Source organism: Anas platyrhynchos, chromosome 9 (genome assembly GCF_047663525.1).
Source record: "Anas platyrhynchos isolate ZD024472 breed Pekin duck chromosome 9, IASCAAS_PekinDuck_T2T, whole genome shotgun sequence".
Taxonomy (NCBI): domain Eukaryota; kingdom Metazoa; phylum Chordata; class Aves; order Anseriformes; family Anatidae; genus Anas; species Anas platyrhynchos.
This window is the reverse complement of record NC_092595.1, coordinates 12,604,907-13,568,538: the sequence shown is the minus strand read 5'-3', so window position 1 is coordinate 13,568,538 and position 963,632 is coordinate 12,604,907. Positions and strand designations below refer to the sequence as shown.

Genomic DNA, 963,632 nt, shown 5'->3' with positions numbered 1-963,632 from the left:
TCTGAAATGCACTTGCAATGTAAGAGTACAGTTCCCTGAGGTTCATTTTCCCAGACAGACAATGAACTATGGGTCTCTTCATCTGAGGTTAATTGGACTCTCTGTACCTTTCCTTAAATTAAAGAAATGCCCTGAGGAAATTGATGCACTAAATGTGTCTCAAGAACTTCACATCCAGTTTAAGGTGGAACTCAGACGGGAAAGTGGTGAGTAGAGACCACAAGCTGAACGCAGCTGCAAAGCAGTGCATAGCAGGTATGCAGGTAACATGCATACATTCCAGGGAAAAGCAAAATCACCACCACTCTTAGGAGTTTCTTATTCCAGAAAAATCTTGAGGAAATCCACATTTTATACACAGTACAACTAGGGTACTTTCTAGAGCTGCAGACTGAGTTACTCTAATGAATTATTGATTTTGCAGCTAGAAAGGTCTGCTCACTTCTGGCTGAGAAAAGAGAGGACAGACACCTAAACAGTTTGTGCAGTGTAATAAAGGGAGCAGGTTCCTGCTGCCCCAGCACTTGCTGGAGTCAACAACTAATGGGTTGTATGAAAAAGGAAGTTTTTTTGTTTGTTTGTTTTTAAAGGATACCTCTGAAACTGGAGGGTTGTTTCAAGCCTAATTCATCCTTTCTTAATCCTGCTTGGAAAAACATTAGCCTAAACCACCAGCATGCTCCAGTGCAAACCCTGAGAGAAAACATGGGCCCCATGAGAGGGTGCTGTTTTTCCCCAGGGATCAGAGAGAATAATGCTTACTGAACCATGGGAGTCAACTCTGTAATAGATGAGTCTTCTTTCTTCTCTGTGGACATTTTTAAGTTCCAGGTGTTATCTTGGACATACAACTGGGGAGCCAGAAGGCCTTAAATGCTGAGTAGCCACTGAGTGAGTAGCCAGTGAGTGAGCAGGGCTCACAGTAGTAGCAGTGCACAGTACACATCTTGTGTAATCTCCTTCTCCTTGTCTTGGCAAACTGCTTTCATCTGTATGTTGTTTTCTTGAAAACGTGGATGATGAGAAAAGTAGTAATCTGTCCTGTCAGACCTAAACCTGTAGGTGCAGGACATGGGTTTCTGTTGCTTTTAGAATTCCTTCTTTCGTGTAAAGTTAACTCTGGGTACACAATCTCCTTGGCACACAATAAATGAAAATAAAACTCAGCTCTTCCTTACACAAGGAGTGCTTTCAGTGTGCTCTTTTGAGACAATTTGTGGTTCGTGTTGGGTTCCTGAGTTAATAATGATTTCACAAGCATACTTTCAAAAAAAGCTGACTTTCTCAAATGTAAAACTGAAGTGTAGAAAGACTTCCTCCACTAGAGTCACACTGCTTCTGTCAGGATCATCAAGCTAACCACCAGTCTAGTGAGTCAATGGTTGCATTTGGAGCTACACCATACTGGAACCCCTACAGGACACGCAAGGTGAAATGCTCTCCTTTTTCCCAGGGTTTTGGTATGATATATTCTAGACATATTTCAGAGCCAAACTGACATATTGCTTAAAATCAAAACCAACAACAAATATGTTAGGAAAGATTTGGTTTCCTGATGGGAAAAGCAAGACTTTCAGTCAAAGATGAACTCTAATACCATATATTAGGGAACATTGGTGAGGCATCTCATCAGATCTGGTATGTTCTGTGTATCTTTGGAAAGTAAGTACTGAATCAGGTGAGAAGCAAAGCCTTTTAATAACCTTACAAATTTGAACCATCAAGGAAGCAGTTTTTCTTAACATCTCTGGAAAAAGAAACAACATCCTTTGAAGTGGAGACAGGTTGGATTTCAGAATGAAGCAGTTTCACAGAATTAGACACCTGCTTAATTAGAGGATGAATGCAAAATTCTTAAACTTTAAAAGGTTTTATGAGGCAGCACTTCAGAGAATAAGCATTCCTCTAGCATTGGCAGAAAAGAGCTGCTAGCTATTATCTTTGGAGATGGATCAAAAATGAGTATATTAGCAAAAAGCACTCTACATAGATGGTGAGAAGAGCTGTATGTAACTCCAAAACCTCAAACAGGAAGTATTTTCAAAGAATCAGGGAAAACTGGAATTATGGGTGCTTTAGAAGCACCACTCAAATCATCATGAAACCAGAAAACAAAACGAGTAAGAACAAAACAAACAAACAAAGAAACAGGTAGGTAGATAGCAGGAATACAGTCATTTAAAGACTTATTTTTAATATTTATTTCATGATACTGTTGTGGTTCTATGGTCTTTACCCAACCCATTTTGGGAATACTAGGAGAACCTCCTAAATATTACCAAAACAGGAGATAAAAGAGATAAGCAGGAAAAAAACAGCCTTTCTAACAGAACAATGAAAAGAAGCTCATGGGAAGTAGCTCTAACAAATGGTTGCAAGAGCTAAGGTCTCTGCTCTGTCACTTAATGAAATGGTAGAAGCACAAGCACTATAATCAGCATCTGACAATAATACAGCACTATAATCAGCATCTGACAATAATTAAATTTTTCTCCTTCAAAAGAAGAGAAACTGGGATGTTCATAACTGACAAGCGATGAAAACACTAGGCAAACAGCAGGGAGTTTCCTTTTTCCAGTATAGTGGCCTATATGAAGACGGAAAAGTAATGCAATCCTAATCAAAACCAAGGGCAAAGCTTTTAATATGGCACACAGTTATTGCAAGACCTCCGTCTTGCTCAGATCTGATTGTTTATGTAGGAATGGAAGTTTTGATGAAATGAGTCCTACCTGTTGTGTGGAGGTATGCTGGCATTTACCCAGGAGACTGCTGCAAGTATTGTGTCTCTTCAATAATATTAAGAGCTCCCAGAAGAGCAGGTAGGCACCTTTACATCTCACTGTATTTATTACAAAAAGAGCAAGAGACTAGTTACATGCTGAAGAAATAAACCATTCTTTGCCAGAGTATGGCCAAAGTATTGACCTCTCTAGCAGTAATCAAGGTCTGTATCCTTTATTCTGAATATGACCTGAGCTGATTAAAATCTTAAATAAGATTTTTCCATCTTTCTAACTTATGAAGATGATGAAAAACACTCAGAAAAAAAAATACAAAAATTATATCAGAAGACAGCGATTTCCAGCTGCAGATTATTTATTTTTATTCCCATTCATAGCTCACTGTCCTTTACAAAACACAGTTTCCTTTAACTTTTCAAAGTAACCTTGTTCTTCAATGTCTTAAAAGAAGAAATACCAGACTTCTTATTTAAATTGCCTTTATCATGTTCAATGCTGAAAACAAACTAAAGAAAACTGACAATTCAATAAAATATAAAGAGATATACTGCAAATAAAACGCACTTGGGAAACAGAAATAATTATTATAGCTTGAATACAGCTTAGGGCAAAACCAATATATTTTGGAACTTAAAATACCCAGGATGCAACTAATGTATAATACAAATGTAAGCAGCCTATTAATTCCTGTAAAATAAAATGAACTAAAAAAGACTAGGAGGCCACAAACTAATTCTTTAAAAATCTAAATGGCAAAGCATGTATTTTGCTGTAATATCTACCCCAGTGTATTGTAAACATTCATACTATATTAGTTCTGATATTAGAGTACAGTAAATACATTAAATGGTGGTATGATGCAAGGTATAGTGTGTTGACTTCCATTTTTATTCCAATACTGCCCCGTATAATAAAATGGCATACAATAAACATTTCATGTATTATTGCTGCTCCGTTACCCTGCTCTCATATTCAACTATGTTATTTCGGGAATAGGTTTCAACTGTATTGTTCATCCCTAATGTGAAAGCTTGAATATTCCAGTTAAATTCCTTTTCTCATTTTTAACAACACCAGCAGCAAACATCTGCTTTCTTCACTGCTTTGTGGACTTGTCAACAGTTTTTTGACTGTACGTGATTTTAAGCCGTATACTATAGCTTTCCTCAAACAAACAAACAAAAGAGCCAAAGGGGGAGGATATCCTCTTTCATGACAATTGGACAGACTGTTAGCACTACACGTACCAAGAACAACTCCAATCAGGGGAATTTGTGTCTCTGTGAAACCCAACATCCCATTTTGGTTTTCTTCCAAGTATGGATGTTTTGCACAAAGTAAAATACAATCTTAAAACAAACAAGAAAACTACCTTCTTTTTGTTCCTACTCAGGAGGAAACCTCCTTTCTTCTCTGTAGCATAACATAAGGTTACAGGAACTCATGAATTCGACACTGCTAGACTGGAAAACACCAGGTCATTTTTATCTGAAAATTAATGCAAAAATATAAAAGCTTCATCAGAAGCGGAATATGGTTGCTTTTCTTCTCTGCTGCTTAAGTTTCTGTGAAAATATCAAAGCTGCCATCAGTTCTCTCCACCAAGTCTCATTGAGTTCCTGAGGCCAGTTTAAGACCTGGATCTTACACTTTAACATGAAGCAGAAAACTCAAACTTGATCTGCCTCAAGGTCTGATCTATATCGACAAACCTCTGAGAAAGACTTTCTTCCCTAAAAGATACTCACAGTATGAACACTTCCTCTTAGCCCCCAGATCGTACAAGCTGCTTCTCTTGAAAAAGCCCCTGCTATGCCCCTGAAAATGGAAAATGCCAGAAGACTCACAGCATCCCATGTGTTACGGATTTCCTTTTGAGGCATGATGATACTTATCTGATCAGTGGCCCAAGGAATGTAAAACTGTAATGAAATTTTGTAATCTCTGCAGTTACTCTTGATTTTCTGCACCTGCAAAAAGATGGGAAGGAATTCACATTCTTGGGCTAGATACTAGGCTGGGGTAAATTTACATAGCTAAACTGAAATCAAAGGAGCTGTGCTCATTTATAGGAGCTGAGTCTGTTGCAACATTTTATACCCACAGAGAAATCTCAAAATCTTTTCGATTTCCTAATTTCGTATGTGTGGTGGTTGTAAATATTTCATATTGGCATTCTTGTTAGAATGCTTCAGATCTCATTTTCAGAAAGATCAAATGATCTTAGTCAATATACTCTGCATTTAAATAGAAAATTAGTGTTTACCTCGAAGCTTACTTACATTGAAGCAATCTGCTTTAATTTCCACAACTTTATCCTTGACACTACAGCACAGAAATGCTTTGGATAGTCCCTAATTAATTAAACTTCCTAGTTGTATATGCATATACAGAAGTGGGAGAGTTACATTAGGATCTATATTCTTGATGTCCCCTTGCTTTCCTTTTCATTACAGAATACACTACAAATCTGGGATAGTTTACTTAATTATGCGAGAGAGGTATCTGATTATTTCCATTTTAAATGCATTAAAAATGCCAGCACCTATTCTAGATGTAATAACCTAAAAGCCTAGCCTACCTCATAAACACGGAAGACATATGAAAACATGTTTTTCTATTCACCTGGAAAGTAAATTTTACAACTGTGTATTTGTAAAGAGTTCATGAAACTAGCAATGCATTTATTTTTCAAATGAAACGTCCATAGCCTGTGGAATAATTCAGACAGGTGCTAATTAGGTGTACAGAAAGGCCACTGAGGATAATTTATATATCTCCTGCAATAGAAAAAATGAATAAATGTTAATTGCTTATATTATGCAACAAATGATTTTTTAGAATGGCACTAAATTAGCTGCAAATATTATAATTACAAAGTAGTGGGTAATTTACTAAAGATTAATTGAAATGATTAAGTGCAAACAGCATAATTTTGCAGGGTAATATTAATGCATTTTGCACAGAAATGAAAAAAAAAACCCTCAGTGGTTGTTACTGGCTATTTAATGAAGTACTTTACATGCCTCATGAAAGCATCAGTAGCCTCTCTCTTGTGTGCCCTTCTCTAAAAAGGGTGTTATATTTTTGCAGTGAAAATCATTGTAGTGTTGATAATAATTAGAATGTGTAAACCAGTCTATTATAAAGACAGAGCCTGATCTCAATTGCATGGGAGTGACACAAAAATATTTTTTCACAGTCCGCGTCCAGCAGCCTTTTCTGAAAGCTGTAGTAACTGTCAATATTTACTATATAAGAACTTAAGCAACTGCAAACACTGCTTAAATACATTCGTCATAACCAGCCAAAGGAGACATGCTTTAAGCAAGATTTCAAAATACTACTACACAGCAATAGTTTTAATTCATTTTCCTAAATTCAATGCAGCAGTTTCTTGCATACAGGCTTCATATTGTGCTGTATGTACTGCAAGGGAATGGGGCCAAATATGGAGAGAAGAAAGGGTCTTGAAAAATTTTTTTGGTCCGGAATGGGTTTCTTATTTAGGCTTATTCTCTATTCCGAATGCAGGATACTTTTCTGAGTTTGTTATCTATTTATTACAGTCCCTTGGCCAATATTTATTTTTTGTGGCTTAATATTTAATACAATTCAAATGTTTTTCCTTAGAGAGTGACAATGTAAACCAGAGAACAATTCCAGGATTCAGGGGCAACAGGAGTTAAGACATTATCACGTTCTTTTTAACTGAGGCATGCCGCAGCTATGATGACATTGACTGTCACATCCTTCAGTTTTCATTAATGCACATGCCCTGTGTCATTAAAAATAACACTGTGAATAGTGAAATGCTGTAAATGAAAATAAATGTCTCAAATGCTTTTGGCTAGTTGTAATGTGAGCACTTCTGATATGTTGCTGGTCAACGTGCAAGATACATTTTAGGAAAGGCTGAGGGAGCTGGGTCTCTTTAGCTTGGAGAGGAGGAGACTGAGGGGTGACCTTATAAACATTTATAAATATGTAAAAGGTGAGTGTCGGGAGGACAGAGCCAGGCTCTTCTTGGTGACATCCAATGGTAGGACAAGGGGCAACGGGTGCAAACCGGAACATAGTAGGTTCTGCTTAAATATGAGATGAAACTTTTTTATGGTGAGGGTGACAGAGCACTGGAACAGGCTGCCCAGGGGGGTTGTGGAGTGTCCTTCTCTGGAGACATTTAAAACCCTCCTGGATGCATTCCTGTTTGACCAGATCTAGGTGTTCCTGCTCTGGCAGGGGGATTGGACTAGATGATGGGTCACGGTCCCTTCCAGTCCCTAAAGCTCTGTCATTCTGTGAATGTCCCCTATATATACAGACCCACATACAGAGAGATGAAGAAAGATTGTGTATCAATTACTTCCCACTTAAAAAATCAGCTGAAATCCCCTTGAACCCACGTTAATTAGGAATTTTTGACCGGAATTTTAGCTAAACCTTAAAATCTGCTAAATATGAAGAGCCCCAGTCAGCAACATAAGGACTTTCTGGGTTGTTTTCCTACTCAGTATCTTTCTTTAAAGTGCTTCAGCTCCTTTCACTTGAACAGGTCTTGCTTAAACCTAATCATGTGTAGTATTGAATAAGAACGGTTCAGTAAATCTGTGCAAAAAGGCTCATCTAACATTAAAAAGAAGACTGCACACAGCATCATTAGGACAATATTGAGAAGACCTATATAGCATTAGAGAGTCAAACTGAAAAATTATGATATGTGTTACAGACCTGGTAACAAAATAAAATAGGGATATATTAAATACAGATCTAATTTAAGAGATCAAAGAGATGTGAATCTCATAGCCAGATACCCATACCCAGAGCCTGTGAAGTAAATGCAGCTGGACATAATTATTCGTGTTGCTCTATCAAGCTCTGACAGATATTTATACCTCAAAAGGTTCATTATTGTGTGAGAGATCAGAATCAACAGTTCTTTACACAATGACAGGCTACCAGGTTCAGGACAGGGCTGTATAACACTGGCAACAGACAAGCCAGAAAAAAAATCAAGGCTGAAAACAAGATGTCAGTTTTTGTAGAGAACATGAATTGCAAAGAAAGAGCAATTCATAGCAGGTGTCTGTTAAGTTGTCTTAAGATGCAGCCCAGCTCTTTGGCTGTCCAGTCTCCGTGCATAAACATGGAGAGGTATAAAAGCTGTTGAAAATTAGAGGGGAATGCTCAGCTCAGGGCCTCGGAAAAGACAGCTGGAGGTTGCCATGCAATGGCAACACTGCAGCCACACATGCTTTTGTCCATCTGTGTTCACTTTTCTCCATGATTCTTTCATAGCCAGGAAGGAGAAAGTGATACACAAACCACCTGAACCTCTCACATGAACCTGGTATAACATGTTGCCCAAAGAATAGTGAGACACTAGGAACTGACTGTATGTCCATGGCAACTTTGTCTTATTTGTTAAGAAGCCTACATCACTAACAAAAGAAAATTATAGATTGTTTTTACTCACAAATGCATGACAGCAGTTACTTTCCAACGCTGGCATTCAGAAATGCTGGCACAGCAAAATATTAAAAGAAAGTCATAGCAAAACAATAAACATTCAAGAAGCAGTGGCTAAATAAAATTCATAACTGTTAGGCAAAGCTACAGCAATGCTCTCTGGTGTGTTATTTTACACTGAGATTACACAGACAAGTTCAAACGTATTTTGAATTTAGACCTTTGTAATTACCGAGAATTACAGTGTCCTTGATAGCAAATTAAGATTTTGCCAAATAGGCATCTTAATCATTCAAAAATAAATGCTTCCTGTCTGATACAGGAACTTGGTTTTGCCTTTGCTAGTACACAATTTTGTTTGTTTGATGGAAAATACTCTTTTTTATATGTATGTAACTGATCCTGAGAAAAATAACATAAACTATCGGTAAAAATATACTGCATGGCTCCTTAAAGCTGATGCACATTATGAACCGATTTCATGCCATCTTGGCCAGAACTCTTCTTACAGTGTAAAAGTACATCAGCGTGAAATGCATTAATAGCTGTTGAATCCTCTGTTCTGTGCCTATTAAAGTATTGACTCCGACAAAATAAATTGATGAATCTACCTCATCCCACTGTTTGAATTTGTTCTAGTTTTGTCACAGCAACTTGAAAAAGGTTGTCTTGTTTAGCTTCAGAGATGAATGCTACACCATAAAAATACTAACCAACCCCAAAATTCAAACACTCAATTTTTCACATTTTTTGATTAAATATATCAGAGGTTTACCAACAGCAAAAAGTTCCCTGGGTGAGTTATTCCATACGCACCTACTTTCAGGGTTTCTGCACTTGCCCTGCTACAGTTAAATACTAGGATAGCTGCATCACTGGTCTGAGCTAAAACCACAGAACTTTTAGAGGAAAGACCTCAAAAAGACATGCAAGTTCCAGGTATTCAAGTTCCCACTCTGCAGGTGTGAAGAAGGGAAAAGGCCAAGCTGCCCAGCAGAAATCTGTTAGCATCAGAGCTCAACCCTGAAAGCACACCTCTATCCACAGGAATCCTGATGGAGACTTAAGTGTGCAAATGCCGATGTGTGTGCCTGAATAACAATGACAGTACCTCAGTTGTGAGCATACTAAATTAGGTGTCAGGTTCACAAGCATGAAAAACCTTTGAATTGCTTCAGTGAAGCCACAGTGATTGGTATTACCTGAGGAGCTGGTGATAAGTTAGCACCAGAAGTATATTTCCGTGTGTGCACAGAGACCAAACTAATAGCAGCCGTCACAACTGATCCTTTAAGACTGCAGGAATGATATTGTCTTTTCGTAGTACAAATGACATGACTTGCACACCTCCTCAGGTAAAAGTGCACTTTTCCAAAGGGCACTGAAAACGAATACAAGTTGCACTTTTAATTATGGTTCAATAGACTGGTGCAGCTCAAAACTCTGAAAAGTACAGCATAGACATTTTTGTACCTTTGGGAAAACTAATTTACACTGATATGATTTGGAAAACACTTTGGATATTAATATCCTTTCCATTTTGAAAAATCAGAACTCAAAAGTATTTCATGTTAGCATAAGTATCTTCTTCCATTTTATCTCCTTTTTCCAATGTGAAAAATTAATTATTTTAGAAAACTTAGCTCTTTTCATTTTAGAGACAACTCTTTCCCAGCTGGATGGTTCTGATTACACTTTTATGTCTGCAAGTATGAACTCATAGCCCAAATTAAAAACAAAACTGAAGCTCCACCTCTGCAAATATATTTAGACATGTTCACTAATGTGATCTGAAAACATACAAATATAGTGAGTCTTTGTCCACTTACTGTATACTTGTCTTGTATTATTGCCACTTAAAAAAATGGCACACAGTAATACTGGCACATGGCACTTTTTTTGATTTTGAATCAGCATGTCTTTCACAATCAGAGTTGCCAATAAAATGCCTGTAAGATACAGGGTTCTTTCTTCTGATTGACAATGGCTGTGTGGCTCCAAGTATCAAAAGTGGTGTTATACAAAAAACAAAGGTAAATGTTTTACATTAAATCTTATAAAACTGTACATAATAATAGTCTACAACATGAAAATGGCCATTAAACTGTTGTAATAGTTATGAAATGTAGTACGTATAACAACTATAATGCTTCATAAATTTATCATTAATCACTGTATTCATACAGTTGTGTTTGTATATATATATTCAATGGCACTGTAAACATAGTTGTAAAACACACATTAACTCTTAACCCATTAGAAGTTATGATAGTACTTTTCATCTGAAAAGTTAAAATGTATCAATGTATCATTAATTTTTAAAAAAATAGCCTTCTAATATAATGCATATTTTGGCATTTTCTAGGAAAGCAATCATGATGAGACATTATAGAGAATGTTCTAGATATGATTGCTTTACATTTACAACTATCATGATACAAAATTTTAAACATTAAATGTAATTAAATATTACAGAGCTTATGATACAGATGATTTGAGAGATCCACAATGCACAAAATCTAGTTTGTGTATAATGGGAGTTCCTGGTAACTTACATCTCTGGGACCATTATGGAAAATTTAAGTCATTTTCTCTTTAACATCACATATGCAAAGTTTGAACTGAATTATCATTTTTTTCTCTGTCCAAAACCGCATTTAACTTCACAAAACATTATTATGCTTTTATTTCCTGTTGCTGGACATGGATCCAGTAAGCCTTGAAAGCATATGCTTAATCATTTGGTAATGGCATTTTGTAGGGCAGGGAAACTCACTATCTATCTCTCAGTAAACGAAGTGTTTCTAATTTTTTCCATGGTTAAGGCAACTATACTGATATATTAGACACACCATATGCTTTTATGTCGCTTCCTACAATCTAAACAGTAAGAGTGAAAAGTTTCAAACATGCTTTGATCTTCTTGACCACTTAGGAATTTCATCAAGCTGGTAAGAATACTTCACTTTAACATGGTTTACAACTGTAGACATGTAGACATAGCTTATTAGCTGCTCATTGGGGAAATAATGTATATATTGGCTTAAATCTGAATACTCACCATTCATTTAATTTATCAGAAAAAATTAAACAAAACCAGCCAGTGTGATTCCAGTGAACAAAACTGAGAAAAACAGTAACACACACATACACAATTTTTGTGTTCTCGATTATTTCTACCCCATAACTTAAGCTACTCAGACTTCTGTCATCATTCCCTCTGTATCCTGGGTAGGCTTTGTCAGAAGCTATCTTCAGACACTGTAAGTGATGACACTTCCTATCCGCCAACCCCAGCAGATTGTTTAATACTTATTCTAACATACCGCATAAACTAGAGAGCCATTTAACTTTGTTTCCTGTGGGTAAGGCTGTAGGTATAAATGACAGTGAACAGAAATGCTTGTGCAGTGGCTGCATTGCAATGCAGCTACAGAGGACAATGCCACAGAACTGCTAGTGCTGTTAAAATAACAAGTGAGGAACTCAGGGCTGGACTGCTCCCGCTTCCAGTTACACTGTGTTTAGAGGATGACTTGACAGTGCTTGTGGTGGTTGTGGTGTCAATCTTTTTCACAGTTGGTTTTGGTTCATTTCTGTTTTCTGGATGGGCTTTCTTGTCCTTGAGTATATCTGAAAACATGAAAGTAAATGTAAGATTAATCACATGTCTTTCAAATAGTGGCTTTAAATCCTGTCTATGGCTGGAACATATTGTACTCCAGCATGAATAACTGAACCATGTATGGAGAGTGATAGGCACTTATATTAATGTGGCCCAGTCGCCGCAGTGTTTTGCTCAGCACCCACTGCTTTGCTCAGGAAGTCTTCCCTGGCTGGCCTGCTCTACTTGTAGACACAGCCTAAACCCGGTTTTAGAACCTGGCTTTCTCTCATTAAGAATACTTTCAGTTTCACCTGGTATGGGAACTGGCTCATGCTTTAAAAAGTGATGCTAGGGTTGACTGGTTTTGTAACATGCCCCAGTGAAATCCCTGTCAAGTTGTTGAGTTGCCAACAGTCAACTAACAGTAAACTCGCCAGTTCCTTTTTGCGTTACCTTAACTTTAAGGCAGCACGTGATTCCTGGACAACCTGGCAAGATAGGCTATGGACACAAAGAACCACAGGTGTGTCATGTGCCTTGTTCATTGACATGGACAAATAAAGTGGCTACAAAGAGAAAATGCTTTGAGTTTTGTTTCATAGTTTTTCCTAGCAAGTACAATGATTTTATTTGTTTTGTTTTTGAAGTATAGAATAATACTGATGTTTTTTTCTCTCTTTACAGATGCATTTTGGGGCAATTTGGGGCATCTTTTATATAAAGGGCTATATTCCTAAGAACGTAGCAGCGTTTCCGGGCAGAAACATGTATGTTTAAAATGAAGAAATGACTGATAAGGGTCACCAGTTATCTTGACATTCTGAGGTTACTTGCAAGTATTATTGCAATCATATTGTTATTGAACCCTTCAATAACATTGTGGGGAAAATCAGTGTTTCCTCTGATGATGGAATTATCTGTAACAGCATAACCCAGTGCTTGGCAAAAACAAACAAACAAACCAAAAAAAAAACAACACCAAAAACAACCACAACCAACCAACAAAAAAAAATCCCACAATCAACCAACCAAAAAAATTCTTACCTGGAAGAATTTAAAAATTAACAATAATTGTTCAGGTCCAAGCCTACAGGATATTGTGTGATACTAATGAATGCAATACACATACACACAGAAAGCAAATGGAGTAGGTTTGTAGTGTAAATTCAACAACAGTCTGAAAACTCTGAATCACAGAAGTAAGTTCCTGACAGAAACTGGAAAGACTGAAAGTATTCCAGAAACGTAAATGCAATCTGAGATCATTGTCTGCATGTCAGTACTTCTGACCAGCTATCAATAAACCCACTTGATAATAGAAATGAACTATTGTACTGAGAAAGCACGCGTTGTTCTTGCCAGTATAAACTGTAAAAGAAATGTAATGAATTTCTCCATTTTATCATAATATCAACATTAATTCTAGAGGAACCTGTGATTCCTAGACCTGATTCAAGGCTGACTGCAAAGAAAGGACACTGGCTGCCAAGGAATACAGTGGGAAAAGGACAGTCTGCTGCTGCACTCAAAATTCATTATGGCAAACTGCAGACATAGTTTCTCTTCATTTCCAACTTGCGATGGAGCTAACAGAAAGGAGGGGGAGAAGAGGCATGCTATAAATGTTTAGAAAATATCAGTATTCTGAGGACACTTAAAGAAAAATGGACAACCTTCAGATTGTCATTAAAGTAAATTAAGAATAAATCATGGAAATAGGTGTGTTCTGACACTGCCGAGACTCCTTTCCATCACTGTCATTCTCCTTTTCGACTGCGGTAAATGCACTATTTCTCTGCTGCCTCTTATATCATCCCAGCCTGCTGACTTCAGCTCTCTGGGGCCAGCTGATTAAATTAAGACCTCACTCAGGTAAATCTATTCCCCTCTTTCACTTGGCCATGTCCAGCATTGTAACTTGATTGGCCTCTATAAATCGGGCAGACTGAAATGTATTAATTCATTTATTTTCTTAATATTGACTTAACCAAAAATCTAAGGTAGGATTTAATGCTATCAGAGAGGTTGTTGGTTTTTAAAAGCTTTCCTCCCAGTGACTGCTTAATGCACTACATAACAAGTGTTAAATAATACATTAGAAAATTCTGCCTTTCTCCATGGGAAGGACTAAATTCTGAGATCTTTGACTTCACAGTGGAGTACTGGCCATGATGTTATTCATGGCCAATTCTAATTTAGGACTTAACTGTGCAAAACTGGTATTTTATTTCAAATGCTCTGTTTTCTCTCTTCTTAAAATAAATAAATAAAAGTAGCCTCAGTCTTAATTCAGTTCAAGATCTTTTTCAATCTTATATTTATTTTTTAACTGCAAATTTCAGCAGTGTAAAGATTTCATGTTTATTTTTCCAGTTTGCTGAGAGTTCCAGTTGCTTACTCACTCCAGGGTTTTGGCAGAGAGACTCAGAGTTAAATGAGTTTTTCTCTCAAATCTTTTTCTCAGAGTCAGGGATGGTTATATTCAGTCTATTACTGACATTCAAAAGGAAAAATAAATAAATAAATAGTGAAAATGCTTAAAAAAGAGTGTGAAGACTAGCATAGAAATGAAACTGCAGTCTCAACAAAGCAGACCCCAGATGTTCAATACACATGAATCAACCTCCAAATCATGACTTCATAAAACCAAGCAGAGCCCACAACTTCTGTTGACTACTGGTCTGTTCTAGTATGTACCTTCTGTGTTTTGATGCTATATGGTTTACAGCTAAAAGCTTTCTCCATTGCTAGAAATTTTCTTCCCATCATCATTCCTTCTTTCCTCTCCAGCAGTAGCGTAGTTTAAATCTTTGAAGACTTCAGCTAACCTCAGGCTGATGTACACTACAACCTTTGGATCTCGGTACACGATTATTCTACACCGTTACTTTTCTAATGTAATAGATTTATTATTTCAGTTTATAGTTATTATTGCATTCATTATGAAAAAAATAAATCTGTGATACACTAAATAGCAATGGTAATGCAGCCACTGTAGCAGCTACTGTGCTGTGCACTTAATCCAGGCTTCCAGTGTGAATACTCAAATCCTGCCAGAAGGGTTACTCAGTGAAGGCAGCTGACTGCCCGAGCATCCTTTGTGAACAGCCGTTTGGGACTCTTGCCAAGGACTAGGTCTGTTGGGGTCATGGAAGATGCCCTGAGTCCCCTTAGGCACCATGGCTCCTGTAAGTGCAGAGAACAGCTCCCTGAGTTCAGAAGATCGAGTCCACTTCCTTAGCTGAACTTTCATACGTGTTGACTGCAGTTAAATTCACATCTTGACAACATAAACAAAGCACATAATGAAAATTACTTGACCTCGATGTTTAGAGCATTTAGGATTATCTTCACCTCAAAGATCTAACCGCAGATTGCTACCCAGTAATGCATGTGCCCCTTGGATGGCACTGATCTTCTCATAAATACTTATGTGGATCAATACCACTCCTCTGAGAGACTAGCCAGGATAAAAGGGAGAGTCAAACCTGTCACTGTTGTCTAATTTAGGAACACAAAACCTCCCCTGCAGTGAGGGCTGAGCATGCCTTTCCAAGGTGTTGGTGTGTCACACATTAAAGCACACCTTAATCTTAGCCAGTAATGACACAGGGGGAAAAAATGCATTTATTCTTTTTTTAGTTTATCAGGTTATCTGACACAAGTTCAAACCATATTGGCAGCCCAGATGTTAGTTACCTCTCCTTAGCGTAAACCTTCGGCAGTTTGCTGCTCTGGTTCTGGCAGAAGTTATCAAAGATGTAACTATTGATCGGTGCACTGGCATGCTATTGCTCTGTAATGAACAGCATCAGTAAGGTCTACTTAAATGTCTGTAGAGGTTTCCTATGGTCCTGCCAAGGGATGAAATTCATCTACTTAACAAAACATCCTTTTCCAGTTTTGCCCTTCTCTTGACCTGAGTTCTTTCTCTGTGATTGCAAACCATCAGTGTGACAAGGAACGTTCCCCTAAAAAATCTGCCAGCGCCACTGAACAACATCTCTGCTGGAGTGATGGGGAAATGTCAGGACTTCCTGGACAGGCCACCACTGACACCAGCACTGAGGAAGAGGAGACAAAGGTGGGAGGGAAGGGCAGCTGCATGGAGTGATCTCATGCAGGGGGAAGCCGGATTACCTTTTGGGAAGCTATGGATCATCACACCAGGCAAATGTATGAATCGTCACAAGTGTGCAACCCCAGTGAGGGTATTTGAGTAAACACAAAACAGATTTGCCAGACTAGTCCTGTAAATATTCTTCCTAGGCTTTCATGCAAACACTGTGCTTTGAAAAGCCTGAATGTCAGCATCTATGATGGCAAATTAATGCCCTGGTCTTGAACGTCTCATTAAGGTTGTAACGAGACTGACACCACAGGGCTGCAGTGGACTGGTCAGTCCCTGCATTTACTCTCCATGTTGTAGCTCAGTTGCTTGATAAGTTTCACTTCGATCATCGGCTTGGTTTTGGCTGACAGCTTTGGGAGAAAATTAAAGCAAGGTGCAACTCGGTGGAACAGGCTCTTAAATTACAGTAGATGCTGCAGTGTTATTATTAGCTTTTTATCACCTCTGGTAGCAAAAGCTGAAATTACTTTTACATATTCAAAGGAAGGAACACTGAAATTGCAAAACAATGCTGTCACCATGAAATGTAACAACAATTTCCAAATCATCTATTATCCTGACATTAAGACCAGCACTTACTATTTCCAGTTATAGCTGCAACAGCCACAGAAACAGACACTGTGGAAACAGGAACACGAGAACTCCCAATGTGTGATGAACTCACGACAACTCCCAAAATTTGGGGCCTGCCATTGCCCACTATATAGCATAAGTCGAGATTACAGGGATTAATCGACCTGTTCCATTTTAGTTATGCAATCTTTCTGTTTCTCTTTTTAGGGAGCATGTAACTGGAAGAGAAGTTGGCTTTGGGAGAGCAGTTATAAATCGGGGTTCAGACTGTCTATGTCCAGTTTTTAATTCTGCAGTAAGCTCAGTGCGATCTTTGGCAGATTACTTCCTCCTGAAGGAGGACAAGCGAACTACTTTATTTTGTACACACTGCATTCTGAATTTAAGTTCTTCAGGGTGAGAAGAACCACAGCCATTCTCCTCAAGAAATAACACTGGCTGGGATTTGCAGGAATTGCTGTTATAAAAAAAGTCAAATGTAACAAAGAAAAAAATGCAATAAAGAAAAGCCGGGAACAACTGCAAGACAATCTGAAATATCAGGTGCCTGGAAGCTACGCTTATATTGAATGACAACTCCTCCCCCCATTCCCAAACAATCTGTTGTCTATATACATTCAAATGCAAAATATAAATAAATATAAATGTATATAGAATTACACACGATCTCAGCTGTACTAGTGTAAGGAAACCTGTCACTGTATTTGTTTGGCTTTTGATATACAGCTGCCATAGCAAACCCTGCATGATTTTCATGAGCCACAATAAAATTCTATTAGTTCTGAGGGCTGAGAAGTAAACCCACACGTATAACCGCCTCAGACCCTGCAATGGTAAATGTCAAAATAAAACAATCCATCTTTTCCTTGGGAAGAAATAATCTAACCTAACAAACCTTCTGTGATTCAGCAATAGTTCCATTAATCAGTCAGTCACTCGCTAGGAAAGCTTTCGTCATTTTGTTTATATTAATACAGGACTGATTCAAATTCAGACAAGCTGAAAGTATAGGCTTAAAACATGCCAAACATCTTTTACATTTCCTGGAAACATCTGTTTTTAGTCTAGTCCTAGGCACATGTTTGTGGTTGTATGTTTAAGCTTGTTTAGTTTGCCAGATACCTCGTACATACTGCGGCACAGCTGACATGATATCCTGAAACACAGCATGGAAGTATCTGTAAAACATGATGTTCCCAGTAAATCTGTTGAACTTTTGTTGTAACTTTCTTGTAATGAAAGAAACAACTAAAAAGCTCTGTGACAGCCTCCTGCCATCGCTGTATGGTGCAATTAATTAGTTAAGTTTAGAAATTCTGTACATGCCTCACTGGTAATATCCAGAAGACTGAGAGCGATCCTGACACTGCATGCCTCACATGCTCAAACCTCCTATTAAACTTAATGGGAGTTTGGGGGGATGAGAGGAATGCAGGATTGACCTTTATGGTTAAAGATGAATGTGTGCTCTAGACTTCAAAGATTAGGTACCCCTGCCAGTCTGGAGTGTGCAAGTGATCAGCACGCCAAGTGCCGAAGGCATCTGCTAAATATCACACCACAGCTCAAAGCTGTGTAATTAAGAAAAATATAAACTGGCTCAAGGAAGAAAAATATTAGTAATAATTGAAAATGCTTTGGCTGTTGCTTTTGTCCTGATGATCTCATTAGTTTTGGTTACAGAAACAGTTCTCACACTGGCTGACGTGGGGCATGCTTTGTTTGTGTTCTCATTCTACCCACATCTTTCCCAGTTAACTTTTATTGCTCAACACAAAGGTCAAATCGAAAGCTTAATTAACTTGTGTATGGGGAAACTATAAACTTATTTTAGAAGGGAGTACAAAAACATTTAAGGCCATCCCATCTCCTCTCCCCCAGACACTCCTCATTTTCTTGGGAAGAACAAGAGCATGTGTTGTTGGCATCCTTTCCCTTAAGGGGAAACTGCACCTTTTCTTGCTTGAAAATTTACATGTTACGAATATCCAGCCTTTTCATAAGCTGATAATTGTATTTCCAATTGACATTTATAACCAGGATTTTAATTTAGCTTTGCAGCTCTAAGCAGACAAAGCTCCATTTTATAACAAGGCTGGATATCATCTTATGCTAGCAGCAGTGTAAGCTTCAACTTACAGCGAGGATCTGAACTTCATCTGCTTAACTTTAAACAAAGGTTGTACCACCAAAATAAATGCTATTACCCACCTGTTTGAAATTAGGCATGTGTCTCAGCCCTGAGGCCTAAAATTGAACAGCAATTTCTCTCTCATCTGAAAAAACTCACACATCATACAAGCAAACTTTACAGTTTTTCCATGGCAAAGATGAGGAGAGAGTCAAACAGCTCGAGAGGATGGTCAGGTCTGAGTACGCTACAACCTGTAGGCCAGCAACGCCAGTCCACAAAAGGCCTAAGCCTGTGTGTGACAATTTGGCTGCCAGTGAGATTTGCGATTCATGAGATGAAAGCTCCTGTTCAGCCACTGTCTCGTCCTGGGGGCACAATTCCCTGGATGCTTCAGTTTCCATCTCCAAAAGCCCTGGGACATTAAGATTTCTGCAGCTGTCCATGTGGGCAGGCCCTGGGGAGCTGTGAGCCCCGTGGTCCTGTGCCAGAGTTGGAGGAAGGCCTGCAGTGCTCCGCTCCTCTGCCAGGCCCTGTCAGCGGGGGCTCACACCAGAGGCTAAGAGAGCAGACATCTGCCAACAAGGGCACCAGTTAACCATGATGACAGAAGGTAGCAAGGCTCAGATCCTTCCTGTGGCTGGTTGATGAGGGGTGCTTGAACACAGGTCTTTCATGCCTTATCCCGTCACCTTTGAGACAGGTGTCTCCAAGTGCAGCAGGCTCTGCTACATGTTCTGAGCACTTGGGTCTAACCAGAGAGCAAACTGGACTGACATACACTGGAAAGAGCTACTCAAATTAACACTTAATATTGGTACTCAAGACAGCAAAAACAGAAGAGATGATAGAAACTGCTCCATGCTGCTTAGTGAGGTCCATGCCTCCCTCCACAAGATGCCAAGAGGGCAGAGAGATGGGCCGCTATCTGTTTAGGCCACAACGCTCTCCCATTTTAGAATAAGCAAATGTCATATCTGTAAGGCATGGGGAGAGGAAAAAAAATGACAGAAGAGTTCCCCACCCACCAAAGAGCTCAGTGACTCAAGGCATGGCCCTTTTAACTCACAGCTGCCTCTGAGAGGCAGAATGGACTCAACACACACATTTCAAGCAGCCTGACTAAATCCCTGAATACAATAACCACAAACAAGGCATCAACTTCCAGCATGGCAGTCATGAAAAACCAACCACAAATATTTCTAAAAGACATCTGAAAGGTTCTTCTCTCCCTGCAAACGCAATGCTGCTATCGTTCCTCACTCTTTAAAAGCCAGTGAAAAATTTCCAGTTATTTCCATTGTTACTTCCATTGCTCCCTAAACACTTGGACAGACGTGATTCCTGCCACAAGATTTTTAAATCACTGGAACCCCATTTCCTTCATACTAATGACAGTGTAAGTAATGATTTCAAATGTTTTCTGTATGTCTGTTTTTTTTTTTTTTTTAGCAACTTTATACTAACAATCTTTTTAGGAGGTTCTGATAGGATATAATTATAATTGATGTTTAATTACACGATAAACACTGAAATCATATCAATCCATGTATCATCTGATTTCTCTTAACGTGGATGACAAAAAAGATTAGCTGTAATGCCAATGGATAGTTCTGGTCCTTAAATACATCAGTAGGAAACATTTGTTTTTTGAATCTTGCCAGACTTTCATTTCAGTGAGAATTGAAACAGAAAGAAACTGTGACATGATATTATCCCGGATTAATCATTTTAGACCTAATATCAAGAGCAGTAAAGGAAAACATCACAGCATTCGACTAGCTTTGGCTCTAGTATGGGAAGTTTAAATTAGTCATTTCTCCTGCTCTAATTTGGCAAATATTCAGCATGCATATCCTCTATTTCACATTGCTAGGTTTATCCGGCCAACCAGAACCCCAGCTCTATCACAGCCGACAGTTATTGACAGAGAGGATGATTAGAGCCATCACTCTACTGAATATCTGTAGCAAGAAGAACATGTTTCATGGAAAAAATACTGAGCGGCTTAAAAGCATTATCTTACTAATAGCATGCAGTGAAACTGATGAACCCTTATCGCATTCAGCAGGATGAAGAATACCCAAATCAACACAAATGTAAGGGAGATACACAACTGAGCTTAAAAAAAATAAACTTTTCTAATAAAATGTCTTACAAAATGAAATAGAGTCCATTAGCATATGCAGAAGACTATGCTTAGTCTGTGTTCAGGCTGTGCAGCAAATTAAAGGAAGGAAATTCCTGTCCAGGGCAGGCAATAATTTCATTCCCAAATTCTGTCCTGATTTAATGGGAGACATCTACATCAAAGCTACCAGGAATGAGTTTAGCTCAGTCCACTGTGGCATATGATAGACTGAGGGCTATAAATCTTCCTCCTTTTTCAGAGAAACAGCATTGCTAAACTTTACATTGGTCAGCAGTGATTACCTGCTTCTCCTATTTAGCCATGTGGAAAAATCACTTCTGGCCATAATCCCACACATCTGCCAACAACTCCTTAAGATATTAATTCCAACACAAGAATAAAAAAAATAAATAATAAAACCACTATTTTGAGAGTGATGAATATTGCATTGGGACTCAAACGCCTGCAGCTTTCAACTGTCTTCTTTAGACAGATGGGCTTAAGCTTGACTGCCCGGGGGGGACTAGTGAGAATGTCATTGTGGTTGCCAAAGCCCTTCTCCTGGCACCTGCAGCACCTCTCCAGTGGATTGTGCCCAGGTGCTGAGGGTGGTAATGAGAAAACATATCAGTTTTTAAGCAGGAAGAATTTAGACAGCATGAAAGCACCACTGTCTTGCTGTAAGCTTGTGGAGTGTGATGGTAGACTCCAGGAGATGGAACGAACTGTCCTATCTAGGTCAGCTAAGGCTCTAAATATCCTAAGTACATCAAAGACCACCTCCACTTGCTTCTATGCACAGAACTGGCATGGATATAAGCAAAACGCTTCTTAGGTGACTGAGCATGTAGCTTGTGCGTGCTTCTACCCAGACAAAGAAGCTGTGACAGGCACTCAGTCTTGAGATGTATCGGTTACTGACAATTTCTTTGTGTTGTAAGAGCTCCAATTAAGGGAAAAACCCACTAGAACGTCATGAGAGCTGACACCACGTGCTGCAATGGATCTGTTGGCACTGCTGTGGTCTATTATGCAAATATGCATTAGTGGACTTTGTAAAACAAATTATGTAAATGTCCATTTAGAGCCTCTTCAAAATGCAGATTACTTGCCTGATGTTTGGGGGCAATTAACGTTTCTGTTGTGAACCTGCACTCAGGGGCTGCTATGTTACAGCCTGTGGATGTCAAGGCCTACTAGCAAAGTGTATTCTGCATGCAGATTCAACCTTAGTGTGAGAGCCTTGGGCTGTAAAAGTCGACTGTGTCATGATCTACTTAAGCAGCATATCATTGACACCACAGGCTTTCAGAAACCCTTCAATTTGCAGCATTCTGAAAGATCTGATTCAGGTATGCATATGTTCATTTGGGATTATGAAGGGGCTTCCTGTTTAATTAAGACTTTATATTTTTAATTGATACATGTCAAAATGTGCATATGTCTACACGTGCAATGTCATTTATTCTCCTGTGGGGAAAGGGTGCGTCTCTTCAATGCTGTTCTTGTCCCTTGGTCAGGCAGGAACCAAAGCCAAAACATAAAGAGCACCAACAGGACTTTGGGCTTGACTAGGTGCTCAGGCCACACGCTTGACACACTAGGTAGAGGTCGATTCCTCACAGTGCTCAGCATGCACTGAGAAGGCTGGTCTCCCACCTAGGAATTAAATCAAACAGCTAAGATTTTTCTGAGCATACTAAGCATCTTGGATTGCTCTGTAGGCTCATCCTGGGCTTCTGAGATTGTACAAAAATCCAGGCCAAGCAATATTTACTTTGCAAGAAAACACGGACTATCTTCCCGGGTAAGGAATTTTCAGAACTGGGATATGAGTAGTGAACTCAGCATTTGTTGGACTTCCTTAAATTCTTGTTTAACTTGAGTTGAGATGGGTGAAATTAACCTTTATACCTCAGCAGCAATCTTCGTGTTTGAAGCAATTGAATCAAAGTAGCTTACCAAGGGCATCTTTCTACTTTATAACTTCAAAGAACATTTATTCAGCGACAGCGTATGAGGATCACATAATTGGAGCCAGCTGATGGAGAAAGGGCTGCATACTGAGCTAGCTGGGGAAAAAGAGACCTAATTTAAGGGTAGGCTAGAGATCTGAAGCAAAGTTCATAAAGACTGGTGTGTTACAAAGAAGAGGTAATAGCTTCCCAGACTGGCAGAGACAGTGCAGTATGAATGGAGGTGTCTTTCTAATCACTGTTGGCTGAGTGCTGTTCTCTCAGCAATGAACTAGTTCCTATATAAAACACAAGGAGCTCAGGACACATTTGCAACCACTCTAATTTCTTTACTAACCTGTTGAGGCACTTCAGAACATTGACAAAAATTTCCATGGATGTATAGTATCTAAGCACCACAGGGTCATGATCTTGACTGAGGTATTCATGAACTGTTGTCAAATCAAGAGCTAAGTGAATCAAACATGGGAAGACAAATACCTTGATAATTAGAGGACAGTAAAGAACAACAATGGGCAATTTAAATTTAATTGAAACCTAACATTTACTGGTATCTGGAACATAGAATCACAGAATCATAGAATCACGAAGGTTGGGAAAGCCCTCCGAAATCCTCTGGTCCAACCATTCCCCTACCACTAATGTCACCCACCAAACCCTGTCCCTAAGCACCAGGTCCACCCTTTCCTTGAACAGCCCCAGGAACGGTGACTCCACCACCTCCCTGGGCAACCTGTTCCAACGCCTGACTGCTCTTTCTGAGCAGAAATGTCTCATTTCCAACCTGAACCTCCCCAACTTGAGGCCATTCCCTCTAGTCCTATCACTAGTTACCTGTAAGAACAGTTACAAAGCTACCAGCTATTTAGTAAGGCTGCGATCAAACATTAAAGTGGAAGCTCTATAGATCTGTAGCCATCTAGTTACAGATTTAGGTTAAAAACGTTCAAAATAATTATAAAAGCAAGACAGAAGGACTACTCATTTTACTCAACCGTGTTCAAATGATATGCACTGGGATTTGCACCCAACAATATCGTTCTATCACTGGCTTGGTACACTTAAGCAATGGTGACTAAAGACATCTTAAAAGCTTCAAAGAAGTCAAGACAGGCTGTTTAACAGGAAATGTAACTACTCCTGTGATATGTCACCAAGCCACAAGAACCTGTAAGTTCTGACACAGCTATTCGGTAGAGCAGAAGATACTGTGAGATGAGAGCTGGCAACAGCCAAAGTATTCACTTCCAACCCTGGCTTAGGAGAAGAAAATACAGGATGGACAACCTCGCATCTGTTTCTCTGCAACAAGTTGTTGCACCGCCCTGAAAATCAAGAGGAAATTTAGCTTTGCCATTAATAGTAAATGAAAAAAATGCTGTGGAGTGACACTGCTTTCCAGTGCAACACTAAAAACAGTTTTCTGTAAAATAGCAACGGGTGTCCTGTTTGTTTAAGGATTACCAAAGTATTGTCCCTTAAGAGAAAAAAGTCCCTTATACAGGAGCTGATGCTGAATCTTTCTCCTGCATTTCTACCAGCTTCCACTACAAAAGCAGAATTAAGTTTATTTATTTTACTTGCAAATGTATAGTTCTTACATCAAGGTGAGTTTGAAACTGGATAGGGAGAAGTGCCTGACGCTTGGACTTCATTTATTACTGTCCAGTTATATGGGGAGGGTTTTCACTAATAGCTTTTGCTTTAAACTGAGCATCTGAAAAAGTGTTTTACCAAACTTTCTCCAGCTGGTGAATCAGAGCATAGCAGTGGACACGCAGGCAGGAGAAGAGGAGGCAGAAGGCCACACATGGCTCATCCAGGAGTACACTGTTTAGTCAGACAGGAAAAGCAGAGGTACAGGATAGTGGGAATGGGACACACGGTGACATCCAAGAGATGAAAACCTCCTTTTGCACTGAAATTGGCAGGGATGTAAAGGGCCACCAGAAGGGTTCATCAGCAGTGAAAGGGAGACTAAGAAAAACACATTCCCACTGATAAATGAAATCAGGTGCACAGAAAAGGCAGCAGTGTTAGGAACCTCCTCTTGTGAGGCTTTACTCACAGGATCATTGTTCAGGTTCCTGTGACTGAGTCTGGGGAAATGAAGTGTTACCCACGAAAGAAGAAAATCAAGGTAGGGAGTGTGTGTTGGGGCTGGGATGAGGACCAGTATTAAAGCTGCACAGATAGCTCTGTGGGACGCTTCAAAAACTCCATCACTGAAGGTATTAAAAACCAATCTAGACACATTGGAATGGTTTTGGTAGAGCTGACTCTGGCTTGGAGCACATATGCACGCTAGATAAGCTTTTTCATCTGTTTTCAATCTTCTGATGATCTATTCATTTTGATGAATCTATTCCATGTGAAAAGCAAATGAAAATGAATTATTTGATCAGTTTGTGACTAAATTTGCAACTATCTATAAAAACTGAGGGTGAACATCTTGTAAAAGGAATATACATTGGCAGCTATTGCTGACGAAGTGCTATCAATAGGCATTAAAGCTGCAAATGGCAAGGTGTTGGCAAAGTGAGAGGAATTGCTGCAGAAAGTAAAAAGCCAATCTGTATGATGAACGGAGTGTACATAAAGTAGAGCAAATTACCAGACACACAGACATGAAGAGTACAGAGGCATGGGAGCTGATTAAGAAGTCCTTGTGAAGAAATCTTGAAGGCTGGCCAGTTCCTCCTAATTCTCTGGCATCCGTTCCAGCCGCTCAGCTAGTGAAAAGAGCACTGTCTGTGATGTGAGCACACACGTGGTCATGTATTACAGGGAGACGATGGATGTGCAATACCGCTGCAAATGGCTGCTTGGGACTGCCAGCCCCCTTTAAGAACAATCCTGCTTTTCAAAGCCTCAGTCATCTTGGGTATATGCCAAGGAGGGAGACTCGAAAGGCCCAGCTCCTGAATTCCTGAGCAAGGAATAAGCTGGGTGTGTGGCTGGATGCGCTGTGTGGCACTGGCACCTCAAGTGTGTGACACTTGGAGGCTCTGCTGCTGGGGTTCTCATTTCTGAGCACCTTTATCCCATACAGCTGTAACCTGAAAGAGATGGGATAGCCACAAGCCCTCACAAAACCACGGATTGCTGTTTTCCTTAAAATCAGAAGCCAATTTTTATTTTTCTCTTTCGGAGTTTTCTTAAGACGTTTCTTTTCCCATTTCTTTCTAATTAATTACAATGTCCTTCAATCCTCTAACTAGAGAAAAAAATAAATTACTTTCTGCACAAGAATGCGTGTTATGGACCTGTGGTAGTTCAAATACTAGAAATCTGCAGCAGCTAAGCAGTCTCAGTATTTTTTCCCCATTGAAGAGAAAATATGAACCATTTCAGCTTTTTCTTCAATACTGTTAATAATAGCTTGTGCTAAGGAAATATTGTTGGGATTGGGATGAATTTGATAAAACTGAGAGCTGAGTTTTACTTGATGCCATAAAGTAATCATCTAAGCTCAGAGTTTGTACTGGGAGTGTATCCTCTGTTTTACCTGCTATCCAGAAAAATTTCAAGGCTAAAAATCATGACCACAACCAAAAGTCTGATTTACATGCCCATTGTTTCTTTAATTCTTCCCTTTTATGAGATAGTCTGCTGTAAATGAGTGCAGAGAAGGTAGGGATAGCCTGGTAAAAATTCATTATCAACTTTTTGTCCCCCGATTGCAGACAGGACTGCTTTAATTGGGGATTCTGGAAGCTGCAGCATTGAAAATAAGGCATACATGAGGTTTGGACTGTTTAACTTTTATCAGCTTACCTTCTTCACGGGTCTACAGTTGAAATAATAGGAAATGGACAATTGCAAACATTAGCCAAATGCTTTTCCAAGGGAGCATCTAAGTAAGTTGTCTTATTTTCAGATAAAATGTGCATCTAACTAACTCCCACTGAAATCAAGACCTTGAAACACCATCTTGGAGCAAATCCAACTGCAGTGCTATAGCAGGACCACAGCCATGCAGGACCACAGCTATTCAGCATTCCCTACAGTGCACTGCCAAAGCGAGGGTGTGTTGCAGCAGCTGACACAGAGATGACTGACCACAGCTCATTTTAGCAAGGTCAGTATCTGCGACAGTTTTTCTTGAGTGCATCCAAGGGAGAAACCATCACATCCCCACAACACATCACGGTAGCTGCCAGAGTACCAACAAGACCCCAGCAGTGGCACTCAGATACTGATTTAAGCAGCAATGTTTTTGCTTGTCGTGCGTGGAGTGGGCTAAGAAAGGGAGATTGTGAAAGACAGTGGAGAGATGGCATCAGGATGGGAAGAGAATACAAAGCTGCTTTCCACAGTATGACCTATATTTTGGTCTTGATTGGCACAACACACAGTTTCATTTTTATTTAAAAAAAAAATAAAAATCTGGCTCTTGGAATGGAAAGCACACTGCATATGCAGCCATGGGGCCCCTTCGCACTTCTTTGCACCACACGTAGTTACGTCTGCCAAATTGATGAGGAACACTGCTTACTGCTGTAGGTGCAAGAAAATTGCATCTGGCCTTGCAGAGCTCTGAATGACTACCTTAAGTTCAAGGCACTCGTGAAGCAAGTCTGAGTATTTTTTTTCTGCATTTCCACTATTAAAAGCTTCCCTTTGGTTTAGATAGCAACATACACTGGGGAAACCACACCTTTAGTACTACACAGTGCGCTCAGCCCAGCACAGTACTGCTCTGCAGTGCCAGTGGGATGGCGCAGCAAGAGCATGTACCCCAGCAAAGCAGGGAGACAGAAAACCAGCAGACAGACTAGCTGATACACCAACATTTCCAGGTATAAGTCCCTTTTAAATCAGGTGGTACCATGCTCTTATTTAGCCTTTGAGCCCATACAATTACAAACACACTTTTTCAATAGCTCTGAAGCTGTGCTGCTACTGCATTATGTAATTTCTAAAAGATCTGCCTGTAAAACATGATGGAAAAATGAATGCTACAAGATGCAAACAAGACCCTGCCTCCCTCCCAGAAACACTACATCCTTTAAATCCTAGAATTTTTTAGTGGCTAAAGTTATACTTCAGTTGAATTCCCAGTGTTTGGGTAAATTTATGATACAGCAGACAAGTAATTTATTTTCTTATTTGTAATGAGCCTTATAACTTCTGCTTTACTACAGATGTCAGATTCTATACTATATTCTATCATTTGCCAGTGAAAGCTTTTCTTAAGAGTTAAGACATTCAGATGAATCACGTTTTCTTTGCATCTTTTTTACATGAAAGGTTTCCTTGTCTCTGTAATTCCCACTTCCCACCCTCCAGTTTCTGTTGCTTTCGCTGTACAGAGCTAGACTGTGATATTTATTCCCTTACTCAACAATGAATAGTACAACGTATCAGTGAAAGCCCTTCTGAAGTCAGTGAGACAGTTTATGGGGTATGGTCCTACTCACTGTGAGCAGAAGTGTTTCAGCCTGGCCCGAAGAAAAATGCAAGATGACGTAAGTTGAAATGAATACGGTTACTCACCACTATAATATACATGTTAAATGGAAAAGACCTGGGCAGATAGAATACCATTTAATTAGCTGCCAAATATTTTGCCCCCCTAAAGCAGGTATTGAAGGATCATGGGAACACTTAAATCAAAGCATTGCTGTCTTGACACTAATTCCATAAAAATGAATGGCAGACGTAACATTTTACATTTCGAAAATGCCCTTCATTCCAGAGTCCTAACAGATGTTACAAACAGGGAATGTGGCAGCATTCCTACAAGCATTATTCCCATTTTTCAGATCGGATAACTGAGACATGAAGAGGCTAAAATGCTCTAGGTGGTTGTCACCGAGGAAACCTGCAATTACACTGTGTGTCAGCAATATATCTGCATCCTTCTGTCACAAAACTGATGTAGGCAGATGTCATTCTAAATCCAGACATTTACTAAAAACTAATTTAGCTTATCTCCAAATTAACACATATTGCATAAATAATATTATGCTGGTTTTCAAGTTTGTAGCTCACATGCAGGCTTGTGATTCTTAGCCCACAATTTTTACCAAGAAATTGTCTTTGTTCTCTTTCTATATCTCTAAGGACAAATGAGTCCTGATCTAATGCTGGGGCACCTGGATTACACAAAACCTGGAGTATGTAGGGCATGAAGAATTGTTTATTGTATTTACCTAGAGGGTGCCAAAACTGAATGGCTGATCTGGCTAAGAACAGGATGGGCATTAAAACCAGAAACTGCAGAATACACTGTTGAATGACATTACGTTTCTTAAAAGAAAAAAATAAGAACAATCAGATGTGATGGTAGAAGTATGTAACTGTTTCTGCCAATGTGAGGTGCAGTAAATTACAAGTAGGAAGTATCAAAAGCAGTGTTACACCTGGGAAAACTTTCAGCAAACAGGCATTAAATAGTGTAAGATAAAATAGCCTTCCTCAAATTATGCAGCTTCCTAGAAGTTTCACATCTGATGTGATAGAGGTTACAGGGAAACTCTGATGAGATCAGTATTTTGTGTGGGTGTGGTGCTGGTGGTTTTTTAATACTTCCTACAATAGAAATAAATGGTACCGGGTTCCTGAAGCACTTCTTGACAGGCTTACTGCAGACAGCTATTATTCAATTCAGAAATTCTCACCTTCTATGGGAAATCACAAAGCCAACTAACTTTCGTCTAAGAAGTGAAGTTACCCAATGACAACATATGCCTCAGCATCTGGAGATTACCATGCAACATATGCAACAAATGTGGTCTGCAAAGACAGAGCGAGACAGTAACTTGTTATGGCCTGCCTACTGTATTGTTAGATTATTATCATCTAAATATACTGAATGCTTGCGTTCACATAACTTTATGCCTGACCAAGTATACAATGCAATTAACATTTTAAAGCCATTTGGCACATGTCTAATCTTATTGCTGTCTTTGTATTTTCCCTATTCCCTTATTTACAGATATTCATTTCTTTTTGCTCTAGGCCTATGCTGAGCTATCACGTACATCTCTCAGGGCAGAAATGAAGGGTGAGGTAAACTCGGTTACAAATACCACCAAGAAATGCAAACATCATCCATAACCTCTTATCGTGGGAACGGAAAGATTTGGACCTAACACTCTCCAAAGGGCTCTGTGTTCAGTGGCTATAAAACGTTCAGGACGTCTCACACACTGGACGAGGCCAGAAGTAAATGTGAGCCTCTCAGTGAGATGCTCTGGTTAGTGTGGTACAGGGTAAAGGAAGACCTGAAGACAGAAGATTCCCTCTTGCTCAGAGCAGCAGGGGTGCTTTGATTGCAGCAACAGGCTAGTGGCAGTGCTGACATCTGTACAGCTAAAACAGGCAGTAAGGGCTTCTCCTGCTACAGCATGTGGCACAGAGCAGTCTAGCCATCAACCTTCATCTTCCCTTCTCTCCCACTCTCGTCACTGGCCAGCTCCTTGCTTTCTGTGTGCATGCAGTCCCGGAGGGCAGAAAACACCCATGGCCCTGCATTTCGGAAAAGAAATTGAATATTCTTCCTATGCCTTCCCTAAGCAATTTGCTTTTTCTTTCAACATCTCTGCTTTTATGCACATCCCAATTGCTTCCCATATTCAGAACTGTTATTCCTGTTTGCATCAAACATTTTTGGGTGCCCCATGTGCTAAAAGAACAGCTCAAGTTCTGTCACAGGTAGGACAGCCTGGTCGATGTCCGCTCCGTATGGAAGTGAACAGGGTGGGCTTCTGCAGGTACGTGTGCCACAGGAGGGACTGCCGTAATGCGTTACATGGCAGTAACTGGCTGGTAGAAGTGAAGGAATTCATTTGTACACTTCTAAACGCAGCATTAGGAATGTGCAGTAGCATGCAGAGCAGTCATTTCAATTTTACTTATGTACCTCTTGTAAAAATAATCATTTATGGTCATTATAAATCTGCTCTAACATAAATCAAATGAAGAAATCAGTGTATTATTGCTGTTGGCTTTGGTTTAGTTTCTCTGGAAACTGTGAGTGTTAGCACTGTCAGTAATCAGCGTTGTCAGCCACCCCAAAAAGGGCATTAAAGAGAGGTGGCTGACAACGATGCTCAGTGCTTACAATGACCAGTTGATTGTCCCTCTACGTGCAGGAGGCAGAAACAGAGGTGGCAAAGGATGCTGCCCGCAGGGTTGTTCACAAAGGTCTGTGTGGGCACACGACCTTGTGAGGCCGGCTGCTGCCGGGAGGCAAGGCTGGTGGCCTGGCCTCCATCCCCTCCCACCCAGCTGACATGAGCCAGGGAGGTGCCTGGGCTGTGCCCTGTTCCTCCTGCAGCACGGTGGCGGCTCTGTGCCCCCTTCTGTGCCTGATGAAAGCTCTCAAGCCTCAAGAATTCAGCTGCCAGGCAAAGAAGAAACAAACGCACTTTGTGGCAAACAGTGGTTGGGCCAAGCCACAACAAAGGCACCAAGTTGGATGGCCACATGCTGTACGGAAACACCAGAAGCTTTTTCTCCATTACAAACCCAAGGAATTGCATAAGTTCATGTGGTACCTGGCCCTATCCTCTGATAACCCCCTGCTTATTTCCTCACAGGCAGCTGGGAATGGAAAGAGCTCTTCATCTTGGTCACACAGTGGGGCAAGCCAAAGGGAGGGGACCAATGCTTAAACCGAAAGAGAGAAAAAGCTTTTGATGAAGAAAAGCTTTCCCTAAACATTTCTGACATCTCAGGATATGAATTACTCTCGTTTATACTGGAGAAACAGCTAGAATAATCTGGGGAGAAAAAATGACCTCTGACTTGCTCAAAGTTAACAGCATTATTGAGAGGAAAGCTGAAGGTATTTTTTGTTTGTACCCAGCAACTGTGCTATGCAGTTTGATGGGGATCATATCTTGTCACGAATGAGCACAAAAAAAGAGCACAGAGGAGCCCAGTCCTTAAACAGAACCTCAAAATCCCCCAAAGAGTTTTGAAATCATTTTTTTTCCCCTCTTGAACTCGTCACTCTATTTGCTCAAAAGATTCCTTGTGGGGAAATAACCCTTCAGAACCCTCCAGTAGAAACCTTCACTGCATTTCATTCTTCTTGAAAGACAACCTGTAGTGCCAAGGAGGAAAAGATTGGAGACCACGGAGAGAAGCACACATACCAAAACATAGGACAGCAACCCCATCCTATGCCCGGCAACTTGTCCCCAGACAAACCTGAGTGGGTTGCAGTTTTCTGTGGGAATGTGCCACCAGGCTGCCAGGTCTGCTTTTAGCCTTCACCTACTCACAAACAGCCAAATGACTGAAAGTACAGGGTGCAAAATAAAAATAAACCAACCACATTTAGACCCTCTGCTGCTATCTGCTTATCCGCCTCTGTCAGTGATACAATTCACATCTGAAACACATTTTTTTTTATGTTCTGGTTCAAAGTGGAAAAAAGATGTAAAAGCAAACAGAGTACCTCTCATTTTTATCATCCCTAAGAAAGTGTGTCACAAGATACTGAAATTCTCTTTATTCCTTATACAACATTTTGCACAGTGCTGTTTCCTGCTCAGCACCTTGCTCAAAATGAATACAGGCAAGTATTTGCTCTCATAATTACCTTCTGATAGCAGGGATTATATCCTGCCTTGAATCTGCCATCTCCCTCTAGAGCAAACTTGGCTGGATGAGTAGCGTTCATTAGAAATTAACTTATTAGTATTTTGACTTGACATCAATTGTTTCCTCGCTGGTAGTTCAAATACAAATTTTTAATTAGAAGGATAGGATAACTCACACTGGCATTTGCAATAATAGTGTCACCAAACCTCAGACGTTATGGGGCTGTGATGGGACAGTGGCAGAACCGATGCACACGTGGCCAGCTGCTGCTGAATGTAGCGGCGCTCGCTTGATCCTGAGCAGGAACTGGCCCCTTGCACAACACCACGCTCTGGGGATGAAGGAGCTCATAGGGCTGCAGCCGCAGCTGACAAGCCTCACCGCTCCCTGCCTCATTCCTTGTTATTACTGCTACCATTTGACTGAAATTTCCCTTTACGGGAAAAGAGTCCGGTCTTCCCCTTCTCAAGTCTGTGGGCCCAGAGGCAATGGGAAAAGAAGTCCTGGAATTTGGGCAGCAGTGTCTGAGCAATGCCTTCTTCATCACTGTCTGGGAATTTCAGAAGAAGCCGAACCACAAAGGACCTTGTAGTGGACGCTGTGCAACAGGCAGCTCACGGAGAGGGCACCTCTGGGAGCAGGAAGCTACCGCCCAGCACGGCTGCACGACACGTGCCCAAACCGTAAACCTGCTGACACTTGAAATCTAAACACAGCATTGCCCCAAAAGGAATGGTCTCCCTAACAAGCATCTCCTCCTGCCAACTGCCCAAAGAGAATCAGCCCCACGTGTGGCCGGAGCTGCTTCAAACCAGCACTTAAGCACCTGAAGGCATGTTTCAGGGAACATTCCTCCACAAGCCCTTTCAGGAGGAGTGCACTGAGATAGGGATTTTGGTGGCCTGGATGGACCCCAGTATTGCGATCCAGGAATCATTTATTCTGCTTTACTAAATGATTACACAGGATCATTAACATAAAGTCAAAACTCTTCAAAATGACGTGGTGAACACTTCAAATGAGACTAGAGGAGCCCTGCTGCATCTCCCCGGCACCTGTTGGGACCCGCAGGTAGTTCTGCCTGTGGATGCAGGGCCAGGGGAAGCGCAGAGCCCAGCCAGAGGCAGCTCCCCAAGTCACAGACACAACCCAGCAGATCTCAGCTCCTCAATCCCATGGAAGGGGCAGGGAATTTACCTTCTTCAGAAGGTTGCAGAGATGATAAAATCCCTTTGTAACTGAGAGATGCACATATACTACAGCAGCATGTCTATAGTCCTGCAAGCATGTCCTACATCCTCTCCATGGCAAAGAGATTAATTCTGAGGAACCGGCACCGAAAGGTTTCTATGAGCAAATGACAGATCTGTTCCGTCTCGTCCTTCAGAAAATAAAACAGGAGACACTGGTGAAGTGTTCATCGCATCCCAATTTTTGATGGATGGACATGGAGGACAACTTCTGCATCTTTCTTGTCAGAAGTAATTCCAAACACGGGGAGATGTAAGGAGGGCTTCTTCAGCACCTGTGCCAAACTCGTCAGAGAAAATCCTATTTTCTAGCAACTTCATGAACTTCAAGAAAATGTGGAAAGTTTGGTATGCTACAACTTCTTTATTTATATATATGTGTGTGTATATATATATATATATATTATATATATATAGTTAGTTAGTCATATAGTATGCAGAAAAATGTCATTGCAGCATATTTAGTATATACAAGTAGACTTGCTAGCTGGGAAATCTTATCTATGGAATAATTACTAACTGAAAGAAAGTATTTGCCAATACACCAGAAATCCCATGAATTTCATTCTTTGTTGTAAATGACATCAAAGCAGTGATAAACTTGAATAAATGAACTGAGGCAACAGAAAATTCTTCCAAGATTTATATATTTCAGAGATTTGCTAATGCATTGAAAACAAGAAAATAAATTAAGGGTCACACCCGCACTGAAATCAAAGAGAACTCCACCACATATTTACAAATATTATGGGGAACATTCTTTTACTGAAGTTGTCCGAGAGTTTGATTTTATCTAAACCGCATTACTGAAGAAAGCATATTTTAATTAAAATCCTTACTGCACCAAACTCTTCAAGTCAATACTTACATCCTATTAATATCAAAGAGATGTACTTCAGTGCTTTCCCAAACAGAGAAGGGCTGCTGAATTTAGGATGTATCTGCAATGAATCAGCTTCCACTGGGTCCACTGAAGCCTCCTGACAGCCTGCCACAGCACTCGAGAGCCACTAGGACACAAGGAAGCCACCCACCTCTCGCTGCCCTGCTGGGGATGTCTCCACGCACAGCCACACCACCAGCAACTCAGCTTTGTCAGCTCACTGTGAGTCACCCAGCACACAACCACCACAGCAGCAGGCGCCCACTGTGACCTCCTACCTCCTCACGAGGAGACAAAGGGACAGACGGACTCTTCACGGCTGTCAAGGGTGAGAACGGCCTGTTGTGACACAAGTGACTCAGCCAGCTTTGTAGCGAGCACCACAGCAGCCATCTCGCGGCTCAGGCTTTCACTGCTGGCTTGGGCAGGCAGCTCCTCTGGGGAGACGGTTGCACTTCTGGATCTCTTGCACAGTGACAGCTATCAAGACTGCCTGGGAGGCAACGGGAAGGGCACTCAGCACCTGAAAGGCTATTTCAGCCTAGAGTCATGAGGGTGGGAATGAAAACAGGTGGCTCAATTTCTTGATGCAGATGAGACTCAGATATGTCTCTGCATGGGAGCTCGAAAAATGATCTAAGTCTAGGAAGATCATATAGGGTCACTGGCCATTAGCACCTGGCTTTCCTTCACTTGTTGGTATCACCAACACCAGCAGCAAAGTGATCTTCGTGGAAAGCCAGAGCAGCCTGCAGGTTGCTTGGAGCTCAGAATCACCCTCTGAGTGCTACAGACATACAAGTGAAAAGAAAATGCTTTACTTGGCAGCAGATGTTTACTTAGACCCAAGCAAAAACAACAAAAAAAAAAGCACCTCTCAGACATGTTTACTTCTGTTTTGTTGCTGACAAAACACTGGCAGACACCAGCTCCTCTGTCATCATTAGAAAGGTAACAGATGAGTCTGCAAGTTTCAGGAACCTCTTATTAAGGGAACTGAAGAATTAAAAAATGTAGATGCATGAAGAAAGCTTAAATTCCACCAAAAGAACAGAACAAGTAGTAATAAAACATTTATTTTTTAAAACTATTTGTATGCACAAGATTCAACTATTATATTAAATTATAACTGCGACACAAGAAAAGGCATTTAATTGCACTCCCTTCTAAAGTTAGTGCCTGTTTTGTTTGTGGGAAGAAGAGCAGCACTAGGCTGTTTTGGATGTTGGACTATCACTTGTATTTGTTTTGAGCCAGTTTTAAACATCCACTGGGTTCAATGGGAAGACTCTTCACACTTAGCTTTCAATCAAACATTTTATGATTTACTTAAATGAGAATAAACATTTCCTAGGATTTCAGCATTCTTTCTGCTCAGACAGCCAAACTTTATGGCCTTGTTCCCAAACTGACTGCTGCTTTCTGCCACTCTGTGGGTTGGCACAGTGGTGAACGCACCCACTGGTTTGAGTGTGACCGCAGGACCACCAGAACCTTCGGCCAGCACAAGAGATGTTCAAGATGCCTGAATGGCACATGCAGAGTGCCCGTGATGCTTTCACACACGTTTCTGGCTGGGATATGCTGGGTAGAAGCAAAGCAGCCTGTTCTTAGGGGCCTCGGCCCGGCAGCCAGTGTGGCTAGCAGATTCCTGCACCTCTCAGGACTGGGCCCATACATTCTGAAACGGGGCATGCCAACAGAACATCTGTAACACATCACCTCTCTTTGTAGGTCTCCAGTGACCAGAAAGCAGTAGTTCAGAGTTCAGTCACAAATCTGGCAGAAAAGCAGTAGCTGACTCAACAAGCTGCCTTGGGAACAGCTCCCTTCTGCAAACCCATGCTGACAACTTCTGAAGTGAAGAAACCGAATGGCACAGACCGTACAGCTATTGTTGTTGACTTTTATCATCATAGTTACAAGGAAATACAACTTCAGCTGAAGAATTTGCTGATTCACCCACCAAAATGTCCATTTAAAGCATACCCTTTTCCATTTAACAGCGCTGTGATGTGGGGTAACTGGCAATGGCTGCAGAAGCTCTCAGGTAAGCGAGGACCCTTGACTTCACAGCAATGTTGTCACACTGGTGTCCTCTAAAGGTCTGTTATGTGTAACCCTTGCTATGGCAAAACATTTCCAAGAGCAGTTTAGTAGATTAATCAATTTTCTCTTGACATGGGATTCTTCACAGAGTGTATTTTTCCCATAATTTTGCTGTACAAAGATGACAGTACTCTGATAAACAGACCGGCTTTGTATAATTCATCAGCAGTTTCAACAAACATTGTTTCAAACTTCTAATTCCTTCTTCTTAACCCCTGTGGCACATTCAAGCTAATAACTCTTGACATATGGAAATCCAAGAGCGGCTTTTGGTTCACTAAGCTCTAATAAAGTCTCTCTGTACAACATTTATATACAAATCCTAAACCAGACGCAAAGTATGCGATTTTAATGGTCTGAGGTCATGTTACTGTAGGTACATAGCTCGCAGTTTACATGATCTGCTGGCTGCCTTGTTTATCGAATTATGTGGTACTGGCTAATTTTATTTTATATGTCTGAGTTGGGCTGGGGCGAAGGTCAGCTGGAGCAAGCAGCCTGGGGCTGGGATGCAGTTGTGGTTTGGAGTGGGGAGGGACAGACAGCGAGCAGCAGGCTTGCAGCCATACAGCCTAAGCCTTGGGAGCGGGGCAAAAGGAAAAACTGAATGGAGAGCACGGGACGCCTGAAGCCTGGAAAAGGAGAGATGTACTTTCCTAACTCATCCGGCAGCAGGAACCACAGCCGAGCGTGCCGCAGGCAAGAAACAAGCGGTAGAAGAAAGAGCTGAGAAAGAAAACCCTGGGAAAGCATGCGGGGCAGTGCTGGGGTGAGCAGAGAAGACCCAGAAGGCAAACGGAGGGGACAAAAGTGGAGGGAGGCAATAGGAAAAAGGGGGGACGGGCGAGTCGCCAACAATAGGGCGACTGTTGTTGAGCGGTAGCTGCGACAAACACTTTGGCCTTTTGATCCAGTTACAGACATTCAGAGAATTGCCTTATGCAGGCAGAACTGGGCAAGGGGCCAGGACAGAAACACAGGGCCTGATTCTGCAAACCTGCCTGGTGTCCTCCCTGGGAACAGCCCTCGGCTGTGGGAAGAAGGCTCATGGCTTCTGCCACACGCAGCCTCTGTGCTGGGCTGGCTTTTGCCTTAATGCCAAGTTAGCTCCCAAGAAGATCTGGTGCTCGGCACCTCTGAAAGAAGTACTACCTGAAACGCCAAGGGGCCTGATTTTTCTTTATGCTTTTTTTGTACATCCTTCAGTTGCTGGAAGGGGTCTGCTGGGGATCTGCTTGGGTACTCTTGAAAGTTCTCCTCTCCTGTCTGCACCTGTAAAATGGCTTTGAAAATGTGGCCCAAAACACAGATTTGCATGCTTGCAGTCTGACCTCCAAGTTTGAAAATGCCAACAAAGTTCCCTGGGATAGCCTTGGGAGTCTGGTTTAACCTCGGTATTTCCAAGAATGCTGCCTTAATTAGGAACTTCTCCAACCAGGAAAAAAAAAATCTCCATCTCCCTGAAAAGAGTGTTGAGGTACTTTGTACTGAAGACTTTTCCAGAGTAATTCTGAAACGGACGAGAGTATACCTAGTACTGCCACTAGGACTTCCCAGACCACTATTAGGCTATGGGGAAATTGGTCTGCACCATTTAAACTCAAAGGAAAAGGCAATGAATTAGACAAAAAATAAATCCTTATGCATTTGTCTGGATAGAAGCAGATAATGGAATTTTGTTTGCTTCCCATAGGAAAATTTTAGTAAGATTCGTTTAAGCCAGTCTTTAAGACAATATGTGAAGCATTCCAGAGAATTACATGTCTAATAGGATAAAATGTTTGCACACATACATCAGTACATTTATGTATACACATGCTTATAAATTATTGTTTATCTTGAATAGCTGCAAGTTAACAGGTCCCCAAAAGTGTAAGAATTGTCCTCAGCAAGTGGGTACTTTGAGTTCACCACCTAATACCTGTAAATATTTGTCACAGAATCCCTTTTTTATTTCCAAAATCCTCATGCAATGCACATTCAAGCTGCCTATTTAAAAAGAAACTGTCTACTTGAGATAAGCTGCTCCCTACACATTTCTGCATTTATCAAATATGACTTAACCGAGGAAACAAAATGAAAATCTATTAGCTGCAATTCAAAGTTGTGACTGCAGTGTAATGGCTTCATTATGAGCGGGATGATAAACACCGCCAACCGCAGGCTCTTTCAGAAGCAGCTTCCCAACAGGAGCCTGCATTTGAGCAGCAGCTCTCCTCTCTCCTCTCTGTGCTCTCCGTGCCCTGGGGGCAGGCAGGGCACCCGGGTGGTGGTCCTGGAGGGGGGACCCTTCCCTGTCCCTTGACTTCCAGGGAGCCTTGGGAAAACAAACTCTTTTCTGTCGCTCCCTTCCCACCCCACACAGGAGACGGGGGGCTTACTTGACAGTTCCCTACTTCGCAGGCATGCAGGGGGAATAAACGCAGAAGACGACTATGAAGTCCTCTGTTATTGCAGCAACAGGCCACGAAAGGATCTTCAGGACTGTGAGCATTTACACTACAATGCAACTGAAATCCTTGTTCTCCAATCCTTTTCATTGGCCCCACTAGAAGAGGTCTGAAGAGATACTGCCACAGGTAGCTGAAATGGAGCCGTTTGCCGTGGACTCATTACACTGAGAAATTAGAGGGCTATGCTTCGTTACACTGTGATATGGCCCAACACACAGAGGATCGAAATCCACCCCTTTGCTGCAGCCCCCTGCACTCTGCTCGCTCCTGGTCTGCCAGAGACAAACACAGAGCTTAGGGCCGGCATCTGACCTGTGAGTAACTTGCTCCTCTGATCCGGGAAGGAGCCTGCAGTAGCTGAGAAGCAGCCATCGTTCGAGTGTTTTTAGAGAGAGGTGCAAAAATACACGTAGCATTCAGCTGCCTCACATGCATTTTTTGTATTTGGCCTAAATTAATTGCTTTAAAAAAAAGAATTTGCTAATGTATTTGCCTGTAAATTAGAAGCTTTTACAGCATACATGGGCAAATTATTTACTGCCCACAGAGCTCAAAGCAGACCTTTAATAGTAGCTAGAAGGCCAAGTCCTGGGCCAAAACACCACCAAGCTTACATGAGCTGCAAACAGAGTAAAAATGCGTGCTCCTACTCTGAAGAACAAATAAGGGGGTTATTCAGAGAATGCTGGAGGGGCTGGGAATGGCAGCAGGTTCCTGCAGCCAGCCCTGTGAAGGGGTTGAGGTGTTGTGAGTTCAGAACTAGTACGCTAAAACTTTTAACCCAAGTTAGGACAAAACAGAAGATGAGAGGGAAAAAAAAAAAAATAAAAAGGCAGGAAGCTGCAGAACGAACTTGAACCTACATGGTTAGACTGAAGACCAAACAGACCATGTTTTAGGTAAGCACAGCCTAGAAATTGCCAAGTTTACACCCAGTCTACACAGAAAACCAGCAACAAATTAATTAAAACCACGTTCCTCATTTGCAATCTTGTTGCTTTATGTTGTTCATTAGATAATAAACTACCTCTGCCCTGAAGCCATGCAACCAGGGCACTGAACTCAGGTTCATGCTCAAGCTCCCACCTCCAGGTGCGGCAAGACCCGTCCATTCCTACAGCACAACACCAGGAGCACAGGGCAAGGTGCAGACCTGGTGGGCAGGGTTGTCGGCAAAGTTCCTTAACACCTTGGAAATTACAAGAATCTCAGTAGAAAGATTCATTTCTGTTAGATTTTAAAAGAATTAAACTCCTTAGTTATCTCTCGTGCGTATCATGAAATTAATTTGCTTTATTCCACAACTCCATAGTTTCCATGGCTGGTGTTTCTAGCATACTTCATTTTCTCTAGAGTTAATTCCTCCAGCTCCCTCTGTTCCTAGTGGACATTTTGGGTTAAACAACATTAGACTGACTTGGACACATTGGTCAGGTGCACTCACACAGTGGGATTACTTTTCTCAGAATTCCTAGGTTCCTGTTTCCCTTTGGCTTGGGAAGCCCATCCACTTGCTCTTGGAGAGGAAGGACACAGCTTGCCTCCCTAAGTGCACAGCCTTCTACAGGAAAACTTTTAAAATGCTTCATGCTTGCAATTAACTACATGCAATAATGCAACTGGAGATTGAGAAATCAAGCATTTAGAGATCGGGAAATGTTGATAGAGGCTGGGAATCTTAATGTCCAGACTGCAATTTGGAGAGAAATCATAATGTATGGCAAAAATCCAAGAGTGGCTAGACATGGAAAAAAAAAACAAACAACAAACTCTTTCAAAAACACAGAAGCAGCAAATGACTAAGGAAGACCCTAGGACAGAGATTGCTGGGAACTGCGAGAATACACCGAGGGAGTTGTCAAGTATGCATCCGCAAGATTTCTGTCAGAGATAAAACAGTCAGATCTCTGACAAAATTGAACTGCCTTTATGCTTCTATATTCAGATTCTAGACTTAGAAATAAACTTCCATGTTTACCTTAAAGAAAAAAAATAGAAAATAGCACTCCTACCACATGTGTTTCATGAACCTGAGCAATTTGGGCCAAACATCCCTGATTTAAGGCCACTAAATCTTAGCTGCATACTTGACAGAGGCCACCCAAATGCCCTGGAGAACAGACCTTAAAATGTAGTTGGCACCTTCAGGTATTATTAGATCAACTCACAGGATTTCACTTCTATTAAACACCTCTTAACTACTTGGCACTGGCAGAATTTGTTCCCATTAAACTTAATTTATGCTAATTAAGAGCTGCTCATTACCATTCTCTATCATTAGGCAAAATCAGTTTTTCTGGGAAAAGTCATAATCAAGAGGCAACTTCATTTCAGAATATTCCGATTTTGAACAGCATTCTGCAATGAAAATCATTTACAGAGCGACTCATTACAACCCATCTTCCAAACGCCTGGTGTGGCACTGCTGGGACCCCCTGGGGAGCAGCCGAGCTGGGGTGACAAAGGGAAGGTCGATGGGGTGCCACTTTTTCAGGGCTAGGAGGCAGCAGCAGCAAGAGCTTATCTGTGCCAGTAAAGGGATAAGTGGCACACTTGTTAGCAGTGGGCAGCTCCAAGGTACAGCACGATAAGGACTTTGAAGGGAGAAAAAGGAGAAGGAGAAAATAACAAGGTGCACAGTTTTTCCAGGAGGAAAAGCAGCAGGGGAAGCAGTATGAGGCTGTGTGCTCTTCAGAGTAAAAACCTGCCTTCCCATGACTGACTTTTAAGTCCTTTTTTATTTTTTTTTTCTACACTCATTTAATAATTGGTATGTGCTACTTTAAAAATGCAAATCTCACAGCAGCTGAATCGTCCCAGCCCTATAAGCTTATAGTCATCTCAGGGATCCACAGAGTGCAGGAATACAGTATTCCAACTCACTGTCCAGTCAATAAAGTGAAAAATGCCATTCCTGTTTTAGCAGATGGCAGCAGAAATGCAATACAAGGAGCAAGAACACTAATATAGAAATCAATATCTATTACAGTTTAAATCACATTGCAGTCCTGAAACGATAATAGCAATCCTTTAAAAGCTAATGCTGATCCTGTTTGTATTAGAAATCGGTTCAGTGTGTTTCAGGTTTTAATTCTGTTACAAAAATAATTACCTTTTAAGCTAGACCCTCCAACCCCAAACCCCTCCTGCTTACCCACAGCCTGTTCTCACAAAGAAAAATAAACAAATCAGCAAAGAAAAGTCCCCAGACAAACAAAGCCAGCCTCCTCCTTCCTAACTCTATGACTAGGAACATAGGGAAGGGTTTTTCATAAAGAAGACTGGGAATTCCCATGACACTTTAAGTGCAGAGGCATCATTCAGGCAGCTCTATTATTCTGTGAGGCCTTTTCTGGAAAAATACAAAATATCATGAAGAAGAAAGAAATTGAGCCTTTATAAACTGCTGACAGAGCAAATCCTTCCTTCTTCGAGTAAATTTGAAGTATTTATGCTACAAAACTATCTTTTTGATATAATCATAAGAGCTACATGCACAACAGTGTTGGCAAACCCAGACTTTCTCTGCTTGTTAATTGTCTGCATTCAGCCTGTAATTAGTACCAAACAAAAGTTGTTTGATGAATCATTTATACAATCAACAGCGGAGAATAAACACTGGGGAAAAGGAGCAACACTGTGCGTGCTGCATCATCTGATAAGCCTGGTAGCAGGCAAACAAAGCAAGTTCTAGGCATGCACAGAGCAAGTCCACAGGCTGACCAAAGCGTTCTGGCAAAGCACGACCTGTGCTTGAAAGCAACTATGGCTACAAGGACTGAAGTCCTTTGGGCATGTTAACAAGAAAACTAAGTAAGTTGCTTTACCACTGCATTTACTGCCACTATTGCTAGCAAAATATGATGTTCAGCATTGGCATTAACATATCAAGAGAGAGCTTGATAAATTGCATATGGCTCTAAAGTTGTGAGATTGATTAAAGGATGGAAAACTCTTCCTACAGTGACAATCTCAAGAAGTTCAATTTATTTAGCTTATCAAAGAGAAGGCTAAGGTGAATCTGATCACAGACCAAGTAAATATTTACTTGGGGAAAGCAGAACCAATAAGAGGAAGCTTTTCATCCCAGCAGTCCCATAGGTGCAATATGAAACCAACTAAATTTTGGCTGGAAATAAAACTACACACTTTCAGTAATAAAGGAATAAAGCACTCGAGGAATTGCTGGATGTTTTAAAATTAGGAATAGATGCTTCTTTAAAAAGATACACAGATAGACTATATCACAAGGTGAAATCCAGGCCAGCTCAAAAAAAAACACAACACAACCAAACATAACAGATAAGGTAATTCGTTATCAGTCTTCTGATTTTTCATTTCCTCTGCATCTTAACACTCAACAGAAATTGTTTGATTCAACAAAAAACCTTGATGTCATATATTGCTTATAGCTCAATTCTGCCTCTCCAAAACCCATCCCTTTCAAGTTTTGAGTACAAGCCCATCACAGTAGGTCTTTAATAGGTAAGAATATACACTGCTGTCTTTAATGCCACATGTATTACCACATATGCTCGCACCTCTATCCATACCTGCTCCCACATGCTGTTTCCTCGAGCACTCCTTTACTCACCGCAGTGCACAGCAGCTCCTGAGCTCAGCTTGCCCAAGCACCATCGGGTCCCTGGCTCACTGCATGGGCTGCTCCTGCTGCAGCCCTGATGGTTGGCATCTCCTCTAACTCCCTGCAGCTGGGGTCTCCTCTAACTGCCCCCTGCAGGGGCACAGCCCCTGGGTTTCTCACTGCCCTCTTGGGCCTATGGGAGGCAGTTCCTGGTATCTTTTCTTGGGTTAGCTGTGTGCTACAGGCAGTGAAGGAAGAGGTACAGGTTCTCCCTGGCTCCCACGTTGCTCATTGCTTAGGGAATAGGAAGCTTGTGCTTCCCTTCAGCTCCTCTCTTTGCTTCATTAATTGCACTGACCCCAGGGGTGGCTGCCAGGGTTCCTGCCACTTCGCGGGGTGTCCCTGTGTCCAAACCCAGTCATTTGTTCCCAAAAGCCAAGGTCCCTTTTACCCATCTCTCCCCAGCCTGCAGGTAGCAGAGTACAGGACCTTCCCCTCCGAACGCCCTGGGCTTCCCCTTCCATCCCCTTTCCTCCTCACCTACCCTGCTCCAGCCCAGCCTACCCGCAGGCCCAGGAAAGCACTCTGCTTCCTCAATACACCTCCTTCTCAGAAACAAACCTTCACCCACAGCTCTCAAACACACAGGCAGGGCCTGAACCCCTGTGCCTTGCAGAAGTCCCTTCACCTCTGACAGGGCATCACTTGTAGCGCCTGGGAGCAGCAAGCAAATGAGAAGGGCTCGTCAAACTGTTGAATGAAGGCTCTTTGTAAGAAACAGCCAAGCCAGCGGAATGTAAAGATGCCAGAGAAACCCTCCACGAAGCCCCCAGAGCTAGATAGACGAGCTGCCGACCTGCTGCCAGCCAGCCGGGGGCTGTGCCAGCCCCTGTGAGGCAGCAGACAAGGCCCTGCTGGCTGCGCTGCTCAGCCTGCCGCGCAGCCTCCCGCTTGGCAGTCAGGCTTGGGACCTTTCGGAAGCACGGAAACGCTTCCACCGTCTGGTGTTTGTGCAATATTTTGGAACTGAAAACCAATTAGAGCATTTTGTTTGCCCTGCTTGGGATAGTAAGAGTATCAAGAACAGCATCACTGCTCCTGCTGCTCTGCCTGCAGGGAACCCCTGCCCGGCCCCACAGTGCACTCAGTGGGATGAGGACCAAGTCTTCCCCTGGGATCTTTCAGCTGTTTCCCTGAGAATTTATTCATGTGAGATGCAACGTATTTATTAAATCTACCCGCTGATTTTTCTAATTGACTGACCAGTCTACGTTTGCCAAAGCCATTCCTTCAGAACAGCAGGGCTGGCCCAGGAGGCAGCCCCGGAGCACAGCTGGGCCCCAAATGCCTCGGGAACAGAGCGAGGCTTCATGTCGCAGCCAGGCCTCGGTGCCACGGACAAGCCCTCCTCCTCTGCCCCTCTCACTGGCAATGCTTTTTGCAGAACTGGAGTTACTACAGCTGACAAAACCTGGTTGGGGGCAGGGACCACTTTTTCACTCGGTGTTTTTTCTCAGCCCTGATCCGTGACTGCAGTTCCTGCGTTCTGCAGGGACAGCAGTGACAACACAGCTGTTAGCCCACGTGCTTTTGCCCACAGCATGCTTCACAGCAGAGATGTGAGAAACCAGCGGACCTGAATGTGTGCAACATTACATGCATATTGGGGCTTTTAGATTTGCTTATTTAAAAGCAACAATGATAACAACAACAACCCTCTGTCATTATTAAGAAAATCAAAACTTATTTGCTGAGATCTTGGCCTCACCAAAGGCTGGGAATTGTGGGTCTAGCTTTCTACTTTCCTCTCTTTATCATGAGTCTCATGTGGGAACAGCTGAGATCAGTCAGCTACAAAACTAACACTGTGACTCAAAAATCAGCTCTAGTAGCCTTTGGATTAGGACCATAAATAATGATTTTTAGGAAATCTTGACACGTACTGTACAAGTAAAACAAACAAAAGGGCTAATAGGTTGCATACATCACTTAGTATAATAAACCTCTGCTGATTTATTACATTTTTAATTCTTGCAATGTGCAAAAAGGTTAAGTTAATCATTTCTGTAGAGGTATAATAATACTGGGCTCAAATGACATCTTGCTGCAGTGCAGTTTGCCTGCAGGACTAATAAAAACAGATCATTAAAACAACTGGATTTGGCTTTGTTTAGAATCACCATAGGATAAAGGGAACCAAATTAATTACAAAGAGAAAAATGGGCAAAGTAAATGAAATAGACAGATAATAGTGAATACTGTACATTAGTATTTACTGAAGAATTAGAGAGTATAAAAACTTTTAATATGGCCAGCAATGAGGTGTGAAATACTCCACATTAGCAGGTTACTTGCTGCTGTGAAAGAATATAAAGCAACGGGATAAGGTGCAATCAGAGGTCATTTCCATCCTTCTGCACTTAATTACACTCTACTCCATTTGCAAATACAAACAAAGCTTTTAAACAGAACCACACAAAATAAACACATATACATGTATGAAAAATTAAATACTTTTTAATGGTGCTAGACTGAGGATCAAATTTCACCACTGGACATAGCTCCTCCCATGATTGCTCCTGTCACATTTCTTCTGAACATACCACTTCACAGTCAAATCTGTTTTTCTCTGCAAAGTGACAAATTTCTACTTGAAAAATTACCAGCTGCTTCTCTAGTAAAGTGACAAAATATTTAATAGATGATCAAACACCGATTGCTCTTTTTTTTTTTTTTTTTTAAATTAGCAGTTCCCCCTTCTCCTTTTCAAATTAGTCCCACTTATGTCTAGAGGCAAAGAATATTGTAAATCACACTTATGAGTTTTTAAAAAGGATGTCTTTCTGGTTTGCATATACCCTCCTTTCTTAACCTACTAATAGAAACTGGAAAATGACCTGCTGTGCTAAGGTAGCCCGTCCTGTTAACTAACTGCCATGAACTATCTCTAGCGTTCCTCACTCAAATTTGGGACCTCATTCTATGAACAACAGAAGCCATATTTTACAAAACATTACTTATTAAGTAGCAGTTTAAATGATTTCATCAGAGGTCATCTTCAGAAAAGAGATGCTTGCGCCATTAAATACTTATAGTACTGTGGAGTTATGGACACACTAAGAGGTTTGTTTTCCTACGCAGCTTGTTCAGCTCTAAAGGTACCCACAGAAGGTGATTGAGAGCCAGGACTGAATTTGGGTACTCTGAAGTACATTTTGGGAACAGTGATTCTCCTGCCATTCACTGTCTCCCCGTAATGTGTAGGGAGAGCTGCTTTCCTGAAACAGGCAGCGTATCCTTAATGGCTCAGAATGAGAAATGGAAGATTTCACATGTGACTATGTATTAATAACTCTCTTGGCAATGTTTTGAGGAGCTTCCACATGGAAATCCCACTGACTGAACACCCTCCTTACCAAAAAGCAGATGGATCAAGCTCTAAAGACGGAGCTTTTTTGACTTCTTGAGCCCTGTACACGTACTACAGTTGAGCTTTGAAACATAAATACCACTTTCCTTGACCCTGCACCTATGATAGAAATAAAGGATAAATGCCTCTTCCCCAGGGAAGGTAATTCTCACCAGACCCTGGCCAAAATGTCAGATGTGATGCTGTGAGCTGGGATGGAGCTGATACCCAGGAGCAGTGAGAGCTGCATTACCTCCACCCCATCGACGTTGCTAGCAGTGCTGCAGCACTGACAAAGAAGTAACGAGTTATTTTACACACCCTTATGCTGGCAATACAGACAAACAGCTCATCAAGGAAATTCGAAACTAGCAGTGGTTAACATTTTAGGAAAAAAGCAATCCCAAATCAATGTAATAAGCATAACTCCTACTGTCAGTGCCACTGAAGCCACATTGATCGGGTTGCAGCTTTTTTAGCCACTTGGGCATACAGCTGAGCCGCACAGCATGACCCAAAGGTTAGTGATCCTTGACCACTTAAAGCTAGGACTGGAACTAATGCCAACTATAAGCCCAAGAAACATCCATTCATTAGTCAGTGGAGGAGAATGTGCTTCAGAGCCTGTTTTCAGAAGGTCTACTGAAAAATACATATTGAAACCATATCTACATCCTTATTTTATATGGTAATTGGCAGCACTGAACAACCCCCCCCCTCCCCCTCCCCCCAAACTGTCACAAGAAACAGGACCGGAGACCCACGAAACGAGCAGCTTTCACTCTAGATCAGCTCAAACTTCATCATATGCACACATGCAGAGTTATGCTGAAATAACAGAAGGGGAGGAATGGGGCAGGAACAAGGAGGTAGGCTGCCTCTTCAAAATCCTTTAACTCTGCATCTCTTGCTCCTGTTAAGAAAACAAACAGCTCTGTTTTTGAAAACCTCCCTACCCACTATATTGTCCTGTTAGAGTGGAGATTCTCAAAACTCAGCTATTTCGCCAGGATGGCACAACTGAGAGAAAGGAAACTTTCACCAGAGGTAGGGTCCAAGAACAGCAGAACTACACACCTCACCTGGCCTGTGCAGACAGTATAAATGGAGGCAGAAAGAAAGAGAAAAGCAGCTAACCCCAGTTCAGTGACAGGTATGATAAAATACCTAAAACATATATGACAATATTTAACTGCTTAAAATATGATTCATGGATTGCTTTTCACTGTTGTTGCATTTTGTTTCTACTCTCATAAGCAGCACTTTTACAAAAAACACAGTGCAGAGTAAGACGTGCTATTGATATAATAATAGAGCAATGGACGAAGAAACCAGAAATGGGAGAAAAAACCAAGTGTACATCGAGTTTCAGTAACGGATCTCTTACTTCCTGTGGTAACGGCAGGTAAGATGAAACACTCATATTTTCACAGGAAAATAAAGACTTTCTTTGACAATAATATTCTAAGTAGCATATCTTTCTTATCAGCACATCATGGTGTCATCTCTTAGAAACTGAACTAGATTATCAGGACAAGTGTTACTCTTATACTGCAAAGAACCTGCAAGACTGCAAGCAAAGCAGCTGATCACATTTTAAAGTAGATGACTAAAATTAACATCAGCTAATGCTTTTGTAGAAAGCAGGTCTTGTCAAAAAAAAAAAAAAAAAGGCAAAGGAAATCCCCTGATATCAATCTATACCACGACCCCATTTGATTGATAATGACCATTTCGTTACTGTGATGCATTTTTATATGGTGTTTGGTTCAGTGTAGCAGAATACTCTGGATATAAACAGATTAATAACAAGTCAACTGAGAAAATTAAAGTGTTAACTTCCTAAAGGGAGGATCAGATGTTTTTAATGATTTTTTCCTAATGAATTGTTACTGGTCTCCCTGTCCTTTTCAATACTTTTCATCCATGATACAGATGCAAATCAGTTCTTGCTGTGACCACAACCTGAGCATGACATAGGTAAATAAAGAAGAAGAAAGGGTGGTCATACTGAGGAAGCTAGGTCCCCATTGCATTTAAATAAATTGTATTTTAATGGAATCAAATGTGATGTTGTACATCAAAACATGACTAATGAAGGCCCAGAGAGTAGTTCTTCAAAGAGTTTGGCAGGCACTGGTCAAGCAGGTTCAGCCTGAGCAGAAGCTATGGCACTGAGGTGGCCAGGCTAAGGCAATCCAGGAGCATGGGAATGGAACCAGTGAGAAGGGCACTGATTTTGTTCTGTGCTGTTGGTAGTCTGACAGTGCAACTCAGTGGATTATTGCTGGCAGTAATTTTTTTACATCAATATTGAAAATTTGGAGAAGCTTTCTCTCTCTCTCTTTTTTTTTATTTTTTTTCTAAAAAGAAACTCCTCAGCTTTCTTGGAAACTTGATCCTGATGGCGGAAAACTGAAGACAGGAATTCAGATAAAAAGCTAGGTGAAAGAGTTCAAAGTGAATATAAGCAAGCCCTAGGACTGAACATCCAGAGAAGTGGTATATTCCCCATCTCTTAACAGTTCCCTGTCACGTACTTAACCTTTCCTTCTAGACACACTTCAGTGAAACACAAATGACTTGGCTCAGTCGGGGAGCAGCTGTATGCTCGTTCTTGCCTGCGATTTCTAGAAGGACTCCCAATGTGACCTGATAGTGTATTCAGGTCTTGAGCTCCACAAATTACTGAAAAGTAAGTAGTGGTCTTCGCACTTCTGTTCCACAGCAAGGGTGTTCTCATTGACTTGTGAGAGCTAACATTATCCATAAAATTAAGGTTAAATGTGTTAATCACTGATCATCCTAATCAGCATTTTAAATTGACTTCAGTTCACTACCTCAAACAAGGCTAGAAACACTGCAGCAACTTGAAGGGGGAGTCCAAATAAAGCAGAGTTTATGCCTGACTTCTAAAGCTTGTTTTTACTCTAGCTCTAAGCACACAAACCCACAGATAAACAGCCAATACCACTACCAAAAGAACAGTCCCAGAAAGCAATATGCACACAATGAATTATTATTGCATGCCTTGTAATGTACATTGTAACACACACGTTGTAACAGCTTACAGTGATGTCTGCTGAAGGAGACACTTCTCTGCTGCCCCTCATTTGCTTCTACCTTCTCCTGTGTCTTCTGCTCTTTCATGTTACTGCCACTAGCAAACCTTTATCATGTACATGGAAGCATACTCTTGTACCCCTCTGCAATTCAAAATGCAGCTTGAAGATGTCTTGATATTCTGATCCCACTATCTTCCTTTGCTTCCCCAAACTACCTCTCGAACTAATCCTGATCCATCCTCTTCATCTGTTATCTTGCACTTCCCCATGCTGTGCCTCCATTAAAAGAGCTTCATTCCATTTTGTTGTTCATTTCACTTCTGAAAAGGGCCATGCTAAGGTAAGCATGCTGTCAACAATAAATCATACACACAGCTCCATCACGTGAGCTAGGGTTAGCTGATAGCCAGGTCTCCTGGGTGAATTCCACTCGTTCTACGATTTCATTTGCTGTCCTGGAAAATGTTAAGCACATGGAATTATGCAGACCACAAAATGCTGCGTGAATGGAGATCTAAGCAGGGAAAGCTTGTGTTTTCTTAATGAACACCTGCCTAAGAGCTGCTGCCAGCAGCATGTGCAGATGACACCAGAAAGAGCCAGGTATTGACTGGTGCCTCCAGGGTGCAGGGGGAATTGCTAAGGGTCTCCTGAAAGCACAGCCCACAGTATTTCCTTGGAGATCTGCGAGTTGCTGGTAATAACATTATCCCTGCAGCCCCTGTTACCCAGATCTGCAGTGCCACAGCACAGAACCAGTAAGAGGCTTTCCAGAAAGGGAGATGCAAACGAGCGCCCCATTTACTAACACTGTCACTTTAAAGGAGATATAGATTAAATAAAGTCCAACACGCTGCTTCTGAGTAGGCAGGCTGTTGTGGGTAAGACGCTTCCTACTGTGTTGACTTCTTAAATCTACCAGTGCCTGCTCAAGAAGAGCTGAAACTGATTATACTCGATGTGCTAAATGTCACTTAGTCATGATATGTGATGTTTCTTCCTGCCTCCCATGGATTAGAAGAAAACAAGCTGGGCTGTAATTTTGTATCAGTGAGAGAAAATTCAGCCACCAAAGGGCCAAGGAAACGCTGCCAGGCTGGTGAGGGTGGCAGAAGATGGAAAGAAAAATATAGTACATACTTGAACTACATTTTAAAAGCTAAGGAGATATTTTAAGGAGATAAGACACTTGCTAATGTGATGCTTATATTAAAATTGTATCCAGATTGGATAGTGGTATAAAATGTGTCACTGGATCTAGCATTTCCATATTGTATGTTGTGAATTTTGCCTTGAGGGCAGAATAAGATGCAAAGGGAAAGGGAGCTCCCCCCCACGTCCCAGCTGAGTTTCATGCTGCTGCATCAGCAGGCTGACATAACCAAAAGACACTAGAAAGGGGGTGAGCTGAATCAATCAGAATAAAACATTTTAGCATTTCTGGAACTCTTCAATGATAAAATCTAAGCCTGGTGAAGGTGTATTTAATTTCAGTCTAGTACTGCTGTATTTTGGTAAAAGTCTGTGATATTAAGCACCGCAAATAGCTCACTTGCCAAATGACAGTAGTGTTTTATTAACTTTTGTTCTGGTAGTTATCTGGGAGAACAAGCCATGAGGGACTCGGAGAGGAAGGAAAGGCAAGTGGATTTCTGTAGATGGAGCCCAGTGTCATTCCCACTCATCACAGACGGGATGCCAGTCTGACATTTTTGGTATTACTAGGAATATGTAGAGAGCCCATCATCCTAGAGAGAGAATCAAAACTCATTTTAATACAGAGCTTTAAGGCCAAATGGGAGAACACATGCACCAACCTGGTGCAGGGCTCATTACTGACGTAGCGTTCTCTGCGTAACGGTTTATGAGCTGGAGAAAAGGATGAATTATACAGACAACAGGACGTTGTCAACACAAACGGAAGGCTTATCATAAAAAAGCTGTTTATCATTAGTAAACATTCAGACTAAGAGAAGCTGCTAATATCCTGTGTGGCATGACATTAAGAACAGCAAGGCTGAAGCATCTTTCACCTCTGGCTGTAATCAAAGAGAGCTGCAAAGATGATGTGCTCAGGAGCCAGGTATTTTAGCAAACACGTGATTTCTCTTGCATAAAAAAATACAGTAGCAAGAAAATCACGAGCAAGCTCCTCTAGATTAAATTAATATTATCTGTAAATAACCAGGGAAAAAAATCTTAATCCTCAGGACTATTTTGCATGCCACTTACTGCACTTGGGAGAAGAAGAGCAAACGCTGGACAGATTTCTCTCGAGTGGTGGGGGAGATAGTTTAAGTAACAGCAACTACAGTACAATTTTCTTCCTTGGATTGAGGTCTCTCTGTGCAGTATGCCTTCCTGACAGCCCCTCGGACACAGCCTCTGTGCTGCCACTGGGACGCCATCTGCACGTGGGGGACATGTGGAAAGCCAGACTGTGCAGCCAGGTAGACGATGCCTGTCTGTCACCCAACTGCTGCTTGTCATGCCACAGCACAGAGAAAGGCCACTGCTGCTGTGTGAGGTGGCACAATTTGTCCTGGGACAGAACTTGGCCAGTAATTTGAGCAGCACCACCTCCTGGAACCAGGGCACACAAAATGGATTCCCTCCACAATTTAGGAGGTAGCTAGCATGGGCAGCAGCAATCCTCTCATCACAGAACAGGCTTCAAAAGTCAGCCAAGAGTCTCAGGAAGAGGCATCTGAAGCCAGTGGTGCTGCAGGTATGCTGCCATGTCACCCAAGCTCAGCAGATGCAAGCGAGGCCAGATATTTCCACAGGGTTTACAAATTTACCTTTGGGTGACAACACTCTCATAAGGTTGGGAGCTCTTGACATCCTATCCAAATTGACCTAAATCAAGACTTGACATTTTTGCTCGGGTCAGGAGAAATCTCCCTCCTTAACAAATACATGTTCGTGACCAGAATGTCCTGTTTAACCTGCATCAAGTCCTAAGAACTCATCCTGGTGCTAAATCACGTTAAGAGAAGCAACTACTTATCTTTAATAAACCTTCCCCTTGCCCACTCCTAAATTCAGATCTTTTTCACTTTTTCCTTTAGAAGATATTTATCACAGTAAATTTCTCAATTTTACTTCTCTTCCTTCTAAAGGTCAAGGTACAATGTTGTATTTATAGAAAAATCATAGTTATCAACAGCTAACATATGGGATGTACTGAATAGCAGGAGTCACAGTATTTATATCATATTTACTGCAAATGTGTTTACAGCCTCATTTCTCTTATACTGCTGGGTGATGCACTAACTCACAAATTAAACATTAACAGTGATGGCAACTGATTTACTAAATAGGAATTATAATGATTCACTAAATTACAGCAGCACCTGCTGTTACATATTGGCATTTATGAGACCTGTATTGATGAATTTTAATACTACAGTGTGTTACAGATACCAACTAATAAATTCTACACTCAAATCAATATAGCTCATGAAAATCGGTAATAATTATTCTGCCATCTAATAGAGAGGCTTTTCACTGGTTGCAACATTTGCCTTCATGTTCAAGGTTGCATACTTGTGTCTACTAAGTTCAGATCACGAGAGGCAACAGGACAATCCAAATAAATTCTCCCGTAAAAGCAAAGCTCAGCAGTGAAGTCATATTCTAGCATGAGTTACAGACTTCCTGTGACGTCTCAAACTTATTCCCATCTTCCCTTGACTGGACAGAAAGCAACTACAAACCCCAAACCACTCTTAGGTTGAATTTATGGGCAGTAAAGCTGCTTCTGCTGCAGCCTGTCCTTTCTCGGTTTGCATTCTGATGGGAAACAACGTGCTTCTGGAACTGAACCGGCTCTTAAGCATGAGATTTATTGCCTGATATGTTGCAAGTGTAGCTGCTGTGCTAGCCTAATGCAAGCAGATGGACCTCCTAGAGCTGCCTCCCAGTGTGTCCCTCCATACTGCTCTGGTAAACCAGCTTGGATCAGAACTAACGCTGCTTTATAAAGACAGACAATACATGACACTCCAATTAAACAGCTTTGTTTTGTTTATTTTCAAAAGCTTGGCTTTTTCCCAAAGAAAATATCGTTATGGGATCAGGGTTGCTTTGTGAGACAAAGTTTCTCCCTTTTGCCCTATCACCTGTGCTCTACGAACGCCCTTATACAAAACAGGAAACACTTGGCAGAGCGTCAACTGCACGCTGACACCAGGGCACCTTTCACCTCCAACCTCATCCTACTAATCAGCCTAGATATCTGATAGCTAATGCTTGCTGCTGTCTATTGGTTCCTTGTCTCTAGTCAATACATCAGTGCTCAAAACCCAAATACCTCAATCGGTAGAGAAAACCGCTCCTGTCTGCCTGCAGGCCTACAGCTCTGCATTTCCTCTTCTTCAGTGCAGGATCACGTAGTTCAGTTGAAAGGTTTGCTTATGCGGGAACTCGCTACTTCTGAGCACGCAGTGAGTGTATCTCTTCCTTCAATTTCACCGTGTTTCTTTAATCAACCTGTAGCTGTCAATCTGCCAACTTTCAGACACTGAGAATCAGATCTGAAAGTCCTCAGTGCTTACAGAATTGGATTAAAAATCTGAATACAAAGTAGAGATAAAGCTTGTTGCTTTACAACCCTTTAAAATAAAATATACATTTGAAAGCTAGTATGGCTATATAATGTGAAGAAACTGCCTAACACATACAGACAACACAGCTTTACACCGTGTGCTACAGAAAGCAAACTGTGCAGCCCTCCTGCAAAACTGACAGTCGTCAGACAGAAATCTCATCTCAAATCCCCTCTGCCGCCTCCCACCGAACGTGCCAGCCAGTGCTGTGAGAAGCATCAGGACTGCAAACCTACCAAGAACTCTCCTATGGATCACCTCATTAAACTATCATCTGTCATTGTAATTTTGTTACTTGGGGCCTAGACTATTTCTATTCAGGATTGTTTTTCAACACCCCTGGTAGCGGATCGTTCACCTAGCTGACATTTTATTTCATTTTTACAATTCTAATCTAATCTGCTAGCTAGCAGGATTGTTTTAGCAGTCACGAATTCAGGGGCACACAGAAAGAAGTTCAGCACAAGACAGCCTCTTTACTTTGCTGATACTTTACAAAAATCTACCAAAACCCCACGTTTCTCTAATTTCTTTTTATTATAAACTCTCTGTGCTCTTCAGGTTAGACTGACTGAAAAGGACTGCGCTCCATTATCACAGTCCATTTAAAATATGTATTAAACGCAAAGCTATGCATAATCTCATTTTATACCAAAATAAAACCAGATCTGTAAAAACCTGTGGAATCTCAGACCACTTCTCAGATTACTTAGTGCTTATGTCAAAGAAAACAGATCTCAGTCAAAGCAGCTCATCATGCAAAGAAAGGCATTGAGGCCTGTCACACCTCCTTCCACATGTCACGAGCCTGCAGGACCTTGCCTTTCCCCTTCAAAGGCCTACCTTGAGTCCACTGCTTCTCCCTCCACAGGGGATCCAGGAACATCCCACATCTTTAAAAAGATTCCCCGCAGGAGCTACGCAACTCGCAGGTGTCTGTGGTGATGTAGGGGAACCTTTTAGACCAAAATCCAAACTCTGAGCTGAAGCACCTGGCAATCCTAGCATTCCTTCTGGCCTTGCATTTCTTCATTCTCAGCAAATTTTTCACCCGATTTTGTGATGTTGCTGCTCTTTCCAGGCTCTTGTCATGCTACTCAAACTTTTCTGGCCTCTCTCAGCTGCTCACAGTTATAATTTAATAGAATAAATTAAAACCTCAGGACAGGTTTTCTGCTTGATGAGAAGGGCCAAGAGGGGATGTGCATGTGGTGCTGTGAGATACTTCACCGAATTATGTCCATTTGATACTGTTATTTCCCCCTAGGATGGGCTGGGGAGCAGGGGAACTTGCTCAACTTCTTAGAAACCAGTTTATTGATTTGACATGCAAAAGGAAAAGTGCCTTGTTTCATCCATTTATCTTGAAAAACAAATATGCCCCATAAAGGTAAAAAATGCATAAGTATCAAAAAGAGAGAGCATAGATACATCTCTTTGTAAAAGTCATAAGAAAAAGAAGTAGCAATTAAACTACCCTTAGCTTAGCTATGCCACAGTTACCTCAGAGCAGTGCATTTTCCCCTGACTAAACTGACCTGGTGTTTTCCTCCCAAAGAGAGGATGATCATGGCTCGAGGTCCTCTGCCTTCCTGCCCTTCCCTTTCCCCTTGTGAGGCGCTGAGCTGTGGGGTTGAGCCATGCACACCCCGCTGAGCAGTGGGGGCCTCAAACACAGCTTGACGAGCCACTGCCTCACCTCCTGCGAGTGGATCTTCCAGTGAGGATTGCAAGAAGAAAACACAGACAGATAATGGACTCTTACCTGTATTGTTCCCCAGTTGAAGCTGCCCAGGACAACCAGGAAGCTACACTGAGGGACTTTGAATCCCTTCAGATCTGTGACATGGAGAGTGCCCTTCCATCATATCTAATGCCTTTCCTCTGCTGAAGCAGAAAGCGCCCCAAGAGGCGTTCGACATTACCTGTTGAATTGCTGTAAAATTACAATTTTCCTCTTGTTATCTGTTCGTAGGGGGTCTCTTGACAAAGCCCACTTGGGCAGGGTTAAGTAATTTCTGATGCCTCCCCTACGGCTGGTTATTCGGAAATGCAGCCACACACCTGCAGTTAGCATTAATCATGTATGCCAGGCTGACTCCCACAGGCCTGAAAGTCTTTGGCAGCTTTATGAATTAATTGTTACAGCAGGGATCTCATTTCTAGGGAATGATTACAGGTTTTCTTTAATTTTTTCTTTACATTTACCTCTCTGGCAGATTTGTCCTTACCAGCCTTTTTTTTTTTTTTTTTTTTTTTAAGAAAAACCTCAAATGTTTCTTCTAAGATGTGGTTATTCACATCTTTTCTACCATCTACATATAACGGTTTGCTTCTTCACAGGAAGTCTCTAATCACCTCTGGGTTACACAGAAAGGATGAGGCATACAGCTTGGTCTGTTTCTGTGTTTTTTTTATCCTTTACCAATTTTTTTTTTTTTTTTATAAACATAGTCTTTGAAAGTCATGCTATATCTTTTGGGATCCTTAGTTACTGTTCTCCCAGAAGAGACTTCATATCTGAAATTACAAAGGGTCTGTGCTACCGATGAACTTTCTTTACAAGCCATGGTCTAGCTTACTTACCCTTTTAATGCTATTCTTCATAGCTCAGCATACCCAGAGGCACTTTTGATTGGGGTGCATTTGAAGTTACACAGAGATTCACAAGTTCTTTTTTTTTTTTTTTTTTAAGTTTTTCTTCTTATTTGTTTCTTTACTGCAATATAAGGACCTTCAGCGTGGAAGAGAAAATCCATACTGCCTGCCATATCCCCCAAAACCAGGTGCCAGCACAACAAGCAGTGCCAGCAGGACCACTGGACAGCATTTCCTTGCGATGCTGGAAAGCGTGGGGCAGCTGCACCGCTCTGCTCCAGCCCTGCATGCCATGCGTGGCTTGTTCCAGGTAAGTGTGGGGCTTCTGTATTCCTTTTCACCCCACCAGGCCCCAGGCAGCCTGACACCCAGATTAGCAAAGGGATAATGACTCCCGCAGCATAAGTATTTAACAGATTGACATTCTTTTTATCAAACAGGGATTCAGCTGTGCTAAATGAGCCCAAGTGCCTCTCTTCCCTGGCTCCCTGTCCCAACTAGCTCCTGCTTCTCTTCTTCCTCCCTTTGTGTTAGGGTGGTACCCGGGACTACAATTAAATTCCACACTGGGCAAAAATGGGTTTTAGTACTTTTCCGTTCCCTCCCCATCACACCCAAGTCATTACTGAAATATTTTTTATCATTCAGTACTTCTGCATGTCAAGAGTCAGTGAACAGCACAACTGGGATGGCACCTTCCGAGTGAAGCTGCAAGTTCAAGTGCTTGGGCACATGAGAAGATCTGGCCTCCAGATACCAAGCTAATTGCTCTGCAACAACCAACTGGGACAACTCTGTAACTGATTCCACATAACCCTGGCATTTTATTCTTGCTCAGGAACAAAGAAAGAAAGAGATTTGCATTTTCCAGCCAAAGCCTGCAGACTCCAAACAAAGCCTTGTTTTTGCTTTCTGAAAACCTATTCACAATTCAACCTATGTTACATTAAAATGAAAACACACTTAAGACAAAAGAAAACCATTCTTTTCTTCTAAACAAAGTAAGCACTAAATCTGTATCACCCGTTCGCTTCCAGCATAAATACATGACATGTACAGCTGAGAAAAATATTCCACCTTTTAAGTGGATCAGGGAGCAGGGAAGATAATTAACAGATGGATGGGCTAGTGTATATCTGTGCATAATAATCTGTTACTGCTAAGGCTACCAAGTCAGCACTAACTACCCATATCTAACAGACTGCCTGCAGATGCACCAGAACTCCCTGCTGCCTTGCTGAAGGGGATCTGCTCTGGCTGAGAGGTGCTGTGACACCCGTCACAGAGCTCAGCTCCAACCACCAACCCGATGACTGCAGGCTCCTCTTGTGGCTATCCTGGCATTCAGGGAAGTTCAGCCTCATCTGTCAGACACAGACACACAGACTAAAAGAGCCTCTCATCTTGTATAAACATTTCTGTGATTAATGAAATCTTCGTGCTCTCTACAAATCACCAAACGTACATGTGAAGAAAAACCATCCCACAGGTTGGGACCCTGTAAAAACCAAGGTGGCTCCCTGCTACATCACGAGAAAATGCAGCTGGAACAAGAAAAAGCAGATGTGACTGGGGCCTTTCACACGCACCTTACTCTCACTCTCACCACGACGCTTCTGGCACCTCACGCTGCAGCCTGGCAGCCAGGAGCGCTGCCCTGCCCTGGAAACCTCTGGCTTCAGGCAGCCACATGCAGCCTCTCAGGCTTCACTTCACACAGCTTTCGTGCAAAACAGCCTCTGATCCAGGATAAATATGGTATGACAGATGAGTTACACACGTTTGCTCACATACTATTTGTTAAAACCTGTGAATAAGAAGTCATAGAAGTTAGGACAATGCTGTTGCATGCACCTCGCTGTGCAACACGGCTCGGGTTGGTTCTCAGCACCCAACATTGCACAGGAACAGGATGCAGAAGCGCTCTTGAGTTTCTCTGTGTCTTGTAGGGGGGAGGCCTAGGCAATGACTGCCACTCACAACAGCGTATTTTGGACAAAGGAACACAAATATAACTGCTGGTGAAGTGGTGGGCAGCCCAACAAAGGTCTCTGTTGGTGGCGAAGTGAGATTCGGGGCGGTCTGGCGAGGACAGGTCTGGGACGCATCTGTTGTGCAGATCCTGGAAGGTGCTGATGTACTGCAAGACAACAGCTTTCTTCCTCAAGTCAGGAGGAAGGCAGCCTTCCCCTCCATGGGAAGTCCTTCCTAATGAGAAAGCCCTGCGGAGCAGCATGCTTTGCCCTACTCTTTTTCTGAGTAGCAGGTATTTATACACAGAGCACTTGCTGTCTTCCCACTCATGCTTGGTCTTATTAGCTGATCTCTTCTCTGTGCTGTTTTTATTTTATTTTTTTTCTTTTCTTTTTTTTTTTTTTTTTTTCATAACCATGCAGGTACTTATTTGTGTGGGAAAAGGCCTGCCTAATTACACACCAGAGGAGGTGGACTGCGTTCATCCAGAAGTCTCCCTTGGCAAGGTGCCCATCACCTCCCCAACCAAGGGAAGCGGAGCCGTGTCAGGACTAGCAGGGTGACACCTGCCTTGGGGGACTGGTGTTGTAGAATATGCACAGCAGGAGGAAATACAGTCATTATTTTGAAAATCAGCATCAGAAAACAAAATTCAGAGTTCCAATCTATATTTGTTTCTCATTTAAGCCCCCCTCCCCTTTTTTTCCCCTAAGCTAAGCCTGCAGTATTTTGATTTAAATTATAGTCATCAGTTAAATCATTCATTTCAGGTAAGACAGTAAGAGTGATGTGTTGTAAAATTCATTCTTCAGCTAATGTGGGGGAACTTGATTTTAATGCCTGGAACTGAAATGGCTTCTGCTTTCTGTGCATTTGCCATTGAAAACACCTCCAAAAATAGTAAGGCTAGAGAAACAGTGTGGTAAATGAAACTGCTTTCTCTGGACTTGTTTCTGGCAGACTTGGCTGCATAAAGGGAAAGACGTTGTTTTTTAGGAACTGTCCATGTTTATGAGATGGCTAAATATAGACATGAAAAGGGAGGCTGTTCCTGGACAAGGAAAGCAGGCATGTTTTCAGGAAAAATTTGCATGGGATCTTACCCACTAACCTAGAAAAATAAATGCTATGTCCTAATGCACTCAGGGAAAAGAAGAAAAAAAAAATAAATAGGAAAACAGTAACACACCTGTATCAAAGTGAGAAATTCAACACCTCATGGAAATACTGCCATCCTCTCCTGTCTTGAAATCTTTTCTTCATTTATTTAATTGAAAGTTTGGCAATTAAATGAACTGTTTAAATCCTGACTTGGCTAGAGGGCAGCATACGTGTGTATTTTGCTTCAAGAAGACAGGAGGAAAAGGTGTATCAGGGTTTGAGGTGAGCCCCCCAGCCCTTACTGTGGGCAGGAGGGAGCAGGAGCCTGCCTGTTCGACAGCTGCACAGCACCAGCCAGCTGAGGCTGCTACACACGAGCCTAGATGGATTCGTGTTCTTTTAAATCCTTCCTTTACAAGCACAAAAACCATCTTGCTCAAAAGCAAGAGTGAAACTGTTCCGATAAAATCTGTGGAGGTGACTAATTCGGGGACTGAGCATAAACAGGAAACACAACAGCTGCATGCAGCTTGCTTCAGGACCAGGGAAACTGCTGTGGAAATGCAGTTTATCATTAGAGGCAATGAGGAATTGAGAGAGTGGGAACGAAGCACTTGCTCTGTGTGACAGGCCCGGTACCAGCTGGGGGAGCAGACCCCAGCTGCGCTCCCTTTCACCAGCACAGAGCTGCCCGGGGGGGCTGCAGCAAGTCGTCCTCCTGCCTGGCCCCCTTCCAGGTGGGGACACCCGTGTCACACAGCTGTGGGCGGCCAGGGCCTTGAGCCCCACCAGTACCTGTGTGGCTGCTGGAAATCCTGCTCTTTCCTGGGATCTTGGTGAATAAAGGCCTCATTTTGTCCCTGAGCCGAGCCTGGAAGAGCCACGAGGAGGTGGGAGGTGGTAGTTAGCTAGTCCTGTGCTTCTGTTATTAGTGCTTCTGTGTTTTTACCCTCCGTTTTTCCTGTTGTGCCAGCAGAAAGCAAGCAAGGTGTTCGTTTGAAGCTTGCTCTGGTGCCAGTGGCTTGCCAAGAGCTTGGCCACAACAGCAGGAACATGCTGACACTGGGGATCGATTCTCTCCATCACAGCAGGCTGTGAATCAGGCCTGGAGCTGGTGCTTGGTGCCCAGCAAACACACAGGTGGCAGGGCAGAACCTCCCAGTTTCCTTTTGGGACACCCCCAGCAAACTCTTTGAGACCAGGACTTGCTGCTGTATTCTCATCAGTGATCCTACTACTGGCACTGTGACAACACGCTCTTGGACGTGGGAGGGTGTTAGCACTCTACTGATGGGGAAAGTGCCCTGGAGATGCCACCCAGAGCTCTGGTAACTTCTGCAGTGCAGAAACAGCAGCTGTGTCTACAAGCTGCATGGTGTTTCCATAATCTTCAGCATATCCCCGTTCCCCTAAGCAAAGTCCAAGCCTCACGTGGGCCTAGCAGCTCAGCCTGGGAAACTGTCTGCCCGCATTTCCCAGCAGTTATCTTGTGTATGAGCTTGGCTCAGGTATGTCTGCGCAGAGCTGCTCTTTCCATGACTCAGAAAGCTGCCCTGTGCTGGTCAACAGCTTTGCTGCAAACATGCCAGAGCACTGACACCTTTAATGGTCAGCTGCCTAGACAGACTTCAACATCTTTGGCCCTCCAAACCCCAATATTTCAATATGAATATTATGCACATACGTATTGTATACGTTACACAATATGTATACGATTTATTGTTAAGGTCCCTTCCAACCCAACCCATTCTATGATTCTATGATAACAAAATACATTATCTAATTCATTACACCTTATATTATACTATATTGTTAATGTGTATAAAGAATGCACCTGTGGTATATATCTTACCTTACTGCATGCAGTTAATTGGAAAATTATGGCTGCACAATGAAAGACAACTGAGGTAACGGCAGCAAAAATAAATATAGGGACTTAGAAGCTGCACTAAACTTCTCATCAAGCACAGAGGCTACCAGGGATCTCAAAGTAGAAAGCAACACTGCAACACCCTGCTCTTCCAGCTGGTGTTTCCCAACAGCCGCACACAAACACCACCTTCCCCTGCTCGCGCTGCAGTGCAGAGCTGGTTGAGCTGCTGGAAGCCAAGGCAAGTTTCCAGATTTTGCTGATTTTATTCTGGTTCTGCATAACGCCCTCTATCTACTCTTCTTTTCTACTTTTCCTCCTCCTGCTGGCTCTTGTTTTGCCACCCAGCCTCTCCCCCCAGCACAGCTCCTGTGCTGCCTGAATCCCCGGTGCAGCGAGCTGGGGCGAGCTCTGCCCCTGGCAGATACAGAATCACAGACTGGTTTGGGTTGGAAGGGACTTTAGGGATCATCTAATTCCAATGCCCTGCCACAGGCAGGAACTCTTCCTACTAGCCCAGGAATCCTGCCCCATCCCAGTGCACGGATCTCCTAGCTCACTGGGACCAAGCACGAGAGCACTGCCACAACAAGAGCCAGGAGCAGTGCTGGGATGGCTCCGTGGATGTGGGGTGGCAGCAGCACTGCTGGGGGAGCAGCAGCCCTGCTGCAGGGGAGGGCGTTAGCACGTCACCCATCAGGAAGCCTTGAGCTGGCCTAACAGCCTGGGCAGGGAGGGGTTATACTACAGCACTGCCAGCGCTAGAGAGACAATCCAGACCCTAAAATGGAGGTGAAATGCACTCTGGACACATGAGATAGCTCCAAGTTCATCTTCTGGTGCATCCAGTCATTTCTGTGAAACAATTTCAAGGCATTTCACATGGCTTGTCCTCACTAAGAGCCTCCTCTGCCATGCAGATATTTCCCTTCCCCCAGTTCTTACATTACTACCATCGAAAGTCATTTAATTTCAATTTCAGAGCTTGATTGGGCTGAATGTAATGGAACCAGATGCTGTGAATGAATGAAAGTTCCTTCCGTGAACACCCATCACATTTCTGAGCTAAGTGGGCCATGTTCAGCTGCATGCAGGTACTTCATATGCTTTCAGAGAGTTTATCTATCTACACCAGGTATGAAGACAGTCCAATGAGCTGAAACTAAAGTAAAGGCATTAAACTGGCCTTTGTTGTCTCAGAAAGCAAATACTATAAAGCTTTAATTGCTAGTTAATCAACACACTCCAAAATAATGAATCATGTTATTTTTCTTGGTGCTTATGAGGTTTGAAATAGTGAGAAAATTATACACTCATTTTTCCCCGAGGGTTTTTGGTTGTGGACTGTTTCAAAGGCAAAACAATTCAGCCCGAACATTTTACTTCAGTACAATCACAAGGCCAGGGCTGAATATGGCTGCATTAAAAACAGCATCTGCGAGTACGAGGGGCTGCTACGCAAAGAATTTCCTTTAGAAATATCATTTTGCAGAAATCCTTTTATGTTCCCTGTGAATATCCCCTGTAGACTGGGATGATAGGGGTACACAGTGCCAATAACGAAGCCAGCCTTAATGGGAATACATTTGAGACTACTGGTACAATGCCTGAAATTATTCAGAGAGGTTTCAAACAGCATTTTTCTACCTTTTTCTAGTGGCTCTCCAGATGGTAGCTGGCCTTCAAGAGCGTTCAAGGAATTTGCCACAAAGATATTCACAGAATTCATTTTGAGATAACTTTGGCAGAAATATAAAACATTGAATTCAGTGAAAGAGTTAAAGATAACACATCAAAACCACTGCATTACAGATGGAACTAGCATAACATCTCCAAAATTCATCATTAAATAGGACTATTAATCTTGAAGCATATAACTTTTTGAAGTTAAGGTGGTGAGGGTCCCATCTAGCAGAGGCAAGTTTCAATATAATTTTGTGAAAGAATCCATCTCCTTCAATCTGTGAGCAGTAGCTTCAGCAGGAACAGGAACAAGGTGCCAGAGCATCCTCATCGCTGGATAGAGCCTTTCTTTCACTCATGACTACTACAGCATTATTCATTAAAATCAAATGGCAAACCAACGCCTATAAGGCAGCTTAATGGGTACTAAAAAGCTCTCCTGAAGTCCATTAGCCTTCCTACAGTCCCCCTGCCTTCTGGGCATGCACTTTTATTTGCTCTGGAGCACAGGAAAAGTTTCCTGCTCTGTGCACAGCACCTGGGACACTGAATCTAGGTAAGTGCAACTCTTAGGCACTGGTGTGATGTCTCCAGGCTTATGCCCTCCATGCAGTTTGAATGCTAGTTTCACAGACTGAGGACCGATTTAGAAGTACCCAAATTTAGGAGTAGTTTCATGGACAGACGTGGGCAATAGCTGAACCCTGACATGGGGACCCACTGGATGTGCTAATGGTAGCTCTAACCCACGGGTTAGAGCAGAAATTGGTACGGGGACTCTTAAGTGCCTTTTTTAGACTTGATCCTTTCTTTGCCAGAAGCGAGCATCCAGAACAGAGCATCACTCAAACAAAGCTCCTTCTCCCAAGGGCATCCATTTATGCAAGTTCACCCCAAGTGCCACCAAATCATCTCCTTGTTGGGAGACACACAGGTGAGCACATTAGGTAGGCTGCTCACAGCACAGGCACCGACCCCGTGGGACCAAACCCCCCAGCACAGGACACCACCATGCCCATGGGGCTGGGGCTCTTCTCCTGTTGGCCCATTGCACAGACACCCTGCTCATAAACGGGGACTGCACACCGCTAAATGCTGTAACCAAAATCACCAAGAAAACATGCAGTGGAATTTTTGAATTAAAATAACACTTCAAACAACTAACACTTGCTCTGATCGTGGAGAGGCATTCCTGCTCCTGATTTAAAGTTTGACATTTTCAGACAGCTGCCAACATCAGGACATCTGCTTTTACTTTCCTCGATGATACATGTACTTACAATACCAGCTATTTTTTTTTTTTTTTAAAGTCTTCCAGGTTAAGAACAGTTCTTTCTCTTGAATCACATGCAAAACCATGCTTAACAAAATTATTTAGATAGCCAGTAGCCAATTATTCCCCAAATATTTTTCAGTAGATGGCCCATTACGGAAATCAATCAATTATGTTGCTTCTCATTAAACAGTCCAGCACTGCCATGAATGTTAAACATAATGAATTTCATATTTTAAGATAATCTCCATACTTGAAATCATGAGGTTAGTGACATTATTAGCCTTTTCCCTAGCTAAAGCTCTTTTATGATTTCTGATTTTCTTCTCCTCCTAGGAGAATATAATTTATAAGGGCGATCTACTCTAAGCTAGGCTACTTCTTGAATTCTTGCTGATAGGAAACAACCTTATCTACTAAAATAACAGAAGAAAACTACTAAAGTATTTTTAGATTATGGATGACTTTTCCTGTTGCAAAGAGATGAATTTAATACCACTAGAATATGCACAAAATTGACTTAATATATACACCATGCAAAAAGAGGAAACTGAGCTACTTGTGCTAAGGAGTGGTTCCTGTACAGCTGGGCACGCAGACCTTCAGCAAGAAATTAAACTTATAAATAGAGTGTTCCCAACACTGAGATGAACACGGGCTCTCTCTTTTCACCAAGCACATCCACCATAAACAGTAAACACCAAAATAACCTTCATCTCACGCGTTAAGGGATTTCACTGGAGTCCCCACACAGAAGTCCCTGACAGTGGTGATACTGACTGCAGCTGAAGAGAAGCCCTGCCCACACAGCCCAAACGTATCCCCACACCGATGCTCTGGATGCAACAGAAGATGCTTGGTGCTGTTAAAGGCAGGCTGCCCCAAACAAGCAAGCAAAGGTTTTCATGTGAGGCCATGCAACCAGCAGCACTGCTATTTTCTAAAACATAGGAACTTTTAGAAAACGAAATTATTTTACTCAGTACTGAAAATATTACATGGTCTTCACCAAGAAGGATCTATAATGCTATTTTTAGAGCATACCATCTCCAAGCACACAGATCCAGTGAACACATGCAATCCATTTGTGAGACTGCTCCATATCCTGGAAACTGTTCCTCACAACAAGAACCAAATCCACTGCTTCCCAGCACAGGCTAAAAAACAAGGGAGCTGAGGAATGCCCCTCCAGAGCAAACACAAACCACAGACCCACCAAAAGGATCAGCACTAGTGCCGTACAAGTATCCCTGTGCAGGCCTAGCTCTCCTTGATTTTGCTGAAAGGTTTGCAGCATCCATCCTGCACACAGGACAGGAGCTGAGTGCTAGTTTGTCAGTGCTGGAACATTTCCTTACAATTACTTTCCTCCTGTAGGAGAGCTGTGCCTGCAAGCAGAAAGATTTGAGCAAAACTCGAGCACCAAGACTGAGTACCTCAGTCTTCCTTGTGGTTAAAACTATTATGGAATGAAGCTGCTGAATTCAAACCAGCCAGCTCGAGTTCTGTGCAGAGAGCTCAGACTGGTCCCAGTGCAGACTTCATGACAGATCTCTGCAGCTGCAGTTCAGACAAATATCCTATTGCCCTTTGCAGAAGTTTATTTGAGTCCAGGAAAGGAAGTGGTGAGAGTGGTTGCTGTAGCTGACAATGACTTAACTGATGTCATCGCAGCTATCTGATTTTTTTTTCTTCCTGGAGTATTCTTCAGCTTTTTCATCCGTGGAGGAGTTAGAGATGCTGCCTTAAGAAAGAAAGTGTGCTTTATACAGAGGGTGTAACATCTGTGGCTTACAAAAGCAAGGACATAAGACTAAACATTTCCATTAATAACTGGAAAAAAGGAATGTCTTTGTACATTACATCCTTGTAACAGCTTTTGTGATTGTATTTATATAGCATCTGGGGCACGGCAGATTGTCTCAATCTGTTCTCTGTTAAATTTTATATCACCTTGCAAACATGAACAAGACTTTCCTATGGTATTCCTGACCATAAATATGTTAGGATAGAACAGAACAGTAGCTAAAATTTCAAGTAGCCTCCAAGTAAAGAAAAAACAACTTCTATAGTTAACCCAGAAGAGAAAAAGTCTGCTGTTCTTAAGGCACAGCCAGCTTACACCATCCAACCAGAGCACAGCAAGTGTTTCACTTCCCAGGTCACATCCTGCTTTTTCGGGTGTAGCAGCCACAGGTGTTCCCACCTGCAGGGTCTGAAGGTCTAGGACTGCACCGCAAATCGACTCCATAGCTACCCCGTGGCCCTGCTGCCCTACCCAGGATTTGGCAAGAACCTCCTCCTGGCCTGTCCATTTCCTTAGGATTACTCTCAGAACCGCAATAAAACTTTCACCTACACATAAATAAAGCAACGGTTTAGCAGAATAAGGGATTAAAGCTTCAAGTTCTCCCACCCATATTATTTTTAAAAAAAAAAAAGGTTATAAAACAGAAGTTATCAAGCCCTGTATGATACAAAAATAATTGTTTTCTTAGGTGGTTTGTATTACCTGCAAGTCCCAAGGCAAGAACGTAGAGTGCAAGTCCATCATGACAATGGAGCCACAAGCTTTTCCCAGCAGAAGGGTTCAGAGACTGCTGAGCGGGAGCCCGAGGCCGTGACAGCCCTGGTGAGTGCAGGGCCAAGGAGTGAAGGAAGCCCAGCATTCAGGATCCCAGGCAGGGGGATCTACAGGCATCCTCATCCACCAGGAGCTGGGACGGAGAATGCTGCTGAGCGCTCTGATGACTGCTGTTTATGGCAATGTAGAGCGGGACAAATCCTGAAGCCCCCGTCAGCACTATCAGAAAGCTGGAGTTTACATTTGTGGTTAGGTTTGACTGGGGTTTGCCATGGTCAGCACAAGGCAAACTACAGGGCTGCCAGACAGCCTGGCTCTCAGGGTGTGCTAACCGTACAGACCATGTCTGCAGGAGGAAGGAATTGTTTTTACAATACTGGCTAGTGCAAGGGAGGAAGAGAAAATAACTTTGAAGAAGATTCCTGAGCAATGCTGCTTCAGAAAGCAGTGGAAATTACTGGGAAAGAAAAAAAAAACACAACCCAGAAACAAGCCTCATGTTTAGTATGAGCTGGTGCAGCTTGACTGTGATCAGCACAGGCAGCCCTGCTTACCCCAGACATGAATTTGGGTAGTTTATCTCTGTGCTGCCGCATTGCTTGGGACCAGCCCCAGTTCTGAAGTGCAAGGCAGAGCAGAGAATCCCAATCTGCTCTACTCAGCGCAACAAAGATAGCGTAAATAAAATAGTCACTGCGTGGGCTCTGCCCCTTGGGATTTATTTTATCTTCCTTCACTTAAGGCATGAATATGATGTCTTAATTCAGCCCATTACCTCCTGTACAGGACTGGAAGATGCACTCTTGGTGTGCCATTTTTCATCCAGGGGAGAAACTTTACACAGGTTCTTACCATCTCTTTGTTTCAGAACAATCCCTTTGCACACCGAAGTCCATTTCCCCACTGAAATTGCCTTAGCCCTGGGGATGGGCCACAGGGAAAACGAATGCACGAATGAAGGCCAGTGGTGGCAGGTGAGGGTTGTGCTTTAATGGCTGGCCTTTGGAAATGCTCACCCGATCAGAGACCAAACAATGCCCTGGCCACCACAGAGCTTCTGCCCAAAGCTGAGGAGTGGGGGGCAGAAGTCTGAGAGCAAGGGAATTACACTAAATCCACTGCAGGCTTTCCACTGCTGGGAACTCTGACGTCTTTATGACGAATGTTGCATGCATTCACGCTCACAGGCTCTACCCATAACAAACAGCAAAAGATCACAGAAATCAGCATCGAACAGCATATGCCCTGAGGCTCAGTAAACTTAAATTCTGTTTAATTGTTGTATGAACTGTCCAGGATACTGTTTCTCAACTGCCGGGTCAGTAATATTAGGCAAGAGAGCAGACAAAGCATTTGAAAGGTCACAAGATGGTGGAAATTGCTTTGCTACCTCCCATCAGCTTGGTCCCTGCACACCAACCACCTGCCTGGCACAGCATCCTCTGTAAGCTATGCACTGCCAACGAGGATGTAAATTTTATTGGTTTAACTGTGCAATCATTAAAAATATATGACTTCAAGAGCAAGAATAAAAAAATGAAGGGGAGTCATAAAAATATTGAGTTTAAATAAATGACTGCCAATCTGAAGAAGCTGCAATGTGCTGGTCTGGAAGAAATTGTCAGTGCCTTCTGTCAGCGCTGCAGGAAGATGGGACGCTCGGCTGATACTGTTCGTGGTAAGCAACGTGCAAGATGATCTAGACAATCTACTGAAGCAGGTAATCAGCTGGATAATTTAATACGATTTAAGGAAGGACAATTATGCATCTAATGGCTAACAGCAACGCAAAATACATCATGATTAAAGTTTTGCTGGAGGAAATAGAAAAGGCTAGAATACTTCGGGAATTATAGTGCAGAGAAGAAAGATCAGTGCATCATCTCAGTACATACAGCATTGTGCAAGAGGAAATAAAAGAAAAAGCCACATACCACAGTGCTAGGCTTAGTTTTGGTCAGCACAGCTGCAGTGCTAATTCCTCAGTTTAAGACATGATTTTGTATTAGGAATAGTGAAAAAAAGCAAGTCCCACTACTGATTCAGACCTGTAAAACAATTCCAGGAGTCAAACATAGCAAGCCAAAAGAGTAGGCAACTAGACAAGATTTCTTCAAAGCCCAGCACTATAGCTTCAGGATGCTGTTTCATTTCTATAAAAAGTTAAAAATAAAAATGTATATATAAATAGAGATATATATTAAGTAAGTCTGGTGGGAAGGTTTTTTGTTTCCTTGAACTAAAATCCGGTAAGGGCAGGCTTTGACTAAGTTCAGCATAGAATCCAAAATTATTACTCGTGGAAGACATGGACCTTTCTCTGAAAAAGAGCTACTGCAGCCATTGCTTTGGTGCTTTAGAGTAGACAAAAGCCACTTACCAAGAGGAGAAGGCTTACTGCATCACAGGAGGGAGAATCTGGTACAGGTGCCATCTGACAGAAGGTAAGTGCATGAGACACACCTGCTGGGGCACCACACAGCTTTTTATAAGGAAAGGTTTTGATTTAAACCTTTTGGGGTTTGATTATTCATTAACTTTATGGGGCTAGTTAAAATCTAAAAGCAGCACATTTTCCAACCAGCCAGAAGTATGAAACAAGCTCTGCATTTGAAAAGGTGGTTATGAAGTTTAAAATAGGTGCATAGAGGGAAGATCAGTGAATCTCTGTGAATATATTAAGCAATAGCCAGCACTTGCTGGAAGTTCAGGCTGTGTTTTTTTTTTTTTTTTTTTTTTTTTTTTGTCTATAAAGCAGATCAGCCACTGAGCACTGGTTCCAGAGGGGCAAAAGCCTCTACCCTGCAGCCCCTGTGCTGTCAGGGGGCAACCACAAGGCTGCAATGCAGGCAGGATGAAGGCCAGCACTGAGGGATGTGGGTGGAGAGATCTGGCATCTCTCCTGCCAGCTGTGTGAGCTGAAACAAGCCACTTTGCCCCTGTGCCTCATTTTCCTTATCTAGAAAAGGGAGATTATTGCCACTGAAGTACTCTGGCATTCTTGAACATCAAGTAAATTGAGGGGCCTAACATTTATTTATTTTTTAAATAGTAAGAATAAAAAATATACACTGGTACTTTTAGCACCTCTCCTGTTTTCCCACATGCAGAATATCTCAATCAGAGCTTTCTCCTGCAGTGCATTATTTCCCAACTTTAATTTCTTAAATACATCAAAAAGGCAGGATGCAAGAGAAAAAGCAAGAATAATATTCTTGTCCCATAATAACCTAGAAACCAACTATGGATGTTAACATAGACCAAAATGTATGTATAGCCATCTACTGCAAATGTAAGTTTAATTTCCTTAATCGTATGATTTATATAACAGCATTTTTACACATTCAAGGCCTCTCAGTGTTAACTAGTCCACTGGAAGATATTTTAAAACCAGAGATTTCAGAAAAAAATATCCTGTAGAAAATAGAACAGGGCTTTTAGTGCTCTACTTGTGTCCAAATAACAAGACATATATCATTTTCTAATATTGTACTGCATATACTCCTTCTGCTATTATTTAGAAGCATTAGGGCTGTTAACCTGTAAATGGCAGCTGCAGGGCCAGGCAATAAAAGTGCACTTAGAGCTATTTTAGCTCCACATGTAAGTAATTCAAGCTTTTAAATTATTAGAAAATGCACTAATTGTGACAAAACTGAGAGGTTTTTTTCACAGTTCATGTAACACACTGCAAAAAAGAGATGCTATTTCTCCAATCTGCCCCATGCACCCCCTTGCACTGAGAATCTCTTCTGGTTAGGGGGTCACTCCGCAGCAAAACAGACTGGACAGAGGCCCTCACATGATCACAGGGACAGTAAAAAAGGGCAGCTTATTCACCACTCTTTACATATAGCAATCACAGCATGTAGACTCCTTTGCGACAATGCAACTCTTTCTACAAGGGGAATCATCTTCAGGTTAAATAATCAGAAGCACACCAAAGTGCACCATAATGTATAATTTCAGCTACCAGACCTAAGTTAGTAAGACCAAATGCTTTCTTAGCTGATAATTGGATTGCTTTGGTACAAAGAGATAAACAAGGAAAATCCTGGTGGTGACTGTAGAGGTATAATCTCTCCCTACCAACCCCCTTGCCAGCATTCAAAACTCAAGCACTCGTAGAAGGAGCTGAGGTTTTGCCTGTGGTCAAAGCACTGGAGTCCTCTTCCAAAATGTGTCAGCCTCAAAATCACACTTATGCAACAGAGATTTTCTCTCTGCACTTTCTACCAGCACTACATACAGTGATTTCCAACCCAACCGAAAATGTCTTCAGCTTGCTGATAATTTAATTTCAAATGGCACCATGATGTGATCAGAAGTATTCCCTGTCCCGAATTAATAGTAGATGCATCTTAAAAACAAACAAAGAGCAATTCTTTAAGTAATTGCTCATTGATAGGATTGAAAATGGTTCTGGCACTAAAAACACAGCCCATCTGGCTATGGAGCAGATTGCTGAGCCCACACTATTAAAAAGTTTCTTGACCATTACAAAAGCTTTTTTTTTTTTAACGCAATGCAGTACAGTTATTTATCCCAAAAGGGTAGCATCAATTTAACAGAAAAACTGGCTAGAGATCCAGCATCTTTCTCAGTCACAGGGGCCTAGGCATCCCCCTCCACACTGGAAACCACAAGCCTCCTGGCAGCTGCAGGGTTTTGGACATCACAGATGTTACAAACTGCTCTTGTGCTTCTGGGAAGGCAAATCCAGCACTCAAGCTGCAGTCAGCTCCCCCTAGCCTCTTTTTAAGGGGCCTGATGGCCAGGCACCACATTTTGGAAACTCTGGCTTGGATTATACAGGCACCTTATTGCGGCATTTCTTTTACACTGTTACTTGTGATGTCCATCCTAACTGGAAGGAGAAACACCACCAGCTTTGGTTGAAGCTCTGATAACCAGCCCATTCTACAGGGCTACTCTGGAGGTTTTGCATTTAGGAAGTCAAAAGAGCAAGACCAACAGTGTTGCCAACTACTCTGATTTGTGCTGTGTGTTCAGTCTTTTCCCCTTCAGGCTTTCTGACATTAAATGTATTTCTTCTGAATCAGCACAGTTGTCTGTCTAGTCTTTGGCTAGATGTGCAGGCTGCAGACCGAGCCAGGGACACATCACTAATCTGTTTGCTCTCAGTGACTGTGATGGCCAATCTGAGCTTGCAGAGGCAAGGAAAAAGCATCCTTGTTCACTGGCAGTGATAAGGAAACAGGTTCCGATTAGCTGCACGTTCAAGCCTTGGCCACCGCATCCATCACACAGTCACTTACATTCCTGAGGTGACACAATCCCCAGGAAAAAAAAGACTCTGCAGCGTAAATCAAGCAGGAGGGCAAATGTACTCTAGAAGGAAGCAAAAGAACTCATAACATTTCACAGATGCTTAAAATAAACTGAAGCCTCAGAATAGCAACAAATATGAGCAGCTTCAAAAGACTTTGAAAAGAGGAATTAAAACCTATTCCCAAATACCAATTAGTACATCTGTTGTTACAAGACCTTTTGTACAGTACCAGCCTTAGAGAAGTCTAGCTTTATTGATACAGTATCTTCCCGAAACACTCATGTTTATTCATAGTTTAAAAAGTAATGATTTTATCAGCTACGTTTCTAGATTGAGCTTTTACTGATGTTTAAAATCAGCATATCTTTTGGAATTGGCTTCACAGAGTTGGTCTGAGTGAATAAAAACCAACAAAAATGACAGCTCTATACAGCACGATTACATTCATTATCTGTATCTCTCTGATGTCAATTATTGTAATTAAAAAAGAAAAAAGAAAAAAAAAAACAAACCTGCCTTCAGATGCCAGAAGTTATCCACTATCTGGAAAACAGACCATGTATTACAGTTTTAGCCCTACAACTTTAGAGAAGCTGCTCCATGCTAGAGAAACTCCATGGTAGAAGATTTATTCCACAGGCTGTTTTCATAAACTGCTCCTAAAGCCTAAAACCAAGGAACACGTTTCTTCCTGTTAGCAATCGGTAAACCTAATTAAGGAACAGAAATATTGCAAATGAACACACTTAATTTTAAAGCAAACACTAAACATATGCAAACGAGTATTGCACCGAACAAGTGGCTGGACATCCTTTTTCTCTGTTCAGATCTCATGAGCTCTGCAAGAGAAACAGCTAGCAAGTCCCAGAAGGGAAACAAATCCTTGCCATCTGGGCATTACAAGCCCCTGCAGCTTCTTCTCCCCACTTCCCTAGAGAGCCAGTATTTTACAGAGGCCTGTACACAAACAGTTCTGCTCTTGATAAGATATCTTCAGCAGAAAAAAAAACACAAAAAAAAAACAAAAACACACACACAAAAAAACATGGCATGGGCTAGCGTAGTGTGTCCAGAAAGGAAACGACAGAAGTCCTCTCTGAAGGAAGTGAACCTCCCGTTCACTGAGAGCCTTGTCAAGCGTGAATTGGCTGAAGATGTTCCTCCTGTACCCATTCCTCCCAACAGAAATGGGGAAAGAGTCCTCCCTTCATGCAGCCCAAGGGGAGGCATTGCCTTGGGGCACAGCTCAGCCCTCAGCACAGCCAAAGTGACTGGTGGCTGCTCCAAAAGCTGTGTAATTACATGCAGTGCCACATGTGGGGCTCACGGCAATGCCAAAACTTAGACCACAGCCTGTTTAAACATGTTTAAGAGGAAATCATTAAAAAAAAATCAACAACAACTAAAACAATGACTGATAGGAAAAAGATGGGCTATGTATAATATAATTGAAGGGTGTATATAAAGGGAACAGTGATTTGTTTAGTCTGTTCTTTAAAGGACCCTTAAATAAAATAACATTGCTTACAGCACACCAAGCCAAAGATAAGATTATTTTAGGTTTATTTTGTGCTGTGGTTTTTGTTTTTAAACCACTGCAGAAAAAGAACAAATCAGTGTTTGTTAATTTTAGCTTTTTGACAAAAAGCAGAATAAATTTGCAATGTGAGACTGAAAATGGACTGGGAAGGGCCTAAAGAGAAGAGCACCTGAAGGGATGGAGCTTCAGGAAACACTTGCCTGTGCCAGGAAAGGGGAAAACCCAACGGCTGCGAGTCCTGGCAAACCACACAGCTCCCGGGCCCTGCCCTGCACTCGCACTTGGGCTGGGGCTGGCCCTCCGCACAGGCACCTGGTGAGCAGGGCTTGCTCACGGGCAAAGTCAACTATGGAAGAGAGAAGCTGCACGTACCGATCTGAGCCATGCTGCTGTTGGCGGTGGGAGAGGGAGGAGATCTGCCTTTCCACAGCCCTCTGGAGGGAACTCCCGAGCATGAGCAGAGGGTACCGTGGCAGATTTCAGTGTCTGCAATTGCCTGTGTTGGCCATGTGCTTCACCTTGAGCTGTCATGGTCTGTGCGTTTGGCTGTGGAATCTGAATCTGCTGTTGGGATGGCTTCCAGAGTCGCTTTGGGCATGTTGCAGAATGTCTGTTAATCAGTTTCTTGCTCTAATAAAATGAGGGTTATGGTATTTTCTCACTGAATTATAGCCTGAAAAACCTTTTGTGATTTATTTTACATACCTGATTTGAACAGCACAGTGATCTCTTAACTTGAAAGTGCTTCAGAGCACACAAATGGGCTATCTGGTCTTCTACTTCCAGCCTATTAGCAATATAAAGACCTCAAATGATGCAGAATAAAGACTGCTAATTCCTGTAGCTAGCAGGGGCATGGCCAGGCTGTTAATTGGCAACAATCAAGTTATAGTTTCTAATGTGACATTCAGTGGAAGAGCCTATCTTAAATGAACATAATGCAGCAGATGACTTCTTTCACTCTAACTTCTGACCGTTACCAGAAGCACCGTGAAGGGAAAAGCACTGCAAGGAATCGAGTGCTTGATTTAGTGTCACCAGGCCAGAGAAAGAGTGGTGTGTGCTGACACCTCTTCGCGGCCAATTTATGTCTTGAAAGCTCAGAGCGATAGCTACTCCATGCAAGTGCAGATGCCTAGAAGGGATGCTGCTGGCTTTGCTCCATTCATTTTGCCTGGCAGCCTGAAATTTCCTGTCAGCTCTAGACAGGTCATTTCAAAGGTGTCAGAGTCTGTGAAGGGGATCAGTACCTGCAGAGCCACATATTTCAGACTATCCAGCATGTTTTCCTACGTCCAGATCTAAACAGAAAGCATTTATGATAGATTCTCTGCCTTGAAGCTCAGAGTAAAACTTCTAAAGAAAAAGGAAAACCTAAAATCTATAGAAGAAATTAAGCCACTGCCTTTTTTTTTTTCCCACGTCTCCAGAGAGAAACCATCAGTCACACATTACAAACTAGATTCGAACTCCTGACGTGAAGCTGCCACACAAAGTGCCAAACAAGATTATGTAAGCTGCAGAAGGGAGAACACAAAGCAGTTGTTCTCCCCCCTAAAACTTCACAACAATGTAGTCATATGCCAAATATATATCTTAAATTACAAGGTCTGGACCAGATTTGTTTTTGGTTGTACAAGCCCTGCCAATTTGCTTCACTCAAAAGCTTGACCTAAAACATGTATTTCCACTGAAGTTTACTTTGTGGAATTCAAAGTACCACTTTGTAGTGGGCTTACATGGCAAGGTTTTGGTAGCAGGGGGCCATAGGAGTGGCTTCTGTGAGAAGAATCTAGAAGATGCCCCATGTTAGGTGGCCCCGCTGCTGGCCAGAGCCAAGCCAATAAGCAATGTTGTTTGCACCTCTGTGAGAGAAGATTTAAGACGGGAAAAAAAAAAAAAGTGTCTACACAGCAGCTGGGAGAGCAAAAGGAGTGAGAAACAGCCTTGCAGGTGCCAAGATCAGTGAAGAAGGAGGGGGAGAGGTTCTCCAGGCACGCAGCAGAAGTCCCCTGCGGCCTGTGGTGAGGACCATGGTGCAGCAGGCTGTCCCCCTGCAGCCCATGGAGTACCACAGTGGAGCAGGGGTCCATGCTGCAGCCTGTGGAGGAGACTACGGTGGAGCAGGTGGACCTGCACTGACAGAGGCTGTGGCCTGTGGAGGACCTCTGCTGGAGCAGATTGTGGGCCAGACCTGTAGCCCATGCAAGAGCAGGGGATGTAGGGGGAGCTGCTGCCCGGGGGGGACCCAGGTTGGAGCAGTTTGTTCCTGAGGGATGGACCCCGTGGTACGGACCCATATCTGCAGCAGTTCTGGAAGAGCTGCTGGCTGTGGGAAGCCCACGCAGGATCAGTTCATCAAGGACTGCATCCTGTGGGAAGGACCCCACAGCACAGGGGACGAGAGTGACTGGGAAAGAGCTGTGGAGAAGAAGTGCTACAGACTGACCGTAACCCCCACTCACCTGTTCCCCTGCACTGCTAGGCGGGGAGAAGGTGGAAGGGGGTGAATGGGGGGAAGGTGCTTTTGTTTTTTTTCACCCTTTGTTTCTTACTTCTCTAGCTTGTTAGTAATAGGCAATAAATCTTACTACCTTCCTATGCTGAGTCTGTTTTGCCCGTCAGGGTAATTCTTGAGTGATCTCCCCGTCCTTATCTCAACCCTTGAGGCATTTGCATTGTACTTTCTCCCCCTTCCCCTTTGAGGAGGGGGACTGAGAGAGCAGTTGTGGTGGAGCTCAGCCACCCACCTGAGTAAAACCACTGCACACTTACATACTCATACAGTACTGGAAACACCACGCTGCTGTGTTGCTCCTTCGCATTTCCAGAGCATTTAACACCATGAATGCTGTGCAGAAGGCAGATGGCAGGCTAGGTCCCAGCCCCTGGGCTGATTTCCATGGAGAAGGTTCCCCTCTGCCTGAAGCTCCACAAGACTGAGGCACATGTTTAAATTCCTGGTTCACCTTCCCAGCTTTGTTTCAGCCCTCCTTACTGACCGAACTCTAAAATGTGCACAGCTGGTCATTCTGCTCTCTTTATCACCTTTCCTCCAGCGTTACTCTTCCCTTGCTAAAGCTCCAGTGATGGGCAGCATGCAGTGGGCAGCCAAGGGTCTGGAGACCTGGCTGCATAGCCAGTCCTGGCAGTGGGAGGTATAAACCCCATGCTCTGACCCCTTTTGGCTCCTCATCACTTCAGCTTGGCTTGCCTGCAAGGCAGGGCTGGCCTCCTGGGTGACCCTGCAGTTCCTTGCCTTACTGGACCCTAGCACAGTTGCATCTCCTGGACAGAATGGCAACACAGCTCTTGAAGAACTGGGAAGAGTTCATACAGTCAACATCTGGCAGCAGTTGCCAAAACAAACACAACATAGAGATATTTGTAAAAGGGCCGAGGAACAATATGGATAATGTGGCATAATACTATAAACAAAGAAGCATACTAATCAAGGAACAATAAAGCTTTTAATTATATTTTAGAGAAACTCACTTAAAACCAATGCAAAACAATTCAAGCAGAATGGCTGGCCTAATTCCCACTGACTGTCTCTTCCAGTTCTCCAGCTGTAAAATTAGGAAAACAAGTCTTGGGGGCATAATGAAGAAAAACAGATGAAAGGCTAAAGAGCTCCAATCCAGCTGTAATGGATACCACGCAAGTAGGTGGGCTGGAGAAGACTATCCAAGGAATACAAAGTTGTGTTTGTCTGGAAGGAAATACCACAAAGATCAGGAGAAGACTTTCAAAACTGGCCATCAGGCACACAAGTGCAGATTTACTAGTGAAGTCAAAAGCACTTCCGCTCACTCTCAACTTTACTCCTCAGTTATGGCCATCTTCTGTGATATACTTAGCACTACACCAGTCCTTCCTTTCAGCTGGGCTGTGCCCGGCCTGGCACACTGAATCTTTGGCAGCCCATGAACAAGGAGCACACCTACACTGCCTATGCACATATGAGGCCATGATCAGGGCACTCGCTAGACACTGCGAGAACTGCCCTGCTGAGGTGGTCCTTAAGGGAAGCACAACAGATTAAAGGGCAGTGCTGGTGCCTTCAAAAAACAAACAAATAAAAAAACTGTTCAAGGTAGGCTTTCAACTCAAAACTCAGGATAACTCCAGCTATAAAACATTAGCAGAGTCAAAGCTGTAACTGCATGTTTAGATGCTACCAAAATGAAGCTCTCTGTGTGAGCAAAACAGACTTTTCCCCCTGGTTCTCCATTTCCTAGTGGTTTTGCCTACTTCTACTAAAGAGACCTCAAGAATCTCTCTTCCACAAAGCTCTTAATAATACACCGTATTTCCTGATCATTGAAATACTGGAGAAGTGGGATTTCTTTTCAGACTAGGGTCAAATTTCTTCTGCTTCCCTGTATCCATCACAGTCTCCCCCTCCTTGCCCTTGACCCCCAAGATTTCCCACTCTTGTCAAGAGTAAATGTATTTTGGTTACTCCTGGTTGCTGCCGTTCTATTTTACCATTTTTCTCAAGCCTGCTGTACTCCATTCCTGTCATCACTGAACAGAAACAGCCTTCTTAAGAGAACAAAAACATTTTGCTTTTAAGGCCATTATGCTTTATCACACTAAGTGTATTTAAACCATAAACTACATAATTCACAGCAATTTGGTTACAAGGGAGAAGAAGGAAATCGCATTACTGACAGATTCCTAGGCTTACTTCTTTTATATCCGTTTTGCGGAAAACAGGGCCTTTTCCATACAAGAGCGTTGGTTTTTTGTTTGTTTGTTTGTTGTTGTTATATTTCAGGAGAAGAAAGCTGGTTGTTGCTGTGGGGGAAGGCGACGGAAATGTGCTTTTTTGTACTACAAACAGGAGGACTGTGCCAGCTCTCTAGGAATTATGAAATAAATCCATTAGTTCCAGTGATGGACTCTACACTACGCCAACTCCAGATACTGCTTTTTAAGAGAGGCTCAAGAGGCGCACTTCATAAGCTGATGGAGAGCCCAGGAGGGAATTCCACAGCAGCCCCCAGAAGGAGCACGTGGGCTTGGAGAGCAGGGGGAAGGCGAGCACAGAGCATCAGGGAGAGGCAAAGTAACATGTCAGCTTCAGGGTCAAATGAGGAAAGCCAAAGCATTCAACAAGTGGCCCTGCCCCAGTGGCTCCAACCACGTCTGAGGGCCCAGGCAGGAGCTGGAAGGGGGTTGCAGGGCCCACAGCCAGGGCAGGTGGGATGGGTCCTAGGCCAGGCCGCACAGAGCACTTACTAAGGGCTGCTGGTGCCTGCGGGGTCCCAACAAGCAGCTGTCCTACTGAGAGCAGCTGTAGAATTCATGTGAAAGGATTGTAGGAATCCTTTCCACACTGCAGGGGCTCACAGACAGCCAGAGTCACACAGAAGACTGGCAGCACCAAGGGATAGGAGCTCACTCTGGATCTGACTGGAGAAAAAGACCACCCCAAGTGAATGTCAGAAATAAGCAGAACATCTGCAAACAACGGAGAAGAGGATGGGTCAGTACATTCTGGCAATCAAGGACTGTATGAGATACCAAAGTCCACCTGAGGCTCGATAAATATAGGAACACACATGGCAAAAACGTTCTGCAGCTGTGTATGTAAAAAGAGAACAGTGAAACAGAAGAGGAGCTGCGATACTGCTGACAGGGATGAAAAATAAAAGATAATCTAGATCACAACTAAATAAATGTGTCACTTCAGTTTTAAATCAGGATGAAAGTATTGGAGATGGGAGAAAATTTAAGAGCACTACTGGGAATGAGGATAGGGAAACGAAGACATCTCAGGTAAGAGCAGAACTCCAAGAGTCCCAAGGCACTAGGGCTGTGTGAAAATTAATCTTCAGGGGAAAACTCTAAAAACCCAGAAAAGTGCAGGAGAACATCAAGTAGCGAGGACTCTGACAACTCCATCAGATGGATCTTGATAAAACAAAAGCAGGAAATACTAAACATGGTACCTGTGCTTAGGAGTGAGACTGAAGGGGAGACAGGCAGCTGAAGGCCATCAGCTGCCTTCAGGGGTGCTTGCAGGGTTGGGGCCTGTTTTGCAGCTGTGAAAGTCAGATGAGGAAGTGAACGGAAAATGCTTCTGAAGTTAACACAGAAATATCAAAGGCAGATCCTTCCTTTGATGATAAAAAGATCTATTCTAACTGGATCTAGAAACCAACATTTGGTATGATGCCAAATTTGGTATTACTAATCAAGATAGAAAAAAAAGGACATGCATACAGAAATTTAAAAAGGGGTAAAGGTAGGTTGAAAGGTGGGGAAAAATAGGTAACACAGTAGGGGAGTCTCAGTATTATTTTTCATTAAAAAATCTGGACTCTGAACCTAGCACTTAATGACCTGGAGGCAGAAGACACTGCCAGTACAGCGAAGCTTCAGAACCTCAGACTAGATGATCTCAAAAAGAGGATTCAAAGGAAATAAAATACCAAGTTTTAATAAAATAAGAAATGCATGGATGAATTTCTGCTATGAGGTGGAGGGGTCATCAGCTCCAAGTACCACCTACAAAAAAAGACTGGATAAATGAGATGGTAACAGAACAAGAGAGTTAATACAGGAACGAAAAGCTCATCTTACAGAAGACAGCTTACATAACGTGCCATAAAGTTTGTATGGAAAAGGGGTGAGACTTTCTTCATGCAAAGGGCAAGAGACAAGGACAAGGTGGTGGTGGGGGGGGAACACTATGAAAAGACCAGTGCTGGAACAAGATGACTGGCAAAGCCAGCTGAGAACAGATTTTGGAAAAACTGGGAAAAGGTGAGTCAAAGTCCCAGTACTGTACAGTGAGATTTTCAGGGTGAGGTAAACAGTGGAGATTCTCCTCTTTTAAGGCCTCCACAGCAGTTATGAATCCCCCAAACAAAAGGTTAAATGGCAATTTATATTTAGAAAGCTACAAAAAGATCTTACAGACTCATAAGTAATAAGGTATTTGAATTATAGGCCAGTGACACTGTAAATAACCTAAGTTACGTACAAAACCTCTCACGAGAGTGGGGTTCCTGGTTCTGGTCTTTGCTCCAAGAAGCACTCTGCCACAGGCAGGATAACCACTGTCACACCCCACTGTATGCAGACCAGGTTGCTTTGGGGTGTATTTAGGTTTTTCCTTGTACAACATAACTTGGGAGCAATATAGTGCAAAAATAAACATGGGGTTACGGGGTGACTCTGGAATTGAACTTGCTCTGTCAATGACCAATGCTGGACTTTCTAACAACACAACGTTAGAAAATATTGTTGCCCATATAAAATGCAGAAGGATGCTCTAATGCTGGGACAGAAGATAAGCTCCATGGAGAGAAGCTGAATTAATTTCATTGTACTGCACAGAAAACTACACAAGGGATACTATTATACAAAAGAATTATTCCTTATCTAATTTGTGCACACCCGAAGGATTGTGTCCAGTGCCTGCAGACAACACGTCTAGGTATAACATTAACACACTATCCAAGACGCACACCTTATACCATGCTGAAATGGAGTACATTTTCACTGGGGCCATAATTCCACTGGAGAATCCACTTTTATAGAGAAATCAATTTTTCACTTTCATAGCCATGTTTAAGTATTGTGATAGCCTTTATGATAGCTTTCTCAATATTAAAAATACAACATCAAATACGACAGAGCAATAAAGATGACACTTGACACTTATGAATATGATGGTAAAGGAAGCAGGGAGGTCTGTTGTGTTTTTTTGTGTGTTTTTTTTTTGTTTTGTTTTTTGTTTTTTTAAGACGAACTGATACACTGCAGCTCATTTCATGGGGCTGACTACCTGGCAGTGCTGCTTTTCTCTTTGCATTTTTTTTTTCTCTTTCATAGGCTTACCAGTGCTGATTTTGTTCTTGGTTGCTGTCGGGTGTCTTAGAGAAGGGAGAAGAAAAGCAAGGAGGTGCAGGATGATTCCTGTTATTGCATCTGGCACTCTAGGGACAGTTTGGCAACTCCTTTTAATTAAACAAGTGTTACTTTTTAAAGTTTGAGAAATCTGAGCTGGTAATTTGCAGCTGGGAAAGCAAACAGAAATCAGTTCAGGTGATAAGCACATGTCGAAGACGGGTGAAAGGAGGAAATGAAATAGAATCCCACATGAATGCAAACATGCAAAATGGCCGGGGTGTGTGCGCATGTGTGAGCACACATGCACACAGTGACAGGCCAGCGAGGGCAAGGGCTGCAGATCCATGAGGATCTGTAAAATGCACTCCTCAGAAAGCTGTTTGGTTAAGAGGCAGAGGAACAGGTGATTTGGAGGCATGACCCCATTTCTCATAGGACATCACCCGATACCACAACACGCTGAGCAGCAGACCTGGGATTTGCCTCACAGCTGGCAGCACCCAAGCCTGCTCCCTCGGAACAGAACACCTCTCTCCTTCAAACCAGACAAGTGGCAGGAAAATCCATCCCTGATGCACAACAGCTTTGTCCTAATCACTCCCTGGTGCCCATGCCCCACACTTGGCCGTGGTGGGTTTCGCTGCCACTGGTACCAGCAGGGTATGAGATGGGGGAGCTGGCACCAAATGCTGGAGGGTGAGGGATTTTCCTTCCACTGCACACCTCCAGGATTCACAAACTGGAATCTTTCAAACTGAGGGAGAGGATGGTGTCTGGAGGATGTTGCAAAGATATTTCTGATTGGCAATGAAGGCTTGCAGAGAATTAGCAGGGAATTAGGCTCAAATAGAGTTACTGCGACCGAATGTGGTCCTACGTGTGATCTGGTTGCAGCACTTCCAGGAAGCGGTGCCTGATGAGCACGGAGGTCAGCCCAGCCAGGGAACACGGGGCTGTGCATGGCCAGCAAAGAGGCAGCGGGTGCTGCCTGCAGAGCTGCTGCCAAGGGAGATCTGACCAGCCAGGAGCAGCGCTCCCATGGGGATGCACAACAGCATGGCCCAGCCTCACTGCAGGAGCGGTACTGGGACACCAGATGTCTTATTGCTGTCCCGAGCCCCAGTGGAACACATTCTTTTCTACCTATAAAAATGCCAATATCTAAATCACGAGGCACTGAGCTTCTGAGACACAGCCAGAAAACCAGTAGTTAACTTTTATCCCCATAAGCAATACTGAGGGAATGTTAATAAAGAACAGAGAGCAACAGCCTGAAGTTTCACAGCTAAAATAAGAGCCTTTCCTTCTGCAGCATTCCTCTGCCCTCCCCTTGCCCATTCCTCTGCAGCGATCGCTGTCCCACTGCCTGCAGCCAGCTCTCCCGAGGAGGATCTGCCTTGCAGAGCACCTGCTCCGGCACCGCACCGATGGGAGGCTTCTGACATCTGAACACACACCGGGATCGCAGAAGTGCCCAAGAATTGCAGGGAAAACTTAGGGACTTTCAATAACAAATAGATTCTTGGACTCTAGACATTGTGAGAAGAGATCATTGTACTAAAATTTTTGTGAGAAAAAAATAATATATATATATATTAAAAACAAACAAACAAACAAACAACAAACTCAAGCTCTTTATCCCCTAAAAATTAAGAAAATTAAAACTATGCTGATATTTATTCCCATAGCACAAAAAAGAGCATATAGAATGAGAAAATACACTGAATTTTAAACATTTCTAAGCAGTTAAACCATCTTAAATTGAGGCTGTTCACATATTATCGTCTTCAAAAATGGATTTTTTTTTTTTATATTTCACTAAATCTGACTGTTTCATTTCTCAGTCAGAATTGCTAATCGGGAAGATGTGATAGAATCTGCTAAATCTCAAGAGTGCTAAGATATGAAGGGCCTTTAGCAGTGGTAACAGGTAATTAAGTTTGTTATGATTTTCTATATATTCTGCAGCAGAAAATCTGATTGTTCTTTTGGCAAGGGGCCATGTCTGCTTGCCTTCAAAGATGGCCTGTTCTAAATTTTCAAAGAAATATTATTTAAAGTTGGAGATAATTTTATTTTAATATAGCGCATAATACCAATGTGTGTTCTTCATTACATGTACCAATTAATTTTTTTGCTAATGTACTACTGTACTCAAAACTTGTGTGATATTTTAATACATACTCAAAGGAAAGATGAAAACACTGACAGCAGGTACGTAGTTGAAGTTAACCGAGATGACAGGTCCTGGGGAGCTGCATTAACATCTTGGCATGCTAATAGTCTGCAATTTTTGACAGACTGTAGTAAAGGGAAGATTTGGATTTGTAAAAGAAGCAAACTTAGCAGATATTTTTCTTTTTATTAGTATTTCTCACAACTATCCATGAGAAATGATGAGAAGCAATGTCTGTGGGAGTTCTCCACAGATTTCTTATTAGTTGCCAGGTGAAGGAGCGTGTTATTTTGTGTTCTGGGGCTCCACTCTTACCCAGTGCTGGAGAAAATGTAAACCCTTTATAATACTGTTTGGGGACAGTTCAACACTGAATCAGACCTACCCTGTGGATCTAAAAATGCCTTTGGTGTTTAATACCCCTAGCTTCTGTAAGGAGCTCCTCTGAAACTCTTATTAGTCAGCTCAAAGATGATGTATTTAATTAAACAGAAATATAACCACACCATCCCCCCCCAATAGCCTGGATAGTTTCAAGCACTATTCAAAATAAAGCCATCCTCAGTACAATTAATCCACAGATGCACACACATCTGGTTCTGGCCATGAGAACAGATCATTTTCTCCCTCAAGAAACTGTCAAAACTGAAGCCCTCAAGAAACCCCTAACCACATGCATCTCCCCACTTCCTGGGATTTACTCCTAACATTATTTTACAAGCTATTAGATCAAACAGGAAACAAAGATGACTGCAGCCATGTAGCTATTTTACTGTGCACACAGCTGTTTTACCAGCTACACCATACTACAAGTATCTGATCGATTCTCATGTAGAGGCCTTGTAAATTTATATGCACAATTTGGATTTCTGGTAAACAGTTCCTATTGTCTATTGTGAAATGATACTTTTGTTCTGGTCAGTTGCAGTATTTGTGTCTCTAAATGTAACGTATACATTAACAATAAGTCAAATAAAATATCACCCCAGTGTAATTCTAATCTGTAATTATTTAATTCCATCACATTTTCATGTTTTTCATTAAAAGAGTATTCAAATATTGTATGACTTAATAATCAAATTAAAACTATCCATAACTTATGACAACTAGTTTTCCTTAACACTGAGTAACAAACCTGCATTACCTCAACCTAGGGAAGAATGTAAAGAGTATTAAAATGGTATCTCCAAGAAAAAGGTGTGCTGATTCATCAGCTATTACATTACCACATACCATCTGAGAGTTTAGCAGTCACGCATTTGATGATGGGCATTTTAAGGCATTAACACCGGGCACTTTTCTATAAATTCTTTTCAGGACAAATCTCCTTAAGCTCATAATATCTTAACACCTTCCAAGAACAAAAGCCTTACATTCTAAGACGGCAGCGCTCACGTGGTCTGTCTATAACACGGTTATGATAACCAAGAATTATACAAGACCCCAGGAGAAAACAGATTACACATCTGCTTATTTTGCAAACCGAAGGTATGGAGACATGCTGTTGCAGGCAGTTGTGAGCTTATCCTGCCGTGCTTCACACCAACTCATTACTGGGTTTAACACAGCTGTGACTGCATGCTATTAAGCCTTGCTGAGGGCTGTGATCACTAGATCAGGATCACTAATGCCACACTAGTGAGGCTATGTGGGAGCAGAGTACAGGGACACTGAGCTCGCATCTGCTTTCCAAGGGTGTGCTCGCTGACATGCCCTGGATCTCTGATTTGCAAACCATTCCTCACAGCACTTACCCTTTGCCCTTGCTATGCTGGCAGACCTGCCCAAGGAGCAGGCGTACATCCATGCTGAGATTTGCCTTGCAGCTCAGAGAAGGGCACAGATATGGCCTGCTCCTGCAAATGAAAGAGGCCACTCCCAAAGAAGAGATTAGCAGGGGAAAGCCTTTTGTCTCAGAAGTTAATTGATGACCACATCCCAAATCTCAGTAATCAATGAGATGTGTGATGCATGAATAAAATAAAAGCAGAGAACCTGAACACTTGCTAGGGAAGAAATTTTATTTTTTTACTATTTACCTTCTAAACTTGTTAGCATTTATCTAGTTTCAAACAGCTATGGCCAGTACGGAAAAGGGATCATTGCGAAGATTTAACGCTAAGGTTCTTCAAGGGAAACATATCAGAAGTAATCCCCACAAAAATCAATGCACATAACTGCAAAAAAGAAGGAAGAAGCCCTAAGCAAAGACATGCCTGTTCCAATGTTCAAGCCTTCTTTGTAGCATCAGTAAAATATAAACCAGGATTCTGTTTTTTAATAGTCTGCTGCTCTTTAAAAATTACAGTATTAAAGTAGTGTGTAGAATAGGTAAGTCTGCTTAAAAAGAATACATATAGAAGTAAGAGACTGATTACATAAAATAGAAGTAGTGATGGATTACATTGCCCTCATCAATATCAGCACAATGTAAAGGATTTGAAATCAATGGTTTGATTTTTAAAAAGATGCAGGGAGTTTGCACATGGCTAGTCACAAGTATTATACTTTACATAAATGCTTTACAAATGGTGACAGAGTAATTATAGTACTGGGAAATGGCTACTATCTCTCTGCTCTGCATTTTATAGACTAAATAGAAATTTCATGCATATTGGATACACTTGTGTTAGTTCAATTCATTTTTTCAATATCCTTTTATCAGGTGAGAATAATATAGATTCTAAATTACTATTCAAATGTTACCTCTATTTTATCATGAGTTACATTTTTAATAAAATGCAACTTTACTTGAAGCATACACAATGTTTGCATAACCTGTGGAAGAAAATTGTCCTCCAGGAATTTATAATTTTCTTATTTCTTACAAGACCTTCTTTTGGTATTTTGTGTAGATTGATGGTTTTTTAGTGCATTTATACAGATATAATAATATTTTCCACGGTTGCGTATTTGTTTCTTTAAAGAGCAGGCTTCTTCATAGTTTGCAATATATTTTCATACAGTTCGCAAAAACGTTTGTTATTTATATGCAGTTTAAAAATTTCATTTCAATTCTACTTTGATACAATACACTTCCAATTTTTGTTGTGACGCAGATTATGCAAATTTTCTTGACAAAGAGTACGCACACTGATTTTCAAGTAGGAAGTTCAGCTGACAGTACTTAGGCTTCTGCATTAAATCAAAAGAACTGTGATTTTTTACTCTCATGGCTGGACACTGATGTCTCGTTTTTTGGGGATTAATGGGGAGACTCCCACCGGGCATTCCCTGGCGATGCATTTGGGTATGATACCGAACCGCTGTTGTGTCCCCATTAGTGTCACGCACCTGTTTCATTTACTGACAAGCTGTCAAGATCTGTTGAGATGTCACAGGACCTTGGAATATGATTAAAGCGCTTTTTTTGATTAAGCTCTTTCCAGTTCACGATATCCATGCGGCGTTTACGTCAAGTGAGTCAAAGCGTTCTAACACTCTGGAGACAGCAGCTTCCTGCTCAGCCGGTTAGCACTGCACATCCAGCAGTCACTGGGGACAAGAGCTGCTCACCCTCAGTCCCTGCCTTCAGCGGGATCTGACATGCTGCTCACAAGTGCAGGAGCCCCCTCCAAGCACAAAAGAAGCCAGCAGGAAGCAGGCTTTTCCAGGAAACCTCCACATTCCCCATCTCACTGGAGCAGGAGGCCCCAGGGGACACCACACACCAGGGAGTGTTCCCAGGGGCACAAGTGTCTGCATGTTGGAGCAAGAGAAGGAAAGAGAGAGGTCCCCGAGGACACGTGGGTGCAGTGGCTGGCCTTGGACAGGTGGGATTTCAGCAAAACTGCTGCTTTCCTGACCAGGCAACACTGTGCACACCCAGCGCTGCCGGGAGTAATGTCATGCCTGTGGTGGTGCCCATCAGCGGAGCTGCTCTGCAGCTGCCTGGAGAGGCTTCCACATTCAAGCTGAAAGTGGTTCGAAGGCATTGCTACACCCACAAGCCCTTGTTGATGCCCAACAAAAACAGACTGTGGAAAAACAGACCCAGGCAGAGCCCAGCCCAATTTCATACCTCAGATAACACCCAGAGGGCCGTGGAGGCAGACCTGTGCTCACCACCACAAGGACAGTGGTGGCTCTGTCCTGGTGCCACTGGGGACAGCTGGGGTAGGCAGCAGCAGCCTTGCTTGCAGCCTGGACAAACGGACAGCCTTAGGAGAGCTGAACAGGAACACCGTGTGCCCCCGGCTGATGGGAGGAGGAGCGGAGCAAAAAACTGGCCCTCGGGGGCAAGCCAAGAGACTTACAGGACTGATTCCCCCACCTACGTGCACTGGAAGGAACACAAGTTCAGCAGCTACCTACCAGAGCACCGCATACAACCGACTACGTTCTGCACACCACAGGCTCAAAACAACACAGGCCCTAAGGTTTTACTGAAAAGAAAAAAAAAAAAAAAAAAAAGTCTATGAAAAGAAACAGAAAAAACTAACTTTCAGTGAACCTGAGCGGTTGGTCGCTTTCAAAAATAATCATTTTCAAAATGTGCGAATGTGATTTGAATATTTCAATTCCCAGGACTATTATGCAAAGCCTTTTTATGATGAGTGATAAAAATGTTCCAGCTTGGCTACAATTATACTGAACTGTTGTAAGGGGATTCTGTAGCTAAACTTGAAGTGGGACAGCATCCCAGTTTTGACAGTGGGCTTTAGTCGCAATAGCTGATTTTGAGATGCTGCCATGAGCTCTGTAAATTACATAAACCAGGATATGAGCAAAAGACAGTGTCACTTCACCCAAACTCTTTAACTCTGCCATTTGCTGTGTGTTGGCACAGGCCAGGCCTCACCGTTGCCCTTCATCCTGAGCAGGAATTTTCCAGGCAGCCTCTCAGGCACAAGCACTGCTGCTGGGGGACACTGATGCACAGCATGGCTGCGGCTGCAGGATGTGACCTTTCAGTCATTGCTCAAATTTTGATCTTTTAAGTCAAAGGCAACATTCCCAGTTTACTGTGTCATAATTAGAGCAAACTCCACATCTCGGTGTGATTTTATTATTATTTTTCCTTTATTCCTTCTTCTGATTTCTATAATATAATGCTATTAAATCAAGAAGATTTTTTCTGCCTAGAAATATCGAAATAGCAAGCTTATTACATGGCTTTAAAAACTCTGATTTTTTTTTTTTTGTAGGTAGCAAAATATTCCAGCTTGAATCTGTATTTTCTCTTTTGTATTTAAAAAACAAAACAAAACAAACAAACAACAAAAAAAAAAACAACTCAAATTAATGTTCTTCCATTTGTATATGTAACCAAATGTTTCTGTTTTGGAAAATGATACCTTTTCAATCTCTCTCTCTTTTTCTTTTTTTTTTAGGATGAAAACTGCATTTCCCCCATCAGCTCTAATGCTTCCATTGTGTAGGAGATTTATCCTGATAGAGTTTAGCCCTGGGCGCTGTGCCTCCCCTAGCACGTTCAGGTTACTGCAAATGTTCTTTGTGCTGGCTTTAGTCGTAACAGCGTACAGCATGTGCTGCAGCAGTATACATATTTAAACAGGCTGTTCCTTTACAAGCACATGTTCAAAAGATTTTATCTAATCAAATTTTAAATAGGAAATTACTTGTCTGACTTCACATCAGAAAGCTATTCCTTTCCCTACTGCTCGAGATTGGATTATTAGGACTTCACTACTAAACGGTCAGCGGTGTGTCTGAGTCACCAGTCTTAATTTTGGGCTATAAATATCAGATGATGATTTATTACTTGGCAGTTTCAATACTGCAATGGCAAACTCTCTTTAATCTCTTTAATTTGAGATGAATGGCAAACAGTTTTGAAAGCTGAGAATTTCTGAGGTTCTCTGTACAAATAATGGATAAGCCTTGGCTATACACAACGTGGAATCTCACCCTCTTAATCAATTTATTTCAATGTCCCTACTTTCGAGGGATACAAAGGATTATTCAATCCCCATACTGATATAATCTTGCCTATCTTTGAATTAACTGCTAACTGTAGGCAACAATTCAATGGTAAATGGGCTGTAACTGGGATTTTGAGAATGTTTAATGATTTTTGCAGCTAAATTGAATGACATTTGAAAGAATAGTTATTACCCTCATAAGCTGTCTGGAGCATCACTTTGACATGCATGCTTTGTCTAGACTCCAGGTAAGAATTTACAATCTGCACAGTGCCAGAAATAATACTATCTACTTGTTCAAAAGAAGGTATTTGCTCACTGGAACACACAGTTATTGCTTTCACCTTTTCCAAAATGCTAATTGTGCTTCTTCTAAACAGTACCAGACTTCTGAGTCTCATCCATGTCTGGGGAGTGCTGCTACCCTGGCAGCCAAGGTAGATAAACCATGTTTAGATCAAGAACACACATCCTCTCAGAATGCACTACAATAGGGAATGGACTTAAGTTTCACCAAAAAGAAGACTAATTTGCAGTAATTGACAGCAGTATTTATTTAGGAGGTAAACCTAATGAGTCAGAAGATACCTCAACAGGTAAAGAAAAAAATATCTGTTAATTTCAAAATATTATTTAATCGAATTTAAAGTTTGGTTGGTTCCTTATGGACATTTTATTTCAGAGGTATTTCAAAGCTGGCTTAACAAGCTATTAGACATTCAGAGAAGAACAAGCACAATAGGGGGGCTAAGAGACTGATTAAAGAAGGAAGGCTAAACAATGTTAGAAAAACTGCATAAATCCTCAAAGACAAGAAGAAAAGGAGAGAAACTTCTTTCTGATTGTGATATTCAGGAACCTGAACTAGAAATAGAAATGTTACTTGGGAAAACAAAACAAAACAAAACAAAACAAAACAAAAAAACACCCTTCTGACAGGAATATGCATAAGGGACAATTAATTCAATGAGGCAAATGGAGAAACTAGACCAAAACCAACATTATAAGAAGTGCTGTAGGATCATGTATCCAGCTGGCTTTCCATCACTGCCAGCTATGATGAAGATCCTCAGTAATCCAAAATGTAGAGACTTCGCCCTGTTTGCACAGGTTCACTTTCCCCACTCCAGGATGTTCTATAGAAACAATCAGGTTTCTAGCTTCATTGTTCTGCAGTTCCTGGGTTTGGGATTAGCAGACGGCATTATAGCCTCCTTGAATCTGCACGATATCTGAATATGCCTGTGAAAGGTGTCAGCTGCCCTGTCCATCCTGGGAAGTGTTAAATTTCAGGGAAATACTACCTGACTGCTATCAGGATAGATGGGCAGAAATAAATACTCTTAAATCCAGGAAACCAGAGACACTGGGGTAAATCAGATGCAAAATCACCTACTGAGGAACAATGTGTCTAATCTTTGAACTCTTTTCAAGGAAGGTATTTAACTGTGTGCAAGATCTTCAGCTGGTTTAAGTTATTATATGTACCTTGATCTCAAGTCAGCCAGAACTAGCCTCATAAATTCATGATCCTGTTCATACGTCACATACTTCAGCCTGAAGTTCTCTTTTCTTAGAGTAAAATGAATATAGCTCACAGTACATTTGTACTGTGCCCTCTGTTACTATGAAACTAAACTGTGCTTTCTTTCAGGGTATCGTTTTGATCCTATATTTCTCAGCTGGTACGTTCTGATGGCATATCTGTTGGCTTCAGGCACCGCAGCACTCTTTTAAGGAGTATTATTGTACCTTAAAATGGACAATCAAGGAATATAAAACCTCTAAATGTATACCTGATGTATTCTAGGCATTTTCTCCTTAAAAGAAAACACAAAACACCCCCAAGAAACATTGCTTTAAGAGAGGAAGGGAGAAAAAACAAAGCACAGCAATTCCTTTCCTCCTTTAAAAGAACAGCAACCTCTTAGGCTTTCCTCATGAATCATAAAATAAGGCAAGGTGGCAGCAGGGAGAAACAGAAACGATTTCATTCGTCAGTGACTTCAAGTTCTATTTCCACTGCCAAACAGCTGCGCTATCTGCCTTTCACTTGTACGCAATGAGAGATGACAGGCTTTTTCTTCAAGACTTTAAGGTTGTGGTAGTTCCTAACCTTACCTTAACTAACCTGGAATAATTTACCTTTGGAATAGACAAGATCCTAGCTTTGCTTTTTCTGTCTACCTTCCTTGAAGAGAAGTATTATTTTTCCTCCAGATATCCCCAGGTGGGAATATGGCTTCTTACAGCTACAGTTCTGGATATTACCAAAACCCTAAAACAAAATAGCATGACAAGTACCTCAAAAGAGGGAGTGAGGTTTAAGCGGTACAGCTGTTTCCTTTATTTAGTTCCTCATGCTCCTTCTCATTGGCATGCAAGGGCTGCAAGAGGAAGAAAGGCATGCCTGGCTGCAGCACGTGGGATGGCACTGACACTGCTGCCGCTGAGCTCTGATCAGTTAAGTGTTCCCCTGTGTGGGATGAAGGGATGAAGACTAATCTGCAGGTGAAGAACGTTTTCCTTAGGCTTGCAGGATTGTTTTTTTTTTTTTTTTAAACTTACAGCATAATGGCATTAGCATTTTAAACGGCACTTCCATTAAGTTATACGAGTTATCTATTTTGAAGTAATTTGAAGGACCTTTCATTGTTAACTCCTCTTAATTAATTTTGGCTTTATGGCGTTTGGGGGGCAAATTGCCTTAGCCTTCACATTTATCCCATCACCACTTGGCGTGACTGAGATATTACAGCTCTTAAGTGAATTTCTTGTCAGAAGGATCTAAATCACACAGCTCATGAGGCTCACCTGAGGAGGGTAGTTTTCATTCTCCATTTAGCTTGGCCTCTAAGCTCTGGGTGCCATTCTGGGGCTTGCAAATGACTGCTACAGAAACAGACACTACCAGCATGGGGTCAAAGTCTCTACCTGCAGACTGCTCTTGGCCTGCAGCAAGAAGTATGTTCTGCTCCATATGATTAGTAAGGCTATTTTTCTTGGAAGCCTGTCTTTCTTATACTTCTAGTCATCACATACTGAACTGCCTCTTTTCGTCCATGCTCTATGCAATCTGACTAGGCTGTTCCCATTGGTGATATTTTTGTTTTAAGAAGTTCATTTTATTAAAACATGTGAGTGGGAATTCAGAAGTAAATCAGATCAGTTAGTTTTCAATTCAGGGCTGTTTTCAAAACTCATCTCAGAAAAGTACGTATGCATAGACTTGCTACTGTGGAAAGTAACTAGATAAAATACTGCTGACAAGGTTAGCAAAAATGTGCTGTAATAAGTGCTTTCATCGGACACATATTACTGGTAATATTTTTAATGGAAAGTTAGTAAAAGCATGTTACCCTTCAGTGATCTACAATGCAATCTCTGATGACTGCTTACACATAACTACTGCGAACAAGTAAGCTCCACATGTCTTTATCTCGAGCTCTCCGATGTTTAATTTCCCCTCACAGAACAGCACACATTGGAAGGCTTTATGCCCTAAGTAACTAAAATGACTTTTAATAAAACCCTTTTAAGGTACTAAAGTGATCAAAAATGTGCTGTGACTTACATTTCACTAGTGAAATGGTAAAACTACATTTCCCAAATTACCTTTTTATCTCTTTGAAGGCAGCAAAGGTGGCACCAAAGTTTTCCTGGAGTCACAGAGCTGGCACTCAGTCTGTCACTCCTCTAGCTGGCATTCTGATTAGCAGTAGGAAAAATTCCTACAGGGGACATGGTTATCTGGTCATGCACAAGATCTATACACTCTGGCAAAAACTCCTGTCTTGCACGGATCTGAGCAGGCGAACCAGTGGCACTGGGGAGGTCTCTCACCCCAGTTCTAGGAGGAAAAACTTGAAAGAACCAAAATCCCTTTCATTTACACCTCAAACTGTCATGTAAATGTGAGGAAGGATTAAGAATGATTATACTTTTCTTCTCATATGCATTTCAGTTTAAATTATACTGTGTAATGAAGGAGACTAAAATGACACACAATACTTTATCTGAGTCAGTAGATTATAAAAGATTTAACAAAGATCTGGGACAGAGAAGTGGGAAAACCTTTTTTCTTTCTCCCCTCCAAATGCTCTCTCTTCCTATTCCCTTCTCAGGACCCCTCTCTGCTGCCTGCAGAGCCCATCTGCACAGGACGGAGCTGCCTGGGAAGTCACTGCCACCCAAAGCAATGCTTAGCAAAGTGTGCCCATGAGATAGTACTGCGATAGCACCACGTGTTCAAAGTGACTCGTCTCAATATCATATCCTATCCAGTTCACTCAGCATTAACCAAAATCTGTACTTCTCACCCTGACTATCCAGGTGTTTCTCTGTTTTTCTTTGTTTCCATGCCTCTTCCCAAACTCCATCTCTGCAACACACCTCAAAGTGGAAACTTTGCGGCTGTGGATCGATGCCCTGCTTCTCCCCACATGTGCCAAACACCCACTGACACGGCTCACGCTGCTGTAGGCAAAGGCCCATCTCTATCTACCATCTCTAATGACAAAAATACAGTACTGAAACTGCTGAGTTTTCTTAAAAATCCATCTTAAATGATAGCTTAAATTGTTATTATACTGTTTTGTGGATGGAATGAGGCATTTACGCTGAGAGCAATATATATAGGAATTTCTAGGATCTCTAAAAGCAAAGCTGGAGATAAAATGTCTCGCACAACAAAGGATGTAGAAAAACGGCCATGCAAGGCTGTGAGATGGGGATGAGGCACGACAGGAAGATTTCTCTAGGCAGGAGGATGGAAGACGCTGAAAATGCCATATTTCTGCAAGCTAGGATCGTCTGTGAAGGGAGTGAAGATGCATGGTGATGAGAACTTGATGAGCATGGCTGACTGCCAGCAGATATTATGATCTCAGAATATTGATGTTTTGTACTAATAATTACAAAATCAGCAGCTGTACAATTACATATTTGGATAAATACAAGTGTAAGTGCATCCTGTAACATGGTGAATGGAAATAATGCATGATTAAAATGACAGCTCATACAGTAATATTTATGCCCAGAAAAGACAAAGAAATAGGGATAACGAGAACGTAATAAAGGGTAAAATAATCTTGACAGTCAAAAAGAAAAAACAAACTCATAATGAACACATTCCTGAGCAAAGAGAAGAATACAGAGACTTTCCATAGCTGTTGAGAGCAGATACATATCAGACAGAAAACATCAAGAAAAAAGAAGTTTTGTCTACACTTAAAAAAGGACAAAAAACAACCCTACTCTTATGACCTGAAGAAAAGATCTACAATTAGGATAATCTCTTTTGGTACTCTACCTAGAGCAGTAAGATACACTAAAGCTATGAATTGTCTAAATAGCCACGAATAAAGCCAGGGGTTGGTACCACATAATCTAAATGTGCTAACAAAGTAAATTTGTTCTAGGATGCCACTTGAGCACTGAAATGGGAGAAGCAGCAGGATGTTCTACTGAGAGATGTTTAAAATTGGAGAATACTTACGAAAGGGAGGGACCTTCATGAAGGAATTAGAAACACAGAATAAAATTTTTATTGGGATTACATAAGCATTTGGCAAAAATTCTCAGTAATAAAGAGCATTTGACACATAGCCATTTTCAAAGTCTGCCTGGGGTGTCATACGATGTGTTTGCTTATTGCATGCCTGCACTGACAGATATGTTTTGAAAGGACTGTTGAAAATCTGCTGTGCCTAAGGGTCAGTGCTGGTCAGGCACTTCTTGTTATTTCCTGGAAGCTCATTGCTTTTAGGATGGGGACACACAAAAAGCTCATCTCTGTGTGGAGCACACAGCCAGCCAGGAGAAAGGTAAATCCCTGCCTCTGTTTCCCAAAGATCTGAAACTTCAAGGCATTTCACAAGGGGTGTATTTAACATATGCCTTTCTGAGAGCTGAGATTTTTTTTTCCCAGAGATAGATGATACCCATGGAGGAGCAAGGGTGAATTTGATGCTAAGACTGCAATTTGTGCATATCAGACTTCTGGCTTTTCTTATTCTGTTCAATGGAGAATGGACCCAAGGACAAACGAAAACAGATGTCCTCCTTAACCTGTGCTGTTTGTTTGCCTTGCCAGCATGTGGACAGCTGTAGTCCCACACTCGCTAAATCTCCTGTGACTTTTCACAACATTATTTCAGGCTTCTCTAGAACGAAGATTGGATTAATTTCTGTCTTACCAGATACGTGAAACAAACAGCATCATGTAAAGTACAAGCTAGCTGAGCAAGCCTCGTGATACCTGTGTCCTCCCTATCTGCAGACAGGTATGCATATACAGCCATGCCAAGAAGCAGTTTCAACACAAGCTTTCTTTGACATAACACTCTGCAACTTTCACAGGGCTCTTTTTAACAGAGCTCTATTAAGGTGACTTTGGGCTTGTGCTAAACCACATCCCTGCCTGTGGTCTAACCGTTTCTTCTAAACTTTGTTTCATGGAAAATCACCAGACAATTTCCTTGAACAGAGGTCTATTGTTGGTAGTCACTGCCTGGATCAGGTCTCAGGACAACGCACAGCTGTGCAGCACAGCTGGGAATGGGAAATCCCCTGCACTAGCTTCCTTCCCACTTTTCACTGAACAGACCAAAGCATTTCTTTTCCTTTCCTCTAAACAGAGGAGAGGCAGGATACAATGTGAATGTGTCTCTGTTCCACCTTTTCATAAACTGCAGGATGCTAATCCCTCTCCTAGTAAACACTTCAACGGCTTGCTCCTTCAGGGCGCTGAGCCATCCTTGCTCTTCACACCACCAAGCACCCGTCACAGTCCAGTAAGGATTTAAGAATAAGCCTTACATCATTCTGTGACTCCTTTTGTGATGAAGTTCACACAGGACTGCACTTACATGATCACACACTGCTAATTCAGACTGAGATACTGCTTTGCACTTCTGCCTAGAAACCTGCAGTACTGAAGCAGTCCAAATTGCAGAGCAACTTCCCCATCCGTGTTCGAGATTTCTATGGCTTGCTTTCCTCTTCTTAAGTCTCTCCTAGCAAAGCTTTGTTCAAAGATGATTAACAGATGTTGTCATTAAAAGGTTGGTACTTGCCAACAAAAACCACATGGATCTGCTTGAGAAACATTGCTGTTTCGACAGCTTTCCCCAAGAAGGGATAGTTGTGGTAATTGGTAAGGCCTGAAAGAATATGACATGCTAAAATACCTTCTACCATACAAACTGTCCCGAGACAGCTGGTTTATTGAGAATTTGTCTTTGTATAAGATCATTTGGATAAACACATGTGATACAGAATAGATAATTAAGCACATTAGTATTGCAAGAGTAAGTGGTGGTCCTTTTTTATAACAATGAATTTGTTTAGGAAAGACTTATTTGTAACAAAAGCAAACAAAAAGCAGGAAGTAATAGGTACATATCTGAACTGAAGACATAAAATGCAGACTGATACGCAGAAACAATTCTTGAAGGCTAGGTGATAAACCAAAAGGACAGGATTTTAATATCCATCGCAAGATGAGCTGAAATACAGAGACAGCAAACACCTCACCCCACCAAAAAGGAGGGGGGAGATACTTGCAAAGAGCCTGGCTGAAATGTACAAGCACAGAACCACTTCTCTCTTTAGCTACCTGCTAGACAGTGAAATATAAAGCCTACAAGGCAGACTCTCTATCAGCTATTTGGAAAAAAATAATTGGGGAGATGGAAATGTACCCTGTCCAGGGGGGTCTTTTAACAGTTCTGAACTAAAATGTTTTGCAGACGGCAGCCTGGATACTGGTAAAACTCCTAGCAAGTGTCAAAGAAAAGGTAAATTTTTTTTTTGGAAGGTGGAAAGGAGTAAGTGTTCAGTATGTTTTCAGAAAATATTTAAAACCATTCCAAATCATTTGAAATGCTCAAAGCAGGACGCTGAACACATAAACTGTAAATCTCATTTTCATATAGGTTTCAAATAAATGACAGAGGCAGTATGTTTTTACTAGATTCTAAATTAAGTATTTTAGAGGTTGATATTTAAATCATTTTCTCTCTTTTCTCTTTTCCATGAACATGTTGTTAAATACATGACTGCTCTGCCGAAAAGCCTATATTTTGAGAGGGTTTCTATTCCTTTCTTATTGCTTTTGTTCTACCATGTGACTGCAAGCTACAACATTCGCTGATGAGATTGGTAGCACTCTACAGCTACTATTTACGTCTCATCCAAACCTGCTGTAGCCAGTAAGAATATTCCCACTGATTTTATGTAGTTTCAAATCAGAGTTTTACTTCTGATTTAGCTTTAGCTTCAATTGATGTCTCTATTTACTGTGCACTTCAAGCGAGCAAGGAACAGTCCATGCTGTCATGTTCCACTTCCACAAAATAATGGTCAGATGTAATTGTCAGGTTTTAAGTTTAGGAAATACAACACATCCACAGGCTGTACAATTAGAAACACCATCTTACGGACATGCAGCAAGAGGAAATACAACTAATGAGATGTTTGTTTATTTCTTTAACATTCTATTAGAGCAAAGAATCTCTATAATGAGATTATTCCGTTTTATCTCTTAATTGTATCCAGATATGCCAAACATATTTACTGCTAGTGGCTTGTATGCAGTACAATATTTTAAAGCTAATTATGAAACAGCAGTACTATCGTCACATGATAAAATACTTATTTTTACTGTTATGAATCAATACAATTTTCTAAAATTAATTGTAATTACTTTTTAAATTGGAAATAAACCCTGCTAACTCTGAAACAGCTAGTCATATAATTCTTCTAAATCCAGGATGATATCAACATAGAATATTTTATTTAAATAGATTGAAAAAAAAAGGAAAAAAGACATTATGCAGTTCCTATATTTGCCATTACTAAAGCCAGCTGTAAGTCCAGTCTTGAAAGTTTTCAAGTTTTTATTTTTGAACATCTGAAATCTGCCATTGTGTGTGTAAACATGCATACACATCCTCCCAAAACACTGTATGAATAGTGTAATTGTTCACTGAAGAGTAGTTAGCACCTGGCTTTTGTTTGTATTATGCCATGTAGCGAGGGAAGCATATTACTTATAGTATTTACACTCACAAATCTCCAGGGCCCAAAAGATCTAGTGGTCTTTTAATCACTTACACATATTATATAACAAACAATGAAAAAATGCTAAGCAAATAATTATAAAATAACATTGTATCAAAGTTCTTCTGTTCAAAATCATGGGTGAGTAGATGGTGAAAATCTCAACTTTATCTGTTAGTCAAAATTACTTTTTTTTTTTTTTTTTTTTTAATACTGTCCCTATGTGGTAAGACATCATGAATCTTGATTATACAGCTCAACAACACAAATCACATTTCAGGTATTTGTAATCTGATAGCAAACTAAAATTAATGCCTTGCAGATATTTCAAACCACATGTTTAAGCTCAGTTTTCCTGAAGAAATATTCATAATACAAACAAAGTCCTGAAGTCCCTATCTGAATATGGGATACTTTTTATGACTCTCAATGTAGTGGTAAAGGACAAGAAAGAGGCACTTGGCCACCTCTACTGAATGCAGCAGCAGTTTAAAACTTAGCTGAGTTCCATCCCATCTTAATGTGCGCTAATGTGTTTTACTCTAGTAAGGACTTAACTACCTATTAAATTGCCAGTATTTTGGTGGAAGTTAAGTTAGATTCCACGCTTGGCGACATATCAGTCAAGTAATGAATAAACAACATGAATAAATACTGCAGAATGCATATCTGGGAATATCAATAAATGTTATATCAGGATTATCTTTATCCAGCAACCCACTTTTGCAAAAAACAATATGAGGCATTTTTTCAAGAATACGTACCTTCAGCAAAACTCTGAAGCATCCTTTAGTATCATTATGCAACCGATAAATATTTATGTTAACACTCAACACAGTCTATAAGGACATTAATTTTCTATTTATTTGAAGAGCCTGCATTATCTAGGAAAACTCTTCCAGTATTTCTGTGAGCTAGATTTTCTTGCAGATTATTATTCACTCTAAATTTAAGTCTTTTATCTGCAATGCCAAGTGTTAAATTACGTTGGGTTACTGTCTGGATCGTTCTATTTTAACTGCAGCTCTTCACAGATTAAGATTTGAATCCTTTGAATTCAGTAGGATTTTGACAGTAACTCAAGCAGCGCAAGTCTTAGCTCTGTCCACCTAATTGTGACATTCATGAATTTCTAAGCTCTGTATGTGTCTATAGAAAGAGTATTTACCTGCTGTGTGAATCCTGTCACCGGATCCTTGACAGCCATCCTCATCATCGCAGTCCCCACTTGCCTCCATTTCTTCACTTCTTCCACCCCCGCTGCCAGCATCCCGGGAAGCCCATCTTTCCAGTTTTAATTTTGCCTTCTCAGCATCCAGCTAAAAAGGAAAAAGCAGAAAACCAACAACGGTCAGAATATTTACACAGCTCCTATCTCTGTTGACCAAGCTGAGTTTATAAAGCAACAAGCACTTTCACATAGTCACCAGAACTGCTCCTCAGGTTGGAGATGATTCCTAGCAGTGACATCCTTGCATTCGGGAGCTGAACACCATATCATCAAAATTTCTCCACCAAAGATGATCAGTAACATCTAACATCAAACTCTTAATTGAAAACACCATATCATCCAGTATCATCACAGGGAGGGCTGGACCTGTAGGCCACAGTCTTGAGATCATTGTTTAATGGTGTTATCAGCTGCCACATCTGAGTACTTTTTTACAATTCAAGACCACAGTATAACCTGGCTACTGTATTTGCTACTTTTCATTATGGGTTTGGTCAGTTGGAAAACTTGGCCTTTGAATACGATTTTTAAGATGCTCTCATTTAAGATGCCTGTATGAACTGTTAAGTTGTTCATTAAATTTCACTTGAAATCTATGTTTTGAACAGACTACAGAATAAGAAAGCTATAAATCTGAACGTAAATCTGGGTCACACTTACTACAACAATGTATTTACTTCCCACACTCGTCTTTTTGATCTTTGGATATTTTCTCTCCCTCGGTCACTACAAACAGTTGCCTATTATTAGTGCTGTGGGAACAAAAGGATTTTTCATTTCATTGGTAGTTCTGAAACATGAAAAATACTATTCCATTTACAGTCAGTCTACATCCAACCTACCCAAGAAACAGCAACACCAACACTACTTGGGAAGAAATGAATTGACTGGCTTAGTCTAATAAATTCTATTACATGGTGTTAGTCAAGGAAGGATGATTCAGAGGATGCCTTGAACCTGTCCCCCACACCTGAGAAGAGCACCTGTTTGCTGAGCTATGTGGGACCTCTCCTGCTTGCACTGTGCCCTTTTTGTACCACATTTCAGCATTTGCTGATGAAAAAGCCAGAACCAAGGTGCTTCACATTCCTTGGTGGAAAGCAGCCTGTGCCCGTGGCAGTTCCATCAGAAGATGGAACAGCTTCTGCAGAGGACAACCTCAAGAGCTAGGCTTTCCCTACAGCTCAGCGACAAGGGAATGCCCTAATTTGGACTGTTTTTTTTTCACAACCTGGCTAAGCCACCACCACTACTATTAAGTTTCCATTCCCCATGCGTCCTTCTCTCATTTTGTGAGCAATTACCAATTCCTTTTCTCCATCTTGCTGAGATTTACACTGGGGACATTGGCTTTGATTTCAAGTGACTAAAACATCCATTCCAGTATTTTGGATCACTCCCTTCACTTAGCTGAAACTCAAACTCCAAAGTATATGAACATTGTTTTAAACAGCAGCAGCTTGTTTGTCTCCTTCTCAGAGTTACAAAAACCTTGTTTGCATTAGCTCTGCCCATACAGTATGATGAGGTATGATTAAAACCTCTCATTCAGTTACATGAAAATATTTTACCAAATGGAAAGACTTTGTAACGCTTCTCAAAGTTGGTCACATTCTGGAGCCATCCAATAGCCTCCACCACACGTATCTTCCCCCCAAAGTATCGCAGATTCATTTCAGGCTTTGTGATCTGCTTTAGCCTAGAGGACTGTGATTATCCTTGGTGCTGAGTGAAATGTATTTTCAAACGTAGCTTTGAAGATTCAAGCAGTTTTCACACTAAAAAGGAGGTGAGCTGGGAGCTGGGGGAGGAACTGGAGCACAGGGCTAATACCGCTGTGTTAACTGGGTTGAACGGATGACAACAAATGCAGCAATTCCTCCGCAGTGGGAGGCTTTTTGTGGTAGCCTCCTTCTTCTTCTGACGCTGCGAGCTGCCATCCTCCTCACTGGGGCTGACGAAGGCTTGGATCAGCGCAGCAGAGACCCTGTCCTGTGGAGCAGCAGACGCCAACTCCTATATGGCAGAACTCCGGGATTTTTCCACCTTTTCACTGCAGGGTCTGTTTGCTCATTCTGAAAACACAAATGACTTCACACTGCAGTGGCAAGATCTGTAAGTGGGAGGAGAGGGTATGGACTCTAGTGGGGAAGAGCATCAAACACTGTCTAATTGTTACCGCCTGGCTCTTTGTTAAAAACAAGCTGCCTAATGTTGAGCCTCGGTATTCTAAGGCATAAAGGCTGATGTCATGGCAATACAAAACAACATTTTGTTAAACAATTGGAAAAATTTGCCTATGAGGGAGAAAGATAACTCCGTTCTTTCATAGATTTATTGTGTCCTGACCATATTAGAGAAGACTCATTCATTCTTAGTTATAATGCCTCAGAATGAAAAGAAATGGCTAAGTGGTGAACAGAACGGATGCAAAATTTAATAAAGGCTTTTAATGATTGTTTGCCAGTCAAAGCAGAAATGTTTATTGCCTGTTAAGGCAATCATTCTTTTCGAAAATTTGATTTCATTCAGTGTTCATGGCTCAATCCTGACCCCTGCTCAAAACAAGTAAATAGTCAAATCAAGTGTGCACCACTCTTGGAAAAAGACCAAGAAACCAGTTAGCTTTGCAACATGGTGCACTGCAAAGTTTTACTGGCTTCTGGGTTCTTCAGGCTTTCATGACAATAAGATTAAACATAGCCCAGATCTGCATCTCCTGGTCATATTACTCAAACTTTACCCTGCTCTTTCTAGGCTGGCCAGCACAGAGGCGCTGTTACACAGAACCCTTACAGGGAAGCTCAACATTACAACTTAGTTCAAGCTCAGGTGCAACCTACATACCTTTTTCCCCTTGTATTTCTCAACTTTTGACCTGTGGCTACCATTCACCAAGAGCAATGAACCAGAGCCCAACTCTGTGCACACATACTGGCTTATCTGTAATTAAACTCATTCCAGGAGATGAAGTAGTGTCACTGCATTAGTTAGGAATGCTCATCCCTCGGACACTGCCACATGACTTCAGTGAGAGCTGTTTTAGTGCAATATCAAAGCGCATGCTAGTATTTCTCCTTCATCTTTTCCAAGAATCACAGACACCTTTCTCAAAGGCCTGAGACTGCACTGAAATAGCACACTGCATCAGGATGGTACAGGGTGCTGGAGCTTTAGAAGTGTCACAACAGAAAAACAACTTCCTTAATATTTCTAAAGCTCTGGTAAGTCCAGAAGGTGGGTGTAGGCAGGGCATATCCCTAATTTTTTGCAGCACCATTCGAGGCCTCTTCAGAGACAGCCATGACCTGCCCAAACGTCCCAACAATGCTCCTGGCTGCAGGCACCAACCCCAGAACTCCCGGATTCTGCCCAGAGTGCTGGAGAGCAAACAAGTCCTTTCCCCATGCAGAAAGGCAGAGCTCAGAGACTGGAGTCTGTAATGGCATTTATATTATTAAAAACTACTCTTAAACAAGCCTAATTTTGCCAGCTTGTACTCCGCCTGCTGATGCATGATGCACTCCAGCCATACGTGGCGGCTCTGCACAGCAGGTCCAGCCTGGGATTGCACTGTCCTGATGCTGAGAATTGGCACATAGCTTAAAGAATTGCAGTGGATTTCAAGTCAGGCATTGGTGTTTGTGTCTTTACCTTCAAAAAGCAGAAGGTATTTGCTGCTTGTGATTTCAGAAGATACTGGAATCTTAACAGCTTAAAAATTAAGTCATCAAGTTTTTGCCTCATCTAAAAGACGATACTTTTTACTCATGAAAAGCTTATGTAAATAGCTCAAAAACTGAAAAATGACTCAGATCAGGAATCTTCCCAGCTGCAGCAGGCTTTGGATCAGCTTCATAACCCTCTAAAGGGTTTATGAGAAACTCTACAGTCTTTCTGTGGAAAGGCTTTAGTATCTGTTTTTGATTCAGCTGAAGGGTAAAAATCCCATATTACTGTTCTGCTCTGAGTCAGACACAGATGACTGTGCTGATGCATTTTACTGATTCCAGCAAAGGTTCCAACCTTAAATTATGTTAAAAAACACCAACATTCTGCTGACATCAGTTTTATGGAGAAGAAAGAAATGATATAAGCATGGCTGCTGTCTTCCTCCCCTGTTAGTCCTTGATGAAGTAGCACACAAAGTCCTTCAGACTTCATCAAAGATTACATGACATGCAACCCCTGAGCTTCCTAATATGAGCCTAATCCTAATTCTCATTCTGGATCTTTGAGCACAGATGTGTTAGAAAATAAATTTGTGGTCATGCTTTTTCCTGAAGGTATGTTCCAGATGAATACTTCCACACATTAATTAAATAATAGCTCTTTAGCTCTGTGAGGGCTATTTGATAAAACTGTCAATTTTAATCAATTTCATTGATGAGTCTATTTTCTGAGAGATCATATCTGCACATGTATCTGAAGGGACTGCTCTAAGCTGTAGGATAATACCAATTTCAGCAGAAAATAGATTTTGAAATTACATTTTGCACCATAGTTTTAAGCTTTTCAGGTCAGCAAACACAGCAATGAAAATGTAAGAGAAAGCATTTTTTGAATGAAGCCACTTAAAAGTTGTGTGCTTGGAATATTCAGAAACAAATCCCATATAACAACTGCTTCCTGAGGAATTTGTTAATTAATTTCCTGTATGACAGATTTCGGTTTGGATGCTTTTCCTCTCTGAAAAGTCATTTTTGAGGTGAAATCTAACTTCTGTTCACTTCTCATGTGAGCACACGTATCTGGACTTGCTGTTGTTCCCAGAGATCAAAAAATGACTTACTATATAATGAGTTTAGAAATTGTAAGATAAGCTTGATCTTTTTCAAGATAGTTGCAAGTAGCTGTCTTCTAAAAAATATTTTAGTGACATAAAAACGATTTGCAGAGACAAAGCATTTTGCCATCTTCTGCCCAAATAATGCACAAAGCCTAATCTTGAAGAGTAATAAATAAATGACTCAATCCTTCCATTCATTTTTTTCTTCAAAAATAAAACTAAAAATCCTTTCTAAACCATTATTAGGTCAGAAATGACTACAACTGAAAAAGACAATGCTCCTTTGTTTTTCATCCATTATATATATTTTTTGTTAGGGACTGACATATTGCTTTAGGCATAAAGCTGCATTTTACTGGTGTCTTGTGACTGAGCAGATGTTCTGTCATTTCACAAAACAATAGCAACATAACAAATTTTAGACATAAATGCCATATCGCTTATTCCAAGAGGGTCCTCTCCTTTGAGATAACATTTATGGTTAATTTTCCTCCACATATGCTCTTAGATCCTTTTAAAAGCATTTGGCGGTTGTTTTTGCTTCATCTTTTCACATTTATCTAGCTCATATATTACAGCATAAATGAACTTATTTGTCTTCAATCTTGTCAGACATTGTGTTTTTTCTTCCCTTGTCTGCATTTCAGAGAAATCCGAAAGGCCCAGTGCATTACCCCTTCTAGCTTCTTCTGAGAGCGGTACAGTTCAGTGAGGTAGCACCATTCAACTCTTGAATCCCTTTTTTTAGCTGACGAAGACAGACAGCTAACCTTCTGGAGCAACTGACATCACCAAAGGTTTCCTTCTGCTGGATTTATTCAGATCCTTAGAATAACCTTTGCATCATACATCTTGCTTTACAAGTTACCTGTACAGTATTAGAACAATTTAATTCAACAGCTATGCATAATTTATGCAACATGGTTAAGAACTTATAATGGTTTTTGAATTGTATTCACGTCTCTCCTGACCAGACCTTTTCCAGCTTGGGAATTGGACCAGTACTGGTAGATTCCTTTGTTTTATGTTTTTCCCTTTCCTCTAAGGAGTTTGCATTTATTTACACTAGATTTCTATCTCTTGTCTCTGTCAATGCTCCTGGTATACGTATAAACCGACAGGGAAGGCTCTGTTGAAGCACACGGAAACATGCAAAGTGCAAGTCTCAAACTAGGCATGCCCATAAAATGGGGACCAACAGCACCTTTACCTCCTCTGCCCCACAGTACCTCTGCTCTACCTATACATAGCATTCTCCAAGTCCTTTGTTTCCTTTCTTTTTTTTTTTTTTTTGGTTGTTTTTTTTTGTTTGTTTGTTTGTTTGTTTGTTTGTTTTTTTTTACCCTTCTTTTGGTTTGTTCAGCTATCAAACTTCTCATGTCATCTGGAAGTGCTTTCACACATTAAATAGCCCTTGTGTAGAATAAACACACCAGGTCTGTCACTAAGCCACAGACCTCTCCTCTATATTCAGAATCATAGAATCATTAAGGTTGGAAAAGACCTTCAAGATTGTCTGGTCCAACCATCCCCCTACTACCCATGTCACCCATCAAACCATGTCCGTAAACACCAGGTCCAACCTTTCTTTGAACACCTTTGTTTCTTACGTTGCAGCTCCCCAGGAAGCCAGCTTTATGATAAATTTGACAAGTTTCTGGTTTCTGCCTCATTCTAGAATTCTTTCCTACAAAATATTTTAATTATTTCACCAGCTTTCCTACTGTGTTTCTAAGTACCTTCAGAACTAGTTGTCCATCTTTTGGGAAGGTCAGAACTTGCTTTTTGTCTTAAACCACCTTTTTCAAGCCAAGTAACTTATGCAGTTGATGCTTTTATTTGCTTTACCCCCTCCCCCCCCCCCCCTCTTTTCTGAAAGAGCACCTATAACCCAACAATCCTACAATGCATATACCTTCCTATCATTTCTGAGGAAGCCTATTGCAACCATTCCTCTTTATTTTCACATGCAACATTTTCTAACATTTTTTACATACATGACTTCTCTACATACTCTTTCCAGTCCTGTGTCCTTGAGGCTCTATATTTGCATAAGTCTTTCTTTACTTGTGATTACCTTTTGTTCTCCTGGTTTATGCAGATTGACTCCTTACCCTCTTCCTCATATTTTTATTGCCAGGTAACACATTAGACACTTTAAGACACTTTAGAATCCGTGCTTTCATTTATCTTTGAATACTTTTCATTCCCCATCTGTGTCCTTCCTCTTATCCAGCTTCTTCTCACTGACTTCCCGTATAGAAGAAGATTGCAGATTCACACTCCACAACAGAGAAGCTAAAAGCAGTTATTTCTCTTTCAGTTGATTACAAATGTAATAGAAGTATTTCATCAGAAATGGAAGATAGCTTTTACAGATTCACCTTCTTATACTGCAGTGTTAGTGCTTCTATTCTAGATATTTATGGGTTTTGTCTTCTAGCTGTTTCCTAGAGGTGAGTGTACTTCTGCAGAGTGCTAGCACCATGATCAGTTCAGTATTCACTGAACAGAAGTATGCAAGCTATGTACGTCCTTATATTTACTGATTACTAAGTGAAGAAGCAACAAGAATGTGCACCCATAGAATCTTAAAGTTTTTAACAAAAGCTTTATAATACCAGTTTGGGTAAATTATTACCCAAAAGGTATTAAATGTGAATTAAATAAATTGAGTGGAAATAAAATAAGACTTATTCTAGTTAATGTTTTCACCAAGCACAACAGCTGTTTAAAGAGAATTAATACAATTTGATTTGAATTTACTAAGACAGATGGGTCGAGGAAGTAAGCAGACATCCCTTCCTGATGTTTAATCTTAGTGTTGGGCTGTAACTTCTTGTTATTATGCGACGTGACAAAGAAGATCCTGCTCACCTGATGCCTAGTGTGACTGATGCAAATACCTTGGGTTATTCCCTGCCATGGGCATGCATTTCAACTTTCGACAGTTAGTCTAGTCTTTTCCAAAAATAAAATTTGCTTTTAAATTGCGGTATGTGTAGTCTGAAAATAGAGCATATGGCTAAAAACCTGTTGTGTTATATTAAGACTTTCTGCATCTTGTTCAATTAAAAAAAAAAAGGTAAACAATTGTAATAAAAAATGTAAGATAAACATCACAATTCTTGCTGAAGAATATGCAGGAGTTGCATATAGAAAATTCTTTCACCCTTCAAAACAGTTCATTTGTGGGAGAGGGGCTGTTTGACCCAAGAGCTTCAGAGGCAGAGGGCTGCTGAGAATGCCAACAAGGTACTCAGAATGCCAGTGTTGCAAAGTAGTTCTTGCTATGTGGTCCCTTGCAAGAAAATCGTGGGCCACAACATCTCTAGACAGCTGTGGAGCACAGCATGCATGCACATATTAGTTGGATGACAGTGATACCACCAGTGGGAGCTTCACTGATTTTTTAGAATCATCCTAATAATGCACGAGACCAGAATGTGTGATTCTCTACACGGGCAGGCAGCTGGGAGATGAACACACCGTGTCTCTGCAGTGCTGAGATACTGAGGCACCAGGCCAGATCTAGCAAGTGTCATCTCCTGTGCTCTCACAAACGGGCCTGTTCTCTGCTGCTTCTGACACTATTTCTCCACTTTTGGAAAAAAAGAAAAAAATGAACAACAACAAAAACAAACAAACAAGCAAAGGGGTTAACTTTAGAGAAGGACTAAAGAAATGAACAGAAGAAATAGAGAGACTTCTCTGAGTGGCTGACTGGGAGAATATGAGCATTGTCTATAAATATATTTGGCCTTCCCCTTAGATGTGAAGAGATCCCTGAGAATATATCTAGAATAGAAATAAAAAGAGGAGAAACAAGCTTTTTAACTATTAGAGATAGAAGTTTTGGGAGCAGCCTATCAAGAGAAAGATGGGGACAAAAATCCTCAAATATTTGTGAGACCTGGCTGAATAAATCTGTGAGTGAGTGATGTTCCCTGTGATGTCAATGAGCTGTATGCAATATTTCAGGAGGTCTCCTCCAGGCTTCCATCCTGTGTCTCTACGCTCTGCTAGTTTCTAATATTAGAAAATTGATTTGTAAAACCAAAATCGCAAACCGGAACCACTCCTATTAGCCATTAGGAGTGTTATTTCCTTGCTTGTCTGATTTCTGCATGGGCAAATTATGTCCACCTATCGAGTTATGTCCATTCTTTCCTCTAGGCTAAGAATGAAGCCTCTTAGCTGTGCCTGAAGTAGAAACGTGGCTCCAAAAAATGTATTAATTATTGCTGGTGCTTAGTGTGGTTTCCAATGTGCTGTTTGACTAGTAGCTCTGACTCATCAGGTTTTAGATGTCTAATAATAATGAAGAAACTTCTGTCTGATCAGACTTGGGAAGTATGAAATGAGAAGTGCCTGTAACCAGGAGGCTGGTTGCACTTCGTCAGTCTTTGAATGGCACCCTTCTGACAAGCTGTGTGTTTTAATGGGCTACGTGAGTAAACAGCGGCTTCTCTAAATCATTTAAGGCACAGAACAAACCTTTCTTCTTGCTTTGTACTCAGGCAGAAATTACTTTTTTTTTTTTTTCCTTGCAGGAATTTTCATGACATGCTCCAGTGCATGTTAGCTCTGTTTCATGTTCTTGGATTATTATCTGCTTTCAAGCTCTGTGTTGCTGAAGATCGTTTTCATAGTATGAGAAGTTTGACATTTCACTGGAAAGACTTGTGAACAATCAGTCTCTCATTACTCAATGGACCCAGGCTTTGGATTTGATTTTTCATGTTAAAACATGACAGAAGCAGCACATTTCCTCCATACTAAATCCCAGCAACTGAGCATTAAAATACAATATGAAATAAAAAATGGAAAACATGGTAAGAACATGGATAACAATGACTGTCATTCAAGATGTACTGATGCTGGGAGCTAAATAACCAACTTTTTCTTACATAAACTAACTAGTTTGAATACCACTGCAACCCAAACCTAACTCGAAAAACAATCACACTGTCTCAGTGCCACTGGACTTCTCTGAAATCCTCACCATTGCATTTCTAAACGCACTGTATTATTTAAAAGGTGCCACATATGCACAGAAGAGAGGATCAGAGCCTTTGCTGCTATGAATCAGCAAACTGAATTCAGTGGAGCTGCTCCAATTTATTCCACATGAAGGGCCAGCCCAGACTGTTTCATTTGGGAAAGCAGGGTGCTTTAATGAAACAGACAAACACAGTTCATGTTGCGTGAATCTGACAATAAAAGACTCAATCCAGATGCTGTGCTCCCATGGCTTCATGGCAACATGTGAGGACATACAACTGAATGTTTTTGCTAAGTCATTTTAACTTAAAAAGGGAAGAAAGAGGGATGTCTGCATGCAGTAGCTGTCACTGAAGCCTATTTTCCAGTGGCTTTCCTTTTCGCTGGTGACTTTCCCACGAAGGCTCTCTGATGTCTCACAACGACTGAGTTCACAGTACAGTCTCTGTACCAGTGAGCCCCTCTCCTCTGCTCAGGGAACTTGCAATCTGTTACATTTGGCTAAAATTGGCTAATGGGTTAAAAACATATGGAAGGAGCAGCAAGCCTGACAGGCAGGGACACACCAGAGCATGCTTATGTAAGTCGTGTTTGTTTATGGAACCAGGTCAAAATGCAATGCACAGGCAAATGAACAACCAGCCTTGGCAGATCACTGGGAACATTCCTGGAGATCTGAGCAGTTGCTTTACCTTTCTCAGCATGGGTTTAAATTCTATTCAGGCCTAGAACAGGCTCAGCAAATGGAAAAAGGTCAATGCATCAGTCTTCGTGGGCTATCATCTTCTCCCCTTACTTTCTCAAAAACCACTAACAAGATAATCTGATCACAAAGATCAAAAGCTCTCTCGTGGTGCGCTGGGAAAATGATAACCACATTCTGCCTGCAGTGTATATACCTGTAATTCAGGGTTGGGAACTGGCCCACATTTACCAGAGATGTAAAGTGGCTTTGAAAGTCTCTCTCTCCATCTCATTCAAACTGTACAAAGGAACTGCTGTTTCCAAGGAGTGGATTGAAAATTTCAGAACAGGGCTCTCGATTTTTGCTATGAGCACCTTACTGCAGAATTCTTTTCAGCAGTTTCAGCACATACATGCAACACTCATTTGTCCTGTTGTTTTAAACTTGGCACTTGTTACTTTAGAATGTTTTCAAGTGACAAATTTCCCATCTAATCAGTTAGAATAATTTTCACTGAAGTCTCTTCCCTGAGATTTCTGAACTTTCAAGCAGTGTTCAAGAGGAGCCAAGAAAACAGGTCAGCTCTACTGAAGGTGACAGAAAGGTGTGGACTGGAAATGGCTTCTGTTATACAGTAAGGAGAGCTCATTTTGAATGGGTGATTAACACTCATTATAAGTGATCCCATCAAAATTACCTGAGATCTACCACTGGAAGACAGTCAGTGTAACACAGAACACTCTGCTACTACTCTGCTTTCTCCCTTCTCAGCCAGGTGCTTCAGCTCCCCAGTTCATTTGTACTTGATCCTCTTTGCCCAGCTTCTCTTCACTGTGTGTGACCCACCTTTTTTTTTTTTTTTTTTTTTTTCCCATGTAACAGCATCCACTTTCCCACCTAAATATGGTCACCAGCTCAGCTAAGGATGATGACTCCTGGTCACTTCTGCTCGGCTGTTATTATTGGGCTTAACATGTGCAAGTTCTTCTTCCATTAGTTCCTTCTTTTGTTAATTCACTCTGGAGGACTGCAAAGGACCATTGCAATCATCTCGTCTGTTTCTTTCCTCCCTAGGCCTCTGAGGAAAGAAACTTTGCTACTTTTCCATTTTGTCTTTGTACAATTCTAAATCTTTCTTTATGCAGATATTTCTCAGTGGAAACAAGGAGGAATCAACCTCCAGGGATCTCACCACCGACCATGAGCAAGTTTCCCCACAATCTGGGAACCCTAGATCAGCAGTACAGCAATACAGTATACAGTAATCAGCAATACATCACTCTAGGTGAGAAATGTGGCCTGGAAAACTCAGACATCCTCAAGGGCAGGCATGCTACTGAGGGACAATTAAGGTGGCTCCAGAAAAGCCCATATTCTGCTTGTAAAGCAGCCTACGCATACTGCCTGCTCCACCAGGCCTGGCACGCTGCTGACTCCAGCCTCCTCGGAGTGAGGGAAGAGATGTGATTACTATCAAGTGCTGGCATTTTGTGCTGATGCTCTGCTTTGCTCCCATTTGATCATGCCCTGAAACTGCAGCAAGGACCAGTAAATACACACATGAGTAATCTGCTTGTTTAAAACAAAACACTGCAAATGAGAAATACAGGATTTTAGAACTGACCACAGACTCTGCACTCAAATCAGCATTCTTTCCTGATGCTGAGCTACCACTGAAATGAAGAACAAGTTGCGGCACATCTCAGTTACATACCAACTCAGGAACAACCTTGCTTACTGAAAGTTCAACCCCACAAACGTTCAAGTGTTCACACGCAGCTCTGGAAGGCACAATTATTCGATATGACAAAGGATGATCTCAGCAAACAAAGGCAGACTCCCAGCCACTTGTATGCTCATTAATATGCATGAGCAATCACATTACAGAGCCTTGATTTTGCCCGGGGCATTTTCCTAACCATGAATCATGAAAAACAAGGAAGAGATGGCACAAGGAGATTATGAAGAATTTACATTTCAAGTGTGCCTCATCTGCACGCTGACATCTCTCCCCTCCCGAGGAGCTCAGTGCTGAGCCCTGAGTGCTGGCTGCTCCGGCAGCAGCCCCGCTCGCTGGTACTGACTGCAACCGACAGGGATGTAGGAGTCCCTAAAGAACCGCTGCCTCGACTACTGTATCTGGGGGAGTTGTTTCTTCCCAATCTTTTAAGTATTTTTGAGGCAATACAGCTATACTTAGCTGCTGAAACATAACATGATGTATAGCAAGAACCCCTGCTGTGTGCTTGGTCATCTGATACTAATTATACATTAAAAAGACGAAGTCTATCTTTAGTTTAACTTCAAAGACAAAGCTATGCTTCTTACTGTCAAGTATGTAGAACTCGCAGCCCTGTTCTGTGATTACAAGTGCAGGAGCAAACATCCAGTGGGAAATTGATGGCAGCTGGAAAGGCTCAAGGAACACCAATGTTTTCTCTCCCTCTTTTCTCTCGCTGGTGCGTAAGTTATGGGGCAGAGCATTGCTACCTAGTCAGATTACTCTGATGTCGAGAATGACTGACCCCCAAATCAAAGCCTGCTCACCCATTTCAGCGAAGGTCAGCTCTCAAAATGTTTCCCCTCATCAGTCCCACCCCCCTGCCCTTGTTATTAGAGGGGGACACACAGAGGCATGGTCACCAACACAAACAAAGCTAGACAGAAAGGATAATTCTCCATGCCCATTTCTTTAGGAAAATAGGCAAAAAGCCCTGCGGAAATTGTGTTCAGATCTACCTTCACCATAAAATCTCTGCTATGCTTTATGTTACCTTCCCCAGAGCTTTACCTGGTCTTGTCTATGACTGTAAGCTCTACAGGGACCGCGTACTCTTGGATTTACTACCACAACTGAGGGCTGTTCCTAGCTGGTCCCTTATTCCTTCTGTAATAAACATGATTAATCGTAGTAATTAAAAAGATGCCCCCCTCCCCTTTTTGTTCTTTCATTACTGGATAGATGGTGGGTTTTTCAGTTTGTTTATTTTAATGATGGCTTTTTCATTTTAAGTCTGATCTCAGCACCTCTATAGTGTACACACCGCAGACAAAATTCTGCAATTTTAATACAGTGAATGGTGCTTTAATGTGCCCACCTTATAAATTTCATTTCCTCTTATCCCCTTTCATTTGACAGGTTTTTCTCCTGGTGAGTTATATCGTGATTACACATACTGCAAATCTTATTGTGAATATTTAAATAGATGGCACCCTAATTCTCATTCACTTCAGATGTTTTTTGTTAAAGAGAAGGCAATATGGAACCATAATGAAGGACCTTCTTGTCAAATTTTATCTTCAGGGAGGCTTGGATTAATATGAAACACACAGCTGAGGTATCTGTGTTTTGAAGTGCTTGAGAGATTCTTTAATTGCCACAATCTGTTGTGCCTCTCAGATCAATTTTGCGAAGGTGTTCAGCGTGGCATGGGGTTTGCTGATGAGCTATTCTTTGTCTTGTAATGAAGAAATGCTTTGTCTTGTGTCAGATATTAGAGCCACCAACATTCAAATACTCCACAATGGGAAATGAAAGAAGGAATAGTAACAGAAGAACGAAAGCAGAAATGACAGTTGTTGTTAAACATTATAAGGTGATGTTTTATTGTATAATTATGGTATTTTGTTTGCATCTGTTTTGTTCACTAGCCAGGAGCCCAGGAGTTTTCTTTCAACAGTTTCTTTAGCCTCATACCTTCTAGATAAAGGCAGTTTATTACCAGCAAGTAAACTGTGCACCTATGGTGTATGTCCATATGTTTTATATATTCTTTCTTTCGATCTGCAGTGGATGTTTTACATTAGTGGCCTCTTTGAAAAACTCCCATCTTTAAAATTTCTCTGAATGTTCTTGATACAGTGGAAGACCCAGCAATAATTAAGGATTCGCTCTGATTTTAATTCCAAGTGGTCAAATAATTCTCCTTAGTATTACTATCAAAAATGGGAATTTACCTCTCAACATAGATGGAACTTCTTTTGGACAAGGAAACTGTCATAAATGTGGTATTTTTTATTAGTAATAAAACATATATGTATTATCTCCGTAATAACCTAACACAAAAATCAATGGCCAGGGCAGAGCAGGCCCAGTAACTGGTTTACTTTCCCTATTGTTTGTAAGTAAGGAGTAGCTGCCTGAAACAACCCTTATTTTGCTATATTTTTTGTGAAATCTCCCTTCTCCCTGTTACACTTCTCCCAGACAGACCCTTTTAGATAGCACTATATATCCTAGATATACACACTAGGGCTTCACATTCATCCCATCTCTTCACTCCATCTCTGCCATGCTCCCTGAGGTTCATATCCCCATTTTGCTCTCAGACCACTCTGGGGTTAACTCTTCCTCCTTTATGTGATCTCATACATATACTTTATTCTGTCCACTATCCCTCACCTTGCTGTTGGTGCAGCCCAGGGTACGGGTGGCTTTTTGGGCTGAAGGCACACCTTGCTGGCTTGTGTTGAGCTTCTCACACACCAGTACCTCTAGCTATGAAAGAACTTGGGATGCTTTTTGAGCTACAGCTCCTTTTGTAGTGTCTTCTAAACTGAGGCATAGATGGTATTTGGAGCACAATTTCATTTCATGTGCTCTTGGGAAGCTAGTGCAGCTTGCAAGGTCAGAACCAAACCACTCTCAAGCTACTCATTTCAAAGATAAGACTAGTCAAGTTTTTTCCATTTCTTGCTCAAATGCCAAAACAGCCAACGTGTGGTGATGGATAATGATCTACCTCCTGATCTGCATTTAACATTTAAAAATCCGTGATCACTATTTAACTTGGGCCAATCCCATACTGTACACTGCAGAGGTCTCTCTCTACTGTTCCACATCTGTTAAATATTTTAGATATTTTAGCTTTATATTTATGTAGTTGAGATTGAGTATAATAAAGCCTGTTAAAATCAAGAGTGTATGAGGTTATATGGGGTATTCTGAGAAAGACAGATTTAGAAAGCCTAATGGAAACCATTCACTCCTCTATTGAGATGTCAGATTTGTTTCTCACAGTTTTGCACATTATGTTTAACTCAGTTCTTTCCATCAAAGGCAACTGATGTCTTCTAGCAACACATTCAGACATGGTTTCCTTCTTAGCTCCAACTTCTTCAGAATAAATTAGTACTACTGACAGTGACACACATGTGAAAGAGAATGTTTCATATGCAAAATGATGCATCTATAAAAACATAAAGGAGTGCTACTTACTGCCTACATATACAGGGATTCTCCTTAACTTCCTTCTGGCTATCTTGTTAACACCTGGCATTTGGGCAACACATTTCCACTGTGGCTCAAAACTGTTTAAATGGATTTTTTAAACCTTTTATCAGTCAAGAAAGTAAGGCTGGTTAACACCACAGTGATACATCTTTTAATATTCCACCTAATTTTCTGCAAATTGTTCCACGAGGCTTGCGTATCCTTAGGTGAAAAGAGCATTAAAAATATGCCACTGCAATTAGGCTTCTCTCTAGAATTCTGTGACTTTTCCGTATTTTCTCTAAACTTGAAGCTTTCATCCCCAAGAAACTCCTACCCTAAAGTGGAACACCTATCCTCAAAGAGTTTACCAAAGGCCAACCTCCCTAGTGATATGTCAGGTAGGTTTAGAGGACTGAAACAGAAGTGTCCTTAGATGAAGTTCTCACACTTATATCTGTGGGCATTATAGTCTCAGGAAACAACTGAGAAATGCAGGTCAAATCAATAAAATTTGGTAACAAATGGCACTGTCTTTCCTCGCTAACATCACTGCACGCTATGCAAGTCCTAATGATTAAACCAGATTCCACAAAATTGGAAACCGAACAATGCTGGAGTAAATATTGTGCACAGGCATCTAGAGGGGTAAGTAAGAACCTATGAGAAAGAAACAGACAGCAGACATATCTACTGTTCCCTATCATATAAATTTTTAATCTTTACATCAAACTTCTACTCTATTTATTTGTGCAGTCAAGCACATTATTTCAGTGGCTGTGCACAGATATTGAGGGATTTAGTGAAGCTCCTCAACAAATCCAAAACAGACTGAACATATTTGTCCAAATATGTGCTCCAGCTTTATAGCATGGACAGGTAAGAGAGTTAATCAGAAAACAAAAAAGCAAACGTTAAGGAAGAAATACTCTCGGGGGACAATAACACAAGGCAAAAGATACGTTACTGCTCATTGAATTACCTATACAAGATTTTCTTTCTTATTACAGCATTAATCTTTGAATGTGTGCTACACAAGACACTAGTATAAATCCCTTACCTTGTTCTAAGAAGCTAGAGTGCTGTGTTAGACTATTGGCTTCTGCCACCACCAGCATCCAACCACAGAGGTATTCCTGGATCTTGTGCTGTTCAAGAGAGTGTCTCTGGCAGAGAGAAGACGATTTGTTTCCCTCTCTCTTCCTAGTACTATGTCAGACAATTCAGAGAAATCCACTGTACTTCCACATATATTTAGATTTCTTGTCTTCTCTTCATCCTTCACATTAGCCCATGACCAATGCCAACTTACTTTGGCTAGGGCCTAGTCCACCTCCATCACTCCAGCCTAGGCCCCTGTATGCTCTTCCCACTCACATCAAGCTTTATAATCCATCTCCACCTTGTGCACTACTGCAGGAGGAAAAGCTGGATTATGAAATGCAGAATTACACAGGCATACTGGCAAAACACCTCACCAGGTCTCTGATACCGCCACCTTTGAAGTACTAGGTTTTGGTCTCAGGTAGAGAATAAGAAAAAACATTCTGAATATTGAAGATGTCAAGCACAGAAAGGAGATAAACAGCATCCGCACTCGATAAAATAATAAATGCACCAAACTTTTCAAGCTAGAAGCTTACTGAGCACAAAGCACAGCACCACACAACACGACCTTCCAAAGGAGGCCTGTCACCTCTTGATTTATGCTTGCAATATCACATCTTCCCTGCATGAATTTCAAAGTGTCTGAGAATGACTTACAAGACCCCGGAGCCAAAGTGAACTGCTGGATAGCTGGCTCAGGCTCAGGCTGGTCAGCATGCCACAGGAACGGCCCTGCGGCCTCGGACTAGGAGTGTCCCCTACCTGGCAGTGTGGGGCAGCCTAGCTAGGCCACGGCCTGCACAGGCCTGCAGCACCTGCTGTCACCACGGCAGGGACGCTCCAACACGTGTCTCTCAGTGTGTGAAACATGCTGGGGTACCTCCCGCATGGCTCTTTATCGTCTTTAAACATCACAGCTTCAATGTTTGGTCCTGCTGATCCTCCAAAGAGCTCCCACTAAGAGGCTGTTAGCGCACACTGAGCAGCACAGGCAGAGAAGCCTTGCATACGCCTGACGCCTTACAGAGCACAGCTGACTGCTGGAAGGAAATGCAAGGAAAATTGTCCATTTGTAATCCTTGATAGTTCACATTAAAAAAAAACACACCGGAGTACAGGAAATGCCTGAGTGATAGTGTAAGCACTCATGTAAATTTGTGCGGGCTGGCAGACTTGATTTTCATCATTCAGGCTGGCTGTATTCTTTGAAGATATGTCACTTCCCTGGACACACGCAGCTGTGTGTTTGAAGCTCACCCTGGTTGGACAAAATGATTTGTTCATGATCTTAGTGTTTGGCCCTTTCAGGGAAAAAATTCCAGCACTTCAAGCTTTTGTGAGACTGAAAGGGTCATTTAGTTTTTAAGAATCTGCCTTAGCTTTCTTATTACAATTATTTATTTGAAGTCTGAACAGGCAATTTGATGAATGAGAGAGAGGAAGGGTGGGAGAGAAGAGATACAAACAATATATTGTATATTGTTTTGCCAATTACTGTGGAACAGGCTTCAACCAACTAAGAAGACTTCGTATATATGACACATGGGGTTTCTCTTACCTTCTTGTTGCTTTTCTCTTTCCTTATTATTAAATATTCTGTTCAATCCCACCAGGTTTTATTTTTAGGAACTGATCCCAAGATTCTTGCTGACACGGAGCAAGTTATCCTCAGTACTGTTTGAGGAAACCAATGCACCGATCCAACAAAAACAAGGCACAGGATTAAAGAACTGAAGGAATATTCACTGCATGCAAGGCTGTTATACCAAGATGTCAAATTTCTTACCTCTGCTTCTTCCACACATACATTTCTGGCTGTGCACATAGCTGATTATCCTCCTTGCATCTGAACCAATACAGAGTAATTTTAAGAGTAAAGCAGTGTTTTTTCAGCAGTGCTGCGAGCTGCCAACCCCATTCTGATAAAGGTGGTTGTGATGCCTATCAGTGAAGCAGACAGAGCACAAAACATCACAACAGCTGCTCACGGGGAGCTCCTTTTGACTCATTCCTCTAACTAAAATACAGGGCTTCAGTCTCTCTGAACTGATAGCTTAAGAGGGAAGAGGGACCCAGTGATACTCCTTTGCTGGTGTGAGTGTGGCTACACTGAGTTCACTGAAGCGATCCAGCTGTATGTATCCAGAATCCTGGATTTTCAGAGGACTGCTCTACCACAGTGTGGGATATTTGGGCCTGAAAACACTGTTTTTTGAAGCTGACCCTAAGTCTATGGGCTACTAAATTATTTCTTAAGCAAAACCACCACAGTTTTCATTTAAAAGACTCCAGCATTCTCTTTATTTTATGACATTACTCAGGCTGCTGGAAAACTTCAGCTATTCAGTAAGTTTTACACTGATCATATTTTTCCAGTAAATTTTTAAAATATTACATACTTAAGGAGACATCTTTCATAGTGGCTGACTGAATATTAATATGATTTTTTATTTCCACTAGACTCTATTAGAATGTAACTAAACATTAAAAATGAGCACTAGATTCAGTGACACTAATTCCCCCATTGCGTATCACTATGAGACTCTCGAGTCCTGTTTCTCTTTACCCAATTTGCGGTCCCATCCATCTGATTTATAGAGCAAGCTGCAGCAGGAAGTGGAAAGGAATTCTAAATCAGCACTCATTCGTCAGACTTCAATATGAAGTGCAAAATATGGCATTAAAGCAAGACTGAAAGCTTTCTTCCTCCTTTGAGAAAATACCTCCTTGCAAAGGACTTCATGGTACAGCAGAGGTAATGGAATAAGTGATTATGCATTTTCAAATACTCAGCTGCTCTTCATGTGGGTGTTATCAGCCAGGGAAAGTTTAGGGCAGGTTCAAACATGCAGAATACATTCAAGTTTATGACTTAATTGTGCTGAGAACTAGCACTGTTAGCTTGGATCAATGGTGCTGAGAGGAGCATTTCTAAGTCTCAAAGCTTACTACATGGATTTGCAATTATCATGCAAACTGTCCACTTACTCCACTGCCCTGTAAGATGATGCCTTTTCCAAGAGACATTAAGGGGTTTCATTTCTGCTGCTCAGCTTTCTTTTCCATCTTGAACTTTCAGGCCTTTCAGAGGATTCATGCTGTCTAACATAAGGTGCTTATAACTAGATGGATGCATTGTTGAATTACTGCTTAAAAAAAGATACAAGTCCATTTTAATTAGATTTATGGGAAATCTTCCTAAGGCAAATTCTTCCCAGTTGCAATTACTGAGCATACCTGAGATAAAGGGATGGAAGTGGGAGGAATTATCTTTCTTTCAACATGAAATATAGTTTATTTGGTTATTTTCATTACCAAAACAGGTAATAATATTTTCAAAAGAAGGAAAATGGCTCATCTTTATGAATCATTAACTATTTATCTATAAACATGCACAAAGCTGGAAGAAGTAAAGGAAATGAGGCTTCCTGCCCTAGAGAGTGTACAAAATGATGTTATAGTACACATTTGTTGAGGCAGCAAAGCACTTGGGAACACATACCACTCTAAGCATGTGGGCAGAATGAATAAAGTCTCTAAATGACTAGAGCAAAATTTTTTTTCTAAGGCCTTTCAAGATAAGCAGCTGCCTCTGGACTTGGAGACTTAGAGTGCAGTCCTGAACCCCTGGTGATGCGTAGCTGCTCCCCCCTCCTTTGGGATTTGTCATAGAGAAACCCAATGCATCCACAGTGCACTGAGCAGCAAGCCTTCATGAAACTGCCTTTTACCATTCACCCCTCAACTCTCTTCTGTCCAGGACAGTATTTAGGAAGTCACAACTCCGTTACCCCAGCTCTGATGATCACACATCTTGCAGACACGAGAGCAGGGTATGTAGGCACAGGGGCAGATGGCTTCAGGTAGCAGGGGAAAGCATCTGAAGCAAAGACTGCTGGCTCTCTGCATCACTCAAACTCACAGATGTGTAGCCACAATGTCACCACACAAAGCCTCATCCAAACTGAGCCTGACATTGAAAAAAAACATACCTAAAGTTTAGGTTAACAGAAGCATGCTGCAAGGTGAGCGTTAGCACTTGATGACTTGTGGAGGCTACTGTACTGGCTTTTGAAGGCTTACAAAAAGAAGATGTTGTTTTTGAAGCCCTCAATATCTACAGAAATTAAGGTTGTAATTCATGCAAAAAGCTACTCCACTTAAATGGAACAGCTGATGAGGAGTAACCCCCTCAAATTGTGTTACCACCTGGTCCATTTAATTTCTGCTTTGAGTGAGATTTTACAGTTGAATTCTAAGCTGCTCAGTGAAGGAAGCTGGAAGGGAAATGCTGACACCCTCTTACTATGGCAATATTGAATGGTTTTGCTGTAAAAGGTACTACGATTTCACATTTGTGGTGTGAGCTAAATGGGAAGTAATTTGTCGTTACTAATATAAACCCCATTTATCAGTGCAAAAGTTATCTTACATTTTTGGACATGCTCTAGGAGTGGTTAAAATTAACAGAATGCTGGCTTGTGACCTTAATGCATACCAAGCAGCCAAAATTATAAATGCACATCTATGACCACAACTGTATTTTTAGATTAGAAAAAAAAAAATAGAACATTATAAATATGGCTTTTTTTCTAAAAATAATACATCTTAAATATGGCAGGTAAAGATGCCACCACAATATCGACCTGAAGAAGACACTTAACTGAAGCTTTCATATAGAAAATAAGAAAATTCTGTAATCAAGAATATGTATAATATAAATAACCAGGATATTTAGCAAATCTGACAGAACAAGGACCCTCAAATTCAGCATTCAAGACAGGCAGAGCTATGTAATGATATAGTATAATAAAGTAGTGTATTGCTTTAAAAGCAAATACATAATATTCCATAAGTATTCATATATGAGCTGCAAATGAGCTGCTTATGCAAAACTTTGGAGTATTTCACTCTCATTAGCAGTACTGAACGCACAGAAAAAACAAGTGCACAAAAAATTATTCTTTCAAACTGTGCTTCAAAATATGTTTTCAGGAACATAAAATTTTAGGTTAGGAATAGAATGAAAACTAATCAGAAACACGTGCAGTCGTTCCCTTAATAATCAATTACTGTTCTCATTTACTAGATGCTTAGATAAGCTCAACGTCTGTACCAGGTATGAGATCAGCTTAGCTCCTTGCTGTTATCAAAGTTCTGTCATGAGCATACCAAGCCAGCACAACCCGAATGGCCCGACAAGGTGCCTGGGAAGTCCTGGCTTCCCCCTCGCCTTCCCCAGGCTTCTCCACATACCTCACGAGGCCCTGGCTGCTTTTACAGGGGGCAACAGGACTATCCCAAAGGCTGTAACAGAGGAGATCCTGAAATCTAGTCTGAGCGCTGCTAGATCCCACATAGAGATTCAAAGCTTCTTGGGAGATTTGCCCATTTAGGAGAGCTGTTGTAAGGCCTCTTCCTGAGCTCACTGCTGTCCTATTTTCATGACATTTCATCTGCATTACTGATTGCTGTATTAGGTTTTCTACCTGTAATCTGTCCTAACCTCTAAAATGGATTTTCCCTTTATAACCCCTTAATTTATATATAGATACACACATATGTATACATATAAGATGTTTTAATATGTGTACATATATAATGCAATTTCTGCCCTTAAAATGTTCTTAGGACACTTAACTGTGAAGATAAACGAAATAGAAACAGCACTACACACACACAATGTTACAGTGGTCAAGTGCCCCCTCCTAGCAAGTATTAGCTTGGCTTTGCCTCAGTCAGTGTTTAACTCCTGGCTCAATAAATCCTGATGCTCTCCTCAGTTCAAGTCAATATCTGTTTAGTATTTCATGACTGAGCAAACCAGTGAACACCAAGTAAATCTGCTGCCCTGTGGTCTGTGCTCTGTGGGCAGCCTGGGGCTGGGGCGTGCTGCCTGCCCTGGGGAGCTGCCTTTCTGCATCACCCGTCCCGCTGCACGTCCTGGATCTTTCCACTCACATGCTCTCTCTGAGGTCTGAGAGCCTCAAACATTTAGCCTTCTCTTTATAAACACTGGACAGACGCTGGAAGCTCAGCTTTATGGCCCTGATGGCAGATGAGCTCCCTGAAGCCAGATGGATTTCTGCAGTGTGTCTTGGCAGCCGGGCCTTCCAGCCCCACGGGCTACGCTGGCATGACTTTTCTTGGGGTATGGAGGAAAAGAAAGCAAAGGCCTTACTTCCTTGTCACTCTGCTTCGCCTAGCTGTCTTGCAGAGAGCAGGGGACGCCTTTACGGGATTCTCTGTTGCCAGCCACTGGAGCAGCAATAAGACATTGGTTTCATTACTAAAATAAGTTGCTTTTTAAAGGGTGGGAAATGAGCTCCACAAAGCAAGGAGACTCACACTTTAGTGTGAGAATGTCCTGTGGTTTAAGGGCTCATAACGCGACTGGTGTTGGTGACACCCCAGAGGTGTTCGGGACAGCTCTGGGAGGCTGCAGCAAAGGGGCACAACTGCTGAGTGCTGTGCTGGTAGGACAGGCCCAGGGCTGTGCAGCAAAGCAGCAGGGATGTACGGTGGCAGCGGCGGGGCAAGGCAGCTTTAGGTTTTCCACAGAAAGCTCTGCAGCCCTGGCCATTGCTAGCAGTGAGACTAGGATGTAGGCTACTGGTTTTAATTGCTGTGCTTGCAATACGTTACTTTTCTTTCAGAAACTTCTAATTTAGAGACCAGAACTTTTGAAATTCCGGCTCATTTCTAGTTATACAGTGATCCTTTTGAACCCAGGTGCCTCAAGGGATGTTTTAAATTGCAGCATTTTGTTTTAGTGACAAAGACCTGCGCTTTCCTTACTGTGTGTGATCGTGCCTGCACAGGTTGAGAGGCAGACAGTAATAAGCAGCATTATGATTTATTTCAGGGTGATGGTCTGAACTTGTAAGCTTTTAGGGATAGCTGAATTGTTTCAAATTCATTTCTTTTTTATGTTACTGCTTCAGTTTTACTATTTAGAAACCTTAGACACAGAAAAAAAAAAAAGAAAAAAAAAAAAGAGAGAGCTCAATTAAATCAGTGGCTCTGAACGTTGTGTCTATAGCACTGGCTTTCCTCCTGATCTCCAGATGAAATAAAACAGATGTGAGGGGGAAATGAATGGAGCAGCCAAAGTAAATGGTGAGACTTGAACAAAAGAAACTTCCTCTCCCCCACAAGATCTCAAGCTTCTCCCTGCACCAAAGCCAGCTGAAGGGGTGTATTTTGCCATTTACACCTGGCTGGAGCTTTCTGGATTTCATTTCCCCTTTCACCACATATCATTTTCCTTCTTCCTTCATCTCCTCCTTATTCCTGCTATCCGCCCCATAGGTACATAGACAAGTATGTAAACACACACACAAACACACAGCAAAATATGGGATGAATTTAGAAAAGCATGATTTGCAGGTTGTCATAATCTGAAGAGTGAAATGCTACCCAAATGCTTTGTACGAAAATCTAGAGTGAGTCACTCAAGATAATTTTTAGAGCTACAGTCCAGATTTGGAACTCCAGCATTAGATACTAGTTAGCATTTTGTACAGTGTGGCTTCAAGTTAATGCCGTTAATGTTACCAGCCCTGTCATCAAAACCATTTTCTCTCTTTAATACTACCTGGATTTTTGTATTGGCACTTTCTGCCAAATAAATAAAATGTGGTAAATAGATATACTGCTTTTGTGAAATACTGTCCACACCTTAGTTTATCATTTCATCTTTCATGCTGCTTATAAGCTGCTCCAAAGTACAAGAATAGATGCTCAACATTTGCAACAGACCGATCAGAGCAAGGCAAACCATTCTGCCAACTCTGAGAAAGACAACAATGCTCATGTGCTGAAAAAGCTACAGTATGCATGATGCTGATTCTGCTCACAAAGAGCATGGAAACGTGTGTAGGCACTTGAGTTAGTCTAAATCCTCTACTTTGCTGTGCAAACAAAAGCAAAGAAGGCCTGTGCCCAACAGCCTGTTTTTGACCCTTCTCACCAGTGCCTACAGGAAATGTCTGAAGGCACAGTGAGCGCCTACGTGTGTGGCTGTGGCGCTTTTCTTTTGCTAAATATAGCAAAAAATAAAAATAAAAAAAATGCACAGGTGACTTTCTACAGTAGCCTGTTGCACTGTAAAAGTAAGACAAGCTCCAAAAGCAGCTAATAATTCAACAGGCTCCTTGTAAGGAATCTGTGCGAGCATCTGCATGTGCTCTCCTTGATTCACCGGCACAGTGGTGCCACAGGGCGTGCGGCACTGCTGGCAGACCGTGCCCTGACACAACCTCCGTCTGCTCCTCGTCTGCTCCACACACTGTGGGTTCATTAAACAGCCCATCACAAGGGTCCTGCTCAATTAAAACCAGGGGAAGTCCACGTGAACCATTTGTCGAGGTAAGTGTTGTGAATACCCCAGAAAATAAACTTAAAACCAACATGAATTGGCAAGGCTTCATCTTCCCTCATGAATATGCATAACTAATATACAAAATGCTAATCTTGCCCTCCTCCACTTCCTTTCTGCCTTCTCCGTCTGCCCCTTTTGGAATTAAGCACTTATCTCCTATGCAGTGAATAGGGCTCCATTATGTGAATGGCTGCAGAATTTTAATGAATTGCAAAATATAGTTAATTATGGGAAAAAAAAAGACATCTTCTGCACTTTTTCATGTAAATTAGACAAATTAATTGGTGTTCAGTATTTTTTTAAATGCATGCCGCCCTAGGAGGGAAGGAAAAAAAAAAAAGCCACTTGGCAATTCAGCGTTGGAATCGTGCTAGAGAAAGGAACACAGAGGGGGCATTTCTGACACGCTGCACTAATCCAGTCTCCAAAGTGAATACTTCCCAATTCCAATCCAGAATCGTGAGAAAGTTACGGAAGTCTGTTCTCACAAACCAAGTTATTAATTTTTTTGGTCTGTTTTTAACTTTTCACCTATCTGAGCTCCTGAATCTCAAGAATGAATACCAATGGCTAGATCTGAACCTGTGGTGGGTCAGGTACTGGGTGAGTTTTCCCACAGTGCTGCCCACCTCTCCCGTCAGCTAGCACTAGTGGTTGTGCCAGTCTGTATGGCAGCTCAGCGATGGGAACAAACGCCCACTTGGGACCACAATGAACCCATTGAGTGACTTTTCAGTTCTGCCTTACCAGCATCCGAGTCCAGAATTTGCAAGATGAGAAATCAGCTACTCTGGTTGAAACCGTGTCCACAGAGAAGCTAATGGCAAACTGCATTGGTTTTAGCCGTGTATGTTACGAAAAACAGCACAACATCTGGACTGGTGACCGAAGCAAAGCATCTGCAGGCTGCTCAGATCAATACTCCTGTACGTTAGCAGTGTTAGCAGATGCTTCTGTGCCTGTTCGTTGCAGGTAGGTTACAGAAGTGCTGTTCAAGTGAAACTTAAAGACAGAGCACTCTGTCAGCTGCTAAAAAATAAATGGATATCCTGAAATGCGGAACTGACCCTGGATAGTTTCAGAGAAGGTTACTGTTGTGAAACAACACAGTAGCAGCAGTAATAGCATCTATTAAAATTACTAGATAAAGCATGCTACAGCATAGTAGCACTATGCTTTATAATTAATATTCTGCCCTTCCATAGCAAATGGATCTGTAAGAGAAGTGGTCATGCTCATTTGCTTGAAGTTTAACACAGCAACAGTATCACACTACAGATTTTTTTTTAAATCTGGCTGTGTTGGAGGAGCATCCCATTCTGACCAACTGAGGCCAGAATCTGCTGATGTGGAGCAGGACTTCATGTACAAGGACTGCCAAAGCCAATCACTCTCATTGGAATCAAAGCAGCATGCAAGAAATGACAGTAATGTTGTCATCCCTGACACACACACTGGTCCAGTTGCTGCACTGTTCCGAAATTTTGCACATGCATTCTTCAGTGGTGCACAGAGAAAGTTGTGTCCCCCAGAGTCTTTCCTCTCTAAGTTAATATATCACTGAAATGGCTTCAACAATTCTATGATGGCTTATTATTTAATGATATTGAACACTCACGCCTCAGTGTAATCCCCACTCAGTGGGGATTAGGAATTTTTGCTCGGGTGCTACACCAACACATAAGAAGACAGGAGATGCTCACGGAGAAGGCAGCACTGATGCAGCCAATGGAGAGGGCGGCTCCTTTTGCACAGGGAGTTGCCAAAGCAGGAGCCTAACTCAAAGGGCTTTGAGTCTGTCCTAGGATTTCTCTTCCTCTCCCTTACACTAAAAAGGATTAAAATTGGCCTGTAAGAGCCTCTTTGACAAGGAGATACAAGTGAGAACATCTAAACCACCTCTTAAGTTCCAAATTTATTGCAAATATCAACTTCTGTAACACTAATATGAGGTAAAAACACGGAAGTTTTCTGCCCTGTTTCACAGATGGAATAATTGAGATTATTTGGAATGATCTTAACATTTAGCTAACATTAAAAATCTGAATTAAAAAAATAACTTGCCTCTGATGGAAGAATGATAAATGCTGAATGAAATTATATCAAAGTTAAGAGTTCAAAGCAATGCAAACTGCAGCTGATCCTCAATGACACGACAAAAGTATGCCTTAGAGATATTAGAGCTTGTTTCAGGAACTGATTTGTTTGAAACATGAAACGTTTCTAAGAAAAAAAGTTGATTACAATTTTTTAAGAAGCAGTCAGTAAGTCATTCAGTAAGTTGGACAGAAGACAAACTTTGTTGTGGGTCATCTGCAGAGAACTTGAAAGTGCTGATTGCATTAGAAAGCACTAGTTAGCAAACTACAGCCCTGTTAAATGCTTGCAGGAAAGCCTGTCTGCCCCTCTGAAACATTTGTGTCTTGTTAGGTACTTTAAAACATTAGGCAAGGTTTAGCATCAAAATTTTTAACTAGTAGAGAGAACCTCTTCTAAACTCTGTAAATATGCTTCATTTTATTAACCATGATTGAAACTTAGAAATATCTTTATGGTGTTCTTTTCCATCACCAATCTCTTTTAACCATATTAGAGCTGGCTTACATTGGGGTTTTATACAATAGATCTAGGACAAACGTCCTATGAAATCAATGCAGGTTTTTAGGGTTATTAAGATCAGGCAATGAATTAGCATGTAAACACTCCAGCATCGCTTCAGCTGTTGAGGACATGCTACATCCTACTTCCAGTCACTGACGAAAGCTAAGGTTATTTTAAGTGTTTTGCAAAAGACTGGAAGGAAGCACCTTCCTTCTAACCAGGTTCAGGAAACAACAGAATCAGTGAGCTGAGTGCCTGTTTCTACAGGTATTTCTCTCTCTTTCTAATTATCAGGATATGTGATTAGCTCAGATGCAAGTACGTGACGCAGTCATTAGAAATTGTCTAAGATAAGAAAGAATCTATAGGATCAACTTTGTTTTCAATTTCCCTCTTTGCTTCTACGTATAGGGTATCTAATAAAATACAATGACCGCTAAGGCCTGTGAAGGGGTGATGAATATGAAATATCCTAAGTTCATCCTTTGACTACTGTTATTTCCAATTCAAACCCTATGTAACTCATAGGTTCTGCTGTGAATAAGAGTGACAACACTAAATAGCACAAGATGATAAAATCTACTTCAGTAGGTGCACTGTACATTTAATATCTTGCATCCAACATGAATTAACGAGTCCTGCTGCTGAAGGTTAAATTAGTTTATGTTCAAGTACTAGTCAGTTCGCATTACACTGCAATCAAATCTGTCAGCTAAAACATCCTAAATGTTCTATCATCAAATGCAGTGTGTTTGATTTAAAAATGGTATGGAATTTCAGGCTCTGCTTTTTTTTACCCCCGGAATCAGTAACAGCTTCAGCAGGGACTGTTGTACAAAGCAGGATTTGTCTGTTAGGGCACAGCTTCACAGAACTGAGCTGCCTCATACAGGACCAATTAGTTTGAAAGTGGTCTTGATTAAAGAGAATAAAAAAGAGCACCAACCTCTTAGCTATACTATAACCTCTGGAGAAACACAGGGCTGTCAGCTGGAATTAACCCCTGACCCTGGGGTGGTTGTCAAACAGTCCACAGTCCTCATCCAAACATGGGGAAAGAGCCTTATCCAAAGTTCTGATGCGTTTCTGCTCAGACACACTAGGTCACCCAGTTCCCTGGCAGGCAGTAAAGGGAACATACCCTGTTCCTCCCCACAAATCATGCTGTACCTCAAGATGCCAGCTGGCGCAGTGCTGATGAAGGACAGACACCTCATTGCAGGCTGATCTCACGCACCAGGGGCAGCTATAGTACTATTAGCTGAGATAACGTGCTGAAAGCATACCAAACCTTCTATAAATGCCAATTATGATTACCTTTACTACAGGCAAAGCTAGTTAAGAAAAAGTATGGTAGAAGTACATTTTAGAGAGCAAGCTCTGTATAATAACTAATTAATTAGGTTAATATCATACTTCATTCCTATTTGTCTAGGTAAGGAATCAGTTTTTTTTTCTGCTGCTAAAAAAATAAAATATTTGTTAAAATATACTACGTATATTCTCTCTCCCACAACCAAAAACTTTACCAGATCGTTTTGCCTGATACACATATATTGTACAGAATAAATGGCTCTGAATGGCATTTCAAATGTATCACTTGTTTATTTCTACTGCCTATCTAACTGGAACAAAAAAGGACATCAAATGTTTTTTCTTTAACTCTCCAGCTTAGCGCATTTCTTGCAACAGGCATTAATGATCAGCATCTTTATCCTTTACATTATCCATGCTGACACATGCCCTTCAGTTTGTTTCTTCTAGTACAGACAGCACATAAGAAACTCAGGGTGGCCTTTTGAATATATATATTCTAGTGGTAGAAGTATTATGCATACATAGAATAGCCATTGTACAGCATTCTTTCCATCTGCACCATTTTCTAAATTTGGCTTTTGTATCTTTAATTGCTAACTAATTCGTCATTGTCGTGAGGAAACTGCCAGACAGTTAAATATCCTGAACTGGAGGTAACTCTGCTCAATGTTCAGGGGATGTTTTTCTCAAAATACTTCCATATTTCAAAACATGGTAAGAAGCTTTAACACAATGGGATTATTAAGCACTAAAAGACAGTAAACAACGAACACAAATAGTCCTCTTCCTCAAATAGTCCAGAGAGCACAGTGTTCTGTAAATTAGGAAGTTGTGATTATTCTTCTAATCCCCAGTTTTCAAGGAAAGTAGATTAGAATTTTGCAAGAAGACAAGAAAATCTGGTACAGAAAAGGTGATTTCCACCAAACATATGTCCTCTCATTTTCTCAGATAGATCCTCATCTATCACAATATCCACTACTGCTTTCTACTCCAGAAATAAAGGCAGCCGTCTTCCCAATGAACATATTACCCTTTACTTCAATCACATTTCCCACAACTGATCTAATGATCCTCACCGTGAAAAATGATGACCCTTAATTCTCTATTTACTCCAGGCTCTTTTTGCTTATAGTTTTTGTCCTTTTTCCTTCCTTTTTTTTTTTTTTTTTTCTTAAGCCTTCAGTTATATTAAAGTGATATTTATTTGATAAGCCTGTAGATAAATTTCAGGAAAATCCCATTTTGTCTCAAACTTCCTATTACAAATAACCTTTTGTCAAATCTGAGCAGAGACACTCCAACACCCATGAAATCACTTTTTGCTTTCAGGATGTCTCAGGTTTAAGCCTTAAAAGATTTTGTTGCTCTTGCCTTGCTGCTGTAATATTCTGCCCACGAACACTGAAAAGCTTTGTCTACAATGGACTTGATGCTTTTGCAAGTGTTCGTGGGCAGAATATTACAGCAGCAAGGCATCCCAGCAAAAGCATCAAGTCCATTGCGTTCTCGGTGTGGTCCTTGCTACTGGGAGATCTGAGGATGCCATGGATTTACACAGCACCAGAGAGGCTGTTTCCAGTTCAGCCTAATACAAAGATGGGCACAGTGGGAAGTCTTGGAGTTGTGGCAGGCTTGCAGAAGGAGGCTTGCAAGTAGTTCACAGTGCCAGTGCCCTAAGTGTCACACCAAGGTAAGATCAGCACGACAGCCTTCCCTACCTGAACAGCCCCAGATCTATCTTCTATGCTAACAGTTGCTATTTCCTGAGCATTTACTGTGGTAACACCAAAGGCAGGTGCTGTTTATTTCCTATTCTGTAGCAGACAGATAAGGTGAAGGAGAGACTTGTCCTTGAGAACACAAGGAGTTTGTCTCCAAGACAGATATTGCAACTTAGTCCTCATTTGTCTTGTATAGCCACTCTGACTACTTCTCCACCTCTGCCATGTAATTGTCTTTTGCTTCTGCTTGACTTACCCAATTCCTGTGAGGCAGCCTTCCTCAAGCTGAATACTGAGAAAGTCACTTATGAATACATAAATGGACTCTTCTTTTTTTTTTTTTTTTAAAAAAAAAACACATCAGGATATTGAGTCCTCAGATTTATTTGATCGCAGTGGTAGTGAATGAGCTGTTATGAGCACTGCCTCAGCAAACTACTGCAGAGTATTTTGGAATAATAATAATCCGAAGTTTTGTTGATGAGAAGACTCACTACAAACCAATTCAGCCTTTCTCAGGGACTGTGAAAGACCAACTATTTCTGTCTGGATTAGCAAAATGGTAATTAGGCAGCCTACTTTATTTACATTTAACTGCATTCACCATCTGACAGTACAATCTTCAACCTGTGATGCTGCTCCAGCTGAGGCTTTGTATTTGCTTTTCCCCCAGTTGTATACCAGTTTATTCATCTTCTGGACAATCTATTGAAAAGTGCCTTACATACCTTGATTACAAGAGAGCTGTCTGCCCTGAGGAGAGGACAGAAAGAGGACGGTGAAAACCATTTTTGAGCCAGGCTATCCTCATGGCTTTCCAGCAGGACACCGTGCTGGAAGTAAACACTATTTGTGTGGTGACTTTTCTCCTTGTGGGGCAGGGACTTCAGGCCCTTTACACACACATGCTCTGGAGCTGGCAGCAAGGCTCTGCACAAAGCCTAGGACTGCCTGATGAATAAAACAATAGCCTCCCCTCACTCCCACCCCCCAAAAGAGGAAGGAACCCCCTTTTTTAACAAAACTATATATTGCTTAGAATCGTTTCCTTTTCCTAGGACAAACAATGGATATATTTTGTGAAACAGGTTTCATTTCAAGGTTTCAATGCCAATGCATCCTGCACCTCTGTTCCACAGACAAATGCCAAATGATCCCTGAAAACGTGAAGGAAACTTGGAAGGACTGAGGGTATACATACCCTAAAACAGGCACACAGATAACATAGGTTACCATTGCTCCCTTTATGTTTCCTGCTGCAGGACAACTGCCAGAAACAGAGGTATCAAAACATCATGAAGAAACTCGTTTTCACAAGATTTCTAATATGTGTCTGTAGGTTCAGAAACAATGGAGAATTCTTAGATGCATTCCCACTCTGGGCATGTTCAGCAAACTGAGCTCTTGAAACTTTGGCAGTTCATTCATCAGAACTCAGAGCTTTTTTTTTTCAACTTGAAAAGTTTTTTTTTGTTCCTTTTTTTTTTTTTATGGCTAACCTTTTGCCTCCTTCTGTAAGCCAGTTTTCTGTCCCTTTTTCACCTCCTCCTCTTTGACTCCTTACCTTTGCCATTCATCTGCAATAGGCAAACTTGTCAAATGTCACCAATACTCAAAACATAATTACAGCAGACTTTCCTTAAGGAAAAAAGAGTTTTCCTTATTTCTTTTTATCATATATGTGGCTCTGACTTCCACTGAGGCTGAAAACAACCTTTTTCTGAAGAAATGTTATTCTAAAACCAAATGCAGTCCCAACTATCAGCATCCAGTTTGGAGCCTTGGCACCTATTTCCTAAGCTTTTGTTTTAATACTCAGAGGCATGTTCAGAAAAATGGTACAACAGAATCATAGGTGTGACTTCTGTGGATTCTGAATTTTCAATATACTGTATTATGAAGCAACATGTCATGTACACGTAGCCCCCAGTGAAACTGTGATTACAGTGGATGTCTTGATACCTCACGTTAGTTATTTAGGAAGGGGGCACATCTTGAGCTGTTTTATAGAACCAGAACTGTTCTCATGCCCTGACCTGACTCCTAATTTAGCCGAGTGCGCTTGTTAGCCACTTCACTGACCTCATGAGTATCAGGCTCCTGTCACAGTTTCATGTATTAGGGAAGTCTGAGAAAGCAAGCATCAGCTTATTCCACACCGCACAGAGTTTCCCAGAGCCCATCACAGTGTCTCCGCTCAAGATGCGAGCATGCCCCAGCACCAAACCCAGCCCAGCCCAGCCTGCCCCGTCTGACTTAGAGCCAGAGTGTAAGGTGAATTGGAGTGTTAACGAAACAAAAGGAGAAAGCTGGGAATTTGGACAACGTCAGCCATGGCACTGCTCACCACAGCATCCCTCTGGCTCTGCACAGTGAAAAATTATTTGGTTGGTGATAACCAATGGAAAAAAATATTATTATGAATGTCTTATCAATGTATTATCATATGTATTATGATTATCAATGTAATATCTTATGTATTATCAAGACACTAAATCAGTGTTTAAGGGGATGACTATCCAAGTAGCAGACACATCAACTCACGGGTTGGGTGTTGTACTCCCCACCCCCCAAACATCTCAGCTTTGTGTTTTTTTATAAGCTGGAACAGCAGTTACTCAGGAGTGGCTTTATAAAGCCCTCTTCCAGCATGTATAGTAATAATTTGGCCTTGCTAATCACAGGCACTGTGCTGGGCTATGGGGAAGACAGCAGCTGTATTTTGAAAGCTTTCTAACAATGGTCTCTTGCCTATGAAGTGTTAAACAGGCTCTCTTGCATCTGATACATTCAGAGTCATTCAGTCCAGAAACAACATGACTGACAGCCATCAGGCATGTGACATCACTCCTCAATTACACAATGCAATCATTTATAGTTTAACAGTGTGTGCAATACAATGGACAATCCACAGAAAACCACAGAAACTTAAAGGTGGCGTAAGTGACCCTCCTGATCTCTTAATTTTTATTTTCTGGAAGGGCTGGAAATTTTCAGCTCTCAGCACAGCAGGGCCTTTCTGAAATGACATTGACTTTCAGCAAGTAGTCATTAACTACACAACTGGTCCAAGATCACATATGAGACTGCTGTGTACTGTGTGAGAAACACAAATTCTGCTCTAAAACATATAAATGACAGCTCTTTTCTTCGAATGAAGTGAAGCTCTTAATACCAATAATGCTTCTTGCTTTTTACTGTGTTGATTATACAAATACAGTAACCAACACAAAAATCTCTGTTTTGGGCTACGGAGCAATTTACAGGCCCCTCGAAGAGAGAGAAGAAAGCAGTGCTCGGAAAGGGTAAACACAGGCATACCAAGTTTACTTGCTTATAATTCTGACAATAAAGAGTTTAACTGTTCTCACTGCCTAGCCTGGCAAATGGGAACGTTCATCCACATCCTCATTCACCAAACTGCTGAATGGAACGGGGAGCAAAACTGAGCACGCAGACACAAGTGGAACGAGGAGTTCTGTGGGAAGCAGAACTCAGCCTGATTTCCTGTGGCTTTGTGTTTTGTGGCTGGATTATCTCATATGTAATGAGGCTTGAGATCTGAGCGAAGCTTTTCTTGCAGCTGGGCCACTCAGAGTCCTCTTTCTCGTTCCTACCCCTTAATGTGGATTCTTTGGGATGAAAGCACAGCCCACCCTGCAGCCTTCCTGTCAGCTGGGCACCGAGCTGGGTCTTGCTCTCCTAACACTGCTCCTGATCTGGTGCAAAGATGTCTCTGGCCCATGTGCCAGCTGCAAGAAATGTCCCGGCTCCTGATCCATGAGTATGCTGAGGGAGCAGCATTTTGCTCAGCAAACTTTCCCTGGTATTTCCCTGGTATTCCTGATGTGGCTATTTCCCCTCTTTCTAGCTTTTTCAATTGTCATTAAAAGAATCTGAAGAAACCTCAACTATACATTAAAAAGGTTGTTCATTTCCTAGCAGAAATTCCCCATTTTTTGGAATGAGAAATGATGAGAGGCGGGAAAAAAACAAACAACAAATCCAACCACCTGATCTTTTAGCTTTAAGCTATTCACTTGCTAAAGGATAAAACCTTCATATCTGAGGCGAGATGGGTGGGAAGCTCCATCGTCAAAGAAAACAATGAGCTGCAAGCCTGCCCCTATTTAAAGATACCACACAGGATTTAGATAGCACGATATTAGTGCAGAATGAAGACTGCACAAGGCAGGCCCAGAGTGAACAGCATGGAACTAATGTGTAGACCTCTACATTTTTTAATTAAAAGAATCTAGAAACAATAATCATGTCTAAAAACTCCTGAGAGGCCTGAAAGAGTTAGGACACAACATCTCAAGGACAGAACATCCATTTCAGTTCTGCACCCTTATAAAGGTCATCTGTGAAAATGACAAAGTTAAAGTCACAAAAATGTTTAGTGACTTGGCATCCCAACAGCATGAACTGCTGGTAGATTGCTAATAACCACTGCTGTTTATTAAAATGCCTTAAGGCCAGTTACACTGGGTCTCACACTGGGTTGTGCAGGGCACTTGTGGCGTGCATATTAGTTACCATACAAATGGCATTCCCAAAAGCAAAGCTCATCCCCCAGCCTTTTCTTGATAGGAAATCCCCGTTAAATTCTGTGCAAAGGGCAACTGTGGGCCAAGGCCTTCTGTCTGCCTCTGCCATGTACAATACAGCCTGCTCTATAGTTCGGCCAAGCAAACTAAGTTTGGGAAGCTGTGTTAAATCCAAAATCCTGAAGGGACGCTTTTGCCCACTGCCTTAGTCAAGAGCCACAATAAGATACTTGGCAGCAGTCTGGTAACAGATGAACCCGAGGAACTCCATCAATGCAACTAGAAGTTTTGGCTCAGATCAGGGAAGTGCTCCAAAAGCAATGCCCAGACAAAACACATGGATGAGCTTCTAAACCTTCAAAAGAGAATGCTGTCTTCTCTAAAACTGGAGTTAAAGTTATTACTATCTACACGTGAAGATGAGTGCAGAGCAGACAGGAAGGGAGAAGGTACTGCCTAAGGATCAAGTACCGAAGACAGAAGTGCAGCAGGCCCGGGGGCCTCGTGGTGTCCAGAGTGAGCCCTCCAGGTGGGAACTGAGCAGAGTACACCAACAGATGCTCTGTGGATGGCCACTGACTTGTCCTCTCTTACACAGACAAGAAAAACTCACGTTAATAGGAAGTCTCAGGTAACCACCTGACAGAGTTGTCAGTGGCACACAAGCGTTTGCCTGATCAGCTGCTTTTTGACTCTGCTGTCGTCAGCTAGTAATGATCAAAACTCTGCATGATCAATACTCAACATATCTGCATATACAGGCCAACGAAGTGGGTTAAAACCGACAGCCTTCTGAAACCTACCAAAGCCCAGACAAGATGGAAGCCCATTCAAGCTGTTGGAGTTATTGCATGTCGTTTCTGTCACATCTAGAACGCCGAAGAAAGCCACCTTTCGGAGTGGCATCCTAAAATGAAAGCCTGGACTGCCACCAAATACTGCGGACTTGCAGGTGACAAAGAGTATTTTGGGGTGAGGGCTACAGGAGGTGGTCAAAAGGTCTGGGAGGAGGAACAGGTCTTCCTCAGTATCATGTCATCAGGGCTGATGTCGCTGTTTTCTGCTTAGTCCTGGACTGAAAAGTGAAAATATGGAGCATTTGAATTCTCAGGAATTTTTTATTTTATTTTTTTTTTAAGAAATCAAGCCCATCTGCCCCTCCAGGAGCCAGACTAGCACTGTCTTTTCCCATCACTCTCATAGGGCTTATTACAAAACGGTGGAATAAAATTGACTGATTTAGCTGCAGTAGCACAACTGTCATGTACTTTTTGCTCCAATGATCTAGGGTTTAATCCGAATCCAAGGTAGAAGCCAGGGAGTAAGCGTGAATTTGCTAAATCTCCCATTTGTTCCCTCTGACATACCCTGAGGTTTCAACTCAGCTGAACTTGTATTCTCAACCACTGCGAATGGTCGATACAGCAGGAACAGAGGGATGCTGAGAAACAGCTTTTGGGGTGATGTTAAGATTGACCCGAATTCTGGGCCTGCACTGGAATAGCACACCCCCAAACCACATCCTCTTTCATCCCACACTGGAATCTTCCATTAAGAAGCATGTCCCCATGCTTGCCCACACCCACGCAAACATATGGCCTGCTTCACAGCCCCAGGGATGGGGCTCCACCCGTCACCCGCCACCCTGTTATCGCTGGAAAAATCAAATGCTTCATTTACAGGAAGGAATGGGAGGGAGGAAAGGGTAGGAGAGAAAATGAAAGCAGGAGAGCTAAAAAGCAGACTGAATTTTCTGGTGCCTTCTCTCATCCTCTACAATTCCTACCTCCACAGCTAAAGCACGCTGGGGACATTCTCTGGGACCCAGGCAATTGTGCTAATAGAAACCAGACCTGACTTCCTCTTTTAAGTCCACTTCTCAATCCCCTATAGAAGAAAGAGGCTAAAATATTCTCAGGGATTCAAACAAACTCCTCAGGTATTCTCCACAGACCAGAATTTATGTGGATTTGAGACTCCAGCAAAATGATCTTGTTCTTTCTCTCTCTCTCTGTACCAGCCAGAAGGAACTAATGCATTTTGATCATCTGATCTCGCTGAAATTGCTGCGAGCCCACCAGCAGGCTGCTCAGCAATTGCAGACAGTTTAACTCCTGCTTACTGGTTTAACTGCAGCTTGACAGTTCACATTGAACTATTTCGGAAAAACCCAGATTACAGTCATTCATGTTTTCCCCTGCTTGAACTCATTAGAAAAAGCATCCACATACAAAAACAAACAACAAACTGTGCTGGCTTAATCAGGGCAGTGCAACAGCAGAGGTACAGTTAAAACCCTGCGTACAGACAATTCCCAAGAAGAACACAGTGCCCTGCATCCTTTGCCCCATTTATGCTCTCAGTGCATCACTCTCAGGCACTTCATCCAAGAATCTTTTCTCAGGAATCAGATTTGCCATATGTGGCAACATGTCTGTGTAGTCCAAGAACTTCTGAAATGGGGGAAATTGGCAATGAGAGAAACTTCCTGCACAGATAAAATGGGCTATGGGAATGTGGTTGAACTTGACCACTTAAAATGTTGCTGGAGGAGCAGGCTGGCAGGCAGACAGGACAGCTTCAGCTTTCTTGAAGAATAAAGAAAAAACAAAACAAAACCAAAAACAAACAAAAAAACACCACCATAGCATTTACTAGAATTCACACATTGCACAGAGATACTTTTTGCCTTAATATTACTTGTTTACTACACAAGAGTATACCTCATCATGCAGGATAAGACAGTTTCTTATTGTCCTTGGCCCTACCAGTCGCAGGTTTTGCCTTTAGCTTTATCATACATTTAGATTTTCTTCTTGAGTTTTACACGTCTTATTTGCTCATTTGCACTGTTCAGAATTCTGCTTTCTTAATTTTGTTACTTTTGAAATTAAGTGCTTTTCCTTTGCTGCTGAACTGAGATGTTTAATTAGCCAGATTATCCCATTTCCTGCACCCATGACTTTCTGTTTACCGTTAAATTTAGAAGCTGAATAGGAACCTCATATTTCAAAAAGTAATTATTCAAGTTTTCAAAACAAATTCAGTACATTTAGTTTTGTTTGTCTCCCAAGTAAGAAGCAATGCATTATATTTTGTTTGGATTATTAGTTCATACATCACATTACAAGCCCCAAAGATATTTTACATGTATAGTAACTACTGTCAACTTTTTAATACACTAACTACTTGGAAGTGATTAGTGAAACTAGATGGAAAAAAAGGAAAAAGTATTTTAACCAGTTACGAAAATAATCTAATACAAAGATATAATATTGCTTCATATGGTTCATGGACAGACTAAATGAAGTCCAAAATTGACCTGTAATAGTTGAAGTGATTCATTTCAAACACCTCTGTTAAGACTTCTGTATCGTGCTGCACAACTCAAAATTACCCTTGAGACCAGAACTTCATGCAACAAAGCCCTTTAATATTAAACTTATATTCAAGTCACTGGCACAAATGGTCAGCTTCATCAAGTGGTTCAAAGTGCCTGCAGCATGTTGCGGCACTCAGCCCTCGCTTTATGACTTCATCCAGGCCCAATTATATAGTCTAAGAAAGCCAAATCCAAAGCTTTCCATTTACCGTTCTGAAATCCATTTTATATTATTAGATTCTCTTATTTCAAATGCCACATCAAATATGGCTCAGCGTCATTTTACTGCAGTGAAGCACAAGGCATATTTCATTATATTATCCGATAATTACATTGTTTGTCTGCCAGTTCACTCCCATGAACATGTCATTTTGAAAAACTCCACTGTGAGAGGCTCCTCTTATAGATACTGAAAGGAACAAACAAGACACAGAGCCCTGAAATGACATTGAGCCTTTCTGATGATGTTTGCAAGGCTGATATGTATCAGGACATATGGCAGCATTCGAAACACTACATGCTTCATATCGAAAGGCTACGTTCTGGAGATTTGCTTCTGGCTACTAAAAGCTGTGTTCAAATTTGACTATCACTTCAAACCACTCAAATTAGTTATTAGGCATACTTTTGTAACTGTAGAAAAGTTCACCTCACATAGAAAAAGTCCTCCTCGCATATCTTCTGTATCAGAATTACTAATAAATTAGAGCTGTAAAACTTCTTTTCCAAATGCTGGAAACAATGCAATGTGTGCATCCATTTCTTTTTCCCCGGGCACATGAAGACCATGCAGAGGCCTACACAAAGTTGTCTTCAGACGTGATTGAATTGTGTAAGACTGAGGACACGTTGTGGTTGCTTCAAAACAATTCAGTCCTGTTACTCAGCTCTTTTTGGGACCATGTGATGTGGTGTGCACGCTGCCGTTAGCCTGGGATGCAGGAAGAGGTGTGCAGGAGCATGTTCTGCGCTCCTGTACAAGGCAGTCACCTCTCCCAAGGTGTGCCTATGGACATCTGCTGAGTGACCTGCATGTTGAAATGCCATACTGAAATGAAGCCTTCCGGGGGGATAAATGATAACGGATTGGCAAAGGTTAGCACTAGCCTTGTCAGAAAAGCCTCCAGAAGTCCTGTTATCATCAACGGAAAGGGGTGAGATGCTGAGATGTGAGTTACACTCTGGAAGAAGGCAGCTCCTTCTGTGACAATTGTGCAAAGGGTTTAACCTCGGAAGGCTTACACCAGCGTCTGTATCTCTCATTTTTGAACACAGCCTTCACTCAAACATGCATACAGTTATATACAATGTGAATAGCCCACAGAATTATTTATGTCCCTAAAGTTAGGGATGTATGTAAATATTGATTCTGGGCGGGAGGATGGTTGTACATGCTGGGTCTTGTTTGCTTACATTACCCTTTGTGGACACTCACTCTATTGATGTATTTCTACATCAATAACCTCCTGTGAGACCTCGATTGCCGTAGGAGGCTGAGACCCCAGCTTCTGCCTTGCAGCGAGGCAGGCACCTTCTGCAGCTTAGGGGTGGCTTGTGCTTTGTGCCCAAGTGGGGACAAAGGCGACTCAGGTCTTTGGGGTAGGGAGACATACTTGCACGAGGCATGTGGTGACAGACTCTCCATGGGACAGCATTCCTCCAGATTGAGGACTGGCATCTTTGCACAGCTCAAAACTGATTTTGAGAAAGCAGTGATGAAAATGTGTGATTTCTACATGCAAAGTAGCACTGTCTTACTCACTCTCTTGCGTTTTTCACTTTGCTATTAATGTAATAGCAGGGCTACCCATTTCTAGAGGGAACTGGTGGTCTCCTGGGTGACTGTTCTGCATAATGACAAGTTCATCCATGACATCTGGGATTGGGAATACTCAGCCCCAAATAGATCCACTCCCACGTAACTGCACTGAGGCACAGGCTCATTTCAGATGCATGAAAAAGGCAAGTGAAATAAATGTATTATCTCACTTAGATCGCATACAGTCCCAAGAAGCAGGAAAGATTGTAGGTGTCACAAAACAGTACATAGTAAATAAATCATATTTGTAATGCAATGCACTTCAGTTAGCCTAAGCCTGGGGCGTTTAGGGGTACAGAAAGTGAGGGCCTGGACGTTTTCAGGACTACAGAGTTCAAATCTCTCAGTGGCATTTTTAGCAATGAAATCACACTTAAAGGTAGCAAGTGTCCCACCTGCATGCTCAGGAGTAGGCTGCACCAGAAATGCACAGGAGCCACAGCAAACAGACCCTTACACACTCCCCACTGCTATTCAAAAGAACAGCAAAGTGCAAATATTTCCAACCATAACACCCAAGGCTTTTCTCAGCATCATGCACACAGTAGTAACTTTTCTCCCAGGTATAAGCGTGTGCAAATTCCGCACTCTGCACCTGAGCAGGCTGCTGCCTAGCCTGCACTCTCCATCTGTTTATGTTACCCTCACTGGTGGCACACGGGCAGGACTTGCACAGGGATCTGCTTCATGCGAGACACGGAGACATGCTGTTTACTTCGGTTGCTATTTCCTTTGGATGTTTTCCTATAGGAAGCAGGAACTTCCAGGTATCCCGCTATCAAGTCATTATATAACTGCTCTTGTTTTATACACTGGAACATATTTCAGTGTATAAAGGTATAAAGTGCCTGTTTTGTGCCTAAGAACTATTGTCTACAAATTCAAGCTGGACCGTGAGAATGTTATAAACAGGAAGAAGTGAGGCACTAGACGACTGGTGTACTTATTTTCACAGATAGAAGCAAGCAAGCACAATGCTGAGGCGCCAAAGAGAAGAGGCATATATATGCCAAAATATATGCCTCTAAAAATATTGCTAATGCATTTTTGAAAAAATCCTTATGCCACTGGCTATTACTTATTACAGCCCTTAACATAAACACTCTGTGGGGCTCTCTGTATTTTGTCATTTAAGCATCATGTAGCCAGTGCATACAGCGTTGACTTGGACTTTTAAGGGAGGCTGAGGAAAGTCACTCAATTCAAATGTGCCCAAGTTTGCATTTAAGACACAGATGCACAGTATTTCCCAATGACTTCCACCAGTATTTCACCTCCTAGGGAAACCATTACAAGTTGCAGTGACAGAACATCTCTTCTAAAGGTACCAACCTGGAAAGACACCGTGGGGAGAGTCTTAATAAGAAGGGGTCTCTGAGACAACTGCACCAGCTCCTCTCCAGTGTATAACACAGAAGCTAAACGAGTCTATTTTAAGACTGAATTTATTTAAACTGACTAATAATGCTATTGCATGGTAGCACTTCTACTTCAAACAAGAGGATTGTCCCCTGTAGTCTGTGCTATTTTAGTAATTACAATGGAACGCCTCCCTAAATAGAAGCGAAAGGCTATTCCCGACACTGCCTCTCCAATATTTGGGCTTTCTTTCTAAAACCAAAGGCCAAGGAAAGGAACACTGGCAGAAGAGGAGTGCAGATGAAGCACTCCTCTGACACTGCCTTGGGCAGCAAACGCCTGGGAGCAGCTGGGGCAGCCCGGCTGGGCAGCAGCAGTAGCGGGGGGCTGCTTGCCCCGAGCCAGCACCAAGGGCGGCCAAGGTCCCGCTTGGTGAGCAGCATCAGCCACTACATCCACTGAACAACCTCTCAGAGAGACACCTCATCTGGACCTTCTCAGTTCTGAATTTACCAACTCGGGCTGCAATGCAACCCAAATTACTGCTGGAAACAGGCTGCTTGCCTCAGCTGGGAAGTAGCAGTATACTTTACTAGCATAAACATTTATCCACTTGTTACAATCAGTACAGATCCACTAGAGCTTTACAAGCGGAATTTGACTAGTTTTCAGCTTTTTCTCTTACATTGTCTTTTGCTACCTATCCCCTCCCTTTAGTACTTGAACACGAGGAGAGCGAAGTGGCCCTGGTTTCTCTTGGGGAGGCAAGGAGCCACAGAACTTTCATTAATAATGGAGATGTTTCTTCTTTTGCTGCCTCTCCCCTCACCTCTGGCAGCCCTCCCGAGCCCCCCGGGCTGACCACGTCTTCTTAGAGGTCCCATGGATGCTTCTCTTGGGGGCACACTGCAGAGGATGCAGAGGTATCTTGCTGCTGCCCCAACGTGAGTGGAGAAGGAAAAAACAGCTTTATGCATGCGATCACTGCTACACTTCCCAGTTGATCTACTTTGTCCCCAGGTGCAACCAGCACCACTGGCTAGGAAGCAAGCTTTTCTCATTTCCCTTGGTGAACCGGGTCCCACGCACGCAGGGGACAAGGGCAGCAGCCCCAAACCCCACTGGCTCTGGGTGCCCACACCAGCTCTCTCCTGGCCTCGTGATGCTGCACCGCATCCCACCACCAGCAGGGCAGACCCCAGCGAGACTCAAGCCTCCTCCTTGCTCCCAGATATTACACCTGAGGATCCCAAGCACTTCTCAGCTCACCCGAGAGAGCAGACATCAGCTTGGGTTTTGCTCATTAGCTGCAGATACAAAAGAGCACTCAAACCAAAGGACAGATTCTGGGGATTTTTTGTTATTAAAAAAAAAAAATAAATACATATTATTCTTTTCAAAATATGTTTTCCTGTATGTGAAATGTTTTGGCTCAGTTATAGATTGAAACAGTAGCTCTCCCCTCCCTCTTCCCCCACTTGGCTCAAGTCTCAACTGTGACTCAATATGTGATTTTGATTTATTAAGACTAATTTCCCACAATGAGCAAAACAAAACACATACAATGGCCCATCTGGGCAAATAATTTCTGAAAATGCTTGCAAGACAAATAGTACTGCATACTCTGAGACACAACACATGAATAATAAACGGGCATTTTAGCATTATATATTTTCTAGCATATAATAAGATATGCTGGATTTACATAGAGATTCAGATTTATTTTAAAACATTTCTTATTTTAAAATGTTCCATTTTGGTTTACTTGAGCCAGTATTTTACATGATTTCTGTCTGTATTGAAGTCTCAATGCTGTTTCTAATACTAAAAAGTCTTTCCTTGACCCTAATTAAGACTATTTAATAATATTTCAAGTCCCTGTATTAAACAGAAACAAACTACCCACAGACCAGGGGCCAGCAGGCACACTGATTTCAGCTGGGGGTAACGTACACCTCAGTAAGCACTAAATGGCAATGTTAACATATGCCCCCTGTGAAACAGTGCTCCGGTGGTGGGCTTTTCACAAGTCCCTCCATTCTGAATCACAGGCAAACATCTGATTTTGACAGCGGTTTTAAAGCCACAGCAGAACCAAAGTTAGAGCTGCCAAACTCCTTCTCCCTTTAACGCCTAAGGGCATACGACAAAGCAAAGCCACTCTCACGCCGCCAAGGGACTGGAGCTGCCAGGCCGTGAGCTCAGAGTTCCCACAGCCCAGGTGCAAAGCCTGATGACCCTATTATTAATACCGGCTGTTTTATCTGCCTCTCAAGGTTCCCAGACAAAGACGACCTGAGTACTTTTTTGTAACCCCATGGCCACGTCTGTGCGTTTCCGGGAGGAGCACAGCTGAGCTGCCTGCAGCTACCAGCTTGCCCTTGCTCCCTGCATGCCCACTCCACAGGGATGCTCTCCCAGCACCTCACCTGGGTTGCCAGAGTCAGAAATGAGCAAAGGCACAAATTTATGGTCTCAAAGCAATAGCAGTTTGCAGAAATCTAAGACCAGCATACAGTTTTGAGATGTCAGATGCCCCAGCACACTACTTGAATATATTTCTTCTAAATTTTACTCCTTCTGATGGCAGCCCTGACAGATAAATGCTCCCAAGCAATCAGCAACTTCATCTTGCTTAATTGCCTGAGATCTACAGCTTTTATTGCAAGAAACATTTCTTAGTGAAGCATCCCCAGTACCACGTTCTCTGCTACATGCTACTATATCCCAATGCACTGCTCTATGATACACTGCTTTGCAAAGATGGCTCTTATTGATTTCGATTTTTCTTGGTAACAAAAGAATCCCCCAACAGTCAGGCAATGCTTTGTCTCAACTGTGATTGACAAGTCTATGTAAAAACGTTACAAAAGGGAAAAGCTTGGAACTTCCAGATGACTTGCTAAGAACTATATATGACAGAAATCTGCCAGCTCTTTAAAGAAACAAGAGAATACTAAATTGCTACATGATTTTTGTTTACTTTTCCCAGGCTGACAGCATTTATGTATCTTTCCTTGCTTTAATCAGAGACATGATGAAATCTGATATCTCCAATATTTTTGTACAGCGTATGTTACATATATACATGGATATTTCCTAAGAGATGGAAAACCATACAGAAGGCAGAGAGAAGGATTATACTCAGTCTTTGAGTAAGCTGGATATTTTCAAGCATTGGCATGAGTTGTTTCATTGCATATGGATTATGAAAAAGATCATAACTTATCTCAGAGCTGGGCATTCAGCATCTATATCTGGAAGCAGAGAGATGTCTGATCCTTAGCAGGGAAGAAGAAAAACAGCCCGTGAATCTAATAAGCATGAACATTTAGAAAAAAAAAGGGAGAGATGAGAAACAACTCTGTATAACTGATGAAATAATTTGAGTTGATAGTTTATCTCAAGATATGGGTGAACAATTTTTATATGGCAGAGAATGGGAAATAAAAAAATAAACAGCCCAATTGTTCTTTCCTGGCATCATAAGACTTTACACCTAATTGCTTGGAGTTCCATTAATTCTATCTTTATTTTCCTGAAATATGTGCCCTTTTTTGCGGCTATTTACTAATCAAGCGATGACTATTGTATTAATGCAGTTATCACTTCTGCTGTTTGCATTTGGAAATGAAGAATATAAGGTCTGTTACTGCCTTTACAGGGAAGTGAATTCACAAAGGACCAACACAGCTGCAGAGGTGTTTGCCTCAAAGAAAATCTCACACGTAAACCGCGGGCAAGCAGAGGTGTAACTGATCTTTGAGATTTCTATCACCCAGACCACACAAAAACCTGCACTGAACAATCAATGGTCTCTGCTGTGCCAAGGACCATTTCCACCCAGCTGAGCAGAGATGTGAGTCGTACATAATTTGCAAAATGTAATATCAGGCGTGGGGTCAGCTGGGCGGCATCTCCAACAGGCCATGATGGCATGCCTCTGGCATCACAGCCTTACCCCTCCCGTAGTTCTGTATGGGGTATCCATCACAGAAATACCTGCAGCAATGAATCCTGAAACGTGTGCACAACTTAGTATTGCACTGTACACCCTACACATCTCGGACTGGCCCAATCTTTCAGTGTGTCTTTTTCTACCAATCTGTGCATCTACATTAACTACTGCCTTCCAAATCACACACACAGGCTGCTTGGTTAGCCAACAAAGAAAGGATGAATCTCTCTAGGATTTTCAGATGTCTTGCTTCCTACTTTCAAAAGTACATGTAATATGGAACATCTGAAATCCCAAACAAACGTCCAAAGTCTCCAAATGCTTTGGACGGAAAAAGAGGACCTGTTTTGGAAATTCCGACATAAGGCATTTCTAGAAAAGCTGTTTTATTTGGTAAGAAACACGTGTCTTTGAAGGTTTTGCTATGTGCATGGGAGCCAGCAGTAATATTTTCAGCCTATTGGGGCTGTTTAAATCCCAAGTACTAGAAGCAATATAGCAGCAATCTAAGATGTCTACCTTCTTTCTATGTTTTCATTGGATGAAATGAAGAACAGACTGCAAGTCTGTTCTTCCAAGTCATCTACAAGTTTGGATAAAAATCAAACCAATGTGTCTCCACTTAAATCTCATATAAAAAGTCTATAATGTAATAAATTTTATAGATGTCTGAAAAAATATATACACATTTAAATTAAGTAGTAGTTAAATGATTTATAGGATTATTCTCTATTGTCTAACCCGATTAAATTCACATTCAAGATTAAATTATGGCTAGCTCTTATTATTGATAAGAAACATCTCAGTGTTGTTTGGAACTTTGCTATGATGGCATCCTTTGTATACAAATCTAAAAGGAATTCTTGATATATGTGTTTCTATGTTCAGCTGGCAGATTCATGTGACTTCAGTCGGAAGAAAAAAAAAAAAAAAGAATATATGGGTCCAGATTCAGGAAGATTTGATTTGGCATCACTTTCATTTTAAACTCTAGGATACTGCACTGAATTACAGCCATGCCCTAAGCATCCATCTCTGACCGACAATACCAAAACACACTGTATTCTAAAAATCTGTTCAGATCAGATTTAGACTGACAAAAGACAAATAAGTTAAACTTGTACAATACTTGTATTATAATCCTTTGAGAGTGTCCACGCAACTTTGCTAGTTAAGTTATAGTCAAAGCTTTTTCCCCTTTCCCTAACATGCTCTTTGCTTTCAATGTAATTGATCCTTTGGGATTTTTAACCTTAGCCTCCAAACCTCTTGTGTTTGAACTGTGAAAAGCATTATGCTGAAGGAAAACACTAAAACATATTTAAGTGTGATTATGTGGCAAGAAGTAGTACTCCAAAAAGGGACAATGTGGGATTTCATGTTTATTATCAGTTGTAGTTCACATCTACTCTACTCACACACAAACACAAAAAAAAGGTGAGGAAAAGATATTATTTTAGCTTCTAGTTCTTCAAAATCAACCTAGGACTTCACTTGATTTTTTTTTAATTTTTTTTTTTGCATTATTATAAGTAAAAATTACTGTAAATTGTAACTCAGTAATTCTATTGACATGTGAGTCAGCAGCCACAATAAACCCTTCAAAAACCTTATCTGACAGGGGTGCAAATAACAGTAATTGTTGAGTAGTATTCACTGAAATTCACCTTTCTTATGGCTTTGCAAAAAGGTTATGAAATAGCCTGCTATTTGCATAATCATTTTGTTTTAAAAATAGTATGTGGTGAGGATTTAAGACCCACATGAAAAAAAATGAGAAACTACTGTAATCTCCAATAAATTGGCACTTCAGCCTAAATCAAAGTCAAAAATGGGGGAAGACAAGCATTGGGATTATTCGTAACATGCTAGAGTTGGGATGCAACAATATGAACAGTAATACATCACTGAGTTTTGTCTATGTCCTTAGGATTTAGGACCAATGAAGATATTAATCCCTTTATATTTGTGGATAAAGTCATAATTAGGAGCTAACAGAGGAATGCCGGCTGTGTACCAAAGACTCTTGGTTTTGGATTTAAATGAATCAATACTTTGCCACTGGAGGAAGGCGGCGGCGGCAGGCTTGGTGATGGGGAAGGGCTGGGGTCCAGCAGTGGGAGACAGAATGTGGAAGAGGGACTATCACAGACAGCAGTACTTAAACTTGCTCCAGAAAAGCTTTGGAATTGCTGAGCTAAGGCACATCTTTTAGAAAAATGAATCCTGTTGATCTGAACATAGCTGTAGTGGACAGTACTCCCCGACCTAGCAAATCGATCCAGCAGATGATTAACCCGACAGTCCAAAATGCACACTGCTGCAATAGAGACAATCTGAGACAGACAGAGAGCCAGCAGGTCCAGGCTCTCTGACAGATGGATGCAGCAAGCCTAGAGCTTATTTTGTTAAGACAGAAATTGTATTTTTCTTTTTAGCTCTCAGCACATCTTTCTCTTATCCAAGAATATTCTTTCTTCTGTGTAGTTCAGCAATATTAGTTAAGTAGCAGAACATTAGTGAGGCCTACACATATTAAATCAGCTCTGATGGACAGTCTGTGCAATGCTTTGTTCCCTGCTCTCCAGGCTTCCTGCCTCTCTAGGACTGGTTCTGCATATGAAATACGCAACCATTGCTAAAAGTGGCATTGCAAATTTGAAATGTTTCTGGAGATACAAAGATAACGTGTTATTTCATCACCGCTTAAATTCCACCACACCTACTGCGTCCAAATTTTAAAAAGAGAGAGAGAAGAATAATTTGATGAAAAAAATCAATTTGCCCATAAAATGAGTAATGGGATTCTGTATCTCTCTTCGTCTACACACACTATTGATGACACTTTAAAATCCTGATTTAATCGGCTTTTCAGTGTCAGTTTTTATTTGTATATTAATATCACAACTGAAATGAAAACTCAAGAAGCAGAAAACAGCTACACATGTTCGATGTTATATGTGAAAGCCTTAGATATTTAGCAACTTCTTTGATGCTTTGATCTCTGAAGAAATCTTACTAAAATTATGATCAAAGGAATTTATATTATTCCAAGTACTTAAAACGAACGATCTTAGGGCAATAATCAGTATTCTGTTTAATCCTTCACCCTTGGAATCCATTATTGCTAAGCACCTCAATCTGATGGGAGTTACATTTACTTAGGGATGATATTCTCCTAAAACAGAATTAAAAGTAACACAAAGCAACCCTTCCAACTTATATGAAGAGCTAGGAAGAATTGGATTTTGTTTTTCTAACTAAAAAGTGGTCTTTGAAGATATTTTTCAAATGTATGTAACTTAAGAAAAATGGTATGCAGTTCCTTATAAGATTGTTCAGGTTTTTTTTTCCTACAAAGGAATAGAATTTCCGATACACAGCTACTTTTAATTTAATCTATTGCTATTTCCTATTGTCAGTGTTTATAGAGGACGATTACACAGATGGATATATCTAAAACTTATAAAGTAAATTAACACTCTGTTTGATAGCATGCAAAGGCAGATAAATAATAAATTATCCTTTTCATCAATCTGACCACATAATGTCTATTTCACTGTAATACCAAGTACTGCATCACACTGGTTGCTATAATCCCCCATGGCAAGTTAAATCAAACAGCGTGATACAAAAATCCTTAAACTGTAGCCCACAGAACACAAGAGTCAAGCCAGATTTAACAAAAATGCTAATTGCTAGTTAAGATTATGGATTTATCACCATTGTTGATGAGAGGTAAGGGAGGGCTGTACTTTTCCAGGAGCAAATAAGAGATCAAACCATGACTCCCTGTCACAGACACAGTCTTAAGAAATTCCTGCATCCTGACTAAGCAATTCATCTTCCCATTTTACCTGTGCAGATTATTTTTCTTCTTCCTCATCCCACCCACAAAGGTGGACTTTAATCTTCCAGTTGTTTTCTACAAGCAGTTTATATCCCCATGCTCCATCACTCTTTAATGGTGAAGGATTACGAGCAGACTAATGTGCAAACACATCTGACAGTGAACACTCTGTTGTAAGCATTCTTCCAAGTTGACAAGAAAACATGCCTACATTAAATGAAAATCAATCTCTGTTAAATCTGTTAGCTCCAGCTCACTTGGACTAGCACTACCATAGGAACTAAGAGGTGTGCTGAAGCAGTAAGAGCACAGAATCATACAGTTGGCTTTGAAAGGCTGCAGAACTACTACTAGGACTGCAAGTGCATCTGGGAAAACACAAACAGTTGATAGAGGCAGACAGATTAATCTTGCATCTGACAAACTCATTGGTAGGTATCTTTCCTTTGGGGCTGGAGGGCCTGAGAATAAGGCTTAAGGAAATGTTTTCAAAGGGGTACAATTGATTCATCCTGGAGTGCCTTCGGTCCTGACTTGAGCATTCTGTGCAGTTCAGTTACCACATGGTTATAGACCCATTCTGTCTTTTCATCTGTTTGTACCTACACCACTGATGACCAGGAACCTGCACAAACAGCACAATACTCCTCCAACACAGCGATACCATGGGACTCCAAAACACCCTCACACACCTTGACCCTAGGCACAAGCTTGATGTGAACAGTGGTGCTCTATGTCTCTGGCACACCAGCCCACAGGACAGTTAATCAACCACTATGGGACAACACAGAGGAATCAGAGCAACTTCCAGAAAAATAAATTTCTCTCGTTAGAGTTCATAATCCAGCTGGCACAACAAAATCTCTGGATGCCTTTAGCAGCAGGCCGACCCCATGACTCTTTCAAGGCTCTGATTCTCGGGACGCGTAACACGGGAAGCAGAACCACTTCGTGTTTCTAGCTTCAGCTCTGCCATCAGACCCAGTGATAAAATGCTGGTATCTCTAAAAGTTACTTACTTGATTAAAGTGCTGAAGTTTATCAATTAAATTACTGATGAGGGGGTCTAGTCCTCTGACTTTCAGTTCTGGATTATTAATTTGTGCCTTCAGTCCACTGGAAACAACTCTGCTGGTGTAACTGAAAAAAAGAAGAAGAAAACATCAGTGACTGGAACCACATCCATCAGAATCAAAAATCACATTGAAGGGAACATACAAAAGTAAATATTCTATAAACGTTAATAGAAATTTGTAGTAATTATTTATGGTTTTAAATACACCAAACCAGAATAAAATCAGTTTCTTGTAGTATCATCACTTCAGACTTTTCAATTCACAAACAAACATCAATTTTATAAAGCACAGAGGTTCCTTTCATTCATAATTTAACATTTGAACCTTATAACCACCATTCTCAAGTTCATTCATGAAACAAGAAGTGCTGATAGCTTCCAAAAAATCTTTCTTCCATAATCACAGAAACGCAGGGGACTTAAGAAATAAACTAAGTATCATGACATCGAAGTAAAATCCAGTAAAATGGCAGCCTGATTTGGAAGAAATTCTTAATGAAAGACTGAGATTGGACTTTTCTTGCTATACAGTTTAAAATCAAACTCCCTGGACACACTGTAAAGCAGCATCTGTTATTGTACCAGTGGCCTTCACCATGCCTTATCCATATTATCAACCTCCTCATAAAGTATCCATGTGCAGGAATTCTGTCTAGCCAAGTCTTGCTTCATTTGAGGAGCAGCAGCTGTTCTCACAACATAACGACCTCTCTGTTATCAGCAATCTTCTCTCACTGAGTGCTGACTGTTAGTTACTGTCAGTATCCAATACACTGCAGCGTAAAAACCAAATTGGTCTGGGCTTCCATCCATGTACTCTGATGGATAAAATTCCAGGGCGATCCAAGCTTGGCCTCTACTTCTGAGCATGTCTTTAACACACTTGAGGAGGTGATGTCATCTCCACATGTACACTGAACCCAGTGCTTCCTGGAAGCTTCTACATGTTGACTAGAGAGTCGATCTATTCAAGTGTGACTGAAATTCAAGCCACCCACAGAGCCCTGAAAATACAAGAGAGATACAGAGCAACTTTTTTTTTTTTTTTTTTTTGGTGAGTCAAGTTTTTGAGGGCTCTGTGTAACCACCATCATTAGTTTGGCACTCATTTGTCACAAGGCAGATCACAGATATTTGCACAACCAGTAAGAAACTGGAAAAGAGCCTGTTCCCAAACCCAGCTGCCTTAGACTGTCACACATGCCTGGGAGGAGCCCGTTAAGATGCTGCACTGGCATCTTTACCAAACTCAGGCAGGAATCAGCTGAGCTCCTTTAAACAAAGGCCAAGAGAAACATCCTGCTAAATCTATCACTTCAATCATATCTACAAATTTTCAATAGCCCAGGTGTTCCATCAGTTAATTCTTCATTAAGACCAATTTGTGTTGAAGCTGAGGACAGCACTTCCAAGATGAAAAAGTGTCCAAGTTCTTTCTTTTTTCTCCAGCAGGGAGAGAGGTAGATCTCCAAATGTATTTTTGTTTCCATCCTAATTTCACCTAGGATGAACAACGAATTTAATGCAAACTGCTGGCAAAGCATATTACAGTATACTGCTGTTGAAGATGTTGTTGAAAAAGAGAAAGAACTGAGCCAGGTCCACCTTTTCAGTAAACTGAATAAAGTTCACTCCTCTCAGGAAAGAAATAAAAGGTTTTAACAAAGAATTGAAAAACAAACAAACAAGAAAAAACAAACAAACAAACAAACAATGTATTTTTCACTAATAGCTGGACAGCAATGAGAAAAGGACAAACATTAAGGAAAATGTATTTCACTAGGTTATAGGTTTATGTTCATGGAACCTTTTAAAGGTAATGTTATAAGTTTTCTTGATGTGTAACTCAGAAATGTAAAATAATCCAGAAGTATAAAATTTCACAATGCAATGGCATGTGCAAAACAATGGCCAGCTTCTGATCTTATAAGTAGACTCAAGCAGTGGGAGCAATGTCCAAAGGAACAACCCAGCTAAGGCAAGGGAGGTACGGACTGAATCAACCCCCTTAAGGGTTCATTTGGACAACAGAGGAAATGGCTCCACCTTAGCACACCTTTAGCTTTACCTGTACTCGCAGATCAGACTACAGGCTGAATACTCATTGTTGTGAATTAGGTGACAATACATGGTTACCCCTGCAGGTGTACAGGAACAAGTGAAACAGCTTTTTGAGATCATCCTATTGCAGTACAGAAGGAATTCGGATTAATGAGTCCCCACCAGTCTGTTCAGTGATTCCCTGAGCGCATTGCTGTGCCTAATCAGAAGCTCAAAAACATGAGCAAAAAGCAAGGGTTTACCTTTTCATACTCTTGACTGGTCTCCATTCAAACCCTGGCTGAAGTTAGAAGTTCTCTAGAAGCTTTAGTAATTACATTTCTGAATATAGAACTCAGAATTGCTTTTCCTCTGTTGCTGGTGTTGTTATTATTGCTGTTATTATTATTATTGTTTGTTTGTATTGTTTCTTTGGCAAATCATACTCTTTTTTTTCCCACCTTGTGACTCACAAGACCCCATAAAATGCCTCTATGTGGTATTACAAACCTACAGCACGGCATGGAGCCTGCATAAACATGAATGATTCAGAGCCAGCAGCAGCATTAATGCCAGAGTCCTCCATGGGACCCAAAATATGGAAAGGCAGTCTCAGTGAACCCACTTACATTGCTGTTGCTAAATACATACCCTCTTTTATACACATTTTATCAAGAAAATGGAACCATTTTCTATGAATGAGTCTACAGTCCACCAAGACAAAGGGGATACTCATATGCTTCAAGTTCCATCTGTGCTTAAGGACTTTGCCTTTAAAGCTCTAGAGATATGCATAAATTACGCACAGATAATTCCACTGTCCAAATTGCTTGCAATTAGATTTATGACGTTGATTACCAAAATTTCAGATGTCAGAGAAAGCATGCATGAATTATGTGAATTGTGCATCATTTCCCATCCCCTCAGTCTAGCACAGCTTCAGCATGGCAGCCACTGAACATCCAGCTGCTAACACAAGGCTCCAGGACATCAGAGCTGGCCTGGCAGTGGCCTGCAATGTGACCTGCATGGCTGGCGATGCCCAGAAAACTAACTACAGACCTTTGGCAAAGGGACATAGATGTAACCTCTTCACCAAATGATGTGAAGAGAGGCAAAAGACCTACTTGCAGTGCAAAGCATAACCAACTCTTGAGTTTCCTTCTAATAACCCACTGGCTCTGCTAGCCTTGTGTGTTCTTACTACTGAGTGATCACTTCTGTAACAAAACCAAGCTCAGAAAGACTGAGATGAACTGAAAAATAGTGAGATTCAGAGGAGATGGGCTACAATTCTTTAGAAGGGCCAGGGCACAGAACTGAAGAGGAATCACCCAGCCAGTGAGAATGGAGAAATTCCTCCAGTCTATCACAGCCAGGAACCAAGACTGCACTAGGAAAAGACATCATTCATACCCATCTGACCCGAACTACTACCTTGCAGGCAGTGAATCTTCCTACCAGTGCTGCAGCACGTCAAAATAGTTTGGAATAAACACTATACATTTCTCGAAAGATAATCTGATTATTTCACTTCTTTGCACTATCTAAAGCATTTTTTTTGTTGACATCAGATCCTGAATTACTGGAAATGTACATTAAGTAGGAGCAGGAATTGGCTTGCTTTATTTAATAACCTGCAATTTAACTGAAATATTGTAGTACAGAATTGTTAACTCTGGTTACTGCTCTAGTACTTTATTCATACTAGACCCAGAAATGTCAGTAGGAACGGTCAGGAATGATATAAAAATATTGTCCCTGCAACAGTCCTGAAAGTAGCCATTACATTAGAGCCCAAGGACAGCACATACCGGTTGAATTCTCTTCCATACCTTTAAGATTCACGCCAATGTCATACCACTAATCATTTGGGTAAAGCTATGATGCTTTAAAAAGCAAATAAACACACCCCTCAAACCACACTTTACAGTATTTCAGAAGAACAATTTCAATTATTTTATATCTCAGCTAACATAGCTGCTTGCAGGTTTACAAAAGGGTGAAAAGTGAAATGCTATGTACACATGGGATTGCATTTCAACTGAAGATACACATTTTTATTTTCTAAATAAATATAGATAAATTAAGAAACTTGAGTCTAAACATTTTTTTAAATAAAACCAGATGCTGTTCTGAAACATTGTGTTCTTTTTAATTTCTAATAAGAGAAGGGATTAAGGCACAGGATTCTCTCAAAGACAAATAGACCTTCTTAAATAGTTCAATACTTTAAAAACAACATCCAAAATGGAAAGGACTTCCAGTTCCAGGCAAACCACTGCAGGAGCGGCATTAGGGATAGATCTAACTAGCAGCTGTATTTAGCCACAATAGCCCAAGGAACAGGGTGCTGTTTTCACACCACTTCCTCCCCTGCTCCTGACAGTACACAACACCAGTCTGGATAAAAGTGTCTGATAAAGCTCTTATCGGAGCTTCTCCAAATATTATTGATCAACCTCCAGCTGGGAGACTGCTTCCATTACTCCACTTTCCTTGGGGTGCTATTACCCTCTGCTGTGCCACTAGGCACCCCGGTGCTTTGATGCAGTGGCTAATGGCCTGTCCTTTTCCGGAATGAAGTCAGCTCCAGCGTACGTACTCACCCCAGGGATTAGAGAGCAAGGCGCCACACCAAACATCGTGTGCTCTGCACCAGGCACGGAAAATTTCTGAATAATCTATACTGGAAATTCAGGATGCCCTGATCTTCAGCTGAGTGTAATTCTGCTAATTTTAGCTCTCTTTCCTCTGTGTATTTGGCCCAACATAGCTGCTTGACAGTCATCGTGATTCTTATTTAATTGTGGGAGAAACTGAACATCTAACATCACAAGGCAAACCTGAAAATCCTGGCCTCACACTCTGTTCAGAAGAATCCATGAATTTCTGTGAACATGTCTACAGGAAAGAAATTGCTCTTGATGAAATAGTTTGTCCTACAGAGCTTCCATATAAAATACATAAATATAAATATATAAAGAATAAAATACACTGGCTACAAAATGAATGATACATTTGCTGAGTTCTTTCTCACTTGCTGACCACATTTTTTGGATATAATTATGCACTATATATCACCAAGAAAGAAATCTTAGAACAAGTATTTTCCAAAATCTGGCATACATTTTTTCACCAGTTTTGTTAGCACTGCTTGAATAATTCTGCTGTGATCACCAAGGCTGAAACGGCAACACAACACCTTTCTGAGACATACTGGTAAGCTCAAACAAGTAGTGACTAAGAGTACTGGTCTGAAACTCACATTATGCCATTTATTTCTTTGGAGTTGTAAAAATGTGACTGTCCTATTTTCTATACGAAAGTTGAATATATTCTGTACCCCCCGAAACCTGCTCCACACAGCAGAAAATCACATTAAAAACCTGCAGACTGTTCCACCGATTAAAAATGTATTTTTTCAGCCTTCTAAAAAATCAACAGCTGTCCAGCAGCCTGCTAAAGCGAGCAAAGTCTGAAGAAAGCAAGCCACTGATTTTATAATCAACAAAATCATAAAACTATTGAAACAAAGCTAGACTTTACAACAACCATTTCACATCCAGCTCTGCTTTTTTTCATCTTTGTGCATAAATTCTTAAACAGGAAACTATTCTAGAGATATATGTTGCCTGTAAAACCACCCAGAAGTAGCTAGCACTATGCGAATAATAACTATAATGAATTTAAATTATGTCTTTTCAGGCCCATATGTCTGAGAGTCAGTCATTCACTACAGGCTCTTATTTGCTAAAAAAATTCTGAAGTAGCCTGTTTATTTCTGCAACATACTCAACACACTGTCAGAGCAGACACCACCCACCACCACTAAATGACTCAGAGGTTAAAGGGTTAGAGGGGGAGAAGGGAGGAAAGAGCTTTGAATGTGTCATTTAGTAGAAGCAATGAGAAATATGGATAAGCTATTTAACCGGCCTTGAGATCCACTGAACAATTAATTCAGTTACATTAGGCATGGTTCACCAGATGGTGTGTTTTGTCTTATATTTATTCATAATTTGACCCTTGGGCTGGAATGGTTTGCCTGAAATTCAATTACGTGAATCCACTGCATATCTACACCAGGCTGTTGTGTCTCCAAGTTTGTAATTTTTGAACCTTTCTTGTGTGCATGCGACATTCTGACCTACAGGGCTCTGCAAGGAACGATTTTCTCCCAGTTCAAAGCAAGCAGAAATGACCAGTAAAAGCAGTGACAAAAAAAAACTACATGCTTGAAGAATGAGCTTGAAATGATGCATTGAGATTATCAGCTCTGATCCGATCAGCTCTTTTGCCCACACTTCTTCACAAAAGGAAAAGACATGCAGAACATACACCTTTATATGTTTAGACCCCCTGTCTGGTCATTGGAGTTATATGTGACTCAACAATTAATTTCAAGGAAGCAAAGAAAATGCCATTTTCCCATCGTTTTCTTGTTGCTTAAACCCAGTTCTCCTGGAAGAAGCGCCAGCCTTTGAGCCAGCTATCCCCAAGCTGTCCCATGTGCTGAGTCTGCTGCTGCCCCGGCCAGCTCTTTCCATCCTTGTCATTAAAAGTGACCAACAGGCAGATAGGCAGTGGTTCACCTCTGAGCAGCTAGCTTCCCAAGCGGCTCTCCTTGGAAAAATGCCTTTATTGTACTTGTCATTTCTGTCACAGTTTAGAAAACCTGGATTATGGTCATTGAACACCTTGGCTGAGAGGTCTCCAAGAAAGGAATGGTCAGTCCTTGACACTGTTCTCGAAGAACTACATCATCTTGCTCTAAGTAGTCACAAGAAATTAAACACTTTATTTAGAAAGAAATACACCTTAATAAATTTACTGTCAGGTAACCAGCAGCCAGGAGGGGCTAAAAAAAAAGTTTGCAGTTTTTTTTTTTTTATTTGTCTTATAGTTCAGCTCATTTCTACCTAACCATCTTGAATATCAGTGTGTAAGCACTTTATAGAATTAAATCTTTGAAGATTTCATGACTATAACGTTCATTCAGTTAGTGTGATACGTTAGGTCCTCCTGCAACCAGCACCATTAAATTGATATACTCCTTGTTTATAAAAATGGTTTCTGTAAGGCCTCTGCTCATTGCAGAGCTACAGGAAGGGGAGCTCGATTCCACTGAGCAGCTGACAAAAGCCTTCTCTAACAATTAACGTCCTGAGTGTGCACTGTGTAAGGGGCCATTCTGGGAACTCTTTCATAGCTCCAGATTTTTCCAAGCCTTGGCATGCAGCACTGGAGGCTTCTGGATGACTGTTGGAAGTCACATCTGTCAACTTGCTGGCTAACCTGAAAATTAGTGGGGCTTGTTTGCTTGCTTTTAAGGGAAGAAAAAAACATAATTTACGCCAGTGTACAGCAGGAGGAATTCTACTGATGTCAGTGGAGTTATACTAGTGTAAAACGTGGATACATCACATGAGAATTAGACCCTTTGTGCACAAAGAAAACATTTCTTGTGTTCTTAATGATCAACTGAACACAACTAGAAAAATATTTTCCAAGAAAAAGATTTATCTGTTTAAAAATACCTACATAAAGGGTTCATTTTGAAACGATTAAGTAACTGCCAACAGACTACAAGAAAGCTCAAATCTAGCACATAATGAGCTTAGCTGCCCTGAAGATTTTGTGAAGCAGAACTGACACGATGTGAATATCCCCTCTGCCAGAACTATTCTAATGGGCTTCAGTGGAAGTTTCATAAATAATCTTGTTTATTAGTAATTATGGGAAATGATGAGACAAATGCTGTTTGCTAATGGGCTAATTCCCCCAAAAAAATCACAAAGCCGAAGAGCATTTATATTTCTTCTACACGACAAACAGAAGACCTCCTGCACTCGGGATTATAAGGGCAATTTTAAGACTGCAGGTACAAAAAGAAGTTACTAGGGTTTCAGATGACTACATGATGCAACCCCATGAACACATGGAAAATCACAGTGAAGAGCAACTTGATGATGGAGTGAGTGTACATGTAAAAGATCTTACCAATAAAACATGGTTTCATCAGGTTTTCCAGAAGCATGCTGAGTTGCAAAGAACACATGTAAAATGCCTGGAAAGTGCTGTAGAGAAGTTATTACAGATTGTAGGTGAAACAGCCTACTTTCTTTTCCTACATATACAAAAAGTTAACACTACCTTCAAGGCACACTGAAAGCACCAAAGAACTTTGTAGAAGTTAACTGGACAGCCTTTATTGCATTGAGGGAAGGGAAATAAGTACTTTTCTGGACTAACATCAGATAGGAAGGCTCTTCAGCTTAAAGTGGAATAACCTTTACAGGACATGCAAATGTCATTCTTTACTCATCAAAGCAAAAATAAGCCATGATAATGATAGAAAACCAAAAGGTGATAAGCTAATTAGGAACTGGCAGCATAGAGATCAATCCCCATTAAATGAATTTGAGAAACAGAACAGAAAATAGCACAACAAACAAACAGTACACAGTTATCAAAATAACATCTTTGACCATTCCTAGCAGAAAAAGTAAAGCTGAAAAATTTTTTTTCACTAACTCCTGGGCCAGGGGAGAGCATTCTTGAAGTACAAGCAGGAGACTGGAGCTAAATCTTGACAGAGAACCTGATTCTGCAGAAAGCACACGGGAGCACGACTGCCTAACTTTTTAACTTGAGAGATGGAAGACTCATGGAAAACCAGACTGACTCAGCATAAAAGAAAATACAGTCTTGAGAGAGGAGAGGACTTGAACTCTTTGAAAAAAAAATAAAAATAAAAGCAGACTAGCAATAAACCTCATGGCAGCAGAGAAAGAATGAGAATCAAGCAGGAGCTCATAACATAATATTTGGTTGATGGGTCTTTTGGCAGGCAAAGGTGGCAAAGATCCAATTCCCTTTATGGAAAAATCCGGGTTCTGATACTTAAATATCAGGCTTGACATATCCTAGTATACAATAGGATATTTTATGATCTGATCACAGATTTTTTTAGGAAGCAAAAAGGGGAACATCCTAATTTGTACAGTATCAGACAGATGTCACAGGGAGAAGACCTTGCCTGTGGCTCATTAAAAGCAAAGCAAAACAAAACATAACAAAAAGACATTAATGCTAAGAGGTCAAAATTCCAGCTTTCCTCAGGAGTCAGTTTCTCCAAATACACTTAGATACACATGGCAGATTAATGAACGGCTGACGATAACGAACACACAAGCTGCAGCTCTGGGTGAAGGCAGCGCGGGGCCTGATCTCTGACCCCAGCAGGCTGGGCTGGAGCCCCCTGCCCTCAGCAGCCCTGCAGCTCCTGGCGGCTGGCAGCCCTCCCGCGGCAGCACGTGGCACGTGGCCGCCTGCTTCCATGGCCCGAGCTGCTGCTGAGCCAGCAGGGCAGTGTGGCTGCTGCTGCTGACAATCACTGCCGCAATTTCAAGTTTCTCGTCTTTGTTTTTAATGATTGCTGCAACCGTGCTCCCCGTGTCTACTTCCACATCCCTTTACCTGCCCTGCTGATTAAGCCAACGTGGAGCCAGCTTTGTTTACTTTCTAAACCCCGTTCTTCTCTCCTATGCCAGCCTGAAGCACCTCCTCAGGCTGCTCTTTCTGGTGGCTCTCTGCCTACCTCCCCATCTCCCTCACTGCCTGCCTCTATTGCAGCATCAGCAAAGCCGGCAGCTGCTGCCAAAGCTGGCACAGAAACGGCATTTAGCTGGTACTTAGTGGACACAGGGAGTAGATCAGGTATGTCACTACTAGAGAGAAGGTGTTTTAGCTTTAAACCTGTACAACTCTTACTCACAGCAGCAAAAACAAAAAGGAAGTAATCGTGAGGCTAGGTTTGACCTAGGAGCACCTCTGTCCCTGGGAGGGACCCGGAGGGACCCACCCTTGCTGAGGCAGCCAAGTCATTAAATGTTAAACCCAGTGCCTATCAGACCTTACATCTACCTTCAAACCTATCCCCAGCTGCAATCCTTTCCCTTCCTACCTCATGTGAAGGAGGCATTTGGGTTGTGCAGACCCATACTCTCCTCTAAGCATGTCTTCAGAGACCTGATACAGGGCAGGTGAGACTTACTCTTCTTGATCAGGTCTTTCTGACCTGGTCTTAATTCCCCCGTAGCAGGTGTTTGGCTCTTTAGCCACAGATGGGATGGAAGAATAACTGGTCCCTTCTGGCCTGCAGGAGTGTGAGGTCACACTTCCAATCCTTTTGTATTTCCAGGTTAAAAATGTTGTGATTAAGATGGCAGCACTACATTTTAGGTAAGTAAATAAGAGGCCTTCGTACTGTATAGAAAAAGATCAGACCACTGAAGACTTCCAAATCTCCTGACTCATAGTTTTTAAGCTCCTTCACTTTTGCTTAATCTTCTCCACCAGCAAGACAGCTGAATTCATCATTCCAAAGCACCAAAGCTTTATTCTGCACAGAGGAAGAAGTATTTTATTGCAGAAACTCTAAGAGCTACCTGTACAGCTCACCGGCAGATTTATAGATTTCATCCAACTCCTTCCCCTTCTGCAACTGCCTAACTGGCACAGATGAGGACAATCAACATTTATTGTTCCCTAAACAGCAAAACACCAACTGACAAAATGATCTCAGCATGTATTGCTGTCAGTGGGTGAGAGCTATGGGCACCAGATCAGTCTTAGCTTAATTACAGTTATCCCAAAGGCACCCTTGTTGCTAGAATTCCTTAGGGACGCACCAAATCCTCTGCCATACCAGTATCACGGGGTCTGTTGTGAACACACACTTTTTCAGTGCCACCTTCATGGTTTGCAAACAGTTTAGGGAGGCAGAAGTTTAAACTGTTGCTAGCTTATATCTAACTAAAAGGTCAGTGCAGTAGTTCGGTATTCTAGCAAAAATCATCATTTTGATCCCTCTTGAAAATACTGCAGAAAAAACTAGTGATAGCAGAGGGCAAGTATGGTTTAAATCTGGAGATCAAAGGGTCTCAGCACTTGCCCAAGAAAAGTGTTCACCTAGGTCAAGGCTGAAAAGCTCAGGAGTAATGTGGGAAACTGAGCTGCCTCAATTCATGTTTTTGTCGTTAAATACAAAGCATTGTTTTCCTTGCTTGTCTGGTACTTCTCACAAAAATAACTGCACTGGAAGAGAGGTCAAATGTAAAAAGATTTTCCTGTCATCACGAATTTGAAAAAGAGAATATTTATACAAAAATCAATTTACTTGACCTATACTGTTCAATTCTTCTGCTAATGCTGTTGAAGACTTATGTCTGGTTAAAACTGTTCCCTTCCACAACTTAGCTTCTCTTCTACTTGATTTTGCAGTAAGGTCACAATCCTGCCTTCATGATTTTATACTCTGTTTCTAAAAACAGCAACACAAATTCAACACAAGTTTACTGTGGGATTAACTACATCAAGGACCAAATTGTTGGGGTTGTTGGGGACAACATCTAAACACATACTCCACAAAGCAGTGGGTGGAAGAATACCTATGAAGGAAAAAGAGGACAGGGAATCCTATTTCCCTGCTGTAAATGCCCTCCTCATGAAAATCAATGTGCCACAAAGGCTTTTGCCATAAACAAATCCAGTTCAATCCATGTGAAACATGACCCCCTTTTTGATAACCACTTGTAAGATGGATGATAGTAAGCAGAAGGATTAACCAGTTTAGTGGGATTTTTCTGTAGAGTTTGGACTTTTTTTTTGCACAGATTCCCCTTCTTTACACCCCCTACAAGAGCTCCAATGCTTTTGTGTTAAATACAGTAAAAATCCTTAGTATAAAATTCCAAAGTAGAGGAACACAAAGCAGATCACGAGACTCACTAATAGGCAAACTCAAATGCCCTTGCCATCATACATATACACGTATGGTCACAAATACACGGCTTTCACTTTTTAGTTCAGAGAGGCAGACTACTGTAAGCAGAAAAATAAATAGACCGAGTAACGTAACACAGAAAGAAGTAACCCTAACACAGCATTATGCCAAACGTAACAGATCAATTATGCCAGACCCAGTACAGGGACTCAACGCAGCCCTCATCTACATAATGCCCACGTGCACCTGACTTTTTGCTTGTACATATCATCACAAGTAACCTGTGGAGGAAGAACATGGTATTATTTTCTATTTACATTTAGAGGATGAATTTATGGAACCGTCAGCAGAGATCCTAAAAGGACCCTGTTCTATCTAGTTCCCATTGATCATCTAGGCCTGAACAACTTTGTATTATACCTGGAGGGTATTAATGAGCAAGGAATCAAATGCAGCTCTCCCACAATCACCCACGCACTGCATCCTTCGTCCTTCTTGATCCTCCACAGCTCCTAACAACAGGAATAAAGGCACACTGATCCGATCAGCCTGTCACCAGCTGCATTGCTGGAATACTCTGGGTACAGGGGCTCACTACAACTTTCTTCTTGGCACTCTCGCTACCTTGGAATGAATGCAGAATTCATGGCTGCACTCCCAGCACAAGGCTAAGGAGACGCTTGCCATGGTCAGGACATACCCACCAGCTAGGCTGGCATGGCTAAGGAGAGATGAATCCCCAATAGTCCGCAGGAGGCCTTACAAGGAGCCTTTTAATGAATGCTCCACAGGGAAGACACATGAGCACCTAACTGCATGGCCGCAGCAGTTTTCACAGCAAGGCTGACAGCAAGGGTTTGGACCCATTGAGCAGCATGTCCTTTTTTTCTGTGGATTTAAGGTGCCACACGAAGTACTTCAGAGCTCACGTGTGACCATCCTTGGTTAAAAAAGGAGCTGATAGCTTCTGGTGGTTGCCATGGGCCTGGCAGACAGAGTTGTTGCCTCCACCTCAACAGCTGCCCTGAACTCTGTATTTTTTTCAACAGAGCTTCTGCACACCACACATGCTGGAGCTGGCACCACACAGCCAGGGAAATATGTACTTGCCCCTGCTTGGCCACAAGGAAAGGCTACAGATATCTGGAGAAAAAAAAAAAAAAAAAACACAACATGAGGACTGACTGTTTTCCTGCTCAAATCAGCAAAAGAAAAGACGGGAAGTCTCCCTCTCTCTTTTTAGATGCGTATGGTATTGAAGAACACAGAGAACCAAAGTCATTTTGAACACAAGACAAAAGGAATGAGAAAATAGCAGGCAGTTTGTTGTGGCACAGCCATCAGCTACAAAGCACCACTTGTTATCTATGTGCTAAAAATATGATGATGATTAATAGCAAGGACGAAGGAAAAAAACAAATAATACACGGAAGAATAAATGATGTAACAATGTTTAAAAAAAATAGGGTACATGTGACATTTCAACATTTACAATAGGATCTGAAAAAGCCTCAGCTGTCTATAGCATCATTCATCTTTGAGGTATCCTACAGAACTTTGTAAAGAGGCGGGCTGGGCTGGTACTGCTGCGGCTGGCAGAGCAAGAAACAGACATTAGTCACTAGAAACAGCCCACAAACAAGTATTGGGGCTGGGTTTGCAGTACGAGGAAAAACTCAGCAAGCCTATAATGCATCACTGTTGGATACTTGGCTTCTCTTTTGAACATGATGGTGAGGCCAGCACAAAGACCCTGGTGATGAGCAACGGCTCGTTCTGTGGCTGAAGCAGGCTGGGCCGGGGCAGGCAGCGTGCCCTCAGCAGGCAGCCCCCAGGCCGAGCTGCCCGCTGCGCCCCCTCAGCAGCCCTCTACCGGGCTCTGTTAACGGGACATGGCTAACGTAACACGTCAGGCTGAAACCCTTCCAAGCCTCTCCACATGCTGCAGTAAGCTGTGGATCACACACAGAGACAAGCTGAGGCAGCTGGAAAGCGGCGAGGACTGCTGTAGGCACCGTCAGTATTCAGGTCCAAGGAATATAAGGCTGGAAATGAGTGCAAACATCATCCTACACGAGGCCTTCACGTGGCAGCGAACACAACATTTTTACACAGCAGCTGAAGAGCCTCCTAAGTTTGTTATCATTAATTAAACGGTACTCCCCGGTTAAAAACTTCCTCTTAAAATCTGAACCAGAAGTGAGGTTTGAACCCACTCTGCAGTGATTTGCAGGAGGAAGAGAAACAACTTCACGCGCAAATCCAGCTGCTGTGAAAGTTGTGCTTGAAAAAGGCAACAGCAGCAAGGGGAAAATGAAGTGCTGGCACCTTGCACCAGTGCACAGAAATGCCTCCGCCAAAGCAAGCGGGTAGAAAAACCACCAACTAAGCTCTGTTGTTCTACTGGCTTGAAATTAAATGCTTCTTCTCAGAAACGCAAAAATATTTTCTGCAGACATTTAATAAACCCTTCAATCTTGTACTTTCTAATTGCATTATTAAAGAACAATTAATGAGAAAAGATTTTAAAATGAGTTTAAAATTAATTTTTAAAATGGGGGTTGGGGCTGTTCTTTATTGATTGCATTTTAGATGCACCTCCCTTTTCCACAGGGAAAAAAATAATTGAAAAAAAAAAAAAAAAAAAAAGAGATCTATTTATCTCAAAGTGAATTGCTTTCCCTGATCTTTTGTTTCGGTGTCCAAACAAGAAGTCCATTAATTCCTGAGGCGTGCAAGATATTCCACTGTCTGTATAGTTTTACATATAGTTACAAGCTCCCAGTTGGATCTTGCCTTGGCACGAGAATAATTATAAAAAATGAATAGCCTCCACGTAGACAGTTATGCTCGGCAATAATGATTAATCCGTTTCTCAAAAACATCTCTGAAACTCTAATGACAGCTCTCTGTGTTTGTGGTGCAAACACAGCAAGTTGCTTGGAAAAAAAAATAAAGTTTTATTAGTTTTCATTTTGCAAAGAGCAATATATGATCCATGTGAAAAGGTAAGACACAAAACCATCAGAAATTATTGGATGATTAACAGCCCAGTCTGGATTTGTTAAGCAATCAAAGCCTGCGGCTCAGTGCCACTGCTCTCAAAGGGAAGAGTGGAAGCTACAGCAGCAGGATTTGTGAAGAATCACTTGTGAAAGACACAAGGGGGTAGTCGTGCCATCAGGATGCTGGAGTCCATCCTGTTTACAAAGAATGTATCAAACGGAACTACAAAACTTGATCTAGAGCTACGAACAAAGCAGACTGCATTTCTTTGCACGTGTGAAACCCGGTCTTTGGCCACCCCACTGCCAGAGACCTGGTCCAGAAAGCATTTCCAGCTGACCCTGTTTCTCCTTCCCGAAATCCTCCCCAGCTGTGCTTCGTTCTGCATCAATCAGTGGAGACTACTCATGGATTGAAAGCTGGACTTGCAGGAAGGCCTTTGTCAGTAAGCAGTTAGATGCATAAAATCCATGAGCACAGCCATTAAGTGAAAACTATTGATGAAGATCCCATACTCAGAGGCTGTAAGGCTTCGTGATATAATGCAGGCTTGTAACTTACAGTGCTGGTTAATCAGGAACAAAGCAGAGGTCTGCACTGTGTTTTGGAGTGCATCCTTCCTATCCTGAACACAAAAAAGCCCGGGAGGACCACCATACTCATGACAGGCTGCCCTCAGCTGCCACCTGTCAGCAGCACTTGGGAGGCTCCACATGTTCCAGCACAAAGCCCCACCAGGCACCACGATACGTCCCTGCTCCACTCTGCCCAGCCCTGGGCACGTGTGCACAAAGGGGCAGGTGCAGGACAGCCTTGCCGGGGACAGTGTGTGAAATCTTACACGTTTCCTGTGCTGGTTTATTGCTTTACTCAGCACATGGAGGTCTTAGGAGGAAATGGGAATCCCATGGCTTGGTCTCCTCTTCCCCTTCTAGAACTGTAAGAATCTATCAAAGGGGGAAAAAAAGACTGAAGAGATGATAACTGATTTAAAAAAACAAACAACTGGACCCACCAGAGAAGCCCCCTAGTTTACTTTGCCCATCCCACATAGTGCTGCATAACTCTCCTACAAGTACAACTCGATTCTAACATTTGGGCAGAGCAGAGTGGGCTGGGGCCTGTGACACCGCCCAGAGCAAGAGGATCCCCCCAGCACAGCATGGTGTCAGCCCCACTTTGCACTGCTTCAAGGCCCCCTGAGCAATTGCTTGTCAGTACTGCAAGAAGATCCCTGCAGCAGCACGCCCCCCCCAGCAGCAACCTGAACTCACCATGAGGGACCTCAGGAATCAAAGTGCTGTATCCTCAGTAAGAGGCAGTGATTAATTGCACAGCTGTATGCTTGTGGGAGTGGAAATGAAAAGCCTTTTATTGGCATCCTCATTATTTAATGATAATTAGACCCCAGTGTACTATAAACTGCCCCCAAATTTTATTTTTACAAATTGCAGGTAAATTCACTGCTCCTTCTACAGATGTCTTAAAAATCTATTAAGTCTCAAATACAAAGGAAGCTAGAAGCACAACGGCATAGTTAAATCCAATTTTACAGAAATAAATAAAACTTTCTTTTTTTTTCTTTTTTTTTTTTTCTTTTTTTCATGGGGGGGGGGGGTGACTTGTAGCTGCCTAAGTTATTCTTGCAGCTTTATAGGGTTAGTCCCCAGCAGCTCTGACCTGTTTCATTCATGCTTCCCCCCATTTGCAGGCATCAAGTTGGAACTGCCAGACAGAGATCAGCTCCCTGGCACATTTAGCCCTGAGTTCCTGCCTCTGGCAACTGCCTCACTTCTAACGCTTCAAAGGAGAAAAAAGGAAAGTTTTCACTGTATACCTAACAAATGGTATTTTTCTGAGCCATGGATGCCAGCTTGTAGCCTCAAGCATGAAATTTGATTACACTTAAGTTTACATCTTGTCTCCACCTTTCCTCCCAGAGATATATTGTCATTTACACACTATTTATGCTGGTATATTTTTCGCCAGCCTCTCCAAAAACATGACAAAAAAAGAATTTCTCATCCAACGGAAGAACTCTCATGAGGCAGATCCAAGGGTTCAAAGGGCTGCCAGGTTATCTCGGCTGTTACGTACAGCCACCAGCACGACAGCCAGAGCCTGTCAGCAGAAGTTACAGGCACAGCTGTAATCACCTACCGAACACCTTGTCTTGAGGATAATTTTGTATAAAAGTGTATTATTGGCTTTTTTATTTTATTTTTTGTCTTTACAAAACAGACAAGCTATCATTTCTGCTAATTTATGATAACAAAAAAAATAGAAGCTTGGCAAAATCTAACTAAAGGCCACTGCTAGCTTTTCTGACAGAGCACCAACGCAACTTCCAACGTACACAAGGCACCCTGAGAGCAACAGGGACTGGTTCTGCTCCCCTGCATCCTCATGACATTCCCAGGGTCACCACCATACATCACTGCAAGCTGCTGCTGTTACTTCAACGTGCTGCATTTAAATGAAGCAGACCAACGCAGTCATTGATTAGACACCTGTTAAATTCTGATTTTTGGTAGGAAAGAAGCTCCAGAATTTTCCACTTTAATTTAAAAGCTGATGCAGTAATTTTCTGTCATTTCACTGTGCTCATTTGACAAGCCAGTCATAAAAGTAATCTGACAAGAGCTGCACTTCCATTTTAATACAACTTCAAATAACAACAGCACATCTATTGCTGAAGAGTGATTAGTAGATACTTCCATTATAAGTTAAGTGGTACAATATTACTGTTGAAGCTCGTTTGTCTACCAAAGCTTTTGGAGTGATTGCCTCCTGCAGACTCTCACAAGTCATGAAACTGCTTTCAGTGTGGACAATGGCTCTATGCACGTCGTTTTTATAGCTGAGTAAGTTTACCAATGAAAATATACTAACTCAGCACAGAGGAAAAATCAGTTTGCACCACTTCTCCCCAATAACTCAGTAGCTTTAGTTCCATCAAGCCTGTGTTTGAACTATCACAGTCTAGGAAATCATTGTTTTGTAGTTAAGTCTAATATTACACCGATTAATTTAGAACTGAGTCTGGCTAGTGGGATGTTCTGCACAATGCTATGAATATTCAGCAGCAATTTGAACCTTGAGCTCCCCCTTGTGCCATATAACTAAATTACGAACAGAATTGGGTTTTCTTTACTGACCAGACTATATAGGGTTTTTCCATCGGTGGATACAAGAATGATGATTGCCATGGAGCAGCCAGCAGCTGTCCCGTCCCAGCACAGGTGTTTGACATGGTATGCATCAATTCAGGGAAATGGCAATTCAATAAAATGTCACATCTAACCGAGGAAATCTAAGTAAGCACCAGGGTTTCAACTTCTGCTCAACTCGGGGGGAGCATGAACATTATTACCCTTATGGACACCCACATCAAAACACAGCTGCATCTTAGTCTGTACACATACAGAATATAGGATCTAGATTCAGTGTATTCAGGGATCCATTCATATTGATCTAATTACCACTTGTGACATGTTTTTCAAAAAATACTGCATTTTCCCTTATGTATGGAAATGTCACATGACCCGTGGCCTACACTCTGGTGCGAGAATGGTCTCTGAAAAATCACCTCACCTCCACTCTTAGGGTGGCTGTTTGGTGGTTTGGAAACAGCAAACACCAGCATAACTAAGCAGACGACAAATCAGAATACTTCAAAGGACAGTGTTTGAGGCCAGTCATGCAAAACCCCTAATCCAGACATGCTCTTTTATTCTAAATGAATAGCTCATCTATAAATTCAGAAGGAAAAGGCAGTTGCACTGCCTTTGTTGCACTTAGTTGCACTGTGCTGCAGGTAACCGATGCTGACACCTGAGTGCAGGAATGACCATCACCTGTTTCAGCAGCAGGGAAGCGTTTCTCCAAGCAAAGCTGCCTGCTGGAAATAGATGTTGTTCTTATAAAAACAAAAACAAAAACCTAAGCCTTTAGCTAAGTTTAGCTTATAACCACATGCAAATAAAAACCTTCTGAAAATAACACTACTTAAAAAACAAATTAATGCTCATACAAAATACATCTTAGAAATACATTAAGAACTGCCCCCGTGCCAGACAGATGGTATACAAGCTGAAGAGCTGCTCCACTTAAAAGCAAGGCAAAACCAGACTTTGTAACAGCGGAACAGGTCCAGGGGTTTGAAAAACTTTTCAAGTATTTGAATATCTGCCATTTAAGTGTTTGAGGGTATGGAGCATGAGACAGCCTGGCACATGGTTGCAAATGCTTTACAAACTTTAAAAGGTGAGAATTTTTATAATCTTTAAAAATTGCATTTGCATTGCAATACAAACGACATAATTTGTTTAAAACCTATGACGATGTTTTCCTGGGCCTTCAGGCATAGCTCTGCAAAGTGCTCCTCTAAACCTGCTCTCCAGGATTTACATCCGCTGTCCTGTTCCAGTAGCAAGGGCTCTCACCATGAAGGCAATGCAAGGTCTGTAAACGTGTGGGATGTAAGAGAAGGCTGCTTTTTTTTCTCTTTCATCTATCACAGGTTCTGCAAGCCTAGGTAGGCTCTTGGGGACACCTGACCAAAGGCACTGCCTCCCCTGGGTTTGCATAGGTATTAGTGATCGGGGACTAAGAAATCAATCCCACCGCTATGCACAGAAAACAGCTGCCAACTTGGAATTGTGCCGGCAAGGTTAACACAGGTTCATTTTTATCATCAAAATGTGCAGAGAAGACAGACTTCATGTGATATCTGTGCCGAGTAACTCCTCAGCCAGAGGTGGGCTCCTACATAATCATCTCTGAGATTAGAAGGTTAGAAACACTTTCACTGACAAATTCTCTTTTCCAGTCTGGTGACATGTAAAATAAAAGCTGTACAGCATTTACCAGCAAAAATTGACTCCTGGATAGACTTGACACAGATAAAGTGAGACACAGACAATGGAAACGTAGCCCATGTTCTCACACAGTTGATAATGCAGTATTTAGCAAATCTGTTTCTTTATGGCAGTGCTTTTATTTATAAAAATGCCTGTAGATTTTTATCAGTCATGCAGCTCTTCCAGAATTTGGTGTTACATGCTGATGAGCTGGTCAATTTGCAAAATATGACCAGCATTCAAAACATTCTCCTAGCTTTTTTTATTTTTCTTAAACCATTGCACTAATTTTTCTGTTCTCTTCTATGACAATCATTTCTTATTTCCTTCCCAAACACAGGTACTGACTTGCATCAGGCTGAATGCAGATCCCCATGGAATGAGTACAAATTAAGGAGCTTCATCAGATGAATATTCCTCATTTCCAATTAGTTTTCCATGATCTTTTAGGCAGTCTTAATCCGGTGAATATGAGCCTTGCTGATTTAATTACCATGCACGTCTTCACTGAGAATGCTACCTTGCACTTTCTCAACTGCCTTACAGAAGTTTAAATGCATTAACAGTTACCTTTATCAAACTTTGCTGAATTCTAGCAAAAATCCAGCATCAAGTTGGTGTGATAAGATCTGTCCATAACCCAGTGTTGCCTGAAATTAATTACTGTTACCACCTGCCAGTTCTTTTTTATGTCTGATATGACCATGTGTAACTATGCCTGCTATTATCAGCAAACTAACCAGTCTTTAGTTACTTGAGCCATCCCAATCTATAGATTTTGAAATAGCATCAGATCATGATCACAAACTTAAAGAAGATGAAACAGCTTTGTCTCCACCCTGTTTCAAAGCCAGGTGCAACAGAAGAAATAGAGAACAATGATCACTAGGGAGCTTCTCTATGAGACAAATTCCCACTGAAGGAGGGAACCTCTCATGCAGGAGACCAGATACAGTCGCAAAAATGCTACCAAATAAGAGAGGACAATTGTTTTACTTTTTTTTTTTTTATTAATTATTATTATTATTATTATTATTTCATTATTATTATTATATAAGACCTGGTACCAAAGCATCTTGAGTGGACTTAAGGCTGCACTCCAGTGCTTCTTCCTGGCAGATCTGAGCTCTCCTGCTTCTTCAGAGGAGCAGCTGTCTCCATCACCGTTTTGGCAGATCTGAGGTCTGCTTCTTCAGAGGAGCAGCTGCCTCCATCACCGTTTTGGCAGATCTGAGGTCTGCTTCTTCAGAGGAGCAGCTGTCTCCATCACCGTTTTGGCAGATGTGAAGCTTTCTGCTTCTTCAGAGGAGCAGCTGCCTCCATCACCGTTTTGGCAGATCTGAGGTCTGCTTCTTCAGAGGAGCAGCTGTCTCCATCACCGTTTTGGCAGATGTGAAGCTTTCTGCTTCTTCAGAGGAGCAGCTGCCTCCATCACCGTTTTGGCAGATGTGAAGCTTTCTGCTTCTTCAGAGGAGCAGCTGCCTCCATCACCGTTTTGGCAGATGTGGAGCTTTCTGCTTCTTCAGAGGAGCAGCTGCCTCCATCACCGTTTTGGCAGATGTGAAGCTTTCTGCTTCTTCAGAGGAGCAGCTGCCTCCATCACCGTTTTGGCAGATGTGAAGCTTTCTGCTTCTTCAGAGGAGCAGCTGCCTCCATCACCGTTTTGGCAGATGTGGAGCTTTCTGCTTCTTCAGAGGAGCAGCTGCCTCCATCACCGTTTTGGCAGATGTGAAGCTTTCTGCTTCTTCAGAGGAGCAGCTGTCTCCATCACCGTTTTGGCAGATGTGAAGCTTTCTGCTTCTTCAGAGGAGCAGCTGCCTCCATCACCGTTTTGGCAGATGTGAAGCTTTCTGCTTCTTCAGAGGAGCAGCTGTCTCCATCACTGTTTTGGCAGATCTGCTGCAGTCTCTGTGCACCACCATGGAGGGCGCAGCTTCGTCTTTCAAGCACCTTCTCGTTGGGCAGCCTTCTCATTCTCAGACTGAGACACCCAAGGCCCAGCGCAGCCTTCTGAGGGGGCCTCCTGTCGCCCCGGCGTAACAGCCCAAACGAAGTCAAGTCCACTCTTGCCCGCTCCTCGGGACTCCGAGCAGGAGAGATGACACCTCTGAACGAGAGGTGGGGATGGGGGATGGGGATGGGGGAGGGGGATAGGGAAGGAGGCCACCCCACAGGCAAGCCTGCTTGATGGTATTTGGGTGGCCTCCCCCCTAATGGCGGCGGAGGCTGTGCCGTGGATATGGAGCTTTCCGGGCGCTCCTGCAGTGTAGATGTTTCCTTGCAGGTGGGAGCCCTGGCACGGTGACATTGTGCCAAGCCACATGGGCTGGAGGTGGATCCACCTCCATCGGTTCGTCGACCTCTGGAGCCGGATCCACCTCCATGGGCTCCACATCTGCCGCACCGGTCGCTCCATACCCGTCGTCACTCCTCCGCCGCCATTTACACTGTGGTTCCATGAACCACTTGGCTGCGCGCAGCTGCGGGCAGTTCATCCTCCAGGGTCTCTTCTGTCCAGCCATGCTGGCAATCGCTGAGATTCTGGAAGATGAGTGAGTGGCGGGCCAGGCGCAGGGGCTTTTATAGGCCCCTGTCACAATGCGGGGGGCAGATGCCACTGTGACATCAGGACGCCTCAGCGATGCCCCCATGACAACGTGCCATGCCCGAGGCCAAGCGTGGCCATGTTGGGAGTGGGTTTCTGCAGCCTGGAAGAGGCCCTTCCGTGAAAGGAGGCCTGCAGGTGGGCGAAAGAGGGGGCCACTCTGAGGTGCCCCCTTGCCCTCATCTCTAGTGTTCAGGAGAAACCTTCCCACCATTTCTGTGGCTTCTTGCTTCCTCGTTTGGAGGAAGAGCTCTCCCAGCTGGTTGGGAGACTGCAAAAGGATGACATGTGGAACTCCCTGTAGTGACATACATTTTGGGAAGAGCCAGTAGGAACTAGAAACCTCATGAAGAGGTTGCTTTCGTTATGTGGAGGTGGAATGTGGATGCTGAATGTTAGACGTCTTGGTCAAATGAGTCAGTGCATTTCAAAGCAAACCAAACCGAGCAAATAAAAAGCAATGCTTTGACAAGCACAAAGCTTTCAGGAGCTGTTCGGTGTTGAAATTGTGAAACAAGGCACCCCCAGCCCCATCGTGCTTTGAGGTTATTAAGAGTCTCATCACAGAATGGCTGAGGTTGGAAAGGACCTCTGGAGATCATCTGGTCCCACCCCTCTGCCAAGCAGGGTCACCTCAAGCACACTGCACAGAATTGCATCCAAGTGGGTTTGGAGTATCTCCAGAGAAGGAGATGCCACAGTCTCTCTGGGCAACCTGTTCCAGTGCTCCACATTTCAGCCATTACGAGCGTACCAAGAAACTTCTAGACTAAACTGTGCAGAGACTATGCTACGGTGACCTATTCTGTGGGAGAGCAACAAAGAAACGTGGTCAAATCACTGTTCTTAGCTGAAAGAAGTCTTGCATGCACAGTAACCAGGTGCCCTCTCACACACCTTGCCCATCTTCCACTCTTAGCAAATCCCCATAACATCTGTTAGGTTCACACCTACATGTAGGAGCGAGGAAACATTCAGGCTTGAGCTAGCTGGTCACCACTAAGGTCCAGAGGCTCGCGTGCCTTCATCCCAGAGAACAGGTGGCCAAAGCAGTCAGGTTTGCACAGGTGCCCCCCTGAAATCGGTGCAAATCTTGCCATTGATCTTCTACAGTAGTGCAACTAAGCTGACGTTAAATGATTTTTAAGGGTTGTAACAGAAGTGTTACGAGAAAAAGGAAAAGAGCAGTTGTGTTGTACATGTATGCACTACCTCCAGCAAGCATCCCAGTCCAGCAATCTCCACTTCCCATGGGCTGCCGTAGTTTGGAGGAGATGGTCAGCACTGGAGGTAAGGCACTGCTAGGGTAGTTAGGCACCCTCACAACTACAAGTCTCAAGAAGCTTGGTAGGTGTGCAGATTTAAATGTGGCACATATGAACTGGAACACCAAACAGCAGCTCTTCAAAGGCAGTCATATGCTTAAAACTTTGTATAGAAGCAGCACTACAATTTGCTCTGATAAGGCTTTCCCCCCCCCCCCCCCCAGGGCCCCAAACTGCAGAAAGGAGAAGATCCCTCCCCAGGGCATCACAGTGCTGTGATGCTCCTTTGCCTGCCGGTCACACAGCCTGAAGAAAGCCAGGTCTTGCAAGGAGGCAGGTAAAAGCACAGATGGAAAGAAAAAAGGAAAAGAAGAGGAAGCTGCTGCTGCTGAGCCCCCTTGGGACTCCTGGCAGCATGGCTGAGACCTTGCCTGCAGCCTGCTTGCCTCAGGCTCACAGCATCACCATCAGCTCCCCTCCCTCGCTCTGCCAAGAGCAACCGGAGGGCATCATCTCTATTTACAGCCAGCAAAGATCAGGGAGATAACATCTCAAAAACGAGGAATTTTTAGATTTAGGAAAAAATCATTTCCTTCTTTTCCATAGCAAAATAGAAAAGGGAAAACAAAACAACAGAAAGAAGAGTGCTCGCAAAGCCAGGGCAGGGAAAGGACTTGAAAAACAATGTTTTCTTTTATTTTCCTTATTTCCCCCAATGCCAAACGAAACATATATGTATATACATATGAAAAAGTCTCATTCTCATGGTAGACACCATACTTTTTTTTGTTGTTGTTGACTGAGATCGCCTATCTGCAAATTAGAAAGAGCTGCGTTTTGGGACCACATTTCTCTCTTCTACTGAAGAAGTCTGCTAGTTTTTAAATGTTTTGGGACAAAACAAGGAACACAACAAAAAGCTGACCATTAGATAGCCATTGGATGCATACTAAAATCCAACTTGTGAAACTTTCATCTGAGTGTTTGTGTGCTTACAGGAGATAAATATGTAATACGTTACAGGATATCAAAACTGCTCTACTGTTCTCTCTTATTTTGCCAGCTCTTTGGATTAGACAACACGGCTTCCCTACCCTGCACTATGAATCACGGAGAGGAAAAGTTTTTATATTAAAGAATACATTTTTCAAAGCCTGATTATACATTCTTGGCTGAGAGGAATTACTACCAGAAATATTGTGCTGAAATATATTCTCAGCACAATGCAAACGGCTTTTGCTGTGGATTTCAGGAGAGTAATGAAATCTCATTAAACCCCAAAATGGGCAGACACTGCACCTTTCCAAACCAGGTCTAGTTTCCTGACATTTCTACTTTAGCAGCAGATGCTTTTAGACATACTTTTAATACACCTCAGTATGTCTGCCTTTCATTGCATAACATTCATTTATGTTTGAAAAGGGAAACGGCACCAACTGTACATCAAATTGCTCCATACTGAGCCTATAAACGGTGATTATGGTGTCTTTATGCATCAGAAAATGACAAGTTTAAACAGCAAGACTGAGGTACCCTTGTACTGCAATAGCAAATTTTACCCAAACTGCATGGGTGGAAAAGTGCATGTGGTATAACCCATTTACGTAACAGAGTGACCGTGTACAACATTTTGGACCTTTGTTCTGTTTAAGACAAACACCCAGGAGCAGCAGATACTACCTGTGCCATTACTTTGTATTACAATGCATTTAGTGAAGCACAGTTAATCAAGAGCTGTCTCCCACTGTATTCTTGCTTCTTTCTTCTCAGCTACTTCCATGGCTGGAAGCTTTCTAACGGGGCTTGAACTTAGAGCAGATGAAACAGCTTTGTCTCCACCCTGTTTCAAAGCCAGGTGCAACAGAAGAAATAGAGAACAATGATCACTAGGGAGCTTCTCTATGAGACAAATTCCCACTGAAGGAGGGAACCTCTCATGCAGGAGACCAGATACAGTCGCGAACATGCTACCAAATAAGAGAGGACAATTGTTTTACAGTTTGTTTTAAATTATTATTATTTTATTATTATTATATAAGAACTGGTACCAAAGCATCTTGAGTGGACTTAAGGCTGCACTCTAGTGCTTCTTCCTGGCAGATCTGAGGTCTCCTGCTCCTTCAGAGGAGCAGCTGCCTCCATCACCGTTTTGGCAGATGTGAAGCTTTCTGCTTCTTCAGAGGAGCAGCTGCCTCCATCACCGTTTTGGCAGATGTGAAGCTTTCTGCTTCTTCAGAGGAGCAGCTGCCTCCATCACCGTTTTGGCAGATGTGGAGCTTTCTGCTTCTTCAGAGGAGCAGCTGTCTCCATCACCGTTTTGGCAGATGTGAAGCTTTCTGCTTCTTCAGAGGAGCAGCTGCCTCCATCACCGTTTTGGCAGATGTGAAGCTTTCTGCTTCTTAGAGGAGCAGCTGTCTCCATCACCGTTTTGGCAGATCTGAGGTCTCCTGCTTCTGCAGAGGAACAGCTGCCTCCATCACCGTTTTGGCAGATGTGAAGCTTTCTGCTTCTTCAGAGGAGCAGCTGCCTCCATCACTGTTTTGGCAGATCTGCTGCAGTCTCTGTGCACCACCATGGAGGGCGCAGCTTCGTCTTTCAAGCACCTTCTCGTTGGGCAGCCTTCTCATCCTCAGACTGAGACACCCAAGGCCCAGCGCAGCCTTCTGAGGGGGCCTCCTGTCGCCCCGGCGTAACAGCCCAAACGAAGTCAAGTCCACTCTTGCCCGCTCCTCGGGACTCCGAGCAGAAGAGATGACACCTCTGAACGAGAGGTGGGGATGGGGGATGGGGATGGGGGAGGGGGATAGGGAAGGAGGCCACCCCACAGGCAAGCCTGCTTGATGGTATTTGGGTGGCCTCCCCCCTAATGGCGGCGGAGGCTGTGCCGTGGATATGGAGCTTTCCGGGCGCTCCTGCAATGTAGATGTTTCCTTGCAGGTGGGAGCCCTGGCACGGTGACATTGTGCCAAGCCACATGGGCTGGAGGTGGATCCACCTCCATCGGTTCGTCGACCTCTGGAGCCGGATCCACCTCCATGGGCTCCACATCTGCCGCACCGGTCGCTCCATACCCGTCGTCACTCCTCCGCCGCCATTTACACTGTGGTTCCATGAACCACTTGGCTGCGCGCAGCTGCGGGCAGTTCATCCTCCAGGGTCTCTTCTGTCCAGCCATGCTGGCAATCGCTGAGATTCTGGAAGATGAGTGAGTGGCGGGCCAGGCGCAGGGGCTTTTATAGGCCCCTGTCACAATGCGGGGGGCAGATGCCACTGTGACATCAGGACGCCTCAGCGATGCTCCCATGACAACGTGCCATGCCCGAGGCCAAGCGTGGCCATGTTGGGAGTGGGTTTCTGCAGCCTGGAAGAGGCCCTTCCGTGAAAGGAGGCCTGCAGGTGGGGGAAAGAGAGGGGGCCACTCTGAGGTGCCCCCTTGCCCTCATCTCTAGTGTTCAGGAGAAACCTTCTCTGTGGCTTCTTGCTTCCTCGTTTAGAGGAAGAGCTCTCCCGGCTGGTTGGGAGACTGCAAAAGGACGACATGTGGAACTCCCTGCAGTGACATACATTTTGGGAAGAGCCAGTTGGAACTAGAAACCTCATGAAGAGGTTGCTTTCGTTATGTGGAGGTGGAATGTGGATGCTGAATGTTAGACGTCTTGGTCAAATGAGTCAGTGCATTTCAAAGCAAACCAAACCGAGCAAATAAAAAGCAATGCTTTGACAAGCACAAAGCTTTCAGGAGCTGTTCGGTGTTGAAATTGTGAAACAAGGCACCCCCAGCCCCATCGTGCTTTGAGGTTATTAAGAGTCTCATCACAGAATGGCTGAGGTTGGAAAGGACCTCTGGAGATCATCTGGTCCCACCCCTCTGCCAAGCAGGGTCACCTCAAGCACACTGCACAGAATTGCATCCAAGTGGGTTTGGAGTATCTCCAGAGAAGGAGATGCCACAGTCTCTCTGGGCAACCTGTTCCAGTGCTCCACATTTCAGCCATTACGAGCGTACCAAGAAACTTCTAGACTAAACTGTGCAGAGACTATGCTACGGTGACCTATTCTGTGGGAGAGCAACAAAGAAACGTGGTCAAATCACTGTTCTTAGCTGAAAGAAGTCTTGCATGCACAGTAACCAGGTGCCCTCTCACACACCTTGCCCATCTTCCATTCTTAGCAAATCCCCATAACATCTGTTAGGCTCACACCTACATGTAGGAGCGAGGAAACATTCAGGCTTGAGCTAGCTGGTCACCACTAAGGTCCAGAGGCTCGCGTGCCTTCATCCCAGAGAACAGGTGGCCAAAGCAGTCAGGTTTGCACAGGTGCCCCCCTGAAATCGGTGCAAATCTTGCCATTGATCTTCTACAGTAGTGCAATTAAGCTGACGTTAAATGATTTTTAAGGGTCGTAACAGAAGTGTTACGAGAAAAAGGAAAAGAGCAGTTGTGTACAAGTTTTACCCAAACTGCATGAGTGGAACAGTGCAGGTGGGCAACTGCCCTACCTGTGGGCAGGGGACAGTCCCTTTCATACACTGATTGCTGAAAAACTCTGCTGCATGCCATTACTGGGTAATGTAATGTTAACCCATGTGTAGGGTGGCCGGTCAGGCAGGCTCGGGAGGCTTTATGAACACCCATGGCAGAGACTGACTGTCCCACAGCTCAGTGAAATGGAAACAGGAAGAGAACTGAGCAAACTGGCTCTGTGTGCATGCTAACAAGTAGCAAGTAATGGCATTGGAGTGGTGCCCCGCTGGTATCTCACTTTCTGCTTTGTGTCCTGCTTCTCTATACCAGGCCAGGTTAAGTTACTGTTAGTGTGAACCAGAAGTTTAAAAAAAAAAAAAAAATAGAGAGAGAGAGAGGAATAGCGGATAAAAAGGACCAAGTCCATCAGAAAAATGGTACTTCAGAATTTTTAAGACTAAATGGCACTTTTGGCCTTGACTTACCCATTTTCTTCAGCTTTCTCTCTTATTGTTCTTGCACCTTTTATGAGCTGCTCTGGACTGTTCATTTTCATGCAATCTGCTAATAATTGGAGGCAGTGACAGAGTACTGCTAGCAACTAGTATGCTGGCTCAATAATGCAATCTCACTTATGGACAAACCCTAAAAAGCAATCTATCAAAAGAAGAATAAGCCTCCCCTTTGTCCCAGGGGCAGAGACAAGGTTTTATTAAAAAAGGAGGAGGCAGTTATGGGTGAATGTCTTTGTCAAGAATTTTTATAATTGTATTTCAGTTTTCCTCTCAACACTGAACTGCCACTTGCTCCCACTTCTCCAGGCTGATTTGTCTGTATAAACCAACAAAATGTTAACAGGCCAGTTTTAAAATGAAAGACAGATCAAATAAGGGAAGATCCTTAGGCTATAACCTACACAACAATCATTAAACAACTTCAGGCTACTCTAAAAGGAGCTCTTCTGTTGAAAATATTTCCACTGAACTCTTAAACATACCCCTCAATCTTGCTGAACTCAGCTAGTTTAGTAGGAAACCACCACACTAAATGCCCCACAATAACATCATTAAATTCTCTGGATCTCAGATGTGTATTCTACATGTAGTACATTATATCCAATACATTAAATGCTCTCCTAGTAACTAAACAACCACAACTCACCAAATGAGTTCATTCAGGTTCCTAACACAGGACAGAAAACCCCAGAAACCCATGGGAAAACATAATTCACAACCAGCCACTGCATCTCTGACCTCCTGGCCCTCATGAGAGATCTTCAAAAATTGTTCTAAAGTACACGCCTTGAAACTAAAATTCCCAACTCCACTGGACACACACACACCAAAATCACATTCAATATACCTAGTGGTTTCAAGGTATGTTGCATTTCTACACCTCACAGCTAGCCCCTTCACGAGCTGCAAACAATGAATGACCTGTCTCGCCTTTCCTCTCCCTTGGCCAGAAGTGTCCACGTATGACAACCCCCCTCCTCTACCAGCCCCATCTCAGAGCCACAACCTTGCTTATGTTGGTTTAACCCATTTACGTAACAGAGTGACCGTGTACAACATTTTGGACCTTTGTTCTGTTTAAGACAAACACCCAGGAGCAGCAGATACTACCTGTGCCATTACTTTGTATTACAATGCATTTAGTGAAGCACAGTTAATCAAGAGCTGTCTCCCACTGTATTCTTGCTTCTTTCTTCTCAGCTACTTCCATGGCTGGAAGCTTTCTAACGGGGCTTGAACTTAGAGCAGATGAAACAGCTTTGTCTCCGCCCTGTTTCAAAGCCAGGTGCAACAGAAGAAATAGAGAACAATGATCACTAGGGAGCTTCTCTATGAGACAAATTCCCACTGAAGGAGGGAACCTCTCATGCAGGAGACCAGATACAGTCGCAAAAATGCTACCAAATAAGAGAGGACAATTGTTTTACAGTTTGTTTTTTTATTATTATTATTTTATTATTATTATTATTATTATATAAGAACTGGTACCAAAGCATCTTGAGTGGACTTAAGGCTGCACTCTAGTGCTTCTTCCTGGCAGATCTGAGGTCTCCTGCTTCTTCAGAGGAGCAGCTGTCTCCATCACCGTTTTGGCAGATGTGGAGCTTTCTGCTTCTTCAGAGGAGCAGCTGTCTCCATCACCGTTTTGGCAGATGTGGAGCTTTCTGCTTCTTCAGAAGAGCAGCTGTCTCCATCACCGTTTTGGCAGATGTGAAGCTTTCTGCTTCTTCAGAGGAGCAGCTGCCTCCATCACCGTTTTGGCAGATGTGGAGCTTTCTGCTTCTTCAGAGGAGCAGCTGCCTCCATCACCGTTTTGGCAGATGTGAAGCTTTCTGCTTCTTCAGAGGAGCAGCTGCCTCCATCACCGTTTTGGCAGATCTGAGGTCTCCTGCTTCTTCAGAGGAGCAGCTGTCTCCATCACCGTTTTGGCAGATGTGAAGCTTTCTGCTTCTTCAGAGGAGCAGCTGCCTCCATCAGCGTTTTGGCAGATCTGACGTCTCCTGCTTCTTCAGAGGAACAGCTGCCTCCATCACCGTTTTGGCAGATGTGGAGCTTTCTGCTTCTTCAGAGGAGCAGCTGTCTCCATCACCGTTTTGGCAGATGTGAAGCTTTCTGCTTCTTCAGAGGAGCAGCTGCCTCCATCACCGTTTTGGCAGATCTGAGGTCTGCTTCTTCAGAGGAGCAGCTGCCTCCATCACCGTTTTGGCAGATGTGAAGCTTTCTGCTTCTTCAGAGGAGCAGCTGTCTCCATCACTGTTTTGGCAGATCTGCTGCAGTCTCTGTGCACCACCATGGAGGGCGCAGCTCCGTCTTTCAAGCACCTTCTCGTTGGGCAGCCTTCTCATTCTCAGACTGAGACACCCAAGGCCCAGCGCAGCCTTCTGAGGGGGCCTCCTGTCGCCCCGGCGTAACAGCCCAAACGAAGTCAAGTCCACTCTTGCCCGCTCCTCGGGACTCCGAGCAGAAGAGATGACACCTCTGAACGAGAGGTGGGGATGGGGGATGGGGATGGGGGAGTGGGATAGGGAAGGAGGCCACCCCACAGGCAAGCCTGCTTGATGGTATTTGGGTGGCCTCCCCCCTAATGGCGGCGGAGGCTGTGCCGTGGATATGGAGCTTTCCGGGCGCTCCTGCAGTGTAGATGTTTCCTTGCAGGTGGGAGCCCTGGCACGGTGACATTGTGCCAAGCCACATGGGCTGGAGGTGGATCCACCTCCATCGGTTCGTCGACCTCTGGAGCCGGATCCACCTCCATGGGCTCCACATCTGCCGCACCGGTCGCTCCATACCCGTCGTCACTCCTCCGCCGCCATTTACACTGTGGTTCCATGAACCACTTGGCTGCGCGCAGCTGCGGGCAGTTCATCCTCCAGGGTCTCTTCTGTCCAGCCATGCTGGCAATCGCTGAGAACCTGGAAGATGAGTGAGTGGCGGGCCAGGCGCAGGGGCTTTTATAGGCCCCTGTCACAATGCGGGGGGCAGATGCCACTGTGACATCAGGACGCCTCAGCGATGCCCCCATGACAACGTGCCATGCCCGAGGCCAAGCGTGGCCATGTTGGGAGTGGGTCTGCACATGCCCTTGTTGAACTTCACGAGGTTTTTCTCGGGCCAACCCTCCAGCCTGTCAAGGTCCCTCTAAAAGGCAGCACAGCCCTCGGAGGGTTCAGCTGCTCCTCCAAGCTTTGTGTCACCAGCAAACTTGCTCAGGGTGCACTCCCTTCCATCGTCTAGGTTGCTGGTGAATAAACTGACCAACACTGGACCCAGTACTGATCCCTGGCAGACACTGCTAGCTACAGACCTCCAACCAGACTCCACAGCACTGAGCACAACCCTCTGAGCTCTGTCGTTACAACACCAATAACCAACTGAGGATGAGAACACACGGCCCTTCTCACAACATGCTCCCCCACTCCTCACCTCCCCTTAGTCTTCAGATAGACTTGGTGGAACATCGCAAATGCTCTTTCTCCAAACTTTTCCCAAAACGTAACACAGCCATTGGCTAAAACTTAGATAGTTTTGTGAATTACAGACACTGATCTGTTGAAGAAAGTATTGTGGATAAAAATCCAAATCAAAGGGTTGCCAATAGTGTCTTTTTTTTTTCCCTACTATTTCCTCCACTAGAAAAGACAGAAAAGGCAGGAACTGTAGGGAAAAATTAAATTCCTACCATTTTGGACTTGGAAAGTTAAGACAGAACTGTTCCAAGATATGGAGAGCTAAAGGGAACATTTTTTTTCTTGGTCCTGTTGATATGGCTGCAGTATTTGCATACACACCAGAAAAAAAATAAAAAATCATGGAAAATCATGGAAGAATTCAGAAAGTTGACTACGTTTCACTGCACAGGACTACAATAAGCCATTTTGCCGACATGGTAGTTAAGTTTGTCCAAAAATCCATACTTTGGGGCTATCTTCTCATGCTAAGTCTCACCTTACTTCACATGTAACTTACAAATTTATACCCACTAGATTCAAAAAAAGATTGAATTCCTCTTTTATTAGACTTACTTTCTATTTGTCTCCTTCATTTGTTGTCCTATCAGCTCAAGATAGAATTTATTGCAGTTTAATGTTGTGTAGCATCTGCTCAACTATAAATTAATCATTGTCAGATAGGAATAAAGATAATTAGTTTCCTAGAGTACATCTTTTTCTTTAGTTGTTAATTACCCATATAGGGACCTGTACCTTTCAGAGTCAGCGTATTCACAACATTGAAAAGTCATTATTCAACCTCCTTCAGAGAAAATATTAAACATCTCTGTACTTAAGTAGCATTGAAATCTAATACAAATATCCAAGTATTTTTAAACTGGTGGAGACACTATTATATAATGAAACCAGTGCTGTTAAAATGCAGAAGGTTGCTATTCACTCAATGTTTCCAGAGGCAGGCAAGTTTTCTGTTCAATTACTGCTACAGTGCTGCAGCCTCTTTTTAATGAGGTAAAGAAAGCCTGCACTTCTTGTCCAATATATAGCTTCAGAAGCCACTTTCTGGAAATATTCACCATTAAATAAAATGAAGTAATATTCAAAGCAGCTAAATTACTGCACTATCAGATTATATTACAATGACAGCCATTGCAGGCAGACCACAGGCAGGATGCTTAAATTCCATTCTCAGCTTTACCAAGGCCATTTTTTATGGCTTCCTCTGTATTTCAAATGCCTTCTTTCAAATCCAGAAAAGGATTCTTATCCAGCTTTGCAAGGTCTTTTGAGCAGAGCCCTGTAGATACTACTTATCTAGTCACGAGTTTTGCTTTGTCTGCCTTCTTGCTTAGCATAAGAAATAAACAATTTTTAAGCAACTTTGTTCAAATTTATACAGAGTTCTGGTCAAAAAATAGAGATCTTTTTTATAAAGCCGTGCAGGTCAGAAAAAAATAAAAATGACAGTATATATAAATACAACAATTTCCTGTACTGTTACGCAACATTCTTTTTGAAAGAGGAAAGGCTGAAATAAAGGATCAAGAGGAAAGACAAATTCTTCCAGCATCTCCCACAGAATGAAAGTTCAGCTCTGCCATGACTACTCAGAGGTTGCAGCTTTGGGCTCTTATGGGAGGAAGAGAGCAACATTTCTATTTGTCCCAAAGCTTCTACTACACCAAGTGCCTACAGAGGAGCAGGCACCTTTAAGGAATCCAGTCTTTGCATGGGGGGCCACGCCATTTCTTTCTTTGTTGCAAATAAATTCAACATCTTTGACTCAGCCTCTGTAGTCAAATGAACACTAGCAACACATTTTCAAGTAAGCTATCAGGATGTAAACTAATAGATTCCTAAACTGCTAATTCTAAAGGTGAATAATAATTAATAAGATGATATGTTATTAATGCTTGGAAATAAAGTCACAAAAATCTTGTACCAACACTGGGGGGGGGGAGCAATAGAAAACATGGCAGGGGAAGGCTCCCTCTTACCAGCTACACCAGTGAAGACTGAGAGCACCTGTTAAAACAAATGACTAAACTGGAAAATGAAGCAGGAATAGCACACACCTCTCCTGACAGGAGCACTTCGGAAAGCCATACCAGTAAGTCTTTGAAAGCAAAGATCTTGCAAAGAAAATAAACTGAAAGTGAAATCCAGAATGAACTTAAGAAAGTGTTCCTTCTCTTAATATGAGACACTGTAATGGTTCTTCACCAAGAAATGGTCTGAATATTCTCTCCCCTCACTGCCAGAAGGTGGTAGTATTTCAAAATATTAACATTATTTATGAGGAACTACACTCTCTTGGCTGTCTGCCAGTGCTGTATTATTATATTCATAGGAGTTACAGGTCAGCATCCACACAATGCCATAATCCAGAGCCCTGGGTATCAGAGGGATTGGGAAACACACTGCAGTCTTGTTATTCGTGACAGGTAGTTTCAGGGGGGGAATATATTAATTCTTGCTTGTCATTGAGGTAGTCTGACACAGTATCAAACATCAATGATATTTTCTGGAATCTGCAAAAGAAATTGACTGAAATACTCTCAGCCACGAGAGCAGAAGTCTCTGTGGGATCACTTGAGGCCAAGTCTCCCAGTCTAAATGAACACCTCTTTACAAAGTCATTAAATCTTGCAGAGCTTTTTCTGCTATCTTCAAAAATGAATTCTCCAATGAGGACAAAACAAATTTTAGGCTGGATCTGTAATTAAAGCAGGCTGCCAAAGAACGAGTCTGGCTCATGTTAAAAGCCAATTCTTGGCATACAGTGTCTGAGTATCTATCGAGGTAAGCTACACAAAAGCCTCTCCACAGAAATGCTAGCAGAAGTATTTTGAGCAATTTTTTCTCATAAATGAACACACTTCTGCAAATCTTAGAACCAGAGTGAAATTGCTGTAGCCACATCAATATAGAACGTATTGCTTGGACCAGATGTGACTAGTCAAAGGAACTGGTTACAGCAGACAAAAACCAGATGTCTCAACCAAAGAAATTAAATCCAATGCATTCTTTATGGGATATCATAGACAGAAATGGCACTGCTAGTGGACAACTTCTGCCCACTTCTGCAAGTCCTCATTAGTGCTCTCAGGATGAGCAGGAGACAGGTGACATGGGAAAATAGTCACTTTGCAAACGAGGCAAGAGAAGATCTCAGTAATTCTGTCAAAATGGACCTGCACAGCTGTGCCAGCTCACTTAGCATGTTACCAAAGAATCTCTGTGCGGCAAATATCCTCTCAATGTGGACTATTAGACTAATTTTTACTAAATTTCCACCATTGACAGAGATAGATAGGATGAAGGAGAGAAATGAGGACACTGGCTGTGCTCTCTCCCTGTCTCACCCATGACAAGCTCCTTGCAGGCTTCAGGTTTCCAGAGTTCACCATGTGAAGAGCTCCAGCAAAGGCTGAAGGAGGCAGCATAGCCTGACATCACTGGCCACCTACTCTTCCTAGGGAGCAAAGAACAGCATGCACCCATCCTGGTGCCTTCAAGGTTTTCCCACAGAGACCCAGGAAGCATTTCCACTGAGAATCCCTTCCCTGTGTAGAATTATAGGGAGTAAAAGAGTTCTCTTATCGTGGACCTGAGAAATGCTGAGTGGCACTGTCAGGGTTTGCCCCACAGAACTATGCATATTTGGCCTAAAGGCTCTTGCTTTATTAGTCATTCGTTATGGTAGGACACCTAAGTTACTCCTTGTATGGCTAATATTACTTGAAGACCTAATGACACTCATTTTGTTTCACCTACGTGCATCTACCTACTGGTAAAAGAAGTGAAAAACTTGTCATGCCCCAAAACCACACATCTTCAAGGCCAGTAAAATACTTGGTTGCAATAACTGTCCCATGACACCTGAATTTTTATTTCATTCCTATGTCTTTAAGATACAAAGTTTGGCAGAAGGTGCCTTTTAATATTCAGGTATAAAACAGTTGCTACAAGCGAACCCCAGGAACTAAAATGATAATGCCGCCTTTTTTCTGATGTGATCTGTGCAGCCTGAAAACTAATCTAGAAAACTCATGCTCTATTAAAAGGGAAAGATCTTTTCTGGGGGAATATAATTCCTTTGGGTGTGATACACAGGAAAATCAAACCACAAATTACACGAATGTCGATTACACTTCGAAAATTGCTTGCACACTTCAAAAATGTTAGCTCAGCTCTGGTCAAAATCCAGTCAGAAGGAATGAAACTAAAAAAATAAAATATACTATATGGGAGATCTGTAGGGAATCAAAAGCTGTTTCATTCCAGAAAGGAGAAAACAGCCACCCTGGATCTTGGCTTCCATCACAGTTATATGATGGGGTGCAATTTAGGAACAGTGAAGAATGGCTCAAGACTGAAGTTGATCATACACAGTGTAAAAGTTTGGCTCCTTAGGCATGAAAAAGTACCCCTGCAGTTTCCAGGAATTAAAAGCAAAAAGACAAAGCAAAGTAAAAATAGAAGGAGATGGGCCAACTTAGAAGGTACTGATGTGTAATTCAACCTGATATTATCACTTGACTGAATTCTCAGGGGAGAAAAAAAAAAAAAAAAGTATTAGAAAATTAAGCACTAACCCCACACTATTTTTATTTTATTTTAGTGTGCAACTACCATCTTCTGTTGATTTTTTTTTTTCCCTTGTGAAATAGGAAATTTTTAGCATTGAGATGAACTCTGATATGCCTTTAAAACATACAGAAAATGAAAAGAGCTCCATCGTGTTGAAGACAGCAGATTTTGGATTCTTTTCTTGCACCATGAAGGGTGCTACACCCAAAGGAGAAAACTTGGAATCGTGAATCTTACGGCTTCGCTGCTGCATGGAATCAGAGCCCAAATGCCTCCTCTGCTACTTCATTGCAGAGAATATAAAGCGATGATGTGTTCTAGACTGGGCTTGGAAGTGTCAACACTGCAAATGCTGAATTTCCTGGACTCTCTGCAGAACTGGAGAGTCCCTTACTAACAGGAGCTTACCTTTTTCCAAAGTAATGCAACTATAAAGTAAATATAAAAATATATTTATTAGATAATGAATTGCAGGGGATTATCAACTGAAAGTGATCTCTCATGCAAGTGGTCACGCTAAGCAAAATTTTATTTTGGCAATTTCATCAAAATCAAGGAAATAAGTTTATTAGCGATTTATTTATTTAATATAAATCTCCCCTCTCCTGTTTCATCTCTTTCCATGATTTAGGGTAGAATTTCCAAAACAATCAGTAATGCTTAAAGCTCAACTCTTAGCAATTCAGCATTTGAACATCTGTAACTCAACCTTATAAATGATATCCATTCAAAAGATATTTACATTCTTTTTTTTTCTGATCACAAAATACTGCTAGCTGGCCTCAAAATTTGCTGCTTTCAGCAAACACCTCTTCTCTGTACTGTAAGCAGATGTATTTCAAGAATGTTCTTAATTCATTTTATGGTGTATTAGCAGGGGGAAAAAGTAAGTAAATAGCAAATTAGAATGAAGCTCCTTTCCCAGGGTGAGTCTGTCTGCCAACTGCCTCTACAGACATTTTAAGGGAGTGAATGTGAAGACCAAAGTGATTTTAGTCCTCATGTACTCAACTCATTTTTCTGAGTAAGAAAGCCAAAAGTGCCTCAGGTTGCTATATATGCAGATTGAAATGAATGTGAGAAATGTTGGGGGTGTATTACTTTTGTATAATGTATAAACAATGAAGAAGTGTACTGCTTTTATCCCTACAAACAGTCCTGACACCTTGAATACCATCACACTCAACACAAAGGGGACACCGATCAAGCACAAGCAGCAGAACCTCCTTGAAGACAATGCCCAGTGATGCTCATGGGCACAGCCACATGGCCCCACTGAAGAGTTTCTCCTTCCTCCCAGGCATTTGTGATTCAGAACACAAACCCGTTCCTCTCCTCTGAAGGGGTGTGAAGACCATCTGCACTACACCTTGACAAGGTTGAGCAAATGACATTACTGCCCTCCTTGCCATGCACCTGCCCTACCTTTCTGATTGCTGACAGGGCAGGCAAGAGCTTGAGGGCTGCTCACTCCCCTCTTAACCCCTTCATGAGCTGTAAAGCAAATGCCACATACTCAGTGCATGCCAGGAACTTCAGGAGTCCAGAAGCTGCAATCCAGAAAGATTTACTGTCACACACGCGCCATGTGTTGCTTTGCACAACAGTTACAAACATTATGATGCTAAACAGTTCAGAAAGTGTTCTTGCTATGTAAACAGGTAGTTCTGTGAGCAAAAGAACTACTGATGCATTGTCTTTGTGGATTTTTCATGTCTGATAAGGTTGAACTCTGCAGCTTCTCAATGAATGGAAATTTTAACACCATTTCTCTCTGCTTACATAAGTTGTAGAGCTAATGATATTGAGACCTCTTCCCTCCCTTCAAATTGGTTGAGATTGGCTCATGTTTGATTGAAATTGTCCACGAACCAAATAATTAAGAACAGACAAAAGAACACAGTTTGATTATAAACACCTTGTTTCTGTAGGAAAGCCAGCCAAAGGAAAATAAAAAAGCCTTTTTATAACACTTAACTGTAGAGAAAAACCTCCGTCTAGGATCCTTGTACACACCCAGCTAGGTCTGCTCATACTTAAAAGCACGTTTATTGCAAATATTTAATAACAGTGAGACTGTGCTAGAATTTCCACTCTGAAATATTTGATTAAAGATTTTAGTGTCTTCAAGCCAGGTTAAGGCGTATTGTGAGAAACCCAAATATCTCATTTATTCCCACAGCAGGGACAGCACCTTTGTACTCCAAGCTGCATCAGCACATAGATGTTTTTAGCACTTTTCAGTCTTGGGAAATGAATTTTAATGATAGAAGTTGTATTTATCAATGGATGGGGATTTGATAAAAAGAAATCCAGTAATCTGTGGGATTACCGTTGTGTGTAAGGAGGGTACTGATGCCAGAAACATTTTGGATGAAGAAAAGGGAGGTAAATTGCTACAATTTTCAGCAAAGCACCATGCCAAGTATAAATAAATGACAAAACCAGGCCCTCTAACACTGCATATAGTATGGCTTTTTAGGAAAATAGGTTGTTTAGCTCCTGTACACCTATTGTAAAAGCTCTCTCACCTGACAGCTGTAAACATAAAGCCTCAAATCATTTATCTACGAGCAACAAAATTCTTCCCAGAGCTTGCGGCAGGGGGGAAGGAAAAGAGGCACATGTGTGAGACAGAACAGTAGTGCAGCAGTATAATGCACTTAGGTAAAGCTAGAGCATCTGCCACACCAAGCGTGACCATCAGTCAATATTTTACTTCTTAACAAAGGATGGCAGCCCTAAGAAGAGAGAAAATTACAGAAAAAAAGGGGGTGCAAGGCAGCTTCTCTCTAGTTTGCTGCCCTCCTGAAAGACCATTTTTTTCTTCCCTGAAATGCTCTATTCCTCCTTCCCTTCGTATACCCTAGAGGCCTTTCACACAAATGGAGTCCTTTCTGACTGTCTGTAGGTGCTGAGCTGCCCGTTTCTCCTCCTATACAACCCCCTTGTTTATCTGATGCAAACAAGAGGATAAGAAAAAATTGTCAGCAAGGTCTTCCTTGAAGCACGATAGAAGACTACTGTTGATTGTGGAGGAGTAAAATAGGATCATCAGGTGAGAAAGGATTTATGGCCTTGGGAGTGAAACCGGTGGCCTACAGGCTGAACTGAAATAAATGGTCATAATACCATTAGCTTTAAGAGTTTATCAGCTTTCTGCCAGCTGAGGAATGTTTTGTGGGAAGGCAAGGGGAGCTGGGCTTGTTTGAAAGAGTTACAGTTTTCAGGGAGTGACCTAGGCCAAGTGGAGCCTCAGTCTGCCCTCACCACAATATTAAAACACCGTGTCTTTCCCAGCCACCCAAGTTATGAACTTCTGAACCAGCACCAATGAATTCCACAAGGCTTTATATAACAGATGAAGTCATGTAGCTAGGTTATATCTCAGCTACCCCAGTACATATTGAAGGCCCCATTCCCTCACCTTGTACCACGTGTAATCATTTATTCTTGTCCAAAGTATGGCAAATGTGCAATTAAGAAACCATGGTTTCACCTTGTGCAGATTTGCTGCTTGTGTAGGTGACTGGGAATTAGATTTTCCCTTCCTTTCACCCAAGAATTAACAACATTGCTTGGAAGTTGCACTGTTGTCACATAAAGGAGGTCATCACTATACTTCAGGAACAGATCAGGAGTCAGATTTTTACATTTCTTTCCTCCCTGAGAAACCCACCCGCCGACAAGAGATGGACAACACCAATGATGGAAAGCAAACAGCTTGCAGGCTCTTCCTCAAGCATGGATGCACAGCCGGACAGAGGGAAGTACAACGAGATGTGACACCACAGAGCACTCAGCACTCTTGAGTGGTCACGTTACAGCCCCTTTCAAAGCGAAGGTGTTAGACTGAGTGTTCAAAAACACATGTTGATTGTGTTGGCAGAGTTCACACCAGACAGCATGAGCAATCTAACTAGAGAAAAATTATCATATTTTTCTGTACCAGAGAAAAATTAACATATGGCAAGACACAAAGAAAGAAAAGAAAAACATCTCTAGCTAGGCACAGAGCTGCTAACTCAACCCTTTACTGAACTAGGAAGATGACTTCTCTTTGTTCTGAGAAAAAAAGTCCTCCAAAGAAGGAATCACAACTTACATTCAGCGTTCTTGAAAAAGAACATGAACTTCTGGAGCAAATGTATGGGTTAACATGCATGCTGCGTGTTTATTCATGTGATATGGAGAGTACACATCTCAAAGACACCTCTGAGCTGGAAAAAAAAATCCCATATTACTCAACACTGATACCAACAAAGTTCTTTAGCACTGGAGGACTGGAAGCAGCTGAACAAATTAAACCAGCAAGGGGACGTGTAAGTGTATCGTGCTTCCAACAGTCTCATACTTGCTGCCCAACCTGCACCTCTCCTGCCAGAGGTAACTGCTAGCCATGGCACCAGCACAGTGGCTGTTGGTGCCATCATTGCCTGAGCTGGTTCCCATTGAGATTTTCATCCTCACTTGGACTGTTTTGCTTGAAATGGCTTAGGTGGCAACACAGACCGCAAGTGAGAGAAAGGTAGGATTATTATCGTAGAATCATAGAATGGCCTGGGTTGGAAGGGACCTGACAGACCACCTAGTTCTAACCCCTTGCCCTGGGCAGGGATGCTACTTTACCTCCGTTATGCTGAGAGGAAATTGAGGCAAAGGGAGAACACAGCTAGTCTGTGAGCAGGAATCGTAGCTTAACTCAGAACTGGGCCTACATCTCCTCAGATACACACTGCACTTTAGACATTGGATTTGCTGTACCCTTATTCATAAACCGCTGGTCATGTAACAAGGAAGAAACACAATAATCCTTGATCCCGTTTCTGTTGCTCTGATTGAGGCGAGTCATCACTACACCACACTGCTTTTCCTTGCGCCTCCCTGTGCCTTTTCCCTGCCCAGGCCAAGTCCCATACACAAAGAAGTTCTCTCTCCCAGCCTCACTCGGCTTTGTGCTTACAAATCCTGCTGAGTGTCAGCATCAGGCCTTGGATGACAAATTTCCCTAACGCTTGTGAACAGATTGCTGCAGCAGAGGCTGCTGCAACATACAGAAACTAAACTTGGATAATTAGGAGTGTGACAGTTCAGATACAGCTGCACATTGTAAAAACAAAGCCAAGAAGTGAGTGAACAACTGCAAACATCCCAAGGAAGACTATACTGAAAAGTTGTTTCAGTCTTAATCCTTTTATATGTCATTATAGATTGAACTCTTTCCAGCATAATAATGGGCTTTTTTTTTCCCCTAGGACAATCTTAGCCAAAACTGCTGCAAACCTTCTCAGAATTATTGCTTCATTGAAAAATAATTTCTTCCCAAGCAATTCAATACAGTGATTATATTAAATAAGCACAGTTCAGCTTGGCCCCTTCACTTCAAGAGAAGTTGCAGGACAGAAAATTATCTTGAATTGCAGTATGAACTATAAGATGACTTAAGATGTCAGTAAAAAAAAAAAAAAAAAAAAAGTATTTGAATCTGGCACACATCTTGCAGCATCAGTAGCACAACTTTCAGTATCTGAAATCAGATGATCCATTTGCACTTTTTTTTTTATAGTCCTAAAATATTTTATAAAGAAAACTAAAGCATGAAATACCCATATTAAGACAGAGAAAGAAGTGAAGAATTGAAGAGTGTATCAGCATATTTGCTACACTGTTCTGCAGTCATTTACTGATGACTGTAATTGGTGACAACAGTGAGAGCCAAAGACAGCCAGGCACCACCATGTATGCAACCCAGCATGCTAAGAACAAAGGTCTGGCACATGGAATGCAGATTACTAATCCATCGTGAGTAACACTCATGCAAAACTTGGGCATACCTCGTTTTTCCTGCCTTGATACTCCTGATGGGATACACAACAGCTAGAAAAGGGTGACACCACGAAGTAAACAGAGCAAACAAACAAAAGTCTCTAGCTCTTTGCCACAGATATTGGTAAAAGATGGAGGCTATGAATCAGAATACAGAGCCTGCAGTGCATCTCTGCAGGGTTAAAGCTTGCCTGTACAGAACAGGATGATCCAAACTTGAACTTCAGCACCTGATTCAATTTTCATCTGAAGAGACTCAGTCTTTCTACCAGCTCCTTAGTGAGTATATAGTACCATAAAAGCATGCCTGTCTGTGGAAGTATATTAACTGAGAACAGTTCAAATAGCTCATGAACTTCAGTGCAGACGCTCTTGCCACTGGTGCAATTGGGATAAGAACCAAGCTCTGAGCACTGAACCCCACAAGTGACTCTACTGATCCAAAAATGCCTGGCGTTCCTCCCTCACCATTGTTGTATCTGGCACAGCTAAAATACGCACGTAATACAAATCTTCCTCATTAACATCCTTCAGGAATAAGGGCTACTAGACTAAGGATCCTGGTAGCAATCACACAGCACACTACTGATCAACAGCTCTGGGACGCAAAGGCTGCTCTGTCTAATGTGACAAGGCCCCGCGCACAGCTATTTGGGTTTGTGCAGGAAAGAGGGAAGACACAGCCTGGGAGAACAGAGGGTGAAGAGTTCTCTCAAAAACTTTTTTCCTATGTACAGTGTAAACATCAAAGCTCCAGGGAGAAGGGAGTTGGTTACATTGCTCAGGCTGTGGTTACGTTGCTGGGATTTGGTAAATAAAAAACATTTTTACAGCTCGTTAAGTGGAGCTTTGGGAAATGTTCTCATATCCGTTTTCAAGGGACTATGCAGAGCTTGCGTTGTGTGGTGGGTCAGGGAAGGAGTCATTTCAAACTAAACGTTTGGGGGGGAAGTTAATACATACTGGGCTGAGGAACACTGGTGTGCAGCCTTTCTGTTTTGCTGATATGGTGGTTGCTAATGCATTATTGCTTTCACTTGGTAGCTTTAATTGAAGGGGAGTATTGTACATTAATGAAAAAGAATCGTCAAACAGCCTGGGAGGATGGGGCAATATAACTGGAGCACTTGTGCAATACAACTTGCAGTGATTCTGCAAGACCACTCAATTACTTTCATATTTTCTCTACATCATATGAAAAACATCTATGCACACAGCTGAAATTCCCAAGTGCACTTCGCAGGAGTCATGCTGGTCTCACAGGACTTAAGGGACAAGAGGCTTTCCATTACTTCTTCATACAAACTCTAAAACCACAAGTGGGTCCTCTTCCCAGCAAACATGTGCACTCAGAGTGGGCCACTACCCCAAGGCGAGCTGTGTCCACGGGGCAGCCAGCCTCTCAACAGCACTCCTCAAACCACCCACGTCCTCATCTGCAGTCAAGGAGACACAGACACAGTAGCAGCTGTGCACATCTTCCTATTCCCCCCTAGGAAGTCTCTTGACTGGTGGTCCTGTTTTAGCCTTTATGAAGACTCTCTCATCTTGGGGAAGAAAAAAAAAAAAGTCCTATGGAAAAAACCAGCTTGAACATCTCTAGCACAGTGGGCCTTTTCTCCTTATTTCTGGCTTTGCTGGAGCACATGTACTGAAATAGAGTGGATGCGACATCCCAAGATCTCTACTAACTTCCCCCCCCCCATTTCTATGGTTCCCATGAGGTGTCTAATGATATGGGCACAGCTACTGTCTCTTCCATAGCGAAGATAGCCTCTGACCAGTTTGCCTTTCCTCTGTCCTTTATCTTGTGGATATTTTCAAGGGAGGAAACCCAAATGGACATTTCTGCTGATTATTTCAGCCTTACTGGCATTTTTTCATTAGTTTCTGATTGAGGTAAATTGTCGCCTCCACGCCTAGCCTTGACCAAGAAAGGCAAGAATTTGTACTGCCCTAAGAACCTCTGCTCTCCTTACATACGGGTGCTTGAAAAGAGCCGTGGGCTGCCCCAAGACACCACGGAAAGTAATGGCACCTAGTAGTGTCAGAGGAAGGAGACAAAGTGAAGGTTGGAAGCAGAAAAGACATTGACTACCATGTTCTCTCTCTCATGTACACAGTGAAACTACCTTCTAAGCAGGTAGCTGTGCAGTCGTGGAGAGGTGTTGAGCAGTTGGCTTTATGGCATTAGGGTAATAGCCACTCTGCCTCCTCCAAGACAGACTTCAGGCAGCTGGCCAGTTGGAGCACTCTGATTTACATTATTGACTTCAGTGTTGTCACTCCTCACTTGAGACTTGATTCTGTACCACTGTGCTGAAGAACTTGACTGTAGACGGGTACCAATTAGTCATACAGCATCATTTTTCTGGCCTATTTGTCTTTAGCAACATCAACACTAATAGCACCCTGAAGATTAACTCAGTGAAGAAATGTTAATGACCATCCTTTGGTCTACAAATACATGTACTCCTAGAATCTATGGGGTTTAGTAAATTGCTGTGTTTCAAAAGGACAAAGTAACTACATGCAAATGTCAGAGTAACAGTTTACAAGAAAGACACTGAAGTGGCTGAGCAAGGGAGGCCTAAGGTGCCACGTGAGCAATTCTTAATCCTGAATGGATTTTATAATCGTACAATCACCCAGGTTAGAAAAGAGCCTTAAGATCAACAGGTCCAACCACCACCCTCATCTACTGAGTCCCATCATTGAACCATGTTCGTTAGCGCTGCAGCCATCCCATGCACACCTCCAGGGATGGGGACTCCATAACTTCCCTGGACAGCCTGTTCCAATACTTGACTACACTCTCCAAGAAGAAATTCTTCCATACATCCAATCTAAACCTCCCCTGATACAACTTGAGACTGTTTCCTTGCATCCCATGACTTGCCACCTCAGAAAAGAGACCAACACCCACCTCACTGCAACCTCCTTTCGGGCAGTTGTAGAGAGTGATGAGGAACACAGATAAAGCAATTCCCATTTGTATGCAAGTCTAACCTTGGCCTTTCCCAACATGAAATCCTGCATGAATCCACTTTTCAAACCACATCTAAAATTGAGAATTGCACAGGGAAGTGAAATAGAGATTCAATAAAAGTGGTAGCTTCTTCCACTTTTAACAGTTTAAGAAATTTTTAATTTTCTTGTAGATTAAAAATAATTATTTTATACATTAACATCGAGTATTTTTTCTTCATGAACAAGCAGTTAATTAAGTGCCTTGCATGAGTGCTGAAATGTTCAAGAGTTTGTGAGCATGTGAAAGTGTCTCTTTAAGGAATGCACAGTATACAGACTCTAACAACAACGTATTGGACTTAGAAGCTAGCAAAGACATCCATGCAAAGGCGTAAGTATCTTTTAATCCAAGCTCAACGTTAGCATTGCGCTCGAAAGAACAGCCAAACCAATAGGCTGTGTCTGGAATTAATTTATTCAACGGAAATTTGCTGATTGGCAGTAAACAGGACAAAGTTGACAGCCAAGCATTTTCTGGGGCTCTTTCAAAGAAATTATCCAGGACTTGGTTAAGAGCCTCCCCAAGGCAGTGGTCTGTCACTGCTGATTGCTTTATCAAAATGATCCTGCTTCTTTGGGTAGAATGAATTGGATTAATCTTTATGTTTGGTAAATGTTCCTCACGACTTTTTTCAGCATGGCATGCCACGTTCATTTGTACCTCCTGACAGACTTCACATATGGTGAGTCTTAATTCTTCAGTGTTGATCTTAATTCTTAATTGCCACAATTCTTAATTGCCATAACTCTTTGTAGCCCAGTAACAAATCAATAAGCATCAGACAGCAACACAGCGCTCACTTGTCAACTCTATCAATGCTGTCTTCCGCTATCTACCTGCAAATGCCTTTGTGGGCTGCCTTCTATAATTTCTAAGGCTACAAAGCTCTAACACAAACAGTTCCCACTGTCAGCTCTGAAAGCAGAGGAAAGTGTTATTTCACAGGCGTGAGGAAATAACATTCATGCCTAGTACTTTCTCCTACCCAATGCAGAGCTTCATTGTTATTTCTTCTTTCCACATATGAGAAAGTGGGGGGAAAAAAGTTCTAGTAATAAAAGGAGAAAAAATATATTTTTTTCTTATCTAGAAAAACAAAACAAAACAAAAAACAAACAAACAAAAAAAAAAAAAAAAAACAGAAACCCCCACACACCTGTGAATAACTTTGAAGGTAATTTGCATGCAAAGCTAACAGCACTTCTGCTTGAGCTGCTCCATACAGCTCCAGACTTAGTGAAAAAACAAGCTAGGAAGCCCCAGAGCACAACAGTAGAGAAGTTCTTTTTTAATACTTCTGTCATCCCTTACTTTACTGAAAAGTAATAAATCTTCTGAAGGAAAGAAGTACCTGCTGGTATCATTAAGAGACTTAAACATGGCAAGATAAAACTCCCTGAAGTCAAAGCAGCTATTTGTGTCAAAGAAAACAATACAGTAATTTATATTTCCACTCCCAAGTTTTATGTTACTGCAGAAAATTTGGTCCTTTAACAATTAATCATAAATCAAAACACTGACAAGATGGTGGGCTCCTACTCCTTTGAGAGAAGTGGAATGTATATCAAGAAGCAAAAATAAGAGCCTGCTTGCCAATGTGTCAGATGAAAGCTGTGTTAAGGGATCACTATTTTCTACTACAATAGCAATATGGAATTTCTGATTCAGCATTAAGCTAATGAACTGAATGGCCAAGCTTCAAAACCCCCAGATTCCATTTGAGGTGAGCTGCTCTTTTAGAATATTTAACAAACTCAAAATGCAATTCAGTAAGCACAGCTCACAGAAACTCTTAGATTGAAGCCTTTGTTTTACAGGGAGTGTCAAGGGAGGAGAATGGAGAAGGCTATGGATAAAAAGGGAAACAAAGCACTTGAAACTCCAAGGGGACACCAAAAGTATATACAAGATGTGACTTTTCACATGAAAGGTGGGCAAGTGCATTCATTTAATTGGTGATCACTCTTACAACAGCCAAAGCTGCAAAATACTGGCACCTTCAGACAAATTCTGAAACAATTCACACTGAGAACACAGCAAACAAGAAAAAGCTGTTATGAATTAGAACATGCCTGTTCACATCAGGGGCAGGAACAATCGATTTTTGTATGAAGTATTTAGCTGTGACTGCCTCACACTGGGTATTCACCTAGACTGACTGACTGACAAAAAGAGTGCATGTCCTCTGCCCTTATTTTTATGGAAGAAAGTTACCTAGTCAAAGATGGAAATGCTGTTCCAAATATAGGCAACTAATTATTGTAAGAACCTTTCCAGGTCAAGAATGTTGCGTACATCCTGGATTAAAACCAGTCTCAATCATAGATTATATTAGATTACAAATCTGTGATGGGAATAAAGTGGGTAAAAGCAATCTAAACTTCTTAACTAGCCTTCCAAACATCTCCCACCAGTAAATGGTTTCTTGTACATTCACGCGATTCAGGTTGAATAGTTAAAGCTAAACACACATCTAGCTTCAGTATGAAATATTGCTGGCTGCCTTATTTCCACATCATTTTCATACCTAGTGACTCTGGTGGGATTGCTGAACTGCTATAAAGGTAAGAAGTACAAGACTGATGTGTAATCTTTTTCTTTCTAGTGGGATTTTTGTAGACAGCTCTTCTTACAGATGCTCACAAAACAAACTATAATTTCACTGTTTCTGTGCACAAGGAATAAGAAATCCTTATTACCATTTCTGTAGAGAATGCAATTAAAAACTGAGCCTGTGCTCACTTTAAGGAACTGCTTACTATATTAGCTTTCAATTTGTTATTCCTAAACAATTTCTCCCCTAACGAGGAGATGTATTCGAGTGCACATTAGAAATTTCAGTGTAATTCAGTTATATCTACCCAATATTTACCCTTAAAAAAAAAAAAAAAGTCTATAGATAAAAGCCCAGCCATGAGCAATTAAGAGATGCAGCCAATTCCCCACGGCTGTACAATCTCTCATCACTCTGCTCAAATTATACCATTCAGCCAACTTTAAATTTTCATCTCTGCTCTCCTCGGTAATAGAATATATTGCTGGCTGCAACTTAGGATATAACTGATTATTCAGTGTGCAGTAAGGGTTTCAAAAATGTACTATCATCCATTAAATTCTTCTCATGGTTTAAATATTGGAATAGAAAATTACTGGTGGATGCTAGGATAATTTTTAATGAAAAGAAGCAAAACAAATATATATATATATATATATATGACAATAACAAGACAGTATTTTAAAAACATAAAATGGTTTAAAGGTTTTTTGTTTGTTTTTGTTTTTTTTCCTCTTCTCCTGAACTATCTGAAGAATTAGGTCATTTGGGCCAAAGAAGAACTACAGTTACAACAGGCATTAATGAACTCAGAAGAGGAAACCAGCTTTAGTCTTGATGTGGAACTGTTACAAAACAGACTTGTTCCACAGTAGGACAGAATATAATATGGCTGGAGTCTCTGAAGTGTGTTTTCTTTAGTAATTCAATTAAAGCAAGACTTCTACCTGAAATTCTGTTTTACGGTTTCCAATAGAAAAAAGCTTCAAGTCACTAATCTTACTAAAGAGGAACACCAGAACATTTGATGCAAGTTTTCCTCTACATCTTTCAGAGCCAGAGTTACTCTAGCAGTTGGGAGATGTACGCAGCAATGGCTGAAGACAAGCCTGATAGTTCCAGGTGTGAACAGCCTTTATAATACTTTTTGTAAAAGATACTAATTTTGTTTGCCACTGTTTTTTCTACCGAACTCCTTCTGTGGCTTTACACAGTGCTAAAGGAACCCTTCCCATCTGACTTAAATCCATGTTGCTATATTATTACTATTACCAATATACATTCAAGGGAGAAAGACCGGGGAGAGCAAGAGTTCCAGTGCCCTTTGCCCGTGTCTTTTAATTGGAATAGTCACAACCTCTTATCATAATACTTAGTGACATTTCTTTCCTTCTGATTTGGAAATCTTCACTTTTTTAAACTGATTGTGCACAAATATCTGCATAACCTGCAAGTTAAGCTTTTCACACTGCTTTTTGAATAGCAAGCAATCATGGAAGCCAGAAGATAGCAATAAATGAAGTTTAGTTTTATTGCCTAGGAAAATAAGATGCACATTTCAAGCAGTGGCAATTACACATATTTGTGGAAAAAGACTGCTCTAATTTGGAATGTGGTTCAAGTTTAGAATGTACTTTGCAGCTTTATAACCATTTTACAAGTCTGTTTTGGATGTTTAAAATAAGGGTGTCTTTAATATGATTAGCCCTGAAGAGGCAACTCCTATTAGATTGAAAATGATTATGAGAAATTTATTACTAAGCTTCATATGCTTAAAACAAAGTTCTCTCATTTACTGGACTCAATCATCTGAACTTCTTAAGAACTGAGGTCTGACCTTATAATCATTTGACTCTTTGCAAATGGGTTGGACCTACCTATGCAATCCTTGGCATGAGATGAGCCCCATAATCTTTTTCTCTCTCCTTGGATTAATACTGGAAAGGAAATGCACTTCTGCACCATATCCAATCAGCTTGTGGAACTCCTTGTCACTGAGGACAAGAGCTTAGGAAGGCTCAGAGTAGGATGACATATTTAAGTGGAAATGGAAATCTGGAGTCAGTAATATATCTGAAAAACCAAACATGAGTGGTGCAGGCACCCTGGTGCTACGCTCATCAGGAAGAGCCTCCCTACACACAGCTCTGTTACCACCCCCAGGCATACATGGTGCACGTCTCAACCTTGGCACTGGATTCACCAGATAAATTTGGATTTAACAATGGCTGTATTTTTGAGCAAATATGCATTTAAACACAAAGAATAAAGCTCTGATTTGTACAAGAGAGTTCATTGGCCTCTGTGCTGTTAAAATATAATCAATTATTTGTAAATGGAAAGTATGCTTTTCATAGTTTTCTAACCTGAAAATACACTTAATCTTTTCACCGCAATATAAATATATTCCTTCCCCTACTTTTCTTGAAAATAACTGTAAATCAAACACTTTCAGAAAAGTCACAGAAATGTCAAACCATGCAACTGCTCTGGATGGACTCACTGTCATGTTCAGTTTATTCAGAAGAAGATTAAATTGCAACAAAAAACAGAAAACATTTAAGAATTTTGCGTCATTTGGCATACATGCAAGCAAAGGAAAAGGCATGCCATACATCTGCTTCTTGTCGTGATTCAAGCCAAAATGCATGTGACAATTGCTTTGCTTTTTATTGCCATGCATACCATAAAATTCAGAGCCTCTCCCTCCTATTATGGACATAATAGTTTCCAATCTGCTCATGAATGTCAACTGTGAGGTAAAATTCCTGGTTAACCAACAATTACTTATGAACTGCTAGGTAAAGCAGAGGACTGGTTTCCTCTGATGAGCCCTGTGGAAGGGTCATGACAGGCGTGCAACATAATGCACAGAAGTTGCTAAAAGCCTTCTACAAGTTTGGGTGATTCTGCAAATAATGAGCAGAAAGAACATTTAAACTTGCTCAGCTTTCAGGCAAGACTGCATGTCGGTCAGGAGATGTGAAGGAGAAGAGTGTAAGCCCGGTGGATTTTAGGATCAGATGGGCAAAGAACACCAGTGGTTGGTGGTGGTGCGGTTTGTTTTCTTTTGTATTACCAGACTACCTTACTTCAAATGACTGATTACTGCATTTCCTGAACTTGTGAGGTACTCAAGGAAAAGGAAAATGTGAGGTCAGTCCTCTCTGCATTAAGCCTGATGCCATTTCTGGCACCTCTGATGTCACACCAGGAACTCATTGTCCAAAGCTGTTCATCAGATAGATATTCCACCTCGAAACCAAAATACTTTTTGCCAAGAAACTTTCAGAGCACTTTCAGCACTATCAGAAAAAAATTTCCAAGAAACCAATGTCTTTGAGGTGGAAAAGGTGGTGTCAAAAACGTCAGTACAGAGGTAGTGTGGAGACAAAACAAAGCCCTTTCACACTGCTAGCAGGCCTGTCCCCTCTGCCCTGCCTGGTGCTGTCACCACTGGCAGGCACATGGCAGAGCTAAAGTGTAAGGAGAGAAGCCAAGGCAGATGGCTCCCTGCCAGCCCAGGGAGAGGCGATATGCTCCTGCTATGCCTGTGCCACAGGAGGACAGCAGCTTAGCAAAATCCAGCTCCATCCCAGCACTGCCTCCACACGGGGGCACAGGCCCTGAGCAGGAGAGCACGGGCTGCACTGCTCCCTCTTCCTCCTCCTCCAGCTTCACACTTGTGCTGGCCCAGAGAAAAAAGCTATTCCACCATCAGCCTCATTACTGCGTTTGCCCTTTCCACTGAAGGGCTCACTAATTCCAGAAGAGCAGGGACTGTAAAGACCAACATTATTGCAAGAAATCTTAACTATCTGTAACAATTTATATCCCATCTCGATTTAACAGTATGTAATATTTCTTCACCAACAACCAGGTGAACTATGAGCATTATTACCAAGTCTTCCACTGCAACTACTATCTCATATGCTTTAACAGTAAGAAAACTGATAAATCAGTCATCGTGGTTTTGGCATTGGGGTAGTCTTATGAGCAGCCTTAGGGGCTGACAAACCACGAAAGCCCATCTTTTAACAATTACGGAATGGCAGCATTATGCCTCAAATGAGGCATTCAGTCTACATTCGAGTTCAGCCTCCAGAATAAGCTACCCACAACCTCTAAATGCAATCTAAATTCAACAAATTTGTGTACATAATGTGAGCACACAGGGCTCCTGGGTTGCACGTAACCCACCAGCCTTTACACAAAGGTCCCAGGGCCTCACAAGGGATGGTGGCAGCAGCACTGCAGCAGTTTGCCACAAGCCCTGTCTTTCAGCTCCCATCTCCTTACCTCTCCTCCCATCCCTTTGCTGAGACCAGCCCTCCTACCCCAGGCTGCTGCTTCCCCTGTGCTTCTCACCAACTGCATTCTCCTTGCTTCTGTCCCTGATTGCCTTCCATATGGTAAAGCCTGATCTTGACACTAAATAAATCAACACACAAGCATGATGAAGTCCATTCTAACATTTTAAGTCTTTCACAGCTGATTTTTATGAAAATGAACACTAAACAAATTTGCAGGTTTTTTTTTTTTTTTGGCCTAGACCAACCAAAAAGGTATATTTTTATTCTTGTTTGCTCCAAACCATCCTTGACTGTAGCCCAAGAAATTGGAAAAGCATTAGAACAGTCTCCCTGCCAAATCTTCTGGAAACTCAGCTTTCACTTTAACCATAACCCTGAAAGATATGTTAAAAAATAAATAAATAAATAAATAAACTAAAATAAAAAATAAACACAAGCTTGATAGCACCAGACAGATATTCTGGCTTCCCAAACACAGGTAGAACGCATTGCTCACCCTGGAAGAGCCCAGACAATTACACTTTAAGGTAAGACACTCCTGAAGACAGGAAGGCTCCTTAAAGTTGCTATTCACAAATACAACTCTTGATTTCAATCTTTGTTGCACCTGACCTCTGCCCAGCTGGGCTAATGAGGTCGTCTATCCAAAGAAATAAATCAACATAGCTGTTCTGAAGCGAGCAGCACAACACTGATTTACAGTAACTCTTGTTTTGGACAGAAAAACAACAGAAAATAAACTGTAGCTTTGAGAGCTAAGTAATTCCACGGGTGCAATACAGAAAACAACTATTGCATTATGCTATAAAGATTTATCCAATATTTCATTTGCACTGAAAGATTCATGCATTGCTTTCCAGCTCACAAAAATATGATTCATTTCAAACTCTGCTGATAAAATATTTAAACCAGGTGGTAGTATTCTACAAGCAGACAGGCAGATGGACAAAGTGATGTTTTGACACAGCTTAGAAAATTAGTAAATACTGAACAACCTAGAACAAAAATCTGCTTTGATATTTCTTGTTCTCCAAGTCTTTACTTGCTTTCACATTCACAGATGAGATATTTCCAGCATAAAAATAATCAAAACAGAATGAGTTACAGCATAACATTTGTAACTTCTTAAAACATGTCCAATAAAGTTTTAATAGATCTTTCTTTGGAACTGTTTTCTTCTGAAAGCTGTGATTTGACACTTTAAAGAGTTACCCATTTCTCTCTCTCTCTCTCCCTCATCGGACCTGAACTAAACATGCAAAATGAAGAAACAAACCCCTAAAACTTTAAAACACAAGAGAATGTTATGTTCTCATTCAGTCTTTCTAAATTTGTGACCTATTTCTGTGTAAGAAAAATACTGTGTTGATTATTGACTACCACAAAATAATGCCTTAACATATTTGTGTTACCTCTGACTGGGGACATGGGTATTTCACTTGCGTGCAACCATCACCCTCAATCTTTCTTTGTTACCCATGAAGCTCAAAAGAAGTGTGACATATAACTACGCCCTTTTGCAGAAGCAATAAAACCATAACCAACTGTACTTGAAAGACATGAGAAGTATTTACATGCAGCTGTGCAGAAGTTCAAGGGTGTGCAAGGATGGCTTGTGAACAGATTAGGCATTGGTTCAGCATTGTGTACATATATATGAAAATTTGAACAAAGGGTTTTAGTGTGGAGCACAGAGTTAGGCTGTTTCTCGGTACACAACACCCTTATGTAGCCAGGGAATCGAGCCTACATTGTGGTTGCTGTTCTGCAGAGTCGAGCTGATTCCACTCAACTGAAGAGAAGCAGATGTGGTCTCCTGCTCTTACTGGTGGTGTTCAGTTGTCCTTCTAATAAACTAATACAGAAGTCTTCAGGTGTAAAGTATGTTTCTGCTTTGTCTCTGGAACCTACAATAGTAATCATTAATAGAAAATGCCAGGAATTTTAATTAAAAAGAAACAGAGAACAGTTTTTGGTCTGGAATTTAATATTAGTATATAGTTTGCAATCCAAGATTGCAGTACTCTCTGCCTGTACATATGAGCCTTCAGGTTAAACGTGCTATAATAGAAAACTGTTCTAATTAAAATTAATTAACTAATTTCTGGTAACTTAATAAATTGAACTGATTCCCCTGCTGAGGGAATATATGTGATAACATCAGAGTCCTCTCAGGTTTACTCACTGCTTGAAAACACTATTTCCACTATTCCAAAACAAATACAAAACCCTACAGATTAAATGTAAATTGTAATTTTCTACAAGTATTACTCTTCAAATCCTACAGGTCACTCACGAATAGGTCTGCTAATGTGAGGCAATGTCTCCATTAACTGAGCAGGTCTTAAGTAGAAACCCCACGATTTTCTACAATGAACACACCAGACTAAGAAAAGAGACCAACATAACATGAAAAAAAAAATCACAAAAGAAGCAATTGCACAGGCCAAACATTTCTAGCAGTATTTTTCTAACTTCTCTGTGTTCTAACTTTTCATTTTCTAGTATAAGCAAGCTGGAAAATATAAATGAATGCCAAGGTTTACTGAAAGCATACTTGACTCTGCTGCAAATGGCCCTAAGATGTTGCTGACAACAATAACAATGTTGAAATAATATTGAGAATACATGTTGAAAGCATGTGTTCTCCAACCAGATGACAACTTTTATATACTCTGGAAGCAAAGAGTATAATGGGTTTTGATAAAAGAAGGGAAATTAAGAAAAGTTAAACAAAGAAAATACAAAAGTTGTGTGAGTAAATGTTTTTAAAAGGTATTTTTTCCTAAATACACAAGAGAATTGTCAATGGTAGTAAGACAGTCTGCTTATATGGCACATGACAAAGGTATCTGAAAACACCTCAAATGATCAGGACAAAATGCCACATTGAAGCAGGTTCTGAAAACCCTGTTGGAACTGAAGTCAGTCATCTTATGCTTGTTTGCTCACAAAGACAGAAAAATAAGAGGCGCCTTGCTTACCTGAAAGCTAATACATGGAATGCAAACAATAATCTCTTTCTTAAAGTAAAATACCCGATATAGCTGGGGAAATGTTTGAGGACTTTTTTGGATTCAAGCAAAAAAGAAACATAAGATTTTTTTCTATTTCCCTACATCTTCTAGTCCTCAAAATACTCTGTTTAAACATTCTCTTTCACATACAGCAAAAAGGGCATAAATAAGGAAATAGATATAAAGGAAAGACAATTCCTCAGTTATTACTTAGCCAGAAGAGAGGACTCCTCTTAAATTACAAGAACAGCAGTCATGTGGCAGGGTGGGATGAAGCAAGTGCAAAAATTGAGGTTGGCCTCTTGTTTACAAGAGGAGGCATTTCTGTCAGCCAACACGGCCCCCTGAAGAGCTGAATCACCCACTTAAACTGCCTGACTGCTGACAACACAGGGAGACTGAGGCCAACAGGCCCCTAAATCACTTGCCTCAGTCAAGCAGCTAAAATTACGAGAGGGTAATCAAGGCTACATCCAGGATGGAGGAGCTCTGCTAAAGCGTTTTGGATAGGAAACCTGGTCTTGCACAGCAAAAAAAATGTCAGCAGTAATCCCTTCCCTGTTGCTGATATATTCCATGTGGGTGACATTTTAAACCTCTTCAGAAGAAGCAAACAGCTCAAAGCACCAGGATAAATGCACTTGACAGCTATGTCCATTCCCTCAGTCAGGGCCAAAATGATTGCGACCACTGGAAAAAAAAAATCTTTGCTGAAGAAACGAGGAGACGGTCACAGAAGTGGTCCCAATTCTGCTCTGATGGTTGTGTACAGGCAATATCTATGTCATCCATACCTATCGACATGTCAGGAGCTGCCAGTGCTTCTTGGCAACAACACAGCCCGTGGAGGGCAGAACTGGGGCCTGCTGCTCAAGATGAGCTCTGACAGCAAAGGGATTTCTTTTCCAGAGCCTGAGCAATGGGGCATGTAGTACTAGTCTGTCAAAATGAAAAAGTGCGTTTGAGTGAGAACAGAACCAGGAAGACGATGGCTCTAACAAGGTAAAGAGATGAGTTAGGGCCGAGTTGCTACAGTGACACTGCTGCTTTCCCAGTGCAAGGCTCAGCCGCAGGAAGGTGCAATTGAGATGAACAGCAGAGGCTGGCAGAGGCTTTGCTGGCTGGAGGTTATGAGAAGCAGAGGAAATGCTCATCCCTTGCTCACCAGCAGAGCCCCAGAAGCTTGAGGCATGGCGTTACTCCTCCTGAGACCAAGGAGATCAAGAGCTGCAGGAGGGCGGCAGGAGTGGGCTTACCAGCTCCTCTGCATCCTAAGTGAGACCCTGCACTTGCACATAAGAAGGATAATTACGTGGCAAAGTTCCTATATGCACAGTGTTCGAAACTCCAGTTTACCCTTTTGATTGGTATAGCCCACAGAAATTCTCATCAGAAGCAAAAATCTGACAGTACTTCCCATCAGATCCTAATTTATTCCTAAAGTACAATTACAGTACAATTTCCCCTTTTGAATCTGGCATATCATTAGTGCCTAATTAGCATGCATAAAAGATTATTGGTAAAGTACAATCTTGCCTGGAGCAATACTGTCATTAAATAGCTTAACACTGCTATATTCACAAGCATTAATGAAACACCAAGTTGTAATTCAAAAAATAAAATATCCCAGATTTTTTTCAGTATCTTAACAACTGCTATATAGATTTTTCTTTTTTTTTTTTTTTTTTTTTTTAGAGCCAGCTGAAGTTGGTTAAAAACTAGAGATTTTCCACTGCTGCCTTCTTATAATGGAAAATTTTTGCTGTCATCATATGTTATCTTGTCCAAGATGAACTTTTTACCTGGAAAAATGAAGGAAGTTTGTATTTGTAAACTCACAACTCAAATTAACTAAAAGCTAAACACCAACTTTCTGAGGATCTCCTAAAACACCTATCTGCTTCAGGAACTCTGGACTTCTGCTCTGTTGAGAAGATGGGAGCTGTAGATCGATTTATTTCCAGACAGAGTATCCAATAGGATACTTTCATTTGTCTAAATCTAATGAAAACAATCTTACAAAAAGATGTGTAGCTCATTTTGACAATTCACATCAGGAACTTTTTGCACCACAGAAATTTACACATTTTTTTTTCTCTTCCTAAACCAGCTTTTCAATGTTATTTAAAAAATGCTGTTGATCAATGATCTAAGACAACGGCAGCCCAGTTTCAGTGCAGTTCTGCCTCAATCAAGGGAAAAGCATTAGTATGGATTAAAAGCGTATGGTGGACCTGCAACTTCTATATTTTATAGCTTAGGCCAGCCACTTCAATGAACTTAATACTTTGTGCTCAATTAGAATTTCAACCAAGACTATTTGATTGTGCTACAAAGTGCATCTGTGAGGGAAATCCTCACATTTTCCCATGAAGCTGTTGTTCTCAGAGATGAAGTAACTTGCCCAAGGCTTCACAGCCACTATTGCCAAAACTAAAGTTAGAATCAGCCATTTCTGCCAGAGAAAATTCTTAAACGCTATTTCTTTGGAAATTTTAGGTTCCCTTTTCACAAAAAAAAAAAAAGTATGAAATATTATTACTTATCTTTAAGATCTCCCATGGTCTACATAAACACCATTTTTACATTGGTAACTAAGATCAAGCACTCCTGAAATGTCATCTGAGGGTATGAGCCTAGAGCACTTAAAACACCAACCTTAGTGGGACATCCTATATGGGGAAACATCATGTGGAAGGAAATTTCAGATTATTTTACCAAAATATTTAATACTTTGTAGCTTTTCACAGATGCAAGATAAGTAAGCTGTTTACAGAATTTGCTTTCACATGAATGCCATTCAAATTCCAGCACCTCTTCTCTCCTGCTGAACCCCTGGCCAATACTGTCAGAATCAACTTTTCCATACATTTGATAGCATTTCCAGCATTTTGCCTAGTCTTTTACGCTAAAACTGCTTTACTATAAATGAAGTTCTGATGACCTTCATCAGAAGAGAGAAATAGCTTCTCTTTTGCTGAAAGACTCCCATATGGACAGACTCATCCCAGGGGTCTGCTCTAAGACTGCCCACTTTTACTCTCTCTGGGCTTCCTGGTAGGCACGAGTCTGATTTACTCACAATCTTCCAGGAAAGCATGGATGCAAAATATTTGACTAGCTTACACAGTACAGGAGGATACTGAAATGACAGAAAAAAAAATCAATTTCTCTTCTATCAACTGCACCGAGGAAAACTAAAAAACCTACAGAGATAACAAGGAAAAATATGAAAGGAGTATGTATGCATTTTAAATACTGCTCTTTCTTCTGTGGAGAATTTTTTTACATAATGAATGTAATAAAATACTAGTTCAAATACTTCCTATCAACAATCTCTTATATTTCATAACCAAGCTCTAAACTCTATGTTTACAACTGTGGAGCACCCCACAGGTGCTAATATCAAATGAAAAATAACAGAAATTCCTTTTGTGTTAATCTCTTGCAAATTGACACAGCTGAAGCAGAAGAGAACGGCAAACATCTTTCTGTGCTGTTCTTGTGTTACAGTATGTCTAGTATTTGGAGCTTTTCCTAGAGCACTCTGAGAAGTTTTTTAATTACTCCATGCTGGCTCCTCTCTACAGAGTCAGCAGTTACAGAGCAGCAGAGGAAGACTGTTAAAAAATCACTTAATGGAATCTCAGCTGGAAACCCGAAGAGTCCGTCTTTTGCTAAGCCTATCTTGCTGCCCAGAAATTCTGCCAGTAAAATTACCTATTTCCTTGTGTGTTGACATAAAGAGTATTCTCATGTGGAGAGAGAAGTGTTACAAAGCAGCATACATTTCTTCAGAACAATCATAGGCTAGAGTAAGGGATATTGATACTAAGGTTGTTTTATCACATTCCACTCTTAAGCTCTTGCATAGTCCCTGATCCTTGAGTAAAAAAAAACAACCAACCACCACCAACAAAAAGAACAAAAATGCCCTCTAAGTTCCAAAACTAGTTCCTAAACCTACAATCCAATTTATTTAAAATTCTACAGTCTTAACAGAAAACCAAACATTTTTATACACATCAATTTGTGACCCTCAAGGATGCAACGATATGATAGTAAAGGCATCTGAAGAGATTTACATTGAAGACTTATAAAAGTACTAAGGGATCAACAATCCTCTATGAGGTTGAACACCATTGTTCTAGTTGGAAAGCTAGGGTTATAACATGATGATCTGCTGTAGGTGTTACTGCTAGTCCTAATAGCATTAATGCATCACTTCTGCAATGGCCAGATGCTATCATGAGATCACAGCACTACTTTGTAAAGCACAATATAAGCATGTAGTGAGGAAAAAAGTTCCTGCAGTCAAAGCTTGGGATATGGGAGACATATGAAAATTAAGTGATTTGACTAAGGTGCCATCAGCTCAGAGACAATCAGGAACACAGAACAGATCATTCCAGTCCCAAATGGCTTACCAGTGACAGGACAGAAGCATAAAGACCATTTTCATTGGAAGGCGTACCATGAATCATACTAGATTGGTTTTCATTGAATCTGATTCCCATATTACTTCAAGTACATCTATATTTGGAATCATACACAGTACAACAAGTCATCCCATCATTTTCATTTGCCTTTTTTTTTTTTTTTTTTTTTTAGATAAACTGTATTAGTTTAAATCTTGCCTCAAATGATAATACACTCTCTGGGTTGCTTGTCTGTGTCTGGCTCGGGTCAGGAGGCTTTGCTAGGTACAAGCATAAGTGCCTCTGGAGCTGATGAATACTGGGAGTTTATCTATAATGGCACTGAACTTCTGCATGAAATATCTATCACTGTTGTTATGCTTTGAATGGTGCCAAAAGCTTAGAGATTGTGATCCATCCAGACCCAGAATACAGACACAAAATTAAGAGCCCATTCCGCTTTTCTTCGCTCTTACAATTTATCCTTCTGGTGACATATGGTTTCCCTTTACAAAGTTTACTGCTGTTTTTCACTAGGATCTCTGTTAGTAAGAAGAACAAGCACCACACACTGGAACGATGCCAAGTAACTAGCGTGCACTTTCACATCTTTATTCGGCTTATTGCTCTTAATATCACGAACAAATCCCGCAAGCAACAATGAAAAGGTGCCCCAAGGGATAAGCAGATAATTCACATCTAATGACAATGTTTTGCAAGCACCTCAAATTCAACATCCACCTGTTGGGTGGGTCATGAGAAAAGATTTATGTCCAAATAGCCATAGCTTCTGGGGAGCAAGATGCAGAAAGGTAATCCCTCTTTGCTAAGAAACCCGATCTTTACCAGAGCAGATTCCAGTAACGAATGGAGTTAGGCTGTATTTAATGGTCTATTACTTTTGCATTTGTCATGTTCCTGTATGTTGGTATTTTTTCTCCTTTACATTTGATACAAGTAGCACAATATAAATATAACTGGCAGAATGTGACATCCCTTGTTTTCTTTCCCATTCAGCTGATGTGCTAATTTTGTGTAACACGAGAAATGAACAGTGCTTTCCAGATGTATGAAATTTGGTTTTAACAACCAAGCTAAGGCGGGATTTTTTTCCTATTTTTTTATGGGATCACAGTTTCCTCAATTAAATTTTAAGAGAATTCAGCTCTGGAAACACTGAGTGCTGTGTTTTATTTTTCTGTGGGGGGAAAAAAGTGAGGAGGGAGGATCTATGCCTACTTTCAACATGTAGAGAGTTAACAAAGCATTACTTGAAGTTCAGTGATTTTAAAATAATTTGATCATGTCTGCTTATTTGCAATATGCTTCAAAGGGTCAGAACTGCTATGACACTCCTGTAATTACTACACTACTAGAAAGATTAAGAAACCTTGTAATATAACAATGAAAAAAAAGGAATACTGCTCCCTTCTCTGGCCAAGACATCCAATTTTTGAAGTTACCGCTCTACATAACTCAAAATGCTGGTGGTACACGCTACACGCCAGGTACTGAAGCTGCCTTGCCACACGGACTGTAAAACCTCTTCAGGGAGGAAGTGGGAGTCAGGCAAGATTGCGATGCTGGGGGCTAAATGAGTATGCCCAGGGTTTCCACTAGCTGTAGTAACGGCCAGCACTTTAAGGAAAGAACTTGCTGGGTTTCCCAAAGACTATCTAGATCTACCAGGATATCTATAGGCAGAGGTGTGCGTATGTATGTGTCTGCAGCCAGGCAGAGTGGCAATCTGGAGGTACATACCGGGAAGTCAACAATGCTGTCCGTACAGAGCTCCTTGCAAAGCAGCAGGAACCAGCAATCCTCAAAGGTTAAAGGAATTGAGAAATACACAAACAGACTTTTTGAGTAAAATTGCATTAAAAGCATCTTCTAGAGGCTATTTGAGCTCAGATGAAAACTTATTTATTTAGCAGCTCTTCTGCCTTTTAATTAAGTCGGTCATGAAAAATATGCACTGCCCCCCAGTCAGATAACAAATTACTGAGTTATCCAACCCCACTGAACACAGGCACTTGCCCCAGTCATCATCTCAGGTTTGGGACACTGGCAAAGGCACGTGTGTCACCACAGAAAACAGCAAGGCTTCCCTACGTGACACCATCTCACCATCTATAAAAGTACCAATTTCACACTTAATTCTTTTTGCAAGAGAGAATGGGAGAAACCTAACATCCTGACAGAGGCTCTGACATCCTCCTGAGAACCAGCTCAAGAACACATTTAGTTTTAAGATGCACTGAATTAACAGAATTTACTAGTGATGTGAAATTATGTAGTGTGGGGAAAATCATAGCTGACTAAGAAGAGTCATGGGAAGGACTTCCCAATACTGAGTGACCGAGTAACAAACTGATGAATTAAATTCAGCATCAGCAAACAGCCAGAGAAAAGCTATCCTAAATACCTACGTGCTGGTGGGACACAATTAGGCACCACCTCAGAATCACGACAGTCAGCCAATTCGACCGTGTCAGCTCAGGGCTCAGCCATTGCCAGAAAGGGTAAACACTGTTAGATGTTTCTCCTTTTTTCCTTCCGTATAAAAAATATAAATTTTTATCACTACAAAGCCATCAAAAGCCTGTGTCTTGGAGATTTTGTGTAGTTCTAGTTATCCCATCTTAGAAAGGATACAGAAATGATATACATAGAAGTACAGAAATGGCAAAGAGTATGTTAAAATACAGAATAGCTGGAATCCTTGGACAGACTATGTACATTAGGGTTTGCTAATGTAGGAAATAGGTAACTGTGGGTGGCAAGATTGACATCAATAAAGTTATGAATGACCTGGAAAAGATGGAGGAAGTCTGCTTTTTACACAATATCAGGACGGCTGTAGTGGAACAGGGCATTACATTGAACTAGGTGAGAACAAGGTTGAAATGGGACTAGACTGCCATATCGCGTATACCGTCACCACCACTGCCTCATAGAGACCACAAAAGTAAACGATGTCTAACAAACACAGCAAATGTACAACTGGAGTCCCCTATGAGGAAAAAAAGAAAAAAGAAAAAAAGACTCAGAAAATAACTGAGCCACAAAGTGCTGCAAGCTGGGACAGTATATCTGGGAAATAATCCTTTCCAGCTGAAGTTACTCTCCAGACTACCTTGTTGCAGTTGCATCCTGCTCAGGCTGGTACAGCCAGGGTATCCTCACAGGGGCTGCCAGGGCTCTGGTAACCCTCAAAGGGAAGGTGTTCTGAAACACCTCGGTATCAGCACTCGGGTTTGGCTCTCTCAGTGTATCTTTTGCTCCAAGCACTGCTTAAACTGCAGCTTACAGGTTTCCACAACCCAGATAGGTCAGTATATACATCCCCGTACTGCCTTTTTCTTTCTTATAGCAGTTTCACCTTCAACTGCAATTGCTGTGACTAAAACAAGCAGAAAACCTTTTTCAGTAATACTTCAGCTCTTTAGGAACTAAAAATCTATATACATTCAGGCTCAACACATGCTGTGACGATGGGCCCTAGGACACAGTTGGTCAGTACAAGGCAGCCAAGCACCCCTGCAGTTTTTTCCAGGCAGACTGGGGCTCACCTGCAAACGTAACAAAGCTCCAGCCTGCTCCTGTGCAGTCCTGTCAAATACACACCATCTCCCAACAAACACAGCCAGTCTTGTAACACAGAAGTATTTGTGTGTTTTCTAACAGCAGCACTGATTTTTCTACCTATAACTACAGTCATGCATCAACTATTTTTTTCATCTCTGTACACCGATTCTGTGTAAGTTCTTGTTTCACCAACCAACGTAGCTGCCTGTACCCTAACTCCTACAAAAAATGAGAGAAAACTAATACAAACAAGCAGACCATCACAATTGCTTCTGCACTTCAGAGAAATCTTCATCTTGAATTAGCAATCAGTAATTAGCACATTAAGAAGATGTACCATAAAAGTTGTGAGAATTAATAACTCCATAAATAGATTAAGAGCCTGACTTTCAAAAGGATGTAAAATATCTTCTCATAATTAGAGGTGTACCTAATATCACTAAACTATTGAATGATCCATAATTTGCAGGCCCTGTTAGATCTAGAAGATAACCACCCAATGCTCGTACCAATTTTTCATACAAAAATAATTTTTAAATCAGATCTTTCATCTTAATTATCATCAAAAACTAATCTAATGAAAACAACCTTAAACGTTTACATTATTATTTCAAACATGGATCAGTAAGGCAATTTAGATTTCAACAACAGGAGATGAATTAGAAGATGTCAATTCTAACTTGTTGCAAACACAGCTTATTAGCTCAACGCACTGCCCTAAGATCTTCACAGACTAATAATGCAAAGGCAGAAATGGAAAAAAGCAATACTGGAAGGTGGGTTCTCCTTTCCCCTTGCATTAATGGTGGAACCTCACCAGAACTTTGCAGGTAGCTGCCGCGCTGCTGTCCTGCAGGGAACCCCAGGGACAGGCTCAGTGGAAATACTTCGTCAAGTATCTTAAATTATATAAATTATACATAGAGAGACCACTGGAGTATCCATTCCTTCCTCCAAGTTAAGCAAAGGCCCTGGTCACTCTGTCAAATGATCCGGGCAACAGACGGTGTGCTCAGCAGAAGGTGGAACATGAGAATAACAAGCTAGAGAAGGTGACAATACCCACAGGTATCTATAAGAGAAAAAGGGATGTTTACCAACCCATCCCAACAAACACAAGGTGCATAATGTAATCAAACCACGCAGAGCCATTATAATGCTGTAACAGTGTTTTCATCCCAGATAAAAGATTCTTCCTCGTTTCTGTTTTGTTTTGTTTTCATTTGAACTGTATACTGTTTGTTTTTTTTCCTGCATGAGACAGAACAGCTCTTTCATTCTGGGAAAACTTTCCAATGAAGACATCAAACAAAATGAAGTCTTTTCAACTGAGCAATTTGTCTCAGCACTAATTTCCCCTCTTTCATCATACCTCTGGCAGGAGTCATCTCGAGCAGTGAGATTCACCTGAGAGCTGGAGGGTGGAAAAGCACCATCATTGTAACCACATCTGTGCTGCTCCAAGAAATTTACTGAAGTTCAAATTTCTCCATGACCTCCAAGTTAGTTTGTTTCTGTAAACTGCAATGTTTCTTCCTTCCCTTTTTTCAATGTTTTTATTGAAAATCCTTTCAAATTCAAATTCCTTTCATCTGCCTGGATTTCAATTTACACAACAATACCTCATTCACTATGAAAAAACAAGCTTTTATTTATATTTTTTTCCAGGGAACTAATGTTGAACAACGTGAAACCATAGCAACTGTCAACTTCCACAAGGTTGCGCTATAAAGGAAAATGGATTGGTGCAACCATCTCTTCAACATTTCTGCTGGTTATCACCATTGTAAATCTAACAATAACACACTTCATCCTATAACTAGATTTTCATTTCAATGAGAGAAACCATTGATCATTTTAACCAACTATTTGTGATCTACACTCAGCAGTTCCCATAGGAAGTAAATTGTGCTAAGGGTAAAGAAATGAAAGTGTATCTTTTTCAACAGTTTCTTTTCTAGCAGCACAGGGCAACAAGGGCTGGCAGGAAAGGGTAAGATTCAGGGGCCCTTGCTGGGGTGGGAAACTACACAGGAGCAACTGCAAATTTCTTGCCCTGCGAGATGTTGAGCTTTATTGTCCTTAGAGCAAGTGAAGAATCAAAGAGCACAGAGGCCAATTAACTACACGGAGTTGCTGAAGTAGCAAGGAAGAGAATAATAGTGGGCACAGTATAGGCAGTGCTAAAATTCTTCCTGTGAAGATTTTTTTCATTATCAAACCTCCTGTGAAGAAAAAACAAATCCTCAAATTCCCTTTCCCTTCTTATTAACTGTATGACATTGTTAACAAAGCAAAGCTTTCTTCCTTTGTCACCAGTGGGACACAAAGGACTATGAAATAAGATGGATGTATTTGCTCTATGGCGATGGCCTGCAAGACCCTAGCATGTTCTGCCTTACATCCCTCCTCCCTACCCAGAAACCAAACCTTCCCTGTGCAGGACACAGTGCATGAGCAGCAGTGGCTGAGTAGCTGCTCTTTCAGATACCAGTGGTCCTTCTAGGACACAGGACTGAAACTGAACTCCTGAACTCTAAGGTCTAGTCTTTTTCATGCTTAAAATGGTTCATATTAAAATAATATAGCTTATTTGTCCCTCACCACCCCTACTGATACACTGTTCCAGCAGCTCTGTTCTCTGATGGGTTGACAGATAATTCACAGGCTAAATTTACCAGTACTCAGTTTACACCCACTTATATGCCTTTGCCAACAATCTTTTCCACTTAAATAACTCTTCTCCCTCTTTGGCAAGGTATTTATAGAGAGCAATCACAACCCCTCGGTGCCTTCACTCTACAGTAAGCTAACTTAGCCATTCTCCTTCTGCTTCCTCTCCTGAGGCAGGCTCTCCTGGTCAGTCCCCTGGATGTCTTCACCTCTCAGACTTAGGCACTGAGTTTTGCCCTCGGTGTCCATGTCCTTCTCTTGTCTGCCTCTCTAGACTTTCTGCTCTTGCTTCCCCTGCACATATAATCACCAAGTGTACCTGCAAGTCCTCAAGCTTCATTACAGACTGCTGGAGCGCTAATACATGATGCCTTCCTCCTAGCTTTACCACTTTCTTGAGCAGAGTTGGTGCTTCTGTCACATGAGCTGCATGTTCTCTACTTGCTCTATTATATCCACTTTCATGTCAGACCAGTTGTTCACTACCTGCTGGTTTGTTGCCCAGCCTCATTTGCTTTTGACTGAACACATCTCTTCCCCTAACTGTTAGGCACTGCCCTTCAATTCTTGTATTACTACTTTAATTACGCCATTTGACAGTCTTAAGATGAGATGTATGTATTCACATGTACCTGTATTTATGCAAATGTATAGACAACAGCTAGTAAATAAGATTTTTATTTTTTACACTACACATTCACATGAGCAGGATGTTTGAATGCTGTTTTTAAAAGATGTGTCTACTGAATGTGCCAGCCCTGACACCTTCAGCTTGTTTGATCAGATGTAACACTGATTTGCAAATACAGCAAAACACCGATCCACCAAACTCAATGGCTTTTCATTTGCTTGTTTTCTTTTAATTTTAACAGCCAAGTTATCTCTGGAGAAATATTACAGAGCACTTCCACCATATTTCACAAAATAAATATGGCAACAAGGAAAGTGGGGACAATGAAAAAGCAGCCTACGCAGTAGCTGCAGAACACAATGCAGATTAAACAATTAACAGTGAAACAAACTGTTGAGATGAAATCGTCTTTTAAGATTAGACTTTCAGAAGTCAGCCCAGTAAACAGTGTTATCGTGTCAGCCGCATGCTTTCTCCCCAGATACTACATTATTCTAACAGATCTCAGCAGCTGAGAACCTGGTCTTTGACTCCAGCTGTTGTTTTAAAATCTGAATGCTTCAAACATGGAAGATGTCTCATCTGGAAGCTCTAGTACCAACCTGCGTAATCCTGGCCCCAGCTTTGGAAAAAGTACTGAGCAATTCAACACCATAAGCTACAAGAAGCACAGAGAGCTGCTTTTGTTTAGAACGAATTTTAACGTTCCCCAACAAAGCTCATGATGAGGATAAACATAAAACCTTATGCAGGCTTCAAGAACTTCAAGACAATTACTTTACTGTAAACCAACAAACATTCACAAGAGGCATTGATGAATTTTTGAGCTAATTACAGACCAGTAAAAATTCTTTTAGCAACTTTGTTCTGTCCTGTGTGCACATAGGGAGGATAAGGAAAGGGAAGACACAATACTTTATTCTTTTCAGCATTAGCAGTACAGAAGTATAATTTGACATAAAAGAAATCTTTTTTTTTTCTGAGTCATTTCTTTTCCCATTGTATTCTGCATTTAAAATTAATTAATCGAAATTGTGACTGGATTTCTTCTAAAACTGTTTTGGGATTTTAGACAAGTAGGGCACAGCTATGTTTGTCCTCCCTAATGAACAGTTCTATGGGTCTCATCACTGCTTTTGATACTGACCTGACCAAACTGTCTTGCAGTTTTTGTTGCATAAATTTTGGTGGATTCATGGCCAAGAAATAAAAGGTATTCACCAGACAGATTTCTTACAAGATTACAATAATGTTTATGATCAGATGCAGGCAATTTGGAACCTCTCATTATGGGACTGGATTAAGTCCAGAATTCTATAAAAAATTAGAACTCTGCCTCAAAGGTCTATGAAGGATGAGTTGCAAAGGAAGAAAAAGCTTTGATTGTATTGTTCTTGAACTATAAAGAATGCCAAAATAAGCTAAAGTAAAAATTTAGAGCCTGAGTTCAATTTTTGAACCACTTAATGTCTGGTTATTGAAATGAAGTATTCTGTATCATTAGTTTGTAGTAAAGTACAAATTTCTGAATACATAGCAGACAGGAAAATAAAACATCTGTCAAAACAAACCGCTATTATGTAACAGCGATCACAGAGCAAAAACAATCACATTTTCTGCTGCTATGAGATGGTGCAGTCTGACCAAAGCAGATGTTGCAGCAGCTCAAGTGACAGAGCCCATGATGGACAGTTGCTCCCAAAAAGTTTAGTTCTCAGAAACACTGCAGAAAGGCTTTCCACTAGATCTGTGTAATGATCAAGCTTGTATTGAAAACTTGCTGCTACTTAACCGATATTATAGTACATGAGATAATGAAAAATAAATTCCACCAAAATCTTCTCTGAAGACTAAAGATTTGTTGCAGAACACAACATTTGTGTTGTGACATTTGACATTTACATGAATCTACCATACTTTTAAAACATTCTTTACCCTATCTTTTTCTGCCCACATAACACATCCGTCATATAGAAGTATCCTCCCACTTGCATGATGAATGATTGTAACTCAGAAAAACAACCCGTGAACATCCACAAAAGAATTCTTACACATACCTGCAGAACAAACATGCAGCACAGACACATGCTCTACAGGCACGCGCCTCCATGCAGAAGCAGCCCAGCACAGAGAACCATATTTACCATGCACAGATACACCATTCCTGGAGTATATGTACAGTAGGTCCAGCACTTCCTGAATCTAATACATTGTGGATCTGTCCAAAAACAGAGCAACGCTATGGGTGCTTCTGCTTACAGGTTGTTGTAATCAAGAAAACTAACACAGTTGCTCGTGACCCCTCTTCTCCCATGCTCCCCATGGAGATGCTTTGCTAACTTTATTGAATTGAGTTTCTCAGTACTGGGAGCATGTCCCACTAAAAAAAACGGGGATGTTTATCAAAGGTGGGACTTTAAACCTCCAGTAATAAAACACAGATGGTCAAAGACTGCCAGAAAGACCACTATGCCAAATATTTTTCAGCATGTTTTCAAACCCAGGTACTATGTACTGTGAATTACTGAGAAATGATGCCACTCATTTTAATAAAATGATCATTTCATTTTTATTCTGATGCAATAACTGGTGTGAATCTAAAAGAATTTAAATCCAAAATCCCTTTAAATCAAAAAATGATTTACAGATAATGTTGGTCTATCAGCTAAGAAGGGCCTGCACATTCTTATTGTATGGCCAATGACCATAAATCTTGTTTTTCATGGCATTTTGTTGATAAATTATCTTTTAATATGTGGCCACTAACAGAGCCTTACAAACCTGTGTGATACCCTAACAGGTTCACCTCCACAACTTAGAGAAAGTCATTTCAATACCAGTAGAATAACACAGCAGAATGAAGGCATGCTTTGACATTGCAACACGGCTGACACAACACCTAAGCGCAGCAAGAAAGCATGTCCATTCCTCCTGCACGCTCTATTACTGCCTCCCTTGCTTCCCAATTTTCCACCTACTCTGAATCAACTCATTGTGCAACTCGCAAAGTATTAAAGCTGAAACAAGGGAGGAAGAGGGTAGGAGTATATAGGCAGGTGTGGGGCGGGAAGGGAGGGTGGAGGTGATACTGCCCTCCTTTTGGTGGCCAGTAGCCATTAGAGCAGCTCAAACTGCACCCTCGAACCAGTGGATAGGTTTGTACTAGCATGTTGTTTTAGCTAGGCATCAGGTAAACTACAGCCTTAGCACAGATTTATGCATTTTGCTGAGCTGGAACCTAAACTGCAATCATCAGCTAAGTCAACACATGGACACAATGGTTTCAATAGCCACGTCTAATCTTGTGTCTATTAAGAAAGTAACTTGTACAGAGTCACATCCTTTAGTTCCAATAGCAGGGCATTATCAGCATTGCATAACAGAAGCTCTGTTTTCATTGTTAGCAGCTATCAATGTAATTTCACACTCCTGCTCCATCTTATAAACAGTCACCTAAGTTACTTAAATCCATTATCCTCTACAAATGCAATGCTTTATTTGGTGCTATTAACTCTGTCACACAGAAAAGCTGTCTGTAAAAATGACCTATTGATACAATGTGAGCAATTTCAGTTAAAAAGCACTGATTTGCACATCACAGAATTTTCTTTAAATACTTAGAAGCCACACACATAAACTGTCATTACAGAAAATGAATACGGTTTTATTTTTAATCTGGATCAAGTCGTATTACCTAATGCAGGCCCTTATATAGAGAACATCTATTGATTCTGTAAATAATTCACATCAGCCTGTGAGGATGCAACTGAAAACATCTTCCTATTAGAAAGAAATCTCTTCATGTTCCAAGTCTGCTTGCAATCAGCAGTTCTTTGTAAGCAAGGAGTTGGTTGTGGTCCTTTGCCAAATCTCAGTGTGTGGCAACTCCATAAATCTGACTAAATCAATGCACTTGGAATTCTCAAGATAGTTCATTTTCCGAAGAACTTGCTTGATTTGTGTGTGTATATATATATGTATATATAATTTAGTATATGTGTAGAAATACAATGCAATGATTTCTCTTTTCCTTAATTTACTATTCTGTTTAACCTAATTCAATTCACATTTAATTTCTGGGTGTGCAAGCATGAGTTTTGCTAGTTCTGCCATAGATTATTAAAGATTACGAAATGTTTAATTCAGCATTTCAATTCTAGTAATCCCAGCAACATACGTATTCTAACAGCAGCTAAATAACTTTTTAACTGCTCACATGGTTAGTATTATTTATCACAATTACCTTTTAACATAGAATTCTTAAGTTGTTTCCTGAGTTACCTCAATTTCTGTTGCTGAGGTCCAAACCTCTGAGTATCTAGAAAGTTATTTAAGTATTAATGTTGTGACAGACAGTTAGTGATGCAGGCTGCTCACCCAAGTTATATGTTGTTGCTTGTGCTGACCGTAACTTTTAATAAACAAGTGTAATGACTACCAAAAAAGAAATACAAATGGTCCCAAAACACATTTGTCAGTTCATGCACTCAAGTACTTGTCAGATCAGCACACTCCAAGGCTGAACCAGGTCAGTTCCAACAGCTGCACCAATGGTTTTTCAGCACTTTAGCAGCTGTAGTTTTCTGCATGTCTATCCTGGTGGGCTAATGACCATATAGGTGACACCACAGTCAATTGCTGCCAGAAAAAAGGAAACTGTACAGCAATGGGGAGAGCTGTAAGGAAGGCCACTTAGGGATCAATCTGGAAAAGTGTTCTTACTCTGTTTTGTGCATCAGCAAACCAGAAACATTTCATCAACTGAGCTCTCCTGCAGCAAAGAAAGCCTATCTGATTTAGTACCCTTCTACTTAAATAGGGCTACAAGTTATAACCTTACAGAGGAAGTGCCTTTGCAACTAGCAAGATAATTTGGATATAAATAAACATCTCACTTTGTCTTCGGTCTTTATTTCAATTATGCTGCTACCTTTTTTGTATTTTTCTTCACTTTAAATTGCTTTTCATGATCAGTGTAACTCATCACACGATAGGTGATGTGTGCATTTCAGACACATGTAGCATGTTGATGGCCATGGCTTGTGACATGGCTACTGAGTGCCTCCAAGGCGAGCAACATGATCCCCAGGGGGCTGAGAGAAACTTAGTACCAATTCTCTCAAGACTGGGTCAGAGACATGGAAAAAAAAACCATGGTAGTTCTCAGTCCAGTCTTTGTTTCCAGCTCACCGTATTCAGCATACATTCTGATGAGAACTTCATGGGCAGTTGCCCAAATACACTTTAAGATTAAAATAAACTAAACTGAATGTTAGATGACATACAACTTTTTGCTACATTACCCAATAAATAATATAGAACTAAGCGAGGGAAGGAGATTAGCAATCTACAGAGATGGTCTTTTGCCAGTTTTGCTGCACACATTCAGCATGACTTCAAATGCATTGTTTAAAATACTGTATCTTGGTTATCTATCTCTGTGAAATTGCTTTATTTTGGCTTCTCTATATAGAATAAAAGCATTTTAGGGGTGCAGTTGTCCCTTATCCTATATACATTGAGCAAGTCATACAGCTAATCTGGCTTTTGCCAGTAGGAACTAAACCATGAGAGCATGGTAACAAATTCAGTAAACAATCTGGCTTTTTACTAAGTTCTACTACTACCTTCCACCAACTTCAAATTGCATGGGAGTACCTAAATTCCCTTCAACACATCTGGTGTTCCCAGCCTGACCAGGTCCAAAAGCAATAGTAAAAATGTGGAAATAATGTAAAACGATCCCTATTCCAAAAATGTTTATTAATATGTGCTACTTTGCACAACATTAGTCTACTCTGCTACCCTAATAAGCCAGTTGTTGAGTTCATAAATTTTACTTCTCAAATGTGGAGGAGTAATTTTTCCCTTAAAATTTCTTCTGTGAACTAAAACAATCGTGCCAGCTACCTAAATCAGTAGGGTTTTCTAAAAGCCACCTAATGCATAGCCCCTTACCTGCCATTTAAAAGACCACTATTTTATTTTGAAATATATTGGAAAAGCTTTCTATACGTAACTCGCTGCTGACAAAAGAATAACAAAGAACCTCAAGAGAATACATTATTAGATGAAGTTCCAAGAATTAAGAAGGAAGGGAATAAAGTATAGCTATAGACCAATGCAGTTTGTAATTAAACCTGAACTCTCAAGTGCAAAAGCCTACTTATTAAATGTAAAATATATAATAAATCACTTGAATAGTTCTTTATCTTAAGAATGAAAATTGCAAGACAAAGTCTAGCTCTACAGAATCAGTCAAAGAGTTCTTCCAGTGGTTTTGATGAGTAGAAGCTCCATTAGTTCCACAGAGAGTTTAAATTAATACAGCACAAGTTTTAAAAAAATTATTTTCATCAGTCAGCTCTGCATTTTTAGATACCCAATGACAGTTCTATCACGGCCGAGGCAGCACTGTCACATGGGCACTAGGCAGCAGTACCTGCTGCGCTGCAGATGACACACCAGGTGTAAACACTCTTCCGACAAACCCTTCCTCACAGGAATGCTCTTTGCTGAATTCACAGCTGGAAAGGTTTCAAAAGAAGCCTGCCCAACAGAAACATGGTGCTTTGCCAAGGGAATGTGGGTTTTTTCATTGAAATACTCCCTATCCTGTCAGTGATTAATACCACTGTGGCAGGACAGAAGGCAGTCCCCTCCCCCTGAAGCAACTGGAGATTATGAGCAGTCATGCAAAACCAAAACAGAACTTACATTTAAAAGCTTCTAAGATCTCCGCAAAGATTTTCATAAAGAGAAATCTCCTCCAGGTAAGAAGGCTTTGTTGTACCTGGAGCCTGTGTTGTTTCCACTCTTAATATCTCAGGAGAGCTGCAGTTTTGGCATTATTGCACTAGATAGCAAAAATCCCTAAAACATAAAGGCATTCATTCCCCTATAGAAAGTCTGTCTTGTTGCAACTCTGTCTCAGTGACAGCAACAGCAGCAATAACAGCACAGCCCATGCCTTTGCAGAGTCCTGGCCACTCTCCTATACTTTGCACTAAGAGTAGTATTTGACTCCTGAATCCCAAAATATCAGCAACAGCAGATTACTGCAACTTCTCAACAACTTTACTTCAGAGGTTATCCAAACCTCCTTCATGTTCCCCATACCTCTCTTTCTGGCTGCAAACACAACTCAGAGTTTTGGAGCAAGGTGACACCTCGACACATGCCCTGTGTTTTCTGCTAACGTGGACTCCAATCCTGCACTTTGCTGTATGTTTGAGTTCTCTTCCCAAGGAGACTTATGAAGGTACAACTTGGCCGAAGAGGCTCTTGGAAGGGTTTCTGCACCATTGAGGTGCTCCAACATGCTGCTATTACACTACAGCACAGCAAGATTTGCCCTTGTCTATGATATGTAGTATTTGCCATACAAATTTCTGAATTACAAACTTCAGATTTAACCCTGTTTTCAGGAGCATCATGGTAAAAGCAGAAACTAGCGAAGGGTTGGCTGTGGAGTATGAATGCTATGGAGAAGGCATACCTGCAAAAAATTACAGTGGGTCAAATACTATACGTATCCTGAGGTACTGGCCTAATCCTATGGAATTGGAAAGAGCATATTTAAGGTTTTCTTATTCCTCTTCCATCAGAGGTAATTTTCTTAATTTCTGAACTCCATAAGGTTCTTTCTTGTAGCTGCATGGGAATATTTGTATTTAAACTGACTGCTCTCAGAGCACAGTACATCATCTGGTTTTTAAAAATCATAACAAATGTCAGCAAAAGTACACAGTGGGCAAGGAAAGAAATAGCAAGACTTCTTTTAGTCAGTAAAATGGAGAGGTTGTGGAATAAACAATGTTTAAATGAAACTTCTTTTTAAGCATTAAATGTTTGCCAAACTGTCTTTGTGTCTATTCATCTGATCTGCATCTTACAAGCAAATCTGCCTGTAACAGCAAGACATGAGATGGTGTGGCTCTGAATACTACCATAGTCAACAAACACGGTCGGATAACTGTATTTTATTAGGAAGTCAATTTCTGGACTAGAAACAGTTACCAAAGTTTTCTTTTTTCTTTTTTTTTTTTTTTTTTCCAGAAGAAAAGATCATTTCAAAAGTTTACCTGTCCTCTGTTGAGAAAATCCCAAACCTTTCACATAGGAGAATAACACAATTCCACTCCACACGCTCATTTATTAAAGCTGATGTTTATACCCAAGCTGCCCACATTGCAGCTGAATTGCAGCTGAGTACCCTAGCCACAGAGCTACACAACTCTGCCCCTTTTCTCCTTTGACAGATTTCCTATTTTATTGCTTATTCATACAGCTGGTTTAATGGGAGAGAGAGAAATTCCCCACAGCCTGACAGTTCCTTGGGGATCTGGGTAACTCATCAGCCTTCCATGCTGGAACCCTGACGTGTTTTTTTTTTTCATTTTGATGAATCGACACCTTTCAGTGAAAAACATTTCAATACAAGAAAAAAACCCTGTCCTGACTTCAGCTCTAATTCTGGATTCCATCCTACCTTGCTACAGCGATTTGTCTGAGAAGTTGGCTGTGAATGAATCCGGTAAGTCATAGGCACATTTTACTACGCCTAAGATATTTTGCTAGCATCCTACTCCCAAACATATAGAGGAAGTATAATTAAGGAAATCCAGTAAAAAAAAAGAGATGATGTTTGTTTCTTTGACATTCAGGTTTGGAGAGTATCCAAAAAAGACTTCTAAGCCACCCTTTGGAAACAAAGGACCTGTAACACAAATAAAAACAACACGAAGGCCTAATTTACCTTAATGACAACTCACAGCAAGATTGTTCTAAGCACCATGGAACTTGGACCAAACCGCAAAGTATCTGTATTTAATATATCCCATTTAGTTCATCAGTGAAGCACGGGTGCACACGGATTGCAGTTCTACCAGCCGCTAGGAGTTCACCCAGCTTGCAACTGTCAGGCTCTCACTGAAACAGTGTGCCGAGCCAGCAGTGTGAAATGCAAGTACCACAAGCTGTACACAGAAAGGCTTGGCAAGAACAGAACAGTAGCGTGTGAAAAACAACATCATTTGCTGTGACTAAAAGCTAATGAGGTATTTGAACAAGGCACCAAGGTGAGAGGAGGGCTATGAGCTGTTACAGAGCAGGGTAGTAATTCATATCCTCAAAGGGAACATATCAAGTGGGCTGGCAGCAGCTTAGCTATCAAGTAGAGAGTTTTTGCATTTCCACATTTCTTTTTTCACATTTGCTACCTTCTTTTAAGCATCTATACTTTTTAATCCTAGCACAACTTTTCTCAAGATGATTAATTTCTGTTTGGAAAAGATTTCACTTGAAAAAAGTTTTGATTTTAAAAAAGGTTTTCACTAACAGTCTATTCTGTTTGATAAGCTGTATTAAACACTCATTCCTACAGGCCTGCTCCAAATTCCAAAGAACTGAATGCATTTTTTCCGTTCACCTCATCATATCGTAGACAGTCTATACATGCTGTTTTCATCACTGCAGGAACAAAAGACTTGTAAGGAAGAGTGAGGAAATTAACCTCCTACTATAATTTTTTAATTGTTACTTTTACATCTCCAATTTCTTCTTGAAATAGTATAAAAAAGCTTCGGTGTACCTGCTAGTATTTTCCTCACACCTGGCAATAAATCACTGTCTAAAAGTTACCCAGAACATTACAGTTTATATAGCTAATTCTTTAATACACCCAGCTATTTCTTCTTTCCAAGCAGTTTCCTCCAACAGTGACAAAATTAACAAATCTCTTAAGTATGTATTCTATTCAGAATGAAAATTTATGTAACTGCACTAACTTGAAGTGAATTTAACAATACATCACTTACTGTAACTAGAAGTTGTAATTTTCCAAGTTACATCCTCAAATGACTTGTCCTGCTTTCTTGAACACCCACCCCCATGGTTTAAGAAGCATATAGATGCATATATAAGTAGAAGTCTGACACCTAAAGCTGGATATCCCTTCGAAAACATATTTCTGTCCTATTAAAAAAATGAAATGCCTACTATGGAAAATGAACGCCCAAATATTCATGAACACCACAAAGGACTTCAAAAGAAAAAAGTCATCCTAGCAAAAAGATGTTGTAGATGCTGAAAGTGGACAAGGACTTGAGGGGTGACTGAAAAAGTTCTGAAGGTTACTAAACAAACCTACCAAATAGTCTGCTGCCCACAAGGCACACGTGCACTGAGTAAAGTAGCACAGTCTGTCACTAGACTCCACAGTAGCCCAGTCGTTCTGTTAAGCTGCAGAAAGAGACCTTGGGTGAGCAGTTACTGATGTGATTTTTTTTTCTTGTGGTCTTTTTGTGCCACATGAAAGCTTACATGATGCTTGCAATTGGCTTTCTTTCTTATCTCTGTACCTGAACACCAAACTTGCTTCATGACGCACTAACTTCTCATCTGTAGTCAGTTCTGGGTAATTTAATATTTTACTCTTTTTTAGTGTTGAATTTTCTCTCAACAAACTAGCACATAATTACATTTAAAGAAATCTCTATGCTGAGATCAGTCTATTAAGTTTCCAGTAGAAAAATGCTGAGAACTGTCTCTCCTCGATCTTCATAAAAACTACACTAAAACGAAGACAGTAAGTCTTCTAAGTATATACATACCAGTTTAAAATAAAGATCATTACTGATCACATCCAGCCATAGGATCCACCACAGTTATCCACGAGGCAACTATCATGTACAAACATCACAGACTTCTGTCACTTTTCTTTATGTAGTTTTTAGTGTGGGTCATGGTGAAGGCATGCCTTGAATTTTTAGAAAATGCGCAGTGAGAGGTGAAGGTCTTAAAATAGTCTACACTGTGAGTAGAAGTCCTCAACAGAAAGCATGATTTCTGGTCAAAACCATAAAGAAAATTCTTAGTTTCTGAACACAATAATAAATCTTTCCCCTAACAACAGAAAGAGTTCATATTTGCAAACTCAACCACTAATTTCCAGAAGTCATACAACTCAGGAGGAAACACTTCTTTCTTCATTTCCTCTACTTTACAGAAAACCTTTACATAAATGCACTGAAGCACCACCAGAAGCTTCTCCAAAATGCTGCAGATGTATACAGGCATGCATGCAATCATTCCTTCCCTCTGGTGGCTGGACTGGACAAGGAACAGGAAAAACAGGAAGGGCTTGCAACTAAAATTAATTGCGGATGCTTATAAAAGTATCTTTTAATAGTGTAAGGAGAACAACTGTGTACATATATATATATATATATATATATATACACACACACACCTATGTAGTACGTAAAACAATCTGTTTCCAGTATACAGTTTCAATCCAGCTTGTACTTCAGTGCGTTGCTGCTCATATCCACACTGCACACATACTCACACAGCACAATCAGGACTCAGAAAGCTACCACCACTGGCTGCAGCATCAGAGTTGTAAAGCAATCCTTCATTTTTCAGAATTTTTCCTTAAAATTCAAAAGGCATCAGGTCTCACTACCAGTGCATTGTCTGTAGAATGTATTTTATCTTGGTAGCCCTTCTTCAGCAGAGGAGGTACCTTACAAGTAGCGATGGGACACACACATCAGGTATCTCATGGCCACTTTCCAGCTATGAATCCTGAATCTTCAGCACAGTATTGCAGGTTGTCCCAAAAGCATAACAGGAATTCGTCTGACTGAACAGAATGAAATAGATGCTGAAAGCCTCTGTCAGACAGATTACTCCTGTTCAGTATTAGAAATGGCTCTTGATCGAAGAAGCAAATATGTCTCCCCAGCTTGTGGAGAAAAGTAACCACTACAATAATCAATGTGAAACTTAAGTAATCTTCTCAACAGTTGGAGAGGACTGATCACATGTAACAGTTTTTGGGACAACCTTCCTTTCCCGTTTCCCAGCAATTCAAAAAGCATTTATAGCACTGAAATTCATTAGGTACAATTTTACAAGAAAGAAGCAGTCTTCCTGATTCTATTTTTTTCAATACTCTGCATTTTAGTCAGAGCAAGACTAACATGGCTATCGAGTTTTTTGATATTTAACGTTATACTGTCTGCTTATTGTTAGAAAGACGGTCTGTCTCCTGCCCCACATGATTAAAGATGCAACAGCTTATGATTCTTATAGAGTCAGAACTAGAAGAAGAGAGACCTAACCACAGGATCCTATATAGCACTAATCTTAAATCACCATGGAAGACATTCCTTTATGCATATGTATATTCCCATAACCCCCTAGGAGATGTTTCAGTGTCATCCCTTCTGGCAATACATAATGGATATAAACGAATTTACTATGTTGGTTTCTGTGATATTGCAGAAGAATTTTGGCATTATTATATGGTATTTTAATAACTCAAGCAGATTTAACGGAGCTTGTTAGTTGAATTTGTGTGCTTCTTTTTCATAAGACATCACTTGATATGGATTATATAGATAGAAAACATCCAATGCTAGCCAATTATTTTTGCATTGGCCAGTACTGGTGAAATGTAATGGAACAGCTTTCATTTTCACAATATATTATAAATTCATTTGGAACGTATTTTCTGTTCATAAGTAAAAGCTGGCTAACGTATTTTTAGGAAATCCTCTCTAGCTGAACTGAAACTGAATTTACTCTTATTAGAAATAAAAAGGACAAATATTAACTACTTACGCAGACATTTATTTCCTAGTTTCCCATATTTTCTTGGTTAAATAGGTTTTGCTTTGTGAGCATCCTAACTAGTACACTCCTCTGTGGTAGCACTATTCCTGTCTTCCCTTCAGGTAAACCAACTGGGAGTAAGGCACAGCTCTAATTTCATACTACACATAATGTTCTGTGTTTGAAATATAATTGTTTCTTTCCACCAACAGTGAAGTCTCTCACCTTGTAAAAATAGAAAGTAGTGCAGGTTGCTGCATCTCCCAGTGCATATGACAGCTATTAACAAAGTCTGATAAGCACAGTCACTTGTTAGCTTGCTGTTTGTATGACCTTCAAGCACTTCACGTTCATAAACACTTTATAGTGCAAGAAGAGCCCAACTGATAAAATTCATAATGAGACACTAACTGTAAACAATTTTTTCACCACAAGGACAGTCAAAATGTGGAGCAACTCTCCCAGGGGGTTCATGCACTGTTCATCACTGGCAGTTTTCAAGACCAGACTGGATAAAGCTCAAAGGAAGCTGGTCTGATATCACAGATGCTCCTGCTTTGAGCAGGAGGTTGGACCAGATACCTCCTGAGCTCCCTTCCCAGCTGAATCAATCTATGGTTCTAATGACATTTGTAATTAACAGGACTGTATTGTAATTTGCAAAACGTTCCCAAATATAAAGCCAAGGAGGATAGAATCAGCATATAAAATGTGCTGGCTTTTCCACCTTTTATAAGTGATCCCAGATTCTAGCAGCTCTTTTCTCAGCAATAGGGCATGTATCCAGAGGTCCACAGAAGCAAATGAAGCCTTGGTACCTTCACCTGGAGTCACAGCTGACTGACTAGCCTTTGCTGCCTGATGGTGGAAGCTCTAGAACAGGATTTCTCTGTGAGGATTACTCCAGCCAGCTCAGCACCCCCTTAGCTGTTTTCTTTTCTGCATCTCTGGTCTAAACACTACTCCATTACCTCACATTTTCTTACACACACCTGACCTCCACACACTATTTGAATGACTTCCTTACAGCTCTTCCTACCTCCTTCTTTTGTACCCTTGTAGCCTACCACTGCATGGCTTACAGCGTCAGTTTCTGCAAGCAAGTCAGATATTCAGATGAATGGATAAAAGTTCATATGGGTATATTTTGTAGAGTATATAAAGTATGTATGTTTATAATAGAAACATGAACAGTTTATTGATGAAATCCTTCTGCCCTTACTTCTGCAGGAAGTCCAATTTTCAGTGCCTGAAACTGCAGGATTTATTTTTCCATTTAAAAAAAAAGTGAACTGGGGAGAACAGGGCCCAGTGTTGTCCTTTGTTGCTTTTTAATTGATTAGCCTTCATGAGCAGGGAAGAAAATAATTTGGGTAACAGAATACAAGATCCCTTCAAGTGGCCCAGAGAAAGTGAGTGTTCGTACAACTAGTCAGACTTCAGATTTTTGCTTCTTCACCCTGAAGGACAAGCTTTACCAATAGCAAATTATCACATTCTGTCCTTCACACCTGTACATCTAAGCAGAGTCTTTAAAAGCATACAAGTTGCACACAAATGTTCTCAGAACAGCAGCTATTTCCTCTGACAATGCATGCAGTAAAAGAACATGGGTCAAATTCAAACTCACTTCACCAAAATGCTTTAGTCATATAGACAGTTGGCTAACAGTAGACCTGAATTTGACCTGAATAGCAAAAAGACTGAGCTATCTTCATCTCTGGTTTCCTCAGTTCTTCCAAGTACTCACCATAGCCTGCCTGGGACCAACTGCCTGTATTTCATATCCTTTTAATGACCTATGAAATGCAACTGGGCAAACATTGTATTTTCTGGTCTGAGATTGTGCAAAGAGGTCTCTGTCTGCTCCTGTTCTGCATTGTGATCAGCTGCAGCTTGTCCTCTTCCTAAATCTTCAGCATCAAGGCTTTTGCTGTTGTTGTTACTCTTGTCCTAGTACAACTTGCTTGTTAACTGCTGCTGGCAAGTAGAAAGTCTCCGAACTGGGAGTCCCTGGCTATATGATGAATTTGGGCATGAGGGTAGCTACTGACTGTTGCCTATGGCTGACTGGGGCCATGCAAGAGGTAATCAGAAGTTTTATTAAAATATTTACGTGCTTGAATAGCAAAAAATAAACTGTAATACTCTCTCCTTATGTCTCCTGATGGGAGGACACACAGCATACTATTCAAAGCATGTCAAAGCTCTACATCATTCTGAAGGCTGAGCTCAGGCAAATTTATGTCTTAAATGGTCTCTTCCAACACAGTGGATTTGCTGTATTCTACAGAATTCTTTAAAACCAAGAAGAAAAAAAAAGAACACCAGAACGACAAGTCTTGGAAAATAACCTAAAAATTGCAGAACACTGCATAAAGATACAGGGTTTTGCAACTTACAGTAATGAGAAACTGTTTACTCTGATGGCACAAGCATAACAGAAGCTGAACCCTTTTTTAAGTGTGCTAAGGCTAAATGATTATCTCTGTTTTCCATATCCAGATGGCTTCTTGCTAGAGCCTAAGGAAATGAGAAAAGGGACAAAAAGTGCTAAACTCATAAAAACTTAAAGTCTCTAAAGGAAAACACTTTGAGAAAAGGAAGTCAGTAATTTGCTACTTCATTTCTCAGCCAGCTTGCACAGGCTCCAAGAGCGTACCAACCCATGACACAGTCTGCTCAAGCCTGTGGAGAGGTGTCCCCTAATCCCTTTGCTTAATGCACAATTCCAAGGAAAACAAGAAAGAGACAAAAGGAAAGAAGGAATGAGAAGTGTGGTTTCCTACTGGGTGTCACAAAACCTCCTTCTCGGTAATCCAGTTAAAAACCCATTTTATATGATAGTTTTCAACCCACCCCCCAACATTACATCTGAAATTTCCAGAGAAAGTGACTCCAAACTGAAAAGCTGTTACTGTAAAGGCAGCCCCTCATCTTCGTAACTCACACTACTACGTTTTGAAGCTGCAGACTTCAGTGATAAGAACATTGTCATTGCCTTTTAACTCTCCACAGCACCACAAACATAAGGCAGATTTGGAAAAATGAGAAACCAAGCTCACGTCAACTTATTAAATGTTGTACTATAAGCACACATTTCTGGCCACAGAAATGATGGCTTTGTTCCAAATGTAGTTGTTTCAAATATGTAGATGTAAAAACCTGCAAGAGGAGTAAGCTTTCCAGGTTTATTTGTCCTCTCATTTAGAATCTAAACAAAAATTACCACTTTTTTTTTTTTTTTTTTTTTTTTTTTTTTTTTTTTTTACTCTTTCTGTAGTGTACAGAAAACATTAGAAACAGCCTTAAAGTTTAAAATGCAATCAATGTAACTGATACTCCGGTCTGAAGCAAAGTTTGACTCAAGACATGGACGACCCAATTCTGTTCTTACAGGAACACAGACTCTACCCCCCCCATTACCCCAAAAAGAAGAGTATCCCAAGATATCAGATTTAGAACCAGAAAGATGAGTTCCAACATATTTTGGAAGAACTAGTCAGAACATTATGAGACATTGAATAACCACCAGGATTTATGGCAGCACTTCATTTGGGAATATTTTGATAACTGTGGCAAGCCAAAAAAAAAAAGCCAAAAAAATCCAGGAGCGTTCACTTCTTGACACAATCTAATATTTCTTCGTGACCTTACTGAAGTCATTTCACAAAAGCAGTATGGATCAGTATGCCACAATAACCACCATAGCCATTCTCTGCTTCTCTGGAAATTCCCTGTTATGGCTACTCAAACCAGTTTTTGACTTGAGACTGCTAAAAATATGAGAGAATTCTTAGATTTATTGACACGTTTAAAAACCATCAACACTTCGTAAAATCCACTCTTCATCTTCCACACTTTTAACTCTCTAGTTTTTAAAAGTATCCTGCCACTACTAACTAGCCCAAACTCCTGTTAAATTGACCACCTCTTACTTTGCATTTGTGTGAGCAAAAAGTAATAATGTGACTTGAAAAGGAGTCTGGAAGACAAAAAAAAAATATTGAAGCCACTAGCAATCCTGTCAATCAAAACAATACATAAAGATTAACAAAATAGTAACTTCTCTTTCTTAAACCAATTAACGCTACAGAAACTTCCAACCAGTTCCACAGGTAGGCATGAAGTTGCAATAACCCCTAGAACAAATTACTTATCTAATATGCTATCATAACCTATAAAACAACTCACTGACCTAGAAGTGTAATGTCCCTTGGACAGAAAAAGCTGCTGCACACCACAGTCATGATTCATCTTTGCTTCTTCTGAGCAACAATTCTCTGCCAAACTTTTGGAAGCTTGCTTTTTTCAGCATGAAGACTTATCTGAAGGTAGACACTGTTTCTTTCTTTTTTTTTTTTTTTTTAAATGGGAAATATAGCAGCAAAAAAGCCTGGATTCAGGTTACCACCTGCAGCCATGTCAATACCTGCTGAGATCTCATTAGGGCTCACACATCAAGCCTGGTCAGGCTGGCTCAGCACGGGGATGGCACATTTCTGCTTAATTCTTTGGAAAACAGCAAGCCTGCAAGCCAGCCCAGAGCCTGCCAGCTCTGAAGGACTACACAACCTGTTAGGGACAACGCCCTACCACAACTGTCACCATAAATTCACAATATACTGTACTTATATAATTTTTAACAAACTTATTTATGTACATGCTCATTAAAGTACCTATTATTTGAGGCAATTATGGTTTCAGACCCCAAACTTCAAACGCAGGTGGTCCAGCTGATGACCTGGTGGATCTACATTAATATGTTAAATCTTGATTACATTTGCACTTATCAGCTAAACTTCTGACTGTCTCCACTCCAGATTCTTTTGCAATGAAACTAAGGATACACTTCAAAGATGCTGGCAGAGTTCACTGCTCAGGGAAACACCAGAGCTACTCTGAAGTAAAACCTCCGGAGTACTGATGGTGTTGTCATTAAGTTATCAGCACTATCCCTTTCTCTCTGAACGTCTGTGCCTTTTGTGCACTGGAGATATAGTCTAAAAGCATATTTCAACCCATGAATGAAAGGGGCTTTGTTACAGAAATCCCAAGCATCCACTACTGCTAATGAAGCCAATCACTTAATTTTCTTCTTCCTTACCCACTCACTTTTCCTTCTATAAGACTGAAGACAATGTTTACAGGAATGTCACAGTAGAGATGGTATGTGCATTTTAGAGTATATCAAAGTAATTGCAAACACTTGTTCCTTAAAAGGAAAGATCTGAAATGGTAGCAGCAATCTTGAAGTTCTCACTAGCATCTGTCAACCTCTGAATTTCAACTTGTAAAATAAGAACACTTCATATAGGAGCAGCGTAAGTTTTTGTGTCTATTTCCCTGTGGGATGGTGCCCAAACACAGCCAGCCCTACTCTAACACAAGTCATGAGCAGACCTCTTGACCTTCAAAAATCCTGAGATCCCAACACATGGTTCACATGACATGAGTGTCTTTGAAGTGGTCATGCTAAAGGCACATGTCCACTTATGTGACAGTAACTGTGGAACATGTCTTTGGGGACTGCCCCGAGAAGGCACCTTCCAACAGAGCTCAGAGGATGCAGAGCAATGCCATGACACTGCCTTTGCTTCACGATCCCACACATCAAGCCCAGCTGACAAATAGGGGTGATGCTGTTGCTGACATCTAAAAGACAAGTGCTATGGCTGCTGAACATACCCCCAAGCAATTTTCACACCCCAGCCTTGAAGCACGAACAGCATGCACTGCACTTGATAGCTTTCAGATTGCAATGAGCCTCTTTCTGAGAGTGAATGGCAGAGCCATGGGAAAGGAGCAGAAGAGAGCATGCAGTGTCTAGGGCAGGGTATAATGTACACCAGCTACACTCACTACGTTTTATTTCTTCTGTGAACAGATCACTGCTTATCTGTTTATTATTCATTTCTCTTGAAATAAAAGCTTTGAAAGATAAGTAGGTAGACAGACGGATGGAAACAGCGAGTGACCACCTAACTTTAATTTAGTACTCACAACCAGTGTCCTCCTAAAGCACTATTTCCGTATCAGGATTACTCATCTGTTACACATAGGCACACCCCAAAAGCGTGCCAGCAAGGCCACATCTCCTTTCCCTTCACTAGTAGCAGAGAAAGAACAGTCTCTGTTAAAGCTCCTCTGTGGCAGCCCAGACTTCACAAAAACCCACGTTTTGTGCATAGATGTAAATCTGACAATAGAATATCTCAAGATCAGGTTTAAGGAAAGTCCTTGGGTACTGTCTGCGCTAGTCTGCCATTTGTGAGGCTGAGATCAGCAAATCCAGTTTAACTATCATGTCCAGAGAGAACACAGACAGGCATTCAATTCCAGCACTTAACTTAGCTGAAGAGATATTCCTAGGGAGAGGCAGGTTCTTGCAGTTCAGCTGCTACAGAAAAGAAGTCCATGGGAGCAGCTGCCTAAAGGTCACCAGAGAAAATCTTTCGTCTAACATGTTGCTCTTAGACAAAGAAGCTTGGACATGGCACCTGGTTGTCTCGTATATACTTATTCATTTTACATCTTGTTCTTCTATGAGCTGAATTCCCTGTCACATTCCCCCTGTTACACCCTCTGCATCAGGTAAAAGCATCTCCAATTACTCATAAAGGAATTCATGCCTTCATCATCCTCGGTGCTCCCTCTGTACCTTTGCCATTAGGCTATGTCCCTTGGAGCCCAGAAGAATGACGCATAAACTGCTTGCCTGGAGCAGTGAGAGCCACCTCAGCACCCACTGTTCTGCACTTAACATTTGGATTGTTCTTCCCACATCAAGCACTTTACATTTTCCCCCGTTTAATTTTGTGTGTTGTTTCACTGCCTAGTCATTCCACTTCAAAAGTTCCTCCCAAAATTAACCACAGTTGGCCCTTGTCTCCACTACCCTGTACGATTCAGTGTCACCATCATGTACTTTCACCTCGGTATTTGCCACTCTCCATAGGCCTCTTATAACAGATGAACAGCACAGGCTCCAGCACAAATCCCTGTGCAAAGCCACCAGTGACCTCCTTCCACTGTAAGCTATTTCCTACCCTTATATTCATCTCTACCAGTCTTGTGTGAAGGACCTATCAAGTACCTATCCAAAATCCAAGCAGTTATAGAAATCTTTCCTGACTACATGCTTGTTATCTCCTTCTAAAGACTTTCAACGCACTGACTCTTCCTCTACGTATCACACTCAGTTGCTTATACACTGATTCTACTCTTAGTTTCATTTGTTTCTCCAGATTTTGTTACGTAGTGAGTTTAATGATCACACCCTCCTGAAATCATTATTTTGCCATTAAAAGAAAAACTATGAGGGCTTCATATTTTACATCTTTCCATCATCTGCTACTGGAACAGTCTTAAGAAAATCAGAGAATCACAGAACAGCTTGGGTGGGAAGGAACCTTAAAGATCACTCAGTTCTGACCCCCTGCCATAGGCAGGGATGCCACCCACTAGATCACTTGCCCAGGGCCTCATCCAAGCTGGTCTTGGACACCTCCAGGGATGGGGCATCCACATGCATCAGAATGAATTATTCACAATTTTTCAACCCTTTAGCCTTTCCAGAGATCTTAGATGAATGGCATCTGGTCCAGGCAGCGTATAATAAATAGCTTACAGTGTCAATTTCTCCTCTCCTTCTCTGACATGTATTTGAGATTTTCCAGGCACTTTTCTCCAAGCTTGTCTGATTTCACAAAATAGTTCTTTTCAGTTTTCTTGTGGTAACCTCATCTTCACACCTTCTGTACTCAGACCATGTATTAACCTCGCAGACTATTTCTTACATGGAATCTTGTTCCAAGACCAAATTACTCAAAAGAGCAATTTAGGGACAGATGTTATATTTGTCTTCAGAGCCCTGGCAGTGACACTAGAGGACTCCTAGCAAAGGTTTGTTCTACTCTCCATCTGAAGAGGAGGCCAGAGGCATATTCTCAAACCAATGCAAACAACCAAGCTCTTTTATTGTGTACCTACTGGCAGATCAAACTTTATTTTGCCTGTTAATGCACTGCTTTAAACATGATAAAACCCAATCCAGACTATTACAACAACAAACTACAATGAAAATCCTGTTTATTAGATCCTCTGATAGACCTCAAGTACCCTCTTTACTAATTGCGTGTATGATCCCCATTTTCTGAGCAGAATTTTCATATTGTTACAGATGGCATGCACGTGTCATATTGTTTTTCAAGGTTGAATTTATTTTTCCCGAAGAGCCTAAAAGCCAATTAGCGTGCAGCATAAATATCACTCAGCTTTCAGACAGTATTAGGACATGAAAGAAAGCAGTAAGGAAAGAGGAACTGTGCTTTTTGCCATTTTCACATCCTGAGTAACCCTGACTGGTTCATGTGAGAAGCTCCAGATTAACTGGGAGAGATCTATGTAGTTAAGAATAAGGCTCTATTTTGAGTTCAGTACTATTTACTACTGCTGATACTCAATCTCCTAGTCTCCTGGGAAAGGAGAAAGAGCAGAGAGAAATGCATCTTCAGGCATCAACAGGGCAAGAGATTTATTTCTTGTACGGGCAGAACTCGTGACATGTCCAGCCTGTCAAACAGATGATGACAGGAGTAAAATTTGCCAGCTAGCAGGTGCCGTGTTTGTGCTGCTGTATAGCACAGCTGGTGGTGCTGGATGTCCAGAGTCTCCTAGCATGATCAATACTGTGACATAACTGATAAATATATACATGTTGCAGTCTGGTTCAACATACGAATTTAAACTTTTTCCCCTCTAATCTGCCTATGGAATACATTAATACAAACATCTATTTCAGGGTTGAGTGGTTTTTTTTTTTTGTTTTTTCTTTTTTTTTTTTCTTTTTTTTTTTCCCCTGTTTGTTTTTTATTCAAAATATCAGGGGTCATTAGTCTCTTCCCTGCTTTTTTCCACATTGCTACCCATTTCAGGCCAGAAACTTAGAACCTTTTCTGCATGTCCCCAGCTCTCGGAAAGTTACAGACTACCAACCAACCAACCAACCAAACAACTTCCCCTTTCATGTCCTTTAAAATACATGTACCAGCAATTTAGGTAGCGATTTTGTAATGTATTCTTTAAACGCAGACTAAAATTAAACCTAAATTTTGATTTAATTTTTGTTTAGATAGCTGCTATAGAAAATGTGTTTCTTGTTTTTGCCTTTTTTTTCCCTCCACATGAAAACCGTTTGTTCTAGAAGTTAGCTGTGTATCCAGCAACTTGTTACCAGCAAAAGGGATTCTGAAATGGAAATACTTATTAAAAATATTGGTGTTCTCCCCATTTCCTCTGTTACTCTTACAGTAACAACTTCCATCAGTATTACAATGGCTACGTATTAATATTTAGAATATTGTACTACTGTCAAAATATCCAAATATATGCTGCTACAATTGATTAGTAATGCCAGTACGCACTGAAACATTAAACTTTAAAGTTTTCTTTGAATGCGTTAGACACGTATTTATCTCTGAGTATCTTAGACATAATTAAGCTGAAGTTATTTACATAAGAAAAATCTAAGCAGAGCTGTGTCCTTTAATGGGACAGACGATAATTGTAACATCTCTGTTCTACATTGAAATTACTTCACAACTTCTACAAAGCAATTTTCAGTAATGAAAATTGTTTTAAAGCAAGAAAACAGAACGCTAGAACTTCATCTTCTAAAACTGTTAAGGACACAGAATGCACTTCAAAAGGAAATATCATGAAAGCCAACACAATCTCAGGGAATGTCTCTTAACAAAATGCCATTTTTGGAAAACACTCAGTGGCACAGTTCCAACCAACTCTCACTACAAAAACTGACATATAGGTTGACAGTGATAGTAACAGGTACAGTTACATTCTGAATGCTTCTTTTTCTCCTTGGGGCAATGTTGCCTCATGTTATACCAAGTAAGAGAAATGACAGTAAAAAGTTTAGCTCATGAAGGGTGGAAGTATACTTTCCAGTTTGGATTCCAAAAGGTGGTAGGAAAGATTGTAATAACATACAGAGGAAAAAATTTGGGTGACAAACTAGGAAGAGCCTTTCACACCGCAGTGCTTCTAGCTGATCTATCAACACAGAACAGTGTATTCATTAATTGTTATTTTACTGGAACCCCACAGAACAAGCCATGGTAAGGACTCTTGGCAATTCCAAAACCAGTTGTTATTCAAAGTGCTGTGTCAGAAATATTCAAAGGAAATGGCAAGGAAATCCTTTAAGATATAATCGTGTGACCACTGTATTTTTATGACGCCTTTGCAGCAAAAGCTGTGTATTTTTTATGGCCAAATACAACATTTAGCTCCATACTAATGACGGTATAAACACCAGACCTGAAGGAACTTCCAGTCAGTCACAGAGGTACTCCTCGCTAACTCAGCATTACAGGGTAGGATGTCTCTATAAAGAGCTCTCTCTCCATAGAGGAACCCTTCAAAAGAGTCCTTCAAGAAAGTGTTCTACTACATTTAATACAGATACCTAAAACTCAGCATTAACAATCATATAGGTTAGCAAAATCCTTGCTCAATGAAGCATCACTATGAAGGAGAAACTTAATGATTACAGTAACATCTCAGAATGCTTCTTAACCATCAGGGGATATGAAGTCACCTTTTTCACCATTAAGGAAAGCTTTTACACATAACCTTACCTTTCTACAACATCTTCTCCATTCCAGCAGGTTGAGCTGTCTTTCATTACCAGGTCTCCCTCACACAGCCTTTCTGCTATAGAGGCATAAAAGGTTCGGGATCGCTTCATGTAATTGATGAATTCTCTGCAACGTAGGAAGAACACATTTAACAACAAAACCATACACATGATTTAAGCCCCCTATCAATTTAGCCCTCCGCAAGATTAAAAGTTTAGAATCCCACAAGAAGTTAGAAGTCAAAAAACCTAATTATTTTTTATTTCTAGTGTATTTCTAGTCCTAAACATAATCCAGCTTTAGTTGGCTGTTAATACACATAATTTCATACAAAGGTAGACTTTAACAAATTACATTAATACTTCAAAATTTGAAAGAAGTCCATTTCCAGTTTTAAGATAAAGAGATAAAAAAAAAGAGAGAGAAAACAACATCACTAAAAGGAGTGTTTTTTCTTCCCTGTTACTGGAATTTCTCTCTTCCCTGCATGTGAGAGATGAATAAAGAACACTGTCAATATCTTCCTGGGTGGAAAAGGTTTTCTGAAGCTAACATCCCATGACAAAACCTGTAATATGCCATGAAGTACCCCCCACATGCAACAACAGTATAGAAAGCCATCTCCTCGGGATGTATTGGGGCCATTTCCTCCCCATCATCACTATCCATGTCATGTTCATATTGGAAAGAAATTTCTTTCCTGTTAAATCTGGCACTGTTCCCGTTAAGAGAAGGCTGTGCCTGCACTTTGGAGAATAACCAAAATTCCTGGCTAGCACAAACGGACCGTTTCCAATGATGTGTGTATGGAAAAACGTCTTGAGGGCGAACTGCTGCCTCTATAATCTGGTTATGCCCATAATATGTATCTGGCTGAGGCAGCCGTAAAAATAAACTGTAACAAAACAAATGTTAATTCACCACACATTGAGAGTACTACCCTACATTCACAGCTTTAAAAGCTCCTGTTTGGTATAGGATGGCTAAAGATACTGATAATAAGGACAGAAAAACTGAACTAGAACTATCATAGAGCTATCTGTCTTTGAAACCCATCAATAGCTCCTTTTGGAAGGCCAAAGGACTCATTCTGGTTTATTATGCTTCTGCCTGGCAGCCTCTAAGACAGCACTACACAGAAGAGGTGCCTGGGGATAGGGCTGGAGAATGGCATCTGAACAGTCAGGACTTATTACTCTTTTGGGAGCAACAGCAGCTTTAAAGTCCACTGACAGGTATCTACCCCTACCAGGCTTAGTCAGTGGTCATCTTTCCCCACAACCATCTCTTCACTTCCACTGAGCTTTTAGCCATCCCATTTGTCTGACATGCAGTGAAATCCTCCTTTGGATAAATTAGTCATCCCATAGTCCTAAGGAACAAGCTTATCCTAACAATGCAGGAAAGCTATCATTTTAAGAAAAATAAAATAGGAATTTGGGGGTTTACGAGGAAAAAATATCAGTATTTCTAACTCTTGACCACTCACTTAAAGATGTGCGCTCTGTGCATTTACACAGTAAGGCTAAGCCTGGACATAAGGCCACCTACCTGACAGAATCATCCTGAGAGCATTGATTCATACGAAGATTGATTAATACAAATTTATTCTCTAGAATGCAGTTTTCTTTGAAGGAGGCACAGATCACCCTTTTGAGAGAGTCTAAAGCGTGTCTTACTCAGCTCACCCCAAGAGACTTAAATTCATTTGCATTTTCGGCAGTGGGGCTCTGACATTTCAAAGCAGCATTGCAGCAAATGCAGAGTTGTCCAACTCTTAATCTTAACCAGAGAAAATATTTACTTTTTGTCCATATAAAACTAAACACACTAGGTAGAGAATGTACAGTTTCCCTGTGCCCTACTGTATAAAAGCAGCAATTGTAAGTACACCAATTCCTAGATTAGAGCTGAAACAGCAGCTTACAATGGAGATGAGCAAAGCATAAAGACAACAAAGTATGTCACCTTGGTTTCATTCTTACCGAGAGATTTTTTTCAAACTTCTTGATTTGTCATTCTTTGAAGCTTTCAGAGGCAGAGAACTGGAATAGGCCGGGGAGAATAAGCATCAATCAGGAGAGGTTGGGGAGTAGGGGAGAAGCAGGAGTTCAGGCAAATGAGGAAAAGAAATGAGAAACAAAAGAGAAAAGTAAAAATTACTCGAAAGAAAGGTCATCAAGCACATGCATAGGATAATATAAGAAAACAAATAAGGAGGAAAATTGTCATGAGATTTTCCCAAAGCATAGATACAATTAAAAATGTCAAAGCAATACCGAAACAATACAATGGAGATTTTGTTTCTCCTTTTTTTCAACTAAGAGCACAATTACAAATGCAGCACACAGCCAAAAGCTGAAAATAAATTCAGCGGGACTTAAATTAACCATAACTGATACCAAATGGAAGAACTGCAAATATATGAGGCTATACAAGAAAACAATGAGAAACAGTTTAGAATGAGCACCATGGGAAGGGGGATACAAATGAGTAGCATTTGTTTTCTTGTGCAATGAGCAATTTGCTCTCTGTTAATAAATAACGCGTATACAGATATCTTTTGCTGTTTAGTTCTGGACAGACTGCACCAATGAAAGAAAAAAAAAAAGCTGTTTACAAAGCAGGATAGATAGGCTGTAAGGTTGTATCTGAGGAAAAACAGTGGAAAAAAACCTGGCAGTTACTCAGTGCAAATCCATTTTGTGGCACTGATATCTCCTGAGGTCCCTTGATTAACATTGTCTTTAACATTAACAGCCTGATAGTTTTCCACCTAATGATTTAGTAACACACTCTGTTCTTTCTTAAACCAGTACTCTGATGTATAAAGCAATGGCAACACCTGGAGTAATGCATGCCTACAAACAGCTTTAACAACAGTTGCCAGTCCAGCTAGTAAGTCTTACTGGCCAGAAAGCACCTCCTTTGGCAGCTGTCTGCCACTATTCTGACTGCAGCATTTCCATCCAGTTTTCTGGGAGCTGAAGGCCAGGGATGACCACAGGAAAGGGTTGACCTGCAGTAAGCATCAGGCAACTGCCACCTGCCACCACTGAAGCAGTTGTTCAAACAGAGCCCATGAAAAATTAAATCAAAATTTGTATCAGGGCAAATTTGCTGAAACGTCTGCTTTGGCCAGCTAAAAATGTTTAAGTCTTCACCACAGTAATTTCTTTGCATCTGGTGTTAATATCTGTTTTGTACTAGCACTTCAATATTTATATTTCAAAAAAATCATGTGAAGCTTGAACCGATAGTTAATTTTAAATAAAGTAGATGACCTTGACTTCAAACATTCTTAAGGAAACTCAAAAGTATTTATTTTAAGATGTATAAGACATCTGCAAGCCTACAGAGTAACAAAGAAATCCCCCCACAAAAAAATCATTTCAAAATCTGCCTCCTTCAATTAGGGACCTAATACCGCATTGTATTTTTCTTAAACATAGTATAATTCAATAGACAGATCTATCCGGTCTGCGTTTAGCGGTTGGAAATATTACATGCAGCAGCCATACTAAAAGGCAGGTATCCAACTTTGCCAGGAGTCCGAACCCTGACCAGAATAGCACTTTGTGCTGAACTCAGCAATAACATTCCAATTTAGTGATCTACATTCTGTACATGCCATGTAGATTCCCTGGACCATCATATGGTTTCAATTTTCTCGTCATCTCTACTATACGTTATAGTAACCTCCACATTAAAAATTACTGCAGCACCAATTCTGCCAGTTTCAGTTAATCCCCAAATACTACTGCATAATGCAAAAGAAATAAATGTCCTAAATCTATACTTCTCATCTTAATCAGAAGAACAGGTTTGACAGAAGATCATGCAACAGTTATTGAGATTTCAGCTTCTTACAGTATTTTCTTCCTGACACAAAAAAAAAAACAGGCAGGAATGGAATGGGGGTGGAAATAAAGATGAGAAATCTCACAGGAATCCATGACACTGATAGAAGCAGAACAGGGTTCAACTACCCCAAAAGAGGATCCAGTTGCTACATGAATTCAGGAGCATGCAGAGGACCATGCATCCAGGTTTTCTGGTTTTTAAATACATGAGCAGCTTTGGCTCTACTGAACAGGTGAAAACAGAGGTTCTCACTCTCTTTGGAAAAGGAGCTAGATCCTGTAACCAGCTTTGCAAAGATGTAGTACCTTTGGAACAAATATACGTACGTAGGTATAAACTTCAGCACCAAGATTTTAAGGGCATCTTTAAGTAGGTACTACAGCACAGATTAGAGTCAACTTTGTTGTGATTTCTCCCACAGACCTGCTGCTAACCTGACTGGTTCTCTTGAGTTTGAAAACATTCTGGTGCATTAAGGGAATGAGCCACAGCTTTTTTACATACTTGAAGAGTGCTTGCTCATTCCTTCTGCTTCCCTATTCTGCAAGGCAGGAGTCATGTTCCATATCCCACCTGAATAAAGGATCATTTGGAGGGACTATCTGTGACACTGACCAACAGACTGGGACTCAATCGGGCCAATTCCCAGTGTGACCTAGGACCTAAACTGACAGCTGACATAATTGCTCCTTATTTTCCAGATTGCCAGAAGGAACAGCACCAAAAAGATTCATGTAATTACTCTCATAACCTAGATCCCCCTGCAGCGGTTATCTGTCACTAAATAACCTTTTGTACAACCCGCTGCACTGATGAGTTTACCCTTTATTATAAAATTTTATTACCTAAAATTACTTTTTATTGATATGTGTGATTAAATGATAAATTGCAAACAACAGCAGCCAGTCACTGTGTATTTCATTCTGTTTACTGCTTCACAATCACAGAAGCAAAGTACAAGCTTTGTGACGTGTTTTATAGCAAGTTATGGAAAACATTCTTCACTTCCTACTAATTATGGCTCCATCATTAACTTTTGGTGCGTGGGCTCTCCACAATACTTATCAATGCTATATTTTAGCAACACTTTATCCTAATTCTGGAAGGGTGGCCTTAGTTTAGATGTTTTGGATAATTTAATTTTTAGTGTACAATTTTGAGAAAGTCTATTTATAACAAATCAGGTTTAATATATGTTTAATATATTTTCTTTTCCATCTGCAGGTCTCACATTTTAAAAGGCCAACATCTCAATAATTCTAGATGGTTGGGAAGGGAGCAGATCTCCAGGTGAGAAAGAACTGCTGTCATGCCACTGAAGACACCAATTCCTATCTCCCTAACAGACTGCTAATTCTGCCTTTTCAGTTGCCAGGATATAAGTTCCAGCAAAGTCAGTGTATTATACAGAAGACAGGCCAAGAACTCTGTATTTTTAAAAACATATTTTGTTAATTGTACTGTAATTATTGTTTGGGCTATTACTGCTGCATTTATTGATTTTCTTAATGTTCTGTACTTTGATATTCAATTTTCATGGTTAAAAATTGTAAGTTCCAAGCACTAGCACAAAAAGTTACGTTTTAATTACAAAAAGATAAAAATACTGCTATCACTCAAAAAAAAAAAATTAACTTCTTGCTGTCACTTAATTAAAACAGTTCTTTGTTCATGTAAGTTCAGATGACAAAATAGCAATGGATAAAAACCTCATCTTCACAACTTGGACACCAGAACCCAGACTACGTAAATGTTAATGTCAGTTATCAACATACAGGGACACACAGAGGCTCCCTGGGAAGATCAGACACCATTCTTAGCTAGATGCGTATGCCTAGCATGATTTCACTCACTTTACTGAAGTTGTTCCAGATTTACACTGGTGTTACTGAGAACAGCATGTTAGCCAAAAATATGTCATTGTGATTTTATAGTCAGTTAGCTCTGACATCTACTCATGTATCAACAGCAGCGTTGCAAAGACATCCTTCCCTCCCCACTTCAAATTTACAGAAAGCCAATCCAGGAGCCACACAAGGGATCTTATTGCCTACATCAGTGAGAAGGGAGAACCTGTTACTTCCTCCCCAGCCCTGTGAAATCAGGGACTTTGTGTCATGGCAATCAATTTTGCCTTTTCACTCCTTTCTCCTTCTCATCTCTGCCCCAGATAAGCCCAACTCCTTCGGAGCAGTTGTATTTTAAGTAATTCAGACTCAACTGTAGAAAGTACTCAGACCTTACTACAGAAAAGCTTTCATCATTTTTATTGAAAACTTCTGGAAATAATGAACACCTGGGTGCTGAGTAATGACATCAAGTCTGGCCTGTAAAAAGCTTTTCTTGGAGAAACCTGCAATGCAATACCAGTGTAACCATCAGTGACAGCAACAGCTGGAATGCACACAGACAAGATGACAGAACTGCATCTCTGGCTGAAACACTCTGGTACAAGGAACCAGCAACACTAACTGTGAGGCAGAATTTATTTGAATTCAACTGTGGCTTAGGGTTACCTTCTTTTATTGTTCAGACTAGCGTGAGCCATCACAAGTGCCTGGGTTTCAGTCGCTTCCTTCACTGGCACTATATGGTCTGATGACAGGTTCCCTTCTTGTTTGGGCTGTCCACACACTTTATCAACCTGTATGAAAGGAAGGGAAAGGAAAACTGGGTTTGAATGGAGAAACTGATTTACAATTGCCCAAAGGTCAGCTTGCTCCTTGCGGCTGGTGTTTACTTCGAGAGAAGGGAGAGAGAAAGAAATTCTTCTTCTTTCCAGGACCTAGAAACTAGTCGTCTGCATTAGAATGACCAAACTATGAGGCAGTGCAAAGAGCCCTGCTACCAGAAAGCCAACAGCCACTAGATACCAGACTATAGTACACCTGGAAACTGGCTTAAATGGTGACACTTCAGTATAGATCAATTACACAAGAGATTGACAGAAGTGTTGTCAAAACCAACTTTTATTTAGAAACATACCTGGAGTTTGAAGGTCAACAAATTTTACTGAAACATCTGCCCCATATACAGAGAGTAGAGTCTTAAGTCCTACTTGGATTCTGAACAGGCTTATAATCAGAAAATAACGGAGCTTTCCAGCCTTTAACTAGACAATGTTCCCTTAGAACAAGGCAATGAGCAGAAGAATTCAGCATGAACAAATCACTGTCAATAAAGTCAGTGCACTTCCCTTGCAGAAACAGAATCAAAAGAGAACTCAGTCCTAGGAGCTATCAGTGCCTTCGATCCTGGGTTCTCAGCACTAACACTGCTCAGCCGTTTGCCCTTGCTGTCCCCTTCCTGGAGCCTCCCAGGGGATTTCACACATGAGCAGGAGAAAGCAAGCTTGCATTTATCCTTTGTGCACTGTGGATCTGGCAGTGCTCCTGCATCCCGCCACATTTATTTGCTCTAACAGCTTTAAGTGACAATAGTAAGACAAAGCTCTTCCCTGCTAATCCACAAATAAGTCATATATAACATTTTCACCTACACTTAAATCCTCAAGCAAACACAAAAAGAAGACAAAGAAAATCCTACTGCCGGTATGGCACTACTAGAAACCTTAATCACACAGAATCCATCATCCCACACAGTGCTGAATTTGGTATCCCTTCTACAGTTTTCCTTTATAACCCAGAGAAGACAAATTATTGCTCGTCTCTGTACTTCACCACAACTATAAAATCCTTATCAAGTCCTGGCTGACTATCTGCTGAATATTCCAGAACACCAAAGTCTTCAAAAATTTTTTTCTCTGCCCCTTTGCACCACTATGTTGCATATGGGTGTGTCTGTGGCAGTACAGGACAATTTTCTCTCTCCCATCTCCTCCTGGAAACCTACTGTGATGTAAATCTAGAAGATACTTTCCTCTGACAAAACAGACAAATCAAATATGACAAGTGGGAATTTGTACGAGCGTGACATCTAACATCAGTCTTGGGTGTATAAGTTACAGCTCAGTCTAATATAATATGCTGTGAGGGATCCAAATCTAGCAACTGAATGCCAGATATTGGATTAACACTGACATGCCGTCCGTGGTCAGAATAGGAACCAGTCCCCTCACTCAGCACTGAGAACTGTGTATATTGTTCGGGTCTCACCAGGGAACACCACCACATTGCTTTGAAACACAACTTCGTGAAATAAAATATTTTATTTCCATTCTTTTTAAACTTCTGAAAGAATTAATGAAATCACTCAGCAAATGAAAATATACAACAAATATGTTCTTTCAAACCCTCTGGAGCTGGAGAGAGGGGTCAGCTGGGCTACATTGCCAGCACCAAATTGCCAACACAGATTTCTGCAAGATCCATCTTGGATTACATCATGTAACTCATGTTCAGATTTTCACATTACGTACATCTCAAATCACGTCACTTGTGGATTAAGACAGCTTTAACCAACTAAGAGAGCAGTTTGCAAAAGCAAGGTTGTTCTCATACAGATGGGTGATGAAGAATTCAAGGGGTTTTTTTGGCTTTTCTCTGAGAATTTCAGAGAGATTTAGAGTCATCATTTTTGTTATGAATCAATAGTTTAAGCAGCCAAATGATAATACTCTCTTTGTTTTGATTTGTGTTTTTGAGACCACAGAAATAAAATGACTGTTTAACTTGCCAAACCTTAACTTTTGGGTTTTCTTTTTAAACCAATACTTCCATCTTCCTGCAAATCTAACAAAACCACAACACTTGAGCAAAAAGTATTTCTCAGTGGAAAATTTTTACCAGTCCTACTCCATTAAAAAGAATGTGAATGAACCATCCAACCATCTGATGAAACAGAAGAACAGAAGGTCACAAGGTCACATTATTTACATTTATTTTTTTTTTTTTTGGGGGGGGGGGAGGTTTGCAGGCTTTTTGAATGCCTCTCTTCTGATCAGTATGCTAAGAATCACTGGAAATGCTCCCCAGATTAAACTACTTGGCTTTGTGTGCAGGTGGATGCCCTGGCCTCCATCGGCAGCTCAGCCCAAGCCCAGCTTGTCAGGCTGCTTCCACCATTGCCACAGGGGCCTGTGCAGTTCCAGCCGAGATGCCAGAGGCCCTTCTGTAGCTTCTCTTCCCACCCCTCCCAGTAGGAAGCTCTTCGTGTTACCGTAATCACCAGATCTTCATTCTTCCCCTCTGCTTCTGCAAGGACAGGGGATTTCATCCCACCTCTGCTACTCTGGTTTGTACAGATGGTTTGAAAACTTGCACCCATGAAGGTAAGAACAGCAGATGTCTGCATGCAAAGACCAAACCCTCCTGTGGCTCTTGAGTTACTTCCAGTTGCTAGAAATCAGATTTTGGATGAGTAGAAGAGAAATATAGTTGTATTTTTCTTTATGTGGTCTGACTTTAACATCTCATTGAAACATACAGTTTTCTGCAAAGTAAAATATGATAAAAGGCTACATTTTACTAGCTAAGCTTTGGCAGTCACAAAGTTGATAGTAGAGAGCACCCTCCTGTACAGAAAATCATCTTAAACTTCCAGCTAAGGTATTTATGAAAAATAAGTTAATGTGGTGGTGTATGCTAAAAAGCATAAGGAATGTCATTTAAGATACAATATGGTGTTTTCTGGGACTGGAATACAGGGGCTCCACTGCTACAACCCACCTGCCAGAACTGTAAGAATATGGAGGGATGTTCTCTCATCCTGATGTCCACACCATCAGTTTCACTCAGAGCTCATGAATCCAATGTCACCACCAAAAGGAAAAACACTGCAACTAGAAACTGGGACTGGATTTTCTAAAATATATTTCCTTGTACACATTACTTACTACTTCCATGTTACCTCCAACTAAGTGCAAAGTCTTTAGTCATTGTTGTTTTGTTTTTAATAAAAGCTGAGACTCCTCTACTGACACTGGCGAACATTAGAATTTGACACAAACAAAAAATACCTAATGTTAGGAAAGATAAGAGAACTACCAAACATCAGTTGTACAGAACTAGAGACACCCATGAAAAAAAATTAACAACAAAAGACTAGAAACTGAAAACCCACTGCTCTTTTCCTAAATTCAACTTTTAGTTATCTCAGAATACTCGAGAATCAACATAAAGAATGACTAAGTTAATTTACTTCTGTGATTTTTAAACTTGAAAATAAGCCTGACAATCTTATATTACTGAAAGAAAATCACACTTCACTAGCTATAACACCACTAAGGTCATTTGTTTTGTTCTCTTGGATGATATTTAATCATGTCTACCCTCTAACAGTGAACACCTACAGCTGAAAACTAGTATTCCTCATACATCATCATCTGAATACTTGCTGTTCCACAATTATATACACTTTCATTAGGCTTGAAGCTTTTTGTTTGTTTGTTTGTTTGTTTTTTGTTTTTTTTTTTTAAACTTACACACCAATTTCTTCTTCAGTTTCTTCTCCTGTGAACTCTTCTTTGTAATGGAATACAGACTCATATATATGTATATATGGATTATTTGACCTCTTAATATTTGTTCTTTAAAAGGATGACTATTTACAATTATTGCGAAGGTTTAACAAAATAAATTGAAAAAAATCTCATTTGAAATCTTTTGAACTCTTGCAGCTTGAGCAACCTTAAACATTGAGGTCATATTTAATATACCTAATACAATCAAACAAGGGAAAAATGTCATGCCCTTCTAGATACTGAGAGCATCTTATCTCCCCGAAGCAAGAGACCTTTTCACCAGTTCAGAGAGTAATTTTCTTTGATTTTGTAATGGGAAGCTTAGTATTTTAAATTACAAGATTTTCCAGTGATCGAGCTTGGAGTTAATACTGAAATGCTGATACATTTTCCAGCAGACTTTTTTCCCCAAGCTGTAACCCAGTCCTGCTCTGCAAAAACCCAGAGCCTGGCTGAGTGCTCTGCCACACCACACCCCACCGGCAGCGGGACCGTGCACCCCACCACCGCACTTCTGATTACAAGTGGGGTTTGCTGCTTCCAGCTGCCAAGTCCGAAGTGAGGGAAGCAAGAAATGATGAGTTATGGGGCAATGAGGCTTCAATTCTCAGACTTACATGCCTGCTGTTAGAACTCGTTTTGCTTGAGTCAGACACACCTTTATCACTAGGTCACCAAAACGCCAGAAGACACCAACAAAAACCTTGTTATTTTCTGCTGACGAAGCCAATGACCAAAATTCATGATGCAAATACAGCACCCTCTCCTTCAGAGGGGCTGCCACATGTCGCTCTCACATTACTGCGAAATGTTCATTTCCAACGCTCACTAGATGTGTGGGATCACATTTGATAAAATGTAAGCCAGGGGCAAACCTTGCACAATTTGCTCATCACCACTGTCTGCAGTTCATTGAAAAAAAATCTTATACTCAGTGAAGAGAGGCAATAGCTGGGAAGAAATGTATCACAAGGAGAAGAGATAGCAAGTAACTTTTGATTTTGGCTTCTTTTAAATATTCTCTTTGTAATACGTTACAGATTACAAACACCACATTTTGCCAGTAGCAAAGTTCAGCCACACATAAACAAACTATGGGATAATTAGTTCAATTGCTAACCCAAGTGAATTGTATTTCACTTAGGAGGTGAATATTCTCTTGTCTCATAACTTTTATCTACTGGACAGATTAATGTAAATCCATTTCATACAAGTCTTGTGAAAATTGGCAGATACATAGAGAACTGTTATTAGATACTAGATTCTAGCAAGAAGTATTACAGATTTTTCAGAAGCAGGAAATGCTTCTGTTGAAGTTGACACTTAATCAGACATCAAAGAACCAACACATGAAACTTAAATCCAGACAACACAAGGCTCTGCATGTTCTGCTGCCTGTGGAAAAAATACTTGGTTTTAATCATGACTTGAATTACAGCAGTATTTCTAGGTTCAATTTTGCAATCAAGATACAAATGAGCCAGAAACATACGCAACAAAGTGCTGTAAGAAGAAAAGCTTACATTAGGAAACTACAAGAAACAAATCCTGAAAAATGATGGATGACTACAAAGATACTGAGATATAGGTCATCCTGTACCTTCATGAAACATCTGGGCTCCTGTTACACTTATGCACATCTCACCACCCTGTTCAAACGATCCAAAAAAAAAAAAAAGAAAAGAAAAATCAACAGGGAAGTAGCAATGTTGTAGCAAGAATGCAGAAGTAATGGAAATTTATTTCTGATATGGATTAATTGACACTGAAATCTGATTTGAGTTCCCTCATTTAATTCCGTCCATTTCAATGACCTTGCATGCTTTGGTGTGCTACTGTTCTGCACCTAAAGCCAAGGAAATTCAGCCTCCTCTAAAATGACAGGGGGATAAGACACTTCAGCCACCAATCTGAGAATACTTTCTTGCTTCTCACTAACTGCAGAAGTCTGTCACTACTGCTAACACTGATACTGCTGCTTCCTGTCTCAGCAAGGTTTGGAAAAGATAACTGTAAGAACATTTGGATGCCAGCTTGCAGAGTTGTTTGACAATATCGTTTAAGATCCTCACAGTTTTTCTCTAGGAACTGTATGTCCCATATAAAAGGGATAAACAGAGTGTAAGGGTTATTTAGAACCTCAGAAAGCTAGGAGATGAAATCAGTAAATCCAGAAAGTTCTAATAAATTCCCTGTCTAAAAAGTGGGCTATAAACTTCAAGCAGTCATTTCAAGGTCAAGGGAAGATTAAAGAAGACCAGAAATGAGTTATACTTCAGCCATACAACAGAGTTGCTGAGGCAATGCTTACCCAGAACAGGAACGAAATTGTCATGCTAGTACAGAATGGGCAGGTGCAAATCACAGAGCTGTAACTTAAGTGCTTCCTAAGTCTCTCCACTGAAATCATGTATCATTACGGAAGTTCACAAATTGTAACATCTCCATTGATGAAAAGCACAGTTATTTCCTCCTCTCTAAGGAACAGAAGCCAAGAAAGATCTCAGAGGACCTAACGGCATGGTAAGTTCAACCATGTAGGGAGCTGGACTAGTAAGCAGGTACGCAGACCCCATTCCAAGCTCAGAACTGCAAAGCCATTTTTCAAGTATACATACGAACAAGTGGGGTGCCTGGGGAGAAGTAGGATAGTCATAGGGATCTTCAGTATTGCATAGGATGTCAACTCTCACAAGCTTCTCAAAGTCAAAAAGGGGCAGGTTTCAAGCACCCACAACTTACAGGAGAACAATTCACACAGCTGTAATCAACCTCCTCTTGCACATTTCTAAAAGGAGTCCAATCTGATGCTTTACAAGGCCAAGCAGCACTCCTGGATGTCCTTATAAAAAGCATTACTTAAAAACCCTGTTCTGGAGTATTCTGCAAACAGCCCTGAAATTGGTTCTTGAAAAGAGAAAAGCAAGCACTGTATTAGGAGGCTTTGGGTTTATGTGAATAGACATTGTTGTCTTTTGTAGGCTCTGTCTGCAGTGCAAGAGGCAACTTTTCAGGCATCAACAGGGTGCATGCAATGGTCAAGTCCTCCAGCAGCTTCTTGAATGAATCACATTGTACAAGGCCTTCTCCCACATTAAAAACTCAAATTAAGAGCAGTGAGAATTTGGTGCCTTATTCTACAACACCCTTAATAACCAGTGGTTAGACATATGAACAATAAATATATGAATAATATATGAACAGTACCTGAGGAGTAACGAGCACGCCCCTTCTCCCCCGTAACAACCCCAAGGTTCAGCTCTAATCACTCCTGACAGTCAGCCACTATTGGGACATCTGTCCATAGATACTGACAGCCTGGAAAGGCTAAGCTCAATTTTTTAAATTAATTACAATAATCTAGTGTGGAAGGAAAATTCCATTGGGAATCAATCCAAGTGAGTCATTTGAAAAGCTCTCAGAAAGATTAGGTAACCTTAAAGTTAGCATATGAAGAAAATCAATTAAAAGATTTTCAATTCAAATTTCTCTTATCACTTTTCAAATTAATTACAGTGTATCAAAATGGTATTGCATGTTATGTGTTTATTATTTATTCCCATTGTGAAGCGAAAGCAATTACCAAAATACTGCTGGAATTTCCCTACCGCTGCAAGCTCACAACACAACCACCAGCAACCTTTCGAGGTTTGTTATTCAAAGGTTCAGTAGTTAAGCACAGAAAGATCGTACGTTTTACAGAAACCGGGGTACATATAAAAAAGCGCAGCGGTGGTTCTCCTTAGCCCGCTACAGCCAAAGCAGCCACGGAAGTGTCAATGCCGGGCTCTGGCTGAGCACACAAGGCTCATTTTGAGCCAGCCCAGTCAGAGATCACTCCGTCACTGGCTGGGATGAAGGCTGGTTACCTCTGGCAGCAGGGACTGACAGGCAGAGGGATCCTATCTTTGATTTGGGTAGGTCCCTGGTCTGGAAAAGAACATCTCTCAGACACAGGTACCTCCTTAGCTATCTTTAGTCTGAAAAAAACACATGGCGCTTTCATTCACTCTGTAAGTGATTGTAAGATAGCAAGGAGCTACAAAAAAAAGACATTTTAACAACAAATTAGCTTTAACAGCGTTTATCTGTACGTTACTCCTTGACAGAACCCTTTGCACTAACAGCAGCCAGTCTGATCACCAGCCAACACGGTCAGTCCTGCTGGTTTAAGTGACCCTCAGCTGTCCAGCAGCAGGATTCTCAAGATGCCCCTGTGATAAAATGAATGAAGAGTAGGCTTCTCCTTACAGAAAGGGTTTGGCCAAAACTGGGCCTACTTCCAAAGTCACTGTTTGCAATGGGAACTATTTCATCATTATTGCAATTATAACTACTACAAAAATGCAGGAATGATTTTGAAGAACTGGCCAAGTAGACTGCAAACACTCATTCTTTATATACAAACAAATAAAAATTTCTAATTAATCACCAGGAACCTGAGCCAGACCTGATCCAGGGGTATCTTGGTCACACAATTAATTCTATGAACATGTAATTCAGCTTCATTTTCAAGTTTAACATTCTTTCAGAGGTGGGCATCAACAGTGAAGTATTTAGGCACTAGCTCACACTACTGAAATATTCATTCCAGCAGGCCTGTCGACATATTCCTCCTAAAGACAGCTTTAAACTGAAGTGTTTTGTCTCCAGTCTTCAGATAATGCAAACAAAATTTTCTCAGTAGTTTTCACGTGGTTGGTATTATGCAGTATATCCAAAAGAAGGCAGTGAACACTAAGACAGAACAAGATTAATGTTTGCCTACTCCACGACTTAACACTGATTTGGTGTCTGTAAAATACTACATTAATTATATAACTACGTAAGTAAAGTATATAAGTATTCTTGTTTTACAGGCTCTCAAAGTATTTGAAATGCTTCTCAAAGCCATTGTGTGCTCTCTGTGGCTCCCTCCTCCCCTTCAGGAGACTTGAAGGCTGGATTACCTGAGCTGGGGACAAGCCCCAGGAGGGTAAAGGGCCAGGCAGAACATCCACGTTGGAAACAAGGAACCTTGGGGTCACAGGCTTGACAGCTCCTGGCCAAACTCTCCCTTTCTCTGCAGTCAGAGGAGGACTAGAAATTAGATATATCTTAAGAACCAAGCTTCAGGAAAATAAATGGAGGAAACATTCCCTAACAAGTCACAGTATTTACTTCACATCTTCTTGAGAAAAACTGTTTCCATTACTGTAAGCTGACATCTGAGTATGCTCAGGGATATATTTACAGGAAAAAAGCATCTCTATTACAATGGGTTAATGCTACAAACGTGACACAGATCTTATATGAGAAGGGTCAAATACGTGTTATTTATCTGGAGCATTGTTATACCTACATAGAAAACATTTGCCTAAAATTGTAATGAAGTGCAACAAAACCAAGGTTCATCAACTTTTGGCAAAACATATAAATCCTTCTAAGACATTTTTGCTTCCGCTCACAATCACCATGAGCATTTAGTTCAATAGGCAAAATGCCTCAACTTTCTCTTCCAAAAGAAATTTGGAAAATGAATCAAAATTATGTAGGAGATCAGAAGACCATGATACTTTCACATTATCATAGTAGCATAAATAATGCAGTAAGTTTTTTCAATCACTAACTAAATACGTCAGTAACAATGTCAAGACCTCCACAGAGGTCCGAATGACCTTCTATTTTGTAAATAACAGCAATATAATAATTAGAAAAGACTGGTGAACACATGCATTCAATTTTTCTTGAATGAGATTATAAATCACTTCCATTATCATCTGCTGACAGTTGTTGTCAAAATCAATGCTTTCTCATGTGTTTTTTTTCCTGAACACAAGTCAAGTGATGACACTGAAGACTAGTAACAAATTCAAGACCTGTAACAATAGCAAACAGCATAATTATCAGGGCAGTAGCACTTATTTAAAATATTTAAAAGACATTTTTCACAGAAACAAGTACATTATAAGAAAATTCTAAGTCTTCTCTCCTGCATCCTAAAGAAATCACTTCTAATTCAGAAGCAGTGTGCTGCTTACAATGTGTACCGAAATAGCCAGGTTCTCCCTTTGCTTCAGAACCTCAGGCAGATGTTACTGCCAGGCCATCAGAGAGGTCTGGGACCCCACACAGGGTGTAAAACCCTTATTTCTCCTGGTGTCTTGATTCATTGCACATATTGGGACAGACCTCAATCACATTAGCAGGCTGTGGGTTTCTAAACATGTATGGCAGGCAGACTGCAATATTGTATACCTGGTGAAAGGAAGGATGCTTTGAGGATTTACTACAGTGATTGATTAATGTGGATCTTTTTAGGACTATAAAACCATTAATGTCATTTATCGCTTGAACATTTCTGCTCTTGAAACCAGGTAAAGATTCTAAATCTCCAAGTTCAAGTCTGAACTGCAGATCAGACCTCTAATATTTTACCTATAAATTTCAACGTGATCTTTCTAGTAAGACATTAAGCAAAATTTATTTACTGGTATATGTAACCTGTGTTCAACCTAAGAGTCAAGGGCCAATTGATGATTAAAGAAAAAACAAGATTCAAGAAAGCATTGTCTTAAAACTGCCTTGTCTTATTCTGCTGTGTAGAACTCATTTTGACTATTCTCAGGATGCTAGAAAGGTACCATTATGGCCGTTTGGTGTTAGGGAAACTGGAACAGTGGGAAAAGAGAGCTGAAAACAAGGATAAAAATGCTCATAACAGATCTATGACCACAACTCTCCATTATGCTTGCTTCATCGCTGACTCATTTTTTGTTTAAAAAATGACACCACAAATAATGACAACTGAAGTATCTATTTTTAACCACCATACCTAGCCAAGGATTCTTGACTCAAATTTCTTAGTTTAGAAGCCATTTCCCCACTTATGGCACACAAACTTCTGAGATCCATTCATGCACTCATCTGGCCCACTTCTGACGGTGATGTGCAAGACCACCAAAAAAAATAGCCTTTCTTTTGGTTTAAAATTTCTCAGACTTTGTCTGAAACCTCAGACAGTCCTAGGAAATATGAAGGAAATCAGACAGGATGTTGTCAAGCTGGAGGGTAGTGAAAACTTAACATTTTGATTTTAAAAACACCTTATAATCCCAAACAAGTCCTTTTCCAATGTTAAGTCTTATTCATTTAAGGACTGCCAAATTCAAGCAGAGACATCGTGCATAGTCAACAACAAGAGTTATACCAACACTTCAATAACTATGACTGCATCCACTTAACAAAAACTAATCACCTTTTTGTGGTAAATGACTGGATATGAGCTACCAGCTCCAACAACATGCTCAATCAGTGTTAGCAATGCTTTCAAGAATCAATCATGCTTTATCAACCATGCAGTAAAGCAGCACACTATGCACCACATCACTTCACTTGAAGAGCAGCACAGTGAATGTGTGCAGTGCTTTCAAGCCCCACTCAGTGTACAGAGAAAGCTAACAGAAAATTGGGGTTTTTAGCACAGAACATGAACTTGCAGGGAAATGGTGTCTCAAAAGGGCACATGACTGGATAACAGAAAATTCTGAGCCAGCAATCTGCCATTAGCAGCGAAGGCAGCCCAGGGAAGGTGATCCTTCTCCTCTATTCAGCACTGGTAAAGCCACACCTGGAGCACTATGTCCAGTTCTGGGCTCTTGGTGACCTTGTTGAGCAGGGAGGATGGACCAGCTGACCTCCCATCAACCCTCCAAACCTCAACCATTCTGTGCTTCCACAAATTCACTTTCTGACTTCCTTTGTGACTTCCATGGGGAATCACCCAAGGGTAACCCCAAAAGTACACAAAAATGGGGCATTTAAAATTGGATGCCCCTGTTGGATGTGTAGATCCTTAATCACAGTGTAAGACGTCTCACAAGACCCAAACCAACTAACAGACAAAGCATGAGAAAATAACATGTACATGAGTGTACACAGAACGCTTTAGGCTTTCTCCAGTGCTTGAGTATTTTCCTGAAGATTTATCTCACACCTGTTAAATTCAAAAGCACACGATCAAGATTTGGTGCTTTTGTTTCCTACCTCCAAAAGGTGCACAGGGCTTCCCTTCCATATAGGACACTGAGAGGGTTTAAGCCACTCTATAATGCTCAAATACCAGCAAGCTAGAGGCAAGAGAAGTACCAAGATTGATGGGAATCCAGTACAGTTATACTGCTATCATTCAATATGTATTATAAGCACTTCCAAATAAACAAAAATGAAATTTGAATTTCAATAGATAAAAAAAAAAGTTCAGATGACTCACCGAATGAAGAGCAACTAAAAAGACAAACAAATCAAAACACACTACCAAAAAGTACTTCAAAGGTTCCCAGCCAGAATTTTCCTACTGATTTGCAAACCGATAGCACAGTATAGCATTCACAGGTCAGCTATGTTGTTGGTGAGATGCCTATGCTTCTGGGAAGTAGCCTTCTCACTTCCCGCTAGTCATGAGTAGTATTTACCAACACTGCAACTTTCCCATCATACAGCGTTTACCTCACAGTAGGCAGTAACTATTTTTATCCCTGTTTTTCAGACAGGGATGCTAGGGCAGGGAGATTAACAAATCTGAGGAAAATGTGTAGAGCAGGCTTGGAATTGACCACCTCCTGACAGGCAATTCAATTCTCTGACAATTCAATCACATTCCCCATTCAAAAGCTCTGGCAAAGAGCCTGCATGATTACATACTTGCCTTGCCTACCTAAAACTCTCGGGAGTTGGAGAAATTGGGCTACAAACTTCACAGGAGCGTGGTCTCACAAACATCCTGCCTCTGCAGACCCAAACATGTAGACAGTCCAGGCATGATGCACCCAGTCGAAGTCCAAGACCACCCAGCAGCCCAGCACAGCAACAGGAGTTGGCAATCCTCAATGCAACCCAACTTATTGTTTAAGGCTGTAATTAAACTGCCCTGAATACACAAACTTGTTTCGCTCACTAATTGTTTTACTTAACCGTAAATAGGAACTAGAAGCAGTTGGTTTGAGCTATATAGTCTATGTTCATCTGCTTTTCAAAACATGTACCACGAGTTTTTCCATGAATAACACACATTTCTTTATTTCCTTCTGTGAACTAGAGAACAGTTCCATTTCCCTTTTTCTCCAGCCACAAGAAAGCAGCACAGGCTCAAATTGAAGCAAAATTAAACCACTGGTGCTTTCAGTGTGGGTGCCAAGAGACACTGCCCTCATAAAGCATGCCTACAATAATGTAAAACAAAGGAAAAGAAAAAAAGTAATTTACTGTTAGCTGTCTGATCTCTATTCTCTGGTCTCAGTCAGATGGCACCAGGCTCAGGTCTGGTAAGGGCAGACCTGCCAGGTCTCGTGCTGCAAGCACTGCACCTGCTCGGCTGCCGCAACACAGCACCCACCTCTTGCACACATGCAGCACGGCTCTGCCACTTCCCACATCCACCCCCACCTGCAGTGCTGGAGCCCGGCACTGAAGAGGTACTGCAGGCGTTGTGCTGCGAAAGGACCTGCCCCTCCTACCTGGATGCCGTAATTCGGAGACCCTTTTTGAGCAGCAGCCACATTTCAACAACACTCCCTTTGCCAGAAGGTCCCGACAGCCCAGGTCCCTCACACGCACCCTTCGATGGCAGTGCTCAGCTCACGCAGCTCTAGCAGCAGTCCAATGCTGTATTTTCCCTGTCAATTGACAGTTTTGAGGGAGCCCCAACTTGCCTTCCTTTTATTCGCAGCATCTTCAGCAGCATATGCAACCAGATGATCTGCTGCAGAGGTAATGCAGACTGGGAGGCAGACATCATTTCACTCCTGGTGCCCACAGCTCGGCTTTCTTCCTCTGACTTCTTTATATAACTAGGCTCACTACAATACCAACCTAAGCAGCATCCCACTAGGTTTTGACCTTGCAAATTCTGGGGTATGTTCTCCCAAATTTAACCAAGAAATGGAACAAAGGTGCTCACCTTTGTGAGATTACTGATATGAGCATTGCTACTCTGGACTACAGCACACCGTAGAGTACTTGATGAGAAACACAGCGGGGCACAAGCTTTTGCTGGGATAGGTGAAGCACAAGGCAATGGCAGTGTGGTCTGCCAGGTACACCAATCTCCCAAGAAAAAGTACTCTAAGTCAGAAAGGACTTAGCGACCATCTCCAGCGTGGCCTCTCTGCTGCTTTGATCAGTCACCTGAAGCACCCACACGTACTATTTCATTATGGAAAAACCTCATAGAAAGACCAGAGAGTGAATGGAGACTGGTACAAAAATCCCTTCATTTTGTAACTTTTTTTTGTTGTTGTTACAAATTAGAATCCCAGCAACATAATAAAACACAGGAGAGGTTAAAAAGTAAAACTGGCTTGTTTCTAGAGCAGGTCTTAATATAGTATGCCTGTGATAATGAAACAGGGTAAATGAAAAGCATGCCGAGTCCTGTTACTGAGTTCGACCATGCCCTTGGGTAGTACACGAAACCCCAGAAATGCAAAATATGAAAGTAATAAACATACAATTGCTCAGAAGTGATAATGATCTCTGTGAAACAAAATCTGAGGATTTTTGGTGGGCTTTGATGATTCTGAACACAGAATTAAGCTGAACGTATTTTAAATTAAACCTAAAATAAAAACAGCTGCTGGAAAACATGCATGACCAAATTCTTCATCTGAACATATGCTGCTTTTGGCTATTTTCTTTTAGATTTTAAACGATCACTAGTATTCTTTATATTTAACTCCAGTATGAAGCAAAGTACAGTAGCTACTCTTGGCATCCCGTTAAGCCAATCTAATTTCATAGATGTTTGCTTAACAACTCAGGACCACTACAATTTCCATCACAGTGAAGGATTATACCACCAAATAAATTTATTCACTGTGGTAGCTGTAATTCTATGTGCATTGGGCCTAAGAGACACAGTTGTTTAGATTCATGATGTTCTTCCCACTGCTCTGCTGGCTACTCTTAAAACCCAATCAAGGAAAAAAGAAGCAGCATAGTTAATTATTTTTCCCAAGAGTTAATTTTAAGAGGAAAACAAGATGTATTCCTAACTGGAATTTTCCAATATGACAAACTCTCATCCCATTACCTAAATAAATAAATAAAATTAGACTGCTGGAGAAACAAGAGGAAAGACTGAGCAGAAATGACTCCATTTGCTGATACATACAAAAAAGGCTATCCCATCACGGCAGGCCAGAGGGCAAACTTAAACTGTATGCAATACACTTCCACTTCTGATTAAATTACCAAATACAAGATATCCATGTCACAGTGGAAATGCCCTAATTGAATAAACTTTTCAATACAATTTATTTGGGAATCTGACCTCCTATTCTCAATACTAGAAGATTCGGTGGAAAATCAAGGAAAATACAAAATAGAACGTATTCTGCAGTATTTTGAATTGAAAGAGGTTTTCATTCTTGTGATATTTTTGTAGGTACCAAAAAAAAAAAAAAAAACAACCTCTAATTCATGTTTATGAATAGTTACAGTTCCCTTTGCGGTTGTTGGTGGGATGACAGCAGAAATGTAAGCAATTCGTTTCACGGTACATGGAAGAAAATTGTTGCCTGTCGCATACTCAGTTAGTTTTAAGACCTAAAGGTTAGCTGACATTAGCAGAAATACACCAGCACACATGTAACTGCAAAAATACAAGTTAAAAAAAAAATCTGTTTCATCCTCAGCCAAAGCAAATCAGAACAGTCCTGTCAGAAATCACTTGGCTGTTAGGTACCAGAGTAACAGACACTGTTGCAGCCTATGCCACTCTGAACTAGCTCTGGATTGAGCCAACCCCATTTAAAAGGCAGCTGAAAAAAAGTATTTCCAAAACTGATGTTCTTATGAATTAAACCAACAGCTGCTTTATCATCACACACACCTAACTAGGTTTTGTTTGTTCCTTCAGTGCTGATAAAAAATTTAATTCCCATGAAATTGTTTTTCACTTTGTTTTAATCATTGTAGCATCTGCACAACTCAGAAAACTTTTTAGTGTGAAGAAGGATGTTACCATTAGCCTACAAAAAAGGGCACATAACCATAGCCAAAATAAGACAACACCTAATTCCATAAACACCAGGAGGTAATTTTTAAAGGCTACCCATAGACCTGAAATGTACTGAAATGTGGACAAGAAAAAAATAATCCACGGAATTGTCTTATGTATTCTGGAAAAATAGAAGAACAGAATCACGCGTATGCTGGACTACTGATAATTCATCCTAGAACAAAGATACACTTCTACTGTTTTCCACAAAGACTAAACCTGCAGCATTTCATGTAACCAAGTTCTGCATAAAGGTGTCCCTGACAGATGTGGAACTTAACACAGGAACAGAGCTTTACTCAATTCATAGCACTTAGGAGTGAATGCTCCAGCTCCAACAGCTGTCTGCTTCCTCAAAATCTCAGTTTCTTCTCGTAAATTGCCTACAAGCGGATGAGTGGGATTGATACAAGGCCAGAGTTTCAGTTTTACTCTTTCCTGACCCACAAAGCATTCATTTCACTCCTTCCTTCCTTCATGACACCTCACTGACACCTGAAGGGACCTACTGGCCTCACACTGCCTGCCACAGGGCCCAGTTCTGCACCTGTGATGCTTGATGCTACTTGAGGAAACAACTGGGCAGCTGAAGCACATACTTTATACTATATATATACACACACAGACACACACACACTTCATATACTGAGTATAAAGGAAAGCAGTAAAAAAAAATAAAAAAATAATCAGAAATCTAAGGAATTTAGCCAATAAAGAAAGGCTGAAGAAACTGGTACCAGTAGGCATGGAGAAGACAGACTCACAATTTTCAAGTACATAAAATCATGTTGCATGCAGAAATAACCTATTCTCTATTTCAAGAGTAAAAAACATACATGCACGAGATAGAATGAGTAATAACAGCTTGCAAGGGAAATTTAAGTTAGATATTGAGAGATGCTTTCTTAAGGTAATAATGGAAAGATTTCAAAAGAATGTCTGGGGACATTACAAAATTTCCATCTTAGATGTCTTTAAGAACACTTTTAAAAACGTTTGACAGAAAGGGCTTAAATATAATTATTTTTTCCTTAGGCAGGGGATGGGCTACATCACATACAGAAGTCCATCTGCCAATCCTACTCCTCTAGGATTAAATACTCATTTGCTGCAAAGATGAAGCATTTTGCCTTAAATACTGGCAAAGAGGACAACATCGAAGACCTGCGTGAAATCATACCATAATCACTTCAGACCACAAATCCCCCTTGAAGGATGCCATTCCAATGACATGGGAGTACCTCTGGCAGCACGTCTCTACCTCCTTCCTCAATCCTCAGAGACCAAAGATTTTTGTCCAACATCAAGTACTCAGCGGTCTCAACCTCCTGAAAGCATGTGTTTGCTGTATGTTTCTTTGTTACAGGATATAGCATTGCACTTTTTACTGTTACTTTGGTTTGAAAGACACTCTCCCAGTATCCTTGTTATTCTTCAGCATAATGCACTTCCAGATTTGAATTTTAGTTAGACTCATTTGAAAGATAAGTAGGATTAACGGGTTAATTCTGAAGAATAGGTTGTGCTTGCACTACTGCCTGTAAGGAAATTTTTGACTTGGAAATAGAGTCAGAATACTCTTAGAAAGCATAGCCCCATATTTACAACAGCAATCTATCACCAGTATTCACAAATGGTGTTTCTACTCATACCCCTGTAGCAGTCCATATTTTTTTTGTCTTGCAAGAAAGAAAGATATTCTCTTCAGCCCTTGATTCCCTTCGTACCAATCCCTGCAAGAGGCAAGTTTTCAACAAGAGCAGCAGCAGGCTTCAGGACTTGCTACTATTACTTATTCCATATGCAAAGAAGAGAAACTTGTATTGTTTCTGAAACATTCCCCAGGAATGTTCCAAGCTTCACTTGAAACAACACAGGGCAAAAAGCTTTATTTAAAATTAACCTATCAAATGTAGTCCAAACAATTTATGGGGCCAGGAAAACAAGAGGAATCAGTTTTCAAAACAAAAGCCACAAAATTAAGGTCTTCACTGGCATTAAGTAAGCAAGCATGCAATTCAGGCTGTATCAATCAAGATTATGCGTGCTCTTCCTTGGCAGTCCAATTCAATACTAATATTTTCCTTTTTTGTTGCTTCAGAACTGACCATTCAAAAACAATTGGGAAAAAAAGGAAAACCAGGGGCAAAGCAAGTACTTTCCAAATACAAATAGAGGCCTATAAATAGAGCCTTTTGAGAGGCTGAGGATGTAAGAACGGTTTACATTCTCTCTACTCCTGCCAGCCATCTATTCCATTGCTAAGTATTACAATAACTATATACAGCATTACCATAACACAGCAAATATTATAGTTCACTCCCAATGAAGACACACAGATAATTGGCTAAGTATTTTCTTCTCTTTGCAACCACATTATATTAAACTCAGTTGAATAGCTTTTCCAAGTTTTTCAACAGTTTTCATCACAGATAGACATTTACTTCCATTTCATTATCAGGATGTATTTACTAAACAAATCCTAATTAGTGTCAAGGTTGTCAGGAATCTGACCTTGGAAGTTTCTGAGATTGCAAATTTTATATAGGCAGTGAGTAAGCCAGTTTCAGTAAAAAAAATGTGAAAAAACACAATTGCAACCATGTTAACACAGTTCCTTAAGAACACTTTTTGCTTCTCTTGGCAAATAAAGATGAAAAAGTGTAGGATATTAACATCATTGATTTTGCTTTTTAAAGGCAAGAGGAATTTGTGTTCTCATTCAAAATACATAAACCACCTCTCCAAGTATATGGGCACAGGATCTATATTGTAAGAGGGACTTCAGAAAAGTCACAAACATAAAATTCATCAGTTACAGAAATATACACAAATATTTCATTTTTTGTCACATTATCAAAATATACCAGAAAACATGTTCCCCACAGACCCCACCATTAGAGTTATCCAGGCTTTGTTCTTAATTCATTATCTGTAACAGAACTGCAACCTAATTTGAGTTTAAATAATTATAAATAACATTACGTGAATTTCCAATTTACTACTCCGATACCATACCTACACTTTTGATGTGCCATTATCACTGCTGTACAGAAGACCTATGTTTGAAATATATCCAAAAGATACAATTTTAAAAAATATGTATTTAAACAAATTTTTTTACATTCTGACTTATCGTGTATATTCTTCATAGGAGTATATTCTATATGTTTAGAAAGCTTCTATATTTACTTTGGAATATCAAACTAGTTATTTTAACAATTTGTATTTGGATATTCCCTGTGTAAGGTTTTGAATGGGAACTGCACCCATTAAATTTTTTTTTTTATCATAGGAATGCAAACTGCACACTCCCAAGTAAATGAAATGGGTACATAAAAATGAGTTAGACACTATGACTCGGAAGCTAAAGAAACTTCCAGACCCTCACAAAATGTGGTAATAAAAAGGAACAAAATTATATTTTGCTCTGCAAATCTCAATGTTCTTTTTCTACAAAGAGTAGTAGTTCCCTAAGTAATTTAAAAACAGTAGACCCAATCTTGACAGAAAACGCGTAACTTTTCATCCTTTTAAATAAGATATTTTTACTCAAAGAAGATTTGAAGGTTTCCACAAGTTTTAAGTGACATAAAAACTTCTTCACAGAGGTAGTTCTCTTCAGAGGTATAATCTTACTATTTTCACCAAGGGCCTGTTAAAAGAGTTTATTTGTGAAAGGATAATCTTCTGCAGTTTGAACTTTCTCACCAAGCTCTCCTCTCATTGCTATGCGGTGTGGGAGGTAAGTCTGCTTGCAATGCCAGCCATGTCTATCGAATCAGAACTAACCTTTTGTTCCAGATATTTTCTTTGCAACTTTTTTCATCATTAGACACTTCCAAGAAAATCTACTTTTGCTCTTTCGAAGCACTGGTGTCTTTTAGATAATTCATTTCCAAGTTGGTTTGAAATATAAAAGATTCATTTTATAGAAAGCCATTCAAAAATGTGGCTTTACTTTGTCACCTCTACTTTGTGAATGCTAGCCATACAGCAATGTAAAAATAAAGGGAATGTCATCTAAGATACTGAAACATAAAATTACAGAGTCCAAAAATACAGACCAGACGGCTGATTTCTATTACTTATAAATAGCAACAGAATAGTATGACTAAGACAGTAAATCAGTTTCAGGAAGGAAAAAAACGAACATAGTAACCATCAACACTAGTGATTTATGAAAACACACTAAGGAGATCAAAGAAAGATTGATGCCTACAATATTCATTTCACTTTATGAAAAAGAAATATTTCTTGGGGAAAAGTATCCATAACTTACACCACAAAAAGATCAAGGTTTGTTCACTCAATGTTATACATACATATAAAACCATAAAGCACACATGCAAGTAGCCTGCAATGCAAAATACCTGTGGTCTCTGAAGGAAAACAAAGAATTAAGCATGTCAAATTAGATCATCATATTAAGTAGACATTGCTGATACATCAAGAATGCAGCTTCACCAACAACAAACAAAAAAATAGAACTTGATATAAAATTAATCTTAAAACGTGCACATTCTTTGTTTCTCCCTACAGTGCTCTGTATTGCATTTTCAGTCTATTTAAGAAAAGAAAACTTGGTAAGATCATATACTGGAGTAGTGTTAGGGAATCTGGTAAAGAAAAAAACAGACTTTTTGTTAGCCAAGCCACAAAGCATCAACAGAGCCTAATTCATCACGAAAATGCCAGGATGCCTGACAGCTGAGTGACAGATCAGCCCCAACTCACTCCCTCCTCTCCAAGAGGAGCCCCTTTGATACGACGTGTCTGTTCCTGCCGGACAGCACAGCTCACGAGCACAGTGCTTATGTGTGTGTGCTTAGCTGAAGAAAAAAAAAAAAAAGGACAGGGGGCACAAAAGCCTTCACAGCTGAGAACCTACTGGGTGAAGGAAACGTCTTATCTGGTGTACGGGAGCATTCCCACACCTTTTCCTTCCTTCCATACCTCCCTCCCCTTCCTCGGGAGACACTGCTGTTCTCTCCCAGGCAGCAGCACACGGGTGCAAGGCACCAGGCTTCAGCAGCACACCCCTGGGCAGCCACAGGGACCTGCTGTGCCCAGCAACCCCGGTGCTGCTGTTCAGGCAGTGACACTGGAGAGCAAGCCCCAGCTGGTTCGAGTCACCTGCAAGACAAGTCCTTTCCCCAGCCCAGAAGTGCCACGGAGAATGGGGTCAGCCCTCCTAGGCATCGGCCCTTCTGCTCCTTGCTTTAAAACTAAGCCTCTGCTTAAGTGCTTTATGGGACTGGGGCCAGAACACTCCATTTCTTGCAAACTGAGCCCTATGTTTTTATAGCCATAACATCCATAATGCTAGCTTGGTTTTTCTGCCAAACCTCTTTTCCCTGAGCATTGTTTATTTTTCAGGATTTTGCTCAGTGAAGGGTGGGGGTTAAGCTAAAGCACAGTGGCCCGATTGCCATCCATGTTGAAGGCACAAGAAGCAAGTAAGCAGGCTCTCACTTTAGTGCTTCCCAACTCTGCAAGGGATGAGCAAAGCACCACTGGGATACATCAAAGTGAGGCTCTCCCATTCAATTTATGGAAGAGAAGACTATGTAGATGAAAAAAGTAGATGAAAGTAATACTAAGTACAAGTTACATGGATTGGATAGCTTACGCTTTCAATAGATATGCTTTTCTGTGTTTTTTTTTTAAGATCTAAAACTCCATGAGATAAAAGAAAAATGAGTACTTGGAAAAATACTTCAGAATCAAAAGCCAAAACAAAAATACTTGCCAAATCACTACAATTAAAAAAAAAAAAAAAGTAATGAAGTAATAATAGCATTATTCTGATCATTCACAATATGCTGGTGAGAAATGAGCCTAACAATGGCCCTTAGCTTTCATGCTTGAAGACCATGGAACCTTTAAAAACAGAGGAAGAAATGGGTCAGTTTGGGAATTTTGTTGGAAAGCCATCTCCAGAGCACCTTTCCTCCTTTCCCAGCTGTCAGCAGTGTCTGGGTGGAACAGCACTGCTCAACAGGAGCCATCCTGGCCCCACTGACACCATCTGCTAGGGCCAGCATGAAGAGAGGAACGGGGCTGTATCCCACACAGCCTGCAAGGCTGCACAGCTTTGAAGAAATGAAATCCTTGCAAGTTTTAAAACCTTTGTTCCCCTTCTGCTGTTAAAGCAAGCATACTTCCTTAGAGAATTTCTTCTCAGAAATTAATTTAAGAAATGTGGGAATAACATTGAGAAGTAATTGAAAAGAATTTACTGTCTTAAGGCTTGACTCAAAACAATTCAGATGCTAAGAAGTGCCCATGAGGTCTTTGGCAGCAGACCAGTGAGGCACTGACTTTCTTGTTCACTCCCTAACCTTTCATAAAACATTCACAAATAAACAATGTACACAGAGGGAAAACTGGAACTGCTCAGAACTTATAATGACAAGCTAATATTTATATTCTTAGCCCCCTATTAAGACAAAGAAAATCAGCCACTACAAAAACATAAAAGCAAAATAAAACTTTTTTTTTTTGGCTAGTTGGCTGTGCTTGTCTCTAGGCTCTCCATTTTTGATCATCTCTTCCCAGGCATCTCTGGGAGTGTGACTGGGATCTTAAAGAACTTTGATACTAATATTTCCTCATGTCTCACTCAACATTTATCCTCTGAAGACAACGTTTATCTTTCTAAAGAACTATGTATTTGCTGTCATTTGTAGACACTTGGAAACAGATAGAGATGCAAGACCCAGAGTTGCATGGGTTCTCTGCTCATTCCCTTTATGGAGGAGAGAAAGGACAAGCTTCTGAAGGTATTCAAATATACGATGCCCTGTTGCTTTTCCACAGCATAGTGGATCCCAGGGGTCTCTGCCTCTGTGCAGATGTTCCAAAATGGTTTAGCTTGGGCCATCAGTTGTTCTGCATTGATCCTTTTTAACGTGGCCCCTTTAACACTTTTAACGAAGACTGTCAAGAGTGAATATTTTGACAAGCTTGCAATGGCAAGATAAAATAAAGTAGACTGTACACCGTACAAGTTCAGAAGCTGTTGTGTCCGTGAAAAAGGACATGGCCAACCCATTTACCCCCCTGGTCAAATCCCTAGCCTGTTCCATACTGTAAAGTTCAGCACTGCCTCGTATGCCTATGATTTGACCTGCTGTACGGACATCACATACCAAGAAGAAACTTCATTTGTATGCTGAAAGCAGCAAGCAGCAGCTTCTAGCTGTAAAGTTCATGCTGAATTTTCTTGCCACTTGAATCGGAACAGAAGAAATAACTTGTCACCCTGAAAGCAATCAATTGCTGCTTTGGTTACTACTCAAATCCTGCAGCTGCTGCAGGTAGGCATTTACTGATAAAGCTCCTGAGAAGGTGGTTTCCAGCACTCCCAATGCATTTACAAACATTCAATATAAGCAACAGCTGTACATTGCCTTCAGTCCTCAGTCATGTTTCTGGGAAAGAGTGAGCTACATGCAGAGGCGGCAAACCTCCCAGGTCAGTTCAGCAAAATAAGCACAGCTCTGCTAAATTCTTTATTAGACTCACTCGAGAGTCTAATAAGAAAGCTACCTAGAGAGAGACTGCTTGCATGCCTCTTCTGCTACAGGCACCCACTCCTATTTGAAAGAGGGGAAGGAAAATTTCCACTGGCAGTCTATATAGCTGTTCTTTTAAAACTCAACTTTATATAGCTGACCTTTTAAGTTAAGAATGAAAAAACTGCCTCAGGGTTCAGAAAAGCATTCTCAAACAGTTTTGCACTATGACACCTCCAGAGCCAGAAACTGCACCCTAGGTGAACCATCAGTATTTGCAATGGGGATTTTACATCAATGTCTGGACATAAATATTTTCCATGCTAGGTAACCATAACTGTCCCATATTGGAGCTACAATAATGCCAACCAAAGTTTAAGTACTACTAAAACTCATGGAAAGGGAAAATATTACCACTGTCTACTGGATCAAGGGCGAGAAGTATGACCTTGGGCTCCTTATGTAGCAAATGCTGGGCATGTTATTAGCATGACACCAAGAGGCTGGGTGTTCTGAGACTCTGATGAAGACATGGAGCACTGATACTGTAAGGGACTGTGGCTCCATAAACAGATCTGTTACTGTAACCAGTAAGGGATATGCAGGTGGAGGTCTTTCACCTCCTGACAACACATCATCTGGTTTTGATGACTTGCTGCCATGCACGTGACAGTGTTGCTGACTCCTGGCACTCAAGTGGAGAAGGGAAAAAAAAAAAAAAAGACTCAGCATACTGCATCTGTTGATAACGAATTCAAGGGAAACAATTACTGATTCTTGAGATCACCAGGTGAACTCCTCAATCCAGTATAAATATGGAAGTATTGTATAACTCTTATTAGAACTCTGTACATCTTATGGCAACAACCAGCTCTACAACAAGCATCCACTAGAAACTACGCATAGCCAACAAATAAAAAAAAAATTCTAAGTGGTTCAAGAGACCCACCACGTACCGTACTAGGAACCATAAATGGTCTAAAATGAGCACTGAGTAAGCATCTCCTGCTTCAGAAACACCGCTTTTCTGTAGTCTCAAAAGACTGGAGGAGCTCTTTAATACTTTTCAATGTCTACACAATTCTAAGGATGCAATAAAACCTAGAGATAAAGCAAGGAAAAATCAATAACAATCATTCTACTTGAATAGTTTGCAATTTCAAGGTGCTTGTGGTAAAATGAGAAAAATCAACACTCGTTACTTTTCTCATAAAGTTGCTACAGAAAAAAATACAGAGAAAGTCAAGGTGGGACCTATCGAGTATTTGATGGCTTCATTTCTGACTTTCCAAGAAGTACCAAGTAATAACTCATAACCATGCAACTTCATGGCAGTTTAAACCACCACTTTGCTGATTAATGGCATTAGCTTTTAGAACCAACTTCACTGTAGATCTATGATAAGCATTTGTAAAAGCATACAGGGTGTAGGAAGTAGTAGGATGTAGGAAGTAGTTACAGAGGAAAAAAATGCATCCGACCAACAGCACCATCTTTCTTCCCTTTTATTTTCCAGTTTTTTTCCAGTTCAACAGCAGAACACATAGGCTGATCTCCTTCACCACTGCCTCCTCAGACTTCTCTTTATCACCGTGATTCCACAGACCAACGGTGATCTCATTCTCTCAGCCTTCACACAAAACCTGTCATACCTCTCAGCAAGAGTCATCATCTATTTTATGACTAAATCTTTCACTTGCCTCAAAGAAGCAAAAATTTGACAGTAACAGATCCTCACTCTTCTGTTCTTGCCCAAGTCAGCACTTTCCCTCAGTACTTCTGACTTCTGCTTTGGTTCTGTATCTTCAGTTTTGAGCCTGTTCTAAACCAAATGACAACTGTATTGTAGTATTACGGAGTTAAGAAACGCTGCAGTTTCCAAAAATTTGAGAAGCATTATAGAAAAGTATTATAGAAAGAAGTATTATATTCAGAGTTGAGAAGCTAGAGGTCAGAAAGAAAAATATTACTAGGAGATGAAGTCAGTCACCAGGCCTGAAAGGGGTGCGTGAAAGGAGAGGGCTTACTTACATAAATGCAAAAACTTCTAAGGGATGTTGCCAGCTCTGTCCTGTATTTTAAGTCTGATTGTCAAATTTTCTTAGATGGACTGGAAGAGGTGGACATAACAAGAGTGGGCAGATATACAAAACAAAGCAACTGTTCCTGATTAGTTGTCAACAGCTTTCCATAAGTACTGCTGCAGTCCGTTAGAGATGTGCCAAAACAACTCAAACAGCTGATCCTGCCTTAGAGCAGAGAAAGCTGGACTAGATGGCCTCTTGGGATCTCTTCCAGCTCTAGCACCATGTGATTTCACACAATGTCTTCTGTACTACCCATGGAAAACATCCAGCTTTCAATGCCATGAACTACAGGAGGACAATGTATTAGAGAACTAGAAAAGCAAAACAAGGTTGATAAGTTTGTCTTCACTGAAAAAGTAGGCCTGCAATTTCTAGTCCTGCTAGTCAATCACAGATCCCACTGAAAACACTGAACTGAGGCATATTTGATACACAACTTAAAAGCCCAAGTTTGAGAGTTTTCCTGAAGTCTCTTGCAGGTTTTCCATGCACCAAAATATTTGACAATATAAACCTAAGACAACTCCAAGCAGAAAGCAGCTTGCTTCCTTTTCTGCAAAAAGATGAACAACATTCAAGGGACAACATTCAGATCAGGACACGTTTATTTCTGAACATGAGCTAGGTTTGGCATATACACCCAAACTCTTAGCCAACAGTGATGCTGCAATTTGTGACACACCAGAGTCATTTCTACAGTGGGTCAGTGGGGCTGGGAAGTCAGATTCTCTTCCAGGCAAGCCTCACTGTGCCAAGTTTGCTGTATATATTATTTCTTCATGCTTAACTCAAGCACTTGCAACTCCTTTGTAATAGTTAGAGAGGCTGAAAGCACATGAAGATGACCTGTGTAGGTGGCATGAATTCTCAGCTGGCATGAATTGCCATTACAGTACTTAAATTTATAACACTTATACTAGCTAGGACCTGGCCCAAAAGTAAGTACACATTCTCTGGTGGCCACTCTACAGTGCTGTCATGACATACAGTATTAAAAAAAAAAAAAAAAAAAAAAATAGTTTTAAAGAAGAATAGAAAAAGATTTTGGACTTCACCCTGCTCTGAAAAACAGATGCTGACTCCCCTAGTTTTAATGCATCTTGGAGTTTAAGATGCCAAAAAAAAAAGGAGAGTAGTACTTTAGAGCAGCTATAAAAAAAAAAAAAAAAAATCACCCATGGGTTTGGATACAGTGGGGGAGAAGGTAAAAAGGCTTTTAAATGTGCACTAAATTTCTTATGAATTGGAAAACCTGGATCACACCACATGGTCTCAAAGTGGAATCATTGATAATGTATTTTCAAATTTAACTCTGATGAACAAACCTTTTATTTTTTTCCATGATGAGAAACATCAGTTGAAATTGTCAAGAACTAAGCTCATATTGAAATTAAAAGTCTAACAATGAAGTAGTTTCCTGGCCTGATCCTGCAAAGAGCTAATTGTTCTTATTCTTAATTCTATCAAGGATGAAGCCTCAGAAACGAGGGAGTGTCCCGGACAAGCTTAGACCACAGGAGAACTACAATTAATATATACTTAATGATTGGAGGTACGATTACAGCTAATACAAGGCATACATTGTATGCCTTGCAAAAAATGCAGTGGTTTGTGGTGGTGGTTTTGTTGTTGTTGTTTGTAAAACACTCTGAAACAATCAAAGGGAGAAGAGGCATGGCAGGGGCAAGCACAGCAAAAGAGCTTGAATGAAAGTCCTGAAGATCACAACTGATTACTGCCACTACCACTGCACTGGAAGGGTGTGCTGCTGCCATACACACACTGCTCCTTCTTTGGCCATCAGCAGTAGGCAGCTGCACCCCTAAGAAGGTTAGACTGACCACGCAGGGGAATTCAAAGATACATCAGTCCATTCGCACCTCCTCTAACATAAGCAAAATAAACCCAAATTAGCTTGGGACAGTGCAATTACTCAAGCAAGACAAACTAGGAGTAAGAAAAGATAATAATCATGTTTATAACACTCCCTTCTCTAAACAACCCCCAGCCCACAAACTAATAAAAAGGGAAGCAAATAACAAAAACATAACAACTGGAAGCTTACTTCAGAGAAGTCTGCTGTAGTGGGTTTACATGGCAAGGTTTGGGTAGCAGGGGGCCATAGGGGTAACTTCTGTGAGAAGAATCCCGAAGCTGCACCACGTTAGGTAAGGGGCCCACCGCTGGGCAGAGCTGGGCCAATAAGCGATGTTGTTTGCGCCTCTGTGAGGGCAGATTTAAGAAAGGGAAAAAAAACCTGCACCACGTGATGCCATTCAAGTTGCTAAGCCTGGCTGAGGAGACCTGCAAGCAGAGCCATGCTGCTTCTGGGGCTGACACCCACATGGTAACAAACCTGCATTTCTCGGGGTAACCCATGGGAAAGCAGCTTGTACTGCTCAGTGGCCAGGCCTTGTCAGGCCTGCCAGCACACTGCTAGCTGCCCATACCTATCCAGACCAGGAGCACAACTTCTGCCTTAATATACATTCCAGTGTTTATTCTTCAAATCATTTTCCCCACAATTGGTTTTCTAGCTCTTTTCCATACCTTTTGTCTCAATTTCATACGCACCTTCCTCACTGGTTTGCCTCCCTTTGACTTCATGTTCTTCTAAAACCTTGCTTGTTTTACCTCCTCTTTTCCGTGCAAGATTAAATTCTCCCCAAGCCACTTGTCCCATCCCAGCTGTGATCAAGTCTGTGCTTATAAAAATGCAATCAGACCCAAGTGACGTTTTCCACTTAGGGTAAGATCTTTCATTTTCTTCTGAAGATTTCTTTAGTCTCCACATTATGTGGCATACCATCTGATACTCACTGCCTCGAGTGCTACCTCAGCCCTTTTCCCCCTCCTCTTTGTCACTGCCCCCCAATTCAGAAACACAAACCATTGATTCCTGTCACAATCCTGGCTTTTCTCAGTCAGTGTACTGGTTTTGGATGTCTGCACTCCCTGCGAGAGCTCCTTGCCTCCAGGCAGCCTCTCCTCCCCACACAGACCCGCTGGGGTACCCGTGGCCAGGTGCCAGCACCCTGTGAGGGGAGGACAGGGCTGCCTAGGCCCACACAGCTCCCACAGCGTTCCACAAGGTTCCACAAGATTTCAGGAGGTTCCAGCCAGTCCAGGGAAGCCAGGTGGCAGGGTGAGGAGGGCCTTCCATCACCATCCGACTGTTCTGATGGGAAATGCAACTTTTAGCCACGCCAAGTCTGTTTTACCCATGACTGTAACTGTGAAGGGATCCCCCTGCCTCTATCTCAGCCCACGAGCTTTTTCATCATAATTTCTCCAGTCTGCTGAGAACAGAGTTCCAACTTTCTGCAGTGAAAAAATACACGAATCGGTAGATAAAAATTCATCACACTTAAAAAAAATCAGTAGATAAAGAACTCACCAAACATTTATTGTCCCTGGTCTAGTGTTATATATACATACAAGTGTCCTAGCAAGTAAAAAAGATTCTTTTCTTTTGCTTCCACAAAAGGAAACATTACATGTGCTTATTAGAGGGGAAAAAAGATGCATTTAAAAAAAAAAAAAAAAAGACATAAAAAAGACATTAAAATGATGTAGCAAGTGACAACAAAAGGAGAATCACCGATACTCTCCATATATTGAGTGATTCAAATCCCACCATCTTATTAGTGAAAGTATTGACTAAATCATAAAGAAAACCAAAGACAGAAAGCATGGATATCTTCCTGAAAAGGACTCATGGATTTTCCAATGAGTATGTGCATGTCTTTGACTACTGCTGCATCATGCAGGCAAGCTGAAGCGTCCTTCAATAGGGGCACACGGATGGAAACGCCCCAGTTCCCTCTTCACTATCCAAACAGCACTCTGCTCCTCCAGTTGTGTTCTCGTACATCATACTTTCCTCCTGCCTCCTGCCAGATGAGGTAGCTAGAGTTCAGACTAAGCCATGAGACCAGAGAAAAATTCTGTGAAACAAAATTGTTTTGTGCTGTTGTTGTGGACAAGAATAAAATTCACTTTAAAGTAAAGCTTCAATACAATTAACAGAAGTTATAGAACCATAATAAAATGACCAGCGACTCTCACCTCACTTCACTATAGAAGAAGGGAGTGTCACGGGGTTCCTGTTTCCAAATTATGTCATGGGTTTCTTCACACAAGCTGGCAATGTTAGCCTTGATGCAGTGCAGCCCCACGTGCTGACACTGCTGGCTGCCTGAAGCCTCGCAAACCACAGCTGGTATTTTTTTTTTTACTTTAAGGCCAAATGCTGGTAATGACAATTTTATCTCAGTTATTTGAGTTAATGTTGACCTAAGTTATTCTTGAGAAAAAGATGCAAGTAGGAAGAAATGAACAGCTTGCATTCAGTTGCATCAAATGTTTTTCCCAGTGTCCAGCAGGAGTTCTCTGCAGGAGGCAGCCTGTTTCACGGCAGAAGGTGGTAACTTGCTCATCATTCCCATCTCATTTGCCCATCTACTGCCAGCAGAGTTAAGCCTTGCACTCAGACAAATTGTAAACGTTGAGCCTCTTTCAACCAGGCTCTTGGTTCTTTAAGTCCATGAAGCTGTAACATTTTCCACCCTCCCCTTGCACTCCAAAAGCCACAATTCTTAAGGCTTCTTCCAAATCTACTGCCGTAGTGTCTCCCAGACTACTTAAATGCTTTGCGTTCAAGACTCCTTGAAGAAGACCGAACTACATGCGATACACTACAAAGCAAACAGATCTTCTCTTATGAAACGTTTGACAGGACACATATTTGAGTTTTCAAACACTAAATCCACAGTCTGAATTATTCAGGAGGAAAAAAAACTCCTTAGAGGTCTAAAAAGTCAAGGTACATCCCTAAGCTGCTTGTAAAATAAGCACTGAGCTTGTGAAACATTTCAACAACTAAAAGATGAGCAGGGACATGAAGCTAGATCTATTTCCCTACAAGTTAATAGACTAGCATTCAAATGTCTTGTTGATAAAAATAGGGCTTTAATTAATTAGCAGAATATTTTAACAACCAATGCTGTAAAAGCTTCTTTTTCTATTCAAAGGAAAGTACCATTGTTAAATATATACCTTTTCCCCCCTCCGAAACTTAAACTGCTGAATTCAAAATTAGTGAAAAGCTTACAAAACCAATCTTAGAAACATGAAACGAATCTGTGAACATTTACTGTTTAAATTGACAAGTCTTCTAATGGCAACCAAATAGTTAAAGGAAAAAAAAAAAAGGAGGGGGGAAAAAACCTTAAAAGACTCGAGAGAATTAGCTGTTGCTAAAACAATTTTATGGTCCTTTCCACTTCACTGGAGGTAGTTTGTATGGCTGACTGGAATCTATTCAATGCTGTCAAACATCTAACACTCCCATAGCTAGACGCCTTACAATGAATAACAAGCAGTCTAGCTGCCAATATGCTAGAGCTGCATTTTTTACCAGAGACTGGACCCCAACCCAGCAACACTCTACCTTCATCGTTTGCTGCCTTGTTAATTTCTAAGACCAAAAATTAACCACAACAAGCAGAAGTGCCAAGATTCCAAAGCACCGCAACTATGAATTCCAGCACATTTAATAACTAGCAATACAGTAAGTCAGGTCCGTAAGAATATCTGAGTATCTGATTTTTCTTTTGTACTTCACATCAATTCTGTAATAGAAAGTAACCTTCAATTTCAGTAGATGAATTACACAGTTTATGGAGACTTATGATAGGTGCACAGAATAGAAGGAAGAAAGAAGTAAAAACGGAGAATAAAGTGTTGTTGAAACACTAAGCACATAATCTGTCATCCTGAGTACCATCATTTCCATAACTATTATCCCAAGCAATGATTGTCTTGTTCAGTTCTGTGCTTCAAGCAAAATCTTGGACTCTTACCATATTTATGTCCTTCATCCTTCAACTGTAATAATGGGGAAGTGCTGACACCAACATCATATTCCCAGTAAGATACAGAGTGCTCGGTGAAATTATGGCTGTGTTACCTTGGCAGGTTTATGATTACGGCTTCAGTAGAACTTCCATCCCGTAGCTCATATCCTACCATCAGACAGACACAGGCACACCTGCCTCTTCATACAGCAGCAAGTTAAAAGTCAAACAGGACGCAGACTTCGTGACCTAGGGCACACTTTTCTGCACTTGCAGCTTCAGGGGTGAAAACGATCATCAGACTGACCATACCTTTTGCATTGGACTTTTTAAAATTATTATTTTATTAAAATTACACTTGGCTGTGTAATTCCTCGAAACTAATTCTCTTGGTACCAGAAAGTGCTGAAAAGTATCAGAGCCTCAGTTTGGCAAAAATAATAGTAATAATAATGAAACAAAGCAGCTGTTTTGAGAAACACTGGTTACGTCACACAGATACAAAGCTCAAATTTAGTTCTTCTCACTGAGAATCAATAGTAGAATTAACACGCTCATTCTTACTCAAAAATAGATGCTACATGGACTAGAGTTTTAGAACCAAGTTGATTATCCACACCCTAAAAAAGATGCAGCTTCATCTATCTGAAGGAGAGAAGAAAAACAAGTGTATGTGTGTGCAGAGTAATGTGCACACATGGTTGCATACACACGTTATTGATCATAGTGCGTAGCATCAGAGGGACAAGGCTTCACACTCCTGCAATGGCCAAGGGCACTTGCCTCATCAAACATGCACTTTTAAGCATATATTTACAACCAGTATCAATGGCTTAAAGAAATAAAATGTACTTTTCAGAAATGCATTAGAAGTTATTTTTTAAATTATGCCCCTAAACAAAGATGATAGGCAAAAGGCATAATGGATAATATGTATGTATATACATCCAAATATGTATTTAATTCCTTGTTCAGACCTCTTGCTCTAAAAGCAGGTTACTGTTTCTTGGCTTTACATTTAACCTGTCCTTACTCTCTACATTTGGGCAAATTACTGGCGATACACCATAAATTAAGATGCACCCCACAACTTAGATTAAACACCAGACTCCTATAGCATTTTATCTGTTTTGATGATGCATGCATACAAAATTTCCTGAAAATATCCACCTATATTTTAGCTTAATATTTCTGTGACCACAAACCCCCACACATAAATACCTGGTGTGTTTCCCACAAGTACTTTGGCAATAAAAGTAGACCAAACAACCATACCATGGCTGTAAATTAAAGAATGGTGCCACGATTCCTCTCAAAGACACAAGTCTTTCTCAGAAGGCAGCAACCCCAAATCACTATCAGCTGCAAAACACTGACCACAATCATTAATCACATCTGGTTAATCACAGTCAAAGCCATTTTCAAACCAAAAGCTGGTTAAAAGCTACATCCATCAATTCCACTGATAAGAACATTTCACATAAAACTTTCAGGTTACATGTTTACACAAAAAGTAAGATGTAAGGAATGAAAAGTAGAACTTGAATACTGCTCTGTCAGGCAGAGAAGCGCTTTTTATTTTAGTACAGATAAAGGACTTGCCAATAGTGTATCAGCAAGTCAGCTGTCAGTCAGGAGGTAAAGTGCAACCTGTGACTGAACACCTTTGGATATGAGGAGACACCTACATCCAGTTCAATGAAAATTTTCTGCAAAAGCAAACAAGGCTAAAAGTTTATGGAAAACCAAATTGTTGGCTATTTGTTTAGTCAAATAACATGACAGCTGGATAACACCCAGTACCCACATGTCTCAGACCAACTGTAATTGTACAGGGGGGTTTATTCCTGCTCTGATTCATCATAGTTTAGACTTTGCAAAGATGTTTCAATTTAACTTACTTTGTAGTGATATTTTCTGAGTAAATATCAAATTTCAAGCCATTCCATCACTACTGATGAGATGATGCTTTACACCTGGAGATCATGCTACTCCTTGCTGTCTAACACCTGCATGGAGGACAACTGTCATTAGCCAACACAGGCAGCAAAGCTCCCTACATCCTCTTTAAGAGCCATTCAAGACTACGAACTCTAATTCTCCAGAGGACTTTTGTAACAGATGGAAATGAGGCAAATGCATTAAACAATTTAGATGATTATTTCCAGAAATACTTATACAGTACTCAAGTGTCAAAATGGTTTTAAATCAAGCAAATAGCACGGGGCAAAACTTACAAAGCTGACTACAAGAACTAGATGCTTATACTCTGCAAAGCTCTGTGGATACAGAGATTCTGTACAGATACAGAGTTCTACAGCTCATTTTTTAAAAATTCATTCCTGACTGACCGTAAGACAAGAGCAATCTTTTGATAAGTACATAGCTCAAGAGAAACACATCAATATTTTTAAATAGGCATTTCTGTATGTCCTACGCTGTTAAAAGCATTCTTTTACCTTTTGCACAAAAATTGGTAATTACGTTACAAGATGTGCCCTCCGTGCAATTCACCAGGTTTCCAAAAGTTCTCCTTCTGTCCCTTATTCACAAAGGATTTGAATCTGATGTACACTCAGCATAAGTGATTCTGTGTCTTCAAGGTCACATCTGCAAGAAGCACTACCAAACTAGACAGCTTCAAGAGGGCAGCCCTTCAGACTCCTACAAGATCATCTGCAGACCTCATCATAGCTAAGCATTTCCTCTTTTCAGAGATTTACTGGTAACAAGTGTTTAAGAAAAAGCAAAATTACATTTTACATACCATTTCTAGTGCAAATATTTCACAAGCATAGCTTCCCATGCACATTTTCACAGGTATTTTCAGCATACTAAGGCACTGAATCTACTGCTCTTACCTCTGCTAAGTTTGGTCCTTATGCTTACTGATAGCTGGTGTTGATCATTTCAACTGGAAAACTTGCAGAAAGGAAACACCTGAGTTCAGCTCTGAGCACTCTCCAAACTCTCCAGGAGTGTCTTATGACACTGATCTCTAATCAAGTAGTTCATTACTAGCTGGCAGAAACTGTTGCTGTGAACTTACTCAACACCAAGTTATTTTGTCCATAGTACTGCCATTTCCTTTTCCAATTTGTAAGGTTAGTGTGCATCCATCTCCCGCTGCTTTAAGTTTGGCAGTCTTTTCCCACACTAAGTTTTTATTTTCCTAAAGGTGACCATTTAAACACACCTTGTGTCTTTTGTTTCTCAGGTTTGTTTTTTTCTAATTTATTCCTAAAGATTTCAGACCACCTCAATTATTTTTCCTAAGCCTTCCATACACTGATGAATTTCTACCAAAAAAATTACAGCAACATTTTCATTCTGTTTTCAAATGCTTTTCCCCCATCAGGAAGTTTTGGCTCAAGCCCACTGCAGTAATGTGGGCATTTCTGGATACAAGTGTGTTCTTTCACAGGCAGATGCCTCTTTCCATCCTTAAACCACACCTAACAAATGTCTATATAGCTTGCTTCTTCAGTACCAAAGGTACACGCACACCTTTGTATTTTCCAGTTAGCCAAGAACATGTGCTGAGGTGCATCACATGTGCCTGTAATGGGCACTGACAGCACACCCTCAGATCTCTGGAAAACTGGGGTGCTGGATTATAGAACTAGCAACTGGAAAAATAAATAAATAAATAAATAAATAAATAAGCCTGGTTCTACCTCTTAGTATTACTGTCTCCATTTTTTCTAAGATGACACCAATATATAGCTATTTCATAAAAATATTGCAAGATTTAATTATTAGTCACTCTTTCAGTGCTTCTATAAACTTAGCCTTTTCCTTCTTGTTTTTAGACTCCTAGCTGCTCTCTCCAACTCTGCCAGCATTCCCACTCTTACCCACCTACAGGTTAAATACCTCAGATAACTATAAGCCTGAACTCACCTGCAGAGCAACCACTTTCTTCAGTACTAAGTACCACATTCTGGTCAACAAGATCAATTTCAAAATCAAAACACTAATAATGATGCAATGTAAACAGTAAGAGAAATCCATTTTGAAGTGGCTTCAGGGAGACAAGTTTAGACAACAGTGGAGAGAGCTGTGCATGCATTTCGTGACTACATGCTGCCTGCTTTGCAACAAGAGTCAAGTTTTTAAGACCACTTGTGAGAGGAGATTGATAGACCAGCCAAGACCAATCGTCAACCTGTACTTTCTTTTTTTTTTTTTTGTACGTCTAAAACCACTCAAAGTTCTAATTTGCTGTTTCTCTATGCACAGTGCCTCCCCAGCTCCTAATTACATCCCTAATTGCAAATGACTGAAGAAGCAGCAGTTGAGCAGACAGGGAAAGCCTAACTCCTTTGTCTTTTTTTTCATCACCATCAAGGACAACATTCCTTGCTAGGGACCCTGCTTTCGTCACCTTCTCGTGCCTTCCTTGCGTTGCTTCTGAGACACAAAACTTTAAAGAAGCACCACATGAATATCTGCCACAAAAAGCCAGCAGATTCTCTTTCGTTACAGCCTTAAACCAATCCCCTCTAAAAAACAATCTGTATTTAGTGGATGTCTTCTCCATATCATCCTTGATGTCTTCAAAGCCTGTGGAAAGACTGCCACTTACCACCCTGGGATTTTGACAAGACTTTCTCTCTCCCAATCACTCATTTTATTCTCCCTAATGCTCCCGAAATTTCTAGCATCATGCAACCTAAATACCCCTCGATTCCTGTGTTTCTCCTGCCTCTGTGCTGCTCCTTTTCCCAAAGTTTATTCTTGTATCATCTTTTTTTTTTTTTTTTGTCATTTTCATCACGTTAATTAGTAAGCTAGCATCATAATTGGCTCAAGGCACAGATCTTTCTTCTGTCTCCTAATTCCTGATCTCTGATGATTTCTAGGCTTTACAGTCCCCCTCAACCAAGTCCTTTATTAGCTTTTGCTTTTATTATTCCTATAATCCAAAAACTGTGTGGTGGACTTTTGCCTTGTATAAACAGACATTTTGAAAATATTAAATCTGTGGCTTTTTACATTCTCTTCATTTGAAACATTTTCAGCCATTACAACATCAGTAAGAAGATGAGTACTTTACGTTGGACAAACACGCAGAAAGAAGGCCACGTTTCAGGACAGTATGCATCTTCCTACCTTCCAAATGTTTCCGCTACCACACAACACTTTGCATTTTCCACCACGTAGGCAGGCTTCCCAACGAGCCACATGCAGAGTATAAGGCATGGCCATACCTGGGAAATGTGCTAAGAACAGGTAATTATGTGTTCAAGCACTATTGAGCTGAAGTGGAATTCTGACCATAAAATGTTTTTTCTTTGACAATATAGCCTCCACTTTACCGTTTATAAATGGAGCACTCCAGGCAAAGCCAAAACTGCAATACCAGGATCTGCTCACTATCAGCAGAGGTGCAGATTTGTAGTTAGCATGGCCAGACAGATTCTACTTCTGATCCAACAGAAATCTTCCCTGCCTCATATGTTCTTCTGTTCCTATTACCTATCCCCATGAATGCCCCCTGGCTTGCTGGAGGAGTGCTACAAGCCCACCTCAGTGCCTCGCAAGCGCCAGGCATGCCGCCCTAAAGGGCTCGCTCCGGGGAGCACCAGCAGCAGCTCGTGAGCAACAGGGGGCTCCCCCTCGCAAAGTGCAAGAGCATCCTTCACAAAAAAGTGGTTTAAATGAGATACTTCAGGTTAAGCACATGATCTAGTGCTCTGATGAACAGAGAGCGACCTGTGCATTTTTTAAATGTTTATTTTTACTACTTTCATAATCATAACTCTTACATTTTAAGGACTACAATATTTTACTAAGAGAGAGGGGGAATTTGGCTTGTAATGAATAACCAAGCGAGTAAACTTCCCCCAAGTGCTACAGACCAGCATGCATTTAACTGCCTCCCCTCCTTGCGTTTTACTTGAAGGTATTTTATTTCCACTTAGAGTAAAAATAAGAAAACAGGAATGATGCACAAATAAAGCATTTGGTTATAGAATAATATGGCAGACTGAATACATGAGAAAAAAACACCTGCCTTTAAAACACAGAAAGGTGCAAACAAAGTACAGAGAAAGACTCAGAAATGATAAGGAAGGGGGAACAAACCTGGTCTCTGTATCTGGCACCAAGAAGCAGTCAGGGCTCCTACCAATATGAAAGACAATTAGATTCCAGCAGACAAACCAGAAAGTAATGATTATGATTGCTGATGCTGCAGACTGTGGCTGGCCCACATTAGGTTAAGTAAACTGGATGCAAGCCAGCATCCCTGAACGGCACGGCACAATCCGCAGCAATCTGAGCAGAGATTATCAATATCTTAAAGGTGACCTTTCACACACGCTATCCCAGCAAATCAGGCAATTCTCGTGGCTCTAATGGAGATCAGCAGAGGCCAGTCTCTTGAAGCCATGCACTCTTCATATAAATAGGATTTATTTTTTTAATTTTATAATAATTGACTGCACCTCATTTGAGGAAAGTACGCTATGCACTTTATTGGTTTATTTCAATCCTTCCCCCTGTTTTAAAGAAAACAATCTAACTTTTCATTATTCATTATCATCCAGGCAGACAGCAAGCTAGAAAAAAACAACGCTAATTTTTAGCCATATTGCCTATTAAAAAAATGTAAAATGTCTCCTAAAAGGGCAGGTGCATTAATTAAGGCTGCCTCAGGATAAATGAAAATTACTAGGAGTGCTCTGCTTTCCTGAATGAGTTTTACATAGATTATTTATAATTGAATGAAACCAATTACAGCATTTGTAACGGAAACTATACATACGTTAAACATTTCCATTTTTGCAGAAGCTGAACTGCATGCACAGGAAACGATCTTTATTTTGTTACAAAGGGAAAAAAAAAGTCTTATTTTTTTCTGAAAAAGTAAGTTTTATACAAGTAAAACTATATACTAAAGTACATAAATCCTGGGTACAAAACCGAGCAAAAGCAGCCCAAAAGGGTACAAGTGTAATTGAGAATCAAGGCCCAGATTCCAGGAAGCCATCTCACAGACGGAAATCCTGAAGCTGTAGATTCAACTCCTTTCCATTTCTTTAGAGAAGGAAACACAGCTTAATTAGGTTCAATTTTCTAAGTAATGGTTAGCCTCTGCAACTAATCAGGAAAGTTCTAAATCAATATCAGACTAAATGCTTGCTCAAATGACGGAACATGCTCCGTCTTCAAAATATAATCCTACCTGCAGAAATCTGACATCTGAAAAAGTTACGGACTGAGGATAACAAACTGGCATGTAGTTTTCATTTTCAAACAGAAAACGTCCTTTGCTATCCTCCAGAGACGTTTGAGGATGTTTGTCTCAAACAACACCCAACTTTTTCTTTTTTTTTTCTTTTTTTTTTTTTTTTTTGTGCACAGATTTCAGTACTGGGAGAAAACAAAGAACCTTGGGGGAAAAAAAAAACAGTTTCAAACACAACAGCTCCTTCTGAATTCATTCTTAATGGAAGAAAAAATGTTTAAAGTTAGTGCAAGGGAAGTGAGATAGACCCAGGTAAAGTGATTTGAATAGCAATTATCTTTAATGGTCAAAGATCCCTCAGAGGTAATTCTGCTTCAAAATCAGCTAGAAGCAATGCCCTCATTAACTTCATCTGTAATTATCTGATATTCACCTGGATTACGCATTCTACTCCATCAGCAAAATAAATACGACTATATTAAGAGGCTTATAAATGCAGTGCAGAAATACATTTTAGTATTTTGTAGCATAGGCTGCCTAAGTTGCATACACGGCAGGAAATACCTGTCAGACCATTTTGGCTGTCAGTAGCCAGGAAGCTTCAGTTTATTCCTAATTATTTCTGTGTAATCGATAATGAAATAGTGTGACAATTTAAAGAGGCACCTACCTATAGTCAGATAAAACTAATAGGTAATAATTAAGAATACATTTTCATTTCCTTTCTAGACACACATATAAATAACCTGACAGTGAATATTAGAGCAGATGTGAGAGTACTGTTCATTACACATCCTACGCCTAGCACTGCTTTATAGTATATTTTATGATGCTACCAACTACACATTAGCACAAGCAAGATCTGTCCTACAATGCACATAGGCTCCAATGCCAATTGTGCAGTAGCCAAGAAATTGAACAATTTTTTTTCTTAATATTTCATGTTTATCTTCAGATACCAATCTAGCAGATACAGGGGTCATGGATGAAAAGGAAAAGGAGAACATCAGGCAACATGGGCTAAGGTAACTCCAAATACCCAGTGATAATCAATCCTATCAAATTACTAAAAGTGTGAGTGTGGGGGGGGATTATTTGTTTAGATAAACCATGATTTTTTTATATTCTGTCAGTATCTGCCTCTGTCAGCTCTCCTAAATTGAAGAGAGATGTGACATTAGGTTACGTGGAAGCTTACAAACATGCAGGCATTTTCTCCTGGTAAACTATGTTCTTAGTTTAAAAGCACCCTCTGTTGTATCTTTTATATATATTTTTTCCCCTCTTACATGATATGATGGCCAGAGTTCAGCATAGGAATCAACTTTATAGATCTCTGCATTCCCTTCTCATTTATTCTCTGCAAGAATTCCTTCCCTGAGAAAGGTGAATCTATCTGCATCTCTTTTTTCAGATTAGTTTTTCTCCTGCTTAAGGCCACGCTATTTTTTGCACTGACAGTCCTGTGGAACTTCATAGAGATGATGCCAGCAACACCATTACTCATTTCAGTAGTTTCTGGTCTAATCTTCAACACCTTGAGAAAACACCTGTCAGTCACACGCTACTGTTATTTATGAGACCAACCACGTACAAAAGATAGAACCATTTAAATGTATTTTGTTCCTCTGCTTGTGTAAATGCTGTCAAAGAATTAATTTTTTCAGTGCTCTTTTTTCAACGTTCTTTGGAGGAGTGTACTCACTACAGAACTCTACTACCTTCCTGATGTCTCGATGGTCAGCACAAAAACGAAGCAACTGTAAAATTATGGAAATATTAATTTCTTTGCATTTAATTAGAAACACACACTTCTAAGCCCTTACACTGTTCCTTATGGAAAGCCCCCACACATTACAAATATTCACACGCCAGGTGAACACTGCTCCTGGAGTTCCAGGATCAGATGCTTTAGAGCATGAAAATATCTGCTTTACCGAGCTGCTTCTCAAGGAACAAACATTTTCCCCTCTTTCATTTCAGTGCAGACTCTGTTGAACCCTGTCATAATTATCAGCAATATTTTCACTAACTATTAAAAAAGATCTGGATGAAAAAATAAAATTTGATCCAAAGACAACACCAAGTTGTTCAAATATTTATTCATCCAATAATGAAACTTATAAATAGGAGTAGGGAATAATTAGAGAGCACTTACCGTAGCAGAGAGCTGTGGTCCATTCAGCTGTGCGTGCAGGATGGCTTCATTGATGGAGTTCCGGATTCCTGTCAGTGCGATTTCCAGGTCATGCGAGGCAGCCATCTCGTTTGTCAGATACTCCAGCGTGGAGATATACTCCCTCCATTGGGCATCCAGTTCTGACACACTGGCCAAGCAGCCCCTCATTACGTTGAGGCAATATCCGACGCACGGTCTGATTAGTGTCAGGCCCTGGCAATGAGGGCAGTACTGCATCTTCACCAGAGCTCTGCTGCATTCCTTGCTGAGAACTGCATGTTCAGTAGTATTTATTACTTCGATGCCCAGGCTGAGGGCCTGGCTGAGCATCCTGCTTGCCCAAAGAGATTTTGACAGCTCTGTAACCATGTTTTTAGAATAGCGTCCAAAAGGATTTATGTCTTGCCTCGTAAGTCTTAGACACTCTGTATAGTCCTCTGATAAATCTGTAATTCCTGGGTTTATTAGCCGACTATACACAAGAGGAAAGAGACTGTCAAAGAACCGTAATACAGCACCTTCCACTGTAGTCTCTGCGCCCAGGATGTAGAGAGAGATGTCTCTAAAAAGCTTTTTAACAGGCTCCGCTGCTTCTTTCGCCATAGGTCTGTAAGCTGTCTCGAACAGGGAACTTGTGCGGTTTTCAGCTAAGCGAAGCAAGGACTCAAAGGCCTCTAAAAAAGGGCAGGGGAGAGAGAAAGAAAGATGTCTGATGTTAATAGCCAGCAGCTACATCTCAGGCACATAACTTTACTGTCCTGAATAGGGACACCAAGAGTTATATGTAATCTGCAATACGAATACATTAATAGTTAATACTGCTTTCATCGGTAATATGATTAAAAAGACTGGTAAATATTACATGTGCATAATAAAGGCACCTCATAATACACAAGCAATTTCTTAAAATTCTTACTGTATTCTGGCTGGCTAGACCCTGACCCAAACTCTAGCGGCCAGTGCTGGGCTTCTCCAGACAGATTTGTCTAGATGGCTTTTGTAACTGCCTCTGCATTTGGACAGTCCAACCAGACACGTTACCAAAACATCCCTACATCAACAACAGATGTTGGTTTCTAGCACGCAGGGAGGGGTACAACATTTTTCATGCCTTGTATATGTTGCTATAAAACTGCAAAATACTCGAATAGGCAGAAGTTCCAGGCAGTCTGGAACTGTTAGACAGGAGTAACTGGTAACAGGAGGGGGTCTGTGATACACCCATCACAGCACTACTGCTGCACTGGACTGCATGAATAGTGGTAGAATATCCACATTTAATAAAACACAGAGTGAAAATTCAAACTTCTTGTAAAGCTGTAATAAAGATGCAGTGAGTCTGAAGAAGTCAAAGAATAACACGTACATCTCATCAGTGCACAGAAATGATGATCCTCACTCATTAGTTGTACTTCTCAACTACAACTGTTTGAAATGATTTAATAACTTTTTAATAGTTTAATGAAAGCAACATCTTGATAACACTCGCAGATTAAGTATTATTAGCTTTTCATCCCAGATGATCTACTGCTACAAAATACTACGTCAACAATGGGAAAAAGAGTGAAGGCCCTACAATCTTGTCGAGGCTTGTATAATACATACTTGTACACATTTGGACAGCTGATGTGCAGAGTCAATGTGGGCCAGAATGAAAGGCTAGACAAAGCTGACATACAAAAAGCAACTTTCAGATAAAGCTGCTGGGCAGCAGCTCAATGAAAACTTAAGATAAGTGAATGCAAACAGAAGCTGAAGTCTTTGTTTCACAGAGCTGCGAGTGGATGGCTGAGACGCACTTCCCACAAAGAACAACTCAGGGATGAAGGAAAGATGCCATGGGAAGAAATTCTCTGTTAACATTGGCTAGGTCTGGGCTCCAGCCAGTGGTCGGGCAGGACTCAACATCAAGTCCTCTATGAACTAAGAATGAAATGAAATTGTAAGCGAAATACTGTTTTCCTGAGCTTGACTACACCACTTTCAAGTGACAAAAAAAATAAAATTTAAAAAGTGCAATTGTTAATGCATTTCGAATTGTGAAAGGTAAATGTTATCTTCCCAAAACACTGCAGGAGGTGCTAGAACTGCTAGACAGAGGCAAGGAAGGAATCAATTCCCAAGATTATTTTAAGGACACACAAGGCAGTAATCCGAACCATTCCGACTGCTCTCTTTGGAAGCTGTACAACAAAAAGCCTCTGACATAAATCATTTTTGCACTTCTCTGGATGGCGAGTAGTTCCAGTCGGGGCTGGAAGCCTATCACTTTATACCTTCTGAGGACTGGCCAGATAATGAGTTTTCAGTCTAATCCTACTCTGCATTCATCCGCACATCACCATGTGATTCAGCGCCACGTAATGCAAACTGATTTCACCCAAAGATCAGCTTGGCAAAGGAGCAGGCACAATCCTGTAAATCAAGATTACCATGCACTGACGAAGTTTAGTAGAAAAGCCTGCTCAGTGCCTTCCTCTATTACATCTCTCTGGGCAACTAACTTGCTTGTTATCAGGAGCATTACAATCCCTTCACCACAACGGGTGATTTAACCAGACAGATAATACACAATACTTCATCATACATTAAATCCTCAGTGTTTTACACACACATGCACACACCCCTCCCATGAGCTGCTTCCTTCTGCCTGAGAACCACTTCAGCATTCTCACCGGTACTACAACTAATGCTCTGGAAGAGCGTAAAAAATCCTAGAATTTAAAAAAAATAAGATACCTTTCAATTTAAAAACAAGAAAGTTCATTCTCAGGCAGAGAAACACCTTGCCAATTTTCAGAATGAAACAGATTTTTACAGCTACGTTAAAAATTCCAAACTGGATTCGTGATGGAAACACCGACACAACCTGAACCACAGCAGTCAGCTGTGTGCTGCTGCACTCTCAGCATTTTTTGTTTGCCAAATCACTTGGTTATTTTTATTTATGGGGGAAATCTAACTACTATTTTTAATAACACTGAAAAGGCAATGGGGATATTAAAAACATGAAAACGGTGCCCTAGGGGTTTCCTCCTTTGCTTGTACCTTTTCTCTTACAGATGTGCAGTTTACATTACATAATGGAAGCAGGGACTCTCTTCAACAATGCCAGTACGTTCTGACACTCTTGCCCCTTCCCATCCACTTCTGTCAGGTCTGAACTGCAACCATCCATCTCCTTATCTGAACAAGACTAAGTTAAATGCATTTACGAATTTGCAAGGATCCTCAATTTCCTGAGAATTAACAGCCCCCAGTGAAAGATGAGAGCAAAACAGTCAGCGATGATGTACATCCCAAGGAAACAGATTTCAGGAGCCTCCTGGGATACTAAGTTGTAGACACTTACGAAACCACATAGCTTTATCTCCAAATCTCTCTTGACTGTCAAAATTGTGTGTTCAATTAAACAGAACAGCATTATTCTGACACAAGTATGAAATTAAAATATTTCAGAGTGTCATTTATTTTTCATGGCATAACAGAACTGTGATTGTAGATAACTTAATTCCTTCTGCAAACGGAGCCAAAACATCAGGCATATGGTACAAAAATCATCTCTGCTGATTGTAGATGTGGTGTAAACATCTGTACTGTGTCACTTACTTCCTTATCACCATTGGTCAGACACAAAAATAGACTTGTGCTTGCAGGCACTCTAACAACAATCTTTGAGAAGGAAATCCATAGGTCTTTTTTTCTTGTTATAAGGCATTAAGAGATGTTTGAGAATCAAATTACTGGATCAGCTGCATGTTCTTAGATTGAAATAACATGGCTTCGTGCAGTTGAAGTTGGTTTACTTTCTGATCGTGCAGAGAAAGCAACCATAGCATCTTGTTTTAAAGGTGATTAATTAAGTACTTTTAATGCACTTCTATCGTCCTTTGTACAGTTTCTGTATCCCAAAAGTTACCACTGTCTCCAAAATAGGATGTTCATCTATGCTGTCAAATACAGCAAGCCTCGAACTCACAAAAAGCTGAATCTTAAGCCTAAGCACACTCCAAGGAGAGAAATATTTGATTGTCTTTCACAGCCTTTCATCTCAACCCTCTACCAAGAGCAAGGGACCGTAATATGCAAATACATTGATTATGAGCAGAAATAAGTTGCAAGAAAAATTCTCCAGAATTTGAGGAAGACATGATATATAGTTTGCCTTCAATTAGTATTAAAATAAGTAAGAAGAGAATCACATTTGTTCTCATGTTCTTCAAGAGCAGCTTTTTGATTTCAGGCTACAGGGAGACAAACAGTCAGCTTTGGATTTGGAACTAACACACCAGTAGCTCATTAATGAAATCAGGCAACATCAGCTTCCAGGCGGAGAACTTTGTTCAGATTGTTTATCATGCACCCACAAAATAGCTGACACAACCACTGAAGAGTCTGTGACAGTCCAACACAACTGATCAAATAGAGCTCACCTCTGGAAACTTCACAATTGAACAGCTGGTGTTTGAAAATCAGCTTCTGGAGACAAGCCCAGTTATGACAAGATGCCACGGTGGCGTTGCTGCACAGAGGCTGCCAGGCCAAGCAGCTAAACAGTTTGCATTCTGGGCTTCCAGTCTGGTTCCTACTATTCACATACACCAAAAAATTTATTATGCTCAGTGTAACACACAAACATTGCTTCGCATGTATGGTATCCATGCTTACTCACCACAAGCACGGCATAGTTTGGTTTTGAGTGACAGCTCCCTGCCAACCCATACATATTCTACGATTCTGACAGGAATGCATCCACCCTGATGCAGAGGATGCTTTACTTCTCTTAAACCAGCCACCAGTTACATTTCATGTACCTAATGAAAAAAAAATCGCAATTGAGGCCTGACTTATCTCGTACTAGCTTCCTGCATCGGTGTTACACCACTGACTTCAATAGGATTTAATCCCTGTTCAGCCCATTGTAATGTCAGAAGAAGCTGCATAATTCAAGTGCTTTTGCTAAAGAAACCTGCAAACAGGGTGACGAGGGAAAAACAGATTCAGGAGGCTTGTATCGGTCTGTCTGAAACTGCTGTGCCAGCATTTCCCAAAGATTTCCTCTAGTCTTCCACCACCTGAAGTTTTGTTTGTGGAAAAAAACAGACTTTAAATGATAGTATATACTAAAGAAACTCCTCCAACAGGAGTTTTCCAATAAAAACTGGATTCAAGTATAACAGCTGTGCACAGAGTTTCCTTCTCTCTGTTCTTCCAGACTTCCACGAAATACTGAAATCCTTGTTCTGTAAGCAACAACTGGGTTGAGATGGCAGCATCAGGAGCAGGCTAAGCACCTTAAAGCTCAAAGGTTTATGAATCAACGATTATGAATCAACCCAAATGCAATGTTTCTTTCTTTCCACCTGTCCAACACTGCAATGGCAGTGTGGGAACCATTTTCCCCAAACAAAGTCAATCTGAGCACCAGACACCTCTGTGCAGCAGAGGCTCAGATATAGTGGGCCTACTCTGGCTGAGCCCCCTTGTCTTCAAAGACCAACGTCATAGAAGTGAGTGCAATGACACGCAGATGTAGAAGGAAAGTCACTGTTATTGCCATTGTGCTTCTGTGTGCAACACAGAGCTGGCATCTGGCCCCTCAGCACTGACAAGGTAAGACCACCCTGCTAATGCAGCGGCTCTTCACTACTTTACTAATTCCTTACATTCTGCAATAATTGAAAGCATGCTAACTTAAAAAACAACTACAAAAAAAAAAAAACAACCAACACCACACTACTAAAAGGGAAAATACTGTCTTATAAACATTACTGAAACTATTCAGTAATATTCAATAAACCAAAAGTAGCAACGAACACTGAATCTATCTATACAGGAATAGCATCTGCATACATTTTAGATTTGAGTGTGATCATGAAAGAAGAATGTCAAATTTACGTAGCTCCATTATTTCTTTGGTCTCTTAGGACCACACTAATATTTGGCTCCTTTCCCTTCAACATCTTGCACTTATTACAAAGTTACAGAATGAATGAAAGCTACAGTTTGTTGAACAATAGCTTCCTTTTAATGCTTTCAAGTCCTTTAAATCTTCTGCATCTTTATGGTTTGCCAAAATACAGGACAACATATTAATGTTTTGCAGCAGTAGGAATGAAGTACAAATTATTTGCAATTTGATATACAGAGTAGTAAGTACACAGCAAAAAGTCACACATGTATATACCTACATGACACACATGATAAAATTCAGAGTTGTATGATTTCAGATACGCAATGACCTCCAAACATATTTGCAAGTATAAAAACAACAGACTGCTCAAACAGCGTCATTAAACAACATGAGCAGGGTTTTGTTTCTTTAAGTTCTTACAGTTACTTTGAAAAAGAACTTATGTGCAAACCAAATTGTGTCATGTTTGCAGAGACAGAACCTGAAATCCAGTTATTCATTAAGTTTTCATTTTCATTTTGAAAACTTATAACTTGAAGGTTCATTTCTTTGCTACTGGCAAAATGTCACAATAAAGAATGTCAAGGACTGGATGTTTCTTCTGATTTACCCTGAATTCTTATGCTAAATAAAGTTCCACAACTTTTTACAAATACTCTATTTTTTCATATGTTGTTACTTTTAGAATGACAGGCTTCCTATATATAAATGCAGTTGCTTTTCACAGAGTTGATGAGAAATAACATTGTCAGTCCATTTGCATAGTACTTCTATCTGCAGCATTTAGAGTGCAATTGCTCCTTTTCAAACTGAGAAGTTTCAAGTAAAACCAGATCAGTTGACCAGCAGAAAGCTGGAGACCAGATGTGGCATTAACCTTTTATGACACCTCTGGGCGTGCACGGACAGATAAATAAAGCAAATAGTTCCTCTGGAATATTTGTGCAGTACGAGGCTGACAGCATCGCAGTGCTAAGATGATCTAGAAGAGGAAAAGCCCTGAGGACAGCAGCCATCAGTACTACTCTCCTTCCATCGGGACGGAATTCCAGCAGAGCATGCGTATAATTCACACCTCTCAAATTCGAGTCTGCCAGCTATTACTTAGTAACACGAATTCACAGCTTTAACAGGAGTTGGGCCAAAGTAACTGAACTGAGAACTACAGCTGTGCTTCAGTAGTATCAGCTATGCTTTTCATTTGTTTTCCAAGAACAACTACTTTATAAAAAATTTCTCACAATATACAAGGGAAAAAATCACCAGTAGCTATGTATCTACGCTGCAAAAAGGTAGTTGGATTCTTCAGATAATCATCTTGAAAGATCTTAGGGGGTTTAACAACCACTTGAGAATGGGTGCAGAAACAATGTTAGACGATTAACCTGATCAGTCCTTGAAACACTACCTGGAAGCCGCAGCTCCAGCAAGCAGCGTATCGTTCCCATGCTGCCTTACAGCACTAACCACTTGCAAAAGAGCCCTGGATGACAATTCTATAATAATCAACATTTCAACATAAATCCACAGAAGCAGTCTATAAATTGCCCAAATTAAGTCCGACTGAAATATTCTATTGAAAAAAAAAAGTTTTTAGCACCAAAAAAAAGTTGCTTTTATTTTTCAGGTTAAAACCCTGTGCACAGTTGCAAAGATGTATAGTGAACTGAAAAGTCATCATTTCTCCTTAGAAAATAAAAAAGCTTTCCTGTAAACATAAACAACAGCTTGGACAATATCTTCTTTAAAATCAACCCTAGATCATTACTTTTCTGGATAAGGAAAACTCCCAGTATCTTTTCAAACAAGGGTCTTGCTGTGCTTACTTCGGACATATGGGAGTATTACTGCAAAAGTGTAGCCAGCCCCAAAAGGTAAGCACGTTGGCTGAGCAATCCCAACTTGTACAGCGTTAGACAGGATTTACACTGGGCCCTAGAAAAGCTGCTCACAATTTGGTTTCTTCAGAACAGATACTCAGCACGTATGGCTACAACCCCTTTGAATGAGCAGAACCTCCAATGCCAATGTCTTCTACAGGTTTTGTGCCATTTTCAATACACATTAATTATTACATTGCAACTGCAGGTTTCTCAGAACTCACCAGGTTGTCACTGAAATACACAGCAAATGACAGAACTCAAGCTATCTGCCTAGGAAAGAAAGCCAGGGCATGCCTGGCATGGGGGCAATGGCACACGCAAAACACTAACTCAGAACTGCTACTGCCACCGGGAGTGGTGCAGAACAATCACCTCCTTCTTTCTGGGGCCTGTAACAATTCCTTCTGCATGGGTGAGCAATTTTTCAATGCTGGGAATCACCACACTACGTATGTTTGCATGCAAGTAGTCTTACTGCAGTCTCTAGGATTTAAGTGTTTCACATAATTTCCTCCCACTTTCTGTCCAAACTGCTGGACAGAATAAAAGGCTATCGCTTCTATTTGGATTTCCCAAGAGGTCTGCTTTTATTAGAAGTACATTTGGAGTGAGATACTTAGCACATACAGCATAGCTTACAGACCTAAAGCAGACATGGGGAAGAATCTCAGTGCACCTCACCACTGCAGGACAGGCTGGCTCGGCACACATTTATCACAGTGCTCCAAATGCGCTGGGTCTGCATAAGGTACTAAAAAATTCTGAACTGGAAACTATGCCTGGGTGAGAGAAAGGACACCATGTAAACGACACCACATGTAGGACACATAAAAGTGTGTTCTGGAGCGAATCATAGCTAACTGTGGGCTACTGTCACATGAACACCAGAAGCTCCAAAATGCAGTTAGGTGAGGAGACATCTAATGCACAAGTCAAATGTGGATATGCAGAGATACCGCCATAAACTACTTGAGGAGACTATTCCTAACACACAATGCCAGAACCTGCTTGTGCAGCCTTCCTGCAAATGAAAACCCCAGAGAAGGTGAAAGCTGTGCCAACGACACGCAGCACCAGGCACTAGTACCAGAGGGGAACAGATGCCACCACTGGAGAGAGGGAGGGCTTTTATCTTAGTGGTCCTACTGGGGCTCAAACGCATTGCAGATTTGACATGATCAGGCTCAGAGAGCAAGCAAGTAGGGCTTGCAAAAAACACTGCAGAGTTCTCTGCCACCTGATTTATATCGGGGCACCGATGACCCTTGAGACATTGACCACTGGGTATGTTACCCACTGAGTAAGTGTAAAATGTAACACATATCCCTAGAAAACAGATGCAATCTACACTTCCATCAGAGTACTGAGTGCTCTCTAAAACCTGCCTCTGATGAACTGCTGCACTGCATGTTCATGTTTCCTGGCAGAGAAGCCACACAAGAACACAGATGAAATTGAGGTATTATACTTGTATACCTCTGGTGTATTAAATGCTATGGAGAAAGGAAAGGATACAGGGTTTTTTTGTTTGTTTGTTTGTTTGTTTTTTAAAGATTTGTGAATTTTTTTTCAACATTTAAGAAGAAAGAACCAAAACTCTCAGGTCCATCAAGACAAAGCAGGAATACAGTCTACTCAGATGTAAGAGTTTTTTCATTCTTCTGGGTATATTTTCATTAGCAGAAGAACAAGCAGACAGGAGTCTCCAGGGAGAATTTTCTCGACCCTCTGATTATGGAGTTCAACTGGCAGTAGGAAAACTAATACGTTTGTTTCAGAAGGTCATGAACCATTTCATGATTTCCAGCTGAATTAGTTAGGTGGTCTATTATGACTCATTTCTAAAAATCTAGGAGAAAAATAGCCACAAGAGATAGGGTTAGCTTAACAAAACAGATTTGTTTCCCCTCTTCAAGCCTATGTGCTAATGTAGAAATGTAAAATAAAATTCTGAATTCCATTTGAGGGCTAATGTCACAAGTAAGACTTAAAAGAAACGTGTTTTTTTTTTTTAGAATCTATACTAAATCTGCATTTATCAACAACTTTAAAATGAAGAAAACAATTTTTATGTAGGGAACAGCAATAATGTGGCCCCGTGTGTTCAGCAGCAAAGACCGCCTAACCCAGCAGTGCCAGCTGGCTCAAGAACTGCGCTCCAGGATCACGCTTCCAGCCCTCAGCTGCAAGAAGGAAAAGGATCATTGCTCACCATGGCAGTCAGACTGACTGGCAGTATTAGCAATCACAGGGTACTAGTTTCAAAATAAGGGTCAGGACACCTTTCATCTGTTTCTTCTGATTCTAGACTGGGTAACATCAACTTCACCTTGCAGTACTGTGAATCTACTAACTTCACCCATCCTTCTTCGGGTTAGTCTACGTAAGGAAGCCTAAACAAAATAAGCTAAAGTAAAAAAAAAAAAAAAAAAAAAAAAAAAAAGCCCGATTGCTAAGTGTTGTTACAGAAACAGTCCTTCCTCTAAGCAGTTTCTGCAAACAGTTTTAATTCAGTAATTCAGTGGTTTTCATGTCTTTCAGGTTCTATCCACTAGAACTGGTAACACATCAACACACAGCATCCTCACCCAAATTTCAGCTTAAAATACTTTGTATTGTTCCACAGACCAGCTATGAGCTGCTAAATGTACTGCCCACAGGGTGAGAGAGAGCCTTTGGACTCTTCCACAATACACTGAAAAGTATATACACACCTACATTAAAGGCAAAGGCATTCGCCTTTGATTACAGATACAGGTAAGTAATGCTTACAAACAACAACAAAAAACTTTCCTGCAACATCTATTTCCAGCTGTCTCCTTCTGTAGATTATTTGCAAACTTATTTGACAGCAGAATGCCACAATGTAGCTGAAAGGAGATTTACTGGAAGAAGCTGACTTGTTCAGGGGGTTTCTTTACAGTCACAACAAAGAACTGCACTGCATTCCTGAAGAAAAAGAGTGAAAAAGACTTCCATGACTGACTTCAACAGACACTGAATCCAAGTCACTAAGCATAGGAAAATGGACTGGGTGCTGCTTTTTACAGTTTCACATGGTCACAAAGCCTCTCTCAATGGGAAAATTAGAGGTGGAAAAATACTTAATACAGTCCCATAAAAATGCATATAGCATTTTTCTTTATGGTGAAGAGCTTCTCCTCGATTTATCCTCCCAAATTCCTTCAAGTAAAAAGACTGGCATGTGTTCAGCATATGGGTCACCGCTGGCAGAAGTACAGATGTTGGCAATTTGATAGCTAGCCAGATGTTTGCAGGGAATTAGCTCCAGTTATTCCACAGGGAAAACACATGGTCCATTGAAATCACATGCCTATTTTTCTCCCCAAAGTCCCTCCTTAAACAAGGAAAATCCTATAGGTAAGTTTTTCCAATCACATTGACTACAGAAATATTTTACAGAACAAAAATCCCATCTGCAACAATGAAGACCAAAGATCAAAGCAATGAAACAGCATTTCTTAAATACAGAAAATTGTGCATTCCCTGACTGAAAGGCACCGTGACACCACACTGCAACGTTGCCACACATATCCTGACACCCTCCAAGATGAGTAGGGCTTCACAAGATCACAGAATTAGCTTATATCCAAGAAGTTGCTTAATTACATTCCCATGTTTGCTTATTCATCCCTGAGGTCTACTAGTGGTCAGATACCAATTGAATACGTAATTTATCTCTTTGCAGGAATAGCAGCAGCAGAGGAATTTTCAAAGAGAGGACAAGGATAGGCTCAAAAAAATAAAGAATATATAAATCTGCCTTGTTTGTTTCAAGTTCCTCTACAGAAAGCTTTGGGGCTTGGATCTCAGCGAGTTGACTCATGGATCGGCCTGAGTCATGAGATGAGTTAAGAAGCTCCCCTAAGCACTCCTGAAGTTCACCCATCTGGGGACGTGAGGCTTGTTCAGTGAGCAACTGTTTCTCCTCTGGGCTTGCTGACCTTCAAGAACTGTACAGAAAGACCATTTGTGATTTTGATTGATGGCATATCTTAAAGCGCTGACGTTCATTTTGTTAACAAGGGTTCTTGAGACAGGTCACCAGAGAGAACAAGACGCTCTGTTAAGTTCCCACTTAAGTAAATTGCTCATGTGCCCTCACCTGCAAGATGCGAGAGACATGCATGCTGCAGCAACGCCCCTTCTCTCAGCTCAGAGGTGCCCCTTGCCACAGGACATGATCATTTCTGACGGAGAGAAGGGCGTGCAACCCGGTCTGCCCATTTTTCTGGCACACTTTTTCCCTGCTATGTCACAGCTCAGCGAAAATGCCTCATAAAGGCTTGCAGAGCTTGTTTTCTTCCTTTCAGCCTCTTCCCACAAGAAGGAGCAATCCTCTCATTTTTCACTCCCGAATGTCACATTTTTCATGTCAGGCCCCAACTCAGTAAGGTATTTAAGCACAAGCTTTACCTGCTGAGGACCGCTGATGTTCTCAATTACCTCACTGGGTGCAGGCCCAAACAGAGACAAAGGGAAGGTTTTTGTGGGAATGCGTTCCAGCTTTTGTCTCCTACTTTCTCAGCACTACTGAAGTCATCACTTTGCTCCCTCTACGGCTTACAGCTATGTGGTACATCACTTTGGTATTTTTGTTAAGCATTGGTCATTAGTGATGGAAACTCAATTATAGAAACATTATACTCCGGATTGTGGGTCAAAGCAGCTGTCAAATCCATCTGTCATACTGAAGTTTTAATATAAAATTGTTAAAACCTCTCATAAATATACAGCCTTTATAGTTCCGTTTAAAGTTTTGCGATCTTTTACTCAGCAACATAACGAAAAAAAGAATTGCAGATAAATCACGTTAATAATGAAAGCAAATTAGCCATTACGGTACAGCAGACTTCCAACAGTTAGTGAACTGACGCAAGATTGATTGCAGCAATATAATGCTGTCTTTAATTACAATTCAGAGCTTCCCTTTCCAGGTAGATTAACAGACCGTAGCAAACGGGTATTCAGAATTAAAGCACCAAAGCTATGATCAGCATCAAAACTGATCTGCATAAAAGCTATCTTAAACCTCAGCAAGCCCCAACTAAGCTGGTGGAGTTTTTTAGGAACGAGAAAGTCCCGTGCATGCCAGCAGCAGTGCAGATGGGCAGTCCTTCGGAAAACTGAAACCATCCACAAGCGAACAGGTCGACAGATAGGTTAAAAGGATGGCAAGTAAAACTCAAAACACTACAGGAAAGATTGGACACATCTAAAATATTTGGCCTCTCTCACATGCCCTGTGCGAATGCCGTGTGTTACTCAATACCCCCATTTGCAAAGAAGCCCGGGGAGCTGCCCGAACTAGCACAGGAGCGCAATGCCTTCAATGCCTTCGTGAGACACGTGCAAGCATCACGGCTGCAGAGGGACCTCTCTGTGACAGATGACTTTCAGAGCTGTAAGCTGCAGCTATAAATGACATTTTATTTTACCATCCATTATGCTGAGCAACTGTCTCCCTGCTTCTAAGTACCCTGGGTATGTTCACTGACAGCTTGGTCCCCTCCTGGTCAGAAAATTACCTAAGCCCAAAGTCCAGAATTTCCCTTCAGAAACATGACAGAAAACCCCAGCTCATGCACAACTCAGATATAAAAAGGCACAGTGAAACAATTTCCAGTAAGCAGCCACCCTCTTTACTATAGCCATAGTGCTGACTTTTCACACACGCAATGTTTTCAATTCTCTGCCATGTATCAGTTACTCTTATGCAACCTCACAAGAAAAAATTTTAATTCTCACCAGCAAGTACAGAGCTCCTCAATACAGTCACCTGCTGTTCTATCTATCCTACAAACTTAACTTTCTGCGTTCATTTTTGTCCTAACTTTGTATAATTCATATTAAATTAAAATACATATGGGCACCAACAAATGCTCAACTAACAGACAGCATGAAACTTTCTAAAATGCTTATCTGCATTTCAAGGTCATAGGGAATCAATAAAAATAATTTAGCTTTGCACCCTACTCATCTAGGTATCATGCTTTTAGTCCAAAATCCCCAAATGTTGTTTGTTTGTTTGTTTTCCTGGATCTTTAAATCCATTTTAAAAGATAGCTCCCACTGTTTAAATTCTGCTCTCTAAAGCCCCAGAAATGATTGCTTATTTTAACAAATACACTTTGGCATGAAACTTTATCTGTATGACCCTGCACTGGGATCAATCCCTTCAGAAGCGTCAGGGGGAGGAAAAAAAACAAAAACAAAAACCACAAGAGGAACCACCACCCAAGCAAATATGGGAATTATCAACAGAATGAAATGAGAGGGTCACAGATAAAGCTTAAGAAATTTTAGGTTCTGAAGAAAAACACGTTTGCTATGTTTTAGACCCAGTTCAAGAAAGCGTTTTGGCATATGCGAAGTTGATACTGTTTCAGCAATATAGTTCTTAATCCACAAAATCCCCATAGAACTTCAGTGCACACTTAAGTTTTCTGCCAAGAAAGAGGATTTGTGAAACCAGCCTTAAACTTTGCAAAATCATCAGAATTGTATACGGCCATCTGAATTCCTCTGACAAACCTCTTGCCTTCTTGCTCCACCGCTGTCAGACTGTTGAAGCATACTCTCTTGTCGCTCCGTTCTATCTTGTTTAACGCTGCTCTTCCACAGAATTATGGGGGGGAAATGATGTTCATTTCATTATTCTACTACGGGAAATTTTATATACCAGCAGCTCCTCACACATTTGGCCTTGGCCAAAATTTTTCCGATCTCCTGGAATGCCTCATGATGTTTAAATGCCTCAAAACATCATAACCAAAGACATGTAGATGCTCATTCACTACCTTTCACTGGCTGCTGCAGTTCCCTGGCCCGCCTGTGCCACTTCACACAAAGCTTCAATGTCCTCTAATTTTTAAGATGCCATGATTTTGTGCAGAGATATTATGTGTAACTACTTGCAATTCCCTTATAAATTTCCATTTGATACCTTTCTACAAGACATGATACAGATCTCATCAAACACCACCACCTGGTTTTGGTCTGGGCAGCTAGTGGGTGGGAGCAGGGCCCAATCCTCCTACTCTCATCAACTAACGGAGCTCTCACAATGTAGATGTCTCTGGGATTGGATTATTCCTACAGACATGCCTCACCTGCAGCAAGGACGGAAGGAGGGTAGATGCTACTGAAGTAAGGAAGGAAAAGGAGGAATTTAATAAGATTTATTCCAGGTATAAAAATAAATTATTTTTGAAATCCTGATCAGGCTACATTCCTACCCTTCCTTTTCCCAACACGCCCTGGTCACAGGACTATGCAAAGCCAAGGAAAGGGGCTCTACCCTGAGCAAGAGGAATCTGTCTTAAGCAGCACCTCTTCTTACACACTGTAAGTTAGTAATGGAGGGCTACAGAGAACACACCAAGTAGTAATTTAGCAAAGACTAACAAACAGCAAGCCCAGAGACACACAAACCATTAAAATGAAGGCAGCATCAGGTGAAGGGTGTGTGTGTGTGTGTCCGAATTGTAGAGGATGTGACCTTGAGGGCTGGTTTTCAATCTTCTCTTCAGAGGCCAGGTGGAAGATTTGCTACTTGGGGAATTTCAACATCACAACAGAAGCGGTTGCTCAGCATGACAAAGGAGCACCTCACCAAGTTGTTAATCTGATTCTGAACAGGACAGAATAAATGAATAAAAGCATTACAAAATTTGGAGTTAATATTCTATATGTAATGATTCTTCCTATAGCAGGTTCAGGAACACTAACAATTTCTCTGCAATACCAGAGCATTGATTTGCCAGCCCTGACTACTCTATTCAGCTACAGAACTACAGCCAAGCAGTCTGTCAGACTGGCCAACACAAACATCCACCCACATCTTCGAAGAGACAAAAGGGCTGATGTTATAATGGGACCCTGAGGTACGCAAAGACATATACCCATCAGTCCCTACATCTGACATTTGATTTGGCTGAAAACCATCAACATTTCACAAAAATATCCAGGGGATATTCTGAATTTATTTTTGGATCTTGCAGTTAACTGCGATGGGGCAAAATGGACTTTGGGGACAGAAAGCAGTCATGGTGAAGGAGCAGCCGTGCAGGAAAAGCCAGAGACTGACCCAGCCCCAGGTCTGACAGCACGAAGCAGTTCACATCAGATGCTTCACACACAGCTGTATGAAGCCCTCAGTTGGCAACTCCAGGGTATAGAATAGCGTGCCCAGGGGAGCCACTCGCTCTTTCTCAGTCTTTCCTGTCTTTAATATACCACAAGAATTTCTTGTTGTTTGTTTTTCTCTTTGACTCTTTGCTCTTCAAATTCCATTTCAGGCCCCTTAGTTTCCTTCTCACACTGCCCACTCCAGCCTGTGCCTCTGTCTCCAGGATTCACTAGTGTTGGATTTCCAGTTTCTGACAGCTATTCCTTTTGCTCAAATAACCTCCTGAACTTTGTGTTTAAGCATATGGATTCACTTGCCTTTCAGCTCCTTTCCTTGCATGTTGCTATTCCTACTTGCAGTGACAGACTGGCGTGCTTAAGTAGCTACTATGCCTAAACTAAGATTTTAATTTCTGTACTTAATCACAGCCATATATTTAAACAGTGTTCACATTGTTTCAGTAATCAAGGGGAGACCCCAAGCAAGTTGGTCATTATGTTTCCCAATGTCTATATAATCTAGTCTCAACTTTGACTGTAAAACTCTCCTGGGAACATGAGATAATTTGTACATTTCAATTCAAGTCTACATAAACCAGACCCAGTCGTCAGCTAACTGAAGCAACTAAGACAAGAAATATCAGGATCCCTGAATCAAATATAACAACAGTATCTAAAAAGGCTGTCATAATCACACGGAAAAAGGCAGCTAAAACAATGTGCTGCTTGTTTGTGAAAGAGGACAACAGAACAACTTTCATAGACCCCCAAGCACTGAAAACTTTTTAGCTTCTTTAGAAATACTGTTTATATAGTTTATATGTTTATATAAAAATACTATTAACGTTTTTGGCAAGATTGACATGCTAGAAGCTTGCACAAAAGTGACATGTACGACTACTAAAAAAAAAAAAAAACTATTTCCTGAAATGCTGGCAGACATTTCAATCCATCGTATTCAGGCAACCTGGGACCTCTTTCCCAATTTTAACTAACCTGACAAAACAATGCAAAAACTACAGACTGATTCCTCTGCTACAGAATTCATCCTATTCTTGTCGGTGGGGCAGCTCAGTGAGCAAAGTCCTGCTCCAGTTAAGACAATGTTGAAATTTGCCCCCCAGGGGGATCCTGCACTGCATGTTTTCAGGGGTCTCCCTCAATCAATAGCTACGTTATCCACAGATTAATGACAGAAGTGAATCACCATATATCATCCTTCTAACATCTTCAGTATCCTCCCTCCACGGATTTGCTCCTTCAGCCTCTACGAATTAATCTCCTCCACTCTTCCGGACCATCCATCATGCTCTTTCCCGCTCTAACTCCCTGTCTCCTTACACTGCTGAATGTCTTTCATCTCTGTTGCCGTCACACTTTTGAACAGCTTTCTTAACTCTATTAATACCTATCTCAAGACCATTCTTCTTGCAGCCATGTAACCACTTTAAGCCCTTTCCTAACAGAGCAAAACACCTTACTGCCACTCCTTTCTCACATTTTCTTGAGATGTCATTTTGAAACATCAACCCTAAATTGTCATTTAACTTTCCTTGTATATAGTTACCAAGTAACTAAATGCTAAATTCATACAGCTTACCCACCTGAACTGTACAGCTGCAAACAGGCTGAAATCCACTAAACAGGAATCAAACATTCTATGATAGTTGCAAAGATTCATGTAATTTATCATGCTTTTAAATGTGCATTTGCTTTTCAAAGGACTTGGAATATATTGATCAGCACAAAATATCTAAAGCATGCAAGAGACTTGAAACAAAGCTCTTCAAAATACAAGGGAATGGAAGATCCCCATTTTATTTCCATGTGATCTTTAATATACATATATTTATTTTTGTTACAATTACTGAACATTTGATAGAGCTTCAGTAGTTCATTGAATAAAGACAAAAATGCCGGGTTTTGCTAAAAAAAAAAAAAATTAAAGTTGGTAGTGTGTATTTCATTCTTACATACATATTGCAACATGGGTGGAAAGGGGAGCACGGTTACACCAAAGACAAAGATACAACCTGTGAAATCCTATTCATTTTCTTACTCTACATTTAGATCTACCCTCCGAAAAAAAAAAAAAATCTACAATTTAGTGCCATTCTCTTAAGAAGACAATACAGTTGCCTACTAAACACAAGTATGGGACAGACTTCTGCAATGATTTATAAGGACTTGCACTCTGTACCCTAAAAAGAAAAGATCCTCTACTGAAAGACTACCAGACATATGACTACCAGACCTACAAGACATATGAGGAGCAGCTGAGGTACTTGGCCTGTTCAGCCTGGAAAAGAGGAGGCTCAGGAGACATCGTCGCAGTCTACAACTTCCTCACAAGGGGGAGTGGAGGGGCAGGTGCTGACCTATTCTCCTTAATCACCTGTGATAGGTCCCATGGAAATGGTGTCAAGTTGAGGCAGGGGAAGTTTAGGCTAGACGTCAGGAAGAGGTTCTTCACTGAGAGGGTGGTCGCACACTGGAAGAGGCTCCCCAGGGAAGTAGTCACTGCACCAAGCCTGTCTGAATTTAAGCGTTAGAACTGTGCATTTAGTCACATGGTCTAAAATTTTGGGTAGACCTGTGTGGTGCCAGGAGTTGGACTCGATGATCCTTATGGGTCCCTTCCAACTAGGGATATTCTATGATTCTCTCATGGTATCCAGAGTCTTGCAAATATACCTAAAGCAGCAGATAGAACTGATGGAGTGCTTCCATTGATTCCCAGTAGTATGGTCATATCTGTACTCGATTACATGGAATATGGTTCCAATACCAGGTAAGAAAAAAAATGTTTTTTAAGGGCAAGTATCATATTCTTATCCGGCCACTCTGAACATCAGTTAGATAACAAACACCTCATGAAATGTTGGCAGAACAAAAACCTTTTGCCTGCAGAAGAGTTTCCACATCATGTAATCAAATACACAGTTCTATTACTGATTTACCTACGAAGTCCAATCGTCTTCCCATATTTGCCTTTGATACATAGTAAACATCTTGAGGTAACAGAGATTTAATTTCTTTAAAAACTTTCCCTGCTACTCCATACCAGAACTTATCTTCTGTGTTAACTGTCTTATACACAAAGTTTACAAGCAACTTAAGAGTAAAGAATATTCACTCATTGTGAACAAATACCTGCAATCCCAAACCATACCATACAAAAGCAACCTTAGTTTCTTACTCATATCTAGCCTTCCTGAACCAAGGGGACTACCCACATACACATAACTGAATGTATCCAGGAGTACTTTCATGATTCAGACTCAGAGTATACAGCTAAGATACAAAACTTGAGGTCAGCCTCTCCTTCACTGCTTGCAAGACTCATGTAATTTCAGTGGAATCCGCTACCCTACGGATCTGAAACAGTCCCCTGAGCTTCCCTTGCTCTTTCTGCTGCCTTGCTCCCCTACTGCCAGCTCCTGACAGGTGAGACATTCTTCTACTGACAGACTGGCAATTAACCTGCTGCAACAAAAGAAAAACAGAATAACACAAAATGTGAAAAATGAAAGATTCATCATACATATCAGAGAAAAATCTAAAACCAGCATTGTTTCAGCTGAGATTCTTTTCCCTGTGGTCATATAGTCTCTCCTGTACAAATGCAGTGTTGTTCAGTTATGACTTCAATTTCAGGATTTAATTTCCTCCTCAGCACTTGAGATGTAAGCAGGAAGGAGAGCAAAGAAGGAAAACTGAAATCAAAGTCACTATACAAATCTTGTACTTTCACCTTGGCTGATGAACTAGGAGCTGCAAATGCTTCAGCTACATTTTTCCCCCTGAAGCAGAACTGTACATTTTAAAATATCATTTTTTTTTTTTCTCCTCAGATAACTGAATGGTTGCTGCTGGATTTTCACTATTTTCATTTCTCGCTACCACAGTTGCCTCCTCAATGAAAAGTAAAGCTCAAAACATTTCTTAAGCTTCCAACAAGTTATTTTGGCTTTGTAAACTCAGTTGTTATTATCATAAGAAGAAAATTATATTTTCAGGTTTGATTTCAAACACCACTGTTCTTTGAACAGTGCCACCCACGCCGAGGAACCTGCGGGGACCCCTTCAAAGCCTCGAGCCCCTGTGAATTTCTCAACACAACTGCAAGTGAGGGCCATGACCAGGAAGGCGTGATCTGGGAATGTGATGGTCACTTGTACTTCACCTACCCATAATCATCAAGGGAGGTGATCCCCCCCTCTACTCTACCCTGGTCAGGCCTCACCTGAAGTACTGTGTCCAGTGCTGGGCTCCCCAATACAAAAAAGACAGGGATCTCCTGGAAAGAGTCCAGGGGAGGGCCACAAAGACGATACGGGGCCTGGAGCATCTTCCCTATGAGGGAAGGCTGAGAGACCTGAGGCTGTTCAGCCTGGAGAAAAGACAACTGAGAGGGGAATCTTATTAATGTTTACAAATACCTTAAGTGTGGGAGACAGAGGAATTTGGCCAACCTCTTTTCAGTGGTTTGAGGGGACTGGACAAGGAGCAACAGCCAAAAATTAGATCTCAGGAAGTTCTGCACCAACATGCGAAAGAGCTTCACGGTGAGGGTGACGGAGCATTGGGACAGGCTGCCCAGGAAGGTTGTGGAGTCTCCTTCTCTGGAGATGTTCAAGGCCCGTCTGGACGCCTACCTGGGCAGCCTGCTCTAGGGAACTGCTTTGGCAGGGTGGTTGGATCCAATGATCTCTCGAGGTCCCTTCCAACCCCAACAGTTCTGTGATTACAATTCTCCAATTTTATCTGCAAGTAAGAGTAATTAACAACCAACCTCAATAAGCAGCTCTCCTTACAAATTAAGGAACAGTTAAATAATGGGCTCAAATTCACCAACCCAGTCTTTGGCAGATGCCAGGAGAAAGCACAGGTCTCTTCAATCTGCAGCGCTCTACTTGTATGTCTTTCAGAATGAATGTCTAATGACCAATTTGTCATTTTATCATGCTCTTTTGTAGTAATTCAGCTATTACCTCCTTGATATGGGTACTACGACAAATAAACTATCTGTGCCAAAGTACAGCACATGAATCTTTTGTGCAGTAAGCAAACATTAATATTTGCCAGTGTTGAAATGCTTGCTCACTGTGAGAGTAACTAGAATAAAAATAAAAAATTAAAAAAAAAAAAAACTTTTTTTTTTAAGGTCTGTGGATATTTAGGCCCAGATTAACATTATTTAACATCCAACATTTACCTGCGTCACCTACACCTCACACCTACTGACATGATAGTTCTTCTACAGGCAACGGTGATAGTATTTTGAGAAGACAATTCTGATGTTTACAGCGTGGCCGGTTAGCTCAGTTGGTTAGAGCGTGGTGCTAATAACGCCAAGGTCACGGGTTCGATCCCCGTATGGGCCAGCTCCATTCACCCGTATGGTGGACCAAGGGAAACCAGCTGATGTGATTTTTTTGGACTCCAGCAAGGCTTTTGACACGGTTTCCCATAGGATCCTACTGGACAAAATGTCCACCATACAGCTAAATAAAAACATCATACGATGGGTGAGCAACTGGCTAACGGGCAGGGCCCAAAGGGTTATGGTGAATGGCGCTGCGTCAGGCTGGTGGGCGGTCACCAGTGGGGTCCCTCAAGGCTCCATTTTAGGGCCGGTACTTTTCAATATTTTTATAAATGATCTGGATGTAGGAATAAAAGGTATTTTGAGCAAGTTTGCTGATGACACCAAACTTGGAGGAGTTATGGACTCTGTTGAGGGTGGAAAGGCCTTGCAGAGGGATCTGGATAGGTTGGAGAGCTGGGCGATCACCAACCGCATGAAGTTCAATAAGAGCAAGTGCCGGGTCCTGCACCTGGGACGGGGAAACCCTGGCTCCACGTACAGACTGGGCGATGAGACGCTGGAGAGCAGCCTAGAAGAGAGGGATCTGGGGGTTGTGGTAGACAGCAAGTTGAATATGAGCCGGCAGTGTGCCCTGGCAGCCAGGAGGGCCAACCGTGTCCTGGGGTGCATCAAGCACGGCATCGCTAGCAGGTCGAGGGAGGTGATTGTCCCGCTCTACTCTGCGCTGGTGCGGCCTCACCTCGAGTACTGTGTGCAGTTCTGGGCACCACAGTATAAAAAGGACATGAAACTGTTGGAGAGTGTCCAGAGGAGGGCTACGAAGATGGTGAGAGGCCTGGAGGGGAAGACGTACGAGGAACGGCTGAGGGCACTGGGCCTGTTCAGCCTGGAGAAGAGGAGGCTGAGGGGAGACCTCATCGCAGTCTACAACTTCCTCGTAAGGGGGTGTCGAGAGGCAGGAGACCTTTTCTCCATTAACACCAGCGACAGGACCCGTGGGAACGGGGTTAAGCTGAGGCAGGGGAAGTTTAGGCTTGACATCAGGAGGGGGTTCTTCACAGAGAGGGTGGTTGCACACTGGAACAGGCTCCCCAGGGAAGTGGTCACTGCACCGAGCCTGACTGAATTTAAGAAGAGATTGGACTGTGCACTTAGTCACATGGTCTGAACTTGGGTAGACCTGTGCGGTGTCAAGAGTTGGACTTGATGATCCTTAAGGGTCCCTTCCAACTCAGGATATTCTATGATTCTATGATTCTATGTTAGGTTTGTGCATGTGAGAGGCCGTCACATCAACAAGAAGAAATCCACAAAATAGGTTTTACTGGTAGTTATTTAAAAAGAGGGAAAAGTTCAGTGAAAGCTTTAAAATTAGTTTGCTGCATCTACAAATTAAGATCCATCAGAAAGCACCTCACTGCAGGGAAACTTTGAAATGTGGTTGACACCCAAATGGTTCTGCAGACTTGCTCAAGTATCAAATTAAATACAAACTTTACTAATGACTTGCACTGCTTTTTAACGCCAAAATAAAGAAAATTCAGTAATACCTTCTCTGCCTCTTTCCTCCTTGGTTTCTTTCAGTAGCCGTGCGTACTGTTGCTATAATCGGCCATGTGACAAGCAGGGATTTCTGCAGGAAACATTTTGGATCTCTACTGACAGAGAACATTCCTTGCCTTAAAGTATTTTTCTGTGATTTTTTTCTACTACAGAAGGTACACCACATAAGTACTGCTTCTTTACCTTTCTTAGTGGAGTGGCCTGCAATTTATCCTTTATCATAGATGATTTATCAAAATTCATCTAACTTCTCTGAGAAGTTCTGTCCCACTTGTGCCCTTGTAGTAGAAGCTGTAGGACCCACTAAAAACTGCATGCATTTGAATGTGAGAAGGGAGACAGTTTGTTAATGATGCCATCTGCCATGATTTGCACAAACTGAAATTGCTCTGCAGCATCTTCATGTAGGGAAATTGAAAGAAGTTGAAAAAAACAGTTGGCTTCCTTCATGCAGTCTGTGAGGTTTAAAGCACTGACGATTCAAACCACAAATTAAGGAATCTTCACTGTTGCAGTTCCACACTACCTCTCCTCAATCTACAAAATTACACCTGCTTGAGTTAAACCAGCCTGGTTTGTATTAGTCTGAATGCAATAGGCTCATTTCAAGCAGCAGAGACATCACTACAGGGACTACATCAACAGGAAAGTTTACCTGAAGGAAGGGTAAGGCGCGTGTAGACCCAGCAAAGCCCCCAGAATAAAAAGTGTTGATCAGAAACAGATCAGGATCCCTGCACTACTGTAATGATGCAGATTTTACCAGGAGCAAAAACACTGCATTACACTGTGACCCCCATCCTGTTCCTCTTGCAGACCTCAGACAGGACGCAGGTGAATCTCTCCTCCACACAGAAACTGGTCTGAGATTGTGGCGTGATTTCTACCTCTTACAACAGCACAAATAAAAATTCCCAAGGCACGTCTGTGTACATCAATATGTTGCAGAGATTCACAGAATACCAGAAGGAGGGGAAAGAGAGAAGTTGATGAACCAACTCTAGGTGTCCAAAATCATAAACAAGAAAAAAGCCTGTTATCAGAAGTCTTCAATTCACTATTCAAAAACCTACACCTGCACTAGAGAATCATCAGAAGTGAGAAAAGCTTAAAAATTACCAAGTTAATGAGATACAACTGCCATTTACGAGTCTGTGCTAATCCCAGTGGTTTAATCCCAGTGGTGTTCAACCAGTTTTTACTTAATGCATAGCTAGTCCTTTGTTCCCAAATGAAATTAGTCAAGCTTTCGTGAATACAGATTGAGAAGAAAAAAAAAGTTATGACTTAAGGAATTGGCCCCAGGATGTCAATTCACTGTCATGAAAATAAAAATGGGGCCCTGTACGCACACAATGCTTATTGGTACCACCAGCAGTTACTTGATATTGAACAGGCATATAAATGCAGCCTTTGGGGGGAGGGGACGACTTTTTTTTTTTTTTCCTTTGGCTGCTGTGATGAAAATCCTGTTACAGAAATTGTCTTTGCAAAACTACAAGTAGGCAATACAACAAAGCAGGCTACTAAACATTTAAACGTTTAGAGTCATAAAAATTTGCAGAGAAACAAACGCTGAAAAATTGCCCAGTTAGCTTTCCCTTCTGGCACAACATAAAGGACATTTCCAGGAATTTTAGCTTCTATGTGAGTTTGGTACCTGGGATACCATGCCCAAGGGCTTGAGCAAGAATAAAATTAAAACAATGACAAGGGTTACACGTCGCACATAGGGCAATAGGGAAGTCAGAGAAACTTAGAGCTGCAGCAACCTAAAAATCTGGTGGCAGAAGCCCAACAGAAGCCAAATCATCAGGGAAAGGGAAAGAACAAGTGACCAAACTGCAGCCCCAAAGAGAAGCAGAGGCCAGCCTGATACCAGGCCTCGACTGCTCAAACACAGCCTGACAAGGGTCAACATCCGTCACAAAATCAATTAACAGTGAATAGCAACCAGCATCACAATAAAACCACAACTCTTATTCTTCTGATAGCCCCATGGACACTCATATCCGGTGCTGTTCTCCATGTCCACCACTCATCCACCTGGACTACTGGGTTTGTGACAGAGACAAAACATTCTTTTCACATTCCTTTGTTTGCTTTATAATACAGCAATATATTTTAAGAACTACTTTGCGTTTGAGAGAAACCAAATATTTTGATGAATTAACAAATAACTCTTATTTCCCAAAAGAATTCTGGAGAAAAGGATATGAAGCTTTCAGATTTACAAGCACGTTAAACTGAAACATGAGTATTTTATTAACTGGTGTGTTTTTCACACTAGAGAACGAGACTAGAGAAAATTAGGAAGTAAAGTACCTTCCAAGCACCTCTAAAAGAGAAAATAAAAAAAAGGAAAATGCATAAAACACGCATGCCTGCTATAATTTTTACGGTTTTCTGCTGCAGAGAGGATGAAAAGCTCAGCTACCATACTTCAAAATGGTAAACAAAAGGCTATTTCTAATTAAGGTGAATATATGCCATCTGTTATGCAACTCAAGGACCGACTAGAAAAACAATGTCTAATTTGATCAACCTCAACTGACCAGGTTAATCCATGAAAGGATCCAAACAAACATATAATCTTTTCTAATCGCTATTGGATTAACTGGACTAATCCAATTGGATAGATATAGTGTTCTAACACCACCACATTTATTTTGAGTATTCCATTATTTCCTTTATTTATCCTTTTCAACCACATTAAAATATTTTAAAGAAAATTATTTCTAAAGTCCTGGCATTTCCTTATGAAATGAGAAAAGTCATCCAGTGAGTGAATGAAACGTTTCACAAAGATTCTTCTTTGGCACAGAACACTCATTTCCCATTCGAAACTCTGTTGAAGGGTCACGAAACTTCACTAAAGAAGAGAGAAATGACTCTGATGCTACAGAGACCTGGAAACATATGCTTGTTTTAATTCTGCTTCAAAACATATCTGAGAAAGGTGGATTAATTACATTTAATAATTCGCTCTGTGAGCCACCTTACCAGTCAAGTTTTAGAATGTACACTCTGCATCCCATCACCTACCGGTGTTTGCTGGGCAACTCAATCTACAACACAGTTTCTCTGATTCCAGCAGGTATTTAATCCCCAAAACCCCATGAAGTAGAACATGAATTCCTTCCCATCTACAGAAAGCCTGCTTATTAATATTGTAAGGAAAATACCTAAAACAAGCCACACACACTGCAGGCAGCCCCAGCAACACTCCTACACCCAGGTCAGCACACTAACTTCTCTCTTTTTTGTAATAGCACTGGACGAAGGTGTGTTCACATAAAATTCACAGAAGGTATACATGACAGGTCTGGTGTGAAAAAAATGGAAATTAAGCTGGAGACTGAGATGGCAATAGCTTCAAAAGTGAGACTGATTAAATTTGAAAAGAGAATGCCATGCTACTGGCACTGACCTGTCTGCTCCTTTGGAGCCCACTGTGACAACTTATAAAGTAACTGAAACTGCCTCTGCCAACTGTAAAGGGAAGTTAGTGGGCAGCACTGGAGGGTGGCATGCAGGAACTTCTTAATGCATTTGATGAACTTTAATTTGACTAAATATATTTACATTTTGCTTTCCTCCACCTCCCCCCCCCCCCCCCAACAAAAAAAATCAAAAATCCATTACTTCTTATTTCAGCCTAGGAATCTGATTGTGGGTTTCTTAATCCTGCACCATCAGTGTGGCACTGAGCCATTGCACATTTCACCCAGACCTTACTATTCCACCCTCACAGTCTGGAGGAGGCTTGTCACTATCTTTTCATTCACAGAACACTCTTCTCTGCTTTCAGTACAAACGAATGCAGTAACAGTATTTTATTTACCATTATCGAACTAGGTGTGTTGATTAGATCCAATCTGAACACCTTGTGTGTAAAGTAAGTACCAAGCAAAAGGAGACGGCAACCGTTTGAATGTACATGCTATCTTGCAATTGAACGAACAGTCTTTAAGAGAATTTAAGAAGAGAAGAGAATTGTCTAGGCTTTTAGGTTGGGATTATCCAAAGATGACTAATGGAACTAGGCACTTAGCTCCCTTAGGCCCTTTTGAGAAACTTCACATTTAATAATTAATCCCACATAGACTTTACCTTTTACAGAATCTTGTGCTCAATAAATTAACATGGGAGCCAGACTCAATTAGAACAATTGCTTGCCTGTGTTGGTTTTGGTAGCATCAATTAGGGTAGGGTCAACTGCCCTCAACTCCTTAGACTGTAATCCAGAATTACAAGTGACTACACAACCCAAGGACTACACAAGCTCCTCTGGCAGCGTACGGCTCAGTGCCAAGTCGCCAGGCACTGGGGACAGCCCAGCAGCCAGCCCGTGGCAGGTACGCTGCTGCAGCAGCCCTTCCCTTCCAGCTGTCTGAGCTAGCATCAGCCCGCTGCTCCTTTGGGCTTGACTGGAGGCACACACAATGTAGGAGTGGTGCTTTAAGGTCAACTACATCCTAACAAAGAACTTCTACTATAAAAGGAAGTTCACTTCTTTTACTTGTTTGTTTTTGAGATTAAGAATCTTTGTTTCTTGATGGCAGCGTATCCAGCAAGACTTCTCCAAATGAAGTACTGAAGGGTGAAAGCCACACTAACAGGAGAAGTACCTCAGTAGTTTGATTATGCCACACAAGCATATTCAAGTAGCACTGAGATAAGAGCTACACAGACCTAGTCAGCTCCGGAGAGACAAGCAACAGGAATGTGAAGATCCGAGCTGGAGCACTACATGTCCCTAGTCATATAAAGCTGATACCACACAACACAGAGGATGTCAAGTACTCCCAAACTGACGTTCTTCTGGGAATCCACTACCTTTTGTATTCCTTAACTGTACCAGATCTTATCTATGCAGTCTTAATATTGTGTTAATATACTTTATCTGTCTCTATTATAGATAACACACTCCTTAATGGCGAGAAAAACTGAAAGAAGCATTCATTATATGAAGGAACACACACCAAGGTATGAGTGCTTCACAAAATCGTTTCCAATACATCTTAGACCTCAGCATGACCCACTTCCAACAGATCCACATAAAACAAACTTTTAATTTCCTCTTCCAATATTTCTCAGGACTGTATCATTCTTTCCCATCACTAACACAAGTACAGCCAATCTTTAACAAATGACCTAGAGGGTTCCGCAACATTTGTTGTAAGTTACTTAATAAAAATGTTTCATTTACAAGTGCCTAGAGAACAGCATCTTGATAGCCTCAACAAGGGTTAAAACATGTAACTTGGATTTCCTGAGGGTTTATATTGAAAGATCAACATAAATAGTAATAAAGACCCCTATTCAACACGCACTTAAGATAGGTTGTAAATATTTTTTTTTAAAAACAGAAAATAAGTAACTCTTAGATTGGAACAGGGGAGATAGTGAAAAATGAGATAGTTCAATAAAGTGTATTGGAAGTATGCCCAGTTTAAAAACATTTTTCATTTGTACTGTTTCTAACATAAACACATCTTTTCTCCTAATTAAACTGATTACATTAATAATGCACAATTAATTCAGCTGCAAAATTCTTGGGCAAAGATGGCACCTACCTATGAATCATAATTGTATCTCCTCTCTCTAATTAAACAAGCAACAAAATTTAAATGTACCTTTAGAGCTTCAGGTGCAGATTCTCAGCGGTGACAAATCTGAATGGCAGCACTGATTTTCTTGGTGCAAAGCTGATCTGTACCAGCTGAGGGTCTGGCTTTTGGCCAGGAGCTCCATTAGTCTGGTATAAAACAGCCAGATATTGTAACGGGACATCCATTTTGCTAGTACCCTTTCCTACTTTCTTTTTTAAATTTAGGAAACTCTGACATGATTTCACACTGCTGATCTTTACACCTCTATGTTGAATGGAAAAACCACCGGCTGATTACTGAATTTAACACTGTTTTCTTTACTGTGTACCACCCCTGCCCCCATTTTTCCCCCATTTTCACAGTCCCTAGATCAGGAAACAGGAGTGGGTGGCCTGTTTGAAAGAATCTCCTTTCAGACTACACAGCCATGGCACCCAGTGCTCTCTCGTGCCTATGAACAGCTCTGTGACCATTTCACAAGGAGGGAGATACAAAAAAATCAAGGAAGACAATTCACAGAGACAAGGCAGCAGGAAGGGAGAGAGGACATAAGCACAGGACAGGAATAACCACTGACAAAACCAGAGCACGCTCTCCAACTACGGGGATAACAAGGAATAGAGCACAAAATATTTAATCAGTGCATACAGGGCATATCCTTGGCAGGCATCCACCACAAAAAGCACAGAATCCTAAACTGAACTAAACTCTTGTCAGCAAGGACATAAAGCTGGATTTGAAAGTCATGACTTCAACAACAGACTTCCAGATGAAAGCAGCGATGCTGGTTCTGCATAACCGTGCGTGTGCTGACAACTGCAGGTAAGGCTTCGTTTTGGCAGCTAGAGCTCTGCACTTCCTCCACAAAGCAATTGCAGGTTTCCACTCCATGCTCCTGGCGTGTATAGGCTCCCAGCTTTGCAGACTGGCCGTTAAGGAGAGTGTAACATGCTCGGCATGAATTAACACACTTTGCAAACTGAACGCAGCGTTTCAAGTGGCATGCAGTGACTGCAGGACCCGTCAGAACAGGCTACTGAACGTGAAGAGACTTAAAATGCTGAATTCAATCAACTTACACTTACATAACTTTTAAATTATTGTTTTAAATTACTTAGAAGTTAAAAAAAAAAAGTAGAAAATTGATGATCTGGAGAATTGAGATTAACAGTTACAAAAAATGAATTCATACTTCATCCCTTTAGTGCTGCTGTTGATGAGGTACCTCCATAAAGCTTTTAAGCTTGTAGAGAAGGAAAATAATGTTGGCCTTCAATCATTGTTTGGTGGCTTTTCAAGGTTGCAGCTTCATCACCAGGAGTCCAATGACACCCAAGTTAATTCTGCACAAGACAGCTCATGTCTGGAAGCAATACAGCTGCGTTTATTTTGTCGCCGTGCTGCCAGAGTTACTACACCAGGTCAGCACAAGCCAAGGGATCTCTGAACTTCAGGCTGCAGTGTCACTGACCTTTCTTCTCTCCATTATAGCATCAGTGGATGTTCTCACAACTGAAAACTACATATGTTTTGAATAATCTGTTCTATCTTATCCTTTTACCACATGGGATAATCAAAGCTGACAATGTTCAGAATTGAGGCCCTGAGTATTTCGTTCACCTCCAAACATGAAAGTTTATATGTTTCATAAGAATATGCAGTGACTCTGATAAAATTACATGCATTGAAGTTCTTGTTCTTAGGGTATAAAATCTTGTACCTTTGATAAAAAAATCTGCGCTATTAACCCGGGGGAAAAAAATGTACTTTTGAAACACTGGGGAAAAAAGTTGTTGAAAATATTTTCAGATTTGTGTCACAGTTAAAATGAAAATGAATTTTTTAAGATAAATTTTGACATGTAGGAGAAATTTTGATAATCATTGTACTGATTTAGGACATTTTTTAGGGAAGACCACAGACCACAAATCCTAACAGCTATCCCGGTATATCCTGCCCTTCTTGATCATGTTGAGTATTTCAGGAAGGAATTTGGGCACCAAATTAAGCATGGGCTGTTGGCTGTCAGCTTTACACGAGAATCTGCCTTGTGATCATAGCAATAATGTTAATGAGGCTCCTGGCTAGACTTACTAGAGACATGAAGATTTTATATATGCAAACCTTCTTAGAAAAACTCGTGTAGGTCAAATGAAACTCAACTCAATGTTAGAAAACTAATTAAAGAAACAAGTTGAAATTATTCTACACCAGCAGCTTAAGGCTTCATCTGCACACAGAAGCTAATGCACAGCATGATGGTGTGTGAATTCAAGACATGCCAGCCATTCGATCCTAATCTTCTGAGGGGACACTCAGTGCATCAGTCACACTTCTGTGCTTGAAGCTGAATAGCAAGGGGCTCACAGCACACTGTATGTACATCTACACCATGGCTTCATCTCACAGCTTTGTTTCCCTGTGTGCAAGACCACAGACACTGCAAAACTGCACAGCAAACCATATCAAGATGCGGACGACTTAAAAACAGCTATTTCTTTTGCCAGTTTAGTTGCAGGTTCACAATACAAGTGCACACACCACTGTTCAAGAGCAATGGAGGAGGTGACATGGTGACAAGAACAAGTGGCCTGGGTATATGAACCAAAGAACCACTTCCTTTGTGGATACTGCTGGCTTGGCATCGAAACAAAAGCCTAAAATTAAGCATATACTGTTTTCAGGCACCCCTGGTACCTAAAATTCTCTTATGTACAAATAAAGGCATGCAATAATCCTACAGAAGTGTTTCTGAAAGGCTAAATTTTAACCACAAATGCCACATATTAGACACATTCTCTTGTTTGCTGATTTGTACTCAGTTAAATGCTTTAGGATAACATCTGTAAATGGACCTTGTTTGCAAAGTATCACCGGTGAAGAATAACGCTTCAGGTCATTTTGTTAAACATCTGCTGTGTTGGAAAACATCACAGAGTTGGAAAACAACATTATGATGAGAAGATCTGGAAGAGGAAATAATGTTTATTTTTCTGTGAATCCCTTGAATGTTTGAACTTAAATCATATTTTGGTCTGAGACTCAGAAAATATCATGGAGACCAGATATTTTGGAATGAATGCTTGTTTATTCATGCCAGTTTATCAAACCCATATGTATACAACCATCTCCTTTCAGCTACTGTAAATACTTAAAGCTCTCACAGCCAAGCTGGGTGTACAACTCACAGTGCATGATTTAAGGGAAAAAGAGACCAAGTAGCAAACTATACCAGTATTGACTCAAATATTTCTTGTAAATTTAACTTGAACTTGGGTCAAAATCTTTAAGCTTATACTTTAAAATTAAGAAATCAAATGATTGTTTAAAAAACAATGGAAATACGCACTTTATTTCAAACACATGCTAGATCATGCTGGTGTTTCAGGATCCTGAGAATATCCTGTTACTTCTTGTAGCCCATGCCATTTTTGCATGCAAGACTGATTTGTGAAATACAATTTTTACACAAAATTGCTGCATACATTTCAACCCAAGTAAAAATGTATGCCATATGGGATTGCTTAGATACCTTGACTGAGTATGTTACTCTATATGAAACATAGTTCTTCAAAGAATCATTAGGATTCTGAAGCTGGTGGAAAAAGAAAAAGATAACAGGGAAAAAAATGAAGTTAGGGTAATTAAAGTTCCTTGAAAACATTTCCCTGCATTTTTCTGCATCAGAAACAGTTTTATAGTCAACTCTGTAAGTTAAGGCTAGACTTGCAAAACATATGGGATTTTAGGTAACTGCAGAAGAAAGCAATCAGCTGCCTGCTTTGCCAACCCTGTAAGAAACATCTTTTGCCATACAGTACTGAAATACTCTTGCACGTGCACACCCACACACGGTGCCCAGTTTGGGTTTAATTATTCTTCATCTGTTTTGATCCTGAACCCAGATCACCATCAAAAGTTCCAGTCGGTGTCTCCACAAAGCAGAATTTAATCAACACACACTGTAGGTAGACATGGGTAAACAAACACTATGCTCTCTCCAAAATCATGATTCAAGTTTCCATTACAGAGAAATTCCCTTTAAAATTCAGTGTGTGAAGACCAACAAATTAGGGAAGGACAAAGATAGAAATGGATAACAGTCTTCTAAATGACAGAAGCTTTTGTATTGCCTATCTTGCCTGGAGTCTTCTTTTTGGACTACAGAAAGCCTGCAGACCTGATCTCCACCACTATTGCAAAGGAAATGAAACAAGATATAAAATACGGATTGTTTTCAGGTAACGTACGAAAAGCAAATAAAGTCATGTGATTCTATCATTTATACCAAAAGGAAGACTCTCAAGAGCACTCAAGTCTCAACCTGATTATTCATGCTATACCCACAGGGCAGTGTCTTCAGAAAATACTTGGAAATGGTGGACGGTAAGTAGCTGAAAATAAACCTTCACTTAGAAAAAGGTAAAGATGGTTAATGTGATTCTTAGATGCATGAACTGGAAAGCAGAAGTGTCATCTGTTCTATGACTGCTCCTGGAGTCATGTGTGCTTCCAAAACTCAGAAACCATGGTGATATATGAGAAAGTGTTAAAGGTGTAATTACAAAACAGGAAAAGATATTTTTAGTGAACAACTCAAGGACCTCATTTTATTTCCTCCTCCTAAGGGTAACTTTGTGAGTTTACCACGCAACACTTCAGACAGCTTCTGCTTAGTAGAGTTGAGGCCATGGCTTTGCAAAATATTAACTCATGCAAAGAAAAATCAACAAAACAGAAGCTGAGCAGATGTCCCTGCGACTGACCAGCTCACACCAAGTATTTATCAGAGGCCTCCTGAATTCCCTTTTATATAATAAGGTTATTAAGACCTGCACTTTTTATCTACTTTATGAAACCTAAGCCAGGCCAAAATGGAAAGCATGAGTGGTATGTTTTTACAAAGCTAAGGCATACCCAACTTCCTTACATATTGCAGCTTCTTTTCTCCCTAAGAATACAAAAACTACTAGAGAAAATACAATGTTCTGGCTTCATTTATTTTGTATTTATCAGAATATGAATTCTGATATGAATTCCAACAGTTTAAATTAAAGCCTTTCTATAGATGTGCTTCCTCTAAAGCTACCCCTGTATCACAAACGTTAGAATTATTTTCAATAGTATCTACTTTAATCATACTCAGAGCTCATAGCTGTCAAGCCCCTAGTATTCAGAGAAGATGATATTTTTAGGGAAAGCAATTGCTGTAACTCCCTGCCTGAATCAGTTCTTTGGCCCCATTGAAAATATTGTCTTCATACTTTAATTTCCCAAGGATTTCCCATGACAATCTCTTTAAAATTTTAAGCCAGTTAATTTAAAGGGGAGAGAAAACAAACAAACAAACAAAAAACAACTGCTGCACAAGCACACTAGAGATGAGAGCAGACTGTGTGACAATGACCAGCATGAATGAAGGACAAAGGACAGATGTTGTTGCTGTACAGCTGCAGGCAGTCTACAGTTCAAGCTTTCCATACTTGTTTCCATCTCTGAACTGACACAAACACAGTCGCCCCTTTTTTTTCTTGACCACAACACCCTGGTTTCTCACCAGCATTCACGCCCCAGTTCCACAAGGGAAATGCCCGTCTCCTATTGACATGACCTTGCTGCTTGTCACAAACATTCTGCTGCATGTGTTAATTGCAGCTACAGATGAAGGGAACGGCACCTTGCTGTTGCCTTACCTGCCATATAGATCCTCACACATTTTCCACCACCAGTATTCCCTTCTGCCCTTTGCAGTGGATAAGGCTGCAAGACCCTGGCTTAACACATCATGTTCAATTATAATCATGATCTCCACCCTGGCAGATACACTGAGCTAAACCCTGAGGCTCTACTGATTTCAAGCAGGGTTTTCTGTTTCTCTGTTTTTTGTAAAGCATTACAGCAAAGCTCAGTCATGGTTATCATTTCAAAGGTGTGGACATTTTCCTAAAGGGAAGTGTACCCAATCACTGCCATTTCACAAGGCCTGCCAAGTCATCATAACATGGTCACACACTTAGATTGCTGTTTACCTGGTTCATATTTGAACGAGCAAAACAAAGATCGCAGCTTAATATTTTTAAAAGGTACTAGTGACCTCACGTCTCATATTGCTAAGCACACTGAAGTGATTGTTTCTGCAACTGCTGTGTGCATCCTTTTGCGTACATTTATTCCTCTACTCTGTCACACAACTAAACAGCCAGTAATAGAAATACACCAAGTCATTTAAAAATATATATATTGACAGATATCTTACTACTAATAATAAACCAAGAACTGTATCCTCTCTACATGGATGCAAAACAAATCTGTCTTCTCTGGTTTAGGTCTGCACTTACATCACCCTCAACAGTGTTGGACGCAGGTATGCATTTGTTTAAAATACAGTTCCGATTCAATTTAAGTACTGACTCCCAATTACTCACCTTCAACCAATCTTCAACTGAACTAGCCCAGCTTTTTTGCAGCCTGTTCTCCTAAACAAAGCAGATCTGTGGCTCTTACATTTCCAACAAAGAGTGCTTGCACCACAAAGCTGGGATACATGGGAATACATATGAAAACCATAAAGAAATGTGGTGCTATTTTAATGTTTCCTTCATTAACTGAACGGTATCAAGAGACACCAATATTTCCTATTTCTCACAAAATAAGTAGGTTTTAACCATCAGCCAATTGCTGATTATTTCAAAGAACTTGCTCGGTATTACTCTTACAAAAAGAACAGCTGCTGACCATTCAATTCATATTTCACTGTAATTTCTTTAACCCTCATACTATTTCATTCTTTGCATTACCTTTGCAAATACAGCTGACTCCAAAAGATTTGTTCCCCTTCCTTAAAGGAGCTCAGCAGAGGTCAGAAAATCTACATGCAGTGCATGCGTAATTGCACAGCCAGGGTGGGCAACATCAGTACATAAATTACTATAACGGCAGAAAATTCAGCATTTTGAAATCTCTACTTTCTGCACATGAAAAAGACTAAAACTCTGTAAATCATTTGGAATGCTTATTAGTAAGTAATGAAGACATCACAAAAATCACCTTTGGGGATATTTCACAAAAACATACAGAGAAACCCCCATGCTATTGCCTCCCATTTCCAGGGTGGTGCTAACTTCTGTTTCCTAAAATGCTAGGCAGACACCTCCTGCTCTCTTTGAGAACACTGTATCAATATGTTAATACCATCACAAATTCTCAAAGAACTGCATTATACTGAATAAATTAAAGCTGATTTAGCAGAGCTGGAATGACTTTAATCAATTAAACATTTAAGTTTTGGCTTCACCCATTTGTCTCCTATTCACATTTGAGATGAAACAGACTAGAATGCTTTGACAAATTTATCAAAAAGCATGCCTATTTCATATATCACTCAGCAGTAGAACAGATTCTGACTTAATAGGGTAACACAAAAGCCACCTTTCTCCCAACTATATTATATTAAAAAATAAAAATAAAAATGGTTTGTTCTGTCTTTGGTCACAGGTATCAAGGGCATCCTAGGCTGCTCTCAGATTAAAAGTTAACGTCGAGAACATTTTATCAGATATATCAGCTTCAAAATTCCTGAACAGGAGTGACAAGGTCAGGCTTCCCCAGAGAAGATAAAACTTCTGATGGCTACCTGAAGGTCCAAGTGCCACAAGCACACACAAGTCCTGAAGTGCATGACACTCAATCCGCTGGGATTAGTAGTGCTAAATTGTTCACATTTGTTTGCATGGCTAGGGCATGGTTAAAACTGCACTTACTTTGGAGTACAAATAAACACAATTTAATTACCTGACCTCTGATCTCTGGATCTCACACAAGACTCATTCCTTCATGTTTTAGCTCTAGTGGTTTGCTCATTTTCAGGATGAGAGAGATCATCTATTTGCACTTTACACTTTCTGGGTCTTCAGAGGATGCTTTTACACATTCTGCTACACCTGGATTACAACTGATGTGAGAATGAGATTAATTTGAAGAACCAACAGTGCTCATTACAATTCTACAATTACTGAACTGGGGCTCGGCAGTTTGGAAAGCCTAGCAAAGGGGAAAAAATCACTAATAAACCCTACAGTACTACAGGAAAAAGCTGGTCTCTTTACCAAGACTCAAAACACTCTATGTAGGTCTGCTTTTAATACAATTACAGCAGTAGCACTCTAACGTCTGTAGAAAGAATTCAGTTACAGCCATAGAGGTCAGAACATACAACAGGAATAGACTTCTGGCCGCTAATACATATCCCTAGTATCTGAGACAGTCACAGTCTCTCCCATAAATTAAAACAAGACTGCTTTAGTTTCATTACCCATTAAAATACGGTTCTGGAATAAATGCACACTGATAAAACCGAGTATTAAAAATGTTAATTTATTCTGTGCAAGAAGTTAAGTGAAAACACTACTTATCAATATTATTTGCAACTCTCTTATACTATTATGAAAATAAAACCGGACTCAGTATGTGACAACATCCTTGGAATTGCTCTCGTTACGATACACACTTGCATCTCAGAACTTAGTGTGCTGTCAGCTCTCTTCACTAGGACTGGTCTTGCATTGGATGTATTATTTGAAGCTTTGCCCTATGGACTAGTGAAAATGCAAACTTCTGTCTTTTTTCCAGCTTAGTTGCAAGTACAGATACCTGCATTGTGACACAAAGGCACTCTCAAATTGCAGCTCTGTGAGCAGTAACAGGAGTCCCAACTACAAGATTACTAAACCAATCTCCTATCTTACATTTATCCTTTGGGTCTGAAATTCCTGACAAACATGAAAGCACACTTTCAAAGGCAGGAAGAGCAGGCTCTGTATGAGTGAACTAGCCAGAGTACACCACATGAACTCCATTAGTGAGGGGGTCATCTTCTGTATCTGTCTACAACAATTTTTATTTTTTCCTTTTTTTTTTGTTTGATATATATAAACAAATATATATATATTTATATAAATAATTTTTTAAACTTTTTTTTTTTTTTAAGTTTACCAGAATTACCACACAGGATAAATGCTTCCCTGTAAAATGTCTGTACTTAACCAGCAGCATATGGGACTTTGTAAAAGCCGGCACTCTTTAAAACAACAGCTTTCCAAATGCGTACAATAGGCAATAATCTCCAGTTAAACTCTGACACTCTTGCCCACAGCATGAACCCTGCCTTCATGTGCTAAGGCAAGAACCAGAAGTTACTTTCATCAATGCCTTCAAGAATCTTTTAAAACCTATTTGCTAGCCCATAATTCTCTACAGCCAAAAGTCCCACTCATTCATCTGAAATGCTCAACACTTACCAAAAAAAAAAAAAAAAGACTGCTGAAGAAGTTCTTGTCCTTACAGAGGCCAGACACATTCCCCCAGGTGCGAAGAAAGGTGACACTTCGCTTTAGCATCTGCATGTGTAAGAGGCAGAATGCTGGTCCATTTAGAACCACTGCATATTTTTCTTTATTAGAAATATATATATATATATATATATTGAAAAAAATGAACTCTTTAAAAAAAAGTATTGTCTTTTATACATTATATTGTTAGATATACAAAACACAATTAATCATTTCCTGAATCATAATAAACGTTTGGCCTTACTGATAGCTTGTGGCATTTATTGCTGCAAGATAAATTTAACTTAAAAGAATTTTAAAAATCACTGCTTTCCAATCTGAATGGCTCCTTATTTTAGGATTCATGACAGTGAGATCAATAAGAGTACCTGATTTACTTTTTCTGTGTAGCAGCCACTGAGCACTCTAAAAATGAAAGCTAAAAAGAAGATCAAGGTTGTATGTTGACAACTTCCTAAGAGGCAGTCAACAGCCAATATGCTACAGCAGCACTGGGAAAAGAATGGCCCAAGTTAAAAACATGGGCAAGGAATTGGAAAGATGAGAATCTGGTGCCATCATCTCCACAGGATACAGCCAAATCATGACGATAAAGCGACAGCTTTGTCCACTCAAGGGATGTTGGTTCAGAAATGCCGCTCCTTATCACTTGCAGTTTTTATGCTTCTGAATAGTCAGAGAGGAGGACAGACAAAGTTTGCTTAACCTTACTTTTCAAACAAAGATAATACATTCGTTTTTTTGAATAAGCCTTACTAAATTAAAAAAGGGCTTGGAAATAGGGAATATCAGATTCAAAAGAGGGACAAAGCGGAAAGAGGACTACCAAAGACACATGCTTAGACTGCATCAGTTCTTGCTCTTTAACATTAACGGACCATTATGACAAGCTGCTTTTTCTACTGTCAAAGTATCTGAAGACTGGCTGTCTAACAAACCCGCAGATTAACAAGTTAGGAAAACAGATGATTTAGTCCATTTTAAGATGATTTTGCTCAAAAGTCAGTTGTTCTAGTCTACCAGTCATTTGGCTTGAGGAAATAAATTCAGATAACTCTTGCAAACTTCATCCAAACCATCAAACACCTTAAGCTCTCTAAACATTTGCTGCAGTAAACAAAAGCCTTGCAAAAGCACTAACTATTCAATCTCTGGACTGTTTAGCTACTACGGTTTAACTGTTTAACTACTACAGTTTAACACTATGATATGATCAGTAGATGAATCGAAGTGACACAGAAATTTTCCACTGACAAAGACTCATAGAGAATCCTGGTTTGGGGCACGAGGGCTGATTGTTCAGAACTCCTTAGGCCTGATGAATTAGCTTTTCTGTTATCTCTGGGCAGCACTCTGTTGTTAGTCATGGACAAGCTTCTGACAATATCCTCTCTCTGCACACTTTGAACTGATCTTTTAAAAGCTACCTTCAATTATCTCACTTGAAATCCAGATGGAGTGTTATTCAAGCTATGAGTACCAACCTGCTCGTAGCAGAAGAGAAGAGCCTAAATCCTTTAGACTCCCATCAAAACTCCGTGCTTCAGAAGTCAGCGTCTTCCTTCCAAATTCTTAGCCTCCTTGCCAGGAAGCTCTGACTCTGAAGTTTGTGAATGAGGAGAATGGGATTACTGCCGACTTCCTCTTCAGGGACATCATTAACACACACATTAAGTCTTTCCAGCTTTTTTTTTTTTTTTTCCACAATCCTCCCCATCTGCAACAGAAACCTCCTTTCCTGTCTTTTAAAAAATACAAACCCTCAATTCTCATACAGTGCAAGTCCCTCTTTGCCCAACAAATTTTTTTTTTTTTTTTTTTTTTTACTGCATTTAAAAGATCCCACTACTGCTCACTATTTGCTTTCAGAAATATGATTTCACCTATTTTATCACTAGGGACGCACTGGATTTCTTCCTGCTTTCTTCTAGCAGCTTCTCAGTGTCAGGCAAGCTTTCCTCTGCTCCAGAAGCTATTCACCCACCACACTACTGTGACTGGCCACTTGCAAGCACAGCAACTCTGTGGTCCTCCGTGCCATTCTAACGCACTCCTGGCATTCCCAAGACCTTCACATGTGCAATTGAATACAGACAGGCAAAACTTCTCTGCTGCTCTAAAGCTAGATTTTTCACCAGTAAGGAATTTGACCTGGAAGACCTAAAACAATGATGCATGCCATTGACATGGCAAATGGAAAACCTGGAAGAAGCAGAGCTCTATAAATCCGTCCACTGAGCTCTTCTGAGTAGATTCCTCTCTCAGTTTTCCCTTTTCTCACTTTAAGACTCCTTTATTTCAAGTTGGTCCTTATAAAAGCTGTGCAAAATCTGACACACTTCCCTGCCAACTAGTAACTTTTAGAGGAAACAGGTTTTTACTCAGGGTTGAAGAATGGGAATCAAGTAGACAACAGTATCAGAGAAGCTGCTAAAATCCTGTTCCTGAGGTCGTACCTGCATGTTCTTATCTTTGCCTTCAACAGTACTCAGAAGTCCCATACAAGGTCTCTGCTGATAGGCTTAAATCAAAGCATGCTTTTCACGTGTTTAAAGCTCTGTAACTCACTACTATTACAGTAATTTTCCAATCACTTGACTTGTTTCCCATTTCACCAGAACCTAAGTGAAATAGTTTTATTTAAAAATACACTTCAATATTTCTGAAAATAAAGATTTTTTTTTTTTAATTTTTATTAGAAGACATACAGAATGAGCAGAATTTCTCAGAACATATTAGAAATAAACACAAAGAAATCAATAGGCATCAGGACTTACCTTACTGACAGAAACACTAAAACCAACCTAGTGCAGCAGCCTCAGTAAGGTTTATTGGTCTGGAAAGAGTGAGGAGCCTCTCCAGACAAAAGATGTTACTACGTTAAGAATTGCATTGGATCAAAACACTTGATATAATTTCACCAAGGGGACTCAATGAAAAGCATTGAAATTACATGGGTTTTCTTTCTCCAGAAATATATGAAGCCAGCATCTGGTTTCCTTTATTAAAGTCTCATTTTCCTTCCTCCCCCCCCTTATTAAAGAATAGTTCATTGTTATGCTGTAGAGCTGAAATTAATTTATTCTGTAGGCAGACACGTCTTATATAGATTTAATAAATAACATGACTGTGAAAGTATTCACCATTATTTTTCATCAGGAAATTCTACTGCCTAAAATGAGAAACTCTCCAAGGTTAGTTTGAAAGATTTGACATGTGCGTGTAGATTCCCCAAATGTGGCTGTATGTAGATATTTTGGGATGGTTTGTGGTATTGTTTCCTTAGCAGCAAAAGCCATTGAAAGCTCGTCATGATAACCTACACAACAGCACTTTGAGTTTGGGGGAACAAGAAACCAAGCCCCTCGAGTGCTGCCAGAGCTGACCTATATCGAAATTTCAGCTACGTTAATGTGAAATTCTAACCATATCGATAGGTAACTTTCAACAAAAACTTGTGGTTGTAACTATAGCCACAAAGCATGCTGTTGCTGTTTTGGGGGAAAATAGGTTCAGTTATTCAGAGATGTTGAAGAACATTCACAGAGTTCAGATGCAGTCTAGCTCTGATTTGAATCAAGGCCATGAATTGTAAATAGGAACACTCTAACCCCCCACAGGGCCAGCGGGGAACTCCCAGGGCCCCTGTGATATTCTGAATGGGCTCTTTTGGAAATGACCGCAACACTTCAAGAATACTGATTGAAAAGATTTCATTTTCCATAAAGGGGATGGTAGTGGTGTCTCTTTTATTTTTTTATTTTTCATGGCAACAGCCAAAGATACATGCACACACTTCTGATCAACTCTAGTCTTACTTAAAAGCAACAGCGTCCCCGTTACCAGATCACCGTGTGTTTTTCCAGCTAAACAGCTCAGACCTTAAAGACACTGCATACTGAAAACTGCCTCCATAAATATGGTGAAGCCACAACACACGTTCTTTTTGGCCTGCAGGTTATATGGGGTTTTGCTAGTGCACACCATAATTATTACTTACATCTTCAAAGCACAACAGAAGTGATTCTCCCACTTTTGTTGTTCTTCCTGAACAAAAGACTACCACCATCCCTGTTAGTAACCACTTTCCCACATTATTGCCTGTCAGTAGTTTTGGTTTGTTACAAGGCTTTCATACGTTGTTTGGTGAAAACTGTCTTAACACAGAATGCTTTTTAAATAAGTTCTGCAAATTGTTCTGTAGTACAAGGCTAAAATACAAGCATTAAATCAGGCCAACCTGATTTAGGTCTAGGTCAAAAGACACAGCTGAAGCTATCATATGGTTTTCTACTGCAAAGGATATTCACACTCCTCCTCTTGAACTGCCACTCGTAAAGCATCGCTTGCAGATCAGTGCTTTAATTATTATAGTTTAACCAATCAACATCACAAGGTCTTCAATATCATTGGTGATGATCATGACAAAAATATATACCAAAAAAGCATGGCACTTCAAGTAGCAGATTTAGTTTTGTTCTGTAAAGACCTAAGTAGAATGAAAAACATTCAGGACTTCTCGTTAGACACATGATCTGCTTGTTTAAAAGATTAATTTTAAAAAATAATAATAATTAAAGAATAAAGCAAATAAAGCTCTTTAATACCTAAAAACCTCAAGATTCTCACTCCCTTGGAAGAAGCACCATTGGGGGATAAATCCAAAGATGGAATCTAAATAGGATCTGAAATTGAAACTAAAAGAACACACTCATCCATAGCTCTTTATGCTTATAAGTCATGCAGAAAACAAAACACAAATAGCATCCAAATAGTGACAAGAAAAGAGCCTCTTCACGCTAACAGCCCAACACAAATATCAAAACAGTTTGAGATAAAATTTCATTACCCACATTATGGATCAGTAACTGCACAGGTTCCAAATAGCAAGCCAAAATGAGAACATGTGCAAATTACTCTAAAGGTTATCATAAAGGTTTAATTCCATTTTTATATCCAAATCTTTATTCAAACAAATTGTCACACATGTGAATCTGAGAAATCCAAAGGTTAACATGCAAATAGACTTACACTACTTTGCCCAAAAGCCCTCAGGCTCAATTCCTGGCAGTCCACTGAAACTTGTAAAAAAAAAATAAATAAATAAAAAAAACAACAAATGGGCTGATCTACAGAATATTGAATTATTTGGTCCCAAACCAACAAAGAACCTACGTGTGTGCTTATCATTAAAGCACGTGAATCTAGGGCTGAACCTGACCCGTACAGTCAGTCAAACACCACGAAAGGTTGCAGAAGGAAAGAATAGGAGAATAAATTGTCTTTAGGCATCAAAAAATACAGTTGCCAGAAAAAAAAATAGATTCAGTATTTACATTATTCCTTACACATGCTGTACTGCACAGAACGGTGCTCTCAGTAAGTTGGAAGGCCCCAAGCACCTCAAAATGACGCGGCTGCTACACACACTCGGCAGAGCATCGTGCACACATGTAGGACGTTCAGCCCAGCCAGAAAGCTCAGATCTGTGTTGCCAGCCATGAAGGGCTGCACAAAAACTGTACAACTGGAAACACTCTCACAAGAGCGAAGGCAAAACACAGATGAATGTCTACAATGTGTTGTGAAGAAGAGAGATGCTACACTCCACGCAGAGGAGACGGTCAGCTAAAGCACCCTTTCCACTCATGTTGGCATGTCACTGGACAGCAGTAAATGAGACGTGAAAATACAACATAGCATTTAGTGGGTAAGGATCAACAATTGCTTTAAAGTGGCTGTTCTGGTGCACAAATAAAACCACTAGGACATGGAATCACTGAATGGCTTGGGTTGGAAGGGACCTCAAAGACCCCCTAGCTCCAGCCCCCTGCCATGGGCAGGGACCCCCCCACCAGCCCAGGCTGCACAAAGCTCCCTCCAACCTGGCCTTGGGCACTGCCAGGGATGGGGCACCCACAGCTGCTCTGGGCGGCCTGGGCCAGGGCCTCACCGCCCTCCAAGTGAATAATTTCTTCTTTGTATCTAATCTAAATCTACCTTTTTCTGTTTAACACCATTGTGCCTTGTCCTATCACTGCAATCCCTGACAGAGTCCCTCCTCAGCTTTCCTGCAGCCCCCTTTAGGCACTGGAAGGCCACTGTAAGGTCTCCCCAGAGCCTTCTCTTCCCCAGGCTGAGCAACCCAAACTCCCTCAGCCTGACTCCATAGGAGAGGTGCTCCAGTACCGGTCTCCACACTTTTCCAACTCCAAGCCTTATTTTTGTTGAGTTTGAAACCTCCAACACTGCTGTACAGCTGAATTTGTCTCAAGTTCCCTAGCCTATTAACTAGAAACAATACAGCAACATCCCATCCAATCCTTTCTTTGAAAAAAGGACATTAAAAAACAAATCTCCAGCTTGCAGCCTCCTCCCAGACCCATATGCAGATGTGTGGTGGCTCCCCAATATCTCCCATGGCTTAACTCCATGCAGGTCTCACACCTCCCTCATTCTTTGCTCATCGAGCAGCTTTATCCAATGCAAGCGTACCCCAGACCTTCAGCTTTGGGGCTACTGGATGACCTGTTTCATTTAAAGCAAGGCAGAGAGGTATATTCACGTTTGGCTGCTCACCACCTGTATGTAATGTCAGCAGACAGATGTTAAGCAACACACAAAGGACAGAGCAGCTCCAGTTTGTCACCTGCTGAAGTAGGACCTTGCTCAGAGCCACTCACAACCCATGTTCTGGGGGGATCTGATAGGAGGGCAGGCCCAAAAGGTAGCTGGGGCATGCGTGGTGGGAAGAGGGGGTGGCTGGATGCAGGGGGTCTGGAAGTCTGCTTTCTGCTTTTAGTATTTCAGTTTTATTGATCTTAAAATAACAACCCACTAAAAATTGCTACAAAACCCATCAGTCATAAAACAAGATCAAAAACATGCCTACAGAAAAGATGCCTGCCGGAGGAAAAGACCTTGATGACTGCTTTGGAAATACAAGAAAGCACATCCTTAAGTCATGTTTATAGCCTCAAAACTGCTCTGTTCAGACAGATTATAGAATTAGATAAAACTATCTATTGCCTTGAGTGATGACAGGAAAATGAACGTTTCATCCCCTACAGAACCAGGAATCTTCAGATAAGATTTGTCTCAGCCATCACAAGATAAATCACCGAGGGTCTCATGCTGTTGCAATTTACACCAGTTAGACCTGGCATAACTCGAAAGCCTTCACTCAAGTTACTCCAGCTTCAAGTAGCTAAGAGGAGAAACAGTTTTCAGATGGAGATAACTAAGAAGTTTTAGAAACCTTCTTTCCTTGAAGCTGTGCCATCCCCACGCTTATTTTATCTTTTTTTATTCATCAGGCCATTATTTCTAAGCATACAGTGGGTAGATGTGCAGGTATTTCTTTTCATCTAGTTTTTGCTGCACGGCTTCTTTGTCCTTGGATTCTCAGGTACTGCTTTTTGCAGCAGCAAAATAATTGGGATGCTGTGGAGGCTAACCTCATCTCAAACCTACTGAGCACAATTAAAAAGGGGGGGAGGGGGGGGACAGGGAGGTTGTGAGTATTTTAAAAAAAGTGGGAAAAGACCTTTAAAATATCTGATTTTCTACAAAAATGTACTATACCGCATTTTAATGCCTTACACATTTAGCTCCTCTGCTTGACCCCATCTCCATAAATCGTATTATTAAATCAAAATTAAAATGTGCCTGCTTCCCTCTGTCCATACACATCTTTGTAAGAACTCCTAAGTGCTGGTATTTCATACATTCTTTTGCCACTTTCTGACTTCCGACTGGCCCCCAGCAGGAGCAGATGAATGACCCTTCTCACAAGAATCCATTTTTGTGGGAAGCATTTCTGGTTGCCAGGAGGAGGTTTTTCAGTAGCGAGTCTGAGCTGGCTCATGCTGATTGTGATTCACTCAATTGCCATTCAGCAATATTCCACAGCACATCCCAGCGCAGCCACCTTCACTGGAGAAACAGAAGCCTCCCTTTTTCTTTGGCTTCATTATTTTAAAACTTCTGTTTCATTCCACCCTTGGAGCAAGGGGCGAAGTTTAATTAAAGCACTGGAAAGATTACCAGTGATTTGAACTGCTTTTGACCAAGTTGAATACTTTATTCATATTTTTAAAGACTACATAAATAATTTTAAATTAGAGAGGACCATTTCCCATTCCTCTGATGAGAAGGAACAGGTAAAAACTAACATTCATCTTGGCACAAGGTACCTTGTCCCATACTGATAGTGTATCTACTTGCTAGTATCTGCCACCACTACTCAGTAGCTTGATTCCCAGAGACAGAGCCTCCATGGACAAGAGCCATCACTTAAAGGTATCCAAATCCTTATGATTACTCAAAGATGGCAACAGTTTCAGCAGGAACTTCTTAAGCAAGCACTTCTGAATCACTAATCTTACTTCCAGTGCACAGATCAGCTCTTTCATTATTCCAAACAGCACTGAAATAAGTTGAATGTGGGAAGACAGAGTTATCACTTCATGAAGCTGTTTCATGCTCTGATGGCTTTCTGCCTTTCCCTTTTACCCAGGAAGCACAAATAAGGCTTCATAAGTATACAGAAGGTGGGATACAATGTGGGACCTGCCTGTCATGATGTCCACTGTAAGAAATATTTCCATTAACAGGAAGATCACACGCATACTTGAAGCCTTCAGCTTTTGTACATTGTCAGAACCAAAGCTCTGAACTGCAGCTTCTTGCAGTCAAAACAACTTGGTAGCTTACACAGTTATCATTTCCAGGACATGGAAACCAACTCTAGAGTAACAGTCATTGCCACAAACAGATGAGGAACACAGTAGTGGTGGCAGAGTCACAGTCACAAAAGCAGTCCTAGATGCACGTTGGGGCCAGGACCACAGGCAGAGAGCACTCCAACCAGGAAGGCACGCTTTGGTGGTTCTGTACCCATGGAAAGTCATCGCACAACAGCAGGGTTCAGCCAGTGTTGAGAAAGAATCCTCTGTGTCCCTAGCACCACTTGTATCTCACACTTGAACACATCTTTTTTTACAGGGTCAAAAAAAACATGGGATGGTATTTCATTCTTACATACACAATAAATTGGGCAACCCCCACAACAACATTGCATCAGTTTAACTAAAGCCAGCTTTGGAAGCAGGGATGTTATTCTCCAAGTTTCTGAATTGCACTGATGCTTACCAAAGACTATTTTGCCTTTACTTACAAGTAACTTCTTCAAGAAGTAACGAATTGATCTAATCACACAGCTAGGAAAATAGCAAAAAAAATTTGCTCAATAGCAAAGTCATCTGGACAAAAAGGATTTGCCCTCCTGTACGTGGTCTAGTGGATCTTTAATCTCCCATTCATTTGCTAGTGCCCCTAAAATCTACCTTTTGTTGGCAATAAACTTGGGGGATGCTTACATTCTCTGGTAATTGTTCTGCAGATTACTACAGTTGAAGGAATCAATCTTTTTGGAGCACTAGGTTTAGAGAATTACAAAATGAAAAAAAAATCCTTCTTGTGTTGTTTTACATTTTTACATCTACAACTATTCCCATCCAATTTTGTGGACTATTATTTTGCCTGTAGTGTCAGTGGTTTACATGTGATTTTTACAATAATGTATCACATGCTCCATTTCCTCTAAATTTAGTGAGTAAGGATGGAATGGGCTTCAGGAGGTGAGAGAATTCTGCTGAACATAAGCAGCTTCTTTCCCTCTATGCGCCATGCAAAAAAAAAAAAAAGTGCCTGAGGTTTAAAAATGTAAGTGTATATTTCAGTAAAATTCTGCAAAATACACTTTTTTTTTCCTCTTAAAACAAAAGAAATCTCACATTTAAGGTTATGCATATATATACAAGATGGGCTACATCAACATCACTCCCTTTTTGAATTGATTTTGATCCTTCAGAGGCTTCAACGGACATGGCACCACCAAAAATACTGAGGCTCCCTCCCCTCGCAGACCACCTGACACAAATACAGTCCTCTTGTTATTAGGAAATAACATCCATTTCCTAGTGGCACAAAGGTGTGATTTTCCCTCCTAGCCAACAGACCTAAGATCATCCCCATTTGTCATCTTATACAAATAATAATAACTTGTATAGAAGTATCTGGATCATTCTCTGGTGAGTCAGAAGCAGCCTCAATTTGTAAATTTACATTTAGTTCACAGAGGAGAAAAAAGCCTCTCTCTGCCACGTGCCAAAATGCTTCTTTGGAGGATTCTGCGTTGGTTCAAATAGATGGAAGTCCTTACAGAGATGTTAGATCATGCTTTCTGCAATGACTTTCACACAACAGTGTAGGCTAAAAAAAAAAATAAGAGAAAAAAGCAGGATGTAATAACATGAGGAACTGATTACGTGCATGTAGAAAGGAAGTTCTAGCTTGGCTATGTGGTTTTGGTCTGCTGGTCAGCTGCATCTCAGTGATATTCATCTACACACAATCACTACCTACCCAGCCGTATGAAAGCAGCCTGATGGATCCAGTCAAACTGAACTCTGCAGTTATGCAAGGGCAAGCAAAGCCTGGTCACAGAGAAGGAATGAGACGTGGTTTCTGGAGCAGCAAGCTGTGCCTCCTAACAAGTGGCACAGGGCCTCTGGCATTCTAAGAATCCCCAGTCACATTTGGAAAATACAGGTACTAGAGAGGGGAACCATCTCAGAACATCACCAGAAGTGGGAGAAAGAAAAATCTCACAAGCCCTAATGTTTGTATAGGTATGCCTCTAAAATAAGAATAGTGGATAAGCATTCGCTAAGATTTGCACGAGCACTTCCATTCCACATGTAAACATCTGCATGGATCCAAAATGTAATACAGTACATGTGGCCACTATCCAAGACAAAAGTTTTGCTTAGTACAGGAAAAGAAAAGAGACAGTCTCTCAAACCTTTCCCTTCAGATTAAAGCTTCGGAGCAGATTTAGTTGTTATCTGCAGCAGCATAAGGCTGTTGTATCCTCCAAAATCTGACATCAACTCTACTTCAGTAGTGCTAAACAGCCAACAGTAAGACTGAGAGTTAGATTTTGTAGAAGACATGAGCCATAAATTCCTTACTTCCAAATCCTATTCTCACATTATTGCTCAAGTTTGCAGATAGCCCATTTTTTCTTATTGACTGTCAAAGCAGGCATGCATTAATTCACTGCTGTCATAAAAAACATCCCAAAGCCTCCTGTATCAACCTGGTGTTGCTTTGAGGTTGTTTTTTGTTTTTGGAAGCAGTGTTAAATGTTTGACGCAGTGGTGCATTACAAAGGTGACTTGAATAGTATCTCCAGTCAGTAATTCAAAATAAAGCATTCTCATCCTAGAACACAAACACACACACAGGAGTCAAGTGGTTAGAATTCACACCCTACTCTAACCGAAAGCGTACATCTGCTTTATTCAGCCAAGCTTCAATTCCCCTTAAACCCTGCTCTCCTGTGACACAGCCATACAACCGGATTTCAACACTATCTGGTACAGCATTGTTAAGTACAAAAGAGGGAATTATAAGCAGGTGTTAAAATGTCTTGTGCTCGTGCACGTTTACCACATGTCTACTGAAACACCTACATTTGGTTCTAAGTTTAACAGGAAATGCTAACGAGCAGCTCACATGGCTACGGTAGCAACTCTGCCCTCTATTCAGACAGGAAGTTCAACTGCAAAGGCAGACAGAAGAATTCCTCCTTTCAACAGAAACGGCGCTGGTGGCATAGAGATCAAGCTATCTTACAGAAGATCAATAAGAACTTGCAGATCAATAGTATTCTGATTTAAACCAAAAGCAAGAGCTCCATGCAGAATCTGAAGAACAGTTACAGGGTCGATGGGAAGCTGCTAGCTAGTGGCAGTAGCTAATCATCTCCCCGATAAAATGAATAGGAAGCATGCAGCGGGTGATATTTATAAACTCACGGTTTTCTTAAATCTAAGCCATCTGATTTCATAGAAACTGTCTTAAGCTTTCTGCAAAGATGGTGAAAACTGTGGATTGAGTATTTGAGTAAACACCCCAATTCCCAATGAAATAACAAATGAAAGGGCGTATTCAGATAACTACACTCAAAATATTTACACTCCAGATGCACGGCAAGAAATGTAGAAATAAAATCTAAATAGATGTCCATAAAGGCGGCACAGGACAAGGACTCCATGCTAGCTTCAAATCAGATGTATTGCACATACCACTTCATGGATATTTTTGCACATAGATGATGAGCAGCCACTGTGACTGCAGGGCAGACAGAAGAGTAAGCTTTACAGAGAATCAGGTTCACATACCGTGGATTGTACTAGGTTTCTCTTCACTGTTATAGCACACCAGTCTACCTTCACACTATTTTTCTAGGTACCCTTATAAATTTCAGCCTAACACACCACACCGGGCTACAAATGACTGGTCCATGAACTGCTTGAAAGCAGCTTCAATACCCATGCAAGGGTGTAGAAGACAGAAGGAAATGGTCAATTGTCCAACTGCAAACCAGTGATCCTGATGATCCTGAACTATCAGTGGAGCAGCTGTTAAGTCAGGGCAACAACATTCAACCAGGCACTCCCTGCTCTGCATCTACATTCTTTTTCCTCTCTTTCTCCTCAGGGTAGACAATTAATGAAAAAGCATAAGGAACCGAAGGGGAAAACCAAAGTAACACAGAGGTGAGAAGATGACAACTATTCGTTTCTCAATCCTTGCTGTGAGCAGCTATAACACGCAAGCATACAATCGCAAAGCAAGTATATAAACAATTTTCCTTCCCTTTCTTTCCAAGATTGCTACAATTCTAAACATTTTTGAAATTATTTTTGTCTAAAGATAAATGCCCACACGAACAAACTAACCTAAAATTAAGTACACTTCTTTTTAAACTGAAGTGACCTCAAGCCTATCCTCTTCAGCCACAATGCCCACAACTGGTGAACAAATTGAGAAGTCATGACATTCCAGAGTCACAAAATTCTGACAAGAAAATTTTGAACTTAAAGTACAGAAACTCTGAAATCTGATCCAAAAGGCACACCACCACAAATGTGCTTGTAAGTACTCAGTCTCTCTCTCAAACTGGGAAGCACGACCCTATAGCTTTTCCTCACTCTCCATCTGTCCATGTTCTTCTGCTCTCTCATGTTACAGGAGCACTGTAATCTTGGGACTGGCACAGTTTCTTACATTTTGTATACAGTACAGCGAGGTCCTAGCCCATAAATAAAATACCACATGTGACAGCAACAGCAGTAACTCATTTTCTGTTGATAACTGGCAGAAAAAAAAATATGATATCCTTTCTTTGTACAATATACATTCCTAACAGTTTAGATCAATAATATATTCTGTTATGTAGTATTACTGAAGGGCATATAAACAAATTGCTCTAAAATTAATTAACAAAATGTATCTGCATAACAAAGATTCTGAATTCAAAGAAAAACCTTTCAGAAGAATCTGAGACATCCTAAACTTGCCTCTTAAAATAAGATCAGAAGAGAATTAGAATGTATTTCCTAATTGCATTTAATCTGAAAATTTGATTCTGTTCTGAGTCAAATTATTTTCATCCACTGGGAGTCTATACTTGGAAGAAGAGAGCCCACTGCAAACAAACGCCATGCTGTCGTTACTGGTGCACGGACCTGAGGTATGACTAGTGTTTTCTCCTGAATGTACTTGCTTTGAGATACTTGCTCGTTTCATCTTGTAAGTCTCTCTCATTTTCTTTTCCAAGTCTGAAAGTACAACAGTGAGAATTTCCCATATACTTTTTGCATTTGATTCATTATGTCCAACTTTCTTCTCCTATTTTTATTGGTTTGGCTACCAGTTTCAATGTTACAGTACATACACTCCTGCACAAACATCTGAAGTTCTGCATCTAGAAATGGCCTAAAAGAATGGCCTCCCTGTTTTCAATTTCACAATAAGAGGACCAATAAGACAACAACAACAAAAAATTTAACCAATCTTCAGGAGAATCACAGAATCATTATGGTTGGAAAAAGGCCTTCAAGATCACCTGGTTCAATCATCCCCCTACCACCAATGTCACCCACTAAACCATGTCCCTAAGCACCACGTCCAACTTTACCTTGAACACCCCTAGGGACGGTGACTCTACCACTTCTCTGGGCAACCCATTCCAATGCCTGACTAAGGGATGTGTAATTGAAAGCTGAATTATAATTAAAATTAAATTCCCAAATATACTGAAGAACAGCCAGTGGTTTTTTTGTTTGTTTGTTTTGGCAGAAACTGTCTTCATACACTAATGCTCCTATTCAAAAAACATCAGAACAGATTTCTTCTCAGGTATTCAAGCACTTTCTTCACAAAACGTCAGACTAACTTAGGAAGTGGGAGCATGGGCTTGGTAGCACAGAGAACTTCAGAACTTGAGATTTACTGGAGTACTCACACACTCAGCAATGGAGACACTGGTACAGGGGACTTGTAACTAGAGACAGAGCAGAAACTACCTTTATGGAAATGCTATGTCACAACAAAAGAGAAAAAATAGAGGGAGAAAAAACACCCACTTTCTAGTTCAGGTGACTGTGAGATTTCACAAGATGGTTGTGAATAAAGTACCTCCTGGAGAATGATGACACTAAATGAGATTTCAGAAACACTGTTAGAAAAACACTGCCCTCACCACAGCAACTGTAGTAGAATAGTGTCCCCATATAGTCAAGTGCCCAGTCCCATTAGCTCACTTTTTGCAGGTTTTTCATCATTTTCTTTTAAAGATTGAACACTTTCTCTCCAAAGTATATGTTTTCTTTCTATCTGCACTATTTTATCATTGAATTATTAAGTTACACTTTCACCATGCGTTTGTACTCTGCAGATATGGTTAACAGCCTGACAAGGTACTAGAAAGAACAAACAGGAAGAAAAAGATAATTATTACAATACACAGGTGAAATATGGACACAGCCACGAGATGATGTGTGTATACACATCATGTGAGTGTTCACTAGATCTCTTGTTCTAGTACCAGTATGTGCCGCCCACAGCGCATAAAGAACAGTTATAAATAGATAATGAAGAGACCATCCCTACCCCAAATCACTTACATTCTTCATATCAGATGACAGCAAACGCCAGACGCCCTCAGGAACTAAGTTTACGTGATGATTATAAAGGCTAAATAGATGATGTCTTGCCCAGATTTGTTGTTTTCTTTAAGATGTATTTAAAGGGCATTTCTCTCACCACTTCACAAGGAATTACACCATCCTTTCAAAGCTTGGACCAAACAATTCTATACAGCATACATATAAATCTCTTCTAGAAGACAACAAAGATATAGAAACAATAAAACACTTTTGCTTAATGGTCAAAGTAATATAACGGTAGGAACCAATCAAAAACAATCACCAGTCATATTTCTGGCAGGACTAATAAACCCATCCGCTTCCCACTAGCACTGCTCTGCGTATTTCATTCTTGGAAAACAACTGCAAGCTATTTCACAAAGCAAACCTGTAGAATTCCTGCAACAAAGAACTACTTGCTAGGCTAGGAACTCCACAGCATCACTGTCCTTTGCTGATTTATATATATCAGTGTCATAAATAAGACTCAATATAAAGTTTTAGTATGTTTAAGAAGAAATCCATTACGTGCAACATAGCCAATAGTTTTTTGTTATCCTATAAAAGATTTCCGCAGACATGATCTTTGTTACTTGATAGAGCTTGTAAGAGAGGGATTTACAATCCAAGGCTAGAATTGAAGTGTTCTTCCTAGGTTTTCACTAAAATTTTCACTTGAATTTTCCATTTTGAAAGCAAAATGAAATCATCTGATTTTTTTTCTGATGAAAGAGGGCAATCTCTTCCATTATTCTCTCCCATTATTTTCCCCTTTGATTTTTCCTATATTTTTAAAAACTAGTGATTTCATCTTCCTAACAAGCTGCCCAAAAAACAAGGCAAGGGATGGTGGTGTGGGGGTAGGATATTATCAGAAACACACTGAAAGTTCTTAAGTCAGAAGTTATTTGCATTACTATAGCACTTAAGGGTGCTAGAGCAAAACACTGGGATCACAGGTACTGCAGAGAGTCAGGATAAAACATGATGCCCCTTCTCAGAGCTGCCAATGAAAGTAAAGATAAACAACACCTGATAGACGTACACCAGGGAGGAAAGATAAAGAGGGACAAGAGCTTGACAAAAACAGTCAGCATAACAGGCAGTGGGTTCAGCATATTTTGGGTTGACCTTTTTTTACAAGCATTTTGTTTATCTTGACCTTAAGGAGAGCTTTAAGGATGACATTTAAAGCAAGACAATGCAGGTCCAGATGATCTTTGTAGGGCATGCTTTTCCAACATGGAAGACAGCATTGGATAAAACAGAAAGACGCCATTAAATTTTTATAGTAAGTGAATGAAAAAAAGGCTTGCATTACTGCCCGGTGACAGTAACTGACATTTAGATCACAAATCACAAGTGATAAGCATTATGGGCTGCACTGAGAAGTACAAGAGGAAAGGCACATTTTAGATGCAGGAGGGTAGCAGTACCAGAAAAAGAGAATGTTTGACTAGGAAAATGATCTTTTCAGCAGGATTCTGAATAGACACAAGTAGCATGGCATTCTGCATCTTAAAGACGATACCATCATTAATATGCAAATACAAGGAGCGTTGGCAAGATTCTAGCAGTGTGCAGAAGAAGAAAATCAGTATTTCAATAGTGTTTGAATTTGCAAGACTTCTCTTGCAGAACACGGTAAGAATGCAATGAAAAAGGAACAGAAAGCTTGTAGATGATCCATTAGAAAATATAAATTACAGGCAAATGGTGGGGCTCAATCTGAATGACAAGAAAAACAACAGACAGTTTGGTCACAACCAAAATGTTTTAGTTGTGCTGAACTTTTGCTGACAACTGTATTTTGATAAAATGACATGCTCTCCCTACTATAGGGCAAATTACTCAACTTTTCGCATTTCATGTGACTTTATAATAACATGCCTTTAGTAAGAACTGTCAGGAAAAGGACCTAGGTTAGACCCAAGATTCCTATAACCCTATGCTATCTCCAACGGTGGCCAATGGTAGATTTTGACAGTATTAAACTATGACAGAAACATAGAAAAAAAAAGTATACTAATTCATCTTCTAAAGGTATGTAGCTCAGCTGCTTTCTAAACCAGAGCTGTTCTTTTCATGCTAAGAAGTCATCGTACCTTCTCCCTTTCTGAACTACAATTTTCTTGTAACTTGCATCACTTAAAAAAGAATCCCCTTCTGTTTGCTCTGAATCTGCCAACTCACATTTCAGCCACTTTTTTTTTTGTGTAGTAAAGAAAAGTTTTGTACTAGAGGAGAGAATAAATAATTAATGTGTTTTTATCTTCACCATGCACTCAGTAGCAGAGAAAAGTACTAAATCCTCTTCAACAGTCCATTTCTTTCAGGCTAAAAAAATTCTCCTCCATTTAAAACTTAACTCATGACAGCTGTTGTGTACCTTTGATCATCCTCACTGATTTCTTCGTGCCTTTCCTACCTGTTACCGTATGTTCGTAGACATGGCTGGGCACACAAATCAAAGCCATATGATATGATAGCCATGTAAGTTTGAGTTTTGCAGCTTTGTTCCTAGTAATCTCTAACCTACATGTTTTCACCACTTCTTGGCATTGAACTAAGTATTTTAGCATTTGTCCTCCACCTCTAGTTCAAAGCATTGAACATCATTAACCCTCTCTGCTCTGGATGCCTCAATGCAGCCAGAGAGGGATCTAGAATCATAAAACACGTGTGGCTCATCTAGGAAAAGGAGAAAGGTCTCTTATCCCACAAATGACAAAGCTATTTCCCCAGAAAGGAACTTAAGACATCATATGAAAAGCAGAAATTAATGACTATTGTTGGTGTAAATCAAACTTTATTTTTATGTGCATTTTCATAACAAGCTGGTTTTGCATATTAAATATCCAACTTCCTGGATGTCATCTACCCAGCTGACTGCAAGTGTTGCTCTGGGCCTGATAAACTTTTTCTCAATTAAGAATCAAAAAAGGGCAACTATTTTTCCTGAACTGCTAGCAAAGATACCATACTGAAGAGAAAGTTTTGTAGTCACTGTTAGGAAGACCTTACTGCAGGAATGGTCCTGATGCATATGGTAAAAAAATAAATTGTGAAAATACCTGCTTTAAATAGGCCTCCCTTTTACCATTCACAAGAAAAAAAAAATCCCACCTCACTCTGACTGCAAATCCTTAACATTCGGCATCCAGATGAAGAAATTTTTAAGACATGTGCGTACAGTGATATAATTTAGACTTCAGTTAACCTCATAATAGCAAAAAAAAAAAAAAAAAAAACAATACTTAGTTTTCTGAATACCTGCTATGGGAGATGAAACAGTATAGGGAAAAATCAAAAGGCATGTAGGAAGTCTTAGAGAATGTGAAAGTCTGGGATAAACTTCTGCATGCATTCATTTTATGTTTAATATGCACTACAGAAAAACTTCTTAAAGGTGAAAGCCTATTTTCTTAGCTTGTTTTCACATTTAACTTTCAACATATATGCATACAGAAGTAAAGCGCATCCCTTAAACCAATTATGTATAGTAGATCAGCACACTGATTCCAATTTCTTTTAAAATGAAAAATAAAACAATACAAGAGACCATGTAAGAAAAACTTTGATTCTCTTGTAATCTAAGTAACATAAAAATGTCACTCTAAATCTAGAACCTTGACCAAAGCATACACACAACTTCTGAAAAAACAGAGGTCAACTGTACACAATCATAGCGAGTTCAATAACCACCATTCACAATACAATGCTAATATTTATTCACAGTCCATGGCACATCTCAAAGATTTAATTTTCTATGTTCCAAAGATAAAGGTGAGAGCACTAGGGAGTACTGTGTATTGCAAACTTATTTTTACATTTTGCTGAGAAAAGGACACTTACCAGAAAAGAACTCAACACCCTCTCCTCTCACCCCATACGCTGACAAAGACAGAAGTCTTAGCAAAATCTTGGGCACTAAAGCCATAAATGGCATACAGAAGATGAGTGATTATACTGGGAATAATACATTTTTAACAATAAAACTTAAGAATTAAATGGCACAAGGGAATTAACATGCAGCAGGCTTAAAGCTAGTAGCCTGATGCATACTGAAATTGCGGTCAGCATGTTGTCAATATTGCCAGTTTTCTGTGGTAGTCAAAAGAGAACTTGTTTAAAGAGAGGGATTAATGGATAGGGGACCCCACAATGGATAATTACACAACTGTGATGGCTGCATTTCAGCCTCAGCTCAAAGCTCTTAAATTAGCATTCACCAAGGAACAGTTGGGTACAAAAAAGTTCGCATTTCGGGTCTATCCTTCTGCTGAAGGAGTCTCTTAGGTGGCCCTACAGCCTCACCCAATGTGAGGGTACACATGGTGAAATACATGGCATTTACTGACATTTCAATTGAGATGGCACCAAGAAAGAGGACAAAAATCAGGATGGTCTTACTACCAGAAGACTGTCTCCCATAGAAGTGATGCTTCTCTACTGTTGCATGCAAGCTTCTTGGCTACACAGGCTATTCATTTCTAATGGGCTCTGGTTCTCCTACCCAACTGTTCATTGCCTGCACCCACAACAAACTGTTTTACAATGGATCGCAAACCTGGGGAATTATTCCCTTCTACGAACTGACAGCATGCTAAGCATCCTGGATTTATGGCCATTCAGGTAATACCTAAATACAAAGGAGAAGCAATCTGATCACCAAACGTTAGATGCAGAATGTCCCTTCCACATACTACCCTGCTCCCTTACACTGACCTGGCCCACAGTCAGAGCAAAGTCATCCAACTGTGCCAACATCAAGGAAAAAACTAGCATCTCACTCTTCCAGGGAACACCTCAGGAGATTACAGTCAGTCAAAAATTACCTACCCCACCAAAGCCTCTAGAAATCGTTACTTTTTTTTTTTTTTTTTTAAAGGAATCAGAAAAGATCACTAAGATAACTTGAGGTCACTCTTGGACATGCCTATGGTCTCTTGTCACCCTAGGAACATCTTCCCTCCACAGTGCCCCTCACTTTATCCATTTCTGGGACTGATACAGCAACAATGAGGTCCTTCTGAAAAGTGCTTGAATATCTACAGGCAGGAAGTACCATATAAAGACCTACATTTGTTTCAATTAGAACAGCACCAGCCAAAAAAAAGGTTGTAATTCGTCATATGAATATAGTTTTCACCCACCCAGAGCCCCACACAAGACAGAAAGGAGTTGTCTACACGCCTCCACAGCTTGCACATGCAAGGCTACAACTAAGAAGGAATATTCTGGCCTCCCTTAGGCTACAAACATAAAATAAGCTGTCATTCTAGCAAGGAAACACAAATCGCTTGCTTCACTGGACTAGGAACAGGAACGAACAGATACAGAAGGCAGACAGAAATACTCTAATGTAGCCTCTCTCATCTCTCTCTCTGTAGGGAGTCATTTTTTGCAATGAGCCACAACAAAATTATACATCTTGTCCCGCTTTCAGCTCAAAGGTCATAGGAGTACAAAACTCTACTTAGCAGGGTTATAAAAGCAGAAAGGGGCGGGTGACAATTTGCTTGAATAAAAGACCGAGAGCTACAGGATTACAAAAAAATACTAATAAAAAAAAAAAAAACACAACACTTATCAATTTCTGTAATCCAACAGCAAATAAAGCACACCACAGGCATTGCTGGTGATGCTTGGTGGGTACTTGTTGGTGATGGTTGGCTTTTTTCTTTTCTTTTTTTTTTTTTTTTCCAAATAGCTCTTTGATTTTGGACTGCATCCATTTCCATTATTGTGACTACTCTTCATATAGTAATTAACTAGAAACCAGAGTGCACTTCTCTAGCCAAGTCTTCGTTTTGTAAATTTTGTTGTACATCAACACCATTAACCAGGCACCATATTTCAAGCTGGTATTTCTAAGATTCAGTGAAAATATATGTCAGCAATGTTGCAACTCAAGCAATTAAAATGTTGAATCTTTGACTCCGTATATCTCTGTGTGCCTGTGTACTCACTCCTGGGAACGTTCATGTCAGATGGACAAAACAGTACTCACCACCAGTACCAGCATCTGTCCCAAGACCTACGGAAGGCAGCAGACCTCTCCCACTTAGCAGAGATGCTGCTGGATCAGGAACTTTGCACTTGAGAACTTTTTGGATTGACTGGACATTAGCTTTCAGGCATTTATTTTTTGAGAACCAGGAGCCCCAGGGTCCATCCCTGCTACCACCAGTCCTCCACGCTGCCCCATGCCATTCACATCTTTCCCAGTTGCCAGCAGGGATCAGATGGTAACAGGGCAAAACAACCTGTTAGCAACAGCAATGCCACTGCAGCAACTCCTGCTATTAACAATAGCAAGAAAGACCTTTCCCAACTAGCATCTCCCTATTCAATATAAAGAACACAACTGAAGCTTCTCCCCACCCCTTCCCAGTTAGGAGAGAGAGGAGCAGAATGCTACAAAGCTGATCTACCCTCCAGTAGGTGAGAGGATATGGGAACACCTGACCCTGCCAACTAAAGGACAAATTAATGCTATTTTGGAGGAACAACACACAGAAGCATTGCTTTATGACTAACACACTCTTATTCATTAAAGATTTCCCTTTAGAGGCCATCATTGAATAATTCCCGTTGCCTGCTCTAAATGTAAGAAGTACAGCAAATAAATAGTCATTCCTTTTTTAAAGCTGACAAGCTTAAAGCTTTTCTCTCTATCTCTGATAACTTGGTGACTGAAATGTGGTGTGGGTTTCAAAGAATCCTGCTCTGTCTCTCTGCAGAGCCCATCAGCAGAACAAATAAATTACCAGTGTTTGGATTCTCATTACCTCAAATTAGCCTCAGCCTAAAATGACAGGAGCAGAGCCAAGCTTTTTGTGGGTCCTTACAGAACACCTGTTAGCACTCCATAAAAGACACAGAAAAGGGAGGGCAGGTTTCTCTCTTCTGTCTGCCAACAACAAAGCTTTCCTGCCAGACTATTGATACCTCTTCTGACAGCAACTTTCAGCCAGCACACCCACACCACTTTTAATCCTCAAACAATAAATCAAAGTTGCCTTGTTCGGAACTGTCCCCGAGGAGAGCAGTGACTGCACCAGGGAACTGGTGAGGCAGGGAGGGGGCAGGAACAACTGGGAATAGAAGGACATCAGTACCAGTAACATGTTCCATCACCTCACAGAAACAATAATTACACCCATTCAAAATCTAAGCTAAAGTAGTAGGTTTATATGCAAGCCTAAAAAAGGTTAGGATGAAAAAAAAAAAAAAAAAAGGCAATTTCAAAGGAGGACATTCTGGTTGTCAGGGGAAAGTGAGTTACAAAATCAAAGCATCCTGTTTGGTCATTCACTTAAATGGTTCCACTGGACACTTCTAGGCTGCAGGCATAGGATCAAGGACAGAGAAAGGTTGGTGTATTTTCAGATGGGACCAACTAACCCACTCCAAAATGCACCCAAAACAAAACCACCTGTGAAGAGCCAGTGGATGACTTAAAGGTGGCCATTACAGCAGCCACTTTCACCTCTCTTATGCTGCTCCCATTACAGCTTGGCATGCTTACAAGTCCCATCCACTTGCAGCACAGAGGCATTAATAACACATCTGCAGACTAATACCATGGTTATGAGTTTTAGGCTATACCATGGAACAAAACATTAAGAGAGTGAATCCAGCAGCTTTCCATGAAATCCTCCCCCTGAGGCCTGGTTACATTCCGTATCCCAAACACTGGAAGGACTGGTGACACTATGATTTTCCAGGAGCTGATTCTGATGACATACTTCCCAGGCATCCAGCTGGCTCTTTCATTCACACCTCTCTCCCCTCCTTCTGTCCTGTTACTGATGGGGAGAGAATTTTTACAACCTGCAGATGATGCCAATGACCCTCTTCCTACCCAAATTAGGTGCAACAGCAACAGGACACAGGAGTTCAAGCAAAAATCACCCAAGCAGAAGACTGATTTATGAAGTGTCTGAACAAGTACTGGCTTGCTAATATCGAAGACTTTAAAGGGGGAAAAATAGCAGGATTTAACTGCAGTTGTAAGGCTGACCATATGCATGGAACAGGCATAAGCCCAAACATAACAAGCCTGCCCACAGCTGTGGTATACTTAATCAAGTCTTACAGACTAATTATTTTGCACATCTAACTCTGACACCTGTGAAAATTGTCTTATTTCAGCTGTGGGCAAAAAGTATTTAAATAACTCTCTCAGTAATAATAATAATAATAATAATAATAATAAGAATAAGAATAAGAATAAGAATAATAATTTTCTTCAGTCTGAGATGTCCACAAGCTGATACTGCAGTACCCAGGCACTGCAGAGGGAATATTTGACTGAAGCCATATTAAAACTCCTACTCACACGAGAATGCTCATTCCCATTAATATCTAATTGCAGGCCCTTAGAAGCAAACATCTTTTGTCTTCCATGAAAGAAAATAAGGGGATAGAAACATCAGAAACATTCTCTCTCCAAAAAATCTGCACTGTCTTCTCATTGAAATTTAATTCGCACCACTACAAAGTTGGACTCAAAATCTAATTCTTGTATCATATTAGTCTTGAAAGTGATTCCATCAGTATGGGTATAGTATTAACAGTATTGTCTGCTAAAAGTGCATAAAAAGCTTTTAAGATTTATTTTCCTCAGCAGTAGACAGCCTAACTACTGCTTTGCTTTGACTATGCTAACAGTAATAAAAACAGTGTGTATGTGTGTATATATATATAAAAGGAATTAAATGGTGCATGACAACTGCATAAGTGAACACCACAGCATACAAACGAAAAAAAAAGCTATTTTTTGCAAGTCTGAGCCAGTTCCCATTGCTGCAAGAAATATGAAATCTGAAAGGCACCTGAGAGGGTTTTTTTTAAGACTTTAAATATGCTTTTAAATACTTTCACACTATCACTCAAAATAGCAAAACAGACCAAAAGGACAGAGTTAACTCTATGCAAATATTGTCCTCTCAGTGAGTATCTCACACAGTGCTACTGGTAGCAACAGAATGTTTATACAGCATAAGATAGATAAGGAGGCTTTTCACTTACACCTAGGCCAGAAACAAAGAAGGCGGCAGTTCCCAGTAGAGCAAAGTTGCATTTCTGAGTATTCCCACCTAATGTAGACAGAAGGCTAGCCATAACAAGCTACAAGCAAACTATTTACCCACTTCTAAGGAGCACTTGTAAATTTCAATTGTGTTTAAATGTCTAACTATACTTTCATTTCATCAAAAAGCTTCATCAGGACAATAAAGCTACCAGCTTGACCTACAGGGGCTGGTAGGTTAATCTATTCTGACCTTATCTTTATTCTGTCATGATACTGAAAGATTGCTTGAATCTTTCATCAGCATTTAACAATGCCAACACAATCACCCTTTTCTAACACAGACATCCTTTTACTACAGCACTCCTCCAAAGTGCAAAGCACTGCCTGGAGCAAGTGTGCTCTAACTAAAATTTTAAATCATCGGCAATACTAAAATATTTTCAAAAACTAACTGTAAAATAAACCAAAATGAAGTGTTTCACCCACAGAACTGAGGGAAGAAGCAAACAACCAAAAGCAGATTTTTTTTTTTTTTTTTTTACCTTGTATTTATGTATCTCTATGACTTCTGGCATCTGACTGTCAAGTTTAGATAATATGCTCTTATTAACTGTCAATCACTTTTTTATTTATAGTATTTTCACTCAAATGGATGAAACTAGACAAAAAAAGCTACTACTTGATAAAATAACTGCCTTGTAACAACAGCTTTAATCATATAGACCTCAGCACTTCATATTTTAGTAACTATTGGCTTGTTTTCAAAACCCATTCCATGAAGGTACTCAGCACTAAATATAGCAAAGCAGTCAGTTAAAATTAAGCACATACTTAGGTCCACATAAGTCAACAGCTGAATTCAATGACTGACACTCAATGACTGATTTAATCAATCAACTCTCATATATTTAAAGTTCACATAGCCTATGCTTAAAAGCCTTTCTGGAGAAAAATCTCAAGTGCTTAATACTTTATAGTGCACAAACCTACATAACCATTTCCCTCCCTTTAATAATACAATAACTATCTGTATGAATAAACTCTGTAGACCCTGTAACAACATGTTAGAAGGTAGCTTTGAGAACAGCAAGAGTTATAAGAACAGACTTTCAGTCCAGGATCTTTCGTGCATGCACATTCAACTTGAAAATTGGTCATTCTTCACATGACTTATGGGGCAATGAAACATTTTAAAAGGAAAAGAGTTGTATTTTCATTTGACGCATCTGTTAGACCACCTATTCTTCAGTTTCAACAACTACATTTTGATTTAACTTTCCACACCCGTAAATGGTTTGGTAACACAAGCAGGTATTAAAAGGCACAAACAGCCGTCAGGCACTTAAATGACATTTGGAAATGCCTTGAAAAATCTGTGACAATCATTTTAAATATGATCTCAGGAACAAAGGCTAATCTATTCCTAATTAGATTTAGGCAGATACTTAAAATAACAGTCAAGACTAAGTGCCCTCACCTTTTTCCAAAGGCAGGATCATTAAAGAGCAGGGAAGTAAACAAGAAGACAACAACTACTGTATGCAATGCAATGGAAATGAAGAACAAAAGAGCTTTTCCTTTGTTTGCATAGGATGTCCTTACAAAATACTTATCATAGGACTTGAGTACCTCGAAAGTTCCTACCTTGAAAAGCTGTGACATAACCAACAATCATGTAATTCAGTTCAAAATTCATTGCCTGGATACTCTGATACCTCTCTCTTCGAACAGCTGCCTGGTAGCTTTCTTCCATTTTCTTGGTGCAGCATGTTGGCGCTCTATGCTGACAGATCTGTAAATCTGACTCTATTAGAAGAAGGGGAACAAAAAGAAACACAAGAATTAGAAAATATTCTGAGTTGCACCTTAAAAATAAATAATGCTTCTTAATGTCAATGTAAAAAACACATTAAAAAAAAATAAATGAAACACAAAGCATAAAAATACTTAAATAGAACATGAGGACACAGGAGAATTACTGAAGACGCACATTCAAAGGGGCAACATCTCCACTCTAAAACTTCTGCTAAGAGCAGATCTTTAACATCTGAGTGAAAAACATGCCTTTAGATTAGGATCCAATATGTACCTGTGTAGTGTCTCAAGAAACCACCTATTCGCCTCCTACAGTAGAAGCCCCTCAAAAACCTGTAGACTACTAAGCAGCTCAAAAAATAATTAAAAAAAAAAAAAGTTAAAAAGCATTAGCACCTTCCAAAAGCTATGGCAACTTGGTGGCCTTAGCTCCTGACTAAATCAGATTTACAAAAAAGAAATAGTGAAAAAAAAAAAAAAAAACAAACAAGCAGCAACAGTTACCACAAAATATAATTGATTTCTGTAGCAGACTGAATGTAGCTACGTAAGGCCAGAGGTAAGAAACTATCAAGACACATTTACAGAGACCCAGAGCTATATACAGATGGCAAGTCATGGACTGCTATTTCAACTTCTGAGCCTAAGTAGTACTGAAAGTCAACAGGTATTCACCTAAAATGATCATCTCTATACTTAGCCATGTACAGACAGACCTCCACCTACCTAACACTTACCTTAGAATTTCTGAAAGCAAGATATGGTCTGCCTGTATTTAGCAAAGGCACTGCAGTTATTCCCTCTTGAAGTTACAGAAAAAGTTTAAAGTCTATTATAAAAATTCTTATTTCTTTTGAAGAATATTTTGGTTCTAGTTTTTTTTTTTTATTATTTCATCTTTGTATGTGTTTCAGTTAAGTTCAATGCCCTTGATTAGGAAGCCTATGTTGCATGGAGTTGTGAATGACATTTAGGCTCCATTTGCCACACTCCACCGTATCTGCAGGTATCATCAAGTTCTAGAAACAAGATGCTAAAAAATATCGATAAATGCATTCTCATGCTTCATGTAATATATGTTTTAAATGGGGAAAAAAAAAAACTGACTTCAGTTTAGAGACAAAATCTAAAAACAGAGGGGTGGGGGAAAATAAAGAGCCAAAAAAGCCACAACACATTAAAAAGAAGCTATTTCCAACGTATTTCTCAGTAAACCAATGTAAGAACTCCCCAGCAAGAGATGTCACAACAGTGCCACTTCCCCTCACCTCACACTGAAAATGGCGGCAGGCAGGTCAGGGCCGTGGGGCCTGGTAGGCTTCAGCCACAGCTGCCTGCACCTCCAGCGGCCCCTCTGCTGTCCCTTCATGGCTGTGGGGCAGCAATCGCCCTCTCCCAGTGGCCCTGCCTCACCATCACAGAGCTCCCCTCCAATAGGGCCTGCGGCCGCCTGAAGACCTGCTAGGCCCTGGCCCTCTGGCCCCCAGGGAACCCCTGGCTTTAAGTCGATTGGACACAAACAGCCCCGACTCTCCAAAATGATGAGTTCCTCTGTAAAATTTCACTCAGGACACCAGAGAACCGAGCCACAGGACATGAACATTGATGAGCAATTATACTGCGTTAATTGTCGCCATCTGGCTGTGCAGGTTAACGCACAGTAAGACGGCACGTGCAGTTGACAATGATGAAGAAATAAGTAGCAGGGTTCACCAGACATATTGAAAAAGCCACAGGAAAGCATCCAAACAATCACCATTCAGGGCCAGCTCCAGGCCAACAAATCAATAAATCTTACATGCCGAAAAAGTCAAAACACTGACCTGCTTGACATCATATTTGACCCAAAAACTTTTCTTCCAGTGTGTAACAACTCTTTGGAAAGTGCAGCTAATTCACAGCAAAAACGTCAAAGCCAAAGTGAAATATTTCAATGAATTTAGATTCCGATTGCAGTTCAGAAAATAAACAGTTATGGAAGACAGGGCTGACTCAAGATACCATTTTGGAGGTGGATTTGTTTCAGTTTCTGATGCAAGCTTAGAAATAGGAGCAACGACCACCCGCGTTACCCTGAGGTCCCAGAAGGACGGGACCAACTCGCGCCAGTAGAGGCTGGCAGGCGGCTGAAAGCAGCAGCGGGAGGCCTGCGCGCTCGTCACCGGCTGGGCACGCTCTCCTGCTCTCCTGTGCCAGAGAAGCTGGCCCAGGTTGAAATTAGCTTCTTGGCCAGGCTAATTTTAACTTGGAGCAGTTCCCTGATGTCGCTCACCCCACGAGCATATGTTTGTTCTGTCAGAAGGAAGCAGGGGTTGGGAAAGGACCACTTTTCTGAGTTGGCAGCTCGGAGCACGTGTGAAATGATAGTGCAGACTCCTGAGTGACTAAGACGTTTTACAGCACGGGGGCAAGAGCAGAAGGGTTGTGTTACTAGGCCTCTGCAATGCCAACCTGTTCTTCAGAGCATTTTTCCTTGCACCAGTCCTCCCAGGTTTTGTTTGAAAGCCCCTTGTGAGGCTTAGACCTGCATCCGAAGTATTTGAAGCACAGCTGTCAGGTCTGCCTCTTTGCACCAAGGAATCACAAGGATCAAAATCTCCAAAAATCTCTAGGAGTGCAGACATCTCAGCTGTAACCACACTCCTTGAATTCCCCACTCAAGTATCTTCTTGGATGAACACTCCAGGAGCCTGAAGATTAGTTTTTGTTGGGCCAGAACCAAAGTTATGCAGAGAGCACTCAACTAGGAACAGCAGCACCAAGCCCCTGACTGTTGAGGAGACTGATGCAGAGCACAGACCATTAAAAGACTGGCAAAGAACAAGCCCAAGTTCCCTTGCAAGACCTATCAGGTCAGTACTGTCTTGCACAGAGCTTGGCAGTTTCTCTTGCTTCAGTGTTAGCCTGAGGGTATGACTTTTAACACAATTACAGAAACCTAATAAAAGTTTTCAGTACTACAAAAGCCTGGGTGCTGAGATTAAATTAGAGCTGATTATTTGTATCTGAGTCTTTAATAACACTGAAGCCAAAATGAATTTATCTTATCTCTCTTGTTAATGCAAAATATACTCTCCAACTGAAAAAAAAAAAAAAAAAAGAGGGAAGGAAGACCATATGACTCAGAGGTGACCAAAGGATATACTGCCTGAACACTACTATTGCATGGGCACTGCAGATCGCCAACAGGGGGAAAACCTAAAGGGGAAACTCCTTTCTCAAGTTTAGGAGCAAAGCCATTCTGTATACCAGAAAAAAAGGCAAAAAAAAAAAAAAAAGCATCAAAGCATTATTTATAAATAAGAGGGTAGGAGACTTATCAATAGCATTATTTCAGCAACTGATCCTGATTATTTCTCTTTAGGAAGCATACCTGCTTTCTTCAAGTAGCTCCTTATTTCCTGTACCACCATAAAACAGTTTAGTTTGGAAGGGATCTCCACAGGTCATCTAGATCAGCCCTCCCCTTAAAGCAAGTCAAACTACATCAAACTACTTCATCCAGCCAAGTTTCAAGCATCTGCAAGGATAGGTGATGCCACAACTTCTTTGGGCATTTGTTCCAATATTTGACCACCATCCTCATGGTAAAAAATACATTTTAAAAAATACATCTAATCAGAACTTCCCACATTCCTACTTGTATCTATTGCTTCTCATCCTATCACCGTGTGCCTTCAAGAATCTGGTTTTAATTTCTCCATTTCCTTCCAATACAGAGTTGAAGCCAGCAGTAAGATCTCCCTTAATTTTCTGAATGCACCCAGCTCTCCCAGCCTCTATTCCTATGACATGCGCCCCAGCCCCTGAGCAGGATGGGAACCCTCCACGAGACTTGCTCCACTATGCCAACATCCTTGTACTGGGAGCCCAAAGCTGGACAGATTTAGTCTTATGTGTCAAAAAATGAAAATTCCTGTCATCAAGCAGCAAGCCATGCTCTTGGTAAAACAGCCCAGCACGCAGCTGGCTGCCTTGGCCACATAGGCACACTGCTACCTCCTGTTAACTTCTTGTCTGCTGGGACCCTTTTCTGCAGAGTTGCTTTTTAACTGGTCAGCTGTTAAACAAGGGATTACTTCATCCCCAGTTCCCAGAAGGAGGACTCACCAAGTAATTATGGTGAATCATTATGGCACAAAGAATCACACCTTTCTGTTCATCTGCAGTTTGACAGACAAAAAGACTTTTCACTCAAATATTTGTTCAAATTTTTACTGTAACTATTTCACTGGAACACATTCAGGGCACTGACAGGCATGGAAGAAACAATTTATGGGCTAATACAATATAGCACATGGCCAATTTGTCACATCGAATTCCCTGGCTTAAAGGAATAAAACTGGAGCAATCCCACCCTTTCTCAATTAAAGCAGGAATGGCATCCTCAGCTTGCACTTTGAGGGGGTTCTATAGTACAAATATCTATTCATCTGTGTTTCTACATTGCAGGATCTGGGAAACTGGAGTGATGATTAAAAAAAAAAAAAAGGATTAAGTATTTTGCTGCAATTTAAAAAGTCACATTCAGGGCAAGAAAAATTACACTAGACTGGACCATACTGGAAAGCAACGATTCCTACTCAAAATTCCTGAAACCTTAAGGCAAGTAATACATGCCAGAGGCATCATCTATCACTACCTCTCTCTCATAGTTATAAAATACTTAAGGTGCCAAATTCACATAAATCTACTGATCCCTATCTGGTGTCAATCAGGCCAGTTCTGCTGAAGTCAGCTGCAGTGTGTTCTGTTGTGTTGTTTGCTTACTTTTGGTTTTAAATCAACAGAGTTTGGGGACTCCACTCTAAACTTTGGTACAGATGAAGTCTAACAGACCTTGGCCATTAAAGGTAGTTGAATTAGGATACTTGTAAGTTCCCAAAAGCAAAGAGAGGCCTGCTATTTAGGAATAGAATGCACTCCTCTCAGAAGCTAAACATGTATTCGTTTTGTTAGCTCACCATGTAACTTAACAGTGCTTTGGACACACAGCAGACATGTCAAACACCCTGCCCTGTCTTTAAATGCTGCACACACTGTAAAAGTTATACTCTGAAACAAGAAAAACAGATCTTTCACAGGCACTAATCACTGCACCTCCAGAATTTTGTCAGATGGGCTGATTTGAATGAGCTGAGCCTACAGCTTCCATGGCATATTCCTGAACAAGCACTATCTAACAAGCAAGTTCAGTGAGATCTGCCCTCTAATAGCTATTATTCCTTTATATCATCACAAACTTTTCAACAGTATTTCTAAACAAAGCTCTTATCCAAAACCCGAGGTTTTAATGCTGTTACAAATGTCTTCGAAACTCCAAGATTCATTACGCCTCAGTAACACAGAAGGTGCCAGAAGAACCTTGCATTGAGTCTGGCCCAGCTGAACAGGAGCCAACACTTTGTCCTTCTTGAGACTCATCTGTCTGGTGCGGCTGCTGCCTCAGCTAGAGGGAAATTCAGCAATTAGAAGCAACTAATTCAGGGAAGAAGGCAAAAACAAATGGAAAAGGAAACAAATTCCAACCAGGGCTCCCCCTGCAGCTGCATGAGAAAAGCCCACGCTAGCACAGCCACATCAGGGAGGGGAAACGCAGCCACTGTTGGCTGTCAGAAGTTTGAGAGTCCTGTCTTTACGGAGCTCGTGTGCCATAGCAGCACTAAAGCCATCACCACCTATAGCTGCAAGGCCACTCTTGAGAAACACTCATCCACAAAAACACAAACCAACTTTACCTAGCAGCAAGCACAGCTCAATCCCACTGCAGCTTTAACATTTTCACACTAGAAAGTAACTCAAAATACATTAAACTCACCAAGCATGATAGGTGAATAATATAATGGCTACTATTGGATTTAGCAGTCTTCTAAATACCATAGTTATTATACCTCAAGTAGCACATGCCAGGAGTTACCAGAAAAATCAACAAGCAGTGCAACAGACTGATAGGAGCACAGCATCGCACACTGCTTCAAATGAGTGCTATACATTAAATAGCAACTAACCCTATAAACCTGCTCCCATGAGCAAGGGGTAAACATCCAGGTAGGCTACAGGGAGAAGAGATTTTATTCCTCTAAATTAGCTTTAATAATAAGAATATGTAAACAAAGGATCCTTTGACATACTGTTTTAAAGCCAAAAAGCTGAAGAAATACCAAAGCAATATTGACCACAGAACCTGATTTTGTCCTTTCTCTGCTTATGCAGCATGACAGCCTACAAGCACAGCTTGGAAAGTACAAGTCATGAAAATTTCTTTTCTCTAATCCCTTGTTGTACATTAACAGAGATATTGTTTAACACGATCAGTGGACTTTACCTTCTTACTGCTATTCTAAGCTACACTGAAGCATCACTAACAGCCATGAGCAGATGTGCTCCTGGAGCTGAAACAATCAAGCCTAAGAGATAAACAACTCCAGTTTTATCAAGCACCACTTAGATGATCTACTAATGTAACTATTAGCATATGTAGCTACTTCCTACTCCAGTCAAGTCAAAAGAGCTTGCATGAGCTCAAGAGTTCTTTAGTAGGCACACACACTAAAAAATAATATATATATATATAAGTAATAATACAGGAGGACCATTTTGATTGCACAGGAATTATGCCATACATAAATCCAGGGGGGGTGAGCAACCTTGAATGAAAAAGGAAGAGGAACAGCAAGAAGCACTAGATGTCATGACTCCAGTGAGCTGGCAGCATCAGCAAGTGCCAAAGCTTGCAGGACAGCTGGAGACCATCAAACCCTGGCCCTGATCAACTTCCAAAGCAGGGACTCTTCAAAATATACAGGTCTTAAGGGCAGCATGCTGCTGAGTACTTTTTGTCTGTTTTTTTTTCCCCTCACTTCCTTGTTTGCCCAGTTTTCACCGCTCTTGTATTCTGATTTTTTGGCCTAGTTTCCAAATCATCTCCTGCCCTACACCCTTGATTACTGCATGACTATACTCAGTAGCTTTTGCACCTTGGCTGTACCGCATGGAACCTGCCTCATTCTGGGACCTGATGAGCAGAACACGTCTATGCACTAAACTGGATGTCCCTCCACTCACAGAAACCTCACCCAGTGAATATGTGGAACAGGTCCTCCTCTTCCCACTTCTTGTCCTCCTCAAACAAGACCCTCTTCTACTGCTCTTTCCCAAAGCCTTCACTCAACTTCCCATCTGCCTGCGAATATCTTTATTTCTTCGACCACTTGCATACCTGTGGGTTGTTTCAGTGAAGCAGTGCAGCCAGGAGACTGTTACAGCTCCTAGGCCACAACTTCTCTGAAAACAAGAAGGAGCTGCTGCAGGTAGAGGCCTTCTCATGCCACTCATCCCCAGTTTTCCTTAGAAACTCTGGCTGCACCTGGGAAGCTGAAGGGAAACAGTCATTGAGGCTGTTGCTGCTGTTGTTGCTTGCCTCGTATTTGATTCTCTGATGTGGTTCCCGTGAGCACTCACTGATCTGCCACAGCACCCTCACCCAAATCATTCTTAACAGATGATTTGCCTTAATGTAAGGGATGAGAGCTTGGGAAGTGCCAGGTGCTAAGAAGGGCAAGCGTTATCTGCCTTGCCCATGGAAGAGCACAGGAATTACCACCTCCAGATCTTGTACTTCTACAGATTGACAATTAAGCAACTGCAGACAGACACATAAAGAACATTTTGAAACAGTCTAGGTTGATAGAGGTCAATGGGTCTGTATCAAGGGGATTTATGCATTATTTACTGTAATGCCAACTCCTTCTTTCAACTTTCCTGGGACAACATATGTAATTGCAATACAGAGGTGAGAGAAAAATTACAAGAACTTTCAGATATTAAAAAAGCTGCTATCACTCATCTTTCATTATACTTCATCACATTCACAGCAGAAAATCCAATACAATCTTTCACCATCAAGAGTCAAAAACACATAAAAAATACTTTCTACTGGAGTCTGGTAAATCTTCCTGCCCTATATCATCTAAAGACAACAATAAACAATTGAATTTTTTCTCTCCAGTGGGAAAGCATTTCACTGTCAGAGAACTCTGACTTGCAGTACTTCAAGGAGAGTGCCACAGAAACCACATGGTGGAAAGCCTGAACTGAAACACAGATATGTAGCTCTCTGTGGATTATAGTGTTTACAACAAAACTGAAGTTGTTTTTAAATGAAAAATGTAGGTTTCTAGCCCTGTACAGCTATAAAGAAAGCTTCTGAATGCAAATCAATAAAGGGCTGTCTGTCTAGTTCTAAAGGGAGATGAAATAAAATAGCTTTATGAAAGGTGGGAATTGCCTTATTTATCTCAACTTTGAAGCCTAACAATAATTCAGATGTTAACGCCGACAGTTTATACCAATGACAGATGACCTTTTTTGTAGGAACTGCTTCACCTGCGGTGGTAAGGATCCATATGAGGCGGCATAGTCCTGAACATTTAAAAAGTATTGATACATTCATGTTCAATTGTATTTCTTACTGTTTTTCACTACAGCTGTCAATATAAAAATCAGAACATTAGACTGGAAGGGGAAACGAAAGCAAAGAAAAATCTAAACAAATCAAGGACTAGAAGATCTTTGGACAATAGCCTCAGAAAGGGAAACCGGGACAAAGGACACCATTGGAGCCGTGAGGAAAAACAAATCCCTGATCCTGTCCTCCCCACAAAAACTTCCATTTTTGCCATTTTCACTTGAAAGCCATACATGAAGCCAAGTGCTCAGACAATACATTCTCTTTCCTTTAAACATGTACCATTCTTCCTTGAAGTGTTAATTTTACAGCCCCAAACCCAAATGCTTTTGACCAGTTTGGCCATTTCTCATTCTGAAGTCAAGTGCAGAAGTTAACAGTTACAAGATTTACCAGACAGTTTCTATCAGCATTTTACCAGTATTTGAAATAATTTATTTAGGATTCCAACCTCCTTTCAATTTTATTTCTTTAGTTTTAGGAAAAAGAGGGGGGAAAAACTCTGAAAACTTGGAGAAAAGCACAATGAGCATCTTGACACTATTTACAGAAAAAAAAAATAGCAATCATTTGCAAAGCTGAACCAAAACTAAGCAAAACTAAGCAGCTGATTACTGGCTAGACACCCCTCACTACAACCAATTCTTCAACTTCATCTCCCGTGACATGGTAATTAATTAAAGCAGGCAACAGCAAGGCTACAGTATCACAAAGTCTGTGCATTGTGTTCCCTTTCTTCAGTTCCTTATGCACATAATTCCTGTGCTGTCAAGAGCAGCAATGCTGATATAAAACTAGAGTTCGTTATCATGAATTGTACCCACGGGCATTGGAAGGCAACCCAGAGCAGACAAAAGATAAAAGAGCTCAACATACATGACTGAATTTAACTAGAAATGAATACTCATTCAGGGTGAGCATTCAGAAGAAATAAAACTTGCATGCGCTGTCTCGGTGCTTTAGCCCCACACCCTCGTGCTGGGCTATTCCTTGGCACATCCACACGCCCCTGAGGGCATAGGCAGTGGGACGGTGCGGTTGATCCATGCTACACCATGTTGAAAAGTGCGGGACAATTTTACAGTACTTATTGGTTAAAAATCCCACCAGCTTGCAACAGCCATCACGCACCATGCCCCAGAAGTACCAGCTGACAGCCCCATGTGATGTACCTAAGACCAGCAGCCTGTTTCTGATGGTCTAGGCTGAACCTAGGATTTATGCTCAAATCCCATGTTCCGTGCTGGACACATTCCCTAGAACCTAGAAAGCGGCTGAGCTCAGTGCACATGATGTGTCCCACCACCCCCTCCCAGACCCCATCAGTACGATTACACAGAAGCCTTGCACCTCACAGGGACACCTTGCACCAAGATAACTGAGGCAGGATCCTTTGGAATGTGCTCCAGAAGCCTTCAAGCTTAGACCACAGACTGACTGCTACTGAAAACCAGGCTGAACACCTTTGATGATGAGTTGCTAGGCTTGGCAATACTAAAATACATGTTGACCTTTGGCGAGTTCCTTAGCATCCAAGCTTTGTTTCTCACATGTAAAAGAGGATAGTTACCTTTTGTTTGTTCCCTTAGATTGCTAGTAATTCCTAGTGGAGACTGCCTTTTGCCACGTGCATGTTCAGTGTCCTCTGAGAGCCTCTTTTGGATTTTGATCCTATGCACCTGTTCTATAAATTAAAAAATCATGTTTCTTCCCTTTCAGCACTAAAATAAGGCACCACTCACCGTACACCGAACTGATTGCGTTTCCCTTCTTGCTTGCATTCTTCCCTTCAGAACTAATGGTGTTACTGATGCTCCAGAGCTCATCTTTCAGGCAGCTATGCCGCTTGCACTGGATTTCCATTTGGAAAGGCCAGAGGCAGGGGGTTAGAAAGGAAGCTGGGCTGAGGTGGCAGCCATCAGAGACACAGTGGCAGCCAAGCTGACACGAGCTGGCCCTATTCAATCCCTGCTACTCAGCTAATGTCTTGGCACCTGTGATAGTGCCTCTCGAACACACTTCCCAAATGTAAGCCAACAGCCCTGCCAACAAATGACACTGACACTTTTCATCACTGTCAGGGCTCACTTCCATCAGAGAAGGACACCAAGTGCAGCAGGTACACGAGCAGCAACGGGGGAGCTCCCAGAGGGATATAGATCACAGACAGGTACCGCCAAACCACAGCTGCTTTTTGGGGAAGGCAAACGTTTGTATTGCTTGACTTATCTAGGGCAACCAGATTAAGAAGAGTAAATTTGATTGCTGCAGCTTGAAACTGAACAGGCAATTCTTTAGCCAAATACAACCCTGAGCTACTCTGAATGGTAGCAGGTTTTTTTCCAGACTTCAAAACTAAGATTAGGAGGCTCAGGTCAAGTCTTCTTAAAGTAGAAATCTCTCAAAACAATGTTTTCATCTCACTCTGTTTTAGAATTCTACTCTGTTTTGGGAAGTGGGATTTTCCGTGTACTTTGTGTTCTCCTGCCTTCAGGCTCGTTACACCTCTCCTGTTAAACACCCATGTCAAATGAAGATAATTTACAAAGCACCTGCTACAGATTCTATACTTGTGAAAAACACTCATCTTGTGTGTTGCAAGGAGGGAATACTTCGATTGCCAACACAGGGCAGCCATACAAGATCCTGGGCGCTCTTCTCCAAATACTAAGCGGTGAGCCCCCGTCCCGTCTGACAGCATGGCTCAGGCCCCCCAGCTCCCACATCTTGTGTTTCTGTAATGGAAGGAGAGTACGGCTCAAACACAAGACAGACAGGTTTGAGATTTCATCCTCTGACAGACTTCCAGGTCAAGTAACTTGGAGTTCAGCCATGCACTATGTTTCAGACAGACATCCCTGTTTTGGAGTGGCAGGACACAAACCCTGGTCTGGAAGAGGTGGGGGTGTCTTAGTTCAGGCACAACATCACACCAGGCATGGCTAAGCTGCTTGCAGCACAGCTCTGGATTACAGCTACTTGGAGTCTACACAGGGAACAGGACTGGATCCACCTGGAGCAGTAAGCCTAGGCAACACTGGTCTCTGAGCACTGCTTTTTACTTCAGCCACAAAGCAAGAATAATTTCCCTACATCGGTTAGAATATAACATAGCTCAAGAATGAGCACACCATAACAGTGACGCACTGAAGAACAGAGAGTTAAGGGCTGGAGCTACTCTTTACATGGAAAACCAGAGATCCTCAGACTTATCCTGGAAACGCTATTTCTGCTCACAAGAGAACTACAACTTGGGCCACCTTCCTCTGCTGTCAGTAGCATGACGTCCATCTTCTTGCCTACAGATCTGCAATACAGTTAATTACTGCCAGCAAAACCCAGGGTGAATGTCTAGATTTTCAAGCTAGGTGCTCCCCTGCAGCCCTGACACATCCTCCTTTGTACAAGCCTCCCATCTCCAGGCGTCCCCATGCTGCTGTGCTAAAGCCCTGCGCTTTTCCACTCACAACCTTCCAAACCAACTGCTGTTGATTTTGATCACTTGAAAACTGTTTTCTCTGCATGCTCCCCTCTGTCATCACATTACAGATGTGTGAATTAGTCATTTTGCAAGAAAAGGGATTATTTTGCTTGAATGAGCGTGGAATTTCACATCCCCACATTGTGTCTGCCACACAATTCATTCTTCACAATATTCTAAAATAAGGAAGAAACTTTTCTTTGGGCTCAGGCACCAAATCAAGTTATGATGCTTAATTGGTTATCACGTCCTGAATCAACATCATTCCAGGTTAAACTAATGCACTTAATGTCAATTTGTTTTTAAAGCTCATTTGACTGCATGTATCTATGTTGCTGCGTGTACCCTAAACTTAGGTTTGACAGACTTAACCCAAAAAAAGCTTAATTCTGTATCAGTCACCAGCACAAATGCAAAGAGCACTGTTTCAGAGCAAACCCGAGCAGTTTTCATATATGTGAATGCTATAGCAAGGAAGAAGGTGTTAAGAACAAGATAAGAAGCAAAAGGCCTGTATTTTAGTGAGGGAGAGTCAGGTTTTGCATTAGGAAAAAGCAAAGCAGTAATGTAACTAAACACTGGAATACACAGCTTAAGAAAGTTGTGATCTTCTATCACTGCTTTAAACACAGCTAATCCTGCCTGCAAATAGTAGGAATGGGCCAGATGATCACTTCAGGTCCATTTCAGCACTATTTTCAATTATTCTATTCTTTCAGCTGCTCTCAACAGTGTATTTTCCTAATTACACCCAGTTTTCACCAGATTACCCTCCCTTTATTTACATTTCCTAGCACAAGCACCCAGAGCAAGCTGTTGTGGACACTAGCTCCTTTGGCGCTCCGATGCCATACCTTTTGTGAGGATTTGGCTCTTAAGATCTCTCAAGAGTAGAGCTTTAATTTCACAGCACGGATCTTGCTCATTTTACTCCATATTTACCGAGAACAAAGGGAAGACTATGCAAATGCCCTGCTACTTAGACCTGAACAAAGTGGAAGCAAACATGTAGATGTGAATGGGAGGCATAATGCTATGAAAAAACCTGCCCTTTTCAAAAGTAAAATGACTTTGTCAGGGTCCCTTTGCACTATGTGCATGGATGATTTGTGACAAAACAAAAAAGTGCTAGCCTAGCACGTCACCCATGTCAGAGATTAGAGCACTTCAAAACCCTTAGTAGTTCAAGCACTTTCTGGAACTTGAAAGGCTTTCTGAGGCGATGCTTAGCTTCTTTATGGTTTTTACGCCACTTTGATGTGCACCTAAGAGTGAGGAATCTTAATCTGAAGGATTTCTATGGAAAATACCCATTTTGTGTATACATCACAAAATCTTGTCACCCTGATTAACATGAGTCAAAAGTTGGGAAAACTTTGCACCTGATGTTAGAGATTCTGAGTCATTATCTTGATATCCAAGTAAGACTCCTGAATTTCCAAGCACTGAGTTACTTTCGAAAGGCTCCTCTAGTAGTAGCACTGCAGTAATATTTCTAACTATTGACAGAACACAGAGAAGTGACAGCCAGTTCAACAAACATCACCTTCCATTCTCATTCCCCCCTTAAAGCTGAGATTTAAAGTTCCTTAAAGTGAAGGAACCTGTGGAAACATAACCAATTTCTCATGAGTTCCAAAATCTCTTCTCTAGTGCAAACATGGATGTGTAAACATAAGTTTCATTCTCCCCCCCCCCCCCCTCACTATAGACACTTAACCCCCAGTAGCATTAATGGGAATTATGCATGCATAACGAGCAGAGAATAGTCCCCTCGTGAATGGGGCCTTTGTTGGAACAGTGAATACATTTAACCATTAACATCTAGGGATGTGCCGGACTATCCAATTTAACTAGCCACCAAACAAAGCCACCATGACCTATCTGATATTGCCAGATTCAGAACGTGGCTCTCTGAAATTTGTCTCTCATTTGTTTTTAAAGGACTTGACAGTGCTCTGCACAGCAGAACAGGGGATCTGGCAGGACAAGCTCCCTGGGGAAGGATGGCCCTCCAGAGAGGCTGTTGCACACACTGGCTGATGGAGAAAGCAAGTAATTAGCAAGCAAGACCAAAAATCTCTACATACCTATTTCAAATGCAGATATACATTCAACATCAGTATTAATGGAAATATAGTAAGAACACAGAAAGGAAGAATATGTCACAGAATCACTTAAGCAGGCTAAAAACTACAGATCAAAAGATGGGAAAGGCTAATTAAAGACCACTTCTAGGGAGAAAAAATTGCTGTCTGCTACAGCTGTGAAGTTCCTGGTTACACTCGGGGTTTTACTCCATGCTTTAGCTATCAAAATGCAAGACAGAACCTGAGGGTATTATATATATTAACGGTATTTCCTGAGAATTTTGAGCCTACAAGGTAGGAAATACACTAAACGATATCATCTATGAGATTTAAAATTCCTCCATTATTTTAAGTGCTTTCTATATTCTTTGAATTAGCGCCTTGAAATTTCATAAGTGAAAACTTTATACATTAATCATGCATGTATAAGTACACTATGAATGTCATTAATAACCATCCTTTAAAACTGATGTACTGGAAAGAGTAAAATAGATGGATTTATTCTCATAACAGCATATGCATAGTGCTTACCCATAATGAGAGAAAGTTGTTGTTACTCTGCTATAAATCATCTGCTAAATACTGCAAAGGCATTTGGTGCTGTACAGACTTGTAGCCTCAAGGGAGGCCAAAATAGTCAAGCACTCTCTAGAATTCATCTGTAAGATTGCTAGGGCAAACCCTTGGCTTACCTATGCACTACCCTGTACAAAAGAGTTGACCTTCAATCCAGAGCAAGCCTTGGGGTGCTACCCTACTACAGAATTGCAGACACCTCTCACTTCAGGAGTAAACCCACCAGAGACAGCTACGTGTCTGCTGAAGAGTGTCATAAGGCAGTGGAGTTTATTACACTGCATTTCTATTCTATTTAGTTGCCATCAGATGCCACTAGACTACGTGACTTGACATGGAATTGGCAGTCCTGTCAACCACCTAAGTTTCATTTGACACCCTACACTGGTGACACAAAAATCGTCCTCGTGTTCTTCCATGCGGAAGAACACGAATATGGGAATAAGAACACCCTTATTCTACAAGCGCAGGCCAGTTCCCTCTGCAGACTCTCCCAGTCCACTTCATACATACTCTCTTAACACACCTGGACCAACAGAAGTCCACCCAGGGTCATGAAGGACATATAAAAGCAGAGAAAATCCTCGACCTCCTAGGTCCACAGGGTTACACAGTGCAGACTTATCTCATGGCCTGGGCTCAGGTTACATTTGTAGATCCAAAAGGGGTAAGATACCGGTCAGAAGTATTTTAAATTTTTCCAAAGAATGTATTGCCTCAAAAGAAATAAAATAATTAAATCTTAAGTGGTTTGCAGACTTGCATCTTTAACATACTAAATCATTAAATGTTAGCTAGGAGGCTCATCTCATCCACTGATGCTGCTTAGAAATTACCTTAATGTGAATGAAACAAGAAGCTCTTCATAAATATCAGGATGATTCTACCATATTAAGTAGCGATACCTAATCAAGGTGACAGAGATTGAGAGACTGAGTATAAATCTTGTGTCATGGGCTTGGCTGCTGTTTGGAAATTGATTCTGATCCATCAAAATTTGTGTTTTCCCCTAGAAGCATATGTTGTGCTCTAAACTGGTAAGTGATGAGTATCTATTTGAAGTATTATTAAACATATGCCTCTTTATCATGTCAGTTTATGCTTTCATGGGAGAACAATTCAATTAGAAAGACTTTACAATGCTTGGAACAGTAGCTCTAGTTTTATACCACCTAAAAACAAAATCATTTTTAAAGAGAAATCCATTTTCCTGCCCAGGATGCCTTTCACACATATCCTTGCTTTTTACAGATCTCAGGTTCATGCCCATTTTCATGATTAATCTTTACAAAAGCTTTTACTCATTTTGATGTATTTATTTTATCGATTTATATAGCAATTATTATCATGCCAACATGGTTTCCACTTACCACATCACTGCCTTTTCATTACTACTGCCCTGTGCTTAAAAACTTACTGCCCAGCCCAGCCCTGCAGTACTGGGGGACAGGGATGATATTTTTTGGTTACTTTCACATTTACAGAAGGAAAACTTCAATGGCAGTTAAGGAGCTACAGAGACAGCTCTCAAGTGTCATCTCAATTTTAAGGACAGGTTGTTTCTGACTAAGCTTGTTCTCCATATTGAGATCCAGTTCAACACCAGAATCACCAGGATCTTGAGGTGGCCATAAAATAAATAGAACAACAATCACAACATTTTCCTCAGAGACTTTTGAGGAAAAGAATAAACCACTTGAATTGCAAGTGTGTTTGGCTCTTCCCCTCTACTCAGTTTGATGACAAGGTTGCATGCTGGGGGGGAGTCAATTCTCTGCTGACTTTTAGATTCCTTCTCAAGATGTTTACAGGAAAGTTTGATGTGAGTAACTAAGCCAGTCTTCTGCTCACCTGGACCAAATGCTCACCCGAATCACCGAGGACACACTTTTTCTGACGGTAATGGATATGAGTACTCGAGGTTTCCATCTGGCAGCAAAACAGTGATTCCATCTTTATGAGGCACTAAGTAAGTTTAAACAGATTTTTTTTGCGTACAGATTGCTCCCGGGAGGGCATTACAGAGTGGGCAGCTGGTCCCACGTCAAACAAATTTAAAGCATGGGAAAAGAAGAGGAAAAAGAAGAGAAATAAAGAGAAGGAAAGATATTACCACTGGCTTAAGCCTTGCTACAGTCATTGCCAGCTTTAGGTTAACACTTCTCATGACAACCTGAGCCTGAAGAGGGCTATAAAATCCCAAGAAGATTAATGGAGGAAGCATCCTTACTCCAGAGGAGCTGCACGTTACAGAAATGTAACTTTTTCTGCTCAGAAAATCTGTCACAGCAAGAGCAGTCTATAGCCTGTGACTGCTCAGATACTCAGGGAAGCCTGCTGTCTCCTTGGGACTTCCTCTGGAAGAGAAGAGGGAGGGATGGATGACTTTCAGGTACATCTTCCAAGTCATCAGAAACCAAGATAAATTCTAGTGTTTTTCCTAGCATAAAGAAATAATTACATGGAAGACAGCCTGAAGAAATGAAGGTACCTAACTGATACCTTTGACCAGCTGCAGTCTGCCTCCCTTTCCTGGCAGCTTTTCAGCTAAACCCCTCAACATAATGTACCGTGACACAGCCAACAGAGAGGGAAATTGAGGCACCACTGACCTCATCTTTGGCTATTTCTGAGTGACAAAGATGGGAACAGAATCCATCTGACACTGAACCAGTGCACTCCCTCCAGTGGGTCAACAGCCCGTGACTTTAAGCCAGCATGAAGCCTGTGTGTCCATAAATACACAAATACTAATTGTCATGGGAAGTAAAGGTGTGCCATATAAGAAAACCTTTTCATTACGAGCAAGGACATTTCTCTAGCTTGTTATAGCTATCAGCCGTGAGAATACAGTTATATTTTCTACAAGAACAGGAAACCTGATGGAAATAATTATTTCGTGCCCTTTCTTAATATCTTAACCACCCTACTCTCATTCTAAGCATTAATGTGACCGTGCTAATCAGCACCCCTGTCTCCCAGATACACCACGCTAACCGAACACAGCGCTGCCCAGCCAAGCACGCGGGTTGACAGTAAACCCCAGCAGAAATTGTAGTTTACACTCCTCCTGATGGGACAACAACTTTCCAGAGCCAATAAAGCAAGTACATTTCACATCTGGCACACACCAGACTTATGAGTGACTTCGACAGAACGCTGCTGTGAGCAAAATGTGTTTCAGCACTGCACCTTTACTGGGGGAATTACAGCGTTCTCATTAAGATGATAGAAATAAAGAGCTGAGAGGTAATAAAAGAGAAAAATCAACAAGAAACTAAAGTGTGGTATGACTTATTCCATAATAAAATGGTTAGTTTAATAGATATTCTTGCATATATTCAAAAACGGATCCAGCTCATGCTCCTTTCTCCAAACGCAAAGGGAGCTGCAAGAACCACATGCAGCAAGGAGCCTCTGGTAGGAATCTAGGGCTTTCCTGTTGCTGTTCAGAAAGTAAAATAGTTTTAATGCATACATTGTTAATGCATGTCCAGTTCTGCTACGAGACATTCAGTACATGCACATGGTAATGAACTCTGCTGCTGATTTAAGGTGCAGGATGACAGCAGAGAATAAAGAAACCTTTAATAGGACAAAATCTGCCCTTCAGAAGTGAGTCTCTGAGCTCAAGCTGGGCAGCTTCTGTGCTCTTTGTAAAGCAGCAGAGCAGCAAAAGAAGCAAACCATCCTTTAGGTAGTCCTCAACACGATTATTATGGAGGAGGTAAAGATTTTCTAGAACTCTTTCATGAGTGACAAACATCTTTCTTGCTTACCAGAAGTCAACCCAATTCTTCTCTCCACAACTTACCATATGTTCACAGATTTTACTTTTCATGATCATACAGTAGTCAAAAAGCAAAAGAGACAAGACTAGACACAGATGAAGATTTTCTTGTTACATGATTAGCAAAGGAAACGAGTGCTACTTTTGGGATGGTTCAGCTACAATTCACTGCCCGCAGAGGAGTCAGAGACTCCAGTTGGGTTCATTCAGTTTTCCTTGTGTGAATTTGGAAGCAGCAACAGCCAGCCACCACTGCACTCAGTGCCATGGAAAAGCCCGTAAATAAACAGCACTGTAAACACAGCCTGTGCCTACGTGCAGTTCCACTGTAATACAACCCAGGGCTCGCAGGGTATCACTGAGTACAGCCCCATGTCTGGGAGAAATACCGTACGTAGCAGTAAGCATCAGATTTGAGGTATCTAGACTCTCTGGAACCAAAGGCTTAGTTCCTTGGCAGGATTCATGCAGCCCTTCACCCTTTGAGACAGCATATAATTCTCTCTCCCCAAAAGGTTCACCAAGGAGCTCCTACAAAAACATCCCAGCTCAGCCTGTGATTATCGAAGTACAAGAGCAGGAACATATGACCTCATTTTCCAATTGAGGGGAAGACACAAAAAGCCCTCCCTCTGAATCCCAGCCAAGGCAGCAGTACCTCTACCTGACCAAGCTGTTTGCTATCTGCTGCAAATTACCCTTGAAACAGTCGGCGTTCGTTCCAGAAAAGGAGGCTACCGGAGAGCATTACAGACTCCATTAGCGGAAGAGAAAATCTTACAGACAGGTCAAGGAGATCTGCTGCTCAAAAATACCTGTTGTTTGGGCTTCTTTTTCAATCCGTGGCAAAACACTCCTCTGCCTTAGTCCTGCACTTGTTCATGGACTAGATTTCACTAGAGTGGAAAAATATTTCATGTCACTTGGCAAAACGACGGAAGAGACTTTTAAGAGGAGGATCCTGAGCCTACCTAAGAGTTCTCTTCAGGAGGTGCTGGTTTTCAGAGAGGCTGCTGCCAGGTTCATGTCATGCTTCAGAAACAACAGCATTTGTCCGCAAGAGCCTTCCTCCTTCTTAGCATGTGTTATGGCAGAGGCTGCCAGGTCCTGCTGAGGCCGCTGTCCCTCTCCAAGCTCACCAGCACCAGGCAGCCTGCGGCCAGCCTGCAGACCACATGCCAACAGGGCAGGCAGCTAGCGGTCCCCATCAAGCTGGGATCCCAGATCCTGCCGTGTGCAACTTCAGCACCGCAACCACCACTCATACCACAGGAGGGTGTAGCCTACAAACTCTCCCCAGGATCTGGAGTCAGTAACTTTATTAAGTGTGAAATAGGCGCCGCCCCTAAGAGGAGACAGAAAATCACCACCTGACAGCCTCTGAGGGCTTCTTCTGCCCGTGCCCCTCTCCCCAGCCCAGATGCTGATTTTCCTGCAGGATATAAGAACTTAATAATCCTTAAGACTTTAACCTCTAAGATTTGTTTTACTAGCCAATAAATACTGTCTTGAGATTAGCTAAGGGCTTTCAACACCTTTGTTACAGAAAATACTTAGTAAACAGACAACAGGACTGCAAAAGTTCAATTTTCTAGACAAAACAAGCCAAAACCCACATGCAGACAGCTGAGGAGCGTCCCAGCGCACACGCAGGTCTGGCCTTTGCTCTGCAGCAGCTCCCCCAGCTGCCCTCCGCTCCCCTCTTCTCCTTCATCCTCAGCCAAGCACTGCTCGAAGTCTTCAGGGGAGATGCTTCAACATCCACGTGTTGTTAAAGGCTTGAACAAAATAAGCTTCGGAGTCCTACTGTGTGTGTGGTGGGGCATACTAAGATATATGCACTGATAACAGCTGCCAGATGAAAACACTGGAAAACACTTCAGTGCTTAATTATAAGAGGGCACAAGGCAGGAGGCATTACTGCCTGGCAAGAGGTATCATTAAAGCACACGAGCTCTAGTGGAGCTGAATGTACTTAACAAACAGGGAAGATCAATACGCACTACTTTTCCTTAGCTCTGCTCCAATCATCCTCTTCAAAGAAACCTTTATGAGAGCTAAAATTTACAAGCGTGTTACCCTCTCTCACCTTCTCTCATGCTATTTATTTTCTGAGAGTTTGTTACTCAATTGGAAGGCTCGGTACGACATTAAAAACAGCAAAGCATCACAGCATCTATGTCTTCCTTCTGGAAGGGCATGATTTCCCCCAAGTTTCATTTACAGTACTAGATTTTGATTACATTGATTTTTGTATACTTCCTATAAAAGTTTGAAGAACTTCTCCCAGGAATAGCTCAAGAAAGAGAGTTAAGTGTGTAACAAAATGGATGAAAAGCCTTGTTTTACCGCTTTTTTACTAGCTTTCACATTTAGCTCTCAAAGATAAATGTGATCTGATGTCTCTATCAGCACATGAGAACAGCAACATAACTCAAGCTTCAGAACGCTGTTCCCACAAACCTCCTCTTGCCACAAAGTACGGAATAACTCCTTGCTTGCAGACAACTTTTCAGCCGCGTGTCATCTTGACTGCTTTACGTGAAGAGAAGGTAAAGATCACCAGCTCCATGAAGTCATTTGCAGCCATATAGAGCTGTCTATGATCAGAGCAATGGCTGATCAAACCTTGTCCTTGAGACAGAAACCTAAGCCAGAAAACATATCCAAAACTCATTTGCAATAAGAAGTCTCTCCATCAACCTCAGCAAGCTTTGAACTGCTTTAAAAAAAAATAAATATGAAAGCTAAGAAAGCAATAACCCAAACTGACAGTTATCCCACCACACACCTACAAGCAACAGAGCTAGCAAGAGGCAGCTACAGGCTGTTGTACGTGAACCTGACACTCTGCTTTTTTATTCCAATTCTTGCAAAGATTTTCTTAAAACACGCGGAAGCCAGGGATGTGCCTTCGTTACCCAGATAGATACATGGTCATTCATAAGACTGAAAACGTTTTTTGACATTGTGAAGCACTTCGTTCCTTTATGATGAATTCAAGCGGGTAATTACAAAAGAAATCTTTAGTTACATGCAACTTTCCCGTTTCGCCGCTGTCACCCACTGTACACAAAGGCAAAGGGGCGCAGCACGCCGCTCGGCAGCTCCAACAAGCACGGAACAAGGCAGGCTCGCTGCCCTGCCAGGCAAAGGCTGAGCTCTGCTCAACGCTCCGCGAGGTTCCCTCTGCGGGGCAGCCCGTGCCGGGGAGCTCCTCCTCAGCCACAACTTGCAGCGCCTTCGCTCCCCAGCCTGCCGGCAACGCGAGCGGTCCTCAGCGGCTCTCTCTGCAACTCGGCTGCAGGGAACGCGACCTGCCTGGAAGCACCTCGCTGCCCCAGGTCCCGACCCAAACCTCGCCGCGGTCTGAACGAGATGCAGCGGGGCCGGACACAGCCCGGCACGGCCCCCCCGGGCGCTACCTGCGCCCCCCTCTCTCTCCCTCCCTCCTCGCACTGACCGGCCGTGGGCACGTCGGGGACCAGCTTGAGGGGCCCGATCTGCCGCAGCTGGAAAGCCGTCCGCACTTCGTGGCAGCTGGGCGCCTTGCCCGCCGCCAGCCCCGCCGCCGCCAGCAGCCACAGCCCCAGCAGCCCGCGGCTCCCGCCGGCGGCCATCTCGCACCCAGCGGCCGGGCCGGGCCGTGTGCGGGCGGCGGGGGCGGCCGCGAGTCCCGGCCCCTGCCGCTGCCCCGGGCCCGGCTCCTGCTCCTGCTCCGGCTCCGGTCGCCTCCCTCCCTCCCTTCCCTCCCGCCCCCCCCCCCCCCCCGGCCCGCGCCCCGCCCGCCGGCCGGCTCGGGGAGGGCCGGAGCCAACGGGGGGAGCGGCGCCGGGCCCCGGGGGCGGCGCCGGGCTCGGGGGAAAGTTGGCGGGGCGGGGGGCTGCGGAAGGCAGCGGTGGGTGGGCTCTGGGGGACAGGTAGGCGGCCCTGCCTCGTCTCGGTGGCTCTTAGCACGGGAACGTGGCTAGGAAGTGCATCAGCAAGTAGCCCAAGCGCACCGATCCTGGGGACGAGGCAACAAACCAAGCCCTGAGGTGGTCCCTTGCTTTTGGACCTGTGCAGAGAAAAACACAACAAAACAAACAAACACACACACAACAAAGCCCTTGTAGCTCCTTCAGGACCTCACCTGTGTGCTGCGCTGACTGCCTGGTACCCTCCGGGTAGCCTGGGCCCCGCAGCAGAAGGCCAGGACGAGCGCTGAGCTGTGGGGCTGGCACAGCCATGCCAAGGTGCAGGCACAGCCGCCCCTGCTTGGGCTGCCCCAAGCTGCCCGCACCCACCTCACTCACCTCAGCTGCCACGGCTCCGTGCTTGGCCAGGGCAGCCTGGCCTCTCCCTGCGGCCTCCATGGGGTCACCATCACAGCTCTTCTGCCATCTTTTTACCACCCTAAGCGTGCCGTGGGATCAGCAGCTTTCCAGCATGCTTCAGCAGACAGCTTCCAACCTTAAGCAACCTCTGGCATTTTCCACCTCACAAAAACACGGTTTCCAGAGGAGCAAACCCCAAGACGTCTCCCACAAACAGCAGAATTTGCACAGAACCGTTCAGGCATATGGAGCCCGTTATGAGCTACGAGCATGACTATTGTTTGAGGCCATTATGTCTGATTTCTTTAAGGTTGCTTGCAACCCTCAAGATGCTTCTAGCATGCTCCTGAAGCAACAAGGGAGCCCACCTGCAGCTAATTCAACCATTACACATTCCCATACGATGTAATGGGAGGCTGAGCTCAATGCTGTCAATAGTTGCCTTAGTTGGGTTTTAATAGCTAGAAGTGTAAATCCTTTAAGCAATTTGCTGGTATCTGTTCCTATCAAGCCAGCACAAGATGCATACTCCTTCTTGGGAAGTAAAACACACTTTGATGCAGAACATCTAAACTTGCAAATGAAAACAACGTGGAACGACAAGCCAGACACTTGGCTTCTACATCCAAAAGCAGAAAAGAAGTCACCTTAGACAACAACCGCTCACACGGGGCAGAGCAGCAGCTCTTTGCTTGTCCTGCAGCTCTCAAACCTGACAGCAAAAGCCCAGGACACTGGAGAAAAAGATGAACCCCAAAGGAACCCACAGACCAACCCAAAATATCTTTGTTTTCAGCTCAGGATCAGTCATACTGCCAGCAAGGCTTCAGCTAGCACACCGGGCTAGACCCCAAATCCGGGCAGTGACAGGTGGATGAAAGAGAGGAGGGAATAAGCAGCACCGGTGACAGAAGGCTGAGCATGGTGCGGAGCAGCAGCCCAGCTACCTCCACCCACTGTCCAGCGTGTGGTTTTAAGGACCCAAGGAAAAACACCAAGTTGCCACGCTTGGGTTTTGTTCAACCTCGGGTGCGATCCTAAAGGCTGTGTGTGCAGACAATACTGCCATTGACTGCAGCAGGAGCTCTGCCAGAAAAGAAACGGCAGGATGATGGATCTGACGAGTAATTTATTTGACGAATAACAGCATTATTTGGCATATACATTATTCTATGAATAACGTCTAATCAGTCCTGTGCAAGGGCCTGAGGCGTTTCATTCGGTGGGACTTTTGCCATTGTTTTCAGTGGGTGGCAAGCCCAAAGCACAAGTTGCTAATCCTTTCCTAAGGTGGCTGTTACTTTATCACCTCATCTTTATATGATGGGTGCTCTTTCCCTCACCTCTCTTTTTTTGGGGGGTCTGCTAAGTCATTTCACTTATGTATACTTTTTTTTTTTTTTTTTTTTAAATTGGTTCTCCTGTTGTTAGTAGAGGGCAGACCATTACATTGCCACTATCTCCAGTTCCCCTCCTCTCCTCAAAACACCGCTAAGGAGCCTGAATTATACACAAATACAACACAGCATAGTGTCAGGGAACTGGAATGTCTGTATATACATTGGTTACTTCGATACATAAGGAAACGTTTATGTTTCTAATGGTTTTGTAATAACTATATTGAAAGGCATGAATTAAGGATAGCCTGTTACAATTTTCAGGCTGGAGTCTGACTTTTTCCCTCCTCTGGCAAAAAGTATAGATTCATGCACATTTTTTGAATGTAGGTTTTTGTCACTGATTATAATGTTCCCTTTTCGTTCTTTTTTTTTTTTTTTTTAAATGTAGGATAGATAAGAAAAAGGGAAAGTTTGTGTCCAATTTTGGAAACGGATATTTCTCAAACACAGAAGTACCTGAACACATACGTAAAGATACACAATTATAAAAGAAATGTGCTACAGCACACTGCTTGGAGCCAGCCGTACCAATGAGGTGGTTGCTAGTACCTGTCCGTGCTGAGACACGGGTGCTGTGCGGGCACCCATATGCACAGCCCACAGCTAAGGGTCAGCCTCGCTGCCAGCCCCGTGGCTCTGCAAGCAGCTATGCACCTCTGCTGACACCACACTGGTGACCAGTCCAACCTCTTGACACCAAGGAGCATGCCAAAGAGCTAACTAAACCCACTCTGACTGCATAAACCCCCAGGACCCTTAGGTAGCAGTTCCCCCTGCGAAACAATGAGCAGCACGGGTGTCGTACCTGCACACAGCCGACTTCCCAGGGAGCTGAGATCACCACACAGGCCTAACACAGCGGACCCCAAGCAATGGAGGTCCTCCAAAATTCCTGCAAAACACACGCTCCACATTCAGCAGAGCAGTCAGCTTGACTTCAGTGGAAGCAGTCAGGTGCTTAATGGCAAACACATGCCTAAGTGCTCTGCTGGAAGAGGGCTGGAGATAACAGAAGAGGTATTTAACCAATTATTGTACATGACGCTATTATGCTTCAACAATTTGCCTGGAACCATCACAGTTTACCTTGTCAACAGGTGTCTTTTGTTTTTCACAAATGAATATTTATTACTGTACATCATTGAGAACTATATCAGTGCTTATTACAATGAATAGCAATATAAATCTGCCCAAACAATCCGCTCAGACTTAATCCTGCTAAAGTGACCACAATACTCAGCGTGAGCTTTGGATGTGTAAGAAAAGCTGGGATCAGGTCTGGGATAAAGGTTTTGTGCGCCTGCTGCCTCAGCCCTCCTCTTGTTGAATATAGCTGGAGTTGTGCCAGTGATTTCAATGGAAGCTGGACTAATTCCCTTCTGTTTAAGATAAGCTCATCTCCAACACTGGACTTGCCACCAATGGGACTTGATGGGCACACAGTCTGCTTTCACCAATTCAGCTGACAGAGTGAGGCCTTACTGTGTGCACTTTTAGCCATTCAAAAAAAAATAAAATAAAGCTAGCAATCTAGTCTTTACAGCCTTAGTTTATCTTTAGAGGCCCAGCTTTCCAAAGAACATGGTGTAGCGAAGCACCCGAGGAACTCAGTTGACTCCTTGAAAGTCAAAGTAAGGGATCTGGTTAAGTCACCGGAATGAGCCTGAACCAGAAGCCAATTTTCATTTAAAAAATTCAATCAGCCTCAAAGGAAAAGGAAAATCCTTTGCTCAGAAGAATCCATATTAAGACAAGTTTATTTTTTTTTTTTCTCCTAAGAAAATTAAGTTGATTTTCTGAAGACTATGAAGACTATATTTCAAGTCAGAGCAAACTTTTAAAGCTGAGCATGAAATTTTAAACGTAGATTTTAATAGTAAAAAGCAGTCATGCATTAAATATTCATAGCCATACAAAGACTAAAAGCACTGACAGAAAATTGTTGCTGGTAATTCTACTCAAAATTTTCTTATACTGTTGAAGTGACGAACACTATGAAACTAATAGAAAAATTACCAGCATAAACCCTATCATTCTGGTTTTTATTTGGAGATTCCATTTCCTTCTCTTCTCATTCAGTCCAAGTAGTGAGCACAATGCAAACAAGTATGCTGCCATACCATGAATTATTTCCTGTGCTGTATGCACTCCACATGGAAAAAATGTGTGCAGACCTTTTTGATGGTCAGCATGCAGTATTCCTGCACTGCCTCATTATTTCATGGGTATTTTTTGCTTTACCAGACAGACCTATTCAAATGCATAGTTTAAAAATGCCTGCTGTACTTTTTTTTTTTTCTGAGAAAAAAAAAAACATGCCTGAAAGGCACAGCTGTTAGCTATACCATAACACTTTTTTTTTTTTCCCCAAATTTATTGGACCACCAACCAACACAAGATCTATGAAAGAAATACAATTGTTGAAGAAAAAAAAAAAAAAAGAACAAAAATGAAAAAAAAAGAAAAGCCCAGCAAGCCAGGACAGCCACTAGTTAGGAGAAAGCCATGAGGGCTGAACAAGGCTTGGCCTTAAACATCCTACAGGCAATGCTGAAGAGGCTTCCACGTTTTCGTCATTACCTATAATTTCCTTTCAAGAATGTGAGGACAACTATTTTGGCTCAGACCAAAAATTGTTTAGCCTGTTGACTCTTCTCATCTGGCAGAGACCCAAGCTACCGTGCTTTTTTAGATTGCACCATGTACAACACACCAGAATTTTCCCTCTCTAGAAAATGGTCTCAGATCACATACCTAGGCCACCACAGAATGTTATGTGTTTTCTCTGATAGCAGCTGAGACTCCTCTAATATCCAGTAAATATCTTGGAAGTATCCTTTATCATAAAATGATTGCCCGGAGAAGAGGGAGTCTTAAAATCTCACTGGAGATGTAAAGGAGAAAGAGGCCCATAAAGCTTTTAATACTCAGCAGTGCAGCATCTTCCAGGGCCAATAGCCAGTGCAAAGCATGAGAAACATGACATCAAGTTAAAAAGGAGCCTTCCCACCTCAACTGTACTACTACTGTGTGAGTTCTTATTCCTAACACACCCTGGGTGCTGAGCAGCTGAGATGAAGAACATAAGTGTTCTGATCTGCATGGCTCAGCATACAGATTAATTTAATTGGGACAAGCAAGAAGTTTCCAGATTTACTCATGTGAGAAGCTACCGCACTGCCCAAGGGAAATCAAGTAGCTTACTCAAAGAGTAAGGATTGCATAATGCACCATACTTCAAAAGACTAACAATACAAACAGAGGCTTGTTATGAAGGAAGCCACTGGCTTGCTTCATGCCTTCCAGAAGTTCCCCTGCCCAACAAGAGAGCCATATCCTAGCGAACACCAGAAATTCACAGCTGGCTCCATCAACACCAGCACCAAACCTACAGTGCTAAGAAACACAGCACCCAGATATCCCATCTGCCCTCAAGGGAATAGTTCAGGTGTGAAATACCACAGCAGTAAACCAGCAGCCCATGGGTGCTGCTGTCCTAAGAAGCGTGGCAACCCTAGCCTGCCTCGCCTTTGTCATGAGGTGTGCGGGCAGGTCCAGAGGGGAAACCCAGACACACACCTCCTGAGCAGAAACCTGCTGACCTTTTAAGGATGTCCATCTCTGGCAATCACCGAAAGTCACGTTTTGCTCTCTAGAACTGCCCAACAGGCCTAGATGCACAGGACAGGGCCTCCCCCGCAGGTTGTGACAGGGCACACATGGTCTGTTGAGCCATTGTAATGCAATTAAAATTACAAAATAGGGCTTCCAGACTGACCAGCATACACCATCACATTTAAAGTGCCAGATTTAACCTTAAATATATGTGTCAAAAATGCCTATAATTTCTGATAACTTCACAAGAACTCTTGACTGTTTCCTCCCTGACAGGTAAAAATCACAACACACTAGACTGTTAAAACTGTGAATTTTTAGAAGCTTTGGAATTCATCAAATCTGTTCTTCTAAGGAAAATAGTGCTTTTATTCAAAGGCTTATGGTATGGAACAAATTCACCATCTAAAATTGCAATTGCATAAAAAACTAAAAAGGTGACATAATACAAGTGTGAATAGAATCATTATAATGCTTATAATAGCTTTCTCTAGCAGAACAAAATGCCTCAACTTTCATTTGTCTAGCCGGGCACTCAGAAAAGATGATTTTTAACTATGTGTCAGAATTTGAAGTTAATTAAAACTAATTGCCTGCTGTACTGTAAGCGATGCCACTGCATTTTCAAATAACTCTGTTTCCATGGGATAATTTAGTTAACACCAATGTCTCATCTACTGAATTCTGGGCTTGCCTTAATTGTATTGTTCAAGTTGTTTATCTTTCCTCTTTGCCTCAAAACTTTACATAAAATGTCAAAACCAGCAAAGTTCATAGCTAAGATTGACGCTTTATCAACACGAGAAAAAGCATCCTAGAATATAAACTACTTTACCAAAATAAATTAACTCCTTGGACACCTCACGTTACAGTTGCCACTAGCCACCACTTTCTGTCCTCAGAACGGTTGTGTATGTGTTCAGCTTCAGAGTAAGTCCTCATAGCCCAGGACCCGTGTACCTTTTAACTGGCAGAGCAGCATTCATTATCATTACCATATGGGCGTGAGCTGAAGTAGATTTCTGTAGCGAGAACTACAGCCAGGAAACACACTGCTGCTACTCACACAACACTAGCATATTTGCAGACCTTTTCAGCTTTGTGTCCAGTGTTCAAGTCTCCACGTGCTGGATAACATACAATGGGAGCACCTCCTCTCTTCACAGGGAGGGTACAAAGGATACGAACCCTGGGTTAAATAAGGGCAAATGTGCCCAGCAACAACTTTCTGCTGCTGTCATCCAGGAAGAGGGGCAGGAGGACAGCAGCAGATGACCCGTCCCAAAACTGCTATGACAAAAGCAAGATGGTTGTCACCACACTCCTGCACAGTATGGCAGAGACAACAACTTGTTCCCTGAAGCCAAACCATGCCCAGGCCCATTCAAAGTGCAAAGAACCTGTTCAGTCTCAGCTCTGCAGAGCAGGCGGTGGTCAAGTGGGGTAACTCGCTTTGGGGGCAGCCATCAGCTTGCTTCTGCTTTTGGGCAAGGGTCTCTGCAAAGCTCCTCAGCACAAGCCATCCAAGGCTTGCACGAGGAAACCCCCTTAGTATATGAGCTGCTGTTAGGGGAGAGGATTGTGTTAAAAAATGCTGGCACAGAGACAGACCATCATTCACCAGTGAAATCAGAGAGTCATTTAGGTTGGAAAAGACCCTTAAGATCATCAAGCCCAACCATCATCTAACAATACAAGGCCACTACTGAACTCCACTCCTAAGCCCACATCCACACATCTCTTAAGTAACTCTAGGGATGGAGACTCTACCACCTACTTGGGCAGCCCGCTCCAATGCCTAATCACCCTTTCCATGAAGAAATTCCTCCTAATGTCCAATCTAAACCTCCCCTGGTGCAACTTGAGGCCAATCTGCTGTGGTTAGGAACAAACTAACAGACATGAGAAAAGCACCACATTTCATAAGACTTCCAGATGTTAGATTCATACTGTACTCCTAGTCCACTTCCTAATGAAGGGCAACAGCAGCTTGATAGCCTGGAGGCTGGAACAACAATAGCAGAACAGGCACGAGTCACTGCTGAAATATGCTTGGGAAGCTTGCCTGTACAGTTTTAAACACATTTGTTTAAAATATGCTATTCAAAAAAATACATGTTGAAAAGAGGTTTTTCTAATTGGGATTTGATGTTGTCAGTTTTAGAAAAACACCCTTGTCAAAGATCTCAGTGCTGAGCAGTCTGATGATGATAATCAGTTGCAGAAGGGCTATTCTGGAGAAGAAATGTGCACTTCAAAAAAAAGCAGTGAAAAAGCTTCCTGATCCCATGATGCTGGGGCAAGAACACCATCCCTGGTTCCCCTCTGGTTCAGCTGCTGCCCAATGCATTCCCTCCAAATCCACTTGTAGAGGCGTCCCTCAGAGCAAGAGCTGAACATGGTGGAAGGGGGCAGGTCTCTTTATAAGCACTGGGCTGCAGAAACTTTGTTAGGAAAAACGCTCACTACCTTTGCAAATGGAACAAAGATGATGCACAATGAGAAAAAAAAATGAAAAGGAAGCACACTTGGCTACGTTTTAACATGCATTATGCTACATGTATAGCTTCATTTTGTAATAGCTACACTTAAAAACTAATTTCTGGTGAAGTATTGAGAGTAATCTTTCCCTGTTTTGACTCCATACCATACCATAAAATGTCTTGTAGACCCAATGCAAGAAGAAATCTTGGAGCTAAAAAGTATTTTCCAAACAGAACACTTGAATGCAATTGCTCACTTAAATCTGCGTGTCAACGCAAACTTTCTCCTCTTGGATTTTGCTCATGAGCACAACAACCACTGGCTCAGCTCTTCACATGAGTGAGACAGGAATTTGACCCCTTAGCCTCAGCCCTACTGTGGGATCCCACTCTTATCAAAGTCCACCGATTTCAGTAAAAGAAAAAAGAATAAATTCCCTTGTTGCAACAGGTCCATGCCAGTTGTTCTTGCCAGCAGATCAGCAGTTTAGATTGCAATTTATCTGCGTGGGCATCTGCTGCTTCTTAGTGACCCTAATTTCACAGTGCTTCTGTGAACAGAGGGAACAAGGAGCAAAGACGAAACGGCTCTGCTTGGAGGTCAGTCGGCTGCCATCCTTCCCTCACCACACCTCCACAGCACATGCAACACTCCAGCGTGCCAAGCAGGCCTTGGATTTGTCTGCTAGACACTGGATTTTCCTACACAAGATGGTAATCTCTCTTCTCCAAGAAACTGCGGGAAAAAGCAAATGAGCCCTGAGCAGGTATAAATTAATGCTGACACTTGCTAGAATAATGTACTCTCCTGAGCCTCTGCATCTATGACGCCAACGGAGCCTGCTGGTGACATGAGTTTATATGCATCTTTCTGCTAAATCAGAGCATCATCTGCACAAATCAAGCACGTGGGAGACATCGTGAGATTTGTGATAGTCCCTGGAGGACTTCAGGTCCGTAGAACCATAGCTGGATTCTGAGCCATCTATTCTCACTGACTGCTGCGACTTTTTACAGGCAATTCTTAGTGACAAATTGGAGGATAAATCCTCTCAGTATTTCAACAAGGTAACAGGCAAGCTTTGTTTGACTTTGAAATACAGATTACTCGGTGGTGATAGCACTCCCTATTATACACAGCTCATTTTATTTCTTCAAAAACAGGTTCTGGACTGGTAATAAGTGGCTTTCTGCCCTGTGCAGTAAATCCATCACAAACATGGGCCTGAAAACACGACACGCGTCCTCCTCAAGTTCTTTACAAGGTTGGAGAGTTGAATGAATCAGGATTTGCTTGTCTTGTGGCAACCATGTGCCTGATCCAAGACTCTTCAAAGACAGTGCAAAGTTCCTGTGACCCCAGTGAAGTTTAGGACAAGTCGGCTATGCCCTGGTGCTCCTGGACCTGCCTCATCTCTGCTCACACTGAGTCCAGGTTTCATGTGCTGTGCTGTCACTCACAGGGATGATGCTCATTTTCTGATCTGCTTGCAGATACTAAGCCCAAAAATTACAAGGACCTTTGGGATCCAGGCAGCAGTCCCAGCTCCACAGGAGAATCTTTTTCTGAAGCCAGGAGATGGAGGTGGTGCTTTAATGCAAGGTACATTCACCAACCGATGCATTAGCCACAGCTCTCAATGGCATTGTTTGTGAAGTCATCATGTAAGACTGATGAAAACAAAGCCTTAAAAGTCAGCTAATGCAAACATCAATAAGCCCCAAGCATGGTACAGCACATCCACTAAAGCATACTAGGACCTACACTTAAGTGCAAATTCTGGTCATGAGAATTTTGATATGTGGCAAGCTTCCTAGGGAAGGGAAGAGCAATTTTTTTTATTTTTTTTTTCAGCTCTGATAGGCCACTTAGACTGTGGCATGCTTCATTCGCTAAAATAGAGCATAATATGTCTTTGTATTGAATTATACTTGGGTTGGTTATTAAATGAAAACTATTATTCCATTATAGGCAAAAGAAATGGAAATGCTGCATATGGCTGTGTGCAATCCATTAACTGGCTCATGGAGCCAAAGACCCTTCAGAGAGCATTACAAATCCATCTGATGTCCCTCTCTGCCAAATTTTACACACAGATATCTGCCCTAGATGCAACAAGCACAAAACTGTATAGAGCCGCTATTAATCAGGCTTTATACACCATTTATGCCAAAGACACAATATTCTGACCTCAAATTTATTCCTTCTGGATTAGTTTTAGCTAAGTTTGATGCATGGAGAAAAAACTAACTATTTTAGTCAAAGTTCATCATGTTAATGGACCTTTGTAGGCAGCTGGTTTGCACTGATACCCACCTTAATTTGCCTCTTACAAGGTGATAATATAATACAGCTCTGCTTTGGAAGAAAAAATGGTACCTTTAGGGAAATTTTCAAAGGCACAAAGACCACTGAAACCCAGCTTCAGTGGAAATAAACAGGAGAGTTGCCTCAGTTGACCAATGGGCCTTTAAAAGTCTTCCCCAACACTACTACTGCTTGTATGTTTTTTCATTGTTTGAAGAACGCCATTTTCTTGTGTGCAGAACCTTTAATATTGGAGCTATTTACAACAATTTAGCATGATCACTTTTTCTTGCAATATTCTTTGAAACAATCTGATCATCCGCCCATGAGTCTGCATGTATTAAGCTTTAAAAAGGTCAAGCTTCCAGCGTGAAATCAATCTTTCAAAATTTCCTTGTTATCAACTAATGGAGGAGGGTGGGTTGGACTCCAGATAACAAAAGTAAGTGACTCAAAAAAGAGACACAAGTTAAAAATGGAAGTTTGATCCAAGTTTGAACTAGGAGTGTTTGGCAAACCCAAGTGAGCATTTCTTCTCATTTTTTGTTTTCCTAAAAGAATTTTCCAGACTGTTTCTGTTGTTGTTCTGATACAATCAATTCTCTCCTTCCTCAATTATCCGTTGCTCATGTACCAACTTGTAAGTGCTCAACATTTTATTTGAAAACACAGAATTTTGTCACAGAATGAGACCTTGGTTACCTGGGACTCAGAGTGGACAGAACAACTGGATTCAAAAAACATTGACACAGAAGCTACTTAGAAAATGGTTTGTCAAGCAGTTTTATGTCTTCTGTTGACAACTTAGAAGCAGCCAGATGTTTTGTACAGAACAACATTCAGATTAGGACAAGCAGATAGAGGGAACACCCTTCTAAATGTGGGTGAGATGAGGAAACCAGATCTAAGCCATTAAAAATGGAAGGTTCGCTCATTTTGATGCTATCCATAATAGTGCTGAGCATCTGTCTCCTGATGTTCAGAGGCCTTTTCTTATTAACTTCCAAAGAAAGGGAGAGAAATGTAAAACACACACACAGAAGAACCAAGTAAAAATTGTGAGGTGTTTTGAGAGAACAATGGCATCCACAGTTCAGCATGTTAGCTTTCATTGCCAGAGCTTTCAAATGTGTCTTTACTTAAGACAGGCAAAATTTGATGTAGTTAGAACATTTTCTGGCAATCGAGGGAAAGCTGATGGGCTAAAAATGCATGACTCATGCAGGCCGTTACATTTCATTTCCTCCTGGGTAAAGACGACTGCTGTCTTTTTGTCTTAGGGCCAACATTTTGGGTAATCTACCTTTGATGCTTAAAACCCTAAGCAAGTTGGAGTTTCTCTCTGGGCCTGTTCCCAGCTTCTTCCGAACAAAACAAATGCAAAAAGCTGATGGGATTCCTCTGGAGTTTGATATGGCTATGCAGTAGGTGGGGGCTGCCTCATCAAGGCGGTAATACATCAGCAGAGGTAAACCAGTGCCGTGCATACAGGGATCCACAGGTGAGCTTCAACAGTGAAAGACCTTCTTGGCAAGTCTCATGATCTCCTGCAGATGAGCACAAAAAACAAAAAGCAGCCTCACCTCAAAATAATCCCAGTCTACCCTACAGGAACGAGCTCTGAACTACAGCAGACAAGAACCCAAATTTTTCCTGTTTTGTTTGACCTATTATGACCAGGGTGCCATACAATTTCAAATTATGCTGCACTCCACCACCAGGAATTTTCCTACAGACTTCTGAATGAATTTACTGAATGAAGAATGAAGAGCTGAGAGCAGATGCTTGCACTGAGGTGATAAAGAAGGAGTGAAGCCTGCCCAACTTGGCAGTGTCTAAGAGCATCTGGCAGCAATAAGGCATCAGGGACTGCAATTTGACTTACAGGGAACTCACTTCCTAGCACAACCACCTTCTATGGAAAACCCTTCCCACAAAGTTATTTTCTGCTTTTCCTACTCCCTTCAATGGAATTCAAGCACGCAGCTACAATGGATTCTCCTTTCAGTGCCCTGTAGGTGAGATACGAAGTGGGACGCTTTTTCTCAGCATCATCTTGTTGGAAGAAAGGAGGACAACAACAGGAAATAGAGAGGAAGAATCAGAGCACCCAGGATTCTTCTTCCAGGGAAATGTCATGCTGGACGCAGGAATGGGAGATGCTCCACTTTGCTCACACATGTTCATGGCAGATGTGTCATTTCCTGGTGCATCCCTATTACTGCCTGGCATTAAAAAATAAAAGGAAACTGTGCTTTGGTTGAGTACAGAGGGGTTTGGAGGTCTCTTTGCTGCACAGGGCCAGGCAACCATGGAATTGCAATTAGCTGTTGGAAATGGGCACAGGGCTGCTTCTGGTTTTCAGGTAACTGCCCTCTTCAGAGGGAGACACTCTGTTAGGAAGCACCTGCAGAAAAAGGCAGTGTCACGGATTTAGATAAAGGTTAGAATTCTACACGAAATCAGTGGGAATTCCACACGAAACGTACCATGTAGCGAGCTGGGGCAAAGCTCCAGGGGAAGGTGAAAGTACAAAGAGAAACATAGAACTCAGTATTGAAGGACAAAGCCAGTGCAAAGTATTTCATACACAGGAAAAAACGAGCTGTAAAGAACTAGGATCTACTAAGGACCATAATCCTCTTTCAGTTATGGTAGCAACAGGAGAAGGATGCATTTAGCCTTTAACACTTCTTGACTAGCCTAATCACTGGAATCTGATTTGTTTAAATGAGAGTGGTCCCTCCGTGCAGTAACCAGTCTGGCCTCAGCTATCAACCCACTTCCCTGCCAGCTGAATAACAGATGCTCTATCAACAGAGGCAGAACTGGACTAGACTCAAGGCTCTCTACTACAACATTTATGCTTGAAGAAAAGGTACTGTTGTTCAGTAATTTAAGAAAATAGTCATCTATTTTCATTTTTAAAAAAAAGTATCAGCATCTTAATTGAATGCTGTACGTGAATTCCCAAGCATCTCACATTTAGATAAAACCATTGTTTTCTATTTCTTATTTCCCCCCCCTTTTTTGTAGGTACAATACAAACGGAGCTTTCCTTGTAAAAGCAGGACCTTCTCTACAGACGAGAACAAAATTGTAGGTAACAAACTGAACATGAACGAAAAAGCCACCTCCCTTCAGAAGAGTTATTCCACCTGGTTGATGAAAGGCATTCTGATCTAGTTCTATTTCTCATGTAAGTTGACAATTTTTGCTAATAAAAAGGTGGCACCCAAGTAAGCAATCACCATTAATTTCAGCAAAAATTTTGCTTAACAATATTTTAGGTTAAAAGTGTATTTTCCTCTATTAGATCTAGTAAGTTCTTTTGCAGGCATCAAGATGACCTAAAACATATGATATACAAAGAAACCAGCAAAATAATTACTGAATACTCATTTTCATAATTTCTCCAGAGACATTAAAATATCTCATTAAAAGAGGGCTCAGAAAAAAAGAAATCCATATAACAAATTAATATTCTGTTGATCAAACACATGGAATATATACAGCAAGAATATGAATATGGATTTTATTCATTGCTATATAGAATATGCAATGAAATCCCTGCTTCCTGCAAATGTAACAAAGAAATAAACATGTTTCAGGAATGGATTTATAGCACCAAGTTCCACATTTAAGAGGTCTCCAGAGCAGTATTATATGCTAGGTACACCGTGATTGATAGCAGCTTCCAACGCAGGCCCCTTTATCCCCTAACATATTTCACTGTCAAAAGCACAAGTGATCCTTCTCCCTCCCCCCATTTGCTTTTTCTTCCATTTCTGAAGAATCATTCCACAGGTTCCTAGTGCAAGAACTAGCTTATAAAGTGTGCACCAACTCCGTGCACAAGAAAGGGAATCCCACACAACATGTAAACCTAAATGCTATCTTTTGACAACTGAGCTGTGTGCAAGGAACCACAGAGCAGCCTCTGATCCCAAGTCCAGTAAAAGCCATGGGAATTTTCTTTACCAAGCTCCTCAATCTCCAGATCATCCAATTTTCCTTGAAAGAAAGGCATTGAGAGCTTGCAACTTAACAGAAAGTTACATTGCATTACATTCATCTATTCCTAAGGAAGAAGGTCAGCACCCCTTCGACTCTGGCTGAACCTTACTGGAGTTTGAGAGAAAAAAAATCCTATTCCCACAGAACCATGACAAATAATGGCAAGAAACAGACAAACAGTGCTGTGCCACTGATTTTAAAGCAAAGCTCCCATTTGTAACCAATGGTGCATGTTAAGTCGTTGTTACCTAGATGGGTACTTTTATTGTGGTTTTAGGACTGTATTTTTTCCTCTATCAATGATGGATTTTCATTTTAAGTCATTAAATAAACCCACATTATCATTAGAGGTGTATTACAGATGGAATTCAGCAAAGTCTCCCATACAGGGACCAAACTCCCGTCCATGTGTCAGCCCTCAGCATCTCCTTACTGGCTCTGGAGCTGCTGCTGCTACTTGCAAGGCTGAGCATCAGCCCTCTCAGCTCAACCACTGGAGCCTACGGGAGCAGGCAAATCCACTGCCCAGTGCCTTTCAGACACATTGTACCAATTTATTCACAAATCCAAAGCAAAATCTGTTCTAATTGCATTGAATCAACCCCACTTCCTTTGAAGACACCAGTTTTATGTCAAACCCTGGTAACCGAACATCATTTGTTTGTTGTTTGCATTGAAATGAAGTGCTAACTAGTACATCTCCTGTTAAATAAAGAGTGGCATTGAGTAATTCCAATCAGTTCCTTTATGAGAAAGTCTGTTTCCCTTCTGCCCACGTTTGCTGTCTGCATGCTAATTCACCCTTCCTTAAACATGCAATGCTGTCAACCATGCATCCAAAAAATCTGGCTTTTTAAAACCACATTATGACAGGTGTAGTATGTGATTTATGCAGCTGGATTGCATCCCCCGAGATGGATATGCTTATATATATAAAGTCAGTGTAAAATACGTACCTGCTTTTTTAACTACAGCGCACAAGGACTGCGCACTGTATTTTCTGATGTTTGAGCCATTTTGATACATTCTGTCTCCTCTGTCTCGTACAAAATGCTGCCATTTACTAAGTTCACTAGAGAAAACCTATGGCCTACTGCCCTACATTACAGCCTGCTAATTAATTACAGATATTCTTCTAGCACTGCATTCTAGATCAATGGGAAGAAAAAAAAAAAAGGCTGTGTTCCATACTTTCCTTTTGTTTTTACACTTCCACACCACAGCTAATGGCTCTTGTATTGAAACCCTATGCTGAATGTAATGAGATGCAAGACTCTTCCGCATCCATGGTTACTATTTACTAACAAAACTGATGATGTCAGGAATTTAATTAGGTTGTTTCTAGCACAGAGATTTTAAACCATGAAATCATTATGGTGTCTAATCTTTTCTTTGTTTGGATTTTATAAAAAAAAAGTAAACCTTAAACTAAACACCATTCCTCTGTCACAGAAAGCTGAGCTTCTCAGGCTTTGCCAGGCATAACACACTAACAGGTTTAAGAGTAATTAACACAAGCTATTCTTTTTCCAAACCACACCACAGCAGCAACTGCCACTAGCACCGCTGTGCTTCATGATGGTATCACTCTCTTTATTACAATCCTTATTTTCAAGGCTTATAACAGCTGAAAAACAAGTCTCAGTCCCAAAATTGACATATGTGCCCCAAACCACCTTTTAACATCAAAGTTGTTATGAGCTGGCCTACAGTTGGGGCACATTAGGGTACCCGTTGTCTCCATCCCTACAGAGCACAGAAGAGCAGGTATAGGAACTACGGAGATGTTTGATAACTCTTGGTACAGCCTGGCCTTTCCCATCTGACCACCCCTACTTTACCTTTTTTTTTTTTTTTTAAACAGACTAGTGACATCAACCGTAACCCAACAACCAGAAAGCTTCTCCCTTGAGAAAGATCTGGATCAGAATATATCTTTCAGGACCACCTTTTTTCCCCTGCATGACAGGAATTGGTTCCATTTTGCTACCCTCATAGGCAGAAGGTGGGCAGGAAATGTACAAAGCCAGAGGTGAAAAAGCAGCAGGATATCAGACAGACTACAGAACTTCATTAAATCCACGCTTTCCAAAGTCATGCTTCTGGAGTCTTGACAGCTGCCTCTTTGTCATCAGGAGTAGAAATCTCATGAAAGTGTCTGAAGTTAAGTGACAGCAATGTGGTCACACTTAAGTATAAAAATCAAAGGTATAACTTCAAAGAAAAATAAGCTAGAAGTCAAACTTGAGAAAGTACATCACCATGTGGAATTGCTAGATGCCCCAAAGAATTTTTCTGAACATATCCTTGAATAGAAAGATGTTGAAAGGTAGATTGGTAAATCATCGCAGTGGAGTTTTAAGATAGTGTTTTGGTTTTGCCATCTAGGATAAAATATTTACTGCTACCTTCACATAGCAAAATTCTCATGACTACAAACACTGGAAAGGATTATAGTGAGTTTTTCCTAATATGATTAAACTTTTGCTGAAGAATTTGAACTTAGTTTGGTTAAAACATTTGATAATCTTGGAAAAGTGCTTTGGTTGAGGGAGAAGAACCCAAAGCCATATTTTTTTCAGTTCAGATATGCTGTTTTTCACTCTCATTTCTTAAATACTTTAATTTTCAGCTGAAAACTTATCAGAAATTCCTTTCAATTTTTTCAAAAAATGTTTGAACCTTGAAAATTATATATGACTTGATCCAAAAATTAAGTACTATGATCTTCACACTCTGAAGTCTGGTAGAAATAACTCAAAACAAAGATGTGATCATCCCACAGCCCAGAAAGACCGTGAAACTGATGCCCCTGAATAACCAGAAGTAGCATGTTAGGAAGGCTCTGCAGACCTGCCCAGACCCCTTTAACTCTAACTTATTCTGCGAACCCAGCTCAGCTATTCAGAGAGCTCTGAAGATGGTTCCCGTTCTCTGTATAGTTCAGCCTTCAGCTTTATGACAGAGGACAGACCCTGACAAACTCAAAATCACTTCACATTTCTCAGCAGGCTTGTGCCAGTTCTCCAGGGAGAAATAAATAATTTGTTCTTTCCTGTAAAATTCAGAAGTAATAATTGAAGACACTTTTGGACTGGAGGTGGATGATTTTACATCATCCCCAGTCAAGTGCGGTTCCATAAAAACTCAACGTTGGATGCAGACCTTCTGCATATCTATTCACACATGTACTAAAATGGGATTAAAATGCAGGTGCAGCACTCGTTTATAGCAATCTTCCTTACACCAAATTCAGTTGCTTCCTCGGGACTGGCCTTTGCACATCTTCACTTACTAAATTTAGGCCTCAGTTGAAAAGAAAAGTCCACTCACCATGTGGAAGGAGACAGTTTTCTAGAGGAGCACTAGCAGAAACACTACTGCACCTAGCCTCCTGCACAAGGTGTACCTTCACTGCCACCCTGTAACAGCTCTGCCCAGCTCTCTCAATGGAGCAACAGCTCTGTCATGTAGATTGTTTCCCATTTTTGCAAGTTCAGATTCCTGGGATGCATGAAATGCTGCTAAGAGGACTCTTGAATGTCTCTAATCAAAAATGTGGACCCCTGGGGAGCTTCTGACCACACAGCTTTCTACATTTCAGGAATGAGGCTACCAAGGTAATCCAGGTGCAGCTGGAAGTAACCGTAGGTTTTGAAAGGCTCAATGGCTGTCACTTTTCCAGAAACATCTTAAATAAGAGGTACCTTGTAGTTCAGAAGTCACCTTAAAGCAGCAGACAGAGATGACATTGAGGATGAATCTGAGAGTAAGTGTATTAAGTGAATGACAAAGGCTATTCTAACTGAGCATTTAATTGCTTTGATCTTATGATAAAAAAGCATCCCCTTCACTTTTGTTCCAGGTTTATGTAAGCAATTTCTTTCCCTCCTTTATCATTTAACAACATGAATTTCTCCTGCACAGAGCTGTGCTATTGTTCCCATCAGACTCCAGAACACAACTGTGCACTGTGTTATTACACAAAAAAGCAGAAACAGCAAGTTTTGGCATTCTGCCATTGCCATTTCACTTATTTTCATCTTAAGTGCAAACTGTTCTTTGCTTGGCAAAGAATAAGATGTGTGTGTTACAGTGGGGAGGGCAAAAATATGAGCTGAAAGTCAAACAGTGTGCATTGTGCTCACCAGGCTGTGTTTTTATGGGCTCAAAGTCACCCACAATCAGCTGATCTAAGACTCACCATGGGAAAAAAAAAAATCACTTAGGAAGCAAAGCAGAAATACTTTGAGAAATCTCCCCTCCTTGAAACACTCAGGTAGCAAACAATAACAGTATCTTTTGGTCTTTATTTACTGTTGGTTGGAAGCTGGTATTTTAAGCATTAGTTTTGTCGAAGGACACAGAAGACAAAGCAAAGGAGTTGTCAAAAGGAGAGGTGTAAACTCAGCACGCTTGTTACTCGCTGCCTTCTACTCCACCCATTTCTCAACTGATTAGAATGAACATATGACAAGCTATAGGACCACTCTCCAAAAGAAAAGGGCTAGGAAAGAGACATAGCTTAATTTTATGGTAACTGGTAGGACCTTAAAATGATTGCTTAGTTATGTACTCAGAAAAATGCAAAGCAGAATAGGTGCCTGAAGCCAAAATGAAGGAATACAACTTTTCCCATCAAGCAAGAATTAAAGACCCCATGCTCTTTCCTCATGTTGGGCAAAGAAAAAAAACAATAAACATAAAAATGTTGCAGATGCATAATATAACAATCAAGTCTCATCAGTTTACATATTTCCTCCACTCGAGTGATACAGCAAAGGCAGGCAAATGGTTTCAGAGAGAAGGGAGATCAGCTGCAATTCATTTCAGCAGCAAAGAATCAGTAGACTAAGACCAAAATAAACACATTTGTCTAAAAGAGGAGTCTCTGGGTGGGCACCACCAGAATAACCCAAGCGTGTTTCTGAAGAAAGAAAATCCAGAAATTGATCCTAGGAAGTCTATAAATGATTTTGACATGACTTTTTCAATTTGGCCTAAAAATCGGTCTTAAAACACTTTTTTTTTTTTTTCATATTATTGTTTTTTTCCTTTGGTAGAAAATTCCCCAATTCATCTACAGATGTTGTATCATCATTAGCAGTCAATGCTGATTGCTTCAACTGAAGAATGAATATTACAGTCTCATGTGCCCACATATTAAACTAAATTTTCATAACTAATGCCTAATCCTGGAATTACATCGGGTCTGCATTCAGTTTCCAGCTCAACAGCAGACCTGTGGGCTTACTTGATGGGGTAATGAAGGAACAGATGGGAGGATGGACAAAAGACCCTTGGGTTATGGTAACAAATTAAAGCATTAAAGCTTTTAAGCAGAATCTACATAGATCTCAGTGGGAATTTTAGTTATAGAAAACCCAAGTTCTTTCTACCTATGTCATCATAAGTCTTCAATAACATCAGTCTTTTGGGATTGCTGTCTATGCAGTGGGACTGACATAACAGTTCTCACCACCCTGCTATCTTCTCTCCAAGCTCCACAGCAAGATCTCAATTCCTAGCCCTAGTAAAACAATGCCTAACACAACAGGGCTCTGAACCCATCTGAGAGCATCAATACTCTCAAGCCATGTCGCAGTAACATCCCACACAAGCAGCCTTTAAAGAGTCTTTCCCTGTACGGCTAAAAAGACCATGCCCAAACCTCTCTCTCCCCAAACAAAATGCAAAGAGAAGTGTTTAGTCACTTAAATGAGACTATTTGTCCTAACGATTCATTTAAACAAAATACTGTTTTATTATGGGTAATTGTTTCCCATAATGAAGCATGTTGGACACTGCACCCTAGGGAAAACTATGTCCTCCTTTCCTGTTGTAAGGAACAAAATATTGTATTGGCAGCCTGGGAACTTTCTTCTGACTGAACTGTTCCCATTTTGTCAGCCTTGACCAGTATGTGGAGAAATGCACTAAGCAGAGCCGCAGCGTGTTACACAGCTGGATCTGTAAGAACAGCCACTCAGATCTACGTGCATCTATGTGTATCTAACATCGAGCGTAAAGCACTTAAAACTTTGAGAAATAAGGACAAGAGGAAATTTGTTCTGCTTTTGAATACTGCTGCAGAACAGCCTGACCCAAAGATCTTTCTAGGTCTCCGTGGTCATTTGTAGGATAGGAATGAAAGTCTCCTTTTACAAGCCTCCCCTCCACCTATTTTGTTTAGGACATACATTCTCTTGGTTAGGGACTGACTCAATCCATCGTATCTACCATAAAAAAGATGCTTAGCTCCCACACACCAGTGCAAGTGAAAATAAGAGTGAAGTCACATAAGGGTGACTTTTAAAGGGTCCCTTTTAAAGGTTGTCTTAACTGTTTTCCAAAACAGTCCAAACTATTTCTTTTCAAATTAATGCCTTGTATTAGGCTACAGGAAAACAGACAAAAGGGAGAGTGAGAATTCCTTCATATAGAACAGAGGCATTGGATTTCTATGAGGTTGTCCAAAAACAGGGGCAAACATGAATTTTCTCCATTTGGTCTGTATAATATAATACTTATATTTCTTGTCCACTTGAGCAAGAGAGAGTGGTCTTTCTGCAGGTCCTAATTCCACTTGCAGGTGTTTCCAAACAGGCTGTTATAATGCCCACAGCACCAGCACTAACTGATGTTTTTGCCTGGAAACGGACACAAACAGAGCAAAAAAGACCACAGGGAACTTGTCATCCTTGTATCCTATTAATGTTGGAGAGAAGGATTGATAGCCTTTTCTGGACTAGCAGTAATTAATCCTCAACAGAGAGGCATTTTGGAGAAATGCCACATGACAGTGAGAAGTTGTGCTGTAAGCTGTGGCTCTGATGACTCAGCACTTGGCATCAATGGAATTTCATTTTAGTGGTTCCTTCACATGGCTTTTCCTTATTACGACAGAAAAAGGACAAAGGCAGCAAATGATTATAGCACCTCTGTATTACCAAGAATCTGAAATACCATTTCAAGACTGTGGTACCTTCCTGCACTCATTCTGCCAGCCTCTGGATGTTACTGTGCCTGATGCATGTCTAAGAGCTCACTGGGTTATAGCACATCACTAGACATGGGGAAACAGGATGCCTCTGGGATTTAGTATCTAAACCTCTTGTTCCTATTGCTGCACAAGAAAACACAAAACCACAAAGGTAACGTGAACTTCCTGCAATTTGATAGACTGGATGAGGCTGTCAGTGGAATTACAAGAGAAGTGCCTGGCCCAAATGCTGCAGCCCACACAAAAGACTGATAAAAGCCTGCATGGTTAGCCTCCTCTGAGCAGTTGGCATCACGCTGCTCTGGGCTGGTTTTGGAACTAGTTCAGGAACATGCACACATGATGTAGCCACAACAGCAGGAGGGGTGTATTTAATGACACTGAGGACTGTCCCTCTTAAAGAGCAGCAAGGGTATGGTCCAGTAACAAAGTTTCAGGTTTTTGGTTTATACAAGTGTTTATGTAATTGGCCTCAAGAATGATTTTAATGACTGACAAGAAAAACCCACAAGAAAGCATCCAATGTCTCCCTGTAACAAGGGAGCCTGGACAGTCAGATACAAATACCACCTAATCCTTACATTTCTGGAGTTTGTAACACTAGAAATAGTATTAAAGACAGGCAAGGACCCAAGATGATGGCTCAGACTGCAACTGCAGCAATGAACAGCTAATACAGAAACCAGATACTGTAAGGTATCTGCATGTGCTTTGTGCAGGAATTGCGATTTAAAACCTCAGAACAATCAGCAGGGAAAACCCTTGGAACTAACATGACCTCAGTGATGGCTAGGAAAAATGGCCAAAGAATGAGAGAAGAGGCTAAACCATCAGCAAAGTGGTCTCAAATCAGGGGAAGATGATACGTCAGGCAGGAAGATGCTGTTTCAGTTAGCAACTGACTATTGTCCTGCTTTGTCAACTGATCCTGGCTAATTTATGGCTCCCAAGAAACAAGGCTCATCTCTAAACATGAAGCACACTACCAAGCTGAGGGGTTCAAATAGGTCTTTTAAAAGTAGCCATGATCTATAAACCTACCCTTGTCTCTCAGAACCATAGAATATCTTAAGTTAGAAGGGGCCTACAAAAATCATTAAGTCGAACCCCTGGCTCCACATGGAACCACCCCAAAACCAAACCCCACGTCTGACAAAATCACCCAAATGCTTCTTGATCTCTGGCAGGCTCAGTGCCATGCCAACTGCCCCAGGGGAACCTGTTGCAGCAACTGACTGCCCTTGCAAAAAAACTTTCCCTAACCCCCAGCTTTCCCTCCCCTGTCCCAGCTCCATGCCGTCCCCTCGGGTCCTGTCGCTGTCCCCAGAGAGCAGAGCTCAGCGCCTGCCCCTCCGCTCCCCTCCTGAGGGAGCTGCAGGCCGCCATGAGGCCTCCCCCCAGCCTACTCTAGGCTGAACAAACAAAGTAGACTCACCTACTCCTCATACATCTCACCTTCCAAACCCTTCCCCATTTTCATAGTCCTCCTTTGGACACTAATAGTTTTACACCCTTGTATTGTGGCACACAAAGCCACATGCAGTGCTTGAGATGAGGCTGCACCAGAGCAGAGCAGGGAAGTCCCTTCCCTCAGCCAGCTAGCCACACCATGCCTGATGCACCTGAGGAAACAGCTGGCCCTTTTGGCCAGGGCACACTGACACATTCATCTTGCCATCAACATGAGAACCCACGTTGTGACTGACATGCAAAGTAAGAGTCCTGGCACAGCAGTTGAATGTGACTAGAAAAACAAGGCACTTGAATTTAGTCTTTGTCCTGTACTCACAAATTCCCTTTCTTCTGACTAATCAGACATAATAAACACTCTTGGAACTGGATGTCATAGCTGATGAATGTTAGGTTGATTATCAGGGACAAGTTGTGCCAAGTGATATAAGGATGAGCTGATGGATTCTGAACAGGCTTTTCTTTATTCACATTAGGCTTTTGTAGCTCGTGTCCTTTACCAGGAAAGGAAGGAGCTGAATGGTTCTCCACCCTGAAAGATCCTCAGCAAGAGGAAAAAAAAAAAAAAGCAGACAACCTTTTCTGATGAGGAACCTATTCTTCCACTCCCCAGCTTTCTTGCTAACATGCAAACATCAAAAGTTACATGCAGGATGAGATCATGTCAGTGATCTCAATCTGAATGTTACCATTTGGGTTAATAATTTTGTTGGCTTCCAGCTCTTAATGAGAAGTTGTTTCTGCCACCAACACCTTTACAAGTGAGACTTGCTGGCATTCTGCTTGTGGTCACAGCAATTTGGTAAGGAACTTGCACTGAAGTTGACCCTTCCAGCTCCGAGATAAAGCAGAACCAGCTGTGACCCACGTGCAGCTAGCATGCCAACTCTTTCACATCAAACACCAAATGATGCAAGTTAGCAATGACATTATTGGAAGAAAAAATAGAAAATTTAGATTAAATTGATTACAAGTGCTCAGAAAACAAGACTGAACACCAGCACTGCAGAAAGCCAGACATGAGATGGGTAGCCAGGGATGCCTTTTCGAGTCTGAGACCTTGTACTGTCACAGAGCCTGGACCAGCCCAGAGAGGATCGGGTAAACCCTAAAGGAAAAGCCATGCAGGAGCCATGGATGTCACAGACAAAATAGCAGGGTTTGACTTGACACATAAGCAGAGCCATTTGAACAGTCAATGATAACTTGATTTGGCCAATTAATAAAAAAAAATAAAGTTCAAAAAATGATGGTGGAGAAGATTCACGGTGAATGAATCTGCAGCATACATACTGCCTACAACAACTTAGCCGCTCGTTATTAAAAAGGAATGCTGTGAGGAGCTGCTATGTCTGCCTCTGAACTAAATGACAGGAAGCAACTCCCACTGAGGAATAAGGCTGATGAACACGTTGGATGGCAATATACATTGCTCATTTGTGCTGTTATTTTCACTGATCCGGAGTAATTGTACACTAAATATAAAAAATTATCTGCTCAGAGTTTAATTTGGATTTTATCATCTGCTAACTTTCATAATAAGGAAATACATCTGTTAAACTTGATAATTCAACAGAAGGAAAAAGTGAGGGGGGATTCAAATTGTTGCTTATAAATTTTGCTCAGTAAACAAGATTGCCCAATTGGCTGCACTGAATAGGCTGGTTTAACTGATTAATTTCTTTTTTTTTTTTTGCCAGCATTTCTGCTGTGATGTAACATAAAGAGCAATCATGTTTTGTCAGCAAAATTTGTTGCTTTTTGGAGCACACAAAAAACTAGCAATAACCAGTAAAATGAATATATGCATTAAACAGCAGCTCAGCTTGTCACAGTATCAGACTCAGTGATGCAATTTATCCACTACAAAAATTGTGACAAGAAGGGGATTGCCACTTATATTTGCAGGCTTGCTCCAAACACAACACAATTCTGAAGCAAATCCAGTCATCTTGGTCTATTACCAGCTTTTCAGGCCCAGGAATAAACGAATTTCCACACGTTCAGGTAGACACTGTCAGCATAAACACCTAACGCTAACAACGGATAACATTTGGAAGGTGCTTTGATAGGAAACCATTCACTTCTGGAGATGTACTCTTTTCCTCAGAACAGATGTAGAAATTGAAACCTCCCCTAGTATTTTCATCTCGCAGGGTTGGCCAATGAAAACTCCATTTGAAAATAAACCTCAAGCATACGGTTGAGCCTGCATTTTGAAAGTTTCTTATCTCAGAAATTAAGCTCTTTGTTGTATCAATTAAATCAGAACAACTGAAATAGATTTTGGTTTAGAGACCACTTAACCTACTGGGACCCTGATTTAGGATGCTGCTAAACCATGGGAGTACTATCTGAATCTGCAAGTCAGATCTTTAAGCTAAGAAACATTTCAGGGCAAGACACCTTCCTTGGCCTTCTGAATCTAAAGGTCCTTGAATTCTTCTGACTGTATGTCAGACCTTCACTATCTGAATATCAACAGCATTGTCAGTACTAGAAAAGACGCTAACAGAAGGGTCAAATAAGAGCCAGTAGGTGCATGGCATGAAGGGCATCAGACTACAGAAGCCTCTTCAGAGTAATACAAAACCAGAAGATGTCTAAGGAGAGTGAGCCAGAAGTGGGAAACAGTTGCAGCATCTTCAGCTTTTTCCTCCCAGCTTTTGGAGCAGCTAGAGCATACTAGGTAAGTACCTATTTCCTTGGCAGTTCAGACAGATGCTTACATGGAGCCTACAACTATGTCTAACATTCAAAGACTGAAGCTGAGTGGCCATATAAAACTATCAGATCTCCTTCACTGCAAATATTATTCAAAAAGTGCATTTGTTAACCACCTACTAGCATCAGGCTCTCAGATGCCAAGCACATAATAGCACAGGTGTTAGAGCAGAACAAACCCAGCTACACATACGGCAGCAGGGAGGCGGGTAAGGGAAGGCGTTCTCTGACCTGGAACACCCATGGTCATTGTTGAAGGCTGGCTGTGCTGTAGGTGCTGTTGGTACCTTGATAACACTGATAAACCAACCAAAGATTCAAGTGCTTCGTAAGTGATATTTGCTTATTCCCAGGAGGATGCCAGTGTATACTCCTGGCATGGAAATAGCTGTTAAGAAGAACTTTCATAATAATTTAAAACTCCCGTAGGTCAAAGTACATGTACATAATTAACATCTTAAGACTAATGGCATTTGATTTCTGTCATATGAGGTGCACAATCACTTGAAATAAAGACCATTTCCTTCCTTGGTGTAAAATCCCATAGCTTCTACATTTATGTGCATTTATCTTATACTTTATTCCAGTTTCCTTAGAATTTATAAGCTATAGCATATCTGATAAATTTTAAGTTATCTGCCCTCACCTTACCATTCATTTTCAACAGCAGGTTTTATATTTTATATTTCTTCGTTTTATGCTTGCAGATTCCATCCTGCTTCCATTTGCCTTAAGGTAAATGTAACCATATGCTTGCTTACTGGTACCACTTTTTTTCCTTAAACTTTGTTTTCTTAAGGATTGAAAATATCCTCGGAAATGTTGTTCTGCCTTCTTTAAAAAAGGGTCCTACTAGGATTCTAAAACAAGTGCAGCTAGACCAATTCTGGGTGGGAATTTTCCTTAGGAGAGTCTGGCTTCGTTTTTTTTTTTTTAAATTTGTGCTAAATACCTCAGAAAGTACTTCCAGTTTCTAGGAGGTGGAAGACAAAGCAAAGAGACAAGCAAGCCTACAAAGATGACAGTTTACTGCACAAATAATTACAATCAAAACTTCAGAAAATTTAGTCTGTACACACATTAAAAGATACCTTGAAAAGACCCAAACGCAGAAGCGTTTATTTTAGCTGTTTTCTTATTTCTGGAACCCCTGCACAGCTAACATCTGATAGTTTCCCCTTTCTCATGTCATTAGCTGACAGTGAGCATAAGATACAATAAAAGAAGGAAACATCTATAGGTAATAGATACCACATTGGAACTTACTTGTTTAGATTGTTTTCCTACAGTTAGCTTGTGTTACTAACTCTTTACATATGACTTTACAAACAGGAGTTGGGGATATCCTCAGAGTTCCCCTAGTGCCACGGTGCCTGTTGCACACAGGCTGAGACAGTCAAAGCTGTAATGACCAAGGTACTGACCTTCATTTAGAAACAGACTTACACCAGGGAAAGATGAAACATTCAGAGATGCTAAGCAGACAGCTTAGCTTGTATGTTCAACCACCCCTGCCAATTCCAAAGTCTCCTTAAAAGGCAGAGGAACATTTACTGCAGCTTACACCCCTCAGACGCATTCAGCAGGAAGCTTTGTGGAAGGACTGCAGCCTCTGCCCAGTGTAAACTGGGCAAATTGTCAGTCATTTTAAAACAAGTACATCCCTGGCATATAATCTGTCCTGGGCATATCAGGGTGATGTGGCTTTCCTTGTCCTTCAGGATCATCACTACATTGACCTTAAAGATAGTGTGGAAGGTACAGATGAGTTTTGCCATTGACAGAGAGGTGGTCCAGCAACTGGACCACTCCTTGCAGTGTAACAAATGCATCAGGGAATAGATTACAAAACCAGAAGCTAAATTGCTACTGAAGTTAAAACAAACAAACAAACAAACACACACACAACCAGAACTCCATGTCATTCACTACATTTATTCTTATTTCTGGCTCAAGTCCCAGAGAGACATTTCCTCAAGAGGTTCATCTTAAAGTGTCCCTAGATGAGCATTTGAAATCTGAACTCAGGCCCTTGTTATTATGCTTTGTTGTCCTTGCTCAATTTCAGAGAAATTATTTGCAAAGCAAGGTTATTTTACTTACTTCCTTACATCTTTCGTGCGAAACCACCCAAATTCTTTATTGTGCAGACCTATCAGCTAATTACAGCACAGCAAACCTGACTCAGAGCAGCCTTAATATATAAGCTGCCATGCAGAGAGCTGCCACTACAAAAACCCAGATCTGTTTCTTGACCTAAGTATTCAACAACTGTCATTTACTGTCACATTCACAAGATCATTTTGGCATTTAATTCAGTGCATAACTATGGAAGCTTTCTGCACAACCAGAATTTTAAAGGACTGAAATAACTTCTCAGCCTACAGTCTATATATAACATGAAGGTAATGCAATTTTAAATCTGTATTACTCTACGTGAGCAACCAGCAGAACTTTTCTCAGTGTTGAGATGCAACACCTTGTGCCAAGTTAAGCTATGTGTCCATGAATGATTCCCACAGTTACTTTATTAAAAAGCAGCAATTGGTGAGACAATTCATGTTTTACCGAACATAATTTGCAAACCATCTTATGAGCACTATAAACGAACTGTCATTGCCTTTATTTTAAAAAAGATACCAGTATTTAACTTTCTCAGATTTTCACAATTTGGAGATCAGAGCAGATTTAGTGTTTCAGCCTCTCAACATGAATTTGAAGCCACTGTCAGTCTTCATTACATGCTAAAGAACAGGCTGGGTTGAATGTAACTAGTGGGATTACTTGTTCCCCTAATTTTCAGAGCCAGCCCATCATGGCTGTACCCTTTTACAAAGGGGTGTATCTATAAACCAGCTCATTATTATCCATTTCATATGCATCATACCAGAATATCTACACAAGCAGTTTCTGGAGCAGTTAGTGGGAGCTGAGGGATTTGTGCTGTTCAACATCTGACTGAATGGGACACTTCAGTGACTACAGCCAAAACCCACAAATGCTGTAGGATTTATAGAGGGGAAGTGGTTCAGATATGAAAATGTATCACTTGCCACTAAATCAAACCTTAACATAGTTTCTAGGAGTCATCTGCACTTTGTTATTTTCCACTTTGTTATGTTACAGCAGCATTTCCATCCCTAGGCTTTCACCCTCCCCAGAGTGGGCTATGCCTCTGTCCAGTGCAAGAAGCACCCTGTGGGAAGCACATGCTTTTCTTGCAGCTGTACCTGAAGGTATCAGTTCCCCCCTAGGGACACCACAAAATATCAGTTGTTTGGTTCTATGTACCTTGTAAAACAGTACATGCTCTGAACCATGGCAAGCAGCTACTCAGCATGCATGGATAAGGTCCTCAGCCACCAACAATGACTTTTTTCTTTCCTACTTCACCCTTCCTTTAGCTCAGAAGTAGCATTTCTCCCTGCAGTGTAAGGTATTAATGGTTATTGCAGGCTTTACAATAAGATAAACTATGCAGTTTCATCGGGAAGCCACCTTAAAAAAAAAAAAAAAGAAGTTACACACCTAACCGTTAGCATGCACCTAGCACAAGCAAGAGCAGCCCACATTTACAGTGTAAGTGTTCCAGTTCTCAGTTAGGAGTTACCATAGGAGCTGTGGACAGCTGAGGTTGTACTTGAAGGATTAAAATGTACTTCCTCAGAACACGATAGATAACATTATACCTTACAGCGCAGTTAAGCTGAGGGAAACTTCAGAAGACTTCCAGTTCAGTATTGTACAAGTACAGGATTGCATTTATGAATATTATGAATATATATATGAAGATTAATACAATGGAAAAGTGCTCACTTCTTTGCAGTAACGCAAGCAGCTATTCCAAACAAACCAAGTAATAAATTTCAAGAGGCTACTAGGCACTATAATACAAGAATAGAGAAGCACACTGGATACAGATACACAGCTGGCTTACACACATCCATACGACACATCCTTATTTTGCCACTAACTTTTGCATCTTACACATACTACAGAGAATCACAGCTCGAGTTCTTTAATTTACACTGGCGTGACTGTCCTGGCTTCAGTGGGACCAGCCTGGCACAGCAGAAGGAATGTATTCTGCACCCTGCAGTCCTTTCCTCCAAAATGCAGGCATCAAGCTTCTTGCCAGAGCAGCTAGCTGCAAAAAGCCACAGGCCATCAGTTTATCTGGAGCCATCAATACATATTTGTGGAAAAACACTAAAGAATGCTCAGGTTTCTCAACCCTACGTGCTTCAAGCAATTTAACAATTGTAAAGAATACATTTGTGAATGAGCATGAAATAAAAATTTTCTACAGCCATCTGCTTCTTTTTTTTTGCTGTAACCATACATACAGAAGTATGACTCATGCCCATGACAGGAGCCTGGAATTCCCATGTCCCAAGCTATAAGCCAAGACAGCACATTATCCAGTTTCCAGTCTCCTCCTGTTTTCAATCCAGTGTTTCCTCTCACCCAAACCTCCCTTCTCTGTACTATTTCACATTCTCAGTTTTAGAGATAGCTTTGTCTTCTTCCACTTTTTACACAAAGAAATAGCAACTGCTCGTCTCATATGGATTAGAGACCATACTTGACAAGAACAAGGTTTCCCCAAACAGTTTTTTGGGGAACATCATAGTTTAGAGGATTTACATATATAGAGAGACATGTGTAAAATCTCTTAATAACAGACATACGCTATCCCTAGCCATCAAGCATGCAGTTAGCTGTAACTTACTCCCTGTGCAGGGAATTCTGCAAGGTAAAGCACACAGTGCATTGAATGTTGGGAATTCAACAGTATCCTCCAGAACTCTCTGCACGTGCCTCACAAATACTGCACACTTCTTTCCTTCCAATGAGCTGTGATACTCTAACAGCTACAAACAGCATTGGCCAGTTCTATGCCTCAACTGGGAACACAATTAGTGCAACTGGATGTTAAATTTACATACAACAGGGACCTGGGACACATTCTCAGCTGGCATGCAACCATGCAACTCCTCCAGCTTCGGAGTAGATAGGTTAGTTAACATCATGGCTAAATCCAACCTGTAGTGCCTGGTGCTTTTGTTACAGCATTCGCTGCTCTCCCTGCCTTAAAGTGAAAAGGAAAACGAGATGAATTACAGATGCAGACAAAATCTTCCAAGCCACATTCAATTTAGTTTCTTTATCATCACTTAGTTCAGATACCATGAAATGTTCAACTGCACAAAGGCACAGACTCAGATGTCATATATTAATGCTATCTATTATGTGCCTTTGGGAAAGGGGGGCTGCTTACCTTCTCCCAAGCTGCATATTTCTAACATCTGCTATTTTAATGCAATTTAAAAAGATTTCTGAGCTCTGGAGCAAAGAGCTCATTGGACAACAGAACCCCACAGAGCCTAAATTAGGTGTTTCAGGTCACAGAAATCTCTTATTTCAGCCTTTTTAGAGGCACACAATACCTGTGGAGAAAGTTCAGATTGTTTGCACTTAGCAACAGACAATATAGAAGGAAGGAGGGTTTATTTAAAGCTACGTTTTACGTGTAAAGAGAAGATACAACTGTTTAAAGACATTTAACACAAAACTCAGGGTGCTTTTTTAACCCCTTTCTTGGCAGGAATGGGAGGAATCTGTGCCACATGAACCGGCAGGCATCTGCTGTGGACACATCCCTTCCCTGTGCACAAGGCTAGTAACACTGTGCAAGGGGGCAAAGAAAAGGTAAAAATCCTACCTCGGGTTTACATGTACGGTTTGGGACTTTTGCACCAGAGAAAGCTTTTATCAGAACTATATCCACACAAACGAACAAAAGGGCTGAAGAGAGACCGGTGCTTTTGGTGTGCTTGCCTTCGAGACAAATGCATCTTGACTTGCACCAGGATTTGTCACCTCATTGCCTCAACTGGCACGGGAGCTTTAGCTAAAATAGCCCCATCTCGTGACTCCTGGTAGTATTACACGGGACTGATTCAAGTGAGTGTTTTGTTTTACGTTGGCGCTTTTGAACTAAATGATTTTTCATCAGACTGTAAGAGCTCTCCTTACCTATTTCATCACGAACACATTTCTAGCATACGGACAGCAGATAGCGTGAGGAGATCTGTTATCAGGAGACCACCGCAGAAGCAATTCCCATGAAATTGCAGAGTCCCTGCAGAGCCCAGGCCCAGTGCTCGCAGCCAGGACTGCCCTCCACGTGCCTTTCCCTGTCTGTGTATGTGCAGAATGTGCTCCCCAGCTATTGCGGGTAAATAACTCCCAGAGAAAGTACCGGCTCCCTGCAGGCAAGATCCGCTCTTAATAAATTCCTGGTACACAGCCCCCCTTCAAAACAGTGGGGAAAGAGTAAAACAACTCAAATGCTGAGAAACAGCAGCCAGGCTTACAGGGCAGTGCCCACCACCCTGTGACCCTTCCCCACACGGGTCCCCCTGGCTTCATGCTGCTGTCCAGGAGCAGTCAGACCTTGCACCGTGGCAATGCCCCTTCAGGGCAAAGCACTGTCTGAAACGCTTGGCTGGGTTTGCCTTTTGTCCTGGAAACATGGACTTAATCATGAAAATCTGACACTACTGAAGTCAGCGGTTTTGATCTCATTTGTTTGCGCACGTAATTCAGAGAGGCTGTATCTGATTTTGTTGGTTCCCACTAACAGCCAGTGCAAAATGACAAGGTATCGATGCTATCTGAATTCTTTCCTCATTACATCAAACTTAAGAAAACATGCCGAGGCAATTTGCACTTGTGACATAATGAGTGTCAATTGCTACAAAGGAAGCAGAGACAATCTGAGAACCAAAGGATGTGAGGATTAAAGTGATTCTCTCAGACACCCACTTTTATCTTAACTAGGAGGATTCTTGCTAGTCCACCACACTGCAAGCACAACCCTGAAAAACTCAGTTGGGTAGCAATGCCTGATCTCTCATGTGTTTTGCAGTGCAAGGAAGCATTAAAAGGATCTGGTTCCCCTTAAGAAGCCACAGGACCGCTGTGCCCCTTTTCAAGTACTGACAATGACCCCCCACATTCAGCACCAACAAAAGCTCAAGCTTTTCCCCAGTGCACCAGTCTCCATTCTCAATTCCTCTGTGCTCTTCCTGAGCTCCCCCGCCACACACATCTTTGTATGTCTTCTCTCTCACGTTGCTTTTGTAAAAGAAACACCCCTTTGACTTCTGAGAAAGCTCCTCTTTAGCCCCCCAAGTTTGCAGCAGCAGTAACCCGCTCCATCTGTGAGGGGTCAAATACTTTATCAGTGATGGACAGACAGCATCACTCCTTGGGGCTACGCTGCTCACTGTGCAAGACAACAAACCAGCAGCGCTTGTTTTGTCTACGCTGCATCTCACACAGCAACACAAAGCTCTGGAGGGGCAGAAACCCCACACATCTCCCCAAAGCCCAAGACCTGTTTGCATCCTGCAGCAAGTCCTCACCTGCTTGCTCGTGGCCTCCAAAAGAGCTAATTTAAAGCTTGCTTAGTTAAATTTTTTAGTCTTTGCAATATAAATCTGCAAAATGCACAGCAGCATGAGCTTAGATCAAACACTTGTTATTGTTTTGTTAGGTGCGGCAGATTGTTTGTAAAATGGGGATAGGCTGAAAATCTGTGTCATTCCAAATAGCAGTTACTGATAAGAAAGTTTCCCTAATGTTTTTGACATCTCATTTCTACTATTTTATCTATCTTATTCTCTTGTTATGAGACTTATTTTTAGACTAAGAGCTCTTAATGCAGGTATCATCACTTTCTGTACATATCTACAGCACCCAGCAGACCAGCTTTTAGCCAAAGTACCCATGGTGAATCCACTAGCTGCATCTAACCTACAGGGCATGCATCTGGTACAGTGAGCAGGAGTCCTGGGGTACAGTGCATTTCCAAGCTAAAATCAAGGACTCCCCATTCCTTTGCTAGACAAGGAAGCATTATTACCCTGAGCTTATAGGTTTGGAACAGGTAGGTTAGAAAGTTTGCCTCCAGACTGTTCAGAAAGCCCTTAGTAGAGCCCAGGGCTGACCTCACATCCTACCTCCCAGCCAATCCTTCAGGCAGGGGCCTTTATTACTTCTCTCCAGTAGGATCTATGACTTTTCCCCAGAAAAACTATAGAAGCTGTTATCGTTTCTGCACAAGTACTTCCATGCATGATGTTGACAGAAGAAGGAAGAAAATAAGACAGTGGGGAGTAAAGTCAGAGGAGGCAGCATATGATAGCTGTCAAAACCGTTCAGAGCTGAGATCCCCAGTTTTACACATCCAAGGAACTGAGTCAGCTTCCTTCCAGTAAGTATGTGCTGGGGACCACTGAACACTTCTAAGGTCAGCACAGGCCGGATACTGGCCTTAACTACAGCAGCACAGGCAGCTTTCAGCAGCCCTTACATTAACCATTCTCCAGGTGCTGACCAATCTGTTCCCAGCCCTACTCCAACTTTGTTATTTTTAATAACTTAACCTAGAAGGAATTCTTACATTCATCCCTTTCCATAATAAGTCAGATTCCAACCGTTTGCTTCAACTGATATTTACGGCTGAAAGCCTGTCAGACGCGCTTACTAGTAAACATTCATTACTCTGAAAAAAGAAATCCCTTTCTGTTGATGCACTGGATTTCTGCACTCCAGGTGGTCAACTTCATGCCACCCAGACAGTTTCATGCCAAGGAACAATTTTTGAATTCTGGGACTTCAAATATTAGAAAAAAAGCACAAAAAAATGCTGTTTTCAGTGATCTACATAGCCTCCCTCAAACAGCCATCAATGTTTTTAGGTAGTAAATGCACAAGACCGTAAACCACAGATCCACTCTGTTGTACCACATTACAGTTTAGCTCTAAAAAAATAAATCCCTCCTCCTCACTTCCAGCTGTTTCACTGGGGAAATGCTGCACTTGGACCTCAGGAGGGGACAAAGAGCTCTTGGGGCCTTGTACTGGCTTCTCACCCCTGCACCCTTTCAGCCTGTACCTGCCACAAAGCCCCATGGGTGGCCAAGGCAGTCCTGGTGGCCACAGCCACCTTACTCACCCACTTGATGGAGCAGGGCACGATCAGCAGCTCTGACACCATTGCTCCTCTGTAATTGATGGAATTACAAGGGGGACCTCAGTGTGGGTGCCCACAAAGGGCCTCTGCTGGAAGAGACCTCTGAGCCAACTCCAAGGTGCTCTCTCCATCTTTTTCACCCTGGAAAAAAAAGAACCAGTAAGGTGAAGCTTCCCCACTTCTCTTATTTCCTCAAGTTTCATGGTTGGTTGTTAGAAGAGAAAAACCCAGCCTTATGAGATTTTTGGAGTGTTTGGTGCATTCCACACTCAGGCTTCCAAATGGAGGTCTGGCAGGCTTTCCAACACGCCAGTCTCCAACATCAAGATCTAGTTGGTGGCAGTAGCAAAAGCAGATCAATGCTGATAAGCACAGCTTCAGCAGTCTAGATTCAGAATGATCACAAAACATCCCTCTTAAAGCTCTTCCCAACATCTGCGCTTCTTAAAGTCACAATCAAGGGTTGCTGAATGTTCTGTTCCTGACATTTTTCCTAAAAAAACGTGATGTCAGCACTGTGATGAAAGGGGCTGAAAGGGAGAGGCCACTAGCAGAAGTAGTCTGCACAGCTCGTGATTCTTGAAGAGACTGATGAACTCAAACTAAAACTCAAACTAATATCTGCATGTGGATTGTAAGCAACTAAATTTAAGAGCTCTGGTATTTCATGGGTTGCTTTCATCTGCTATGAGTCTAAAACTACATTCACCAACTTAGACATTTAGATTCAATACTTCAAGCGTCCAAAACTCCCCTACTACTCTTTCCTGAAGCAAGGATATGGATTTTCTGTAATGGAAATAGACAAAGTGAAAAACATCAGAATGCTTCTGCTTCAGCTGCCACATCCCTTCCCACATGCAGTGGGTCAGGGCAGCAAGCTCTGCAACTTTCCCATGAACTAAAAGTAGCAGCCTTGGAGCAGAAGTATTGAGTGTCACTGATGAGGCTGAGAAAGTTTTGTTAGGAAAGAGAAGATACCATTTGACACATGGACCAGCAGCAGTGATGTGGAAATTAGAGACCCAGACATATGCTTTCTAAAATTATCCCTGAAATTAAAACCAAGGGCAACATACTTAAAATACTCTTACAGTGAGCCTGCATACAGCCTGCATGTATGCTGCAGGACTGCAGTCTGAACAGGACTTGCAAATCAGCCTTCCCTGCATCAGACCAGGAATCTGCCTTCGGATCAACACTGAACTCCAGCCCCCAGCCCCTTCCCTACATCAAGCACCAGTGCCTGCAGTGCCACACATTGTCACTGCTGGAGTGACACACGTGGACATACCTTTGGTACCTCCTGTTTCATGCCAGACCAGCCGAAGTATTCCACATTTATTTTATTGTTACCTAATTGACATTCCTCCCCCCCCAGGAGCCAGAACATATGTTTAGTAGAATGCAATTTCCAAACTGGAAAAGGTTGGTTTCCTGGTTGGCCTCCCAAGGAGGAAAGAAGTCTCAGTAATTCTGTCATCTCTGGCTGTCTCCCCCACATCATTCACCACCTGGCAGTCCACCCTGAGCTAGCAGAGGGGAGCACAACCCCTCCTGGGACTCAGTAGTGCCAGGCCAATAGCAGCCACATGAAGACAAGGCAAAACATGGGCACCAGTTAACCAGTACAGCACTCAAATGTTTACTCAGCTCTTCTCAGTCATACCTTACCCTGCGGAACAGGTAGCACATCATATCTCATGCCATACAGGAAGCAGACAAAATCTGTAGACCTTTTTACACCAGAGAAGATAAAATCCACAAGTGCCAGTGAAGCAGCACAAGGTAGCAAACAGCAGCTTCACAAGTATTCTTGTTTGTTTTGTGTTTTGTTTTTTTGTTGTTTTTTTTTTTTTTTTTTTTTTAAACCAGCCATTCCTTCCTTTACCCTTATTTATAAAAGCCTTTGGATTCAAATAGTTTGCTAGTGTCAAAACAAGAGACATTGACATCAAGAGTGCATCTGCAGTGGTTTGATCTGCAGCTACCTTACACCACTTGCAGTCCAGTGATACAGCCCAAAGAAATGCTGATTCTTCTCAAGGCTGCTGCTTTGCTGGGGAGCACAGGAGAGGTCAAATTCAGTTCTCACTGTACATGAAACATGCGAACAAGCTTATAGTGATCATGCAACAATAGGATCAGCCCTGCTGTGGACAGCCATAAGCTGAGGATTTGGGTCTCCGGCTTCTAGAGGACAGGTATGCCCTTCCACCCCCACATGTGCATACACAGGGAAGAAGAATTCATCAGTATTGGCAAAAATCAAGTGCTTGATAAAAGATTTTGATGGCAAGAGCAGTGACTTAGAGCATCTCACATGAAAAAGCATGAGGATAGAAACAGTGACACCTGTGGAGGAAAAAAAAAAGATTAATGGATGCATTAAGGATGGCCTCATTAGCCTAGCAGGGGGAGCAGCAATAAGCAACCCAGGTTGAGTAAACACACGTAGGAGCTACATAGGTAGTTTGGGTAATCAGACCACATATGCCCTGCTCGAAAATTAAGCTTTTCATGAGGTCACTGAGGAATGAACTCTGCCATCAAGCCTGAAAGGACAGAACAAATAGCTAAACCACAATGAGTCGTGTATTCCCTTCAAAAACTAATGTGCAGAAGGCACAACACGATCTCATGCTAATGCTGCAGTTAGCTGCATTAGGACTAGACCCTCAGGCTTCACAGTTCAGGTTGCATCTATTTTGATTTGGTGTTCTTGAGTGCAAGCGCTGAGTTTGCCCTTTGTGCTCAGGTTGTTAACCTACAAGAAACTACCGTGCTCTTTACTGATGAATTCAGACGCTGCTGGTGCAAGAAGGTTAAAGAGTGGGATAATGAACTTTATCTGACCCTGCAGACTCTGAAACAGCAATATAACTAAGTACGTGAGATGAGGCTTAGGTGATCTGAAACACAAGCAGGAAACGCACTCCCTCTCTCCAGAGAGGGAGCTGGGGATTACCTTTCTCCTGACTAACCATAACCTGTTACCACCCTGAAGTAGCAGTTTGTATAAAGTAGCATAATCCCTGAATATTTCATATCAAAACACTCCCAAAAGCTAACACAGAACTCATACTCTGTACAACACACCCAACTAAAGCCACAATCAGTCCTTCAGCAGCACATACACTGGGCAACAAAACCATCCTAGAGCCCTTACACCTATGAGTGAAGCTGTCTGATTAGGGGATCTGTCTCAGTGTCACTGGACAGGGGTGTCATCCCTGGCATGAGCTCATTTCCAGCAGCACAAGCAGTTGTCATCCTTACCCTCAGAGGCCCACCAGAGCTGTCACCCGACATCTACAGTAAGGAAAAGAGCCAGACTAACAATCCTTTAATTTTGGCCATCTGAGCATGCACTACAAAGCTTTTGCTGAAAGCAGACAATCTTTTTCCCTCTTGTATTCAGCAACAGAAGAAACAGCCAGTAAACTCCACTGCTCTTCCCTGACTACTTGTTATACAACATGGCCAAGACCCCTAGGGCACGCAGTACTGCACGTTTGCACCTTCTGCAATGCTTCAGCCCTTCAATAGAGGCCAGATCCAGAGACACCACTAGCATTTGTTGCCTTTAGGATTTAGTGGCTAGTGAAGCAGGAAGATGCTATGGAAGAAAACAGGAGCTGTTTCAAAGAATTAAGACACAGATGACAGGGAACCAAAATCCTTCCAACTGACATCATCCTCAAGTTTTTCCAGCAAAAGCCAAGGCTTGCATTTGACAAGAGGATCTCAGTTCTCATGGAGCCCTTCAAGGCTTGGGCAGGCATGATAAAGCAAGCAGGTAAATACTCAGGTCTGGCTCTAGGCTCTACTTTTCTTTATAAAAATTCAGTCTCCAGCTCCAGTTCTGATTTTCTTCCCATTGCTTAGTATTTCTGTCACTCTGAATGAACTATGTGCTATTGATGTATGTGCCCGGTGTAAAGATTAATAGAAGAACCACAAATCAAGAGAGGTTAATTTAATTGCCTTCCACAGGTGCTCCGCAGTATTTCATGCAACCAATGGTCAGGAATATTTTATGAGTCCCCTTGTGTAGAACTAATGACAAGTACTGCTGCTCAGCCTCAGCTCCTGCTCAAACTCCAGATTACAGAGAAGAGGCTGGGGAGGGGACAGAACAAGACAGGGAAGATGACAAAGGGGCTTCGCCCATTTTTTAATGCAGAACAGAGACAACTCAGGATGACTGACAAGTGCACAGTCCTCTCATTTTAAACTGAGAAGGATGCTCACACCAAGGGTTCGGGAAATGGTGCCATTACTTTTGACTCATAAGATGGGAGAAGCAGTATTTGTGCAGTGGAATTTACTTCATTGCCTCAGTTCTTTCAAGATTAAGAGCTAAACCTGATATTTACTTCTCATACATGTATGTGGATAACCCAGCACCATGAAATTCCTTCACCTAATTTGAAAGAAAGGAAAGCAAAGACAACCAGTGTCTTCCAGCTCGTATAAGTAACAACAGGGAAAAGCATTAGCAGAAGCTCTGCCACTACACGAAGAGGACAAAAGATATCAAAAAATAATTTAAATCTGAGGACAGTGAAGGAGAGCTGCAGAAGGCTGCTGTCTGCCTGCGTAAACCCTCACCATGTTCAGGGAGGTCGTGGTTTTGTCCATCCCTGACAGGGTGACTACACACTTTCTGGAAGTATTCAAACCACTTTGAGACATCTGGCTGGACACCGCTACCCCGGAGAGGAGACAAATGGTTGAAACATGTTGTCCCCAAGAAGGACCGTATACCATAAAGGATTGAAGGCCAGAACTTAATACTGTCTGTAAGAATTCAAACAAAATATTCAGAAACAGTGTGTCAGAAAGGCAGCTTGTCAGCTGGCAATCAGCTTTAGGATTTCACATCTCTGAATGACAGGGTCTATGCAAATACATTTTTGTACCTTTTTACCTCAGCCCTGCAGCAGATTTAGAGCTCTGCTTATGATACAGAAACTTTTACAGGTCACACTGAGACTGCCTTTTTTTTCCCCTGGAACTTAATATAAATGCCAGTTTCAGCATGCAAATTAACTGTGAGGCCAGCTCTTTGACGAGCCTGCTATCCTCAATTCCCAGAATCCGAGGAGAGTCAAAGCATCCATAAAGGCAAAAGATCAGAATATATTAGAAAATGGATGATTACCATGATATGAAACCCTGATACATTCAGAACTAACTGTCTGCACGAAGCATCACAACAGCGAGAGCAGGTGCTGTCACTGCTGTTTGGTGCCCTCTCCTGGCGCCAACACAGTGAGACTATTTGGGAAATCCTACCTGGATAACAACATTTCATTTCCACTGACGCCCAAAGATCCATTCTAGGCTGAAACCAGTAAAGCCACATATTAGAGAAGATAATCTTATCAGATAAGCAGTTATTCTATCTGTGGTGTAAATGCCTGAAGTAACTAGGAAAATAAAATTAACATTCACACTTTTAAGGAAAAGGTACAGCATTGAAGAGGCTTTCAGGGTAGGGCATAACTGCATTATCTGAGCGTTCCCTAGGCTCCCAACCTTAGATGCTATCGCGCTGGGGAAACTTGGTATGCTAGCTCTAAGGAACACCACGGAGCGTGGAGTGGAGTGGAGACACCACGGCTAGGCTCTGTAATCAGGTGGGGCCTCGATTGTTCTTGTGCACAAAGCTGCACTTTTTGCCACCCTAAGCCAAAGACCTGTCATGTTTTGACAAATGCTGTACCCTAGTGTTCTTTTTGCTCATTATAATATCATTATAATACCAAAACACACCTCCATCCCAAAAGCTACCCGCCTCCAAGGTGCGACCACCCCTCACTGAGCATGCGCTCTGAATTTCTCGGAGCCTATTACTTTAAACGGAGACGGGAAAACTTTACACCAATCATAACTAAGATATGCTTGACTAGAGCCACTCAAGCTCCACCTAAAAGATAGAAAATAATATAAATTGGCCCAAGAGAGAGGGGATGTTAGGGAAGATACCATCGTCAGGGGAGATACCATCCCGAGGACATACAACATCCTTAGGACCTCCTGACTCCTGGGATCAGTCGACGGGCTGAGCCTCTCTTCCCCCCCCATTGGGACGCCTTTGGGTGAGATCTGAATATTTGCTTATAAATCTCTATAGAGTCTTTGATCCTTTTAACGCGTTTATTTCTAGGCTGCGCCCCTAGAACCCACACCTAGAACCCACACCTAGAACCCACACCTAGAACCCACACCTAGAACCCACACCTAGAACCCACACCTAGAACCCACACCTAGAACCCACACCTAGAACCCACACCTAGAACCCACACCTAGAACCCACACCTAGAACCCACACCTAGAACCCACACCTAGAACCCACACCTAGAACCCACACCTAGAACCCACACCTAGAACCCACACCTAGAACCCACACCTAGAACCCACACCTAGAACCCACACCTAGAACCCACACCTAGAACCCACACCTAGAACCCACACCTAGAACCCACACCTAGAACCCACACCTAGAACCCACACCTAGAACCCACACCTAGAACCCACACCTAGAACCCACACCTAGAACCCACACCTAGAACCCACACCTAGAACCCACACCTAGAACCCACACCTAGAACCCACACCTAGAACCCACACCTAGAACCCACACCTAGAACCCACACCTAGAACCCACACCTAGAACCCACACCTAGAACCCACACCTAGAACCCACACCTAGAACCCACACCTAGAACCCACACCTAGAACCCACACCTAGAACCCACACCTAGAACCCCTGTAACACCTGTGTATTTCATGCATACTAGCTTGCTTTTGCAGATAGTCACTATCACCGGCAATCCAAAAGAACCTGATTATCTGTTGCTGTAATAAACCATACTTGATTGCATTGTGATAGCTCTCATTAATGCAACTAGGGTGAGGGTGGTTATCCGTGATAGTTCAGTGTTCTGAATCTAACCAGACCCCCAGACGGTTAATGCATTGTTGGTGAATGTCTGAGCGGACCCCCAGGTGGTTATTACGTTTTTGGTGAATGTCCGAACGGACCCCCAGTTTTGGTGAATGTCCGACTGGTTCAGTACTCTGAATCCAACCGGGCCCGTAACGGTTAATCAGCTACACCCCTTTAACGCGACACTATCAGTGTCTTATGCTTATTTTCTCTTGGTGTAGAAGGATCTTCTACAATTATCATTTAGGAGAAAAACAAAAGCTCTCTGCTCCCCAGAAGAGCAGTTTTATTTATGTAACAGGCTTTTTAGCCTCCTTAAAAGGAAACAAAGTCTTGTGAAACACTTCTGACTAGAAACAAGCCATACAATTATTTTAGTACTTATCCTCAACCAGGAAGTCATGCAAATGAAGTCCCCACCAGAAAATTTTCTTACACTACATTTAACATTGAACTACATTTCAGCTGGATCATTTTGCCCAAAAATGGACATTGGACAATAGACATTTTTAGATAAAATGGACATAAAGCCCTGAACCAGTTAAATATCTTTAGGAGAGGTAGATGCAAGCCATGAGGTTTAACTAAAAAGCTTACAAAACGGGCATGATTCCCTATACAGAATCCTCTTCCAGTTGAAAGGCTACATGGAAGATTACTTTAGAGCATTGGGATTTCACTGAATATTAATGTATGACCAACCAATCAATACTAGCAAAATCCTAGACTCAAACACACAGCAGGAGCTCACAGACCTGACGTATTAGTGTTTACACTTCAGTATATTACCTCCTGTCTATAAAGCAAAGCCAGTTTCAAACAAAATTTAAAAACAGCAAAAATTTTAGAATCTACCTATCATTAATCCCTTTGATATGAATTACAGGGACATTACTTAGAACTTAGCTCCTGTGTTTAATATTCTCTATATTATAACCACAATAAATGAGTGATTAGAAGCAAAACCTTGTTTTAATCAGAACTTTAAAAATATTCTTAATGCAGTTGTTGAAAAATTGATTAATAATCCAGACCAATAGCAACAACTTTTATTCATAGGCATTTACAAACAAAAGTCATTAGCTGAAACATATGGCAAATTCACAATTAGTAAAATTGTATTTCAATGAATCAAAAGTTAACTGGCAGAACTGGCTGTCATGATGAACAGCTCCACTGAGTTCAAGAGTGGTTAGACATCAATTTTTAGCTACATCGAGAGTTACACACATATTTGAAAACTAAAGTGAGTTTTGAAAGAAAATCTTGTTTCACATCTAAATCGGCATCTAACCACCCAGCTTATAAAAAATAATCTTTTGCACACCTTACACCCAACATCATCTTCAAACACCACCTAACCATACGGGACATGGATGTGAATGCATCATGGCCCCATCCAGAACTTACTGCTCATGTTTCTCTGGGCTTACCTGTGACCCCATGCACTGCAGCAACATCCAGAGAACTTCACCTCGGGTCCATGATCTCTCAAGGGCAGGTGCTGTACAAACAGAAGATGCCAAATACTTATGACTTATGCTTGAAACACATTACAGCCAGCTCACCCACTCATGTCTTCATTCAACTGCTCGCATCAGCTCCACCTTCACACTCAGGCCCAACCACCTGGGCTCCATGAGAACCCAGATCACACCTTGTACCAACAGCACACTTCAGGAAAAATAACCCTGGCCTCAAGGAGCTTGCATCACCTGCAACAGGTGCAAGAGAAGGAATGATATGATGGGAAGTCACACAATGGACAAGTTTTTGGGAAAGATGTTCACTTGATATTCACAATCCCAACTCTGTCTTAGGTTCTTTTCACATTAACAGTTACCCTCTCTGGACATTCTTAAAGCTGGTTTCCCTCTTACCCCACAGATTCCCCTAAAGAAATGGTGATTTTAGGCCATGGTAGGCTGCAGCACTCAGATTTTCTGCTCTGACTCTCCCTGGGGCCTGCAGAGAGCCCCTGCTCTTGAGCCTGCAGATCACCAAGCTGAACACAGAAATAAATAGTTTAAGAAAACAACTTCTTATAAATCTGCTTTAAGATAAAATATGCCTAACAGCACAAAAGTAGAGGTACCTCACCGTGTCGAAACGTACAGTTCAGCCTGGAAACCTCTCTCTGAGGTCTAAAACAAAGCCTGAGGGCCTGGCCCACGCAGAAAAACTGGCAGGCCCTCCCACCGGGCCTAGGGGAACACAGCCATGCCACAGCTGGACAAGGGATGGCTTTTGCAGGCCAGACATTAAGAAAATTTAAATATTTGAATTGTCTCAATGCTATATAGCTACAGGCCAGCCCAACCTTCCTCCAGCACACTGCCACCCTCACCAGGGGAAAATGGAAAAAGCCAAACCCACCCCTCGCAGTGAGCTGGCCTGAGGCAAGCTGGCAGGTGAGGCACATCCTGATGGCTGCACAGACATCCAGCAGCAGCCACAGCCTCTGCCAGCGAGGCAAGCAAGAAGCAGGCTGTTGGATAGTAGTCATTCCCTGACAGGAAGGGTCTGCAACTTCAGGGACCCTTGGTGGAAGACAACATTTACTCTTCGAACTTAGAAGTCAGCCATCATTGCACACTAAGACTGCCTTTCTTGAAGAGTACAGCAGAAGATGTCTCTAACAGAATATTCAATAAATACAGGGAATTTGAAGCAAACTGCAGCTTGGCTGTTTCGTGGAAGAACCCTACAACTCCAAGCAAATGAGATATGAAGTAGGTATGTGGTTTATTTTGGCACCAGGCATATGCGGGATAGCTCCCAAAGGCACGCACACCCTAACACGGCAACTTGCTTTGGTTATATGCAGTAAAGAGTTACATATGCATGAAGTTTCCCAATATACATATTCATAACCTATCCCCGCTTTGTATTAAAGTTAGCTCCAGTAAGTCATTTCCATAAACTCCTCCCATCTGTGCTTGCACAATGCCTGCTGCTGGTGGTCGTCAGGGGGTGGTGGGGATGAAGGCTGTTAACTCTTCATCACCACTTGCTGACCCTCTGCCTTTGTACAGACTCAGCTGCTCCTTGGCTCTTGTCCATACCATAAGGTCGTCTCAGCTAGTTTTTGAGACAGGTTCCCCATTTTTGTCAGGAAACATCCCCTGTGAGGGGCCCCAAGACTCCTTGTGTCAGTTAATTCGTACAATAGTAAGCAAAGACACTCAGCAATATCTATTTTAATGCAATTAAGCAAGCCTCCATTCTTCCATTCCTGGCTTTAATAATTATGATTGTTTTATTTTGAAATCATTAATGCGATTAAGCAAGCCCCCATTCTTCTATCTCTGGCTTCATGGTGAGGGGGTAAAATACTGGAATAAGAGTTACTTGCAAGATCTAGGAACACAAAGTGCCAGACCTCCCATGTTTTTACTGCAGATTTCTATAAGAATCACTCCATTAGCCTCCACCAGAACACTATTTCTGTGTACTTCGGTTCCTCCACAACATCTGAGGGAAGCCTCTCACACCCTGGAGATCAAGCCAGGCTGGAACACAAGTAGGTGGTACATGAGGTTTGTATTAACTCTCAAATGTCCAAACAAAAAGGTGTCAAGCACTGAAAGTCAATGGAGAAGTTTCCTACAAATGCAGCTTAATTGCAAACACATTCCTTGTCTTTCATTAGATACTTAGAGCAACACTGCATTTGCACAATACCAGATGCAGTCCTTTTGAGAGGGCCCAGAGTCACTGACCCTCCCAGAGAACATTGTTCATATGATGCTGCAGAAGTTACAGAGATGCCTGACCTTAGAGCAGTGTTATCCAGTAGGTCAAAAGGATTTAGCTCTATGAGGAAAAGTAAATATACCCATACATGCCACTCTTAGGCTTCTAAAACAAGCAGAAATCATTGTCTAGCACAGTTCATAATTAACATGTGTTTCCCTGAAAAGGTCAGTGCCCACTTCAAGTTTCTGTATTCTTACTTTCTTTTATTCATCCACAAATTTTCCTTTACAATTACCTTTTGCCTCTGGTTGAAGACAAGTGATATTAAAAGGACTACTTTGTCCATCTGTTAGATAAATTTCCACAGACAAAAGCTTCATTAAATTAATTTAACCAGGGAATTTAATTAGGAAGCGTTGGACAGTTAACTCTAGGAAAAAGTCTGCTATGACTCCCTGATGAAAATACAGTGTTTCCCCAGGACTATGAGCTCACACATACACCTATAATAAGCATTACTTCAATCTTCCCTCCTGAGCTCCCTGGCCCTGGCTCCTCTTCACAAGCATTTCCTGCAGAAATTGAAGGTGGCTGCCCTGAGCAACCAAATCACTATTGAAAGTAGCCACCCCTTCAGGACAGTCATACCAGAGTAGTCTTCAGAGTAATATAAATATTTCTACTGTGTTTGTTTGTTTGTTTGTTCCCCCCCCACACACACTATAATCCATTTGTAAAGCAGTGGTAGAAGTTACCACAACTAGTAACAATACTAATCTAGCAGCCCTTCACTTTTTTTTTTTAAAGCAACAACATAACTTTTAGTCAATAAAAAGTTATGAAAGATACCGTACCCAGAGACCTTCCTTCCTAAAAATACTCCCAAATTATGGTCAAATCCCTCTTTTCCTTCCATTCACCATATCATGGCTAACATGTGGTAGACACTTATACCCCCACATACCCAGGGGTCAAATCTGTAAGATAGAAATAACTAAAACTTTTGGCCCCTCAGAGTCCAAAAATTTTCAATCACATAAAAATCTCTTCTCAGCACTTACACAGCACAGATGAAGATAGAAAGGGAGCTCTTTTTTCCTACTTCTGCTTTTGAAGGCTCATGTTCCCAGTAGCATGTGGGGGCAATCAGCCCCCTAGTAAATGGAGAATTGGAGACATCTGAGGTGTCTCCAACACTTGACACCTGCTTCTTTGAGAATGTCACAGTGAGGACAAAGACAAATGGAGACAGCAGGACCTGAGGCCTTACAGCCTGCACTACGTGTGGAACAGTTATTCCTAAGGGGTGCAGGGCTGCTTGGCTGGGGGGACAGGGAGCAGGAGGCTTCCCAGTGAGCTGCTCTGGAGGTCATGAGAAAGGAGAACTGATGCATATTCAGGATCCTCTCAGACTGATTTCTTTCTTCCACTCAAAACCAGCATCCCTCCATGGGGCTGTCCTTGTGACAGAGAGTTATTTATTTTTCCAGTTTCCACTTCATGGTTTCCCATCCCCCTTTCCCTTTTAGCTTAAGCTGTAATTATCCCTGCCCTATTCTGACAAAACTACTTGTGAAAACCATGACTGAAATATTTCCAGGTCAGACGAATTCTAATTTTTGTAGGTCTGCCTTATCCTATGGGAGATTTGCTGTATTATTTGGATACCAGCAGTTGGTCATGATTAACAGGGCAGAGGACAGAAACACTGAGCCTTTTTCTCACACAAACATCTTCCTGAGATATCTGCACGTAAAAACGTGTCTTTTCCAGATTATGTAAGATTAACGTGTTTCAGGTGACCTGTAGGGTGTCTTGATAGTGTTGCTGTGTCAAATGGAGCCAAAATTGTGGTTTAATTCTTTAACTGCATTCATCCATCCTCTGAGTTGGGTTGGGGAGAATTATTACAATGAAGGCCCGGACCCAGTTCTGTCAAGCACAGCTGAAAAAAACGTAAGGCCCAGTTTGTGCTTCAAAGGCTATTTGCCATCCAAACCGACAGACAGAGCACTTGTTATCCCTGTTTCACAGACCGTGTCACAACTGGGTCACAGCTAGCCTTTCTCCTGAAAGTTGAAGGGGAAGGCAGAGCACATCAGGGCTAGCAGGCACCACGGTAAAAAATAGGGATTTTATGAGGCTCTGGGGAAAAGCTGGCTGGCTGATGTGCACCCAGGAGAAAGGGACTGTACTCAGCTGGTGAATATAATCGCTCTCCAATCTCCTTCCAGTTGTGAATTTGCATGGAAAATGATGAAGCAATGCTAGTGTAGAGCCAATGTGTTTTAGAAGAAACTCAAGCCTCGTGTCTCCCTTTTCTTCTCCCTCCCCTGAAATCCTGATGTGATGGCCATGATGGGGCTCTGCCCTTTGATATGGTTTAGAGACTCCATTCAAGTTTTTCACCTACCAGCTGGACATATCCTGGACATACCCAGAGAGAGCCACGCATTGCCTGTTTTTTGCAGTCTAAAGTGAGGAAAAGGTAGATATCAGCAAAAGCTGTTGAGATGAGCTGCATGATCAGATCATAGCTAATGATGGGAAATGCTTTCCTACAGATATGGCCTTCAGGCTGAGAGTCCCGCATAGGCAGGACACAACTAGAACTGTCAGTGGAAAGCAAGCAAATACAGCACATTTTGGCAACGTCCAAAACATGTCTCAAGACTGGGATCTATGAATGTGGCATGTGTTGCTTGCTATGATGACAGACCAGATTGGAAAAGTACCTTCCTTTCCCAAGAAGGAACACACACAGAGCATGTCACTGCTGTGGCCCAGAAAAGTGTCCTTCCCAGGAGGGTCCTACCACATGGATACAGGTGCCAAACAGGGTGAGGTCTGGGGCAAACAGCCAGTTGCTGATGAAATCTGTAACTTTCTCTTGCTCTCAGTGGTTTTATTTAAGCAGAATCAAAGCTGCAAATAATTTGATTTGCAGTCAGAGATAAATATTTTTTATACCCCAAAGCAGTTGAGTAAGATGAAGCGTAAAGATACAGAAAAAAAAGAGAAGTAGAACACAAAATTTAGGTGAAACCAGGGAAATCAGTCTAAGCTCTGCATAAATGCATTGGCAGGAATGAGCCCCATTCTAGATCCAGGGGCATGACTAAAGCTAGAAATGCATATTCTATCATTTAATATTACAGTTATTACTATTTAAGTAGAACAGCATTTTGGTCTAAAATTTCCCATGGTTACAGAGAGGTGTTTTATTTTTCTGATCTATGCTTTGGAGAAGAGGTTTGTCTCTTCTACTTAGTAACAGGAAAACGATGTATATTAGAAAAATATTTTTCAAGCCAAGTTGTCAAAGTTTCAAATTTCTCACTATGTAACCAAATCTAGCAAGATCCCAGATCTTGGAAATACGGGTCAGAAACTCTTGAGGTTTTCCCACCCTTAATATTTACATTCACAAATGCTTGGCAATGGAAGATTCTGAGAAGTGGTCAGATTGATTTTCCCATGTTTGTTTATCTACTTTGACACTGTGGCCAGCTAGCTGATGAAATAATAATGAGGCTGTTTCAGTGTAATACACAAGGAACTGCACTTTTAATGTAGTTCCTAGTCAGATGAGGCTCGTTGTCATTTTGTAGCTGAGCTGAATCAAGTTGCTGCAACTTTTAACCTGTACTATCTTTCCCACCCTGAACTATATTGAAGAGTTAATTTAATTTATCTCAGAAAATAGCAACAGCACTGATGGTGCTTCTGTTGATGAAACTGTATCTTAGGGCATTATCCAGGTTGCAGACATATGGAATTAAATGCTGGACCCATACAGAAGATGGAATCCTGGCCTCAGGTCAATTAATGGCAAATCTCTTTGACTGCAGTATGATCAGGTTTTCTCTCTGTTCTGCAGATTTTTGAGAGAAGGATATAAGGTGTAGTAACAAAAACAATAAGGTGCCAAGTTCTCAGTGCACAGTCCCTGCTGTTGCTTCTGGGGCAAAACAGAAAAATATTGGTATGTAAGTACATTTTATCTTTTTGATCTTACAAGCCACGCTTTATTTTGAGCTGCATGAAGCATTTTGCAGCTCAAATGGAGTTCAGATGGGAATTGGGTAGAAATGCCCTCTGTAAGATCCACAGTTCATGGGGAAGCCATGATAGCTGATATTTTGGGGGTATCTGTTGGATACCCCAAGCAGAAACTGCACGGAGAGGCAGGGACTAAATATCCAATTTTCTTTGAACTTCAGTGTGCAACCTTCTAGGCTGAAAAGCTACAGATCCTAAAGCTGTCCAGAAGCTCTAACAGTTCTTTTCTCTCTTTGGCATCGCACATTCAGACTGTTTTTCCACATTTCCCAAATTTGGTCACATCAACATCAGGAGGACGCAGGCAATCACAGAGGTGTTCAATCTTCCCTAATGGCTGAACAAAATAATGAAAGACGTGTGTATTCCTATTGTGAAGGTTCTCCCAGCCTTCCCTAAGTAATTGATGTCAGAATCAATACGCCACTTTTTGCTTCTATAGCTCAGCAGCGTTTATGGTAGGTTTCTTTTTTAACTGTGCTTTCATTTTTCCAATTTCCTGCTCTTAGAATCTTTTCCAATAAATTCTTTGTTTGGGTTTTATGGACTATTTGATCCTATTTCTTAGAAGATAATTCTTTTGGGATGTCACAGGCACAGAGGAGCTCGAAAGAATTATCATTGTTGACAAGATGTTTGACCATGGACAAGTGTTCCTCATTAAGAACAGGTTCTATTTTCTACTTATAAAAACAAACTTCCTGCACAATCCAGCTAGAAGGAAATAGCCTTATTTTTATATGGACACGTTTGTGTTTGAAGCCAGCAGGGGGTTTGCTCCTTCACTGTCCTTTTATCACATTCATGCTTGGCTTTCCCTTGCCCTTCCAGAGAAACTCCTCTCAATACATCATCAACCCCTGACCTGAAATAACACAAAAATACCTGTGAAATGATCCTGTGTCTTATTTGCAGACTAGCACAGACTGCTGAGGCTTCCATACCTCCACATCAGACTGAGGGCTAGAGTCATCTCACCCTTCCTTGCCTCCTGCTGGGTCTGTTCTTGCCTTGCATTTTGGTGGTAATTCCTGGCTCTTCTGCAACACACATCATCTTGCAGCGTTTGCACCAATGTGGATCTAATGCCTCAAGTAATGGCATGAATTGCCTGTGGTTACCCAGAAACACAGTGGCAGAACTGTAAATAGAGCCTGGCTCTCCTGGGTCTCATTAGCATTATTTTTTTTCCTTCTCAGTGCCATCTGAGAAAGGCTCTTTCACCAGCCTCCCTAGCTGAAACTTGTCACGGATCACTGCAAGGAGCTGGCATGTGGGAGCAGTCCACTTGAAGTGAATGGAGTGTCTTGAAGGTTTAAAGCCAATCACCTGGATAAACGACCTGGGGTCATGCAGGGAAGGTCCAATATTTGCTGAGGACAGTAGAAATCTCCTAAAGACTTCAGTAGTTTCTGGCTTAAATCCTAGCAGAATCCACGATTCGGTAGGCATAAAGGCATGTACAGAACTAGAGCATCCTACTTATATCAACAGTGGTTAATGAAACATATGAATGTGTGTTTAATATTTTCTCTCCTTGCAGTATTGTCAGATGTAGCTGTTGAATGCCCCATTATCTAAAGCTAAGGAATCTGCACTCTTCCTGCATGGCTTATTTCTGAACGTTGTCCTCTAATTAATTTCCCCATGTTACATGTGTCTGGTGTTTGTAATGTGTTTGCAGCCTGAAAAGGATATGTAGACAAATCTTAGTTCACTCTTACAGATTCAGCACAGTTGATAATGATGGTCAAGGATTTTACATTATGGCCAGTTTGCTTCCATTGGAACAACCACCAGCGTTTATTTTTAGTGGTTTGCTAAGGACAAAAAGAAGAAGGTGGGAAGCAGGAAGGAGGGGGCACATCTGAATGATTTCTATTTTACAACTTTAAATAAGGCTTTCATTTTATTTAAAACCTATATTCCCTTTACCAAAAATTTTCCAATAACAGAATTTCTCACAGACCAGGATTTCCACATTTCGAGCAGCTCTAACAGCAACACACCCCTCAAAGGGGCACTGTGATCCTGAACTAATGACAGCTCCATCCTCACACACACAGATCCCTGGCCCCAGTCCAGCAGAGCACTTGAAGTGCAGGTTCACTGCCAGGCACGTGAGCTGGCCCCGTGGTTTCAGCAGGTCCCAATGCCTGTGCTTAAAGCGAAGCATGTAGGTAAGTGATCAGTGGAGCAGGGTCAAAGGACTCAGCACCTTGCAGGCTGAGCTCCTGGTACCTCTGCAGCATCCCAAGGTCTTCAGAAGGAAGCAGCAATGTGTGGAAGAGGCAGATGTTTGCCTATAGAGCTGCTGCTTAGAATTTAACCATGTGAGCTCTCCTAGATTTGATGTACCTGCCAGACCATAGAAGGTGCGTTGTTTTTTTATTTTTTTAACTTTTTATTTTTATTTTTTTTTTACTATTAGCTGTTTCAGAACTGATATAACTATAACACACATGCCCGTTGCAGACGGGTAGCGTGCAAGCTGGCAAGGGGCTTTGGGGGTGACAAGAAGCTCTTTGACAATTGCATGAGCAGCAGAAGCTTCCACAAAGCAAATGCAGGAGTAGCCCTGAGATGAGGTGGGTGTTTTAGTGCAGTTTTCAGTCAATAGCTGGGCTGGATTCTGCCAGCCATAATCATTATGTCGTTATGGTACTGCATGTGGCGCTTATCTGTTTGAAGTGTCCCACCCAAGGCATGAGTCCTTTACAAGGATTTTGGACCTTTTTTGAGGTTAACAGGAACTTGTGCCTGTTGAGACAATAGAAATTAATTTTCAGTGACTTGGAGATGACAGAGAATCAGTTCCTAAAAGAGAACTGCCCTAAATCCACCTTCTAAGTCTGTGGTTCATCTTATCCTTGACAGTATGACTGAGCATCTTAACGGCCATGGTGGCACTGAGCTGTATTGGAGAGGCCAGAAGCAGAGACTGGCTTTTTTTACCTAGCTAGAGCTTTAAATAGAGCGTTAATATTGCTAAAAAAAAAAAAAATCCTAAGGAGAGCAAAGTGATACTATCAATGTGGGAAACCTGAGAGCTGTGCTGCCTTGTTTCTCCAAAATGAGATGGGAAATCGGGGAATACATTTTTGGAGACTGCCTCTTTTTTTGTTTGTTTTGTTTTCCTTTCTGTTGAGCATCCAAGCACCAATATAAGGTAGCAAAGTGGAGGTAGCACCTTTGTCCCTTCTGTTTCTGGGTGGCCGCTGCGCTCCTCGCGGGCAGCAGGGGGAGCCGGAGCCCAGGGCAGCGGGAGGGCTGCGGGTCCGGCTGGGGCTGCGGTGCCCGAAGTGCCCCTAACGCTGATCAATCTTGCGGTGTTCTGGGGCTGCCAGTCAAGGTCAGAGGCAAACCAGTTGCAGAAAGCACTGTGCACAACGTGGGCGGCAGGGAACGATCAGCAGATGAACTGCACGGCAATCCCTGCTCTGGATGGGAACTCCTTTGGCTGTGTTTAACTGAAAGCATCGAGGAATTTCAGTGTCGAGGCCAAAACGCGATTTTAAAGATATAAAAAGTACAAAAAATTTAATAAATTAATACTAAGTTTGGTCAACTTCCCTAAAGTTTAGTATGTGAGGCCAAACTAGGACCTTCAATCTTTCCAGCTAACTCCTTTGTGTAAAGCAGACTGTGCAGCTCGAGGAGTCACTGCTGCCTGGTCTTGGGATGGTGGCTGAGTGCCCTCATCCTTCCAGTCTTCAAAACAGCAAACTTTTGAGATAGGAAGAAGAAAACTCCAGGTCAAGGAGGTTTAGCTCCAGGTCAAGGGTCAGCTCTGGTGTCAGGGCTCGGGGTCAGCTCTGGTGTGGGGGGCTCCGGTGTTGAGGGTCTGGGGTCAAGGGCCTAGGGTGAATGTCCAGTGTTGGGAATCCAGGGTCAGAGGCCCAGGGTCAAGGGTTCGGGGTCGGCGCTTAGGGTTAGCTCCAGGTCTGGGATCTGTTCTGGGGGTTGTTTTGTCAGGGTCAGCTCCAGGGTTGGGGTCAACTCTGGGGTCTGAGGCTTAGGTCCGAGGCTTGGGGTTAGCTCTGGGGTGGGGGCTCAGGGTCAGCTCCAGGGTCTGCTCTGGGGTCAAAGGTCTGGGGTCAGCTCTGGGTTCAGGGGCTCGGGGCCTGGGCCTGGCCCTAGGGTCACCCCCAGGTCTGGGCATGGGGTTGAGGGTTCAGGGTCAAGGGGCTGGGGCTGGGGCTTGGAATTGGGGTTGGGAATTAGATTTAGCTCTGGGTCTGTATCTGAGGTCCATTTTGGGGCTCGGAGTCAGCTCTGGGCTGGGGGGTGCTGGGTCAAGGGTCTGGGGCTGGGGCTCAGTGTTAGGGCTTGGGGTAGGCGCTCAGGTTCAACTCTGTGTCAGGGGCTTGGGATCAGGTCTGGGTTGGGGGCTCTGGGTTCGAAGTTCCAGGGTTGAGGTTCCAGGGCTGGGGCTCTTGAGTTAAGGTCAGGGTTGGGGCTTGGGTTTGGGTCTCAGGGTTGGAGCTTGGGCTTGGGGCTCGGGGTTAGGTCTGCATCTGGGGTGAGCTCTGGGGTCAGGGGCTTGGGGTCAGCTCTGTGGTCAGAGCTTGGTTTCAGCTCTGGGTCAGCTCCAGGATCCGGGGCTCAGGGTGAGCTCTGAGGTGGGGGCTCCAGGTTTGAGGGTCTGGTGTCAAAGGCTTGGGGACGAGGGTCTGGGGTCATGGCCCTTTAGGAGCTCAGCACCGTGTTTGGCCTGTTCTGACCTTCTTGATCCCTTCATTTCTGTGCTGCAACACCACCATCAATGAGAAGTCAGGATCTGAAGACATTTGATATTGCTGAAGAATCAAAACCTAGAGGTTATTTTAGGCAGAAAGTGGGTAGCCTCCTTCCTTCAGTGGAATTGTGCGGGTTTTAGCTGATCTTTGCACATTTGAGCGATTGACCAGTGGTTGTTCTGGTCTTGACACGTCTCTACAACCTTTGTCTGCCTTGTCCCTCCTCTCTGTGTATTAAGATGCACGTTTGTGCAAAAATTATGTACGTTTTGCATAAGACGCCCAGGGGTTATGGGGCATTTTCAGCGTGTCACAGATAAGGCTCCGTGTTTACTTAATCACTTAAGCATAGTCCTGGCTTAAAGTGTAGGTGTAGCTAATGACTGTTACTCGAGTGGTTATAAAGTTAAAAAAAAACAAAAAACTTATAAAGTTAAAAATGTTTGTTTGTTTATATATATATGTATGTATATGCATGTATATGTATAAAGGAAACGGAGATTGTGGAGTAAAAGACTTTTCTGCTTGTTGCATATACTCGTGTATCAGCAGGCTCATACACAAGCTGATCCAGACTGGGTGCCAAGCTGTGCCTTTTTTGTTGCCCAGAATATGCAATCTGTGCACCTCAGGTGTACCTTGTCTATTAACCATCTCTGGCATTGTGCCACCCTATTAATATCAGTGGATGTACCCAGCACTGCCTTTTTGTGCAGCGCTGTGTTTGCAGTGGTAAGCTGGTGAGGTGTTTTTGACTAAAAATGATCTTAACTGTAGTAGTGAATTCACTGAGTGTGGCTTCGTGGAATGACTCCCATGATCACAACTTTTTTTTTTTTTCCTTTGTCACAGACAGGAGAAAAGCTCTTTCCAGAGAAATGGAGAAGGAATTAATTATACCTCTGCCTCCTCCTGTGAGACCAGAAGACACTGAGTAACTAACTGTAAGCTGCCATTCTCAGGAGACACACTAAGAGTCTCGGATTCCTTCTCTGCCTGCCCCCCAGGGCCTTAGGGATGAGAAATCTTAGGCTTAATGTTTTCCCCTATGAAATACTGTCGCCTTAAGGGGCGTAGCTGACTAACTGGTACGGGTCTGGTTGGACTCAGGGTACTGAACTATCACGGTCACAAATTCACCTAAATAACATAGCATGTCCTCGATCTAGTTGTGTTCAGTGAGAACTGTCATGGCTAGGAACAAAGCAATGAAGGGCAGTGTATTAACAGCAACAGGGACACAGGTTCTTTGGATTGTCAGCGATAAATTCACTGTCCGCAAAAGCAGGTGAGCATGCATGAAATGCACAGGTGCTCATCCTGGCTATTAACACATTAAAAGGAACAAAGGCTCCAGGGATTTCTAAGTTTCCATGGAGACACCTGGTACAACCAAGTGTTCAAATCTTACCCCACGACATCCCGATGTGGGGGGAAGAGAGGGTCAGTCTGCTGACAGATCCCACAAGTCAGAAAGGCATCCTTCGTGATGGCATCCTTCGTGATGGATCTTCCCTAATGTCCCCTTCCTCTGAAGCCAATTTACATTATCCACTGATCTGTTCTCTTTAGTGACCAGCGATAGGACCCAAGGGAATGGGGTCAGGCTGTGGCAGGGGAGGCTCAGGCTGGACATCAGGAAGAGGTTCCTCACTGAGAGGGTGGTCGCACGCTGGAACTGGCTCCCCAGGGAAGCAGTCACGGCACCGAGCCTGTCGGAGTTTGAGAAGTGTTTGGGCTGTGCGCTGAGTCACATGGCCTGAATTTTGGGTAGACCTGTGTGGTGCCAGGAGTTGGACTCAATGATCCTTGTGTGTCCCTTCCAACTCGGGATATTCTATGATTATTTTCTGTCCTTTTAAGTGGAGCTGAGTGACTCTAGTCAGGCACATCTTGGTTATGATTGGTAAAAAGTTTCTCGCTTTCGCTTAAAGGAGAAATTCAGAGCGTGTGCGCAGTGAGGGGCGGCCGCACCTTGGGGGCACAGAGCTTCTGGGGTGGAGCCGTGTTTTGGTATTATAACGATGATAAAATGAAAAAAAAGTCCACTGGAGTGCAACATTTTTTCGAAAACATGAGAGGTGGTTGGCTCAGGGTGCAGCTGACGGGTCTCGGTGTGCTCAATAGCGCCGGGTCCCCACCCCGGCACAGGGCCCGGCCGCGGTGCCTCAGGGCCGCGCGCTCGGTGCTGCCGCCTGCTGGCCACAGGGGGCACTGCGGGCGGAGGGATGCGCATGCGCTGTAGCAGTCTCCGAGCTTCGTGCCCCGCGGCATGCCGGGAGTTGTAGTTTTTCGCGTTGCCGCCCCCGGGACCCGCGGGGGGCGCTTCTGTGCACAGTCACCGGATCGATTCTTAAACCCGGAGCCCCACCTTCTGCCCTTTCCCAGCGCTTTGTGGGTCCCACCTCTTTAACCAGCCCCGGGCCCTCTGTCAGCTCCCCACAGAACCCCCTCCATGGATGCACAGACCCCTGAAAGCGGGGCCTGCCTCCCTGCTGCTGCAGCAGTGGGGCTCCCCAGTAGGTGACTGGAGCCCAGATGAGCCCCCAGACTGAGGCACACTCTGCAGCCAATAACTTAGGCTCAGGCGAGGATCTCAGTGAAGCAGCAGTTTATTCGTCATTGCAATGGCGGGCACCCCACAAGCAGGAGCGCACCAACCCGCTCCATAACACGGTTTAGATCCTTTTTTCAGCGACCAGAACCCTCCCCTGCTTCCCCACTGGGTGAGTAATCCAGGTTCACAACCTACCCAATGCTTCACAAACAATGCATGGCCTTCACTTGCTGGCCTGTTAAATTTCAAATTTCTTTTGACCTTTTCCCTGTTTGCAGTGGTAATGTTTCTTCACTTATCTGACTTGACACCGTGATTTTCACCTAATTGCTCTAAGGAATCTGGTTGTCTGCATTTTACAAGGTAATCTGCTAAGCTTTCTTATCACTGCAAGCATATTTTAATGCCACATTCCTTACCTTTAAACAATGTAACTCTGTGCAAAAACATTTTTATTCCTACACTCCTAACAGCACCAGGGGCCGGAAAGTAATTCAGCACCAGGCACGCATGCAAGGAAAGGCGAACTGCTGCCCCTTCTTTATTATACTGAGCAAATATGAGCATAACTCTTTTTTTTTTTTTTTTGAACAGCTTTTGTGGAGAGTTGTGTTCATGGAGATAATTATAATTCAGTGTAGGAAGAAAATATGGATGTGAAATTATCATAATTCCTTCCTACAGCCAAATTCCTTGGAAAAACACAGGTGATGAATCCAACCATCTGTAAAAGTGAAGCACTAAAACGAGGAAGATAAAAGGCACCTCACACCTTTCAGCACACGCTAATTTATGTATTTAATATATGAACTATGCATCTGATCACTAAAATTTATCCCAGAAAGCCATGGCCAAAGAGCTTCAAGTGAAAGGCCATAAACGTCACAGAATCCTGGCCCACAGACCTCAGATTCAAGCCTAGCATTGTAGCTGTTATATCGTGCCCCTGCTTGCTACTGCTGCCACAGCTTTAAAATCTAAAATCAAAATAGCCGGAGGCTGTATTTTGACTCTTTCTCTCTTAAACCCAGATAACCTTGCAGCAAATGAAACATAAGGAAAAGCTGGGAATGGTGTGCAAAGAACCAAGGAGAGAGAGTACTGTTTTCCAGGAAAGGTAAGAAACCATGTAGCTTAATGATCAGGCCAAAGTCTGGATAAATTATAATTGTTTTTCTTGTTTATTTCTTAGGTTCCATTTATTTACATTATTTATGTCTGTTTTTACCAGTTTGCTTTGTTTTTTTGTTATGTTGAATGTCTTTTCATCCCAGGATCATGAGGTGGTAGCTGTAGTCAGGAGGAGGCTGCCTGCCAGCAGCACAGCAACATTTGTTGTTACTGCAGCTATGGATAAAAATAAGAACTGAATACCACAAACCAATTGACACAGAAACACATAATCAGCTGTGAGCTACTTTGTTTCTCTAACAGAAAATACAAGTTTCATTCACAGGCACTCAGATAACCCCATATAGGAGAACAGCCACAAGTTTCCTGATGACAAGGGAAAACGACTTCTCTCCAAAGCCAGCAAGAGTACTGATTGTGGAAAGTCAACAAGCTCTGTGGATGAACACATTTGGCTTTGTTCTTTCCTGTGCCAGCAGGTAGTCCCTCCAAGTCTCTCTGGCCTTCCTTTTCCTCCACTGACTTTGGCGACTTTCTTCTACTGGAAGCTGTAGGACCTTGTACATGGCAGAAGCAGTGTTTTGGATGGCACATACTCTCTCTGTCCACAGCCTTTCCATCCTTTGTGCACTTACCTCTTCTGTCAGCAGAGCTCAGGAGGAACTGTTGCCCCCAACAAGGTGAGGATAGGATAAGCAGGGATGAAGGAGTTGGAACGTTACCAGCATGGAGGCCAGGGTGGATTCACTAGACAAGATTTTTGATACTGCCTTCCAAGATGCAGAAATTCTTCTACAGATCAGAAACCCAGTATCCATCTAACAGCATCTGAGAATCCTTCAGCCCAGCATAATTCCACATCAGCAACAACTGCAGAGATGCTCCAGTTTTGGATTGGTCTTGTAAGCCATGCAGGCACAGTATTGATGGCTTCTGTCCCAAATTCCACCCCATTCACATGAACAGGGTTAGCTTCCAACCCCACCCCACTCCCCTGATAAGCAGATGCTGTTAGCACCTTGTCTGCAAAGAGGCAGGAAGAAGCATTAAAATGTTAGCCCAACATGTTATCCAAATAGCAGCTCATCTGAAAGTGGTAGGCAGGGGTGGCCTGGAAGTTGCCATTTACACCGTGTTAGTCCAAGTCTTGTAACTGATATAAAATAAGGAACAAAACAACAGTAGTCACTAGTAGGTGCTGTTGTATCATCTTATTACCTGACCCAGAGCACTGTGGTGTTTGCATCCCTTCAAGGGACTCAATATATTCACTCTCCAGCCACTCTTTGTATGTCCTCCTCTCTTTTACAGGCACGATCTCAACAGCAGAATCCTTGAAGATCAAGTTTTTTCCGTGGAAGGTTGAAGAATCGAACATTTTGAATCCATTTCCATTGCTGTCATTTCCAAAATACTCCTGACAAGAATGCAAAATTTTCAGTATTTTGCAAGATTAAGTGCTATATTTCCCTAGTACAACATGAAAGGTGATAGGAACTATTTAGCAGATGAGAAGTTCACACACAACTGCGGAGTCTGTGTTTGCTTTTAGTATCTACTATATAATCTACTCCCGTAGATTATATACAGAATCCTGTCATTGGCAATTACAAGAATTTTGGTTCTTGTTACTATCTAGAAAGAGCTGTACTTTTAAAACATTCTTCTGTGCAGGTATTATTGAGTAACACAGGGTTTGACTGCCTGGGAGTGATCAAAAGCCCATCACAGAGATACCCAGTATTGTTTTTAAACTAGTCAACTGCAGTATTGACAGGAATCTAGCTGTGGCAGCCAGGTATGGTCTGCCTAGATGGTTTACATATACATGACTGCAGTGTAAATATGCTCAGCAACGTTTTGTTACTATACACTGTTGTATTGCTAGGAAAATTCCATTATGGAAAAGTTTTGGTGTGTACTGTTAGACTTAAAAGTAATTCCAATTTGGAAAACACCTTAAGCTTCAGGAAGGTTACTACTGAAACCACTAGCTGTGCAAAAAGTTGAAATCTCTTGTGCACCAGAGTGGTTTTACCAGGAGAACTACAAGGGATGCATTTATGTTCTCCTTCCCACTCCAAAAGGACTCTGCATGGTGCACATGCTCACATGCTCCCAGTCCCACGGCATAGGGGACATAATACAGCAGTACAGCCTTACTGTCTTTATCCTTGGTTTGTGTTAGACCATATAAAACTCCTGCATAGAATAAATATGTAATTAATACCTGGGCCTTGTCCAGTAGTCCATATATAGCAAAAATGTTGGTATCTGGGCGAACCATAATGGCCTGAGCTGGCACCCGAGCCAGGTGACACTGAGCAAACTGGGTGACTTCAGCACGGGCACCATTTCGACACAGTAACTGGAAATCACTGGACTTCAAGTTACGGGCCCAACTTTCCGTGTTCTTACCTGAAAGAAGAAACTAGTCACTGTCACACTCATCGAATGCTTTAGAACAATAATGCTCAACAAAAATAACTGAATTATAATAAGGAGACGTGAAAAACTAAATACCATCTGTGTTCTCAAACACGGTCGAGTGCTTCACAAAGGCCACATCCCCAGAGTCCTGTGCCAGGCACCTTAAGAAAATGCGAGAGAGAAGTTCAGTTCAAAGCATCTTTATTGGGACCACATAATTTCTAATAACCAACAGATTTAGAAATCAGCTTTGCTTATATTCCTGCAAATAAACCCACTGGACCCTACAGTAATGAGGAAAAACAGAACAAGAAGTGAAACATCTTGCAATGAGAGAAAACTAACATCTTTGCAAGGTTTAAAAAATAAATAAAGAATTTCAAGAGAGTAATACAGAAGCAAATAGTGATTCATAATGGTGTGAGAAAGGACAATAAAAAGGGCCAACATTAGATAAGCAAAGGAACAGAAGATGTGTGATACTCAGCGCTGTATTCCCCAATTGGTAACAACAGCTTTCACACCTTCCTTTTAAACACACACACAAAGTATATCTCATTGAGACTTATATTTTCAGGAAGCGTTGCCTAAACCAGGATCATTAAGGCCACCAATCAGGAAGATGGAAAGCTGTAACTGAGCAAGGATTACACAGTACCAAACATGAAGAAAAACTATTCTTGTTAACAATTACTGAGAATAAATTCTGCATTTACCTGGTTAAACATGAACAGTTATAAACAAGGGTATTATTACCACAGAGCTGACACTGTCATGCAGAGAACTTGGTATGTGCTGTTTAGTGCATTCCCCATCAGAAGAGATTGTTTCCAACAGACTTTTCAGTCAACTGTGGAGCTTAACTTGCTTCAAGAAGAGGGATATACACAAACTGAAAGACCTCTCACACCCCATCAGGTTAGTCTGAAAATATCCAGAGCTGAAGGAATCTGGAAATCTGAGGCTGAATTTTAAGTTCGTGTCAGTCACCTTCCATACATAACTCGTTCTTGTTTCAGAGATCACAAAGCATTACAGCTAGACCCATCCATTCCTCATAGCAGATTGCTGCCCTCCATTTTTGCCTCACATCCTAACTAATCTTTAAATCTTTTTAATCAATCTTAAAAGGCTCCAAGTCTTTGGGTATAGCTTATTCATTTGGTGACTGGTAGCTAGCTCTGTTTATCTGTGAAGTATGGCAGAGGATACAGTTTGCCTGTAAGGCCTGTACCACAGCAAAGCAACTGGACATAGCTAAATAGATTTGTGGAAAAAAGCTAAGTCCAGCACTTGAATATTTACCAGGCAACTGCTGTTTAAGTCTCCTCCCCTGAAGGAAGACTCTCTCACTGCCAGCTCTGTTACATGCACCATTACCCTCAGAGGTGAAGGTCAGGAAAAAGAATTGTTACTTCCCTATCTACCCAAAGACTCCGGGCTTTGAAACTGTTAATGGCCTCACATGTAGCTGTCCACAGTTACACAGTAAGTATTTATTTTATGTGTTATTAAGTATTTATTCCATTTCACACTATTTCCACCCCATACTTGTTCTGAAGAGGATTTGGTATTTGAACATAGCCGCTCGTGCTGTTCAGAAACCTATTTTTGCATACAGCTACAAATGGGTAAGGGCAGTGAAGGGGCACACACACAGAGCTCCCTGTTTCTAGCTTGCCATGCTCAGCACAGACTCTCAGCAGCCAGACCCTGACTACCATTTGCCTCTTTCCTTGCATAAACTTTATGGATGACCTGACCAGAGCGGTAGACTGCCATGCTATAAGCAACACTGGAGACTGATGACAATGCACGTGCTCCTCACTAGGTGGGTGCCTTTTACACAGGAAAGAGAAACATGGCTTTGGCTGTCAGTCATCTGTTTGGCTGTGGGCCAGGACGCTGGAAAAAGGCTCTGATATACACGTACACACACACAGATCTCTGCATTGCTATGACCAGCACAGCATCTTACAAAGGGGAAGGCTGCTGCTGTTTCCAATAGGCTGTTTTTAAAAAAGGATTATGCTTTTTGCTGACTGGGATGCAGAACAGTTCCTCACTGTGTTTTGACAAACTGATGGAGTAAATAACCACCATATGTATTAATTACCTGAAGGCTCCACTGTAGCTGTAATAACGTTCTTGGCTACTTGCACTGCATTTATTGTTTCCACTATCATCTCCAATGCACAGCTGACAGAGTTTTGATGGGTAATTATCCAGATTAGCTGAAGGCACACAGCTTGCAGAGAAAAACTCACTCACAGCTTAAAAAAATAAATACAAAAAACAATATAGTAAAGTGGAAGGCACAGCTCTTCACAACAAAGGGTAGTTACACTGTCATTAAGTTATAACCAATGCTGGTTTTAGTAGAACACTAGAAACATGAGTTATAGCTATTTTACTGGAATTCATAAATTAAAACTTCTAAAATATTTTCAAAGCATCATCTAACTGATTATGTAATGAGAGTAAATAGCTCACTGGAAGACAGGAAATGTACAAGCAAATTTAGAACCCAGAGTCCTACACTTATAGAACCGTTGCTTGTTCTTCTACATTACTCCACTACTACAAAAAGGTTGAAAATAAATGCAATAAAATTCAGGACAAGAATACATCGTTTAATGCAATGACATCCCAGAGCTAGAAGTACTACCTAGAGGGGATACATCTGTATCCTGTTATTGACAACTGACTTGCGTCCATATCCTCAAGCAAGAGATGAGATGGACATGTGCAAAAGCAGGGTTTTCAACACTAAATGATAAACTTAAAGTTCATTACATTAAAAAAAAAAAAAAAAAAAGAGAGAGAGAGAGAGAGAGAGAGACATTTCAATTACATTTCTGAAGATTGGAATAAACCTTTGTAGTTTGATATACTGAAGGCCAGGGCTACCATTGAGATGGATCTGGACAAACTGGAAAAACACACTGACAGGAATCTTGGAAGGTGAATGCAGAATCCTGCTTTTAGGTTGGAATAACCCCATGAGAGGCTGAGAGGCTGAAAAGCAGCTCGTAAAAAAAAGGACTGGGGGGTCCAAGTGGAAAACAAGTTGACCAAGAGTTAGGATTCTGCTTTTTTTGGCTAACAGACAGAAATGACAGCAAGGAAAATTTTGATTAGGTATAAGGAAAAATTCTTTACACCAAGGACCGTCCAAAACCTGGACAAGGGCCCAGACAGGCTGTAGAACCTCCATCCTCAGAGTTGCTCAAAACTTGCCTGGGCAATCTGATCTAACTGGACGTGCTTTGAGCAGTGGGCTGGACTAGATGACCTTTCCAACCTGAATTAGCCAACAATTTTTTTGACAAAGGAAGGAGGGAAAGGAATCCTTTCCTCCTACATCTGTTAGGGAAAGGAATCCTTTCCTCCTACATTCTCAGCATGACCCCTCCATTAGTCTAATCACGTGGCAAACTTAAAATTTGCCAAATTGTTACATTAAAAATGCAGCACTCCTTTGTGAACAAATTAGCTTAATATAGAGCTATGCAATATTGAAACTGTACTTCCTAGTGGAAGTTTGTAATTGGATTATTACTTGTATTTTTGATACATGATACCATCATCTTACCTTGAGGAATATTGCAGTCTTTGGGCTTAATAATGCCCTTCTTAATTAGCATACCAATGGGGATATTCCATCCAGCAGTTCTCCCCAGTCCTGTGTGGCAGGACTTCTTCCCTTTCAGGTCACTGATGGAGAATGCATTGGATGGATTCCGTTTCACTAATGCCACAGCATAGTATGCATTGCTGTTGTCATCAGCTTACAGGAAGAAAAAAAATGTATTATTGCTTTCCTTAATCGTTCCCACTGCTTAATGACAATGTACAGAACCATTACACTTATCTGGTGCCAACTTCAATTGCACCGACTATCAGCCAGTCAGGAATTATGAACACACACAATTATCTTCATTTGTCTACTCCATGATGTTGCATTCACTCATGGCCTATATGCTTGAACTGAGTAAACTACAGAGGAATACAAGCATTTGGTTAATGCTAGTTGTTATGTACATAACCTTCAAAAATGGCATTTGAGTCATTAGTGACTTAACAAAACTGCTCTAAGAAGTTGTTTTTAATGTGACAATTCAAAACTGTGTTACAACTTCCATGAGTTTTGCAGCACATTGAAACTCTGCCTTATTTACAAAACACCCATAAGCTCTTTTTTCATCAGTGACTATGAAGCAGCCACATTGATGAGGAGTAATTTGTTTTTAACTGGAATCCATTGTGTAATTTCTGTATTGTTCTTATTAAAGTTACTTTGATTTTGTGAATACTCATTTTCCAATGCAGAATTGAAAAGACAAATAGATACGTGTAAGACTTGAAACTGCAGAAGACTCATCCTTGTCCAACAGCAGGACACAAAAAAGTTGCCACAAACTCATTGTAGCAACCCAACCCATACTTATTTCCTCCTCTGTCCATGATGTGATGACAGTTAATATTTATTTCCTCTGCAAATAGATTTTCTAGCAAGACCCGGGACCAGAGGCTGTGATTTTAGATCTGTTTTCACCCTGGAAAAGTAAGGCCTATATTTGTATTTCCTGACCTTCTTACCAGAGTAACTTTCTCCAGCAGCTGGTACAAGGCCATATGTCTTCCCAGCTGTGTAAATATCAGCTCCACCCAGAGCTACAACATCACTTTCCTTTTTCTGAAAAATAAAATATACAATTTCTGTGAAAAAACAGCAAATGCCTTCCCTGCTACAATGATGACAAAGAACTCCAGCACCATACCCACTGCATCTCAACAGATAAGACTGGTAGCAAACAAGCAATCTGCTCTAACTAAACCCCCCCAAACACGAGTACACATCAGTGAAAGGAGCTTTCAGACAAAGGCTACAGCTAAATGGGCAACGATACCTTTGTTACACTGGAAGAGCAGCAGGGTTCAGGCCCATCCATACCATATGAGTTACAGATCACCCCCTTGAAATCCAACATTGCCTAATCATCACCTAAGAGCACATCTCTTTAAATCCTACCTAGAGAGAGAAGCTTGTGTTAATTGGTTTATTATTGCACAAGGCTCGTAGCAGCCTACCTGGATCAGCTCCATGCATTCTTCTTTTGTCTTGGCTGAAATACACTGGATTTCTGGTTTCAGATTTTTTTTCCTAAATGAAGTAGCCATTTCACCACATTTCCAAATCTCCTCAGTTGAAATAACACACCAGTTCAGGCTTTCTGGCAATGCTGCAGAAAATTGGAAAGGAAGTATTACAGTTCACTTCCTTTGTAGAAGAGGAGGCGGCATACACACTGCTCCACTGTCACATGTGTCATAGATGTTATTTAAAATGTTCAGTTCTGTGTTTCCCTGCTCTCTAGCTTAGACTTAAACTGCTTCAGGTACCACAGAAGTCTCCAGACTAGTGGTATGTCCACACTACAAATCTATCCAGTATGAAAGAACAAGAACTGTGACTGATGATTAGTAAGCACAGCTGCAAGGTGTTAATTCTTTCCAGTCTACTCTCTTAAGAGTGCAGCAAAAAAAACCACACTGAACACAGTCTTCTTCATACCTAACAGTCACTGAGCAGCCCCCAAAAGAGACAAGTCCTGGAGGTCAGGGGCTTTGCCACAGCACAGAGCGTGTCTGGGAGGTTCAGTGGCCATAATTATTTACCTGTGTTTCTGAGTATCCCAGGATACACATCAATTAATTTTGGTGTTCTTCTGATAGTATAAAATCCACAACAGACCAACCTGAGGACTTACACAGTAACACATTACTGGTTCCCCTCTTTAGTGGGTAAGAAACATAGTACCAGGTAGCAGTAATAGTTTACCAGATTTATGTCTCATGTATAACAAAAAGATTAGAAAACGTCTACATCTTGTGACACAAAATGGGCCTATTTGCTCAGGAAAGCATTCTGCAATGTGATCCTGTTTCTAGGTCAAAACCTGCCCTTTCTCCATGCTTGAAGATTGGATTGGTATCTTGCCATAAACATCAAGAATTAGATGAAGACAATGCAGAATAAGGAAGGTATCCATTATTAGCTATTTTTGTTCACGGTTTTCAAGAGCAAACCAAAGACAACTTACTGTTGGGGTCACAGCTCAAGCCTTCCATGGCATGAAGATATTCATCACCCAACCATGCCTGGTAATTCTGAGATGTGATTGCAACGAGCTCTGTGGTGGAGTCTCTGAATATAAGATTCTGGGCACCATAGGCTGTGGAGTCAAACATCTGAAACTTTGCGCCTGCATCATTGAATCTTTGCTGTAATGTTAAAGAAAGAAAAATACCTGTCACACATTCCTCTACCTAGTACCGCATATCTACAATGACATAGTTCATGTGCAGGAGATAATCTGTTGCCTACAGAACAAACAAACAACTAAGGTTTTCTTTACTGAAAATCCACAGGTTAAGAATTAGTGAATGGAAAAAAAAAAAAGCAAAACCAAACCAAAACAAAACAAAAGATCTCAAGTAATTTTCAACATCCCTGAGTCATGGAGGGCAAAAATGACCTCCTATGTCCCACTCTGCAAAACTCCCTTCAGGACCCTACTGATGCTGAGTGCCTCCCATACTCCTTCAAACCCCACAGAGCTGAAGGTGCCCAGATATCCTGTCTTCAACTCAGAAACCTTCTCAAATGCAATGCATTGATGAAAAATGGTGTCCTACTTGTCCCTGGTTCAGGAGCTGGAAGATAACTGTTCCATCTGTGTCAGGCCGTACTACCACAGCACGAGCTGGGATTCGGGCCAGGTGGCAGGTTCTCCACTCAGTCACATCAGCCGTGCTACCGTTGCGGCACAGAAGCTGGAAGTCCTGGGAACGAAGATTCTGGGCCCAAGAAGAAAGAGTTCTTCCTGAAATCAGACAGAAAATGTGTATGGAACAGACGTCGGGCAGGACTGGTATCTCTGGCTCCAAGTCTGCTCTAAGCATCGCATGCACACAGCTCTCCTGAGCATCTTTGAAATATTTCTGACTACAACATAACCTATGCACTTTAGTCTTGTATCTCCAATAAGACAATACACAGTCTAACACTTGTCCGACTGAACTGAACTGTACTGTGGCCTGCAATGGCACCCAGAACGTTCCTAAGTGTAGGTTTACATGCAACCTTTTTTTAATTTATTTATTCCCCTTTCACTTCTTAACTTCCTGCTAGTTTATGCAGAAATGACTAGGTAGCCACAAGCAACGCTTACATTTTTAACAGCCTGGGTATCAAACCAAGATTTTAGTGCTACTTTTGTTTGTGATTTTCAAGAGGAAACCAAATACAACATTCCCTTTCCACAAGCAGCTAAGGATTCCACCTCTCACCCTTAGTGAAGCTAGCAAGTGTTAGGGAAAAAAAAAAAAAGAATCAAACACCCATCTCCTGGTGCATACATATATGTGGGTACCTCTACTTTCACTATTAGAGCATTTTGCTTGATTACTCAATTCAAACACCTGACATTATGCTGTCATCACAGGCACTGTACTTCAGAGCTTGCAGCCACTGCTCAAAAGCTTACCATCAGTGTATTCAGGAACCGTGCTGTGCTTCACAAAAGCAACTGCTCCAGCATCTTCAGCCAAACACCTAATAAATGCAAATATTAATAAGCATTATGAAGCACAGCTTCCATGCACTGAGCACTGCCGACTGACAGCCAGAGAACTGTGTGCTGTGTTCCATCAGCCAGCAGACACTGACCTATTTCCTTGTGCTGAGAGTTTAGCTCAAGGCAGAGACTAGGGGCTGACAGAGCATGAAGTAAACTACTGCTGTCATTTGGTGAACACGGACAACATGTTCTGTGCTGCCTGGGACAAATATCACGACTGCGGGAGAGTTTTCTGTCTAATGCAGTCACAGAATCCTTTGGGGAACTACAAAGAGGGGAGCAAGTGCTTCCCAGGAGTAAATTATATCCCTGCTCAGTCAGTGCTATTACTCAGGGACTGGGAACTGCAATGCAGCATGCAGTCAGGAAGATGGAAAATAGAGCAAAGACTGGTGTGCAAAAACGGAGGGCAGAGAATTCAGAGAATTGTCATGAGAATTCAGTGCAATTGAGGGGAGATAACTGTGAAATAGCTGTGTAGGGTGGCAGCTCAGCTCTCAAATTCTAAGGGTCATCAGGTTTTACTACTTTTAAAAACTGCTGAAACAGACATCCAAGGCTTGTGTCAACAGTTACTGGACCAAGCAAACGGCAATGGGATTTTGCTGCCCAGTACAAGTGCTAAATATCTAATTTTAACATTCACACCTGAAAGAGTGGGTTTAAAATTACTTTTAATAAATCTCTAGGTTCAATTCATGGTCATCCTAATGCTAGAGATGTTCTAATGGGACCAACTGGAAAGTTCTCTGGCTTCAGTTTCCTGACAATGAAGTCTGGACACTATGGCTATGGGTAGAGCATAGAGATAAAAAGTGACAGCCATGATTCTTACCTGAAAGCCCCACTGTAGTCATAGTATTGTTCCTGTGAATTTCCTTGGCATTTTTTTTGCCCAGACAAATCCCCTTTGCAGAGCTGACAGAGGGATGCAGGATAATTTGCACTATTTGCTCCAGGAACACAGCTTGCATTGAAATATTCACTAACAGCTAAAAGAAAAATTAGAGACATTTTTAGGAACGAATAAATAACGTCCCACAACATCATACTAAAATTTCTACACGGTACATCTCTAAAAATATTTAAAGAAATACGTTCTGTTCTCTAAAGAGTTTCCTTTCCAATTTTAAAAAAAATTGTCATCAGACCTATGTTAGGTCTACTCCATCTTTAAAAGGAGAATCCAAAACACCAAGGAACAAAACAGCAAACAGAACCACACATTTCTGTCCATGTGCTAGGCTCCCAAGATCATACATAAAGATATTGCTGAAGAACAGATATTTGCACTCTTACCTTTTGGAAGGTCACATCCCATTGCTGTGATGCGCCCACTGTCAATTAGATAACCCACTGGCACATCCCAGCCAGCAGTTCTGTTGATCCCCGTGTGACACGATCTGATACCTTTCAAGCTGTTGATGGTGATATTGGAGCCCTTCTTGACCACAGCCACAGCATAGTATGATGTTCCAATCTCTGCAACACAGGAAGAAAAAGGAGCAAATAAAAGTGGCATGTGTCACTGTAATGCTGCTGTGAGGCTGACTGGTGGCCTCTTGTGGCTCCTCCACCCACAGGCAAGTAATGTTGTTTACACCCCTCTTGATAACCTGCTGACTGTCGGTACATATTCCCCATTATCTTTGTGGACTGAGATGTCTTAAAGGCCACAAGCAACCTATTCTAACTTTGAAAGTCACCCTGCATAGGAAAGAGGTGGTATTAAGTAAACCAAAAGGTATTTTGTATGATTATACCTTGATCATATACTTCCCCAACAACAGGTTTCAGACCATGCTCCTTCCCGGCCTGGTAAATCAAACGACCATTCAGCGTCACTGCATCCGCCAAATAATCCTGTGCAGACACAAGGTCAGAATACATGTTGAAGCTTAGTTATTAATATTTCTTAACACTCAGAGGCACAACATCCATGAACTTAAGAGAAAAGGCCCATATGATACAGTCAATGTCTATATGAGCTCTCTCTCCTCCACAAAGTTCTTTTAAGTACACTCAGAAATTATTGAAAAACAATTGCTGAGAGGGATTTTACAACTTCAAAACTACCTTTCTTCAGAAATAGTGCAGAAGCCAGCCCTGGACCATGATGGCCTAACAAGTCTTCACAGTCCAAAGGAACCTTAGAAATGGATCCATGTTTTCTTTCTGCGGCTCTGTGACAGATCTTAAGGGCAATCAATCAGGAGTTTCATTTATCACTAGCTAGTGCCCCAAAGCCGGAAGATTTAAATAAAGTAAATATACTTCTGAGTTCACGCACAGATTGTTTGAAGTGATGTGTTCTGGGGACACAAAATTTGAATGCTAAAGTGTGCACTCAGAAATAGCTGTGAAACCTGTTGGCTTGTACCTCAACAGACAAACAGCCACACATTTGCAGGGGGTAGAGGAGCAGATGGCAGCTGAGCCTTTGAGCTCCCTTTAGATGAAAAGCCTCCTATCAATAGCTTGTGACTAAACCCCAGCATATAAAACACAACACGTGAGAGAAAAAATGTCTATTGTATTTAACCGCCAGTAGTTTACAGACTACAGACCTTAGCTCCTTTAAGTGCATACAATCACATCTGCGGTGGCACAGCAAGAACAGTGTGGGTATTTTTTTTTTGAAGCAAGTATTTGCCAATGCATTTAGCAAAAGCACAGGACAATTCACATAGAATTTCTGATTAATATATATGCAATGGAAATGTAAATTAATTATTTTCAGAAGCACTTCATTTCTGTGTCACGACACTTGAGGCTTACCTACAGAAGTGCTTAAACACCTGCTGAAGAGTATGACCAAATGAAATTATTACCAGGGTCCCTAGTTTAATATTTAGTCATTTCTCAATTTTTAAACATCTTCAAAGAAAAATAAGTGTTTTACTTTATCCATGTGCTAACACATTCACAGAACTAAGTCCAAGTTATGTAGTGTTATAAAACAGCCTATCTCTGCCTCTTCAGCCTTCACGTCCCATCCCCTTTTTGGCTTCAAAGAGCAGAGTTCAGTGGAGATGCAGACTCAGGGGTTCCATACAGCCCTACACAGAGTAGGCCAGTTTAAACATTTAGTAGATTATTACAAGAATGTTTCAGGTCTTAAGGACAAAGTCTTGCCTGAAGCCTTACAGAGAAGATTCATTTTATCAGAAAACTACTTACTCATGTTTTCCACCTGCAGGGTTCTGAGTTCATCTAATCAAGTTTTCTAACAAGATGCACACAGACTATAATTATTAACATATGCATCCATATTCCCCTTCCCTCACACTCTGCCAGTGAAGACAGCCATGACTACCTGCCTCCACATTTCCTCCAGTATCCCCTCGTTGCCTCTCATCCCCTCCTAATGGGGGAATTGTTTTCCAAACACCATTTTGCAAAGCCACATGTTTAGAGTCTTTAAAGTCTTCCCCAGAGCTGAACTTTTTTCCCCAAACTGAGCACGCTCTGGGCAGCTGAATTCATACAGCTGAGTTTGCATGTCCTCTGCTCACCCTACTTGCTGCTTTGTCTCCCTCTTGTACCATGTTTGGTATTGGGATATTTGGCTTTATACTCATTTGTATATAAAATTTCCATGCTGAGATCCTGAAAAAGAAGTATTACCCAGAGTTTACTAAAAGACAATCCACTTAATGGCTCAGCAGCACAGCTTTAACTGCTGTCTGCATTGTACCACTCCACCCCTTCTTAAGTGTCTACTAAATAAATTTAACAATTCTGAAATCAAAGATTACTATTCAGGAATGAATATTAAAGACCTTTACTTGCATTCTTAATGACTGGCCACGTGTGACTAGCCAAAGAGAAGAGACAGGGCCATTCTGACATTCAGGTCCATATGTATACTGTTATGTCTTAAAAAAAATATATATATATATATGCTTTGATTTTTCGAAGACATGAATGCCAGGAAGCATATGGCCATCTGTCTGCATTGTCATACACTCACAGAGCTCTGTACATCACCACGTGGTTTATTCATTAGGCATACAGGGTTATTAAATCACTGACACTTATCACTTACAGCTCACCTTGATCATCTGGGTACAGTTAGCAGCTGACCCTCCCTCTGTACATTCTAGACGGGGAAGGATGCCAGCCCTAGCAAAGGCCTTACTCATATCATTACATTTGGAATGTTCTTGCTGGGAGACAGTGCACCACCGGACACGTTCCAGGCTGAGAGCTGCAAAGACAACACCAAAAGAAAATATTATAAAATAAATTGGTACCTTTATAACAGAGCTTACCAACTGAAGGTTCCCAAAGAGCCAGCCTTTCATTTTGTTTCTCTCCCCAAAAATGGGGCTCATTCAATAGTGATTTTTCTCATTTCTCCTGCTTTCATTCAGATTAACATGCACTTAATACTGAAGTTATTTGGACTGAAAACAGGATAGGTTCCAACTCAAATGCCATCAAGCTTTAGTATCTATTTCTGACATAAGAAATACGAGTATCATGGAACAAGTCAGGGCAGCCAGACTGTTATTAAAACTTTGCAGAACAGGACATCATTGTGTTAACTTTCTGGGGCTGCAAGTTTGTGAGTTTCTGTGCCATCATTCTTTTCAGAGAAACGCCTAGTTTTGACTTGAAGAAGCTTCTCAGATTTGTGTTCTGGAGCCACCCTGAAAATGTATATGGCACCATTTGCACAACGTGGTCACTTAACATTGAAGAAAAATTCATGACTTTTTTTTTTTCCTCCCCAAAGCTTTCTACTTGCAAAGAATGCTCCTGAACAGATTCCAGGGTCAGAGGTATTGCACAGACAGATGGAGACACATTTAAAATATATGTACCACAAGAGAATAATCCTTAGAGAGCACCATTTACTTCAAGAACTCCTGCTTCCATTTGTCTGCTCGAGACACGTCCTGGGACACACACAATCTTTCCTGTTTAGTCAGAGGCATCTAAAACTTAAAATGACATGTAACAAAGCCAAAGAGACTGCCCAGGGACAACTATGTCTCAAAAACTGCAAGTTACTACCTGGAGCCTTGCCCCTTTCCTTGTTGGTCTGAATAAAAAAAAAATAAAAAACCCACCATAGGTGCTGAAGAACCTTGCCACTAGGCTTATTGTGAAAAGTAGAAAACTAAGCTTGTCTCTTCAAAACACTCTTTCATAAGAAGCTGTTACCACATTCATGAAAAGGGGTGGGCAGTTCCATGAATGAGAAGACTTGTGTTAAGTAGTGGAGATTCCACTAGTCACTGAAGAAAGAAAGGTGTCTTTCAGGAGGCTCCAATGGCTGTCTTGTACATACCAAAGCTACAAACACTTTGTAGGAATATATTATCACGTGCAAGTTGTGCAGCTGTATGTAAAACATGAGTATGCTTTACAGTGAAAAATGGCCACAGGTCGTTTTTTAAGCAGTTAGCACCAAATTCCATCGCTTTTTCTTCAATTTTGACTTTTAAGTTGGAGTCTGCCTGAAGTTACTTGTAACATAGTCTTCTACCAGCTCTAACTGGCCCTCTGCTTCCTCACCATAGCCATGAAGCTGAGACACAATTTTCTAATTTTATATGATTCCACTAGCACTCAACAGTAGCTATGTACTTTTTCTGACTCCATGGCTGCAGACTAAACAAGACTGTTGATGTCATAAACTTTGTTTTCCAACAGGTACGAAAACAGAGGGCTTTGCTTGCTCCAATTCAGAGTCACACTTGGAAAGCTTACAAGAACTTTTTATAGTAGCATGTGTAGTAGAGGGAAAAACAAGTTCCCACCTCTGTAGGAGGTGCAGAAATTCTGAGGACCAAGAGGCTTAGCTTCATCTACTGAAGGGAAATCTTCACTATTAATTTACTGGGGCAGGAGGAAAAAAATAGGTTTTCATTGATAAAGGCTTTCCCCCCACACTCCCCATACACAAGCAACTGAAAATGAAATTGTTCTCCCAGCATCTCAGTACATGACTAGGTACCATTCTTCAGTGTCAACATTTTGGCTTTAAACACAAACACACAGGAATAATGCACAAATTGTATAAGTGTATGAAGACACCATTAGCCACACACACCTGAAACATGAAGCAAAGCTCATTTGGCTCTACATTTCAGCCTAGATAGTGAAACCACACTGATCTGCTTCTTCCTGCTCCCCCCTTCCCTCCTATCTGAGAGTGGTACTTAGTTTGTGCCTTTCAGAACTGCTGAACATTGCCCAGCATCTGGCTGGGGACTTTCCTGTAACAACAAATTTCTGTTTCCTTCCTTGAGAATTAATAGATTTGAAGTGGGCTTGAGCACAGAGCAGGTCTGTAGTTAAACTATCTTTCCATTGCCAGCCAAGACATGTTAAAACAGTAGACGAGATTCTAAACCAAAGTTAATTCACAAACTTGGCCCAAACTCTTTTGCAGAAAATAACACTATTGCATTATTTAACATCTTATCAAAAGGCTACTAATACTCTCTCAAAGATTTTCAACAGAAAATCTAAAAAATAAATAAATGAACTAGGAACATTTCAGAACCAACATTCTTTTTCAAAGAACTGTGGAGTCCTTCAGAAACAGCATCTACACCTATAGAGAAATAAACAATATTCACCACCAGAACTCAGAAGTGACAAGAGAAAGCCAACATGTCACGCAGATCATGCTAAATATAAATTATATTAAATATAATTCAATAATTATATTTATATTATATTTCAATAATTATATTGAATATAATTCAATAATTATATTTAATATAATAAAGCTTTTTATTTATTTATTTAAAAATATTTTTTAAACCAAAAAAATGTCATGGAATTGTATGCACCTACGAGAAACACATCGCTGACACAAAAGTAGTAGATTCTGTGCTGAAGAAATACAACCGATGAGTCAATGATACTCAATACCATCAATATTATATTCAATATCAACATAATATTCAATATATTCTTGATTTTTCACCCCTCCTTTCTTTCTATTCCTTTTCCTGACCACCTGAAATTGGTTCTGAAATAGCTCTAGTTTTTCTTTGCTCTCTCACATCACATGTTAGTCAACCCCAAAGATATCACAACACAACAAAATAGTTTTTGGAGGGCACTTACTAGCATGAACAAAGAGAAGAACGAAGACATTCCTGGAGTTCTTCATTGCAACAATCTTTGGGATTTGTGCTTTTTCCAGCCTTCAGAACACCCAAAGAGCAGCGCTTCTGCAAGTTTGCTCTCCCCAGTCTGCTTCTTGGTGAAAATCAACGGCATTCAATTGCAAGTGCACTTTGTTCCGCAACTTATCTTGCTTACTTTGGCACACGTCACTTCATAATGATCACGGGGGGGAGGCCTGGAAAAAAGTCTGCCTCTCTTCACACTGCCTTTACACTTGAAAACAAGTCAGACTAGGAAATTACAAAATATCCAAGGCACCAATGAGGTTGTTACTGCTTTAGCACCACCTATAGACTTAGATGAACAGCTGCACACTGACTCAAGAGTGTGAGGTCAGGCTGTTGAAATAAATCCTCATCCTAAGTACAAGTTCTGTGTATTCCCTAAGTGATGGGGCTCAGGAAGTAAAAGTAGATTGAAGCTAGGCACTTTGACAGAGCTGAAGGTCACTTGTCTGTTGCCGTATTCTCAGTTCTGTCATGAATTACAAGTGAACAAGAAACAATAAGGAAGCCTGTGCACTCGACAGGAGGAAGTAGCATGATAACCGTTAGGGTAAGTAATGTGGACTTTAGTCTGAACGTGAAGTGTTATTTAGTGACACCTTGCTAGTACATGACAAAAGCCTTGGAAAAAAGCTCTGTGAAAGTTATTCTGTCTTTTCCATACAGGAAAGGGTAATTCCTCAGATTTATTCAGCTGAACATGAAATTTAACTCTATTCCTGATCAGTTCAAAAAGGCGGGGAAAATAAAAATGTATATGATATAGAAATCTCAAAAGTTATTATAGTTTTCAGATTCCTCAGTTATTTCAGAATTTCAGTTGAGATTAAAAATATGATCTAAAAGTTGGTGTCTTAAAACGTCTCACTGCGTATCTCGGACCATCGGCCACTTTTAAAGAGGCAGACACTTTCAGCTCCTCTAAAAAAGGCGTGACATTATTTGTCAGGATTTGCATCGATAGTACACACCTTGCATTTCCAAAGATGGAAGGATTCTCAGAAAGACAGCACACCTATTTTACCAATATAGATAAACAGAAATAATTTTGGGCCATACATTGGTAGCTTACTCTTCCTGCAAGTCTTACAAGCATTTGGCACAACACCTATTTTGTCCAGTGTTTAAACCTGCACTCCAAGTACTAACCTCACTTGCCCCATTCTAGTCAACCAGTGTTTCTCTAATGTATTATCTTTGTGTACAGTCTCAGCCAATTATTTTAAAATGCTACTCCACGTGTATTTCTTTTGATTAAAAACACACTTGACAAATACATTGTACAATAAAGTTTATTAGCTGTTCTCCTCTTTCTAACAAATGGAATGGATAGTGTTGGTAATTCTTTACAAACCAAAGCTAATTTGGTTCTGTGACTGCACCGTGACTGCCATAAGCACATCCCTCTCATAAACAACCATTTTAAAATAAGCAATGGCAGGTACCAAATAATACGAGAATTAGAGAATTTCATTACTGAAGGTAGTTCCATGTTTTGCTACAACGTATTTATAACATTTTGCACAGAAGTTAGTGCATTCCAAATGGAAGATCTTGCACCTATGCAATCCAAGATAAACATATACAGAAAAATAAAATGTATTCTTGACTGAATTCTCCCTTTGGTTAAGACATGCATATTACAAAGAAAAAAAGACAAACCTGAAATTCCGTAGAAAAGAGGAGAACTTGCACATATTTTTTTCTTGTAACTAATAATTCCCTGGACTTTTTGCCCAGCCACCATAGCCCATTTGATTTCATGAGATTAAGGAAGGTAAATTCTAATTTGTATTTTTATTCAAAACAAAAAGCTAGGAGTAGGTGGTAAAAGAAAAATATATATTTTTATATATATATATTTATACGTGTGCGCAACTATGTAAAGAAAATAATTCCCATAGTTACAGAGTTTAGTTAAAGAAAGTTTAATATATATATATATTTATTATAACAAAATAGGCAGTTATTGTGGGTAAAATATTCATTAAAATCTGACCCCTAAGAACACACATTTTTAGGCTACGAATCACTCTCTCAGTGCCCTAATAACCATCTCTGCAATTGTTTTCTGTATTACTGCCAAGGGAAATTTGGCATTCCTCTGAAAAATACAAGGTTTCCTAGCACCTAAACATATTTTAGGCTCAAAAAAGTGTGGTGACCATTATCTATAAACAATTTCTGTAAGACACTATAAATAGTGTTGCACAAGGAAGATTAAAAACATTACACATCTTTATCCCTAGCAATTTTATTGGCAAAAAAATGAAAAAATAGATTATAAGAATATCCATATGAAATTATGAAAATGAATATCCCTCGAGAAGTAGTAATGGGAGTTAATGAAAACGTTAACTCAAAATTTTAAAGTTCCTCTTTAACTGCCTGGAAAGAAAAAAAAAAATATCTGTGAGAACAGAATTTAACTCAGAAAATAAAACCTGAAATTGATTGCCCTGACCAAACCATGCTATTAAAGTTAAGCGTGCAAAGTTACTCAAGATTTACAACTTCCTTGAATAGAACTTTTCTTTCAATTGTTATGAAATTTTAAAAGAAGGTCTATAAAGCTTTTTTGAAAAATCTTTGAAAGTTACTTTCCCTTAAACATTAAGGAATTTTACCAAGCAATTCCCTCCCACCCCAACCCCAAACTAATAGCTGGTCAGGCCATTCCACTGTCATGTTTGAAAAATGGCAAACCAACAACACACAATAATACAAATTATTTAAACTAAGAAAGACATCAAATTTAAAGCATTATGGGAACTGCAGAATGTGATGGTTAGGGTATGAACCACACTGGGAAGAACTAGAGGCAGGCTCCACTGGAAGGGCTCAAGAGTTGTCAGATGTAGTAGGTGATGACAGTTAGAAAATGAAAAACAAAAATCCATTTTCATAATTTTTCCTTTGCTGGAACCCAGATGTAAGGCCCAGACTGTTCCTCTATGATCTGTTTCACTTGGTTGTAGATTTCTTCCAGTGTGTCTCCTTGGACAATAGCTGCAAAACATAATGTGGCAATCAGCAGTCATCTTTCCTTGCTCCATACAGAAACCAAGATGTTCTAAGCCAGGAGGTTATTTTCTCTCACAGAGCAGCAAAAGGATTTCACATTGCTGAAGGAAGGGAAGCCTACGGAGAATTCTGGTTACTGTGCTTCTGGACAAAAAGTACATCGCTGATGATTTTATAGGACACACAAACCAACATCTCTTCCACTTGGAGGCCTGGGGTTAGGAAATACTTTTCTTTTTAAGAATATTCATGTACAACTGAGAAGGGTTTTTTTGCCTTTCCTATCTACGTGCTAGAATTGGTCCAAGTCAATCCACATACTCCCTTTGGTCCAGCTTTCATTTGTGTTTCCAAGATGAAAAGACAGGACAGTACAGGGCTACGTACTGCATCAGTCTGATCAGGCTTGATGTAGTGAAGGCTGGTGAACTCCTCAACCAGACCCTGACATTTCACAGCAAGGCTGATCGACCTTCGGGGTTTCTACCTGAGAGCACTAGCTTTGGTTTTGGCAAAAAAGAGCATGAACTCATGGAATTTGTTGTATATCCAATAGATCAAACTTTCATATAGTTAAAAGGCAATTAATGCTCAGATTATGTTAGATATATTTTCTCCAAGCCTAGAAAATAATTAGAAATGAGCCATGATGTGTTTTGACATATCAGAGTGAAGTGTAGCCTGGTGAGAATGAGGATGAAGTTTGAGCTTTCCTTACCACTCTTCAGCCTGAAAAAGCGATTGTGATGAGATAGCGACTTATTTTTAATTAGAATTGCCACCTCAGAGTTGATAAGCTAAGAAACAAAGTCTAGCGTGAAAGATAATGTTGGAAGCAAGCCAGATGTGCTACTTTGTGCATTAATTTATTACTGCTGCCTCCATGCTTTGTTTTAATGCAAATTACTTCTTTTATTCCTACTCATCATTCCTGTCCCTTAAAAACCTTCTCCCCATCTGCAGCCCATTGTCACAGTGCCTGTGGGAGGAGTCTGTTCAATTATTACAGCTCAAGTGTTATGTTCACAGCACTACAGGGCACTAGAAAGATTCAGAAACATCTTTACCTTGCTAATTATCATCTTACTTAGATGATAATTATCATCTTACTCTCCAGCTATGTTCAGCCACATTCCTTCCAAAGCTCAAGACCCTTAAAACAGAACATGCATGTGCTCTTCATATGGTTCACTGCAAAGTTTAAGTAAGTCTAAGCTTAATTTGCTGATGAAGTTGATTTCAGTTAACTCCCATGATGTAGTATTTTTTTCTTAACAAATTAAGCGATGCTCACACAATCTGTTGTACCAGCCGAGTCATACAGGTGGCAGCCTCCAAATGGTAACTAGTAAATGGAAGTGTATTGTCTTCAAGTATCTCAGATAGATTCAGAACAGAACTCCTGCCCCGAACAGCATTAGCAAAGACAAATCTGACCATGGGATGTTGCTATCTGCCTTTAACATAAGCTTTATACTTCTAAGAAGAAAAATGGTCCACAGCATTAGGGCTCTTAAAAAGGGACCATAAAATTTTGAAGTATCTTGAACTCTGGCTCTTAATTTGCTAACAAAATTGTGCAATATATTGTCCTAACATGACCTGGGATAGTATCAGCTATTAACTAAATACTTAATATCTATTAAAATAAACAGAATGGCTTCCTGTACAAGAAACCTGACATACCTGTAAGTCATTTGGTAAATGACTCTATAAGAGGGAGAATTTGCAACCTATATTGGAGAGTCCCACAGCTTTCTCGCTGCAGATGAATAAAGGGCTATAGGAAGAGCTGGAAAGCTAGATGTAGGCTTGGGATAAACAGTGAAGGCTGCAAGGGAGCAGATAGGAATGCCAACAAAAACGAGATGGACTCAAGTTGTTCATTGTGTGGGTAGCACACAATGCAGAGAACAAGGCAGCAGCAAGACAGGCTGGGAGTTTACTGTGTCCTTCACCTTCCTCCCATGTGACGTCACCATACTTTTCTGTGTCTCTGCTCAGGATAAGCAGACTATTTAAGGATGTTCTGCATTTTCAGCTCTGCCTTTGCATTATGGGGAAGAAACTGGCAAAGGTGACGTGTCACAAAAAGGAGGCAAATGGGGCAAACACTGAAACATTGCAAAAGAACACAACAGGAAAGAAGGGGGGTGCCTATCTCTGACAGTAATAGAAAAGGCTTGTTTCTGTCCTCTTGAAAGTCCTGACTTGATCATTCTCCTCATACTGTAATCCACAATGCAAAAAAAAAATAAATCAGTTTGAGTACTTATAGCCTACCCCTTGCTGTTACAGTTAACAAACCACATTTGTGCATGCCTTGGACCAAAGTACCATAAGGCAGTCGTGACGTAATACCAGAGATTTAATTACTAACATTCTTTATTTCCCAATTTCAAAAATTGGAAGTTAAACACTAGGTAATCTCAGCTCTACAAATAAAAGCTTTAAGTATACAATATAGCAACAAAGCAAACATCTGCATTTCAATACTAGAAAAGTAATAAAAAGCCTCAAGATTTTGAAACCTAAATTAAGCTACTGGTAAACTTTTGTATATATTAAATTCATTAGTAAAATTGGCACCAGCATAGCAGTACAAAGGCGGTTCTATGATTTAAGAAAAATCACAGATCAGCCTGAAAACAAAGTTCAACCTTATCTCAGTGGTAAGACAATTACTATACGGCAAGGAATAAAATTTCAACTCTGGCAAGGGAACAGCCCCAAGAAAAACAAACCTGTGAAGTGTTCAGTAAATTCTTGCTCCAGTTTCATAGCTCTCTCAAATGTCTTCCTGGCTTGCTCTTCTGTTAGGCGTTTATTCATTTCCCTGGGATTGAAAACATTATACACATAAAAAAATACCTGTAATCTTTTGAAAAAAAATTTTAAGCCATTATCTGAGAATTAACCTAATAAGAGGCAGTCTACTAAATGACGTATTTAAGTGGAGACTGTCCTGAGAATGAGCAGTTCTGACACTATGTTGTACAGAATTTTGCAGTGGCATTCATTCTTGAGCACTCCTGATTTGGATTAGAAACCCAGCCTAGTAGTCCCTAGAAATTCAACCCAGGAAGTTTCCAGAGTAAAATAAGTAATTGAATGTTTTTAAAAATTTAGTATTACAATTATCTTCACGTAACTTGCAGCTGGCTATTCAAATACAATGACAGTATCAAACAATTTAGCCTAAGATATTTTTACTCACATGATATTTTCCACTGTTTTGGGCTTAATAAAAATGGAGATTGGGTACAGCTGGGCAATCTGCAACCTTTTGATCGCATTACCAGAAACGTCAAGAATACAATGTTTACCCTAAAAAGTAAGAAAGAAAAAGGAAAATGGCAATAAGCAAAGTTTAAGTCACAGCTATGCATAGTGTAATAACTTAGAAGAGAACCACATTTCCATTGAAGCCAACAGAATTGGAGCGCCTGCATCAACGATATCAAGATTTCACCAAACCACATCAAAAGCCATCACTTTTAAAAACTGTATTTATTTAAAGGATCATTTAAGGATGCGGCCATGCCGCAAGTCAGAGAAGTACCAGATGCCTTAACTGGCATGTCTAAGAGAATGACCTCCACAGACGGTGAGCAGATTTGTCAATTTGTTAGATGGAACTGAATACAATCCTTCTGCTCTCCCACAGGTAGCACACTGGGGAACATCAGGTTTGAGACTGTGAATACCATTTATTTGGGCTGATTATTTTTTTATATCTTTTTAGAAAAAAATACAACCTAATGCTTCCTCATGTTGTTGAAACAGTATGTGGCAGGGTTTGTGTTCTCCCACTACCAGTAACTCTCCATCATCTCAGGATTTCCTCATTTCAAATGCTCTTCCTGTTCCTTGACTCCTATCTAGATACATTTATTTCCATTCTACACTTGTTTTTTTTTGTTTTTTTTTTTTTCCCTTTGAATAGCATATGAATAATGTGTGACATCACCACTTCAGAAAGGGATGTGGTAGAGGAAGAAGAGCAAAAATCCACTCTTGGACATCTAAAATGATAAAATCTTTTTCTTTAGAAGGATGCCTAATATGAATGACAGAATTCTGTGAGCCAGGATACAAACCCACAAGCACTATGAAAACAAAGGTTACTTATATCATAAAACATACTTTCTGAACTCCTGGGAGATCACTCTTGGAAGGCACAATCAATAACAAGGAAGTAACTGCAGTCTGGAATGCCTGACACATTTCTGTCTCCTGGCAGAAGGGATCACCATGTTCATTTAACATTTAATCCCTTGCATAACAAAGACTACATAATTTTATTTCAGGAATTCTTAAAGAGGATAGGAATGTTCTTCCCATGTGAACAATACAAAACTGTTTGCTTTCAACTATTTCCAAGATCCAGTCCACGGATATGGATGCTGACTGGTATCATTTAAATGAAGCGTTTGTATATTCTAGCACAGTATTTTACTACACATGCTGGCCTGTCCACATCTTTCATATGGCTTCTCTACAAATGTGGCACATGCTTTGGGAATACAGAATTAAGAGCATTATCAGGCCTGTGTTCCCTTTTGTGATAGTACCGTTAGTATTTGCCAGGTTTGGTCCAACAGCTTATGCCAGGTGTTGAAAGACATTGGACAAATGACGGAAGGCTAGATTGCCAGCACAGCAGAGGTGCTAGACCTTATAGAATACAATTGTGATGATTTACTCCAAACTGATAGTGAAAGTGCATTAAAAGTGCCCTCCAACACAGGGATTTGCAAGCTGCTCTTGGTAACAAAGGAAGGAAGATATGAAAATTCCTTTCAAGAGAACATTTGGAAGACAAGGAAAAGAAATGCTACTATTTCATGATGCAATTGTCACATTGTCATTCATGGAAGCTATTGTGCTCTTTGTATTGTATATTTAAACAATTAAGCATTTTTATTTCCTTATTTACACTGCATTTGATTGAGAAACACAGCATAGCACTCAGTTCCTCCTACAATATCTAAGCAATGGTGTCAAAAAGCATCTTTAGTTGTGCCCATTACAGGTAAGGACACAAGAGGGATAGGTATCAGCTGGAAGGAGGGTAAACAAACACAATTTAAAGCTGTTGCAAGAATACTGTTTCTAGCGGTTCTGGGATAATAGCAATCAATTCTGTCAGGTTTGCCCCTACATTTATCACAGAAAACTTGGAAATTGTCTTCCATGTCCCAGTAATAAGACTCACTGAAGAAATTCATCTCATAAGAGAGAGAGGAAGACAAGAAAGTTAGGTTAAGAGTTGGACTTGATGACCTTAGAGGTCTTTTTCAACGTAAATGATTCTGTGGTTCTAAGGAAGGAGTAGCACCAGACCAACCAATTTGTACCCCTGCCATAATTATGAAGTCAAGTTCTGAAGGACTGGCTGTTGTATCCCAGCAGAAGAATGTTAGTTGGAACTGAGAAATAGCTGCATCTACCCAAAGTACCAGCATGGAGTCATCTGGCAGTACTTTGTTCTTGATGCTAATTTACAAAAAAATTCACAATTGTTTTGTGTCCTAATAATCCCACTAGATGGGCATAAGAGCCAATCAGCCAATTTCAGGTCTAGAATGGAACTAAAGATGGTATCTGTGTGACCACTTGAAGCAACTGCTAACAAGTTTGTAATGTTTAAGCTATTCAATGAATCGTTTCATCATTTAATGACATATGAAAGCTTTACAACTTCATCCAGCCTCCCCAAGTATTGTTCATTTCCTTTAATGATTTTGTAATCAATTTCTGTTTCTGAAAGTTTTCACTATCTACCACTGGACCAGGCAGTATTCCATAGGGTTGGTAAGACAGCAGAAGAAAACACTATATGAACCACAAAATTTCACCCCTTTCTCCCTGTTTTTGATTCCAGTAAATTACCCCTGTCTGAAATAACCATACTTATCCACTTGGCCAGAATGATTTACACTTCTTTCCTGAGGACTAACTACACTCCCATGTCACACAGATTAACCACACTTACCCTCTGTGTGTCCAAACAAAGTGCTCATGCTTATGAGTTTCCACCTAGAAAATAGCTGTTTTGTCTGTCATACAGATCAGATATTCTCTAATGTAAATGCACTGTATTTGTAAATTAACTAGAACAACATCCACCAACCTAATGTGAAACATCTACAAAGGGTTTTTCACAAATCCATTTTCTTTAAAATAAACATTGTACTCTAAGAAGTAGTCTAAGAAGTTTCTCCCACTTTTTTTCAGGGATCTCAAATAAAGAAGTATTTGCAAGAAATAGTTAATGAAAACCTCTTCTAGACAAAAACAATGAAGAAAACAGCCTTTGAAATGTAGTGGCATTCACATAAGCAGTTTTTCTAAAACAGTCTACTACATTCACTCTTTCCCCTTTGTCAAATAAATCCATGAAGGGCACACAGATTTAAGATTTTTTTCCACACAGGTCTGTATCACCAAATGGATCATCATATTAATCAACTCCACCACCACTATTATTAATTAATCATCTATGAATGAAAACTAATTAGCCTCTAATTCCAATATTTTTCCATCCTATTCTTTTTTTTATAACAAGAAAAAACTGCAGTTGCCCTTTTCCAGTAATATAACCACAATACTCTGTTTCTCTTAAATGCATTTGTGACAATGCACCTTGTTTCTAGTTTTGTACAAAGTCCTCTTAAGGTTACAGAGTTCCTAGTGGCTTCTTGCCATTCTTCTATTTTCCCCTTTCAGTACAGTCAGATAATCACCTCAGTAAATGAAAGTAACTGGCACTGATTTACCTTTTCTGCTACTTCTCGCACTGATTGGACACTTGTTCCATAAAGATGATTATTGTACTGGCCAGCTTCAATGAATTTGTGATCCTGAATATCCTTCTCCATTTGCTCTCGAGAAGTGACAAAATGGTAATCACGTCCATCCACCTCATAATCTCGTTTTGGTCTAGTAGTATCTTTAAATATAAACCAGTAATTTTTAAAGCAAAACAAGAAACAGTGACTTTTTTTCCCTACAACATCCAAAACTAGTCTTACATTTATACTGCAAAATTGTCACAAGCAAAAATATGATTGACAATTAAGATAGCTCTTACAAAGCTTAGACAATACATTAAGTTTTAAAACTCGATATACAGAGGATAAGTCTATCAAAAAAATAGCAAAAGATATAGAATTGTTTTAATATTTGCTGACACTTACGTGGAACACATGAGCCAAATTTGTCTGGAAATTCTGAGATCAGATCATCATTTATTCTGTCTTTCATGGGTCCCAAAACAATCACAGGTCGAGTATAGTTGACTATTAAACATAAAGAAATAAAATAAGTTACATTTCAATGAGGTTACTACCCTTCAAACTTCAGCAAAATGAACTTTATCATATGGTAACAGTCTTAACATTTAAAAGAATATGTACTCCTAAAAATAATAATAAAAAAAAAGTTTAACGTATATTAACTAAGATAGCAGTCAAAGATGTCAGATATTTACTCTCAAATGACTACTCCGGTTGACTACTGAAGATGAGGCTTGAATTACGAAGCCTTGGGAAAAAAACAAACAAACAAACAAAAAACTTTTCACAAAGTAACACCCTTCATTTGAATGAAAACAGCAAAACGAGAAGTTTGAAAATCTTTTCAATTCAAGGACAGTTCTTAAAATTTGAGTTCTCTGTTGGAAAAAGCTTCTTTATTACTTCCAAGACTACCACTTATATACTTGCATATGAAAACATTCAACTATAGCTTCTTTAACTACTAACACCCCTGTAAAATGAACTACAGCATCTTTTAACACACGCTTCATTTGTTAGAAAGTAATAAAGGGCTTTTCGTTGGAATTTAAGGACAAGCAGAAGATATCTAATTATACTGCAAGAGCAATGAAGACAATAATGTCTAAATATCTAGTCATTAACATATCATTTCAGCTGTATAAATTTAAGTTTTAGGTTCAATCTGTCATTAGTACACAAGTAAATCCAAGTTAAAAGTTTGACCCATAAGATACATTTTTAATTTAACTCCTGAAACTAATTCCTTCCAGTGGTGATAATATATTCATGAAAGAATTCTCTTAGATCCTATTAATTCAATTTGTGTATGACGTATATTTACTTTGTTTGCTACCATATTTTATAGGTACTAGAAATCAAGTATGTCTTTTTACAAATTATATTTCTAAATATATGAGCAATGTATCAGATGATGTAAATCAATGTGGTAAACAGAAGAGTAAAAATTCATCTTTATTATACACAGTGAAGCACAACCAAGACCAAGGTGGAAAAGAAATGATAGGATCCCATTAAAAATCAGAAAAGAAAAAAATCTAAATCCAAATGTGATGAGGTGTTTTCTTCTATTAATTTTCATTTCATTCGTATTTTTTTTCCTGAAAATTTTTATTTGGCATTTTCTAACCAAATAAGCCATATAAGAAGCACATACAGAAATGAGACTGCAATGTTTTATAAACACTTCAACTAAAGCTTGCTACAATAGACAAATAATCCAATATGATTTTTGCTGTGACAAAAAAAAAAAAAAAGAACAGCAATAGTACGATTGCTAAAGCAATATTAAACTGAAGCAAACTATTATTTCTGAGGTTCACACTGATGTAACTTCAATATACCTTATTTTCCTTACACAATGTAAACCACATAATGGAAAGAAGCAATGTTAATTAGCACACCTTTGGATTACGTGCTAAATAATATATCAATTGTATTTAATAATTTATGCCTTTATGCTTAATTCATTTCAATAATGGTAGCAAAAATTTTAAAAAAATGAAGAAGTTTATTATGCTGCTCAATATGTAAGGGCACAGAGCATTCTGATACTTTAGGATGAATATTGTGTGAATTGAGATCTACAAACCTTCTTGTTGATTGACAGGTTCATATGACAACACATATTCCTCTTGGCCACCTAAAAATATAAATGCAAAGAAATATCTATGAAGTGTTTTTATAAACCAGTAATATTTACATTAAGTCATTTAATGAACCACAATGATATAGACAATCTGCAGTAAAATATGCATTACAATGATACTGATGGAGGACATTTTTCAAGAGCGATGAATCATAAAAATTACAAAGATAAGCCAAACAAAATTTTAAAAGCAGAAGACACATACAGTATAATTTCTTAAGATACGTTAGCATGTCAAGCACAAATATTTTAAAGCATTATTGAAATGCTCTTATGTTTCCCTGAACAAAATGCATGCATGGTACCATTCACTGCTAGAGGCAATGCTACCGTCATCACTAGCATTTTCCATACTTTGAAGCCAGCTTTTACAGCATTTTCCTATACTTACACAGAGCCGAAAACATGTATGTCAAGGTGTAAATCTCTTCCAGTAAATTTTTCATGAAGTGGCATTTATATAAACACTTTCAACCACTTCAGTTACACAACAAAGTATTATGTTGTCTCTACTACTTAACTACTATGAAGGATTTTTGAAAGATGAATTTGAAAATGAAGAATGTTTCGTATTGTTCTCAGCTTCAGAAAGCATATTAGCAGTGAATGAACCTACAAGAACTAAATTTTGACCTTTGACAGCTGCAAGTTTCTTAAATGTTAGTGAAAGCATCTGGAATACACCTCAGTTGCCATCTCTCTAAAAGAACATTTCTAGTCCAATACTTCCATGACAGCAGAGAATTTATAATTCAGAATGCACAAGCTTACATTATATGACAAAACTATGAACTTTGAATAAAATACAGTGCTTCAGTAACTCACTTGTGTAGTTTTTACAACATTCTTTGGAATTCATACAGAGGTACACACTAATGCTATATCAGCCTTACAGAAACAGATGGCAGATGAAGGCTTTTATAAATTCATATATTGCTTCTATATTTACGTTCTTTGATAGCAAAGACCACTGATCTTTTAAATTTGAACTTTACAATCTCTAAGAGAAATAAAGATTTCTCTTATTTGTAAAAATTTTCATTCCAACTGTGCTACAGCAATACATGAACGAGCATTTTAATTTAAAGTATTGCAAGTGAGGAATGCATTAAGACAGACATGAAAACATGCAACCTGTATATTTTAATATCTCAAAAATTCACTCATGCAAATGGATTTTAGAAGGACAGTATATACTTTCAGAACCCTTTTTAGGCTAGGGAGAAGAATAGGGAATCACTGACTATCAACTCATCTATGAAATATCCAGCTAACATATAATTAGATACTTCTTTGGAAAAGTCACATTGCTATAAGGTCAAAAATTAGTTAAGCAAACTATTAAAGAGATAATAACAAGTATAAAGCATTCCCTGATTGAGGGCCAAAAGTATATATTGTCATTGTTTTTTCAATACTGTGGAAAAATGAATATTAATAGAATGAACCTTTTGAACAACCGTACTCATCTGTAATCAAGATAACTTTCATATTAGACAGCAGTAAAAAGAAATTAAAAAATCATTTTAATAAAACGTGCTTGGAATTACACATTCGGATTAGCAAATCCACGACATCCATAATAAAATCAGAGCTTCTCAGGTAATAAAGATGTAAAAAGCTAACTAGTAGTACCAATAATGAGCTTTAAATGTAAAGAAAGCAAGCTCTTAATAAAGCAAGGTTTTTCCTCGAAAAACTTGGAAAAAAGAAGAAAGCAGCAAATTTATGGAGAAACAGTCACAGTTAGATAGCTTTAATGGCACATCACTAAAAATGGTTAAAATTTGTAAGTTAGTCGTAGAGGCAACAGCAACTTTGATACATGCTTAAATCTGTTATTCTCAGTGAACATGAATGCCATGAATGCCTTCTCTACTTTTTTTTTTTTTTTTTTTTTGCAATTAGTCTACAACAGCATTAAGCATTGTAAGCTCTGAGGATTTTTGTACACATATAAATTCTCTCCATGAATGTAATCATCTGTATGAAAAATCGTGGCTCATTACTCCTGACAGTATCTGCAGCTTCCAAACAGATGTAACTGTTCGTGAACCACTTTCCTCATTACTCTAACATATACAATATCTGTTTCTGAAGCGCCTCTTACACGGTTAACAGGCACCCAGGAGCAGATCAGTGAGCCACTTTGTCACGCTGCTTGACTTTTACTGTTCCTTTTTCTGTTCCTCTTCAAATCCTCAGTGTTTTTGTCTTCCCGCTCTGCTCTATCCCAGGTTTCAGGTGTGAACTCAGCAACCTTATCAAGGAGTTGTTCACTGGAAATGACCAATGGGACTGAAACGGGACAATTCCCCACCCCCTTTTTTTTGAACAAGAAAGCATTGTAGAGCAGCAGCATCCAGCATATTACACTATTACACACTGGGAGCATGTGCTGTTCTTATAGCTTGGGTAGAAGTAAACAGCGCTTTAGCTTGGGTTAGTAAAAAAAGCTAATTCAGCCTAGTACTTGGAAGATATACTGGGGGTGGGGGCACGCACACAAGCGTGGATCTAGCATGCTAATTCATCGTAACTGATTCCAGCAACTAACATGTGGCATATGCTTTGAAGACAATTCAGACTAAGCACCCACGCTTGACAGAATAGAGGTATGAAAGCTGAAAAGCAAGGGTAAATACATGTTTGTTCATCTTCATTTTCATGAGAAGTATCTATTTGTTATATCTGAGTATCAAATACTGTTGATAGTTATTACGCTATTTAACAGATTATACAGTTTAGTTATGCTCTCAGTTATTAAGCTCAACTATATACAATTATATTTGTCAACATTAAATGCACATTTGGCTTTTAACAGCTGTAGCTAGCATGCATAATTAAAAAAAAATTAGGAATTAATTCAAATTAAGCTGAACTAAGACAATCATAAACCACAAAAAATATCCATGAAGGAGGTTTGCAATGATTCTCTCTAATCAGTTAAAAAAAAAAACAAAACAAAACAAAAAAAAAAAGCAAATTTTGCAGTACCCAACAAACACATGAACATGGATTTCACCTGAAGTGTAATGTGAAGTTCTATTTAACATGTAAATACCCAGAAAAGACAGACAGACAAAAACAGAGAGCTACTAAACAAAGGTTCTAAATAAACAAAGAACTTAAAAACACTTACGGTAACTACTTTCACTATCGCTGGCATTAGAGGTTACATGCTCTGAAATTGCAACACAATGGAAAAAAATAAGGAACACACACTAATGGCATGAATTCAAAGGAAAGCAAACTGACAAAAATAATCCAGATGAACGACAACAGTGATATCAAAATGCTGAAATCAATACATACTGCATATAAAAGTTTTAAGGTACTTCTCATAGTTCTCAGGATCAAGCTTAATTTCACACAAAAGGAATGGATGTTAATAAAAAGAAAAAACATTAAATAGCACATCAAAATAAGATTATGAAAAGTACACTAATTCACATTTCATATGCAACCCTTATTTTTTTTTTGGTTTTCACTTCAAAATTAGTTTTGTTGTGCAAGAACTATGGGATCCTGAATGTCATTTTTCATGTAGGCAATTTATGGATTTTATGGAGTCCTGGAATATGTTTCAGGAAATACAGTTAAGCACATTCAATAACAGATACTTGGCTACTGCACTGTTTCCGCTAGTAAGGATTTAGTACTCAAAAGCTCCTAACTTCTATACGAGAGCATCCATATGGATTTCATGTCTTCTTCATAATAATCAAAATATTTCAGTAACTTTAAGTGTATTTACTTTATGCGTATTTACTTTAATCTGTGTGTAACAGAAAACATTAAACATGCTTATGACAATAACTCAACTGAAGAACATTAAATATCAATCTATTCTGTTACTTGCAAATTGTACAAATCTAGAGAACAAATGTCAATTTTGATATCGTTGAAGCTTTCTGTAATGAAAAAATTTTCATGCCACCAAGTGACCATCTCTTTGTAATGAAAAGCACTGTTATGTTCACAGTTTATGATTGTACAAGGAAACTTGTGTTTGACCTTCACAAAATAAATAAAATTAAATTTGATATTATGTAGCTGTGTGCATAGAACGACACATATTGACACATACTGTTTTCATTTCCACCAAAAGATTAAAGAGAAGACTCCAAAGGAAAGAAAACAGGTATGAAACAAGTATGTCTTAGTGACTGATAAACATCAAAAAATCATCAGTCATACGTAAACTAATTAACCTTTTAAAGTACATATGTTTTTTAATTGGCCAATATCTTTAACACCTCTGATTAGAACGGACTCCTTCCACTTTATTTCTGTGCAGGAGACAACATATTCACAAATGTTTGTGAGTACCAGAAATTCAGACCTACTTCCATTTCATTTTCTTGCTTTGGAACAAGAATGCCCATATAGGCATGGAAGACAAAAATAAATGTTTAACAGCCTCATGCAGGAATTGCCTTCTAGGCAAGACATTGTACTCGTTAATTAAGAACACAAGTTGCAATAAACTGATAACTGGTCTATTAATAATTTTGGTCTACTAACAGTCTTGCAGAGCCAAGGTAGTAGAGCTTGTATTAAGCATGGTAAGGCAGTTTCCAGAAGTTGGACTGCTGAAAAAAAGGCTAAAAATAGACATTTGTCTTTACAGAACCAGCTAGTGAGATTTCTGGACCATATTACATAGTTTAATGATTATAAGGCCACAGAAGTTGATTATGATTGATATTCTGCTCCAGATCAATAATCTCCATGAAACTGGTTTCAGAAATGGAAGATTAATTTTATTTCTACGAGCATTTTTATTTACTTAAGTGACTGAGGCCAAGAATAGAAGTATCCCACTTCCTATGTGGAATTTCAGGAACACTGAACATAATATAGAGGATGAGAATAAAGGGAACAGTTATGCCCTTGGAAGAAATGTTATCTTTAGTGACTAATTTTACTATCCCATAAACGCCTAACGATCTACTTTTTTAATATCTATCATGAAAGAAACGTTATGACTGTTTATTTTAGTCCAGAGGTGATGCCTGTGTAAACAGATCTGTTATGGTATTCAGCAACTTTTGAACCTTCCTGTATTCAGTTAGCTACCAGGCTTTTCTGCAGGAAACAAAATTAATGCTTATGTATCTCCTTTATCAGCTACCTCTCTACCTAGTCAGCGGTGGTCTAATAGCATCATAAGAGTTCAGAGAAAAACTCTCATGGCATCTGTTAAGGAAAGCTTTTCTTTGTCTTTTTATAGAGCTGAAGATATCCATCACCTAGAGAAAGGACTGCCAACTACTTAAATTATAACTACAGTTGTGCTATGACCGTGAAAAGTCATTTTTTAAATAATAAAACACAAAACGAACACTAAAATGACATTAGCAAAATGTGTCAACAAATTTACAAATACAGTCACTATCAAGGACAAATAAGTAAGTGCTGGTAAGCTTCTGAACAACGACAACAAAAACCCACTAATGTCATAATCACTTAAAAAGTAACATGTTCCTGAAAGCAAAAATCCCCAGAACATTACAAATCAGAAAAATCTTATGAAACATTTTTAGTCAACCTCCTTATGCCAGTAGAGCACCAGTCTCAAAGAGATCTGTTCAAAAAAAGTAGTTTTTCAGATGGAGGTTAAAATAACTTGGGAGTATTTTGATCACTTACTCAGGCCTTTTGATCCCATGTCGTCAGGGACCTCCTGCAGAGTAGTCCCCAGAGGGCAAGCAATAAAAAGACAATCACAAAGAAAATAATTGTCAGTAATATATAAAATTGGCGCTACGACAGGAGACAGTTCCCAGAACATCACAGGGGAAGATAAATCCATAGGATTTAACCAGATCGGCACATGAAGTGTTATCACTGGTGCAAACGGCAGAGACTGCAGCTTATAACAGACCTGGTCTGAATCTGCAAAAATACTTTTTGAGAAGACATTTTTTATTTATTTATTTTTTTAGTGCAGGCAACAACAATTTTGAAGTACCTTCTCTTCATTAAGAAAAGCAAATTAGAATAGAATGACTTTGAAGCTACCAGTCTAAAGGGACTGACTGGAGAGCCTGGTAAACTCAGCCGTACTTGCTTTGCTGCTCTGCACTCTCCTCAGAGTGAGGCCTGAGGAACCATTACTGACAGCACTGGAGAGCTGTTACCTCCTCCAGTTACACATACGTATTCGACAGCATTATCCAGTTTACTACAAACTGGGACATTCTTTGGTTACAATTTACCTAAAGAGCAAACTAATGATTGCATTGATTTTATAAATTGGTTTGTCATTTGCACATTGAGCTCGTTAGCCTGTTGCAGCTCATGAAACTGTCTCCATAGTAACACCCTACTGCAATCTAGCAGGCCCTTCTACGTGTGCTTTTCTCTCATTGAGTGCCACATACTTACGGTCAATATCACTGGTTTCCTGCTCACTCTGGTCCTTGTTCTTGTAGAAGGGAAATTTTCGGGAAAAGAGGTTCTTTTTACGCTTGTCATTGAATGACTGCTGAAGAAGAGAAGGAGGGGCAAAACAAAGGATGTCTAATTCTGTGTGAACAAAGGCCCAGACCAGCAGCTTTGTGGAAGCTGACTCCTATAACCACATTATGCAGTGCATATTCCAATTTAACAGTGTCTTCTCAGCTCATATAAAGTAGAGAGAGATGAGGATCATGGCTTTGCTCACCCCCTCTGTATTTCACATGCTTACTTCCAAGAGAATTGTCAGGCTGCTTTACTCTGTGAGGCCTGACCTGTATTTCACGACCAGGCTTGCTGTGAGTGTAACGAGATGTGAAAAACTAGGCTGCCAAAAGATGGCCAAACCAGAATGAACTCAAACAAAGCCAATTAAATCATGGATATTATCTAATTTAGAGATTATAGCCACTCAAAAAAAAAAAAGGGGGGCAGATATTTACACATACAAGTATGTACACTTACAAACAAATGGCGCCATAACAGCTCACCAGAAATATCTGCCAGTATTACACATTTGAAAAGGCAAAACTGTACGTACTTTGGTGATAGCTACTAAATAAAATACCACAGAACAATGAAAAAATTAAAAGCTAGCACTGTATTGAATTCTCTTATGGTAAAATTATGAAAGTAACAGTGAAATAGGAAAAAAGTGGTGGTGGTGGTGGTGGGGAAGTATCTCTCTAAAATATCCAGAAAAAAAAAGAAAAAAAATGGTTTCAGTCTTTCATTATTGCAATTCATTATAAGTTTATTGGAAAAAATGACTTCGTTCTAAGAAAGCCTGCATCCCAGTACCAAGGCCCACTGTCAAAAGATACCAACTCATTCCATTTGTTTACTGTAGTAATTATTGCTCAGCTGTGCATCTATAGCGAAGAACTCTAACATGAAAAACCCTGCATGTCCAAGGCCCACACTCAGCAACTGCTGATGTTAACTGCTAAGAAAATTTCTTGAGCTACCAATATAGACTTACGTATATCTGCCCATTTGCGTATCAACTATTATCATGCTTTTTGTTTAAGTGATGGAGGGCACGAATGTATTTTCATTCATGTATCTGTATGCTTACAGGTATAATTACTAAAACATAAATGTTTTAGTCATCTGTCATGTCTTTTGCTGGAGACATTATGTGACTGCAGCATCTCTAGCTTACTGTTCTATAGAAAGAAAATAAAGAGCCTTGATGTATAAATAGGTCAGTAACACTTTTTATTGCACTTATGCATGGAACCGATACAGCTAATTTCATGCTAGCTGAAGTTTCTTTTATTTCCTTTAGGCATACGTGAATCATCTAAGCAGTTTTGTCAGACTACGTAATTGGCCATGTTTGTGTCATTTGGTTTGTAGAAATTCTATTACTGGGAGAACAGCAAAAGTAGGAAAATGACCAGCTTGGTCTTGAGATCTTACAGTGCTGGGACACTACTTATTTGTAAGCCAAACATAGCTGATATGCCACAGGAAGTGATAAAACTTCTGCAGAACCATTTTTAAAAAGCTAACTTTAGAAATAACCAAAATATATTCAATTCACACATTAAAAGATCCTATTAACAGCTATTTCTATAATTTAGAGTATGTTTCTTTTAAATTATTATCTATCTTATTTAATCCAGTGTGAGCTCATCTTTCCTTATGCAACACATATTGCTCCTTATGCAAGAAGTCATACTACCTTTGCTATCAGCACCAACGATGGAGTGAAATATAGTAATATGTAGGAGTCATAAAAGACTGCATTTTTCAAATCGTGGCCCACCTTCTTTGGTACAAGTACAAAACAAGAATTTGGCCTTCCTGAAGAGAATACCTATAGTGCAACATAAGCTGCATCCTGCTCCAAGTATTAACAAACCTTCTGGCCACCTGTTTTAATACAGACTTGCTTGGCAGTATCACCCAGTGAAAAATCCAGTGATATTTTCACTACCACTGTCAAAAAAGTTCACTTTAAACTACCAGGTGTTAAAGAGGCATATTGTACCATAAGTGCACCATCGGTATCACGAGCACAAAACTCTGTCGATAGCAACACTGAACACTGTTTTTAGTAGTAGCCAAGAAAACTTTAATTGGCTGGCATCTGCGTTCCGCTAAAACTGTCATTCCATTGTAAAGCACTGGTAACCTGTCAACCACACACATGGACAAAAGGACTGTTTTCAAGCCAACCATATGCTTGTAGCAACCATGGTTGGCACTGGCAAGGTTTTGGGTTACGGTCCTTTTGACCTTCTTTATCTGAAACCAACAAATCATTGGAATTGATTTCTCAAACAGAAACATTACTGGAATCTACAGAATGAAGGTGACAAAGAAGTATGCCCAAGAGATTAGATATTTGCTGAGCATACTGAAAAATACTGTAACATGAATTCTGAGAGGTAGAAGTCTCACATCTATATAATTGTCCCATTGGGACAAGACCCTCGGTTTGGACAAAAGAATATGTAAATAAGAAATAATAACAAATCAAAAATGGTGCAGTTTTGTTGGGGTGGTGAGATTTTGCAATTTGTATAATTACAAGACATAGCTAATGTTTTTACTTCGTAAAGGATAATCATTTTCTTCATTTTAGTTTTGAAAATATTTCATAATACTAATAATTTTAACCTTCTCTAGAAATCCTACTTAGGTAATATTAAGTTTCACATACTGCATGTATAATGGTCAGAGTCAGTTCCATTGCCAAAAAAAAAAAAGAAATTAAAGGTAATATTGTACTGATTTTGAATAAAAGATTAGCCAAAAGATTATTTTTAAAAGATACCATGATTATAAAAAGCTGGAGAGAATTGCTTATTAGTTGCAAATGCACAGTAATTGTATTAAATTTTTCATAAGCCCACTGCAAATCATGAACAGGCATCGTAAGCAAGAATATATTAAAACAGAAGCAGCACAGAAAGTGAAGTAAATGCTTATATGAAAGCAACAAACAAAAAAATAAACATTTCTGCTCCAGTTTCTTAGTGTTCCTTAAAATGAAAGGAACATAGGTTTTAATGTTTGCTATCACTAGGGTTGTTCTTTAAGGTTTTAATGTAGAACTTTTGACTAATTGTTCAAGGTTGGTATTTCATACTGTCCATGGAGAATTAACAGACTCAGTAACGCACACAGTCCATGAAGACATGTATGTTACAGACAACTTACTGGGAAAAATACCACCATGACAAATACAGGAAGAATAATTTGAAGAGAAACTGTAATGTTAAAACATTTACAGCTGAAGCAAAAGGTTGTGAACAAGTGTAAGAGTGTTTGCAAAATGAAGTGTTACTAAAGAAAAAGAACTGCAGTTCTGTATCAATGGCAAGCGTAGTTGCTTTTCCACTCAGTTTTCCATGCATATCTTTGGTGCTGTTAGTACACAGTAATTGTGTACTAACTCTTCTATTGCCAAAATGCTATTTCAAATACATAGCTAATTAAGTGTTCACAGTTTATTGGTAGACAAACTACAAAAACATGCAATTATCTGCTCAAAGAACATGGTAATATTTGAAAAATTACTTAACGCAGTTTAAACAATTTAAGATACTTAAGTCATTTGTTTTTTACATGACCTCTAGAAAATGAACTCAAAATATAAAAATAACCAGGTTAAGAATTACCACATCAGTTGATACCATTTTATTCCCATATGAAAATACGAACGTACCAAAACAGAGAAAAGAAAATGAAATGCAATAATCAAAGTAATCCTCAATGCAGGACTGTAACTGTTAATCAGAAAATAACTGAAGATACTGATTTCACTTTAAATAACACAGTTACAAAAAAAAAAATTGTAATTTTCTTCATTAGTAAACTAAATTGAAACTTTTACCATGTAGCAGAGGAATGCACATATGGATTTGGATAACTTCAAAGTATCCAGATAAATTACTGAAGCCTTAATACTTTATCTTTGATTTTTGAAGTTACGAAAACATTGTAACTAAAATAAATGACAAAAAAATCCTTTGCATCTACAATAATAAGTAATGTTACAGCATTGTGCTATTTGAAAAAATACCTAAAAGAAATAGCTTCCTCAGGAACTAAGAGCATATTTCTTTTTTTCTTTTTTTTTTTTTTTTTAATAAATGGTAGTATATTTTTACTTTAGAAGGTTCTTACACCTAAGATGCACATATCTAAGTGTTGAAATTACCAGTTATATATAATTGGCCAAAATTGCAAGGTTGTGAAATTGTTTATCTTATTTCAAAACAGCCATTACATTGTAAAAAAAAACTCACATAAAAAATTAAGAAAACAAGGCTGTTTTACTATGACGAAATTATTATAATTTAGGCTACAAGCATTCCTATTGCTATGAAAGCAGTTACCTTGCTTTCTCACTGCTCATTCCCACTGCCCCAGCACACTTATTGGGGCAAGGTTTACATATTAAGCAGTGAACTGCACCATGGGATTTGACTACAATGTCTTTTGGACTGGGTTACTTTTCACCTGCACTGGTTACTTTACATGCTTTGAGCACAGCTGCACCAGTATCTGTACCAACAGAGAGCAGTGGTGAGAAAAAACAGCTGTGAGGTAGAAAGTGTTTCTGGCTAGTGATGAGCAAAGACTAGAGTTTCTGGTGGCGTATACCACTGCACAAAAATTCTTTAAAGCTTCTGCATCCACAGTTCTAAGTAAGAATTTACTTTATACTGCCTGGGTAACTGTGCACGTTACAAAACCTCTTTTTAGTCACAGAGGCCCTGCTGATCAATTTTGTTTTGAATGCTTTATAGACACATTAAAAAATTAACAAAAGAAATATTTTATTTTTTCTGAAAACTGGTAGTAAGCCTCTTCCCCAGAAAGAAGTCCAAGAGCACAATCCATACCAAAGTACTAAAGGGCTTTATAAGCAGCACTTGTAGTGCTGTTCTAAATGGCACTATTCAATAACCAATTAGTATATACAAACTCCTGTTACATTACAGTATTAGGAATAGTATGTATTTCTAAGCTAATTATTTATTTTGCAGTGCTTTGGCAACAGCTTACTATTAAAATTTGCTTTAGTTTTCAGAATATTTTTATTTATATTTGACATTATTTCACCTTTTCACTAAAAACTGAAACAGAGTCTGAATATATAACCCACTGAAATGTGTTACCATTCACAACACCAGGTGTAATTTGCACTTCATAAACTCACCCCTTTATCTCCTCTCGTCTTGGAATTGAACTTCACTGTCTTTAAACGGGCTCGTTCTTTTTTCTCAACTCTACCAGAAGAACAGACACAAAGCAGTTAAATTAGCAAAATTCTAGAATTTCAAATTAGTACTTTTTACAATGTAAACATATAGTGCACCTTCTGTAGTACAGATTTTTGTCGCTAATGACCTCTTCGGAAAATGAATGGCAGACTGTGTTGGAAAAGCAGGGCTTTATTTCTCAACTGATGAGCTGTGAGGGCTTTGGAGCATAAAGTGATTGCATAGATTCAGCAATTCCAGGTGTAAAAAGAAAGAGCATGTCCCTAAGTGAGTATCTTCAACCATGAGCAAACAGAAGATATTAAGATTCAGACCACCTAATCCCTTATTTGCCAATGCCAAACAGCGTGTCTCTGCTTTGTCCACCCAGGAAAGACTTGCCCATTTCCCAGTGTTGGGGTAAAAAGAATTCCAATGTTTTACTTTTAAAAAATAATTTTAAAAATATTTTTTGGAGTATTTTGGAGCGTGAAGTTTAATGTTTTTCTCAATCTGGAAAATTCTGAACCAAGTCTAATGCTCAACTGCAGAGTTGCCATCAGCAACATCATATTGCACAACATTTACTTGGCACCTTCTTATATATAAATAGTTTAATATTAAACTCATTAGAAAATTTAATAGTAGACATCTCAAAGTCAATACAATATTATGACATACCTGCGTTTGCTTGGGATAACTCCAATTTCATCACTTTCTCCATCTGGAGTTACCTGCCGTGCTTGCCACCATTCATCATCAGAAGCATTAATGACATGGAGAATATCGCCAAATTTGAAGTTCAACCCTTGACTTGGAAGGCCACTATCTTTAGTCTTGTCATAATCAAAAAGAGCTCTGCGTTGAGAAGAAAAATAAATAAATATACATAGAAAAAGCTGAAAAGAAACAGGGGCATATGAATAGCATTAGATTTAATTAAGCATTCAGAAATGACCGCATCATTCTGACACGTGCTTAAAATGAGAATGCTGAATACACACTCTGCGCCCACAACTCCCCTGAGTATGGTCAGCACAGTATTCAAACACAAACAAAATTTGTAAGTTTTAATGAATGAGACTAAACTAGGTCCAGAGCAAACTCTAATACTTTGCAAAAGGTCCACAAGAAAATGCCCCCTGCAATTCAATAAATACTTTGCATAGAGCAAGTTACATGTCAGCCTACAGAAAAAAAAGGAAATTGATGCATAGAGCCTTGAAAGTTCTGTCCTGTACTTTGTTACATGTTACAATTCTGGATTATTTCAGTAACTAAAAGTTACTCTCTATTTCCTGCTAACAGACTTGCAAGAAAAAAGATTAGATATATGATCTGAACAGAACTTGGCCACCGTAGTACTGCAAAGCAAAAAGCTTGAGGTGCATTCTTCTGGAAAATTCCCTACCATTTCAAGAGAATCTCATCCTTTTTTCTGAGGTTAGTTGATTTTCAAATAAGAGGCACTAGCACTACCTGAACACCAGCTGCAGGCTACAGCTCTATCAGCGTTCTCTTTGCCAGCAAGGGTGGTTTATCCAAGCCCGCTGCTATCTATGCCCACATTCACTGCTGCTTTGTACTGCTTCCTTCCCCTTCCTCGGTTATGAAAGCAAAATTGCTTAGAAACGAACATGGTACACCATACTGTGGAATAGATAGGTGTTAAAATTAATTCTCCCTGTTGGACCATTTTAAATCTGGATCAGTTCCCTGAGAAACTGGCGAGACTTACAGTATGTTTCTCCCAGCACAATCGAGGGTTTAGTGAGAATGTGAAAATGAATGACTGGAACCTCTTACTGAAATGAGAGAGACACTCCTAAGCTTATGCCTTATAAAGGACTCTTATTTTACTTTTCAAAAAGGCATATGAACAGATGTAAAGTGAAGTGCCTGTACGACACAGGCCAAAAAAGTCCTCAAGTATTTCATCTGCAAGCTCATACGTTTGTCAGTGATGCACTTCCTAAATGATACCTGTCTCAATTTAGAGACTTCATACAAAGTCCAACACAACCTTAGGAAAGTGCAAATAGATCCTAATGCAATGATTTAAAATGGTATCCTTTCTCTTGTACAAATTAGGTTTATTTCTTCTTCCCACACGCTAAATTTACGTACCTTTTTGTACTAGTTTTTTAAAGTCTCAGAAATTCTTTTACCCATGTGAGTTGTAAGAGTTTGTTCAACTGCATCTTAGCTTTGTGAATTTTGCCTTTTTAAAGCACCGAGGGTATTTCTTTCTGTTTGAACTGTATTTGCTCATAACCAGTGAAAAATTGCTCCATCAGATCAATTCACCTTTAAGATACCCCTTTATGGAGACTTTGATTGTAGATTAACAATACCATGCATACATTTGTGTAGTGGAAGTTATAACACAAAGAGAAATTTATTTTTAAATGAATTTATTATTTCTGATCAACCAGTACTTTGAACACTGTCCCACAACATTTATTCTACTTTTGAGTTTCATTTGATTTAAATGACAAGTCCTAAAAAAAATATTTTAAAGAGAAAGCACCAAGTCCCTATTATTTTGCCCCGTATAAATTGGAAGCAAAACATCACTAAAATGGTAATTCGGTTCTTTCATTTAGGCAACTACAGGAACTGAAGGCAAGTTGCAAGTTTCATGAATGTGTATGCTTCAAAGCCAAAAACTTAATGTCTGTGTTAATAGCACCAAAATTTCCATCATGTCTTTTACCTGGCTTTGTTCATTGCTTTCAATATGATAGGCTGCTGATCAAGTTTTCAATATGATAGACTGCTGATCAAGTTTTAGTGAAGCATTTCTTATTTTACGGTATTCTTGCTGAACAAAGCAATGGGGGAATTCCTGTGGCAGCAAAAGCATCCCTCTGTCCTATTTTCTGAAACACGATTTAATCTTACCACATGGGAATGAAGGCTATCCTATAAAGGAACTTATTTTTTTCTCCCTGAGTTTCTGGGAAAGCTGTTTAAAACTAGATGTCTGAAGTATCGGAACAACATAAAGATGACTAATTAAGCTTCTCCTGCAACTGAGTATAATTTTCAGGCCTGCTACTAACACCAGTCTTATTTTTCAATGGACCTTATTAAAATTTCCTAATGATTTCCACACTGTGAAGTTTCTTCCACTTGGAGTTGCAATCATTTTCAATCCAAAGAGAAATCAGCACCATTGTTTGAATTCATAATGCATCATGCTGGTTAGAAAAATGCACAGCAGTGAATACCACTTTCAGGTCTGCATTCTACAGACATTGCACACTGGTACTTGCCATACAAGACTACATGAAGTATAGAACAAGTTTACTCCCTGGCAATATATTATCAAAGAAATTTGATGCCATCAAAGAATTTCACTTTTTTATACATGTTTTTTGAATTTGCAGATGAAGGAGGAGAGCATATAGGTATAGCTCAGATGTAAAAACAGACACATTGAGACAATCTCTCTCCTCTTAAAATAAAGATCAAAAGAAATATAAAGCAGCAATCAGAGAAGGACGTTAAATCAGTGCATCGTAATTAGTCAGGGGAGAAAGAAAGAATTAGATGTGCAAATTAAGGAATTAGTTGCTGCTGAATCGCTATATTTATACTATCCTCCAAGGACTGTTTGTTATATTGCTATTTATCATATATTAAGATGCATGCAATTAAGAAAAATCTGCTATTTTGCTTCAAATTATATTTTCAGGCAAACACAATAGTCATTTCCTTAATATTTTATAACACCCCCAAAATGCTGTTTACAGGCAGACTACTTATAAAGAGATCATGTTTCAGTTATAGGGGGGCAAGAACGCATCTCATTTTGTTTGAGATTTTGTTACCATGATTCTGAGATATCACCACAGACCATTATTCTCAGAGTATTTTCTTTTATTTGTTTTCTACAACTGTGGTTGAATGCCCATAAACATTTTATGGTTGGCTTTACTATACAATGCAGCGTACGTTATATAACTGGAATTCTAAAGGTACGTCATCAACAACAACAAAAAAACTAATATTACAGAGATTTAGCTTCAGTTTGTAAACCTGTTTTTGAATTGGTACAGAATGATGATACCAAAGTGACTTATAATAAGGCATAAGTTGGATAGCCAACACGTTCTGGCAGTATCTAGCAATATGTTCAGAGTCTTAAAACTTAAAAGTCTTAAGACTTAAAGTCTTTAAAAAAAACAGTGAGGTCAAAAATTACACTGGAAACTAGAGAGAAAAAATGTGAACCCATCCTGCATGTGTACCCAAGTTGCCTACCAGTCTTTGGCATCTTTTGATGTGATGACAAGAATGGATCTCAAAAACCATAGCAGCACTCTCTGTAGAGGGCTGTGGGTGGAGAAGCACTTTTCATGAGGAATATTTGCATTTTAGATTTTTGTTCCAACTTACAACAAAGCTGATTAGTGAGTTTCAAAAACCTTTCTTGGAAATGGAATCACCAGTCTCCACGAGGCTTTTGCCAAGTCTGGAGAACGCTGCATTTTCTGCAGCTGACAAAGTCAAAAGCACAACCTCAACCATTCACAGATAACTTCAAGGGAATAAGAGTTACATAAACTGCTTGTCAAAGGCTTAAAATACCAGACGAATGTGTGAACATCAACGTAAGTGGTTTAGAATCTACAGCTAGAGCTATAGGCTATAGCTAACCAAGCAAAACTTAAGATTGTTTAGGCTTAGCTACATGATGAGGGCTAAGGTGATAAATCTTGTGATTATGGATATGAAGATCTAACCACAATGTCCATATGTATACTCACCTATGGAAATAAGACGTGGCTAACTGTTATCAAGCACTTATCGTTAGTATTTTAGCATTTATCCTTGAAGATTTAAATTATGACCCCAAAAATATTTAAAGCAAACTACAAAAACAAACAAACAAGCAAACAAAAAACTACGAAAAAACAGAAGCCAGATAAAGCTACCGAAGTAATAGGTCAAAACATACAGGCTACGTTACAGTCAATCTAAAAAGAAACCCTAGGTGAGTAATTCATTGCATTTCTTTAAAAGCCTTCAGAAACCGACCACAAATGTCTGAGCCTTTTCTGAGCATGGATGCAATTATCCAGGTAGCTGCCTTGCATAAGATTTCCTTTCCCAAAGCTTAATAGATACTGTACCATGAACAAAACAGTATCTGCTTTGGGCATAGAATACTTGTGGATAACATAAATGTAACTTCATGATAGGAAGTCTGGCCTTCCTAGTCTCACTTCATTCAGTAAGTCTTCCGAATAGTTAGATTTCTAATCATGTTATTTCCCTCACCAGCTACCCATTTATTAATACTTTGGAAGGAAATAAGGAAAAGAACAATTGGTAACACAGGCACAGTACACAAAGCTTGCCAAAGGGGAAACATCACCGATACTGTGCAGTCACAATCACTTCATAACCTGGAAAGATTCAAGGTAAAACTCCACAGCTAAATAAATTCTAAATATCAGCAGCCTTGCTACTCTGCCACTCACCCTTCCATCCACCAGGTATACTTCCTTGTACCAGCATGTATGTTTATGTGGTTGTACAGTGTACCAGTGGGAGATGAATCATGTGAAATAGCCCATTTTTTTGTAGGTTAAAGTTAATTTTGCTATTTTAAGCAGCTTACGCTGGGCCTGCACAAACACAGAAGCAGGTCAAGAATGTGCATCTGTGAGAAAAATGGGGACATGGGAAACATAAAGGTGAAATCGCAGAAATCTGGTGTAAGATTAACAAGAGTCACCATGTTAAGAACATCCTTAAAAAATCCCCTTCTGCTGCATTAAAATCCCCCAGACTTCAATAAAATTAACTCCGCTAACATGGGGCAGCTTCTAGACGTTTCTTACAAAGGCCACCCCTGCAGCCTACCCCGCTACCAAACCCTTGCCATCCTTGCCATGTAAACCCAATATAACCTGTTGCACTGAATATTTACAGTAACCTTTAGTTTTATATATACATGTATATATAATACATATTTGAAGTCTGTTCTGCCAAAGAACGGAAATTTAAGATTAAGAAAATGGAGAACAGTAAAATAATAATAATAATCCACAAACCTAATGTTTGGAGCAGTGTTTCATTGCTTACAGTTCAGACTAAATTTTCACCAACATTTCTTTTGATGGCAATACCAGTAAAAACAGATTCTAAGACTCCTCTCTGGAGTCCCCCATTTCTGGAGGACATTTTATTTCTACAAGAGTACAGTGATCAGGGAACTATGTCAGACTAAATACATTTAGTCTAGCTCATTTTTCTGATTTTTTTTTCCACTTTGTGGTCCTGTAAACAGATACCAAGCACAACTGGGAGATGGGAACTGTTTGAGGCCTATTTCTAAATGGGAGAAGACAACAGCACCTGAGCCTAGGATTTTAGCAGGTAAGCCCAGTGAGGTCCTACAACATTTTAAATCAAGTTTAAAGCAAGCACTGTCACTAGTGAAGTCTTAACCTGCTCTGCTAAAATGGTCTGTCCTCTTCCGTGAGGCTACTGCTGGTCTTTGTTCAACTCGGAGATGAGACGGTTCAGGGAACTCAAACATCAATTACTTTTTTAAAATGCAATCCTTTTACCCACATTCAACACCTGAAATGTTACACCTTTTCAGTACATAGCAACTGACAGAGGAGTAAGATTACATATTACATAAGCTGCATCTTGCCACAGTTTCCTGGGGAAACTACCTATTTTCTTAATTATTTCATGCTTTTATATTTTGTATTTCCCACTTCATTTAATCCACCTTTATGTTTAATTTTGTTTGAATAAATTTATGAAGATTACTCAATTTATTCACTTTGGCCTATTTATTTGGTGATCACTTGTTTACCACGGAAATTATTCTGTAACAGAATGCTATTCTGATTTCCTAATACAAGCTGAGAATATGACCGAAGCAAGCTGAAGAAAATAAGATGGCCACTTGCCAAAGCTTAAGTTGTGGGAGACTCTAAATTTAAACTCAAGAACTTAAAGGGGAGAATGAAGACTTGTGTCACAAAAACACAGATTGAGTTAAACAGGTTGCTAAATTGTTACTTAGACTTTAAAAGAATAAATGTTTTTACTGACTGGTCATCATCTCTGAGGGGCAGAACAAAAAGCAAGTAAAAGCACCACTCTTCCAAGTTCTCAGAGCTAATACTACTTTTTTTTCCAGCTGTATTACTTTAATCAAAATAAGTTAAACTTTCTTTTTAATATATTGCAATCATATAAATACCAAATTGGTAAGTTCAGTAAGAAGTAAATTAACATATAAAACACAGAAATACTAAGTCTACAGAAAGCAGAAAAACACACTAGTAATATGGTGAAAAAGATCATTACCTGACATATAGGGATCTCTTCTGGCTAGTTCGCAATGATCCTGATCCTGAACTAATGCTACTGTTCATCATCTGTTCCCGTAAATCATGTATTTTAGCTTCAAAACGGCTGTATTCTGTAAGAAATGGAAGCACTGCTATTAATTTCCCCTATTCTCTGGGGATTAACTTACATAAATTTTCAAATCTCAGAAAATAAGCGTCTGTTACAGCTTTGTTAATGCAAGAAAACACTATCAAAATCCAATGTTTTTACTAAGCACTATGTTTTGTAATTAAAAGCTACATAAAGGTTTACATTTATCAAATGAAATAAAAATTGAAACAATCATGATGACACAAAGCAAATAAACAGAAGCAAACATCCATTATACTTAAAGGTTTAATATAGTTTACAGCAACCAGTACGTTCCTAATTAAAACAAACAATTCTGCTAACAATCATTTTATAGTAATAAAAACACTGATATAAATTCTACCCAATGACCAAAATAAAACTTCATAACATACATCTGAAACACATATATTTATAAACAAAACTATATATCATAAGTGCTAAGATGTAGGAATTACAAGTGTCTGAAAAGCTGGAATTGAACAGATGCTTTAATACTACTGGACTTAAATTAGACACAGAATTTAGCACTACAAGGTGGGGAACACACAAAGCATTTTCTGAATTAGCCAATGTTCCCATGGGAGCTCAAGAAAGGAAAAAAAAATCCAGAATTCTGGCATGAATCTCGATCCACTTATAAACAGCATTAAGACATTCAAAGTCCCTCTATATAATTATGTACAATGTTAATCCTGGAAAAACGGATTGTGTTCTTAAGTAGCACTATGCACTAATAAAACTAAGCTAAATGCATATGATTTATCTATGAAGGCAGACAGTAAAATAGGAACTGCTTCTTCAGGAGAAACAAATCCTGAAGCAAGGTACTTACGCGTTGTCAGCATAAAATATGAACTCAAAACAAGTTTTTCCTTCAGTTGAACAGTTTGGACTCCAGGATCAACAGATCCACTGCTAAAACCTTTCTAGTTAAAGGAAACGCGCTACAGCCACCACCTTCGCCAGCCCACGTGATGCAAGATTACAACGAGTCAACACTGGGAGAGCCAGGGTGTGTGCAGCCAGCAGCTGCTGAACTGCCTCATTTGTGCTCTTCTCCCTAGCTGCACCCTCATTCCCTGAGGGCATCAAATTTACTCAAGACACACACGACTGATAATGAGAGCTCGAAAAATGCAAAAAATCTTGAGGAAATCTCTCAACTGCAGTTCCTTCAACTTAAGTCATCTTAAATGCCACGAACAATTTATCATTTTGCATTCTGTAGGAATTTATCCCTGCACACTCATCAGATAATGAGTGCCAAGATTTACAGATTAACTAAGAGAAGAAGAAGAAAATTAAGTTAGAGAAGAACATTCTGTAAACCAGTTTCTGGTATACCAGTTCATTCATCCAGGTAACTATAAAACTTATATTCTAGCAATAGCAACCAGAATTAGCCCTGTGCAGATTACAGACAGTAAGAACAGACTCTTGAATAATCCTGACTGCTGTCCTTTAAAGCCCAAAGCTAGTAGCTTTTCTTAATAGCATCCTGAGTTTTGAAACAGCATCTAGTGCCTTTGTACAAACAAAGCCCAGATCAAATAACTTACCAGCCCTAACCAAACTAAAGACGTTGTGTGACAAGAAACAAAAATATTATTTCCACCCTACTGATGTTATTATTAATTGCAAAAGAATTCAAGATGACTGGATGGCTACCCAAGAGGAATGTGACAAAACGACAATTTTTAGAAAGCAACATCCCTTAAGGGAAGGACCCAGACACAGAGAGAGACTGGCCCACTCCTGCTGTGCCAGTGCCGCAGCTCATGGCCGTGGGTAAGGCACCTCGGTTTGCTTTGCATTCCCCCTGCCTCATTGCTGCTGGCCTTATCTGTTTAGACTGTAAAATCTGAGAGAGTCTCTTTTTGCGAGGAATAATCTAAATAAGATTTCACACAGTAGCCACGTATCTTCAGTTCATTTATATGAATGTACAGGTTCGTATTAAACTCCTGTTTAACAGGTGCTGTCTCCCTTTCACAACTGAAAATTGTGTAACTGACTGCAGTGAGAACAGACTCCTTTTACAGGAACAGCTAGGGAACGAGCTCTTTGCTTATCAGGAGACAGATACCAAAATTCACACATTCGTTCACACAGGAACAAAACTGAGACAAGCCAATTTTATTTTTTTTCACACAATTCGAGGCATTGAAGATACAGGAGGGCAAGCAAAAAAAAAAAAAAATCCTTCTTTTCTTTAGTCTCTCTCCCCACACAAGATGGAACATTTCAGAACAGCCACAAAGCCAAGTCACAAGAAAAGGGAAAATGCGGTGCTCATCCTTATGATGAGACTGAAGGCTGATAAGATTTTTTGATGTCCTAAAGAATCACTTAAGTACACTGAGAATAGATTTTTCATTGTTGTTTTTAACCTGTCAATTCACTGAAAATTAATTCAAACCACTGCATTGCAAAGGAAGCGTAACCCTTTAAACACACTGCTCTTTATTGACTGAAACATAGCTTGCCCTCCAAATTATTTAGTTGCTCCAGGTAAAACACCAGATAAATTAATAGGGCAGAACATACTTAAAGTTAACAACTCCATACTCCTAGGACAGCTTGCATCAAAGCAAAAAAAATCTTTCATTCAGCAGCAGATATTCTCCTCAATTTCTCGCATGTTCACCTACGCACGTTTCTGCACTTGTCCTTATATTAACTTTGTTGTTCTTACTGATCACAAAAGAACACATAATCCATGGGACTATCACTGAGCTCATTTTGGAGAGTGCACCTAGCCAGATGGTTTGCGCTTTACTCTGGTACTCAGCAGAGCAGAATTTAATTCACTGCAGGGCCTTTTGTTCCTCTGATGCTGGCCACAGCACTGCATTTTCCTTCTGGTTTTTCCAGATCCCCATTAGGAAAACCAACTAATTCTATAAAGGCTCTTCAGCAGCACGTATCACAGCAATTGTGAATGTGTTCCACTGTGCAGAAAGTGACATTGCTAACAACTGGCAACATCCATCCCTCTTTCCCCGTCCTCTCTAAGGGGGATATAGATACTTCTGCATCTGTAAAGAAGCATTGTTTTAAATGAGTACAGTTCTGTCTGTTCATACAGTTCTGATGAAGCAGTCACTGTCACAAAGGTGTGTCTTGAACCTGGGACCAAAGGAAGCTGGGTGTAGAAAAGTTCTTTGTCTCCTGTGAAAATTCATTTCAGACCAAGGCTGGCCACCAAGGAAGCTCTATCATGTGTATGCGACTGAATTTGCAATTGTTTTAAAAAACAAATAAATAAATCACACTTGTGAAGTGATCTTTTGAGTCTTTTACACCTGGTTCTTCATGAAAGATTAAATCTCTAAACTTCAAACACACTAAAAGAAGGGTAGCAGGGATTTCTGACACGTGAGATTATTTTTTTTACCCTTCATGAAAGGAAAGTAAGCATGGAAATGATAGATAATTCAAGCATCGTCTGATGCTGCAACCAGTTCAGTACTGAAAATACCTGCAGTTACTTGCAATATCTGCTGGAAAAAAAAAATGCAATTTTTTTTTAAATTGTCACCTTTCAACTGCTGAAAAATATCTCCACCCATTTAACGTATTTAAGACAGTTAGAAGGGGAGGCTATTCTCTACTATTGCTTAATTCTGCCTTATCTTATGTATTATCTGCAGGTTGCTGCATTTGCAGTTTTCTACAATAATCTAACCTTACTCATCAAAACTGCTGGGAAATAAGTGCTGAATACGTGACAGGGACATCTGTAGGACTAAGGAGGAGAACAATTTCTACAGAGAGGCTCTGGCTACACCAATAAAGCTAAAAAGAAAAACAAAACTAAACAAAACAAAAAGGGCTGGGACCGAGAAGGGTCTGCATTGCATATTTCATGAAAACTTAAATGCTGTGCAGATGGAATCTGTTGTGTTCTTTTTATAGGGCAAGCTAAGAATTTGTGCTCCTCTTACAGAAGGCTTCAGGGGATAAGATACCTCAAATAAAATCTTGAGCTTGGAACTGAAAAGTAGACAGGATTCTGTTCTTCAAACTCCTGCAAAGTTTGATATTAAATACAGTGATACTGAAACTAATGCCAGTGACAGAAAGTAAGACAACAGCAAAATGGCTGATAGCCACAGAAAATCAGTATCAGTTTGGTACCAAAAGGATCTGCACCCTGTTAAGAACTAGATAACATTGTTCAGGCTTTGTTCAAACTGGGGATGATAAAGCAAAGTGTGAGGTCTGCTAATCTGTCCAGGAGAGGTTATGTCTCTAACTCTGTGATTGGAAGAGCTGGATATCAACTGTCCTTAGCACCTTTGATCTCTTAGGAAAGAGAGGATAACTGATGCCATCTCCATAGAAAAGTAATCCCAGGACAGCAGTCAGAAGACTGGCCCCAGTTGCTCCGTCTTACATGCCCTGTAAGAAGGGAATATCAATAACCAACAGCTGGTATTCCACATACAGGAATTTGTATGTGAGATGTGCATGTATCAACTGTGATATATACAAAACATAATTTTGTTTCATTAATAAAGGAACAGAAAACCACCTAAGCGCTTGTTGTTTGTTTTTTGGTTTTTTTTTTGATCAATCCCTGAAGTAATACATTACTATTTATTAAACAAAAAACATGCAAACCAATTGCAGAGAAGTAATATCACATTTACACTAATGAAACACTTCATATAATGGGTATACCCGACATAGATGATTTATTAAGAAACTCCTTAGCTAAAAAACATAAAAGCAAAAGTACTAGATGAAACCAAAGGGATCATCTTAACTCAGCACTTGTGTCTCTTACTGACCAAGCACAAATATGTAGGGCTTATGAGAACAAGGTAAGAAGAATGATACCTTGCCCTCAAGAGTACGAAATCCTGGAAGATTCCTCTGGTCTCCAGCCCCCAAAGATATTTTGCCTAGAAAACTGCAACATTTTCAACATCAACTTTTACTTTTTAAAAAATCAAAACTTCAGAGAAAGGGTCTGAGCAGTCTAACTCTCCTGGACAGCCCATCTGGTGAACAAGACAACAGGGATAAACAGATAGATGGTGAATAACTATACAGGCAGGGGTACAGGGTGGTGGTGGTGGTGGCAAAGAGGCTACAGGGACAATTAATTTGGTCTGCAACACACATTCTAGCAAAGAGGAATGAAAGTACAGACTACTAAAGGGGGTGGAAGATTCCATAAATAGCACAGAAGGAAAAGCAATTCTTGAAAGCATGGATGTGTGTAGAGGGAACAGATGGTAGCACAGCACTGAGAAGTATAGATTCCTACATATACTGAACCCATTAAGAGCTGAAAAAAGTTCACTTTAATTAAAAAAAGTATGCCCCTTGCATTTCGCTTACCATCTGTCTGCGGAAAGCCCTCCTTTAGTGGGCCCCATCGAATCTGTCAAGGCAGGAATCTGCTGAGAATTTTGTATCTTTTTTTTCTTCTGCACTCTCAGAATACTCATAATTTTCCTTTATCACTGCCTACAAACACACTGAGAAATGGAGCCTGACAGTAAGTTAGGACAGCCATCACACTGACCTTGTACTCAATTCTAAGTTTTTGAGGCAGGACTGGCACAGCATACAGTGGAGTGAAGTTGTATTTTTGATCTCTAGCAATGAACTATCATAATCTCTTGATTATCTACACTGGTATTCAATAAACTCATAGATAGTATTCATGTCTTCCCTATCTGTTCTTGTTACAGACTGTAGTAAGAATGACAGTGAGTAGAAGAGGCTATGGAATATACCTATTTACTTCAACTACTCAAAAATATTTGTGAAGAAGTTGCATATTAAAATGCACAGACATTAAAAACATCATAAATCATTTTGGGAGAGATGATATTATGCAGCAATGCTAGCTTTTTTATATTAACTTGAATTGAGAGAGGTCACACTGCATTGCAAGTCCTAGTGGTGGCTTTCATATTAAAATGCACAGACATTAAAAACATCATAAATCATTTTGGGAGAGATGATATTATGCAGCAATGCTAGCTTTTTTATATTAACTTGAATTGAGAGAGGTCACACTGCATTGCAAGTCCTAGTGGTGGCTTTCATACACTCTGGGGCCTGAGGAGCTTGAACCTCATTAATGAAAGTCTAGGCCACTGAATTTCAAAACAGACAACTAAATACCAATGCATCTTTTTAAAGAACTCCTTCCACAAAACCTGCACAATTCGGAATGTCACTGCCACTGCTTAAGTCAATTTACCAAAAATGTTGAAGGTTTAACACACATTTACCACTTGTAGAAGGATGAACTGTTCTTTAAGAAAGACTCACAATTTTATTTACTGTATTAAAGAGCAGAAGTGAAGTTTTAAAGGATTAAAACATAAGTAAGCTGCTTTACAGTGTTACCTATCACGACTATTTATAGCAGAAACCTCCTTCTAATCTTAATGCGACAGATTTTAAAGGTACTTTAATTGACTAATCTGGATTACTCAAATCAGTAAAACCGTGTACAAAACAAACGGCAAGAAAAGGACTGGATGACTAGAGATCACATACCCCAAAACAGGGTAGAAGATTAATTTTTTATTTTAAAATATTTTTTTTCTGTTTGTGGAACTGGGACATGATGATCTTTTAAACCATCTTTGGTTACAACAATTCATATTACTCCACCAAGAAGTGAGTAAAGCTCATCCTCTTGATATGCAACAAATATTGAAAACTAAGCTTTGCAAAAGCATAATTGGTTTCATACAACTTCAGGTGGACTTTTATAAATAGAGTACTTGTATTTCAAGACAAATGTTCAGAAAAATCCTTAGCTTACACAAAGTGCTACCTTTTCCCTGAAATTCATTATTCTATTTTAAATGCCACTAGAAAACAGTGCATAGATGAAGCGTCAGAAACAGAAAAATCGGCTCAATCCTGGGCATTGAAAGGTAAGCTCCAAAGCATTCTTTTTTCTTTTGACTCATTTGCTTTACAGACACAAGAGAATAAAAAAATATTAAGTTTTCATAGTTGATTCTTTAGTAGATTTATACATTCTTTCAAAACAAAAAATACATGAAAATCCACCTTAAAAATGGCTAACAAGGTATCAGGTGCTTGGATCCAAATAAGGAATCTTAAATACATTTTGCAATGGTCCACAAAGAATCGCTTCTATTTCCTTTAATAAAATTAAAGGAAGATGTGTGTATTAGCAACTGGTGTCTTATATGTTTCCAGAACGGCAGAATCTAGCCTTCCAGAAATTCTGAATTTTCATGTAACCCTGTATTATTATGCTATCCTCAAAACACATGAGTGTTTCAGATGACCTTATAACTTGATTGGACATAACATCAGAAGTGGAGCTGTCCACGTGAAATGGGACAAAGAGGAAAAACAGAGCCCTCCAAAGGCTGTATATCTCTGGACAGTCCTATACTCCCCCCTTGCTGCTCCTCTCCTCACTACATTCCCTTCAAGCACTCAGATTTGCGTGTTCTTTTATGACTGCTACATAGCATGATTGTAATAGTGACCATCTCTGAATTTACACACATAAGCGATATACATAAATATAAATGGCTTAGAGCTTTCTCTTAACACCGCATTTTTTACTTGCCATCCTACCTCTGTGGAAAACACAAAGAAGCTACAGAAAGAGGGAAAAGGCATTGTGGCACTGAGGTCTATCTACAGAGCTAGGGGACAACAGCAAAATGTAATGGCTCAGAAACCTCTACAAACAAGAAGGGCTCATCAAAAGGCTTTTGTGTACTGGAGCAATGTCACATTCTTTGAAACTGCTACAGGTTCACTTCCAGTGGAACTCAGCCACGTTATCCTACCCCAAGTCCAGTAACCAGCATTTGCTAAACTGTTGTCTAACTGGGTTTGAAGAGTCTGGGCAATGGATAATTCAACCCTTTTGATGGTAGGGGTTTATTCATTTATTTATTACAAACAGCCTACTCAGGCTTTTCTATGGGAGAACTGCTTGCAAAGGGTTTTTGTTTGTTTGTTTGTTTTTATTTCCCCCCCACAGAAACCAGAGCAGAAAAACAAGAGGGGTATTTCTGGCAGAGCTAATGTTGCAGGATGTTACAACATGAATTAACATTTCCCACCACATCTGTGAACATACAAACTGTCACATACAGTTACAGGGAATGAAGTGAGCTGGTCCCAAGTGTCTTCCAAATGCTCCTATCATACTGAATCTATTTACCCAGTTATAATGAGCACTGATGGATGTCTAGAATCTCCTTGATCTGCCCTAGCTGTCAGCATCTTTTATTGAACTCCTGCTGCAATCAAATATAAATAACACACATGCAATGCAAGCAGTTATAGCTGATGTGCTTCATCTATATAACGACATTTGAGAAACACCCATGATGAACAATAAGTTTATGAACTATTCAAATTAATGCTTTTTAACCTTATCTTGAATGACATAATCAAAAATTGGAGCTATACAAATATCATTTTCCAACTCAACTGAATCTAGTAAGGAAAAAGGAGATTATTAGCAGCAATAATTTAGGAAATCTGAAGATTCTCAGAAAACGTCAGTATTTTTAACAAATACACAGTACGGCCAGGATTATATTCTCTACTTAGAAAGCCAAACCTGAACCAGGCTGCTTTCCTATGATAATAAATTAATATAAATCTTTAAGGAAATACTCTCTTCACTGATCCCTAAGCTATAAACAGTGAGTATCTGATTCAAATTATTTCCTACATCAGACCTGAAAGAAGCTGACAGCTAGAGTTTCATTCAATCTCTTTCTGCAAGTCAGAAAAAAGCAGAGATGCCAAAGCCAGGTATTAGTAGCTAGAGCTCTCTGAGGTAGGTTGGCTGTGTGTCAATTCAGTTTGCTTCCAAACTACAATGGATCACAGTCTCCTAGATACACTTTTCTTTTGTGGTGTACTTCAAAAGGGTAAGGTAAAACCTAACATGCTTCCATCATCTTCACTCCAAATGTAAACTTTAAGTACTATTTCAAAGAGAAAGACAGGCATATGAACCAAGCAACTTTAAAAAAAAATGTATCTTTCTTTGAATGTCAGATACCTGTCTACAATCTAAGATGCTTCAAGAAACTTCTCCTGCATCCATCCTCTCAAACGGGCCCTATAATTCTGAGAACTCCACACTCAATGCAGCTCACCTGCATGCAGTATTGATGTGAATGCTTCAGTAATCATGAAGAAGTAAGTACAGCTCTAGGTTTGAAGCCTGCAAGTGACAGTTGTTGAAAAATTTCTAAGAAAGGCAAGCGTATGTTGCTTTAGGCAAACCTCTGTGCAATGACTCAAAATTCCATCAGTCAAGCACCTCAAAACATGTTTCAAGAAAATGAATTATCTTCTTGGACATGCAGTAATGAAGAAATCTGTTGTTTTTTTCTTTTGTTTTTTTTTTTTTTTTTTCCCCAATGCTGAAAGATCAGGATCCATCCAAAATGCTTAGTTCTTCCTTACAAAAAGAGCTCCAACTTTCAGAGTATGAAAAGGTCCAATGCTTTTATAAACATGAGTACCACAAAAAGAACTGTAAAACTGCTTCTTCTGAATTAAGTCTGGACACCTTTTTTGGCAAGAAAGAAAACGTGTTTGTCTCTTGGGATATGTTCTACAAGAGAAACATTTGTCCTACTACTAGGAACTACATCTCAAAATATCTTTCTGACACCCTCTTTGTAAAAAAAAAAAAAAATAAAAACAACAAAAAAAGCCAGATTCTCAAAAGGTTGACCCATGGGCAAATAAAAAACACAAGCTTTATTTCTTAAAAAGATGAGAGATTCCTATGCTTGGAGCAAGAAAGTGTAACAATTTGACTCACCTGTGAGAACACTAAAAAATAATAAAGGATAGGCCAAATGTTTATCAATAGAAGTATTTGAAAATTATGACACAAAGCCTAAGCAAATACTCTAGAACAAATGCTGATCATACTATTCAGTCCTGGAACAGAACAATCTACAGATTCAATACATGAACAGGATGCACATCCTTGCAAGACAATACAGGCATTGACCATATGGGCTAGCTGCAGGGATCTGACCATGAAGCAGACACAAACAAAACAGTTGGCCTTACTACTTAGAGTTTCTGGGTTGGCTGAGATATGATATGATGTTGATGCAGGTGGTGGTGAGGGAGATGTGGAAAACTAACACTTCAAAGACTCAGTGAGGACTGGATATGAGAAACATGATGGAAGAAGAGAAAAAAATGAAGATAAGTGTACTGCAACCAGCTACTTAACAATTTCTGATGAAGGTAGCAGCCCTGCTCAATGTCCAGTCCTGATAAACACAATTACCCCTTGCCAGGACTGTTAAGGAAAAGGTTTATGCAGACAAAGTCACTGCAAACAAGATTTAGTGGTATGTTATCCAAACTAGTAAAATTGTAGAAAGCTGTTGATCATCATAGTTCACAATGAGACAACAAGAACATCCTGTTACATGTATAACAACAATAAACAATGTCACAGACTCAAGGTATGTGTAACATCTTAAGACTATTGAATTTTTAAAGTATCAAATAGGCAAAGACATTCAAAGCTTGCTATAGAGATACAAGAGGACAAATATGTGCATTGGGATGAGGCAATATTATTTGGTTTCTGAAGAACCCACAAGGATGGTAATTAATCATCCACTGCAGTCTAATCCAGATCAGAAGAAACTGCTGGATAAATAGAAATACCAGCGTAGTATGAAATAGAGGAATGAAAACCTGATTTCTTCACGTCATCTTAATCAACACAGAGAAGGAATAAGCAATAACATGGTATTTCTATTAAGTTCTGGATTTATTAGCTTGACCTTCATGTTCTGACAGCGTTAACATTTAAACATTAAAAACATTAAAAATCAAAATTCTGAACATGATCTGAGCAAGTAACATACCAAACTGTGGCACCAATGCTTGCACATATTCCACTGTGGCCGCTTGCAATTATGCTAACAGGTATGTGTCAACATCTATTACATTACTTGTTTCTCTTCGGCTCAAAACAGGGGGTTAGGCGTGAATGGGATGGAAAGACACTTTAAATTACCTGAGTTTCAAATTATAGAAATGAAACTTGGATATGTACGGCAACTGTCTTACCTTCTGGACGGTACTGAGCTACAATAGTTACTGCTTGGCCTGCATTCTTCAGGGCTGCAGCTGCTTGTTCATGGGTTGCTGCCTTCAGGTCTACTCCATTTACCTACAAATAATACAAAAAATCCTCTTTATCAAAATAAATTTTTGTGTTTATCATTATCATTACAGAAGATAGACTAATGAAAATTAACTGGATACAAGCTAGTTTCCATGTCCTCTGAGATTTCCCCATTTCCAACACTATGAGCTAGTTAATACAAACAAGGATTACTTGTCTTTATACAATGAATCCTCTGTCACAAATACCCATCTGCTAAGAAATGCTTAATAATTACAGTATAGCACTTAATGAATTAATATTCCCCAGGTTAATTCTCTTGATTAAGATCTTTTTCTTTCTTATTAGGGACATGCACTAAATGCTGCTTTCTGTGGTGGTTCACCTCACCTTTCTACAAGAGGCCTTGAGGTACCTTGTTAGCCAAAGCGTGCCTACAGACCACTATGTTTAACATTCAGTGATGGACCTAACCCTCTGTGAAATTGCCTAGTTGTTTTCAATATGGCAGTTTTAAAAATAGTGTCAGAAAAGAAATGTTTGAAGCAGACTTGTCTCCAAAGCATTTTTCACTGTTGTTACAAACTAAAATAAAGATGTGCTTTATTAACAGCATTTAATAATGGCAGAGACATTTTTTCTTCTTAAATAGCTAACAAATCACAATGTAATAGTCCTAAGAAATTGTTGTTCATAACTTAAGTCATTTCAAGAAGAAACACACAACCTTCAGTAGTAATATAGAAAAAGCCCTCAGACAGCTATGAGATGGATATGTGTAAGACTAATGGGAAGTTTAGCAAAATTTCTCTGGGATCGGAAAATGTCATCAGATTCCAGCGAAACTGAGGCAGAATAAATTCCTCAAAGATACTTGGGAAATATACTGGCAACTGTTTCATTGTTTCAAATTTAGTTTAGTTACCTAATGATATTCTTCGCATTTAAATCCTATTATCTGGCATTATTATCAAAAGAATGGAAAACTTATTTAAGCAACAGCAACAAAAAAAAGAAGCAAGGATTCCTACAGAAATGATACGATCGCCTTTCCTAAGCTCGCCACTCAGGTCTGCTGGCCCTCCTGCAAGGATGAAAGAGATGAAGATTCCTTCTCCATCTTCTCCCCCAACAATGTTGAAACCAAGACCCGTTGATCCTCGATGCAGGATGACCTTTCTAGGCTCCCTGAATGAAAGAATGTCAAATCTTGGTTAAAAGTCATGAATAAAAGTAAAATAAACAGTTAGAAAAGCTAAGTCTTCTTACAGAAGTATTGAAAATTCAGATATCAAAAATCACACTTTTAAGGTTACAGTGTTCTTCCCCCAAATGCTTAGATTTTCAAATAGCTTCTAATATTTCCATATCTTAAATTTAGCTTTTTGCAACAAAAAATTCTCCCTCTTGTTAGGTTAACCGAACGTGCCATTAGTATGTATTCCAAATTCCTATTATGCTACAAGCCTGCTCAGCACTACATGTCTTTATTTAAGACTTCCCATATTATTCAAGAACCTCAATATAGCCGACAGACTTATTCCATCTAATGGTAATAAGTAACAAAATCGTTTTTTCCTCCTCTGAAACTTCAAGAACAAATTCTAATGGAAATGCTAATAATGAAAAATATGTCCTTGCTGCTCTGATTTCACTCCAGTTGGTCAAGCAATAAACATTGCAAAGACAAGTTCAAGAATTATACACAAACCCTTTCAAAAAAAATCTGAATTTATGTCATTCTTAAATACATTTGTAATTTACTTGCAGCAACTGCAACTTAGAAAGTTAAATGCAAACCAAGTTGTTCCATTCCTGGCTTCCTGGATCATATGAGGAACCAAAAAAATAAATGTTGATCAAGTTAAAAGGATGAATTCATTAGATATGGTCAGCCAACTTCTAGTGCAGAAACCTTCTCTCCAAAAATCTGCTATTTTACTCAATAGAAGAAAAGTACAGATGATTTCAGAAACAGAAAACTTCTAATAATAAAACAGAACAACTGTGCACTGCATTTAAAAAATCACTAGAGAGCACTAAAGAACAATTAATGGACATTAAGTATTTGGAGACATTCATTATTAATTTATAGGACAAACTAAAATGCTGTATTTTTCCAAAACATATGAAAAGATGATGTATTCTGATCTTTAGAATTGCTCCACTTCTGCACTAGCTTTTAAATTAATTTAGCATCAAATTCCTAAATTTCACCCCCCTCCCCCATCAGCTATTAGATTCATCTTTTCCAAGTGCTAATTTATCACTAGTCTATGACATGAAAACCTAGGTGCTCTGGATCATTATACCACGTTAATAAACCTGCTGCAGATAGAAAACAAATACATGGTATATTATTCAAAATGTCTAAGACTCTTTTAGTGACGGAAGGAGCAAAAGAAAGGAAGGTAACTTCAAGTAAAACATCTAAAGCCTTCTTTGAATAGCCCTCACATTTCAAAAGTATAAAAGCTTTACTTTACAGGAATTTTAACAAAAAGCTAAACATACATAAGGTCAGCAATGCTGTCAGCAAGACAGAAATACTTTGGCTTAGATGCCCACCTAACTGTAAGTTAAAAATAACTATAAAGACATATCTGAGGCTCTCCCACCTTCCAATAAAATAAAATTAATTCTCCAACTTCTTATGGCACTTATGTTTCAATCTGGGCAGACCCTGCTTCAGCAACTGAGTTGAATGATCTGTATCAGATGGTAGCGTGACACAGAATTCAACAACAACATACTGGAACTGCAGTGTAACATCCCCATACTTGCAGATCAGAAAGGTAACAAAATGAGAGGCACTTCGTTTTATCAGTGATGATGAACAAAAGACTACTGCAATCTTCTACTGAATCAGTGAAGGAAAGAATAGTTGTTAATGGGAAAGGGTGAAAACTTCTCTAGCCATTCTGGATTTACTAATCCATCTTAACAAATATCTCCTTGTCTATGGAGAAAAGAAACTACCATCCTAAAACGTTCAGTCAACTCATGAAGCATTTTGGCAAGGCATTCTGATTTTAATACTATCCCAAGATATCTTGTTTATCTTTTAATATATATCTATATATATACATATAATTTGCTCCTTACAGCAGTATTTACAAGTGCTAAGAAAGTAAAGATATGCATCTATTTTTTGAAATATCTTCAAAAGTATTTTGCCCACCAACTTATCTCATGAGCTTCCCTGGTTAACTAATGTAGCCTTAGTTATTTGTTACCTGGTAATCTCATCATCTCCAAGCATTCCCTTGGGAATTGGTGAGTAACGCCCTGGTGATGCCGGGGGAAGGGACTGTCCCAAGTAGGCAGATGGAGTGATATGGTTGTCCACTGGTTGAGAATAAGCTTCAAAGAATGAAAAAAAAAATGTTAAGACAATAATGAAAAAGAACAGCTCAAAGTCTTAAAGTATTCTATGGAGTGACCTCTTCTAAAAAAACAACAACAAAAAAATAAGACAGCATTACACTTTTTCAAAAGTGTCAAGAAGCCTACCTCTGTCTTTTAATGTTCTGATACAGAGCATCCTAGAATCTCTAGGATACTCTAGCCCATTCTGATGATCAGCTCTGAACAGGGAGGGGTGTTACATTTCTTATGCACTGAACACAATCATCTTTAAATAAAAGCGTAAGTGCTGGTAGAAATGCTAGTATATGCTACGCCAACAGCACACACTAAGAAACAACGGTGGAATTATTCTACCTCCCATTCATCAAGGTAAGAGGCATCAATTTACTGACAGGGATAAACAAAATTGGTGGGGAAAAAAAAGTAATTGTACTGAAAGGATCAGCTGCCTTAGTCACAGATGCTCTGATTAAAAACAGAAAGGAGTAATATAAGAATTTAGTCTAACCTCTTATGTAACTGGCCATGAATCCTGTGAAGTCCTGTGCATGAAGTGCTTATGTTTTAGCTGTATGACAACAGGCATACCAGAAAAATTTTGCACAACCATTTCAATTGATGGAAAATTACAACAATGCCAGGAAAGTTGTCCCAATAAGTAATTTACAGGGTACGTTATATTTCCAAGTTAGGAAACTTGGAAATATAATCAATTTTTAGTATTCATTCAATAGGCATCATCACACCACTGTCTCATATTACAAAGCACATTTTACAACTAAAAATCTTTTTCCTGGTGTGAGTGCTTCAAGCTTTGAGGTTTCAACATAGGGGTTGGGGACACTTTATAGATGCATAATTATCAAGGTGCCATACTCTCTTCACTGTTAATGGCTTGCAGTGTCTGACCTTTGAGGATTTCCAGCAAAACCACAGGTTCAACTAAACAGACATGAGACAGATTGCTCTGCACAAATGACCTGTATTTTCTCCTTTTTCTTTTTTCCTTATAAGACACTAGCAGAACATTTGGGTCATATGCGAACTTCATCAGGAGTGTTTTTTTTTTTTATGAGAGATTTGCTACATAGCCGGATTTCAAACCATTCGGTCCATTCTGGATTGATTCTGTGTTAGTCTAGCTTCTTAGCAAAACTGTGACCTCCCACTGAGTTCCACATACAGAGAACCACATTGTACCACACCAACACTCTGCTACCCTGACCAATGGTCCGGTTCCGAGGTGCTCAGCTAGACAGGGAACCACCTTACAGACCTTAATGCTTGGCATATAGAACAACAGCTATCACATCAGATTGTTTCTTGTTCTTTTAAAAGCTCTGTCACAGTAGGGGAGTTTTCTAGAATGCATTTCAAATAGCACTGAAATCCACTATAACAGCTTATGAAGTTTATCAGCTAGTGCTTTTGAAGTAATTAAGCGTGCTTTTCAGACACACCAACCCTCACTGGGCTATGTGCTTTAGACTGGGATTGAGCAGAATTTTTAGATATCACAGCTCCAGATTCACCAGTGGTTTCAGTAAAATGCAGAATCTGAGTGCAAAAGATCTGTCCCCTTCCACCCACCAGCCAAATGGAGCTTCCTCAAGTCAGCTTCATGGGGTCTACAGCAGAGGGAGAGAACGCTGTTTTTGCTAAAACTGTATAATCAAATGCATTCACTGTTGAGAACTCCCAGATAATTTGGAGTTATTCAAAATGAACGATGCCTAAAAGCCATCTTTCCATTTTACCAAATTAATCTACATTTGCTTTTAATAAATATGGGGCAGCTAAAATGATGCACATCTTACAGGAAGTAATTACATTTTTCGTAACAAATCTTCTGTTCATCGACTTCCAGTGCTTTTCATTTCTTTTTACAGTTCTTAGAGCTTTTAACTGCACCACATTCAGAAACATACAGACCACCTAATACTACCACTTATTTTAAAAATCTTGTACCCTTTTACCATGCGACTAGAACTCAGCCACCAGGCCATATAACAGTTTATTATTTCAGACCTGCAGGCTATTCCACATCAGCACTGGCTACGTCCTTTAACAAAATCCTGTATACACTACATGCTTGGAAAAGTCAGGTCCTTTTAAAAAGTGCTGTGGAAGCCAACCAAACAAGGCATAAAAGCCTCTCTGTGAGTTCCTGGAACAACAACAAGAAAAAGTGCCTGTTGCTTTGCACAAACTGTTTTAGCAAGGTATTATACCTGAAGAACATTCACAAAGATTATGATAGAGATAAAAGGGAAGCCATCACTTTCTGAATTCCAAATCAGGCCTAAAATTCTATTTCCAAGTAAATATTATTACTGAATTAGCTGATAATGGAATTGGGTTTTGGATGCACAGAAAACTACATGCATTAAATTAACTTGTTTTTGACAGGAAAAGTCACAGACTCTTAAGGAGAAATTCCATTTCCAAATCGACCCCCCCAACACTTGACATTACAGTGCTCTGCACAGAAAGAAAATGGAAAATTTTCCTATTATCTGCAAACTGAAGACACCAATCACAAGTACGATCTCTAAAATGGGAAATAAAATTAAAACTTCATTGTAATTTACTGTTATTACATATTCTCCTCTTCCCGTATGTAAGCCATTTAAGCAAGGTTAAGGCATTTATGTTTTCAGTGAGGAAGTGGATTCCTCCCTACCTTTCACTATTCTATTTCTCAGTGCATGATAGAAATACTGTACCAAATGTGTGTGCACACACAAAGGACAAATAATTTAATATTTACTAGGAGTCAAAACTGTATCATCAACATCTTCAAAGGAGGCCTATACACAGGCATCTTTGTCTCAGACAAAGCATAGGCACTTGTCTGACTCCAATACCCTACAAATATGCACACTGAAGTTAAATTTGGTGGTTTTAAATAGCTAGTTCTAGACCTTCTTAATAATATTTTGCATTTATACCAACATGTTACGTGACATTTCTTCTAGGATCCACTTAATCATCGACATTTACACTCAGATTACCGAGGTAATTTACATTCCCTGCTGAGCACAGCTTACTACAGAAGCCTGTTAGTTATGACTACCAAACACACAAGGCAGTTTAGATGTCAATGGTAGTAGCCAGATGGATGGCATTGGTCCACAGGTCCAGACCACCTAGAGTGCTGTTGCTCTTCTGTACGTAGTTTTTTTTGTTGAATTTCCATGTTTCCTATACTGGAATTTCTCATCTTTCTGTCTCTGAGACTGGATGTTACATAGAGGAACAGTACAGAAATGGCAAAGTGCCCAGAAATAACAATCTTTCATAACTGCCTTCTGCCTGAGTCAGAAAATGGATCTTACTGTAACAGTATACCCTAGCAATCTACACTTCAAGGGTTAAAAGAGAAACAGGCACAGCAATCAGCTATTCCAGACTGTCACGGGCTGTGGTCAAGCTTTCGTTGCCCATACGTAGTACAGCACCATGAGCCATTTTTTCCACATTCCCTCCCTGCTAAATGCTCTGGTCTCAAACAGCCCCAGCACTTCTTTAACAAGATTTTCAACATTAGTTTCATCCCCACAGGCAGCTGGGAGCCTTTCGCTTACTGCGATAAACATCAAATGACTGAGGTCAATTTTCAGCCCCAGGTACGCAAAGAAATACGTGGGCAGGATCTGTACTCGTCCTGATAAACACAGCCACAAAGCAGAATCTCAGAAACCTCTTCATCAAACATCCCTGGATTTAGACACTAACCACACCAAAGACGGATCAAATTTCAAATGATTTTATTATCTATGTGGATGCTAACTAGCGTTGTCTTATCTTTTTGACCATCAGACAAAACCATGTTGTTGCGTGCCTGGTACAGAAGTTCTAAAAGCAAACTGATTTTATGGAAAACCTAGATACTGACAACTGAGAACCTGGTCCTCGAGAAGTTCTTCAGTGCCCTTTGCTCTACATTTTAAATACAGAGCTCCACCATGATCAGAGAAACTGAGACATTCCTATAAGTTAACTAGATCAGTTATAGACAGAGAGTTTTAAAGACAACCAGATCTTGAACTTGGTGTTTCATGGACTTTTTAATGAACTATCATGCTCAGAAAATTTAGCATCATGAGCAATCTACTGCATGTTCTGCAGACAGTACAGATAGCAAGCCAACAGGTACTGTGCATCACGCTTTTACATGTTTTTGATATTAAAAACAAACAAACAAACAAAAACCAATGGGGAGATCTGGGCATTAAGCAGTCCAGGCATATACAGTAGAGTTTCATGGCTTTATGTTATGATGCAGTTACCTTCAATGAACTGAGTCACCAGCTCATCCATCAGTTGAAAGAAATTTATTCTCTGCGTAAGAAGAGAGCCTACAGCATGCCCTTATGCATACTGCTAGAATAAATACTTATTTAAAAGAACTTATTGATACAGACAGTATGAATTTAAAAACAGAATTATCACCCCAAGGAGAATATTATTATATTCCAGTCAGAGAGGAAATATAACTTCTGCTTCTGCATGGACTAAGCATCTCAGCAGTCTGATCTTACCTACTTAAACCTGAAATGCAACAGAAATCAAACTGAAGATACTGCCAACTAACATCTGCCCATGACAAACCACATACTTATTTCCAGTTTTTTAAAAAATCGCACCACACCTGACTCAAGGTTATTCTAAGCCTTTAGGAAAGGTATACAACTTCTAGCAGTGATCACAGATGAGCATAAAGCAGAGGCTGTATAAAATGAAGGAAGAAAATCAGTTTTGTATCTCTGAATGGAGTCTTCAAGAATATCCTTTTCATAAGACAAAAAAAAAAAAAAACTGATTAGCTGCAAATTGCAATTCTATAGGCTTATGAATAGAATCATAGAATCATAGAATATCCTGAGTTGGAAGGGACCCTTAAGGATCATCAAGTCCAACTCTCGACACCGCACAGGTCTACCCAAAAGTTCAGACCATGTGACTAAGTGCACAGTCCAATCTCTTCTTAAATTCAGTCAGGCTTGGTGCAGTGACCACTTCCCTGGGGAGCCTGTTCCAGTGTGCAACCACCCTCTCTGTGAAGAACCCCCTCCTGATATCAAGCCTAAACTTCCCCTGCCTCAGCTTAACCCCGTTCCCGCGGGTCCTGTCGCTGGTGTTAATGGAGAAAAGGTCTCCTGCCTCTCGACACCCCCTTACGAGGAAGTTGTAGACTGCGATGAGGTCTCCCCTCAGCCTCCTCTTCTCCAGGCTGAACAGGCCCAGTGCCCTCAGCCGTTCCTCGTACGTCTTCCCCTCCAGGCCTTTCACCATAGATTTAATACACAATACACAATTTAATACACAATACACAATTTAATGCACAATAGATTTAAGGCTACTGCAGCTATCACCAACAAGGTGAGATGAGGCCTAAAGTACTACAGTCCTTTTGTTGTGTTATATTTTATTATTGTTTATTATATACTGGTTTAGACTACATCACTGGTTCAGTTCAAGTGTTCCTTTTTTCACTATCTGAACAAATCAGGGCTAAGTATGACATCAATTATTTGCAGCTGACAGTGAAACAAACAAATAAAAACCCTAAAATGACTCATCGTTCCTTTCTCCCCCACTAACAGCTTACGGGAAGAGATCAGATTAAATAGGTATGTATTTGAAAATTCTTTCTCTCCTTTAGAGTAAGAAAAAGGTATCTCACTCTTATTGTGGAATCTCTGGTTATAGAAAAAAATGTTCTAGATTGAATGAATTAGAAGTTGAACAAAAGGTCAGTTTGGGTTAATAGAAAAAAGCTTATTTTCCAATATAGCAGTAAAATGTATTCACAATATTCAATTTATTACTACCTATTCAAAAGTAAATCCTTTTGATATTTTAAATGTTTAACTGTAGCACTAGAACTTGCATCAGCAAACAGCAGTATTTATCTGAGATGAGCTGCTTCTGCAGTTGCTGCCAGAGTTGCTTCCACCTTCACTTAAAGGACTTAAAAGAAAAATCCACTCAGTACCTGAACTGTGGAACAAATTAGCAGTTATTAACATAGAAGACTGTGTGCACTTCAAGATTTGACAGCTGATAGCTGAAAAACTATCAGCTGCTCAACCTAAGACATAGGAGCCTTTAGTCACATCACTGCTTGCCAGTGTAGAAACTGCAACCATTAAGTCAGCAGGGCACAGCTACTAAGCTCACTGAAAAAGACCAGCTTGGTCAGGATTTATTCAGTCTTGGAAAGAAAATCATATCATTCTCATTCGTTTTCTGAACACCAAATGTTAATACCATCTTGAAGAAACAATGAGAAATGTTTCTTTACGTTGTAGCTCAACTCTGAGCTTTCTGCATTCAGATATTTAAAAAAAAAACAAAATGAAAACAACAAAAAACAAATAAAAACCCACAACTCCTGTAAATATTACCCTTTCATCGCCAAGAAATGCCCGTAGCTATTTTAATGTAGCATGCATTATTTTTTCATCTGAATTACCAACATTTATGTCAAAATTGAAACATAAGAAGTTAATGTGGAACTTCACAATACATTCATGGAATATAATAATGTGGAATTTTGCAAGTAGTAAAGGTCAAGACCTTCCTCCCCCAGTCTAGTTTATTCAAAAACATGCATCTCATGAAAAATCAGAACAGAAAAAATTGGTCAGAACATCACTAGCTTCCACCTGAAACAGTATTCTGGCTTTTGCTCAGTTCACATCCTCTATATGAATTAGGCACCTGAGATCTCCTTGCACTCATCAGCAAATGATATGAAATACCAAATCACTAGGACAAGGACACAGTAGTCATAAACAGACAAAGGCTTACCACTGTTACCATCTTTTCAACATACCAGCTCTAGGATGTTATTCTGCTTTGCATAGCTTTCCCGATTAATCAACCTTTCTTATATCAAATTTTTATAAGTCAGAAACTAATTTAAAAGCTTGAAACTTAAAATACTAAAATGGCGCATATTAAAGCCTTGAAGAAAAAAATAGGTCATAAAGACAAGCTGAACTTACAGTTTGTGATGTCAGGAGGGGCATAACTATCATTCATGAACATGCTGGTGGGTTTTGCAACCTTCAGATAAACAAAGTCTGATGTGTTTTTTAAGGCAGTCACTGCTTCTTCATGAGTAACTTCTTCTAAACAAACACTGTTCACCTAAAGATAAAACAAATTATCAACGCAAAAAAATGCCAGGTTTCACAGGTCACTCAGAAATCTCTTGGAGCACTCTAGCATTAGGAGTCTTTATTATGATTCATGTGCTGCAGACAAAATTGGTCAAGCTATTTAAAAGATGCTTTTTAGTGCTGTAAAATATTTAAAAAGTCTTTCCTCTAAAGATTTTAATAAACTATATCGACAGTAGCATTGGAAAAGCAGCAAATCCTTTTCAACTTTCTCTCTTATTTTGTATTAAAAGTTAACAAGAAAGCCAACCCACTTTCAGCAACCCAAACCAAAGCTATGCTGATACTACTACCTATCACAGCGACCAGTACTCCCTTGTTATGTTATGCTACCTTAATTATTTGCCCAAACCTACAGTTTATCTTTTGATCAGACTGTCAATTTGCTTGCACAAAAGCAAACTTATTGATTCTTCTTGTATTGTAGGCACAGAGATACACTTGGCCATAATCACAACACTGACACAGTATGCTATTGTAAGCATTAACTAGAAAAAATATTTTTCTAACATTAAAAAAAAACCTATTTGATCTTGTCATGATGTAATTAAGTTATGGATGTTGTAATGGGATAATGCACTCTTGCCAAAGGTCAAACATAGAGGTCAAAACTGGAGAAGAAAGAACCAAAGTGACTGACATATCCCAAGTAACAAGAAATTGTTTTAACTTCAAAGGAAATAGCTTTTCTGACTATTGCTATTAACGTGAAACACAGCGCTTTAGTTAAGAAAATAAGTCCTTTAGCAATTAGTATCTAATACAAAGCCTTAGAAAAATGAGTTGCTGCCCCTTTTTTCCATATTTTGATGAGGAAAATAAGTTCTACAAATAATACCAGGCTACATGGAAAACAAGGCTTGCACTGTAATGAATCTGCGAGACCAAAGGCACTTTCTACTGTTTGATAAATATAACTTCACATACTATGTAAAAATAACCAAACCTTTATAATTCTGTTATTTGTGAAGGAAAAACAAATCAATTGCATATTTTAAATGTATTATTACCATCTGTGTTTTCTAAAGATCTCTTGTTGACTTACTTTTACTTTTTTTTTTTTTTTTTTTTTAATTCTTGCCACTCCTGAAGACTGAGAAGTTGTTTTGCAGTCCAGTGGTAGTACACTGCAGTACAACCACAACACACAGACAGAAAACTTATATTCTCCAAAATGCACAAGCTAATCTCCACATTAACAACTAAAACAATCCCATTGTGTTCTGTTTTACATGCCAGTCACTCAGATTCAGATAAATAGTAGCCATGAGAAATGAAATAGGTTGCTTAATACTGGTTCTGCATGACACATTGTGCTGAGGCACAGATTTGCTGAAAAAATGGTGTTGAATACTGCAGATTTCATTTTTTTTTGTCATTGATTTGCTGGCAAGGTTGATTTTTGTATTACTTATTTATTTATTTAATATTTATTTCTGCAAAATAATACTCCACTGGTAGGCAGCTTAACCACAAAGTGAATCGTGACCTTACTGGGTTTAAAAGTGAGCATTCATTAAAGAAAAACCCTGTCACTTTTACTTACAGCTAAAAGTTTGTCTCCAATCTGAAGTTTGCCATCTTTATGGGCTGCCCCTCCTTCAATGATTTTGGTTACGTAGATGCTGTTGTCTCCAGGTATATGCTGATTTCCTACACCACCAGCAATACTGAAACCAAGACCTGCTTAAAGATAAAGTTATTACTCAAAAAACCTTTTACACCAAATTACTGTGTAAATAATAATGCTATCTGCATCATTTATGTGTATATACATACATACAAACAAATACATATATAAATACTAGGCTGTGGCTAAAATGATACTGGATGCCTTTCCAAGTGAACTCCATAATGTTCCAGAAAGTTCTGGAGAAACTACAGTATTTACAGAAGTTCTAAAAATCAAAAACTAAATTCTTTACTTAATGCATTGTGAAGGGTGCACATAGCAAAGCTATAGTATTGCCAGTAGTATTTGAAGAACTGTTTTCCAACATGACCGCAAATAGAAACAAAAAAGTACATTTACCTAAATTTCTTTAATCTCTCAAAGATCTTTCTAAGTCATTCACAAGAAATATTTTACTCCTGTTTATAACGTATTTGGACATTACTAAATAGTACCAGCAGCACATTCTTATCATTTGAAAGTAAAACTGGCATTCTACATGTACAAGAATAGTTTCAGGACAATCGTGGAAGAAAATTCTGAAGCATTTGAGAAGTCACTGTCTTAATTTTCATTACTCTGCATCTGCTTGAACTACGTATGCAAGTTACTGGGTTATTTTGAAAAATTTATGCAGAAATTTATCATCATCCTTATTCTTCTTGTGAAACAGAAGTTTTAGACTTCCTACATACCTTTAGGGCCTTTTACAAGCTTTATTTCCACTATTTTTTCTGTGACTGGTTTTCTTCTTTTGACATACAATCGTACAATTGATCCCGCTTCTTTTAATGCTTCAACTGCTTTGCTGTGTGTCACATCTCGGACATCAACCTCGTTTACTCGTAGAATACAATCATTAACCCTAGAGACAGCAACATTCATGTTCAGCTGCTGCATTATAGCATAGCAGATGCATTAGGAGATTAATATTTTATCTAAAATACACTAAAACTAGTGTTAACATAGTAAGATACATAGATTTTGCTTCAAAATTATATTGATTCAAGACAATACTCTAAAATTAGTCATTAGTGCTTACGTATATAACAAAGATAGCTAGAAAATATATAAATGGAATATCTTGTCCCTATCTGAAGGGGATGCTCTCTAAATGAAACACATAAAATAGAATTTTGAACATGGCTTTGTACAAACTACCTTTAATTGAGAAATGTATAAATTTTTTTAAAAAATTAGGCATTATAAAATAAGAATTCACTAGTTTAAAACCATGCTATGAACAAGTCAAACTCCTTTCTTGCTTTTCACAAGCTGTTTAAGTGCCAGCTTTCCATTCCATTTAATGTGTTGCTGTAGTAACGTGAAGCTCTCATTACACTAAGTAGAATGCCTGACCCACATGTCACTGAGTTCTGCAAGATGTACCTTCTGACAATGGCCAACAAGCTAAAATGAAGTCTTGAAATAAGCGTAATAAGACTAAAAACCTTAGAGTCATCAGGCATCGACACCAAATTTGATAGGAGCAAGTTCTCAACAACGCAACAGAGGAAAAAAAAGTTGATCCTATGATCACCTTAATTTTTTTTTTCTACACAGTGATACGGGAGTTTATTGTTCTGGATTAAAAATAACTAAAAATAATTCATTAAAGCAATTTGTTATTAACTTTAACAGTACCTTTCAAATTGAGTTGCAATTATCACTTGCTACCATACGCCAACACTGGTAAAGTAGTATCACCCCAAGATTAAATAAGAAAATGGGGGATACTAGAGAAGGAGTACTCGATCAATTTAAACACGTGGCTTTTGAAGATGTGCAGCATCTTCCAAAACTGAAGCACAGTTATACCAAGCACAGAAGTGCTTAACCTCTATGACCTTGCATATTAGAAAACTTGCACATAGATAACCAAGAGTTAACTATCCTACATATCTAAGCTTTTCCTTTGTATATTGAATTAAGAACTATAGAACATTTGGCATAATCAGTTTATAACACCAAATAAAAAAAGAAAATTTCACTTAAATTCACTCTGCTGCAGATTTTCTTGGTTGAAAAAAAAGAATTCAAAAAATGGTCCAAACATTTTTCATTCTTTAAAAATTACTTCTGCAAGGTATACTTATTTAAAATGCAATGTATTATGATAAACTGAAACAAACGGAAAATGTTCTATCAAGTGTTAGAAATAATAATAATAAACATAATAATAATAATTAGCAAACCGATACAGAAAATCATCATACCGTAATCTTCCATCCTGTGCAGCTGCACCCCCAGCTATAATTTTTGTAATGAAAATACTTGAATCATCCCCAATATGTGGGTTGTCTGTGCCACCTGCAATGCTAAAGCCAAGTCCTGAATTTCCCTGAAGTTAGAAGGGGAAAAAAAATTAAGCATTTCTTTTTGGGGGAGGAAAATATATATGTGTATATATATATATGACTCAGTATAGAACTAAATTTTCATAAACCTAACCGATAAAAATTAAGACATTTTAAACAATATACTGTACACAACTATTCACAATACATATATGTAACTCTACGTAAGACATGTAATTACACTTGCTTTCACAGAAGCAGGCAGGACAAGTCATTGTGTCACTGTAAGAGCTGCAGATGCAAACTCACCCCATTTCTTATTGAAATGAACCTGACAAACTAGAGAGAAAGTTTCTTTTCTAATGAGCTATGTATTTGAAGATGTTCATACCAATATTTGCTCCTCACTTTTTCAAAAAAAATCTCAAGTAATGTAATATATCTTTACAGACACAAAGGCCCACTGACATTTTCTCTTCAAAGGTTGCCTGCCCTTATTATCAGCTGTAAGACCTCTTCAGCCTCTCCGTACTGACCAGAACTGTACAGACACCAAGTATAGCCAACTATTGCTCTTTGTTAGTAACGCATTTCAAGGAAGAGAACTTAGATCTTTACATTGTAAACCTTAAAAAAAGCAATGCGTATGTCAAGGTATCATTTGTAATCTCAACTGGAAGCCTGAATCTCATTGTATAATAAAACTTGTTTGTATAAATATATAAATAAAGCCTGTTATGTATGGCAATATATGATTTTTTTAATACTTTCTGCAAGTCTAGATAATAACCTATAATGCAGTATGTCTTTAAAGTTCTTCCCTCATTTTACTATCAATCGTCAAGTATACCAATAAAAACTGCTCCAGAAACTACGCATATTGAGGTTAAATACACATAAGGGAAAAACAGTAAGGACTGTTTCAAATTGCCGTTTAGCTGTATCAAAATAGGTTAATTTTTCATATTTATCTATTACAAGCCCCACTTGAAGATAGAGTACAGGAAGACATTTAGCATGTTACCCTTTCAAGAGTAATTTCTTCATACTCATAATCTGCATCTGTGCCATTGACCTAAAAAGAAACAGAAATGAGACTTAGAGGATTTTTACACTTGACACAACACACTTAGCTAGGCAGGCAGCTCATTCCCATCACATCTCAGCTGATACACACTGACCAGTGAGCTCACAAGTGTGATTTTCACACCACTCTGAATGTGCATCAGACACTTTTCCTATTAGTTTCAATGTAAAGCTTTGAAGAGCACACTGTTCCACGTGGATACTGCACAGCAGAAGCCTACTGCTGACTGCCAGAAAGAACTGCTCTTGATGTTCCTCAGGCCATACAACCTGAGCAAGATAAAAGTGAGAAAAAATGAAGGAGTTGTAGGGTAGAGAAGAAATTGCATAAAAGAATAGAGCAGTATTTTCAAACAATTGTTCCTCCCAGAGCAGAGAAAAATCAAAGGATGGATGCTTTGCACAATTACTCACTAGAAAAGCATAAAGCCCTTCGAAAGCAGCTTTAAAAAAAAAAAAAAAAAAAAAAAAACATTTTTACTAGCATTTTTCACATTACACGTATACTAAAGACCAACACCTTACAAGGGGGCCAAAACTGAAAGGATTTGAAATATTTTATGAAGCTAGATAAGAAAAAATACAAATACTGGAAGTAAGCCATGATCCAAAGGGAAGCCCTGTCTTCCACAACTTTGACAGGCTCTCTAGTACCAGGCTCATGTATGCCTCACTACAGTTTTGTTAATCTTGTTAATTATATCTACCCTTACTGCAACACAAACCGTATCCATTCCAGACATAACAGATTATCATCTTCCTCTTTGCACAGTACCTCAAAAATAATACATCCTTAATAGTTTGTTCAATGGAAACGATACTGTCTATAAACACATGATATTTCTTCATTAAAAAGGGAAGAGGTCTTGACCTTCGGAACACATGAAACTAGATCTGTTTCTACACCAACACTGAAGAAAAACTTCTCAATCACAGTGGCTTAAGTTGGCTTAGTCTGTGAACTATTATCTACAAAAACGACATGTGCAAACCGAACCAGCCATCTAAAATTACATCGCACTAGGGAAGTGGTTCAAGTTGATTGATCAGTAGGTGACTTTTTTTTTTTTTAAATCAACAAGGATGATTAATAATTTCCCTATTCATTACTGTTAAAAATGCCAACCCTAATGTATGTAAGCAATCTATTTCTATGTACTTAACTCTAACCCAAATTTAATACATTCTAGCTAAAGAGGAGTAAAGAAGGATCTCCATTTCTATATTTTACTTTAGGTTCGTTCTGCAGACCCTCTTATTACTATCTATATACTTTTGAATTGATTTTATCTAATGAACTGAACATTAGTCCAGGCAGGAAGGAGCAAAGGTACACAAAATGATAAAAATTAGTCCTATTTTATTTTTGCAAATTTTGAAGCCATCTAGGATCTGTGGAGCCACACACTATTTGCAGGGACTTTCCCTGGATAAAAGAAACTACAGCATTCTACACAAGTACAGTCATTTTGCAATAGAAGCCCAGCACTTTGCCTTGAATTATTAGTAGTTCAGCACAATTTGGTTAGTCTTTTGGTTGTAATAGAGTTAATTTTGCTGGTATGGTTACCCTTTCCTTCCGTCACCATCCCAGCTTTGTTTCTATTTCATTGTCTGCTTGCTTGTTTTTACAAAGAATAAAAAATACGCTTCTTGGTGTCTTTTTCCCAACCCAAATTGAGTTCTAAGATGGTTTACTTCCTCAGCAACTTTGTAATTCAGTTAACAAGAGTTGTGTCCTTGAATATTTTTCATCACTGACTTTGTTTTGTTCTGTTTTGTTGTTTTGGTTTGGTTTTCCAATATTAAAAAAAGCTTTAACTGTTAAAGTTCTGTAGATCCATGATGCAGTTACCTCACAGCTGTGATTTTACCTTACATACCACTGAACAATTCCATTACCTACATGGGAACCTGGAAGAATATTCCTTTACCTCCTATGCTTACATAGTAGGTTCAACTACAGATAACTATGAATTAATTTGTTTTATGTTCACTGCAAACTGGTAAGTCAGATAGCTTGTACTTTTGAGTGCCATTTTGTTCTGTTAGGCCTATTTTCTCTTTCTGTTTCTATTATCTACCATCCCACATGGGATTCTATCAGATGAAGCCTTCTGAAACATGGATACATTCTTATTAATCACTTGTCTTTCTGATTTAGCTTGTGTGTGCAGACACCTCACCTTTGGTATTCTTTTCTAAACTGTGTCACATCAGTAAAAGTGCCAGGCACTGCAGACTTTGGCTGTGATCTTTTATTGAGTCAGCATTATTCATACTCAGGACTCATAAATGAGCCATTTACATCGCTGTAATAATCTTTTGTCTTCCACTTAAACTGTTAATTCACGCTTTTGCCCGTCTTGATCTATTACAGCTTCTTTTTAGCAACTTTAAATTATTAATGTTTTTGACAATAACAAGATTTGTTCTTGTTCTTTATGCTAAGTAAAGCCAAAACATGTAAATATATGCTTTACTTGCTAGAAGAAACACAATATAAGGTAACTAGTACAGACCTTAACACTGCTCAGGAAAACAACAAATGGGACATATGTAACTATAAGAGGAAGGTACAGGGGAAAAAAAATCAGGTCTAAAACCTATGTAAAACTTGCATATGTTCCAAAGCCTCTGAAGACCATCTGCCAGTGGTACTCTTAGCACAGATCATACACTGCCAAACACAAATTTTGGCCTCCGTATAACCACACTTATTACCTTAATGTTTCCAACAGAATCAACAATTTTTATGAACATTTAGAGCACTAAAATCTTAAGTAAAGCCAGTGTGTTGAGAAGTGTTTTATGAGAAGTGCAACGGAAATGGAACATTAAATATTAAAGCATCTGCCAGCACAGCTGAAGATACGGATTGTTCTCCTAGGTTCCAGAAGTTCAGGGTCCAAACACTGTGTTCTGCACTGTATTGCACTGTCACACAATGGTCCTCACACAGAACTTTCAACTTACTATCTACATTTTATTTCATTACTATAAATTTTTATTCATAAAAAAGCTATTTAAGGAGTTAGATAAGCATCAGGAGACCTGACAAAACCATGTGTCATAAGAGAGGTAGAACAGGCTTTTTTGATCAGTAACAACAGAAATAAACAACAAACATTATCTGAAGTTGTAGTTGAAAGGTAGTGTAGGCTTACATATGTTGGAGTCTCCAAAGAATCTGTATTCACCAGCACTGGAGGGGGATTTGCCTTGAAAAGAAGAATCAAAAAAAAATTATACAACATAGGAGAAAACACTAACAGTAATTATACAATGTTTGGTTTGCTGGGTCTCTCAAAGGTCTGTCAAAAGGTAGCCTCAGCTTAACAACCTCAAATATTGACCTCTTTTGTTTCTGTCCTGAAGAAAGTTCTTTGACACCACAAAACCACACTCTGAGCTCATATATTTTGTTTACAAATTCTGTCTTTTGTCTTGTTTTTCAAGTGGAAAAAAATATGACTCATGCTATCATTGGACAAAATGTCAGTCACCCTAGTGTATGTGATACGACATTCAGGACTGCTTTACCAGCCAGCATCCTAAAACATCCTGGTGGCTTTGACTCCTACTTCTCCCTACCAGAAAGTTTTTTGTGGTTCTGCAAAAATGCAAGCTTACAGACAACAAACTTATGGAGAAAAGATCTACAAAACCATCTTGCGAAAGAAAATCCACATCAGACATTCATTCACAGTACTGCACCATGTACTTCCATGAGAAATGTGTTATGGATTCATAGGCTGTAAGAAGTTAGACATTACTGCTATAGAAATACGAAATTATATGATGTGCTTACTGTCCAGGAACTTTAGAATAAGGAAACACTTACTTACTTACGTTACTGAAAACTTCTCTATGAACATGCAGTTTCAGCTGAAAGAAAATTCATACTCGAAGGATATACCTGAAACACTTTGAACCAGATTTCTGTTTTTTCCCCTCCAATATATCAGGAAGAGACTGAGTGGAATAAAAATACTTTTCAGGCCTCATCCTAATGGCAGGCACAAAAGGAGAAGCCACAAATGTTTGCATTCTTTCCTAGATATAACTAGATGCCCTTCTCACTGACAAGGGAACTTCCAAGAACTACTGGCAATGGTGTTGTAAAATGCTAGCATCTGGCCTGCTCTAAGAACAAAATGAGTGCAGATATATTCCTTATCCCAAATACTCTTCATGTACTAAGCCCAATGAGATGTACAAGCACAGTGGCACAACACCAAGTAAATCTTGACTTCATTAAAGTTGTAGGGAGATTTTCATGCATATAAAAATTCATTATCTATAAAATGAAGATATTCTTTATCTTTTTTTATATCTTTCTCTGGGTGCATATAAATGCGTACGCGTGTGTATAAATGCATGTCTGTATGTGTGAGCAAATACATTTTTTTTCTAAAAAAATTTATGCTTTTTAAAAAACCCCAAAAGCTAGGAAGCAAGGGGTGACTTGGATGTTCCCTACAAAAGACTGAGCTGAAAACAAACTACCATTCTCTGTCCAGAAGCAGCCATTTACCACCTTTTCCAAGCAGGAAGGAGGACAGATTTCTGGCAGTCACTCCAAAGGTAGGCCTGGACACTACAGACACAGGGCAACACCTAACTCAAAACAGCAAATGTTTTTCGAAGGAAGACCAGCTATTTCAGTCTGTTATGCAAGACTTCTCCAAATTACCTAACAGTTTCAAACTCCTGTGCCAGGGCTTGTTCAAATATTTAAAAGCCACTTGACGAGTTTGTTTACAAGCACACTAAGGGTTTGCCTAAGGGGCAAAGTGACTAACAGAATAGAGAAATGTATCTGTTGCACAGAACTGCATCTGCCAGATCCAAAATTGATACCTTCCTATGGTGTTTTCTAATTGCTTAGACTCATGTATGATGCAGAATTACAAAGCTGGCTCCTGCAGGCATTTGCATGCACCCAGAAGACAGAGGCACAGATCACCCAGTTCACGCTGTTCTGCTTGGAATCCAGCACCGTCAGCAGGTACCAACACTGTCACAGTGATGGCTGTTGAGTAGTCTCTCCATCAAAAAAATATTTTACAATATGTTCTCAAAAAAAAAAAAAGTTCTAATTATTACGATGATTTTAAGTGAAATTTAGCAGTTTCCTGAAAGTAAGCGTTACTGGAAACTCAACAGTAAGCAGAGGTCCAGCGGTGTGCCCTTGCCTGTCTGCCTCATATCCTGATGTGGAGAATCACTCCAAAAGAAGGAAATCGCTTTCAAACTAACCGCATTTCTGGTCTGCCTGTTACAAGTGTGGGTGACAGATTCATGTAAACACATTTCCACTAGAAACTGGACTTTAAAAAAGAATAAGAACTTTTTATAAGCTGCTGGACTATGTAAAATTTAGCACTGTAACAGAGAAAAAATTACCGCCTATTGCAGGTTTAGCCACACAGTCTGAAAGCAGACCTTAAGAAAAGAATACTGATGTGTAGACTACAGAAATATCCCAGTATTGTATTACTCTTGACAGCTTAATTCCCTTTTCAAGTTAACACGGATCTGTCACCAATTACAAGTGGTGGCACATCTTTTTAGAAGGTGTCTCCATCATTCAGTCTTTTTGCACTAAAACTCACAATAAAAGTCATAATCAAATAAAAGCAGAAAGCTTTTCAATTTGCAAAAATGTTGCCACTGTCTATGCTAAATTACTCCATAGCTGGCTGTGCTGCAGTCCCACATTCAAAGTTATATACAAGACAGTGATGTTAACTCATGTTTACTGCTCTTTCTCGTCTTACTGCAGCTTTTGTCATGGTTTGTGTGGTTTTTGTTGTTCTTGTTGTTGTTGACATTACGTGACCTAAAGGTCAAAAACCTACAAGTTAACCTCATTCTATGAGTCAAATTTTTAAGAATAGAAAGTAACAAAATACCCCGTGTATTCTAGTGTGCCCCAAGTACACCAACAACAGAAACAGAACACAAGTCATGGATGAAAGACTGACACTGAGTATGAGATAATTATCCAGAATAAATAATTCAAGCAGTCAAAGCATTACATGCCAACACAAAATATCCCTTTCTTTTCACTCCTTTATGGTGCTTTCTTTAGTTGTTTCACAAAATTATTAATATACATTTATGTGAAACATATGCACTTTTAAATGGACTAAAAGCTGCTATAAAACAAACAAAACACAGGATGGAACAGCAGTGTATTGCTAATTTAACTATTTCACAGTTCATTTCAAACTTGTATGGCAGTACCAAAACATTTAATTTAAACAAAAGGAATGAAACAAATGATATAAATATAAGAGTTGAACAAATTTAACAACAAAAACAACAGAAAAGAATAAAAACCTGTGGTATGGTGGATGGGATGACAGTGGTCTCGGCAGGGACTGGTGGGACAGGGATCACAGGGACAATGGGAGAAGAGGAAGGAACAGCTTCTGTGGGCTAAAAATCACCAATAGAATGTCAAAAATAATGAAAACTACAAAAACATTCTAAAACAAACAAGATTCAAATTGAATAGATTTTTTTTAATATTCTGAAAGAGCAGATGGATTTGGAGACTTGAACCACACCTGAAAACAGACGAGCCATGCTGCGCTGCATTCCCAGCAGTGTGCTAACGGCACATAACCCAAAGAAGTAGGACACAGCCACACTGCTTCTTCACACCAAGCTACTCACCTTGCAGTGCAGGACAGTTAAGACTTTGAGGGGTAAAACAGAAACCTTGCCTTTTCAAGTCAGTGGGCACACTCCAGCTTTCTGTGGGCTGGTTTCACAACATGTGCCCCTCATCATTGTACAATGAGTAAAGGGAAACAATGACTGAAGTTGGTAGCACTGAACAAATTAAAGCTCCTTGTCGATACATGGGTGAAAAAATCAAAACTACACTGCATTTTCTATACCAAGTTCAAATTAAAGAAAATCTTTTAGTCAAATGGTTGGAAGATCCTAACACTGATTCACTCCACCCTTTCATATAAAGATCTTTATATAGGTTTACCATACAAGTATACAGCCCAGTAGGATTTGGGTTTTAGGAATTGTAATTAAAACAATAAACAGGAAAGCTACTGACACAAACTGCAAGGGAACAAGATTATAAATAGCATTCTGGGCAAAATATTGATTCAAATCACTCTGAGATGTTAACATACTGGTTGTCAACAAGCTGTCAGCAACAGACTACTGGCAACCATCAGGATTACCAGCTGAACAACAAATCAAAGTTCTTGCAACTTGGCTGTTCCAAGACACACTTGAGAAAATATGATGAAGATTAACCACAAAATGAAATTACTAAATCCTGAAAACAAGTTAAAAAAAATCAGAACATAAAAGTATTAGATATTTCAAAAGTTTGAAATCTATTAAAACACAAAGCAGTCTACATCAATAGCATAAACTAAACAAAAGCAAAGATTAAAGAAACCTAACACCACTCAAGTGTAGCAACCCTTCTTGAATGCAGATACGGTATTTCTGTTTTTTTTCAGCTCTATCTAAAATTAACAGCTGGTGAAAAATGTGGAAAGACGTTGGAGCAAGATGTTTGATGTCTTAGAACATTATTATGAATGTCATTTAAACACCCTTACATGGACACCACCTCAATCTCTCACGTGTTTAGGGAAAAAAAAAAGGGGGGGGGGGGGGGGAGGAGGGAGATATGGGAATGTAAATTGCTCTAGAGAAACAATAATATGCATTTCCCAAAAGCTGTGGGGCATGCTCAGTGCAGCAAACCTCCAGTCAGCAGGAGATCAATGATGCAGCCTTTAGAGGACAGATCAAATTAAAATGCTTCAGCAATTACTTAGCCCCACACATGCAAAAATTAAGCTTCCCCTTCAGATTTGTCTTGTTCCAAAACAAGAAGCTTCCCATATGTGCACAGAGCAAAAATCCCATTAACCAAATGGTCAGATATACACACACTACCTATCAAAGTACAGCACAACACTAGCGCTGCAAAGCTAACTGCTAGCAGGTTAGAAAAACCGGGCTTTACAATTGCAGCTCCTGGAACAAGAGAAGGTGAAAAACAACTGAAGTTATTCTCAGATACCAACCACGCAATCTTGTATGCTTTGGCTTAGCAAAACAGCTGACCCAGTAATAGTTTTCTTTGTAGGTCAAGCATCTGCACACCTCTCCTTGCACCAAATGGCAGCCTTGTTTTCCTGCCTCACTCCCCTCAGTTCATAACTCTCTTGTATCTCTGGGCTTCTCACTCCCAGTCACTTCAAGAACTCTCCCTGTCAGTTCCAATTCTAACCCTTACTGTTATTTTTTTAAAACTGGTATCATTCAAAGTCCTTTAACGCTTAAGGGTTCCAGTCTCATAAGCTGTGAGCATGGCCATTGTGCTTTTCCTTGGTGGAGTTGCCTTGCTATCCACCTGCTCTTCGCAGCCCTCCATTCCCTGTTCAGCCAAGCTTCCTGACAGCGTTCCTGTGGAGTCTCCCCCAATGCAAAAGGAGGTGACGTGGCAACCTTTTTCAAAGGAAACACCAATGCAAATGAAGACAAGATGGCCTTCATTTAAACATGAACAGTTCTATGGCATACAGCAAGCTGCTGTAGGTACTGTGGTTACTCCAACAAAGGCAGGGAAGAAGAGAGGAAAGGAAACCCAGTCTTGAAACACACTTGGGCTGACTTACTTGAATTTTACTGCTTGACTTACAATTCACACAAGTGGAAAAATATCTAAAGAGTTTGAATAAAGCTGTTAATTACTCAATTACAAGACTCACAAAGGATTTCTTTAGTGAGGTTTTATACCTAAAATAGGCTGGTTTAACTTAGAACCCCTCTTTCTCCTTGCACACAATTCCTCTACCCTGGCTTTTGATACAGACTGCAGTACTACCTGAAATTTAACTTCTGGAATTGTAATGCAATGGAGGATACTCTTCACCTTCAGAAAACTCAGCCGCTAATAATAAAACACCAATCAAGACCACCAAAAAGGAAACACTTACCTAAAAGCATAAAGATAAAGCACTGGCAGTAGAGATAAGAAAGCATTTACAACCTTTTACTAGACGATAAATAGCGTGTCTGTATCTGAAATGCTCGCTACGCCACCATTATGATGAAAGCTCAAACTAGAGCAGCAACAGAGTGCTACAAATACAATTAGTGGAACAGACAGTTCAAGTTTGGAGATGGAAAAAGCAGCATCTGGCGTGTTTCAGTTAGCAAAGTAGACTGTAAGACTGATGGTGGCTTACATGCTGGCACCAGAAAGCCAGTCAGAACATATGTGGTAGCGAGATCTGGGGCCACGTGTGTCCCACCACCTCAGCTCTGCGTGCTGCACGTGTCACTCAGATGCACCTTTACCCTTTACCTACATTTTCTTCTTTCCACTGCAGGCTAGTGCTAAACATATAGCCTCCTGCAGAGTTGGAGCGCAGTTTCCACCTCCTTTCCTTCCCTTCCCCAGCACAACACCCCTTAGCTCACCTGCAATGAAGCAGCAGACTGTAACTTGTGAATGTGAGCTCTGAAGCTGTAAAAAGGGTGCAGATGGGAAAAGAGTCATGCAAGGAAAGGGAGAGGAGACTGTATAACCCAAGAAGGAAGGGAATCCAAGCAACCTTCAGTATCTGCTTTTTTGACAACCCTATGTACATTTTTTATATATTTTTCTACATCCCCTTGGAGCTCAAGCAAGACCAATCAGCTAAGGTGTGCTGGGGGAAGTTAGGTGCCAATGGAAGAACCAGCCCTTCTCCCCAACACCACACCCCAAAAAACATCACTGATTACTTAGGGGCTAAAGGCCAGTGCAAGAAATCAAATGAATTCTAACCACCAGTGCAAGGCAACCTGGAAAGACTTAAGAGAAGAAAGCTAATTTTATTTTAGTATGCCGCAAAATCAGTCTGAAAATGTTTATGTGATACAAGTATATGTGGGAGCAGCTGAATATGCTCCAACAGCCCACAGTATCACTTCCAATGCTCCTGCTTCCCAGGAACTTTCAAGAAAAAGACATTTATAATGTTTAGGAATTCGTTAGATTAATACATTAAAGTATTCTGAAAAACAAAAGCTTTTCCTCCAAGTAAGTTGTCTCAGTACAACATGTAATAATTCTAGGTTAATAAGATGGTTTATTAAGATGGCAAACTTACCTATACTACCAAAGAAGTAATGGGCCAACTAAAACATTGTATAAATATGAACGGTAGCACACACTTATGATAGACTATTATACATAGGAATGCATAACTTGAACAACACCACACCGACTCTGTCAGATGAAATAAATGCACTAAAACCTACACCAAAAAGTCATTTTGTTACAACAATCACATGAATAATTTTGTTGGATAAAAGTCTAATGCGATGGACCTTCTAATCATATAAACTAACAATTATCAGTTAACAAGTGGTACGCTGGCTAATTTCATAATGCTTTTCAGCAATTATTCAAAATTATGGCAGTAAGTACCTCCAAACCTAATACTGAAGTCCAGACCTTGTGGAAAAAGAAGAACACACCCATTTTCTCATCTTTAACCAACATACACAGTAACCCTTTCTATCATGGAATACCAGCTAACCTGGAATGAATCAAAGCACCATACACATCTCAAAGCAGATAACAATCAGCAAATTCCACCAGGCTGCTATTTTCATGTAGTAGAAGATACATTTTGGAGAATAAAGCAAACCAGACCTTCCTCACTTTCAAATTACTATTTGAAAAGCACACTGCACACAGTGCAACAATCTTAATGGGATAATACTGAACAGAAGTATTTCTGTTACACTCCAATTATTACTACTGTGATTGCTAACTATACAACGCAAACCAAGTCTCTGGAAACAGCAGGGTTAAAACTACAGGAAGACGTATGGTATATTATCTACTGTTTGCATCATATCCACCTTATCTCATTGTACAAGAGCAACAAATCTTATAAAAACGCACATCTATAAACGCCTAGCGCAGTACGTACCTTTTCTAAGGAACAATTAGAGCACGCACCATCAGACACCCAACCACTGGCAGCTTTAACTTTTGCTGTGCTTTTTGTAGGACTCTTTTTTACACTATCACGCAGGTTAGTAAATTTTCCTCTGTGTTTGGAAGAGGCTGGCAGTGTGGATGAACTAAAAGATTTATGAATGTTCAGTGCCTGATGCTGACGCTGGAAAGACTGCTTTGGCTGCATGTGAAGGTTTGGATGCATTTCCATTCTGGAGCTCCTGGTTAAATCAGTTCGCTTGAGCGTTCCCATCCCACAGTCATCTGCAGCACCACGGTACTTGTAGTCGTGACAGTAAGCAGTCATGAAGCTAGCAACACACACAGTCCTTTTTAGGAGAAAATAAACCAAAATATCGCTTCCTGCAAACGTTCAAAATATTGTTTTCTGGATTATGATCGTAGGAAAAAAACACTAGATACTTCTTTGGCTAGTGCCACACATTGTGTACTCTCACGCTATTTAAAGAGCACCATTGAACCACCCCACAACTGTCAATTTGCTAGGCACAGATAATCAATGCAATGCACAAGTTATTGAATAGATGGCAAAACTCATCTGGCTTTATTAAAATGAAGCTATGAAAGGTTATAGCTATTTTCTCTCACACATAAGGTCCTAACCACCCCTAAACTTCGCTGTATTTTTACAACCTCAAAATCTCTCTGAGATTTGCAACTAGAAAATATTTTAAGCTGTCTATTCCTCTACTTTCTGGAACACTTTATGGGGGTTGAATTACTTTGTTCTGATAATTTCAGGAGTTGCATTTCCATGAAATACATCAGCACTGCAAGACCACAATTTTATATGTTGTTTAAATTAAAAAATAAAAATAAAAAAGCATAAGACAATTATTTAAAAGAACCAAAACTCCTTATTACTTTATTGTTTATTCAGTTTTTTTAAGGCCACAGATGCATGATCTCTATATTACATTTTTACACTGATTTTCAAAACAAAGTCCTTCAAAACAACTCTAAAACTCTAAGCCCCGAAGGAAAAAAAAAAGAAAAGAAAAAAAAAATGCAAAGAGGAGCTAGCTTGATGCAATCATACTGTTGAATATTGAATTTTACCAGCCAATTTTAAATTAATCTTTCTAAAAAGAGATAAGGGTCAAACATTAAGTTCCCAGAGTCTACACGAAAACTGCCATCTAGCAGGGACAGCTATGTGACCAGCCTCGCTGAAGGAAGACACAGGCTGAAGGTCATGCAGCCTTCTTGCCAGCAGACAAACCCCACATTTGCACATCTCTGGACCTGCACACACCATCTGTCTCCTGCCTATGGGTCTGGTCTAGGAACATGTTGTGAATCTGAGTATCTGGCACTGGGGGTGATAAGGATGAAGGACACCAATCCATTGGAAACAGCGCGTGATTAAGTCCTTTAATATGATGAAGAGATGTTATCAGTTCAGAGCACTAAACATTGTTATTTTCCCTTCCATTGTGCACTTCCCTATAGTAAATCTGACTAAAACAATGTGAGTCAGCATAATATTTGCACACAGAATAAAAAAACTAGAAATACAGACCTAAGTACAAACCTTTGCAGTTATTTATAGTGTGGATATTAAGAGAGAAATAGGAACTGACAGATGCTCCTCTAATCATGAAGAGCTGCCATGTCTCATCTTCTACCCAGAATGGATGTAATCAAGAGCTGCATAACATATCATTAATGCAATATTCAAGCATGCAGAGACAGAAAGGTTTCTGGCCAGTGACAGGAAGCTGAAAACGTGTTGGTCATACAACATTCACAGACTTGGGCTTGCACATGGCCGGTAAGTCTTCTGCCTTTGCAGCCTCAGGGAGAGATGAGCGTGTCTCACTGATACAAACGGGCAGGTGCATCCAGGTGCTTCTGTTCCAGACAGACCAAGAGCCTCTAGATTTTCTTATTGAAGAGAAATGGCAGAGAGGAAGATCAGCATGTTGTGAGCGTGCATATAGGTTACCAGCTCATACCCAGCACATCACATCCAACTTTCTTCTCCTTGGAGAAATTTCCAAAATTTCTCCAAGCAACGCTGAGCTATCAACTTTGCAGAAAACCCACACACAAACCAGTTTCTTGACAGAAACAAAAACCAGCTTTGAAATGCACTTAGTGAGAAAGCAATGGCAGTGGGAAGACATGCTGGATACCAGATTCTTGGAAGCCCTGTTGTTTGACTTCATATGCTCTCCTCCAGACAACAAGAGGGAAAACACAAGGGAAAAGAAGAGAGAAAGTAATTCACATCTCATGTGCTCACAGACATGCTGACTTCAGCGACAAAAAAACAGAGATGATGCAGCAGATAACTGGTACAACACTGTTTCTGGAAGTCCACATGCCTTTGGTCCCTAAGATGATAGCAATAAAATATCAACAATTAAAACAAAAAACTTGAAGGCAGTTGTACTCCAAACACTGAAACACAGCCAAGGAACAGGAGGTACAGGAAGAATATCTAATTCATCCAGGGCTGAATGGTGAGCCTGGGCAATCTCCAGTGGAAAAAAACAGTAGGGAGCACTGAAATTTAGTGTTTTATGAGTAGGAGAAGTTAATATAGCATCTTGGTCAAAAAACATGGGAGGAAGAAGAAAGGATTTTATCATAAACAGGGAATAAAGGAATGAGGTTTATATAGAACAATCTTGATGGAAACACAAAGAAAACAGATAGCAAAAAAAAAATCAAGGAGAAAGAAAAAGTAGTGAAGACAAGAAGAGTCAGGCATTTGAGAGTCACCGAGATCATTCTGCCAAATTACATTCACATATGTGCTGCACTGCAAAGCCTGCCTTGCAGTTGTACCAGTAGAAAATAATTTCTAGTGGAGCAGAGTGCCATATGGATAATTCAAAGAAAGAAAACCAGTTATGTAACTCGAGCAGCGCAGGTTTGACAAGATCCTCTTCTGAGTGCAGAAAGCCTGCAAGTAGTCTCTGCAGATCATATTAATTGCTAGTGTGAACTGCTTCACTCTAAATATGAAGTGCTAAGTGGTTTCATGTAACTAAAGGGGGCTCAGGATCAGGTTGTGCTTTAGTAATGCCTACAAACTGTGAACAACACATTGCTAACTGAGACATTAATCATATTTCATTATTTTAAATTAGTATATAAACAATTTGCATTGATCGCTTTGACCAAGCACTTTATACCTTTTTTCTCTTTTAATGTACAATGCATCCTTTTTTGTGGCAATCTGTTGAAGTGCCTATGATATATCACAAGTAGTTCTTCTTCCAGAATCACCATCTTCCCACATTCTTGAACACCCACACAATAGCTGGATAACAACAGTACCTCTGGAAGAGGAGCAGAGTAGTACCAATCGACTAACAACCTCTCCTGCAGAGGTCGTTTACAAGACCAGGTAAGCTTCAAGAGCCAGCTTCTGTTACTTCAAAAAGCAATTGTAATATCTAAGAGAATATTCCAAAAATAATTGTGTACGTCACCCCTCCCACTGCCTTTCAGCAGATACCACACAAACAACAACCTGTGTTAAAACAAGCTGAAGTGTTAGGAGCGTAGGCTTGGGTTTTTATCAGTCTCAAAAGAAGGAAATAGAGTATCTACTGAAGTGAATATAACTTAAAAAGTGGTGGAAGAAAATGTTCATTCAATATGCAGTGACTGGACTGAAAATAAGTGCCATATTTTATTTCCAGATACACAGTTTAAGGTCTAGTATTACCGTTTTATATCCCTTCTGTGAACCACGTCCTGGAAGGTCACGGAACATTTTGCTGGTGAAGCTGCCTGTTTTCAGACCTTCACATCTATCTTTGTCAAAATCACCCAGGTCAATACTGATCTAAGCGTACCTTCTGGGATATGTAGGCTGTTTGGTGGGGTCTCAAGGTGGTGGTAAGAATAAAGCACAGATGCCATCCACCCTCATTTACAATCCACGTTAGCTGTAAGCTGCCCAGCACACCCATGTCTGAGGACACAGCTGGCATTAATGCTGATGCCCCACCTGTGCCGTGTTCCCACTGACATCAGTGCCATGGCTTCAGTGCCACGTTGCCACTGATGCTACTTGGTTAACAATAAATGTACGGATATATTTTTCCTGGATCTGTTTCTCCAGGACTACATCCATAAGCAATAGTATAGGAGCAGACCCTCCAGCAGCTTGTAGGATGAAGTTCTAGAACTATGTAGCAAAAGTAGAGCTTAGTCTATAAGACTGCCAAGACTATACAAACTACAGAGCTACCACCAGCTCTCACATGGTGTTCTTTGATGGGTAAAACTTTCCAGTGCTAAGAACTGCATGCAAGCTAGTCTCAAAGTTTCAGCAGTCAACAACCCGCCTCTCCTGTCCCTGTCAGGATCTACAAGCAGACCCTTTAAGACTTAATTCCTCGCCCAAGGGAGGACGCCAGTGTCCACTCTAAGTCTGGTATTCAGACAGATTTACACAGCTCAAACCCATTTGTCCTGTAAACTCTCTAAAGGACTGCTGTAATGACCTACAGTCAGTCATATTCTAAACTTGTAATATAAAAAAATGTATGCAAATTTAATACAGGTTTTAGTAAAAGCAAGTTCTGATTTTGGTTTTTCAGATACCAAACCAGTGGCTAGCACTGAATCCTATGCAGCAGGTTCATCATCTACATTCACCCAGCTTAGTCCATTCACCTGACGCTTAGGTTCAAAACAGAATTACAGGCTCCTCATTTAGGTTCATAAGTGCTATTGAGAATTAATTTAATGCATTTCATTTACAATTTAAAGCAAAGCCTAGAAAGCACCATTTAAATAACATCAGCCTTAAGAAGAGTAGTTTTCATTATTATGCTGAAGAGCCCACAAAGAAACTCAGCCAATGCTTCAGCATCAGAAAGAAACCAGGCAAAGAAAAAATTTGCTCTAAGACTTCATTAAGGAAAAATAATATCAGCTCTAAGACATATATATTTTCAGGTTCTGGAATTCCCAATAAAAAGGGCATTCTGTAGGAGGAAACTTAGATGTGATGGTGTTCATTCCTGAGAACACTTTCAGATCAAAATAAATGAATAAATAAACATTGGATACTGTTTATCTACTTTAATGGATATGACACTTCTTATAAGCTCTCAGAGCACATAATTTCCAACTCTTCCTAAATTATTCAGGGAATAATTAAATCCTCTTAGACATCATGCTTGTTTTGTTCTTTATAATTCATACAAATAGAAAAGGCTGACCTATATCTAGCTCTGATACTAGGAAATGACTTGGATAAATACTAAGAATACAACAGTTAACTATCCTAACTATCATACTGCTCTTACCCTAAATGCTTTGCTTTTTTTTTTTTTTGAAATTAAATAAATCTGAGAATTATCATTTGTAATATATGAAAATAACACATGTGAGCTTCATCTTATATAAAGCATTATCTTTTAGAATAAGAAACATTTCAGATTTGCTTGCTCCTCATTGCCCCTGAAGGTACAGTATTAAAACATGCAGTAATTAAGTGATCCGTAGGAAGTCGGTAAATTCAAGTTTTGTTTTCTGTTTTAAAACAGGTATTTTTTGCTTTATTAATAATTGTGTTATTTTGTGAGAAATCTATTAAGCAAAAAAAATGTCTTATAAAAATAAATGTTTTCCCTAAAACTGAACAGGAGCAGAAAGTCATTTGTTTCATACTAAGAAACGGGAAAAAAAAATCACTAAAAAGCCATCGATAACAACCAAGAGCTCCTTCAGGAAGTTAGTGTCAGAAAATTTTAGAAAATTTTAATTACTTGATTTACACTAAGTGTTTTTATACTAAAGCCATTCCTTATTTCATTTACAGAGAGCTTCATACACAAGTGGCATTAGCATTTTATTTTACACATGCTGAATCCTTCCCAAACACAGACAATGACTTTCACTGCAGATCCAACAGCTTTGTGCTGCTCTCCTGATGCTCTGCCTTTACATTGCTCAGAGCTACGGCTGAGATCTTTACCATGCAATTCCGAGCTAGGTACCACATCTGATTTTATTCATTCTTCCACCATGGAAACACTGGGGGCTGCCTCTCACTTGCTTCCATGACAACATGCAGTTATAATATCTGACAACAAGCACCATTACACAACACAGCCAGCCTCTCGAATGACTCATAAGAGCCCTGCAATGTTTCAGCAGAACAGGCACCCTTTCTGTAGTGTCACTCAATGGTCTTCAGCAAATTAAGATACTATAAAAGTTACAACAGCTGTAATGCCTGGCATTACTTGTGCAAACTCTGCAAGTAAATAAAAAGGCTTTTTTTCCCTTCACAATGCTGTTTGCTAAAATTTCTACAAGATTCTGGCACTTCTCAGTATAATTTACAAAACACATTTTTCCAATCTCACAATGGAAAATGTGCTTATGTATAATTATAATTATACAATGTTGACTAAAAAGAATGAATTTTGAAGACAAGGCCTACAGATGAACTGACTTTTGGTCCATAATTACCCATAAGCATTTTATCTGGATCTCAGGTTAATTGCTCCACAGGAACACGAAGGCAGCCAGCTCAGGTTTGATCAATTTAGATATAAAGCTGGATAAACACCACTGTGGGCCTTCATATACAGCCTGTGCAGAAGCTGCTTAACCTCTGGAGCAGGGCAGGAAACCTGAGCCAGTCATTCCGGATTCTCTCACATTCCACAGAAAATCAGCTCGTACATCTCATCAACTGGAACCAGACAGAGTCAGACAACCTAAATTAAAATGGAGCTATCTAAGTGTATCCTCTCATCCAAACAGAGGGCAGAAGTCACTTAAATAGTTCCCTGCCGTTTCCAAGTGGCCTCGCTTGTCCAGGAGAAAGTTTGAGGAGCTGGAGGATGAGGTTCAGCGCTGAGGCTGGGCACCAAGCCTCACCTGGGAAGGACACACTGCAGTGACCACCACAGGGCTCTGCAGCAGTCAGACCTGTAGCACAAGACTTGCCAGCCCGTACCAGTGCTGGCCATGCCCAGGAACACCTGGGATCACATAAAACCAGCAATGTGTGTTGGTACCACACTTACCAAAACCTTCTACCAACTGTGTTGTGTGGCACATGGCTGTATCATTTAGTCTGGATAAGACAAATATTGACTACATTAACCTGAAAAAAAGTGGGTAACAATAAATATTGCAAGAAATAGCTTAGTTTACTCAGAATACGTTAAAACACACGTAACAAAGTAAAGGAAAGTAAGCTTTCCCTTAATTATGACTTGAATTCCATTTTTTATGTTATAATCTAGACAGAATGCCAGTTTACACAATCATAGTTGCTGATTTTCACTTAGTTCAGATCATTGAAATGTCTAACATATAACAAAATGTTAGAGGACTTTAGGATGCAAATATTTGAAATTCATTACAGAAATTCTGTATAGTGCTGAGAAGGATTCTGACTGCTGAATTACCAATTAAGGGTTAATTTTCACACAAAATAAATACACCTAGCGTCATGTTCTGTGTTATGATCTGTTTCTTCTTCAAAAAAACAAGACATTTTATTTTACCTTTTTCACAGCTGCAGAATACTAAGGTGGCATTTTCAGAACCATCAGTGAAATCTCCAACACACTGGACCAGCAGCAGCTAATTTACAGTCTATCAGTTCATGCCCATGTGCCAGATGATCCCTCTAACACCATTCCTCATTTGTTACTGTACAATGAATGTCATCGGTTGTTTTTGTGCCAAGTCATTCACTTGTCTGCTATCCCCTGCAGCTAGTTTAGCTAACCTAATAAAAAATATTAATCACCCACCTCTGCCTCAGTTTCCCTACCCCTGCCACACACCGTACCTCAGATCGTCCATGACATGACCTTCTGGGACTCCATTTCCAATTGAAGGGACCTGTTTTAATCAACTGAAAATCTACAAAACATCCTTCCCCTTTATCTCCCATCTCCACCAATTTTAACTGCCTTTGATCCAAGAACTATCATTTTCAAAGACATTACTATAATTATAATGACCCTCTGATGGCCCGATAATGCCGTGAAGGCTTTTATCTTCATGTTCCCTGTTTTCAAAGTAGTCTGGAAGATCTGCAAGTCCTCATTTCCCTTTACAAAGACAAGCTGACTTCTCCTCAATATATGTTTATCTGTTAATTCTTCTCAATAATAATTTCCCCCAGTTTGTACAATAAGGAAATCAGAGCTGCACGGCTGTAGCCTCAGAGTACAACTCAGCACCTTTTTGAAAGGGCATCATATTGCCTTTTTTATTACTATTATTACTATCACTACTCTAGGAACACCCCGACAGTTTAAACAAAAAGGTCGCACACAACACAACAGACCCTTCATCCATATTAAACACCAGCTCCTTAAGAAATCCTGAGTAAATGTCATCTCATATTGACCACCTGTGCTTCTTGCCAAATTAATTTCTCTTCTATTGACACCTGGTTCTTCTTATTTTTAAAACAGCAAATGAGTCATAGGAACTACTCCAAGCTCAAACGTGGGACTGCCCTATAGCTGTTCTATGGCCTGGAGAAATATTTTACTCTTTATTTACTCTGGTTACCTGAGAATAGTTACCTGGGATAGCATTATTGGCATCAGCAGTATGACCAGTCGTACTTCACAGTCAATTTGCATGCTAGTTAATTTAGGATGAAACTAGTTAAGTGCTGCTCTATAATGAGTCTTAATGTGTTCACTTTTAAAAAGCTGCGTACAGAATTTCCCTCGTGGTGTTCAAAAAGAATAACAAAAATGAAGGAGTTGAAAAAAATTAAAAGCAGTAGTACGGCGATATGATAAGAGTTTTAAAGTATTAACTGCATCCTGGCAGTTTACAGCTTCCAGACAGCAATTTGAAGTCATTACATTAGATGTTGAATCAGAGATTGTGATATATTTTCGTATTTTCAAGTACAAACCTTATTTGTCATAACTGTTCTTTTTACACAGGAAATACTCCTTTATTACCCTGATTTGGCAGTTACATCATGTCCCACTAAGCTTTTAAAACGCGTATCATATTAAGATCCTTCTTTAAAATTAGATTTTGTATCTGAATGTATCTAGCTTCAGTTCCCAGACTGGTAATACAGATGCCTTCTTCTACTAAACAAACAAGCTTCCTAATTACAGAAATCTATCCCCATGTATTTATATTTAGTCTGTGATCAAGTCATCTCCTGATTTTCCTTTGGATGAACTAAGCAGAGGTTCTTAAGTTTCTCATTTCAAAGCAGGTCTTCCTGAACACAATCTACAAGTACAACCCCTTTTCTGAACACCCTTTCCCAATTTATCCGGATCCCTTTTCACACCATGATTTCAGATTAGAGACTGCACACTGCAGCCAGAATCCAGAGCTCCCTCTCCCTCCTTCTCCAAGGGAAAACCAAGTCCCTTCTCACCCGGTATATCTCACTGTGCATTCTGATACAGCTAACTAAGAATAACTACTGTTTGCTCACTAAATTAAATTACTACGAAGCAACTTTTACCCTGCTCCCTACTACGTTACAGAAACCAAACACTATTACCTGAGAGGTCCATGACACAGGTTGCTCAATTAAGTTCAACATGCATCAGTCAGTGAAAAATGTAAGTAAATAGATATGCACCCTGTGAGGCAGGACGGACAAACAGAAGATGGGTGGAGAGGCTAGAAGACTCCCACCAAATATTCCTACAGTCTGGTGGGTTTAAGTAAATGCCACACAAAGCAGTGGGAAGAAACTGAAAATTCCAGAGTCAAAAAAGTGCCGTAACGTACCCAAACCTTGGACAAGGTATCTGAAGTCATACCAGGAGGCTGACGTGACTACATGGATATTAGTCTCCAATAACAAAGTGAACTTCCAAAAACTACTTAAAAAACAACGCTAACCAAAAAGGGAAACATTCTAAAAGAGACTACAAGAACATGGAGGGGAAAAAAAAATCAATGGGCATTCCTGTTTTGCCAGAGTCAAAATTTAAAACTCTTTTGTGCTGATTGTTTCTAATGTTATTAAAATTACAGATAAGGTGGTCTGCTCTTCTTAAATCATTTCACAGAAGAGACTGCTGCAAGGGACTATGCACCGGAAGCATTTTAATGGAGCAGAAGACAGAAAATTCATAAATGCCAAGATCAGCTCACAGAAAAGACAAAATGAGTCACAAATACCTGTTATCTGTCTAGAGAACGTGTCAGCTCAACTACGACCTAATGCGCAGTTAAACAAAGAGAGGAATAGGAGCAAATGGACAACAGAGACAAGCTGTAGGGAGAGCCTGATGTATTACAGAAGTGAGTTACATGCAGCGAGATGAAATTCAATAACAACTGGAGTCACGTGGAACAGCAATAGGCAGCACAGAGACACCCTGCGGAATACCCAACTGGAAAACAAGGCCAGAAGTCCTTCGGCTGGTGGCAAACTAATTTAAAAATATATAAAAATAGACACAGAAGGGAAGCCTTCCCTTACATCAAACTTCAGTCCTTCAATTTCTTTTAATTATTTTATATATATATATATATATATATATGTATATATATATAGCTCAGGCTGTAAGTGACTGTCTCTGGGGCCTTGGGATCCTTTGGTTAAAACTTTCTAACAATTTTGTGTGCAATAGACATGAATACTTAAGACTGAAGTTTTTGTGACGAGAAGTGCAGTTTTAGGAGCATATTAAAATCGGTAATCTTAGGAGTAGAGATCACGAATCATGTAATGTCACATAGATTGCGTTGGTGTTGGCTCCCCGCTGGAGTCAATGCCTTTCCTCTTAAAAATTCAACTAGCACGGTGGTGAAGTAAAGGAGGTGTGCTTTTCCCTTCCCAAACCTCCGTGTGTGATTGTGAAGTTGGCACCTGTGGGAGCTCGCTGGTTTCACGCCTCGCAGCACAGCAGCGCTGGTATGGACTGGTGGCAGGCTACATGGAAGCACTGCTTGCTGCCGAGGGCTTGGGTTGCCACTTTCACCTGTGACTTCCTAGTTGTTCTGTCTCACTCAGAGCTGATTTTACAGAATTTCTTCATATTTCTGTTCCATTATACCTCAAGAAAATTACTTTTTACTGAATGAGTCAGAAATGTGATAAGAAAACGTGATGAAGGGAACACAGAATATCATGCTTTTTGAGTCCTACTAGTGCAGGGTCTTTCTGGCTATGTAGTGCCAAGGACTCCAAACATTCAGGAAAGGCAGGCACCAAAGCCCCTGCTGATCCACTACCTTCAGCAAATCATGTAAGTGTCTTTTAGTATTAAGCCAAGAACAAGGAAGCCTGTGAAAGAGGAAGAACTGTAGGTCTGTCATATAACTTTGCTATTTTATCTCATATTGTGCTAGTCATCCTCAGTTGAGGCTCACATTGATTGATGAAGTGTTTTGAAAGCCAAATACAGGCCAGTCAGTCTTTCACCAGCTGTCAGTTGAGTAAACAGCTCTAGCAAGCTCCTGTGGTATAGTGTTTCTGTACGGCTGCCAAAGCTGCAGTATACATTTCGGTTAATACAACTATTAAGTAAATGACTGTCTGAGAGAACCACCAAGTCTGCAGCGAACACCATCTTCTTCCTGTTCTTCTATTTTGGTCTGTGGTATCAAGAGCACTCTCGATTATGATTAAGGATGTGCAGGATGATTTTTATAGTTTGAAGAAGTTAATGCAACCAAAATGTCTCAGATATTTTTAGAAAACATGACTTTGTCTCCCTAGAAAGGCTGAGAACGGCCTGCATCCACATTTAAGGGCTGATACGGTAATTTAATTTGCTCTTTGGAATGAAGACTTTGAGCGTACCAAGATTTTGAGTTGGGTTTAAACTTTGTGTCTTCAGCCTTTCTAGGATTTATAGTAAGTCAAATACAGAAATTATGGCGTTGATACAGCAAGGTAAATTGAAATCTTTATGTGCCCATTAGCTCTGCGGTCTCTCTGAAAGAGTTTGCTTCCCTTTCCTAGAACATGGGGTGGGACCGGTGCTTTCTCCTGTGCTCCAGAACGGAGGAGGTCTGTGAATTTGTCTTGTTCAATAACAGCTGTTTTGTAAAAGGTTCAGTGAAGTGGGTAGGCTCTTAATCTTTTTCCCTTCATGAAAGGCATTTACTCCACAGTTATCTTCCTGTATTAACGGTAGAATCACTGTATCTGTCAGGATTTTTTCCATTTCTCAGCAATGAGCCTACCCAGTGTAAAGTACTGAAACGCGGTAAGTGAGCTCCTGGTCCCTGACAAGGAATTACTTCATATTTCTCTGTTCCTTCCTCATTGACCTTCATGGAGCAGTTTTATTACCACACATTTACTATTGATTCCTGTTTCAAATATGTTCCTTTACCGTCTCTTGAGACCAATTTTCTTCTTTATTCTACTGATAATGTTTTTTATTCTACTGATAACGTTTTAAGGCCTACCTGGTACTTGGTCTTGTCATTGCTTACACCTTGACCCTGAATCACAGAACCCTAAAAGGGCCGAGGTTGGAATTGGATTGTTGAGCTCAGTGATCTTGAAGGCATTTTCCAACCTAGCAGATTCTGTAATTCCAATGGTTCTGTAACAGACAGGGCCCATGGCTGCTTTCCTACCTTAAGGAAGAATATTTCCTTTAATGCTGTCTTGAACGTGTCTAATTTAGAGATTGTGTAGCTTGATGTATCAGGAACACGTGCAGATTTCTCCAGTTATAAGCAAAGAAAACCTTATGACAGCCAGGGCTGTTTGTGCACTAACCAAATGCTGCAATGAACTTGTAGCAGGTAGAAGTCTAAAAGGGCACTAAGATCACAATGCTGGTCTCATAGACATAGGCAACGATATCAAATGGCAACAGGCTTTGACAAGGACATATCCACCCTGGCAGATGCCATGTTCATGTTAAGGCAGTAATCCATCAAATTTATTCTTCATGAAATGGATAGGAGTGTTCCTATTTCCCAGCAGATGGGTAACTTTTTACAATCTGTCAAGGAAACTCAGAAAGCTTTAATACAGAGGCTGAATTTAGTGCTGAGACCTGATTTCTTGTTAACACCACCCCCACCTCCTAGCAAGTCTTCCCTGAATCCAGGATGCACCTGCTGAGGATCTGCCTTGTCTGGTTTTGCCCAAAGTAGCACCAGCAACAGTCACGTCTGTACCAGGCAAAATAATTAGAATCACAGAATTCTAGTATTCTTCCTAAGAAGTCTTGCATGAAGGAGGGGAGGGGTGGGGGGGCAGGGTGAGTCTACTCTGTGATGTACTAATAAAGCTGCTGTATCTCCTAAACCATGGCTGGTTTACTGTCCCCTTCAAGTGATCACCTCTTGCTAGCAGCTTGTGTTCATTCCAGGAAGTGCTTGGGCTCCAATGCAAAAAGCCTAGTGGCGTTTTCTGACTCACCTGAGCCACATACATTCTCTGTACCTCCATGTTTAACAAAGATTACCTACTATAAGCTGTTGCTGGAGTAAATGCTGAAGTTGGTACAGAGGTGTTCTCATCTCCACTTGACCGAACTGCCTGAGAGTGTTTTATTTTGTTTTTGTTTTTTATGGAGGGTGGAAGCCACCTCATCAACACTGATGTGGATTTAGGCTACTGCAGTGTTTTTGTTGAGGAAGTAAGTTGCGAGAATGCAGTTGTTCCCATGAACTGTGATCCTCTTATCCTGCCTTTTTTTTTTTTTTATATGGTGCTGTCATGTATTGTGATTGTGTGGTTTTATATTCCAGAAAACTTGCAGGGGTCCCAGAGTTTGTGCAGTGCTGTTGCTTGCTTTTTAAAGACTCGAGGCTCCAAATACTAGGCTCAACATTTAAAAATAATATATATAAACAAAAATGGCCCAGTTCTCAAACTATTGGTTAGAGCCTACTTGTTGTTAATACATCTCCCTTAAAGCATGAATTTGTACCATTTTTATCTTTGCTATAACGCCATCTTATAGCAGTGAAAGTAATATTTTCAAAAACTAAATTCACACTGCTACAAATGTGATACCACATAGCTTAAAAAATTAATAATAAGGAAACGGTACAGTAGAGCTCATGTTTACACTTCAGAAATTGCTTTCTCATAGTTAAAATCACCCAAAACAAATTACTTAAAGCTGCTTTCTCATGGGCTAATCACAATATTAGCATCAACTGTTTATGGGCAGTATATACTTAAATTTTAAACTTAGGGAACACTCTGCATTAAAAATCTAATGACGACAACAGTTGTTCTGTGTAGTCATATAAAAATCCCTAGTCACTCCCAGAACTCCTTTCTTCTTTATTACATCACCAATTTAAATCTGAGCAGCAAATGGAATAAAACGTCCTGCTAGTAGAGAGCTTAATGTTATACAATGGCTGCCACAATCAAGTCCCAGTTTCACTTTGCAAATTGAGCGGATACTAAAAGAGCCACATATCCATACTGAAATGTAGTATCATTCCCAAATAATATAATCCACTGAGACTCATCCTGATCTGCTCAACTAAGATATTTAATACTTGCACTGCTATCAAACCTTCTGAAATTTTAGTTGCAATATCTTCTGCAAGTTCCAGCTTTCATATGAAGCCCTCTCTTCTTTTCCCCCTTAGCTTTGTGATGTGTATATAGAAATGTTTAAAAATATTTTTAAATGCATTTTTAAATATAACAGTTATAGAAAGAATGGTTAATACGGCTGTAAGTAATCAACTTTTGCAGTTCCTGACCTGTAAAAAGTACAATAAAAAGGATTTATGGATAGACATTTTTAATCATCTTTGAAATGCATCTTATAATACCTCTGCATTTGTCTGATTACATATAGCATTTTGTACATGCTAGAACTATTTTTATAGTATTTCATTTTTACTTACTGAGCAAGATTCTCAGAATAATGGCTAAACTGGTTATAGATCTTCCAAGAAAGATACTCAAAGGCAAGAAATGCTTTGGCTTAAGCAACTGGCAGAAGCAGTTTGATAAGCTCTGAAATTTCAGGTTAAGGTTTTGAATTTATACAGTAAACATATGACTAGAATGGATGACTAGAGTTACACGGTTTTCTGTGTTTTTCCTTCCTTTCCTAAAACACGGCCTAAAAAACAGAAGCAGCAATAAGCATGGCATATTCTAAAAGCTGAACACTTTTTCAGTATCAAATGTCAGAAGCATATTATACTACATTACTTGCCCAGAATAGCATGAATGCATTGCAGTTAGAACCAGTTTAGTGCTCTCTGAGTTTCAGACAAGTCAGTTTCTGAATTTGTAGCACAGCACGGGCCAAGTGCCACTTACAATTAAAATGCATTCCGAGGCAAGATAGCAGTGTTTGTCATCAAGAATAGGCACTTCTCAGAGCTCAGGTTTTTATTACAGAAATTAATATATTTGTGAACAAAAACTGAAAGATCAGCTTCTAACCAAATCCCTTAATTCTTCTAACAGAAGAAATCACTCCTCATCACAGGGATTGTAGAAGGAAGATGAAAAAACCAAGGGCCACAAATGCCTGAGAACATTATTTCAGCTTCCCTGAATTTGCAGAGAAGGTGGGTGCAGTTAGCAGGGCAGTAAGGCATTGCTACCCCTGCAACAGTTCACTGCAAGTGGAATGGGCATTCGGGACATACAGCCACACCGTGGCCAAAGTGCAGCATCTGATCACTGAACTCTCCTCAATACTTCAGTAATGCAAAGGCTGCAGATCGATGCAACCCCCTCGAGGTCCATGCAAGGCACTCTGCAGACCTCAGCTAGGGCAGGAGACAGGCAGAGGGGAGATTCAAAGGCTGCTTTTGCCATCTGTGGTTGAACCTGTTTGCACCGTTTATTTCCACTGCTGGGTGGGTGGAATTTTTCCCCTGAGAGATGGGTGATGTTACTTGAACCTTCTGGTAGCATCCAGAAGGGCTGATATTAGTAGCAAAGGCAACTTTAACATCTGAGAACTGGTAGTCTTCAGGGTGTTGTCGCTTCTTACAGGAACCTTTCACTGCAGACTCATCCTCCATGCCCAAATGCATTTGTGCACACAACTTCTTTTGGGCATACACCTAACACTAACTACAGCAGAAAGCAGTGTTACTGTATCAGTCACCAACTTCTTCAGGGTGTAAGACCCTTACCTGAGGGATGCTTACCCCCAAACACCAAGTGTCTTCTTTAGCAAGGGTCCTCTTACCACCACCCAGCTGGGGAGAAAGTGACCTGCTGCAAGCCCTTGAGAAGGAACGTGCAAGCCCACCTCCAGCAGTCCTTCCCTTCGCACTGGGAATAGAGGGGCCTAAGCAAGCAGCACCACGCCGTGCCACGGCACCCCAGAAAGCCAAGCACATGAAGGGACAGTCAAAAATGCTTTTTCTTTTTTCCTGAGGTTAGATCATCTGTACTGTGTTTATAAAGGTAGGAGGATAGTAAAGTATCTTTCCAGAGGAAGAAACATTAACAGGCTCTTCTCCTTTCAGTGCACTACTTATGAATATCTTTATTCATTTTTCTGAAAACACTTCCAAATTTATTTTTTTTTCCTTTCTTTTGGCCATGAACATATGTAAGCAGATCATTTTAAAGACTGTCAGACTTAGGGAAAAAAAAAAGCAGGCTTTCACGGGGGGAAGCTATCTTTCTCACAGTAGAAAAATATAAAGAATACTGGGATATTCACAGAACCTCAGCTTAGATCTGAAGGGATCTCAGGACCTTTATCTGGTCCAACCCACACTCCAAGAAGGGGCTGTTCAGTATTTGATTTATCAGCAAATTTCTCGTCCTTACTAGTCAGAAACTGGCAAAAGCTTCATGCATTCCAATACTATTTGTTCAAGCATTAACAGTTAAATGCAACCCCAATATTTATGCAGGAAAATAATACTGTATATTTTGGTATTAAAAAATGAACAGTATCTAAAAGCTGTTATATCTACCTAATGCAGAGTTGGATCATGACCCATTACAGAAATTACAGAATCCATCTTCTGCATGAACATCTGCAGCAAGAAACTGAAATCCCTTCTAAGATCTCACACTCATTTACTCTAAATTCACAAGCATGAAACAGATAATAAGCAAACATCAAACATAAAAGGAAATGTTAGTTTATCTTTGAAACAATTACCAACTGATAAAATACTTAATATTGACATGTCTAAGGACATGTTTAAACAAGTTTTTGGTTTTTTTTTATTATTCTAGTTTAAATTATATCAGGAAAGAATTATTCTTGGCTAAAGCTGAATTTAGCTTGGTAATAAGCAAAGTAAACCTAATTTTATTTTTATTTTTTTTATGAATAGTGGTCTCAGCATTTTTCTGTATTTCTGTTTCATTATCATTTTAATCATCAATTACTGTTTCATAATAGGAGATGATCATCTGCTAATATACCAGTGAGTTTAAACTTCTCTCAGTATTAACCCTCTTCAGAACTCTCCCCCAATCTATATACCTCAGATTTGACTCGTCTCCTCCTACCTCAATAATAATCAATAAAAATCAGTACTTACAGCAGATTTACAGCGAAATTGAGAAATGCAGAGTCTTTCTTACAGACCCCACTAATAAATGTATATTCTGAATGGAAGGAAGGCATTCCTTAATCTTATTTATAGATTGTTAGAAGCCAAAAAAAACAGAACTGACACAGACTAGAATTTGTCATGCTACATATTTTAATTAAGACTTGAAATCGCTTAATCCTTTCTTTCAAATACAATTCCTTAATCAGGAAATATGTGGTTGCTATATGAACTGTCATCTTACTGTGGCTATGGTATTCCTAATCTGGTATTCCTTAGCTGCATTATTCCCCTCCAGGGACAGGCAGCACAATGCAAACGGCATTTTTCATTATGTCATTAAAATGCCTCCTATTTCAACTTGTTGGAGGCTCTTCACTTGCAAAATAACTTTTAGAAAACTCGCATCTCATTTAAGTGTCTCCATTTTCATGCTTTAGCGCTAAGAATTACACAGAGCTCTCTGAACTACGAAAATGAAAGCAGACAGAAAACACCATTCATAAAACAGATTTATAAATAGATCGCTATTGCTGACTAGCAAGCAACCAGAAAGCATGCAGACAATAATTTCAACAAGTGGAATATTACCTGGGTGGAGCTGGCAGCAACCGAAATGCAGTCAATGAAACCATGTCTCCGAGTGAAAAATGCAACTATCTGCTGCCAACGGGAAGGCTCAGTTCGTAACTCATCTGTCGAGCCTTTCTTTGCCCACTGCTTGTGCTTTGGGCCTACAGAGCTATGGCTTGAGCCCGTGTTGCCTCGATTGGCGCGAGAATAGAGGAGTGTGTTATTTCCGAAAATGTAATTCATCTCTGCAGCTCTGCAGGTGGTTGCCAGGCAGTCTTACTTCCCTACCAGCTGCTGAGTGGTGAATGAGCAGAAAAAAAAGATGCAGATAGAATTACAGCAGCATCGCTTACAAACCAGGAAAACAAAATTCTTCATAGCTGATGCTGTTCTTCTTCCAAGCTTTTCTACCTCCTACATCCTTCCTCTACCTGTGATTGCTCGAGAGTATGCTCATTATTGTAATTTTAAGGAAAAAGCACAAGTAAATGTTTTTCTTATTTTTCCTTTTTCAGAACCCACAAGATCGAAAGCTTGTCTGATCAAAAGCTTGGTTTCTCTTCCTAGAGAAATAATAATACCTGCTCCTAAATGGTATTTAAGAGAAATTGGATGGCAGGTACAGTACAACGTTAGAAATCCACAGCTAAAAGGATGGTGGTGCATGGTAACAGCTACTGGGTGGAGAAAGCATGGATCACAAATCACCAAGTTTCAATCACTGTCTCCATTAAGATCCAATAGCATCTTTTCACTGCCTGCATAAATTATAAACATGAACTGAATTAAACAGGGAACATGCAGCAATGCAGCACAACTTCACTTATTCACTGATTTCAGTCTTCTGAAAGCATTCCTCAGAACAAAAACCAGACCTCGTTCAGAATGAATAGCCAAGAAAGAATCGCTGGATCCTACTTTTTATTTCTAAAAATCCTCTCTCTTTAGCACATACAATACCTCTGGAAGAAACATATCCTTTTGAACACAACACAGTCATTTTATCCTGTGTATTAGTGGATGGCTAGTGTTTTGGTTTTTGACTTAGCAAGATTAGGGATATTAGCATTAAACACTAGAATTCAACACTTTGTTGCTCTTATTTTATCACCAACATGTCAAGATCTTAACACCTGTCTCCATAATTCTGCAAATACTCTAGGCTTAATATGAAAACAATAAATATATCGAGACCCAAGGTTTTATCTCAGAAGTACAAGAAACAGCAAAAAAAATCTGAAAGATGCTTATTGTGCACTACTGAATTTTCCATAAAATTACTATGATTTCCAATAAAAATCACAAGACTACTGGAGCCATAGGAGTACATTTTCTTTGTTCTCTTCACAGTAAAAAGGAAAAGTCACACAGTAAACAACTAAAGGTTATCTGGAATTCAAGTTATCTTACTGAATTATTCACTATTCACATTTTACACTTTTTTTTTTTTTATGAAGTCCTCCAGCTCAAATGCAAGAGACTGCTTTAGGAAATCAGTTATGTAGCGAGGCTTTTGGTACAGCTTGCCTCTGGAAATCCAATATAAAATTATCAAAACTGCCTGTCCTATTTTCTATACAAAATGCTCTGGTGGTCAGAACCATACACCAGGGAAAACGGTTTCTTAAAATGAAAAGCCCCAATATGATTAACAAAGGCAGAAAAGTCCCTATATGGGCTTACAACACTGATACAACCTACAACAATAGAGTTCTACAAATCTACAATGCTCATTTTAGCAGGAATTATTAAATCCCTCCATATACTTCTTTGGGTGCAATACACTCTTCTGCACATTAAATTTTCACCAGCTTATCTTTTTTGTTTGCATTGTAACATAAGATATTTGTATTTATCAAGATACTGGTAATAAGATCCACGCACCATTTACCTCTCATTACTAGCACACCTCAATAACAACACTGGCAGCATTTTTCAGACAAAACCTATTAATATTCATAAAATACAATGGCTTATCACTATAAATCATATGAAGCGAGGTCTAATTTGGGCACAGTCCTTAAAGATGTGTTCATAAAGTAGATAACAGAAGTAAAGATACATCTGAGACACAGCAGAAAATTAACTAGAAACTTTTCACAATATGAATTCTTCTAATTTGAGTGAAGGGAAGATTGCAGCCTTACCTGAACATTTACATTGGTACAGGCAGCAAAAAAATGTTAATGAGAACTTAAAAAACCTCAGTTCTGACATGCTGGAATTTTTATTCAAAATTTCTGTTGTCAATAGAGTAGGAAGACAAAGATGTATCGATTTCCCTCCCTTCCCACCCCTTAACTTCAGCACTGAAAGCAAAGCAGCAAAGGATACTTTGGAACTTAAACTGTATAGTTCCTAATCTGTGCCCTAACACACAGTTTCCATATTCAGAAAATGCATTCTTTTAAACATTTGCCAAGATTTCATCACTGTACATATTGCTATCAAGAGCTTTTTCAAGATACTGCTATGCAGTTGGAAGTTTGTTGGTATAAAAGAACACAAGCTATTCATTACTGTTAAAGGAGAAAATTGAATTTTATATACACAAATATCTGATAGAAAGTCCGCTGCGATGGCCTAGCTTGACTTCCTGCAAAACAAATGACAACCATTCGTCATCTTCAAAGGCGTATGCTTGCCACTGGTTTGAATTAAAGTACGTGTTTCATAAGCCATATTTTGTGCAGGTCAGATCTAGAAAAAAAACATTGTTTGCACATCTGGTCTGGAAAATTGCCCTCCAGAGCTGCCCGAGTTTTGCTGGCTGGGCAGGAAGAGGCACTCAGGAAAGCTCACCAGGACGCACTGATGCGGACAACACGGTGAAGCAGGGGCTGGGCAGAACGACCAACCCCAACCAAAACGCTTGGTCACAAGCAGCACCGAAGGCCAAGGTACGGAGAGGCATAAGCAATTAAAGTCAAAAAGAAACACCTCATGCCTCATTCTGACCCCTGTAGGACAAACTCTTAACTGTGATTGCTAGGGAAGCACAGCTATCCATAAATCAAAACTGACAGGCAAGAGTCTTTCAAGAAATTCTGTACATAATATTCTGACACTTATGTGTCTCCATAGGCTCCAAAATGGACAGCCACACAGGTGAGTATTGTTTATAGTTCTGAAAACAAAACATAATACATGGACAAGAGCCTATTTTTCTTGACATCATATGGACCAGTTTGAAGGTGAGACAGGTGGGCTGTATTTTAAGGCATTTTCCTTCAGGGACTGTTCCTACTCACCCCATGACAAGCCCAGGGCATTACTGACATAGGGGCTTTAGAGATCAGCACTTCAAGAAAGGCAGATATAGACAAAAATTCCTGATACTGAAGCTATGATGCTTTCCTTTTCATGCCACAGAGGGACAAAAACCCGGAGAGGGACTTCAAGCAGAGGTTAAGCAATCACACTGGTGACACGAGACAAGCAATCTGTGCTGGTACCCTCTTTATGGATGTTAATGGTATTGAGCGGGATTTACTGATGCCTAAGAAGATAGAGCTGCAATTATTCATACAAGCCTGCACTAAGGTAATGAGATAAACCCAGATTTTACAAGTTACAGCCACAACAACCCAAAGGCAGCGGCGTACCCTACCTCTAGAAATGATGCAGCATCACAATAAAGCAAAGGAAGAAAACTAGCTTGTGCAGGTGAAAATAAATATGGGTGGGAGGTAAAATACTGGCTTGTTTTGAACAAAAAGCATTTCAGTGGAGTCAAACACCTACATGTAGAAATCACAGTAAGTATTCAGAGAGAGGAGACATCCCAAGAGTCCCCAGTACAGAGCTGGGGGCTCAAAATGCAACAAACAGCCTGTGGAGTCAGGGCAAGGCAGGAGACTCACCAGGGTGTCTGAAGAAGCCCTGAGGGGAGCTGCTGTCATTCCCTTGCCATTCCCTGCACACTGAACTGATGGGGACAAAAAAAACCCACAGCCAAACAAAGACCTTATTTACTGTGAGGCAAGAATTAAGAATTCAGAGATAACCATAATGAGGCTTTATAAATCAGTACACGTAGTACGCATACCTTCCTACAGCTTAATAAAATTACTGAAAGGTGCATCTGCTTTTGTAGCAGACAAGGAACAACATGATTTGTTATGCAGCTAGTTACCAAGATACAGTAACCCCTGTGATTAAATGTATTTAAAAATTAGCATCAAATACTTGGAATGGAGTTACTCCGATTTTGTACTTGAACCATTTCTTATTACCAGCTTGCTGGGACGAGTTAAACACGACATACTGTATTTTCATCTCAAAGAAAGCTTTCCTGCACATACCTCCACCAGCAGGCATACCTTGAAATTGAAATACACAGCAACAAAAACTGTTTTCATATGCGAACAGCAGTTATATATCAATTGCTCTTTAAACAGCAACAAACAAAACTGAATTATTTGAAAAAAGTCTTCTGTTAGTTTTCTTATCACACTGCTAAACAGTACGAACTGGATAAACTGATACATTTTAGAGAGCAAAGTAAAGAAGAATCTAAAACAGTGGCAGGTGCTTATGTGCAGTACTGCTTACCTTACTATTAAAAAGAGACAAATGAAACGCGTACAATTAAATTCAAATACTCAAATAAAAGACTAACTAGCTCCCAAGGTGGAGAAAAAGCACTGAAAAATACACGGGACCAAAAGGATGGCCTTTGATCAACTGTAATTTACATAGTCCAAAAAGTACATATTTCAGTATAAAACCTACAGATTATTCCAGAATTATACATTACTAGTAGGATGAACATCAACGATTACTCAAAAGCATTGGTATCACACCCCGATAACCTACCAATCTGTGCAGATTAAAGTGCCTGGTTTTCCTTACACTGCTCATGAATCTTCTTCCCATCCTTTTGGCACGCCAGACTGATAAAAACATCCTGTGTTTAACACAAGTTTCTTTAGTCTTTCTTCAAAGTGAGCCCAACTGCACTGAGCTCTCCGGGGAAATCTCAGGGGAAATGAGTACAACCAGTTATTAAGACAACTTGATGTTGATTACTATATCCTACATGTAGGTTGTTCCAATGTTTGGATTAATCCACCTTCCATCTGTTACAGTTTTTCTTTCTTATCTCCGTTGGCAAGAATTTGTTGAACAGATCCACATTGAAACAGAGGCAGATTTGGTCAACTGCTTCTTAACAGGAGACACAAACTGGTACCTCTGCACATATTTGTATATTCAACTTAAAGGAACTTTAAAAGTAGCAATTTGTTAAGGGCTTGGGCCAGGCTTTTTAATTTACGATTGCAGAGCACCTCCTCAAGAGTGGCCACCAAAGCATAACACTAGCCTAAAAATGAGTACTTCTGAAGGTCTGTTTAAGTTGGTCTTCATAATTTCTGCTGATCTCCCTTGTACATCCCGAACTCCAGAGGTACTGTCTTCCTGCTGAAGATAGCATAAAGTTTTAAGGGTCTTCATTTAGGTAACAGTAAGAGATAGCAACTTTTTCACAATCATAAACGTCAGCTAATCTTGCAACCTATCTGTAATTAGTAACTGGAAGCAGCATCAGCAGCTTCAGGGGAACCTTGCCTACCTGGCTCCTGGGAAGTAGGATTTAGGAAATCATATAAGCAGGAAAACGTACCGGGGCAAGTAGGAAGGTAGAATTACTTTGACTGTTGTCTCACCTGGAGCATGCCTTTGCAGTTCAGGAAATCCTAATGCCCATCATTTCACTGAGCTTTTCCACTCTCTCAATGAGCAGAGAAGCCTATTTGAACAGGCGCTCCACAAGCTCTCAAGACATCAGGGTAAGCACTTGAGAGGATGAGGGGGATGAAGGAGGAGGAGGGTGGGGTGGCTGCAGGCAGGACAGACCAGCAGAGGAAGGAAGCTATCCATCTTATCAGCACAAGACTCATGTCCACCAGCAAAAGCACGTGTCCTGCATTAAGGATACCTTTATTGATGCAGCCAGAAACCAAGAGACTACCAGCAGCTGAAAGATTTCCACAGTACAGGTTGACTGGGGATCACTGGGGTTAGCGGATATAATTTAATAATTTTATATAAAAATATATACATCTAATTAATACATAAAAACCTGCTAATCTCCATTTCTAAATATAAGCTTGCATTTCTGAAATACCAATTCTCTGGTTATATTTTTACTGACCTATCCTTACTGGCTTGTGTTTTGTTAACAATCTCCTGACTCAGCTCCTTCCCAAATGAGAAGTCAAACTGACGTATCTTTCATTGTAGGGTACCTGCTCCCTGTCTGACCACTTGTATTTCTCTTCTGCAAACCATTTCTAGTTTGATACACCTTCTGATATAAGAAACCACGCAGTTCCCAAGGAACACTGCAGATTTCTAGTGATACAATAATGCAATTTTATTTCCCATTTGCTTCCCCAGACATTCCTGCTATTCCTTTTGCCTTTTTGACTGTTACTGAGCACTGAAATGATGTTTCTATCAGTCTATTTTAATCCTGAGATGATACAATGAGACCAGTTTTTCTGACATCCTTATGGTAACCTCCATCCATCATGATTACTGATGTTCTTTCTTACTCTTTACTTTCCTTTTTTTTTGTTGTTGTTTTCTTTTGATTTTTATATATATCTTTTAACTAATTAAACCCTAAGATTTTTTTTTCTTAATCCACAACAACCTAATTTTTCTACAAGCCTTTGCAGGGAATTACATTGTGTGCATCTAAGAAAAACTAGAAGCCAACATCAACAAGATTATCTTCATTCACGTGCTCTAATAACTCTGTGCAGCAGAAGACTGCAATGCTTTCATCACTTCCTCATCAGCACTTTCTGCAGGCACTCATTGATCCTGCCCTTTACAACAGTTCTTCCATTTTCCCAGTTCAGAACAAGGCTGAGTTGTCATTTCTATGAACCCTTCCAGATGCCTTTTTAAGAAAAGTACCGCCTTGCCATATTTCACTCCTGTGGTACCACAGTCAATTTAGGGAGACTTATACATCGCTGTAGCACTAACAGGTACATAGTTCGAGTCCGTTTAAAAACTATTCAGGATAAATACCAATAGGTCTTGAAAATACTTTCACAAATATGCCTAAACACATGTCCAAAATAGGTATATACTAAATGGGCACAAGACACTTAACCCACAGAATAAAACTGCAGTGCACGTTGTCAACTGGACCAGACTGCAAAGCCTGTGCCACAGCTCTGGGTACCATTAGAAACTTTCTTTGAAACTGTCTACACATACATTGTAAATCACAGAATCACAGAACTGAAGGGGTTAGAAGGGACCTCAAAAGATCATAAATACAGGGCTGTAAATAAAATACTTCTTTCACATGCAGATTGCTTTAAATGAGGGGATACTTCATTTTAAGACAGATTTTCTCCATCATATTGTATCATGATCCATTATGTTAAAACCTTACAATGATTTATTACTCACAGCTCTTTTCCTTGATAGAAAACTAATTGTCAGTCCACAGTTCAAAACCTTTTTTGATATCAGATCTATCACAGACTTCACTTGGTTGGAGTTTTTAATATTTCCATTTAATGGAAATATTAGATTGAAAAATGAAGGTATGATAGAAAAGCTAAATTCAGCTTTACAATTAATATTTTTTTGTAGCATCACCATCTAGTGGTCGCTCTTGTTAGCAACATACTGCTTTCCAGTACACCAAAGCCAGATCAGCTTGGTCACATTTTATTTGGTAGTAACTTGAGGAACCCCATGCTGCAATCCCAAATTCCTACAAAAGATTTTGAAAGCTCATAATGAAGAAACTCTAGGACTAGCTGCCTGCCTACCTGAAAGGGTTCAAGTGTCTGGGACAGAATACTTATGAAAGAAGTTTGCCCATTCTTCTTACCTGTTCATGATTCTCAATCACCAAGCACTCAAAAAAATGCATTTTACAGGGTGAAGAAGAGTTTCACTTCACCCAGTGTTAGAGAACAGATGATAACAAAGCTCATAGGTTAACTTTACATCTCTGATGCTTGAGGTACATAGGACACCGTTCCTCATAAACTGAGGAAGCTCGACCATAACAAGGCAAAACCATCACATGCCCTATCTTACGTTTAAGATTCAAATCAGTACAGATAGTATTGGTTACTTCGTGATAACTGCGAACATCCAAAATCTTACCCCACTCTGAGGTAGCTCACCCCTCTTAGACAGGAAACCACCTTGAGTTCCTATGACACTTAATGTAAAACATCTGAAAATAGTGATTACACACACATCCTCTAAACGTTTAGGATATACCTTTGACATTTTGGTTACTGAAGGATGCTCTTTGAAAACAATCCAAGCGTCCAAGCAAGTTGCAACAACTGCTTTAAGTCCTGCAGATGATGAAAGCTTATCTTGAGGACAAAAACAAATTACTTAAAACCTTGCACACCTCAGTTAATCATCATCTTATATCCATGTTCTGCATTACTGCTCTAGACTGTAGAGAGCTTGCTAAAAACAGAAGGTATTCCTCAGAAAATCTGATTCTACTGCCCTCTGCAGCATTTCTCAAAAAGCAGCGTATGACTGTAAAGCAGCATTTACATCCAATAGGTTCTCCAAACTAACTCTGTATTTGAAATTTCTGAAGTATTTAGCATGTCTAATTAAAAAAACAGCCTTCCTGTGTTATTAGTATAATGAACTGGCTTACTAAAACTTCCCAATGCCCTCTGTTGCATTTTGTTTCTTTAAACAAAGGCACTATTGAATGCAGCTAATTAAGATCTTGTATACCAGCCAATACCTGGTCCCTACACCACAGTGCAGCAAGCCAACCTAACAAATTCACAAAGCTCTCTCAACTCAGAGCTGTTGCTGTTAAATAGATCTTCAGCATGAGCTGAGGAACACGTCTTGATGAGAAGACCAGCTACGCTAAGCATTCAATAGCAACCTGGGGTTTTCTCTGACACACTCATAATCAAAAGTATAACAGAAATAAAACTCAAACACAGAACTACTCTATGTACTTAGGTTTCCCTACAGTTCAGGCAGTGAAAAAGATACCAAGGTAATTAGAGCCCTTTGAACTGTCTCAAGTAAAATGAAAGAGCATCTAGATTGATCTGCTTCTCAGAACTGTCTCATATAACCATTATATACTTTTATCATTATTTGCAAAGGTATCTGGATTGTGAAATATATTAAACCTGATCTCTGACTACAGACAGTTGTGTTGTTTGCCTCTTTGACCCCTTTATTCTTTCTGAAATGCATGACTAAGCATGCTATAAATTAGGATAAGTTTGTGCATAAATAAGTTCACCTTAAGTCCCCAGTGGCAGTGTTTTTATATATATATATATATATTAAATATATATATATATATAATGAATACACACAAAATACTATGTATTACTTCAGGTATCCATGAGTTTATGGATACCTAGACATGGCAAAGTGTGTTACTGTGTGTGTGCCTTCATAAGCAACACAAAATTGAGGTCCTAGCCAAGCCCAAAATGAGGTTTGTTGTGTTAGCTTTTTTACAAGGCTCCTCAGAAGTTAATATAGCCCACTTCAGATAGGTTACTCATTAGGACATGATGAAGAAGATAGCTTGTCTTACGCTTCCCTGGAGACTAGAGAAACACACAGAGGATTTCTTACGGAGTTTTATGTAAAAATAAATGTGTCCAATAACACCGTTTACATTTTTTAAAATCTTCGAAAAGATCAAAGACAATTATTAAATACACCTCCACTACAGCTGGTTCCTCTGTAGAGTCCTTAGAAGTAGATAATAAAGAGCTGATGCTCAATATTTCTCCTTATAGTTACATTTTCAGAACATTTTAAGTTTAGAACAACTTTTTTCTTAAAATATCCTGGTGCTTTATACAGTACTCCGCTAATTTCAGTCAAAGGATACTACCACACCAACAACTCAAGCTAAAAATGTTAAAACATATGCCCACCTTATCATTCTAAACCTCAAATACTCATTATCAAATCATTTTTCCATTTTTTTCTTCAAAAAAAGCCAGACAGATTCAGAAGTGTTTATAGAAAACACACCATTTAGTCTGGCACACTAAAACACCACGCTATTCAGAAAGTGATTAAGCTGCATTTCCTTACTAAATAAGTAAATAAAACTGCCTGCTATGACCCCCCAAAATCTTGCTCACTTTTCTTACTGGACTTCCCATATAGGTACTTAATCAAACATTTAATAAAAACGAACTCAGAATTGATTCTGCAGAATCCTTGTAGAGAACACGAAAAGCAGCTGACAACGGTAACCATAGCGCCCAGTCACAACTCCATCTGAGACCTCAAGTTACCTCAAGATTTGTTATCTGGGCATTTTACAACATGTGCTTTTAATCACGATGTGTGGAACAAAGTCAATACCTTAATGTCTATACAGTGATTTTTACAAATGAGCAGTTCCATATAAGGAACTGTATCTGATGATTTTTTTCCCCCCACAGAAGTATATATATCCATAAAGAGTATATCAAAACAGCTCACTCTCGTAACTTAAAAAAATATACCTTTACTGGTGAAATATGAGAATGAGAAACGAATCCATGTACATTCTCAATCTGTGACAGATTCTTCTCTGACACGTGAACCAGCTCTGGACCCGTCACCTCATTACTGATGTGGGGCGAGCTGTGCTCCTGCGGAGGTGTATCTTCATCCTGATAGCGGTATTTCTGAAGAAAACAATTAGAGAAAACGATTAGCCCGCCATGAAAATGTGAAAACATTTTATAGAAAACTTAGGAGAGATAAATAGTTACTTTCTGACCCTGCTGACCCGAAGGTAATAAAATCTAGAAATAAAAGGTTTAAATTAATAATTTCAGTTTAAAAACTGGTCCCATCTAAAAACATTCCAGCCATTTGAAATGCTATAAAGAATGCTCAAAATGCTCTAATGCTACCTAGTTTGTCTGTTTGCATACAGTAACATGCCCACAAACTCTCTTCCAAAAAACTTTTTCCTTACACCTCTAATACAGCATTATGTCCTGCCTTTAAAAACCATCAGACTCAAAAACTTTTTCCCCACTTCCTATTTAGCACATCTGCTAAAAGCCTTTTTTTGTCAGCTGAAAGGTTTCAGCTTTTATGTTGGGGTATCAACACAGCACTTCACTGCTCCTAACTTCGTTATGAGACTACAGTACGTGGGCTTGCAACGAGACAGATGAAGCCTCTGTGATACAGAAGCCTCCACACAGAAACACAAGACATTACTCAGTCTTATTAATTTTCATTCAATTTCAAAAGCCAGAACCTATTATTTAGCCACCAGGGCTGTGTTCCAGTCAGAGTGCTGCAGCCACACTTGCAGCCCCCGCTAAGAAGTATGAATGAAGTCATGGGCACATGTAGTATTCACCTCTTCTCCGGATTGCGGAGTTAACTGCTCATCCAGCATTATGCACTGTTACAGTTTACATTAAAAATGGAAAAAGAAGTGCTGTGGTAAAGAACACTCATGTAAGGCTCTATAGACAAGGGCTATAAGCTCTTCAAAAAAAAATCTTAAACATGAAGGGCTATTTGGATTTTAATGTGATATTCAAGACTGAGAAATATTTTGCAAATAATAGTAAAGTCAACTTGAAGCTACTAAAAAAAAAAAAAACAGATATCACCTTTAAAATACACTAACCAAACTACTTACAGGATAGCATTTCTAAGTGCTATATCCACAACACTTCTTATCCTATACATTACCCAACTGTCCTCATCCTTTTCAGCAAATACTTCAGCGCAAAGCGCTTCAGCTTGGCAGTAAAGCAGATCACCTTACAACAGATGACTCTCCACTTGTAGTGGAAGTGCTTTGTACTGCTTTACTCTTGAGCATCAACCCCAAAACACCCGTGCCTCTTGACTGAGGGGGAGCACCTCACCGCTCTGTCATGGTCAAACAGCCACCATCCATCCAGCACTGCCCCTTCCATCCCTCTCCCAGGAGCTGCCATCACCTGAGCAGAGCAATTCAGTCATGCCACATTAATTCTGCTGCTACACCTGAATCGAAATCCCATGCAATTTAAACCCCATACAAGTCCAGAGGTACATTTTCACAACACAGCCAGCTGATCCAAAGGGCAGCAGCCACACAAAGGAGCAGAACCCATTGGGGCTCTCCGGCCCCAGCTCTCCAACTGCATCTCCCTGCCCCTTGCTTCCAGCATGTGTCTGACCCCACGAGGAGCACGCTCAGCGGGCTAATCCAGCAGCATGTTTGTTCCCTCTCCAGCGATATTAACTTGCTGCTCTTCTAATTCCCTAAAGCGGCTCACAACAAGATGAAACATGCAGCAGTGCTGGCACACCAGGGAGAAAGGGAGGGAGAGAGCCGGGGCAGCCAATCTCACAGTGGCTAGCAGAGACCATTGCTCTGCGTCCAGCTAAAATAATCCAGTCCTGTGCCCAATCCAGGTGCCAAAGAGACCCTAGGATAGAAGAACCAGCCAAGAAACAGGCAATACAGATCAAAGGAAAGACTAATGGCAAGTGTGGCAAAGCAGCTCTGAATTCACAGGCAGACCACCTCTGCCACACATCTCCCAGGACCCAGTTAGGCAGCAGGCAAGCCAGCTAACTACATTTTTAGGAAGTTTTATTGACTACTCTAAGTTATATTCATAATTTACAGTGCAAAAGAAAACCCAAACGCTCAATATTAACACACTTCTGACAGAGATACTGTCCCAGAGGACTGGGTTGCAGATTTACAGGTGCCAAAATGGAGTCATAACGTTTCTCCCGATGCCATGCAGTTAACAAGATTTGTTCAAACTAGACTGTACCCTCAGTGGGTTTTGAGCTGTCACTCAGTACTATGGAGTAAGTTACTTGCTGGTGTAAAATACTGAAAAATCCATTTACTTCAACAAACCTGTGCTAGTTAATGTGACACCAGAAGATGTTCCAAAATCACCACAGTGAAATCATTCATTGTGCTAAATGGTCAGCCCCGCGGCATCCCTGCTTAAGATCACTACCCTAGCAGAAAAAAAAATAAAATCGCCAAAGTATCTGCAAAAACGCACAGGATAAACACTTTTTTTTTTTAAATCAATGTTTTAAAGGACCATTTTTCAGAATATAGATCACCTGTTCATGGAAAAGGCACTGAAAAGCTTCAGGAAATTCTGTCTTTTCAAAAGAAATCGTTTCAAACAAATTCATGTCTAGGGAGTACCCTAGACGTAATTAACTTTAGGCTTTATATTTTTAAGAAGTTACTCTACTGAGAGATCTTATTGAAAGATAATCAACAGAAAATTAAGCAACCTAAAGAACCCCTTAAACATGCTTTAAACCAGTGACCCACATCCACAGCAGTATGTAAGGCTGTAAATCTACAGATTCAGGCCACACAGAACACCATGCTCGAGGACTAAAAATTAATCATGCAAAAACACCCTTAGCTGCCAGGTAAGGTAATGACAAAGTGCAAGACAGCAAAAACTACGCTGATCTTTAGGACTGAATGTGTATCACAACCCAATTCACATTAGAGGCACACATCAACCCCATGTCTTATATACAAACAGAATCGAAGGCACTGCAACTTCTGGATGTACCCCCACATACAAAGAAAACAGTACTAAAACAGCTTGAACTTAAGAGGAAGAGTGAAAGGGTGCTTAAAAACGACTAATAAAAGATTGCCAGTTGGTCTTTCTTGTATTCCCCTTCTCCTGCAGATTTTCACGCTCCTTATCCACACAACAGCAGCATTCCCAAGTCCCTTCACACTCCAAATAAAAAATACAAACAAACCCCAGGAAAACAGGCAGCCTGATTTATATTGTTGTGTTTAGGCAACGTTTTAATTTTTGTTCTACAAGTCCAACCACTATTTTGAAATAGGGTAATGAGTGAGGACTTTGAGTCAATATAACCAGTTAAAATTGAGAAATCCATAGAAGTTCAACAGAGTCACATCATCTCTGATGCAGCACGAACAGATAGCATGATAAAACAGTGTCTGCAGACCATTTGCTCATGACAAGCCAAACTGAAATACTTGTCCTTATTCAGTCACTGCTCTACTTCAGACGATAAGCTTAACCTGAAGGGACCCTTCAGCAGACCATGCTAGCAATTCGGGTTGTTGGGAAACGCTGCCCTACATCCAACATCCCCACTCCTACATAAAAGCACTAGGATGCAGCATGTCAAAAGCAGATGAGCAGGAAAATCTAAATACCTACATTCCCTCTCTCACTCCCTCCCCCCCGAAAAAAAAAAAAAAGCATTCAGAACTGTGACTTTCAGATACCAGTCAGCAGAAAATAAGCTCCAATAGCTGCAGCAAGCAAAGCAACAATACAGCCAAATTCCCCATAATCTTACTACAATAAAATTAGGACAAATGAAATAGTAAATTAAGATCCTAGCATATTCTGTATGTCTTCCCTGTAGTGTAGTGGAAGTGCAAAGCCAGAAGCAAGTGCTCAGGCCAACAGTGTCTTGTTCACTGAAGGAAAAGGATACAAAGCAAGGAGTACACTCAGCTGCTGTGGAATGGAAGTCACCTTGAAAACTTGTTATTTGTGACAACTGGCAGATGACAAAAAACAAAATGAAGCCTCATTGAAGGTAAGCAGCAATTCACACTGAAAAGCTGAAAGCCTGCTGCTAGCAAAACCACTTCAGTAAGGTAAGAGAAGCAGGTAAGTGCTGGTGCATCTTCACAACTTCTTCACTGATCACAGACATTTAGTATTATTCTCAATTTAGGCCCCCACATATAATAAACTCCATGATTTGAAATTATTTGAAATAAGAGCAATTTTTTTAAACAAGCATTTGGAACATTAAGTAATAACTCCTTCGTTCTCAAATAATAGCAATGAGTTTTCTTTTAATAATTAGAGCTAAGACAAACCATAAGGGGAGCAGCCTTTTAGAGTTTCCCCCTTCAATTTGACGTTGTACTTTGGGTAAAACCACATGCAACATCATAATTAGGTCACAGTGCTCCATCATATGTGAAAATACACAGCTAGTGGTAAATGCAAGCATTTAGGCAGCACTTCATGTCACAGATACTCTGAAATAGCCAGTTTAAGACGCTCACGTTTACAAAACACCAGAAATACTTGCTGACAAGAAATTCACCTGTTCCACAATGCCAACGTAAAGAGGCCAAACAAGGAGCAGTCAGACTGACAACGTTGTTTTCCTGTAGTCAAAAAACACTAAAGGAAAATGGAAAACACCATTTCATAGAATTACTTCTGTCAGCTGAGTTGTTTCTTTATGTAAAGGACTGAACAGGTTACACTGCATTATTATTTCACCTATTACTTTCAATATTGGCTCAGTTTTAAGCATTCAAGAGGTATTTTCTGAGAAGACACTGCTATGTTATTTTTAGTGCAGCACAATCCTGCAACTTCACTTCAAACAAATAAAACTGAGAAGCGCCAAGTGCAGAACCCCCTGCGCTCCCAGCAGGTCACGGTTAGTCAAACCTAATGCCTTCAGTGCAGCTGGGATTTAGGTAGCGCAGAGCACTCCCTCTCTATTTATTAAGAGCAGGGCACGTGCAGGCAATCACAGGCTGGCTGATGGTGGAAGCACCTCTGGGTCCACCCAGAGCAGGGGGCCCAGCCCCATGCCCAGGCGGGCTCTGAGGGCACAGGCCCTGCAGGGAGCAGGCCCCCAGCCTCTCCAGCAGCCTGTGCCCGTGCTCAGCCACCCACACAGCACCAAAACACTTCCTGGGGTTCAGCAGCAACCCCTGGGGTCCGGTTTGTGCCCACTGCCTCCTGACCTGGCACTGGGCACCCTAGGCAAGAGCCTGGCTCTGCCTTCACTGCACCCTCTCTTCAGGAATTTTTAGGCCCTGCTGAGTTGAGCCTTCTCTCCCCCAGGCCGAGCAGGCCGCCATTTGGGTATCGTTAAAGCCCAACAGCCAGATATTTTAATGTACAGCACTGCTAAAGCAACTGATCTCGAGAAACTAGCAGCCTGCAGGACATCAGCACAGGGACAAGGACCCACGCTGGGGACCCCAAGCAGCAGCACCGGGGGGCTGCCCCCAGAGGCAGCTGGGGACAAGTCACCGGGGGACAAGTCACCGGGGTGCGAGGCAGCCCAAAGGGGCCGCTGGCGTGCGAGGACAGCGGAAAATGCCGCTGTCACTCAAATCCGGCACAAAACGCCTCAAGTGGATGCTGGATATTCGCTGGATATTTTTAGTTTGGTCTTAAAGCGAACAGCATCCCTCGTCGGCAGCTCAACTGGCACCATGAAATTCCAAATTGGATTTTTGGTCCTACGGCTTTCCTCCCCAATTTGTGATGTTGTAATGAAGGGACGTGCAGTTCCACAAAGAACTAAAAGCCTCGACTTTACAGCAAACAGTTTCTCAGCTGCATCGATATACACGTACATATTTACAACTCAAAAATGCTTTGGACACATGAAAGACAAGTAGTTACAAAACAAGGCAAATCCTTGCCTACTGGAATAAAGCACTCAGCCTTCAATTCCACAATAAACCATTTACACTAGCAAAAGAGCCATTACAAACAGATCAGACTCCTCCCTCCCAACCTAGCGACTTTTTTTTTCCCCCAACATCAACAACATATTGTGATACCAGCATATATATAATATAAATGTACTGCACATGTGTGTATATGCACATAAACAACTGCTCCCAATTTACAGAAATACAGCTTTTTTGTTAAGAACATTGAACATTGGCTTGGAAACACTGAATATGTAAAATAACTTTTGGAAACAGATTGCTGAATCTGTTCACAAGTAACTTCACACACACAACCCTTATTTTTAAAGGGGCTTTCTTAAAGGGGCTTTCCAGCAGTTACAGTTCTCATCACATCCTTCAATTCCAGTGTTAATTTTTCTGGAAAAAGCAGTTCAAACCACTCTGACTACATTGCTTACTATTCTGAGAATTACCAAATTATGTATGTTTTATTGCTCTAGACCCCAAACAGTTGATGGAGTCCTAAAATGACTAAATGCCCAAGGGCACTGTTAAACCCAAACCTGCCACTAACAATTGCTTCTATCAATATGATGTCAGGAGGCATTTCCAGCCCTGCATCTCAGTGCAAGTCTCCCATGTATTTAATTCTTCACAGCTGAAGAAAATGAAAGCCAAGTGCAATAAACTGATTACATGATGATTAATGCTGATTAATGGAGAATGACGACATTTTACATGCAGTATTCAGTAAATTCAAAATGTTGTTCAAAGGGATCTCTAAAGAGTAGGCATGATAATTCATTACTTCTGTCACAATCACCAAGAGCTCCCTCCGATAATCGAGTAATGCCTGGAACAAAATACATGCTATTTAATCGGAAATTTAAGGCGCAGTTACAGCACACATCCTGGCAATCATTCATAGCCTATTAAACCCAGTTTATATTTCCAGGAAAGTCCTTTTATAGACCCACCTTACATCCAAACATTAAAGAGATTGTGTTGTTGGTACATGCTACTTTACAGTGGCACAGCATCGGAGAAAAACAATCCAAGTTTTTTATGCTAGGAGACATTTTTTCAGACCCTGTGCACTTCAATCGATCCACGACTGAGATTCCAGAAAAATGCCTCTGTAAGCGCTGCTTGCTGCCTGTCTTTGACATTTATTCTAGGTCCATAGTGTTCCAAAATAAGCCTTTACATCAAATAGGTTCGATCCTTCAGGAAAGATTTCGCTCCATATTAGAAACCAGATCTTAAAAAAGGCAAGCCAAAAAATCCTGTGTCCATTTTTAAATTTTTCGAGTCAGCTTTGTACGTAATTATGCTAGCGTCAGCTCCGAGTGGCAACTGTATCGTGGCCCGAAGTAATAGCGGGATGCTTGCAGCCGGAACCTGGGGCTCGATCCAGCAAGGCAGCTCCACCTGCTGCAGTGCAAGGTCTGCTGTCTCCTCCATGAAAAGAGAAGCAACTCCAGCAGAGCCACTCTGCTCGTGTATGCTGGTTGCTGAGGGGAGGGGCAAGATGTTGCAGCAAGGGACTCGTACACGGCCCGACCGAGACAGACCCAGCACCTCCCGCAAGGTGCTTTCGCACTGCACCAATGAGCAAGTGAAAGCCCCTTCTAAAATCACATGTGCATAATTATAACGCCGGGAAGTTGTAAGGCTAACAGCGGGGGATCTGCTGAGCTGCAGTTTACGCTAGCTTGTTCAAGGAAATACAAGCAGACCACAGAACGAATGGCTATGGGATATTTAATCCTCATTTTCTAACATAAAAAAAAAAAAATCAAGGTTAAATAACGCATTAAAAAAAACATTAACTGCTGAGAAAAACTCCTAATGGTCTACCAAAACCAATACACAAACAGCAACAGAAATAGACAAATATTCTCCAACTTCAACACAATGAAATCAGAAGCTGCATTTTTGCCCCCAGTTATCTCTACGAAAACATGAATAATTTGGACCAGGCATCAATTTGGTTATGGGCCACTGTTGGTAAAGTGATAAATTCATTCATTTCAAGTAACGGTACACGTGGACACTCGGGGGAAAAAAAAATTACAGAAAAAGCGCTTTTTTCTTTAGAAAAGAACTGAATATGGCCACGGTTGCCTTAAGATTTTTGTTCTTTGTTGTGTGTTAACAAGTTTAAGACTGCATTTTTTTTTTTTAAATACGTGTTTTTGGTGTGGTTTCGGTGTGTTTTTTTTTGTTGTTGTTTTGTGTGCATGTGTGTGTGTTGGGAAAGGGAGGAATCAAACTCTATAAGGATTCAAACTTTTTTCTATTTTTATTGGTTTTATTATTATTATTATTGTTTTATTATTATTATTATTATTTTTAGGAGTACCATAGTCCCTGCAGAATTTTAATGTATTTATATATTATGTCATCACATTACAGAATTTTATCACAAACACACTGATTTCTCTTCATTGTACCATAAGGTGACAGCCCTTACAAGAAACACATTTTAATTGTACTAGAAGATGAAAGCGAGTATTTAATATTCCCAGAAATGTCTGCTCTTCTCTTTAGGTTGCGACTGTTTGCCGAAGTTTACACCTGTAGCAGTCTGTCATCATCTCCCTTCTACTTCCTTTGGTTTACCTGATAAGCACCCCTTGAGGTAGAAAGTTTAACGTGGTGAAAAACTGACAACCACACTTGCAGCTCAGAAAACGGCAACTTCATGAATTCTACTGGAGACCGTCATTTTTACATAAATGTGCAGATTGAGGAAATCGAAACTAAGGCAAGATGTCTGGAGAAAAACGTGTAACTCAGCCCACAGTAAACCTCAAAATAAACTTCATTTGCATGAGGACCTCTTTCTTGGTAGGAGATGCAGGGACTACAGATGACAGCCTTTCCATACTAATAAGCATAGTTGTCTTTTCCCCATGTGCCATGACCTACACTTCTTCACCAGCCAGCCCTAGCTGTGGCTTCCTACAACAGCTCATCTTCTGCATGCATGGGCAGCAACAATGGCAGGACCAAAAGGAAAGTTTGAAATGCTCATCTTAAACATCTTGTAGACAGAAAGACAATAAATAATACACACACTTTCTGTGTGTACCTACATTAGGTCAAGCTTCTCTTATACATGTATTTAAATCCAAGGGCAGCCTTAAACTATAATCGATAACTGAAGAACATAAAAAGCCCTCTAATTTCCTTGTGCTGGTTGGGGATCACAGCATAGTCTCTTTTCTGAAGAACTAGGGCAAAGCACAAGTGAAAAAACTTCAATACAGCACATGAAAAAGGAAAAAATGCACCAGGGGAAAGAGTTGGCAAGCACTGCCTGCTCTACAAGGAGCACAAGAACATTCTCATACCACAACACCACCTCTTCTACACTACAGCTCAACAATCCATCTTACTTCCATATATTTAATCACATTAATAGCAATTTCTTACTAAAATAATACAGTCAAATGCATAGCAATTTCATTATGAAGTCAAAGAGCAAAAGCAGTTCTTGAACGTTGCACAAATAGCTTTTTGTGATGCAGAAAATACAAGCTCTAATGTGCCATGGGCATAGAAGAATCAATAAGAAGATATAGTCCACACATCTACAAAGGATTCCATCAGTAAGATATGAAAGAAGAGAAAGCTTAAGGCTATTACACCTACATTGTTGATGAAGACCACAGAACATTTGAATCCTTCAACCATATTTTTACAGCTACAACCAAATAAATTGCTTAAACATCAAAATTGTCTTGAACTTTATTCTAAAAAGTTACCTTGTTTATCACATCTAGTCATGCACAAACCTAAAAATACAATATTTAAGTTTGAGTTAAAATATAGTTTGCTGACTAAATCCTGAGATTTACCGGTTATGGTTTCACTTGTTCGTAACAATTATTTGTACTCAGAGGCATTTTAAATATGCAGCTGTGAGCATAAAGCATCCTGAAATATAAACAATCATATAAGCACCTGTACTCAGAATATTTGGAAACCTACTTTTGAACTCTACAGAGACATAACCCCATTTAACTATTGATCTTATTTCCAATTCAAAGTTAGATTAATGTTTCAAAACATAAAAAGCAATCGATTAATACATTAAGTTGTTAATAAGAATAATACGGCCTTAACTTCTTAAGTATCTTACAATGCTTCCTCTCAAGTTACCAGACTGTGTTCTGCATTACCCCATACAACCTTGAGTTCCTTCAGTTTAGGCCCTCTGTTTCCACGCTGATGATAGAAAATTTTTAAACTAAGAGACTGAAAGGTACAGTATCAGGACTTCTATCTGATGGTGCCATATACAAGAAAAAACAAGTCAGAGTTCACTGAACATAGAAAAAGAAAAACCTAAGTTCTCTTCTTGCATTAGGAGGGTTCCACCTGGTAATATACAAAAATGTACGTGACCTTTTATATGCAAAAAATATCTAAAAAAAATTCAAAACTTTTAAAAACTGTCATTTACTCAAAAATTGTATCACTAAAACTGACTTTTCATGCTTATGAAAACACTACATAAAAAGGAATTGCCCTCATTCCAAGTTTCTTTTGCATGTTTACTTGGCAATAACCTATCTTTGTGCATAGCTCCCATGTGCCCAATAAAAATACCAACATCATTAAGACCTTCAATTAGTAAGCAAGACTAATTTTGTTATTATCATAAAATAAGAAAGCTGTTACACTTCCAAGACTCCCTGAGCAGTATGAACATTGGATAGAGAAAAACAAATGGTATGCAGCATCAAAAAAGTACTACCAGCCTCTCAGGCACTTAGTATTTCTGGTCAGCATTTGCCCACTTTTTTTTTTGACTGAACACGCTGGGGTTGCCCGTTTGATCAATCCATGTGTTCTACCCAAATCCTTGTATACCACCGGTTAGGAACCAGGAACCTCGTAAGAAGCAAGACCTGGAGTTTTTAAACAGCATGAGGAAGAGAACAAACTTGGCAAGTATCGCTGCAGGCACCTGGCAGTCTGGTGGGACTCCAGGTCCCCGATCCCCAGAAGCCTGATCTGGTATACTTCCAGAATACAGTCCAATTTAAAGAAAAAAAGTTTCAGATTTAAATTACTTCTAATGCTAAGAACTGTTTTAACCTCTTTGCCTCATAGCTTTAGCACATATAGTATTGAAAGAGTACACAGAACTCCAAAATTAATCTATATAAAGAAGCTTGGATACTGGTTGAAGATTACCTCATACTAACAGAAAGCTCTGAAGTAGTGACTGTAACTCAAGGAGTAATGGTGTGAGCAATTTCTGTAAGGTAAATGAAATTTGAACTCTAGTTTCATAAAGGATATCGGGTGCACACTGCATCCATTAGCATCCATGAGGCTCCCTGGCGTGGCTGCTGTCACTCCCTGAAATAGGAAATGTCTATCCAAACCAATTTTGAGAAAGCAGCCAAAAACGCACTGCTTGTTTCTGCACGTACCTGAATTGCCAGGAAAGTCATTTGCACAGTGCTTTCAGGCGAACAGGTTTATTTACTGAAAACACTGACCTGAAAATTCCCCTCGTACAAGCTAACTGCAGCAGCTACTCCTGTCTTAGAAGCACCTGTCTGCCAGCTTGACAGGTAAACGTGTGTGCAGTTGAACCTGCAGTTCCTGTCACACCTTCAGTTCAGAACACTGATGTGCATCTGCCCTTCAGGAGCTTCATGCCCTTCAGGAGTTTCCTGTACACAGAATTTGCAGCGCCCACTCAGTCTGACCCATATGTGCCCAACACAATCATCGCAGAACACAGAAGAAGAGAATCCTTCGCACTGTTTTAACAAAACACTTCAACAATAGAAAAATCTTTTCTGGGACAATTAGAACACTGCTGCCTCTTAAGGTTCCAAAGTCTTGAAGAACGTTAAAAACCCATAAACTTCAAAGGGGAAGTGAAATGCTATTTTGGGAAAGGAATTTAATTAATAACATCACTTTTTAAAACTTGCCCCTTCAGTAGCATTTAAGTCCAGAACAGGTCGTATGAATAGAAGCTTTTCAGTAGGTGTTCATGATTTTCTCCCAGTTTATTCCGAGTCTTAAGCTGTTAAGCTGACGACAGATCTGGGACATCACTCCAACGAGGTCCTCCATAAGGCTTGATAAGTCAACCCAAAAACCGCACAAGAACACTTTTCTTGCCCAGTGACCATCATTAGGGGTTCTATAAGCTTTTGGAGTTCTCTTCAATCCAAATCAGAGGAGAAAAGCCCAGCATTATACTGGAAAAAGAACCCAGAGGTGCCTGCATTATGATGTCCTCTACAGGCAAAAATAATCAGGCTTCAGAAGAGCAGGGAGCAGGTAAGGAGACGCATTATCAAAAGCGTGCCACCAAACGGAGGAAGGTGAGGGAAAGGCTGCCTAAGCAACAATAAGCAGAACTCATATACCAAGAAAGATATCAAGAATGTCAATATCAAGAATGTCAAATAGAAAAATGTTAAAAGCCTTGCAGCTTGTAACAGAATGGTAGTGCACCTTGCCAAAAGTTGCACAAACACATGCTTGACTTGGCAGCTGCGAAGCTCTTACAACTTCATGTTTCCGAATTTCAAAGGCTCAGAGTGTAATCTCTTTCCCTTCCTCCTGATATTTTGGAAGTAGTTTAGCCCTCCTGGAGCACGCCTTTACATTTTCAGTTTCCCCACAAGAAATCTCCCTGAGAATTAGAGGTGACAGAATTGACTAGTATGACTGCTGTGAAATCCAAAATTCAACGTTTTCTCTTTGCTGGAAATTTCAGAACTGGGGAGAATATCTTCAAAACAGGCTAGGACTGCAAATAAAGGGTTCCTTTTGCAAACTTAGAATTTGACCCAATAAAAAGGATGGAAATGCAGCAGACAATGACACCATAGCATTTTCCGTACCATTAGCTGGAAGTCTACCTGACCTCCTGCTAAAGTCACTGCTGTAAAGAAATTTTATCATGTTTCAATATATATTAACAATTTTTTGAGAAAAAAAAAAAAAACAACAAAGTGGTGACTATTTTGAATAGACTGTACTCTGATTAAAATACAACTCAGCTAGGAAATCCCTAAAACCAGGAAGTACTACACTACTTCAAACATACTCAACACGTTTAGAAACAGCTGGTTGTGGCTGGCAGGTAAGCACCTACCCAGCTGCTTGCTCACTCCCAACCTAGAGGGACAAGAAAGAATTTAATAGGAAAAAAATACAGGAACAAACAAAAAAATCACTCAGAGATTGAGACGAAGACAGTTTAATAAGTGAAGTAGGGAGGGACACAATGCAAAGGCAGTCACCACCTCGCACCAGCAGGGCAGTGGGACTGATGTAAACTGATCTTCTACTAGCAGCTACACTGGAAGACCTCCTCCCCAGCCTTACTGCTCAGCATGCCACCAAAAGGCATGAAATATCTCCTCCATCAGTTTGGGTCAGCTGCCCCAGCTGTGTCCCTACCAGTCTCTTGCCCGTTCCCAGCCCACTTGCAGAGGCAGCAGCAGGATAAAGCAGAGAAGGCCTTCGTATCCCCAGCACAGTTCAGCAACAGCTAAAGCACTGGTGTTATCGACACTGTTTGGGTCAAAAACATAAATGCTACATGGCTGCTGTGAAGTAAATCAGCCAACCCAGCCCAACTCAGTACACAGCCTGACCTGAAAAGTCCTGTACAATGAAGAACTGTGAGATCTTGGCAGAGTTACATGGACAGCATTCGGAAACTTGGCTGACATCACTCAGAATAATCATATACTTTTATTCTAAAAGCTGCCTTTGATGTGTTGTTCCAATCTGTCCACAGATAGGAAACGAAAATAAAAGCACTCAGATTCAGCCTTGTTTAGTTCCATCTGACCCTCAAAGATTTCTTGTGAGCTACAGACACTTCATGCTAAGGATAAAACTGCTCAGCTATAAAAGCCTATTAAACAAATGTTCTGAGCACCCCAAAAGCTTTACTCTCATACCCCTCAACCCTTTCCCACCCCAATGAAGCTTCCAGTTGCTTTGGATTTGAAGTGGATCAACCCTAAATGCAAGAGATAAAGATTATTAGGCAAGTAAGGTTATAATTTGAAGGCTATGCTCAGTGGGAAAGATGGAATCCTACAGGGTGTGATTAGCTGGGACTGCTCTCCCCAGCGTCAAGACCAAACCAGAACAAGGATCTAATTTATCACCGTGGATCACTCCCTGCAGGACCCAAGCTAATCATATCCTCCTTAATTAGACTGAGACAGAACGCTAGTTTGATTGAGATTGTCATGCAAAAATTACTGGGGAGGGACTGGTGCAGGGAGGAAAGAGACAATATTTGCTCAGGGATTATTCTAGAATGGATAATGCACGAAGATCCCTCTGCTATTGAAGGACTGCTCAGAATCTGATTAATTTCATACTATCTTTTTGAAAGAGTTCTTTTCAGAGCAGCAGTTTTCAATTGTGGACTACCTCTTATATGGTCTGTGCAATGTAGATGTAGCTAAGAAAAGCAGTACTGCTATTGAGTGACTCTCAAACTATTAATCAAGCATCTGTGCCTCCACTGGAAAAATGAGGGCACATAGGCTTAAAAAAAAGTGAAAATCCGGGAAAGGAAATACAATAACAATACATGCTTTTATCCAGTGAAGTCTCATACTACAGTTTCATTTCAGCAGCTTTTCATGCTTCCCTGACACAACATTGAGAAAAGACAGCAATTGGATATGTTTCTGCTCTACTGCTTTGATGCAGCGCCATCCGAGTAGAGGCTAAGAGCCACTCACAGCCAGTGTAGATGAAGTGCTTCCACAATACTAACAAAGGGTTGAGGTTTTTTTTTTTTTCCTCCACTGCAGACAGTGAGAAGGCTGTTCCCAGAGACAAACAGATCAGTCCCACTGCCGAAAAACCATAAAAGCAGATCATGTCCTAATTATAAAATAGTTTACCAAGAGCAGGAGAGAATCTAGGCACCAAGAGGATTCTATCAATGCTCATTTATCTGTCATATTGGGCCCTGCCTAAACTACTTACAGTTTGCACTGTTTCAGCCTTCTGTCCCCCATCAACACCATAACCCTCTTGGCACAGCTACTATTCCACCAGTTGCTTCCCAGTACCCGTGCAGGGTCCGCTCTATCCTTGCTGCAGAACTTGGCACATCTTGTTGAGCTGCTTGAACCTCCTCCTAGCCCGGTCCCCCAGGTCAGAGGTCTCTGTGCTAAGGTCCTGCAGTTTCCCGTTTGCCACTTGAACTAGAGGAGCATCATCTGTCAGCTGGCTTGGGGTGTGCTGTGTCATCCTTCCAGTAACTTGTGGTTTGAGTTGTATCTGCAGTTTATGAACAAAACTTTCAAAAATACTGACCCTAGACTAAGGCCTGCTCATCAACCCTGCGTATTCAACATGTTTCTAAACCACCATACTTCAGCGAGAACCTAGGGCATCACACACACGCCCTTATAAAACACCAGAAGCTATTGGAACACCAACTGCACATCTCTTCAAAATTCAGTTCTCCTTCGGCTGTTTCAGCAAAACACAGTACCTTCCTACAGAAAATAGTGCCCTACTTTAGCTATGACATTACTGACAGAGTTAGGACTGAAATACCTGAGTGGATGTGACAGCATGTGAAAATACCATACCGAATGTAGGTCTTCCTCCCTTCCCTTTAGAACACCTAGAAAATACTATTTTAACTAAGAATTTTTAAAACCAAGTGGAGGAAAGCTATTAGCTCATGAGTTCCAATATTCAAAAAAGAAACTTAGGAAAGCAGACAGTATTATTTCTCTGAATAGTTGAAGAATTCACAGATCTTGAATATTGCACCCACTTCTGATCTCATCTGAGAAGAGCAGCGACAAAAATCAAAAAAGTACAGTGAATAACAGCTAGGATAAAGATCCCCAGAGGCTTTCATCTATGAAGATTATAAAGTGAGGAGCCTCATCTGTCTCAAGTAAACAGCTGAGCATGGGAACTTGATACAAGATCTTTAAAAACATGAATGGTGGAGAAAAGGCAAATACAAAGCAATTATTCACTATTTAAGACCACACAGGCATCAGTAGACAAAGAAATAATTGAGTAGATATTTTAAAAACACTAGCAAAAGAAACTGCTGCAGAACTTACTGCCAAGGACATGAAGTGTTCAAAAAGGAACTACAGAACAGCAAACCAAAGGTAGACTAAGGTCTAATAAAAACGTACAGCGATAATCACTAGCTCAGGAAGTCTTTAAGATGCTGCCTTCTGAAGTGCATCAGCAACTGAAGTGGACACTTAGCCTTTCCTCATGATTTTTTCCTTAAGACAAACTGCTAGTCATATTCAGAAGCAGAGTCCTAAGCTACACGAAGTCTGGGGTCTCATCCTCTATTTTTTCCCCATACATTACACTCTCCTCAGCTTCTGTGAGCCACCTGCTCAGAGGAAACAAAGAATTCTGCTCTACTCTTTTTGATAAAGGAGTTGCTTTTTTAGTCATTAATCAAAGGTTGCACATACCTGAAGGTGATGTCAGACAGTCCATGAAGAATTACGTCCCTCATTAAACTAGCAAAAAGATGTTTTCATAGGATTTCAGGCACTTTAAACTACTTTGGAAGTAAAAGAGCGCTTACTTGCTCTCTCTCCCTACAGTGTCACAATCTGATCAATCCACAGAACAGTCAGCTCACAACAAAGCAAACTTCGCTATCACTCACTTCAGTTTTTACGACACTTCCACCACTCAAAAGAGACTAAGACAATGAAGGAATTCAAGGACACTCCTTATCTCAGGTAAGAGATTTAAAACCAAACAAAACTAAAAAACACCAACCCCTCCTCTCATCCCAAATCTTACAAGACTGGTTTTGAACGTGGAAAATTCATGTCTACAGTCCTATTGTTTCCTTTTCAAACTGTATTTCCAAATCTAGTCAAAGTGTTCCAAATCTAGTCCCTTCTACACTGCAAGGTAAACCTCACAAAGGAGAAAGGGCACATAACTTGGAATACAGAATCACAGAATATCCTGAGCTGGAAGGGACTCAACAGGAGTCTTCAAGTCCAACTCTTGACTTCAGCTAAGAATGAGAGAATTGTTCAAGAGCACTGTCCAAATGCTTCTTGAACACTGACAGACTTGAGGCCATGACTCTTCCCTGGTGGGAAATAAAATTAAAAAAAAAAAGCCAAAGTATCAAAAAGATTTTCCAGATTCATGACTGGCAAACCAAAAACTTAATTCTAGCTCTGTCCCCTCTCATCTAATACTGCAGTTCTGTGCTTTTCCCTACCTTTCAAAAAGTGTCTCCTCAGATACTTCAAATCTTGGAGGGCAGAGAAAGCCATGCCAAGTTTTCTAAAATGTAGATACCCAGATTTTCCTGCTTGCTCTCGAGAAAAACTCCTCACTAACAGTAGAGGGCAGCATTTCTCCATTTCCACTGGAAACGATTTCTCTGCTTGCCTAACAGTAGTGTTTAAGAATGTAAAACACACAACAGCCTACAGTAAACTATTTATTTTTCCAGAGTCTTCGTTTTACAACAATGCATTTCACATCCTATTCTATCCAAACATCAGAATTAAAGCAAATGTAAAAAAAAAAGAGTAAAAATTTGATTTAGCCAGAAAGTTTTTCATTTCATTCATTATATTCACGATCTGCTGACAAATGTGTCTCCAAATACTGTTTATAAATAGTAGTACACTGATGATGAAAAAAAACACAACACCGCTTAATTCTGATTTTATTCTCTGAATGAATATATGAAGGAACACTAGTTAGTGGGAGAAAAAGCAAGGGCTTCTAAGATCACTAGTGACCTCTAAGGAAATGGAAATAATCCGACTTTGCAATTAACCTTCCTGTTTAACAGGATAATCAGTTACATATTTCTCCAATCCTTGTGTCATGAAAGCTATGTTAGAAGAAGCTACAGCAAATAGCACTTATTATTTCAGATAATCCTTAATTTGGGGTCCAAAACCCAATCTGATGATTTTCCCTCAAAATTATAGGAATTGAGACAATCGTTTCCTGCAGCATCTATCCATTAACCTAAATTCCTAACAAACAACTTAATGGGATCTTTACAATCATCCAGCTCCATCACAACAAGCTTGTGTTATCTACATTATAGTTATAAAAGGCTTTTACTGAGCTAATTACTTTAGCAACAGGGAACCTTTTGATTTGTGCCTTTAATTTGTTTTGGCTTAACTCTTATTGTTCCTGTACTAATATTTGGTTTGAAAAGCTATTGCTATCTTTCTATTTTGGAAGCATTCCCCTTCTAGTTAAGACAAGCTCTTCCACTTTTTCTCCCCCCTCCCCCCCCCCCTTTTTTTTTTTTAAGAGCACTTCCCTCACCATGCGAGCAGTACTTCTAGCTGTGTGCGTACACATTGCAGTGGCAATTACGTAACACTGTATAAAACAGTACTTTCGAATCTCCTCAAGTTGCCCAGATGGTCTCCAAGAAATATTTCTCAACCAATGAAAAACAGGACGAGAGTTGTAAGAACCATGCTACTTCTAGCCCAACCTCAAACTTCCTTCCATTCCCTTGCATTTCAATTGCTTGCATAACACTAGCTGGGTACATTGGATACATTAAACAGCAGACAACTTATTAGGAAGTAAGGAAACGGAGAAATCGATGCATATTTCACCAGACAAGACATGGTGATTATCTCCAGGAAGTTTCCTACAAAGAGCTTTTAAGATGCATTGATTATGAATGGGTCACTAAGCTCGCCGCTCCTCCTCAGCGTAACAGGCATCGTCATTGCCTAGAGTCCCGCTGCAACAAAAAGCAGTGGGGAGCTCAAGTATTCACTAGCTGTCTTCATATACGGCAGGAAAATTAAAGCAGTAAGCAAAAAAGCTTCATGCAATAAGGTAGTTCTAGTTTCATCTTCTTGAACAAGTTATATTATTATCAGTCCTAAGGACAGAGAGCAGTGGCAAGGTGCTGTGTGTACAGGGTTGGTTGTTTTGTGGTGGTGATTGGTTGGATTTTTTTCTTGAGGAAAAGTATAGCTTGTTAAAACACTATTTTTTTCTGAACCATGCTAACACAGTCAAAAGAGATTTTCTGCATCAGTTATGTGATAGTTGTATTTTGTCACATTTTTACAAATCGATTAAAAAAGTGAAGAATAAAAGAGGTCTCTTTTGGGTAAAAGCTTTACAAGGAGATTCAGGAACACACTACAAGTCAAACACGTGTATTTTCCAAGAGACAATCACCGTACAAAAAGTAAAAAGTCATCTATTAATTATAAAAAAAAATGGACTAAGTTCACCATTACGACATTCCAGGGAGCTCAGAGTTAAAACAAAGATTAAGGAAACCATGCACAAGTGCAGTAGGGCGAGAAGCGTGCCTGTTCAGTTCTAGATTAACCGCCGCCACATTTGGCCAAAGCCATCAGCTGGGAGAGCCCCAGGCAGAGTTGTCTCTGTAGGCTGTTCAAGAGTCTGCTCTCGAGCTGCCCCACTTGCACATCCCCACTGTACACAGCAGGCAAGCAAAGCACTCCCCAGGGGTGTTGACTTAACCAGGTAATGAAGACACCGCAACTACAGGTGGGGAAACACCACTAGCACGCTGTTTTTCACGATATGAAAGAATGTGTCACATAGATGAGGGAAAATTCACTGCAGCAGAATGCCCCACTTCAACTGCACGCTTCAGAGAAACCGAAACCACAACTGGCACAATCAGCTTTGGGGAAACAAGGAAGGAGAAAAACCATCCTCAGCATTTATTACAAGTCATGTGGGCACATGTTCACCCACTGCTAGAGCACACACACACGGAGGAGATAAGAAAGGCACTCTTGCAGCCACCATGGGCCGGTCACTAGAATGCCCCGAGCACTGTTCGCTCCATCAGGCATGCAGATGAGTTCAGAGAATGCCGCTAACTTCGGCCCACACTGACCTTTAGGACAGTAGCCCTTGGTTACACTTAACCAAGTACCAGAACTTCATTAAAGTATTTCTTCCCACACCTCCCAACCCAGGATGCTGCAGCACACCGTCCTCAAAGAGCCAGCTCCAAAAAAGTCACATTACCACTTCTGAAAGTATGAGTAATATCCACTGACAATATAGCAGGCTATGATTAAGCATCAAATCAAGAAAACAGTGAAAAGAAAAGCAAGCCTTATGTTTGAAAAGCCCCAGTGCAACTTAATGCATTCGCAAAATAAAAGCTTTCATGCGCTGTGCCAGCTAGTAAGACAGAACTGACTAGTGGCATATGAGACAAATCAGCCAGCAAGTTCAGCCATCCTCAAATCTCACTTCAAGTAAGACAGGAAACACTGTTGGGTTTTGGGTTGGGGTGTGCTTTTTGTGGGTTTATTTTTTGGTACGAAGAAACCTAAATACCCTTGCCTGCTGACGGAATCGTGCTAGAGACCATATGTCCAACTACGAACAACCCTACGTTTATTCACCCACTGTTTTCTCCCACTGTTTTCATTACAACAGGAAACTATGCCAGAGCTGCTCACTCTGAGGGTCCGGCTTCAGGAGCAGCAGGCAAGGAGACCAAACATTTTAATTCCCCTGATTCCCCACTGCTCTCCTCTCCTCCTTCCCAGAGCATTGAGCTGTTAAAGCCTTATCATTTTACCTGCCTTTCCAGAGGCAGCAGACAATGTAACTGCTCAGAACAATCCAATTCTCCTTTCCAGCAGCTACCTTTTAACAGCTCTAGTGTTCATTTGATTTTTCCATGAGCTGCTTTAACTCACCAGCCAGCAGAAAAGCATTCCTGCTAAGTGAGCATTACAGAAAAGGGGGTGGAAGCACTCTCAGTTGCAGCAACCTGACACATCGGTTCACTGTCACACCTGAAGCTACAGATTGAATTCTTCTCCCTTAATATAAACAAGGACCACAGAGCAAAACTGATTAGGACTGAATGCTTCATGCTGTTACTCCCATTAATCCTACCTGAAAAATTACTCAAGCTGAGATCACCAGTTCCTCCAAAATAATTCACAGTTCCAGAAGGGCAACTGGAGTTCAGAAAATGCTTTGAAGGGGTCTTTTGTATAGGATTGGTTTCAAAAGGTTATTCCCCCCCCCCCCTTTTTTTTTTTTTTACTGCTGCATTCAGCATCTCCTCCAACCTAAATATAATCCACACCATGTTCTCAGAGTCATGGAGAGCTGGAAATACTCCTAGCCCATATGTTCTCAGAGCTCGAAATGCTGTTATTTTAAAGCCATTTGTTGCTCTTCAATCAATTGCTAACCAAACACGCACAGAACTGATGCAATAACCAGATAATTCATTTGCCACTTATTTGTAGTATAAACTAGCAGCTCTTCCTTTTAAAAGGCGAGGGGAAATAAATACAAGCTTGAGGACAAACGTTCAAGAGCTTCAGGTAACGCTCATCAGCTTCACATGAACACAAGCATTGGTCCAATTATCCTATTTTTTCAAGGACTCACACTTGCACAAATACAACCATCATTGACATGAAAGCTACACAGTCGTTGTCAAACCCAAAGTTACTGGAAAAGATGTAGTTTCTAAATACTTAGAGTCATTTAGAAAGAACATGCAAATGCATGTAAACAAAGGTTCTCTCTCAGGATACCCTGTATATGAAGCACATGGCACAGATTGATACCTGTGTGCATTTTGGTGAGATAGACAGGTCTGTATAAAAGAGCCATTCAAGTTGAGCAAATACAGGATAATTGCCTCTTAGTCCAGGATTTCCTGGGCCAAACTGTTGGCAGCTGGTAGAGCATCACGTTAACAGAATGATGACAATTTAAGAAAATCCCTTTTAAAAAGAACTTAAAAGCATGAAGCTTATTATATCCATGTAATTGATATGCCATAAGACAAACTAATGACTTGCATTAGTCTATTATGTTTTCTTCATCCTGCTTTTCAGATTTTACGTATCAGGTCACTTCATCACGTCCACCACTGTCACTTTGCGCCAACTTCTTCCTCACTCTTGATGTCCTCATTGTCTCATTATGCACAAACCCATTCACCTTTGGAACTCACTCAAGTTACCTTTCAGTTCCATCCATGGAAAATGAAATGTAGTGTTGCTTTAGCTGTAACTCCTGGACATAACTGACCTCATGCTGCCTCATCATTTATTGGGCTTTTTTACTTGCCATGCAAGGGGAAGTATGATCCCTGGCAAGTCTGATCTGAGCAGGAGAACTTCGAGCAGTCTTTAAAGCACTTGTGTTCACGACCACAACAAATACCTGCAGTGAGAATGTCATTTCGCCTGGTATGACTACAAAATCAGTATTCTCTGCTTGTATTCCTCCTCATTTTTGTCAGATAACCTTTAAATCCACCTACGGCATGCATTCCTCATTCTTAACAGCACACCTCGTCTCCTGTTCCAAACGATGATCAGCCAATCCTTTAGTCTGCAGGCAACCACCCTTGGTTTTGACACCTACCAGCTATCCTAGTAGGCAGCTGTTTCTTTGGCACTGCTTTATGCTTCAAGATTACATACAGGAGCAATTTCATACCATCTGCTGACACTGCCAACGTTACTGCAATGTAGAAGTGTCTTTTTTTTCACTTCCCAAAGTTTTTATGATGACTGATTCTGTACGCATTCCTTCAGCACTCTAACCAGATGGCATATCAAAGCAAAGCGCTGCCTTATTTGCACTACTCAATTGGCTCAGCAGATAACTATGATTTATATGCAATCCAATCAAATATATTTGGAAAGCTATTTGTATTTTAGTGAACACAAGAAATGTTGGCAAAATGAAGTTCCTTGCCAAAACCCATCATGACACATCACTTACATGTGCCAACTTCAAAGAGGTGTTGGGGACTAATTTAACACTCGGTGTATTTCTTAAGCTTTTAGTTTAATTATTTCCCATGTAACTGAGTTTTGATCTCCACGATTTTAAATTCACAAAATTCTAGGATTTGTTGCTCCACTTTAAGAAAGTATCCTTTGGGTCCATCAAGTGATTTCTGTATCAGGTTTACACATAAAAGCTTATACTGTAGTTGTTTCCATTTTCACACCTTTTCCTCCATAACTTACTTCCTTCCAACATCAGTGTCTTTCATTTTTCTACCTCCAATAATTTAAGACTGCTGTGGGAGAAGTTACAAAGCATTTTCATACACTTTCTAGATCATATTTGGAATACAGGGGCAGGTGCTCTGAAAAGCCACCAAGACAAGTGGCCAAGTGGCTGGAGCACACTGAGAAAAGGTTCAGGGAACTGGGCTTGTTTAACCTGGAGAGAAGCAGCTTTGTGTCAAGCTAGCAGCAGTCTTCTTCCATCTAAGAGGAGGTTACAAAGAAAAAAAACCTTAGCCTTTTGTTGCACTGTACTTGCATGAAGAGATGATGACGTTTGAACTAGGGGTAGAGAGAGGTCCTAAAGGTAACACAGGGGAATCTCATACATACACTGCCCCCTTACCAAGATACCGTGTTTCAGCTACTGTCAGAAACAAGGCACTGGACTAGACAGATCCTGCTCTGGTATTGCCCAAAAGCAGTATGCTTCTCAGTGTTTTGAAACAAAAACAGTACAAAATCACTCTTTTCCATCGCTGTCTCACTAGAAATATTATTCAAGGACATTTTAAATCACTTGTTTAAACTCAACTATTTTACTTAAAGTATACTACTGAACAACCAAGCCAAGGATGACTGCTCAGAAACTGCTGTTCTGGAAAATATTAATGATTTTTCATATTCTGTATATTTTAAGTGTCATGTACTCATTTAAAACTGTTACTTAAATAAAATCATTACTGTAAGCACAGCCCACGTGCCTGCTCTTAATAGTATCCATGGTTGCAGTGATGCAAATTTGCCTACCTACATCAAACCAAATGTGCCCACATAAGGAGAGAAAAAATCCTGCGTTAATCACTATTCTTTGCACTGGATGAGTGCAAAGTAAACCAGTTAGACCTTAGAAAAAAACAAAGTAGTTTAAGGACCTCTTTGTCCATCACAAATACATCTTCATTCTGAGTTAAGCACAGCAGAACTATCAAAGATCAAATTATGAAAGATCTCAAATTCAGTGGAAAACTTATCTCCCTGACCAAATTCTTTACTTTGCTATACTGTAATAAAGCATAACAATGAATCGTTTCAAATATTTCTCCTCTCAAGTAGGAGAAAGGGGTAGTAGTTATCACTATTTCTAATCCTATCATACATTTTTGAATCCTGATATCAAATGTCATATGCATTCATTTTCCTTTTCATCAGAGTAGTAGATTCAAGCACAAAATTAAGGAATGTATTTTTCATTAGATTACAGCTTTCAAGTCATCAGATGCACTGATGTTCACAGGCAAGCAAACAGTCCTTTTAAAAGCACCAGTTCAAATCAACTGCTTTATTTAAAGACACAATGCACTACAGCAGCATTTAAGTTAAATGGGGCCAAAGCTTCACATGAAACAGACAGGAAGGATTACATGGTGATAGCTCCAGGTGGAAATGCATGACCAGTCTAAGTCAATCTTAATTGCTGTTGAGAAAAGGTGATCTTGTCCTCTTCCATACAGCACTTCTGTGAACAGACTTGCTGGTTTGAGCATTACCCCTCATAGGGCTAGGCTGACCATACTAAAAAATAAGCCTTTTTTCCCCAGAATAAATTTTCATTCAGCTTAACTTTCCGTAAAAGTTATCTTTCTACTCTTAGACAAGTAGATATGAGGAACTAAACAAACACACAAAACTAAAGTCAAGCAGCTCAGTGACAACGTTGACAACACTTCCCCCTCCCTTTAAAATAAAAGTACATACAGCAAAATTTAGGTACATATGACTTCAACCGAAGTCAAGGAACTAACATCTAATCCCAGTCTCATAGTACCAAAAGCAGTATTTTAAAAGTAAAGTAGCTACACCAAAAACTAATGTAATTAATCAAACTTGTGATTTTAGAGGTTTCACTTCCAAAAAATGCACAACTTGAACACCAGAAAGACCCCTTTGCTGGTGACAGACAAGGTAACTTCACCCATTCCAGTCAGTCTATGCTTCCTTCTGTCACACAGAACCATAAGGAGCTATACCTTGCATTTTAATAGTTATCACTAAACCCATGCAATATTCCTGAAGATGCTCATGCAAGCCTCTTTCTCAAGAAGTAGAATGAAATTAAACAAGTTTCATTTTTTCAAGTTATCTAAAAAGATATTGTCAAAAGCCTGAGTAGCTTAGTAAACAACTAAACCTGCAGCTACTCCCAACAACCAGGGAAAAGGGAGCAATATAGAACAGCACTTCACCAGTAACAAGAAAAATGGAAATACTTGAAAAGCATGCAAGAAAGTCTTATCTATCCACATTTCATAAGCACACTACTACTTTACATTCCATTTATGCATCATGTTTTAACTTCAGCAGTTACAAGTGGACTGTATTCAAAACAATCACCCACAAAACATCATCCTAGCACAGAAGTAATGACACTAAACTATTTGTGTCTCTTCATCTCAAAGTAGCAAGATGCTCAAATTACAGAATACAGAATACATACAGAATGTATCCATCCCTAGCAGGAATTCCCAGATTTATCATCTTCAATAAAGGTTATGTAAAACATGACTTGGAGTTCCACATATCAGAATAAAAAGCAAATTCCTGTAACAATTCACTCTTTAAATGTGCCAAAATAGCAAAGAACCTTACTGCAAAATGACAAAAACACATAATTCTACTACATGAGTTTTTCCAATGTGCATGATCAGATCTTAGAAGAATTAAGATTTGTGACTGTTCTTAGCAACAACTACAGAATTTATTTTTCACAATGAGTACATTTAAAGTTAAAAAAAAATCAACACTAGGAAACAATCAAGACATTTTCATCATAGGTAAGCAAACCCTAAAAGAAAGGTTCCAGAACTTTTAAGATCATAGGCATTAATCAAAAGCTTTATCATCTTACCTTTGTTGTTACAATGCATAAACAATCCATTGTTTCAGCATAGCAGGTATCTTTCCAAACATTAAAAAGGTTTATTTCCAATCACAGCTAAGCACCATCTCAAATGAGGAGAAGCACACTTATTGAATAGTCAAAATAGTACAGTGTATGCCAGGATTCCCTTTGGAATCAGAGGTAGAAACAACGTGGAGAAAAAAAAAAAAAGGAGAGCAAGCTAAAATACAAATGCTTTAAGTTTCGTGAAGGATACTCAACCTATTTTGATTATCTACATCTGAAAATCTTGAAGTTATCCTTGAAAATATCTTAGAAAAGATGTCAAGTCTTATTCCATACCAGCTAAGTGCCTCCTCATATTCTGTTTCACGTACTCCTCTTTCAGGATTACCTAACACATGAGAGTCATAGGGAATCATTTGATGAAAAGCAATACAAAATTATTTACAGCAAAAAAAATCCCAGTTCAGCTTCTCTTAGCTGGTTATGATTTCCAGAATGAAGCTGTCATTCAAAAACTGTTATGGTTGGTAAGAAGCATTTCTCCTCTAACATCATTTCAGCATTTGCAGACTGAAAAATAACCGATTTCTTAAGCAGTAATGAATGGAATATTCCATGTAGAACAGGGAGAGAAGAAAGTGGCAAGGAAAGAGTAATGCATATTGCAAGAGAAATGCTATTTTGAGCCTTGAATTAACCTAGAATTTCATTTCCTTTTGTAATGCTGTAATGCAGTGACAAGGCAAAGTTTGTGTGCACAGGCATTGTCTCCTCAGCCCAATTAGCCCAGCTGGCAAAAGTCAAACACTTGGGCACAAAAACGAGTCTGTGTACTAAGCAACACGAAACTGGCACTTTCATAAACAGGTAAGAATCTCATTATACTAATTTAGCACACAATGAATTGAAAGCAACTAGTTAACACAGTTTCAGTTACCTTGCCCTGTTAGCTCTCCCTCTCCACCTTTGCTCCCTGCACAGGGAAGCATTTTGAAAAACATTCAGTAGACTATTTCAAACTACTAAAATCTCATCTGCGTTATTTCGCATTCAGTTTAAGTCCTACAACTAGTCAAACTCTATTTCACATCAGCAAGCAAGTCTAAAATACCCTAGGTATCTACCTAGGGCATTCTCACTATTCCCTTTAAGTTAAAAACAAGTTTCAAAATCAAGTCCAAGCAGCCTCTGGTATGCATTGCGTTAGTACAAGACTTTTCTCTCTCCTTTTTTGTCCTTCAAAGAGCTATTTTTCACATCACATCATCTAGAACAATAAAGCTTAATTTAGTAACAGCCTACTAAATGCCTAGACAAGTAGCTGTCCCAGCACCTACAAGGCTCACATTTTGCTCCCTCACGGCAAGACCACCGTAACATGCCACAGCCCACCACCTACAATGGTCATCACCAGTCTCAAGTTTAATGCAGCTACTGCACACACGTTGAAAGTAAATTTTTATCCACAGTTGTGTATCTGCTTGACATTGAATGGAACACACACATTGCAATCTGTCTTAAAACCAAAACCAAAGTTAGCTTGGTTTTAAATGAGTTTCTCCATCTAAGCCTACACTTGAGGAAGCGGCAGGAGGCTTACAGAACGCAGACACTCACGACAGAAGCCCCATGTGCCGAATGGTATCAAATATTGGTTGGTAAGCTTTGGCTCAAGACAGCTATAAAATCAAACAGGAATGCCATTTTCCCTTTAAGCAGATGTAACAGCAGAAAAATTGCAATTTTACCCCACTTGACTCCCTGGCTCTACCATACTTTATACTACAGGGAAGGAAAAAAGTCAAAAGTTAAAAAGGTAGAAAATAAGAACTATTATTCCTAAAATTATGCATTTTATTTTGCAGGCAGATTGTGCATTTAAGGGACAACGAAGGGAGGACACTGCAAAATAATTCTCCCATTTCAAAACTAAAACAAAATCATTAGGCAAGAAAATCACATGCTAGCAAAAACTACTCAGTTCAGCTTAAACAGAACTTCAAGGTAAACCCTGTATCACTCAGCCACCAGGAACATGACTTTTACTTGTGTCCAAGTCAGGCCAGAGATACTTGTTACTACCTTCATATTGTCTCTGAAGTCTACGAAATATTTCTAATATGAATACCTACGTGAAGTTTTCACTACTGCAAAGCATCAGTGGGAAAAACATGCGTCTTTTGGACTGTTATGGCTAACCCAGACGGAAGTATAAGTCTCTGACTTCAGGAAACAGAGAAGCAAAGCACCGGTTAGCTAAGCAGTTGGGACCTTCCTTTGTCAGAAGAAAAAATACTCCCGTAGCTCAATGCAAGGTATCAGCATGCAAATTATTCTTGAATTTCCCAAGTCTTCTTTTAAGACTGCTTTTTATGTGCTTTGAACTTGGTAACGCACAAGCATCCAAGAAGACAAAAAAAAGAGCAAGTACATTTTTAGGTGGCTTGGCACATATCCAGCACCTGGCCCAGAAATGTCTCCAATGACCAGTTCAAGACATGCAGTCCACGTGCATGTTCCTTGCACAAACTTCACTGCACAAGTTCCTAACAGTACACCCAAGCTCTGCCTGCCCATCATGCTCTGTACATCAAGGGCAAAAATCAACGATGCTTTCTCAAATTTCTCTCAGCCATCTTGTTCCAAGATTAAGCTTCTACAGACTAATCCTGGCTACAACCGGCTTATGTTCCAGGGCAATCACTTTCTTCTCTTCCCCACCTCACCCCCCCCCCTTTTTTTTTTTTAGTTCCAAAGGACTTGCAAAGAAAATGAGAATTAAGGATCACCATCACGACACTTTTTTCTCTTTCCACTCTCAATCATCTTTTAACAAGACCTGATGCCCATTAGCCTTGGCACAAAAGGCACAACTTTTTAGATTGACTATTCAGACTATGAGCTGTGGAAGAAGAGACCAATTCAGACAGTAGGAAGAGGCAATTCTTGGTTGAAAATTCATAGATCATGAGTGGGCACACTAAACGTTTCTGAGCAGAGGGCACAAAGAGATTTTACTACAAGCACACTTGAACATACTGACAGCCACTGTACAAACCAGAACAAGCTACATAAGAGCCCTTCACCAATCAGTACACTACTACACTTGAATTAAAGCCCTGCCTGGCAGCCCTCAAAACTCATCTTCAGCTAAGCACAAACAACAGAATGTGCATTTTAATTTAAATGGGAGAAAAAGTTATTTATCAGTAAATAGATGTTGTCATGAGGCAAAACCCACGCAGAACAAAAAGACACCAATCACACGTACCCTACTGACAGAGCAAGAAATTTTGTAGCAAATTCCAATGCACGTTTTCATAAATATAATACACAGATGGATAAGCTCTCAAGGAGATCTGCACATAAACAAGCATTTCCCAGCCCAGAAACATAGTAACTGCAGGCTGTTCATTGGAAATATTGCTCATAGAAGATAGATTTGAAAATATGAGTCAAGGGTTCATGAGATTTAGCATTATCATAAGAAACAACAATATTGCTACTTGGAGACAAATTTTAAAATTCCTTGAATGACCAAGCGTGTGTTAAATTCTGGAGCTCAGAGAAAAAAAAAAAGAGTTGTTTAAGAAAGGGAACTAGGTAAGGAAAACAGAATAGAAGCTACTGTAAATAAACAATACATTAACTTAGAAACTTCCTTCCTTTGAATTGTGTTGTGAGGAACAACAAATCTTCAAGGACACACCAAAACCCGAATCAAAATCATGAAGGGCTCCACCTTTAACACACTGAAGAGTAAGACACCTTTATGTCACGTAGCCAGTAAGCATTTCTTAGCCAGTAAAACCACTGTTATGCTACTGAATTTGTAAGAAGCACTGCAATCTCTTTATGTCATTCATATTTATTGAAAATAAACCTCTGTCCTGTCAGCTCCATAGTTCAGCCATCGGCAACAGCCATTCTATTCAGTTTCACCCGAAGAAAAAGTGTGTTTTCATTCATTGCTATTTGTGACATATTAAAAAAACAAAGCATGATACTCATGTGAGCAATACAAAGAAAAGAGATAGGATTTTCTCACCTTGAATTGCCTACCGATTCTTTCAGGTTATATTAGACAGTCACTTCTTGTGCCTTCACAGGCTTATCTTTTTATCAGTGCGAGAGATTCCTTGTACCACTAAGTCACCAGATAAAGGGAAATTCTTGCACAGATTAAGCATACATTAAATAAATCTAGCAAATAAAAACAACACTTTGGAAAAATACTGCTTTTGCAGGTAGTTTCATCTATCCCCAAATTTTAAAAGTACATATGATCATTTAAATGCTACTTTGCTCTCAGAGTCTATGAGAAACCTGTACAGCATACAGCTGTCACATGTATAACCAGAGAAGCAGGCTCAGCTCGGCTTCTGGTATGTCAGCTGCCCAACTTCAGCAGATCTGAAGAGAGATTTCAAAGACCTAGTTAAAGATCAAGCAGTAGCATCGCTGCAAGTATTTTCTTGGTTCCTTTAGCAAAGAAAGCATTAAAATTTTAAGATGCTGTAACCTAATCCAACCACCTTAGAACCAGGGTGCACAATGTAATTATTATCAGTAAAATAAAAAACCACAATTGGATATCAAATTCATCTCATTTCTTTCTAAGTTCTCCTTTTACTTCTGAATGGAGGAGAGTAAGTTTTTATAAGTAACAGATTTTTATTGTTTGTGCGTGCATTCTGAATTGACTTACATATTCAGATTTGTACAAACAGCCTGGATTTCAAGATCTTTCAAAAATGAAAAACACATAGCAAGCCAAATACCATTTGCCTACCATAGAAGTTAGCATGGGGAAAGCAAGGAGATGCCCGAAAGGCCTAGGACCATACACTAAGAGATACACAAAAAAAAGGTGGTTTCTGTTTCTGTAGGAACATAGTTGAAATAAATAACAGACAACACACGTGTATAAATACAATCCTAAAGCAACAGTATGACAACAGGGTGTACAGCAGTCAGACATAGCGTATTGTCAAGCTAGCCAGCACTTTGTCTTAATAAATACTAAGGCAAAGAAGATATCTGAAGTAGTGTGACAGGTCTAGGATTTCTCCAGGAACAGCCTGCTATTCGGACAGGTACAATTGACTGCATTTGTAAAGGCCAGATGAGGATATTGCAGTCAGCACAACTTGGAAACACAGAACTATAGCATCCTGCAGCTTTAGTAATGCACTCCGTGTGACTCTTCTCAGGAATTTCCTTTAAGATCCTGATTAGCTATTTGATAACACCTTTCCATTTTGAGTACAAACTGCTACTACCCATTAAATACAGACCTTTTTAATTCCACTAGAAACCATACCTCTGAAGTTTTTTCTGCTAGACTGTATTAGCTCACCTTAAGAAGTCACACAGAACTATCAAAAATACCTTACAAAGGTTAAAAAGACATTCGTGCTTGCTTTGCCAACAAGAACAGTTCCCACATAGGAGAAAATTAGGTTAGCTTAATCCTACCTCTCTCTGTTCAAAATATTCACATTAATTATCATCTTTCTTTTTACAGATTTTGAGCAAGTTGAACACGAGCCTGCAGTATGCTTAACAGCAAGGGCGGCTAACAGCATCTATGCAGCATTAGCAGAAGCAGAGTCAGTAGTATCAAGGGAAACTATGACTCCACTCTGCTTGGCACTTCCATTGCTGCATCTGGAATACTGCATTCAATTTTGGGTGCCCCAACATGAGAAAGATGTTGATAACCCGGAGCAAGTTCCGCAGAGAGCCATTAATATGGTGAGGGGGCTGGAAGCTTACTCCTTGAGGGAAGATGATGACACTGGTCTTGTTTTAGTTTTGAGAAATAGATTCAGCAGAACCTAGAAGCAGCCTTCTAGTACTTCCAGAAGAACAGGGACACAAGCATGCTGCATGATGAACAAATATTAGGAAAAAGAAATAAATTGGAAGAGAGGTTTCAATCAGAAATAAGCAAACACTTTTCCCCGTTTTTCCCCTCCATGATAGTCTGGCATCGGAACAGCTTGCCCTGAGAGGTTTTAGAGTCTCCATCTTTAGAGATTTTCAAGACTCCACTGGATGAAATCCTTAGCAATCTAGTCTCATCAGTGAGCCTGAATCATTCTATGATTCCAAGATGATTAGACAGTTTCATTCCACTGTGTCATGGCCTGACATTTAGCTGACTAGTGTATAATTTCAGCTGTTTTCTTACCTTACATCCTCTTCGACTTTCTTAGAAGGCAGTAAGCCAGATACTCTCTTGTTTAAGTGTGGGAAAACCACAGATGAGCCACCATTACTCACTAAACAGAGATCTGTTAGCCTAACTGTTAACAGTAAGACAATCTAAGTAATGTTTCACCTCCTAAGCCAAAACCTTTATTTTGAGACAAGGCTCATTTTGGTTTTTGTTTGTTTTATGAGGGGGGGCTGTTTTTTTCTTGCAGCTTCTAAGATCAAATTATTGTGGTTACTTTTAAATCAGAGAAATTAACAAGTGTCTGCTATTCACCTTGAGTTCAAATTATCAAAATATTGAAACACATGTGAAAGAATTAAAGAACACATCACAAAACCGTCTCCTTAGCAATACACTATTCAATTAGGTCAAAGGAGACTTCTACCAGTGATTCAAGTTTCACCACGTATTTCTCAAACGCAAACTGTCCCACCTACAGATGGCACTACAGATCACGGCAAACAGCTTTACAGACCACGCTTTCCTGTGGAGACAATTCTCTCACTACCACTAGCGTTAAGCAATTCGGCTTCAGATTGTTTGCTGCTTTGCCAGCACAGACCTGCACTCAGAATTTAATGCTCGTAAGGAAATTGTATGCACCCCTGAACCTTCTCTAAGTGAAACGATATACATCTTTCCCTAGTCATTAGTACTGAAAGGATTAACATTCCCTCCCTGCTCATCACTGTCTTGAATCTCTCTCCTCTTTTTTTTTTTTTTTGCTTCATTATCTTTTTGTATTGGAAAGTAAAAGAAATAAAGTTGTCAAATATGGTTCCAGGAAATATAAAGGATGAAAAGGAAAACAGATTGCCGTGAACAGGAAAACTGCAAACTGTAGTTCTAACTTTCACTAATACAGTATCTATGGGAACTACAAAATCCACTCTTCTGATCCAGAAGGAGTAAAGCAAAAACAACTCTGTCTTCCATTCAAAGTCCTCAGGCAACCTAAGCTTGCATACCACTACTCTATGTATATATACAAGCACACATTGCTAAAAAGTCATTTCCAGAGTCAGCTGCATAGAAAGAGTTCTTGTAATACAACCCGTAATCACTTCAGGGAAGCATTATATTGCCACTCTCAAGCAACGTTTGCATACACCAGTGTCAGCTGGATGAAAACTCATTTGGTCCAGAGTAACCACAGCAAAGACATATCATTAAGGCAAAAGAAACATGATTTAAGGTATTGCATCCACAGCTAACAATTTGCAAGCAAGAAAAAAAGACTGTCCCGTTCTCATCACTAACAGTCCTACCAGCCTGGCATGAAGTACAGCAAAGCTAAAATAATGTCCAAGTGCATCTGGAATGCTGATCTCATTATAACTGGTTAATGGACTAATACTGAATTGGGCAGCAGCCTTGCACATCTAAAAAGTTTCTGTTCGAAAACAAGCTAGGTATGAACGAAGTGAGATACACTAACCTTAAGTTCCCCCGATCTCTAGTTTCAGCAAACAAAAATCATTAGAGTTTGCACGTGCTGTACCAGTACTGCAGTATCATTACACCCTTGAGTTGATTAAAACCAAATATTAAAAAAATGAAGTACCTAGAAAGAAGTGTTCCTGAAACCAAAATGCAAGTTTTACAGAATAAAAACATTAACCGTCATGTACTACACACAGCAAGCATGCAGAACATAGACTGTCGATAAATGATTTCTCATTTGCTTGTTTGATTGCTTTGGTGGTATTTTTTTGTTGTTGTTGTTGTTTTTCTTCTAATTTTTAAAATATTGTGTGAAAGGTACTGAAAAAAAAGCAGTCAGTAAAAAAGACTGGTAATATGTACATGACTACATGTTTACTGTAATAATTATATACATTTTTGAAAGCTAAACAAAGACATACACAAAAAAGAAATGAAACGAATGCTGCACTACCACACTTCAAATTGGTCCATCTATCCAACTGTAATGCATAAAAACTGCATTCCTCAAGCAGTATTCTAACTAATGAAATATGAGACAAACTTTACTGTAGGTGCCGGACTGAGAAAAGCCTAGTTTCAGTTCAACATAAACTAGCATCAGTACCAATGTACGTAACTAAGCTTTTAAATAGTCAAAGTATATGTAAGGCCTCCCTCATATATTGAAGGTCAAACAACTGCTGGACTTTCACATGATACTTGAGACAAAAAGTCTCAAGGAAGACAGGTGGCTTTGTCACAAATGTCCAAATCTGGGCCACTTATAAGAATAACAAAGTAATCCATGCTGTATCAGGTTCTGTTCGTGTAACACTATATACCAGACCACCAGACTGTACAGGAAAAACAGTTGCTTCATCTAGCAAATAGCTCAGCAGGCCATATACTAACATCTATGGTAAGACTTCCCGAATTAGGCCGTTCTTCCTTTCAACACACTCGTCACTTTGCCACAACAGCACATCTGTTGTCATCAGTGCTGTGTCATGGACAAGTCCTTTTATTACTGGCAGCCTACTACCACATGAGGACAAAATCTGGAGATGCCGACTTGGTAACTAACTTACACATTTACATGCTCCCCTATGGAATATTTAGAAAGGTACAGGGTCAAGAATACCCTTTAGCTGATAAATTAGTCTTTCTTCTTGGGGACTTCCTGGTGGCGAAGCAAGCGAACTTCTAGTGAATTAACTTCCCAGTTTCAGAGCAGGGTGAGTAATCACAAAGCCTGAATTTAATAACGTGCTCTTCTACACATCTCCATTTCTTTTTCAAGCTTCAGATCTTCCTCATCAGTCTGTAAGTACTTACTGAACTTTTCGGCATTTTTTGCAACACAGTACCTTGATTTAGATGATACTTCCAGCAAAGCTTTATGTAGATCAAGTAGAACAGAAAGGTTTTATACCACAAGCCTATACTGATGTGTCTTTTCGTGTATTAACATGACATGGCAGACTCCCTTCAAGATTCACAACCAGCCCAGACCTTTTCCAAGAAACCACTCCTTAAATATTCAACCTCTATGGGTGCTACACAACTAGAACCCAAGTGCAGGACTTGAGCCAGCTGAACTGGGGCCTACCCATTAATTACTTAAGCTGCTCAAAAGTTCTCTGTAGTATTTGCTTCCAAAGCAGCCACACACCATTCTCTTCCCATTTATAATTTTATCAGGATATTTTCACTGATGGCTCAAACTAGGATGCACTCCTGCGGAATTTCATCAGATAAATAATCTCAAAATATAGCCTGTTAAACCATACCAGTAGTGTACCAAAGTCAGAACTGAGCACATTTAGTATTTCTTCCTACCAGGAGAATTAATACCAGGTTCGGAAGGAGAAGTGTGACAAAACTGTTTGCAACAAGCACACTGACTATATCTGGCTCTGTTACATAGAATCATAGAGTTTTCTGAGTTAGAAGGAACCCACAAGTACCATCCAGTTCAACACCCGGCTCCACATAGCACCACCCAAATTCAGACCCTATGTCTAAGGGCGTTGTCCAAATACTTGAACTCCAGCAAGCTCAGTGCCGTGACCACTGCACTGGGGAGACTGTTTCAGTGCCTGACCACCCTCTCTGTGAAAAACATTTTCCTGACACCCAGCCTGAGCTGCCCCTGTCCCAAGTTTCAAGCCATTCCCTTAAATCCTACTGCTTGCCGCCAGAAAAAAAAAAAAAACAAAAACAGGGCCTACCCATCTACTCCCCATTGTGAAGAATGTGTAGGCCATGATGAGGTCTACCCTCTGTCTCCTCTTCTCTAGGCTTAAGAGACCAACTGATTTCAGCTGCTCATCATACATCTTGCCCTCTAGACCCTTCACCATCTTTGCAGTCCTCCTTTATAAACTCTAATAGTTCTCTTATGCTGTGGTGCCCCAAACTGCATATCGTACTTGAGGAAAGGCAGCAGCAGCGCAGAGCAGGACAATCCCTTCTCTCAACCAGCTAGCAATGCTGCTCTTGATGCACCCCAGGGTACAGTTGACCCTCCTGGCTGCCAGGGCACACTGTTGACTCATATTCGATTTGTTCACTAATATACACTAATGTGCCTTTCCCTGCTCAATTTTCTTATCACTCACTAGTGAGAATTGATTTCATCTAATTTCCCAGAAAAGCCCTTCTATAAAAAACACAGCTGTATAAACAGCAGAAGCTTTCTTACAAAGAGAAAAGTTCTTATCAAAAAGTTATGGCTTTCAATTTTCCAAATTATTCATGAAGTTACGACTGATGAGCAGTTGATATGGATGGGTGTATGCATACTAAACCTGTCAAGTTCCTAATTGAGAGTGTAAATCCAATTCAATGGTCACTTAATGGTACGTTTAATAAACAAGTTTCTGACAAAGCAAAATGCATGCATCTGTTATCAAACATGCCAAAAGTTACATTCTCTAGGACTACTGAACTTCATACTGTAAGTATTTTATAAAATGAAGGAAACGTAGGGAAGTTGAGTTAATAGCCTCAACAAGAAGACTAGAACAGATAACATACCTCTACACTTGGGCTAAGGCTGCTTGGCAGTGTTTCTGATGTCACTGTTGTGCTTGGAAGGCTGGAGAAGTCCCAGGTGTTCACAGGCTGTATTGGTTCAGATGGTTGAGAGTGATCGATGCATTTTGGATTGTCCAGTAAGGTCACTTCATAAAATTCTTGAATATCTAATGATGTGGGAAAAAAAACAGCGATGATGGTAACTATAGAGCCTATGATATTCTGAGCATGATGTTTTCATCCCGCAAAACAAATTAAATACCTACTACTTTATCTGTGTATTACAGATGAAGCCGTATCACCACGACCACTTGACCTTTCCCCCAGGACACACAACTCACTCTATGCCCCATACCTCAGTGCTTGTGTGTCCCCACTCACTTCAGGCTTCTGCCACCTGTAGAACTGCTACTGGCAGTGTGAGCTGCAGCAGAACAGCAGAAGCATACGGAATAACTGCAGTGGAATAGAAGAGATTTCTGTTTCTGTTCATGGTATACATAACTTCTAATAACGTAACCTTTGGTTGTCTGATATCTCCTGTTCAAGGGCAATATTAGAAGGTCTTTTCTGTGGTACGTATTTTAATTAAACAAGCACAGAAATACAAGTATACTGATGGAATCAGCAACAAGTTAAGAGAAGTTAGGAAAAATGAGATTGAAAAATGAAATTGATCAAGATATGCTGAAAAAGCAGGTGATGACTCAAGCAACAGAAATAGGATTGAACAGTATGAATTACAAATCATATTAATGAACTAATAGTTTTTTCTACAACCCTAAGGGCTCAACTGGAAAATTCTGGGGAAAAAGAATCTGGCTGCATTAGTTTATTGTTTTTATTTTCTACTGACATCCTATCCACTAAAGCAATCTAAAGAAGCATCAAGGGTGATACGTAAGCATACAGAACTTGATAGTGCAACTACAAGTACTCATTAAAATCACTCAAAAAATATAAATCTGAAAAGGTATAGGATAAGGGAGGGACAGATAAACAAAGAATGTTTTTATAAGCTTTTAGACTCCTCTTGGAAGTAAAAAAAAAAAAAAATGCTAAATGGCAGTTATAACTAATGTTTTTAATTACACCAGCTTCACAGAAGACGAACATTTCAGACAAAGCTAGCCCAAGAAGTAAATAGGATCCAGCCATCAATAGGGAGGGTTCTAATCTGCAAAATTTTGTAGCTTTTCAGCAGCTGTCCAGAGACGGTAACAGAGGCACAGTAACTAATTCCTTTATAGATGGAGTTGCACCACAAAAGAAACACCACACAAATGAGAGACATCTTACTGTTGGTAGTACTCCAGACTTAGACTTTGCTACAGAAATTGTACTCCCACTCTTTAGAAGTCCAGAAAACTGCAGTTTCTCAACTTCCATTTCCGTCTTTCCTCTGAGCAAGAGTCAAATTCCTATCAACTGCTTACATTAATTTTTAAAGTTACACTTGCTCTTAGTGCTGCTGATTGGAAGAAACAGTAAGGGTTGCAGAAGACGTTAGGTGACCTAGATACACAGGAGCAAACCAGCCTAAGAGATACCAATTGCCTTTAAACCTTTCACATTAGCTCCCATGGTTGCAAATTTGTCTTGTAGCTGCATTAACATTAATGCATCAATCACGCATACCAAGTTTTTCCCCCCCTATAGACAGTACTTTGTATATTAAAATAGGCAATGTTTTAGGTTGATCTTGCAGCTGCAATCCACAGCAACCAGGACGTGAAGATCATTACATTATTTATGGGAAGGGCTTATTTGTGCAAGTGTTTTACAGCAGAAATCTAGGGCATCTATCCTCAGTTCTGGTACTTTTAAGTCTCCCTGCCAGCGGAGGTAGCCATTTTTTCATACTGCACAATGCCTCGTTTCAAAAGCATGTTATTTCCCACGCATCATCTCTACTCCTCCATCTATGAAGGACACAACAGCAGAGTCGCTATTGAATGGTGTCAGACATATACACACTACTTAATATTGGGATTCGTTTCTGTTTATCCTGAACTTGCTCAAAAGCCAAAAAAAAAGTTCCTATGAACTTGATGCCTACACATTAAAAAAAAAAAAAAAGGAAACATTAATTTACATTTTTACTATTCAGAATGCGAACATTAAGCCAAGCTGTCTGTGCACCTTCAATACATTCAAGTACACAAGAAACAAGTGGCGGATGCTTACATTTTTGTGAAGCCAGAAAGAGCAACCTTAAAAAGGGTTTTCCTTCTAGTCTACTGCTATGTGTCAGCTTACAAAAATATTTTATCATGTGAACATGATTAAAACATCTGATGAACTCTTATTAATCTGAAGATGCATTTTTATTTAGCATATGAAAAGTTCTGACATTTTCCCAGTTCTTGTAGATAGCGGGTAGTAAAACACGTTTTTTACGTTACGTTCATGGTTAATTCATTCTTCAAGTTGTGTGCATTTTTCATGTCTATCAGACTGAGGCACAAACTAAGTTAAAGAAAAAAATTCCCATCAGAGACCACAGAACAGTTGAACAAAGCAGTTTCTAACTAGAAGAGGAACATTAGAACAGCTAGCTGACATTTAAAAATAGCAGCCAACAGGGAAAATCCCAGAATGGCTGAGGCTGAAAGGACCTAAATGACCACCTGGTTCCAACCTCTTGCTATGGGCAAGGACATCTCCCACCAGCCCAGGCTGCCCAACTCCCATCCAGCCTGGCCTTGAGCACCTTCAGTGATAGGGCATCCACAGCCAGGGTGAGCCCACAGCCTCAGCACCCTCTGAGGGAAGAATTTCTTGCTCCTGGAGTCATGTCCACATGTAAAAGCACAGTAAGCCAAACTAGCAACGTTTAATGACATCGAGAGCAGAAGTCAATACACAAAGAAAGTAACAGAACACCAATTCTAAAAGGGATTTTTTAAGACAAGAAAGAGAAAACGATTTTTTGTTAATTTATCAGTCCCGTAAGAAGGTAATCAGTTGAAACAAACAATCCTCTCAGTTTGCAAGCAGATTTTTTCCCCCTTCTCCTATTCTCCCCTCATCTTAGTTTCTTTCTTTGGCCAGGCTCCTATTCACCAGTAACATGATACACCAGAAGCTAAAAACTGCTCACTCTTACAAAAAAATTGTAATCTACCAAAATTAAAACCCAAATCAATTTTGCAAGTGGATTCCAGATTCACTAAAACCATAACAGTGATTAGAAAGGCAGGAGAAATGCCGAAGCAAATCAATTCTTACAGCCCCTCCTACACTAAGTAAGGTCAATGGCACTTGAGAAGTCCGTGTCAATGCGGTCTAGAGGCTCTGTCTCTGAGGACAAGGATTGCAATCAGCAACACGATCGCACTCCTTCAGACAGATTTCTTCCCTGCTCTTCAGAAATCAGACACAAGGCTTCTGCTTGTCTGATGCTTTTTGCAATATATGCAATAGAAAGTAGACTTTCTTGAAAAGTATTTAGAAGAGTTCAGCCAGAGAGAACCCACAAAGATCACCAAGCCCAACTGCCCGACCACTTGCACGCTAACCAGAAGTTAAAGCATATTATCGAGGGCATTACCCAAACACCTCAAACACTTTGGGATCACTTACGATAGACGTGCATTCTAAAAACCTCATTGTGAAGCAAAGGCCTGTGCATATCCCTTTCCTGCAGGGATGGATGATTTTAGTACAGTCACTTAATAAAAAAAGCTGAACAAAGTTATTCTCTGCTTTCACCTCTGCATGAACTGTTACTCTGCAAGTCAAAGATGGGATACATACAACTGTATTTTCTTTAGGGAAAGGTGACACCCCATAAAGAAGGTGTTGGCATCGCTTCTAACAGGCCACAGGCCTCGTGTTAAGCTACTTACCAGGCCCCTGGACTCGTCTTGGCCTGCCTACAGCTTTGATTTAGTTTGTCTAGCTCTAACAGCAGTTATCTAAAGATCAGGTTACTTAATTATTTTGTGTAGATTTTACTTAGCTTCAGACAATTCTATGGTGTAACATCTATTATATATAGGGAGAGAATACACACAGCTAACACATATATTATATATTTAAATTTGCATACAGATACACATAATATAATCAATATCATATATAAATATATGTGAAACCAATAGGTATTATATCACAGAAGTGTATGAAACGAAGTAAAAGCTATACATACAACATACAGAAGTACACACACAACTTATGTATATATTCTATACATATATATTTATATATATATATATAAATATAAGCACACGTGCATGTGTGTTTGTGTTACTAGCAAATAGCAGTAAGAAGCAGTTATCCTACAGGCAGTTGGTTACCTATGGCCCTAGAATAAAAAAGCAGCAGACACATGGGATGATAGCGCACACCTTGAAAATACAGGCACAGGATGACACCGGAGGCTCCAGGGCTATAAGCAAGTCACCAACTGGTCAACAGAAAGCAACACTGAGAACTGGGCAAAAAAGTTTGGGGGACAACAGAATAAAGAACAGTCATGCAGTGTATGTCAAACACCACACACAAAGAAAATAATTCAAACATAGAACTGCAAAATAATGAATAAATAAAGTGTGGAGTACATTAGCAAACAGAAGCAATGTCAAGATGACAACAGCAAGGAGGAAGAAGCCATGATCACACATCTCCCAGGGAAGGGTTTGCAGCACCAGTCTCCCCTTCCCTGCTCTGTCCCCTCAGCAATCAGTGCCGCAGCTGAAGCCAGCTGCCTTAAGGCAGTGGGAACGTGAGCGGCACTGCAGGAAGGGGCAGGTACAAGAAAGCTTGTGAATATTAACAGCATATAATACCAAGTATGCTGATAGCACTGTGACTAATAATAGCTTTCTGATTAGGCTGTTATGACTTCAGGCTAGCATTCTTGGCTTCGCCTTTAAGGTGCATTTCCTTGTGCCCATATGGAGATAGCGTGCAATGATTTGTTGGGAACTGAAGCAACCCAGTCTGCAGCTTGAATGCAACCAACTGGCAAAGTGCTCACACTAGAAAAAACAAAGTAAGCAGTATAGGTAGTGCAGCACCTAGCCTTATTCAAATAAAACTAACATCACAAATCATATCCCAGATCAGTAAACTGTCTGAACATCTCAAAATGAAGCCATATATAACACTGGATTGCAGTAAGATTTCATCCCTATACACTTGACGCCAGACCCATATCTCTGAGAGCTCAATGCTCAAGCTCCTGCGGCAGACGAGATCTTTTCCAGTCGCCTTTACAATTTTCTCCATGAGCCCTTTAAGGAAACTTTGGCAGTGATGTTTGCTTTTGGGATAAGTAAGTTGTCAGAAAAAGTTCAAAAAGGATAAACAGTTTGCTGCTCTTCTTTTGATGGAAATTTGAAATTGTACTGAAAATACAGTGCAATTACACTGAAATTACAGTGAAACAGCCAGAACACAGTAAAATCAATAGTATACCTCATACCTCCTTTAACAGTTACAGGGAATAGCAAGCATATGTAATTGCAAGTCACGTGCCTGCAGACAACGCTTCACACTCACCAGCATCGGCCAGAGCAAGGACCAGAAAGGAATTGAGATGATTGCAGTATCTCAGTATTAACTATACAGGCATGGGAATCACAGGTAACATATGCAAAACCAATCCAGTAATAAATCTTCAAAAATTACCCCTTAAAAGGTTAAAAAAAAAAAAAAAAAAGCTCCCAAGCCCCTTATGCTCTGAATCTACTTGTATTTCAGTTGAGTTTCAGGAAATCCTGCAGGGTACAGCATTTGCAACCTGTAAAGTCTGTTTTGCACCCATAAAAGTCATATGCTCTCTCTGGAAAGGGACTGGGCACTGCTTTCAGAGAACGGTTGTAACATGAAGCAAATGCTAAAGTACACAATTATAGTGGCTTACAGTTTAAAGTCAGTTTCGTTTTCAGACTTGGCTAAGTGTGTTACACACAGGCACAAAAGACAGTTGATAGGAGCTTTTGGCTTTCTAACAAGTATTAAGCAACTCCCTGGATTATTTTTTATTTTTTTTTTTAACATGTCATTCTTCAGGTTCTATTTTAAAATCCTGGTATTGAACCTTTAATGTTACGGTATCAAGGGAATAGCTAAAATTTCACTGGCATTTACTACTTAAAAGGAAGAAAAAACTAAAAACTTTTTAAATTAAAAATAGTCATTTGATGAGCACAGTAATCGACTGTTTTTAGGGTTTGCATTTTTACACTTTAAGCATCTTGGCCATTTGTGGGTTATAGGTGGTGTTACTTAAATAAACGCCAGGAAATTCCAGACAAGCTTAACATTTCATGGACTAAAACAAGGACATTTACTGCAACAGACTGCACTGGACAGCATGCAGGTAGGACAGCCAACTGTTGCCCTTATGCCATACACTACAAAGTTACAAGCTTACCACGACACACACAAGTTAATGCACCAAGTAGAGATGCCAATAATTGCACCCTCATTTAGAGATTTTCTGTTTTAATGTATTTAACATCTTTGCACACAAACAAAGAATTTAGCAAGTGTATCTTTGTTTTCGTTTGGCACATTTTTAAGAAACTCGATTCCTCTTTTGCATTCTAATCCACTAACCCAGAACAATCTTTTGGAGATGTTGTGGTGATCCCTTCCTGCTATCTCCCTGTCCACTAGATATAATTAAATTTCTCCTGAGGGCAAGGAGGACCAGAGAAGGATCAGGAACAACAGCAAGGGGGCAACAAAAGAGCTGCACGCGACTGCTTCCATGGATGACACAGGAAAAAGAATTTGCTTCAATCATTACAAAAACTTTGAGAGTAAATTAAGCTATATAGGTAATATAAGTAAGCATTCATGAGCCACTTTCAGCCCTCTTCAAATAATAACAACAAAAGTATTTCAAAATCCAATGCATCTAACAGTAAAAGAAACTTCTTTAGTGTAGCTCAAAATTCATTCCCAATCTGTAATTTGTTTCCAAAGGCTATCCTATTCCAGAGAGATGGGTCAGTATACCCTCAATCTTCCACATTCCCGAAAGGGGGGAAAAAAAAGTTGTACTGATTTTTCTCAGAATACTTCAGTGAAAACCGACAAGTTTCAGAAAGCTTCTTAAAGTTGCTTCACTGGATCTTGTCCATAATGCTCACTGTGATCAAAACGTATCTATAAAAATACATGAATGCAAAAAACATGGTAATATTCCTCAAATATACTTGTAAGTTCAAAAGATTTGCCATCTGCAGATTTCTTGAGCCACTGAGAGGCTCTATATTTAGGACCCATCAATGGCTTTCTCTTCTGCAAACACGTTCAGCTTCCTGTTCCTTAAATTTCTGCACTCAAAGCAAGCCCTGGAGAAAGCAGTCTACTCAGTGTCAAAAACCCTGAATTTCTTGGGTTTAGCCCCACCTAATGAACTGCTTCATTTGATGCCCCTTAGTTCTTGTCTAATGCCAGTTATGATGCATCTTTAATTACCCTTCTACATGCTGCTCCATTTTAGGCTGGAGTGTCCTAAAACTTACTTTCTCTGACATTCTCTGTGCAGGAGCCTCCTCCTACCTCATCACTAAGTTGTTCCTCCTCCAACTTTTTATATTTCTCCTCCGACCTTTTGAGACCACAGGAAAGGAAGAGACCAAAAAAACATAACCTGTATGAGAGACCTGGGAACAACTAGGTTTTTTGCAGTTGTCATAATAATCAGCACTGTTTTATTCTTAAGTGCTTTCCTAAATGTTCCTACCATTCAGCTGGCTTGGACTGCTACTGAACACCAAGCTGACACGTTCACAGAACTCCTCACAGTGTCAACACCTGTTCCAGGTGGGCGATGCTCAACTCAGAGCAATACCTTGCAGCCTTATGTTAATAGTCAGAGTTCCTACGAGATCATACTGCTTGGAAATCAAGTCCTTACAGTTCGAAATAGACATTTTAATAATGAGCTCCTCAGCCTAAGTCTCACAGAAGCAGCATAAAAGCGTAAGAGGCTTGAAGTGAAACCTGTTTTCAAAGTTAGTGGGTTTCAGCTATGGTTAATTCTGCACTGATACTGGTGAGGTACTGCCTTTCCAGCAGACATCCAACAGGCAAAGAAACCAACTTCATCCAACGTCAAAGAAGTCAGAAAACCACCAGGTATATTTGCATCAACATACCGACTTTACAGCACGTAGCATTTTAATACCAGCTTTGTTCAGAAGAACGCCTCCGACTGCAACCACGTGTCCTCAGGCTTGCAAGTGATCAAGGAGCTTATGAATTCTTTCACAGGTTGACTTATTTCAGTTTAGTATTTCACCTGTAGATCCATCTACGTGAACAACTCTGTTGTCATCTCTCATACATCTGCCTCTTATCAAAGATATTCATCCAACTACAGCAGATGCAAAAGCCTGACTTTTCCCAATACACGTAGCTTCATAAACAAGCCTGCTAACAGCTTGGTTATCTACAGGCTGTCTGGAAGGATGTGCCACCCCTTTATAAATTACACGGGTCTCAATTTCTAGGAGAGGGGAGGAAAGAAAGAGTCTTTCTTACTTAGGGCTTCCTGCTGCTAAAGCAGCTGAAGCAGCTAAAACTTAAGACTTAAAACTTCTAGAAAGGAAAACAAAGGTCAACATGTTATTTCAGTTCAGAGCAATTTGAGATGTATGGCTTCTGCCAAGTCCTTAGCAGCCCTATATAATAGATACACAAAAAGTAAGTAAGGCAAGAAGAGTCTACCAATGCTTCAAGATTTCCATTTTTCAGTTGTAAAGCTGTTCCTACTAACTCTAAGCAAGTCACTATCCTGTGTTACTCTACATGCCGTATCAAGCTAAGAAAATCCATTTAATGCAAATAAACTTGAATGCAAGACCTGAAAAGTGAATGATTAGCAATCAACAAGAAAATACAAATCTGAAGAGAAGCTCCGTATTCATTTGCCAAGCCAACAGAGCCAACTAAGTATTCTCTTTGTGCATTCATCCTTCAGCCCCACCCCCAGGAGAAAGCAATGTTTGTATTCATAGTATGGAAAGGGAAAACCAGCCTCATGAGGAACCCTGCTGCAGGGTTGGTTGGTTTGTTTATTTTTAAACAGAAGTTGATTACTGCTGTGCACCATCAAGGTGTCTTGAAAAATCCAAGCTGCAGTGCAACATTCCCAGCACGCACGTTGGGTTGGGTTCTGTTCTGCTGCATCCTTTGCCACAAGCTGCAGCACCCAATTTGCCCTCCTCAACCCTTCTACTTGTTTCAGTGACTGTGTCCGAGGCTTTAAGCCTTCTTTTTGTGCACACAACTTCTAGCTCTCTGAGAAATATTATTTTCCACTTCTGACACAGATACACCTTCATTTGCACTCAGCTGAAACTGCTCTCATCTAACCTCAGATCTAGTTGCTTACTCTCATTTGTCTGGCTGCTTTTTACAGCGGAGACACGTTCAACTCTTTGCCAGCCTGTCCACTTCTATTTTCCAAAAGGTTCATTCACATTTTCCTCTCTTCTCACTGATTGCTTCTTCAGCCTATTTTCAGATGGTCTCTTTCCAATTTTCCTTCAGAATCCCACAGAGTCTTGCCCTCTATGTTCAGACCTAACAGTAAAAACTTACTGAATTTAAAACTGTCATCACACAGTTCAAAGTTGGCAAAACCACCTCCTGCTGTCCAAACTCTTTTCCATTTAATATTACCTCCTGCACACTTAGTCATCAACTGAAGTCAGAAATTACATTTTATGTGTATATATATATGTATGTATGTATATGTATATATATATGAACTCCCAGTTATCCACCCTCTCCAAATAACTCAACTGCAGTTCCAAACTATTAGTAGCCAATATAACAATGTACCTTTTTCTTAAGATAATATATTTACTACTGTCAGGTAACAGAAACCTGACAGCAGCACAAGTGCTACTCATAAGCATTAATTGTAGGGTCTCCCCTAAATAGTGCCAGTACAGGACTGAGAAGGATTCTTTCCAAAGGAATGAAGTTTGGAGGAGGGGAAACAAAAACAAAAAAAAAAAAAAAAAAAAAAAAAGAAACACCACACCATTTTGGGGGTAAGTTCCCACTCAAACATCTGTACTTCCATACAGGTGCACAGCCCTCTGCTTGAAAGAGACAGCACAGCACTTTTTTGGGGTGTTTTTTTCCCCTCTTTTGTTAACTGTGAGCTGGTAGACTTTAATTATCTGGCACTGGTGGCACCACACACTACCATCTCCACCAGAATCAATACTTGCACACTTCCTGCAGCCAAATTCTAAAACAAGATTCTGAAAATGGGACTTAAACCTGCAATACTTCTACAATTTGTCCGTAAGTTTTCCTTATTGCATCTCTGTCCTGGACTGACTACCTTTGCAACTTGAAACCAAAATAACTCAGCTTTTTTGAGGACATGGCTGCATGACTAAATCCCTGTAAAAGCTTTACCAAAAAGCTCCACAGCTTCTCTTAATTTAGAGAAGGAACATGAAGTTAAGAAGGTTATCCTAGTGTCAGCCCTACACCTCCTGCAGTCCCTTCACATTCCTCCAAATTTGGCCTAGTTAGAATTCAGGAAACCATCTGTGCAAGGAGACAACTCGGCCACTGTTAAGAGTTCAGTTTCTTTGAAGATTCATTCCACCTGCATCAAAGCAAACACCATCCCTCAAAACACAGGCCACGAGATGCACAGGACAAACCTCAGAGTAACTAGGCACACGGCATTCCAGCTGCAGAGCTGATCAAGATGTTCTGCCCTCACTGCTGGGATCAGCATGGAAGTAAGCGTAAGATTAAAAGCAAATACTTTCTCTTGCACTTTCCCCTTTCCTCTTCATTGCTCCCAAGCACTGAAGCAAATCCTGAGGGAGAACCAGAGCAAAGGTGGGTACTTTGCAGCGTGACAGCAGGCAGGCATCAAAACTAGGAGAGAGAGGTGTAGGAACACAGGAAGAACGAACTACAAACCATATATCAGGTAAACTTTTCCAGAAGCTGGAAACCACAACTATTATTCCAAAGTTCAGCTTTCTTTTCATGGATAAACAGCAGATTTATTGACAGAGTTTTCTTGTAAATAACTCCTTTTAATGGCAGCACTGTAAATAGAGCAATGCTGTAATTGACAAATTTCAGCTCCTGAAAACTGAACACAGCCACTAGAACCACGAGGGTACTCTCACCACAATGCTGTTTGCCTGCACACCACCAACTCCTCAACTTACAGCAGCCTTACGTCCTATTTTAGACCACCAAAAGCAGCTCCTAATGCCATTGCACTGTCACAAACATGCACAAATATGCGGCACAGAAAGCACTTAAAACCATCAAAAGAACAGGAATACAGCAAGCATATGCCTACATGACGACCCCAGAACCTGCCACACTACCAAGTTGTGTTACGTGCATACAAACAAAACGATAGGTAGTTCTTTAAAAAGGAGGAGCAGCGAGCATCTGTTTCCTTCATCACTGCATTCCTTTAACAGGGTGACATAAAGTTCTTCCAACAATCTGGGACATTCTTAAGGAGCAACAAACTACACGGCAGTAGCACACTCACAGCTGAATTAACGCTCCAGACAGCAGGACACTAAGTTAACTGTCAGTCTTATCCTCCCTCCATCCAGATAATGCAAAATACATGAAAATAATCAAGTAATTAACTACCTTGGAAGACAACTCTATGTCAAATCCAGCTGAAACAGACGAACCTTTGCACAAGTTTCAGGAATAGGACTACGCTAAGCCTACTCACAGAGGATCCTTAGGAAACCCAGCTGAAAAGCAGACAAACACCTTACAGCGGCAAGAATTGTACTGATGAATGTTGTGGTCTCAAAAAAAGAGCAATGTTTTGTTAGAGAAGTTACAGTCTGGGGGTGGGAGGGAGGGGTGTCACAAAAACACAGCACGGATAAGATTTCAAGCTAAAAATACCCTATTTAGCAACTACAATTTCAATGGCATGCAACATAACAGAAGATGTAATTCTCTCAGAATTTTCATCTAATAAAAAAGCAATACTCACTGTCTCACCAGATCCTTGACTAAGTGTCAAGAATTTCTGGACTGATAATAGACATAGTACTCAGCTAAGTCTGAACAAACTTGTACGAGTGCCTCAGTTACAATTCAACAAAAAAATAAAATCCAGTAGTCCACAAGGTAGCCTTCCTCCCTCAAGTTAAGTAAAGAGCAGTCTTATAAAACAACACATACCCATGACTAAAATTCGCTCAGGCCTGAGCAGATCTGAGAGGTTAACTGTGTCATCACGCCATACATTCTATTAACTAACGATATCATTGAAATAAAAGCTGATATCAAAGTTTTCCCAAGAGTTTGGCATAAAGCTTCTGCTTTAATTGCATTTGACTTTAATTTAGCTATCAAGTACAGAAAGTACTTCCACACCAGCTAATTGAAAGGGAGCTAAAAGAACAAGAACGTCTACGGGGATGCTCAGAGAGATGGGGTCACCTGCCATCTGCTGGGCATTCGGTCAGTCCACTCCAAAGGGTCCGACCCCACTACAGCCTAAAATCTAGAGCTGTTGCCTTAACTCACTTCAGAAAGTGAATGTGGACAGAGCTGAGAAAGCTACCAACAGCTTTATATTCCTAGAAGTTTCGGCTCCAGTCGGACTGCTGATAAACCTGAACTGTTTGCCTTAATGTGACCAGCAGTTTCACACAAACTCCAGAGAAAAGACTTATTTCTCTGGTGTGTGAAAACATTAACAGCACTTTTAATATATTCTCTCCAATTCACAATGCTCATTAATCCAGACAACAGCTAAAAACTTAATCACTGGAAGGAGGAGAAAGGTGTTTCTTGGTTCAGTGACGATTACAGAAACTGCTACTTTTTTCTTCAAAGTTTCCCATGCCAGATATTTATTGTCAGCAATGGTCAGCACACAAGCAGCATATCTTCATACACATCTTCATACAAAGGGCTCCAAGTTAAAGAAATGAGGCCAGTCACACATACAAAATTCACCGCATTCAGCCTCCACCAGTCAAATTTGCCATTTTAAAAGTCTTCAGATGTGCAGCTATAAAAAATGGTTAAAATAAGATAGAACAGGTAAGAAAGAATACAAGTCAGACAGCACGGCCAACTCCACTGCCAGAGTACACAGAGACCATTTTAAAGTTCTTTTTTCCTGAAACCTGTGCAAATGGAGTTAGCTATTGTGAGAGAAATGAATACTTCTGAAAGTAGTAAACTACTTTTGTTTATAGCTACAACTAGTAATATTTTTAATTTCAGAAGACTATTTTCCATATGGTCAGTCAGCTGCAGTACTCAACCGATCAAAAACAAACAGGCTTGGATTACACAAAACGATTCTGTTTATAAACACAAGTCTGCTTCACAAGTGCCTCCCTTAGAAGCATTAGCCTTCCACATGCAAGCGTTCCTCCTCTTCTCATTTCAAAAATATGAAAACATCTTATCTGTGCCTGTACAAGTACCTGTATCTTCTTTAAAAGGTTCAAAAAAATCTAAGCTAGAAAACATATCTGCAGAAGCATTACCCCTTTATTTTAAGAATAATGCCAAATTCTTTACTAAAGTGAAATTAAATCATATCCCACCTCTCCTTAGGTGGGTATCTTTCTTTGGTCATTTAATAAACTGACTCACCGTACCAATTATCAGCGTATCAATAACAAGCTATTTTTAGCTACAACCAGGAAATCATATGGTAGAAGAGATGCTACGCAATACTCAGATCGTAAAATAGGAAATTTACTTAAAACCAGCACTCTTTCTCCAAGAATTAGACATTACACTTGGCTGGTGGAACCAAGTAGAATGGGAATACCACGTTATAGAACACAGAAAATCAAAGACAGGCTTTTTCACTGATTGTTTTAAGGATGTCACTAACATCTGGTTACCAATTTTGTTATTTCACTTAGATAATACACTGATGCAATAATGTCAATTTTGTAACACAGGTTGTTCACACTGGTTAGTCACCATCCTAACTCAAATCATTTTAAAGCCTAATTTTATATTTAAGAAGTAGGCCAAGTGTGTACGATTGCTGAACTAAAATCTGTTGGAAGAATTAAAGGAAAGGATAATGTGGAAAAAAAAACAAATGTGAGAATACCATTTATTCTTCAGCATCCAAATTGAAATTCACAAAAAAAAAAATTAATTCATCCATGTGAATCTAAATAGACAAAATATTAAGTATTCCTGAAGAAAAAGCTACAGATTTCCCCCGCTATAAAAATACAGACATATTCCTGTGCATAAAATCATGTGTATTTTTTGCTTGAAAGAACATTATTTGATTGCCAAGTTAAAAATCACACTAAAAAAGAGGCATGAAGTTGACAGCAGATCCTGACTGCAGCCTTCACAAACATTCTCACCTATCATGGACAGGCGGGTCTTGGATGTAGTGCAGCAACTTGGCAGAAAAAGCAAAAAAAAATAAGTAGATGGAAGTCATTTTGTTCGTCTGGCTTTGTTTTTTTTTGTATTTTTTTTCCTTTGGTTGTTTACTTTTTTTTTTTTTTTTTACTATTAAAAAGAGCAGAAACTAGAAATGGCATGCTTTCTAGAAAATGTATCTATTTCAGAAATAAATTCATAGCTGAGCTTGGATCCTTCTGTCAGAGCAGCATCGGATATTTAAGTTAGGGATGCACCCCAACTCCTTTAAAAGTCACACTTCAAGAAATCAGGTACGAGTTAATTAAAAATGCAGTATTTCAGATAAGTCTAACCTGCAATACAACTTTAACAAGACTGCTCCCAGATCTTCATGGAAAGAGGATAAGCAGGAACAAACTTCAGGGCTTCGTAATCGACACAGCTGTCCTCCACACAGCACCTTTTCCAAGGTGTCGCTCCCCTTCTGCGTGACTCTATGCAGTAGTCATGCCATACAAAGATGCTTCCAGAAAGCCAATAGTCACAGACAGCCTGCCCTGAACAAGAACTCCTCTGACATATTTCCAAAGAAAGAAGCAGGTTAAAAGAAAAAGATTAAAGCGGACAGCACAAATTGCTTGGAAGGTACCAGACTTCTGTGCTATGACCTTTCAGAGAACCAACCGTACAGTTAAGCAGTAAATGCAAAGTTAATGCAAGGCATCCAAGAAGCATGACACCTAAAGCGTGTGCAGAGATCAACTGAACTGGGCAAAACCTCGTATCGTATGGCTGCAGCGTAACGTCAGACAAGATCAGCAAACAGGCCATACAGCCCACCCAGGCATCAACACATCCATTTCCTCCTCTTGCAGGAGAAAGGCAGCAGAGACAAGGCAGCCTCCTGATTAAGGAAAATTGCTACTAGGCGCAGAGTCATTAAGACAATCAAGTTCTTTAAGCGGACATTAGAAGACACCGTGTCTTGCAGGTTACAATACCAAAGGCTAATTCCATGCCACAGACAGGTACATCATTGAGTATTAATGAGGGACAATCAACAGTGAAATTTCCTAGGTGAAAATAAAAATCGTAACTGCAGTATGTTAAATTTTTGATACTTCAACGTTCTGATCCACCGATGAGCAAATCTTGTTCACACATGTCTCACAGAGACGTGCAACTTTTCATTAGGGAGCTGCTTGGCATCAGCTGAGTACTGTAGAGAAACACACAGAGCTCCGGCAACTGACCTACTGAAACTGACCTACTTTCAGAACTGCCTTTCCTGAACTTTTCCCATCAGTTCAGTAAGATGACTGTCTTTGGAAAACCCACCTGAAGATGAAATAAATGCCCCAGAAGAAAACATGCTGCTTGCAGCAGTGCGCGTTTGTGTTGTGTCTGCCCTCAGGTTTCCACCACTATACAGATTCCAAGAAGCTACAGCACTACCACACTTCTAGGACATGCTACACACACTGTAACCCAGGTAAGTGTCAAGTAACAAAGGAAACCTATATGATATACAATGTTTATTATTAATACAACTCACATGCAAGTTACTTTGTTAAAAGGGAAGGACTCAGAACTTCAACAAGAAAGTAACTCTTGAGGGTAAACTAACAAACCCTTTACTCCTTAGCTGCTATAAAAATAGTGACAACCAATTAAGGAGAAGACACCTCACCAGCTCCCTGTAGAAGTTTCAAAATCATGCCAGCATTCTGCAAGCTATATTAATGCTCAGGTGTTTGTTTTTTTCTTCTCCTCCTAACAGATGTGCATGAAATTCAAAACTTGATATAAGTACTTCCACAAGATCTACATGAACACTTTCAAGGAAAAAGCATTGAAAATACTTTAAACTAAGAATTAGCAGCAATGTTTTCACTCCAGTATGCAACTGGAAAAAAAAAGATCACCGTAGCCTTCCCGAACATGGGTTTCTTCTCATTTAGTTTAACTTCACAGTTGAAGCATACTATTTACAAGCTTTTTGAAGTCATTCAGCACGAAGATTTCTCTGAATTCTACTTTAGAATGAAACTACTTTGACTCGTTTGCTAGCCTGTTACGTACACACCCACAACAAAAACACACTCCTTGGAAATTGTCCGAATTGATACAAATACACATGAGAAAGGAGCCTACATGAAGCAGTTCACAATAACACGCTCCAGAGGGAAAAAACTGCAGCACACACCAGCGTTAAGCCACCCGGGGCCAGCCGAGGAACTCCTAAGAAGTAAGTTACCTAAAACAAGTGTGCTGCTGATTGGCAATAGCACGTGTTACTCCGCCAAACAAAAACACGCACTGAACGCACGAGGTTCCTCGCGTAATGCCGCAGCAATCCTTCCCCCCGGACACCGCCAGTGACAGCCGGGGCAGCCCGCTCGCAGCCCGCCGCGGGGCGAGCCCAGCCCTTACCGATCAGAGCCTGGAAGAGGTTGCTCTGGAAGATGTTGATGACCCGCTCGATGGAGTTCCGCAGCTGCCTGTCCTCCGCCTGGCTCAGCTTGGAGCGGTACTCCTCCAGCAGGCGCAGCGCTCGTTGGGTATCTGCAAGCGGACAGCGGGCACAGCGCTGAGCACGGGGGTGCGGGTGGGGCCCCGGGGGATGCCCCCACACCCCCACATACCCCCCCACACACACACAGCGGGGACGCGGAGCTCGGGGCCGCCCCCACCCCACCGCGCTTTGTCCGGTCCCGGGGACGGTCCCGGGGCAGCCGAGGAGCCCGGCGCGGCTCTCACCTTGCTTCCTGACGGGCATGGCGCCGCGCTGCCCCGCGGCTCCGCCTCACACGCTCGGAGCCCGGCGGGGCTCCGTGTGAGGAGGGGGGGGGGGGGGCGGCACGGCTCCCCCTGCAGGCCGGGCCCTGAGGGGGGAGCGGCACCGGCGGAGCGGGCACGGCGCCGGGCGGGCACGGCAGCGAGCCGGCTGCTCCGGCCGGAGAGCGGTTCGGCTCGGGGCTCCCCGCCGCGGCGGCGCCTCCTCGGTGAGGAGCAGCACGGAGCGAGCCGAGCCGGGCCGGGCCGGTGCCACCGGGGCAGGGCAGGCGCCGGCCGCTCCCGCTCGCCCCGCTCGGGAATTCCAAACTTTCCAGGCAAAATGGCGGCCGGGAGCCCGGGGGGGGGGGGAGGCGGGAGGGCGGGGGGGGGAGAAGCGCGGCCCCCCCCCCCCGCCACGTGACCGGGCCCGGCGGCCGCCCAATCAGCGCGCGACTCGGCGCGGGGCCGGTACCTTGCTGGGCGGGGGGGGAGGAGGCAAGGTGAGCGCGCCCCGCCCCGCCCCGCCCCGCCCCGCCTCGCGCCGCTCCCTCAGGGGCTGAGGGGACGCCCCCAGCAGGGGGCTGAGGGGGATTGGGGTGACCCTAAAGGGGGCACGGAGGCTGAGGGGGGGTCCGAACAGGCGGAGGCTCGTCCCTCAGGTCGGACAGGGCTCAAACTCCGCGTGAGACAAAGGGCTCGGAGCTCAGGGCAGCGCCCGCCGCGGGGCGGCTGTGGCTGAACTCCTGTGAGGAGATTTACACCGCCACAAGCCTCACCCCGTCTGGGAGAGGCCTCTGCTCTGCCTCCAACTTGATTTTTATCAGGGGTTAAATCCGCTTTGATTTTTACCAGGGGTCTCTACTGCCGCGGCTATGTACCCTGAAATCCTCCACGTACCTCCCTGAAGAAAATAAAGCATGTGCTTGGTGTTTGCTGACACACGTTTCCCCGCTTCCCTCCACACAAGTTCAGGGGTTTGGCACTTACTGGTCCCAGTTCATATATCTTTAAGTGAAAACATGCCTAAGAAGGGACATTGGCAGAAGCCTCCATCGGCTGGCCTCGTCTGCTTCCACTGTTTACAACAGCAATAAATGCACTCTAAAAGGGGCCATATTCCTCTCGATGTCAGGCGAGCAGGAGAGGAAGAACAGCCTAAATTTAGCTAGCAGAAAGGAGGCATCTGCAGCAGTGAGGTTGGTTTGCTGACTGACAAAAATGTGTTATTACAAAGTTAAAAAAAAAAATGAAAAAAAGAAAAAAAAAGGAAAAAAATGCAATTAAAGGAACCACCATAAAGAAAGTACTTTTTTCCTAAACAGGACTCGATGTTTCCAAAGTTTGTAAATTTTAAATAAGAGATAATCCTATTACATGCGGTCATTGTGCTGGGGTTAGAGAAATAATCCCATATATAACACCCTGAGACAGCATTTCTCACTTGTTACTAATGCTCTGGGAAAAAGAAAAAAAAAAGAAAGAAAGAAAGAAAACATCAAAGAGAGGTCAGGATGACAGATCAGCAAGTCAGGAAGCAATTAGGTGAGCCTTATTGCACCTCAGAGAGTGGTGCTGGTTCCCAGCACTTCTGTTTCAGTTTTAGGAGGATATTTGTTGATTGAAAGTGGTTGAACCAGAATTCATAGTATTAAACTTTAGTACATGAAGTGGTTTGGAAATTCCGGCACATATAGAAGTTATCCCATGAATGGAAAATGGCATTTTTCCTAGTACACTGCAGTAAGCATCTGTTGTAAAACTATCCATATTGCACGCCTCCTTATTTGGGTCCAGTTTTAAGGAAATGGTGTAGTTCCCATGGAGCAGGGGGTAACAGGGTATGAACCAAAGCATCATTTATGCTACTGCTTAAGCAACATCAATTTAAATCGAACCATTATAGGCAGCATACAGAAAGGCTTGTACTTAAATTGTGACTGACTTGGTCAGCATACAAGTCAGCATTATGCTGAGCTTAGCACGTCCTGGCTGTGGTCCAGAATGACCCTTGGCATAGGAACTCCAGAACAATTATGCCAAGAAGCCGCCTGTCTCCATTGTAGCCTTCTTGGCCGCAGAAACGGCCCAGGATCTGACAGACAGGGCCCTCTCCCACCATTAAACCCCTTCTTTTGCCTCTGCTGCCAGCAGCCTGCATGGGACCCTGCATGTGAGACCTGGCAAGGGCAGGCAGCTGTGCAACACGCACCTCGCTCTGCCTGCTCACAGAGGTTGTGCTCCGGGGGAAGATGTGATGTGAGAGCAGGCAGCTTTTGACAGAAAGCAGCGCACAATTTCTGAAACTATGGCAGAGCTTGTTGGCAGGTGTCTGCTCTGAAAATGACCACTGTGGTGACCCTTGCCAGGGGGTTGTACCCGATTCTACACCAGCTCCCACCTCATCAGGCAGGCCAGCTGCCTGTTTGAAAATGGCTCTTCATGATGTCGAAACATCGCCTGTACGGCTGGCACCACACTACAGTGAACGGGAATGCTATCGGACATCTTATGCCTCACAGCAGTCTTGCTTTGGGCACAGCTACATGGCATGGAGGACTGTGACTGTGCTCCAGCTGCCTTGGGACCCTCTTGAGTCCCACTGGAACAAGTCAGCAGCCACAAGAACCACTCGAAACAGCAGGGAAATGTGTTGCAGCTGGCATCACACGCAGTAACTGGAGAGGTAAGGACAAGCTCAGAGCAGGAGACTACAGGAAATACTCACTAGATCCACACCAAAAACACCAATCAACGCAGCAACAACCCCTTGAAAAACAAGACAAAAAGGACAGCGGACATCACTACATTGCAAGAGTTTACAGTTATCGGTAAGACCTAGAGAATACAACAGTAACTAGAGCCCAGACAAACTCCCTTACAGCAGAAGGTGGGGTAGCCTAGCTCAATAAATAATGGTACATTTACTCATTTCAAGTTGGACAATGGTGCATTAGGTGGCATATTGCTAGAATCAATATTACTTCAGCAAAAAGAATTGCTGCCTGTTGAGGAGGAATAAGTATATCTCAAGAGATTTTGATATCTAATATTTATTTTACTAATAAAAGAAAACACAAGAAAAATAAAATTGATCCTTTCAGTCTTATGCTTGTTATCTGCTTAATGCCCAAAGTCTAAAAGCAGCCACCACACAGTATACAGTGCAGCTGATTTCACTTTTTCATACAGAACTGTGGAATTGGTACTCCTAAAAGGATCTCTAACAGCTGCAGAAAAGCTTTCGCTTCTCTTCCCCTGCAGACTCAATGAAACGTTTCACAGCTAACTGGGGAAGCAATGTAACTAACGAAGCCTAATTTCCTCAGGCTGTTAAGGAATAAAGCCTGAGTGAAGTTACCTTATTTATTATGCCTCAACTCATCTGAGTTCTCTGATGCCTGATAAGATTGGATTGTGTGCCACAGCCTTACCTTCCAGGAGCTGTCTTTTTGGGAGAGTGTTTTTTCTTCATCATCTTTCATTTTGTGTTTTAAAACAAATGCAGACAACTTCTTATGGAAGAGTTCTACTAAAGGAAAGCATGGCATGGTAGCATATATCTTTCCGCAAAGCTTTCTAGGTATAGCCAGTTTTCATGAGGCTACTAAAGATTAAAGCTACGCTTCTCATTATAACATGCAGTTACTGTGTCACATAACCCAATGAGTCATGTGCTTGTCATATATCCTAAATTATCAGTCAAAATACCAGCTCACTCTTTCATATTGTCTTTTCTAATGTGGTTAAAATAAGTTGCTGCCTATCATTCACAGAAGGATATACAGAGAGTTACAGGAGTCAATACACTGTGCTTTCTGTGCCCTTAGGTGACTTGTAATTATTACAATTGTTCAAATCAAGGTTTGATTAAAAATCACAACTTTAGCTTATTTAATTAAGCCTATTCAATAGAATTCTTATAGGATGATCATACGCCTCTCTGATTCTTTGATTTTAGTCACAGAAAACAAAGATTATAGAATACAGAGAACAGTTGAGGAGTTTCCCAGTAATACAAGCCTTGTGTTTTTAATTTGTTAACTCCATGTCCAATGTTTGTTCTCATAAATGAAATTTCTCTCCATTTAATTGGACCAGGATCTGAATACAAGGATGCAGTGACGCGATGTTCTTACAGTTAGACAGTTCAGCTGAGTATGAGTATGACCAGTAGATGAAAACGTTCCTGTTTACAAGGAGGATGAGAGAACCATTGCTTTGTTCTGTGGGTTGCTTTGTGTGTGTGTTTGCTAATTTATAGTTTTCTGCTGTTGTATGGTTTGTGTTCTCCAAAGTTATTTGAGCTCCTGTTGAATTAGGTACTGATGCCATGTTTATAGAATCATCTCATCCTTCTTTTGCTCTTGCAATAGGGTATGTGTATTCAGTAAGGGGCAGTTCACAATCCTACAAAAGAAAGAGTTTTGTTATTCCACTGACCTCAAGTACTAGAGAATTACAAGGAACGGGGAGTGATGTGTGACTTTATTTCATTTTTTAGATTTTTTTTTTTTTTGTGTGTGTGTGTGTGTTTGTGTTTATATTTACCTAACTTATAAAATAGAGTAACTGAAATTTCTATAAACAGGTAAAGTTCAGTACATAGTTGCTAATGCTCAAATGCCTTCTGGAAGACCACAAAAAATGAAAAATAAAAGCATATGAAACAATATTAATTATAACCTTTAACAATTACTGTCAGTCTGACATACATCAACCTAGATCATCTACCTCCACACTTCCCGTAATCAGGACTGTGTTATATAATATCAGCTTAACAGCTTCTTAGTTGACTTCCTGATGTAAAGATAAACATCATTATATAACCTGCCTATTTTAACTTTCTGAGTCAAACAAAGCAGAGAGGTTGGTGTATTGTATGGAATGAGTTTGTGTGAAAACCTGACCTAAGAAGTAACCTCTCCGAGAGCAGATTAGGTATTCTTCTGAAGTGTTTCCCTGTGCAGAGTGCAGCTGTTGCTTTGGGTTTTGCCTGATCAAATGTAGCAGTTGTGTTTAGAAACTTAAGTTTAGAAACTTAATTCTGGAATTGGGTGTTACCCAATTAAAGCAAAATCTAGTCAAAGTAAATTTAACTTTTACATCATATAAACATTTAATATCCCTCCACCCCAAAGCGCACGAATAGCAAATTAAGATAAAATATGAGAAAGTGCGATTAAACCTCAGTGTAGGATTCAGACACGGACTGTGCTAAGTACAAGCTTCTCTCAGAAAGTAGAGAAATTACTTCAGTGCTTTTTCTTTGTTTCTGCAGCAGAGTGCTCAGCGCACCACGAAGCAGAGCCGTTAGCCATGGCTCTGTTCACCCTGTGCTGATTTCTGGTCTCTGGAGGAGTCCTTGCACTGTCCTAGCATCAGGGCACACATCTGTGCAAGCCCAACAGCCCCCAGCAAACAGAAAGCAGCACGCCTTAACCACGCGATTCAGCAGCGCACAGCAAAATGACATCACAGCATATCACATCAAGACACCTTTGTTTCCTCAACACAAACAATGTAGTATTTGTAGCAGACAGCACAGGATTGTGCGCAGCCTTATGCCTCTTACACAGGCATAAGATCTACATACCTCTGCTGCCACCATGTTGTCCGTCACACGCACCTGAAGGAACAAATACGCTATTTTGGGGGATTATAGGGACATATAGGATTAGGTGAGTCAAAAAAAACTAGAAGGAAAGTTTGATAATAATGATTTTTTATTTTACTGGAATCAGTCATGCTTGTCAGAAAGTAACTTCTTTTAACAGCTAAGAATCACTTCCCAAGTAAAGTGTTCTTGCAAGGCATTAAAATAATCTCATTCTCACCAAACACAGAGTATTTGCCAGCACTGCAGGAGCACATCAAGGGCATGGAGCTCTTATAGTAACCTCTCTCTGTCCTGGGCTGACACCCAACTTACAATGAAAAATTCCCTTATCCTTTGCTAACACCCACTTTTTGAGCTCAGCAGGTAATTGGAGAAGTAGGTATTTGTGTGCTCTTTGTGTCTGTAAATCTGACCTTCACAAACAGTAACTCCTGTACTATTCTGCCTGCTGCTAGTTACAAGCTGTGCTTAGGACACCCAAATCACAAGCTTCCCATCTCCTGCCCCTCCTCAATCCCTGCTGCTCAAAGCTGTAGAAGTTTTCTACAAAGAATTACTGGAGCCAGCATGCTCAGCTGGCCCTCAGGGCTACCTCTGGTGGTGAGCAGGTAATTGAATTATCAGGCACACCTTTCCTTTCATGGGCTTTCTTCCCACTTGTTTGTGTAGAGACTTTGGGAGGATAAAGGTGAGTATGTACCATAGTTATGTGAAGGAAAAGAACAGTGCTAAAAGGAATGTAACATGAGAGTTCAAGAAAAGTTTTGTCTTGTTTGGAGTTCTATGAATAATTTACACTGTAGGGGGAGAGGCTGCCAGTGACTGAAGCTGAGGGATGAGTCCTGCGGTGTCCAGGTGAACAACTGCAGAGCTGGAGCAAGTCTGGATATGCAGAGAGGAAACCTGTAGAACTGTGTCCGGCTGAGGGGATCTGCTGATGAAGAGGACCTGCTCTACAGGGGCAGGAGAAACTGTCCACAGTTAATACATCCTGCCCTTTGTGCCAGGCAAAGCTCAGTGGTGCTGAGCACATGCTAACAGTGCCTCCTGCAGCGTCCACACAGCTTTTCTATTTTGATGTGTGTTTAGGTACAGGAAGTCCTTGTAAAGCTGCTTTGTTTTCAGGACAGGACTTTGCTTAGAGTCCTGGTGTACCTTTTCATTCCCTCTTTGAATCCTAGTGGAATTGTTTCTGCTCTTAGCAAATACTAAAGAAATTGTCAGAATTCATAGGAACCTGTTACTGATTCACATGCAGATTCCAGTTCATCCTTCCAGAAAATCCTCTGTGACAGATAGCTCATTTAAGCTTTACAGCATGCATATCACATTTCTTGCCCCAATTCCATGATCAAATACTGTTGCAAGCTGAGGTCAATAGGAATTTTGCTGATGCAAAGTTCCCAAGGGACTTATAATCGGGCTCTCAGAACTACTTCTGAACACGTTGACCTAAGCTGTTGCCAACATGTTGCATGGAAAACTAACTTCTCCAGATGGGGCTAAGGATCTAACTTATGTGCTCCAAAAAGCTACAGGGAAGCTGGCTGCCAAAATCAAGCATGCATACGCAGAGATAACAAGTACTGTAACACTATTTACTACTCGTATTCCAGTGGTTCTATTCCTTTTGTTGGCCTTCTGTCCACAAAATGCAGCGTTTTTTGAAATATTTTTCTTATTTTCAGATTTTTTTATGACAGAAAAAAAAAATCTTCCACTAACCACGACTGCTCTTTTTGTAAGGTACAAAATGGTATCACCAGAGGCCATGCCACATTCCTTCCCAGATCTACACTATTGCAACACATTGAGTAACTAGTTTGTCCGATACCAAGACTGACTCATAAGGGCAAGAAAAATTAGAAGACAGGTGTATGCTTGCAGTTCTTGTCCCATTTCCTTGATAATTTAGAGCTTTGACAGAAGAAAACAGTGACTTGGTGATGTACAGGTCCTTTTCTGGCACACGGGTTTGATACGTGTGTTTGCTTAATGCAGAAAGCAGCAAAGTTCCTTTATTTTTGGACGTGGAGACTATGTGGACTAGGACCTAAAGGTAAAGTATTTTGCCTTTGCTTTCATGAGTAAATATTTTGAACTCTGAAGAGACATACGTGTAGAAGAAGCATAGGATGATGTGAAGAGTTACAGAGAATAAATGCTATGAAGTTAAACAGCATAGAGATCAAAGTCACACCAGAGCAAAGAGAGAGGCAAGAAATGTGGATAACATAAAATGACTTGAGAGCCCTTACTGAGATGTTGTCAAGAATGGGGGAGATGATTGATGCAAGTTTCAGAGGAGAGATTTTCAGCAGGGAGTTATCCTCATCACCCAGTACAAAACTCACCTGGAACAAAACACAGCAGTGGCCATCTGTGTTCAACAAAGGTGAACTCACACTAGAAGGAGGCAGAGGAGGGCTCCTGGGATGATGAACACACTAGGATGCCTTGGAGGACACTATCAGGTCAGCAGGGCTACTGAAGAGAAAGACTTAGGTTTCCCCAGAGAGCAGAAGGCTTCCTGGGACAAAGGCAGTGAGGTCTGGAGCTGCTTCCTCACTAGAAGAGCGCAGACAAGTCACTGAGATGGTTTTGAGGTGGGACTTGAAGGAGCCACACAGACAGCACAATAGGCTGAATGCGGTAAAATACTTGTTCCTATGTGAACAGCATCCTCGCAATTCCATTTCCCAGAATGTCGGTGCCTTTCACCTCCAATAGACCAAAGACTGCACCACGTGTTTAAATAGAAAAGCAAGTTTCACAGCCAGATCCAGGCTGTGTGTGCACTGAACTCTACATACTGAGAGGAAGCAGGCTACAACAGTGTAGATTTGGGGGTTGTTTATTGTAGTAAATTCTCTCTCACACACACTTACTCTTGTGCTTTCATTCTTGATGTTTCTGGGGTCCTCTGGCAGGTGGCCCAGACACTGTTGTAAGGTACTCAGGTGACTCAGATAATCAGCTGCTGGAAGCCAGGAGCACTGAGGACTATCCTGATCTCTGAGGACGTCTTTGGCAGAGTAAAACACTCAGTACACCCTTCTGCTGTGAGATGAACAGAGGGAGACTAAAAACTCCACTAGGATTTTGTTGCTGACTGCTTTATACTTTATCATATCAAGGAAGGGACAAAATTCAGCTTGTGAGGGAGACTGGCATTTCTCTCATCAAAGCTGCACCGACTTTCTGGTTTTGATCACAGATTGCTGTGAACTGCCCATTCTGTGCACCAAGGGTAGACGCAGAGGCTCAAGAGAAGAGCTCAGTCCACCACTGGTCTGGATGAAAGAACTTCTATTTGCTTTCCCAATCAGAAATAGCTCGGTATTCTCACAGATCTCAGGGCAGAATGCAAATGTAGAGCATGCCTCATATTTCATAAACTCACCAAGGACTTACTCAATTATTAATTAAAATCTCATTTGATTATAATTCTATCACATGCTGGAGTAAGCATCCAGTCTCATTGCTAACAGTTAATTTAGACTCCAAAGTCATTGCCATTTAAATCAAAACAATTAGTCCAAAGAAAGAAAACTTTATCATTACTTGTGACACCACATTACAATTCAGATGAGATTAGCTAACTTTGTTTCTAATCTCTTTAACAATATTATATGAGGAAACATGCTCACTGTGTTAATTACTGTTTGTTAAAGCTATTTATGCAGAATACATCTTTGGTGTAGTTGCAGTGAATTTGATGCATCGTTTTGCCTGTGCAGATTTCATTTTTCTCCATTCTGGTTTAATGCAGCTAAAATGATCATTTTGTAGTTAGTACCCATACGGTGAGTCTCATGCTCCTATTTATGTCGTTAACAGCTCATACCTTCAAGGAATTAGCAAGTGAAGCATGCTAATTTCTATCTGGCTGGAATTAGGTGCCAGATACCCTTAGTGTCCGTTCCTCATGTAGGCCCACAGAACTGCAAGCATCAAAGGGAAGTCGCATGAGAACAAAGCAGCCCCCTTGGATCTCACTTGCTTGATTCCTTATGTGCACTTGGTTTCTGCAGCTTCTGCACTTAGTTAGGAAGTGCCCAGCTCTGCTGCTATCCTGTTCCATGCGGCCCCAGGACAAGCAGCACCAAGCAGCACCACACCAGGATGCGATGCCCTCCTGGCCATGGTCATGCCAGTGAGGGTGGCAAAGGAGAGCCTTCTAACTTTCAGCCTTTATTGATTCACAATCCCACAGAAATTTCTCTACCCATGCTTTAAGTGTTGGTAAGTAAACTATCTGGACTAGACCCAACGAGTTTAAATTAGCATTTCCCCACAATACAAACGCTTGCTGCTTTTTATATTTTTGCAGCAAGTTATTTCTGCACGCTCCCTGGATGGATGGAGAGGACTTGAAAATGCAAAAAATATATAAAACTCCTCCAAATACCCTGCAGATTCTAACAGCCTGCTCGTGAACCAACTCCATTTTACTGCTGGTGCCCACAATGGAAAGCAGAGTGCCAGCCCTGGCAGCCCGAACCCAGCCCCTCACAACAGTGCCACTGTTGAAGCCCAGGGAACCACTCCACAATGACCAGAGTCAGCATGAAAGCACCTCAACAGTCGCAGTAATGCTGTATGTTGAAAACAGAACATAGGTTTTCATTGCACAGACCCCAGGAAGCGTTTCAAAGTCCGTGCAGACCTGGGGAGTAGTTTTTAGATCCATTAAACGATAGGCTTAATTTTTGGTTCACTTTTTCACCGTCCTTAAAAGTAGGCTAGCCTACTGAGATCTGCAGGCCATTTGAGGAAAACTGCTCAGCTAGAAGGAAAGAGGAGGTGGAGTGTGGGAACTGCAAAATAAGGGTCACTGCTAGCTTGTGTCGCTGGAGCAGCACAAGCCAGCGGGGATCTGAGAACCCAGCTCTTACTAAGCTCCTGTTAGGTACCGTTTTGCTGACTATTTCAAGAAGCCGTGTGTTAGTTAAATAGCAGCGTCCCACTTGCAGACAGGATGGTTCCTCCAGCAGGGCTCAGCACACCAACACCCCCTGCACCCTCATCACCAAAGCACCTTCCAGGGGAGCTCCTCTGTGATCCCATGCACGCATGACCTGTTAACGCTGCTCTCTGCTCTCCTACTTGTATGTAGAATACCTTGCAGCTTACTGAAATAACATTCAAAGTTATTTTTATTGTCAATAAAAATGCCTTTAAAGTTTTTGAAGGGTTCTGTATTGCCAGCCCTGAACTCAGTGAACTCCCAGGACAGATGCTGTGCAGGCAAACAAAGGAAAGCTTTCTTCAAGCTGTCTTACAAAGCACCTGAACACTGCTTTGGAAGGGTGCAAACATTTCCTTTGTGTTATCTCAGATAAGACTGCTGATAAGAAATACCAGAACTGCCTACACCCGTTACACCTTTGGGAAACGGGCTGAAATAAACTCACTCCATGTGTCAGAATAACCATCAGACTCTAAATCCTCTCAGCCACTAACAATTATCAATATTTGAATATCTGTGTTGTGTTTTTTTAATATGTTCCACAGAACAAATATTTTGAAATGGTACAAATCTGAGTGGGGGGTTTAAGAGGGTCTAAATTAACAACATTTTTGTGTGCCCTTGGGTTGCTTCCCAGGTCAAGCATGCTCCAAAACATTGTAGTGACACTAGGAAAACCCCTGCCGCCACAGAGCAATGTTTTGGGGCAGATGAGTAAAGTAACATATTCTCTCACAGTGGGGGATGCGGCTAGATTGTTTGCTCTAATGAGTATTTCTGGCAATTTTACTATGCTAAGTTATGGCACAACATTCCCTAGTCTCACATTGGTTCTTCCACTTATTTAAAGCTCTCACATGTGTTATATGAAGAAACAGCCTCTGCAGCTTTTTCTGACTGTATTAGGCCACAGGATTATCATTAGGTTGGGCAATGCTTACAGAGGGACAATGGAGCCTTTACTGCAAACAGACAACTGACACGCTCTGGAGCAGAACAGTGGATCTAAACATTCGTTGTCCTTAGGTAGGTTGTGAGATTTTCCTGCTTGACACCTAACAATGGTGTACATTTGGGGTACAGCTGCAAAAATAGCTGTTTCTGATCAGGCTCATCACATCACTCATAGCTGCCACAGCATAACTTGCGGCTGCTGTTCTTAATTTGGGATGTAATGCATCTTCTGTGCTGGCCCTTCACAGAGGAAGATAGAATTCTCTTTTCCCTCTTTTTCTCTGCAAAAAGCAACAGCCAGAGTTCACACATTGCCTACACTGTGCTGGGAAAGCAGAATTACCATATAGTGAGACTGGTGGAGGGCAGACAGCCCTGCCTGATGCCCAGCTGAGACTGGAGTCCATGCAGCAGAGGAGTTGATGGCATGAAGATGGATGTGTGCCCCTTTTCCTTGAGCCCTGCTGGCATGGGGTTTAGTCAGTCCCTAGGATGTGCTACAAAGATTCAGGTGCGCTCAAGAGATGCCCGCACCCCACTGAAGGCCACACAGCAGCTACCCTCGATACTCTGCAAATATCTAGATAAAATTTTCCCCAAAATAAGTACCACCAGCACATTTACATCCATGCAGCTTAGAACAGAATAGGAAAAGCCATACATATGCAAATGGTTATGCATAATTGTCTAAAGTTCTTAAGAGAGTGCATGGAAAATAGACATGGAAATTTCACAGATTTTCAGCGTGACTCAGGGGGCATCCAAACAGTAAATGTGACTCATGGGCTGCGTAGGCATGTATAGGTATGTGGGTAGACTTCTGGAAGCCATATGGTTTCCTGCAGGAGCTGAATATCAGCACAAGTGGTGGTGGGGAGAAGAAATGTGACGTTTTATCACAGAACGAGCTATTTGAGCACTGCCTGTCCAAGAATTACTAATGGAGCAGAGCCTGGTGAGGGCTGGCTTCCATCAGCACTGCAGAATAACAAGGCTCTTCCAAAGAGTGGAATCTATTTACAGGAAACTCTTTGGAGCACAATGAAATTTAAGGGGGTGAGAGGCAATTATATTCCAAAATAATTTGTTTTTGTTGAAACTGGTTTTCGAAGAACTCTCTATGGGAGGCCACAGTCTGGCAGAAAAGGGACATCATGTGGGACCCTGGCAATACTCGGGCTTTGTGAAAGCAGCTGGAAGCAATTCCATCTGAAGTCTAATAACGTTTAGAAGCGAACAGCCAAGCTTGGATCCCAAACAAGGCATCTACCTCATAGATGCCAAAGGAGCAGTACCTGCTTAACCCAGCCTAAATGCGTCACAAAATGCTGTAATTAAATGCTAAGGATAGCACAGTTAGAGTTCCTCTGCTTTTGAGGGACGTGAGAATTTTGCCAATAAATATCTGTAGATGAATTAATACCCTTCTGTCACTGTTGCTCTTACATTATAACAGGTTCAGTGAAAGAGAAGAGACAACCGTCTTGATCTAACAATGCAAGAGAAAAAGCAGGATGACAGAAATAAAACACCAGTCCCTGAGCTGTCAGAACATCTACACCGATTTGGGAGCAGGCATGAAGACAGCAGAGGGAGAGAAGGTTACAAAAGGACTTCAAGAGCAGTGATGGGCTGCATAAGCTTACTTCCAAAAGCCATCCAGAAAGCATGGATGCAGAGAGATGCTGGAGCCACCCTGAGTTCCACGTGTGCAATGCCCCTGAATTCAGGCAATGTCCCAAATGTGCCTGCTGCCTGCCCTTCTCAGGCACATCACTGCTGTCCTCGGTTACCCACCAGCTGAGCCAGTTTACATCCAGGACTTGTGCAAAAACAGAGCAGATCCCAACAACAGGTGAAGTGAATATGGACTGTGGTGTGGATCCTACATCCAGCCCACCTGTGGTTGGTGCACATCACGTTTCATTCTTGACCTAGCATGATGAAGTCTTTAGAGAGGAATGAAGCATGCTAAACAGGCAAGCCCTGTAAACCTTACATAGGTTTTAGATGTTAATCTTTCTCCACTTCTGTATGTGATGCTTGACTAAATCAGCCATTTAATTAATTAATTTAAATTTAAGGCAATAAAGATGTCTCCATGAGAGCCTGGCATAACCGATGATGAAATAAACATGATCTAATTACATCTCACTGATATCGCAATTATCTGCACAGGCAGCTGGCTGGCCAGCTGGATCCCTGCCTCCGTCAGAGGGGCAGTGCTGAGCCCTGCTGCGGGGTGGCACAATGCCACCGCAATGGGTCTGTCTGTAGCTCCTTCCTCATGGGGGGGGAGAGAGAAAGCATCCTTGATCCAACACGGAGCTAGTGAGGGATTCACTGCAGCAGCAAGGCCCAGGAGAGGCACGATCAGAGGGGGAGAAGGGGCATCAGAAGTTTTTAAGAAGGAAACTAAATGCAGATGTAGTCATTTTTGGACAAAAAGTTCCTGAATAGAGGCTCAAGCCTAGGGAGTGTTCTAAACACCCTTTCCATCACAAGGAAAAGTGAGAGAAGTGCCAGGTTGGGGAGCAAGCTGGGATCCTCCCCGGGCTCCCAGTGGGATCTGCAGAGAGTTCAGGTTTAGCTACATCCCCGGTACCAGGAATGGCCCTTGGCTGTGCACAGGGCTGGCAGGAAGGGTCCCTGCGGGTCCCTGTTAACTCTGGGCTCTTCCCTTCCTGGCTCCCAGCTCATGATTCTGGACAGAGCCCTGCAGACACTTCCAGCCCTGCTTCTGTACAGAAAACTGTGTGTCTGTGCAAGGCATGGCAGCTGTGGTTCTCTGCTCTGTGAAAGGGATCAGAAGTGCCTGTGATGTGGGCTGAAGATTTCTCTTGCAACCTCTGTGGTGAGTTAATTGTTGCTGATTACAAACCCAGTGCAATGTCATTAATTTGCAACACAGAACAGCAGCCATCCAACGGAGCAGCCCTGCATCCAGCTCCTCAAGCATGCAATTCTCACATTACTTCACAGCATGGCAAGAGACTGTTCAGTAAACAAATAGCATGCAGATCTGGTGAGGGCCAAAAGTGATTGAGCAGCAGATAATAGCTACCTGACAAATACAGCCCGTGGTGTCACACACTGTCACCTCTGATGCGGTGGCAGCTGGCAGCCTGCTCTTGTGGTGACTGGGGCTCTGCGGTGGCCCCTCGCTCTGCTGCCCTCCTTCTGGGCTCGCTGGTGCCTGTCCTCGAGGCAGCTGAGCCCCGGGCTGCTCACCCCTGTTCCAGCCATGGCCATGTCCTGCTGGGGCGGGCAGCCAGGGCAGGCTGCCTGAGGCAAGGCCAAGACAAGGCCAAGGCAAGGCCGCCCGACCCAAGTCACCGTGACTGTCAGCAGAGGTCACAGGAGGGGAAGTTGCTGGGCCTTCTGCACAACAAAACCACTGCAGAGCAGCCCTCTGGGAGACACCCCTGGAAATTCTTCGTGGTCTCTCACCTAGAGCCTCCTTCGGCCCAGCCACAGAAGGGTGTGGGATGAGGCCAGGCTCCACCAAATAAAGAGGCAGGTGGCATACGTTGTCTGTATGCGGCACCTTGGGCCCACTCAGGCAAGCTCTATAGGACACTTTGACACCATCTCCTCAATAAAGTGGTTTTGTGTTTCTAAGAGAATAACAACCACTTCTGTACAAGGTACTTATTTTTTTGTCCTAATGCAGTACCAAACAATTACTTTATGTAACATTTAAGAATGGGGATTGCAACAAATCTGTATTTTATGTTATTTTCTTCCTTTCAAATGTCATGATGCTGCACACGCAGCTCGGTGGTGTGCCTGCCTTCTCACTAAGCTTTTATTTCTTCTTCCCTGAGGAATGGGAGCAAGAGCTGATCTACTGAGCTGAAGATTTCTGTGCGGCTGTCCCTGATGGATGATGGTGACATAAGCTGGCTGTCTTGGGGATTTCACGTAAGCTGAAGCTTGGAAGGCTGAGCTACACAGAAGAAGCGTCAAAGCACACCCAGAAGCCCAAAATAGGATGGAAAAGTAGGCACATGGACTGAGGTGGCTCAGAAGCACTAGATCTGGACAGCAGATTAAATATAAATTGCTGTGAATGTGGGGTTAGTCCAAACCAGCTCCAGCACAGAGCAGAGTGCTCAGAAGTAAAAACAAAGCCTGTTAATATTGCCCCATTCCTCCCTGCAACCAAAGCAAGACGTTCCAAAACAAAAACTAGTTCAGTTACAAGCTGTCAGTACCAAAATTCTGGGGGAGGGGCAAGTGGAAAAATGAGTTTTGAAGCACCAAAAGGCAGGCAACAGAGATCAGAAGGGAAAGAGAAGACAAGCAGGTACGAAGGGTCCCAGTGCAGCCTGAGAGGGCTGGCTGTCTCCTTCAATGCTGAGTCTCAGACATAACACTGAGCATCCCACAGCGCTGAAGGGATCTGGGGTGGCCTCAAGGTCTGAACAAGGCTTGCTCAGACCATTTGGAAATCAAAGTGCAGTTTAAACCCGTTATACTCATGCTAGAATTACTGCATCCAGGAGCTGAAGTGTATGGCTGCAGAGCCCCCTTTAGGAATCACCAGCCCAGGCATGGGGAGGCACGCAGACTGTTTGAGAGACCTTTCTTTCTTGTACATCCCTCAAAACAAATGGCTCATCCCCTCTTTCTAGTGGTGAGGTAATGCTGAAAACAAAGAACGAACCCACTACACCTTCCTAGATGACATTCAGAAAAATCATACACAGGGTGTTTGAAATAAAAACACCAGTAAATGAAAGTTCATAGCTTGCACTTGCTAACATATCACGACTCTAGGGCAAGATCACGCAGGTGTGCTGTGCAGACGTGTGTGCAGAGGGCAGGGATGTGATCAGTGAAGTGCAGTCGTTACCTTCAAGGATGACTTGCAGCTTTTGGGAAGGGGAAGTGCTTATCCTCCCTGACTAGCTGTGTGCGAACAGATGAGAAATGCTGTCACTTCACCACTAAATCCAAAACAACACATTCACCTTTAATCTACTGCATTTTAAAAAGCATTAGTCAGACTAGGCACATGACGCCGGTTACCCCAGAAGGAGCAGTAAGTAAAGCTTAGAGTCTCCTAAGCAGTTTATAGGCTATACGCTGTGCTTGAGTGCCTCCTCTAAGTAAAAACCCACAAAGTCCTTCATCTCTGGCACCCTTGGGAGTGGCAGACCTGCTCAGCGGCCACGCAAGCAGCTGACGCAGGTCGCGAGGCCAGCGCCTTTAGCCCAGCGCAGAGGAGCAGCCCGCTGCCCACACAGCAGAGCAGGTGTCCCTGCAGCGGGGTCCCACCACCACCACAGCACGTTAACGCCTTCCTTGTCACGTTAACACCTTCCTTGTTGCGTGTTCTCTATCAGCATGTGATGGATCGCTGGCCTCCAGGACTATGTGGCTGGCCTTATCCTGTGCACCGCAGTCACACTGGGCTCCGTGGCTCGGTGTCCCTGGGATCAAGGATGTTTTTATCTGGATGAGATCCTGTGTAACTAGGCAGAAATACATGGTCATGAGAGCACGGGAGTGAAAATAAGCCTAATAGGAACTGGGGGAGCATTCCCAGCAAGGAACCAGCTCCTGCCCAGTGCCTCTGCTGGGGATGGCTGGACACAATTCCCTCTGCAGATCAGCGTTATTCATATGTAAATCAGAAGCTGGTTCAAAGACTTCTGTTGCATTCTTGATTCCCCCTGACTCTGGCTTTCAGTTTTCCCCATTATGCCAACAGCTTAGTCAGAAGTCTTTTAAATCACTGGAAACATCTCAATTATATAATTAACTAGAACGCGGATATCTACAAACTGCAACAAGGGAAAGACTTTGGCTGCCCAAGTCTGCAGTTACGGTGGAAGTTGCATGCCATTAATTTTTAGCTAAGGCTGATAAATAGATAGGAAGAAAAAACCAGCTATGTTTTGTCTACCTGTTCCTCCAAGGGCATGGTAGTCACAAACGTTGCATTGTGCAACCACATGCACCCCATAGCCGTGTGGGGAGGCTTGGATCCCCTCTGTTAAGGGGAGGGGTCGCACAGGAGGTGGTTTCTGCATCCTTAGAGGCAACTTGGCAAGCACCAAAAATGCTTTGTTCCCTGGCCCAGGCTTTGCAGCAGTGCCCCATCACCTGATCCGCGTGAATAAGCCTTTTCCTACTTAAGCTTCACTCTCAGCTGCTGGACCATGAACTGTGGAGCACTAAATGAAAGGGCAGCACTGGCAGATGCAGGAGAGTGAAGGAGGTAAGCAGTCACCAGCCAAGGGCAGCGAGCAGGAGAGCAGGGATTTATCTGCCTGGGGAGCAGAGACAAACATGAGGCCAGCCATGAAGGCAGCGGACAGGGGATGCTAAGTGCAGAGACAGGAGGTGGCGGTGCCACAAGATGCACGTAACCCTTAAGAGCAACATGCAGTGACAGTTGCTTCTGTAGATAGTGCCAGAACTTGTGGAAAGAAAATAAATTGAGCACATACTTCTTTAATTTAGACTAAACCTGAAAGAAACATAGGTCTGATTCTGAATTCTGGGACTTGAATCTCATGCAGAAGGGATAAGGTGTGGAGCAGCACTGCAACCCCAGGTCCCCATTTCACCAGAAGAGTAGCTGGAGCATGCAGAGACTACAAATGGGATGGAAAAAGGAATAAAAGCAAAGGTAGCAATACATGACAAGTCAAAAAACATTTGGTTGTCACCTCTGGCAGTCCTCAGACCAATCAACACCTGGCAGTGGATATTAAACAGAAAAATTCAGTCAGCTATATGAAAAAAAGCAGAAGGAAGGGGAGAAGTGATGATGTAAACTCGAGGTCCAGTAGTCTAATTGCAGTAAAAAGCTAGGTCTTAAAAACAAATTTTCAAAGAGTAAGAGGCAATGCAAAATACAACATTAAATATGGACTTTGCAAAGAGAAACATTGTCAGACTTTGTTCTTTCTTCCTTTGAAAGTCAAAGGAAGCCCCTCAGAGCTCATCTCTTCGGATTTCAGAGGAGCAGCTGAGGTGACATCAAAGGGAGATTAGCAAACTGAAGACACTTGAGCTAAAAGACGTGTTACAGAGTAGGAAGGAACCAGCTATGAGGGAGGCAATGAATACCAGTGGTGACAGAGGAAGGGTGAGCCTGAACAGGAATTAACAGCACTGGTCATTAAGGGTCTGCCACGGAGTTTCATATTTCCACATGGGGCTGGCACATGAAGCGAAGGCAGCTCTTGCCACCTACCTGCAGGAGAGCTGCATAAACTCCAAGAGGCACAAAGCAGTAAATGGCTGGGTAGTTTAGGCTACAAAATTAAGACAGAGGAGACCTGGCTGCCCTCTAAAATAAACCAAAACACACACTCAGGAGAGAAAACTTATTTCAGCCACCGAGAGCAGCATGGTGAGGCTGAGCAGCAGGGGCTGGCTGGGGGATGCCCGGTGAGCATCAACAGCCCCCGACCCCATCACCCATCAGGGCAGGGGGTGCCCTGGGAGCAGTGGCTGCTGAGGGATTTGGGAGCATTTCTGGCAGCGTTAGCCACCGCTGGTGTTCTGACGCATCTGGGGCCATCTAGACAGGCTAATGACACAGACGTTGCTTCAAGGTGGTCATAGCTCTTGGCTCATAAAGTAGTAGCTTGGGTTTCCTGCCTTTCATAAAAGTCAGGAGCCCTTCAGTATCCAGCTCATTCACAGAAGATAAAAATCTCTTGGCACAGGCTCTTTCCTCACTTGTAGGTTAACTCCATTGTTCAGCCTCTGCAGAACGCATAATACATCTCACCCCTGGTAATCTCCAGCAATTTTTTGACCGATCTGACTGGATACCAGCCAGACAACACCAGTTATGGTGAGTGTGTGTGGGGGGGTTCTTTATCTCTACACTCGTTTTCACTCTAATTTCCACAACCAGCAACACATTGTGGGAATCACACAAACCTACCCTGTCATCCTGCCCCTTTAACCTCTACTCCTGATGCACCACTGAAGATGTTTCCTGAGTCTTGAAGCACTGAGGAGGTAAATGGCTTGTTCATCAGGGTTGGGAGCAGCAATGGGACCCAAAGGAGTCATGGCTGGGTGCAGGAGATGGGATCAGCCACATATCAGGGAAATGCTCCCAGTAACAAGTGCCTGTAAGTGCTAAAAGTACCCGAGCCCTCTGGTTGTCCTTTGGGATCATGCAGAGCAGTGGTTACAGCCAGCATCAGGTGTGTCCTCCTGCTCTGCTAGATAATGGCACAACTCCAGTGAAGTCAGCGTAGTTCAAAGAAATTAAGAAGTGCAGTTTTAATTAAAATTATGAACTAATGAACCAGGTTCCCAAGGGACATAGTACAATATCTATCACTGAGCTTTCAGAGCCAGGCTAATTGCATAGCCAGAAAATTAACAACCCTTTGTCTGGAACAGGCGTGGGAACTGCGCAGAGATCTCTGCACCTTCTTCAGAGACCAAACGTGTCAGTGTCTTTGTCCACCCGGTCCTTTCCTCATGGCTTGCTGTGTGTATTTGCCAGCTGCTCCCCATCACTATTTATATACAGTCACATAAACAGTCCACCCCCCATCCCCAAGCTGTATCCCCCTTCGTAGCCATCGACTTGTCTCCACGAGTCTGCAGAGCTCACGCAAACCTGCTGCTGCCTGCTAGCGGTGTAGTGCTCTGTGTCAAGCCAGTAACTAAAAAACCTTTTACTATTGTTGGTTAGCCTTACACAGAAGTGTGGTTACTCATGGATGTGCCTTTGCAATTCACAAATACAGCAAAAAACCTGAAAAGCACAGTCCAACAGAGGATATCAATATGCAGAATGGGGATTTCTCTGAACTGGGGCTGTGTGGTGTGCACGTACAGGGCCCTGAGTGCCCATCTCTGCAGATACTCAAAGCGATACTCAAATGGGTGATTTTTTTTTTCAACAACTCACCTATTTCTCCTCCAGAAATTTTTGTAAGGAGGGAAGTAGTTTAGGTGAATTTACATATGAAAACTCATTTTTAATAATTTCAAGACCTAGCCCCACTTCTCATTTATTTGTCTGAAGAAACTCCTTAACAAAAATCAGTGCGACTCGGCTATGGTCTGCAGCAGGCATGAGAAGGTAAGAGGTACAAACAGCTGGGATCCGAATCACTAAAAGCTTCCTACTAGAAATAAACTGAAAATGAGGACCTCAGAAACACATGCAGCAGCTTTCCTACCAGCTGACTTGTTAAAAGACAGAACAGGACCGCACCAGTTCACAGTGGAAAAAGTGTTAAAGTAGCACCTTTGAAAGTCCACTTCTTCATGCATTAATATTTGAAACATAAGACCCAATTTCCCAGCCATGGAAAAAAGGAAAAGAAGAAACTACACAGCTGTTAAAGCACAGGGAGCTGAAGGAGTTCATCACCTCTTAAGAGTAGTGCTTCTGAAGACCACCGCCACCTCTGGAAGACAGCTAGAGACCAAGATAGGACACTGCGACTCGCACAGCCTGCCAGACTGATTCAGGTCAGCCCTTCAAGACACAGATTTACTCACAGCCCAGTCTAACCTCGTCTTTTTCATGCCAAAACATGATTCCCACATCCAAATGTGGCTCTGTGTGACAAATAGCACTAGTATGGATTGTATACCTGGATTCCTATAGCAATGTAATTTGCTGCTCATCTTTCCATCTCAGCTCAGAGGAGCTTCCTTAAAGAGCAACTGCGAGCAGTGCCCAGGCCCAGAAATGCCAGCTCCCTGCCCTAAAGCCAGGCAGGGGACCAGCTGCTCCAGCACAACTCTGGCACAGGACCCCCAGCATCATGCTCTTGAGTTAGGTCCAACCACCCTGTATTTCCTTAAGCCTTTGCTTTGCAGGTGAGAAGGATTTTCTGAATTGCTGGAGCTAGTGGAAAAAGTATGCTGGACTCTGCTGTCCTGAGCACAGAAAGGCCGCAGAAGGACCTGCTTTTAGAAGCATTCTTCTGGCATGGCTTTTCTCATGGAAAACACTTTCATGTAATCCACAATATGGGCTTTCTTTTCTGGTTTATCTGGTCTGCCCAAGCCATGGCTTATAGTATAGGATTTGGGTTTTTTTAAAAAATCAAGTCAGCAAAAATTTACATACCAGACTGTGAGTGTTATTCATATTGAAATCTGTTTGTTGCTGTACCTGTGCACATGTGGGCAGAAACCAACACACTCTGCCAGATAGTGATGCAGAGGAGCAGTGAACTGTGCTGTTTTTAAAGTTTCACAAAAATAAATCGTTACTGGAAAGTTGGATTAGGTTTGGACAGAACCTACAAAATAAGGCTTTCTCTCATGCTGCTATTCTATTAGCTTTATTTTTGCCAACTTTGACTAAAGAAATGGTGCTGTGCTGCCTGCAGAGCTCTGCAGCACCCCAGGCATCCTGCTGTGCTGATGGATGGAGAGACCTTGTGGGCTGCAGGTCTCACAAGCTGTCTGTACAGATGTTGCAGATCCTGTAGGGGACAGCAGTCAGGCTATGTGCTGCTCCCCAGCAGTGCCCAGCACCACGGGGCTGCTCCTGCTGGCTGGGGCAGGAGGCTGTCAGCAGCCTCCTGCCCCAGCAGGAGCAGCCCCGGCACCATGACTGGAGGTATTAACTAGTACCGTCAGGCAGGAGTAAGAATTAAGTAGAAAGAAGCTTTGTGTGGGTGGTGAAAGAAAAAAGGGAGATTAAGGAGACAAGGATCAGAATCCGCAAATCACACAAAACCAGTTCTGTGTCAGGCAGGGGATAATTAACGTGCTCTTCTTCTAGACATGAAGACCTGGTGTTGATTTACAAACACCCTTTCTGACACCTGGTGAAACTGGACACCCTTGAGGATATTTTCTCTTGAATTTTTAGCTTTTTTAGTGCATAGTTTTCTCTTCACACTACAAAACGATGTGCATGCTATGTCCAATACACATCCCAACCTACTGGCAAAGACACAGACCCTTGGTGAGGACCATCACCTGGGAGAACCATTCAATACAGTTTTGGGTGTGGACATCAGCCACGCTGACAGCAAGGGGGAGTTCTCCTGAATTTCCCTTCCATGCGTCTCCAAGGGCCTCTTATTTCTGCTTTACCACCTAGTTCTTTGCCTTGTTAGAACAAGGCATTCAGAAGCTGGTGCTTACATCCCACACGAGGAAAGCGTCAGTGCAGGCTGTGAACTTACACAAACCACGCCTGCTCTTCATGGGCTTGGCCATGATCTGGCCACAAGCAGGCTGCATTCAGCTATTTTCTGCTACAGCCCTGAGTATAGTTCATTCTGCTAATCAAGTTGTAAAATAAAAAGTCAGCATTAAGAGCCAGAGGTCCCTGACCCAGACTTTACAAGCACAGGCATATCAGCAGCAGCAGATCAGAGAGCACACCACCTGGCTGCAGCATGCGAAGCCATCCTTCCAGGCAGCCTGACTCCTCCCAGACCAGCACAGCAAGAAAGCAGCAGCTTTGCTTTTCATACCTTTGACACGAGAATCGTTTTCTGCAGTGTTTATTTTCAAGATGTGTGGGAAGCCTGTAAGTGGCCCAGGCACGAATTGAGGCACAAAAGGAACGAGAGGTCTTTATTACCTGACCACTGTAGAAGTCAGCTAAAAATAAGATTCAGAGGACTTCACACTTTGTCCCGAGACCAGGGGTCAAAAGACTCAATGTATATTTTCACATGTCAGAGAGGACAGAACCATCCTGCATTTAGAGAGCCCAAGGACATTCAAAGTCTGCTGTTTTGAGCAGGAAGTTGTTCCAGCGCAGAACAGACAGGCAGTTATTATTCTGTCTGCACAGGACTTATTGAGTAAACCCACGTCTGCAAACCATAACTTGAAATTTTTCCCTGTCATACAATGTGCCAGACCACAGCTACATAAAATAGAGAAAACCCATTATAAGTGACCAGAGCCATTGGAAAACTGTGGAAATGTTGCCTCAGGCTGCAAGGCCCTTTCCTGTGGAAAGAAAATTTTGCAATTGTCTATTAATACTGTTTCTTTGCTGAGAAAGAGTGCTCATACACTGAGTTTCATCAAAAAGGGTTTTCATATGGGCTGTTCAAAACTCTGAATGAAAATGGAACAAGTTTCCTTCCTCATTATTCTGATTTATTCATTTCGCCCCCTCCTTTCCTACCTCATGCATCAGACATTGAAGAGAATGAGAACCCAGAGCACAGAAATAAATGCACAGGGACAAGCAGCCACATGGCATGGAGGCACCATCACTGGATTCTCCAGGTGGTAACAGATTTTTGGACTACCAGACGAAAGGAGATGCTAAAAGAATGCTTAAAAAATGAGTCCTTGTCACTGTTCCATCAGTAGTTCAGATTAATTTTTAGGCAAAGCAGCACTCAACATAATCAGTTTTTGTACTAAGACAGCAAATGAAGGAGCAGAAGTCAGTGACTATATGAATAACAGTGCTGAAAACTATGCAAAAAGTACAAAGTTTGAGCCTACCTAGAGCTTTACTCCCTCTCCCTCCCACGCAGAGGCACCTCCAGCAAGAATCACCCCTCTCCTGCCTCAGAGGCCCCTCTGCAGCCAGCTGCCCCCCAGGACTCTGCTGTTTGTACATTGATGTTTGTGAGCGTGCATCTTTTGAACAAGAAGGAGCTGAGGTCTTTGAGCTGAATAATTTATGTGCTGACTTTTGCAATTAATTTTTCTGAGCATCATGCAACTGCAGGCTTACAGAGCTGTAAAAGTGTGGAAGCAACTAGATCTGGGGTTCAGGGTAAGCTCCAGGCTGATAAAGGAACAAGAGGTTTAATATGGAAAAAGGATTTTCTAAAGTTCAAAGACATTGGTTTGGGCCCCTGTACAGCATCTGGGAGGAGACAAGCTCAGCCCACCTGCCTGACCCACACCTGAGCCCCATGCCCCCAGCACAGGACTGGACATGGTCACCAACATCCCAGCACCCTTGGGATGAGAGGGGATCACTTTCTGAGGCAAGGCAGGCTTTTGGCAAAGTAACAGAAGCAGGGGAACATCAGAGCAGGGCAGGTGCAAGGAAAGCTCGCACACAGAAGAGCTGCAGGCAGCTCCGGAGCACAGGGGATATTTGCAGCACCAAGAGTGTCTGAGCAGCTCTGGGCTGTACAGCCCAAGCAAAGAGGACTCAAAATAATGAGTAAAACCAGCCTGCTGGTAGGATGAGAGAAATCAGCACTGCCATTGCCAGCTGGTGGGGAGGGAGCCCTGCAGAGCTGCACAGCCCATGGCCAGGTGGAGAGGTGGAGCAGTGGGCAGTGCTGGGCTTGCAAGCAAGGTAATCAGTAATTAACACAGACATTTTTGGCCATGCAGGCAAATGAAAGCAAGGAGAAAAGTGAGGCTGTGGTACAATGATGCTGGGAAGAGAACTAGAGATCTTCCAGACCCACAAGAAAGGTCTGGAAGCTTTAATTAGTCTCTTCTACAATGATGATACTTGATGTGGGGAAAGGCTACAGGGAGTGAATGTTTAGACAAGGAAACAAACACATTGGAGTAAAAGGCAAATTGAGAAGTTCAACGTGGTAAAAGAGGGGAGGCCAGGTAATGCACATCCCAGAGAGCTGGAAGCCAGCACAGGGCATCTCAAGGCTGGCAGCAAGGCCTTCCAGCAGAGCCATGAAATCACATCATGTGGGCAGCTGGGGACTGGTTGTCCAGACCAGGCACAGGTAGATTCAGCTTTGAAGTCAAGGCTGTGGTGAGCAACCAGCTTCCAACACCCATGAAAAATGTGTGTTATCCTAAAGTGTTCAAGATATGGGTCCACATGGCTGGGGAGGAGGTGCTTCTTTCCCCCCTCTCTTCAATACCTCCCTAGAGACCCAGTGGGGTTGTTTCAGAATTCTTAAATCTGCTGAAGCAGGGAACAAGACCAGAGCTGAGTGTCTTACCAGCCCCCAGGATGCAGGGAGAGGTGGCAAAGCAAGTAACAAGGTCTACAACCAACACACACATACAGGAGATCTGGGTTAGCACTGTTCAAAGGGCAGCCTTACTCAGGCTGCAGCAAAGCACTGCTTCAGAGGCCAGAAACATTCACTGCCTCTCCCTGAGACAAAGATGTGGCAGTCCCAGCTCCTGCTATTGCAGAGCCCCACACCATGCTGCTGTCACCTGGTCACCACTCACCTGGGCAGCACCAGCTGGGGGTGCAGGTGGTCTCCTCAGCAGCCTCCCTTCTTCTTTGGGGAAAGGGAAGCTGGCAGCAGAGGGTGCTCATATACCAAGGGGCACCTGAGCACCTGGGCTGGCATTGCCACGGGAACAAATTGGTATCATCTGGCCACAATCAAAACTCTGGCTTGTGATGCTATTTTTTGTTTGTTTGTTTGTTTGTTTGTTTTCCCCTAAAAAAGGCTTCTCTCCATCCAAACTGTGGGTGTCTGCAGCAGCTTCCATACGGAACCAGCACAGGCTGGGCCCTACTGCTTGTGAAAGGGATTACATGCCACGGCTGTTTGAGACAAGTCAGACCTGACACTCCATGGGTGCTTTTGTCTTCCTGGTCAGAGGTGGCTGATTAGGATAACACTTACAAAGAGACTAAAGTCATCTCTGCATCCTCAAAGATGCAGGTTCACAGAGTGCAAAGGGGTGCCGTGCAAAAACGGTGCAGGAAGCACCACCTGGTCTGCACCCGACAGGTGTCAGGTATGGAGAGCTCCATCCTCCCTGGAGTTCTGCACACAGAAAGCACAAAAACCCCGTGCTCAGGGTGAGTCATTTATTACTGTTGCTGCAGAGTCCTAGACAAAACAGATGAAATCAGCTGGCCGTGGGCAGGCCGACAAAACATCTGTTTATAGCCATCCCACGTGCTAAAACGGCGCTGCCATGTTCTGAAATCTTAACGGGACGAAATGAGAGCAAAACCACACAGCGAGCAGTTAAACGGTGTCCTTATCTTATGCAGAAATTAGGACATAGCTATGGCTCTTGCTGTGTACAAGATGAGGCTCTTTGTAAGTAATTAAGGAAAACACACTTGAATTAAAGAGCCTCATTGGTTTAAATTTTGAGATATTGTTGGACCAAAGGTTTCAGTGAGACAGCAGTGCTGGCTGCCTGCTCCCTCTGTGTTTCACCTCTGCTGGAGCTGAGGATGAGCCCCCTCCTTTACTTCCCACTTCATCAAACCATGGCCGAGGCGAAGCCAAGCTGGGCCGTGAGTGTGGCAGGGGCTCGCTCAGTGTCGACCTGCTCGCCGTCCTCCCTGCCTCCCTCGGGGCTGTTCGGATTTGCTCAGGCAGCAAATGATTTTTATTCTCCTAAATTAAACCTCCTCCTTGAAGCTATCACAAGGGCAGCTGTGATCAAAGGCAAAGGGGAAAGCTGCTGGTGGAAACGGCCGTCAGCGGTTTGCAAGACCCGGGGATGGTGTAGACTGGGGTGAAGATGAGGAAGGCACCTTATCACCTCCTGTGGTCTATTGTTCAGGACTTCAAAGGGCCCGGGGCTCTGCAGCCTGCTAATAGCTGTTATCTTCCGGCAGCAGTAATTATGAGCTGAATGAGACTTGGAGACAGTGACTGTAAAGGGCCAATAAAGCAGCACCTTTTCTGGTTCATTTACTTGATTGCCCCTGCTTGCATTATATCCACCCCTCTAGGATGTGTCTTTTAATCCTCCAAGCTGATCTATCCACATGAATATTCACTGTCAATAGCACACTTATTACTGCTGCCTGAATATCCTGAAGCTGCTATCAATCCGTGCTTTAATCTTACACGTGGCTCCTAGGACTTCATCTACAATGCAAATGTTCAAGATGTAAAGTGTGAGGAACCAGGAGAAGAAAAAGTTAAGTCAGTAGATGCTGATGTAGTGGTTTGTGGTTCAGTTTCCTGTTAATTTTGACATTAGTGATATTGGAGTAGTAACTGATCTGGCAGCTTTTGTCGAAAGGCTGTGTATTATTTATGCAGAAACCTGTAAACTTCACACCTATGTGCAGCAAAGGGGCACGGAAACAGCTGCAGTGAGTCAGAGCAGTGGTGCATCTCCCCTGGGCATGCCAAGGGGAGAGGAAATGTCCAGGAGAGCTGGTGGAGATGTGTGTCCTCCCTGCATCTGGAGACACTTGGTGCTGGCATTGTGTTTGAATTTGTGACAGCCCGTTTTTGTCTTCCATGAATCCAGTGAATCATTTTTTGAACCCTTGTAAAATTTGGGCAGCTGCTATGCCACACGGCAGAGTTTCACAGCTCAGCTACGGATTTAGTGAACGAGCATCTTCTTACTTGTTGTGAATGGGCTCCTGCTAGTTTCACCTGATGCCCCCAAACCTCCTGTTAGAAGAGGCAGAGGATATTCATTCCCAATCATCACAGCACGTAGGGTTTAGTAGAGTTCTCTAATACTCTCCCTGGGCCATTTATTTTCCCAGTCTGTAGCACTGTCCCAACCTACCAAGCCATTCCTTACTTGGGAGCCGTTCAAAGCCCAGGTGACGGTCACAGCACACCTCTGCTCTCCCTGCAGTTCTGTGCTGCCCTTTTCAATAAGCACGAGCAGCAGCGTGGCAGTCAGGCCGTGGGTCAGAGTGGTTTCTGCCATGGCAGGTTGCACTGCCAGCCCCTACCCTGCCCCACACCTCTGCCTGTGCATGGGATTCACAGCTGTGAGTCCACATTTCTGCTGGACTGGTTAAAATACAGGGGAGGTTCAGTGCAGGCGGGAGGACTGAGCATGAACTGAACGTGCAGCTGGCTTTTTGGTACAAATTACTGCACATATGCAGATTTGCTTTCCTGTTTTGTGTGCATGCCGATCCTTAACAGCTGAATCTCCTTTGCTGCTTGCTCACTGCTGCATTAGTACAACTCAGTGACTGCACCTTGTGCCAAATTAACCACTTTGTCAAGGTGATGCTGTGCACGCCTGTAGGATGACTAGTGACATACAGGTGCAGGAATTTGCTGATGTGGTCAGCACGGGTGGCTGGTGTGGCACTCCCAGGCTGCCAGAGCAGACCTGCCTCACTGGACGGCTCCTGTGCCTGCACCCACTGAGCCAGCCCCTGTCCCCTGCACACTGAGCTGCTCCTGGGATGCACAGCACAACAAAAGCATCCTCAGGCAAGAGAAGGGCTGACTGCTTCGCAGGGAGCTGTCCTGGTGTTCAGGGTAGGCTGAGAAAAACTGGAGGGTGTTCCCTGAAGCAGGGACTTCACTCATCACTGTTTTACACATTGCTTTGTTACACGTATTTGTTCTTCTACAATGAAATGTCATAAAAGGGGCAAGAACCCTTTTGTCACCAGCTGACGGGGAGAAACAATAGCTCTGCTCACTCTGTCACCACCCTGCAGAGGCTGAATCACCCTCACAAGGCAAATCATCCTCTTGCCTGTTGCTCAGCTCCTTCATCCCCGTGAATCATTGTGGAACAGGGACGGGAGGGAAAGGCGGATGCCACAGCGTCCCCCGTACCCAAACTGAACCAAACGCTGAGCTGCGGCTGGGATCGCCTGGGGGCAGGGGCAGCGAGGGAGCGGTGGGGCTGGGGGTGATGCATGGCATGGGGATGGGTCTCAAACCTGTCTCAGGGGCTGGACCTCCCCTTTGTGAACTCACCAGCCCTGAGATGGTGATACCCTGAGACACCACGGCCAGCCTCACATGTTGTCCCTGGGCACCTCCACGTGGTGCTGAGCAGCTGAAGAGCCGGGGGCGGTGGCACACCCAGCACCCTCTGTGTTGTAAAACAGGGCTGCTGGTTTCTGGTTAAAGGCACTCTAAACAGCCTAGTGGGGGAAAACATGTCTCAGGAAGAATGGTACTGTGTCTGCCAAGCAGGGCTGCTCTCACTGCAGCAGCGAGGCCTCTCTCCTTACTTGTCCATAGTGAAATGTGACATCAGGCCAGTGGCACGGAAACACTGCATGACCGTGTTCAGACACAAAACGTATCTGATGGGAGGGAAAAGACCGGTCTGAAGGTAGCGAAGTTTCAGGATACAGCATCCAGACTTTTGGAGCATGCCAGAGGGCAGCTCCTCCTTCCCTGCTGCCAAAGTTCTGCTTTGCCGTTAGCAGGGGAGCCCCGAGATCAGGATGCTGCAAGGGCCATGTGGGCACCCGCTGGCCTCGGGGCTGAGCAGGAGGACAACAGGGCATGGGGAGCAGGGCATGGCGCAGCCCTCAGCCGAGCCATGTCAAGGGGCAGCAGCACCTCTGCTCCCTACCTGCCCTGAGGGCGCTCTGCCAGCAAAACCCTAAAGAAAAGCCCATGGGCACTTCTCTGCTCGCTGGGCTCTGGCAGAAGGCAGTGCTGCTGTGCTGTAAATTGATTGCTGCTGCAAGGAGAAGGTCAGAGCATCAGCCCGTCGCTAGCAGAAAAGTTCAAGCAATTAAGCTTTAAGTCACAGTGGAGGTATTGGCTGTGATTAGAAATGTCAGACAAATATTTCATGGCAATAAATAACAAATGAACACAGATTTTTAACAGGCTTTTCAAGCTTGGTGGAAAAGCAGGTCTTTTATTCAAGTTTTTTTTTTTTTTTTCTTACAAACCTCCCCGCCGCATGGACAGTCAGTAAATCCTAGTGTACAAGCCTTTGTTGGGAAGGAGACTCGCTTCATTTTGTGGCTCCTCTGTGTATGACATCCCCTTAGTTGTGGCTGTTACGCTCAGAAACCACCCGATTTCCATACACGCCATGTAACACGAGGCACAGGAGCTTCAGTGTCAGGCCTGCCACCAGGCACGGCTGGTGCTGCAAGGGAAGGCTCAACAGCAAAGCCTGTGCTGGGTGAGCAAGGATTCCTATGACAGGGTGGCAAACATCACTGGAAAAGCCCAAAGCATGACCCAGCTACAAGGGCCAGCTGCTGTGAGCTGCGGGGCAGCCCTGTGCCCTCTCACAGCATTTTCCCAGGGGAGGGGAGAAGTCTCCCCAGCAGTCCCAGTAACACTGCAATGCTCATACAGGGAACAGCGCATCCCCCAGTCCACCTGCCCCGTTCCCTGTGAGGTCAGTGGCACTCACACCTGCTGGTGAATTGTGGAGCCCAGGAGAAATGTTCCCTCTCTGTAATTGTCTTCTCATTGTGCGGTGATGCCTGCTTACAAAGCTGACAGCCTTATCATCCAGGCGGTTTGCAGGGTCAGGACTAGAAAATGGGTATTTGCGGTCCTCCTGACCCTGAGCAGACTCATACCTTTCTGGATAGCCAATTTTACCCTGATAAATAACGGGCTTGCTCAGAGATGTTATGAAAAGGCTCCGTAAGCAAGCAGGAAAGGGAAGGCCGCTGCTGTACCGCAGGGCGGTGCCATCACAGGGCGGTGCTGGGCTGCGGGCTGGGGAGGTCAGCTGCACCCCCAGGTGCTTCCTATCGGGATGTGTTCCCCTAGCTGCTCACTGTCAGCTTTTCCAAGGTTTTTTTTCACACCAACAAATAACAAAATAACGTACACAACAGACGGCTCCCACTGTTTCCACACCTCTGGAAGCTGGAGGGGCTTTGTCAGACAGCGGAGGCTGGGGACGGCCATGGAGGAGGCAAGGCCGTGGTGAAGGCGGCGTTGGTCTGAGCTCGGCACAGCCCAGGGCCTGGGACATTCCTGGGCACCAACGAGGAGGCAGAGGTGTGTAACCAGCCTTCCTCCAGCCACCTCATGGCCTCTTTTCCCCAAAGAGGAGAAAAGACTTCAAAATAACGCTCGGGACTCCTGCCTGCTCCCTCATTTTGGGGCTCCCGAGCCTGCTCGGCACACATCCCGACTTCTCTGTGCCAGACGTGCTCCCTTGGCGAGGCAAGCTGACATTACCGGCTAACCACCCCAGCCCAGGGGCTGGAGCTCTAAGGAAAGCAAAGCCACCGAGCCTCCTGTGACTCACACTGAAATCACAAGCCGTCTGCATTTCCAGCCGGGCCTGTAATCAGCCGGGGCAGGGCCGATGGCTTTCAGGCAGGAGGGTGGAAGGAGCGGGCAGGCAGTGGGGTCACAGCCCCCTGGGGTGCAGGAAGCATCTTGAGGCAGCAACGCCTGCGTTCTGCCCTGCCTGCTCGGGGGCTGCTGCTGTAGACATGTCAGCAGGTTTTGCCACCGACAGCACACACAGCAGCCCCAAAATTTGGTAATTTAAGGAATGTGGTGTTTTAGAAATTCTGCTGTGGGAGCGCGGTGCACACTGGTGTGGTTACAGCTCAAGGCACACTCAGCACCGCTCACCCGGCACGTGGGCACGAGCTGGCTGAAAATCTGCTCTTGCCTGTTTGCTGCCTTCCCTTACAGAAATCCACCACGACGGCTGCAATCACTTCAGGAATGCTGCTATCCACACAAAACCTCCCGGCTGCCCGCTGCTGCAGCACTGCAAGAGCTCCTGTGAACTCTCCCACTGCATTTCAGATCAAAGCCGGCCAGCTTGAGGCACTGCTGGGAGTGGGTTTTAAAGTGTTGCAGCTGAGTCCTAAAAAAAAACCTCATCTGCTTTCATCCTCTCTGCAGCTTAACAGACATTTACAGGCCCCTGGGTAGTTTCTTGTGGATTTCTTTTCTCCCTGCTGTTTCAAACGGGGGTGAATCCTATTGAAAAGCACATTTCAAAGATCTCAGCCATCTCCTCCATCCCGTCTGCGTGGGCTGGGAGCAGTGGCTGGAGCTGTGCTCTCCGGGAGCACGGTGCGGGTGTGAGCTCAGCCTGCAGCCCCAGCTCCAGGCCCGGTCACACATCCTGCCTGTCGGAGGGCTGGCTACCAGCCGGGCTGGGGATGTGCACACATTTTTTCCATTTCTGGGAACAAGTTAGTGTGCCTGGATCATTTCTAAAGAAAGGTGACAGCAGTCAGAAAATGAATTCCTGCAGGGCACCAGCATCTCCCTGAAACGGGACAGAAACCACCCAGCATCATTGCTTGATGGCCACAGCAACCTGGGCCACAAAGAGCCTTTTGGGGTGGCCAGGACCAGCCCCACAGTGCTGGGTGCCAAAACACACTTGGGACTGTGTGGAAGGGGTGAGGGGCAGCTGGTCCGGGCTCCTGCAGCCCCTGGGCACCCCGGCCACATCTCTGTGTGCCCGTGTCACCCCACGGCACCCTCTGGATCCCCTGGGCAGCAGCCCGGCCTGCACAGAGCCAGGTGCCTCAGGCCCAAACTGCTGCCATGCCAAGGGAGGCCTGGGGGCTGCTGGTGGCTCCCTGGGGCATTTCCCTGTCAGCAGAGCGAAGCACAGGCTGGAGAAGGAGAGGAGTACCCACTGGGCAGGGACGGGTGGCCCCAGGATGGGCTGCAATGGAGTTCTGGGCTGCTGGGGATCCCAGGCAGGGCCAGGCCGTCAGCGAGTGAGATATTTCACAGTTTCTAAACCCACTGCAGACCCAGAGGTGACACAAGAGTGGTGTTCACCCATCAGCTTCTGTTGAACCAGCCTTTGTCATTTCTCCTGGCCTCTCAGACCAGCTGTGCTTTTGGTTTCGTGACACGAATACCCCAGCTTATATCCCGATAAGGTTTGACACAATACCTCTAAGGTTGTGCAATACGAGGAGCAGGAATAGTCTGTGGCCCTTGGTGCAACAGAAACCTGCTGCTTGCTGTGCTGGCGATGCACAGACCTGGCGGGCTGGTTCAGGTGTGCTTGCTGGCAGCATTCAGACTCCTAAGGCCTGAAAAACTGGCTGCGAGTCTCTGTGGCAACATGTTATCTCACAAGATTTACGGTCCACCCTGCTCCGGGTAAAGTCAGAAATACCTCTCCGCTGATCTCTCCTGATATTACCACATTTTCACACCGCTGCTCTGACAGTCACAGCCCAGGGAGAAATAATGACGGAGCGTTTACACTTCCACCCCAGGCTCCAGCAAGGAGAGTTCTGGGGCTTTGGTATTTGGGAAGGGTGAGGGCAGGGTCCTGTTAGTTCCCAACCTGCAGTTCTGGCTGGAAAATAAGATATGTTTGTGCTCAAGGATGAGTACCTGGGCTGACGCAGAGAGGAGAAATTACAGCTTGCTTTCTTCTGTGTCCTCTTCTCCCTTGGTGAAGGCACGATGTAAAGCCCTGCCTGGGCCATGGCTCCTCGGTTGTGGTTTCTCAGCACCAGCATCTGAGCACAGCTGGTCTGCGAGTGAGATGGCCTGCTTGCCCCTGGCTGTGAAACAGGACCACCGCCACCTCGGGAGAGCACCATTTCTCCACAATTCATGCAGTGGGTGATGACGGTTCTGCCAAGCTTTTCTGCCAAAGCTTTCCCACATCACACAAATAATTACAACCCTGTGCTAGAGGAGGAAGGAGAATGGCTCGATAAACCTGCAGCAAAGGCAGCGGTGTGGCAAATACGGGTCCAATCTCTCTTCCAGGTAATTATTTATACACAGTGGCAGAGCCCCACATGGACACAGAGACTCATACGTAACTGTCTGTCCTGAAGTGCTGGGGCCCTTTTAAAGTGAAACACAGAGCTGATAGACAACTATCGCTGCCTGTCCCTCACCTGTTGCAGAGGAGCTGCAGAACGCACTGTGCCACCGCACGTCCTCTCGGCGTGGTTATGGGTAAAAGTCCCAAGCTGGGACCCCCGGCTTTGCCATCACCTCCTCCACCACCTGAGCAAATTCAGGCAGTTCGCAGCACCCTTTTCACCCCACACCCTGTGATGCCCAGGTGACGGGTGGTGACAAGCCCAGGCTGGCACAGCCTGGCATCCTTGGGGCTGCTGCCTTGCTCCTGGCCCTGGCATCTCCCCCTTCTTGCATGGCAAGGCAGAGCTCCTCCAGTGCGAGCTGCTGCTGCCACCCACGGCTGCTGGGCTGCCTTGCAGCGTTGTGCAAGAGCTGGCACAAAGGCAGGCTCCCCTTGCTGCTTTGGCAATACCAGGCTGGCGCCTCATCTCTGGCGGGGAAGTGCCTGTTTTAGTCTGCAGCACCACAAGGCTGCAGGGCAAGCCCTGCGCTGCTGCTGGGGAAGGGGAAGCGGCGCTGTGCTCCCCAGTGGCACTTCCCTGTGGAGCTGTTGTCAGGTCTTCTGGGGGTTGTGCACGTCGTTCCCTGCTTGTTTGCTGGGACCAGGCTGGAAGCCACTCTCATTTCAGAGCCACAGTCCCCAAAGTGCCAGCAGCTGTGCATAGGCTTGGGAGCAAGGTCCCTTTGCTTCAGTCAGACCTCAGTACAGACAGGGATTTGACTTCATAGCTCAGCAACTGAGCCGTTCGTGTATTTAATTCAGTACCTATTTAATTCTTAAATTTAATTCACTTGGGGCAGGCATTCTGTGCTCAGCCCTTTCCACTTTCCTGGGCCCAGAGCAGCCCTGGTCTGAACTGCCAGCCCAGGACCACGAGCCTCAGACCAGCACACGGAGCTGGCACATCTGCCTGCAAGGGGAGCCAGGGTCAGATCTCTGCGGGGCTGCTGAGCTGAGGTGCAGGCTTAGGACCTGCTCTCCCGTAGCTTCCCTGGCTATAAAATAATATTGTTTAACCAGGAAGTCCCTGCACTCATGTGGCAACGAGGTGGGTCTCAAGTGCAACACTCGCCCCCGTCAACACTAGAAACAGAAAGCTATGAAGTGGGCAGAGCTTCAACATTTCCTCGCTAAGGTTTAGAACAAGATGTAACAGCTGTAGTTAAAATTACCCCATCTCTGCTGCCTCCCACCACACCAGAGAAGATATTTTTAGGTTAAGAGAGTCTTACCACAGAAAGCACTGGTGACAATTTGCTCATCTCCCGGGGAGCTGAGGCAGATAGAGCTCAACCACGCTACTGCATGGAGAACATTAATACAAGCCGGCCAGTGGCTTTCTGATGGCCTTGGTTCAATCATTTAGGCACTGAACCACTCGTTTCCCATTGGATTTGATATGTAGAGAGGTGGCGGCAGACCTCCTATGTCTCTACCAAAGAGGAAGAGAAGGGATGTGTTCCCCAGCAGCAATGTGGTCTCAATCCAGCGTGCTCTGAAGGTCCCTCTCCTACCTTCAGTGAAAGTGGCCCAACGCCTCTTCCTCTAGCACTGGTATGATGGAGCTGCCAAGCACAAAGGCAACTCCAGGTTGCCCAAGGGTTGCTGCGTGGTGAGATGTTGTGTCAGTGCCTCTGCTTGGCAAGAAATATGTGGGAAGAGAGAGAGCAGAGCTCAGAGAGGCACCTCCAGCTGGCAAGTCTCTCCCAGAGTTTTATTTTGTCAGTGACCTGCTATATGCCTGCCCTGCTGAATCACTGACATCCCCTCTACTCTTTGTAGCTCAGTCTCTTCCCACTCCATGGGAGTGATCCATAACAGTCCTCAGTTACCTGTGTGAATCTGGTACAGATGCAGGCTTAAGAGCTGTGATCACAGAGTCCAGGGGTTTGGCATACTTGTCGCGAGAGGCAGGAGGATACATCCAGTGCTCATACTAAAGTCTTGCACTAATGTGGATGTATAAAACTCTAGGCTGCAAATACGCCTCTGAGTTAAGTGTGTATGTATAAAAACAAGCACGAACTTCATCAAATTATAAAAAAAAAAAAAGTATATGAGCTTTTCACCATATATGTTAAAAAAAACAGAGAGGGAGCCTCTGAATTTTACCATTCATGTATACATTTATTAAGCCAAAGGAGTTTGATCATGTCATGGTATGTTACTATAGCACATGAGATCCCTTCTCTTCAACTTTGCTAGCAATGGTTATTTTAATTAATTTTATTTTTTTTTTTCCTTCTGAGCTTAAACAAATTAACTCTTTCAACATTTCCCCATGAAAGGCTCTTTTGTGGTCCTGTCCTTTCCTTTTTCCTTTCCTTTCTCCTTTCTTTTCCTTTCTCCTTCCTTTTTTTTTTCTTTCATTTTCTTTCTCCTTTCCTTTCCTTATTTTCTTACAGTACAAAACAAATGTTTCACAGACATGTAAACATAACCATCATGGAAATTACACTGCACCTAAAGTTAACTTTACTGTGTTATGGACGTTTTGTTAGATTTATATCCTGTTAGATGTACTTCGGCTCAGTGACTCCTTCAATGGAAGTTATTAATGGCACCTGCACTGCAGTAGTGCCTGGAGGCCCTGGCGAGGGTTAAGGGCCTTCTGTGCGTGGTGCTGTACAAATACTTCAGTGTAACTCACACTGAGGTCCCTGGTAAGAATGGCATTCACTGATCTGATTCACTATAACCCTCTTTGCTTCCCTGTGGTCAGGGGTGACCCTTGCAGATTATAGGAGCTGAAGGGAAACTCTAGGAGTTGGCATTCAACTACTACCGAAGAGAAGAGAAATGTTACTAGGGGTCAATCCTGATGCCTGCAGCCCTGTGAGTAAAGCTTCTCACACTCATGGGAATGCTCATACGATTAAGAAACTCCTGTGGGAAAAGTCTGCTGGCTTGAGTCCTTGGATGACTGAACTCCAAGAAAGCACGTGAAAAAAGCAGACTGGTTCCTTTTCTCTAGTAATTCTCAGTATAATTCTCAGAGAAGAAGGGACAGGGTTGGCTGCTTGGTTTCAGCATTTCGAATGTCTTGAGTTCTGATCCCCAAATTAAAGAAGTCTCTGCTTTGCCTTGGGTTACTGTAATCAGGCCTGGAAAAGTCTGTTGGACACACTTAGTCATCAGGAGGCGGTGGCTTGCCACTACAGCATGGAGGGCCTCTGTTATACGGTGCTAAGGCTGCGTCCTAGGCAGGAATTCTGAAAATTGTGTGCGGTCAACAGCTGAAATTATTTTGAAACCACTTCAGAGCAATTGCAATTTAAATAACGATTTTAACTTAACATTTGAGGTGGAAAAAAAAAGGAGGATTACATGAAATAAATAGCAAAGAAACAACGTCCCTGCATAAACATAATATATTCCTGCCTATGAAGCACCCTTTGCAAGTTATTGCCCTTTAGGTTATGTCAGATGTTTAGATGAACCCTTTAGAGCTAAAATACAGTACTCTGAAATGAGGTTAGAAAAATTTAAAAAAAGGGAACTGTGTACAATGCTCTCTTCAAAACAAACTTCCCACTGGGGTAGCCTAGGAGTGCGAGGCCTCAATAGACATAGAGCCGATCTGAGATGGCTGCAGGCATGTGTGTCATGATCTGCATGCGCAGCCACCAGTAGTAATCCATGGGGTGGTAGCGGGTGTAGGGGGTCGTGGAGGTGAGCGCGTGGGCAACGCTCTCGATGACCGGCGAGGTGTCTGTGGAGCCGCTGTTGCAGTACGTCTCCATCTTGCTGACCTGCTCGTCGAAGTACTTCCTGCCATAGTCTTTGCGCACTATCTCAGGGAGCTCGTCCCACATTTTGTCGGCTATGGCTTTGATCCGCTCGGGGCTGTAGAGGTTGGTGGCAGCTATGAAGTTGCCCGGCTCCACGATGCTGACCATCACCCCCTGGGGCTGCATTTCGTACCGCAGGCAGTCAGAGAAGGCTTCCACGCCAAACTTGGTGATGCAGTACGGCGAGCGGGCAGGACTGCCCATCCGACCCATCATGCTACTGATGTTCACTACACGACCTAGGCGGGGGCCAGGTAGAGCACAGCTGAGCTGAGATGCACAGAGCAGATACCTGACGCAAACCTCCCACCAGATCCCTGAACGTGCATCCATCCCTCCCCGCATGTCCCTAAGAGCTGCCTGGCAGACCCGCTGGTGGCTCTATCTGAGTATTCCCACCCTATGCACCAGCCTTCAGGCAGGAGAAGCCCACTGCGGGGTGCTCTCTGGCTCCTTGCACCCCAGGGCACAGGCACACAGCGACACACAAAGCGGGGTGCTATGGGGAACACGGAAGAGGCTGGACACAACCTGCATGGTGGGAAACTGGATTGCTCAGCAGCAATCAGGACTGAGCCCAGCCAAGAGGAAGCAGCATCAAAGGAAACCTCTGGCACCAAGACTGAGCTTGTTTATTTGCAAGGCTAAGGCACGATATCCAGGAGCCCAGCGGTAGCTTATAGTGTCTGCCTCCCAAAGGGGCATAGCTTGCTCCTGTACCACAAATGGAAAAGCAGTCTAAGTCCACTGCATCCTTCTCTGTGTGACAGCTGGATTATGGCTTCAGGCACAGAGCTGCATCTTTCCTCCTCTTTCATTATGGCAGGGGAGAGCACTGGTAGGAGACTGGATGCTGCAGTCTAACCAGAGTCTGCCTTTCTCTGCACTTTCTATCAGTGCTCTGTGATGAGTTATATGAGAAAGAGCAACCTCGACCACAGAAGCAGATACCTTCTCACGGCAGAGAAATGCTCCCTGGGCTACATATAGTAAAAAATATCCTCATTTAGTCAGGTAGTTGGCCCCACTACAAGAACTATTTTGCATTTTTATGCTGAGGCTCATGTGAGCTCCAGAGCCATTGTGCCTGTGCTGTGGGTCACATTCTGTCTGTAAAGGTAGGAAGGTGGCCAGTGGTGCAGAGAGAAGTGTAGTAAACCTTCTGGTCTCTGTCACAGTAAGACATGGGGCAGGGCAAAGGACCCATTCCACCGAGTGAAAGTCAGGAGGAAATCACTCACCCTTTGACCTCCGGATGAGTGGCAGGAAAGCTTTGGTGGTTCGCACAGTGCCCCACAGGTTCACTTCAGCCACCTCCATGTAGGTGTCCATGCTGGTGAACTCGACTTCCCCAAACGTGGAGATCCCAGCGTTGTTAACCAGCCCCCAGAGCCCTACAAGATAAAATCAAGCAGAAAGTTTTCCCTCTATGAAACCAATGAGATCAGCTTGGAAAAGGCCTGGTTAATAGATAACTGAACCAGAAAGCTCTTCATTAAGACCTGTAATGATGACAACCAGATAGAAGAGAACCCAGAGCAAACCTTAGTCTCCTGAACAAATACAACCACAATCAAAATCTGTTTGTACTGCCCAACACTGCAACCACAAAGTACTGTGAGGATGTCTTCCAGTGAAATTCTGAAACAGCAAACAGAGGATTTCAGCTTGTCTAAGCTGTTCTGCTTGATATTCTCTTTTTATCCATCATGATTTTTAAAAGCAGAAAAAGACACTCTCTGGCAAATAATAAGAATAGAAAAGACTTTGTAAGAAACAAAAGTAATTCTTTTGGTGTAAAATCTCTTGTGTCACCATAAGATTTAGGATGTCTGCAATACTGGTAAGGAGGATATAGAAATGGCTGAGCCTGCCATGGCCTCTCCCTTTTATTCTGCTCTAAGCAAGATACAAACAGAAGCTATCAACTCATTTGCCAATGAAAACTGTTTAGAAAGGAATTTGAAATAAAATGAACTCAATATATTTTCTAATTGCACAGGAAACAGACTGAGAAAGGTCTGGGTTGGCATCTCTTTGCTTTTTATAAAATCTTACTGTTAGCTGTTGACTGACTGCGTCTAGACCTATGTTCTCAGAAGCAGCCCAGAGAAAGCAACACCCTCTCGGCCAATGCTTGAGAATACAGGGCTGGAAAACTTTATAAAGAAGAAATGTATACATAAAAATAAATATTAAAAAAAAAAAGTAAAAGAAATAGGTTTTTGCAAAATCCAAAATAAAAAATTACTGGCTATTCTGTTTGTGAACAACCTTCATGTGCTGAAGTGGGACACTCCTTAAGGAGAAAAATGCAGGTCACCAAAGGGTGGAAAGGTTTTAGGAATGCACGAGCAACTTGAATTTTCATAGTACCAGAACAGAATTTACTGTTCTCACATCAGAACGAGGCAGGCATGCTAAGAAAGACAGGTACAACTACCCCTGGAACTATGAAGTGTATAATATATGGTAATATTTACAATAGCATTAATAATAGTCAGCTTAATAAGAAATCCTTTTCACAGAATCACAGAATTTCTAGGTTGGAAGAGACCTCAAGATCATCGAGTCCAACCTCTAACCTAACACTAACAGTCCCCACTAAACCATATCCCTAAGCTCTACATCTAAACGTCTTTTGAAGACTTCCAGGGATGGTGACTCCACCACCTCCCTGGGCAGCCTGTTCCAGTGCCTAACAACCCTTTCAGTACCCTTTTTTGATAACATATCCATTTCCTTCGTTTTTAGAAAGTATAGGGGAGACACTCTGGTTGCTAATCTACAATCTTTGGGCACTGGCCAGGTTTTATGACATAAAGGGCGTTGCAATAAACCTCAGTTCACAGGAGCAAAGCACTTATCCCAGGGCCTTGAAGCACCACCCCAATTTCTGCTTACGTCCCTACGGGAGCTAGTGAAGAAAAAAGTCAAGTTCTTTTTTTGTCGTTGTTTGCAAATGATCTCTTAAGGTGCAAGTGGGAAGCTGCCTTCTGATGTGGCATATTTAAGCAGGCCGTTTGCTCTGCACTGCTGCTCCTCAAAGCTTTTTGCCCTTCAATGTATTACTGCTCAGCTTCTGAAATGTGCCCTGAAAATGCTCTCGGTGCCCAGCTGAGGGAGCTCTTGTCACCTATCTTCGTGTGACCTGACAGACCTCTGGATGCACCAACCTTTCTCTGGGTCCTCCAGGCTGCTATTCACATGCTCCACTGCTCGGTCCACTTCTTTGCTGTCACAGACATTGAGCTGGACAGTTCTCATTCGGTCACTCTTCATGTTGTCCAGATCCTTGGAGCCACCATCTCCCTTGTCCTAGAGGGGAAGAAAGAGCTGGTTTGAATCTGGCCAAAGAACTTATGTGTAAGATCAAACGTGTATCAACTGCTAAACCAAGCAAGAGAGTGCGCAGGGCAATCAGAATGATCAGGACAGTCCTGCAGTACAAAAGGGCACAGACAGGGCTGCTCCTGCAGAAGAACACCATTCCTTGAGCAGTTCCACCTGACCATCAGCCCTGCCATCGAGTTGGCTGCTACAAACTGCTGTGGCAATCAAGAAAGCAGGTGGAGCTGGATCTGCCCAGCAAGGTTACTCCTGCCCAGTACAAGCTCTGAGATCAAGCTATGATCCACTACCACAGGTGCTGTGGTCACTTTGGCCAGTGCACAGGACACAACAAACAGTGCGGTGGTGGTAACGGTATAAAACACATACACACCATATTAGTATGAATTTGTAGCTATCCTTGAATTGCTTTCAGACTGCCCACTTGCCCCCTCAGAGAGCCCACTTCAGATACCACACTACCCATACAAGAGTGGCCATACACACTGCTCCGTCTCTGGGCCACCTTATCTTCCAAAACACCTTCTCCTGGATCCTCTTGTTCCTGGGCTTATCTGCTGGGCTCACACACAGGACCCTGAAGCTCACTGACTGGGGTACCTGGCATCTCCTTTATCTTCTCCACCCTTCCTTATTCCAAAGCAGGTCGTTAATACTGGTTAGTGCTGGTCCTTAAGAGAAGGCATTTACTGCATTCTCCTCATACAGAAGCAACTCACATACAAAATGGAGCCATTAGAAGTCCCATGCATAGCTTTATGGTGTTTGGTTTTATGGTCAACAAAACCAGCTTCATGCTAAGTTTGTTGCTCACTCAAACCCACTTTGGTGCTGAGTCAGCACGTATGGCAAAGCACTGGAAAGTACACAAATGGCACAGAAAGGGGAAAAAGGGAGTAAGTTGCCAAAAGGGAATCAGCAAATGTAAGCATACAAGTCCCTTGGAATCAGCAGATAGAGCTAAAAGGAGAACAGCAAAGCCAATGTGCTTCTTCCTCCAGTGCCAGGTCTGCGAGGTGCTATGAAATCACCTGCCAGAGGAGAAAACTCCAGGAGCCACTACATGGGCGCAAGGTGGAAAAAAAACATGTGGCTTGACATGTCAGAAGTTTTGGCAAAAGATGTGCAGCAGTGGACTTCTAAGTATCCGATTCTCTTTGCATGACTAAGTCTACGGGCCACAGAAGTGCACCAGCGTCAGAGGCCTCATAAGCTTTGCTGGAAACTTCACAGCATCCCCTTCCTCCTCCCTCACAGAGCTGGCTCTGCAAGCTCTCCCTGAGCTGGGATCCTGACCCAAGAGTTAGACCCCAGCCATTCACCCAGGCCCACAGGGTCATCCCCTCAGCTCTTCACAAAGGGCAGAAGGGGGGTGCTCCAGCCAGGTACCCTGTGACTGTGTCATGTCCTCCTGGCACAGGGCACAGCACATCCCTCAGCCCCTGGGCCCCACACAGCAGTGGAAGGGCCTCCTCATGCATCCACAGGCCCCATGGCAAGAGGACCCAGCTCTCATACATTTAAAAAGCACACCACTGCCTCGTCTTCCTCTTTCCACAGTCACTCTCATGGCCATCAGCTTGGATCTCTATCACTGCATCCCTGAAGTGGCACGTCACACCCTCTCAGCACTCCTTTGGGCCCTCCAGGAACTTGCCTGCATGCTGGGCTGCTAAGATAACCTCTGCCCGCTCATTCCCCTGCAAGAGAGGCCTGAGCACACACAGCAAAGCAAACAGGGACTCCACGACACTCCTGACAGCCATGACAAACACCACATATGTCCACTGGTAACAGATACTGCTGGAAAAATACCTTCTTCATCTGGTGTCAGCTGGCTCCTCCAGCTGTTAACCACAGAGGAAAAATAAGACAGCTGCAGCATGATTGTTCATGGGATCCAGTCTACTACTGTCTTTTGGCAACAAAGCATCAACACTCGCTGATACATTTGTTGTTGAAAATGTTAGTAACAAACAGTGTGAAATAGCACTTAGCACGGATGCATCCTTGGGGTCCCCTTAGTCATGACTCCAAACACCTCCCAGGTCTTCAGCAAAAAACAGCCAGGCACTCAGGATCTGGCCACTCTAGGAAACCTTTCCTAATGAAAGGTCAGCACTGTACACACTTTTTATCTGCAAGGAGAGTGCACACCCAGGGGACACGATGGCTGCCCAAATTGGAGTATGTTTCTGATGTGCAGCTGTGCTCTGAGAAGCAGTCACATGAAAATAACACTCAAGTTTCATACTCATTTCCTCTCAGTGAGGGCTAGGACAAATATACCCAGTTTACAAGCAAAATGTGATGCTTCTTACTTCCACCTCTAGTTCCACGTAGAACCTAAAACACACTAGGCATTCTCTGTCCCTACGATCAGCACCAACAATAACACTGATCAGAATTATCTATGTTTTGTCTGATGAAACTTACGGCATAAACAGAAGTCAGCTCAGTCTCTTGGAGTTTAGTTCTACAGGGCTAAGAACTTGTTGTTTTTTTTTTTTTCATAAAGTATATGACCTGAAGACAATGAACATGGGAGCTTATAGTGTTTTTTCTGATGACAGTTGCTGTCACCAGTCTTGCCATGGTCACACAGATTTTGGAACATGGAACGTGAATCCAGATTAAAAAAAAAACACAGCATTTAATTATACAGAGATAAAGCAAAGATTTCTGCTGATTCTTGGAGAGGAAACAAACATTGATAAAAGCTAAAAGGAGTTCAGTCATGTGCTTTGTTTCAGCTTATTCTGAAATTGTCAGAGTCCATGATTTTCCATTAATGTGCTTGCAGTAGCATGTGTATTGAAGACACCAAAATGGAAGGGAGGTTTCAGCAACAGTTAAACGCATGCTCACTGAAGATCAGGTCTTTCTGGCAGCTCAGACTGAGGAAGTGAAATACAGAAGTAACCCTGTAGCTCTGAAATTTTGGACTACTGTCAACATATAAGCAGGCAATTATTCTGAACAGTAGTTTTTAAGTCTCAGAGTTAGTATCTCTTCTAATGTTGACTTTTAGTTACAAAAGCAGAGTAAAAATAGCTGCAAAAAAAGCAGCTTTCTACCCTCCCCCTTTTCAATACCTTTGGAAAAGCAGCAGTTTATAGAAAGCATCTTGTTCTGCTGTGAAGCCTGTAGAGGGAGCCCATGTTAAAAAATACAGCCTTGACCCAAGGCTGAGACACCGCAAGGGGACAGAGCAATCTGAACATAAATTTCTCATTTGAAAAAAATGTGGCAGAAAGAAACTAATAATTTAAGCAGAACTTTGTAATAATGGAAAGGCTAACATCAGAAAAAGTATTGATAACATTTAAAAAAAGAAAACAACACCTGACTAAGTCTCTTTAAATAGTACAACTATTCAGGACACATTTGCAGTGATAAGTGAGCAAAAAGATTTGGATCAAAGTAACTGACCCACCCCAGGATATCCTGAGGAGTAGGTTTGTTTCCATCGGGAAATGGCCATGCTGCTGAAAATGTGCCAGTGTTTCATAAGGAAAGGCTAAAGCTGTTATTCACCATGATGAGGCATCTCTGACTGCTCTTAGAGAGTATTATCAAGAACTGCACCACTCGGCTATTTGTGGCCTGAATCTGCTCTCAGTTGCACTAGTGGGACTTTACCACCTTCACAGCGAGTTCAGTGTGCACCTTCAATGCACACTAGAGCACGGTTGTATTCACGTATATAGAAATAAATCCTTATACCATATGCTATAAAATCACTGGTGGCTTGGTGGATGTAATAATCACAATAAACTCTGAATAATGATGTATAAACTGAGTGCAGTTCCAAAGATCCAGACTCAGCCTGGTACTAAAAGTACTTATGGATAAGCCTATAAACTCAGGTGTGGGGTTCTAGTTGACTGGGATTGGAACAGACTACAGTGTTGTAATTCAAATAAGAACCTTTCTGCAGTGCTGGTTATGGTCTAGACTAGATAAATACTCTATGAAATTCAAGCACCTGTGCCTTTCCCTTTGGGCTGCCAACAACCCTCCCTCTCCTTGGCAAGATGCTCTGCAGAGCGGAGATGAAAGACTGGATTTGTTGTGTCTGTTCACGTGCCACAGATGAAGAACAAAGTTTTTGGTTTTCCTACCTTTTGCAGGCAGCCAGCGTAAACAATGAAGCCTTTGGCATGCAGGTGCTTGGCCAAGGCAAATCCAAACCCTGAGTCGCAACCTGTTATAAGCACAGCTCTACTGCCGATCTGCAAAACAAAACAAAACAATGCGATGGAACTGAGTACTCAAAATCAGTGACTTGCAGTACGCAGAACAAAACCATGTCCTTGGCCAGGAGCAGTCTGTTCCAGGGACATTTTCAATGCTCGTTGCCAGCTACTGCCACCCAGAGCCTCCTGAAGACAAGAAACAGGTTCTAGCACCTCCAACAAACAACTTTGAAGGCAGAGACCAAGCAAACTATCACTCTCTGGCAGTTCACATCCATCATGAAATCTGAAAATATACCAGAGAGTTCTCAATAAATTATTTTTCTTCAATAGCAACTGCTCCTATTGTTCCGTGCCTTGCAGCCTGTAAGGTGTGGGGAAGATAGGTAGACTAAAAAAAGGTGATATGTTAACCTTACTGACTGCTCATTTATCTTTCTCCCTCTAGTGTATAAAACCTCTGGTGCTGCATTTTAAAAGCTAAGTAGAATCAAGGGAATTGAAATTAAGACCAGTTGGTGATTCATCTTTTCTTTTTTTTTTTTTTTGTCTTCTGATCTTTCTAACTTATAATTTAAATAGAAGTACACCTCTTTCCTTCTCCAAACCCCTTGCCATAGCCCAAAGAGAGGCCACAGTTAAGCAGTGTGTTGAGAACCACACAGTGCATCAAACATCCTAGCAGCAACAGGTGGGCATGCAGCAAGGTGCTGCTGTGGGTGGGATGAAGTAGTAACTGCTTGCAATTCATTCCAACTCATCTCTGTTAAAACTGGAAACATGGCCTTCCAAAGGATACACAGGGACTGATCAGTCCCACCTAGCAATGACGTGAGGGCTGCACCTGAATTCCTTTCAACTCTGTCCAAGGCTTACAGAGCAAGATGTACATGCTCAAGCCCTGCTACAGTGCTGAATTCTGTGCCACATGACAGACAACAGGGCAAAACAACCCCTTTCCATTTGCTTGGCACTATTTCTGTCAAGCTACCGCCTTCAAGGAAAAGGCTATTAAAGAAGGGGATCACTCTCCAGAATAAGATGAGGACACACCAATTTGTTTACATGACTTTATACAACCATACACTGGAAAGAGATTTGTTAAGAACCTGTCATAGAAATACCCTCCACTCTAAGGTGGAAGATTTCATCTGCTGAGTGAGTTCCAAAAATAGAAAAAAAAACACTGGTGCGATTGTTTATTTCCATCCTTAGTAGCATGTACCGTGTTGCGTCAATGGAAGCTCTGTGCTAGGAAAGAATGTGGAGTATGCTGAAGAGGTCCAGCTCGGAGTCTTTCGGGCGAATAGGAAAGAAGAATTTGGTCACCAGACTTCAGGGAGTTTAAAGCTCCAGCTCAGTAGAACTGGTTCCCAATCTGGAAACCACAATCACACTCACCTGATCAACCTCACTTGCATAAGAGCGGCTACCAGATGAGGACAAGAGAGGGAAGCAAAATCTTTTCACAGGCCTGTTAAAAAAATACAGAACAATCAGGCACAGGATATCTTGTCCATACCCTCGTGCTGCAGCATTACACATGAGAGAGAATGTGGTGTTACCTTTGTACATGGTGCAGACTGTCACTTGAGAGGACACAATCTGGACATTTCTTCCTCTGCAACATCTATCTATGCATTAGATACTCTTAGACAGATCTTATATCTCCTCTTTGCAACTGCTTAAACTAAGAGATACTCGTTTCTTGAGCAGTATCTGCCATGCAGATCTGAAGCTCCTCAGCACAGTATGTCTGTGTCTGAAGTAAACGAAGTGTGTTCACAAATACAGACCACAGCAAAGCAACAACGCCTTCCAGGTGAGTATCTGTTTTATAAAAGCTATGCAACCAGTAGCATCACATTGTCTTAGGTCTTACTGTCATTAATCAAAACCAGGCCTAGACAACACATCAGATTGACCCTGTCCTCCATCCTTGCCAGACACCTCTCTGGACTATCTCTGCTTTTTCATATTTTGATCTGGGCCCTGACATGGCCCCCTGCCTTCTGGCTCTCCCCTAGACATGCTGTATTTCAGCTGCTCTCTGGTTCCTCTAACATCTATCCTTCAGTAGAGATTATCTTCCAGGCCACTCTTCTAAGTGAATTTGCTTAATCACCCACAGTTATCTCCTGCTCAGACATCACAGGCACTCCTAGGGTGACCTGTACAACACTGAACAGCAATCTGCGGACACTCTGGCCTCTGAGCTGCATTTTCTTCTAACAGGGCTAAAGACTGGGTCTAACAGTGCAACAGCTTTGAAGCAGGTGGGAAGGGAGCTGACCTACATATAGGTAATGGTATCCATTCACCTTCCTGCTCTTCACAGTTCCGCTCTTTTTCTAACTTTCAATATCAGAAGCTCAATCAACTCTTGAAACAGCAATGGCCAATTTAATTGCTGCAAAGGTCAGACCCCAGACCCAAACTGCCTGTTAACATTACTGACCGGAATCCTGGCTTAGAACGTTTGTCTCAATGCTAAGCTTCTCTGTGTTTTTCAAAGTGCCCAGATATGTTCATAATGTTTCTTTTAATTGTATGTTAATTATTAAAGTTAATTATTATTTTTCAGTGTCACATCTGGTCCTGTTATTTCACTGCAGCACAGTGAACAATTGATTTGCTGCACTCTATTCACAGTAACCTGTAGTGAATAACTGCTTCGTGTTCCTTCTACCTTGACTTGAAGGCAAGGGCATTAAAATCGATGCCAGCTGCTGATCAGCAGGAATGTCATCAGAGGAAACAGCTAAGAAGCATAGACGATGCTAGCCCTCAAGTACACTAATGTACCATGAGCCATTTTTGTCATTCTGCATGACTGAATTCTAGAGATCACAACTGAGGCTTTTAAAATGCACAGATGGTCCACAAATTAAATCTGTCCTTGTAACCACACATTTGTTTTTGTTCAGTTACACTAATAAAAGCATTTCTCAGCTTGAAGAGTCAAGTACACAAATGTTACCTTAGTGCATTAAGATACTGCTATCATGGTCAACACCATTTTTCAGACAAACAGTTGCATTTCCATTTCAGATTTAGCAGTGTATGGGTAGTTCAAAAAACACAAAACTTTGTACCAAGCCCCAACTACAAGAAGCACAAAGTGAAAAAAAAGTCTTTTCTGAACTTAATAAAACATTAATTTGAATATTTAAGGCCACAGCAGATAGATTCCTGCTGGTGCAGCTTGAGTCTGTTGTGGTGTAGATAGCAGATAAAAGGGTCAACCTGTTTGCATAGGAAATCTTTAATTGCTTTGCTATCTTTGCTCTTTACAGCTCTGTCACAAGAGCCATCCATGGCAGTGATGGTGTCACACACCACTATCGATAGCAGTGGAACAACAACAGAAGTGGCAATTCTAGCTTAGTCCATTAAACTGCTTGTTTACAATTAGCAATACACACACAATTGTTTGGGAACCTTGCTTTAAAGCAAGCCCTGTGAGAATAATCAATTTGCTCTGAATTTGAACTAGGAGGGTTCCCATTAGACACTATATATATATATATATATATATATATATGTATATATCAGACGACCTAGGAGTTAGAATTAAATAGGCATTTTTTTTGCCTATTCATGTTCAGAAGAGAAAAAAAAAAGAAAAAAAAAACACTATCAGTTTCATTACCCAACCCAAGTTCCTTTCCACGTCTTCTTCACCAAGTTACTTACCTGAAGCCATTCCCTGGGTCCTTGAAATTCAGTTTTTTCAAAGAGATGTTCAGGAGAGGCCGGGACAGCTTGGTTGCCAACATGTTTCCAATTAAGACACTCTACCAACAAGGCAGTTCTTCCTTAGATCTGCAAGACAAGATAGCACCTCAGCTTTAGTTGCTCAATTATTTTGTAAGTCATGCTGACTCCAAGTATTTCAAAGAGAAAATCAAGTCCAAAGAACTCATCTTTCCCCCCGGCTGTCCCTCACACCGAGATAAACGGCTCAACCTTCAGCCACCTCGAGCTGCCTTTAAAGAAGGAAAAAGATTACACGTAAACTGACGAGCAGGAAGTCATTTCAAGAAAACGTCCGTTTCTCTTTGTTTAATGCATACTAAACTATATTATCAGAAATAGCTAAAAACTGAGTTGTTAACTCATGCAATATATTATTTCAAGTGAGAAATAGAAAATATTTTTCAACTAAAACAGAAGTTCAAGCCACGGGTGACGTGACGTTATGTGTTCCCAAAGCAATCCCTGGGCTTTATGGCTCATACAGCCACGTGCTTAAAAATAAATTTCTTTGTAAATTAATTAACTGGACGATGCACACGGAATGAGTAAGTTATTAGGGGAAGAAAACAGCTCAAGAGCAGGAGTGAAGCACAGAAGGTCGATTTCAATCGTATCCCCTTTGGATAAACCAGATCCAGCGCACACTATGCAAACACAGGCACACAAAAAAACGTCTCCCCAGCCTAAAGCACAGCCTCCTCCATTACAGATGAGAAATGCTGCCTAGTTTGGGGGTCTTTTTTTATATCTCTGCTGAACTCTGTGCTGCTGCCGCAGCTTCAAGGCCTGCAGCGTGAAAGGCCTAAACGAAAAAAAAAAAAAAAAACCGTCAAATTCCCGATAAAAGAGCTGTTGTTGAGCAGCAGGCTAGGAAAAGAAAGCTCTAGAAACCTCGATGAAGGCAGCTTTGCGGCGCTGCGCTGCGAGGTGCCGGGGGTCCGGCTGGCCCCTACCCCCTGCTGCTGCCCGGCCCGGAGCTCGGCCAGCTGCGGAGGGGCCCCGGGGGGCTGTGCTCTCCCTGCCGGCCCCGAGCAGGCTGCAGGTGGAGGCAGCCCGGGAGGGCGAGGGAAGATGCCGACCCCTGGGGATGTCGGCGGGGGGGAGTCCCGGGGAGCCGTGCCGCGCCTTACCTGGAGCCGGCGGGGGGCTGCGGGGCGCTGCCGCCGTTTGAATGAGGCTGTGGCGGTGCCGGTGCCCCGGGGGCGGGCCGGGGGAAGGGCCGGGCCGGGCGGCGGCGATAGGCTGCGGCCGCCACGGGCTGCGGCCATGCGGGGCACCGCCGGGCTGCTGGCGTTGGGCGCTGCCGCCGGGCTGCTGGCGGGCGGCGGCGGGCGGTGGCTGGGCCGCCTCCTTCACCGCCTCCTCCTCCTGCCGCCGCTCCGGGCGGTGCGGGCTCGCCGCGCCCTGCCCGTGAGTATGGGGAGGGCGGCTGGCACCCAGAGGGGTCGGCGCTGCGCCCTCGCCTCACGGAGAGCCGGGCGTGGGGAGCTCTGCCCGGCTCTGTAGGGGGTCCCCAGGGGGAGAGGATGGAGAGAGGGGGGCTTGGAGCGGAGGCAGAGGGGCCAAGGCTGGAGGCTGAAGCAGCCCCCGCGGCACAAAATGGCGGCGAGGCCGCCACGGCTGCAGGGGGAGCGGCCCCGCGCCACAGCGCCCTGCCCGCGGCGGGGCCCGAGCCTGAGGGGATGAAGGGCGGACAAAGGGCTAAAATGGGGTCGGTGAGGGGTGAAACCCCCAGGTTTGTTATGGTGCCTGGGGGGTTGAGTGAGGCGGCGCTGACGGTGTTGCTGCAGTGCTGACCTCTGCGCTACTGTAACACGGTTTCATGCCACGACGTTCATAAAGCAAGCAACGCGCGGGTTTTGGTCTGGCGTTCTAAATTTGGGAGTGGAAGGGAGAAAAAAGCCCCATGAATAGAACAATTGCATAACTAGTTTCCTTTTATACATTACAAAAATAAATAAAAAATGTCTGGGGTGCTTTCACTGGTTTGGAGCGAACATGGCTCTTGCTTATGCCCCAAATAGCTTCAGCAGGCACCAGAGAGAATCTGCAAGCAGACGTATTTTGTTCGTGGGCAGAAAACACTTCTGACCTGTTTGCAGCCTCCTGCTCCTCTTACCTTTTATGCTCTGCTCCTCTGGCACCTCCATCCTGTCTGCATTTCTGTCATCAGAGACAAGGAGAGGGGAGTATCTGAGTGAGGGTAGCACTATGGCCTTCTCCAGAGGTTCAATGAGCGGTTGTGTGTCTCCTCGTCATGAAGGTGATGGATGGCACGCTACTTGGCCGTAAGCCTTTGGCTTGGAAGGCCTTTCAGCTGTGACAGCTTGTGCCGAACTTCTTGCACTTAAAATTTCCTGTATGACTTTTCCCTCTTGACATTCATCATGCTGGAACGGAGGTGGTGGTGTGCTTCTGCATTGTAACCAGGCGATACCTGCTGTCCAGAATTGCAGGAAATCAGTAATACAGAGATTCCTTTAGCGAAGGAATCGTGTGTCTGGGAAATGCTCTGCAGCCAAAGATTTTTGTAGGTTGGGAAAATAACTTTTCCTTAGGGAATATTTTCAGTTTGTTTTCCTCAAATTGAAAGCCTCAGATTCACAACTCTGGAAATAAGGAACAAGCCAAGTTTACTGTGTAACTGTTTGTTCTTATCTTCAAGTTAGCCTACCTGAAATTAAAAAAAAAAATAATAAAAATCTTAAGGGAGGTCATCAAAGGGAACAGGATTCAGAAAATAATGTGGTACAGAGTGGAAAATGATCAAGTCTGGGCAAGCGTGGTGGGTTCCCAAATCCTCGGGAAGGCAAAGTGCCTTCCTTAGCCCATATTGCCATAAATGTGTGTAATTTGGATATGTCACCTGCTTGAGTAAAATAGGTTTTACTGAGTAACAAAGCAAAAGTAGGGCCAATAGGAAAAGCTGGTGGAGTGTATGTAACTGAGCTGGTTGCGGGCTGAAACCAGTCTGCCTCACTGGAGCTATTTGGACTGTGGGGAACGTGTTTTACTGGTAAAGTGCCACAGATCGCGGGCAGTGATACAGACATTACCCTAACCAGTACCTTAATGTTACTCTAACAAGGTGCCACAGCAGCACCTCCAACACAAGGTTTTATTCCACACTCTTAGGTGGTCTCCTGTGCCCCAACAACATTGTACAGTTTTCTTTGTAGTATTCCCTGAGAACACTGTAGGACCTGTTGAGTGAGGCACCTGAAATTCCTTAAAATATTGGTTAACGTCACTGTGATGCCAGTTGTGTGAGGCAGGAGCCAGTTCTCTGCCTGCACGATAGTCACCCCTTTCTGTCTCACCACGGTGTCAAGCTGTGAGCTGCAGATTGACCCTTATCAAACTCCGGGAGCGAGGCCTATTAGGCCTTATCTCGGGCACTTTCAAAGGGTGAGGATGGTCAGGCTTTTCCGTGTTCAGAGTTTTGTTTTTTTTTTTTTTTTTTTTTGTGATAGGATCTCTTTAGGTGCATGCCTTGGCAATGGATTCGATCCCTGTTCAATCCCTGGAAGCTCTCTGTCCACCAGGCATGTCACAAAGACAAGGGCAGCTACAGATAGATCTGTTAGATCCCTTGGGTTTTCTGTGCTTGCTTATTAATGCTGCTGGGACCTTGGTCTGTTATATACCATGTTATAGTAGTCACGTGTTTTATTACCAGCAATTAGAATAATAACAAGTAATCACCGGAACTTTCAGTACTGTAGGTTGTTGCTCACTTTTCTTCTTATAGACAGCTGAGGAGATGTTTTTTTTCCATGCCCTCATTTTTCTATACATTTTGGTATTTGGTTTGTTGTGTTTTTTGTTGTTGTTGTTGTTTTTTATACCAGAGAAAACAAACCGACTGCTGAGAGCTAAAATTAGATGCAGACACAACCACAACCCAGCCGTTTGTCGATAGGTCTTCCTTTATTACCTGCATGTGAGTGAGCTCTGTCCCGCTCAGACCTGCTGCTGAGAGCTGACTACAGCTGAGGGTTGTGCATCTTATCCATTTGCCTCTTCTGGCCTGTGGAAAAAGGATCACATCTCTTTATCTCCTGCTCAGTTCCTCTGCTTTCTGGGAGTCCCTCTCCTTCAAGATTCAGAGGCAAAGGGTGTAGGGAGGTAAGGCAGAGGAAGAAGTCCAGTCTTTTTTTCTCTAAGCACCAGGTTGCTGAATTAATGTGGGAAGTGACCTTGGCAGATCTGTGATCTGGTTTGTTATTGATCCTCGCATATCTTGGAGCTGTGTCACTGTAAATTAAGTGAAGGTTGACCACTATAGTTAGTTCTCACTTACCCTTTGTCCTTTAGCTGTAGCTACCTTTAGAGCTTGGGTAGAACTAGACTGTATCTGGGTGCTTTTGGCGTGAGTGTAGGAATTGGTATTTGTGTGAGATGCTGTGGGTGTTTGTATGATAAATGAGGGAGAGACTTTTGATCTGCTCATTTCATTAGGAGCTTCCTTTGAAACAGTAACTTCAGTGTGAGATACTGGACGGGACAGGGTGTAGCTCATTTGCCTATTGCTGTCTGCCTGCTTGGGCTCATTCTGAGTATGTGCAGTAACTGATCACTATCGCCCGCAATTATTCCTTATTGCTGTTTCACTACCACACGTCAGCAGAACAAGAGATCAGAGCACTGCTAATTACCCTGTTTCTGTCTGAAACAGGGGCTGGGCAAGATGGTACAGTTTGTACATAAGTAGTGTAAAATACAAATGCTCATGTTCTAGATATTGTTAGTACGGTAATGGAGAATATTAGCTGCAGATATCGCCACAGAGATGGAAGTGAGCTCACTTCCTTATTGCATTCTCTAGATATTTATTGCTGTATCACGTTACTGCCTTACAGATAGGGTTTCAGTTCGGAGCAGTCTGGAGCACTGCAGCTGGGTGGCTGCAAGTTGGGCTAAATGTTACGAGGTCCTTGCTTCACAGCTATGGTGAGGAAAGAGGGAGAACGATGGCTTTCAAGCAAAGAAATAGGGTGAATGTACGATGTTTTGGTACAGAATCCTATTCAGGATTTTGGATTCTGTTTTCAGAACTATCACAGGCCTGCTGTGTCAAAGCAGATGAAGTATCAGATCTTCTCTCCAACTTCATCTGCCAGTCAAAAGATAATAATGTAGGAAGGAAAGGAAAGAACTGTGGGATTTGATAAATGGTTCCTGTTAAGAGTGCAGTGTTTCAGAAGGAAATATTGCCGCATGTAAAGCGTGGCATGGAGAGTGGTGCACTGAGCAGGTGGGGTACAGGCAGCAGTCACTGCAGCTAAAAGAGCTGCTCTGCACTTCAAGCAGGTAACACGCTGTCATGCTGATGTTTTCTGTGCTGCTCTTTCCTATATGCCTGTGAGCTGATAGGCATGTTTTTAAATGTTTCTCTACTGTTTTGGCCACTAATACTTGAAAGAATGAGCTGCTGTTTTAGGTAGGGTGTCAAGGCAACACACGTAGTTACAGACTGGCAATTGAATACATTTAGGATTTCACAGTTGCTGGGGACTGGTTATGTTTCTACACAGTTACCTTCTCTAAGCTGGTTGACCCAGCCAAAACTGCACTGAAATTGTTGGGTTTCGATTGCCATCAAACAGGTCTGTGGCCACTGGGGCTTGTGTCTGTGCTCACCACCACACACAGGGAAAGGGAGCTGAGCTACACAGAGCTATGACCTGGCTTCAGTTTAGGATATTGCTGCATGTAGAGTGATGCTTGGCCAGAATTATGCGTCAGGTCTGAGCTCTCTCTGGACTGGAGGGAGACTATCCCAGCTCTTTTGGACACCTTCTGAGGTGTTTTATAGGGGGTGCCTTTTACAAGAGATTTTTACTGCTAACTTGGATCGAACAGCCATAGCTTGGATGGTTCAAGTCAAGTGAGCTCAGTCGCACACAGGGCCCAGATAGCAGCCACATCACCTCCTAGTTGCTGAGGGTTCCTTCTAAACACAGTCTGGCCCTGGCTGTGGAGCTGCGAGCTGCTCCTTTGTGGTGTAGCTCAGTGCTGCTGGTACCTACCCCACTGCAGTGTCTGATGGTGTCATGTTATTGTCTTTCTGCATACAGGTTGAAGGGAAGGCGGTGCTCGTAACAGGCTGTGACAAAGGTTTTGGACATGCCTTGGCTAAACAGCTCCATGCAAAGGGATTTACTGTTTTCGCTGGATGTTTGCTAGCGGTGAGTAGTAACATTGATCAAAATTCTTCTGTGACTGGAGAAAAATGCTTCTCAAGGAACAGCCTCTTCATCTGCAGCTTCCATTCGCCCTACTCCAAGACCCGTGGGAGGTATGGTGGGCAAGGATCTTTTTATCTTCCTTTGTTTCATCGGCGTGTTGCATCTTGTCATCCCTGTAATTCTGAGCTCTTCAGGGCAGAGACTGTCAGCTGCGTGTCTGTACAGCAGCTTGCGCAGTAGGGTGCAAGGTTCCAGTTCACTTCTGGAAGCCTCTCAGCAATAATGCAACACATGCAATAAATTTGATGGTCCAAGAGTGCTATGGCACCATGGCTTGTTGTCTTTCCATGTGTCTCCATTGCTGTCTTTTGTACTGTCACTTTCCTCTGGGGACACTCTCAAACTCATCTCCAAGCCACCTCTCCTGCCTTGCTGCTCTTCAGCACCCAGAGTGTTTTCTTTCCAGTATTGCCAATTGCTGTCTGTCTTAATGGATGTCTTAGTGGATTTACATCCTAATTTCAGTGTCTCATTTCTCAGATATTTTTTCTTCTCCTTCAGTGCAAGTGCTACTTCTGCTGTTTTGCAGGGATTGAGCACTCAATTTGATAAATGTTCTTTAAAAATTCTTTGCTCTTAAGCTTGTGCTTTGATAGGATAATTCTATCACAACTCTGGGCTACCAATTGTCTGCTCATGGAGATAAATGCTGTTTTCTACTCTGACTTTGCTGCTTCTAAAGCACCTAACACATCAGCACAAACACAGAAGACCTGGGAAGGAAAAGTGACTTAGTTTCCTTTCCTTTCATCTTGGCGTAAGGAAGGAGGTAAGTTTAAGTAAATTCAGTTGGTAGTATAATAACCATGGCTTTTAGTGCTAACAAATGACACGAAAGAGTATCTTGTATCTTTTTGCTTTACTTTGTATTACTTTTCAATGGAACAGAAGCTATTTGATGATGGCTGTTCTAGCCCAGGTGCTCAGAGTGATGACCAGAGATGCTTGAAGGTTGTGGAGAGTGAGAATAACAAAAAAGAAGGTGGTCCTCCTTGCCGGTGTGATCTCAGCGGAGGTTACGTTCTTCCCCCACACCAGAAGGGAAAGTTATTATCAGCTGACATATTGTGTAACTTGAGAGCAAGCAAGTCCTGTTGGAAAGTTGCCATTGTTTGGAAATTTCCATACGGAGGCTCTGTAGATCTTTCAGTAATAGCGTCATAGGCTCCACTGGGGTATCTGTCTCTGTGGTGATAGCAAGTCAGGCGTTCACTTTACACAGCAGCAGGTGTAAGGAACAGAAAGGAGAGGGGACAGAGTGGTTCTGAGAAGGCTATTTCAGAAAGCAGCACGCTAGTGCACAAAAGAGTGTGTCAGACTCTATCTGAAGCCACAAAGAAACTAAGTGCGTCCAATGTAAGCCTTGTTTGTTCGTTTTATTACCAAAAAAATAAATTTACTCCTTGATCACAGATTATTACCTATTTGCAGGCTGGCCTGGCAGTTCTTGGCATCCTCTCTGATCTGGCCTGGCAGCTTCTTACTCAGACAATTTTTTTTTTTGTGATCCCTGCTTAAATTCTGTGTGGAAGTGGAAAATGCATCAGCAATCCTAGCTGCTTTGCAGGTACTTTGAGGATGTTGTCTGCACACTCAATCCTGAAGGACTAGAGTGGAAGAATGTGATTTTTCTTGTTCTGTATTTAATAAATCTATGGAATACCAGGATTCAGTGCCCCAGAATTTCACTCATGAGTGGTTTGTTGTTTTTGTTTTCCTGTCTGGATTGTTAGTGTTTTATCTCCTTTTAGGTGCATTTGAAGGACATGGTCTGGTAGCAACATAATTACCTGGATAGCTGTTGCTGAAGTGGCACAGCTGAATACTTTTTGCAGTTCTTGGGACAAGCAGCATCCTCCTGGAACAGCCTTGTGGTTTAGGTGGTTGATGGGGAATGAAGTCGTAGGAGTTTCAACTTTGATGAACCAGGAGCTTACTGAAAACTTAATGGCAGAATGCACTTGAGATGAACGGCTATAAATCTAGAACTGACTGCTCCAAGAAAAAAAACAAAAAACATATAGTCACTGTAGAAAGGGGTGATGGGTCCAAAAGGAGCAGGAAACAACAGTAAAGGCAGGGAGCTGTTAGGTCAGATCACTTGTGGAGAATAAGGTATGAGCATGTGAGCGATTACTACTGGGAAGTGAAGCTGTGCACACGCAGTGTGGCCGAGGATGCCCTGTGGTAATTGGCAGTGTGCATGTAACTGCTCGTGGCAAATGCGAGGAAACTTCCCCTGTCCTGAAATAAGACTGAGCTGCTGTAGGTTCACTGCGGGGTCAGAGCAGGTATGGGGGCAGTTGTCAAAGAGCAGATGCCAGGCTATTAGTTCACACATAGTTATTCCATCATCACTTACTTGGTTCTTTTATGCTGAGAATGAAAGGATCCCTGCTGTACTGCTAGTGGCAGAAAGCTCTTAGATTAAATACAGGAAGGTACCTTGTCAAGTGCTTAAGGAGTTGCAATGATCAGGAAGCCAAAAATAAAGTTACACGATGAACTGTACTGAAATCGGTAGTGAATACTGAAAGCAGGCTGAAATATTGCTGGAGAGGGTCAAGTGCACAAGGGATTTTGTTTAGCAAGGATAAGTAAGTCTACAGAGAAAGTTCCTGTTAATATTAGAATTAAGGTGGAAAAATGTGAAGAGATCAGTTACAGAATAACCTGAAAATAAGAACTACTGAAATAGTCTATTGCTTATTTTCTTTGATCTTACTGCAAGAAGAAAAGATAATTTGTTTCAGATGCCTACTGACAGCAGTTTTCATGAGAAGGTGGGGATGTTTGTTCTGCAGGATGGAAAAGGGAAAGGATGGGGAATGTTTACGTAAATGCATGGGTTTGGGTTCACCAGGCCTGGTTACACAGAGTGGAGTAGTTCAGTTGGAAGGGACCTGCAAAGACCATCTAGTCCAGCTGCCTGACTCCTTCAGGGCTAACCAAAAGTTAAGTCATGCTACTGAGGGCATTATCCAAATGCCTCTTGATTGCTGACAGGCATGGGGCATCAGCCACATTTGTAGGAAGCCTGTTCCAGTGTTTGATCACCCTCACGGGAAAGCAATTTTTCCTAATGTACTGAATGTACTAAAGAACATCGTGAGGATGAGCCAAAGTGGTTTCTGTCTCGTGGGTGATATTTTCAGGAACATTTGAAGACCAGGGTACTTGCAGAGGACTGGAAAAGGACAGATACTGTACTTGTCTCCCAAAAGGAGACAGAGCTCTGGAATTACTGACCAGGCAGCTCACCTTCAGTGCACGGGATGAAGTTGCAGCACACTGAACTGTCAATTTTATAAATGCCTAGCTCACAGCGTGATTTGCACTGTATAAGTTTACTGGGAACAGGCTGTGCCATGTCAGCCTAATCTCGTTCTGGCTAAGCAGCAGAGTGGTTAAAGGGGAAGGAATAAATGCATCTCGAATATGGGTTTTGACACAGTCCCTCATAGTCTTGTGAGCAGATTGATGCCCTAAGCATGTGACTGCTCTTCAGCCCCAGTGAAATTTTCTCAGGAGTGCCATGGAATGGAGAGTTCACTTAGGAAAATAATGTGCGTGGTGCCAAGCAGGGAGGATTACAGGCTCCTGGGGGAGTAGGGTGCAAAATGATGCCAAAGGATCAGAACCGGCCTGAAAACAAATAGCTGAAATCCAGCAATGGCAAATACAAGGCATTCCGATGAGGAAATGCAGAAAGGGAACGTGTGGGTAGGCAGCAGCAAGGCAACAAGGGAACCAGTGGTGATAGGAGAACGTTACCCACCGAGTCAGCCAGAGACACGGCAGGACAGGGCACAGCTCGATCGGGGGGGCAGTCTCATCGAAGTCACTGTGTGGTGCAAGGAAGTCTGCGGCACAACCAGAGGGGAGAAGTCAGCGTGCAGTAACAAGTGTCTGCCTGGGGTTGCTGTCGAGACAGGCAGCAGCTCAGGGAGGGTTTTCAGCACTGTGTTTATGGCTTCTTGATTCCCACTGAAATCCCACTGCAGGCGCCCAGGTCCTTGCCAGGATCTAATCCTTCATCCCACAAGGTTCCCTGGAAGGAAGCCATGGCTCAGCCCGTTGCAGCAGGGCTCTGTGCCTGCAGAGCTGCCTGTCCTGCACTGGGATGCTCTGGGTCAGAGCAGGGCGTGAGGGCTGTGGTGCTGCTGTTCTCCGAGTGCAGGAGCAGCCCCTGCTAGGCGCAGGATCAGGTAGGCAGCAGGAGGTGTCGAGGGCTGTGGGGGCAGGAGGAAATGGCCAAGTCCCCCTGGGGGCCTCTCCTGAGGGTGCTTGGGCTGCAGGCTGGGCTGGAGCTTGACAGCTTTTAGCGCTAATGAAGCTGGAAGAAAAAAGAAAAAAGTGACAGCAAGGGGGTAGTGGGGAGAAGTTTTGCAGGAGCAATGGGGCCAGCGCTGCCAGGATCTCTCCTGGGATCCCCCTGGGCTGTAGTGGCCCTCCCTGGTGTGGGCTTTGTTGCCTTGGGACCTGCTGGTGGGAGCAGTAAGTGCCCGCAGCACAGGTCAGGTCTGCAAACACATAGCGCCCAAGGAGAACATGCTGCTGCAGTCACCATCTCGGGGGCTGTTAATAGGGTGGCCTGCAATGCCATCTTCCCAGCAGTATTTTTTTTTTGTGTTAACCCTGTCCTGAGCTTCCACCCAGGACTGTCTGTTTGGTCCTTGCACCACGTTTCAAGGTTGCAGAGAAAAAAAACTGCCAATGGAGCAGGGCCAAGACATGGCTACCTCATTTTGGTGGCAGCTTGTATGGGATTGCTCGCAAGGGGGAGGAACCAGCCGGTATGTGAGGAAGAACAAATGCCAGACTCAAATCCACCATTTAAAAAACAAAAAGGAAGCACCACGTGGGTGTCTGAGCAGTGCAGTGTGCTTCCTGCCCCTGAAGTTGATGGAACATAAACGGTGTTCACTTCTTTCCACAAAATAGATGCCTGCTTTGTTTGTTAACAGGCTTTCTGGATGTTGCTTTATATAGAGTTAACTGATTTGTTTTACAGTTAAATAGCAGCTGGGATGGTGTTCACTATGAAGAGTGGTTCCAGTAGATACTTCATGGTGAAGTCAGTCTTCCCAGATCAGCACGTTTTGCCAACAAATTGTAGCTGGGAAGGTGACATCGCAGGTGGGGTTGCGTTGGCGATAGGGCAAAACTGCCTTCCATGTGAATAATACAATTTATGCTGGATTTTAAAGTTACTGGACTGCCCGTTTTTCTTTACAAAAAAACAGTGGAAGTATTTCTTCTCTGTTTAGAAGATTATGAAAAATAAAAATATGCATGGAAAGGTCTTTTCAGTGCTCTGTGATGATGGATATATTTAAGTTTTTGTTCCCACATAGATAGAGTAAACCTCTCTCTTTACAAGCAGAATTAGCTCCACTTTATTCACCATTAGGTAGCCAAAAGTCACTTTGTATTACTCACAGCTGAGATCCAAGAGCATCTTCCACGAACTGAGTGAGGCATCACACAACCCTCACCCACTTTAAAGCGAATATACTATTCTGATGACTGTGTTACTACTTGTACCATCACTTCCAGAACTTCTTTTCATGGCTAGGTATGAGCCATCACTGTTTGTTGTGCATTAGAAAGCTTCAGGTCCTTATTCTCTTTTTGTGATACCTGGAAATAGGTCAATTGTGCAATGATACGCAGCCACGGAGGCAGAAGCTGATATCTGCTATTATAGCTCTGGAATAATTATATGTTGGTGCTAGCAGAGCTGCCCTGTTTTGCTCAAGGCCAAGATGGAATTTCAGCTCTTTTCCTTCGTTGCATGTCATTGCTCACTGCACTGAAGGTAGAGGCAAGGTGTTGTATACTGTATTCATTAAATAGGCAGCCTGAGATAAGCGTAGGAAAACGAAGCGATAACGCAGTTCTTGCATCCGCCTTTCTGTGGAGGCTGCTGAGCAGGTGACTGGGGGAGTGTTGCTCACCTTGTTTGCCCTTGTGCTGGGGGAGTTGGTATCGAGTACGCAGGGAAGAGTGGCAGCCAGGCACAGTGACTCACCAATTCAGAACTTCTGCCTCCCTAACAAGGCAGAGCCTGTAAATCAGCGAGTAGGTTGAATTAAATCTCAAGCCTGCTGGGGGAACCGCATGGCTAACCTCTGCTCTGCTCAGTGTTATTTGTTGTATACCATCTGAGAATGGCTGTAAGGCATACGCATCAATCCCGTCTGCAAGTGACCAAGGAATTTGAACCCTGTTTAGGTTTGGCTAAACAAAAAAATTATAGTAATAGTGTCCCTAATGATAACAGCAGTGAGGTGTTAAGAAACTAAGGGCTCAAATCTATCTTCCTTATTCCATCCTAAATTCATGTGGTTTTTATATGCATTACCTTTCTTAAACATTTCCACATCTGTCTTTGAAATGGAAGTCCTGACAGAGAAGGTGAGAAGGACCTGCTAGAAAAGAGGAAAGGCAAGAAAATGATAGGAAGGAAATTATAGCCATCACATTCTTATCTGTAGTGTAGACAAGAGTCTTGCTTCTTTGGCCAGAGCTTCCTCCTTTCATGCCTCATGTCCATAATCTTGTCCTGTGTGGCTGATCTCCACTGCACTGCATCCCTGTGCATCCTGCTCTGCTGTATTGTAACAGCAGAATATTGTTGTTACTGAGGTTCAGCTGTAAATACTTTCTGCTGTAGCCTGTAGCATCAACAGTTGCTGTTAGGCATGCCAAAGGTGTCCCTGCTGTCTTGTTTTCAAAGTAATATGACAATAATATCTCATTAGAAGCCAGGCAATATTATGGAATTAGATGACTAAGGTACCTAACTAATTAGCCTTTTGCTTTTAAGCCTGGAAAATCTGGTTCTGATTTGTGTGTAAATGTTTGCTGTGTTACCTGCAGAGCACGGAGACTGAAGCAGCAGTCACCCACGATAATTTGAGGCTGGCATGGTATTTGACAGTGTTATGGATGTGAAACCCTTTGTGCGAGGAGCAAACAGAAAGAGCTCTGTGGCCCTTCAGAGCAGCGGGTCACTGATGGAATAGGAACAGCCCACGGGTTGCACACTGGTTCATGTGGCTTGTGTGCCTGTTTGTGCACCAGGCCTCCCTGCTTTCCTGCTCTGTGTGCAGTGTCAATAGCTCGTATTTTCTGTCTGTGTCAGTATGCCTGTCTGCAGGCTGCATCACTGCTACTTGTCCCTCTTAGCAGCGCGTCTTTCTCCTCTGTTGAGCAGGATAAGAATGGAGATGGAGCCAGGGAGCTGAAGAACATGAAGTCAGATCGCATGAAAGTGCTACAGATGAATGTGTGCAGTGACGAGGAGGTGGCTCAGGCTGTGGATTTTGTGAAGGCGACCCTGAAGGACCCAGAGGAAGGTATGTGGGGATCTTTGTTTCTCTGGGCCAGCAGCATCTTTGGTGTGCTCATGGAATCCTTCTAGTGGAGCAGGCCCTACTCTGGCCAGGTTTTTCCTGCTCTGCACTGCCCAAACCCAATTAGCAAGCCTGGAGGCCTGCACGTGTGTGACTGACAGGCCGGGCTGTGCTCAGGCTGCTGAGAAATCCCCTGTGGCCACCACTTCAGGGGCAGGGCAAGAGACCAAGACTGGCTTAGAGGGTAAGGCTTTAACCCCACATCCCATAAAAAGTGATGTGTGGCAGCACATCCCCAACAGCCTGCCTTTCTCCTTGAGTGTCCGTGAAAGCATAGGGTGGCCAGACCCCGATTCCCTTCTGGTGCTGCTGTTGGAGCCTGGCTCACACAGACGTTTTTGTAGTGACCCTGCTAGAGGGGAGGCCACGGGCTCTGGCTGCTTACTGATATCCCCTCTGCGGTGCTGGCACAACCTGCTTGTGTAATTGAGTGCTGAGCTGGTCTGTAGGACTGATCTGCCCCCAAACCTGGACTGGTCTTTAGCCAGGCCAATCCATGTTTTATTTGCCATGCAACACCCCAGTGGTAATAGGACACATAATCCAGGATGGGCTCAGCACAGACCACCTTATTTCACCTGCCACCTTGGGCGTGAGTCCAGCTCAGGGGCCCTAGGTGCATGTGGAAGAAGATAATAGTCCCTGGAAGGAAGCAGGCTTGCTTCCTTCTGGCAAACCTGTGTGGGGCTGGAAAAGCAGCAGGGTGCTTGTGGTAGGAGCAGCCCATGGGAGCCCAAGCAGTTCAAGATGCTGCTGGTGCCAAGGTGCTCGATGTCTACCCTTGCACTGGTCTGTGGGCTTGCTTGGTGCCTGGGGAAAGATTGATGGCCACATCACTGCTGCAGCACAGCTCGGCTCCTGGACTGAGCTTCAGACAGCTCCTCCTGTGAGTGGTTTGGCCATGGGATGCGAGCTTACAGCCAGAGCCTGGTGCAACACCTCTCCTCTTCCCATGTTCTGAGGTTGTGAGGCTTTCTTGCCCTGCTGTGGTTTCTCTGCAGTCTCTGTGCAAGTTACGAGCTGGGCAGCAGCTGAAGTTTCATATCAGTGGCTACAGGACTTGTGGGTTGTATGGCCGGAGGGTGATCGCTCCTCTTGAGGCATGGGTGAGGCTGCCATGGGCATGTCTTTGTTCATACAAACATACAAAGCTAGTAAATAACAGTAGCTCTAATACCCTTGCAAATTGTGCGAGCACACCCTTCCTCCTGGAACAAGCATGTGAAATGTAACTGAGTGACGTACGAGCTCTGTTCCCACACATGCTCTCTCTGCATGATTTTTCTTCCTACGCGACCATCCAGCCCTCGCTGCACATTTCACAGCTCCTCAAGCTTTTCCTGAAGAACCCAGCAACAGCCGTGGTGGCTCAGAGCCATTTCCCGCTGAGTGGGGACTTGTAAGGGGGCAGCTCTGTTGCTTCTCTAAACGCAGCAGTGTTTGAAAAAACCTGGTGTGTAGCTGTAACAGTGAAGTCTTGCGTCCTTGATCAGCGAGTTGGACTGGTTCCTCCTGCTCTTGAGAGCCTTACCCTGGCATTGCTTGCTGCAGCACAGTGTGCAGAGCAGTAAAGGCTTCTTTTTAGGAGCCTCAGCGTGACGGAGGTTTGGGGCTTAACAACAAATAGTGCTCAGTCAAGTCTGCATTGAGACTGAGGTGCCTTGCACACCAAGTGCGGCCCCAGAGGAGGGAGCACAGGACAGTTCTGTTACTTTTCTACCTCTTCCCTGCGCTATGTACATGAGGCTAAAGTCATTTTGATGGGAGTGCCGCTGTTTGTTTTCACAATCCTATGTAGTTCCCACTGTATTGTTGACATTAAAGAACTCATGGTGATAAGGCCCTGCTCTGTAAACATACCACTGTCCGGCCAACAGCCTCGTGACCAGGTAACTATCAGTGTTTGGGTCTGTACGTAGCATAACCTGAGTGCTGGGCAGACAAATTCCAAGCACGAAGTATTGTAAATAGCTTTTTTGTGAAAGTCCCTGCATCTAGCCACATAACACAAGAAATGGGAAATGGTTACAGAGTAGTTTAGAACCAAGAATACACTGCAGATGTCAGTCTGGGACTGCCAATTTAAGTCTTTTGTGGTCCTTGGTAAATCCCTGCCAAACTTGATGTGCATAGCTTCTTGTTACTCGCGAAATTACACTATCAAATGCTCTGTTACCATGGAGGTCCTGCTGGAGATTAGAGACTGCTTTGCAGCAACGCAGGGGACCCAATTCAGGCTGAGATGCTGTGCTGGATGCCAAATGAGCATGAATTTCTGAGTGATCTTGGCCCATTAAAGCTGACAGCTTCGATAAGTGCACTGGTGACAGGCAGGGAATCTTGGACAAAGCAGGAATAAAACTACCTGACTGCATTTAGAAACTTGGATTAATGAAACAGAGGTAAGGATAAGGTAAGGAGCAAGATGTTTTCTTGGCTTTCGCTGCAGGCTACCACAGAGCTGTTACCTGAAACAGCCTCTGGGGTTGTTCTGGAGGAGGATAGAGGTGCAGGCCAGCGAGCTGACCTAGGGGAGCAGTGTTTGCCACTGTCTGCTAGAAACAGAAATGCAGGGCAGGAGGGGTGCTGGGACACCAACCTGACGGTTGGGAAATGCTGGAGTGATGGCAGCTGCGACGGGTGAGTAGGTGAATCTATTCTGGGACAGATGACAAGGGAATGGTTAATGCATTGTTATCACTAGGTAGGACATGACCTCCTCTGTACACAGCTGGCCAAAAGCCTGCAGGGAAAACGAACTCGGCAGGGAGTCTTACTGGGGCCATCATGTGAGTAAACAGCCAGTCTAAGAAGGGCAAGCTGGGCTTCTTAAATGCTCCCAGAGGACAAATTCCATTGGTATTTATTGGGCAGAGCTGGGATATTACAATTTACTTGCAGGACTGCATTTAGTACAATATAAGGTGACTATCTCACCATGAATAAGTACAAGCTGGAAGTTATTAAAAGACTTGGTTACATCAGAGCACAGGAGATACAGAGCAGACACTGGGCAAACAGCCCAAAATTTTTTGGAGAGCTTGATAAGCTTATCATCAGGGTGGCATGACATGGGTGACTTTTGATAGCAGTGTCTGAGCTCCCTGGTCACGAAAACTTCTTCCTAGCTCTGCATTTGTTCCTAGTGGTAAGACAAGGGTTGGGGAGTAGAAAGGGGCCCCAGTTCCCGCTGGCTACTTACACGGTGAAAAATAAGGATGTGTAGCAGGACTTCTAATGAGGAACAACTCCGAACAACTCTGTTATCTTGTTCCAACTCTTCTGTTTGTTCCTACTGCAGTTTATGGCTGCAGAGACGTGCTACAGCAAATTCACAAAGTGTGGACTCAGTCCTGCAGATGTTTGCCGTAGGTACTCCTGCAGTAATCGCTCGAAGGGTCAGATACTGCATGCACAATAAAAGTTTGTAAATGCTAGTATTTCTAAGAGTTGGTTGTAAGTTTTCCATGTCCTGGTATAGTTAGGTTTGAGGGAGTCCAAATATCTGGACGAAATTACAGGAGCTGGTAACTGGGCCACAAACCTGAAGATCAACACTGTGCACTTCCCAAAACAGCGAGTCACATCCCAGAGATATGAGGTAGATTTAGATTTTAAGATACTTGCTTTCCTTCTGTTTTTGTTGGTTTGTTTTTTAGTTGAGGGAGAGTCCAGCCCCTCCAGATTGCAAGAGGACATGATCAAGTCACTGAGTGAAGACAAACTCAGAACCTACGGGGGGCATAAAAGAGGGTCAGGGAGATCCAGCTGTGCAGACCAAGTACAGCCTCTGCCCTTAGAGGGAGACATTCAGGAAAGCTGTGCTTATGCCCTCCCCCCACCATCCCAGGGACTCCAAACAAGCCCTGCTAGCTTCACATTTGGTATTTTTAGAGTGTATTTTTTCTCCTTGCTGGGTTTTCCTGTACAATTTATTTTCTACAAAAGCTCACGCTTTTTTGTCGAGGAGTTGGGTTACTCTGAACAAAGAGGGCTGCTTCTCTCTGACACTCTTCCTTGTTCCGCTCCTTAACCATGCGCTTGTCGGCAGGTCTGTGGGGCCTGGTGAACAATGCTGGTGTCTCGACCTTTGGAGAGGTGGAGTTTGCAAGTTTGGACAACTACAAGGAGGTGGCAGAGATCAACCTGTGGGGTACCGTGAGGGTGACGAAGGCTTTCCTGCCTCTCATTCGCAGAGCTAAAGGTACGTGCGGTGTGGCTAGGCTCAGAGAGCTTCAGCAGCACAGCAAAGAACTGTAGCTAAAAGGGATGAATCAGACTCTGCTTTGGGGAATGCCCGTGCAGTCCAAGGAGGCTGTCTGAGGCATGCAGGCAGAACAGACAGCAATGTTTGATGTGTTGTGCAAGGATTCAGTGACACCTGCCACTGCTGGGGGTCAGTCTAGGCACTGCAAAGGTGCGATCTTAAACATCCCAGGATACTAAAGATCTTCAGGCAGTGCTGGCAGATAGGACACAAGACCCTGGGCCACCTTTAGAAAAAGTGACTGGGACCAGACAAAATGCTTCTGGCCTCCAAAGTCGCACCAAATGTTATGTTTGGACAGCTGAATCCCTTCGTTACTCAGTTTGCAGCTGATTGCAGAGTGATGGAGTCAAGAAGAGCCATCTTAGATAACTTACAAGAAGATGGTTACCATCAAAACTCTTTGTTTTAGTGGGGAAAAAATAGCTACGTATGAGCAAAACTCTGAAGAGCTTCTTTATTTAGCACGTGTGGGAGAATGCTGGCACAGCTGTGCGCTCTGTGAGGACAGAAAGGGGTTACATGGAGCACATTGCTCAGGTACCATTTTTAGAAAGTAAGCACCCACTGAAGAAGCCCATCTCGCTACAAAAGGCGTTTACCCATCAGGTCAATAGGTGGCTTGCACAGTCCCTCCGAACTACTCTTAGGTCTGGAATGAGAGAGCAGAGCCACCCACTTGTTTCTCAGCTAAAATTTCAAGCTGCAGAAGGGCGTCGTACTCCACGGCTGTGCAAATCCTCTCCGCAAAAATAGCTGCTGAGATTTCAAGGGCCTGTTTGTGAGTGCAGCTGAAACCATAATGAGACACAGCTTGTCCTGGGGAAGGACAGAGCTGCCCACTACTGCTCTCACTGTCTCTGGGCAGTGCGTGATTGAACACAAGCTGCCAGAGCTCTGCATCAGGCTGCCATGGGCTACAGGTAGGAGTTAGGAAAAGAGCTCTTTGCTACCCCATAGCAGCATGTCAGGTGCTCCTCTCTGTTCGTCCCAGGCATGTTACACTCCAGGCAGCCCTGGGCAGCCAGCTGGGTGAGCAGGCTGCACTGCTCGTGCTGCGGGTTCAGAGAAACCTCCCCTGGTTCTGATGATGCACGCTGCTGTAAGAGCACCCAGCTGGTAGCCTCAGAAGATATGGGTACTGCCTTACTTGGAAAGTAGAAGGAGAGAGATGTCTTGCATGCTTTGGAAATCTTTTGTAATGTGGAGGAAGGCACGTGTACTGCCCACGGAGGGGGTCAGCCTTTCCTGATTCAGGGGAGAGATGCTTCTTGACAGGGAGTTTGGATCCCCCTTCAAGATACAGATTTTACAAATCGGTGTCATCCAACAAAGCACTTGTTTAGCGGGGTGTTCTGACTGCCTCTTCTGCAGCTCCTCTTGACCTCCTAGCTGGGAACAGCCAGCCCATCACCTCTCCTTACTCTTTCCCCCCCAGGCCGTGTGGTGAATATCACCAGCATGTTAGGACGGATGGCGAGCCCATCCCGCTCCTGCTATTGCGTTTCCAAGTACGGGGTGGCAGCCTTCTCTGACTGCCTGCGGCAGGAGATGTACCGCTGGGGTGTCAGGGTCATCCTCATCGAGCCCAGCAACTTCGTGGCCGCGACCGGCATCCTGACCGAGGACGGCATTGACAGGCAGGCCGAGGCGCTGTGGAGCGGAGCCGGCGACACGGTGCGGGAGGACTACGGGCGCGAGTACTTCGCTCGCCACGTGGCCACGATGAAGTCCTTCGTTAGCAGCAGCCTGAAGGACATGTCTCTGGTGCTGAATGACATCAGCGATGCGCTCACCTCCACGCGTCCGAACAACCGCTACAACCCCATGGAGACCTGCTGGTGGGTGAGGCTGCAGGTCATGACTCACCTGCCCACTGCCCTCGCTGACTGGCTTTACGTGCCCGGAGCCACGCTGTGAAGGGCTCACTTAGGCCTGTCCTGCACCTGCTGCTGATGCCTCTCCCCTGTAGGTGCCTGTGCTTTCGCTTTGGGTTATGGCTTCAGTTTGTGTGTTGTGGGATGCTGAGAGAAGCATGGCTTTTCTGTCTTATCCCTAATTTTGGTCGTTGTGTTTCCTGTTGCCCTGATTAAAGTTGAAAGATATTTTCCTTTTAACCGTGGAGAAGGCAGAGGAAGGTTAACATAATGGGTCAAATATGTGGCTGGTGTAACTAGGTCAGCAGAGTTCCCTTAGTGATAAATTTGGCTCTTTAATGGGCTCTTGCTTTTCCTTACAAGGACGGGCTGGTAACAGCAGAGCAAAGCTGTTGCTATGAGATGTCTCAAAGGGAAAAATCTAAAATGGGAAACAAAAGCTGAGTTTTCCATTTGATTCAAAATGGGTCAGTCACAGCCTTGCTTTGTTTTGATGGTACTGGTAGGAAGCTCTGCTACTCCATGACTGCCTGCTCTTTCCTTGAAGACAACACCAGTGCCTCTAAACAGCCTCATTACCAACTGCAGGGCAGGGTTCATCCCTCCCAGCACTGCGGCCAGGGGCTGCCAGAGCCAGTGACTGCAGACAGACAGGGCTGGGCAAAGCCCTGCTAACAATGGGCGAGGTCTGAGCCATCCCTCAGGATGCTGGGCCTGCAGCCTCTCTCCCCCCACTGCAGACGAGGTTTGTGGGACAGGCTTGAATCTGGTGTAGCAAACAGATTTGTCACCTCTAACTGCTCCATCGGGTACTGTGCAGTCAGAGCGGCCTGACTACGAGCTCTGGAAGGGTGCTTCAGGTAACACATTTCCTTTACTTAATATCGCACAAGGAAATTTCCATTTCACATGTGATTGTCTCCTCAGCACTCCTGATAACTGGTAGGAGCTACTTTTGCACAGTGTCCCCAGGGGTCTCTCCTGTTGGCCATATCCAGGACTTTGAGGCATTTTTCCAGGTGCCAGGGCTGCTGGGCTTCACAGCACGCTCCTTTCTGAGCAGTGACCTCCAGCAAAGCTGCTAGTGGGAATCTGCTCTCACACTCTACATGCCAGTTTCCCATTCAGCTGCTAAACTTGGTTCTGTTTTTAACTATGTGTGCTTAAGTGACTATGAAAAGAGCTTGCCATTTGTTCTTCCCTCATCTGTCTCAGCTAGCTGTGACTCGGAAGCTGTGCCATAAACTTTTTATATGCCGGTGTCTGTGACTGCTTGGAGTCTGGGTGCAGCTGTGAGTGCTGTGATGCCTGAGGAGGAAAGCAGGCTTCCCCTGGAGATGCTGTGGAGGTAGCTTGTATTACAAGTAACTACAGAAAGTGCCAGCCATGCAGTTCTTCATTCTAGATCACCAGCACGTGGAGGTTGTCTGGTTTCCAGGGCCAAGAGCAATCCCACTGGGCCTCAGCTTGTTTAAACAGTGTTGAAATCACTTCTACCCCAGCACTGTGAAATGTGGGTAATGATAAGGAGCAATGATTTGCACAGAGAGAAAAATAAACTGTGAGATTTGTGAAGCACACGTCCATGGTTCTGGTGCTCATTTCTATGTTGTCTTTTTCCCCCTCTGAATCTGAGACTGGGTGTTAATTGGGCTCAGTGATTAAGGAGATGGCCATGGTTCTGCGGGTGTTTGGGCTGTTAGTGAGTGCAGGTAGTCTTCACTGAAGAAGGGGGATGATATTGCCTGTTTTTAGGATGTAAAAGGAGAAGGCAAAGAGCGAGTTGCTCAGGTTTATATGGAGGAAAGGGCAAAGGGATGTTCAAGGTGATGGCTTCAGTTGCCAGTACAGCTCTTCTCTGCAAGGTGCTTTTGTTCTGGGGCAGTGACAAGCACAGGATTCTTCCTCCACAGGCTCCTCGTCTGTGCTGCTGGTGGGAATGGGTAGAAGAAGAAGGACTTACAGAAAAGTTTCCCCAGAAAAGCCCTGTTTGGGGGCTCTGCTTGGGAGAGCTCATTCACAGTGCCTGTCCATGCCCAGTCTTTGTGATGTTTAACGAGTCTCCAAGTTGTCCCTCCTCTGCCTAGGTCTCGGCTGTGCAGGTAGGGGATGCTGCATCCAACTGTGTCTGTCTGTGTCCGTGTAAGTGCACTGCCTGAGCTGCATGTGGCTTTTTGAGAACAACAGCGCATTTGCAGTCTCACAGCTCCCATGTTTCACTAGCAAAAGACAGCCAGAGAGAGGCCTCTGCAAATGCACACATTATCAGTATTTGTGTTTGATGTGGTTTCCTCAAATGACACCGTTGGGAGAGCGGTGATATGCGTTATTCGTTGCCTCAGCATTCTGCATGTAATTAATCCAAGTGCTACAGCTGCCTGGTAATAAGGATTAGCTCTTCTTACAGACGGAACGGAGACTTGCGAGCCAAGAACTGTCCAAGGCCGTGCAAGGACCTCATGCCAGAGCCATGGCTGCGATTTCACAGCATGTGAGCACCAGCCCCTTCCTCTGCCCCTCTGAGAAGAGCTCAGGTGAGCTGCCAGCACCCGGTCTGACTTCTGCCTTGGTGGGAGCTCCGAGTGGATGTCGGGGTGAGAGGAGCAGAGCGCAGGCATGGGAAGAGCAAGTGTCAAATGTTTCTGTATAGTGCAGGTGGGCACGTGAGCTGTGAGCTGGCAGAGAAAGCCAAGATGACCGAGCAGGTCCCTTCCCATTCTGAACTTCCTGTGGCTGCTCAGTGTCCACTGAAAACTTGTTTGTGAAATCTGTTCCCTGAGGCAGCTAAACCTTTGTTTTGTGCTGTGGGGTTGCATCTGTGCAAACGTTGAGGGCAGATTGTTGTCTTGCTGATGAATAACAGAGGGAAGAAAATTCCATTTGGCAGTGACCTCCAAAGCTGGAGGACAGGGGAGTTGGAAGAAAGCTCAGTGGAAATCCTGTGGAAGTCCCTGCTCATTGCTGATGTGGTGTCCTGTGAGGAGTTAGGCTGCCAAAGGTGCCTGTGGCTTTCCTTTCGGGGCAAGCTGCCCAGACCATGGCACTTGTTCCTTTTTCTGCACGTTCCTTATGATGCTTTGGAAGATGGCCAAAGTACAGTTCCTTGATACATCCTTCAGCTTTTGCAAAATGTTTCTGTTTTCATGTTCAGATCAGGATGGTTCTCTGTGATAACTCTGGGAGCCAAGAAGTCGTCCTCTGCGTGGTGTGTTTGCTCTGGTCTAGCTTAACAGCAAGGGGACTCCTGGGGCCCCCCAAGTGAGCACTGTGAACCTGTCTGGGTACTCCAAATAGCTCCAGGTTCTCTTTGTATCAACCACAAAACAAGTCCCAAAACAGTGACAAGTCCCAGTGCGTGTCCCTGACGTCATGGCACCTGTGGCTCTTGGCTGACACCCAACTTGAAACCTCCACTAGCAGCAAAGGGAGAGATGGAGTTTAGAAGACAAAGTTTATTGCAGGTGGAGTAAATAAAGATCATCTACAAAAGTCAAGAGGAAGCAGAAGGCTTGTCTAAGCTGCAAAAGCTGCAGAGGAAGTGGTTTGTCTCAGGCAGGGGCACGAAGTTGCTACGGAGATACCCCAATGATAGTCTTCTATGTCTTTACCTGTACGCTGAGCTGCACAGGCAGTGAGGCTGTATGCTTCTTCCTCTGGGCTCCAGGAGTCTTTACCACTGCTGCAGGTGGGTGACATCCTAGGTTTGCTGATCTCATACGGCTGAGAGCTCAAATGGTTGCAGAATCAGTCAGGAGGTGGATTATATCAAACGTGAACTGTTTTGTACTGGAATTACACCCTGCAGTCTGCTTGGCTGAGGGAAAAACAGCATTTGGAGGAGAAATGCATTTGGTCTGACAAGGAGATGAGGCTCAGGGTTTCAGATGCAGAAGCTGGAAATGCATGTGCCATCCTACCCAGCACTTCTGCTAGCTGGAGCCATGGGTTTAAACCACCATGCAGAAATTCAGTTGGATGTTGCCCTTGAAAAGAAATCAAAGAAAAACAGCGTTATCAGCTGGAGGGAAATAATAATAATAATAATAATAATAATAATAATAATAATAATAATAATAATAATATGTCAAATGAAGATTAGAAAGCTGTACTGAAAACCTCTACAACAGGCACCACGTGTGAGTAAGGCTGCTGAATCCCTGTGGTGATCGATGCTGGCTCAGCAGCACCCAGCTCTACAACAGTGCCACCCAGTGCACCTGAAGTGGGAGACTTGCTTAGCATTTTGCAAACTGAAGACCCAGGAAACACGGAATGGTTTTATCTTCCTGGCCTGGAGGCTGCCCCAAACACAGAGATGCTGTGTAAACAGCAACACAACAGCAACAGCAGCACCTGCCTTTCTGGCTGGGGTTTCCAAAGGTGAGTTTTCAGCTTCTTGTTCGACCACAGTGCTGAGAAATGTCTTAGAAACAAACCCAAACCAATACCAGCAAGTTTCTCAGCTGGCAACTTGAGCAATGGGGATGGGAGAGATGCTACAAATAGCATGAGAATTTGTAACAGAGCCAGCTCCACCTCCAGGGCCTGGCCTGGAGCCAGCCAGAGTTAATTCATTCCCAGTGGAGCTGGGAGCCTGAGGGTACTACTGATACAGCCCTGTTGTGTTCTCCCCTAGCACTTGTTCAGGGAGGTAGCAGAGCTGAGGCTTCACCTAAAAATAATGGTGTGAAATAGTAGTTTTGCTTACCAAGAGAAGCTTACCAGCAGCTTACCAAGAGGCACAAAGCTGGGTGATCTTCAGCATGCAGTGCCTTCTCGTGCAGCATCTCTATAGCAAAAAGCTCATCACATCACTTCAGGATGACTGCACCACCAAGCTGTGCTGTGAGCACAGCCCCAGCTCCTGGCACGTGTGGTGTGGGCTGGCCAACAGCAGCGCCTCGCTGGGGCTGGGGCAGCTCCGGGCACGGGGCTTGGCCAAGCCTGCAATCTTTGTGGTTATCGTGTCCATTATATAGCGAACACACAGCAATTCACTTCCCTCGGGTGGTTTAATGCCTCTCTCTGAGGGCGGTTTGCCTCCCAGCCCTTACTGCAAGCAGAGCAGTAACAGAGCAGCCCCTGCCCACCCCCGTACCTGTGGATTTGCAGTACTGCTTTCCAGCCACAAAACTGTCCACCACCAAAACCAGGTGCTTTGGCCCCTTGTCTGTAAGGTTTTTGCCATGCAGGAGCTGGCAGGTGATGTGCAGGGCACTGCAGTTTCCCTGTCCTTGCCACCATACAGCTGGAGCAGCTCTGGTGACTGAAATTGAAGAAAATCTCTGCTACGATTGTAGAGCAAGCATTTGGGGAAGTTATCAGGTAAGAGCTAGATTGTTTTAGTGCTGTAATGTGAAGACTTCTGTAGTGCTGTAACACAGACTTCTGGCTAGGACTGAGCTCCAGCAGCTCTGCTCCTGGCACTGCCGCGGGCTTGCCAAGCTCTGAACAGCTCGCTCGGCCTGTGCTGAGCTCCCTCACCTCCCGCACCACCTCTGCCACTATGCTGGAAGTGTGCTGGAAAGTGGAAAACCAACAAGTATGTGCTGCACTGCCTAGCTGTTGTTTGTCTCGTTTTGTTGGGACCAACATCAGAATAGGTGTTCGCTCTCCCCATTTCCATAGGCTGAATTACTTTGGGTGGTAGAATAAAAAATACGGCAGCAGTCTCCTGCATGAAGGCTGCTGCAAGGGACTTATAAAGTCCTCTCAACGTTTATAGCCTGGGGCAGGAAGGTGCCAGGCTGAGGGCAGACATTAGCACTCCTGAGCTGCTTTTAACCTGGCCCTGAGGTTAACCATTGCCCCACGGGCATGTGCCCACTGACCCTGAACAGCAGCCTGGGGAAAGCTCCGCATCGTCTTCTGCTGCCTAAGTGCCGCCAGAGCAATCACGCTGCCTCCTGGGGTCAGGTGCTGCACGAGAACTCATTTTCCTGGTGAGACTTTAACCAGTCTCCATGGCAATCAGTCAGCAGGCTGCCAGCACCCCGTGTCCTTGCCTCTCCTTCCTGTGTGCTGGCTGCCCAGGGGTGCTCAGGCGGTGGGTGCGCAGCACAGCACCTTCCCTGTGTGTGTCTGGGCCCTCTTTTCTCTCCTCTGGTGCTTTTCCAGCCCCTGAGCCACACACGAGCTGCCTGCTTCCTTCAGGAGCAGGAGCCCCCAGCAGGAGGCGGGCAGGGAGGTGGCTGCAAGCACAGGCACTCAGGGGCTTGAAACCAGTCCCAGGTTGTTCACCCCATCCCTGGGAAGTTCCTGTGATGCTCCGGTACCTCTGTCCTGGTTTGGGAAGTTTTTGCTCTGTTCCATGGATAACAACTATTTTGTAAGAATAATCATGGCAGGGACTGAGATTATGACATGTGTTTTTGGAAAAATTCAAAGTAATTGGATAAAGCATCCATTGCCTCACTCCACGTCTGTTTGTACTGAAATACAGGCCTGGCTCGTGTCCCTGGGGGTGAAGCACAGATAAAAACTGCTTTAAGGCTGTATGAATTATTCCTAAATTCTCCTAACTCGTTTGATTGAAACTTGCCATGAAAGGTCTCTCTGTGCCATTTCAAAGTGTAGCTATGTATTGAAACATAGTCAGAGCACTGACCACTGAATTTATGTTACTTATTTTCAGTATAACATAAACTCCAGCCTAGCAAACACTTAGCCCTGTGTTTCACTGTAAGGCATGCGTGCTCTGGCCTGGTGGCCTCAGTGCAGCTATTCATGGGCAAAGCCACCGCCTAGGCTGCTGTCTCTCTGATCTGCAGCATGTGCTGAAAGATGTGACTCGGTCTCTCTGAAAAGGGGTTCTTAAAATCCTCTACCCACGTGCTGTGAACCTATAGCATGAGGAACACGTGGGTTGTATATAGGTTACAGCAGCTATAATTGTGTAACTGCGTTAATGCATTCCGGAGCTAAGGTGCTGCAACATGTGCTCGCTGCAGAAAGTAGTGCCGGGGCTCAGCCAGCCGTGCTTGGGCACCTCCTGCACAGCCCCGGCAATGCTGCGAGCAGATCCGTGTGCCTCCCCAGGGAGGACAGAAGGTCCCCCTGCAGGAGAAGCTCTCTAAGTGTGCTTAATGACATTTTTTAAAGCATTTGGAAAATGTTTCGGTATGCTGGGGACCTCTTAAGGACTGCAAAAAAACCATTATGAACACAGAGGAATAAAAGCTCCAGGGGCAGGATGGAGCACGGGAGGCAAGCCCTGGGCTGCCTGGCTCAGGGTGCCCCAGGGTGGCAGCCCCAGGGTGGCAGCACCCTGTGCTGAGCTGCAGCACTCCCAGCACGGCTGTGGGGCCGGTGTCACTGCCCTGTGCTGCAGAGGTGCTACTCTGCCCCCTTCTGCTGCGCCTTGCTGCTGGCTCTTCTCTGCGAGAGCAAAGCCAAGCTGAACGCATGGCATGCCTAGTAGTGTAAGAGGTGATAATAATAATAAAAAAGGGACCTTATTTATCACTGTGCAGTTGACCTTAGTGCAGGGCACTTTGGGGACATGCTGCAAAGCTGGGACCAAGCACTGTCTGAGCTCTGGTTTTTAGGGTGAGCACATCCCCGGGGTGATGTGCTGCTGGACCAGTCTTACTGCCAATCCAGCTCTGGCTCTGCGATGTAGTCCTGTCTACAGAGACTTGTCCCACTCTGCTTTTACCTCTCTGAGCTTATTTTCATTTGCTCTATTTCATTTTTCTCTGCTTTCAGGCAGGTGGGAACCACACTGGCTTCTCTCCCCAGCGACTTTTCTAACCAAACCTCCGCGGTACAGACCAGGCAGGGGAGCCTTCCTCAGAGCCCTGCCACAAAGCCTGTTCTTCAAGGACTATCCCTCAAATAATAACGTCTTGTTTAGCTTTACAACTTTAGAAGTCCCCCTCTTTAGTTTCTCGTGTTTTGAATATATAATTGGATAATTTCCAGGGTGGAGAACTGCTCACTAATTGTATGCAGGTGGATCACGACATCTTTCGTGCACTTGCTTGGACGGAGTTCCCACAGCCCCGGAGGCCAGTTCACGCTTCCAGAGCTTGTCTGCTTCGTTTGGTACCATAACTGTGCTTGGAAATCCTGCACTGTTTTGCACAAACAGATTTCAAAGCGCTTTCTGCCACTCCTAGAAACAGAAGAAGATTCCCACCTGCCCTCCCTTCCTCTGCCTTTTCCCCTGCGGGCTCATTTTTGTCTCTCTACACGTTTCAGCCTGTTTGGCCTTCCCAAAGCCACGTTTCCTTCAGAGCAGGCAGAAAAACAACCACAATGAACTTGCAGGAGGAAAGACAGAGAAAGGGAGGGAAGGCACCTTCTGTACGGGGAAGAGCTGTCCCCTCAGTATGGTCTCGGACCTGGGATGTCCCTCCCCAACACCACAGGTCCCGCAGCGAGGCCCCAGCAGTGGGCACAGGAGGCAGGGCCCTGAGGCCAGGCTGTCCCAGCTCTGCAGCCCCCACACAGCCGGGATGTTCAGGCCCCACCGGGAGATGAAGGCTCCTCATGGGGCCAGCCCTGGGCGAGCAGCTCCCCGGGCAGGAGCTGGTGGCCTCCCATGGGGAGAGGCTGGGCCCGGAGCCCCAGGGCCCCACAGGGCCTCCACCAGAGGCTCTGCTGGCTGCTGTGAGCTTGAGCAGTCTCCAGGCTGTCCTGATGGGATCCCGTCACAGGGCTGAGGTGCTGGTGTTGTCGAAAACCCCATGTCTGTCCCACCAGCCTGCTGTGACAGCAACCCAGGAGCTGCCTGCCATGAGCCTGGCCCTGTCCAACCCCACGTCTACCACGGCCTCTGCTCCCGGAGAAGTGCTTCCACATGGAGCTTATGGCCAACACCGTGATATATACATGTACACCATGGTGCTCTCCAGGTACGTGGGGGAGGTGGATGGAGGAGATGGCATTTTGAAGGAGGAGACACCTCCCTGCCAGGGCTGCTGCCTCAGGGTCTCAGGGCAAGAAGTTCAGGTGCCCTGGTGGGGTGCTGGGGGACACGGTGTGATGAGACAACCTGTCCCTCGGGGTCAGGTCCCCTGGCCTGGCCAGGTAAAGTGTCTCCATCACATAGGTGCCAGGAGCTGTTTTCAGGGTGGTGTTGGGTGCATGATGGGACAACCTCAGCTCCACACAAAGTGGGGTCACCTGCAGACGGAGCTTCAGTGGCATGGAGTGTCCTACCTGGCCCTCAGCTGGCTGGGTTTTGTCTGCAGCTCTGGCTTACGGCAGCAAGGCTTTCCCTTGCTGCACCCGCTGCTGCCTCCCCATGTGCCCAAGCACCCCACACACACCTCGCCCCCCAAGCCTGTCCCGCTCCGCCCTCCCCTCTGCTCCTGCCCTGCAGCTGCTTCATCACCCAGAAATGTGGGGGAGGCTTCATTCCTGCGCAAAGTGCTCCGAGCGTGTCTCCTGCTCCCCCCTTGCCTGGTTTCCCCCGGCTTCTCCTTCCTGTCCTCCCACCCCTGCTCCAGCTTCCTGCCCTTTGATGTGCCTCCGCTCCTTTGCTCCCGGGCAGGAGCCGCCTGCCAGGTGGAGGTGAGCGCTCCCCACCCCACAATTAGCTGTGATCGAAGGTTCAGCTTTTCCCTGACCCCTTGCTCCATGTGGCCAGGCTCACAGCACCACCATGGCCAGCAGAGCCCAGCAGTGTGCCCCTCGAGATGGTGGGACCAGCCCCAGGCAGGTCCCAGCAGCCAGGGCTCATCTACCTCGGCTCTGCTTCAAGGCACCCAGGGCTGCCCTGGCCTGGCCCTATACCGATGGCCTTTTGGGGTGGCATTGGCTCTTGGGGTGTCATTTGGGCAGCCAGGGGCTCCTGAGCGTGTGTGCGTATGTGTGAGGAGGGCACATGGTGCATGTGAGAGCACACATGGAGTGAAAGTCTCAGCAGAGATAAGATTTTTGGAAATGTAGTTGAAGGCACGGAGCATCCTGCCTGTTACTCAACTCTCCTTGCATAACCCCCGGGACCGGCAGCGTTCACAGCTGACTGCGCCGCTGTCAGAATCATTTGGTGGGCACTTGTTGGAAAAACCGTCAGGTCAGCACGGAGCTAATTGCACAGGCATCTTCCACTCATAATGAGATTTAAAAATCTAGAAAAATACCTGCCAAATACTTTGCAGCTCCCCGGATGAGCCTGCGATGCCTCTCGGTGCTTAATCCTCCCCGTGTACCAGGGCTGACTGGGATGGGGACGGTTCGGAGCCTGCCTCGAACGAGCACCGCACACACTGCTGGCCACGTGCCATTGCCCATGTCACCTAACAGACTCATGCTGTGACAGTCCTCCCGGTGTGGTGGCCTGGCAGGTGTGGAGGAGGCAGCGTTCCCCCTCCGGGCAGGAGTTTCACCCTGGTGCTGGTCCCCGTGCTGCATCCCCTGGGATGCTGGCCGTGTCCCTGAGCACGCTGCCACTGCCCTGAGCATCTGCAGGGGCTCGGAGTCCCCCAGCCAGGCATGGGGCAGGGGTCACACATCGCTCCGGGGAGCACGGCGGTGGCTGCTCCTGGGCCAGAGTGAGCAGGGTGGGAGCTGCAGCTGCCTTTTGGGGGCTGTGACCCTTCTCTTTCCCTGCCATCTGCACCCAGGGCCGTGGTGAGGGCTGCTCCTGGGCGCTGCGGGCGGCTGGGCAGCTGGGGAGCTGAGCACAGACACACGGGGCGCCTTTGTTTGCCTGGGTGAGCAGCCAAGTCGCAGCCCATCTCCGGCTTCGTACCAGCTGCAGATCTAAAGCAGCTGACCGGCCCCTCCAAAAAAACAAAACACGTCTAGGACCAGGGAGTGGCTTGCGCTGGTGCTGAATAATGATGGTCCCGGCACGCTTATAAAACCACGAGGCGGAGAGCTCGCTGCAGAGCTGGTCCTGGCAGCCCTGGTCCTCTGCAGAGCATCACTGCACCTCGTCAGCCAAGGTACGTGTCTGAAGGAAGAGAGGCAGTGCCCCTTTGCAGCCTGGGGCTGGGCTTGTCTTTAAAACTTGGGGAAAATGCTACCACTGCTCGCAAGGAGCTGCTGGCCCAGAAAGTGTCCTGACCCTGGGGCTGCACTGAGCGAGCACCAGCGGAGGGGGATGCAGCATCGTGCCCCTGGGCACAGGGCTGGGAGGGTGTGCTGCAGGAAAACGGCCCATCTCCTTCCTCGCAGCACGCCTCGGGGGGTCAGATTGTGCTTTATTTGGTGCTGATGGGGATCCTCACCAGCTTCCCGCAGCGCTGTGAACATCCCGGCACACAAAGCTGTGCTGTCCTACCCGCCGCCTCGCGGGGCCCACCTCAGCCACTTTTCTCCTTCCCAGGTTTCCCACCTGCATCCCGGCACAGCCATGCTGGGCACAGCAGTGCGGCTCTCAGTCCTGCTCGGTCTCCTCGGCTTCGGGAAGGGGCAGATGTTTCACATGGGGCCATGCCCAGACCCCCCCGTGCAGGAGAACTTCGACATCTCCAAGGTGTGACGTGCCTTCTGAAACCTCACTGCGGGCAGCAGGGGGGTGACTGGGCATGGGGTGGGTTTGAAGGGTCCAGCCTGGGAGCTGTGGGGTGATGCTGATCCTGTTCTCTGTGCTCCTGGTGCAGCGCTCGCTCAGCCTCGCGCCAAGCAGGGCTCTGCTCCAGCCCCTGGTGCTCAAAACCTCTCTGGACTTTCTTTTCTCAGTATTTGGGAAAATGGTACGAGATAGAAAAGCTGCCCTCGAATTTTGAGAAAGGAAGCTGCATCCAGGCGAATTACTCACTGAAGGAGAATGGGAAGTTTAAAGTGATCAACAAGGAGCTGCTGTAAGTGTTTGCGTGCAGGCTGTGCCTGCAGTAGCGGGGTTCCCATCACCTCTCTCCTTCTCTCTGGGGGTGATATTTCACCAAACCACCCATTTCTGGGTGTGGGGGTGCTGGGGGAGGCACAGGCTCAGATATTGCTCTGTGTGGCTCCACCACAAGCCCTGGTATCACAGGGTGCCAGGGGCAGGACGAGCACGTGAGCGAGCAGGGAGGGAAGCGCGGTCCCTGCGCTCCCTGGCATGGTGTGGGGACTTTGTTCTGCCTCACAACAACACCACAGCAACACGCTTTGTGTCTGGCAGGGAGCTGCTTCCCTGCTGCTCTCCAGCAGCTCCACATCATCCCTGCAGCTCCCATGCTGGGGATGCCCTGGGCAAGCAAACACCTGCAGGAGATGCAGGAGAGGTGTCCCAACGGGACCGAACACCCCTGTCCTGATTGCAGCAGCTCAGGGCCCTGAAAGGGCTCCAGCATCACCCCTGACCTTGCTGCTGGCAGCCCCACAGATGTGAGATCCCTGCAGCACAGGTGCGAGCAGGCAGCTGGTGCTGGCAGAGGGGACGGTGGCACTGGGGCACACACACACACACGTGCATGCACATTCCCCCTTGTCTTTTACACACAGGTAAAATGAGCTGGAGATACAAAGTGACTCAGGCAAAGTGGCACAGGGCACTGCTGGTGAGACTCTGCCTCCTTGGGTGTTCCTGTTTCACAGGAAACTGAAAGTTTCCTGCCCCACGGGCAGCGTCTAGGTCGGGAGGCATGCGGGGAATAAATGCAATTATAAGACGGGCAGCCAAGTGGCAGAGCCTGCTGCCAGCAGGGCAGTGCTCTGCACCCACAGCGAAACAAACCCCAGCTCACCAAGCAGGGCCAGGTAATTGCTGTGTGGACAAGCGTGCTGCCTTCCAAAAAATGCAGGTGGTTAAACAGTGGTGAACATGTGCCTATGGCCAGGGTCCCACTGTGGTCGCATTGCACTGCTCCTCCTAGCACCATGCTCTCGCTGTCCGTAGGCAGTAGTGACAAGAGTCACCAGGCTGAGCTCTGTCCCCCAGCCCCTAAAAAAAATAAAATAATAATTTGGCACCACGAAGGGCACCACAGGACAGCAGAGCAGGGCAGAGGCGGTCTGCAGGCTGCACAGCGCTATGTGCTTAGTGTGATTTCAAGCTCGCCTAATTCTATTTCTCTCTGTGTCCTTTCCCCCTTAGTTCCAGTGGCAAAGTTAATGAAGTTGAAGGAGAAATCATGCACACGGATGTGAAGGAGCCGGCCAAGCTCAGTGTCCGCTTCAACTGGTGTAAGTCTGTGCGGGGCTGCTGGCGTGGAGCGGGCTCAGCTCCTGTGCAGAGCCACAGAGCCAGGGGTGAACCTGCCTGGGGGCTTGGCAGCACCACAGGGCGAAGGCATGGGGCTTGGAGCAGTCAGTGGTGGTTTGAGGGTGTTTATGAAAAAATCAAAGGGAGAGAGACTGGCAGCATCTCCAGCACTCCAGGCCATTTCACAGATGGGGAGAGAGAGCGCTGCTGGTGCAGGAGGCAGGAACAGGCTTGCTTTTGTGGGCATGGTGGTATGGCGACCAGCCCACACCGCCTCTGTTTACAAGCTCCTTTTAATAGTCTTTAATAATGTGGTTTTGTTTGCTTTTGTCCTCCCCTGTGAATGTAATGCACCAGAGGGGCCTGCGAAGAATGGCGCATTTTGTTCCTGCCGCATGGCACAGCACCTTGTCTGCAGCAACACTTGGGAAAGAGAGAATAAGTCTGCCCTCTGCCCCTCTTATTCTACTTCCTCACACCTTTCCCTTGGTTGTTTGACAGCACTCACATGGTTATTTGGAGGCGTGGGGGGACAAGCACAGGAGGTGCAGGTGCTGCTCACGGGAGCAGCCAGCCCATCCCAGGCACCACGGAGGCACCACCTGCACCCCTCTGCCCGCAGCCCATGCCACGCAGGCACCCTGTACATGGCTACGGGCTGGGCTGCTTTTCGGTGGCCTGGACAAGCTGTGCAGGTCACAGCGTTAACTTCCCAGCAAGACCTTCCAGTTCAGGGCTTCGTGGCTTTCTTGAGTCCCTCTGGCAGAACAAGGAGTCCTGCTAGGGCTTTATAAATCACAGCTCCCTGGGCTGACCACAGCTGCGCAGCTTGGCAGCAGCAGAAGTGGGAGCAGCCCCGGGAGTGAGGCTGTAGCCATCTGCTGTGCAGAGAGGGTCACCTGCCGCGTGTAACCGAGCCCTTCCTTCCCCTAGTCATGCCTTCTGCCCCTTACTGGGTAATCTCCACCGACTACGAAAACTACTCGCTGGTGTACTCCTGCACAAACATCCTCTGGATCTTCCACATTGACTACGCCTGGATTATGTCAAGAACTCCCGACATGCACCCGGAGACTGTGGAGCACCTGAAGAGCGTCCTCCAGTCCTACAAGATCGACACTGAGAAAATGATGCCCACGGATCAGCTTAACTGCCCCGCTGAGATGTAACTCCCAGCACGCAGCCACACAGCACCAGACCAGCTATGAACTTTGTTGCTTTTGTTATTAGCCATTAGATTTCTCTTTGTAACAGAGAAATGCAATAATCCCCTTGCTAATGGTAGTTTGCCAGCCCTGAGTCACTCCGTGCTGTTGTTCCCTCTGTTGCTGTTCTCTGTTTCATCTCACTCTGCCTGACTTTGGCAGAGTGGCTGATTCAAAGCTGATGGGTGCAGAACAGAAACCCTGACGTGCAGGCGTGAAGCTCTGCTGTTGCTGCAAATCCTGCAGCGGGGGGAGGCAGAAAGTTATGAGCTGCTATGTGCAAATGTTAGCCCCAGGGGGAACCATGCACCCATAAGTTGTTTTGATGCTTCTGGGCCCGCCGGGAGCACAGGGTGTCTGAGCACAGGGTGTCTGAGCACAGGGGGTCAGTGCTGCAGCCTGGGGCTGGGTGCTTTGAGCACATTTTCTGGTGTGGGGCAGTAGGTGGAAGCTACTGCCAAGTCAGTAGATCTACTTGCTAGGGTTTGGGTCTGGCCTTTTTTAAAGTCTGAAAATGTCCAGAAAAACAGCATTGCTCCATCCCGGGTGTCTGTACACGTCTTCCTGTGCCCCTTGCGAGGCTGGTCCTGCACTACCCGAGCTCCGAGCGTACCCATTAGCAGACAGAACGAGTGGGGGCTGCTCGCTTGGTCTCTGCTCCCAAGGCTTCCCCCTGCTCATCACCTCCTGTGCACCCACTGTCTCTGCCCCTGCCCTGCCAGAGGCTCTGCTCCAGCTCTGCTCACATAGCACCGCTGCAACTCATTAAAACGAAATCCAAACACCTGCTTCTGGCCCTCTCTGCCTTCCTGCCTGTGTGGCATGCTGTCGGCTGGGCGCCCACCTCCGTGCTTCTGCCTCCTGCCTGGGAGGGCCTGGCTGCAGGGGGCTTACCCCTGCTGTTGGGGGGGCAACCTGGTGTGGTGCAAAAAGGCACCTCGTAAGCAGCTGTTGGAGTGCTGGGATGCCCTGTGCAAAGCCAAGGTGCTTTTGTACACACCTGGGTTTTATTGTGCTGGGAGAAACTTAAAAAAAAACACAAAAAACAGCTGGGGAGGGAGTAGAGGGACTCGGGGTGCTCATTGCTTTTGCTCTGCAGCTCGCTGAGGACAAATGCCATCGTGCTGGCAGCCTGCTGGAAGCCACCTGCACCATGGCCACCCCTGCTGCGTTGTGTCCATGGAATAAACCCCTTGCCGTGCCCTCAGCACGCAGCAGGTGCCGGGCACCTCAGCACCACCGAGTGAAGGGGGGGATGCTGCGGCCGGGGGGGCTCCCTCGCCTCAGGGGCAGGCTGGGGGCGAGGCAGGAGCGACTCCCCGCAGCCCCCAGCAGCGGGCTCGGCCTCCCCTCAGCTCCCGTCCCTGAGGGCCCGGGTCCCCCCGTGAGGCGGGCGGGTGGCTGCGGTCCGCCGGCCGCCAGGGGCCGCGGTGGGGCCCGGCGGGGCCGTGAGGCGAGGCCGTGAGGCGAGGCGGGGCCGTGAGGCGCGGGCCGGAGGCGGGCGGCTCGGCCATGGAGGCGCCCTCGGTGTCCTCGGTGCCGGCCGCCTCCGCTTCGGGGGCGCCGGCGGGGCGAGGGCCCATCAAGGGCATCCTGAAGAAGGGCGGCGGGAAGGCGGCGGGGGGCAGCGCGGCCACCGGGGCCAGGCGGGCCAGCCCGGCCCGCGACGACGACGAGCACGGGTGAGGCCGCGGAGGGGAGGAGGAGCGGGGCCGGGGGGTGCTGGGGGGCCGCGGGGCTGCTTTGTGGTGTGGGCAGCGGGGTAACGCTGCCGGTAAGGGCAGTAACAGCAGCTGTGTTCGGCAATGCTCAGCGAGCAGCCTCCAGACTGAGCAGCAGCAGCGCGCTGGGTTAGTCCCGAAAGCCTCGAGGTGGGCTTGGGCTGTGGGGACCTCCCCTCCTGCCTGCTGTGAGCGCCCGGTGTGTGGTGACAGCGCCCTGAGACGCCATCGCATTGTGGTGACCGCATTCTGCACACCCGTGTTTGTAGGAGCTCTTTGGGCAGTTTTCTTCGCTTGGGACCTCAGTTGGTATTGCAAGGAGAGGAATAACAACCATCAAAATGTGCGTGCAGGGTCCTTTCTGTCATGGTCATGTTCCTTTTCCTCTTTGCCTAGTCTAAGTCAGCCAGGTAGGAACTCAAAGTTGTTCATTTTCTGTACTGCCTGTGGCAAAGGCTCCTGCTTTCCAGAGAGACATTATTACGACTGAAGGAGTGGCCTGATATTTTTGAAGAAATGGAGTGTAAGTAGCAATACACTGCACATGAGTTGTGTGTGTTTTTTTTTCCTCCTCTAGTTTTAATATAAGCACTACATACTTATTATCACGCCAGGCATACAGTGAAACTGGCTGTGAGGGGCCTCTGTTTCATTTTCTGTGGTCTTTCTTCTACCAGCTTCAAGAGTGATCAGAAATACAAGCAAATGAGCTGAGTGTGTGGTGTAGCTGGGGGTAAGCAGTTAAGCAGACAGGAATCCAGCTTCTTGTTCTTATTTACTGACGTGAATCAATAAATGTGTTATTAGATTAATTCTGAAATTGCCTTGCAAGTTAAAGCACATTGCCTAAATCTGGTACACTGCATTAGAAGATTTCCTGGAAAGATCAGGATGGGGAATTTAAAGCTAGTTTGCGTGCAGATATCATTTTTTTAGTTGGTGACTTCATTACATCAGCGTTGCTTCTAAATTTAGCAAAATCATTTTGTGTTCTAAAAGAATTGGAAGCAGTGCAGCTGTGATGTTCCTTGCAGACTGAAAACTGGCATATGAATTAAGGTATGTTTTCTTTGTGCACCTCAATCAGCAGCCTCCATACTTCTTTCTAATACTGAAAGTCAGATCTGACTTTCCTTTAAAAATAGCTGCAGATAAAGGAACTCATTGTGTCAGCTGTCATCTTGTAAAGTACCGTGTTCAGAAGAGCTCTCACGTATTTGCATCATTATCGACCTGGTACTGTTAGTGATGGTGAAATTCTTTGCAAAACTTCCTTAATGAAGATAGGATGCAAAAGAGAAGTCTGTGAAATTGGGACATCACTGGAGCAGCATCCTGAGAGCTGAGATGATGGCTTGTGGTAGATACGTTCTTGGCAATGCTGGTATGTTGTGGTTTTTTTTCCTTAAAGCTCCTGTTAGAGCATCTGAGGGATCTGATCTGGCATTTTACAGAGTAACTAACTGTGTTTGTGTATTTAGCAGACTCTTAATTCCCTGACCTGGTTTGCAGCATAGTCCTGCCAGCAGCTGTGTTGGAGTCTGCTATGGTAGGAACGAGTGAGGTGTGAGAGGTGTTCCTTCGAGTAAGACAGCCGAAACTGACCTGTCAAGGTGTGGTCTCAAAATAAATGCTTACTTAAATGTTTAGGGATGTGAAAGAATATAAGCGAACGCTTCGTGAATTTCTCATCTTTTAGATTTGATTTTACTTAGGAAGATTATATTTCATATTTCTCAGGTATAGAAATATGAATGTGGCCCCGTGAAGTCATGTCAGGAAGCGTTTTCCTGTGATGCTCCTAAGCTTTATCATTAATGTTATGCTGCTGTGGCATGCCTAAGCATGCCAAATTGGAGGCAGTCAAAGGAGGTGTGTGTTTTTACAGCACTTAGTCACCCTCCTGTGACAACTTTTTACGTGAAGTGGTGAAATGACCCGTTTGTCTGTTTGCCACTAATGATAACTTTTTTTCCTAGCTGAATTTTAAATGGTGCTCTGGGAGGTGTTCCACAGCTGAGATGCTTACTGTTGGAATCTAAGTTTAAAGAAGTGGATGTGAAAAAAGAAATCACTAAAATATTTCTCAGTCTTGTATTTGTAAGATACTGAATCGTTGGCTGTAGACTGTCTAGTTTTGAGACTGCTGTATGTGAAAGATTTTTTTCCAGGTTTGCCAATGTTACTGTTAGGTTTGGCATTGTGAGCCTGGGTGGATTAATCCTGGATGTCCTCTGGGCGAGTGCAGGGAGCACAAAGGCACCTGGTAGGAGCATCTCCCATCTGTCACATCTCCTCTGCGACCAAGCCCCGTCCCTGCAGCATACATGCCATTGTCTGACTGCTGTGGCTGGTAAAAAATCCGAGGCACTCGATATGTAACCATATGATCATCTTATGTTTGTCGTACATGGACTCTAAGCAGGTGTTTAGCTGATGTTTAACTGGTCATTTTAAGGATCTTAAATAGGTAGGTTTGAGTTGCTGGCGTTCCTGGACTAGGGCTCTTGCTTTGTCATCACGAAGCTTCTGACTCCCCACCCTGCTGGAGCAGGCAATCTGACTCATGCTTTGTCTGCTCAGATTGTAATCTTGGTGTTGCAGCTGGGACAAAGTGACAAATAGATAGGAAACTTCACATAAGACCTGGTTAGTATATGCTAAGGTGATTAAGCTTATTGGTATGCAGTTCTAGAGCACAAGTTCGTGGCGCGTAGGGTTCAGCATCAGCTCCTCCACTTTTATACTTTTTTCTCTCTTAGTTTTTCTTCCCTTGTATTATGCAGAGCTTTCCATGAAGGGTAAATTTAGTTTGTACTTGGACTTTTGCGTAATCAGTTTTGTTTTGCAGGTGGTATGCTGTCTAAAAGCAGTTATTTTATTGCACCTGAATATATATTTTAAATCTTGTAATTTATTATTGGAACGGTCTGCACTTAAATAAGAGTAACTAAACTAAATTCTTTCAGCCAATTGCCGACCCCACCCCTGGAATAAAACACAAACCTAACATTTGCTTCCCTAAATAGTAATTGTCCAACACTTCACAAATACCTTAATGCATAAAGAAATATTAAACAGTGGGATTATTTTGCTGTTCTAACGTTACATTTCTTGACTTAGTCTAAGGGAAAGACCGCCTCCTGTGGTGCTTGCACTAGCATTTTAGAGAAAATGTGGAACCTGCTAGGTGCTGTTGACTAAACCTTTCAGTCACTTCCAGATAGCAGAGTTGTGGCTGTTCCTCTGCCCACAAGGCAGCTGCTTTCCTTCTGGCCTATACACTGTCACTCTGGGTAGGCTTTTATTTCTGCAAATGTACATGAAGTGGAATGTTCTCTGATTAACTGAGGAAATTCTACATAATCTACCATCACTGGTGCCTAACTATGTGAAGCATGAAACTCTTGTGGCTTAGTTACACCAGTAAATCAGTACGGTTTTGAGATTCCAGTTTAGAGGGACAAAAGCAGTATTAATTACCGGCTTGTTCAGTCCAATCTGTTTTACTGCAGGAAGTTATTTGTTGCTCTGTAGTGTTTGTGCACCAGTTTTGCTTGTAATTGTAGCAGCTCACTGAGCAGAGGCGAGGTGGAAGTTCCATGGCTTTTTGCAGCAAGCACTGTGGGTTGTAATAAGAGGAAGAATGATTTTAGGTTAACTTGTAATGAGAGCAGGCAGTTAATAGGGCAGTGATTGAAAGAGTGCTGGTTTCCTGAAGATGTGCACAATGTATTTGTACAGCATTGAGTTCGTTTAACTCCTGTGACTTGTTAAGGAAAGTCAAGTCACGATGGTAATTTGTTGTGACTTAACAGAAGTATGTACGGGGCAGTGTTTAATAACCATGTTTATACTTCGAACATGCCTGCGTGTCATAACAGCGTGCTTTTGGCTAGTATATAGGAAAGGCTCAAAGACATTCTCAGTGTTTGTTTTCTGTGGCCAGACAGAACAGATTGTTTTTAGAAGATTCAAGAAGATTGACTTCTCTTTCTTATTTCAGAAAAAAATCCCAGAAGTGGGATGAAATGAACATCATAGCTACGTACCACCCAGCAGGCAAAGACTATGGCTTGATGAAAATAGATGAACCTAGTACTCCATATCACAGGTAGGTTTGCTGAATTGCTGTCCTAAATAATAGCAGGTGACAGTTCTGCTGCAGAACTGCGTTATGGATGATTGCCTGACAGACTGTGTAGTCCTACTGGATATATACAATGGATGTGCATTTACAGAGCTTCTAAATAACGGGTTATAGCTATCAAGATGTACTGCCAAAGTAAATTTTTGGGGATGTCTATATGTATCAGGTTTTAGTCTTTCAGTGGAGTTAGTAAGTCTGGCTTGTATTGACATTTTTCGTTAACATCTGTGTGCTAGAATAACAGCTTTCCAAATTTAAATTAAGTATTGATATAAATGACAATTTATGAAGTACTACAGGAGTCTTTTAATTGAGCATTGCAATGTCTTGAATATTTTATGAATGAATTTTTAAGCAGCAAATTATTGATAAAGGCTGCTTTTCTTCTTTGCCTTCCAAGCATGGTAGGAGATGACGATGAAGATGCAGTGAGCGATTCAGAATCAAACGAGCCCTTAAAAGCAGATGTGTTGAGTAAAAAGTAAGTATTTTAATAGAGAACTGACTAAATATCACTTCGCTTTTCCTAGAGTGGTTTGCTTTTTGGAAAGGCATCACTGTATATTCTAGATGCTGAATTTTTGCTATTTTCAGAGTAGTTTTCTGCATTGATTGTTCCACTGGTACTTAACATTTCTTGGATCTTGGTAGTATACATAAATCATATTCATTATTTTGCTATATTTGTACGTGTGTTATAGAATTTCATGTATTTCATATAGTGAAAATCTTAATGCTCAGAATCTTGTATTGTATGCTTTATGTAGACTGGCAGCTGCAGCTGAAGGTAGGGGACCTAAGATTATAGCAAGGCTAGAGGAAAGCAGTGAGGAGGAGGATGAGGATGAAGAATTAACACCTGAAGAACGAGGTAGGCATAAGTTGGTGGTTTCTATACATATACATACACATAAGTAGTTTCATTTTTTCAGTACTTTATCTTCCCAAGTATTTCTTACTATCTGACCAAGCCTTTGTCATTTGAAAATGGAGATACAGAGTCTTTGAAGGGAAAGTAAAAGATTAGAAATGAACAGATCAGTTGTTCAGTCAGGACTGTTTGGTTTGGGATCTACATATACAGAGGAGTTTGCTGGTACTGGCAGCCCACTTGTACAGAAGCTTAATTCCTCTTACGAAACCTAGACTTCTCAAATGAGCAGCTCTTCCATTTTGGGGGTAGGTAAGTACTTAATTTGAACGTATTTCAGGTAGATGTAACAATTTAATGAGAACTGCTGTGATTAAGACTCTACTACTTGCTTGCAATAATACAGCTGTTTATTTCTCAAAGTAGTTGGTAGATGGGTCCAGACAGAAATCTACAATTATTCAGAAGAAAATTACCTCATGGATCTTCAACAGAGATGTTACTTTACATTAGCTTGGGATAGAACATTTTGAGGAAACAGACATTCAGTAATACTTCTGAAGTTTCAGGATTGTGTTAGAAAAGTAGTGTTGGGGCTGCCAATAAACCAAGTTTAACTATGAGACCTGCTTTGGAAATGTTGGGTGTATGAAGCAAAGATAAGTTTCAAGCCACAGGGAAAGATGAAAATGCTTTCTTCAACATGTGGTAAACATCTCTCTTATAACTAGCCTTTGGTAGCTGGCCAGTAGTCAAGTTGAACATCTGTAGAAGTTCGTCTGCTGTCCCACTAGTACATCCTGGCTTGTCCATAAGTCTGCTTAGAAACCAGAGTTGTGAAACTGTGGAAAATTTACATTACTGGATGTTTCTCTTCATTCAGACTTCATTTTACGTGCGGACAGGTTCTTTGAAAAGCCCTTCAGCCATTCCAGTTCATTAATTACTACTCTTTTCATAAGTCAGTTTAAAAAAAAAAACAAGGATTGTTTGGTCATAAAAACGATGTACTGTCGTGGTAGGAATTAACCTGACCTAGGAAGTGGTTGGTGCTCATGCCTCTCTGGAGAGGAAGTAAGTGATTTTATTTATTTATTTTAAAATATCAAATCTTTGCACTTTTTGTCCACAGAAAAAAAGAAGCAGTTTGAAATGAAGAGAAAAATGCATTACAATGAAGGACGAAACATCAAACTGGCAAGACAGCTCATCGCAAAAGAACTACCTGCTGAAGATGATGAAGAGATGTGTGATGCTGCAGATGTAGAAACGATGAATACAGAAGCTACTGAACATGGTGAGGTGCTGCTTAATCAAAAGCTGTATTTAACTTGTGATCCTTTCAGCTGTTGGGGTGAATATGCTCAAGTGTGAGAATAGAGAGGGCATGGTATCGATGTAATGCTCAACGTGCAGTACTGTGTGCTGTTGTGATAGGTGGATTTGCGGTGTGGTAACAAAGCAATCATCACTGTTTATTAAACACATGGGCTTCTGTTAGAGCACAACAGAAAATCAAACACCTCTGCTTCAGGCCAATAGTATCTCCACAGCATGCCTGACTCTTGGTAGTGAAGTTGCCAGCATCTTTTTTTGTAGGGGAGTTTTCCTGTGCAGGACATTTAAAGCTGTGGCCACAAGGGAGAGCCTGGCCCTATGTTGTGGCGTGCTTCCCATTCCACTCCCAAACCATCCTGTAGTCAGCAGTAGGCAGCTAGCTTGAAGGCTTCTTCCCTGTAGTGCATCTAACAAACTTCTGCCTGTCTCTTGGTAACTTAAAACTGTGCTGTTAGGAGTTCAGTATCACTTGTCCTTAGGCGTTAATGCTCAGTCTTATAGTATGGGATGAGAACCTCAGCCTCCCCTTTTAACATAGCTGCTGAAAGAAAGCCTAGGGCTCCTAGCTGGGAGCTGTTTCAGGAGCTTGCTGCAGAGCCGTCTCTTGATAGCAATCTCTTAGAACTACAGAGGGTGACACTTTCTCTGCCATCTTTAGCTTCTCTCTGGGACTATGTAACAAAGTCTTTGATTTTTATGTATTCACCAGGCCTTCTGGTGAATAACTACAGCTGTTCAGTACCTACCTCTGTGTGGAACAGCACATTGAACAAGTTTCTGGCATTAAAAAAAATAGCCATCTCTTGCTAATGAGACTAGTGGTGATGACTCTAAGTCTGTAAGCCTCCTTCATCTGTTGCTTGGCAAAACTAGAGACATTAAAACAGCCTGCAGACTTGGGAAGATGCTGCATGGGTTTAAATTGGTTCACATTTGCTTTGCACAACCACATGAACTAGAAGCTCTTCTAAATATAGTTTAAATTCCACTACATAAAAAGGCGATTTGCCGAGTTGCATTTAAAAAAAAAAAAAAAAGTTTTGTGGATTGCACTTTTGTCTTCCATTATTTCTTATGGAAGGGCTAATGCCTTCATACTTGCTTTGAGAGGGTCACTTGTTACATGTCTGAGACCCATTAATGGCCTGGATTTCTACAGTAACTTGTCATACGCCTTATAATGGCTATTTACTAGAACTTCACTCCCCAGGGGAAAGGAGGGCTCCAATAGGCAACCTTAGGACCTTTCTCCATGGCTTGAAGCTGCCATCTCTCTGCACTCTGCTGTAAGACAGAGGCAACTCCGCTCCCCAGCTGCATTCTCCAGTGGACTGAAGGCACACCTTTGCAGCATTTTTCCATCTTTATTGTTGAAGTCCATTCCACCTTGCCTCATAACCAACTTCTGAACCACAACTGGTAATTATCTATTTCAGACTGCTCATGGCGAATAGGTTCCATAAATGTAACTGTTTGGCAGGTTATCAGTCCATTAACTAACTGGTTCACCTCTGCCATGGCTTATAGAAATACTTTCCATTAACTCGATGTGGTTCTCAGTTCTTCACTTCTGTTTTTGTATTATTCTGCTTAACAAGCCCTGGCATTTCAGTATCTCCTAATCTCTACATCAGCTATCCCAGTTTGTGTTCTCTGTACTTGATCAGTTCTTCTGAGGTTCAATACTGGTCTCACTCTTGTAGCGGCTAGTGAATTGAATGATAGCATGCAGGATTGGTCAAAGGACAGGGATATCTGGTCAAAGCTGTCAGTAAGCAACTGTCTTCGGTCACTGCCCATGTTTTAAGCAATTTCTACGTTGAGATGATAAGTGTTCAGTAACGCAGCTGTGTTAATGCCAAAGTTTTACTGGAATAACATTTTGGAGATGACATCTCTTGGTTACTCTGTCACCTTTATTCAGGGGCACAAAAGAATCTCATAAATGTGAATTATAGATTTTTCAGCTACAGAACATTTCTGGAATAGCTAGTTCTAAAACTTGCTGCTTGGATTCATTTCTAATCTGTACTTTTGGTTGTGCTAGGCAATTGGATATTTAAACAGTATTTTAATTTGTTCGTTTCCTTCAAGGAAGTGGATCAAAACGCTAATAATTTTGTTTCTGAAATTGCCTCCTTAGAACTTTAAGTGTGTTAGGATGCTCTTGGATCTTTCTGAAGCTGTGTGGAAAGTCTGTAATTCATCTGGATAGCTTTCAAAGAGCTCTTCAACTTCAAATCATTGTATTTTAAAGTGCTTTCGTAGCAGAGAAGGAGTTTTCTTCAGTGTATTGGGTGATGCAGGCGATGACTCTGGCTTATTTTGTCTTCAGTCTGTGAAACTAACAGCTCTGTGTTTAAGTGCAGAGGAAATGTCTGTCTTTTACTGCATGTTGTATTAGCTACATTTTGATAATTTATTCCAATTGACTTCAATTTTTCTGAAGTTAGAGATCATCTAGAGATCATCTAGTGATGTAGCTGCCACTCACCTTATGTCTGAGAGTGTAAATCCATGTAAGTGAGAGCTGCTATGCAGTGTCTGTTTATTCCAGTGGAGCAGCATGACTTCCATAGCACTGATGATCGCGTCAGGTGCAGATGTGACATGCGGTATCTCGCAGTGGTCTGTTGTGATGCCAGGGCTCCTCTGGCTCCTTGTTTTTTCTGGGGGCAATGTGAAACCCTCTTGTCACTTGGAAGCTTTTGGTCCATGAAGATCCCTTCGAGGTTCTTTGCTTCTCTTATCCAATGCTTCTTTCTACCCTCTAATCCCATCTGTTTTGTTTTTCAATAAAGCTAGCAGTGTTCTCCTGATCTCTGCAAACTCTCCTTTTTGTTATGTCTGGGCTGAAGAAGGGGCTAAGGATTTGAGACAAGTTTTTTAAGAAGGCTTCTGTCACTTACCACTGAGTCCACTAATGTAAGTTGCGCTTCTTGGTTACAGAATGAGATTTCTTGCTGATTGAAATGAAGATGACCAGTCCAGTCAGTAATGGTGAGAACTGTTTGTGTATTTCTGCCCCTGTTTTCATCCTGGGCTACCAAGTATTTTATATGGATGGGTTGTTCCTTCCTTGCCTTATTCCTGTACCTTATTCCCATGCATGTGGGTTACACCAGTCAAGCCTTTGGGAGGAAAAGGAAGTTGAAGTTGTAGCAGTCTGCATTAAGGTTGATTCAGCATTTCAGCTCCCCTGGAATTTCTCTGGCTATTCCCTTTTTATGACTCCATGAACAATGCAATAGGCTTGTGCAAAATAATGACCTTTGCTCCTCTCTGCAAACACCTTTCCTTTACAAATTCTATTTGAAATCACTGAAGGAAAAGTTCTTCATTTAAGTTGATTTAAGCATAATGATTGACATGCAGGCCTGTCTTCTGCTACACAGAAGTATCTTTCCTCAGGAGAGACAAGGGTGTGATCTGTAGTAATTCACCTGACAGGCAGTAAAACTATTGTTCTCTGCTTATGGCTCGTTTAGCATTATTGCAGCCATGATAAACTTACTCAGGTACTGCTGATCAGCTTAGCTGTCAGCTGACTGGGTGTGCTCTTTTGGACTTTGATTGATACAGAATACATTGTGTTTTCTTAACCATGGTGAGCAGCGCCCTGAAGATGACTTACCTGGAAAGACTGGGGTCATGCCTAAATTGTTCCTGCTTGTTGGGACCGAGTATAACTCCTGCACAAGCCTAACTGGCTTGCTTTAAGCTTATCGTGTGGACGTGGCCTTCTCTGATCTTTGCGTTATGCAGCTGAGTTTTCAAGCATATAGATGTGTGTGTGTGTGTGTAAATATATGCACATATTCACATAGACACGTGTATAAATAGCCTTTGTCAGTGGGTTTTTTCATGTGAAGTAACTGATGAGAAGGAACCTCTTCTCTGATTTATTACTGTTCTTTAGTTCAAAACCGTTAGTTGAAGACTTGGTGAACAACTCATCAGGCTGTGCTACTTCCTTTATTAGCTTATTTTGTTTTTAGAGTGTCTCATCTGGAATTGAAATTTGACCAGAATAGCGCTATGCTAAGTGGCATTTCAGGAACCTCATATGTTCTGCAAATTGCTCTCTTAAGTCTTGGGTTAAATACTCCTGATTCCAGGGTTGTCAAGAATTCAGTGCATGATGTGCTGAAATGGCTTTGGCTCTCTCTTCAAAACATGAGGGTGAAATAATTATTTTGGAGGCTTCAGCACTCTGAAACTAAAAGCATACAGGCTGCTAAGATGGGTTGCAAACACTGCCTTTGGGGAAGCAAAGATGATTTCAGGAGTATATTTGTGTGGTGTTTTGTTTTTTGTTGTTTTATATATTCAATGAGTGTTACCTGTAGTTACCTATTTTTGTAATCTTTCTTTGCAGCACATGCTACTCAAGACCAGCTGGAAGGTAGAACACACAGCATAGAAGAAATCTGTCCAGAACTGTAACTGCTTGTCAAAGACACAAATATAAACACCGCTTCATGATTTTTGCTATTAAGGCTCTTAAATATTGAGAAGCATATCAGTTACAATGTTGTATTGCCAAGAATGTTAATTTTAGACTTGTCCATTAGGCAGAAAAAAAATCTGTCTAATTGATTTATTCTTGTGCCTAGTATTTCATGGAGAATACTGCTTTATTATCTGTTCAACCAGAATGGCATTCCCTGTATGTATAATGCTGATTATCTTGCGTAATGTACTGTTACTCTTCATGCTTCGAAACACAGACACTATCTCTGTTTTTTCACTATTTATTTGACAGTGCTCTAGGTGTGGTATCCCTTATGGAAGGGTTTGGGATTCAAGAGCTAAATGGTACAGCATATATCAGACTGACACGCAAGCTATTTATCAGATGTATTAAGCAGTATAAAAAGGGATTATAGAAGTTTTAGAACTTTTTAAAAACAATTTTGACCTCCTAATCTAGATTTCAGTGTATTATTACCCGTACTTCCTCAATCTCTAGAAGAGCTATATTTTTCAGACCAGTATTTGGAATCAGTTATTTGCTTCTGACTAAGGCAGTGCTAACATCTGGTGGAGGGAGTGTTTTACACTGGAAGCATGCTAACTTGAACTTTGAATTTAACTCATTTTCTCTTCCACTGGATGTTTTTTTTTTTGGAGCTCTCTTGGTTTATCTTGAGAACATGAAAGTTCCCTCTGACTTTTCTCTTAAAGCCACATCAACTGCTATTCTTACGGCTCTTGCTTCAAGCTTTTGATCCTTTCCGGTTGCGCGATGAGTTGTGCTACTAGCACCTGAAGAAAAACACCCATCCATAAGGAAAATCCACATCAGGACTTGAAGATGGGCTGAGTTCAGGCTCTGTCTGTTCTTTATGTGAAGGTAACTGCTGGTGATCTGCTTGTTTGGGGTTTGTAACCTGCATACTGAAAACCACTGGTCTAAATCTTTCTGCATCCAAGTCAGTTACAGCAGCTGCTTCTGCAAAATGAAAGCTGTTTGGAAGATTAGAAGGGAAACTGCCTAATTCAGATGGGTTGTTTATGATGTGGTTGTGTAGCCCTTGTAAGGAGGGTTCTGAGCCTCCACACGCTGTAACCAACTCCCCACTCGGTGGAATCTGACTGGGGAATGTTCCGGTGTCCAGAATAGTTCCCGGGTTTTGTCACACCAACCAAGTACACACTTCAGCTTCAGCTTGATTATGGAATTCAGTGTATATCTTAATTTGAGTCTGAATTTGATATGTTGCAAAAATCCATAATTCTATGGATCTATTTTAAAACGTCTTTGTCCACTGTGTGTGTGAGGTTTGAATAAAGCCATGGAAGTTATTTTACAGTTACTGGCATCCAGTGTGAGCTTTCATCAAATCCCAGAGGGGGAGTAAAGCATGAGAGTGCTGTCACTCACGAGGTTTATACAGGAATATATGAGATATATTTTATATATATGTGATATATTTTATATATAACACTGGGGGCTCGGTGCCGGTACGTGGCTGGTGCTGATGTGTGGTGAAGGCCCCGGGCCGCCCGCCATGGCAGCCTCCCGCCGCCGCCGTGACCGACAGGCGGCCCGGCCTATCGCAGCGCGGGGGCGGGTTCCTTCCTTGCCGAAGAGCGCCGCCATTGGGCTTTCGGGTCGCCGTGGTAACGGGGTTGACCAATGAGTGAGCGGCCTACGGCGGTCTCCCCGTTGGCTTGCCCGGCTGTTACTCTTCTACGGCCCGACGCGGAAGCGATCCCTGAGCCGCCCGGCGGTTGGCTGCCTCCTGCGAGAGGCACCCTTATTGGCCAGCCTCCCTCTTAGACCCTCCCCTCTCGCTTTGCGATTGGCCGATCCTTCCCCCTCCTTTCCCCTTGGCCCGGCCACCACCCCCCCTCCCTCCTCCTCTCCAGCTAAGCTCCGCCCACCCTCCCACCCCATTGGCCCACCCCCCCGTTCCCTACCCCCTATTGGCCCGCGGGGCCGTCAGTCGCGGCGGGGCGCGGGAGGAGGGCAGAGGGGCGCTCGGTGTCGGCGTCCCCTCAGCAGCCGCCGGGCCCCGCCCGGCCTCGCCCCGCGCCCGGTGCCCGGTGCCCGCTGCCGGCAGCATGAGGGTGGCCGTGGACTTCGAGGAGTGCCTCAAGGACTCGCCGCGCTTCAGGTGCCGGGGCTGGGGGGGGCCCTCAGGGGGTGCCGGGGCCTCGGGGAGGGCCCGGGGGAAGGCGCCGGCGGCTCCTGAGGCGGCGGGCCCGGGGCTCGGGGCTCGGGGCTGACCCCCCCCCCCCCCCAAGGCCCCTCACAGCCTCCAAGGCGCCGTTCCAGGCTTTCAGGGCTAGGAAGTGGTTACAGGCGTGCAGCCTGGTTGTAGCGAGGGTCGGTGCACACAGGGATGCAGAGCGAGGCTTTTATGGGGCTGTTACCAGAGGGAGCAGTGCCCTTGTGCTGTATCCCCCGGCTCACAGCAAGGCAGAGCCTTGGCTGCCTCCTGACCTCGCCGAGCAGGTGGGTGTAGTCGCGTCCGTCCCATCGGTGTACCTGTTGGAGCGGTTAAATGAACCTGTCAGGAGGCGCACACTGCGTGGAAGTGTCATAGTTTGCTTACACTGTGCTTACAGCCACAGAGAGGACAAGGAGGAAGTAGATGAATCAGAGTTTCTGAGTCACCAAATCCCTTTTTTCACAGGGAACAACTTAAACCTTTCAAAACACAGCTACGTACAGCTTCACAGACATGGCTTTCCTGCTTGTCTGCCTCTCACGAAGGTCACGTCAATCACTTTTTGGTCTTGACGTGAAATCGGGAATACACTGAATCCAAGAAGGGGTTGTTAGTTGATGTACAAAGCGGGTGAAGGTAGCATGATAGAGTTGCTGATACAACGATAGATAATGGCCACAGAGATTCCATCAGACGAGCGGTGTGTTATTTCGTAGTAAGGTATCTTTTTTCCCAGCAGATAAAGAAATCTTTGGATTACAAAACCTGAGGCAAGGGCGGCCTTCTTGCGTCTCTGTGCTTGTGAACTTAGGTCAGATCAGGTTGGCTCACGTCTGGAAACCTGACATTTAGGAGCTTATTTCTGAAAGGGCAATAGGAACAGCTGTGAATTTGAGCCCAGTTTTGTAAACTTGCAATCATGTTTTGCTGTGTGTGATTTTTTTCCCTAATTGTGCTCTTCCTTTGAAGCTTTGAAAATAATCTCTCAGCAGTCATGTGCTTCGTGACTCCCGTTCTTGAAGCGTGGACAAACCGACGAGCTAGCGAGGAAGTGCGTCCGCAGTTCTCCTGCGGTGTGTTGCTGTCATCCCTCGAATGAAGAAGTTGCTTAGGGAGGGGCCTCGGAGCAGTCCCTGGGTAGCAAAAACAGAGTTGTGCTGACAAGTTCTTTTTGTGTAATCAGGAATTCCTGGAGTGTCTTTTAATATCCAGATAGCGTTGTGAAATAATACTTTCTCCTTATCTTTAAACACTGAGCATTTCAGTTTCAGAGGTTATTGGAACAGGCTTTTTTTTTTTTTCCTTCTTGTAACTGAAGAATCATTTCTTGTAATAGATGAAGTATGTGCTGTAGCAGCCCCTTTGATCACTTTAAAGCTAAATCATTAGAAAGGACAGGTACGTTTAAGTGATGTGGAAACGTACCTGCTGTGACAGTGATCTTGATAAATAACAGAACAAAATTCTGTTGCTTGTGATGTGAGCAATTAATTGGAAGAACTCTCTAGGGGAAAAAAAAAGACAAAGCTTTAGCCTGTTGCAATCTTTAAAATTCATCTGTAAAAAGTTGGTGTTCTTGATTGCTTATTTGTCCTTATCTGCCACTGTTGCTGGATATTTTTTTTTTTTTTTGCATTCAGAGAGAGTTCACTTCCTGAGACCCCAGCTGCAGAGCAGATGATGGGGGAGAGGCAGAGGAAAGCGTATAAATGCAGCTGCAAATTGGCATTCTTAATGAAAGCATGTAAGGGGTGGTTTGAGCAGAATTGGTGGCTGTGGCATGCCTTCCTTGAGGAGACCTGTCCGAGGAGTCCTCCCTGTAGATGTAGCTGCAGCTCTGCGTGGTGTGGGGGGCCTGCAGCACCAAGCAGCGGCCTTGTCGCTGGCGTTCCCTGATACATGGGTGCTTTTGCCTTTGTTTTGTCTGACTTGGGCTTGGGTGTTAGAGCAAGCTGTGGCTGTTGTAATGCTTGTTGTCTGGTCTTTTGTTTTGGAGAAAAAACATTATGGACAGTCTGTTAAATTGGGATTTTTCAAAACTCAAGCTTTTAGGAATAGTTACAGACTTCAGGTAGTTCAGCTCTGGCGCAGGGTGCAGTCTGCGGGGCAGTCAGTCTGGTGAAGGATTTACCGCCTTGCACTCACTGTTATATTTAAGTATGCGTCTCCAAAAGCAATAAGCAGTCCTTCATGACAGCTGTAGCAAATACGCGAGCATTTAAATACTCTGCAGAAACAGGAAGGGGAAATGGGATGCAGACCTCGTGGCAGGAGTGTCAGTGTGCTCCGCAACCTCGGGGCTGCCCGGGCCAGGGGGTCCTGCTGGGACGGGCCTCGCTGTGAGCAGAGCATGGGGTGGGGAAGTGCTGGAGGGAGCTGTCTGCTCCTGCTGTTAAAATAAATAAAGACTGGCTTTTACCTTCTGTCAGCGTTTGTTGCAATTTATTTGCTTTTAGGAAGGATTGAATCCCTTTGTGTGCACATAGAGCAGGAAGAATAGGACATAGATTAGAACATCTCTTTCCTTCTCTAGCATGAAGGACATGATTAACTTCAATCTTTTTGGTATATCTTATGTCAGTAAGTGTGCCATGCTGGAATAAAATAAGCTCTTTTAAAATCTTTTCTAAGGCTTATTTTTCTGTAAATCTGTTCCTTGAACTGTTGTTTTTAGGCAGTTGTGTTGATCTGGTGGGAGGAGTAATCTAATACCTAGTAGTTCTTTTTGGTATGGATTCATAATGATCGAAAGATCTCATCTCTGAACTTGGCAGCATTCAGTTGTGCGTTAATCACTGAACACCTCCACTGAGAGCCTGGCTTGCTGCGTGTCTTGTGTCAGAAGGCCTATTGAGGATGGCTGTCTGAACGGGTCACTGATGCCACTTTGGGTTTCCTACATTTCTGATCTTCTCTCCCGTTCAGTGCTGTGAAACCCAAGGTGAATCAATAGGCATCTGTCCTGCAAGTAACAGGCAGAGTTCTGTCACGTGGGGATGCGGTTAGGGCAGGGAAGTGGCTGCTTTCACCTGTCTGGAATAGCTCTTGTTGAGCTGTCAGAGCCCAGCAAACGTACCTAACCTGTCTGCTAAGTACTTGTGGAGGAGAATGCAGAAATGGGAATGTGGGTGATCCTTTAGGACCCCACAAGCAGTGCCACTGTGCTCCAGCCCCTGGCCACTGTGCCACAAGCGCACAGCCCGAATGCTCTTGGTCCGTGTAATCGTGGTGAGGCTGCTCAGTTCGGTTGTGGCCAAGGCATTAGGAGGTGCACGGCCAAGGAGGTTGGCTTGTTCTTGCTCAGACTCACGTAGCTCATCCAGGGGAGACTTTCAAAGAAACCTTAGGTCTGGGCTTTCTGCCCTTGGAGTTCAGGAGTGGAAAGTGAGTTTGTAACTTACTGGCAAGGCAGCGTGGAAAATAGCGCAGAAGAAGCGAGTAGGATACAGTAAGTGAAAATAGGAGGCTGCCCGACTTTGTAAGTTTGCAGTCACCTGTTTTACACTTCTGCTGTTGTGTTAAGCTTATCATCTGCAGTGTATGGCTGCAGAACAGCTCACTTCCGAGCTGCAGGCTGGTGATGTGCAGGGCACTGGTGACTTACATGTGTGCATCTTCGTCCATGCCACTAAGAGTTGGTTGGAGGCACTTAAGTAGTGCTTCCACGTTTCTGATTCTTCGCTTTTCTGGCAATGGCAGCAGATGTGCTGTTCTCCTCAGCCTCTAGTCAACAGTGCATTTATTTCTCAAGTCTGACTACATCTTTCGAACTTATATAAAGTAAATAATTTATCTAAAGAAAGACTTATTGCAGGATAGGATCTGGTGTTAGAGCATTTCTTCTAGGGTAGTCCTACTGGAGTAGTGAGTTCTCATCAAACATACTTCTCAAATACATTTCATCCAAATCTCTCAGTAAATTTGCAGAGGTTTTAAAAGATTTCATAAGAAGTTGTTGCAATCCTTCCTAGCAGAGACCAGGGGAAAATGTGTCGAAATCAGACTGTCCTGATTGGGTTAGTACACTTAGTGTGTTTTTGTTTTCTTTAAAAAGAAAAAAGTGATTGTTTTGTATTACAAATGTTAGCTTTGTAATAGTAATTCCATCTTTTTTTATTTTATTTTTTTTCTTGCATTGCAATTAATGTTAAGGTTTTCCCATGTGTTTTTATTTAACAGCCCAAATTGCTGACAAGAACTTCAAACATTCCCTTCCTTAGTTTTGGTCCCAAGTTTTTATCTGGGAATGTTTTTTTGAAAGGGGAAAAAAAGAGCCAGGAAGGGAGCTCACAGGAGAAGTGGTAGCAATGCGCGAGGTGCAGCGCTGGTGCTGGGCTGGCGGCACAGCAGGGTCAATTGCTGAAGAACTGATGTTAATTAGGCCTATGCAACTGGTCTTTAATGAATACTTGCCAAATTAGAGGGAATGCTTATCTATGTGTGAGTATCATAACTGTAATTATCAGAGCTCTTACAGTCACTCAGGTTGTTAATATAGGAGAGGTTACGCTCTTTACCTGGAGCATCTCATTTACGTTGCCCAAACACATCTCATGTAATTTAATTAAGAACTGAAGTTATGGAAATGATAGCTTGATGTTTTCTGAGGGGGACTGGAGGGGAATATCAATGTTGAAATCTCTGGAAAGCAGGGTTAAATGTAACGTTCGTTAGGAAGGTGGCAACTAGAAAATAGCAATCCTGTCTATCTCGGGCTGGGTGAGCTTTGGATAGCTTTGTTCTTCCCTATGTTTCTGTTAAAATGTTGGCCACTAAATGCCCAGCATGCCAGCTGAGCTCTTAGCAGTGTCCTGGGATTGATAGATTTTAGTTGTTCACGCTTAGCTTCTTAACAATCTTCATGCTCGAGTGTGTTACTTAAACAGCATTTCTCCTGTCTGTACTACACGCAGGGAACAGTATGACTGAGGTTATTGGTCAGTGTTTCCTATGGGGAATCATTCTGAAGTCTTAAAAGCAAACTTCATCCTGATAACCTGCTTTGGGTGAAAAAGGAAAGGAAAATATCCAGCTCTCACTGCCTACAGAAATACAACTGAAGTTACAGAGCCAAAGTAACCCCTTTGCTGGGACCTGTTGCAGACCTTGCCGCTCACATCAATTAGTTCTGCATCTCAGGGGGATGCAATTGCAGAAGCGTCGTGAGGAAGTGCAAAAATAAAAAGAAGTGGTTACTTAATATAATGCCTTACATTTGCATGGGCAGGAAGTAGAATAAACTCTAATTTACTATTTTTGTTTTTGTTTGTGTGTTCATAACTCAATTTAAAAGCACCAACAGAAGTTGAAACTTTGTAAATGCCTAAGTGATCTCTTTGAGCAAATAGCTGCTGTTTGCTGCAGAGGTAGAGGTCCCCAGGACTTCAGGTAACACTGGTGACTTCTGTTTATTTGGTGAAACAAGTAACAGCAGATGTAGCTGTCTGCAGTGGGAGAGCTTTAGGAGGAAATAAAGGTTAGCATGTGGGCTGTGACATTTGTAATATCTCTAGGAGTTTTCCATACCTATCTGTGACAGTATCAATCCTTTTTTTTTGTTGTTGCCACTCTGTGGCTAAAAGAGGAGGTCAGGAACGTGACAAATTGTACATACTGTCACTGTCATAACCTGCACACTTGTAAGCATACAACATAGCAGATTAAAACATTGCCTGGCCGTAGGATCCCTTCAGGAGGAGTCCTTGCATATTCAGTGGAGGAGTTTCCCTGAACACTTTAAGTAGCCAGACTTGAGACCTAGGTCAGTTGTTTTCTTCTGGTACACTGCATATTACTCATCTACATGGGCAAAAGTTTTCTTCTATGGGACGATGTCCTGTGTACGTTTCCAAATTGTTAAGACACAAGAAAATGAGAATTACTGCAGAACAGTCTCAGTGTTTTATGAGAGGTTTTGAACAGAGAAAATGCCTGTCAGATAGACGATGGGCTAACCTGCTAACGTGGCATGTGTTTTCCTGTGAGCCAGGCTTCCTGTGTGAAGTTCGAACGTCTGGATGCTGCAGCTTACAAGCACGGTGCAGCTCAATAATCTTCAGAGTTGCTGTCATTACTGTTTTTGTTATTGTCAGTAGTAATGAGGGTTTTAGATAGTTTTATGTGGTTTTGCACAGGATGTGTAGTCTAGCACTACTTAGAGCATATGAGCAGAGCACTTGATTTTTTCGTGACTGTTCAATGTGCAGTCGGTAAGTCGCTAAAAGAGAACCTCCAGCGGCAATTCGGTACGCGTAAACACAAAGCAGAGCTAGCGAGCGGTTTGCATGATGTGATTTTGAAGTTTCTAAACCTCCAAAATTTATTTGTGTTTTAAGCTGGATGTAATACAAAGAGAAACCAGAGAAGCCATATGCAGCGAAATGTATTCCATCTGTCAAAATTAAAAAAGGCTCTGTTCAAGAGGAGTCCAGATTTCCATCTCTCCGAGTGCCAGATGTTGATTTAAGTGGGAACACATGGGTATCAAACACACTAAGCGTTTCTGTGCTTTTTAAGTATCCTAATTTTCAATTGCTGGTGATCTTGTACCTATTTCAAACAGACTGGTGTAACCCTGTGTAGATTGTGGGGAGGATTCTGGTGCCGTGCTGTTTGGAAAGGACTTTGAGGACTGAGGTTGGAGTCCATTGTCTCGCTTGGGGTGGGGGAAGGTGGCTTTTGGTTCTGCCCAATTTCTGGGCTGCCTCCTGGCTGTGTGTTACCCCTCCTGTCTAAGGTGAGGCGTGGGTTGAGTATTGCAGTATCTCTGTTTTTTTTAGGTACTACACTGTTCTGATACGCTTTAGGTTTAGGACTACCTACCTAACTGGGTGGGTGAAGAAGAAAATAAGGGAATTGGTGGTGGAGCCGTGCTGGACCTTGCGCTCTGTGCCAGGACTAGCACAACGAGACTCACCGGAGCTCCCGGGGGATTGCTGAAGGTGTTGAAGACTCACTGAGATCACCAGGGAATGCCAGCAGCATCGCGTCATTCCTAGATTGGTAGCATCCGTGTACATTTTGAGATCCTATCTCTACAGAGAATTCAGTAATTACTGAAACAGGCCCCTTCTGAATTTCCTTGAAGAGGAAACACAGATTTCATCTCAGCTGCTGGGTAGTCATTGCTCCTTCTACGGGACCCCATGCTCCTGTGCTCCTGCGGCTCTCCATGAAGAGCAATAGCTGTGTCCTGAGCACTGCTTGGTTTGCTTTAGCCCCCTGTGGCAGGATGAGGGGAGCTGCACCCTGGGACTGCTGTGGTCGGTGCTATTGTTTGCAGGAGACTGAGGTGAGTAACTCGGGTGTGGGTACCCTTGTTTGATCAGGCAGGGCAGATGGCAAGAAGAGAGCAGAAGTACTGGCCTTGGGGTTGGGGCTGTTACTGGGACAGAAACTTGTTAAGGTGGCTGAGGAATCTCTGCGGTGTCACCGAAGGTGCAATTTAGGGCTGAAGCCTCTAATGTGTAGTTGATACAGGCTGTGTGAGCTGCTGTTGGGCAGCGTGCCTGCAATTAGCTTTGATAGCTGAATGAAAGCCCAGTGTCTCCAACATCTCCTGATGGCTGAAAGCTGTGGGTGAAAGGTAACTAAATGTACCCAGAGTGTATTCAAGCCTTCTCTGGGGCTGGGGGTCTGCCTTACGCATCTTGCAGTTTTTGTTTTTATAGTTTTTCACATACTTATTTTTTGAATCGATTGCCCAGTATCACTTGAGGGGGATGGAAAGGAAACGAGATGGGCTTTTCCACATGTGACAACAGTAAATTTGAGGAAAACACCAACACATTGTTTATCTGTATTCTCCTACTCCTAATGCTTATGCTCTGTGGTCTGAGATTGGATTCATTTGGCTTCTTCAGTGCAAATGCAGAGCTAGAAAAGGTGAACAAAGATTGTTCCCTCTTACTGCAAAGTAACAACAAAACTATAACGTGCATGTAAAATGCAGCTGATGTAGCTGTGCGAGATGTAGGCACATCCATGCACCTCACAGCAAACAGAAGCTTTAAGTTCAGAACTTGTGTATTGCAACACAGCTGCAGCCTCCCCTCTGCCTGTGGAATCGGGTGTTTGGATGTTGTGGAAATGTTGCAAAAATATGTTATTGAAATGGACGAAAAGTAAATACTTCCTGAGGACTCTCTTCATGAAGCTGAAACTTTCCTCTGGTTTCAGTAAAGAGAATCCACCCGGTATAAGTAGCACTCCAGAGAGCTAATGCTCCTTACCTCTTCTAACACTGCAAGCTCTCATTATAGAGGCTTTGGCTTCTTGTGGTGGTTTGAGCATGCCGGTACTTCTCTGTCCGTAGCAGGTATGAGCTAGCAACTAAGGAAACTGCAAACAGAAAGGGAAGAAATTGCCTTACTCTTCTGAAATCCAAGATAACACAAGACTTGTAGGGAGATTATAGGATATCTCTGTAAATAATGGGTTTTGTTTAACTACAGAGTCCTCTGATCTCCAGTTGCTTTTGCTTTGTAGGAGTTGTTGCGTACAGATGTTTAAATCTTGCTGTTAGCAATTCCAAGCATACTGATACTGAGAAACTTGCACTGAAGGGATCTGGTGATATTTACTTCTGTTTCTCAACTGCTGCTATCCGGCCTTTATATCAGCTGTGCCTGGGGGGTGTAAGGGGTATCTTCCATGAGGGATTAATTCTTGGGTTATTCCTTTGATTGTTGTTACTTGTAGCTTTTAAGGAGTCGTGTCAGCTTTTCTTCTAGCGTCTGACTGGGAACTCCAGACCGTGAGCAGTAGTTGCCCATAGTCAGGGCATCATGAGCCCTCAGCAACAAGAAGCTGAACACAGCACCCTCGGTTTCTGCCTTTTTTTTATTGTTGGCTTAGCTTCCTGAGGCTCTGGTCCTGCTTCCTTAGCTGATAGTAAAGCCCCCTAGAAGGCTTTTGAGTCCTTGATGTTGGAATTACCGGTTGAAGTCATTCAGGACAGGTATTGTGATGTGCTGCACCCTTATCTGGGTTGGCATTGAGCAATGTAATAAGCTCTCTGGCTGTGAAGCTTGCATGGTTGCTACTGACATCGTGTCCCCATCTTGGTAGCAGCTGTCCATAGTGAGTAAAGAATCGAAGTTGGAAGATGAAGGAAATACCAAATATTAGAATCTCTGTGGAACAAAAATGTTTGTAATTTCCTACTTGGGCTTACTATCAGGCTTGCTTGAGCTTGGGAAAAAAATATAAGGCAAAGCTACTGGGAAAACTGTTGGAGATTGCTGGCAAATTACAGCACAAGTAGATGGAGAGGGAAAAGCTTGAACTTGGGGCCAGCAGGTAGTACAGGTGCCCTTAAGGCTGTTTGATAAGGTAAATGTGCTGCACTGCTGGGAGTTCAGTGGTAATCAGTTTGACTTTCAGCCGTGTGTACTGGGTGCAACAGAACTTTCCTTTTTGAAGTTTACTTTATCACGTTGGTTATCTTTTGAGCCATGTGTAATCTTGCAGTAAAGAATAAATCAAGAGAAGCATGCATCGTAAAGGGATTTGTCTGCTTTCGTTGCTTGTTGAATGGAAGACCACGCGAATTACTGAGGATCAACTAAGCTTTCTAGATGAAGGTGATGTTAAAGACCAGTACCTACAAGCAGACCTTCAGTCTAATGATTAAATGAATTCAAAGGAGAAACGCCCATCTCTCATTTCTCTCTTTTGTTTTAATAAGACAAGTCTGAGCTGGAAGGAATCGAAGAACAGTTCTAATACCAAGGAATTAGTTCTTGTTTTGTTTTTTGGCTTGGGAAACTTGAAATCTATCTGTTGCTTGCTACAAACCTGAGAACTTGTTTTATTTATTTGCCTTTTCCAAAATAAAAATCTTCAGAATCCTTTGTGTACCCTCCTTGTATCTAAAGGAATTATAGGAAATCAATTCCAATGTTTCAATCCACCAAGCTCAGAAAATTCATAGGATTTCAGAGTGGAGGTGGAGTGGATGTCGTATTTCAGATTCCAAGCCCCACTGTTCAGGTTGTGAAGCTTTTCTGAGCTATCGATGAAATGCTTTGTGGTAATGACTGAAGAATTAATAATGTGAAGTGTATCCGTATGACTGAGGAAGTTCATCTCGGCATGTCTTGGAGCATTCATCATCTGTTCCTCAGCGTGGAGGGGCTCCGTGCCAGCAGGGAAAAATCTCTGTGGTGCCAAACCAGCGCCTCAATGGACTCTGTGACAGGCTGCAACAGCATTCTTTCTTCAGAGCATCTTAATGGCTATGAGACATGGTGTAAGTCATGAAATGCTTCTTGTATGTGTGTATCCGTGCTGTTATCCACAACAGCTAGGCCCTGTTGGTCAGTGTGTGACTTTTGACTCTCCATGCATCACGTTTCTTTTTTGATCAGTGGCTTTCTGATACAGTTTTACACGTACCAAATGTATTCCTTGTGAGCGTGCTGGTTAAAATAACTCAGGGTACCCTTTTTATATCTAATTAAATACACGGTGGGTGGAGGGAGCAGTTGCCAGGCTGGAGGGTAGGTCTGCTGTTCAGAGGGACAAGGAGGAAGACAGAACTGGTAGAAACCTCATGAATTTCAACCAAGCCATGCAAAGACTGAGCAGAGGACCAGCCCCACAGAGCCGTACTGGTGGGCGAGCACCTCAGCATCCTGGGGAACAGAAACGGGCCGTCTGTTGTCAGTGAAAACCTGCTGAGTGCTGGGCTGAGCTGGCAAGAACGGAGCTGGCAAGCTGAGGGAAGAGAGAATTGCTCCTCTTAGCAGTCACAAGACTAAGCCGGGAGTACTATGACCAATTTTGGGCCCTGACAGTACAGGAAGGATATTGCAAAAATGAAACGTGCAGCCTACGGCAGCTGTACTGGATCGCGTGGTGTGCAAGGAGGGGATGAGAGCCGTGCCTTCGGCAGGCTGAGAAGGCTCCTGGAGGAGCTCATCGTTGTCCTCAGTTACCTAGTGAGAGGTTATGGTGCTTAGGTGGTAGATCTAGGTGTGGGATTTTATTTTTAGGTGCACATTAGAAGGAGATAACAGTTGGAAGTTGTAGCAGTGCAGATGATGTGCACTGGAGGTTAAGCATGGGAATGGGTTGCCCAGACAGCCTGGGCTACTTCCCTCCTCCATTCGCATCCAAGGGGAGAGCACCAGGCCTACTGGTTATAGAGCACTTACAGCTTGTTGTGGGTGGAGCAGCAGCATCAAATATTCCCCTTCTTAGCGTCTTTTGCCATAGCTGTGTGTTACAGGCCCTTGTGACTGAGATGTGTGTTGGTCCTCTTTGTTTTGTTTGTTTTGAAGAGGGAACTTTTCAACTTGTCCATAGGGTGTTTTGAAATTCTTTTGCTTTGAAGTATCTGTTATTGTAAAACATACATATAGTGACTTACTCCTATTCCCTTCAGTCGTTAACAATGCTGAATGCAGTCACCACGAGGAGTGGTTCATAAACACCTCCACTGCTGAGTTTGTTCTGGTTTGATAAGCGAGGCAGGGAATTGTCATCTCCGTGACCTTTTCATCTGAACCTTGGTGGACACTGCAGAGCAGGGCAGCACAGGTTGAAACCCAAGTCTGGTATCATATAGAGCTGTAACATGAGGGCTTGGTAACTCTGATAGTTTGATTTTACACGTGTCCAGAACGGTGGGATGCACAGAGAGCTTGCAGCTCATCTCCAGTAGTGTCTGTATTGGGTTTGTATTTAAAAGCTAAAATGATGGGTTGCTTTTACTTATCCAGTGATGGACCAGCTTTATCCAGCTCGGGCCCTTTCATTTGGTGAGCTGTACATATTTTTGCAACCTCAGTTTTCCTAATGTCCTTAATGTTGAAAGTGAAATGAATTGAAGAGGACAAAAGGGAGTTAATCACAGTTCCATTTACTTGTTGGTTCATGTTCAATCAGCTTTGTCTGTCCAAGGCTGAATTGTTGTGCTTTGGCAGTGGGACATGCTAAAGCTGCTTTATTTACTCTTCTGACATACAGCTGGTCTCAGGCAACTATTCCACAGTAAATAATGTACATATATTTTTTTTAAATGTTGTAATACTTGAACGTGTTCTCAAATACTTTGATTTATGTACTGATAATTTGTGGCTAGTATTACATGTCAACTTTATACTGTTAAACTATGGTGAATGTTAGTTGAAAGGGTATGTCATCTGCAATGCAATCAGGCATTAAGGGGTAATTCCACAGAGCATATGTGCAGGTAGGAGATTTGTGTCTTTCCAAGGTTTGAAGACAACATTTTATCAGTAATGTTGTTGAAATTGTAAAGGTGAGAATCTGCTGTTCTCACTTCACAGACCCAAATGTATGAAGGTTTTCAGAACCCAGTCTCAATAGCACTTGATTTTGTGTAATTGTTTCTGCTCTTCTGAAAGTGTACTGAGAATGTGAATCTCAAGATTCAGGCTTTCAGGTTTCCTTAATGAAAATGAAAGCAAAACGAAAACTACAGGAAAATACTAATAGGTTATTCTCTTTATGAACTTGATACTGGGGTGTATTAATTCTACAACCGGTAATCAGTCATCTACTGCACCTTTGACTTCTCCAATTTGTTGCCTTTGTTCAGCACCTAATTTAGGGTGAGTACTGATTCCAGCCTCCTCGCTCCCAGGAATGCAGCATAAAAATGCGAGGTAGAACAAGTGGATGAGACGAGTGAGTGGAAGATGTGAGGCTGGAGGTGAAGTTTGAAGAACAGCCATCTTAAAAGCACTGGCCACTGGCACCTCCTACATTGTAGGGCTAAACAGGGCGATGCAGGCCAGGCAGGCACTTGTCTGTGACCACAGGCTGCTTGGCCTTGTGGTCAGCACTGTGTAGTGGTCAAATATCGACCAAGATGTTTGCACAGCATCTGGCTGGCTGTGTTTTGGGAGGGGGAGAAAGGAGGAGAGGATGACAGCGGCCGAGAGAAACTTTCCTGGGAGTCCTTGTTGGGGAGCATGGAGAAAATGAGAGGAGGCTCGCTTACAGAAGTTGTCCTCCACCCCTCGGCAGCTGTTCTGGCTTTGTGTTTCACTCTGCGCTGTTTGAGCATCTCGGGAAGGCACAGATGTTTGACTTTGATTCATGTACTGAGGCAGACTGCAAGGGCTGAATCCTTGCTCCTGATGCCAGAGCCTTTTGGCCGAGGTTACCCTGACGCAAACCCCAGTCCCAGCTCCCACTTCACGAAGGAGAAACATTCCTGGGACATGTCACATTTGGCACTCAGTCCTCGGTGCTGTTTTATGACCGCTTCCTGTGTTTAGGGCTGGAGATTTTGTCTTGGCCGCGGGCGTGGGTTTTACTCAATCGTGACAATTTTCCATGAACTTTAGTTCCTGAGACAGATGTTCTAGAAAAACGTACCTTTGTATCCTGTGGCTTCATGAAGTATTAAATTGAGAGAAAAATAATAACAACATGGACATAGCAGAGCTCGGGCCAGCTGTTCTTAAGGTGTTCCCTAACCCAGTGTGAAATTAATTCTGTGTAGACGGGTGCTGTCCTGTTAACAGGTTATCAAGTTTGCGCTGCTCACTGGTGGCCAGAGGGCACCCGGACCCATCGCCCCTACGCTCACAAGCTAGCGTTGGTTACATACTGTGTCCGTGAAGGGAACTTTACTCGTTCTGGTATGACAGAAGCAGTGAAAGCTGCTATTTTGGTGCAGAGAAATAGGGAGTGGGATGGGTTTGGCTGTATGTGGTGTGAGGCCTGGTGCTGGTGGCAGCTGGGCCTGTGGCCAGCCGAGCGGAGGGGCTGCGTGCTCCCTTTGCCCGTGCTGGCTGTCTCTGCTTGGCTTCACGCTGCTTTTTTGAGCTGCCCTCCTCTTTTCAGTCTTCTGAGATCCTGTCCTGGCTTTTATTCCAGTTTAGCCAATTCTCTCTTAGAGTTTCCGCCCCCTGGTGAGTACAAGTGTGATTATTGAGCAGATGTGTTGCCTTCACGCTGCCCGCTCCAGCTGCCTTTATCTCCCCTCTTAATCTTAAATCTCCCGCAACCTTTTTAGCTCATTAAGTTCCGTGGAGCTAGGACTCTTTGCTAGTTAAATACATCAAAAAAAATCTTTTATCTGATCTTCTTGCAATTCTGTAAACAAGCTCCTTAATCATGCTTTTCTTTTAATGCCAAAGAAACAAACAAAATTGTTTGCACTGTGACTATAAGCAAACTAATACAATACAGCAGGCTAAATATTGAGATGTTTATCCTTTCCTTCCTTTGCACCCCCCAGTTCTTTCAGAAACAAGATTTAAATCTATAGACTTTCATGTAAGTTAATCATTTATGGAAGAAAAAGAAGAAAGTAAGAGAAGTTGTCTTTGCCTGAAATCCTCTGCGGTGTGAAGTCAGAGAACAGGCAGAAGCCAAAATGTAACTGTGTGGGAATGTGCTTAGATATAAAACCCAGGATGTAGCTGTGGGAATGCCTTTAGATACAGGACTGGAATGTAACTATGTATTGGTGAAACTCAGAAAGCTGGGAATGTCATGCCTTGTGTTTCAGCACTGCAGGCAACTGGCAGTGTTTTTCAGAGCTGTTCTTGTAAAAACTGCTTTTCCTGCGTTTGGGGCCTGATCCAGGCTTTTTTATTTTTTTTCCTTCTTGGCTTGAACTCATGTGAACTAGAATGGAATTAGCAAGAGGCAGTGAAGCTGTGGTTCTGTTACTCTCTCCTCGGTGGTAAAGCTGGCTCAAGAAATTCCTGCTCCAAATTGTAGTTCCCTGCTGGTCTCACTTTTTCCAGGAACGGGGTGGTGTGTTTTTTCTGCTGGGACTGAAACGTGAAATATCTGACCTGATTTTTCCAAAAAGCTTTGCAGAAAACTTCCTATTAATTCTTATTTCCCCCGAGGCAGGCTGCTGTTGGTGAGCAGTGTGGCTCCGCGAGCAGTTAGGCTGGAGGAGCTGAAAGACTGAGGCGCCCCGTGATGGGAGCAAGGGACAGGAATACAGCTCTTCGGCCAACCCTTTTGTAATGGGAAATCACAGCCTCAGTGTGTAGGTTTTCGTAGTGTGGCATTTGTTGCTAGAAATGGGTCCGTTCAAATTCTCAAGGCAATAGCCTGATGAAACTTAGGTTCATGAACTCTCTGAACAAAGTGCCTTCCTTTCTCAGTCTCCTGTTTTTTGTTTCTTTGTTTGTTTTTCATGTTGCAATAAGCAAAGAAGAGGGCATAAAAGGAAACATTCAGCCCTCTAGCCAAAAGAGTTATTCTAACAAATACGTTTTCTGAAGGCAACTTTTACTGGCATGTAAAATTTCACTGGCCCAAAGGACAGAATCGGTCTAGACTAGGGGCAAATGACAACTGATGGTGTATCTTCAGCTTGACTGCAAGTCACTTGACCCATGGCAAATGCTGTATTTTAAGATAGTCTACTGTGAGGCGGTTTAGTCAGTAGCCATAGTTTTGCAGAAAGAACGAGGAGAGGACTGTCTGAGCCAGGAGTGTCAGCAAAAAAAAATTACAGTTTTGCTCAGACTCTTAATTTCTTTCCTTGGTTATGGCCTCCAGACAAATAGGTTACTGGCTGTACAGTGACAGAGAAAACATTTAAATGTGGCAGTCATAAAAGTATAATACTACTTCATCTCAAATCCTTGTTACTAAGCCGTCTGGTTTATCTGTATGTTTTTCTAGTAATATGATTTTTCCTTTTTTTTTTTTTTTTTTTCTGTCATTTTTTTCTGTAGTTACTTTAAATCTGTGCTGATTTAAATAGCTGCAATTTAGGTGAAACTGCAGTGGCCATAAATGAGTTAAATGAATGTGTCCCTTACCCTTTCCCTGAGTCCCAGAGTATTCTTGTATAAAGTTTTACAGGGAATCATTTTTATCCATGCAGGGCAGCTCTAGAAGAAGTAGAAGGAGATGTGACAGAACTGGAACTGAAACTTGACAAGGTAAGCTTTCTAATTCAACAAAGTCTGCCTTGGAAAAATTCTGACAAGGTATGTGTTCGGGTAACTCAAGGTCACAGCTGGGAGGTGGCTGTTGGAGAGGGGAAGGACCTGGGTCAACCCAGAGACCCCAGCCTGTGTAAGCAGCGTGAGCCAGCATGGCCACGGCCACAGCTGGATAGTCTGGTTGTAGAAATCCCAAGCCAATGCTTTGTGTCTGGTAGTCTGCAGGCACATTTACAGCATGATAGGGGTGTGTGTATATAAACATATATCCGTCCTTCAGTCTGGAGGACTTAACTACTGTAAATTTTTATCCTGCTTTTTGTCATGCTTCGTGCACGTATATAAAATGGACATTCTGTGTAGCATCTTTTCAGGGCATTGCAATTCATTTGCCACTTTCTCTAACCAGTAGTACTTGGAGGCTTTTATTCTTAGCATTTTGTGTGTAGCTTGTTTTTGTTTTAAATCTCCAGAAACTCTCCTGTCTCTGTATTTTATGCAAAATGCATAAAATTATTTGTTGCTTGTGTTGTAATGTGGCAGACAGATGTCACTTGTTGACCTCCTTCACTGTGTTTTGAATGTGGACCTTTCTTTTGGCAGCTGTGAGTTGGCTGCACAGAGGCAAAGTCAGTGTCAAGTGTAATTTTAAGTGGGAAGACTTTTTCCTTATTTCTTTGTAATTAGTGTAACCATTTGCTATTTCAAAACTTTTTTTTCAAAGGGCTGAATGTGAATGTTGGTGACAGTGATGGCTAAGATATGTTGTTACTGTAGGAGTGATTAATCTGTTTTGTGAGACCTGAATATGTAAGCACTTAAAGGATATGAACATCTGTCTACGAAGTCTGTTTCCCACTGGGCTAAAAGGGTCATTTGGGGGCATAAGGGGAAGAATTCTCAAATTCCTTAAGGAGCCTTGACCCTCACCGCAGAACTTCTTGCTCAAGGCCAGTGCCAAAAATGCCGTGTTATCATGTAAAATCCATTTAATCTTTACCCTGAGACAGTGCCCTAGTATTCCTCAAAGCAAAAACACCTCAAACCCTTTTGCTCTTCTGTACTTCTGAGCTAGTATAAAAGGTACTTGTATTTAAGCAGTGTAATTGTAATATGAAGTAAATGATCTAATATAATACTTTAATCTAAAGCCAGGCTTCTCGTGTGTGAGCTGAAATAACTATGGCCCAAGGGTAATGATTTGTCTTGGATGGCAACTTCTTTTGTTTGGTTAGTCATATTATACTTGGCTGGATTGTCCTACAATTATGATTTCTGGGTTACGCTATTTGCTTTTCCCCCCGCTCTGGAAGAAAGGGCACTAAGCAATGAACCAAAAGTGAAGAAAATTATGTTGGTGTTTAAAAAACAAACAAAGAAAAACATCAACCTTTTACCAAGTCACTTTTTCTCTTCTGTTGTAGCTTGTAAAGCTTTGCATTGCAATGATTGATACTGGGAAAGCATTCTGCACAGCCAACAAGCAGTTCATGAATGGAATTCGAGACCTTGCACAATATTCCTGTAAAGATGCATTGGTTGAGGTAAGTTCTTGAGGTTAAAATTAAAGTAGAAAAGCATAACTTTAAAAGGGCAAAGCAGAACATTTGGCAAGAGAAGTAGTTGAAGTTTATACTATTACTTGTCTCTCGTTTTTCTTTGGACTATACTTTAAGATTGAGCTTTTTTGACTGTGGTGCTCTGCATGTGTCTGTGTTTCATTTCAACTTTTAATCTGAGATGATGAGAATTTTCCAAACCCCAGAAAATCTCTTTGGATAGGAATAGTCATTTTGGGAAGAGTAGAGAAAGACAGTTTGCCGTGGTGAACAGGTTTCCCGTTTACTTTACTCTAAATAATGTCAGTTCTCTGCAACTGAATTCTTTGAGTTGATCGCTTACGTTTTGGATCCAGCTCTATCTTAATACACAAAAATTTAGATTTTTAAATATACAGGGCCAACTTTGAAGTTGTAACCTCAGATTGACATCTCGTTAAGCTAATTTGGAACACCTCATATTTCCTGTGTGTTAGTTTGAAATGAAAATGTGTAATATAAAGGTGTAATTATGTGCAGATGTCTGTATATCATGCATGTTTAATGCACGTTATGTTACAGAACGTAAGTCACATGTATGTGTCTTCACACTGGTTGACTACGTAATGCCCGTGAACTTCAGTATAGCTCCTGTGTGTACCTGAGACTGTTGTCTGGAAGTGGACTTGGTCGTAACTTGATGACCAAGTGATGACAAAATCCCTAAAACTCATCTTGGTTTTACTTATTATCATATACTCAATTATTTGATTCCAAGTAGGTTTTCTTACACTTATTGTTGGATAAGCAGTTAGCCAACTATATTAGGGATTGTTATTTTTTAACTGTTTTTAATTGGGACATTATTTCTACAGATTCATGTTGATGTTGCTAAACATATCAGCTGTGAAGCAGCAGTTCCCACAATAAATGTGTGTTCTGATTATTATGACATACTAATCAGGTTTTGGAGTTAGTGTTTAATATTAGTGTACTACATATTTGTTAATGTTTAATATTGTAAATTTATGCTTTAAAACACGCAGACTTCCCATAGCTTAGTCAACTTAATTTGTATTTTTCCTGCTTTGCTTCAGTTTGGTCCTTTATATATAGGTAGGTAGCAGTAACATTTTTTTGTTGTTGTTGCTTGTAGTTGTAATAAATTTACTTGATGATATCCTTGTGTTCTCCTAGCATAATGGTTTTAGTTGGAATAATCATGCTAAGGAAAACTGATTCTTAAGTTTCTTACCAAATACTGTAAACATTGCTTTTATGCTGTGTATTTAGTAGGACTGAACTTTAACAACTTGTTTTTTTGCCTATTTACAGACTAGCTTGACAAAGTTCTCTGACACCTTACAGGAAATGATCAATTATCACAATGTAAGTATCTTTAGATGGAACAAGACCCTGATATATTAAGTTGAGTTATATTTAATAGTAGAATAATAAGAGTTTTTTCTTGTTAATAGTATTTGAAAAGTTACTAATTGAGTGTTATTAAATATTCATCATTTGCTGCTTGTAAATGTTTTGTTTGTAATGCATATGGAATATTTATAAATATTCACTTCTCTGCAAATTTTTTCTTTATTTTTTGTCTGAAATTTGTAAGCTTTGCTGAAGTCTATTGCTGTGCTTGCAGTAGGACAGGTGATTCTTGGTTTATTTTAATCACAATGATGGGCAGCAGTGGCAATTTATGAGCATGTTTCTTCCCTGGAATGCTGATTATCTTTCCTGTGTTTTCTGCCTTTTTTTGTTCTCTGTAATGCACAAAACAAAGCACCTCTAATGTTTGTATAGTTTTCTTTTTGGGATATATGAGCAAGTTAAAGTGTAAAGAAAGGAGAAAATACTGGGATTAATGCCCAATAGTGACTTGTCGCATATCAGACTACATCAGAAAGCTCAGTTTTGCCTGGATGGAAAACTGACTTTTCCTCCTTTGACAAAAGATTCCAGTTTTGCGTTGTGAAAGCCAAAGGCGTGTGTTCTTTCTTCTGTTTTCTTCTCCCCTTGGCACCTTCTGCTTTTCTTTCCTTTTCCAGAAAATTGCTGGAAAGCAACTCAGTCATCTCCGAAGTGCTGAAGATATGCAGGGCACTTAAAAATTTGGGAGTGTGGTTTTGGTGTGTGTGTTTTTTTTGTTTGTTTATTTGTTTTTTTTTCCCCACCACTAGGAGCTTAAAGCTGTGGCTTTTTTCCCCTCATTACATTTTATGGGCCAACTTTAGGTTGATGCTAACAAAATTGTTTGAACAGCGTTTTCTAAAATGCACGTTTCGAAGGAAGGAAAACAAAGGGAAGTGGATTAATACAGTTGAGTTGGATATCTATATCTCTTAATGAAAATTGTAGAGAGGGAAGTGAGTGCACAGTGATACTTGCTGCTGGTTATACTCTTAACCATGTCTTTGCTGTAAGTATGCTCCTTCTGACGCACCTCACCTAGGCCCTACATTCTTACTGTTATTCTTGTTCTACATGATTGTGGCTTTGGCAAAGATTGTGCATATCCCAGCTCTTCCTCTGGGGCAGTTTGAGTGAAGATAGCGAAGAACAAGCCCTATTAAAAGAAAACTTTGCATATCAAAGTAGGGTTCTTCTTGTGTCCTGTCCTGCTTTTTCCCTCCACTTCCTTGCTGTGCTCAAGTGTGTTGAGTAGAACAGTGGCTCCTGTTAAAAGGCATGAGCATAAGGAGTGAGGCATGGGATGGGATTCTAAAGTAGGGCTTTGTCAGATTTACGCTATGACCTGGCTTAGCTTTTTGTGAATCTACTTAGTTTGCCAGGACTTAATAGCTCAGTGTCAGCTCAGTTGCTGACCATGTTGGCAGGAGAGCCCCTGTGAGTGGGAGAAAGCCAGAGGAAGAAAGGAGGAGGAGCAGGCACCCTGCAGGAAAAGGAGGGAAGGGGTAGGAGATGGTCCCAGTGGGATGTGGGTTACTGTCTCTGTTCTTGTATGTGGCATAGCTATGGAAAAGGCTGAGGACCAGACTGATGTGACATCCTCATGATGTGGCAGGGGGACAGGTGGCTTTTACAGCTAGTGGCACGTAGAAGCTTTCTCTGACTTGTTTTGTAGCATGTGAAAGGTAATGTGCTGGAAGGTGTAAAGGTAGTCGGATCATGGACTGGGAAGCTTGTTCTGTTCCTTTGGGAAAATTGTGTGTATTTTTTTGCCTAATGTGCCCTCCCCCCTGTTACTGTAAGTAGAATTATAAGGCTCATGCTTCTGGGAGTCCAGTAATCGGTGGAGTTGCCATCTGGTTATATTCTTTCTGTATTGATCTTGATTGGTGCACTCCTCAGGCACTGGCAAGCTTAAATGTCAGCAGTGGGAGTAGTCCCAGTATGACTTCCAGCTTGTCAAGAAGTCCTTGATCTATTCTAGTTATCTGTTGTGTTTCTTTTTTTTCTGATTTATTTTTCCCCACTAAGTGAAAATACAAACAGGATCTTCAGAATGCTCCTTGTATTGCTGTTAGATAAAGGATAGTTCATGTTAGAAGGGGCCGCGGGAGGTGTCTGGTCCAACTGCTGGCCTCAAGCAAGGTCACCTCAGAGGTTGGAGCAGCTTGCTTAGTGTTTTATCCTGTTTGGTCTCAAGGTTTCAAGAATGGAGACTGGATAGAGGGTATGGTGCCACTGTTAGTGGATGACTTACACTCAGTTGTATTTTTTGACCTTCATTTTTTCTAGAAAGAGGAAAAAAACCAAGCTGGTAAGGATTTTGCTGTCAGTACTTGGTATTACATGTTCCCCCACCCCTCAGATTTTGTGAGTAGGGTGACAAAAACTGAGAACATGTTTAGAGAAAACACTATTGGACTTGAAACTTTGAGTTCTTTACTTGTTCTGTCAATGTTATTATTTAATGCTTAAATCTGTACCCTTTGGAAGAGATTCTGTTCAGTTGGAACAGCTGCTGCTTCCTTGTATTCTTTTACCTCTTCTTTTTTTTTTTGTTTTTTAATAATGCAGAATGGGAGGTGTAGAAGAGTGGGAAATGAGGGCATCATTTCAAGTCAGCACAGTGATAGATAGGGAAAGGATTTGTCCTGTTGCCATTGACCTGTTCCATTCTGTCCTGAAATGTGAAAGACAGGTGTAAAGCTGAAGGAACGTGCATTTTCATTTGTTTACCAGGATCTCTGGGGGTGTAAGAGGAAATAATTTGTCAAACGTTCAGGTGTGCTTTGGCCTTGGAAACTTCACAAATTTATCAAACTTTACAATTTGAATAAGTTGATTTATTCCCTTCCTGTTCCCTCAGGCTCCCCAAATCTTAGGGAAGTTGCTAAGAAGCATGGCTTAGAACACTTCAAAAAAGGAGCAATCATGCTTCTTAGCAGTTCATCTGTGGGTGTTTTTCATTTACAAATTTATTATCTGAAGATGTTATTAGTTACTTGTGTATTTTTACATTTTCAGTATCAACATCAATTTTGAAGGGTTTTATATTTTGGTGTTAGATATTGATAGATTTAATAAGAGTTCTTTTCTAATTCTCCATGAAAACCCCATGTATTTGTGCTAAAACTGTGCCTCAAATTGCTTTGGTTTTGACCTATGAAGAAAAAAACCAGATCTTCCTGACATTTAAGTATTTAAATCCACTTCCTGATCTTGGGTTAAGCCTTAAGATCTGTCCAGATCTCACCATCAAGCACGTGGTTCAACGTACATGTAGCTCATAAACAGAGGCTGCCCGTCATCTTTAAAAGACAAGAACTGGATTTGAGTTATAATGTGGGTCAAAGCTGAGTTGCATTAGTGAACCTGTACAAATAGTTTGCTGTGCCATTGGTGCTGCACTTGAACTTGAGCCTGGGTGCCAACAGAACAGGTGACTTCACAGAAGGTGAGGTACACTCTGCTTTGACATAACTTGCTAGACTTTTTGGTGTTGCTTTGGTGACTGTGGTTCCACTCCACTTTTTTGATTTTGCACCGTGCGTCAGCATCTCTGCACTGTGCCAACAGTGTGTTGCTGCAAATGGGCATGCAGCAATGCCGGTTTTGGCACACTTAACACAAACCCATCTTTTTCCAAAGGTATTGTGAAAGATTTTTTTGCTTCACTTACTGTAGTGTTGGAAGATTGGTGCCCAATCCCTCAAAATCCAGATGCCTCTGAGAATTTAAAAAATAATTATTTTTTGGTGTAACATCAAGGTAAAATATTTTTTGCCATGGGTAACTCAATTTTCAAATTCATGCCTTCCTGTATAAACATCTGTGTGAGCTGGCGCAACGTTATCAGCCTTATTTTATTGCTCTACTACTATTTCCTTTTTTCTTTTTTGCTACGTAATGAAGTTCTGCAAAGGATTTCAAAGATGTTTTTAACCCTGGATGTGACATAATGTGAAAAAGTATTCAAATTGACACACAGAATAAATTCAGAAGCTATTGTTAGGTCAAGAGTTCTCAATCAGGTGAGAAACACATGGCTTACAAAGGGCTACAGAAAGGATTCTTAAGTACTGTCTGTGCATATCTAAAATGGAAAGTTGTGAGTGTGCCAAATTTACTGAACTACATATTGATACTTTTTCTTTCAGATCCTGTTTGACCAAACCCAAAGATCAATTAAAGCACAGCTTCAGACTTTTGTTAAAGAGTAAGTCAACTTGCACTTGTAATGGGAAAATCATAAAATTGAATTTAAAAGCATGTGACTTCAGAGAGCTGGTGAAACACTTTTCCTGAAGGCCATCAGCCATAGGTTGAGAAATGTATGTTAAAGTTGGCAAAAATCGCTCGAAATCAGAGGCTTCAAACCCAGCTGCAGAAATGTTGAAATCGTAACAGTTTAAGTTATTAATCTTAAATTATGTGCTATTGTCCAGCCTTAGAAAAAAAGTCATTACTAAAGCTTTTCCCCGTGAGCATGAGATGCATTTAAATTTCAGTTTTTCCTTTCCCCAAAAGAGGAGGACAGGAAGGCTGCCATCATACTTTGTATGATTTCTATTTGTTATGAGCATTTGTTAAAAGAATGCGAAAACAAAGAAATTAGCTCTAACAGTCACAAGCAGGGTCTGTTTAGTGTTTCTTTTAAACAATTACTTCGTGCTTTGGAATTCATTTGCCATCTATCTTTCATTTTCTTTAGAGATATTAAGAAATTCAAAGATGCAAAGAAACAGTTTGAAAAAGTTAGTGAAGAAAAAGAGAATGCTCTAGTAAAAAATGCTCAAGTTCAAAGAAATAAGCAACATGAAGTAGAGGAAGCAACCAATATTTTGACTGCAACACGGAAATGTTTTCGGCACATAGCTCTGGATTACGTTCTTCAGGTAAGTGCAGCAATAATATTATTTCTTCAAATTTAACAATACTTACCTAAATGTGTTTTGTAAGTCTTCTGTGCTGTAGTTCCTTAAGTATTTCAAGTAATAATAGAATCATAGAATATCCTGAGTTGGAAGGGACCCTTAAGGATCATCAAGTCCAACTCTTGACACCACACAGGTCTACCCAAAAGTTCAGACCAATAATAATAAATAAAACAATAATGAGCTGTAGCCTAGCAAACACAGATTCAATGGATAATTGTGATCTAGAATGTTGTCTATTTCTACAATTTCAGTTGTTTGCTTTGAGTTTTATTTAATAAATCCTATTTTATTTGGAACCTAGCACTTCGTTGTGCCATGGGTGAAGTCAAGAACATTACTGTTTTGCTTTTTAGTGTGGATCTACTGTAGAGTGTTGAGGTGTTCTTTGTCCTACTGTTTTGAAGCCCGCGAAATAATATTTTTGTGGACACTTCCAATTCATGCCTCATGGTTTCCCATAACTCCAGCAGAACAGGACTGTGTAACTCGGACGGCACAAGGGGTGTGAACTCCTAAATGTGTCTGGCGTTCTCATGATCGTACAAACAGAACAATCCTTTTAAAAACTGGTTTCATATTAAGAGTTAACTTGATTTGTGACAGTCCAGATGGTTATTCAAAGCTTAGTTCATGTTTTTTAAATTGTGTATGTCGCCTGTGCATATGTATTGCCTGTGAGGCGGAATTTTCAAAGCCCCTACTAGAGAGGTTGTCCATCTGATCAGCTGGAGTGCGCACAGTGATCAGCCCTGGTTTTGTGCCTCTTGGACACCAAGGACAAAGTTTATTTCAATGTTTGAAAAGTCAGGTAAATTATGTAGCACTTGACTGTACTAACACCATTTCCATGAGTGCAATCGGGCGTCTGTCGTGCTGTAGGAAATGTTAGTGCCCAGATAAGTTCCAGAATCTTAGTGCAAGCGTAAAATGAATTCACCCTTAGGAATCCCTTCTACTCAGATGACTCTTCCGCTGGAAAAGTGGCTTCACAACAGCAGTCTCTTTATAGCTGTATTGACTTTAAATTGTACTTCAAAACCATTGCTTTGCTCTATTTATTTTTTTTTGTCCTGTAAGTTGAGGGTTTGTTCTGTACGGTTTTTAATTATTTTTGCTGCAGATGGTTTTCCAAAATACTGATTGTTTAAGTATGGAAGTGCAGTCTGATTTTGATTATAGCTTCAGTAAGTTTATTTCTTCTGCTGGAATCTTTAAACTGATCTAGAGTTGTTAAATTACAAAATTGCACATTTTTTTCCTGTTCCACGGACCTTTTAAAGCAAATGTAGTAAATGCAGGATGGCAACTTGAGAGATTAGGGGACAAAGAAGAATTGGATGAACATCAAAAATAAAATGTCCCTCTTTCTATATAAAGTGAAATATTTCAAGGTTCTAGGGCAATGCTGTTGGTCAGTGACTTCAGCCAGATTAAAAGTGTAAGTATATATGAAATGCTACTTATTGTCGATGTCGCAATCTTGCTTGTTTCAGTGGCTGGGGCTATATCCAAGTTTTAGGACACTTGAGATGGTGTTAGCCCAAGGGGAAATGAGTCACAACTTCCTTACTTGTGGGGCTATAACTGTGGAATTCTAGCTTTGCAAGCTTTTATAACTTTTTTTATTAAATATAACTGCAATGTTATTAAATTAGCATGCATCTTCTGCAGCTTTGAAAGTGCTTTGTGAAATCAGATACTGAGTTATATTTGTCTGATGTTTTAAGCTTTGGTATGATTATTTGGAACGAATCTGAAGCTTACTTCTGTGGGAGGAACTTGCAAATTGAATAAAATAAGCAACTTATTTTTTCTAGATCAATGTTCTTCAGTCTAAAAGAAGATCAGAAATCTTAAAATCGGTAAGATACACTTTGATTTCTGTATTAGAATATATTTAAATACATCCAAAGTTAAACATGTGATTGCAAAGCAATATATGAAGTGAACTTGTCCTGTTGCCCATCAAACGTTACTAGTACAGTTGGCACTTTGTCGTGGTCAGCCTGGCCTTTACTATAACCTCGCTTAGATATTTAGCTGGTTTTTGGTAATCATTATGATTCAGATATGAACACTCAACAAAAAGAGCAGTAAAAACCTAAATAAAGTGTTTAACGGTTAGAATTTTCAGCAAAGTTCAATTTTATTTATGCCTGTTATATTCATTTCTAAACGATAAGTACTTGTAGTCTGCTCTAAGATGGTTTCAGCTCTTTCTACAAAAATGGTGTTTTTGCATAAATAGCTTAGTCAGCTAGTACGTGATATGCTTTAGTATGCTGTCTGCAAAATAGATTACCAGATAAAATGGTGCTTTTCTTTCAAAGGTCTAAAGTTGTATTTAATTTAAATGCTATTTAAAGATAGCAAGAACTTCAGTTGAATTGCAGCTTTCTAGCTGCTTGCCGTTGTGCTCTGCATCTTCCCAACTTGTTTCCTTTCTCAACACTGAACATTCTTCTCAGCTGTGTTGATGGAAGCTACAGTTTTGGATCATTAATATATTCTGTAGTCCTCTCTATTGTACGTAATAAACAAAAGTTTTTTGGATTACAAGAACCAGAAGTAATTTTCTGCCCTTAACTAGCTTTTATTTGTTAATCCCATAACTCATTTCTGAGATTTTTGGCATGGTTCTTAGCTGCCTTTGCCTCTCATGTTTATTTACAACACAGGAAGCTGCACAAGATATTGATGTAAAGCGGCAAGATGACAACATACCAGAAAATAACCATGGAATTTGTTTTGCTCTTTTTTGTTTGGTTTATTCATGTGGATTAGTTAAAGAACATATTTCTGTGATATCTGAAATACTTAGCTTTTTAAATATCTACTTCTTTTCTTCCAGATGTTATCATTTATGTACGCCCATTTGGCTTTTTTCCACCAAGGCTATGACCTTTTCAGCGAGCTTGGGCCCTATATGAAAGATCTTGGTGCACAGGTAAGAAATTACTTTACAGATTCATAACTAGATAATGAAATGGAAGAAAATGTGCATATATCAGATATATTGCAGATTTATTCATTGAAAAGGAAACTAGTGTGATAAAGGCAAAGCATTAAAATACTGAAGTGGTTTGAATTAAAGTTGTTAGTTGTCCTTTTACTAAAGGTAATGCTGCATTTAGGATCTACATACCTAATCATTGCCATATGATGCCACTTGAGGTACTCTGTGGTATTTAGGGCACTGGGTTTTCTTTTATTTCAAAAAAAAAGCGTATTTGTGCCACATCTTACATATTTAACAAGAAAAAAATAATATTTGTTTCCTTCAATTTGTATATGTTATATATTGTGTAAATTGTTTGGTATGTAAAAATTGATGTAAGCAATTTAAAGTTAGACCATAAAACACAAGTCTTATTCTAATAACTGGTGCAAAACTGAGTTCATACTATTAAATCCTTCTTGCCCTGTTCTGTTCTCTAAGAACACATAATTGCAACTTCTGGGTTTTCAGTGAAAGAATCATCAAAACATTGCATGTACTGTGGACAACTGCACAAAAGAGACGGTGAAAATAGTTATGCAAAATAGGTTAGGGACATAGAGTATTTAATTGAAGATGTCTGTGGTGCAGGGAGAAGGCTCAGCAGTGTCTATTGACTTGCTTTCAGTGCAAGTGAGTGTAGCTGGAAATATTTGTACCTTTTTTTTTTTTGCTTCAGTCTGAAGACTTGCAACAACTGCACTGATGTAACACCCTCTGTTTCCACTCCACAACCTGATCTACGAAACAAAGCCAACCCAAATTCTGAACGTCAATCCATATATGAAAGCATATAAATGACAGCAAGCAGATATATTTGCATTTATCTCAAGCAGATATGTTGTTGAATGTTTATGAAATTACATTGTTCTGGCCTGGTTTGAAACAGTTCCTAGTTCTGGCTGCATATTTCTGCCCCATTGCTGTTGTCATCTGTGCCTGTCAACCTGCTTGGGGGGTTGTGCAGTGAAGCAGATGGAGAACTGTAGAAAATTACTACTTAGACATTTGATTGTTGGAGTTACTCTTCTGATAGATTAGGACCCTAATGTGGTTACTATGGGTCTTCATAATTACAATTACTTGTATAGATGCCCGTCAGAGAAGGATATGCTTTTGTGTGTACACGCTTGTGGCAAAGTAAATGATTGCGCTGAAAAGAGGCTGCTTGAACTGGCATCTCCATCAAGAAGGGAAGAGACTGTTTAGCCGCAGCCCCTTGTGTTTGGTGTACTAATAGCAATTGAAAGGTTCAGGTGCATGTGACTGCTCGTAGCTGACCGTGTTCCTTCACATCCGTCTATTTAGAGTTATCATTGTTGAACTGTAGTGTTGTGAGAGTATAGAATGTTTCCTGTATCCCTTCAGAGGAGGGGATGTGGAAAGGAGATGAGCAGTGTAGTTGGTAGTGGTTTATGCTACCAGCTAGAGATTACTTGAGTTAGGAGCACAAGGTTATTTTTTAATGGTTCATCATCCATTTGCTTCACCTGGTAAGGAGTGTTGTGTAATACTCATTTTGGTGCAGGTGTCATAGCAACTGAAGGAGCTAAATTTAGAAGAATCCAAAGCTGAATGTTTGAAATATATTGACAGTGGAGCAAAGATAGTGAGTGAAAGCCCTGAAGTCATACAACTTGTTGAATTATTTTCCTGTGGCAGACCTTAGTTTTAAGTAATGGATAGCTTTTCCTACAGAAGCAGACTTGTAAAAAGCTCATTAAAGTTTAACTGTTGATGATTTTGCAGGTTATATTGGTTGAAGTTTCTGTCTTTGAGTTAGATAGAAGGTATGCTGGGACAGGCGTTTGTTAGATTTTTCTGAAAATACTATGAACTGCTTTTGTTAGTGAATTTTCATTTACAGGTAAATGTTGCATACGATCCTAATTGTAAGGTTTAATTGCACATGAAATATTAAAATTAGGATGGTCTTAGATAGTACAATTGTATTTTTTTTTTGTGCGCTTCCAAAATATCTGGTTCACATGATGGAAAAGAATTGAGCAACTTTGCTTTCTGGATGTTTTAGTCAGGCTGGTATTGTCAATGAGATCATTGTAGGGGAATCATTAATGTCACACCAGTATAATACTCGTCCCAACCCCCCTGCCATGGGCAGGGATGCTACCGACTAGATCAGGTTGCCCAGGGACTCGTCCAACCTGGCCTTGAACACCTCCAGGGATGGGGCATCCACAGCTTCTCTGGGCAGCCTGTGCCAGTGCCTCTCTGTTAACATGAACACGTGAGACTGAAAGTGCTCACGTAGCCATTTGGGATAAACAAGCCAGAGAGAGAAGACTGCAGGAAATTCGCAGAGCTTGGAATTGGAACCATCAGATGGCTGGGAGGTCTGGGGCTGTAATTGTCAGGCTGTCCCGTACAGGGGTGTAAGAGCCAGTTAGCATCCCTTTCCCCCCCCCCCCTCACTTGTATCATTTCAAATGAGGGAAATGCAACACTGAGGAAGATGACCGAGTTGGCAGAGGTTTTCATTTGTGGCTGTAAGAGTGGGTGGAGATGATATAATTTGTGTGTAAATGGGAGGGTCTGTTATTCATATAGTCCTCTCTGCTACATGACTGATGTAGGCTGGAAAACTGGAGTTGCACGTTGTTCAGAGTCTCCTGGTTCTAGGGCTGGAGTAGAATGAGGTCTGCCTCACGCGTGGTGTACAGCTGTGGTAGGTGATACAGTTGTGCCATTCTCCAGTAGGATGCCACAAGTGGGTATAATGGCACTTGTGCCTTGCAGACTAGGTATAGGAGCAGTTGATCTGATTCTGTAGCGTTTCATGTACAGGCAGCACTTGATTCTCCACTTCACCATATTTCTTAGTTAAAAATCAGAGCCTGTACAAACAAACTTACAGTCTGACAGGATGTCTTATTTTTCTACTTTTTATTCTCCTTATGGTTTCAAAAAGAAAAAAATAAAAGGGCAATATTATAGACATGGATGTACAAGTTTTTCGTAGCATCCCTACAAAGTCTGTGATAAGAAAGACAATTTTAATCAAATCCTCTCTGCAAAATCAGATTATTATTTCTGAAACTGGAAGCAGTTGGGTTCTATTGACAATTCCAAGCAATCCTGCCCAAATACTGCTGCTGACTTGATTGAAACCATCAATGCAAAAGCCTGGTTGGGGCAATTCGGTCCTTTTTTTCTGGAGGGGGAAAAATCACTAGCATTTGTTCTTCCTAGTTTTTGCTGCTAATGCCAGCAGTGCTGCATAGGCCGGTCAGCCAGCAGGAGCAGCTAAAGCATGAGTCATTCTCTTCAGAGACTGAGCACCAATGCGGTATAGAAGTCGCATATGCTTGGCACCATGCTGTTCTTCCAAACATTCCTCCGAAGGCTTACAAGAAACGTACACCTTTCATAGAGGTTAATTCAGGATGGTAGTGCAGTGCTTTAAACGAGGCTTCAGTGGTTATTAAAGGTAAACACTTTGTGACCAGAGAAGTGATTCTTTTTTATTATGCAAATAAAGCAAGTCATGCAATGTCTAGACATAATGTGTTCTTTTTTTGTCAGCATTATGAAATCTACAGAGCCAAATTTCTTTTGAAATCTAAAGATCCAATTTTCTGTTTCTCTTTACAGCTGGATCAGTTGGCTGTAGATGCTGCAAAGGAGAAGAGAGATATGGAGCAAAAGCACTCCACTATTCAACAAAAGGTACTTGAGAGAATGTAAAGGGTAGACTGCACATACATTTTCCTGTCTCTCGCATCTCTCCCCAGCAGTGCATCTTTGCATCAGAACTGTGAACAGTGTTATCTTTAGTACAGACGATTAGACTTGCACATTATTAAGCATGGGGTGGGATTGCAGATCGTCATTTTTATATTGCAGAACAGGGTATTATGTTCATTTCTGACTGAAACGTAAATAGAGCAGTAGATTTATATGAGGATCCCTAAACATTTCATTAGAACTCTTGAATCCAAGATAGGATTGGAATTAGTATAGTTGTACAAGTTGCTATCTTTTCCTCCTGTATACCTGTAGAAGAGATGTATATACATGCTGCACAGTCCTACAGTCTGATGTATCACTTTCTACACGGATGGTGCCAAATGAATATAGCACTTTGTAGAGTGTGGCAGCAGTTATTGCTTAAAAAGAGGCAAAGTAAACTTTTGTAATGGCTGTCCAATGTATGGTCTTCAACTCTACACTAATATGAAAGTGATAACATTAAGTTGCTGTTTTGGACACATTTGTATGTACAATACTTCTTATTTTTTGCTTATTGAGAAAAATGTAGATAATTCACGTTGTGGGGGGAATAACTTCTATTGTTTGGATGTTTCATAAGCTCTAGATAAGTATTGATTTTGCAGGTATAATGCTAGAAGTTAAAAATATTTCCACTGAACTCTCCGGTAGTGAGCTAAAACTGCAGGTACTTTTGAAAGGGATTAGATACCAGTTTGAAGGTAATGGAATGCTTCTTACTCTCATTCAAATACATTCTGTATCTATTCAGGTGTCATACTTAAATAAATAGATAAATAAATCGAATGTAATTGAAGTCTAAGTAAATTCAGGAATGAAAACATGCTAAGATTTCAATTCAGGTATCATTAGTAGGAATCTATATGAAGGGGGAATGGGAAGGAACTCAGGTTAATGTTTGTTAAAATTTGAAATGGTTTGGGCTCAACAGGGCTAGTTCTAGGAGTGGGCAGTAGGTGGGGGGGTTGCTGTTAGAGTTCTAACAGCAGTACCTGGTGAAAGAAGTTAGTTGTGGGCAATTATGTTTAATTGGCTGTAGAAGTAATAAGTTATTACCATGAATTATGGTCATTGCTGTTGCCAATGATGTTCACTTTTTTTTCTTCAAATGCTGCTTAAGGCTGCTTTACAGGTAAACTGTTTCTAATAGTATTAATAGCTATTGAAACTTCTAAACTTTGTGAGATTTGATAAGATGTATCTGGTGTGTGTGTGTATGTATAAAAATTCTCTTGGTTTCTTGTACAAACAGCAATCATAATGAGATCATTGATTTATTCCGTATTTTAATTGAATGACTATTTTATGCTGTTGCAAAAATATAATCAGCAGATTCAGATTGTATTGTATGTTGTCTTCTAAAGTTGTGTGTTTTGAGTACTAAATGTTGTCTCTTGTCCATGTCAGTCAAGTTACTAATGTGTTTTGTGACGATAATGCCTAGAATACAGCTAGGCTTTGGAGGGCATGCTTATTGGAAATTCCTCTCAGTGCTCCTCCAAATATATATATATTTTTATTTCGTTTGTTATTCAAACCATACTGTCTGGTTGTTTTTTGTCTCTTCCTACTTGCTTTTCCCAGCCTTGCCACCAAGTTCAGAATCTTGAACTGCTGTAGACCTTGGATCTTGTTCTTTACAACATTTTGTCATCCAGTCAACCTGATCAGGATGGCAGCCTTGTTTTTTGTTTTCTTCTCATGTTTTTTCATGTTTCTTTCTACTGGCTGCCCCTTAAGCATATGTACCCAAATCTTCCAGTGCCAAATCCTTACATGTTTTATAGCTACTGAAACTTATGCTTCTTGAGTTGAATATTCCATGAAGTATTTATGCATTTAATATACTGAAGTTTTAATCTGATGCTTCAGAATGATGCCTTTTCTTCATTGTGTGGATAAAGAGCAGTTCCTTTTCTGAAATCCATAGGTAAGTGCCCATGTGCACACACCTACCCACCCACTACCTGTGTTTGCATATATGTGCATATGCATGCAGAATAATTGCACTAATTAAATAACCCATCACACTTTTCTTTATAATCATCATCCTTTTTAATTAGACTGTTAGAGTGGCTAATGTAAAAGTCATGGAAGGGTTTGGTCACCACTATTACTTTGTTTTCTCGTTGAAGATAATTGGTGTCTGATTTCTGTTTTAACTCCTGTGCTCTATTTACTCAGCAACTGTGCAAGATTTTTTTTAGTGTAAGAAACACTCTTTTTCTTTTCCTTGTTTTTCTGAAGCAACACATAGTACGGATTAATCTAGAAATGTTCTTGTTATAGGAATCTTTACCTTGTGTTTCATGAGCAGTTTGATGCAGCCTGTTACTTGAGTAACGTTGAATTAAGAAATAATTTTAAAAGTGCTTGTAAGCATCATTATGGCTTTTTTGTTTTGTGATAGAGCTAATATTTTTTTTCAATAAACAGGGAAATAATGCAGGAAAAACATTTGCTTGGAACTTGAAGTAGTTTTTGTTGTATTCAAATAACTATAATTTAAAAAACAAAACCTCTGTTTCTGAAAGACTGTTCAGGAAACAGCTGTAGTAAGAATGATTCAAAAGCTTCTTACATCTGGAGTAAACAAGGTAATAGGAAACCAGATGCTACCACGGTCATAAAGCAAGCATAAACACAAACTGCTGTTGAGAAATAATGCTGACAAATTCTTGTCACAAAAATAGACATGTGCCAGTATTTCAAGGAACTTGTATGTTCAGCGATGACCTTGACTTTTTGCACTTTGTCTTAGACTGTAAACTGTGACTTGTGTGTTGTTGTTTTGAGCTCTTCCTCAAGGCGCTTTCAACTTCAGCTTAACCAACTCCTCTTCCAGTTTGCTTATCCTATGGGATGGGAATGGAATTTAAGCTGGGCTTTGCACAGTGGATGTCTTCTGTTGTGCTACATACAGCTGGAGTAACGTTTCAGATTGTTCTTTTCTTTGGTGTTCATTCTCTACCCTTTACTGCTTTTTATATTCTGCTTCTTTAAAGAAAAATAACATCTTTGAATACAAATTTCAAGTAGAATGCTGATACGCTCCCTGCGATTTACTTATCAAATGGCTTGCGTGGCTTTTCTGACATAGAAGTATTCTTCATATTGGAAGTGAATCTGCCCCTGAAAAGCAGGGTTTGTGATGTTTTGGTCACAAGAAAATTAGTAGAGAAAAAAAAAAACCTGTAAGCTATGAGATGACTTGGTGTATGTGCTAAATTGCTAAGTTTGTACAGAAATGTTTGTTCACTGAAAGCTCTTGAGACTACTGTGACCTACAGTTTAATAGCAAATGTGGATTTTTTCTATTGCCATCTGATTTCCTATTCCTTGTGGACGTTGTTTAAAAGAAAAAAAGAAGGCATAAAAACACCCAGTATATTTCACTTTCATAAAAACACCCAGTATATTTCACTTCTGCATGTTTCTCTTCCAGTAGTTGGCCAACCTTGAAAAATTAATCAGAACAGAAGCCATAGGTGTTGATTACTTCAAATCTGAATGAAATGCGTAATATTTCACTACAGTATAGCTTCCATACTAATTTAATTTCTTTAGCTAATTAGGTGAAGCATACTGTAGTTCTAACTGACTCCTAATTAGCAAATAAATGATATTTAAAACTCAGCCTTTATCAGCTGTGTGTTTGCTTAAAGAATATAAAATTCTGAGTCACTTAAAGTGACTGGTTTCATTAACATGTGATTCTCTTGTGGGATACTGGAAAGATAAAGATGTATTTCTCTCTGGCCCTGATTATTTTTTGTGATTCATTAAACTTTTCCATGAGCCAAGATAAAAATAAATTAAATGTGACTGCTTTTCCCTGTTCTTTAATTATGAAATAAGAGACTGTAAGATGAGACACATCTTATCTAGTTCCTTTTTCTGCTTTAATCCCTTTAATTGTAATGAAGTTCATTTCTATTCTTTTTTTTTTTCCTGACTACAACCTTCAGTGAAGCTTTATGGATGAAGCTTATGAAAGCTTTAACAATCCCTCTGCTCCCCCCATCTGGTAGTCTATGCATAGTTAGGAAAATATCAAACTTCTGTCTGCATACTGTTATGTCTTTATCTGCCCTGTAAAAGTGCAAATCATTCAGGAGAGCAATTAAAAATAAAAAATAAATGCACTTCATGAATTAGGCTTACTAGTTTGGACTCCTTAGACTGAGAGGGTAGCGAGATAAATGATCCAAAGGAGTTTTCCTGTTCTACTTGTAAGTGTCTTCAAAGCTTAAAAGAGCTTCACTGGAAAAGACCATTGCATTTTCTGCAGAAGTTTTCCGAACATGAAGGAAAATGTGATTACGTGGTAGTTTGGATAGAAAAGACTGAGGGAGTGTATATTGCCTTACACTAGACAAGGAATTGCAGGCAACACTGAGGCAGGAAGATGCAAATCTTTAGCAGGTTTCATTATGTTTGGGAGCTGGTAAGTTCATTTCTGATTTGGGGGTTCAGGAGAGTGTTGATACCAGCATGTAAAAGAAATCTGTGCTTTTGGAGGGAGGGGGTTCTTCTGTTCTTCTTATTTGGGGGTATAAGAGGAAAAATGAAAGGACTGTGAACAGTTTGAGAATGTTTGTGTATATTATAAGTTGTGTAATCCTATGTTAAAATTGTACTGTGACATTTGGCTTTGTGATTATAATAGCCATACATTTTACTACTTAGTCTACTCAACCTTTGCTGGGCATGGTAGCTTTCTAAAAATTGTAAAGCTGTTATTAGCAGTTATTTGTTACTAGATTAAAAACAAACATTGCTTTTACTAGTTCTAGCTTCATATTCTTGTTGCAGATTGTGAAGAAGAAAACGTAACTAGGTGGTTGTCATCTCTGCCAGCACCTTGATTTACTTTAATTTAGGGATAACAAATAAATACAATGCTGTCCAAGTTACTTCTCTCCAGATTTCTGATCTGGCTTACTTGTCATGATGACAGAGCTTAAGAAAATGCTACAAGGCTGGCTGTATACAGTCCTCAGCACCAGGCTGCAGTTCATTTTAAATTTTGACTCAATGCCCATTGCCACTTTTCTCCTACCTTATTCTTCCTTTTCTTTGAAATATCCACAAGATGGTTTGCCAAAGAGGTCACACATACCTGAGCAAGAAATATTCCTTGTGTCTGATGGCTGGATTCTGGCTGCAGATCAGCAAGTTCAGTCTTAATGAAAGGAAGTCTGAATACGTGGAGGGCGGGGTGGAGTTGGAAATTGCTGGTGTCTTTTTCTTTCATCAGCTACAGAGATAAGTTTTGGAGATGTTTGTTTAAATCCCAAATCTAAAGGACAGTAAATACACTGGTAGCATTGTCTGTCTGTTGTTGGCAGTGCTCCTCCTCTGAATCTTTGACTCAGATGCTTTTATATATATTTTTTTTTCTCTGGAATGTAAAAAGGTTCTGTTGGACTTCATTGTTGGACTATCAAGTGAAGACCATGTGAAGACTTGATAGTCTTCAAATACTCAGTGAATGTGAAGAATCACAATTTCTTCTCCCCTTATTAAATTCCATTTGTGCGGAACTTGAGGGAGATATTGGAGGTTTAATACATTTGAATGCCTACTTAATGCCTGTCCAGATGGTAATGAGATGACTTGGACCTCTGAAAAACCAGAGAAATCCCACTCATAGTACTTATGCAAAGCTCAGGAAAGATACAAAGACAAGGGCTTTTAATATAGGTGATAATTACCTACAAAGTGCTCCTCTTAGAATTTCAGTAGCTGTCAGCATTTGTTATGTATTAACAATAAATGCTAGGTACTAATCAAATGATAACACTTTATATGGTCATGTTTTTTTAACCTTAACATTTCCTAGAAGCTAAATTGTGTGAAAGATTAAACTTGTTCTCCAGGGTTTAGATAAGTGTGCGCCTCTTTGAAATGCAACTTCTCTGATTCAGAGACAGCCCTTGTCTTCCTTTTGTTCTCGTGCAATCTTTGAGAAAACAGTAAAATAAATAATGCAATCTTGCAATTCCTGGTCTCAAAATAAAAATTATCTCCTGCATCTGATCTCCTAAAAATACTTTTTAAAGAAGTGTTGGGGCTGAGAGTCATAGCATGACTAGTGAATGTTGCAAGCAAAAGATTATTGCTCCAGTACTGTTTTTGACGTTAATGTGGCCAATGCTTGATCTTTTTAATTGAAACTACAATCTGTTTTTTCTTGTCTTGTTCCTTTGTACTAGGATTACTCCGGTGATGATACAAAACTAGAATATAATGTAGATGCAGCCAATGGTATTGTTATGGAAGGCTATCTATTTAAGCGAGCCAGCAATGCCTTCAAGACTTGGAACAGGTAATTACTCAGAACCTCTATTTATTGGCTTTATAAGATGCTGCTTGTTAAGTTGAATTCTGGCCTGACTTATAACCTGTGCAACCCACTGATTCTAGTTCCAACAGTACGCTTGGACTACTCTGTGAATTGATGCAGGGATGGCACTTCATGGTTGTTTCTCTTTATTGTCTGTCCTAGTTGTTTGCAAGCCTTTTTCAGGGGCGTACTGAAGTCCTGAGTATAGAAGGCTTGCTTTATCGTGCACAGTCTGGCTTTGTGATGGTATTTTGGCTTTACTTTCGTGTTGAAACAAAGTAATTCTTATGATTGTATACAATATGCTGTGTAAATGTATATGCTGGGAAAATAAGCGTTAGGTGACAATGTAAAATGAAGTTGTATGGCTGTTGTAAGCAGGGAAATGTAGTGAAGGATTGAAATACTGTGACTTTTCCTGAAAGCATGAAACCGTTTTCCTTTACAATTCCTGTTCTGTGCAGTGACTTCTACTGAGTAGTTTTCATGGTCCTGTTGGGAATTCAAAATATACTGTTACTCCTGTCTCTTTAACAATGTTTGTTTTACTATTGATTAAATGTTTTCCTTACTGAACAGGATTTTTTTTTGCATTTCTAATGGTGTATGCTTTTTTTCAAGGAAACGTTACATATTCTGGAGCATTTACAATATAGTTGGGTACAGTCCTTGAATTTCAAAGTTAGTTTGTCTTGATCTCCTGATCAAGAACCTGATCTCCTTCTACGACAAAGTGACGCGCTGGGTGGATGAGGGAAAGGCTGTGGATGTGGTCTACCTTGACTTCAGCAAGGCTTTTGACACCGTCTCCCACAGCATTCTCCTCAAGAAACTGGCTGCTCTTGGCTTGGACTGGCGCACGCTTCGTTGGGTGAGAAACTGGCTGGATAGCCGGGCCCAAAGAGTTGTGGTAAATGGAGCCAAGTCCAGTTGGAGGCCAGTCACTAGTGGCGTCCCCCAGGGCTCGGTGCTGGGGCCGGTCCTCTTTAACATCTTCATCAATGATCTGGATGATGGCATTGAGTGCACCCTCAGTAAGTTTGCAGATGACACCAAGCTAGGTGCGTGTGTCGATCTGCTCAAGGGTAGGAAGGCTCTGCAGGAGGATCTGGATAGGCTGCACCGATGGGCTGAGGTCAACTGTATGAAGTTCAACAAGGCCAAGTGCCGGGTCCTGCACCTGGGGCGCAATAACCCCAAGCAGAGCTACAGGCTGGGAGAGGAATGGTTGGAGAGCTGCCAGGCAGAGAAGGACCTGGGAGTGATGGTGGACAGTCGGCTGAATATGAGCCAGCAGTGTGCTCAGGTGGCCAAGAAGGCCAACGGCATCCTGGCTTGTATCAGAAACACTGTGACCAGCAGGGCTAGGGAGGTGATCGTCCCCCTGTACTCTGCTCTGGTGAGGCCGCACCTCGAGTACTGTGTTCAGTTTTGGGCCCCTCGCTACAAGAAGGACATCGAGGTGCTTGAGCGGGTCCAAAGAAGGGCGACGAAGCTGGTGAGGGGCCTGGAGAGCAAGTCCTATGAGGAGCGGCTGAAGGATCTGGGCTTGTTCAGCCTAGAGAAGAGGAGGCTCAGGGGTGACCTTATCGCTCTGTATAAGTACATTAAAGGAGGCTGTAGAGAGGTGGGGGTTGGCCTGTTCTCCCATGTGCCTGGTGACAGGACGAGGGGGAATGGGCTAAAGTTATGCCAGGGGAGTTTTAGGTTAGATGTTAGGAAGAATTTCTTTACTGAAAGGGTTGTGAGGCATTGGAACAGGCTGCCCAGGGGGGTGGTGGAGTCACCATCCCTGGAAGTCTTCAAAAGACGTTTAGATGTAGAGCGTAGGGATATGGTTTAGTGGGGACTGTTAGTGTTAGGTTAGAGGTTGGACTCGATGATCTTGAGGTCTCTTCCAACCTAGAAATTCTGTGATTCTGTGATATAGAGCTTGTCTTATACTCCACATTTTTTGCAGCAGCGTACCTGTTTTACTGTTTTCTGTGTTTCCAAGGCCAGAATCTGTATTCAGATAAGTGGTCCCTTCCAACCTCAATTCCAGTTCAATAATTCTGTGACCATTTTGGAACAGCACCAGTCCATAGCAAGTCGGGGTTGTTTCACCTATATCCATGAACTGATGTAAGGGCTGCTGCCGTCGGTAAGGCAGTACTTACTAGCAAGCAGCATGCAGCTCCTCTGAGGGGTTTTGCTTTGGACTACCTCTAGTTTGCTCTGGTGGTATGATTGTCTGTAATGGTAATGATCCTTCTGGGTTGGTTTTGAGTGCGTTTGGAGTTCTGTGAGGCATCAAGGAATGGTGAAGGGAGAAACCTTGTAGATCTGATTGAAGAGCACTTGCCTGGGCAGAAATAAAGTGTTAGTGTAAGCACACTTTGAGAAAACCCTGCAGTAGCAGGGCAGGAGGCAGGCCTTCACCAAATATTCGGCAGGCTCAAAGAGTCCTTTTTGCAAGGTGTTTTGCGGGGTTGACTGCAGCCTCTTGATAAGTGACTGAAGACAAAACTCTAACTTGCTTTGGGTTCTTCTGTGTATTATAAAGGCTTTGCTCTGTGGGGAGGTAACAGAAGGAAGCAGGACAGCAGTGTTGGAAGGTAGCTGAGAATTCTGTCGACATTGCTTCGTACCTGTTATTACTGTAACTGTATCGTTCTTTAAGACGATTGGGTGTAGGCTTTGATTAAAACCAATTTGTCTATTGAAAACTTAATATGGGCACAAAGGAAGTCATAATTAAATCAAGATATCCTGAAGGAAGGTCATGGTGTAAGTTCATGTGTTTCAACATACTCGATCAAAACATTCAAACAAGAAGTCATTTCAGAGAGCCAAGGTAAACAGCTCAGTAATGACTCAGAGCCAGCCTACTTCTCACAGACAGTTAATACTTGCTGGTGTTGTGGTTTAACCCCATCAGGCACCAAGCACCACGCAGCTGCTCACTTGCTCTTCCCAGGTGGGATGGGGGAGAGAATCAGAAACAACTGAAAACATCTGTACTGTCACTGCTATTTTCATAAAAAACCCAAATGCAGCACCACACAAGCCTCTACAAAGAAAAATGACTGTATCCCCAACAAAGCTATGAGAGCTTGTATTTTTTTCTATTTCTCACAAGACTGACAAACTAATTTATTTCATTGTGATAGGCTAGATGGATGTGTCAGAATTAAGCAGTGGACAAGCCATCTACATCCATGGTTTAAAAAATGAATGAATCATTTTAATTTTGTACTTCTTATAATTACAAACCATTACTAATTGTGAAACTTATTACTATTATATTAAATCAAATAAGTGACCTTAATGAAGACAACTGTTATCTGAATCTAGCTTCATTTTTCACATTTTATTAAAACCAGAAGTTTTTTTTAACCTATTTTTATTTCTGAATCATTTGTAATTGCTTGCTACGTTGTAGGCACTGAAGTGGTCATTGCCTCTTTCCACTGCCTGTTTCCACTGACGGAATGCTTTACTTCATAGTACTGCAGCTTCACCTGCGTGGAGATAATACTGGCTGAAGTTTGACATAGAGCAGAGGCTAGAGTGTACTTCCAGCCACAGGAAGGACTGTCACTGCTTTAAGCTGTACTGTGCATGGAAACGTGCAGTGAAATACCAGCAGAGGAAACATTTAGAGAATGATGTATTTTATATGACGAATTCAGAGCTGAAATCTGAGGCCCCTGATATAGACAAGATACTTGTCTAGTATTCTAGTCAGGTAGGTAGCTTGCTTCTTCATTATATGCCCATCTTTGAGGGGAAAGTGAGGGATGTAAAATAAATCAGCTGAAACAAAACTAGAATAATTCATCTAGAAAGAAAAACAGGAGTTTCCTGATATTCTGAACCAATGCTGATGGCACTCATCTTCTTGCTAACTGCTGATGGCAGTGCCAGTTACAATACAGTACTTTCTTCTCTCTGATATTTTGATCGTTCTAGGCCTTTCAAAATACACCTTTACAACAAAATTAGGAAAAGGTATCAAAAATCATTACTTTTTTTCACCATTAGTGCATAATTGCCAGCATTAAAAAATGAGAAAAGGAAGTGGTGCAATGAATTTTGCCTGGCTTGGATATGTCATTATGATTTCAGATAGCGTGATGCTTCTCTGTGCATGTCTTGGTATGGGAATCCATGGACACTGTAGAGGATTTTAATGGGAAAAGTACAATTGCTGTGGAGAGAAAAGCTTGAAACCAGATAATGCAGACCTTCAAAGAAGGACAAAGCTGTTCTAATGTATCAAAACTTGTTTCCAGTCCAAATTAATTTCTTGCTAGGATAATGTAGGGTTTGTCTGTTCATTTATTTGTTTTTCGGGCAGTTGTTAGCTTGGTTCACTTGTCCAAAGACTTCAATTAATTTGGACATTTGTGTCAAGTTTCCTAGTCTCAGGATAGTTCGATACACCGCTGGGTAAAGAAACAAATGGTTTGTGGGGAGGTTACCAAGTAAACCATGAGAGCTAATTGTCATTTGATGTTGCTTTGTATTGAAAGAGGTGGAGATTTTAGAACCCTTTTATACTGTAAATGTAACATGTAAGTTTGTATTTCAGATGAGATGTTTTAGTGGAAAGAAAATTAAATCTTTATTAAAGTCTTTACTGCAAAGTCTCACAGCAGCTGTTATGGAGACATTTTTGGTTGTATATTTCTCTGTTGGAATGACATCTTGTATGCATTTTTTCTGGATGTATGAGAAAATTAAATCAGTTGAATTTATTATGGAACAATAGGTTAAAAAATACCTTTGGTTCTTAGGAATTCAGATTTAAAAAATGTGTGTGTGACTAAATGTATGTGTGGGTAGAGAGCTGGTGTGTTCTGCATAGTTTTTGGGTTGGTGCATTAGGTGTTTTCCTTTTTAATTCTGCTGTATTTTCAGATCATGCTAATTCTTTGCTTATTTTGCTCATTTTGCGTTTTTCATTCCTCTTCCTCCTTTCCCTTATGTTTTAATCCTCCCCCATTTTTTCACATGACAGGAAAAAGCCAGATCACATCAGGTACCAACCAGCTTCTTTTATACCTTCCCAATGTTTCTTTGGCACGCAAAAGCTCTAAATTAACCCTGCATTTAATTTTGATTACTTGCAATGGATGTGAAGTGGCTCAGTCTAAGAAAATAACAGAAGGATTCTGCCTGGGACACCAATACACCTGCTGCTCAATGCTTTCAAAAGAATTAGTGAGGTTGAGCTGGTTTTAGCTAAAAAGGAATTAAAGCAAAGTTTATGCACTCAAACTTCTGAGCATATGAGATCAGTGTCTTGACTTTTTGTTTCCTTTGTACATTGGTGGGATTTTTCTCACCAACTGCATTGGAAATAGAAATGTAACTTTTAAATGTTGTGCATTCTTAATTGCTGCTTTATTTGTATGCTTATGGCTGTGAAGAAAATGTTTACTGATTTTTCAAAAGGAAAACGTGGTTCAATTATTATATCAAATTCAAATAAATATTTTTGTTATTACTTCTCTCAGTTCTCAGAAATTTGAAATGCTTTTTAATGAATATTTAACAAACACTTTTTTAAATTGTTAGTGTAAATGACAGAAAACGTGTCGTTTCTAAACCCAAACAACTGTATTTAAGTACTGCTATAAACTCAGTGGGGCAGTGCAAATTACTTCAAGATTTCCCAGTGTGTTTTCTTTCACCATGCTTCTCTCCTATTTTGACAGAATGTCACATTTAAGGAAACTTTAATAACTTTTAGTATTATACCATGTGTGCTGCCTAAAGATGCATGAACACCAAATCCTAGCACAGGCCATGGCTATAGTGTACCCCACAGCAGCACCTCCAGTACCTGTGTTATAGCTCAAAGGTTTCCTGCCTGTTACTGCTGTGAGCTCCAAGTGCTCTGTTTCGTACAGTAAAGTTTATGAACTATTCCAAATTTAGAAAATATCAAGTTTTTGGCCCGAATGAAATTGCTGTGGTGCTGACATTTTGGAAGGAAGGCGCCACTTCCTTTTTTTAAAGAGTACAATAAAGTGTATTAGCTTTATTTTCCATTGAAGTCTACTTCAAAATTGAGAGATATAAATTATGCTGTGCTCTAAATTATTTATCATGTTCAGTAAAAATTTCTTTAAAAAAAAAAAAAGAAACAAAAGTCAAGAAGTGACACACATACACCAATGCTTTTTGACTGAACTTGGCAACTTTTCTTAAACAGATTCCGTTTCTCTAGTGGAGGTGGGGAAAAAAGGGGCCTGGAATACTTTGAAAACTTCTAGACTAGGCTTTAAAGATGACACAAACTTGTACAATTTGTTGTGCTTGTTTATATCTGGTATGAAAATGGAGCTGATTTTTGACTTTAGTAATTTGCTAAACGTTTGGCTTTAGAACAACTGAAGTATGACATTAATGAAGTAAATCACGCTAATCTCAGTTTCAGAGATAAGCTCCATTGCATGTTATCTTGGGGCAGGGCTGCTTTTTTTTTTTCTCCATTGTAACTTAGGCACTGCTTTTCATGTTTTTATTTTTCCATGTTCTTATCTTTGGTATTAAGTTTCCATAAAATAAAAACCAAATGCCTGGTTTATTTTCCTTTTCCAGTCTGCTTTTTTTTTTTGTTGTTGAATTACCTACTTAAATCTTGGCAATTACCTGCCTTATCTTGTATCGGAGGCTTAATTACTATATATGTTTTTTAAATAGATAGTAGAAAGGATACCTTTTAAATAGCAGTGACCAAAACTACTGTTGTTAGTCAACTGAGAATTTGTTTTTGCATAATTCTGCTCAATTATTTTAATCCAAAAAGATAACAGCTATTTTGACATAAATCCAGTATAGAAAGAAGACTCTGTTGTTACTTTTAAATGAAACATATCTGCACAACATTTTAAAAGAATACCTGTTAAAAGGTAGAATCTCATCTGTCTACTACGTACTAACTTTCCTAACAAATACTAGGTTTTCTGATTTGAGTCTAACTTTTGTAATTTCTTTCCCTTTGTATTTTCTTAACAATGTGCAATGTGTGTGCTTCTTTTCATGGATGGCTTGTGGTGATTGAATAATTATACGGAGCCCTCTTGTTACTAATTTTAGTGACCTGCAGCTTGATATTCACCAGTTTGTACTGCACCATATCTCATTCTCAGCGATGTTTTGTGTACTGTTGCCACTCAAACGAATTGGCAGTGCAGGAGAAAAAGCAATTTGCAGTACAAATGGGAAATTTGAGGTAACTGAGCCATTATGTTATGGTAAACAAAGGCTCATGTTCTAAGCTTGAGCAAAATAAATATGCGCCAATCTCACCACAGGACTGAATTACTTTTTGCATTCCTGTATTTTTTGTCAGTTCAAAACCAGTGACTGATGAGCTTCTATTTTGCACATCCCCAGGAAAGCTAAAAGGGGATGGTTGTATTTGCTTTTTTAAACCTTTCTGTGCTCTGATTAAAAGCAGTTGTTCTGGGTCTGAGATGGTCAGAAGTTTTCCCAAAAAAATTAATGGTTTTTCTGTTCTCTTTCAATTGCATCCTATCTGAACAGGAGTTTGACAAGGGATGATACAGTTCAGAGGATTTTTTCCTGAAGTGTTATCTTTTGGATTTTATAAGATGCCTTAATGTTTTTAATAGTTTCCTATAAAGCGGAGGCTTAACTTAAGATCCTACTTAAAAGGTTCCATTGTTGTTTTATGTTTATATGCATTTTTTTATCTAAAATTTTAAGAAATGCCAGACAGAGAGAAACTTGCATGGAATAGTAACAGTGTAGTTTTTTTCTAATGCCTTGGTAAGTTATTTCTTCTACTGAAAATATTTAAGGAGTGAGTAGTTTGCAAAGTTTCTTATTTAAACCATCTGAATTTCTATTATCAAAACACTTAAAATTGTAGCTTGCTGCTAAAATACAGAAGTAAATGTTCTTTGAAATGAAGGTGTTGTGTACGATAGCTTTACTAATGTTGCCGTAACACGAATGTACTTGTTTAGGACTTGAATTATTTGAATCCTTGCTTCCTGTTCTGTTTTGTCTCTGCTCTCCTTCTTTCATTAGTCTCATGAAATACTTGTCAAAACTGAGTGGCGTTACTTCTGTGAATTCTTTTTTTTTCTTACAGTCTCTAAGTAGATTGTATGCTAGCATATTTCAGTCAATTAAGTGTGAAACCAGTTACATATTGTTTGGATGTCTTTTTATTCTAATAGGCGCTGGTTCTCAATACAAAATAACCAACTTGTGTACCAGAAGAAATTTAAGGTATGTATCAAAATTTGTCTCTAGATAGTTTGGTGTGGGTGACGGTATTTCTGACATGCGGAAGCTAAAACAGAGTGCTAGCAAGGATGACCTGTATGGTCTTGAACAACCTACTTCATTTTCAAAATTAATTTATTTCTTTGTAAAATGAGATTAACACCTGGATTTACAGATTTTCAGACTCTTGCACAGGGATTTGTAATCATATATTTCATTTAATGCATTTTTGTTACCTTGTTACAGAGAAGACTTAACCAAGAGATTTGGAAGTTGTTGGTCCCAAAAGGCTTGTACACGCTTGCTGGCAGACTAAATGCTCCGTGCTGTTCTGTTCGAGTCCTTAAGGACTTGCTCTCTCCAGTTACTGGTCTTTCATATCCAATTTTGTGCTTGGAGAGAGAGGAAAATAAAAAGACATAACTGTTTTGTAACACATACTTTTATGGATGCTATGTACGTGCATCTAATACTAAACACATCAGGCAATTCAGCAGTTGATGTCTGTCTGCCTTTTTGCCAGTGGCAAAGTACAATTGTTATCACTGCTGTTGTATACAGCAGCAAGAGCAGCTCTGCCCAAGCCTAAAACCAGCTTTTTCAATCAACCTTTGGGCCCATGTCCCTTTGATTTACTGTTCTAGAATCAATTTGTTGCCACAAGGCTGTAACTGTCCTTGATGTTTTTTTTTTAAAAAAAAAAAAAAAAAAAAAACAACTAACAGAGAACTGGGTGAAGAAGAAAAGCAAAAAACCTTATGGTGATTCAGTGTTACCAGATCAGGTTCAGAGCCTGTTATCTGATGATCTCAGATCAGGAAATGAGATCTTTGTTTTTGTGGTTGACAAGGAAGCAAATGGTTGAATTTGTGTTAGCACGTTTTAGGCAGTTTGTGTTTATAATTTCCAATTACATTTTGATATGTTTTTATATTACAAAAGGAACCTTTAAAATGCCATTAGCTTAGAATAGATGTCTTCTGATTTGAATCAAACTTTCAAAACCACTGCATCCCAGCTTCTGTATTTGTACCTGGTACTGAGAACAGCTTCTTTTGGTGTAACCTTTCTGATTTCTTTCTAAGTTATGCCCTGAGAAGAGAAAAAATTACCTTTGAGCTCCTTTGAATGTTGTTGTTTAAGGTGTTGATTATTTGATAATTAGATTGCAGATCAAAAGGCATCATCTGAACTTTCACAAAATATAACCAAGCATGAGAATTGAAGTAAATATTTATTGACAAGTATGTCTAATACCATTTATTTAAAAAAAAAAAATCTATGGGAAAAAAATCTGTAAAGCAAGAAAGTAAAATGAAACGAGAAGTAATTTGAGAGTATTAGCAACTGTTTTGTTTATCTGTGATGCCTTTATTTTCTTTTTTTTCTCTTAGGATAATCCCACAGTAGTTGTTGAAGACTTGCGGCTTTGTACGGTTAAACACTGTGAAGACATAGAAAGACGTTTCTGTTTTGAGGTGGTTTCTCCAACAAAGTAAGGAGAAGTGGTGGAGCACTTGTTTACTTAAAAAATAAATAAATGAAATTACACTTGGTTGCTGTGAAACACAAGATGAATATGTCTCTTGGGACAAACAGGGAAAATATCTGAACAATTCTGTTCTCTGAAACTTTGGCTAAGAGTAACTGGTGCTGTGAGAAGTATTCCTAGTATTTAGTTTACTTTTGGTATTAAAATAAACATGTGTTCTTGTGTGTTATGTATAAATGGCTTGTGGTCATGGAGCTCTTGTGGCTAAGTGGTAGAAAATGTGTAGTTCTGCTCCACACAAGTAGTGTGGCTGGTAGTGTAGACAATAGTTCAGCTTCTCTAAACTTCTAATCAAGATAATGAAAAACAAACACAGAATGAGTTGTTGAGTCAGCAACATTAAATTACATTTCAGAATGCACTAAATGAAACTACCAAATACAAATATTTTGGGGTTCTGGCAACATGGTGCATTAGTTGTATTTTGGGTAAGTATGGCAGTTCCTGCTGCAGTCAGGGCAAGATTTTTTTTTTTTTTCATTAACAGTTTGAGTGTGGTCATATTTAAGTTTTTGATGCTGAGTCAAACTTATTTTAGGTTCTGGTGTATCTATACTTCCCAATCCTTATTTTTCTCCTCTTAGTAGAGAGCTGTCCTAATGTTTGCATCCTTGCCTGTGGTTCATTAATATGTATTTTGCTCCTGCTTGCCTCTTGTTTTTCAGCCCATAAGTGTTGGAACAGCTGTACACTTCATGATTTGTTTCCTTTGGCTGTTAGTGTCAAAAGTAGTTCTTAGAGAGTTTCAAAATCATTTCATTTTGGTGAATGAACTGTGTTTTCCAGGGCTGATAGCTGCATCTTGTGTAGGCAGTCATGGAGGTAAATTGTATGTGAGGATATAAACATGAAAAATTTGGAATTAATAAAAAAGGGAACAGCAAGTTAAGCTATTCTCTGGGTTACTTGAAGAGTCATGTATTTTAGTATTACCTATAAATAGTTTTGAAACAATAAATTTGTGGCCAGTTGCATTGTTATATGAAAAGAAATGGATACTAAGCATTGCATACTAAATAGTGTACTTGTGCTGACAGCAAGAGACTTGGACGTGAGTCTGAATTATATTGAACAGTGTGTTTATTGCTGCTTGCTCAGTCTGATTCTGAGTGCATATGTGATTCTTCACAGAAGCTGCATGCTTCAGGCTGACTCAGAAAAGCTGCGGCAGGCATGGATTAAGGCTGTTCAGACCAGTATTGCTACAGCATACAGAGAGAAAGGGGATGAATCTGAGGTGAGTTTAAAGATCAAGCATTTCTTTTTGAATTTTGAGGATTAAAAATAGAGGAAATATCTTTTTTATGAGAACTGAAAAATAATCCATTTGCTGTCTCTTTCAGTGTAAATGCAATGAAACTTTGTCAGTAATTGTCTAATCTATCTTTCACTCCATCTTTCTAATGGTACTTCGGCCTGTATGTTTTGATGATTTTTTTTGTAGTGGGATCAAAATTTATAGGATTATAGGATGCTGTTATACTTAGTTCTATATTTCTTCAAAAAAGGTTAAGAATTTCTTTTCAATTCTGTGGCTTTCTTTGGCTTTAAATGCAGAAGCTTCTCTACGATTCTAGCGCACAGTCAGGATCAGCATTTGTAGGATCTTTTTCTTAAATTTTGTCTTTTATTTTGTTTCTTTTTTAGAAACAGGAAAAGAAACCATCCCCTTCTACTGGAAGCTTAGAAACTGGCAGCGAGACAAAAGAGAAATTGTTAAAGGGAGAAAGTGCTCTACAGCGAGTTCAGTGTATTCCTGGTAATGCTGCCTGCTGTGACTGTGGTTTGGCAGATCCTCGCTGGGCCAGTATCAACCTAGGAATCACGCTTTGTATTGAGTGCTCTGGGATACACAGGTTGGTTGGCTCTTCAGAAGTATATCTGACTTACACATTGACTTAATGTGTTGTTGGCCTCTTAAAGTATGTATTAAATGAAGATTAGAAACCCTTTTTGTAAACAGAGTGAGGGTAACTGGTTTTATTTGCATAAACCAATGGTAAAGCTATCCGAGGTGAGACATTGCATGCAGTTACTAGTTTGTTTTTTTTCCTCTTTAGGAGCCTAGGAGTCCACTTCTCAAAAGTAAGATCTTTAACACTGGATTCATGGGAACCTGAACTGCTAAAGGTATGATAATTTTTTGAAATGACAGTTTCTACTTAGATTGTTGTTCTACAGCCACGACATCAGAATGTTCAGTGTAGGAAAAACTTGCATTTGTAACCAGTGTATGTCTTGTACTTTTGAGTAGAAAATATTTATAGTGGTGTGTGTTTTGTTTGTTTGTTTTTATTGATACATTCTTATGCAGCCTGCAGTATTAGTAGTCATTTTTGATACAAACTTGCAAGCCAGAAAGCCTTATGCTACTTTCAGGTTCACAAATACCCTTTGAATAGTAGTTTAGTTCATACTGGGAGGTGGGAGGAGGGAAGCAAACCAAACCAAACCAAAATACACCCCACATCTTTTCCTGTTCATTTAAATAAAAGCTGAATATTTTACCTGCTATCAGAAGCAAGAAATCTCTTTGTTGCCATCAGAAAGTCAGTTTTCATGGACTGAGCTCACCTAAAAGTAGTATCTGCAGAATGCTTTGTCTTTGATCATATAGATGTAACTGTTCGTGGTTCAGCAAAAATGTACATTAGACCAGTTGGAACAGAACTGAGGAAATTGTGTCTTGCCAAATAAGGATTGGGATAAGAATAACAGCAAAGCTGGTGGAAAAGAATGTCTTTGTTGATGAGGCCTGCAAATGTCATTCTAATTGCAGAAAAAAGGATTCTTCAATGACAGATACATTTTCGTAATCCCCTCTGTCGCGTTAAAGGGGTGTAGCTGATTAACCGTTACGGGCCCGGTTGGATTCAGAGTACTGAACCAGTCGGACATTCACCAAAACTGGGGGTCCGTTCGGACATTCACCAAAAACGTAATAACCACCTGGGGGTCCGCTCAGACATTCACCAACAATGCATTAACCGTCTGGGGGTCTGGTTAGATTCAGAACACTGAACTATCACGGATAACCACCCTCACCCTAGTTGCATTAATGAGAGCTATCACAATGCAATCAAGTATGGTTTATTACAGCAACAGATAATCAGGTTCTTTTGGATTGCCGGTGATAGTGACTATCTGCAAAAGCAAGCTAGTATGCATGAAATACACAGGTGTTACAGGGGTTCCAGGTGCGGGTTCCAGGTGCGGGTTCCACGTGTTCCACGTGTTCCACGTGCGCAGCCTAGAAATAAACGCGTTAAAAGGATCAAAGACTCTATAGAGATTTATAAGCAAATATTCAGATCTCACCCAAAGGCGTCCCAATGGGGGGGGAAGAGAGGCTCAGCCCATCGACTGATCCCAGGAGTCAGGAGGTCCTAAGGATGTTGTATGTCCTCGGGATGGTATCTCCCCTGACGATGGTATCTTCCCTAACATCCCCTCTCTCTTGGGCCAATTTATATTATTTTCTATCTTTTAGGTGGAGCTTGAGTGGCTCTAGTCAAGCATATCTTAGTTATGATTGGTGTAAAGTTTTCCCGTCTCCGTTTAAAGTAATAGGCTCCGAGAAATTCAGAGCGCATGCTCAGTGAGGGGTGGTCGCACCTTGGAGGCGGGTAGCTTTTGGGATGGAGGTGTGTTTTGGTATTATAATGATATTATAATGAGCAAAAAGAACACTAGGGTACAGCATTTGTCAAAACATGACAGGTCTTTGGCTTAGGGTGGCAAAAAGTGCAGCTTTGTGCACAAGAACAATCGAGGTCCCACCTGATCACAGAGCCTAGCCGTGGTGTCTCCACTCCACTCCACGCTCCGTGGTGTTCCTTAGAGCTAGCACACCAAGTTTCCCCAGCGCGATAGCATCTAAGGTTGGGAGCCTAGGGAACGCTCAGATAATGCAGTTATGCCCTACCCTGAAAGCCTCTTCAAAGCTGTACCTTTTCCTTAAAAACGTGAATGTTAGTTCTATTTTCCTAGTTACTTCAGGCATTTACACCACACCCTCTCAGATGGGAATAGTACTTTACAATAATAACTGTATTTTTGTTATCTTATTCTGAATTTGCTCCCTTTATTCACTGATTGTTTCATTGTCATGAAATAAACCCATGCTTATTTTTGGAAGTGGACTTAGAAAACTCAGTGAAAACACAGCTCAGTGAGTTGGGAAAATAGGCTGAGTGAGGTAAAAACAACTTAATAAGTAGATAAAGCCTTTTGTAACTGTGTTTGAATTTATTTTGCTTCATAGCTTATGTGTGAATTGGGAAATGATGTCATAAATAGAATATATGAAGCAAAGTTGGAGAAAGTGGGAGTGAAGAAGCCACAACCTGGAAGCCAAAGGTAGTAATATACCTAGATTTCATTTGTTCATTATAGTCATAAATGGCATTAAATTGAATGATTTGCATCATTATTTAATATAAATGCAAATGATTTTTTTCTTCTTAGTACCTGATCTCTTATTTCTTCTTTTGTACCACTGCCTTTCTGGGATATACACCTTCTGTGGCTTTCAAATGCTGCATGATTATCTTTTGGGTCAATGCATTCCTCTAGTGATTAAAGGTTTTTGCTTGTATAAGCTAGCAGTCTGTTCTCACATTGTGTTTGTGTTACCTGCTTCTGCCTCTTTCCTTTCCAGTTTTATCATTCACCTGTCTGCTTCTCTAAAAGGGGCCTGCCTTTCTCCTCATGTGTTTTTGAGTCCACCTGACCTAGGGTTGGGTTAAGTTAAAGTTATCTTAATTTCCATTCTAGCTTCAGCTCTCCAGGCTCTGTAGATTTTGGTTGGTACCATTCTTCTCTTGGTTTACCTTGTATATCCCACTGCTTGTTTCACTTGCTGCTATCTATACTTCATTCTTAAGTTTGACTTTTGCTCCCTGATCCCCAGTATGCTCTTTTCTTTATTCCTACATTGCACACAAGCTCTATTTTACAACAACCTTCTAATGACTATACACTTGTCCGCTGTTTCTGTTTGATGTTAATTTGTTTGAAGGTAGTTTCCTAACGTTTTGTTCTATTTTAAAGGATAAGTCTTTTAAAACATTTTTATTAGCTTTCTAGTTCTGTGCTGCTTGCTGTCAAACAGTTTCATGCTATAGAAAGCCATGATTTATAAAGTGCTAGCAATTTGGAGACAATGATAGCATTAATACTGTAGGAGATTTGCTAGCTGATACTTCTAGTGGTAACTGTTTTTCAGTGATTTCAGAAATAGTACTTTTATAAGTGCTTTCTTCATTGTGTCAGAATTGGTATGTGCCGTATGATGATAACCTTAGGTTTCAAGGAAAAATATCTCAGCATTCATTATGGTAGTTCATTTGGTGGTTGTACCTACCTGGGGCTTTCATTACTGTTCTCTTATGCAGTCTTGATGTTCCTTTAACAAATGTTTTTACTGAAGAATTTAAATATATGCTATATTCATTAGTTATTAAGGGATTAGTACTAATAGATAACATGTGGTGAATAATGTTTTTCTTCCACGTACTGCTTTCTAGAGTCTCTGCCTGAAAGAAAATGGACCTATATGAATATAACACTTTATTTTAACATTTAATTCCTAACTTTTCATAAGCTGCTTTTGTTTAAGGCTTATGCAAAATTTAATTAAGAATCCAAAAGAATCCAATATAAGAAATGGATGTTCTTATAACATAGGAAAATAATAAAATATGAGCTTACTAACTCCTAACATTTTGTATATGACAGGCAGGAGAAAGAGGCGTACATCAAAGCAAAATATGTGGAAAGAAAGTTTGTAGAAAAGCAGCCTGTAGCAGCTGTATCTCCACTTGAGTCTGGAACAAAAGTTTTGCCTCCAAGTCAGGAAGAGAAAAGGCACAGTGCCCCTGAAAAATCTCTTTTGGCAGGGGAACAAGGTGTGGCATCCCCCAAAGGTATTTACACACTTCTCTCCTTAGCTATGTTATGCATGTTATCTTAAAAGTAATTCTTTGTATTTTCTGCCTCATGCAGAGAAATCAAATCCTTCTTTTAATGGGTCATATCCTAGTTCAGAAGTACAGGGAAGAAAATCGTTGAGCAATGTGTACTTCTGAGATGGGAAGTGGAGTGTGTGGAGTGGGGGTTCTTACCATTCAGAAACATATTAACCACTTTCTTTCCTCCGTATTTCCATCCTTAATTTTTCCAATAACGTTCTTTCCTGCCCTATCCCTTCCTTACTGCCTGCTTTGTGCTTTGCTAACTTGCATGTCCCAGCGGTTGCTGTAATTAGCGACGAGGCGAGGCGGGAGTCTCTGTTCTGTCCTGATGAACTAGATTCACTCTTCTCCTACTTTGATACCTCTTCAAAACTACGTAGTAGTAAGTACTACAGCTATGGCATGTTCAGTATTTGCACTAGTGACCCATTGTGTGTTGTGGCCATCTCCCTGCTTTTAATCCATTGTCTCCAGGCTACTGCATTGCTTTGTGTTTTCATGAAATAATTTAAGCTTTTTTACTTATCCTGATCTTCTAACTTTTTAATAATCTTTCACACTATTGTTACAAATGTTATGGTTGAAGTATGTGACTTCAGATTTTTTTTTTTTAATAATGAATAATTACTGGTCATTGGGAGGGGAAAAAAATAAAGACGAATTCAGGACCAAGTATAAGAGCTTGCTTTATTGTCATGTCTGTGAAACGTAGGTAACTTACGGTCTGCATAGTAATTCCCATTTTTCCCCCAAACAGTAAGAAGCAGTGACAGTGGGATCCAGCAGAGTGCTGATGACAGCAGAGAACACCTTGCCTCTACTATATCAGCTAACAGTTTGTATGAACCAGGTACTCTAGGCTTCGTACTTTAAGATGAAGATTTAATCTTTTTTTTGCTAGCATGTTCATGTCAAAATGATATGTACTTGATGATAATGTTCACCTCTCTTCTGTTCTGGTGTTCTGAAACATTTTAACAAGGGTAGTAATTGCCCGAGTGACCTTTTTTCTCCTCCAGACTTGGTACGGAGAATGTCATAGAATCCTCCTAAATAAGTTCAGAGAACTTTTTTAGTCAGATGGTATTGAGCCCAAACTTAATTTTTTAGTGGATGAAGCAGTGCTTCATTTACTATAGAAGTGCCTCCAGATAAATTTATAATAATTTTATAAATGGTTAAATATCTGGAGAAAGAATTCCTGTTAAGTCACAGACAATAAACATTGCATGTTACTTGAATGTCTTGCTTAATTTTTCAGTCTTCTATTTACATTGAACTGACCATGCCCTTAAACATTACTCCTCTTTACTCAAACTTTATAGAGTGATAAAATGATGTACAATTATTATTGTCCTGGGCTGACGGATATATGGACTATGGCTTATCAAAATATCCAAAACAATTACAAAGCAAGCTTATTCTAGTACATCACAGCGCTCTGAGGTACATTTTAAATACAATAGTTCACAGCTGTGGTTTGTAGGCAAGCAGCATGGGGCTTAGATCCTCTGACTCTGATCCTCTGTAGAAACACTTATGATGCTGTAACTCATGAAAGCTTATATGTAAAAATGTTTTTACTTCCCACACTCCACTCTGTATTACTCTTTTCAAGATGAAAGATTATGCTGTAGTCCAAACGACTATAGCCCCAGCACGTAACTGGTATGTGACAATAGTGTCTTTTAATGAAAATTTTTAGAACAGGATTAGCCTCATTATATATTCAGGCGTATCAAACTGTTGCAGAAAGATATATTTGTATGACTACATCTCAGCAGGCAATTATCTGTATTCATATCTTCCAGTATGGGACAAGATGCTTTTCTTGGCTAATACCATTTCTTAGAAATGACATGGAATAGGTAGATTGAAGGATATTCACACACACCAGTAACATGGAGGGAAGGTTTCCCGGGCAGTAATAATTCTGTGAAGTGTCCGTGCTTGAATGCTGGCACAAGCTAAAGGTGTATGTGGTGACTTCTGGCAAAGTGCAGAGTGTTTCGCAAAGTCAGAGCTACCTTATGCCAGAGAAGTTATGTCTTTGGTCACAATTCTAGGAGGTACCTTACAGAAGCAGGAATTACAGGTAAGCAATGTATATATTTCTTTTTCCTTTCAGAAGGAGACAAGCAAGAGTCTTCTGTGTTCTTTGACTCCAAACAGCTTAGTCCAGGGTTGCAACTTTATCAAGCTGCTTTTGAGAAGAATCTTCCTGATATGGCAGAAGCATTAGCCCACGGAGCTGAAGTAAACTGGGTCAATATAGAAGAAAACAAAGCAACACCACTCATTCAGGCAGTGCGAGGGGTATGTGGTATACAGCATCCTGACTGATGTGGGAGGGGGGGAGGGGAGTAATAAGGATATTTGTGTCACTGCTTCTTCTAAACTGCTTGCTTTGCTCTTGAATGATAATGTCATGCTGAAATTGTCTTTACAAAGTTATCTCAAAGTTGTTTCTGAACTATTGCTGCTTGCTAGTGCTATACGTGTAGTGTTTAGCACATGCTAGCAGCGTTTAAACTTGATATGGAGGCAATCTTTTTCGTTCCCTTTACTGCATGACTGAGAAGTGAGATGTCAGGACAGGTTTGGCTCTGATTCTCGAGATCTGGTGTTAACTTGTTTGTTTTGCTCTTATTCCACAGGGCTCATTGGTTACTTGTGAATTCTTACTACAGAATGGTGCCAATGTGAACATCAGGGACACAAAAGGAAGAGGACCCCTGCACCATGCCACAGTTCTAGGACACACTGGGTAACTCACTGTTCCAGAATCTGTAAAGGGCTATTTCTACTAACACAAAGCTGCTTCACTTCTCAATATATTCAGGCATTTTAATATATTTCAGGTGATAGAGTTTCTTCTTAAAATTTTGTAACGAGAAAATAACATTTTTGTATGTCTCATCTGCTAGCAAAGCACATGACTATAAACACGTCAGTCCATTTTGAAAAATGTTCATTTAGTAAAGTTTTGGAATAACATAGACATCTGGTGAAGGCTCATGAGATGTTTCTCGTTCTGTTGAGAAGTATGGTAAGAGTAAGAGAAATAGGGGTGAGTGAGGCAAGGCGTTTGTTTCACCTGACCTGTGTGTTGCTCAGAAAGTATTTCAACTCAAAATGTATCACATCACATCCTGAATTTTGCAATCATGGCTTTTAACTGAAAGTCTGTGCCAGCTCAGCTCAAATGAGGACATCATCTGTTGTGTGGTGCCTGTGCTTTTTGCATGCATGAATCCTGAAAAAGTACAAGTTCACAGCTTGAGAGAGTTTGAGGTGTAAGGTTAGTCAGCATGCCATGTTTATATAGGTGAAGAAATGTGTGTACACATGCATATATATTATATATGCACATATATAGATGAAAAACAGCAGAGAAAAATCAGATCAGTTTCTACGGAGTAAAACAGGCACCTGTGTCTGAGGATTCTTTACTGTATTGATTTATTCTGATCAGTATTTCTCTTCTGTTGTAGTAAAAAGAATGAAATTTTTTGGTTCTGTGACCTAATTTGATAAAGGCAGAGGCTTACCTTCTAAAGGGTTCGGCTCCTTGCTATAATAGCATGATTTGACAGTTCAGTTATTCCTCTTTGGAAAGATAGCTAAAGGCTTTGTACTTCTGTGTTAACATCTTAATTACTGTAGATGAATAGTGCCATTTTGAAATGTTCAAGAGACTTTTGGTAAATTAAGTCAAATACATTGCATCCAGCTTTATTTGCTTTTTTCTATTATTGTTGTGGAAATTGTTCTTAAATTATTTTTCTAAACAGACAGGTGTGTTTATTCCTAAAACGAGGAGCAAACCAGCATGCCACTGATGAAGATGGGAAAGATCCATTGAGTATAGCTGTAGAAGCTGCAAATGCAGATATTGTAACATTGTAAGTTGTATGTTTTTTTGTTGTTTTTTTTTTTTTACTAAGTGTCTTAAGTTTTCATATCATTTCGAGTTAAAAAATGTAGGAAGTGTCAAAATTCCTTTATGTAAAAACGTAAAATGTAGGAAGAGCAACAGAAAATTCAGAGTGCAGTATCCATAAATGGCCTCGCTGTTGAAGTTCATGAATGGGACTTTACTTGCAGTTGTCTTCATTGCTTTAAAGGTGACATTCTTCTTTTTGTTTCTGAAATCACAGGTTGCGTTTAGCAAGGATGAATGAAGAAATGCGTGAATCAGAAGGACTCTATGGACAGCCAGGTCAATACTCTACTAATAACCATACTGAGATGCAGTATAAAAAGTGTATTCAGGAATTTATCAGTTTACAACTAGATCCTTAGGGTCTGAAGAGAATTTAAGATAGCTTCATACACTAATAGTTTTTATAAGCGTTAGACACACATTAAAGCTTCATTATGGTGCGGTTTTGTCAGATTATATAGGGGACCTGAAAGGACAGTGTTTAAAGTACATAATTATGGTAATTTGTTAGTACAACCATTACCAATCTGTTTTGCTGTTGTATGGTTTTCTCCTACTGACATTCCACTAAAACTCATGTAATGTTAGGATTTACCTGACAGTTAGAGCAGCCTGTTAAGCCAGGTTGCTCAGAGACACTTGAGGAGTTCATGTTATTACAGGATACCATTCTTCTTCTTGTGGAATGGACCTGTTTTTATTATTTTTTTTAGGGAAAAAAAATCCTTCTACACTGTACAAACATGTATCAAATATTGCAAAATAACTCCAGACAAATAGGAAAGCATTATTTCCTCCATTTTTATTTAAAAATATTTTATGTTAAGATATTTAACAGAACAGTTATTCTTAAGTACGTATTTTTGTATGCATAATATCTTACTGTTTGATTTTTAAAAACAAACATAAAGCACCTGGCAGGCATTTGAGGCAACCAGTACAAGAAAATAAGGTTGTTTAATGAATCTGTGCAACTTATTCTCAGGCAGTCAGTCTCTATTTATACTATGTTCTGGCGTGATATTTATGTAAGCCATTTCCTCTATTATGTTTACCTAAGAACCTTATCTAATCTCATGCAAAGATCAATAATGAAGGCACAGTTGATTGTCAGGTTAGTCAAGGTAGGCACAAAAACATTGTCTGCTGGGCAGTAGTGAAAGAAAGACCTTACTTTTAAGGTTGAGTGAGTACTCTTGGCTCGCTCTTATGGAGCATTTGTGTGTTTGTCATTAATTCATAATGACTGTGTGCTTATACCTTTTACCAGTTTGGGGCTGGAATATACTCAAGGGGCAATGTTGAGTCTCCTGTCAGTATCCCAGATTAGTGCTATCACATGAACCAAATGTATGTATTTCACAAAGTTTCTCCTGAAGAGTAGATGTTCTGCAAATTTGTCTCTAAACAAAACCAGGAAAGTCAAGTTAAAACCATGAAAGTACTAAAGACACTCAGACATTCACAAGCTCTCTCTGGAGGAGCAGAAAGTAATTTAGAGATGAATACTCAATTGTGAGCTTAATGAGAAAGAGTTCTCCACTCTAAATGTAGCAGGTTACGTACGTGGAGAGGGGAACCTATTACCTGTTTGGTCATGTTGAATGTGAGGCTGTTTTTTGATATAATGCATACTACTTTACTGACAGCCTGAAGGTAACAAGTATTGAATTATTTTTGAATCTTCTAGTTCTCATTTGAAGAGGTAAAAATAAAACTTTCAGTTCAAAATAGTGAAATGGATTTATTTTAAGGGAATTAGGTATTTTGATTCAAAAGCTATGTGCTAAATCATAAATGAATATTCTAGATTGCTTAATTGACATGTCAAAAATTGAAAATTATTATGAAGTAGAAAATGTTTCTATAGTTTGTACAAAAAGCCAAAGCTGATTCCTAAATATTACAAGGCTTACGGTCTAATTCATAAATTCAGGCACTACGTACATGAAAATATGAATGTTTGTTCAAACTGAAGATGGGGTGGAGACTATTCCCTGTTATTACTGTTTAAAAGATTTTTAGATTCTTCAGTTAGGCAGATAAAAAGCAGGTGAGCCTTTTATCGAAAATATCTTGACCTTTTTACCAGTCTGTATTACAGTAGAATCTAGGGACTGCGGCTGATGCATTCTGATCTAGATATTTTGCAGACAATTTCCAGCCACTGTAAATGGGCAAGACTGACAGTGGAAAGTAGAGCCACCGCAAGGGGTAGAGCTTACCTAAAATCAAAGAGAGGGTATTGTTAGAATACCTACTGAAACTCAGACCACAAGCTGTACAGCACAGTGTCCCAGCCAGATGATCCTGCTGTATCTTTGAATACAGCAATCTTACTTGCTGAGGTCTCTTTAAAAGTTGAAGTAAATATTTGAGTGTTTTAGATGTTAATGTCTGCTAGCCTGCTAGAAGGATTGTGTAAATGTGTAAGTGTAAGCACAAAGCCCCTCTGCTGTTAGAATAGAACAGTTAGTTGGAAAGGACCTTCAAAGAGCATTTAGTCCAGCTGTTAGGATGTATAAATACCCTTACTTGGTCATAGACAAGGCAGGTTTTTTCACTGCATAGATGTGTTAAAATACCTGCATTACCCTTATTGTAGAACTCCTCTTTTCCAAAATTATGATTCTAGAAAAAAATGCGGATTTTTAAGACAATTGTGTGTTTGTTGGGAGATATGTGAGGGTAAATATCGATGTAAGAATGTCATCACAGTGAAGCTAACTGCATATTGCTCAGCTTTAGTAATGCAGTTGATAATTACTAATGTAGCTAATAGCGTCGACATCTCTGATTTAAATATACCTGCCTGGTTTGAGCTACTTAGGGAATGTATATATTGCTTTGCAAAGTACAGTTGGTCTTCCAAAATATTCTTAGAATGGGAACTAGCTGAAACTAGCTTGTTCCACAAAATGGTCGTTGCTGGTGGTAGAAGCCATATGCACCATTGTGCTGTTTCTTGTATAATACTTGAGTGCTCATCTTCTGGTGCTACAATATGTCTGCTAACTATTTGATATTAGTACTGCTACTTTTCTCTTCCTATTTTTTCTTGAATGTATGATGTGTGCCTTTTAATTTATTCTGGTGTTAAACGGTAAAGCAGTGTTATAGTATTTTTGTATATAAAATCTGCACTTTAGGGAAAACATTACTTGGAAAGGGAATTTCCAGAATTAAGTTTTAAAGTAAGATTTTAAAATAATTATAAGGTTTACAGTATTAAATATTTTAATGCAGCATAAAGGGACACTTTATTTTAATCTATTTTTGTATGTAATATTTTTGTTATGTAATAGCCAAAAACAGAGCCACAATGTACCTTGCAAAAGTAGCTTTTGGTTTTTTTTCTTTCAATTTTATTTGAAAGAATACAGCAACTTGAACTACAGTACTAGTTCGTGAATGGGACCCATTTCTGTAATAAAAACATAGTTGCTTTGCTTGCATCACACAAGCTTGATTCTCATTTGTTCTCTTCGAACCTGTTCTTTTGATGGATGTTACAAACTCTTCTTTCATTCAGTGCTTATCTTTCAGTGCAAGCAGTTACCAGAAACTTAATGATAAAATGTGTTGTATGCCTGTTTGATCTCTAGAACATACTTGAAACTAAACCTGAAAACAAAAGGGAATTCTAGTAGACCTAAGTTTTCCTAGTAGAGTAGTGTTGAATTCATTTGTCCTTTAAAGTCTGGGCAGAACTGTGGTTACACTTTCATATAAACCCATGTGCAGTGTTAAGCATTTGTGGAAAGTCAGTTGTCATTTCTGAAACTGTTTTCAAATGAATGCAATCTCATCTCCAACACTGGAAAAGGATAATGGTTCTAATATTGGAAATGTACATTAAAAAAATGGAAAACCCAAACAGTGTAACTCTTCACTGTAGTACAGTCTATAACATAAAATCCCTTTTAAGTCTTCCCTTTTGAAACTAGCGGTGAAACGATGCTTTTTTTTCTTCCATAATCCTGTTGGGGGTCGGGTGGGGGAATGTACATGACGGTAGAGATTTTGGGATGATTCTTCTGTCATATTATTAATCAAGGTATCAGCAGGGAGCAGTAATGCTGGGAACTTATCCCATGCAGTCATCCATGTTGGGAAGACAGCAGCACAATTTGGATGGCTGAACATTTCCTGACTGGACCAAATTTTAATTCCCTTTGAAGTCAATATGGTACGGTTAATGTTTTAAAATGAAGGTTAATTCAAGGCCCAAAATGCTGCAGCAGATTAAAGAAATGTGAAAATCTCCATTTTAAGATGGTAGAAGAATGACTTGGCCATGACTTAAGAAGTATTCTGTCTGGATTGTGGTTTTCCTGTGTAGATAGAGGAGGGGATGGAGACAGAGCAGATAAAAATTGCTGCCTTCTCTCATTTTGGAATATTTGCTCTAGTGGTCAGGTTGATTTTAGACACAAAGGGTAAAGACAAGCAGCAAACAAAAAGATTTTAAAGAAAATATCATTACTTTTATAAACCTAGAAGAGAGATGTCCGATAATGCATCAAAAATTTATACTTGTGAAAGTAATAGACCAAAAATGTTTATGAACAATAATTTCCCTGGTTACTTAGGATTGCTTTTTTTTATATACTCTTTGTTTGCTAATTGTTTCTTTCATGGAGAGTTTTTTCTGGCTGTTTGACTTCTGACCTCTGTTTCCAAGTAAACCTTTTTTTATGCCATAATTCTAATTTACTGATGAGTCTTGGTTAGCACGTCCTTTCCAAAACCAAGTATTTTTTCTCTGATAGCTAATAAACATTTTTATTTTTACGTTGCTTAAAAACGCTTGCACTTTTCCTTTCTAACTCTGAACTTTCCTCTGTGTGGCTGCCTTTGAGGTACTATTTCAGGTATAGTTTGGCTTTGTTTAATTTGCTTCTACAGAATGTGCATGTGATTAAACAGTCCCAGTTCACATCAGCATCATTCCATCTGTGTAAGAAGTCTTTACACATTAATATAGATGTTACTACAGTAAATGGTAGCATGGTAAGGTGTTTGTGCAATGATGGTTGATGTTAGTTAACACAAGTGTTTAAAACTGTTTCCCCTTTTTCTTCCTTCTAGGAGATGAAATTTATCAGGACATTTTTCGTGACTTTTCTCAAATGGCATCAAATAATCCAGAGAAGCTAAACCGTTTCCAGCAGTCAGATTCCCAGAAGCCTTAAGTGTCAAGAAGGAAAAGAACCTGCTCCTTCTAGTGCAAGTCGTCTTCAACAGAATGAATTATGTGCATTTTGTTAGATAGTTTGGATAAAACGACCACTCTAATGTAGCTGTAGATCATGGTAGCTGGGGAAATGTGTAGGAGTTTTATGTTCCACAGTACATATACCTCAGCAGCTGAAGAAAACGTTTTAAAGTTAAAGGAATACCTGCTAGCTTGGTGTAGAAATAGGACCAGTTAGCAAGTATGAAGTTCATCTGCAGCTCGTACTTAGCAGAGCATAGCTGTATGTATTGCAGACTCTGAGTGGCAGGATGACCGGATCCGCTTTGCTAATTAGTATCCTATACTGTCATCGGTCTCACTGCTGCCATAAAGATGTGCCTCTGACAAGAAGGTCTAGGTTGCATTTTCTTGGACTGTTTGGAAGGGAAATCAGGTAATGACTTACGGAATTGTCCTTCTGTTTGTGGGCCTGTAACTTTTCTTGTTCCTACCCTGACTCTGGTTAGAGGTAGGCTGTTAATAACAAGATGTGGTAACTTCTCTTTTGCAAACTCTTTTGCAGCAGAAGTTTTAACACCAGGCTGGCTTTTATACTAGTGGCTGCAGGTCAGTCACGATCAGTATATATCCTGGAGGACCAAATTCTAAGAGTTAGTCAATTTTCTTCTGCACCCCTCTTCTCCCCTGAGCCCCTTCTAAAATGAAGATCGCTGTGAAGGAAGTAACTTTTAAATGAGCACTTGGAACCTTTAATGAAAGAAATAAATGTAATCCTGCTGGACACGATATGGGGTTTGTCAGTATTTTGACACCAAAACTTGAAATTTGAGACGTCCAAGTAAAAATGGAAAGCCAAAGGAGTCTGTGTAGAACAGTCACATGACAGCTGTTTGTCACCTTTTCTCTTTGCTGTTCTCACTACTAGCCCTAAGCTGCATATATAAAAATGCATATGTAGTACAGCTACCCTAAATTTAGGTCAATCAATCCTTTATAGCACAGCATGGTATAACATAATCTACAAAGGTGTGGATGTATGTGTGTCTAAACTAAGGCTTGCAGAAGAAAACCTAGGAATTATACTGCACATTTTTGCCAAGTAACAACTGAGAATATTTTCCAGCTGTATTGAGGGCAACAATGCAAGTTGCTTTTTTTTGATGAGCTCCACCTGCTGATGTGCATGCACAAATGGTGTCTGTAGATATATGCTTGTATATCAGGTTATGTGCTACTAAAATAATCACCAGAAGCCACAAACCAGCAGATGCAATTCTTCATATTGTATCTGTCTACCCTATGGACAATTTAAGCAGAATTTTTAAGTTACATACCATCAGTGTGAGTTTTTTATAATCCTATTAGCCATGGCAGTATGCTAACCTTCTGTTTAAGTGCATTTAGGAACTGGCTTTTCTCCAGGCTGGCTTGTATAAGCAAAATTGGGTAAAGAATTTCTGTAAATTGTGGTAAAAACTGAACTTTCTGGCATGTTAATTTTTTAAACAATGTATTTTAAATATTTATCATTTTGCAGCAAATGTATAGTAGTGCATTTAATCTGGACAATTCTTGATGTGAAGTTAATAGCATCTTAGTGTCCAACAGGTCTTTCCAAGAAAAAGAATCTTTAAAAAAGTTTTGTTTAATCTGTATTCTAATTATGCTAGGAAAAGCAGACTCTGCCCGTTTGAAGAGTGTGTTTAATTGAATAATAAGCAACTTACTAGAAATTACTGCTTACAGATGATTTCATAAGTTTCTTTTAAATAATTGTCTATGAAATGACAATATACTTTGTAATCTGTAGTATTTAACAGCAATGGACATTTATTTAGTAGATTTTAGAGAAAGTAAAATTCCCCGTGTACAGATGGGACAATGTAAGATATGGCTATGTATAGTATATACTGTAGACATAGGGTTTTTCAGAAGATTTGTATCCTTTGCCATCTACATGACGGTTGGTGTACAATGTGAATGTTTGGTAATGTACAGCTCCCCAAAGCTTAGTGGCATAATCGCTGTCCTACTCCACGCTGCTGGGAAAACATCTGAGACGCTTTACCAATCTCCACTGGTGTTTTCTTTCCTACTTAAAAAAAAAAATCAGACAAATTTTGCAGGACAATTTTCTACCAACAAAAAGTTTTTTCCCTGTAGCTCTGCTGATTCATCTACTGCTTTCCAGCTCTCGTCTGATGCTCTGCAGTATCAGGCTGTTTATGCTAAAGGACAAGTAATGTACCCAATCCACAAATTGTATGACTTTTCAGGAGATTTGGAGTTTCAGTGGTTCAGGGAGCAGGTGTATCAATTCTGATCCTGGAACCTTGTTTCCTGATCCTTTTAGGTACACTATGATATCCAGGATAAAATGCATTTTTCAGGCCAGGTGCAATACGTGTCTGGAGATCCGGCTCATCAGCAAAAATGAATATGCCATTAAGTTCCTCGACATGTATCGAGGGTTTAGTCCTGTTAGACACTGGCAGGCTCAGTGCTCCAGGGTCTCTGTACCTTACAGGATTCAGCCCTTGGTAAAACAAAGTATGACTGACTCCAGTGCTATGGAGATCTGGATTTCTTTGAGTTCTGATTCAAGTGCTGATGTTCTGCACAATAATTTTAGGAAACTTCCATTTCTTTATTGCAGTATGAAGCTGAGTGTACCTTGAGTAGCAGACTGTAAGACTCTGGTATGTGTTAACACCTTGTACCCTGTACCAGATAATGGAAAGCTTCAATTCCAGTTCATGTTTCTCTATATATGAAATACGTCATCAGTAATCAGTGGGGTACAAAGCAGTAGATTCCAAAAACACTTTAAAATCGTCTTTCATGTGGATTTTTAGCAATTTACTATACGATCCATTAAAAGATTTTCAAGTATTCCTCCTAGACAGAGTTGGATCACGTTCCAAAAGTCTCTTGGAAAGACAAATGTGTAAGATCTCAACGTATATTCTAATGCATATTAATTTCAGAGGTATAACTTACGTTGTGTGTTAAGATGGTATCTGTGGTATCTCCACAGGGATCTGTATTGTTTTGACTGTTCAAAAGGTTTCATGTTTTGTTAATGCTGGTACGATGTATGTAAAATTTCTAAATTATTATACTGAATAGTGCTACTGAATTATATTAGACATTGAAATTCCCGTAAGTTTGGGTGAACACAGTAAATGGTCAAAGTTTCCTTATCAATCAGGACTTTACCTAAAAAGTCGCTGAAATTTCTTGCCATCTTTCCCCTGATTTCAGAGGCTTTGGATTGTACCCTTCACGATTCATGTTGTCGCTGTGTTAAATGATTGTGTTAACATTGTGTTTTTTGTTTTGTTTTTCCATTTCCTATGGTTTTATATTTTACCACTTTATATACTGAGCTGAAATAGTTTCAGTAAATGTACCCCCATCTTCCTACTGCTGTCAGCAATTCCCCATACAAAGGAAGCTTCTCCTGTTTTGCAGTATGCCATCTGTACACATCTGAATTACTGAAATTCTGCTTCGTAGAGCAGAAACTTCAAGTCACTAAAGAAAAAAGTGAGAACTAGAATAAGCACGGGAGTGATTATATTTCTAAGGCTTTGATGCTCATCTGCAGCCACGTGTTTTCAAATAGGGTTGGTAACTCTGCATCTTCATCACGAGAACCTCCCATGGAACAGTGATTACCAAAGGACCGGTTGATAGAGTTACAAATAATTGCAAGTACCCAGGAAGTAATGCTTTCCTGCTGTCAAAATGACCGAGCTGATTTTTAAATACATTAAAAGCCAGTATTGCAAGCTGCCCTCTGCCAAGTCCCAGGGTGAGATGTAAGTTAGTTTTTGTGTTTATCGTTCTTGCTTGTACTGTCCTCCAGCCTCCTGTGCTGCCACAGACACCTTACAGCAGGGCCAAGCCCAGAAGGCAGTGCTGGGGACAAGCAGAGTGTGCTACTGTGGTGCATCCCTTGGTTCTGCACAGTATTTCCTGCCACGGGAAGCGAAAGAAGATGATAAAGGAGGAGGAGGAGGACATCCCCCTCGCCTTCCTGTGAAGATTCCAAGTGCTGTTCTGCTAGAAATCACCGAGAAATCACTATTCCTGCGCCTGCTCTGTGTGAACCGAGCTCTGATTTCCGTATCCCTGTCCTTCAAGCACCCAGCAGCCACACACCCCTTGGCCGTGCCCCCGCTCCGTGCCGTGAGGCGGGGCGGGGCCGCGCCTCAGCATGGCGGCGGGCGGCGGGTAGGGACGGAGCGGGGCCGCCATGGCCGTGGGGCGGGCGGGCTGGGCCCGCTCTCAGCCCTGCGCCCTGGCGCTGGCGGCCGCCCTGGCCGTGTGCGCCTTCTACTACCTGGGCGGCGGCGGAGAGACTTTCTCCACCGCCACCCGGCGGCTCCGAGCCACCCCGGCCAGCCCGGCTCGGCGCGGCCGAGCCCTGCACCTCCTGGTGCTGTTCACCAAGGCGGAGCGCGGCCCCTCGCTGCGGGACAAGGCCCGCGCCGCGCTGCGCTCCCTGCTGCGCCACGGCCGCCTGGGCCGCGGGGACGCGCTGCGCCTCCACCTCGTCACCGACCGCAACAGCAGGGACATCGCCGAGGGGCTGCTGCGGGACGAGCTCGGCCGCGCCGCCTTCCCGCACCAGGTGAGGCGGCCACGGGGGCTGTGCGGGGTGGGGGGAGCCTCGGGGAAGGCGCACGGAGCCCCCCCCCTGAAGGCAGCCGGTGTGAAGCTGCCTCACGTCAAACAGGGATCTGGTAAGTGGAGGGGGCACCGAGCTGTGAGGCGCCAAGTAGGGACCCTCCTGTCCTGAGATGCTTCTATTCAGAATTAGAAGTCTTCTAATTCTGCCATAGCTTTTGGTTTCTCGTTTTTCAGATGTTTCACGTTAGCCAAACTCCACCAGAGCAGCCTGAGGTGTAACTTTCACATTGTTCACACACAGCACTTGTTGGCAAATAATCCCATCTCACTTCTCAACCCATTGTACTAGCGCTAGCGCTGCCGTGCCACCCGTAGCAGATACCCTGCACCGTGCCGAGCCGTCCCCAGCTGTCTGGATGTGGCAGGTAACAGCTTTGGAAACCTTCCCCTGCTGCAGCCCTGAGAGCTGGCATTGTGCACGGTGCTGTGGCCTGCAGTGCCCCGTGGTGGTGCCAGCAGACAGCTGTGGGGCTGCCGTTCTGCCCCAGAGCTGGAGTCGAGCTGCACACCTATGCAGCACAGCAGCTTGCTTCAGGTCTGTGGCATCGTGTCCCTCAGAGAGGTTCAGCTGCTGGGCCGTGACGGCACGTGGATCCCTCACGGACACCCCTGTGGGCGTGCAGCTGCCTTACTGCCCTCTGTTCGTGTCTGAAGCCGAATTCCTCTGTGGGCAGCCTGTCCAGCACTGCTGCTCCGGGAGGATACAGGCTTGTGGGGCTTACCAGTTAGTGTTGTGTGAGGTGGGAGCGTCCTGTGGGGTGAGTCTCTGCGTGCATCAGGTGGCTGCGGACCTGAACCGAACCATGGCTCAGCTCTGGGACAGAGCTGGTCTGTCTTGGGTGGGATCAAGCAGCGTTGTCTGGAGAGTTCAGGTGACATCTCACCAGGGTCTGCTACAGCGGGAGCTCCTTCCCTTTCCTGGAAGGCGTGATGCCTCCTGGAGATGTTTGGTTTGGTTAGTTGGCCTGGGGCTGGCAGCAGACTTCACATCTCTGCAGTTACCTCGTTTTTAGGCAGACAGGTGCTAATACACAGGCTTCTGTACTAGTTCTTAGTCTTGCACACTTGCCCATGATATTGTGACATTTCTGGTGTGCTTGACAGGTGACAGTGCCTCTTTTTTCTTGCTGGAGCCTCTTCCATTCCTCATTGTTAGCGAAAAACATCAACATAACCTGGACCTTTTGTGCTGCTAAAGTTTTGAGGAAGGTTCACCTTCAGCCTGTTCCTCTGGTTGCTTCAGCAGTCACCAGTCTCTGTCGTGAGACCTCTCCTCCTGGCTTCTATTGGCGTCCCCAGAACGCTCTCCTCGTTCTTACCCTGTTCTCCTGGAGCAGGCCCAGAGCTGAGGCTTGATAAAGTGCTTGGAAGGCCGCTGGAGCTGCTGAGGCAGGATTGATGAACCCTGAACTTTACTTTTTGTTCATGAGAGGATTTAAGCTCTGTTTTTGGAGCTGTCCTTGCCCTCCCCTCCCAGCAGAGCTGGGATCAGGCACAACCTCTGCTAGAGCAGAGCCCAGGCACCACAAAATCTGGATCCCGATCCTTGGGGCAGGCAGCAGGCCAGCTCTCATCTCCCCCTCAGCATGTGTGCGGGCTCAGGTACTTCCAAAGCCTTCTGGAGAACGCAGCAGCCGGCTGCAGCCTCGCAGGCAGCGTGCAGATGGTGAGCAGCAGTGCTTCGGGGTGGGCAGACCCAAGCTACGGGACCGTCATCGCAGTGGTGTCACCAGCCCTGCGTGTCTGAGCCCGTGGACACCTCCCAGAAGTGCAGCTGGGCTGGGAGCGCAGCGTGCGGGCGGCAGATGGAGCTGGTGCTCCGCGCTGCGCCGCCTGCATGGGGCTGCGGGACGTGGGCGCAGCAGGGAGCAGCCTGCCCCGGCTTTTTGGCAGGGCCTGGCCATCTATTTGAGACAGCATGGCTTTAGAGGCAGTGCTGGCTCAAGTGCTGCCTTTCAGGAAGCCTGAGGGTGATTTCTACAAGTCGGTGCTCCTCACCCGGGCAGGTCAGCCCGACTTTTACATCTCAGTCCCCTTCTGTGTGATGTAGTTACCTGCCTGCCCCAGGGAGGTGCTTTGGGAACCGCACCAGGGTCGCGGGTGAAGACTGAGCTCTCCTTGTCCTCTGCAGGGCTGCTGCTGTCACGAGCTGGGCTGCTGTGCCCCTGCACCTACAGGATCTGTGCAGAGGCACCTGGCACGAGACGGAGGGACAGTCAGAGAGAAAGTGTGGTGGCTTTTTAGTGAGCCAATTGAAAGGGTCTGTTCTCAGCGTGAGATGTGTTTGTGAAAGCAAGTTGCACAGGAAACCCGTGGAACTTACTTTTCTTAATGTCCTCAGCAAACTTGGTCAGATTTAGCCACGGGGATTTACTGAAAGCTGCTACGCAAATAAATAACCAAGTACAAAATTAGCAGCAGATAAACAAGCTGTGCTACAGTCAGTGCTGGAGAGAGGAGAAGCCTCCGCAGTACTGGTGAGGACAGCAGTTCTGTGGTTGCAGGAGGATTCATCGTGTCAGGAGCTTGCGTTGCAGAAGTGCTTACCCAAAGAATGGGCAGCAGAAACACATTTTCCTCTGTTTACTTTGGAAGGCGAGGGAGGACAGATGATACCGTGTCTGGAGTTTCAGGAGTGTTTTTCCCCTGATTTTTGTCCACCGGTGCTTGGCACCCCTCTGCTCATTTCAGAACTGACTGGAGTTGGTTTGAATTCTCTTTTTTTTTTTTTTCCCTGCTCTGCTGTTCATCATCTCCAGACTTGGGAGGTGATTTAAGCCTGGGCACTTCTCAGAGGGAGACCTGCTCCCACCAGTGCCATGGCAGGGCAGGGATCTCCCAGGGGGAGGCTCCCTGGGTTGATTCTCTGGGCTGGGGCTTGGCTCTGTGTGCCTGGGCAGCAGCGTTCAGCTGTGTTTCAGCACCCAGCAGCAGTGCTGCAAATCTCCTCGCTGCAATTGTGTGATCCTGTGCTAACGGTGAGGGCAAAGCTGGCCATGCACAGCCCCTGGGGCACAGCATCCTCCTGTGCTTTGGGGAGCTGGGCTGAGATGCTGCTGGTAACCGAGTTTCTCCTTCTCCAGCGTCTCGGGGAAGTTCTGCGCACGCCGTGTTGTCCAAACAGGAGCGTGGCCAGCGATGAGCTCTCGCAGCACACTTCCCTGGTACGTGCTGTCCTGTGCTCTTCCTGCCTTCCTCCCGAGGCCGCGTGGCGTGAGGCCAGCTGCAGGACACGCAGCTCGCAGCGTGGTCGCGCTGCTGTGAAGTCGCAGGGCCAAGCCTCCAGCTCTCAGACCGTGCCCTCGGCCTGGAGCGGGTGTGTGGGTGCTTCCCCAGGAGGAAATCAAAACTCTGCTGCTTCAACTCTGCCCCAGCAGCGTGCTACTGGGGGCTTGGTGCTGTGCCCGGTGGCTTCAGGGCTTCTGCTAGCACCCAGGCTGGACGTGGACGCACCTCGCTGTGCTCAGCGCCGCTGGGCCCACCGACAGCTCCCCAGCTCCTGCAAGCACTGCTCTGACACGAGAGCTGTGATCTGGGGAACAATTTCAGCAAGAAGGTGTGGGAGGAAGAAGCTTCAGGCTGCTTTTTGTCACTGCCTCCGTGTCTGTGCCTGCTTCCCTGGGTGTCAGAGCATCCCCTTGCGCATCCTGCAGAGAGCCTGGCTGCAGCACCAGCTCAGGCTCTAGTGAGCTTCTCTTCTGAGGCACTTGACTTGGCTTTGGGTTTAAAAAGAAAAGCTAACGCTCAAACCTACATGTTTAAGTGTATAGTGCAGTTTTCCTAGCTTTTAAGCAGATAAAATTCTAGTAGGGAACCGGAGTGAGAGCACCGAGTAGTTTAGTTTGGAAGGGCCTGGTGGGGATCCCAGGGCTGGATGCTCTGCTGAAGGCAGGGCCAGCTGCGGGCGCTATCTCAGCATCCTCAAACCATTCCCAAAACTGAAGTGCTGCTGCTAAGTTGTGTCCTGGCCAGCACTCGGTTCCTGCTGGGTTTTTCCTGCTTTCTGTTGCCTGAAGAAGGCAGCATGACTTCGAGTCTTGAGCTCGGAGTTGCTGAACTCCCTAATCTGCACCAGGGCCGTGTCCCCTGTGCCTGGTAATTACGCCGAAAATCCCTCCGGTTCTCTGGCGTGAGTCAGTGACCCGTGTCCTCATGTAACGAGCAGCAGCCTGCGTGTTCCTGCTCATCAGACTCGGCGTGCAGTTAGGTGTACGCCTGCACAATTCCAGTAGCTGACAGTTTGTTTGCAGTTGCTCCTGGTTTTGGAGCAGATGGGGCTTCATCGCTTAGCTCTCGGGTCGCTCCTGAGCACAGGTGCAGTGTGTGGGCTGGTGAGTGTTGATTTGGTCATCGGTAACCAGCGTGGAAGGGCTTTGCTTCGTTTTAAAAGTTTGTTTCTCTGTGTTCTGTCAAGGATAAGCACACGAAAGGGGCTGTGTGGGGTGGTGTGAGTGGTCTGTCTTCCCCTGGGGCCCATTTCTGCCCCATGGCAGTGCGTGGGCAGCACTGGGAAGCTCCAGCACAAGCAGGCTCACCTCCAGCTAAGGAAGATGCTCGGCTCTGGTAACTGCTGATGTCTGGATTTTCATCAGCTTGCTGTGTCCTGCTCGCCCTTTCCTCCCCCAGCCCCGGTGGGGGCACGCTGCGGAGCTTGCTTCAGCGCTGGGCTGAGGCTCAGGAAATCCGGGCTCAGCTCCTGGCCCCGGCCCAGCCTGCCTTTGTGGCAGGGAGCAAGGCTTGGTCTTCAGGGTAAATGACGTGGCCTGGCTCGCCTCAGAGCTGCGGGATGCCAGAGCCTGGAGTGAGCTGACACCTCCCGTGATCGCCTCCGTATGGGAGCCCAGAACCGTGGTCACATTTAGGCAGCGTCAACAGCTGGGACCAGAGGCTGCGGGAGAACATCCCCTGGACAGACTTGGTTGTGTGCATGGATTTGAGTCCCTCGGTGCCTGCCTCCCATTTGCAGAAAGGCCATAAAAATCCTTCCCTCTGGTCCCCGCACACGTAGCTGCCTCTCGGGGCGGGGAGGCGAGCAGGGTCCAGCACGGTCAGACCCCATTGTGCAGCCAGGATCCCAGCAGCAGTACTTGGGGCTCACAGCCTCTCACGCCTGTGCTGGTGCAGCCTGAGTGAAGGCTGCTAACGAGGGGAGAGAGTGGCTGGATGTCGTGGCTGAGCGGGTGTCTCTGGTGTCTCTCCTAGATAATAACCCACGATGTGAACGAGCTGACCGAAAAGCTGTTTCCGATAGTCGAAGCCATGCAGAAGCACTTCAGTGCTGGAACAGGGACCTACTACAGCGACTCCATCTTCTTCTTGTCAGTCGCGATGCATCGGATCATGCCCCCAGGTAAGCCTCTGCTGAGCTGCAGCCACGGACTTGCTTTTTTTTCAGCCTATAGGGAGCGGTTGGTGCTACGAGAAACACAACGTGAGCTCACGGACCCAGGCACCATGAGGAAAGGCAGCTGCTGCACAGCGGGCTGCTGCTGCCCTCGCTCCCCGAGATGTGAGAGGAGGCAAAACTGGAGCTGGTCTGGCCGTATGCAGCAGTGTATTTATCATGGGTGGTTTTCCAACCTCCCTTCCCCTCGGTGTGTCAGCAGAGAGGTGCCATGTGTTGGCAGCACAGTGACTGCGCTAGCAGGTGTCAGCAGCGCGGTGACCGAGCGCACCTTCCTCTCCTGGGGCTTTGCTGAGCTCCTGGAAGGCTTGGCTGCGTAGCAGCCACCGATCACTTAACTTTATTGTCTTCGTTCTGCTGTTAGTGAGGGAACAACAATAAATCTGCAAGGAAACAAGGCAGCTGGCAAAGGGAGCTCGGCTCGGTCCATGCCATGCTTTCCTTCTCCGCCTGTGTGTGGGTATTTCTGCTGGGACCTACGTGCTCTGTAGCCTTGGATCACTCAGCGTCCCTCTCGTTTTGTAGGTCAGGCTTGTTTTTCTTACACTGAGGTCGGGGCTGGGAGAAAGGTCAGAGGCTTTCCCGTAAGACTGATGGCCTGGGATCACGTTGCTGTTGGTGTGCAGTCCCTTAAAAGCAAAGCACCGAGCGCCGTGTGTCAGCCCAGCACAGGCTGAGGCCAGGCTCCTCTGGGATGCAGTGGGATCAGGGGCAGGGGCCCCCTCTGTCCCACACACAGCAGGAGGTGCAGCACATACAGCCCCCTCTGCCCGTCAGAGCAGGGCTCATCCGTGTGCTGGGCCTGTCTGCATTCGCTGAGGGTCCTCTGGGCCGCCTCGGGGCAGGGTCTTCTCCGAGAGAGGGCGATTTGGGAAGGCCTCTGCAAGAGAGTTAAAAACAGTGGGGCCTGCTCGGGGCCCTGGTATGTCCTGGAGCCACTGTGGTTTCATAAACCCTGTTTGCTTGCCAGACAAGAAGGAAGTGGAGCAGACGCTGCTTTCCTTCCTGTGTTCCCAGGCCATCCTTTTGGGGAGGGTCACTGCGCCAAGCCCGCACTGGAGAGGCACTGGCAGAGGTTTGGGGCGGCCCTGCTGCGAAGCCCACAGCCCTACGGCCTTGTGCTGGGCTGGCGGAGAGGGGCAGGCGGAGGGCACGGGCTGCCGGGCTCCTGGGCTCTGAGCTGCCTCCCTGCTGCTCCTTGCTATTAAAGCAGCTGCTGTGGCTGCTCCAAGAAGCAGACGGATGCCCTTCTCCCCCGGAGACCCGGAAAGCCTCTTGAGCATCCGTGTCCCACGTCTTTGGGATCTAGAAGCTGCTTCTCAAACGCCTGGTGAGCGCTTGCTGAAGGCAGCAGATCACTCCTGGCTGCAGAGCCGGGACACCCACCACTACTTCCCTCGCACAGAGGGCAGCTCCAGCCCCTTGCCTCGTGCTCTGCGTCAGGGCTGCAGGCTGTCTGGTGCCCCCGGCCCTCTCTGTGTTTGCTGCATTACCCTGCAGGCTCCTGAAGCCGGGCGTGCGGTGTCAGCCCGCTCCTGCTGCCGTGTGCTGGTGACAGAGCTCTTCCCTTGGCGTGCTCAGCTGGCTCCCACGGCTTCCTCTGCGGCCGGAGCGGCAGCGCGTGCTGGCGGCTGCCCAGGCATAACATCGCCTGCAATCCTGCTGCCACAAAGCTCAGGCACGGCCTTTCTCTTGCCAGGCTGCGAGCTAAGTGCAGGCTCGGCAGCCACGTGTCAGGCAGGCACCGCGTTCCTGCAGCCCTGCAGCCTGCCCAGCAGTTGCCTCCTCAGTGCTCTCCAGGAAAAGAGAGGTGCCTTGCTTTCCCTGAGAGGCTTGCCTGTCTGCTGCATGGGAAAGTCCTGCAGAGGGGGTGAGGTGAACGTCAGAAAATTGTTATTTACCTTAATAAGCACACTTTTGTTGGATAGACACGGGCAGAAGAGGCGTGCGTCCTACTGGAGCCTGCAGAGGCAGCGGGGCCATCGCTCAGAGCCCGGTGAGCTGCAGGGACAGGAGCGATGGAGGAGCCTGGGGCTGGGGACCACGGCCAGAGCTGGTGTGCTGCCAGGAGGAGGAGAAGGACTGAGATGGGAGATGTGCTGGGGAGCAGAGCCCTGGGGGCTGTGCCAGCAGGCCTGTTAGGCAGGGAGGACCCTTCCCTGCTGTGCTCCTGCCTGGTTTGGGGGAGCTGATCTGATCCATGCGTGTAAGCATCTGATGGGGGCAGCAGGGAGCCCAAAGGCAATCTCCATGGTGCCCCGTGACAAGATGGGGCAGCGGGGACAAACTGAAATGTGGGAGATTCCACTTAAATCTTACATTTTCCAATAGTGAAGCACTGCAACAGGCCCAGGGAGCTGCCGAGTCTCCATCCTCGGAGGGCCTGGAGCCGAAGTGGGCAATGTCTGAGCAGCAGCTCTGCGTGTCCCGGCTGTGGGCAGGGGTAGGACTGCACAAGCTGCAGCGATCCCCTCCAGCCTCAGCAGTTCTGTTACTCGGGGGCTTTAAGTGAACGTGCTGCACTTAGCTCTTCGTTGAACTTCGCTAGTTTTTTGTCTGGCGATGTCTGCATTGTGAGTGCTTTGAAGTATGTTGAATACAAATGACGGTATTAATGCTAATTTTCTTGTCCTGATACCTCTACTGTAGCTTTGCTGTGTGCTAAAGATATCCGTATTGTACAGCCTTCCAGCAAGAAGCTGATCACACCTTCTGAAATGTCTTCTCAGTTCATCAACCTGTGAGTAGTGTTGTCTCTTGAAAAGCTTGCTTGCTCTCTGGCAGTCTGATGAGGGCTTGCAATGGTCTGTTTGGTGCGCAGGATGTTTAAAGAGGCATTTTACAGTTTCACGAGTTTAGGTTTTGTTTCAGAAGCTGCTAGTAAAGCTGATTTATATTTCCCTTGCAAGGGAGGTCAGATGTACTGTGCCGGGTGCCTGCAGTGCCTGGTGATTTATGGGTCTGGCAAGGCTCGTGGGCCCCTTCCCTGCCTTCCAGCTGCACATAGAGGACCTGATGAGGAGCAGCAGGCTCATACGTTGCGGGCTGGCAAGAACCAGGCTGCTGAAGCAAGGACATGGCATGCTCTTTGACCAAGGACAGCTGCTTTGCTGCTCCATGATACTGGTTCTGCTCCAGCTGCGTTTGGTGCTTGCTTCTTGGTCCCCGCTGTAGCTCAGCCGCCCTGGCTGTGAGCTGCATGAAGGTCAGGGCTTCTGCTGGGGGACCTGTGCTTTTACCCACCTGTTTAAGTACAAAAGGAGCTTTCTGCGTGGGGAGAGGCAGGGCTACACATTCTGCTGCCCTCCTGAAATCTTGTGAGTGGTGTAGGAACGGTGCTGTGCTCCTGTCCGCTCCCCTGGCCCTGCCTCTGTTTCTCTGAGAAGCCGCTCTCCATGGCCTGGAAGAAGCTGCTGCTTTACTAAGGGTGGAGAAGAGATGTTTGAAGCTTCATTTTCATGCTGCATTAGCATTTTTCCTGGTGCCTCTCTGTGCCATTTCACCTGCCAGGAACACTGCGTCTTTGCAGGCGTGTCTGGCTCCATAGCTTTAGCACCATTTTTTTGTGGGAGCTGGATTTAATTGCAAGCTTGAACATGCTCCAGCAGAAATGAAGGCCATGATTTGAATATTAAATTCTCTCTTATGTTTGTTTCCATTTGTATCAGTCTGTCTCTAGTGTTTTCCAGTGCTAGCACCCTTTGTGTTAAAGTTCCCTAGCTTTAGGATCCCCTCTTTATCATTTTCAGTGCCATGATGTTCCTGTATGACCACGAGTTAGTGATCTGTTTGAAGCCTTAGGGCTGTGGTGATGCACTGACTTTGCAGATTGATGGCTCTCAAAAACTGAGCAGCAGTTTTTTGTAAGGGTTTTAGTGGAACATCTGCATGACTGCGTGCATATTGCATGGAGAATAAATGTTTTTTTGCCACTCAGCTGTTGGGTTTTTCACTGCCGCGTGGGATCCTTGCCCGCAGAACTTTGTATCTAAAACCTACAGCTGCCAAGCTATAATACAACAGCTTCTCAGCTGCTGTAAATCATGTAACTCTCTTGCCTTAAATGTCTGACAGCAGTGGAGTTAACCTGATTTAAGCCAGCTGGGGAGCTGGTATGCGGCGTGCAGCAGTGCAGACGGCGTAACTCCCGGCTGGGCCTCAGCCGCCTCAATCCTGGCTCAGGGCGGCGCGGCCGGGCCCGGGGAGCTGGGGGAGGTTTGGTGCCTTCCAGTGGTTTGCAAGGGAGAAATGATGGGAAAGTCACACGGAGAGGACGAGCAGGGTTCAGGGGTTCAGGCTTAGGAGGGGTTGCCAAGATGAGGACGATGCCGGAATGAAACGATCCTGGGATCTGCGGGGATTCAGGCCTGGGAGGAGTGCTGCGTCTGGGTGAGGAGGAGAAAGGGCAGCGGCTGGGGCCTCTTACTGTTCTTCCAGTACACATCCTGCTGGTTGGCTTTAATCCCCCTCATCACTTGTCATTTCAGCGTTGTAGCGCAGGACCCAGCAAGCATTTGCAATCCCCAGCAGGGACACATGAAGCAGTAACACCCGGGAGGCACGGCCACAGCGTGCAGGTGGTGGCAAGGTTGTGGCCTCAGAGCTCGCCAGGCAGCCTGCCCAGGCCTAAATTTGGGGGCAGAGGAAGGGTAGGGGCCTGGGGAGCTGGGGCAGGGCCCATGGGGAGCTGAGGGCTCCTCAGAAGGTGCTCCCCTGGCAGGGGGCTTGGGCTGAGGGCAGGCAGGGGCTCGGGCTTTGGGTAGGGGCTCAGGGTAGGGCAGGGGCTGAGGGCACCAGGGGCTGCAGTCAGACAGGGGCTGACGAACGGAGGTCTGGGCTGTCAGAAAGATTGTTCTGGGAAAGCTTACTGCTCTTGCAAGTCCTGGTCTAATTACGGAGAAATCTTTTGACAGCCCACAACTTCCTTTGGCAGCGCCTTCGTTAGGAGCTCTGGGCATTGTCTCTGCATTAACCCCAAGCGTGGCCCTGGTGAGCCTCAGGCCAAGCTCCCCCGTCCCTGGCCCTTGTAAGGAAGTTTTCAGCGACAATTAGTTTAGCAACCCGCAGTTTAGCAGCCCTTTGTAGCTCAGCTCAAGCGGAAGATCTAGGCTTGGTGTCCCTCCTAATCCTAACCCCGGGGCTTGGCCTTGGTGAGCCCCAGAGCAGACCCCAGCCCCTGGCGCCAGGCTGGAAGCTCTGGGGGCAAGCTGATGGAGCAGCCTGGCAGCTTCCCTGCTCAGCCGCCCTGCAACTTGTGGCCTGGCTGTGTGTGAAACAGAGCTGCTCTGCCTTCCATTTCTCTGTCCCACTGCAGCCCCACCGCAGTTTTATGTGTCGGGTGAGATCAGCCCGTGTGTAAGTGCCGTGTGGCTGGGGGAGAATGTCTGGGGAGAGCAGTGAGAGCCCAGGCAGCACGTACACATTGTGATTTTTGTGGGCACAGCCTGCTGCTTCTCCCTGGTGTTGAATTCCCTCTGCCTGTTCAGCTTTTTCATGGTGTAACCCACGAGCCTTTCTCCCTGCTGCCCCCAGTGAGAAATAAGCTTTCCTTCATGAATGATCACATAGGGCCTGCTGCTCGGGACTGCTGTCTCGTGGCCTGGCTATAGCAATTTGCTGTGGTGGTTTTTTTTAGGCACAGGTACCTGGCAGCGTGCCTCCTTGACAAGATGCAGCATTTCTCTGTGGAAGAACTGGCATTAGCACTGCAGTTAGTGTGTCCCTGTACAGGTTTCCCGTGGGGTGTTGGTTCCATCCAAGGCTTTCTCCAGGGAGCTGCAAGCACTCCACAGCTTCGCTGGGATGCCCAAGTAACAAAAGGGAACTGCGGGCAGCAGCTGCTCTGGGAGCCAGGAGGGTGATGCAGTGGTGGGAGCTGCTGGGCTTGTTTGCCTGCCCTGGTTTTGCTGAGTGCTGCAGGATGGCCATGTTGGGCAGGAGGGGAAGGAGCACAGGGAAAGTACCTGGGGAACAGGACAGGATGGAAAAGCAAAGCCCAGGTAACGTTTGTCTGAGGCAGGCAGAGATTCTCAGTGGAGCAGCTTCCTGGCTGTCTCTGCTGTCTGTACCAGAGGTGCTGGGCCTTGTTATCTGCAGGGGAATCTCTGAGACCTGACTGGGAGGTAACGTGTGTCATGTGGAGTCAGGGTATGTAGCAGAGCTTGACTGACGATGGCATGTGACAAAGTGGAGGCAGCAGCAGGGTTTGCTAGCTGTATGAACAGCTGGCGGCCTTCCTGAGGGGCTTAGCATCATCTCTGTGTAAGCGTCCTCCCCACACCTGCAGGCTGAGGGGAGGCTCTCAGAGTTTCTCTCCCTCTGAGCAGCCCAGTGTGAAGGCAGCAGCTCTGACCAAGGATGAGAGGTGAGCACAGGATGGAAAGGGCCCCCGGGCTTCACAATTCCTGCAGTGCAGGAGCTTAGCCCTGGAGCATGGTCCAGGCACCCTGAAGCGCTGACTCATTAATCCTGCTGCTGCTCTGGGTGGGCAGGGGCAGGGAGGTGGTTCTGCTTCTCCGAAGCTGATGGGATGCAGCTGAGCATAACTGCAGCTGGGATTTCTGCAGGATGAGCAGTGCCACACAGGGTGGGTCCTCGTTTGCACTAATGAGGCTCTGCGTCCTCACGGGGCAGGGGAGGGAGGAGTGCAGAGCAGGGTGGGATGCGAACGCGTTGTTTGATTCAGTTAACAGGATCTCTTACAGGCACATATATATATAATCAGGCTTGGAGATCTCCAGGAAAGCAGCTCAACAGGATAGTTCCTTCCTGCTTGTGCCCAGCCTCCTTACTGCTTTGATGTCTGCTGCATCCTAGGGATGACCCGTGTGAACGTGGAAGGTCCCAAATGGAGACGTCAGGTGTGGGAGCCATGGCAGGGCTGTCTTGCTGCCAGCCAGGGAGGGGCAAGCACAGTTCAACTCGCTCTGCTTTCAATACTTTGAAAGCATGGGACCAAGAAGGGGATGAGAGTTAATCCCCCGTCTCGTTCATTCCAGTGTTAGGAATCTGGGTATGAGGCTGGATGTGTTGGGAAACTCTTGAGAGAAAATACATGGTGAGAAATCCTTGACGTAATTGAAGTTGGGGGGTGATACACCTGACTAAATCACTAAAATCACTGGTTGCAGTGCTTACTTAAGAAACATGATGGATAAGAGAAGTAGGAGCTGGGCGGTGCTCCACAGGGAGGACACAACCAGGTGCTTGCTGGCTGCCAGCTCGGGAGCTCGATTTCCAGGTGCTTTTGGTGAGCTTGTGCATCAAAGGCTCAGGAGGAAACTAAGAGCAGTGGGAGAGGTGGGTCAGTTTTCATATGGCTAAATGATGGAGAACTGCTAGGGGAGAACAAAGCGGTCATTATGCACCTCCTAAACATATGGCACACAGTGTAGCGTGTTGGAAAGAGCTGGGAGGGGCTCAGAGAAGAGCAGCGCCTTCTGCACAGGATGGCCCCGACAGGCGGGGACCCTCCGTCTGCAGACGAGCTGGCTGAGAGGGTCACGGCTGGGTCTGCAAAGCCACGAGCTGCAGGAGGCAGGCTTGTACAAGAGCCAGTGGGCATCACAGTTGGCAAGAGGCAGATGTAAAGCAAGCAGAATTGGGAGCAGAGGCAGTCATTCACCCTGCTGTAGCAATCTGTGGAGCTCCTTGCAGCAGAGCTAAAATTTATCCAGCCATACGGAGGGCTGGCATGGAAGGAGACCACTGAAGGCTGTGGTACAGCAGATAAACCATCGCCTGCATACCTTGGGGGTCCTGAAGGCAGTTGGTGCAGGTGAGCAAGCAGCACAGTGTGGGGGGAAGTGGCCCCCAGCAGAGAGCTGCACCAGCAGATTTGCAGCGGGTGCCCAGACAGTGGTGAGTTAGAGGCCTGGGACACGCTGGGATCAAACTGGAAGATCAGTGCTCTCCCTGGCCTCAAACCCTGGCTCTGGTAACTTCTCCAGCTCGTTATCTACGGTCGGACTGGTTATGAAGCACAGACCAGATTGCAGCGATGTTTGTCCAAAAGCCTGTTAATGACAAAGCCACAAACCGCCTGGGAATCGGCGCAGCTTGGAACAGGCTCCAGCTGCTGGCTCCGGCTCGATTGAGGGGATGATCTCCCACGAAACTGCTATCGGCCCTGCGAGCGCTCTGGGAGTCCCAGCCTGGACACAGCAGCCTTTGTGAGCCCCGGCTTGTGCCGTTCCCACAGAGCCGAGCTGCAGGCAGGGCAAAGGGCGGGGTGGAGACACGCTGCACCGAGCTGTGCTGCATCGTCTGGCCCAGCTTCTGCAGGGAAAGACATCTTGGTGCCTTCGAATGCGTTTTGGTGCCCAGAGGAACGACACGAAGCTGGCCTGGCCTGGCAAGGCTTCACCCAACCATCCTCTCATGTGGGGGCCGGGGGAAAGCACTAAGCAGAAGCATCAGGAAATAAATAGCCTGTTAGCTGGAACAGCATCTTCACAAGTCATTGTCTTCTGTTAATGCGAGCCTGTGAAAGCAGGCGTGCAGCATCCTGGGAATGTTACATATTGCCCTTGTAAAGCAGAGCCATACGTGCGTGTCTGGGGGTTTGCCTCTGCAGCTGCACTGCAGGGTTGCCCAGGCCTGTGTACACCTCTGTGTGCCCCTGGGATGCCAGGTGACTCCCTGCAGATGATGGATCCTCGGTAAAGCACCTGCTGGCAGCGAGTTACGGTGCATTAATCCTGTCCTACATGCTGAACGGGCATCAGAGGTCTGTCCCGTGGGTCCTGGCAGAGGGGAGCACAACCTCCTCCTCTTCCTTGCCAGCTGCACAGCAGTGCCTTGTATGCAGCCCAGCTACCTGCATCATTCAGTGAGTGCTCCGCGTTAATAAATGAGTGTTTCCAGAGCGCAGCAGTCCTGACCTTTTGCTGCTGGCTGAGCATTGCCATCTTCACTGAGCCGCACCGTGTCGGGGGCACGCAGCGATGCAGCAGGTTTGGAGAGCGCCTGCGTCCCAGATGCTGCAGGCCTGATCGTGCTCTCGGAGCGGAGATGTCATGAAGAGGCACAGAAAATGTGGGGCTGCGGTGGAGCCATGGGAGACGGCTCCAGAGCCCCGTGCTCTCAAACCGCAGTTCCCAGGAGATGTTGCAGTAGCAGGAGGGTTTATTTTCTGGCAAAGCGTTCCCATTTGTACAGGGATGGAGGGAGTGTTGATTGTTTCTGGTGTGCTCTCATGCCCTCCCTCCCTGCTTCACGTCTCGGCCGTGTGAGCAGAGCCAGATTCCTTCCCCAGCCAGCTCCTGAGCCGAACTCGCTGGTGGCGAGCTAGCACGGAGAAGAGACTGAAGTAAGGGTTTGACAAGCAATAGGACAGCGGTGCCAGCCATTGTTCCTCGTTGGGGTAATCCCGTTGTGCTTTGTGCCTTGTTTTCATGCTGCTCTGGGGGAGCAGGCAGCAGAAAGCCTCGCAACCAACCCAGATAAGTGTGGGAGGCTGCAGCGTGGTAGGAAGGTCCCCACCTGGAGAAGTGAAGTGCTCACCCAGCTGCCTGCAAGACGTGTCCCTGTGGCTGGGAGCCCATCTGCTCTGAGTTTCACGGGGTGTTTGGCACTGCTGGAGCTGCCCAGCTGTGATGGTGGTGCGGTGGTGGGAGAGGTGGCTCGGGGCCACCCGCAGGGAGCTGCGGCACCACGGCGGCCCCGTTCCCTGCAGCACCATCCCCGCTTGGTCCAGCGTGACCTGCAGCCCCCCAGGGGCGTCGCTCCTCATTATTTCCATTGGCTGCCCTTCGCCTTAACATCGGCATCAGTTATTTGGGCTGTCCTAGATCTGTCAGCCCGGGGCAGGCACACGCTGTGATTCCACCTCCTGCAGAGCACCCGGGTCTTGCCCTTGCCCATCGGGGCAATGGGCTCGGTAGGCACCTGCCTGGTGGGGCTGGGCGATGGGAGCCTTCTCCTGGTTGTCCTGAGGGAGGGGAGACCCTTCTCCATCCCTAGCCAGCCCCCCTTTGCCAATACATAGGGGAAGCAGCGTGGGAGCTGCTGGATTTCACCCCGTGCTAAAACCCCAGCCCTGCTTCCAGCTCATCCGGGGCGGTGGGAGCTGCTGGCCCCTCCAGCTCACTGGTGGCTGGGCCGTGGCTTGTTAAGAGTTCAGCAAGAACCAAGGACAAAATCTGCCTACAGCTCTGCAGCTCCTTCCCCCACCGTCAAGATGAGAGATGATTTACCTTGCTGCATTTATTTTCTTGTATCTCTTTTTGGTTTCCTTTTCTGTCTCACCCGCTCATTACTTTACAGCTTTCCATCCACGCTGCTTTGTGTCTTATGGCAACCTGGAATTAAACCTTATTTTGTCTGATTATAAGGTTTCCTGCTGCTCCAACTCCGGCATCCAAAAAGTGTCTTCACACTCCTCCTCCGGTGACACCGTATATTAAATACACAGCGAGCGGTGCCTGGAGCCTCACCCTGAAAGCTGCCGAGTGCTCAGCGTTGTCTGCTGTGGGGTCGCTTAAGATCTGGGGGATGTGTGAGCTATCCTGGGCCAGGAGCCAGCCGGGGACACGGGAGCAAGGACAGAAACACTGCCCTGCACCAGGCAAGTGGTCCAGGGTGCAGGTTATGGAGAAACACAAGAAAGTGCTAGGAGGGGGCTTCCCCCTTGTCCCAAAACGTGCTGGCACAGGGCTCTGTGGCGCGTGTCACGTCAGCACTGCCCCAGCCTTGCAGCCACGGCACGGGCAGCGGTGATTAGTGCCGGGAGCGGAGGGGAAAACGAGGCCTGGAGAGGGGAGCGCACAACAAAACAGGAAGCCGCTCAGAGCTCCGTGACAGCAAAGGGAAAGCTGCCGGGAGCAGCCAGGAGCGTGGGGGCGAGCAAAACAAAGGAAGCCTCTAACAAAGGGCAGGCTGAAGAGCGGAGCATGGTCGTGGCAGCGGGCCGGCCGCGGCTGAGCCATCTCCGCCTGGCACCGCGGCCGCCCTTATGCCCTGCCGCAGCTGCAGCGGGAGGCTCTCGGGGAAGCCGAGCCCATGCCCAGCCTTGGCAGTGGCTGTGGGAGCCGTGTTTTTCTTGGCCGCACACCTCGCAGCCAGCAGGCAGAGGATCCTGCTTTCACAGCCAGCACCAGCGGCTGTGCGGAGCTGCGCGGTGCAGGCGAGGTCAGAGCCACGCGGGTCTCCAGGTGCTTAGCTGCCTCGGGCGGCTATCTGGGGGCTCACAGCTCCTCTTCCCGGGGGAGGCGAGGATCCCCTTCATGATGTGGGTGCTGTGCTGGCTCCGGGAGCAGGCTGTGGGGGTGCAGGCAGCAGTGCTGGCTCGGTGTGTGAGGGTGGTGAGCCTGTCACCATCGGGCCCCTGGCTGTGCCATCGCCGCACAGACATGCAGGTGGGGATCGTCCCGCTGGGAGCCTGACCAGTGAATCACTGAAGATCAGCATCCACCGTCTGGTGAAGCAGGGAGCTTGTCTGTGAGCAGGTGGGGTTATGAATAATAAAACTCAAGCCCAAACAAATTTCTCAGGGAAAACAGGCTCTGCGGGGATCCAGAGCTGCTCCGGCACATGGCGGTGATGGAGCATGGAGAGCGTTTGCCTCTGGGAGGAGCAGGACCCTGTCCAAGATGTGTCAGAGGGATATCTCTGTGTCAGCTCAGCAGCCCAGAGTGGTTAGGTCCTTACAAATAAGTTTGTTGAAACAGGTGGAGAGTGTTCTATAAGGTGGTGGGAGCAGAGCCAAACCCCGACTGGCTCCCATGAGAGGCAGACATCTACTTAAGGACCGCGCGTGAGATCCGGGCACTGCACAGCTGCAGCAGGGCCGTGGCTGTGCCCCTCCTGCCCTCCCTGCTTCCCCCAGCACATCTCCACAGGACAGAGGTGAGGGAGACCACAGCAGTGGCTGTAACAGAGCGCTGCTGGGAGGCTCTCAGCTTGCAGGGCCTGGGTCACAGCAGCTTTACGCCGAGCAGCAGCACCCCTGGAACTCCCTTGTCCTCCTGGAAAGGCCTGGCCAGCACAGCAGCTCTGCTGCCAGACCTGCTGCAGGCAGGGATTTTGCTCCGATGAGGGAGCTGAGCTTGTGCAGAGAGCCCATCCATCAGCTGGAGAGCTGCTGCAGGACTCTTCAATCTTCTTGCGTTTTCTAGTCTAGCGCTATTCAAAGCACTGCTCAATTAACAGCAATTAAGGCCACGGCATCTACTGGACAGCTTCAGGGCTCTGCGTTGTGACAGCAGCTCTCCTTCCCGTCAGTTGTTACCTGCCACAAGTCGTTACTGCTGTCACTCGTTTCCCCTCCCTGCAGAGCCACATGGTGGAGGTGTGCCACTGACCCAGGTCTGGCTCGCTTTGCCTGCAGGAGGAGGGTTTGGAGCCAGGGGGCTGCTGCTGTTCCCAGAGCAGCTGAGGGAATCGGGCCCCCGGGCTTTTCTGCGTGGCACCTACCCCAGGCTCCTCTTCCTGCCTCTCCTCTTGGCGTCCTGACCTTCCATCCATCCCCTTTTCTGTAGTGTTAAATCCAGGTAAAGCTTAGACTTAGGGCAGAACATTTCTAGCTAAGGGCAGGCTCGGGGCTGTGCAGCTCCAGGTGCCCACAGGCTGCTCTGAGCAGCAACTGCAGGGCAGGAGGAGCTGAGGCAGCACTGCAGGGCTCCTGGCAGGGCTGGTAGCCCAGGAGGGTGTTTGCCCCCAGGTACAGCATGTGGCTGGGCTGACGGAGCCAAGGAGCATCCTCGGAGCTCCAGCTGGGTTGGCCAAAGCACCTCCTCCTCCTGTGCACCCCTGCTCCAGGCACGTGCCCTCAGTTACCGGGGGTACGCTGCCTGTTCTCGCAGAGCACTTGGCTCTTAGGGGGTGCGCTGTGTCAGACTCATTCCAGAAGCTGCCTCCTGCCAGAGGTGCTCTGGGCACTGCTCCGGGCAGCTGAGCGAGATGCCATGCCCCTGGGCACGCACCCCGAGGGCTTGTCCTGCCTGCAGAGCTCTGCCAGGTGCTGGAGGAGGACTTGGGATACCAGGACACGTGGGAGTGACTTCCTGCATCCTGAGCAAGGCTCAGAAAGGGGGAGTGCCTGCACAAGAGGGTCCGTGCCAGCATCTCTTCCGAGTCCTGCTTTGGCACAAAGCTGATTCCCCCTCTCCTGACAGCCAGGAGGTGTCCTGGGTGCTGCTGTTGGCTTTCAATTCTGTATAGCAGAGAGCAGGAGCTCCCGGCAGGACCAGGCGTTCCTGAAGCCCGTCGTCCACGTCTGCAGGGAGGATTTGAGCTGGGAGGTTCGAGTCAGCGTGGCAAAGTCAGGCTTCGAGCCCTGAGCAGTGCAGCATCGGCGCTGTGGTGTGGATGTGTCCCAGTCTGCAGGGCCACAGCTCGGGGGGAGGCTGAGCAAGCCTCGAGCAGCGCCAAGCCCGGGCTGCAGCCCTGCTGGGGTTGCTGTTACGAGGCTGCAGTAAAAAATTACAAGCTTTAAGTGGGGCCAGCCTGTGTCATAAAACTGTCACTGCTAATGGAGATCTTCTCTGCTTCGAGTGGCTTAACTCCTCTTTATGTTCAGTGGCTGGGAGAGCCAGAGTTGAGTGGAGCAGAGGGTAAAATATATCACAGCGAAGTTAGAAAATGCGCCTTCCGAGCAAAACGCTGTCAGGGTTTCTGCATGCTTCCAGCTGGGCCCCTCCAAGCAGTTTGTGCCAGAAAGCGAAGAAGAGCATGTGATCCGTCCACCCCCACGCAGCAGTCAGGGCAAAGTGCTCAGCGAGAGGACAAAACACGAGGATAAATCAGAAATATTAGTGCCTGGCCCCCTGCCAGCCGCGGACAGCGATGGCAGAGAAATCGCCCTGGCCGTGGGTCCGGCCCTGCCAGCTGCAGCTGGCAAAGCAGCACTCAGTGCCGGGACCCGTGCTCGGTTCTGTCCCACTGCTGTCGTTAATGTTTGCTTCAAAAAAATACAAATAAAAAGAGGGAGAAGTACTTCGTGCTCTCTGGGTCTGGCTGGGTAGTGTTTCCCCGGGGGTGCTGGTGCCAGGGCGGGCAGGGCTGGGAAAACGGGGGAGAGGGGGAGTAGGAGCTGCCCCCCCCAGCTCCGCTTCCATCCGCAGTTGTGATTAATTGCAGTTAGTGCTCATCTGTAATTGCAGAGAACAATCAGATGACGTGCCTTGCGGTTGATTTAATTGAAACCTGATGAGCCAGCTGAAGGCTGCTGCGCCGGGCTGAGCTGTGCTGGAGCGGTCCCCGGCTGCTGCCCAGAGCAGGACAGGGACTCCAGCCCTCTCCCCAGCTCTGCAGCACCTCTGACACTTTGGGCTCCCCTCCCTGGTGCCGCCTGAGCTTGTTTTGTGGCTGTGCCTCCTCGCATTGCACTGGGGGATGACTTTCTCCTTTGGGATGTCTGCCTGCTGGCTGTCCTCGAGGGCAGCAGCGTCAGGGATCTGGGGTTTTGCGCCGTTCGGGAGGTTCAGGCTTAGCTTCGGAAGAGCTTTAATGGGGACTTAGGTTTGGGTGTTTGGGACACACATCTCATTCCCCGATTCAGAAATTCTCTGCCCAGCCTATTCAGCTGCCTGAATTGTGCTAGCAATTTCCGAGGCCGTTAGGAAGGCTGAGGGAAATTGCTTTCAGGTCAAGACCCGCTTTAGCCTGTAGTGAATTACTCAGCCTGGCTTTTAAATCTTTGCAAACAGAGGATTAGGGTGGTGGTAAATACCAGGTGGGCCTGGGGACTGCCGTTCTGCAGGCAGCCTGCCCCTGCAGCAGGCAGAGAGTGATGAACGGTAAGAAAATAAATCGGGATACAGCTGGGCTGGTAGCTCAGGTGCTGCGTCTGGGTGATTTATCTTCCTGCTCGGGTACTTCACTGACTAAGCAGTATATTTCTTGCCGAACATCACGGGGCTTTTTGCTTCTTAACCGAGGACAGCGTGTTAGATATGGCCAAGTGCTGAGAGCCCGGGATTAAGGCAGGATTTGCAAAAAGTTGGGAGCCGCTGCACAGCCCAGTGGCTGGTGGCAACAAACACCCAGTGCTGGATGCACCTGGAAGGGAACGGTTTGGTTCCTGTGCTGGCACATCGCTGTGTCTGCCTGCTCGTCGTCATCCCTGGGCCTCCAGTCCCAGCAGTTGCTCTGGAGGCTGACACAGGTTGATGTTGTCTTTTTAATCCAGTTAGCGCTGAGCAGCCCGGCCAACGTGCTCTTGGCTTTCGTAGCACAGAAATAGCTGTGGCCTTACCTGACGCGGTGGCCATGGGACAGCTCGAGGTGCTGTGCACACCTCATGGCCCCCAGGCAGCGCTGAGCTTGGCTGGCCAGGGTACTTCACTGACTAAGTGGGGTCCCGTTTCTCACAGCACACAGGTGATGGGGAAGCCCATCTCAGGCCCCGGGCAGCTCGTGAGCCTGTGCAGGTGTTGTGAGGTGCTGTGTGTCTTCCTGAATTACCGACGGTGTCGGCGGTGGGATTTGCTCTCGTACCTCCAGGCAGGGCTGGCTGCGTGGGTTGGAGGTGGGGAGCGCTTGGTGAGGTTGGAGAGCTTCTCGAAGCACGGAGGGTGAGGTGAGCGCAGAGGCACCTCCAGAAAGGGAAGAAATACCCCAAATCCGCTGGGAGCCTGCGTTGAAGCTGCTTCTTGCTTTTTTCAGTTGCGTGCAAAACCATTTTTCTGGAAGAAAGGAGGGGGTTGATAGAAACAGAACGTTACCAGAAGTGGTTTCATAACTCAGTCATACCTAAAATACAAACCGGTGAGCGCTGCCGTGATGGGTGAAGGTTGGCAGCTTTGGATGGAGGCAGCAGCCGGGCTGCTTTTGCCCTGAATCAGCTGAGTCTTGCCCCCTGGGCTGACCCCACCAGGCCCACGGTGGGTGTAACTCCTCGCCTCGCTGTTGGTAATCGCTGGTGAAGATTTTGTCGTGCCTTACTCATTTTTCCTCCTTGTGCTTCCAGAAATAACGCAGATCATCCAGGTAGACTTGGACCTGAAGTACAAGGCCAACATCCGAGACCTGTTTGAGGAGTTCGACAGCTTCAAGGAAGGAGCCGTCATCGGGATCGCGAGGGAGATGCAGCCGGTGTACAGGTATGGCCGCGTGCCCAGGGCACGGCGTGGGGAGGAGGGGATGGGCAGCGGGTGGCCTTCGTATTTTCTGTTCAGCTCAGATCAGCCGTCGGAACAAAGTCTGGGGAGAAACAGCCTTCCTGCTGTAATCTCTGCAGGGGAATTTAATCTGAGACTTGTAGGCCAGTCTGAACACGGTGTACAGCACCGCTGTGGTTTCCTTGTTCTCACAGACAGTCACAAGGCTGTCAGAGCCAAGTTCCTGATAACGAGTGCCTAATCCATAAATAGATGCACAGAATACCTGTTGGAGGTGTGTTTGCCCAGCCGTTCCTGTTCAGGTGCTCTGACTGGAGTTTGGCATGTCAGCTCGCGTGCTGGGGTTCGGAGGTTTGGGCTGTGAATAATGCTGCTCTGCCCCAGCAGAGGTGACACCTCCTGTGCCAGGTGGACCCAGGATGAGTCTGTTTTCGGCTGCACTTGGGCATTGCGTTAGCCTGAGGAGGGTGAGCGTGCAGCCAGGTGGCTGGCACTGCCTGGGGCTTGGCTCTGAGCAGTGTTTGCCTTTCGTCCTGCTATCCAGCTTCCCTCTTTGCTCTCCATCCATGTTTTCCACAAAATACCCAAGCAAGCATACGGTAGCACTGGCATGCGGTACAAGCAGAGCAGTCCGCCTGCTCTACCGTTACTTGCAGTAAGTTTGAGCTACATGTGAGAAATCTTTTGGGAAGTGCCAAAGATGACCAGCACGTTGGAGAGACGGGCATCCTGTCACATCGACCACAGGTGGGGCAGCTGCGGGTCCTTCAGTATCTGACCCCCAGCTTTTCTTGGCAGTCAAGTAACAAGTAGGTGCTGCTTCCAGCTGCAGTGCACCTTGTATTGAAGAGGTGTTCACTCAGAGAAGCCTGAGGGGGACCTCTCATGATGACCTAGGCTTGCAAGCATGCAGAGAGAATCACAGAACAGCTTGGGATGGAAGGGGCCTTAACGATCATCTGGTCCCACCCCCCTGCCATGGGCAGGGACGCCTGTAGTCCCGTGGTGTGCTGTGCAGATGTTTTGGTCTCTCCCAGAGCTGATGGAGGCTTTGGGACTTTGTCTCTCCCAGAAAAGACCTTCAGGTCCTGCAAGCAGCAGCCAGGCCAGGCTCAGCTGTTGGCAGTGTTCCTGGTGTGGGAGCTGGGCGCTGCTGTCCCCTCCATCGTGGGCAGCCCTGGAGCCGTGGATTCGTTCCAGCTGTGCTTGAGGGTTTACTTTGTGCTCTCTGTGCCAGCTGAGAAACGTGCACTGGGCAAAATCCCCGCTGGGCGATCCGGAGGGGGTTCTGTTCACACACACAGACATTGGGCAGCCTCAGCAGGAGGTGAAGGGCTCTGCTCTGACCAATGCCCGCATGGACCCGCAGGCTGCTGGCGCTGTGCTGTGCTGCAGGACCAGCCCCGGGTGCACCCAGGGGATCCCAGCTGGGGGGAGCCGGGTGCTGCGTGTCCCGTGGGCCGGTCACAGCTCTGCCAGGGCTCGCAGAGTGAGGGGCGAAGGCGCTGTGGCACGTGGGGTGTGAGGTGCAGGGGTAATGGGGTTGGCACTAATCGCACGTCGCTGTGCCGTCCTGCTGGGGTCCGTAACTCAGCTCTGCCGTCAGCCGGAGCACACGTGTCTTGAGGAAAAGTCAGCCCCAGCTTTCTGCCCTAAAAGCTGCTGGTAGCACGCAGCCCCAGCCTGGGGCCTCTCCTCAACCCCATCTGCTGCCGCTCGCTTTGTTCCCTGGGTCGCCACATGCAACGCAGCCGGGCTGAGCTAGAGGAGGGGTGGGTTGGAGATGTTTTCAGGCATCGCAGGAGGTTCTAGCCCTGAGGGATGGGACGGCTGGAAATTGGTTCATGTTTGAGCAGGTGCTGTGCTGAGTGGGATCAGATATCAGCTCGGGGTGGTACTTAAGTACACTGATTGAATTTAACATGTATCCTGTCAAGGATGAACCTCCGTTTTTGTTTTAATCCAGGGTGAATCAGATCATGAACTCAGGATGCCTTAATGACTTTCCAGCTGAGCCGAGTTTGAGTGTCTGAGATAGCCTGGCCAGATTTGCTAATCCTAATGGAAATGTTCTCAGGGAAAGATAAAAAAGCTTAAGAGCTCTCTGCCTTTTCTTTCCCTACTGGAAGCCTTAAGGAGATCAATAACTGAACCTGCAAAGACAGGGCCAGCAACGCTCTTAGGCAAAGGCTGAGCTTGGAGCCAGTGTGCCTTAGCAGAGGGCAGGGTGTGCTGTGTGTGCCTGCTGCGGGACGGCCTCCTGCAGGAATCCAGAGGGTGGGACGAGGCTGGACACACAGAGCAGTGCTCCAGGAGGGGACTGCTGGCCAAGCAGCCATGCAGGCACTTCTCCAGGAGCCGGGGGGCTGCCCGCAAGCTGCTGGAGGCCAGGAGCAGAGAGCATCACGGCACTGACCTGCGGAGCAGGGGGCGAAGCTGGCATCCTGTGCAGAAGCTCAGGCATCCTCGAGGAGCAGGGCCATGACAGGAACATGAGGGACACCGGGTTTTCACCGTGCACAGGGATTGCTGACACAGCAGTGGGATTGCTGCTGGCTAATTATAACTCCTCGTTAGCGGAGGTGGCTCAGAAGGCGCAGTGGCACACAGGGCACTGGCACGGAGCACGTGGAGGTGTCCGGGGCCAGTGCTCCCATGGCAGCTGCCTACTTTGCCAGCCCCAGTGTGGCCGTGATCCCTTCTGGCCATGTTTCGCAGCCGCACCTCATCCCCACCCTCTGCCTCATGTTTTGGCCGGGCTGTGCCATGCTCTCCCCGGTCTGCAGTGCCCAGGGCACCCCCGTGGTGCTGCTCCTCACTCTAGAAATGCGACCGACAGCCAGCAAGGGTCACGCCGCGGGCAGGAGCAGAGGTAGTGAATCATGCTGAGCAGAGAAAAGGGATTTGGACATTTCCCATGTTCTTTATATTAAACATATGAGAAAACAGATTGTCAGCGGAAAGGGATGGAGCTTGCCAAGTTACATCATTTTCTGCACCCTCCACCAAGGTTTCAGCGACATTTCGATGATATAAGGTTGTTCCCAAACACAAGTTTGGGTTTTTTCAAAGTGATTTATGGATGGAGCTGAAGTTTGCGTGGCTTCTCCCAGGACTGTGGCTTTAGAGCAAATTGCACAGCACTGTTATTAGGGTATGAGTTTTGTCCTGGTGTCTCCAGTCTGAGAGCCTTCCTCGGTCCTGGTGTCCCGTGTGGTTATTAATCACTGCTGATCGTTTCCTAGAAGCCAAATGAGAGCGTACTCACGAGAGCGTTTCTGGTTGCTCATGCTGCAGAAATCAACCCTGTGCCTGGCTGGGAAAAGCCATCTCCGGGGTCCTCCTGGCTCACGGGCTTGGAAACGAGTGGGGCTGCGGAGGCTGAGGAGTCTCCTCTGAAAGGCAACACCACACCCAGAGCACGGAGGGCTCCTGTATCCGCTTTGGGTGTCCTGGCAGGACTTTGGTGCCCAGAATGGTAAATCCAGCCCCAGCTAATTACATCCAATTGTTAGGGCTTAAATAGCAGAGAGAGAGAAGCGCTACAGCTGAGCACCGTGCTGGGGCTCGGTCGGATTGTGAGCTGAAGCCTGCCTTGCCCAACAGGCCAGCTCCCTTCTGCTAGCCACACAGCCTGTGGCAGTTCAGTGAGCAGGGTGAAGGAAGCATTTCTCTGCCTGCACTCAGCCCCAGCTGCTATTCCTCCACCTTTCTGCCCGGGCACAGATCAGCTTTGCAGCATTTCCATGCACAGCCAGAGCTGGGATGGTGGCCGGCTGCCTGGAGGCGGTCTGCAGAAAAGGCTACGCCAGGGGTACCGAGTGGGGCCACGGGGTGCTCGGCTAAAGGAGGAGATCTCCGGCACGGCAGGGGCAAGGCAGGGCTGAAAAATCTTGTACAATTATCCGACCCGAGGCAGACCCTGCCCCGTGGCCTCCTGCTGCTGGCGGGGGGCTCGAGGCAGCCCAGCAGTAACGGGGCCTCGAGTGCTGCGCCTCGGGCTGAGCCCGCTGGCGGGCGGCTTTGATGTGCCGGCTCAGTCCTGGCTGTGTTGTGCTGCCCTTGTTGTGCTGTTTTGCTCTCCACGTGAAAACAAGCTCCTGCTGTCCCTCGTCACCGGCCGCGCTGTGTGGGGCGAGCTGTCCAAACGCGCCGCCTGCCCCCCGCAGGGCTCCCCGCACCTCCCTCCTCAAAGGGCTTCCAGGCAAAAACACGAGCTGGCAAAGCGCGAGTGTGTTTGTAAAAAAAAAATAAAAATAAAAATAATAATCTTTGCTATTTTTATATTTTTAGCAAGTTAAATGTGTTCTAGGCGTGAAGCGGAGGTGTCAGCTCCAGCCGTGCGATTTGCCACGCGCGCAGGTTGGGAGCACCCGCTGGAAAGGTGGCTGGGGGGGGGGGGGGGGAGTGCTGCTGGGCAATGGGGGGGTCTCAATTCCCTCCTGCTTTCCCCTCCCCACGTGGCCCAGCTTTCCATGACACCAGCTCTGCCCCAGGGAATTTATCCCGGTGTTGCTCCTCCGCTGTGCTCAAAACATCTCCGGCGAGGCGCTGGGGTTGGATTTGCAGCCCCAGGCGGTGCCGGTGCCCTGCAGCTGCTCCCAGCACAGGAGCTGTGCTCCACGTGGCACTCGTGGCCGGGTTGTCCCCCGTGGGGCTGGGACACGGCTGCACTTGGAGCACTGAGGGCTTGGAAGCAGCAGCGTGGGGCACAACATCTGAAAGGTGAGGGCAAAGCAAGGAGCCTGGAGCTTTCCTGAGCTGCTGCTCGCTCACAGCACTGCGGGCTGGCAGGGACATGGACAGGGCAAGCCTTCACTGACAGCAAAATGCCCGTGTGCCTTCTGCCCCGGGCTGCACCGTGGTGGGAAGACGGATGGAGATCCATCAGGTCGCCGTGTTAGGTGCTCAGTCTTGAAGCCCGCTGCCTATTTGGCCCAGCAGAGGATGCAAACGTGTGCACGCAGGCATTTTTTGTAAGCAATACACCATCTCTGGGAGGCAGGGCTATTCCCCCCAGCTGCCGGGCTGCAGGCTGTGCTCTCCAGGCAGGGGCTGGGACTGCAGGATGCTCGGCTGCCGCGGCGGCGCTCTGAGCATGCAGACACTTACGGGAAATGGGGTAGCAGGAGAACAGGAGATAGGAAACGTCCCAGAGCCTGTCGGCGTATCCGGAAGGTAGGGGGAAACCTCCAGACAGCAAAACAGGATGGCACTGGAGTGTTTCCATGCGCTTGACTCATGCTGAAACAATGCCCGGGCGCTGTTTGTCTTGGATAAAACGTGTTGCTGTGAGCAAAAAGATCCCCCGGCCCTCCGCAATGAAACACTGGGCTTCAGTTGCTGCAGAGGCAGAGCTTCATCCTGCAAGGGGCTGGGTACCCACAGCTGCCCCCTGCTCCCAAGGGAGCTGAGGACACTCGGTGCTGTGCTCTAGGCTCTTGGACACCCATGGGCTTTCGGATGGTTCCTGCTCCCGCTCAGGATGCGGCCGGCGCCTCTGCCCAGCACCGACGTCTGTCTGCTCGTGTGCCTGCCTGCGTGGGAGCCAGGCCACGGCCGAGACCAGGACCTCGTGCTTCTGTGTCTATGGTTTTGATGGAAAGATTAAAATCTGCATCTGAGGTTTGTCTGCTTCAAAAGGCTTCCCATGCAAGGATGTGCATCTGCGGAGTCGTGATCTTAATTAAACACCCTGCTGTCCCCTGCAGTATTTCAGCTGCTGAGGCGTGCTGGCAGTGTCCTGCTCACCAGCCTGCAAAGGGCAGGTGGCGATGTGCTGTACCAATATTTATGTTGCGCTGGGGCTCCCGTGCCAGATCCTGAACCAATTCAGCAGACCAGCCCCTCCCGTGCTCTGTCAGCAGCCCTGCTAACGGGCACGTGCTGCACGTGCTGCAGGTGCAGCCTGCCGCAGGCTCTCAGGGGGGCAGGCAAAGTGTCCCCAGGGCGTGCAGCAGATCTGGGAGCAGCCTGGCAGGACACACAGGACCAGGGGGCTCTCCATGGATGGCTTGGCACAACTGTGACCCCTCCGGAGGAGGGGATGAGGCATGATCAGGGGTGAGCTGCAGGCTTGGGGTGCGCCCACGTGCACACAGGCACGGCACGGGTCTCTGCCAGCACACAGCCAGGGTGTTTTCGGGGAGCAGGATGCCACAGCCCGGCCCTGCCAGCACTGCGTGTCCCCGGGCACGGCAGCTGGGTGCTGGCAGCTGCCCAAGGGAGAAACTCGCAGCGTCCAAGCAGCCCCTCAGCTGAGAGGAGCGGGGAGACGCCGCGGCACTCCCAGAAATGTTCCGAACACTCTCAGAAGTGTTCAGGTTACGGGAGGCTTAAACCTGAGGTTCCTGGTGAGAGATCACCCCGATGGCGTGTGAGCTGCAGCAGGTTGGTGGCACTGGTGACACGGCTGCCCTCAGCAGCCTCACGCTGGGGATGGCACCCCAGGGCTGGATGGGTTCAGCACCACTGCTCGAGGGGGACCTGGAAGCCTCCCCAGCAGCCCTCAGCTTGCCGGGCAGTGCTGGCTGCAGGGGTTGCAAAGCACGGCACAGAGATGCTCTGAGATCTGGCTGCAGGTGTGTGTGCCCTCGGCAGGGATTGTCCCCACCTAACCCTGCTCTTCTGGACCTCCCAAATCCTCCTCAGGTGCATTTGGAGCAGCCTGCTGGCACAGGGCAGCTGCTGGCTCCTCTCAGCATCCATGCAGCGGGGCTGGGGAGCGCTGGGGTTGACCGCTGGTGCTGGATGTCCCTGGGGGCCTGGAGCTGCCAGTGTCACAGCAGACACACAAGAGACCCCCCCCTTAGCATTGCAGGGTGAGATCCTCACTGCTGGCCCTGATGAATTATTATTTTATTAGCCAAGGAGCTAATAAAAGCCTGAGGCATCTTGGAAATCCACGGCGCTGGAAATTAGGAAAGTTTATGGTGCAGGAAAGGCTATCTGCATCAAAGGGCTTGCAAAGGATCCACACTTGGATCCTTTTATGGCTGCCAGGCTGTTTGTCTTTGCTCCTGCCTCAAGCCTAGGAAGAGCTCGAGCAGGGCACGTTTTTGTGGAAGGGAAGAGGACGAGAAGCTTTGTCCTTGACTGTGGTCAAGCAGGAGCTGCTGGAGGTGTGGGGTGAGCTCGGTCCCACCATTTTTTCTTTGTGCTCCTCTGCCTGTGCTCACTCCTACCAGGGCCAGACCTCGCTCCCCTTTCTCCCTGGCCCCTTCTGCCGCTGGAGGGGTGAGGAAACCCTGCTGCTTCTACCTGCAAACTGGCTGGGCCTATGGGGCTGGGGACAGCCACAGATCCCCTGGCATCGTGGGCCCCTCCTACAGGCAGGGTGCCCCGATTTGGAGGCTTTGCTCCTCTCCGAGTGCTTTTGCCTGGGAGAGCAGGGAGCTCTGTCCTTCTCAGTGCCCTCTTGGAGAAGACAGGAGATCTTTGCCTTTCTTTTCCAGGGGCACTGGTGGTTGGTGGCAGCCTGCGCACAGCCCTGGGAGCCAGAGCCAAGCCGAACCCTTTGCACTTCGGATTTTACACCATGTTGAGGCTTTGAATTGATTTGTAGCAGGTGCTGCTGCTTGATGTGAGGGTGAAACGATTCTAGGAATTCTTTGGCAATTGCTACCAAGAAAAAGCCAAAATTACGGAACAAGCAGAACCTGAAAGGAATTGGCAGCAGAATTGATTTGGGGAATTTAGCGTTCCTTCCTGATGTCTGAAATCCCAGAAGGTAAAGGTTTTCAGTGCTTACATCGGTGCACATCACTAATGTGTAAGCCCCGTTGCACTCTCTCCCATCACCAACCAAAGCTGAAATGTCATTCAGAGCAATGAATAAACCTGCCAGCATCTAACAACCACGAACAGGCAGCGAGTAGGATTAAAGCTATTAATAATATTAGTCGTATTCCTGTGCCTTCTGAGATTCTGGGTGTTAAAATGAGGTTTTTTTGAACAGCCACAACATGTGTGTACCACAGGGTAAGGCTCAGGACTGCTGGTGCTGCTTCCTCCACCCCAAAGCTGCTGTGAGCCCTCCGGCCCCATCCCACCAGGCTGCAGCTCCCGTCCCCGGGCAGTAGCACCGCAGGGGCATGGGAGGCGACAGGAACGGGGTGAGGAGTGCCCTCATTAATCACCCGGTGATGAGCTGCGTTCTCAGGGAGTTTGCTAATTAGCCACTGCAGTGAGTCTGGTTTGGGACTGTTATGTCCACGCAGAAATAGAATCATCCAGAATGGATTTCCTGCCCCAAAACCAGGCCTTTCACAAGTTTGGCATGCAGACGGCCTTCTGGTAGGGGCTGTCGCTGCACAGACATCATTTGTGCCTTACGTGGGAGATTTATTAGGGAATTACCAAAGCCTCTCTGAGCACTCAATCTGTCAATTCACAGGGATTTCCAGACGAGGTGTGGCGGCAGCGGGGCGTGTGGGCTGGATGCAGGGGCTGGAGGCACCTGCTTTGCCCCGGGGTGATGTTTTTAGCTCTGGAGCAGGCAGTACCCCAGCACTGCGGCTCTGGCACAGCCCTGGGCGAGCCGTGCTCCCCAGCAGGGCGAAGCTGGGATTTCCTGGCTTACACAAGCTGCTCAGCTTGAGCTAAGGCGCTCCGGCCCGGGCTGGTACTGAACCTGTCCCCTCAGCTCCTTAAAGGGTTTAGCATTTGCACGTGGGAAATAAGCAATCAGCGACAAGGGCCACTTTGTTCCAGCCTCCTTGGGCAGCAGGGAAAGTCCTGGCTGAGGTCTGGCAGCGCCGTGGCGGGGAAGGGGAGTGTCCCTCCGTGCAGATGGGGCTGTGCTGGTGCCGTGCTGGTGCTACCATCCGGGCACCTGGCTGGGTTTAGCAGAGAGAAGGCTGCAGGGAGGTGTCCTGGCCACGCTCCTTCTTCTTGCTGAGGATCAGGTGGAAAAGCCGCCTGCAGGTTGGCAGCAAGGGGTGGTGGCAGCACCAGCTGAGGGGTGCTGAGGACACCAGAAAACGATTCTGCCCCCAAGTGTGAGGGTTAAATGCACCCCTGTGTGCTGAGCAAATGGGCTCAAAGGGCAGGCTCTGCTCAAACAGCACCGCTGTCTGCATGGGGCATTGCCTCGTGGGCATTGCCATCTCCCTGGGTACCTCCTGAGCATCTCCCCTGGGTACCAGCACACCAACCCGCCCCAGGGCATCTCCGGCTGGGTGTGCTGACCCTGCCAGCAGTGTTTCCCTGCCCCTTTAGCTGTGGTTTCCAGCAGTTTTGCCATGGCACAGATTTGGAGCTGCCCATCAGGGCTGGTGACGGCAGGCAGGGGGGCTGCTGGCTGCGCAGGAGGAGGCCGGGCCGGAGGAGCGCGTGCTTGGCCAGCAGGGGAAGTCCTGGTGGAAGTGTTTTTTTATCTGTGCTGCCTGGGCCCGGCGTTTGAATGCTTGGAAGTGCTGTTCTCCAGATGTTTCCTAGCACACGCAGGCTCTGTTTATAAACAGCGCCTCAAAGCAGAGCCCCTCGGCTCGCTGCAGCTGCTGGCCTGGGGGGCAGCGGGGCCGCAGGCGGGCGCTGGCAGCCCCGGCCCCAAGCTCTTACGGTGTCAGGGGCCCGGGGTCACCGCTGGGAAGGAATTTTCCCCTCCCTTCGAGAGGGGCCACGGTCAGCCCGGTGGTTAACAAAAGCCTGAAATGCCTTCTCTTCCTTTCTCCTCCCCTCCTCCCAGCGAGCAGTTTCCTGCTGCTTTTCATCCCGGTGGCAGCCGGGGGCTCGGCGCTGCCTTCCTGCCCTTGCTGGAGGTCCCTCGCTGCCGGGGGTGCGGGCACCGAGCCCTCCCCAGCGCCAAGGCCAGCGGTGCTGTGGAGAGGAGGGCACGGGGAGCCTCGGTGCTGCAGCTTTGTGCTTGCTGGTGGCTTCAGCCCTGTCTTGGCTGAGGTGGGGGCTGCCCCCAGAGCAGCCCAGGGGACCCTGCGTGAGCCTCCTGCGAGCCCCTTCCCTTCCATTTTTCCCCTTCCCTCCCCTCCATGCTGCCGGGCAGTGCCCAGCCCCAGCCTTTTTTGCAGGTATCTCCCTGCCACGTGGGCCGTGTGATTCACCCAGCTCTGCCTTTCCTGTGTTTTGGGGGAACTGTGTGTTTTACGCAGCTTGTCCCATTGTTGCAGAGCACCTGCTAATGCCATTTTTTCCAGATCCGCCAAGATGAGCCCACGTGTGCTTTCCCCATCGACCAGCACCTGCAGCTTCGTTTCCCGCAGAGAACATCGCATCGTACAGGGTGCGGCCAAAAACTGGGCGCTGGGCAGCCCGGTTAGAGAGGAAAAGCAGCAGGGGACGGGGTGTAGCTGCCAGCAGCACCCGCTGGGGACCGCAGGAGGCACCCCCTTTCAAGATTTGGCAGCCCCCTCCCTGGGTCCTGGCAGTCTGTTCATCAAACCTCTGGGATTTTGCCCCCATGTTTTGCCAAAGCTTGAGCTGGGTGATTTCAGACAGGAGGGAGCAGAGCGGGGTGTGGGCTGGGATGGCTCCTCAGCTGGTCGCTGTGTTCCTCCTGGCCCTGTCTCCTCCGAAGAGGACACTCCTGGAGGCACCTTTCAGCCGTGTTCTTCTCTATCGCGGTCCCTGGAGGAGGAGAGGACGGAAAGCCACCATTAGAAGGATGAAAGCTGAGCCCTGCCCAAACACCTTTCCCTCAGTTGGCCTCAGCCCAGCGCTGGGACAGGTTCCCGAGCCGTCGGCGCCTCGCTGTGCTCATCGCATCCTGCGGCTCTGCCCCGGCCCCGCATCCCGGGGGACAACCCGTGCTCCCCGGCCCCATCCCCGGCCCCATCCTGCCAGGAGGAAGCGCTGGAACAATCCTGCTCCTTTCTCACCTCATCTCCCTGCAGCCAGCAGCGCTGCTGCCTGGCTCAGCCCTCTCGCAGCAGCCTGCCGGGGAGCGGCGTTGCTCAGAGCCTGAGTCAGGGGCCAGGGCCCCGCTGTCCTGCTGTAAGGCACCTCCCTCTGGGGCTCTGCTCCCAACCAGCGTGTACCAACCAGCCCGCGTCCAGGAGCTCCTCAGGCTGGTGAGTGCAAGGCTGGATCTCGGCTGTGCACACTGAGCTTCCCCCTAGTGCCACGCCAGGGGTGCTTTGCTTCCTTTCCCGTGAGCATCCTCAGATTGTCTCTGCAGTGGCCTGGTGTCTGTGCCCAGGACAGAACCGCTCCTTGCACGGGCAGAGCCCTTTCCTCTCCTCTCCCTGCTTTAGATGCAAAGAGCATTGCTGCCTGTGCTCCGCAACGAGGCAGCGAGCCTGCAGCAAGTGCTCTGCTCCCCCTTCCCCGGGAGGCGTGGAGACAGCTGTTCAAAAGCTGGGTCCTTCCTTCCAGGGGAAATTGGCGCTTGGAAAAACCCTTTCTGCCCTGAACCAGCCAAAAGGGAATGCTGTAAAGACCCTAAACGAAGTGAGAAAATTCAGTTTTGAATCTGAAGCATTTAAATGGAGAACAGCACGGGAGTGCTGGTGCTCTGCAGTTCCGATTCTCCTGCCTTTATCGCTCAGGAAATATAAAACGTGCTCCCGGCTGTCAGTATTAGTGGATCCACATTTTCTGCTGGGATAATTCATCCGCTGGCTGCGAAGTCCCAGCCCTGGCCTTGGCTGGTCGCACAGCCCTGCACTGAGCCTGCGCAAGGCCCCTCAAGTCGCAGGGCATCCCAAGGAGGCCAGAAGGGTGCTGCAATTGTCAGTGCTCTGCACGAGCCTTAGCACTGCTCCAGCTACCCCGTGTTAAGAGCTGAACGCAGCTGCCTTCACCAAACGTTTGGATTTACATTTTCCTAGGGGGGGAGTGCCCATCATGACTCCTCAGCTCTTCCAGGGGCTGATTTCCCTGCATCTTCTTACATCTGAATTAGTTCAGCTCCCAAGCACGGGAGCCTTTATCACCTTTGGGTGCGAAATCCAAGCCATGCTCGGACAAATTCCTCTTTTCTGTGCAGCTGTGCTGAGACTTCGGTCAGTGCCTGGCAAATTCGGAGAGGAATCGGGCAGGCTTAATTTATTCTCTCTAACAGCAGCAGCGTTTCTCTCTGACAACTTCACAGCAAGGTGCAAAAACGTGCTGTAGCTCTGCCTGAAGGGTTGGGGCTGGGAGGGAAGAGAGGTGCTGCCTCCCCCTTGTCAGACAGCGGGGCTGGGGGGTGCAGGCTCCCCCCTGGCTGCCCCTGCCCTACAAGCTCTGCCAGCTCCCGGCTGCCCCAGCTTGCAGGGGATGCAGCTCGGGGGCAGAAGACCCCATCCCAATTCGTGGGGGTGGGTTCAGCCCCAGCAGAAGCTGCTTGGGTAATGGCAGGGGACGAGTTCGGTTCCTGCAAGTGGGAACAGCTCGTGTGCACGGCGGGGTGTGCTCACTGCCCCGGGGCTGTGCAAGGAGCCAGAGCCATTTTTGTGCTGCTTGCTTAGGTAGTCTAATTTTTTCCCAATTGAATCACTCTCTTGAGTTAATTTCGTGTGTTCCTAAACTTGCAACACTGTTCTCCTTGGCAGCTGGAAATGAGCTAGGGAGGATCACGCCTGCCAGAGCTGCTGCATCTGAGCCTTCCCAGGGCTGCAGATGCTGAAGGCAGTGCTTATTTAACTAATGAGATCTTGCTATCGGGTGTCTTAAAAAAAAAAAAAAAAAAAGAAGAAGAGGAAATATTTCTGCTACTTGGAGGGATTTATTTCAAGCCTTTTTGCACAGCCTCAAAACGAGGCCAAGTTTTGATGCGGCGCTTCCCTGTAATCACCTCACAGCGGCGATGCCGCATGCTCTGCTACCCTGATACCATTAAATGCAGGGTGTGGGGTAAGCAGTGGGATGTTTGGTGTGTCTGAGCAGGTGAGCAGTGTTTGGGCATCCCACCGGGGTCACCCTGCGGGCTCTGAGCCCAGCTCCCACCCTCCCAAACGCCAGCTCTGGAGGGGCTCGTGCAGCAGTCCCCGAGGTGTTCCTGGTGCGGTCGAAGCCATCTCGCCCGTCTCCAGCTGGGTTTGTTGGCCCCATACCCACTGCAGCCGGGCTGAGCCGGCCCGGGCCCGCTCGGTGTTTGCCATCGTGGAGCTTTTGTGCGAGCGGGGCCGCGCTATCGCTGCCGGCGCTGGCCGGGCTCGGCATTGTGTCCTGTCTGCCGCCAACAATGTCCCCGCAGGAAGGGCAGGAGCCGGGCTGGGCCGGCCGCGGCGCTGCGCCTCTGCTGCCTTCACAGCGGGGCAGGACGGGCTGCGGGCTGCACAACGGGGTGCTGCTCGGAGGGTCTCCGTGCAAACCGTGCTCGCTTGGGCCCCGGAGAGCGTTTTTGGCAGGAAGGAGAAGGGGTTGAGCTGGTTCTGCAGGGAGCTCCCGTCCCGCGGTTGCTGCCGGAGGGTTGGTTTTAGTGGCTGCTCGCTGCGGGAAGGGTGGGGAGCGGTTCCTGTGCCGCGCACGGGGCGCTGGTGGGGGAGCAGGGCCAAAGCTGTGGTCACGGCGAGAGACAGCGAGCGCCAGGGCACGGCTCGGCCTTTCCCTTTCTCTGTCATCTCCCTCAGCTCGTGCAGCAGGGCTCGGCTTGGTTGTGAGCTCCTTCCTCTGGAAACGGGTGACGAGAATAGGGACGGCTGTCATGGGAGGGCTGAACTTCGGTATAGAGGCCCAGATAATTCAGAAGATGCACAGTGTGCCTATCCACGAGACCCCAAAACCCCTTGGTGTCTGGTTCGCCTCTGTTCCTGACCTTCCCATCCACTGCTTCCACCCCCGATGGGTGCTGAGGGACCAGGGGCCGTGCTGTCTGTGAAGCACATGGAGGTCCCTGGGCAGGACGCGGGGCTGAATGGGAGCCACAGGCCCCAAATCCACGTGGCACGGGGCAGAGGCCCTGGCTGTGGGGGTCTGCAGAGCTGACCCCAGGCAGGGGGCTCCGAGGGGGACAGGTCCTGAGGAGTGCAGTGAATCACAGGTGTGGTGGTTCAGGGCAGCTCTCTTTTTATCCTGCTCAGCCCACTGGTGCTCTGGAGAGAAGTAAAACACGCTGATAGAATTCACAGCAGTGCCCAGCCGTGTCCTGCAGCCAGACCTGACCTACTTTGTAGGGCTCCCTCGGACACCCTGCATGCCAGCTCCTGCTCCCGGCTCGGGGCAGCGCAGCGGGGATGCGGCGCCGAGCAGCCGAGGGGTGCACGTGGTCGGCTGACCTTAGGGCAAGGGATGTGATTCCGTCTCCCTGCACAGCCATGTGAGCAGTCACAGGGTCCTGCGCCCAGCTCACTCGCCCGAGGATGCTGAGGAACACAAAGGAGGCTTTAGGAGAGGGCAAGGAGAGTGGCCTGAGGTCTGGGCGATATCCTGTGCAGGGAGGCAGAGGGCAGCCCGTGAGGGACGGGGCTGCTCCGGGGGCCGGATGCCTCCAGCCACCAGAAGACAGCACTGAGAGCTTGCGGGGGGTCTTTTGTCCTTTTGAAGCTGTTCTTGTACCTGGCAGGCATATGTGGAGGGGAATTCAGGTCTCAGCACAACGTTTCAGTCTTTTGCACTCTCAGAGGTGCTCTGAGCATTCACAGGGTGGATCCAATTCTCATTTCCAGGCCTGCCCCGAGTGCTGGTGGCCGCTCTCTGTGCTCGCTCACCCCCTGTTCTCACCTCTGCTCTCTCCCCAGGCACACCTTCTGGCAGTACCGCCGCGAGAACCCCAAAACCAGGGTGGGGGAGCCCCCTCCCGACGGGCTGCCCGGCTTCAACAGCGGCGTCCTGCTCCTCAACCTGGAGGCCATGAGGCGCTCCAAGCTCTACAACCAGCTGCTGGAGCCCGCCATGGTGCAGAAGCTCACCGAGAAGTACCGCTTCAAGGGCCACCTCGGGGACCAGGATTTCTTCACCATGGTGGGGATGGAGCACCCAGAGCTCTTCCACGTGCTCGACTGCACCTGGAACCGGCAGCTCTGCACGTGGTGGAAGGACCACGGCTATAGCGACGTCTTTGACCAGTACTTTCGGTGTGATGGTGAGGTCAAAATTTACCACGGGAACTGCAACACCCCGATCCCCGAAGACTAGGGCAGCGATTCCTCCGGGAGCAGCTCTGACTGCAGCAGTGCCGGAAAGCTGTGCAGAGCTGCAGTGACTGCACCAGTCCCTCCAGAAGGGTGGCCAGCCCTGATCTGTTACATCCCAGGGAGATCCCTGATCCCTGGGGATCCCAAGAGGGTTCAGTTTCCCACTACCTGTAGTCTCACCCCTCCAGGAGTTAGAGCAGGACGTTTATAGTGGAGATGCCTGGGCTCAGCTCCTGGCTCTCCCATGGTTCAACTTAGGTCTCGGGGCACATCCACGGTGCTGTCTGTGCCAGAGCCACCAGGTGTAGGGGCAGCTGAGGGGCTGGCTCCATGGGTGCTGTGCAGCATCGTGCTGCCTGACGGCGAGATTTCAGAGCCAGGTGATTGGGTTTTGTTTTGGCATTCCTTGGTGGCCCATTTTGCACCTCATGCAGAGCATCAGTCTGGTCCGTCTCAAGAGCAGACACTGTCCTCAGGTCATCTTCCTTTTGAGCATTCCACAAAAGCGAGAGGGTTTCAAGGACTGAAAAGCTGCTTTAAATTTGGGTTACTTGTGAACAAAAATTGAATGCTAGATGAGCTTTAAATCCTTCCTCTGGTTCTCCTTAGCAATAAAAGCTTTACTGCGATACCTTGTCTTAAAAGCATTCAGCGAGCGTGTACAAATTGGTTCATTTTTCTAGCTTTGCCTTTAACCTTTTGTACTGTAATAAAGCTGCAAACGCAAAACCCACTTGGCTGTTTTTCTGCAGCACGACTGAAGTCCTGTGCCATGGGAGGTTTTGTGTTCTGTTACGGTGATTGATGGGTGGCTGATACATACCTGATGGGCAGGTGGAAGCGGTGCCCTGCATGGCTTCGCACTGCGCCTAATGAGACGCCTGCCCCCAGCGAGCGGTGCGATAAATCCTGCCCTGATCCCTTCGCTCTGCTTATCGCAGCGTGTGCACACCACAGCGGTGGCGACCAGCAGAGACAGATGATAGTGGCCGGGCGATGCTGTTGCACCAGCAGCCATGTGTGTGAGCAACCCTTTTCCAGGCTGAAACCCGTCGGTCCCCGGCTGCTCCATCTCCCAAACCATCCGGGAAGGCAGCACTGAGATGAGCTCCAGAACCAGCAGAGGCTGTTAGATCACCGGGATGGCTTCACCATGGAAGAGCTGTGGTGCAGAGAGGTTGGACTCCTTGGGGCTTTTCAGAACGACTTGGCAAGGCCCTGGGCAGAGGAGTGGTTTCCCCGGGGGAGGAAGAGGAGGCAGAGGAAGGACACTTCTCCCCTCCCAGCTACCTGGAAGAGGCTGTAGCTGGTTTACGACTGGGGAGATGTGTTGGGGCATCGCTGGCTGCTGCAGCTTGCAGCCCCCATGCTGGGGCATATTAAAAAAGCTCATCACTCCCCGTAGCTGGAGCTTGTCCGGGAGGAGCTGGGGCCTGCCTGCACTGCAAATCGCCAGGCTCCAGGCTGCAGCGCCCCACTCCCAAATACATCCTCTGTCTGCAGCTCGGTGGGAGGTTGCTGTAGGAGGGGATGGCACAAACACAACAACCCACTTCCAGAACTGCTTTTTTTTTATAAACTGAGCTGGCGTGTGTGTGTGTGTGTGTGTGTGTGTGTGTGTGTGTGTGTGTGTGTGCGCGTGTGTGCACGCATCTCTGACATGCACGTGTGAGAGAGAGTTGGGCACTTAATTACAGCTTAACCTAGTAAGGGCAGGCACAGCATGTGGCAGGAGTTCCCTGGCTTCCCTCACCTCTGCCTGTGAATGAACCAGCGCTGCCCAGCAGTGCAGAGGAGGCTCCCCTCCCTCTGACCTGTACAAGGGCACCGGACTGCCTCCCTGCCGCCGTCCCACGCTGACAGCACAGCTGGGTTTTGGGGAGTCTCCGTGGCCCTTCCTCCACGTGGTGCTCCAGGAGAGGTGCCCAGGCACAGCTCCAAGCCTGGTGCATTGCTGAGGTGCAGGGACGGGGGTGACAAGGAGCCACCCAGCGCAGGGGTTTCCCCTGCCCCTGGCATTTCCAAGCCTTGCATGAGGCTGGGGCAGTCCCAGAGGCCACCAACCCAGGTGACACACACCCCTCACCCGTTCCCTGCAGTGACACGGGGCTTTCTGGGGCTCGCTGGGCGGAACAGAGAGAGGGCAGGGCTTCCTGGCGTGGTGTCACAGCCCCGTGGTTGGCATCACTGCTCTGTCACCGTGCTGGCACCTCCCATTGACCCTGCAATTACCTTGAGCAGCTGCCCAGGAACACCCCTTTGGGCACTGCCACCGTGGGGAGGACTCAGCCGGGGCACAGCGGTGGCACTGGTGACACACGGGGCTCCTGTGGGAGCCATTTCCACCCGGGGCAGGAAGGGAGAGCCGAAGCCCTGGTGCTGTCAGGCTGATGTGACTGGGGACACGGCGGGTCCCGGCGCCTGGCCTTGGCTGCACGTGCCCGGGGCCCTCTCCCTCACCCCCCGGCCCCGTGTGGTCCCTTGGGACGTGACACAGAGCCGCTCGCTACTGCACATAGCCCTGCACAGCTCCGCTGGTGGCTCTGCTGAACAAGCTGAGGAACGGCCAAGATGAGCAGCGAGACACCCTGTGGCTGGGCACGGCCCCAGGGATCATCCCTGGCGTCACCTCATGTCGTGCTGTGTCACCCCATGTCACGTTGTGTCACCCCATGTCACCCCAGGGAGGATTCTAGTGCCTCATCCGATGGAAAATAAAAACCCTGGGGGTTCTGTTCCTGCAAAGGGGGAGCTTCAGACCTGGCAGTCCAGCCCTTTGTAGATCAGGCTGGGAAGCGGCTCCGTTTCTCGTCTTGCCGGACTTGGCGTCGTTCAGCATTCACGAGGAGCTGCGTGTAAAGCAAACAGCATCGCCTGATCCCTGCTCGGCTTGGCTTTCAGGTCCGCGTTCGAGCTGCATGGGATTTTTGCTCACCTCTCCTGCGTTGCGTAATGCTGTCAGTGTTTATTCTCTTACTCATTTGTACTTCTTTCCCATTTGAAATGATCAATTGTTGGTATAAACTCACCTAGGGAGCAATTACTCTAAGCCTAACCCAAACAGGCGCTGGGGGTGATCCATTAAGCAACGCAGCCGCCCTCCCCTGCTCGCTGCTCCCAGAGGACACGCTATTTACTTTGCAGCTCTCTGCTATTCATACCGAGCGCACTTCGGTCAGCGTGCCAAGAACAACACAAAACATAACAACAGGCTTAAGCGCTGGGATGCAGTTTCTGACTCTGCAAAACAAAAAAGCCACCCTATTATTTTTCCCTCCTAAGAAGTGCCCGCTGCAGCAGAGCGGGGGGGGCTCCCTGACCACCTCGCTGTCCTCGGGAAGGCAGCGGGTAGCATTACAGCTGCCCTCAGGGAAAGCAGAAAGGGAAAAAAGAGGATGTTTGGAGCAGGGAGGCTGGGACATGGGCAGTTTATCCTTTCAGCACAGATTTTTAGTAGGCTTCACTGCTTTGTGAGCTTTTCCTCAAACACTTTGCAGAGCCACAGAGGGGCACCTGGTTTGGGAGCGCTGCAGCCAGGTTTTGGTAGCTCCGTCTCTTCCTGTCTTGAGCTTCTGTGGCTTAATTACTGATTGCTGAGAAATTGCTGCCTGGTCCCGTAATTCTTTCAGAGCTGTTGGGGTTCGCTCTGTGAAATTCGGGGACTTCTTTATTTGCCTACCAGCTGCTAATGGGGGGAGCAAATCATGTTGTGGAGATATTTCAGGGGAATTAGCTGCATTGTGCCTAAGATTTCAAAGTTAATTTCGGCAATTTGCCTGTTGGGGAGCAAAAAAAGAAAAGCTGAAACAAAGCAGAGTTTAGAGCTGACAGAATCTACCATGGTCTGGTGGTTTGTACCTGAGGACAGAGATGCTTGGCAATCCCGTAGCAGCAATTTGTCACCCTGCTGGTGACAGTCCTAAAGCGGCTCAAGCCACGGGCTGCACACTCACAGGGGCACTGCATGAAGTTTCTCCCTTTATTTCCCACAGACCACTTGCTGTAAGTGCATTTTGCAGATATTGAAAGGCTCGGGGCCTTTGTTGTAACGTACCCCCTCCTCGGATAAATGGATCCTTTCAGGGACAGATCCTTTTAGGACAGTCTCCATCTAGGGAACAAAACACCTGCAGATGGCCTGTGGCACATGCGGTTCTAGGCACCACATCAGAAGGAAGGGTTCTTTATTTCTTCCTGCATGCTTTTTACTTTAAAACTCATCTCTTTTCTATGCTGGAGGACTTCTCGGGCTACCTGGGGACCACAGCAAAGACAAACCCCTCCAGGAAGACCCGCCGTGCTCAGGAGAGGGAAGTTTCATTCGGGGCACTTAAAAACACCGGCAGCAGCAGGGAAAAACACAGGGCATGTGAGGTTGAGCCTCTGGAGGGGGGTGCAGAGAGCCGGCCAGGTGAAGGATGCTCAGCTGAGCAGAGTCCCTGTGGGCCTGCAGCAAAACCAGTCAGACGTTATCTCAATCTGCCATGTTCAGACAGTCACCAGACCAAAACAAGTCCTGCCGCTGGGCAGCATCTCTGCTCAGTGGTTTGGGAAGCGGTTGGTGCCGTACGGGCTGCAGTGCTCCTCCCGAGCAGGAACTGATGGAGGAGAAAATACCAGATGGCGAAACAGCCACTGGGGCTGGCACTCCGTGCCCACGCTGACCCACCCGTGCTTCATATTTTCAAAGCAGCAGACACTGCAGAAGTAGGAAATGCAAGAAGTCAGCAGTGTTAAACCAAATGCAATAAAATATGCTATCATGAGTCATTTACTTGTAAACCTCAAAAAAACTTCAGCAGATGCTGCTGAACTTCTTCCGCCAGTCATCACTGTGGTGAAGTTTTTCCAGCAGAGAACAAGGGTGATATAAAATGTGAATAGCATTTGATCGACTTCTCCCCTCAAGAGCTATATGTAGTTAGATGCATTATCAGATAAGAATGGGGGAAACATTTAAATAACACTGGGCTGAGGAGGGAGTGCCAAGGCAGTCATACGCTTGTCATAAAAACTGAGCACCGGATTGTTAATGAATAAATGTGACAGCTAAATCTGGGCAGGAGCACAGCCAGGCTGGGTGCAGCATCACGCACAGATCCTGACAACTGCTCTGTGGTCTCAGGCACGAGGGTGCAGGTCTGCAGCCCCTCCTGCCCGAGGGTCTCTGCAGCCCGTGCCTGCTGAGCCCCTGCAAAGGGCCCGTGCTCCCCCCGTCCCCAAAGCCGCATCTGGGACAGGACGGGGAGCTCAAGCCGCCACTGAGCTCCCAAAGTCAGCAGGGCAGGAATGCTGCGGGCAGATGTGAATTACATGTAATGGCCTTGGCTGCATTTATCCTGCTCGAAATAGCTTTGCTTTTTGCGGATCAGTTGTTTGGAAACCATAATTGATACCCTCTGCGTCCTTTATAGCTGCTTGTAAAATACGGCCCCGTGGTGATGCAAGAGCAGGCGTGAGCCTGACCAGAGGTGAATCCGGCCCAGCACAGCGCCGGGCTGACGGCCAGCTGGGGTCTGTCTGTCCGGCCCCTGCCCGGGGAGCCGTTTGTCCAACACCGCCCGCTTGGCAGCTGTGGGCACCGGGCAGGCACCGGGCAGGGGCACTGCACCTCGTATGGTTGGTCCAGCTGCCCAGTGAAGTTCAAAACAGCAAAAGCTGTGCTAATTCCTCGAAATCCCAGGTGTGGGAGCGCGGGGCAGGCCCTCGCTGCCAGCAGCAGCCCGAGAGGCGGTGCGGTTAGCTGCTGTGGTGCGGGGATAGCCGGGAGCCCGACTCGTTTGCTTCCTTCTAATTTCTCCCCCAGAGACCAGATGTCGCAGTCTCTCATGTACAGAAGATCAAACCGTGTTATTTTGAGCCACGCCTGCTAAAAGCCGCGTGGTGGCTGTGGAGGAGCTGCGGAGCCGTGCCGCGAAGCTGAGGCGGGGCTGAGAGGCTCGGCCTGGGCGGCAGGCTGGCACCAGCGGCACGTGGCCTGCCGGTTACACCGAAACGGTAACTTTGGCTATGATAACAGGCTGCCAGTGATAACACAGTGATTCCCGAAGTTTGTAGCACAGTAGTGGAGCCAGCAGGGCACCGGGTACCTGCACAGGACCGCGGGCACCTCCATTGCCCACCACAGGCCGCGGCCCGGCCCCACACACCAGGGCAGGTCTCAGGGCCCGGAGCCATGAGGAGGGAGCCATGAGGAGAGCCCCGCAGGTGGCAAAGCACGAGGCTGGCTGGCCTGTCAGGGCTCGCCCCGGCATCGCCGTGTGCTCAGAGCTGAAAAAACGAAATCTCCCCTGTAATCCCGAATTCTTTTGATGATGAGAAAAGGCAATTGAGAAGTTTTGTTGCACAACCTCCAAGATCAAATGGAAAGTTATTTAGAATGCTCTTTGTTGTGTTACGTGGCGTACAGGCTCAGCAATTAGCTGGAAGCAAATATTCCTCCTCATTTTCCTGGAGTGTGTGGTAGAACAGTGTCTCACAAGTTTAACATCGCCATTATCATGTGCAAACATCGTCAAAGCTCAACCCATTTGCCTGTAGGTTGCTTTTATATTTTCAAATGTTCCCAAAGCAGCCTCGTTGCTGCCTGGGCAATAACCAGACGATGGTTTGTTCTCTTCGGACTGCCATAACAAACAACCGCTGGAAATACTCTGATGCTTCTACAGCTGGGAGTATCAATCAGAGAGAATGCCTGTTTTACACAAATCTTTAATAGATTTTTGTTTGTTTGTTTCAGCTGAAAGGAGGCCCAGTGTACTGCATGCCATACAAAGAGCCCTGGTCGCTCCCACCCATGGCTCCCACCTCCCTCCCAGCTGCAGCCCCGGCTCCATCTTGCTTCCTGCTGCAAAATCTGCTTTGCCTCTGATACACTTGTGCGATAACAGGGATCTGGGGGCAGATATTTGTCCTTTCTGTAACTCCTAGGGACATAAACAGCATGTTGTGGCCAACCGAGCACTCTGAGCTTGCAACGCTCCTTGCCCGGCTTGTCTGCAACCTGAAATCTTCCGGCGAACTGGGATTTGTATGCATGGGGGCACGCCGCGCGGTCTGTGCTTGATGGGGAAGGAATGCGTTCAGATAGACCAATAGTCTCTGGTCACACACGTTTGATGGTGGAAATAAAGATTGCAGAGAGCTGTATGAACAATGATAAATGCTTCTCACAGAAAGGGCAGCTAATCCCAGAGGCTTCAGCTATTTTTCCTCGTTCAGAACGCTGCTAGGTGGAAATACCTGCCCGCACTTCTGTCGTTAATGCCTGAGAGCTTGAGAGCGAACTAAAAACCCGGTGCTGGCTGCATTGACTCCAGTAAACAACTTCAGCCCCTAAGAAACACTTCCCGTGGGTTTTGCTTGGGGTCTTTGGGTATAAATCAGAGCAAAATCAATCACCTGGGGCAGCCCACGTGCAGGGTCAATGCCTGGGACTCACGAGGCAGACCCATGGTGAGGTCACGGCCCCTGCAGACGTGTGCCACCATCCAGGAGCAGGAGCCACCAGTGAGGAGGGACAGGGGACACGAGGAGCATCTCAGCTGGTGGCAGGGCACCATCACCAGCTCAGGGCACGGGCTGGGTGACCAGGGACTGCTCCTGCTCTGCAGGTGGCTTTGGGTCCCACCACAGCGCATCTGCTCGGAGGACCTGCCGGCACTTCAGTGTCCGCAGGGCTGTGCCCTGCTGTGAGAACACCGTCCTTGTTAAGCAGCAGCACCACATGGCTTCTCCTTGATTAGATAATCATCTTTAAGCCCCAGACTTGGGTGTTTTGGGGTCTGAGCAGCTTCTGCTGTAATACAGGGCCTTGTGGAGATGTCTGGTCACAGACACCTCGCTCTGTAGCCCTCACACAGGGAGGAGTTGCACACCTGGCCTCTAGTGTACCAAGAAAAATCATGTCTCCATCCCGATTTCGGGGGCACCGGGCTATTTAGGGCAACCCTGAGCAATTCTGCAGTGCTCTGAGAGCCCCACGTCACTGGGATGTGAAGGATGGGGGCAGATTTGGTGCTGCGTGCTGCCTGGCCAGGGGAAAGTCCCAAACATTTGCTGTTCCTCCTTTCCAGGTCGTGCCGTAGCCAGGTCCTGTTCTGCGCAGTGCATGCTGCATTAGGAGAACATCAGCTGTATTTGCTGCATGGATTTATGTTCACAGCCTGTGAACCTATGGCTCCAGAGGGAAAAATGATAGCATGAAAGATAATACCTGCTGGCAGCTTTTGCACCAGCCAGAAGGAGGCACGAATTATCTCCAGTAGTTATCAGTCATGCTTATAATGCAGAGCTCCTTTCAAGATGTGGTGGGACACAGGATTTTTACACATTAAATGTTAAAAGGCAGTGTCAGCTTTCACAGTAATTTAAGGCTGGTGTTTGTTCCTGCCTTATTCTGGCTTCCTAAGTACACCAAGGGACATCTTTCATCTTTTCGGGAGGCTTATCGTTATTAGACATCATAAGCAAAAAGCTTTAAGCAGGCTCACCAGTGCTCGTAGACTGGCTTCATTCAAAATGCAGGGCGTTGCTTCTGCCCCTGCTGCGGGACAGTTGGCCAAGGGGGAGCTGGCTGCGTGCAGGGGCTGTGTGCAGGTCTTGCACAACGTCACCGCCCGATTCCCAGACGTGCTCTGCTCCTGCATGGGGGAGAGGAACCACCGAAACTGGGCCACAGGCCAGTCTGCGCCCTGGTGCTTGTGGGGAGCAGTTTTCAGTGCTTTGCAGCTGGGTTCCAAAACATGCAGCCTCCTGTCCTGCCGGCCCCTCGCACTCCTCCCCTCTATCAGGAGCGGTGGCTGCAGGCAGGCAGCAATGTTCCAGCCAGCCACCACCTCTGCCAGGCTGCCCAGGAGCCGGCGGTGCCAAGGGGGCCGTGATGGAGATGTCAGGGACCAAGAGGCTTGCAGCAGTGTGAGGGGCCTCAGATTTGGTGACAGCAGCATGGGGATGCCCTGCCAGCAGCCAGCTCCTTCAGCATCCCAGCCTGGCACCATGGGGGGGCTCTGCGAGGAGCCGCTGCATCCCCAGGCAGGAACAGCCCATGACAGAGAAGCCTCCGCACCAGCCTTGATTGCAGGACCCACCTTTAGCCAGAGGCTCAGGTGCTATGCTCGGCCCCTTGCAGTCTGGAGCACGCGTTCCCTTCCCTCTGCGGGTCTCTAATCATGCTCCTGACAGTCACCCTCTTATCCGCTCTTCTATTTCTGGCATGCATGTCAAAGATGACAGGATATTAATCAGCCAGGCGTTCTTTATTGCTTCTTGTCAGCAGTGAGCTCTCTTCTAGAAAGGTGTCTCACCCCAGCTTTGTGTAGGAAAGGCTCCATCAAAGCCGGGCAAGCGATGAGACTGCCGGGACCAGGACTTGTTGCCCCAGGCTGATGCAGCAGGGGCTCGGGAGGCAGAGGCTGGCAGCTGAACCCAGGTCCCTGCCTGGGGCAGCAATGCTGCGGGACCCACGGAGTGCCTGGGTTTCAGGCACATCCACCCCAGCCCTCGTCCCAGCTGCTCCCACTGCCAAGTGCCTTACGCAAGCTTCTTACCTCAGAGCGATCACAAGCCGGACTGATACGGGTAACACTAATCGCATGCATGCCAAGATCCCTTTCCCATAAAACCGTGCTAATTGACACTGATTGCGTTTCCCCGCTCCAAGTCCTTTATCCATGAAATCTGGCAGTGGCCGTCCCGTCCCGTGGCACAGGACGGGTGCCAGCAGGGGCTGCATGGACCTGGGACATCCTGTTTACTCCGGCCAGGCAATGGCAGGTCACCAACACCAGCACCGGGGGAAGTCCCCGGCACCTGGGGACGCTCATTAGGTGGCTCCTCACCCGGCTCCTTTACGCCCTGCCATGTGTCAGAGCTGCTGATTTAAAAATCTGAGCTCGGTAGCTATTGTTTGACATCTTCCTGCAGCCATCGCAGGGTGGGAAGTGTTTTAGAGCGATTATGTTTTATAACATGCTGTATTGTTTGGCTCTTGCCCTCCAAATGCTGAACAGAAATATTTATCAAGTACCATGACTTCTTACATGACTTCTCACCCTCTGCCTCTCAGGGCCGGGCAGAGGTTTCTCCTCGTGCTCGCTGCTTCTTCCATCAGTTGTGTGGGCTCCAGAGGTACTTGCAGTGTGCTATAAACCTAAGGTCTTTATCTTGCTCTGTATTTCCTCAGCTGCCTCGTGCCACGTGTAGCAGGCGAGCCCCCCATGGACAGGAGCCACCCCAGGCACGGACTTGGATGAGCGCAGCTGCAGTCCTGCAAGCACCCGCCCAGGCTGTGCCTTTGGATCCACACAACATCAACACGATGTGCTGCTCCCCATGGGGCCCTGGGCTGTGGCCAGGGCGGCCAGCATCCCTCCTCACCCCGGGGAGCGTGGCTGTGACCCACGGGGCGTCACACAGGACACGCGTTTGGCTTCCAGCAGCAACGAGAAAATGCGAAGAATGCCGGAGCCGTCACCCCGCTGCAGGGAGCAGGCCTTATAACTCGCACATCTCCACTCTGATGCGCCTGATTAAAGGTACCGGCCTTTAATCCAGGCACCAGTGATGACAGCTTTATCCAGCTGGTGTTAGGGAAAGCTCCTCGCCACCACGGTGCCCCTCAGGGCAGGGCGCAGGGCTCTGCTCGCGTGGCTCCGGCCGGGCGAGCAGCATCTCCGGGGATGAACCTCCCCAGCAGCCCCCGAGCAGCCGCCACCAGAGCGGGCAGACCAAGGCGAGATGCACACAGCAGTTAATTTCTTCTCTACAAATTACCAAATTGCAGGCTCGCTTTTTAATTGCACACCCTTTGAGGGAGGCTGTGGCGTGGCTGGGGCGTGTTTCAGCCCATGGTCACTGGAGAGCCGAAATATCTTGGCTGATCTGGGAGGCTGGGGGATGGCGAGCTCCCCAGCCAGGCTCACACACAGGTTCATGGCTCGCTCCACACCCCAAAAGCCCACACCAGCCCCTCCGCCTCCACGGGCAGAGCCCGGGCCAGAAGCAGAAGGGATGGGATGGGTCAGAGTTGCTCCCTGTCCCATCCCGAGGCAGTGCCAGCAGCGTGCCACATCTGCTGCCATCACACTAGGCTTGTGCAGGGACTGACTCAGTGGTAAGAAGGGGGAAGGAAATAAGGAAATAGGAAGGTGCTCAGGGGAAGGGCAGCATCCCAGAGCACAGGGCGCTGCTTCCTGGCCACAGCCCCATGCCCTAGAAACTGCAGTGACAAAGGCCAGTAGGTGTGAGCGGCACCAAATGGCTCACAGGGGTGTGATGGAGAGATGATTTGGCTGGTGCAGGGGGTTTCTCACACAGCTGCACACCAGCAGCTGCCCTGGGCAGCACTAACCCATAACACAGCACAGCTGTGTGCTGCCCTCACGGGGTTTTTATTGGCCATCCATGGGCTTTGCTCACCCCAGCTGGTGCTGGCCAGGCTATTTAGGTGATGCAGGAAGCAAAGGGTGGTCTTTTGCATGGGTGCTGTGCCTTTTCTTCATCACCTCATGCTGCAATTGTTGGCTGGGACCTGGTCTTGGCCACCCCCAGGTTCATGTGGCACCTGTCCACCTGGCACATGGGAGCTGTGTTCCTGGGAGAGGCTCAGGTAATGGGGCTCAGGGAGTCAGCAGCCTCCTGAGCTGGTCAGGGACAAGGCTCCTGTTCTAGGGAGCTGCTCAAGTGCTGGGGTGGCAGCGGGACCCCCAGTCAGCCTTTGATCCATTTGGCTGTGGGGAAATCTGCTAGAGGTTTTGATGCAGCTTTTGGTGAATGTCTTTGAGGTGCTGTTTAGCCTCTCTGCCCAGTGATGGAGGGCTCGTGTCCCCACCCTGTGTGTCTGTGCTCTACAAATGTGCCTGCAGCACCTCCCTCCACACCATTCCTGTTGGGGGCTTGTCTTGTTAGCAGGGCAGCTCTCTGCTGGATGCCCCCCTCCTTCATCTTTTGGTGCAGTGTTGGAAGTGGTCCCCAGAGAAGTGGCTGTGGGGGGTCTCCAAAACCAAAGTGGCTCGTTCCAGTGTTAGTGACAGTCCTGCAGGGAACAGGAGGTTAGACCAGAGTCCTCCAGAAATTCTTTGCAACCTGTATTATTGTTCTCCAGCACAAGTTTATTGGTGCTCTGACCTTTATAGTGTAGGACAGCCCAGTTTCGAGGACTCAGAGGCTTTTATCAGCTATGTCCCCTGCGTCACATCCTTAGCCATTGCTTCCCTGTACCGAATCTCTCCTCCTTTGCATCGCCTGTGCCCTCGGGCCCCAACCTGTCCTTGTGCTCTGAGTGTTTGAAGGTGTTGAGGCCATCCCGCGGGTGACTCAGGTGACCGGCATTAGCAGCGTGTGCTCTGTGCTGTTTATGGCACTGTCAACTTGTGTCATCTGTTTGTCCTACGAGGGAAGATTTTTCTAGTCACTTAGTTAATTGGTTAAAACATTAAATTATGCAACACTAGGAACTGATCCCTAGGAGCTGCTCAGAACAGCCAAATGGCATCTCTAATTCTCTCTTGCGCTCCAGATTTGGTCAGAGCATCTGTTTGCAGGCAGTGTCCTTGCTCAGGATGTCAGGTGACATTAAAAACCTTGAGGAAAGGAGATTACAAGGCATCAGCCCGCTTGTCAGGCAGGACTGTAGTGTTTAAAAAAAAAAAAAAAGCCTAGGAACAGCAGCTGTCTCACAAACCTCTCTCAAGGAACATGCTGCCTGGCAGGGCATAATGTGCCTGGGCACCACCTTGCAGCTTGGTGGCTTGGATGCTTGGCTGTGGGGGGAAATCGGTGGCACCTGGGCACCCTTACCCTATCTTGCCCTGAGCTGCAGCCCAAGGGCCTCTCCAAAAGTCACTCAAAAACTACAGGTGGTTGAAGGAGCAAGTTCCCTGTGGGTGCAAGCACTGCTGGCTGCTCCCACCAGTTCCTGGCTGAGCCTCCCTGTGCCATTGGAGCATTGGGGGGTGTGAGTGACTTGATCACTGGCTGCCCCTTGTTTGCTCAGCACCTGAGGAGCTCTGGGGAAGGAGCAGGATGTCTGGCTAAGTCTGCTGATGTACCAAGTTCTTTCCAGCCCCCAGTGGTTACGGGACTGTGCTGGGTGTGGGGCAGGTGGAGGCAGGACGGTGCGTGGAGCTCTGCACAAAGCACAGAGCTCGGTCTCTGTGCATGGCTCTTTGTTCACATTCTTGGGGATGCCTCTCAAACTCTGTTCTCAGCTCAAAAGCTTTCCAGGCAGATTGGATCAGGAGAGGGCTGTTGGAGGGGTCACAGCCCACGCAGCACGGGGGCCTCTGGCAATCAGTCCTCAGATGAGAAAACCCCTCGTGAGCGCTCCTGCAGTACAGTTTGTCTCCTCCCTGTCAGCTCCAGTGCTCGGTGGAATAAACTACACAAGGATGGCCCCAATCTCGATGTAACGTGATAAATTATGTAATGCCATGTCACAATTATGTATTTATGAAAGAGAAGTAGGCCAGGGAGCTGCCAAAGGAGGCTCTAGCTCTCGGGGTGAGCAACACCCACGGCCCCGCTGCTGACTGAGCTGTGATTGCTTCGGGTCACCTCTGTGCATCCCTGATGCCCAAGTTCACTGCAGAGTTTTCAGGAGTGTTGAAGGCTCATATTTTCCTTAGGGGCAGTGGGAAAGCTAGCTAAGGGAGCTGGCTGGTGGTTTCTGCGGGCAGGGTTGGCTGCTGGGCAGGAACGCTGGCTCACGGGGGCAAATGAAGCCATAGCATGGGCTGGTTCAGGTGCAGATCTGCACGGCTCAGCTCCAGCAAGGCTTTTTGAGACATTGGTTTTAGGAAAGTCATTTAGCGGGGCCCCATGCTGGGCCAGTTCAAGCTTTCTGGATCCTCCAGCCCCTGCATCTGCACAGCCTCCAGCTGCAGAGTCTTTAACAACGCTCGGAGCACTTGTGTCCCGCCGCTCTCGCTGTGCCAGAAGAGTAAATGCATCATGATTTCTGCAGAGACCGTCAGCAGCGTGCAGAAGAGGAGCAGAGGCTGAACCAAATTGGCTGGTTTGGGCAATTCAGAGCCTGCAGGAGTAGCCGGGGAAGCCTGCGTTTCATCTCTGCTGCTTCCCCGAACGGAAATGGAAATAACAGGAGGGGGAGGAAGGGGAGGTGAAAAGAAAGCGAGAGACAGAAGGAGAGGGTGAGAGAGCTGGTACAACACGAACAGCGTTGTCAGAGCAAGCTGAAGCTTTTAGAGCAAAACAATGCTTGGCAGCAGTGCAGAAGTAGAAATGGCCGTAGATTTACTGTTCCATTGCAAAGTAAATGATTCAAATTTTTTTTTTTTTCCTTTCCTACTCTAAGGGCAAGGACTGAGCTCTGTGGCTGGCAGGGAGGCTGTGGTGCTGCAGGTAGCAGCAGGTGCTGGGGACCCCGCAGGCAGCACCGTCCCACACTGCTTCAGGATGGGCTCTGGGGCAAACACTGCAGGAAGTGCATTGCACAAAACCGAGGCACCTGGGGCTGAAACCAGTACCTGCAACTGGGAGAAACTGAGGAACTGGTTTTCTCTTCCCCAGCAGCACTGGGTTATGCATGCATGCATGGGGCTGGAGGAGCACGGTGTGTTTGCACACATCATGTACCCACCCACAGCCCTCTGCACAGCTGGGGAGGAGGAAATCCTGCTGAAGCCCACCAGGCATTGAGGGGAATTGCCCAGACCCCAGCAGACAGGACCTGTTCCCATCCCACAGAGGCACACCAGGCTGCTACACGTGAGCGCTTGCGATGCTGGTGGAAGAGGTCGCTCATGCAATGGGCTGTGCTGGATCAAGTCCTGAGAGCATTTATTCAGGGTGGAAGAGCCTGAGCAGTGCTAAGTGCTACTCCTTTTCCATCTCCTCCAAAAGCTATCAAAGTCCTCCAGGTAAAGCAGGGAAGTCAGGACATGGCAGCTCTAATGTAAAAGTGCAGCAGGAGGAGAGAGCTGCTTGAAAAAGCGAACTTTGCAAGGTCGTCTCTGGGCAACACGTAGGAGCAGCAGAGGTCTTGAGCACTTTTCTTCAGTTCAGCTTGAAAAGGCTGCTTCTTGCCCTTCCTTTATGGGGAAGAAAGCATATGATGACAGGTCCCTGGAGCTTTTATTTTGAAGCTGAATGCTTAGAGTTGAGTGCATGAAGACAGCAAAAGCATTTTCCTTCAGGCAATACAAATCAAATAAATGGAGACACAGCACTGCAATTCTGTGCAACACAGAATGCACTTGTGTCTCAGCATCCTAAATGCGTCAGTCATGGGAGGCGCTTGGGGCGGGTGCTGTCAGAGCCCTTCTGCCCCAAATGTTTCCTGCGTGCTTGGGCTGGGGTTTCTGTTGTGGTGTAACTTCATGCTGTGGTTCCTACAGTGGGGATTTTGTGCCTCCTTAAAGAGGAGGGAGGGAAGCTGGTAGTGGTGGTTAGTTATACTGTACAGAGCAAACTGCAGAGAGGGTGAATTGACTCACTGCTCTATCTGTAAAGCTGAGAGGTGTTCCTGTGTGCCTTTTATTGCCTTTGTGGGAGGGGGATGTCACCGGGGCACCTTCCCACCCTAGTGCCATCACACCCTAAGCCCGGGAGTTGTGCTGTCCTGGTGGGCTGGCTTGCAGGCTGCCCCCAACACTGAGTGAGTGGGGGACTGGGAGCCCAGAAAGTGGCTTTTTGGACCATCAGTGCCAATAACTTGAGCTTGCCATGCTAATGTCTGCTGAATGAGTGATCCTGAGTGCAGACTGAATTGTGAGCAACACTAAAGGCAAAAAAAAAAAAAGAGCCAGTGGATTTTTGCAACAGCTACAGAGCTCTTATCCTCTCATTAATGGGGTTTTACAGCTGTTATGTAAGTGAGCTATCTCCCTGGAAATAAAATGTTTTCCTTACAAACAGCACTCGAAGTGTTGCGGGCTATTTAACAGGGGAGGCTTGTTTCTAATTAAAGCTGTAGTTCCCTTTGCTGGTGTGGTTTGTGCCTGGACCACCTGCTGCAGACTGGGGTGGGCCAGTGGGTGCCATGGTCCTGGGTGCAGGGACAGGAGCTCAGCCCCGTCTGACCCTGGTGCTGTGAGCAGAGAGGTGCGTGGTGCTGGCTTGCCCTGCTGCCTTCCCCAGCCCTCCGGCCAGGAGCTGGCGCTTTGTTTACCCACATCACAAACAGTGCAGGGAAGAGGCTTTTATTTAAAGCCACTGGAAATGAGAGGGTGATGAAGCAAGGCTCAGTGGTGTTGGCATAATACCAAAAGAAAAAAAAGACCTTAATCTCACCATGATGAGCCTGCTACATCTCCCCATCTGATTTACAGGGCCAGTGCAGGCTGTGAAACAACCAGCAGTGCTTCTCATCCCCTTGACCAGCTCCTGCCACAGCACCTGGAGCTCCTACCAGTGCTGTGAATCAGCTCCTGGCCCAGCTGGTTTTGCTGGAAGCACCTGACCCCTGCCCAGCCCCATGCAGGGCAAGGATGTGACTGTCCCACTGGTGGCTGTGACAGTGCCACTGTGCCTGGTGCTGACTCCAGGTGCAAAGCAAGGAGCAGCGTGGTCCAAGATGGTGCTGAACTCCCTGTGCAGCCTCTGGCCAGGTCCTACGAGCCCACCTTAGTGCCTTGGGAGTGGGTGCCATGGGTTTTTTGAGCCACTCACTTCCATAATGCGTCTCCCTCGAGCTGGGTTGGACCAAGGCCAGGCAAGCTCTTATCTTCCTCACCACTGAAAGCTGTGCAGGCTCATGCCTGCTGCTGTCTGAGGGACTGCTCTCTGTTTCAAAAGAAATCAAGCCAGCTTTGTTTCCAAGTCTTTATTAATCATGTTTTCCAACTCTTTGAGCAGAGATCTCTGCTTGGCCATTTGGGCTGGAGCATGCAGGGACCCTGGCTGGGCTGAGCCTGGGTGCAGCCTGGCTCTTTGGGCTCCCGGTCCCTCTGCAGAGGTCCCTGTGGGGCTGAAGATATCCCATGTATGTGAGCTTGCCAAGCTGTTGCAGAGGGCCTGAGGTCTCTCCAACAGGATAGGAATCCCCATGCCCTGTCCCATAGCAGGATACCTTGATATACCTTGATCCTTCTGGTCTTGTTGAGATGCAGCTTGGCTACCTGTTCAGCCCTGTGCTGGAGAGGCCAGGTGTCACAGAGAAGGGTCCTGCCCTGGTGGTGAAGAGTTAAACGATGGTTGACATCCTGTCGTGCTGTCATTTGTCAGCCCAGACACATGGAGCCAGTGGAGAAAAACAGGCAGGGTAATTTCCTGATTTAAATGAATTTCAGAGACCACCACAGGAAGGAACCTGGGATGTGTCCAAAGGATAACCAGGCCATGGAAAAACACCAGGCAGGGGAAGGGGATGGGGGAACTGGGACTTGAATTCTCCTGTGTCATTGCAGAGGTAGTGCCACCATGGCATTTTCCAGTTACATGTCCAGTTTAAGGAATTTAGGACACTCGCAATGCCAGACTGTTGAATTGCTATTTCTAAGGGGATAAGTGAGCCCTCCCCAGCTGGCATTTCATTTTATTTACTGAATTGCTTATTGTACCTGTATCCTGAGTATAAATCAGTAGAGCTCTTTGCTGCTGCCTTTCATGTCCTTAAATGAGATGCTGTGTTTAGGCCAGGCCTCGTTCAAATGCTCTGTGTTCCCACAGCAGCCCCAGCGACCAGTCTGCCCAGTTTGTCCTCCTGATCTCAGCAAAGCCCGGGGGCATCTCCCAGCTTCCCAGCAGGGCTCTGCTCGGTGCTGAGCCTGGCAGGAGCACGCATCCCGGGGAGGCAGCGCCCTGTGCAGGAGATGGTCCGTGCTAACAGCAATTCCCAGTGCCTCTGCAGCGCTGCAGGGAGGTGTCAGGAAGGGGCTGTGTATGGGGATTTCTCAGGGAGCTCTGAGAAAGCCTCATGCTCTGCAGCCAGGGCAGGGCCTTGCAGCGAATGCTGGGCTATGCTGTGGGTCAGGCAGGTCTCCCTGGGAGCCAGCTCTGCTTTCCGTAGGGCTGTTGTTTAGGATGCAGCAAACTGGGGTAGTTCCTCCTGAAAATGTGTCTCTTGGAGGCTAGAAAGACAAGGTATCACCTCTGGCTCAGAAAGTCCCAGCACCACGAATCCTCCATGGCTGTTAGCATGTGCTGGGACATAATGTTAAAACAACCTTCTGCTTGCTCCTTTCTTTGGGGCCACAGCTGGGGCTGAGATGCTGGGTGAGATGGCATCCTGAGCAAGATGCCAGCAAAGCAGCTGCTCCCATCTGCGTATTCATTTCCTTAAGTCATTTGCTCTTTCTCCCAGCAGATTCCCAGGGTCCCAAGCCAAGGAGGCTCCCCAGGGTGCTGAGAGCCTCACAAAGAGGTAAGGACACGGTGCCTCACCTATCAGCAGGTGTCCTGTCACCCTTGTTAGTGGAGGCCAAGTGGTGACCCTGCCACAAATTTGGTGACAGAGCAGGGTGAGAGAGAAATGGCAGCTAGGGGGTGAAGATATTCCTCCAAAATGGGAGTGGGTCTGAACCTAGAAAGGGGAAATGAAGCCAAACCAGGGCATGGAGACGAGAGGGCTGGGGTTAGGAATGTGCTACCCTGTTCCCTGGGGCTTCAGGGATATTAGTTAAAAAGAAGTGTCAGAGCATTGAGCAGAGAAATGTGAAGGCATGTCCCATTTGGTTTCACCCCAGGGACCAGGACTTGCCCAACAGCAAAGCTCTCAGTCATTAAATTCAGTTGAACAGGAAGGCTTTTTGCAAGAGCTCAGCACCAGCACAGACTGGATTGCAGAGGATGTATCTGCAGAGAACACAGGCTGAAGGAAAAGTGCTAATTGACCAGTACTGAGTGGATTTATCATCCTGTTCGAGATGCAGCAGTTAATAGAATAAAAGCCTTGTAGACAGTATGGAGCTTATTATTTCAAGCTATCATCAACCTTAATTTAAAATTCTCATTCCAAGAATGCCTGAGTGAACACTTGTGCTACATTAAAAGCTGAGTAAGCCTGGCTTTTTTATAAATTCTCTCGCTGTTTCCCTGTCTCTCATGATGTAATTGTATGGTGATTACTTAAATAGCTTCATAATCAATTGCTTTTTTAGGGCTTGAAATTCGTACGAAGCTTAGCACCGTGGTAAAGGATTCCATTTGCTGGCCAGGGCTTGGGTTTTGTTTAAAGAAGTGGTGAAGCGGATGTGGGGATCCTTCAGCACGAAGGCACGGCAGCTGTGGGGAGCTGTGTGCCTCATGCCTGCTGTGCCAAGGGCCTGGGGCCTTCGGGGTGTGACCGTGGAGCTGTGCTTTTTGGGACAAGGCCTGCAGCTGTGCCCATCTGTGGGGTCCTACTGAGGTGGTACAGAGGCAGGCGAGCACCCCTGGGCTCCCGGCCCTGTTGTAGGACTCTCAGAGCGGCCTCTGGCAGTGTGAGGGCCTGGCCAGGCCTGCGGGCGTTCCTGCTGCGCGTGGTGCGAGCCCGCACTTGTGAAGCGTGGAAACGGGCGTCTGCAGGCGCTCACACACCGTCCGTATGCATGAGTTCGCTTTTCATGTTAGCGTCACGCTGCAGTCTCTGTGCTTCTGCCCAAGTCCTGCTTTCATATGGAGGATTCCACCTTTCATGTGGAAATCCTCCTGCCCCTCCAAGTGTGTGTTTGCCCCTGGCAGGGTTCCTGGGTCTGGAGTGTTTCTCAGAGGTCTGGGCCTTTAGCTGGAGGAAGCCAGCATCCTCTGCTGACCTGGGGAGCCTGAAGTGGCTGCCTGAACACTGGGAACTCTGTGCTGATCCACATCAAAGTGCTTGGCTGCCTTTCCCCCTCAGCTTATGGCTTTACACAGAGATAAAACCCGTGAGAGACCCGAGAGCAGATTCCCATGGCTGTTGCAGGGCTAACAGCAGTGATCCATCGCCTGCTGGGGGCTGCTCCCTGCCATCCCTGCCACTGCTGGGACTCCTCCTGTGCCTGTTCAAGAGGGGGAGCAGAGGCCAGGAGTGGAAAAGGTGTGGGACTGGCAGCACCACCACACACAGCATGCGATATGGGAGCCCTTGTGCTCAGCTAGAAGGGTGCTGAAACGGAATTGTGTGGGTGCATAGTTGCTTGGTTGGATGGGATCTTCCTTCTGCTGAAGTAAAACATTAATTTGCTTTGTTGCCTTTGCAACACCTGTGTGCTTCAGGTGGTGTATATCCCAGCGAAGTTAAATAGCAAGCTCAAGTGCCTGCAAGGCTGCTGCTGTAGGAATAAATATTTGTAGTAGTAACAGGGAATCTGAGAGCCAGCCCTGCTCCAAGGTGGGCAGCGAGATCTGGGAAGGGACAGGTTGGTTGTGCCCTTCAGGGTTCGTTTGGAAAGGCTGTGCCAGTGGCACTGGCTGGGCTAAAGGAGCCTGCGGAGGGCGAGTATCCTGTGCCCAGGGTCCTCCTCCGTTACAGCCACCCCAAGGGCAAATACATGGCATGAACCAGAGAGCTCGGTTTGTTCCCACACTGCAAACGATCACGTTGGAGCACAAGAACTGGCTCTTCTCATGGCTCCTCAGAGACGAGAAGGGCAGATACCTGCAATAACTTGCAATGTTGAGCTTAAGGGCAGCTTCAGTGCCTTGAAAGTGAATGAAGTAATTTGCGGTACCCAGTGCCTGCAAATACAGTTCTGTGCAACCAGAAGGGAAGAGTCATTAATGACACTGAGAAACCACTTGAGGAAAATCTGTGTGGATTGATCTGCTGTTGTAAACAAGATCTATTCTGCTGTCCCTTAGCAAGAGGACATATTTGTGACAGACTCCCACTTAGTGTGTATTAAAGATCCCACTGAAACCTCAAGATTTATTTATGACAACACTCCTGGGGCACCAACTGAGCTCTGTGCAATTTCATTCAGGCTTTTTCAGTGGGTAGAGCTCGAATTAAGTGTGCAACTGCCCACAGAAAGCCATTAGTTTTATTGCTCTCCTGATGAAACGGCGCAGAAGCCCTGGCAGAGGTGCAGAGGGCTGCATATCAAATCCACCAGCGTCTAGACAGAAAATAAATATGGTGCTGGGGGAGACGTGGTGGGGCGAGCCTCCACAGTGTGGTTGTGGTCGGGGGGTGGCTGAAACCTTGGAGGCCCAGAGGAGGCTGCATCGTGGGGACTTCCCTCCGGCCTGGCTGTGGCACCATGGGGGCTTAGAGCAATTTAAACATTTACCTGCCTAAGCTTTTAAGTCCTCTTTGATGGTCTCAAGCAGTCATCTGCTGAGGAGCTTAGGGTGTTATAAGTAACCTTATGTCCATCGGGGAGGCTTGAGGTGTGGTGTCCTGGAGTGTTTAAAGGGATTTGTGCTGGGCAGCACCACAGGAGGGAAGGCTGGTGCAAGTCTTCCCCAGCGGGACACCCCTGGCACAGCACTACTGCACCTTGTGATGGCCGGAGTGCCTGTGGGGTGTGTGGAGGAGCCCAGGAAGAGACAGAGACCACCAGGAGTGAGGATGCTCCTGGAGGTGTGGGTGCAGCAGTGCCTATAGCCACCCTGGCTGTGGCAGGGATGCAGGCCAGCCCTGTCTGGCCCTGTGCTGCCCGTGGCTGTGGCAGTGACCATATTAGTGCTGGGGCCCCAGTGCCAGGCAGTGGTTAAGCAGCTGCTGGGAAGCAGCCAGAGCCAGGGCTGAGCTCTCTGACCAGCCAGGCTTGTATGCAGCGAGGTCTGTGTGCATCGATCGCCTGTGCTGGAAGCAAGCAGGTCTTCGCAGTGAGTTTCACAGAAAGCAGCCTGCTTCGCAGTAAGCAGTTAACCAAGCAGCCCAGACAGCAGCACCCCTGGCTCAGCTGCAGAGCCAGGAAGGCTTGCAGGGGGGCTTCACGGCTCGCTGGCAGTAATGAGCACAGCTGAGAAGTTCACAGCCTGCTCCTGAGGCTGATGATGGCTGGGAAAGGCACAGCTCCTCCCCAGGGTGTGCTGCTGCCCAGTGACTCTGTGCTTCACTGCAAGGGGGGTGTTTTGCCCACCAGTACTCCTGTGGCCCTGGCCACTGGATGGGGACATCTGCTCCGAGTGCAGACAGCACCTTTCTTGGGGGGCTTTTAGCTCTCAAATTTGCTTTCATTAATAGGCTTGGCAAAATGCCGTGGTCCTTGTGAGGGTTTTCTGGGGCTCACAAAAGCACAGTAGCATTGCAATGCAGCAGGATGGGGAGAAGCAGGATCATGACCTCTTCTTTCTGCAGTCCTCCCTGCTCCCCTGTGATGGTGTGGATGCAGCCAGGAGGTGAGCATGTCCCCAGCACCACTCTCTGATCTCGCTGGGGACCTCCAATCCAGTGCAGTGAGCTCCCCACTCCACTGCTGCCTGATTGCCTTCGCTGCCGCATGTCTGCCAGACCACGCTGAGGCTGCCTTGGCTCTAATAGCACCTCTCTGCCCTCCGGCACTAATTAAACACCCTGGGAAGAAGCCCTCCCTGTAATTAGAGGCAGCCACCTGCACTGGATTCCCTTGCCTCCCTGCAGGAGAGAGAGCCATGGCTGGAGTCGGCTCTGGAGCAGCAGCAGCAGCACATCCCTGGCTGTGGTGCAGAGAGCTGGCTCTGAAATCCCACTTGGGATGGCAAAGGCGCCAGTGTATTAATGGGCTTGGCTCCATCTTTAGCCCTTGGGCTACATGTTATTAGCATTTCTTTTTAAGAGTAGGGCTGCATTTTAAAGGAAATCTAATTTTACATCGTCTGAGCATCTTGGACAGAAGTAGAAAGGCCCCGGACGGCGGCGGTGCACCAGCTGCTGGCAGGGCTATTTTGGTTAGCAGGGAGGCAGAGCTGGAGGCTGGGGCTGAGCAGCTATTTTGGTGCAGAGGGGCCGGGGCTGCGTGGTGGGGATGGAGGCAGTGGTCCTGGTTTCTGCAGCCGCAGGGAGCAGGGGGCATATATTCTGCTGGAGAGGATCTGTTCACTGCTCATCCCTGTGCATCACACCCTGCCCGTGCCTTTGGTCAAGCTTGTGTCCTGTCCTGGCCATTTACTTTTTGTTGGTGGGGACACCAGCCCTCCCCAAACCTGTCCCATGGGGATGGGAGCCCTGTCTGATGGAGGGGAGCCACCCTGGCTGGTTGGTAATTAATTGTAATAATAGGAGCAGTGGACCAGAGAGCTAAAGAGCCCTTTTAAGACTCCTGGCCACTTCTGGTGCTGCTTGGGTGCACATCTCCCTGCTGCCACGTGCTGGCCTGCACGCACCTTCGTGCCCGGGTGTCTGGGACCCTGGAGGCAGCCTGCAAGGGCTGGAGGCATGGAGCAGAGCAAGGAACAGAGGTGAAAGTGTCGTGTGCCTGCCCGAGGGAGGTGGCCGTGATACCAGAGGGGTGACCCTCGCCTCAGGAGTGAGCAGGGCAGGGGAGGAGTGCCATCAAGCATGCTGGGGGCCTGTGCTACCATGGGGGACATGGCGACAGCTGTCTGTGGGTCAAGGTCCCTTTTCTTGCCCCAGTGAGGCTGGGCCTAGTGCTGTGGTGCTGGGAGGCCAGTGTTTCACCCAGCTACTGCTGCTTTTCATGTGATGCCCAGCACGAGACCCGAGTGCCTGGTGCACGGCCCCTTGCCTGGCCAGCAGCTGCAGGTGGGGAGCTGCTCTTGCCGGCCCAGATTTCCTGGCTGCTTGGCAGGATCAGAAGACTCCTGGCAAAGTCACAGAGGAGAAATCCCATCAGTGTGCTGGAAGTCAAAAACATTAATTAAACCCGCGGTATCACTGATAGTTATCTCAGGGGAGGGGCAGCGGGTGAGAAAAGGCTCTGGGGAAGGAAACCTGGTGGAAGAGCTGTTGGGAGGAGGATTTGCTTCCTCACCCTTAAAACCTGGGCTGGTTATTTCCCTGTCCCTGCTCACTGAAACACATCCAAACCCTGTGCTGTGCCCCGTGAGCACAATCGGTGCTGGAGCAGCAGAACCAGGTGCTCGTGTGGCACGAAGTGGCAGGGGCAGGCGGTGTGAGCGCTCCTCCCCACTCACAGTGACTGGGCTTCCTCCATCTGCATTGCAATGAAGTGAAGTTTTGCTGCCTAAATGTCCCTGGAAGTTGATACATAAGGGATTTATCAACATTAAAGGTATTTGCATACCCCTCATGAGGAAGGAAATTACTGCGCAGGGATTAAGTAGGGACAGACTTTGAGTGCTGGTGAGGGCTATGAAGGTTTCCAGTGAGGTGCTGGCCATTTATCAGAGCTGTCGTTGTGCCCAGAGCTGCCAGGGAGCAGCAAGATGGGGTTTGCTGCCAGGATTAATGTATTAAATACTCACCCGAGCTGTCCCTTTTAGTACTGGCTTCATCCTGGATCCACACTCCTCTGGACAGCTCTGCTCTTGTCCGTGTCCTGCTGTGGGATGAAGCGGTGAAAATCATGGTGTGTTCCATATGGGTCTGCGCCAAGCCACATCTGCTGCCCTGCATCTCTCCCAGACCTCACCAGGGACCAGCTGCCATGGTGGGGGATGGACCTGTGTCTGGTTCAGGACCCACCACCCAGTTTTTGCCAAAATGCTCGCCAGCACCATGGTGTTGCAAAGAGGAACAGAGTGCCTGGGTGCCCCACGTCCCTGTGGCAGCCCTGCCACCCATGAGGCGAACCAGCCCAACACACCCAGATAAGCAGGGTGAGGATGTGGGGGCTGCACCCAACAGGGAACAAACCCCAGGCTTGGGCACCCCTCAGCACCCAGCTGGGGGAGAAGACGTGTTTCTGGGGGGACAGGGATGGTGCTTCTCCCCCCTGCCCTGCACAGCACTGCCCAACGTGGCTGGGAGCTGGGGGGCACCGAGAGGCTGTGCCCACCCCGGTGCAGGGCTGCAGGAGGATGTCCTGCCTCGTCCCACAGCACCCCTACATGACCCCGTGTGCTTGGGACACCACTGCTGGGGTCCTGGCTGCTGGTGACAGCCAGTTACCCAGGGCAGAAATTCCTCATGGGCACGCTGTGGATCGAGCAATTTTCTGCACAATTACTCCAGTTTATTCAGGGTGATAAACCAGTATTAGAGGAGGAGGAGATAGGGCATGGGAAAGATGTATCTTCTTTCTGAACTTATTTCCTGACATGTAACAGAGCCTGGACGGTTTCTAATGGGGCTGGAAGAAGAGGGGGACCTGCAACACAGGGAACAGATCAGACCAGGAGTGAAATTCCTGCGCTTGTTGCACAGAAGATGCACGTTGTGTTATTTCAGACTTGTCACGTTTAGCACGTTTCTCTCTCCCTGTGTGCTTCATAAAGTAGCAGGTGGGGGAAAAAGCCCCCTGCAAAGGAAAAGGTAGTGGTGCAGGACTGTCCCTGCTGAGGAGGAGGGCAGGGGCGATGAGCCCCTGCTGGGGGTGGGTGTGCATGTATCTCACGCTCTGTATCTCATGCTCTTCCTAGGGGAGAAGCCACCTGCCTGATTAAACAGCAGCAGCGAGCTTTGCATCGCCAGCCACGCCTGAGCACGACGTGAACTTCAGTGACACTTAGAAGAGGAAACGTGCTGCCTTCTGGGTCTCTCCGCTAATATTTGGAAGCCTGACAGCTGTGTCCCGAGCCCAGGCGGTACAAGGTATAATTAGAGAAGCTGCTTGAATGCTGTTGTTATAGAAGTGATGTTAAAATAATGGTGTGGAAGGGAAAGCTGGGGCTGTGTGTTTCTGGGGTGTGCGTGCTGCACTGGGCACTGTGCCCAGTGTGCTGCAACGATACATTTGAGGCAGCCTCTGCTGGGGAAAATTAGCATCTTTGTGCTGTATACAAGGTACACACTGTTCTTTGGATGCAAGTTTGGAGTCGCATTTAAAACCATCCAATGGAACATTTTCCAATTTTTATTTATCAACAAGTCTGTGCGTATTCCTGGAGAATGAAATATTTATCTGTAGACACACACTTGCAGAATGTGAGAGTGCTGATGTATTATTTATTGACGCTTCCCTCCCGTAGCTTATAAATAACTCATGAAGCCTGGTTTCAAGTCCAGCCCGTGTCTGGCTACCTACAGCAGCTCTCACTGCCACCACACACCAGGTCTGGATATCTGCCCCACGCAGAGCATCCTCAGCACCCTGCTGAGCAGAGGGGTGGCACTGCAGGGTGGCACTGGCCTTGCTGTGGGACACCTGAGCACAACCCCCTGCATGCAGCTCTTTTGGCAGTTCCCTGCCTGTAGGAGAAGGGGCCGAGGAGCCGAAGGGGAAGCGTTGGGTCCTGGGTGCACGGAGCGTGGGGGCTTTGCTGCGCTGTAATCTAAATGCAGATGTCAGACAGCGAGAGCTGCTGTGTAAATAACATCCCCCGTGATATGAGATACGTCACTTGTAATGAAGCTATGAAAGCTGCAACTGAGCAAGACGTGCTGTCTGGGAAGGGAGGCATCAGATAAAGTGGCAACTCAATTAACAGCAGCAGGCTGGGGCGGGCGAGCCGCGCCGCAGGGCTGGAGTGCATTGCAAAAGCCAGGCTGCTCGTGGGTAGCTGGCACCCTGCACCCTCCTGGCCTCCGGGAGGCCCCAGGGGTGGAGAAGAGGGGAGGAGGAAAGACCCTGAGCCTGCCTGGGGCTCGGTGGGTGTAGGCTGGGCACTCATGGGGCCAGGGCTTTGTGCTGGTTGGGGGCCCCTGCTTTTGGAAGACACTTTGGGGAAACACCAGCTGGGTGTCAGACACAGCTTATAGCATGGCACGTTTGACTCTTCCAGTCATATAAATATATAGTTATGTATACTGTGTATGTAGCCCTTCTGTTGGGCTGGAATCGCACTTTTTCCAGTGTTCAGGGTGGCCTCAGATAAAACAGTCAGCAGGGAGGCACTGCAGACAGACCGGCGCTGAGTGAGCCTCTGCTGGCTGCGGCAGGGCTGATGGTTACAGAGCTTGGGCTGCTCCTGCTGAGGCGCAGGCGTCAGTTCGGTGGCTGGTGCTGCCAGGTGGAGGAACACGGGGGAAGCTCCCCCTAGGCAAGGACGGGCATGGGTGGGAGCTTGTGCATAGGGACCGCAGCAGCAGTAATGCAGTGCACGGCCCTGGCTCTATGGGGTGGTGTGAGTCAGAGCAGGGAAGGGATTACTCAAGGCCTAAAAGACATAGAAAGCACAGCATTAATATCTAAGAATTACATTAAATGGCTTGATAAGTGAGTTATCCTCCCCACGTTACCTGCTGACAGCAGCAGCATCCGTGCCTCCCCTGCAGAGAGATGCTGACTGGAGCACCTTGCTCCATCCAGAAACACTCCTGAGTGGTGTCTGAACAGGCCAGGACTCTGTTCATGGACAAATTGCCTGGGAAGTGAGGTGCAGCCCTGTGTAGCACCTCGCTGATGCTGGGCCGGGGCAGTTTTGGGGAGGGCCCCACACGGATGTGCAGCACAGCATGTCTCAGCTGGAGGTGTGCTCCTCGGTTTGGCGCAGCACGCACCAGCGGTTCTTTGGGGGCTCGCTGGCTCGTGATGGCTTCACTTGGAAGCCAGGCTTCCTTGTGTGCTTTTAGCAAAGTTCACACCGTTCAGGTTTCTGGGCCAGGCACAGTCTTTGATTCTGCATCGCACTCAGCAGCTCTGCGAGGATGTAGCCTGTGGTTAAGTAAGGCGAAAGACTGAAAGTGGTTCAATTTTGCAACAACAGCTGAGAACAAAGTACAGATTTTGCCATTTAAAACTGGGACAAAACTGGGCTGGAAGGTTTTTTGTGGGTTATTTTTTTCCCCATTTTTCTTTTGACGCCTAATTGCCTTTTCTGAGCTGAATAAAACACAGTGTCCCTGACTGCTGACCCATGCCGGAACATTCCTATTCACATCCAAGTGGCAAATCCAGGACAGGGCAGCAGCAGCCTGTGCCCACCAGGAACCCCCTGATGTGCCCAGGCAGCACATGGCCGGGTGTTCATTTTCAAGGGGGCACTCATCTTCCTCTGAGCACTGCTAGGGTTTTCTTATCTTTCTCTACATCTCAGGTCTGTGTCTGGGGTAGACAGTGGTCGCACCAAGGCAAGCAGTAAATCCTAATTGAGCACGGGCTGTCACACGGGCCAGGGACTTGTGCTCTCTTTTACTCCAGGCTGACATACAGAGCATCCATACACCATGTGAAGAGTAGCTATGGGTTAAACAGCTCCAGTCCTAGAATCATTCAGGTTGGAACAGACCCCTAAGATCACCTAGTTCAGCCTTTAACCTAGTACTAAAGCCCATCACCACTATACCATGCTACTAAGTTCTATATCTATGGGTTTCTTAAAGAAACCCATAGGGATGGTGACTCAGCCACTTCCCTGGGCAGCGTATTGCAATGCCACACAACCCTTCCAGTAAATACATTTCTCCTGATATCAACCTAAACCTCCCCTGGTGCAACTTGAGGCCATTTCTCCTTGTTTCATCACTTGGTGCTTGGGAGAAGAGCCTGATCCCCAACTCGCTATAGCCTCCTTTAAGGCAATTGCATAGGATGTTAAAGTCTCCCCTGAGCCTCCTTTTCTCTAGGCTGAACAACCTTGATTCCCTCAGCTGCTCCTTGTAAGACCTGTTTCCTAGACCCCTCACCAATTCATCATCACTGCAACTGTTCTTGTGGCAACTCAGAGAACTGAGCTCTCCAGTGCTCTCCTTGCTTCGTGCATCTCTTGCCTCACCCCTGGGCCCAGAGGCCATCGCCACAGAGGTGCTGGCTCCTCCCTGGTTGCTGTACCCCATCCAGGCCCCAGGCTGCATCCTCCACAGGGCTTCAGGTGGCTTTTATGAGTCAAAGGCTGTGAAGGAGGCTGTGAAATGAGGATGGGTCACCAGTGTCCCCACTGTCCTCCTGGCAACCTGTAGGTGCTGCCCTGGGTACGTGTTGTGTGACAACAGCCTCCATTTATGCCCTTAGCCTAGCAAAACCCACTATATAATCAGACCTCAAAGCCATCAGCACGTTGCCCCAGTAGGGAAATCATCACTTGCTGTTCCTTTGTGCAGCCCTGTCCTGCTTGCTTGTGTCCCATTGGTAAGGTGAGTGTGACCACCACCATCCCTTCCTCCACGGCTGCCCCCTTTGTGGGCAGCCCACGGTCCATATAGCAGGCTGAATTTTATATCTCCCCGAAGCCTTTGCTTGCAAACACGCAGGGCAGAAGACACTGCAAGCCTCGTTGTGCAATTTTCAGTTGCAAGATGAAGAAAACAAGTTCTTCTTTTTACCAATTGCCACACTGTTCTGCTAAGCCATTGCCCTGCTTCTGCGCTTCGGTTTCAGTTAGCAGCATTCCTCGGGCAGGGAGAGCACGGCCTCGCTGCTGGTCACGGTGTTAGAGGCGGTGGTGAGGGGTTGCCTCAGTGCCCTAACGGCTGGAAGCAGCTGTGCCTGTCTCCCCTGATGCTGTTCCCTCTGGCTCTTGTGCTCTAGGGGCTGTGGGGTCCCTGTGGGGTCCTTGGGGTGTCCCACAGCCGGCAGCGGGCTCTGCTCAGACCCCTCCGTGCTTCCTTCGTTTGTTTTTGCTGGAGCTGTCTGGGGGAAGCAGCACCTTGTTGTGTCTTCGGCTCAGCGGCTATTGACAGCAGGAGAATGCCATTGTGGGGGAGGACAATGAAAAGCGAAATGCCTAAAATTCCTTGTCTGCCATAGGGTGCCCGCAGTGTGGAGGTGAGCACAGGCTGGTGGCTGCCCTAGCGCTGCTGCAGGGGCAGCTCCTGGGTTGCTTGGGGAACCTAAATGAGCAGCAGGGTGATCTTAACTTGGTTTGAGGCAGGTATCAGAGGACTTTTTTTCCACTGTCCCCCCCAGTTGCTGATGCTGGAGCCGAGGCTTTGGGCAGAGCAGGAGGAAACCCAGTGCCAGAGCGAGGGGCAGGGGAGCAGCGTGTCCCTGCGTAGCTGGCAGGGGAGGCGGGCGGCTACGTTCGCATCTTGCTCTATTGTTTCAGAATTATCATCAGGGAGATTGAAGATGTAATTATGATAATTAAGCGAAATCGCAATCTTCATACAGGAGTTAGTGAATTATTTCTATCAACTTACCATCCTAATTCCCTTAACCCTTTGCTGCCCGGAGGAGGAGGCCTGGGCTGCCCACGCTGCGTGCAGGCAGCTCTCACCTTCCTCAGCAGTGCTGGCTGGAGCAGCAGAAGTGGCAGCTCTTCCTCAGCACGAAACTAGGGTGTGAGATACAGCACGTGAGGTGCTGCCAGGCACAGGGAGCCAGAGAAAGCAGGGAAAGCAGAGAAAGCTGGATGAATGTGCATCCTGCCTGCAGGGCTGGGGGAGGCAGAGGCTGTGCCAGGGCAGGATTTGGGCAGCAGGAGGGCTTGCGGATCCCTCCTGGCCCCTGCAGCCTGGAGGGAGACGGAGCTAAGCTGCTATGAGGCCTGAAAAGGGGCTGGGACTGTGGCCTGCTCTGCTCCCCCCATAGCCAGTGCTCCAGGTGAGCACGGTGCCTCCTGTCCCCTGGGGCTGAGGTGTCCCTGCCACCATGACGTTGGGAGACAGGGTGAGCCCAGAGCTCAGCGCTGTGGGACTCGAGCCCTGCTCTGAGCACAGCACAGATGATTGCTGTCCCCCGGCAGCAGCAGCTTTGGCACCATGGCTCCCCAGGAGCGCTGTCAGCTGCAATTAATGTCACCGTGGAGCTTGCTCACAGATCCCAGCAGACTGCCTGCAACTCCATGGTGCCAGGGGAAGAGCCATGACTCCCGTCCTCGTGTCCCCTGGGGCAGCAGGCAGCCTGCACCGGAGCGGGGACGTGACGCAGAGCGTGTCACCCCTCTGTGTGGGGAGGTGGCAGGGCTGGCAGCAGGGCACAGGCCACAGAGAGCCCCATTTTGGAGCATGGAGCACAGGAGGAGCTGCACAAACCCCATTGCTGGGGGCAGCTCCCCAGGGTAGAGCTGGCACCCGTCACGCAGAGGTGAGGACACGTTGGGGTATGGGGACAGGACCAGGGGCACAGCACAATGTGCCAGCACAGAGACAGGGCTGTGGGATGGAGCTCAAGGGCTGAGCACCCAGAGCATCTCCCAGGTCAGGAAAAGCATTTTGCAGCCGTTCTCCTGTCCTCAGCAGCAGCACCGAGCGCCGTCCGGCTCATGACCGGGGCCAGATCCTGGCGGGTGCTGAGCAGCCGCAGCCCAGAGCCTCGCAGCCCCTTGCAGGGGCTCAGCGGCAGGCTGAGGGCAGGATGGGCCCCGTGTCCTTCCTTATGTAACCGTCTTCCTGGTGTTTTTGCAGCACACAGAGCTCCCACCGGCGAGGGGGATGTCATGTTTTTCCGAGCACATAACTCAGATCTCCCGCCGGCTTGCAGCAACACCCAGCCCGCCCCCCGCCGCTCGCCCACCTTGCGGGGCATAAACCAAGCTGCGGCCCCTTCCCGTCCCCCTGCGAGCCCGAGGTGTCACCTTCGGATGAACTGACCCGGCCTGGACCTCGGCCCCACGCTGTCCCTGCCCTCGCATTCCTGTCCCCAAACATCATCCCCCCGGTGGGGCAGCGGGGCGGTGAGGGGCAGCACGCCCACAGCACGCAGGCTCAGCATCAGCCAGGGGCTGGGGCTGCCTTGGGAATGCAGGGCTTCATCCTGGCTGCAGGAGAAGCATCAGGAGAGGCAGGTTTTTCCCCATTGACAGCTGGGTTTGGGTTTTTTTCCCCACTAAGTAAGTGATGGTTGGTTTGCTCTGATGGTTGGGAATTAGGCAATGGGGCAGTGCTGGGGATAAGAAAGAGCACTGGGGCAGGTCGGATGCTGTGCTCCAGCACAGCGCCATGCAGGAAATCCTGCCTCCTTCCCGTTGCTCCTGGGGACTTGAGGTGTGAGCTGAGGGTGGCTCGCAGCTGGAGCTGGGCTCGGTGCAGGGTGCTGGCCATGTGCTGCAGAAGACATTAGGTTTGCACCACTGGCCTGGGGACGTGTGGCCGGACATTGCACCTGGGAGCCCAAAGCAGCCCCGCCGGCAGCAATTCCTGCAGCACTGCCACTGGCCAGGCACACGGGCTGCTTCCTACACAGGCGTGACATTGACCCGAAAGGCACCAGCGCTGAGCCTGAAGCAGCACCAGAGTCTGTGCTAAAAGTCACTTCGCCACCTGGCTCGCAGCACCCGGCTGCTGGCTAGTTTTTCTGGTTGTAAATGATATTTTTTCCTGTCGAGGTTAAGGAAGGCCTGGGGACTGGAGAAGGGCATGCTAAGGGCAGAGAAAAGCAAGAGGCTGCACGTGGGATCCTACAAACTCTTGCACGTTTGTGCAGCTCTCCTCAGCTCCTTCCCTACGTGCAGGAGCAAGACACCAGCAAACACAGAGTCCACAAGTGGCACTGGCAACAAGTGCTCTTTTTCCCTTAATCTCTTGGTGTTCTGCCTGGAAGAACGGCGTGCTCTGATCAGCCGTAACATGTTTGGCAAAGCTCAGGCCACTGGTGAAGGTGACTTGCCAAGGCACCAGCTCAGCGTGCCATCTCCTAGCTGGCAGCTACCCTGTGTCACACACACCACACCTTCCCAGCGCACCCGTCCAGCAGGACCGCGGCCTTTCCTGCTGTTGTACCTGTGTGAGTGCTGGCTGGCCAGCTCATCACACTGTCTGTGAAGCCAGGGCTGTGTGGAGCTTGATGCTAAACCCCCTCGGGCTGCCCAACAGGCAGGGCACAGCTCACCATCCCCTGGCTGCTGTGCATGTGGGCAGGGGGGTGATTTGTGCCAGCAAGGCTGGACTGGTAGTTTGGCAAACCTCTATTCCAACACTGGACTTCTCCCCGCATGGCCCAAACGTACCGGCAGAGCATTTAGGCTGCTTTTTCTCTCTTTGCAGGGCTGTCCTTGGGAAATGGGTGCTGGGACGGGGTGGCTGGCTCCCGGGGAGCAGAGCCGCCGAGGCTGCCGTGCTTTCTTGCAGCCCACACGCTGCAGCTGCGTCAGGGGCTGATTCACCCTCACCAGCTGCGGAGCCGAGCTAGCGCTGACGGAGGGAGACAGATCCGCGGGGGAACGTGAGGCTCTGCCGTGAGCGGGGAGCGGCCTCGGCAGGGGCTGCGTGTCCCATGGAGCCCTTCCCAAAGCCTGTGCCGGGAGCGCGGGCGTTCTCCCAGGGCTGCCTCCTGCCAGCAGGCTCTGCAGCCCGGCAAGACGCTGCTTGTCTCAAAGGGAAACCATCGGCAGCTCAGGGCTTCTCCTGGACCTAGTACAGAGAGGGTCTCGCTCCTCACCCGAGGGAGATGCTCCTTCAGGCTTGCTGTGCAGAAAATCTAATGACCTTTTTCTTCTTCTCACATGCACTTGTTGGGATTTGCAGGCCCATGCTTGCTGCTAGGGGAGGGCAGGGCAGCTGAGCGCACGCGGGTAGCCTCGCACGCTAGCTCTGTGTGAGCTTTTTCAATGGTTCCAGTGCGAAAATGTCACAAAGGGATTTGAACTCTGCATTTGCAGCTAATGAGCTGTGCTGGCCTCTTCCACCCAAGGAAACTGCACGGTAGCCCGGCTAATGGCTCTGAGGGGAAATGCTCCAGGCCCTGCTTGCAGCTCTCGCTGCTCGGGGAATTCTGCTTGTGGCGATGGCATGCGATAAAATCGCTTCCTTACTTCTGCAGACATGATGGCTCTCCTGGAGAAGGGAAAGGCATTGACTGAGCTAATACCATTAACCGCCTCTAAGCACACACAGAGGATGTAAAAGCAAACACCGCCGGGTCACTCAGCGGCTGGCGTGAGCTCGGAACAGCCCGTGACACTCCGGGCTTGCCCGGCTCTGCTCACACCGCCACACTTGAGCGAGCTGCTCCCTGCACCCCGCGACACACGGGCTGTGGTCACGCACCACTTCCAGCACCCTGAAGGTCCCCCCCTGAAAAGCGAGCAGCTCGGAGCAGGGGAAAAGGCTGCAGGATTTTCCCTGCTGTGTTTCACCCTCACCACCTCCAAAAGGTGCTTGGCCCTCTCCCTGGGATCCCCTTCATGTGCGGGCAGCCCCGCCGTGCCTCCCTCCTTACGCTGACTCACAGCGAGGCGATTGTACAAGCTCCTTGCTGGTGCGGTGGTAGATTTTGCAATGTTTTAATGAGGTATTTACAGCTTCGGCGGCTGGCTCCTTGCACAAGGAGTCCGGGCTGGCCCCGGCAGCTGATGGTCTCAGGAGTGGCTGGGCCATGGGGTGACATTCCTGCACCTTGCCTGATTGCAGCACAGGGGAAAACACGGAGACATCAGAAGTGCCAGATTAATTATCTCTTAATTGATACCTCCACTTGGGGACAAATGAAACCGGAACATCCCTACTGCCCCGGGAGCCTGCCACTTGCAAACAGATTTAGAGCTAAAAATACCACGGCAGTCCTGTGGCTAATCAACTTCACTGCTTACCCAGCTGAGGTTATGAAATTGGCTCGGGCTGGCAGCAAGAGCAGCGAGGATCCAGCGGTGGCTGCGTGCTGCAGCATCCAGCTGCAAGCCCCAGAGTGCATGGTGAGGCAAGAAGCAGCTTACCCAAGCACTGTCATCCCATGCACCAATCCCATCCCACTCCCACCTACCGGAGCACCCAGCATCATCCCGGCCCTGCTGCAGTGGTGAGCCCAGCAGGGCACAGCCCAGGTGCTGCGGCTGAAGGCAGCTCCGGTGATTATAATAATTAGCAGTGATAGAAGAGCTACGATCCAGCAGCAGACACGAGGCCTCCTGCACGTTCCTGTCCCTGTTGGTAGGGGCAATCCCATCCCCGTGTCTCAGAAAAGACCTTAAGCACCCCGTACAACGTGTCTCGAGGGAGCTAACCCCCCCCACTCCTTCCAGGAACAAACACAAACGAGGACAAATCACCACAGCGACCCCGGTTCTTTTAAATTATCGTCATCTTTATTTTCTTCACGTATGTGCAAACAGAGGAGATCGCGATGGTGGTGTTCTTAAAAATAACCCAATGTATTTGCATACATTTCCCTATGTACAGGTGAACAGCCACAAGTAGAGTTTTCTTTTGCACAGCAAAAGATCTAGAGCGTTGAGACCGGGGACAGGACCGGGGCCCAAAAAAAAAGAGGGTCTAAATTAAAAATAATAATAATAAAAAAAATCACAACAGTGCAAACCTCTCGGACACGACAGCACGATGGAGTGACTTTAATGTAGAAAACGGCGCCCCCCCGCCCCCCCCTCCCCTCGGATGTGAGATTTCTGACTGTAAACAAGGCGCAACACCTCCCTCCTCCCTCCCTCCCTCCCCGGGGAAAGCTATTCCAGGAATTTGGCAGATCTTCAAGGGCTGAGCCGGAGGTAAACAGCCCGCAGCCACCTCCCGTCCTCGGGCCGCGGCAGCCCCCGGCCCCCGGTCTCGGGACGCGGCGGCGCCGCGGGGACCCGGTGCGCTCCCGGAGGGGCCGGGGGAGCTCGGAGGGACCCGGTGCGCTACCGGAGGGGCCGGGGGGACCCGGAGGGGCCATGCACAACCGAGTGGGGGCCACGCGGTGCCGCCAGAGGGGTCCCGGTGCTCCCCGTTGAAACCACGGGCTCCGGGGGGGGCGGGGGGGACACCGTGCGCTGACTGCGGAGGGGACCCGGTGCTCCCGGGGGGGCTCGGGGACACCCCGGTGTTCCGAGGGCGGCCCGGCGGAGCCCCGCACTCCCGGCAGGGGCCGTTCGCTGCCGGGGGGGGGCCGCCGGTGCCCCGGGCCGAGCCGTGCGCCCCCGGCGCCGCCGTGCGCTCAGCCGGTCTCCGGGTCGCCGGGGGGCGGCTGCTCGGCGCCGTTGCAGGCCGGGGCGGCGCCGTCGGGGCCGTTGCTCTCCAGGGAGGACTCGCTGCCCGTGCTCTCCCCGGAGAGCAGCCGCCGGACGCGGAGGTCGGCGCGCAGCGAGCGCAGGTCGTTGCCCAGGCTGAGCTCGCCCAGGTCGCGCAGGAGCTGGCCCAGCTCCGGAGCCTCGCCGCGGCCGGCGCCGGAGCGCAGCAGCTCGCCCTCGGGCTCGCCCAGCGCCTCCAGGATGTCCTCGCAGTCCTCGCAGTGCATGGCCCGCTCCTCCTGCTCCTCGCCCAGCAGGTCCTCGGTGATGGAGCCCAGCTTGGGCGCGCTGCGGCTCCGCTCCACCGGCGGCTTGTAGCAGCACTGCCCGTTGAGCAGCTTGCGCAGCGGCACCAGGGGGATGCTCTGCTCGCCCACCAGCTGCTGCTGCTGGTGCCGCGCGTCGTCCCGCTTCTTCAGGCGCCGGAACTCGGCCAGCGCCGTGGCCGAGGTCTGGTAGAGCAGCAGAGCCATGGCCTTCGCCTTCTCGGGCTTGGAGACCAGCACGGCGTGGCAGCGCAGCATCACCGCCTTGTGCTTCAGCTCGTGGCGGTAGATCCAGGCGAAGACGCGGGGCAGGCGCGGGTCGGCCACGCAGTAGGTGACGCGGTGCAGCAGGTAGAGGTGGCCGGGCCGCCGCAGCCCCTTGTCCTCGGCGTGGGCCATGCGGATGCCCTGCGCGCTGATGGTCAGCTTCATCTTGGTGCCCTGCCGGCCGGCCTCGCTCTTGCTCCAGATCTTGCAGACGGCCAGGTCGGTGCAGCCCTCGCCCTTGGACTGGATGGTGGTGGCGTTGCCCAGGTAGAGCACGGTGTACGTGGGATCCTCGCTGGTCACGCGGAATTTCCGCCGCTTGGAGCGGAACATGCTGCCCACGCGGTGCAGGGCGCTCTCGGGGCACGCTCGAGCCAGCGAGGTGAGCGCCGAGTAGTGCACGCTCACCGCGTAGCCCTTGGCCTTGCCCTGCCGCCTCGCCTCGCCGGCGCCCAGCTCCACCTTGCTCCGCTTCCAGGGCAGCATCGCCCCAGCCCAGCCTCGGCTACACGCCGCGCCGACGGCTCGGGCCGAGGGGGCTCATGCCACGGCGGGGGCGGCCGGGCTGCCCGCCCGCCTCACATCCTCGCGGGGCCGCGGCCGGAGATATAGGGCGGCTGCCGGCGCTCCGCGGGCGCGGAGAGGGGAGGCCCCGCGCACCGAGGGCGGAGCGCCCGCTGCCCGCGGCCCGCGGAGCCGCCGCCGCCGCCGCCGCTCCGCTGCGCTCTGCGCCGCCGCCGCTGCTCTGCGGCCCCGGCCCCGGCCCCGCCACCGCCACCGCCACCGAGGGGCGGGCAGGGGGCGGTGTCAGCCCCGCCGCGCCGCCCCGCAGCGCCCCGGCCCCGCCGCCGTGCGCCCCCGCCGGGCGCCGCGCACCGGGCACCGCGCACCGGGGGGCTGCGGTGGGGGGAGACCGGCAGGTGCTGTGCGGCCCCCCCCGGTGCAGCAGGGAGAGCAGAAGCTTCCTGCAGCTCTCTGGTGGGGATGCTCGGGCACGGTCCCCTAAAAGAGAGCTTCAGAAAAGGCGGCCCCCGGCTGCTCGCCGCAGCTTCCCGCAGCGGTGTCCTGCCCTCTGCGGAGCGAGTCCCGAGCTGCTTTGTCGGGGTGTCCAGAAGCGCTGGGCAGAACGGGAGCGAGTACTTATTAATGCGGTAAAACAGGCAAAAGCGCGCTTAAATCGTCTGACAAATCGCTTACAGAGTTTGGATCAATTAGAGCTAATTGGCGGTATTATTATTGCATCGTGCCACCTAGCAGCCTGCCCGGGAACTGCAGGAAACCGCGGCGGCCGGGCCCCATTGCTCGGAGCCCAGCTGCCCGCCTGCTTCCCCTCGAAACCGGCCCCGCACCGCGGGCAGCGCTGCAGACGCGGTCCCCAGGGGCCCAGCTCGGGCTGTCGGCAGGGACCCATGACCGCATCTGTTTCCAGAGGCGCTGCTGGGTGTGTGTCTGCAACACACGGCGTTTCCTGTCTCTGGTGGGTCTAGCGCAGCACTTTTGCAGGTTTAGAAAGTCTGTCGCTGGTTCTGGGAAGGGCAGGCTTCGTTTTCTGTCCTGGGTGTAAAGCCCTGCACCCTCTGAAATGCTGCTCTGGGCTCAGCACACGTACACGGGGTGCAGGTTTCAGCGTCGCCCATCACGGAGCCCGATGGGTGCTGCAGCCGGGGAGCAGCACCCAGCGCAGCTGCCTGTGGGCCAGCCGAAAGTGCAGCTGCAGGGAAGGCGCCTTGTGGTTTAAACCCTGCCTCAGGATGGAAATTGTCTCAGCTCGGCTCCTAACTGTACTTTCTCACCGTTTGGAGTGCCAGACCATTGCAGCCTTCCATGCTTCGTTAGTGGGCCTGATTAGCATCAGGACCGTCTCTGTCTGCTTCGGTTCGGGGCCGACCCCTTGTAGCCCTGAGCTGGGGGCTGTGCTGTGGTGTTTCCAACCCAAGGCTGGGTGGTGCTGCTGCTGGGTGTCTGCACGAAGTCTGGCAGCACAGAGAGGCTCAGTTATGTCTGAGACACCAGCCCTAAGCGTGTGGATGCTCCCGTGGATGTCTGCGTTTCATTGCCGGGAGGGGAACCTGAGGTACAGCACGACAGCGGCCAGCCCTGCAGGGCCGGGACAAGCACAAGGCTCCCTGCGAGGACAGCAGGACCCGAGCTCTGCAGGGCATGCACTCCAGGGGCTTATCTACACAGCCCCGTAGCCCGGGGGGAGCCAAGCAGCCTGCTCTCTATGTTACACACCAGCAGCTACCGAGCATCACCTGCCTCTGTGTGCCCGCCCGGAGAGCTTTTCCACGGCGTGGGAAAGTCTGGCAGATACAATCTCTCCCCAGCAGCCCAGCCTTCCCCGCTCACAGCCTGAGCTGCGGCGCTGTGCCTGGCCCTTGGCAGCACTGCCCCTTCCTGCCCTGCTCCACCCTCCTCCTCCTCGCTCTGCGGGATGAGGCCCAGAGCTGCACCCCACTGCCGGCTGCGGGCTCGGGGTGTGCTGCTCATCGCCCCTGCTGGGACGTGTGCTGCCTGCCCCGCTGGTGCTTCCCGGATGGGTGACACCCTGCGGGGAGCAGCCCCAGCACCAGGGTGGTTTTTGTGCCCTGCAGCTGGAGCTGGCAGAGGTCTGCATGGCTGGGGAGGGCAGTGGGTGCTGCTTGTGCCCGAGCAGCCTGCCGATGGGGGAAAGTGGATGTGAGGAGGCCGAAATAATTCATGGGGTTGTATCGATTTTGTCAGCATGTGAACACACCCTAGATAGCAGCAGATCTCATCTTGCTGCAGCAGACAAAGTGACACAGTCAAAGCGAAACACTTCAAACCGGCATTTCAGTATTTTCCAAAACAAAGCGTTTTCGAGGCTCTGTAACTGTGATAAGCGGCGGAGCTTCAACCCTTTGTTCCCAAGTGGGACAAAGGAAGCGTTGAAATGTCAGGATTTCCCATGAAAATGAAAGCCTGAGCAGAGCCCAGGCCCCCGCAGGGCAGGACAAGTGCCGTGTCCCCTGCCGCAGTGCTGCTCCTCCAGCTCTCACCTGCTGCGTGGAGATGGGCTGGGCAGGGGGTGTCGTGAGGCACACCCCAGCTCTCAAGGAAAAAGGTAATTAATGGCCTTTAATTAACACCTCCTGCCACCCTGCGTGGGTGCCAAAGGGCATCAGCACCCCATCCTGATGGGCCAGGGCTTGGAAGGAGCGATGCCAGGAGGGCGTGAGGAGCACGGGGTGCCCACGCAGTGACAGCCCCAGGTCCCTTGGTGCACCGAGGGCTGCTGCTGGCACAGCTCGGGGTGCCGCAGCCCCGGGGCCGGGGATGTGCCTCTGGGCAGGGCAGCTGAGGCCGCGGCGGTCGCGGCACACCTCTGCCACCACAGTTGTTTTTCAGACACCGAGGGCGGGCACACCCCGCTTCCTGCGCAGGCGGCCCCGTGCTTCCTGTGCCCGCTGCTATAATTAGAGGGCAGCGGGGGGCAGAGCCCCCGGGAGGTGCTCACAGACCGTGCCAAACATCTGACCTCCTGCTGTGCCAGCAGCCAAGGGGCAGAGGTGGTGTCAGGGTGGTGTCCTCTGCCCGATGTCCCAGTGCCACGAGGGTTGCCCCTGTCCGTGTGGATGGGACCGGGGAGCCACGGGGCAGCGGGGCTGAGCCCAGGTCAAGCCAGTGCCTGGGAAGCTGGAGAAATCCCCTGCCTGCTCCGATGCACGTGGCCCTGCCTGATTAACCTTCCCCCACCCCAACAGGCAGGAAGGTGATTTTATCTTTGTGTGGCTGGTGGAATAAGCGGAGTCTGAAAAACTTGCTGGAGGGCACCAGCAGGGTTGGTGCCTTCCCAGCGCTCAGCCTGCTCCTGGAGAGGAGTGAGCTCACTCCCACAAGACCAGGCTCCCCCTTTTCCTGGTGGTCCCAGGTGCAGGATGGTTTCAGCGCGCCCTATGGCATGTCATGGTGGCCCTTCTGCCAGGCCCAGGGCTCCTCTGGCACCTCTGTCCCACCCGTGAGGACAGCCTGGTGCTGCTGCTGGCTCTGTGTGCCAGTTTGTCCCCTCCCTGGCCAGCCCTGTCCCAGCTGCTCTCCAGACTCTGGGTGAATACATGGTGCCCTCCTGCCTGGCAGGAGCCCTGCCGCTCTTCAGGCCCATCTCCCTGCCGTGCTGACACGTGTCTGACTGCAGCTGCAAACAAGGGGATTCAGGCAGATGCAATGCTGCACAGAGCAGAACTGTCCGTGTGTCCTTTCAGGGGTGCCTTGGGGGGCAGGGGGTGGTTTTTAGTGTATCTGCTTGTCAGGCTTGAGCTGGTAATACCGCTGAATCAAGCATTGTGAAACCGCATGAATAATGAATAGCCATCACATGAATATTTCAGAGACACAGTCCTGAGATCTCCCAGTGCTGCCTTAAAGGAAAATGGAGGAAAAGTTGTCCAGAAAGAACAATGTTTCCTTTAGGCAAAATGCACTGGCACTGCTGGCTTTTGAAAATGAGCTGCTGCTACTAAATAATTCTCAGGATTTGCATGAAAAACTGGAGCAATGGTTTTGCTCCAAGGCAGAAGAAGTTGGGAGGGAAGCCAGCCTTTTTGGTACTAGCAGATGATTACCCCGCAGTGGAAGGAGAGCAGACTTTGCCTTTGTCTGTCCAGGATTTTTTGTGAGCAGTCCCAGCAGCTGTGGCCGCCCTCCAGCCAGCCAGGCGCTCTGTTAACACGGAGCAGAGGAGCCTGGTGGTGCAGCCAAGCGGGGCTGTGCTGCTGGAGGTTTTGTGCCCGTCTCCTCCGTGCTGTCCCGAGCTCTCAGCCCCTAATGTATGTGCATGGGTACCCAGGCCACCTCTATGCAGCTCCTGTGTCTTCTCCTAGAAGACTTTTACTCCTTGGTAAATGTCATCTATGAGAAGCAGGTTGCCAGGTGAAGTACAACCGAAAGAAACCCATCTTGCTCAGGTAGACGCAGCACAGCGATGGGTGGGCTGGGGAACGCTGCAGTTAAAAATAGGGAATTAAGGACCTAGGCGAGACTTGGCTGTCTCTGTCACTTGGCCACCCAGTCTGCATCTCCCTCAGCACTGCTGTGTGCAGTGACCCTTGCTGATGCACCCTGCTGAAGGCCTGAGGTGGGTTTGTGGAAGGAGGCTGGATGAAAGCTGGTGAGGTGCTGAGCAGCGGGTCGTTGGCTCAGTCCTCTGCTGATGGCCCCCTGAGGCACCAGGACCACCGTGTGCCCTCCGTGTGGTGGTTTTGGGCGAAAAAACGAGGGGAAAGAGGCAGCTGAGCGGGCTGCAGGCATCCCACCGAGCCTTTCTTTCTTTGCACACAGGGACAGCCGGCGGGGCAGGGCCGCGGGGCCGGGCAGGGCACACAGAGGGGACAGCGGGGACGCAGGATGGGGACAGGGAGAGACCCTGTCAGGGACCCTGACAGGGACGGCCACGGAGCCACCGGGCGGAACCTTCCCTCCCCGGAACGGCGCAGCGGGGCCGCGGCGGAGCGGCGGCTGCGGGGAGCTCCGGTTGCCGGGGCGGCCGGTTCCGGGCGGGCCGCATGGGGAGGAAGCGGGGAGCGGGGCTCGGCCGCTGCCTGCAGCGGGGCGCGGGGCGCCGCGGGGCCGCCTCATGGGTAGGGCGGCGGGGATGGGGCCGGGGGTGTACAGAGGGGGTCGGTGCGGGCTAACGGTGCCCTCTTGTCCCGTCCCGGCAGCGGCACGCCAGCGAGGTGGGCGACGAGGCTGGCCCCGAGCAGCGGTCGGCGGTGGAGCAGAGCCCGCTGGAGGAGTTCCTGGCCACGGCCGAGCTGGCCGGCACCCGCTTCGTGGCCGGTGAGGGGCTGGAAAGGGCCTTGGGGGGAGTGTGGGGCTGTGGGGATGGGGCAGGGGGGCTGGGGTAATGGGGGCAGGCAGCAGGGGTGCTGCCAGGCACATCAGGCTCTGCGTGACCGCCTCTGTCTGTCTGTCCATCCCTCAGAGCGGCTGAACATCCAGTTTGTGTCTGCGCAGAGCCGCACCGGGCTGCTCACGGCGCAGGAGGCCCAGCACGTCCAGCAGCTGCACGAGGAGAACCGGCGGTTCCTGCGCATCCCGAGGAGGTGGGTGATGCTGGGCTGGGCGCCCGCTGAGGTGGTGGCTCCCGTGTGGGCTCTGTCAGCCTGGGGACGCTGCTTTGTCACCCCCGTGTTATGGGGGGTGCCGTGACCTGGCCTTCCACCCAGCAAACCTTTCAGACCTTTTATGCGCAGCAGACAGAGAGATGAATCTTCTGTTTTCAACGCCCTGCAAATCTCAGCTGGGGAGACCAACTGTGTGAGATATGCTGTGTGTAGGGTAATGTCCATTTCACTTTAGCTGTCGGGGTTTAAAGGGACCAAGGAAATGAGAAGTACTTAAAGCAGCAGCAAATAGTTGCCTGTACGTGTGACGTACAACCACGTCACTGTAACTGAGTGTGTGGTACCTGTGTTCTTTGTAGATGCTTGCTATAATAATATAACTGGTATAACCACTAAAACTTTTGACCATCTGCTCCAAAATGCGTTTGTTGCAGGCCATATTGGGATAGGACAACCAGTGCAGAAGACTTGAAACAAGCTGAGAGGGAAAGCTTTCTTGAATGGAGGCGACAGCTTGCCCAGTGAGTATGCACTTGCGTGTGTGTGGTGTATGGCTGTTCAGATTTGGACCCTTCCCCAGGAAGAGATGGGTTGTACTTATCCTTGTTAGACATCTAAAATTAACCTCTTCTCAGTGGCTCCTTGTACTTCTTCTAGAAGGTTGGACATCCCAGTCACAGTACAGACACACCTTTGTGGTGAGCTGCACGTAGTTCTACTGTGCGTGCACATTCTTGTACTGCTTACAGCCCAAATTCTTGCAGTGCTTACCCATAGCTGCTGTTACTCAATCTCCAAACTGTGTTATCTGCTTTATTAAAAGTACTGCATTCAGCCTTGCCCCTGTGATTCCCTAACGTTCACGACAGAGTGTGTTGTGCTCTTGACTTTGGAGTGATGAATGTGTCATCTAAGAGCAGCAGTGGTGCTGCCAGCTCTGTCTACAGCAGATTGTGCTGGTCCTGTGCTGCCTCTGCTGGCCTGGGGAGTTAGGTTGTATCACACAGCCTGCTTTGCCCTGTGCAAAGTCGCTCGGGCTCTGCTAATAGTGAGTTAAAGATTGTATAGAGCTATGTCAAGTATTGTCCTGAAATGCATTATTTTCTCAAGGTGATACTTGGTTGCATAATAACTGCTGGCATTTGGGATAACTTCCCAGGTTCGTTACTGCAGCTCTGAAATTTCACAGAAAGTCTTTTGATGAGTTTTTGCCCTTTTCATTATTTACTGTTTCCCTGTTGGTACAGTCAGGAGCCATTGTGTTCCTATTGAATCAGTGCCACTGACATGACTTTTACCTGGGTGCCTCATCTATTTGCAAAACTAGCAGAAACAGTACCTGCATTTGAGTCTGATTTTGATAGCTCTCTCTGTAACTAAAGTCTCATGGGCCTAAGGAAGAGCCCGTGGTGTGCTTTTTGCCTGATGTGCACCAAATATGATGTCTTTACTCTGTTTTACCATAGCCTTGAGGAAGAAAAAAAGTTAATTCTAACCCCATTTGAACGGAACTTGGAGTTTTGGCGTCAACTTTGGAGAGTCATTGAAAGAAGGTAAAAAATAAATAAATAAATTACTGCCTGCTTTTTAAAAGTAACATTTAATGTTTTTTCCTGAACTGAAGTTTTTGAGCCACATATCAAGTTTCTGAGCACTGGAAAAGCAATTACAGTAAGTAATGTTCTGTTATCAGCACTGAAGTGATTTTGTTTTGAAGCGATCAAAAGGTGACGTCAGGAAGAGCAGCTGATAGTGCACGCTAGCTCTCAGCATGGCAATTCTGCAGACAGTTCACTGTGAGTCTCCAGTGATTCTTCAGATGCTGCTGCTCTTGGCTTCTTCCAGTAACTCTGTGTGGGAGGCATCTTCTAAGAATGTTTCTTTGAGCTCTTATGCCAAGATTAACCCTTGCCCCTCTCTTTTAACCGCACAGTTGTATCCTGACTTCCAGGGGCGGGAGAGAAGGGAGAAAAACGAAGTAGCATTTGGAAAGAAAGAGCCTCTTGGTCTTTGGCTTCTCGTCATGCAGAGAAATTGCAGCAGTGCACAAAAGGCAGCAGCCTGTCATATCACAGAAATAGCTTTGTTTGCTCTGCAGAGCTGTAATACAATAGGAGTGCTTTTTCCTAAGTTAATCTGACTGGGGCATTTAATTTCACTAGTAATTAAGTTTGAGAATCTCTTCTGATTTTCTTAAAATTGAAAAATACTTCATCAGTGAGGTCATGGTGAGCTGATCCTTTCACAGAAGTGTCTTTGTGCTGGGTGCTACCAGGGCTTTGAGTTTGTGAGGGCTGAGTCAGGAGCATCTGCTACAGCATATCATGATGTGCCCTATGAGTGTGTGTTTTGAGACTGGAAAGTGTTATTAATGTTTTTTGGCTCTTGCAGCTCTTTATTTCAGGTAGGGTGAGCATACTGTCTTAGAACCCAATGGGAAAGTCACCCAGTCCCTTCTGTTGCCAGTTAGATTTGATTCATTGTCAGCCTTTTCTCATCACTGTTTCAAGCTAGTTCCCAGCAGTGTCATTCAATGACTTTTCTGTATCCTATCGCAGTACATGGTGTCATTTGTCTTTCAAATTGATCTCTGAATTTCTGTAAATGTGCAATACTTTGTACCCATGTGACTTATGTAATGACTTCCTTGGGGTTTCTTATTTATTTATTTTTAAGTAATTGTCTTGGGAGACTTTAAATCCCTCCGTTCAACCTGTAGTGTTCTGAAGTTGTCTGGAGCTAACAGAAATCAACAAATAGAATCATCAAACACATAAAACCAGCATCTTCTAACTAGTATTTTAAATCATGTAACTGGAGGAGTTCTAGTGGAAGATGATGTAGTTATATTTTCCCACCCTTTTGAAAGAAGAGACATGAATGCTCATATCTGAAGCCATTGCATTTAATTTGCACATAGAACTGATGAGTCTTTGTCATATATGTGGTGGCAGCCTGATGGCTGGATTTCTTAAAAGCAGACTTACAAGGCCTTTCTTACGTGGAGGAACAACATGTTTATTGAAGTGTAAGACTTCTTCCACTGTTCTATGCTTTTTGTGAAGCAAAGAGTACAAAAGAAATTTTGAAGATACCTGACAGCAAATGCTCAGTATCTTCAGGTCATTTGTTGGAGACTTGGTACATCTTCCCCCATGCAGAGGGGACAACAATGTTCTGGAATATCTTATTGTGTAGGAAAACCACCTCTTCTTCCTCTGTAGCACATTGCTGCAGTTTGGGTCTGAGAACAGATAGAGACAAAGCTATGTAACATTCTAAGTGATAGAATACTTGTAGTCTTGTTCTTGCCTGCTGAACATTTCCAAAGGTTAGATGGCAAACCATGTATACCTGCTTTCCCTTTGCTTACTGTGCAGGAGAATTAGCTGAGCAAGACAAGCAGAAGTATTGCACAGCAATGCTGCCTTGTGGCATAAATGTGGCTCTCGTAGGGCATGTGGAATGCTAAGACACTTTGTTAATTCAGTAAAGGTACATAATGAGATAATATAATTAAAACAGGTAAAATTCATTTAAAAAATGAAAGTAAGTAAAGTGCTCTTGCTTTTTTGTGGCAGTGTAAGGAGGACTATTTCATGGGGCTTCTTTTTATTTTTTGCAGCGACATTGTAGTCCAGATTGTGGATGCTCGAAACCCCCTTCTGTTTAGATGCCAAGATCTGGTAAGTAAACTACCTTCTTGACTATTTTCATTTTTATTTCTGCGAGTTTATTCATGTGATTTATTTTCTTTCAATGCATTAAGCCACATATGCTGAAGCTGTTCAGCTGTTGTGTTTAACTGGATACCTTACTATTCAAGAATTCTGGCATTACATTATTTTTCTTAAGTGCTTTTTGATATTTCACGCAAAACATAGTTGATTTAGAGACAGTTCTGCTGGTGTTATATTGCAGATATATTTCTGCTCCTGACTGTGCTCTGGAAGTGTCCACGCTTAACCATCCATTTTTATTCCATCATGCAGTGCAGTCAATGCATTCATCATTGCATTGCGTCAATGCAATATGAAATTACTCAAACGGTCGATCTTAGGAGTTCTTGCTGTGAGGTGCTGGTTAATGTCTTGCCATCAAGCTAAGCAGATAAGACATTTGCATGCATGGCCAGAAACAACCTGTATTGCAGTGGTTGCGTGCTCCCATTTGTGCCTGTGGTGTCTGCTCAACACCAGATCTATCTAGCCCAAGGGCCAGTAAGCTTAGCTACGCTCGCATGGAGCTGGATGTGACAACTTGCCTTGCTGCTTTTATATCGCCTTGTGGGAGGAGTCCAGACCAGAGTAAGAACTACATTTTTTCTCTTATTTTCTTCAGGAAAGTTATGTCAAGGAAGTCAGCAGCGACAAGGAGAACATGATCCTGATAAACAAAGCGGATTTGCTGAGTGAAGAGCAGCGGGCTGCTTGGGCACAGTTCTTTGAGAAAGAGGGTGTAAAAGTGGTGTTCTGGTCAGCTTTGGCAGAGTGCAAACGGCTATCTGGAGAAGAAAAGGTACTGTAAATGACCAGTTCGAACTGGGTGTGTGCTGGTTGCCTCTGGTAATTTGTTTTGCAGTTAAGCTTGTGATATACCTGAGCTACTTTCTAGGAAAGAAAGGCAGAGGCTTTGTCTCATGGAAGGATTTCTCTACAGACCCAATTGGCTATAAAACAGCATTTTAATAACTGATTCAGAGACAAAAATGAGGAAATTAAAATGGTGAATAAAGTGGTACACCTTTCTGTTGCTGTTCATAGAGCTTGCAATTTCAAAGTTAATGAAATGGTAAAGAATATTGAAGTAGAATGTGAATTTGTTCCTTGAACTTACTGATGAATAGCTACAGAAACAGTCCTTGTATATCTGTCTGTAAACAATACCTCAGTGAGTTGGAATCCTTTCCAAGAGGGATGCTGTGAGGTATGTGGTTATCTATACAGAGGATTTTTCTCTCCTGCTGAGTGGTGGTGTTTCTTTGAGAACCTAAAGTAACTGGGAAACCTTTCTTGCACAGTGGAACAAAATGTGTTGCTGCCTCAAGTTATATGTTATCAATAAATTCCACTTTCAGGGTTTGCTAGGTTCTTCTGTTAGAGCCATTGCCACTCAGCTATGGAATATCCATTATCTCCTTTCAAAAATATGTAGCCTGTTCAGCTGGTTCACAGTTCTTGGATAAAATGTTTTTCCAGATTGATATAAAATGTGTTGGTTCTCTTGTCTTTTTTTTTTTTTTTTTTTTTTTTTTGAAAAATAAAAAAGGTCAAAAATACTGCCCTTATGAAAAGGTCTTTATGTTTAAATGTGAACTGCTTGCAGGGAAGAAATGTAATGGTTTAGACTGAAAATGAGACAGCTAGAAATTATTGTTATATTTAGATATGAGACAGAACATTTTTGTGTTCTGGACATTTGGAATTTTTTTCATTCCTATTACTAGGAACATTTGACAAAAAAAAATATTTGCTGGGCTCTGCTGCTGCTATGTGTAAGGAAGTGAGCGTGTGCACGCTGACAATTGTGGTCCTGGAGAGAGAAACCTCTAATACCTTCACAGTGAAGCTAACAATACAATCAGGAATATTTTTTTCAGTCTCCTAAAGTGGGTTATTTTTTTCCAAATCCTTGTTAAGATCCCTAAAAAAAAAAAAAAAAAAAGTGAGACATTAGGACTGGATTGTCAGTTCTTGGGATCTGGATAATGAAAAAATATGCGATTGCACTGCAGTAAGTACAGTAAAGTACAAGACTTAGAACCACCTTTAAATTTCACCTATGAAATACTGTTCACACAGGAACTGGGTACTGAAGATGTAGCAGAGGACCTGAGTGATTCCGAGGAGGAAAGCTCCAGTCAAGAAGAAGATGACACAGTAGACAATAGTGCAGAAAGCACATCCGCAGGCAGTGCTTTGCAATACCAAGTTCTGGTTAGTGATGATGACAGTAGTGATGAATATGAAGACTGTGAAGATGATGAAGAGGATGCCTGGCAAACCTGTTCTGAAGATGAAGGTGGGGGCAAAGTAAATGGTATTGCCCCAAAGAGAGTAGAAAGAACTGATGGTACTGCAGTGCAACATGCAGTGCAGGAGCAGAGAAGGAACATCAAGAACTTCAGCCATCTGGTACAGAGAAATGAACTGCTGGAGATCTTCAAAACCATGCACAATGGACCAAGGGTGAAGGATGGGGAAGTAAATGTTGGACTGGTGAGTTGGACCTTGTGCTTAAAATGGAACTTGCTAAATCTAAGTTTTAATTCCATATACCTTCCATGGGCAATGTTCATCCTGTAACCTGGCTTTGTGTAAGGATAAAAAAACTAGCAAGCGCAAGTTACTAAGGGTTTTGTGGAAAGATTAATTCTACAGTGTTGGAACTCAGTATTCTTTGCTGCTGACCTGATTTTTCAATACTATTTATTAAAGTGTTTTTGTCAGAGCTCTGCTGGTATTCTGGAATGACCCTGCCTAATATCATTGTTACATTTCTACTTTGTTATCTAGGTGGGTTACCCTAACGTAGGCAAAAGTTCAACCATCAACACAATCCTTGGAGATAAGAAGGTGTCAGTGTCTGCTACACCAGGACGCACAAAGCACTTTCAGGTATTGTTGACAAAGAGCTTTTCTTTATTTATTTTGTTCCCTGGTAGAAGAAAACTTCCTTGTGAAATAGTTGCAGCTGTGTGGACTCTGAGAACTGTCTGCCAACCTGAACTCTGCCCACCAGCATTTAAGTTGGAGAGAGTGGGCTTGGTGTATATCATTTTGAAACTTAAGTCCTTGCTTCCAAATTCTTGTTATGCTTTGAGGATCTTTCAAGAGAGCTGCTGTGCAGTGGAATATATTTTCTCTGTCTTAATTTTATTTAGGTAGCTTGGCCCTTCTTTTTTCAACTCTGGCCTTGAGGAGAGAACCTTTGAAAACTAAGTGCTCCTCTGAGTAGCTTAAGGTCATGCTTCAAACCAACCTTCTTGTCCTCAGTCATTGCTATGAATAAGTCTAGTTATGCTTGATGTTGATCAAGTTCATAATTTTGGGTTGGCAGCTCCAGCGCTACAGTGAACGTTGTGATGTTTGTACTTCTGCAGTCTCCTCCCTATTTCAAAAGGTCCAACACCTTAAAGGTTTCTGGAGTGCTTCTCCTCTGACAGGCAGTGACGCAACAGACTGGAGAGCTGAAGATCTTGCTGCCCCCATCTGGACACCTTATTTATGATCCCTGGAAGTCTTGCTGTCTTTGACATGGGATTTTTTTAATTCACCGGCTGGGGCCAGCGGGGCAGATATCTGTTAGTAAAATTTCTGCTTATTCTCATTTGCATCTGTGTTTCATCAATGCATTTGATCTCTTGTTTCTTTTCCCTCCATGGACACTGCCTCGCCTTGGTGAACTCAATTTGTTATTTCTTGTGTAGACCCTGTATGTGGAGCCTGGCCTGTGCCTCTGTGACTGCCCTGGTCTGGTGATGCCATCTTTCATCTCCACCAAAGCAGAGATGATTTGTTCTGGAATTCTGCCTATAGACCAGATGAGGGACCATGTCCCCCCCATTTCTTTAATATCCTTTGCATGGGATTTGTGAGGGTGGCTGCAAGTGTTGGATATGGAATATGGGATGTAGCATGTTCCAGCCCTGCTAGGCGTTTGTGTGGTCATGCATTGAGAGCATATTGGATAAAACAGCCCTGCTGGGTTTGTTGTTCCCTGCCTCATTTTTGGTTTATCCTGTTAGCAGACTTGCATTATTTTTTGACAAAAAAAAATATGTTTTTTTGCATTGTGACAAAGTCCATAACCATTTCTAACATGCACTTGGAGTGACATAGGCAAGATTACTCGTGTAGCTGAAAAGCACAAGGTGGTTTCCTTCACTAGCTTACGTTTGCCAGCATATCCCAAGAAACATTTTGGAAACAACCTATGGAATAAGTATCATAAGGCCAAGGGAAGATGAGGATCCAGATCGAAAGCCAACAGCTGAAGAGCTGCTAACAGCATACGGATGTAAGTGATGATACCTTTAAAACCTTTACTTTGTGCCTGCTCCTGAATGTGGCGGCAGGAGAACAGCTGTAGTGTTTTTATTGAGCAGGTTCATGAAATGACCTGCCAGTCTGTGTAGTATGCTGCGGTATCCTTGAAGCTACCAGTTGTTCTGTGGCACTCTCATCCTTATTGATACCTCCCATCAACTGTGGCTTGAATTAAGCTGTGAAGAATGCAGTGAAGGTTCATCTTCCTTGTCTGATTCTTTGATGCAGTTTATCTTTGGTTTTAAAAAGAAATTAAAAAAAAAACACACAGATTTTCTGGTGGTAGGGAGATGTCAGCTCACATAATTCCTTTTAGGTTAGGATGCTTCTGCATTTCTTCTGCAGTCAGCGAAATTCTCCTTTACTTCATGCTTTCCCCAACAGAAACCTCTTTCTGAGGGAGTGTGTTGTGTTTGTTTGTTTATCTGTTTTTGTTTTTCGAGGAAGAATACAAACGTGCAGTTAGGCAGACAAGAAGGATGTGTTAATTCTCTCGTACTGACATGGAATGTACTTCTGATTTGTCTTCCAGATATGAGAGGCTTTATGACAGCCCATGGACAGCCAGACCAGCCAAGATCAGCTAGATACGTGTTAAAAGACTACGTCAATGTAAGTTCTTTCTGCATCTGTGTTTTCCTTCCTGATAAGAGGTGAACTGAAGGTTTCACTCCAGCATGAAGAATAACAATAAAGTGAATTCTCTTTCTTTGGATAAAATCGCTGTACATTAAAATAGTCCTTAAATCACACTATTTTAATGTTTTAAATAAATGGAATCATGATCTCTTTAAAAGAGGGAGCAGGTATTCTGGAAATGAAACCATTTTGTTTAGTTGGGTCAATATTTGGCACAAAGGACTGCAGTTCTGAGTGTTGTAGTACTGCATGCTTCTACAGCACCTCTCAGCAACATATCACTGAGTATTTCTTATTAGGATATTCCAGTACTCCTCTGAGAGTTTCATACTGCATTGCTTAAAGCTGAATGTTGCAGCTGAGAGTGATGCGTTCAAGTGGGACAGTGCTTTAACTTAAAAGTTGAACCAGGGGTTTGCCTGGAAAGAGAGACCAGGTGTACTGATAGTCTGCCAGTGTGAGGCCCTGAACTTCTGGGGGCCCTTCTTAGCTCTGGAGTTGTTCTTTTTCCTCTCTGGGGGTCTCTCTGACTTTTTTGATAACAACTCAACACCACTGTTTTCACAGGGGAAGCTGTTATATTGCCATCCACCTCCTGGCATTGACCCAAACGATTTTCAGCACCAGCATAAAAGATGCCCAGACAGCAGAACTGTCCAGGCCAGCAGACAGGCGAAGCCTGAGAAGAATACCAAAGCAAAACAAATTGAAAATGTGGTGGACAAAACATTTTTCCACCAGGTAATTCCAGGGGAAATTTCAAAGGAATTTTTTACAGCAGCACTGGTGTGTCATAATTACTGGAAAAAACAGCTTTGAGGGTGGAGGGCTGCTGGGTTAAGTTAATGGTGTTAGAAGCTATGAGATCCACACCTAATTTCTACCCAAGAGCTCTGTGTTCTTTTTATTATCTCATAAGTCACTGGGAATGTCTTAGGTGACTGAAAGATAAGCTAATAAGGAGCACATAAGTTGATTTTAAAGTGTCAGCAGGGTGACCCTTGTCATTATGAGCCTAACATCAATCTTGAGCAAACAGGAGAATGACTGGGAAGAAAGACAAAGGAAAGAGGTGGTATGACACAGCAACCAACCAGGAGCGTGGTTTTGGACTAACAGGTCCTTCAAACTAACTTTTCTTTCTTGAGATCATGTATTTAGAGGGAGATGTAATAACCATCTTTAAGACAAGTTTAGTACTGTGAGGTTATTTTGATTCAGAACTTAAAATCAGAAAGAAATAATAGAACATAGAAACTGATTTGAAATCGAGTTGAGAAGTCTTGAAGTGGAAAATGAGAATTTCTCTGAATGTACATGCTTCTTGTTAGGTCCCACAGGGATCTGTTCTGCACCTACACTACTGAAAAAAAATATTAATGACTTGTAGTGAAATGTCAAATGCATGACTGATGAAGTCTGCACACCTGACAGAGATCAGAATGGAGTGTTTAGCAGTGAAGTAAATGTGTCACAGTGTGATCCATTCAGCTTGAGTAGCTGGGTATGAACAGTATTTGTTTCAGCACAGCTAAAGATAGTCATGCATTTTGAAACCAAGAACTCAGACCCTTTTCAGAAACAGCAAGCTGTTTCAGAAAGCTATGACCTGAAAAGAATTTTTGGGATTACCAGACTCTTCCTCTGGCTGCCCAAAGTGCTGGCACGTCTGGCTGTGAGCCCCAGCAGTGCTACCCACGCTCCAGACTCCAGCAAGTTATTTTAGGTTCTGGCTTTCACAGACGCCAGATTTGTTTGCAGAGACAATGTGTTGTGTGCAAAGCAGAGACTGTGAGAATCAGTCCTAGCGCCACAGCTAATGTCTGTCGAAGTTCAATGTCTTGTAAACACTCTGCCTCTGCTTGCAGCAGTGAGCACTGAGGGCCTGGCCTGGCTCAGTGAGGCATGGCTGCAGGCAGAACTGGGAACTACTGGCAGACTTTACTCAGCTGCACAGCTTGACCTTTCCTGCAGCTCTGGAGCTGGGGCCTGAGCAGGTCTTGTAGAGTTTGAACTTGCCTGTGTCTGGTTTTATTAACATATCACAGTTCCTTGTGATTAAATATCTTCTCATCTGGTCACTATGTCTTCCTTTCCAGGAGAATGTTCGTGCCCTGATGAAAGGAGCCCGGGCTACAATGGGGTACCGGCCTGGCAGTGGCCTTGTGTCTGTGCCTACAGCCAATTCTGGGAATGTGGTGGGAAAGCCCTGGAAAAAACACGGGAACAGGAACAAGAAGGAGAAAGTTCGCAGGCTCACTAAGCATCTAGAGGCTTAGCCGTGCCACTACTATCTGGCTTTCCCAAGGCAGGGTCTGCACTGTCCTGCAGGCACGAACTAAGTGGGCATCACTGGCTCACCTGCAAGCTCTGTGCTCTGGTTGGCCTTGATAAGAATGGGCTCTGATACTCGGAGCTCATCTTTTCTGCGAATAAAAGAGACCTGGCCATTCGTGTTATCTGGAAGTCAGCCCAGACATTTGACTGCTGCTGAGAAGTCCTTTCAGTGGTAGAAGATAGGTGCAGAAGTGCTTTTTCCTTCCACAAAGGATGTATTTTATAACTCTTGGGATCAAAGCTAGCCCTGTAAAACTTGACTAAAATCTTTAAACAGTTGAATCTTAATGAGTGATGTTTATTACACTGTGAGACACTATTGTTCATCCTCTGTTTTTGTAAGCTTATTTGTTGATTTGACAAAATACTTCAGTGTGTTGAAAAATTTCTTTAAAAGAACCTTTATTGCCTTCTTCCTTTTCTGCTCAGTGAGCCCTGTTCTGTGAAATCCTGCACTGAAACCACTTCCTATCTCCCAACCTAAGGCAGAGCAGAGCACGGAATGCCATGCGAGGAAAATGCTGCTTTTGTGTCCTTCACACTGAGCTGGTATCAGTTGTGTTCTGTGTGACTTCCCACTGGTATTTTAAAACATCAGTTCCACATGGCTGGCAAAAAAAAAAAAAAGGTGCTTATTTGTCCTAAAACACGTTTAGGATTTTACTTCACATGTTGTTATGTTCTGTCTTGCTGTTCTGCTATACATGGGTCTTGTCTCAGAAATGTCGTAACAGGTCTTAGTGCACACATTAGCATTTGATCCTAAAAAAACTGCTTACTTGGGGTCAGATGTGCGATTTACTTGGTTGCCCTGCTGAGAAAATGTTTGTGTACGTGGTCACTGCTTTTCGTTTCTAGTCCAGCATGGGAAGTAATGATAGGACTGGGAACACAAAGTCAGTTTCTGTTTTGCTTTTAGGTGGTGAAGCGCAGTGACAGATGTGGACGCGGGTCTCTGATACTAAAAAGAGAATGCTGTCCTGTAATTTTGTACTTTCCAGGCCTTAAGTGTGGATGGAAATATGAAAACAATTGCTGAGGAGAGCCACAGCAGATGTGGGGCATGCAAGCAACTGCTGTGGCCTTTGGGACCCTTTGTTGCTTGTCCTGTACAATTTTGCTGCGCTGTGCATACAGAGGGTCCCCTGACAGCAGCTTCTGTTTCCCCGAGTCACCTTGGCTCCTGTTTTCCCTTGAGTCCCTGCTCTGAAGTTTTTAATGGAATCATTGGAGGGGAAGATATTTCACTGCCACATGTAGAAGTCAAGCATAATTACACGGAACAAATACGGTCAGTGGTATTTTGAGTCAATGTCCCATAAAGGAAACTGGCTTCTCAGAAGAGGCTATTTTGTCTGGCTGGCCTGGAGAAGATGCTTTTTGCCTTTGTTTCCTGAAGAGAATGTGCCTCAGCCAAACCGGTCACTTACCAGACTTCCCCACCCTCCTCACGGGGATGTTTTGTGTTTTTGTTCCTACCACTATGCTAGGGACCTCATTGCTCAGAAACACCTCTTTTTGTTTTGTCTGAAGCTATTTCTCGTCAGAATACCTGCCAAACTGAATTTGGGGTACCCTCTATGTTTTTTTTTTATTTTTTTTCCTTTCAAAGCATTTTGAATTCTTAGTTGATGTTGCATCCACCAGAACTGGAGATTGGACCAGATGATCTTTCAAAGTCCCTTCCAATCCCTAGCATTCTGTGATTCTGTGAATTTGCGATACCATTCTCATCCTTTTCCTGCCACGTGGGTAGGGCTAGGTCTCTTGTGAGCCTCCTTGGTGGGCAGGCCCTTCCAAAACCTGCTGCTTTGGACAATTCTGCTTGTTGCTCACAGAAACCCTTGGCCATGAGACTTGCTGAACCCCTGTGCTGTTTCCATGAGTGAATGGAGGACAGTGTAAATACGACTGAGTAAGTAATGTTTGCTCAAGTTCATTACGTGCAGACTGCTGCTTGTGCTAAAATGCTATTGCCTCTATAGAAGAAGGACCATTTAAAAAAAAAAAAAAGTTCTGGGCCCAAAAGCCTATTAATATTTATGCTGCTATTGAACAGTGGGCAAACTAAATAATAGGCAAGGACCGTGGTTAAATTAATGCCTTAATGCTTTCCTGTGGTGGTTTGGTCTGTTGCTGAACCGCATCCGCCCTGCCCTACCCTTGGTGGGGAATGCCAGGCTGGCCGTGTTGACAGCTCAGCACAGCAGCCACCAGCAGCTGTGAGGCGTGAGGCAATGCAGAGGCTGCTCTGCTGTCATGAGCCTGCACAAAGGAGACATTGTGCTTCCCTGCAGCCACCTGCTGAGCGAGCCCTTCTCTGCTTCTCTTTCTGCAGGAGTCGAGTTGCTTTCTGCGGGAGTCAAGTTTCCATCTCTGAGTGCTGCTTTCTTAGGGCACCTTGTGCGTGTAGAGGGAGCGTGTGGGCTGTGACCAGCTCCAGGCTGTTTGCTGGGGTCTGCAGCACCTTCAGCCTCCCTGAGAGGCCTTGCTCTGCAGCACGAGCAACTCATTTTCCTGGCCAATATTAACTGTGGCACTGATACCCAGAGAGATGATTTGTTGACCTGACTGGGGAGCACGGCTGCATGTCCTGGGGCTCCGGCTGCTGGATGCCCTCCTGCTGCAGCTCCCCAACTGGCCAGGTTTGGTGTATGAAGACCTTGCAGTACACAGCAGGGGATGCGTAAGCTGTACTTCCAGCTTTACAGAGCCAGCACTGCACAAAAAAATGATCCTCCAGCACCCTGTGGAGCTGCCACCCTGCACGCCACACCATGTGGCTGATCAGGCCAGAGGCCAGGGTTTCTGTGGCTGTTTCCTGAGGGCTCAGCACTGGGATGTGGGAGATGACAGCTTTGGCCCCAGGAGGACCCTGGTGAGGGGCTGTCTTGCTCTCAGCTTTACAGTCCTGCCCTGGGCTTGCCCGAGGGAAGGACACAGCTCCTCAGTGTCAGTGCTGGCAGCTCTGCCTGCTGGGGAAGGGCTGCCCGCACAGGTGAGCTGGCCCCAGGCTGAGATGGTCCTATGGTCACTGGCGCTGCCTGCTCCAAAAATACTTCTGATTTCTCCGGAGGAGGCTGAAATCCCCCTTTCCTGCCGTTAGGGGACGGCCTTGCCCAGCTGGAGGAAAAACAGCCCTGGGGACGGTCCCAGCACAGTGTGCTTGCTCCTTTGCCAGGTAGGGGCTCCTGCAAAGCTGGTCTGGGGGCTCCACACGTCCCTGTGAGGAGCAGCCTTGTGCTGTCACCCTGCTGTGTGATGGCTCAAGTGAGCCAGTGAAGAGAAGAGGGAAGCTGGAAGCCCCTGCAGAGCAGCCCTTAGCTGTGTGCCACCCAGTTGTCCTGGCAGCCTCAGGGGACAGGAGCCTGCCTGCAGGAGTGGCAGCAGCACCAGGCCCTTGGACTCTGGGTTGGGCCAAGGACATCCTTGTCTGGGCTCTGGGGACAGCTCTCTGTGTCCCCAGCACGGATCGTGCTCAGGAAATCCTGCTGTGCAGCTCCCAGGCAAAACGGATTCTCCCTCTGTTGAAACACTCCAAGTTTCCCTCAGCCAGCACTTTCTGGGCTCCTCAGCCCTTCTGTCATGTCGCAGGGTGGGGAGGGAGTGCATGAGCAAAACAGAAACCCGAAGTTGTTCTGCTTTGAGCTCTGCATTGCTCCCGAGAAATGGCAGGTTCTAGTTTCAGATGCAGCTGGTTCCCCTTTCTGGGGGGAGGTGGCTCAGTCCCGCAGAGCCCTCCTCACGTGTGGCCGGCTCCTTCCCTTCCCAGCAGGGCTTCGGAGATGTGGCTGTGCCCTGCAGCTGGCCCAGCCCTGCTCCTCAGCCCTGCTCCTCAGCCTCTCCCACTCAGCAGCAGCTTGGGGCTGTGCTGGGGCACCTTCAGCCAGCCCGCAGCCCCTCCGAGATGGCAAACTTCTCTCCCTGGGGTGACTTTGTGCCTTAAAGCCTGCGTGGTGCAGAGCAGAGGAAGCTGCAGAAATGGGGGAACCCCCAGAAGGATGGGGAGGAAGCAGCCAGTTCGCCTGCACAGCACTGGACACATGCAAGTGCCTCGGGCCACGCGTGTGCTGGTGAAGCCGCAGCTGCAGTGTGTGGGATCCCTGGGGCCCCGCAGCCCACGCTGACGTAGCTGTGACACATCAAGCACTGCTTTGTCCCCAGCCTTGGCTTTGAAATCCAGGGGCTGTGCCCTGCTGTGCCAGGCGGGGAGGCGGTGGGCCTGCTGGTGCTGGGCCTGAGCTCTCTGTGTCGGAGCCGCAGGGGGATCCTGGCTGGGGACGTGGGGACCTGTGTGGCTGCTGCTCTGCTCCTCTGTGTCACATCGCTCTGCTGTCCCCAGGTGTAGGGCACAGCTGGGGCCTGTCTCAGGCAAGGGGAAACTGCTATCAGGGTGAGGACGGCGCCCCAGGGTGGGCAGACCCTGCCCGGTCTGCCTGCAGCGGCAGGAGACTTGCAGAGCTCGTGCTGATAAGGGGACTTTGCGTTCACATTTCCAAAGGCCCACGCTGAATTGCTGAGTGGCAAGGCTCAGAAATCCAGACGCTAGACAATGGAGAGGCTGGAACCATGAAGGAAAGGAAATTCTTCTGCTGTATTGCCTTTCCTATGGCGATAAGATAACACCAAGTGAAACAGGAGCCCGTGTGGCAGGCTGTGGGGTGGGCACCGCAGCTGATCCCTGGAGGATATCTGCACAGGACGGGGCCTCCAGAGCAGGCAGCGGTGCCCGTGGTCGGTTTTGGAGCAGGAGGTGACTTAGGCTGCCCCACTCCTGCCCCACCACACTGGCCCAGCCATGTCCTTGGGCTGTGTACGGCTGCAGAGGGGCTGTAAGGGACAGGACTGCACACCGAGCAGGGAGCAGGGCTGTCCACAGCACCCAGAGGTGTGTGGGCCGTGAGATGGGGAGCAAGGACACGGGGTTGTGTGGTGTATGAATGAGAAGTGACCAGAAAGGCAAGAACCGCGGAGTGGGAGCCTCTCTCAAAAAGGGGATGTGATGGGGCTGGTGCTGTCAGGGCATCAGGGGAAAGGCGAGGACGAGTGCCAGTGCCGTGCCTCAGAGCGCAGGGACACAGAGGTCTGATATGAAACCGGCCAGAGGAACACTCAGAGATGGCCCAAATTAGCTGCGGAAATCATTGTGGGATATTTTGGGCAGCGAAACTTGGATGAGTGATGAGGGGAGCTCAAGGAGACAGGCCAGGGCTGCCACCTTTGCTCGGGAAGTCCCCAGGCTGCAGCCGCCAGGACGGGAGGGTGGGTGGCAGGAGGTCACCGTGCTGCTGGCTCTGCTTTGTCCACACAGGTCCTGCTCCAGACGCTGCTTGGCCCAGGCTCACCAGGATGAGGTGGATCCCCGACCTGCCCCATTGCCTGCTTTTGTGTCCCATTGTTAATAAAACAGGTGGCAGGGCCAGGTCACCTCTCGTGGGTGGTCCCGGGGGCTGCGGGCCATGTCCGCAGGCAGCACTGCCCCACGGGACCTGACAGTGCTCGGGCAAGAAGTGGCTCTTCTTCATGCACAGCCCATGCCCTGAACTGCTTCTTACCAAGCTGGTAAGGAGGATTACGGCCGTCACCAGGTGTTCTGTAGGCAAAGTGATGGAGATGAGCCACAAGGAGGGATTTCAGCTGTGCTGTCCGTACAGGGAGGTTCATGAGGAGCTGGTGGCTGGGTGGCTGTGATGCTTGCAGCGCCTGGTGTTCTGCCCCTTCGTCCTTCCTTGGGACCCAGGACACAGCAGCAGAGCAGAAAAGGGCACAAAGCACATGACAACAGGTAGGTATTGCATGGCAGTGCGGTGTGGCTGGTTTGCTGTCACCTGTGACCCTTTCTACAAGCTCCCTGGAGCCCTCAGTGACTGCTTCTCCTTCCAGATCTGCTTCAGCTGGGATACTTGAGGGATTCCAGCACCTCTGATGGGGATGAGCCCCAACAGCTGTGGTCACTCAGGAGGGAGAGGAGCTCTCCCTGCCTGCTGAGGCTGTGCTGATCCCAGCCTACCCCAAGCACTACTGCCAGGCTGGCCATGCAACATCCACAGTGGCATGAGTGCCTGAAGGATGTGTTTGTTTGCAGGCAGCCAGCCCAGTCTTTGTGCTGTTAGTGCTCTGGGGCAGGTGGACATCCCATGTGGGACATCACCAGGGGCTTGTGCTGGCTGTCTGGGAGCACAGCCACCACAGCTGCCTTTCAGGTCTTCTGCCTCTATCTGGACCTGCTCGAGAGGCTCTTTGCTCCCTCCTGGTTACTCCTCACAGCAGCAGTGCTGGTGGTGGAGAGGCACCAGGAGCAGCCCCTGTTCCCTGCAGGGATGGGCTGTGATGGGCCCACAGGCTGCTCTCGGGCTGCCTGGGGCTGGGACCAGCACCCACCTGGGCCCAGTGGGTGCTTTGGGGCCTGGGCACTCCCTGGGGCTGGGCAGAGCATCCCAGGACAGCCGCTGTGTCCCCTGGGCCACCGCGGAGGAGAAGCCTTTGGTGTGCTCTGGGGCTGCCCCTTGCCGAGCTGCAGCATTGTTGGGCAGGATCTGAGCAGCCATTGTGCAGGGTGAAACAAGCCCTTCCTATTGTGTCAAAGGCTCGCGGGGTGGCCCTGCTTCCAGCTGCCGGCCAGCACGGCCCTGCCAGGGCCCGCCGATAACAATCTCCTCTTGCAACAGGGGTCGGGTCCTCACTCCAGCGGGTGATGTCACCTTATCAGCGCTCGAGGCTGGCGATAAAGGGATCAATGCAACCTCAGCCGCCTCCCCGCCACAGTGCTGGGCTGCAGACACAATGTGCGGGGCCCCGCGTGCTCCTTCCCCAGCGGGAGGGTCGTGCGGCACGGCCCCGCGCAGCGCCGGGGCTGGGAACAATAGTGGCCGTGGTGGGCGATTCCTGAAAATCATGTGCTCACCCCAGCCACGGCAGAGGCAATTTGTCAAAGTCCCATTTTTCTCTCCCTGATAAGATAGGGCTCATGGAGTACAATAATGCCTTCCTGAGATACAATTGTGGCTCTTCTAGCATGCACATGCAGAGGGGAGGCTAATTTTGGCCTCACTGGGCTAGCGGAGGGTGAGGGGGGCTCTGCATGGGGGCTAGGATAGCCCTGGCCTGGGGAGGGCAGGGTCATGCTGCCAGCCACACCGCTGCAGGTGACCCATCTTGGTCCTTGGCATGCTCTGCCCCTGTGGCTTTGGGAGCACTTTGCTCCTGCCCTGCTTCATTTCCCCACCTGCCAAGGCTCAGTCACACTGTCCCCACCGAGCACAGTACTGGGGGCACAGTGTGCAGGGACACTGATGTCCCCAGCCTCCCTGATGGGCGTCCTGAAAGGAATCACAGCCACAGGAGAGCCAGCATGAGTCACTTCGTGGTCATGCAGCAGGTGCATGCTGCATGGGGATGTGGTGCTGCATGGGGATGCAGTCCCTCCTGCCCCGTGTAGGTGTCTGGTGCCTGCAGCCATGCCCTCGTCCCCGCTGTCCTAGCCACATACCACAGGCAGGTCCCTCTGCAGGCAATCTCAAAGAAAGTGCAATAAATGGCACCACTGGCAAAATCAGGCCTTACAAAATCCCAGCCTGCTGGGGAGCTGTGCCTTTTAAATAACAACACAGAGGGTGCTGCAAGGAATCGGAGTGCGATATTTGTGGGTGTTGGTTCTGCCCTGCTCCTGGAGGGAGCTCCCAGAACCCATGAGCCCAGCGGCACATCCCTCTGGCACAGCTGACGTTTCCATTTTGGGGTATTGCTAAGGATGCATTTTCTGCACAGCTTGAAATCTGAGCATAATACTATCTTCATGAACCATATTCACTGGTCTGATAATGTGACCCCACAAAAGGTCAATGGAAAAGTTAATATAATTTATTGGCTGATTTAAAAAAATCTAATCATCTGTTTTTCCTTTTTCCTGCCCACCCCCCACCCGCACCCAGCGCCCTGCTGACATTTTCCAGCTATTCCCAAAACAATGGTGAGGGTGGGAATGCTCTGAGCAGGCACAGCTTTGGAGAGGGCTTTTCCTGAGGGGCTGCTGCTGCATCTTTCTGCTCCTGCTCCGGGAGGAGTGCAGGAGACGCTCCGGGCAAGCGAGGTGCAGATGAGGACACTGGCACGGGCAGGTCCAGGGCTACACCAGGGTGCCAACACCATCCTTGCCACAGGCACAGCCACTGGGTGAGGTCTCCATCGGCACGTGGCATGCTGCCTCTCGGGAGGAGGAGGATGCAGTGTGGCATGTAGGTGGGTGAACACCTTTGCACACGTGTGTGAGCAGTGGGAAGCGCTGTCACGCAAGCACCGTGTTTGCACATTCCTCCCTTGGAGTTTCCCAGCCACCACGAGCATGCTGCCACTCGCTCGCCCAGCGCAGGGGGTTGAAAGCCACAGGGAGCAGCTGTTTCAGCCCTTCGCTATTCACAGCCGCTTGTCTCCTCCTGCCCTGGAGCCTGCTGCTGTCTGCAGAGCCCTGGGAGGTGTCTGAAGCAATCCAGCAGCCAGGTGGCTGTTAGGGCATGACCTGTCCTGAGGAGGCAGGTGAGCTTGCTTCATTAGGGTGGAGCTGCAAAAGTAATTAGTCACTTCTTATGCTAATACCTTACAGATTCACGAGAAAGGACCCCAGAGGGCAAAGGATGGTGGAAAGGATCCAGCAGCTTCTTGTTCAGTGTGATGAGCAGCTGCTTGGAAGTGGAGGCTCTGGAGCTGCTGCCCTGCTGAGCCCTGGGAGGGAGAGCACATGGGTGGGGAAGGAGAGTCCAGAGCACTTCTGTGGGGCTGCTGGGTGCTGTCCTGGCGACTGCCCTTGCTGGCTTCTTGGCAGCCCCCCAGGCCTGGCTGTTACTGAGGAAAGCCCGGAATAATGCAGTGAGCCTGAGCAGTGTGGTGTGAAGAGCAGGAGGTGAGGGGTGGGTGGGTAACTTTTATTGTACAATTTCAGGAAAGCACAGTGAGCCTCAGACATGATCTGTTTTCTGTGAGGCTGGTTCGTGCGTGTCAGTGTGTGGGGCTGACTGCAGCCCCAGGCTCCCCCAGTGCAGCTCTGCTTCAGCAGCCACCGGGCAGGGTGCTCCTGGGGCGCTGCTGCCCCTGAGCAAATCCAGCCTCCCTGACTGGGGCAGATGGGGCTCACACATGGGGAAGGCAAGGGTTTGTGTCCCAGACCAAGGAGGAGGTGCTCCAACACCTCAGGCTCTGGCTCCCTGCACAGTTGTTGCTTGGAGCAGGCACGGCTTTCCTCCTGGTAGCATGGGGCAGAGGAGGCCTCCCAGCCTCAAGCTTTGCTGTAACAGCAAGGGCTGCCAGCTGCAAAGCAGTTTCCTGAGAAATGCTGGGAGAACAAGGCTGCATAAGTCATGTCAAGGCAGAATGGCCCAGGCAGGAGAGAGCCCCAGGAGGGCAGATGGGTACGGGCAGAGCAGCTGTGGCCATCCCATCGCCTCCTTGCTGCGCCAAGCCCTCTCCCTGCCCTGTCTTTAGCAGAGCTTAATTTAAGGTTGGATGGAGAATTTAGTCTGCATAAAGCCACAAAAAATGTTAGCAGTTTGTGTCCATTTGTAATTTTGGCTTAATTACTGCCAGTGAGAGAACATTGCCTTCTTGCCAGAGGCTTGCTTTCATCCTTACTTAGACACCGCGTATTTACCGTCTGGCAAAACTGTGGAAACACCACAAGTGTCCTGCAGCTGAGAGGCTGCTCTTTGTTGCATAGTTAAGCGCCTCAAATCTTCCTGCCTTGTGCCTTCAGAATCTTTTCAGAAATTTTTGGGGAATGCAGGCACAAAGAAACCAGTCTGTCTGTCTGGCGTGGCTCAAGAGAGTCACTTGGTGCTGGAGCTGTGGCTTCGGCCCGTGCTTACCGACCTGCAGCACACCCTCCTTGGGCCAGGGCCCAAGCCCTGCGGTGCCTCCATGGCCCAGTTTTTGGGCCCGCGGATTTCCTCTTGACAGCGTGGCTTGCCCACAGAGCTGCTGGTGGTGGGGAGAGCTCATCCCCGTGTGTCATGGCTCCATGGGCACCCACATCAAGGACACGGCATCGGTGTGCCCTGTGCGGGCACGGGCAGTGGTGAGGGGATGAAGGTGTCTGTCTCTGAAGTGGGGTGAGCAGGGAAGGCAGTGGAAACAGCACACCTGTTAATGGGTATGATTATGGTTAATAGGTCAGATTACGGATGCCCCTTGGAGCACCCCAGAAAGCTGATACCTATGCCTTCACCAGCAAGCAGCGTGGCACAGCAGGACCAGGCCTGTAGAGCAGAGGAGGGGCCGCAGGTATGTTCCAGAGGGTTTTACGTCTTGGACAGGCCCTAGCGTGGCTCCGGAGGCTGAGCTGCTTTAGCGCTTGCACCACATCAGGCAGGATCCTGGAGAGCAGCTTCAGGCTTAGCTCACCCAAAGGGAACCCAATTCTTATGCTCCATGGCTACTTTGATGTGAAGCAAAGCACGGTGCTAACTGGGCTGATCACACAACTTGCTTCAAAGACGTGTCCCTGGTCCAAACCAGCGCACTGGTGCACATGGACCCCTCAGGACTTGGTGGTCTCAGACCTGCTAAAAGAAAAATTCTCTGTCAGTGGTGTTGAAGTGAGGTGGGGCCTGGAAACTGTTCCACCTAAAAGGGAAATTAGGAAATCCATGCATCTGCAGTAATTCGACATAACCAAGAGGCAGAGAAATCCCCCCAGAAGCTGATGGGGTGGGAGCACTTTGGCAAGGATCAGCTTTCCTCTAGCCTGCTTCCTCCCCTCTGCTCCTTCCAGCTTTGGGGCTGCACGGGAGAATGTAGGAGCGATGGTAAGGAAGTGAGGACTCGGCTTCTGTCGGTGCAAGATCAGCTCTCAGCAGCAAGTGTCACAAGGCACAGAGTGAGGGCTTGGACGGGAAGAAACCCTCTGCTGCTGTGGGAGGTCACGGGCAGCCACGGCCAGGCTGGAGGTGACCCTCATACAGCTGTGTTTCTCCCTGGGGCTGCAGGAGGGCCCTGAAATGCCACTTTGCACAAATGCACAAAGGAGGGCTGCAGTGCTGTGAAGTTCCGTCCACAGGAGGCTTCAGGAGGGAGTAGTAGAAGATGACAATATGGTGTAGGAATGCTATCATAACAACCACGAGTTGTGTGTACGGTGAGGGTGCTGTTTCAGGTTATATTTATATGGTAATTTTGCCAGGATTATGAAACTGTGCGCCATTGCTCATGGATAGTGTGGCAATCATTTCTCTTGGACCACACTGTAAAAACCATATTCTGGGTCCAGCCACAGCGGCGGTCAGGAGATGCCTCTTAATTTGCCAGAAGAGGGATATTCTTGGTTTAAGCTCTGTGTTAAAACTCTGGATAAGCCATGGATACCAAACTTCCCCTGCTTTGCCCCCATTACAATTGCTGTTAGCATAGCACTAGAAGGGGGATTTGTGCTTGATTCCCCAATGGGCAGGAACGGGAGCTGACCCCTTGCCCTTGATTTCAGCTCACTCCATCTTCTCAGCACGTGCCTACCCCTGTCTCATGTCCTCTCTGAGCAGCTCCTATCAGAGGTGGACAGGGGTGCAGGGACCTTCATCCTGACCCAGGGCAGCAGCAAGGGCTTCTGCTTCTCCGCGGCTGATGTCAAAGAACAGGCGGTGAAAGCAAGCGGTGCATGCACTGTCAGATATTTCTTCAAAGCAGTCATCAAATCCATTTTTTTTTTTTTTTCCAGCTCAATAGGGGAATTTTGCTATGACAAATATGTCTTGGAAACTGGGAATGCAAACAGCACTGGTTCAAAGACATTTTTCCAGTGCTGCAAAGCTAAAGCTGCTCATCACAGCATAGCTCTAACTGGGCTGAGTGGTAACAAGGATTGCATTCTTGCTTCATGCTAAGGGTATAAAAGCAAGGCACTAATTTGGAGATCTTGAAGAATGTGTCAGTGGTATTTCAGTAATCTAATGCTCTGTAGCCTGTGAAGGCTGCACAGTAACTGAAAGGAAATATATCTTTGTTTTTATTCACTTGGCTTTATTCCTAATTCACTCTTTGATGCCATCAGCCTCGGATAATACATTTTCAGAGATATGCTTGAAATTAAGGAAATGAGTCTGATTAAGTCCTTCAAACGTACTTTGAGGGAGAAATGTACAACAATAGAGGTATTAAAGGCCCCATTTTCAAGCAATTCTAATATGAAATCAAAACATCGTGCTGCTAGATAGTGAGGTCCATTAGCGGTGTGTGTGCATTCTTCAGCTGTAAAGCGTATCTGCTTTTCCAGTTGCGAAAGCTGCCCAAGAGCTTGAATTTTTCCTCTGTGCCGGGTGGGCAGAGGCAGGTTCATTTTGCAGTCGCTTCGCTTACAGCCAAATAATAAGTGCAAGAGTGCTTGCCCTTTGCTAAATGTACCCTCTTAGATAAAAGCGATGGTTTCTCAAGAGTCCTGCCTTTGAGGTTGGCCTACATTTTACCTATTTACTTGTTTGCTTTGGTATGTCTGTGCTGGCTTGGGTTTCCCTGTCGTGGGTGGAGTTTCCCTGCATTTACTGGAATACTTCTTAGTGAAGTCAGTAGCTGTAGCAGGACCTGCCAGGTCCCCTGGGCAATTTTTCCACGTGGCTGGGATACCTGCTACCAAACTGAACCTTCCTTCACAGGAGAAAATGCTGCAGCCTCTGCTTTGCTGCTGCTCTCACCAATGCTGCCACGGTGCCCTAAGATTTCTGGATGGGACAAGCCCTGTGCAAACCCTCGGGACAGCAGCATCCTCACTGGAGACACCTGGGTGTGCTCAGCACAGCAGCCCACGGCACAGCATGGTGCAGTCGTGGAAGCAAGAAAAGCTCTCACTGCCCACTTCCCTTGAGCTACAATGCAGGTCAGGCAAAGTCTGACTGTCCTGCTAGCTGAAAGACTTCTGCATTAAAGACAGAGACAGAAAAAAAACCAGGGACAAGTACCAGGAAAGCCAGTGACGTGCCCAGTAGCTGCAGAGGGGTTCATTTAAGGCTGTGGCAGGAACCTCTGGGGAGGGAATCGTCTTGGAAGCGCCTGAGCAGTGAGTTGGAAACAGGCACGGCCTCCCTGCTGCTTTCCATGGCAGGCCAGGGGATAGCAAGAGGAATGGGAGAGCACGATACTATTTGTTCTGTGTGCTATAAAAAGTGACTATTTAAGATCTTGTTCTAATAAATGGAGCGATGAATTCCCCTTTCACTGTGACTACTGCTGAAGACATGTGACTTATTAGATATGCTGCTGTTGTAATGGAAATTACTAGCAAGACTATTTAATCCGAGAAGAGCTGAATGTCTGGAGAAAGGGGAAAAAGGATAGGGTGACACGAGAGAAAAGAAAGGCCTCAGCTGTGACAATCTTGGGCACTCTGCACTATTTGCTCTTTAAGCTGTTTCTCAAGATCTTCTGGCAGAGAAGTGATAATAAATTGTTTAACAACTCAGACTTGCCAATTTAGTTTAAGGAGCTTTAAAAGGAGGCTTTTAAAGACTTGTGCCTCTCGACTGCTGATGACTCATCTTGTTGAACAGTAAAACCATAACTACAGATTGCCAGCCCCCATTTCACGGGACACTCTGTACACCTGGCTGTGCCTTCGGGAGCTGAGGCACTTGGCTGGGGTCTGATGTTCCCGTGCAGGTGCCAGATGTGCGTGGGAGCGCGGCCGCGGTGCTGCTGCCAGCCCGCTGACCTGGGGATCCTCGGCCAGCAGCGAGCCCCAGCCTGCCAGCAGCTGAGGTCAGAAAAAGCAAACAAAGGTAGGAAAGGTAGGAAGAGGCTTTCCTTGCCAGGAAAGTTCCATGGGAGGCCCTGCGGTTGTCCCCAGGGAGGACTGGGTGGCACGGGGCTAGCAGAGGTGTGTTTGCAGCCTCGGTGGCCAGCTGCATGCCCGTGCACTTGGGAGAAACCTTCCCAGAACCTACTCGGAGCTAAGGCACATATTTATACAGCCCTACCAGAAAAGGCAGGGTGGAACACGCTAACATATACACATTAAGGAGAGTGAATAAATAAACAGTAGGTTTTGATTTATTTTCTCTGCTATATCTTTGGATATCTTAGTTTTGGCACAGGATGGATTTTGTATACCAATGTGATCTCCAGTTAGTCTTTTGTGTTTGCTGATTTAGAAATCATGCACAAAGGAGAAAAAACCTCACAAATGTTCTTAAAGCAAAATGCTTTTTATTCTCTGTGCTGCAGAAGCACATAAACCTAGCTGGCCCCTGGCAGCTAGGCGCTGTACAGCAGGTAACGCTGACATCTCTGCCCTCAAGAATCCGCAGTTTAAGATGAGAGATAACAGGAGATAAATTCAGACTGGGGAAACGTATAAAATACGATCAGTCAGCCTGAGGAAGGGCACTCACTGAGCACCATATATCTTCTTGGCATCATTCAGCACATCCACTCAGGGACACCATGCACCTGCTGCGTGGGGATCTGGCTGGGAAGGGAGCGATCGAGATGTTGCATGTGGCAACTCTTCTAGTTGCAGGAGTTGTAAAGGAGCCAGTGAAACAGTTTTGTTGGGTCCTGCACCCAGTTCAGATCCACCAGAAAACATGTTTGGGTAGAATATATGTGCCTATGAAATCCAAATAGTCATGGGAAAGCTTTTAAGAAAGGCTGCTGGACTTGATTTAAGCAGGCTGACAGAGCTGCTTCTGTCCTCCAGCCTCGGGCTGCTATTGTGTTCCCACATTTTTGAGCGAAGTCTCGAGGAATTATGCTGGCTGTAAATGGACATAAAGTTTCTAAAAGCTGTGACAGCACTGCAGTGTGTGCTCTGGATCGGTTCCTTGTGTTAGCAAGTCTCACAAAGGTGAACTGAGCAGCGAAAAACTGTTATTTCTACTGTGTGTGTGGTTTTTTTTCTCCCTCTTTTTTTTTTTTTCTACCAAGTTGAAGACCTGATGCTTTAAAAGAACTGAACACAGTGATCTCTTGGTAATCCATAACTCAATTTGTCCTGTGACCTGTCTCTTTCCTAGAAAAAATGTAGCTAGCAGTGCTGCTGGAGAGCTGAGCTTGCCAGGCATCTGCAGTGCTCCAAACCAGAGTAATGCCAAGGGAGCTGGAGAGCAGCTGAAACAGCTTGAGGAGATGGGTGGAGGGAACAGGCCAACCACAAAATTAATCTTTGAATTAATAAAAGCCTGCATGGTTTGAGGTTTGTGAAGCAATAAACAAGTTCAAATTTGCCAGAGACTGAAAAAGAAAAGCAATTAGGTGTAAGGGAAACCTTCTAATGTGGATCAAGATAATATGCTGGAATACGCATTGGGTTGAAAAAAAATGATGAGACGTTTACCTTTAATTGAAAATGACTACAGGAATTTTGATGAACATGTTAAAGTATGTATCAGAGCAAATCTTTTTACTCTTATTACTAATAGGGAATGACGGAATAAGAGCTTCTGTTTAATAGCAGTAATAACTTCATAATATTTTTCCTTTGAGTCATACGGTAGGCTCTTTCACCAGCCAGTACTTAGTCCAAAAAGTATCTTAGACTTTTCCTCATCACAGCCTCATTTCTGGGTATGTGTGGATGAATGTCTGCTACTCCCATTTATGTGTGCTGCCTCTGGTTTTCTCTGAATATCCCAGCAGAAGAGCACCCATTTTGGTGCTCCTGCCTTCATGTGACTGTTTTGGCAGTGCCACGTAGCTGCCTCTTGCCCCATGCCCTCCCTGCAGCCTCGGTAGCACTGCCGCTCACTGCACGGCCCAGGAAGAAGGGCAGCTTCGTCCTGCTCTGCCAAGCCAACGCGAGGAGAAGACTGGCTTTGCGTGAGATGCGATGGGAGCTGTGTAACAATGTTTGGGTAAGCTACAAAGGCAATGCAAACAGCTGTGAGTGCACACACAGAGGACACAACAGCCAGCTTAGGGAGATGCTGTGCTGCGCATCGCTCTCTGGAAGTGACCACAGTTTGGTCTGTTTGCAATGTGCTGAGTGACTACTTCCACCAGGCACCACGTGTTTAGGAACTCAGTGCTATAAAAATGCCAAATTTGCAAGGCTAAAAGCAGTTATGAATAAGGGAGAGTCTGAGGAAATGCTTCAATGCAATCTAAATGGAAACTGGGGGAGTTCTTCACAAATGTGTTATTAGATGACTCAGACCCTCACCGTTTCAATGTCACAAAAGGAGACTTTCTGGTTTTAAAATAAAACAAAACATCCTCCTTAAAAGGGGAGGTGTAGGCAATAATAATGAATTAAATATAGTTGAAAATTTGGAAAGCTGATAGCACTGGGTAGATCAATGATCTGGAAAGAGGGGTAATTAATTAGGGGAATTCAGTGAAAATATAGATGGCCAATATGATTGATCCCCACCCAGTGGTGAGAAAAGCCGAAATTATTCAATAAGCTTTTCTGTTCTTCATTTGGAAAATGAACAGAATGGTGTCCCCATATCTAACAGCAGTATTTTTCTCTTCCAGGCTGTATGAAGAACTGGTTAATAACCATCCATAAAACCAGAGCTGGAAAACTTGCACATGGAAGTATTTTTAAAATTGCCCAACAAGGTCATCAAACCTTTAATACTGATTTCTCAGCAAATACCATGTCACTGAATTTCCAGAGATTCAGGGGAAATAACTGTTGAGTCATTATCCCGAAACAGTAACTGCCATGTCCTAGGTAAGTGCTAACCAAAACTTGGCTAATCTAACCCCAATCCTTGGCAAAAGCAATAAGGAGGTTGATGAAGTATGCGGCCAACGCAGAATTAAACTGCAACATTTTCTGTGAATGCGTTGACTCCAGAAATAATGTTTTTAACTTTTCTTGGTGAGAAGTGCTGAATGTAGGAAGATGATCATTCTGACTTGAGTCAAACCAGTTCAGTATTACAGCTAATTTTGGGCGGCTGCCGAAACAGGCTCTTTTGTTTCTCCCATTCTTTTCCTCTTGTTCCCTTAAATAGTGGTCATGCGCCTGCAACTCTCAGCCAACTCAACTCTCTCAGCCAACAGAAAACCATCCCTTTTCCACATTTTATTGGCAGGTTTCTTGTTGGCTCACCTTGCTGGGCTGACTCATGTGGGGGCTGTGTGAGAAGCACCTTGAGTGTGCCACCGCAGTGATGCGATGGGCTCAGGTCATTTACCCTATGGAACCTGCTCTGGCTGCACGCTGTAAGATGCAATGCTGACCGATCCCCTTGGTCTGCAAGGAAGGAGAACTGCTGGAAAAAAAGTGTACTGTGTGAAACTATAGATCCTCGTATGGCTTACAGACCCCTCAGTGATTTATGGTGCTCCTCAGAATCTTAAACTGATGCACCTGGAAAATGAACCCGGAGGTGCACTTAGTGAACACACCGGTGTTTATAGATGAGCTGGAAGCATTTAGAAATGGTTCTGGTACAGCACTTGGAATGATGCACACGTTGGTGGGGCAGTAATCAAGAGCAGGTCAGCTCAGCCCCACAGCTGGCTGAGTGTATCTGAGCAGTACACACATCTGACGGAGTTAAGCACCGGCTTCTAGGAACCCAAACAGAGCACACGAACTTCAGTCGAGCGTGTTGCCGCGAGCAGTGACACGGAAAAGGGCTGCCTGCGAGGACAGACACGCTGCTCGGGCACCGCTACGCTGGCAGATAAGCCTATCGTGAGGTGGCTGCTGGCAGCAGCATGGTAGGATGGGTTATTAAAGGCAGGCGTGTGTCTGGAGGCACGTGTGGAAGCAGAGAGATACCAGCCCTTCACACTCCTCTTGGGATCCGGCCAGCAGGACCTGGGGCTGGTTTCCCAAAGCGCTGGGGTTTGGCTGTCCCCTGGACATGCTGCCAGGCTCCTCTGCAGGTGGTGTCTGTGGGCTTTCGCAGGGCTCTCCCCACGGATGACCACCTCCGACGGGGCGATTTTCCGTGGGCCGTTTCCCTCCTCTCCCTCAGCGCTCTCCAACAGCCTTGCGGCCACACGTGCCTTTAGGGACGGATATTTGGCAAGTGGCAGTGTGGTTTTAGATGCTATCGGCCTAGCAGCTGGAGGCAAGAACGTGCCGGGCCTGCAGGACCACACAGCTCCCTGCAGCCTGACAGCGAGGCCCACGGGAGCTGGGATCGCCTTCGCCCGGCTCTGCCAGCCCGTGCTGGGAACGGCACCGGCACTGCTGTGGGCATGGCAGTGCCCGAGGGATGTGGTTCGGTGGTGGTGGTGGTGGCAGGGGTTGTGGGATGGGATGGCCTTGGAGGTCTGTTCCCACCTCAGTGATGCTGTGAGACCCCCAGCCCAACATCAACGGTTCTGTGACTGCCCCCCCAGCCCAACCCTAAAGATGCTGTGACCTTAATGGCTCTGTGAGCCCAACCCTAGTGGTTCTCTAACCCCCTCAGTCCCACCTGGGCTAATTTAATGATGCTATGAGCCCCCTCAGCCCAACCTTATTGGTTCTGTGACGCCCCCGCCCAACATGAATGGCTTTGCGAGCCCCCCAGTCCAACAGTAATGGTTTTGTGACCCCCCCAGCCCCATTTCAGTGATGCTGTGCCCCCCCCAACCCAACTTAATGATGCTGTAGCCCTCCCCAGCCCAACAGTAATGGTTCTGTGACCCCCCTGGGCCAATTTAATGACACTGTGAGGCCCTTCAGCCCAGCCTTCGTGATGCTGTGACCTCCCCCCCCCCAAGCCCAAACTTCTTGGTTCTGTGAAACCCCAGCCCAACATTGATGGCTCTGCGAGTCCCCCAGTCCAACATTAATGGTTTTGTGACCCCCCCCAGCCCCACCTCAGTGATGCTGTGACCCCCCCATCCCAAACTTATTGGTTCTGTGACCCCCCCAGCCCAACATTAATGGCTCTGCGAGTAACCCAGTCCAACATTAATGATTCTGTGACCCGCCCTGGACCAATTTAATGATGCTGTGACCCCCCCAGCCCAACCTTATTGGTTCTGTGACCCCCCAGCCCAATTTAATGATGCTATGAGCCCCCTCAGCCCAACAGTAATGGCTCTGTGACCCCCCCAGTCCAATATTAACAATGCTGTGACCCCCCCAGCCCAACCTCCGTGATGCTGTGCCCCCCCCAGCCCAACATTAATGGCTTTGTGAGCCCCCCAGTCCAATGTTAACGATGCTGTGACTCCCCCAGCCCAACCTGCTTGGTTCTGTGCCCCCCCCAGCCCATCATTAATGGTTCTGTGGCCCCCAAAGCCCAACATTAATGGCTCTGTGAGCAACCCAGTCCAACATTAATGATTCTGTGACCCGCCCTGGGCCAATTTAATGATGCTGTGACCCCCCTCCAGCCCAACCTTAATGGTTCCATAACTCCCCAGCCCAATTTAATGATGCTATGAGCCCCCTCAATCCAACCTTAATGGTTCTGTGACCCCCCAGCCCAACATTAATGGCTCTGTGACCCCCCCAATCCAATACTAACGATTCTGTGACCCCCCCAGCCCAACCTCCATGATACTGTGACTCCCCCAGCCCAACCTTCTTGGTTCTGTGCCCCCCCCAGCCCATCATTAATGGCTCTATGAGCCTCCCAGCCCAACAGTAATGGCTCTGTGCCCCCCCCAGCCCCATTTCAGTGATGCTGTGCCCCCCCCAGCCCACCATTAATGTTTCTGTGCCCCCCATCCCCACCTTGCTGCTCCTGTGCCCCCCCAGCCCCAGACCCCCCCAGTGGCTCCAGGCCCTGCACCCCCCCCCCGGATCCCCCCCATCCCTAGCCCCGCCCTCTCCCTAAGCCCCGCCCCCTCCCCTCTCCCTCTCCCTCCCTCCCTCCCCCTCCCCTCGGAGGCCCCCCCCCCCCCTCCCTCCCCTCCCTTCCGGCGGGCGACACCGGCGGCTCGGGGTCGCGTCACTTCCGGCCCCCCCCGTCCCGTCCCGCTCAGCGCGTGCAGCCGGCTGGCGGCGGGGCCCGCTCGCGCCTCACGAGGCAGCCGCGGGCGGGGCGGGGAGCGCCGGGCCCGGGCCCGGACCCGGACCCGGTCCCGGTCCCGCGGGGGGCCGCCGGCATGGGGCTGAGCTGAGGCGGCGCCGGTGAGTGCTGGGGGGGGGCGGGCGGGAGGGAGGGCGCCGGAACCGGCACGGGGCCCGCTGGAGAACCCGGCCCCGGGGGGAGCGCGGAGGGCCCGGCGCTGAGTCAGGCCCCGCCGGGCACCCGGCATCATCCCCCCCCCCTCCCCCCTCCGTGAGGCGTCTCCCGCGTTTGTGCGTTTTGAAGCCCCGCAGGCGGCTCTGGGGCGCTCAAGGTGACGAGGAGGAAGCTCCACGCCTGCAGCGTGGCTCGCGAGCTGTGCCCGCAGGTGCTGCGGGTGCTGCTGTGCTCCCCGAGGCAGCCTCCGGCAGCACGAGGTGGCTGGCATCTGAAAGCGTTGATGGGTTGTCCGTGGGTCCGGCTGTGCTGCTGTCCATCTTCCCTTAATCTCTCCTTATTGGGAATTTTCTTCCAGTTCTGGGATTTTTCAGAACACGTTCTTTGCTGTAAATGCTGCCCAGAACTGTAAGCGGTTTTCCCAGCTGGTGCGATTAAGATTAAGTTTCATTGAGCCTATTTATCCCTCTGACTGTATTTTTTGCTTTAATTGTAGGTGACTCAGCCATTGTATGAGATTTGTCCACACACTGGCTCTTCAGACAGGTTAGCTACATCTTTCTGCCATCGGTCTCATCATATTTGGAAGAATTGCTGCTCTTTTCTTCTATTAACGTAAACCTGTCTTCCCTAAGGTATTGTGTTATCTATTGCAGAACACTGAATTTCTGAACCTCTGGAGAAGCAGCTTCTTTGGCGTTATTTAAATGCAGTGTATGGAACAAACCAGGCCACTAAACTCAGTGTCCACGTATCGGTGTCATAGGTGACAGCAGCAGACCTTGACTGCGTGTACACTGAGGAAATGTTTGTTTGTCGTGGTACGTGGCACGGCAGCAGGGCTCCATGCAGCTGGTTTTGTACGCTGCTTTTTCTCTCAGTGAACTGTGGACGCAGCGTTACAGTCTTTGGTGAACACAAGCCATGTAAACCTAGAAACAGGGATTGATTGGAAAATTTATTAATGTTGGTCTAACTCATGAGTTCCAAGAAACGTGCTGATAAGATGGTTTAGTGGAATACCGGTGTTGTGTATTAGCAGCAGTGTAGTCACCTGTGGGGAAGAACACGAGAACAGCGGCTTCTGACAGCTTGGGATGTTCCAAAGTGAGCGCCTAGGTCAGCTAGGGAAAGCCGATGTGATCGGAATTACTTGGCTTCTGCAGTGCTTCAGAAAAAGGGTGAGGGACATGTTGTGGTGCTGATGTGAGGGACAGAGAAGTGGTTCAGAAGACCAAGTGCAATGTGGTACAGCTCAGGGCATGCTGCAGGCCTTTCCTCATGTTCTTGTTCAAGCTGGTACTACGACTGAAAATGAAGCTCTTGCCTTGGCAGTTTTTTGTACCTCTACGCTCTGCCACCCGAAGTGTTCTGTGCAGCCCAAGCACAAAGCAGGAAGACTTTCCTTGCCACAGATAACTTGCAGCAAGTCATGTCTCCAAGATCAGTCTCTGAAGGAGCAGCATGTGTTTTTTTCAAGCTTTTTCAGAGCAAGTACTGACGTAACATGCCATTAACCTGCAGTGAGGTGGTGATACTGACCTGGTGAGGATGGGGAGGTAGCCATCATCTGCTAGTTCTTAGTGGCTGGAGTTCCAGCTTCTGCTGCTCGATGTTGTGCTGCAAGTCAGTGTCGAACTTTCCAGTTACACTTTCTTTTGCTCAGCTTCCATATCTCTAATCTTTATCTCATCTCTAATTCTCAGTTAAACCCTTCTATTTAGCGTGTAATTTGCTGCTGCGTGTTTTTTCCTTTTTGATATGGCTCCCTTTCTGTCTAGGTTAGTGTCTGCTGAAGTAAAAAGCAGTTTCTAGGCTAGACTGTTCGAGTGGTATGTTTTTATTGTACTCCTGTGCCTTGCTATTACTAGTTACGCCTTTTGACTCGATGTTGCTTGGATTCCTAAAGTGCTCCAATTTCCATGGTAACTGACTGTCTCCGTCTTTTAGAGAAACTCTGTCCAACTTCACGAGCGTATAGGGTATTACATTTGGATTTAGCCTGATGAGCTGTGTTCATCCCTTTCTAGGCTTGTATCTGCTCAGCTTTCATCTCCTTCAGAACCTCTTGCTGAGCTTCTGGCTGCCTGTCTCCCTTCTACCTACCTCTCCATTTATACCTGCTCTATCTGAGGTCCCACAAAGCTGTGAGATGTTCACTTCGGTTTCAGCTCAAGCTGACCCTCCATGCCACAAGAAGGAAAAAGAAACTCCATGAAAGAGGTCCAGTGACCCTGCAGACCGTCTCCGGCAGAGCTGCTGGACAGCAGCTGCTGGCTTCCTGAAAGCCTTCTGGCAGTGGTGCTGTTCGGGGTTCTCTGCTTGGTGTTTTCAGTAGCACCCTCCAGACTGAGCTTATCATGCTCTCACCCTATACTTTTTTTTTTTTGTTAATTGCCTTCTAGAATAACTGTTTTTTTTTTTTTGTTCTTTTTTTTTATTCAGCCCTTCTCCTCCAGAGAGGGCTGGATGTCTGGGGCAGGCACTAATCCATCTCTAACTAGAAGATGAAGTGAGGAGTCTGAGCAGGGCCCCGCCAGGATCAGCATGGGGGAAGTTGCATCATGATGGCTGAGTAAGATTGAGAAACTTCATATTTCAGGCCTCCTCATGGCCAGCACGCCATGTGACAGGCATGATGCATCAGGCAAACAGTTTTGCTGAGGTCCTAATGAATCCTTTAAAAAAAAAAAAATGTATTGATGAATTTTTCAGAAGAATTTTTCTCGTTTGCCTCAAGGAGGTGGTGTCTCCGCTGTCTTTTGTGTGGAGTATGAGGTAGCCAACAGAACCTAGACTTAGAGTGGCATAGATCCAAGTTCTATTTATTCTAGGGGCATTCTGTGGAAAAACTTTTTTATTGTTAAAGCCAGGTCAAAGTGGGTTGCCCATGTCACAGAGGCAATCTGTACTAGAACAGGGGATTGATGTGGAAAAACCAGGTATTCATTAAGCATATTAACTGTTGGACCCTTGTTCCTTTTTTTTTTTTTCCTGGAAACCTTCAGATACTGTTTGCTTTATTTCTGTAAATGCCAGCAGTAGATTACTTTGACTTAGCTTGTCTAAAGTTGGTTGTAGGAATCTGTCCTTCTGGCGTGCAGAATTTCTGAGTTGAGAGGTGTACTTAAGTGTCCTTATCAGAGTTTGGAGAGAACTGTTTAACACTTTCCTCGTTAAATGTCTGTCTGGTATGAGCCTGCCAGTAGCTGGTGTGGAAGGAAGAGATTGCATTCCTTTAAGAATGTTGTGAAAGAAAGTCCTTTAAGTAATTCTTATAAAACTTTAACTTCTGGGAACTAGAGAAATGGAGTTCCTCAGATTTAATTTCCTCAATTTTCAAACAGTGTCAGTGTAAAGTGCAAGTAAATGCTTCTTCAGCATAGTTAGACTCAACTTTTGAATTACTTAGAAATTTGCACTGGGGAATGGAGTGAGTGTGCACTTTCTTGGCTGGAGACGACAGCAGCGTGGCGTATAGTATGGGCAAGTCTGCCGTGGACCTGTAGGCATGGTGGTGTGCCAATTAATACATTTTGGGTTCTTTCCGTGGGGAAGGAAACCCAGCGATCTGACTGCTGCTTGAATCTGGCCATGTTTATCATGGTAGAGTTAGTACAAAAGAAATCTTAATTCAAAAATCAAATTGCCTAAGTAGATGTTTTAAAAAATATTTGAAATAGCAGTAAGGCTGAAGTGTTTCCCTTTCACTGTTATACAATGAGCTAAATATAGTTTTCATTCATAAAAAAGCTATTTCCTTTGTTAAGTAATCTGCTTAGCAGAGAACAAATGTTCAGTTTGTAGTAAACTGTAGTTGTATTATAGCCTCAAGTCTGACACCTTTATTCCTGAGTGAAACAACACTGCAAACTTTAATCTTTGGTAGCCGAAAGGCAGCCTTAAATAACAAAGGATAGGTGTTTCACTCTTCCTGCTTGGGATTTATGAACGAAGGATGTCTACACAAAAATCTGAAGTGCTGTGTGTTGTAGCTCTCTTTCTTATTTAAACAAGGAAATTTAACCTTCAGCACCTTCTGCGTGGAGCCCTGTGCATGGGCTTGGCAGTGTGTCCGTGGCTGGGCAGTCCAGCTGCTCGCTCTGAAGTGGTGCAGTGTCAGCGTGTTCATAATCCTGCCTGTTTTACCAGAAATAGCTGCACTTGGGATTCATCTTCTTTGCATGGATCATGTATTTTGTCTTTAAATGAACTGAGTTCTTTTTGTGGTTCTGATTTATTAGAGTCGTGGCATTGCATTAGTCATCTTACAGCAGCTCTTTGGAAGAGCACCAGGTACTGGAAACTGTAGCAAGTCCAATCCTTCTTTAGTTGGATTGGGATTTTGTGTAGTATTTACTACCTATAGACAGTCCTCCAAACCAAAAATACCCGGTTCTGTTTCTTTTTTGGCCTTTATCAAAGTTCTGTAATGTGTTTCCAGTTTAGAAGGTACATACAACAACAAAAATGGCAACTCCTGTAGATTTTAGTGTACCTAAAGGATGTAAAAATGAAAGGTGATAAATGACAACGGTATGAAATCAGAGCTCGTGATCCTTATAAAGGGTAGAAGACAACAGCAAAATGGAAGGAGTTTTGAGAAATTGAAAAAGTAGTAAGACTGACTTTTAGCTTTTTCTGACTTCGAATGCAAGAAAAATTGTATGTAGAAAGAGAAAGTAAGTTGCACTGTAAAGAACATTTAGGATTTGATCATAAGAATCAGTGGGGACATACTGGAAAGGCCAAAATGCAAACGGAGTAGCGACTAGCAAGAGGCATAGAAGCCGGCAATGTTCTTGTAAAAGTACACTTTTAGTAGGAGGAAGATTGGAAAAATGTGATCTTGATTAAGTGGAGAACTTAGAGATGTGCAGAAGATGCAAACGTTTAAGGTGCTCATTGCCTAATTTGCTTGTCCTCTTTAACATAGGTTCACACAGGTGGATAATCTTATTAATACTTGTATGAATACTTGTGATTTTGCACTGGAGAGTAATTCTCTTAAATGGTTCTACATCAGCTGACCATGATAAGCTTTACTGTAAAATTCTTAAAATGACTCAAAAAAGCTCAATAAATGGTAAAAGATTACCTAGAAGTACTCACAAGTACTAAAAATCTGGCAAAGGACGAGTCTTCAGAGACTTAGAATGGAAGAGAGCTGAAGAAGAGCTGGAAGTCTGAGAGTTCACTTGATCTCAACTAATGGAAAAAAACTGGGATAAATAAGCAAACATGTTTTCAAGTTCTTGGAAGATAAGTAGAAGAATAGCAGCATGGACTTATTTGTGGGAGAATAATTACATCAAGGGCTAGTATCTTTTTATTTCAGAGCAGAAGGCTTTGTGGGTAGAAGCATTGCCAGTCTTGATTTATTTTTTTTTTTTGACAAAGATTTTCCACATCTTAATGGCCTCGTAAGTAAATGGAGGCATGATCTGGAGGAAAGTAGTTTAGGGAAAGTGTAAAATTGGGTAGGTGATTCTATTCACAGAACAGTAATTAATGATTCAGTGTTGAAATAAGGGTTACGTTGAAGGGTTCTGTCCTGGATACAGTTGCCTTTAATGAAAGCATCAGTCAACTGGCTGATTAAGCGCGCTTATTAAATTCTGAGGGACTGTGTGTTGGAAGATGTGATGAGAGTTCAAAATTACCTGAAAAATGGGATGAAATTCAATAGGGACAAATGCAGACTACTGCATTTAGGCAGGAATTATCAGCTGTGCAAATGCAGAGTGAGGAATAACTGGTTAGATACTAGAAAAAGGACCTGGGGGTGTACTGGATCACAAGTTGAACATGAGTCAGTGTCACACTGCTTTCAGAAAAGGCAGATATCGTGCTGGGATGTTTAAACATGAGTATTGTCAGTGAGATGTAAAGCTGAAATCCCTCGGCTTTGTTTACTGTTGGTATAGCCTCGGTGTGCACACAGGATCTGTTTCAGGTGCCAAAATTCAAGAATTTGGAGCACTTGGAAAGAGTTCAGAGAAGAGAAATGCAAATGATCAGAGTTTGAGGAAACAACTTCGTAAAGATGGAAGAAAATCAGTTATTTTGCAGGAGATGAGGAGGCTAAGGGGGGTGTAACAGAATTAAAGTATTTTAAATTTATAAGAAGGAAATGCTGTTTTCTGAGGCTGTTATGGACAGGTTGTAATGAGATTACATTTGCTCGGGGAAAGCACAGATTATGCTTTTAGCTTTTCTACAGGAAAATAGTACTTTGAGAAGTCTATTATTTATTATTGGTGGCCATTAAGAACAAGCTAGTATGTGTTGGGAAAGGCAGGTGTAGTTGGGTTGGGTTGGGGAATAGACCAGGCTCTCTACGGCTGTACTTTTTACCCCACTTTAAAGGATTCCAGTTTTAGTGTGTGTTGAGACTAGGAGACGAAAATGCAGAGGATGCTTTTTGTCCATCATGCAACATGTATGCTTTTGTGGTCATACAAAGTGAGTTTAGACCTTGCAGATGTTTTGATGGCTGGACCACGCTGCTCAGATCAGTGGAAAGATGCTGTGCTTCATGTCACTACGTGCAAATGGAGTAATGGAGTAGGTGCCCTTGTGCTGGCAGGAGGTTGTCTGTGGTAGAAGCTCTACAGCATAGGAGTGTGTGTCTGTCACTTCAGTGCAGTGGAGCTTTGAGAAATTTTCAGTTATTCTGGAAGTCTCAGTAGCTTCAAATTACTGCTTTAGACTGAAATTGTAGTCCTAGTGCATAACCGTCGCTAGGAAGGTCCAGCTTTGTCTTTGGAGATCTTTGAAGGACACGTACTTCAGTACATACACCAGTAGAGGAAGCCTCAGTGAGGACAGATAACTTTCAAAGCAGGAAGTCCAACTGCCAGCAGAGCAATCCGAAGTATTGTTATTCTCATGCACTCTTAGAATTGCTTTAGACTGCTTGCAGTAGAGTTCACGTCAAAACAAAGGATCCAACTAGTCTTCTTTTGGTGACTTATTCTTAAGATAACTGGAATGTATGGAAAAGTGAATTTAATCCTATGCATTTTGGTATACTACCGTGCCTCCACATCAGTAAATACAATTACAGTCACATCATATCTCCAGCCTTTAGATCTGCCAGAGTGATTGGTGTTAAGAGCAGCAAGAGTTTATATTCTGGAGGACAAATTTAATGCAGTAATAGACACCAGGAGCGGAAAGTTCAATGATGTAGTTGAGGGTTGGCCTCCAATAATTGAGGTTGTATAGTATATTGCAGTTAGATTGCATTACTTATCTCTAGTACTGCTTGTCGTTTAGGAAGGAAGAAAATGTGTAAATGGTGACTGAAATGCTGACATCAATAGTGCTCCAGATGTGATCTGTTCAAGGAGGATTTCTACTTTTAGGTAATTATGCAGGTTAAAAGTTAAATATTAATGGAAAGATGGCCCAAAGCTATTGCTTAGTGGAAGCAGCAGTTGTGAAGACCTTTACTGCCTGTCAGAATCAGTGCTGGGAAGACTGCAGCAATCTAAGGGAGATCAAGTGTCAGATTTTGCAGTCTGTTTCCATTTACAGGAGATGTCTCCCACTGCTGAGGTTGTAGAAATCATTCCCAAGAGGTACACGAGTACCATTTAGACTGAGTTATTTAAGGGCAGAGATGAAATGTATTGTAGTAGGCTTTTGTGAGTTCATTTAATTTCACTGATTGTAGAAGTCCTTCTCTGAGGGATAACCGTTCACTAAATAACTAAAGCTCTTCTGGGTTTGTAGGACTCTCTTTGAATGACTGGGACATAGTAGCTAGATGGACGTGGGCCAAAGTTTACATTACAGGCATGGCAGAGTTGAGTTTAATGTTACAGTCCCGCGCTTCTGTTCTCTTCTTGCCTTTGTCAAACTTAAAGTCTGTGGACAGAGAACATAACTCATCACCCTCTGTTTTCTCATCTTACCTCATATGGTACTTTTGTGAGTAAATCAATCATTTTCAGGAACTAAGCTGTCAGGTCGTATACGTTCTTGAGCATGAGAAAATACTCTTCTGTAGCTGTTTAGTCTCTGAATGAAACTGGTTTGCAGATTTTTCTGTTAAGTATTATTTTGGTTATTCAAACGAGGTAAGCTGTCCTGCTTGACATCTTAAAAGGTTGTGTCAAAGAACATAATTCAACTCTAATTTTTTTGATTGTTATATTTACAGTTTTAACAATGTTGTGCATAGTATTTCTATTGATTGGTGCGTTTGCACACAAGGAGGAGAGCTCTATCCATTGAAGCATTTCTGATCTAACTAAAGTGAATGTGGTACAAGATTAAGGCTTTATATCAGTTCAGTATGACTTGAAAATAAAAATGCACTTTCAGTAAACTTTAAAAACCCAGGTTTAGTTGCTTAAGTTTAACCTATTTGCATGGAAATACTTTCACTTCATTAAGGAAAAATCAGAAGGGAGTATAATTTGTTGTAATTTTTGTGAATTTGGAAGACACTGCACTTAGCCACGTAACCTGAACCTCAGGAATCTTAAATTGTACATCATGAACTTAGAAAAGTATGAAGAAAAACTTTGTCTTGTTCAGAAGGCTCAGTGGAGAGAACAGCAAGAGGTACTCAATTGTACTTAGGATTAGAAAGAAAATAAAAGCACTGAAGCAGTTTGCTTGCTTATAATGAACGTGACTGGTTCTCTGAATATCCTGTAGTCATACCTATGCCACCTAGATGTGCTTCTGGAGAAACAAAGTTTAAATGTCTAAACTTCTAAGGGAAGGTTCATCTGATGTAATTAGGTTTCACTTGGTCGTCTCCTTGAAATTTGATTCCAATGTTCTGATGTTACCCTCAAAAAATTTTCCAAGAATTCAGAGGAAGAGGGGGGAAAAAAAAAGTCATTGCCTCCTTTTACTGAGCATCCATACTACAAAAGCAAATACATCCCAGGGAAGTAGATACTCTGCACTGCACAATAAGGCGGCAGCCACCAGGAAAGGCTTGGCTCTTGGCACAGCCCCTGAGGGGAAATGCTTCCTTGAAAGGACCCATTGTTGCTGCATCTGGGTCTTCAGACTCCCAATTCTCTGCTGGAATGCTTGCGGTTCTCCTGGTGCTGGGATGGGGCATCTTTGCCATCTCTGTTATCTAACTGTGGTAGTCTTGGTTGTTTAATGAAATACATGTAGGAGGTCTGAGTCAAATTCATTCCGTGTGGAAAAGGAGGGCCTTCTTGGAAGGGGCTTCAGTGCTCGGCTATTGAAGGCTAATATTGGGTGTAACGGCACCGTGCCTTACCCAAGATGTTTGAAACAGTTTATCTTTCCCTTCCAAGAATAAAGAAAATGTTTTGTTGTCCCTTTGTCAGAGTCCCTGAATTCTGACCCAAATGTCTAGTGTTCTCCATTCCAAAATAGGAAAGAAACGATAAGTATCTAAAATAAATGTATGCTTTATTGGATTCCTTGACTGTGGTGCAGACCTTCTTTCCTGTATGGCAGCCAGGTCAGGGATCCAGAAATTTAAAATAAAAGGACGGGCTATTCTTGTGTGCTTGAGAGTGGGAACATGCATTGGGGAATGTTGGGTTTTGGTGCTTAATTTCTCAGATGAAAATTTTCATAAATGTAAGTAGCGGCTGCTTGAAGTAAGATAAATGAGATTCCAGGAAGATTAAGTGATGAAGCGCTTGACTAGCTGTCCTTGATATGACCGACTGTTTTCCTAAATCCTCTCCTAACATGTCTTCAACTTTTGCATATGCTTTTGCAGTAGCAGAAAATTTTTAATTGATCTGATTAAAAGCATCTGAAGGATCTGACGACCAGTTAGAAAGTTTTCAGTCTAGTATCGGCTGTAGTACTTTGTTATCATGATGTATTACAATATGAGTTCATTGTTAGATATAGGATTATCTTTACTTAATGTAGTATGGATTTTACTGTAAACATTGCAATTGCTATTACAGCCTGCAGAAAGTATACTTTACAAAGAATACACTCTACAAATGTAAATACAATTTTGGTTTGGTGATTGTTGGATACAATGGTCTTCCTTAAGCCTAAACACAGAAACAAAAGCCTGTATTATAACAGAAAGCCCAAGATGGGAAGTGATAAAATAGGTATTGAGTGGAGGGCTTTGTTAAAATTTAGCTCGTGTACTTGTAAAATTTCCATGTATTCATGAAACTATTATGTCATTCTTATTGTTAGAACTGGGTTAGTTGACTAAAGTGTTAAGCTTTGTTTGTAGTACAAATTATAACCTTAGCTCCCTTCAAAATACAGCTGGAGGATTTTTGATCTTCTATAGTCCTTTCAGCCTGTATGTTGTATCCAAGCGTTTATGGTATGTTATGTGGTTAATTTTATAATTAGGGGCGCAGCCACAAGCTACAGGAGAACTGTAAATGGCAACAGCTTCCCTTCGTGTAAGGTGTTTCTCACATTGAAGGTGCCCTTCAAGGAGAGTATCTCTTGTTTTTGTAATTTGGGTTGCAAACTAGCAATAAACATTAATGTTAAACTTGTTAGTCTTTTAGTATTATTTTAAGTTAACACAGTTAAGGTCGTAATAGTGTATGTTGAAGTAAAATGTGGTAAGCTTTGTTTTCTACGGTCATAAAAAAAAATATCCCTAGGATTTAGGCTAAGTTGTGCAACAGGTATGAAGCGTGTGATTTGTTTCAGTTTGGAAATGATCTCTGAGTGACGTGGCTTTGTGTTCCAGGGGCAGGCAAAGACAAGACTTTGTGCGTGCACCGTGTCGTGCTTGCCAGGTGGTGCAAGAAGTCTTCAGCCTGCTGCTGCAGCTCAGATGTGGATCCCTCCTAGCCAGGGGTGTCGCATGATCCCGTCTGTCACAGGTGTGCCTCTGGTCACAGAAATGAGGTGGAAGAAGTCACTGTTGAGGGGGCCATAGCAGCGAACGTGAGAGGTGCAGAAATGCCTAGTGCGGGCACGGATGTGTTTGGAAGTTCCTTAGAAACTGAGAAGCTGTAAGCTGGAGCTGTGGAAGCTTTCCTTTGAGGAGATGCCTTGGCCGATGAGTGAAGGACAGATAAAATCCTGGTGACACGCTGTTTAGAGACAAAATGTCTTAATGTGGATTTTAGCAGGGCATTCCTGTAGCCTTTGAGCATTTGTAATTCCAAGTCTGTTTAAAAACAGTCCTTCGCTCATTTTCAGGGGTTGCAGATTCTGCCAATGTTTTCAAAAGCAGCCAGCGGAGAAATTTTGGTAAGGACGACGTTATTTTCGCATATACTAAAATAAGACCTTTTATGTGAAAGAGGACGACTAGAATGTAAATATGGGACTGTTTTCCAAGACACCGTGGGCTGAAACTTTGGTTTTGGCTCTTGAAGGCTTGAAATGTTCTATTCTACTTTGTTTTTTTTTCAGTGATTTATTTTAGTGTGCAATGTGTTATGTGATACAGTTTTGGAAGAGTGTGCTCCTAAATCATTTGTCTTTTTTCTCTTTTTTACAACTTAACCTTGTTTGCTCGTCCATTTATTTATTGGTACAGCACATTTTGAATGAACTCAGGGCTTCAGACTCAGCTCAGGTATTGTTTGTGGCACTCACTGGCAATTTGCAAGGGCAGGAGCTGTGGACTTGAGTAGTAATAGCTGATAAGACTTTTCCTACTATTTTTATGGCCCCATTTATAAGCGTGCTTTTTCTAGATTGTGAGCTTTTAAACTGTACCTAGAACTTCTTTCCTGTCTGCTGATAGCAGTTCTGACATCAGGTTAAATTTGTGCAGATTTTTTTTTCCTAGACATTCCTGATCTCTCTAGAATAATTTTGAAGGAACGTTTTAATTGTTTTGTATTGCTAGTGGTTGGATAAGAGAGATGCATATAAGCATCCTATGAGATTCAAATTATGAAGTAAACTCATTCAGAGCAACTTTTGGCATTAGGCTTGAGGTACACATGGAGAGCAGTCTTCAAAAGCACGATCACCTTGGATGTGCCAAGTGTGCCCATGCAGCACCTGATCCACATCTGAAAAGCTGACTTCTGTGGAAGGTCAGTGCTTTTCTTCTGGTAATCACTTCGTAAAAAGTACTGCCATTCTCTTCTGCTAATGGACAGCCACGACCCAGGCTGCATTCTCATCTTTCCAGAGCAATGGAACATATTTGATATCTAATGTGTTCTCAGATAACCACCTCTTCCTGGCCAGTTGTAGTTTGAGTATTTCTTCAATTTTGCATTTCACTGCTGCCTGTGTGGCAGAGATTGAACATCAGCTGGTGTTTTGTACGTGTAAAGCAGTTGCTTACAACTCGTAGGTTCATTGTATGGCATGCTGAAAGCCTTTACCATAATGCATGGAAAACTGTACTCAGTTTGGTAACTGCTCTAGATGTGTGGGGATCGCATGCTCCTGGAACAAGAATAAAACCTGGTAATAAACGTTGCCTTTGTAAGGTCTGCTACCTCGGTAGGTTGATTCCTTCTCGAGATAAAGGATTGGGAGCACGTCTGTAAACAGGAGAAATGTTTGATTTCTGAGTGACTGAAATAATGTTTGGCTTTCTATTTTCAGAACAAAACAAGGATTTTCTGTGTTTTGACAGCTAGTCAGGGTACAGCTGAATAAGATGTCTGCTATGCAACAGGCAGTATTTATGGTTAAGGAGGACTGCTCATGGTATTTTTTTTTTTTAATTTAGATATTTGAAAGACCTCTGATGAAATCAGGTCATCTAGAAACTTAATTTTCAACTCCAGAGCTGTGAAGTTCCTCTTAATGGAGGATATATTTGGTGTTAGTAAATTCTGGAAAGGAATCTTTAGTGTCTCAGTAATCCCTGAAGATACCAGAACGGATCCTTTTTGGACCCAGCAAAGCCAGATGGGTTGCTTATTAAGACACTAGATTAGGTTTCAGAAACATGATTTGTGTTTGAGCTATATTTTATGATCTTTTTCTCGATGAGCCAATTGATTTTCTTGGTCTTAATTCTTTCCTGTAGAAATTTAGGTGTTTATTTAGTGACAGTGATTATGTAGGGAGCTGAGGAAGATCAACTTGTATTAATCTCTGCCCATACTTGTTTTTAAAATTCAGCCTGTTTCATGCCCGTCTCTAGCTTTTCCTGTCTGTTTTGCAATATCTGTGGATTTGCCCTTCATCATCTTACCAAAGCAGTGTTGCTTGATCGTTGTACAGAAAAGTAAATTTCTGCAGTGGTGAGGCAGTGACTGAGTTACCTGTTCTAGCTCTGCACAACTTGATGTCCAAAGCTCTTTTAGTTTAATCTATGCGACCACGTCGGTATGCCCTGTGACAAAACCTAAAACCTTTAGAATGAAAAATGTGTGGTTTTTCAACTGCCTTCTTTATCACTGATTTGCAGCTTAAAATGAATTTTGTTGTCTTTCCTCATGACAGCTGTAAATACAAGGAAGGGTTTGGTCAGAAACATATGCTTTGAGCTATGCAGATAATATCAGGGCTCATGCATAGACCTGAAACTGTCTCTAGGATCCTTGGGAAGCATTTGTGGCTTGAATAGAATGAGCTGTACCGGCAGGCTGATGCCTGGAAGCACAGCCTCCATCCGAGCCCAATTACAGTATTGCAATTGTTCGTGCACAGCAGAGGAAAAAAAAAAAAAAGCACATTCCAAGTGCCAAATTTTCTTTGATATGTTAATCTTCTGATAACAGTTTGAAAGGCCCTTGGAGACTTTTTTTTAGATTTTAGACAAAATAGTTCATTTGTCAGGACTTCCCTTGTAGATAGGGTCTGAGTTATTAAGAGCGGCCTCACAACTCATGATGACAAAAGCAAGTGCAGAGGACGGCTGCTAGACTGCTTGGGGGTAAGAGAAACTTTGAGTTATCTCAGGGTTTTTACAGATAGCTGAAAACAATAAAATAGGGAATATTTAAGATACAAATTTGTACATTCAGTTAATTGTGTATTTTAAATAGACAAATGTTTACACAGTATAATATATAAACTTATTTTTTATGCATATACATACATGGATTTTATGTCTTGAGCTGTCAAAAAACTATTTTCATCTATGCAACTTACTTTAAATTATCCAGTAACTGCAGGAGGAATCAAGTTTCTGGTTTTGTAACTATAGTCTTTCCAGCCCTTGACATTTTTCTTTTGCCATTATGATTTTTCCAGTTGAAATAAAAACTGGAAGAATCAACTGATGTCAGTGATGTATACTGAAGCTGAATTAGTTTAAGGATTACAGACTTGGGACAAACGTTGGGGAGAATACAAAGAAAATGTCTTGAATCAAACTTGGAAGATAAGATTTGAACTGCAGTATTTTGCTAATTATGCCACCTGTTAGCTGACCTCAGCTAAGCTAGTAGTCCTCAGAAATTAGGACTTGCAGAATCTTCAGGTTTCTTGATTGAGACTTACCACAGTTCTTAACATTTTTTCCATTTGCTATGCATTTATTTTGCACCTTTTTACACTTGCTACAAACTGCCTATAAATATTTTGGTAAAACTTCTTAGCATCCTGGTTGTTTAGTCATGGTAGATCAACACATAGTTATCAGTGCAGTAGTTCAGGAAAAGATGCAATGTTTTCTTTGCTCTTTGGGGATACATGTGGTTTTAGAGCTCTGCATACTGCTGTAATTTCTCCAGTGATCTATTTGTAATCTACTTTAGCTCTGAAGTATGTGATGTTTTAATAAAGTTGCAGATTTACTGCTTAAGCCTGTGATTCAAGCTTGTTCTCTTAAAATTATTTATAATTTAGTCAGCGTTCAGCTGCTCTCTGTGCCATTTGTTAACGTTATACCTACATTATCTGTTCTTCTAAAAGTGAGTGATTTCATTCTTGTAGCCTGTGGCAAAACAGCGTATCCGTGACAGGCTTTTTTGATACTTCCTACTTTTCTGACTGATACAATAGCTCAATGACTGAAAATTACCCAAGCTTATGCGCAGTGGAGCAATGGTAACTTTCACTGTTTGCATTGTTTTTTGGCTCCTTTAAAAATGAATATTGCCTTTATGTTGCTATTCCTCGTTCGTTAAATGGGGAGAGGGTTTCTCTAGTGTTTGCTCTAGGGAGTTGGATCAGAGGCACTTGGTATTTGAATACTGCCGAGTCCACGCTGCTTCTTGTGAGTCGAGTTCATCCTCGCTTTGAGTACTAGCAAGCTGGCATACTCTCTTGTAAGTTGAGAAGTCCAGGGCTTACATTTAATTCTTTAATTAATAATTATTTAATGTATTGAAATGTTTAATTTCCCATAGGAGGAAGTGAAGATCGAATGCAGATCCCTGCAGTGGCAGGGTGAGATGCTGCTGCTGCTTTCTTCAGTCCGACGCAGCAGCCTGAGCTCTGACTCCAGGGAAGGCAACCCTGGGGTGGTGATGGTCACCTCTAGTTTTTGGGAGGTTAGGGAGAAGCAAACCCAGGGTAGTTAGCAATTTAACCCCTGATGCTGAGCATGGCTTGATGATGTGCTGGAAGGGATAAGATCAGAGAAGAAAGTGTACTGTTCTTCATTGCTGAGCAGTCATGATTTTCAGGGTCTACCAGCTAAGAAAAGACTTGTAATGATTTCTAAGGTTAGAGATCTGTGTTTCGCTTTAGCATGGAAAACTTGGGGCAGTATGTGAGATACTAGATTGCATGTATTAGTTGAACGTTGCACAGAAGGTGAGTTTGTATAAAACAATGCAGGTAGAGCTAATGACGTGAGTCAAAAATAGCCTTTCCTAATGATCCTTGTGTATTGTCTGTGTGATTCTACCCAGCTGTTCAAGAAGCTCATTAAAACACAGGAATTGCTGCTGTCAGTCTAAGTGCTGAGATTTCCCCTCGTGCTTCTTTGGGCTCACAGCCTGACGCTCCTTTCTCGTTGTGGGATGGCCCTGAACTCCAGCAGTCCTCTTTGTGCCTGCGGTGCTGCCTGTCCTGATGCATTGGCTGGAGGGAAGGCGCTCTGTTTAAGTTTATTGGTCTGCAAGCTGTTAGCATTTATTTTGCTTTCCTGTATCGAGCATGGTTGTAGCTAGGTCTGTTTATCGAGGCTCGGGCTGAGCCTGCAGGCACGGGTTTGATGTTGCAGTGTGTAACGGGGAATACCTGTCTGTGTAGGAGCATGCTGCTTCAAGTTTGATAGATGTAGTAATTCTCCATGGCACTGTGAAGTCTGTTACAAGCATTGTTGGGTAAATACATGACTTTTTCTGGATATGTGACTTTTTTTTCATGAAGTATGTGATTTGTATAGTGCACATAAAAATTTTGACTTACTAATTCAAAAAATGTTCTCATAAGGTTTGTAGCAATCCTGTATAGGTTTAAGACAGACTTCATTAACTGACTTCTGTAAATATTTTTCCCCAGATGATAAAACTTCTTAGTGAATAAAAGTAGCAGTTTAGCCCAAAATGTGTTTTAGAACTTGTGTGACATACATAGTAGTTGAGGAAGTATCAGTAATGCATATCTTTTGTCTCAATTTCCAAATTAATTTGCAAGGAGAAAGATAGTCCAGAAAGGACAGAAGGAGAAAGATAGTTCAGTATTGGACAGTGGTAGAAAATTTTCAGCTTAATGATGGAAGTGCAAGCTGGGCTTTCTATCAAAGGGGACAGTTGTTACCAAATCAGCCTCCTGTGATACAGGAAAAATAAAAAGCTTCACCAAACAAACTGAAGTGCTGAGTTTCTCACTTGTAAAAGAGCCCCGTGTTGTGGTCCAGCTTTCAGCTTTGTGTGTGTGTTTGTTCCACTAGAGCTTTAGTCAGAGGTGGGAACGGATTACAGAGATCTGAATTTGGGCAGCAAACCATTGTTAGATTTCTCCTTCATTTGTTGGCTTAGAAAGATGGCAGCAGGTCTCAAATTATGCAAGGATGTGATGATGTTGGATGTGGGAGTGGATTGTAAGGACTTCTTGAGCTTGGTGTTGCTGAAGTGAACTGCCTCAATCCAGGGGCTGGCTTGGAGAGGAGTGAAAATGTCAAGGACTTAATGATAGCGAGGAACCTGGTAATAGTTGTGTTTTTATCATAATGCTACTTAATGTTAAGTACCTGAACAGTTGTCTCCGAGCTTTCAATGGGCAGCTGAGATGAAGCTAAGCAGGTGGCTTTCACCTTGTTTTTTGTTTTTTTTTGGGATCACCTTTTGCCTGAAAAATGACAATTACAATAACCTTGATACTTGCTGTGCTGTGAAAATGCATCCTTAATGCTTGAGGAGTATTTATGTGCTATGGTAAAAAGGGCTGTATCTAGAGAAATTAATATGTGTGCAGTAAATTAAATTAGGGTTATAGTGTCGATGCCAAGAATCATGCTTAACCTATCCATACTTTGGCAGGTAAGTACTGGCTACTCAGTGTCTTTAACTGTGGTAGGTGGTCCTGTGGAAATGAGGTACGGGCTCATGAATTATAAATCATATGTAGTTAATGAGGACAAGGGTGCCCAAATAAAAATTAGGTGCAGTTTTAATTTCTGAAATTTATCTTTTGGACTTAGCAACTTTAATTTTCTTTGTGATGCTGAAAGTTCTGGTGAGCCTTGTAGTATGTGGTAGCCTTTTGTCTGTAGTCCTACCCTGTTGGAGCAGGGATCTGTTTGCAATAGGTTCATCACATAGACATCTTGATATTCTCTCTTGCTTTTCTGTGTTCATGAAATGTGTGTTTATACTCTGTCCTCAAAGCACCTGTCAAGATTTGCAATTGTAAGGAATTTACTTTAAGAAGCAAATTTATAAAGTACAGAATCACAGAGTGGTTTGGGTTGGAAGGGACTTTAAAGATCATCTAGTTCCAACTCCCCTGCTATGGGCAGGGCACCTTCCTCTAGATCAGGTTGCTCAAAACAATAGTAAAAGAACTGGAAAACAGGCAAAAGACTAATTAACCATTAAGCATGTCTTGATTTAGAGATATTATGCTGGGAACATAAAGACCATGTGATCTTTCTAGCATTGTCCTTATTTTCTGCCTTTTTTTTTTTCTAAACACATACCAGTTTTCTGCTTCAATGAGAAATGCACATCTTAGTACTACAACACCTTTCCTTGAGGATAGCCTGGCTTCTGAAAGCATCTGATTTGAACCTATGACAGCATAGAATGAAAGGAGTGTGTAATCTTCACCTATTTTTAAGCTTTTTGTAACACGTTTAGTTTACATTTCCATTGTGAAGCTTGTAGAATGTATGGAAAAAACCTTTAGTTTGTTGTATGTAGAATGTAGTAAGGTAAATCAGTACAAGCACTTTTCTCTCTTTCAAAGCCAGCCATTTCTGCAATATTTCGCTTATCTTCATCCTGTGTTAAATCTTAATATTTTACTGGAGCTCTTTGGGTCATTACTTCAATGCAAATTCAAGATCTATATTCATATGTTGTCAGTGTGTTTTATGTGTATGTACTTCAAGGAAAAAAAAAACTTCTAATCTTAATACTTAGGCATGGAATCAGTAATGTTGCTTCAATTTTTAATTATTTTGTTTTTAAAGGTCTTCCATATCTCCAGTTGCGAAGTTCCATATCATACTAAAGATGGAGAAAGAAGAAAAGAAATTTGTCAATAAAGCAGAGGAGGATGAGATGGTAATTATTTCTGTACTCTATTTTTATATAGTGAATGAAACACATTTTTATGATTTTGTCTAGATGGGGCATATTCCATCAGGAAGCATAAAGAGTCAGTTTAAAACAACAGTTTTGTACTTGTAATCTTTTCAGGCATTATGAAATCTAGTCTCAGGATAAGGAAGGTTTTTGCTGAAAGCCTTTGCAAAGGTGCTGGCTTGGCTGTGCTTAGGTCAGCAATACAACAGATAACAGATACTGGTGTTTAGCAATTTTTAAAGGAAAATGGAGGTGGAACAAGGTATTTTTTCTCCAAACCCTGGAGCTTTTTTCTTGTTGTTTAAAACAAATTAATTATCCGTAATCTAGTTCTGCTTACTCTTGCATATTCATGTTTATTCAGGTGAGACCCCACTCCCTAAAACACAGAGAGCAGTTTTATGGGTATTTGGTAGCATTTAAACTTTGCTTCATGATGGAGCAAAGGTATTTCTTATTGTTCTTCCTGAAAGATGCAGCAATTGGATTTGACAAATATAGCACCAGCTGAACTTTGAATTTCTAGTCCTTTTTACAGACAGCAGAAAATACTTGGGCTATATAGGGATTTCTGTTTTTAAAAAGATGAATTCCTGCAAGTTGAATTCCATGTTCTTTCTTCATGTACACTGCTAGGAAAAGTTGTTCATTACAGCACCTTTCAGACAGAGTAGGTAAAGGCACCTGACATCAGAAAGTCAAATTGCACTGCTTATGGCTTGATAATTAAAATAAATGCTTTTTGGAGGGAATAACTTCTGTTTTGTCCCAAAAGAAGCATTAATCTCTCCCTTTATCTTTCACCTCCATGTTTTTAATGGTAAGAATTTAATATTGCCTCTGGTGTTTTGGGGATATCAGGGAATAATGGGTTTGGTCTCTTTTTTTTTTGTAAGCTGAGAAGGCTACGAGGCAAACATGTTGAAAAGCCTTTTCTTAGTAAACATAATATTGTTTAATGAAAATTCTCAAAAGTATGCGAAAAGTTGGTGTTAATATGAACAATGCAGGTGGGACTCAATGGGAACTTCAGTGCCATTTTGCAGCAGGAAATATAATCTAGTGATGTAATGCGAAACTCAGGAATGCAGCACGGCATCTAGTAAGCCACTGAATTATGTTCTGTTCCCAGCTGTCATCAGGTTAAGTTGGTACATGCCTTTGACCAAGGCACACTTAATACTCTGTGGGTTTTTTAATAGGAGAAGAGGATTTTTCCAGCTGGTGCAAGGTACACAACCTTGGATAGTGCTGCTTGTGGTCTCTTAATGTTTCACAATAGCATTTCTTGTTAAATAGCAGACAAAATGATCCAGTTCCTTTACTACGAAGTAATATTTTACAAATGTACAAGTTTACAATTTTTACATAGCTTTTTAGAAAGTATTATGGAAATCTGTTCGCACCAGTAATCCAAAACTGTATGTTAGCTAATCAAATGCTAATCTGTTAAAACCTACACTTGAGAAAAACCAAATGTGCTTGATTTTTTTTTTTCTTAAATGCTTAACTTGCTTGTGTAGTGTGCTGGCCATGGCCAAAAACATGATCATTCTCTGAGACTTAGGGTGAGTTGTGTTACAGGCTAAGTCTTTGTGGAGCAGTCCAGAAAGGAGACAGGTCCTATAATGAAGTGTTTTAAACAGTGTGTATGTTCTCCATTTGCAGGGCTTTTACTGATTTTTGTATTTCTGACTGAGCCAACCAGTCCTTTTTGTTACCTCCCCATCATGTAGTATGTTTTAAAAAATCTTTTCCTTCTCCAGAAGAGGAAAAGGAAAAAATGTTTTAAAATCTGGATCCCTTTAATATTGCATTTTATGAAAAATTAATGTTGGCTTCCCAGGCTGGAGCAATCAAGATTGAGTCATGTGCACGCACACATTGGCTGAGGTTGGAAGTGACCTCTGGAGATAATCTAGTCTGACCTCCTGCTCAGGCAGGGTCACCTGGAGTGCGCTGCACAGGATCATGCGCAAGTGGCTTTTGAACATCTCCAGGGATAGGGACTTCATGACCTCTCTGTGCAGCCTCTGCTAGCTCTCTGTCATCCTTACAATAAATAAGTTTTTCCTTGTATTCAGATGGAACTTGCTGCGTCTGTGCCTGTTGCCTCTTATCCTGTTGATATGCACCACTGAGAAGGTCCTGCCCCCGTCCTACTGACACTCTCCCTTTGGTTACTTGTATACATTGGTGAGGTCCCCTGTCTTTTCTGCTCCAGGCTCATTGCTTGTTACTTGTTTCTCTGTTTCTATACAGGAGATCTATGGTTATGAGCTATGTCGATGGAAGTTGGTGCTAGTTACTGTAGGAGTGATCTGTTCTGGTGGCTTTCTTCTCCTCCTCCTCTACTGGATGCCTGAGTGGCGTGTGAAAGCAACGTGCAGAAGGACGACGCTTAAAGACTGTGAAGTGGTTCTGCTGAGAACAACCGTAAGCCTATAGATAGGGGGGTGTGCTTCTGCAAGTTAGGAGTTGTTTCATGTCTCTTGCTGCATGCTAAATTGTACAGATTCTTGGCTGCCAGGTAGATGTGATTTTACTTTATAGTTTTTTGATAGGATTTTGTTTTTATTATGTTTTATAGAAATGCAGAACTGTGCTCCTTGGTACTATATATAGCCTTGCTGCCCATGTGGGAAGACTAACAGCTGTTTGCAGAGAACATGGTGAAAATAAAGTCTCTTGATTTTGAGTTCTAAGAATTAAATAAATGGATACCATTTTCATCAAAAGTTACAGAGCAGCTACCTTGTTCATATAACCTGATACACGTTTTTCAGGTTATTTCCTGTCTTGGTCAGCAAAGTTACTTTTGCCAAATTAAGGTAAAAGTACAGGTCCATGTGTAGTATGATTTCAGATTATATTTTTCCTCCGCTATTGCTGTGTGCAGTCCCCTGTTGTTATAATCTTCGTATATATCCTTAGTTCTTTTAGGTTGCAGGGTGGATGAAGCTACGTGCATAGAAATCTCGTAGTCCCATCTACTACAGAACAAATATAATATTTCTTCAAGAGCTGAAAATGTCAAAATTCAAGTACTAAGATTCATGACTTTAAAAAACAAAACAAAACCCACCACCACCACAAAAAAAAAAAAAAAACACCACACAAAACCTTCAACCCTTTCAGCGCAGAAAACATTCTTTCAGAATTGTGGAAAGAGATGTATTCTTAAGTCATCTAATATTAATTTGAAGATAACTTCTTTAGTTCTGTATAGACTCTGTCACCTGTTGACTTGTTTTGCTTGACTTTACTACAGCTACTGCAGTAATGTGGTGTTGAAATTCTGTTTTAATCAACCTTTTTTCATTTTTTTTCTCCTTAAGGATGAATTCAAGATATGGTTTTGTGCAAAAGTTCGTGTTATGCCTTCCTTGGGAGCCAATCCTTTACAGAATCCGGACCCTATTGTACACAAGGTTTCGAATGGCCATGCTGTTCATTTTTGTGAATCTGCTGCAGAAGAGAATAAAAACGATTTGAAAAAATATTTGCCTGTAAGTAGACCTTCAGTACTGTAGTTGCTAACTTTTTCAAAGGATGTGTGAATAGTATCTTGAGTTGGCATACACAACACAGCACAGTATGTGAGTTACTTCATTTGTCTAAGAGGCTAACTGACTCCTTAGGTGGAGCAGAGATCTTTTCCTCAGTAACTGTTGTTACTGGACCTTGTGGAATTCTTGAAAGATTATTTTGAAAGAAAAATTTTCAGTTTTCAGTGTAGGTTTTCAGAATTCAGTTTCTATCACTGTCCAAAATAAAGTCAAATCAGAAGAGAGGTGCTAAGTGGTGCTGGTTTGATATTCATGTCTGTTGCCCTTGCAGATTCGTTATTTCACGCATCACAGTGTGAAGTATTTCTGGAATGATTCAGTTCAAAGTTTTGATATTGTACGGTAAGAATATTTTTTTCTTCTGTATTTTACTTCAAACTGCATTTTTGGTTAATTAACTTACCTAAAAATGTGAAAAATAATATATTCTGACTAGCTGTTTCAGCTTATTGAGTCTTGGAACCACTCTGAGAGGGGAGAGATTTTCCAAGAGTCACACTGTGTTTAGCTTAATTTACCTTTATTGAGCATGACTTACATAGGGTGACATGCTTCATGCCACTGCAGGCTTCTTGCCTGTTCTAGGTGTGTATGAGAATCTGAGCACCTGATTTTAGGCAGCAGTTCTCCTCCTATAAACTCGTAAAAACTTCCCTTTTGATGGAATATGTTGTTTGTTGAGTTGCTGCTGAGCTAGGCCCAGAAGGAGTATCTAGGAAGAGGGGAATTTATTTGCATACCTTGTTGCTCACCTTTGTGTAGGTCTGTGCAGCTACATTTAGTCCAGCTGAGCTGAAACTGATCGCTCTTTAGTAACAGTATCAGGTCTTTTGCATTGATAGAAATGCCTCTTAGTGGCTAAACCAGCTGTGCTCGCTGAATGCGAAGTGCTGTAATTTCTCTTGCCCAGCAGCACTGTTGCATGGCATCAGGGATGAAGAAGAAAATTCTGTTTCCTGGTGGTGCTGCTGAGGCCTTTCTATAGTGCTAACGAGTTAAATGAATGCAGGCTTCTACACTTCTGACAACCACTTCTTACAAGTAGAAGTCCAGATGAGAAATGTAGCATCTCCTTTTTGACTTAAATCATTGATTGCTGCACTGAGCCATCATGTAGAAAAGCACTGCATACAGAAAAAAGACCAGTGACTGAAGAAAAAGTAACCAAAACTTCATAAGAAGAAACCTACTCTGTCAATGTTTCTTCTGGTTTCCAAAAAAGTGTGTACAAATAATTCAGAAAGTTATCAGCAATGACAACAATTACAAGAAATGATCATAATACAGGCAGTTATGAAATTGAGAGCTCTGCTGGGAGGGTGGAAATCTCTCACTTCGTGTGTAAATAATTAAAAGCTTTGTATATATTTTTTATGTTAAGCCTCTCATGAATTACAGCGGTGCAGGTAGTGATGCTTGTCATTTTACATTATGGGATCCTGTTTATATACCTGTAGTGTTGCTAAATTTAAACTGTTCAAAAAGAATATTTCCCATAGATGAGATTATACAGATCAAACTGAAACTACACTTTTTGCTGAGAATGGGTACAGGGGAAATTTTTACAACCCCACAAGTTTAGTAATAAGTGTTGTTCCTTAGCATGAAAGCAGTGACTTGAAATTTGGTATTTGCTCACTGTTTAACTGTGCCTTTTGATGTCCTTGTGATAACTCAACCAAGTTGTAAGCCTCTGAAAAATGTCAGATATGTCTGTGAAGTTCTGTGAGCATTCATTCAATCACATTCTTGCTAAAATGCCAAGTTCTCACTTGTGTGATGTGTTAGTAACCATTCAGCCTGACCACGGGTTTAGTCAGGTAGTGTAGCTGAGCTGGAAGCCAGTATTTAGCAGCAGGATAATGAAGAAAGGAAAGAGCCTCATAACACCTGAGACTTGCAGAGTACTAGGTCACTTCTGTACAGGGTCGTGAGTGAGTTTGGTGTAACTTTTCTCTAAAGTGACTTAGGTATGATCGTGTGGTGAAGTTCTAGATATCACCTGGGAATTAATAGCTGAACTTTTGAATATAATTTTTCTGAGAAGTCTTTCAGAAGTGCATTCAGACCAGATGCTTTCACTGCAATACTTTTCGTAAGCTACTCTTCAGGTTCTTATGTAAAAACAGAAATCAGTATTACCTCATGACCTGATAGAGAATCAGTTTGTAAAGAGATGGGGCTTTAGACAGAGGGCTTTGTAATAAAATCCTAGTGCAAGCAATACAGTTACAGTTGGGATCTGAGCACAATACCATATAATGAAGATAAGTTTACTCTGTGCAGTTAATTATGGAGGTATCCAGAAGACAGAACGGTTTGATCACATAATTAAAGTCTTATCACTATACAGAAGGGAAGCAAATTAAGATTTCTTAGGGAACTAATTCAGTTATGAGAGCTTGAGTTTTGTATCATTGTTCTTTTCATAGCAATGTTAAGGTCCCTGTTTTAAACACAGGAAATGCAAGTGTAATTGTTCTTAAACTACATCAGACCTGGCCACATAGCCAAAGAGGATGCAGCTTTGACCCTGTATGACTGTTTTGTTTTAGCTAAAGTCAAATGAATCCCTTGGTGATTTGATGAGTATTTTATGTAATAAAGTATGTGCCCAAAGGGGTTTATTTAATGCCTTGGGAATTCAGTTCTGTAACACTTAGCTGGAGATGCCAATTTCTCTCACTGCAGACTGAGAATTGAAATACTTTCCTTTTCTGGGCAAAACCGGGAGAAAAGAGCTTCTGAGGAAAAACTCCAGGAGAAAATAGAGTAGAAGGCAGTTCCGGGTCTAAATAGCGAAAGGGAGAGTGGAAGATAATGTCTATGCTGAGAACTGCAGCTAGGGACTGAGTTAACACCCTGCTAAAAGCTTTGTCGTAGCCTGAACGTTGCACGTGCCGATATGCACATTGCATATAAAGCACTTCATTTTAGGGGCCCTTCCTAAACCCATTTCCCACTTTTCAGGAAAAAGAAAAATTGTTTGGGACAGAGTGGGGCAAAAGGCACAGTTATGAGAAGACAAATATGTATTGATATAAAAAATATTTAAAATCCTTAACCTTGAAATATTTTAGGGAAACCTGGTAAACCTGTGGCCAGATTTACACACAAAGAATTTTAAGAGAATGTGAAGATGTTACCAGAAGCTGCCAGAAACATGATCCAAGTCTTTGCAGTAGTGAGGGTATTTAGCTCCTCTCCCCATGTTCTAGAGAATGGAAATAATTTGTATTATCTATGCACAATATATTTTTTCTTCACTGGGACATCTCAATCCTTTTTAGTAGGTAACTTAATGGTTATGCAATATAAAAAAACAAACAAACCCTTGTGCTGAGTAGTGCTGTTTTTTCATGTATATGAAAGCCATTTGGAAGGCAATGATATTTTCCTGTGCATCCAAAGCATATCTGCTAGATAATATATCTGGACATTGGATTTGATATGTCCTTAATGAGTTTGTTAATTACAGCAATCTCATAACTGTGAACATGATATTGGTTCAGGTATGCTTTCTTATCTGCAGGTCTTCTATCTAAATCATAGCATTTCCTCTTGCACCATATAGGAGTCGTATGAAGATGAGTCTTCCAGTGCTGAGAAGCACTTGAAATGTAGACTGTATTTTACCTATTCACGGATAAAATTTTGATAGCAAGATGCTGCAGAATTGCTTCAGTATAGGGTTACCAGATAAATTGATTGATACTGTTTCTGAAATACTTCTAGTACTTGTTAGAAGTAAATGAAGTAGATAATTTAAAGAAACTGTAATACCCATTGGTTTCATATATTTTATATAACTAGTTCACGTATTCTTTTTACGGGCTTTTGAATACTACTTAGGCTAGCATTTTAGTTAGTTTTTGACATGTAACTGTTATAACTGAAATGAAAGTATGACTCTCCTAAGGTGTTATACATATCAGTAAGAGAAATGCTTCTAACATCTCGCTGATATCTATAGGTGCGTGACAAAAATAGCTAGAAAAGCATTAATCCTTAGACTGTCTTTGTTCTTTTTTAATACAATGTAGCTCTTGGCAAGGGCCCAGCACTCTCTTGTTGCTGTACACTTAATTTTAAATATCAGGTTTCTGAAATAACTCATTGACTTTTTCCACTACTTAGAGGACTAGATGAATCTACGTTCTGTTCTTCAATTCATAATGAACACAGCAGAGGGCTGACAAAAGGGATGCACGAGTACAGGTAATGTTACACTATCAGAGGGAAAGAGTTGTTTTCATTCAATTACCTCTGCTCCAAATGTTAACATCATTAGAAGGCAACTGAGAATGGTTAGTGTTTACAGACAGTCCCTTAAACTTCCTTCAAAGAAGGCTGTCAGAAGATGTAGGGAATTCTACTTTTTTCCTATGTGTATGCTAGGTAAAAACCAGTCTGAGACCATTCCGGATTACTTCTGGGTTTTGTTGCTTTCCTTGTTCTTTTTCCAAATGAGACTTTCTCAGAGTTTTAAATACGGAAGCATCTGCTTGATCCTTCCGCTTTCTATTGATTTGTGGCTTTTCCTACAAGGCCTTAAGAATACACTTTTACGTGATGAAGCCTTTCATGTCATTAAACCAACTCAGATCCTATCAGAATCAGTTTCTTGCTTCCCCCTTTCATGATTTGCATTTCATCATGCTAAGGATAAAATTAAGACACAGAACCATGAGAACAGTATCTTACTTTAGGCTAAAGGTTAACATTTGTTTGAGCTTTAGCTAGAACCCCAGACTGGCTTTCAGAATGACATATTCATTAAGATTGGACCTGTGCATAGTTTATAGAGAAATCTCATTGTGAAAGAAAAATGAAGGTACAGTTTCAATTGAAATGAATATTACTTTCATATTTGAAATGTGTAATATCTCACTGGATAAACCTTTTATGATGAATGCCTTTTGAAATGATAAATGTGGTAAAAAGGGCCATGGGTTAAATGATACTTTATACTTTCTCATTCTGATGGAATTATTTAAAAAGGAATAAAGTCTTTAAAATTTTAAGTCTCTTTTGATACTTCTTTAATGCAGGAAAGCGTTCTATGGAGTAAATGAAATTGCTGTGAAAGTGCCTTACATTTTTAAGCTTCTGATTAAGGAGGTAAGATCTTATATTTACAAAAAAAAAAAAAGTATATAATGCAAAGCCAAATGATACAGACTTTTTTTTTCCTCAAGGGCTCCAAACTTAAGAGGCCTTTGCTGCAAGCTCTTCAGAGTACACGATGTACTGCCTTACTAAGGACATTAAAGAAGTGTCAGAATTATTTGAGAGAAATAATTTGATAAGAAAATATTATTTTCTTATTGATCATTTCATACTTAAAACCACTAACTGTGTTCTGCCCTATCAGCCTGGAGATCATGCATTACAATTTAATCATTGAATCAAACGTGTTGTTTTTTGTTTTTTGTTTTTTTTGCATATACTCTTGTTTGTTTCATTTTCCTTGTATTAAATGGATTTGAGTAACTGGCAAGTTATTCATGTGGTAATACATGTAAGTTAGAACATTTTGAACAAAAACTCTCAAACCTGAGCTAATGGGTAAGAATATATTTACTAATAAGAAGTAAATATCTGATGCATTGTAAGTTACAATTCTTAAAATAATCTGGAAGTTATCTATAATTTTGCTTTGTTGTGTAGGGGAAGGTGCATGCAATCTTAAAAGTATGTGTTCGTGTGCTGTTTTAATGAGAACTGTATTTCTGAAGGGTTGAGGAATCAATGAAACGGAGGGAACAGTTTGGCAAAACAAACAAAAATCAGGTGTAAAGGACTGAAAGTTTTCTGTTGAGGAGGATTTTAACTCTTCTGACTAAGAAAGCATGTGACCTTTTGGTGTAACTTTATTGTTCTGTCGTTCTTCCAGGTTCTCAACCCTTTTTACATTTTTCAGTTGTTCAGTGTGATATTGTGGATCACTGATGAATATCACTACTATGCATTAGCAATTGTGATTATGTCTGTAATATCCATTGTTAGCTCGCTCTACACCATTAGAAAGGTAAGTTCAAATAAAACATGCATCATTTCAGCTTTTATTTATCAGGCTATTTTCATATGAAATTGGTGACAAATTTTAAGAATTTTTCAGAAGTATATAGATAGAATCTTGTTAGGGATTTTTTGTGTTTGATCTGGAAGATCAAACACAAAGAGTACCCGTGGTACTCTTGAGTCCTTTTTCTGCTGACTTGCTTTGCTGTTGAATTGGCAGGTTGGCCTGCTTCCTTCTCAGATAACGGAAACATTGCCTCACTTAAGTAAAACTCAGACACAAATCTATAGCAAGTAGAATTTGATTGTATTGGTTCCATCTTGCATAGTTTCCTTCGATTTGAGAAGTCTGATGTAATTGAGCACCAGCCAAACTTGTAGATGAAGTTAGTAGTCATCTAAGTTCATACAAATACTGCAGTTCTTGCTTATGTATGTTTAGGAGCAAATTTTTTAATAATATTTTGTGACAGTGTGTATTTTTTTGCAGAATGCTGTTGAAAGTAGGAACCTGTACAGGCTGATGCACTTGTACCTTATTTGCCCATACTTTCATAGACAATTTTAAAACATAGTTTAAAGGAATATTTTGTTCTAAAAGTATTAGTAAAGAATCTCCTAATTTTTGCTTGTAAGGATATAATGTGCATTTAGAAGAAGAGAAGCTGTGCTTCAAAATAATGACATGTTTTCTTCCCCTTGTAGCAATATGTTATGTTACATGACATGGTAGCAGCTCACAGCATTGTCAGGGTTTCTGTCTGCAGAGGAAATCAAGGTAAATTTCACAGGTATTTGGACTGTTGAGTTTAAATTGCCCATTACGTGTGAGTGTTATCGCTTCTTTTCTTTGATCAGCTTGAAATGTTTGCATTTCTTAGCAAAACTGCATGAGAAAAGGAGATCTTGTGAAATGGAATTGAGATCGGGTAGTCATCTGTTTAGCGTTATTCTTCTGGATGGTATTTTTAGAGACTATTGGGTTTGCTCTAGATGAGGTACTTTTCCTGTTTCTCATACCTGCCATTCCAGGTATGTGGTTATCATTGTAATTTCTTTTTTGGTCTAAAGATTGTGCATGCTGTGGGTTTCCATTACATTTTATGACACAGCAGAGGCTTCAAATTAATTTCCGGACTTCTGCTCATTTGGATGCTGCAGTAGCCAAAGATGGTTAGGCTGTGATGTGAGATTCCATTTTGTAAGGCATGCCTTTGTATTGGACTTCGGTCTCTACAATGAACTTTATCGCTAATATTTTTTATGATCTTGACTACTTTCTTTTCTTACGGTAAACTATACTTATCTACTTCAGGGTTTAATCTGTGATAGAACTGGTTTTATCAGTGGCTATTGTTTCACCTTTTCAAAGACTTTTCATAGTGCAATTAATAAAGTGGAATAGAATCCTAAATATCACCACCTGGATCTTATCTGCAAGGATCTGTTGGGTTCTGTAGCTGGTGGCTATTTTCAGGTAAAATTGTTTGTGTTCTGATGCTTAGAAATAGAAGAAATCCTTTCCACCGATCTTGTGCCTGGAGATATCATGTTGATTCCATCTAATGGGACAATTATGCCATGTGATGCAGTACTTCTCAGTGGTACTTGCATTGTAAATGAAAGCATGTTAACAGGTAAAGTCAATTTGGTACACTTTTGTGTGGCTAAAAACGCTTTCATATCCATGCATGCTTAGCTTCCAGCATTCTCTAGTAGAAGTGCTTATTTTGCTTCAAATGTGTATGTGCTTGCAATTAGTTATGCTCATAAGTACTTATGTACTTATGCTTATCTGCAACAGCTGCCTGGTAGAGCTTGGCAACTCCAAAAATGAGTGATGGTTTCTTGTTGAAAAAGCTTTCTTTTTAATGGTATGTCTTCCGGCCTCTTGACTTGGTGTTCTCAGTGCAGATTGAATTGTGCAGTGTTTTGTCAGAAATTCTTAGCACAAACTTTTCAACCGCTGTCAAGAATGATGGTAGCGAGTAGGCTTTTCTGCACTGTTTATAAAAACAAAATAATTATCTCAAGTTGGTGCATGTATATTCTGAGACCAGAAACCTGATGTCATTGCAGAACAGCTTGAATGAATAGAATGGCCTTTTTGTTATTCCTAGGATAATCTGTCCAAACTGGCAGCATTTAGAAAATTGTACTTCAGAGATTGTGTATTTTATCACATTCATTTCTTTTAATGTATTTGAGCCTCTTCCTGCTGCTAGCAACAGATAAAATTGTTGCCCTGGTTTGAATATACTCAATCACTAAAGGAGCTTGGAATAATTTCCATCAGCTTCTAGTTTTTCTTACTGAAGATGGGGTGATGCATTGCAGTAGAAGGAAGCTTGTCCTGTTTTCTCTGAGCTGTCTTTTGCACTTGTCTGATTTGAAGTAAGAGTTGGGTAAGGAACTTGATGAGCTGAGGTTAATAGGTAAAGGATTGTCTGATAGTTTGCTGTAAGGAAGAAGACTTCTTCTATAAGTCTGTATCTGTGCTGAAGTGAAATTGCATTGTTCTAATTGAAGTTGTGAAGAAAAAAGTGCCTATTCTTATTTTACTTTGCTTAGAGACTCCTTTTCCATTTAAGGTGAAAGTGTTCCTGTCACGAAGATTAACCTGCCAAATCCTTCGGAATACCCCAAAACAATGGGAGATGAAATATACAGTCCAGAAGTGCATAAGCGACATACTTTGTTTTGTGGAACCAATGTAATTCAAACCCGTTTTTATACTGGAGAATTAGTCAAAGCTCTAGTAGTGAGAACAGGTATAGACTTTTAAGTTTACCACTTGTTAACCTAATACTCAGTTTTCTAGGTGTATGTCAACTGATACTTCAGTGTATTGTGTTGAACGTTGCTGCGCGTGGATAAATAACCCAATTAATGTGATAAATGTCTGTTAGAACAGTAACAGAGCTAGATAATGGTATGGGGAGTATCAGGTGGCAAATAAGGATGTGAATCAGTCTTCAGCATTAATTTTAGACCCAGTTTTGTGTGTTTTCAAGCCCCATAGATGTGTATTTTATTTTAATGGGTTGGTTGAACTGTGTGTGCCTCTTTTCAAAGGCTTATCATACTATTGGATTGGCTTTGTGGTGGACTCCACTTATTTTAACGGAGTCATTGACAACACAAAATGCTGTTCTTGGTCCATGGTTTTGTCAAAGCACATAACATTGGCCTAAAATCTGCTCTGTCTAGCCCTTGTTACAGAAGTGTTTACTCATCCTAATATTTTTAAAGGTTTAGCTTCAGATAAATATATATATATATATATATTTTAATTTAAAAACAACTATGCAGACTACAGAGGTTAGGGATTCTGTTTTACAAAGATAGTATCCAGAAAAACATCATGAAATAGGATGATAGTAAACTATAAACCACTTGAATGTTTACTGCCCCTGTAGAGGAAGAGTTGATTTACATTTGTTGCATGTCCTTGTCACAGGAGAGAAGCACACGTATGACACACGTGTACATTTTTGAAGCACCTTTATTATAGTGTTGCAAAATATGCTACTGTATGTTGAAAAAGTCTCAGTGAAATGAGTAGCTTAAGGGATTTTTTGAAGGTTTTAATATCTTTGAATAGTTTTTGTTTCTTGTTTATACTTCTGATAATTCATTCATTTTTGTTTCTAGGCTTTAGTACTGCTAAAGGACAGCTTGTTCGTTCCATACTATATCCAAAGCCAACTGACTTTAAACTCTACAGAGATGCCTACTTGTTTCTCCTCTCTTTGGTAGTGGTGGCAGGCATTGGGTTTCTTTACACCATTGTCAATAGCATCTTAAAGAAGGTATGTTTTCATTTCACTATACTCCTGTCCAGAACCACCTTATTTTAGAAAACCATTGATTGTGATTTCCATCACACTTCAGATGATTAGAAACAATTAGATCTTAAGTGAAAGTATCTTTGCTTTATTTTCTGTCAATGGAACAAATAAAGCAAGCTTACTGAGAAAAAGATTCAGAAGAAAAGCAGAATTTTGGATATATTATGATGAAATATGGGTTTGTTACCCACCTGATCTTTTCTTCCTTTTTGGACATGAGATTGCCATCTGACTCATAATCAGTTGGAAGAAATCATGTACAGCAAATCTAAAGTATACGATGATGAAGTCTCAAGAAACTGATAATTGATTAGTTGATAACTTCTTTTTTTTTTTTTCTTTTAAGTTCTTGCATTACTCATTTGCTGTTTTAAAGTTTTGCAGGGAAAAGAGTGGAAACTTGAAGTGATTGTGTGTATTTTAGGACTGGCTTATCATGGTTGATACTGAGTGGGTGAAGATATGCTTGGTTTCTGGGCACTCCAGAACCCACTATGCTAGTGAAAGCACCGCGCAGATTTTGCTTTTGGTAACGATGTTGTAGCACTTCATTGAGACAGTGATGCTCTCGAGTATTGAGTTCTTCATTAAATTTGACCTGTATTGCAGGTTCCAGCTCATACCATCATCATCGAGTCTCTTGACATAATCACTATCACGGTGCCTCCAGCACTCCCTGCTGCCATGACTGCTGGCATTGTTTATGCACAAAGACGGTTGAAAAAAATTGGTATCTTCTGCATCAGCCCACAAAGGATAAATATTTGTGGCCAACTGAATCTCGTGTGCTTTGATAAGGTTGGGTGAACTTTGTAACTTTGTGTTGCTACCTGAAAAGACAATGTGTAATAAAAGGGATTTCGTATACGCTAGTAACTACAGGGAAACACATTACTTCTGTGTAAGTTAGGTTACTATTATTATTTTAACTTTCAGGTATTAAATGTTTAGCATCAGCTAAATTACTTAATTTACAGTATGCTCTAAAAAGTTTTTATAATATACAGTTTGTGTTTTATTTCAAGACTGCTAAGTCCTGATTTACTGGCAACCCAAAATTGTGAGTGATATGGGTTTTAAGAGCTTTTATTTTGCACACAGGCTTTTTAATGTCTGAACTGTGAGGCCAGTCTTGTTTCTCATTTACATTTGTTTCAATGAAAAGCCAAACCAGAGTATTATTAATATTATTTAACAGAGACATGATTGAAAGACAGTAATGCCACCATCCAGAATCCATTTGATCTTCTTCATAGAGATTTTTATCTGAAATCTTAAATATCCAATCATAATTTATTATTTCCCTTGTAAATATTTTTGTAATAGTGTTGTAAATATACTCCAGTTAATGTTTTAACTATGTAAGAGAGTAGTAATAAGGGTTAAGTATGTGTCTTCTGCTGCCCTCACCCCCCCAAATACAGAGATGTTGAGTTATTGAGTGTGGATTTTACAGATCTGTTTCTTGTGTCCTGCTCCTAAGGAGAGGCACGATTGCTTTGAATGTTTTTTTAAGGTATTTAACAAAGCTGGAACTTATCTGCCTAACTTTTTTGCTAGTAGTTATTTATCTTCTTGATTTTTAAGTGAAAATGAAATAAAACGTATTGTTCAGGTGTAATATGTCTCATTAATTGTAAATTTTTGCTCTGCCAAAGGATAACTTTGTTCTGAAAGCTCTTTTTTGTTCTTGCCACTCCCCTTGTTTTGTTTTTAGACTGGCACGCTTACTGAGGATGGCTTGGATCTTTGGGGAATTCAACGGGTAGAAAATGCTCGGTAAGGAGAAAAGAGTTGATAGCAAATTTGATATGTAGTTGTGCTCTAACAGCCTCAGCAGAGTAGAATTGAATATTCAGTGTGATCAAATGTTTGTGTTTCTGCAGTGACCTATAGGAATGCAACTGAAAATAAGATTTAGATGTACTGAAAGTTGTAACTCTCACAAAGGTGAGGCAGAATTTAATTGGTTAAAATCTGAGATCCTCTTAATTTCATACTGAAGAAATCATGCAGTTAAAATACGTTTCCTTAATCATGCCCTTCTAACTCTTGACTTTTTGGGCTCCTGAAACAAATTGGCTTAGCTAATTGAATTGCATATGAAGTGGTAAGAGGCCTTTGTACAAGGAAATCAAACTACAGTGTGAATTAACAGAATTTTTGAATGAAAGTTTTGACTATTTCTGAAGATTCCAGCCCAAAGTCTTTATCTGTTTTCTGTGATGTGTAAAAATAGAAGTGAAGAGACTTGTACAGTCAATTCTTGTCTGTTAATCTAAACAAATCTTTTGAATTGGCTCATACTAAATAATTAGAGTGCTAAGTATATTATAACTTCATTGTTTCAGTTTCCTTTTGCCGGAAGAGAGGGCTTGCAGTGAAAGCTTGCTGAAGTCTGAGTTCGTTGCTTGCATGGCAACTTGTCATTCACTTACAAAAATTGAAGGGGTACTTTCTGGGGACCCACTTGATCTGAAGATGTTTGAAGCAATAGGATGGGTAAGTGTCTCTCTTCTCCAAGAGAAGTAGCATGAAGTCCAGCAATCTGGTGTTTCCTGCACTTTCAAATACGAGATATGCCATTATGTGACCTCAAAAGCCATAACTTTGAAACGGTAGGCTTTTGACAATGCCTGTATGTCAACATGAAAAGGAAGTTTTAATATGTAAGTGTTGCTAAATCTTATGCTGTGCAACAATTCATAGAAATGAGAGCCTCCGAACAGCTGATTTTACTCCTTTCTGATGCACGGCAAGATTTTACTGTATATAATAAAAATGTAAAATAACTAACTGGATCTTAAGTTAACTGCTGAATTAGAACGCTTAATGCTCATGGTAAATCTTGTTTAGAATGATTATTGCGCCTTGGGCTGATTTCCAAGGCTGTTGTTTTCCTGAAAATTACATTATGAGAAAATCAATGTTAATTAATGTATTTAAAATAATCAACTAATTTGTACAGATTTTAGAAGAAGCAACAGAAGAGGAAACAGCCCTTCATAATCGAATTATGCCAACAGTGGTTCGACCTTCAAAACAACTTTTTCCAGAATCCAAGCAAGCAACTGATCAAGAAATGGTATAAAAATTCAAAGCAATGTGTTAAATTAAACTAATCATTCATATTTAATGAATACCTTTTATTTTATGGTATGGTTCTGGATGATATAACTCAAACATTATCAGAACTGGGATTTTTTTTGATGGCAAAGATAGAGAAAACATATTTAATGTGCTATTGAAGATAGTGCATCAGTATATGGCACTTTCAAGATGAGCAGACTGATTGCCAGCATTGTTACCCTTATAGGCTGGTTATAAGGTTATGCTGGTTATGCTTTCTGAGTCTAGGCATTTTATTAGTAGTATCATTACCAAATTCTTACTGTGCTGAAGAAGTGCTTAGGTGTGCTTACCCTTGCATCTTCAGTTAGAACGATGCTTTGTTAATGTCACTGCAAAGTATAGAATTTTGCCACTCTTGTACTTTTTAGAGATCGATGTTGTAAATGCTAAATTAAATAAAATCTACTTAGCAGATTTTTTTTATAAACAGGGAGTTAGAGTGAGTGATTATATGCAGATTAAGACAGAGTAAGGTAGCAGGAGGGTATAGCAGGTTGGTTGTTCTGTGAGTCTTCTCCTGCAGTGGATAGAAGCTTTTCTTGTTCAGAACTCAGCGTACGTGCACAGCTGTCATTAATGTGCAGTAACTGACAAATTATGAACATTCTTAAATCTTACTACATGATTTTTCTGTGGTATAAACCGTGGCCTCATTCTGAAATATCCTGGTACTTTTATAATTTAGTGTTGTGGTTTAACCCAAGCAAGGAGTTACGTACCACACAGCTGCTTGCTTGCTCTCCCCCAGGCGGGATGGGGGAAAGAATCAGCAAGGTAAAAGTGTGGGAACTCGTAGGTTGAGATAAAGGCAGTTCTGGGTAAAGCAAAAGCTGCGTGTACAAGCAAAGCAAAATAAGGAATTTGTTGCTACTTCTCATCGGCAGGCAGGTGTGCAGCCGCTTCCAGGAAAGCAGGGCTCATCACATGTAATAGGTTCTTGGGAAGACGTGCCATCACTCCAAATGTCCCCCTTTTCCTCCTTAACTTTAGCTTTTATTGCTGAACATGATGCCACGTGGTATGGGGCATCCCTTTGGTCAGGCTGTGCCTCCTCCAGCTTCTTGCATACCCCCCCAGCGTCCTGGCTGGCAGGGCAGCACTGGAAAGTCCTTGGCTCTGTGTAAACAGTGTTCTGCAACAACTAAAAACATTGCTGTGTTACCACTGTTTTCATCAAAAATTCCAAACGTGGCATCATGCAAGCTTTTACAAAGATAACTTTATCTCAGCCAAAACCATGACATTTGCATAGGCTAAGCAGACACAGGTTGGACTGTGAAAGGTCTTTTGCAATTTCCGATCAACAAATCAAATTCTGATATGTCTCATTTAATATAAAAGGCACTAAATGAATGCAGTATATTCATATTCAGCTTTTATGAAATCCATTACAGAAGCAGTTCAACTATATTGAGAATGCTGTATAGATTCATTTACTGGTTTATGTTCAAATATTTTGTATCTGGAAAAATACTTCAAAATATTTACAATAAATATTTTTCTCTTTTTTTTAGGAATTGTTTGAGCTTTCAGTAAGTATGTTTTTCAGTTAAGCATCTACCTCTTTTCTTATTTTTTTTCAGCATTTACGTACGTAACCTTTTTCTGCTTCTGTCCCATATTACACAGACCGGTTATGAGATTGGAATTGTGCGCCAGTTTCCATTTTCTTCAGTTCTGCAACGTATGTGTGTGATAGCAAAAACTCTCGGGGAGAAGAGAATGGATGCTTATATGAAAGGTGCCCCTGAAGTGATTGCCAGCTTGTGTAAGCCAGAAACGGGTAAGGGACGAGCTAATGTTTTTTTTCCTGTGTAGCTCGGCTGTAAAGTGACTAATTTTAATAACTCTAAACTCAACCTTCCTTTTTAAGTTCCTGTTGACTTTGAGAGTGTCCTGGAAGAATACACTAAGCAGGGCTTTCGAGTTATTGCTCTTGCTCACAGAAAATTGGAGTCTAAGCTTACATGGCACAAAGTTCAGACTATTAATAGGTAAGAGTGATTTCACTTTTTATTCTTTAGCTAAGTAACAGACTTTAAAAGCTGCATGCTTTGTATTAATCACATAAAGTTTACTTTAGTTTAAACCAATTACTACTCTTCTTTAGCTGGCTTCTGTGTTGACATGTAGTTCTGTGTATTCATTATTTGTTCTCTGGACAGTACCTAGGAATTTAAGACAAGGAGTTAGAATCTAGAGTAGCAGTGGAATACGTGAGACCTATAAATACACTGAGTTTCATGTAAAATAAAATTGAGCTGCTTTACTTAGTGTATATTAATCTTTCTAGCTTTTACAGTGGAATTTGTTTCTATGTTAAGGTTCAGCTAATTTGGAAAAGAAATCAGACGTGCATCCTAAACATTCTAAAATTTGGTTGTGAATGCTGTTTCAGAGCACTTTTTTCCAGGAGTAACCTTTCTTTTTGAGAATGTAACATCTAGAATGAGTTCTCATTGAAAAAACAGACAGTTATGTTTGAGTAGAAACACAACTTTTATTTTAAATTTAATCAAAGGAAATAAGTATAAATGAATGAGAATGACGGTCTCTCCTGGGTCACTTTATAGAAAGTGAATTCTTCACACTTCATATTAAAATAAAAATTTCTCTTTAATTTGATAACCAGAAATAGGTTCTTTAGGCTATGTTGAATAAGTGTAATTCTTCCAATGTTCTTTTCCTTGCCTCCTTTTATACAGAGATGCTATTGAAACCAACATGGATTTTATGGGGTTAATCATAATGCAAAACAAACTAAAGAAAGAAACCCCTGCTGTACTTGAAGATTTGCATAAAGCCAACATTCGCACTGTCATGGTTACAGGTTAGCATGTAAAAAAACATTCATATTCCAAAGATAAAAATTAGTCTTTTTTGGTCTGACTTACTTTAATTGTGGTGTTTGAAGTAAAATTTTAGTGTCGGTAGACTGGGATTATACTGTCTGTATGCCAGAATTAAGTTTGGAAACTATTGTGAAACTATTCAGACCTTTCATTGTGGTTGAAAGATGCTTAGGCAAGTCAGAGGCCTGAAATCAGTAAAAGGGGTTAATTCCAGTTCTTTATAGAATTCACAAGTTACTTCATATTGAATTGAAGGGCGAAAAATCTCTGGAGGTCTTTGTACTAGGGGAAACTTTAAGTCTAATCTCATAACTAGCTTTGAACAGGAGATGGAACTTCATAACCTCCTGACGTTTTGTCCCTACTGTTTTGAGTTATGATAAGTCACTCTGGATTATTTTTTTTGTACCAATAGCTTCTTATCCTGCTTGTGGGCTGTGTTTATCTGTGCTAGGTTTTCTATGAGATAAGAGCATTGGCTTTTTCTATATCACAAATAGTACAACCTTGGAACAAACTTATAATGGGTAGCAACAGGACTGTTTATTTTGCATGACCTGTAACAGTGTTTAAAAGGGGGTGATGCTAGTGCAGGTGAGGAATTTAACAGATAAACCATGACTTCTGTACCTGTAGACTTGTTTGGCCCTAGGGTGTTACTGGTACATTCAGCAGTTGTCCTCCTCCTGGCTTGAAACAGACTTTGTTAGCTTTTCCTTTTGTGTTGAATATCACTGTATGTTGTTGATCCTTCTTTAACTCAAGCCTTTTACAATGCAATCATTTCACAGGGGATAACATGTTAACTGCTATCTCTGTGGCCAGAGACTGTGGAATGATTCTACCTCAGGATAAGGTCATTATTGCTGAAGCACTACCTCCAAAGGATGGGCAGGCTGCCAGAATCAACTGGCATTATGCAGATACCCTCTCAAGATGCACTAGTTCATCACCAGCCATAAACTCAGAGGTAATTTGAGCATTGTTACACCCTTAAGACTATAAACAGTTTTGCTGTTCAGTTTTTTCCCTTTTTAGTGTTCCCTTAAATAGGAAATCTGCCATTAAGTAGTAATTCAAAAATGATGTACTATTTAACTTAGTTTTTTAAATATCAAGGAGTAGTAAAAAAAAAAAAAAAAAGCTTGAGGAGCTAGTTCTTCAACTTCAATGAGAGATTTGATGTTGTAGCTGTGCAGAAGGTTTTTTTCCACATTTCAATCCATTAAGACTGCTTTTGCTACATGTAGCGGAAATATTATACAATGTATTCTTGTTAGTAAATAAATGCTGTAGTTGTATGAGGTTTTCTTTCAATACAACTCCTAGAAGCATGCACTAGTGTGGTATATTGAGGAATAATCCTGTGTGTATTGTCTTGAAATTACAAAGTACCTATGTAAATGCACTACAGCTAGAAATTTAAACTACTTTTGATAGGATATTCCAGTTAAATTGGTCCATGAAAGCCTTGAGGATCTTCAGATGACCAAATACCATTTTGCAATGAATGGAAAGTCATTTGCAGTGATTTTAGAGCATTTTCAGGACCTGGTACCCAAGGTGAGCATTTTACTTGAATCTGAGCACTTTTGATGGTGAACAGACTGTCCTGCTAAGCACTAAGAAATTTTTGTCTTCCAGCTTGTGTTACGTGGGACTGTGTTTGCTCGCATGGCACCTGATCAGAAAACTCAGTTGGTGGAAGCTTTACAAAATGTAGAGTAAGTATTTCTTCGAGTATAGAAAGGGATGGTGGGTTGACAAGGCGTTTGATGTGGTGAGGAAGAAAAATCAATGTATGCCGATAACTGATATACTGAATGCAAGACTGGGCTAAGATCACTTCCCAGGGTTGGTAAATAAGCCTATTAGCTGACCTAGAATGAGAGTACCACCATCTACTGGTTAGCTGTGGATATCAAAGTTGTGCAAGGTTCAGACTTTTCATGAAACTCTAATTGTCGAATAACTAAACTAACTAGCATATTTATTTATCTGATTGCTTGGCTTAGTGAACAAATGGATCAAACCTCTGTGTATTAAAGAAGTACTAATGGGATGATTTCCATTCACTTACTGTCAACATACTGTCAGTCAGCATCAAGGCTCAAACTGTTAACCTAGAGACTTTTACTCCTGTGACGACTACTTTTCTTTATGATTTTTCAGAAGCTTTTATTTTATTTTGTTTTTATTTTTTGACACTTACAGGATTATTATTTTTTTAAAAACTTTGTAGCTATACAAAATAGTACAAAAGTCTGTCCTGCTTACAGTGAAGATGCTATAGACCTTGGAATGATAGAGGGCTGATAGCCAGGTTAATCAAATGAATAATGTTTGAGTCACATTACTTTGTCTGCTTCCTTGTATTTATAATAGGAACATTAATTGCTCTTAGCACCAAGAATTATTTATTTTTGCACAAACCCAGGGCATGTCAAATAATACAGAAGTATTTGGTGAAATGAGTTAAGTGTACTATGATTTGGGAATAGTCCAGAATCCTAACATCTGTTTGTTCTTTATAGTTACTATGTGGGCATGTGTGGAGATGGTGCAAATGACTGTGGTGTAAGTATTTCTATTTTGCGTATAGAACTGCTCTATATTAAGTTTTACAGCTGAAAGCATGTTTTAAAATGTTCTCTACTTCAATACTAATTGGCAGGCGCTAAAGAGAGCACATGGTGGTATATCTTTGTCTGAACTTGAGGCTTCTGTGGCATCACCGTTCACTTCCAGGACACCTAATATTTCCTGTGTGCCAAAGCTAATCAGGTAATGCCACTTCCTATGAGCTTAAACATGTCCCTGTAACTCATTCTATTTACCTTGTCTTATTATATGTTTGATGTTCCAGGAGGTCCTTTTGAAGTAAAGGATAAGCAGTACATTTTAAGTAAATATTTCTTTACTGAAGGTACTTTGAGTAATAAGGACTTGTAAAGTATGATTTAGCATTTTGTTTTAAATCGTTTAGTCCACAGAAAACTCATTTCTTAAAGCATGAGAGAGGGCTCTACGTGTTAGTACTTAATTTGATGTCTTAGTGACTATAGTTTCCACAAAGGCTGTGTGTAATTGCAAGCAGTAAAATTCTTCCTATGTCTTTGCTTCTCAGCACCATATTAAGGAGAAAACAAATTTTCTAGGTAGAGTTCGACCAACTCTTGATCCTAGAATTGGAAGGTAGATAATAATTTTACATAGAAGTCCAGCAGAGAAGAATCTAATTTAATCTATGTGGAACTAATGAAGTAATGGATATACAGAAACATTTCTGAAGTCAGTAGTTGTGACTGCATGGTCATTTAATACATGTAGTAAACTTGTGTTACACAGAAGCATTTGCAGGCAGACCTTCATTTTAAAACCTCTGTTAGAAAGCCATGTAAAGGCAGAGAACATTGCAGGATGGTGGTGGCTAAGTTCAGTGGGCGTGCTTCTGATTCTGTATCTGAAATTGTACCATTCTGAACCCTGTTTTTCTGTCTGAGCGCTTGTCTTCAGCCTAGTGTTACTCACACGGCTTGAGGATACATTTAATTGCAGTTAATGTTTTGCTAAGTGGAGTGTAACATCTTGCACAGAAAGCTTTCAACTTACATGATCGCATTTGTTTTGACAGGGAAGGTCGTGCTGCTTTAATAACTTCCTTCTGTGTATTTAAATTCATGGCATTGTACAGCATTATCCAGTACATCAGTGTTACTCTGCTATATTCTGTAAGTATTTAATTGTAGTTAAGCACAGTGTCAATGTAATTCAGGTTTTAAAGTTGATAAATATTTAAGAAATAGTTGCAATAGTTGCAAATTTCTTTGCAAATATGTAACATTCACCTTTAATCCAAAGACAGTTTTTAGAATGTAGTGTTAGTCACAGCATTGTTTGCTTTTTTATGCTAACTGTTGGAAAAACACATTGATATATTTTGAAAAGGCAATAATTAATGCCTGTGAATAGAGAGTCTCTACCATTGGAGTCCAAATAAGCATAAAAGTAAAAAACCAAAACAAAACAAACCTTTCAGTTACTTAAAAATGGTCAACATTTTAAAATATTCTATCTTTATTTCAGAATGGTATGATCCCTCTAAGTAGGGATTGAAATAGAGCAGCTATAGGTATAGTGTTAGGAGGGAGAAAAAATAAGAAGTATTTGCTTTTAATGTGATTGGACTCTCAGTATGGCATATGTGAGCTTTTTAGCTTGGATCACAAAATACAAATGGACCTTTTGAGGTGGAAGTTTCGACTGCTGTGTGACTCCATGTGGAAGTTACGTTATTTAGAGAACTGTATGCCTAAGCTAATATTTCATGGGTTTATAAGATTCAGTAATGTAAGTTTGAATTGAAACAACTTTCAAATACAAAAAGCTTGTGCGCTTTGAAACTGAAATTTTCATACATTTGTGATCTATCAGTTGTAGAGTACTCAAGATTTGCAGATAAAGGAATCCAGTTTGGCAGGAGGCTGCCTGATGTATAGAGTAAAATATAAGCAATTGATGCAATAGAGTTTCTCTGTAAGATACTTCTTCGTGTGAAGAAATTACCAAGTTTTCAGTTGTGATTTCTGTCTAGATCCTGAGCAATTTGGGAGATTTCCAGTTTCTCTTCATCGATTTGGCAATCATTTTGGTGGTTGTCTTCACTAGTAAGTATTGTGCTGAACTACCCCTGCTGGCTTCAATGAAGCAATTTTTACGTGGTCAGATTCTCTTCAACATCCTACTGTTCACTGGAATAAGCACTGGGTTGTGTACAGTTAAGGTGTTACAGCTATTACAGTATCTGCATTTAAAAACAAACTGAACACTAAACCTCAGTATCAGATCAGATTCAGCTGATGTTTGTGAAATGCCCTCATGCAAAAAGCAGGTCATGGGCATGAGCTTCGAAAAGTAGCTCTTCACAGTACAGGAAGTCACAAATCTGTCCTGATGTGAGGAAACTGTTTTTGGAATCCAAACAGTAATTGTTCCAACATGATCTTTCTCAAATGTTTTGACTTCTCACATTTTTAGTTGAACTTCTGTCCAGAAAATGTTACACTTGTGAACTATTAACCGGTGAATTCCACATATGATCCCAGCACTCAGCCCATCAACTAACAGCAGAACTCTGTTTTTCAAGTTTAGTAGAAATTGCTGTGTTGAAGCAATGGGAGGCCAAAATTAAGGAAGCTAGCTATAAGCTCTTGTGCCAAACAAATGGGAAGTTCACCCTAGAATTTTATAACTGACATATCTGGAGTTTGGCCAGACACACTAATTCCTTAAGTCTCATGGTTTATATTGTTGTCCTGTGCTGCAAGGAGTAACTTATATAAGGCACTATGGCATTACTCTAAGGATGTATAATCTTTTTCAGGTGTAAAGCTCTAGAGGTTATGAATGAGTCATCTTAATTCCACAGAATGTGAACAGGCTAACTGTTGAAAACCATTATGATGCAATATGTATTTTTTTCTTTCATTTTACAGTGAGTCTGAACCCTGCTTGGAAGGAGCTTGTCGCACGAAGGCCTCCATCAGGTCTTATCTCAGGTCCACTTCTGTGTTCCGTTTTGTCTCAGATCATCATCTGTCTTGCTTTCCAAATCTTTGGATTCTTTTGGGTCAAACAGCAGCCCTGGTATGAACCTTGGACACCAGACTCCGAGTAAGTGTTTCAGTGACTCTGTATGTGATATAGTAATGATCAGAAAAGGATCATCAGTAATGCTTTCTTTATCTACTTAATTTGGATTTTGTAAATTAAACTTCTGTATGGCAACTTCTTAGTCTACTGATTTTTATTTTTATTTTTTTGTTAAAAGCATACGAATATATAGGAGCTATCCAATGACTGAGATGCAGAACTGAGTCAGAGCCAGATTGCAGGGTCTGAAGACTCTTCATCTTTGGGACAGTAAAGATGGAAATTTTAAGTTCATAGTTCAGACCTACTTCAACTTTATAATATAAAAGTTTTGTTTTCCTGTTAAAAGTTCCAGTAAATCAAATTCATATTTCTGAAAATAAAGAGGTGTTTTCATTTTAATATTTTTTTCTAGTTTACAGTATTTTCTTACCTGTCTTCAGAGTCTATCCACAGTGACAGTCCCTATACAGTTCATGTAGGGAACTTACAAGCTGGAAGCATAAAAGAACTTGAAGCACAGAATTCACAAAAATTATTTCCCTGCCATAATCTTGAGTTCAATTCTTATTACATGTAGTAGGTGTTCAAGGATATGCTTTTTTAACTACTGCAGTAATTTGTTCTGCCATTTCTTTTATTAATGACTATAATTCAGCCTTGTTTGCCTTTTCTCCTTAACGCAGTGTGAAATGTTTGTGTTGTAGTGCATGTAATACATTGGATGCCACAAACTCCAGCTCTGCACATGATGGGAATGAAACTGAAGATGAACATAACATTAAAAATTATGAAAACACAACTTTGTTTTTTATATCCAGCTTTCAGTACCTCATAGTGGCAATTGTCTTTTCAAAAGGAAAGCCCTTTAGACAACCATGCTACAAAAATTGTAAGTCCTTTCTTATTATATACAGCTATATAAGATGTTATCTTATTATATACGGTCAAGTAAAACTCCAAGTGAATTACTTTGCGCTTACTCATCCATGGCTTGCTTACAGTTCTGATGTGCTGCTTCAGCAAGAATAGGGTTCCTAGAAGAACATACTACAACTGTCCTCTGGTAATCACAGACAGAAATAAGGAAGTATCAAACAATGGCGTAATAGTTATTTTGTTTGTATAAGACAAGAATATCTATGTCTTTAAAGTTAATTATGTATAATATACTTTTAAAGAGAATGCAGCTGGGAAATTCTGTAAACACAGGCAGGGCCATGGCACTGTCTGAAGTTTTCTCGTTGACTCATGGCATTTCTGGCAGGTTGATATAACTAAACTCTTTGCTTTTTGTAATAATCTAATGGTAAGTTGTTTGGCCTGTATGTTTGCGGTATTTGCTTGCTAATGTTTTTATAATTCTGTTGAAAATATATCTGGTATATTTTAATAATTAGCTGACTAATCTTCAGAATCTTGAACTTGTCACTGTTTTGAGCTTAACTGTAACAAACTGGGAAAAACTGCTCAGTAGAAAGTTGTGTGCTTAGTTGTGGTCTATTAACAAATATTTTTGTTTGCCTGTGACTTAATGCATAACTAGAGACAAAGATATAAGCCTGTGTATGTATTTATATATATATGCATACGTATATAAATATGTAAATATGTGTGTATGTATGTGTGTGTATATATATTCCAGCAATAAGGAGAGGATAAAGTACTTTGGGAGAGGGATGGAGCTGCATAGCTGAAAGCTTGCTGTGCATTTTCTCTGAAATCACTCTGGCTTTGTGGTCTTAACCTGTTTCAAAAGAAAATCAAACAAAACCAAAGAAATTAAAAAAAAAAAAAAATCCCAGCTCTTGCAAGTAGATACTTTGCTCTTTTTTTGTTCTGTCTCTGACTATTAGTGTAGCTTGTGTTGTGGGAAAAAAAGCACCTTTATGAGGTTTAGATGCTGATACTTAGAGGGCAAACCTATGATATATGTAAGACCTGTCAAACTCTGACTGCGGGGTGGTCTGAATAAAATCTTTTTTTTTTTATTTACAGTTCTGTTTGTTACTTCTGTGATTGTTCTTTATGTATTCATATTTTTCATCATGTTGCATCCCGTTGAATCTATTGACACGTTTCTTGAGGTAAGATTCAGCAGATATGCGGGTGTCTGTACTTCTTGGGATAACTGGCTGGCTGCCTCTTGAGCAAACCTGACCCTTTAGAGTTTTAATTTCCAATCTGTGCGGGAGGGGAGGTAATTTACTCAAAATCAGTATGTAGAGAGACAACTGAAATGCTTAAATAAGCGTCCCTCTTTTTTGATAAAACTTCACATTGAATTTCCAATTGGATGAGTGATTAAAGGCATTAAAATGTTCTCAGGGAGACAAGAAGAATGAAAAGCAATATAACCTAATGGACTTGCATTAAGTATTAATGTTTTAATACATCTGAGTTTATGTGCAAATGTACTTATATATTTACATGGGCATATGATTCCATAACTTGGAGTCAGTTTGGAATAAGTTTTTAAATGTTTTTGGTGTTAACCTCTGGCAACTTCTTTCACAGCTCGTGTGTGTGCCATATGATTGGCGCCTAAAAATTCTCTTAATTGTTGTCATCAATGCAGCTGTATCTGTGTTGACAGAGGTAAGAAATTCAAATGGGAAAAAAAATACTGATCTATTAAGTGTTTTTCTTAGGGGCTTGGCTTGTTTTTGTTTAGAAGATTTCTCTTCACAGAACACCAGTGGAAGTGGACCACTGTTTTCTTTCTAGGTTTACATTTCTAAAAACATCCTTCCAGGCTGGGTTTAAGGTGTCAGTGTTTTCCATGTTACAGGCATAACTTTAAAACCCTTTTTAGTCGCAAGGAAAAAAAAATTATTTCAAGTAGTTCATAGGAGAATACTCTCCATATTTATTTGCTGTGTTAAATCAAGTCAGAATAACATATTACTATATAAAATCATTATGGGAGCATATCTTCATTCAATTGGATCATAAACATAGCTTAATGTTCAGAATAATGCAGGTCTGTTTGTATAACTTGTCAATCTAATCTGGTCTAAGTGCAGAAGTTTGTGCAGATTTGCATTTTTCAGCCCCGATCTTGTCCAAAGTCAGTCATTCAGGATATTTTAACCTCTTCTGTTGTGATTCAAGAGTTAATGTGGGCAGAAACATTCCCTGCCTTTTGTCCAGGTACACCGATGTTATTTCCGAGAATCTATGTTAAAAGAGACATATCTTCTAGGAAGTCTGGATGCAAAGCTAGTCATTTACTCCTGTGGTTAGTTCTTCCTGATAAAATGATGCCTTACTTCCAACCTGAATACATTTGGTTTTTGGTTGCAGCCATTAGTTATTATTTTTCTTCTGCAAGATGAAAAAGCCTTTTGACATTATCTAGTACTTACTACAAGTGTACATTTTTACTGTATAATATTATCTGCACCTTCTCGTCACTGTTTCTATTACTATGTGAGAGATTGCTATCAAGGTAACCAGCATAATGGTTGCTTGGATCATACTACTTTGGCCTTTGAAGATTACTACAGCATTAATATTTTTTCCAGTTGACCGAGTTTTCCCTTCTGTTCACAACATTAAAAGTAACATCAACCAAAGTTTTGAGGATACTTTAATAAAAGTGATCAAGGCTTTGAGATCAAAATGTGTTCCAAGTATAATGCGCAATGTATGCTATTACATTCTTCCTGATAGGAACATGTATTTCATCACTTTCATGTAAGTGATAACCTGTCTCTTCCAAAAGATGTGACAGTAGATACTAAATTATTCGGCCTTTGCCTTGCTGTTTACAAATTTATCTTTCTTTAATCATCCTGTGCCTTTCTAAGATTGTTCTGTAGTTACTTTAACCCTGTCTGTGATGGAGCCTTCCCTTACGTGCCCTTTCATGCCTCTGTTTTTTTGGTGCTACTAAACTCTTAGTTTTCTTCTTTACCTCCCTTTTTGTTTGATGAATTTTGTGTATATTGCTCTCTGCAAATTATATAGAGAGTTATTCTGAAGCTGCAGAGTCATGGCTTTTTGTTTTTTTTGATAAATTTTAAACCTCCTAGACTGACTTTTTTTCCCTTCCCTGTTCCCCTTCCCTTTTTAGTAGAAAGTTTGATCTAACACAGTGTGTTCCTCCACATATTAGCACTTGTCTCTTGTGCTTCTCCTCTGGCTTAAATGTTCATAAGGTTCTGCTCCTGGGCCTTGTTGGTAGCCGCATCCATCTGTAAACTTTGGAGTTCCTAGTATGCATGATCTAAGCAATATATTTCCTGTAAAGCATTGCTTTCACAAAGTATTTCAAACTCCAGACTCTCTTCTTCCTCTGCAAGTTTTAACTGGTATCTTACAACGTTTTAGTTGCTTTCATTAGCAAAACTGGTGGGATAATTTGTCACATTTCTTTTATGTGGAATTTCCTATTTATCTTGTTGCCCATACTTTAGTACTGGAGTATAGTCGTATAATTTGGTTTCTGTGATTTTAATTGTTTTGGACATGCTGCATTTGACTTAAGCCTGTTTCTTCCACTTTCACTGCTTAGTTCTTTGTTTAGTCAAAGAGAGGGGACTCAGCAGCTCCTCTCAATTTAGTGTCGTTGGAAAACTCGCTTAGTATTCAAGTCCTGTCTAGTGATCTTCAAATCCCGCACCTAGTTTTACAGTGCACACTTCGCCTTTTATAATTTCAGCCTTCTTATGTCCCACCTTTTGAACTGTATTTGTCCACATCTAAGTGTACTACTCTGGGCTTCCTGAAGCTTTTTCATGTGGTGCCAAGTCATTAGCTCCAGTGTGTCATGTAGAAAATGCAGTCTCTTTCATTCCTTTGCGTCCAGCATAGCTCACTGTCCTCCTGGCCTTGTGTCCCTGCCTGCATTTTCTTCTTAGACTTTTCACTACAGAGCTATTGAGTGGAACAGTCTACATTCTAAGTATTAAGGAAAAGCTGCTCTTGGCATCTTGTTATTTCTTTTAACAATGGACTCTGTAGGTGTATCACCTATACTTGGTTCTGCTCAGACTAATTCCTTGGTAACTGCCCCTCAAGTGCCTCATAATGATGAGATATGGGGAACGATTCTATTTACCTTTTTTTTGTCAGGCTTCCCAGTTTGATGCTTTTGTCCCTGCTTGTGTGTAGTTTTTTTAGTTGTTTCTACAGCAGGAGTTATTTCCAAATGTGGTTGTTCCAAACCTATTTACTGAAATGCTGTGTGAAGCTTTTGCTCCTCCCATGTGGATGCCAGACTAGATTTGCAGTGTATGCACATTGTTTCTACCAGGCATTAAAGCCCATTATAAAAGTCTAGTCCATCAGCTCACTTCTTCAACGGCAGAAGTTAGTCAGATGTCAAACACAGATTCTGTTTGAAGATCAGAGAGTCATAGACTCAAGGCCTTGGAAGACGCAGGTTCATACCTGTATGGCTACATTTGTTCAAGGCTCTGAAGTGCACCCACACAGTCATATGAAAATAACCGGACGTACAGAGCGTGCTGTTTGACTTCCACCCTCTTTTCCAAAATCCAGAACAGCTCCTACTGGTGAAACCGCTAGAGCCACCAGAATTCCTACTGATGGCTCAGCTTTGCCACATGGAAAGCTTTTCTGTGAAAGCCAAGGGTTTAAGACAGACAAAGTGCAGCTATAGGATGAAGTATGCTGTGATGTTCAAGATGGTTTGAGGGGAAATGGCTTTAAGGACTGAAGTCTGTGGTGCTTCATGTTTTTTTTAGAGCACTGAAGCACATTATCAACGTGAATTAATGAATTTTACTTGTATTGGTGGATGTAGTTTTGGTCATTACTGCTATTGTTTTTAAAGTATGTGTTCATATTCTTATATCTCATGTCAGCACTTGAAAATGTTTATCACTTAAGTACTGACAAATAACGTAAGCTCTGTTTTGCCTGGCACTGAATTAGTCTATCCTTAACACGCTATTTCAGGTTTTATTTGTATTGTGCACACTAACAACCAATGATCATAAATTTTTTTAATTCTTCCTACTCACTGCAATATCTCACAGACTGTCCTCCTTGATATGATCCTTTGGAAGGTTGTGTTCAATCGAGACAAACAAGGAGAATATCGCCTCACCATACCCCAGCCGCCTCAGGTTGGAGACTAGTATTTTGCTGTCATCATTTGAGTGCATGCACATTAATTCAGTTTTATCTTTTTAAAATCTATGTGTCTGTTGTTTTATCTGAAGCTGAAGGTTGTTTAGATTTCTCTAACTTGGATATTAAAAGGGAAGGCTTCTGGTTTTGTATTTCTCTTTTTGACAGACTTTAGCTCTGTTTTCCGAGAATTGAGAAGCAAACCCAGAGGATTGCCTTTAAGACTGTCCTCACTTTATTATCAGTTTGCATGTTAGCAAGTTTTGTTTGCATTGTCACAGATCAGCATGATAGGGCTGGAAATATCTTGATTTGCATGGAAGCAGAACTGCTGACTCTGGGTCTAACTCAGTTCTTTATTCAATTAATTTGATTTAGTATCTTAGAACACTGTGAGAGCAGTAATTTACGGTAGGTAAAAATGAAACAAAAAAGGTGGGTAGGTTAGAGTACTTTATTACTACCCCAGATAGTTTAGATAGTTTAGGAGGATCCAGGTCTTAGCTTCTGCTTTTCAGGTAACCATGAATTTTAGATGAGTCTGCCCCTCTGTCATTAATCCGTGAAGGAAATCTATGTGAATCATGTGTAAACTAGCTTTTTCTTTTTTAAGCCTCTGACTTACTGCTCTTAGCTGGTTGTATGTGTTCTTGCTAAACATTACATTGGTTTATTCTGTAGCACTAAATTTTATTAAATGAATTCACTTCAGGAGTGTGTTTGCCTTTTTGAGGCTGTTGAAGAACAAGTTGTGTGCTCACTGAAGAATGAAAGTTACGCTTAAGAGTCTAGTTTGGTTTAGTTCACCGATTTATTGATCCATATTCAGAGCATGAAGAAGACCTTAGAGAACGTCTCTCCATTAAAATGTCAGCTGTACAGACTGCAGGCGCTGTCTGGGATGTGAGAGGAGTCCACTCCTGAGAATAAGGACTAGTGTTTTTCTCCAGCTAGTTAAATTACGTGTATTAAGGACCAAGAGAATACTGAAGTTCTGTAATTTGTCCCTTTTAATAAGGATTTTACCTGCCTATGGGACTTCCCTATTACTGAATACACTGTCAGGTCTTACTGTATCAGCAAGGTACGTTCTGCCTCTTGTGGCTGGCTGGACGCCTTCAACTAAGAAGAGTTTTGAAATTGAGCATTTGACTAAATTTTCTAGACTAGGCTGATACTCTTCAATAGTACCATCACTTAATGGTGGTTATTTTACTTGTATTTATTAAAACTATTTTAAAATATGCATGAAAGCTGTTGGTGACATTAGATGTTGCTATAATACAGAATACTTGTATTTTCTTAATGTTTTTAAAATGTCATTAGTACTGTATTATAGAAGAGATGACCCAACAGAAGAGCTTCTTTACTATATTTTCTACATCCCATGTGACAATGGCACAGTAACTTAGAAGCTAAAATACTAGATTTTTTTCTAGTTGGTTACTGTTGAATTGTTTTTTTCTATGATAATCTAACTTTAAAATATGTTCACTTCTGCAGGAGGCAGTGGATCGCTGTGGAGTGTGTTTCCTTTCTTCCCTGTTTGGTTGCAGAAAGAAGGCGCCAAAAGCCAAGTATATGCATCTAGCTCAGGAACTGATGGTTGATCCAGAATGGCCACCAAAACCCAGAACAACAACGGAAGCTAAAGTACCATCCCAAGAAAATGGTTCATATCAAATCATCACTTTAACGTAACAGTGGATCTTGGTGGCATGTATCTTTGTAGTATTGAGAAGAATGTAATTTTAAAGCTTTATTTGAAAACGCTGTATACTAAATGTCAAGTTCTAATGCAGATTTTTCCAACTGTTACATCTCTCTGAATACAAAGTTCAGAGCCAGACATCTTACGAATATACATTTTAAAAATGTAGGTTACTATAGGCAGAAAAAAAAAAGATTGTGTTTCCTTCCACCTTTCAAATTTCATTATTCTTAAACAAGATGCATCTGAAGATTTAAACTGCGGGGCAGTTAAAAGGTTCACTTTATTTGCCTGGAGTATCTTAACCATGGTTCTAACTTGCTTACCGGGGCACATGTTAATATAAGGTCTATAATGTAATGGTTTCATGATAGTACTAGAGGCACATAATAACCAAAACTTTGTCATACATTTTGTTTTGGTTTGTTTTCTCTTTAATATTCACTGCTGAAAGACTTTGTGCCTCAGAACGGTTCGAAAGTTTTGGTGTGTGTACCTCTAAATTTGTCCGTACTAGTAAGGAGTGTTTCCAGGTATAATGTTTGGATTTTAGTACTTCAGTCTGCCACAGCAGGAACTGGAAATGCTGTAGAAGCAATACGCCCCATCCTTAAGAAGAAAGCACATTGCTTTCAAGTGGGTTCTTAGCTGCTTTTCTAGCTAAACCTGAGGAAGGGCTTCAGTGAACTTCAGAGGAGGAGGCATTTGGCTACACTCTTAAAATTGTTGGAGAAGGAAGGCTGGAGAATCTAACACTTCATTCTGTATCACGTTTTATTACATTTAGCTATGCATTTCTCCACAGACCTTGCTTTTGCCAGCAGAAGGGCTGGTTTATCACTTTGTGGACCATGTTTTATTTGTAAATCTTAAGGTAGTTTTCCTATATTCCTTAAAGGAGTAAGGCCAGAGTTACTGCTGCGGGTGGGGTGGGAGGTGGGTGGGAGGAATATTTCCACATGCCCGTGCTTGGGATTTGTGCATGTTGAGAACATCTGCATTTCAAAGAGTCTGCTAGTGTCTTAAGTACTATATGTAGCTGTACAAAACAAAACTAAGAAACAAGAGATGAGCTAAAGTCTGTCTTGCTGCAGAGCTATAAGGCTTATGTGGACATTATTTTCAAAAAAAAAAAGAAAAAGAAAAACAAAAACACACAGACACAAAATTGTATCACTAAGAATGCTGCTTAAGCACTTTGGATAGCGATACATTATTTTGCCATTAGGTGGTGTTAAAACACAAGACCACTAGAAAAATAGGTCTGCAGCGATGTAGAACAAGGCATTGTCTTTACATGCAAAGTTCTTAAGTCTTTTTCCATTTCCTTTTTTTTTTTTTTTTCCCAAAACCACAAATTACGTATCTCCAAACCATCTTCAACTTACTAAACTTTCAGAAAAATCTTCTTTGGTGTCTTTGGGAAGATGATAAAAAATACTGACTTCTGATCAGTCTGTTCTGACCAGATAAAACTGACTGGTTCAGTCTTCAGTAACATTTGGGAAGGGATCTCGGATCCAGATGAGTCATGATACTTTAGAGACACTTTAAGGAAAGAAATTGGGTCCTTGAGAGCACTCGTGTAAAGAGTGGAAGGAGGGCCCTGAGCTCCCTGACTGGCTGGGATTAATTTGAATTGTGTGTATTTGGATTATGTATTTATGTATTTTTTTAAAATTCCTGTGGAAATAATTCCTTTCCAGAATTGTTCTCATAAGTGGAATTTTACAGGTCAAGCCTAATTTCCATGTGTTTTTCTGTAAGACAGAATAGGCAGCATCTCCCACTACTCATGTTATGGTTTCTGCAGTGTTGAACATGCTGTGCCAGTGGGGAATTTAAAGTGGTGCTACATGGTTTGGAAGACTTCTTTTCTGGAACTTGGGGGTTTAAGTTATTAGCACTTGCTGCTCATAAATAGTGTGCTTATGTGCTATCCTCCAGTCCAGCTGTTGACTCTTCCTGATTTTTTGTTGTTGTTTGTTTTCTCGGGGGTGGAATAGGAAGAAAGGGGAAGTGCTTTTTTTAGCATTCATTCAGCAGAGCGATGTACAAGCCTTGTTAGCCTGGCTTCTCAGGGTTATTAACTTCGGACAGCATTGGTAGCTTTTAAGGGGTCTGAGATCATGGACTTGGATAAATTTGTTAATCATGAACTTGAGTCAGCTGGCTGATTTTTGTCAGTGTTGATTTTATGAAATATTTGTAGCATGGAATAATTGATGAAGAATTCTTGGCTGCGTAAGTAGTATTCAAATTTAAAGAAAAATAATACTTTAATTGAAAACTCTTGTGAAGCTATGCATCTTGGACCTGGGAGCTGTGACTTATCCTTAAATGCATAAGGTGTTTTTTTTTTTTCCATTTCAATTCATTGATCATTATAGCTTGGTTGTTCCAACAGAAAGTGAAAGAAAAAAAAACTTTCCCTCTAATATGCTTTTGCTTAATGTCTTCTTTGAACTGCTAATTTCCCTCAGCTCATTTGGTTTTTGCAACTAATCTTTCAATCATTCTAATTCATTAGACTTATCTACAGGGTGAAGAGGGAACAGCTTATTAATACTTAAGGTGGGCTTGTCTTCAGAGAACATGTTAGGGCACTCATTTTAAAACCAAAATTGCCAAGTGTCTCCACTTGTTTGAGTGGTTAATAGGTCATGAACTTATTAAACTTGAAAATTTTGCAAATGGGAGTTAGCTTCCTCAAGGTTTGCATTCAGAATTCGTAAAAAGTTCTTGAGGTTGCGTGCTTGAGCTGTTACCTATTTGCTTCTGACGTTTAGTCAAGCATAATAAATCAGCTTTTCCAAGGGTTTTTCTTCTTGTTGTAAGTTCAGCCACAAAATGAGCTTTTGCATCTTCTGCAATTTCTGGGATTGATGCCTTCCTGCCCAAGAGCTGAGTTTGGCCACCTATAATTTTTCTCATTTTGAGCAATTTAGTTTTTCTGGTTTTCAGAAATGCAACAAACTAGATCTGAAGTAGCATATTCAGTTTCTGCTTTGAAGTAAGATGAAATTCATATTGTAGTGAAAAATCTCTTCACGTGTTCATCTTGGATGTCTGAATTCAGGTGAACAGACCAATTTAGTGAGCTCCACTAGATACTTGGTAGACATTTTTCTTCCTGCTGTATATTTTGGCCTTATGTTGAGGAGTTTGATTTATTAAATTATTTGTGTATGCAGACTTCAATCTGTACGTATTTTACTTTGGTGTATTAGGATTTGTAAATATTTTTTTAAAAAAGTAAATATTATTTATGCACATACCTAAAGGACTGGTCTACCCAGCAAAGCAATTGCTAAATAATAAATGTTACTTTTTAGAAGTAAATTGCAAGATCATTAAATTGTATATCCCTCAGGGTTATTTTTAATTTTTTTTTTCTGTTCCCTTCAGATTTAACTAGCAGTAACTAGTTTCATGTAATATAGAACTAAATCTACTGTAAAAAGAAAATGCTGCAAATAATGCTTGAATAGAAATGGCTAAAACACCCACAGAACTGACTGGCCATATTCATCGTAACTTTAAATTTGGAAGTTTTACTGTTGCACTTTTTAGAAGTTGTTGGATTTTTAATTCTATTTATTTTTTCTGTCTTCATGAAGGTTGTGCTGAACAGTCATCCCAAATTGGGTAAAAAAAAAAAAAAGAAATCCTGTACTGTATCTGTGTATACAGTATAATACTTAGCAGATGTGGAGTCCTTTTTTATGCTGCAAATTTTTAATGCTTATGTTGGTCATCACAAATTGCGAGAGCTAAAGTTCTGTAGGATTTCTCCCGTGAAATTCTGAATTGTAAACTTAGGTTTTTGTATGTCTAAGGGAAAGCTGTGGGTTTTTGACAATTTTTAAGAGTCTTGAATATGTTGATTTTATACAGTAAAGCTTCAGGTTTTTAAAGCTATTTTCAACAGACTGCATCATCTTTGATAATTATGTGAACGAGAAACTACTCAGTTTGTCGTGAATTTCTGAAGCCGAACACAGATAAAAAGATTCACTGTTACAGTGCTCTCTAGAAGCTCAGCTTTGTTTTTATTTTTAAATCTGAACTGATACAACATCTTTGTATTTAAACTATGTATTGCTGCTCTAGAATGGTACCCTGTTGTCAAGAAGCATACATAAAGAACTGTACAATAGAATTGTAAATACCATTGTAAATCATTTTTGTGACTGAAGCTCTTTGAAAATAAAATTAAAATGAAAAGATATTTTAACTCTTTTCATTAGTTTCATGAAATTGTTTTTAATTACTCTTACACAATAAGATCTACTCCAGAGCTTGCTGAAGAACATCAGCTTACTCCCGCTGATGTCATTGTGTTGCTCAGTGCCTCTATTTTTGAAGATGGGGGTGGCGATGTATGTATGCCATGTGTTAGTGGTGCATGTGGGAGCACTGCTCTTCTGCCATACAGTAATAGCAGCCTTAACTTCACCTGCTGCCTTACAAAAGAAATTTTAAAGCCAGACCTTTTACACGTTAGAGACTTGTTCCTACCTTCTGCCATCCGGATAGTCTTTCTGTTCTTTGATACCTGGGAAGCATTATCTTGCAAAGACACTTAAGTGAATGATCCTGGGTGTGAGCAGTCACTGTTGTCACAGTCATCTTCACAAAAATGCACAGAAATAAAGACATCTTTTCCATTTTGCAGCTTACCTTTGTTTAAGCACTCATTATTTTCAACATTATTTTCAACTTGAAGACAAGGTGTTTGAAATGCCTGGTTAACAAATCACTTAATTACAAAACCTGAATCTTCCAATTTAAAGCTAAGATTTTGGTAACTTAAAACTTTTCTCTCTTCAGAGTCCTTCAGACTTTAGGTTTTGTTGGTCTGTGACTGCAGAAGAATTGAGGGAAAAACAGAAATCAAGCGGGTCAACCCTGGACTACCTGGCCAGAGCATTCAGTAAAAAACTTCATTCCTTCCTCAAATTGTTTTGATTCCAATCCTGCATGAAGGGGAAAGAGCAGCCTTGTGAAGGTACATATCAATTGCACTTTATAGTTTAAAATTAATGTGTCCACTCCTATGACATCTGTCTGCGTAGCACACTGCTACACATTTGGAATTTCTTACCAGCCATAGTTCATGCTGAAATACAGATTTCTGACTCTTAACCAGATCTGCGTTGTGCTAGTTGAGGTAGGTACTCTACTCTCACTGCCGAAGAAGCTACAAGCATCTTGTGCTGTTGCATTTGTTGAGATTTCAGATTTTCTCCTGTTTTGTAGTGGTCTCAAACTCTAATTTAGGAGTTGCGTACAACACAACCTAAGGGAACTAGCTGCTCCCACAGCTGAGCATAGGCAAAATCTGCTCTGAAGCTTGTAATGTTCTTTGGCTGTTCATGGTAGTTACACAAATATGAGTGAAGTGCTGTTATCTAGAGGATGCGTTTTGCTGTTTTACTTCCCATTTAAAGTGCAGAATCATGGTGAAGCCCAACTGCCTGCTATGCTTCTGAGAAGTTCCTCTGAAAAGCAGATAACTTTCTAAGGTGCAAAGGTTCAAAACCATTCTTACAAGCTTTCACATTCATTTGAACATGAAAAAGGAAATTAGACATCATGTTACATTTCTAAATTATTACACGTGGTGGCAATTACTTAGTGAGGTGAGATTCCAAGAATGTCTTGAAGATTGTTTGATGTGGAAAAATACTTTGGAAGTGTGAAATCTTCAGGTTTTTTTTTTTTTTTTTTTTTTTTTTTTATTTTCCTGACTTACTGCATCATTTGAAGAGGTCTAGAAAGCCCAGTGAGAGCTAGCTTTGCAGCACCGTGCTGCCAGCTGTTGATATCACTTGGTGCCATGTCCTCTCCTTCCCTGGGAAGGGATGCTGATTTTACCAGTCTTCAGTTCCCTGAATCTAACAAAAAAAAAAAAAAAAAGCAACAGGAAGTATTATTATTGAGGCAGCAGCTGTTTTTGATCCATGGCTGTATGCTCTTGTCAGCAGTTCAGACACAGGAGCTCAGCTATCCCACCTGACTTTATTTTTCTTTAAGCGATCAGCTTTGTACATGTCTCTCAGGTTCATCCATGACCCTAGAAAAGGGTATGCTGGGATGGAGGCCTCCTCTCTCCCGGTGTTCCCAGTGCTGAAGACTGGCACAGTTTCAGTAATTCCAGTTATATCTACAGCAGTCCCAGTTGCTGCTTCTCCCGCAGATCAGCCATTTCCTTGACTTTCAGGTTTCTGATGCATTTGTACTTGCTGATTCCACTAAGTGGGGGCAGTTCTAAAGTAATTCTAAACTGTGAAGGATTTCTGTTTGACTTGGTCTTTGAAATATTATCATTACAGCTACAATGTTTAAATGATTGCTTTCCTGTTCCTTGTTTGTTTGGGAATATGTGCAGATTTCAGACTGCGGGGTATGTTTCATGCAGATGCACCTTTACTGGTGCAGCTTCCTAGCTAGCATCATAACAATTTGTTCCTCTCACTTCGTTTCATTATTTCTAATACTTCTGATAATTTAGTGTTGTGTTAGGTTGTAGAGATGAGACTCGTTCATTGTTAGAGGCTTACTGCTGTCCTTTAGTGGATGAGCTCTTGGGTGTTTTTTCAGGCTACATCAAAAATAGTCTGCTGCTTCTTGTGTGTTCTTGAGCTTTTCCAAGAAGTGATCTTGTACAAATGCTGAGAAATGGTCTAGCAGAATTGTGTGGCATTACTTAAAATATCACAGGAGCTGCAGGATGCCCTTTTTACCTCCATTATCTATTTTTGCAGGCTAAACTTTATTTTTAAATTTTAGATAACCTACAAGGAAAATATTGTTGGTGTGGGACCTTCTGATCTTTTAAGATTTTCTGTGTATAAAAGCGTAGTGCTTTTCTGTTCAAATAAATACACGCCTTTGGATTACTTAAGCGGTTCCATTTTGATTTTCATACACTTTAATTATACTTGACTAGTACAAATATTAATGGAGAGTACTTGATTTACAATAGGGCTTTGTCTCTACTGTCCATGTAAGCTGAGCGCCTTAGAAATATTTGCAGTCAGCAGCAATAGATTTCTGAAGTTTGTTCTCAAGCCAAGAGAAATTTCGTATGTATTTCCACATTTCATGGTATCTTCACACAGTTTTGTCTGCTAAGTTATTAACTACCTGTGATCAAATCCTGACGCTCTCTTATCTCTTGTAACAGCTAATGTTTCTGGTGCTTCAGCAAGGATGTTGATGTTTCATTTGTCAGTGATGATCAAGCTTTTCTTCCAGCTGGATGCATCTGTTTGTCCTGAGAAATGTGACTGCTCTTTCAAAAACGCAATTCATTGCTCTGGCCCTCACATAAAAGACCTGGAATCATTAAATCTGCCTTGCAACGTGACAGAAATTCACATAACAAACACTAATGTAACACACTTGCAGGATGTTTTTTCTAGGATGGTAGCGCTGCAGCATCTCATCTTATCTTCAAACAACATCACTCTCATTTCACCAGTGGCTTTTAAAGGCTTGAGAGGGCTGAAAGCCCTCAGACTCGTAGATAACAAGCTGGTTGAACTTCCTCCGGAAGTGTTTGATGACACGGTACACCTTCGGCAATTGATCATTAAAAATAACAGGCTGAAATCCATCAAAGAGAATCTGTTTGACAGACTAGCCAGTTTGGAGGAGCTTTTCCTGAACAAAAACCAACTAACAGCACTTCCTAGTGGCGTGCTGAAGAACCTTGCCAAACTCAAAGTACTGAACTTGTCAAGAAACTTTTTGGCAGTACTGCCTAGAAATATATTTAGTGCATTAACCAGGCTTGAGAAGCTGATACTGTATTTTAACAGGCTCTCTTCAATAGAGTCTGGTTTGTTTGACAGCCTGAGGGAACTGCTGGAGCTCTTCCTGCATTCCAATAACATCCAGTCCATCGCCCCTGATGCATTTCATCGGCTTCAGAAGCTTAGGAGACTAACACTCTCCAGAAACAACCTCGAGGTTTTGCCTCCCGGGCTCTTTCTGCACTTGCATAACCTGTCTAAATTGACCTTGTACAGGAACCCACTGAAGTCTCTTCCAGAAGTATTGTTTGGAGAGATGAGGAATCTTGGTAGCCTGTGGCTGTATCACACACAGCTCTCAACGATACCAGATTTCGTGTTCAGTAACTTGACAAACTTAGAGCTTCTCGTGCTGAGTTTTAATCCAGAGCTCTGTGTTCTCCCTAGGAATGCATTCAGTGGTCTGAAAGAACTGCGGGGCCTTTCTCTGCATACAAATAATATTTCCAGTCTGCCAGAGGGTATCTTCCTGGGCCTCCAGAAACTGCAGAACATTTCCCTTTTTGATTCCAGGCTTGAGTTTCTTCCGAGAAACCTCTTTCATAATCTCAAGCACCTTCAGAAAGTTTACCTCAATAGCACCAAGCTGCGGTCTCTTCCTGGAGATTTCTTTCTCACCTTACCTGAGCTGCAAGAAGTATTCCTTGATGGCAACCCTTGGAGATGTGACTGCCAGATTCGTGGCTTCCGAGAGTGGCTCCAGAAGAGCAAGGAGATAGTGAAAGAAGTGCAATCTCTAGTGTGTGACAGCCCGCTCTCCCTAAGGAACATCTCTCTGGTGGCTCTAACAGATCAGCACCTGCAGTGCCCGCCAGCCACAGCCACTGCATACCAGACATTCAGGTCAACTTACTCCCAGACCGTGACTTCTCTTGTGACAGAGCACTTGAAATCATCCTGGAAGACAAACCTAACAGCAGTGTCCAACATGGATACCAGCACACCCACATCAATTCCTCTTGCAACTCCAGGTTTTACCTATTCGCAGGCTCAAGGTGTTGAACAGTTAGGCTTTCATGCCTCAGATGTTCCAGCCCGAACTTCTCCCAGCACCGTAGTAGAAACCAACAGTGTCAGAGGAACAGATTTAACCACTCTTGCCTGGTGGGATGAGTTGCCAGCCCACAAGAGTGTTGAGCCACTTGTTAACAGCAGGGTTGTCTATTGTCGGCTATTCTTCTGCCTTCACAGTTTGGTTTTAGCACTCCAGACTGTCATCATTGTGCTCATTCTTTGTGTGGTGGGCAAAATCAGGCAACTCTTCCACTCCAGAAAGGTTCCTGCTCAGCCTGTAGTTCTGATACGTTTTCTAAAAAGATAGAGGGTACCAGCCATAGAGAGGGTTAGGAGCATTGCTCTGTTCAATTTGAGTGTTCAGGCGGTTCACGTTTGGTTCAGATATGGATTACAAATCTTTACAGCAAGAACCATAAATGCTGTGTCTGTAAAACATAATTAAAACGTGCTTTTATATACCTTACGGTGTTTGCCAAAACAGATTGTGATCCCTGAATGTTGCCACAGCACTTGGTGTACAAACTCAGAGGGAGAGCTGGCAGAAAAGCTGTGGTCACCTCTGTGTGGAGCTCAGGCCTTTGGTCAATGTGGTGCTGGCTTCCTGCAGCCCTGCCCCTGTCACGCACCCCTGCTTGTTGCTCTGCTCATGCTGCTCCGATGGGAGAGGCGTTTCTGAGTGGCTGGCTTGCGGGAACAAGTTTCCATTTGGAAGAAAAAAATGGGATCAGCGTAGGGAGGCTTCCGTGGGAGCACTGCTGTAACTTGTTTAAAGGTTGCCTGTAGGACTCCAAATGCTGTTTCGCCTCTTACTGCCTGTAGTGGTTTCCCTTTCCTGAGAAAACAAATGGTATTTTGGGGACTACGTGCTGGAAAATAGCTTTCAAAAAGGGCAGGGGGAGGGAATGGAGGCGAGGGGGGAGCATGGTATGTCCTTGTTTTTGCTTTCTATTCTCAGCCCCTTTCCAGCATGTAGGAGGCAGAAGGTGATGTGCGTTACCATTCACAGCTGATAGTGTTTTCCTCTTTCTTAGTCAGAGGAAGCTAAGAAAGATGTTGGTCTAGAAGTATAACCTTGGTGAATTCTGTTGTTGATTGGTTTTGAAACTTTGTACCATTACTACAAATCTGAATTTTAAGTAAATGCCTTCATCCTTAAATTCTGACCAGAGGCTTGAAAACGCCTGTCTGACTTCAGCAGGCAGTAGCTGTGGCTTTGTCTCTCTGCAGAGAGTCAGAAGCGAGCTGTGCTTCGTCAGAGGCACCCGGCGTGCAGGCGTGAGAAAGGTGTGCTCAGTCCCAGGGCTCCTTACACCTTCCTGGGACGCAGCCTAGTGCTCTGACTTCCAGCCCTTTCAAGTGTTTGATGTACAAAGGCAGCCACTAGACAACAGTGTGGGTTTTGGTCTTCTACTGAATTCCTGATGAATATCTCGAATGATATGAATATTCTAGGTTGTAAGTAGACTGGTAGCTGTCGGGTGGCGTGTGCTTCTTTGGTGGCTCTTAGGTTTAACTATAGGTTTTTATCTTAATTACGTTACTTAGCTTGATGTTAAAAGCTCTGCCCTTGTGCTCAGAACCTAGGACTGGATTAAAGAGCCCCTGGATGTGGCTCCCCGCATTCTCAGGTATGAAACCCTGTTATCTAGGAGTCCTTTTGTAGCCTTGCTGATTTTTGAACTAGAGGCCTTTCCTGGGGTGTTAAATAGCAGTTGTCTTGCTTGTGAGGTCTAAAATTTAGCAGGCCGGGCAGTAGTTAAAGACATCTCTAAAGGAGGAGAAATGTGACTTAGTGCAGCTGGTGTGAAGCAGACGGGTTAGAAGCACAGAAGCCCCAGAATATTTTACTGCAACGTATTTAAATGGGAAGCACAAAAACAACATGAAAGCTTTGGGTGGCGGTTCTGGCTCGTTGCATGTTAGCACTTAAAAAGAGGTAATTAGTACAAATTTAGGTTCCTCTCGGACAACTGTAATGACCACTTAGCGTTCTGCCAGCTCCAGGGCTGTCATATGGGTGCCACGCAAGCATCTGCTTTCAGCAGGCAGGAGATAAGTGTAATCTGGGCTAGCGAGGAAATTGTACAAGCTGTGCTGGTCACCGCTTTTCTTGGCGCGGTGCTGAAGGAATGGGCTCACAGCATAAGGCACTTGGATGCACGCTGGTTTGTAAGAAAAAGCGACAGTTTAATTGCTGTGTTGACATACAGCAGGCTCTCTGCATGTCCAATCTGTCCTGCGTGGGCAGGGTGCACAAGAGCAGCAGGTAAGGAGCAGCTCCCAGCTTTTTTGAGTCTTCACTTGGCTGCCCCAGCCCCAAAATGAGGCCAGCTCAGTCTCCTTTGGCTCACTTGCTGCAATCGCTCTGCTCTGGCACGTGGGGGCTTTGGCATGTTGCTGTGTACAGTCAGGCACTAAGAGGAGGATGATTTGTCTTTGCATGCTGTCATCGGGCTTTCCCCACTCTTGAGCCAGACAGGGGAAGTGAAGTCAGCAGACAACAAAAGGCTGGAGCAATACAACCTTGGGGTGTTTCACCAAGCCTTCCTTTCCCCCCTGTGACAGGGATGTCATGTTTTGTCCTGCTTCTGATTCACTGCTTGTTGCCCAGCATAGCTCAGCCCGTCCTGGAAATCTCCTCTGGCCTGGAAAATCCGAGGAAATCCTTATTTATGTCCCGTATCCGTCTAGCCTGGCGAAGGGACTCTCCTCCAGGTCAGCGTGACTGCGGGTGCGGCAGGAGGGCAGGCAGCAGCGAGGGCTCCTTGAGGGAAAAAATCACGAGGCAGGGCTTCCCTGAGCCTGCAGCTCCTGAGAGGGGGGACCAAAAGCTGGAAGAGGTTTTTGGGACCCGATCTTCTCGCAGGCTGAGCACAGGTGGGGCCAGGCATGCCTGCACACCGCAGTGAGCCCCACGCCCCTGGCTGCGGTACAGGCAGGGGATGCAGAGCCATGGTTTACAGCTGTGCGTTAACCAGGCCTCCTCGTTCAGGAATCGCCTTGGGGTCTGAATCCTCACAGGCGTGCTTGGAGTACGTCAAGTGGGGCTGGTCCAAGGTTTTCTGTAACTCACTGTGAGGCTTTTTTTTCCAGTGGCTGAGGCTCCTGCTCTCTCCACGCCGCAGCAGCAGAGCGATGCAACATGCCTGCAGCGCGATGTCACTGCAGGTGCTGGTCTCTGCTCGTCGGGGCCGAGCCTGCTGCATCCCCTCCTAGCAGCCCCAGGGCCTAGAGCCCAGTCACTGTTGCCTTTCCTCTCCCTGTAACCTGCCTGGTTCCTGGCTGCTGTGTGCCGCCCCGCATCCCCTGGTGCCTCTGCCCTTCCCGTTTCGCTTCTGCCTCGTGAGCTCAGCCTGCTCGAGGGCTCTTCTCGCTGCTCACAGGAGGTGAGTGAGCTCAAGTGCCCTACTCGCTGCAGCTTGCTTGGGCAAGCACCCTGGTACAGGTTGTTCCCTTGGTGTATCTTCTCCCGTGCCAGCACACAGCCGCATGATCGGGGGCTGCGCTCACATCCCGCTCCTCCCTGTCCCGAGGGCAAGGAGAAGTTGGGTAGTGGCAAACATGCTCAGAGGCATTGGCTGCGCAGACACCCAGCAGCGCTCCCGAGTTCAAGAATTCGCACAAAAGCCAGCTGAGAGGCAGGAGCGCTGGGATCCTCTGGCTGACGTTAGAGAATTGGCTGTGTCCCTCCTCCAGGCCTTGGACCAGCGCATCTCGCCTGGGGGAGCTGATTCAGCAGCTGGGCGAGGGGAGCGCAGTGTTGCCTAGGGATTACAGAATCGCCGGGGAGGAGATGGGACCGAGGCTGTAAGCGCCAGTGTTTACAAACTCCCGAAGTGAGCTGGAGGCCTGAAGCTCCACCACAGAGGCGTACGAGCCCTGGGGGCAAATTGTCTGGTTGAGTTCGCAGCCCCTTGCTGGGCGTTCCCAGGCCCCTGAGCCCTCACCCAGCTGGGTGCCAGCTCTGTGGGGTGGGGGTCTCACAGCTGCACCAGGGGACATCCTGCCACCAGGCTCGGCCCCCCAGGAGCAATTGTTACTGTCCTCCTTCTCTGTGCCATGCCAGATGTCAGCTGTGCCTTTGTTTCTCTCTGAGACCCGCAGGGCCGGGAGCTGGGGCTTGCTGGGGCCTTCCCATGGCGGTGGGAGAGCAGGGGGGGCTGTAGGAGTGCCTGGGGCTCTGGCCTGGCCTCCCCCAGCTCCCGGCGCCCGCGCCGCCATCGGACAAGCTCTTTCCGCTTCGGATTATCGCTCCTCCGGGCGGCTTTGGCTGCAGGCCCCGCATTCCTTCCAGCCTAGCGCTGCCCTGGGCCGGGGCCAAGCCCTGCGTGCCGCTATCGCGGGGAGGAACCGGCCCCAGCGCTGCTGCGGTCCTGCCGGCCGGGCGAGCCCTGCTGGGGCTCATGTTTGTAAACGCTCACCTCAAGGGGTTTGCTGGCTCTCAGGCTGCTGCCTGGGTGGAAACAGCGAGCCTGAGGCCCACCTCGCTGCCCACCCAGGGGGAGGGATGCTGCTGGGTACCTCCTCTGCAGCCCTGCTCCTGAGCGCCCTGAAGGCAGGGTACGTGCCTGTCCCTCGAGGCGGCTGCAGTGGGATGTCCCGTACCATGAGCAGCACTGCGTGCCTCAGCCAGGCACCCAAAAATGTCCTGGGGCTGGATCCCTGGTCCTGTGGAGGAACTCTCTCGTTTGGGCTCTTAAAAGCGGTTTGTGTGTGTGCTGGGGAAGGGGCTGCTGGAGCCTTCCCGCTTGGGAAGGGCTCAGCGCAGTTTCTGAGGACCCAGTGCACTTCACCCCTCGGCCACGCTCCAGCCTACGTGAGCTGCAGCACGGCCAGGGCTGCCTGTCCTCCCGTGCTCTGGGCTGGAGCACGGCGGGGACCCTTCCCCTGGCCCACAGCCCAGCACTCAGCCCTCCTCCTCCTCCTCCTCTGCTTCACAGAGCAGGCCCTGGCCCCGTGCCCTCAGCCAGCCGCTCTGCGAGCACTTGGGGAGGAGGTGCGGGCTCCTCTGAGCACCACGGGTGGTTTGGAGGAGTACAAAATACCTGGGGGGGGGTCCCAGCCTCGTGCTGTAGAGGGCAGGGGGGTCCAGAGATGCCCAATACAGGTTCCTGCTGGTCCCAGGGCTGCTCAGCAGGGAACCCCAGGAGCACATCCCTGCATCCCTCTGCTGCATGGGGGGACCCTAGGGCTGGGGGGGACATGGCAATGGGGCCGGCCGTGGGGTGGGGATGTGGCTGCCGGGCTGCACAGCAGTGCTGTGTGGGTGAGCACGCTCAGCTGTTTGGCAGATGAGTAATGCTCCTTTCTGGCCAAGCCCACAAGCTGCTAATTTTAGCGATTGCTTGATTTTTTCCAATCTGTCTCGAGTCCCTTGGTGATTCAGAGCCGCCCGGTTTTGTTGCGCCCGCAGCCCCGGCCGTGTGAATGTGCTGGGAGCGAGCCAGCACGGATGCAGCCGGGACTGTCCCACTGTCCGGCTGTGAGGCACAAACCTACCCAGCCGTGGGTGATGCTGCTCTGCTGGGGCTTGGGGGTACCGGGAGAAAGGGGCTGCTTAGGGTGAGCTCCCCTTCCCTGCCCGCATCCCCTCCTCTCCTTGTGCATAGCCTGGGGCTGCCTGGTGAGGCTGGATTCTCTCCATGCCATCATCCCTCTAGGGCTGCCCCAGGACTGGCCCTCCCGGCCCCTTTCCTGTCTATGCATTGACAGCTTTGGTCTGTTCCATGCCCCAGCTCTCACGGTGCCGTATCCATCCCCATCCCCATCGCTGCTGGGGCCGTGCTGCTGGAAGGAGCTGAGTCCGACATTCCTCTGTCGGCCTGGGTTCGGAGTGGTGGTTTTCCAGCAGCGCTGGGTTTTGGTTTCTGTGTTGTTTTGCTGAAAAGCCGGGTGCCTCGGGGGTGAGTCAGAGCAGGCAGCAGCCCAGCAGCGCTGGCGTTGGTGGCGGGCAGACAGAGCCGGCCGATAAGGGTGCGATAGGGCCGGGCGAGCCCAGCTCCGTGCCAGGGCTGCAGGGCCGGGGCGGCTCCCAAGCCCGCTGCCTGACCTCCAGCTGCATCACTCGGAAGGAAACGGGGAGTTTAGTTTGGGAACCGCGGTGCTGGGAAAATCTGCTGTGGCAATAGCACGTACCTAAGTACTCGTGGGTGGTGTTTTCAAAAAGCCCCATTCTCCATGCCCAAAGCCCCAAGATTTGCCCCGGGAGCAGGCAGATGAGCACCAGGGGATGCTGTGAGGGTAGTGCCATCCTGGGTGCTCGCTGCCTGGCAGGGGGGGACCCGTGGCCACCGTGTCCCACAGCCGCCGGGCCCCCCACGCTCGGCTCCCTTGGGGCACCCATTGGACCCGACACGTCTCCGCGGCGGCTGCCTACAGCTGCTGTCCCACTCCCCACCCTCTTCCCACGATCCCTGCCTGAGCGTGGCAAGAAACTCCCTTCTGCAGCCCTGCAGTTTGTGGTGTTTGCCTTGTTCTTGTTCCCACCGTGAGCAGGGTCCCTGTCCCTGTCCCCTGCATGCTGGCAGCACAGCACCCTGCTGCGTGGGATGGGAGCAGCCTTAACTCCTGGCCTTTGGGGCCAGCACCGCCTGGTTCCCATCTCGGGCAGCTCGTTAGGGCCGGCTGGGGCTTGAGCAGGGCCTGCTGGAAATGTGGGTGGGCTAAAACAGGATTAGAGGCTGTAGGGAAGGCCAGCTGCCCCGTGGTTAGCACGGGGCTGCTGCTGGCTTGGAAAAAGGGGCCACGCACATCGGTTTTTCCTCACTGTTGGCTCCCAAACCTCCGCTCCTGGCTGCTGCTGGACCCGGCCTATGGGTCTGACAGGGACAGGTGGGCATGAGGCAGCTGGGGACAATGGTGGGGACCCTGTGGAGCCCTGTGGGCTGGGGGTCATGGGGAGGGCTGGCAGTGGGCACCCCAAAGGAAGGCAGGGAGTTTGGGCCCTGCTCCCCAGCCCCTGGGTGCTGGGCTCCGTCCCCCTGCGCTGGGGCTCCTGAGGAAGGAGAGCGGCATGGGGCAGTGCCCGCAGGCACCCTGTGGGTTTGCTTCTCCTGTTGGGCAGTGGATGAGGGCTGCAACCCTGGTGGATGCGACCTCATGGATGGATGATGCTGGGGCACCTCAGGAGCTGCAGGGAGCCCAGCAGCACATCCCAACCCTTTCTGCTGCGTCTGGAGAGCCCCAGTGTGCTGCTGCGGGGTGGCCCCAGCATGGCCGTGGGTCCTGAAGCTCACGGGGGCCGTAGCAAATGAAGAAGGAACTGTGCAGGCACCGAGGTGATGCCATGGAGGAGCCCTGGTGACCGTGTGACAGCAAGGGGCAGGATGGTGCCCTGGGGGCCTGGTGTCACCTGCCTCTTTGGTCACAGCCCCTGGTTATGTCCTGGGGGCTCCTCAGGGCCGAGCTGTACCCCGGGCACCGGCTGCCATGCACGGCGTGTTCCTGGGGCTGGCCGCTGCTCTTCAGGCGTGAGTGAGTGAGATCGTGAGTGAGAAACCAGCATCTCCGTCTTCAAGACAGTTGCTTTGTTTGCTGAGGAAACACGAGTTGGAAACGGCTCCGCTGCAGCGATTTCCGTAACCCCGCCGCTGCCCCTGTGCTGATTCATTGATTTGGACGGGTTATATACTGGGAGGGGAAGCGTGAACCACACTCGGCTCTCCTGCCAGCACGGAGCTGTGCTCGCTCGGCGCTCGCGGCTGCAGGACACTCGGGTAAGTCTCCTCTCTGCTGTTGGCCCCGCCAGCATCACCATGAGCCCGCAGACCCCCGGGGCAGCTCTGAGGGGTGGGAGCGTGGCAGAGCAATGTGCATGCTGAGCACCTTTGGATTAGATGGAGACATTTGTCTTGTGAGGGGTTCTCCAACAAACTGAGTCTGCTTAGGCATTGTGGGAGCTGATATAGTTACAGAGGCAAAGTATGTTAAATAATAACCTGTAAAGAACACGGAGCGGGGGCAGGATCAAAATTTAGGGGCCCTGCGGTTAGAGCCACCTGGATGCTGAGGGGCTAGATATTCATCTCCTCGGTCTGGAAGTTTTTGTCCCTAAAAAGAGAAAGGGAGATAAATTGTTTACAGCTGTCTTTCCTGAACCGTGCTCCAGCTTGGATGCTCTGTACGCTCGCTTAACAGGGAGTGACATGAGCAGGGCTTTTGATGTGCAAAGCGCTTGGTGGAGTTTATAAAGGGCTTGCCATAAACAAAACTGTTCTGGGATGCATATTGTTTCCATATGTGAGACACAAGCTGTGCTGGCTTTCCGAGGGCTCCTCCCTCCCCTGCAGCATCAGGCGCTTCCCTGGCGCTTTGCGCTCCCAGACCTGCCTGGCCAAGCCCTGCTCCATGCCTGGGGGAGCAATGGGTTTCCTCCTGCCTTGTGCCACCGGGAGCTGCCAGCCGGGCACCAGGCTGCTGCCCTACTCCATGCAGAGCTCCCAGGTCGGGGAACGTGCCCCTGGAGCATTGAGAGATGATGGCTGTGCTCAGGGACCTGCCCACGGCAGGGGTTTGGAGTTGGATGATCCTTAAGGTCCCTTCCAACCCATCCCAGCTGAGGCTGGTACCCGCTGGCTGGGGGCTCCCTGCTGCTCGGGGCTGTGCTGCTGGGACCAGCTCGCCGTGCTCACTGCAAAACAGGAAACCACACTCCTGCTGCTGGGAGAGCGGGTGCAGGGGACGCCAGGGATGCCACTAATAGCTGTGGTGTGGCAGCGCGGCGCCGCAGCCCTGGCTCTGCCCTGCCTGTCCCCAGCCGTGCTGGGAGGCGTGCGGCCAGCCCCGCTTTGCAGGGGGAGGCAGCACCCATCCCTGGCGGGGCTGGGAAAGCGCTGTGCTGAGTCTCCTCCTCTGTTTTTGCCGCAGGCCCCATGGAGCAGGGAGGCTGGCGGCTGCTGCTGCTGCTGGTGGGCTTCCAGCTCGCCCGCGGGCAGTGCCCGGAGCAGTGCCAGTGCGTCCGCACCGCCCAGGTGGAGTGCTCCGGTGCCGGCATCACCGCCGTCCCCAGCCCCATCCCCGCCAACGCCATGACCCTGCAGATCATCAACACGCGCATCACCGAGCTGGGCGAGGCGTCCTTCGGCAACGCCTCCCTGCTGATCGGGCTGCGCATCGAGAAGAACGACCTGTCGCGCGTCAGCCCCGGGGCCTTCCGGCACCTGCCTGACCTGCGCTACCTCAGCCTGGCCAGTAACAAGCTGCAGGAGCTCCCGGTGCAGGTCTTCCAGCCCCTGGGCAAGCTGGAATCACTGCTGCTCTCCAGCAACCAGCTGCTGCGCGTGGAGCCCTCGCACTTCGCCCACCTGAGCAACCTGAAGGAGCTGCAGCTGCACGGGAACAACCTGCACGAGCTGACGGAGGGGGTGTTCGACCAGCTCGCCAGCCTCACCAAGCTCAACCTGGCCCGGAACAACATCGACCGCCTGCCCCCCCAAGCCTTCGAGCGGCTGCCGCGGCTGCAGGTGCTGCGGCTCTACGAGAACCGGCTCCGGCAGATCCCGGCGGGCGCCTTCGATGGGCTGCCCGAGCTGCAGGAGCTGGGGCTGCACCAGAACCAGCTGGAGACGCTGTCCCCGGAGCTCTTCGTGCACAACGGGAACCTTCAGAAGCTCTACCTCTCCAACAACCTCCTCACCGCCCTGCCTGGTGGCATCTTCCTGCCCCTGCGCGCCCTCTCCAAAATCACCCTGCATGTCAACCGCCTGCGCGACATCTCCCCGGCGGCCTTCGGCCCCATGCCCAACCTGAGGGAGCTGTGGCTCTACGAGAATGAGCTCGCCACCCTCCCCGCCGCTGTCTTCAGCAACCTCACCCAGCTGCAGCTCCTGGTCCTGAGCAAGAACCAGCTCCGCACGCTGGCCCCGGGAGCTTTCCGGGGCCTGGGCGAGCTCCTGGAGCTGTCGCTGCACTCCAACGCCCTGCGCCGCCTGGACGCCGAGGCGCTGGGAGGGATGCCCAAGCTGCAGAACATCTCCCTGCAGAACAACCGGCTGCAGACGCTGCCCCGGGGCCTCTTCGCCGCCACCCCAGGGCTGCGGCACCTCCAGCTGCACGCCAACGCCCTGGAGAACCTCCCCGCCGGCATCTTCTCCCCAATGGCTGCCCTGCGGGAGGTGAAGCTGCACAACAACTCGTGGCGCTGCGACCAGGGCATCCTGCCCCTGCGTGCCTGGTTGGAGGCCAACCCCCAGAAGGTGGGTGAGACCCCCCCGCTCTGCGCCCAGCCGCCCCCCCTGCGGGGAGCACCCATCGCCCAGCTGCGGCAGGACCAGCTCCCGGCCACCCCACCTGGCCCCACCGCCGGCACCCCGCTCCCTGCCCTCCCCTCCAAGGGGACATCGCCGGGGAGCACCGAGGCGAGTTCCTCCACGGAGCCACTGCTGGTTACCCCCAGGCCCCAGGAGGAGGAGGAGGAGGAAGAGGAGGAGGAAGGAGGGGGGCGCTGGGGGCTGACCCGCCTGCAGAGCGGGGTGGTGGTGGCCGTCATCGTGCTGGTATGTGTGGCCCTGCTCTGCGCTCTGGTGGCGCTGGTGGCTTACAGCTGTAGGAAGAAGAGCCACGTCGTGCTGATGAGGATGAAGGCGCCCAACGAAGCCTGAGCCCCCGGCAGACCCTGGGGGGAGCGGTGCCGGGGGGGTGTCCCCTCCCCGCGGGGACAAGGGACCTGAGAGCTGGACGGGCCAGCATCGCCCCGCGTGCCTGTCCCCCTCTGCTGCTCTGCTTTGCCGTGTCCCTGCCCTGCAGCAGGGTGTCACCCGCTGGTGTCCCCGTGGCTGCGCTGTCCCCAGCCCCTCCTGCCTCCTGCGCAGCCCCCGTGCTCGTTCCCTTCCTGAGAGCCAGGAGCCAGGGCGCTGGGGACCACGCTACAACCAGGGGCTGCCCAGAGCAGAGCAGGGAGCCGCAGCCTGGCCATGGAGCACTGGGACCTCTCCTCCTTCACCTCACATCATCCCCTGGAGCAACGCCTACTGCTTGCCCCACACTGCCTGTTGTCCCCTTGTCCCCTCACGCCTGCAGCCTCTGCCCGTGCCGGGGCACACGGGCACGAAGCCAGCACCCAGGGCCGGGAGCCGGGCGCACGCCTTCACCCTGAGGAAGGCAGCGTGCGTTTGTAGCTCAAAGGGCCCGGGCGGCCTCCGCTTGGCCCCCAGCCCAGCGGGCTCCATGCCTCCACGGCGGCACAGCCGGGTGACTTGGCCGCGTCCACGCCGCCTGCCCTGCCTGCAGGCAGCACGGTGAGAGCAGCGCCCTGCCCTGCCCTGCCCTGCCCTGCCCCGCCTCAGGCGGCCTCTCGGCCCCGCACGCTTGTGCTTCCCCTGCCTGCAGCGCTGCGGGGCTGCCTGCGTGTCCCAAGCACTGCAGCCCCCAGCCCTCCTGCATCCCTGCCCGGCAAAGCTGCAGCCTCTCCTCTCCCTGCTCCCACCCCGTGGTGCCCCTGCTCCGTGCCCAGCCCTGCTGGCAGCCTGAGTGGTGCCGGGGCACGGGGTATGGGGCAGCATGTGCGGCACCGGGCTGCACGGGAATGGTGCTACAGGACAAGGGTCGCAGTGGGTGTGAACCCCCTTGTGTGGGCTGCCCACGGAGCTCTGTGAGGCAGTGGTGGCACAGGCAGACCCGTGCTTGTGCGTGTGATGGGATGCTTCTTCGGGCTGGGACCTGCACAATGGCTAGAAATGTGGGACTGTGCCTTGGGGCTGTTTGGTACTGCTCTGTGATCTCCCATTAAAGCACGGTTGTCCATCTCCAGTGCCAAGAGTTCTTTGTTTGCTCCTCTGCGGCGAGTGGCATCCTTGGAATAACCCAGCAGGGACAGGAGCTTTGCTTTGCTGCCTCTCCAACGTGATTTCCTCATGGTGAGGCTGCTGGGGGTGGGAGAGGGCCAGAGGTTGTGGCTGCAAAGCCCAGGCTGGCCTGGGGTAAGGGAGGGCTTGGCTGTCCGACGGCAGCAGGATGGCTTTTGGAGAGCAAGCTGAGACCTCAACGAGTTCCCTGATGGAGCCGGAGCTGCTGACTGCCTCCTGTGCAGCCCTGTCCTCACAGCAGGGCTCTGAGGGTTTGTGCTGAGCTTCTCCAAACTTCACCAGCTGAGTGCACATAAGTGTCCCTCCTCCTTCCCCAGGGGTCTCTCCACGTCCTGGGTGTGATCCCAGCCCATCCCAACCCTTGCAGGGCATCCCTCATGGGGTCGTGCATTGCTCCTCCAGGCAGGTTACCTCTCCTGGGGAGTTCAGCTGGTCCATGGGTCCCTCTGGCCACCCCACCACTGCCTGGATGCACCGGCTGGAGGTTGTGGGGCTGCAGCAAGCTGACACGCTCAGCTTGGTGTGGGACCAGTGCCACCGATGGCAGCAGGGCCTTGGCACAGCTATGGGGCACATCCAGGGCCGCGGCCCCGCTTCCCTGCCAGGACACACTCATGGCTACCAGCCCGTGCCCTGCGTGCGTTCACCTCCTGTCCCCTGGGCCGGGCTGTTTTTTGAAGCGCTCCAAGGACACGGGTTGTTGTTGCCGATAAGCAGAAAGGGGCAGCTCCGCCCCAGCAGGAACGCTCTGTCAGCTGCCTCCACATCCGCCCCACAAAACATCTTCCCTTTTCGGCGGGGCTCGCTCCTCGCTGTGGGCTCGGCAGTCCCCATGGTGGTGGTCCCCACGATGCCGCTCACGGTAAGTGGCAAGGCTCAGGGAATTTGGGACGGGTTTGTTGGGGGCCTTGGGGTGGGTGGGAAGTGCTGGAAACAAGTCAGGTGGCGAGAGGGAGAGGCCATGCCTGATGGTGCTCCAGGGCACGGCTCTAAGTCCAACACACCCCCTGGCACAGGATGTCCCCGGTGGGTGTCACAGCAGGACGGGCACTGTCCCCTGTCACCGGGCGGCAGCAGCACGCGTCCCAGGCACGGGGGAGCTGGTGGTGGTCTGGGTGTTTCTGCTCAGCCCCTGCTCTTCCACGTACCCTCCCTTCTTTAGCAGAAGCTCTGGCTCTGAAACGTTCCTGCCAGAAGGATGTTTTCGATGGGCAATTATAAAATAACAACTGGTTGTATAAAAATACAACCAGTAAAATATAAACCCACAACCAGCAGAGCCCCCTTGGTGCGTGGCTGAGCGTAGGTGAGCCTGGTGGCCCTACAGCAGCTGATGCTGGTTTCCTCCTCCAGCGCAGGGTGATGGTCTATGTGGTGCTGGGGCTGGGGTCCCTGCTGGTGGGGGGGCTGCCCCCTCCCTGCCCCCCGCCCTGCCAGTGCTACGACACCTCCAAGGTCTTCTGCTCGGAGGAGAAGATGAGGGAGATCCCGGCGGGCCTGCCGGGGAACGCCACCCAGCTCTTCTTCGTGGAGACGGCCCTGAGCAGCATCGGGAGCGGGGCGCTGGGCTCCAGCACCACGCTCACCAAGCTGGTCTTCCTCAACAACCACATCGAGGAGCTGGAGGCGGGTGCCTTTTGGGGGCTGCCCAGCCTGGCCGAGCTGGAGATCTCGGGCAACCCGCTGCCGGCCGTCAGCCCGGGGCTGCTGGCGGGGCTGCCCAGCCTCACCACGCTCTCCCTGAGCTCCAACGCCATCCACTCCCTGCAGCCGGGGCTTTTCGCCTCCGCCTGCCACCTGCAGGACCTGCGCCTGCGGGGGAACAAGATCGATGAGCTGCCCCCTGCCATCTTCCACCCGCTCCGCCACCTGCAGGCCCTGGACCTCTCGCAGAACGTGCTGACCGAGCTGCCCGACGGGCTGCTTGCCCCGCTGGCTGCCCTCCGCGTCCTGAAGCTGAGCGACAACATGCTGGCACAGCTCCCACCCGGTGCTTTCGGGACACTTTCCCGGCTGGGTGAGCTCCACCTCGACGGCAACCAGCTGGCCGAGCTGCCCGCTGGGGCCTTCGCGGGGCTGGGTGCGCTGCGGCGGCTGCAGCTGCAGCACAACGCCCTGGGCAGCCTGCGCCCCGACGCCTTCGCCGGCCTCTCCAACCTCACCTTCCTCAGCCTGGAGGGCAACCAGCTGGCCTCCCTGCCCGCCACCCTCTTCCAGGGCACCCCGGGCCTCCTGCACCTCTCGCTGGCCCGCAACCAGCTGCAGGCGCTGCCCCCGGGCGTCTTCGCCAACCTCTCGGTGGCGCAGAGCCTGGTGCTCTCACACAACGCCCTGGCTCGCCTCCCCGCCGAGGCTTTCCAGGGGTTGGTGGAGCTGACAACGCTGCAGCTCGGCCACAACAACCTCTCCAGCCTGCCGCCGGGGCTGCTGGACGGGCTGCCCAGCCTGGCCACGCTGGGGCTGGAGCACAACCGCCTGCCCCGCCTGCCCGCGGGCTTCTTCAATGCCAACGAGGAGCTGGTGCGCGTGGGGCTGGAGGATAACCCCTGGGCGTGCGACTGCCGCCTCGCCTACCTCCTGGGCTGGCTCCAGGTCTTTTCTGACCCCCTCCTCCACGTGCAAGCTTTCTGTGCCAGCCCGGCCACCCTCAAGGGCCAGCCCCTGCTGGAGGTGACCCACAGGCAGCTGGCGTGTGCCAAAGATGAGGGCCGGGACGCGGTGCCCGGGGAGGATGCACCAGGGCAGTGCACCTACAGCAACCCCGAGGGCACCCTGCATGTGTCCTGCAATGCCACGAGCTGTCAGCGGCTCAGCCTTCGCCTTCCTCCTCCTCCTCCCAGCCAGGCGGTGGGGCCAGGGACCGAGTACCGGGGTGCCTGGGTGCTGCGTTCCTCCTGCGGCACGCTGCAGGTCAGCGTCCTCGTCATGGCGCAGGGCCCGGATGTGACCACCCCACGCGGGCTCCCTGCTACACCCTAGGACTCAGGCATATGCTGCTGCTCCTCGTGGTCATCCTGCTGGTGCAGCGGCCACACCAAAATCAGCCTGAGAAACGATGCTCTGTGTCCTGCATTGATGTCCCTGCCATGGTCACCGTCACCGTGCTCTGTGCTGGAGCTGGACTCATGGTGCCTCTTCACCCAGCCGTGCGTTCCTGTGTGTTTCAAATATTATTAAAGTGTACGTATCATTCCTGTGCAGCCTGTTCCCAAGGTGCAGAGGGGGAAGATGCCGTCTGTCTTGCAGGGGAAGGCGGCTGTGATCCCGCAGGGCTGTGGCTGGAGGCCCTGGGCCAGGCTGCGAGGGGCGCGGGTCCCTGGGGTTGCTCCTTGCTGGGTGCTGCCCTCAGGGCTCGGCACCTCGCGGAGATGGGTGCCTAAGGGAAGCATCCTGCCCTGCCCTAACGGGGTAAGTGTGTGTGTGCGTGTGTGTGACTGTGTGTGTGTGTGTGCGTGTGTGTGCACACGCGTGGGTGCGCGCCCAGCCAGCTGAACCCTTCTCCCCGACGGCGCTGCAGCCGGGGCTGTGCTGCGCGGTGCTGCTGCTCCATCTGGTGGCCGGCGGGGCTGGGGGTGTCCCGGGCCGGGGAGAGCCGGGGGGGCCCTGCCAGAGCCCGGCCGCCCTTCCCCGAGCCGTCCTGCCCGGCCTGCCCGCAGCCACGGGGCGCCTGGGGTGCCCCTCGGGGGCGCGCTGCTTTGCTGCCTCTCCCCTCCAACTCAGCCCCACCGCTGCTCAGAGGGAGAGGAGGCACCAAGGGGGGAGTTTTGTGTTCTCCCAGCCTGCTCCATCAGCACAGTGTGCTCAGCAGGGTCCCCCGGCTGGTGCCCAGCAGAGGTGAGCCCCACGGCCAGCCACAGCCCCGCAGCCAGCTGCCAGGACGGGGCTGTGTGTCTGTCCAGCAGGGCCACAGAAGTCATCACCATTATCAGCTTGAGCAAGCGGCTTCACAGCAGCACCTTTCAGCCACGTAAGCCTCTTCTCGAGGAAGGAAAAACAGGCTGGCCTGAAGATCTTCGGGCTTCCCTGGATGTGAGCAGCCGCGTGGTGCCAGCAGATAACACCTGAGAGCGCCTGCGTCCTTTCCTGGGGCGCGTGGGACTGCTCCCCATGGCTCTGTGCTGTGTGCTTATCTCCTCCAGCAGCCCTGCAAAGCCAAGCCCCATGCCTGGGCGGTGGATAAAGCTCCCCAGGTGATGGGACCCCTCGTCCCCTGCCTGGCACAGCACGGTGCGGCGCTCCAGCGGCTGGACGCGTTCCCAAGCGCTCAGGCAAGTCGGGGGTGCGAAATGCTTCAAAGTGTGCCAGGAGGGTGGTTCTGGGGAGCTGCTGGTCTGTGTCCTTGCTGCTGGGGAGAGGGACAGGCAGGGACATCACAGCCAGGGTGTGCAGGGTGAGCCCCCCATGGGGGCTCCCTTTCTGTCCAAACCCAACAGCTTGCAGCCTCCTGGCTTTGCCGACCTCTCGACACTTTTCAGAAAATATCTAGGTCTTTTCAAAGCAAACTTAGCCTCCTGGCTGTAGCTTTTGCCGTGGTTAGTTTTGATGGATGCCTGAGAAGCAGCCCATGGCTCTTTCTTTTTTTTGCTGCTGGTGGATGTGAGCCAGTGAGCTCAGCTCCGAGCTGCCGGTCAGGGCCCTAAATGCTGGGTTTTAAACAGGAAATCTGCGGACATCTCCAAGTCTTTTAGAGAGCCTGGTCCTAAACTTGGTTGCTGCTTATAAGCCAATCATTTATATCTGACAAAGCTGCATAACTAATGCCAAAATATAATGTGATTAGCAGGGGTCCTGAAAAGGAGGCATTTAAAGTAACATTTTAGGTAACCCTTCGGAACTGAGAGAAGCACCAAGAGGGAGCCCACCCAGCACAGTGTGCTCCATGGAGCTGTCTGACCTGGATGGCCAGAGCAAATCCAGGGAACTGCAGCGAGGCAGGGGGAGGAGAGGAAGGCAGAGGGTGCACCAGGCATCATTGCTTCAGGGCCTCTGCTCCTGGGGACCCGGGGCAGCCCTCCCGTGAGCTTCGTGCCATCGTGAAAGACAAGGGAGGATGTGTCCTGCTTCATGGAGAGGGACTGGTGCTTCACAGCTGTGCTGGGGCTTGGCTCCTTTTTTAAAGGTACAGAAATGAGAGATTTTCCAAAGTTACATTCTGTGGGGATGCCAGCTGCTCCACAGGCTTTTTTTTTTTTTTTGGCAAATGCTGTGTAAACAAGGTCGTTTGGTCTGCTGGCTGCTGGGACCATGTCTGATCTCAGGTTTGCTGCCAGCAAGCAGGTTGCTGGTTGGTGCTGGTGATGTGTGAGCGAGCTGTGGCCCTGCTGAGTCCTGGCCCCGCTGGGGCAGCACTAAGGGGCAGCAGCTTCATCGGGACACATCTGAGCCTACAGCCCAAACAGGAATAGGATGGTTCTGAGAGCTGTGGTTGCAGGTCTTATTGTTCTTCAAATCTGACTTCTGAAACCCTTTTTCAGGACGATGTACCAGCATTTCCTTTTCATTTTCTTCCTCTTCTTCCACCCCCATAAATGCCAAGACCAAACCCCGAGTGCAGATCCATATGAAATGCCCAAGGACTACCAGGAGGTCTACAGAGGGACAAAAAACGATGTCAAAGAGATCCCCAAGATCGCAAAGCCCTTCATTTCTGAGATGGTCTTTGTGCAAACCAGCGTTACTGCCGTAAGGAAAGGTGCCTTCAGGTACATGCCCAGCCTGACCAAGATTTTGTTTATTGGCAATAAGATCAAGGCGGTTGAACCTGGAGCCTTTGATGGTTTGGAGAAACTGAGGGATTTGGAGATCTCTGGTGCCTCACTAGAAGAATTGGCCACGGGCACTTTCCAGAACCTCCCAAGCTTGCAGAGACTGGAGCTGAGGGACAGCCACATCAGCCACATCCCCAAAGGGCTCTTTGAAGGGCTGGAGCACCTGGGGGAGCTCTCCCTGCACATCAACGCCATCTCGTCTCTTCCAGAAGGTATCTTTGATTCCCTTGCCAATCTAACTTTCTTGGACCTGGCTAGGAACAAGATCACGGCTCTGCCTGGAGATGTCTTCAGCAAACTCCCCCACCTGCAAGTCCTGCGGCTGTACGAGAACGAGTTGCAGGACCTCCCGGAGGGGCTGCTGGATGCCCAGCAGGGGCTGCTGGAGCTCAGCCTCCAGAGGAACAGGCTCAGGACGCTGCCACCCACGCTTCTTATGAGCCTGGCCCACCTGGAGAAACTCCTCTTGGACAACAACCTCATCGGGGTTCTCCCACCCCAGGGCTTTTTTGGATTAAACAAGCTGAAGCTGCTGACTCTGGGTTCAAACCACATTACGGAGCTCCCCTGCTGCCTTTTTGACAGCATGCCACACCTGTGGGAGCTGGACTTGGGCAGGAACAGCTTGGTCACACTTCCAGATGGCATCTTCGTCAACCTCACGTCTCTGGGCAAACTCATCTTGTCCCACAACCAGCTGTCAGCCCTGCCGAGAGGAGTCTTCACGGGGCTCAGCAAGCTCTCAGACCTCCAGCTGGACACAAATCAGCTCTCTGCTCTTGATGACAAGGTCTTTGCTCCTCTCCCAAATCTGAAAACCCTCAACCTTCGAAAGAACCAGCTAAAGAGTGTCCCCCGGGGACTCCTGGACCCGCTGAAGAGGCTGAGCTCAGTGTATCTGAGCGGGAACCCGTGGAGGTGTGACTGCAACCTCTGTTACCTGCACGGCTGGATCCAGGAGAACAGCGAGAAGGTAAAATTGTCCACCCAAGTGTCATGCAAGACTCCACCCCACCTGGCAGGGCAGGCGGTGGCATCCCTGAGGGACGACCAGTTAATTTGTCCAGCCACTTTGCCTCCTTCGGTTTCCTTCTCCCCATCTCTGCCATTCACCTCCGCATCATCACAAAGGACGTCAGCCTTGCTGTCACCCGGAGCCTCGCCCACTGCAGCACAGACCCCGCTGCCATCGGTGACCTTTCCTGTCACGGCACTGCCAGCCGTGCCATTACCTACGGCCACCTCCTCCGTGTTGCCAACCATACCAGCTGAGGCCTTCCGCACTGCTCCGTCACCAGCCGTGATGTCTAAAGCCTCCATCATCACCCCATCATCAGCTGTGACACGGGAAGCCTCCATCACCACCCCATCACCCACTGTGCTTCCTGAGACCTCCATCAACACCCTGTCACCAACCATGTTACCCAAAACCTCCATCAAGACCTCATCACCAGCTGGGATGCCTGAGGCCTCCATCACCACCCGATCACCAACTGTGCTACCCAAAATGTCCAGCAGTGCCCCACCAACAACTGTGCTACCCAGGACCTCCATCATGACCCCATCACCAGCCGGGCTGCCTGAGGCCTCCATCACCACTGCAGCACCAACTGTGTTTCCTAAGACCTCCATCACTGTCCCATCATCAGCTGTGCTACCCAAGACCTCCATCACCAACCCATCACCAACTGTGCTCCCTAAGACCTCCATCACCATCCCGCCATCAGCTCTGCCACCCAAGGCTTCCATCCCCACCCCATCACCAGCTGTGCCACAGGAGGCCTCCAGCCTCTGCTCAACTCCAGCAGCTCTTGCCCTACAGCCCCCCAAGGCCAGTAGCCCAGATCTTGCTCTGCCCACTCTGGCTCCTGCCACCCCACCGATGCCAACCACCCCACGGGCAGCTCCCACCAGACAAGTGCCTCCTGCTCTTCTGGCACCCACGGCGAGGCCAGCACCTCCTGTACCCACCCTGCGAGGCCACACGAGTCCCCAGCCATCCTCCTCACCCACATCCCCTGGTGGGCACCACCCCAGCACCTTCTCCCTGTGGCCCAGCCCGCGGCACTGCCGCGTCTCCCTTGCCCTGGGGCTGGCTGTGCTGGCGCTGCAGGTGGGGGCCACGCTGCTGGGGGTGAAGCTCATCCTCCTCCTCCACCACGCCACCCGTGACCGTGGTCCCCCCGTGCCACCGGTGAGGCTGCTGAGCGTCCGAGTGATGGCCACCGTGAGTCCACACTGGGCTGTGGAGAGGTATCGGCGTGGTGCTGTCCCCCAGGGGTGGGTGTCGCAGGACCCAAGTGGTTTTGGGGTGCCTCCCAGGTGGCTCCCGGAGATGCTGTGAGCCTGGGGAGCCTGCACCACGGCGCTGCTGGATGGGACCTTCTGCCGAGTGACACTAGGTGGCATCCCGACACAGGCGGTGGCTTCCACAGCCTGCCCACGGACACGCGGGGCCACGGGGGGCAGAAGGGCGAGCAGTGGCCGTGGGGCACCACACCGAGGTGTGGGGGCACCGTGCCCAGCCCTGGCCGCCTCCCAGCCCCCAGGATGTGCCGGCACCGCTACGGCCACCGCAACGCTCCTGCCTCCTGTCCCCTCTGTCTCGGCTTCCTCTCTGCTGATATTAAAGCCTTCCCCGTGGCTCTGCCACGCTCTGAAGGCTGGCCAGAGGAGTGTTTTCACCCCAGGGCTGCCCTCGCTGTCACCTCCAGTGGGGATTTTCTGCCTCCTGCTGCAGCGCACGGTCCCCAGGCGGTGCCGGCGGTCAGAGACCGGGGTGGGAGCAGGTCACACGCTGTGACCCGGTGACAAAACAGAGATGCAATTTCTAAATCTTGCATCCCCAGAACCTCTGTAGGATGCTGCCTACTCTGTCCCCTGGAGGGGTGACATCCGAGTGCAGCCAGACGCTTTGCTCATATGGAGAGGCTGCCTCTGAACCCATCCCCGACATGGGCCGTTCACCAGCGTGTTGCTCCATGTAACGAGCCTTCCCCTCGCAGACCTGGCCTGGGGGCTGGCTGTGACCTCCTGTCGGGCACAGAAACACCTTCCCTGCCACTGCCACCAGCACGAGCCCAAGGAGCCAGACCCTGTGGGCTTGGAAGGCAGCAGGCAGCAAGGAGCGGACACTTCTCACCAACACAGTGCAAGAGCAAAGGAGGGGGACTGGTGCTTTGCATTAGGGTACGTGCAAGTGGCTGCACACTGGGGACCTGCACACACACCTCTGCTAAGCCTGTGCAGTGTCACGGGCTGCTCTGCACAGTCCCGATGATGGCTGTGAAATAGGGGAGGTGAGCGGGGGCAGCACATCTGCACGGGCTGCGGCGAGCGGCCCCAGAGCCTGGCACTGCGGGTAATGAGACGCAGGTGAGGGGAAGGGAGTGTTTTTCCTGGCAGCCCATATGGGCTCGGCTTCGTGCTTGATTTAGAGGGTTTGAAAGCGGGGCCGGCTGCCGGGGAGCAGACCCCGAGCACCTCCTGTGGGACTGGGGGGGGGGGCTCCTTTGGTTTGGTGGGTATTTAATGGCCCGGTGCAGTCTAAACAGGGAAGTACTTGGGGGCGAGATTAGCACAACATAATCACATCTTAAAAGGTCTTCAGAGACATAAGGCACGTCTGCTCTCCTATTAATTACTTGTTATTAATAAAGCCGGGGTCAGGCTGGACGTGTTCGCTCCAGGCACACAGGTTCCCTCTCTGCGGAGCAGAGCTGTCCTCTGCGTCTGTGGGTCCAGCAGGGTCACAGCCCTGCCGAGCTGCACACCCCATGGCCAGCATCCCTGCAGCTCCCCGGCCACGTAACGCCCCGCCAGGGCCCTGCCTTCCTTCCTGGAACACCTCCGAGTGCTGTAAAATACAGCCAGGGCTTCCCAGCGGGGGAATTTCCTGCTGTGATTGATTTCCAATTTGCAAGGAAAATACAGGGCTGGCCCCACCGGCTCGCAGGCAGCAGGCAGCTCCCGGTAGCTCCCAGCCAGGCTGTGACAATGACAGGGCTGTGGCAGTGCCCAGCCCTGGGGGCACCGTGCCCAGCGTGTCCTGCAGGCCTTGTGGCTGCTGGGCTGCACCTCGCTGTGGGGGAAGGAGAGGCTTCCCCCGACACGTCCCCTGCTACAGGCAGCCCAGGCATCCCACAGTGGGACAGTCACTGCACCGGGCAGCTCCCGATGATTTTTTCATCAATTAATTAATTTTATTTTTTTTTCTGAACACAGAAAATGTTTTAGCACAATGCAGCAGCACAGTGCGGCAGCACCGCCCTTTGCTCTCCTCCTGCTTTCTGCTCTCTTTGCACTTGATTCCTCTGGTTCTCCGACTGGAAAAAAAGTGCTGAGCATCCCCGTGCAGCATCTGCAGGCTGCTGGCAGGTCTGTAAACCTCTTCCTCGTTGCTGTAACTGCCTGAGCTCCTTGCTAAAGGAGCTCAGTTGACTTGCTCAGGCGACGAGCAGTTCGAAGCAGAGACTGAACACTCTGCATGCCCCTGAGCAGCGTTGGACCCACAGATCCCCAGCATGGCCTGGGGGCCCCGCAGCCCTCGCTGGCCCCATTCCTGCTCCGTGCAGAGGAGATGTGGGCCCTGCAGTCTCCTTATCCCATCACTGTGGGTGCAGTGCCCTGCCCCTGCCATCTGCCTCGGTCCCCGTGGTGGAAACGTGGGGACCCCAGAGGGCAGGAAGGGGCCCCTGGTGTGACAGCCCTTTCTTGTGGCTGGCAGGAAGGGGGCAACAAACACCTGCACGGGGGGAATTTCAAAATAACCCCAGCCCCCGTGGGCAAGTCCCACTGCTGCTGGTGCTGGGAGCCTGCCCCTGCTGTGGCTGCGGCTCCCTCGCCACGTGCCCACCCCGTGCGCCCACCCAGCACGTGCAGTGTCCCCAGCACGGGCTCCTTGGCCTCGCACCCCTGCCAGAGCCTGAGCTGCCCTCCGAGCTGCTGGGGCAGCGAGGGGATGCCCAAGCACTGGGACCAGCCCACGCTCTGTGCAGGGTTTGGGCATGAGAGCGGGAGCGAGGCAAACCGGCCGGCACATCCTCCCTTGGGGCAGCGGGAGAGCCGGAGGGGCGGAAGCTGCCTATTTGTTTAAGGTGCAAACAAGTTATGTTAATCTGCTGCCTGTTTGTATTTCTTTAGAGCGCCCGTGTGAGAGGGGAGCGGAGATGGAGTCTCCCCTTTGTGCGGGGGCACGGCCGTGCCGTTTGAAGTGGAGGTGAGAAAACACAGAGGGGCAGATGGAACCTGCTTTTGGAGTGAAAGATTTTTTTCGGCTATTTATGATAATTAGTGGGAAACGCTCCTCAAGCGTTTCAGATGATTCTGTAATGAAGTTGGGCCGAATGTTCCCGCTTTGTTCCCGGGGAACCATTAAAAATCCCCCTTCTTTGGCCGCCTTAATGCAATGCTGAAAAGGCACAATGGCATAAAAGTCGCCCTGGGCAGGGCGGAACGCCTCCTTCCCCCGCGAGGGAGAGCCCTTTAGAGCCCGGATTTTCTGGGTTATAAACCCCAGCGCTCGCAGTGTTCGTGCGAAAGCTGCGGGCCCTGCGGCCGGGCGCCTCTGCATCCCTAATGCCATGGGGTGTGTGTGAGCCGGGGGGACAAAGGCTGAGACAAACCAACAGGGATGAGAAGAGCAGGCACAGCGAGGGATGCCATCGCTCGGCGTGTTTAGGAAAGCTGCCCCTGACTGGGGCTAGGGTTTGGCTGCGAGGGGCAGGGGACTGGCACCTGCAAGGTGGGGTCCAGCCCCCAGGAGAGAGCCCTGAGGTGCTGGTGGCCAGGGCCAGACCCTGTCCTGGGGATCCTGCTGGGGCCACCAGGCCCCCGGTCACCTAAATGAGGCAGGAGGCATCCAGTGTAACCCCGGGGTGCTCAGTGCCAGGGAGCGAGGCCTGGCCAGGTCTCACCATGCTTTTAGCTCCTCCAGCATGAGTGATGTCGGGAGGAGGCACCTGCCTGAGCTCCCACATCCCTGGGGATGATGCGCAAGGATAATGCGAGCCGTCCTGCTGAAGTGATGACAGAAAGGGAACGTGCCAGGAGCTTTTAGCATAATGGTCAGGGCTGAACGCGACGGTGGGGGTTTAAGTGTCCCATCAATATTCCCTTCTCACTGGCAGCCGCGCTGCTGGGGCTGGAGCAGCTCCCTGCCAGCCGCCCCCGTCTCCCCGCGCCGCCCGCCCCGGCCCTAATCAAGTTCTCCTCTCAGCCTGTGTCCCGTGGGGCCCTCGCTGCCTTCAATGAGGGGAAATTTGCAGACAAATTTCTGCCAGCAGGACGCTGGAGCTCTCCTGCGTGGCGGGATAAAGATCCCTGCGGCCTCCGCACGGCCCTGCCGAGGGAGTGTGTCCGGGCAGCCTGGGGCCGGTCACTGGGGGGTGTGGGAATAGGGCCGCAGGCTCTTTGAGCGGGGCCATTCTTTACCTCCAGATAATGCACGGCCTGCGGCGGCACCGCGACACAATGAGCCCATCTGTGAATAGGCTGGAGCTGTTACCTCCGGGTTCCCTTACGGCAGGGCCTGGAGTGCCACTTGGGTTATGATGCCTTTGCCAATACCTGTGTGCCTCCTCAAGGTCTTTTTGGGGGAAATATCTCTAGATACACGGTGCATTTCCTCTGGGGACTGGGGTGTACGTACTGGGGTGCTTGCTGGCCCTGGGGATGGAGTGTTTTGCTGGTGCAGGTTTGCAGGTGAGGGTGACAAGAGAGGCACGGTGTGGCTGGTTTTGGCAGCGGGGCACAAGGAGCACCAAGCCCCACGCTGAGCCAAATCGCTGTCTTTGCAGAGCTCACCATGCAAAACTGGGTAGCTCGGTGCCCAAAGGCACCAGCCTCAAGCCCGTGGCTCCCTGACCAGCACCTTGTGGCCAGGCACAGGCACACAGCAGCGCTGCCCAGTTTGCTTTTTGCAGGCGATGGTGACACCACTGGGACCCACCATGCCCAGCAGTACAACCGCCAGCCCTGCCAGCACACCATCCCCTCTGCCCCCTACCCCACCCTTTATTATTTTTCCTCATTTATAAATCCATTTTTGCATTTTTTCCTCCCGGCCATCCGTCGATTCCTTTCCAATCAGCCACTTCAGCAGCCCAGGTAGGCGCGGCGGCGCGCTCCCGACCTTTCCCAGCGCGGTCCCCAGGGGCCGGCAGCACGAGGCGGGCGCACAAAGGCACCGCGGCGGCCGCGGCGCTGACCCTGCCGTGCCACAGCTACCTGCTGCTCCGCCACAATGGCCCCGCGGCCCCGGCCGGCCTGCCGGGGCGATGAAAAAGGGCCCGAGATAATAATGAGGCTGGCTACCACTGCTCTCTTCAGAGAGCCGAGTCAACTCCTCGGGAAGAAAGGAAAAAGGAAAAAAAAAAAAAAAAAAGGAAAAAAAAAAAAAGAACCCCCACTCTTGGATAATAAAGAAGTAACAAATGAAGAATGAAAGCCTATAGAAGGCGTCTTAACCCAGCGAAGAAAAAAAATGTCAACATCTGTGGAGCTGTCTGCAAAAACAGACCGAACCCCTAATGAATACCCTCTAGAAAAGGCATTCAGTCGAGGAAAGGCAAAAGGCTACATTTTTCTATGGAGGTATAAAGATTTTGATGAATCTGCCCTTTCCCTTTCCAGTGCAGTTGAACCAAGCGCTAATGTTCATCTTCAGCTGCATTAAAGGATCCGGAGGGGGGCGGAGGGGGAAGAGTCTTGATCTGAAAGCTTACGAGGAGGGTGGATTTAGGGAGCCTGGATAGATGTCTGAGCACTAAGGCAAGGAAGAAAAGCAACAGGCATTAGAGAAAACACTGTTTAACAAGAGTTTCTTTAGTCAGCCCATTTGAGCAGAGATTGGTACGCCATAAACGTAATCCTCTTAGTGCTGACTTAAACGTGTTTGTACAAAACAGGGAAATATAATATGAATGTAATAGTCACGTTTACTAAAATGCTTAATAAAAAGACAAAAGTTCTTTATTTTGATCTTCGGCTCTGGTGCAGGGTGGGGGCACAGCAGATGTTTCCTCAGAAGGCTGCTTGGGGAAAAAAAAAGCCATGCAGAGTGCGGCTGTGCAGCGGCTGCGCTGTGCCACGCTGTGCTGGGCTGTGTCTTGCTGTGCCGTGCCGTGCTGTGCCATGCTGTGCTGTGCCGTGCTGTGCTATGCCATGCAGTACCATGCCATGCCTTGCCGTGCCATGCTGTGCCATGCAGGACCGTGGCTCCTGCACCAGGCTGGGTGCTGACGGGTCATCCCTTTCATCACCAGCCCCAGACACAGCCGTGGTGGCTCTGAACCTGCAGACACCCAAGGAGCAGCAGGTGCTGTGCCTCATGTGGGAAGGTGCAGGCAATTTTCCTGATTGCCCCCTGAGGCTTTGCCATGACGCTCTGTGCAGCACTCGAGGATGTTCCCCAGCTGGGAATGTTGCACCTCCTCCCAAGGGCAGGGCTGAGCTCGAGCTGTTGTGCAGGGACCACGACAGCCACCCCGGGTGCTGCCGTCAGCATCCCAGCCTTCGTGCTACTGGCAGGCTCAATTTAAGGACAGTCGACTCACTTTTGAGCAAAATGTTGTGGCTTTTCCCCACAAATTAGAACAGAAGCAATGCAGTTTCAGCTGGAAATGTTTGCTGTGCTGTTGCACAACCACTGTTTTTGCTCTGAGCACAGCCTGCCCAGCCAAACGAGTACAGATGCCCTCGCGCTGCTGCAGCGCTGCAGTCGGGCTCGTGCTGTCTGAGGCTCCTGCCGTGGGAGCTCTCCACCCTGCGTGCCACCTCCGACGTGACTCAGTTGCTGGAACAACTCGTGTCAGCTGTCTCCCCGTAAGGCTGCCTGTTGGGACCGCAGGGGAAATGTTTGCCAGAGCTGCCCGGACATTTCCCAGCAGAGTAAGGCTCCCTTCAGAAAGCTGTTCCTCTGAAGGCAAAGGCCGAAGGTAACAGCTTCATTTCTGCAGAATAATCATGGAAAATGCTAAACTGAAAGGTGGAGTTGGGTTTGACATAATTTCTAAGCTTTTGATTTATGTTGATACTCGACAGCTGTAGTGGCTGATATAAATATGTTAGATATTTATCACCTGCCCTGGTGATACCTTACTTTGTGAAATGTTGGCAACACAGGGACACAGTCAGCTCAGCTTTCCAGATCTGATAGTTAAACGTTTCTATCCCACAGCACAGCTACCTCCCAGACCTTTCTCTGCTCTGGGACAAGGAGCAGTGGTACAGCACCGGGTGCCTCACGTGCTAGGGCTGAAAAGGGCATTTCCAAAACCGTCCGAGGTCAGCCCGACCCCGGCTCGTACTGGCAGCCCGGTGGGTGCGTTTCATTGCTCACTGCTTGTTCCTTGCACCATGTATGGGCTAAAACAACATCTTTTCCTCCATCTTCTCACCCCAAGAGGGCAGCCGGCTGTGTTTCCTGCACGCTGGGATGAGTAAGGCCACACGATGCCACCTCCGAGAGGCGGAGGGTGCTATGGGGACAGTTTGCTTGGCAGAAAGTGTCAGGGCAAACTAGGTAAAACTGTGTTTTCTAACAACAAAAAAAAATCCACTCTAATAGGAAAAGGAATGCCCCAGTCATTTTGGAAGCACATCAGATATTTTCTGGTACAGCCCACAACGTGTGCAGCGAGGACGAGGCATTTTCCGTGGAGAGCAGATATTTTCCACAGCAACAACATTTTTTTGGTTGTTGTTTAAAAACCAGACCAAAACAACAACAGACCACAATCTGCCTCCCAGTTAGGCAGAAGGAGAAAAGCTTTGGGAGCAGATATTTCCTGCCTGCCCGCGGGGGCTTTGGAGACCGGCTGGGGGGGGCATGCTGTAACACCAGGGCCACGCAGCTCCCGTGCAGGTCTCTGTGTGAAAAGGTGAAAAAAGATGCTAAAAAGACCACCAAAAATAGTGCATTTGTGGTGGTGAGAAGAAAGGAAATGGGTTAATTGTCTGGGTTGCTGTCAGGTCTCCTGGAGGCTGCTCATGCACCCAACTGGCCAGAAAGTCCCCCAGCCCTGCGGGTACCGCCAGCATCTCCTGGGTGCCTCCTCCTGCTTGTCCTGTGCCTGTTTTTTTCTCTCTCTGTTGTCCTCAGAGTGACAGCAGAGCCTCCAAGCCCCCTGTGTTCCCTCCCGGCACACCTGGATCCCCAGCCCCGTGCGCGAAGGGCGCCTTTCTGCACGGCAGCATCGCTGTTGTAACGGGAACGGCGCGCTTTACAGCCCCATAAACCCCACATCCTTCTGTGCAGCCTGCTCTTACGTGACGCTAATGCTTACAAGATGTGCAGCACTGCGGGACGGCCCCGGTACCCCACACCACAGCAACCAGCTCGCGTTGTACACAGCTCTGCGCCTGCAGCCCTTGCTAATGAGTCCCAGGGACAAGCCACCCGCTATCGGCAGCCCCGCTGTCCCTGCTCGCGTGCCTGCTCTCCATGCACCATGCCAAGTGCCTGCTGGGGGGGCTGAACTGGTGTGCCCTGCGTGTCCCGGTGTGTCCTGGTGTGTCCCGGGGTGTCCCAGTGCGTCCCAGCTCGTCGGGGTGCGCGGGCACCGTGGGGCCACGGCATTGTCTGGCACGGCGTTGTGATCACGCAGCGCGGCTAACGTGATTTACATCCCATATTCGACCTCTGGCGACTTCAAAG

General features: G+C 43.3%; 16 protein-coding genes, 6 long non-coding RNA genes and 1 other non-coding gene across 68 annotated transcripts; 17 read left to right on the top strand and 6 right to left on the bottom strand.

The window, feature by feature from the left end:
- Window positions 1-3,081: 3,081 nt before the first annotated feature.
- LOC101803486 (glypican-5) lies at window positions 3,082-417,698 on the bottom strand. Of its 5 annotated transcripts, none has more exons than XM_021268756.4 (10): window positions 417,628-417,698; window positions 409,219-409,377; window positions 352,280-352,441; window positions 288,705-289,399; window positions 247,945-248,072; window positions 243,550-243,609; window positions 241,565-241,690; window positions 151,588-151,708; window positions 100,766-100,916; window positions 3,082-11,846 (listed from the first exon to the last, which is right to left on the bottom strand). In XM_021268756.4, exons 3-10 carry the CDS (start codon window positions 352,386-352,388, stop codon window positions 11,644-11,646), a joined length of 1,593 nt encoding a protein of 530 aa, XP_021124431.1. In that variant the 5' UTR covers window positions 352,389-352,441; window positions 409,219-409,377; window positions 417,628-417,698; the 3' UTR covers window positions 3,082-11,643. The 5 variants fall into 5 exon arrangements, with proteins under 5 accessions (XP_021124431.1, XP_027319855.1, XP_027319856.1 ...); XM_038183389.2 differs by lacking the exons at window positions 409,219-409,377; window positions 417,628-417,698 and adding exons at window positions 70,152-70,234; window positions 374,318-374,604 and having other exon boundaries at window positions 11,756-11,846; XM_027464054.3 differs by lacking the exons at window positions 409,219-409,377; window positions 417,628-417,698 and adding an exon at window positions 374,318-374,602.
- On the top strand, window positions 18,874-34,526 carry LOC119717683 (uncharacterized). The gene is made up of 3 exons (XR_005267713.2): window positions 18,874-20,055; window positions 26,644-26,844; window positions 29,730-34,526. It is a non-coding gene; the product is annotated as an uncharacterized lncRNA (long non-coding RNA).
- On the top strand, window positions 56,860-59,382 carry LOC113844437 (uncharacterized). Its single transcript, XR_005267715.2, has 3 exons — window positions 56,860-57,083; window positions 57,420-57,596; window positions 57,935-59,382. It is a non-coding gene; the product is annotated as an uncharacterized lncRNA (long non-coding RNA).
- On the top strand, window positions 309,987-310,060 carry TRNAI-AAU (transfer RNA isoleucine (anticodon AAU)). The gene has a single exon. It is a non-coding gene; the product is annotated as a tRNA-Ile (tRNA).
- A 14,711-nt stretch (window positions 417,699-432,409) lies between the features above and the next one.
- Window positions 432,410-450,736, bottom strand: MELTF (melanotransferrin). The gene is made up of 15 exons (XM_005014348.6): window positions 449,551-450,736; window positions 446,514-446,668; window positions 444,222-444,321; window positions 443,758-443,940; window positions 443,294-443,450; window positions 442,366-442,433; window positions 441,515-441,702; window positions 440,920-441,100; window positions 439,907-440,058; window positions 439,415-439,511; window positions 438,408-438,602; window positions 436,929-437,085; window positions 434,906-434,973; window positions 434,613-434,800; window positions 432,410-433,799 (listed from the first exon to the last, which is right to left on the bottom strand). The coding sequence occupies exons 1-15, from the start codon at window positions 449,594-449,596 to the stop codon at window positions 433,518-433,520; spliced, it is 2,217 nt and encodes a 738-aa protein (XP_005014405.1). The 5' UTR covers window positions 449,597-450,736; the 3' UTR covers window positions 432,410-433,517.
- Window positions 450,737-450,892: 156 nt separating this feature from the next.
- On the bottom strand, window positions 450,893-601,174 carry DLG1 (discs large MAGUK scaffold protein 1). Of its 24 annotated transcripts, XM_072042747.1 has the most exons (26): window positions 600,797-601,173; window positions 600,470-600,601; window positions 583,676-583,842; window positions 547,091-547,255; window positions 513,869-513,967; window positions 510,688-510,741; window positions 507,459-507,509; window positions 506,354-506,478; window positions 504,833-505,002; window positions 504,012-504,148; window positions 502,289-502,433; window positions 495,140-495,266; window positions 492,935-493,091; window positions 491,846-491,948; window positions 480,626-480,740; window positions 473,963-474,139; window positions 473,239-473,308; window positions 467,985-468,084; window positions 464,734-464,775; window positions 463,040-463,075; window positions 461,535-461,585; window positions 459,845-459,946; window positions 459,425-459,597; window positions 455,860-455,969; window positions 455,387-455,478; window positions 450,893-452,627 (listed from the first exon to the last, which is right to left on the bottom strand). In XM_072042747.1, the coding sequence occupies exons 1-26, from the start codon at window positions 600,813-600,815 to the stop codon at window positions 452,521-452,523; spliced, it is 2,826 nt and encodes a 941-aa protein (XP_071898848.1). In that variant the 5' UTR covers window positions 600,816-601,173; the 3' UTR covers window positions 450,893-452,520. The 24 variants fall into 24 exon arrangements, with proteins under 24 accessions (XP_071898848.1, XP_027320631.1, XP_027320633.1 ...); XM_027464830.3 differs by lacking the exon at window positions 463,040-463,075 and having other exon boundaries at window positions 504,012-504,151; window positions 600,797-601,174; XM_027464832.3 differs by lacking the exon at window positions 463,040-463,075 and having other exon boundaries at window positions 467,985-468,081; window positions 504,012-504,151; window positions 600,797-601,174.
- A 3,478-nt stretch (window positions 601,175-604,652) lies between these two features.
- On the bottom strand, window positions 604,653-626,522 carry LOC119717693 (uncharacterized). Its single transcript, XR_011811560.1, has 2 exons — window positions 626,470-626,522; window positions 604,653-605,221 (listed from the first exon to the last, which is right to left on the bottom strand). It is a non-coding gene; the product is annotated as an uncharacterized lncRNA (long non-coding RNA).
- A 10,339-nt stretch (window positions 626,523-636,861) lies between these two features.
- Window positions 636,862-651,128, bottom strand: BDH1 (3-hydroxybutyrate dehydrogenase 1). The gene is made up of 7 exons (XM_038183568.2): window positions 650,986-651,128; window positions 649,793-649,921; window positions 647,498-647,570; window positions 646,022-646,132; window positions 641,723-641,864; window positions 639,788-639,940; window positions 636,862-638,785 (listed from the first exon to the last, which is right to left on the bottom strand). The coding sequence occupies exons 2-7, from the start codon at window positions 649,873-649,875 to the stop codon at window positions 638,316-638,318; spliced, it is 1,032 nt and encodes a 343-aa protein (XP_038039496.1). The 5' UTR covers window positions 649,876-649,921; window positions 650,986-651,128; the 3' UTR covers window positions 636,862-638,315.
- Window positions 651,122-671,251, top strand: LOC101797047 (D-beta-hydroxybutyrate dehydrogenase, mitochondrial). Its single transcript, XM_038183577.2, has 5 exons — window positions 651,122-651,265; window positions 655,936-656,046; window positions 663,329-663,470; window positions 667,579-667,731; window positions 669,233-671,251. The coding sequence occupies exons 1-5, from the start codon at window positions 651,122-651,124 to the stop codon at window positions 669,712-669,714; spliced, it is 1,032 nt and encodes a 343-aa protein (XP_038039505.2). The 3' UTR covers window positions 669,715-671,251.
- Window positions 663,359-684,744, top strand: APOD (apolipoprotein D). 3 transcript variants are annotated; one of them, XM_027464777.3, is made up of 5 exons: window positions 663,359-663,470; window positions 680,953-681,102; window positions 681,309-681,430; window positions 682,648-682,736; window positions 683,689-684,744. In XM_027464777.3, exons 2-5 carry the CDS (start codon window positions 680,980-680,982, stop codon window positions 683,922-683,924), a joined length of 570 nt encoding a protein of 189 aa, XP_027320578.3. In that variant the 5' UTR covers window positions 663,359-663,470; window positions 680,953-680,979; the 3' UTR covers window positions 683,925-684,744. The 3 variants fall into 3 exon arrangements, with proteins under 3 accessions (XP_027320578.3, XP_071898433.1, XP_071898432.1); XM_072042332.1 differs by lacking the exon at window positions 663,359-663,470 and adding an exon at window positions 678,378-678,529; XM_072042331.1 differs by lacking the exon at window positions 663,359-663,470 and adding an exon at window positions 678,550-680,569.
- Window positions 684,745-685,410: 666 nt separating this feature from the next.
- PPP1R2 (protein phosphatase 1 regulatory inhibitor subunit 2) lies at window positions 685,411-697,859 on the top strand. Of its 3 annotated transcripts, XR_011811279.1 has the most exons (8): window positions 685,411-685,642; window positions 689,688-689,795; window positions 690,232-690,312; window positions 690,599-690,702; window positions 691,835-691,999; window positions 693,251-693,459; window positions 694,990-695,040; window positions 696,419-697,859. XR_011811279.1 is itself a non-coding variant. In XM_038183576.2 (7 exons), exons 1-6 carry the CDS (start codon window positions 685,473-685,475, stop codon window positions 694,992-694,994), a joined length of 633 nt encoding a protein of 210 aa, XP_038039504.1. In that variant the 5' UTR covers window positions 685,415-685,472; the 3' UTR covers window positions 694,995-695,040; window positions 696,419-697,859. The 3 variants fall into 3 exon arrangements, 2 of the variants coding, with proteins under 2 accessions (XP_038039503.1, XP_038039504.1); XM_038183576.2 differs by lacking the exon at window positions 693,251-693,459 and having other exon boundaries at window positions 685,415-685,642; XM_038183575.2 differs by lacking the exons at window positions 693,251-693,459; window positions 694,990-695,040 and having other exon boundaries at window positions 685,412-685,642.
- A 613-nt stretch (window positions 697,860-698,472) lies between these two features.
- On the top strand, window positions 698,473-763,864 carry ACAP2 (ArfGAP with coiled-coil, ankyrin repeat and PH domains 2). 4 transcript variants are annotated; one of them, XM_038183562.2, is made up of 25 exons: window positions 698,473-698,663; window positions 714,559-714,616; window positions 716,044-716,163; window positions 717,493-717,546; window positions 721,734-721,792; window positions 722,288-722,471; window positions 724,331-724,375; window positions 725,365-725,460; window positions 729,124-729,198; window positions 735,480-735,592; window positions 740,616-740,636; window positions 743,815-743,866; window positions 745,258-745,358; window positions 746,547-746,652; window positions 747,063-747,271; window positions 747,476-747,545; window positions 749,680-749,774; window positions 751,155-751,342; window positions 751,668-751,772; window positions 752,148-752,240; window positions 753,519-753,706; window positions 754,048-754,157; window positions 755,185-755,295; window positions 755,551-755,612; window positions 760,428-763,864. In XM_038183562.2, the coding sequence occupies exons 1-25, from the start codon at window positions 698,611-698,613 to the stop codon at window positions 760,529-760,531; spliced, it is 2,472 nt and encodes an 823-aa protein (XP_038039490.2). In that variant the 5' UTR covers window positions 698,473-698,610; the 3' UTR covers window positions 760,532-763,864. The 4 variants fall into 4 exon arrangements, with proteins under 4 accessions (XP_038039490.2, XP_038039492.2, XP_071898430.1 ...); XM_038183564.2 differs by lacking the exon at window positions 740,616-740,636; XM_072042329.1 differs by lacking the exon at window positions 751,668-751,772 and having other exon boundaries at window positions 698,474-698,663.
- Window positions 763,865-764,720: 856 nt separating this feature from the next.
- On the top strand, window positions 764,721-802,443 carry XXYLT1 (xyloside xylosyltransferase 1). The gene is made up of 4 exons (XM_027464788.3): window positions 764,721-765,175; window positions 770,437-770,584; window positions 786,549-786,681; window positions 801,315-802,443. Exons 1-4 carry the CDS (start codon window positions 764,798-764,800, stop codon window positions 801,709-801,711), a joined length of 1,056 nt encoding a protein of 351 aa, XP_027320589.1. The 5' UTR covers window positions 764,721-764,797; the 3' UTR covers window positions 801,712-802,443.
- Window positions 770,591-773,591, top strand: LOC140003174 (uncharacterized). The gene is made up of 3 exons (XR_011811280.1): window positions 770,591-772,634; window positions 773,288-773,378; window positions 773,548-773,591. It is a non-coding gene; the product is annotated as an uncharacterized lncRNA (long non-coding RNA).
- Window positions 802,444-812,982: 10,539 nt separating the features above from the next.
- LOC106015352 (uncharacterized) lies at window positions 812,983-830,308 on the top strand. The gene is made up of 3 exons (XR_001187310.5): window positions 812,983-813,318; window positions 827,058-827,229; window positions 827,607-830,308. It is a non-coding gene; the product is annotated as an uncharacterized lncRNA (long non-coding RNA).
- A 6,144-nt stretch (window positions 830,309-836,452) lies between these two features.
- On the bottom strand, window positions 836,453-838,699 carry FAM43A (family with sequence similarity 43 member A). Its single transcript, XM_027464420.3, has one exon. It carries the CDS (start codon window positions 838,409-838,411, stop codon window positions 837,320-837,322), a length of 1,092 nt encoding a protein of 363 aa, XP_027320221.1. The 5' UTR covers window positions 838,412-838,699; the 3' UTR covers window positions 836,453-837,319.
- A 4,575-nt stretch (window positions 838,700-843,274) lies between these two features.
- LSG1 (large 60S subunit nuclear export GTPase 1) lies at window positions 843,275-855,431 on the top strand. 2 transcript variants are annotated; one of them, XM_072042330.1, is made up of 14 exons: window positions 843,275-843,415; window positions 843,604-843,721; window positions 843,867-843,987; window positions 844,443-844,529; window positions 845,475-845,561; window positions 847,634-847,694; window positions 848,350-848,526; window positions 849,810-850,226; window positions 850,524-850,625; window positions 851,438-851,581; window positions 851,904-852,027; window positions 852,589-852,668; window positions 853,263-853,436; window positions 854,795-855,431. In XM_072042330.1, the coding sequence occupies exons 1-14, from the start codon at window positions 843,290-843,292 to the stop codon at window positions 854,972-854,974; spliced, it is 1,998 nt and encodes a 665-aa protein (XP_071898431.1). In that variant the 5' UTR covers window positions 843,275-843,289; the 3' UTR covers window positions 854,975-855,431. The 2 variants fall into 2 exon arrangements, with proteins under 2 accessions (XP_071898431.1, XP_027320214.3); XM_027464413.3 differs by having other exon boundaries at window positions 843,386-843,522.
- Window positions 855,432-863,403: 7,972 nt separating this feature from the next.
- On the top strand, window positions 863,404-873,506 carry LOC106015351 (uncharacterized). Of its 2 annotated transcripts, XR_011811458.1 has the most exons (5): window positions 863,404-863,928; window positions 865,190-865,301; window positions 867,662-870,853; window positions 871,479-871,680; window positions 872,048-873,506. It is a non-coding gene; the product is annotated as an uncharacterized lncRNA (long non-coding RNA). The 2 variants fall into 2 exon arrangements; XR_003499275.3 differs by having other exon boundaries at window positions 865,190-870,853.
- A 1,398-nt stretch (window positions 873,507-874,904) lies between these two features.
- ATP13A3 (ATPase 13A3) lies at window positions 874,905-930,797 on the top strand. 6 transcript variants are annotated; one of them, XM_072042672.1, is made up of 35 exons: window positions 874,905-875,040; window positions 875,592-875,641; window positions 885,789-885,924; window positions 893,559-893,652; window positions 895,936-896,109; window positions 897,012-897,182; window positions 897,514-897,584; window positions 901,380-901,460; window positions 902,294-902,363; window positions 903,139-903,273; window positions 903,972-904,044; window positions 904,772-904,903; window positions 905,858-906,037; window positions 906,921-907,078; window positions 907,727-907,915; window positions 908,835-908,896; window positions 909,469-909,619; window positions 910,086-910,202; window positions 911,764-911,781; window positions 911,879-912,032; window positions 912,123-912,243; window positions 912,955-913,079; window positions 913,893-914,071; window positions 914,542-914,664; window positions 914,746-914,825; window positions 915,636-915,678; window positions 915,776-915,885; window positions 916,736-916,832; window positions 917,696-917,768; window positions 918,597-918,774; window positions 919,461-919,645; window positions 920,752-920,840; window positions 921,271-921,351; window positions 924,762-924,851; window positions 926,359-930,797. In XM_072042672.1, the coding sequence occupies exons 4-35, from the start codon at window positions 893,602-893,604 to the stop codon at window positions 926,554-926,556; spliced, it is 3,759 nt and encodes a 1,252-aa protein (XP_071898773.1). In that variant the 5' UTR covers window positions 874,905-875,040; window positions 875,592-875,641; window positions 885,789-885,924; window positions 893,559-893,601; the 3' UTR covers window positions 926,557-930,797. The 6 variants fall into 6 exon arrangements, with proteins under 6 accessions (XP_071898773.1, XP_038039533.1, XP_038039534.1 ...); XM_038183605.2 differs by lacking the exon at window positions 885,789-885,924; XM_038183606.2 differs by lacking the exon at window positions 885,789-885,924 and having other exon boundaries at window positions 875,592-875,730.
- A 143-nt stretch (window positions 930,798-930,940) lies between these two features.
- GP5 (glycoprotein V platelet) lies at window positions 930,941-936,163 on the top strand. Its single transcript, XM_005014318.6, has 2 exons — window positions 930,941-931,577; window positions 933,759-936,163. Exons 1-2 carry the CDS (start codon window positions 931,550-931,552, stop codon window positions 935,708-935,710), a joined length of 1,980 nt encoding a protein of 659 aa, XP_005014375.4. The 5' UTR covers window positions 930,941-931,549; the 3' UTR covers window positions 935,711-936,163.
- A 6,668-nt stretch (window positions 936,164-942,831) lies between these two features.
- LRRC15 (leucine rich repeat containing 15) lies at window positions 942,832-947,152 on the top strand. The gene is made up of 2 exons (XM_027464784.3): window positions 942,832-943,121; window positions 944,272-947,152. Exon 2 carries the CDS (start codon window positions 944,277-944,279, stop codon window positions 946,002-946,004), a length of 1,728 nt encoding a protein of 575 aa, XP_027320585.3. The 5' UTR covers window positions 942,832-943,121; window positions 944,272-944,276; the 3' UTR covers window positions 946,005-947,152.
- Window positions 947,153-947,689: 537 nt separating this feature from the next.
- LOC110351774 (uncharacterized) lies at window positions 947,690-950,399 on the top strand. Its single transcript, XM_027464783.3, has 2 exons — window positions 947,690-948,069; window positions 948,561-950,399. Exons 1-2 carry the CDS (start codon window positions 947,773-947,775, stop codon window positions 950,184-950,186), a joined length of 1,923 nt encoding a protein of 640 aa, XP_027320584.3. The 5' UTR covers window positions 947,690-947,772; the 3' UTR covers window positions 950,187-950,399.
- Window positions 950,400-950,553: 154 nt separating this feature from the next.
- Window positions 950,554-960,949, top strand: LOC113844492 (uncharacterized). 5 transcript variants are annotated; one of them, XR_011811517.1, is made up of 3 exons: window positions 950,554-957,352; window positions 958,118-958,193; window positions 960,066-960,949. XR_011811517.1 is itself a non-coding variant. In XM_072042675.1 (2 exons), exon 2 carries the CDS (start codon window positions 952,686-952,688, stop codon window positions 955,317-955,319), a length of 2,634 nt encoding a protein of 877 aa, XP_071898776.1. In that variant the 5' UTR covers window positions 950,554-951,475; window positions 952,682-952,685; the 3' UTR covers window positions 955,320-960,949. The 5 variants fall into 5 exon arrangements, 1 of the variants encoding a protein (XP_071898776.1); XR_011811515.1 differs by having other exon boundaries at window positions 950,554-956,164; window positions 957,200-960,949; XR_011811514.1 differs by having other exon boundaries at window positions 958,118-960,949.
- The last annotated feature ends 2,683 nt before the right edge of the window (window positions 960,950-963,632 follow it).

What these genes read in the sequence shown, in the direction of transcription:
- LOC110351774 (XM_027464783.3), top strand. Translation starts at nt 947,773, where the DNA reads ATGGGGCACATCCAGGGCCGCGGCCCCGCTTCCCTGCCAGGACACACT. An exon ending in TCCCCACGATGCCGCTCACG is followed by an intron (nt 948,070 to 948,560) that starts GTAAGTGGCAAG and finishes TTCCTCCTCCAG; the next exon opens with CGCAGGGTGATGGTCTATGT.
- APOD (XM_027464777.3), top strand. Translation starts at nt 680,980, where the DNA reads ATGCTGGGCACAGCAGTGCGGCTCTCAGTCCTGCTCGGTCTCCTCGGC. An exon ending in GTGATCAACAAGGAGCTGCT is followed by an intron (nt 681,431 to 682,647) that starts GTAAGTGTTTGC and finishes TTTCCCCCTTAG; the next exon opens with TTCCAGTGGCAAAGTTAATG. An exon ending in CAGTGTCCGCTTCAACTGGT is followed by an intron (nt 682,737 to 683,688) that starts GTAAGTCTGTGC and finishes TCCTTCCCCTAG; the next exon opens with TCATGCCTTCTGCCCCTTAC.
- GP5 (XM_005014318.6), top strand. Translation starts at nt 931,550, where the DNA reads ATGAAGGGGAAAGAGCAGCCTTGTGAAG. An exon ending in GAAAGAGCAGCCTTGTGAAG is followed by an intron (nt 931,578 to 933,758) that starts GTACATATCAAT and finishes CTCTTGTAACAG; the next exon opens with CTAATGTTTCTGGTGCTTCA.
- LRRC15 (XM_027464784.3), top strand. Translation starts at nt 944,277, where the DNA reads ATGGAGCAGGGAGGCTGGCGGCTGCTGCTGCTGCTGGTGGGCTTCCAG.
- ACAP2 (XM_038183562.2), top strand. Translation starts at nt 698,611, where the DNA reads ATGAGGGTGGCCGTGGACTTCGAGGAGTGCCTCAAGGACTCGCCGCGC. An exon ending in GTAAAGATGCATTGGTTGAG is followed by an intron (nt 716,164 to 717,492) that starts GTAAGTTCTTGA and finishes GCCTATTTACAG; the next exon opens with ACTAGCTTGACAAAGTTCTC. An exon ending in ACAGTTCTAGGACACACTGG is followed by an intron (nt 754,158 to 755,184) that starts GTAACTCACTGT and finishes TTTTCTAAACAG; the next exon opens with ACAGGTGTGTTTATTCCTAA.
- LOC101797047 (XM_038183577.2), top strand. Translation starts at nt 651,122, where the DNA reads ATGCGGGGCACCGCCGGGCTGCTGGCGTTGGGCGCTGCCGCCGGGCTG. An exon ending in GGGCTCGCCGCGCCCTGCCC is followed by an intron (nt 651,266 to 655,935) that starts GTGAGTATGGGG and finishes TTCTGCATACAG; the next exon opens with GTTGAAGGGAAGGCGGTGCT. An exon ending in TCTCATTCGCAGAGCTAAAG is followed by an intron (nt 667,732 to 669,232) that starts GTACGTGCGGTG and finishes TTTCCCCCCCAG; the next exon opens with GCCGTGTGGTGAATATCACC.
- XXYLT1 (XM_027464788.3), top strand. Translation starts at nt 764,798, where the DNA reads ATGGCCGTGGGGCGGGCGGGCTGGGCCCGCTCTCAGCCCTGCGCCCTG. An exon ending in GCATCGGATCATGCCCCCAG is followed by an intron (nt 770,585 to 786,548) that starts GTAAGCCTCTGC and finishes TTGTGCTTCCAG; the next exon opens with AAATAACGCAGATCATCCAG. An exon ending in GAGATGCAGCCGGTGTACAG is followed by an intron (nt 786,682 to 801,314) that starts GTATGGCCGCGT and finishes CTCTCTCCCCAG; the next exon opens with GCACACCTTCTGGCAGTACC.
- FAM43A (XM_027464420.3), bottom strand. Translation starts at nt 838,411, where the DNA reads ATGCTGCCCTGGAAGCGGAGCAAGGTGGAGCTGGGCGCCGGCGAGGCG.
- LOC101803486 (XM_027464054.3), bottom strand. Translation starts at nt 374,474, where the DNA reads ATGGCCGCCGGCGGGAGCCGCGGGCTGCTGGGGCTGTGGCTGCTGGCG. An exon ending in GACCACAGCTCTCTGCTACG is followed by an intron (nt 248,073 to 288,704) that starts GTAAGTGCTCTC and finishes CCTTTCATACAG; the next exon opens with GTTGATAAAGTGTGTGGACA. An exon ending in AGTTTGAAAAAAATCTCTCG is followed by an intron (nt 241,691 to 243,549) that starts GTAAGAATGAAA and finishes CCTACGTTGCAG; the next exon opens with AGAATTCATCAATTACATGA.
- LOC113844492 (XM_072042675.1), top strand. Translation starts at nt 952,686, where the DNA reads ATGTACCAGCATTTCCTTTTCATTTTCTTCCTCTTCTTCCACCCCCAT.
- BDH1 (XM_038183568.2), bottom strand. Translation starts at nt 649,875, where the DNA reads ATGTTGGCAACCAAGCTGTCCCGGCCTCTCCTGAACATCTCTTTGAAA. An exon ending in GACCCAGGGAATGGCTTCAG is followed by an intron (nt 647,571 to 649,792) that starts GTAAGTAACTTG and finishes TTTTTTTAACAG; the next exon opens with GCCTGTGAAAAGATTTTGCT. An exon ending in ATGCAAGTGAGGTTGATCAG is followed by an intron (nt 646,133 to 647,497) that starts GTGAGTGTGATT and finishes TTTGTTTTGCAG; the next exon opens with ATCGGCAGTAGAGCTGTGCT.
- ATP13A3 (XM_038183605.2), top strand. Translation starts at nt 893,602, where the DNA reads ATGGAGAAAGAAGAAAAGAAATTTGTCAATAAAGCAGAGGAGGATGAG. An exon ending in AAATGAAAGCATGTTAACAG is followed by an intron (nt 904,904 to 905,857) that starts GTAAAGTCAATT and finishes TTTCCATTTAAG; the next exon opens with GTGAAAGTGTTCCTGTCACG. An exon ending in CCATACCCCAGCCGCCTCAG is followed by an intron (nt 924,852 to 926,358) that starts GTTGGAGACTAG and finishes TCACTTCTGCAG; the next exon opens with GAGGCAGTGGATCGCTGTGG.
- DLG1 (XM_072042747.1), bottom strand. An exon ending in CCTCTTCCAGGCTCTGATCG is followed by an intron (nt 583,843 to 600,469) that starts GTAAGGGCTGGG and finishes CCACATCATTAG; the next exon opens with ATATTCAAGAATTTTATGAA. An exon ending in AGACGAGAGGAGATAAAGGG is followed by an intron (nt 468,085 to 473,238) that starts GTGAGTTTATGA and finishes TCTCTTCTTCAG; the next exon opens with CAGTCATTCAATGACAAGCG.
- MELTF (XM_005014348.6), bottom strand. Translation starts at nt 449,596, where the DNA reads ATGAAGAACTCCAGGAATGTCTTCGTTCTTCTCTTTGTTCATGCTA. An exon ending in TCTTCTCTTTGTTCATGCTA is followed by an intron (nt 446,669 to 449,550) that starts GTAAGTGCCCTC and finishes TTGTCTTTGCAG; the next exon opens with CTCTCAGCCTGGAACGTGTC. An exon ending in GACTACTGGACAAGGCCCAG is followed by an intron (nt 433,800 to 434,612) that starts GTATTAATTACA and finishes CATTCTTGTCAG; the next exon opens with GAGTATTTTGGAAATGACAG.
- PPP1R2 (XM_038183575.2), top strand. Translation starts at nt 685,473, where the DNA reads ATGGAGGCGCCCTCGGTGTCCTCGGTGCCGGCCGCCTCCGCTTCGGGG. An exon ending in ATTAACACCTGAAGAACGAG is followed by an intron (nt 690,703 to 691,834) that starts GTAGGCATAAGT and finishes TTTTGTCCACAG; the next exon opens with AAAAAAAGAAGCAGTTTGAA. An exon ending in TACAGAAGCTACTGAACATG is followed by an intron (nt 692,000 to 696,418) that starts GTGAGGTGCTGC and finishes CTTTCTTTGCAG; the next exon opens with CACATGCTACTCAAGACCAG.
- LSG1 (XM_072042330.1), top strand. Translation starts at nt 843,290, where the DNA reads ATGGGGACAGGGAGAGACCCTGTCAGGGACCCTGACAGGGACGGCCAC. An exon ending in ATGTCCCCCCCATTTCTTTA is followed by an intron (nt 851,582 to 851,903) that starts ATATCCTTTGCA and finishes TCACTAGCTTAC; the next exon opens with GTTTGCCAGCATATCCCAAG. An exon ending in TGTTAAAAGACTACGTCAAT is followed by an intron (nt 852,669 to 853,262) that starts GTAAGTTCTTTC and finishes CTGTTTTCACAG; the next exon opens with GGGAAGCTGTTATATTGCCA.